Genomic DNA, 1,153,433 nt, shown 5'->3' on the forward strand with positions numbered 1-1,153,433 from the left:
ATATATGAATATTCATGACCACACAAGCTAACCCAGATGTTGCAGGAAAATGGAGATGTTTTCTTCTGTCGGTTTATGTCAGGGCTGAAGGGGACTTCCAGACAGTGCTATCACCCTACCCCATTCACAGAATTTTGCAGGAAGACCCAGTCTCATTGTCTTCCACTTGTAACTTTATCTAGCTTTTTCTTTCTGTACAAGAAGGAAGAAACAACAGAATAGCAGTACTACATCTTCTGACTGGTGGTGCTCTTAGCCTTCCATCTTGAAATTAATCTTTATTCTTTCCTGACAAGGTGTGAAGGTGCATGAGAAAGGTTGCCAAGTATCAAGGAATATGGTAGTGTCACAAGGATGGCTCTGTTGCCATGAACTGAACAAAGACTAAGAAATATATATTGATTTTTTTGTGTGTGGGGGGGATCACTTTGCTCTTCTAAGGCAATGCATTTTGTGATAGAGGACTGTCCTGTGTCTGGTCAATGCTCAATAGTGTATCTAAGATGTACTCTCATCAATTAGCTGCCGTTGATATCCAATATGTTAATCTTGCCAATTACCTGCAGTCAGTTGTGGCAAGATATGCAAACCTTATGCAAATATTAATAGCAAACAACACCACTAAGTATCTTCATCTTTTAAAACATTTTATTTTATATTGCATTATTTGGCCTCTCTGTAGGTAAGAACCAAATGGCCCAAAAAAAAAACCTTGTGCAGCTCTGCCTATGCAACTGGTATGCCATTGTCAGATTGGTATTGATTAAGTCCTTTTTATTTTGAGGTGCACACAGCTTGCATTCAATGAGACGACATCATCTGCACCTAGAAATTAAAAAAAGAAAGTCTTTAATCAGCACAACCTTGCCACTGAGAACTATGTCATTTCTGCTACACAGGCAAAACTCACCCATCAGGTTTTTGGGCCAATAAGTTAAATACATAGTGAATCAACATATATAAATATTTCTCTTTTTTTCCTGCCACCATGGGAGTGTACATGCTGCAAAATATGCCTCAGAGTAGGGCATATTCATTTTCACTCTGTATTTATGCCTGCTTAGGTAAAATTAAGAGACCACCTTAGCAAATGGCTCCCCAGTTTCCTTCCTGTGTAAAAAAAAAGACTGTTAGGAGTAACACTTGCTGGAACATTATGTTTTATCATACTGAAATGAAAGTCCTGAGAATAACATTGCTTGCAAAGTGACACAACTCAGTCTGACAACTCAGTATTTATGAAGCAAATGGAAAGCTTGTTAGGAAATGTTAGAAGCAGCAGTGCAAACTTTCTGTTCTGCCCGGTGCACACTGGACAGCTAACAAATCAGTTAACAAGTGAAGTGGATATGCTGGTTAACATCCTGTCTGATAAGACTGGCCTCAGTAATTATTGCAAGACATCAGCCATTTGTAGTGCTTCAGAGAGCACATGCCAGGTGAATTGCTCCAGCCGATGTTAATTTCCTTTCCACTTCATAGATAAATATACCACTTGACACATTGTCCTTGGTGATGGATAATAGCAAATCCACACACACCCACACACCCACACCAAATCCCTTTGAGATTTGTGTCTTTCCAAACTGAGATTTCAAGCAGCTTATTGTGCATATTTTACACGAGGCCAGCCAGGAAAATCTAGACATCTTTATGGTTCACTGGTGAATATTTAGTTATTTTTCCTTCCTGACAACTAGCACTTCTCAAGGCAGAACAGAGTGGCAAACTACACATTATGTTGAAGATTGTGCTATTAAGATCCCCTTTTCAAAAAAGAAAAAAGAAGGGAGCAAACTTGAGAACCTGTGGTTTTAACTGGGCATGTGGCTGGAAAGAGCTGTTTCTTTGCCTATCCTTTTCCACCCAGAACCCTACCCCCCAGCTGCTTATCCACATCATTTAGTGTTCTAGATCATTGGAAGTGGAGGATTCCAATGTTGTGGGCCAGTGAGTCAGCTCCAAGTTTTAATTTGAATTTTAAAAGAGCTACCAAAGTGCTGAACCTATTGGTGGGAGAGCGCTCAACATCTTGGGCATCTCTTCGAAAGCTCAGACCAACACCCAGAGTGGATTCTCTGAAATAAATGTCATCAACCTCCATTGTTCTAGATGTGTTTCTACCTGGTAAATATTAATGTGGAGCAGTGCTACGAAGGAGAAGCAGCACCTGGAGAGCAATTTTGATCGGAAAAATGTTTGCCAGGAAAAAATAGTTGAGTATCTCTATCACACACACGTGCATCCGTGCGGGCATATGCGCACCACCAGCACCGGGACCTCCAGTGCAACTACAGTGGTGCCTCGCTAGACAGTTACCCCGCACGACAGTTTTTTCGCTAGACATTAACTTTTTGCGATCGCTATAGTGATTCGCAAAACAGTGATTCCTATGGGGGAATTTCGCTGGACAATGTTTGGTCCCTGCTTCGCAAACCGATTTTCGCTAGACAACGATTTTGACAGCTCCCTCCGCACTCACAAAACAGGTGTTTTCGGGACCTAAGCTTCGCAAGGCAGTGATTTAAACAGCCGATCGGTGGTTCGCAAAGCGGCTTTCCTATGGCCGATCTTCGCTAGACAATGACTATTCTTCCCCATTGGAACACATTAAACAGGTTTCAATGCATTCCAATGGGGAAATGCTTTTTGCTAGACAATGATTTCGCTAAACAGCGATTTCAGTGGAATGGATTATCGTCGTCTAGCAAGGCACCACTGTATTTTGTCACCAAATGTTGCAGTCTCTTTGTGTTTGCCTTTCATTTTGAAGTCAGAAATGGCTGTTACTGTCATTTCAAATAGATAAATGCATATGGAGTGGTGACAGCTGTGGGCAGCAAGTAAGTGGGTGGAAGGAAATGCTGAATGCTCTTTGGGGGAGTTTCAGCTATGACTTAGGGGACATCTTCTAAATCTACATAATGTCAGAGAGGGATAATGGGTCATTCAGCTGTGCATCAGACCAGTCGTTGGTACTCCCCTAAGTGTACTCTTGTGGTATCAAAAGCCACCTCATGCCACAAAGGGCCTGTGCAATAAACCTTCACATTTAAATGTCATACAGTCATCTTTATTCAGATGGATATTAACTTCAGATACAGGCATCAAATACAGGATCTGCGGAGTCAGCGAGAAAAGGAAAAGGACTTAGAATTTTATTCACTATAGACACTCTTTTGAGATCCAGATGGAAATCTCTGAGAACAGAGGAATTATATCTTGCATAACCAAAAAATGCAGGGAGAGGGGAGAGAAGAAGACTAGTCTATAAATTTTTCAGCTGAATCAGACACTAGACAATCATGATCAGCCTCCTATCTTCCTTGGTCATCTATAAAGTGGGCAGAAGATTAACCAATCGTATCTGGGTTCAGGTAGAATAAAGCAGATACTTCAGGCAGCTGTTTTGGGGTATCATGCAAACTGATAGCTATTATTTATTTCATGTTATTGTGTTTTTACTGCCAGGGAACTGGGGAGCTGCTAGTAGGATCCTCTGCCTCAGATGTCAAAACAACTTTGATAACTGGCAGTCCTATAAAGCTTGACTTTGGAAGAGGGTATTTGCTGCTATTCTTTGGGCAGCAAAATCTCTTGGGCTGGTCCTGCTTACTTTCATCACAGAAGGAACATGTGGAAAAGGGACACTGAGTCCCCCATTTTATTTTTTATAGGTTGGGTACCCAGGCCCTGTTCTGTCTTCCTTGTTCTTGACTGTGGGGAAGTAAGCTAGGGTAAGCCCATTTCTTCTCCACTGGTAAGACTCGATACACATGTGAAGGTGGAGGGAAGCACATACACTACCACCAGATCTACTCTGGTCTTTAAGAGAAAAAGCATGTTCTGCAGAGAAACCTTACCCACCACAAAATACTCACCACTATGATAGCAGAATCATAAAATAATTGAGTTGGAAGGGGCGTACAAGGTTACCAAGTCCCTACTAAGCACAGGAATACAAATCAAAGTAGATCGGATAGATGGCTGTCCAATTTTCTCTTGAATGCCTTCAGCCTTGGAGCACTCACCACTAATGGAGGTAATTGGTTCCATACTCTTAACAGTTAAGGCTTTTTCCTGATATTCAGCCGAAATCTGGCTTCCTGTAACTTGCACTCTGAGATGATCAAGAACAGACCCTGCCCCTCCTCTGTAAGACAGCCTTTGAAGTATTTAAAAAATGCTATCATATCTCCCCTCACTCTTTTTGCCCAGTTTTCAGTCTTTCCTGATAGGGCTTGGTTTCCAGTCCGCTGATCATCCTTGCTGCCCTCCTCTGAACTTGTTCTAGTTTGTTAGCATCCTTCGTAAAGTGTGGTGCCCAGAACAGGGCACAGTACTCAAAATAAGACTCACCAATGCCAAATAGAGGGGGACTAACATCTCACGGGATTTGGAGACCGTACTTCTGTTAATGCATTGTAAAATAGCATTGGCCTTTTTTGTGGCCACATCACACTGTTGGTTTATCTTCAGCTTGTGATCTACAACAGTTCCAAGTTCCTTCTTGCTGAGCCAAGTATCCCACATCTTGTACCTGTGCATTTGGTCCCCCCCCCCCGCTTCATATTTAGAACTTCGCACTTATCTCTGTTAAATTCCATTCTGTTTTGTTTTCAGCACAGTACCCAGGCTGATCAAGATCTTTTGTAATTTTGTTCCTGTCTTCTGAGGCATTAGCATTTTCACCCAATTTTGTGTCATCTGCAAATTTTGATTATCTCCATCATCTTGTTTTTCTTTTTGTCTTTTAATTAAGATAGGTGTCATCTAGTCATCCTTCCTCTGCATTTATGGATTGTAGAAGACGGCACATGAATGCGCCTAACATGTACTGAAAGAAAATTTACCTTGGGAAATAGCGGGAACATCTGAACAGATTTGAACAAAACCTGCGTGCTTTCTTAGATTCAACAACGGGGACAGGGCGTTGTTTTTCTGGTTGTGAATTGCAGAAAGCTGAAATAAAGAAAAAGGGGGTAATAAACAATTTGATGCAGGAAACATTAACAAATTAAATCGCTAGGAATATGGCTAAGAAGTATTCTTACAGGGATACAAACTAGATGAGAGAACAAAGTATGAATGACAGCTCATTAATGCCATACACTTTGTCTCATGCAGTCTCTCTTTCCAGTGTGTGTGTGTGTGTGTGTGTGTGTGTGTGTGTGTGTGTGTGTGTGTGTGTGTGTGTGTGAGAGAGAGAGAGAGAGAGAGAGAGAGAGAGAGAGAGAGAGAGAGAGAGAGAGAGAGAGAGAGAGAGCTGTTACAGGAACGAAACAATAACATTATGTGTGAGTGCTCTCATGAGAATAAATGTTACTGGGAATGTCATGGCAAAATGCATTGTTCAGTGAGTGAGTATACATGAGTTTTATCCTGATCTGAAAGAAGGTACAAACTGGAATAAACAGATCTCTTGATACTCTCCCAAGAAATATTGATCTTATACCTGAGTTTGAGGATAGTTCCTTCATTCCCTTTGTATGCATGTATGAATATTTTATTTGTTTTTATCTGGGCTGAATTTGTTGCAGAATTTTGAATTTTTAGTAAAATTCCCTTTCCTCTCTTTAGTCTGTTAGTCAGTTTGTTGTTAATTCACTGTTGGTCTGTTCACAACTGTAAGTAGTGAAACGTTTTTATTCTTTGTACTACTAATGTTTCAGACTGAGTTATTGAAACCTGTAAATGCTGGTTAATGAGAAAGGGGTGGACTATCTAAGGAACTTGAAGCTATTCTCTTCTGTGAGTCTCTATGCTTCTACTGTGTATCAAGAGGAGAATTTTACCAAAAATTCAAAACTCTGGAATAGATAGTAATATCCAAATGATATCAGTAACAAAACCAGAGAGAGCCATCTGAGTATCAATGTATAACATTTTACTTACTTTTTCTCAAGACATCTACTTCTGATTTTTGGGTACAACTCGATTCCATGTGCTCCAAGATGGAATCTAGAGATAAGCCATACTAATTGTGAATAGAAAGGAAACAGTTACATTACTGTTTCACCTACAGTTCTTATGTTTGCCACCAGCTACTGCAATATTCCTCTATCTGACAGTTGCACCTAAGTTGTATTTATTGTATTCATTTTTTTTAAAAAAAATGTGTTGCACAGCGCATTCATGCCTTCAGGGTGACTTCCCAAAGCTGCAAATAAAACTAGGAGGAACAGCAAAATTATATTTAAAAAGAAAAGAAAAGCAATGAGAGAAAAGAATGGCTTTTAAAAACAAAAAAATTAAAACCAGCTAAACACAGCAGGATTATAAAACCAATCTTCATTAATTATCAATATATAAAAATCAAATCAGCTACCCCCAAACCTTAATGAAATGTAAGCTCGTTCACAGTCTTTGTAGAGTCCATAACAAAACCAATATCAGACATACATGGCTGTGGGGAACAAATTCCTTGTTATCATATTGCTATACGAAGATGTTATGTGACTATGAGAACATTATGATATATGTTACTCATCACATGATTGCCAAGTAAGGATAAATAGTCTTAAGGGTTGTAGTAAAAACTGGTGTGGTGAAAACAGATGGAAGCAATTCTATTGATATACCTATAAACATGGTGGCTGCAGTTCTTGAAGATTTTCGTGGACTTTGACAATATTCTTGTGCCTGATATAAGAAGGTTCTCACTTTTCCTGGATGCTCCTTAACCTAGAAAGTGAATATTTTTGATAAACACTAGAATGACTGCTGGCTGGATAACTCTGAGTTAGGCGTGAAACTACAAGCTGGGAGTTCAATTACCTACTGTGTTTCGGGGGGGGGGGGGGGAGAGAGCCAGACTGTGTAACTTTGGGCAAGCTATGCAGCTGAAGGGTGGCTCCCAAAGAAGGGAACAGCAAACCATTATTGAGTACTCTATACAGTACCTAGAGAACTCTGGAAAGGTTCTCTGTAAGTCAGACTTTAATTGATGGTACACATTTGGTTATTTATGATTAGCAGGACTACCTAAACTACACATTTTTTTTGTTTTAATTCCTGTTGGAAAGAAATCCTTTCAAAACAAAAAGGAAACCTGCAATTTCACAGAGCCAGATCAGCCAGTAATTATTACTCCTAACAATACTTCTCTGTCCAGCTCTGCCTCTGACATCCCTGACATTTCATGTCTGTACACTGCATTTTGATCACATGCATGCTAAATCCTGGTTTGCATGGGGCAAAAGAGTCAGGTCAGCTTTCTCAAAAATAACCCAGCATTTTACTGTGGGATTTCTGGACTCTATTTCTTTGGATTTACTTGTGTGGAGTGTTTTCTAATATGACAACCTTACATTATCGACCAAGACAGTGGGAGATACGGTACTGTTGTTCTGTAGACAAGGAAGGCCGATTTCTATGAATTCTCCCCTATATGGCAAATTGGATTTGGGTGGGAAGTATTGTCTGATCCAGTTCACGGAGAGTAACTTTTCTGTGGATAACTGGAAAAGTAGGGAGGAGGGGGAATGAAAATTTGTACATTTCTTCTCTTGAAGACATTATAAAAATAATAATGCCACTAATTTGGACAGATTTTTTTTTAAGTAAGAAAACGGTCAGTCCAGTTGTGAATGGATCCTTTAAACTTCACGAGTACTTTAGTGGAACCAAATTGGTGGCAAGCTTTGCAGTGGCTGGTTAGTTCAATATATGTGCAAAAAAGTATATCTGAATAATTATGGAAGTTAGAATTGACACGTGAGACCCAGGCACTGACAAAATGTCAAATAACTGTGAATATGGCTAAAAAAAACCCAAAACACCCATTCCCCACACCAACCAACGATAGTATTTCATGGTGAGAGGAGAAATGGGATGCCAAGACTTCCTCCAAACCCTAAATGGCTTAGCTTTTGCTCACTGGAGAATCACAGATTGGAGGGGCACACACATGCTTCACCGTATCTTCCTCTACCCCCATGTCCATTTGCCACGTCCCATTTAGATCCAACAGACTCAAAATCAGCAGAGAATATGGAAAACTGTACAATCTACATGGATGGCCTTACAAGATGCTTGCAAGTTGTGTCCCAAGAGTCTTCATTCTCATTTGCTGTCCACTCCAAGAAAATGATGCATACTGTTAAGCTGTCTCTGCAGTTCTGTGAAACAAGTAGAGACAAGAAGCTTGCCCTGGATGAGGATGATCAGTCCAAACAGGGAGGAGGAGGATGTTTTTAAATAAAGCTAAATTAATTTTAGAATGAGGAGATACAGACCATATGTATTTGCCCATATAATCTAGGAAAGTAGGCGTTGTGCTTCCTGCAATTAGCCTTTTACAGGACCTTCTGAGTACAATAGGATGCTCATATACACAGAGGATTGGTTAAGAGCCCCCCTGCAAATGATGAAAAACTTGGACCAGAATGGTCACTGTTTTAATAGTGAATGCTATACATACTGTAACATGGTTGCTGGCTCCCTCTAGTGACTTGTTTTGGTTATGAAATCATAGAAATATACCGTATTTTTCCATATGTAAAAATTTCCCACGTATAAGACACTTTTCTAACCCAAAATTTCTTTCTTTGCAAGAAAGTGGAGGGCAGCTTTTTGCAATGAAAATGCAATTTTCTTTGCAAAAGGTGGAGGGGAAAGCAGGGATCAAAGTGCTTTGATATAAAATAACCCTCAATTTTTCCTTTAATTATTTTAGGAAAAAGTGTCATTTTATACACGGAAAAGTATGGTATTTTCTTAGCAAACACTATACATAACATGGTCTCTGGCTCCATCTAGTCCCCAGTTCTGCTAACTTCTTTGTTAGAAATATATATTTCTGGAAATTTTTCTTTTAATATTTTTAGTATTTTCACACTGTGAATAAGTGAATTAGTAGATACGGATCCCCCGGATATTAGTTGGTTATTAGTCCTACTTTAGTTGGTTAATTATTTTGGAGTGGCCATTTCTAGCTCTTATGATTGACTTTTCCCCCATTTAGTGGAAACACTTGTGGAATAAGGTGTCACTAAAATGGAGAGAACATGCTGTAGCAATTTTAAAGTGTTTCCCTAATATCCCAAATCTAAATATCTCATCCCCCCCTGAAATATTCGGCTACTATAGAACTGACCACAGTAGGGTGGAAGCAAAATCCCTTCTAAGGCATGCATGCACCTGTGTGCATGGGGATGCCTCTACTTCTTTCCGCACAGCTTTCCTCCTCCTCCATTCAGTCCCTTTGGTTCTGGTTGCCGTGGAAACCCACGTGCGCGGGGGGGGAGAGGCACGAAAGAGAGAGGCAGAGCCTTGCCCAGCAGGACTGAAAATTATAGGGTACATTGGGTGGTATTACGAGGTTGTACACTATCTTTTTCCTTTACTGCCATCAACAAAGCTTTTCCACTGCCATCTATTTAGGCATTTGACCTCCACAACGATGCAAAAGCCGTACCCATGGCCTCCGTATTTCCGGTTTAATCAGATCTCCCTGTATGCCTCCTGAAATAGATTCAAGTGCCTTTAGGAGTCAAGAAACACTATGGAAAGACCAGTACACCCAATGTCTTAAGATTCACACAATCCCCCTTTCCACCCCAAACATAGCCAAATTCCATGTGGTAGGATTTCCTTTCAACATTACTGTATATCTTCTTTCCTCCTTTTATGCTAGGAAAGTATGCCTGCCCAAATCTAGATGATTAAGAAAGATTTCCAAGCATAACCAGAGAGTTGTTCCTCATCCTTTTTTCTCTATTATCCTACAGTTTCGTGCCATTTTGGAGGGTTCAGGAGGGGAAAAAACCCCAGTTTTTGCAAAATTCCGTGCTAGCCAATGGGCTTGGTGTCAACCAGATTAAAATCCCTTGAGCCCCACCTTCACCCCAGTGCCTTCTTTCTTGGAATGGGTGTTTGTGGTCCATGGGCCTCCAGATATTGTTCATCTCTGCCCTAGAGGCAGCCCTGACTCTCTATACAGTCCCTTGAAGTTGGATTGCTTTGGGACACAGAACCAGCTCAACACATATCGCTGCCTGGATGGTGCAATAAATGGTGCTGCTCCTCCCAAATCCAGACTCCTAATACCTAACACCATCAAAGTTTTGTTGGCATCTAAGGTAGAACATCCCATAGCTACCTCTCCATTTTCCTGGAAGTAAAAAATACAATAGGAATAATTTAAGCAAGTGAACATTTGCTGCCCTTTAATGGTGTAAAGGTTGTTCTGCTTGAAGCAGCCACCTTGCTCTGCTTCATGGTAGGGCTATCTCCACTGAGAGACAAAGTCATGTTTCAGCATCAGCACATGGACCAGTGGTTGCATCTTTGTACCAGCTCTGGGGCTTCAGTGGCCAGTCTTTGATCCCTACGAAGTTTATCTAACAGGGGAGTTTGTAAGGCTCAGCAAGTAGGTCCATAATTTACCTCAGCCACATGTAGGTCTGGATCCTGCAGATTCACCATCAGTGTAACAATACTAGAGAGAACTTGGTCCCGCATCAGGGTTTTATCTTTCGCATCCAGGTTCAAAAGAATATCTCGAAACAGTCTATTTGCAGCACAGCATACTTTGTTCCTCTCCTAGGAATGAGAGATAAAAGGAAAGGGTTTACTTGTTGATCTTCCCATGAAACTTGCACATAGTACTACCCTATTGGAACATATATCTGATAGTTAGACAACATTCTATGCTCTACTGTGTTCCCCTTTTTAAAAAAACTCTCTAAAAGGCATTATCATTTAAACATATGTTCAAGATGACAGACCACCAGTTGAAAATGTGAGACTTACCTCTGAACTAAAATGCACTGGATTGCATTGCATATATTTTGCTATCCTACAGTTTGGCTTTTGCTGTTGAAAGTGAATGCTGTGACATGTAATCATGGCTGAGTAAACTAGGGGTTTTATATACTGTATGTGTCATTACTGAAGGAGAAAATCAATCTACCTTAGCTTGAATGCAAGTTTGTGTTTTTATTCCTGATGCAATACAGTAATGTAATATTATTTATTCTCCATTCCTCTGAAAATTATGAAGTGCCTTGCTGAAGTTTGAAAAGGGCATACAGAGGGCAAGTCTTTCTAGAAAACGGTATTGATTTCATGCCACTTTAATTGCTTGCCTGCCCAAGAATCTTGGGAACTGCGTTTGGCAAGGATGCTCAGAATTCTTCATTAGAAGCTTCTTTTCTAGAAGGAGTGAAAAACAACTTGACATGCAATTTTCCAAGTGCTCTATATTCAGCTCTTAAAGGATACAAGAAAGGCTGACAACGCCTCTGGTCAGGTGGAAGTGGTTCTTGTTTGGCTCACTCATTCAGGTCAATGGCTACTTAACAATCTGTCAACTATAGCAAAATTCATGTGAAAACAAACCTATCCTCTATGCTTGACATAGCAAAAAGCAGAAAAAAACTCTTATTAAAGGAATTTGTTTGTGTGGTGTAGAATGAATGTTTTGAATTACAAAGAGCAAATAGTATTGCAAAGAGCAATAAGTATCATCATGATATGGAAACTTGCTTTAAATCAAGACTTGCAGAATCCCACTAACACAATAAAAAATGTGTCACTTTCAATACAAAGTGGGATGTATTGTGCCAGAGACTTCCACGTATTCCCCCAGCACTAGATGACAAGATTGTTTTTGAAAGGTCTCCCCAAATTTGTGACAATCTGTCCTTCTATCCTGAAAAGCCCACCCCACATCGGTGAGTCATTCTTGTAAGCCTTACCTCAGCCAAGAATGGCTGAAGATGCTTGGCGATCTTCACGTATACTTTGGCATTGTTGCTGCAGGATGAAATAATCTTGTTTACTGCCACAATTGCTGCCAAAGTCACTTTCTCATCGGGGTCATAAAAACTCGGAAGGATGTCCAGTATTAGGGCTGTCAATTCTTTCTTCTGAAAGAACACAGATAAATTTACTTATTGATTTTTTTCAGTCAGTAAGAATAGTAAATCAAGTATTAGAAGCAATAATACACAGTAGAACTCACACTGTGGCTGAAATCTCTGGAAGGCTGTGCTGCAATCGTACCTTGACTCCCCACTGCACAACTGCCTTGCCCCACATAGTGGAAAAACACAAAGGCCTTCACATCACTCCTTCCGGGAATACTGATGCTTCCAGAATATTTGCCAGATCCAGCTCTCACATTTGCCAATGTATGAGCGCACAACATTTGTACTCTACTCAACTTTATGTCTAATTGTTCTGATTATAACTAAGATTATGTTATGATGATCCATAGGATCCCTTCTAACTGTGCTATTCTATGTTTATTTAATTTTATTATAATTCACTATGACTCATACATATATTCACCTCCTTATCGCCTCCCAGCAAGTTAACACTTCCATCAATATACTTTTCTTTCTCTTAGGCCCACATTCTGTCCCCACTTTCTCCTTTTCTCTATACATTAGAAGGTTTAAGAGGGGGCTGCAGCTGACACACCTGTCTCAGTTATATGAGGCACTCCCAGCAACAGCTAGGACCTAAAAATCCAGGTTTAAACCTGGTTTGGACAGCACTCCCCAAAAATGCAAGCCTAAACTGTTGGGAGTGTAACTGGTGAATGTCTAAATTGGAATGTTTCTGCTATTTGGAAGAATCTTTGTTTTACTTTATTTTATTTTCAGTTTGGGGGGCTTCGTCTACCCTGTTACTTATATCAAGCAACGTCTGCAACCTCCCTGAGATCGGTACAAAGGGAGAGTTGGTGTTCAGCATAATCTACATATTGACCCAGATACCAAAGCAAAAGGTAATGACTCCCAACATTTAAGATGCAGATGTTTAAAAAAGAGAGAGAGATAACTCTGAGGAGCTTCCGCCAGCCAAAGGACATGGATTTAAATAAAATATCTCTAGCACCAAATTCTTGAAATGGTTTCCCAGGAACAAACAGTGCTATCAATGCCTGACCCAGAAGGATATCACAATCAATTGTCACATGGCTTCCAAGGGTCTGCTGGATTGCAAATGTAATCCATTTGAGTTTCCCATCCTCATTAAAATCTCAGAATAGTTACTTCTAGTCGTGATTACTCCATAATGAGGAAGTCGCTTTGCACATGTGCAAAAAACAACAGGTTGCTATTGGTAACTGTGGTTCTTTGGGTAGTCAACTGTAAATTCACAAGATATTGTGTTTCATTTCTATAGGGTGAACCTTTTTATGTCAGAACACCATTTATGCCTTGTTTTACTTAGCATTTGCTTTAACAATTACAAATAAAAGTTCAATGAAGCCATGTTTGCAGCTAGGGAAGTTAATATTGCTTACGTTTTGCAGATGCTGTGCTAGGTTGCCCATTCCATAGAGACTGAGCCAGCGGTAGGTTGAGCATGAATCATTCTGCCAGTTCTTTAAAAGACCCAGAGTGTAATTTTTTTGTAGCACTGCACAACTAGATTTAGAAGAAAGAAGCTGTACAACAGAAATTAGTAAATATATGGTAAGAAATACTGTACAGTAAGACCATGGTCACATCAGCAAAAGTTCCCAGTTATGCCCCAATTACATCAGGGCATAAATTTCCAGTCACACAACGCATGACCATTAGCAAATCATTTTACCAGCCAGTGGTGTAACTGTGGAACATTTCTCCTTCACCGGGAGGCTTCTAGTTTGTTTTGTTTTGTTCAGGTGGTGTTTTCATATATTCTTTAGTGGAATGGCATGTGTGTACAGTCCTATCAATAATTTTTCAAAGCAGAATCACTGTAAAGTGGCTGCCATTATTGCCTCATGGCTGACCTTTATCTCTGTCTGTCTGTCTGTCTGTCTGTTCCTACGACTGAAGTATCAATGTGTTGGCAGACTTCTGTCAATGGGTTTAAAGCACAAGCACTCCACCTACTGTCTGGCAAGGGGCACAATGCTGATGTGTGTGTGGGAGGGGTGCTGGGTCCATTGAGTGCAATGCATTGCTTCCAGAGGTGCTGTGCAACAGAAGGAATGCTACCCATCAGGAAACACTACCAAATATATCAATGTATTGTTTACATTTTTAAAAAAGTAAAGTTGAGCGGCTTCAGTGCCCCTCAAAACAAGAGAGAAAATAAATTGGTACTGTGGTGTAGTCAGCCATGATGATTCAAATGGAAGGAAATGAACCAGTAATGTTAAAACAGATGGGGGGGGGACACATCCAGGTATATATACCATGTGACTACAAAACACAACAAGGGATAAAAAGTCTCATTACCAGAGGGCGGCATTTCGCTGATGTGACTGTGGCCTACACTTTCTATGTATTGCAAGCTGTTGAAATGAGATGAGAAATTAAACTCTGTCTTTATTTTCGGCTTTTATTGTTGATGGTTCCCTCCTCTTTTTCCAAACTCCTTTTCCAGGCTTCAGTGCTACTAATGTATATTCTTAAATTACATAACAGGGTTTGTTAGAATATTTCTTTGCGCTTTCTCTCTTAATTGCACAGGGCAAGCACTATTGTTAGAGTGAGGTACCTGCCTCAGGCAGAAAATGCTAAGGGTTGCATGTGGTACTGTAAGTTGTACAGCTGCCCTCCACTGTGGTGACCATTGCCTATCACCAGTGAGAATCAACTGCCATTCAGGTTGGCTTGTCTATGCAGAATGTGGTGAGTGAAGAAAATATACTAACTTGTCCTTCACTTCAAGCAGCAATATATTTTGGATCAGCCTGCTTATTCCTAATGATGCCTGAAGGCAATAATTGGACAAAGCATATTGATGCACTTTCCCATCATCTGGGTATAATTTCTCATTGCGTCCTTCTAGAAGTGCACCTTCACTCAAGTGAGATAGGACACATATCCTATGATGTTACCCAGAAATTAGAAAATAAACGTACTGCAGTGAAAAAGGCCATTGCTGTCAGCTTCTGTTTTTCATCCCCATGATGAAGAAAAGGTATCACCTTGGTAAATACAGCATAATCAAGTCCACGGTGATGTTTGACAAGACTGCTATAATGACATAGTTAAAAATAAGGGGACAATATTTTAGTTTTCTTGTAGGAAACCCAAATTGAACATTATAAACAGCCAGATGTTCACAACTTCCACTACTTACTTGGCCAGAAGGAGAACCCCTTCAAGATAATTCTCTGGTGAAGAGAGAAGGTCCCAGTTTCCTGTTAGACTTGTAAAACATGTATGTGGAGTCCTCTCCCTTCGAATTAAGGCTTTCAATGCCTCCAACGCACACCTGGATTCAGGGGAGGAAAGGAATTTGATCAGTAGCGATAGCCTTCCTGATTCACAAGGTTTGCTCTTTTTTTAAAACATTATAAAACCTTTTATAAATGGTTTTGGGTTCAATGGTCTATATACTGTAGTAAGGCATTTTTTTCTGGGAGCTGATTACCTTGTTTTTTGGAGATCATGAGAAATGACCTTTTAGGAGTACTTGATAGTGACCACGGATTGTCTTTGTAGCCCCAGAAGATCATCATAATGGGTACTGGAGCTTTGCATAATCTAGTACCATGCCACACTACGGTGGGGAATGTATTGCCCTCCAGTTGTTATTGGACACTAACTCCCATGAGGCTCATTGAATGTGACCAATGATGAAGGGTGGTGGGAGGCCACATGTTCCTCTTCTTTGATATAGAGGCCATTTTCCTAATAAATTTTTATCCACTGCAGTGCATTTATTAACTTCCTTCCCTGATGGAAATCAAATGTAAATTATGGTTATGTGAAACCAATGTCAACATTAATTGATATGATTCATTATAGAATCACTCCATTTTGCAAAGTAATTCTTTTTTTTTTTCTTTTTGAGGCTTTTAATGTGGACTAAGGGAGATGTTTTCATTTATGTTCTTCAGGAGAAATCGACACCCCTTGACAAAGGGGAACAAGTATCTTGTGGAATACGTTGTGTACGTCAGCTGTGAAAAATGGTTTCCAGAAGGAATGGCTTTCCCTGAAGGGTGGGTAGTACAGCATTGAAATCTGATTTGACCTATGACAGTAACTGAAAAGAAAACCTCTGTGCATAGAGCAATATTAATACTAGCTGCTAAATACAGTGTACCAACAAGGATGCACACATAGTCGCTTAGCAGCAATAGAATGTTTTGGAGATATTGTCTGAATGTAGCGGTCAACTGTGATCTTGCCATCTTTGTTTGAAAGTCTGGCCAGAAATTAAGTGTGAAAGAGTTTAGTGTCCATGGAGAGGGGTTGTTGTCCTGTTGAAATAACCATTTTAAGCTTGCAAACCAAAGAATACACACATAAGATTGCATCAGGCAAAAATATGCCCATATAATGCGTGAAGATCAATTGAATACAAATTATTTCCATTGTTCAGTTCTAAGAATGATTACCTCTGGATCAAAGGCATTAAATCAAATTATCTGGAAACCAACACTTATATTTATCTGCTTGGCATCCCATTATGTTTTACCTTATATAACTTGATGTTTCGAATACCTCCTCTTCTTCATGTTCAATATCTGCATAGCTCACCAAGTAATGTAGCTGAATCACCAGGAAGATGATCACAGATACAAAAAAGCTATCCATAGGCACTTTGCATTTTCTATCTCTAAATATTATGCACAGGGCCTTTGTTGCCTGAAAGACAATAATAAGGATAATGATCATGACTATTCACATCAAATATTAATTCTGGACAATTCAGTTGCTCTCTCAAACGTATGTATCGGTAGTTATCTCGGTTCTCCAGTTAGTTGTGGCTTAACCTTGAAACCAAAGATAGGTGGAGAAGATTGCTGTATGGCTGCCATGTCATGAAGCATGGCTGACCATCCTAGAACTGTTCATGTTCTTCTTCTTTCCTTCATGTTTATTTCTTTTTCTTTAAGGCGACCTTCCACATCCTGGTGCCTTCCAGGTGCATTGGTCCAATTTCTTTCTTTCTTTAAAATATTATTACCCCGCCTTTCACCTGAAAAAGGGCCCACGGTGGCTTACATCATAAAAAAAGACAACATCTGAATGCTGCTAAGATGCATACGCAATGGGAGTTAAAGCTGGATACCTCTAAAAGATCAAGATACATTGCCCTATTTTTTAAAAATTAATTTAATTTATATGCCACCTTTCTCCCCATGGAGAAATCCAACACAACTCTCAATAAGTTAAAACAAATTAAGAAAACACACTTTAAATCCACAATGGAATATAATTTTTTTTTTTAAAAAAGGAACAGAAAGCAATATTTAAAGCTGCCATTCATAAACACTTCAAAATATGTACGCCTCAGACAAGTAGGAAAATAAAGTGTACACAGCATCTCATAATGACACTTGTCTAAAAGGGAACTTGTTGCCTGTTGGCAGAGGGACAAAAAAGTGGGGGCCAATTTGACTTCTAAGGGGAATGCTTTCCACAGCCTGGTAACAGACACTGAAAAGGCCTTCTTTGGTGTCTTCACCAAACAGTTCCCATTGGATCTTAAAAGCCAAGGAGGTTGATATGAGCTGACACACTCTTTCAGATAACTTGAACCTAGGCCATGAATGGCTTTATATGTGACATTTATAAAGCGCTTTGAATGGGACCCAAAAATAGAACATCACCCTGTCAAACTGTTGTAATAGGGGAGAGATATATCTTCCTAACTAATACTGCTTATCAGGGTGGTTGTCGCATTTTGAACCATCTGAAGTTTCCAAAATGCTCTTCAAATACAGCCCGATATAAGGCACACTGCAGTAATCCAGATGGGATGTAACTATGATAAGTGTCTCTGCAACCAGATCAGAGACCTCAACGCATGGGCTCAGCCAGTGCACTATGTTTAACTATGCAAATGCACTCCTGAACACCACTGAATCCTGTACATCCAAGCTCAGGGCTGAATTCAGAAGTGCACCCAAGCTGCTGACCTGAGTGAAATCCCATCGGGTCTAGGCTGAATCCCTAATTCCTGGTCTGATTTTTTTTAACTGCCCAGGAGCACATCTGTGTCATCTGGGTTAAATTTCAGTTTCTTTGCACTACTCTGGGATGTTAGCAACATTAAACACTGGTTGAGACCCAAAGCACCTTCCTTGGAATAAGATGGAAAAGAGAAACAGAAGTGCACCAGCACTCTGGTGGCACCAAATTGCCAAATTCCAGACAGCCTCTCCCAGGGGTTTCATGTAAATGTTAAAGAGTATGAAGGACAGAGGCGAGTCTAGGGTGTCAGACAGGATAAGCCCAACATCACCTTCTGAGTTTTGCTCCCTGGGAAGGACTGAAACCACTACAAAACGCAATCTCCACGTCCTAGAAAGAAGGCCCAGAAGGATACCATGGTTGACGATATCGAAAGTTGCCGAGATGTTCAGCAGAACCAATAGGGATACCCACCCCCTGTCCAGTTCCAAGAGGAAGTTATTCACCATGGCAGTCAAAGTGTCTCTGTCCCATAACAAGGCCTATGGCAGATTGAAATGTTTCTAGATCATCTACCTCATTCAGGAACCCCTCTCTAAGGCCTGACGTTGTCTGTGTTTACTTGCATCACAGAACAGAAAGATGCCTAAGCACCAGCATATGGGAACGAAATGATCCTAAGCATGGGTCAAGCCACAATATGGTATATTTAAATGAACATACCTGTGACATATTTAAGTGCACAGGTGGCTTGAGGCATGTTCTTGTCTGAGTAAAAGGACAGGATGATGGCTCCTCCCTGCATTTAACTTACAGGTACAAGCCAGTCTGGCAAATGAATCTGACTGAAATACTGGGCACTGCCCTCTACACCAGTGGTCCTCAACCTTGGGCCTCCAGATGTTCTTGGACTTCAACTCCCAGAAATCCTGGCCAGCAGAGGTGGTAGTGAAGGCTTCTGGGAATTGTAGTCCAAGAACATCTGGAGGCCCAAGGTTGGGGACCACTGCTCTACACCACTTGAAGCAGCAGGGGTTGTGATGCAGGGCAACACCTTGCTGTTGCTCAGTCTTTACCGAAATACTGTACAGTGGGGTCTCGACTTACGAACTTAATCCGTATTGGAAGGCAGTTCTCAGGTCGAAAAGTTCATAAGTTGAATCTTCATTTCCCATAGGAATGCACTGAAAACCATTTAATCCGTATCTGCTCTTTTCGTCCATAGAAACTAATGGGAAGCTGCTATTCCGCCTTCTGCCACTAGACGGGGATATTTTTTCTTTTTTCCTTTTAACCTAAGATGACTTAGTTTTTAAAAAAGGGAAAAAGAGTTCGTAACTCGAATCTAAGTTCGTAAGTCGAGTCCATATATTCCTATGAGAGCGGTTCGTAAGTCGAAACGTTCGTATGTCGAGCTGTTCGTAAGTCGAGACCCCACTGTATTAGCATGCATCACATAAGCAGAGCAACACACATGCACACATGCTGTCTGTTAGGGAAGGTGGCAAGAAGAAGGCAGACAGACAAGTGGCTCATGTCAGCAACCAGCAAGCATTACCAGTGCCAGGGCAGTGGTGCAGGAGAGTGAGAATGGTACTAGGAAGGGAGAGGGGAGCTACAGTGGATAGGAATGCAGCGGCCTCCCAACATCTGTTACTGAAACAGACACCTCGTTCTGCATAAGGGTAGGGCCAACCTCCAAATGCACTTAACTGTCTACTGAAGAACGGATTCAGAGGGTGGAATTTAAATTCATTTGTTTACTGTAGCATGAGATGTTTCAGTTCCTGCAAATCATTTGGTTTCGTGATTCCTTGGTTTCATTTTTAAAATAAGCATGGGCTTCATTCTGAGGATTGTTTGCTCAGGCATAGGAGTTCTCAAGGAATGAGCCTCTGGAGAAAAAAAATGTTTTGTTGTCTTCTAATTCCAGGGCCACCATCTTGTCTAGCTCCGGCCTGAGTTTTAAAATGTAACTGGAGTCTTGCACAGAACTTGAAAATAATTCATCACAAACATCTTTTTATCTGTAATTCGTTCCTCTTCCTAACAACTAAGGCATAACATTACATTATGGGCACACTGATAATCGTAGCTCTTTTTGTGTTATAACTGTGACTTTCAATTACTCTTACAGTTACAGGGGTAAGGCCCACTAAGGCGCAGTGGTTAAAACGCTGTATTGCAGCTAAAACTGTGCTCACGACCTGGGGTTCAAATCCCAGGTAGCCGGCTCAAGGTTGACTCAGCCTTCCATCCTTCCGAGGTCGGTAAAATGAGTACCCAGCTTGCTGGGGGGGCAATGTGTAGCCTGTATAATTAAAAAATTGTAAACCGCCCGGAGAGTGCTTGTAGCGCTATGGGGCGGTATATAAGTCCAATAAATAAATAAATAAATAAATAAATAATAGAAGAAGATTTCATGTTACTTCATGATGTTGTCATGTGCCCAATTGTGAACAGCAAGGTGGGCGAAAAGGAAGTGTGTTTTGTACCGCCGTCAGCAGCTTATACTCTGTATATTTTTGAGAAGTAATGCAACTATTTTAGCTACTTCTGTGAAACATCACAACAATAAAAGTAACTAACTCCAAGGAGAGGGTTTTAGAACTGTAACTGTGATTATTATTAATCAAAGGAATTTTCTACTGTGTGAACAGACACATTTCTAGTTCCCAGACAATCTACACTTTAAAGCACAGCACATCTTGCCATAATTTGAAGTAACACATTTCTGTTGCTCACAGCTAGAGGTAGAAGCGAGGAATCATCCTTGTCCAACTCAGAGAACTCATGGTTGAAGCAAGGTCTTCTTTTCAAGACTTCAAGGAGCTTTGCAAGAACTTGTAGTCTGACAGGCTGCTTTGCCCGACCCAGAGTTTTCCAAATTTGAGTGACATGCCTAAAATTAACATGAAATCACACAAAGCAAATACATAATAAAGAGGATGCAACCGTTGTGTATTTCTTTCCCTTGCCATTCTCATAATACTGTGTTTTCCAGTAAATAAGACATGGTCTTTATATATATATCGGTAAGCGAGGGCAGGGCGCGAAAATGCGGCGCGGACCTTCCGGCGGCCATTTTGGAACTGCCGATCAGCTGTTCTCCCCTGCTTCGTTATGCGATATTCGCTAAGCGAATCGCTTAGCGAATATTGCAAAGCGAAAAAACGCCATAGGGGCCATCGCTGAGCGAATGCTCCAGCGATGGCCCAGAGTGCCTCGTTAAGTGATTTCATCGCTCAGCGGGGCGCTCATTAAGCGAGGCACCACTGTATTTGCTGTCAGATTTCCACAGTCAGATTTTGCGCCGAGAGGGCTAGGATTGTATCTGGAATTCTCATCAGTCTCACTCATATTGTACAAGACAATTAAGGAGCTGACCACCACCGTTTGGGAATCTCTAGGAGACACTTTGCAATGCAGAGCCTTTTCCTCTGAGATTGCCATTCCAGTGCAGCCTGCATATTAACAGGGCTTTATATCATGCAATTCTATGCACTTATTCTGCAGTGCAGTTGCTTTTAGGGGAGGGGCCTCACGCAATGGATTTCAGGAAAATGCTCTTCAGGAGAACAAAAAATGCTCCACATAAAGAGCCAAACCTTGCTGTGCAGATCTTATGGTTTTAAGTTAGGAAGCAAAATAAAGGGCTTTAGTTAGTACACCAGGCCCAAAAGGTCTAGGGATATATCAACACTATAAATCATAGTAGTTTGGCAGTCTTTTAATAGCTATGGTTCCCTCTTAAAGAACCCTGCACTTTTTAGTTTATCTCATTCTCCCAAACCACAGCACTAGGACTCTCCAGCAGGAATTCTACTTCCCTTACCAAACTATAAATCCCATAAATCTGCAAGATGGCACTACAGTGGTTGAAACAACATCAGACTGCTGTTGTCTGTGTAGAGCTGGGCAAATATCTCTGCTGGAAACCCCAAGAAGGTAGCAAATAATATCCGGCTACACAGACCAATCAGTCCTCTGACAATGTATAAGTCAAGTGTCCCCAGTTCCACTTGGCTGATGCAGATGGTGGTATGACCACTTGAGGGCTCTGCAGACTGCATGGCTGGCTTCTCATGGCAGTAAAGGGGCTTTGTAGACATGTACCTGGAAACTGGTATATTGTGTCATATCCGCATTTTATGTCTAAAATGTAGACTGTGAGTGTCCATAAGAATAAAAGAAGAAGTGACAATTTCCTCACTTCAGGTGCTACATTAGGATAACTGCTTCCTCCCCCAAAAAAACACCACACAACTAAAAATCTATGCATATTTTAAATAAATGTCAAGAGCTTAGTTTTTCTACAACACGTTGAGAAAGGCTACAAACTGCAGGATATTTGAAACAGTGGAATCAATGACACTGTTGTCTAATTGCTCCACCCATTTCTCCCCCAGAGGTGCAAGGAATAACACTCTGTGGAGAAGAAACCTTCTTTCTTGGCTTCTCTTTGGGAAATGGGGACAATAAGAGCACCATTTCCAGGACTTGGGAATATTTTGGAATCATCCATCCAGTGTGGCTCTGCTCGCTGAGGGATGCTGGGGCAAGCAATTTGTCCTCCCCCCAAACTATAACTTTCCCAAGCTTTGATCATTCCTCACTGGTCACAAAGCAGTGAGAGCCTCAGAAGGCTTGTGACGACTTCCTCCGTATGTTTTTCCGCCAGGAGGCACACAGCTCCTACTGCTGCTTCTCTTGCGCTAGGTTCCTGGATTGCATGTAGGTGAAAATAAATGATTTCAATGATTTCTGGCACCTGAAGAGGGGGAAAAAAAACACAAAGAGATGTTGTCGTACATAAACCTCTCCTGATTTTTGATGCTTGTTCTCATTTATATTTTCAATTGCGAAAATAGTAATGCTGATTACTCAATTTGTTGCTATTGCTCCTCCTCCTCTTCTCATTATTACTGATTAGACACATCTATATCCACCGTTCCTTCAACTAAGTCAAGGTGGCATGGCTTTCTCGTTTTCTCACCCTTTTATCCTCACTGTGAAGTAGAGAGAATGACAGGCCCAATGTTACCAGAGACTGTCATGGCTCTGTTAAGACTTCAGTGTGGAACTCTCAAGCCCATTCTGTTCTGAAAACTGCAGTACTCATTTTCTAAAGAAGCTGGAAAGCAATGAATGGGATGCTTGAGGCATCATTTCAGCAGATAAAATGACCCCGTATTCATTGAAAGTACTGAGTATGTCATCAAATGCTGAAACGATGACAGGCCGAGTACCTCTAATAATGAATACAATGGATCTCAGATGTTTTGGACTTCATCTCCTGAAAGGCCCTGCCAACATGGCCAATGGCCATGCGTTCTGGAAGTTTGGAGGGCCAAAGGCTGAGAATTACTTAACTAGCAAATGATTTTGCATTATTTCTGCACCATAAAATCTAATTGAATTAAGAAACAACATGATGATATAGTCCTTGGCAAGGGTGGTATTAAAATGGCCTCTCCCCCCATCTGATTTATGCACACTTTTACTGTCTGTAGTGCTGTCCACATGATTTACTTGGTTCTTTAATAATCTTTCATTTATTATGACTACTCCCTAATATGTAGTCATCCATCATCATAGGCATCCTTCAGTCTTGAGAGACTATGGTGACATGCTCTGAATCGAGGAGTATCCTCTCCAGAGCATGAAGCCTGGGTAAGGTAATATGGAGGATAGGCTGTTACCCAAGCAGCAGACCCCCCTCTCCACATTGCTGAAATGGTCCAATGGAAAGGCAAGAGCCAATACAACTGGTTCCAGCAATGTCACACGAACTGCCTCCGGGACTCCAGCTCCGGATTTTGCCTCAAGGTTAACTCCTGAAGCCTTTTCCATGAGTGGATATAGCCACAAGGCAGTGGAGGTTTGAAATCAGAGTTTTCCTTCTCCTAGATGGGCTGCCTTCCATGGCTGACGAGCCCCACCTACCCAGCCTGCTCTTTAATAGGGTGGAAGTATCATCTGACCCTTAAAACTTTCCTGCCTCCCAGGCTTATGCAAATCTAATTGGCTTTCCTATTTACCATATTAAGGCCAGAGATAGAATTTGAGAATTTTGCGCATTAGGCGTATCAATTTTGTCACATAGGTATATTTCTGTGAGTGTACATTTCCACGGCTCCCTCAAAACACAATAAAAAACGCTTCCATCTGTGCCTTCTTGACAAGTGATACCAGAATTTTCAGATGATTCTTGTCGCAGGCTCCATGAGAATTATATCATCAAGATCATGTCTCTTGGAAAACCTCAGCATCTAGCCCAGCTTTCCCAGTCTGGTGTCTTGGGATGTATTGGACTACAGATCCCATCATTTCCAAACAACATGGCAAGTGGCTATGCTATATAAGGAAGGAAGATGGTAGGCGTCAGGATGTGGAAAAGTGACCTCATCCCTGGCTTCTGACAAACTACAGGTCCAAACGCAGCTGCATATGAATCCTCTGGAGTGTTTAATACAATACAAGCAAGTAAAATGCCCAACTGACAAGCAATCGGTGACTTTAATATTGCGCCTATCTCCAGAATTCTTTGCTAAGGGTCCACAAATCTATCTACAACCTCAGTTGCTGAAACCTGAGGGCAGAGGACTCTGCACCTTCACCACTTTTCTTTACCTTTCCCCTCAGTTTGTTTCTCTCTTTCTTTAGGATTGTATTCAACATTTCTGCAGCTGCCTGAATACTGATTCTGTCTGCGTCCCTTAGAGTAGCCACTGCTAAAAGGATCTGCCCAGTAATGATGACTGTTGCATCAGCTTTTTGAGATTCCTGAAAGAAATAAAGAAGAAGCATCCACAAATATATGAGGTCCCACCCACTCACTGCTATGTATTACAGAGTCATAAAAGGGGGATGTACACTAAGGACCCTTCAAACCAGCCCCTGCCCTGGGAAGATATTCCTTATTTGTAAGAAGACTGTGCACTGAAGATGAAGACGTCATAATTTTGAATATAGACCTAGATATAGTCAAATATCCCATTTATTCCATTGCAAAGCAGTAGCAACAAAGATTGTCAGAGGTATAGAAGCAGAAAGAAAGCCTAGAGCATCATGGTTGTGAATGTGTGCTCAAGCTCATTGGAAATGATGCCTTCAATCAGGAGTGAGGAAGCTGTGATGCTCCGGATATTGTTGGACTCCAGTTTCCATCAGCCACACTTGCCAAGGCCAGTGGTGAGTGATGATGGGAAATGGTAGTCAAGCAACAGCTGGAAGGCTACAGTTTCCTTACCCCTGCCTTAGAGGCTGCAGTTTTATACTCATTTACTTAAGAGTAAGCCCTATAGAACTCAATGGGACAGATTTCTGAGGAAACGCGCACGGAAATGTGGTATGTGTGTTATATTATAAAGTAATGCTTTCTCAAAAATAATCTGTTGCCCTTTATTTATAACTTTTAAACATGTTGCTTGGTTGACATTAGTCATTGCACAATATTAAGGGGAGGAGTGTGTTATTTGTAACATGTTGTGTCCAAGCTCCGATTGTGACGACCAGAAAACAACCGGGAAACAGAAGTCTCCCCTAGTTATACAGAATGGTTGTACCTCATTCAAGTCTTCTTTAACTGCCTGCAAGGTGATACCCGTGTCATATTTCAGGTGTTGGTTTGCATCCCCTTTTGTTTGTTTCTCCTTTGCAACGTGGTCCCCACGCTCTGATTTTGCCTGGACAGTGGTTTTTCTTTTCAACATATATTTCTTTACCGGGCAGAAACAAGTGAGTTGTAAACAAATGTACCTTCTTCTCTTGGGTCACATCATCTAATTCCTCCTCAAAGGAAGTTTGTGTCATTTTATCTAAGCAGGTAAAGTCTGGTTCGTTGGCAAATGCCATGTTCAGTCCCACCTGTGGGCCGTGGGCCTTTTAATCTTTTCTCTTACAACCATAACTGTCCTACAAGAAAGCACAATAACAAAATTCCTGAATTATTCTTTTTCCCATTGAACATGTCACTGCAGCCTTAGATCAAGACTGAATATTGGCTTGCCTGACAAATTAAGTCCCTTAAACTCTGCCCTGTTCTCAGTGGCTCGGTGAAAGAGCATGGACTTTGGAAGCAGAAGGTCTCAGGTTTACTGTCCAATGATTTTTGCAGTTATGGATTGGAAACATTATTGGCCAGATCCTAGAGAGCTTATGCAAGTCAATACATTAGGTAGATGGGCCAATGATTGGACCAAGTGTAAAACCACGATCACGTGTTGTGTATGTTCCAATTATGTGATGTTTCTCTATATCCATTGGCCCTAATGCCCATTTTGGCCAGTGCAACAGGGGGCACAGGAACCAATGTTGGGCAAAGCCTAGGTGAAAATGGAGATGCATATACAGACACAAAGATATCCTCTCTCACACACAGTGTTAGACAAGCACTGAGTGCATGCACACAAAGAGAAGGTCTCTTGCCTTTAGTGAGGAGGCAGGAACAGTGGGATAGCTGGGAGCAGCCTAGGTCCAAGATGGAGCCTTTATGGATGCACTGCCTATATGTGGCCCTTACAGTAGCCCTTAAGAATGTGGAGTGGAATAGACTGTTCCCTCCTTCATGGGTGACTCTCATGGAATAGTACTGAGAAATGGTGACATGGCTTCAGCATTTCCCAAGTACTTGGAGCACTGCCTAGCCTGGCATAGATATGTCCATGTATTTAGCATGGTCATGTGCAGAAGGGAAAAAAACTGCTGAAACTCAGCACAAGTGAAGATATCAGCCAGTATCATTATTGTCCTACCTGTGCAGAAACATCCATATGAGCAAGGAGCAGTGATGAACCCAGAGGCCTTTCTCATGCAAGTGATTCTGTTTATGCATGGACGTTTGCCAAAGCTACTGGCTAATCTGGCTGGGATATGAGTGTATCAGAACTGTAGAAAAAATACACATGTCTAAGGCATGCTGATTACCCATGTGAATCACTTGAGAAATAACATATCTAAACTATGCATTTTACCCATTTGATTATATTACTTGGTCTGTTGTGTTGTATGTGTGGATACTGTGTGCTCTTAGGCAGGGTTCTGGGTTTTAGAATTGTTATGAGGGTGTGTGTGTTTTGGTCTGGTCTCTGAGTGTTCTTTGTGAATTTTGTTCTATGTGTATACGGTGTATATGCATTCAATGACAATAAATTATTATTATTACTATTATATTCTTCCTCACCTCAGTGTTGCCACTACAGAAGATGGGATGTTTTACAAATGGCAGCCCCATAGTCACTGCCATGTCAACACACTGGGCTGTTGATGAACTACATAATCGATGATTCCATTATTTAATAGCTGAAATCCTGTTGTTCATTGCATCAAGTCACTACTAGATTAGGGGCCTACTTGTGACTAATTATGCTAAGCAACAGGATTTCAACATACATTGGTGTTTCCTGGATTATAATTTGATAATTATCAAGGTGTTTTCCAAGTCTCATGTATCAATAAATTGAAGTTCATTCCCAGCCACACCAACTTGTGTGTTGGGCAAAACCAAAATAAATGCAAGTGTACTGGGGCTCCTTTAAAACTAACAGATTTAGTTTGGTGTGATCGGTCATGGGTTACTATTCACGTCTTCAAACTCATCTTCATCTGTTCATCTCTGTTTCTGAGAATGTAGATGGTTTGGGGGGACTGTTGGAAGGGGGGGGTTATGCATATTGAAACAAGATACTGTAACATGATTACTTCTTTGAGACCTACTGTATTTTTAGGAATAATTTCCTACTAGGATGTAAAAGAAGGTCAATTTCCAACTGCCTTGCATTTATGGCCAGTTATAAAATGAACATATATATATAGACTATTATATATACTCTCTCTCTCTCTCTCTCTCTCTCTCTCTCTCTCTCTATCTATCTATCTACACACACACACACACACAGAGAGAGAGAGAGAGAGAGAGAGAGAGAGAGAGAGAGAGAGACTAGAATTAGATGTCCAGTGGTGCTGTGGGCTAAACCACAGAAGCCTCTGTGCTGCAGGGTAAGAAGACCAGCAGTCGTAAGATCGAATCCACGTGACAGAGTGAGCTTTGTCCCAGCTCCTCGCCAACCTAGCAGTTTGAAAGCATGCAAATGCGAATAGATAAATAGGTACCACCTTGGTGGGAAGGTAAAATGGTGTTCCCTAGTCACGCTGGCCACGTGGCAACAGAAACTGTCTTCGGACAAGCGCTGGCTCTACGGCTTCAAAGAGGGGTGAGCACCGCCCCCTAGAGTTGGACACGACTGGACTAAAAATGTCAAGGGGAACCTTTACCTTTAAGAGTTCAGGTGACATGTCTGCCACTAGAAAGAGTCCGATGAGCTAATAGCAATTTATAGAAGTAGTTGACATGACGTTTTCTACAGTACTTACAAGTCTGCATGGTTGGAACCTGTGTTATATATTTCCCTTTCTGGTATAGCTGTTTCTGCCTCACTGAAATGTGGTAATGAAAGGATCACCATTTATGAGAGGACAGGTCACAATAGATTTTAACACAGCTTTTGTGGCTACCATGGCAACAATATTACCAAGGCTGTCCAGTGTTCCGCTGGTTGTCATGAGTATCACTTGGGCTACCAACTGAGGCAGCATTATTATCCGCAGCAGGAATTCCCTGAATCCAAGGCCAGATGTCTTGTATATTCCTTCCTATTACAGAAAAGATTAACTAGAACAGCTTCATGAATGGAGGATCTCTCATAAATAAAAGTTCAAAGAAACCTTCAGCTTGGGGGTGGGGAGGGGACAGAGAAAAGGGCTGAAGTTTACAGCTGAATTGTCAAGATTTTAGATGAAGAGTTTTGTTAGAATGAACAAATCTACAGATTAAGTTAAATTTAGAGGTAAATCCATTGACATCTGTGTGATTTAACTGAGTCATAATTCTAATGGAGCTGCACTAGGTATGACTAAATCTGAATCTTACCTGATGTAGGCAAGCAATAGTGCCATCACATCATCATCAGTTATATTTCTTTTCCACCTTTCCTCCCATCAGCTCAAGGCTGCATACTTGCTCCCTCACCCCATTTTTAAACTCACAATAGCTCCATGAAGACTCAGAAAACTACCACCAGGTGGTGGCCACAGCCCTATGGAATGAATTACCTGCAGATATACTCCAGGCCCCCTACCTTTTGTCCTTCTGAAAACAGGTTAAAACCATACTGCTCAAAGAGGCCCTTGGAAACATCTTACACCTGTAACATCGTTGTGGCCCCTATACTAAGTTGATATTGATTTCAATTTCCCATCCAGGTTTCAGTCTTTTTTTTGGGGGGGGGGATACCTTGGGTTTTTAATGTTTCTTAGTTCTCTATTTATATCTTTGTGGGTGGTATTGTGTTGTGGCATTTTAACTGTTGTTAGCCATCCAGAGTAGTGCCCCGGCACTAGATGGGCAGGATATAAATATAATGAATAAATACCATACCATACCATGGCATGGCCTGGCCTGGCCTGGCCTGGTCTGGCATACCATAAATGTCTTCAAGAGCTGCCTGCAGCATTTCAAACAGGAGCCTTGCGGTGCTGTTCAGGCCAATCAGGTAAGGAGAACTGAGGTAAGAAACAAAACAGGGAGCTTCTTTTCCCTTCCCCTGAAGACCTTTTTTGAGCTGAAAGGATCAGGGAGCAGGTAATAAGGGAACTCCCTGCCTTAGACTGAACTAAACCTAACTTTGAGCCATAAAATATTTTCCTTCAAGGGCTATCCTTAAAAGCTGCAATGCTTGCACAAGCAACTTGTAAAGAGGGCTTCTGGTAATCAGTTTCAGCATATATAACAAGATTCAGCTTTCATGGATTTGCAATGGATTACAATCCCTAAAAAACCCACATCGTTCAGATTCCATAATGCTTTTTTGGTTGCTTTTACTTTTAATCAAGTCTAGGGTAGTTTCTCCTTTAGTGCCAAATGACACACATTTGGGATTGCCTGATATGATCAATAAACCCAGAAATACCCCAATCTTTAGGGGTACTTTTGTTTTGGAGGTGTGGAAAATGGCAGAGAAAGAACATGACTTGCAGGGACAGGCAAGGAATTACAGGACGGGAGAGTCTTTATACATATGGGTGAAATGGAGATAACCTTATTGAGGAAGTCCATAAGAAATCCGTAAGTTTTGGCAGCCCTTTCTTCAGAATCCTTAACCTTACCTTCCTCAGATTTCAGATGATCTCAGTCAGGAAGGCTCTGAAGCCAAAAGAGCTTCATTTGTGAGGTTTTTCATTTAGGTTAACCTGAAATTCCCATCCCTAGGATGTATATGCACCCTCCATTCTTCCGGTTAAATCCTATCTTCATTTTTTCTATCCACTCCCTTCTGCCAACAGTCATATCAGCATTCCAAGGATCAAAGGTTACAAATCTTTGTTAGATTATGGTGTTTTTTGAAAAAAGGCCAAAATGTACAATTTATCGAAATTGAACTAGCAACTTGAGATATGCATGCTTGATCATTATAGGGCTCATAACTGAACTTGCAGAAACCAACTAGGTTATAAATGGAATGAAACAAAAGAATAAACAACACACACATGATGGGAGAGTGGTTTATAATGTTTATAATAATGTTTTGCATAAAGTCCTTGTCATTAACATCCATCTGGACTGGGCTGATTAATTCTCCATGCACAGGGGAAGACTTCAAGAAGCAGGGGATCCAAAGATGAAAGGAGGTTTGACAGCCGGAGAGACAAGAAACAGTGCAGTGCCTAATTTGATGCTGCCAATCCCTAGATCATGATGATTTTTTCTCTTATTGATCTCATTACAAGCACTATGCACAAGTCAGCTAATTTCTTTTTTTTTTTCAAGTAGCAGGGGAGAGAGTGCATGCTGTTGGGGAGTTTGAAAAGGCCTCCACAGCTGGAAAGGCTAAAATGGAGTTTTTGAAATCTACAATCCTCTGCCACTCCAGAACTGCTAGTTTTTGCACCGACAGCTGTCCTTTTCTGAGCTTATATTTGAGACTGGAAAACAAGCACACACATGCACCATTACTCACTAAAATATTACATACACTGTGTACACACACACGCGCGCACACACACACACACACACACACACACACACACACACACAGAGAGAGAGAGAGAGAGAGAGAGAGAGACCCTAGTTACATCATGTGTATTAATTCGGTCAAGGCTTTCTTGGTTGTGCTACAGAAGCATTGGTTGCTTGGCTTATGATAGTCCTGGCCTGAGAAGAAGATTTATACATCTAGTATAAATCCAGTCTAACTTTTGCTTAGCATGTAATTTAAAAGAGGTGCTCCCTCAAGTGTTGAAAGACACAGTTTGTCACAGCACATATTTTTCCTTAACTCCTTATCTTGCATTTAGCATTCTTTGTTTTCTGATTGATCATGGAAAGTAAACAGGCACCCGATTTACAATTCTTGCTGAGGAATTCCTGTACTATGAAGGGAAATTGGGTATTTGAAGGAAAAATGCACCCTCCAATGCCTAGGATCCTCATTGCCCCAATGGACAGGAGAAAAGGCAGTTTTGCGTCATCCTGCCAGTTCCCTCCCCCGCCATGATGTTATTCACCATCCTATGTTTGCTGCTCTCTGACACAGCTGAAGCCCTGATCGGTTGCATCAGGACAGGGAGATAATAAATGTGAGACCCTGAAAGGAATAAGAGTGAGAAACTGTAGCTAGAGATAGAAATGAAATATGTTGGGTTTGCATTTCCCTATGAAAATATCCATTTCACACCTCCCAACACTGGCAACGGGGCAAAGCACACATTCGGAAATACATTTCCAAGATACCCAGTGTGTTTTAGTGATGAAAAATGTATACCAAATCATATATACATCTGAAAAAGAGATGAAAAAGTAAACTGTAAAATATATATTTGAAAAAAAAAAACCACACATACTGTATGCTTTAGTCCATGGTGAAAAGGCATAAGAATGTGTACATTAGGAAAAATATGTACAGGAGTATGCCATGTCACCAGGGACGTGGTGGTGCTGCAGGTTAAACCACAGAAGCCTCTGTGCTGCAAGGTCAGAAGACCATCAGTCATAAGATCAAATCCACGTGATGGAGCGAGTCCCCATCACTTGTCCCAGCTCCTGCCAACCTAGCAGTTCAAAAACATGTAAAAATGCGAGTAGATAAATAGGCACAGTGGGAAGGTAAAGGTGTTCCGTGTCTAGTCGTGCTGGCCACGTGACCATGGAAACTGTCTTCGGTCAAACGCTGGCTCTACAGCTTGGAAACGCACCCTAGAGTCAGACGCGACTGGACTAAATGTCAAGGGGAACCTTTACCTATGCCATGTTAGTCTGTGCAAGCATTATAGGTAAAAACAAAATAAAAATAAAAAACAAAAATATAGTGGCAACTGAAAAGCTAACTGTTACAGTTTAGTGTGATCTTCCATGGATAAAATCCACTCCTTCAGACATAAGAGAGAGAGATTCATTTCTCTACAGTAGCTGTAGTTGTTATATATTCGAAGTTCTGCCACACAGAGTGACCCAAATATAGATGTATATTCTTCAGATTTAAATCTGGGAACCTTGACCTTTAGATGTCAGCTGATAAATACTTCTTTGTTTAGGATTTGGACAGTGAGCCTGTGGACTCATGCTACTTTTAACTTTTCTTGGCATTACTTATGCTACCGCTAGCAAATGCCAGTCATTACGGTGGGAAGGAACAGAGCTGAAACTCATGGTCTCAAAATGTTTTCTTCAGTGAATATTTTATAGTAGGAAATGATTTACTAAATACCCTAGATTTTACATAGAGCATCAATAGTTTATATGCAAAGATGATATAACATGAAACTAATGGCTAGCATGTGATGGATCAAAAACTGCCCTTCTGTGAAATTTGCCTCCCTTCCCTGTTTGAAGATTTTGGTTGAGAAGAGGGGGATGTATGCGTGTGTGTGTTTATGGGTGTGTGTGTGTGGTACTGGAAGTGAGAGGCAGAGAGAGGGGGTATGAAAGAGAAGAAGTGAAGAGGAGAAGAAGGGGAGGAGGAGGGGGGAGGTGGATGTGGACGAGAAAAGGGTGTGTGCTCGCACATTATTGGCAATATACAATCTCCACACTGTTAGTTCCATCCACTGTTGATAGCAGGCCCATGTATGGCAATGTTGATCAGAAAAGATATCCCACCGTGGTACAGATTTAAATATAACATACTCCATTCTCGAAGAATCATAGAGTCCCTATCTTCTTGCCAACAGCATGTCATGTCCTCCATGTTCTTTTTCAAAAGATAGCAGATGAAGAGAACTTTCTCCCTCAGAGATGCATGTGCTTCAAGGCCTAAGTTTTGTTAGAGCCTACCAGAGCTGAGAAACGGAAAGGATCCAACTGACACCTGAGCTTTGTGTATCCTTTCCCCCTTTTTTAAAAAAATGTATAGTATTATGAATGCATACAGTGCTCTAGCTAGCCACAATCTTGAATTTCTGCCAAACCCTATCAGCAAAGCACAATAAACAAACTCGCATACTGCTGGCAGCGAAATAAGTAAACTTGCACACTGCTGTCAGCACAGATCAAAATCTTTGAAGCAGTGCTTTCGTGTCAGCTGTCAGAAATGCAGAAACTGACATTCTAGCTTGATTTCTTAAACACCCACAAGGCAGCAACAAATTATGTGGTGTCAGTTGTGTGGTAAGACTTGGATATGATTTTTCCTCCCCTTACAAATTACAATTAAAAGATAAAACAAAATACATTGTTTCATGATTTAGGGTGTCATCTCTATTTAGACCTGATACTGAGGCACTAGAAAGAAGAGCCACTATTTGCCTTCAGAAGAACTAATTGTTCCTGGTTGGTGTTAAAATAACCACATAGACATAAACTGCCCCTCACTGGAATTCATTTCAATGTGATTTTATACAGACTTCCATTGTGAATGTGACAGCACATTGTAAATGCAGTCACTACATATGAAACACAGTAAAAGATAAAATAGTGAACTGTGCTGGAATAACAACAACAACACCATATACAAAAAGTGATCATTGATAAAAGTCATATACACTTACCACACTGTAGTCCATTCCTCACTCACAAGAACAGGTGACTATTTATTCTAAATGTATCTCAGTGTTCTTATATTCTGTCCCACATTTTTAAGGTAAAGCCATATCAATGAGAAGACCATGTTCACACACAGTGTAAACTGTACATGTGATAAACATGATTTGCATACCAGTAGATGAGGGAGCTATGACAGGCTGCAGGTCATAATTGTGACCTGCAGGCTATCATAAGCAAACTTGGTTTTGCCACTACAAAATGTACAAAGTGGCCTTATGTCACAATGATAACCAACTATTAGTTCTGTGTATAATACTGCACAAGAGAAGACCATGGACAATAAGAAGAGTATTGAGAGCTTTCTTGAAGACCTGTAGTTATGGAGCTTAACAGATTTGGTACTGCATTCAGAAGACTTGGGGCTACTGGAGAAAATGTTCCCTACCTTTCCCCAGATTTAGGCAGGCATGTAGGAAGGCCCTCCTTTGGTGATGATAAATGAGAGGAGCTAATATCTTCAAGCAACTTGGTCCCAATTTATACAAGACAAAGGTGAGCAACTATGGCTCTCCAGATTGACCAACAGGAGCCCATCAACCATTGTCAACATAGCCAATGGTGAGGAACTATAGAAGATGCTGTTCAAAAACATCTGGAGAACCATATCTGCCTTCCCCTGATTTAAGTCTATAAAACTTAAAACCAAAATTTTAAATCCAGCTCAGAAGTATATTGGCAATACTGGCCTAAAATAGATGTCATATGAACCAGTTGCCTGACTCCTATCAATAACTAGGCAGCCATATTCTGTACCAGCTTCCAACCACCTTTAAAGGCAGTGCTATACAGAGAACATTACAGTAGTCCAGTCTGAATTGTGCCCTTCAATGACAGCTTTGATTCATTTCATGGCCATATTATTAAGGAAGTCAAATCAAAGGAAAAGGAATCTTTCATCAAAGCAGTTTAGTCTGCCTCAATCTTTTTTGGCCGTGGCCCATTATCTGTGATAGGCAGGTTGTGATGCAAGAAAATAAGGCTGTTGGAATCCACCATCATTTGTCCCTGTGGTCATTTGAAAGTCATGGCTGTTGGCAATATTTCTTAAATCCATTATATCTCTCAAAGCAGAGGTACAAAGAATGGACAAAATGCTGGACAAGAAGCAACAGCCCTTGATTCATTTCAAGACAAAAAGATATTGTAGTGTTCATCCTTATTATGTTAAGTAGTTATGAATATTCATGTTGCAGGCTAATGTTGCTGAGAGCCGAGAGATATGTATTTGTTTGTGTTTTTATTGTCTGATTTTATATTGGAAGCCGCCTAGAGTGGTCCGGTGGTCCAGATAGGCGGGGTATAAATAAATAAATAAATAAATAAATAAATAAATAAATAAATAAATAAATAAATAAATAAATAAATAAATAAAAAAGAGTCAGAATCAGAGAGTGAGTCAGTCAGAGAGTCAGAGTCAGAGTGAGAGAAGGAGACAGAGTGTGGTATTTGGGAGATCTGAGGTGTTATTAGAGTGAAAAGTGAATAAGATCTGTAATGACAAATAGAAGGTTGGGATTGATGATAATAGAAGTTACCTATGATTAATATTCAGAGATCTGTAATCAATAAAAATGTTTTATTTAAAAGACAGTGAAGTTTGGATCTGCATCTTCATCCTTCCATAATTAATGTTGATTTAGTGATCGACTGGTGGCAGCGGGTCAAAAGGAGGAGGAGTTTGCCTTCGTGTGCTCTGTGTTTGGAGGGTCAGGCAAGAGGCACGGGGGCAAATGTCACAGATATATTTTTTCATATAGCGCATAGTTCAAAACTGGGATTCACTGCTGCAAGATGAAGTGATGGCTGTCAACATAGATGGCTTTTAAGGAGTTTTATATAAATTCATGGAGGTTGTCACCATCAATGGTTACTAGTCAGGATGGACAGAGATCGTGTCCAGCATTAGAGGCAGCATAATAATAATTACGTACCATCCTTCTGAGTAATGGCAACCCTGGCCAGGGTTTCCTAGGTATAAGGTACTACAAAGTAGTTTACTATTCCATTCTTCTGGTGGCACTCCCAGTTTGTCCAAGGCTAACCAAGCTGGTTCTTCCCCAGGGGGCAAAGTGGAGAATAAGGGTGCTAGGCTTCTGACTCCACAGACAAAGACACAACTGACAGAGCAATCCACCAAGGATTAAAAGTAAACCTCTATATATCAGTTGCTGGAGGACACAAGATAGAGGGGGCAGTTGTTCTCGTGTTCTGCTTGTCGGCTCATCATGGGCAATTGTGTGAACAGAATGTTGCCGGCAATTGTGTGAACAGATAGCTCTTTGGCTGGATTCAACATGGTTCTTATATCTTTTTATTCTGTTAATCACAACTTGATTCTAAGCATGGTAAATTACTATACATGCTGTGTTCCTGCAAAGCCATCTAGCTATAGAAGTGTGGCTTTGATGGAGGGCCAGAAAAATGACAGAACTAAAAATAAGTGTGCAGATTTGTATTTTGTTTTTGTAGGGATGTAGCAAAATCCTATCCATCAAGTCCTTAAAAACTGGCAGCAGCTATCAAATGTCCTATACAATGTCCTTAGGTGAATTGTGTTGTGTCTACAATATTGTTACTTCAGCTGTTTGCCATCACTTCTGAAGTAATCAGTTGTCATACAAGTCAAGATGCAAGAGCAATATCTGAACATTGAGCACTGGTGTTTCCTCTTGAGAAATTGGTTTTCCCATCAGAAGATGCATATCGACTACATGCAAAAACTAAGGTAGTTTTTGAGAATGTTTCTTTGGGGAGGTAGACAGAGAGTTTAAAAGAATCCCCCCTCCCAGACACCAATCTTTTATATCTTCTTATATTTCAGATCATTTTGGCTTCCTTAGTCACTCCATGGGGGTTGTTCCACATGACAAATGATCTCACAATAATTCATACCCACAGCAAACACCCCCCCCCACACACACCCAGCATACTCTGGATCTAAGACTTCAGACTGAGATTTGTTTATCACCCCCCTGGAAAGGCAGAGCTATCTCTGTATCCCCTAACTCAACAATGTATGACAGCATTTCTATTTTCCTCTTTTCACTTCTAAAACATTCAAAGGAAGAGAGGGGAAAGGACAAGAAGAACAAGATCAAGAACTCCCCATCCTCTAAGCCTCCAAGAGCTGTGATTCTCTGTGAAAGTAAGTCTCAGGGCCCACTGCTTTAGTATGTGTCTGTAGTACTATCCATATACAGTGGTGCCCCGCTTGACGACGATAATGCTTTCCAGCAAAATCGCTGTACAGCGAAATCATTGTCAAGCAGAAAAAACCCATTGGAATGCATTGAAAACCGGTCAATGCATTCCAATGGGGAAATACCTGATCGTCCTGCGAAGATCCTCCATAGGATGGCCATTTTCTGATGTCTGTAAAGCGAAAATAGGTCAGCAAAACAGCGGGGAGCCATTTTGTGAACCGCCAATCAGCTGTTTTTAGATCATCGTTAAGCAAAAAATCGGTTCCAGAAGCAGGGAACTGATGGTCGTGAAGTGAAAAAACCCCATTGAATCATCGTTTTGTGATTGCTATATCATTGATTGGTGCCTTGTCGTGGCGAAGGGGCTTGAGTAACTCAGAGAAGCTATGGGCTATGCCGTGCAGGGCCACCCAAGATGGACAGGTCATAGTGGAGAGTTCTGACTAAACGCAATCCACCTGGAGTAGGAACTGGCAATGCCACTCCAGTATCTTTGCCAAGAATGCCCCATGATCAGAAATAAAAGGCTAAAAGATATGACGCTAGAAGATGGGCCCCTCAGGTCGAAAGGCGTCCAACATGCTACTGAGGAAGAGCGGAGGATAAGTACAAGTAGCTCCAGAGCTAATGAAGTGGTTGGGCCAAAGCCGAAAGGACGCTCAGCTGTAGACGTACCTGGAAGTGAAAGGAAAGTCCAATGCTGCAAAGAAAAATACTGCATAGGAAACTGGAATGTAAGATCTATGAACCTTGGTAAGCTGGAGGTGGTCAAGCAGGAGATGGCAAGAATAAACATCGACATCCTGGGCATCAGTGAACTAAAATGGACAGGAATGGGTGAATTCAACTCAGATGATTATCATATCTACTATTATGGGCAAGAATCCCGTAGAAGGAATGGAGTAGCCCTCATAGTCAACAAAAGAGTGAGAAAAGCTCTAATGGGATATAATCTCAAAAATGATAGAATGATGTCAATATGAATCCAAGGCAGACCTTTCAACATCACAATAATCCAAGTTTATGCACCAACCACCATTGCTAAGGAGACTGAAATTGACCAATTTTATGAAGATTTACAACACCTTCTAGAACTGACACCAAAGAAAGATGTTCTTCTCATTCTAGAGGACTGGAATGCTAAAGCACTGGTTCTTAACCTTGGGTTACTCAGGAGTTTTGGACTGCAACTCCCAGAAGCCTTCACCACCAACTGTGCTGGCTGGGGTTTCTGGGAGCTGCAGTTCAAAAGCATCCGAGTAACAAAGGTTAAGAAACACTGCACTAAAGTAGGGAGTCAAGAAATAAAAGGAACAACAGGGAAGTTTGCCCTTGGAGTTCAGAACAAAGCAGGGCAAAGACTAATAGAGTTTTGTCAAGAGAACAAGCTGGTCATCACAAACACTCTTTTCCAATAACACAAGAGGTGACTCTATACATGGAAATCACCAGATGGGCAATATCGAAATTAGATTGATTATATTCTCTGCAGCCAAAGATGGAGAAGCTCTATACAGTCAGCAAAAACAAGACCTGGAGCTGACTGTGGCTCTGATCATCAGCTTCTCATAGCAAAATTCAAGCTTAAACTGAAGAGAGTAGGAAAAACCACTGGGCTACTCAGGTATAATCTAAACCAAATCTCTTATGAATACCCAGTGGAAGGAAAGAACAGATTTAAGGAACTAGATTTGGTGGAGAGAGTGTCTGAAGAACTTTGGATAGAGGCTCATAACATTGTAGAGGAGGCAGCAACCAAAACCATCCCAAAGTAAACGAAATGCAAGAAAGCAAAGTGGCTGTCCAACGAGGCCTTAGAAATAGCAGAGAGGAGAAGGGAAACAAAATGCAAGGGAGATAGGGAAAGTTACTGAAAATTGAATGCACACTTCCAAAGAATAGCAAAGAGAGACAAGAGGGCCTTCTTAAATGAACAATGCAAAGAAATAGAGGAAAATAACAGAAAAGGAAAAACCAGAGATCTGTTCAGGAAAATTGGAGATGTAAAAGGAACATTTTGTGCAAAGATGGACATGATAAAGGACAAAAATGGGAGGGACCTAACAGAAGCAAAAGACATCAAGAAGAGGTGGCAAGAATACACAGAGGAATTATACCAGAAAGATCTGGATATCCCGGACAACCCAGATAATGTGGTTGCTGATCTTGTGCCAGACATCCTGGAGAGTGACGTCAAGTGGGCCTTAGAAAGCCTGGCTAACAACAAGGCCAGTGGAGGCGATGGCATTCCAGCTGAACTATTTAAAATATTAAAAGATGGCGCTGTTAAGGTGCTACAAGTTTGGAAAACTCAACAGTGGCCAGACCACTGGAAAAGTTCAGTCTACATCTCAATCTCAAAGAAGGGCAGTGCCAAAGAATGCTCCAACTACCATACAATTGCACTCATTTCACATGCTAGCAAGGTTATGCTCAAAATCATACAAGGTAGGCTTCAGCAGTATGTGGACCGAGAACTCCCAGAAGTGCAAGCTGGATTTCGAAGGGGCAGAGGAACTCGAGACCAAATTGCTAACATGCGCTGGATTATGGAGAAAGCCAGAGAGTTCCAGAAAAACATCTACTTCTGCTTCATTGATTATGCAAAAGCCTTTGACTGTGTGGACCATAACAAACTATGGCAAGTCCTTAAAGAAATGGGAGTGCCTGACCACCTTATCTATCTCCTGAGAAACCTATATGTGGGACAGGAAACAACAGTTAGAACTGGATATGGAACAACTGATTGGTTCAAAATTGGGAAAGGAGTACAACAAGGCTGTATATTGTCCCCCTGCTTATTTAACTTCTATGCAGAATACATCATGCGAAAGGCAGGAATCCCAAACTGGAATTAAGATTGCTGGAAGAAATATCAACAACTTCAGATATGCAGATGACATCACTCTGATGGCAAAAAGTGAGGAGGACTTAAAGAACCTCTTAATGCGGTCTAAAACTCAACATCAAAAAAGCAAGATCATGGCCACTGGTCCCATCACCTCCTGGGAAATAGAAGGGGAAGATATGGAGGCAGTGACAGATTTTACTTTCTTGGGCTCTATAATCACTGCAGATGGAGACAGTAGCCCCGAAATTAAAAGATGCCTACTTCTTGGGAGGAAGGCAATGACAAACCTTGACAGCATCTTAAAAAGCAGAGACATTACCTTGCCAATAAAAGTCCGAATAGTCAAAGCTATGGTTTTTCCTGTAGAGATGGATGGAAGTGAGAGCTGGACCATAAAGAAAGCTGACCACCAAAGAATTGATGCCTTTGAATTGTGGTGCTGGAGGAGGCTCTTGAGAGTCCCCTGGACTGCAAGGAGAACAAACCTATCAATTCTAAAGGAAATCAAACCAGAGTGCTCACTGGAAGGACTGATCCTGAAGCTGAGGCTCCAGTACTTTGGCCATCTCATGAGAAGAGAAGACTCCTTGGAAAAGACCTTGATGTTGGGAAAGTGTGACGGCAAGAGGAGAAGGGGACGACAGAGGATGAGATGGTTGGACAGTGTCATTGAAGCAACCAAGATGAATTTGACACAACTACGGGAGGCAGTGGAAGATAGGAAGGCCTGGCGTGCTCTGGTCCATGGGGTCACGAAGAGTTGGACACGACTAAACAACTAGATGGTGACGATAGCGATAAAAAACTCATCGTTATGCAATTTCCTCGTCAAGCAGGGTAATCGTTGAGCGGGGCATCACGGTATTATAGCTTCTGGAGTCAACAAAAACCCTCAAGTAGGGCACTTAGGCCTGCTGCTTTTTCTTTTGTTTTGCTCATGAGAGCAACAGTGAGTCTGAAGAGGAGAAGGGCCCTGCTTTCATGTAGGTTCTACACATCAGCTGGAAACAATTCTCTTCAGAGTCATCACTCCCATGGAGAAAGTGATAATAGAAAGGATAGGGCGAGATGCTCTCTTCTGAGGCTATAGAACCTTAAATAAGTTGTGTCTGTTGTCAGCATTTCCTCCCAAAACCATATGTGAATTTTGGGGGGGGGGAATGGATTTTCAAAAAAATAATTACATGTTGGCAACACGTACAACAGAAGGGGCAGTTGAGAAAGGAGAAAGGAAAATAATGTGGGCATTTATTTATTTATTTTCGGTCTTGTTTTGTTTTGTTTTGATTGGGTTTTGAAAAAAAAAACACGGAGCCAGTGTGAAAGTGGAAGAAACAGTGGCTAAGAACAGGTTTTTAAAAAATCTCCAAAGCAGTAGGAAGGAGTGCTTTTCTTGCTGATCTCTTGGTACCCACTAGGATGATAGTTTTCACACTAAAAAACCAAATGCGAATATTTGGTAGACTGCTGCCAGTCCTATGCATTAAAAAACCAACAACCCTCTCTACCTCCCTTCCCTTCCTTTTTCCTTATCTTAACCACTCTGAAGTGTATAGACAGGCAAACAAAAATATTACAGTATGTGGCATATTACAAAGCTGAGCATGCCTGCTTCCCTCCATCTCCCCTACAATTTAGATGGGGAGCGAAGCCAACTTCAGAACCGCATAGGAATACCAAGTAGGATATGACAAGCCATTGCCCTATAGAGATTTTCTTTCTCCTTTTTTCAAGCACAAAACCGATTAAAAAACAAACAAACAAAAAACCACCTACCTAAGCCTCTTCTGGCAGTTTCCATAATTGCATGCCTGATATTTACTGCAGTAAATTAAATTCTTTTGCAATTTAAACCCAACATGGATCAGTTTGTGCAGAATAAGAAGCACAGGAAAAAGGAAACAAATGCATCTTATAACAGCATTAAACCAAGCCTCTTCAGTCAGGCAGCCCAGGTAAGTATTCTTGAACACAGAGAGGCTTAAGCAGTATTTCTTTTTATGGTTCCCTATTAACTGGGCATATTCTGTATCAATAGACCTCAATTACACTTAGGAAGTTTGAAAAGTGAAGCTCAACAAAACCATACAGGCATATTAGAGCAGTGTGGAACATCGACATCCATCTGGTATTTTTCAGCAATTTCTAGTCAATTACTACATTTCATCATCTGTAATCCTCTTTTATCTTTGGTTCCTGCAGCTATAGTAATTCTCATCCTGCTACCTCGATGGCTTTACTGTGAATTTTTATTACCTAGGAGTAAGTGGCTTCACTTCTCTTTTTAGCTAGCATATTTTCTTTAAAAAAACACCCCTCTATCAGCTTTGGAAAAAAACTTAATTGGAAAGGGAAATGAAACAGATTAGAAAATGTTATGGCAAATATGTAAATCACACTGACAGCAGTAAAGAAAGCAATTTAATATTGGAAACAATAAAACTAAGCATTCAGTAAATCGGAGTTAGCTGGGGAGGCCCCTTTAAAAAAAACAACACTAAGGTGTCCTTTTGTAAGGAAGTTGGAAACCCATTAAAATTAAGAGGGTGGTGATGGAACCCATTTTATATATATTTTTCCCCCAGGGATTAAAATGCATTTTAGAACACAGTCCAGGATCCAAAGGGTTTTGCAGGCGATTCCATGTGCCCAACAGAGGGTTGGGTCTTTGTTTCTCAAAGTACTTCTGGCCCAATGAGATGACCCAGAATAGTTTATGATATAACAAAGCAATGGCAAATATTTTTTAAAGTGGGTGGGAGAGAAGGAAATTTTGCTGAGTGAACTCAAATACTTGGGCATGCCTAAAGTAGTTCAATTTGCCTCTCTCTGGCCCGAATACTGTTACATGACTTTATTTGCTTAATTTACTGCAGCAAATATTAGGTGTGCAATTATGGAAAATTCCAAAAGAGATTTAGGTAGCTTTTTTAAATGTTAGATTTTCTTTTTCTTTGAAAAAGGGAGAAGGAAAATGTTATGCTGCACAGTACTGATGATGTCATCAGCTGTGGCCATTTTTGGGGAATTAGAAGTTTCTGATCTCCCTCCTGCAGGTTTTGTAGTGCCCTAGGGATCCCTTTCATCACAGGAGAGCCTTTGCAAACCTCAGAAAGGGTGTGTGTGTGTACTATTTAATCTCTGAAAATCACCAGATTGCTATCAGTGGCAGCAGTTTTCAGTCACCTAGTGGCTCCCCCCACCAAAAAAAACCAACAGGGCAAAAGGGATTCATAAGGAGAATCAGAATCTGGAGGGGGGGATAGAATCAGAACATTTTAATTCCCCCTAACAGCTGAGGCCAATTATGTCATCAGCACTGCATGATGCAAAATTGTACAGCAGGATTCCAGCCTCTATCTCTATGTCTCTTTTTCCAACAGTGCAGTTCTGTGTACGTTTAGTAGTAAGTCCCACTGTGTTTAGTAAGTAAGGGAGTGACTGGATGGATATTTGTCCCACTGTTCCTCGCTTTTGCCTTCAATATTTACTCCATCAGCTACACAATAACTGTGAGTAGATTTGTTCTTTTTGTATGAATATGAGGTATATTTTGTGTGGCTATCAAGGCTTGCGATGTTTTTATTGTTTTGTTGTATTTCCAGTCATATGGTTTTGTCTCACTTTTGGCTTGTGTGACTGCCTGTATTGGTCCTTTGGGGCAGTTGCTGGATGTATTCAGATACCACTGATGATGCACAGAGTGGGGTGTGATGTGGGAATGAACTCTCCTCCTTTTGCCTGTCTTCTGCTCATAGTGGTAAGGACTAGAACTACAATTGGAAATCATACCTTCAATTTTTTTTCCTCCTAGCTTAGCGCTAAACTGATATAGCAGTAATTCATGTCTTGTCAGTTGAGCATTATTTCACTTGCTAATCATTAACATTATCTCATAAAAAAAGAGAGAAGTGATTTGAATGCTGACAAAAGTGATGGGTAAGAGGTTGGTGATAAAGACAGAGAAGAGGATGGAGAGGGGTGCAGTGTGACATGTGGACACTTGAAATACAACTCCCCAGGATAAATGGCAACAGAACAGATTTAGAAAAGTTTGCATCAATCTGGGAAAAAGCCTCAGTGTGGTCATGCCCTAAGTAGTTAAGTATTCTTAGTACTGCAATCTTAAGAAAATATACCAATATATAAGACATTTATATGTAAATATATGTAAAAGACGTTTACATGTAAAATTTATCTAAGTAACTAAAACAAAAAAAATGGGAAGAGGTTTGAATGATAGCAAGACACACATATAGTATAGCTGTAACAAATTCAAAGGTGCTTGTAGAAAAGGGAAAGCAAATCTGCATTCACAGGATGTTGTAGGAAAGAATCAACAAAAATCCTGTAAAATCCTGCAAAATCTATTTTAGATAAGAAAGGGAAATACCAAAGAATTGTCATTATGCACATGGATGAATATCAGTATCAGCTGAGCAGGTATCTGCATTTCCCATTATCTTGTTATGCCGACCTAAAAGCAGATCCGTGCTTTTCTTCTAAAGTGCAATTAGAGTTCTAGATGATGGAATTCGGATTATATTTAAAGCTCCTTTTTCATTCAGTATCCAGAACTTAGGGCAGATGTATCTCAGGCTCAGAAGATAAGAGTAGAATCTTCCTTATTAATCATATACTGTCCTCATTTCTTTGGGCACAATCCATAGAAAGGCAAGCATGCTTATGGAAACGACTTGCACTGAATTTTCATCCACACATGCAGTGCATGGATAACTCAGAGGTGCACTCCAACACATTGCATTCCAGGTCCAAAAATTAGTTAATCATTTGTCTTCTCAAGGGTGTACATGGAGTTCTACTACAAGGAAGAGGATTGGTCTGGGTGTAACTCAGATTATATTGAAGAAGACGCATGTTGCAGGGTAGGAAAAGACTGGATTTTGCTTTACTTGCTCTGTCCTAAACTGATCTTCCTTCAACCTAGAGATAGTCTTAAGATTGCTGATGGCACTTCCTTTCTTCTCCCATTTCCTTCTTTACCATCTCTGTGACAGGATGGAGGAGACATCTTGCGTGTGTGTGTTTTTTTTTTAATCAAGAGAAAACAGCTGCTCAAATCCCCATCTTAATTAATTAGAATTATGATTCCCATCATCTTAGCTAGGGTTAAGATTCCTATCTTTTCCCATCTCGATTTATATTGAGATGGGAAAAGATAGTAATAATAGTATCTAGTAATTAGATACTGTTATATAATAATCTAATAATTCTTATTTTCTTAGACTAAGAAGTATGGATGTGACTGCTTTCTAAAGGTGGAAGTGTACCCTACTAACCACTGTTTTCAGGGGTTAAATCCACAAGTGAACTGAACTGCTACTTAGTGCTTAAGAGTTTATGTCAATAAAGGAATATGTGAGTATGCTCCTGTCTGGCTGTTAAGATCATGGGGGGGGGGAATCTCTCAGTCATACCACCTTCTCAGACATGTTTGCTGGGGACACATGAGAGGCTCTTCTCTGTTGCTGCTCCCAGACTTTGGAACTCCCTTTCATTAGAGTTCAGGCTGGCCCCATCTTTGCTGTCTTTCCTTTTCTTTTCAGGCAGGATATTCTGTAGATCACTGGTTCTTAACCTTGGGTTACTCAGGAGTTTTGGACTGCAACTCCCAGAAGCCTTCACCACTAGCTGTCCTGACTGGGGTTTCTGGGAGTTGCAGTTCAAAAGCATCCGAGTAACAAAGGTTAAGAACCATTGCTTTAGATGACTGGTTGACCAGGGAGGTTTTTAAAAGGGTTTATTTTATTCTATAGTTTTACTTGAATTTTTAATATTGCTCTTATTTTTGAGTTTTAATATATTTGTTGAATGCTTTTTAAATATTGTAATAATTTATAATTTTAGCTTTTAACTTTGTTTCTTTTAAAACTATAAGCCACCTTAGATCATTTAGGAGAAAGGTGGCATATAAATATTTAAAATAAATAAAAGATATAAATAAATAGATCAAATTAGAGTTATTTCTCCCCTTGATGTGAATGGTTTAAGACAGCTCTGCACAAGCACCAGAGGCTGAAATAGAGAGCAAACCTAAACTCACAAAATAAATGCAACACAATTGTTACATTTCCCACATGATCGTAAAGTTATGGTCAACCTATACCCATATACAACATCAACTGAATCTTCTTGGCAAGCAAAGTGTTAGAATATTGCATTGGCATATAAATGTCAGTATACGCCAGCCTTGCCACTGGGCACGGTGGCGTGGAATGATAGGCATTGTATCCCGAGACATCTGGAGGCCATCAGATTGACAAGGCTGAGCTGTGCCATGCTGGCAGGAGGTTCTGGGAGTTGCAGTCTCCGAAAGTAACAATTCTGTGCTCAGAGCAGGATTATTAATCATTCCAGCTAGAGCAATCATCTCGAGGGGAAGAAAACAGCAGATAATTTTGCTATATCCCTGGACTCATTTCAGGATAATAAAACAAGACAGAGCAGCAGTATAGTGAATTCTTCAGGGAAGATGATTTAAAAGTAGCTTGTCATTATGATGGGCAGTGCTTTGCACTGAGGGAGAGACTGCGTGGCACAGAGACCCCTGGGCACATGCAATGCATCTCTGTGCATGCTGTGTACATTTTGACAAATAGAACACAGTTTATGTAATGCAAATATGCTCTTTCTGTTTGTTTAGTCACACAGATATATAAAATTGTTCTTTACAGACTGAGCTTGTTCCTATGGAGTAGAATGCCTAAGATCATTTTCTGGTATAAGTAATGTATACTGATGGAGTTTTCCTCACTGGAAGGAAATTTAAGTACAAAAGTGTGACATATCCACTGTTTTTCCAGATAATGTATTGGGTGAAAAAGCATACGTGTGTAAATATACTTCTACACATACCTACTGTACATACACATATACTTCGGCATTCTACACTTAAGAGGACAACTCTCCTATGTGTATATGGTGGAACGTGGCAGTCCTTTGGGGATGAGGGAATAAAGATGCAGAAGAGCTGAGCTCCCTCCTAAATTGGAGTTTCACGTTCTGCACATTTTGAAAATGATACTTTGAATATAATTTTATTTTGGAAAAAGGTGGACATTTGAATTAGGACTATGATGGTGTATGACTGAATGTCTAACTCTTTCCTCCTGTCTCACAGCTCCCATCCAAATTCCCCTCAACTGAGGTCAATAATTTGGTGAGACAAAATGGTGCAATCATTCAAGCATTTTTTTAAAAAGCCCTTTCAAAGCATTGCTGATGCACCGTGGTCAGCAACAATTGAAAAGAAATGGAAAACTTCCTTTTCTTTCCCTTCCGCAGGTGAGCTGGAAGGAAGCTTTCAATTTCTCAAGATCATTAAATAGCAAAGCATTAAAAAGCAAAGGAGCAGCTTAAGTCAGCTGCTTGGGTTCCACCCCAGTGATCACACATGCTGGAACCAAACCAAAATGAAGTGATCCTACCTGCATAAAAAAAAGCAGTAGCACCTGAAAAGGTTGATGCATGTTGGCATCAGTCAGCAGAGCTCATCTCTGATGCCATGTATGCCATGTAGTCACTGAGAAAAGGAGCAAACTAGCCTGTCACCAACCTGGACCAAACTGCAGGACAAATATCTGTCCGGTCGCACTGTTAGCCTATTTTTTTAGAAAAGGTCCTTCTTCAGTGATCTGTTTGTCACAACTCATTTTTTTCAACCATCTACTATGTTGCATTCACTGTACTTTGTTTTGTAATTTGTTATTGGAAGATAACTATCGGCTTCATTCGCAAATTTGAAGTGGCTGTAGTCCTGTTACTTACACCTTCCTGTGTAATTCCAGTAGCAAAATTATCAGCAGTGAACTGTTGCCACTTAAGAAATCAGCACTTTTGGGGGGGGGTGTCACACAGTAATCACATGACCTGGCACATTACAAGAAAAATGAGCACCAATATCTTAACTGTGATAATTTGCTACTGAATGCTACACTATAGGAATTATGCTGGCATTAAGTATGTGACAAGATTCTGGCCCATATTTATCAGGAGATCAGCTTGTGGGAAAGAAAATGAGTTAATCAGAGAAAATATGCATTCCCTGCAATTTCTAGCTTGCTCCTAAACATACAATTTGCTGGGGAACTCAAGATGATGAGCGCACCTGCAGTCTTGTACACTATCACTGGGTTTCCACTGGACAACTGGCTGGCCATTGTTTGAACAGAGAGGAGAACCAGGTAAGGCCTGTGCTCTGATATTGGATGGCTCTTCTTATGTTCTTTTGCTTCATCCTCCTTGCTTGCGCCTCATCTTCTGTTCCGTGGCTTACAACAGACCCAGGAGAGTAATCTAGAATGAAGTTCCAGATAAGGAAGATATTCTCAGGCTGTAGCTCTGATCCCAACTAGCCCTTCTCCACTTCCTTTTATGAAAAAAAAATTATAGTGGGATATGTGAATATAGAGCTTTAGCATAATGTGTCCTTTGGAATACAAAAGAAGGTGATGGCTTAATGATTGAATCAATTTCAGTCAGCCTTTCAATGCTTTCAACAATTTCTACAATCAGCTATCTATTATAAGAGTAATTAGTTAACAGCATTTGTACGCTAACATATACCAAGTCCAGGCAACATCCAGCAGTCCTCTAGACTTCAAGGAGCCACATCCATCTCATATCCAGCCACCCTCTAAGATCGTCCAAACTTCTAGTGATTGGGGGCTATCCCTCAGGCCTCAGAGATGACTACCCACCTGATACTTGCTATTCCCGGACTCTCAGTTATTCCGCACAACTCCCTCAAATCAGGCAGAAACCTCTAGAGGGGCTAATTGGCTGTTTTGCCCACCCCACTCCGTTTAGGCTTAGTCACTTCCAGTTTTGCAAAAAAAATAAAAAATAAAAAAACCATTAAAAAAAACCCTAAGTCTAAAATATGTCTGGGGAGTGGAAATATTCCAGAACATCCTATTTTGCCTTTGGAGGTTTAGAGGGATGCAACTGGTGATTTTTTTAAAAAGCCAATTTATTTTGGGTGTGTGCATTATGTTCTAAGGCAATACGTTTCTGCAGACAGGAGCAACGGGGAGTTAGCAACTTGACCAGCAAAAACATTGAATTGTGAGAGCCAAGTTTCAGAGAGCATTCAAGAGCAGAGATGAAAATCAGTACCATAAATCAAGTACCTGCCAATTCTACAGGGCCAAGAGAGAGCAAACAGGAGCTGGTCTATAATGGTCCAACGGTCCAGATCAATATGCACCAGTTCAAATTGCATCAACATGCAAAAGAAACTAGAGCAGAACATGATTACAGTATTTGCTTCCAGCAGTCTAGGTTTGACTGGTATAGTGGTTCACTCTGGCTTGAGATTCCACCCTTCAGTTGACTCTAATCAAGGTATGCAGATTTGTGGTTTTGGACAAAAACAATCAGAATTCCCCAGACATAGCTGCTTGGGAGGTTCTGGGAACTGGAATCCAAAAACACAAAAACCATACATTGCTAGACTCTAATTACTTACTTTGGGTCTGCGGCCTTGAGAATGTCTATGATACTTTCCTTGTTTTCTCTACGGCGTTCCCTAGTCATGCTGGCCAAATGGCAACGGAAACTGTCTTCGGACAAGTGCTGGCTTTACAGCTTGAAAACGGGATGAGTCGGACACGACTGGACTAAAAATGTCAAGGCGGAACCTTTCTCTGTTTTAACACCTGGGGTTGCCAGCATTCTCTGGGGTCAGGAGGTTCATCATTAATTAGGCTGTTGTTGTCTTCTGAAAGTACACTGCTCTCATGACAGGGCCAATCACTGCCTCAATCTCTTGTGTTTCTAGGTTATAGCAGTCAGCTAGGAGGCATTCTCATCTTCATCCTCTGAAAAGGACTCAGCTGAGTAGGACATAACAAGAGATGGTAAAATAGCCTCGGAGATTGCATGCAGCATATAAGTCATATTTTGTCCACCCTATTATTGCATTAAGTTATCCAAGAACATACCATAAATAAATAAATATCAATGTAAAACAATATAAGCACAAAACAAATAAAATAAAAAGGGACATAAAATTTGGTAAAATTAAACTCAATAACTGATGGATAGCTTAGGTATCTGGCTGCGGAACCAAGGTTGGGAGTTCGATTCCCCACTGTGCTTCCTTGACCTGGACTCGAAGATCCTTTCCAGTTGTGCAGTTCTAATATTAACAGATGATTAAAGCACTCCAAACTTCAACAAAAATAATTTTAAACAGAAAGTAAACAACAGAAGAGGAGGAGAAAATGGATATAGGTTTGGTTTGTTGAATGGCGTTAACGCCCTGTTAGCTGGCCCGTGGAGTAGAATAAGAACAGAGGAGGAGGAGGAGGCAGAAGCTGATGGCCTTCAGTACCAAAAGACAGCCTTGATTCTTTACTTTCACTGTTCAGCCCCAAGCAATCTTCTGCTGGAGGCAAAGGAAAAATGGTAGAACCCCCTCTCCCGATTTCAAACACTAACTGTTGCTTCAGCATTGGTAATGGACAGGAACCACCCCACAGGTCTCATGGCGGCAGGCTAGCTTGGGTGGTATAGTCTGCATAGTACACACAGCTCTGTCTTCCAACAGCATGGCTGTTGCCATGGCTTACCTGATGGTAAGGTCATGTTGTAGCAAGCCTGCAAAATCATAAAATGAGAGAACGTTCCATTATTTCGAATTACTCCTACATTAGAGAACACAGGGGCATCTGGTGGGGGGGAGGGGATATTTTAAATAGATTAATTAACCTGCAGCATCCTTATGTTCAGTACAGTGAAACAGTATAACAATTAACACTTTAAATATTAATTGGCAGTAGGGAAGGCTCCATTCTTTGTTGATTAGAAAAAAAGCATTTTCTATATGGGTAATATATGTGAAAACTAGGTGTAGCTGATTCTCTCCAGCTTTCCCAATCTCCCAGTTATATTCTTATGTTGTTTTTAATTCAGTATAAAACATTTCAACAAATGTTTCCAAATCGTCATAATAATAACAAACAATAAATAATAACAAAGGCCAGAATAGCTGCAATTTATTTATGATGTTTTCATAATTGCAAGTGTTGCCTTTGAACATCAGCTTCAAAGGACGCTGAGAAGTTGTTCTTCGTATGTGCTGTCAAGTGCCTTTGACTTACGGTGAATGAGTGATCTCCAGAATGTCCCGTCCCCAACTACCCTGCTGAACTCTTGTAAACTCAAGTCTGTGACTTCCTTTAGGGAGACAGTTCCACCTCATATTTGGTTTTCCACTTATGTATTAAGGACATATAAACGACCATGCTGAATCAGGCCAAGAATCCATCTCATCTTGATTTGGTGTTGGACCTTGGCACTGCCTTCTGTGGATGAAAAAGCTATACTCACCTAAGATACCTCCATCTGATTTTGGGGATCACATACGCACTCCCCAGTTCACCCTTTTGGTAGCATTTCCAGGGTGTCAGCAGGGCTGCCAGGCCATAGGAGGAGGCCATGGGAAACTGTGCTCCTATCAACCCAGTCATACTTAAGCCCAGTCTGTCCATGTGTCCATGTGTCCAAAGCATTGTGTCCAACAGTGGCTAAAGAAGCATTTTTGGGTCTCCATCATTCACCATTTGGAGATATTTTCCTCTGAACTTTTCATAGTCTCTGTTAGCTGTTGGTAAGCCTGTTTTATGTCTTTTGGCAGCAGGATTGTGTAGATTCAGACTAATACCTTGTTTTCCCCCTCAAAAATCCCTAAATCCACTAGGATTTTTTTTTTTTACTGGAACTGCTGGGGGGTTGGAATCAGAATTCTTTTTGTAACCAGATCTGAGTTAGGAGAATTGACTTGAGGATTTCATCCCTCTCCCCTGATTCATTTCAGCTCAGTCATCCATCATATCTAAAGCTTTAAAGGAACATCTATGGCATAAAATTAGTTTTCAGACATACTGTAGTTCTTCTCCATTAAGCACTGGGTTTTCTGGGCATTCCTAGTGTTTAGGAGTTCAGATGTTCCCACTGTGTAATGTTCCCAGCCCTAATCTTCACCCTAGCTCAATGTCCTTTTTGCAATCTTTTTTTTTATTTATGATGTACTACATGTATTAAAATAAAGGCTTGTCACTGCAGAAAACAGCCTAAAACATACCCCCTGCATCCCAACTGATCTCCAGATTACTAGCAAAATTGCTGCCTTTGTATACTTATGGACTGATGTGATGACTGAAAATAACTTCCATTAGCACTACAGAAACTCCAGCTGATACCAAATGAATTTCATTTGATACCAGCAGAGAAAAATATTGGCTACTGAGATATTTTCCCTTCATGGTCATTTACAGTTAGCTGGGACCCATGTTCTATTCAGGAAGTCTCCAGATGTTTTCTTTCCCTTACGATCCTAACTGAAAGCTTTCGGATCGATCACTCACAGGTCCACTGGTGGTAAACTATTTAAAAGAGAACACCTCTCCCTTGTGCAAGAGACTTCTAGGAGCTGGTCTGCGAGAGGTACTGTGAATTGTTTTGACTTATCATTAAACGTATGCCTTTTCTGAATAATCCCCATTTCAGATATCTTGCAGTTGTCCTTTTCTATTGCAGTCTCATGTTTCTAGAATAAAGACTCTCCGATGCTCTGCATCTACCACAGTTTTGAACATGTCACTTAGGTGTGAGAGTAGCTTGTTAACACCGGTATTTCAAAAGTAGTTCATTGTCTTATTCTCTGTGAGCACATGTTTTTAGTTGTGTTTTAGCAACTGTTAGTAGAAATATTCCCTGGAAAAGACGCTGATGTTGGGAAAGTGTGAGGGCAAGAGGAGAAGGGGATGACAGAGGACGAGATGGATGGACAGTGTCATCAAAGCTACCAGCATGAATTTGACCCAACTCCGGGAGGCAGTGGAAGACAGGAGGGCCTGGCATGCTCTGGTCCATGGGGTCACGAAGAGTCGGACATGACTTAATGGCTAAACAACAACAACAAAAGTAGAAATATGGATGCAAAAAAGAAAAAGAAAAAAGGCCTCAAAGCTTTCAAAATGTCCCCACATCCAAAGTAATAATTTAGAAACAATGAGCAAACATTATTTGAAACACTAAAACACTACTGAATCTATTAGCCACTGATTTCCTTTTTTTTTTTTTAAAGTGACATTTCATAATATTGCTTTTAAAAAGTAGAGTGTTACAGGTAACTTCTAGTATGTTACTTCCAGCCCAATATATAATAAGTCCTGGCAGGTAGAAAAATACAGTTCTTTTGTCCCACTTCTTTGCCATAAGGAATTCTCTACACAGTTACATGTATAGAGATGGCAAGACAGCACCACTTGAATGAACTATCACCAAGTACAGTGGTGGCTATCCATAGGACTGGGGTGGAAAAAAAAAGGCTTCAATCTGTTCCTTGCATGGTGCGTCCAAACTACACTGGGCTCACAAATTTCAGGAGAATTAAAACTAGAAGAGGATTGAACCTAAGATCCCTTGCAGCATATTTGATCTGGACCTTTGAGGGCCCCCTTATCATCGTTTAGGAGCACTCCTATGCTACACAAAATATGGGAGCCTTACTATTAAGAGTCTGAAGTGATGGGTCCCAATAGAAAAGCAATCTTTTCCTGATACATACTGGCATAGCTGGCCCTGGAATATACAGGGTCCTGAGCAAGGAGTATGTTAGGCACCTCGGTAGTCAGCCTTGCCTGGCCACCCAGAAAGGCTTATAGGGCCTGGAGCAGGTGGGACGCTACAGATTCTGCTACTGCCTTCTATGACGATATTGCCACAAAGTAAATTCACAGATTTTTATCTTGATTTTAAAAAAATTAAACTTAAAAAATGTATATATTTTTTAAAAAATAAGCATATCTAAAAGACTATTTTTGTAGTTAGTATCCCAAACTTTATACTAACCCTCTTAATACCCTTTAGAGCCTTGGTGAGGGGAAGGTGATGTCTCCATAGTTCACTGCAGGAGTGCCTTGTACACAAAACTGTCAAAGTATTGAGAATTTTATAGGCCTGAACAGGTCCAGACGGTAACATTAATGAACTGCCATGATGATCCCCAGTGTAAGTGCTGAGTCACAGTGACTAAGAAGAAAGATGATGCAACATCTGTGGATGATGCAACACCCATGTAAAGGAGGCCATGGTTCAACTGTATATAAGGGAACATTGTGAACATGAATGTATCTCCTTCTCCTTCCTTTATGCTACTATCCTCTATGTACTTTGCCTCTATTTTTGCTGCCATGCCGAAGGTCTGCTACTTTGTATATTTGTATATATTTTTGTTAATACACGTGTCTTTTTGTAGAAGAAGAGTGTGTGTATGTTTTTTCTTCAATCAGAGAACTCTGCACATTAAACAGCAAGAAGCTGACACATAGAGCCACTGAATTCATTTTGGCACTCCTTTTGGCACAGTTCCGCACCCTGTCTCTTCAATTTGGTGTCTTAGCAAGACAGCTCAGTTCAACTGGCCTGTCAGCTATAGCAGTTTAGAATTTGACCCCAAATTCACGTAGGAGGGTCATGTTGTTAGATATTGTATGCTTACAAATAGTAAACATACATATGTATATGTATTATGCATAAACATGTATATGGTAGGATTGTAGTATCCATAAGGGATTGCAGATGCCGGAAATAGCAGATAAGAGAAGCACTTACTTCCAGTTTCTTTGGTGTCTATGCATTGTTGAGAGAGGGAGCCATGACCCAGTCTTGCCAAAGGACTGGGTTTCCTGCCCTCACGTTCACAAGGGACACTTCCCTAAAATTAGCAACTGCCACAGGTCGGAAATGCAAAGAGAACAAAACAAAAAGCAAGGGAAGCATGCAAGACCCATTGGAAATGGGGAAAAAAATCCAAAAAGCAGCCAACCCCCCAAGACCCATCAGAAATGGGGGAAAAAATCTCGATTGTTTTCTTTGCTTTTCCAACCTGCTCCCTTTATTCTCTTTGCATTTCCAACCTGCTTCATTTGTTTTCTTTGCATTTCCAATGGCTCTTGCATGCTTGATTGCTTCCCCCCCCCCTTTCGGCTGGCAGGGATTAATCACATTTCCAATGGGTCTTGCAGTGATTTTTTTGTTGTTATTTTTTTCTTTGACCAGAATGGATTAATTGCATTTCAATGCATTCCAATGGGAAATGGTGCTTCGACTTATGATCTTTTCAAGTTACGACCATCTTCCGGAACCAATTAAGTTCATAAGTTGAGGCACCACTATATTTCTGGGTTTTATTTATTCACTTTATTTTTTTTTTCAGGCAGTGGATAAGTGAAACCATGGGTCTTTTCATTCCATGGATACAGCAGTCCTACTGTATTATATGTTACAAACCTCCATCCATCGTTCTTCAGGCACTCTGTCCACCAAATCAAGTTCCTTAAATCTGTTCTTCACCCCCACAGTGTATTCATAAGTGATTTGGTTTAGATTACACTTGACTATAGTCTTGACTAAAGCCCAGTGGTTTTTCCTACTTTCTTCAGTTTAAGCTTGAATTTTGCTATAAGAAACTGATGATCAGAATCACAGTCAGCTCCAGGTCTTGTTTTTGCTGACTGTATAGAGCTTCTCCATCTTTGGCTGCAGAGATTATAATGAATCTGATTACAGTGTTGCCCATCTGGTGATGTCCATGTGTAGAGTTGCCTCTTGTGTTGTTGGAAAAGAGTGTTTGTGATGACCAGCTTGTTCTCTTGACAAAACTCTATTAGCCTTTGCCCTGCTTTGTTTTGGACTCCAAGGCCAAACTTACCTGTTTTTCCTTTTATCTCTTCACCTCCTACTTTTACCATTCTAATCCCCTATAATGAGAAGAGCATCTTTCTTTGGTGTCAGTTCTAGAAGGTGTAAGTCTTCATAGAATTGGTCAATTACAGCCTCTTCAGCATCAGTAGTTGGTGCATAAACTTGGATTACTGTGATGTTGAAAGGTCTGACTTGGATTCAGTATCCCAGTACAGCTTTTCCCGCTCTTTTGTTGACTATGAGGGCTACTCCATTTCTTTTACGGGATTCTTGCCCACCATTGTAGATATGATAATCGTCTGAATTGAATTCGCCCATTCCCGTCCATTTTAATTCACTGACGCCCAGGAGGTCAATGTTTATTCTTGCCATCTCCTGCTTGACCACCTCCAGCTTTTTGACCACACCCAACTTACCAAGGTTCATAGATCTTACATTCCAGGTTCCTATGCAGCATTTTTCTTTGCAGTATCGGATTTTCCTTTCACTCGATTTGGTGGACAGAGTGCCGGAAGAACTATGGATGGAAGCTCATAACATTGTACAGGAGGCAGCAACAAAAACCATCCCAAAGTAAAGGAAATGCAAGAAAGCAAAGTGGCTGTCCAATGAGGCCTTAGAAATAGCAGAGAGGAGAAGGGAAACAAAATGCAAGGGAGATAGGGAATGTTACAGAAAACTGAATGCACACTTCCAAAGAATAGCAAGGAGAGACAAGAGGGCCTTCTTAAATGAACAATGCAAAGAAATAGAGGAAAATAACAGAAAAGGAAAAACCAGAGATCTGTTCAAGAAAATTGGAGATATTAGAGGAACATTTTGTGCAAAGATGGACATGATAAAGGACAAAAATGGGAGGGACCTAACAGAAGCAGAAGACATCAAGAAGAGGTGGCAAGAATACACAGAGGAATTATATCAGAAAAATTTGGATATCCCAGACAACCCAGACAATGTAGTTGCTGACGTTGAGCCAGACATCCTGGAGAGTGAAGTCAAGTGGGCCTTAGAAAGCCTGGCTAACAACAAGGCCAGTGGAGGTGATGGCATTCCAGTTGAACTATTTAAAGTCTTAAAAGATGATGCTGTTAAGGTGCTACATTTAATATGCTAGCAAGTTTGGAAAAATCAACAGTGTCCAGAGGACTGGAATAGATCAGTCTACATCCCAATCCCAAAGAAGGGCAGTGCCAAAGAATGCTCCAACTACCATACAATTGCTCTCATTTCACACGCTAGCAAGTTTATGCTCAAAATCCTCCAAGGTGGGCTTCAGCAGTATGTGGACCGAGAACTCCCAGAAGTACAAGATGGATTCTGAAGGGGCAGAGGAACTCGAGACCAAATTGGTAACATGCTCTGGATTATGGAGAAAGCCAGAGAGTTCCAGAAAAACATCTACTTCTGCTTCATTGACTATGCAAAAGCTTTTGACTGTGTGGACCACAACAAACTATGGCAAGTCCTTAAAGAAATGGGAGTGCCTGACCACCTTATCTATCTCCTGAGAAACCTATATGTGGGACAGGAAGCAACACTTAGAACTGGATATGGAACAACTGATTGGTTCAAAATTGGGAAAGGATTACGACAAGGCTGTATATTTTCTCCCTCCTTATTTAACTTATATGCAGAATACATCATGTGAAAGGCTGGACTGAATGAATCTCAAGCCGGAATTAAGATTGCCACAGGAAATATGAACAACCTTAGATATGCAGATGACACCACTGATGGCAGAAAGTGAGGAGGAATTAAAGAACCTTGTAATGAGGGTGAAAGAGGAGAGCGCAAAAAACGGTCTGAAACTCAACATCAAAAAACCCAAGATCATGGCCACTGGTCCCGTCACTTCCTGGGAAATAGAAGGGGAAGATATGGAGGCAGTGACAGATTTTCCTTTCTTGGGCTCTATGATCACTGCAGATGGAGACAGCAGCGACGAAATTAAAAGACGCCTGCTTCTTGGGAGGAAAGCGATGACAAACCTCGACAGCATCTTAAAAAGCAGAGACATTACTTTACCAACAAAAGTCCGATTAGTCAAAGCTATGGTTTTTCCTGTAGTGATGTACGGAAGTGAGAGCTGGACCATAAAGAAGGCTGACCGCCGAAGAATTGATGCTTTTGAATTGTGGTGCTGGAGGAGACTCTTGAGAGTCCCCTGGACTGCAAGGAGAACAAACCTATCAGTTCTAAAGGAAATCAACCCCGAGTGCTCATTGGAAGGACAGATCCTGAAGCTGAAGCTCCAATACTTTGGCCATCTCGTGAGAAGAGAAGACTCCCTGGAAAAGACCCTGATGTTGGGAAAGTGTGAGGGCAAGAGGAGAAGGGGATGACAGAGGATGAGATGGTTGGACGGTGTCATCCAAGCTACCAACATGAATTTGACCCAACTCCGGGAGACAGTGGAAGACAGGAGGGCCTGGCATGCTCTGGTTCATGGGGTCACGAAGAGTTGGACGTGACTTAATGACTAAACAACAACAACAACAACTATATTATATGTTTAATATAGAACCACATATCATGTTCTCTCAGAGAACTTAAATACATAAAATCTAGAAGTCTTTCATTAAGGTCTTCATGTTATGTAGTTTGAATTGCATCTCATAGCTATATTATCTATCATTGTAAAATAACATATACCACATTCCTTTTTTTCTGTTTTTCTGGGAAAAACAAAAACTGGATTTGGAAAAAACAAAAACATTCTGTTTTTCCCCTCAGATTTTCCCTTCCCCCCCCCCCCCCGGGCCTCCCCATCTCTAGTCATGATTTTCTCCTGGAGATGGTTATTGATAGAGCAGAACCTAGCACTATGTTTTTAGGCTAAGATACTTTTCTGGAACACTCTTCTGTTGTTCCCAAAGAGCTAGCCATATTAGTCTCTTTAACATATCTAACAAAAACAAGACAGAAATAAAAAGTATTGTGACACCTTAAAGATCAAGAGATTTATTTCTTTGTGAGCTTTTGTGGATTACAGTCCACTTCCTCAAACAGATGTACAATATTTATCCACAGGTTTATACACTCTATACTGTGTAAGTAGTTATAAGAGTGGGGAGCAGGCTACCAGAACAAAGCAAAACAAATCCCAGGCACAGATAATGAACTTTCATTGTAATAATAATAATAATAATAATAATAATAATAATAATAATAATAATAATAATAATAATAATAATAATAATAATAATAATAATAATAATAATAATAATAATAATAATAATAATAATAATAGCATTCTTAACAAAAACAAGGAGCTTCCAAAGTGTTGGTTACATAAACATCCTGGTCATAAGTACAGTGATGAACTGCCCATCAGATAAGTATATGACTTGTCTTTGAAGTGCAAAGAATTTTGTGCCAGGAAGTTGCTTTTTGCCCCTGAATCAATGTCTTATTTTGACATCAGAGTTTTTTCCAAAGCAAATAACAAATCATTGTCATCATCATCATCATCATCATCATCATCATCTTAGAACAGCAGACCTGGAAGAGAGCCTACGGATATACCTTTGTATATCCATATCACAAGATTGTGAAAAAAATGAACTTCTTTAAATATCCAGTAAGCTAAAAAGCCTGAGTTTTCATATAAGTGACTGGATGCATGCTAAAATGAATGCAGATAGCACACTTTATCTGCCTCTATTATTTTTTTCTATAATAGCCACTTTGAGAAAAAACTAAAAAACTCATAATTAATTTTAGGAGGAAGAGAAATGTACATTTACCATTGTACATAAACGGTGAGGAAGTGGAGAGAGTTGGTAGTTTTAAATTTCTGGGTACTTACATCTCAGAGGACCTCTCATGGACTATAAATGCCAACATGCTAATGAAGAAGGCACAGAAGAGGTTGTATTTCCTGAGAATGCTCGGCAAGTTAAATTTATCACAGCATTTACTTCTGTCCTACTACCGTAGCACCATTGAGAGTGTCCTAACCTATGGCATTCTGGCATGGTTTGGGAGTAGCTCTGTAGCGGACAATAAAGCTCTACAGAGAACCATTAAAATTGCCCAGAATATCATCGGGCTCCAGCTACCAACCCTGGATGACATCTTCACATCCCGCTGTCTAAGGAAATCACATAGCATCCTGAGAGACTCTTCCCATCCTGCTTATAACTTTTTTGAACTGTTACCATCTGGCAGAAGATATAGAACAATTAAGACTCGGACCACACGTTTTCTCAATAGTTTTTATCCCAGAGCTATAATTGCAATTAATAATGAGCTTAAAGACCACCAGTAGTGAATAATTAGTTGGACTGTGTTACTTGGCCTGCGGTGTAGATGTTTGTATTTTTAGTGGGGGACTTTTAGTGGGTGGGGAGTGTTTGGGGAATTTTATGTGTGTGCATGTGTCTGGTCTCTGGGTGTCTGTGAATTTCGTTGTATGTGTATATACTTACAATGACAATAAATTATTATTATTATTATTATTATTATTATTATTATTATTATTATTATTATTATTATTATTATTATTATTATTATTATTATTATTATTGAGATAAATAACAGAGACTTCCAGATAGCCTCCTTGATTTTTCAAGAGAATTAACATTTCCTTGCCACTTCAGTATATCAATATGGTGTCCTCATGCTGCCAAAGCAATCTCACTTTCGCAACACACAAGTTGTTTCCTTTCCCAGTGTTAGGTAGGCATGAACAGTATTTATAAAACCACCAACTTAAATTTTTTTTATCTTAATTAGATTTGGAGAGGCAACCTTAGCAACCTTTCTGTAGGGCAGCTTATCATGACACAGCCCAGTAGCCCTTACTTTGAATGAAGCAGAACCGCATAGTGGTCAATTTACTTATTAGGGTGTTTTCAAACCTTTTCCTATGTCTGTGTTTGCCATTCCTGTCTTTCAACCAGGCATTGGACTTCCATCTTATAGTACTTATACTAGTAGTTGGTCTTGCCCTTGGATGTCAAACATTCATTCACCTCACATCTCATCCATCTGGGAAATCGTCATGCGCAAGCTCTTTTTTGTGTTGCCCCACAAAGAGGAAATGCATCCATTAAAAAGAGGACAGAAGAGAATCAAGATTTGCACAAAATTTGCATAACCTAGTTATTGTGTGTGAAGTTTATTTATTTCTTGGTGATTTTCAAATTAATAACTATGTCAATTTAATTTATTTATTTTATTTAAAATATTTAAACCTCACCTTTCTCCTTAAAAAGAACCCAAAGTAGCTTACCTCATTGAAAGACAATATTTAAATTTAAAAAATGTGTATTCAACAATGGCTTACATAATTAAAAGACAAGAAGGAACAGAACATATCACATGACAGGAGGGAAAGCCATACACTTGTGGCCAGAAGAGAGAAGACAAGCAGCTTCATAATTGTCGTTATTCCCCCACAGATGGATTTTCAAGGCTGCTACATCTGCAAATTCAACATGGAAATCGAACCCAGTGTTTCCTTCTGGAGATCTCCATACAGAAGTAAACTAACTGACAATTAAAAAGTTGTGAAAGGCATTAGAAGATAAGTGAGTGTCCTTCACAGAACAAGTCAACTCCTCTTTTAATTGCGGAGATCCTTGTCTTCTGTTTTAACCTTTATTTGTATGTACATTGTTTCCACATTCCATCAAGAGTGAACACAGAAATTGCACTGCCACAGATACACTCATGAAGCAGAACTGGCACGTCTGGGTTGCTGACAGCTGACATGGTTATGTGGACTGATATGTACATGGGAAAATGTCTTTAAATCTAGTGTGGCATGTGTTCTAGATAGCTGATACATAATTCTACACATAGTGTGTATAAACTGGGTTTGAGGCATGGGCGTTGGAACATATGAATGCCACCAGCCAAAGCCTAGAAATACATATTTTTTCCTGTTGAAAAAATTGACATCTACATCAATAAAGACAACGTGTGGTACAGCGGCCAAATTAGCAAATATAGGTGTCTGAGGAAGTACCTTGTAATTGGTACAGTACAACAGTTTTTTAAAAATATTACACATTGAAATATACTAACATGTCTACATCTTTGCAAACCCCTACAAATCAGCAAATTATGAGCGGAGACAAAGACTTCAAATGGCACTGAAGCCGTAGAAGGCAGATTTTCTAGACTGCTCATTCACAGGATTAAAAACAACAACAACAACACACACAATCCACCAGTTTATTGAGCAAGACTCATGCCATGGCAGAACATACTCAGCATCTGCTATTTCCCCTACAAACGGGCTCATCCACAAAACAGTCAGGCTGTTTGTTTTTGGCGTTTCTGAATTTCGGCACAAGTAATCTCAACTTGGAGTTCAGTTTATAGCCAGATCTTAAAAAAAACCAAAATACCCCCCCCCAAAAAATTCAGACCATGACAAACAGTTCAATAAACAAATATGCCAGAACCCCAGAAGAACCTGGATCAATGCTGTACCAATTGTTCTTAGGAACCAGGCCAGCTTGCAGCAGCCTGTATATAACAGAAACATGCACTATTGTTAATTGATCTACATTACTAGTATGGAGTAGAGGTGACAGAAGTCTTAATTATGTGGCAGAGGCTCAGAACTCCTGAAGTGTTTAAGAGAATTACTGGGAAAAAGGATTTTCTACCTTCCCTTCCCATCCCTCCTCTTCCTTGTACTAAACTTAACCTGGGGGTGGTGGAAGGTGGGTAAGACAAAAGTGCTTCCAGACAAACTTGTATTTCTCGCCATGCTCACAGTGTAGACAAAAAGAAGACTTCTAAGCATCCCCAGAAGCCCTACATGCTTCTATAAACCCCGAGAAGTGCAATAGTTTTAATTCTTTTGATAGACTGCACAAGGACTGCAGGATTATGAACATTCACTGTGAGATCCCCATTCTATTAGCAGAAGCAGAGTGGGAATTGAAATTCGAGCTGTCTGCTGTTTTTCATGCTGCTCCTTTCTGTTCTCCTCACATTCAAAACATAATTTTGAGAAACAGGAAGAGGAGGGTAAACAACTGAAGGGAAGATTGAAGACAGATGGTGCTAAGACCAACTACACAATGAATCATATTGGATCCTCTGAGAGGAGGCTGGCTTGAGCTAGTTCATGATTCTCCCTCCTTTTCCAAGATGAAAGGAAATTATATATATATATACACACACACACACACACAAATTTCTGTCTTTGCTATGATCCCTAGTTATGATCAACAGTTAAAAAAGAGAATGAGAGAGAGATATTCTTGATATGTATTGTAGTGAATCCAGAATGTTTTGAGAGAATATATCAAGTACAAACATCTACAACATTCTTTTATCTGTGGTCCTCCAGGATAGTCAAACCACTGCAGTTCTGTTAAAAATAATTCACTATGTCTATCCTCTCTTCCATTCCACTCTCAATTCTGCATTGCCTTTGACTTCATTCTGTCACATTTCCTCTTGGATCAAGCATCCTTTTGCATGCTCCATCTAATGCAAACTGTTTTGTAATTTTGTAAACTGTTTCAACTCCAGATTCCCGCTCCCTTAGTTGTACAGTATTTCTCTGCTTCCAGATAGAGGAAAACAATCCTGAAACAGTCATAGGGATGTTAACGAGGGGCGGCCTTGCTATAAGGCAGAATGAAAGGGCACCCTGAGCTTGCCCAAGACCACACAGGCTGGGTCTACTTGAAGGAGCCATGGTGGGGAACTGAAACTCCAACGTCTGGTTCTGCAGCCAGATACCTAAATTAAACCTACAAAAAAAGCCATTAAAATCAATGGAATGTACAAGTAGAAGGTTACATACAGAAAGTTACATGATATATTCACGAAGGCTTTCACAGCTGGGATCTGATGGTTGTTGTGGGTTTTTCCGAGGTCTTTGGCCGTGTTCTGAAGGCTGTTCTTCCTAACGTTTCGCCAGTCTCTGTGGCCAGCATCTTCAGAGGACAGGAATAGCACTCTGTGCTCTGGTGCAGTTTGTTTGGGAGTTGAGTATTTATAGCTGTGGGATCAGCTTTTGTCCTTTTCAGGAAATGGGTGATTATGGTCATCAGTGTGTTCACTAAGGTACCGATAAAGGACACTCTGACACTCATCTAGCAGATCTTTCCAAAAGACATAAAGGCCCTTTTCCAACACTGCCTAATGACCAGCTATTTTCAGTGGGATAATGAATTCTATGAACAGACAGATGGAGTGGCCATGGGGAGCCCCAGTTATAGCAAACTTCTACATGGAGCATTTAAAAAAAACTGGCCCTGGCTTTGGCAGCCTTCGCACCCACAGTCTGGTTCCAATATGTGGATGACACCTTCGCAATTTGGAACCACGATGAAGAAAAAATGGAAGAATTTCTAAACCATCTCAACAGCATCCACCCAAATATACAATTCACCATGGAAAAAGAAATAGAGGGCCAGCTCCCATTCTTAGATGTCATGGTCGGACACAAAACTGATCTCCTATTGGGACACAAGGTCTACAGAAAACCCACCCACACAGACCAGTACCTTCACAAAAACTCCAACCACCACCCACAGCAAAAAAGAGGCATAATCAAACACTGGTAGACCATGCAAATCCGAACTGTGAAGCTCAGTTTCTCAGCACCATGTCACTGGAGGAGCCGGTTTCCAGTCTCTTCACTGCACCCTTCTGGGTCTTCTTCTTCTTCTCACTTCTTGGCTGCAGTCTCCACTTGGATTAATACTTGAAACATGATACTGAAGACCTTTAACAATTTCTGTATCTTCACTGTCAACTTTACAGCTTTTTTCTTCTCCAAATGAGCTCTTAGTGGAAGAGTTATTAGAAACAGACAAAAAGAAAGAAAGACAGAAAGACAGAAAGAAAAGGTGAAATATGCTACATGGAAGACCGCTCACCTGTACTCATTTGTTACTCATGGAAACATCAGGAGGGATCTTCTCTTCCCATCATTTCCTAACCAGTCAACATTTTAAATTTCCAGCCTATCTTGATGCTAGTGTTGTCCTAGGGCATTCTGAGGGCAGGGGAAGAGCAATTTCATTGGGATGATACAGTTTTGTATTGACCACCACTTTCCCCTCAGACTGTCTGTGAACACAATAGAAAGTGAAAATGAGAACAGCAAAACCCATGTGAATTTAACAAATGAATGAGAGAACTAATGTGGTTTTAACAAACAAACAGCAAAACAAATCAGATGCTTATTAACAAAAACAAGTGGGATTATGAAATGACATTTTATTTACATGCAGTTCCCTGCTTCCACTCACACTGAATTGGAAATAGTTGTAATTGCTTATCAGTGAGGCCAGGGCAGTGCGCTTATGCTCAAAGGCACTAGTCCTCTTATTATACCTTATGTTTCAGGAATAAACCCTGGCTCAAATTACACAGCTACATTCTAGCTTGTACCACATCAGGGCAGCTGCAGATGTATGTAGAGTACAAGGCAGGGGATTATTCATATTCTAATAGGCCATCATGTTAAAAATACCAAGGACTGGATCCAGAGGAAGTCTGATGTAAAGAAAAACACACTGAAATCAAGATGAGTTCCAATGGGTCTACCATAAATCTGACTATATTATTATGAATATCTCCACCTCATACATGACCCAACGTAACAAATAACACATCAGGAAAGAAGATTTCATCTTCTATCACAGCTATCTACCTTATTGTGCACAATATGCACTAAAGCTATCTACTCTGAGTAATTCTCACATGCTGAAAAATGAAAGGAATAATCCGACCAAAGCTGTTCACTTTTAAGTCCCTTTCATCTCAGTGGATCAAAACTAAAAATGTACACAACTCTCTGAAATCAACAGGGTTTAAAATCACTAGCATTTTGCTCAAATCAGTTGGGTTTGCAAGTGCATAACTTTTGCCAAAGTTCTTATCCAAGTTATATTTAATAAGATATAAATAGGTGGTCACAAGCTGGCTTACACAGATTTCTCATGAGGTTCACTGATCAGTCCACACAGATGATAACGTATCAGAGGGTATTTCAAGGAGAGAGACCAAATGTCACGTCACGCATTAAGAGAAATACACATTAAGTTCTAGCATAGCACTTTCTCTTCAGGCAAACCACTATTTCAATGTACAATCAGACTTGCAAGCAAAGACCCTGTTTACTTACGGATGAACAATGACACATACAGATGTAAAGCAAGCAGATTTGCACTAAGTAGAATGAGGCAGGCTTATGCTGGGACAACTAGATGCCTTCTATCACTTCAAGGAGCTCTGCTTCCAACAATGTGCTAAGGTGGGGCCTGAGTGACGCTAAGAGTATTGCTAAGAGTTAGGCGGTGATCCAACCATGACAAGGGGACTGACACAAGGTCAGTCACCATCAAGCAGCCAGTTATTAAGGGAAAACTTGCCTGAAGAGAAAGGTCCTCTCCTGCTTGCAGAAGGACAGCAAAGATACAGTGGTACCTTAATCTGTATTGGAACTGCGTTCTTAAGTTGAAACATTGTTAAGTCGAAGCACCATTTCCCATAGGAATGCACTGAAAACCGATCAATGCATTCTGAGGGAAGAAAAAAGGCAAAAAGGCTTTCCCCCCGACATTGGACACTTCCGAACACGCCGATCGCTCCGTTCACAAAAATTGGCATTGACTTGCAAATGGAGCCTCGACTCCGGAGGCAAAATATCAGGGGAAAAGGGTGGAAATTCGAATTTCCCACCCTTTTCCCCTGCCTTTTTTTGTTTGTAGGTCGAGGCTCCATTTGCAAGTCGGTGCCAATTTTTGCGAACGGAGCTGTTCGTAAGTCAAAATGTTCGTAAGTAGGGACGTTTGTAAGTCGAGGTCCCACTGTAGGTCCAGACTGGCTTTCTGTGGGAGGGAATTCCAAGGTCCAGGAGCAGCAACAGAGAAAGACATCTCTTGTGTTCACACCAACTACACCTGCGAAGGTGGTGGGACTGAGAAGAAGGCCTCTCCTGATGATTGTAGCACACAAGCAGGCTTGTAAAGCAAGATGCAGCCCTTGAGATAGCTTGGACCCACGCCATTTAGGGCTTTATAGATTAGAAACAGCACTCAGTATCGCAAATGAGTCAAGAGAATAAATACTGTCAAATACATTTCTTGGCAACAAATTAGACTTCAGTAGCAAATCTGCTCCTATGGAATTGTTTTGGAGAAAAGCACATTTTAAAAAAATAATACTGTGTTTTATTTTTTAAAAAGATCAAACAAACAAGTTTTGTTAGCTTGAAACCCCCAATCTTTTCTGAAGATTGCTTATTTTAGATTGTGACCTGTTTGCTGTTTTTGCTTTCACGGGCATTAGATGTCTACAAAGGTGAAGAGCTTTTGTTGGGTTACTGATGATGTTTACTGAGATAGATTCTTACATTGCCAGGGAGATATTCCTTTAAAGAACATCTTAGCAATAGCAAAGCATTTCCAGCATCGATGGCGTCCCTGCCTGAACATTTTTTCTGAAGGCATTTTCATGAACCCATTTGCAGGAAATGAGTCAATACTAGCCATGGGTATTGGGCAGGAAAGTGGAATAAGCTGCTATTTGCTGTACTCTGACCCCAGAAATGATATCAGATTGACTATCACACGGCAGATCATCCATAGTGCAAAACATGAGTGATTTTCTTCTGGCACACGTGCTGTTGGTTTCCGACTGATAGCTGTGGAATGATTACTGTTTCATTACAGGAAAGTGTGTGTCTCCCTAACCTCAATGAAATTGGGAGCAGATGGTAGAGAAAAATAATTGAAAGAGGAAGGTAAAATGAAACAGGGATCGTATTATAAGCACCAATGCAGAACACTGGTTTTTCATTCCCTGGAGGGAACCATTCATTACCTTTCTCAAATTGTGCTGGTGCCAGGATTTGGGAGGCATCCTCAGCCAGCCCATTCTAGTTCATTCCAGTACATGTTTGCTCTGAAGAACATCCCACTATGTTCAACAGGGATGATTCCCAAGTGTACGTGTGTACAAGGACATGAAAACTTATCACTCCTGTTCCTCACATTGCAACTGGATTTCTTGTTGTGTCCCAGTTCCGTATCAAGTTATTGTTGTAGAGTTTTGAATTTGCAGGAGACATTTGTAGGAGAAAAAAAGTTTATTTACTTGCAGAATTACAGAGTTGTATGTAGTACTTTCTTTAACTGCACACATACTAGCAACCAACTGAACAGATCAATGAAAAGAAGAATTGTCACCAACCAATGAAAGTGAGGGATGGAACACTCAGTAGAGAGGCAGGGCTCTCATTGAATTCAAAAGCTGGAAGGAATGATTGGTTAGTGCTAGACAGATAAACCATTACCAAGCATGTAAATTGCACTACGCACAGTGGTTCTTACTTCCAGGTAACCGTGTGCTATAAGAGCTGTAGTCTTAAAGGGAGGATGCAAATCCAGGATTTTTTCCTAAGTAGTGTCTGTTCACACTGGGTATTTTCTGTGCTATCTAAAAACTATAAACCTATTGCAGAAGGAGTTCTCCACAAAATGCCCAGTTATGCCAAGCTCTGAGAAGACTTTATTTCCAGAAGGATTTAGAGGGACATGAATAGGGTGGCACACTACCAAAAGTGAAGCAGAAATACATGGTAGACTGTCAAAAACAAACTTATGTATATTTAGTAGCATATATATTTATAGATACACATTGGGAACTACTAATGGTGTCATATGTTACTAAAATGTCATATAGAACTAATCATATATTCATAGATTACATGTATGAAGAACTCTTTGTAAGCTGCCCTGATTGTTATTTTTAGTGGCAGGGTATAAAGCTAATAAACACAATACAGTATAATAAAACACCTGTCACTATAATGGGCAAGGCTGATCAGGTCAGGTGTGTGCCTTCTCCATCCATTGTTTGGATACTAAATCTTGATGGACTTCAAAGCTGTATTGTACTTTATTTGCTTCCTTACCTTATTCATTTTTATTTGTTTGTTTACTGCATTTCTATGCCACCTTTCTCCCAGCACTAGGACTCAAAGTGGCTACCTTTCTAATCGTCTTGGTGTGGACAGCCCTTTGAGCTGAGACTATTTAGCAGAACTGGTGGTGTGACATATTTCTCTTAAGTGGACATGGTCCTCAGATTCTGGACTTTTCTTGATCCCTCAGACTAAGGTGGCGAATTCTAGTCTTTGGGCTCCAAAGCTGTGGAATTCTCTCCCCTTGCATCTTCATATGGAACCAGAGGTGGACAAAATTGGAGCGATAGGTGTTGGGTTGAGGGAGATGTAAGGAACCAGTGTATTTTATTTGAACTTCTCAACGGATTTGTTACCAGTTGGTTAATTCTACTTGATCATTGCCTATTCTGAGGAGTTTCATGCTGATGTATAGGTACACACACAAACACAAACACAAGATTAAGGTTGTTGTTAAATATTGTGTTGGATGTTTTTACATTATTGGTTTTATTGGAATGCACTCTAGTGTAAAGTACAATATACATTGTTTTGTAGTAGTAGTAGTAGTAGTAGTAGTAGTAGTAGTAGTAGTAGTATTTATCACCCATCAAGAAAGAGCCATAATTTTAATCAAGTGTGGATGATACACTGTGAATGAGACTAGGTCCTCTGCAATAAGCAGACGCCTATGCTGAAACCCTGTGTGGTGTAGTGTATTGACTTAGAATGATGGACTAAGGCTCAGGAGGAGGCCTGTGTTTGAACCCCAACTCAGTCACAGAAACTCGCTGGGGATGTGGAAGTGGTAAAACCACTCCTTAAATATCTCACTTACCCTGAAAGCCCTATTAGGATCACCATAAATCAGTTCTGATTGACAGCAAAGAACACAACAATACTGAAAGTAGGCATGATGTGCCTCTTTGAATCATTGTTGTGCTCTTTTAGAAGAATATGAAAAATATAATTCTTTATCTTCCTATGTGACTCCTCCTTCTCCCGCCAAACCTCATGTAGCTGCTGACTCCGCCTTTCCAGTCCTCTCATAGGCTCATGCAAATCAGCTCATGAATATGAATGCCATGAGGGACGTGGGCGATCGTCACAAAGGGTATTTGGGACTGCTGCTCAAGGCTAATTGAAATTAGAAGGATTTGAAGCCCAGTAAATGTTTATACACTCTTGCTCTAACCCAGACTGAAATCCTATAAATGTCTACTGAGAAGTAGAAAAGAGCTTGAAGAGTTATTTTTTTAAAAAAGTAGCAAATAACAGTTTTAGTTCTAAGCCACCTCCAGTAATCTGTTGGCGTTCTACTTACAACTTTATCAAAAGTACCTTCCCATTTTTCAAACGTACCTAGAACTAGTTACTGAAATTATATCTGAAATGTAACAAGTGCTGCAAAAATACCCTCTACTTTCCTGTCTCACCCTCAGCTCATCTACAGCAACAGAGCATGAAGTAGCAGCAGAAGCCAACATACGAACTGTGTAATATTAAATAAATAATTGTGTGCTGTCAAGTTGATTACTACTCATGGTCACCCTTTCCAGGGTTGTCTAGACCAGTGGTTCTTAACCTTGGGTTACTCAGGTGTTTTTGGACTGCAACTCCCAGAAGCCTTCACCACCAGCTGTGCTGGCTGGGATTTCTGGGAGTTGCAGTTCAAAAACACCTGAGTAACTCAAGGTTAAGAACCACTGGTCTAGACAGAGAAGACAGAGAAATGTTTTACCATTCCCTTCTTCTGGGGGCACCCTGGGACTCTGCATCTTGTCCAAGGCTCTTCTCCCTGGAAGCACAGTGGGGAACTGAACTGCCATACCTAAACCACTGAGGTATCCAGCCAGCTTTATTGCTCCTCTTCCATGGAGTGAGACCACAACATTGTATTGCTAAACATAAGTAGAGGAATCAGGTTGTGAAGAAAGATGAAGCAAAATCAGAAGGGCATTATTTATATGAAACAACTTCCTTCTTTGAATAGAAAAAAATAGTGTTCTTAAAGATGCAATATAAATTTTCCAGGGAGTTTTAATAACTCATCTGAGACCATCAAACAGTAATGATGTCATCAAGTGGCAGGAAATGTGCTTTATATTTTAAGATGCAGTTATAGGCTGTTTGCAATTTCTTAAGAGACTAATGTGTAGAAAGCCACCCCTCGAGCTACAACAAGAATTAACAAATGTTGGTATGAGTGATTTATAATTTGGCAGTTGAGCTTAATTTGAGAAAAGTTGCTTCTTTTTGGCTATATTAGCTATTATCTCATCAGCAGGCAAGCAGGCATCTATGGAGTTGTATAAGTAATAAGTGAATTGCATCATAAAAAGCAAAGTAGAGATAATAATAATAGTAGTAGTAGTAGTAGTAGTAGTTTATTTTATTTGTTTTATTTGGTAGTAGTAGTAGTAGTAGTAGTAGTAGTAGTAGTAGTAGTAGTAGTAGTAGTAGTAGTAGTAGTTTATTTTATTTGTTTTATTTACAGGCCTCTTTTCTCCCAATGAGGGGACCCAAGGCAACTCACAATGTTGTTGTTGTTGTTGTTGTTGTTGTTGTTATCAGTAGTAGTAGTAGTAGTAGTAGTAGTAGTAGTAGTAGTAGTAGATAACCTAAAAGATGCTACACTGATAAGAGCATTTGACACATTTCAAATGTTTTTTTAAAGCAGAGGTAATGATGTTGTTCCATAAGAGCAACAGCCCTGCTCTCTCCCACACACAAATCCAAAGCTGGATGAAGGTTTTATTAGGATCAATCAAATGTTCACAAAAGAGTTTTCAAGTTCTGCAAAATCCTCGACTGGCAGCGCAAACATTCACACACCAATTTGCTGATTAACATATAAAGGCTAAAATCCTGTTTACACCATGTAATAAAGATGGCACCCTCAAGCCATAGTTGTTTCAGAGCAGTGGAAAGCTTTCTTAAGCACTCCCAGATTTCAGGGATCGCTAGGGATCCCCTTCATTCTGGGACAGCCTTTGGCAGTCTCGGAATGGGAGGGAGAATGATTTAAAACAGGGGTTTCAAATTCAATTTACCTGGGGGCCGCTGGAGGCAGAGTCTAGGTGAGGCTGGGCTGCATCAGATTTTCCACCAAGCGGAGGAAGAGCCTGAAAAAGCCACCCAGGAGTTTCCTTAGCTTGGCTGAGGCTCCGAGGAGGAGGAGGAGGAAGCACCATTAAGTGCTGAAGCGGCTGTTGGCCGGGCTGGTGCTGGGAGTGCCAAGAGAGAAAGAGAGCCAGAGAGCCACTTCCCTGGAAGAGGCGGTGGTGGCGGCAGCTGCTGTTGGAGGCGCTGTTGGAGGCGCTCTTCGAGGACAGGCTGGGAGCGAGCTCCACTCTCAGGCATCGCTCACTGTCGGCTTGGGCGCTTGGGGAAAAGGGCCGGCAGCACGCCTCGCTTGCTAGCTCTCCCCCAAGACAGCGCCTCTTGCACCCTCCATCCGGAACTGCAGCCTGCCAGCAGGCAGACAGGTGAGCTGGCTGGCAGGCTACAATTCCAGTTGGAGGGTGCAAGAGACACTGTCTTGGGAGAGAGCCAGCGAGCGAGACAAGGCTTTTTGTGATTCTTGAAAGCAGAGGACACATGGACACTTCGGGGGGGCAGGCAAGGTGGGGGCCACAAACTGTCATCCTGCGGGCCGCAAATGGCCCCCGGGCCGCATGTTTGAGACCCCTGGTTTAGAAGCTTTAATGCTATGTTTCATGTGCTTGCGTCTTTGAAAGTCTTTGGCTGATTTTTTGAAAGTCTTCAGTCTCTGGGTTGATTCTTTGTAAGGATTACCTTGTATACTTACCTTGTAAGATACCTTGAACACTAAATAAAAAAATAAACATTTGTATTGGAAAAAGTCAAATTTATCTTCAGTATGTTTTTAAAATAATTATGGGCACTTCACACACTTAACATAAAGAAGTGGGTGTTGTGAAATAGTCATTCTGGGCAAAACAAGGAACTAGCTTCCAACCTAGACATGTATATCAAGATGGAAAGAGTTCAGACTGGACATATATTGAGAATTCAGGCTTTCAGCCTGAAAACTGGGCTGTGTTTCGACAAGCTAAGCAAAGGCAGGACTCTGTCAAGCACAGTACCATCCTGGTATGACAGAGACTGGACACCGGCTTTAGGAAGCTGCTAAAGAGGATTTTCTTTGGCCACCTGCTTTCTGGGATTTATAATTCGGTCGTCCCAAAATTTATATTCACCAAAATTGGACAGGGTGGGGAGAAGAGACAGCTGAAGATTCTTTGTGAGTTTGGAAAGTTTGTGAAAGTTTATAGTTTGTGGTTCATGAATAGTGATGAACCATGAACCATCACGAACCACCTTTTTCCTGGTTCATGCCCATCTCTAATATTAAATATTTTTCAGCAAGTCCCTTGCCCTTATAGATACAAGGCCAAATCTATGGTTGAGACCAGCTCCTTTGCAAGAAATGAATGCAAGCTTTTAAAAAATGCTAATGTTGCAGATGAGACAAGCACTATGCTTTTCACCCTCGTGCTGGGGCGAAAGAGCTTACCGGGTGGTAATTTGACAAGATAATAATTTTCAGTGGTGTTTTGGGATGTGTTGAGACACTTTTTTTTATTATGAGGAAATGAAACATTTTGTTATTCTCCAGCAGGATTGTGCTATTATTTTTCTGTCTGATTGTGTTGTAAACCCCTTGGACCATATTTGTTACTGAAAGTATCACAACAGATCTTTCTTTACATCTTTTATGGGACCAACACTCTGATTTGTTGAAGATTCAGATTGATGGTTTCCTGATGACAGAGATTGATGGGTTCCGACAGTTGCCATGGGTACGGCCCAGGCCAAACAGAAAGGGAATTCTCTGATGTCAGAACGAGGTCACTACCTGGAGAGCTTCTGTTTTTCTTCCAACAAAGTGGCAGTTAATAGTCAGGCTGAGCCTTCATGTGGTCAGGAGGCCTCTTTGTGATGACTGGTAAAGAAGAAAGAGGGTCTGTATTAATCTTTGAGGGTCCCTTAGGGTAGCACATGACAATGACATTATCCTTTCCTGGATGGGAAAAGATTTTAGAAGGATTTGTAGAAAAAGTGTTGGTAAGGGTTGTCTGTCTTGTAAGGGAAATGGCCGACATTTCAAAACAGGGATGTTCTTCAAAGATAGCACTTTCCCCAGAACTTGCAAAGTTTCCGTTTTGGGCCAGAGCTCTACAATTCATGAGTCAGGATGAATGTGGGATATCAGGAGACCGTAAGAGCCTCTTGAACAAGTAGGAGCCAGTCATTGAGATGACCTTCCACCCTTCTCTAGAGGACTAATGCCTTCCTTCTTTTCCTCTCAGTTCCCAGGTCTGGGGCAAGCAAAGACAAAACCATTATTTTGTGTTAAATTTAGGATCCAGGGAGAGGTGGGTGGGTGGTTTTTTCTGCCTCAGATGTCAAAATAACTTGGCCAGCCCTGCATTCTACACACTTTAATTTAATACAAGTTGTAAAGAGGATGGTTTGAAAGATTCCTTCAATACATAAACACTAACAGATATTATTACTGAGATATTTGATGAAGGAACAAGGCTATATATGGCACATGATGCCATGGCCAAGAAAGAAGAGGGAACAGAACCAAAAGGTAAAGAAATGTGATGTCTTCTTAACTGGCAGGAAAAAGCAACTAGCGACATCAATGGGAGAAACCATATAGTATTCAAGCACCCTGTCCTGAAACCATTCCTACAAATATTCAAGCACAGTTTTATTTGGGATGATTCTTCTTCATTTCAGAGTACAGAGGTTTTGGGGGTATGGATTTTATTTGCACCCCCTCTTCTTTTAAGAGTTAAATATTCTAGTTTAACCTTTCTTTCTTTTTCCATATTGGTCATTTTTGGAAAGAGTTGTGTTGGAGAGGATATTCTCTGCATGACACAAACAACAATCATATCATTTATTTGTATTCAAAAGTCTTTTTAATTCAACAGAGCTTCCCACAAACATCTGATGATTAACAATGTGCTCCTGCAGACCAACATTTCATAAGGACAACCAGCAACACCAAAGGATGTATGTTAATAACAGGATACCTTGTGTGTATTTCTGACCTATATACCACCCCAGAGTGGTGCTAGAGGACAGTTTGCTCTGGACCGTTTGCGCCATGTTGGAAGTCACTCATCCATAAGGTTGTCCTAAGTCAAAGGCAATGTGATGGCTCATAAAAACATTCCAAGCGGAGCTTGGTAACTGTTTCTGTTTTGGACTACGGCTCCCAGAATCCCCTGTCACCATAGGCATAGGTCAGTATAGACTGTTCTTCAGGTCCATTACAAGACTGTCACTTTGCTTTGCTGAAGGTTCGTATTGATGGTTCTGTAATCACAATGATTGATGGGTTCCTACAGTTGGCATGGATACAACCCAGGCCAAACAGAAACAGAATTCTCTGAAGTCAGAATAAGGAACGATCTGGAGAGAATCTGTTTCTCTGCAAACCAAGTGACCGTTAACAGTCAGGCTGAGCCTTAACATGGTCAGCATGGATCTTCATGACAGAGAAAGGAAAAGGTTGGAGGGGGGAGTTGAATTAATTTTTCAGGGCCAATGTGGTGTATCAGATAAAGTGTTGGACTACGGCTCAGGAGACCTGGGTTCAAATCCCTCCTTGGCCTCCAAAACTTTTTGGAGAATAGCCATGGTAAACCACTTCTGGAAAATCTTAGGTACTTCACAAATCCTATCAGGGTCACCAGAAGCTGGAAATGCCCTGCCATAAAAGGACAATAAAATTGCTCTTTTAAGAGTGGGGAGCCATTAGAAAGATTCATAGAGAAGGTTTTCCTAGTACAGTGGTGCCCCGTATAGCGAGGTTAATCCGTTCCGGATTAACCTTCGCTATACGAAAACATCGCTGTGCGGGTAAGGAAAGCCTATTGGAACGCATTAAACTTAGTTTAATGCGTTCCAATAAGCTTCGGAACTTACCCCTCCAGCGATGTTTTCGCGTCCGGCGGCCATTTTGGAGCCGCCGATCAGCTGATCGGCGGCTCCAAAATGCCCGCCGGATGACCCGAAATGGCCCCTATCAGTGTTTTCGCGCCCTCCCCTTGCTTACGGAGGTCGCGAAAACGCTGCGGGGGGGGGCATTTCGGGCCATCCGCGGCCATTTTAAAGCCACCGATCAGCTGTTCGGCGGCTCCAAAATGGCCGCCGGACGCCCCAATCGTCGCAAAGCGAGTGCGGCGATTGGGGCTGATCCGTATAGCGATCCCCAAAAAGGGATCGCTATACGGATTCTTCGTTAAACGGTGCGCTCGTTAAGCGAGGCACCAGTGTACTTTCCTGCCTATTTTGTGTGCTTCAGAGAGCACATTTCCCTCAGAGCTTTTTTGGACCACAACTCCCAGAAACCTTGGGTCAGGATGGCCAGCGGCCATCCCCATCTGGGAATTCTGAGAAATGGAAGTAATTTTCCCAAGCTCTAGCTCAGCCTATGAGATTGAGTAACTAGATGACTGTGCCTAAGAAAGAAAGAAAGAAATCAACATATTTAATTTTTATCTGATTGCAAATAGATGGTCATGAGGAATGCCAGACAACAAGAGAGCGCAAGTTCTTGAAAAAGGAGTCAGTCATTCAGGTGACCTTTAGTTTCTGCTTTCTTTCCATCTTTTGCTGTAGAAGTAACATTTTTCTTAGTGTGTTCCTGATTCACAAGTCCAGGGCAGTCATGCTATGATGCAGAGAAAGGAAGCCAACTCAGGTGTCAAGCAGGGACAATAAATTGTTTTATGTGGTGACGCCTTGGATCCCAAAGAAGGAGGGATGTGTAGGATGTTCTGCCTCAAGTGTCCAAATAATGTGGCCTGTCCTGCATACTATGCGCCTTGATTTAACACAGGTGGGAAAGGGGTGATTTGAAAGACTTCTTCAATGCATAAACACTGAGAACTATTATTATCCACATACAGTATGAGGAACAAGATAATAGACAGTATATGTTTCCACAGCCAAGAAAGAAGGACAATCAACAACATCAAAGGTTGTGTGGCAATTTGAACAAGCCAGGGACAATGTGAAGAAAACCGTCCAGAGAACCTCCGTAAGGAACCTACTTTCTACAGTTAATGTGCAGCCATGTTAGTTTCTGAAAGGTGAGGAGGGTGTGGATTGTAGATTTAGTGAAACCATTCCTGTAATATCTTCAAGAACTGCTTTATTTGGGAGAGGACCCTCTTCATTCCAGGGTATAGAAGTAGTTGGGGTGTTAATTTCATTCTCACATCCTTTTCTAAATGGCTGAATATTTTGTTAGGAGACTTAGCTCTTTTTAAAAATTGGTCATTTTTGCAAGGGGTTGGAGAGGACATTCTGTCTCTCACACATACCTTTCATGAGAAGAATCCACAAGATCCATGGCCGTGCGGCAATTTGAACAATCCATGGATGGTGTGAAGAAGCCCACACTAAGAACCAAAGTGAGGAGCCTGCTGTAAAAAAATGAATATGCAGCCATGCTAGTTTCTGAAAAGTGATGAGGGTGTAAGAAGCAGGCATAATGTCCAGAGTCAGAACTAGGACTTGAGAGACCTGGGTTCAGATCCCTGAGTGACCGCAGAAACGTCCTGGAGGTGTGGCACTGGTGAAGCCCCTCCTTCAAGATCTCACATACTTTGAAAAATCTATTTGGGTCGCTATAAGTTAGATAAGACACAATAACACATAAAATGCACACACTTTTTAAAAAGATAAATATATTCCACAAGTATCATTTAGTATTCTATAATAGAAAGAGCCATCTATTTTCACATTGCATTTCCTAATGTTCCATGACCCTGATTTCTGCAGAACTAATCACCATAGGGCATTCCAAACTTTACCTACATATGTACTAAGAAAGTATAGACATGGTTGTTGTGGGTTTTTCGGGCTCTTTGGCCGTGTTCCTTCAGAACATGGCCAAAGAGCCCGAAAAACCCACGACAACCATCAGATCCCGGCCGTGAAAGCCTTCGTGAAAGTATAGATATCTTTCACAAATTTGCTTTTCTCCCCCCTCAAAAAAATAGGTCTCTGAAGAATGTCGTGAGCCCTCCTGAACACAAACCACAGTGGACTTGCCAGAAAGATGGAAATGAACATCAGGAACTATTTTGCACAAACTGTTATTGGCCTCGGTGTGGCCATCTCTGCTGTCACTCTGGCCCAGGATCCTGTTCCCTGTCAGCAGATCCCTCCCTCCCCAGGAGTCTGACTTGCTGTGGCTCCCAGGACCTCAGTCCTTATCAATACCTGGAACTGGAGCCCTTCCTCTAATTGGGAAACCACGAGGGACATGCCCCGGGATGCAAGGCTCCAGATTGGCAGATCTCTCTGAGCCCTCCCCCAGCCCCCATATCCCACCCCTGTGAGCCCCATCCCGTCCCCCCACCTGTGGACCCCCAGACACCCTCACCCGACGGCTGTAGCTGCTGGGCTCCCGTGAGAGTGCCGGAGGCAATGGCAGAGCAGAAAGGAGGGTTTTCTCCCTCTCCCCCTCCCCCACAGTTTTTTTGGCTCCCTTTCTCTCTGCCTCTCTTCCTTCTCCTACTCCGCTTCCCTCTGGCTCTTCCAATGCTCTTTCGGTAGCCTTGGCAAGGTCGAAGGGGCAGAGGAGGAAAAGGAAGAGAAAAGAGAGGAAGGAGAGATGGGGAGGGAGTGGAGGAGGAGTGGGAGAGAGGAAGGGAGGGAGGGGAGCCATTGTCCCTCCTTTCTTTTCTGCCATCTAGTGATGTGTGCCTTCCCCCCCCCCAATATATCCCCATTTGGGCTGAATCAAAGCCCATGGCTTGGCCTTTTCCAAGCAAATTGGACTCCGATTGGATTGAGTTGCTCCCAGTGGGGGCACCAAATTCTGAGATGCTTCCCCCAGCCCACCCTTGAGTCTCCAAATGTTTGTCCCAAATACGGAGGACCAGCGGGCTGCTGGATGGAAGGGAAGGGGGCTCAGAGGGTGTCAGGGAGAAGCGAACGGAGGAACAGAGGGCGGAGGGGGGAGCCTTGGAGACTCAAGAGAGGGGACCGGGGAGTTGAGTTCTTCCATGGTTCAGATGGGTATCCCAGCCACGGAAGAATTCTGGGGGGGTCGTAAAGCTTTCCTCAGATTTGAGGCAAAGATTACGATGTACCATCATTGTGATCTGAGCAAAGCCATGAGAAAGCTTGGCACCTCGGCACTGTCAGCTGCACAGCACAGCCCAAGTCGGGTAAGTGGGTGTGAGTGGGAGGGAGGAGCATCCCACTGCCCTCCTAACTGTCCTCTGGCTTGGAGGGCAAGACGGGCGCCAAGTACGAGCGCATCACAAGGCTGCTCCCAAACCAGGGAAGCAGGAGGTTCGGCAGGTCTTTACTTTCCCTGGCACTTGAAACGCTGCTATGGCCAAGGAGGAAGGGCACGGAAGAGGGGTGGGTGGGAGGCTGACAGGGAGGCCGAGGAGAAGCCAGGGTCTGACTGCAGGTGCAAAATCCTATCTGTAACTAGGAGGTGGTTTTGCAGGCTCCCTAGTGTAGGAAAGGAGGAGGGTGATGAGGCGGGAGTGGCAGAAGATAGAGTAGGATCTAATCCTCCCTTCCTCCTTGCCATCACTGTTGCTGCAGCCAGAAGCTCCAGAGGGGGGTCGAACGAGGGGACGGGAGTAAGGTTTTCCCTCCAGAGCTTCTCCAAAATAAATTGCATTCTGTGGTGGAGAATCATGGGGGGAAAGGACCAAAACAGAATAGGAGCATTGATGATGACGACAGTCCCTTTATATTCTGATTAGATCTTGGATGGGAAAAAGATGGGCATGTTTTCCTTCTGTGCTGGGGTGAGGCTGGAGGGAAGGTCTTCCTGGCATGGAGGGGGCAGGAAAGGGATGACTCCAGTCTCTTCCTGTGCTGGGCTGACCCTGCAGGGTTATAAGGCCTCCTTGACCACAGGATCTCATCACTGGGCAGGCGCAATCCCTCTTTCCTTGTACAGTCATGGACTTTCCCTCTTCCTCCAGAAGTTCCTTGTGCTTGATTCTTCAAATGAGGAACTTAGCTCACATTTCTTCACCCCAAAAATTCTCTTCCAATCTTTATGAGGATTTTTCCATGCCTCGTGAGGGTTCTGCTCAGAACTGATCATCCTGTCTTCTATTCCCAAAGGGAAAGATTCCGTGAAAGGCTGCTTTTGCCTGATGGATCAGATTTCAGGGTAGCTGGACAGAAAGGGCAAAATGCAGATTAGTTTGTACTGAATTGGAGTGTCCAGTCCAGAAAACCTGTTTCCAAGCTTTCTCACCTTCATGGATTGGACCACCATGGTCGTGGCGGTCGTTGTGTCCTCCTCCTCTTGACTTCTCTCCTTTGCTGAGTGTCTCCACCTGCTTTGTGGTGAAGGACCTGGTTTGAGGGCCTCGGTAGACAAGGAAGGTGCCCTGCAGTCCATGAGACCAGGGAGGTGTTCCAGGGGTCAAGCATTTAACGATCCATTCTCATGATCAGATGTGGTCCAGTGATAAAATGTTGCATCTGTTCCCCTACCTGCACAATGTCCAGTGCTTTGTGTGACCAACTGGTGCAATGCACCCATGTTGCTGAATATCTTCTTCACACACAAAAAATAATGAGGGAGGCTTGGCAACAAACCTGACATTTTTCGTTCCTGTTCCAAGCCTATGAATGTCATTTCTTTGACTCGTTAGATTTTACCTGGATCTGGTCCTTGTGATCAGAGTAATTCTGATCTCCTGAAATACCTTCTTCTGAAGCTCATTTCTGGCAGATGATTTATAGGCTGTGTGAAGGATTCCGTATCTTCCATTGTATACATTTTCTTTTCTCGACTTTGTCAACAGCCAAAGATTTGCCAAAGAACAGTAGCAGAGAGAGGTTTGGGATCTACTTTCTCTTTAATCTCATGGGGATCCATGTCCTGCTCAGATCCTGCAGGAGAACAGTACTTTCTGTGAACTTGGTGTTTAATGCCACACAACTCAAGCACTGAGACAACCTAATGACATAACAGGATGTTCAAAACTGTGGAGCCCACATTTCATTCCTCAGATTTCTTCCTTTGCCTTCTGTACGCGGTGGTTTTGACTCTTCCCACTCTTGCCTTTCCTTTTCCTGGTAGTTTGTTTCAGGCTCATCTCGAACTAGAAGGCTCTATCTTGAACGTTGCCCCAATACAACGCAGAACAAGGGTGGTATCTGTCTCCTACTCTAGCTTGAATTCCATCGGGTGTCCATCCTTGTTGATTCCTGCCATCATGTCCACAGTCTTGAGTGTCTCATTGGGCAAATTCCTGTGGGCGCCATTTGGCTGGTGTAAACGAGAATCAGCTTCAGAGGCTCCCTAGGGATCCCTTTTGCCCTGAGGAAGCCTTTATTTCCAGAACCCCAATTGGGTTTACGCTGGAAGACCTACAGCAACAGGAATTGGTCAATTATCTGCTAAGTATCCCGGACAAATCAGATGGATTAGTTATAATTTATCATTTTGCTGTGGTTCCAAAGCTCCTCCCACTCCACCCCCATTGGTGCACAAAGCATCCTCTTTCCTTGCAGGGAAACCATCCTTTGCTGTTTTCCTCTGTGACTCTTTCTGTTGCCTCACTGTCTTTTTTTCTTCCTTGCTTTGAGGGTTTGGTCTTCTTGGCTGCCCCCGTAGCTCCCCTTCGCTTCCGTTGTCAGTCACTGCTTTTTTGTTCAGACCCTCTGCATGGTTCAGACCGATGCAGACACCCAAATATTCTGCCTCTAGACACCACAAGTGGAAAGGTGCTGTATTTCTATTGCTCCACAACAAACCAGGGGAAGCCTTTTCTTAACTCTGCTACACTCTGGGAACTTGGGAGGCTTCTCTATATTCTTACTTTTATATGCTTATTGATTTATATTATTGTTATGCCCTTTGAGCAGAAAACTTCTCTCTCTCTCTCTGTCTCACACACACACACACACACACACACACACACACACACACACACAGAGAGAGAGAGAGAGAGAGAGAGAGAGAGAGAGAGCTAAGTGACTGGCATTCTGTCTTGCTTGCTTTGTGTGTTTCTCTTCTGGACGGTCCCTGAGCTTCCCGTGTTAGGGACTCCTCTCATTTACTTAAGAGTTGCTCAGATCCTTTGAGATCTTTGTCCCCTACAACAATTCTGCCTCTGGTCATCTCAAAAAGGAGGGTGCTGTATATCCAGGACTCCACTTGGGAGTAGAGTAGAACTGCCCACCAATCTGTTTTTTTCATGGGTATGTGACTTACACTTTGCAGGATCGGTCTCATAGTGGATAGCTGTCAAATCTTTCAATCCTTCCTTGCCCTTCTTTTAATCCTTCTCATTCCTATGATCGTAGGATATAGTGGGTCTGATCCTTTCATTGCTACTTCTGAGTTTAGTTGCTCCTCTTCCATTCTGTTTTTCAGCTCTGTTGCCTCTTAGATCTGTGCTTCACTTTGGGTTCTTACTGGGGGATTGTCTGTGGGAAAGGATGAAGGGATTAGGCATCAAGGAACGCTCCTGGCATTCTGTGTCCACAAACCTTCTCCCTTCTTGGTTCTCCAATACGTTTCTTGCTTCTTTTCTCCTTTGTGGCTCGCTGTTGGTGGATGGAGGCGTGGAATCCATAGTATGGCTTCCACGGACCGCTCAGTGTCCACCTTAAGGAAGAAATTCCAGAATGAACCAAGACAAGCCTTGTCTTCACTCAGCGACATTCTATTGACAGCAGGATGCCTTCTCGGCTCTTATTTAAATCTCTTTCTATTACTGTTTTCTTCTTTAAACAAGAACATTCCTTCACAGGACAGCACAAAAAGATAAGGAGTCTTCTTGCTTTCTCTGCCGTGGTCCGAGTCTCACCTCAGCACTAGAATTGGCGAGAGTCCCCCTTCAGTGGGGAGATTCCCTCTCCTTTCCCATCCTGGGGTGCGACACAGTCTGAACAGGGCAATGAGGAAGCTCAGCAACACCTGATCCCCTACCTTTCCCAGGCTCCCCCATCTTGGAGCTCAAGGAGGCTCTGGGGACGCTGGGAAATGTAGCTGCCATAGCAGCCTTGCATGTGCCTGAGGATGAGGGGCAGGGACGTAGAGGGGGAGGCCTCCCTGCCCCTCCCTGCCGCAGCCCGGAGCCGGAGGCAGTTCAGCGGGTGTGAGAGGGAGGGAGGGGCCACATGGGAGGAGGGGGCCATCCGGAATGCGGGCGCCTGTCAAAGCGGCGTCCCCTTGACATTCCGGATTGGGGGATTCCAGGGCTCAGAGGCATAAATTCTCCCAGGGGCATCAGTTATCCATGCCTTGAGGAAGACTTGGGTGGCCAGGATGAGAGACTGGGGTGGGAGACTGAGCTCCCGCTGCCTGTGGGAGCAATGGAGGAAGAGGTGGAATCTGCTGGGAACATACAAGATCCTCACTATGCTATGTTGGTGTTAGGCTGGTGTTTTCCTTTCCTGGGCTCCATGATCACTGCAGATGGGGACAGCAGCCACGAAATTAAAAGACGCCTGCATCTTGGGAGGAAAGTGATGACAAATCTCGACAGCATCTTAAAAAGCGGAGACATCACCTTGCTGACAAAGGTCTGCATAGTCAAAGCTGTGTTTTTTCCAGTAGCGATGTATGGAAGTGAGAGCTGGACCATAAAGAAGGCTGACTGCTGAAGAATTGATGCTTTTGAATTGTGGTGCTGGAGGAGGCTCTTGAGAGTCCCGTGGACTGCAAGGAGATCACACCTGTCCATTCTAAAGGAAATCAACCCTGAGTGCTCACTGGAAGGACAGATCCTGAAGCTGAGGCTCCAATACTTTGGCCATCTCATGAGAAGACTCCTTGGAAAAGACCATGATGTTGGTAAAATGTGAAGGCAAGAGGAGAAGGGGACAAGAGAGGATGAGATGGTTGGACAGTGTCATTAAAGCGACCAACATGAATTTGACCCTGTGGGAGGCAGTGGAAGACAGGAGGGCCTGGTGTGCTCTGGTCCATTGGACACGACTAAACGATTAAAGAACAACAAAGGCCACAGATGTGAAAAGACATCAGATTGCAGTCTGAAAAACACTAACCAGGATATTGAGAAATGTACTTTAGAAGTAAAAAAAACATGTAAAGTTTAAGATTAAGAACTGGAGGACCAGCTTGAAGAGGAGTAAGGGGATCATCTGGGAAAAACCAAAGCCAGCCTAGCCCAGGAGATTCCTTGCCCCCAGATGGAGAGAGGGGCTGTGCTAGTTGTCTCATTTCTACCTGACAATGCCTGCAACTCCCCTGGCCTCCCTCTGCTGTGTTATGGAAGGCCTTTGCTGCTACTCTTTGTCAAAGAAGCCATCTAGGTTATGGCATTAATAACTGTTTTGATATTGTTCCCTTGTTTACATATTTGTAATGTCATGAAGGCTTGTGATATGATTCCTTTGATATTTTGCGACAGGTAGAGTACACAATATAGTTGTCACAAGTTTTCTTCAGCGGAATTATTTTGTTGCATATTTCCATCTGACTCTTTTGTGGACTACCTTGACCATATTGGTTATTAAAAGGTTAAAATCAGAAAGCCAACAGCTATGATTTTCTGACTTTACATTATGCTGACTATACATTGAATCACCAAATTCTTGGAGCTGGGTGGGTCTCTAGGAAGCTTTTTATTGACCTGAAATAGCCATGGTATGGCTGCGTCTGGTTATACAATTCTCATTACACAGTGCAGTTCAGTCAACAGGATTTCAGCCATAGGGTGATAAAATCACAAGTACAGTTTGCTAATGAGTACAGTTTGCTATTAAGGTTAAGAGAGCCGTTATGGTGTAGTGGGTAGCTTGGTGGACTGGGACTCAGAAGACCTTGGTTCAAATCCTCACCTGCCATGGTATCTCATTGGGAGATGGCAATAATAACTCCTTACATATCTTGAAACCTCTACTGGGGCCGCCATAAACTGCATGTGACTTTACAGCACAGAATACACAAACATTGTTACGGTAATTACATTTGCATTTATCTCCTGATTGCACTTAACAATGTAACATCTGATGACATTTCCCGGCTGTTGTCAGAGAGCTTAGGCCAAATAAAATATAGTATTTCTTTCACATATATACAGGCTAAGCATAAGATCCATCGTATTCATATTCTAATAGACTTCTTCTCATCAGGCATGTAGTTGAGCTTATGGTGCTACAGGACTTCATATACCATCTTTCAGCACAATGGGCAAAGTAATTTTCAGTCCATGTATAAAACTGAAGGACATGCCATATTTAATTACAAGGCAAACATAAGAAGTCCAGTTTTCTAGTTTGCAGCTTTCTCACTGGTTTTGTCATAAGCAGGTTGCAGAACCAGTCATTCTACCATTTGAGAGCTACAAATGAAATGCCAATGGACAAAACATAGCAGAGATACTACTCTTCTTCCTCTGTCTTAAGGAATTTATAAGGAAGCAAACAAGAGTATGAGAATTGTTCTTTTACAACAGGAATGCTGGAACATTAAGAAAGCCACTTTTGAAGACTGAGTGGCAGTATAAGAGGAGGCTTCCAATGAATGGGTGTGTGGGATTACAGGACTACACGGGCAGGGCAGCCAGCCTTAGCTCCTAACATGCCTAGTGCTCACGCCTGTCTCACATTCAACGTCCATGAGAAGTCTCTCTGTGTGTCAATTGGATGTATGCAAGGCTCTACAAAGAGGATCCTTGCTGAAGAAGGACCTTGTCTGGCAAGGAGGCACTCTACAGACATACTCTGACACGCAGCTAGAGTGCCTTCCAACAGACACCCTCTGTTCAGATGGAGGGGGTACATCAACACCAGATGGTGGCTTGGTGGGTGTAACATAACAGCTCTGCTCTCACCTGTCCATCACAGCTGGGCAGGGGAACATCATCCAATGAGAGGACGGAGGGTGGTGCAGAAGGGGGAGGAGCTGGATTATATAAGGAGGGGTGTGATCTGTGAGGGGGAGAGTTTTGGAGTTTGGGAGATGAGAGAAATTGGTTGAGAGAGTGAGATAGATTTGTGAGAGATAGTCAGTGAGGGAAAAGTCTGTGTGAGGTACATTAACTGAGAAACTTGATTTACAACTTGATTTACTACCTGTGATTCACTCCTTTTTATTTTGTCAAATCAATAAACAACATTTTGTTTTAGAAGAAACACTTGTCCTTTGTGATTACTGAATAAAGTTGGTGGCAGCAGTTTGAAGAAGAGTAGTGAGCACTCTGGGAGGCCTGAGTTGACAGAGGCTTCAGAGTGGCCCGCTACAGTGGGTTTAACCTACGCACTTTTGCATCCCTCGCAGCATTCTTTGAGAAAGAAGAGAAGGAAGGTGTGGGTGTGTTATGGACAAATGTTGCTGTTGTCACACTCTGTGAAATCATTTTGGAGTAAAAGACCTCGGGCATTGGGAATGAATTGAAGCATTTTAAACTGTGAAGTGGTATAAGGATCACACAAACAGATGCTTCAGTCTGGATGAGCTCTGGGTCTCTGCAAAAGAGAATGAAGAATACACAAGGGCAGGTTGTGTCAAGGGACAGAGATGTGTGTGGTTTCAAAGCGATGTAAGCCAACAGCCTCTACAGAAGCAGGCACATGTTTTGCAAGAGAGCTCATATGTGACAGTGAATTTGACTGTCGTTTGGAGTGTTAAACTGTATCTACTTCTATGCATAACATGCCCTGCCTATTTATTAATAAACAAAACAATTACAGAACTTCCTAAGGTTCACCTGGCATGCTTCTGACGGAAGCTGAACCCAGATAAGCCCTGAGCTCTCAGAAGCCCTCGTGGATGAAAGATGCTGTGACAGATGCAAAAATCTCCTCCTGGATAGTCTTTAAAGATTGAAGACTGGGAACACTTATACCAGAATGCTTCTGCATAGACAGCTTTTACACAATGACAATCTGTAGTGTTCTATCTTTTCACTCCAGGAGCACCTGCAGAAATCAAGAAAGGGGGCTGCAGTTTTATAATTTATTATATTATAATATAATAAAATGCTATGATTTCCTTGCATAGCATTTCTCATTACAATATAAGGATGCCTACGTACATTGAAATGATAAATACATTTGGGATGCGGGGTGGTGGTGGATCCTGTGATGAGATGGGTTTTTAAGTTAAAATCTTTTAAAGGCATATGGGTTTTGTAATTATGAAGTGAGCCAGAGAGGTTCCATTTTGTTTCTTTGTATATAGTATCTGTGCTATGCTGACAAGTTGTTTTCTAGGTGAGCAGAGAGAATGTTATTCTGAAGGCCTGAGAAAGGACTGTGTGATTAGATAGATTTGTTGTGACTCTTTGAGAAACCACCGTAAACCCAAATAACATCTGCTGTGTATGAGAAAGAATTCATGTGATGTAACAGGACTGTTTGCCTAGTAATGAACTCTGATTGGATGACATTGCGGGAAGGTGCATTAGGCCCTTGCCAGTTACTCTTGAAAAAGGAACTTTTTACCTATGGACTTTGTCTTTCCAAGACCGACCTTTCAGTGATTCGTGACCTACATTTCAGCCATTTGGGACTTACCCTGATGTCTTGAGAGAGAGTTTGGTGGCCTACCTACGTGGACTGGTTTCTATGATTTGCTGGATTACTTTTGGACTTATGGGATTTTCCTAAGGACTGTACATGGACTATTTTCTATGGACTGTTACCTATGGAATATTCTTTATGGACTCCTTTTCTTGGAATACTCCATATGGACTATGCTCTTGTAATTTTGTAAGGACTATGGTATATTTACTGGATTCTTCTTTTCTAAGGACTATGGGACATATAATGGATTTTTACTTTTGTTTAGGGATTTTTATTCTATAGTATCACTGAGGACTATAGCCTTGTTATAACCTACTTGGATTATTTTGTTTACTAATGATTTCCTGGACTGGAACTGTGTTTTATTCTTTTTAATGGCTTTTTGGGTTTTTGAATACTTTTATATTTTTCATGTTTTCTTTGCCTCACTACATCTGTGTAACTAAACAGCACAATGCTAGATTATTTGTTTTGGTTTAATTTGGCTTAGTAACATGCTTTTTCTTTAATAAAATAAAGATTATAAAACTCATTTGGTTTCCTGAACAGTACACTTGTCATAGGGTCATCTGTGAGTGCTGCCTCGGCCTAGCTTACTTAGAGTCCTGTCAGTGGTGCAAGTTAAGTCTAAGGACTACAAAGCCCACTTGACCTTTTCACAATAATATCTGAGAGTACCAGGGTGTTCTTATGTGGGCAGACCTGCGAGAAGGAGTGTTGTAGCATGGCTGGCTGGATTGGACTCTTTCAGCTCATTTTAGCATGTGCAAACTCCTGATTGCTCTCTGTCCAAGCTTACACGTGTGTTTTCGAACCCGTGTTCGTCACATGGTGGCAGCTGCGGGATGGACCACGTGCTGGGTTTTGTAGTACCTCAGGATGACCAATTTTTGTTCTATCTAACAGCTTGAGTGACTCTGATCCACAAGCTAAGTTTTGATTGCAGTGGGACACTGAGGCTTCAAGGAGCTAGGTGCTTCCCTGGGTGTAAACAGTAATTTCCTAGGAAACACTGTTTGCCAGCAGTTAGATCTAAAGGCTGTGGTGAGAGGTGTTAAATCTTCAGGCTGTGGTAATGTGTGTTAGAATCTGGGGTGCTCTTTTAAGAAAGAGATTCCCAGTGGGACAAGCAAACTGTTAGGAAACAATTGGATTTAATCAATAGGCATGTGCAGGTTGTTACAACGTTGTAGTGAAGAAATTCCAAGATGCATGTCCTTTATTTTTGGAGTGCTTGCACCCAAGTTGAGCAGGTCATTTCACAATCTTAGGATTGCATAAATGACTCTGGCCACTTTGTTCTGGCTACATTGTTTTGGACCTTGCATCCAGGTTTTTTCTTTTTTGTTTTGGCCTAAGCGTACTCCTATAATCTTAGGATTTGCCGGAGCACCTGGCCGTGTTCCAGACTAGCTCTGGGTCTCCCCACTACGATCTTAGGATCTGGCAGGAGTACCTAGTTGCATCTGGCTTGGCCTAGAGTCATGCCCTATGATCTCAGCATCTGTCGGGATGACCTGGCCCTAGGGGTATCTATCTGCACCCAGTTCAGACATTGATCATCTCTGTAACTTTAGGGTTCACAGAGTGATCACAGTTTTTCTTTTCTCTTCCTTTTGGATTTTTTCAGTATTTTGGTTTTGGCAGCTGTCTGGCCTCTCACAGACCTTAGGGTCACCGAAGGGACAGCAGTTGGTCAGAAGTGCAGAAGAGATTTTTAATTTTATTTTGGTTTGGCAGCTGTTTGTTCTCTCGCCTATCTTAGGATAGCAGAAGGGACAGCAGTTGGTCAGAAGTGCAGAGGGGATTTTTAATTTTTCATTTCTATTATTAGAAGTTTTGTTTGCTGACCTAGCCAAGGCTAGAGTGCCAGCAGAAATGGAGGAGCAAAACCAGTCTAAAACCGTGGATATACTCTTAGAAGTGGCTTCGGGATTTTTCGAGCAAGCCAAGCAGAAAATTAGGGAAAGAGATTTCCTGATACGTGAGCTTTATCAGGAAAACATCCTTTTAAAACGTTTTCTTAGCACAGAACCTGGCTTGATGCAAAGGTTTTTCCAAGTTCAGCAGGGTTCCTTTGGGAATTACTGCAACGAGACGCTCCAAACAATTGGGAGCAACCCTGAGATGCAAGATGTTTGTGTGGTAAGAGTTAACGAGGCCCAGTGGAATGCTAAGGAGCCTTCCAGAGAAGACAGCGATTCATCGTCCGTCCAAACAGAGGATTCACAGGCCCTGGAACCACGCGCAGAGGAAGGAATGCAGGAAAAAGTTTCCCGAGAAGCTGTGTCCTTGAGGAAATCAGCATCGAACGACGCGAGGGAAAACTGCAGTGCTTCAGAGAACTGCAGTGCATTGGAAATCAGCTCAGAACCATCTACAGCTCCTTTTCAGAGCACAGGACAGGTGAGAAGTTCTGAAATAATTTGGGAGGAGACTATGGGTTTGCTAGAAGAAGGAGAGCAAGGGATTTTCCAAAGTAATAAAGCAATTGCTGGGACTGAGAGCTTAGAAGCAACAGCAGTTCATGAGGGAGTGGAATACCGGGATGGTGGAATAGAGACTCAGCTTAATTCTTTGCCAGGACTTGTGTCAGCAGATCTTGATGCATGTCAGATCTCAAACAACCCCCCTTCTCTTAGCCCAGAGGGAACAGCGAAAGCAGACCCTGTTAGGTTGGCAGAGACCCCATGTAATTCATGGCAGTTCGGAAGTAAAGAAAAATACCAAGGGGGTGGCCTACTCAAGGTACCGGAAAAGACAGCTGAGGAAGCTGGAGGAGTGAAGGTTTTCTCAGAGTCTTTGCCCAGTGCCATAGGAGGTGATAGTGGAGCAGTTTTGCAGCATGGTCTTTCACATTGTTGCGATAATACAAATGACTCTGTAAAGTTGATTAAAGATAGAAAGCTGCATTTGAACCTGTCAGATTGTGAGACTGTTTATAACACAACCAACGAAGGGGGAAGCGCTAACTATTTAGGATTACAAAGTACTGATGTTTCTTCAGAGACGGAAATCATATCTGAAAAATTTGGCCCAGTACCACAGTTAATCTTCTCAGAAAGATCTTTAGAAAGAAAAGCAGAGGTTTGGGACAATACTTATTTTCAACATCCTATTTTCCAAGGAAGTGGTGAGAATGCTGATACTGTTTCTGAGGCTATGCAGAGTACTCCCAAGAGAACTTTGTTGCAACAGCGGCCTCTTGTGACCAAACCTGATAGCACAGCTAATTCAGCAATACAGGGATCCAGGGGTGAAGGCATTGATCAATTTGGCCCAGGACAGATATTGGAGCCTGTGTTAGCTAAACCCCAAAACATCTTCTCGAATTCACCGGGAGAAACTGATGTGGTGAAACTTTTTATTACAGTCAATGAAGGATTTACTGCTGTTTCTGTTCCTATAGATCTAGAAGGGTCTAAGGGCAATTTAGTGTCTGGAACTGTTGAAAGGCTTTACCAGATTTTAATTAAAGAGGAACATCGCCCTGATACATCATTTACTTGCCCTCAGGGATTTTACCAACTCAGAAAACTAGCACCTGGAATGGAAAATACCTATGTTACTTTTCAGAAATTGGTTGATGAATTCTTTGGTGATTTATATTATGTGATTGGCTATGTAGGCAACCTTGTAATTTACAGCCCTGATCCAATTCAAGCAGACCAAAATGCTTTGTCATTCTTAGAGAAGCAGAGACATCGAAGCCCAAGATTAATGCAGTGGTATTTCAGATTGCAAAAATATGATTTTGATGTTAAACATCTACTCAGAAAGGACGCTTTAATTCCCCACTGCTTATCTCGAATGTTTTGTGCAGATGCAAGGGGAGAAAATGGCTAGAATTGTTAAAGCTCTGATGTTTAATTTTCTTGGTATTCTGTATGACAATGTTCCTGAGCATACATAGAGTGTTTTCACTATTATTACTACATATCAGTATATTGGATTGTCAAGTTATTATGATGTTAACCCTGGTTTCACTATTTTACTGTTTGATGACTAGAGTATTATCTGAGCATATGCAGAGTGATGTATTTGATTAAGTATACTAACATGTTTATTCTTCTGTTTTTCAGACTAGTAGAAGTGTCTAAGGCAAATTTCTCTCATGTATGGTAATTACTGTAATTATAATAGTTCTCATGTATCAATTGTTTTGCTATTTAGGAATCATATTTGAAATGTATAACTTTATGCTCATGTTAATATCTTTCTCTATTTTGTTAATGCTTCATTATGACATCTCATCTTATTCAGTTATCAAAATTAAAACTTAAATTGTTTAGGAATTTTGTTAATCTTCAGGGGGCTTGTGATGAGATGGGTTTTTAAGTTAAAATCTTTTAAAGGCATATGGGTTTTGTAATTATGAAGTGAGCCAGAGAGGTTCCATTTTGTTTCTTTGTATATAGTATCTGTGCTATGCTGACAAGTTGTTTTCTAGGCGAGCAGAGAGAATGTTATTCTGAAGGCCTGAGAAAGGACTGTGTGATTAGATAGATTTGTTGTGACTCTTTGAGAAACCACCGTAAACCCAAATAACATCTGCTGTGTATGAGAAAGAATTCATGTGATGTAACAGGACTGTTTGCCTAGTAATGAACTCTGATTGGATGACATTGCGGGAAGGTGCATTAGGCCCTTGCCAGTTACTCTTGAAAAAGGAACTTTTTACCTATGGACTTTGTCTTTCCAAGACCGACCTTTCAGTGATTCGTGACCTACATTTCAGCCATTTGGGACTTACCCTGATGTCTTGAGAGAGAGTTTGGTGGCCTACCTACGTGGACTGGTTTCTATGATTTGCTGGATTACTTTTGGACTTATGGGATTTTCCTAAGGACTGTACATGGACTATTTTCTATGGACTGTTACCTATGGAATATTCTTTATGGACTCCTTTTCTTGGAATACTCCATATGGACTATGCTCTTGTAATTTTGTAAGGACTATGGTATATTTACTGGATTCTTCTTTTCTAAGGACTATGGGACATATAATGGATTTTTACTTTTGTTTAGGGATTTTTATTCTATAGTATCACTGAGGACTATAGCCTTGTTATAACCTACTTGGATTATTTTGTTTACTAATGATTTCCTGGACTGGAACTGTGTTTTATTCTTTTTAATGGCTTTTTGGGTTTTTGAATACTTTTATATTTTTCATGTTTTCTTTGCCTCACTACATCTGTGTAACTAAACAGCACAATGTTAGATTATTTGTTTTGGTTTAATTTGGCTTAGTAACATGCTTTTTCTTTAATAAAATAAAGATTATAAAACTCATTTGGTTTCCTGAACAGTACACTTGTCATAGGGTCATCTGTGAGTGCTGCCTCGGCCTAGCTTACTTAGAGTCCTGTCAGTGGTGCAAGTTAAGTCTAAGGACTACAAAGCCCACTTGACCTTTTCACAATAATATCTGAGAGTACCAGGGTGTTCTTATGTGGGCAGACCTGCGAGAAGGAGTGTTGTAGCATGGCTGGCTGGATTGGACTCTTTCAGCTCATTTTAGCATGTGCAAACTCCTGATTGCTCTCTGTCCAAGCTTACACGTGTGTTTTCGAACCCGTGTTCGTCACAGATCCCTTCTTACCTCCCAAGCTCTTAGGCATAAGCACAAAACTGCTACTCTTAATAGCCTTCTGTAGATTGCTTTTCTTTATATGTGCCTCCATGATAATAGCCTCTTCCATTGCTGTCATGCAACTGAAAATGTTTAAACTATTGATTACATGCCTAAAGAAAACTTGTCCGGTAGCGCAATAGGATGTTTGCTTTGTGGTAGCAAAGATCTGAAGCTGATTCTATTGGCTGTTATATAGTTCACTGGTTCAAAAAAGCCTGATCTAAGAACATGTTTCTTGAATACTGGTCTGAGAAAAGATTTGCTGGTGGTAATGAAAAGAATAAAGGCAAGCATCACACAGATAGGAAAGGATGCTCTATCTGGAGATATAGATTTCTGCTGACATCTGTTCAAGTGTCTCTAGGTATTTGAGTGTGATGCTACATAGCTTATTGTAATACAGTGTTTGGTCCTGAGATGGATCTGGGTAAAGATCCAAGAGAAACCGAGCATAAGAAACAAATGACAACATAAGATTAGAAGAGAACCTAAAGGCTTCTCTATGGATCATTTGTGTTTAGTTCTGGCTCAGGAATCCCTAACAGAAGCTGAATAGGGATGTGGAGGAGTTGGGATGGCATTCCTTTTTTTTTTCTTTCCCCCCCTGAATATCAGTTACATATTTTTGGTTAGAAGGCTGCCAATTTGCTGAGTGCAAAGTAACAAAGAAATAAGCCACTGGAGACCTGGTGCATTTAAAAATGTGCAAAACAGGCAGGGCACAGTGCCATAGTTCCTCCTCACTGGGTTCATTTGGAGAGTTTGATTCCCAAGGAACTGTCATCTTGACACATAACACGGCACACTTGCCCTGGTGTTTATCTAGCGAAGGAAGCAAAAGGCCTTTAAATCAGTGCCATAGTCTGTCAAAAATGAAAGTATTCAGCAAACACAATAATGGGATAGGATATGCCATGGCTCCACTGCAAAACAATGTTGTAGGGACTGTGCTTAGAGTGCTATCCCATAAGTGTCTTTACCTCTGGGTTATAGGCTGCTTCTGTGGTGAGAGGGAAATGCCCACCTAGCCAACATGGAGAAAACCATAAGGCTAGAGGGTCTGCAATGCAGGCTTTTGGGGGGCAACGGTATCTGAAAGTACACTGTGCAGGAGGAAGCACTGAAAATACAGGTGCTGACATGATTGGTTGCTATTCACTGTAGGCTCACTGATGAGTGGATCACTAGACTATCACTGATGAATGTCAGCAGCTACTTCGTTGAGAGGTGGTGACTCTAAAGGCCCTGGGAGTTGGAAGTTACAGTGTGAGTTTGGGGTTAGACAGGTGTAATATTGGAGAATCCAATCAGATTGCTGTCTAGATAAAGAGGCAAGAATATACCCATCATGGGAAGGGATTTGTTGTTGTTTAGTCGTTAAGTCGTTTTCAACTCTTTGTGACCCCATGGACCAGAGCACACCAGGCCCTCCTGTCTTCCACTGCCTCCCAGAGTTGGGTCAAATTCATGTTGGTTGCTTCGATGACACTGTCCAACCATCTCATCCTCTGTCGTCCCCTTCTCCTCTTGCCCTCACACTTTCCCAATATCAGGGGCTTTTCCAGGGAGTCTTCTCTTCTCATGAGATGGCCAAAGTATTGGAGCCTCAGCTTCAGGATATGTCCATCCAGTGAACCTTCAAAATGGATAGGTTTCTTCTCTTTGCAGTCCAGGGAACTCTCAAGAGTCTCCTCCAGCACCACAATTCAAAAGCATCAATTCTTTGGTGGCCATCCTTCTTTATGGTCCAGCTCTCACGTCCATATATCGTTACTGGAAAAACCATAGCTTTGACTATGTGGACCTTTGTCGGCAAGGTGATGTCTCTCCTTTTTAAGATGCTATCTAGGTTTGTCATTGCTTTCCTCCCAAGATGCAGGTGTCTTTTAATTTCGGAGCTGCTGTCACCATCTGCAGTGATCATGGAGCCCAAGAAAGGAAAATCAGTCACTGCCTCCATATATTCCCCTTCTATTTGCCAGGAGGTGATGGGACCAGTAGTCATGATCTTCATTTCTTTTTCTTTTTCTTTTTCTTTTTTGATGTTGCACTCTCCTCTTTCAACCGCATTAAGAGGTTCTTTAAGTCCTCCTCACTTTTTGCCATCAGAGTGGTATCATCTGCATATCTGAGATTGTTGATATTTCTTTCGGCAATCTTACGGCTTGAAATTCATCGTTCCACTGAAATGCCATTCTCTGGCCACTGCTGAGTTTTACAAACTTGCTGGCATATTGAGTGTAGCACCTTAACAACGTCATCTTTTAAGATTTTAAATAGTTCAACTGGAATGCCATCACTTCCACTGGCCTTGTTGTTAGCCATGCTTTCTAAGGCCCACTTGATTTCACTTTCCAAGATGTCTGGCTCAGGGTCAGCAACCACACTATCTGGGTTGTCCTGGACATCCAGATCTTTCTGGTATAATTCCTCTATGTATTCTTGCCACCTCTTCTTGATGCCTTCTGCTTCTGTTAGGATCTTACTTTTTTTGTCCTTTATCATGTCCCTCTTTGCATAAAATTTTCCTTTAATGTCTCCAATTTTCTTGAACAGATCTTTGGTTTTTCCCTTTCTACTATTTTCCTCTATTTCTTTGCATTGTTCATTTAAGAAGGCCCTCTTGTCTCTCCTTGCTATTCTTTGGAAGTGTGCATTCAATTTTCTGTAACTTTCCCTATCTCTCTTGCATTTTGTTTCCCTTTTCCTCTCTGCTATTTGTAAGGCCTCGTTGGACAGCCACTTTGCTTTCTTGCATTTCCTTTTCTTTGGGATGGTTTTTGTTGCTGCCTCCTGTACAATGTTATGCGCCTCCATCCGTAGTTGTTCAGGCAATCTGTCCTCCAAATCGAGTTCCTTAAATCTGTTCTTCACTTCCAATGTGTATTCATAAGGGATTTGGTTTAGATTATACCTGAGTAGCCCAGTGGTTTTTCCTACTCTCTTCAGTTTAAGCTTGAGTTTTGCTATGAGAAGCTGATGATCAGAGCCACAATCAGCTCCAGGTCTTGTTTTTGCTGACTGTATAGAGCTTCTCCATCTTTGGCTGCAGAGAGCATAATCAATCTGATTTCGGTATTGCCCGTCAGGTGATGTCCATGGGTAGAGTCGTCTCTTGTGTTGTTGGAAAAGAGTGGAGTGTTTGTGATGACCAGCTTGTTCTCTTGACAAAACTCTATTAGTCTTTGCCCTGCTTCGTTTTGAACTCCGAGGTCATACTTACCTGTTGTTCCTTTTAGAGATTTGAGGGGAATGCAATAACCTGGTGGTCACAAGTAGAGATGGGGACGAAACAAACAAACAAAAAAAAAACGGTGATTCAAATTTGTGATTCATGATTCATCAACTTTAACAAATCAATGAATACAAATTTACAAATATTCATTGATGAATCAATTTGTCAATTTGTTTTCACTTTTAAATGCTATAAAAATGGCCCCCAGCAGCTAGAGAGAGCAAATTTGCAGGGAAGCTTCCTAAGATGGTTTTATATAAGTCCAGCAAGTTTGGTTGGTTAACACTGGGTAACGGACCCCTGAGTTATATAGTCTCAAGGAGGTGGTATGTAGAGAATTCTAAATCCCACTGAAGCTTCCTATGTCTTTCTCCAACATGTCTACCAAGTTTGCTGAAGATTGGATATCAGACATCTGAGTTATTCATGCACAAATTGGGTCCCCCCAGGATAGTTTACTATGTGGCACAGAAACAGATGGCATTGAGGGAGTTTGATTTGTCCCTGGCAGGCACACAGAGGCATGAGGCATCACATTTGGCAGTGACGTAGAGTTTGTCCCCAGGAAGCAATGATGTATTTATCATTGTAGAGTTTGGCCCCATTGGGCACTGAGGCACATGACAGCAAAGTAGACTTTGGCCCCATCAAGCACTGAGGCAGTTGGTAGCAAAATAGACTTTGGGCCCATCAGGCACTGAGGCAGTTGGCATCAAAGTATACTTTGGCCCCATCGGGCACAGAGGCAGCAAAGTAGACTGTGGCCCCATCAGACACTGAGGTATTTGGCCCACACAGTCACATACCAAATTCCACCCCCACCCACTGTGCCTGAAGAGACACATGTTAACACAAGCCACCAAAAGTAACTAAGTTTTTTAAACTTAAAGCCCTGCTAACTAAGTCTCAGAGTGAGATGCACACACAACCACAGGAATTAAATTTTGGGAAAGGGATTCCTCAGTCATACACAAAATCCCCACCCACCCACTGCGAACACAACCCTCCAAAAAAGAAGCAGCCTAAGCTAACTGAAATCCTCTTAAAAAATCCCTCCCCAAATTCCCAGTAAAGTTCTACTAATGAAATAAATGAAATAAAATGAACAAGAAAAAAAAGTGTCTGCTTTGCTGCCACAGAAGTGAAAAAAGCACGGCCACAGCTAGCAAGCAAGTAGCACACAAGCACCAGCCCACAGCAACCGTTCTCACTCTGGAGAGAATCACAAAAGAAGTGGGAAATGGCTGTAGGGGAAAAGCTTATAAAGCCTCTATAAAAGTTACAGCCCTCACAGCCCTTTCAGCAGCGCTATTGGTTGCCTAACATGCCAATCCAGGATCTCCTGATGAACCAGAGCTTCTGATTGGCACCAGCAACCTCAGAGATGGCATAGAGAGGCCCCCAAAAGGATAACAAATATAGAAGAATATTGATGAATCAACTAATAAAACCGGGAAAATATTAATCCAGTCACATTCGTTGGGACTTAAAATTTGTCAAATACAGATCGATGAATATATGAGAAATCAGCTATATCTGTCAAAAATAGCAATTCATTTTTATATTACTCCCCATCTCTAGTCAGAAGACACATGCAGAACTGGACAGCACACTAATTGGAGTAGTTTGATAGAACAAATTGTTCCAGCATGTTCATCATCCAGACCTGTATTGGTTATCCTACAACAATCTTTGTCTCTGATATTCAGACTGAAGAGTCTGGGGGCTTGTATCAAGACAAGTATCAAATATTTAGTAAATGTGATTTAAGATACTGTGGCCAGCTGCTCTAGACACACACAGAATAGCTTATTTTACATTTTCTTTGTCTATCTATGAGCTACAGCTCTTTTGTGCCACATCATTACATAGAGTTGTCAGGCAAGTAGCTTCTAATTCCCAGACATAGCAGGCAAAATTAGACATGCCACAGTGTTGGTCACCCATATAACATTTGCAAAATAATAGGTTTGTGTGTTTAAAAGGAGTGGGTGGTCTGATGCTGTTCTATACCATCAAGTAGCTTCTAACTTACATCAGCCTCTAAAAGGTCTTATCATTGACAACTTTCTCCAGCTCTTGCAAGGTCATGGCGTCCTTCATTGAGTCCATTCTCTTCTCTTTTCTAATATCTTCTCTTTTCTAGTCAGTCTTGTTTTCCTTTTATATATACAACATAGGATAGAGCTCAGGCTTGATCTAACCTAGCACACACTTATTTCTTCTTTCTGGCAACCCTGGTGCCCGTAAAGTTCTCCTCCAATACTACATCTTTTGCATCAGTACATAGTAATCAGGAATAATCCAGAAAAAAATTATATTGGCCTTAGACTGCTGGTACATATTCTTGTATTTATAGAGCTTTTCTAGTTCCTTCTCAGCTGCCCTTCTGAATTCAGTCTTTTTCTCAGATTGATTACTGAACCATCTAACAATTTTGATTTCTTCATTGTCAGCACTGAAGTCATTTAATATTTCTGTTGTCATTAGTGTTACCTTCTTAATGTTTAGATGCAATCATGCTTTTGCACTTTTTTCTTTAACCTTCTTCAGTAGTTGTTTGAGTCACTGCCATTTTCTGTCAGAAATATATCATAATTGTATCTTAAATTATGGATATGTCTTTCACCAATGTTCACCCCTTTCTCATCTGAATCTAATTCAGTTTTTCACATTCTGCATACAGACTGAACAGATGGAGAGACAAAATACACCCTTGTTTGATACCCTTGCCTAGGGGAAACCGTTCTGCATCTCTATATATTCTCCTAGCAGTATCCTCTTGTCCCAAGCACAGGATAATTAAATTCCCTATCATTCTTTTGGAATCATCCACAGATTTTTCGTGATCCAAAGAGTGAAATGCTTTCTTGTAATCTATAAAACAAAGAGTTATTTTCATCTGAAATTCTTCTGCACTCTCTGATAGCATCCAACATTGATTTTAGTGCTTGTTTGTTTGCTGAACACAGCTTTTTGACCTTTTTGCTATATATATGATGAAAGTCTTTACTGTAAAACCTTGAGCAATGGGAAGCCATTGAAATCCACAAACACCAACAGAACTTGAACAAAAAAGAAGAAAGTTTGAAACTCAACAAAACTTGGCTCCCAGCACTGAAAAATACAGCGTGCAAAAGGTCAACAAACTCTACCCAGCCACAAGAACCGGTGATCACTACACACAAAAGACCAGCTAACGACACCTATCACAGTGACAGATAATCTCTTCTTCTTATCACAACAATACACCCACAACAAAAAAAAAAAACAGTGATCACCATAATCACCCTCTCTCTTGAAAAGGACAAAAGCTGATCTCACAGCCATAAATACTCAACTGCCAAACAAACTGCACTAGAGCACAGAGTGCTACTCCTGTCTTCTGAAGATGCTGGCCACAGAGACTGGTGAAACATTAGGAAGAACAACCTTCAGAACACGGCCAAAGAGCTTGAAAACCCACAACAACCATTAGATCCTGGCCGTGAACGCCTTCGTAAATACTTTCAGCATCACTTTGCTCACATGGGAAATCAATCCAATATCACATAATTATTGCAATCCTTGGTATCATATTTTTTGGGGGACTGGAATGTTTATTGACTGTTTCTATTGTGGAGGCCATTGGTTTATTTTCCATATTTTTGGCATTTTTTGTCAAGAATTTAATAGATTCTGTCTCTGTAGCTTGAAATAGTTCCATTGGTTATCCAATCTGTTCCTGATTATTTATTTCTTCTGTGGACTTTGAGAGCAGCTTTCAGTTTACTTTCTAAATCTGTAGGTTTAGATCAAAAGATTATTCTTCAAAGGAACCTAACACCCTTGAAGCTCTTCTGCATAGTTTGCATCTTGTTTATTTATATTGTTCTAATTATGTACTCACTTTCACAATGAACCAGAAGAAAGTCAGAGAAAGGGGGTGAAGGAAGTAAGAGAAAATGGTGAGATCCCACACAAACCAGCACATATGGGAGGAGAAATCTGTAATTTGGGCTTTATTCACTAGAAAGAAACTTTCGCTGTCAGTGGCACTCAAGTTTATGAAGCCTTGCATCTCAATAATGGGTATAAATAGTGGATTTTAAAAAAATAATTATATTCTTTGTGATTATGATAATATTGGGCAGCTTTATGTTGCAAACTTCCATCTTAAAATACATTCTTAAAAATATTCCAAAGCCCATTTTTGTGAGTCTTACTGCAAAGTAGCTAGTTCTAGCCAATTTATGTGTGTCTTACTTTGTTGGAATGAAGTCAGATAGCCACATTTAGGATGTGTTGTTTATTGTCCACATATAGGTCCTCATGATTTGTCATGCAAATGCTTAAATTTGTTTGTAGGCAGAATTATAGTTAGTCTGGTAGTCAGGGGTGCCACTTTGCTTGGATCACAGACTGCCCTGGTTGTTATCCAAGTCAACCTTCAGTGGCATGAAGAAAAGAATCCACATTATCAACATAAGGTGCCATTTCAGCACATTGTCTGCTACCATCTCACTCCAATAGATTGTTCATGTTATCTAGATGGCGGACTTTTCCTGCCCAGACTTCATGAGTTGCTTAGATCTCACAGGATTCTGGCTGATTTCGAAATTTCTGCATTTTCTGATATTCTTGGAATTGTAATCCAGAAGACCAATGTTTTCAAGCTCCAGTCCAGATAACAATGAGAAACAGCACAGCACAGCATGCGAAATCCATGTTCAGATCTTTGCTTTGTTATGGACCTCACTGGATAGTAGCACATGGAGTTGTTCTGAAGTCGTGGGGAGGAGGTGATAAACAAATAAATGCACATAAACAAAAATCAATGAACCCTATTGTGGCGTCCACCCTTGTGCCCCTTGCTTGACCTTCAAGCCTAAGAGCACGCGAAGGCAAACACTCTCTCCTTTGTTCTGCTGCCACCAGGTGATCTCTAAATCACCATTACTTCAGAAAGATTCAGGTCCCCACTTCAAGTTCCTTTAAATAAAACTTTGGTTTATTGATTACAGAGATTGATTCATAAATATCTTCAGTAGCTAATCACACCTCAGAATTTCCCAAACTACATACTCTATTACTCTGTCCAGCTTTTCTCTCCTGCCTGATTCTCTTACATTTCTGTTACTGACTACACACTGACCACAATATTGACTCAGGCTCTGCCTCTTATAGCATCTCTCTCGGCTCCGCCTCTCAGCAACATTAATATGCATGAACCCTTATTACATAACACACATGAACCATTACGTAACATAACATGAACTATAGATCTAGTAAATAGAGTACACTACGCCTATTTTAAATTTACCTAGTTGCAGCCACTACTAGCTGGCTTCCAGTAAAATCTGAAATATGTTCTGTGCGCATTGCCCAAGCTCAAAGGTCACTAGTTGCACATTTAGTTGATACATTTCCTGTCCATCTCCTTTCAGATAGTACATAAAAGGTCCTGTCTTCCTATAATCATTGGAATGAAGGGTTGTCTTTATTACCACATAAAAAAACCCCAAGATAATTATATCCTGCACTGCCAAAATAATTGGATTGACGTCATTACAAAATAAACAGAGGCCTAATAGCAGTGTGACATTCAAGTTAACGTATGGTTAATGGCTGGGTTATTTTGCCTCCTTGCTCTCTTCTGTTGGTAATCTTTACCATCAGTAATTGGTTCAAGTGCCAAGATGAAGGTGGCATTTCCAAAATGCCATCCCATTTATAGTTTAGAGCAGAAATGTAACCTGAGAAAATATAAGTTCATTTCCCTTTGGCCAGGAAAAAAGGCACTAACAGAAAATACATCTGTGACATTTTAATAGTATTTTTTTAAAAACAAAACTTATCTGCAATGTGACTGTAAACACATACTTGTTTATCTTTTTTGGTATGCAAAGCTTTGAGCTGAAATGCCAGAATATTTGCATGAAGAACAAACAGGGTTGCTTAGGGCCAACTGATACATTGGAATGTTAGCTCATTGCCACACTTCAGAAATTTCCTGGGAGGTAGCCATGTTAGCCTCTTGCAGCAGAAGCCAAGTACTTTGTGGTACCTTTAAGCCTAACATTTTTTATTTGGCATGAGAGTTTGTGGGCACAGCCCACTTCCTCAGATGCATAGATTACAATAGTCAAGCCACAGGTGTATAAACACACCAATTCTGGTTATGGGAATGGGACAGAATGAAACAAGATACAGAAAAATGACAATCATATTATGGAACATAAACTTTCAAAAAGAAGGATATTGTGACAAATGTAGTTATATAAGTCAATTACCCTCTGAGGTCTTAACAATGGTTTCTGCTTGCTAGAGATTATGTTTTAGATGAAGACCGATGTTTGTCTCATGTTGGGAGAAATAGTTGATGCTATATACAGCTGAGTAGCAATACAAAGAAACTTGCATAGATATATATGTAATGAGGTAAGAAGCTCCTATCTTTGTTAAGGCCAAGAGAGATAGCATTCAACTTGTTGAGGTTTTCTCATTTAGTTGTTTCTTTTGAAATCTCTGAAGTTCCTTTGTTTAACAAAGCCTTATCTGGAGGTCAAAGATATAATGTCTAGGGAGATTAAAGTGTTCTTCCAGTGTTTTCTGAATGTTATTGTTTCTGAGGTTTGTTTGCATCCATTTATACTTTTCTGTAGAGACTGTTCTGTTTCTCCTAAGGAAAGATGAATTAAATACAGATTATCATACAGAAAATGGATTAGATACAGATGGAGGAGAAGTGAACATTGGCAGAAGAAACATCAATAATTTAAGATACACAGATACTATACCTCCAGCAGAAAACACGATTGACTTGAAACATCTCCTGATAAAGACAAAAGAAGAAAGCTCAAAAGGAGGATTGCATTCTTTATTTTCTTAAACATTAAGAAAAACATTAAACATTGAGGGGAAAAATCATGAGTACAGAAGAGCTACATATATTTAACGAAAACGAAGAAATTAATTATATATATATGTAGGTTCAGTCATCAATCCAAATGGAGATTGCAGCCAAGAAATCAGAATAAGATTGAGAGCAGCTATAAAGAAGCTAGAAAAGATAATTAAGTATAAAGATGTGTCATTGGAGACCAAGGCCAAGATCATCAACATGACTTTATTTCCAGTTATTATGTATGGGTATGTAAGTTGGACAGTGCAGAATGCTGACAAGGAAAAAAATAATGCATTTGTAATATATTGCTGAAGGATTCCATTATAGATACCTTGGGCCACCTGAAACAATTGGGTTCTAGGCTGCCTGAAATCTCTCTGTAAGCAAACACGAAGAAACTGAAGCTGTTGTACTTCAGACATGCCTTTCCAGAAAAGACAATCATGAGAGGAAAAGTTGAAGGCAGCAAGAAAAAAGGAAGACCAAATACGAGATGGATTGACACAATAAAGGAAGCAATAGCTTTAGGTTTTCAAGCACTGCGCTGGCCTGCTGATGAGTAGACATTTTGGAAAGGAGGTGACATGATGGCACATAGCAGCAGCAGCAGCAGCAACAGAATGTTGTGGGCAAAGCTGGCAAAACAGGGCATATATCATGGTGGAACATGAGCAGGTATACAAACCTCTGATGACATGGATTGAATTATTAGGTCCTTTAGTACTGTTTCCTGTGTAGATGTGGTGCACGGCTGGATCATCCTGAGCAGGGTCACTAAAGTATGGTATGTCATTTGCGGCAATCCTTGTCAGACCACTGATACACAGGTAGCTAACCAGGGCACAGGGGGTACATTTTAGAAGTGACATCTGGAGCAGCCAAGCTGTAAAACATGCCTTTCTTGTCCTGACAGGACACTGGTGGGAGGTGGAGGCCTCAGGCACAGAGCAACACACAAGAGCAGGATACAGGTGGGCCTCGTTGAATGTGGCTGCGATAAAGGGCAGCCACACCAGTCACAACATTCAAGAGTCTCTGAGGGGCATGCTGCAGCAGTGGAGTCTAGCTACGGAAAGGCAAGGTCTGTTTGTCACAGACATTGGGCAAACCTGTTGGTAGAAAGGAGAAGATGGAAGAAGTGCAATATATGGCCCACACTCTCATCTTAGGAGTTCAAGGCACTTTGCAGGTTATGGAAGACACATACGTACATACCTATCACCTAATATAATTGACTGGGCCAGAAAGGTGGCGGGACATTTTCACTAGTATGTCTCGGGCAATGAGCTGTTGCAGCAGAGGCAAGAAAAATTGGGATTGTCACTGTACCACCTAATTTAGAATGTGGAAACTTGATGGAACTCCATTTTTACCAGTTTGAAAGCATGCTAGAGCAGCAAAGGGCACTCCATGTTTTGGCCGTTTGAGACTTCCATTGGTGTAGCTGCTCCTTGGCACAGAGAAGAATGGGACATTACGGGTCAAGTAAAATTGTTAACAGCTGTACCAGCAGTTGTATTCTAGAGTCCAAGTCCCTCACCCCTGAAACATCAGGGCAAGCTTCCTAGGACCCTGTCTTGGAAAGCATGGCAGAGGCCTGTCTTCCAGAGACACCACATCAGAGGAATGATATGGCAAAGGCAGAGGCAGAAGTGTACACGCAGGAGCCCTGCAAACTAAAAGGGACCCTCCTTGTCTTACTGGGCTGAGAAGGAGAGGTCTGGCCAGGGTGGTAGAGGGACTGCTATCTTCTCCACCAACTAGTGTGACTAGTGACAGACTGTTCTCTCAGGCAGGAGACATTGTCCATACGATTCATTGATGGAATCTCGATCAGTAGAGACACTTATTTTCCTTAAAGTCAATCTACCATTGCTGGGGTCCCCCAAGGTCTGCTTTAAGTAAGAAAGAACGGCACACTCTGCTTGCCGTGCCAGTCATGCTTTCGTCTGCTACCCTCTCCTTCTCCCTTGTTTCATTCTTCTAGCTGCTACTCCAAGATTGTGCTTAGTCACTCAACCATGCTGTGCTCCATGCTCAGTTGGTACAATTCATACCCGCCACAGACTGTATTCTGCTCCAGTCTTCCTGCCAGTGCTGCCCTGGGTATTTGGCCACTCCCCAGTGCAACCTGCCCCCTGCTTCCCCAATACTCCTGGCATTTCGTGCTGGCATTCCCACTATCAGGGTTCAATAAGTATGCCCATTTCAGTCCTTTTGTAATACCTAGGCACTACTGACTGGTGATGTGCATGCTTTTGGTTTGTCATAATCTCTGGGGAAATGTCAGATGATCCAGGAAAATCCTTTACAAATTTTTGTCTGCTTATTTTTTTTAGAAGGGGAAAATGATTAATACTAGATAATATTGACTGTAACAGGGATTTGGAAAATCTGAATTTTTAAAATTCCTAATCTAAAAGGCTTTAATTCCCAATTCCAAATCAGAATTCTGAATTTGACTTTTGATGCCTAGAGTGGTCTTAGCCAACTAGATAGGCGGGATATAAATCAAATAAATAAATAAATAAATAAATAAATAAATAAATAAATAAATAAATAAATAGTGCACATCCCTCCTTGTTTCAACTTGATTACTACAAGCTCTCTCCCAGCCTCCGATTTTGAGGATTCCATTTGTAGTAAGTTGTTATTACTGCTAGGTGATTTTTGATGAGTCTCTTGGAAGAAGCTAATATTGGGATTCTTAATTTTAAATGTTATTACAACCCAGGTTCTTTTAACAGCAGTACCTAAGCCTCTTATGTTGAACGATATTATCCTTGGCTTAATGGAGAACATCACTGTCCCTCTACAGATAATATGAAAATACACACTAACTTAGTACTTCTATATATTCCTAAGAACAGCATTCTGTGCTTATGTACTCTATATGACAGGCTCTAAGACTTAAACACTGCAACATTTACACATAAAATAATCCCTTTTCAGGATTAACAAAAAGCTTAATAGTGTTTTTTTTCCAAGACAGTTATCACTTTCTGGAGGGAAGAGCAGAGATGTCATTTTCAGATTAGCACTCCTCTCTTTTCTTTTTTGCAGGATCAAAAATATTCAGTGTTTTTTAAATGCTTAAAAATATTCAGTGTTTTTTAAATGCTTAAGATTGAAAGTAACTTCGTGTTCCTTCATTTTAATACCATTAAGCTTTTGTAAATTAACACCTTTTTGTAAATTAATGCATTTCAGGGATGCAAAAATCTGGCAATTTTGCTTTCTCCAGTATTAAAAATGGTTACACACAGGATCTTCCCGTCCTGAATCTGCAATAATTTGCAGCTTTTGCTAAAATGTTCTGAAAGGAACAGAAACAAAATTATTACCCATCTGTATTTACCAAATTGAATAGGCTTGGCTCATCTCTTTCCAACATGGACAGGACTGACTCCCACATAGTCATTCAAGGAATGACAACCCTAACTCAGCACTAAAGTGGTTGAATACCCAAGGATTCAAAACTAAATTTTTGAGCACAAAGCACTCAAAGTACTGGGTTGGAAGGGACAAATCTCTCGGTTTTGGCTTTCCTCCACATTTGTGCCCTTTAACTCTTGAATTCTTTCCATCTCATTTAATACATTTCACCCATTGAGAGACACAAGATTTTTATGGAGCTTCATTTGCATTTCAGTTATTTAATGTTTTGGACAAGGATTTGCCACTTTGTTTATCAAGAAGCCAGGAAAGTTCTTACTAATATGTGATTTTCGCTTCTAACAAAGCGGAATTTTGGATTTCCATTTTTAAGGCTGCTCCCTGAAGCTCCCTTTATTATGCACTGTGCCCTCATTTACAGAAATTTACTGGTGGCTGAAAGGGTGTTAGTTTTACCTCCCAAATTCCCTGTGTTTTTTGACCTTTTCTGTCTTTTTCCCCACAAAGAGGCAATTAAGGAAGAAAAGACAAAAGAGCTATACTACGTCATTTAAATGGCAGCAGCAAAGTCCTCAGTCTAGAAGCTTTGTACTGTGGGTTATCTGCAATTTGGAGTGAAACCACTTATTTCACACAAATGCGAATATGTGGCAAAACCAGAGCGATATGTCCCTCCCCACTCCCGGGCAAGAACAGTGCTAGCTGGCCACTACCAAAGTAACTAGGAAGCCTTCCAGAACTGGTTGACTGGTGACCCGGGAGTCGGTTTCAGTGGGAGGGGGGCACACCTCTGTCGGTAAGAATAAATGAAGTTGATTCCATGTTGTGAGCAGCAGTAATATCAACAAACAGCTATGATGAGTGATGCCTCTCAATGAAAAAAAAAATTGTATTCTCGAAGGCTTTCACGGCCAGGATCTGATGGTTGTTGTGGGTTTTTCAGGCTCTTTGGGCTGTGTTCTGAAGGTTGTTCTTCCTAACGTTTTGCCAGTCTCTGGCTCCTGGCCTCTGAAGATGCCGGCCACAGAGACTGACAAAACGTTAGGAAGAACAACCTTCAGAACACGGCCAAAGAGCCCGAAAAACCCACAACAACCAAAAAATTCTCTTCTGTTCACACACGTCTTTATTTAGGGATGACAACATCACTTGCCATCCTTAGACAGTTGTTGAGACAAGGGTTACTAAGGACGCTCGCCTTTATCATCTTTTTTAAAGGCTGGCATCCCTTAGTCATACCAAACAAGTAGATCTGACAGCCATCTAAATTATCCATTGTAACAAAACTTTCACTCTCCTTTCAGGAAAAAAAAAAGCTTTATCAGAATGTAGAAGTTTCTATTTAAAAGTTACTAATCATAGTTCTAGTTCCAATGACTCCAAGATAGTTATCATAATAATCAATAGAACAAGCAAGCAAGCAACACTTTCCTGTTCTGTAACAGAAGTCATTGCTGACATGTCATGCGGAGCCAAGAAGACCACTTCTAAAAAGATCACATATAAGAAAACCACAAGCTGAAGCTATTCATGACTGTCACTCATGGGATGATGCTTTGAGTCATTAGATACTCTGAGCATCATTCTTCCGCTATTCATATATGGAAGCTACTAGACTAAAGAGATAGATATTGTGTGTGTGTGTGTGTGTGTGTGTGTGTGTGTGTGTGTGTGTGTGTGTGTGTGTGAGAGAGAGAGAGAGAGAGAGAGAGAGAGAGAGAGAGAGAGAGAGATTAAATACCCCAGCTTTTAAATTCAAGAGTCTCTGTACTTCATAGCTAGAAACTGTGTCATGACATTAGCTGACAATTCAGAATGACATTTTTGGAGCACACAGAAGCCTTGAAAAATTCAGTCTTTTCTGAATGAGGTCTACTACTGGCCTGGCAATGTTTACCTTTCAGTTCAGCAATAGGTTTCTGGTAAATTTTTCTCTCTTTTGCTGCACAGTAAGAGTATAGAGATCCACAGAGGGAAATAGCTTCAAGTTCTCTAGAGTCCACCCCTTTCTCATTAACTGACACTTAAAGTCTCAATAGCTCTAGCTGAGACATTTATAAGAGAAAGAATAAAAAACATTACTTACTGTTGCTTGAAATTACAGGCTTGTGTTTACTGCTTTCTTTACTGCACGTGTACTAGCAATCCAAACAGAATGACAGCAACAAACAAGCACCATCGACTGAAGAAAGAGAGGGAAAGAACACAGAGCAGAGCGTCAGGGCTCTCTTTGAATTTCAAAAGCTACTGTATAAGGAATGATTGGTTAATGCTGGATAGATAGACAGTAACCCCAGGCCAGAAAAGTCCTTCCAAGTCACTCAAACTACTGACAGCATGTGAAGTTGTAAATAAAATTCCAACAAAAAAAGCTGGCCCTATCTTCCAGACAGGGCCAACTCTTTCAGTTCTACAGTACATCCCTTTTCTTTCACTTTCTCCTGTGAAAGACTATGGTCGTCACCAGGATCTACGCTCACACTTCATTTTTAAAATGAAGGAAATCTTAGAAAAACTGCTACAGAGTCTCTTCTAGAGCATGTTTGTGAGTTAGTGGTCAAAGCTTCCCAGTTAGAGCTTTGGATTTGCTTTCAATTAATATGCATGAGCACTAAATGAAGATAAACCCAAAGTTCTGGCTGAGAAGCTCTGAACACACAGAACAGTATTTTAGCTCATCTTCCAACGATCAAACATGCTTCCCTGGCAAAGTAAATCTTGTGCTTGCATAATGGAGACACTCTTTTTAAACATCCATTCTTTCAAACGTAAATGCGCTTCAAAAACCAGTTATTTTTACCCGTGCAATCACGATCGAAGTCATGCCTTGCAGGAAGAATTAAAAAAGCATGGTAAGACCCTCTAAATATTTTTGCTTCAAAGGAGACAAGGCAAACATAGTACGGATGGTGGGAAAAATACCAATGCCTGTGATGAATCAAGCACTGTACATTACATAGAACAAAAGCTCTTAATAACAGAATTCTATTATTCACCCCTTTCCCCATACCTCTTCTAACTTCTTTCCATTCTTCAATCAGCAGTGTCTTATCTTTCAATCCTCAATCTTTTAGAACTGTACAACAAATATAGCCTTCTAGATATAGATCATGTACTTTTCACATGCATATTTATCAAGAGGGAGGCACAGAACTGCAAAATAATTCCTGTGTAATTTTCATACCAGAACTTTGTTAGAAGAGTTACAGACCATTGGGCTGCATCCATAAGCATACAGCAAAAATAAAAATAGATAATGTATGTTAATTTATGTTAATACATTTTTTTCAGCACATTAATTTATGTTGACACTTTTTTCAGAATACTAAAATGCTGATATCTGACTACCCACAGTAAAACAATAGGATTTGGCAACTGGAGCTGATGAGCGATTCAGATTTGCTGCTTAATAATCTCAAGCACAAAAAGAGTACTGAAACATTAGAAAGGGGATTTTAAATGTGAGTATTTACATGACATGCACACTACCATGTCAAAAATGACATATTTTGAGAATAGGTAAGGCAATAAAGGCAAGTGGTGAATCTGAATCTGATCCACTAAAAATTTATCCTGAATCCCTTTTAAATCTCATAGTGTCTACACAAGAGAATAGTTTGAAACACCAATGATGTCGGCCTTAGCTTAGGTTTCTTTAGGTTTCCTTGGATGCAGAATCATTTTGATGTTCACCATGATCAGAGAAAGGAGGGATACTACTGTGGCCTGAAGCCTGCTAGGTGTGTGGAAGAAGGAAATAAAGGAGGAGCAGAAAGAGGGAGCAATGGGTGGCAGAAGGAGAAGGCAAAAAAGGAGAGAGATAAGTGCATAGATATGTCTATCATGGGCTCACATTACTAGTATGTGGCCTTAATAACAACAAGAAAAATGCCTTGCCTACGCTGCAGTGGTTCCAACCTTTGGTTTCCAGATGTTTGTTTGTTTGTTTGTTTGTTTATTTATTTGATTTATATCCCACCCCCCTAGATAGCGTCTACTCTTGAACTAAAACTCCCAGAAGCTTTCACCACTCGTTGTGCTGGCTAGGATTTCTGGGAGCCATAATTCAAGAAGATCTGGGACTCAAGGTTGGGAACCACTGGCCTAGAGGCCAAGCTCCAAGTGATAGTACATCTAGGAGAAGCAAAGGAAGAGGAAGTTTCTCTCGCAGAACATCAGCTGACTCTGGCACTTGAACAATACCAGAGCACAATGCAGACCTCAGGTAATAAACCACATTAAATTGGCAGCACAGTGTATTGGGAGGAGTCAAGGATTCTACAGTTACATACAGAGCCACAGCAGGCATAATAAGCCATGGCATGTATTTAGACTGAGGATGTTCTCTGTTTCTTTCACAGAGGCCTCTTCTCTTTCAGTGATAATTGTGGAACTACACAGAATTTCTCCCATCCTCTAAGAATCCCAGATTGGGAATCAAACCACATTTTTAAGTGTGTATACATAGTCAGGAGTTATGCCTCCTCCTCTCTCTAAAGTATTTGAAGGAGCAAAAGCATGAGGTGATTTCCTGTCCCACATTGTAACTAACGGATCAGGCCAATCCCACACCTGCAATATATATTGCTAAATGGTGATCTACTAAAACAACTGCACATTTTGTGTGTTGCCCATCCATGTGGATTAGGGCCAAAAAGGATTTAAGCCCATCCATTAAAAGGATTTAAGCCCATCCACCCACCCAATGCTGGAGTCCCAATTGTGGATGAAACCTTTGTGTCTACTCTGGAATATAAAAGCAAAACAGCAGCTGAAAGCTGTATCTTTCATCCTTTCCTCTTTTTTTAATCATTTATGGCCTGCTTTTTCCCCACGGTGAGGAACCCAAGATGGCTCACAATGTTTACTGCATAGTTAAGTTTTTGCTGAATGACTTCTTTTTTCATATGGCTGGCAAGACTGAGGCAAAGAGAAAGAGCGTGTGAACGTTTTATGAGTTCCTATTGGATGAGAATCATGGGTCAAGGTGAGAGTTGGGCTAGGATCTTGCCAATGTTCTTTTCCATCTTTGACGTTTTGATCCTACATCCTGTTGAACCTCTGTGGGGTTAAAAGTTTTTCTTAGGAAAGCAGAACTGGAAGTGATGTGCTGTCCCTTGGTTAATAAGAGCAATTTAGGCCTTCTGTTTTCCTCAGCTGTATGGGGTGGGGGAGAGCCCTGTTTACTTTTATTTGATTTTAGAAATTAAAAAGCAAAAGACATTTTTCAGAGTCATGATTTCCAAAGAAGCTGTTCTTTTGGCTGCAGTTGATATGCCTGACATGCCAATTGCAGCCAACTGGGGATATGAACTAGTTGAGTGACAGCCATTAACCAAACCAGTACGGATTGCCTTGCAAGAGAGCTAGACACTTTTACTGCCTTATGCTGTTTAGTCACTGTAAAATACAACAAAACTGACCATAACAAAAGTAGTCCAAAAGGAGGAATAAATTGCTACCTGATTGTATTCTAAGCCCCTACTCAAGCTCCTTCTTTAAGACAGCATTTCTAGCAGCAACCATAGCAACCAGATACATTTTCAGACTGGGAGCCCTCTCTGCCCGTGGCTGCTTATGCAGATTTAGCCCTCAAATAATCACCTCACATCCCTGTTCTTCCTTCGCTCTGAATTAAATGTTCCCAAAGATGTGACTTTGCCTTCCTTTTGTCCCAGTCCGTCTCACCCCGATGAGATGGTGTGGCAGAGGTTAAATGTACACAACACTCCAAGTTTGCTGTAAGCAAACCTTGTTTATAAATCTGACTTTTCCCCTTCTTTTCTACTTGTCTCATACCAAGCCACGGCAGTCAGAGGCTGCATTTCTGTGGCCTCTGAGATCTTTCATCTCCCACCTCAAAACATCCTATGAATGACTTATTCCACTAGAGACACAGCTAGTTCCGCAGCCTTCTCCACAGACGCCCCAGTAGCAAAAAAAGTGTAAGGCAGTGGCCTGGTCTAGTCTACAACATTCATTCACCAGTACAAGCTTGACATTTCTGTTTCTGTTAGTGTTGCCTTTGGCAGGAGATTCTGACAGCAAGTGAAGCTCAAATTCTTTTATTAGCAGTCAGTTTCCCACCGATTTTTCTGGTTGCTTTGACCTTGGGTAGGTCCCATGCTGACACAAGACTCCATCCTACAGACCAAGAATGTTGTGTGGGTTACTTACCATGGAAGCCCACTGTGGTTAGTGAAAAAGAAGACAACCCAACTCCACCTTGTTGTGTCTTTGATACCACTAGCACTTGTCTGTCTGGGTCTTTGCCACAGTGTCTTCTTAGCATTATGTGTTACACTTCCCCCTTTCCTTTCTTTCACTATTCTGTCTAGCAAATACTGGTAGGTCTTGGTCCAGAAATGCTGCTCACATCTTGGAGTGCTTGGAATCAAATTATCTGGGGCCAGCAATCTCATCCTTCACAGTCAGCTTTAACATTGTTATTTTCCACCTTGACTCTGAACCCAGCAATTCATGATTGCTTTGTTTGCAAGTCTACCTTGTTCTGAAACACATACACAGAGTAGGAGTTAATTCCCTTCTGATAACATGCTTCTTGGTTGTGAGTACGAGGAAAAGATGGATGACAAATGCTGGAACTGAGTCCTGACATGTGGGAAAGTATTACTGTTATTGCTTTTACAAAACAATTTCACATGGCTGTATTGTGCTGTTATACAGATGATTCCTTCCTGGTATATTGCTTTTCATTCCCCCCCCCCCCCGAAACAAGATACAGTTATTATACTGTATATCTTATTGTAAACACCTGCAGGATTATACTTGTTTCCATCCACATCCTTTTACACAAAAAACAATATCTTTAGGAGAATTTATTAAATCTTGATTTGCAGAAAAAACAAGGAAATTAGCTGTAGCGGATGTCCTATATCTGACTTACAAAAAAGGTTATAATTACCCTCTTGTATCTCCAGAAAGGGCATTAGTGACCCAAATGTTTCAGAGGTTTCTTTCTAACCTAAAAAAGAAAACACCACAAAATGTAAATACAAAGGGCATATCACAAACCAACTCAACTTGGAACAATCTGGAAAACTGCAGGTGTACAATACAATAGATTTACTGTATGAAGAGCTTGGAATGTTTCAAAAAGAATTTGCTGCTTATTAATTTAAAAAAGTAATGTCTTGTTACTTAGTACTTGCTAATTAAAGAGTAATATTTTGGTAACATTTATAATATGTTGGTTTTTTAGGTACCCATAATTGATTTTTTAAAAAATATTTTAAAATACATTTAAAATAGACTTTAAAAATAGAAAAAATGGTCCCAAAGGATCCCTGTGACCAAGCTGCTCCCGCCAGCAGGAATGGAAAAGTTGACTGCGGAGAATCCCCCTCATGCCCTAAAAACATGTTTGGGGAGCCAGGGAAACAGTCCAGAGTAGCAGGGTTTTTTTTTTTTTTATCGTGGGGAAGGGCTCCATGGGAGAAAGCAAGGGGAATGATTCCAGTGTTGAGGGAAAGCTGCAGAAGTGTGGAAGGAAGCCAAAATGCTAGTGCCGGTTTAGTGTCGGATACAGGCAAAGAGAAGACTTTCTCTTTTATTTTCAGTGAAATTCACTGCCTCACAATATTGTCATCTCTCTACCATTGCAACTACTTAACCATTAAACATTTTTAAGAACAGAAGAGTATATTTTGTCCTGAGTATTTTGACCTGTAAATTCTTCATTCTTTTCTTCCTCTTCCCTTCTGTCCTTCCCCTCTTCTGATGGCCTTCTTTTGTAGATGGAACATTTGTTCCTCTCTATGTACATAATTATGCACTGATGATTGAGGGATGTTTAAATATCAGACTGATGTTGTCGATATGTTGGTACTTTATTCACTGCCCAGACAATGCAAAACTCAACATGAGAAAGACTGACAACCTCCCCCCCCCGACTTCCTGAGTTTTTAAAATGTATTTATTTCTTCATTATTTCAATTTATATACTGCCCCACAGTGCAAGCATGTTTTGGGCAGTTCACAACAAACTCACATTAATTGAATTGAATTGAGTTTATTGTCATTATACTTCCGTACAATGAAATTAAATGCTATCTCCAATACACTTAATAATAAAACACACAAGAACATAGCATCCACAACACGAAAACATAGCACATTACACATAGAACACATCCCTCTCATTCACATCCACATCCTTCATATTCAATTTCCCATCGCACAACACATTAATATTGCACTATACAGTGGAATCCAATAGAGCTGGAGCTCTGGGATAGAAACTGTTTTTCAACCTCTTTGTCTTTGATTTAATTATCCTATACCGCCTACCAGATGGTAACAATTGAAAGAGGGAATGGTCCGGGTGTGATGGATCTTTGAGAATATTTTGGGGTTTCCTAAGACATCAGGAATTATAGAGATCTTCCAAAGAGGTAAGAGAGCAGCCAATGATCCTCCGGGCCATTTTAATAATCCTCTAGAGAGTCTTCCTATCTGCCATTGTACAGTTAGCAAACCATATACCAGAGCAATAGGTTAAAATACTCTCTATGATACAGCGGTAGAAGGTCACCAGCAATTTTTCATTCAGTTGTTATCTCCTGAGAAATCTCAGGTAATATAGCCTCTGCTGGGCCCTCTTAACCACTGCTGTAACATGAGCACCCCAGGACAAGTCCTCATTGATGATAACTTCCAGAAACTTAGAACTGGTTACCTGTTCCACTTGCTCTCCACTTATAACCAAGGTCTGAATATCTGATTTATTTCTTCTATAGTCTACTGTAAGCTCCTTGGTCTTCTTGATGTTAAGGGTCAAGTTGTTATCTTCATACCAGGAAAGCAATCAATTCACCTCATCCCAATAGACTAACTCATCCCCTTCAGAAATAAGTCCTACCACTGTTGTATCATCTGCAAATTTGGTAATAATATCATTTTGATGCATGGGTGTGCAATGATATGTATACAATGAGTAAAGTAAAGGGCTCAACACACATCCTTGTGGTGTTCATTCCGGTGTTAAGAATGAGAACTGAGGAGGTGCAATTTCCCAATCTAACCCTCTGGGAACAGCCAGATAGAAAATCCATAATCCAAGAACAAATTGAATGTGAAAACCCAAGCTCCGTGAGCTTGGACACATTTAGATCACATTCAAAGAATAATATGTAAGGAAAATAAATTATGGGATAAAAATGATGTGATATGATGGAAGTAGCACATAGGCCTCACTAGGTTGCAGCTTTAGTTTATGGTGACAGTAGGCCTCTTATAAGTCAAAGAGGAGAAGCCGGGAAGAGGTACAGTATGATGGGGAATGTGCTGAAAAAGAGGAAATATATGATTGATCATGTGCTAAAACTAACTGCAAGATGATAGACAGATGCAAAAGTTGACTACAACTAGAAAGTCCCACCTTGCATACCAGAGGTGAGAGAAACTGTAAAGAGCATGAAAAGGTTTTGTATCAAGGCTATAAAATGCTCAACATTGTGTAAACAAATTGCACTACGCCACAGGAGACTCTGTAGTGTCCTTTTGATTTTAAATTGCAGTTAAATATTTTATCTTCAAATAAAGCTATCTGCATTGAGGCAGAATTCAGTTTTGACTAGTTTCTTGAAAACTAAGAGGAAAGGCAGCTGGCTAAACCTCTCTTGGAAGTTTGTTCCAGAGGTATGGGACCATAACCAGAAAAGCCTAGTTCCTTTTGGCCTCTTTAGATGTTACCTTTTTTTAATATCACAAATTGTGAAGAGTGGGTGGGATGTGTGGCTATTTTGTAGGAGAGACATTCTAACAGGTGTCGAGGCCCTAAACTGTTAAGGGCTTTATAGATGATGACCAGCACCTTGAACTGGACACAGAAACTAACAGGAAGCCAATGCAGACATGCCAAGACATTTTAAAAAGTCATCTCCTGTAGATGGTTTGGGGGTGAGATTGCTTTTACTTTGGATTGAGCCAAAAATAAGCCAGTGAGATTCATGAGTCAGTAGCTTTCAATGTTAGCACTAATAAAATCCCTCCTCTCTCACACACACCCCATCCAGGAATGCAGTATGGAGGCTCCTTCGTTAAAGGGCTGAAAACATTTCCTCACCATTTTTGAAAGGATTATTTTGAAAGAGAGCTGATTTCCAAATTAGATTTGCAGTTGGATGAGCCTCTGTTGAAAAGGGCTCAGAGCAGAAGCTTTCGATGATAGTGCTAATCTACTTTTTAAAGCAAAACAAAACAAAAAATCCTGCACAAAGGATAATTTTTACAGCATCTCTTTGAGCTTTTTGAACTGTTTTTTGAACCATTGGTTTAAAATATACTGATTTTTTTAAAACAGAAATGTGGTTTTGGAAATAGGTGTGGACAGAAATTTGGTAAACAGTCACTTCAGCCCAGAAAGGTCCCTTTTAGCCACACCTTCTCCAGGCAGCATGCAAAGCTGCAGAAGCTCCAACTCTAAATAGGGTTGGTTTGAGACTTACTATGTCATTTGGGACAATCCTTGCATCCACTTACAAAGATCAAGCACACTGCAATTCAAGCGGCCCTGTTTAGTGTGATAGATGATTCTTCTTCCCCTTGGAAGGAAAAGCTTCCAAGATTGTTCAATGGTTTAGGCAAAGTACAGGAGATGGAGCCACTTAATGATTTTGAGGGACAGAAATCTTCCTTGCCACTCACCTTGGGAGGAGCAGGGAAGGGAAGTTTTGCATTTCTTTTTAGTTGTTACAAGTCAACACAGTGCATTTAGCAAGGCTTTTAAAAAGCCCTTTCAAAGCGCTGATGAGTTAGCAACAGTTAAAAAGAAATGCAAAACTTCCTCTCCTTTGCCCTCCGAAGGCAACAAGAAGAAACCTTCCCAGTTCAAAGATCTTTAAGTGACTTCAGCAAAGGGATGGACAGCCAACTGCTTTGGATCAATCCAACAATCACAAACTCTGGAACTGAACCAAAAGAGGCTAATCCTACCTGCATCTAAAAAGGGGTAGCCACTGAGAGGGTATGGGTTGGAATGCTCTGGAGACAGGCTGGTTCACACTGGTGTTTACATCATACAGTCTCTAGGAAAAAGAGCCAACCAGCCCATCTCCAGGACAGATGAAATTGTGGGACAAATTCCCATATAGTCACATGCTAATAGAGAAATAATTGATTGAGATTTTTCTAGCCAGACTATTTACATTGATTTATGTACATAGTAGTAGGTGGATAAATGGTCCACTTCAGTGTATGTTTTTTGATCATATGATAAATTCCAAATTCGTCACCATCAATTTAATTAGGCAGATAAGATTTAATTTGCGATTTCCTTCTCCCTACCCTCATAACTTTGTCTTCAATAAGGAAAATGCAACAAACTTAGTTTAAAGATTATCTCAAGTACGATTCGTGTTTCCTGTGATGGTATAGGAAAAAAATTAGGAGACTTGTCAAGTGTCAAAGTTTCTGGCTGAATATACTGTGTTTTGAACCATCCAATTAACTGTGCACTTACTTTTTAAATTCATGCTAAAGGCAAGGAAATGCCAGTGTGCAGAGGTTAAGATAATCTGAAAGAAATTCTGCTAGGATGCAAATCTTTAATGGATATGCTGGAGGTCAAGTGTCAAAACAACTTCATATTTAGTCTAAGTTTTATGAACAATGGAGATGAATCAATGACCAGGTCTAGCATATAGTCCTGAAGAAGAAGAAACAGGTTCATTCATGTTGCTGTGATGACAAGCAAACAAGAATGAGGAGACAAAATAGAGATGAAAAGAAACATATTTTTAGCTACCTCTCTGAAGTAAGGAACACACAATACATCTATCATATGGCTCCCTGCTTAGCAGCATTCAGTATAAATAAAACCCATCTCAACCAAAGAACAATAAACAACACAAAATGTGTTAGGCATAAGGAAAAAAGGAAGCAACATTTATTCTGATGAATGCAATAATATCCGTACACCAACAATAGGCATTAGGCATCACTGAAAAGCTGGCCCATTAAATCTGGTCTCATCTTCATCCTACCTCATGTTCCCTTACTTGTTATTTTTCATTGAGCGTCTTCCATAACTGGACATTCCCCTTGGCGGCTTTCCCTCAGTTGGGCACTTTGCTTTCTTTTCTTTTCTCTCTGAGCAAACATTGGTTTTATTCTGTTTCTTGTGGAGTTTTTACTTGCCAGTAAGTAAAGATAGTGTGGTTGCTGACCTTGAGCCAGATATCCTGGAGAGTGAAGTCAAGTGGGCCTTAGAAAGCATGGATAACAACAAAGCCAGTTGAGGTGATGGCATTCCAGTTGAACTATTCAAAATCTTAAAAGATGACACTGTTAAGGTGCTACACTCAATATGCCAGCAAGTTTGGAAAACTCAGCTGTGGCCAGAGGATTGGGAAAGATCAGTCTACATCCCAATCCCAAAGAAGAGTGGTGCCAAAGAATGCTCCAACTGCTGTGCAATTGCACTCATTTCACACGCTAGCAAGGTTATGCTCAAAATCCTACAAGGCAGGCTGCAGCAGTATGTGGACCGAGAACTCCCAGAAGTACAAGCTGGATTTCAAAGGGGTAGAGGAACTAGAGACCAAATTGCTAACATGTGTGCTCAAGGGTACAAGTTCAAGATGGTGGACTGATAGCTGGTCTGTTTTCTTTTCTTCTTTTTTTTCTTTTTCCTTGCTTCCCTGTTATTTCATTATCCTTACCTTGACTTGATCTCCCTCATTTGATGACCATTCTGGTGGTGGCTGGAATATTTTGCAGGCTGTTTGGAGGCTATTTGGGGACTGTTGGAGATGGCCTGGAGGACATGAAGAGAGGCTGCTTGCAGGACTGGTGCTGCAGGATCAGAGCTGTGAAGCGGAGCCAGTGCTGTGAGGCTTCGGTTGGAGCCATTTTTTGAGGCTCGGAAGACCCTGATTTCACAAGGTTTGGTGATCCAGGCGCTGGGAGGTAGGGAGACGTACCCCGATGTGGTGTGCCTCAGAGGAACTCGCTTGAGGGCTCAGAGAACCTCACCGGAAAACTCGGAGAAACTCTCCCGCAAAGCCTGGTGAACCTGACATTGAAAGTCTGAGAAGCGCCGAGAGGGTTGGTGGAGTTTTGGAGCTGGGAGGCTTGTTGCAGGACTCTACTAGGAGCTGGCAGTTGGGAGACCTGTTGTGGGGTCCCGCTTGGAGCTGGGAGGTTTGCCAGCTGCTATTTTGATAATTCCATCAGTGACAATAGCCATCAGTGACAATAGCCATAAAAATCATTCCTCCTACCTCTTCACCTGGTACGTTCAGCGAGGATTTTTCATCTGACCTTCCGCTGTGGAAAATGGCAACAGCAATGCCTTTTTTTTATTACCGATTCTCCTGCTACTTTTACTTCACCTTTTACTACAGGTCCATGCCTCGCTTGAAATCTCTGCTCTCATAAACTTACACTTAATTCTAATAACATCTTTGAAAAATATAAGATCTACAGCCAGAGTGCAACAGGACAGGACCACTTGTGTGTGGGGGGGAATCTTGGATTTATTTTCCTTATATTTCTCATTTTTATTTTATTTTTACTTTATTTTATTTATTTTACTCTATTTTATTTTACTCTGTTTTTGTTTTACTCATTTTTTCAAAACAAATGTAGATTCTCAGACTTTTTATTTAAAGTTTTATTTAAATTGTTTAATTTGATTACTGCTTAATTTAAAAGTGTATCATTATCTTATGTTTGGTTCAATTTTGTTAAATTTGTTATCACTGCATTGTTTAATTGTATTAACTTGGTGTGTCCTTTAGGTTTTCCTTTTCTCTCTCTCTTTCTCTCTCTTTGACATGGAGTGGAAGGCTTGCCCCCCCCCAGCGGGGGTTCTCTGAACATCCAAGTGATTATGAGTAGAGTTAGATATGGCAATGGCACAGTCCGTACTCATTTTAGAATAACGGTGAGCAGATATCTGAAGGCTGCTCACTGTTCTGGTACTGTGACCAACCATCAGTCTTGAGGTAGTCAGATCAGCTGGCCTTCCACTCTAAATCTGGTGCTGTTGAACGCCAGGTCTGTGTCCAATAAATCCCAGATTATTCAAGATCTTCTGGAGGAGGATGCAGACCTGGCTTGCATAACCGAAACTTGGATGGGCGGGGAAGGGGGTGCTCCCTTGACCCTTGTCTGTACTCCCAGTTATGTTGTCCAGCACCAAGGTAGATGGGAGGGGTGGGGAGGAGTAGCCATTGTGCATAGAAGTACTCTGGAGGTTACTAGGCACTCTACGATGGTGAAGCCAGGTCTGGAGGACCTCCATGTGTCAATTGGGGCCAGGGATAGTATTGAGATCTTGCTGGATTACCCCGCTCCCCATGACCCAGCTATTTCCTTACCGGAACTGGCGGACTTTGTCTTCACGGCACTGTTGGAATCCCCGAGGCTTTTGGTCTTGGGTGATTTCAACATCTATGTGGAGGCAGAAATTTCTGGTCTGGCTCTTGAGTTCTTGGAAACCATGGCTTTCTTGGACATGTCCCAACATGTAATGGCCCCACCCACATGGGTGGCCACACACTAGATCTGGTGTTTTCCCTAAGCATACCGAGTGTGGTCTGATGGTTCCCTTGTCATGGTCAGATCACCACCTAATAAAATGTAATCTCTCAGTAGCTCTCCCTCCCCACAGGGAGCATGGACCTATTTTAACGGTCTGCCCTCGAAGGCTCCTGGATCCTTTAGGATTCCAGGATTCCATGAGAGGGATCCTGGTTGATCTGACTGGCACTCCTGTCAAGGCTCTGGTTGATGGCTGGCTTGCTGTTGTGACCAGGGCTGTAGACACGATTGATCCTAAACACCCTCTCCATCGCAGATCTCAGCCTGCGTCCTGGTTTAACCAGGAGCTGCGAGCTATGAAGCAAAACAAGAGAAGGCTAGAGTGCAAGTGGAGACGGAACCCGATGGTTTATAAGCGAAAAGCTGTTAGGGTCGCGACTAACCATTACCTTGCTAAGGTGAGGGTTGCTAGTCAAACTCACTTTGCTAACCGGATAAGCGAGGCTTCAAATCAGCAGGAGGAACTTTTCCTTATAGTTCACAATCTATCTGGAATTGGTCTAAGTGATGGGCCTCCTTCTAGTATTTCACCAGACCAACTTGCAGCATTTTTTAAATCTAAAGTGGAGGCCATCCTCTGGGAGCTCTCTCCTTTTTTGAATACAGCGGATTGAGCAGAAATGTCCAGCGTGCTGCCTTGCCCGGTGAGACTTGATTACTTTCAGCCTGTGATGCCAAATATGGTGGACAAAGCGCTTGATTGCTGTTGGGCTACCACTTCCTTCCTTGACCCTTGCCCAGCCTGGCTAATCAAAGTAGCCAGGCCTATAACAATTGAATGGGCCACAGCAATAATTAATGGGTCTCTCCAGGAGACACCCATTAGGCCCATTAGGAAGAAACCATATTTGGCAGCGGACGATATTGGCAATTACAGGCCCATCGTCAATGTTTCTTTCCTTAGTAAAGTGGTGGAAAGAGTGGTGGCTGACCAGCTTCAGGCTCTCTTGGATGAAACAATTGCCCTGGATCCATTCCAGTCAGGCTTCAGGCCGTGCCATGGTACAGAAACAGCATTGGTCGCCCTGTTGGATGACCTGTTGTCATGTTCCCAGGGTGTTTCAACAGGCAAAAGTCCAGTAAGCCAGTCCAATATCAGAAGTCCAGAAAATGCAAAGCAGATACCAAAATGTCAAAGCCAAAACACAAACCGTAGTCAGAAGTCAGAGACCAAAGCTAAGGGTCCAGAGAACAAGGTCCAAGATAAGCAGGAGCATGGATGCGAGCCAGAGTATTGACTTGTTGCTTCCACAAGCTTCCAAGCCTTCTAGGTGCAGATTATATAGCAAAACCAGTCATCAAACTCCTAGAAGCTTTCCAACCTGTTAATACTCAGGACCGGTTGACCTGATGTTCTTGTGGGAAGCATTCACGAGAGCCTCTGACCTTTGTTCATGAGTCTTTGCTGAAGCTTATCCCTCACTCTGACTACTGGGGGAGGAGAATCTGGTGGTGATTCATCTGTCTGTGCTTCTAACTGCCCAGCATTTTCCTCAGCTGTAATTAATCCCTCAGATTCCAGATCTTTGGCTGAACTCATGACACCTGTTGAGGGGGGCTGACATGGGCAAAATGTCTTTGTTGGTCCTCCTTGATATCTCAGCCACCTTTGATACCGTCAGCAACAGTATCCTCCTGGGGAGGCTCTCTGAGCTGGGAATCGGTGGTCTGGCACTTGACTGGCTCCAATCTTTCTTGGAGGGCTGTCCTCAGAGAGTACAGCTTGGGGAGAGTGTTTTGGCTCTGTGGAGTCTCAATTGTGGGTTCTGCAGGGTTCAATTATTTTACCAGTGCTGTTTAATATCTATATGAGGCCACTGGGTGGGGTCATCAGGGGGTGTGGGGCTTTGTGCCATCAATATGCTGATAACATTCAGCTCTACACCTCCTTTTCTCCAACCACAGTGGATGCCATTCTGTCCCTGCAGCACTGTTTGGAAGCTGTACTGCAATGGATGTAGGAGAATGGGCTGAGGCTGAACCCAGACAAGACGGTGGTTCTGAGCATGGGGTGGCCCCTCCATTGGTGGTTTCGAAACTCCCTCTCTTTTCGGGGGGTGACTCTCACCACGAAGTTTGAGGTTCACAGCTTGGGGGTTCATCTTGATCCAGCGCTCACCATGGAAACCCAGGTGGCATCACTGGTCTGCTCCGCCTATTTCCATTTGTGGTGGATTGCCCAGCTGTGTCCCTATCTTGATGTTTGGGCACTCACCACTTTGGTCCATGCACATGTAATCTCGAGATTAGACCATTGCAATGCGCTCTACATGGGGCTTCTTCTGAGATTGATGCGGAAGCTTCAAATGGTGCAGAATGCAGCGGCTAGACTTCTTAGTGGGACAAGTAAACATCAGCATATTTTTCCCACTCTGGATGCCTTGCATTGGCTGCCATTTGTTTCCACGTTGGTTTCAAAGTGTCAATGATTACATAAAAAGCCCTAAACGGTTTAGGACCTCGATATCTAGCAGAACGCCTCCTCCCACCTAGATCTATTCAGATCACTTGCTCCAGCCAGGAGGGGCTGCTGAGGGGCCTAATGCCGAGGGAGGCCTGGAAAGAACAAGAAACTGGGCCTTCTCAGCAGTGGCCCCTTGCTTTTGGAATAGTCTGTCCCCCCCAAGATCTGCCTGGCCCCCTTGCTGGGTGTTTTTAAGAGCCAACTCAAGACCTGGCTATTTAGGCAGGCCTTCCCTCCTGTCACCGTTTGATTTCTATTTTCCCATCTTGAATGATATTGTATTAGTTGTTAAATTGTTGTTTGATATGTATTCGTGAAGGCTTTCACGGCTGGGATCTAATGATTGTTGTGGGTTTTTCGGTCTCTTTGGACATGTTCTGAAAGTTGTTCCTCTTAACATTTCACCAGTCTCTGTGGCTGGCATCTTCAGAGGACAGGAGTAACACTCTGTGCTCTGTTGTTTGATATATTAGATTGTTTTAAGTCTTTTTTATTGTTAGCCGCCCAGAGTAGATGTTGTCTAAATGGGCGGGATATAAACAAACAAACAAACAAACAACAAATAAATAATATGCTGGATCATGGAGAAAGCCAGAGAGTTCCAGAAAAACATCTACTTCTGCTTCATTGACTACGCAAAAACCTTTGACTGTGTGGACCACAGCAAACTATGGCAAGACCTTAAAGAAATGGGAGTGCCTGACCACCTTATCTACCTCCTGAGAAATCTATATATTGGACAGGAAGCAACAGTTAGAACTGGATATGGAACAACTGATTGGTTCGAAAAGGAGTACAACAAGGCTGTATATTGTCCCCCTGCTTATTTAACTTATATGCAGAATACACCATGCGAAAGGCTGGACTGGAGGAATCCCAAGCTGGAATTAAGATTGCTGGAAGAAATATCAACAACCTCAGGTATGCAGATGATGCCACTCTGATGGTAGAAATTGAAAAGGAGTTAAAGAACCTCTTAATGAGGTTGAAAGAGGAGACCGCAAAAAATGGTCTGAAGCTCAACATCAAAAAAACAAAGATCATAGCCACTGGTCCCATCACTTCCTGGCAAATAGAAGGGAAGCTATGGAGTGACAGATTTTACTTTCTTGGGCTCCGTGATCACTGCAGATGGTGACAGCAGTCACAAAATTAAGATAGGCATGCTTCTTGTGAGGAAAGCGATGACAATCCTAGACACCAACATAAAAAGGAGAGAAATCACCTTGCCAACAAAGGTCCGCATAGTCAAAGCTATGGTTTTTCCAGTAGTGATGTATGGAAGTGAGAGCTGGACCATAAAGAAGGCTGACTGCTGAAGAATTGATGCTTATGAATTGTGGTGCTGGAGGAGACTCTTGAGAGTCCCCTGGACTGCAAAGAGAACAAACCTATCCATTTTGAAGGAAATCAACCCTGAGTGCTCACTGGAAGGACAGATCCTGAAGATGAGGCTTCAATACTTTGGCCATCTCATGAGAAGAGAAGACTCCCTGGAAAAGACCCCGATGTTGGGAAAGTGTGAAGGCAAGAGGAGAAGGGGATGACAGAGGATGAGATGGTTGGACGGTGTAATCAAAGCTACCAACATGAATTTGACCAAATTCCGGGAGGCAGTGGAAGACAGGAGGGCCTGGTGTGCTCTGGTCCATGGGGTCACGAAGAGTCGGACACAACTTCATGACTAAACAGCAACAAAAGTAAAGATTATACTGTAAAGATTCTGACCTGTTCACAACCGGAGCAGATTCTGAGAGCAGAGTTCTGATTCTATCTTTTTCCATGGTATGTTTTTAAAATTTTTCATTGGTAGCTTAAGAAAAGAACATTTTCCCAGCCTAACATAGACCCTTATCTAATTATGCAGATGAAGTGTGTTGTGAAGCAGATTTCTCACAAGTTGACTCTTCTAAAAAAACATTGACTCTTCGAAAATTTCTTTCATATAATATGAATACTAACAAGGTAGAAACAGTGTGTTGTCCAATTATACTAATCAAAATGCGTTGTGGGCAGCAGCCAATTTTATTTGCTTCTTTGTTGCTAGAAATTGGAACCCTTCTTTACTCCAAAAAGGAAACTAAAGTTCTAACAATAAGAAAATTGCAGAAGCAGTAAGATAAATATTTTACAAATTAACTGAAGAGACATACCTGAAAACAGTGCTTGGCTACAACGCTAAGACTTGTGAAGCAATAAAAGCATATCCTTGGGTAAAAGAGAGATCAGCCTGAAAGGTGAAAGCTTGCTGGAATATAATAATTTCTGGCATTTGGCAGAAAGGCACAGAAAGGTGTATGATTCTCCCAAGGGTATGGGAATGCAATAGCAAAGCCTGGGTTCAACCACAAGAAGCCCCTGTCTCAATATTCTCTCCAAACTGCCAGATAGGGCAGTGGTCCCCAAATTTGAAGTCCCACAGTTCTTGCTCTGTAACTTCCAGATGCCCTGATCCCTGTTTGTCTTGGCTAAGGCTTCTGGAAGCCATCTGGGGCTCCAGTTTGAGAACCACTGGGTTAAGTGCTTACACCTCTCATGAGAACTGTTGTCACTTAATATGTCAGAACTTTGGTAAGCCACTTTTTTTTGTTCTTCAACCTTGATATCCCCCTGCCAACATGCTGGCTAGAGCAGTGGTCTCCAACCTTGGGCCTCCAGATTTTCTTGGACTTCAACTCCCAGAAATCCTGGGAGTGGTGAAGGCTTCTGGGAATTGTAGTACAAGAACATCTGGAGGCCCAAGGTTGGAGACCACTGGGCTAGAGCACTGGTTCTTAACCTTGGGTTACTCAGGAGTTTTGGACTGCAACTCCCAGAAGCCTCCACCACCAACTGTGCTGGCTGGGGTTTCTGGGAGTTGCAGTTCAAAAACATCCGAGTAACAAAGGTTAAGAACCACTGGGCTAGAGGACTCTGGGATTTCTGGATAAAAAAATAGCTTCCTCACAATCTGGTTATATTTGGAAAACTAAAATGTTCTAATCCAAATATATTGAAACTCTTCTGACCAGACTTTAGAGGCTATCCTCTTGGCAGAAAATTTCTGTGTAAAACAGAAGAGTCAACGAACCTTGTGCAGAGACTACAGTGTGAAGCTTTGATCTTCAAACAAACTACTAAATAATCTTTTTTTCCGCCTAGAGTGACCTTTAGGCCAGATAGGCGGGGTATAAATAAATAAATAAATAAATAAATAAATAAATAAATAAATAAATAAATAAATAAATAAATAAATAAATAAATAAATAATTTTTTTCTTTTTAAATCGTAGTTCACGTTGCAATATCACTCTGGCTGAAGAAACCAAAAAGAAGGTAGTGCCAGCCCTCTAGTGTTCAAAAGGCAGAAGTTACCCACAGCAGTGTTATTTACACAAATCTGGAAGTGCACAACACAAATATAGTTTGAGCCTGTTGTACGCCTATCTGTAAGTCAATTTCCCATAACCTGATGCGTGTGACCCTGATCAGCATCTTACCAAACATCAGTAAGAAATTCCCACCCCAAGTCCCTCCCATTGCACAAGAAAACCTTAATGAAGGGAAAAACCTGCTATCTGTGACAGCAACACTTGTGGCAAGGGTTATGATGATTTTGCTCAGTGAATACTTCGTAGGATACTGACCTGTAACTCCTCTCAAATTCAGCCAACATGGTGGGGGGTTGTACTCCAACCTCTGGGTCACAAATGAATATGTAAACTCCTTCCAGAGGTCCTGGTGATGTGACACAACATGAATGCCCTGGCTGTGACCTTTGCTCTGTGTAGCTGCCCACATTCAGGTCATTGCTTGCCATAAGACAAGTACTCCATGGAGGAAAGAACAGATACATGCCTGAACTCACCTGTGCAGTAGCAGCTTGATTCTCAGCAAGACTACTCACAAGTTGTGCATCACTGGAGCTTCCCAGTGTTTCAGTTCCAAATACAGAATGGGTCAATATCTACCGCCTACTTAAATTAAATTACAGCCAGCATCCTTTTGCTGTGCGAAAAGCAAGAATGAACAGCACAAAACGCAATCATTCCCAGCCAGGTTCCATTATGTTAATATGGAAGTATATCAAGAAAGGAATTAAACAATGGCATATTCTTACTTCTAAATCCTGGAAATAGAGCCATCTGGCTGAATGGAAACGGCAGGTCAGCATGATTTTCTGACCTCAGAGCTTGAGTGATGTTTGGGGAGGAATTAAAAGGTGGAGCATGTTGGGGCTGCCAACTTGTGAACTAGGCAGGTGGGGGGGGGCCTCCCGTGTTTGGAATAGATGTGCAGCAGATGGCTGGGGCAGCTTTGCCCACCAAGGTGCTCCTGCAATCTCCTGCTTCTTTCCTCCCATCCACTGTAGCTTCAAATACTCCAACTCGGCACTGTAGCAGATGGGGGCAGATGGTTGCAGCAGAGAATACAGAGGAGAGGCCATAACAGCTGACTTTCTCCCTCACACTGAAATCGCAGTCCATCCTTCCCCTTCGGCTGTAGGATTAGCAGATGGCCGGCCTAGCTGCAGAAGTGCTGACCAGCAAGAGCAACCTGAGAGGAATTTCCTGGATTCACAAATCCTTCGATTATGAGCTTCACTAGGTTACCATAAGTACTGCTGCTGTGAGGCTGTGGCTGATGGTTGATGCCTGGTAGAACAATGGATGGGGCTGGCAAACCTGTTTACACAGATTCTTCGTGTAAAGACAAGAGTGATTCGTACAAAACCAAAAGAGCAGTCAGGTGGGAATCCAAACACAGTCAAAGTGAGGGGAGGTCTAGCAGCAACAATAATTTTGATTATGACAATTGTGCGATAGTCAACTTACTGAAATACTGTGGATGAATATCTGCCTTTCTGCTGGTTGATGCAAGTTTTTTCTTTTTTCTTTATTTAAAAAACAGATACTACCAAAATCTTAATTCAAGCATCCTTTTTGGATTCTGAAGCTAATTGGGGTTCGACAAGCCAAATTTACCTTACCTTAGATCTTTTTACACAGTTTTTTAGACACTCATGTTGGAGAAGCAGCAGCCTTGCTTGGGTACACTTCATAGTAATCAGACATACCAGCATTAAGCAACTTAAGGTCATCTTCATGCTTCAAAAGCTTCACTTCTTGATTTTTGGTTGTGGGACTGCTACTAGGGCCCTGTAGCATTGCTAAGGTGGGGGATAAAAACAGGCAACTCTAACAGGCCAGTGTTATCTATGAGCAGCTGCCTAAGCACAGCCACTGAGAGAAATGGACAGTATGTCACATGCCATACCTTCAAGCAGCATTTTTGAAAAGAATAAAACCATTGAATGCACAAATTAACCTCTTTGGCTATGTTACTTGGAAATGTAGCCCTTAGTTTGCTGGTAAATGGGGGAAATGGTCCTTGGCCTTGTGGAGATCACCAGCCTCTGCACTAGAGAAACAACCTGACCAGGTATGTGACACTTTTTCATACCTTCAAAGGGCAGTGAACAACTGTTTTGGATACCTCTAAATTCTAAAGTGAGTTGAGTGGCTACCTGGGACATAGAATTTTTTGTAAGGTCACACAAAATGCCACCCCAAGTTTATTTGTGAAACACCAGGATCAGGAAGTTTTAAATTAGTGACTTTGCCTATAAGTTTTGATGACATCTGTGTGAGGAATACTCCAGTTCTTCCCACAAGACCATCTACGTTGGACTTGTGCCTCCCATCAAACTGTTTTGGAGAACCCAGTGGCAAAGTGGCCCGAGGGCACAGAAGGCAAGACCAGGTCCCCAGGTGGGAATCAGGAGGCAGAGACAATGAGACACACCTTGAAGGAAGAGTGGAGATAGTTTGGCAGTACCTGGGCTTCAAGGAGGAGGAAAAGAACTACAGTGGTGCCCCGCATAGCGACTTTAATCCGTTCTGGATTAATCGTCGCTATCTGGAATCGTCGCTAAACAGAACTAAAAACCCCATAGGTTTCGTTTAATGCGTTCCTATGGGGCCCAAACTCACCGTTCAGTGAAGATCCTCCATAGCGCTGCCATTTTCGCCACCTCGGTAAGCGAGGGCAGCGCGCAAAAATGCTTGCGGCGGCCATTTTGGGCACCCGGCAGCCATTTTGGAACCATCGATCAGCTGTTCTAAAAACATCGCAATGCGATATTTGCCCATTCAGAACATCGCAATGCGATCGCATTAGCGATCCCAAAAAATGGATTGCTATGTGGATTCGTCGTTAAACGATGCGCTCATTATGCAAGGCACCACTGTATTTGCCCTCAACAGATGTGAAAAGGGAGGACTCAAAGAAGTCCCCTCTCATCTTCTGTGCCCTTAGTGAGGACTGGCTGCTGCAGGACCCACAGACAGCTGAATGGTTCTGCTTCCCTGCAGGTAAAGCATGTAGGGGTGTGTGTTCTGGTTACAGCCCAATTTGGACTTCCACAACTTCAGCACAGACACCCAGGTGAGCCTCAAGCCACTGAGCCCACCCTGACCCAGAGGCAATGCTAGCGGAGGAAGCCCCACAAGCATCAATGGCAGAGACTCCAGAGGCAAGAGAAACCTGTGGGACTCAGGGGCTTGCAGTGGCCTGCCATTACCAGCCCTTCTTAAAGGGCATCAGTTTACCAAGGTTAGTGTGGAAATCTAGACCACAGCCACAGACTGTGCAGGCCTAGTGACAAGAGCCTGGGCTCGGCTGGGAACTAAGTTCTCCTGTGGACTGTCGGGATGGGGACAACCAGGTGCCCAGCTTAACTTTGCACTCTGTTCTCCTACCCTAATTAAGACTAGCCTGAGTAGCAATAAGTGTCTGGAGTTCATGAAGCCTACAGTATGGCTGAGGAAGTGCCCCCAGTCATTCCCAGCCTCAGCAGGAGTGGCGACAGTCACAATCTGAGTAACAGTTTTTCTCGTTTTTTTGTCTGCTGCTACCTGTTCAATATAAAATGTATATCTGTTTTAATGGTAATTGTTTGAGCTGCTAAGAAGCCAGTACTTGGTAGAAAGTTAGTACTGAGTTTTAAATTAATAAGTATATCGCTGAATCATTGCATCAAGCATATGAATCACATGCAGCAAGTGGGCAGCAACTGAAATTTTGAGGAAAGACACAGCTGAAGGCAACTCACTTTTATTGACACATTATGGCAAAATAAGGTTTGCCAGAAGTTTAAAAAGAACATTTGTCATAATAACAACTAGGAAAGTTTCTGTAACGCAGAACATTATTGAAAGTTCAAGAAAACATACTTTATAAACCCAGGTAACACTCTTGTTGTCTCTTTTTTTTTGTACAAAATCTGAAGTTCAAAGGAATAGACATAAAAGACAACACAAAAGTCCCTGACCATAATAGAAATGATGTTTTCTATAGATCCTAATTTGAAGAGCAGAAAGCACATAGGAAACATACTGCAGGAACTCAGACTTCTCTTCCATCTGTATGTTTAACCTAATCAGGAAAAGGTACACATAGATAAATGTTTCATAACATTTTGAAGGCAACAACATTTAAAATAACATGTGGCCAAAATGTTGATTATGAACCAAATGTCTTATGAGTCTGTGGAAACACATCTTTTTGGTTCAAACAAAAGTTGTGTTAAAAGCAAATGCACAAATAACCCCATTAAAACAACCTTTGTTGCTGGGGCTTTTCTGTCCATAAGGCTACTGGAGCACATGGGCATTTTCCAGTTGTTGTTAGTTTCAATCAGTATATCATTAATGAATTCTGATGTTTTTGTTGAGTCTCAGAAAATCCAGGCCACGTCATAGTTGCACAACATAATTTCCATAGGAAATAGCGGTAGTGGCAAAGGTCTCATCCCAAAGGTGCTGAGGTCGGGAAGCAGATACAAAACCCTAAAATCACAGTTGTTTGTGTGAAGGTGTCAGAATTCTGTTCCTTCTCCTCTACTACATTTAACTGTAGAAGTAATAAGATGGCTGTTATTCATCACAGTTTGGTTTTACCCTATATGACATCTGGCTATAGTGGAAAGAGAAGTCCAAGGATTACACTTACAATGCAAATCTATGCATGTTTACTCAGTGGCACATTTCACTATGTTTGGTGGGGGTTCTTTCTAAGTAATTATGCATAGGATTACAGCCTCAGTCCTGCCAGAACTTTAATCCTTTTGACATAACAAAATATAAAGCAAGAACATGATATTGGGACAGTAACTCTATCTTAACAACTGCTCCCTTGTGCTATGTTGCCGTTCGTTTTTCAACAGCAGCATAATTAGTAATGGAGAATATAAAACCCTATAAAGATATGCAAGTGAGTTTCCCCCTTCTTGGTGGGGTCTATATACTGTACGGATCTGGTGTAACATCCTGTTACATCACCCTGGAAACCTTATTCTTAGAAAGATTACATCTGTCTCAGTGGCAACTAAAAGAGAATTATATTTTGTACTATAAATTAGATTTAGTTTGCACATATCAGAGGTAGTAAATCCTGTTTGTAAATAAATTTGGCAAACACAAAACTATAGGCAGTCGGATGGCCATTTTGGAGTATGTTGTGTGCGTTGATACATGAGATTAGTCTCTGCCAGCAGCGGTATCCTTGTTATTAGGAGTGCATATTTCCAGTTTAGATGTTGTAATATGCTAGCAGTTAGAGACAAGTCCCCCCTCTAGCTTTCCTTTATGGCCTTTCATCTCTTTAAATCTGCTCTGGAGCAAATGTGTCTCAGGCATCTCTCTATGGGACTCAGACATATACCAAAGTTTGTCTGGTGACTTGGTGTTCTAGAGATGCTCCTTCACTGCCACTCTTTGCACAAATGTACTTGAACTCAAGAGTTGCCACATTTGTCAGGGAAAACTGAATGTCAAAATAGACAGATATCTTGTTTCCCAAACATGTCAACAACCTTACCACCCTCAATAACAATTTGAGTTAAACATTTCCCAAACATTGAAAGAAAAGAAATGGAAAAAAAACACACCATCTTGACAAGGACAGGGAACCGGATAATTGCATAAATTTAAGTACCACCCTCACATGAGGAATACACAGATAGCTAACAGTAATGATGTTTCACATAGTAGAATATCTAAATAATAAAGTTCTTTAATCTCTGTAAGAATAGCTGTCGGTTTTCAGCAAAGAGATCAGGCAGAGAATCAAATTTCTGTGCAGATTATCTTTCTGAGGGTCCTTCAGATGCCTAAAAGGTGCTGTATCCCATGTCATACACAGGCATGTGCACATGATGAACCTTGTCAGGTTAAGCAACATAAAGTATATCCCTTAAATTACACAGCCTGCTCACCAGGTAGCTCTGAAGACTCATTTATTAAAAAGTTACAGGGGAGAGGGAATGAACCAAACTCAGGATTCAATGTCCCCTGTTCTAGGTCTCACAAGTTATTTATATCCGCAGAGATGACAGTATTAGAAACATATTCAGTAAGTATATGGTCAGGAAATTTGTGCACGGCACTTTAAGGGCTTTACATTAATAATCAAAATTAATTATTAAAAACCCAATGAACTATTTTCTGATTAAACACACCACTCTATATTTTGCAAATTGAAAAGGTAAATATTTGTGAGTCAGGATCTGTATGTTGTAAAAATACTGCAATTTAAAGTGAATTTTGTGCTCACCTACGTACCATTCGTTAGTACTAATACTCAATACTGTTAAAGAATTGGAAAAAGAACAAGAGGAATCATACTGTTCTTGCATTTGATATACTGATTGTTTCCATGCAAAATATATGACTGGGGCAGAGACAGAACCAATACTTCTGAACAAATACTCGGATGCAAAATCAACAAAATGAACCTTCTTAAATATGCTTTCATAGAGGTCCCTCATTGCAATTCATATATCTTTCTTTTTAAAATGTATATACAGATTATTCAGGAGGCGAAGGTGGTTAACAAAATTACTATAGAAAATTAAACCAACTAACATTCATAAACAATTAAATGTATAAAACAATACAAAATATAAATCCTGTGTAAATTATATGTGCTTATCTAAACCCAAATGTTTGAGAGCACTAAGACATAATTCCATACAAATATTTTCTTTGGAATAGATTCATTTCAATGTAATATTTCTCCCAAAGCATGCTCAACAAAATTATTGCATCCTCATTGCTTGCACATATTTCTAGAATTGTTGACCATTTCGAAAGTAACCATCAAAGGCTGGATTCTCATACCAGATGGGTAGCTTTGGATTTTACCAATTGTTGACATCCAACATCAACTTGCTTTCAAAGTTCCTGTCCCACCCAACTTTAAAAAGCAGCTTGGGATGCAATGTAGTGATACTGCAGAAAGACAGAATCTCCTGCTGTGAACTTGGAGCGAGTCTCATGATTCTTGGGACGGAAGCTAAATGCAATTTGTCATTTATGAATATCACAATAATTTGTAGTTCTTGTTATTGTTCTTAACCATAAACCTACAGACCATATTCAAAACAATTAGTAGTTGGTATAGCTTGCCAAGTTGAAAGACAACGGGTTCAAAAGCTTGCCTTGATAACAATTGTCCATATCTCAGACCTGCAATTTTAAACCACACACACACAAAAGTATACCAAAGGTGCATTGCATAAGGGTGACTTCAACGGACACTTCCCCATCTCAGTCAGATATCAAGCAGATCCTCTCCACTTTCATCACTCTCAACAGTGAGTTGCCTTGTCCACCATTTCTTGACTTCTGATCCACAGGAAGCTGCATCTGACATGGGATTCATCTTGCACACAACAGACTTCATGGTTGTACGGCCACCAAACCGTAGATTGACTGAAGACACTGAATGGCTTATTGGCTTTGGAGCTAGGAAGGCAAACAGAAGGCTACTTACTACTGCAGACTTTTTTCATGCAGGCCAAACAATCCTATGAGTTGGAGGGGAGACATCATGGTGGAGAAACTCTTGCTAAGTTCTACTAGCTCTATTCAGTTGGTGTGGAAGTAGCAAGGTGGCAGTTTTCATTGCTATCTGTTCTGTTTTCTTACTTCCCTTTTCTTTTCCCATTTAGGGCAAGCATCATGTATGTTTTAAGGAGCAGGTGAATTAATAGTTGAACCTTGTTTTATGGCAGGCAGGCTGGTGTTCTTTAAGGAAGATAGACCTTACCCCCTCCCCCAACCTACATTTCAACATTAATCCTAAAGACTCCTCAGGGAAACTGTTTCTTATAGAGCAACACTTTTCAAACTGTGTTCCTACCAATCTGATGATATTTCCCAGAGGCTCCTCAGTGAGAACATATATAATAGAGAACTAGTTTCTTAGGAAGACTGTTTGTTTACCATGAGTGGTCCAGGTTCCTTTCAATACACAGGAAATCTGCTAATGATGCATATAGATTTCAAAACACACAAAGTGTTGTGGAAAGTGTTCCCTGATGGCAGAAACTTTGAAACTTACTGCTATAGGTAGAGATGGAGCAGAATAAGAGAGGGTTATCTATCCATCTCTGTTCTCTATGAGGGAACATGCTCTCATACCCTTTTGGGTGTTTTTCTGACTTGCGTCATTACATAAAAACTCTGAGTTACATTTTCCAAGTTCATTTGACATTTGCATCCTTTATGATACTCTTTGTGGGCTGGATAGCTCAGTAACTTAGCTATCTGGCTGTGGAGCCAGAGATGGGGAGTTCTATTCCCTAGTATGTCTCCTGTGAGTACAGCCAGCCTGTGTGGCTTTGGACAAGCTGCACAGTCCTAGGGTGCCCCCAGAAGAAGAATGAACCACTTCCGAATGTTTTCTACCTGGAAAACCCTGAAAAGGGTCTACAGAAGATGGTATTAACTTGACAGCACATGTTTATTATTATGACAATCTTCTTCACCTACCTGATGGCAAACGCCACTGCCCAAACTTGCGCTGAGGTTTACCAGCTTCAGTAGAATCTTGTCTATACCCTCCTCTGTCAGAAAGTGTTGGACTGAGAAGTTGCTGCTGACTACTTGTCTGAATACAAGGAACAAGAAAACGAGAAGATATCAAATACACTTTTAATGACATATGGCATAAACTTAATGAAAACAGTATCTTTTCATTGTTGACCCATTTTTTGGTTGTGGTTTAAAGCAAAAAAAAAAAAAAAAGCAAAGTGTGCTGCTTATATACCACACTATAGCACTTAAAGCAATTTCTGGGGGGTTTACGATTTAATTATGCAGGCTATACATTCCCACCCCCACCCACCCCCATAAGCTGGACACTCAATTTACCAACCTCAGAAGGATGGAAAGGCTGAGTCAGCCTCAGGCTGACTAGGATTGATCCTGGGTTGTGATCTTGGCTGCAGTACTGCAATTTAACCACTGTGCCACAAGTGGTTAAAGGCTCTATTCTTTAGATTCACTAGAACATTTATATTAATCACTGGTACAAAGATTTTAGGATAATCTGTGACAGCACATGATAGGGCGAGCCCCCGTCATCTTCACATTGGTCAGATCAGGCTGATGAAAGAAAGTTTGGTTGGACTTGATGTTAGTTACACCAATTGCCAGCAGTCCATAGTGTCAATGGATGGGGAGATGGGGGTGAGGCTCATCCTGCAGTAATGCGATGAGGTACCCATTGCTGCCTGAAGCATGGGCTGCCAGGGAAATAGCTTTGCCATCAATAGTACCGTCTACAGAATGGGTTCATCTTCCAGGGCACTGGAACTCCACTCTGACTTGCAATCAGCTTCTACTGATATTTTAAAATTGACATAATGTTGTATAATTTATGGTGATGGTTTTAGCTATTTGTATACTTAATTGATTTTAACAGATTTCAGGGCTGCATTTGGCTTTATTTGGTTTTAACCATTATATGGCTACATTTATTTTTACTAATTTTTATTGTTTTCTGCAGCTATCCTGAACACTATATTAGTACTGGAAAGGAAGGGTAGAAATGTCTCAAATCATTGTCACCACCATCATCCTAATCTGTAGAAAAATGGAAAATGAATAGAAAAGAAGCACCAAAACATAGGAAAGAGAAAAAAAATCTCAAACATGTGGGCATGTACTACATCAGATTGAGGACCAATGTAGCCACTGGTAATGGTGCAGCTAAAAATATTGTAAAATATTGTAAATAGTCACTGGCACCAAAAAAAATCCAAGATTGCTGTGTGAACACCTAAACTGAATAGTCCATAAAAGAGACTGTGAATCAAGTCAGAGCAAAACCAAATTGCTCTGATTTAGCTTGCCAGTGTAGTTGCACCCTTAGACAAATTCTTTGCAATGCTGTGATTGTGGCACTTAAAGAAGATTTGAGTGACTTTGTTGCTTAAAGAAGAATGTGTTCCTGCCTTCTGGAGTAGGACATACACTGCTACCAAAAATATCTAGGTCAAGCTCTAGAATATTCTGAAGATGCTCTGCACAAGGTCAGATTTTCTCCCTTGTGAGACTGTGCACAGACCATGAAGAAGATTTTATCTATACAAGGTACTGGTTTAGACCAATATGTTGAGAATAAGGATTTGAACAAAACTATACCTCAGGCTGTGTATTATCTTGGCTATTAGCGTTCATATCCTCACTTGGTTGTGTTGTCTCAATGCTTGGTGGATTTAGGAAACGGCTAAGCTCTTGCTGTTGACTTTCTCGGAGACTGTGGATAATGCTGCAGGACTGCTGTTGTTTCTGTAAAAATACAATATGAAACACGATGTATTTTTAATGTAAAAGTCATTTTGAAAAACTGAGGGCTGCTCCTGTTTGCTTTTTTCCACATTCCCTTGATTTTTAAAAAATAGTTACAAGACACTCTTCTTGCGCAATCACATTCACACAGCTTGAGGTACCATTTAATTTTGTTCCAGTCTGCCTTATCAGACTATTTAAAGAGGTATTTAAAAGGAAATGGTCAGTTAGAAGAAAATAGCTCTTATAAAGCTCATCTAGAGGCAATCGAAGTCAATTGGTTTTAGAGATTTTCTTAATTCGACACTAGACAAGATTAACCAGATTACAGCAGAAACTGCCTTAAAAAAAATCAAGTGTGACTTTCATGTTGTGCTATGTTTATGTATCAGTGAAATTGCATCCAAAAGGGATCTATAATGGTTGTAACACAATTAAAACGACCTGCTATATGAACTGGAAGTACCAGATTTACTAATGTGCCTACTATCTATAGATAGTATTGGTATAAAAAACAAAGCCAAAGAGTTTTTGACAAGGGCAAGCTCTTGTTGACTTTTCAAAGAGGCTGTAGACAGTGCTCCATGACTGTTATTGCTGTAACAGGAACAAGTAATGTTGTATGTTACATTTACTACAAGAAGCTCAAAGCAGCTCCATGAATTCCAATTTTTATCCTCAGAACAGGGCGAAGAAGTCATTTAGCTGAAGAGCTAGTGACTAGCCCAAGATCACCAAATAAGCTTTATGGGCACATGGAGATTTGAAACCATGTCTCCACAGTACTACTCTGACACTCTAATCCGCACACTCATTTTCAGCTTCAGCAAATAAAAATTGGGAAAACGATGCTCCCTGTCTCTTCTTTTCCCCTCCCTAAACTAGGGAGGGGAAATAGAACAAAGAAAAGAACAAAGCATTATTTCTAATGGATCACCACAGAACCTCATACAGGAAGTGCTCATTTTACCAATGTTTGTATGAGATGTATCAGTGCAAAAACATACCAACCTATAAGTTGATTTTCAATTGTTGAAATGCAAAGTAGTGAGATGTAGAAATAGGTGTAGTTAACAATAATTGTCACACATTCAGAGGTACCAATCAACTTCAGAAGATGGCCTCTAAATAGTAAGCAGAGTACTGCCTTGCTGGTTCATCCATTTTTAAAATGTGTTTCTGATGCAAAGCTGCATTCTTCATTTGAAAACACTACAGTGATGCTGCTAATGTTTTGAATTCATTCCTGTTCTGTTCATGAAATTTATGGCTAGCTTCTGTTTCTGAATCACTGGTGCTGCAGAATTTTTTTTCCTACCCAAATATAGTTACATAATTAGAAACAAAACAAATTCTCATAAGTGAACACAACCCTTTGGTTTAAGCAAGAAATTTTATTTTACAGTGGGGTTCACCTTGCTTTGAAATGCCTTGAAGATTTTCAAGCGGGCAGTTTATATTTTATATCCCCTACCCCCAAATGCCAAATGGGCTGCCACTGTTAATCTCTTTCCTCATTTTCTCTTTGTTGTCTTTCCCACTTTCAAAATGTAAACTGTAAACATCTTGGGAGTGAGGACCTGTCTTTTATATTGACGCTACTACATAAAGCATGTATAACCACAGTGCTAAATAAAACATATAAACAGGAATAACAACAACAACAACAACAACAACAACAACAACAACAACAACAACAACAACAACAACAACAACAACAACAACAACAACAACAACAACTCTTATGTTTTAAAGTACTGAATATTTGGAGAAGTGTGAATGATCCAAAGCTCTCTCAAAATTAACAACACTTGTTTAAGGATGAAAATTATGTGGAGTATGCCCAACACAAGGACAACTTACTGCTCTAATGCGCTTCAAGCACTTTTTCAGCCACATGCGTATGGTCTGCTTGGCTACTTCTTCTTCTATGGTGTACTCCAGTTGTTCCCTGGCAAGCAGTTCCTCAAGTTGAAGACTCTTTCTAATGTCAACAGATCTATATGAGAGCATGCTAGGGGAAAAAAAATAATGACACTAATAAGCAAAAGGAAAAACAGAAGGTTATTTCAGTGTTGTTTATAGGAACAAAAAGTGGCTGTAACATACATTTCCTTTGGAAGATATGTTTATTTTACTCTTAAAGGTTTATCTGATAGCTCTGTGATCCAGTGAGAATTTATAAAATGAAGGAAACTGAGAAACTATGCAGCCACCCCATTAGAGAGACAGGAAGCAAATGTCAAATGCGAAGTGGAACAAACCACATTCTGCATTGAGGGTTACAGGATCCTGGCTGGATAAGACCCTAGCCTAGTGTCCTGTTTCCTATAGTCATCTGCCAACTATCTAGGGAAAGCCCACAAGAACAACACTAGCATTTTCCAGATGTCGTTCACCAGCAATTGCTTAGTTATCAGTGGTAATCAGCTGGAGAATGCCAGCTGGCTTTTGGGCTGCGTAGAAGAAGTACATCCAGCTACTTCATTTGCTCTGCTACTTTCATTATGGTTTACAGCTCTTATGATGAGAGCATCAACAAGCATGATCTTGCCCAGAGCCAGCAACCTTCACTGGGTGGGATACCTTTTAAAAATAAAGTATTTCTTCCCATGAAGTGGTTGGTCCTATAATGCCTTCAATTAGTCCTTTTTAATAGCCAATCTAATCAATTTCATGCATCCAAAATGCCACCTGATAACTGTGGTTATTACGTGATGACTACAGTAGTGGGAATTGGCTAGGTGTATTTAGAAAAGTAGTTTTTAGTAACACGTATTTCCCTAATTGAGTATTTTCTGCAGTCCCTATAAAATGTCTATATTGCCAATCTGTTTATATGCAATACTTCCAAAGCAATTGTAATTTATTTAGAGTCTAGGCCTACACATGTCTATTCAAGAAGTAAGCACTGCTAATTTATGTAAGGCTTGCTCCCAAGAAAGTGGGCCTTAGTTACAGCCTTACTTGTTGCTTCCGTGTGCCATCCCATATACCTCAGTACATCATGGAAGGTTACATCTCCACCATTGTGCAGCCTCTCCATTTCGTAGCACATGTGTTTGAACAGGAGCTTGTCCTTATCGAGGTCCACTTCCAACCTCCCACGCAGCAACCTCAGCAAAAACTTGACACGGAAGGTAGGAATCACTCCCTAGGAAAAAAAAGGAATAACCATGCTGTTAATGTCATGAGGAGTTTCAGGCTATTAAACAACAGTACATGGATGTCAGTGGTTGCAGGTTCAAAGTTCAGCTGGGGCTGGCCCTACCATTAACTAAACTACGACAGGTACCTCAGACAGCACAATAGTAGGGATGGTAACCCCGCTCCCATGTTTTGGCTCCCCCACGTACTGTGAACAATCCCGTGTTCTCCCCCCCATGCAATGAACTACCACCAATGTGTGGCTCCAAAATGCCACCAAAAGAAGCACAGACCTTAATACCTTATTCTGTGCCTCTCTGTTCTGGTCCTGTGGCAAGTCAACAAGATTGTCTTCAACAAGATCTGGATGCAAGGAGCACTACAGGTACTTTTTTGGGGGAAACGTCTCCCACTGTTTCTCATCAGCAAAGATCCCAGCAAGGTCTTACGGATAAAAACAGCCAGCATAATTGAAGCCAAAGGATGTGGTGTGGATAGAAGGATTAAAACTAGGCCTTCTTCTGGTAGCAAGAGGAAGTGGCTGGTAGCTGTCCCCATGAGGGTAGTGTGTGATGCAGCAGCAACAACAGCTCCTGTGGAGGACCTTGTGACAGCTTTTTTGAGAGCAGCAGTATTCTGATTATAGGGATAATGATGTACTCCCTGAGTAGCCTGAGTACTCCCCCCGCCCCAGTCCAGCAGACATAATTCCTGTGGAGCACTGGTTTTTGGGCACATGCCAACTCCCGAGCCTATAAAACAGGCTGAAGGCCAATGGTTTAGCAGTGGTTGTCATAAGTCTCCCTTCATTATAGAAACTAAAAGAAGCTAAGTTAGGAAGGCATGGGAGCAGGAGTAGCTTATCTCCTACACAGAAGAGGCAAGACCTGTTTTATTGAGAGGTATATAGTATACAGTTGGATCAATATGCCTGGGAAAGATGATTAGTTCACAAAAAACCAAACAAACCCCAAAAATTATAAACATAATTAGCTCAAGCTCAAGGCCAGGCTGAGAGAATGACCAGTATTAATCTTTAAAGCAAAAAAACAAAACAAAACTCTTCCATGACTAAAGTAAGCAGTGATATGAAGGGAAAATTCACAGTTTTTGCTAACTTAATATACTCCCTCTGAGCTTAGCTTCAGTCTTCACAGTAACTAGGGACTGGAACCCATTTTGCAGGCAACACAATATTGTTCAGACTAGTCCTGCTGTAATACGAAATATTTCATGGTGGCTTGGTTTTGAATTGGTCATTAACACCTATTAGCTTTACAAAAGATTTTCTATTGGTTGGGATAAGAACTGGCTTATTGGTAGCCACCAGTATTTTTTTTTAAACTCATTTTGGGGGCATTGCTATGGACACTCTTATGATGAATGTTTGAGCTTCAAAATTTACTACTCCATCAATGTCAATGTTATTCCTAAAAGACAGAATTTTGCAATATGGAAGCATTTGTCCAACTCTTTTCTTACTATAGGCCAATGCAAATGCTGTAACAATTTCAAAGCTCACATGTGTCGGAGCATACAGACTGAAAGTTACTGAACTTAGAAGACTCCTTTTCCTGCTCCTCTTAACATGAAATGAAGGTTGACATTCAGTTCTGTTAAGAAATACAATGCCCTTTATTTGCTTTTTCTTTCAGACAGTTCATTCACAAGGCAAGTACTGAAGAGAACTACATGAAATCTCTTACCTCCCTTTTATCATCAACCATGTTCCATATAATTTGAAAATGTCTAAGATCATTATAACTCAAGAGTTGGTCTTCCTCCGTGGAATAAAATAGTGAGAAATTTTCCACTATTATAGCTGAAGGAACAAAAACAGTAAACACATTTTGAGAGTGTTGAATTTATATGCTCAGTGGTAATAACTAAAGAATAATTAAGGAGTGAACATTCACTAGGATTCATAAAGCTGGCAAAATGAACAAATATGAATATGCCTATTTCATATTACTGTATTTCATAATAATGCAAACTATATTTAGTAACGTGGGATGTGGTGGCACTGCGGGTTAAACCGTAAACCCTCTGGGCTCCAAGGTTGAAAGATCAGCAGTTCAAATCCACGCAACGGAGTGAGCTCCCGTCGCTTGTCCCAGCTCATGCCAACCTAGCAGTTTGAAAGTATGTAAAAAAATGCGAGTAGGTAAATAAGTAACACCACGGTGGGAAGGTAATGGCGTTCCGTATCTAGTTGCGCTGGCCACATGACCACGGAAACTGTCTTCGGACAAACGCTGGCTCTGTGGCTTGGAAATGGGGATGAGCACCGCCCCCTAGAGTCGGACATGACTGGACAAATTGTCAAGGGGAACCTTTACCTTATATTTAATAATTCATACTATTATACCTAATATGTTGATATGTAATCCTATGTATATATTTATATAAGGTAATTTAATCTATTAGTAATAATTACAATTCAATATATTTCAAACTAAAATCTGGCAATATTCTACTGACTTCAGTGGGACATGAATGAGATTCCAGGAACACAACTAGAAAAGCATAAAGGGCTTCCTAAGCACACAAGTACACTCTTTTTTTACCCACCAAGTGGGGAATATTTGTCTTCTTAATGGTATCTAACTGCAAGTTAGCTTTCTCAGTGAAATATATTTATTTCTTTACTGCTGAACAAAGAGCAATATTTTAATTTTCCTTTTAAAAATAAAAGCTGAAATCCTGCACATACAAAATGGGAGGAGAGTTATCCTGCAGTGTATTTTATTTAGAGAGTTCGAAAGTTGAGTGAACTGACATTCCTTACATTTAGTACTCTTTAATGAGTGCTTTCTCCCCTGTGGACTCCCTCTTGGGGCTAGCTGGCAACCACAAGTTGTTGAGCTTTCTCTGGGGGCATCTTTCCTGTGGATTCTGCTTCTCAGAGCATTTGCTTAGAATTCATTCCTTCATGCTTAAAATGCCTTAAAACGCCTACTGGACCTTTGTGGGTTCTTTTATTGCTTTCTTCTGGATTCCAAAACTTTATTTTATTTATCTCCTCTCTTCTCACATAACTCATTGTCCATTTTCTACATTCTCTAACTCCTCCCTTCTTCTTGACACTTCATGGCTGCTAACCAATTAGGCTTAAGGGGCTGTAACCCCTTCTTCCTCTCTTAATTCTCATGAAAGTCCAGGTGTTTTATCTTTTCTCCAATTAGCTCGGAATGAATCTTCCATGGGCCCCTTGATTCAACCTTCAGCTCTATTTCGAATCATGCTTCAGAAAAACACTCTTATAGCACTTAGAAAAACATATTCCAATGTCTCTCAAATCATCTTCACACAGAACCTGTCTGACTCCATCTTATATTTCTCTGACTACATGTCCTATAATCATTTGTTTGTTTGTTTGTTTATTATTAGATTTTTATCCCACCCTTCTAGACAGGAGTCTACTCAGGGCAGCTCACAATATATTGTGCACAAAACGGATTTTAAAAAACAACAACATCTACAGTAATAATATAATCAAGATGGGAAGATAAACAACAAAAAACCAAGAAAAGTAAAAATCAAGTATTGGCAGGAAGGAAGGCCTGCCTAAAGAGCCAAGTTTTTAATTGGTTTTTGAAAACACCCAGCGAGGGTGCCAGACAGATCTCTGGCGGCAAGCTGTTCCAAAGTCAAGGGACCACTGCCGAGAAGGCCCAGTTTCTTGTTCTTTCTTTCCAGGCCTCTGGAGGAAGCGGAGAACAATGGAAAGTGATGATGAGGAAGATTTGGTAAAGGATTGAAATTTCTTCCATTTGTACAGGTAGGGTTTCCTTGTGGATGGTTTTTTGGAATGATGAAGGACGTTCATTAACGAGGGAGAATCCTCCATGCTGCCAGGTGCAGAACAGGTAAGTCCGGGTGTAGGGAATTATTCTGTGTGAGAAGGTGTGGCAGACGGGGGAGACGGTGGATGTCTGATGAGAGACTGCAGAGAACTGGGAACCAAGTCTGTCTTGGCCACCAAAGCGCTATAACGATGGCATTGGTTTTGTCTTGTTGTAGATGGATGACAACTTTGTGGAGGAGAGGGAATGGTGGAAGAAGGTAGGTAAGAGTCTTGGGCCAACGGCGGACAAACACGTCTCCCTGGGAATGTTTTCCTATTCCTGCTCGGGAGCAATACAGTTGACATTTCCGATTTGCTCGGGAGGCAAAGAGATAAGAGAGTCGGTGTCCCCCATTTCCAGCATAGTTGCAGAATACTGATTGATCTAGTTCCCACTCATGAGCTTGAGCGTCTGTACGGCTGAGCGAATCTGCTAGGTTGTTGTCCTGACCAGTGATGTGTAAGGCTGTGGGACAGATGTGATATTGCAGACACTACTCCTAGAGGTCGACCACTAGGCAGAGGAGACCTGGGGAGTGGGTGCCACCTTGTTTTAGGATGTAGTACGTCACCGTGGTGTTATCAGTGGCGATCTGTACCGTTTTTCCTTCAAGAAGGTTTCTGAAAGCCTCGCAGGCCTTTATGAAGGCTAGTAGCTCCAACTTGTTTATGTGGAGCAGTTTTTCTCTGTGAGATCATTTGGTATGGACTGAGGGATTTGCAATGAGCCCCCCAGCTGGTGCGACTGGCGTCGGTAGTGACTTGTATTCGCGGGCAAGGTTGTTGGAATGGTCGCACGATAGAAAGATTGGTATGAGAATGCCACCATTGAGGTTGAGGGGCCAATTCTGGAGTGACTCTTAGGAGAGTGTGGGGAGAGTCTGTTAGTGGATCAAATAGGGCCAGAAACTAGGATTGGAGAGATCTCATTTTGAGACACACATGTTGTACAACTGACATCATAGAGGCCATGGTGCCTAGAACTCGTTGCACCATTAAGGCAGGCATCAAGGCATGTGGAGTGAAGCTGTGAAGTAAAGTGAAGAGATTTTGTCATTTTTCTGCAGGGAGGAATGTGTGAGCTCGTGTGGAGTCTATGAGCATGCCTATTTAATGTAGTCATTGTAGGTTTTAATTTTGATTTTTGTTCGTTGATAGACCAAGATCGCAAAGAAGGGCGAGGGTGAAACGGGTGTCTCATCGAGCTTTGCGATGGGAGTGTGGTACAAGGAGCCAGTCATCGATATATGGAAAGACGAGAATGTTTTGAAGTCTGAGGTAGGCAGCTACTGGCACCATGCACTTGGCGAACACTCTTGGAGCTGTCACAAGGCTAAATGGGAGTCTTTTGAATTGGTATGCTTGTGATCCAAGTTGGAAACGAAGGAATTTTCTGTGTGCGGGATGTACCGCAATATGAAAGTAAGCATCTCTTAGGTCTATGATGGTGAACCAGTCGTTTTTTCGAAGTAAGGGAAGAACTGATTCTAGAGTAACCATGCAGAATTTTGTGGTGCCAATGTAGTTGTTTAATAATCTTAAATCTAGAATAGGGCAAAGCCCCCTGTCTTTCTTGGGGACTGTGAAATAGTGAGAGAAAAACCTGGTGTTGTTTTGATAGGTTGTATGGCATCTTTCAGAAGTAAATTTGTTATTTCTTCTTGCAGGGGTTGTGACGGAGGAGTAACAACATGTGTTGTCAGAGGAAGTTCGAAGAAGTGGATGCGGTAGCCATTTTTGATGATGGAGAGTACCCAAGAATCTGTGGTGATGGATTCCCATGCAGGTAAGTGTTTCCAGAGGGCAGGGTTGGTGGTGGCGATCTCAGTCAGAGAGGGGAAAGGAAAAATTTCTGATCATAAAGAATTTGATCTAATAGTTTAAAAGAAAAAAGACTGATAACAGAGAAGGAACCAAGAATAAACTCTCTTTCTCTTTTACTCACAGAAGCAGAATTATGAGACTCTCAACCCAGTGGTTGAAAGAAACTGAAAGGGGATGCTTGGTGCCAAGGTACTTATACGGATGGGGAGGGACATATTCTAATGTGTTTATTGCTACCACAGAAGCTTTAGAATCTTCCGTTGAGGCTCCGCGCAGTCGTGAATAACCCAGGGTGTGATTCACAGAGGCCATGAAGAAGAACCAGAGGTTAAGAGTTTGAATCCTCACTGTGCTTCCTGGGAGAAATGCCAGGCTGAGTGACCTTGGGGAAGGGAACAGTAAACCATCTCTGAATATTCTATACCTACTATACCTAGAAAACCCTGGAAATGATTGCCATAAGTCAGAGTCAACTTGATGACACACAATTATTATTATTAAATATATATATATATGGCAAAAATATGTAACACTTATTTCTACTACCACACTTTATGACTGAGACTTACCCACAAGCAAATTTAGCATTATGTAGGCAATGATGACATAAAATGAACAGAAATACATAAGAGCGCCAGCGTAGTTCCCACAATCTGTTTTCCAGTATGTGCTGTTATCTGGTGTACAAAAAGGAGGCTGAACCTTTAAAGGAAAGCAATTAATTAATTTTATAAAACCATATGATGGCGAGTTTTTTCAACTAAACCGACATATGTACATGCATCCACTTAAGACATATATCACAATGGGGACGCCACAATGGCATTAATGGGACAGCAAGAGCAGCAAGAGTTAAGAATACTGCGATGCCAAGAAAAGAATTAAGGGCTAAAAGTGATTGCGTAGAAAGAGTGGGTTACTGATGTGAGGTGCGGATTTCCTTTCCTCTCTGCCCACTATTTACCTTCCATCCCACTCTAGCTAATTATACTTCTGAGTAAGAAGCATAACTCTGCTGAGGAAAAAAACCACATGGGGGGGGGGGAGGGGGAATCCATCATGGAAGAGTTTGCTAGTGGAATTTGCTTCTATTTCCCATTTCCACCATGAGATGCACATTTTCCCTCTGTGTGTGAGAGAGTCTCTCTCTCTATATGGAGATTATGTGACCTGGCAAAAGATGGATAGACAGATGAGCCCTGCTGCCTAGACTAGTACAGTATCCTGTTTCCAACAAAGGCTACAGTTGCATGCACACACAGCACCTCCGCTATATACTATACTCTGCTTGTGTATTTGTGCATGTATTTGCAAAAGTTACTCTTCTGGAGTACATGTGGACTACAGGATTCTGGGAGTTGTAGAGAAAAAAGTTATTTAATGAATAACTTTTAAACTACTTCACTGATCAGGATGTTTCTTTGTTTTGTCCTCAGCTAGGTAATATCACTGTCCAATTATTCTTAGAAATGAGAACTCTAATAACTGAGAAGTAAATTACAGCTCAGTGATAGAGAACTATGACAGCATTTTCATTTCTCTTCCAAACAAAAAAATTTAAACATTGCTGCTCCCCCCCCCCACAAAGACACCACCATGGCCTATGGGGAGAAGGACAAACTGCACTTAAAGAGCAGAATGCCTTGATACCTAATGCGTACAGAATAGTGTGTTTATAATTCAATTCTAAGATAAAGTGGTCCAAGAGAAAAACAACACACCCTCTGTGCACACACACTGGGACTGCATCAGAAAAATAAGAACAGAGAAAGGATGATGTACAGTTGTGTTCAAAATTATTCAGCCCCCACTGAAATTGAATGTTTTGGCCATTTTGACATTGATTTTGATCATTCAGTCATCTTGCTTACATTTACATGAAAGAGGCACTTGTAGGTCAGAGAAATATAACCTTAAGTTTATAATGAAATAACCACAAATGTCTTTTCTGTGCTCACATCATTATTAGTTTTTATTCGACCCCCAAGTGACATTCAATCTTAGTACTTAGTACAACATCCTTTTACAGTTATAACAGCTTTTAAACGTGAAGCATAGCTTGACACAAGTGTCTTGCAGCGATCTACGGGTATCTTCGCCCATTCTTCATGGGCAAAAGCCTCCAGTTCAGTCAAATTCTTAGGCTTGCGCACTGCAACTGCTTTCTTTAAGTCCCACCAGAGGTTCTCAATTGGATTTAAGTCTGGTGACTGTGATGGCCACTCCAAAATGTTCCAGCCTTTCCTCTGCAACCATGCTCTAGTGGACTTGGAGGTATGCTTGGGATCATTGTCCTGTTGAAAGGTCCAACGTCTCCCAGCCTCAGGTGTGTGACGGACTGCATCACATTTTCATCCAATATCTCCTGGTACTGAAGAGAATTCATGGTACCTTGTACACGCTGAAGCTTCCCTGTACCTGCAGAAGCAAAACAGCCCCAAAGCATTATTGACCCTCCGCCATGCTTCGCAGTAGGCAAGGTGTTCTTTTCGTCATATGCCTTGTTCTTCCTCCTCCAAACATAGCGTTGATCCATGGGCCCAAACAGTTCTAATTTTGTTTCATCAGTCCACAGAACACTATCCCACAACTTTTGTGGTTTGCCCACATGACTTTTGGCATACTGCAGTCGACTCTTCTTATTCTTGGGAGACAGCAAGGGGGTGCGCCTGGGGGTTCTGGCATGGAGACCTTCATTACGCAGTGTGCGCCTTATTGTCTGAGCTGAAACTTCTATACCCACATCTGACAAATCTTTTTTCAGTTCCTCAGCAGTCACACGGGGACTTTTCACCACTCTACGCTTTAGGTAGCGCACAGCAGTCGAAGTCAGCATCTTCTTTCTTCCACGACCAGGTAGCATTTCAACAGTGCCCTTTGCCTTGAATTTGCGAATGATGCTTCCTATGGTGTCTCTTGGTATGTTTAACTTCTTTGCAATCTTCTTATAGCCATTGCCCTTCCTGTGAAGACAAATCACCTCTTCTCTTGTCTTCCTGGACCATTCTCTTGACTTCACCATGTTTGTAACCACACCAGTAAATGTCTAGAAGGAGCTGAGTATCACAGTCATTTTAAAGCTGCCTAATTGGTGCTTATTATGCTTGATTGGTGCTCGGTGACATCCACAGGTGTTTTCAATACCTGATCGAAAACACCTGAATGAACCTCTCTTCTTCAGAGTGGTAGTCTTTAAGGGGTTGAATAATTGTGGCAATGAAGAAACCACAAAAGAAACATTTACTACTGTATTACATAAACAATTGATGTTATTTTAGTTGCATTTGGTTCTTTAAAACGTCCTTGTAGGATTTGATTCTGAATACAATTCCAAATGTACACTATAGTCCCTAAACCCCTTTACAGCATTGGGGGCTGAATAATTTTGAACACAACTGTAGTACCTTTGTATCTGATTTTCGCCTAAGGATATATTCCAAAATATCTCCTGTATGGAGAATAAGTGCAGGGAAATAGCCCCAGAAGGGACCACAGCTGCGATACAAGGATATCTGCAAGTGGGACCTGAAGGTCTTAGGAATGGACCTCAACAGATGGCTAACCCTGACATTTGAGCATTCAGCCTGGAGGCAGGTGGTGCATCACAGCCTCTCCCAATTTAAAGAGATCCTTGTACAACAGGCCAAGGCAAAGAGGCAGTCACAAAAGCAGCAAAATCAGGGAGCTGGACAGGGGACAGATTGTATTTGTCTTCAGTGTAGAAGGGATTGTCACTCTCAAACTGGCCTTCTCAGCCACACTACACACTGTTCCAAGTCCTCCATACAGAGCACGTTACCATAGCCTCTCGAGACTGAAGGACACCTAATCTTAATCAATATTCCAGAAGACATAATGTTGTCTCCATCTCATGCTCTCTCTCTCTCTCTCTCTCTCTCTCTCTCTCTCTGTGAAGCAATTATTATGAATCACAGCTTATTTAAACTGGCAAAGGCACATTTGCTGACATATTTCTCTGAGCTTAACTTCTTAAGCCTTCATTCCTGTAACACAAAGGTGGGCAACTTGTGGCTTTCCAGATGTGGAACTCCCATGATCTCTCACCACTAGCTATGCCATGCTTCGGATTGATTGGAGGTTTAGGCCAGCAAAACCTGGAGGGACATAAGTTGCCCATCCCTGCTATAATAGAAAGAACAAGGAAGATTTGCATGAAGGATGGCAGTAATTCCCCCCCCCCCATGGTTGTTTTGTTAAAAGCACAGGATGGTTAAAGCATATGTAAGATGTCAGATGTTGAGTAACCTCAGTGTTTATCTCTGTTTTATAATTGTGTTCCATTTACCATGCAGTCATGCATGATCTTGTTCCAGTCTTCTCCAGTGACTATTCTGAAGAGTACAGTAATGGCTTTACCAGCTGAGGAAAAATTGGCATGCCTGTTTTAAAATAAATACACACATTTAAAAAAATGAGTTCGGTGTTCCACGAGGACAAATTAGGACAAAAAAGTCAAAGCAATGAAAACTCTTCCTTCTCCCCATGAGCCCCAACTACTCTGACCAGTTCTAGCTCCTGACCAACTCTAACTAATAGTATGCTGACTATTGTGAGAGAGGAAAGATTATGCCTTTTGTGAAGTGATCTATCTGTTTCTCTCTCTGGCCTGCAAGTCATTTCTATCAAACAGTGTGAGGTACATATACTGCTACATATATTGCGATCATATTTTGATAGTAGTAAAATGTGTATTTTGTCTGCCCTCAACTATAATGCACTAATATAGATTCTGATGCTTCCCACAGGATGATGGTTCCAACATCATGAATTTCTTGCCACTCCAATTTCCTGAGGATCTCAATAATGCAAGGGATAATCTATCTTTAAAACAATAATACCGCAGATTCATTAATTTCTGGTGGAATTTTATTTTTTTAAAAAGTTGTACCTATTAATGTTCTCCCCATATTTCACAGTGCCAAACAGAACCACTCCAGCAAAAGCATAGCAAAGCAACAGCAGGAACATTCCTACTATGATGAAAAAGCTCTTATACATGCTGACAACCACTGTCAGCAGCAGCATCTTCAGAGTCACCTGGAAAGATAAAAGAAAGGGAATGGAGAATAGAGTTTGATATAACAGACGTGGGCAAAATAGCCATGTAACTGAGAAGGGATGTGAAGCCAGCAGATTGTCCAGTAAGTCCCAGTAATATGTGACATTCAGTACCTAGCCTCTACTGGTTCTTGTTTTTTTCCAGGATTGAAAAGATGCAAAATTCATTTCCTTGCCCTGAATCATCATCTGTGCAGTCGCACCTATGGGTTTTGTGCCTATGTCGAGTATCTCTAGAGTCAGGCTACTATTTTGGTGAGCTTCCTACCTTCACTCCCTGTGCATACTGTCCTGCTTAGTTCCTTAGGTATTGTGTGCAAGTGACAGCAGGAGTACTAGCACATACAGCTGGGAAGGAGAGCGACTTACATGACTGCATCACTTAAAGTGCCACAGTTATAAGTAAGTAACCTGCTCTCTTTCTTTATAAGTTCTGTGTAGTCATATACATGGGAGAGTAGCAAGCTAAGTTATCAGAGCACAGTCTATGAAACCAAGTCCATCAGCACAGTTCTCAGGAAGTGTCCCCCTTGGCCTAAACACAGAAACTGTAGTGCTGAATCACTGCAGAAAACTGTAATCAGAGAGCGATGTGACAAAATTTCATCACAAGCATTCCCTTGAGGAAGTCATGGTGTGAGTGTGTACCAACTCTTCTAGCTAATTGACATTTGGCCTGTTTGTCATATACATGTATGACAGATGATTTCAAGACAGCAAACCATATCTGCCTTAAACTCTGAAAGCAGACTCTGGGTGAGGCTATATAGTGGGGAAAATGTGAATGGATCCACTGTGAGGTACCATCTAAGAAGTCAGCTGCAGGCCATTAATATACTACCCTTTCTCCAGCTCATGAAGAAGACAGACTGCTAGACAACCCAACATTTTAAAAATCTTTTTACATGTTGGTTCTGAGTATTAACAATTAATTCTGCTGAAGTCTAATTTTAATTTAAAGACGTATCTTTATTTTGGATTGATTTTCTATTTTGTTGCTGTTACAAAAACCTTCTTTAGGTTAATTCCAGAGTAACTTTAAAACAATGTTCTAGATTTTCACTTTGGCAAAATAATTATTCAGACTAGCTTTCTATTCAGGTTGAAGTTTATCTCCCTGTTTTTCAGGACTTTGAATTTACTGTAACAGAAAATTAAATGCAACAGAACAAACATGCATACCATGTTCACCTGATGGGTAACCACTATAAAAAGTGGAGGAAACCAGAAGATCCACTCACATGCTTTCCGCAGATTGAGAAGAACCTGAAAACGATTACACACGCTCCCATCATATATGTGTAGGCATTCTAAAATCAAAACACAAGAGTTGTTTTTGCTCAGTCTTGCTTTTGAACTAGTAACTCATTAACTGCACTTCAGCAGTACCTTTAGATGTAAAAAGAATTACTATTTCATTTTATAGTTTCATTCTTACAAGTTTACAGTTGTTTAAGAACATAAGGATGGCAAATGATCAGGTGATAAAATCTGGAGGCAGGTGCTTAATTAATTAATTAATTAATTAAATTTATAACCTGCCCATCTAGACACAAGTCTACTCTGGGCAGCTAACAATAAAAATAGAATAAAAACAGTATAATAAAATAACAAGCAACAATAGTAATATGGTTCAAGATGGAGAAAAAATAAAAATAATCAAGTGATGACAGGAGGGAAAGCCAGAGCCAGGTCTTAAGCTGGCTCTTAAAAACACCCAGCGAGGGAGCCAGACAGATCTCTGAGGGCAGACTTTTCCAAAGATGAGGGGCCACTGTTGAGAAGGCCTGGTTCCTTCTTCTTTCTCTCTGAGCCTCCCTCGGCGTTAGGCCCCTCAGCTGCTCTTCCTGGCTAGAACGAGTGATTCGAGTAGATCTAGGTGGGAGGAGGTGTTATGCTAGATATCGAGGTCCTAAATGGTTTAGGGCTTTATATGTCATCATTAATACTTTGAAATCAATGCAAAAATGAACGGGTGGCCAATGCAAGGCAGCCAGAGTGGGAGGGGGGATATGCTGATATTTTCTCGTCTCACTGAGAAGTCTGGTCGCTGCATTCTGCACCATTTGAAGCTTCCACATCAATCTCAAAGGTAGCCCCACGTAGAGTGCATTGCAGTAGTCTAATCTCGAGATTACAAGTGCATGCACCAAAGTGGTGAGCGCCCCAACATCAAGATAGGGACGCAGCTGGGCAATCCGCCACAGATGGAAATAGGCAGAGTGGACCACTGACGCCACCTGGGTTTCCATGGTGAGCGCCGGATCCAGATGGACCCCCCAAGCTGTGAACCTCACTCTTCATGGTGAGAGTCACTCCCCCAAAATAGAGGGAGTTTCCTAAACCACCAATGGAGGGGCCACCCATGCTCAGAACCTCAGTCTTGTCCGGGTTCAACCTCAGTCCATTCTCCTGCATCCATTGCACTACAGCCTCCAGGGACGGAACGGCATCCACTGTGGTTGGAGAAAAGGAGATGTAAAGCTGGGTGTCATCAGCATACTGATGGCACAACGCCCCACACCCCCGATGACCCCCCCCAGCGGCCTCATGTAGATATTAACAGCATTGGAGAGATAATCGAGTCCTGCGGAACCCCACAATTGAGGCTCCAAAGGGCCGAAACACTCTCCCCAAGCTGTACTCTCTGAGGATGGTCCTCCAAGAAGGATCAGAGCCGGGCAAGTGCCAGACCACCGATTCCCAGCTCGGAGAGCCTCCCCAGCAGGATACCATGGTTGATGGTTGTGGCGGAATGCCCATGTCCCATCTGTCCATCATTTGAAGCTCTAGAGCTGGAGCCTATGAGAGGACAGGAGGGCGGAGTCAAAAGGACATTTAGAGAGACAGATGGAGACTGAGAGAGGAGGTTTTGAAGATTTATGAGACAGATTGGAAAGTTCGTGCAGTTGGTTGATGTGTTAAAGAATAGTTAAAGGATAGACGTTTAATACAATAGATAAACAGTCATCAGATCTTATTCCAGTGATTGATGTGAAGTAATACAAATAAAGAAATGTGTTTAATATCCAAGTTTAATGAGTGCAACGTAATAAAACATATATGAACCTACTTGTGTGATTCACCAACCAAATAATAAATAATCAGTTATATTTGACAACACGTGTCTATGCAACATTATTGGTACAGTGTGGATAAAGATCCACTGGTGGCAGTGGGTGAAAGGAGAAATAAGCAAGTCGTGTCCAAAGGTCGACCTGGGCTTGAGGGAAAAACTAGGGAAACTGGGGGGGTGAGCAACAAAAACACTCTCCCCAAGCTGTACTCTCTGAGGACAGTCCTCCAAGAAGGATCGGAGCCAGGCAAGTGCCAGACCACCGATTCCCAGCTCGGAGAGCCTCCCCAGCAGGATACCATGGTCAACGGTATCAAGGCGGCTGAGTTATTGAGGAGGGCCAGGAGAGATGCTTTGTCCGTCGGCCTCTCTCAACAGGTCATCAAACAGGGTGACCAATGCCATTTTCGTGCCATGGTGCAGCCTGAACCCCGACTGGAACAGATCCAGGGCATTGGTTTCATCCAAAAGAGCCTGGAGCTGGTCAGCCATAACCCTCTATACCACTTTGCTAAGGAAAGAAACATTGACGATGGGCCTACGTATAATTGCCAATGTTGTCCACTGCCAAACTTGGTTTCTTCCTTATGGGCCTAATGAGTGTCTCCTTGAGGGCAAGGGGAACCTTGCCATCCCAGAGAGACCCATTAATGATTGCTGTGGCCCATTCAGTTGTTGTAGGTCTGGCTGCTTTGATTAGCCAGGCCAGGCAAGGGTCAAAATTGCAAAATTTCCAATTTTGCCTTGCAAATAAGACAAAATTTGTATTTTGTTTGAACTACAAAATCAAAAGCTTGGGGGATTCTGGGGGACTGTGCTTCAGAAAAGTAATTGTTCCAAGAGACTTGCTGCAATAGTCTATTTAGTGGAACATTACTTTTGAATTTGCAGGTCTCATCAAGATGAAATGGCTAATAGCCATTAACAGTCTTCTGTTTTCTTGTGCAGTTATTTTGTCCAGCCCATGGTGCAGAAAAATGATAGCGGCAGTTTTTATCACATCAATGCAACACTACTTTGTTTGCAGTTCTGTTGCCATGATGCAAATCACCCAGAATAATTGGTGAACCATTTTATACAAATGAGATGCCTCCATGTTGTGGCTTCCTATTTCACTTGTTCTGATAACACAGAGCCTGAAATCCTGTTACACAACTTATACTGTGCAACTAGGATAATGCAATTGGTTATGTTCTCTGGACATTTTGGGGCAGTTAACAACTTTCTAGTCTCTCTTGGTTCTGGGCATTCCTAGGGATCCCTTTTGTCCTGGGAAGCCTTTGGGAACCTTTAAGGCCCCCAATTTGTCACTGCTCATCCTGGTTCCACCATTGGTGGGCTTTAAATCATTCCATACCCTGTTCTGCATCTCCTGAAGTTTTTTCCAAGATGAAAGGGATCCCTTGGGATCTATGGAACCTGGAATGGGGAAATTAGGAAGCCTGAAACAGCTATGGCTCATGATGTCATCCAAGTTGTGCAATGCAGCTCTGCCAACAGGATTTCAAAGAAAGAAAGAAAGAAAGCTTAAAAATGAACTTACAGTGATGGCAAAATGGAGTATCACCCATATGACGCCCAAGGATGTCACCAAAAGATCATAACGATTTCTTCTGCTTTGCCAGAATCCTGCAGGTGACATGGCAATAATTTTCATGGTGACCTGGAGAAAGTGAATATATATGTTGTAACTTCACTGTGAATTATGTTCCTTACTACATTAATATCATACTCCTTCTCCCCATCCAAGTTCCAGTAGCATTCAGACTGGGAATGATTGGGAAATCAACCATCAATGTGGATCTTATCAGATTCATAAATAAATTCTGAATGATTTCCAAAAGCAAAGTTGACATAAGGGAGAATGTTAACATATTTACCACTTCAGTATTCATCATTGAGGAATACAGTGGTGCCTCACATGACAACGTTAATTCGTTCCGCAAAAATCGCTGTCGAACGAAAACGTTGTCATGAGATTTTAAAAAGCCCATAGAAAAGCATTAAAACCCAATTAAGGCGTTCCTCTGGGCTTAAAACTCACCGTCCAGCGAAGATTCTCCATAGCGCTGCCATTTTTGCTTGCCCGTGCAGTGAGGAATCCGTGCCAGAAAACAGTGGGCAGGCATGTTTTTCACCCGGCGGCCATTTTGAAACTGTTGGTCGAAAACTGTCGCTTTGCGATGTTTGGTTCCCAAAGCAGGGAACCGATCATCGCAAAGCGAAATTCCCCCATAGGGAACATCGTTTTGCGATTGCTTTTGTGATTGCAAAATCTTCAACATAATGCGATTTTGTCGTCAAACGGAGCGCTCGTAAAGCGAGGCACCACTGTACTTAAATGGCAGATATTGTATCATTCCCCCTCTCTCAGGTCACCTTTGGATTGGGGCAGCAAACAATATTTATTTTTAATCTGATAAGAGTCATACTAGTTTATTTAATAATAATTAAAATTATTAATGCAGTAGAGGAATCCCTTTAATTTAGTGTTTTTTTTCACCAACAAGACTTCACAGTAGCATGAAGAACAGAGTCTACCAAAGAAACAGGGAGAACTTCTCACTATGCTGCTCATTGTGCTGTTTTGATTACTTCAGTCCTGGAAACAGTCATTCTCCACTTTCATAAACTTGGTGTGGCACAGGGCACAGGGTGACACAGCAGTCCTAACAAGTTGCCTCCATACTTAAAGCACCTGAAATTCCCTTGCCCATGTCCCCTTGGCCCCAGCCCAAATAATCTTCTCTAAAGCTGCTAATTGTAACCCCACAACAATCTCTCTCACATGCTTTATAGCAGTTTTTCACATATGTCATTTAGATAAATATGCAACATGGAGACAAAGGTTCTAGGGTTTTAAGGATTGTGCCTTGTTGGATATTGGTCATCAGAGATAAGAGTTGCAAACCAGTAAATTCCCAGTTCAAATTTTGGCTTTGCTAGGAACTCAACAAGGACACTGTAGTTCTGGAAGAGGATACTGCAAGTATCACTGAGAAGAATCCCAGAATTGTACTGGAGGTTGGAAATTCTGTTGATGTTTGAGAGCAGAATGCACCCTGGAACTATGTCTATTAGTTGGAATTTGCTATAGAAAGTCATGCAAATCTTATGTGAACATCAAGATGATCTGACTGGTGTATATAAACTGTTTTAAGCATTCTGTCAAGAAATGTTCAGAGAGACAGCTATGTCATTCTGTTTCAGCAAAAGGAAAAACAAGTATTGCAGTACCTTAAGACCAGCAAATTTATTTCAGTGTGAGCTTTTTGGGGATTATAACCGTTTTCTTCAGTCATGTCTTGGGTCTTAATGATACCACAATACTTCTCATTTTATTTTATTTTCTTCTGATTAATATCACAATAATCCCCGATTCCAGGCAGAAAAAGCCTACGCTGTCTTGGATAAGTATTTATCACTTTCTTTTTGATCGTCTTTATAACAAAGCAGAATTTTCTCACACTGACATTTACAAATCTGTAAAAGATGTGAAACACACAAATTATCTGGTCTTAGAAAAGTTATTAAATCTATACTCTTACCTCAAGAACAAAAATGAAGGTGAAGACAACAGACATTGCAGCTAAAGGACCAGTCACTGGGTCTTGATCATCCCACTTACGTAAAAGAAGAAACAAGTTTTATAAAACCTTCAGTTTTATAAAGAAAGTTGTGTTTCTTTTTGTTTTGTTTAAAGTTTTATATTGATTCTTGCTAATTCTATAGAAACAATGGTCTCTACCAAAAGCTGCATCACATTTTATTCTGTCTATATAATCTGTTAATCACCAAAGCAGTCACAATACCTTAACAGATAACAACACAGACTGGGCCAGAACAAGAACAGCGATGGTTCTCTTGAAAAATGGGTGCTGTGTTATATCATACATCCTGGCTCGGAATCCATCGTTATCTGGGGGGGGAAAAGCAGTTAAATGCAAATGATTTAATTAAACGTATAATTTCTTTCTCCTTTTATTTTCCAAAACCGTTTCTAGATTTCAGCCACACCTTAGAAAATATGTTATGACAATGTTAAATCTTAAATGCTTGGAGTTGATATCAAAATTGTTGGGGAATGAGTTACACTGTTGCCTACCTTTGCATTAACATTTACAATCTCCTAGTGGCCACGTTGAAATAATCTGGCCAGAATACTGTTGGATAATGCAATTGTGTAAGGACTATCGGCACAAAGGATTCGAGTTGTTTTTTCAGTCTCTCCAAGACTTCTCCTATGATTTCTTGGATGACAGGTTGCACAACAGGTAACCCCCCCAAGGAGCAGCAAATGTGTCTGTGAAAGCCCTTATGTGTGCAGAACATCTCAGTACGATTCAGATCCTTGAATGTGAATCCTAGCTTCTTGCAAAATTATTAATGTTATCATTCAATGTGAACTGATGTGAAATGGCTTTATTACCTGGGCGAGGTGGGAGATGAAGGGGTTGGGCTATCTTTAATCGGCTCTTTAGATCTTCCCATCGCCTTTGATCAACAGTCAGCAAAGCTGTTCCCTAAATGAGCAACAGCAACAAGAAGTGATTGACTGAACTGAACACACAGAGAGCACTTCACATAAAAGAGACTGGTGTGGGAAAACATATACTATCTATCATCTCTCTAGCCAACAAAACTTGGTTTGGCCTAGATGTTCTTACACTATTTCCCAAAAGAAGGAAACGGTTGTGAGGTCAAACTTGATCTTAAATTGAGTAGTTCATTGCCCCTGTCAATATCTGTGTATTGACAGCAAGTGTGTCAGAAGAGAAAGCCAATATATGTTGTCCTCTATGTGTACAGGCTTCCACAGGAAATGGAAATGTGCTTGCACATTATCAGATGACAAAATTCCAGATCTTGAAAGCTACAGCCATCCTAACTCAAAATGTTAAGAAGCAAAGCAGATACTTACAGTATCACTCACAGCCTGTGGTCTGGGCAGGCTGTTTCAGGCAAGGGGGCAAATGGTCAGCAAGATTGACTGACGTCTCTTCAGGCCCTGCTGCTACCAGTTGGTAGCAGCAGGTGCCTTTGATCACACCTCAAAGTGGTCAATCAAAGATTGTAGCGAGGAACAGATTCATTTGGAAAAAAAGTGATCACACTGAATACCCTATATTGAAATGTGCACTACATTCCAGGCATTTTCTTAAAGATGGGGGAAAAAAATTCCTGGCCATCTCCACAACCACAATCTTATGTTGCATTTGTATATTATCTGATATTAGAGTACAACACTTAAACCAGGCAACATAATGTAAAAACAATTGTATGAGAAACAGAAATCTTTTGCTGTTACCTTATTTTCATTGAAATTAGCAATGACAACTCCAACAAAAAGGGTCAGTCCAATCATGCAGCCCAGGAATACAAAAACATGGATGTAGATGCCATGGATCTGTATAAATAAAGTTTTTTTTTTAAAAAAAATCAGGACCAATTTGATATGAAAGGTGGAACTAAAAGCCTACCAATAATAGAGGGTTATACTTACTGGTCCCACACGGTGAATGATAACGTCTCTGACTTCCACCCATCCCTTTAATGAAAGGACTTCAAATAATGCCAGCATTGCATTTCCAACATTGTCGAAGTTAAAATTTCGAGGATTGGCCCTGCGATATAGCAGAGGGACAAAATAAATATTGTGGAGGACCTTACTTGTCTTAAAAAATATTGACCGATCTTTGCATAACTTCAGTGAGTAGTTAATCTTCAAATGTTCTCTTTCTCTTACTCAGCAATACAGGAAAACATAGAAAAGGATATCATTCTTCTCTCTGATTCTTTCTCTTATTTATCTAATTATAAGACAGAAGACAAGGATAAGACTGCTGAACATCTGAAAAAGAAGACTTCTATCCTACACACACTTGCCTGGGAGTAAGGCTCAATGGGACTTACCTTTGAATATATATGTTTAGGATTGGGTTATAAAGGCCCCAGAAGATTAAATGATATGGATTGCCAGTCTTGCATTTTATATATCATAATGTGATGCTTAATACATCAATATGTGGTTCATGTTACAATCTTCACTGCACAGAGGCCTGAGGACAAAGCTGGAGAACATCAGCTTTCCAAAATAAGGTACAGTTAATACATTTATTAACTGCTTACTGAAGGAGACCAGCTTTTAGCTCTCTTATAAAGTGTAATCAAAATTAATGAGTGGATTTTCCAAATGTTTCATTGTAATGGACATTGAACCTGCCTCTCTATATTATATATTATATTCAGACTATTTCAGATTCATTCCCTTTCAGTTAAAAGGATCCCAGGAAGCAAAGGTTTGTAAATCTGCCTGAGACTTTGAGGAACTTTGAGGAACTCAGAGTCTTGGATTAAACAGAGTCATGGTTTACTCATTATAAGGTTGCTTCATATATCAATGTATTGTACCCTAGATCTTGTGTTCTAACACTCCTTTGCTCTACAGTGATGTATCTGATGGCAAATAATGTGGAAACATCTGACACTCTAGCACTTCTTAGGGTAGGCATCTGATGTGTACAATTTAAGGCCCTTCCTCAAATGAGCTCAAGGCAGTTCATGTGGCTCTCCTCCTCACTTTATCTATGCAACTATTCTGTCTGGTAGGTCAAGCTAAGAGAGAGTGACTGTCCCAAGAACACCAAGTGAAAGTCTTCAGCTAGTGTGGACTTGAACATGGATCACCTAACACTCTAAATCACTTTGCACCCACTTACTTTGAACTTTCTAGAAGAATAACAAGCTATAGATTCAATCAATCAATTAATCCTATAAAATCAAATGAGCAGGTTCCATAACTTTCCTTGGAACATTTCTCTTAAAAAGGTGTGTGTGTGTGTGTGTGTGTGTGTGTGTGTGTGTGTGTGTGTGTGTGTGTGCGTGCGTGCGTGCGTGCGTGCGTGCGTGTGTGTGTGTGTGTGTGTGTGTGTGTGTGTGTGTTTAATAGTACTGTTCCACAACATACAAGAAAACATACCCTAAGTGACAAGGCAGAAGAAATATGTCTGGTTTCTCTATCAGTTTTTAAAGCCTTGAAAATTGCTTTCTCCGCTTCAGATCACTTCATCATCCCTTAGCTACAGGTATTCAGTTATTCTAGGCATGGATCTTAAAACACTGTTGCTCCTAATTAACAGGCCAGCACCACTGCTCCTGGTGCAATATTATTAACAGTGTGTCCAGATGTGTTGCTGGCAACTTGATTTAGGACTAATATAAACACCTCAGAAGGATACCTGGCAAAAGAATTACAGAGCTAGTCCAGAAGTACCTGGAGAAGTTCTGTCAGACAAATTATATCAAGGCTGAGTTAGGCATGTTCATGTACAGGAGTGGAATACAAGGATTAAAAACAAAAATGAAAAAAAACACCAAGGTATCCAATTCAGGATTTGTGTATCTGTGAACAAAAGCACTCATGTGTCTTTTCCCATCAGAGAGAAGAAAAATAGCTAAGGAGAAAACTGCTTAGCCCTCCTCCTCCTCAAAGAGGTAGAAGAATCATACATACCACACATGTGTAAACACTCAACTAACACATGAGGTCATTTACTTAGCAGCAGTTCTCCCTCCCCATCCAGACAAGGTACCTTATGCCAAGCAAAATGTCAGAACTGGACTCAAAATGGGTCATGCATTGTGCTACATACTCTAGAGGTGTGTGGAGACTATTCTTCTCACAATCTGTTATGACTGGCCATGATGGCTGGGGCTTCTGGAGTTGATGTCCAAAATATCAAAAAGACCAGAAGTTCATCATCTTTGGTGTAAAGAAACTCTCATAGCTGACTTCTCTGTGCTCAAACTAGTCTCAGTCAGTCAACATGCTGCTTGCAAATGCCAGTTAAGGTTAATCAGCTGACTGGATTCTGGTTCAGTCATAAAAATTGTATACCCACTACAATCAATAAGACTCATCATGATTAAATTGCTTCATGAATTTCAGCAGATCTACTCTAAGCATGACTCAGTTCGGATCTAACCCAATCTGCCTGTCATCTGCAAATAAATCTGTCTGCCTCCCTGTCTTTGAATGACTGGGGAGCACACCAGTATGACTTCAGCAGTAACTACTTTTTTAAAAAAGAAACATATTTAGGACTCATGTTCATCTCGAAATCTTAGTATAGCTTAATGATCGATTGTTGGGCTTTGAGTACATCCAGATTCAAATTGTGTCTCAGATACATATCACAGTGAGTAATCCTCACCACTGTGCATAAGCTTAATGTAGCCTCACAGGCTAATTGTGAAGCTACAAATAGGAAGATAGGGGAAGAAGCCATGTAAGCTACCAAACCTCCTCAGAGGATGAAGGAGACAAAAGTGAAAATATGTAATTTAAAGTGATTTGCAGTAACATTCACACACGTATCAGTGATTGCACAGATTGTTCACGTGCATTTCCCCATCTCCTTTCCTATACACAGCAGGCAGCAGAAGCAGGAGAGAGCACAGGTGCACAGCAGAGCATGTGTGCTGAATGATGGACACCTTCAGCCCCCAGTATCTTCAGGTAGGGCTGAGGAAAACATCTGCCTGGCATGTCGGACAGGACCTTTCAATCAGTATTACAACAGTGCACTGGGTGGACCACAGAGCTCACTTAATGTAAGGTAGCTTCTGATGCTCCTATTGTAATAGGCCCCTGGGAGATTACCATACCTAACTGATGTACTGGTCCGGTGAGCCACAAACTGTACAATATACAGTGGGGTCTTGACTTAAGAACGGCTCGAGTTAAGAACATTTTGACTTAAGAACCGCTCTCATAGGAAAATATTGACTTGACTTACATACTTAGATTTGAGTTAAGAACTGAAAAAAAACCACGTGGGAGGCAGGGAAAGAGCAAAATTTGAACTTTCAGTTAACTGTTGGCCAGTGAAAAGGGTGCCTGTCTGCTTTCTCACTCCTCCCAGAGTTTAGAGAGTGGATTGGGAGTCTTCAGACTGCCTGGTACTGCCTGGACTGTATTTTCCCTGCCTTCCCTGAACCTTTCTTGACCTAAGAAAAAAAAGAAACAAAATATCCCCCTCTAGTGGTCGAAGGCAGAATAGCAGCTTCCCATTAGTTTCTATGGACGTAAAAGAGCAGATACGGATCAAATGGTTTTCAATGCATTCCTATGGGAAATGCAGATTTGACCTGAGAACCTTTTGACTTGAGAACCGCCTTCCAATACGGATTAAGTTCTCAAGTCAAGACCCCACTGTATTCTGTGTTATAATTGCTCCTGTTGCCCATTTCTATTTAGCAAGAAACATACAAAAGCCAGCTGTCATTGTTTTCCATTGTGCAAATTAACCATCTAATAGCCTAGTGTTATAAAGTTCACCACACATCCTACATTGCTCACTGAAGAAAGGTACAGGCCAGGAATATACAACTCACCAGACTCGAGGTACCCAAAATCCAGGCTTTTTCTCACCAGGTCTTAGTTTTAAATTTAGATTTTTGGAAACACTGACGTTTATTCGGAATATACCATGGCAGTCTTCCTACCAGAAAGATATAATAATTACAGTAAAATAGTATTTTGCATATGAAAAAAGTACCATGCAGAAACACCATAAAACAACAAACATTATAAAATGAATGTAAGCATCATGCATAATTTAAGCAGTCAATGCCTTAATTAACTATCATCTCTTGCACAGAAGATGATGTATGTGTGGAAAAGGGTAGTATTTACAGTAAGTACACCTTGTAATAAGTGCACATATTACAGCCAGTAGTGCTTCATTGACTGCATATGCTCCTCATGGGTAACAATTCCTTCTTGAAGATGTGCAGGTAATCCCACTTTTCTTCAGCACCACCCATCTGTTCAATAATCACATACATGGACATTGCATAGACTCTTGCTATGGATAAAAGTCTCTAATCTAAGACCTTAATACTGGTAGATGCAGTTCTGGTTCACTATTGTAATACAAGTCTGTCTTGTATCACGTATAATGTCTTACAAAGCTCTCTTTAGATGCCCATTAGTAAACTATTTGTAGGACCCAGATAGCTCTATCTTGGTCCACATGTTCTGTACCTCAAAGATCCATAGCTCAATCCCTGGCAACTCCAAGGATGCTGGAAAGACCATGGGGAAATTCCTCCCAGACAATAATAGACTAGACTCTGTCTGCAGTGAGGAGTCTAGCCTAGTACTTTAAGATCAGCTTCATAAGCAGAGCTTGTGTGCCCAACTGTCAGAGAAACAACCAACCAGATTGACAAAGACAGAGCCCTTTCCATTGAAGTCCTACAATTGTGAAACTCTATTCCTGTAAAAATACATAATCTTTATCATTCATCCACCCTCTGACAACATGCTTGTTTCCACCGTCCTTTTATTGCATGAGAATCTTCTTTGTGTGTTCTACAGATGGTTGTATATCTATCTATCTATCTATCTATCTATCTATCTATCTATCTATCTATCTATCTATCTATCTATCTATCTATCTATCTATCTATCTATCTATCTATCTATCTATCTATCTATCTATCTATCTATCTATCTATCTATCTATCTATCTATCTATCTATCTAATCTATCCATCCATCCATCCATCCATCCATCCATCCGATGTTGCTACTCTCAAATGCTATTTTTGGTTATTATTCTCGAAGGCTATTTTTGGTTATTATTATTGCCTACTCTTGTTTTATTGTTTTTCTTATTATTTTGTTATGTTTTTGTTCTTTTGAACTAGCCCTGATTTTATATTGTGAATATATTTGCCGCAAGGTGCATTAGGATAGTTTGTCCCTAAAAGTTGGTCTATTAATATTTCAGATAAATAAAAATGCACAAAACATTTGTCTTGTAGTAAAATGTAGTAAAAAGGAGCTGCATCAAGATTTTCCTTCAAACTCCCTTTGTCTTCCCCTGATTAGTATCAGTCCCCAAATGTCTCAAGCTCTTCACTCCAGTTCCAGAAATTGGTCCTGATCAGAAGAAAGCAAAATGTGCTCTTACCCTTGCAGTGATATGTGGATCATTGCACTTAGCCAGTTTCCCAGCAAAAAGCTGAACTCCAAAGCTTGCAAAGACAAGCATTAATGTCAGTAAAAGAATGGAAACCTGCAAAAGTAAATCAAAACTAGTAAAACAATCTTTAAAGCTGCCCTGCATTTAAGGATTCAATGCTTTGTCGATGCCTCCTCTTAAGAGACTTCTGAGGGTTGGCACTAGCTAAACACAGGCCTGGATCTCTTCTTACCCATAATTTAGAGCAGCCTTTGTAACTTCTTGTACATGTAACTTAGTGTCCTTTTATAATTCTCATCCTCCTCCTGAAAAATGGCCACTAGAGAGAGAGAAGGAAGAGGAAGATTCTTCTGGAAATTGGGCATGACAAGCAGCTGTCATCCTTTAACAGATGCATGTGGACATGACATAGCATTTCTTCTATAAATATGAGCAACACAAGCAGCTTTCCATTACATTACTGATGGCAAGATCTGCTTACAGTGCTGGTATGTTCTGAGGATGATAGCAACTTAGTGGTTGCTAGTCTCTACATGCAGAGACACTTCATTGTTCTTAAATGTGCTCCTCATCCCGTCCAGCAGATGATCTCTATCTAATGTAGAGAGACTATCTTCTCTACGTGGTGTGTAGGATCAATGTAACAGCCTAGCCAATCCAACTTGCTGCACCACCAGTAACCAAATAGGTATTTCTCCAAATACTACCAGAAGAACTTAACACTTCCTTTATCTTCATCCTATCCTGTAATAATAGAATGGAACTGGTTACTTTACAATTTAATGACTTCTCTTCACACCTGTTCCTTATCCAGAACTTGGAGAGAGGGGAAATATGGGTGCTCATAATGACAGCACAAAAGCATTGCATGCTGCAAACATGACAGAAATGTACTGTATGTACTGCCTAGCATAGGGTGGGGTTGGGAGAGTGCATCTGTTGGGCTTCATGTGTCGTCTAAAGCTACTCTGGGATCTATGGACTACCTGCAACTGCTGTCCTGGGGGTGAAAAAGTCATCATCTGCTTCTTAGGGTCCTCAGGAGAGGCAATTTTGCATTTCATTTTGCTACCCAAATGCAAAACTAGAAGCAGATTTCTGGCAATTTCCAGTTCTGATTTTTTTTTGGGGGGGGGAGGGGGAGGGAAGCCATTTGTATTAACACAAGGCCCTAAAGTCTCAAAACTCAAAAACAGAATTGATGTTTGGCTACTAGCAGTTTTGATTTATCCTTATTTGGCAATAGTTTTTTTAAGTAGTATGACTTACAGCTGACTCTGGTGGCCAAAATACGCAAACAGCCAGGACTCATGATCTTGACTACTTCTGATCTAGCAGAATAAAAACACTTGCAATATTGCTCACAATGGCTGGAATCAATCAGTAAATCCAGTAGAGTAGGCCTACTGAATCAACTGAACAAATCTCTATTGATTCAATGGGTCTACTCTAGTTAAGACTTGCTACTAGATTTCAGCCAATGTGCTTAGAAAATATTCCCACAATAGTGATCCTGCTACCTCAAAGATGTATATAGCACACTTGTTACCAATACATAATCAAGTCATTTGATTAGCACCATGTGCAATTTTTTCAAACTACCAATTCTACAGATCCAGTAATAATGTTTAACTGGGACATAGATATAAAGTGTAAGGAAAAATTGAATTTTAATTTGCAACCTATAGGATCCATGGAAATACTGTATATTAAAGTTATTTTCTGGAAGTTGAGTCATGGCAACTGGACTTTTTTCTTATTAGGTTGCAACGTTTCACTACCCATCCAAGTAGCTTCTTCAGACTGAGAAGGGTTGGTAGGAGATCCCTGATATATCCTCCAGGTTGGTTTCACTTCGCTCTGGTCTACATTGGCTTGTTAGACGGACAAAGGACTGCAAGTAAGTGAAAATCCCACTTCTGCAGTCTTTTTCCACCCATTGTCATGGTCTGTCAACGGTCGTTAACAGTGGTACTCCTGGTGTGTGTGGTCCTGATCTTTTTGGGGACAGATGAAAGGGCAGCATGATAAAGTGGAGGATATATCAGGGATCTTCTGCCAATTTTCCTCAGACTGAAGAAGCTCCTTGGATGAGTAGAGAAACATTTCAACATAATAAGAAAGAAGTTCAGTTGCCAGAATACTTGCTTGCAGTTTCCCTGGTGTCCGTGCATGGTGCAGAGAAGGAATTTTGGCCCAGTCTTGCCAAAGGACTGGGTTTCCTGTCCTCCTGTTCACAAGGAAGCCTTCCTTCTGATCTAGCAGAATAGATAGGAAGCCTTCCTTGTGAACAGAATGGGTTTCTCCATTTTTCCAGAAGCTGCTTCCGTTAAAAAGCCAAGCACAAGTGTGTTTCTATTAAGTCTCCTTCATACACTAGTTCATGATCAGTAGCATAATCCACTCTTGGTCTTGTTTTGGCAGACAGAATACAGCTTCTTCATCCCCTGCTGCCATTTATCGTATTTTTCTGTGTATAAGATGATACTTTTTTCTAAAAACTTTAAAAATTGAGGATTGTTTTATACATGGAAGTAAGGAGGGGGGGGATGGAAGGACAGATCCTGAAGATGAGGCTCCAGTACTTTGGCCATCTCATGAGAAGAGAAGACTCCTTGGAAAAGACCCTGATGTTAGGAAAGTGTGAAGGCAAGAGGAGAAGGGGACGACAGAGGATGAGATGGTTGGATAGTGTCATCGAAGCAACCAACATGAACTTGACCAAACTTTGGGAGGCAGTGGAAGATAGGAGGGCCTGGCGTGCTCTGGTTCATGGGGTCACGAAGAGTCGGACATGACCAAACGACTAAACAACAACAAGGAGGGAGGAAGGGATCTATGCAGTTTGATCCCTGCTTTTCCCTTCCATTTTCTTGCGAATAAAGTGGAGGGGGAAAGCACTTTCTTGTAAAGAAAGTAAAGGGGGAAAGCAGGGACTTTCTTCACAAGAAACAGCCACTAAACTGGAGAATGGCCCAGCACAGGAGGGGCAATGGCTCAGGACCCCAATCAACAGTGTCTCTTCATTTGAAGGAGAAAGGACACTTATTTGATGACCAAGATGTATTCAATTTGAACCAAGAAGATAGGTGGTTTGAGAGAGGGGTGAGGGAAGCCATACATGTGCATATAGAAAACTCCTCACTCAGCAGGGGTGGAGGCCTTAGACACAATCTGTCTCTTATTTATCATGGTGCCCTTTCATCTGTCCCCAAAGAGATCAGGACCACTCACACAGAAAGACCACTGTTAACGACCGTTAACAACCCATGGCAATGGGTGGAGAAGGATTGCAGAAGTGGGATAATCCCTCACCCCCAGCCCTTTGTTCTTCTAAGGAGCCTATTCAGACTAAGGAGATATGAAACCAGTGTGGAGGATATATCAAGGGTCTCTTACCAACTCTCCTGAGACTGAAGAAGCTACCTGGATGAGTAGCGAAACATTTCAACCTAACAAAAAAGAAGTCCAGTTGCCATGACTCAACTTCCAAATAACCTCACCTGGATGACTGAGAATCTTCACAGATTAGTTATTTGACCAATTAATTATTTGACCAAAGTTATTTGACCAGTCCTTGTTGAATAGTCTGTTCTAACAGTTCTACTTTTGTCACAATTTTGGAACAGAAACAGAATAAACTATACTTACTAGAAAGATTTCTTTGAAGCCACTGAATAGCTCTCGGACAACCTTTCTCATCTGAGGCACAAGTTTAAAGATTCGAAGGGGCCGGAGACACCGAAGCACCATTAAGAGCTGAGCTCCTGATTTAGCAGGAACATTGTGTGGCATCCAGCAGAGAAATATCAAGCTTACCTTCGAAAGAGGGGGAAAAAAACAACTCAGAATAGAGTGTGAAGTTTTATTCTGTTTTATTAACCCTTGGTTAGCTATTTTGGAAACCTCACTTAAAAGTACATCAAACAAAAGTGAAATAAAAATAAAAAGGCAAAATTATAGCACCTTAAGGACTAACTGCTACAGTGGACCCTCTACTTGAGGAATTAATCTGTATTGGAACGATGGCTGTAAGTCGAAAAGTCTGTAGGTCGAATCTCCATTGACCTACAATGCATTGAAAATTGATTAATCCCACAACTAGCAGTTTTTATTCTATTTTTGTTCCATTTTGGTTTTTTTCTGGTCTGTAGGTCGATTCTCCGGCTGCAAGTCGAATCTAAATTTTGCAGCCAGAGAAGTCTGTAACTCGAAAAGTCTGTAAGTCGAGCCGTCTGTAAGTCGAGGGTCCACTGTATTTATTAATGTAAGCTTTCACAGACCATTACATGTTATAAAATATAACATGTTATGAAATGTAACAGTTAGCCTTTATTGTGCCACAATGATTTTGTCTTCTTTATTTTTTCTTCAGTTTTGCCTGATTTTCTTGCACAAAGTAACGTAACTTCTAAATTCTCTTGAAAAGTAACTGAAAAATCTTTTAAACAAAATAAAACAAGATCTTTCACATGGAATTCCAGGACATAGTGGCATTCTAAACGTGGCTAGTCCTGCAGACCTGCTGTACTGGTGGCCACTATCTTGCTGCTTGTGCCACCACCATAGCATCGTGTCATTCTGCTTGTGCCACCATGTCATCTCCCTAGGGACACCCAGGAACAATGCAAAAAGTCTAAGAACAGAACCAGAAGCAATGCTCACCACAGCAGTGGCAATTGTCAGTCTCAAAAACATGCATCAGCCAGATGATCTCAACTTACATCAACCTCAATGTCCTACTAATAGTAGGGGAATCTGTGCAGATATTTTAGCAAACACTGTAAACTGCCTTGATTGTAAGGTAGTTCTGCTGGGTTTTATGAGTTTGTTTTAGTTAACACTTTTGTTTTAATTACAGAGCAGAGGTGGACAAAGCACAGTTCTAAGGCTGTGACATTTAGTCCTGGGACAGCTTTTTCTTTTTCTGGAAAAAAAAGGATGAACTCCAGCTCCCAGGAGCCTGCATAAGTAGTGATTCTCTTTAGCAATCGGCCCCAAGGGCCCTCTGCACTTCTTGACACCTCAAAACATCCATTTTGCAAAATGGGGATTTCTAGCCACTCCAGTTTGATTTTTCTTTTCTTTTCCATTTTTGTAATTCTAGGACCAAGATAAAAATGCTGTGATGGTACATGAGCACAGAGATCCACCACAGGAACTGTGTGATGTCTATGAATGCTAGAGACCACTGAGATGCAAATAAACTAATAAGGAACATACAGAGTGCAACTATTTCATACTCCTTTACAGTATATTAATTTGACAAATGTTTCTGTGTATATAGGTAGCTAGATGCCTGTATGCCAAGTATATACTTTTGAAAGTGCTTTGACTGATGAGAGATGAAAAAAAGCTATTTTTACAAAATTATTTGTAACACTTAGTGTAGATCATTAACTCAAGCTAAGTTCAAAATATATTTTAGTAATTTAAATGAGTGCAATAGAATTTCAAACATGCTGGAGAATAATACATTAAAAATAACAACTTACTAGATATATAAATATATCCATGACACCACCAAAGTCTCGTATGACCGCCGTTGGCGTAAAAAACAAGCCATCAGCCATAATCTTCAAATTAAGTTCAATACTCATGAATATTACAAAAACATATTCAGCAATCTGAAAAGCAAAAGGAAAACCAATGACTATTTAGCAATAAACCTATATAACCAAAGTAAAAATAAAACTATTTAGTATACCACATGAGTTTCATAGAGCTACCTGAAGTGTAGGTGCGTGCATCACTCTTCGAAAAGGGGATTCAAACATCATTGAAATGCAGGAGCATATAGTAACAATGATCATTACCCAGTCCAGATAAGTGACCAATCCCAGCAAATCACTGCAGAACAATGATATAAACTCAAATAGAGGAAGAGCCCAATGATAACAACAAACATTTATTGAATGCACTGCAAGATTAGAAAGACCACAGTAGAAAATCACCCACAACTTAAACATTCAGAAACTCCTAACAATGGTATTATAGCAACGTATTAGAAAATAAACATTTCCTAAGCAAAACATTCACATAAAATGTAATTAATCAAGTAATCTTTTTAAAAGTGATGCTTACTAAAGTTGATGATATTTGGTATTTTTCACTGCTCCAGTAACAGGATCTGTTTTTGATCTGCAACAGAGAGACATCTTCAGAATTCTGCAGCTCATACTGTTTTGTCACATTGTTATGATGCTGTTTGGTTTGTGTGCACCATCCAATCGGAACCAACACAGCAACCCTTTTAGGGCTTTGAAGGTAAGTAAGATATTTAAGGTGTGATTTTACCAGTTCGATTCCCTCAGTGAGTTTCCACGGCTGAGCAGGATTTGAACCCTTGTTTCCATAATCCTAGTCCATCATTTTATCCACTACACTACACAGTGATGCCTTGCAAGACAAATGCCTCATGCAAGACAAAAGGGTTTTACGATTTTTTTGGTGACTCGCAAGATGAATTTTTCTACGGCCGTGCTTTGCAAGACGATTTTTCCCTTTTTTTTGGTTTGTTTTAAATCACACAATCATTAGTACTGCGCTTCACAAGACGAAATTTTTGCAATACAACACGATTTGTGGAACAAATTAATTTCATCTTGCGAGGCATCACTGTATCATTATTATGATACATATACATTAGCAATTAATTCCTGGGTCTATGTGAGTTGAAGTTTAGAAATTAATCAACAGTAGTAACTACCAGCTTTAATCCTTTTAACCAGCTCACATCTATTCATTGCCAGCTGGAGAGCTGAGAGGGTATCTGGCTGCAGAGCTATCCTTTGAGAGTTCAATTACCTACCATGCCTTTTGGGAGAACAATCAACACTGAACAAGCTGCATAGCTCCAGAGCAACCCCATGAGAATGGTAAACCATTTCTGAGTACAGTGGTGCCTCGCTTAACGATTACCTCATTAAACGATGAAACCGCTGTACGATGACTGTTTTGCGATCGCTTTTGCGATTGCAAGATGATGTTTTAACGGGCAAAATTCACTTCCCGACGATTGGTTCCCCGCTTCGGGAACCGATTTTTCGCTAGATGATGTTTTTAAAACAGCTGGTCGGCGGCTCTAAAATGGCTGCCCACTGTGTAAAATGGCTCCCCGCTGTGTTTTTGGACAGATTCCTCGCTTTACAGGCACTGAAAATGGCCGCCCCTATGGAGGATCTTCACTGGATGGTGAGTTATTCAGCCCATCGGAATGCATTGAATGGGTTTTCAATGTGATTCAATGGGATTTTTTATTTTGCTTAATGAGGATTTCGTTCTACAGCGATTTCACTGGAACGGATTATCCTCGTTAAGCGAGGCACCACTGTACCTAGAAACCCCTGAAAATCACTTTGAACTTACCATGTCCATGGTGTCACCATATGGTGAGTTATGCCCACTTCATTAGTAGCTATTATTGAAATTAAATCTCAGTGGGATAATTTGTGATATGATAGTGACAGACACAGTTATGAAGCTGGTGAGGATCAGGCAAAGTTGATATCAAATCTCAACGTACAAGGTGATGAAGGAACATGATGAAACAAAGCAACAAACACTATGAGGAAGTACTCATATACTTACGCATTAAAGCGAGCTCGTACAACCACTCGACAGAAATTTCTGAATCTGTGTTCACGCCCTACTATGAAAAGTGGCTTGTCAAAATAAGGATGATTTTCCCGCAATTCTTCTTCCTGGACTTTCCTTTTAAAATGAGATAAGTACTTCTAAGATTAAAGACATAAATGACCCTCAAGACTTTTTGTGTTTCAAGCTGCTTTAATGCTGTTTCTAAGAATATGTTTTTATCACTCCTTTTTTATTTCTGTCACATTGTTTAATGTCAGTATATGCTGCTGCCATACAAGTAGGTTGTACTTTGATGATTACAATTTGTTATAATGTTTTTTTTCTTCTAATACATTTTGATATGTCTTAGGAGGGTTAACTCCAAAAGGCAAACTGCACATACAACACACACACATGCATGCATGACCAAAATCCTGTTGATATACAGATACACCATGGAAGCTAGATGGTGTAATTATCCAGGAAAGTGGATAATCTGATGGTGGAGTGGAGATCTGGTGGTGATTTTGGATAATTAAAGGTTCCTCTTTCCCATTCTGAGGCTCCCAAAGCATTCCCCAGGACAAAGGGAGCTTTGGGGAGCCTCAGAACCTACAAGGGCAGGGGGACAGGACACTTTCAATTAATTTAAATTACAGTTGTGCCTTGCTTTACAATTGCCCCGCATTACAACAAAACTGCATTATGACGATCTTTTTGCAATCACAATTGCGATCGCAAAACAATGGTCAAAATGGGCTTTTTTCGCTTTGCGATGATCGGTGCCCTGCTTTGGGAACTGATTCTTCGCAAAATGATGCTTTTTTTAAACAGCTGATCGGTGGTTTCAAAATGGCCACTGGGTAAACAAAATGGCTCCTCGCTGTTTTCTGGGACGGATTCCTCACAAGACAGGCAGCGAAAATGGCTGCCCTATGGAGGATCTTTGCTGGACGGTGAGTTTTGACCCCATTGGAACGCATTGAAGGGGTTTCAATGCGTTTCAGTGGGTTTTTTTTTTTTTGGCATTACAATGTTTTCGCTTAACGGCGATTTTCCTGGAACAGATTATCGCCGTTAAGCAAGGCACCACTGTAAATATTCCCTTAGCAAGAGGATGTTACCCAGCTTCTGCAACATAACAGGAGTTTGCCCAAATTCCTCACAGACACATTCATCCTTTTCTTGAATAGAACAGAAACATTTATTCTACAAAGATGCTAATTCTGCACCATCTAAAAAGAAAGTATGCTTTTTAGTTTAGAAATATTTCAAAAATTACATAAATATTGAATTTAAAGAAATTATACAAGGTAGTAATTGACTGGTGAGGTCTAGTGAAACTCACCAGATTAGCTGATTAAAATGTGTTTTGTCAAGGTTCAATTCTAGCAAATAAATTAAATGCAAGAAGCCATAGAAAATTTTAATTTTAATTACCTTTTCATTTCTGCTTGCTCTTTTTTCTCTTGTATCATTTTAATCTCACTGTCTTCTCTCTGTGCATTTCTGTACCGCACTGTGTTAGAATGCTGAAAGAACAAACATCTGAAAGTCAATTCTCTGTTTTTTATTGCATGCTTAAAGTACGACAACTGCTGAAATCCTATTGTGTTATACAAAATGTGTGCAACCTAGCATGCAACAGACAATGTCTATGGACATTTCTTAAATTACAGCAATTTGCTTCTAAAAGTTATGCCTTTTTGCATAACCGTGCAATAAGATTTGGGCCAATGTGTGTAATTACATACATTACATTATGTATTAAAATCCATAATTCCTCAATGCATATCTCTAGAGTCCCACTAGTATATAAGTTTCAGATATTTTGTGTTGAAGTTCTTAGAAGTATGTCTCTGATAAGATAGATATACTCTTTTTACTACAGATTGATACTTAGCTGCTGTTTCACACATAACTTGCAGGTTTCAATCCTATCCATAATTACTGAAAATAGGTCCCACTAAACTGAACAGAGGCTCCTTCTGAGTAGAAACATATAGGCTTCCATTGGAAAAGAACAAAAAATCTTGTGGTCCCTTAAAGACTAACAATTTTCATTTGACACAAGCTTTTATTGACTGGAGAGCGCTTTCATCCATGCATATAATGGAATGAGCTGCTGGCCACAGAAGCACTGAAGTTCTTAGTCCTCAGAGGGTGATAGAACTCATTTTACTGTATCATATTAACATGGTTACGCCCCACAACACACTTGAAAGGAAAACAGGTTTTACTTTCTTGCAGCTGTATAAACAACACTTGCTACCTTACTGACTTTTCAGTAACCCTGATCACAACTGTATTTCTCCACATATTTTCTTTACTCAGAATATAATACCAATGCTCCTTAGGACCGTGACTGGAGACTCCAATTCAAAATATCCATTCACAGACTGAAGTACTGAAACATGATGGTGATATTTGTAAAGTTATACAATTGCTTTTGCAGCTGTTATATCATTCATTCTTCTGCCTTGGATATGTTTGAATTCTGTTCCATTGTTAATGTTCTTTCCAGAGTAATCAAATCGTCATATCTATAGAAACTTACATCTTGAGTCAAGGTTTCCAACGATTTTCCTCTGCTGATTCGTTGACTGTTGGATCCATGTCTTAGTGACCTGAAACAATTACACTCATTTGGATGATTGATGGTTACATAATGGTTATTTCGCTATGCTGACATGATTGCTTCACAATCACTTTTTCTTAGGTAACAGCAAAAGTCGGTATAGTCTTCAGCCCAATCTAAATGCTATCTCTCCTTTCCATCTAACTCAGAGGATGCTGATCCTGTGCTAAAGCAATGCCGATTGTCAATAATGGGCTGTATATGAGGGCAAACAAACTGAAATGTAATTCAGAGAAGACACAGGTGTCACTGACCATTTGAAAGGCATATTCTGGAACAGAAATTCAACCTGTATTCTGTCTTCAGGTGTACTCTTGGTGTACTCATCCCTGAGACTGGACACTCAGGAGTGGCTTTGCACAGTTAAAACAGATGCACCAGCTGTGCCCATCCCTGGATATGTCTGATTTGGCTAGGGTGAAACATACCTTTGTTACATCCCACTTGTATTACTGCTAACACACCCTATGTGGGGTTGCCTTTAGTGTTCAGAAACTTCAGCTAGTTCAAAATGTTGCAGGCAGACTGCTGATTCAGACCAGTTACAAGGAGCATATATCCTTCATTACAACATCTTCACTGGCTGCCAATCAATGTCAGAGTACTGGTTATGACTTTGTACAGCTTGAGTCCAGGCTATCTGAAGAACTGTTATCTCCCCATATAAGCCTTCTTGGCTCTTAAGATCTTCAAGGGATGTTCTTTTCAAAGTCCCAATGCCTTCACAAGGAGCATCTGGTGGGAATGTATGAGAGAGCCTTCTCTGTGGCTGCTCCCTGGTTGTGGAATGCCCTCCCCCTTTGGCCATCCTTTTTTACAATTAGTTGTTGAATTAGGCTTTCAATAACTGAGCAATGAAATTATGTTATGTTCATTTTAATGTATTTTAAGGTGTTTTAAAATATTTTAATTAACTGTTTGTAATAATATATGTTCAGGTTTTTAAATTGTAGTAATTTATTGTGTTTTTAGGGTTTTAAAATAATTTTTGAACTCCCTTTGGTCCCTGCATTTGGAAAAAGGTGGCATCAAAATTGAATGAATTAATAAGTAAGTAAGTAAGTAAGCAAGCAAGCAAGCAAGCAAACAAACAAATAAATAAATAAATAAAGGAGTAAGCTACTTTTCTTGATTTTTTTAAACTGATAGCTTGAATACTATGGAAACATACCCTGTTTCCCCTAAAATAAGACCTAATCTGAAAATAAGCCCTAGTATGATTTTTCAGGGTGCTCTTAATATAAGCCCTAACCCAAAAATAAGTCCCAGTTAATGAAACCCCGCCCTCCACAATTGTGCAGCAACCAGAATAAGATGACATGACTGTAGCTAAATAAATGTAGATGGTTGCACATGAAAAAATATATATAAAATATCCCCTGAAAATAAGCCCTAATGCGTTTTTGGACCAAAAATTAATATAAGACCCTGTTTTATTTTCAGGGAAACACAGTATTAAATCTAAAATTTTAAGTAGTGATGATATATGGTGCAGTCCCGAAAACACTGAAGTTCTTAGTCTTTAAAGTGTGACAGGACTCATTTTGCTGCATCAGATTAACATGGTTACCATTCACATACACTTGGAAGGAAAAGAGGTTTTACTGTACTTCTCTTTGGAGTATCACAGTGAATTTCAGTGTTAAACGTTTCAGCCATAAAAACGTACAGACTAGGCTTTTGTGCAAGCTAATTCTATTTTACAAATGTGTGATACACAGCATTTAATATGCACAACAATATTTTTATTGAAGCCGTATTTACCTGCGTTCTTGGCGTATATGATGTTGGACACTCAGAATTGATCTTTCTTTTGCTGGCTGCCCCTCAAAGGAACCACTCAGCATTCGTTGACGAGTGCAGGCTCTATCAAAATAAATTGTAAAATTACGGCAAGTGGTAAGAAAATCTAAGGCTAACCGAGGAATTCAAAACTATTTTGAAAAAAGAAAGAAAGAAAGAAAACAACCCTCGCCACAATAGATGCACCTGTGTCAGCAGCACAGGAATTGGTTAGGCCCTTTTCCATGCATCTGTTTGGCTGTGAATCACTCGGAGCAACCGGCCAATGTATAGTCAGTCACATAACTCTCTCCTGCTGAAGCCTGTAAGTTGCAGCTGTAGGTCCCTCTTGCTCCAACCAGGTACTGGCAGTAAAGAGACCTTAGCTTAACCATAGAGTACCTAAATAGAAATGGTGAAACCCAGGTTCCTACTCAGACACGAAGCATACTGCGGAACCTTACATCAGTCATTATTTCTTAGCATAACCTATCCCATAGAGTCACCATGAAGAAAAAATGGGAGCAGGAGAACAATGTACACTACTTTGCACATACACATCCATCTTTAGAGGGAAGATGGATGCAAATATAAGAAGCAAATACATATTTTTTTTTCAAACTGTCTTGGATAGCCACCAACCTAGGTTAATTTTTGAGACCCATCTTCTATTGCAGTTTTTGGTTGTTTTATTATATTATTGGATATTTTGTTTTATTACGTTATGGTTTATATAATTTGATTCACCTAAGCCACCAGGTGGCAATTCTCGATTGCCTTCCTGTTTTTGTTTTTGTTTGTGGTATTATCTATAAATTCTTTTATTATTTTAGTTAGTTTTGCTTAATTATGTAAAGTGCCCCAAGTAGTATCTCATTAAGTCGGGTGGTCTAGAAGCTCGATAAATAAATAAATGTCTATGTGCCTCAGGCCTGTAATTTGTTTTAATTCAGTTTCCACACAGAGAACAAAATACTTAAAAAGCAGTTATAGTTAACTATAGTTAACTTCTTGAATTTTCTAAATAATTATTTTCTGTCACATATACTTTTGCTTTGAGGTATTTATTCCTATGCAACACTGTATGCAAAACATTATTTAATGTATATGTATTGTCAGCAAAAGCTGGCTGAATAGATCAGTGAGATGCAGCACCCTGGGGTCAGGACTTCAGTTCGCTTCTACGTGAGTAAGCCTGTGTGGTCTTGAGCAATCTATATGACATCAGAGTGCTCCTAGAGAAAGGGAATCGTGAAGCATTCCTAGGTGGTTTATTCCTTTAGAAAGCCATGAAAAGGACCACTATAAGTTGGCGGCAACATTATTATTCAATATTAGTAATGTAGTTATTATTATTATTAAGGTAAACAAAACTGTAATAATTTAAAGTTGCAATCTTATTTGCTCAAGAAGACTGAACGAGCCCTGTGGAGTGGAGATTGATTTAAAAATCCATTTTTATAAGTCCTTTTTTTTTAAGTGTTAGAAGTGTGCAGAGGAATTTTCATGCTGAAAAGGTCTGTCAAAATATAGTTCTATTCCAGGGAGGATGGACAGCAAAATTGACCATGATGGCCACATGCAGGCCATATGATCTCCATCTAAAATTAACAGGACTTATATCTGAGTAGAGACATAATACAATGGAATGCCCAAATACCATCCCTGGACAGTTTGAAACAATTAACCTACTTGGCCATAACACACTACATTAAATTTTTTCAAAGGTCTGTTGTGTTAGAATGTTTTAAGAGCATCTGTCTAAAATGTCAGCAAATGGTCAAAACTGAATTTATAATTCCATGAAGGTGATAATGCATTTTCCCCAACACTATTTCAAACAGAATGAAGGTGCTGGTACAAGGCGCTTGTACCTTTTAGCGGCTTGTGCCACCTGAAAACAGAACTTGTGTATGAGGCGTGCAGTAAATAGTAAATACAGTAAAAACATCAGAGAAAAATTATTTAGTGAAAGGCATATTTTTTGTTTTATATCTAAACCAATAAATGAAAAAAGCTTCCTTTTCAGGAAGTCAGAAGTCATTACAAAGCAATAATGAAGTTGGCTTTGTTGTGTACATTATATTTTTTTCCAATGGGCTTTGAAATTTACAAGAAAAGCACTAGAAGTCTGAGTCATGACTCTGCCTCTCCTGGTTTTTATTCTTGGATATGTACCACTATTACTTCTAAAAGGCAGTAATGAAAATGGAAGGGATTGCTGTCACTGTCTGTTGCTGCTGTAGTTAAAATATGTTTACATACAGGCCATATTAATCCAAAAGGGAAAATGAATGCTTTTTAATGACATAGCAGAACATGATAATGAGGCGTTTCGAACACGGGGTTCACTTTGGGGTCAAACCAAACCCAGACCTTTCCTGGCATGTGAACCATATGTAAACTAATCTTGTTCTCAATGCCTTTCTCTGTCTAAGGTAAAGATAAAGGTTCCCCTTGACATTTAGTCCAGTCGTGTCCGACTCTAGGGGAAGGTTCTCATCCCTGTTTCCAAGCTGCAGAGCCAGCGTTTGTCTGAAATCAGTTTCCATGGTCACGTGGCCAGCATGACTAGACACAGAACACTGTTACCTTCCCACCGAGGTGGTACCTATTTATCTATTTGCATTTTTACATGCTTTTGAACTGGTGGGTTGGCAGGAACTGGGACAAGCAACAGTATCTCACTCTGTCACATGGATTTGATCTTATAACTACTTGTCTTCTGAGCTTGCAGCACAAGAGGCTTCTGCGGTTTAACCCGCAGCGCCACCACGTCCCTCTCTGTCTACTCTTTCCCAAAATGTAAAGGTAAGAAATGTTAAGAAGTTCTTCCCGTGGACTTCCTAATTCCTGCCTGGATGCTCCTACAAGTATATGCAGCGGCTTCTCTTGCACATTGCCTCATAAGAGGCAAACTAAGGAGGGCTGAATGAAAAATATAGACAGTTAATACTTTTCAGTTTTAGGTGGAAGCGAGCAGGGGCAGTTGGAGCCTGCATCATCTTGCTCAGAGGCCAAGAGAATGCTGGATCTATTTCAGTTCAATTTTATATTTCTTAATGGGAAATTTTAATAAATTACTCTTATTGAAGACATCATTATATGGCACTGTTTTCCATATTCCAAAGTGTCCAAGTATTTGAAGAAGCATGGAAAATGTAGTTTCCCATCCCTCCAGTATGTTACAGCTGCCCATCTTCACAGCTGGAATTGGTCCTCAACCAGAGCCCCATGATTCTTTCACACCTTCCGTGATTAACCTTAGCTGTAAATTTTTTGAAGAGAGTTGCAGGGGTGAAGATGCTGGAGTGATCTCACTTAAGGTGCAGTGGAGTTATTTTCAATATAGACTAATTTTGGATATCCCATGAGCATCATGAACTTCATTCCGCATAAATCAACCTATTCCAAATTAGACAAAGGGTGTCACTAGAAGATTTTTAATTACATCAAGATTTCAAGAAACTTGATGTAATTAAGTATCAGGCTTTTTTATTATAAATAAAGGGAAAGAAATTGAAACTGATACAGGGAGAGGACAGAGAGAAGGAAAGATAGAAATAAACTGGACACAATTATTCCTTTTCAGCAGAGACATACCTGTAAATCAAATGAAAGAAATCATTAATCAGAATTATTACCTAAGAATTTTATTGATTGCAGTCTCCTTTTCCAAAAGATTTCTTGCCCTAATGCTGAAAACAGATTTGCGAAGCTGTAAAATGAAAGAAAAGGCAGTTTACCTGGAGTATCTCTTCTCACCGACTGTTGACCTAGTAACTAGCTACTGACTACTTTGTGATCTTAAAAGTATCTATATTAATTGTGAATAGGTAGTTCTATGGCATTATAACGTTCACCTGCTCTGGTGCACTGGAAATATACCTTTACATACTGGGAATTTGCACTTCTTATAACACTGAAGCAATCTTCAGTCAGTAATTAGGACTCCTAATTATCGAGTGTGAAGTTAGAAATCTCCTATTTTTGTTGTGTTGATACACTCAACCAAATTTCATGACAACAGATTACAAATGTCCTTAAAACAACAACAGGAACAAACTTTATTCTGAAGAATACCTGCTATAGCTGCCAAAATGGAATAAGGAAAGGGGGATGGTTTTAGTAAAAACCAAAGGGGGGAGGGGAATCTGCTTTTGGATGGCAAGTCACTACATTTGGCAGCAACAACCTCAACTGTTGTAGACAGCAAAAAGTTTAATGGATGTTTTCCATCTGGAAACATCATTGGCTGCAACAGAATAGCTGCTATAGAAGAATGGGAAATAGTCCGGAGATAAGTTGAAATTGTAGTCCTTAAAACAACAACATATTTATTGGAATTATCCCAACAATCTCAGTGGGTCATGCAATATAAAACTAACTTCAGAAGAAAAAAACTATATGAAAACTGGAAATGACTTTGGAGAAAATGGCATATATACTATGTATTCAAAATCTGTATCATCATGATGTATCACATATATTATTTCAGAAGATGATTAGAAACATAAAAATTAACACCAAACTGCAGTTTTTGCCTGCCTGATGTTGCAGCTGGTCACTAGTAGACACTATTAATAAGGTCCTACTTTTAGGCTACAAAAGGCCTATGGGCCTGTGGCCTGGCCTACCTATATATGGCCTATGAACTGGATAACCAGCCTGTGGAATGTACTGTCTATAGAACGCATTGAGGAAATCTTTGGTTTGTTTCATAAGCAACACAACAATTTCCTTTTGGCAAAAGGGGCTCAGGAATTCTCCAAAGCATTAAATCATCAGAGAAGTTCTGCTGCAATATTACAATTTATGAGAATAGGGGGGGGGCATTACATTCCCTCAGCGATTAAATTGTTCCATGCAAAAGCAGTAGCCTAACTACTGTATGGCTCCCAATTGGGCCCCTTCCCAAATATTGCAACCTTAGAACATGTGCAATCAAAATTCTTGAGGGCAATGTTAGGAGTCCCCAGAGATGTTGCCAACGTAAAACTAAGATTGGAAACTGGTCAAATTAAAATCAAAGCCAGGATATGGGTTGCAATCCTCATGTACTGGCTCATACTGTCTTATCTTCCTATTGGTCTTGCACCATTGATCCTGCAAGACATCTTAAAGTCAAAACGGGTTCAGTTAATTGAACAAAAAATAGCCTCTTTGGGTCTCTCTAGGTTGACTCCGTTAACCATGGGAATGGAACAGGCAAAGAAAATAATCAAGCAGCCTATTGAGGACACTGAGAAACAAAATGATTTAAGCAGTGTCCCAGAATTCTACCTTAGGGAGGACAATTTATACAAGGTCACAGCAGCACCTTATTTTGCCCAGTTGGAGCAGACCAGGCATAGAAGGGCGTTTACTCTGGCCTGGCTTAATGCACTACCTTCAGCAGTGCAGGAAGGACGGTATAAAAACATCCCCTGGGCAGACTGCCTTTGTCCATGTGGAATGGAGCAGATAGAAACAATTGAACATGTCCTGTTGCGATGCACAATTTACAAGCATGTACGTGAAGAACTTGTCTCCCCTCTGAGTGTCTGATTTTCCGGTTGTACAGAGTAACAATGTATGCATGTGTGGCTGTCTGACTCCAACCCCATTCTTACACATAGGGTTGCCAAATTTCTTACTGCTGCAATGGGCTTTAGGAAAAGGACCCTAAAAATGGATGAGCCTCTGTAGTTAGAGCATGGTCTGCTAGAAATTCTGGAATTGCTTTAGGGGGGATGTTTTGATGCTGTTGTTGTTCACCTCAGAACCGAGTATTTGCATTTGATCCCAATATTTTTGTATACCTCTATATAATTATATATTTCGATGTTTTATTTGTGGCTGGTCTTTGACCGTAATAAAGTTTTATCATATCATATTTTCCAAGCTGGACTTCTGCACAATGGAATGAGCTAAAAAGATACAATACATGATTGCTTGAATCAAGACTCTGGCTGAGCTGGAAGATACTGGAACAATATGGACAGGCTATAAAGTTGGATACTTTCAGTGGATCTATGCCCAGAGTGTATCCAACAGTAATGTCATTTGCTGCAGGGCAAAAGGATGATTTATTTTCTGGGAATAAACAAAAGTGATGCAATACACTTTTTCTCCCAGCTTGCCATCTACTAATGCAGAATTGAATTTTAAGAGTGAAGGTGAAGAAGCCAAAGAAAATGCAAGAAAATTAGGGCCATCAGTGGAACAAAAGGCAATTGCTGCTTAGGCGAACAAGGGACTCACACTTATTCACACGCATATGCTCATGCTTTTCAGTTCACTTTTTCCCATGTAATTTTTAATTCAGCAGTTTGTGAGTGATCTTGAGGCCTTAGTTTGCTTTAATTTTGAGAAAAGTTTCAGTTTTTATAAATGGTTAGACTACTCTCTCTCACTCACTCTCTCTCTCACACACACTCTCACACACATGTGACTTCTTTTTTCCTTCTGCTTTTCCCCATCTGAATTGTCATGGATCAATTCTCCTGCACATTCCTCTGAGTCTTCACTAACCTGTTCTTTGGAGTACGTAGCTCTATATCTTTTTTTTTCTCAGTCTGTAGTCCAAAGACTGTTGAACAACTGGAACACAGTGACTTGAGCCAGAGGGCTGGAGGAAGGTTAGGGGCAAATATAATGTTTTACGGAAAACGTACTGTGGATCTTTTTCTATAATTTCACCTGATACTTTAATTCAGATTGTTCTGTATTATACATTTCATTTCATCACTGCATTGTACTATGTTAGATATTCACTGATTTTCCTTTGATTTCTTTTTTTACTGTGCGTTCATTTCAAGGATCTTATTCTGGGATTGAAACAAATCTTCAAATTAAATGCATCTGTGAAGAGCCTCAGATCATCTCTGGTTACACATTTTGCCCACTGCGGCAAAAAAGGCCCTCCTTTTCTAATACTATCCACATATACAGTTGGCTGCTTGTGCTATATATGAGTAGTCATCCTTATTATTTTATTGGGCTAATTTAGATGGGATGTATAGAAAATAATCCACCGATTAGTGCACTATCACTCAGCCTTGATGCAGGCTTTCTCAATTAGCATAGCAGTTCACAACAGTGAATAGAACTGATCTCACTCATGCTTAAAATGTCATAGTAATATGCAGTTTTATATGATTTGGTGCCACAAAATCACTCACATTGAAGTGAAGTCTTGCAATTTAAAGAAAGGTGTAAATGAGTAAAAGATTAATGTAGTGTCTCCAGAACCACAGAATTATCCTATTGCTGCCCAGTTATGCATAGCTTCAGCATAAGTGTCACATTCATTCTTCTTAAAAGGAACTTTTCTATTTTGTGCCTATACTTTCTCCTTGCAGGACAAATGTGTTTAGGCACATATATGTGCATGAAAACAGGAAGGGGGTGAGCAAGAAAATAACACAAGGGTAAAGAGTTAAGCACTCCACCAGCATCACACACAGCTTCCTACAACTGCCTTTCAGTGAAAATAACACCACAAACCCCTGATCTCTTAATGTAATGAGGATTTTGGCTCTCAGAATGTTATCATTACTCAGTTTCCCCCAACATTTCCCATGACATACTTAGGTAAGACTGGTGCCATAATTTGTGTTTAATGGAATAACTAACAAAAGATGCATCTAGGTTGGATTAAAAGCTCTAAAATGAAAAGGTAACCAAGCAAGAAGTTTGGATTAAGCTAGCATTCATTGTTCATGTGAAAAACTTCAGTAACACAGAACACAGAATTCATAACTTTAAAATTCAAATCCCAGATTTCAACATTTGTTTCCTGTGATCTTGGGGATGAGGTGGAAAATGGAGTTATTCATTTGCTAAAATCCAGTAGAAAGGCACAACTAGAGTAGTCCCATTGACTCAATGGAACTTACACAGATGTTGACTTACTAAATCCACACTGATTCAATGGGCCTACTCAAATTATAACTTACTACTGGATTTCAGCTACTATCATCCACATTTTATTAGATACTTGAATTAATTTAAATGAGTATCTATTTTTGCTCTAATTGGAAGTGAACTCAGAACAAAACCCTTGCTCCTTAGGGCAAAAGAGATAACCTGAAGAACTTTGCATATCAAAGAAGCAAGTATCAACAATAAAGAGGAAGAAAAAAAGAAGGGAAGAGTGGAGGAGAAATACCAGCTCACATGCAGTATCAGTGACCAGCCTCTGTGCATTTATGTGTAAGCATACTTTGAGCATATATTGAATATTGCTTTTCATCAAATCATACATATTTCTACGTTGCTGTATGGACCACTGCAATAGCTCTAGACTACTGGTTCCCAACCTTGGATCCCCAGATGTTCTGAACTAAAGCTCCCAGAAGCTTTCACCACTAGCTGTGATACCCAGGTTTTCTGGGAGTTGTAGTCTAAGAACTGTGGACCCAATGCTGGGAACCACTGCTCTAGGCATTTTCAATAGATTTTCGGCCATGACCACAAATAGAGTGGTGCCTCGCTTGACGATTACCTCGTTAGATGAGGAAATCGCTTGACGATTAGTTTTTTGCAATCGCTATTGCAAAACGATGTTCCTATGGGCTTTTTTCGCTTAACGTTGATCGGTTCTCTGCTTCGGGAACCAATTTTTCATTTGACGATGATCAAAAACAGCTGATCGTCGGGTTTCAAAATGGCCACCTGCTGTGCAAAATGGCTCCCCGCTGTGCTTTAGGACAGATTCCTCACATTACAGGCACCGGAAAATGGCCGCCCTATGGAGGATCTTCGCTGGACACTGAGGTATTTCGCCCATTGGAACACATTGAACTGGTTTTCAATGTATTTCAATGAGCTTTTTCATTTCGCTTGACGAGGATTTCGTTTAACAGTGATTTGAACGGAACGAATTAATCCTCGTCAAGCAAGACACCACTGTACAATATAAAAGAAATATAGGCCAAATCAGGATTGTATACGTTCCATAATGAACTTTATAAGCTGGTGTATGATGAAGAACAGTTATAGTCCCAAACTAGCCACTTACTCTTATATTTACAAATTTTAAAGGGAACTTTATACTTTCCTATTTTTAAAAAGTAATTAAAACAGTTGCTTAAAAAACAAACCCTTTATTATTACAAGCTTCCGGCTTATGGCATATCCACCCTTCCTTTCACCTCAAAACCCATAACAAAACCTGAAGCACAGTATGAATCAGGATTTGAACAAATTTTCAATGAAGCTATACCTCTATGGTTATTAGGAGTAAGTAAAATGTTGGTTATATTACAAAAGGAATGAAATAATCAATTGTTAATCAAAAAGCTGTTTAGTTATCTGAGACTATAGAAAAATAAAAATTAGAACCGAGGAACTAAATTATTTGCAACTAGTTATTCTAACTTCTGGCAAAAACTGTACCCCATCTTTAATGCTCTGCCAGTCCTACTCTTATTTCAGAGCTTAGAGTAGACACTGATTATGAGGGTGTATAGGCACCCAGACCCTGTTCTAGACCAAGACATCCCACACTGTATCTCCCCCACAAAGCCGATAGTGTCAGAGAGAGTTAGGAACATAACATGTTCAGTTACAGAAATCTCATATAATCCTCTATAAGAGAAATCTTGCTATCATAGAATTACAGAATTGTCATAGGTTTGGAAGGAACCTTGGAGGTCTTCTAGTTCAACCCCCTACCCAAGGCAGGAGACCTTATACCATCCCAGACAGATGGCTGTCCAATCTTTTCTTGAAAACCTCCAGCAATGGGGCACCGACAACATCGGGAGTCAAGCTGTTCCACTGCTTAATGGTTCTCACTATCAGGAAATTTCTCCTTATTTCCAGGTTGCAGCTCCCTCTGACGGGTTTCCACCCATTGGTTCTTATCTTACCTTCAGGCATAATGGATTTTTGGTATTGTGGTGACCAGAACTGGACACAGCACTCCAAGTGCAGCCTCACCAGTGCGGTTATAGAGAAATACCATCACTTCCCGTGATCTTGATGCTATCCCCCTGTGGATGCAGCCTAGGACTGTGTTGGCTTCGTTGGCAACTGCAGCACACTGCTGACTCATCCTTAGGTGGTGGTCCACCGGGACACCTAAATCCCTCTCACAGGTACTTGTCGAGCCAGGTACCACCTATCCTGTACCTGTGCATCTGTTTCCTCCTACCTAAGTGCAGGACCTTACTTTTCCCACCACTGAACTGCATCTTATTGGATGGGGCCCCATGTTCAAGTCTGTCTAGATCCTTCTAGACAGAGAACCATTCCTAAATCATTCTTACTTCTTAGTCAAGTTTCCAAAGATAGAGACAAGGCTTTAATTAGGACCTTACATCTTTTAATAAAACAATAGTGTAAGAGAATTTTTCAACTAAAACAGCGGAATTTGCTTCAGAGCTCAAAAAAGTTTCTTTTTTTTAAAATCCCCCTATCAAAACTAAGACATAGTCCTTTAAACTACTAGGGTTTTTTTTTGAAGACAGCAATTGATTTTTATGAGTGTATGAATTAGGTTTAGATTTAATCCTAGTGATAAAAGTGGAGGTGACTAGACAGCCATTTAGTCCTGTTCACCAGCTGGCCTTCTCATGGCTTATCAGAGTAGGGGTAGGAAATGTTAAAGGGCCCCGGGCACATCACATTTACAAATTTGCTTCTGTTACATGATGAGGTCTAATTTTCATCATTCTGTATCCTATCAAATATTTTAGGTTCCCAGCTTCACACTGCATGAAATATAGATAGCATGCACAGAGAAAACTGTGGCTATCAGCAGAAACTCAGTTTTGTTGATGTTGGTTGTTTCAGTGTTGCATATTTAATTACTATCCCCCATGGCTCATGCTTCCTTCTATTCTACTGTGCATACAGACAAGTATTTTTGAAAATTATTATTTCAAATATCTGTTAGTGAGAAGGGATTTGGAGGAAATTTGTACATTTAAATAGAAGGTTGCTATGGTAATTGTAGAAAAGCAGAATCAGTGCAACAAAACAGAACTAATGTTCCACCCAAATGGATAAAATGCAGGCAGGCAATATGAAATGATTTTCCACTAAGACACTCCATGTGCATGCAAGCCAATACTGCATTATTTTGGAGCAGCCTCCCAGAGCTGCTATTCTAGAATTAAACTACAATAGCTAAAAAGGACTTGAAAGTTTGTCTATGAAAGAACTAGAAAAGATCCCTAATGATCAAGACCAAGATAATCCATACTATGGTATTCTCAGTTAATAATAATAATTATGTGTCATCAAGTCAATTCTGACTTACGATGATGCCCAGTTACTATGTAGCACTATCAAAGTTGGGCAGTTAAAAAAAAGTTGACCATTAAAAAAATTATCAATTCATTCAGAAAGGAGTGTTGGAGATAGCTATACTGATACCAGTGACCTCTAGAAGGCAAGTTAATATATTGCAGAGCAAATCAAGGCTCAGATCTTACATGAAGCTAAAGTGACTCAACGAAGGCTGTTGTATTTTGGAGATATCATGAAAAGACAATGCGAAGTGGTAAAGCCCATAACTGAACTGGGAAAACTGGACAAGGCTGTTAATGATGGGATGTTTTTGAAGTCATTAATTCATAAGGTTCCTACAAGGTAGAAGTGACGTGATGGCAGCAACAATTTACAAGATCCAACAGCCAGAATCTAAGAAAACATTTATGCCTGAGTAAGTGGATTAGCAAAACTTGGGAATGGTGATCAGCTACAGCTAATTAGTCCAGAATTGAATTCCCAAGTAGTGTGCCAGTTGTATGACTTGGCACATGATTCAAAATTCGTTGTTAATCAGCAGCTATTCATTGTTCCGAGTCACATCAATCCATTCATGCATGCATAAATGTTCACCTGGATTTGGGCCTGTAAGTTTTGTATTTAATGTACAAAACATGCCTCTTAGTTGACAAATTCATTGATGGAAACATTTTCCACTTCTGTAGAATATATGCTAACAACAAGAATCCCCCAAACAACATGACCCCCATAGTCCCCCCCAAAAAAGTAATTTTTCTGAGCTCTGGACACAACATAAGGTGCCAATTTTACATTATACTATATATAACCATGATGAGCTGTTCAGAATGATCCTGGAGCTTTTAGATAAATCAATGCATCCAATTTTATCTGCACCCCCTTTTTATCTATAGCAGAGCCAGGCAGCCCCCAACTTTTCTTCAACTACAATAGGCCTTTCCTACTCCTGGAGAGAAAAAGAGCAATTGACCTCATGCCTGCTGTCTGCTACCTGAACACAATAAAAGCCTCATGGGCTTGCTTGCAAGATGACATGTACACATGAAACCCTCATATATTGATATAATTTGCTTACCTTCTGGTCAATATATTTATTGTCTTCAATAGCAAGTCTTTTTGAATGATCACATGATGAAGAAGAAGCTGAGGGAAGCCTTCTCAGTAAACAAGCTGTATCTTGTTGCTGTCGATCAATAAACTGCTTCATAAAACTTTCCCTTGAAATTCGAAAAAAGAAATAGAAACACGAAGACAAAGGGAATTGAATGAAAACTGCTATCATGATGTCTTCTCTGTTCTTTCTTGATCAGTAACTAAAGCAATTCTATTAGTCCTTTTTCATAGTTTCTCACCAGGGAAAACTAAAAAACACATGAGAGTGAGGAGGTTTTTTATTTAATCACCACAGTAACTTTAAATTCAGAAACAACTAAATGCAACTTTGAAGAAAGAGCTGACAATCTGTGGCTTCACAAGGTTAAGCTGAGACCTTTGGTGAGAGTGATCTACTTGTCTCTTACATTCCACTAAAAGGGTGGGTGGGGAGCATAGCATATCAGATGAGAGAAAAAAGGGCATGGACTAGTAGAAACAGACCGCATTAAAAGGAGATATGAAACACATTGTGGTTTCTTGCCCCACTCACTGCCATTAAAGCAACACTAACATATCACCCATGTCAATGTGGCCCTTGATACAAAAAATGGGTTGCCACTGGCTAGAGTAAAACAAGTACTGCACTTTCCCTTCCATCACTATTTTGCACTTCGTATTTTTTCAAACTTTTGACTGTGATGAATTCTTGGTCAAAATAAAGTAAAATAAAATATTTCAGCAGGTTTTTCACAGGGATTTTGAGAAAAAGGCTCACATTTTATTTTTAGGTTATTTGACCACCCTATGTCATGCTTGCCTAAACCAGATTTAGGTGCTTAATGTCTTTATTCATTACAAGCACTTTTACTTTGCTATAGTATATCTCATGTTTCACAGAACAGCCTCAAGTTCAATATAAAAAGAATACATTTTAGTACATTATTCTTTTTTGTTCTATGAATATGCACTTCTTATAATGCTGGTTTGGACTGGGCCATTGGGCTGGGACTGCCTCTACTGCATTAACTTGGAATAAATCCTGTCAAACTCAGAGGCGATAGATCACTGATTATGTGCCATTTGCCCTGCCCAGGGCTCTTGTCTCAACCTGAGGGTTACCATTTTATGAAGAAGAATCATTACTGCACTTGGTGGAAGAGAGGTAGGAGATTAGGGGACATGGCAAAAGTGAAGAGGAATAAAGTGAAGTGAATATGCAAATGTGAATGAATATATGACAGAAGCATCAAATGAGGGGGCTCTACTGACTATGCAAAAGCCTTTGACTGTGTGGGTCACAACAAACTATGGCAAGTCCTTAAAGAAATGGGAGTGCCTGACCACCTTATCTGTCTCCTGAAAAATCTATATGTGGGACAGGAAGCAACAGTTAGAACTGGATATGGAACAACTGATTGGTTCAAAATTGGGAAAGGAGTATGACAAGGCTGTATATTGTCCCCCTGTTTATTCAACTTATAGCAGAATACATCATGCGAAAGGCTGGACTGGATGAATCCCAAGCCGGACTTAAGATCACTGGAAGAAATATCAACAACCTCAGATATGCAGATGATACCACTCTGATGGCAGAAAGTGAGGAAGAATTAAATAACCTCTTAATGAGGGTGAGAGAGGAGAGCGCCAAAAATGGTCTGAAACTCAACATCAAAAAAACTAAGATCATGGCCACTGGTCCCATCACCTCCTGGCAAATAGAAGGGGAAGATATGGAGGCAGTGACAGAGTTTACCTGCTTGGGCTCCATGATCACTGCAGATGGAGACAGCAGCCACGAAATTAAGAGATGCCTGCTTCTTGGGAGGAAAATGATAACAAACCTAGACAGCATCTTAAAAAGCAGAGACATCATCACCTTGCCAACAAAGGTCCGCATACTTCAAGCTATGGTTGTTCCTGTAATGATGTATGGAAGTGAGAGCTGGATGATAAGGGAAGCTGACCGCCTAAGTATTGATGCTTTTGAATTGTGGTGCTGGAGGAGGCTCTTGAGAGTCCCCTGGACTGCAAAGAGAACAAACCTATCAATTGTGAAGGAAATCAACCCTGAGTGCTCACTGGAAGGACCGATCCTGAAGCTGAGGCTCCAATACTTTGGCCATCTCGTGAGAAGACAAGACTCCCTGGAAAAGACCCTGATATTGGGAAAGTGTGAAGGCAAGAGGAGAAGGGGACAGCAGAGGATGAGATGGTTGGACAGTGTCATCAAAGCTACCAATATGAATTTGACCAAACTCCGGGAGGCTTTGGAAGACAGGAGGGCCTGGCATGCTCTGGTCCATGGGGTCACAAAGAGTTGGACACGACTTAATGACTAAACAACAACTATTGCATCTAACTGCCCATTAAAGCAACACCCATGCAGTCTATTGATTTGTACTGACTGTGTGCTAGCAATCATTTAAACCTCTCATAAAATGTAATTTATATTTCAAGTTTCAAAGAAGTAGCCATATTAGTGTAATTCAGCAGAGATAATAATAAAAAAGTAAAGATAAAAAAAACCAAAGTGTTGTGACACTTAGATTTATTTTCAGCATGAGCTTTCCTGGATAACAATAAATTTGTAACCAACAATCAACTTATGTAATCTATGAAAGCTCACTCTGAAGCAAACCTTTTAGTTATAGAAGTGTCACTTTTGTTATCACTGTACTTCTAGATCGATTCGAGTTAGAGCAAATTAAAGAGCATTTTGTCCTTTACTCGGTTCTCTCTTGCCCATATGCAGACAGTTGTGAGATTTGACTTGCACCACTGATGGCCATGGTGCTTTGTTAATTTAGTTGATAATGATGAGAAGAAAGCTGGAAGATTAAAATCGGATTAATTCCACAAATGATGTCACACCTGCACACTTACTTACCTGGGAGTAGTTTGGCTAAACTCAACAAGACTTATTTCTGATATGTACTGTATAGGGCTCTGCTTTGAAATTCTGATTCAGAATTATAATGAAAAAAAATAACTATTTACTCACTGAAGATGTTGTGTCTGCTTATGGGTGAGAGGAGGGAAGGATTCAATACAAAATAAAAAATACACTGGAAAACAGCATCTGAGGAATTGTCAGAAAAAATACTCTTCACATTAGTCTAATATGGAAGGATAGTACAATATGACAAAAACACTACCTTATTTTGGGGACTGTAAAATCCGAAGGGAGCTTGGAGATTTTTACCATTTGAGGTCTGTTAGGGAATTTTTCAAAAATCCGTAAACGTAATGGGAGCTTTTCCTTAGTATCTGCATTTGCTTCGCTTTGTTTCAGCTAAAACAAGGAAAGGAAAGAGAAAAGGGGAATAATTCAGGAAAGACCAAGCTTTGCACTTAAGTGAAAAAACAGCAAATGCAGATGGCTGAAGAAACAGAAGATGGCAGCAAAGACCTATAAAGAGTACTGTACTTTCATTGTTCCGGCACACTTAATGTCTTAGAACTACTGCCACACTGGAGCTGAGAGAGTCCATTTCTTGAAAGATTTAAAATGCAAATAATGTTGTAGTAAATATTTATATTTCCTTTGTGGGTTTTTTTTTAACAGTTCTCTAACACTCTACAAGAAAAATAAATAATATTTCTTCCTCTTACTAGACTCCTCTCTTGCAAATAAATGGAACGATAGTGTAAAACATATGCTTAGCCAATGAGAAAGATTTTGTATGACACTATCATATAAATGTTTAAAACCCAATAAATCCAAACTAAATTAGGTTTTGAAGTCAGTTTTTAAAGCGAATCCCCATCTGTTCAGAAATTACTACATTCTTACCAGATACTCCCTTGCTACTAAACCCGAAGGTGATATATCTGGCACAGTAGTTTGTCTCCAGCTGTGCAAATATGAGAGAACTGGGAGTTCCAGCTAATCCTGGATATACTCCACTATGGAAAAAATAGGGTTGAAAGATGGTAACAGCAAAAAATCGTAGAAAAAGAGGGCAGGATAAAAAACACAGGTACTGTCACAGGTAATCAGTAGCATAAACATACCTTTCCAAAGTCCATATTTTAACAAGAATACTATTTTTGCATTCTCTCCAGGTTTTTGAATATATCATAAATAAAGATATTTTTGATAGCAACAGTAGACAATTTGTGGCTCTCCAGATGAGCTGGACCACAACATCTATAATCCATGACCATCAGTTGCGCTGATTAGAATGGATGGTCATTGTAGTCCAGCAACATCTGGAGTGGAGGGCCACAGGCTGCTTCATCTTGCTCCACAAATGGTGGCAAGATGTTTACAAATTAGCACTGAGGGCTGGTGTTTACTAGCTGCTTTCATACCCCACTGGATGGGAATGAAAAAGATGCCAGCTGAAGAAGCCAAAATCAAGGAAGAAATTGTGAGTCTCAACTGCTGGCCTCAGGGGATGCTGACTCCTTATGGTGAGCTGAAGCCTGATGATTCAAATCATGCACTTTCTGCTGCTTTGCTCACTTGTTTCCCAGTAGGTATATTTGGAAATCAGTAAGCCTATAGCATTCTTAAATCAGAAGAAAACTGACCCAGCAAAAAGCTGTCCCCTGAAACTTTTCGTAGGTTTAAGAAGTCGGGGAGCCACCAAACAATATAATTGGATCCCAGCACAATCACTAGGGTATCTGATGGGCAACAAGTAATCATAGATAAGGCCTTGAAGGTGTCTGAAGGGCAGGATCTTCTGTCTGCCAGGCTAAATGGACAAGGACCTCAGAAAAGCCATCCCTTTTGCAAACAATACAACTGAAAAACACTTTGAGTTTGAGTATAAACAAAGGGTACAGATTAAGGATAGCACACAAGGCTGGGGGGGGGATCCTTTTAAGGGCCTTGAAAGGACCACAATTATGTTCAACCTTACCTTCACTAACAAATTCTGAGGATGTAAGCAGCATATTAATTACAACAGCTTGATCATAGATCAGGTCACATTGCAAACATGCAAGAAGGTAAAAACTAGGACAATATTTTAATGTTGGGGGTGGGGAGGAGAGATTAGTGACAAAGCCTTCTCTGCCTCAAATTGCAAACTAACATTTTGGAGAATGGGTGGAGACATCAGAAATATGTCAAAGAAAGGGAAATAATTTGAAAAGAGTTGTGCGATCCTAATAGCAAACCAGCAGAAAAAATGGAGAGGGGAAGAAGGCTTAAGATAAAAGTCTTTAAGGCAAATGAGACTGATTATTGTTTTGATTAACATTAATGAGCCAGTATCCTGTTCAATGTTTACATGTTGAAGCTCCAGCTGAGGAAGCGGCTGTGGCAATTAGAAAAGGTCAGATGCCTGGTCACATGACCCATTAGCTCACCATGGCAGTTGGAGCTCTAAATATGCAAGAGGATGTTTGGTCATCATATAATAGTACCCCAATAGTTCTGGTGCTCCTCCCAACACAAAGGCTACAAAATGCAAGAGGGGTCTATGAAATGATTTATACTGATTGCAATTGGAGCTAAAGCATCAATGTGACTAGAGTCCAAATTAGGCATTACAGACATCCTCTCACTAGCTAAAATTGCACTAATTTTCAAGGGACGTGGCTGAGGCCATCTTTTGGGTCTGAGAGACCAATTAAAAAAGGGGAGAACATGCTTATGGCCTTACGAAAAACTGCAAAGCAAAGCAAGCTAATTTGCAAATTAAGGGAGAGGAGAAAATCTGCTGTGACAATCAGGCATTATCAGCCCTTACGAAATAGTCTTGTCTAATGGGGGGGGCATTATCTGTTGTATACGTGGGCATTCATTACCCAAGGAGGCTGAGGTTTGTTTTATTTGAAATCTAAAAGCTGAGGAAAGGAACAAAAATCACTTTTTGATAAAATGATGGAAGTTGCAACCAAACAATATCTAGAAGGTTGCACTTTGCTCACACCAGGCTCTAAAGTCTACATAATTAATAGCCCATATAATCATAATGATAGCGAAGACGCCACAGAGAAAACTAAGTCTGCTATAATTTGAAATAACACCATCCCACTTCCTCCCTTCCCACCCCCAGATATTACCTCCCAGGCATTTAACTTTACATCTAGACAATCTGTTCAGGCATTCTACTGTAAACGCACAGAGGCTGGCTGAGATATGGGAAGCTTTCCATGTGTCTCCATTCCAATTCTAAAAGGGTCTACTGTCTGCTACACTTTGTAGAGATTTTTGGGCTCTTCGGATGCTAATAACAGAACTTCATTTCCTATAAGCCCTGTATAGTAGGTGTACAGAAGAGAAGTATTGTGTTCAGCTTCAGGAAAAACATGAAGCTACTGCCATAAATTTTTCTCAATTTTTCCCTAGATGTTTATCTTTGCATAAAAAGAGGTATCCAATTTTCCACCTTATTTTTAGGGTCTTTTAAGAATTTAATTTTCTATATTTTTGAGGTTTCTGTAACATTGTACAATGGTAATTTGTTTTTTTTAACTTTCTCTTACGCATCTCATCATCATCTCTGCAGTGTCCCTGAAGTGAAAGAAGATCTGTGGTAGAAGTCCCCTCGTCCGCAGACTTTAATTGAAGTAAGTGAAGATGGTGGAAGGGTGCTGCCTACTGCACAGATCAACACATCACATTTAAGCATGGCTGGAATGGGCCAGGGTGGGTCATGACAGGGGTGTCATTTCAGAAATTTAGACAACAAATTTGGAATTATAATGGAAAACTTACTTTCATTACTCACACAACTATATGTCTGAGATGGGACTGTGTATCGTATCAGAGAGACAAACCATTATGGAAGTTTGTGCTGGGCGTCAAGAACTAAGCTTGGGCCCTGGAAACAGGGCAATCACATGCTTCATGAGAATGTGCTCTAATAAGGTGAGTGAGCTTCATGAGGACATTGACCTCCTCTAGTAGCAAGCACTGCTGTTGACATGAGATTACATTCTAAGCCAACATTTTAAAAATGTATGCAGCACATATTCACATTAGCAGAGAAAGAAATGCTTATTCTGAAGCCGTATAGCCAGAGCGCAGTAAAGCCAAGGTTACATAAAGGCATTTAGTTGAAAAACACACAATGATTAATAACATGCTTTAAAAATAATCTAAGCTCCAAGCCATTGTACAATACAACTCAACTCCACCGTGCTGAGATAATGCTACACACTGGACTGCACAAGGCATTTAATGTCACTTAGCGCCTCTGAACACATTTTGGGGTAATATTTGCTCTGCATGACACACATCTTGTTCAACCTCCATATCGTTCGATTTATGGAAAATGCTTACATTATTTTCAACTTTTCCACCACATCCAGAAACACAAATGAACCTCTAACAGGTATATAATATGTAAAACTTTTCCCCATACCCTTTCTTGTTTCACACACCATATACAATTTTTATATGGGAAGATTTCTTGTTTTCCAGAGTTTCAGTATCCTTGTATACATGTGTTCAATTGCAGGTTTTCAGTTAGGGAGACAAAACAAACCAGTTATCTCAGAACGAAAAACAATCAACTACCCTGAGAATGCTAGTGAATAGATGGCATAAAAATACCCTAAATAAATAAATTAGATCCCAATTGCTGCATGTCGGACTAAAATTACATACTGTGGCTTGGATCCTAAGATAAACTTGCCAATCCCCTCCTACCCTTCTGTACTTACCTGCATCTTCTGAAAAGCTTCTCTGCAGGGTTGGGGCCCTTTCTGAACAATGTAAGATGGTCTGTGTGAGAGGATGGAAGGGGAACTTTTATTCCATAACCACCTTCCTTGAATTAACCTATTCACTGTACAATAGGGCCCCCTGTATCCATGGAGGATTGGTTCCAAGCTCCCCACTGCGAATGCCGAAAAACACAGATTATAGTGAACACTATTTTAACAGTGAACACTACATGTAGCATGGTCTCCATCCCCTTCTAGTGACCAGTTCTGGCCACTTCATCTTTAGATATAGGATTTTTCTAGGATTTTTCAAAATATATTTTCAGACTGTGGATAAGTGAATCAGCGGATACTGATCCCGTGGATAAGGAGGTGCTAGCGTATCCCCTTGCTCTCCTCCAATGGTTAACAACTTTCCTTCAGGACTAGCTACTTGGTTTCAATGCACTACCTCAGATAAACAAGATCTGGACCAGTGTAAAGATTCTGTCACCAAAATCTTTACAGTGATTCAACTCTCAGTATCAAGGAATCTTGTGGTGCAGCTGTTGGCCATTAGGTTCAACTCATATATTTCTTATGATGGTATCAAATGTGTGCTTTGTAAAAAAAAAACAGTGATGTTACACGCTTATCAGATGTTATATAGACACGATATGATATAGGATGGTTAAAATCCAGTTACGTGCTTACTGTGGTGAAAGAGAAATGGTTTAACTGGCAGAACCAAACTGCTGCTAATTAATGAGATCTGGCATAGATTCCTGGTCATAAGCCAAGCCACCCACTGGCATGCAATGAGGAATCCAAGAGAGGGGGAAGAGACCACAGAAGCCTCTGTGCTGTAGGGTCAGAAGACCAAGCAGTCGTAAGATCGAATTCACACGACGGAGTGAGCGCCTGTCGCTTGTCCCAGCTCCCGCCAACCTAGCAGTTTGAAAGCATGCAAATGCGAGTAGATAAATAGGGACCACCTCGGTGGGAAGGTAACAGTGTCCCGTGTTTAAGTCGCACTGACCATGTGATCACAGAAGATTGTCTTCAGACAAACACTGGCTCTAAGGCTTGGAAACGGGGATGAGCACCGCCCCCTAGAGTCGGACACAACTGGATAAAAATTGTCAAGGGGAACCTTTACCTTTACTATGCAACAGGATTTGGGCTGATGCGTTACATATAATGTGCTGTGTACAAAGTATAGAAAGTAAGCAATATTCTATTACAGATCTATACACTACAAAACTGATCTTTTTCATAGACTCTTCAATGCATTCACTCTGACTCTCATGGGTATGCTTACCCTTCAACACATAACACAAACTTTATTTTTCCAAACGTGCTCTCCAGTCCCCACTCCCTATTTACCTCTTCCACACTCACTCATACCACACCATCCCAAATCATACCTTCCACTCTTATTCTCTCTGCCAGTCTCCACCCAGGTGCAGATGTATACTCTCTGTCTATCATTCCAAAAGTTGCATGCCACTGGAACTACTTCTCATATAAATGTGCATCAACAATGACAACAGTTCCATATTTTGTTATATCAGACAACTCCCTTCCTCCTTATTTATTTATTTATTTATTTATTTATTTATTTATTTATTTATTTATTTATTTATTTATTTATTTATTTATTTATTTAATATCCTGCTTATCTGGTCGTGTGAGGACCAGTCCTGTATTATATGAGAGGGGACACATGACTGCAAGAGGGAGGAAGAGACAAGAAACCTTGTTCCTTCTTGAACTTTCTTAAGCTAATTCATGTTATTGTTTAACCCTACATGTCCAGTGCTTTGGGGGTTGAAATTATTCCTCTGACTTAATAAAAATACAGCCATGGTAAACTATCACACCAATATGAGATAAAGAACTGCTAATTGTTTGGTATTTTAAATCCATCCATCCATGGCAGTTTAAATTGATGTAAAAAGTCAATGAGTAATACAGGAATGGTGAGACTGATCAGGAACCTCTATATTAAAAATAAAAATTCTTAGTTTTTACATTACTTCATGTTTTTACATTACATTTGAGTGATGTCTGCCTTTTACACCCACTGAGTCACTTTGTAACTAATTCGAAAAGTTTTTTTTTTATAATTGTTAAAATATATTATGTGCCCAAAGTGGGCAATCGTAAATTTATACTAGTAACTGCTTAACAAGATCTAATTATAATTAAGTCATGGGCCTCTCTTTTCGGTATAACTTGATTTATGACTCATCATAAGCCACTGGCAATGGTGCGGCTGAAAAATATTGTAAATAAAATAAATCATTTTGGATTCTGGATGCTCAAAGACATATTTATAGTTTTGTTAGCTGCCCAAATATATGGGAAAAACCCACACAATTTTGGACACCATAAATTAACAGAAATTCATTCTGTATAGTTACCAAGAAACTGACAACTTCACACTATTGTTAAGGCACAAACTCCACCAAGATGGAAAAATGGAAACTGCAGCTAATGTCCTAACACTGGGGTGGGCAACAGTGGCCCTCCAGATGTATGGCTACAGCTTCCAGCATTCCTTACTAGTGGCTATGCTGATTAGGACCCCTGGACATGTAGTTCAACATCTGGATGGCCAATGTTTCCATTCCTGAAATCTGTGTGCTTGTATAAGTCTGTGTCTGTGTATCTGTGTCATAACGTATATGTGTGAGAGATTTTTCCCCATCATAGGTGTAGATTTTGTAAATCTGGAATGCAAACTCATTCCCCCCCATCCCACTCCCCATCTCTTTTGAAGGCAGGTTGTGTGTATCAGAGATTCTCGCTACAATTTGAGCAGAGTCTCCTGCACACCTTGAGCAGCCACGCATGAAATCCTAGGAACATTTTTCCACTAGAGATCAAGAGATTGTTTCAGAAAGCATTTTAAACTACTAAATTGCTACACGTAGCTTTCCTTCTGTTTAGCCAGTCTAAGAACCATGATGGTATTGTGTATTCTGAAATCTTTGTACTGCCTTTCCTGCATGAGAGAGGATTTTATGAGATTCCTGTTCTGCATGTAGCTCTGTTTGAAAGTGTCACTATGGCTTCCTTTTGTTAACTAAAATAAGCTTGACGTTTATCTGTTTTCTCAGTTGCTGTAAAAAAATATATGCAAGGATCAGACATATAATGGAAGGGCCTTCCTTACATATCCCTTTGGGGCTCTTTTCTATTTGAAATTGCTTGAGGTATCGTTTCTGAATAACCATACATAACAGTGAGTATGCACTGTTCCATTGAAGGATAATATTTGAGCAACAGACATGGTACAGAAACGTAGGCCTCTCCCAATCCCATTCATCTCAGAATACAGCACAAATGGCAAAGAACAATACAATGACTATGCAGACAGTGTTTTGCGTCTTCTTTTCCATAAACATCTATAAATTCTTGAAAGTTAAATAAATCCATTTTTTCCTCAGCAGACATTGGTCATGAACCAACAGAGTGCTTGGAGAGCCTCTGGAGCCAGTTTTTGAGAAGTGCAGAGGGTTGCCAATGGGAAAGGGAGGTTTAGGATGTTTCAACAGTTCTGGCAGGGAAAAATTAAACTTAGTGCAATGAAATGCCATTTCAATCTCTGGCATATACACTAGAGCTGCAAATCCCTCCTGTGTGAAACCCTGAAGAGTGGCTACCAGTCAATGCGAGCAATACTGACCTAGTTGGATGAATGGCCCAACTCTGTGTGAACAACAGCAGCATCTCACCATGGAAGAGATGACCTATAAGTCTTCCTTTCCCACCTTACTCTCAAACTGCACGAAAAGGAGCCATTTGTGCCTTCTTTGTGGGCACTTGTTTTTAACACCAGAAACCATTCACACATAATGACATTGTGAAAGGAAATTCGGATGTACTGTGGCAACCACGATGCATGTAATGTTCAGTTATACCTCTCTTCAATGAAATGCTGGATAGCTCAGTCAGTGGCTTAGGCATCTAGCTGCAAAGCCAGAGATTGGGCGTTTGATTCCCCACTGTGCCTCCTTAAGGTTCCTTCCAGCTTTGCAGTTCTAAGATGATGATGACAATGAAAACTGGCAGCATTAGTTGTCAGTTCCCAGCTGACTTTTAAATAAATTAACCAGTTGTTTTTACTAAAATGGTAATTAACCAAAACGGTCTCTCAGTAAAGTGAGAGGGTGGGGCTTACAGATAAAACAAAGAGCATGACTCTGTTCATGCTTTATGTGTAGCCTTTCCAGAAGCAAAGCCTAACATGTGCAGAAAGAAGTGAGACTAGGAATAATCAGCACAAAAAAAGTGCTTTCTATTCCCTCTCACAGAGCATGTGAGATGTGTGTGAATGTATGTGAGATGGAAGAGAAAGAAGAAATTATTTTATAAGGGCTGTACAAGTACAAAGATACAGCAAAGGCCAAATTAGAGACAGACTAACAGATATTCTAGTATTTGGTGGACATGTCTTTGATGCTCACTTACTGGATTCTCAGCCATTTGTTTTCAGGGCAGATACGTAATGCGATTTGAACCATCTCCACCACACATTAGAACCCCTGTCTAGCTCTAGGCAGATAACTCAGCACATGAATAGGGAAAAGACCCATACCATGTAGTCCCACTCTTTGGCCATATAGCTCTACCAATAAGTTTCTACACATGCAGAATGGATGTTCATAGGGAGACGTCAGCCGTACATGACTTGTGTGGAGGCTGCCACACATACATGTGTATACACAAATGTTTTTCCTGTAGATATCAGCGCCGTACATATGGCTGTGTAAGGAGAAAGCTACAAGGCATAGACCGTGAAAAAGGTGGGGGTAGATGGTCCCAGTTTCTGCTAGAATGTTGAGTTACCTACTTGGATATAAAGTCTTTTGTCTTCGTTTCTTGTCATATATTCCCAACACATATGAAGAGCATCTGGCTAGATCTACAGGATACCAGTGAAAAGCCCTGGTCCTACCCTCTGTACAACATGCCATCTCTGTTTAAAAATCCAAGCTGGTAGAGGTCAAATATATTCTTACAGAAATAATTTCTGTTCTGTTCATGTGCCTAATTGGGAGGCTGCCCCACACAACCCACGTGGATGATAAACATGCATGAGACTGGACTGTAATTTACTTTGGATCTCTCCTTCTTCACCACCAAAGCACATTTCCTGCCAAGGCCTATTTTACATTCACCCATGTTCTAGGAAAACCTTTTCAGTCCTTCCTGCTGCTGCCAACTGCTCCCCTGAAATGAACAGAGCCCTTGACGTGCAGCAACAATGCAGATTTTTTTGCTGTAATAGCACATATGAAGACTACAGCAAGAAACACACTAAGTTGATACGGGATCAACAAACATCAGATTGGAAATGAGATATTATACCCCAGGCAAATGTAGCCTTTTGGGTCTTGAAATTTTTAAATCATATGACTAAGGGGCCCAGAGCAATCCTAGGAGGTCATCACACATATTACTTACCTTGCTATAATGTTTTGTGCTTGTTACACTGTAAGTGTGACAAAATAAAAGGAGTGGCATAAGAAAAGAATGGTAGCCATCTTTGCTCAGGGAACATTTGAAAAAGCCTCACTACCATCCTGCTTCAGACTTTTCTTTGGCTGTTTAAAACACTGAGGGATGTGGTGGCGCTGCGGGCTAAACCACAGAAGCCTGTGCTGCAGGGTCAGAAGACCAAGCAGTCGTAAGATCAAATCCACACAATGGAGTGAGCTCCCATTGCTTGTCCCAGCTCCCGCCAACCTAGCGGTTCGAAAGCATGCAAATGCGCGTAGATTAATAGGGACCACCTCGGTGGGAAGGTAACAGTGTTCCGTGTCTAAGTCGCACTGGCCATGTGACCACGGAAGATTGTCTTCGGACAAAACGCTGGCTCTATGGCTTGGAAACGGGGATGAGCACCGCCCCCTAGAGTCGAACACGACTAGACAAAAATTGTCAAGGGGAACCTTTACCTTTACCTTAAAACACTGACAGTATATGAAGATGCATAATGGTTTGCTAAGCCACTTGGGTTCTTTGGCTGGTGACAACGCAGGAGGGCCCATAGGAAGATCTGTGAAGCCTGGCTCTCTTAAAACTAATTTTAAGCATATATAACATGATACAGAATGCCCTATGCAAACAAAATTATCTGCCTCAAGAAGTCTGCAGCTGTAGACTCTAGACCAGCGTTTGCATTGATGTCTTTACACCTGCGAACAATGGGCTTTGTTTTCAGGGAGGTCTGATAAATTAATGGGCTACAGAGAAAGGTGACTTTAATGTAGGATACTGCACTTTGGCTTTTCTGATGTGCTTTTAAATATTTTAAATTGTTTTAAGAAGTATTTTATGGCATTCTATGTTTTTTTATGCTTAAATGTACTGGCTGAAATCCTGTTGCTTAGTGTAGTAAGTGGCACTATAATAGGCTCATTTGAATCAATGGAGCTTATGGAGGAGCTGACTCATCAAATCCCCACTGATTCAATGGGACCTATTCTAGTGCAATATACAATGCTAAGCAATAAGATTTAAGTCATTGTGTTGTTATCAATATTTCTTTTTAGCCATTTGGTACTGGAGTAAGCTGGATGTGGTCAAACAGGAGATGGCAAGAATAAACATTGACATCCTGGGAATCAGTGAACTAAAATGGACAGGAATGGGAGAATTCAATTCAGATGATTATCGTATCTTCGCGAAGGCTTTCACGGCCGGGATCTAATGGTTGTTGTGGGTTTTTCACGTTCTTTGGCCGTGTTCTGAAGGTTATTCTTCCTAAAGTTTCGCCAGTCTCTGTGGCCAGCATCTTCAGAGGACAGCACTGTCCTCCGAAGATGCCGGTCACAGAGACTAGCGAAACGTTAGGAAGAACAACTTTCAGAACATGGCCGAAGAGCCCAAAAACCCCACAATAACCAACAATTATCATATCTACTATTGTGGGCAAGAATCCCATAGAAGAAATGGAGTAGCCCTCATAGTCAATGAAAGAGTGGGAAAAACTGTATTGGGATATAATCTCAAAAATGATAGAATGATTTCAGACCTTTCAACATCACAGTAATCCAAGTTTATGCACCAACCACCAATGCAGAAGAGACTGAAACTGACCAATTCTATGAAGATTTACAACACCTTCTAGAACTGATACCAAAGAAAGATGTTCTTCTCATTATAGGGGACTAGAATGCTAAAGTAGGGAGTCAAGACATAAAATGAACAACAGGTAAGTTTGGCCTTGGAGTTCAAAGTGACGCAGGGCAAGGGCTAATAGAGTTTTGTCAAGAGAACAAGCTGGTCACTGCAAACACTCTTTTCCAAAAACACAAGAGGCAAATAGAAGGGCAAGATATGGAGGCAGTGACCAATTTTACTTTCTTGGGCTCCATGATCACTTCAGATGGTGACAGCAGCCACAAAATTAAAAGATGCTTGCTTCTTGGGAAAGTGATGACAAACTTAGACAGCATCTTAAAAATCAGAGACATCACCTTGGCAACATATGTCCACATAGTCAAAGCTATGGTTTTTCCAGTAGTGATGTATGGAAGTGAGAGCTGGACCATAAAGAAAAAGCTGACCACCAAAGAATTGATGCTTTTGAATTGTGGTGCTGGAAGAGATTCTTGAGAGTCCCCTGGACTGCAAGGAGAACAAACCTATCCATTCTGAAGGAAATCAACCCTGAGTGCTCACCGGAAGGACAGATCCTGAAGCTGAGGCTCCAATACTTTGGCCATCTCATGAGAAGGGAAGACTCCCTGGAAAAGACCCTGATATTGGGAAAGAATGAAGACAAGAGGAGAAGAGGATGACAGAGGACGAGATGTCTGGACAGTGTCATTGAAGCGACCAACATGAATTTGACCCAACTCTGGGAGGCAGTGGAAGACAGGAGGGTTTGGCATGCTCTGGTCTATGGGGTCACGAAGAGTTGGACACAACTTAACAACTAAACAACAACAACTGGAGTAAAGAAACAAACACATTTCCCTTCTGTTTACCTTTTTTAAAAGTACCTATTTTAGGGTTAGAAACAGCAAAACATCAATATTGACTTTTCTGGCTGGTGAAGTATCTCTGTTGTTCATTCCTTTCTTATAAAACAACATCAGAATCAGTAGGGAGTGATGGGGTGGGAAAAGTGAAGAGCAGTTTTGTGACATTTTGATTGGTGGTGTTGTGCCCTCAAATACACTCTGCATGCTACAGCCTGGAGGATAACTCATTCCGCCAGTATTCACAAGTTATTTTTATAGCACCATAGAATGTAGCACATTTCAGGAATTTTAAACTGCCTTCTAGGCACTGGTAGAACTATCACAGACATCTTGTTTGCATTAGAGAACCAAAACAAACAATAAAATTGTTTCCTTATGAACTACTGATAGGTATGTATTCCATATTGTCATTAGAAACAGCTTTTAGCTCAACAATTTCCTTTCAGAGATTATTAAAAGAATTGTCATTGCTTTAAGATGTCCAGCATACATTGAAAATAAACGTGAAATGTTAAAATTTGCTGCTTGCTTATGTTTCTTTTTCTTGGAGCAAAGAAAAGGAGAGGAGCAAGAACAAAAATGCCATCCAGATCTGGACAATATATAATGAGCAGCATGATTCAACAGAGTTTTTCATTTAATACAGAAGTGTACATGAGAGGAGGGGAAAACACAGAGCCAATGAATTTATAACCTTAGGTTTCTAATCCCTTCTTTCATCTGTACCAAATGATGAGAAGCACTATCACCACACCGAACAAGGCATTTACATCATCCACCATCTGGTTCTGCCTACATCTAGACCATTCAGAACTTGGAAATGTGTTAAATCTAATGCATTAGGCGTAATTCATTATGACTGGCAACATTTATATCAAATTTTGGATTTTGTCACACCTCTATTCTCTGTGTAAATAAAAATTGCAATTAGCAAACTCTGGAGTTATAAAGATAAACACAGACAACACTATAATAAAGCCAAGTTTGGATGACACGTGGAAACAGAAGCTTTTTAAAACATCTGCTGAAATAAGAACAATGCTTAAAAGAGTGAACAAATGGTATTACATCTGGAAGTTGAGTCATGGCAACTGGACTTCTCTCTTATTAGGTTGAAAGTAGTATCTTCAGTCTGAGGAGAGTTGGTAGGAGACCTCTGATTGGTTTCGCTTTTCCCCTGATCTGAATAGGCTTATTAGATGGACAATGGACAGGTGTGTGTGTGTGTGTGAGTGAAAATCCCACTTCTGTAGTCCTTCTCCACTCATTGTAATGGTCATTAACAACTGTTAACAGTGGTCTTTCTGGTGGTTTGAGAGAGGTGTCAGGGTGGCCATACATGTACATATAGAAAACTGCTCACTCAGCAGGGGTGGAGGCCTTAGACACAATCTGTCTCCTATTTATCATGCTGCCCTTTCATCCATCCCCAGAAAGATCAGGACCACACACACCAGAAAGACCACTGCTGATGACTGTTAACAGCCCATGACAATGGGTGGAGAAGGACTGCAGAAGAGGGATTTTCACTCACCCCACCCTGTCCATCTAACAAGCCTATTCAGACCAGGGGGAAGTGAAACCAAAATGGAGGATATATCAGGGGTCTCCTACCAACTCTCTTCAGACTGAAGAAGCTACTTGGATGAGTAGCGAAATGTTTTGACCTAATAAGAAAGAAGTCCAGTTGCCATGACTCAATTTCCAGATAACTTCACCTGGATGACTGAGAATCTTCATAGGTAAATGGTATTATACTTCAGTGAAACTGTTTTGCATGCATTTTTCTCCCTCTCCTTTCCACTAGGAAAGCTGTCATAAGGAAGATACAGAGATAGATATATGGTGGGAATACCCAAACATCCACAAATTTTGGATTAAAATACTTGGCATTATATCAGATATATTTTTACAAATTGGTGCTTCTAATCATATAAGACAATGCTTTGCAGGAAGTTGGAACTGACAGTCCTTGAGGGACCTTCAAGCTGAGGATGGCCCATGACCAGGAGGGCACCCACAACAATTATTTCCAAAGCAGAAAATACACAGCTAAAGCATCCATGACAAGTGGTCATCTATCCTCTGTTTAAAAGTCTCTGGGTCACTGCATTCCACTGTTGAACAGCTTGTACTGCCAAGTCCTTCCTTAAGATTAGGTGAAATGTCTTTTCTCATAACATGAATACATTTTTTCAGGTCTGACTTCCAGAGCCACAGAAAACAAGCTTGCATGTGTCAGCCGTTAAGATATTTGAAGACAGCTATCACACCACTTCTTAGTCTTGTCTTTTCAGGATAAACATACCCATCTTTCATCTGTTCCTCATAAGCCCTGATTTGCAGACCTTTTAACATTCTGGTTGCCCTTTTTTGGATATATTTAGCTTGTTGATCTCTTCCTTAAACTGTGGTACCCACAGTATTCTGGCCAAAGTACAGTAGAATATGTTCCTTGATCTGGTTGCTATTCTTCTGTTGATGTAGTCTCATATAGCCTTCACTGTTCTTGCCATCACATCACCTTGTTGATTCATCTTTAGCTCGTAGTCTACTAAAACCCCTAGAACCTTTTCAAATGTACTGCAGCTAAGTCAGCTGTTATATCTGGGCATCTGATTTTTTCCTGCCTACATTTTCCCTGTTGAAATTCATCTTGCTTTTTTTTTTTGGCTCAGCTCTCCAAACTGTTAGGGTTATATTGAATCTTGATGTTGTCATATGAAGTATTTAGGTACTCCTCCCATTTTGATGTCATCAGCAAATTTAATGAGTGCTTACTCCATGCCCTTATTCAAGTTGATTATAAAGTTAAGGGACAATATTGGGCCCAGGACAGAACATTGTGGCATCCTCTTCTTTCCAGGATGACAGAGAACCATTGATGAACAGTCTTCAGGTATGGCCAATTTATCAGATACATGGCCACCTAACGGGAGCATTGTCCAGCTCACACATTACCAGCGTGGCCTCATGAACATAACAAAGAACCTTGTCAAAACTCATGCTGAAACCAAAACACACTACATCCAAATACTGTAATTCCCCTCATCTATCAAGTTTGTGACTCTGTCAAAAAGAGAAAGAGAGAGAAGATTAAACTGGCATGACCTGTTTTTGAGACAGATTTGCTGGGACACAGAAATTGTAGTCTTTTTGCTGTATGCTCACAGACTGTTTAATTAACTGTTCTAGAACATTTACTGGTACTTATGTCAAGCTCACTAATCGGTAGTTGCCTGGTTCTTATTCCCCCCCCTTTTTTTGATGATGGGGATGGCATCTACTTGCCTCCTGTTTTCAAGGACCTCACCTGCTCTCCAAGGATTCTCAAAAGTTACAAAAGAGGCTGAAGACAAGGGTGGGTAAACACATTAGTCATGGGAACAGATGGAAAATCCTCTCTGTTGGATTTTCAAATGTCGAATCAGCTCCCAAGGACAGTGATGATCTTGTGACAGAACACTTGGACTGTTGATTACAAAGTGTGCCACCATAGTTGCACTCAGCATGAAAACTAATGAACCTGAAGTATTAGTTCTAAATATTATATTATTAATATTGCTCACAAAGTGGATTGTGAAAAGGAGCCTGCAAGTGATTCTGAGGTGAAAAGCTTCCTGTATGTTACTGACAATAACTAAACACCTCCTCTAACAGTTAGATCACATTCAATCTAATTTCTGTGCACTGTGCAGAATAGTATATTTTCTTGCAGCTTCGAGAACGAATAAAGCCAGGAGCAGCTGGAAGAACAGAAATGTGAGATGGCTCCCTGGTAAACCAGTAAAATGGCAAACTGTATTACTTCAGGCAGTATGAGGGGAAATGCTATCTTCTAGGCTATATGGGGTGGAAAAAACTTCCTCAAAAGCAAAAATGATCACATTGGGGAGACTGTTTCTAGGCCAGTCGACTTCACGTGGTATATGTTTTCTGTTAGCAGGAATTATTTGATCTTTTTATCAGAGGGGTGCACCTGTGACAAACCTACTGAAAATATTGAGCAGGTCTGCTTATCAGTCACATGGCAATATAATTATCTATCTCATATCATGCGGTTGCTTCATGCATGAAAGGTTGCCCTTATGACTGAAGATAAGAGTGTATCTTTAGAAGGAAAAAAATAGACGGCAGGTGATAATATCTGGAGAGTTTCTGTGAAAAATGGGCAACCATGAAAAATATTCCTGCTTCACCCTACAACACTTATGGTATTCCTGCTTTGACACTAACTACACTGCACAGGCATAAATATAACTTAAGAAGAATATTCTGCATTGTCTGTTTTCTAGGGATAATTAATTTTGTTTTGCTAGAGAATTACAAGAATTGCTTTTGTGTAAAACAAACCTTGGTAAATAAAATTTAAAAACAAGCAACAACTCAGAAACAATGAAGAACCTGGCACATAGGGTTTCACAGGGAAACAAGAATAAAAATAGGATGCTGTGATTTCATGGGGTGTCTTCATTTATGCTGGAGACAATCACATTAAAAAAAAAAACCCAACAGCAGCAGGAGTGTCTAGCAGTATTTAATAAAAATAGCATGTTCTTTCACTAGCTTTTTTTTTTGTAAGAAAGCTGTATGCTGTAAAAGAACATTATTACCTTGAAGACATTATGGCTTTTTGCAGTGCCATCAGAAACAGTAACCAATCAACTTAAAATCATGGCAACATTTCAGAAAGCAACAAAAGAACACACTACAATCTCTCACATTGATCTCTGCACGAATTGTATTTTAACACCTGGAGAGCTTTCTGAGAAAAGGACAAAGTATTAAGGTTTGAAACAGGGAAGGGGAAGAACATTATTATTATAATAAATGATATAGCATTTAATAACATGACATTCTCTAAAGCCTGTCTGATATTTCTCAAGTGTCTTATGAAAAAATCCTTGTATTGACATTTATATAGTGATTTTTGTTTCTAATACAAATGTAGCTATCTTCTGTTGAGGCTAATCAGTCTTTTTAAATATGCATTTGATTTTGATTTCAGCATTAACAGTTCTATTTCTCAAGGTACTGTATGCCTGACAGTAAGATATAGACTCAGCATATTTTTTCAGAGCACATCCTGTCATATATTGCTCCTCACACTCTTAGATCAAGGAATAAACCCTGGGTTATCCACCATCTGTCAATGGGTTCCAGCCTCTTCATCCAGACATGATAGTAGTTTGCTCACGTTGTGGATAGAGATGGGGGGGTATTCATATTCGTATACAAATACAAATATCCCCATACAGGTGGTGATAACGAGGGTCCAGCCCCATGGGGCCGGATGGTCCACTCACTGATCTGCTGCTGCTGCAGATGCCGCGATTCTTCCAATGGTTCTGCAGATCGCAATCTGCGAGCTACTCTTTGACCTTGCAGCAAGGGTTATCCTCCTGCCAGAAGTGGCTAGCTGATCGTGATCTACAGAACCAGTGGAAGCATCGCGGCATCTGCAGCAGTGGCAGATCAGTGAGTGGACCATCCGGCCCCATGGGGCTGGACCCTCGTTACCGCCACCTGTGTGGGCATATTTGTATACGAATACGAATACCCGCATCTCTAATTGTGGAACCATCACTACCCACCACCAAAGAGGTACAGAAGTATACGTAGTTGGTGTATTCATTTCAACAGAGAATGAAGGTCATAAGGTATTTTTTCAAAAACCTTCTAATTACAACTGAGCTCTAGTCTGCAGCCCCAATGAACTGTTGCACTCCCAGGATGATACGTAGAGAATTTAATACAACTTTGCACACTTGTTGGGAGGATGATCAAATGTGTAATAGTTGCATCTGGCATACCCACTTAGGTCTGACTCTGTTCACCTTATCAACCCTTAACCTTATCCAAGGCTGACTGTAAGTCAAATATTTCTCAACAGTAATTTGTATCAGTAATTTGATGGAGAAAGCTTTCTGGGGTATCAGAGGACAGGAAACACTCTCTAACACTCTGTCCATGCCATATGCACTAGTGCTACCTGAAAAACAGTTGCGGGAAAATTTCCTTCCTGCACCTTCATTCATCTCTGTCAGAAAACAAGCTGGTTTCTCTCCCCCAACATTAATAATCACCACACTTCACATTTTCATCGAGAAAAAAAGAAATCTCCTGCCTGTGATAGACTTTTCCAAGTTTTTTTTCTTTCCAATGAAGAAAAATAAGTTTTAACAGCAACATGACAGGCAGAACTCATACAAGTACAGCTTTCCTATCACTGCTTCTCCTTGTCAGGAAAGTACTACTTGTTAATTCCTGGCTTTCGGGTGACTGAAAGAGCCCACAAGCCCTCTAGATAAAATATAAGAAAACTTTGAACAAAAATGCTATCTCATCATCTCAACAGCAGCAAATGGCATTCTTTTGCATTACTGTAACTGAATGTGGTATTAGTTTTCAATCTCCTGAGGATACAGGGTCCTTAGGAAATGGGATAGGTAGATAAGGGGATTCTCAGTCCCATTTGTACTTTCTCTGCCATATAAGATGCAAGACAAAGACTCTTCAGAACTTGGAAACAATTCATTAAAAGTTAGTTTGCTACAATCTAATTCATTAAAGTTTTCAACAATGGCTTCAAAATTTGCTAGCAATTTGTGGGCTTTTGTGTGTGTGTGTGTGTGTGTGTGTGTGAGAGAGAGAGAGAGAGAGAGATAGAGACAGAGAGAGTAAGCGAGAGAGAGAGAGAGAGAGAGAGAGAGTTATAGTTAGTATGTCATACTACTTTAATCTATCACTGGCCATTTGTACGTAGTACTTTAAGACTATTGTGGTTTTAAAAATAAATAATAATTTAAAATTTAAAATAATTAACAAATTAATTCTTTTGTACTTTTATGAAACAGAGGGTTTCTCAAACATGCTGACATTTCCATGTGAATGGTCTTTATAGTGTCATCGATACTGAGTCCCACAATCTTATATACAGAGATCTCACACCGCAAGTTTTAGTGCAATGGCACCTCTTCACATGAATGCTGCTTAGGATTCCTGCCAACTAGCCAGCCATGTACTTCTTTAATGCGTGCCACATCTTCTCCCCACCTCCTCTGACACATAATACTCCATAACTATTAAGAATCTTGAGTTTTCACCGGCTAAATCCCCCCCACCCCCAATCCCCATTTAGGTTTTATTTTTAAAGATAATTTATGCTTCTGCAGATCTTATGGTATCCCCACAAGCATACTTATATTTCCCTTTTGTTTTTCAGTGGCTCCAGTTTTGGCTACATAACCAAAATGTCAGCGTTCATAATCTGAGTTCACTATTAGAAAGCATGATGGTGACGATAATATCCAAGTTACACATATCATGAGACAGCCGGCACAAAAGCAAAAGGAGGCTCCAGCCCAATTCCACACAGATATAACATTAAATGACAATCAGTTTTCAATGTGATTGAATGATAATTATAAAAGGAAAGCACTAAAATCAATTAATAGATCACCAAAGATGACAGGAGTATGAAGAGTCAGGTTTTAAAACATCTTGGTTTTTTAATGCACTGTCATGATGCAAGTGGGTGGGGGGGATTTTATTAGCTAAATTGGCTGAACTGTTTTTTACTTGAAAAACATGAACCCAGAGAAAAATGACAATTATTTTAGCTGGTGATGGACAGAGAGACAGAGAGCAATTTTCATTCATTTCAAACTATGCATTTCCTGGAAATATTCAAGCGTGCTGAGAAAATGTACAGTCACAAGTAATAAAGCACATCAACTGCAAAAATGTTTTCAGTAATGAACATCTGTACTTAGGTCATGAATATGCATTAGGAAGAAAAAGACTGACAGATGTGGGAAGCTGTGTGGGAGAACTGATTTTTCCCAAGGGAATATTTCTTTGAAAGAGGAAACTGAGCAGAAAGTGAGCTACTGAAATGATTAAGAGTCAGATGGCCTGGGCTATGTCTTAGGAGATGTGGGAATCCTGTCCCATTTCTATTAAGAGTTTTCCACATGACTTGGGAAGGACTCAAATAAAGAAGTGCACAAACTTACAGATTAACAAATTCATTGTGGCAAAAGCTTTTGCAGATACTTTGTCAGATGGATGAAGTATTAGCCTCAGTTATAAATATGGTAGTAACGATGGGTTGCAAATGGTGAGCTAAGAAGGAAATGATATGCTGAAAAATTCAAAAAGCATTTATCATTTTCTGAACAATTCACAGAATAGCTAGCTCGATAACTTGGTGGGTTTGAGATCATAGCTTCAGAACCAAAGTTCAGAAGTACAATTCCTCAGTGTGCTTCCCAAGAGAACAGCCAGTTTGTGAACCCTTGAGCAAGTTGTACATCCAGAATTCTACCTGAAGAACTGGTAAACCACTTCTGAGTACTTTGTGCCAAGAAAATGCTAGTTGAAAACTGGAATCGACTTAATGACCCTTAAGAAATCCACAAAGTATTGTGAATTGGCGTAGTAAACCAATTCATGTAGGGATTTTTTTTTAAAAAAATTGCTGATTTCTCATTATCTGACTCTCTTCTACCATCCAGACACTAATTGACAGTGACATGGTGCTTAATGTCTAAAATCAGATGAGAATGCCTGATATTTCATAGTGAAAAGGCAGTAGGCTTTTACACTCATTCTCAGTTTCAATGCAAGCATGGACTGGGAGCAAGAAAAACTGAATAAAGACAAAGCACCCTTGGAACAATTAATTGGGAGGGCAGATAAGGCTGTGTACCTGGTAAATGTGGAGCCCTGGAGGTACAGTAGTGATTCTTTATCATTTAGAGGCATCCGCCCTTGGGACACACATCAATCCTATCCTAGAAAAAGTAATTTGTGGACCAAAGTCACATACAATTGAAACTGAGGAAAGCTTGACATTGCTGTACAACCTAATTCTGCAGATTAAGGTTGTGTTTTGTGTCAATCTGTACTGTGATATCTATCTATGGACCCAATATCACTGTAGATATTATTCTGCAGTCTTACTGACCAGAGCAAGCCACTACCCAGGCAAATGAAAAAAAATGTTTGGTTCCTAACATTTAAAAAAGTCTGATCTAGAGCCCTGATCCTGCCTTTCATTTTCAGGCAACAATATTGTACAACATTACATTATTATGAGGGTTTTGAGAGTAAATAAAGCATAGTTTATATTAATAGCCATTAGGCTAGGTTTCAGGGTCTGAGCTTTTTGATCACGTTCTGCCATTTATGTCAATGACACCGCAATGATCTTGCCACTAAGAACACTTTTCATTAAAGAACAGTAATGTGTGGTAAAAATGCAGTTACTTGTCCTAGCACATTCTTTGGAAGAAACAGGATGGTAGAAGCAAAATGGTGCCCTCTTTCCTACCAATCTTCTCACTTATCTTAATATCTGACCAAAAAAAAAAAAAAAACCCAAACAAAAAGAAATGAAAAACTAACGAGACAAAAATGAATGGCACTATAAAGATTAACTGCGATATTTTAATGTTGAGCTTTCAAGGTTCATTCTGTTTTATCTTTTGCCTACTGGAATTTTTTACTCGACAAGGCAAATAATGGAAGGACACTTCCCTTCACCACACAAACTGTGATGGTGTCCATGAGACATTCTCAAACTTTCAGACATAACCACCATCCCAACAGATAGGAAACCCTAGCAGCTACTTTCAGAATAAAAACTGGGTAGGCAATGTCACACGTTCATGATTTAACAACTCTTCAAGTATACAGAACAACCACATGTGTTGCGACACATAATCCAGTGTATTTCTGTTCCATTCCTATTGCTTTTCCCAGCCCTTCTGGGTCTTTCTGGTTAAATTAGGATCAATAATAATATTAACTACAGATATGCTTTTGTAAGATGACTTTATCAACATAATGCTTTCTATTTTAATGATGCAAATTATGTGCCTCTCTTAAAAAGAAAACAAAGTCCTAGAAGTGGCTTAAAAACAATAAGATATTGGTAATGTAAATCCCTTAAAGAGACATGAAATTAGGAATATATTCCAGAGGGCACTATTCTGTCAATATGCTTATTCTACCATGTTGTTTTTAACTGTCGAGTTAACTGACTTCTATGATTCTTAGTTTTATTTGATTTTAATGGTTTTATGGTTAAATTTGTTTGACATTTATTATTGTTTTACAAGATTGCACGCTTGCAAGATTTGAGCATTGTAACAGAAAGTCAGTTAGTTATTGACAATCTCAATACAGTTAACACTGAGGTGAACACAACTGTGTTAACCTTGATATACTAAGGTCTGCATTTTGCTAAATGCTGAGCACCTGCTTGATTAATTCTTCAGATTTTTCAGTAACTGCCAAACACTCACCACATTTCTCAAATGCCAAGTGCTTTCAAGTACAGCCATCTTTTCCTCTCTTTTTTTTTGTACTTTAATGAATAGGTTGTAGAAAATAATACAGCTTGTATAACTTAATACAGCCTTAAGGGAACAACCATCACACTGTAGTGCAGGCCATTTTCATGAAAATTATGAACAAGAGGAAGAAATTGATTGGAAGGCATTCCTCCCAGGTAGTCATTAACAATCAAAAAAAGTCCCTTTCCCACAACCTATGGTTAACAGCAAATGGCAAATGAAAAGAAACGTTGGCAAAAATGAATCCTGTGCAAGGTGAGACAGGTTAAATTGGTATGCACAAAGGCTTTCTGAAGAATCAGCCCACAGCAAATTAGCCAGCTACCTCCTGGTGTTTCATTTAGGTTTTTCAATTACAGGCTGAGAAGAGCATTCTCCCCTACAATGTTACAAAGCCATTTCCAATTTTAAAAACAGCTTGATTAAGAAGAACGACAATTATACACACCATTTCTCCTTCTTCTTATGATCAGCTTATAATGCAAAAGTTAAAATGTCACTGGATTAATATATATGTACAGAGATACTCATACACATTTCTGCTTTACTTTCATGATAAGGAAACAAATATTTTAGAAGAATAATTCACAATTGCAATCATTCCAAAACCAGGAGTTCCATTTCATTTAGCTCATGGGAAAACAATTTTCTTACGGTGTCACTTGTGCTGGAATCGTGTGAATGAGAAATGATTAATGAGAGGAGTGCTAGGAAATGTGCCCACAACCTCAGAGAGGGGGCTTTGTGGCCCACAAGGAATCACTGTGCTCAAAAGCCTCATTCTGTTCTGTCTTCCACACACAGGACTTGCCTGCCTGCTCACCCACTGACAGACAAGGAAAAAACTGAATTTGCTTCAGGCCATATTGGATTTGGCTTTTCGTTTTGTTTAAATATCTAAAGTCACTCTAAAATCTTTTTCTGTGATCCTGAGTGCGTTAAAAGCCATGGTATACACCAGGGACCACTCACTGGACATGAGGGCTTCCTTCTTCACTTCAATGGAGGAAGTAGGGTTTTTCCCCCCATACATCTCTTCACAAATAGATAGCTTAATGAAATGTAGTGGAATCTCCTGCTCTAACAAGAGACTGCTGGGCTGTGTTTTTTTTTTCTGTGTTGGTGGTACAGACGAAATACGTTCATTGCTATTACTTTTCTTTTGGTTTTGGTTAAGATGAAGGTAAGTGTGATGGTTTTAGGTCTACTGCTCAAGAAACATTTCATATAATCAAAGGAAAATCTAAAAGAAACCATGTTTGCTGATCATCAAAGCTTGATTTAAGTATTTCATGCCCTATTCAAGTCTATATACACCTTACTTAATTTGCTTTTCTAAAGATTGTTTAACATCTGCATATCTCTTGTAAAATTAGGACACAATACTGCGTCCTTGCAATTAAAATACAACATGAAAAGGCTTACTTGCTTAAGTTTCTTTAGATCTTCATCCAGTTCCAAGTTATCCAAAATAACAGCAACAAACAAGCTCAGCAGAATCTACACAAGGATTAAAAGACAACATATGTCAGTATTAAACACAGAAGATCTTGCTTTGCATTATAGCTAAACTGACTTTACTGGTAACATCAGATAAAAACAGTGCATTTCTCTTGGATTGTAACATATCACATGTAAGAACTGTTCTATGAACATTATATTTTGCAGGGTTTAGACATGCCTAAAAATTATGACTGGTAGAAATTATGAAAAACAGAAAGGAGTGCAGGTATAGCTTTCTTCATGGGCATGTTTCCTGTAAGGGAAAGGACGTCATGGGTCTTAGCAAAGTCCTATTTCTGTTCCTTCTCTGGTAACCGTAAAAGGACTCTGCACAAGTGTCTTGATGGGCTATTACTGAAATGGGAATTTTGGTCATACCATCTATATCTTCATTTTCTCCATCCCTCCTATTAATAGGCTTCACAAGTGCTAGACGCCAGGGTAGCCCATCATTAGGCAGAGTGAGATTGTCAAATGAAAAATTAAAAGGGAAAATTATTTCAGATGTAAAATCATTGTATCCAGTTGAAAGTGTGTTTGTGGGTGTGTAACAGATTATATCAGATTTACAGATATCTTCTGACAAAGAGGCATTTCTTTAACTATAAACATTTAGAAAATAGAAGAATTGGTCCTAGCCCCATTTCAGACTGTGGCTACAGGTACGATCACAATAAAAAGATCCACTTGATTTTATCAAGAAATTCTGCAGGAGATATGATATATACGTCAATTTAATCTTCAGTCATTTCTGATCTCTACAGCTGTGAATGACAGCCATACAATAAAGATTTCTAGCAAATGTCAAAAAAACAAATCTGGAGCATTATCACATTAATGTCTATCATGTTCTTTGATTCTGGTTTGGATGCTTTGTTTTGTGGTTCCGATATATACCTGGCCACACTGTAGACTAAAACAACCAGAAAAATCGGCAGTAGCTGAACATGCCCTAAAACAAGCTGGACATGAAATTCTATTTCAAAATACTGAAATACTGGACAATACCAGCAATCATTATGTTAAGCTGCACAGGGAAGCCATTGAAATCCACACGCACCAGCAGAACTTCAACAAAAACAGGAAAGTTTGAAACTCAACAAAACGTGGCTCCCAGCTCTGAAAAATACAGTGTGCAAAAGGTCAACAAACTCTACCCAGCCACAAGGACCAGGGATCACTACACACAAAAGACCAGCTAATGACACCCATCAATCACAGTGACAGATAATCTCTCCTCCTTATCACAACAATAAACCCACAACAAGACACACTAATCACCCATCTCCTGAAAAGGACAAAAGCTGATCTCACAGCCATAAATACTAAACTCCCAAACAAACTGTACTAGAGCACAGAGTGCTGTCCTCTGAAGATGCCAGCCACAGAGACTGGTGAAACGTTAGGAAGAACAACCTTCAGAACATGGCCAAAGAGCCTGAAAAACCCACAACAACCATTAGATCCCGGCCGTGAAAGCCTTCACGAATAAATTAATATAGTTGCTCTGTTCTGGAGAAAATGCAAATATAAAGAAGTGAGCTTCTACCAGCTTCAAAGGACCTCCCTGTATCTGGTCCAAATACTGCATGCAGTAGCACTATTTGCTTAACATATATTCAGGATGTTCACAATAAAATACAAATATATTCATGAGAACCAATATGTCTCTATAAAATATCAAATAAAAAGGAAATAATAAATTGTCCAAATTATAAAAAATGAAAATGACATCAATTTAAGTTGCTAATTCAACCATCAGGGGAAATGTTTACAAAAAAGAAAAACAAGTTTTATAACCAAGAAAGTACATGGCCATGATCTGGCTATTTTCTTTTGGACTCTGCTCTGGGTCCTTTTCCTGAGCAAAAGATGGAACACAAAGAGCTTCTACCTACGTTAGAATGGATGAGAACACAAGATCCTGTCCCTTTTACTAGTGTATGCTCACACTGCAGACCACTTATTTATCAGGGAGGGACTGAACCCAAGCCCCTCTGCCTTCACCTTCTCCCAAATCATTACTTTGTCAAATAACCTGCTGAACGAGGAGATTCTTCTTGCACCACTGTGTACACAAACCACCTTTGTTTCAAAGCCATAATACTGCAGGAAGACAACTTCAAGCAAAGCTGAGTGTTTTACTGGTGAACTTTTCTGTTTAATTTCCCTCTCCTTTTCTCAGATCTTGGGAATAAATGGAGGCATAAAGTCACTTGCAAGGGAAGAGGTCACTACAAAGAGGTGTGTTTGACTTTTCTGACCCATGGCTACTCTCCTTTGCAAATATTCTATTTTTGTCCAGTCACTTTTGGCTTGGAGTCCAGCAGGGCTAAAAGCAAATTATTTAGAACTCCTTAGAGAAAACTGGGAGTAAAGAAAGAATTAAACACCAATTTCTTTGTACTGATTATCCTCTGTATGTCTGCCAGTCCCTGCTCTTGTCCCACCCCTGTCCCTAGTACTAGAAAAGAATTAAAAACCCATAAGCTTATTATTTTATTTCACTGGAACATACATAATCGTAATCAGGAAATAAAACAGCAGTTACAGTTTGTGGAGATTTTCAGAGGTCTAGCCATGTTAGTGGCCAAAATTATGTTGCTTAGCATAATAAATTGCACTAAAGTAGGCCCACACTGAATCAATAAGGATTTGATAAGTCAAGTCTTCGGCATGTTCCATTGATTCAAATGGGTCTCCTCTAACTGTGATTTAATAATAAAGGTGTCACATTGTTCTACAATTTTAATGACCACACAGTGTCCTTTGGGTTTTACTTTAGCACAGTAAATCATGGTTAGAGAAAGCCCATTTGAATCAATGGAACTTATAGAGAAGTTAATTTGCCAAATCTCCTTGATTCAAATGTCCTACTCTAGTACAATTTTCTAGGCTAAGCAACATGATTTGGGTCAGTATGTTGCAGAGAAAACAACTGAAGAGTCCCATGGCACCCTGAAGACTTAACAAGGCTTATTTGACCCGAGCCTTTGTGCAATGTAATTGCTATTTGCCCTCATGTTGCTTCTGACTCATGGTGGCTCTATGAATTAGGTAAAGGTAAAGGTTCCCCTTGACATTTCGTCCAGTCATGTCCGACTCTAGGGCATGGTGCTCATCCCCATTTCCAAGCCATAGAGCCAGCGTTTGTCCAAAGACAGTTTCCGTGGTCACGTGACCAGCGCGACTAGACACGGAATGCCGTTACCATCCCACCATGGTGGTACCTATTTATCTACTCTCATTTTTACATGCTTTCAAACTGCTAGGTTGGCAGGAGCTGGGACAAGCGATGGGAGCTCACTCTGCTTCGTGGATTTGATCTTATGACTGCTGGTCTTCTGACCTTGCAGCACAGAGGCTTCAGCAGTTGAACATGCAGGGCCAGCACGTCCCTATGAATTAGTGACCTCCAAAAGTTCCTGTCATGAACAGCCCTGCTAAAGAGCTCGCAAACTGAGAGTTATGGTTTCTCTATTAAATCAATCCCTCTCATGTCCAGTCTTCCTCTCGTCTTACTGCCTTCAGCTTTTCTCATTATTATTGTCATTGTCAGTAAGTCTTGTCTTCTTATGATGTGTCCAAAATACAATAGCCCCAGGTATTAATATACAAGTCATGCTTGATAAAATGACAATGTGTAATTTCTTCCTTTTAAGATCAAGTTTAGGAAACTCTGTTATGCTGTTGGGTATCTCCAACTCGGACTGGCAGCCACTCTAGGGTTCCAGCCAAAAATCTTTCTGAATTAAGTTGGATATTATGGGGATATATGTTGCTGTTGTTGTTGTTTTGCCAGTAGCATCCCACAACATTGTTCATTGGACAGACTAGCCAACCTCTACACAAAAGAATAAATAGACACAGAATGGACATCAGAAATAGCAACATTCAAAAACTACAGAGATTAATATTGGACACATTTGTCTCTGACTTAAGAGTTGTCATCCTGGAGGGGAAGAACTTCAGAGACAGATTCCAAAGAGAAAATCTGAAGAAAAATACGTAGAGAGGTTCACTTCTGCTTTCTTTTGGCTAAAATAAAGATAAAGGCTTACTATCTCATTATACAGAGTAAACATCCTATTCATGCAGACTTCACAAAGTACTAGAGATGCTCCCGAATCTTGGTTTGGAGATTTGTGCTGATTCGGCACTGTGTCCACACAGGTGTTGTGTGGGTGCCATGTTCTTCCCCCTTCTGCCTCCTTTGCATGCTCGCCCATTCCCTGGGTGATGCTTGCTTGCCTCCCTGCCTTCTCCATGCAACTGCCCATTCACCGTGCGCAGCTGTGCTTCCCTCCATTGCTTCCTCCACCAGCTGCCCACACAGACAAGGAGGCAGGACAGAGATTCCAGGGAATGGGCAAGTGCGCAGAGGAGGCAAGAGAGGGAAGTACATGGGCTCCACACAACACCTGTGCAGGTGCAGTACCAAACCGGCACAAAACTCCAATCTGAAGTTCATGCCCATTTCTATAAAGAACTATGAAACAGAGCAGGTAACAACTTCTCTAATTTCATCCTGTTATTCCTTGACCTGGTTTAGGTCAGTGGTTCTTAACCTTGGGTTACTCAGGTGTTTTTGGACTACAACTCCCAGAAGCCTTCACCACCAGCTGTGTTGGCTGGGGTTTCTGGGAGTTGAAGTTCAAAAACACGTGAGTAACCCAAGGTTAAGAACCAGTGGTTTGGTGACCAGTCTGGATTCATGAAGCCCCCCCCCCCCCGCTTACAAAATCAGTGGTGGCAGAGACCATATAATGCTGGAGGGAAAAATATTGATCAGGAAACTATGGGGAAAATATGACAAGATGTATTTCTAGCACTGAAATTGATTAACTTTTATAAGTTATTGTTTCTTCTTCATGAATTTCAAAAAGACTTAACCTCATCCTGTATTTATCACTCAACAGAATCAAAGAAAGAAAGTATTTATCACTCAACAGAATCCAAAGAAAGAAAGAATCTGGCTGTTTGGACTGCCCCACTGAGAATGCATCCCTGTCTGGTGTATAGGACAGGGACTGAAAATCAGTACTTTCATCATTATGCCTACCTTCATTCCACATATGAGCAACATGATAAGTATTTCAAGAGGTAAATAAAAACAAACGTATTAGGCATATGGCTTACCAGGGTAGCAAAAAGATGATAAAGTATGAAGTAAATAGCAACAACTGGTGCCCACATATGCCCCACGGCATTAAGAGTCTGATCCATCACATCCACCCATCCTTCCTGTGTTAGGATCTGGAACATTGACATAAAAGCCTAAAAGAAAACATAATCAAGAATTGGAATATTAAAATAATAATGACCTAAGTGAAAATGCTGGTAATTGTTAGCCCACACATAACTGGCTTATGCTTGAGGAGTCAAACTTCTCTGGGCTTGTCTATACAGCCAGCTGGAGCAGGCTAAATAGGGTCACTAAGGGGTCCACTATGCCATTTGGTGCAGTCCTCACACTGAAATAGGATACAGACCTAAGGAAGTCTATGTAGTCTTTTTAAAAGTGTATGCGTATTAGGCATGTGTATTATATGTGATCTGCAAGAGAAGTATATGAGATATGTGTATCTCATACTTTTCTTTTAAAGGTCCAGATGAAAGCCACCCACAGCCTATTACACATAGGTAATACACAAATATATTCTTTCTCTTGCCAGTTGACATGGTGGCAGATTTGACTGTCAACAGTTCTCGACCAGCCCGTTAAGACAACGGAAATAAAATATTAACATTTTTTATAAGTGATGAAGCACATTTTCATTGCTCTGATGGAGAATATTTTTTCACATCCTCTGCCTCCCTGTTGAGGAGCAAAAGAAGTGCTTAATTAGCCAATATCCTGAAGTGGCTCTATTAAGCCACTTCACAATATTGCAAAATCAAAAAAAAGGAAGACTTGGTTCATTTCCAACCATTACATGAGGTGGAAATGGACCAAAACAGAGCAATCCTACCTACATTAAAAAAAAAAAAAGCCCTTGACAGGGCACCAGAAAGTGGGCTGGTGGGCTCCAGCAAAGACACTGTCTGATTGTCATCTTTGGGAGTAACCCAACCTATCCCTGCAGCTAAATGAACTAAATGCCTGTGTAGTCCATCTTCTAGATTAGACTGTTTGTAAGATGTCACAGCTTGGCTTGCTATGATGCCGACTTTCTTGCATTCCTACATGTGCACTGCTTCCATTTTGTATATGCATATTTCCTGCATTTTGTATATGCGCTTTTATATCATTATGATCTATTTCCATCCAGGATTTTCCTCACAACCAGCAGCAAACCTGTGGGGAAAAAGAAGAAGGAAATGCTCTACAAAACCTAAGGGATGACACTGCATTTCAGAAGTAGTCATGAGTTCTTTTGAATGCCATTTTTCAGTGCTTTTTGTCTTTCTAGTACCATCTAAAAAGCTAAAAAGTCATCATGGTGTCAACTATTCCCTTACAGTTTTTCTTAGTTACAGCCCTTTCCAATGTTCTTGGAAGCATCAGGCAACAGGTGCTACTTTCAGATAAGCTTTATTATTGGCTTCAGTTCAGCTCTTATTGCAGGTTAAGAAGATGTGATCAGTTGTGTAATAATACAGAGCCTGGAGGTAAAGTGCTACCTGTAAAGCATTATTTTGCACAGTATTGAAATGCTCCTTTTGAAAGTAACATTACAAGAGGATAACAATGTTACTTTCAGAGTGCAATGAGTACTTTTTGTTTGTTAATTCAACATTATTCTTACAGAGAGGCTAAAATGCATTGGGGGGCATTTTGAGGGGATTTTTTTAAAAACTTAGGCCATATTCTTAACGTTTTAGACCGATTTACTTATTCACAAAAATTACAATGAGTACTGTCATGACTATGCCAGTGGAATCATCTTCAGATGAGGACCTGGAACCTCTAAGGCCAGACAGAACAAAGGAACAGGCAGCTGATGATGTAGGGCCCTCGAAATGAGTAGGTACAATAAGTAATGCTAACAATTCATTTCAAAAAGTAACTTTCAAAGTTCTGTAAGAATGTGAAGAATAGGGGTGTGAAGTTGAATACATGTTTGAATGTGTATTTCATTGTAACCAGCACATGCATGTTATGACCTGAATCTATTTCCAATGCATACCTGCAGTTTCCAATTTTGAGTGATGATCAACATACGTGAACTTAGACAGCTAGATAAGGCAACATTATACACATATGAACAGATGAAGTTTATTTGATTTCAACAAATCAACCTTTTTTGGTATCTGAATTGCTTTGACATTATAATTAAGGACCATTTTAACGGAAGCAACTGTTTTTTAAGATCCTTCTGAATAGCAAATAAATAGCACTGAATCACTGATACCTCATTTATTTTAGAAAGAACAAATGTTATACAGTATTAAAACAAAAGCTAGATAGCCTTTTAATTCTGAAGAAAAAGGAAGGTTCCATTTAAAAATGCTTCATTGTAACGGTATTGCAAGAGAATTTTAAACCTTTCATATATTGTTAAAGTTCTCTGTATTGGAAAACACTAGTTTAAAGAAAATAATAAGGCAGTGTACAACGATTTTAAGTTCAGCAAGTAGCAATCTTTCTTTCAGAACAAGATATTTTTAGTTGAAAGGTATACTTTCCACCATTTATGCTAAAATGAATCTGAAATGCAGCTATCTTGCTGACAGAACCAACAGCTGTGAAAATGAGACCTAGAGATTTATGCAAATGAAAGGCTTTTGAATTAATTTGTTATTGCAGTGGATGGGGGTGGGGGAAGCTCTGCACGTTTCTCTAAATATGTTTTTCTCCTGAACATTAGTTAGTGCTTCTGATGCTGGTATTTAAATAGAAATTATTCATCTGCAAATATATAATGTAAATCACCAAATGTTAAAATACATCTAAGTGATATAATATTTTTGGTCCATCAAACAGATCATATCCCATATACTCACAGGAAAAGCAAGGAAATTTTTAGTTTTTATTGAATTAAAAGTTAATTCAGATGGACCTATCCAGAGAAGAATAAACTATAAGAAATAAAGGTGTAGCTGCCAAAAACAGTTCCATCTTGAGGTTTTCCCCTCTATAACATATAAATTGTGTAGTAGTGTGATGTTTCTAGTTCTCTTCAGATGTTTCCCTCACGCATCAGACAAATCTGTCAGGTGGGTTGGACCACAGTGATTTGTTGGGATCCTCTCTCAACACTATGTGTATCATGACTTACAGACTGAGGAAACAATGGTGCCAACAAAGGAAGCACCAAGCCTGAGTATTGCTATAGAACCAAAGCCTCCCCAAACCCAAAGTGCCAGAGGTTCCCAAGACTTTTGAGCCTGGAACAACACTGGCCACGCCGCATCTATTTCTGTTGCACCAGTATGGATACCCTTCCTTTGCATTTGCAAAACCAATGCAAGTTACTGCACAATGTCTTAAAGAGAGGAAATAAAGAAGTTAAGACCTGGAGAATTATGCAGAAGGTTGCCGTTTGGGGAAGGCATATGCAAGTTTCTTACAATGTGCTTGTAACTGCCCTCAAGAAGCATACCTTTTTCATGCAGTAATAAATCAGAACACAGTTTTCTTGTCTGTGGCAGTCAGGCCCTATGAAATCAATACTGCTGTTCACCCAAGGGTCCACAGTACAAAACAGTTACAGCACAAGCAGCTTTCCATATTTTTTTTATCTCAGGCATAACTTCAAAAATTACGAAGCCATGAAAAAAAGAAGAAAACATTTTGCAAAAGCCTAGCTTAGAGTCCCATACTGGCTTGAAAACAAATCAAACCCAAAAAAAGACAAAACAGAGAAAGAATGCTATGTTTGGTCACCACAGCAACCATACGCTTCTAGTTATTTACTACTTGTCAAGTAACCATGTGAAACCATGCAATTTAGAGGCATTAGAGAATGAAGGTTGTCTGCTTTTTCTTCTTTTCAAAAAAGCTATAATGTTCCTACAATACTTGTACTGTAGCTTTCGATTCAGCAACATTAATGGACGTGACAATCAATTGTTCTCATTGGGCTAAATATACTTGCTTTTCAGTATCTCAGGAAATGGCACAAATGCACCATGTCCACATCCTATTGCCGTTTTGTGTTTGTTCTCACTTGGTAGCTGACTCACATTGTCTAACAGAGGGTGAAATTATGCATGTTCAAAATGAGATTATGTAGACCAAAATAACTTTAGCCAAAAACTCTGATTTGAAGCCTAATGCCTCAAATGTTGCAGAGTGCCACTCTACCACCACAACAGAAAATGGACAGAAGGTTCCATGAAATGAAGTGCTTCAAAGAACCAACCCCAGAAAAGGAACTGGAGGTCTCCAAGTCTTACGTTCCACACTGTCTAATGATGATAACTGACCTAGTGTCTGTCCCCTTGTCATGGTCGGATCACTGCCTGATTAAATGCAACCTTACAGTGGCTCTTCCTCCCCATGGGGAGCAACAACCTGTTTTAATGGTTCGCCCTTGAAGATTACTGGATCCTATAGGATTCCAGGATACCATGAGAGGGATTCTGGCCGATTTCACTGGCACTCCTGCTGAGGCTCTGGTTGATAGCTGGCTTGCTGCTGCCACCAGGGCTGTTGACACGATCACACCTAAAAACCCTCACCGGTGCAGAGATCGCCCTTCGCCCTGGTTCAGTCAGGAGCTGCAATCAATGAAGCAAAAATAGGAGAAGGCTAGAGCACATATGGAGATGGAACCTGATGGAAAATAGCCAGATAGCTGTCAGGATTGCAAATAACCTTTACCAATCTGAGTTGAAGGCTGCTTCCAATCAGCAGGCGGAACTCTTCTGTATAGTTGGCGATCGATCTGGAGTTGGTCATAGTGACCAGCCTCCCACTAGCATTTCACCTGACCAATTTGCAGCCTTTTAAAAATCACAAGTGGAGGCCATCCATCGGGATCTTACCTCCTATTTGAAAACAGTGGATTGAGCAGAGACGTCCAGCACTCCGTCTTGCCCAATGAGATTTAGCCACTTACAGCCTGTGTTGTCAGACATGGTGGACAGAGTGCTTGATCACTGTGGCACCACCACCTCCTTCCCTGACTCTTGCCCGGCCTGGCTAATCAAAGCAGCCAGGCCTATAACATCTGAATGGGCTACGGCAATAATTAATGAGTCTCTCCAGGAGGACAAGGTTCCCCTTGCCCTCAAGGAGACATTCATTAGAACCATCAGGAAGAAACTGAGCTTGGCGGTGGATGATATTGGTAATTATAGGCCCGTTGCCAATGTTTCTTTCCTTAGCAAGGTAGTTGAGAGGGTGGTGGTCGATCAGTTGCAGACTCTTCTGGATGAAACCAATGCCCTGGATCCATTCCAGTTGGGCTTTAGGCCGCACCACGGCATGGAAATGCCATTGGGCGCCCTGTTTGATGACCTATTGAGGTAGGCCAATGGGGCAAAATGTCTCTTGAGGTCCTTCTCAATATCTCAGCCGCCTTTGATACTGTCGACCACAGTATCCTCCTGGGGAGGGTCTCTGAGTTGGGAATTGGTGGCCTGGCTCTTGTCTGGCTCCGTTCCTTCTTGGAGGACCGTCCTCAGAGACTGCAGGTTGGAGAGAGTTTCTTGGCTCTGTGGAACCTCAATTGTGGGGTTCCGCACTGCTTGATCATCTCTCCAATGCTCTTTAACATCTATATGACGCTGCTGGGAGAGGTAATCAGGGGATATGGGGCTTCGTGCCATCAGTACGCTGATGATACTCAGCTCTACATCTCCTTTTGTCCAACAACAGTAGATGCAGTTTCGTCCCTTGAGCGCTGCCTGGAGGCCGTTCAGCAATGGATGCAGGAGAATGGACTGAGACTGAACCCGGGTAAGACAGAGGTCCTTCGGGTGGGTGCCCCAGGCAGATTTGGGAAACTCCCTCTCTTTTTTGGGGGGGGGGTAACTCTTATCATTAAGAGTGAGGTTCACGGTTTGGACCTGGCGTTCACCATGGAAACCCAGGTGGCAATAGTGGTCCGTTCCGCACACTTCCATCTTCGGTGGATTGCTCAGCTGCATCCCTATCTTGATGTTGGAGCGCTCACCACTTTAATCCATGTGCTTGTAGTCTTGAGATTAGACTACTGTAATGTACTCTATGTGGGGCTGCCTTTGAGACTGTTGCGGAAACTCCAGATGGTGCAGAATACAGTGGCCAGGCTTCTTACAGTGGTGAAAAGGTACCAACATATTTCCCCCACGCTGGCCGCCTTGCATTGGCTGCCCATTCACTTCCAAATTGATTTCAAAGTCTTAACAATGACATATAAAGCCCTAAACAGTTTAGAACCTCGATATCTGGCACAGTGCCTCCTCCCAACCAGTTCTGCCAGACTCACTCGTTCCAGCCAGGCCGGTCGGCTGGGGGGCCTAACACTGAGGGAGGTCTGGAAAGAAAGAACAAGGAACCGGGCCTTCTTGGCAGTGGCCCCTCACCTCTGGAACAACCTACCCATGGAGATCCGCCTGGCTCCCCCTCTGCGTGTATTCAGAAGAAAAGTCAAGACCTGGTTATTTGGGCCGGCTTTCCCTCCTGCCGTATCTTAACTTCACGTTTTGCCATCTTGAATTTATAGTATATATTTATTGTGGGGTTTTTTATCTGTTTTTAAATTTGTAATGCTGCCCAGAGTAGACCTTTGGTCTAGATGGACAGGGTAGAAGTCCAATAAAATAAATAAATAATAAATAAGATCAGGAAAGCTCTATGCTGCTGGCTCATATGCAAATTATGATTGGGCCTTTACATTTATTTTTATTCAGAAGCATTGACATTTCATTGTTTTGACCATTCAAAGAATGGTGACACAAGAGAGTAAAAATAAATCATACAAAAAGAACCAACACCGTAAAAATATCATAATCATAACAGAATCCATAGCACTAGAGACAGAGAAAAAAATTTAAAGGCCACAATTCCATGTGCTTTGGTAACAAGCAGTAAAGGTAAAGGTTCCCCTTGACAATTTTTGTCTAGTCGTGTTCGACTCTAGAGGGCGGTGCTCATCCCCGTTTCCAAGCCATAGAGCCAGCGTTTTGTCCGAAGACAATCTTCCGTGGTCACATGGCCAGTGCGACTTAGACACGGAATGCTGTTACCTTCCCACCGAGGTGGTCCCTATTTATCTACTCGCATTTGCATGCTTTCGAACCACTAGGTTGGCGGGAGCTGGGACAAGTGACAGGCGCTCACTCCATCACGTGGATTCGATCTTACGACTGCTGGTCTTCTGACCCTGTAGCACAGGCTTCTGCGGTTTAGCCCACAGCGCCACCACGTAGAATGAGGTAATACCCCTGAGGTGATAGGCCATTTCTGAAGTCACTCATTCATAGGATTGACATGGGTCAGAGGTGATGTCATGGTACAAAATAAAAAGAGTGATAGGCTAGATTTGCCAAGTTCAGTATACAGTACTGGGCCAAATTTTTATGTACATAACTGACAAAAAGATTAAGAGATGGCGATTCAAACAATTTGACTCACAGGACTTGTACATTCTAGCAACTCTTTTACAACATATTTGACCAGAATCCTATTCATTTATTTGACTACATACAGTGGACCCTCTACTTACAGACGGCTCGACTTACAGACTTTTCGAGTTACAGACTTCTCTGGCTGCAAAATTTAGATTCGACTTGCAGCCGGAGAATCGACTTACAGACCAGAAAAAAACCAAAATGGAACAAAAATAGAATAAAAACTGCCAGTTATGGGATTAATTGGTTTTCAGTGCATTGTAGGTCAATGGAGAGTCGACCTACAGACTTTTCGACTTGCAGCCACCGTTCCAATACGGATTAATTCCGTAAGTAGAGGGTCCACTGTAATGGCAATTGGCAGCCTCCCCTTCATAAATGACTGTGCGATGGGGGAGGGGGCTGCCAAAGAACAAAACCTGTAATGTGATTTCCCTTACACTTGAGAAAATATTGACACAATTTCGATCCTTGTTTTTATTAATCATTTAAATCTATTTACACCACTTTGAAATTTTCATCTGTACATAACATAGACCAATTAAGAATTAATTAACTCCTTGATCAAGGCTAAGTATCTCAACAATGGTACACCTCTATTCACAGATCCCATACAGTATACAGTGGTGCCCCGCATAGCGACATTAATCTGTTCCGGATTAATCGTCGCTATGCAGAAACATCGCTAAACGGAACGGAAAAAGCCATAGGAACACATTAAACTTCGTTTAATGTGTTCCTATGGCTCCCAAACTCACAGTTCAGCGAAGGTCCTCCATAGCGCCGCCATTTTCGTGCCTTTGGTAAGCGAGGGCAGGGTGCGAAAACACTTGGGGCGGCCATTTTGGAACCGCCGATCAGCTGTTTTAAAAAACATTGCAATGCGAAGATCGGTAAGCAAAACGCTTACCGATCATCGCAATGCAATGTTTTGCCTATTCAGAACATCGCAATGCGATCGCATTAGCAATCTAAAAAAATAGATCGCTATGCGGATTCATCGTTAAACAGTGCGCTTGTTAAGCGAGGCACCACTGTATTTAGAAACCACTGAACTTCAAGTCCATTCCTCTGGGGGGGGAAACAAAACTGAAATTGTGTTTTGGGAAACAATGCATTCCATAGTGGATCCTGGAGGGTCCAAATGGTCCCCAGAATCCCTAGGGCTCTCCCATCACAATGCTATAGTAATCACAATGATTTTTTTGTATGTTCTTCAGTAACACAGAACGTTGTTCCTGGTGGATCTAATTGGATTAGATTGTTAATAACTTTGGGCAGGACCTCTCTTTTCTAACTATGTTGCTTTGTTAGGAGGTACTGTATACACTTCAGTAGTGGTGTAATAATTATAAATGGGGAATATAGCAGTTCAGGAGTATGTGGTTAATGATTTATGTTTCTTAGCCTAGAACCAATATACTGAACTATATATATTTCAAACCTTTAAGTTCGTTGTTAAAATTCTTCTTCTTAGGTCTGAAAGACATACCTCGATGTACATTTTGTTTCAGTCAGGCTATCTGGAATATTAAAATAATTTATTTTTCTACTTTCTTGCCACCCCATTTTTTGTCTACATTGGGATTTAATTAGCAAAAACTGCTTAACTTTTTTACAATAACTGTGGCACTTTCTTACTCTTTCCAATTATATTGCTTTGACCATCATTCTATTAGAAGCTGTGACAATGGGAAACCTAACTTTGCTCACTCAAACCAGGAATTTATCTTGGATTCCAATCCACATAAACTCAGTCCAGCAAATTACTAAGAAAATGGCAATGTGTTCATTCAAAGATGCATGTTCTACTAATTACATTAACACTAACTGCCCACTGATTCCATTTCTCATTCTGCTCTGCAGAACTATTTTTTCAGCACAGATGTAAGCCATATATCAGTCAGAACTATTTTTAAAATATAATAATGTACTTTAATCTGATATTACATCAAATTGTCAATGCTGTATCCTTCAGACTGCCATCTTATGTACTGTAATGTATTATAACAGCTATAAAATTAATTGTAAATATGCAATGCCAATTTTCTCTTCTCAGAGAGGCACTACAGGGTTAGCAGAAATAATAATTACTGGGTGCATAAGAGATTGATTGAATTCATGTATCAGGATAAATCATGTGTGGTTTCTTGAAATAGTGATATGTCAGCTTGCCTCTGGTAACAGGCTGCGTTTTGTTAACCAAACACAAATCAAGATCTGAACCCATAGTTTGGTGTTGGCATATATGGACTCTGGCTTGTTTAAATCACAACTTATTGTGATGTTTGAATGCACAGCTAGACCTGGATTGTTTCAGCTGCCCTCTCTGAAGTAACAGCTAATGAAAGTGGTCAGACGGAAATGGGGGGGAACACAGTTAATTTGGTTGTTGCTGAGCAATTTATGAGTTAAGCAACAAACCATGAAAACATGGGTTACACACAAAAGTGTCTACCGTATTCTTGTTGCCTGTAAATCAGTAGATGTAAATAGAGAAAACTAGATACACAGACAATGAGGCTTAAAGGCTACAGATAATATATTCACTGTGACATTAATTATATATTTGTTATACTGAATATGACACCAGCACATTGCAATTAATGTTGATTATTTAGTATTCACAATAAAGTGTATGCTTGCAAGGAATTTTATGATTTGTGAGATTAGAATCCCACATTATCGAAGATACAAATTCTCCGAACCCTTGCCTCTGGTTAACACAATTTTGAAGGGTAACTGAAGTCTAAGATTGTCCTAGTAAATAATACTGTCTTAAGGGGACAGATTGGACTCCTACTCCTCCCTCCCGGTGCAATTGCAAAGAGATACAAAGCTTTTGCCTCTATTTCAGAACAACCACAGTTTATTGTTATGCTGATATCCTAAAATGTGGCAAACCTTAACTGCTGTTTCTTGAAACAAGTCAGTTTGCAATCATGGTTTGAATTTAACTTTCTTCTCCAAACTGCAATTAAGATTAGCAGTATTGCATTGACTTTGGATAACACATCACATCACAATTAATCTAGAAAAAGGGGAAATTGCTGAACTTCTCCTTGCAGTATAGTGGGGGCACAGAAGCACAACATCTCAAAATGTATTTAGTATCATTCTTGTAACATTAAATGATAATACTGTTATTATTGTCAAGCACTCTGAAGTGCAAGACCTGCTTTAAAAGTGATTTCTTCAAAGTTAAGTCCTATTTCACTTTTTATTTTAAATTGTTCATAAATATGTGGAAAGGTATGATCAAGTTTATTTAGACTTCCCAAAAGTGTTTTACAAAGTTTGTCATCAAAGGGTCTAATTATACCTGCCAAAAGAACCCCAGTAATACCAATTCTTTCCATATCTCCGCTGTACCAATACATTTATTTTCACGGCTACATAGTATATGTCCCGGAGAAAGCATTCACATTATTTTTAACAGTGTCAACTCATTTCTTTCTACTTGAACTGTTATAGCAAGCTAACTGCTCTTTAGTTTTGTATTCATTCATTTTCTTTAGTGTTTCTTGGGACAATGAGGCACACCCCCTTGTTGTTGTTTTTTTAAAATTACCAAAGCTGGTATACTGATACAGAAATACAATGGTATGTGGCTTCTTTCCTCCTCCCTGCTTTCTTTCCCTCCTCCCTGCATCTCTCTATCTCTCTCAGTTATTGGCAAGGCTTCTCTTCTCCTCCCCCTTCTCCTTCCCTCCTCCCTGCATATCTTTTCCCTTTTGCATCAGGAGGAGGAAGTGGATTTTGAGACTTGCAAAGAAAAGACAAGAGCAAGGTTAAATAAATGTAACACTCATTTCTTTATAATTCAAAGCAGGAAATCTGAAGCCTTTCTGAGCAATGTATTGATCTTTTGTGTGTGTGTGTGTGTGTGTGTGTGTGTGTGTGTGTGTGTGTGTGTGTGTGTGTGTGTGTGTGTGTGTGTGTGTGTGTGTGTGTGTTGGCAGCAGCACCAGCACCACACCAGTGGATTCCAACATCAATTTGTTGATATACCTTCTAAAAATAACCACAAAAAGGGGTACAAGCGCAGTAGCCATGAAGTGGCTACAGTACCCTGAAACTCAATCCCTTTCCAAAGGAAATAAATTGACAGCAATGTTCACATAGGCTGAAACAATAAGGAATGAAGCAATTCATCAATGATACAAAATAAAACAATCCTCCCAGTGAGGGAGAAATAAACTGCTGGCTGGGAAAATGAGTCTTGGCCGTGCGTCATGTGCTCATAAATTTATGAAATGAACTAAAAAACGGCTATACAGTATCGGTACAACTGGGATCCTTTTGCCAGGTGTGATCAGGCTCAAAGACTCCTGAACAATATCTACAGTCTATTCCTTTTCTCTGCTTCTTGCTCATTAATTAAACTCCACATTTGGTTGTTACCTGTAAACTCTTTAAAGTTTGAATTCTTTAAATTCTTGCAACAGAAGGATGTGAGCAGTAGGGCCCCTCAGAGACCTACACTGGTACCAATGCTTTTTTAACTTGTTTGTGAACAGTTTCAAATTCAAGTTATGAGTTAGTAGTGATGTGAGCAAGTTTGCCAACCAATTTTTTTAAGGCTCGTTAAAATAAATAAAAATTATGAAAAATTTCAAAATAATCTCTCCAAACTACAGAATAGGCCAGAAAATGGCCAATGAGATTCAGATAACCAAGTGGAAAGTGAGATATATCAAGACTTCACATAAGCAGGGCTTAAGATGACAGTAATTGCCCAAGAAATTATCTCAGGGTTGTGGGGGGGGGGGGGAATAGTGTGACAAAAATGTTGACCTGATGAGCAGCTGGTCATTGTGGGCCATAATTTAAAAAGCAATTAAGAACTGAACTAGCAATATCATACTTTCCTTTAAAATATATATGGTGCACTCATACTCAAAATACAGTATACAGTTTTGTTCACTGCATTTAAAATGGATATTGTAGAACTAGCTAAGGTGCAGAAAAAGGCAACCAAAATCAAACAACCTTCGCTCTATAATATAGAGCAATTCCTTTAAGAAGAAATATTAATATCTGGGCTGTTCAACATGATAAAAACAAAAGGTTGAGTCATATTACAGATGGCAAGGGTGTATTAAATTATACATGGTCTGGAGAAGGTGGATAAAGAGAAGCTTTTCTTTTTCCCACACAGTATTAGACCTTGAGGTCATATCCAAAGTTGAAAGATGAGAGAATTAAAGGAAGCACTTCTTTACATAGTGCATGGAAAAGCAGTGGAATTTGATACCTCAAGTAGTGAAGGCTACTTACTTGGATATAATTTAAAATAGATTATATGAACTAATGGAAAGTTGGATTATTAGTGGCTCCTGGTTACGGCAGAGATGCTCACAGAGAGAGAATCCTGGAGATGGTTTGTCTGCATACATTAGTTGCAGGGAATCATAAAACTGGGAGTGGGGGGGAATGGACCTGTTGCTCTTATGTTTTCTTATCAGATTTCCATAGATAAGTAATCACTGTGTGAACAGAATGCTGGACCAGATAGCCTTTGGCCTAATTCAGAAAGTCTTTTCTTATGTTCTGATGCTGATCTTTGGGTTTTAAAAAATAAAGCCTTCTTTTTAAACTCTAATCAATTTTGTTCCTTGAAGATAATTTTGGAAAGACTTATTATGTCCACTGCTGCTGCTGCTGCTGTTGTTATTATTATTATTATTTCTTATGAGATCAATGACAAAAGAGAAACAATTTGCGGCCCTGAACACTAACTACCATTATTCATTCTTATGCATTTACCCACAAATGAATTAAAACTGGAAGATCATCCAAGACTGGTACTTGCCACGCGTACCTCTGAAGGTAAGGCAGGCCTAAGCACCTAATGAAATCATCAGGCAATGTCTTATACTGCATGAATTTTTCAGAAGAGAGATGTGATAAAAATGGTAACAAATTATGAGCACACAAAGAAACAGACTCATGTATTTTGTCGTTCTACCTTTGAGGGTTATTTTGGTGTCCAAAAGGAAGCACATAATTTGAAACTCAATGAAATACTGAAAGTTATTTTTTAAAGCTCTTTACCGAGTACATTTTACAAATCAACTGAAAGTAGAGATGGGGGGGGAACCCCCCAACCAACACATAAGAGAGGCTATATCTTTCTAGCAGTTAATGTTAACAAAGCTAGAATAAAAAAGAGCTTCTCTAGGAATAATGAGAAAAGTGTATCTGAATGGTTGGGAAGCACAAGGTTTTCTCTCTCTTCATTTTAACTTACCCTTGGAAATGTGGTAAATCTGTCTAGTTCTTCCACGAAGCAGAACATCTGCAGACTGATTGCTGACATCACAATTAATAAGCTGGCAGTAAACACAACTAAACTCCCAAGCTTTTTTCCAGGTCCAAAAATCTTATACACAAAGTCTTCCAGGGCAGGAGAAATCTTTATAAGTCGAACTACCCTAAGGACCTACAAAGAGAAAGGAAATTTATTATTGATCTTGCTGTAGGATGCCATATGAGACTAACACATAATGTTTTATTTCAAGTAACCTCCTGGTGTTAAACAGTACATGCTGAATAGGAAACTAATAAACACTCTGGTTCATTGACCTTCTTGATGTTTCCCATCAGTGTTTTCAGTACATTATGATTATACTATATGTGTAAGAGAAAGCATCAGAGGAGCTCAAAAAGAGAATGATATTGAAAATTGGGACAATGTGGTCAAATAAAGATAAAAAGGCTACAACTCTGATGTTGAAAAAGAAAAGCTCCTAAGAACTATATCAACACTTAAGAACTGTATCAACTTAATTTACAATTCCAAGTAGCTTCATATTTACAGCTTATTTTCCTAACTCTCCCACCTCTGCAAAAACATTGATATGACTAAATTAATCTGTCAATATACCTGAACACACACTGGGTGTTCTTTCTGTTATATAAATATAACTATATATAACAATATATACAGTATAACTATATATAACAATACATACAACAATATATATAGTTATATATTGTTATATATATTGTTATATATAACAATTGTTATATATATGGTTTTATATATATTGTCAGCATATCAACTTTGAATATACTTGTTTACATTCAGGTTTTAGTTGCTAACAATGTGACGCTGGCATGACTTCACCAAAATCTGCCTCCCTCTAATGATGTCTTAGGTTAAACATTTTGACAACATTTCAGATATTCAGTGTGCAAGCTCTGGATTAGGGATAAGCAACAATGACCCTCCAGATGATATCAGTCTGCAATTTCCAGCATCCCTCATAATCAGCGTTGCTGGCCAGGGCCAATGTGAATTGTGGCCCAGCACCTACAGGGCCACAACTGCTCATCCCTGTTTTAGAGTGTCATTGCTTGTTTAATTATGGCACACACCACAGTGACACTAAATAATTGTAAGTTGCATCTCTCAGTTCTTGGACTTTATAAATATGGACTGCAGGTGGGTTCCTACCCATAGTATTAATTCATTCATCCCCTACAACAGCCTCTAGGAAAATGCCCAATTCCTATTTGTCTCAGGAAGCAAGAAAAGCTTTACGAGGGCAGTAGTGAAGAATATTAAATGATACCATGGCACAGCAGTGCTAGGTAAAGGTAAAGGTTCCCCTTGACAATTTTTGTCCAGTCGTGTTCCACTCTAGGGGGCAGTGCTCATCCCCGTTTCCAAGCCATAGAGCCAGTGTTTTGTCTGAAGACAATCTTCTGTGGTCACATGGCCAGTGCGACTTAGACACGGAATGCTGTTACCTTCCCACCGAGGTGGTCCCTATTGATCTACTCGCATTTGCACGCTTTCGAACCGCTAGGTTGGCGGGAGCTGGGACAAGCGACGGGCACTCACTCCGTCGTGTGGATTCGATCTTACAACTGCTTGGTCTTCTGACCCTGCAGCACAGGCTTCTGCGGTTTAGCCCGCAGCGCCACCATGTCCCTACAGCAGTGCTAACCCTTCTCTATTTACAATGGTCCAATCCTAACTGAATGTCCCCACACACTTGGCAACAATCTAGTTGTGTTATGAATAACATAACTTTCAATATGCATATGGATACATATAGTTCGATTATCAGGCACTTTTTGTGTGTGCCGTGGCTCTAGGTCAAGGAACGAAAATCACAGTAGATCTGTACTATATAGCATAATATATCTTGCACATCTAAAAAAAAGACACACACAAAAAAACCCCAAGTATCTCACAAACCTCGTGACCACTGAGAGATTATTTCAGGTAGCATTGTTTCATAAGTATACAGAATTTAGATTCTAGGATAAACACCAAAGTAATTTTAAACAATTTTGCAATAGGATACATGGAATTTAGAGTGAAACAGCTTTTAAAATAACAACTCTTCCTTAAATGTTCTTAAAGAAAGTTTATTCCTGTTTCAGTTCGGCTGGGTTTCCATTTAAACTGTGGGCACCCCTCCTAAATTACAGTAATTGGCATTTAAATAGCACATTAATCTTTCCAGGACCTATTTTGCTAGTCTATTTATTTTCATTAAGAGAGAAAAGGGCAGGGCAATCTTTAAAACACAGTGTTTCACCAATCCCTGCATTTATTCATATTAACATTGCTTAAGTAGTTTGAGGTTCACAAAAAGTCCACTGAATTGCATGGAGTTCAAAGAAGCTTGAGCATTTTCAGATCTTTGAGGACTGCCCTACTCGGGCAATTCCTTTCTTATTCTTGTTGCACTGCCACTAGGAGTTCAGTATTTAAACTTTTTGGAAAATATATATTGTTCAAAGCACTGACGTGTATATAAATGGCTCCTTTATTATAGGAGATGATTCAGTGATGTTTGCAACAACAATTATTTTTGTATTGTTCTTTATCATATTTTTATCCTGCCTGTCCTCTAAGAATCTCAGGACAGCACACAGGGACCCTATTTTATTCTCCTAACAACTGTGTTAAGTAGGATGGGTGAGGGAGGGAGGAATAGAGGGAGGTAGAGAGAGAGAGACTGGAAATCATCTAGTGAGCTTCAGGACTGTTCAACAATCCATTCATTGCATTACATAACCTCTTATACTTCAAACTGTACGTCCACCAATACATGAAAGAGGAAGGCCTCAATTCAATGTAGGTAATTAAAATGTATGAGTTGAAAAGAATGATGGTTTATCCAATAGTGGCTAATGCAGGAAAGAATCTTCTTGGAAATAAATGTGTGATTGTGTAGGTGACATGTAGATTATGTTTCCATAATCTTATGGATCTTATAGCAAATCTACAAAAGTAAAACTTTTTTTTCATTCCTGACCACAAGGAACAGCTATGCAGATTATACCTGGCAAAAAAGACATGGTCCACAAACTCTTCAAATGGCTAGATCCAAAAGCAACATACTCTAGTGCCATTTATTTATTTAAAACATTTATAGGTAAAGGTTAAAGGTTCCCCTTGACATTTAGCCCAGTCATGTCTGACTCTAGGGCGCGGTGCTCATCTCCGTTTCCAGGCCATAGAGCCAGCGTTTGTCCAAAGACAGTTTCCGTGGTCACGTGGCCAGTGCGACTAGCCACGGAATGCCATTACCTTCCCACCAAGGTGGTACCTATTTATCTACTCGCATTTTTACATGCTTTCGAACTGCTAGGTTGGCAGGAGCTGGGACAAGCGACGGGAGCTCACTCCATCGTGTGGATTCAATCTTACGACTGCTGGTGTTCTGACCTTATAGCACAGAGGCTTTTGCGGTTTAACCCGCAGCCCCACCACGTCCGAAAACATTAATAGCCTGCGCTATATCACAGGGTCTCAGGTCAAATTACAAAGATGTATAAAACACTTTAAAACAGTTTTTAAAAACAAACAATTTAAAACACAACACTAAAACCTGTGCAGGCCATGATTCCCCCCCCAAAAAAAACCCCTCTAATAAATATTTCTTGATACCAATGTAATCACCAATTGTGCTCCAAGAGGAGGGCATTCTACAGTTCGGGTGCTCTTCCTTGTGTCCACATACTGAACTGCTCTCAATGATGGGAAACAGAGGAGGGCAACCTCAGCAGATCTTAATGATCAGGAAGGTTTATATAGGTAGAAGCACTCCAAATATCCATGTTATGACCCCTGTTCCTTCAGTGTTGGGATGGATTAGTTACAGCAATCCGGGTTTTCAGCCTAATAGCATATTCATTCATTTATCATCCTTCCCATAACTGTGATTTTCCTGAACCTACCAACAGTAGGGTGGGACAGGAGAAGGAGGCTCAGCAGGGTCCGTGTGGCAGTAGTGAAATGCTAAATCTCAAACTAAGGAGAAAACCCATGCTCAGCTGTGAACAATTCAATGGGAGGAATGAGAATATACTTAACACTTCTATTGAATCAATGAGGTATAAAAGTATTGTTCAGTGCAATCCAGGGCATGTTGACTCCGAAGTCAATTTCACTTTATTATCAATGCTTATTCCAAGGTAGCTTTACATAGGATTGTGGTTATGTTCGACTACATTGTGCTGCTTTCAAACACTTTCTTAAAAAGAGCAATGTCAATTTAGAATGTTGGCTTTCTTTCTTTACAGAAAAGCATACAAATTGTGTTAGAGAAATATATATGTTTCCCAGTGCTTCAAGGCAGCCACAGTGGTTAGGAAGAGTGATTGATATATTGAAGAGGGGAAAAGGAAGGCTAATAAATATTGCAGACTCTAATACACAGTGGGGAAGCCCACAAAAATGAAAAACAGGTCTGGCGGATAAATTAGGGTGTGTTTAACATGGGAATTCCTTTCCTATCTACCTCTTTGCTGCTTGGCTGGAGATACTGTAGACCTGTCATTATAAATATTAGAATGTTGGAAGATTTACCTAACCACCAGAAGTACTGAGGTGAACATAATGTTTTGACCCATGCTGATTTAGAGCTATGTTACATTACTCCCTAGGAATTTGATTGCTTGTGGAGATGGTGGATTTCCAACTTGCAGGCTGACACAAATAGTAATGTATTTTTTCAGCCTCCCCTGTCATTTGCTAGTAGGGGACTTGGACTGCAGAAGATGACCTAAATCTTTCAGTATGGCAAGATGCTTTTGCTTGTGAAAGGTGCATACACTAAATGTAATGAAGATGGGGACTATAAAAACAAATTTCATATGTAAGCATTTTAAATATGTGTATATTGTGTGCTACACCCTATGCTATGCTATGCTATGCTGATGTATTTAATCAGTTCTCCTGAGGTAGTTGATGAATGTGTGCTGTTGAACTCAGTAAAACCAGGCTTATGGGGGTTTTCTTTAGCCTTAGGTATGAAACAATGGGAAACATGCTGAACAACTGGCAACATGTCTGAATCCCCTGAGGTGAAATCTGGTACCACAATTTGATTCCAAAACAAGCAAGGACTCCATTTTGGAACAAATGTTTAAAAAGAGAGCTAGGTCTCTATATCAGCCAAGAAGATTTGGGGGATTTTTCTCTGTATGCCCTTGTGTAATGCACAGTCTGCTGAAGAGCTCCACAGGACTCAAAAATCTAGCATGCTTGTGCAATTTTAGTAGTCTAAAAAAAGGTATATAGTTCACATCATTTTTGATTTTGCACTGATGTTTTCTTAGTCATCAGTATATCTTGACACCTAAATATCCAGAAAAGCAACATTAATCAGAAATTCTCTGATGAATTTATTATCTATATTACAAAACCACAAAATAAATGCCATTTTAAGGGCCCTAAAAAGGACAAGACAGACATGTTAATGTATGGGTTAACTTATTTATTTATTTGATTTGATTTGTATCCTGCCCAACTGATCTAATAGACAACTCTGAGCGGATAAAAAGTTAATTAAAAAACACTACCAATCCTAATTCAAATGTATGATGGGAAAGGCATCATAACAGTCTTCCTTTTAAATCAAATATATAATGGTATAATATTTCTTATTACAGTATACAACATACAAGTCAACTTAACTTCAGAATAACATAAAAGCAGTGAAGATCCATGAGCACTGTGAAGATCACATTTAAGAATATAAGATGATATTATTTCTAGTGACACTCAGCCATCTTCTGTCATCCATTATTTTTATGTGTAAGAGAAACCCGTAGTTACTGCTTTACTTTGAAAGGCAAGCCACCAAACATTGGATGTGAACTGAAAGGATGAGCCACTTCTATGACTTCTTTTCATGAAAACCGGCACAAGGAGAAGGCCGGTCACACGTGTCTCTGCAGTACATAGGACAGCAGGGCCCTTTAGGAGTTCTGTCTTGATGGATTTCCAGCTGCATCAATTTACTACAGAGCACAGCAGATTTCAATCTGCAATTAACAGGTAGTCTGCTGCTTTGCATTTTAATAAATAAGAGAATGAGAGTAGTGCCTTAAAATATCTTTCAGCACCGAGAATTCTAAATTATTGAGAAGTGCATACTTTATAATTCAGTTCTTCAAAAATCCTCCAGTTTATGAATGTGGGATACTGTGCTTCTGTACACGAAATTCAAAAATCCAGGAAATCTCCCAATATTGCTGCACAATACAGTTGTGCCTCGCTTAACAATTACCCCGTATAACGACGAATCCGCTTAACGTTGAAGGTTTTGCAATCGCAAAAGTGACTGCAAAACGATGTTTTAATAGGGGTTTTTCGCTTAGTGAAGATCAGTTCCCTGCTTCGGGAACCAATTGTTCGCTTTACGACGATCAAAACAGCTGATCATGGGGTTTTCAAAATAGCTGCTGGCTGCTCAAAATGGCTCCCTGCTGTTTTTAGGAGCCATTTTTTGCTATACAGGCACCCAAAAATGGCCGTCCCTATGGAGGATCTTTGCTGGACGGTGAGTTTTCAACCCATTGGAACGCATTGAGGGGTTTTCAATGCGTTTCTATGGGCTTTTTTATTTCACTTTACGATGTTTTCGCTCTACAGTGATTTCGCTCAAACGAATTAATGTCATTAACCGAGGAACCACTGTATTGTGCCCATGTTGTCAGTAGAAAAAAGGATGACAATTTTTACATAGCAAAGTGTAGAATGAATATTGACAACACCAATGGCAGCAGTCAAGAAGGTATACAGGATACCTTCTTGAGTTCACTACAATTCACAAAGTGACACCACAAAAAAGAAAATCCCAGAAGCTAACTCTTTTTTTCATCAGTTCACCACTTCTTACTCAAACACAAATCAAGTGTCAGGGCTGTTTTTCAACAAGTATGAATGGTAGTGAGCAGAACAGGGTATCTTGTAGACCATCTCGACTGCTGCCATTGGTGTTGTAAACATTCAGTACTTGGGATCAGTGAACTAAAGTGGACGAGAACAGGGTATTTTCAGTAAGTGTTCTAATCTGGAAATGACAAACTCATAAGAAGTGAAATGGCTCTAATACTGAGGCAAGATACAACACATGCAGTTAGGGGCTACAATGTAAAGTCTGCCTGAATAATACTAATAAGACTCTGTGGAAAACCTATGAACATAATCTATGCTCCGATTACCAATGTTAAAGAAGGTCAAATTGAAAGTTTTTATGTGAACATCCATGGGACGTGGTGGCGCTGCGGGCTAAACCGCAGAAGCCTGTGCTGCAGGGTCAGAAGACCAAGCAGTCGTAAGATCGAATCCACACGACGGAGTGAGCTCCCGTCGCTTGTCCCAGCTCCCGCCAACCTAGCGGTTTGAAAGCATGCAAATGCAAGTAGATAAATAGGGACCACCTCGGTGGGAAGGTAACAGCATTCCGTGTCTAAGTCGCACTGGCCATGTGACCACGGAAGATTGTCTTTGGACAAAACGCTGGCTCTATGGCTTGGAAACGGGGATGAGCACCACCCCCTAGAGTCGAACACGACTGGACAAAAATTGTCAAGGGGAACCTTTACCTTTACCTATGTGAACATCCAAGAGGAAATTGATGACATACAAAAAGAAGACATGCTTATAATCATAAGTGACTGGACCTCCAAAGAGGTAATAAAGCAGAATCAAATGTTATTGGAAAATTTGGTCTAGGGCAGTGGTCCCCCAAACTTTTTAGCCCCACGGAGCAGATGGGGAAGGTGGGGCACCCTCTGCATTCATGTGCATGGGCACATGGACAAAGGAGCAGGGTGCTCATGCAGGTGCGCTTGCGCTCGTGTGCATGTGTGAAGGGCTGGGCAGCGCTTGTTTGGGTACGCGTGCACTCATGTGCATGTGCAAAGGGGTGGAGGAGCGCTCATGTGGGCGGGGGCACAAACTGCCTATACGGAGGGGAGTGCATGTGGGGGTGAGGGGAGGTCTGTCTTTGCAGGCTGCGAACCGGGGGTTGGGGGCCTCTGGTCTAGGGGACCAAAATGAAGCAGAATAACTCACAGAGTTCTGCAAAGCCAACAATCTACTTATTGCAAATTCATGCTTCAAACAGATGACTATACACACAGACATCACCAGTTGGTCAATACAGGAATCAAATAGACACTGTAAATGGAAGCAGGAGATGAAGAAGCTGTATTCTGTCTGCCAAAACAAGACCAAGAACGGATTATGCTACTGACCATTCACTGCAGTATAAAGGCTTTTTGAGGGAAGCAGCTCCTGGAAAAATGGAGAAGTCCCCTTTTTGTGGGGAGGGGGCAGGGAAGGCTTCCTTTTGAACAGGAGGACAGGAAACCTAGTCCTTTGGCAAGACTGGGTCAGGGTTCCTTCTCAGCACCATGCATAAACACCAGAGAAACTGCAAGTATTCTGGAAGTTGAGTCATGGCAACTGAACTTCTTTATTATTAGGTTGAATTGTTTCTCTACTCATTCAAGTAGCTTCTGCAATCTGAGGAAAGTTGGCAGAAGATCCCTGATATATCCTCCACATTGGTTTCACTTCCCACTGGTCTGAATAGGCTTGTAAGAAGGACAAAGGACTGGGGCCGAGGGATAGTCTCACTTCTGCAGTCCTTCTACACCCATTGTCATGGGTTGTTCATGGTCATTAACTGTGGTCTTTCTAGTGCGAGTGGTCCTGATCATTTTGGGGACAGATGAAACAGAAGTGAAACCAACGTGGAGGATATATCAGCGGTCTCCAAAGAATCTTCAAAATATATTGCAAGTAAGTGTTGCAAGATACTTCAGGTGAGAAGGGGGAAAGGGAGGGGAGAAGGATTAGAGGATTCTGTGCTGCCCCTGCGTTGGTTTCCCAGTGCTCCACAGAGTCATGGAGCACAGTTTGGGAACTACTGACCAACAGGAAAGCACATTATCTGGCCAATAATAAAGAAAGAGAAAGTGGGAACAGTGTAAGGTAAAGGTAAAGGTTCCCCTTGACAATTTGTCCAGTCGTGTCTGACTCTAGGGGGCGGTGCTCATTTCCGTTTCCAGGCCATAGAGCCAGCGCTTGTCCGAAGACAATCTTCCGTGGTCACACGGCCAGCACGACTGGACACGGAACACCATTACCTTCCCACCAAGGTGGTACCTATTTATCTACTCGCATTTTTCATGCTTTCAAACCACTAGGTTGGCGGGAGCTGGGACAAGCGACGGGGGCTCACTCTGTCACGTGGATTCGATCTTACGACTGCAGGTCTTCTGACCTTGCTTCACAGAGGCTTCAGCAGTTTAACCCACAGCGCCACCACGTCCCTGGGTACACTGGAACAATGTACTGAAGACCTATACAGAAGAGATAATGGATTCTTCTTCCTTTGAAGAAGAATCCTATGATAAAGAATTAGAAAATGAATTGAAAGCTGCTCTGAAAGCACTATCATCCTCATCATCTGCCAAGGCCTAAAGGTGACTTTATGGCATGTAACAACAAAAAAATTTCATAATTTCTGTGTGACTCCAAAACATATTCTCCTCCCGTATCCTGAAGTGGAAATTTGCAAATTTCTCACCTGGAAGTATGTAAATTGTGAGTGGTAGAGGTCTGGATAAATATGAAGAGTAGTTCCAACAACAAGCAGCAATTCAAATTTGTGAAGAGATGAACTGATGTATCCTGTAAACCCCAGGCACCAGATTTTTAGGAGAGCTTCCAGATCAAACAGGACAGTAAATGCCACCTGAAGGGAAATATAAGAAAAATAGGTCCTGGAGTAAGATCTAAAACTGCTTCACACAATTACTTCGCTTCTGTATTTATTATGTACAGTATATGACATGAACTCGTCTGAATGCTGCTATGAAAACTGGTCTAATTCAAGCCCTAGGACTACAAAATGGAAGGAGAGAATGTTATGTCCTTTGTTTATGAGTAGGTGTCCTTTGGTCTGCCAGCAAGGACCCATTTCCTAGCCAGAGAATGAGGACCTGTATGTAATTTTCTCACTTAATTCCTGGCAGAAAGAAGACTCATCTCCAACCACCAGCTGTCCTGGGACTTCAGAGGAGAAAAGGGACACTTTACAAGGGCTTTATATGGACACTGTGCATTTTGGGTAGGAAAAGGTGACTATACTACTTGAATTATGGGCCACCTATGTGCCCCTATCACCAGCCTGAGGAACGCGGGTTGCTTAGACAAGTGCAACAATTCTGTACAGAAGTACAGTCTGGACCCATAGATCCTTGTTTACAGCACAATACTGTGCTCTGTCCAGAGTCTGAAAACAACACAATAATTTTAACCCACTAACATATTATGTGTTAACATTTTGGTCAAATAGGACAAAGTATTACTGAGAAATATAGGCCACAATCCTGGGGATGTTCATGTGAGATTTAAGTACACTGCCACAGCTAAATTGTGATTAATAGATGAGATAACAGGGAATGTCTTTGTCACATACCAGGTCACAGAGGAGTGGTTGCATAATCTCATCAATTAGCCTTAATTAGCCACAGGAAGCAAAGCAAATCTTACACAAACACAAATAGTATTCTGACCACCCTGTTTTAAAAGCAACTTTAACATTTTTTTAAAAAGGAATTATTGTTTTATATTGTCATGCCTTCTCAGGAGGACATATATGTATCCATCCTCCTTCACCTGAAAGGGGAAGTACCTGTAACAAAAGACTGCATCTATAAACAGTGTCTTCCATATTGTGACTGCTGGTTATTTGGGACAAGAACCCGCAGAAGACACAGACAACACAATCAATGGCTGACATTCTTGGAGGTATAGTAAAACAAAGATTGAAATCCAGTAGTAACTACAGTAGGTTTATCAAATCAGTGGGGATTTGGTGAAGCAACTCCTATGTAAGTTCCATTGGTTCAATGAGCCTAGTCCAGTTGTGATTTTCAGCTAATATCTGACCAAATGCAAGGACAACTACTCTGTAGAACTAATAAATCTATGACTGCTTTTATAGATGTTTGTTTAGCACAACAGTAGAGAAGCTACTGTATGCAATGGCCAAGATTTTGTTACTCAGCACAGTAAATTCAACTAGAGCAGGCCCACTAAATAAATGGAGACTTTAATGAATCAATCCCTCTGTATGTTCCATTGATACAAAGAGGCTTGTCTTACCTGTGACATATTATGATAAAGTAAATTGCAGTTAGTGTAGTCACATTTGAAACAATAAAACTTATAGCGGAGATGGCTCACTAAATTTCAATTGATTCAATGGGCTTACTCTAGGGCAATTTACTATACTGAGCAACAGCATGTTGGCCTATGAATGACTACTGAGAAAAAAACTATTTCTTTCCTGCTGTACAGCTATTTTGAGTCCTGACAAACAAAGTCCTATCACACATAGTATCTCAATAGGACAGTAGCAGGACTTACAACTATTGGAGTCTGCCACAGACAATGTAGTTTGAAAAATGCTCTTAGAAATCAGGTTTTGAAGCAAAACCATCCTTTTAAGGCTGGTTCACTTTTGAAGGTAAAAGATTAAGCTTGGATAATTTGCTTGACTTGTCCTGTAAAGACAATTGTCATTTTAGAACAGCACTAAATATGGTTTCTGCAGCAAAATTATTGCCTGCAACAAAATAAATGAATGTTTATTGTATTTAAACCCTCTATGAAGTCAAAATAAAGATTATTGAATTTGCAATGCATGAAATACACAGAGAAACAATACTAGGTTAAGGAGTAATGCTGACAGGAGATACCAAGAGAGCTTTCCTTAGGAGAGGGCCATAGAAATCATACTATATTAATCTTCCACCATTCAAAGACTCTTTTTGTCAAAAGGCTGCTTTGGTTTCAAACCCAAATTTCTAAAAACATTTGCAAATATTGATTATGCTTTCAACAAATGTTTTCCCCCATTGTATAGCAAGAAATATTAATGTGACGGAAAGTTGGTCTGAACCTGAGTCTCTTTTGCACTACAGATAGCTTGCTACTGGTTACTCATGTATGTATATGAGAAACACTGAAGTACAACTCATATGCCAATTGTGTGTCTGCTCAATACACGGAATGCTCACACTTTACACAGGGCAACCAGCTGGAGTGACATCCTTGTTTTCTCTTCCACACATATATATAACCCACAGAAATCTTGCCTATATAGCTTAATGACGGAATATTTCAGGGAAAGCAGAAAAGAAATAAATACATCATTATTCATTCACAAACTTCCAAGTGTACTATATTAGATCACATATTCTTGGGCAAACTGAAACCCTGCAGCTTTTTTATAAGCTAGGAAAATAATCAGTATAGCCGAGGTGAACAAAATCTGGCCCTCCAAAATTTTGGGAAAGCAATTCTCATAAACTCTAGCTCACATAGCTACACAGGGAGAGATGATGGAGTTGCTGTGTACACAGTCTGGAAACTCAGACTTTTCCCATGCTTGCACTACATTTTATTACAGTGTGTACACAGAGGTTTCAATATTACTTTTTAGAAGTAATTGTTCATGTTACTTGTTGCAATATGAGAAAAAGATGATTTGTAGCATTACTTGTTGCTCTTTACTCCAATGTAACATGTCATGTTACTACTCAATAGTAGGTGTCACGTTCCCAGGGGTTACAACAGCAGAGTCCGATAAGCCAGTCCTATGTCAGCAATTCAGGGAATGCAGAGCCAATATCCAAATATCAAAGCAAACTCACACAAGGTAGTCCAGGGTCAGAGTCCAAAGCCAAAATGCACAACGTAGTCCAGGGTCAGAGTCCAAAGTCAAGGGTCCGGAGAACAAGGTTCAAGGTTGTCAGGAGCATGGACGCAAGCCAGAGGTTTGACTTGTTGCTTCCACAGATTTTCAGCCGTCTGAGAGCTGTTTATATAGTAAAACAGCCCCTTGAACTGCTGGAAGCCTTTTCATCCTGTCAGAACTCAGGGCTAGTTGATCGGATGTTTCTGCGGGCAGCCTTCAAGCGATCCTCTGACCTTTTTGTCATAAGTCTTCCCCAAAGCCTGGCCTTCAGCCTGTCTACTGGAGGGAGGAGAATCTGGAGGCGATTCAGGTGTTTGTATTTCTAATTGCTCAGCATTTTCCTCAGCTACAGTTAATCCTTCAGGTTCCAGATCTTCAGCTGCACTCATGACAGTAGGTTACATTGCTTTTAAATAGTGATGACATCACTTCTACCCTACGTTTACAAGTAATATTGCTACTTATCATTCCTTGTATATATGTACATACTGTAAAAGCCATTTCCTAGCATTCAATCCCACTTATGCACAACCAAGAAAGACATTATAGAACAGAGCTGTGCAAACAGGGATTACGCTTGATTCTTGATGTTTGGAGTATACAGATAACAAGGCATAGCTTTAAGCTTCCCAATAGCTCCTAATTAATCCACTTGTTTTCTTCTCTGTGTTTACTGATTTCTACTCCCTCCTTTTAAAAAGTTAGTTACACAGTTTGAAGCACTACAGAGTGGAGGCAGAACCTTTTTTCCACTCAGCACCAGAATCTCCGTGCATACATTCTTTCCAGTCATCATAATCATTATCATCATCTTGTACCTTGTCCTTCCTAAAAACCATTCAGGGCAGCAACAAACTTTTGGCAGACAATGACATAAATTAATGTGAACTGTTTTATTCTCTGAAAAGGAGATTATGTCATATGTGTAACAGATATCTAGATTATGCATCTAAGCTGTGAGACTTCCAAAATGTCTATTTTGCATTACTACTGGTTGCAGTGATACTAATGTTATATAAGTGGTACTGACAGAGGTCACAGTTCAGGGCCAACAAACATTATTTTGAATATTTTCCTGCACAAGTGTGATTGCCAAAACGGACATTGACTCTGTGATGAAATCTTTAAGGATTTTTCCTTTTCAGTTTTGTAAAAGAATGGATAGATCTCCAGTCCACACACCATCACTACCTGTGCTGCATCGCTGTTATGAAAAATGTTGGGGGACAGGCCTGTTTATTGGACCCTTCTCCTTCAGCTCATTATTGCTGACATTTTGGTTGATTAAATAGTCTTTTAGAAAAGTGTATGAAGCTTGCCAGCTGTCAGCAGAAAAATCTGAACAGATCAATAAAGAATTCTTACAGTGAATGTATGAATAATAATAACGATAACAACAACAAATGATAGATTTTTATAACTGTTTGGCTTTGCCTGGCTCCTTTATCATTTTTCCAACTGAAAACATCTTTGGCAATTTTAGGGCACTCACCTCTGCAAGGTAAAACTCATCATACTGGCTCTTAAAAGTCTCTCCCTTGTAATAATTGCTAGCAGCAACAATGACATCAACAGCCACCATGCTCAAGATAAACATGTGGAAAATTGAGGACCTCATCATTCTCTGCAGAAGAAAAAAAGAGACACATATAAAGAGTCTTCATTGGAAATAGTGATTTTTAATTATGTTAAAAAATAATACCACAATCATTCTGATAGCTCTTTCAGCCAGAATCACAGTGTGACAAACCCAGACCTACTGGGATCTGCCACACTTTAACTAAGCTGCCACCAACCATTCCCTTTAAGAAGTCACACAGACCAGGGATGGATTTTCAACAAATAAAAGAATAAGGTTTATTTAAAACACACACAGGGAAAATAAAATGATCAGGTGAATAAGATATAGTAACGTGGCTTAGTCTCATTCATACATGCATACAGTTTGGTTCACACAGAACCCTTAACTTGAAGCACAGACCCTGAACCTATCAGTTCTGGCTAACCATTCAGACACCTGAACCTATCAGGTTGGTACTCTGACACACAGTAGTACCCTGTCTGACACACAAACTCCCACACCAGCTTCTTCTTCCCAGCTGCTGCTTCGTCACATCCCAGCGTCTCCACACACGCATCACATATATATACAGTACAGCCCCTCCTCCTGATGTCCCGCCTTCCACTCCCCATAGGATGGAACTTTCCCTCCAAACCCATGACAGACAGGTAACATCAGTGCTGTATGTAACACCTCCCCTCTTTATAAGTTGTTTTGTAGGGGGAAAGCTAAGGTGCTTTTTCCCAAAAAACAACCTGGATAAAATACACAAAACAGTTATACATACAATACCATACTTACTTATACTTACATTCTAAGTTAACCATATCAATTAGGCATTTAAACATTTACCATATACATTACATCCATTTACCTTTATTCATACAAACTAAGTTCAAAAAACAGGTACATTTAACTTTTTGTCACCAACATATATACATAGTCCATGTTTCTTTCGCCGTCTTCATTCTTCAGGTCTTCTTGACAAGGCGTCAGCAACACAGTTCACTGACCCTCTGACCACCTTCACTTCAAAGTCATAGTCCTGTAGATTTAAAGCCCACCTCATAAGTTTGCTATTGTGGGTTTTCATTGTCTTTAACCATTGCAATGGTGAATGGTCAGTGCACAGAATAAAATGTCTTCCCCAGATGTAAGGCTTGGCCTTCTGGATCGCGTAGACTATTGCCAAACACTCCTTCTCCACGGTTGCCAAATGTCTCTCACCTTTTTGAAGTTTCCTACTCAGGTAGGACACTGGATGCTGGTCACCATTCTCATCCTCCTGGCACAGAACTGCTCCTACCCCGCTGTTAGACGCATCGGTGTAGATGATGAACTCCCGGTCGAAGTCTGGAGCACGCAGCACTGGATAGTTGATTAGCGCCTGCTTCAATCTCTGGAACGCCTCCTCACAGTCGCTGGTCCACGGGATGCGGTCATCAGCCTTCTTCCTCGTCAGATCGGTCAGCGGAGCCGCAATCTCGCTAAACCTCGGGATGAACTTTCTGTAGTAGCCCACCAACCCAAGAAATGATTTGACTTTTTTCTTGGTGTTGGGTCTGGGCCAATCACGAACTGCTTCTATTTTGGCCTCTAGGGGTTTTATCACTCCTCCCCCTACCATGTGACCCAAATATTTTGTTTCTGGGATACCCAGCTGACACTTGCCCTCTTTGCAGGGCCTAGGCCAAAGCACCTCCTCCCCTGGGTTAAAGTGCCTCTCCCTGCCTTCCTGGTCATCCCAAGCTTTCTTTCTGACCTTTTGAGCTTGCAGGGTCCCTGCTGCTAGCTCTAGGTTTCTCTTTAGGTCCTTCCTCAAGGAGTCTCTATCTGTCACAACGTCTTGTGGGTCATCCTGGGTGATCTGCTCCCAATTTTGTTTGATCAAATCAAGGGGCCCTTTCACCCTTCTCCCAAATAAAAGTTCAAATGGACTGAACCCGGTACTGGCTTGTGGCACTGATCGATAAGCAAACAAAAGGGATTGCAGCTTCTGGTCCCAATTGTTTGGATTCTCTGCCAAGTAAGCCCTAATCATGCGCATTAGAGTCCCATTGAACTTCTCAGTTAACCCATTACTTTCAGGATGATAGGCAGTGGTTTCCTTGTGCTTAATTCCACAGATTTGCCATAAGCGTTTCATGAGCTTTGATGTGAACGATGCGCCCAAATCTGTGATTATTTCTGAGGCAAATCCCATCCTGGACATATACCCCACCAAGGCATCTGCCACTATGTTAGTTTCAATGTTAGTCAAGGGTATGGCTTCAGGGTACCTCGTGGCATGGTCCACAATGGTGAGAATGAACCTGTTCCCCCTCTTTGTGGCCTTGGGCAAAGGTCCCACAATATCCACCCCTATGCATTTGAACGGAGTGTCAATCACAGGCAAAGGGCACAACTTTGCTTTGGTCCTGTCGCGGCTATTCCCCTGCCTTTGACACACATCACATTGTTTACAGAACTCCCTGATCTGCTTCCCTATGTCAGGCCAGTAAAAATTCTGTGTGATTCTCTGCTGTGTTTTGTTCACCCCTAAGTGTGCAGCAAACATGTCAGAGTGCCCCCTTTGTAAGATCATGGGGCGATACTTTTCAGGTACCACTAGCTGACTTCTGATCCCATCTCCCCCTTTTGAGATATTCCTCAGGGTCTCTCTATACAAAATCCCCTTCTTCTCCAGAAATCTCACTGGGGTTTCAGGTGTTAGCTGGGCGTCAGTCACCTGTTCAAAACACTTTTGGAGAGTGGCGTCTGCCTTTTGCTCCTGTCCAAATCTGCTGTCTGTGGTTAAGGTTTCCACCACAGCTTCTGAACTTCCCCCACCTGCTTCCGTCTCTGGCTCATCATTACCCCCCTGAACTGTCCCCGTGGTGGCTTGTGAACGTGTAATCACTAGCACCCGTTTCACATGTTCAGCCAGGTCATTTCCCACGAGCACGGCTGCTGGCAGAGTCGATGAAATTGCTAGCCGCCAAACTCCCCTCCAGCCTTGAAAGTTGACAGGTACCTCCGCTATTGGCAGTGAGATCACCTGCCCCTCAATCCCTGCCACCTTCATGCTCTCATTTGGGATTAGATATTCCCTAGGAATAATATCTGGATGGCACAGGGTCACCTGAGAACAAGTGTCCCGCAGCCCCCGATACTGACGGTCAAGTATTCCTACGTCCACCCCTGCTGTCTCAAACAACTGAGAATCCGTTCTCACCAGTAGGCAGCGCCTGACTTCTACAAGAGGACCATTTTCCTCAGCCTGATCAGCAGATGTAGCTGTTCCAGATTGAGTCGCCATGGCAACAGGCTCCCTCAGTGGCAATGAGCCTTGCTCTTTCTGGACACAGAACACAGCTTTTGGCTTGGTTCCACTCGAATCCTGAGGCACAATTCCTTTTAGCTGCTTTAATTTCTCACACTCTGAGATTAGATGGCCCTTTCCCTGACAGAAATAACATTTTCTGGTGTATTTTGAGTCTTTCTCATCTTGTTTTGGTTTTCCCTCCAAAATCTGAGGTCTTAGTTTCATGTCTGAGGGCTTCCCTTCACCATGGGCCCCTCCCCCTTGCTGGCTTTTCCCTGGTCCCTGAGAGTACTTGCTGTAGGTTTCTTTGGATTTTCCTACAGATTTCTCCTCACCTAAGGGCTTTCTTATCTGGTAAATAAAATCTGCGATCTCGGCTGCTTCTGCCACAGATTTCGGTTTCCTTTCCCTCACCTGGAATTTCAGTTCCCCATGCAGGACTGAATAGAACTGTCCCAGCGCTATCAAGTCTTTGAGCTGCTGAAAGGTCTCTGTCCCCTCCTGAGATAGTCATTTCTCTAGCAGCCTCACCAATTGAGCCCCCACTTGGGTAAAAGTCTGCTCTGGTTTCTTTGTGAGGGACCTGAATCTTTGCCTCAGCTGTTCCGCATTTATCCCATGTCTTGCAAACACCAGTTTTTTAAACTCTGCAAAATCTCTCATCAGTTCCTGTGGCATCTCTGAATAAACCTCAGCCAGGCTACCACTGATTAAAGATCGCATGATGGTCATCTTCTCAGTTTCCCTCACTGAGAAGTCCACAAACACTCTTTCCACTAAGGAAAAGAACACCTCAGGACAATCTCCCTTGTGGTACACAGGGAATTTCTTCAGGTCAGCTTTAGACAATTGGCCTCCCTCAGAATCCCTATTGTTATTATTGTTCTGATTCATCAGTTCCAATTTTCTTAATTCAAACGCCATTTTCTCTCTCTCCAATCTTTCTTCTCTTTCCATTTTCTCTCTCTCTATTCTTTCTTCTCTTTCCATTTTCTCTATTTCAAACTGCCTTCTTTCTCTCTCTAATCTTTCTTCTCTTTCCCTTTCCTCCATTTCAAATTGCCTCATCCTCAGTTCATGCTGTTGGGCTATGAGCAATTTTCTAAGTTCTGGGTTCTGTTCTCCCGTGCTGTCACCCTGCACTGAGCCAAATTCATCCTCAGAACCTTGGTCAACCTGGGGGTCTTTCACTTCACCCATTTCTGCCATTTGGCTTCGAGTCAAGGGCATAATCCCCCCTCCGAACAGGCTGCTTTAAAAAGTCAAGCCTCAAAATAAAACGACCACTTTTTTTTTTCTTTTGCCTCAGAACCAGCTTTCTCTATAGATTGCTGCTGTCCTTCAGCACTACTTGCAACAGTTGCGAGCTAGAGTCTACCCCCCTCTGCTGGGCCTCTCAGCAGGCAGGCTAAATCACTGTTACTATACAGTTTTGCCTCAGCTTTTCCCCGCCAAAACAGGCTGCCTCAGAGCACCCTAATCTAGTCTCCCCAGTTGGCACGTTCTTCCACTAGCGCACCTCCCCGTGAGGTACACCTAGAAGATTACCTACGTGCCTCAGATTGTCCCTGACTAGACCCCCCTTGCTCTGGGCACACGTGCCAAGGCTTTGCTGGACCACTGGACAACTGGACCAGTCGTATCCCACACGCTGGACACCAATCAATGTGACAAACCCAGACCTACTGGGATCTGCCACACTTTAACTAAGCTGCCACCAACCATTCCCTTTAAGAAGTCACACAGACCAGGGATGGATTTTCAACAAATAAAAGAATAAGGTTTATTTAAAACACACACAGGGAAAATAAAATGATCAGGTGAATAAGATATAGTAACGTGGCTTAGTCTCATTCATACATGCATACAGTTTGGTTCACACAGAACCCTTAACTTGAAGCACAGACCCTGAACCTATCAGTTCTGGCTAACCATTCAGACACCTGAACCTATCAGGTTGGTACTCTGACACACAGTAGTACCCTGTCTGACACACAAACTCCCACACCAGCTTCTTCTTCCCAGCTGCTGCTTCGTCACATCCCAGCGTCTCCACACACGCATCACATATATATACAGTACAGCCCCTCCTCCTGATGTCCCGCCTTCCACTCCCCATAGGATGGAACTTTCCCTCCAAACCCATGACAGACAGGTAACATCAGTGCTGTATGTAACACACAGCACCTAGGAACTATGTTCTGTTTTGCTTTATAATGAAGGAGGAGTGACATTACAGCTCAGTAAACACTTTGGACACACTCAGATTTGGCTGCCTGCATCTCCAGTTAAAAGAACTACATAGCAGACAGATGGTTAGTAATGCCAAGTTTTGCCTGCGTGTTTGAGGGATACAGGGGGGAAAGTGCTTTGAAAATTAAACTACTTTTAGAACAATGACTTGATCTATGCTGTTTTCAAAACAATCCGCCATTTTTCAAAAAATTAGCCAGCTCTGGTAGAGCAAGGTCAACAAATTATAAACCATCTTGGCAGCTGAATGAATATTTTTGTTAGAATTTGCAAACATAGAGATAAGATTATCATAAATAACAGGTGAATGAATGGAAAAGAAAATTTGTATAACCTTATAGTGCCATCTTTTGCAAAATATAAATTCATGAAACATAAATATTAAGATTCTACATATTTCTGGGCCAACAGTGATGACAGGTAGAAAAGTCAAAGCTGGAAAAAGATAGCCGTAACAAAAATGTCAGTAAACATTTAATTCCTAGACCAGTAATTATGATGTATGCAGAGTATATGAGAGATTACATTACAGTAGTGTATCAAGCAGTTTCCTAATATTGGAAGACCTGGGCGAGCAGATAAGAAATTGTTTATGGTAAAAAAGAAAAGAAAACAATTGTTAAGAATCACATGTGTTTCTAGGACACAAAAGAAACATGACATTCAATATATCATAACCCTATGCCACTATGGACAACAGTCATTAAAGAACAGCAGTTCACATGGACTTTAATTGGTATGACTGGATGTGCAATGTAGAAAATGTATTATTTTTCTCTGTGTGTTCTTAACATGCCTAGAAGCTAAGAAAGTTATTTTCTTTAATGTATTTTTACTCTTAAGAACTTTGATGTTTTGAGGAAATGCTTTCCACTTTGTATCTTCTTATTTTAACAATTTTGATATTTTTCCATGCTTTTCTAATAAGGCTTTTAAAGCTGTAATGCTTTTACTTTTCACTGATGCACTCTACAGATGTATTATCTGCCTTTATAGACTATTAAGCTCTGGCATTTTTAGAATGTAATTGAAACATTCTCATTGTTCTTTTTTATCCTTAAAAGATATTTTGCTCTTGCATTTTATATTCAAACATGAGTTAAGATCTGCCTATAACTCAAATTTTAACACTTGCATTCTTTTATAAATTGCAAGGATGTATTTTTTTTAGTATCTGTGCCCACAGTTTTCTTCACAGCTCCAATATTTTGGTATTTTACTATAACTCTTGAAATAATTTTGGTCATATGGAACACAGAAGCAATGTAGATAAATAAAGCTAGTAAAATTAGACAAGCTGAAGTTGCCTGAAATTATTGCAACATTGAAAAGACTTATACATACTTTGATGTTCAGATGAATTTTGATATGATTGTGTGTGACTGATTTCATTTTGGTATTGACCCTTTACTGGGATAAATGTCAACTGTGATGAACCCAGGCTTCTTATTTTTCCCACTGCCCTGGGAGATCTATGAAACTTTGCAGGACTCCTGGGAGGGTTCAGACATTAGCTGGGCCAAACTTAAAGTAGGAGTACTTAAGATCACATCACATTGATATAACCAACCAAATTTGAGAATTTGAAAAGCCACTGCAAAATATAGTTGCCATACTGGGTTAGATGGTCAAATAGTCAGACCAGGTATAGGCAGCTTTTCATGTCTATGATAAAAAACATAAAACCAGGCAACATCTTTAGCACGTTTTTAGAAGGGATTATCCTTCGAGTGATGAAAAATGTCCATTTGTCATAAACATCTGTTTGTCCTCATATCTGTATAGGGGATTTATATGCGCTTTACTCAGTGACAGATCACTGGAAGATACATGTAGGCTTCCTTATCTATTAGGAAATCCTGTTTGGAGAGGGAAATCAGATTATTTATAGGACAGGGTTGGCAAAATATAGTCACAGACCTTTTTGACTCTTATCTCAGCTGCTCCTTTCTGCAGTGACATTTTCTATATGCACAAAACTTTGGCACATTTATTTTTATTTCTGTCTGAGGCTTGTGCACTGTAATATAAATATTTTTAGGTTTTCATTCATACAGAATCTATACCCATGAGATGAGAGAAACTAACAAAGAAAATAAACTAATTAATAAGATAGAATAAAGATTCAATCCTGATGTCTCCCTAGTAACTTCTTTTTCTAGTCCTTGAAAGAGCTTCTTAAACAATAAAGTTACTCCCTAATGTTAACTACCAGAAATCTGTACAATGAAACACTTCTGTACTATACCAAAGTTAAACCAAATATTAGCCGTACTAAGGAAAATACAAGAAACTTCTTAACTCTCATAGAGTGTACACAGAAGTAAGACTACAATCAAAGAGAAACTTATTTTAAATTAATTGCCAGTGCATTCAGTGATTGAACTTATTCCCATCTAAAGATTAAAATTGTAAGTGTCTTGATATTATGGTTAAGTAATTTAGTGATGTGAAACATAGGATGACTTTGTTCCTTCCCTTGAAACACTGGTCATAGCTTTAAATATGCAATGTCTCTAAAAGCAAACATTAACTTGTAATAAGCTGCTTGTGATTATCTGAATACTTTGAAGAAATAAAATCACAAAAAAGATGTTGTACCAACATTTTTTTTAAAAAAAATAAGCTGAACTGTAGCTAGAACAATTCATGATCATTGTATTGTCATTTGTTTACTACGGATGCAGAAGTACAAACTTTTATAATGGTTTTATCTGTTAAGCACAGCTCAGAAGGGGATGAAAACATTGGAGCTATACAACGTCCCTGAGTTCTTCCTCTGTGAAGAAAATGAGAACTGGCTCAAGGAATAATAAGGCTTGAATCAGCTAAAACTGAAGAGGAAAAGAGATTCTTTCTGGCCCAGTAGTAACAACACTGGAAGCAAAAGGGAATTCTGAATACAATGGACCATTCATCTTCTTACTAAAATTAATGAGAACCACCGAGGACTGGTGTTTTCAACACAGGGAGTAGTGTTAGTTCATCTAACACAGGGGTGGGCCAGTCCCAAGTCTGGGAACCCTTTTTGTTCCCCCCTGAATCCTGAAGGATGCTATATCATTTCTGATTGCCTAACCCCATGAAAATGACACACTCCCTCATTTTTTTGAACTGACAATACAAATATCATTCCTTGAAAAATCCTCCTGAGACACTCTAAGAGTAATAGAAAACCGAATACTGAATTTCACCTTTGAATATTAAAAGACCCTCTGTACTTTATGGAAGTTTCATTACATGTCCCTTGCCAATACAATTGCATTGAAGAGATTTCCCCTTGCCCAAGTTTTATTGAGAGCAGAGCTTGCTGAAAGCATCTTGCTACCTGAGGCAAATGACAAGATGATCCCCAGTGAAGCCCAACTAAAATAACAACGGCATTTTTCTTCTACACAGGCAACAGGACGTCTTCTGCTGTACCTGAAGGCAGCAAGGTAGCTAAAGAGATTCATGGTAGGTCTGCTAGCTGCTCTCTCCTCCAACAGTTTGCTCCTGCTTCATTCATAGCACCTGCCATCTTAGGCAACCACCTCAGCCTAAAAAGTTGGGGCAATGCTCCTGACTGAAAAAGATAGTAGTAGAAAGTGCATCCTGATATGCAAACCAAGAGCACACAAATTAAATAGCATATTGCAAAATATAAACAAATTACAATTAATAATAGAACTGAAGGACAGAAAGGAGTATGAAACGGATCCACTGGCTGTTTACACTCTTACTGCCCTGTTGTGATCACTGCTGAGTAGTTAGTATATATCAAAGCACAGTTCACACAGAACAGGACTGATCACTGGTTGTTTCCATCCTGGACTGATGGAGGTGGCAGAATGACAGGTAGCACTTCTTCTTCTGGAAAGTCAATATTCTAAGGGGATGTTCAGATTGTTGTCTTTTCTTCATCTCTTGTTGTATCTGCAACATCAACTACTCTTGAATGTTTCTTACCAATATGTCCAAAAATTAATGTCACTCCCCACTGCAAGACTTTAACCAAGAGGTGGGCAGTAACCAGGGCAAAACCTCCACATGCAAAATTTAGAGAATGCAGTCATAGTGATTGTCCTAATTTCTGCTAACCCTCCTTGGAAGCAATGAAGTAAAGGTAGGCAGCCATGCAGCCACAGCAGAAAGCAAAGCACCATGTGATGTTCCTCTCCAGCCATGCTGAATTCCAGAAAAAAGAGAGACAGAAAACAAACCTCCAGCAACAGACACCACTACAAGGGCGGGGGGGAGAGAATGCAGCGCTGTAATTCCTGCTGTAGATGGGGGAGCTCGGGTGGCATCCCTGCCTGGTTTTAGGTTTTAAAAATGCTTCCAAGGATGAACAACAGACAGGGCAATTAAATTACCACATGCTAAAGGGTTGTTTTTATTTTGTTTTTTGCCCTAGGTGCAAAAGAGACAGGTTACTTACCTGTAACCATGGTTCTTCAAGTGGACCTCTGTGAATTTACACAAAAGGGTTAAATCTGCGCCTGCGCTGGACCTCTCGGAATTTTCTAGAGCTAAAGAGAAAAGTAACAAACTCTAAGTTGCCCCTAATAGCGCATGGTACATCCACCTCAGCCTCCAGTTCCATTTATCCACCACAATAGCCTGAGCTTATGCTATATATGTTCAGTGATGGATAGTGGGGAGGTAGGGCGGGATTGTGTGAATTCACAGAGGTCCACTTGAAGAACCATAGTTACAGGTAAGTAACCTGTCTTTCTTCAGCATGGCCTCTGTGAATACACACAAAAGGGTGACTAGTAAGCCCACTTACCGGAAGGTGGGACATCACTGAAGTATAGATGTGTTGCGAGCACGCTGAAGCCTCTATTAGGTCTTCAGGAGGTGCTCACTCTTCTTCTTTAGTTGCTGCCACCAATATCAATTCAGTACCAATTATTTACTGAGACATGTGTTGCTTTGAAACTTAAACTTGTTTATTTGATCAGTAATATATAATAGGTAAATCACAAGTTGCTAATCAATTTTTCTCACTCACTGAACTCACTGACACACAGAACCCTACTCTCACTGACTTTCTGGCTCACTCTCTCATACTCCATACACCCCCCTTTATATCCAAGCCCCTCCCCCTTTAGCACCACCTCCGTTCACTCATTGGCTCTTTTTTCCACTGCTCAGCGGTGACGGACAAATGAGGGCAGGGCTGAATGGTACATACCTCCCCCCTTAATAAGTTGTTTCATGGGGGGAAAGCTATGAACAACGAAGAGCTTTACAATATTACATCATCCCAACATTACACTCACACTTACCACAACATTTACACAACATTACACTCAAACTTACCACATTTGAACATAAACAATAATTCAACATCTTACCTGCATGTTATACATTAACTTTGCAATTCATTTACTAGTTCCATTACATACCTCAACACTTCAATTGTCTATACAGGTGCATACTTAATAACATACCATAACATTTAAAATACTTACATATAATTTCTTTTGAATACATAGCATATAACATTTAACAATGTGTACATGAATATTTTATTGCTTTCACCATTATACTAGAGTCCTTTTATTTCTTATTTAGTCTTCGGGTCTTCTTGAGAGGGCATTTGCAGCTCCATTTTGAGTCCCTTTAATTACGCGTACCTCGAAATCAAAGTCCTGAAGAATCAAGGACCATATCATCAGTTTGCTGTTGTTGGCTTTTATGGTCCTTAACCATAATAATGGGGAATGGTCAGTACACAGGACAAAATGTCTCCCCCATATATATGGCTTGAGTTTCTGAAGAGCATACACTATTGCAAGACATTCTTTTTCAATGGTAGAGAGATTATTTCTCGCCCTCCTGCAGCTTTTTTGCTCAGGTACGCCACAGGATGAAGTTCTCAGCTGTCGTCCTTCATCAGCACTGTTCCTAACCCAGTGTTGGATGCATTGGTGAAGATGGTGAACTCGCGATGGAAATCTGGAGCTCTTAAGACTGGGTTGGTCATCAACGCCTCCTTCAGCTTCGCGAACGCCTCCTCGCAGCTGCTGGTCCACTGGATACTATCTGCACTCTTCTTGCGTGTTAGGTCAGATAAAGGGGTGGCTATTTCACTAAATCTGGGTATAAACCATCTCTAATAGCCAACTAACCCTAGAAAAGATCTGATCTTTTTCTTGGTGGTGGGTCTAGGCCAGTTGCTAATAGGTTCAATTTTGGTTTCTAGGGGTTTGATTCTACCTCCCCCTACTATATGGTCTAAATATTTCAGTTTGGGGCTACCCAGCTGGCATTTGCTAGCTTTCACTGTTAGCCCAGCTGCTTTCACTCTCTGCAGCACTGTCTCCAGGTGATACAGGTGATCTTTCCAGGTATGACTAAAGATCCCTATATCATCAATGTAAGCCACTGTGAAGTCGCTAAGCCCTTGCAGCATTTTGTCCATGAGTCTCTGAAAAGTTCCTGGTGAGTTTCTCAATCCAAAACTCAGGACACGGAACTCATATAAACCAAAAGGGCTACAGAAGGCTGTCTTCTCCTGATCTTTGGGGTCTATTCTCACTTGCCAAAACCCTTTCGTTAGATCTAGGCAGGATATGTATTGACATCCCCCTATGGTCTCTATTAGGTCATCTAATCTGGGCATTGGATATGCATCTGGCTTGGTTACATGGTTCAGCTTCCTATAGTCCACACAAAATTGAATGCTGCCATCCAGCTTATCAACCAACACTATAGGAGCAGCCCATGGACTGGATGAAGGAACAATGATGTTTTCCTTCAGCATTTCATCCAGCTCCTTGCGCACCTTATCGACATATGGCCCAGTAACTCTATAAGGAGTGACCGCTTGTGGGGGTGCATCCCCTGTATCAATCTTGTGCACCACTCCCTTGGCTAGCCCTGGTTTGCTGCAGAAGACCTGTTGGTATTTCATTACCAAGGCCCTCACTTCATTTTGTTACTCAGGGGAAAGTAAAGGACTAACTCTGACATCTTCAGGGTTATATTTTGCTTTCCCCCTCCCTTCCCAATATGGTAAGTCATGTTTTTCATTGTCTGCTTCTTTCATGGCAAACAGAACCATGTTCTCCTCCCTATAGTAGGGCTTGATCATATTTACATGGACCACTCTCCTGATTGGTGCTCTTGGTGGTCGAAGATCCCTTCGACATCAAGGTGGAAGTTTTCTTTGAGGCTGTGGATTTTTTGGCGAGCTTTTCTTTGGTAACAGTCGAAGGTAATGGAGGGGAACCTGCCCAAACTTCAGAACGTGGCGTGGCTGAAGGCGAAGCAATCTCCATTTCGAATGGTTGAGATGCTGATAGGATTTTGTCCCACAAGTGATATTTTAGCCTCTGTTGGTGAGCCTTAATTGCTGCTTTTGTAAATTTCTTACAGTGTTTGCAGCTGCCTGACTGGTGAGACTCTCCAAGACAAAAAAGACAATGATCGTGTCCGTCGTGGAAGGGTAGCTTGCGGGAACAGACAATACAATGGCTGAAGGGACCGGATTGGGACATAAGCAAGTAGGTAAAGGAACAGTCTTACTGATTAATGGCGCGTGGCCCGCTAACGAGCAGGAAATCATCCGGAAGCAATAAATTCAGTCCAAGAACAACCGAATAGTCAGGAGGCAGTCTGTGATTGGGGCAACAGATAGAGACGAAGTCAAAACAGTCCGTGGTCAAAAAAATACCAAATAATTCACCGAATAGGAAGAGAAAAATCTAAGCTCTAAGGAGAGGTTCCTAGCCAGACAGCGGTAAAATGGAACTAGAGGCTGAGGCGGGTGGAGCATGCGCTATTAGGGGCAACTCAAACTTTGTTACTTTTCTCTTTAGCTCTAGAAAATTCTGAGAGATCCAGCGCAGGTGCTGATTTAACCCTTTTGTGTGTATTCATAGAGGCCACGCTGAAGAATTACAAGTTATACCATTTTAAGAATCTTGCAGCCTAAAGCAGAACAGCAAATGGTGCTGCGCATCCCAAGTTAAGACCCATACTCCCCAAAGCCACCCAAACTGGTTTGGCATCTGAGGCAAGAGTGGGAAATCCCTCTTTACATTAAATACTTTAGGAATCACAAACACTGTAAGAACGACTGACACAAATCACAGAAAATCTTCAATTTTGTTTCTAAGCTACTGTAAGGCGCACTCCATACTGTGCAACTGATTTTCTATAGCCTTGTTTCATTTCAAATTACTGTATGACTTTGCAAACATGAATCAGTGTACTATTTTAGCAAGGTTTGTACCATTTCAATGATAATTTTACAGTCATATCTTTAACAGCCAGATCTGAGAAACCTACCTTTTATATTAAAATGCTTAAAATTTCCATTTAGAATGAACCCAGGCATGTTAGCACTCTTTGCATTCCATGATCTGTAGTTACACTTATCATCCTGAATTCTCAGAGCGGTTCAAACTACATCCTTTCCTTGATCTCCTACACTTTGCTCCATGTCCTCTCAAAAGGGAAATACAAATGGTGCTGTGAGCAATGAGACTGGATTTCCTAAGAGGAAATGTATGAACTAATGTGGTTGAGACAAGGGAGGAAAAAAATCTGCTTTCAATAAAAAGAAGAGCATTGCAGACTCAGCAGCAAGAGGTGTGTGTGTGTATGTGTGTGTCTGTCTGTCTGTCTGTCTGTCTGTCTCTCTCTGTGTGTGTGAATCCTAAGAGCAAATGCAGCAACAGCGGCTCAAGCTTGCAATAATCACTCAGCCTATTTTCATATGCACATGAGGATGATTATATTGCATGAATCAAGGCCAGGGGTTCCTTCCTACAGTTTGTCACCATGAACTATATTAGGGTGGCCATTGCTGCATAACTAACAAACAAACAAACAACACCTAATTAAAACTAATTAAGTGAAAATATAGTCATAATTACATACAATTCATTGAAGTAGAGATCTAATGCAACCCACGAGCTACTTGATGGTATGTAACAACAGCAAACAATACAACTCACTGAAATATGAAAGACTGTGAGCTGGCCAGGTGATTTCTTCATCTACTATCCATCTAAGTGTGGTTGATGGGGATCTCCTCAAGCCCCCTGCTAATGGTCCTTCAGCTTTTCTTCACCCCAAACAGATTCCATTTCTGCCCCCTTGTTGCTGGATAGCTTTAACAGCCCTTCTTTCAACTGCATGGAGGCTTAGTACCTCCAGTCTGTTCCATGACTCAGGGTGCATAATTTGACCCAGTGAACCTCACAGCAGAACAGAACTTTGAGCCAGGTCTCCCAAGTCCTATTCCAATACTCTAGCTACTGTACAGAACTGCCTCTCCCCTGCCATGTTTATGTGGGTGATATACGTGGTAGCCTTGATTTGGTTTTCCAGGTCACACACAACCCGTTTACCACCTCCAATTGTTGTCCTTCTTTTAAAAAGTACATAATTCTTCCTCCCCATTTTGTTCCCCTGAAGATAAATTATATTTTTCCTTAGCACAAAGGCAATAAATTGAAATAATCTAAGACAGTCAGTTTACAGAATATAAGTATGTAATTTTTTTCTATAAAATCTCCACCCCCACACACTACATTTATCTTCATAATAGCACCAGTCTTGCGAAGTAGGACAGGCTAGTAGAAACATTGGCCCAAGGTAGCCCAATGAGGTTTGTCTACAACTATCGGAAATATGCCGCTGGCTTTTCCAGGCTCTGAAAATGTTCATGAAAGCAGAGAATAGTTATTTAAGATTCTACATTCAAGATAAGACACTGCTGGCCTTTCTCTTCCTCCCCCCCCCCCATGAAAAGCAGAATAAGTCAAAGCTTCTGAGGAAACCCAACAACAATAACTTCCAAGTTCCAAATGGATAACCAGAATTGGTAAGTGTTGCTAAAAGCTTCTGTTCATTAATTTTTCCTTTTCTTCCTGCTGCAGTTTTTAAAAATTTTTATTTTCCCACCATTTCCAGTCACCCATGCAACTAACCTCTTCTCCTTTTTCCCCATTTCTCCTTCTTTCTTCCTGTGTGATTCTGGACTTTGCAACTGCTGCATATAGTTGGGGTGTTTGTGTGCACAATTCCTTGCCTTCTTCACCACCTGCCCTCTTCCAGGCTCTAACTCTTGAAATAATTCTGCCCTGCAGCCACAAGGGGGAGATGATGTTCCCAGACCCACCAGCAGGACTAACACTGAGCCAGTAATTATGGCATTTATCATGTAACTGATTTAGGACTTACGGGTTGTCTCTGAGAGGAGAGAGAATCCAAGTAGCAGGCTGAGAAAGAAGGACAAGGCAAGGACTACACTGACTTAAACAAAAGCCTTCATGTACCTGAGGCAGAAAAGAAAAGGCTGAAAGGGCTAGGGGAGGAATGGAGGAATTCTGGAAGCAGGTGTGGAGCCCAAGCATGACAGAAACCACAGCAAAGAACACAGCGGGTAAAAGAAATGTATTATTATTATTATTATTATTATTATTATTATTATTATTATTATTATTATTATTATTAGTAGTAGTAGTAGTAGTAGTAGTAGTAGTAGTAGTAGTAGTAGTAGTAGTAGTAGTAGTAGTAGTACACAGTATAACAATACGCTGTAGAGCAGTCCAGCTGAAATCTGAACAAACAGCTGTGCTCAATCACACACAAAATCTGAACTGCAGCTGCCTGAGATTTTCTGAGATTTCAGGGTCAAAACCAGAACCCAAGGGGTGAGTCCTTGTGATATCACTGAGGCAAATGACAGAACGGGAAGGAAACAGAGCACACATGCAAGGACCTAGTGCTCAACCAGTTAAGACAGATGCCAACTGGGAATGGGTAGGAACGGATTTCTGGGACTTAAAGACACTCCACACCCCACAATAGCAAACGTTCTCCTCCTCCAGAGACCCTTCTCGCCCCCTGGAGACCCAGAGAAGTACAGCAATTCTGAGAACTCAACCATGGTTCTAAGACTCGGCAGCTCTATGCACAATGCACACATGGTGGTACTTCAGCAAATGACAGTCATTTAACTACTAGAATTTCGGCACGTATCTAATATAAAATCCAATAAAACCCTCTTTAGATTTTTTTTTATTAACAATGAACTCAATTTTGATCTTTTCCTAAAAATAAAATAAAAAATGCCTTCAAGCATGTCATCTGCACAGGAAAAAAATTCTTTGTAAAATATGAATTTATATAGATTTTCCATCTGGCTAATTCACTCTGAAAGAACAATGCTCTCCTCCACCCTTTTAAGATAAATGTCTTAGGTGAAATATCAACATTGATTGCATCTCCTCTGAAGTAGTTATGGTTCACGAACTGATGCTGTATGATAATGATAATGATCAGCTGCAGAAGATAAATGCAGCAACAGGTACTATTTCCTGTAAGTATTTATAGGAAAGCACTCAAAATTGTTCCAGAAACCACACAATAATATTGCATTTTAAGCCAAATGCGCTTCTCCTTGGCAACTTATAAATTAGCAAGGGTAAAGACGTCACATCATTGTCTCTACGACAAAGACGTTCCCAGCCTTCCAGCAAACATAATTTGGTTCTGAGAAACACAAGAGACTGGCAGGTGTAGGATAACTAAAAATACTACACAAATAGTTCACAGCAGTAACACATTAAAATGATTATCTTCCATTCAGACCTTGAGATTGCTAGTCTGTTACCAACTTCAGAACAATTTTCTAAATTTTCCTATTTTCTTCCTAAATTGCAAAGTTAATCTACATTCGTGTTGATTGAGTAGACTCCTGTCTAGAAGGGCGGGATAAAAATCCAATAATAAATAAATAATAAATAATTATTGTTTACCTCATTTGCTTCAAAATATCAATTCAAAACACCAGAATAAAAATGTGTCAGAAAGATTTCCTACATAAATAATACAAATAAATCAGATTAAATACTTTTTGTGTGTGTGCATGCACAACAGATATATTCAGTATCTATTAAGACTAATTGTATTCAACTTGCAGTGACCATTTCTTTTTAACCTGCTTTATCAAGGATGCTTCCAACAACTTTTGCATCAAACATTTGAGTATGTGACTGCTAGAAAAAGGATTTTGCATGTAGTTTATTTTTTCTTTTAGTTTTGTTTACTAGGTGTTTTAATGTTTACTAGTTGTAGTTAATAAATTTTAAAATAAATTAAAAGTAAGTAAAAAGTAGGGCGGGGGAAGGAAATGGATTCTACAAGAAGCATAACTTAAGGTTTCATTTCTTTGCTACAACTGACTTCTTGCAGCAGAATATGATGAGTTCTCTTCCATTATCTAGAAAACCTCTTTCTTTTCCCTTTCCCTCAGTTATGGGCAAACTAGCTCATGGACAAATCAGATGCCACACAAAAGTGCAATAATGGAACATGCCATTTTCCTGTCACAGTAAAAGCTTTCCACATTATACATTTGCCATGTGAGGTCTCAGAAGGAAGACAAGCCGCTACACCAGTCCTGGTGTTAATGTCACAACTTGCTGGTTCTACGAACCTCATGCTCAATTATATGAACAGTGAGTCAAGGAACAGGACATGGTCTGTTTATTTGAATGTTGTCAGGTAAATAGAAAAGGCCTGAATATTCTATTGGAAGGCTGGAAGTAGCTATGCTGATAGTTTTTTCTTCATTACTATCAATACGTTAAAATTTCCTCAATACATTAAAAATGTACAGAAACCTATCTTTTTACCTCTTTTTTTACTTCAGACTGCAAGTAAGACAGAGCAAATAAGGATAAAGCATGCATTTTGAGTTATTTTGATTGGATTTTGATTTAGTATCTGTTATCATTCTTCTACTCTTGGAACTCTGTGTGAGTTTTGCCTGTGTCAGTCTGGAATTCCACATCATAATTACTTTCTCTAGACACAGTATAGATCTATCTCTTGTGCACATACATGGGCAAAAATATGAACTATGCAACCTTAGAAATCAGTATTGGTCAATGCCATGGGAAACCGTGTTTAAAATAGTTCAGAGATGGCATTTGTGCCCTATAAAACTTCATACAATCAATAAGAAGATACCAGACATGTTTGGGAGAAATTGTGGTTACAAAGGATCGTTAAACATATGTGGATCTCCTGTCCAAAGGTCAGATTATTCTGGTATGGTGTAACAGAGTGGTTGGGCAAATTAATGCAGCAAGAGATAGTTCCTAATGAAACTTTAGCATTGTTCTCATTATTTACTGAAGAAAATGAGAATGTAGTTGATAAAGAGGTAGTGGCAATTCTTATAGGGACTGCGAGAATTGCAATTGCCTGAATATGAAAAAATGTACAAGGACTTTCCGTTCACAAATATTTGGATAGAAAATGGGCAACACCACAAATGGAAAAAATTTACTACTACTCTTAAACTGCTTAGAGAAGAAATAAAAGATAATTCTATTAAAATGTGGCATCCCTTGTTATTTTTTATTTTGGACCGAAATAAAGAGGATGACATTTTTAAAAGTCGTCTGTCATATTGGTCTGTTGTTTTTTAAGCTTTATAGAATGAATATAGGAATGGACTGTATTATTTGTACTGATAAATACATTGCTGAGTATCTAATTGTACTGTACTAATAATGAGGTTATAAAAAATAAAATAAGAACTTGCATTAAAAATGAGATTATACTTCTCTGGTCCTTGTACTGGGATGCACCTTTTTTATCAGTAAAAATAAACTGGTTCAGTCCATTTTCACCTCATCAATTTAATTACTGGGCCTCTACACAGCTAAAACACAGTAAATTATAGCATTTTTAACTACCTTGGGCCCCTTTAAGAAGAAAGTCGAGTAATCCAGGCTGATGTCCTATTTCATGATCAGAAGCATCTTTGTCTTGTCTGGATTAAGCCTGAATTTGTTCATTCTCATCCAGTGCATTACTGACATCAGACACTTGTTTAGTACTGAAACTGTTTCCTCGGAGCTTCAGCCTCAGTAAAACAATATATTCAGGTCCCGTTTCAGAGAAACAATCCAGAAGGATATCATGGTTAATAGTACTGAAAATTGTGAAGAAGTCCAGCAGAATCAACATGGACAAGCATACCCTGTCCAGGCCCCAGCAGAGTTTGTCCGTGGCCATGGTCATTTCTGCTTTAAGGGCAGCAAAGTGTCTCTCCACCTCTACTGCACCTAGGCAGCCATCCAGCGGAGCTCTTTCAAATGGTGAAAGGGCTACTGAATTGGAATCCCCCAAATTCTCAAAATCCGGGTTTTTTTAACGTGTATTTTTATGAGTTTTAAATATTTGGACAATATTTTAAAATTACTATTATGTGCTTAATTATATTTGCCGAATTTTTAAAATTATATGTTTATTGTTTTTAACTCTTTAATTTACTGTAGTTTTAGCCTAACTTGTTTTAATCGTTATGAACAGCATTGGGTCCCTTCACCAGAAGAAAGCAGCCTAGGAATGAAACAAACAAACAAACAAACAAACGAATGAATGAATGAATGAATGATTAGCCTGAGATCTCTGAAGGCCCTCTGTAACATATTCTTTCATTCATTCATTCATGCATTCAGTCAGTCAGTCAGTCAGTCCATCCTTCCTTCTGTCCGTCCTTCTATCCTTCCATCCTATACTGCCCCATTAGTGCCGTGGCACTATTCTGCTGGATGGTTAACATCTGCTAGGCCCTTGGGAATACAGTCACTCACACACACTTCAGCCTTGATGCTTTTATTCTGGGGAGATACCAAAGCACTACCTGCACAGGTTTCATGGCCTCAGTTGCAACTGCTGCGAAAGGTGCTTGAAAAGGTATATTTAATCATTTTGCCCATCTTGCCTAGCTAGATATAGCTGAGGATGATTAATTGGATGGACCCAAGAGGCTATTAAAGCTCATTAAGAGGGGATTCATCCAAATAGTGAAAGATGGCAGCACAATAATGTAGTTTTGACTATCTTTAGGGCCAGGTCACTGATAAGTCACTGTGGAATCAATTATCTAAAACTACTTAAATCTCATTTTGGAGCCAGGTCTTAGCACAGAAATAGAGAAAGTCATCTTAATGGGTGACATTTGTGAGAAGCAGTAGTGTAGCAGAACCAATAGCTCACAGGGTTGAAGACCTGGGACTTCCTGACTGTCAGTATCAGAAGATACTCCACTCTTTGTTCCTTAGCATCATCCACTCTTCCTATGCTCCCTCTGTACTTAGCTCCAATACTCACAAAAGCTGAGGAGGAAATGGATCTTCTAGAAACAGTAGACGTAAAGAAGTGGAAGAATTTTGCAAGCTCTCCTCATTATAATGCCAAATGCTTGATTCTGATATGGTATTGACCAGGCAATTAACTAATCATAGCCATTGGATGCCATCAAGTCAATTCTGACTTATGGTGACTCTTTCCAGTGTTTTCTGTATTCAGAGTGTATTCAGAACTGGTATACAAATCCCTTCTGCGGGAGGCATCCTGGGACTGGTGCAGTTGCCTAAGGCCACACCGGCTGGTTCCTCTGGGATGCAGTGGGGAACTCAGCTCTGACCCAATGGCCCTGCAACCAGATACCCAAGTCAATGAGTTATCCACCCAGCTTAGGTAATTAACTACCACTTACAAAAGACAAAGGCCTACTCCTGATTTGTAAACGCCTGCATTTTTTAACTCTCCTCCTATGCAGCTGGGTATGAAGTGGGGAGATGGCCATTTCTATGAAGTGAAACATAAAACTATCCCTTCCCTTCAACACCTCCTTCTGCATTTCTAAAGTGACAGACAGGTGCTCCGTTCATAGTGAATTATAAACTATATCCCAGTTCAAATACCTTCTTATATGTAGAGTTTACATACAAGGAAAATGACTGAAAAAGACTAGATGTATGGCAACTGATGTCTGCAGTCTATTATGGCAGGAGTTAAATGAAACAGTCATTTATTATGCCAGCATGTTCCCGCGCACAGACCGTCTGCCCCCATCCCAGCAATCTCCCTGTATGCAGCTGTACTGAATTGCTTCCTTATCGCCATTCCATTAATCAGTATATTCTGCTTTAGTCAGTGAATTATTCCTCCATCTGTTCTTTTGACTCCATCCTCTAGATCCACACTCACTCAGGCTGTATCACTTCAGTCTGAAGGTAGTATTACGTTCTGCTGCACAGACTGCATGCAGCAAAGGGTGATTAAATACATTTTATCAGTCCTGTTGAAAGACCATCTCTGTGAAGTCTTCTCCCTCAGCTGCCACCACCACCATCAGCTATCCCAGTAGGCCGCAGCAGAAAGAGATAAAATGCTGACGCACTAGCATGTGCACACCTGCTCAGGTATGATTGCTGTGATTCACTAAAATGAGTTATCAAGTATGCAAACAGTCTAGCTCTTACACTACTTTCTGAACAGTTTTGATTTTATTTATTGCATTTATATACTGCCCATCTGGTGGCAAGCCAGTACTCTGGATGGTTTACAACGGTTAAAAGCACACCCCACCACCAAACCAAAAAACACAAATAACAATAAGAAAGCCACCTAGCGGTGACAGCTAAGCCAAATAAAAGATGCACATAGTGGGTAAAGAAAATCTCTCACAGGAGGATGTTCCTGAAAGCTTCTTTAAGTAGCTCCAGTTTAACATGGTTACTGAAGATCAGGAGGGAGGTAGTTTGACATACCTCTAAAAGCAAGAAGTTCCAAAGTGTTGCTTAGAGATGGGGATGAACCTTGGGTCGGAGGTTTCTGCCAGTACATCCATGTGGCAACACAGGTGCCACACATTCCCTTTCCCACCTTCCCCCAGCCAATGACACCACTCACCAGTCAGCCCCTGCTCCTCTCCTCCTCCTTTCTGGCAGTTTGAGTCTTTCCTCAAGCCTAGGCCTGTGCCAGGAATGGCTATAATTTGAATCCTGGCCAGTGTTTGAGAAAAAAAAGAGGGAGCCAGTGGCTGGGAGCAGACTGTCAGGACTGGGGCCATCCCGGAGCCATGCAACCTTAGTGCATGCAGGATCGACCCCATCCCTCTGGGGAAAAGTGTTCTAGAGATTGGAGGACTGGGTCCTTTCCCTGCAGCTGTTGCCCAGCTCCTCAGGAGGGCCACCTGTGGAATCTGAGGACTGGGCTGTGTAGCAAGGAAGGTCTCTGGCCATGTTGTGGTGTTGTTCCCGCCTCACCTGTCTGCCTTGCCTGGCAGCCTCCTTGTTCCTGCCCTGTCTGCTTACCCTGTTGTTCCTACCCTGCCTGAGGGACCCTGCTGCCGTGATACTGTTCCTCCTGATTTTGACTCCTGGACTGTCTGACCATGATTTGTGTTATCCTTTTACTTGGCTGCTGTTTGGACTCAAAACCTTAGCCGGTTGCCCTCTGCTTGGGCTGTGGGGTTGTTTCTAACTTGTTCCTGTAGTCTTGCTCTGGACTAGGTCCTGGAGCCTTTTCTACTGGGGCTTCTTTCCCCTTTGCCCTCTTTCATTGCCCATCAGTCTGAGTGGGGTGCCAAGAGAATGCCATAAGCACCAGTGAGGAGGTAAAAAGGAGCCCAGTGAGGTTTTTCTGGTGTGTGGGGGATTACAACTCTCTTATTATTACTAATTTTTTTACTTTTGATTTTTTGAACACTTAAGAATTTTGTGCCCAGTGCAACTGCCCCATTCCCCCCACACACTGCCACTGGGCACTGGAGGAATAGCACTGGAGTTTTCTGCTCTCACAAGAAGAAGACAATGGTCATTGGTAGCTCTTCAGTATTCAAATGCCCCTTTGCTGCTCTAACCAGGAACTTCTCACTGCTTCCTAATATACACAACTATTTATTGCATGTAACTGAATTTCCAAACTACCCAGTCAGCTACAAGATCTGTTATATAATGTGCTGTTCTCTCTCAAATTTTATGTAACTATGTAAAAGTATCCTAATTGTTTGAAAATTAATTGTACATTGCTGTAGAAAGAACATGATCTGGCAAGAGAGTTCCCAAAATTAGCTACTTGTAGCTCCTCTATTTGTCAGTTGAAAATAACACAAATTCCTCAACTTTTCTTACTTGTTTAATTGCTATACCCTTTTGTAAAGCTTAGGATAAAAATCTGCATATAAAAGTAGATGGTGCTCTGACATAATCAAATGCTCCACTAGGAAGAAAATGATTGGATGATTAATTTGTATTAATGAAGATTCTGTGAGGTTTTATTCACAGTCTAATCTCTAACAGAACAGCTGCTACACAAATAAATAGACTGAAGATGACAAATACTCAGGCCTCCATACAACTGCTAGAATTTGGGATAAACAGAAGGCGTAGATCTCTCCATAACTCTCCTCCAGTGTAATTTTTATTCCATCTGTGGATGTCTAACAAGATTAGAGAGGGGAAAGGATAGTCCAAATGGAGCCAAATGAACAATAAACAAAAAGCACACTAATCACTACCACAACACAGAAGTCCTACGTATGTAGATTGGACTGATTGCTGTTTCCGTAAGTCTCATTCCAGGAAGAAAACATAGAGATGGAAGATTTCCTTATTTAATAAAGACTATCCAGGCAAAGAACAGGGATTTCACACAAAAATAAAAACGATAAGCTCTCTTTTAAAATGAACTAATGTTATCTGAATCCAACCAAAAAGAAGAAAAGCTGCAACATTGACTAGATGTTGCTGCAGAGCTACAGAAAAAAAATGAAGAAGTCATGGTTTGCAACTGCCAATTCTCTGTTGCCTTTGCTTCAAAATGTTTCCAGTAGGGGAGTATTGGGGGTCTGTACGTACCCTATAGGCTGCAGTTTGCCCACACTGGCGTACAAGTGTTCATGAATAAGATATCTCTTATCTCTTCAGTGAATAAGACAAGTAAATCCTGGTTTATTGCGAGTGTAACAGGCAGCCTTGACCTCACCTCTCTGTCACAGCTGGGCAGTGAATCATCAGCCTATGGTGTGACGGAGGGTGGAACTGAAGGGGAGTTGCTGGTATAAAAAGGGGGGTGAAGAGTGTGTGAGGGGAGTTTTGAGTCAGAGAACCAGAGTGAGATCTGGAGAGATCAGGAGTGTGAGAGAGTTAAAGAGCTTGTTTAGAGGCCTGTGTCAGTGAGGGAAAGTCTATGTATAATTAAATTGAGAAAGTGATTTATATCGTGATTATATTCCAGTGATTTTCATATTTTTATTTTGTAATCAATAAATCAGTTTTTTTTTTTGAAGAAACCCTTGTCCTTTTTTCATTTTTAAAGGAAAGGTTGGTGGCAGCAGGTGTGTGTAGTGACGTGGTGGGCATTCTGAGGAGCCTGAGTGGGCAGTAACTTTGGAGTGGCCCGCCACGTTACAGCGAGGATCTGTGGTGACACTTCCAAATGAACCCAGTCCAATCACTTCATAAAACCTTCCTGAACTCTTATTACAGCTGCACAACTAGCAAACTGAGTTATTTGATTATGAGCACTAAGATGCTACATTTAGCCCCTAAAAATACTACTGCTTCTAATTTCCTATGTTTAGAATCAACTTATCCTCTAATTTTCAGCCCCGCTGGGTGGGGCTCCACCTCTCTGATGACTTTGCCTGAGTGCATGCACAACTCTGCCCCCCACACACACATAGTTCCATTGTGACCAGAACCTAACATATCAATGTGTGGAGGAGGAAGAGAGCTGCCCACAGAGAGGCAGAGGCTCGCACACACCCAATGTAGAGGGAACCTTGTTTAGGACCAAACATGACAGATGTATCATGTTGCTACGTGTCCTTTCTGCTCAGTTCCAGCTTCATGCAACACATGGTGTGTGATATCATTTCTCTACCTGTGCAATGATCTAGGGTGAGAATGTAGCATAGTGTAATGGTATCACATCAAGCACATTTGCAATCACACTTCTTCCATTCACTTCTACAGCTTTATTTTATCCTGTACCATCTACATTGTCAAAGAAAAGCATCTAAATCTGCTCACTGCTTTCTCCATGAGAATAGTGATGACTCGGAAGTGGAGAGATTCTTGCTTGCATGTAAGCTGTCCATATAAGCAAGAACTCCGGTTCTATATGTGCACACAGGCAGGAATGTTTCCTGTTCACACTAGTTGCTGCCTGCAGGAAGAAAGAAACAGAAGGGGCAGACTAGGTGTTCCCCTTCAACTATGCTGGATAAAATAATGACGCTGGATAAAATAATGTTGGAATAGTGCTAATGGTAATACTTTGAGGACGATGAAGAGCAGGAAGAAGAGAAGTAGGAGCAGTAACACTGGAGCTTTGTCACTCAAGAAGTGTATATACTTCATTTTGAATATCTATGTAATTGAGAAATCCAGGATCCAGTATATAAACTGTGCATTTTGAGCATCTCGGCTTTCTTTTAAAAGGAAAATATCAGTAGATATATAAAATTCTCATGTATAAGGAAAGTTTTAGTTGGGATCAAACTGAAAGTTGGGGGGGGGGCAACACTCAGAAAAGTACTCTGCAATACTAATAAAACCTTTGCCACATTGGGAGGGAAGTTTTACTCTAGCCTGTTTCCAAGTTAGTTGGGAGGAATCCTTCTAGCAGTTTCATGGTTTGTGTGAGCTTTTTAAAAATCTGGCTCCCAGATGTACCTAGACTCTGTTGGGACACATTTGCTTCGGCCGGTGTTCAAGGAAGAAGAGACAACTGTGACTGAACTCTTATATACATTATTAGCCAGACTTTCCTTAGTTACACAGAGGAATTAAACGACCTGCATATCCCATCAGCTAACTAAACCAAGTATTGATGCTTTAATCGTTCTGCTATTTGGTATTTGCAAATAAACCCAAATCCACTGAAAATTTGAATCAATTATTCATCATTTGGTATCTGAGTAGATATTAGTTATTCCTCCCTTCTGCATTTATGCCCTTTTATTCTTTATTCTAGATTCATCGTCTTTGTTGTTGTTGTTGTTTTATGTCAGAAGCACTACAGTACAGTTAGTATGTAGCAATATATCAGATAGTTTTTCCCCATAATGGGCAACAGCAGGAACATTTGGGGTATCAAACATCAGATCTTCTATGATACATGCTAAGAGGCATAAGAGGCAAATTCACAAGCAAATTCACATAAGATTTGTGTGAATTTGCCTGTTCTTTGTCATACTCGCAAAGGACTGTGTCAGTGTAAAACCTGTATTGTCTTAGGTTCACTTTGGTTCTGCGAGTTCCACTCCCTAGACTTTCAGATGACTTCCAAGTAGCCTAGTTGTCTGCATGGCCAGTGGCGACACTACTCTGGATGCAGATGCTTCCAGCCTTTCATCATTAGCTGCTATCTCTGAACATATATCACTGTCTGAAGTACATGCTAGGTAATTGATTTATCAATAGGGATTGGCTCCAAGCATCCAGCAATGATTCCACAGCTTTCACCGAGTGCCACACCTACCTGTTTTGCATGGGATGAACTACAATGCACCAGGCTGATGTGATCACCTGCAGAATAGCATAGGACTGAGGCTGTAGATCTTAGTGTTTGTGATTATTTGTCCCAACTGGGTCCTGATAGCTTTTGAAGGATATTCTTCCTTGTTAGACCTTTTGCTTTGTATTTGGCAATGTTTTTGATAGGTCAGTGTACAATCCAGCATTCGGCAGCATTGGTCTTGAAACCTGATGGAAAACATGCCATTTTGCAAAAAGACTGCTATTACATTAGTTGATTTATAATATTTAATTAGATTGTAGAGTTTCTGCAATAATACTTGATGATGAACAGTGTCATAGGTGGCCAAGAGATCAACAGAGGCTACTGTGGTAACCATGGTTTTGAAGCTGTCCTCAATGTGTTAGGTGTAGGATTTGTGCTACACTATTTTCCCCATTAGAGTAAAGCTTAAAATGAACACTAAAAGAATCATAGCACCAAAATCTAATTTAAGCAACACACCTGGTGAAGTTTATTTGCATTACTAAACTCAACTGTGAACCAGATGAACTTTGGAGATATTATTGAGGAAGAATGGAAAAGAAAAAAAAAGTAGAAAAAGATGGATGACTAACAGGGAAGCACACTACCTGACTAGAAGAAAATAAAAAGTGGAAACAGTATACTGAAGACCTGTACAGAACAGTTAAAAGAATGACTGACTCCTTTGTCCTATGACAAAGAGCTTGCAGTTCTAGAAAGTGAGTCCCTCTGAAAGGAAGAAAGAAATCACCAAGGTATATGGAATACCCATAGAACTATTTCAAGCCACTGAGACTGAATCTCAAAACCTTAACAAGAATATGCCAACAAATCTGGAAACAAAAAATGGCCCACAGACTGGAAATGTTCAATAAACATTCTGGTCCCAAGAAAGGAGATGCTAAGGAATGCAGCAACTATAGGACCAGTGCTCTAATTTCCCATGCAAGCAAAATAATGCTCAAGGTGTTGCAATAAAGACTTTTACTTTGTATGGAGTGAAAAATGCCTGATGTTCAAGTTGGATTCCAAAAAGAAAGAGGGACTCAATATCATAAGGTCCCTTCAATCTCTGTAATTCTAAGATGTTATTATTGTTGTTGTTGTTGTTGTTGTTGTTGATGATGATGATGATGATGATTATCATCATCATTATCATTATCATCATTATCATCATCACAGAATAAAATTTCACTGCAGCATTTTTTTGTCCTGATACATAATTTATATTTATAGGCAAAGGTGTCAGACAAGGGTGCACTATCCCCTTACCTGTTCAATCTGTACGTGGAACATATCATATGGAACGTCAAGCTAACTTCAGAAGAAGGAGGAGTAAAATTGGTAAAGAAGAACTAATAATTTACGATATGCAGATAACATCTTACTAGCAGAATGCAGCAATGACTTAAAATTACTCTTAGTGAAAGCGATAGTGCTTAAACCAGGACTGCAGTTGAACATTAAGAAGATAAAAATCATGACTACAGAAGAACTACACAACTTTAAAGTTGACAATGTAGAAATTGAAATAGTAGAAGGTTTTGTATACCTTGGATGAATCATCAATCCAAATGGAGACTGCAACTAAGAAATCCAAAGACTGAGACATGGAAGGGTAGTAATGAAGATAGAAAAGATAATCAAGTGTAAGGATGTGTCCCTGGAAAACAAGAACAAGTTCATCCACCCTCTTGCATTTCTGATCACCATGTATGGCTGGTAAAAGTGAGACAGCAAAGAAAGTTAACAGAAAAAAAGGAATTGTTTGAAATGTGGTGCTCAAGGAGAGCTTTTCAGATAACCTGGACTGCCAGAAAGACAAACAAGTAGGCCCTAGAGGAAATCAAGCCTGAACTATCTCTGAAGGCAAAATGTTGAAACCGTGACTGTCCTAATTTGGGCACATCAGGAGAAAGCAAGATTCTCTCAAAAAGACAATAATGCTGAGAAAGGTTGAAGGCAGCAGGAAAAAAGGCAGGCCAAATACGAGATGAACTGACTCCCTAAAGGAACTATAGGCTTAAGTTCACAAGAGCTGAGTGGGAGAGTTGAAGATAGGACATTTTGGAGATAATTATTTTATAGGGTCACCATAAGTTGGTGGTGACTTAACGGTAATAACAACAACAAAAGCCAGCTGGAAGTACTAATGTGAGGCTGTGTGAACACCATTGGATGACTGACTTTTATGACTTTAACAATTGCCTGAAAATGGACACTGATAACAAAAGGATTCTTGTCAGGGCCTAAGCTAATCACAGTCTCTATATTAATTTCTATTATGGGGGCCTGTCAGCTCTGACAGACACACAATTGTTTAGTTTCTTCTATTTGGTCTAATTCAAAGTAAATTTCAGTTCTTCTTCGCTGCTGTAAGCAGTCCAGAGTTGACATGGAAGAAAGCAAGGGGTGCTCCATTCATGTCACTGACTGCAGATACAAACTATTTAGCAACGCACTGCTCACCTCAGAAATCCTGTATAAACACTGGAGTACAGGAATTTCAGGACTGGGGCAAAACCACTAGAAATAATAGGTCTATTGTGTTTTGTTTTAAGTTAATAATGAGTTCCAGTCTTACTTTACAAACCATTGACCTTCCCAGCTAGAAATGCCAGATAAACTGAATAATTTATTGTTTGATAGAAAGCAATTTCATGTTTTTACTGTACTTGTATCATACTGATTACTGTCAGTTACAGGCTGGGGTGGAGGTGGGGAATTGGAAAATAAATATATAAAAACAAGGAAATACTACACCATCAGTACATATGGCTGATACAGTTGTTAACACTCCTCTTCTTCAATCATGACAGCATGCTAACAAGGTTATTCTCAAATACCATCCTATTTGTCTCCTCACGAGTCTTGGTTGCTAAATATTGGCTAAAAGTGTAGCTTGGTTAGGATGAAAAATAACTAATGGTGGCGCCAATGTAGGTTCACAAGAGGCAAGTGTCTCAAGTGGGATGTGACAGACAGTACACAAACCGCTTTCGGAATGGAGTGTTCAGAGGTGGGATATCAATATATTAGAACTGCTGGATAGCTCAGGAATTTAAGTATCTGGTCGCAGAGCCAGATGCTGGGAGTTTGATTTTCCACTGTTGTCTCTTTGACAAGGGGCTCGATCTGATGATACAGAGGGTCCCTTCCAACTCTGCAGTTCTAAGATGATGACAACAAAGGTGTTTATAACAACCGGATACATGACTCTGAAGCTTTGCTCCTCATTTGTGGTTTGATTTGCCCTAAGTTACATTTTAAAGTTTAATCTCAACATTTAACATTCAAAACATATGAATGATCAGATAGAAAAGTCATGCATAGTCATGCCTAGAATTTAATTGTACTTATTTTGTTAAAGTAGCTAATTAATAAACGCACAGCTTAATCCACAGGCTATTTATGCCAACCTTCTTTGATTTTAGTCATTTAGCTCCATTGAAGCAAATAAGACTGAAATCAGCTACTTTATCAAAATAACTGTAATTAAAATCACTGGGCTATAGGGATCATCCTGCATTTTCCCTCTCCTTTCTGGTAAATATTTCTATTGAAGTTAACTTCAAAGGATTTTTATTTTGAAAAATTATCAGCATTAAGCATACTTTTCAGGCCACAGAGTAAAGCTCTATGGCAAAAGGATGTGAAAATTCTTAATTGCAAATTCCCAGTAGAATCAATACAATCTCTTGGGAAGATTTTAAGATGTATGGCACGATGCAGTGATATGAGATGTGCTGAATAAATATAGTTTGGAGATCTTTGAATTTGGATTGATTTGCAACTTTATTAAAGATAAAAGGTTGTGAAGAAGCACAGCTGAGCAACACACGGGGACTGTGACTCCAAGCACACCTTGGCAATTGCCTATACTAGGTATGGCTGCTCGGAGTTCAGTACGACATCTGGATGGCTACATGTTGCCAATCCGCTGCAGAAGATAACACGTTTATTGTTAAAGAGCAACAACCTCTTCTAGTTTTTGCTGCAGCAGACCTAACGTGTCTACCCAGTAGCAGCTGGTGACTCCCATTTTGGGAGTGCTGTGAATCCACTCTGTGTTTTAGTTTTGCTTTCCAATGTGCTGAATCTTATCGTTCAAATAAGTTCAGCACTTTGGTTAACCCCTGTAAAGTGCAAACTAAAATCGGGTATTCACAGAATCCTCAAAATGGGAGTCACCAACCTGCTTTCCCCCCTACTCTTCTGATTATAATACAGATCTATGCAACTTTAACCTGAGTGTCTTTTTATGCCATTGATATAGGGTGTGGCTAGAGAGGCAAACTGTATCACATTGGATCAAGCTAAATAGGGCTGGTTCCAAATGCACTCTGGAATTTAACTCAATCTTTCCATTCACACATTCTCTGGGATAACAGTACTATTAGCAGCCTTCTAAAATGTACTAATTTTTGACCCCGATTTCCTTTTTTTCCTCCCACTGTACTCTTCCATTGCTGCCCCCACCCACTGGCTGGTCTGTGTGCAACAACAGAGAGCATAAAAGCCTATTAACTGTTTTCAGCCTCTCTTGCCACAACCCACCACACACAAACACTTCTTTCTTCCCTGATACAGTTGCCATCCTTGCTACCAGATGGCACTTTTTCCCTTCAGCAAACAATCTTTTGAAGTAGCTCTCAGCAGCCACTCACTTCAATCTCTCTCTCTCTCTCTCTCTCTCTCTCTCTCTCTCTCTCTCTCTCTCTCTGTCACACACAGGACTCACTCCTCTCCTCTCAGCAGCCTTAACTGAATGTCCTGTGACCAGACAGAGATCTTCATCTTTTATCAAAAAGCAAGAAAGGAAGAAAGGCTGGAACTTGCTCTCTCCCAGCACTGAATTAGCTCGGTATGTGTATTAGTGTTACAATTGGGTGTTACAAGTTAGATATACAGATATCTAACTTGTAACACACAATGTCGTTTCTAAAGTGATGCAGTGAATATTTGCTGCTCTAAAACACACAAATTCTTTTCACGCCCTTGGTCCTTTCACAGAGCCAAGGAAGTGTTTCATTTATCAATAGAAAAGAGGTGAGGGGGATGGCATGTCGAAATAGGGCCTTCTCGGCTGTTGCCCCCCAACTTTGGAATGCCCTTCCTATAGAAATCTGCCTGGCTCCAACACTCTTGGCTTTTCGGCACCAGGCAAAGACCTTTCTGTTTAGCCAGCATTTTAATTAAACAGTATTCCCTAGCTGGCCACATGAGCAGCAGGACTTATTAATTTTAATGTTTTAAGAATTATTTTAATATATGATATTTTATATTGTCTTTTTAAATGTTTTTAAGTTTTAATGTTGTACGCCACCCAGAAGCCACTGGTAATGGTGCGGCTAAAAATATTGTAAATAAAATAAATAAATAAATAAATATTGTGAAGTGGCTCTGTTCATGATATTCCCAAATTTAAAGAGGAAGGCTTACTTTGGTTCATTTCCAACAATTACACGTGCTAGAATTGGACCAAAAGAAAGTGATCCTACTTTAACCAAAAAAACAACAACACAAAAACAAAAAACCTAGAATCCCATGACAGAAGCTTCTATCTTTAGAAGAAAACCAGCCCATCCCTGCAGCTGACCAAACAGCAGGCTAAATGTCCATGTAGTCAACTTTAAATTGGCTCAGGAACAGGTTTATTCATCTCAGTGATTCTCAACCTTAGGTTCCCAGATGTTCATGGATTAAAACTCCCAGAAACATTCACTACTAGCTGTGTTGGTCAAGATTTCTGGGAATTGTAGTCCAAGAACATATGGGAACCCAAGGTTGGAAACCACTCATCTATCTTATCATGTGACCAGAAGCACTACCAAATGTTTTGATGGTGCCTCCTTCTCCAAATACATCCCCCTCCAGCAATTTCTTCCTTCGGGTCAAACTAGACATTGCAAATGATGCATGGCCACACTATCTCATCCATTTTCTAACCAGTGATGTCTAGTAAAATTGCACAATATTGTATTATTATGTACAAACTTTTTTCTGCTGCTGTTTTGCTTTATTGATGGCTTCTGGAAATCAGAGGTTTGAGGGAATGCTCAGTGCAGTATTATGTCATATACAGTACCTTCCATTGCCATCTATAACTAATAAGGAGGGAGACATAGCTGCAGTTCTGTGGTAGGCACATATTCTCTGCAAGATTTAATTCAACCCTGTGACTCAGGAACAGAACAAGATAAGAAACAGCAAGACAAACTAGATGTGACACTGGAAAACTGTAACCTTAATGGACCACCAGTAGGGTAGCTCTTAACCTTTATCAAAACATAGGATATTCTATTTGTATAATGGTTTAATTCAAGCACTTTAAAGACTACTGGGAATGGATGGAGATTTCTAGAGGCAGCCAGTAATTTATTTATTTCTGTAGAATACAAGCTGTGTTTATACTAGATGCTTTTTTGATGTGTTGCACGTATTGTTACAATCACATTCCTTTAATACACATTGACAAAGAGATTTCCAATCTACCAGCTGTTAAAGATTCTTCTTCTAAAATAACAAAGCACCCAGTGTTGTGTACACGGTGATGATGTTGATTGAACTGCACCAAAATCAGTGGGGTCCCCTTGCACTATGCACTAAATTTGCTATGTACCATTAGGTCGGAACCAATTTATATATAGTGCCCCTAACAAGGTTTTCAAGGTAAGTGAGATATTTAAGGAATATTTTTATTAGTTCCACGCCACCAGTGAGTTTCTATGTCTAAGCAGGGATTTGAACCCAGGCCTTCTGAGTCATAGTCCATCACTACGTCACACTGGGTATCCATGCACTAATATAGGACTAATAATAGGTTGACTGTAAAAAATGGAATACTAAACTAACGCTAGAGAAAATCAAGTGAGCTTTTATACAAACAAATCAATAACCAGCACATGATCTGCAAGAATAATTCTTTTATTATTTATCCATTTAAAATAGTTTTACTCCTCCTTTCTCTTAAAAAAAGCACCCAGGGCAGGTTACATCATTAAATATTTTAAGAATTAAAAAAAAAGTTTTCTGAATATTTAAAAAAATTAAACAAACATCAAATTTTTAAAAAATAGATAAAAACATTACTAAAAGTAACAATTAAAAAGTTGTACTGTTACGCAAACAGCGGAACATTGGGAAACAAACTGCCATAAGTTAAGGAACCTCTGTAGATACAGTCCGGCACATACTGAGTCATGTGACTTGCCGTGCAACAGGAAACGCCTGCCTATGACAATTCACATCTAAAAGTTATCCTGTTCACATAAATATGCAACAGAAGCTCAGTCAGTGAGTTAGAGCAGTGGTCCCCAACCTTGGGCCTCCAGATGTTCTTGGACTACAACTCCCAGAAGCCTTCATCACCACCTCTGCTGCCCAGGATTTCTGGGAGTTGAAGTCCAAGAACATCTGGAGGCCCAAGGTTGGAGATCACTGTGTTAGAGTTTCTGTATTGAACCAGCTGCTTTCAGCATGGGATGTTTTCAGTTGCCATGCACCTCAACCAATTCTCAATACAATATGGTGGGCTGCAAGCATTACCTCCAGGTGAGAGAGGCTATGGCAGTGTCTTCACCCATAACATACTGACCTTAGGACATGCTGCTTTGGTTAAAGAAAACAAGAACAAAAAGTTGTACTGCTGGAACTAGAATTTGTTACTATGTACTATTCCTAACCTTGAAAATAATCACTCGTATCTAAGGATTCATAACTTAAGATGTACACAGATTTTTCCTCTATGTACCTCACTCAGTGGGAGATCAGCCATGTATTCATTACAACAGTGCAAACATGTTCTGTGCAATGTTGAGGCAGTCTTGACTAGAGCCTGGGAATTTATTTGGACTAGAGTTTCTACAATCCCCAGTCAACATGGCTATAGCCACACTAGCTGGAATTTCTGAGAATTGTATTCTAAGGTTCTGGTTCTGACACTCGCACAAGATTTCCAGGTTTCATAGCTTACACATTTATGTGCCAATGATGTGATATTGTCTAGTGTGGTTGGCTGCCTAGACACTGTTGAATCAGACCTTAGTTATACAATGGTGCCTTGCAAGATGATTTTAATTCGTTCCTTGGAAATCACTATCTTGCAAAAACATCATCTTGTGAAACCCAGTTCCCTATTGGAATGCATTGAAATCTATTTAATACGTTCCAATTGGGAGAAAAATCACTGTCTTGCAAAAATTATCGACATCATCTTTCAAAACACAGTTCCCCATACCATCCTCCTGACAATGGTAACTCCAGTTGCCCTGATCCTTTACTGCAGAGAAAAAGAAAGGAATACAAAACATCATCAGGACTTGGTGCCTTTGCAATAGGTCCTAATGAGGAGAAAAAGACATGAAAAGAAATTTAGAAAAAAACAAGGTTAATCACAAGTGCAATCTCCCATTAACACAAACTATGCAGATAAGTTCCCCATATTTGGGAAAATCACAGGGATCAGCAGCATACCCAAAGTACGATGGATGAGGCTCTCCCTGATAAAACCACTTTTATGAAAGGGTATTTCCTCTGCAAAGTATGAGTTAGAATAGCCCTTGCCTCTCCTACCCCATTCTGTCCCCTAATCCCCCAAGTCATGGTGACCCCCTGGCTGCTCCTCACACTCAGTACAGGGGTGCACAGCCCCAGTCCTGCCAGAGGCCAAGAGAGCTCCTCAGTGTTTTGGGATGCCCTGCGGGACCCCCATCAGGGGCTAAGCGTTCCTCCCACAATCCTCTAGTGCACAATCCTTATGCTAATTGTGGGCGGAACACCTAGCTACTTTATGCTAATACCTGTGCACTAGAGGATTGTGGGAGGAACACTCATTCAAGCCATTTATAAAGATATTAAGTAACACCAGGATCAGAAGAAAATCCTAAAGTACCCCTCTTGCAACTTCTATTCAGAATAATGAGGAACCATTGGCCTGTCAGCCAACTACAAACCCTAGTAAGTAGTAGCATTTGTGATGGAAAGAACCAAATATTAAAAAATTAAAAATAAAACAAAATAAAAAAAACAAAAGTAGAAGAAAGCAAAATTGAGCAAGTCATTCATCCTAATTGAAATCATCTATGATTTATTATTTTTGTGCAAACAGATGAAGACCTTTCTCTTCTGCCAAGCTTCCCTTCATGACTGGCTGCCTGTGTGGGGATTTTTTAATGGACGGTTGTCCCTTACTACTTTGAATGTGCTTTTGGTGTTGCTTTTGTTTACTGTTTTTCAGTGTGGTATTTGTTTGATATTTTTCAGTATTCGTTTTAGTGATGCATGCACCCTTGAGTCCTTCTTAAAAAGAAAGGTGTGGTAAAATACTTTAAATAAATAATAAGTAAATATATTGCCTGCATTTGATTTTGTGCAGATTGATACAATATTCTGCAATCTTGAACACAGCAGTTTCTTGAACTTCACTGAACTTCCAACAACTTTTTAAAAAGTATACAGCCCCTGAAAAAAAGCATTTTATATTACTGTACAGAGATTGCAAAGGAGCTATTGAGGTATATTAGAAATTGCTGGAACACAATAAAAATGCAGTAAGTTGGTCCCAAGTTACTTCTCTGAAGAAGTTCCATTAAAAAGCATCAATAAAGAAGTTGGCAGAGTTTGTCTTATAAAGCCCTTAACCCCTGAGCACCACTTAATGCATCTGTAATGGCACAGGCGTTACACTGGTTCAGAAAAAGATGGGATCAGAGTGAGTCCAATGATTTTCAAAAATGATTTTTACAAAACAGGAACTTATTGCAGTCTTCCCTTTATTTTTGTCATTATGTGATTCCAGAAAGAAACAGAGTTTCTATTTAGTCTTTACTTTCATGCCTTAACGAAGAACTCACTTGTCATTTAGGTTTTGGTCTTCTTTATGAAGACAACAGTGCTGAACAGATGGCTGAATTATTTGGATCAGTATAGCTCTATTGTGCTAAAAGGGGAGCTTTGAAGTGCAGTATGTAATCTGGGTGATCCTTCCATCTACATGCCAGGATCAACAACAACACACCTCAAGCAACTCTGTTTAGCACTGGCTAAATTGATCTTCTTTCCCTTTAAAGAGAAAGGAGGGAAAACTCTACTCCTATCTCTTCCTCCATGCTTTGCCTAAGCTGCTTCGCGATCTTCAGAACCAGGAAGATTCCTTTCTGCTTGCCTGTATTTCTTTTTAATTGTTGCGAATGCATCAGCAATGCTTTGAAAATGCATTTTTAAAAAAGCTCTTTCAAAGCATTATTGGTTGGTTTCCTCCCTTATGAGGAAAGGCTCAGCATTTGGGGTTCTTTAGTCTAGAGAAAAGGTGCCTGAGGGGGAACATGGTTGAGAGGTATAAAATTAGGCAGGGGAAGTATAAAGTGGATAGAGGGAAGTTCTTTTTCCTCTCACACAGTATTAAAACCAGGGGACATCCACTCAAATGGAGTGTTGGGGGAGTGAGAACAGACAAAAGGAAGTATTTCTTTACCCAGAGTGTTGTTTGTGGAACTCCTTGCCACAGGATGTGATGATGGCATTTGGCCTAGATGCCTTTAAAAGGGGATTGGACAGATTTCTGGAGGAAAGCTCTATCACAGGTTACAAGCTATGATGGGGATGTATAATTTCCAGGCTTAAAAGGAAGGTACCTCAAAATCCAGGGAAGGGGTATCAGGAGACAGGTATTTAGTTGTGTGCTCCCAGAGGCAATTGGTGGGGCCCCTGTGAGATACAGGAAGTTGGACTAGACGGGCCCTTGGCCTGTTCTAACAGGGCTCTTCTTATGTTCTTAATAAAAGAGAAATTGACATCTTTGTCTTCCTTCCCTTCTATATACAGGGGGAAAGAAAGCTTTCTGTTTCTCAAGATATTTAAAGCTTGGATGAGCAGATAAGAGAATTTTTGCTTGTTTTATTTCCTTTTAAAGGGGAAAACCAACACAAAACAAAATCCCTCTCCTGTCTCCTCCTCCATGCATTAAGAATATTGAGAAACAGAAAAATTCCTTTCTACTTGCCTGGGGAGGGGAAGGCACATAAACCTTTCTAATTATTGTTCATCGTTGCTAACCAATGTTTTTCCTCTCCTTCCCCCCCCCCCAAGAGGAACGTTTAGGAGAAAAGGTGAGTAATTTGGTTTGGACATGCTGAGTTTGAGGTGACGACCATTCAAGTGGTCATTTTAGAGAGGCAAGTAGAGATGCTGAAGTCAGTGGAGGAGAAATCCACAGTTAAGACAAAGCTGGATGTCATCAGCAAAGAAGTTAGGGTAGCGAATGCATGGCCTTCCAGATATTTGCTGGATATGAAAATCCCACAACATTTTGTCAATAGCTACATTGGCTAGGAGGTGATAGCAGCTACAGTCCAACAATATTCAGAAGGCCACATGTTCACCACCTGTGCAAAAGAGATAATGTAAACCATGGGATCTGATGAGATCTTTTGGTGTAGCCCTGCAAAGCTCAAGGGACCATTGAATTCTCCAAGTTTGTTCCTTCAGAAACTATCCTTAAGTAGTAATCAAAGGCAAATAAATAAATAAATAAATAAATAAATAAATGAATGAATGAATGAATGAATGAATGAATGAATAAATGAATAAATGAATGAATGAATGAATAAATAAATAAATAAATAAATAAATAAATAAATAAATAAATAAATAAATAAATAAATAAATAAATAAATAAATACACAATGTTGATGCTAGAAAAAATATCTCAGGATTTTATTTTTGCTTCCGGATTTGACAAAAGGTCTGTCTCCAGGTATCTCCTGTGAGCAGAGCTAGCATGTGTGGCTTTGGTCAAGGTGCACAGTCTCAGGGAATCTCCAGAACAAGGGAAAGGTAAACCACTTCTGAGTATTTTCTACCTAGAAAACCTGGGAAAAAGTCACCATAAGTAAGAATTGATTTGATGGCACATAATTATTATATTATTAGTCTGTCTTCAGAGTTTGAGGTGCTCATCTTAAATTGCAAACTTTGGCTCTGTCTCAATTCAATCACTTTCATACACACAAGTCTTAAACATTTCAAGTCATTTTGGAATGAATTAAGCACTCAAGTGTCACAATATTTTGTAAATCTACACACAAAGAACCTCAATAGGTAAATCTAACTTCTCTTTTCATTCTCCATGCCACAAACTCAGCTCAGGGTTATTCAATTAGTTCACAATTCATGAGATATTTCTAGGAAATAAATGGCCAGACAAGCATTTGAAAGAAATGCATACTATGGTATTAGTCCAAGGTAAATAAAGTAAGGGTGCTGGCTGTTACAAGAGAAAGAAAATTGCCTGGACAGATGCTTTTCTGTGTGGTTTTCATCATACAATTCATACACATCCCCTCTCAAAGCTGGTGCCCTGAAGATGTTATGACCTGATTAGGGTGATAGTTCCGACCCATTTCGAAAGCACCAGGATTGCGAAGGTTAATATGCATATTAGAAAATGTTCACTTGGCTATAGAAACAAACAAACAAAAAATAGTAATAAAATCCTCCTCTCATACCGAATACTCATCAAGAAGAGCAGGAACAATAAAAATGAAACCATGTCTTTCCTGTGAGATTAAAAGAATATGTTGTTTCCAACAGCGTTTGAGAAAGACAGCCTTTGAAACCTGGCGTTTAGATTAACTGTTTCCATGAAACAGAGAACTCACAGTGTGACAGCAGGAGCAATTTATGGTAGGCAGGAAGTTACCGGGAGCTAAAATATGCTATGCCAGCAAAAAAGAGCAAGAACAAATAACTTTTCGAAGAGAGTTCCCTAGTAGGTGGTTGTGTCAAATGATTTGTTACGCTGGAAGAAAGCAAATAATTAATAAAGATTATTTTGTTTATATAAACACTCTAGACACCACAGGCAGGAAGAACAGGCCCTTACAGGAAAATAAGCAGTTCAGCAACTACTAGTAACTGCCTTAATAGATATCAATTAGGCACAAACATATTTCACGATGGTTTCTAACAAAAAGAATCTTACTGGCGAGTTCTAATGAAATACAAAATGAATGATAAGATTCCTTTGATCACAAATAATAACTTTTCTTAATTCTTTTAAAAATACTTAATACAAATAATTATTTTAAAAGTTAACGATGCTAGCTAAAAGTTGTTACTGTTGTTGTTGTTCTTGTTGTTGTTGTTGTTGTAGATATGTACAGGAGGACCAACATATTATAAACCTTACCTCTTATATCCACCCATCATTATGATGGACCTTTAGCTAGTGTTTGTAGTTAAAGTGTAAGAACTGATGCAAGGTAACATGAAGTGTACTTCCCCTGGCACCAAGATTCCTATCCAATGTGGACAGAGTCAGCCATTCTCAGTATGTATGCCACCTTCTGGCCCCCAGCAAATTTTTATTTCTCACCCAAAGCAGCTCTCTCAGCCATTCCCTTATGTGGATGAAAGACAAGATATGAGGACTAAACCTGCTTTCCTGCCTTTGATGGCCACAAGATCACACAGATACACAAACATCCTTCCCTCTACTCTTACTCCCCCCACCACTTTCTCCAGATGAAACTATTGCAACCCCTTCCTTTCCTGCACTCCAAATGGTGGGATAAATCTTCTCTCCTCCTCTCTCCTTCCCTTCCTATACTTCCCCACCTCCACCCTGTCCAGCAGATTAGCAGTGGGAACTAGATATTGGCTATTTGTATCCCTGTGGATACAAATATGAATTGTTCCCTCCTTATAGAACCAGCTGCTACACTCACTGGTTGCCACACAGTGGTATCTGGTGGGGTCCTTTGTCATCATCGTTGCGCCAATCTGGGAAGGAGTCTGGCTGGTGCGTCCCTGCCTCCCTGTGCAGCTGACCACACTGGCAAGGAAGGAGGACAAGGAGTCTCCCTACTCAGCTGATGAGCGGTTGGCTGCAGAGAGAAGCAGGGAAGTGCCGTCTGGACTCCTTCCTGGATTGGGGCAACAACAATGAAGGATCCCAGTGCTGCATGGTGACCAGTGAGTGGACCAGTCGGTTCTTGGGGGGAGGGAATGGGCTTCTGTGGCACCTCTGGTGCTGCTATTCATATCTGCATCCCCAGGGATATGAATATGAATAGTCTACCTCTAATGGGAACTGCTGTGGAACCCATATAACAGTGTATTCCTCAGCTGTGTCCAGCACCACTCACTTGGAGAGTATGCATACAGAGACTGCAGCGATGCCACTGCATGTCTCTCTCCTTGCTGCTAAGACCATGAGCAATGGAAACAGCTGACAAAGAAGCAGATGGCATACAGCTCTTTTACAGGACCGATCAATTGGTGTGAGGGGGGAGTAAATCAGATGAGAAGTACAAAGTAGTGCACTAGATCACGTCTATCAAATGTTTTCCATCAGCTAACTTTCCAGAGTCCTCAATTAAATTGGAGGTTGAGCTGCTGGATAGGTCAGTAGATTAGGTCTCTAGCTGCAGAACCAGAGGTTGGAAATTTGATCCCTCAGCGTGCCTCCTTAACAGGGGCTGGACTTGATGATCCACGGGGTCCCTTCCAGCTCTGCAGTTCTAAGATGATGATAATACACCCTCTTTTAAAAGCATCAACAAATAAGCCAGATTTGGAGATTTAGAATGAGAAGAGGCACAGACGTAGACAGATACAGAGTCTTCTTCAGTCCTTCCTAATCTCCTACTAAGGAGGTCCTGGATTTTTGTTGTTGTTGTTATTTCTTTACATTCAGAGCTGTTGTCTCCTCCACCATTTCAAGCCACACATCATCTGCAGCACAAAAGCTGAGCTAAACATTATCAAGACTGTTTCCATGAAGACACGTATAAGGTAATTTGATTACTGTACTTCTGTTTGGTTTGTGCTTTGAAGTGCCGTGATTTCATTAATGAGCATTTTTCTCTGCCGTGAAAACAAAGAGCCTACTTTGTGAGCCAATGACTGCAGTCCATTCTGCAAACCAAGTTCCCTTCATGTACATAATGTTCACTTTTTATGTCAAGTAAATAACCCTTGCAAAGGAATACATAAAAGAAATGTTGTCAGCATCCGTTAGACATGGAACCTGTGCATGCTAGTTTGCTACTACATGTCTGTAGAAAAATATGATGCAGAAATTACATGCATCAAACTTGTATTCTACAGTCCACTAGATATCATTTAAGCATAGAATCACTGGTAAAAATGAAACCAGCTGCCAGAGAAGCCATTTCTCTTACCCCTTTGCTCTCAGAGCATTCTATTACACATGCTCAGAAATGGCATGAGGTATCTTAAAGCAGCTACTTGGACTCAAGCAGAATGGTAGGCTTCCTGGCTGATTTAATACAGCCTATCCTTGGCTCCTTTTCAGCAAGACCTCCCACTGATTATTGTCAAATAGATAGATGGGGAGCCACCATTTTAATTCCCCACAATGCCCCCACAATGAAGATCTATTCCAATGAAGATCTCCCAATTTAAACTCAGTGGTGTTGGGAAGGTGGCCAAGAAGGCTGGCTTGCATAAAGCTCCTCAAGGTCTGATGTATTTATTCTGGCCCTCCACTAACCCCCCCCTTCCCATAGGAGCATCCATGACAACTGTTTCTATGCTGCTAACAGAGGTATACAAACAGGGACCTTGAAGCAACTATGGTCACTGCTCCCCTCACCATTCATGCAAACAACTTAGCCTTCTTTTTCCTTAGCAACCTTGAGCAGGATCATGGATACGAGGGTAATGATAAAACCTCCCCTACTTCATCAATCTTGAGCTTCCTCCAACGCCAATGTGTTTATATGTATTCACATTTATGGACTAAAGTATATTCACATCTGTTTTGCTGCCTCCCCATCTCCAGACTTGACAAGATATCTCAAGGAGGAATTTTTAGCCCCTGCAAAATCTCTCACATTTCAATGAGAGAAGCAAAGTGTGTGTGAGCATGCATTCACACAGACAGTAAGCACAGAACAATGGCTTATTATTAAAAGAGACATAAACACCCTCTCCCATGCTTCTGCCTTTATGTGTCCATGTAACATAGCAAGAATCACTGTCACTTGCAGTAAATTGTATTGTCCGCATTAAAGTGTTGTTTGTATCAAAATATTATTTTGTGTGATTTTGCTTGATTGGGCAGAGAAGTTCTAGTGCCATTTCTCCTCACTTGCCAAAAATAAAACAACATTCTCACAGGGTAAGAATAATTCTGCAATTATCAGGACAAGACAAGCAAGAATTTCCACACCTTTTCTCCCAAATTGTCTTCTTCATTCTTTTGTGTATTGAGATATACTGGAGAGTTTCCAACACCAGCAACCCCTTCAAATACTGTTTAGTTGCATCTGCTACACAGTTAGATCAGAATAATTCAATCTTATCAGTGAGAATAGGCCGTTCTAACATTCTAAAACTGTTTTGTTTGTATCTAGGAGAATGCCAAAGAATTTCTTAGTGATGTTAAGAAATGCATCTTTTCCTCTGAAATTCAATCACAATTTTATGTATCACTTTCTGCAGATATGTATTTAATAGACCATTAAGAATTATTTAATAGAACTTAACAAAATGTACAACAGATTTAGAGAATAAATCTTAAATCTACAGCACTTTTGGTATTCATATTGTGATCACTGGGTTTTCGCACTTGCTCTGAACATTTGATAAAAGAGAGTCCCTCTTGGTTCACTGCAACTGGTTGCTTTATTTAAAAAGCAATGCTTACCTGCAGACATGCAGGCGCTCTGCCCTGAGGCTTATTCACATCAACATCTACAAGCTGCCATCCTCCTGCAGCATCTTCATGAAACATCTGGAGGTGAGAAAAAACCACCTGTCAGAAGCAGTTTATGTGCTCAAATAGACAGACCAAACCAGTGATGTGTTTTTTCTCCCCCTTGAGCATCATTCTCTCTATAGAGCATTCTGACAAGTAATTTATTAGAAGATATCTCCTGCTATTACAGAGAACATGACTCAGACTCTGTCATTTTTCTGCTGTAAATATTTTATGGTGTTTGAATTTTGTTAGTAAGAGCTCTTCTGAAACGTAGCACACGTTGCTAGAGTTAGCCACAGCATCTGACAGAAATGGGAGTACGATTTCAGGTTTTGAAGATCTAATGTTAAATAAATATTAGAGTATGGCTATACTAGGGTAAAATCCTGTGTTTGATTATTAGGGCTTAGCATGTTTTACATTTATTTTTTAAAAGGTGACTACACGACGCACATGGAGGTGCAGATTTTTTCCCTGGGGAACCATGTTTTTTTGTTGTATTTTAAAGGGCAGCAAGAGAATTGTTTATTTTAACTCACTTGTGAAATCAATTCAATTGGAATCATTTTGGCATATATAAAAACCCTTTGTTGGTCTAAACTGTATTTGTGAAGACTCCCTCTCCCACTACTCACTGGTGTGCCCTCTTCTCTTGCCAGTTCTGGCTGCCTCATTTCCCCCCCCCACCGCCACTTCCCCAGGCAGTGTCACTCAGAAGTTCTTTTTAAATTTGCTTTTATTTTTTCATTTTTAGTGCTACATCATTTTACCAATATGCCACTATGAAACTAAAAATAAATAAAGCTAGCTCATGTGGCTTGTCTAGCATTGCTGCGAATTGCTGCTTCAAGTAGGCGAAGGTGCGGAGAATGAGCCCGGGGAAGCAAGTGAGTGTATCTCTGGAGCCAAGGGTCTGGCCTAAGGCTGCTGATTTTAGGAAGAGAAACTGATACCAGGACAATTGAGATAGCTAATTCTAAAGGCTATTGAAAGGCTTTTCATCACATATCCTCCATGAAAAGAAAATAATAAAATGGCAGAAATGTCTAACTAACACCGTAAAGGAATGAATAGGATTTACATAATGAGTAAACACTACAGAATGGTCTTGACTAAAGTACTGTGATAATATAGTACCACTACAAGTGCTATATGGAAGCTCAGTTTTAATTCCACCAGGAATTACTTACATAAAGGCAACAGCTCTGAAGTATTAACAGACTATACCCTAAAAACAATCAGAAATAAATCTGCAAGGTATGCCTTTTGAGTCTGGTAATCTTTGCTTCTGATATTTTCACTTAGCAGCATCACATTACCTTCTTCGCCCCCCCTCTCTTTTGCATGAAAGAGTCTTAGTAGCTGTTTTCATATACCTACTAGAGTTCAAAGCCCCTCCTTCTTCAAGCAGCAGTCTCTCAATACAACTGAATTTTAAAGAGAGAATGCATTTGATATAATTAGGACTGACAAACTCTGTATGCACTGGTTGCTGAACGATAACGTTAAGAATGAAATAGCTATGGACTATGCAGGCTTTGAAATCATCTAATTCTGAATCAGATACTGTACTCCATTGCTTCCTGTTAATACATTCATAACAACTGCTTCACACATTGGTAAATGTGCAATAGGACAACAAGTTCATATCTACAAATGTATCAGTGCAATTTAAAATGTATAGCGATGTCTACCTGGGTAGTAGCTGTTGAAGTAGTACTGCTTCTGGACCCCCACATCTGTTGGAACTGCACACGTATTTCAGCAAATGTTTCAATGATCACAGCAATAAATACATTCTGCAAAGTAATTATATATCTATATGTAAAAAACCAAGTGGCTTGCAGTAAAACACAACATGCAAAACAAAAGAAGGTGGGAAAAAGCTCAATCTGACACAATTTATTTTTAAGAAGATTTGACAGACTCTCCTCTACTGTACCTTAACAAGCCAAGCAAGAAAGAAAATTAAGGTGATGAAATAGAAGTACGAGCGCCATCGAGGGAAGCTGTCAATTGCTCTATACATCAGGAAGACCCAGCCTTCTTGGGAAGCAGCTTCATAAACAGTAAATATGCTGGTACCTACAAGCCAAAAATTGAACATACAGTACATTGAATGAAGATTAAAAGAAGCATTTTCAAATTGAGTAGTCATCAGCTTTCTTTATTTTCCTTTCTTCCAAAGAAGCAGCAAATACATTTCACATTCATTATTCTTATGACTGACTTTTAGTCACTGCAGTATTACAATGCATAACACTTGATCCTCAAAAAAGAGATATGTCTGTAAATGTGAATGTGTTTTCAAAGGGGTTCAATATAAGTACTTGTGATTGGGTTTTCTTTCTTTAATTCAGTGATATCTCAATAGGTTTTTTTTAAGCATGTGTTTAAAAGCACTTAAGCATAATCTGCAACTAATATAACAGTAATCACTATACTTTCTGCTGCAGATGCCCACCTGCCTGATTCTATCCCAGAATGGAAACAACTACTGTACTCTTCTCCATTTTAATGAAAGAAGCCGCTAGTCTTTTCAGAATGAATGAGAAATAAAGGGAAAAAAACTCCTTTGGATCTAAACAGAATTTAAAACATGAACTCAATGAGATCATTAAAGATCATTAAAATGATTACAATCACTAAAATGCAGGCAGAGTATGAAAACAATTTTTTTTAGATAGTTACTCCTATAACCCCCCTAGCCAACATGGCCAAATTTGCACCACACGGTTGTTGAAAAAAGTAACTTTTTCAAAGCCATGCTACTTAGGGGATTTAGGGAAAAGTAATCCAAAAATAATGCTTTTCAACCTATGAATGCAAGACTGGGCATGAAAAGTCAAAAAGGCAAATACAGTCTCAGGGTTTGATCAGATGGTACTTTAGCCCATGGCTTGGATTTCTTTGGAAACAGGCTGATATTAATCCATTGTCTAGTGATCCCATAATGTTCTGCTAATTGCAAACCAGCTCAACACTTATCCATGTCTAGCTGTACTTTTCTGGGTCTCTGGCAGGGGTTAGCTTTTTTCTTTAAAAAAGTGCAGGTAAGATCACTCCATTTTGGTCTGGTTCTGGCACGAGTGATTGCTGGTATTGAATCAAAGGATATACCCCATAGTGCAGTATGCCACTAATTATAAAACACACTCTATAAAACACTTCAGTGACAAACCAATTCAGTGGCATACTACTTTAAAAATGTTTTTAAAAATTGGAGCTTCCCCACCAACTCCCCTATGGAGGGGGAAGGAGGAAGGGACACAGAGGGGAACTATTTTGTGCTTCTCCCCAGTTCCCTTTAAAGGGAAAAATGGGTTAAACAGAGTTGCTTGAGGTACCATGTGGCTTCATGCCTCCAAACCACCCAGTTTCACCCAGCTGAAATTTATATAGTGAGATCTTCAACTGGACTGCAGCAGAACAAAGGGTTTTACACCTACACAAATAGACGCACAGAAAACATGTCAAAGTCGTAGTAGCTCACCTTCCCAGGTTGGAAGGGAAAAATCCTCCATCCAAGAGCAAATTCTGAGATTATAATTCCAGGGATCTGTATACACTGAACAACATGGGCCTGATCCCTGGTCCAGCCAGGCAAAGTCGGGCAGTCCAGCACTCCCCCCCAAACTGGTGACTATATAATACAAATTATAAGCTATAATAATAATTATAAGCTTCAGTGGAAAGTTACAGATATGATGCAGGATAGGAGAGATCTCCTTCACTTGCCTTGATGGTTGTCATTTCATCTATGCTTATTTTCACATTTGTGAGGGTTATAAGCATGATGAAAAAGTGGTATCTAGAGGCCTGGTTCACATGTAACACTAAGCTATGATGCACAAGCCTACATGCACATATAAAGTCTTCAACGCAGTCAAAGGAAGAAGCATTTATTTCCATGTTCAATTATCCACAGCTTACTAAATCTATGGTCTGGTCTATTCAGATGAGTGACTGTTCTAAGAAACAACAATAGCTAATCACATTTTGTCCCTGTTTGTTTGCAAAGACAGATCACATCTAGTGGAAATCTGAGTTCAAGCTTCTGATCTCATCCAGACCAAGCTAAGAAACTCTAAGAAACTAATCAAACTACAAATCCCAGAATTCTGTACACTGGAGCCATGGCAGTTACAGATATACTGAAGTGCTGTACTTGTGCCAAGTAGACAGTCATACTTTAGTGAACACCGCCAATGATTCTGTTGTCTGTGGATACATCAAGTTTCATCTTTCTCAAGTACATTTAACCACTAAATAGCTTTTTTTCTGTTGTTATTTCTTAGAATCTTTTCCCCACCAATTTCAGTAACAAACAATACTTTGAGGGAAAAAATGGAATTTTCCAGCATGTCAAGCAAGGACACACCTACTAAAAACTACAATCTCTACAACTCAAAAGGCAATTGGCTGTTGAAATCATTTTTCACTCTATTTAATTTATACAGCAGGACTGCCATATCTGCAGGGAAGCAGTTCCAACCCCCTCTCCATGCCAAAAAACATGGAAGTGTTGAACTTTAAGCATAACATTGTTGCTGGCTCCCTCTAGTGGAAACTAGAAAATACAACCTGGAAATACGTATAAATAGGTACAGTGGTGCCTTGCATAGCGATCGCTCCGTTTTACGGCGAAATTGCTTAGCGACGCATTTTTTGCGATCACAAAAGCGATCGCTTTGCAATGGTCCCTATGGGATATTTTCGCTTTGCGATCATCGCAGGGAAGCGATCATCGCAAAACCCCCATTTTTGGCCAACTGATCGGCGGTTTCAAAATGGCCACCAGGTAAACAAAATGGCTGCTCGCTGTTTTCAGGCACGGATTCCTCGCTTAAGAGGCACCGAAAATGGCAGCGTTATGGAGGGTCTTCGCTCAACTGTGAGTTTTAAGCCCATAAGAACGCATTAATCGCATTTTAATGCGTTTCTATGGGCTATTTTAATTTTCACTTAGCAATGATATCGCTTAGCAGCGATTTTTTTTTTGGAACGAATTAACATCGCTAAGCGAGGCACCACTGTATTTTCAGGCAGTGAGTAAGTGAATCAGCAGATAGTGATCCCGTGGATAGGGGGGTTCTTACTTCTTTCAGTCGCCTTCACGGATTGCTGCCTTGTCGTGGCGAAGGGGCTTGAGAAATTCAGAGAAGCTATGGGCTATGCCGTGCAGGGACACCCAATATGGACAGGTCATAATGGAGAGTTCTGACTAAACGCAATCCACCTGGAGTAGGAACTGGCAAGCCACTCCAATATCTTTGCCAAGAATGCCCTATGATCAGAAACAAAAGGCTAAAAGATATGACACTAGAAGATGGGCCCCTCAGGTCGAAAGGCGTCCAACATGCTACTGAAGAAGAGCAGAGAACAAGTACAAGTAGCTCCAGAGCTAATGAAATGGTTGGACCAAAGCTGAAAGGACGCTCAGCTGTGGATGTGCCTGGAAGTGAATGGAAAGTCCGATGCTGCAAAGAAAAATACTGCATAGGAACCTGGAATGTAAGCTCTATGAACCTTGGGAAGCTGGATGTGGTCAAACAGGAGATGGCAAGAATAAACATTGACATCCTGGGCATCAGTGAACTAAAATGGACAGAAATGGGCAAATTCAATTCAGATGATTATCATATCAACTATTATGGAAGAGAACCCTGTAGAAGGAATGGAGTAGCCCTCATAGTCAACAAAAGAGTGGGAAAAGCTGTAATGGGATACAATCTCAAAAATGATAGAATGATGTCAATACGAATCCAAGGCAGACCTTTCAACATCACAGTAATCCAAGTTTATGCACCAACCACCAATGCTGAGGAGACTGAAATTGACCAATTTTATGAAGATTTACAACACCTTCTAGAACTGGCACCAAAGAAAGATGTTCTCATTCTAGGGCATTGGAATGCTAAAGTCGGGAGTCAAGAGATAAAAGGAACAACAGGAAAGTTTGGTCTGGGAGTTCAAAACGAAGCAGGGCAACGTCTAATAGAGTTTTGTCAAGAGAACAAGCTGGTCATCACAAACACTCTTTTCCAACAGCACAAGAGGAGACTCTATACATGGAAATCACCAGATGGGCAATACCGAAATCAGGTAGATTATATTCTCTGCATCCAAAGATGGAGAAGCTCTATACAGTCAGCAAAAACAAGACCTGAAGCTGATTGTGGCTTCTCATAGCAAAATTCAAGCTTAAACTGAAGAGAGTAAGGAAAAACCACTGGGCTAATCAGGTATAATCTAAAACAGTGGAAGTGAAAACAGATTTAAGGAACTCAATTTGGTGGACAGAGTGCCTGAAAAACTTTGGATAGAGGCTCGTAACATTGTACAGGAGGCAGCAACAAAAACCATCCCAAAGAAAAGGAAATGCAAGAAAGCAAAGTGGCTGTCCAACGAGGCCTTACGAATAGCAGAGAGGAGAAGGGAAACAAAATGCAAGGGAGATAGGGAAAGTTACAGAAAATTGAATGCAGACTTCCAAAGAATAGCAAGGAGAGACAAGAGGACCTTCTTAAATGAACAATGCAAAGAAATAGAGGAAAATGATAGAAAAGGAAAAACCAGAGATCTGTTCAAGAAAATTGGAGATGTAAAAGGAACATTTTATGCAAAGATGGACATGATAAAGGACAAAAATGGGAGGGACCTAACAGAAGCAAAAGACATCAAGAAGAGGTGGCAACAATACATAGAGAAATTATACCAGAAAGATCTGGATATCCCGGACAACCCAGATACAGTGAGGTCTTGACTTGAGAACTTAATCCGTATTGGAAGGTGGTTCTCAAGTCAAAAAGTCTGTAAGTCAAGTCTCCACTGACCTACAGTGCATTGAAAACCGATTAATCCTGTAACAGGCCGTTTTTGTTCCATTTTGTTTTTTTTCTGGTCTGTAAATCAAATCTCAGTCTGCAAGTCAAACCTAAATTTTGCGGCCAGAGAAGTCTGTAACTCAAAAAGTCTGTAAGTCAAGCCGTCTGTAAGTCAAGGGTCCACTGTAATGTGGTTGCTGACCTTGAGCCAGACATCTTGGAGAGTGAAGTCAAGTGGGCCTTAGAAAGCTTGTCTAACAACAAGGCCAGGGGAGGTGATGGCATTCCAGTTGAACTATTTAAAATCTTAAAAGATGGCGCTGTTAAGGTGCTACATTCAATATGCCAGCAAGTTTGGAAAATTCAACAGTGGCCAGAGGATTGGAAAAGTTCAGTCTACATCCCAATCCCAAAGAAGGGCAGTGCCAAAGAATGCTCCAACCATACAATTGCACTCATTTCACACGCTAGCAAGGTTATGCTCAAAATCCTCCAAGGTAGGCTTCAGCAGTATGTGGACCGAGAACTCCCAGAAGTGCAAGCTGGATTTCGAAGGGGCAGAGGCACTCGAGGCCAAATTGCTAACTTGCGCTGGATTATAAAGAAAGCCAGAGTTCCAGAAAAACATCTACTTCTGCTTCATTGACTACACAAAAGCCTTTGACTGTGTGGACCACAGCAAACTATGGCAAGTCCTTAAAGAAATGGGAGTGCCTGACCACCTTATCTATCTCCTGAGAAACCTATACGTGGGACAGGAAGCAACAGTTAGAATTGGATATGGAACAAATGATTGGTTCAAAATTGGGAAAGGAGTACAACAAGGCTGTATATTGTCTCCATGCTTATTTAACTTATACACAGAATACATCATGCGAAAGGCTGGACTGGAGGAATCCTAAACCGGAATTAAGATTGCCGGAAGAAATATCAACAACCTCAGAAATGCAGATGATACCACTCTGATGGCAGAAAGTGAGGAGGAATTAAGGAACCTTGTAATGAGGGTGAAAGAGGAGAGTGCAAAAAATGGTCTGAAGCTCAACATCAAAAAACTAAGATCATGGCCACTGGTCCCATCACCTCCTGGCAAATAGAAGGGGAAGATATGGAGGCAGTGACAGATTTTACTTTCTTGGGCTCCATGATCACTGCAGATGGAGACAGCAGCCACGAAATTAAAAGACGCCTGCTTCTTGGGAGGAAAGCGATGACAAACCTTGACAGCATCTTTAAAAGCAGAGACATCACCTTGCCAACAAAAGTCCGCATAGTCAAAGCTATGGTTTTTCCTGTCATGATGTACGGAAGTGAGAGCTGGATGATAAAGAAAGTTGATTGCCGAAGAATTTATGCTTTGGAACTGTGGTCCTGGAGGAGGCTCTTGAGAGTGCCCTGGACTGCAAGGAGAACAAACCTATCAATTCTAAAGGAAATCAACCTGGAGTGTTCACTGGAAGGACAGATCCTGAAGCTGAGGCTCCAATACTTTGGCCATCTCATGAGAAGAGAAGACTCTTTGGAAAAGACCCTGATGCTGGGAAAGTGTGAAGGCAAGAGGAGAAGGGGATGACAGAGGATGAAATGGTTGGACAGTGTCATCGTAGCAACCAACATGAATTTGACACAACTCTGGGAGGCAGTGGAGGATAGGAGGGCCTGGCGTGCTCTGGTCCATGGGGCCATGAAGAGTCGGATACAACTGAACAACTAATCGACAACTTCTTTCAATTACATTTTTTTCCCTACAAAGAAATAGATAATAAAAGTTATTTATTTTTCTCTCCTATTGTAACAGGTTCTTCAAATTCTGTCAGAAATAAATAAATGGAAGGATCCCTTCAACATCTGGAATATGAAATGAAGATGTCACAACAGGATATGCAATTTAGGATTGTTGGGATACTGGGTCATGAAATGGATATCAGAACACTGAACAAAAAAAACCTCTGCAAATTTAAAAAGAACATTCTGACATTCCTGAATGTTTTCTTTCTTTCATGTTGACATTTGAAAAGCAGCAGCTGTCATTCTGGAACACCATACTTTTTTAAACTACTACTTGGGACTTGCTTCTTTTCATTCTGTCTCTTTCTGTCTACTTAAGGAAGCTGCCTTACTTACTTAGAATGAATGGAAGAAAATATCTAACAAACTGTTTGTTCCGAAGGTGAGACATGCCTGTAATGATACCTTATCTATTTCAATCCCTTCATCAGTTCTGTCTTTACATCCTAAAGAAGGGATGAAGATCTCCACCACCCCCATCACACAACCATTCATATTGTATGAGCCTAATTAAATACAGTAGGTTTTTATTTCTGGATATGTAGGCAGACTTTGAAGCTTCAAGGTTTTAATTACTCTTAATTATGGTGTCAAAGAAATCACTAGGGATGTTTTACGAAGCCCTGCAATTCCCCTCCTCCTCCTCCCTGATGAAGTTCAACAGCTGTTACAGAAAAACAAATGCAAAATTGGGAAGACGGCACATATGTGCATATATACATATCCACCTACCTCTGTCTTTCTATGAGCACCTATATGCATATCTGTCTAAGACAGAGATATATCAGCATAAAAGAAAAGGGAATTTTCTATGTTTACATGCAGGGGTGGGCAACTCTATCGAGGATTCAAGAGCTATGGGCACACCAGGCCCTCCCAATGAAACCAGTAGGATAGAACACTTTGGAAGTCAAAGCAGCCTATGTTTAAATTAGAGCAAATTAAAGCAAAACAAGAAAATATCAGAAATTATCTACAACAATACTCTATAACAAGGGTCCCCAACTGCTGATCCGTGGCCTGGGCTGGACTGCACCGCGGAGACAGATCTCCCACCCCCCATGCACTCCCACCCCCGCATAGCCCCTTTGGACATGCGCGCAAGCACCTCCCACCCCTGTGTGAATGCCCCCTGAGTGCCCCCACCCTTCGTACATGCGTGTGAGAGTGGAGGGGTGCCCCACCTTCCCCAACTGGTCCATGGAGTTAAAAAGGGGACCACTGCAATACTCCTGTATGTGTTCACACTTGTTGAATCAAGCATGAAGGGGAGAATCCTCTTGGGAAACATAGAGTATAATGGCTCTATGGGCAGAGCTCTTTGTCCAAAATTTGGCCTGGAACTATATAAGCTCATTATCACTCATTGAAACCAATGGGGCTTCTTATGCAAAAGGAGTAGTGGAATACCTTGCACAAGCAACAGAAAAGGGGTAATCCTATGTACAATGGGCTACTGCCCACATGGTAGGTATAAACATGTTTAATCGCCTGTTAAGAAAGATGCATACTTCCTGCAATCACAATGTTTCTTCCTTCCAGGCACACAATTCTGGATGTGTTCCTGTCACACACACCCTGTTCCCCTGTTTGTTCTTCCACACAACCCAGGTTCACTTTCAGGGATGACATTTACTTTTCAACCCTTTTCGCTGCCACCAGAAGATTTATTCCTCACTCTATTAAAGATGACTCTTAAATCAGTATTATTCAATAAAACAATGTTTATTTACGTGCTTACAAGTAAATCAAATAAAGTAAATCATGAATGGTCTTATTTTATTCATTCAATAATTGTGCTTTGATAACATTTGTATTTGCTTATGTATAATCATGTTAATTAAGGTATTTATTCATTTCTTATCTTGTTCTCTATCTCTCTATTACTCTTCTCTAACACAAGGCTGGTCCTAACTGCCTAAACTGCTTCTCTCAAACTGATATCCTTAACTGAAGTCTCTAACTCTAACTCATATCCCTAATTCTAACTTCTAACTGATCTTTAACTGTCTTCCATTCTTATATTTCTTTAATTCTGCCTCTTCTGTTCAACCATTGGTTGTTAAATCAGGGTTCCATTGTGATGGACAGGAGTGGTTACTGACCTGTCCGTCACAGTTCCCATTTACAAAAGAAAAAGAAAAACCTTTTAAAAACTCTAAAAATCATCCTAACACACATGCGCGCACACACACACACAAAAAGAACCTTAGCTAAAAACATGTATTAAATTGTTTTGAACTGCTTGTCCAACATAACAATCCTATGCACATTTACTCATAGGTAAGCCCAGTGAGTTTAATCAGAAGAATACATTCTTTAGGAACTTTTCCAGTCTCTGCCCAGAAGGAAGCCAAAACAAGAGAAACAAGGTTTAAGAAATACAGATTTGGGAGTAGGAACATACCACTGTTGGAAGAATTCCACATCGGTTTCTCACGTTCTCCTCCTGCTCATCATATATCTTCTCTCCTGCTATCTTTTCAACAGTGGAATGTGACCTCTATCCAGGTCTGGAAAGCCTCTAAGTCACTATTGATTCTTTTGTGTTCCTTTTACATCTCGGGTGGTGAAAGCATCACCTGGCAGGAAACTGTTAAGAGTGCAATTTCCATGAATCCAGTGGGCTGTGGCTGTCTAGGGCTGATGGAAGTTTCAGCTGCGTAGCTCCTTAAGAGCCCTTCTGCTAGTTTTAGACAAATTTTATAGCAATGGCTTGACAAGAATCAAATAGCTTTTCTCCTATTAGAAGCTGGATCCAAGTCCTGCAGTTATTTGAAAGGCAAGGAAATATTTCATGTTTGGGTTTTATTCCCCTTCAAATAGATAAGAGCACCAGCTGAGAGAATATCTGTATGTTATTCACTTACAGCCAGATTGCCTAGAAAATATCACCAAATGCTCAAAAACACAACTGTACAGCAGTGAATAGATCCAATTACTATTAAAACTCACACTGTGTATTTTGATATGCAGCTTGGTTGACCGTCTGTGCTGACTCCCTGTTTTGCAGGCAAAAGGCTTGGATAAGGCTACTTACAGCCCTGGTGTAGCACACCCAGGGCTCAGAAGGTGATAGCAACAATATGTTTGGATTTGCAGGTTAAGACAAAATTGACTCCTACTAGCCTCTCTGTTCTCTTTGAGCTCAGCTGCAATCCTCACAGAAGCTGGGGGGGCAGGATGTTTTTTTTTTAATATGATCTACATGTTAGAGTGCTAGACTAGGACCCAGGAGCCCTGCGTTCCAACCTACGCTCAGTTTGAAACAGTGGCATCACTCACAACCTCTCAGTCTCACCTGATCACCAGCTTACTGTGAGGATTCATTAGGAAGGAGAACAATCAAGAACACTGCTTAAATAAATAAATAAATAAATAAATAAATAAATAAATAAATAAATAAATAAATAAATAAATAAATAAATAATCTTGCTAGTAACAATGTTATCATCACTGCAGGTTACTCATTATTGTACTGCAAAGTATTTTGTGACGGTTTGATTCTGACTGGGCAAGGAAGGCCTTTTCATAAAAGACCTGCTCTTCCTTATAAGAGATTAAAATTAACTAGAATTATTTTCTTGATATGGATAGAACCAGCCACCCATATTTTCGGACTCCCCCCTCCCCCAAAAAAGAAATAAAAGACAATTGACATGAAAAGTGTCTAGAGTTCAAAATTTACTGTCATGACATAAAGTTCTATTTACTAGGATTTGGACTTTTCACTAATAATGGTTTCCCTTATTGGAGGCATCTGCACCATGATCCTGAAAAAGGGTTTTGTTTTGTTTTGTTTTTTGGCTTGGCCATTTTACCTGGTCAGACTTTCCCCCCTTTAAAACGTGAGCGTTTCTTCAGGAAAAGGCAACGGACCTTTGGAAAATTAGAGCACTTGGATATATGAACTAACTTACGATGTGTAGATTTCCAATATGTTATATTTAATTAATTAATAAATAAAATATATAAATCAGTCTTTATATCTCCCTCTGTAAATTACTTAATAATAATACTAATCTTAGAACAGCAGAGCTGGAATTTCTGCCAACATAAAACAGCTTTGTTTTCAAAGTGCACAGCTATATGGGAAACAAGAAAGCAAAAAATAAAATAAAATAAAATGCCACTTTCACTCCAACACATATGATAGTGGATTTTTCAATTTCATGACCACCACTAGGTGGTGATCATGTTCTTTGTGCATCATAGATACAAATATGATGCCAGTTTCTAGAAAAGAAACATGGGACTAGTGATGACTTCTGATTGTTCTGTTATTTTGAAGTGATAGGAACATCTTTCTTGCTTTTACAAAATATACAGCAAAGCTGATAAAGTAACAGTTTCCTTTTCAAGCAGTTGCTGAAATACTGTCAATCGTGCAGATTTTGTCCAACTCACATTAGATGGGGAAATGGTGCTCCTGAATAAAATCTCAAGCAAACCAGGAAACATTTTTTACAGCAGAGATAACAATTTCTACCTTTTGAGTAGCAGGACCTTTAAAAATCCCCAACATGGTTAAAAAGAAAGAATTGCCAGAGCATATCATTACAAGATTCTATTTTAATTGTATTTTCATCTTTTTATCTTTTATTGTATTTTAATTGTTGTAAGCCGCCCAGAGACCTCTGGGTAGAGTGGGAGACATATAAGATAAATAAATAAATAAATAAATAAATAAATAAATAAATAAATAAATAAATAAATAAATAAATAAATAAATAAATAAATAAATAAATAAATAAATAAATAAATAAGATTCTGGCTGATATTTCTTGTCTTGTGACTGCCAGTGTAAAGGAAAGCAAAAACTCTATCAGGCCCACCTAGCTTCACAATGAAAAAGGAATCAAACTTGCTGTCTCAGAAAACAATGATGACAGATGTCTGCAATGACCATTTTTGCTACCAGTTACTGGGACTTTTGCTGGTTCTAACTCCATCTTCAATAGAGCCTTCTAGAAGACAGTTCTAAAAATGGGGGCACCCCAATTCAAAAATTATAACTTTTACAGTGGACTTTCGATCAGCACCAAATTTGGTACAACTGTAGCAGACAGTCTGCTTTTGTCACATTTGGGGATATTTGGACAAAAGGTTTTCAAGTCATGATTTTTTAAAAGTAAAACTGCCCTCCTGTTCAGAAATAGGTAAAGGTAAAGATCCCCCTTGACATTTAGTCCAGTTGTGTCCAACTCTAGGAAGCGGTGCTCATCCCCGTTTCCAAGCCGTAGAGACAGCGTTTGTCCGAAGACAGTTTCCATGGTCACGTGGCCAGACACGGAACACCGGTATCTTCCCACTGTGGTGGTACCTATTTATCTACTCACATCTGCATGGTTTTGAACTGCTAGGTTGGCAGGAGCTGGGACAAGCAATGGGAGCTCACTCCATCACGTGGATTTGATCTTACGACTGCTGGTCTTCCAACCTTGCAGTACAGAGGCTTCTGCGGTTTAACCCGCAGTGCCACCATGTCCCTTTTTTCAGAAATACTCAACCCTTAATGTCCCCAGACCATCTGTGGGGACATTAATCACCCATATAAAGTGAAAAGACCAATCTTGCTTATCTTAAAAGATAACGGTTGGACCCACTGCCCCTTTTTTAACTTGGAAAGAATCCAGGCTGCACCAGCTGAAATATTTATCCTCAAAAGAGGGCTTTCAAATGGGAACAACAGTGACTTTGTTATAAATGGAGCATTTGTGGTACAGCCTTGCTTGGCAGATGATACAATGCATCATATGGATGAGAAAGAATTACAGGTCAACAAAAGTTCACAGTTATAGGAAGAGTCAAAATGGGTTTGCTTTAAAGACAATAATATATGGCACATTTTCCCATGTATCTTGAGGAAATTAGCACCCAAATTATAGCCCCTGAAGTATTTATTACAGATATATTACAGATATATCTGTAATAAATGCTTCAAGGGCTATAATTTGCTTAGGAACTAACACAGTTGGGTGAAGTTTCTTTCTAGGATAGCAACTCCCTGAGTACTGCAGTCAGCATGGCCAATGAGAGACTCTAGGATCTGTCATCTCCATAAAGCAGCATTTTCAATCTCTAAGACCAGAAGCCTCGAATTCACACATCACAGCCCCATCTAAATCTCCCCCAGCAGCTGGTTTTCATCAACCCAACCCAACCCAGTCCAACCCCATGCTACATCAGTGTTCATTTTGTGTGGAAGCTGCTTGCCTGGAATCAGGATCAAGTACCATCTTCAATGGGGGGGGGTATTTATATAGGGAATTATATGTCTGATAGGTAGAGAAGGATGAAATCTCCTTGCTATAGCGAAATGACTAAGGCGAGGTAGAGATAAAAGGAAATAAAGTTAGACTTATGAATTTAGTCTACAAAACAAGAAGCTATATATCAGACAAGTCAAAGAAGGAACACCTTATTTATTTATTTATTTATTTATTTATTTATTTATTTATTTATTTATTTATTTATTTATTTATTTATTTATTTAACTTACATGCTGCCCACTCTACCCAAAGGTATCTGGGCAGCTTACAACAATTAAAATTTGATTAAAATACAATAAAAGATAAAATAATTATGAGTTCCTTTCTCTGCCTCTACTTTCTCTACCTTTACTGGAGAAACATATCTGTTTGTATCTATATGTTATCAGATTTATTGAGGACTAAAGTCAGCCACAACACAGATAAGACTTTGTTTCCTTATTTGAGCAGACATGTTCATTTCTTATTATTTTTTACTTCTTTCCAGCTTGCTAGGTACCTTTTGACAGTTATAATCTGGATCATGCCTAGCTAATATCTACAAACAAGATGTGTTTTCTTTTTAATAAACAGAATTAGTTACAAACATTTCTGGTGTTACAATTCCTATAAAACACAGCAATATGGCCACAAGATCTTATGTAGTGCACATTATTTCTGATTTTTAAAAAATAACCACAAAATATTTTAGCCATTTGTTTTGTGTCGGTGACTATTCCACTAAGAAAGAAAGAAATTATTATTATTTTAGGCAACAAAAAGCCTCAAAGGTAAAAGAGAGAAAAGTAAAGAGGATCAGAAAGATCATAACAGTTGATCTGGGAGGTTTTTGTGTGGGTAAATAGGCAATAATCTTTTCCTAGTACTAATATCCCCTCATGTATCCACTGGCAGCTTAGAAAAGAAGCAGATTCAGTGAACTGAAGAATTTTTCACACCTTTTATACTGCACCATCTGGAACTTTCAAACAGAATAGCAGGAATGCAAAATATAAGAGCATTTTTCTCTAAATACTGTGCACAGCACATATGCTGCGTAAAAAGGAAAAAAGGCTTCAGTCTACAAATTGCTTTTTTTTTTTTTACGCCACCTGCTACTTTGAGGTTGAAGAAACAAAACTGGGAAAAGAGGACTACACAAAAACACTTATAAAAGAGGGAAGAATCCTCAGCTCCTGCCACACAGAAGAAGAGAGGTGACAAAGGCAAGGCTAGGAAACACAGAAGAATAAGCAAACCAAAGGGAAGCATAACGGAATAGCCCCTTTGTTATTTATATATTTAATATATTTATATAAAGCTCTTAATTTCCTCAACGATTCAAAGGGCATCCAGCAATTATATATTATTAAAACACAAAGAAGCAGAACATTAAAGAACAAAAGCAATTTCCTAACTTATGAACCAAACATCAGGAACAGAAGCAACAGCAACTTAGGCTGTATTTGGTCTGAAACTGTGAGATTCATGTGCACAGTCTAAAACTAAATTATCTGCACTAGATACTAGCAGAAAATAATTATGAAGCAAAGTATAAGCGATATATGCAGGGGCTCTCATAAATCTAAAGGAACAATTCATATAATCAATAGATGCCATGAGATACCATCAATGAACTATATGTGAAGATCTAACCAATTCGTAAAGATCATGTTTTAGCAGTTGGCTATCTCTTACAGATTATGTACCCGTATTTGCCGGCCTATAAGATGACTGGGCGTATAAGACGACCCCCCAACACTTCCACTCAAAATATAGTTTGTTATATACTTGCCGTATAAGACTACCCCCTCTTCCACACACCTTCCGCACACCAAATAAAAGGTGCTATTCATTGTCACCATTGTATGGCTGCAGTACGACCGCAGTGCCTCCGCCCCACCCCTGCATCTCCTTGTGACCGGCACTAATGCGCAAGTGCACATGTGTGAGCTCTGCGTAGACAAGGGTGGGTCGGAGTGCTGCTGCTTCCCGCCGAGCAGAATGGGCCGGTCACGTTGAAAAGGCTGGGACCCCTGTCTTGCTGCTGATGCTCGCCGCAGCCGCACTGGATACCGTGCAATACTGGACGGTATGTAGAATGAGGTGGGCAGGCATTGGGAGACTACTATGGGCACCGGGCGAGCATCGGAAGGCCACTATGGGCAGCTCTGTCTATCCCAACTGAAGTGCACCCAGCGTATAAGACAACACCCCCCACTTGGAGGCATGTTTTTCAGGGCAAAAAAGTAGTCTTATACGCCAGCAAATACACTATGTCTGTCTGTCTGTCTGTCTGTCTGTCTGTCTGTCTGTCTGTCTGTCTGTTTGTTTGTTTACCACATCAGCTAGTTGCATTGCCACTACTCTGGACAGTTTCTAACAGTAAAATAAACATAAAGAACATAACCACACCAGACCCAACCTACAGATATAAAAATACAGTGTAACAATATAATATAAAGGAGAACAACACACCTAAAAAGTTAGGTTACCTACCTGTAACCAGGTAGATAACCTGGTTACCTTGGGGGGGAACTAAATTGTTACTCTTTTTTAAGCTCTAGAATCTTCTGAACGTTCTGCACAGGCGCAGAACAAACCCATTTGTGTGCATTCACAGAGGCCACTATGAAGAAACTAAAGATAACAGCAATGAACAAAATATGAAGTTCAAAACATAGTGGCCAAAAATAAGACTAAGTGACAAACAGTTATAAGGGGAGTGTATCAGTGGTGGGATTCAAATAAATTAACAACAGGTTCTATATTCTACTGACCATTTTAACAAGATATCATTGAAGCTTCATCAATAATAAAACTGCAGTATAAAATTGACTGAATTTTAGAAAGATTGTGACCCATCTGGGAGGATAAAACAGTTCATAAATAATCATAAACTGTTGCCACACAATCATCCTTTTTTTGCCACAATAACAACTAAATAAGGACCCACCCACCTCTTCCAAAGACAAACCATTAGTGTTAAACAGAATTAACCCCCAAGTATGCCTTACTTTCGGAATTTGGAGATACTTTGAGCTTAATCTGCTGGTTAGTCTCACGGAGGAGAGACCTATTGAATAATTGAGGCTTATGTAGGCAACACATATGCAAGTCCTGTTGATTCAATAGGTCTTCCTTAGGTGGGACTAAACATTGGATTCAGCTCTTTGTCTTGCTTGGCAGTCCTGCAGGGACAAATACAAACAGCCAATGGGAGAGGACGCTCTTTGATTTTGCTAAGCTTTCAGGAGAGAACCAAGGCGATTGCACAGCAGAAAACTCCTCTGGAAGCTCAAAGCCGCCTCCTTGCGCAGTTTAGCCTTCGGTGGTTTAGCCCGGGGAGGGGAGACCTCTGTGGTCCCAGTTCTCGGTCTGGTCCAAAAGCACCCTGAGACAGGGTAAAGGTGGCCACTATCTCATCACCAGACAGTTGGAGAGAAAGCAACCTCATCAACTCCATTCTGGGAAGGCGATAATAAAAGGGTTGCATTCCTTGCTGATTTATACCCGTTTTCATTGCCAGTTTTTGCCATGGTGTCATCGGGGGTCCAGAGTCCACACAGCAAAATCAGGGCTGGCTGGACCCTACCTTGAAGTGAAGCAAGTACTATACAGTTCTAGCCGAAAGATGGGGAGGTGCAGGCAGAAAAACTATGGAGTACCCAGTTGGCTGAGGGGGCAATATGTAGCCTGCATAAACTGCCCAGCGCGTGCCTTGAGCGGTGTATTTGTGTATGTGTGTGTGTGTGTGTGTGTGTGTGTGTGCGTGTGTGTGTATGTGTGTGTGTTGTGCTGTCAAGTCGGAATAGACTTTTAGTTACCCTAATAAGGTTTTCAAGGTGTGAGGTATTGGAGGAATGGTTTTTCTACCTGTCCCTGTCCCTCCGGTGAATGTCCACGGCCTATTCAGGATTCGAACCCAGTTCTCCAGAGTTCTATTTCTCACACTAGGAATCCCTGAAAGGCCACGGGATGATATATAAGCGGCACACTTTGATTCCAGGACCAAGTGGGTTTTTTTACCTGTCCCAGTCCCTCCAGTGAATGTCCACGGCCTATTCAGGATTCGAACACAGTTCTCCAGAGTTCTAGTCCATCACTCTGTCCACTACCTCACACTAGGAATCCCTGAAAGGCCATGGGATGATATATAAACAGCACACTTTGATTCCAGGACCAAAAGGTGAGTCCCTTCTGGTCCCTTCGGGCCATCTTCACTCAGTGGGGTTCCTGATCAAGCAGCCAATTAAGGGGATGTCGTCCAGCCAACCTAAAGGCCTGGCTGGATCACTTTTTGCTCTTACCCCCACCAAGTTGTGCCTGGGTTAAGCATGTATTTGGATATTACCCATGTCAATCAAGGGAACATCACAATGTGGTGGGAAAAACCATGAGTGATCAGAAGAGGAAGACAAGCGAGATTTCCTCCCTCAGCAAATGGGGCACTCCTGTCGTCTTTCTGCCTGCCTGCACCTCCCCATCTTTTTGACGGAATTGTGTCTTACTTGCTTCCCTTCCATTCAGAGGAATAGTGACTGTAAGCAGGCAGGCGGAGAGAAGAGGAAAAGCAGGCGCGAAACAGTGAGGGAAAGAAAAGATAGGAAGAATGAAGGGGCAAAGACTCGACAGGGAGAACACAAGCTACAGGAGGGAAGGAAGGAAGATGACAGCGTAAGAAAGGAAAAGAGGCGGCAAGGGAAAAGCGCAGGGCAGGGCAGGCGGTGGCGGCAGCCGTGGAGCATCGCGAGGGACGGGAGCGGCCACCCCCCTCAGAGCCGTCGCGGGCCAGAGCAGATTTGTATCAATTTGGCTGCCTTCCCAGCGTCTTTCTTTCAAATCATATTTGGGGATGGCCCTCCCTCGCCTCCCCGGCTTGCGCCCGGTTCCTCTCCCCAGGCGCGCCCCCGCCCACCAGCAGGCATGCCCAGTGGTGGGATTCAGCAGGCCAGCAAACGGTTCTGCAGAACCGATAGTACTTTAGGTACCGCTTCTGTAGAACCGGTGCGAACTGGCTGAATCCCACCACTGGAGTGTATCCTGAAATACCTCCCTGAAAAACAATGTTTTTATGTGCTTTCTAAGCATTGGGGGAATGGGGCTGGCACTCTGCTACAGGTAGAGCACTCCACAAAGAAGTGGCCATTATGCACATCTTTTCACCAATACAGTGGGGTCTTGACTTGAGAACTTAATCCGTATTGGAAGGCGGTTCTCAAGTCAAAAAGTTCTCAAGTCAAATCTGCATTTCCCATAGGAATGCATTGAAAACCATTTAATCCGTATCTGCTCTTTTCCATCCATAGAAACTAATGGGAAACTGCTATTCCGCCTTCGACCGCTAGAGGGGGATATTTTGTTTCTTTTTTTTTTAGGTCAAGAAAGGTTCAGGGAAGGCAGGGAAAATACAGTCCAGGCAGTACAGTGGACCCTCGACTTACAGAATTAATCCGTATTGGAACGGTGGCTGCAGGTCAAAAAGTCTGTGGGTCAAGTCTCCATTGAGCTACAGTGCATTGAAAACCGATTAATCCCGTAACAGGCCATTTTTGTTCCATTTTGTTTTTTTTTTCTGGTCTGTAAGTCAAATCTCAGTCTGCAAGTCAAATCTAAATTTTGTGGCCAGAGAAGTCTGTAACTCAAAAAGTCTGTAAGTCAAGCCGTCTGTGAGTTAAGGGTCCACTGTACTATGAATTCTATTTGTTTCCAGTTTCAAAAAAGGACAACTCATTATTGTACTGGGACAAGCAAGTTATCACAGATGAAACAATTAATTTTAATAAGTCAAATGTTATAATACTGGATAAGACTCAAAGAAAAACATACCTTACAGAAGTTGGAGTTCCATCAACAGGCAACATTAGAAACATATATAGTACAAAAATCACAATTAAAGAAAGAAGTTAAAAGAATATGGAAGCAAGATCAGGCAATCCTCTCAAGATTTTAGCAACTAGAGCTTTTCCTAAATCTTTGCTTACCAATTTAAATAAATTCTCAACAGTTGCTACTTTACTTCCTGAAATTTAAAAATCAGTGATTTTGGGAACATATCATTTCACCCATAAATGATTAGGACCTGAAATCTTGAATTTTAGGCCTATCTTTGGTGAGAAAGATAGAAGAAGAAGAAGAAGAAGAAGAAGAAGAAGAAGAAGAAGAAGAAGAAGAAGAAGAAGAAGAAGAAGAAGAAGAAGAAGAAGAAGAAGAAGAAGTTTTCAAGTTGGGTTTGACACAGTAACCTTCCTTAGGATTTTCTAGATATACTGTAAAGTACTCAGAAGGGGTTTATCAGCCCTCCTTCTGGTGATGCTCTGAGACCATGCAGTTTGGTCCAGGCTTCACAGGCACAGAGAAATCCAGAAATCAAAATACAGCAAATCAAAATGACCCAGAAAGATAAAAGAACACACACCAGCCAAGCTTCTTGAGCAAATTCCAAGAACAAGAACAGAGTCCCTCCAGTTATCTGTCACCCCATCTCTGACAACAGAGAGATTCTCAAAGGAGAATCTCCAAAGAAGGTCAAAAGGTTCAGATAGGTTTATGTAGAACTACTGAATGTACTTGACCTGTAAACTTCCCTAGACCCAGGGACCCCAAACTCTGCTGGTCACCTGTCTTTAAACAGCTTTTTAATATCCTCACTCCACACTATAATTTTCACCCCTGGCATTTAGTATCAGTGAATTAATACCATCATTCATTAATCGTCACCATCATATGCCATCAAGTCAATTCCAACTTATGATGACCCTTTTCCAGAGTTTCTCAGGTAGAGAATACTCTGAAGTAGTTTACCATTCCCTTCTTCTGGGGGTTATCCTGGGACTGTGCAGCTTGTCCATGGCCACACAGGCTGGCTCTACTCAGAGAAGGCACAGTGGGGAATTGAACTCCCAACCTTTGGCTGTGCAGCCAGATACCCGAACCACTGAGCTATCTATCCATAATTAGTCGTCCTTTAAAAATATATATCTGCTTCCTCTTTAATCTTTTCATGCACATTAAGGGAATCATAGATCTTCCGTATGTTTTCCATTTCAGGACATTGTTTGGAATACCATTTCCCCCCAGTTTTCCTAATTCTGTTTTGAATGTTCTTGTAAAGTCCTTTGCATTTGATAGAGGCTTCATTTTCCTATTTGATTTCTCTTCCATTAGATCACTTTCCACTAATCATGCACTTCTTTTTAATACATATATTGCTGTTCTGAAACTGCTGTTGGTCACATATAGTTACATTTCCATTTGAGCAATCAGTGTAGAATCTTACTGATGCCTTAATGAATCCACTCCTTTGCAACTAAGTACTGTATACAGATGGTTCTCTTAGCTGTTTAATTTCTAGGCTTCTTCTGTTTTTACTTCTTTGTATTTTCCTTAATTTGAGGTGAATTGTAATGAATCATTTGATCATGATTCAAATTTACGTCCTTTCTGATGTATGCTTTCATTGACTTGTCACAACTTTGGTACCTCTGATTAATTAGCACACAGTGACCAAAAAACTGAGGGAAATTAATTCATCCCTAGGAGTGGCTGAACTAGGCTGCCACCAAAACATCTCTATTTCTAGAAGATTCCAAGATGCACTGCCCCATCTGTGCGATGCACAGAGACCACAAAGGTGAACCTTGCCAATTAAAATTATTTTTATTCAGGAGAATGGAAATATTATCATTCAAGAGAAATTTAAAGTAGCAGAGGGATTTTAAAAAGTAAGTAAATGGATATCTAATTTCATTTGAAAACGTTTTTTTCTTCTTGAATTTTTAATAAACAGAATGTCTGTCTGTGTCTTTATTTCTAATATGGTAAGCTAAAATTCTTGAATGTTATAAAACTCATAATACCTTTGATTAACTGATTGTAAACCTTTATGCTTTTTGTTCAAATCTAGTAATTTAAGTTCTTTTCCATTTAAGCTCAGTTTGTATAGTAGTTCATAATGAGTATTCCTTCTTTGTATTCGCGAAGGCTTTCACGGCCGGGATCTAATGGTTGTTGTGGGTTTTTCGGGCTTCTTGGCCGTGTTCTGAAAGTGGTTTTTCCTAACGTTTCGCCAATCTCTGTGGCCGGCATCTTCAGAGGACAGTCCTCTGAAGATGCCGGCCACAGAGACTGGCGAAACGTTAGGAAAAACCACTTTCAGAACACGGCCAAGAAGCCCGAAAAACCCACAACAACTATTCCTTCTTTGTTTATCTTCCAAATCACTCTTTTTTTATCAACAGTTTATTTTTAGTAGATCCATATATTTCTTAATGAAGCTAATTTTTAAACATATTCAGACCTAAAGTAGCCCAAAGACTGTCTCTATATCCAGAATGTAATTTTCTATTAATATCTTTGAGACCAAGTTCTTAATTTTCTCTTTTGGGTTCTGCCACCGTAATTTAAAAATCTAATATATTCATCATTTGTAAAGCAAAGTGAATTAAGACCTTGAATATAAAAATGTAATTCTTTTGCCCTATTGCATCACTGATAATATGCATCCTCGTGATTTCTGGTCCTGCTCCAACAGAACTGATTATATGTCTAGAACAATACAATACCGGCCCTTTTCACACAATTGAAAAGAAGTAGAAAACTATAGAAACTTTCTTTTTTGCTTAACAACTCCTCATAATGACTACAGGTGATAACTATGATCTCATGACTCTGATTACCATAGGGGTATAACAGTGGTTGCTGTATTTTTAAATGTTCCTGAACATAATGTTTTTCTTTGCTTCTTATCCAGAATTATAACATTTGACTTATTAAAATTAATTGTTTCATCTGTGATAATTTGCTTGTCCCAGTACAGTAATGAGGTTTCCTTTTTTTGAAACTGGAAACAAATGGTATTCATATTATGGGTGAAAAGATGTGAATAATGACCACTTCTTTGTGGAGTGTTCTACCTGTAGCAGAGTGCCAGCCCCATTCCCCCCCCCCCCCGCTTAGAAAGCACATAATAACATTGTTTTTCAGGGAGATATTTCAGGATACACTCTCCTTATAACTGTTTGTCACTTAGTCTTATTTTTGGCCACTATATTTTGAACTTTATATTTTGTTCATTACTGTTATCTTTTGTTTTTAGGTGTGTTGGTCTCCTTTTATATTATGTTGTTATATTTTTATATCTGTGGGTTGGGTGTGGTGTGGTTATGTTCTTTATGTTTATTTTACTGTTAGAAACTGCCCAGAGTGGTGGCAATGCAACTAGGTAGTGTGATACACCCCCCCACACACACACACACACACACGCACGCACGCACACATTCTGTCTCCATAATAATTTATGCCATTGCTTCCATTAATTGCCATGATTCCTTCTTGAAGAACAGTTCCTATTTTAATACAGCAGTATGTTTAAGATCTTATATTTGAAAATTTCCAGTATACCAATTAACAATCTGACTGCATTTTGGATCTGCTGGTTTTTGAATATTTTTCCAAAGGCAGCCCCATGTACAACATATTAAAGAAATACAACCAGATGCAACTAAGGCAAAGGTGACCATGGCGAGATCAGATATCTCCAGGAACAGGCACAGCTGACACATCAGTTTTAATGGAACAAAGGCACTCCTTGCCACCACACTTTTGATATTCTGAATTTTCTTTTAATATTATGCTGCAACCAACACAGGAACACCAGTGGAAATGGGTAAAATGTCTGTGTAGATTTGCTGAATCTTCATGATATTCACATAGGACCTCTTAAGTTGACTGCATTCTCTTATGAGGATGGAGATGCACTAGCACAATAAAATCTATTATGGCAATTGTCGAATATAAGTAAGGAAAGGACCGCCTTCTTCCGTATGAGCCTGCCCGTCCTCTGAAGGTGCCATCCCTGAAAGAGGTGAGGGGGATGGCATGTCGAAATAGGGCCTTTTCGGCTGTTGCCCCCCCCCCAACTTTGGAACACCCTCCCTATAGAGATCTGCCTGGCTCCAACACTTTTGGCTTTTCAGCACCAGGCAAAGACCTTTCTGTTTAGCCAGCATTTTAATTAAACAGTATTCCCTAGCTGGCCATATGAGCAGCAGGACTTATTAATATTAATGCTTTAAGAATTATTTTAATATAGGATATTTTATATTGTCTTTTAAAATGTTTTTAAGTTTTAATGTTGTACGGCGCCCAGAAGCCACTGGCAATGGAGCAGCTAAAAAATATTGTAAATAAATAAATAAATAAATAAATGCAAAGAGCTCATTAAGGGTCTCCAATTCCTTTCTAGAAACTGTTCTGATTCATGTTGTAGAGTGTTTGGTTGTTTTGATCTGGGTTTTTTTATGACAGCTGCTTTGTATTTCATGTATATTTCTTGAAACATATTAATCAGTGGTCAACATGTCTTATAGGGACGTGGTGGCGCTGCGGGCTAAACCGCAGAAACCTGTGCTGCAGGGTCAGAAGACCAAGCAGTCATAAGATCGAATCCACGCGACGGAGTGAGTGCCCGTTGCTTGTCCCAGCTCCCGCCAACCTAGCAGTTTGAAAGCATGTAAATGCAAGTAGATAAATAGGGACCACCTTGGTGGGAAGGTAACAGTGTTCCGTGTCTAAGTCGCACTTTCCATGTGACCACGGAAGATTGTCTTCGGACAAAACGCTGGCTCTATGGCTTGGAAACGGGGATGAGCACCGCCCCCTAGAGTCGAACACAACTGGACAAAAATTGTCAAGGGGAACCTTTACCTTTACCTTTACCAACATGTCTTTATGCTTTTTTTAATTTAATATATTACACTGAAAGGTTAGAAAGAATGGACTTTGGGCCAGAAACTGTGCCTGACTCTAAAAGATGAGAATCTGACAAATTCTGATTGATAAACGACAAGTGAAATGAATTCCTCACCCATTTATACCTACAATTGGCAATTTAGAAATCAGAAAGTCAGCATGAATTCATTTCTATAGAAGCAAAAGTCAACAGCTTGATATTCCAAGAACCAAAGAGAAATGTGGGGAGGGGGATGTTTAGTCTGTTGATTTTACACATTTTGACTCTAACATTAAAAGAATACTAAAATATGGGGAAATGTATTGAAGTATATAAATTAGTGTAGAGATAGATATCACTGTCAAACAAACCTTGAGCAGACACCTCTGGGAAAAAAATATATAATTCACTGTTGTGATTCATTATCTGTCAATCAAACTTATTCAGCGATTATGATTGTACTCTTTTTAAAATGTCTTCTGAGGTAATGTTATCCATGTCGAATAAAAAGGCAATGCACTTTATGCTAGATATTTTGATAATTTTCAAAAACCGAAAATAAATCAATATATTCAGTAAATAAGAGGGATAGATGGATGGATGGATGGACAAACAGATAGCCAAGACAGAGAGAGATACAGATACAAAAGAATCAGCCTTCATTCCAAGGAGAATGACTAGGAGGACAAAATAGATATTCTATTGTATACATCCAAGAAGTGGAGTGCATTCATAAAAACTGACAGTGAATAAAACTTAATAGGTTTTGGAGTTAAAGTGTCACGATATAAAGCAGTAGCAGCATTTTACTTGAGGCATATAAAAAATACAACCCCTATGTGCAAAGGAAGAAACATGCAAGCAGCCATCTCATCTGCTGTCAAGCTGATGGCAATCAGAAATACTATATTAATATATGAATTTGAAAGTGTGATCCATGCTATTTTTAAACAGCAAACACTTGATGCAAACTGTGCATCTTTTTAGTAACTCATAAATTTTGCTAAGGGAAATTTTCCTTCTCCTGCTATTGTAGAGCAACACCCTGGGGAAACATTTTCCATGGATGTAAATTATAAATGTAGGAATCTGAAATCTCTTATCCATTGTCAAAGCAAAAAGATTCATTTCCTGTTAAATTCATTTAAAAATGCTGTAGTTTTAAAAAACCAACACCAGTTTCTCCTACCTCTTACAGGAAAGTTTCTCGTGCTTAGTTACAAATTAGCAAAAAAAATTATTTAAGAGGAAAACCAATGCATTTACCAGTTGGCTGTTTCTTTAAAGAAAGAAGTCAAGTCAAATCCTTGGCAAGTGGTTACTTTAAAGCTGCCAGACAAAATTGGAGGATCATTTAAATTTCCAACATTCCTTACTTAAATCTCATCTTTAAGGTCATTTACATTCTGTAGGAGTATTTTTGATCTTCGTGGAAAATATTTCAGCACACCCGAGAAAGGAATTTTTCCCATATCTGCCCCTGTAATATTTGAACTCTGGATGTTCTTGGACAGAGTTTCTGCATTTTAAAAGTTGACATTCAATACTGCTTTGGACTGCATTTGACCTCTGTGTTATTATTTTTATTCTTTGATACCTTTGCTCATCTAGGTGTACAAGGATATATCAAAAAAATTATTTCAACCTTACTATTATTTATTCTTCAAAACACAAATACTAAGATATCGCCATAATATAGAACAATACATTTTGTGGAATTATTATCCTGCTACTGTTCAACATAATCACTGCACTTATTACTCCAATAGTAACAGCAGGGTGCAAAGATTTCTGATATATTTTCAAATGTTATATATCTTTTAAACCGGGGGTGGGAAAGAGGTGGCTCTATAGAGATTGTTGGACCACAATACGCATCAGCTACAGTCAGCGTAGCCAATGGCAAAGTGCGATGGAAGTCACAGTCCACCCATGTCTGGAGGGCTACATATTTTTCATCCCTGGTCGAGGTACAGCCTTTTCCCCCTCAAGAGTTCACCAAACTGGTCTAAGCTTAAATCTCCTCAAACTAAACCTGCTATCAAAGTATTAAAAACACAAGAGAATTAAGGAAAGCATACTTGAGAGACATCTCTAGGGATCAGTGGAACTGTCCTAACATTTGTGAAGAGGACTGCAGTTCTGATTTTTTTTTATAAACAGTTGCTGAATCTCAAGAAAGTAGTAAAAATTAGTCTGAATCCCCAAAGGATTGTCAATATCAATATGATATAGAACTGCATCTACATCCAAATCAAGAGAAAGTCTGAGGAAGTGGACTTTGATCCATGACAGTTCACACTGAATGCTCACACAGTAGTTTATACTGACTCACAAAAGGCATCCAAGAGCCAGTGAAAATAGATAAAGGAGAGATGTCAAAACCTAACTAGTTGCTTAAAAGAGAGAAAAAAAGCCAACAAACTATAATTTCCTTTCCTTTCTTATGACAAACATGCATTTAATTTCTTATATGCACTTTCTTATTAATTCTTCTCTTACAAAGGAATTGTATGAGTTTACCACCCTGTGTGTATAACTATGTCTATTTGAATTGACTTTATGCTTGCTGTTTCCTTATTTTACTTAATGTTTATTTATTATATTTATATTGTGTTCCAAGTTTTGGCTCGGAGTTCAGAACTTAGCTGCATCTGTTGTAATCACTGAAACAAATCTGACATTCCTGGCCATTCCAGATGTGTTTCCTTAACAGCAAGGATATTGCCCTGCATACTTTTCTTAATCAGACAGAAGAACAACTTTTTAAAGGCTGTCTTTTATGTATTAGCTTTAATTTCTTTGCTTATGCCACCTTTCTCTACAGATTTTTTTCTGCATAATCTTGTATAATTAAAACAGATTATAGCCTTATTCAAGATTATACACTGTTCATGCACCTAACATTTTTTTTCATGTTCTCACACATGTGGGGAGTTAATAATGGTATGCTTGGTAACTCAGTTGTTTAGGCATCTGGCTGCAGAGCCAGAGGTTGGGAGTTTGATTCTCCACTGTGTCTCCTTGACCCAATGATCCATAGGGTCCCCTCCAGGTCTGCAGTTTTAAGATTATTATTATAATTATATAGTAGCCGGCACTGTTTCAAACAAAAGTGATGACAGAGGTCAGGTAACAGCCAGCCCACCTCCGTTTGTGTGTGGACAACTAGTCCTGACATGTCTGTTAACTCTTGGTGAGGAGATAAATTGTTCAATAAATTGAAAATTGCTTGGAATTTATTATGGTGCTTTGAACAATCAGTTTTATTTGCATGCATTAACTCAACCAACACTCATTTAAGGTAAACACTTTTAAGTGAAACTGGGTAGAGAAGATCTCAAATATGGCTCTCATACATTCACATATTATCTTAACATAAGAAATTGGCTTATGTCACATCAGTTTATTTGCCCACATGGCTCAGTATAATATATTTTGATTGTCATCAACTTTCCAAAGTCTTAAGCAAAAACCTTTCTCATCATTTCTTGACTGATGTTATCAACTAGTGACGCCCAGGATTGAATTTACATCCTTCTGCAGGCGTTTCTGTCACTGACCTACAGTCTTGCCCTTCTCTCAAAATCAAACTCACTTTTGTTGCCAGCAATTTAGACATTAATGGCTGTCCGTTGTGTTATTTTGCGGTGACAGCACATTTACACAGTTATACAAGCTGTATACTCACTGCTTTACATTGTAGTCAAATATCATTTCTTCAGTGATGTCACATGAAAAGATATACTAAAATATTGATGAAATGTGAGGGGGTGTACTGACTTCTGTGATATACTGCATATAGCAATGTGTTGGAGCACAATTTCTATCAAGTGTGCTTGACTAATCTCTTCCTTAGCAAAATTTGTATATTGTCAGAAGCTTATGGCGAGGACATACAGACCAATATATCCCTATGGAAGACACCACAAGCAGTGCAGAAACCATCAGTTTAGACAGCAAGTCAGCAACAGCATCCCTGGAGCTGCTGAGTCATTTTTAAAGCCAGCTTATTCCACTAAAATTAGCATTTCCCAGCCCTTCATGATCTCCATCAGAATGCCTTCCTGTTTCCTAATAGTTCTCATAACACAGTAGCTCCCAACCTTGGGTCTCCATATGTTCTTGAACTAAAACTCTCAGAAGTCTTCCCCGCTAGCTGTGCTAGTCAAGATTTCTGGGAGTTGTAGCTGGGAACCACTGTCATAACAAATCCTCCAAGGAATGTTGAGGGGATTACTTTCAGAAGAATCTTGTTGTCATGTTCTGGGAACTTGTATTGCAACAGAGGTGGGGAAAAGAGATGGGGGTATTTGTATTCATATACAAATATCCCCCCACAGGTGGAGATAAGGAGGGTCTGGCCTCATGGGGCCGGACGGTCTACTCACGATTGCGCAGCTGCCATGATTGCCATAGAGCTTTCCAATGGATCTGGAGATCACGATCTGTGAGCAACTCTTCAACCTAGTGGAGAGGCTTGTGATCCCGCCTCCTGCCAGGAGTGGCAAGCCGAACATGATCTCTGGAGCCATTGGAAGGCTCTGTGGCAGTTGCAGCAGCGGTGGAATTGTGAGTGAACCATCCGGCCCCATGGGGTCATCTCCACCTGTGGGGGGATATTCGTATTCGTATATGAATACAAATATCCTCATCTCTACTGGGGAACACCGGTTCTCCAGAAATTTCTGGGTTGTAATTCCTACAGTTCTTCTACATCAACTATGCTAGCTAGTATTGATGAGAGTCAGTGATAAAAAAAATGTCCAGAGAACCATAGCTACATAACCATGGTTTATAGAACAAAACATTCATTTCTATTAGAGATGGGCTATTCCTATTTGTATCTCTGGGGATACAAATATGAATAGATGCATCACAGGTGCCACGGAGGTCCACTCCTTCCCCCAAGAACTGGCTGGTTCACTCACCGTTTAGCGTGCTGTGCTCAGCTCCATCATTCTTGCGCCAATTGCAGAAGGAGCCAGGCTTCCCTACCTTCCTGCACAACCAAATACTCTGGTGTGGAAGCAGGACAGGGAGTCTTCACTCAGCCAATGAGTAGTTGGCTGCATGGGGAGGCGGGGAAGAGCTGACCAGATTGGTGTAACGATGGAGCCAGGCACCGCATGCCAAATGGTGAGTGGACCACCCAGTTCTGGAGGAGTGCCACTATTTATATCCATATCCCCAGGGATACGAATACAAATCGCCCATCTCTAATTTCTATCTTCCTCGGAATGCACACAGTGAAAACTCTATTGACAGACTGAAATTTAGAAGGAGCTAATGCCTCTCTTATGTACAAGACAGTGTATATCATGCAGGGGAAATGCCTGCCGATACGAGAGATAGAAGAATCAGTATTACTCTGGCTCAAAAATTACTTTTCTACAATCCCATGCAATCAAGCTTGTAACCAAGAAACCAGGAATTTAAATGGATTTTGAGGTAGAGCTGGACTTTCTGAAAATGAAAATGCTCACAGGCACCAAGTGAACTATCAATCACTCAAATTTGTCTAAGCTGCTGAAACAGCTTGGGAGGTGTAATTTACTGATGGTGATCCAGACATATTGCATTCCAAATTTTCTACATAATAAATGATAATAGATTCACAATTTGATCATTTTACAGATGGAAATCAGCTGGTGATTGAACAGCTGATTCACTTTGGAATGCAGAATGCGCAGGCAAAAAGCAGAACCAGGACTTCCAGGAATTTGTAATTGAAAATCATGCCCTCACAGAGTGATCCTTATAGGCATGTTTATTCAGAAGCAAACCACTCTGTGTTCATTGAGGTTTACTCCCAGGCGCTTGAATTATGGGGGAGGGGGAGAGAGGAGGGCTAAGGGACTTAATCAGAATCTGTGAACCCTATCTCCTCATTCACTCCAATTTTAAACAAATCATGGATGTCCCATAGCCTTGTAAAACAGGTTGCTAGGTAGGCTAGTACAAAAGGTAAATAAACCAGATTCCTCTCTCCATAATTTATGCACTAGGTAAGCAGACGTCCTGTAGGATTGCAACCAAAGTAACCAAAGTTATTGGGGAAACTCCTCACTTAATCCTTGAAGGAGCACACCATCTTGGGATGGAGTGAGGAACAAGGACACAAGGAAATGTCAGGACAAACATGTTAGGCAAGTTAGATGAGCTTCCTTCATGACTTTAGGATTTGACTATACAGTACTACAATTTGCCCTGCAGTCTGTTCTGGAGCTGTCACTGTTAAATTCTGGTCCTTGCTTATGAACTACATTCTCCACTGATTGCCTTTGCCATTTCTGTGATTTTATATTCACTGTGAACTGCTCTGCTTCCTGTCTCAACCAATTTTTCCCTGCTCCAGAAGATCTCACAGCCAACCCCAAGCGGATGTCAGCATCCATGGCAGGTTGAAAGAGGAGGTGGAGTTGGTCTTACCTGAGTATAAAATGGCAAAAGCAATTCCAGCAGCAGAACAATTGTACTGGATTTCACTCATTATAAATTAATAGCTTATAGAACTAAGATATTGCAAAGTAAGCCCTTTCAGATCACCACTCCTGATTGCACCCAAGTTCCAGTTGTTAAGTATGGCTAACTCCCACTGGTAAGTGAAAATAAGATTTTTTGCTCATGTACTCTTTATTATCCTTAAGCAAAGCTTCTTAAAATGATATCATTCAAATCTAGACAATATATAGTTCATAGTTCCCTAAAATTTTATTAGAGGAACTTAATAGATCTCAGAAATTCTGAAATGTTTTCTTTTAAGTTACCAATGTTTTCTAATGATCACATAACCTGTTTTGTATAATTTCTGATCTGAATAAATATAGAAAAGAGAAGAAAGGAATTTTGGGAAAATAAAATAAAACCCTGACCTTTGGAGATATCAAAGGATTTCCCCAGCCCGCTGATTGTACAGTCAACATATTGTGTGGGACATTTCTGAATGCTGTGCTCTTTCCTATTTTCCTGATTATGAAGCAATTGTGTTTGTTTGATTTGGTTTGACCAGAGCAGCACTTTCCAGATGTTTGTCCACTTCATCTTCATTAAGGCTGATGGCTTTAATGAGCTTCTATTTTTTCTTATTTGTGTGCTTGCCTGTATGTTTTTCTCCTCTTGGCTGCTACACTTACCGTTTCCCCCCCCCACTCCTTTTTAAGTTACCCCATTCACTTGGACAACTTTGTGCAACATCAAGAAGCACAAACAAGCATTATCAACATAAATCTGTAAAGGCTTACCTCCTAGTCCAAAAGAAATTACACAACACCCATTTCAGCACAAAACATAAGCAAAAATGAAGTAAAGTAAAATAAAATGAGAAGACAAAAACATTATGGCACCTTAAAGACTAAGTGTTGGAAAGGTTTGTCACAGGGTCCCCCCCTTGGCTATGGAAATTCACTGGGAGATGACAATGGTAAACGATTCCTTGAACACTTCACGTATCTTGAACTCCCTATTAGGGTCGCCATAAATTGGATACCATTTGACAGCACATAAAAATACCACCTCTGATTAGGTCCCTATAATATAAAAAAAAACCAAACCACATTTCTATCTGGCCATCTTACCAACACCTGGGCTGAAAATTCTTGTTTTCTTTGACTACTGTATTTCATCAAAGTAATGTACTCCGAATATTTTAAACAGACTAAGCTGTGGTGCTATGTGTAATCACAACTATGACATCAGTGAGTAATAAAACAGACAGCTGTAAATATATTACCACTAAGGTTTTTTGACAAAGAATCATTTATTTTATGAACAATGACAAAGTATGGCAATTTCATACTGTTTTGAAAAACAGTATCAAATCACAAAAGTTGTTAAGCTATGCAATCAACATTTTTATATATGCTTATCTAGCGGGGCTGAGCTACACAATGCATTACAGTACTTCTAACAAATGTCTCGTGTCAGCATTTTTTGGGGGGGATTAAAAGTACTCAATCAAGCATACAGAAAAATCTAATATACATAGCAGGCTTATTAACAGAGTTTGTATAGCATCTATTTTACTGGTGTACGTTGAAACAGATGTTTTAAATAAAAAATATGTAAAATTTCTTGTTTTTTAAAATGGTCTCCAGATCTGATCTGAAACCAGTTTGATGTCTTTTCAAAACTTCATTAAATGACAGCATTTATTCCCTGCATATTCTAGTCTTTTCAAATCATTTTTATGGGGGGGGGGAATTAATACATAATTCTAGGTAGGACTGTCAAACTGCAACCTAGAGCTCTTCACTGTTACACCCAAAAATGAAAATGGGAAACAAAATACCCCCCCACCTCTTTCGTCTGCTACAGTGAGTGGGCATCCAGTTGTGATACCCAGGAAACAGAGTAGAACTATTAGATGTCTTAGAAGGGACACGGAAAGACAGGCAGTAGAAGATAAGGTTACTTCATCCACTCCACAAATCAATTTAAAACTAAAGAGCAAATATCTAGGTTGTAGCCTGGCAACACTAACTCTGCGATCAATGCGGTTTTTGTGACCAGTTCCTGGTAATAAAGGTATGATCACAAAAAAACTGAAATGGGCATTAACCCAAGGATTGGAGATGGGGTTAGAAAGTTGCTTATTAACAGTTTGTGGTTTTTTAAATATAAACAGTACTTTACCAGCTGCAGAGTTTCCTTTAGACTGTCACTACAAGGCAGCTGTACTAATCTATTCACATTAGTTTCACCTGACTGCCTTGTTTAATGTAGGCATCAGTTGCTTTGGGATCAACATGGCAATTAATTAAAATTCTGTGGGCCTCTTCTGCAATTTTCCAAACTTAGTAACCCCTTTCCTGGTAAAATTAACTTACTAAGAAATTCATTTTTGAAATTAAAAATGCATTAATATTTGTGTTGCCCATGTAAGGGGATGGAGGCTAAATCCAATGGTTAATCCCTACTATAGAACGCCCACTGAGTCAATGGGGCATATCTAAGAGTCCCATTCATTCAATGGGTCTTTTCTACTTGGTTCTAAACCATTCAATTTGGTTCTAAGTGCTCCAATAGTTTCCAAACATGGGTAGCCATTGAATGTACTATGTCAGTGCTAAGAAGTTCTATAAAGTGGCATCACTGCATCTGATTATATTCTTCGTAAGTGTACATTTACTTCAGGTGAATCTTGAAAAACAGACCAAACTGAGTTTATTTTGAAATGCATGATCTTCAAGTTGAAACCTGTGTCCAAACTGGTATCTGCTTCCATTTGGGAGCAATTCAAAGAGACACAGGAAGACAGCATGGCTGCAGAATTTTATACATTTCATTCTGTATGCAGAAAATGCCAGGATAGTGAAAAAGCCACCCAGAGTAGTCAATTGACTAGATGGGTGGGGTATAAATGTGATCAATCAATCAATCAATCAATCAATCAATCAATCAATCAATCAATCAATCAATCAAAACAGAGCTGTAGTTTTGTAACTGGGAGCTACAATGTCCAACAAGGGAATAATTTCACTAGCATTCCTGTTTTTATACTCGGGAACATTGTGCTTTTTGGGACACATGTAGAAATAACTGATCAAAGATTATGCCTGTATTCTTCATGCATTTTGTGACTCTCTGTTTATGGCTGCAGTTGTGTTCAAGGTTTCTAGGAATAGCCTAAGAGTCAAAAAGAACTGGAACATGCCACTGCCTATTCAACAGATAGCTGCTGCTCAGGGTGGCCACAGAAAATGAAGGACAGGCCACCTAGGTATTTAAAAATAAGGAAGAGGGAATGCCAACAGGTGTAACTTTTCATGCAGATTCCCAGTGTGGTGTAATGGAGAGGGTGATAGACTAGACTTATGGAGAACAAGGATGGAATCTACACCTGGCCATGGAAAACCAATTAGGGGTGGTGGGTGAAACTGGTAAAACAACTCCTTAACTATTTAACTTACTGTATTTTTCCATGTATGTGACCCCCCCAAAGCATAAAATGACCCCTTAATTTTGACCCTTGCTGGAGGTGGAGGAGCAGTTAATGGGCAACTGCTCCCTCCACCTCTGTCTCTCCTGCTGCTGCTGCCTCCTCCATCCACCCAATCACTTCCTCCAGTGCGACTGCTTTGCCTCCACCTCCTGCTGTCTCTGCCACCGGTACCTTGAAAGCCCTACTAGGATCACTATACTGTAGTTGGTTCCCAGTTGACTGCACACAAACACAGCTTTTCATACACTCTACCGCTGCTGAACTTTCTTCTGCTCCACAATTATTAAAGGTTCAGGGCCCCTGTCATCCTTTTTATGTGGCCACTCTATTGTTGCTGCCGACACTATCCTTTCAAGAAGATTCATGTGAGATCTCCTAAAAATATAGAGTACATTTTTGAATACTGCATAAGTCTCAACCGTTAGTTAATCAGAGTCAATTAGTTATTCCCAGAAGAAACTATCTGTGGTACATTATCCCAAATGTACATTTGTAGATAACACTCATATGCATATTTTTGACTACCACAACAGAAGTGTGTCCCATTTTATTCTCATAGGGACCCTGCAAAATTGTTGCCCAGTCACTCAACAAGCTTCTTAGCTGTAAAGGCAGTGAACTCACAAGTCTGAGGTCCACCAATCTTCCAATTATTCTCCAAAGTGGATTTGTATCAAATATATATTTTCATATACAAGTTTCAAGAAACTGCATGATAGTTTTTCTAAAGTGCACAATGTAGATTCTTGAGAAGACATGCAACAATGTGCCTCAAATGGACTCATGCCACTGCATACACACAACCCTTCTGTTTCTTACAGGTCTTACGCAAGACAAGTATCTGTTCTCAAAGCATGAATCTGCCCAACAACTACAGTACAAATCCACACAAGTCAGAAGGAATTAAATCCAAGTAATGTATTTGAGACCAAACTGAAAGTTAAATTAATGCCAGCTTGTTACTGGAATGACAGGACACTTTTCATTTTGTTCTCATCACATCACATAATTTAATTTGTGCTTCAGTTTTTAAAGTCAAGCGAATCTAAGACAACACTTTTATTCATGCTTCTAACCTCAGATAATATACTTTGGATAATTCACATTAGCAGGGAAATGATTATCAGCTTCTATATGCGGTCAATACAGAATAGATTTTTGAAGGCAAAGATTGCTGAGCAGGAACTGAATCCAAGTGTTCAAAGACCACAAGTGATGCTGTCCACTATACTTTACTGGTCTGTACTGCACACTCGTTTTTAAACAACTAATTATTATTCTTCCTTCCCAGTGTGAAAGACTGCTATAAAAGTCACATTTGGGGAAGAAATGATTGCAGTACAAAGCATGAGCATATTAATATGCATAGAGGGAAGGAATGAAAGGATGAACAGCAGTGGAAACGCACTGGACATCAAAACTTCCGTGTTTCTTAATTCATATATGAAAAAGAAATTTTCAGTGACCTGGGAATCAGTGATAGGAAAGATTTTTGTAATTCACTGCTGAAATGAAAGGTTGCCATTTAACCCACCGAGCCAATAGTTTCAGTTTTCAAATGATTTATACAGGTATGTTTTTCTAATGTTTAAAAATCTTCTCAGGTTGCGAACAAGTGATAAAATATATCAGCATGTTGTTAGCTGTGGAAACCTGCCGTATAGATATGAAGAGGTTGAAATCCTATAGCAGAAAACAATACCAGCAGAACAAACTTGAATTTGTGAGATCCAACCCTGTTTACTGTGGCACATTCAGGTATATTTGCAGTTTATAAATCTGAGTAATTTTTGAGCTTTTAAATGTCTTTTAATTGTTGTAAGCCACCTTGGGTCCTTTTAAGGAGAAAGCCGGGGTAAAAAATACTTTAAATAAATAAAATAAGTACTATGATTAAAACTCAACAGCTCACTCTTTTTCTGGTGCTTTGTTCTGCCTTGTAGGGCAAGTTCTCAAAACTAAAGCCAGTGCACACTAAACATGTTAAAATGCACAATCAGATAAACATAAACCAACATATACTGAGATCAACAGCAAGATCAGTAATAACCTTATTACAAAAAATTAGAAACTGTTTAAGGCAACAAAAAATATAATCTAAAATACAGAGCCACAACTGAAAATGCTGCCTGTTACTGCCAAGACTCATCACCTTTCATGGTGGGTCAAAGACCAGGTCTGTTGAGGAGCATCTTAGGACCAGGTTCAAGTGAGTGTAGATGATATTTCAAATAATCTGTCTTTAAACATTATGGGGCTGTCCAAAGTATTGAAGGCCCCATAATCAGTGAATGAGGAACCAATGCAACTGCAGTGAAATTGGAAAATGCGTGATCACACCACCTAGCCACAAAAAGTCTTGATTGATTGTTAGCAAACCTGATGGATGCCTCCTAGAGCCAGGAAACGTAAATGACCACACATATGCCACAGTAAAAATAAAAATGGTCACAACTTTTATCAGTTACTGCTGTCAACAGCCCCTGGCTCTAGCTTAAAGGACAGATCCCTAGAGCAGACACCCTGCCTGATGAATGATTATAAGCAATGGTGACAGATCTGAGGTTAACCACATGGGTGTAGGCCACTGAGTGGCCCTGTCTGTCCCAACCATGAGTGGAAAACGTGTAACCATTCCTGAGCAGAGTGTGTATCTTCCCACCCATGTCCCTTGAAGGGGCACCTGTTGAAGACAGTCACCCATCTGGAGGGTTCTTCTTATACCTCCTGGTCCTCATGTTTCAATCTGCACCTGACAAAGCTATGACAAATTATAATACTAAAGTATTTCGAAAACAATTCAGCCAAATTGAAAGCAATAACCAAATTTAAAATCAATAATTCCAATTAAACTAAATTTAACAATTAACCAACATCTTAATCTGAACTCCCATTAGACAGAATTGAACTACAGTGGTGCCTCGCTTAACAAGAAAATCGCTTGACAATTAGGTTTTTGTGATCACAAAATGATGGTTTAAATGGGAAAAATCCGCTTTACATGATTGTTTCCCTGCCTCAGGAACTGATTTTAGCTTTACGACGATCTAAAAACAGCTGATCGTTGGGTTTCAAAATGGCCACCGGGTGTGAAAAATGCCCCCCCGCTGTTTTCTAGGACAGATTCCTCGCTTTACAGGCAGCGAAAATGGCCACCCTTATGGAGGATCTTCGCTGGACTGTGAGCTTTCAGCCCATTTGAAAGCATTGAAGGGTTTTCAATGCGTTTCAATGGGCTTTTTTATTTCGCTTAACGAGGATTTTGTTCTACAGGGATTTTGCTGGAACGGATTATCCTCGTTAAGCGAGGCACCACTGTAATTAACTTGACAAACCTAGGTGGCAGAAGCAGCAAAAACCTTTAAGTTTCCCCCTTTAAGTTAAATGGACCAGAAACTCCATTTATCCAGTCTGCCTGGGAACTGCTGCCCTGCCCACTAGCCACCAGACTGGCTGGTTGGAATTTACTGCAGAAAAGCCATACTTAGTGAAAAGCTCTGAGGGAATAATTAGGCCTCCCCAAGACAATATCTGCCACTACCACTGACAAACACAGCCCATGAGTCTGGGATTGAGTGTATTATGTATCAACGGAATCTGGATTATCTTTAATGGCAGAAATGGAAAAGGAATGGGTTGGTTTTATATTTTCCTATAGAACGATCTATTATGTACCACTCAAGACTGGCAACTTGCCTCAGAAATCCATATACTTTTGCATGCATCTTGCCTCAAAAGTCTATACCAATGATGAACCGATGGTACGCATGCCACAGCTGGAACGTGGAGACCTCTCCCTGGGCACACGAGCGGAGCGCTACCCCCCCAATGCCAACGCCGCCACCCACCCCCCACAGCCAAAACCTCAAACTGCACGATTGTAAGCCACCTATCCCTGCTACCTTCCTTGGTTGCAGCACTTGTAAATCAGTTCTTTTAGGGATCGGAGATAAGGCTGCTTTATTGTTTACTGCTATAGAACAACCCTGGGCAGTCAGTCCAGCTTGTGAATTACTACTTCCACCGGAGGCGACTGCAAGCAGGAGGGAAAGCTCCAATTAAGGCAGGAAGGAAGCAAGAGAGGGACGAATGGATTCATCAGCTTGTTTAAATTTAATGAGAGGAAACAGGGTCATAATGAACTGATGCGAATGATTGCTGAAAATTTAGGGAGGGAGGTTGTGTGTGTGAGAAACTGACTCTTTCATAAAACCATGAAAAAGGAACCTTCCAAAGTGTTTGTGTGTGTGTATGTGTGTGTGTGAGAAAGAGAGACACAGAGAGACTTGACTCATAAAACCAGAATTAAAAAGGCATCAAAGGCTAATCACAATTGGTGGATTACATTGCATTCAAAAGTATCCAGTAAAGAATTTTGGTAAGATTGTATTATGGTACACACTTGATTTTTTTCTGGCCAGCCTTACAAATTGTTTTCTGTTTACAGAGTGGGAGATGGAAGTAATTTTAAGGCATTTCCCACATAGTTCTATTTTTAATCCAAAATATGGCCCTGCGATGTCTTTTTCTGGTAAGTAGGGAAATTAAAAAAAGAAGCCTAAACATGTTTGTCTTAAAAAAGTCTTTAATGAAAAGATTTTTCTGCCCTCTGCACCATTTGAAATATTTAAATATCTAATATTTTATTATGTGATTATTTAATTGTCGTTATATTTTATGATGTTTTATGTGTTGAATTTATTTTATACTTGTAATTATGCTTTTTGTTTGACTGTGTTGTGAACCACCCAAAATAGCCTGGCTAGATGGGTAGCATATTAAAGAAAGAAAGTAAGTAACTTTAAACTTGGCAGCAGTACGTCAAGGTTTGAAAAGTTATAGTACTATAGAAATATATCAGAAATGTATCATTAGAGCTTCACCATATGTCATGGGATGGATCTCTGCAATCCTGTGATGTAACACTTCTAAAATGCAATGCTATCCATGTTTATACAAGTGTAAGTCCCTTGTAGTTAATGGTGCTTATTCCCAGGGTGTTTATAGGAAGATAGGTTTAATTAATGATTATTCATTAATCTTTCTGGATTTTTAAAGGAAGAAGTAACAGTATGAGTATTTAATCCATTCATTGATTAAGTATAACATTCAGAATGCCTCTACCTATCTTTAATTGAATTCAGTTATGCCATTTATCAGGTGCCTTAGGTGATCTTCATTAAGATACTGGTTAGATCCCGATCATCTGAGGCTTCAGCAAAGTGCCCAGACTCCTGTTTTTTTTTCCCCCTAGGGTTCCTAAACTGGGAACATTGAGAAACTCTGCCATGATAGATGTGACCAGTCACAGGATACTCTGCAAAACAAACTGGTGAAGTGAAAACAAAAGTAGCTTTTCTAAGAAAAGCATACAACAGAAATGGGGGTTGAGCTTTAAAAAACACTACTCTTCAGGGAGACCTCTGGTCCTCTTTATTGTGAAAATTTGTTGGTGTCATTGACTTTTATCGTTTTGATTTGTCATTGCTGTTTCTGTTACATTTTAGTGTCCATAGGTTGTCTGTCCTGGTTTGTAATTGTCTGCAAGGAGCCCAGAATAGTGCCTTGGGACTAATGGGGTGGTATATAAATTAAATATAAATAAATATAAATAAAACCATGAAAAAAGGAACCTTCCAAAGTTCATCTCCACTGCATTTAGCTCTGCAATTTTTCCTAAGAACAGCAAGTACAGTATTTCAAGATTCTGTTTAGACTCTAAATTGAACTAGGCAGAACTGGAATATTTAGCAGTAAACACCTAGTAAAAGACAACCAATACACCTGGGAATAGATTTCTGAAGTGTGTAGGAATCACATTTCTCTGTTTCTCATCCCCAAAGAAGGGGAAAGTATCATAGTTTATTCGCCAAATTTGAATCCCAGTATCTCTACTCCTGGTCTTGCTTTGACTGCAACCCCAAACAAAAGGTCTTACAAACAAAATACTGTGGCTTTCTTTATTGAGTCAATCCATCTCATGTGCAGTCTTCCTCTTTTCCTACTGCATTGCACTTTTTCCTGCATTGCTGCCTTTTCCAGTGAGCTTGTCTTCTCATGATGCCACTGTAGTACAATACCCTTTGCTTGGTTATTTTAGCTTCTAGTAAGAGTCCACACTTAATTTGTTTTACTTATCTTTCTGACAAGTCATGATACCTGTAAATCTCTTTTACAACATTACATTTCAAATAAGTGAAATGTGTGTATACACTTTATGTTGTGTATAAAAAGTAAGTATACATTTTACAAATTTGCACTCCTATATATAGCTGTTTTTCTGAGGGTAGCATACTTTGGAGGAAACAAGTTCAGGATTTCAATGTACAGTGGTCCCTCGCTTGACGAGGATAATTCATTCCATTCAAATCGCTGTTAAGCAAAACCCTCGCCAAGCAAAACAAAAAAGCCCATTGAAATGCATTGAAAACCGGTTCAAAGCGTTCCAATGGGCGAAATACCTCAGCGTCCAGCGAAGATCCTGCATAGGGCGGCCACTTTCGGTGCCTGTGAAGCGAGGAATCCATCCTAAAACACAGCGGGGAGCCATTTTGCACAGCGGGCAGCCATTTTGAAGACCCGACAATCAGCTGTAAAGATCGTCGTTAAGCGAAAAATCGTTTCCCGAAGCAGGGAATCAATCATCGTTAAGCAATTTTTGCCTATTAAAACATTGTTTTGCAATTGCAAAAGCGATCACAAAAACTTCATCGTCAAGCGATTTCCTCATCTAATGAGGTAATCGTCAAGCGAGGGACCACTGTACTTAATAAGCTTTATAAATAGGGTGCATTTAATTCAGTGTAGCATTTTGCACTTGGCTTTTTTCTAAAAGAACTGTCAGTTGGAGAAATCAATAAAGAACGAGACAAAATGTGTAAATGACGTGAGTTTTTTCTACACTAAAACCTCAGTATTCAGGTTTAATTGCAGTGTTGGCACTTCAAAATAAATAATTTGGTTTTGTGTTGCCATTTGGGCACTTGGGCTCAAAAAGGTTCACCATCACTGGTCTATACAATCCCAAGGTTTATGATGAGTGTTGGTGAAGAAAAATGCACTTCCATAATCTCTACATACAGGTCATGCTGGGTGACAGTGACAGACTAAAACATCAGGAAACTACCAGATGGCTTATTTGTATAACAGAATGACACCTATTCTCTAATGTAACCAGAATTTGGAAGAGTTACTACTGTACATGGGCCCTGTTGGCTGACTGATTCTAAGAATTCTAATCAGAAGGGCAATTTCCAAGATTTGCCAGCAACAGAGGGGACTGTTTTCTTTCTTTCCTAGGAGACTCTCTCTACTAGTCCATGCTTCAAATGGATATTAGAAAAATAAGTTTCCCAATAAGCAGAAGTGCATCAAAAAGAGCTACTGTAAACAGCTGTCACATAACAAGCAAAGAAAAAGAGAGAGTTGTGTCTTGTTCTTTTACTTTTAAGTGCAATTTGATCTAAAAAAAGCAGCAGGTGAATTTTTTTCATGGTATGGTGATAAGAGTTATAACCTGCCAGTATCTGAGATTCTAGAGAGAGAAATCCAAATCAGAAACCTAGCAGATCTACACCTATTTAAACTTGTTTTAACTATTTACTAAGAGACATCAGGAGACTTGCCTTAAAAAAAAGGCAGAACTCTGAATTACTGAATGTAGTCCATGGAGTCATGGTTACTTTCATTTGTAAATGTATTAGCTAAACTTAAACAGACAATCACACATATAATTTCAGTGAAAAATGTAATTACGCGGTCATTATGCCCACCTGACCTATAACATTTATTTCCCTCTCTGTGTTGTCAGTTGGGTACTTTTTGATCTATTGGTCTTTGCAGGCAACTGTTGAATACCCTGAAGCCTATGCAAATAAAATCATATACTGTACTTAATTACACCATTCAGTTGTTTAGTTTTCATTTGTAGAAGGCAAGAGTATGGTTCTGAGAAGCTATATTTTAACTACATGGGTCCCTCATTATGCGCATAAACATCTACTTATGCAGTCTTAATGACTATTTCAAAAACACTAACATACGTGCGGATGAAAATAACACAATGAGTTTGGTGCTTGTATATACCAATGTGAGCAAGAAGGTGCTATTGCACTCCCATCTCCTTCTGGGATTTCCACATGAATCTGGCTGACCACTGTGATAACTATTGTGTCTCCATCCTTCAAAGCTCTTGGGATCTGAGGCAGAGAAGCTCTTAGAATTCTCTGCTAGAAAGCTAGATTTCAGGGGAATGCATTGGAACTCTTTCATGGAGAACTGCAGGCATCTCATGATGTATTAAATTTCAGATTTCACAGGATAGATGCATTATGGTCAAAGTGGTATTGAACTAATAGATCTGGATAGAGTGGCTACATCTTCTTTTGGTTTGATCAGTCATGATCTTCTATATTTAAAGGGTCAGACAGCACATAACATTTAAAAATCTGTATCCATCTTATTCTCAAAATGGGGAAGCAGTATGGGAGGGTGGGGACATGATTTTAGGTCATTAAAAAGGCTAGAAGAGAAAATAGTTAGGAAGTCTTGCTCATCCCAGACCTCTGTTAGCAATTGCAATCTCTATAGCTGTCCTTCATCAAAGAAGAAAATACCAGGGAGAAGTTACAGTTACGGCCATAAAACATTTGACCCTTTAGTATATTGGGAAACAAACAGCACAGATGGACTGCATATATGGTAACCCTAATGGGATAGTTAAACTTAAGGCCTTAGGAATAGACCTCAACAGATGGGAAACTCTGTCATCTGATCGTTCAGCCTGGAGGCAGGCGATACATCACGGCCTCTCCCAATTTGAAGACCTTTGTCCAGCAGGCCGAGGCAAAGAGGAAGTCACAAAGGAAGCAAAACCAGGGAGCTGGACAGGGGACAGATTGGATTTGTCTTCAGTGTGGAAGAGATTGTAACTCTCGAATTGGCCTCCTCAGCCACACTAGACGCTGTTCCAAGTCCTCCATACAGAGCACGCTACCATAGTCTTTCGAGACTGAAGGATGCCTACTACTAATGGGATAGTGGGATGAAAAAAAGAGGACAGGGTTCCTGTACCTTTAATAGTCGTGTAGAGGAGGAAATATCAGCACATGCAGCTTGCCTTAAGCTACATCTGCTGACACTTCTGCTTCTAAGCACATATTAAAGGTGCAGAAACCCTTCAGTCAATCTACAGTCTTCAGCAATAAAATAAAATCTGTAAAAGATAACAACATTCATATTAATATCCCTTTGCTGCATATATATGAACTGTCTGTTAAGAGCACCTCCTACATATTTGATAATGCATATCAAATAAAATATATTTTAATCAGATGGACAAACCTATCTCGTTAAAGCCACTGTAGCCCAGTTCTTGCCTGCTCAGGCCCAATTCTTCAAGGTCTAAACATGCAAATCCTGGTGGACATTGGTAACCTTCTTCTGACTCCTTTGAACAATGTGTGTCTGGGATCGCTAAATTATTCCAGGTTATGTTTCTGTTGGGGGAAAAAAGACAGTTCAATCTGTTAGTCAAGGTGAGCAACATGTAAGCAGAACAACTAGGTAACCACCCTGCAAATAAAAGTTATATTACATCAGCTCTCTGCTGATGTTTAAAAGGTGAAATGAGAAAGCATGCTGAGGAGAGAGAATAACAGGAACAGTAGCCATGGATTAAGAATTGTTTCTAAGAACTTCTTAGCAAGAAATCTGACATTGTTGTAAAGAATATGAAATAACTGTTGGTGTAATGACAGTTCATACTTGGAGGTAAGGCCATGCATACCTTAGTGCAAAGTAAAAAAGGAAAATCTGTGTGGTGGCTTGTCAAGTGTTTACTTCTGAATCCCCTATTGAAAATACTGGCCTAACTCAAACACCTCTTCAATGGGTGAATAAAAGCTTAGAGAAAATTGCAAAATGGAGAAAATAAACAAAGCTGCTAAAATTAGTAATTTGAAAATGTGAGTATTTGCATTTTTTAAAAAAACTGAAATGTAGGACTACAGATCAGAATCTATTTACCAAAATGTACTCTAGCTCTCTTTGTTCCTGAATGTCAAATCAATTATTGTTGTTAATCATAACCACCATCACAACATATCCTGCCTTGTCTGCAATGAACTCAAGGCAGCATACAGATATCTCTTCCTCTCTACTTTAATCTGCACAACTCTGTGAACCAGCTCAGGATCAGGCAAGGTCATCCAGTGAGCTTCAGTGCCGAGTGGAGATTTGAACCCAGGTCTCCTGGGTCCTACTCCAGCACCCTAACTATTATCCCATCCAGGCTCTCATTCTGTTCACTCCATTTTTTGGTTCTCAAATTCAAGGACAATGATAATGTTGTCACAGATAGGCCACTCTTATACTCAAAATTCCTCTAGAATTCTGTCTGACCTTAATTGTTTTTTTGTTGTGTAGTTAGACTGCAATAAACCTTGTCAATGTGCAGACTGCTGCAGTTAGTTCACAAACCTCTCTCTCTTAAATACCATCTGTATACTTCAGGCCTTCATTTTTTTGAATATTCAAATTGTTGGCCCACATAGAAATATAACAAGCATAAAAACTCGCTGACAGGTCACAAATGAGGAATAATGGGTAGCAGGACAGTTCCCAAGTGAAGAACAGTCTGATCCTCTTCTCTGAGGAATTAATTTTAGGAACCAGGCTTTCCATTTTCATTAAGAACCTGGGGACACAGTACGAACTCTTCTTTATCAGATTCACACATCGCTGTACTCTGAAAGGAACAATGGCTCAAGAGACTAGAGAAAAGGCTTTGGAATGATTGGAAGAGTTATCCGCCAGCAAATTGAGATTTAATGTAGGCCAATACACTGAAGGAGAATGGAAGAAAGTATAGCTATTAAAACAAATTAACTGTACAAGCAGTGCTAATACTAAAACAAAATGGAGGCAAGTAATTTAGTTGAAAAGGGTACTGCATGTCCTCAAACCATTTACTTTCAAGAAATTGTTTTTATCTCTTTTGTTATCATTGTATGTCCTCTCCATCCAGAAAACAAGCATTTGAGTGTCACAGTAACCCTATGAGGAACATTAAACTGAGAAACAAAGAGATGATGCCAACTAACCCAAAGCAGCACAAGACAGTCACAGAATTATGGTTGGAAGCATCCTCAGAGATCATCTAGTCCAATTCTCCTAATACAGGATCTGCAGTGTGGGATATAACTACCATTTCCCTGAGAAATGGACATCCAGCCTCCACTTAAATACCTCCATGTTCTTGAGGTAGAGAACTCCAATTCTGTCTTTTAGTTCTAGGCAGCATGCCTTCTGGAGCAACCATGAAGAAGCCTTTCCAAGCTTTTGAAATACCTGGACATAGTTACCTTGTCCCTCTCTACCCTAACCTTTTCTAAACTAAATGTACACAATTCAGCTGAAAATCAGTGCAATGTAAATGTTAGATTACTGGTCTATCATCTAGGAGGTCCAGGTTCAAATTCCCACTGAGACATGAAACTCACTGGATGACTTCAGGCCAGTCCATTTTAGTTTGACCTATCTCACAGAGTTGATAAAAAAAACTAAAGTTGTATAGAAGAGAGTCATGTACATCAGCAGAAAAGAGAGATACATGTCGAATAAATGAGTGAGTGAGTGAATGAATGAACAAATGAATGAGTAAATGGTTCTTCACCAACTTAGTTTCCAGACCCCACAACTTCCCAGTTATCCTCCTCTGGATTTTGGGCCTGTTTCAGTGTCTGAATGTCCATATACTGTGGTGCCCCAGACTGGACAGAGTGCTCTAACTGCAATATAACCAGAGTACTGTATTTTTCCGTGTATAAGACACCCCATGTATAAGACACCCCCCCCTTTTCTAACCCAAAATTTCTTTCTTCGCAAGAAAGTGGAGTGGGAAGGCAAGGATCAAAGCACTTTGATTCCTGCTTTTCCCCTCCACTTTCTTGCAAGGAAAGTGCTTTCCCCCTCCATTTCTTTGCGAATAGTGGAGGGGCAAAGCAGGGATCAAAGCACTTTGATCCCTCCCCCTCCTTACTTCCTTGTATAAGACAACCCTCAAATTTTAATCTAAATATTTAAGACAAAAGTATCATCATATACATGGAAAAATACAGTAACTATTTGTACCCAAGAAAACAGCACTTTCATCTTTTATACTTACACAGATAGGGGAATTTTGGTCCATGCAAGTAGTTATTCGGTGGGCGGGGGAATATTGATTAGAAGAGCAAATGAAAACGATCATTTTAAAAACAGGAATCTGTTCTGTTTTGCATGTAAATGAATTAGGATGAGCATGTCTTGCAATGAACTGTAGATTAGCTTACCATTTTCAAACTAACAAGAAGTGGCTTGATGAATTACTGTGCTTTTTGGTGCTGGTATCTTACTGTGCTCTATCTTGGTATCATACTCTGTCTTGGCCTTTGGTTCCCTATCATGCTCTGTCTCTGGTATGTGTATTTTTCTCTGGTATGTGTATTCTGATTAAAGTTGTAAAACCAAAGAAGGAGGGCGAGGGAAGAAGAGTGAACTGTAAAACTAGCACGGAATGGGTGTGCAATAAGGTATGGCAAGAACCACAAGAAGAAAATAACATATGGCGGGAAGAAGCATGACAATAACCAGCATTTGTTTTCCCCCAGTGTCTCTTAGTGCTTTTGTGAGAACAAAGGAAAGAAACTGTTACGTATTGTTCTAAGCTCCTTGGAAAAGGTATATGATAAAAACATATAAAAATTTTTTAAAATGGAATCACTTTACTATCCAGTATGTAACTGAGCTTCATAAAACACAGTGAAGCTAATAATCTAAATAAACAGGATTGTGCTATCATTCGGGATCCAAATCTAGACTTCAAGGTGACCTTCCAGGTGACACTGGCTGCACTGCTTGAATACATAAAAATCCATAGAGCAATTAAATAATCCAGTGCTGTCCTCTGAAGATGCCAGCCACAGAGACCGGCGAAACATTAGGAAAAACAACCTTCAGAACACGGCCAAAGAGCTCGAAAAACCCACAACAATCAATTCATTTCCTTGTTTTGTATTATTTGTACCAGAAGAAGAATAAAACATGAACAAAATAGTAAATAAGTAAAAGTATATCATGTTGAGGAATTCCACCAAATAACAGGGAACAGCCCAATGTAAGATAGGTTGAAAGGAAAGTTGTCTCAGAAGAAATGTAGTTAGATAAGTGATTATAATGACAGGATAATAAGTGTGAAGAGTGCCTAGCTAGAAAGGGATTCAACAGTCTCTCAAGGGAAAGAGGAAGAATGTGATAAAAATAAATAAATTGAGACCAGTATTACAGAAAATATAGCACACAATTTAAAAAAAGAAAGAAGGGTCTCATCAGCATTTTGTTTATACTGATTTTTCTGAGACACCTTTAGATTTTTAAATGGCCTATTTTTGTTTATTCCATCTCATTGTAGAGGTACAGGTGGAACCACCAACTGGTTATTACTCTTGGGAAATCAACACACTTGTGCTCTTAGGTTGTGAGAATTACAGTTTTCTGTCTCATGACATTATTGGAAAGGACTGATCTCCTCTTAGGCTGCGGTCACACCAGCAAAATCTTTACTCCTTGTGAATTTCAAAATTTATGTCATCAGCCTCTACACTTTACATATTCCAGATCCTTCCACAAGGTGGTGCCCCTTCCCCTGAGCCCTTTCATATTTTCCTCTTGGGGACCTCATGGTAGGGCTGCAAAGAAAACAAAGCCCGACTATGAGTTTCTCTTCTGCAAAAGGCATAAACGCAGCAGAGAAACTCATACCCATCAAGGAAATGTTGCTGAAACACCAATGTAACCAAATTTATTTATTTTTAAAGAAAAAAGGGGGCCCAGAGATATAAAACAACCCAGAAGGAAATATTCCAGAACCAAAGTATATCCAGTCATATCACATCAAATTCAGGGAAATGCTGTGGTAATTAAAAAACATGTCAGAACACATACCCCAGGATATATGACACATGACTGCAACATGGAACTGCTAAGGGATAAAAGACGTGGGAAAACAGGGGGACATTTTCCTGGTGTGACCACAGCCTCAGTCATTTTTAGGTCACAGTGGAAAGAGCAGGCATCAAAAAGGATACCTAAGGGGAAAAGCTATATATTTGGGAATGCTGAAGGAGAAACATTCTGCCTTTTGAGCGGGCCTCCATGACTTGTTACATACTAAAATGAATTAAGCCCACCAGAAATGTAATAAAACTTTTGCCCACCTGCCCAGATGTGGGGGGGAGGGCAACCACAGGAATTTTGAAGCAGCTGGAGACCATGAAACATGACCAGAGGGTTTTGTTTATTTATTATTTATTTAAAACATTTTTCAATCACCCTCCTCCTTAAAAAGGATACAAGGTAGCTTACAACTAAAAAAATAGTATTTAAGATTAGTAACAATGAGTACACAATACTAAAATGATCAATGAATACAATACCAGAATAAATTCAGTAAGGTCAACAATCCATTTAAAAAACCCCACTCGGCAGCCATTCTCTCAAGGGAAGCTTGCTTGAAGTTGCATTTGTTGAGGTGGGCAGTGTTGTATGGCCTCTTCTATATAATCAAGCTATCACTGCAGTCTGGACATCATATTTTACATAGAATAAAGTAATGGATGCTTGGGGACTGACTAACAGGATTTATAAGATTCATTTATAAGAAAGAAACTCTACAGCTATTGGAATAAGTCTCAAAATCTCTCCAGGGCCACTATGAAGTGGTTATTCTCACAAGACATAGGAATGCCTATTCTATTAAACAATGTTTAATAGAATATCATGTTCTAAAAGAGGCCAAGTGGGACCCAAACAGTATGTGAACAGAGAATATTAGTTCCCACCTCTCAGCAAGTTGTAGTTTTAAAAGTGCTACTTTGCTGTTATTAATGACAGCACAAAAATTAGGAACCAAGACGTCTTTAAATCAAAGTATAGCTGCTTTGGCAGTTAGGCAATCCCAAATCTTTGACAATTTGAGCTAATAAATCTCTAAAAGATGCCTCCCACACACACACATACCAACAACGACAATACTCCATTAAAAATACTTCACCAGTGAAATATGTACAAACTACCCCAACAACCTGCAAAAATCCTACCCCCAAGTATAGAGATGAAAATTCCTTTGACTCCACAAACCATACTTGGCTTGAAGAACTCTTTCTGTATGTTCCTCCCATTTAGATATGCATCAACAATGGAGACTCTCTGGGCCCTGGACACATCTATCTACCAAGGCTCTCTTTCTAGGTTTGTGGATGGCTGGTTGGGTTGGGGAGGAGAATGTGTTAATGAGTGCACTGATGTTTATGAATACACAGGTATATAAGAGAAAGGGTGTAGCTGGTGGCCTCTCCTCCTCTGTATCAGCCCACCGATACTCTGCAACTTCCAGAAGTTTAGCCAAGAGAGAATTTGACTGAAAAGTTCCCTTTCATTGAAAAAAAAAAGTTGGCCTCCCCTTTTCCAGATGGAAGATCCACTGGAAGAAACAGAAATTTTGATTTAGACTCACCCTGGCTTTGTATCATTGGTTACACAGTGGTACGTGAAAGGTCCAAACATTTGAACCCCCAGAATTCCGTACAGAAGCAGAAAGAAGAGGAGGAATATTGACACACTCCAGATTTGTTCACCTGAACGCCTAGCAAAGAAAGGGAAGGAAAGGAACACGCATTAGATGCAAACGCAACATGAAAACATATATAGGAAAAGTATACTATTCCTGATTCACTTCCCTAAAAAACCAGGATTTATTAGAAACATTCAATAAGCAGGGCTTACAACCCTATTTCATAACGTATGTATGTAAAAATCAACAGGCAACAGAGCTGACTCAAGATATTTTATTGCTAGAGGCAAAAAAAAATAAATAAAGATGGTGCACCCTCCCATTTCACTTGCAAGCCAACAGGACTCGCAGTTGCGTCCCTCAGCACTGGCAATTAGATGAAGGCACCACAGAGCAGGTTGACACCTCTCTCTCACACACATCTTACTGCTATCTGCCAGCTTTTGCTACGCAAGGGAACCACTTCAATTTGCCTATTGTTGGGACCACTACTGATGGACAGTAAGAACCTGACTTGGAAAAGTTACTTTTAAGGCTATTATTTCCAGAATCCCCCAAGTCTATACAAGCACTGAGCTGAGACATTCTTTCAATTTTTTGAAATCCTTGAAGATATTTTCTTTTTCTTCTCAGAATGGAAAAAGGGAACAGAGAGGCTGGAGCTACATATGAATTTTAAGAAGTATACCACCACAAATATATCATAATTTAGATTATACATGAAGTAATGAACAATATTTAGGATCAAACAACACAAAGCATCCTTTCCCCCAATACATTCTTACACAATTATACACAGATTTAGCAGAAACACTATTTATAAAGAAATGTAATGTAAAGAAAGAAAGAAAGAAAACTTACTTTAAAATGTTAGTTATCCTGGTTCTTGGCAATTCAAAGCGGAAATAGATTCGGAATGCTCGAATCATAATAAGTGGCCGTGGTATCCTCAGCATGCCCCATGGTGACATTTGGTCAACAATCTCAGCAATTTCAAACACCTAAGAACAAAAGAAATGACTTTTCCCCCTCTGATTTTACCTAATCATAACTGCTATTGTTTGTGCAGTTTTCAATACCAACCTTCTTTCAGTAGTCATTTTCAATGAAATCAAGATTTCCATGTTTCTCTCTGCTAAAATCGATTGCTATCAAACCTATCAAGAGCAATGCTAGCAACTAAGGTCATAATGCAAATAATATGATTTTGGAACATAAAATATCAGTTATCTCGGCAGAGAAACCAACAGAATGAAAAATGGGAATTAAAGTAATCTTTAGATACTCAGTGTGGTTTAGTAGTAGAGTGACAGATTAGGACTCATAAGGCCTGAGTTCAAATCCCTGCTCTGTGACGGAAACTCACAGGGTACGTGGAACTGGTAAAACCACTTCTCACATGTCTCACTTACCTTGAAAGCCATTATTAGGGTTGCTATCAGACAGTTCCAAGTTGACAGCAGATAACAACAAAGTAAACTTAATAGGAAAAAGAAGGAATCACACAGAGATGTAAAATGTCCAAATCTGAAGGGTGGCATTGTCCAGGTAGAATGAACTTAGGATAGCTAAAGGGTTAAGATCTAAGGAGGGTAAACAGGAAGATTTGCTATTCGTCATGAATAGTATGTTGTACTGCTTACAACCCAGTGTGGTGGGAAGGGAAGGAACAGGAATCCATTGAATTTTGTATCCTCAGATTGCCTCAAAATTGGCTGCTGAATTAATATATGCAAATGTACATTATATTCTATTTTGTGCATCAAACCAAATGTAAGCATTTCATTATTTCTGTGGCTTGTTTTGGAAGGATTCATGTTATACTGAATAATCAAAAGCCAAGATTATAAAATTATTCATATTTGTTCCTCTAGTCAAGAGCACAGTGTGGTTTGTGCACGAAAAATTAAGTCAGCTACTGTCTAAGCAAGAGTGCAAAATGTAACTGAGGTGCAGATCTTAGAATTTTAGGTAACAGGTTTTTTTTTTTGTTACACACAGTACTCAGCTGTACAGTCATTGAATTGCTATGGAATAATGGAAGAAGGCAAATGGATAGCATTGCTTTACCCCAGAAAGGAGAACTGGCAATCCTTATAACACAGTATAATTACCTGTAAAACCAATGACACCCAAAGACAAAAAACCATGAATCCATCAAATACACACCAACGGTCCTTTACATAAGAAGTATCCCCCTATGGAAAGAAATGTAAACAAAATTATTTATATTGTTATTTCTGTTATCTTGTAGTGTATCATTATTAAACAAAGGGAGCAGGAATCATTCCCAAAATATAGTACTTATAATGAGGAAGCAATATTCTAGCCCTTGAAGTTTTAACCATATTCTCCCAAAAAAACTGCTTGTACTCCATTTACACCATGAATCACAGAAAGCTCAGTAGTATTTACTACCCAGGTCCAGGAGCCACTCCTTCCATGAATGCTCATGCTCATGCCCAACAGGTGCTCGTGACAACCTATAACCATTAACTGTCAATATCAATATTGGGACAAGTTTAGTGCATCAGCAACAGAAGGTGTCATCTGGATTAAAAAAAAATAGTAATAATAAGGCATCCATTTTGCTTTTTCAAACTTATGTTTCTTTCATGGTCCAACTTACAAGATGATATTTTGACACACTTTGTGCTATAAATGTATCACAATTTCTGAGGGAAATCGAGACCATACAGCATATGTTCTTCACCTGCCCATTGTATGAAGCAGTATGAAAAGAGACTAACCCCCTTAATAGATAGATTCCCAGGACATTCAGAGGGAAATAGGCTTGAGTTCCTTCTCTCGGATGTTGATATGCAGATCAAGTTGCAAAATTTTGTGTAGCAATACTTTGATTGTGGTGCCTCGCAATACGATGTTAATTCGTTCCGCGAAAATTGCTGTTTTGCAAAAACATCATCTTGCGAAATGTAGTTCCCCATTGGAATGCAATGAAATCCATTTAATGCGTTCCAATGGGGAAAATAGTTGTTGTCTTGTGAAAATCGCCCATAGGAAAACCGTTTTGCGAAGCCCGAACCAACTGTCAAAATCACTGTCTTGCGAAAAGCCGTCCTGAAAATACCCGTTTTGTGAGTCGCGGACCTAGCTGTCAAAATAGTCGTCTTGCGAAAAACGGTCCCAAAAAAAAAACTATCTTGCAAAGCACGGACTGAAACATCGTATAGCAAAACTCGCCCATAGGGAAAACCATTTTGCGAAGTGCTATAGCGATTGCAAAAACTCATCATCTTGCGAATAAACCGTTTTGCGAGGTAATCGTCTAGCGAGGCACCACTGTACCAATTAGACTGTAGTTCCCAGTTGTGTATATGCCAATGTGTTCTAATGGAATATTGAAAGTTAGAAATTTTAAGGTTTTATAAGGTTTTAAACTTATGTGACTGGTCCAAGGACTGTAAATAAACTTATAACTGCTTATAGTATCATAATTTATGCATTACCGGTGAAAATCCTATTAGTTACACTGCCTGGCTAACTAGAAAGTCACAAATCTCAGTAGTAAATTGCCAAGTTAAGAATTCAGTGTAGGCTCCTGGTGGTGTACACTCAGTTGCACAACCTGACATGCAACAGCAAAGGCCTACATTGGCTTCTTAACCTCTGGCAGTGTGCTGTAAGAGTCACGTTGATAGAATGACAGCAAAGTAAAAATGTGATTTCCTGCATCATTGCTGGTCCCTTTATCTTGTCCATAGGAATGGCTTGTGCACCCTGGAGCGGGTAGGGCAAGGTAACTGAGGATGCACAATGAATGATCAAGCTAAACTTGACCTTGCTGCTTGGTTTGATCAGCACCTTTCCTGATCATGTTCCGATCCTTCTCACAAGTGCCCCTATCTGACTTCTTACAATAAGTCTATTAAATGGACCTGTTAGAATAATTACTATTCTTTAAAAGGGAAATTCACTTCTTCAAAATCCACATTTTTTACAACAATGAGACAGAACAACCCAAAGAGATTCTGACAAAACACTAATTGTTTGGACCAGCATGGACATGGGTTTTTAACTATAAAAGCCAGTTCTTAACATTTTCACACAGTGCAGTATGACGAAGAGTGGGAATACAGAGACATGGGTTGATTTTAACATGGGACGTGTGTGTAGGAGAGAGAGAATATGTTTCTTTTTTCAGGATCCAATACTGTATGTGGCAGGAGTCACCAACTGTATCATTTATTTATGTCCAATATGTGAATATTTACAATTTCGTTCCTATCAAGAGAAGCACAGCACAGCAGCTGCAGGACAATAATGCAGTAGGTCCCATCCTGTTCACTATCTTTGATAATCATTCTTTACTCACACTGAATCCATGTAAGAAATTCAATGGCTAAAATCCTGTTGCTTAGCATAGTAAGTTGCACTACAGTAGGCGCACAGGATCAGTGATGATTTGGTGAGTCAGCTCCTCCATACATTTCACTAATTTAAATCTCTGGAATTTGCAGAGGGACTCACCAAAATCCCACTGGTTCAGTGGGCTTACTCTAGTGCATTTTGCTATGCTTAGCAACAGAATTTCAACCAGTATGTGTGTGCACACAATATCTCTAGATATTCTTCGAGTACATCATTTTTTTAAGTAGTAGCCATGCTACTTTATTTCAGCATCTATCACAAAACAAATACAAAACAAAAACAGAAGAACTGTGGCACCTTAAAGACTGAGAGATTTATTTCTGTGTAAGCTTTTGTGAATTAAAATCCACCTCTTCAGTTATAGAGAGGAAATATTTAGCCACATGTTTATATGCATGATGGACAAACTTACAGTTTATGCGTACAATACAAACATCACATATATAAATCTGTAGCTGAATATTGTACACCATGTGTCACAGGAAGTCAAGTGTAATGTACAATAGCTCACACAAAACTAAAAATCTATTAAAGGTGTCACAGTACTTCAATTTTTGTTTTTCTGATACTTCCATGTATAATTCACTTAAAATGACAGATATTTTGCAGTATGTACAAAGAAATGAATCTATTGAAAAGTTATCTCTTATTTTTATTTTCCTGTCACCCATTATTGGGAGCGAAATCAGCACATGCAAAGACAGAACATGATGCCCTGTCACATAAGATATAGCAATTGATTCATTTTATGAACGCTGCTAAAATTCAGAACCGTTTAAGACAAAAGAAGGCAGAGAGGAAAGTGACAGTATATGAAACTGGCAATATTCCACTAATATGAGGACCCTTCAAGAAAAACAGTAAAGAACTTGAAAAAAAAGATATTAAACATTGCTAAGTAAATTATGTACCATGGCCTGGTACACATACAAAGTCCTAACTGTAATTAAGAGATCAGGAGCATACTATAGATGTGTGAGCTCCATTCTGCTTCAACAGTACAAATTTCTTATTCAAGTCTGTTGTTTCACATTTTTGGACAGCAAGCTCCTGAAGTCTCCATGAGTTCCCCAGACAACACTCTGGGAATTTTATCTACAGATACAAATCAGCAGCAGACTGCTATATTTCACTCCCTTAGAAAAGAGCTTAACTCCAAGTAGTTCTCTCAGGTGCACCTACGTTTGCAGATGCTGTTCAGCAGAGCAACCTAGGGCAAACGAAACATCCGAAGCAGGAGCGTGGACCATTTCTGCTTCGGGAGTCCTGCATGACTGTTGTTGTTTTTTAAAAAGAGTTATTGCAATTGTTTTTTTAATATTTTTAATTTTATTTCTGTTTTCTTTTTTTGCAAGCTGTTACCTGCCCAGAGTAGTGCTGTGACACTAACGGGAGCGGGATAATAAATAAATAAATAAATAAATAAATAAATAAATAAATAAATAAATAAATAAATAAATAAATAAATAAATAAATAAATAAATAAATAAGCTTCTCCAGTCTTTGTTTCTTACTGAAAATTAAAAAAGAAAGTCACCACTGTGCTTCCTGGAAATTGTAGCTCTTTAGGAGATTCTCTCTATAGAGTCTAATAGGCAGTGAAACCGCCGATCAGCTGGCCGAAAATGGGGGCTTTATGGTGATCGCTTCCCCGTGATCATCGCAAAGCGATTTTTCCCCATAGGGGCCATCGCTAAGCGATCACTCTGGCAATGGCCAAAACCCCATCGCCAAGCAATTTAATCGCTCAACGGAGTGATCGCTAAGCGAGGCACCACTGTATACATGTTTTGGGCTTCAATATAAAAATATTCATATTCAATATCTAATTTTCACCTTCGTTTAATTTGTGTAATATACTCTATTCCAATTTTATACAAACTGAGATACCATCAAATTCACCATGTGACACCTGTTAGTGCATTTTCCTTCATACACAAACACAGGAAAAGTTCTCATGCCTACAAAGAGTTGTATTCAAATTGGTTCTTAGGTTCGCCCTGCGATTGTATAAGCGGCAACCCAAAAGTATGAAATGTTCATTAGACATAACCTGATGTTACAGTATGTGAAAAATGTTAATGATGCATTTAAATATATATTTAAATTAACAATGACCTTCTGGCTCATGAGTTTCTACATCAACCTGTCAGTTATGAATTAACCGCTGTAACAAATAGTTGCTGACATCCTCTTGCACAGCTTTATGTGTAGAATGGAGATAATGTAATCATCAGCAGAAAATTGCCATTGATTAAACGCAGTTTGGGGATGTACAAAACCTATACACAATGCAGTGAAGTCATGTTTTCCCTGAAATCCCCAAAGAAAGCCTTTAATAGCAATTTGCTGCTGCTGCTATCATCATCACTGTTGCACGTGCAGAACAGGATCTTGGCCTGTGTTTAAATTTCTACTAAGCTGTGTTCAGGAGAAAGACAATCCACATAAAGTCACAGAGTAAAGTATATTGTTCTCTTATTACCCAAATATGTGGCAAGCTTTGTAATCCTTGACAACATTTAAATCTGGGGGAAAACCCTTAACTCAATCTTAGTGTAAGCTGACAAATAATAAGCACCTTCAGAGGATTCTTCATAATGCTCAGTGATTAGCATCTTACAGTATTTCTTATCATGTGCCTGACCACTGGGGAAGTAAAATCTCAGCAGGTGAGTTAAGTCATCCAATAGTACTTTAACTAAGACTGATTTCTCCTTCTCTTTTAATTGCCTGAAATCTTTAGATTTCTGATTTAAAACAACAAACTATATGCATATTAAGAAGCCTGCATCTATGCAAAGGAACAACAGTATGTGTATTTGTGTATCTGGGTCCATGGTGTCCCACCTGATTTGCAAATATTTTATGCAGGCACAGCCTTCATGGAAGCCCTGACCTTCACAGAATTGGAGCCCATATGAATAATAATGGAACAGTCTTAGCAACTAAGGCAGTGTGAGGGGACTGTGGGGAAGAAATTTCTACTTAACATTCACTGAAGGATTTTTCAAATCCCTATTCTGCTTGGACATTCTCGTATAATGGAACTGGAACACAGAAAGCCTGTAAGCAAAAGTTGAGTGAAACAACAATGGCCATGCTGTGAAAGCAAGAACCAAACTCTATGTCAACTGCTTGTATTCAGCTGATTAGGCAAGCAAAGCATGCAGTCTGATACCTGATGCACACCCTTGTCAATTCTGCAATCTACATAGAAGACAGTTTCATAGAATCATAGTATAGCGGAGTTAGAAGGGGCCTATATATCCATCAATTCCAACCCCCTGCTCAATGCAGGAATCCAAATTTAGTTTGTATGTCTTTGTTGCATGAAGTTTCCAAACCTGTTGGCTAAATCTAGAAAAGTTCTGCATGATGTCTTCAGTGCCTTTTATTTAATGAGATCTTGAAGAGACCTTGGAAGAGATACTTTTTGGGACTACAGTTCCTGGACTTCACAGCACCATCACCAATATGGCCAGCATGGCTAGCCTTCCACCATGGACAACTCCTACTCATATAGCTGTGAGTACACGTGGTTAGAATGTTGGGATTCCTAGCACCAAAAAAAGCTATTTACTGGAATTCCTCTATAAACACTACAGTTTCACTGGGACATTTGAATCTGTATGGTCTGCAGCAGAGTTTGAAATGGCCAATTTTAATTTTATTTTTTATTTTGACTACCACTCTCAGAATCCCAGAGTGGTGATGCTTGCTGGGGATTCTTGAAGTTGGAGTGCAAAAAAGTAATCTCCAAGTTCTGTTTTTTAAATATACTGTCCTTTTACTCATTTTCCGTGCTCTTCCTGCTCTCCATTCAATCCGTCTCCATCTTGCAATTCATGCACAGTTTGTTGAGAATGCAAAATCTGGGCCTCTTTTCATGATGCATTTGACTGTCTGGTACACCCACTGGCATGATCAAAGCTACCAATACCCCCCTTCTCCCTCCAACCAATCCCAAAGTCATGGAATAAAATGAATTATGTCAAGCTAAGCAAATGGTATTTTAAACATGGATTCTGGATCTAGCAATTTTTCTCAGTCAAAGGTAGATGGAGGATATTGTCTATGCAACATAGACATAACCTATTCTATGGTTACTTTTCATATAAACTGTGAAAGTCACTCTGGCAGGAGTTTGTGACCTGGTAGCAACCAGAGAGCCTGGACTTCCAACTCTCTGTTACCATTTAATAGCTGAAGCTGTTAGGGGTTGTAGTCCACAACATCTGAGAGACAGCCAGGTTGCCTACTGCTGATGAAACAGCTATCTATACAACATTTCATACTCATTTCTATAGCAAGATGCATATACAGTTTCATTCCTAATCAAGATTTCCGATCTGTTGGATGGTTATTTTCACAACTGGTATGCTTTGAAAATTCAAGGCATATAATGTTTGCAGAAGAGCTAGTGCCAGGTTTAGATGTCCACCAGAAAGAAGTCCTAATCATATGTATGCAATAGCAAGAAGAGTTATGCAAGGTAGATATTTATGGCACAGAAATAATGTAATAACATACATTTTAGCCATATAAACCTTTGTAGGTATATAACCCCACTTTGGCTTTGTCATATTCTGGTTTCAGCTCTGATTAGGGAAACATGCCCAAGCAAGGTGAACTTGTTCCATCTTACCTTGAACATCTGAAATGGCTGTGGTGTTGTTAACCTCCAACCTTTTCCCAACTCCATCTACAGAAAAAAGGAGATTACCTCCATTCATGAGCCTTGCACATTAGCAGTGTTATTTGTCAATGTACCAATGTAAGAGGGAGATTCTCATACTTTGATATATGCAGTCTACATATGCTGTAGCACTCTTAGAAACACAATGTCATGTACTCATTCTATAAAGTGAAACTGGATGGCACCCAGGGGATAAACTCTTTTTAATTTAGTTACCGTGCATTTAGGAAGTCAAGTCCCACCATACCTGAAATTGAGTCCTCTCTATCACAATAAAATACCCTCACACAATCAAATAAAAGCCTGGGTGAATCTGAACCCACAATGTTTAATCTCCAGCCTGTGCTGCCAGCCAAAGTCTTCAGACAACTTTGGGTACAGCTGATAGAGCTCACTAAATCCAATTTTGTCTCAATGACATAGGATTATGGTACCAGCAACAATGGCAGAGAAGTGGCTAACATTTTGATTTTCCAACAATAGCCCAAATGCAAAAGGGTTCCAAATGATAGCATGTTTCCTTTTTCAGATGTTCATTTCCATCAGTGGCTAGTGGGGCCAATGCTATCGTCCTATTCTCCCTTTCCATATTATTACAATTTTGTACAGGGGAAATACTCTTAGAGAGAGAAATAGGAAGAGGATTTCTGTCTCTAAGAGAATCAGATGATGTAAGAGTAAACTGTAACCACCTGCACTCTTGGAGTTAGGATATTCATAAAGCATCAAAAAATGAGTGGAAATACTATGCACTTAGAAGTGCTTTAAGGAGATATGACAAATCTGCTTCCCAGAGACTAAGATCAATTTTCCAGGGGCATTTTCTGCTTCTGGGAGGCTCACAGCAATTGGAGGGATAGGTATGGAATATTAATTATCCAAACTGGAAGGGGCAGTCTATAGGTTACAGCAAAGGACTATGTGAAAAAATACATAATTATAATTGTATGCTGCCAGAGCAATATACCAGAGGTCAGGGAACTTTTACCCCCCCAAAAAATATTTATATACGCTGACATTACCCCCTTGATTCGAAAGGAAAGAAATCATACATTATTTGAATTAAAATAATATTGCATCTACACAGGCTGTGTACTGAACTAGCAGGATGCACCAAATTTGATAAAAATGTGCACTATTTTTGCTGGAACACATTGCACTCCAGCCATGGTGTGGTATAGGGAGTAGTAAGGTGTCCAACATGCCTAGCAAGTTGCATTAAATTTTTGCTAGCTCGCAGAGGATTTAATCATCATCAGTGGCTGCCAGAATGGTGCTAGCAATGACATGCTTGCTAGAGACAGCCAACACAGAAGGGGGGGGGCTTTCCCTACCACTTTAATCATTCTATGTGTGGTGTGCAAAAAGGAACAAACCAGGCTAAAGGTCATGTCACACACCCTGGTGCCACAGCCCAATATCAAAGGACCAGTGTGCTTTTTTTATCATCATCAATGGAAAACTCAGCAGTGGCCAGAGGATTGGAAAAGATCAGCCTACATCCCAATCTCAAAGAAGGGAAGTGCCAAAGAATGCTCCGACTACCATACAATTGCACTCATTTTACACGCTAGCAAGGTTATGCTCAAAATCCTACAAGGCAGGCTTCAGCAGTACAGTATGTGGACCAAGAACTCCCACAAGTACAAGTTGGATTCCGAAGGGGCAGAGGAACTAGAGACCAAATTGCTAACATGCGCTGGATTATGGAGAAAGCCAGAGAGTTCCAGAAAAACATCTCCTTCTGCTTCATTGACTACGCAAAAGCATGGCAGAAAGTGAGGAGGACTTAAAGAACCTCTTATGAGGGTGAAAGAGGAGAGTGCAAAAATGGTCTGAAGCTCAACATCAAAAAAAACTGAGGGACAGAAACAGGAAGATTTAATTGCTAGACACTGCCTCCAGTCTGTGATGTCAACACTTCCATAGGTGTACATTGCATAACAGGATCTCAGCTACATATTATATGTTTAAAAGATAGTCTGGTTTAGCTAATGACATACAGTGGTGCCCCGTATAGCGAGGTTAATCCATTCCGGATTAACCCTCGCTATACGGAATCATCGCTAAACGGGTAGGGGAAAGGTATTGGAACGCATTAAACTTCGTTTAATGCGTTCCAATACCTTCGTTACTTACCCGTTCAGAGAGGATTCCAGGTGCCGGCAGCCATTTTCGCGCCTTCGCTAAGCGAGGGCAGGGCGCGAAAACGGCTTCCGGCGGCCATTTCCGGGCTTCCGGCGGCCATTTTGGAACCGCCGATCAGCTGTTCGGCGGCTCCAAAATGGCCGCCGCAATACCCGATCTTCGCAATGCGGGTTTTCCCCATTGCGAAGATCGGGTATGTTTCCGTATAGCGATCCCGAAAAAGGGATCGCTATACGGAAACATCGCTATACGGTGCACTCGTTAAGCGAGGCACCACTGTATATGCTTCAAAATGTTTTCATCTTAAATCCTAGGTAATCCTTAACATCTAGATATTGGCAGGTTGTCCAATTCTAGATCCATTGCCCTAGGCGCATCAGAACACTCCAGTTGTAATCAGCAGAATGTCGTCTCCAATGTAGGGCTTTCTCCTTCCCTTTCACCACTGGGTCATGGACATATTTGTTTGTAAAATTTTCCGAGTTCATTTTAAACTACAATTTTTAAAACCCTAATCTCAATCCTCTTCTTTTTTTTTTCATCAAATGTCTCAAACCACAGTTATTCACTCTAATATAAATATAATTTATACAGTGGAATAATAATATTGCAATATGAAAGCAGGAAGTTGAGGGGGGGTTAACCTACAGGCATTGGTTCATAGTTCTAGAAATAGGGCTACTTTCTAAAGGGCTCACATATTTCCACATTTGGGGCTAACTGTGGCTAAATGCTTTTGGGGCTAACTGTGGCTAAAGAGTGATGGAGAAAATGTACGGTCACTTGAAGAATATCCTCCAAACTGTGGGTTGAAGGATCAGCCGTCCTTAGGCTCAGGTGATACGTCCCTTCCATTGCATATCAAGAGAGATGATAAGAAAGCTCAGCCTTCCATTTCTACTTATTTACATAGTCTAAGCCATAGCTCTAGTACTAAGAGCATCTCCTCTCTCTGCTTTGACTCCATAATGTTGCAAATGACCATGTCATTCAATATTCTACATCTCCATGACAGTGAAGGGGAAAAAAGATGATGTTTCCTTAGTATCACTAAACAAAGTTCTTTAAAATGTATATAAATAATTTTTCACCAGATTTATTCTCTTTTTTTAATTGAAATAGACACTAAATTTAAAAGCAAAATTATACTAAATGCTAGATGTCTGAAAATTGAATTCACTGTGTTAAGCAGTTCCTAGTATATTACACCAGTGCAGCTGGAAAAAAATAACAACACAAACAATAAAAATGTTAGGGGAAATGACAATTTGTGTAGTATAATTATTACTGACAGGTGTTACATAACCATAGATAGTGGTTGTGAGTTTACTACAGTTCTGAGTACAATATTTCTGGAAGTGCCAATCATTACAAAGCAAACTATACACACTTTGCCTTCAAATATATCATCTTGGCTACATTCTTATGTGTATACAAAACATCTCAATAATCAATTAATTTCACAACAGGCCCTATATCTCTAAGACAGCAGTAGCACTATCAGTGGCTCAAGAAGCCAGTTTTCTGGTCCTGTGGCCACTTGATTTCAAAAAAGCCAAATCAAAAATCCTAAAGTAGCCAGAATTCCACCTATGTGTCTCAGAAACTACTTATTGCAGCAAGTCTATCCTGTAACCTATTTAAAAAGTGAATTATTTTTCCTAGGGTATGGTAAACCACTTCTGAGCACTCTATACTTAGAAAACTCTGGAAATGGCTGCCATAAATCAGACTTGATTTGATGGCATTTAATTACATTACACCAGTTTTAAGATAATCAGGGGAGGCATCTCTCTCAGTCCCACCAATCTCACAGGGCCTTTTCTACCACTACTCCCAGACTCTGGAACTCCCTCCCACAGGAGGCCAGGTTGGCTCCATCTTTGCTGTCCTTCTGCAAGAAGGCAAAGATCTTTCTCTTCAGACAGGCTTTTCCTTAGTGACTGGATGTCTAAAAGAGTTTTTAAAATTGGATGGTTTGTATTTTTGTTGCTTTTAAACCTGTTTTAGTAATGCTTTTACCTAACATTTACTGTTTTCAGCTATTAATATTGTGTTTTAAATTATGTGAGCCACCTTTAGTCCTTTTTTAAGGAGAAAGGTGGGGTAAAATATTTAAAATAAATAATTAAACCAGTGTGGTGTAGTGGACAGAATAATGGCCTAGGACTCAGGGAACCCTGAGTTTGATTCCCCAGCTCTGCCATGGAAACTAACTGGGGAGTGGAACTGGTAAAACCAATCCTTAAATACCTTGAGAACCCTGTTTAAAAATCACTGCAAGTCTGTTCTGATTTGACAGCTTGAAACAAATATGATTTTACTCTTTCTGGAGACCCCAAGGACTGATAACTTTACCCTCTCCTTTTCTTTTTTTCTTTTTCTTTTTTTCTTTTTGGCTGAAAAAAAAAACACTTTAATGAGAGATATGGAAGCCTGGTAGGGTTGGAGGGCTTCATACGACTTTCCCATCCTTGCTCTAAAGAGATAATAGAAAGACTTTAACCCATTGCTCAAAGTATGGCTGAAGGGGCTTAGGATAGAGTGACCAAACTATTCTACTAGCAGGGCAGCCATTCCATTCAAGAGGGCCCCAACACCAACACACAGAAAGGTCCACTGGTATAGGGCAACAGTGGGCTGTGCTACTGACAGTGATAGGATGTGAGCATGGATATTCTGGGACAACTTTGGATCTACTGAAAGTCTGGAGCCTGCTTGCTTTTCAAGTTTGGGTCTTCCCCCTATGCTACCCTGGAGCTCCTACAGACATTTTCCCTCCCAATGGATACAATGGTAGGGGGGACTTTAAAAGGAATCTGCCACAAGAATTAAAAAATAATGCACCTCACGCCTTTGGTTCTTGCTGGAATGAGCTCGTGTATATTTGAAAGTTCACCATTTCTGCCCTCACCCTGCTTAGATTTGTCATATATCACTACAAATGCAAAATTCCCGCAGGATTGCTCCCAGGTGATTATGGTTTTATCTAGAGCAAACTTAGTCTTAACTGATCAATCAGAGGAAACTGGAATCATCCAATTAAGTGATTCAAGCTGGATGAATGTGTACATGAGTCACTGCTAGAATTCCCACTAGGGATGCCTCTCTCAATGTAAGGTTCATCTTTTCCCAGAATCAGCATTTCCAGATCTCCAGAATCATGGCTGTCTATACTGACAGCAGAAATCATTTTGAGTTGGAGGCCATTTGTAAGAGATCTTAAAAGTTTGTAAAATACAAATGTAAAAATTGGCAATACATTTGCAATTAGTCTTATTGCTCACCTTGAAGATATTTGTTCTGTACTTTCATCATTTCTACATCACACAGTTCTCCAGGCTTTTCTTTTAAAAGGGACACAGTAATTCATTAATTAGATGCCACCTCAGCTAGCAAGGAGTGGAAATAACCTTTGAAACTCTGTTATATTAAATTGTAAAATTGTAAAACTACTGGCCTGCCTAGGCAGAAGATGCCAGATAGCTCTGGAAGTGGCCCCTGTTTTACTACTGAACTTATAAACTGAATATAGAGCTGTGATGACAAGGTACTATTGATGACAATTGACGATAAGGTATTATTGATATACTGACTATAATTGAACAACTAAAAGGTGGAAAAGGCAGTGTAGCAGGTCAACAGAACTCTGGGGGACTGATTGGATAATTTGGGAAAAACTACTCATGATGAGCCTACCAAATCTTTCTAAAACTGAAAAAAAATCCAGCCTTGGCACCTTCATCTGGGGCTCCCAATCTAGTACAGCAAAGATCTATTGATACAATGCTATTTCAAGAAAAAATTCAGAAAGATCTACAAGCAACACTCCAGAAGATTCAAGATACAGCTGTATTGCACAAAGAGGAGACAAAGAAAAATCAAGAAGAATCAAGAAGAAATCACGAAGAAGCCAAACTTAATCAACAGAAACTGGAAGAGAAGTTGGATAAAATCAACAAACAGATCTGCATGAATACGCAACTCCAAGATATCCAGCAAAACACCACAAAGAACCAACAAAGAATTGGAAAATTGGAAAACAACATGGATCAAACAGAAAAGAGATTGGATGAATTGGAAAAAGAAAACACAAACTGGTTCAAGCTAACAAAAATCTAACAGATTCAATCGCAGTAATGGAGATGGAAAGAGCCTCAAACATTCTTTGATTCCAAAACATACCAGAAGACAAACAGGAGAACTTACCAGAATTTATGGCAACCATTTTGGCAGAGGCACTGGGAATTGGAAAAGAAGAGTTGGAAAATGAGATAGACCAAATATATCGATTAAATTCAAGTTATGCGAAAAAGAATAGAATACCACGTGAAAAACACATAAAGTTTGTAGATCAACAAGAGATGAAGTACTGCAAAGGACTAGTGAAGATCCAATACAATACAAACAAAAGGAAATCATGGTACTGAAACAGATACCTTGGAGAATAAGAGAGGGGAAGAAATTTTTGGCTACCAAACTGAATAGGAAAGGAGTGAGTTTTAGATGGCTGGTACCTGAAGGGATCCAGATCAACTGGAACTCAAGAAGATTTAGGCTTGATTCCATACATAAAGTAAGAGAAATTGCTTGAAAAACATATAACCTTCTTCGAAGGAGAAGCACAGGGGCAAGATATAAATGAAGGAGAAAGTAGAAAACAAGAGAGAGAAAACACCAAAAGAGGAGAGTGAACTAAATGAAGAAGAGAGTCGGAAAAAGGATATTGGACAAGATCTGAACAAAATACAAAGAGAAAAAAGGAATACCAGGGCAACAAAACCTAAATATAAGTAAACAAGATGGAGAACGAAATTGGGATCTTCTCAGTGAACATCAATGGCCTGAATGCGCCAAGAAAAAAAATCATGTCTTTTCGAAACTACAAAAAACTAAAATAGATATAATCAATATATAATTCAAGAAACACACATTAAAAAGCAGCATTACAAATATTTGATTTACCCCAAGATTGGGAAACTCTACTACTCAGCTGTACAACAAAAGAAAAGAGGGGTAGCTTTATATGGGAAAGAAACGCTAAACTCTAAACATATCTATTCTGATGAAGAAGGGAGAATCTTAATAGTAGAAATAACAATAAACTAAAAAAAGATTTTGATGATAGCAATATATGTACCTAATAGTAATCAAGAAAAATTCTAGAAGCATGTTGTACAGATTAAGAGCCTAATATGTATTGTAGTTGTATTAACAAATGATTATAAGCTGAACCCAGGTGACACAATGTTAAGTAAGCATGGATGGATTTCATAAATAATAATAATAATAATGTAAATAAATTCATTCATTAGAGACAAATATATCTATACCTTCAGAAAAGCCAGTGTGGTGTACTGGACAGCACATCAGACTAGACCTCAGGAAGCCTGTGTAAAAACCCCTGCCTGGTCATGGAGGCACATGAAGTGGTGGCGGTAGTGACAAAAGTAAAATCATTTCTTCCATATCTCATATACCTTGAAAACCCTATTAAGGTCACCATACATCAGAAGCAACTTGATTGCACATAATACACATACATAATAGTACAGTATCCTGAGTACAGGTTGCATTATGAATGATCATGCTGTGATACCCCTTTCAGCTTTTGGCAGAAATTATCTTCTCTTTCTAGTTTCTTTATGTTAAGGGTGAAGAAAAGGTGATCACGCGCCATATGTGGTCCCCCACAAACCCTTTATGCAGCATCCTCTGCTTCAAAAATTAAATATAAATAAATAAAATTCAAAAATTGCAGTTGTAATTTGCTGCTGAAATTTGTTTTAAAAAGCCCATCAATCAGCTGTTCACTCCTTGCTGCATGTATTTTTCACCAGTATTTAATGAAGGAGCAAACTTTTAATCCTCTTCCCCATTTTTCTTCATTAAGCTTCAACTGTTTATTTAAAGAGGAAACTTTTAATTACAATCCTTTCTCATACATTTTAAATTATTAAGTAATAAATTAATTCTATAGACAATTAAATGTGATCTTTAATTAATTTTCATTAAATCTCAATGGGTTTAGGAGGGAAATTATAACATATATAGCCCTTAATGGGCTAAAATTAATCTTTTTCAATAACACTTCATCTGAATGGGTTTGTGAAATCTTATTTTTTTTAATTCTTAGAAAATTTATTATAATAGAGTATGATCACCAGAATCTGTCAGCCTGTTTACATGCACATAAGCATGGAAGCTATAGTGACGAACTGAAGCTAATTAACAGTGCCAGTCACTTGCCACATCACATACTTTTTGTCCAATCACCCATGTAATTAACATCTCATTAATTAGCTTCAGTTAGCTATCATGACTTCTGCATGTTTATCTGCAAATGAAAAAACCAATACGATACTGGTCAATATAATTCAAAATTACAATAAATTCCACCACCTTAGGCAAGCTCTCCCTGATATGAGCCAGGCGATCAGTTGGCCAACTTGACAACATGTCCTGGGCCCTATTTACCCCTGCTCTGAGAGATAAACTACAGCACATGTACATAGGTGTAAAAAAGCCCAGCAGGACTGAATCGTGAAAAAATAGAGATATAGGGCAAAAGCAGTGGATAAATACTCTCACTGTCAGGTCTTGGAGGTCTTATTTATCTTTTTTTGCTTGTTTTAAAATGTTGGTATATCATAGTTTTAAATTTCAATTGGTTTGTTTTAATTCATTGCACATTTTAAATATTTTTGTACAATGCCTTTTGTTCCCACTGAGGGAGAAATGTGGGATAAAAATGAAACAAACAATTTTCCTACTTGAAGTCACTTCTCCTGTCGGGTTAAGCGTACCCTTCCACATGCCACTTTCTCAATCAGTCATCTCAATGTTTTTCATATTTCACAAACAACTGGGCAATTATGACCTACATTTATGTATAACACAACATACATTTAGACTTAGGTCTTCCTAATACAAGTGTAAAAGGTAAAGGTAAAGGCTCCCCTTGACAATTTGTCCAGTTGTGTCCGACTCTAGGCAGTGGTGCTCATCTCTGTTTCCAACCCATAGAGCTAACGTTTGTCCGCAGACAATTCTCTGTGGTCACATGGCCAGCGTGACTAGACACGGAACGCTGTTTACCTTCCCACCAAAGTGGTACCTATTTATCTACTCAAATGTTTGCATTTTGCATGGTTTTGAACCGCTAGGTTGGTGGAAGCTGGGACAAGTGACGGGGGCTCACTCCGTCATATGGATTCAACTTTACGACTTCAGGTCTTCTGACCTTTCAGCACAGATTCGAAAGGGTCTCCATGAAATACTTAGGATTATCCTGTGAGTGCCCTGCTAACATAAGAAATGGCTTACAACACCACTGCTTCCAGTGAAATAATTCAATATAATGTTTCTGTGGACTCACGAGGAAGTAACTGGGAACAAAAGCAATGCCCTTTCATTTTAAAATTCATGTAATTCAGACACAAATATATTTCACAGTGGGAAACAGGGAGAAGCTGGAAAGTTACTGGTTTAGATCTCATTCCTTTGCAAAATAAGGCTTTGGCCAGGATGATGGGCTGGCTTATAAACAATAAACTGAGTTCAGGCTACAGTGGTGCCTCGACTTACAAACGTCCCAACATATGACCATTTTGAGTTACGACCAGCTCCGGCTGCAAAATTTTGCTTCTACTTGCTACTGGAGCTTTGAGTTACAACCAGGAAAACACAGGGGGAAAAGGCTGGGAATTCAAATTGCTAACTGTTGGTGGCGAAGAGGCTGCTTCTTAATAGCCCTCGTGCAAAAAGGGACCTTTTTTTGTTTTTTGTTTACAGACTCCTGACACCCTGGTTCATATACTGTTTCAATGCCCTGCTCATTCTCACCTCTGAATTTTTTTTCTTGAACCTTGGATCTCTTATTTTTTCCAATTCTTCTGAGTCAATTCTTTCTATTTTCATGAGTGATGAATGTAATTCCCTGACCGCTGCCATTGCAGTTTTCTCATCTGCAATTCTGAAATTGTCTCCTGCTTCTCACTCCTAATTTGTGAAATTTGTGTAATTTTACTTCTCCTGTTTTGCTTGTGTTGTTGTAGTTTGTAAATGCCATTAAAGGTTTCAGAACAGAACAGAACAGAACAGAACAGAGAGTGTGTGATCAGAGGAGGCTTCAGACGGCCTGGTAAGCTGCTGCTTTCTACTTTTTAAAAACTGTTCTGGGTGGGTTTTGCAGTGTGGTTTTGGGCTGGGTGGTGGGATTATGTTTCTATGCTGTGATGGGTCTTGCAGGGTTTGTATGTTTAGGGTTTTTCCCCCCATTTCCAGTGGTTCGGTTGTTGTTTCTCCCCATTTCTGATGGGTCTTGCAGGTTTTGTTTGCTTTTTCGGTCCCCCCCCCATTTCCAATGGGTCTTGCACGGTTTGTTTGCTTTTTGCTTTCCTTTTTCTCCCCTTTCCAATGGGTCTTGCACTGTTTGTTAGCTTTTTCACATTTCCAAAGGGTCTTGCACAGTTTGTTTGCTTTTTGCTTTGCTTTTTCCCCCTTTCCGATGGGTCTTGCACAGTTTGTTTGCTTTCTGCTTTGCTTTTTTTGCATTTCCAAAGGGTCTTGCACAGTTTGTTTGCTTTTTTTCCCCCTTTGGCCGGAACAGATTAATTGCATTTCTGATGGGTCTTGCACAGGCCAATTCAACATGCTGTTTTCTGTTGTTTTTTAAAAACATGTAATATCCTTAAATGACTTGAAGCCAAATTTCATTTAAGAGTATGTTCTCTTCCATCTATCCGTCTCCTAGGCCAGCCCAAAACATTTTCTTGCCTGAGCAGCAAAAGAAAAAATAATGCATAACACCCCCATTCCACTTACAGAAGCCAACTGAACTAACAGTGGTATCTTACTTCAGCACTGTTGATGAGCCAGCATCTTCCACCACAGACAAGCTTAAAGCATGCTGGACAGATTGTCTTAAAAACATAGCTCTCTCTTCCAAGAAGATCCTTCAGCCATCGTCAAAGGCCCTTCCCCACTACCTCCACCAAATGAAATGAGACAAGGGAGTACAAGAGAGGACATTCACAATGGTGATGCCCGATCTATGGAATGGCATCTCCAGAAATGTTCCCCTGGTTATTATGCTGCCGTTTTATTGGCACAGGTGAAGAAGATTCTCCTAGACACTTCAAAAACTGAATATAGTACTTTTCAATGACTCTGAAGTCCTGCTTTAATCTAGAAACAACTTGTTCCCATTTTGGTCCTTTCTTTCCACAGCAAAGGGGCTTGGCTTCCACCATCTACCTTGTACTGTTCTCTGACCTAGAGTCCTTCCAATAGAATGTTGTTGTTGCCAGAAACAACAAAGCATAAGAAAGTGGATGTTTCTTCCCAGGACTCGGCTATTTTAACCTCTTGCTGTGGATTCAGTTTCTAAAGCTTTCAACCTGGAGTTACTGCTACTAGTGTATATGGAGAGGTGTTGTCTTCACTGTTGTTTTTTGAAGACGTGTGCCCAGGGAGAGGAGTTTTCCCACTGCCACTCTGCTTCTCTTGCTATTCTACTCCTTAGAGGCAGCTGGGAGGGGAGTTGCTATGGGGGGAAAGTGTCCCTTCTTGGTTCAGAACATGCAACTATGGGCTATCTGAAAGAACTTGCTGTCATTTTGATTATTCTTCTCTCTTCTGCTGTGAGTGCAATAACAGCAGATTATCTTCTTGTTATATATCTTAATAGTAACTCCACAAATTTTGTAAACTAGATGTAATCTTAACAATATTGGTTTCTAGTACTGTACTCTTAATTTATTTATTGGTATGTGTTGTCTTATTTATATTTTTGAGATGTTTTACATGCATTGTAATGTTGTTAATTAATTATATGTATACCACCTAATGTTGCAATGATATGATATAACAGCACTATTACAATGTATTATTATAATAATGCTTTTTTGCACTCACTGTCTTTTGCAAACTACTTGGGGCATTGTGATTTCTGGGAAACCCCTTTCACAAATAAACTGATCAATTAGCTGTGACTACAATTGGAAGCACAAAATAACTGTTGACATGCTGGTCAGTTACTCATCACAATGGAAAATTCTAGACCAAGCTCAGCCTTCTCCTCTGTACTCCAGTGCACATTTACATTGCTTCACTCTTTCTATTTCTCCTACCCTGGTTGTATTCTTCCTTAAGTCTATTTCCTGAATCTGTAACTGGTGTGAAATTCTTTTTTAGATGGGTTCCTTGTTGGTTTGCTGTAGTCTCTCTTAGTCAGCTTTATATCATGATCCCAGAACCTCACTCAGATGATCACAATTTGGTAAGCTCCTTGATAAAATAATCCATTAGAAAATTAGTAAAAATAGAAAACAAATCAAATTCCGAAGAAGCATTTTATTAAATGCGAGAGGAAAGTGAAGAACACATAAGAGGTTATAATCATCACCCTGAGGTATGTCATGACAGCACAATACAAACCACATCATTCAACACAACACAATACAACACAAAGTAACACATACACATACTGCTAGCCTTGGCTACTGATATTCTTTACTTTCAGAGAAAAAACAGAACATTTTAAAGAGCTATTAGCCCAGACTGGAAAACAAAGTTGTTCATGTCTCAACAAAACTAGGCAGCAAATCAATAACAAAAGCTAACACATATTTTAATTTTCAGAAGTTCATTAAAGAAAGAAAGAGCTTTATAACAGACATACAGAATAACTCAATTGCCTTTGATTTTTCTGTGAAGTACACCCAGAACTTGCAAATGGCCCCACTGTGTAAAATTGAGCCATTTACACCTACATGTACAACATCTCATGCCAATATAATCCCAGTAATCAGCAAGAATGTTCTAATGTTTCAGACACTGGGGAGATGTAGGATTAGCAAAACAAGAGAGACAAAAGGTTGGTGGCAGGAGGAGGGGGAGGAGAGGGGAAAGGGGAATGATTATGAAGGGGAGAAGGGGGAAGCAGGAAATTAAGATCTGTGGGCTAAGCCTGTTATTTGACTATGATTATCAGTCATATTTGCTATGAAAGACATCACAGTAAGTGGTTGCCAATCAGTTCAATGGTGAAAGCCATAAGAGGTTCTGAAATTACTATTCAAGCATTTGACAGGAATAACACAAAATCCCCCTGCAGCTGAATACAAAGACCCAGAAATTCAAAGCTGGAACATTAAGGGAGCAACCTCCACAGGAAAGTAACTAGAAGATTCTACTTAGGGGTTTGAACCCTTGAGCTAGAAAGCTATAAGATTTGCTTAGGAAAAAAGGAAGCAGTTGATGTAAAGATCTATCATTCTGCATTAGACAGACAGCAGGACAAGAGTATTCAATCACTTTAAGTCTGTAGAGAAAAATGAGTCATATCTGAAACACCCCTGCTCATGCCAAGTGCACGTGCGAGGTAAATATGCCAATGCAAGAAGTTCAAATTCTCTTTACGTTTATTTTTTGCTACAAGAAAAAAAATGTTTCCTGTCCAAATCACATATCATTGTGTAAACCTGTCACAGAGATGTATCTTGAGATCTGGGAAATTACTAGCAGGAATTAAGTGACTGAAGAGCTGAGTTATATGTTACCACATCAGTCAATAAAACTCCATGCCCCAAGCCTCCTCCATAAACTGCAGGTTAAACTACACTTGCCTTCTATTATACAAGTTCATAGTTTATTAATGTCATGTATTAATGTCATTTTCTTGCTTTTTCCTTTCTCTTTTTCTTGTTTGACATGGAGAGGAGGACCTGCCCCCCCCCAGCGAGGGATTTAACACTAGGGTGATTACGGGTAGAGGGAGATATGGTGCTGGCACAGTGCCTACTCGTGTTAGAAGAACAATGAACTGATGTCTGAAGGCTGTTCACTGTTCTGGGACTGTGACCAACTGCCAGCCTCGAGGTAGGCAGATCAGCCAGCCCTCCACTCTAAAGCTGGTGCTGTTCAATGCCAGGTCTGTGTCCAATAAGTCCCAGCTTATTCAAGATCTTATTCTGGAGGACGACGCAGACCTGGCATGCATAACTGAAACTTGGATGGTTGGGGAAGGAGGTGTTCCTCTAACCCTCGCCTGCCCTCCGGGTTACGCAGTCCAGCACCAGGGTAGACTGGAGGGGCGGGGGGGGAGTAGCCATTGTTTACAGAAATACCTTGGAGGTTACAAGGCATTCCTCGGTGGTGAGGCCGGGTCTGGAGGCTGTACATGTGTGGATTGGTGCCAGGGATGGTATTGGGATCTTGCTGGGTTACTGCGCTCCCCACGATCCAGCCACTTCCCTACCGGAGCTGGCGGACTTTGTCTCCGCAGCACTGTTGGAGTCCCCAAGGCTTCTGGTCTTGGATGATTTCAATATCAATGCAGAGGTGGAGGTATCCGGCCCAGCTCTTGAATTCTTGGAAACCATGGCTTCCTTGAATGTGTTCCAACATGCTAACGGTCCCACACACATGGGTGGCCATATGCTAGACCTGTTTTTTTCCACTGAGTGTAACGAGTGTTGTCCGGTGGTGACTGACCTAGAGTCAGTCCCCTTTTCATAGTCGGATCACCACCTAATAAAATGTAACCTCACAGTGGCACTTCCCCCACACACAGGGAGCATGGGACTATTGTAATGGTCCGCCCTTGAAGGTTACTGGATCCATTGGATTCCAGGACATCATGAGAGGGATTCCAGCTGCTCTGTCTGGCGCTCCTGTCGAAGCTCTGGTGGATGGCTGATTTGCCGCTGCCACTAGGGCCATAGACACAATCGCTCCTAAACGCCCTCTCTGTTGCAGAGCTCGGCCAGGGTCCTGGTATAACCAGGACCTATGAGCAATGAAGCGAATCAGGAGATGACTAGAGTGCAGTTGGAGGAAGGAACCGACGGGTTATAACAAGATAGCTGTCAGGATCGCAACTAACCGTTACCTAGCTAAGGTAAGGGCTGCTAGACGATCTCACTTCACTGACCAGATAAGCGAAGCTTCTAATCAGCAGGCGGAACTTTTCCGTATAATTTGCGATCTATCCAGAATTGGTCTGGGTGATAGGCCTCCCACTATATCTCACTTGCAGCAGCATTTTTAAATCAAAAGTGGAGACCATCTGCTATGACCTTTCTCCTTTTTTAAACACAAAGGATCGAGCAGAGATATCCAGCGCTCTGCCTTGCCCGGTAATTCTCGACTTCTTTCAGACTGTGACGTCAGATTTGGTCGACAAAGCGCTAGATCGCTGTCGGGCCACCACCTCCTCCCTTGACCCTTGCCCAGCCTAGCTAATCAAAGCAGCCAGGCCAGTAACAACACAATAGGCCACTGCAATAATTAATGGGTCTCTCCAGGAGGGCAAGGTTCCCCTTGCCCTCAAGGAGACACTCATTAGGCCCATTAGGAAGAAACCAAATTTGGCGGTGGACGACATTGGAAATTATAGGCCCGTCGCCAGACCAGCTTCAGACGCTTCTGGAATAAACCAATGCCCTGGACCTGTTTCAGTCGGGCTTCAGGCCACGCTATGGTACGGAAACGGCACTGGTCGCACTGTTGGATGACCTGTTGAGGGAGGCCGATAGGGGCAATATGTCCTTGTTGGTCCTCCTCGACATCTCAGCTGCCTTCGATACCATCGACCACGGTATCCTCCTGGGGAGGCTCTCTGAGTTGGGAATCGGTGGCCTGGCACTTGCCTGGCTCCGATCCTTCTTGGAGGACCGTCCCCAGAGAGTACAGCTTGGCAAGAATGTTTCGGCCCCATGCAGCCTCAATTGCGGGGTTCCACAGGGGTCGATCATCTCTCCAATGCTGTTTAATATCTACATGAGGCCGCTGGGTGGGATCATCAGGGGGTGTGGGGCATCGTGTCATCAGTATGCTAATGGCACACAGCTCTACATCTCCTTTTCACCTACTTCAGAGGATGCCGTTCTGTCCCTCCAGTGCTGCCTGAAGACTGTACTGGAATGGATGCAGGCAAATAGGCTGAGGCTGAACTCGGACAAGACAGAGTTCCTGAGGGTGGGTGGTCCCTCCATCAGCAGTTTGGGTGACTCCCTTTCTTTTGGGGGGAGACCCTCACTGCAAAGACCGAGGTTCGCAGCTTGGGGATACATCTGGACCCGGCGATTACCATGGAAACCCAGGTGGCATCCGTGGGCCGTTCCGCCTATTTTCATCTATGGCGGATTGCCCAGCTGCGACCATATCTTGACGGGGGGGCACTCACCACTCTTGTCCATGTGCTCGTAATCTCGAGATTAGACCATTGTAATGCACTCTACGTGGGGCTGCCTTTGGGATTGATGCGGAAACTTCAAATGGTGCAAAATGTGGCAGCCAGGCTTCTTAGTGGGGCGAGAAAATATCAGCATATCTACCCCACCCTGGCTGTTTTGCACTGGTTGCCCATTCGTTTCCGCATTGATTTCAAAGTATTAATGATGACGTATAAAGCCCTAAATGGTTTGGGACCTCGATACCTGGCACATCGCCTTCTCCCACCTAGGTCTACCCGAATCACTCAACAAAGCCATCAGGGACGGCTGAGGGGCCTTATGTTGATAGAGGCCCTGAAGGAAAGAACAAGAAACTGGGCCTTCTCGGTGGTGGCCCCTTGGCTATGGAATACCCTCCCAACGGAAATCCATCTGGCTCCCTCGTTGGGCATTTTTAAAAGCCATTTAAAAACCTGGCTCTTTAGGCAGGCCTTCACTCTAGTCAATTAACTGATTTTCTGTTTCTTAACTATTTTGACAATGTATATAGACATTAGTTTGCTAGTTAGTAGGTTCTATTATGTATGTTATTTTATTGTGTTTTATTACTCATGTAAGCCACCCCGAGTAGACTTTGTCTAGAGGGGCGGGGTATAAGTTCAATAAAAGTAAAGCATAAAGTAAAGTAAAAGTATGTAACCTCTGTATACAGAATGTTTTAAAATGGCTCCTTTTCCTCTAACATGTATATAAACTATGGTTAAAGACTGCATTAACACACAGTTAAAGGAAGACTAAAAGAATGTGAAACATGGTTTGCAATGGTTATCAAACCCCAAGGGCTCAAGAGATCTTCAGTCCTTCATTATATCAAAGAATAGATTTCAGGTGTGGCTTTTTATCTCTGTTCTTTGACCTAGACGTACCAACTCGCTACAGGAGAGGTTGGAGGAATACCTATCCTTCATTCCTACAAATCAACAAACAGTCCTGAAATCTTTGGTCTTCTCCAAGATTTTCATTGCTTTCTCATAAGGCACTGTCTGCTTTGCACGGGCTCCTCTCTATCCATGCTAGTCATCTAGCATGGATAAAGAATCAAACAGCACTGCTATCTCTTCCAGACTCACAATGAATTGTTTACATTGACCATGGTTTAGTGTTATATTTGCATGAAGTAAACCACAGCTAAATGTACTTTCCCTTTTCTCTAGCAATTGAACAAGACTGCAAGACTATATCACTATGTCTTCCCATAAACATATTTGGGGAACACATACTGGCTTAGCACCCTAAACCAGTGGTCCCCAACCTTGGGCCTCCAGATGTTCTTGGACTTCAATTCCCAGAAATCCTGGCCAGCAGAAGTGGTGGTGAAGGCTTCTGGGAGTTGTAGTTCAATAACATCTGGAGGCCCAAGGTTGAGGACCACTGCCCTAAACCATGATGCAACCAGTGGAAAGAAAGGATATGTTGCTTGAAACTAGTTGTCCAGGAGGCTCAGCCAGGGTTGCAAGCCCATTTACATGAAGACTAAATTGAAGACAGTCAAAAGCAGGTAACTCATGAGGACATTTAAGCAAGTGTATCTTCTCTAACAAAAGCCTTTGACTGTGTGGACCACAGCAAACTATGGCAAGTCCTTAAAGAAATGGGAGTGCCTGACCACCTTATCCATCTCCTGAGAAACCTATATGTGGGACAGGAAGCAACAGTTAGAACTGGATATGGAACAACTGATTGGTTCAAAATTGGGAAAGGAGTACGACAAGGCTGTATATTGTCTCCCTCCTTATTTAACTTATATGCAGAATACATTACGCGAAAGGATGGACTGGAGGAATCCCAAGCCAGAATGAAGATTGCCAGAGAAATATCAACAACCTCCGATATGCAAATGATACCACTCTAATGCCAGAAAGTGAGGAGAAATTAAAGAACCTGTTAATGAGGGTGAAAGAGGAGAGCGCAAAAAATGGTCTGAAGCTCAACATCAACAAAACTAAGATCATGGCCACTGGTTCCATCACCTCCTGGCAAATAGAAGGGGAAGATATGGAGCAGTGACAGATTTTACTTTCTTGACCATCTGATCATTGCAGATGGTGACAGCAGTCACAAAATTAAAAGACGCCTGCTTCTTGGGAGGAAAGCGATGACAAACCTAGACAGCATCTTAAAAAGCAAAGACATCACCTTGCCAACAAAAGTCCAAATAGTCAAAGCTATGGTTTTTCCAGTAGTGATGTATGGAAGTGAAAACTGGACCATAAAGGCTGACCACCTAAGAATTGATGCTTTTGAATTCTGGTGCTGGAGGACACTCTTTGGAGTCCCCTGAACTGCAAGGAGAACAAACCTATCCATTTTGAAGGAAATCAACCCTGAGTCCTCACTGGAAGGACAGATCCTGAAGTGGAGGCTACTTTGGCCATCTCATGAGAAGATAAGACTCCCTGGAAAATACCCTGATGTTGGGAAAGTGTGAGGGCAAGAGGAGAAGGGGACGACAGAGGATGAGATGGTTGGACAGTGTTATTGAAGCTACCAACATGAATTTGACCAAACTTCGGGAGGCAGTGGAAGACAGGAGGGCCTGGCGTGCTGTAGTCCATGGGGTTACAAGGAGTCGGACACAACTTAACAACTAAACAACAACAACAACAAATCTTCTCTAACATATATAGGTATCCAGATCTCTTGGTTCTCTGGAACAAATCAGAAGCAATGTAAAGAAGAACAAGTAATACCCTGAATAGTTTGCTACTGCCTCAGGTCTTGTTACAAAGGAGGAGGAGGAGGAGGAGGGATTTCTATCAGGTCTAGAAAAACAATGCCTGGACACTGGCTCAGTCACAGTTTCACTTAATGTTTGAATGGTTTGGACATGATTATTTTTGCATGGCTTCACTATACCTTAACTAAGATTTAGCTAACCATGGTTAGCATTGGTCATAGTTAAATATTATAACTGTCTTCAAAAAATTTTGTTCCTCAGTAATATATCTAGGGCATGTATCAAACCATGGTGTTCTACTGACAGAACATTGGGACTCAATGGAACTGTGAAAAGGCACCTCCAGTTACGGCCACCACACAACCTCAAAAGTGGATCTGGAGGGCAGAGAGCCAGTTTTTGGGTAGCACTGGAGGCTGAAAGGGAGGAAAGTTTCACTGTGACTACCAGCAGGACACTGGATTTTGCTGCCAGTTTTTACTCATGATATTTTAAAAGCACTCCAAAACAGATCAACAGAACACAAATTTTAATGTTCAGAAGGAAAATCTGTTTCTTTCTGTTGTGGATCAATTTCAACTTAACACAGGAAACAACCCTATACTGAAACAAGCCAATGGCCCGTTTAGCCCAGTCTTGCTGTAGGAACTCTCCAGGGTTGCAGAAAAGGGTATTTCCCTGATCTACATGGAGATGCTGAGACTGAACTGGATGCCTTGAATACAAGGCACATTCTCTGCCCTTGGATGAGAGCCCTCAACCAAACTTAGATGTCACAATTTTTGAAAAAAATAGAAATTGCATTCACTGTTGCGCATTGGGAGTACATGACAGGGTTTCAGTTTGTTTTAAACACATCTGTAGTTTAGCCAGTTTCATTTCATTGCCTCAGATGGAAACACTATGAAAAGGAGAGTGGTTATCAAAGAGGGAAGTGAAATCTAAAATGGCTCTAACTACATTATATTGGTCTTGCCTGTATCAGCCCTGGTTCCTGAGTTGTAATGAATGTTCCATCTGAAACTTCAAATCTTTGCTTTCTCTCAGGCTTAAGACAATTTGCTGGTTGAGGTGAAGCAGAAAGTGCGTCCACACCCGTTCAAGTAAGGGGCCAACAATACTGAAAGCCAGTCCAGTTATTTGGGAATTTGGGGGGAGGATGAAAAGAGACTCTATCATCCCCGGCAATAAAGATAGAATAGTAAAGTAAATCCCGAACAGATTTATGATACCCACAATCTGCTGCCTGAAGCAAGAGCTACACTCTGCCTAATTTTAGGATTGTTCCTGCTCTCTAGCTAGGAAAACTGCTGTCTGCTGAATTACGTCAGACACAGCTAGTTTTTGGGGAGTCCAATCTTTGGCACCAAAGAAAGGAGTTCATTCGTCTCATATATTTTCCACTGGAATGCTTCAAAGATAAATTACAGCTCATATTTTGTTTTGCTGCCATGATTATTTTTAAAGGACTATATATTTAACATTGCCTGTACTAGAAATCAAGGCTGACTAATCTGCATTCCTGTTGAACTATTTTTGTGAATGCCTTCCCTGACTTATTAACATTTCTCCTCACAAATCAGGAGGAAGTAGAGGAAGAAACTGAGCACTGCAGGTGAACCGAGTTACTGGCAGCTTTAAACAAGTAAGCCAGTAGGCGGGGGAAGTATGTTCTTATTCTACAAGAATTCATATTTAGCAGATGGTTAAGCGGAATGCTCTCCCCTTGGGCAATCACAAATGAAGAGAGAATATTTCCAGTTGCAAAAGAGTCTAGGACACATTTTTTCCCCAATGCATAATTACTTACCATAGAAGCCAATGCTATTTTAAGTTCTCTTAATTTTTTGGTAAGTCTGCAATTATTCCTCTTAGTATTCACTTATGATATTCATATCACATATTTCCGTGGCTATCAATGTCAAAGGATTAACAGGTATAAATGCATTTTTAAAAAAGAGGGGAAAAAGGTCAGTAGAGATGTCTCTGAACAAGATTCAGTAACTGATATATCCGGTTTTAGTTTAACCTCCTGGGAAATACCGTCTCTCTTTTCATTAAGATACTAACATGAAAATGTTTGGTTTTTAACTACAACTCCCAGAATCCCATCTGGGATTCACACTTCAAAAAGTAAATGTTTCCCATCTCTGCTAATAGAATGGTGGGAAAGAGTTGTAGATGAAGCAGCAGCTGTGGAACTGGGATTTGTGAAGAGGCTACTTTTGGAACAGGAACAAATAAACAAAGAACAGGGAGGAGGGGGGGTCATAATGAATTCAGAAAATAGACTCAGCTGGGAGGGCTGTCAAGTATTTGAGCCAAACAGAGCTCCCAATAATTGCTCTGGGAAAAGGAGTTAGCTGAGTAGGTTAAACTTAATCCATCCAATTTACCACAAATCAGCACTCACCAAATGATACCTGGGCACCCATGGAGGGCTTTGTGTGTGCGTGTTTCCAGCAAATATGCATGCTACTCTTCTACAAGTAAAGGTTTCTACTGTAGAGACCTATCTTTTTCTTCCCCAGATGTTCCCATTTTTGTCCTCAGTTGACTTCACACAGATTAACTGAGTTTGGAAATATAATGCAGATGTTAAAATTACAAAGGATGAATCCTTGCCCATGTGTGAAGGGATTTCTATAGAGTATAAGAGAATTCTGCCCATCACCTTGACACTACACAAAGCTGCTGTGGGAAAGGAAAGGACAGTGTACCACTCTTATAGTCAAATACTGATTTACCCTACAAACCAAGATGGATGAGTTCTGCATTAATATCTTTCTACTTCCAGGTTACAGTCTAGGAACCCCTTGATTCTGATGACTTGTTTATATGAAAATATATATACTGTACAGTGGACCCTCGACTTACAGAATTAATCCTTATTGGTACTATGGCCGCAGGTCGAAAATTCTGTAGTTCGAGGGTCCATTTCCCATAGGAATGCATTGAAAACCCATTAATCCATAACTGGCCGAAGAAAAAAATCTGGGGCTTTCAAAGCTGCACCTGCTGCCCTCTGCATTCTGTCCCCACTGTCCTCTGCCTGCCATCACCCCCGGAACAGGAGGCAGAGGGCACTGGGGACAGGAGGCAAGAGGCCAGTGGGTCCAGCTTTCTAAGGCTCGAAGGCTGGCAGCGGGCACAGGGCGGCTTTTGGCTTCCAAAGCTGCAAGCGGGGGTGGGGAGGCGGGGAAAGCCGAAAGCCACTCTGCGCCGGCTGTCAGCTTTGGGATTTCAGGGCTTAGAAAGCTGGACCCACTGGCCACTGGGGACAGGAGGCAAGAGGCCAGTCGAAGTGAAAAGTCCGTAGGTCGAAAAGTTCATAAGTGGAGCCGAACGTAAGTCGAGACTCCACTGTATATATAAATATACAAAGTATGTTAAAATGACACAAAAGAGCTATAATTCACCAAAACAACCATTTTCATGTAAAAATGTAAGGCTGTGACTAAAGAGTGCATGCAAACCAAACACCACGCATTTAGAGAGAGAAAAAGCTTATACTGTATATTTTAAATATTACAGTGGGGTCTTGACTTAAGAACGGCTCGAGTTAAGAACATTTTGACTTAAGAACCGCTCTCATAGGAAAAGATTGACTTGACTTACATACTTAGATTTGAGTTAAGAACTGAAAAAAACCACGTGGGAGGCAGGGAAAGTGCAAAAGTTGAACTTTCAGTTAACTGTTGGCCAGTGAAAAGGGTGCCTGTCTGCTTCCTCACTCCTCCCAGCGTTTAGAGAGTGGATTGGGAGACAGTCTTCGGACTGCCTGGTACTGTACTGCCTGGACTGTATTTTCCGTGCCTTCCCTGAACCTTTCTTGACCTAAGAAAAAAAGAAACAAAATATCCCCCTCTAGTGGTCGAAGGCAGAATAGCAGCTTCCCATTAGTTTCTATGGACGGAAAAGAGCAGATACGGATCAAATGGTTTTCAATGCATCCCTATGGGAAATGCAGATTTGACCTGAGAACTTTTTGACTTGAGAACCGCCTTCCAATACGGATTAAGTTCTCAAGTTAAGACCCCACTGTATACCTTATCCCTTGACAATAATTCAAGAGATATTCTTTCTCTCCCCCCCTTTTTTTTTGGTCTATTCCACCTCCACCCCCTGGATATTATATGAAGGGGACAGCCACTGTGACACCGGAGCACAGCTTAAGATAAGCATGTACTTGTGGCTCCAGGATAAAAAAGAGTACTTAGGGACTGAAAGAATATTTGCTAATTTCTGGGGAATTAGCTTATCTCCAAATATGGGACATATAGAATGGAATTTTCAAGCTGCACAAGATTCCTTGCTTCTAGCATGAGAGTGAGACAAAAATGCCTTTTGTATCATCTAGGTTTTATTTATGTGAAATGTTTCTCTGCAAAACTGGTCCCACACCCTTAATAAGGAAGGTAGGTGCGCACACAAAGTAATTACACATGGAAGAATTAGAAGATTGTTTTAAAAGATGCACAGAACCTACACAGTGCTACAGATTTGTAGAAGTCCACAGCTATTATGGTTTTATACATGTTCTGCAAGAAAACATGCACAAAACACATAATTTGCATAAAAGAATTAAGGTCCTGGCACCAGAAAATATCTCATTCTTTTGCAGGGCAAGTTCAGGGAGGGGGGAATCTTACAATTGTTCATCCTTGCTTGTAAGCTTGAGATGAGGAACAATTTACATCCCTAGGTGAAGTAACCAATAACAATACACATGTTCATCTGCTGAGAAAGCAGACCTTACTATAGGTTTATTCATGTACATGGCAAGCTCGATAGGAGTAAGAATAGGATTCACAGGACACTCCAGAGATTGTTGGACTGCAACTCCCAATATCCCTCAACATTGGCTACGCCGCCTACGGTTGACTGGGGTTGCAGTCTATCAACACATGGAGGGCCCCCTTACCTTACCCAAGCATCAGACAATTGCAAAAACGAATAACTCAATAGACATCATTTTGTTTATTCACTAATATACAATGTAGCCCTCTACAGCATAGGGCTGACTAGTTTAAAGATGTAGGAAGAATAATCTATGTAAACCAGAGGACTTCCGTTTAAATCAGTGGTTCTTAACCTTTGTTACTCAGGTGTTTTTGAACTGCAACTCCTGGAAACCTCAGCCAGCAGAGCTGATGGTGAAGGCTTCTGGGAGTTGCAGTCCAAAAACATCTGAGTAACAAAGGTTAAGAACCAGTGGTTTAAATTATGGCTGTGTTTTCACTCAGCAATGATCCTATGCCTCCCAATGTTGTGGGTGCCCCATCACTGGAGGTTTTCAAGAAAAGATTGGACAGCCATCTGTCCGGGATGGTATGAGGTCCAGGATGGTATGAGGTCTCCTGCCTTGGGCAGGAGATTGGACCAGAAGACCTCTAAGGTCTCTTCCAACCCTGCGACGATTCTATGATATATGTTTGCTTCTTCCCTGCCTCAAGGCCAGGCACCATATTAACACTGGGAGCACAACACAATACTATGTAACATCTGCCCTGATTACTAAGAAACAGGAAGGAACAGTGGTGTGCAATTTTAGAGCACTTCTGTGTTTTCAAGCTCTAGACAAATGGAGCAATTTTTTTAGGTGATTTGAAAATATGCAAATCTAGGGTTGACCTTTTGTTTCTGCTGCTTCTTCTCTTTCTCGCATTACATGTGTCTATGGAAGCTAAAACTGAAGCACAGCATTCACATCTCAGGTACTGAACAAAACACACATATCTGTATCTTTAATACCCAACCATTGCAATGATGCTACACACACTCCAAACCTTTCACACTACTGCATGATATACATTAAAGAATGAAACTGGTACAATGTATTGTTTCAAAATCTATTTGTTGAATGGGATTCTGAGATTTCCACATAAGAGGATCAGAACTACCTGCAAATTACCGTATTTTTTATCTAAAATCTTTAGACTAAAAATTGAGGGTCGTCTTATACGCGTAAGTAAGCTGAGGAGAGAAAAACAAATGGAGGAGAATGCAGGGATCAAAGTGATCCTGCAGCGCTTTGATCCCTTTCCCCCTACACTTGCTAAGCCTCACTTAGATTTCTTAATTTTGGATTAGAAAAGTGGGGGGGGGGGAGCATCATATACACGGAAAAATATGGTGGTTGTGTTTCTCCTATACCAGCTATTCCTGCTTCTCCCAAGTCTACTGCTAAGTGGTGCAGGGAAAATGTGAAGAGGGGTGGAAGGCAAAAGGAGTCCTTGTAACCAAAACCCTTCTCTCTCTCTTACATGAGCACACACATGAACATACATACAAATGTATCAGAAAAGGAGTACTATCAAGCTTCTTGTATAAAAGTATATATATATTTAATGCCTCTTCTTTACTCTGCTGGTTACATTTTTCAAAAAAGAAGAGACATGCTTTGTGGCTGTCAGAATGGGGGTAAAATGGAGGAGAAGAGGAAGAAACAAAACAATGGCAGGTGGAATTATGTATGTGATGAAACCAGTGGATTCAGTCTACAATTCGTCACAAAATCCTTGGCTAAGCATGCAGTCAGAAACAGGCTACAACTGGACTCTTAAGCATGCCCGAAGTGTAAGACTGAAATTGCTGAGTTGTCAGGAAAGAAACACTGTACATCCTCAGCGGTACTCCCCCATCGCCTTTTGATTACTGAGGGAAAAAAGTCACTATGACTAGATCTTGGCACAAATGCTTCAAGAAGGGATGGGAAGTGGTGGAGCAAAAAAGTATACACCTGGGGGTGGGGAAGTGAAAGTAGTGTAGGAAGGGGGGGGGAATATTTCATGCCAGAAGGAAATAGCAGGGAGTTGGGGGAAGATATAAAATATATGCCTTCTCTGGTTTTACCTTGCCATCAATGGAGGCAGAGCCAAGCTTAATAGCTTTCTACATTTTCAATGACAGGCTTTTATCTTTGTAGGAGACATGCCATTATTCTGTCTGCCCTGCTTCTTAATTCTCTGGGGAAGGCTGTAACAGTACATAAATGTGGAAATGACTCCCTGACATGCTCAAAGCCACTCTTATCATCATTACTTAAGAGTTACTTCAAACTAAGAACTCTGAATGCACTAACTGCTCTTGGACTACACACTTGCTGCTGCGCCTCACTGCTCTTCAGATCCAAACTGGCACTAATGTCATCTAAATGGTACAAATACACTACGGAATACAGAGGTATCTGTTTCGTGCATCTAATTTGTCACAAAGCATGTGGCTTGCCTCACTGACTTTCTTATCTCAAGCCATTTGCACACAGTCTTAAGGTTCCTGCTTTTTTTAATGTGGGAGAATGGGCTGTGTTAGCCTAACATTGTCAGGCTGCCTACCACCCATCTACTCAAACCCAAGAGTGTCCCTATGCAGTAATAACTATTGCAAAACAAATCTTCAGTATCAGTTTAAAATACCCTGTTTGAAGATGTCACAAGCTCCCCACACATACCCCCACAAAAAAGTAATGGGCCCTGGTGGGAGACACACAGGAAATGGGAAACAATGGCACAGGAGCATGGGAGACGTAGGTGTTTGGACCTCATCCTTACACACCCCAGAATCCCCCAGCCGAGATGGCCAGGAGTTTTAGCAAGGCGTTCTGGTGTACAGGAAAGACATGGATCTTTTTAGCACACACATCTGGAACACATGCAAAGGATCAGGGCCCTTGATGGAAAACAAAGAAATGCTTGTGCATCCCAACCTGACTATTCAATTCCTGAAGTGACGGAAATAGTTCTCTAATACTGTGTACCTGATGAGACAAACGCATCTGTTACTACTCTTCACAAACTATTCTGTAAAGAGCATACTGCTGTGGTGAACCCTGGGTTCATGAGAAATGAGATCAGAGGATATGCAAAAGTCATTAAAATATTTTCTGCCACTGTACTGTATAGGTAAGACTGAAGCAATGAAACATCATGGATTGTGCTGGTAGACAGTGTGAAGCCAGCACAAGTGCTGAAGCATTTTGTAATATGCTCCTGTTCTCACTCCTTTAGAACCTGGATCACAACATTTTCTACCAGCTGAACTTTATTTTAAAAAAAGATGAATTTTTTGGCAACTAAAGTTGACTAAAAGGATTTCACACCATTGCAGTAACTTACAGGCATGGGTCAAGGGAATAAAAGGCTACATTGGCAAGAGAAGTAGATACACATTAACAAAAGATGTCCCTATGCTGATCAGGTCACAGGCCTGCCAACTTGTATTATATCAATACAATTTGAATTCCACCGTGTTTGGCTACCTTGCACCTGCTCAACAGCCAAAGGCAGACATGGAATAAACACTGTGACTTTGGAGCTGGGTTCTGCTAACAGACATTCCATTATTATAAAGACTCTACGGAAACTTGTCTGTCACATTCATATGCACACCAAATGCCAAAATATACATTAGGTTAAATGCACTGTTTTGGGTATAACTCCTAGACGTTCCCAGTTATCATAGGAGCTAAAGCCCAGAAATGGAATTTTTCTCACTCTCGTTTTAAGCTAATACTTTGCAGATACACATAAAAATTATTAAAATAGCAGCCAGAGAAGAAGCGAACCTTCCTGTGTATCAGCATCTTGACAAAAATCCTCTTTTCTAGAACTTGCTATTTGGGGGGGGGGAGACTTTGGAAAGAAACTTTTTTTGGGATGGTACCATGAAGGAAATGAATTTACTTTCTTTATTCTATGTATTTATGTCTATTCTGCCTTTATCCTCAAGGGGGAAACCAAGGCACCTCACAAACAGTTAAAATTATACAAAGATCATAATTGAAAACGCTCTAACAACTGTACTAAAAACAATTAAACATTTATCAATACTAAAACCACAATTAAAAACATTTTAGAAACATTCAACAATCTCTAAGGTCAATTTAAAAAGCATTCTTCAAACCCCTAGCTTAATGCTTGAAAACCTGCCTGAAGAGGAAAGTGTTTGCCTGACAGAAGGCCAAGAGGGAGGAAGCCAGCATTCCAAAAACTGGGTGCAGCCACCGAGAAGGCCCTCGCTGATGTCCTCGACAAAACAGCATGGGAAGGTGCTGAAACTGAGAAAATCTTCCCCAGATCTTAAAAACATGGAAGGCCCATATTGGGGGGGGGGGGATACAGTCCTTCAGATAATTATGTTGTCCTCATTTTATGCTATACATCTTATCCTCATTTGGTGCCATACACCTTATCCATGACTGCTCTTACAAGTTCAAAAAAAGATGCACACACTGCTAAACAGAGCATTAAATAAAATGAGTAGTTTTGCACTGTGTCAAGAGCTCTTTTGTGACTTACATCATGTGATAACAACCCAATTCCTATTAAGTCAGATTTGTGCTTGGGCTGGTACTGATTTAGATGTAATGTTCGCTTTTGCTTTGCAAAAAAGGAAGTGTTCCTTCTTCAGATTTCTAGAATAAATTTGGCAATTCCTTGTTGAATCCACAATTAAGTCTCTGAACCTTTAAACAAATAGTGCAACTGATGTTTGAGGTGGTGCTGTTCGAAGTCTCTCAAACTAACACAGGTAGTGAAAGAATAGTCTGAAATTGCTGCAAGCTTCTGCAAGAGCCAGGGTGGAATGAATGGGGGATAATTGTAGAATAAAAATACAGAAATAAGTGCATTCCCATTTTTCTGTTGTTGTTTTTTAAAATGCTTTCTTGAAAAAAAAGTCAGGATGATTCAGACTTCAGTTTGTTGCATAGGAAAGTACCACATTCACTGCTAATTAATTGCATAAGAAGAGCCACGTTGTATCAGAGTAGAGTTCCATCTAGTCCAACATTCTGTTCACACAGCAGCCAACTAGCAGCACACAGGGAGCCTGCCAGCAGGATATAAGTGCAACCACACCCTCCATCTCCTCCTGTTCCCAAGCAACTGAAGTACAGAAGCATACTGCTTTTGATACTGCCTTTTGATACATAGCCATCCTGACTAGTAGTCACTGATGGACCTAATCACCATGAATTAATTTCAGTTCCCTTTTGAAGCCAAGCAGATTGGCAGCCATCACATCAAGTGGCATTGAACCCCACATTTTAGATATGGACTGTGTGAAAATTATTTCTTTTTACCTATCTTTATTCTTCGGCCATTTAACTTCAATTGATGAGTTCAGGTTTTAGTATCATGGTGTGGGGAGAAAAAACACTCTGTCCTGATACTTCATCCATACCATGCATAATTTTATATATTTCTAATAGGTCTCCCTTTATTCACCTTACTTTTAAGCTAAACGGCTCCAGATGTTGTACTCTTCCTTCACAGGAGAGTTGTTCCAGTTCTTGATTCCTTATGGTTGCCCTTTTCTCTACCTTTCTCAGCTCTAAACTAAAATGTTCTACAGGAAGCAAAATATAGGACAATCACAGTTAAAAGCAAGATAATTTCAAGGATTTTTTTTCAGCATTGCCACTGACTAGTTTTCAAAAGGAAATTAAAGAATACTTGAGTTTGTTTCCAATTCTAAACTACTTGTGACAAATAATAAAATATTACATCAAATACTAAGCATGGGGACTTAGCTGCATTTATGAAACAGTATGATTTTGCACATTGTTTAATGTAACTGTCAATGGGTTCTAAGAAATGTCTGATAAGAAAGACAGTAAACACTGAGATAGAAAACAACTAGAAGCAATGTACTCACTTGTTGACGTGGATATGATTGCAAAAACAAATCACTATTTCTATCCCTAAAAATGTGGTGCAGGCATCCATAATCAAATATGTTATATATTTAGATAAAACCCTGAATATTTCATCCTTTATTACCAGAAATTAATACCAAATCTTTCAAGAAGAAATGAGAAGCAATTATCTCTGATAAATGGAAACAAATAATTGTTATAGGATAAGTGGTTTTATTAAGAATGGCTCAGCTATTTCATTTCAGAAAATATAATTCAACCTCTCATCTTCTTTTCTTTGTTTCTTGCAACATAACCCTTAATACACTCCATAGCTAAAATCCAGCTTTAGTCCAAATAGTCCCACACAGCATCTAGATTCACACAACTGCATCCAAGGTGAGCACCAAAACTTGGCAACTCATCCAGACACATATTTGTATCTACATCAGACATAGCTTCTCCTTCTGGTCTATTGTTCTTGCTTGAGACCAGTGTTTTCCAGCCTGGGTGTCTTGACCCCCAATGTGATTGCAAAGTGTTTTCTGGAGTGTCATGGGTCACCTTCTATACGTTGTAGCCCTTGTTAAACAATTTCTTCCTTGACCTTTCAGAGATGGATATTAAAGTTAATGTGTATGTGTATGTATGAGAAACAGGCCCTTTTGGGGGGGAGAAAGAAGTCTCTACTGTCTGGGAAAGGATGACTTTACCCCATTAAAAATGCCTCTTTTTTTTTTCTTCCTTTTTCTTTCACAAATGTGACAGGGGAGGTTGCAGGTTACTTGGATATTATAAAAGGGAGTCACAACGAGAAAAACGTTGGGAACCACTGGTTTAGACATACCTACATCACCCACAGGACCTGACTTAGAAGAACATTTCAGGAATCTTGACACGGTCATATCCCACCAACAGCAAACGGTGATCTTTCTGTTGGGTTTGTTGTTGTTTTGGGTTTTTTTTAAAAAAAAATCTCTCAAAAACTAAAAATTTGCAATCTCTCACAGCACGATCCAAACACAAGCCAGGATCAATTCAGAAGGATGCTGTGAAGGGTTCAGGGCATGACCCTGTTTGGACCACACAATGATGTTGCTTAACATGAACCTCGAGCCAGCTACAGTACCTAGGATTGAACCTGGGTTGTGAGCAGAGTTTTGGCTGCAGTTTAGCCACTGTGCCATGAGGCTCCTCTGTTGTTCTAGTATAACATGGAATCTCTAAAGTACTATAGAATTCCTTCTTGATCTATATTGAATATTGTTGTCATAATATAAAAGTTGTCAAAAGATAAATATATAATGGCCAGAATTCTATTGGTTATGCTCATTGGCATATTCCTGTTGGTTAAATTTATGTCCATGGAATTATGTTGGTATAATTTTTCAGGTAGATTCAACCACTATCACAAGTTAGCACATAATTGGCACATTATCCAATCATTTATATTAAAATGCAGATGTGCAGAATCTTTCATCCCCCCTCTCTCCATCACACACTTAAGCACAAAGAAAACACACACACACACACAATAACAGATGGAATTTTGATAATGAAGCAATACAGTAGAACAAGTCCTGGTCCTGAACTTTGCTTTTAAAACCAACATGGTTTATGTCAGATAAACATGTTCTAGAGTGGAATGCAACATGATCTCAACTAAGTTGCATTCTGATCAGTGGAACTTGCTAATTTACTTGGAACTGGGATAGAGAACAGGGTATGGCTAAACTGTAACTCTTATCAGCCCTGGCCAGCATAGATAATGGAGACTGATAACAGGAAGTATGGTCCAACATTTTCTAGAGTCTGTTCCATATATCTGGTTTAGAATCAGGGTACGAAATACTTGTACATGTTTTCACGAAAAACAATGATTTTTGGAAAACTCACCTTGACTATGCCACGGATATGCATCTTTGCTATCATCTCTGCTGTGTAGAGGAACATCAGTAGTGTATCAAGAGCAAATGTCACATACTGAAGAGGAGGATAATGCTCAAAGGTCTTTGGAGTGTTCATGCAAACAGAAATGACACTGATGATGGCACAGATGCGTAGTAAAGAGTGTACCCACTGAAAAATAAATAACAGTAACAAGATATTGATCACTTTCAACAGTATTATTATTATTATCATTATCATTATTAAGAGATATTTGACATTTAACTATTTTTTTAATGGGACCCTACAACCTACAGATTGGAACAAACTTCTGCATTCAAAAAGAAAGCGAGAGTAAGAAAAAAATGAGGTAATATTTATTTTTTCATATATAATTAAAACCATTTGAAGAGACACTTGTATAGCAAGCTAAGTCAAAGAGGCAGTCCCAAAACCAGCAAAATAAGGGAGCTGGACAGGGGACAATTTGTATTTTTCTTCAGTGTGGAAGGGATTGTCGCTCTTGAATTGGCCTTCTCAGCCACACACAGACACGTATGTATGTATGTATGTATGTATGTATGTATGTATGTATGTATGTATGTATGTATGTATGTATGTATGTATGTATGTATGTATGTATGTATGTATGTATGTATGTATGTATGTATGTATGTATGTATGTATGTATGTATGTGCTTTATATATATGTATATGTATATATGTGTATGTGTGTGTGTATAATTATTATTTCCTAACCTTAGCAAGTGACACATGTTTTACCATATTCTTTTTACTAGCAACTGTTTCTAATCTATAACTGTTCTTTGAAAAAAAGAAGGCGGCTTTAAGATTTTAACTCCTAATCAGTTTGCAAATAAAGTCTTTTTCTTTACTTTTCCATAGATTAACTCATTCAAATTAATATGGAACTACTGAATGGTAAGGGATGTGGTAGCGCTCAGGGTTAAACCGCAGAAGCCTCTGTGCTGCAGGGTCAGAAGACCTGCAGTCGTAAGATCGAATCCATGTGACAGAGTGAGCCCCCATCACTTGTCCCAGCTCTTGTCAACCTAGCAGTTCGAAAGCGTGCAAAATGCAAAATGTGAGTAGACAAATAGGTACCACCTCGGTGGGAAGGTAACGGCATTCCATGTCTAGTCGCGCTGGCCACATGACCATGGAAACTGTCTTTGGACAAACGCTGGATCTATGGCCTGGAAATGGGGATGAGCACTGCGCCCTAGAGTCGGACACAACTGGACAAAATGTCAAGGGGAACTTTTACCTTTACTTGGTCTGGAATCCTATAATCCCAAGAGGACACACCTATGTCACAATATTTATTTATGGACTCAAGGTGACTTACAGCATTAAAATAAAAATATTTAAAAGCTAAAAACAGTAAATTTACAAATATCTAAAAAGAATTAAACAAGTATTATATTAAAAATTGTAAATAAAATCAATACTAAAAACACATGTATCAGAAATCAGACATTGTCACACATCTATGAGATAAACTGTGCACGGCATGAGCCAAACAAAGCTAAGCATTTGTCCCACTGAATCCAAGGGCCGAGATTTTACCACTTCATGCCTGTTTCTTGCAATGAAGTTAGAGCTTAGGAGTCACTTCCCAGAACTCCTCAATCAACACAGAAATTGAGGGATTTGAGGGGAGAATGTACTTTTGAAAAGCACGTTTTCTCAAGCTAAAGTTAATGGGACCAAAAAAATGCTTAACTTGGCTTGATCGCGCTCAGATTGGCTGGCAGAAGTGGTATTTAAGACTTACTGGTTTATTAATCCACACAATATCCGCGTTGTCCGATAAAGATTCATCAGGACCAAAATCTGTTACTGGCTGGGCCTCTACCCTAGAACTCTGTTTCCTTTTAAGCATACTGGAATTAAGGTTGGTTATCTAAATCTGTGAAATCTCCTGGGGAAAAAAGAAAGAAAAGGATCTTATTAAACAAAACTTAAAGCTGCCTGACCATGTTAAAAATTATATAAACATTTGCCGCGATTACATTATACTATGAAGACGGAGCTCAGTGACGTAATGAAAGTAGACTCGATGGTATTAAGAATTAAATAACTAGCCACATGCCAGCAAAATGTTTTTTCCCAGCTAATTTTCCCTCACTTGTCTCCGTCCCTGCCAAGCTGCTTCTTTCTACAGTCTTTTTCCACTGGATCTCTCCCTCTTACGGCCCCTTCACTTCTCCCAGGTTTCCCCTGAACTGCTCCTTCCCATTATCCTATGCCTTCTCCACTTTTCTTAGTAAATTCCTAGTAAAAATTCACTTCAGTTCATTCTGACTCTGGACCCTCAGTCTAGCCTTCAAAAAGGAGGTTCACTGGTTCAATATGTCAGATTTACAAATGTTAAATAAGCCTATTGTGTAGGCTTATGTGGTGAAACATGCTGGCACTGATGCTCTGGCTCCTCAAATCCTACTGTCTAAAGAGACATGCTACACATCTTTGTAATCACAGCGCCCATTTCCCTTGGATTCTAGTAGAACTCCTATCCAAACCCTGCTCATCAATGAGGAAAGGTCATGGACAGAGGGTGGACCATGCAGTAAGATGCACAGGATGGAATCAGCACACATGGCCTTGCTAACACATCTATAGCTCAGAAAAACATCTAAAGACAGCAAAAGATGGAGGGCTCTTAATGTTATCAAAGAAAATGCAGCCACTACAAAGGTAGCTCTCAGGTTGGTCTGCATGCTCTGGGGTGACTTCCAAGAGAAAAAAAGAGAGATTTTGATTTTTTAATTGAATAAAATTTCTTGTTCAGCTCTGACAGGATGTGGTCCGTAATTGTGATTTGTTTGAAACAAACCAGCTTCAATCTTGACTGAGGTTTGTTTGAGCTAGATCAGCTTCCTAGCCCAGTGATAAAGATGCTGGTTTGTATCACGCAGCCCCTGATTAAAGGTGACCTCAGTTTGTCAGGCTGAAATGATGTAGCAGGCCATGTTTCTCAAAAATCGTAGCAAACAGGTTCTCTGATTCAGGAGGAGGAGTGAAGAAAAAGGGGAAGTGGAATACACTCCCCTAAGAACTGCAGGCAGTTCTGTCTCTCTCATCTGCCTCATAAAACTATTCAGTATTTATTGTGATGATACGCACCATCTTCCTTATGAGACTAATCAGATTCTAAATTTATGTATGAATCTATTTTCCCTTTGCTTGGTTTTTATTCATTTCTAATATCTGTAAGCTGCTTTGAGTGCTATTCTGTAGTGGAAAGGTGGGGTAGAAACGTAGTAAATATAAATACACAAATACTTTACACCTTCTCCTTAATGGTTTTTTTCTGGTAAGAAAAAAAGAGGGAAAAATCAGTGAGACAATACAGAAGAGTTATATTTCAGGGTTAACATCCTCTGTTCTTACTGTAAAATCCTATGAATGGAACGAAGTGATTGTAGAATAAAAGCTTTCTCTTTAAGCCCACAGAATCTCCAAATTTCTCCTTCTATGCAATTGTGAAAGGCACAGAAGCCCTATCTTCCTTTGCATTTGATCTCCCTATCAACAGATCAAAATCGCCTCCTACTGATTAATCATGGTTTCACTTAGGTTTTCAGCTCAAGCAACTGACAATAATAACAATTATAACTGCATGCTGTAAAATCAATTCTGACTTTCGGCAACCCTTTCCAGGGTTTTCAACGTACAGAATACACAGCAGTGATTCACCACTCCCTTCTTCTAGGAGCATCCTGGAACCATGCAACTTGCCCAAGGCCACATGGGCTGGTTCATCTCCCTGGAGGCACAGTGGGGGTATCAAACTCCCAACCTCTGGCTTAATGGGTAGATACTTAAACTACTTAAAATACAGCCAGCCCCAGCAACTGATAGAGAATACAAAATCTGATCACTGGGATGTGGGTCAGGATATCAAACATCAAATACTGCATAAAGATACAACTACATGAAACTAACTCAAAACCAAATTTTCATCAGTTGATATCTGTGCTGAAGATGAATAGTCATACTTAGTAAGTTTCTATATTTTCTTGAGGAAAGAAGTGGCATAGTTGAACCCATTTCCCGCTCTCTTCTTTATGTACTTAAAATGATGATATTATGTTTGTCTTCAGTTCGTGATTACAATCTTTCATATTTCATAAATCTAGCAGAAGTTCAACAAAGTGCAACAAATATAATAGTTCTTAATCACTGATACAAAGGTGCTAATTTCAGAATATTCTCCTTTAGAGTTCTCTCCAAACCTGGACTTTTATTTTGCAAATGCTTAAGAAATAAGAACAGAAATGTCAAATGAGCTTGGGAATCTGTTCACCATTCATCTCCCTATGTGCCCCACCCTGCAGTTTCCACCCCAGGGCTCCTGAAGGGCCATGTTGCCCTGAAAAAAGAAGTGGTAATTTCAACAGGTGTTTTCCCCCCAAAAAACCTATCTATATTACTCCCTGCATTCATTATTTGGTTTTGTTACACATATTTTACTCCTGTGCATAGGTCTCCTCCTCCCTAGTCTATCCTCCTGATGACCTATGAGGTAGGTCAGGTTGCAAATGAATGGCTCAGAATCACCCAACAAGTTCTCACCACTCAGCATATTCTCAAACCTGAATCTGTGAGGTTCCAGTCCAACATACTAGTTACTACTTCACACTGGCTCTTAACTGTTGTATTGCAAAGTTTCCTTAATGCTGTGAAGTTGACTGTAAAGTTAAACATGTATTGTGTTTAACAATAATAAAGCCATCCTGAAAACCAGGACGGATAGACAGATAGACCAAGTACCATAACTAATTCCTGGATGGTTTACATCAGTGGTTCTTAACGTGGGCGATAATGCTCCCCAGGGGGCGATTTCATTTTTCAGGGGGGCGGTAGAACGAAAAGGGGCAGCATGGGGGCGCTGGAGCAGAAGGGGGACGGTAGGAGGCACTGGAGCAAGCGAAACATGTGAAGATGGCTGCAGCCTTTTTACAGTGTGCATGAATATATATTTTCCTCCAATTTTAATTTAGTTTCAGATTTTGGTCTTGAAATTTTTAGTTTCTGCATTTGTTTTTATGCCCTTTTTATATTTCTTTTTGCGTCTTAAAATTCACTTGCAACTAAATCATTAAATGTTACTTTTTTGGGGGCATTTCATTTTCTTGGAATTTAATTTTGTTTTCAGGGGTCATTAGATTTAAGTGTCTTAAATAAATGAATGAATGAATGAATGAATGAATGAATGAATGAATGAATGAATGAATGAATGAATGAATAAAATAAAAAAGATATCATCACCACAGGGAGGGGGGCGATGATAACTTCCTCAATGGCTCAAGGGGGCGTTTCTTTCAAAAAGGTTAAGAACCACTGGTTTACATGAATCTAATGTAGTGTAATATGAACCTATTCCATTCAAAACTTTTCAGTTTCTTTCACAGATTTCTTTTGCTACATTTTATATCCTGCACACAATCAAGGTATATTTAATCACCTACCAAAAAAAAAAAATTGGAGATAAAATAATGATGAGCCAAAGGTACATGGTGCAAGCAAGAAGTTTTGCAGAATCTGTCCAACCATTTCAATATAAAGATGCCAGCTACTGCCTAGCTAGTGGGTGCTAACAGAACAACCACTCTGATGCATTCAGCCAAATAGAAACGCCAGAAAAATCAAACTGGCAGAAACAGGTGGAATTATTAACCAAGCTATATACATACAAGAGAATGCACACAACAAACAGCCTATACAACAAACAGATACTTCCAGATAACAATAATTAAACAGACAAAAATCCAACAGATCTCCTAACTGCAGAAGTACTACTCATGGTATAAAGCGGTGGTTCTCAAACTGGGGTCCCCAGATGTTCTTGGATTACAATTCCCAGAAACCGTCACTATTTGCTGTGCTGGCCAGGATTTCTAGGAGTTACAGTCCAAGAACATCTGGGAAGCCAAGTCTGAGAACCACTAGTATAGAGCACAAGAGGGACCAGGAAATTAGTCTCCAAAACAGTTAAAATAGTTAATAAAAATACATTTTCAGTGTACAGCAACAAAGCTAATTACCATACTATGTCTCTAGCCTGTGACATGTATAATGAGTGCAATTCCTCCACTGAACAGAAAAAAACTGGAAGAAATTACATACTGAATAATTGCTGAAACTGAAAACGTGGCATCTAAATGTCCCATCTAATACCTTAACTCTTCACTTTACAGTTGTTTCTGCTGTTTCTTAAATCAGCAGTAAAGGCCCACTGCCAAGTAAGAGGGCAGGGCCTTGGATCAACAGAGTGAGGGAATACAAGCCTGGTTTACGTGATGCTGGCAGAGCCATGCTGTTCTGTGTAAATTCTGCTACCAGTATGTGCCAACACAAACAGCCATGCATTTATTCCATATTTCTAGCCAGGCATGTTCCTCGAGGACATGTGCAAGTGCAGCCAGATGCATCTCCATCTTCTCTCTGAGCTCCTACCAGTGATGACCAGAAACAAACCAAAACTTTGTGTTCTGTCTGCTTGGCAGTAAAGACCATTATGAATTATAACATTACCACTGCAATGTACTGTACACAGAAAATGTTGTGACAGATTTGAACAGCAAATTGTTTTACTAATTTCTTATGTTATGTCCCATATTTCCTCCAGTGAGCTCAAAATGCATTATAGGGTCCTCATCCCCATTTTTATCTCCATAATAGCCATTTGAGTTAGATCACGCTGAACGTGTGCAATTGACTCAAGTCTATTCATTGAGATACATATGACTGGAAAGTGGAACTTGGATCTCTCAGGTCCCACTCCAATACTATCCAGTATACCACACAGGCTATATTTTACAGAGGTTTCCCTGAAGATAGAGCTAAGCATGTATAAACAAGCCTGCCAGCACTGTCAGAAAAGCCACCAGAACACTAAATTTCTAGCCTGCTCAAACACTATTTAGCAATAGGAAATTAGTAATGGGACAAAACCCTCCCTGCTTACAAAAACAGAGAGATTAAGCAAGTGAACATTGAGCATGCAAATGTCTGAAGTCTCAAATTATTTCTGTGAATGCCATGAATGTATATGTTCATACAGATTAATGGGTTTTATATGTCACTGTAAGCCTTCTTCCCCCTGAATTTTTTTAAAGTATACAGACATACAATTGTTTTTCTTTTTCATAGAGATACAGTAACTGAATGTTAAAAAGAACTGTAAATGCTAACATTGTGTGTGTGTGTGTGTGTGTGTGTGTGTCTGTCTGTCTGTCTGTCTGTCTTGAATTGTCAAGATTCTTATATTAAAAAGGATAATTAATTACGAACATTCACTGTAACGTATTATATTTGAAGAACAAAGTTACTTTTAAGTCAAATAAATATAATGACAAGATTGTTAATTTCTCTGCCCTGTCATCATTTTCACTATAAGTGAAAATAAATTCTTCCTAAACTCTGCAATGAAATGTGAATGGAAAACAGATATGGATGTTATGAAGTTGTCCCTTTGGACCTCAGAATTTACAGGCAGCTTCTTTATTTCAACCATCTATATTCCTGACTTCGGAAAACATAAAGCTGCTTATGTAGTAGGACACAATCACTGTTTGTTTTAATGTACAAAATAAATTTATTTCCTCATTTGAGCTATTTCATTTGCTAACAACTGGTAACAAACATTCATTTGGGCACACCACCACTGCTTAATATGTAGGAATGTACTCTCATGTTTTAATGGATTATTCTAAAAATCTTTCATTCAGCGTACTTTTAGAATGGAAAAAAGCCCCTCTCCTGAAGACAGAAAAATGCCTATCAGGAACATAAGGAAAGCTTTTAGAGGCAGTTAAAAAGAGAGATATAAACCTTTCTGAGACAACCATTAAATGCATTCAATCCATGGGGATTAAAATCAGAGCATCCTAACCAAAAATATTCCATAAAGAGGAAGGGCATGACCTGAAAGAAGGCCAGGGCAAAGCTGGACAGAAAGAAAATACAAGAACAACTTGAAGTCACCAGGCCTCCTTTGTCATTTAGTTTCATGCATCCAAGTTGCAGTGCAATTCCTTTTCTTCATGGATTTCCTTAATTTATCCACACTATTCTCTTCTGTTTTCAGGAAATGTTCCTGCGCTACCTAATTCTTCACTAGTTATGAAAGACATACTTTACAATAGGTCTCATCATCATCACAGTCATCACCAATATTTGCTGATACTGTTAACCTCATTCTTCAAATGTTGATCCCTTATGTGGCCAAAGCAGCAGAATCCATATATGAGAGGAAGATGCAAACAGGGTGGGATAATTTTAAATTTTGCCCTGAACAGAAAAGAACATCAAGGAAGGGAAAGACTAATGAATGGGAGAGAGGGCTCAAAATACTTCACACATTTAGTGCCCACAAGTACTGTGTGTCTGTATGGGAAAAGAAAGGAAAAGTGAGGAAAGAGAGGCCTAATGTAAATACTGTAAAAAGGCATTGCTGGTTGGTGCTCTAAACAGACGTGGTCCATATTGCAACATTTTGCTCTAACAGCAAACTGATAGGATTAGAACTAAAACAAAGACATGGAGAAACAGAGGTAGATATGAGTGTTCTTGGGCAAACCTCAAGATATGCAAAACCATGAAACTTTTTTTAAATCTCAAATGGTACTGTTTAGGGAGTCCAAAAAGGGTTCAAATCTCTTTGAGGATTCTCAAAAGCTGGAAGAAAAATAATAATGAAAAACGAGTGGTGGGAGAACTAAATTAGGCTGCTTCAGCACTTTATAGTTTCCAGCATGAGTGCAAAGTGATGATCACATGGACTTCGCCTTTTGCTCTGCTACAACCCTTGCCTTAGCACCATATACTCCCAATCTAGAAGACCTAGCATCCCACTTTTGAAACACTCTATTCTACAACTCCATCTTTTAGATTCACAGGAGCCAACAAAGGCAGAAGTGTCCTGCTATAGCATTTCTGTTTTGTTAGGCACTTTATGAAATATATGTTCTAAGTATTTATCGCAATCCTTCTGGGATCCAGAACAGATTTTGTTTCATTTGCCACTTTTCTTCCAGAACTGGGGCTCGGAACAGCTCACAGTTTTTTAAAAAATCACTGCAATACAAATAAAACAAATGAAAAGCTATAATGTTAAAACACAGTTTTAAAAAATCACAATATTACATCACTATTTACTTTTAAAACAATGTGATGTGCTTTACTATGCCTCTTGTTTCATGTAAATCCGAACCTGCACTCTCCCACATCCCCAAAATGTTCCCTGTAATTTTCTGTATGTCATTATACCTCATGTGAAGATTTGAACAGGACTATATAGGCAGCTATGCCCAAATTTCAAGATGAAGACACCGACCAAAGCAAAAAAAGAGAGTGCTATTTATATGCCACCCCATAGCACTTAAAGCACTCCAGGCAGTTTACAAGTTAATTATGCAGGCTAGGCTTTAGGTCCAATATAGAAGAAATCTGCTCCTTTGAAATCTGCTGCTGGCATGATCATCCAAGACCGAGCACAGCAGATGGAACACTGGGTGCCGCACTACTCTGAGCTATATTCCAGACAGAATGCAGTAACCGAAGAGGCATTAAATAACCCTGAGTGCCTGCCTATCTTGGAAGAGTCGGACAGTGAACCAACTTTAGCAGAAATAAAAGTGGCCTTGGATTCCTTTGCCTCCGGCAAGGCACCTGGGAAGGATAACATCCCTGTTGAAATACTGAAGGACTATAAAGAGACCATCACCATTGAGCTGTATGAAATCTTTTGTCTTTGTTGGAGGGAAGTACCTTGCTAGAGTACCACAGCACATGAAGGATGCAAACATCGTCACATTGTACAAGAACAAAGGCGACGGGGCGACTGCAATAACTACTGTGGCATCTCTCCTCTCAGCGTTGTAGGGAAGCTGCTTGCCCATGTTGTGCTGAAGAGGCTCCAGGTGCTTGCAGACAGAGTCTATTCAGAATCACAGTGTGGATTTCAAGCTAATAGATCCACCACTGACATGGATTTTCCCTCAGACAGTTGCAGGAGAAATGTAGGAAACAACGACAGCCATTCTTTGTAGCCCTCATAGATCTTACAAAGGCCTTTTATTTGGTTAGCAGGGATGGCCTTTTAAAAACAGTTCCCAAGATTGGATGTCTACCTCGACTCCTTAACATCATCAGGTCCTTTCATGAGGAAATGAAGAGCACTGTAGTTTTTGATGACTCAACATCAGATCCCTTTAACATCCAAAGCGGAGTGAAACAGGGCTGTGTCCTCGTGCTGACCCTGTTTGGGAGACCACAGCTGTGATACAAGGATATCTGCAAGCAGGATCTGAAGGCCTTAGGGATGGACCTCAATAGATGGGAAACTTTGACATCTGAGCGTTCAGCCTGGAGGCAGGCAGTGCAGCATGGCCTCTCCCAATTTGAAAAGACCCTTGTACAGCAGGCCAAGGCAAAGAGGCAGTCCCGAAACCAGCACAATCAGACAGTTGGACAGGGGACAGACTGTCTTCAGTGTGGAAGGGACTGTCACTCTCGAATTGGCCTTCTCAGGCACGCTAGACATTGGTCCCTCTCTATTCAGAGCACATTACCATAGTCTCTCGAGACTGAAGTATGCCTACTATGCAGGTTACACATTGCCCCCCCCCCAATGTGTAAGCTGGGTACTCATTTTACTGACCTCAGAAGGATAGAAGGCTGAGTCAACCTTGAGCCGGCTACCTGGGATTGAACCCTGGGTTGCGAGCAGTTTTGGCGCAGTACAGCAGTTTAACCACTGCACCATGAGGCACATTGTGAATAAACTAGAAACTCTGGTTTATTAAACAAGTGTGGATAATTTGCACACTGGTGCGCAACCCAAACTCTTAAAGTAAAATAAGGATTTACTGTTAATTTATGAACTCGAGCTTGTCTGGGTACAATAAATCACAATCTAACACTTAGGTGCTAATTCTCTAATGCTACCTATACCTCACTTCCACAACCACTCCAAAACAAACGAGGAGAAGAAGGGTAAACAAGGAATAAAGGGACAACAACTAAAACTGCTCAGAAGATACACACTAGGAAAACTGTAAATCAGGAACCAGAAATTTTTGAATGCTAGTATTTTATGGCTGAGTAGTTCTGAAGGTAGCAATAGGATGATGAGCAAATAAAAGATAACTATGCCAAAAGGGCACGATCAGCTTTTGCTTCTTGTGCAAATCTCATTTTAACCCAGTGGGACACCGGTAGAGAAGTGAAAGGCCATATGGCAATCCAACTCAATCCATTTACAGCACATTTGAAATATACACAGAAATACATGGATTGATTTCTGATTGAGCTTTATAGCTTCAATATGGCACATAATCTGACAACAAATTTCTGAGCAGGTGATTTACATTTTTTTTTCAATTGGATTCTGCTTTTAAATTGTGGGACACAATCTAGACAGATTTCAATAAGTTTTGAAATCAATCCCTGAAATGAACCCTTTTGAAGATGCACGTCACCAAAGATTTTCCTCTAACCTGGCTCCTTTTTTTGGTTTCATTTCTGCTACCCAATCCCACAATTGAACTGTTAACCTTTGAGATATTTCTCCAAATCCGTTTTGTCACTTGGCCCCTTCTAGCTCAGTTATTCCACACCTGATGTTTCTCCAAGTATTTTTCAAGGTAGCCTTATTAGTCTGCTTCAGTGTGTGTGTGACAAAAATAAAAGAGAGAACTGTGATACCTTAAAGATTAACAGTTTTATTTCACTGTGTGCTTTTGCATATTAAAATCCACTTGCGTCTAAGAAAACAGACTGTAATCCACAAAGCTCACACTGAAATAAATCTGCTAGGTTTTTAAGGTGCTTCATTCTACTGTGTCAGAATGAACATCAGGTAATTAAAACATTTATAATTATGGTGCAGTCAATCGACAATTGGGATAAGACTTTCAGGTTTGTAGGATTGCCACTCCCAGAAGTTGCCTAGAATCCCCCCCTGACAGAATTCTGGTAGTGGGAGAGCAAAACCCAGAAGGCAACAGAGGTGTATTTCTACCTGCATTATGTGTTTTGCTTCACATGTTTCTCTTTTAAAGAAGAAGGAAATGAGCTGTGCTTCAAAGAATCCTAATATTTCCTGGGAGTCACTCCAATGCTTCATGGAAGGTGTGGTCTTGCTAACCATTAGACTCTATAAACAAAGCCTCTCACAGAATTACATTTCCCATGATGCACAGGATGGTTCCTAGGAAGCACTCAGATATTAGGGGCACAAGGATGTTTGTTTCCTTCTTCTTCAAAGTAGAAACACATGAAAGAACATCTCTTTTGCATTCTCGTTTGTGCACTCTCACTCGCAGAATTGTGCCTAGAGAATGTTAGGCAAATTATGGGAGTGAGAGTACTGGAAATCTGAAAATCCCATCCCTAATTGAGAACTGTTGTTATTATATGATAACCTGCATATATGAAATGGGCCATTTCTCTCTATAATACCAGATATAAAATTATGTTACAATGTTTTTCAATAAAAATTCTGCATAGTCAGTCATGAGCAGGCTTCCCATATTACCTGGTTGGCTAGATTTTATTCAGCTTCTAAATATGCCCCACTTAGCCCATTGCTTAATCGGGGTTCTAGGCTTTCACATAAAAAATAAACCTCTAGATCAGGGGTCTCAAACATGTGGCCCGAGGGCCATTTGCAGCCCGCCGGATGATAGTTTGTGGCGGGACGGGGGCCTTGGCTGCCCACTGACGCGCCCACACGTCCTCTGCTGTCAAGAGTAAAAAAAAGCGTTCCCTCGCTCGCTGGCTCTCTCCCAAGACAGCGCCTCTTGCACCCTCCATCCAGAACTGCAGCCTGCCAGCCAGCCCGCCTGTCTGCCAGCTGGCAGGCTGCAGTTCCAGATGGAGGGTGCAAGAGGCGCTGTCTTGGGGGAGAGCCGGCGAGCAAGGCACGCTGCCGGCCCTTTTCCCCGAGTGCCCGAGCCATCACCAAGCGATGCCTGAAAGCAAAGCTCGCTCCCGCCCCCAAAGAGCACCTCCAAGCCGCCAACAGCAGCTGCTGCCGCCGCCGCCTCTTCCAGGGGAGTAGCTCTCTGGCTCTCTTTCTCTCTCGGCACCCCCAGCACCAGCCCGGCCAGCGGCCGCCTCAGCACCCAGCGGTGTTCCTCCTCCTTCTCCTCGTCCTGCTTCAGTCGCTTCGGCTGTGGAGGCTGCCTGGGCTTACCACGCAAAGTTTGCTCCCCTGTCGTGGTGAGGGTAGCTGCTGCTGCTGAGTGCGCCTTTTTTGAGGGGGAGCCTTCAGAGAAAGGTTGCCGGACATCCGTGTGTGTGTTTGTGTGCATTACACAAGTACTGGTGGGGGCTTTTCTCCTTTGGCAAGGCGATTCTGTGAGTCTTTTAAAAAAAAATTTATGAATTGCCCACCCGCCCACCCCCAGCTAGGTGGTCACGGATGCTCCCTCCCTTCTCCGCTTCTTCGTCCTGCTGCTGGTGGTGGTAGTGAAGAAGAAGCCAGAGGGGGTCGTGGCTGGCAATGAGGGCTCACGTGCACCTCCTCCTCCTCCTCGGAGCCCCAGCCGGGCTAAGGAAACTCCTGGGCGGCTTCCTCGGGCTCTTGCTCCGCTTGGCGGGAAATCTAATGCAGCCCAGCCTCACCCAGACTCTGCCTCCAGCGGCCCCCAGGTAAACTGCACAATTAGAAATAAGCCTTTCAGTGTGGCTAGCCAATTAATGAGGTGATTCACAGTTTAACAAGACTTCATACAGAAGTTATAAACTAAAGATTCTGGGTAAATGTTGGTATTGGTCCTGGTCTGGAAAGCCATGGATTGCTAGAGGACATTAGAAGGAAGATGGCAACTAGCCTCCTTTGTGCAGTGTAAAGGTAGAAATCATGGACAATGGAGATCACTAGGGCGAACCCGACACACTCATGCCAGCATGGCTGGAGGGACAGTTGGATTTTCATTTGAACCTCCAATGTTCAACTTGGCCCCTCATAAACTGGCATCTATTTGCTTAAAACCAAAATGGACTGGTCTTTCTCCTGGCATTGGAATTGCTTTGTCTCCCAGCAATTTATCTTTCAATTTATTTTCTAATTTAATTTTTTTTATTTGGTATAGTGCAGTCAATTTTGGTGTGTATGTTTTTTGTTTTGTTTTTCCCCCTAGTTAATAACCATAATTCAGTTCTCTATTCTTGGGTGGGGATATTTGCTATTTGGGTTTCCGTTTTAGTTATGATTTATGCTTGGGGATGGTTGTTGATGTGATGGAAGTGTGGGGAGGGTATTTTGTTCTGCTTTGTTTATATCCCATTATTCATTTTTCCTAGAGTCTGCATATTAGAATTTCTCAGATAGGGGTTTTAGCCTTAATTTTTGTATTTTTCCCCTTACTGTTGTTATTATTACTGTTAGCTAGAAACCGTTTTCGAGTGTTGTTTGGTTCATATTTATTTATTTATTTATTTATTTATTTATTTATTTATTTATTTATTTATTTATTTATTTATTTATTTGTTCTTGCTGCAACCTGGCAGTTGATTTGATTTATATATATTTGTTTTGTTTTTGTTTTTCCTTCCCTGTAAATTTGGGTCAGTGTGGGAGAAAGTCTTGTCTCAATGGACAATTGTGTCATCTAGGTGGTGTCAGGCCGAGGAAAGCAGACTGTGAGAGGTAGGGCATATCATTACAGAAGACCACATGCCAGGCAATCGGTGACTGTCATGTACTCTGACCTTGCCATTTCCTGACAAGTGGATGGGTACCAGCTCAACTATGCCTCCAATCTGACCCTCCTTGCTTATTAATGTCAGGTCTGTTAATAGTAAATTCAATCTGATCCAGGACCTCATTGAGGAAGAGAATGCAGGCCTGCCATGTATCACAGAGACCTGGGTGGGCAATCTGGGATGGGTGGCCCTCTTTCAGATGTGTCCCCCAGGTTATACCATGCAGCATCAGGGCAGATTGGAGCGGAGGACGGAGGGGTTGCAATACTCTACAGAGACTCTATACATGCCAGTTGGGCTGTCTCGCTTTTCAGCCCAGGCCTAGAGTGTTTGCACCTGAATGCGCCACATAGGGATAGATTTGGAATGGTGCTGATTACCGTTCTCCTGTGACCAAACAGTATCCCTGCCAGGGCTGGCCGAGTTCATTTCAGCTGTGATGTTGAGATTATCCAGGCTATTAAGATTTGGGGACTTCAACATCCATTCCAAACTAGAACTATCCAGGCCTGGAGTTCATGGCTGCCATGACAGCCATGAACGTATCCCAGTATATCATCTGCCCTACACATACAGCTGGCCATACTCTGGACCTGGGGAGGCACCGTGAATTCCAGCCCTCTGACCTGGGCAGAGGACTTCCTACTAAGATTCAATCTGTCTATCACGACCCCCCTCTGCGGGGAGGACAGACCAATAAAAATGGTCCACCCTCGCAAACTTCTTGACCTGGAATGGTTCAAAAAGGCTTTCGGAGAGCTTCCAGCCGACCTGATAGACAACCCTGTCAAAGTCCAGGTCAAGAGATGGTATCTGGAGATGACCCGGGTGGCTTACATGCTCCCCACTCAAACAGCCCCGCCACTCCAGAGCTCACACTGCTCCTTGGTATACTGAGGGGCTGCAGGCTATGAGGTTATGAAGGCGATGGCTAGAGAGCAGGTGAAGAAGAGATCAGGCACAAAATAGGGCTGCAGTTAAGACCATGGCCAACAAATATGCTAATGCCCTTAAACGGGCAGGAAAGGCTTTTAACATCTGGAGGATTGGTGAGGCTGCGAACTGACAAGTGGAACTGTTCCAGCTGGTCTGTGAACTTAGCAGTTCTGGCCATTTGATACCTCATTTTGAGTTCACCAGCTATCAGTTTGCAGCCTTTTTTAGAACAAAAATCGAGGCCATTCATGCTGACTTTGACTCCAGGGGTCACCATTGCTACCCCATCTCCTATTGCCCAGTGGGTTCAGTTTGACCCTGTAGTAAAGGAGGAAGCCCCCAGGGCGATGGCTAGCTGTAGGCCCACCACTTCTTTGCTGGATCTTTGCCCAGTGTGGCTGATCAGAGCCACGAAGGAGGCTATGATTGATTGGGTCATGAACATTATTAATTCATCACCGCTTAAAAGAAATCATTGTCTAACCCATCAGCAAACGCCCCTAGTTAGCGTTGGACAATCTTAATAATTTTCATTCGATCACTAACACATCATTCCCGGGCAAGGTGATCGAGAGGGTGGTGGCCAATCAGCTGCAGTCATATCTGGAGGAGTAGGATTGCCTTGACCCATTCCAGTCTGGATTCAGGCCGCAACAGGGTACTGAGATGACACTGGTCACGCTGCAGGATGACCTTTTAAGGGAAGCTAACAGGGGCAGATGCACCCCATTGGTACTCCTAGATCTCTCAGCAGCTTTTGATACCATTGACCACAGTATCCTCCTAGACCGGCTCTCTGAAGTTGGGATTGGGGGTTTAGCATTGAGCTGGCTCCGATCCTTCCTTGAGGACTGTGTCCAGAGAGTTCAGCTACAGGAGGAGGTATTGTTACCTTGGCACCTTGAACCCTTCAGTGTAGGGTTCCTCAGGGATCAGCACTATCCCCAATGCTGGTAAACCATTGCAGGAGGTCATCAGGAGTTTGGGAATACTGTAAGGTGTAATCTGTTTGCTCTCGGTTATCACCTCTGCAATAGATGCCATCCAGACACTGGAGTGTTGCCTGGTTGTAGTGAATGGACCAGGGCTAAGAGCCCCAAACTGAACCTGGACAAAACAGAGATTTTGCTCCTGGTGGGGACATCCAATAGGTTAGAGGGGATGGTCCCTAGGTTGTATAGTACTCCCCTCCAGTTTAGAGACCAAGTGCGTAATTTATTTTTATTTATTTATTTATTTATATCCCGCCTATCTGGTCGGGTCAGGACCACTCATTTGGGCATTATTCTGGACCCAGCTCTCTATTTGGAGTCCAAGACTGCAGCCGTCTCCAGATAAGTCTTCAATCGGCTTAGGCTAACTGCCCTATTTAGCCCCTACCTAGATGAGGACTCCCTTAGGGTTTTGGTGCAGGCCCTGGTTACCTCCCTGGTTGACTACTGCAATGCCCTCTAAGTGGGGCTTCCCTTGAACCTGATCCGGAGACCTCAGTGGGTCCAGAACGCAGCAGCCAGACTGGTGGTTGGTGCAAGTAAATATGATCACATTACTCCAGTTCTGGATCCCCTCCACTGGTTGCCCATGGTGTCCCAGATCAGGTTCAAGGTTTTGACACTCACATACAAAGCCCTTCATGGATTGGGCCCATGTTATTTGCCAGAGCGTCTCTCCTTAATGTAATCTGCCTGACCCACAAGGTCATCCAGTCAAGGCTCCTCCAGGTGGCTACCCTGAGGGAGGTTCAGGAATCCTCCAGAAGAGGTCGTGCCTTCTTTGTGGTGGCTCCAACTTTATGGAACCAGCTTCTGGATGAGCTCCATATAGCCCCCTCCCTATGGACTTTTAAGAAGCAATTAAAGACACTGCTTTTCAGGGAGGCTTTCCACACCAACCCCAGCTGACCACCTTCCTCCTCCCCCTTTTCTTTTCTCTTCCCTCTTCCTCTTCCCTCCCCTCTTTTCCTCCCTCTGCTCTGAGATTAGTCAGTGCCATCTGGTGTTTTTTCTTTTCTTCTCTTTTTTAAGGGTTTTTGTTATCAGTTTTAAATGTTTCCATTTTCATTTGTGTTTTCTATTTTATGAAATTGTAACCCACCCAGGGAGGGAAGGAGGGAGGAAGGAAGGAAGGAAGGAAGGAAGGAAGGAAGGAAGGAAGGAAGGAAGGAAGGAAGGAAGGAAGGAAGGAAGGAAGGAAGGAAGGAAGGAAGGAAGGAAGGAAGGAAGACAGACAGACAGACAGACAGACAGACAGACAGACAGACAGACAGACAGACAGACAGACAGACAGACAGACAGACAGACAGACAGACAGACAGACAGACAGACTTGGCAACAAATGCTGGATAGGGAATTATGGGAGCCAGTTTTTTTTAAAAAAGGAACTTTGCAATGGTCTGGTATTATGCATCTTACTGCATTTCCTGTTTTGGCAGGGGATTGGCTTGATAACTCTTGGGGTTCCATTTCTGCACCTCTATGAATCAAGGATTCAGTGGCCTTCCAGAAATATCTACTTCCATTTTATCTTGCAAAGGCTTAAGGGAGCTCAACTAGGTGCTGCCCTGAAGAAAATATGTGGTAGAAATAAATGAGGAAGAGAAATTCCTCTATAGAACTGAGGGCTGGTCTGGGCAACATAACTTTCCATTTGCAGCCTCTGTTCTCCACTGCTTTCCCCACCTTCTTCTTTTCTACCACCAAAAAAAAAAAAAAAACCCTGTTAAAGAGGAAAAGATGGGATGGGTAACAATGTCTTTTGACTGATAGTAATAGGGACTCAAACACATTAAGTCAATTAAAACATACCCTACAAAATCAGGACATAATCCTATGTAGATCTTCCTCTTCAGGTGGTTTTTATACAGCAAGTTATCTCAGGAATTATGGTTTCTAAATGATTTTGAATTGGTTTTTAAACTTGATTTGTAATTAAATATAAGTCTTTAAAAATATGATATTTATATAGTGATTTTGAATCTGTTGTATTATCTGTTGTAAGCAGCACTGGGGAGAAAGGCAGCATATAGATAATTAAAATAATAATAGTTCACCTCAAATTAAAGAAAATACAAAAACAAAATTTAAAAAAGAGCATAGAAATTAAACAACCAGGTAGAAGTACTATGTTAAGGAAGAGATTCATGAAGACATCAATTAGATAGAACACTAAGGTAGCACAGATGTAAATATGACTTGCTCAAAACTGGTAGAGATGTTAGTAGATGTGACTAACAATAACCTCAAAAGCAGGAAATAATTTTCAAAAAGAAAATTAGACAAAAGAAATATCAGAATAAATGAAGTGAGATGACAATGAAAAAATAAAAATGATAATACTGTACAGAGAATTACATGCACAAAAATCCAAAATAAAATTAGAGAACCCCCCACAAAAATTTAGTCTTAACAGTTTGCAGAAACAGAAAATCTAGAGAAGAACCAAGATTGCTCTAATATGCATTTCAAAAAACCAAGGTAATGTTCAACAAATGGCCACTATAATAGATAACAATAATTCCCTGACAGTTGATGTCAAGGATAACATTGTAATGTTGGGTGACTGTATTGAACAACTGTTTCCAAACAAGATTTATCGCACCAACTGTCAATATGGGACCAGAAATACAGAAATCTGCAAACGCAACATGGCTATCAAAAACTGGAATAGCTCCTGGACTCAATGGTCTTTTCGCAGGAGTATGATACCTAACAGAGGATGGTGGACTTAGATGTTTAATTATTTTTTTCCAATCGAATATACAAAATAGAAATTATTCCTAAAATTTGACTTATATAGACCTTTATTACATTATCTATTACATAATCTAAGCTTATGATGACTACAAAATTTTAAGCTTAATTTTTACAAGAGTAAAAAAGGGAGAGAAGACACACAATTTGCACTTAGAAAAAGATTTAGAACCAGGATAGCCCTTTTCTCAATACTTAGACAAAGGAATAAATAAGATGACATGAATATGAATATGGATGCTTTACTGACCATGAGAAAGATACTGACGAAGTCCAACATGGCAAGATGATGAACTTGTTGGTAAATAAATATGTATAACTGGTAACTTTTATTGGCCTTAAAATGCTGCTGTGAAAGATGAGGACCAGATGACAGGAATATGAAGACGGGTATGTCAAAGATGTATATTCTAAGCATCTTTAGAATAGCACCTACTGATTCAAATGATGGCCCATTGTCAATGGAGAAATTTTCAGTATCATCTGATATGCAGTGTACAGTATTGACAACTGAAAGAGTAAATGTTACTTAATAAAAGACAACAAAGTCAATGAGGAACATGGTCTGAAAATGAATGTCAAGAAAACTGTAACAATCAATAAAAAGCAACCCAAGAAATAAAGTTGAAGATCCAGCTTGAAAGTGTAAAGCCTGTTGACAAGTGTAAGTATTTTGAAATTTGTCAGAATGAGCAGTTAGGACATAGCTATGAAGTACTAACAGAGATGGCCTGGAGCAGCTTCTTGATAAAGAACAAAGTGAAGATGAAGAACAAAGTGAATTTGATTTAAATCACAATGTAAATCAGTATTGAAACAAGACTTAATTGTGAGGTAAAATAAATGGGGAAATAAATGCAAGAAGGAAAAGACTATATTTGCTGAAGAACCTTGGAAACTGTTTTGGATTCTGCACAATGTAATTGTTTAGAACTGCCATATCTGAAGTCAGTATGGCCAAGATGGCATCCAACATTTGGCAGAAGAGGAAGCTGAAGAGGGGAGTTGGAGGAAACGACCCTGAGACGTCTCTGTTCAAGAGCTCCTGAATCACCTGGCCCTGAAGAATGCCAACAATGAGTCTGTAAACTTGATCTGTCCTTGTAGCACAGACAAGTGTCCTTCAATGCAGTCCTCCTCACCTGATTTCCATGGGACCTTTTGGTCACCTCACTAGTGGTGCCAAGAAGTAGCTTCCCCCCCCCCCCCGGTCTTTTTCTCCTTCTTTGAATTATATGTTTTTAATTTCACTGTACAGGCAAGACACAATTACAATTTGAAGCACAACACGCGGCCCTTGTTATTTCAACAGTAATGGTATACAACATTAAAAGCTTGTTGCTGTTTCAGCAATCATTTTGTCTCAGATTTTATTATAGGCGAGAGATTTAAGAAATGTCTGTCTTAAAGGACACCTGGCCTAGGACCTGAAGAAGAGGCAAGGAGGTCTAATGCATCAGGAAGGCCTGTCTCCCTCCCCCCCCCCAAAAAAAACCCAAACCCAAAACCAGTAGAACAGGCCTATAACATTTTAGGGAGCCCTAACACAAAATAGGCATCTCTGCATCCAGGCTTATGGGTCAGGGGCCTCTTCCTTAAGGTCTCGGGTACAGAAGCACCTTCTCCAGTCCTCTTGCCTCCTGCCAGTGTTGTCAAGAGTGGCTGCCTGGTTTTAGTGCCATCTCGGTATGAAGATTTTCTCTCCCCCTCCCCAATCCTTGGAAGATGGAGTGACACCCAATCCGTCATTTAGGCCCCAGGCTAAAAGTGCCCGCCTGGCCCATCACCCTGGACCAAATCCAGCCTGCAGGCCTCCTTCCGAGGCAGGAGCAGCTGCGCCCTCCTCTCCTCTCCCCGCGGAGCCTCCCGCTTCTGCCCACCCCTCCGTCCTCAAACGGCAAGGAGAGCCAGGATCAAAGCCCCCGCCGCGGCTCCCGTTGAGTAGCAGCCGCCCGGCATTATCCTTCTTATTGCGATGAGCATCGATAAAGGGAACGGGGGAGGGAAGACGAGGAGCAAAATCACTATAGAAACACAAACGACCACAGCCCCCGCGAGTGCGCAGCTAAGCAACCTACCGCCTGCCTCTCCCTTCATGGCGTGATTGGATCGGGATGCTCTGGCCGCCCTGAGCTTATCTGGGTGTTTGAGCGGAGGGAGGGGGGTGTATGCATTTTTAAAAAAATAAAAAATAAATAAAAAGTTGTCCTCCCCGCGACGTCGGTGAGCAGAGAGGGCGTGACCCAGAGGACAGGGAATGGAAGAAGGAACGGCACCCCGGCAGCGAGGAGAGAAGGGCGAGCGGCGCTGGCAGGTTGCTCGCTTGCTGGCTGGCTTGCTCGCTCGCGCTGCAGCCTTGCAGTCGCCCAGCAACAGCTGCTCCCCGCGAGCATCCACCGGCGCCGGGAGAAGAGCGAGCGCGAGGCGAGCGCGCGAGATGATACGCGCGGAGGGCGCCTCCCGTCACAGGCGGGAAAGAGGGCCGCTTCTGAGGTGAGGCTGGCATGGGTCGCGAGCCTCCTCTCTCTCCCTTTCCACCCGCGAGCCCAGCCCTGCTTCCAGCACCACCTGGAAAGAGGGTGGGAAGTAGAAAAGGTGGGAAGGAGGGGCAGCCACCTCTTCTGGTGTGCTTGAGGTCTTCCTGTAGAAAATGTAGCAGGAGGATAGCAGCCAAGATTTCAGATTGCACTAACGAGAGAGAGAGAGAGAGATCACAAACAGGAAGGGAGGGCACCTGTCCTCCTTGTGTACTTTACCCTCTCTTTCTGGACCAGATCCATCCCATGACGGCTCTTGATAGGCTTCTGAAGCATTGAACTCCCAGGGTGCAATCCATTGCATGGAGGATTTTGCTAGGTTCGACCAATATTTAGCATCAAGGTCCAAAGGACACAAATCTGTATAAAAATTGCATATGCTAATATGTAAATATTGTATGTATCCAGGAATAGATTGAGGATACTGAAAAATAAATTTGATGCTGGGCATCAGGTCATAACAACTCCTAGCTAGGAACCTGAAGGAGGAGCAGATCTCACTGAGGATAAACATGACCCTCCCCAAGTGAAGGGTCTATGAATAACTTTTATTGAAGAGGTCTTCAGACCATTTCAAATACTGTACACAACATACAAAAACCCAAAGACTCCCAGCCCATGAGCGAAAGGACACATTTCAAAATCACTAAATCACACATAGTAGACGAAGGGTATATGTTTACCCATGAGCTCTACTATTTGGCCTCCAATAACAAGATTAAGATCAGCTGGTCAAGACTGTCAAAGGTGTTAGATGTGCAATGAAAAGAATTTCCTTTGTTTCTGGATAAAATCTAAAATTGCTTCTACTCCTTTATATTTGGAAACTGGATTTGGGGAATATATCTCTTTTAAATGTAACACTGTATATGGTTTTGCTTTCAATCTGTGTAACAGATAATGAGTGTTTGATACGGATGTTCAGTTGATGATATTTTAAGTCCTTTCCTGTTTGTAAATATATTCGCTTATGCTTTAAAAGTATTTGTGTGAATGCAACTCCATAATATAAAGGTTTGCCAGGTTGTTAAATAAGACTTTCTCCAGAACTTTATCTTACGTAAAGGTAAAGGTTCCCCTTGACAATTTTTTTGTCCAGTTGTGTTTGACTCTAGGGGGCAGTGCTCATTCCCGTTTCCAAGCCATAGAGTCAGTGTTTTGTCTGAAGACAATCTTCTGTGGTCACATGGCCAGTGCGACTTAGACACGGAATGCTGTTACCTTCCCACTGAGGTGGTCCCTATTTATCTACTCGCATTTGCATCCTTTCGAACCGCTAGGTTGGCGGGAACTGGGACAAGTGACGGGCGCTCACTCCGTTGCGTGGATTCGATCTTACGACTGCTTGGTCTTCTGACCCTGCAGCACAGGCTTCTGCGGTTTAGCCCACAGCGCCACCACATCCCGAACTTTATCTTATGTGGTACCAAATGTACGTAAGTAGTGGAGAGAACTCCAAAATTGGGGGGGGGGGGTGTTTCCTCATGGACTCAGCTGTTTTTCGTCTCCCTGTTCCTAGTAAATTGTTGTATCTGTTTTCAAACAAACAAGAACTACTGTGGTAGAGTGGACAGAGTGTCAGACTAGGACTCAGGAAGTCTGGGTTCAAATCCCTGCCTGGCCATGGAAACTCACAGGGGCACATAACAAATTTCCAAAGTCTATACTGAAGGTTGACCAAAGAATCACAAAATACTGTGAGAGGCCAAAAAAAATGTGGTAGTTTTTGAGATGATCTAATCAGGCATGATGTTCAAAGTATAGCGGAAAGGATGTGTGAAAAGGAAGACAGCTTATCTTAATAATAATAACTTTTGAACTGCAGAGTTGGAGGGGACCTATGGATCATAGGGCCAGCCCATCACAAGGAGACACAGTGGGGAATTGAGCTCTGGAGCCAGAGAGGTTGGGAGTTCAATTCCTAAATCACTGAGCTATCCAACATCCCTTGTTGCTTGTCTGCTTCAAGATGTTGGTTAGGCATCCTTCAGTCTTGAGAGACTGTGGTATCGTGCTCTGTATGGAGGACTTGGAACAGCGTCTAGTGTGGCTGAGAAGGCAAATTCAAGAGTGACAATCCATTCCACACTGAAGACAAATCCAATCTGTACCCTGTCTAGCTCCCTGATTTTGCTGCTTTTGTGACTGCCTCTTTGCCTCGGCCCACTGGACAAGGATCTCTTCAAATTGGGAGAGGCCGTGATGCACCGCCTGCCTCCAGGCTGAACGCTCAGATGTCAAGGTTTCCCATCTGTTGAGGTCCATTCCTAAGGCCTTCAGATCCCGCTTGCAGATATCCTTGTATCGCAGCTGTGGTCCCCCTCTGTGGCAATTTCCCTGCACTAATTCTCCATACAGGAGATCTTCTGGAATCCGGCCATCAGCCATTCTTACAACATGCCCAAGCCAACATAGACATCACTGTTTCAATAATGTATACATGCTAAAAATTCCAGCTCATTCTAGGACTACTCTGTTTGGAACTTTGTCCTGCCAGGTGATACCAAAAATGCGTCGGAGACAACGTATATGGAATGTGTTCAGCTTCCTCTCCTGCTGTACACAGAATCCAGGACTCACTGCAGTACAGGAGTGTACTCAAGACACAGGCTCTATAGACCTGGATCGTGGTGTATGCCGTCAGCTTCTTATTGAGCCATACTCTCTTTGTGAGTCTAGAGAACATGGTAGCTGCTTTGCCAATGTGTTTATCCAGCTCGACATCTAGGGAGATAGTGTCATAGATCATTGAGCCAAGGTACACAAATTCATGAACAACCTCCAATTCTTGCATGGAGATGGTAATGGAGGGAGGTGAGTCCACGCCCTGGCCCATGACTTGTGTTTTCTTCAGGCTGATTGTTAGTCCAAAGTCTTGGCAGGCCTTGCTAAAACAATTCATGAGTTGTTGGAGGTCTTCAGCAGAGTGGGCAACAATGGCGAAGAGGAAGTCCCGCGTGCATTTCAGTTGGACTTTGGTCTTTGCTCTCAATCTAGAGAGATTAAAGACTTTCCATCTGATCCAGTCCGAAAACAGACACTTCTGTTGCAGTTCCAAAGGCATGCTTCAGCATGATAGCAAAAAAGATCCGAAACAGGGTTGGCACGAGGACATAGTCCTGTTTCACTCTGCTTCGGATGTCAAAGGAATTTGATGTTGAGCCATTAAAAACTACAGTGCCCTTCATTCCTTCATGAAAGGACCTGATGATGTTAAGGAGTCGAGGTGGACGTCCAATCTTGGGAAGTATTTTAAAAAGGCCAAGTTAACCAAGTCAAAGGCCTTTGTAAGATCTATGAAGGCCACAAAGAGTGGCTGTTGTTGTTTCCTGCATTTCTCCTACAACTATCTGAGGGAAAATACCATGTCATTGGTGGATCTATTAGCTCGAAATCCACACTGTGATTCTGAATAGAATCTGTCTGCAAGCACCTGGAGCCTCTTTAGCACAACATGGGCAAGCAGCTTCCCTACAATGTTGAGAAGAGAGATGCCACGGTAGTTATTGCAGTCGCCCCTGTCTCCTTTGTTCTTGTACAATGTGACAATGTTTGCATCCTTCATGTCCTGTGGTACTACGCCTTCACTCCAGCTAATCGAAAGACTTCATACAGTTCGGTGGTGATGGTCTTTTTACAACACTTCAACAGGGATGTTATCCTTTCCAGGTGCCTTACCAGAGGCAAGGGAATCCAAGGCCGATTTTATTTCTGCTAAGGTTGGTTCGCTGTCCAACTCTTCCAAGACAGGCAGGCATTCAATGTTATTTAATGCTTCTTCAGTTACTACATTCTCTCTGAAATATAGCTCAGAGTAGTGCTGCACCCAGTGGTCCATCTGCTGTGCTTGGTCCTGGATTAACACACCTGTAGCAGACTTCAGGGGAGCAGATTTCTTCTGTATTGGACCTAAAGCCTGCTTGATACCATCATACATTCCCTTGATGTTACCTGTGTCCGCTGCTAACTGTATCTGAGAGCAGATCTGAAACTAATAATCATTCAAACATCTCCTGGTAGCCCGTTAGACTTGGCTACGCACAGCTCGAACAGCTTACAAGTTGTACTCACTAGGACAGGCTTTGTATGCTGCTAGAGTTTGTGGCGATCCCCTCTGAAGCCCCTATTCCCCAGGCTTTCACGAGGTTCTCGCTCTTCTTCCTTCTTCGCTGCCACCAGCTATTACTGCTTTAATACCACTTAATCAAGGAGAAATGTGTGCTTTCAAAACTTAAGTCATTTATTTGATCAGGGAAGTTAACATCTGATTAATATTCCATTGGTAAATCACAGGTTGCTAATCACTTGTATTTGTATCAGTTCTACTTTGACTTTAAATCTCTAATAACTCTCTGTACCATTCAACGTTCTTACAGAACTCAAACTCACTCTAAGTTCACTTTTAAGTTTCACACTGTCTCTCACTCACAGAATCTCCCTCTCAGTCTCCATACACCAGCCTTTATATCCAGCCCCCCCCTTGGCTCCACCTTCCGTCCTCTCATTGGCTCCTACTCCACTGTTCAGCTGTGACAGACAGGTGAGGGCAGGGCTGTTCGCTACGCAGCTCTCCTCTTATCCTCAATGGCTGGCATGAACTCCTCCGAATGGGTTTCAAACCAGTTGGCCATCTTTTTGGTCTTCTTGCCAAATGTGGACAAGGCAGCGTTATAAACAGCATTTTAGAAATGTTCCCATTGTTCAGGTGCATTTGCATCAGCTGGGCCTGGAAGGGGTTCCTCAAGTGCTCGGGCAAATTCTTCCACTTTTCTTTGATCGCGAGTCTTGCTGGTGTCAATATGTGGTCTTCCTTCCTTTTTCATGTGATACAGTCTCTTTGTTCACAATTTTATTCTACTACTTCAAGATGTAACAGAGGAGGAATATTATCATCGTCATCACGTGCCCTCAAGTCAGTTCGGACTTATGGCAACTCTTTTCAGGGTTTTCCAAGTAGAGAGTACTTAGAATTGCTTTACTGTTCCCAACTTCTAGGGGCACCCTAAGACTGTGCACCTTGCCCATGACCACACAGACTGGCTTTTCTCCCTGGAGGCACAATGGGTATGTGACATCCCAGCCTCTGGCTCCACAATCAGTGAGCTATCCAGCCAGCTTGTTGTTGTTATTGTCGTCTTCTTCATTATGGAGGAGGCATACTGCAGAGAAAAAATGGGTTTCATCCAGGACAAACCATAAACTGACAACAAAGCTGGAAAGTCTCCCCTTCTGCCTTCACCTGGACTTTTGTTTTGTTTTTGTTTTTAAATGTCTCTGCACATTTTTTATGGCTTTTGTGTTGACGGCATCATCTCAGTATGGAGTTTGCCATTTTTGGGGGAGGGGAGGTAAAAAGTAGGTTGAGAAAATGCTGAAAAAAATGAGAGTTCCATCTCTCAGGTGAAATCTGCAGCGCCAGTGTCATCTGTTTAGATCCACTTCTTTCTCTGCAGTATCCCTCCTCCATTACATCCAGAAACAACATGAAGACAACTGGAACTTAGGATCAACGGAACATCTGATCCCTATTCAGTCCTTACCTTCCCAGCTGTTCTCAGAAAACTTAGAGAGGAGTGACTCTCCAAGTGAAGAGCAATGGAAAATTGTGTATAGTCTCTATTGTTGTTGTTGTTTAGTTGTTAAGTCTTGTCCGATTCTTCGTGACCCCATGGATCAGAGCACACCAGGCCCTCCTGTCTTCCACTGCCTCCTGGAGTTTGGTCAAATTCATGTTGGTAACTTCGGTGACACTGTACAATATGAAAAAAGAATTAGAGAAATATAAAATTAAAATTAGTAGATAAAAACAGGAGTAGAAACACACTGAAAATAATTGATAAAAACACAGCAGTCCCATTTAAGTGAAATGTTCTTAGAGAGCCAGCCATTAAGAAAGTGCCTGTCTAAAGATAAAGGTTTTTTCCAGCTTGCAGAAGGGCAGCAAAGATGGGGCCAGCTTGGTCTCCCACAGGAAGGAGTTCCAGAGTTTGGGAGCAGCAACAGAGAGGGCCTTATTGAATATCTCCACCAAATGCACCTATGAGGATAGTGGGAAGCATTTTTTTCTCTTTAAGTTTTCTGCTGGGAAATATTTGAGACACTTTTTTTAAAGGTCATTTTATACAAGCCATTTTGTCAGGATGGTTTTCATTGATAATCAAGTTGAGCTTTAGCCAATTGAATTTTTCTAAAACCATAGAACAGCCATATCCCATGCAGGCCAAAAGCATAGTGGGTATCTCAGAGGTCCTTGGTGACTCCTTTTGACAACCTCCCTGGCTTAACTGCTGAAGCTGTACAAAATCTTACATGAACACTGAAAGTTTTCCTACATTTTTGCTATAAGAATATCTGTTGGCAAGCCTTGATGCAAAGAATCCATGTCTGCAAAGCAAAGCAGATATTTGTGAGACTGATATGTGACATCATATAACAATGCCTTATTTATTCCACCAGTGTCCCTGCAGTCATGAACAGGATGACCAAACAGAAGTTATATAGACTTTCTGAAACCTTCTAGAACTGCATAGGACATTATCCAATCAACAGTACTCATAGAAATAGAACCATTGTTGTGCAGATCTAAATGTTTTTAATACAGGTCACTTAAATTGGCACAAAACAGATGCAGATTCTTGTCTAAACTGAATTAAGCCTATTATATTTTAGCTGTTAGATATTATGCTCCAAGCTAGTTTACTCATTAGGCTGAAATTTGAAGGTCTTAGAAGGACCATGACATTAAGTAACCCATTAATGCCTTCAAAAATATTAACAGGAAAAAATATGCATACTGACAAGTACACTTACATATAAAAAACATATCTGACAGTACATTTCATACTTCTCTTCTATCCACTATGTTTCATTCCTAGGAATATGTTGCTACTAGGCAGAATTATGCTGTGGGCAATGCCATCTCCTTATGAGAACTGACAGCTGGAAAGTGAAACTCTACAGCAAAATCTTAATTCTATACCAGTCAGTGAAAGTTCATGTAAAGTCTGCTATGACATTGGCTTGTAGGGTGTGGTTGGAGTAACAGTGTGTACGGAGATGTAGTGTACGAGTAGACGTTGTCTAGAGGGGCGGGGTAAAAAATTGAATAAATAAATAAATAAATAAACTGTTTCATTAGATGATGCAGTTAATAGTTGCAAGGAATACTCTGTGCTGGTCAGTTTGAATTATTGTTATTGTTATTATTTTAAAGTTCATATCCTGCTTTTGCTCTTGGTGAGGATCCTGAAGCAAAATACAGATAAAAGGAGGTGGTATTAAAGTGCATCTATTTGCATCCAATCTTATTCAGAGATCAAAGTATGCAAACATCTGTCATTGACATAATGGGACTGACACACTGTTAGTTTTGCCTGGATCAGAACTAGGAAGAGTCACTGTTGTGGACTCTAACTCCCAGAATCTCCCAACCATCTTGACTATTCACCATGCTGGCTTGTGGGGGCTCTAGGAATTATCATCCATAATAGTAACTTTCCCAAGTTCTGCCCTGGCTCACGTCTTAGATCCACAAAATCTTCTTATGATCAACAAATTATCAAAAGTACCAAAATTTCAAGTGTGTTAAAAATGGAAGTCTTGAAAGCTTGCCATCCGTTATTATGTTCTGTGTAGAAAAAGGCAGCAAACAAAAAATAAAATAGGTTCTAAAAAGTTCTCTGCTACTTTTTAAAAGTCTAGATTCAGTCTGTACAGATGTTAGTCTTTTGAGGGACTTGTTTTCAATGCATGTCTTGTAGATGTATCATGAAGTTTTGAACCCAGTGACTTTTCCCCACCACTACTAATTTTGTACTTATCTACAATCTGAATGCCATCTAAATCTTTCACAAGTAAGTGGCAATGAACGTACTAATCATGAGCTTCTTACAAAAAGTCATTGCATGAACGAAAATCACCTATTCATTGTGTGTTGTTGTCGTTGTTTTGGTAAGTAGTGGCCCATATTTCTGAAACCTAAACAAGTACTGTGATCAGGTGCCTAGTCAGAGGAGTCTTTTCAACTGGAAATAATTCCTCCTCTTTGTTCAGCTTTCACTTCATGTGTTTGAAGGATACTAGCAAACATGGACATGAGCAGTTGAGCTAGATGCATGAGCTAGTAGCTTCTAGGATCTTGTTCAAGATTTTGCACACAGTTTCCTTTACTTAATATAGCTAAAAGTGAAGATGTTCTGTTTACTGTTTGACAGAATTCTGAAAAGACCAATCACAGGCACTGGAATTAAAAACAACACCACAGAAATCATGGAAATCAGTCTGTGTCAGTGAGTGATTGTGGACTGCACATCAAGTTATTTTAAATTGTATGAAGATGTCACATCTCGCTGAGTCATATATGTAAATCTAGTAAGATATGTAATGTTTTCTTGCATATTATATGTTATCTATACTGAATAACTACAATTCAAAGATCTGTACATTTTGAAAAGCTATTTAAAGCTTCATGTCTAAGTGATCTTAAGTGTTGCACTGAAGAGTTTTTTAGTTTCATATTGAGGGTGTCTGGGTAATGTTTGGATGCTGGAAGATCCAAAGTGAAGCAAACGGCCCTAATTCAGCTATCCCAAGAACCTGAAGTTCACATACAGTATTCTCTAATTTGCTCCTGAACCTCTTGAGCCTTATCTGATTGGAGAACTGTACATTTCACATTCACTCCTACAGTACTAAACACATATACTGTATATTGTGTCTCAGATGATATATATACAGAAAATACAGCAAATATTTTCTCTGAATGCCTAAAAATATAAAATATGGATAGAATAAGTGTTTACAAATCTCATCATATCTGGAAAGTATCCACTGTGTGGCAAGTCTAGGTTTGCTGCCACTTAATGTGTAAAAATCTACACATGCCAAGGAACAATGTTTTGACCCTGAAGTCAGCCTGAACTGTTTATAGTATGCTGCCTTTTCAAACCAAGACTGAAGGGGAGGAGAAAACTGACTTTGTTTCTTTTTTTTCCCTAGCTACTCTGAAGAATTTGAGGCATTCACCTGAACTCTTAACATTGCACTTGGATACAGTTGAAAAGCGTTAACGTTTTCTGCCAAATAGACCTTTCTCCCTCATCACTGTGCCACGATTATCTCAAAACCTCGGTTAATCAAAGTTTACTCGAGTGTACTTTCTGCAAATGCTTATAGTGCCTGTCTTTCAAGAATGAGACTCGCTTGCTCAGGACACTTTATTATGTCAAAATAAACCATCTGGCTGTACAACTGTTTCTAATTACTTCCCTGCCTAGACTGTAAACTTTGGGGTTTGGCACCAGTTTTTCCTTCCAGGATGCTGCCCAAATCCAGCTTCCAGGCAGCTAATCAAAGGCACTTGGTGGAGCACAGGGGGAAGGAGCCGGTTTTGGCCAGCTGGAAACTCTGCGAGCCTCCTGGGTCTGTCTGTATTTCGGACTTTCCTGCTGAACTCCTCATTTGCTGCTGCCTTGGGATCTGACCATGTACACACAGGGAGTCCTCAGCATGGTGCTGCTTCTGTCGACATCCCCACTGTTCATTCTACTGCCTGAGATTCCACAAAGTTTCTCGCTGTCCCTACGGTAAGCTTTGTCGGTTTATTTAGCAGTTCACCTTCTGGGTCTGGGCAGCAGGTTGTGGAAAGAAAGCGGCATTAAGAGGTGTGTGTGTGTGATTTTCCTTCTCCCTCTCTCCCTCTCTCTCTCTCCTTCCACACACTGCTTCCCTCTGTAAAGTGAAAATCCATATGCAGAAGCAAAGTTTCAAATGCATTCTGAATGTTAGCCACCGACATGTGTGATACATCAGCTATTCCAGATTACAAGGTTAAGGAGAAAAATGCCTCTAATATAGAAGTCAGCCCTGATGAGTGCAAGCTGGATCTTCATCAGATTTGTTGATTTTGTTCTCCTAGGTTCCTAATGTAATTCAGTTAACCCTGTCAATTTTTCATATGCCAGTTTTAGGCAGCTCCATATACACTCATGATCCTGGTGAAGGCAGCCTTGAAGAAATTACAATATGTTAATCTAGACCAATTTTGGCCTTTCTATCAGAAAATCGATAACAAAAAAGAAATTGATACATTCTGGTTAAGGTGCAGCATCATGATCTCACATTTGGAACCCCACAAACATTCAGCCCTGTACTTAAAAAAATTCAAGAGTTGAAGCCTGTTCTGGATGTTCTCATGCACTTATAGCTAAGTTATTATCTGGATCATATCATCCGTATATCCCCGTGCTACCAGGAAACATTACAAGCATTGTATTTGTGTCAAATGTGGGAAAGGAGAATTCATGAGGTAAATAATACATCCCCTTTAATCTTGAGTATATGCCAAGATATCATCTTCTGGAACCTCTTTGGGAGGCTCTTGTCATTTCCAGAACTTTTAAGCATTGTAGACAATTGCAATGAGATTGGGAGACAGCTGGGTCACTACTTCATTCTGAGATTTAAGGTTTACTAATAATTAATTCACATAATAACTCAGTGGCTTGGTTCAAGCTGGAGGTCCTTCTTTACCTCTGGAATCTTTGAAGCATCTCCACTATGAAAGGCACTCTTATGAAGATGGGAAAGAGTATGAGTCAAGTGTAGTACATGTACTGTATAGATAAGGAATAGTTTATCCATTGCTAACTCCTTTCATGCAGTGGGCAAAATAGACACACTCACAGGGAACCAGAACCTCTTTTTTTCCATGTTGTTATTCTTTCTTCCCAGCAGTCAGGGTCACAGAGATGTCAGCAAATGAACTTGCTCCATTCGCAGCTTGAATCACACTAGCTTTTATCCATACATAAGCACAAGATCTCACAGGTGGAAGGATGTGTGAACCAGGTGGAAACCAGCTTAATGTCTCGAACAGGACTATAGCTGAATGTTTGGTTTGTTTTTTTTTGTGTGTGTGTGTTTTTGTTTTTAAAAATCAGCCTAGGTTACAGTCTGGCACTAATCCATAGAGTAGGAAGAAATCATGCCTTCTCCTCACTTCTGACTGGCGTTCCGCAATATACTTGGACATCTCATGGATATCTGCTGGGCTTATTTTGTCTGTGTCTCTCAGTCCTGTGCTAATCACAGAGGGTGATCCAGTTAGTCCAAGTGTTCAGGTGGACATTCATGCTGAGGGAGCATGGCGGCTGAAGAAAGTAGCAGGGAAGAGAATAGGCAGTGCAATGGCTAGGAAGAATTGCATTGAAATCCTAACTATCATGAAGCTGGACAGATAACCGGTTCTGGGCTAACTACCTGAAACAATTGTTGTCAGGGTAAAAGAAGGAATCTCTTTAAAATATCTCCTTCACAAGCACCTCAGCTCTAGTACAATAAATAACAGCCATGATTCTTTTGTAGATTTACGCCGTGCAGCGGTATAAACTGTGGACAGTAAATTGTTGCTCGCAAATGAGTTGCCGCTCATGTTCCTTGTCCTCTGCCAGTTGTGCAGCTACAAATCCAAGTCGCAAATTACTGATTGGTCTCTATTCTCCACTGTAATGTCCACAATTGTATTGTAAATCCACAATAGGATTCTAACCATTATATAGCAAAGTGTTCCTCCTTCTTACTGCTGAAACAAGTTGTTTCTCAGGACTCATGTTCCTCAAGTCACTTTGGATTTTAATTCAAGAAACAGGAATTAAAACCTTGTTGTGGATTTTGAAGTCATAATCTGCGGTTAACGTCTGATCCAATAGATTTTTACTCACAAGTGCTTTGCCTCATTTTTATTTAGCATCCTGGATGTGTGCATTTTCTGAAAACCTTATATGCCTGAGTTTAGTGCTGAGATAATCTTAAATTATTTTGTCAGACAGACCCAATAAGAGAGGCAAGGTCTGTGAATATGTTTGTAACTACTTGTCCTTTTCATCTCCAGCAGCAATGGTTTGGGAAACAACTCATCTTGCAGACTGTCCCATTCCGAGTCAGAGCGCAGATGTCGAATCTCGGGTGGAAAACTGTGCAGTGGCAGAGGCCAGTGCAACTGTGGCATCTGCATTTGCCAAGTGACGGAGCCAGGCAAATACTATGGCCCACTGTGTGAATGTCATGAGTGGGTCTGTGAAGCATACGATGGAGAGATGTGTGCAGGTAAGTGTGACATGCTGGTCCACAAGAATCCCTCAGTATGCTTCAAGAATGGTTTTTGCTTCTCTATACTCATCTGAGCTAGCCGTGGACACTGCTGGGTGATGGGCACATCACAGTCTCCTGCCCGAGTTACAGGCCCATGGGGCTCTGGGAAATTCTGCATGGGTGGGTGAAGGCAGCAGAACTGAGCTGGCAGAAGCCATTGGAGAAGAAGGAGCTTGGCTAAAGCATCAGCAGGGTTAAAATTAAAGTGGCACAATCAGTTTTTGGAGTTTGGTTGATCCACTGAAGGAATTGGTGTTAAGGTGCTAGAAAAAAATTATTTGGAGTGTAATGACAAAAGCCGGAAAAGATTTCTCCTGTTTGGAGTTCTCACACCATTGAAGACTATGTAAAACTCTCTGGGTTTGTCTCCAAGTGATGAATCAATGTGCGATAGTAGTTAAAACTGCCGGACTCAGCCTGGCAAAACTCAGCTTCACATCTCCACTCAGCTATGAAGCTCACTTAGTAGGTCAGCCTCCATCCTTGCAGCCTAACTTACCTCACAGGATTGCTTGGAGAATAAAGCTGGGGGAAGGAAAAAAACATGCCTTCTACCTGGAGCTTCTTGGAAGAAGAAGAATGTCATTGTGATAAGCTTACTACACATATATGTAAAGGGGTGTGCACTGCGGATGTTATCAGTAAGTTACTCCTGTGGTTTTTATAAGTCCATACATGGACTCAGTGTTACTTTTGGCTCTAAGAATCTTGGAAGGTAGTGAAGTTGCAGTCTAGGGCTAAACTAGACAATATGCTAATCTGGGAGAGGGGGGGAAGAATGAGAAGTACTTAGAAGAAGCGCTCCCTCAAGTGGTGAGAGATTTCTAGTTATAGAAATGCTTTTTCTTGCCTCCATTTAGTAATATTTGTTTCCAGATTGGCCATTGAAAGATAAGCATGGGCTAACTTCAAGTATCTTATTGCTGAGGCATGCACTTCTGTGGAAATCCCATCACTGGGAGGAAAGCATGTTAATTATAGCAAGTATGTATTTCTCTTAACATCTAGCATGGCCCTAAATTTTGGTATGTTGCAACAGGATGAGATGTTGATCTGTTCTTAGTTCATTTCTGCTTCCCAAACAGAGAGTGAGACTATTTAGGTACCATGTGCAAATCTAAACCATGGTTCAAATAGATTCAGATAATCAGTCTTAACTAAGAGAAGCAGAATGTCTTGAGCCAATAATGGCCCTGAGTGCCATGGAATTGTATGTTACACTTGCTCTGTGCTCATTCTGATCTCTGTGATTCCTCCAGTCTGTTCTGCATATAACACAGGAGAATGGTATGCATTGTTTTGGATGTGCTGAGACGTATGGCATATGAACATAGAACTTTTGTTACACTGGCATATTTTTTCATCCCCGCGCAAATCTTCTTAATGTTTTTTTTTTTTTTTGTGATTTATACAGTAACTTTCACTCCTGATATTAGGTCATGCTGCATGGTGTCACTTAGGATAACAATTCAAAGCACACTTCATAGGGATTAAGTGTGGCGTGGCTGGACTTTTGAGCAAACACGCATTAAGATTATGTTGCGCGAGACACATCTGCCTCCATTTCCGTGAACACAGGATTCTGATTTAAAGTATTAAATTAATATGTCCCTGGAATTCGTGTGGTTTGATACTGTGGTGTCCGCTGAGGTCATGAATATTCATCTGATATTTGCATAGACCAATGGGAGTGCTGGAGGGGCAGAGTCACGAGATATAAGAGGCTCAGCAGGAGGAGGGGGAGTTTAGATAGGGAGTTTGAGATTAGTTGAGGAGTTTGAGAGAGAGTTTTGGAGTTTGGGCAGGGGAGGGGTGGTTGAGAGTAGATAAAGGACAATGTTTGTTTAAGAGTTAACAACATTGCTCGTTCTGTCAACACCTGTAACAATAAACAATTTCTATTCGGTTCTTTTAAAATGGCATATGGCCTGGACCTTGATTATTAATAATAGGTAATGTTGATGTAATCAGCTGGTAGCAACTGAAGGGCATGTAGTGTGAGCTCTTACTTTGGTGAAACAAGCAGGGGCCACGTGGGGATCCTGACAGATACCAATAGAAACTCTTGTATGGATATATATTCCCATGGTGCCTTTCACCACCATGGGAATAAGTATAGAGGACACATATTTGCCCTTCCTGTATCTGAAAAGGGGGTTGTGTTCCATGAAAGCTCACACTGAAATAAATCCATGAAGTGCTATGACATAATTTCTTATTTTTCCTTTCTCTTTTGATTCTGCAGTATTGTATTAATGCAATCATTTCAGTATTTTCAACTTTCTGTTTTAATTGTTCAGATTCTGTTGTTAGGATAAAAAAAAGTTTCGATATCTCAATAATGTGACAGCAGAGAAAAACACTATTTTTCATTTTTCAAAATACAAGATGGTGGTGTGCTTTTTCACATCACATCTTTTTCTCTAAACACTTGTACCAGTTCCATGAAATGTGTCAGTTTTTCAGGCCAAACCCCACAATTAGGTCAATGTGAATGTTGCAGAGTGCCATTAGTAACAAATGCATTCCAGCAATGTGCTTGGCAGATACATTTGAAAGAAAAAAAAATCAACTTATTTTAGCAAAAATCTAGTTAAGAATAATGAGTCCAGCAATAACATGGGACAAGGAAGGGCCTGTAACATAACACAAGAAAAATGTACCGTACTTTTGACATTGCTGCTTCATGGGAATGCACTTTCATAGGACATCGCAACGTACTGTGCATGAAAATATAATCGCTGTACCTATATTTTGCATCCAGCTATGTTAAATTTCCACAAGTGAGAACATGTGAAAGGCAAAAAGTGTTGTAAAAGTACCTGCCATGCTGGCTGAGGGATTGTGGGAACTGTTGCCAAAAGAAGCAACTTGTCTAATCATAACTGTATTTTAACAGTCCTTGGACTCTGCCACCTATTCTATCTGGACAATCCTAGCTTGGTTCAGAGGATCTCATGCTCATAACTGCATGAGACAACATTGGAAGGTTTGAGCGAATCCAGCCGAACACAGACTAGAGCTCATTTAAAGGCTTACTTTGTGGCAATGGCTGCAGCAAAAATGCTTCTTCTCTGCTGCCATGGCATCTACACATAGCTGCCCAACAAAGCTGTTTGGGGTGATCAGGGGCCTATTATATTTTTGCCCACAAGAACAAGATGGTGACTACTTGACAGCCTGCTGGGAAGAACATGCCTGCCATTTTGCAGACAAAATATCTTAGATTTATTCCGACTTGGATGCCGTGGTTTATGCAAAAGCATAAATTAGAAATAGTCATGTGACACCCATAAGAGTAATTACCGTACTTATTATTTTTCAGAAGCTTTCATTTGTCAAAGGACATTTGAGCATGTGGTGGCTTCTCAACTCCAAGGGTTCCTGGATGAAACAGATTATCTGATCCATTTCAGTCTGGCTTTAAGCCTGGATATGGGATGGAGAGATCTTTAGTCACTTTTAATCTTTAAGGGGCCACCACGTTTTCGTCAATTTTTTACTTTCCTATTTTGCTTTTATCTATATTGGTCACCTTGGTGGATGACCTGTGCCTGGAACTGGACAGATGGATTGTGTCCCTTATGATTCTGCTTGACCTCTCAGCAGTTTTTGATACCATTGAACATGGTGACCTTCTGGGCCACCTCTCTGAGATGGGACTTGGAGGCACTGTTTCTTGGAGTGATTATCTCAAAAGGTAATGGCTGGGGGGGGGACTTCTATTCAGTGCCCTGGCTGTTGTCCCTCAGGTTTCTATTCCCCCACCCCCACTTGCTATTTACATGTACATCAAACTGCTGGGAGAGAATGTCCAGAGTTTTGGAGTTTGGTGTCACCAGTATGTGGATGGCACCCAACTCTACCTCTCTTTTTCATCTAACTCTAAGAAAACTGTTTCTGTTCTAAACCAGAGTCTGGCCTTGGTAATGGGATGGATGTGGGCAAACAGACTGAGACTTAATCCAGGCAGAGGTGTTCCTGATCAATCAAAAAGCAGATCAGGGAACAGGGATTGAACCTGTGCTGGATGGGGTTACACTTCCCCTGGCAACTCAGGCTTACAGCTTGGGTGTATTCCTGAACCCATATCTGAGCCTGGATGCCAACGTCTCACGAGTGGCCAGGAGTCCACTTTCACAGTTAAAGTTCCATTACTGGAAGCATCTGGTTTAACTATGGGGACACATACCTTAGTCACCTCCTGCTTGGGTTCCTGTAATGTGCTCCAGATGGGGCTGCCTTTGAAGATGGTTTTGGAAGCTTCAGCTAGTGCAAAATGCTGCAGTCAGACTGCTGATTGGGGCCAGTTACAGGGAGCCTGTAACTCCTCTGGTACAACAGCTTCACCGCCTGCCTATTTGTTTCCAAGCCCAATTCAAAGCACTGGTTATGATCTATACAGTCCTACATATGGCTTGGTTACAGGCTATTTGAAGGACTGCACCTCCCCATATGAGCCTTCTCAGCTCTTAGGATCTTCAGGGGATGGCCTTCCCTGTGTCCTGCCATCTTTTCAGGCATTTTGGGTGGGGCCATGAAAAGACCTTTTTCTGTGACTCCTCTTAGTTTGTGGGGTGCCTCCTCCCATCTTTCCAGCAGCTTGTTCTTTCTAGACAGACTTGTAACATCTAATTTGACAGTGAAGAGTTTTAATTTTGGGTGATGCATATTATTATTACATATGTTTATATCTGTTTTAACAGTTAAGTGATTATCTGTTTAATTTAGGAAAATGTAGTAATTTCCTGTGCTTTTAGCTGATTTGTTTTATAATAATTTGTGAGCCATCTTGTGCCCTGCAATTGGGAGGAAGGTGGCATAGAAATAAAATAAATAAAAATAAATTTATGGGCTAAGGAGCAAGGTCACTGAGGGACATCGCTTTGTCTGTGCTTTCAGTAGGAAGGACTTGAGGCAGAAGGGGAAATGTTACCAATATCAATACTATTTCTAAGGCAACAGAGCTGGTATACTCTCTTTTGCTTGTTGTGCTGTTTTCTGTACAAACTGAAAAGGGCCAGTATCAATATTTTATCTCAATCCTAATGGCCCTAAAGTTGTATTGACTTTTCCACTCTAATACTCAATGAGGTCAGTGGCCTTTTAGTGTAAGGTGTGTTGGGTGGGAATTAAGACCAAATAACTTAACCTTTCTGTGATATGAGGGCATAAACTACATGCCTCCATTCCTTCCAAACTACAGCACTTCACACCTGTAATGTAATCTGTATTGTTTCAAGAATATTTCTCTCTGTAAAACCAACTTGTAGTCCATATATTCTATATGGTGTAATGCTTCAAAAATATTTATCTATTTGCATTTCTCAGTTAATTTGATGGGTTTTATTAAAACAGATTTGGATCATGGGAGAAATTAAGCATTGTTTTCCAAGATATTAGGATGTCTAAATGATCGAAATACAGTGGAAATGCTCTTCTAACAAAACTGCTGTGTTGATGCAGCACTGAAGATGAGTAAACTTTGAATAATGATGATGATGATGATGATGATGATGATGATGATTTCTTTCAAGAAGATGATTATTATTTCTTTCAAGAAGATGACATGAGTAAAATATTAGGTATCTGTGAGATTCCATTGAGATTATGTTGAAGGCCATTGATTGGAATCCTGTAGATGTTTGTGTAGGATTCATATAGCTTGCCATAGCTAATTGTAGCTAATTGACAAGGTGCTGGAGCACATCTGAGTTGAGCATCTGCATGTGTGACCAAGCATGTGATCGAGATGGGCCATGACACCTCATCTATCAAACATGGCACGTTATGCAAAACTGACATAAACACTAGTAGGATTCTGGCCATTATATATCCAATGAGACATTTACTATAATGTAGAGATTTGGATGTAAATAGAACTAATGAGCTTAGACCATGGTTATTGCACAGCAGTAATTGTAAAACTTACAGAATACTGTAATAGTTTATATTTTAAAAATAGATATTGGTTGGACACACACACACACACACACCACTTTGTGTGCTTGTTGTTTATATTATGAAGTATTATTAACATTAGTGTTCTCTCTGCAACTATATTGTTAAAACTGCAGAAGCATCATTGTTAGTTCAAATGTGAAATCTAATTTCTTTCTAAATGTTTGCATTCATTGTAAGATAATTTGAGATTTGGAAAAGTAACATAAAACATTTTAAATAAATAGGTACATGTGCCAAAAATGCAATACTCTTATTTATCAGGATAGCTTAAGAATAGCTTTCAAAGTAATGTATGTGTGGGGGAGTGAGATACTTAATACAGAAGTATCCTATTGTTTTTGTAATCACACATCTTTGTAATGCTTAAAGTTAAATATCAGAATATCTTCATGTAATTTTCCAATTTATTATGTATGTAGAACATGTAATTATTGCAGGAAATACACTTTGGACATGATGGAAGAAAATTAAAAGAAAAAGCTTTAGTCACTTAATGCACTCTGTAGATCTCTACTGATGTTTGCTAGTTTGATCTAGCATTGAAAAATGCTTTGAAATGATAGCAGATCAATAGTCACTTAGGAGACAAAGAGCAGGATGTTCCTGGGAGGTACAGGGGAGGAACAAATTAAGTTTCAAGCCTATAACTGCTGCAGAACATTTGTGCAAGTCTTGTATCCTCTCTTTTAACAATGTGCAATCTTTTGCTGTATAACTATTAAGTCTTCAAAACGACAGCAACAATATAAAAACCAAGTGAAAATGTGTCATCTTCCCTCAGTGCCTCTGAAGCTAGCATGCATTCCATGCTTTAAATGTCTATATCTGCCCAGAGACCTTTGGGTAGTGTGGGCAGCATATAAATTAAATTAAATTAAATTAAATTGAATTAAATTAAACAGACAGACAGACAGACAGACAGACAGACAGACAGACAGACAGACAGACAGACAGATAGATAGATAGATAGATAGATAGATAGATAGATAGATAGATAGATAGATAGATAGATAGATAGATAGATAGATAGATAGATAGATAGATAGATAGATAGATAGATATCATATGAGGTTATCTTGTGTAAAAACAAGTTCCTTGCTAACCAGGTATGAACAATGTGAGGTCCATAACATCATGCAAAAAATGTCAGATATGCTTTATGGTCCAACAGAGGTTTCAGAAACTGCTTTGTTCCACTGACCACCCAGGGATATGAAAATGGGATTGTTGTCATGCACCTGGTAGACTATACAGTAATAGTCGGTGTACTTTGTTCAGTGTGACAGTTGACAGATTGTTCAGGTTCACTGTTAGACATAAGCAACAATCTTTAACTCACAAAAGTATCTAGCATTACTGTAGTGATATAGACAAGTAGTTGCCACAAGTTTTGATTATGTTATATATATCAGCCTTTCCTTCTATCATGTTTTCCAATCTGCAATATATAGATTTTGTGCATGATATTAATGTTAACTGAAAAGAAACTGCAGTCTTATTTTTCTTTGTTATTAAAATATATGGGGACATTCTCATTTTGCTTCTGTTATGCTGTTTAGTTTAATGAAGACCTTTTGGTTAATCTTTCCTTTGAGATTAACGCTGATCCCAAGGAGGTTAAGCCAACATATATCAAAAGGCTTGCTTGTAGTACAAACACTGAAGATGCATTGATAATAAAGCAGATTTCAGTAATTTGCCTGAGGAAAGCAAGGCAGCAGTGTTCCTCTTTGTATTAAACGCTAAATTTTAATGCATATTAGAAGTACATTAGATAGGCCACCTGAGACCTGGAATGATTTTAGAGCATGAGGAGAAAGGGCAGTCTTATTGGAAGGTGGCCTTTCTTTATTTGTATCAGAGTGTTGCACAATTTAAACATTTATGAAGTATAGATAAAATTACAAATGAATCGAAATGTTAAGATAATTAGTTGTGTCAATGAAGAAGAAAACAGCTTTCAATGTCAGGAAATCTCTATGGTTATTATTATTTCATAAAGATAAGCAATGCCAAGCACTTGCATGTATATGGCTGTGCTCAATCAGCGTAGGTGACAGGGGCATGCTTGTGAGCCTCCCTCTCTAATGCACTTGGGGGTTGTTCCTCGGAACTGTGCGCTTTTAGTTGGACAGGTTTAGAAGTTTTCGTATGATCAGGAATGACAATAAGTGATACACGAAGAAGAGCCCGAATACATGACACTGGAAGTGAAGCCCTGCCCCATACCCAGTTTTAGTCCTCCAGTACTCATGAATGCCTGCATAGAGCTTGAGCCTGATCATGATCCAGCTCCGTCTTTTACATAATGGTTGTAACTTACAATCCATTTATCCCATAGCAGTCATGGGCCTGTGCAGCTTGTCAAAAACATAGCGATCCTGAAATACTGCGCTCAAACTGTTCCAGAGTATCCAGTTACCTGGCACTTGATTCTTTAAAAAGCTAGTTTTCATTATAGGAAAACGGGATGCTTGAAAACGGGCAAGTTCTCTTTGAATAAAGGGCAGTTCACCACTGCTCATGGCTGGCTGACAGAGGCAAGCATCTCGCCTTGCATAATGGAAGGATCTCAATTTCACCGCACTGCTACAGTGTTTAAAGATGTGCAACCGTGTGGCGGAAGCCAGCCAGAGGTCATTAACCTTAAGTCCACGTTAGGCACATGCATTATCTGAAGACAGACTTTCAAAATGGACTGAATCAGGGGGTTTGTATAATTCTGGGGTGACCACAAGTCAAGGAACCACTGTTCACACTGGGGAGGGTGGAGGGGCAACACCACGACAGATGTGTCATATCCCAGTTAGCATTCATAAGGCCAGTGACTTGAATTGAGGAAAGATGAAGTCAGAAGTAATGCATTAGACTGAACTGTAGGTACTAAAGGAGAAGGTGAGTAACAGTTGAGGCCCCTCTTCATAAAGCCAGGCTCTGCCCTGTATACTCTAACTACTGTGACTCTGAGACTACTGAGACAGTAAAAATAACTACTCTACAAACTGTTAAGCTCAGCTTATCTGAAACAACAACAACAACAACAACAACAACAACAACTAACCAGCTCAGTTTGATGCCCAGTTCAGATCAACAGTACCATAGCTTAGCATCCTGAACCACCATTTGTGAGGCTGGCATTGGGGCTTGGCTGACATTGGCTATATAGTGCCCTTACATATCAATATTTTCTCCCTTTTGCTGTAGTAGGCTACAGATTAACTGAGGACATCTCTTCCCTGAAGATTGGCAAGTGGGGGAATGAACGCTGACTGATGCCTTCAATCTTTGACAATGAAAAAGGGTCATATAGTGGGATGTGGTTTTCCATTCTGTTGTCACTTCATGTTTGTCCATGGAGAGTATTTTGATTGAGTACTTCTGCCCGTACTTTGTGCTCCATCACACTGACATCTCTGATCAGCTGTGACAGGTGGGGCTAGGGACCTTCTCCTCGCTAACCCTCCATTTTGATGACTCCTGGATATTAGCAGTTGCAGCATCTGGTACATAATTAAGGAGAACTTTCAGTAGTGGCTTTGGTTTATGTCACAGCGTTATAATGGAAGCTGGCAGTTTGATGGCAAAGTCAAAGTCTTCCCCAGGCTGTGCATCTCATTAGGCTGGTGTGGTTGAGGCATTTCACTCTGGATAGTCAGCAGCACATTGGGTTGGAGATGTCTGGTCAACAAAGTCACAGACTCATTTGACTCTTGCTCTTCCATTCTATGAGATCACATATATTCATTTGTAAGAGTATCTTCATGGCCAGCCCCAGACAATGCCCCAATTCCATTTGTTGCCTGAGGCAAAGAAAAATACCCTCTCCATCCCATATCCAGAAACTGTTGAGACTGGTTACTGATTCACTCCTCAACTCTGACAAAAGGACCACACCCGAGAGAGGCAGCCCAGTTTAAAGCACATTTAGCTGTTCAACATGCCAGCACATCGACCACTTGAGGAAGCTGCCTCCTTCTACCTTAATAACAGGATACATAATGGCATTCAGACTAAGTACATTTTGAATGATTAATTTTCATGGTGCTAGTGATTATATCATAAAATGGGTGGAAGAATGACAGCTAGCCTGATTGCCAGTTTTGGGGGGTTTATTTGACATTTATGTAGAAGAGTCAAGTTTGAACTTACTAATGTGAGACAGGCAGTTGCAGAAGAGACACCACCTCTGGGTGCGTTTGCACATTCTTAAAAGTTGCTGGGCCAGTGGTTATCAGAACCAAATTGGACTGGGCATGTTTTAGGCCAGGTCACAATTATACTGTGTGTTTGTAGCCATTTGCCATCTAGTGTTGTCCATAGAAGCTGCCCCATTAGGGCAAATGGGTCACAGCATCAATAGGTTCAGGCTGCTTCCCCATCCACCTGCTCCTGTCTGTTTTCTTGACACTCTTACTTACTGCCAGACTATGGGGGTGGAGGGGCTGGGATTAACCATAACCTCTTCATTCTAGTCTTTGTGGAATGCCTGGGCTGGGTGGATTGATGGGCTAGTGTCGTAAGAATGTAATATTTAAAGATATTTATACAAACCAAATCCCCTGTAGCTATAGCAAGAATGGGCAGCGCTGTAATTCTTAACAAGACTTATGGATTATGATAAGCGCTTTAATGGATTATAGCCCACTCCATCAGATACATTGTGGGCTGTTGCCCATTCCAGATGAGTAAGTATGTTATCCAGAATTTCAGGTATGTGTGAGACCCACTGTTGGGGCTAGAATTGTAAACAGTGAGATTGAAATGAAATTAAATGCAGAAAATATTGACTGCAATAATTATATTATTGGTATTGGCCACTCACAAACCTGCTAAACTAATACATTTTTTTAAAATTGAAGCAGCATTTTACTGGACTATGGGTAATGCTTTAGCAGGCCTTATCTGAAGCTCTGTCATTTTCTAAGGACAAGTGCTGAGACGTAAGGGTGCCGCAAGGCTTCTGCTCTGCTCTCTTCATTTTTACAAATTCTCAACTTATTTCCCTTTTTATAATGTGGGCTGCTACCACTGCAGATCAGAAGGTAATGCCCAGTTATTTCATCCTTCCCTCTTAATTTTTTTTAACTATAAGAAAAAAAAAAACACAAAGCAATGAGAAAACATCAATTGGTTATAAATTGGAGATGATCAATTGCTGTGTTTCTTATTTTTGTTTGAAATGTATATGATTATGCTTCAATTGTATTCATTCTATTTAATTGTGAGCTACTTTGACTTCCATTCTTGGGGGAAATGGGAAGATATAAATCGAATACATGTTAAATGATGACTTCTGGACACTCTTTAGGGAAAGAGATGGGGTGGTTATCCAAAAAGCCCCAACAGAGGCTTTAGAGACTGCAGAGAAGCATGGAAAGTTTTCCTTCTGTGAAATCTTTATTGAGATTTACGCATTAACCAAACGTAGGACCAAAGCCATCAGCTGCAAAAACTAATATCAATCAATCAATCAATATTTTTTAAAGCAAAGGTAAAAAAAGAGAAAAAAGCCAGAAGAATAAGAAAAACGTGGAGAATGTTCACATAATCAAAATTTGCTCCTCCAATATCTGTACTCTTTACATAGTATAACAGCCTCAAAGACAAGCTTGTATTGCTTAACTAAGAATACAGTTACAGTATATGCTAGAAAAAAACTAGTATTTGAATCAGGTTAAGCAGGTTTGAGATTGATTTTTAAATATCTGTTTACACAACATACAGCTCAGTGTGTGGGGAAATCCTGCCCAAGGCTATTATCTGTTATCTGTTTCAGTGATGTGCAAACACTCCTGGCAGGAGCAATGGCTCCCAGCGGACGGGGTGACTCCTCATTCTGCCTCTCCGGCCAATCCTAGTGGCAATTAGGTAACTAGTATCCTATCTGAATTCTCACAACATTCTGTGTAATCCTGCTAAGTTAATAAAAAGAGTTCTCAGGACGTTGCCTTGAGGCTGCGCTGGCTTGGACATCTGCTTGTCGACTTCTTTGCACTTTCTCTAAAGGCTAATTGCCTTCCTTTTGTTCCATGATTACCTACATCAGTGCACTTTTTTATTTTTTTGCTGGGAAGGGTATTCTTGTTTGTTTGGACATGAAGCAAAATAAACAGCCACTGGGGCTTATTTCTTTTAACTCACATGTGAACTCAAATACTTTGGAATAAATTTTGTACATAAATTTTGCACATCTGTGTTAGAGTAAATTGCGTCTGTGCAATTTGTCAAGTAATTGATGCCAGGATCATGGATTTTGAGCTACCTTGCAGTAAATCTGATTTTATTTTTTTCCTATCTGTAATACTGACATAGTAATTACATAGTGATATGCAAAAAGAAAATATAAAAAAAAATAACACCACAGCAGTGAGTGGCTAGTGCAAAGGCAGGTGGGCAAAGGACAAAGCCTCAGTTCCAATGGTTTTCAAAGTCCACGTATCTCCATTTTAAAAACAGATTAAAATTTTTCCGAAGAGGACACACACACACATTGACCCAATTACCATGTGACCTTAAACTAATTTCAAAAACCCCAATCCAACCTCTTATTCAGTTCCATTTGACAAATCAGCATCACAGTCTCATTGTTAATGGATGTCACGGGGGGCAGTTGGAGGGGGGCAGTTGTTCAGTTTTTGGTTGCTATTTCATTGCCTAAAAATATTCGTTCAAAGAAATAATTATTCAAACATAGGAATGAGTTCAACAAAAAAGAATTTAGTCCACAAATAAGGAGATTGACAACTTTCAAACAGTGTGGATACAACAGTAATAAATTTAAATTAGTACTGAACTCAGTTTAATGAGAAAGAGAAAGACAGAGAGCACTAGTTATTTTTAAAATATCACTTTAAAAGCTAAGGTGAGGAGAGACTTTTTCTTGCTATCTTTTCATTTCCAAGCAAGACAAAGTTCTCTCCTTTTCTAAAAGCCCATTTTAATTTGAAGATTTAATGATGAAAGCCTAATTTAAAGAATGATTGAGACTCTAATTTTGTTTGATTTCCTTGGAGTTTGCAACATGGAAATGAGACCTACTGTTGAAAATGTATAGAACTATAACAGATCATAGCGTTAAAAAAACAGATACGTGTCTAATTACTAAATGAATGACTTAAGACTTTGTCCTTTTGAGGTCTAACAGGAGGGAGGAAAGAAAAGCAAGAATAATTAAAGTGGCCTTTAAGACCCATTATTTATTTTCCTAGTGTTAATTTCAAAGACTTTGCAGTCTTTAAATAATGATGAATACAGATGGTGGTGATTAAATATTATTCCATTAAGCATATATTAAATTCCATAAACTGAAGGCCTTGCAGAATCTTGTTGCCGGTCTTTAAGGAACTAGATACAGTATACTGCTTAGGTTGGTGAAAATCTTGTTTTTTTGAGCTGCCTGCCTATTCATTATCAGGTGCAATTTAAGATATTGGTCATACTTCTTACATCTAAAGCACTGCATGACCTTGATGCAGTGTATCTGCAAGAGGCATTTCTCCCATGTGATTTCCCACTTCCTTTGTTATCTTCTGAAAATGTTTTGTTCCTGTGCTTTATTTGCAAGAAAGAGATAAAATGCAGAGACAAACCATATCAAATAAAGGGCTGATATAGATTTGAATCTCAGATTGTTCACACACGTTTTGTCCACGCATTCATTCAAAATATTCACAGCCTTAGCAGGTGTTACTCAAAACTGGAGAACCATTAACGAAAGCATCCATTGAGCTAAGTTTATTGGTATTATGACAAAGACTATTCTTTTTTTTCCCTTATGAAAGGGATGATTATGTAAAGAATATTCAGATTTGAGATGTGGCTGAACCCAGCTTATCTGCAGCCTCTCTATGGTATCACTCAAGAAACTTTTTTCTGGTCATTCTTCCTAGACTTTTATGACTGTATATCTGGTAATTTTATTTCACTTTGTGGGAAATATTCATATTTTTAATGTACTGTCATTGGGTGATGAATATGCTTGACTCTTGGCTCTGATTCAATTATAAACATATTCTGTTCATAAAATATTTTCTCCCATTTTTATGTGTATGTTGGCTTTGCTACAGCTGTGGTTACAGCACAGCACAATTGGGGAAATGAATAACAAGAACATCAGAGGATAAAAAGAGCCCTGATGGATCAGACCAAACCCTATCTAGGCCAACAGTCTGTTCTCACAACCAGTTGTTATGAGAAGCCTGTGAACAGTCACATGAGTGCAATGGTTCATTTTCCACAGCAACTGATATGCAGAAGCCAGAGTTTACAGACAGTAATTACTTTAGTTAATTCTTTTCTCCAGCAAGAAGGATGTAACTACTTTAGGATTCTGACTCAATGAGAGGTGAATTCAACCCCTTTGCAACACAAGTATAATTTCTTAGTCAGCTGTTTAGTGGGAACATGGCCAAGGAGTGTTGCAGGGCTCAAACGCTGACTTGTGCTAGGCCTTGTACTGCTGCATCAGTGTCCTCCATGAGTATTGCAGGGCTCAAACGCTGACTTGTGCTAGGCCTTGTACTGCTGCATCAGTGTCCTCCATGAGTATTCATATGACAACAAGGCCGATTACAAGAGAAGGTGCAATAGGCCACAGATTTAGGAGCTTGATGCATTTAAGGTGTTAGAGAAGTAGCTGAATAGATGCTGATTTAGTTTCTACTTCTGATTTAGGTCTTGCAGGTCTTATAATTCTAATTGTAACTTATGTATTTTAAAAAGTTTCCAAGTTTTGACAGAGGTATACTGTCTGCAGTAGTGGAAGCTGTACATACACATCGTTAACTAGTAGTCTCTCTTATCTGCATCCTTCATTAATTTTGTGGATTCTCTTTTAAAGTCATCCAAATTGGTGGCTGTTGTGTCCACCCAGTGTCCTTTGTTTATTCTCCCTAAACACAAGTCCACCCTCTGGATGTGTTCCCTCTCTTCACGCTGCCACCAAGTATTATTCACTCGATACCAAATAGATATATCTTAGACACGTGCTGCCAATACAACAGATTTATTGATATTATAGTTGTTATGCAAATCACAAATGTAAATCACAGATGTTTAGGATCATTTATTAAATAGCATTTGATTCCATGTTGGTTTGTATGTGTTTTCATTCACTTTAACAATACTCTTTAACTATCTATTTATTCTCTATACTTTTTAATCCTTTCCTATTCTCTCAAGCAATCCAACTTTCCAATCTCTGTCTTAACTTTCTCAATTCATTCTCCTAACCCTCTCTCCTCAATTCCCTATCTCACAACCTCTTTTCTCCAACTCTTCCTCTAACTCTCTCACTGACTCTCTAACTGTCTAAATAATTGTCTAACTGTTCCTTTGGTTCCGCCCCTCCTGTCCTCTTGTAGGCTCCTGCCCTTGAGCTCCCCATGATGGACAGGCGTGATGTGGGGCATTCTGCCACAGTGGCCATCATTCCATTTTATGATAGTGAACTAAACTAGTGGTTTGGTTATGTATCATATGAAGAATTACTTTCCTTTGTCCACCTGAGTCTCCCATCACTCAGCTTTACCAAATAGCCCCAGGTTCTCCTATTATTCCAGAGGGGGAACAACAAAGAATACTTGCCAAATGATGCATCTTATAAAACTGTCTGATCATCCTAAGGTCAGATGGATACTGTATTCATAGTTTTTAAGCACACAAAAAGACATTACAAGGAGCTACTCATGTACTTTCTTTATCCTTCTTTATGTAGCAAGTCAATTCTAACTTAATGGCAACTGTAATCCAGTTTCTAAGTTGTGTGAGATATTTACCACGGCCACACATACATGAACAAGCAGGGATTTGAACCCAGGTCTGCAGTCCTAGTCAGTCACTCTATGTGCTGCACTACACTGGATCTATCCTTATTTAGCCACTTGTTTTTGTGCCCGTGAGGAATGTGGCGGGACTTGCCATTTTGCTATACATAGCAAGAAATATTTGCCACGTTTGGTTGTTTTAATAAGCAGTTGATAAACAAGTTCTAAAAATGTATTTGGGGGCCTGTTTTGGAAGAAAATAATCATTGTTGCTATGGAGTACTATGAAACATGTTTAACCTTTTGAATAATGAAAGCTGTTCCATGGGGCGTCTGGAACAGTAATATGATGTCTGGATCATTGACATTGCAATTCTAGGGGATGCCAGAGTTGAAAATAATGAATTCGAAAAATTAACAAAATACACAGAGACCTGGCAATCGAAACATCTCCCTTGTGGATGAAACATACTTCATTGGTTCTTTTAGTCATCGGGGCTTTGGGAACAATATCAAGAAATTTCACACAGTATTATAAGCAGTTGCAGATCTCAGAAATCACAGCAGCAGAGCTACAAAAAAAACCCGGCAATGTTAGGAACAGCATACATACTGTGCTGATATTTAAGAGATACTTAGGTTTTTTTTAATTAAAACTTGTATCTTATATAATACCAGTCAATGTTTTTATAATTTTAATTGAATGTGCCTGCCTGGTATTTTTGAATAATAATAAACTTAGAACTTCAGAGCTAGAAGGGACCCTATGAATCATTGAGTTCAGCCTCTGTCAAGAAGGCACAGTGGGGAATCAAACTCCCAGCCTCTGGCTCTGCAGTCGGATATGTAAACCACTGAGCTATCCAGAAGACTATATTTATTTGTTTGTTTGTTTGTTTGTTTTATCTTATATGCCGCCCACACTACCCAAAGGTGTCTGGGTGGCTTACAACAATTCAAATACAATAAAAAAGATAAAACAATTAAAATACAATTAAAATATATGCTCTAAAAATTGCCATCAGGACCCACCGTTGATATTATTTCAATTAAATTCAATTAAAATATATGAAATGAAGCTAGCAGGAACAGAATTTTGAATTTGAAATGGGGGAGATCTGGGATCAGTTTAAAGGTATGTTCTGCTTTTCAAAGGATTGTCCTGAGTTTCAAGGGTTGTCAGGAAACATGGCTCTCTTTGACAGCATCTTCTGTCTGAAGGATGGTCAGTTAAGTTTAAAGATGAAGAACCAGCTTAGGGTCTTTAAGTGACCCACTGCATCAGACGGAGGGTACGTCACACAGGGAAATAGATCACAATTTGGATCACTTGTGAAAGGGTCCAGTGTGATAAAGTATATTTCCCAGCAGACACTCTGATCAGACACAAAGGCCACATGGTCAGTCATCCTTGGCCATGGCATTCCAGACTACAGTGAGATGTAGAAATTGGATATAAATGACAAGATGAGATACTTATATATATTGATTTTGTGATGGCTCTTTTAGCTGTTTTTAGGAGGCTACGCTGAATATGATTTTATAAAAATTGGAATAATTTTTGAAATTGTTATATTTTATACTTGAGTTGTATTATATGATTTTGTTTGTGTTGTTTTTGTGTTATGAGTTGCCCAGAGTGGCCACAGGCCAGATGAATGGCATATAAGTTGAACAGATAAATAAATAAATTGCAGCACATTTCCTCCCTCAACCCAGCTAAAGTGGCTCTAACTCCTTCCTTGTAGCACACAAGAACAGAGGACCAGTTGCTATTCACCCTTTCCTATCTTGCTGGCCACACAGGTTTTCCATTTTTCTTGCCAAGGTAGGTGGGTGCCTTTCCTGGCACTGCCCTTTCTTTCATGGCACGGCTGGGTAGGGTTAGGGAAGCTGAGTGGCATTACTTGCAAGAGTTCTCAGGACCCCAAGGAGAGGTGGCTTCTGCAGGGATGGAAAGAGAAGTGGCCTCAGCAGTAGTTTTCCCTTTAGAGCAGTGGTTCTTAACCTTTGTTACTCGGATGCTTTTGAACTGCAACTCCCAGAAACCTCAGTCAGGACAACTGGTGGTAACGGCTTCTGGGAGTTGCAGTCCAAAACTCCTGAGTAACCCAAGGTTAAGAACCAGCGCTTTAGAGGATCTGGTAACACTTGACAGTTAGACAAGGAGTGCTCAGATGATGGTATGGGGTGAAGGGGAAGAGGGGTACCACCAGCAGTTTTCCTTGCTCAGGATACAGTGATAGATGTGAAGTGGCTTGAGGAGAGAAGGGAAGGTGACTACTACTGTAAGTAAGACTACCCAACTCTCCTTGTGCCTGGGATCCATATAAGTGTGAGGGGAAGGAAAATTGGCATGGCCTAGCTAGATTTGCTTAGGCCGGGGTCAGGACGGAGCTATGGGAAAAGAAATGACCTTGACAACAGCTTTCCTCACAGAGTCCCATGAGAGGCAGTATTGATGGGAGCTGGACAGAGAATGGCTCTCAGGGCAGAAACTGGGTAATGGTGTCTACCTTCTAGCCGAGTTGTGATGGAGAATGGCTTTAGCAGCCCTTTCCTTTCAGAGCATTCAGTGATGCACCCCAGCCAGGCACAGGAGAGGAAGACAAGATGCCTCTTTCTAAGCTCATACCACTAGTCACCTTATCCCCATTTATCCATACAAATCTAGAAGCCAGCTGCACGGGGAGCAAGTGAGTTGCACAGCCTTCCCAATACAAACGTTACATGTGAGGTAGGTGGGAGCAATACAACTTCCAGCAAAAGGGAATTGGCTTTGGCAGCCACTTTCCTTGCAGAGAATAATGGATATTGCAGTGGGTGGGAGCTGGGCAAAGCATGCGCAGATTGTGGGAACGCTGGCTAGATCCAAGCAAAGGGAGAACAGGGACTGGTTTTGGCAGCAGCATTCCCTGCAGAGGATCTAGCGATGAGTGCCAGCTGGGCACTAAGCAGAAACTGAAAAGATGGAAGCTGGGCAAGTGTGCTCAGTTCCCAGTGAGGTGCATGATGGGAATTGATTGTGATAGCAGCTTTTATTAATGAAGACCCAATAGTGAATGTCAGCTGGGTGCTCACAAGGGAAGAGGGTCCATGAAAGGGTGGAGAATGGGTGGGAAAAATGTGACCTTGGTAGAAATTTTTGTTGCATGTGACCCTTGGAAGAGAAAGAAGTAGAGAAGCATTGCCTTGCTCTTTGGGGTAATGGGTGCTGATTGGCTAAGAAGCTGGAACTCTACTTTTACTGGGATGGGATCTCTCGTGCAAAGGAGAATCACGCGTCAAGCACTGCTGCTGCTTGGGCACAAACAAAGCTCACAGATTCTTCATTTCTTGGTCTGAGCACAGGCATTGCTTTGGGAGGTGCTGGACCTGGCGCCTGAGACAATGCTGCAACAGAGCACACTATGACCAGGGTTTAAACTGTTATCACATTGTCTAAATTAGTAGTGCTGTGTGGTCCCCAAGGCACAGCAGATGCCAGCCGTTTTGCTTTTGTTTTGTGTTTCCTGTAGAAATGGGCATGAACTGATGGTTTGGCAGTTTGTGCCAGTTTGTCTTTTGGATGAACGGGTGTTTGGTGCTTACCCACCCTCACCTCCTCCAGCAGGTACCCACTCAGAGGCAGCACCCGAGCTTACATGCCCCGTCTTTTCCAGGCACTGCCTCTGAGTGGGTCCCTAACAGGAAACTAGTGAGAAAGTGACATTCCCGTTAGTGTCTCCTTGCTTCCCCTCTCCTTTTTTTGAATTAGGAAGCTGGGAGAGGCAGCTTCTGGTCGTCCTTCCAGCCATGAAGCTGTAGCAGCTCAAACAATCCCACTTCCTGAACTGATGCAAATGCACTTGACTGGGGAAAGAGTGGAAGCCTTGGTGGCAGAAGAAAAAAAGAATAGATGAGAGGGGAATTTGGGCTAATTCACATTGACTTGTACATTATGTAGTCAATGGAAAATAATACAAATCTGAACATCCGAACCCCAAACCATTTCCCAGATTATTTGTCAATGCAGTCACCCCTGAGTGGCTGCAGGGGGACATGTAGTGCACAGTCGTCTCAGTCTGAACAGTTTCAGTGGTTGGAGTGTCCTGCCCTTATGTCACCACTTCCACCACATGGAAAGTGCGTGTCTGAAGAAGAGAGGCTTTCAATGTGAGAAAGAACCATGGTTTTCCAGCACTGATGCTGGACAGAGAAACCTTGCCATGAACAGGCATTTCACCTCTTCAGATATATCACTTCATGGAAAGCTGGTGTGTTCAAGGATGCTGGGCAAGTAACACGTGAAAGACTTCAGTGAAGACCTGGAAAATGCCAGCACCTCATGCACCCATCCTGTGGCCATTAATAGAAACCAGCTGACTTTGTATGAGTGGGGGGTGTATAGGATTGCACTTTGCTTTTATAGTTTTAAGCAAGAGCTATTATTATTATTATTATTATTATTATTATTATTATTATTATTATTATTATTATTATTATTATTATTATTATTATTATTATTATTATTATTATTATTACAAAAAAAGAACTTTCTTCACATATAATATGGCAAGTGCTCTTTATTCTCAGTGTAAAGAACACAAAGACGAAAGCTGACAGCTACTTCACGGTCAGCACTTTTCTGTGAACTGAGAAAACATGCAGCGTTGGCAAGTATGGCTCCAGTGCTTGGATCAGGGACAGGGAGCCAGATGTTGTTTGTACAAGGAGGTCAGTAGTATCAAAGGTTAAAGAAATATGGTGCCCTCTGTGAAACATAACATTCATTGTCTGCACTTTTTTTTTTAAATGAAAGCTAGAAACAGCCGATATTTGAAGGTAAAATTTCAGTTGCTAAAGCAACAAGGCTTCATGCTATTACCTTAGGTTTGCTCTTTCAGTGTCCCTTTGCTCTTCAGAACATGTAGATCTTTCTGAGCTCTGTCTGCCCAGTCATCAGCAGATGAACACCTTGAGATACAGAGCTTCCCTGTCATATTTAGAGCTGACATTTTCAGATGTTGCCACTCCTTATTCCATTGGACAAGCTCGGATTAAGAGTGTAGCAGTGGATTTTGAGCTCAGGTGATCAAAAGAGAAGGAAAAGAGCAAAATAACTATCCTTCTAATATAGTATTGCTGTTATCTGGTGTGAGCCCTTAGGGTACAGCATCATCTAAACACATAACTGCACATATATATGAGATTTTTATCGTTATGCCTACTGCCACCACACTTTATACATCAGCACACAGTGAAAAAGCATTTTTGAAGAAATGATCCTGTAGAGAAGTATTGAAATTGGCAGGATGGTTTTGGGGAATTATCCATGGAGCATCTAAAAATAACACACCAAAAGATTAATAGGAAAAACAGGATGAATTCATCAAACATAAAACTCTGGCTTTGGGGGGGGGGGAGCATTGAGATATGATATAGGACCAGTTTCATCAGCTCTGTACAGGATTGTCATGAACAGAGAAGAAATAAGATAAAAAGCAAAATTTCAGAATCCATGGAAAAATAAAATCATCTTTTTGGCAACAGTCACTCTGAAAGTTGTCACTAACCTCTGCTGTCCTAATGCAATGGAATATCTATTGCTATTTAGTTATTCCTGCTTTACAAATTTCTGTATATGATATAGAACCATGTTCATGTCCATCCACTGGTAGCTGGTGGTTCAAGCAGAGACAAGACACTCTGTCATTTCAGAATTACCTTTCCTACTATTTGGATCACAGTCTCTTGCTATGTATATATAGCCTTTCCAACAGACATAATTTAAGTCTCATTTGTAACATCTGTGTTATTATCACCACACCACACCAAATCTTATGTATTTTCAGTTTGGGCCTGTTTAGTACTAGGTTAGAAGATTACCAGTACTAACCAGACCCAAACTGAAATACCAAATCTTTCCAGGTAAGGCTAGGAAAGAATTATGCCTGAAGCATAATTGGAAAGATTGGCAAAATGCTGGGAAGTGTGGATGAATAAATGCTAAATATTGCATAGTTTCTTGTTCCCTCTAGTAGCCAGTTATTGTAATTCACCTAAGAAATAAATATTTCTCTTTTTAAAAAAAAATTAATATTTTCAGGCAGCAGATCAGTGGAATTGTGGGTACCGATTCCACAGTCCTACTGTACTAGGAAGGCTAACATATTTATTTCAGAGTGAGCTTTCATGGATCCAAATCTAAGCTCACACTGAAATAAATCTCATCTTCCTCATTGAAAGCTCACAATCAACTTGATTTTTCCAGTGTTCTAGTAAAGGAATTGCCTGTTTCTGCATTTACATTGGGTTGTGTGTTTTTTAAGAGCACACAGCCTATTTTTTAATGAAATAAATCTGTTAGTCTTTAAAGTTCCACAATATTTTCTTCTCTCCCCCCCCCCCCTTTAATTTTATTAACCTACTGAGATAGTAGGCTAAATTGGCCACTTCTTTGGACCTCAGAAAGATGTTACCATTCAGGTTTGACAACACTGGGCTTAGGTGGAGCAGTGGTTTGCCTCATTAGTAAGCTCCTTCATACGTTGAAATACACGGTAATAAATAATCCAAAGATCTCAGTAGCAGTTTTGATTTGTACTTAGAAAAATCAGTGAAAAGGAAATCTTGCTTCATGTTTGCACATGAAATATATACTTAAAGTTTGTTCTTGACTATATATGGGTTTTAATTCTTCCTGGAATTAAACTTCCTGTAACTTGGAAGTCTCCAGCAGCTCTGGAGATTTCATGATGCAATAGGTAGAGAGAACCCCTGACCCATGTATGCCATCACCACGCAACACAGTGGTGAAGACTCCTGTAAATATGCAATGCAGAGATGTCTGGAATGGGAATGAAACTGCAATGACTTCTGGGGAAAATGTAGTTAGCATAGATGTAGGTTAGCATAGATCACTGCCAGATTCCTCCGTAGGTTTACAAACTGCTCAGCCCACATGTAAAATATTGACTTACACTGTGCAGAAGTTAGCAGCATTGGAAGTTCTTTTTAAAGGACTTTGTTTTGTTTTTGTTTGTTTGTTTTGTTTTCTGAAGTACACTTTCTAGAATAATCTAGCCAGCATAGTCCTATCCAATTCTGGGAGCTGCAATCCAAAAATTTACCATTTTCAAGCTCTGCCATTGTGAAAGAGCTGTGGCATTTCATTCATTCTTGTACCCATTATTACTAGTAAAACTCTTCATTCTGCTGCATCTGATCTCTCTTGACATTCTCTCTGTTCTTCTATTCTTTCTCTGTTTAAAAGAACATAAAAGGACTAGGTATGACTTATAGATCCCAACTTCGATTTGCAGACTTTTTTTTAAAAAAAAAAACTTACACTGGCTGTTCAAGTAGATGTCAACATTAAGTTAACAGATCATCAGCAATGAGATGGCTAAACAAATATTATCTTTTCATTTCTTTAGTGGACTCCTTCAACAGAAACCAGTAAAGCTGTTTTCATAAAATAAAAGACATAAAGCTCATAGGTGACGCTGGAGACCTTATTTTGTGGTTCAGATTCGTTTTGTTAATGCATTGGTCATAAGATAAATTAATGGATTTCATAAAATAACAGAGCTTATATTTGTTTAATATTACATTATATATAAGATCAAGGAGTAAATCAAGCACAATACAGAAGAATGATGAAAATATTTTTGATATTCTTCTGTATTGGGCAGGATCCCAATAACAGACGTTGGATCTAGAGGAATAGAAGACGGATTCCTGGTATAAGCAGAGTAGCACCTTTGGATCCTGTCCTGTGTTTGTGACCTAACACATTATTTTCTTGGCCTGAACATTCAGGGTGTCTGCTTTGGTAGCTGATAGTTCAGATTTCCCACCTTTTCACATATGCATCCATCTAGTGCATTCGTCTTCCTTGTATTCACAATCTACAGTTTCATCTTGACTAAATCTGGTGAGAGACATCAGTATCCAGTGTGATGTTTTTCGAAACTGTTCCTGCCACAGATTTTATCAAAGTTTAGGTTGAAATGTACAGAAAATGGTGTTGCCAAAATCTGAATTGCAAGCATTTAGTCAAATTCTCATGCCCAAGACTTTAGATTGACACAGCTGGCTTTGGATGGTCTATATGGCCATCTTGATTTTGTTTTAGCCCAACTGCCTTCTGCTACTGCCTCCCATCCTACAAGGAGCAAGGAACACATGTTGAGGTCCTAAATCTGGTAGTGAACAGGGCAGGATTCCCCTGGAGACAAGATAGGAGAGAGAGTTCTGCTGCTCCTTTCATCCTTCCCCTGCCTGTTTATAAAATGAAAGGCGCAAGTGGTTTTCCCAAAAGATAATAAAAGCCATACCACAGTTTATGTTTAATGTATAGCAGGCCATCTATGCAATGCATGTCCATCCAGGCAAAGCTTAAAATCATACAAATCTCAGAAGGAAGGATGGTGAGGTTACTGCAGCAGTGGACCAGTATGGAAGCACACCAAACTTCTGCAATGTTCAGGAGGCATTTCTCCCATCAAAATCTTGAGCCATTTATGGGTTACTACATATTAAAGAACACTTCTCTGTAAGAGGTCTGTGGAGACAGTCTTCCCTTTGCAAAAAAATGTCCAGTTTAAAGATATAGAACAGAAAAAGGAAGGAACAGTTTTCAAGCTATTCATCAGTACTTAGCATCAGAGGAGCAAAGGAGGAGAAGCACACTGGTTATCTGGTAACAGTCATCTGCACTATGGTGAGAGTTCTAGTTAAATTCTATTAAGATGTTGTACATCAACTTATAAATTAGCATATACAAATTTTATGAAAGTCTGTATTCTTTTCTCTCTTTTAAGTGCAGTGTTCAACTGGTCACTGGGGTGGCAAAAAGAAGCCCTCCATCATGAGCTTTGTTTAGCATTTGATGCCCTGTTGCAAGGCTTCTTTTGACAGTGACCATACGACATATGCACCAGAATGAACCAGCAACCCCCCCAGAGCATTCCTGTACAAGTAGCTCCAGAGCTAATGAAGTGGTTGGGCCAAAGCTGAAAGGATGCTCAGCTGCGGGCATGTCTGGAAGTGAAAGGAAAATCCGATGCTGCAAAGAAAATTACTGCAGAGGAACCTGGAATGTAAGATTGATGGACCTTGGGAAGCTGGATGTGGTCAAACAGGAGATGGCAGGAATGCCCTTGAGGGCAGGTTCCTCCTGCCCTCAAGGAGACACTCATTAGGCCCATAAGGAAGAAATCTAATTTGGCGGTGGACGAAATTGGCAATTATAGGCCCATCGCCAATGTTTCTTTCATGAGCAAAGTGGTCAAGAGGGTGGTGGCTGACCAGCTTCAGGCTCATTTGGATAAAACAGATGCCCTGGATCCGTTTCAGTCGGGCTTCAGGCCGTGCCACGGTACAGAGATGGCATTGGTTGCCCTGTATGATGACCTGTTGAGGGAGGCTGACGGGTAAAACATCTCTGTTGGTCCTTCTCAACATCTCAGCGGGTTTCAATACCATTGACCATGGTATCCTCCTGGGGAGGCTCTCCGGGTTGGGAATTGGTGGCCATGCGCTTGCATGGCTCCGATCCTTCCTTGGGGAGCATCGTCAGAGTACAGCTTGGGGAGGGGTTATCGGCCCCGTGGACTCTCAGTTGTGGGGTTCCACAGGGCTCGATCATCACCCCAATGCTGTTTAACAACTATATGAGGCCGCTTGGTGGGGTCATCAGGGGGTGTGGAGCATCGTGTCATCAATATGCTGATGACACTCAACTCTACATCTCCTTTTCACCAACTCCAGGAGATGCCGTTTTGTCCCTCTAGCGCTGCCTGGGGACTGTACTGGAATGGATGCAGGAAAATGGGCTGAGGCTGAACCCAGACAAGATGGAGGTTCTGAGGGTGGGTGCCCCCACTGTCGGCAGCTTGGGTGACTCTCATTTCGGGGGGGTGACCCTTGCCACAAAGAGTGGGGTTCGCAGCTTGGGGATCCATCTGGACCCGGCGCTCACCATGGAAATGCAGGTGGCATCGGTGGTCCATACCGCCCTTTTCCACCTTTGGCAGATAGCCCGTCTGCAACCCTATCTTGATATGGGGGTGCTCATCACCTTGGTATATGCACTTATAATCTCAAGATTAGACCCCTCTAATGCGCTCTACGTGGGGCTGCCTTTGAGGTTGATGGGGAAACTTCAAGTGGTTGAGAATGCAGCGGCCAGACTCCTTAGTGGAGCGAGAAAATGCCATCATATTTCTCCTATTCTGGCCGTGTTGCACTGGCTGCCCATTCAGTTCCGCATTGACTTCAAAGTCTTAATGCTTACCTATAAAGCCCTAAATGGTTTAGCGCCCCGATATTTGGCAGAATGCCTACTCCCACCACGGTCTACCCGTATCACCCGAGTGAGTCAGGAGGTGAGGCTGAGGAGCTTGACGCCGAGGGAGGCCCCGAAGGAAAAAACAAGAAACCGGGCCTTTTCGTTGGTAGCTCCTCACCTCTGGAACAAACTTCCTCTGGAGATTTGTGCGGCCTCTTTGCTGGGTATCTTTAAAAACCAATTAAAAACATGAATGTTCATGCAGGCCTTCCCTCCAGTTAATATTTGATTTTTTCTTCTTTATTTATTTTTTATTTTCTTTTTTCCATCTTGAAGAATTTGTTAGAGGATGATGTAATAATTTTTTGTGTATTATATTTATATGTCATTTTATATATGTATTTGGAAGCCGCCTAGAGTGGTCGTAAGACCAGATAGGGGGGATATTAAACAAACAAACAAACAAACAAGCAAGCAAACATTGACATCCTGGGCATCGGTCAACTAAAATGGATGAGAATGGGTGAATTCAATTCAGACGATTATCATATCTACTACTGTGGGCAAGAATCCCATAGAAGAAATGGAGTAGCCCTCATAGTCCACAAAAGAGTGGGAAAAGCTGTACTGGGATACAATCTCAAAAATGATAGAATGATTTCAATACGAATCCAAGGCAGACCTTTCAACATCACAGTAATCCAAGCGTATGCACCAGCCACCAATGCTTAAGAGGATGAAATTGAGCAATTCTATGAAGACTTACAACAACTTCTAGAACTGACACCAAAGAAAGATGTTCTTCTCATTATAGGAGATTGGAATGAATCAAGAGATAAAAGGAACAACAGTTTGGCCTTGGTGTTCAAAACGAAGCAGGGCAAAGGCTAATAAAGTTTTGTCAAGAGAACATGCTGCTCATCACAAACACTCTTTTCCAACAACACAAGAAGCATCTCTACACATGGATATCACCAGATGGGCAATACCGAAATCAGATTGATTATGTTCTCTGCAGCCAGAGATGGAGAAGCTCTATCCAAGACCTGGAGCTGATTGTGGCTCTGATCATCAGCTTCTTATAGCAAAACTCAAGCTTAAACTGAAGAAAGTAGAAAAAACCACTGGGCTAGTCAGGTGTATAATCTAAACCAAATCCCTTATGAATACACAGTGGAATTGGAGAACAGATTTACGGAACTAGATCTGGTGGACAGATTGCCTGGAAAACTATGGATGGAGGCCCATAACATTGTACAGGAGGCAGCAACAAAAACTATCCCAAAGAAAAGGAAATGCAAAGTGGCTATCCAACGAAGTCTTACAAATAGCAGAGAAGAGAAGGGAAACAAAATGCAAGGGAGATAGGGAAAGTTACAGAAAATGGAATGCAGACTTCCAAAGAATAGCAACGAGAGACAAGAGGGCCTTCTTAAATGAAAAGTGCAAAGAAATAGAGGAAAATAATAGAAAAACCAGAGATCTGTTTAAGAAAATTGGAGATCTTAAAGGAACATTTTGTGCAAAGATGAGTAGTACATGATAAAGGACAAAAATGGTAGGGACCTCACAGAAGCAGAAGACATCAAGAAGAGGTGGCAAGAATACACAGAGGAATTATACCAGAAAGATGGGGATGTCCCGCACACCACAAATAGTGTGGTTGAAGAATTGCCGAAGAATTGATGCTTTTGAATTTTGGTGCTGGAGGACACTCTTTGGAGTCCCCTGGACTGCAAGGAGAACAAACCTATCCATTTTGAAGGAAATCAACCCTGAATGCTCACTGGAAGGACTGATCCTGAAGCGGAGGCTCCAATACTTTGGCCATTCATCAGAAGAGAAGATTCCCTGGAAAAGACCCTGATTTTGGGAAAGTGTGAAGGCAAGAGGAGAAGGGGACGCCAGAGGACAAGATGGTTGGACAGTGTCACTGAAGCTACCAACATGAATTTGACCCAACTCCGGGAGACAGTGGAAGACAGGAGGGCCTGGCGTGCTCTTGTCCATGGGGTCACAAAGAGTTGGCACGACTTAACGACTAAATAGAAACAAAAGGGTCACACCACTTTGGTTCATTTCTAGCACATGCAATTGCTGGGATTCAATTAAACTGGAGCTTGCTGCTTTCAATTTTCCATCTGGCTTCAGTTTCTCCATCTTGTTTAGCCGAGGTATTTAATGATATTGGGAAATTAAAAACGTCCTTTGCTTCTTTGTGGAGAGGTAGATGGAGGAAGCAAAGTTTTGTCTCTCTTTGTGTGTGTTTTAAAGCCTGTTGGAGCAGTACCGAAGCACTGTGCCTTTTATTAAAACTTCCCAGAAGAAAATGGAGACAGGAGGGGATAAGGAGGAGGATTTTGCTTTGTTTTCTTTTCATAAAGGAGGTGGGCCAAATAGGGTTGCTTGAGGGACTTATGCCATATGGATGCAAGGATCACAACAGCCAAAAAGCATACTGGACCTCTATGTGACCTTAAACAACCTTATTGAGCCCACTCCGGCATGCTTCCATTGAGCCATCCTGCAAACCATTCCGTTGCTTAAATCCAACTGAAGGTAATATAGAGCCGGCCCTGTAATTGCGTAAAGTAAGACGTCTGCCTGATGCAGTTGATTGGGGGTTTCACAAAAGGGCAACAGGTTGCTGAATATTTAATTTTTTAAAAAAATCGTATTTCTACTGCCAATGAAGGGAGAAGCGCTAGTGAGAGTTTTCTACCTCAGATGGCAAAATCACTTGATTAGCCTTGTGTACTTGTATCTTCTCTAGGAAGAGTGACATCGCTTGCCGTGTTACCTCAGACAGCAGAATGTCTGGGCTGGGCCTATCAAAATGAGTTTTAAAAAGTAGGGCTCACACTTTAATATTAGGAGGACAGCAACCTGGGTTTAGTAATGTTGATTTTTAAGATTCTTGGGAAATACTGTTTCTTATCAAATTAAGTTATTGTGACAACATGTTTCCTGTGGGTTTTACACTAGAAATCAGCTATAAACTGGAGGAATTATACTGTAGAAGAAAAGGTTCGTTCAATATTCCTTAGGTTTCGGAGATGAAATAGTCTCTAGTAAGCTCTTTTTATGAAACAGTTAGTGCGTTGTCATGCAAAGCACTGTAGAAACTACTGTTTCTTTCTTGAGTTTTGTTCTAATTACATTGACAAAGAAAATGAACAACCACTTTTTAAAAAATTGCCAAGGAACATTTGCTGGATTAGGCTGGGCTCAGCAGCAAACAGAGGCACAATATAGTGTGAGGAGCCTGCAGGAGGATTTAGATAAATTAAATAGATGGGTTAATAGATGCCAAGTACCGTACAAGCCAGAGTAATGTGAAATTGTGTTTAGGTATGATAAGGAACAGTTTTCGAAAAACATTAATTTTAATTGTTCTTTAGAATAATGGTCAAAGAAGAAATGAAATTATGAAAACAAAATTATGAGTGGTATACTCAGTAACCACTATATGTGTGCATGCAGTTCTCCTTGCTTATGTTGGAGGAGGCAGGAAAAATGGTATCACATCTTTTTAAGGAGAAAAGGTGTCCATGTATTTGACCTTCCTAGAGCTGTATGGCACATGATAATTTATAGAGACATGGAGAAATGCTCATCCATGAATGCATATAATACTGTGTAAAATTTCTTCATATTGTTCCCAAAGCCCCGATAACTACGGGAACCAATGAACTGTGTTTCATCCACAAGGGAGATGTTTTGATTTCCAGATCTCTGTATTTTGTTAGTTTTTCCAATCCTTTATTTTCAGCTCTGGCATTCCCTGGATTTGCAGTGTCAATGATCCAGACATTTCTTCATTCTGTTACTACAATGTCTGGTGTGTTCAGGATGTCTATCAGTTTGGATCCGAAAACCCCACAAGATCTTGACTTCCTCATTTTCTGACACCTTCTCTACTGGATGTTCCCATGGATTTTTGGAGGCTGGCCAATTATATTTTTGTATAATGACCAGAGCACTAATATTGACTATCTTGTCTAATTTCTAATCTGTTTGTGCAATCTTTGAACATTCACAGATGAGGTGTGACAATTTCATCTTTTTCTTGATATTTGCTGTTAATGCTAATTCCTTGAATCTTAGCTTTCGTCACATTGGTTTGGAGTGCTTGTTCTTGTGCAGCAAAAATCAAGGCTTCAGTTTCTTTCTTAATTTTAGGCATACCATGTTGAATTATGATTATGATTCCCATCAATATTTCTCAGGTATTGTCCATGTAATGGTTTATTTATCCAGCTGTTTAATTTATTTTCAAATTGTTGTTTTTTATACTGAGCCTTTGTTTTAAAAATATTCTCCACCTTATGTAATTTTTCTCTACTTGTATATAATCATTTAGGCTTCTTTTCCCCTCCTCTACTACCTGCTCTGTTTGCAGTAATCCATAGCCTCCAATTTTTTTTGTAGTAAATATAATGTGACCATAACTTTTTTGATGTAGTATGTGATGCATGTTCATTAGTTTCCATGTTTTGTGATCCAATTCTTCTAATTAATTTTGAGTCCAATCTATTATTCCAGCTCAGTATCTAATTACTGGAATTGCCTGTATGTTTAAGGCTTTGATTGTATTTCCACTGTTCAATTTTGATTTTAAGATTTTCTGCAGTCTTTCCAGATCCAAAAACTAGATGGAATAGAGTTTTAAAATAGCATTATTGTAGGATATTATAAAATCACTATCAAGTGATGAAAATTATAAATATCTTGGAATACTATTCTTGCCACCGCTTCTTGATGTTCCGGAGCCAGAGTCCCGGAGGCAGTTCGTGTCATTCTGTCAACTCCTGCGACGTCACTGAAACCAGTTGTATTGGCTCTTGCCTTTTCATTGGACTATTTCTGTGACATGGAGAGGGGGGATTTGCTGGTTGGGTAACAGCCTATCCTCCACATTATTTTACCCAGGCTTCGTGCCCTGGAGAGGACACTCCAGCAGGTACAGCATCAAAACACTAGACGCTGTTCCAAGTCCTCCATATAGTCTCTCGAAACTGAAGGATGCCTATGATCTTCTTGATGTCTTCTGCTTCTGTGATGTCCTTACCATAACTCAGGTGTTATTGGACTGCAACTCCCAGAAACCCTATCGAGCACAGTTAGTGGTGAAGGCTTCTTGGAGTTGCAGTTCAAGAACACTTGGTTTACCTGTGTTTGGGAACCACTGCTCTAGGAGGTTGCTTATAGGCAGGTCAATATAATTTTATCAAAGGGATCCAGACAAAATGTATCTCATTCCAGTTTACATATCACTATCATGTGGAAGTTTAGTGTCCTTTCATTTCTGAATAAAAAACAGCAAATGGTATTATTTTGAGATGTTCAAAATCCTTTCCCCTTGGTAGATTCCATTACCTCTGTGTTTCACTTGTTGAAGTTCGGCATGGATGCAGATGAAAAGGTTGTTGGCATCTTCTTTTGTTCCCAACCCCTTCTCCTTTCTTCAGCAGACAACATCAGGATTCCCAGTGGCCACTTATGGAAGATCACAAGTACCATATATACCCACAACACCCAACTGACCAATCAGGCAAGATGGAAAGTGCACCCACACAGACTAAGACACTGAGAGCTCCAACGCTGGAGGCATTCAAGATAAAATTGGACAACCATCTGTCAGATCTGCTTTGACTTGGATTCCTGCATTAAGCAAGTGGTTGGACTCAATCACCTTCTAGGCCCCTCCCAAATCAATTATTCAATGTTTAGCATCCTTGGAATGGTTGTTGTGGGGTTTTTCAGGCTCTTTGGCTGTGTTCTGAGGTTTGTTCTTCCTGACATTTTGCCAGTCTGTGGCCGGCATCTTCAGAGGAGATGCTGTCCTCTGAAGATGCCAGCCACAGAGACTTGTGAAATGTCAGGAAGAACAACCTTCAGAACACAGCTAAAGAGCCCAAAAAAACCACAACAACCATTAGATCCCGGCCATGAAAGCCTTCGCGAAAACATTCTTGGAATGTTTATCCCAGTGACACCATGATCATATAACTCCTGGCATCTGTTATTCATGATCATACATTTAATAGTTTTTTAAAAAGGCTGGATGACAATGCTATTCATCTGCACTTTTGTACTTGCTATACATTACTGAAGTGGCATGCTCCTGCAAAACTACCAGTAATTATTAAACTGTTAAGGAACTATAAAATGAAATATAATGGAACCAAACTAACTGCCCCCTCTATTATGATGCAGAGAAAATGATTTTGTATAACATGGCATGGAAAGAAATGTGGGGAAGTAGCAAAGTGGATGGAGGGACATCACAGTAATATGCAGGAATAGCACTATTGCTAACAAGTTAATAAATAAAAGATTAAAATGTTGCTGTATTCAATTGTGTACATTCTTCTGATGTTGTAGGCTGCTTTGAGCATGGTTTATAATGGAAAATAGTATACAAATTGTGAATAAGCCAGCAGAAAAGAGATCGATCATTCATATAAGTTCTCTTAAAATCATAACATTGTCCACGCAGAACTAATTGGGAGGGTAGGCTCATGTAGTTGTAAGAAGACATACTGTAACTAATGTTAACTGCTGTGGAATGTTATCTGGTACCTTGTAAGTGTCTTCTGAGAAGTGTAAAGTGCTTGGATTCTCATGATACAAATATTGCTTGCCCCTGGTAAAATCATGGGGGTGCTTCTGCATCAGAAGCAAATTAATTGGTTTCATCTGATTGATGGAAAGACTAGAGCCAACTCATGATGAAAAGATGGATATAAAGTCAGATGGTGCCATGAGTTAGTAAAGCAACTCTTGGCTTGTAGCTTTGAGTTTCTCTCATGCTTTCTTGCTTCAAAATGTAATCCAGGCTGTTATTCTGCTGAACTCTGCTTGTGCCCTGAAACCATGCTACTTTGTAAGTACAAACTAGGTTATATAGTTTCCCTTGTTTTAGTGGGAAAGACTTCTAACGGCCTGAATTTCTGAAACTTCTTTTGTGTAACCTGACAATGTAACTGCTTCACGTTAGAATTGTTTTGTTAGCATCATTAAGCCTTTGGCTGAACTTCTCTCTTTTACTTAAATTTCTTCAATAAGAATAATAAAATGTTATAGCTGTATCTTCATTCAGACAGCTGGATGGATTGTAGGTATCTACTCAGTGTGTTATACACTTGGATGTCTTTTGACTATTTTGTGGGTTTTCAGGTTTTCTACCTTGCAGGGCTGGTTCGCAACCAGGAGCAACAACCTGCTTGTTTTATTCTCCTTAGAGCACCAAGAAGCAAGTAGCTCAAAGGATGGTGGGAGAAGGGGCTTGCAGGAAACTTTTCTAATCAGTAGTTCACTGGTCCACCTGACAAACACCCATATTAGGTAGCATAAGGAAAGTGTCAATAAGTGGTAAGTAGATCCTCTCTCTGTGTGTTGACCTGGTAAGCCTGTCCTAGTGAGTAGAACTTGCAAGCTCTCTGAGCTGCTCATAGCCAAGTCCAACAGGCTGCCAGGAGATGTTCCAACGATTATTGGCTTCAGCTCTGCTCTCAGATACAGTTAGCAGCAGACACAGGTAACATCAAGGGAATGTATGATGGTATCAAGCAGGCTTGAGGTCCAATACAGAAGAAATCTGCTCCCCTGAAGTCTGCTACAGGCGTGTTCATCCAGGACTGAGCACAGCAGATGGACCGCTGGGTGCAGCACTACTCTGAGCTATATTCCAGAGAGAATGTAGTAACCAAAGAAGCATTAAATAACATTGAGTGCCTGCCAGTCTTGGAAGAGTTGGACAGCAAACAAACCTTAGCAGAAATAAAAGCGGCCTTGGATTCCCTCGCCTATGGCAAGGCACCTGGAAAGGATAACATCCCTGTTAAAGTGCTGAAGTGCTGTAAAGATACCATCACCACCAAACTGTATCATCTTTGCTGGAGGGAAGGTGGAGTACCACAGGATATGAAGGATGCAAACATCATCACACTGTACAAGAACAAAGGAGATAGGGGTGACTGCAATAACTGCCATGGCATCTCTCTTCTCAGTGTTGTAGGGAAGCTGCTTGCCCGTGTTATGCTGAAGAGGCTCCAGGTGCTCACAGACAGAGTCTATTCAGAATCGCAGTGTGGATTTCGAGCTAATAGATCCACCACTGACATGGTATTTTCCCTCAGACAGTTGCAGGAGAAATGCAGGAAACAACAACAGCCACTCTCTGTGGCCTTCATAGATCTCACAAAGGCCTTTGACTTGGTAGCAGGGATGGTCTTTTTAAAATACTCAGCATCATCAGGTCCTTTCATGAGAGAATGAAGGGCACTGTAGTTTTTGATGGCTCAGCATCAGATCCCTTTGACATCCGAAGCAGAGTGTCCCCCCGCTGACCCTGTTTGGGATCTTTTGTGCTGTCATGCTGAAACACGTCTTTGGAACTGCAACAGAAGGTGTCTATCTCCGGACTAGATCAGATGGAAAGCTCTTTAATCTCCCTAGATTGAGAGCAAGGACCAAAGTCCAACTGAAATGTATGCGGGACTTCCTCTTCACCAATGATGCAGCCATTGTTGCCCACTCTGCTGAAGACCTCCAGCAACTCATGAATTTGTATTCGTGAAGGCTTTCACGGCCGGGATCTACTGGTTGTTGTGGGTTTTACGGGCCTTTGGCCGTGTTCTGAAGGTTCTTCCTAACGTTTCGCCAGTCTCTGTGGCCGGCATCTTCAGAGAACAGGGAAGCCATTGAAATCCACAAGCATCTACAATGGCTGTATCATGCAGCAAGAAGCAGCAGGGTGTTTAGAGGTGATGAATGCCACAACTGGGTGGCGCAAGGGGCAGAAATGAAATTGCATCCTAAATGAATAATGGCAGGGGACTGGAAGCATTTGTTGACATACTTAAGAAAAGATGTGAGGAGAAGCTTATTGCACTGCACCAGTCACTTCCTCAGAATGGTTTCCTGGATACTCTAAATGCACCCAAGAAATTATAGGAAGAGTTTTAGGAAACTCAGACATAGATTAGGTGTGAAAAATGACTTCCATGCTTTCTCTAAAAATCTCATTGGTTGTGTGAGTATGAAACAGTGAGGTTGTTGGTGCATATGGAAAACTTCAGTGCTGAATGCTTGGTTTAGCTGAAGCTGACAGCGATGCTGGGAGTGTATCTGTGTGTATGTGTTTGTATAAAAAAGGAATACAAGGATGCAGGGAGAGCAAGATAGAACTTTGAGCCACTCTCTGTTTCTCTGCAACTTTGTGATTTGTGGTCATTGTCCACCACCCAGATCAAAAATCCTCCAGGTCCTAGGAGTAGTTTGGCTGATGGACGGATTTCCAAGTGGCTCTTTGAATTCATCTGAAGTACCTGTGAATAATCATATATATTAAAAGCCAAGTAAAAGTGGATGCTGACAGTACCTGGTTCAAAATAGATGCTGGATAGTGATTCATCCAGGCTGAAAAAAAATAACAACATGGACAGAGAACAGCTGGGTGGGAGAGTGGGGAGAAAAATTATTTGGCGGAGACATGAAGGCATAGAGAAAGAGACCATCTTACCTTTTTAAAAAAGTTAATTACATACATTTTCTATCAATCAACTCAACAAATTACTGGTTTTAAAAGGTAAAGGAAAGAATGGCCCATGTTGGGCATGCAATTACAAATGACATTTTTGAGCCTATTGTGATGTCAGCCATTTTCTTGGGGGGTGTGGAGGAAGCAAAGCATCTGTAGGGAAAGGGTTTGTGTTCCTTATCAATAGTCTTTAATTAGAACAGTTTCTCTGATGTCAACAGGTTTTCTCCACAGCAAGAGACTTCATGCAGTTGTTTGAAACATTTAAATGAAAATTAGATTATGATCCTAAGCTGTAGATTATGATCCATGAGCTGTAGAGCTGAGATCATTTACTTCTAAGTAAATGTTCTTGCATTTGGTAGTTTGCCAGATCCTCACTTTGCTTGCACATAAGACGTACAATCTGATTCTTAAGATACACATATCTACAATGGGGCACTGGTAGTGTGATGACATTATGCATTATTAAAGCAACATTTAAGAGAGAGGCATGAGCCCAATAAAGATGGACAATATAACCCATATCTTGGGGTAACTGATAAGTATCTTTTGTGCTTTCCCCTTTAAGTGGGACTAGCTGCTGAGCCAATAACAGGGAACACTAATTTGAGTTGAACATGGCACAAAAAGCCTTCAGTACATGTAATAATCTTAGAACTGCAGAGCTGGAAGGGACCCTATGGATCACTGTGTCCAACCCCTGTCAAGGAGGCATAGTGGGGAAATGAATTCCCAACCTCTTTTTCCACAGGCAGATGCCTAAACTTTGGAGCTATTAAGATAGCGACAAAAAAACTTGTGTTCTTCCAGATAGTGTTGGACTATAATTTTCATCATCCTTGACCACTTACTATGCCTGTTGAGGCTGAAAGTTGCAAGAGGCCAACAACATCTGGAGTATTATAGGCAAAAACATCTTCAGTGTGATAGCTTCCCCACCTCAACCTATGAGAGTTCATCTAACAAATTATGTTAGAGCTGAAGGGATGAGGGGGCACAGGAAGAGAAAAGAAAAATCAAGGAGACAATAATGAATTAGAAGTTTGATCTAGTTGTAGGAGATGGCAACTGTGACGGTAGCAATGATGTCATCTGCCTGTCATTGCTGTGGCTGGAGTTCATCTGCCTATAGCATGACGGGAGGTGGGACTTCAGAGGGTGGAGCCATGGTATTTAAGGGGGGAGTGAATGAGGTGTGAGTCAGATAGGGCTTAGATAGGGTCCAAGATAGGGACTTGGTTAGGGTCTGGTTAAGGACTTAGGGAATTAGGGCTTGTATATGTTATAAAGTACTGTGTTAGTGAAGGTCTGAAAGAGAGTGTGTATGTGATACTTTATATTGATTGCCTTATTATTTCGTTGATACAGTGATTTAACATTTCTTCTGTTATGATAAATAAACACAAGTTTTTATTTTAAAAAAATCATTTATTTGCCTGAAGAGTCTCAGATGAAGGAATGGTTGGTGGCAGCGTGAACAAAGTGTGTGTATGTAAGAGTGACGTGACACCTCCTTTGTGATGTGAGAGGAGGACGTCACAGCAACTCTAAGGAACAATATATTACAGATGTTGTTTTCTTGTTCCCAAGGTCAGCTGAACAATATAAGAGAACATAATAAGGCCTAAATGAGGCCCTGGGAAAGCGCTCTTCTGAGCACAGTTCAAAATAGATAAATGCCTAATTCCCTGAAGTCAATGTGCATTAACTAGAAGATGGCATTAAGAAAGACAAAACTCCCTGCCAGCATTGCTGTGTTATGTGAGGGGACCAGGAGGGCAATCCCTAGCTGACAATATATTTGACTGCAGCCTCTGCCAGAGAGCCAGATGCTTCGGTCATACAAAGGCACCTAGAACTTGGCATGCAAATTCTGCAGTTGCTATTTACAGTAGAAAATTAGGTGGCTGAGTTCTAATTTAGGAAAGGCATTTCAGGTCTGCATTACCGCCAGGTAGAATGAAGGATTTAATAAAATGCCTTTATCTTCATATATAGATTATGCAGTTGAGAGAGAGAGAGAGAGAATATAAACAATATTATGGACCTTTTGACATTTTATAAAATGGTACTATCAAGAGACTCTGAGTCCTTGTGAACAGTATCCAATGAACAGTATATCTACCTTGATTTTAGAAGCAACCATGAGACAATCAACACTTTCTAGTTTTCAGGAAGTGATCAGGATTTTGCAAGCTTCCAGGAGCTTCTTTGGACAATTGTCTTCCATAGGCAGCTTAGTGGAGAAACTGATTTATTATATTTTGGTGTGGTTTAAATTACTTTTTACTTTTAGGTTGATTTTATTTGTCTTAGCTGTTCTTAGATTATTTAATATATACATTGTGCTTTATATCACAATGTAATAGATGGATAACTCAGTGAGTTGCATATTGTAATTTGGAATCTTCACTGTGTTTCCCAGGAGAAGAGCAAGGTCCTCCTTCAGACCCAGTGTGGAAGTGTCCTAGATGTGCACATGTATAGTGCTCCTTTACATATGTGCAATAAGTGTGGCTGCCAGGAGAAGGACATGGTCAGCACAAATACATCTCAAAGCTTGGGGTGGGAGACTGGCTACACCTTCAGTAGTTTCCAGCCAGAATTGGCATTAGGTAGAGAACCAGAGATCTGTTCAAGAAAATTGGAGATATTAAAGGAACATTTTGTGCAAATATGGACATGATGAAGGATTATGGTTCCAGAAAAATATCTACTTCTGCTTCATTGACTACGCAAAAGCCTTTGACTGTGTGGACCACAACAAACTATGGCAAGTCCTTAAAGAAATAGGAGTGCCTGACCACCTTATCAATCTCCTGAGAAATCTATATCTGGGACAGGAAGCAACAGTTAGAACTGGATATGGAACAACTGATTGGTTCAAAATTGGGAAAGGTGTACAACAAGGCTGTATATTGTCTCCCGGCTTATTTAACTTATACGCAGAATACATCGTGCGAAAGGCAGGACTGGATGAATCCCAAACTGGAATTAAGATTACCGGAAGAAATATGAACAACCTCAGATATGCAGATGATGCCACTCTGATGGCAGAAAGAGAGGAGGAACTAAAGAACCTCTTAATGAGGATGAAAGAGGAGAGCGCAAAAAATGGTCTGAAGCTCAACATAAAAAAAATAAGATCATGACCACTGGTCCCATCACCTCCTGGCAAATCGAAGGGAAAGATATAGTGGCAGTGACTGATTTTACTTTCTTGGGCTCTATGATGACTGCAGATGGAGACAGCAGCCACGAAATTAAAAGATGGCTGCTTCTTGGGAGGAAAGCGATGACAAACGTATACAGCATCTTAAAAAGCAGAGGCATCACCTTGGCGATAGTCTGCATAGTCAAAGCTATGGTTTTTCCAGTCGCAATGTATGGAAGTGAGAGCTGGACTATAAAGAGGGCTGACCACCGAAGAATTGATGCTTTTGAATTGTGATGCTGGAAGACACTTTTTGGAGTCCCCTGAACTGCAAGGAGAACAAACCTATCCATTTTGAAGGAAATCAACCCTGAGTACTCACTGGAAGGACAGATCCTAAAGTGGAGGCTCCAATACTCCCTGGAAAAGACCCTGATATTGGGAAAGTGTGAAGGCAAGAGGAGAAGGGGACACCAGAGGACGAGATGGTTGGCTAATGTCATCGAAGCGACCAACATAAATTTGACCCAACTCCAGGAGGCAGTGGAAGACAGGAGGGCCTGGCGTGCTCTGGTTCATGGGGTCACGAAGAGTCAGACACGACTTAATGACTAAACAACAACACCTGAGTTATTCAAGGTTGTAAACCGCTGTTAGAGCATAACACAGTCTGGATTCCCTGCCTGTGTTTTATCCTGGATCCAATACTCTGGAAAAGTACATCCTCTTTTACAGAATAAGTAGCATTGGAGCCTATTCTTACAATCTATCATGAGGTGACTTCATGTTTTGCTAGATTTAAGACTCTTACCAATGCTCATTTTGTAGACAACAGCTTCCTGATTTCTACTCTTGGTTGGTGCAGTGATCTGGCTAGATGCTGACTTCAAAGATTGCTGATAATTTTCTTCTTTTCGGAAGATTTCCAAATTAAGCTCTGCAATATTATTGAAATGTCAAGATAAAGACCATGTGAGAGTAGAGGTTGACATTTTTCACATATAGAGAAAGATCAAAGCAATCTGCCTACCAGTTGTTGAATTCAAACCTATTACTTCCTAATGTACGTGAGCATTCAAGAACATTTTAACCATGTGAAAATATGTCCTTCTTTGCATGTCATTCAATAGGAAAGCTTCATCCCCAATTTCTAGCCAAACAAACAAGTACAGTTTTTATTCATCCCCCTGCACTTTTGCCTCTAAATCTCATCTAAACGATGCTCCTTTAAGCTAATTTGTTCTCTCTCCTTGATGCATCTTCCTCATTTTGTGCCTCAGTATGAATGAATATTCTTGACAAATTCATACAATCAACCTTAAAATGAAGTATAATGAAAAGAACAGAAAGGCTCAGAAACACAGTTTTTTCCCCCCATTGCTAAAATTAAATGATAATATGCGGCTAGCTGTAAAAGGATTATGGTGTTCAGTATGGCTCCCCATTAAATTCTTGACACTTAAAAATGCAGTGCAAATTATTTTAAACTTAGTACAAAAATGTCTTTGTAAACCTTTATGTTAGCCTTTTAACAATTTTGCTGTCTAATGTGCACAATTTTAGAAAATGTTTTTTAAAAACAGCCTTTGCTTTGCAAGAGCATCAGTTATGCAAAAAAAAAAAAGCATAATTATTCATATTCTAACACAGAACTTTGCCTTTTCTGCTCCTTAACTAGTCATGGATCCAGAATGTTCAGGAGACTTCAAATAAACATCATTTGGTACAATGTATTCTCGAAGGCTTTCATGGCTGGGATGTGATGGTTGTTGTGGGTTTTTCGGGCTTTTTTGGCCATGCTCTGAAGGTTGTTGTGACGCTCCCTAAGTTCCCCGGTTTATTTCTCTACACAACCCAGGTTCACTTTAGGGAATGATACTTGTTTTCAACCCTTTCCGCTGCCACCAGAGGATTTCTCCTCACTCTATCAAATATGATTCTTAAATCAGTGTTATTCAATCAAACAAAGTTTATTAAAGTGTTCATAAGTAAATCATATAAAGTAAATCATGGATGGACTTATTTCATTTAATCAATCAACTGTGCTTTAGTAACATTTATATTTGCTTATGCAGAATCATGTTAATACAAGTATTTATTCATTTCTTTTCTTATTCATTTCTTTCTCTGTCTCTCTATCACTCTTCACTAACACAAGACTGGTCCTGACTGAAACTCTAACTGATCCCTGACTGAAGTCCTCTCTAACTCCTAACTCATTTCTCTAACTCTCAACTCAGACTCTAACTGATCTTTAACTGTCATCCATTCTCTTATATATCCCTAGTTCCGCCTTTTCTGTCCAGCTATTGGCTCTTGAATCAGGGTTCCATTGTGATGGACAGGAGTGGTCCCTGACCTATCCGTCATAATTGTTCTTCCTGACGTTTCACCAGTCTCTGTGGCCGGCATCTTCAGAGGACTGGAGTAGGAAATCTGTCCATGCTCTGTTGCTGCTTGTTGGATAGTTGAGTATTTATAGCTGTGGGAACAGCTTTTGTCCTTTTCAGGAGAAAGGGTGATCAGCATGTTTTTGTTGTGAATGTATTGTTGTGATAAGAGAGATTATCTGTCACTGTGGTTGATGGGTGTCTTTAGCTGGTCATTTTTGTGCAATGATCCCTGGTCCTTGTGGCTGGATAGAGTTTGCTGACCTTCTGCAGGCTGTATTTTTCAGTGCTGGGAGCCAGGTCTTGTTAAGTTTCAGACTTTGTTTGATTCTGGTGTGAATGCTGCATTTTGTGGTTCCAATATATGCCTGTCCACAACTACATTTGTTGCACCCACATGTTGTCCACCCACAAATAAAGTATTTCTGCCATACATCAAAGGGGTCACAGACTGCATGGGGAAACTTTTGAGAAAACACAACCTACAAAGAGTATTCAGACCCACCACAAAAATGCAACAAATGTTACGGTCAGCAAAGGAGGTCAACGAACTCTACCCAGCCACAAGGACTAGGGATCATTGCACACAAAAGACCAGCTAAAGACACCCATCAACCACAGTGACAGATTAACTCTCTCCCTTATCCACAACAAAAACACACTTATCACCCTATCTTCTGAAAAGGACAAAAGCTGTTCCCACAGCTGTTGGTTGGTTGGTTGGTTGGTTGGTTGGTCGGTCGGTCGGTCGGTCTTATCCCACGCATCTAGCGGGATGCCACTAGTCTGGGTGGCTTACACTTATTTAAAAAACAAAAATAAAAACACCCAATCCCACATATAACAAGCATCTCATTAAAAAAAGAAAATACCTTCCCCCCAAAAAACTCCAGCAGTCAGATGACAAAAATATAATATTACAACATAATAGACAATCATGGATCAGACCAAGGTTCTGTACTGGTACTAAAGAGCAACAGGAAATGCTCCAGAGACATTGATAGCGTGGAATTTCTTATTTTTTCATCTTTCATAAAGAAATAAAACTTTTGGGAAATTGCATGACAAAATAAGCCAAAGCTCTAACTTCAGATTTCCCCTAGAGACAGATAATTCCTCATACCTGTATGACTTATAGAAAAAGGGTTGTATTTACAGACAAAATGGATCTACACTGATCCATTGAAAAGTAATACTTATCTATGGGAAATGATGAATGTTGAAGAATGACAACTGTTTAGCCATAATTTCTTAGAATACATTTTTTCTGATAGGTGTACAGTGGTGCCCCGAAAACATCGCTGTACGGGGCAGGAAAAGCCTATTGGAACGCATTAAACTTAGTTTAATGCGTTCCAATAGGCGCCAAAACTTACCCCTCCAGCGATGTTTTCGCGGTCCGGTGGCCATTTTGGAGCCGCCGATCAGCTGATCGGCGGCTCCAAAATGGCCGCCGGATGACCCAAAATGGCCCCCGTCAGTGTTTTCGCGCCCTCCCCTTGCTTACCGAGGTCGCGAAAACGCTGCGGGGGGGCATTTCGGGTCATCCGCAGCCATTTTAATGGCCGCGGATGACCCGAAATGGCCCCCCACAGCGTTTTCGCGACCTCGGTAAGCAAGGGGAGGGCACGAAAACACTGACGGGGCCATTTCGGGTCATCCAGCGGCCATTTTGGAGCTGCCGATCAGCTGATCGGCGGCTCCAAAATGGCCGCCGGACGCCCCGATCGTCGCAAAGCGAGTGCGGCGATTGGGGCAGCTCCGTATAGCGATCCCCAAAAAGGGATCGCTATACGGATTCTTCGTTGTACGGTGCGCTCGTTAAGCGAGGCACCACTGTACTGAGATTCCTTTTTCTTCTGCTCCCCTAAAGCAGAAATATTTCAAAAAAAAATTCCCAGACATTTTAAGGTGTCTGCATCCTCATTGCTGCCACCAACATAGTGCCCTAAAATAATGCTAGACTGAGGGACATGTGGAGGAAGCAAAATAGTGACCAAAACAGAGGTTGTGGTTGCCACTTGCAATGGCAAGGCAAAACCTAAAATTCTTAGGAGAAAATGATAAAAACTTTGCTACAACTTTAAGTGACCTGTGAGAAAATATAGGAGAATTTTTCCTTCCCCTGGAGAAATACGTTGAAATTGTACCCCCAACTTCTCTACTCTCAAATACAGTAGATAATTTTAAGATTGTTTTCAAAATGCTGAGTCCTTACCATCTATTATAGAAAAAGGAAGAATTAAAGAATTGCATACTTTAGTTTTCATCATAATAGGATCTGTAGATTTCAAAGGAACTTTGGAAACTAGCATAAATTTGCACAACTAAATTCTGGATCAGTTCCCATGTGACATATTCACTATTATTATTAAAGTGGTAATTAAAATGTTAAATGCTCGTTTCTGCCCTAATAACAGTGTAATAAACTGTGCAATATTTCTCAGAGATGAGAACAGATTCATTATTAAAGTGGTAATTAAAATTTTAAATGCTATTTTCTGCCCTAATAACAGTGTAATAAACTGTGTTATATTTCTCAGAGATGAGAACAGATTGTATTATGATATTTATTATTAATGTGATCTAAAGATCACTTTAGGGGATCTAAAGGACCAACTTAAAAATTGCTATGAATATGATAATAATGGAGATTCCAAGTAAGGTTACATTTTTAACAATATTGCCAATGTAACTATAACAATCCCCCCAAAACACAATGATTTGCTCTCAAAACACAACAAACAATTAAATTAATGCTCTAAAAAAGACTGCATCTTTTTAAATGTTGCATTGTAGTGCCCTAAGCCATATTTTTGCTGTGAATTTCTGTATTTTTCAGAGATAAAGAAAGGAATGAGTAGGAATACCTGTTGTTGGGGTGTACTATTTCAGATGGCAGGTGAAGGACTGAATATTTGAACTAGTGCCTTAGGGTGTAATTTAAAGGACAATATTGGCTACAGTGCTCTTACTGATGAATTATTGTCAAGATTTGGGAAGTGGAAACGGCTCCGAAACAAGTCGGTCTTCCAGGTGGACAGCAAAGAGACTCACAGAGACAGTAGGTTCCTTCACCAGCAGTGTATTTACAGACTATGTACAATAGAACTACGCACATTAATCAACAGACTCAGTAATACACTCTCAGCATATGAACAGACAGAACTTTGTGCAGCAACTCTACACATCACCATAGTGTGCAGCACCTATTTGAACAACCAATCACTGGGCACATGACCTGATGTCTTCTCCAAGAAATTACCTCATGTCCAATACACATTTCATGTGTTACCCCATGGATTACATCAGCTTCATGTGCTGAAGCTGTGGCTGCACACCTGTTTTGAGATGGATATCTGTTAGCAAACTTTGGTTCATGTCGTCGTTTAGTCGTGTCCAACTCTTCGTGACCCCATGGACCAGAGCACTCCAGGCCCTCCTATCTTCCACTGCCTCCCAGAGTTGTGTCAAATTCATATTGGTTGCTTCGATGACACTGTCCAACCATCTCATCCTCTGTCGTCCCCTTCTCTTGCTTTCACACTTTCCCAACATCAAGGTCTTTTCCAAGGAATCTTCTCTTCTCATGAGATGGCCAAAGTACTGGAGCCTCAGTACTTGGTTCATGTACTACAGAGTAAATTCCATATATTGTGGGCCATAACATCCTGACAATTATGTGTATTATTTTAACTTATATACCACCCCATAATGCTAAAGCACTCTCTGGATGTTTTACGCATAATTATACAGGCTACATATCCCCCACACACACACTGCAAGCTGGGCACTCAGTTTATCAACCTCAGAAGGATGGAAGGCTGAGTCAACTCTGAGTTGGCTACCTGAATCCATTGCCATCAAACTCAGGTCATGAACAAAATCTTGGCTGCATGATCATTAATGGATGTCCATCATAAATTTCATCCCAAAAGCTGCACCCTGAAATAATGCAGTCCAACAACAGAAGCATCACATTGCACAGAGCTGGTTCTCCTGATGTTTTCAACTACAGCTGCACACTAAGTACAGCTGCGCCTGAATACAGAGACATACATGTTTAATTTGTCAGTGTTTACTTTCAAAAAAAATTTTTAAAGTTACCCGAGTGCCATTCTCCCACTCAGATAAATCTCTGTTCCAGTTCCAGAATTTTTCTTCAAACAATGTTCATAAGCTTCCAACTTTTTTTGAGGTAAAATTAGGAAACAATAACAGTGAGGCACTGGCCCAGTTAATATTTAAGAACTGTGTGCAGTATAGTACAGTTTATTAAACTGAGATCCATGCCACCCAGAGTAGACCTTTGGTCTAGATGGGCGGGGTAGAAATATAACTTTTTAAAAAGGGGGGGGGAAACAATGCTAGTAGCTGCCTGCTCTTGTTTTGCTTCTACCGTTGTCCTAATATGCCCAGCTTTGTTTGTGAAACCAGTTTCATGTGATTTATCAACTAAGAAGTTATCGTTTAGAGCAGGGATGACCAGCTATAGCTTCCTATACTTTTTTTAACTTACATTTCCCATGATCTCTAGCCAGTACAGTGACCTTTTATGGATTATAAAAGTCATAGTTCAGAAATATCTGAAGAGACACACTTGCCCACACCTGGTTCAGGGGGGTCCCTCCAAACCAGGATATGGAAGAAGCATCATTCCCTGGTTTCATATCCTAATTCCATAAAGAGCACTTCAATCACATATTTACAGAACAGTGGTGCTAATAGCCACATATCAGGCTATTAATATTTGTTTGACTCATTTTGCAATATACTGTAGTCAGCTTTTGTTCTTTTTGAACATTAAGTCTAATATTCAGTGGTTTCAATAACCAAACTTCAGACATTAGGAGTATCGGTTGCACTATACCCAAATTTCCAAAAGTGTTAATGAAGAACCTGTAGATACTCCTGCACAGCCAATGACTCCATATTGAAACCACAGAATCTAACTTGGCTTGATATTTAATCACAGTCCTCATAATCTCAGAACTGCAAAACTGAAAGGGACTGAATGGATCATTAAGTCCAGCCCCCATCAAGGAGGCACAGTCGGGAATCAAACTCCCAACCTCTCATCTCAACCACTGAGTTATAGTGAATGTAAGGTTTTTTAGATGATTACTTTCTAGAAGGAATATTAACTTTGTCATTCACAAATGTTTATACTGACTCTAAGCTACACAATAAAAAAGAAATCCTCAGCCTGCCAGCATCTAGTATCCATCTACTGAGATTTCTACTTAATATGTCAGAGGGTAGTTCTGAATGCAACACAGTAGTAAATACTGTAGGTCTGTGAAGACATCTTCAATGTTGCCATCCTTCATTATTTTGTATTGTTGGGACAGCATAATACCACCTCCTTCAGAAGCATTGTTCCTTCAAGCAATGGCAAGATGCTTGGTATTTCAAAAAGTGCTGCTCCCATTAGACTTTGTAGGTGAATACTTTGGAATAAATGCCTTTATTATTTTTAAGCTGTTACAGTTTGCTTGTTTTTTTGTGGGACACCACTTCTCATTCACATTTATTCTTAGTGATGTCATTGACAAACTTATTTCTGGAATCAAAAGCAAGTTTCTGAGTAGCATCTAATGTTTGTCTTAAAGTATGCATCCTCGGAATGCTAGCTGCTATTTTTAAACAGGCTGTTCCTTAGGGGATGGCTCTGGGATTTTGCTCCTTAGACATTCCTACACAAAATGCCTTCACTGATGCTTCTTGGAATAATGTGCAGCTCACAACTTAGCCATACAAAAGATGTTGCCCTTCCTTGGGCACCGAGACATTTTCTAGCCCTCCAAATGACTGTGGACTTTAACATGGATTTGGGGAGAAAATTCACATGTGTATCACTCACATGGTTGGTCCAAGACATTTTTGCTACCTGATGCAGAGTGGCAAATGGCCCTAGGTATCTGAAATGTATAGTGTCACTAGCTAATAAACATCCTTTAAACAAACATCAGTCAGAATATTAAAAAGGCCAAATGTAAACTTTAGAAAGCAGCAGAGTGGAAAGAAGTCAGTGACTAAAATCTTGTTACTTTGTTATGCATGTGAAAGGTAAATGGAGTAAGCCTGACATTCAGTTGCTTCTGCCTAGCAATTAACCTAGCAATCCCTGCTGGGATTCTCAAGCATGTGTCAAGTCAGTGGGTGCCCATGTGTCAGAGAATTCCAGCAGCAACCCATTAATTGCCAGGTAGAAACAAGTGAAAATTACAACATATGCCTTCCTATATTTGTCTTCTCATAACAGGATACAATGTTGGAAATTCTTGGAAGCCACATTAAAATCTCCAGAATTGCTTTCAATAACTTACTTGAGAGATGCTGATTCCTTTTTGAGAGACAACCTTAGTTAACGTTCCTTTACATCTGTGTATAGTCAAGCCCTTATCTGTTTACTGGAAAATGCACACTTTTTAGTGAATAGAGGATTCTTGGAGGTGGAACTGTCTGAACAAGGAGAATGTGAGAAAGAACTATTGTGAAAAATACGTAGGTGTTAAGGTTATATTAACAAGCAAGAGTGCACTATTGGAGGGAACAAATTATCTTGGTTCCTTTTGAGGAGAAAGTTGGAGTAGAAATATTTCAAATAAATAAATATGGTTAAATTGAAGCTTTCTGAGTGGTGATTCAAATCATGATTTAAATCAGATTAACCTGTCAAATTAAGTGCCAGGTTTCACTTTTGGATCTTTATTGAGACACTGCAAGTGCTTGCTTCCCTTGTTTTGTCATGTTGAAGCTTCCCTACATAAAAAAGTTTAAGACTGCCAGGTCTCCATCCACCCAGATCAAAGGATCAAACCCTGAGTCCATGCGATTGTGTGGACTTTTGTGGGACAGAGCAGGGCTTGTGTTGCTGTGGCCAGGGCTTGTGGCAATAATCGTCATGAATTGCAACATGGGTGCACCACTTTTTGCCTTGCTCCAAATAATATTGTTTCATTGACTAGGATGATATAAACTGTTAGAATAATTAATTGACTGTCGTAGTTTTTATGAGAAGTATGCACGTTTGGGTTTGGGGAACAGCATGGCCAAAAAGACACCAGTAGCTTTTCTGGTTGTATTTGTTTAATTTGATTTTTTCCAGTTCCTTGGCTTAATATATTTGTACATGTCTTAGTGGATTTTATGAGGATTGTACACTGCCTTGAGCACGATTTAACAGAGAAAAGGTGGGGTATAAAAGTAATGAAGGATAATAAAATTGTACAATAGGCCAAACATCAGTGTACCAAAATGCCAGGGGAAAGAGGAGGGGACGGGGAACATACCTGATGAATGTGTGCCCTTGGGCCCATCGTGCCCCTGGAGCAACAGAGAAATATCTTCGTATTGCGCAAGTGAATCTTGATGCCAGATGGGTGTCCAGATGTTAGTTATCTTGCAACAATCAAACTATCTTCTTCAGTACTCTTTGCCCTTAAATTTTTCTGCCCTGTCGCAAACCTGAAGAAACCTATCGACTCCCTGAGATCTCAAGCAGCTACCCTGAGACCTGGCAACCCTAGTCCTCCAGAAATTCCTCACCATTCCCTTGCCATCAAGGGGAAAGGGAACCTTCCTCAACTGACACAATCTGTAATTTGACATAACGGATTTTCACCCTATCCACACACAAATATTATTATTATTATTTTTCAAATATTCAGCATCCATAAAGATAATTTATTATGAGTTACTGGCAACAAAACAAAACTGCCCGGAACAATGAAAAGCAGTCCTTCGGCCAATTTCTGTGAAGAGGTCAGTGAGGGGAGTACAGATGGCAATAGGAGGCCGTGAGGGGCAGCAAAGAAAGAAGGCAGATGAAAGAGACAGCAGGAAGAATGGAAACTTGGAAACTGGTAAGAGATAATTAGACAAATGACTCCTGGCCCATCTCCCTTTCTCATCTAATCCTTCTCTAATTATTTGCTTGATCCAATGTGTTTAGCTAAACACAAAATGTCCAAATGAGGAGAATAGAGTGGCTAAATACAACCCCAAGGTCTGGAGCAATGTTAGAACAAAGACCTGTATCTGTGGCTCAGGGGTCAATGAACTGCAGTTACTTGAGTTTGACTTTTTTAAAAAAATGAAGCATTGAGAAAATACTGGAACAGTCATCCGGTTGCTTAGGAACTACATTGCTACAGTTTTTTTAAAGACATTCAAAATGTGAAATAAATTTTAGTTTAAAATGGCACCTCCTTTTGTGATCGTAAAAGCCTTAACTGTGAAGAATATTGCATGAACTAGATTGATTTGAATGGTAAAACTTTTTAATGTTAAAACCTATAGGGCAGGATTTATTAATGTAAAGAAAATGCTGGAATAGCTTTGCTCACAATAGCCAAAGCCACAAAAATGATCTGAACATTCAACACCTTGTTTTTTTAAGTGCTTAGTATGTGTTCTTTTCCATCAGACACCCATGGAGATGATTAAAAGAAAGTAATTATATTAATTGGAGTTCAAAGTGGGAGCTTTTAAAGAGCTTTATTGTTTGTCATCTATTTATTGCATTGAAGATAAATTATTAAACAGAACTATGAAGGAAAATTAGAAACCCTACTTCTCCAGCCCTCTCCTCTCTCTCTCTCTCTCTCTGTGTGTGTATGTGTGTGTGTATGAATACCTTAACACGACTTTAGTGCTCTAACTTTCAGCCATTTGAAAGTAGTCTAACATTTGTGGTATCTGACATGGAGCTAGCACAAAAATTAAGTTTAAAAAAAAAATATGCACATTGGCCAAAATCCTCTTGCATAGTAACTTACACCAGTGTAAGGTGAATTAAATCACCTGCTGCAGCAGCTTGCCACTAATTAGAGTTCCAGGGTTCAGTTCCTCATTACATAAACCTAATCTCATCGTGTTTAGACAGGTGACTTTGCAGCAAGGACTTTAATTAATTAGCAGCAATTTAATTCATGTGGGAATCCAAAAGATAGTACCCCTTTTGGGATATTTCACGAATTAAACTGCCCCTAATAGAAGAGTTGTGTGTGAAGCCAGCTGACTCAATTATATTACATTTAAAAAACAAGGATTCGAAGTGAGGAGCTATTTAATTAGTGGAAGTCTGCCCTGCGGATGATGTAGTTTCTCTCATGCCAGTGTAATTTCCACAAGAGAATCTTGAGCATTATTGTTCACCAGTGGATGCAGACACATTTCCATATATGGAAAACCTGCCTTAAAATGTGTATGAAAATATTGTTCTGGGCTGATATTATGTACTCTGATTGACAATGGCTTTAATAATTTCCTGTGCCCTATATAGTGGGAAATTGATGTTATTCTGTGTTACATACAGAACAGCGACGTCCATTCCCATGCTCACCTAACCCGTGATCTTACTTCTGTCATGGAGGGAGAGGCTAGGAATAGTATATGAGTTGCAGGGTTCCATGTTCATATACATATGCACAGGGATGCCCTATTTCTGGAATCTTTCCATCTCATTAAGGACTGGGGGGGAAATGTATCATTTTCTTTTGTTTCATTTCATGGCCGGCAATGAAAATGCTGACATTTTAATGCAGTATGTAGAAATTCTGAGTAAAACATTTTGTGCCAAAGTCTCTCAGATTTCTAAAATAGACTCTTGAACAGATGATATGATTGTAGAGCAGGGGTCTCAAACTCAATTTACCTGGGGGCCGCTGGAGCCAGAGTCTGGGTGAGGCTGGGCCGCATCAGATTTTCCGCCAGGCGGAGCAAGAGCCCGAGGAAGCCGCCCAGGAGTTTCCTTAGCTCGGCTGGGGTTCTGAGGAGGAGGAGGAGGAAGTGCCATTGGGTGCTGAAGCGGCCGCTGGCCGGGCTGGTGCTGGGGGTGCCGAGAGATAAAGAACACCAGAGAGCCGCTTCCCTGGAAGAGGAGGTGGTGGCGGAAGCTGCTGTTGGTGGTGCTGTTGGAGGCACTCTTCGAGGACGGGCTGGGAGCGAGCTCCGCTCTCAGGCATCACTCAGTGGCGGCTCGGGGAAAAGGGCTGGCAGTGTGCCTCGCTCGCCAGCTCTTCCCCAAGACAGCACCTCTTGCACCCTCCATCCAGAACTGCAGCCTGCCAGCAGGCAGACAGATTTGCTGGCTGGTAGGCTGCAGTTCTGGATGGAGGGTGCAAGAGGCGCTGTCTCGGGATAGAGCCAGCGAGTGAGGCAAGGCTTTTTTTGATTCTTGGCAGCAGAGGACGCGTGGGCACTTCGGGGGGGACAGGCAAGGCGGGGGCCACATACTATCATCCGGCCGGCTGCAAATGGCCCCTGGGCTGCATGTTTGAGACCCCTGTTGTAGAGGGATAGCTCTGTACTTGCAGGACTAAAGCCTGCCTGGTGATTTTGAAATTATCCATATGTATGTGGCTTCTCAGGGTGCCAGAGATGCATAATCTTGTCTAAATTATTTTTAGAGTTGACCTATATATCTTCTACATTTGCCCTAGAAAGCTGGTCTTTCCATCTTTATGATAATTTGGCAGTGAATTGAAGGAAAGTACGGCTCGTGGAAAGAGTAGGAGGCATATGCATAATCCTGAATTGTGGCTCATTGTAACTAGGATGCCATGATTGTGATGTCTTGAGTCCTCTGTCTGCACAAAAATGTCTGACCACTTGTAAACTGTTCTATTACGCACCCACACCAAATATAGATTTTATATATATATATCTTTGCAATGCGTGGGGATTTTTGTTGTTGAGAAAGAGCATTGAATACCTATCAGACTGAATCCTAAAATGAGAGAGCAGGAGAAGGTTCAGGGAAGTCTCAATTCCTTTTCTCTCTTTTTGGAGCCTTTTGTGTACCTCCTCAAAATCGTCTCTGCAGGGAAAAAGAACAGCATGTGATGAGGCTCAAGGAGCTGATGCTAAAGAGAAGAATCCGTCTGATTTGGGCAGATTTCAGCAATTTGCTGATTTAGTTCTATATATGTTTTTGCAGTGGGGGGGGGGCTTCTGAATCTTTCAGAACTGCTCTTACGTTAAAAAAACCATATCGACCAGTGGATTGGAAATACTTTGATTTGTTCATTTCTGCTTCCCTCTCTTTTATTTGTGATGAGGAAGTGTAACGTTTGTGTAAATGAAATGTGGTTTGGTTTCTGAAATCCATTTAACCTTGGCTTGACTGAAGTACAAATGGTTGTCACAAGGCACAGCTGGACATCGGGAGAATGCAATTTGTCCAAAGCAAGGAAACAGAAGTTTTAAAGCATCTCCCTTCAGCCAGGAAGGAAAGGGATAAGGGGAGGGAGGGACAGTATACTCACATCTAGTCGTCCTCATAATGATGAAGTATAACTAGAAGTTGGGAAAGTAGCCATGCTAGTTGGTGAATCTGTGAGTTGTATCCAAACAAGTAATTTTTCAAGCTCTGGGCTTAGTGTTGCATCTGAACTAGATTGGGCACAATCTAGCCTTAACTGATTCCTTTTTAAGGCCCACTGTTTGTCGAGGTAGAGTTAAGATTATGCTTAGTTATTTCCCAATGCTGCCTAGCTTTCCCCCTCCCCTCCCCCATTACTCAGGATGCAATCAGATGGTACTTCATCTCATGATTAAGAGTGTTTTTGGCATGGTCAGGTTTTATCTATTTTTTGGTAGCTACACAATGTACTGGTAGTTGTGAACCAGCCTGACCCTTTCCCAAGACTATCCATACCTTCTGGGATGACTGGCAGGGATTGCTGATGTTTTGTTTTGTTTTAGCATACATAGGATCACTCCGTTTTAGTTTGGTTTCCAGCATGTGTGGTTGCCGGTATGGAACCAAAGTGGCATTAGTAGCCACTCCCAACACTTCAGTGCTATTTCACTTGAATGGCAGGCCAATGATCTGAAATGTGTCTGGGGGAAGGATTCAGCTGTTCTGTGTTCTCTGCAAAGGGAATGACAGGAGGAAACATGGAAGGCAATTCCCCCTCATCATCATCATCATCATCATCATCATCATCATCATCATCATCATCATCATCATCATCATCATCATCATCATCATCATCATGTTGTTGTTGTTGTTGTTGTTGTTGTTTGTTGTTGTTTTAACAGTCCGGTGCTATGTCACTTGATTGGCAAGCCAATGACATGGTATGCCATTTACCATTAACTAGGAAAAATACAACTTTACCCCAATCTCTACAGAAAGGAAGACAGGAAAGGATGCAGGAGCATGAAGTCTGAGAGGGAGGAGTGGGCTAAGTACAGCAGGACCTTCATATCCATGGCAGATCGTTTCCATTATCTATTGTGGATGCCTGAAACTGGAGATATAAGGAACTGTATATGCAACATACAAGGGGGCAGGCCATTTTATTCAGAGGGCAAACTGGGCATTTATCCAGGGCCCGCTGTCTGTAGAGGGATGGAGTGGCCAGAGCAGGAGCAGCAGCCAGCCAGGAGGTGACGGGGCTGCGAGGATGAAGCCAACCCAGGGCGGTGGTGCAGTGCTCCTGGTCAGTGAGCCATCGGGGCTGGATGGTAGGCAGACAGTGCCCAGCTCCTTCGCACGCCATGTCCTGCCCCGACAGCTCACCATGCGCCTGCTGCCAGCACCACTGTGCCTGGGGAGGAGCCAAGTGACCTTCAGCAAGTAAGCCACCCTACGCCATCTCCTCTCAACTCCCCTGGAGGCCAGACTGTGGCTACTGTGGGCACCAATGGGGCAGCTGATCTTCTTCCTGTGCTGGGCAGCATCGCTGCTTAAGTGAGAGGTGTGCCTGCGGGAAGTTCTGCTTGGGCACTGCTGCCTGAGAATCTGCTCCAGGACATCTTCCAGGCCCCCAAGGGTGCCGCGCCCTTGGAGGTGCATACAGCCATCTTCACCCCAGCTGCCTGGGGGTGCCCCAAGCACCTTAGCTAGACCTGACTCTCCCAACAGAGCTCAGGGGAGGAAGAAGGCCAGCCGGGATGCGCAGGACACTCTGCTTAGGCTTAGAGGCACTCCTCCCACCAGCACCCTCAATTGGGGAGGGGGTTTGCTGTTCCTTCAAAGCACCCACAGCCTTCTGTCTCCTTCCATGCCTGTGCCCGGCATCCTGCAACCCCACATAACAGGCAGCCTCCCTCACTCCCTTCCATGTGGAGCTGCTCTGGATTGCAGCCTCAGCATGTTCTGCACGCAATGTGCATAACGTTTCCACTTTTCTGGGCATGTGCAGAGTGCCTTGAAGCTCAGCTTTAGGCTTCCTGTGTCTTACCCTTCCTCATAAGCTACCCTTTCTTTTCATTCAAATGTTTTGTTTGTTTGTTTACCTAAGCATTCTTCAATTATTTACTGCTACCGAGATTACCTTAGCGAGTCAGTCTCATTTATGTTACATTACATTGTTCATGTTGTGTGACCTTTTTAGGTGGGAGGTAAGGGAGAGGGAGGAAGGAGGAAGCCCCCACACCATTACTATATATTTTTTGCCCAGGGCCCGCCAGAGCCTTGAATCAACCCTGCCAGGGAGCGGAACATAAATCCCAAAGTGGTGCCCTTTTATGTTGCATGTAGGGCTGTGGCAAACTGCTGATAAATGAAAGCACAGATACCAATCATATGGATATGGCATCTTATTGTACAGTCACTTTGAGATGTGGTGTGGTTTTCTGTCTCAAAACCATCTGGTCCTTTAGTGTTGATGCAAGGAGCATTCTAAATGTCAGACTGCACTTTCAAGCAAACCCTATATAGCCTGATCCAGCCCAGGATAACTTCACTGTCTAGCTGTACCCTCGAAGCTGCCTAAAAGTGGTTAACTTTAGCAGAATTTTACTTGAAGTTACCCAGCTTCCTCTAATTAATTCCCATTCAATAAATGCATATTATTTCAGTGTTGAAATGTGCATCAAGAAGAAGAACATGAAGGAACTGATTAACTCAATTATACCACCCACACCTACCTATCATGCTTTAGACTGCGAATCTGAAACACACTGTTTTTCTGCAGAAGAAAAGAAAACAATCTGTTCTTTTCATCTAATATGCTCTCCTTATTTGACTTCTTTGTGTGTGTGTCTGTTTCTCCCCCCCCCCACACACACACAAACCTACAACCCCTCCCTCACACACCAGAACTAACCCTGGAGAAATAAAAAATAGGCTTAATTTCAGTTTGTAATGAAATCTAACCTCTGATATTTCATAAGCGTCTAATCCGTGTGCTGATTGCTCTTTGTTTTATTGCCTGACAGTCTGCACTTTCTCTCAGTGTAGGACCTGCCCCCACCTGCTACCAATTTTTGCCATTTTTTTTAATAGAGCTGTTTTCCCTCCTGCTTTTTCTTTTAATCTGGCAGTATTTGTTTTTGTGTGACCGAGTATTGGCACCTGCTCTACCAGGAAATAATTTCCCGCCACCCACATCCTGTCTGTCTTCCTATATGGCTTGTTCTAAATTCATGTATGTTTCAACAGCACCCCAAAACCATGATTCCATTTTTAAAAGGGAATACTGTATGCAGCTTGAAAGCTTCAAATGTCTTTGCACTGCCAGGAAAGAATGCACCCTGTCATACATGCAACTCTACTTGTCATTCATATGTTCCGCATAAAAATTAGGTGAAATACACTTGTAGAAGCCAAACCTTTAGTGGGTGGGTGCATTTTTGTTCTTTCAGCTTTGCAATGTGGCACAAGCATCTTGTGTAAAGATGATATTTGTAGAAGCTCTATGAGGTTCAAAGTGAAGTGTGACCACCATTAGCCTGGCTAATCACCTTTAACCTGCCATTCCCTTTCCCTGGGCTTGACTTAAGCCCAAATCATAAGAGCCAAGTAGTTTTTAACTCGAAACATAAAATTATTTATTTATTTATTTATTTATTTATTTATTTATTCATTTATTCATTTATTCATTTATTCATTTATTATTATTATTATTATTATTATTATTATTATTATTATTATTATTATTATTATTGTTGTTGTTGTTGTTGTTGTTGTTGTTGTTGTTATTGTTATTGTTATTGTTATTGTTATTGTTATTGTTATTGTTATTGTTATTATTACGTTATTTGTTTATTATTTGTTTGTTAAACCCAAATTCCTATCCTTAGATACAGTGTAACTCCTACTCCTCCTCTCTCCTTCTTATAGCACCCCCTGGCAACTCTTGATTGGCTCTCCTTTCTGACATCTTCCAGCAAATCTCTTTCTTCCTATTGTCGCTAGGTAGAATATTTTAGGGTTCTCTCACAGCTGCTTAAAGCACTCTCTTAGTGGTTTATAATTTAATTATGCAGGCTACACACCACCCACCCACCCACCCATCCAGCAAGCTGGTAACTAAATTTACCAAACTTGAAAGGGTGGAAGGCTGAGTCAGCCTTGAGCCAGCTGCCTGAGCTCATTGGGATCAAACTCAGGTCATGAGCAGAGGCTTGACTGCAGTACTGCTGTTTAACCACTGCTCCACGAGGCTCCTTCAACAGAGGTTCACCTGTATTAGGTTTTGAACAGTTTTGGGGAACAGGGACTATAGCTCCCCAAATCCACCAACCAGCACAGCCAGTTCCCCTATAAATATCTAAGGATCAGAGGTGGATAAAGAGGTAACACCACCTTCTGTTTTCTGAAACTGGCACACAGGATAAGAACTGGAAGTTTCCCTGCTTCACATTTACTTACCTTACTTACCACATTTACTTACCTTATATAAGTATAAACCCCAAACTGAATGCATCTTGCTAGCTATACAGAGTTGCTAGCTCTGAGCTCAAGAAACATATTTGTTTTTTCTGCGCTGCCTGCCTGTCTTAAATTAGAAATGCAGGTTGTCTTTCTTCAAACCCCAGTATATGGCTGCTGAACTCTGTTTGGCTTGGTGGCAAGGCATATTCTACAGGGCTGTGCTGCTCTGATCAGAGTTAACAGAAATCTATCGGACGAGACCCAATTGCCTGGGCCCACTTGACTCATGCCTCATAAAATCAGTGCCAACTGTGTTGTTATCTCTTTGTCTTCCTCCTGCTGCACTCACCATGCCTTGTTAAGCAGAACTGCAGCATCAACCCATTCACTGTGGGCGGGCAAAGCATCCTTGAAGTTTTTCAGACTGCGAAGACTTTCATTACACTTTTTTTTCCTTTGCTTCCTGCTGTTGCGGTCATCAGATGGCTGATGAATTGCCCATTCATTAGTTGGGTGCTGTTTGTTTTACAGGACTAGAAGTTAAAATAGGTCTTTATTTCCTGGGCAGGGCTCTTGAACTTTTGAGAGCTGGGAGGGGGGGGGCAGCTTGTCCCATCACCACATGTTGCTCCCTACCAAGATTTTAACCTCTTCTCTGTTACTAATGGTACAAGAGCCCTGCCCTCTTTTGTATACAGTCACTCCAGAAGAGGAAATCTGCGACAGGTGGACCTGAGAATTGTGTTTCCACACCAAAGAGAAGACAGCAGCTCCTCTTTGAATCTCCTGACAAGTATGGTCTGCAGAGAGCATTTAAAGGGGATGGCAGAGAGACTGTAGATGACTTCCATATAAATTCTTCCTCCTTTAGTCTGTACTAGCTTTTTCCTTAAAAAAAAAAAAACTTGTTATGAGAAATGTTATGCTTTGTTTGGAAAACAGAGATGTCTAGGGTCATCTTCATATCCTCTGGCGGAAAAAAAATCATCTTCAGGAGATTGCCAATAACAATCTCTTGTTCCTTCCCTTATGAATCTGGCTTCAGGAAACTAACATATTCTAGTCTAGCGAAAACAAAAGAGGACAATAACAAGGAAATGGATAGGTGCAAAGACTATTAGCAATAAGTGCTGTGTGAAGTACAAGTCTTTATATAATAATTGATTAGTATTTATACTTGTGTGATCTAATTTCTGAAAATAATTCTAAAAAACTCTTGTTGGGAAAAATGCAGAGTTTGTGATGCACACGAGACAGGATATTAGTATTATAGGGGTCAAACTAGGAAGTAAAGATCTAATACTAATGGAAATAATTTGAATTATACAAAGGTTTGTGGAATCAGGGCCAAGTCCTTGTTGATCTTTTGCCTTGTGTGTGTCAAAGGTGAGGAGCTTTAGACCTTAGGGCTGAACTGGTCATGCTACAGTCCTAGTCTGGCTTTCTGAGCTTCACTAGAGGGCCATGACCCTTTCATGGGTAGTTTTATGGATCTATAATATTTCCTCCTTTTCTAGCAGATTGAAACATTTCTCCTAAGGCTTTGTTACTGGAGGAAGGAGCTTGCAGTAAAATATCCAGGTATTTTTTGTTCCCATCCAGCACTAGAATGTGGCCCTGAAGAATTTATTGGATGCTGAATGTGGCCCTGAGGTTGAAAAATGTTCCCTACTCTCAGTTGTGGTCATTCTAGGTCCTGATAGGCTGGGAGGTGGCGACACATTAGAATGAGAAGAATTAGAAAACAACTGAAGAAATTAGGATGGTGTAGTGAAAAAGATACCAGATGTTGTTTACATCTAATAGCTGTTTGAATACAGACTGGCGTTTTCAGACATTGCCTCAAGCACATGGATGTTAGTGAAATGGGACAGCAAGGTTGCCAATGCTGAAAACATAATGCAGATCTGGGCAGACTTTCAAAAAAGAATTAGGCCGAGAGGCACAACCTTTTTGGCCTTGAGAGCTGTATCTAGTATTGGCTGAAGGGATCGAGGTCTCATGTTCATGTATGTGCGTGCAGATCCATGCAATCTCTTCCTCCACATACATATTCCTCTCAGTGCTGTATGCAGTGATGGGGAAGTTTGAGCCTCCCTTTCCTGTCTAAGGGTCATGGGGACAGGAGGATGGAAAGTACTTCCAACTTCCAGTGCTCATAACTGAGATTCGTGTTCCTTCGTATTGCCATTAACTAACAACTTGCCCCTGGCTTTCCTGGTCGCATGCCAGTCACAGGACATGGCATGTGACCAAGGCTGTGAGCAGCAGCTTGTTAATTAGTGGCAATTTGCTGCCTTAATTTAGGCATTTGCACATATGCCAGTATAAACCCCCAAAACTAGCCAACGGAGTTTAGAACTGTACACAGTGTTCTAGGTGAGGTCAGATCAAACCACACTGGAGCAGCCACAGTAACTTCCCCTAAGTTGGGCATTGTGTTTCTGCTGCTGCAGTGTACAACTGCACCATCCTTCTTATGTCAGAATTCAAAATTTTGAGATGTAATTCTTCTTTTGAGGAATATAGTAGTTACATATATGGCCACCTCCCATCTATCAGGCTAGCATGCTCACTACTTTTTTGAAAGTATCTGTGACTTCCTTGCTCACTGAATGTGACACTTGAGGTGCGTGGTGACACATTAACATTTTTATCCTGTTCCTGAAAAGCTAACATGAATTTTGTTGGGCAGGTTAATTTCTCAGATTCAGGTTTCTCAAGGTTCTTTAATCAGCTCTGAGTAAGACACTATGCTCCAATTATTTTAGCCTGCAATCTGAATTCATTATCCCTCAATCACTCCAGAAACCTCAGTTTTCTCCAATCATGGACAATATATATATATAAAGGAAGAAGCATGGCTAGTAAACCTGAATATGGGAGCCTGGGTCTTTATCTTGAGGAAGTGGCAAGACTGTCTCTAAACAGGGGCTGGAAGCAGTTCAGGACAGGTGACAAGATCAATCAAGAAAGGCTTAATGTAGCATGATGATGTAATCCTGAGGTTGTAGTTTTGTTAAAGACAAAAGCAGTCACTTGCTCTGTATGGTTAGCAAATAAGGAGGCCAAATATACCTATACCTGGAATGTGTTTGTGCAGATCTAACTTTCCACAGGAATTAAATTGCAATGGGTTACATCAGAACTGACCTTGGAACATAAAAGATATTATTTGCTATTAATCATTCCCATTTTGAAGTGACAACGTCTTGTCCTGCTCATGATTCTCTGCTTTAAAACACTCATTTTCTGGCAGAAGGGTAAATAACACAAATCATTTCGCATTTCAGCTCTTTTTCTATGTAAGCAAATCCAGACAGGCTTTACTGAAAATGAAAGGTCCCCGGTGTTACCAGCAATAAATTGCTGTTAAAGTCTTTAATCCAGAAGCAGAAACGTTTCAAACGTTCTAAAACTTATTACCTATTTTGACAATGCTGTCTTCTCCTGCCAGAACTTTCTTATCTGATCCTATCATGTTTCATTTATGGCACCAACAACACAGAATGTATAATATTTTTACCTATGATCCCGAAGAGCCAAACTGGGTATTTCAGCAAATTAACACATGGACATAGAATTCAGAGACATTGAATTCTTTTCCCAGATGTTGAATCTTAGCTTGTAAAATTTGTGCCCAGCTCTACAGTTTGAGCTCTGAGTGAAATGAGGAGCTTGTTTGGGGATGGAATAGGCAGATGTCACTGGTTTTTTTGTGTTTTAAGGGAGGAATAAAGGATAGATAATACCATTTAATTTTCCAGAGCTTGGAAAAGTTACTTTTTCAACAAGATGTTCCATACTCTTCCAACCAACACTGGCAGGATGTTTCTGTGAGTCATTGTCCAAAATGGTTTTTTTTGCAGTCTCTACCTGCAGCAGTACTCAGGCTGCCTGGAATTTAAGCCCATGGTCAGCATATAATGTTGTAGCTGCCAAGCAGGAAGCACTATATTTATTTCCTGTAGGGCTCTGGGGTGATACTCGCCAAAATTTATGTAGAAAATTTAAATGGAACCTTGCAGTCCTACCAGCACTGATTTATCATGTGACTGCAACCAACGTTGGTGCATGAACCTGCAGGCTTTCTCACATGTAAGTGAGAAAAAAAGAGAGTAGTTCTTGTATCCGTCTATCTGTTTGCAATGGGCTCTCTGTCAGAATTATTAATGTTCCAAGCAGTGACCCTTTGTTACATTATAACAAATTCCCTCCTGTCAATACTTAATTTCCTTTCTCTTTCTATCTGTTTGTTTTATTATATGTGGTGTCGTTTACTTGTAATAATTTTTATGCTTTATTGTATATTTTTTATGGAAGCCACTGAGAGTGGTCAATCTGACCAGATGAGTGGGATATAAATCAAATAAATTTATTATTATTATTATTATTATTATTATTATTATTATTATTATTATTATTATTATTATTATTATTATTATTATTATTATTATTATTATTATTATTATTATTATTATTATTATTATTATTATTATTATTATTATTGCCCTTAGAATTATTATTGTGTTGAAACTCAACTTTTACTGATAAAATGTTGGTTAATCCCAACTTATTTCACACGTGTTTTAGGAACAGCTCCACCTCCATTTGCTGAACGGGGACTTTCAGAAATGTAGGTTATACCTCTAAATTAGAAACAGATGTGTGTCTAATCAACAAACAGGAGGAAACAGTTTAGTTTCTCTTTCATAGCACTCCTTTAAGCCTTTACAGCTTGTAATCCTGTTTCTTAACACTTTGAACAGATTGTTCAGCCAAGAAATAAGAAGATGGGTGGAAAGGGCATTGGTTTTTCAAATGTGATTCGAGTATCCTCCAGGAATTCCTGGAGAATTGGCAGCATATCTTTATCGTACTGGTGGACTGCCAGTTCCTATGAACAAAGTCTATTGTATACTGTGTATTTCCATAGTGTACATTTTATTCAGTGTGAATTACACATGATTCTTTATAGAAATTTCAAGCCACTATGATTACCATGTGCATAGCGTTTAATATCCATAGCACATCTCAGAGTGATATTAGCCAAAATCTTGTTGCTAAGCTGCTTTGTAAATTCCATTGATTTAAATGGGTCTACTCTGACTTACTATGCTAGAGTGAGCCCATTTGAATCAATGGAATTTATGGAATAGTTGATTCACCAAATCCCTGCTGATTCAATAGGCCTACTCTAGTGCAATTTACTATGCTAAGCAACAAGATTTTGGCCATTGCAATAAATGGGAATTTGCACTTACCACCCTCTGAGATAGGTGAGCTTAGCTTTGTCTGCATTCTAGACGTATCACTGTCACCACCTATGTAACTATTAATTATTGTGCATTGTTGAATAATGTTTAATATATATTTTAAACAATGCTTTTCTTTGTTAGCCATTGACTCTTTTATTTTTGAGTTTTAATTACAGCTTTAATGCCCTGAATAAATTCAATGAAGATGTAACAAACCATATAAGAAATATATGTACCAAAATATGGGATACAAAAAAAGCCCACAAAAAAAGAACAAAGGGAGGAATAAAGGAAAGAAAACACCATTTAATATTAGGGATCAGAATATAATATCTAAAACTAATAATAATAATGAAAATTTGATCAAAATACTGCAAGCCATTTCATATCTCAAAGTGCTTATATTTATCTAGTATATAGAGAATTTGTCCCTTGTTTGCATGGAATACTATTCAAAGTCATTGAAGCAAATTATGAATTATTTTAGTCTGTGATGATAATTTCCTTTCACCAATGTTTGAAATCAGGATTATCCTCCAGAGGGCAACCTTTTTTCTTTTTTAAATCTACAGCTTCTGTTTTTTCTTTCTTTTGAAAAAAATAGTGTTACCATATGACAAGATTTCCTTTTTGATGATGGTGGTCCTGGTGTGGATCATGATGATTTTTAAAAGGTAGAAGACTCTCCATAAATCAAACTTACAAATGAATGCAATCAAAGGCATTTACTTTTCCAGAAAAGGAAGAAACCTTTATAGTATTTCTCTCCCTACTTTCAGCATCTTTCTCACCAGCACGGCCACATGAATGGTGGGGCATGTTTGGGCCAGTCACTCTTTCCTAGCCTAAACATCTTCACAGTTTTGTCACGTGATGAAATCAGCATAAGAAGAGTCATAAGAGTTCATTGAAGGAAACATGGGTAAAATAATAAATGAGTCTTTTGTTTTTTTGCAGCATGCAGAAAGAATATAAGGCGGTTAAATAAGACCAAGAGATTATGAAGTCCAGTGCCTCTAGCAGGGAGGTGGTACATACGAATATATAAAGTTGCTTTATCCATGTAGTCTATTCAAGATGGTCTATTCACGGTTCCCTAATGTCCCCAGAAGTGGCCTTCCCATCCCTGCTGTCTGCAGTTTATTAAAATAACAACACATAAACTGGAAACAGATAATGGTTGGATCTGATACCCTCTGTATACAAGCTTTGATCTCTGCTCACATAAAACCACCTCCACTATCAATGGTCATTCACAAACACTACCATTCTTCTATCTATGTCAGCACTTGTTAACATTTCTTGGGTCACAGACCCCCTCAAGAAATTAATGAAAGCTACCGGCCCCCCTTCAGAAATGAGTTTAGGCCAACTGTGTATACAGAACATAACAGAAACACATTTTCATTAAATGTCTAGGTTTGCTGGATCTATTACTGGTCATGCACCAACTCTGATGTCCCTGTATTGTACTGAGCAGCTATACATATTGGCAATGCTATAATAGTAACTAGTTTTGAATAAAACATTATTGCAGTGGGCACCTAAATGAATAAAAAAATTACATCAAAATTTGTTTGACCCATTGTAAACGAAGAGAGATGTTTGTAATCATAGCAAGGTAGTACATTTTCTTTAATTCCTTTCAATAGGAAACTGTTCTAAATGTCATTATGATATGACAGTGACTGTTGCGTATTCTCTAACTGTGCACAGTCTACACTTGTCTGCAGTGAAAAAATACCTTAATAATGTAATTAGACATAATAAATACTTTTTTTCCACAAAGAACATTCAAAATAAGGGAAAGTTGATAGAAGGAATTGATTTTTATTTTCATTTTATTCATTTTGGTGTCTGGTTCATGGATCACTGAAGCCCATTCATGGACCAGAGATTAAGAACCTCTGATCTATGCCATATAGCCTACGGACCTCATGTGCCCCACATCAATTTTCCCAGGCTCTGCCAAACAAACTGCTGATGTTGCCACCGTGCTGCCATATTTTGTTAGCACATACGTGGTGCAAGAACAATGCTCCCCACAGTTCTCCTTTAAAAGAGGAAAAGATACAAATCCCACACTTTGTTTGAAAGACAATTCACATTCCTATAAGTCTCTGAGGAGTATGAAAGCAAGGTATCCCTGCCACCTGGTTTCAAAGTAAATATGGGGGGAGGGGGAGGCTCTGTTGCAAAAAAAAAATCACTGGTGGTGCAGCAAAACTGGCAGCAGTGGGAGCTGCCCCACGTGGTTTCAGGGGCCAGTGGACACCTCTATAGCCTGAAGATTTTCCCCTCCCAGTTTCTGCAATCTGAACTAGAGATGGGCATGAACCCTTGTTTCTGCAGTATGTGCCAGTTTGTTTACTGCTCAAACAGGTGTTTGGTGGTTCTCTGCCCCACATCAGACACCAACTCAGAGTCGGCACCCAGAGGAGGCGGGGCAGGGAAGCTAGGGTCACTACACTTGAATGGTGGCCTCTGAGTGGGCTCCAGCCAGCAGAGGTTGGGCAGGGAACTGTTTAGCCAGTAAAAGAACTGGGAACAATCACCAAACCAGTGGTTTATGCCAGTATCTAAACTGAACCACAATGAATTCTAAGTAGACTATGAATAGATGCCAGAAATATACCTGTAGGTCATGGGTAGGCAAAGGGTGGACCCCTCCAAAGCTGTTTTTGCAGCCCCCAGATTCCCCCGGCCCCTCACCAAAAGCATTTTCCCACCCCCACCCCCAGAAATCATATTGCTGTTCCTAGAAGACTCCAGAAAGTATAGTTCACCTTTTTAAACTGGAAGCAGAATTCCAAGCACTCCCAGCTTCATCCTTTTTTGGGTTTTGATCATCTGTGTAGCTTCTGGATGATCCTGGGTTTAGAATATTTGCTCTTGGACCTGACAGAATTGCCCACAGCAACTGTAGATTAGTAACTAGATTTGGTTTATTCAGCAAGATCCCAGCAAACCAACCACAAGTGGGGAATGTATTGCCCTTCACATATTGTTGGACTGCAACTCTCATCAGCTATAGCTAGCAGGGAATTGCTGCTGTTTATTTTGTGGGAGGAAAATATTGTCACAAATGAATTTCTGTCCTTTTCCATCTTTCTGATTGAATATCAGCTGACAAGGGAAAGTTACATTGAGGAAACCATTTGGAAGCTAATGGGTAAAATCCCTCTCCCCGAATCTTTAAAGTAGTCATGAGGAACTACTGATTCTATAAATTAACACATGTGCACAAAGGTATGTATATATGTATACATATCTGTATATGTGTATATATGGAGCTTTTAGGTCTTACATCTAAGAGCATGGGAATTGATTGGGTTTAAATTAATGATTCACAGTGGACGTACCTAGGGATATTTAGGACTTACTTGTGTGAACTGAACGCATATTGTGAGAAACTAAATCAAAAGTCACTACACTTGAATGGTGACTATGTCAATAAGGGCCATAACTGAACCCCTGTGTAAAGGTAAATTGGAGGGGTTACGTGCCATTTTTGCAACCAGAAATCTTGAAGAAGGTTCTATGCAGACCTTAAAAGTATTGTGTTAGAATTGAATATTAACACATTCATTATCTGAATACAGTATATTTTGAGCTTTTATCCAAAAAAGCTTTAAAGAATCTAGTATTTTAAAAGAAACACTTGAAAAAGGAATTTACAGTTGACATATCCTGTTCAATAGGCCCATATCAGCCTTTTCTCTCTATCCCCAGGGAAAGACATATTCTCTTTTAAACTTATAGGAAATAGCCCAAACCTAGCTGTATAACACACACCAACAATAACGACCCAAACTCTCAACTAAGTAGATATACTTTCTCCAACACCTGACAGTTGCAGCTCAGGACCATTAGGCACTTTTATATTGCAAACCACTAACTTCCAAAACAACCCCTTGTACCTTTATCCATTTAACACAACACAATATAAGACTATTACTGTACACTTTCTGAAATATTGCCCATGGGCCCTTTTTATCCTATCCATGACAGCTACTGAAATAATCATTATTAATTCTTGTTGTACCCAAATCAGCTCAACGTGATTGCCCAACAAGCCAAAAAAAAGTTGGCTTCAGTCTCCCATGGATAGTAATTGAAAAATAGTGTTGTTTGAAAGAAAGCCACAGCTTCTGTGCAAGATGAAGCCAGGGTGATTTGCATGGGCCCTCCACTAAGTACAAAAGCTCACGCTTCTGATGGAGGACTATTTGAACTGCTCTTTCTAGTCATGTCTACAATCTTCTCTGAGTGGATGAAATAGAAATTGGTGTGAAAGGAGGCAGGGAAGCCTCTCTTGATACAAGCAGAGGCTCTTTTTCTTTTTGTAGCTGCAAAGATAAATGGATTAGGGTCCCACATGCTTACTTCAACCTTGCCAGACCCCATTATTCAGGGATGATTCCATAAGCAGGTCCTGGACAGTGGCTGCTTTATTGGTATGATATTCAGTGCAGTGACTTGTGTAATAAACTCTAGAACATACTTCATAACATCAAAATGAAATAAAACAAAATTCCATGTTTATAAAGTAATTAATCTTTAGGAGTGCCAAGGTCATTTTTGTTCTTTTGTCTTAATTTTTCTTGTCAGAATTATAGAACACCAGCCTCTTGGAAAGTTGTCTAAAGTGAGTGGGAAATTCTCTCTTACCTACGAGCAAGCCTCATTTAACTTAATGGGATGTACTTCTGAATAGATGTGTTACAAATATATTGTGCTGTGCTTTCATTTTAAAAGAAGAAGACGAAATAGGCAGGATAGAGCCTGAGTTTAGTGAGCTGTTTTTTGTTTTGTTCCAAAATTCTGAGATCAGGAGAGCTGTAATTGTGATTCCTGTTGTGTTAAATGAAGCTTACACTGAATCCCTGAGCCCCATTTTAGCAGATAATTTTAATCTTCTTTATTTTTTCATGTTTTAATCTTTTAATTGTATTTTAAACCATATATTGTTTAATTTATCTTTTAATATTTAATTTATTGTGTTTTTAAATTGTGTGAATTTTAATGTTGTAAGCCGCTTTGGGTCCCTTGTTGGGAGAAATGTGGCACCATCATCATCATCATCAAGATTTCTACATTGATTTCTGAGGAATCTGTGTTCTTAAGTGACCTAGGAAACCTGTACTGGTCTATATGATTTCCATTTTGAGTAGAGTATTTAAGCCACGTAAGTGAGCATAATTGTTTTGCTTAATTGTTAAATTGATTAAACGTCTAGTGTTTATATTGGGGAGGGGGTTAGAATAGGTGAATCTGATCAGAACTGCTGGGCTGGGGAGGAAATTAATGCTTTCCCTCTGCCATTTGGTATCATTTCTGCAAAACAAAATGACCTCTAGCTAATAACCACCCATTTGCTGCTCTATGGCAAGGAGGGAAAAAATATTCCCTGAAGGTTGTAGTAGGGATTTTAAATTGAGAAAGGGGGTGGGGGAGGACTTAATACTGCCTTCTGTCAGAGCTGCTTTTAAAGTCTGAACAGTGCTGGATATCTGCTCTCATATCTCTGTGCAGATCTGTGCAGAACCAAATTCTGTTCTTGCAGCTTAACACCTCTGTGTGCCGTATGTATAATAAGAGATCTTCTACTGTCTTTTATAGTTGTGTACTGGGATTGAAGTGAGGTAGGGATGGGGATGAATGTTGCTGTGCATATGTGGAAGACAGGCAGGCACCTTCCCATATTTGGAGTGAAAGTCTGCAGCAATGATTGTAAGTGTTATCTGCTGACTATATTTCCAATTTTGGATCAGCCACTTGATTTATGGAACCACTGCAAGCAAATTCACCAAAAACACAGCCACAAACACTCCTGTAGAACTGTACTGTGAAGACACTCAAGTTTTCCTATCTTCTAGGTGGGATGGCAACATCAGGAACAGGACTTATCTGCATCTTCACATCATTATCACACTTCTCAAGCCATACCCAGATGCAGGCTGTGATACATGTTTAGGGCTACAGTGTTGATGTCTAAGGATGCATTTTTTGATATTACCATATTTTTTATTTAGCAGAGATCTTAAGCCTCAATATAAAATGGTATCAGTGACTGCATATCAAGCTTTGGATCAATCTGCCTCCATTTTATGTCTTTGCTTCACAACTGCACTACCATTTTGTGCTTGATGAGCCTTAGCCATTTTCATTTCTTTGTAGAGATGAGTACAAACTGAGAAAATGTTGGTTTGTGATGGTTTACGGTTTGTCACTACTGTATTCACAAATAATGAACTTTCATGAACTTTCCAACAAAACGAACAATTTCATGGTTTGTGTGATTTGGGACTTCCAGGAATGGCACTTTCCTGAGGAAACCAGCTCTGGGGTGCTGTAATCTGGACATCCCATATCTAATTTTCACCAACCTTGGCAGGGGTGGGGAGGACAGTCAAGTGAAGATGTACTGTGAGTTTGGCATCTCTAACATGTGCAGGGACTATTATACTTCTCTTGGAAGTTCTGAATCACATGAACTACAAAGCATAGAAGTACCCAACACTGATAATAGTTCGATGTTTAGTTTCATTCTGGGCAGGCGCCTTTCCCTGAAGTGCCCCCAAAACAAACCACAAAGCATTCCAGTTCATGAGGTGTGTTTTTGTTTTTGTTTTTGCTTCATGGCCCATATCTAGTCCTAAGAGTAGAACATATAGGATTCCACATTTAGAATATGTGAGACCAATAATAGCTGTTGAATCTACAGTATTTACAAGCCAAGAGGTTTTCTTTTTAAACCTCCCTGCCCCAGTACTTCAGTTTTGATTCAAAGGCATGAAGGAAGAAAGAAAGAAAAAAACACCTGAAACAAATGTGCATCTCTTAAGCAAAACATATTGCTTAGTACAGATGAACGAGAACGTCTCAGAATTCCGGGGTGTACTCTTTAATTATTTAATGGTCCCTAAATCCTAGCATGAGTTGTATCTGTGTGTGCATGTGCAAATGCTGAAAAGCACTCCCTTTGTCCTGGCAGTGTCTGGAACAGAAGATTATTTTGAAATTCACCAACCTGGGGGACTGTGCTTTATCCCTCTCTCAAGCCGGACACTGATTACACAACTCTCCCATTTTCTTATTTCCCCCCTGACTTCTAAATCCTCTGCCACTCAAGCGAGGATCAATCATAAATGATTTCTTCAGCTATTCCATGAAGCGCTTTTCAGATTCTGATAAGCACTTTTTGAGTCATTCTGTGGTTCATAGAAATAAAATACTAATGAGCCCAATTTAATTACCATAGCAGCTGCAGATTTCTTTATTTTTATTCCTCTGATGTGCATAAAGGAATCCTGTATTTTAAGTCCTTTCACCTGCCTGCTCAAGACAGAGTAGATTTAAATATATGTATAATTTACAAAATGTGGCTATTGTGCCATTTATTTGTTCCTGCCAAGTAACCCTCTTTATTATTGTTGTCCACAGCTGCAGGGAGCTGAACTGTAGATGTGAGAAATCACAGTGTTTTATCTACATGTTGAGAGCAGCCTTTTCCAGCCTCATTCCTTCTAGAAGTGCTGGATTAGAACCCCATCCTCCCCATAGGGCATGGCTAGTCATGCTGGCTGTGAGTGACAGAATATGAAGTCAAACACATCTAGAGGACTCTGGGTTGGAAAATCTACTTTAAATGCATTTATGTATTTGGCATGTGTTAAAAAACATAAAAGCAGGCATGGAAAGAGTGTGGATCTCAGGGGGGAAAAAATCCTCCGCTTCCCTCAATCTACTCTTAGCCTGCAGGGCAAATAGTACCTCTGACATTAATAGAACTTTCCCTCCAGAGAAATGAGATTGGAAGGCATGCTGGAAATGTTAAGATACCCAAAGTGATGTAATGGACAGAGTGATGGGTGAGGACTCAGGAGATTTCAGTTCCACTTCACACTCAGCCATGCAAAATCACTTGGGGGAGGGCACCCCAAGTGGTAAAACTACTCCTTAAATATCACACTTACTTTGAAAGCCTTACTGAGGTCACATTCAGTGGTATCTGGCTGCAGAACCAGAGGCTGGGAGTTCAGTTCCCCACTGGGCCTCCCAGAAGAGCCAGCCTGTGTGGTCTTGGGCAAGCTGCACAATTCTAGGCTGCCCCTAGAAGAAGGGAATGGTAAACCATTCCTGAGTGATCTGTACCTTAAAAGAAAACTCTGGAAAGGGTAGCCATAATCAAATAGGTTGCCACAAATCAAATGGCACACTATTTGTATTATTATTATTATTATTATTATTATTATTATTATTATTATTATTATTATTATTATTATTATTATTATTATTATTATTATTATTATTATTATTATTATTATTATTATTATTATTATTATTATTATTATTAAGTTGCTTCCATTTTGACAGCAAATAACATGCACATACAATGATAGAGTGATGAATGATTATAACATGTTAGGAGATGAAGAACTGTCCTTCTGATGTGTTATGCTCCTCATTGTGTTCTCCCCTCCTCGCAATTACTATTTAGACATTTCTTTTAAAACAGGCTTATTAAACAAATTGTGTGCATTTAATGTATCATCTAGTTTTAGCACTGGGTTAATTGCGCAATTTATGGTTACCCATTAAATCAAATGACCAATCCAAGCTGACAGCTATGCCAGCAGCAGGTTTTATAGGCTATTTTATACACATATTTACTTTTTGTGTAATAATGTATTTCAATTAATGCTTATCTCCATTGGCGACAGGGGGGGGGATTAAGGTTTCCTGACCACCAGCAAAAGGAGATTAGGATAGCTAGGCTGCTAAATTGGTGTTTATGGAAAAAAGGGAGAAAAATGCCTTTTACATTTTCTTCTGGGGCACCTTTTCTTTATCAAGAGAGATCAAGCTACTCATTCACCAAGGAGACTGGAATAGAAAAAGGCTAAATTGCAGTATGTTTATTGCATTAACAAGAAAAGAGGGAATTCATTTAATTTATTAATAGTGGAATTAATGCTTATCTTCTGGTACCAGTAAAGACCACACCGCTGACCAACCACTTCCTAAAGTGTAAAGGAGGAGGGTATAGATTGGGTTTTTAATGAAAAGGAATCCTTTAGCCAGCCCTGCTCCCGCATCGCCACCCCACCTTTCTGCAGCATGTTATCTTTTCATTTTGACCTAGACAGAAGTAGTAAATGGATACAGTGGTGCCTCGACTTAAGAAATTAATCCGTATTGAAACGGTGGCCGTAAGTCAAAATTTTCATAAGTTGAAGCACCATTTCCCCATTGAAATTCATGGGAATGTGATTAATCTGTTCCAGCATTTCAAAAAAACTAATAATAATAACAAAATAAATAAATAAATAAATAAAATAAAATACTGTAAAAACAGAACAATTCTTAAAAAGCAAAAAGTAGCACCTTACCCCACTGCCTCTGCCACCACCGCTGCCAGGAGGTGAGCCACTGAACCACACCGGCCAGCCTCTGTCTCCCCTCCCTGCTGCCCTCTGCCTCCTGTCCCTGCTACCTCCGCTGCTGCGAGAGGCAAGCCGCCGGACCATAATGGCCGGGCTCTGACTCCCGTCCCCACTGCCCTCTGCCTCCTGTCCCCGCTGCCTCTGCTGCGGGGCAACAGGGCAGGAGGCAGAGGGCAGCAGGGACGGGCAGGCAGCGGGGATGGGAGGCAGAGCCCGCTTGGCATGGTCTGGTGGCTTGCCTCCCGCAGTGGCGGAGGCAGGGGGAATGGGAGGCAGAGGGCAATGGGGACAGGAGGCAGAGCCCGGCTGACATGGTCCGGTGGCTCACCTCCCGCAGTGGCAGAGGCAGCGGTTTGAATTTACTGCCTTTGCCCCCTGCCTTTTTTTTGTTCGTACCTCGAAGCTCCACTCGCAAGTCAAAGCAACATTTTGCGAGCGGAGCTGTTTGTAAGTCGAAATGTTCATAGGTAGGGGCGTTCATAAGTCAAGGCACCACTTGCTGTTGTTATTATTGTGAAAAGTGGATTGGAAAACATGCATGAGACCTGACATTCTTCACCTACTAATCTAGGCCATGGTACGTGTGACTGTGGGAAGTGCAGATGTGACGAAGGCTGGTATGGTGATGCTTGCCAGTATCCAAAGACCTGCAACCTTACGCGGAAGAAAAGTAATGAAATGTGCAGAAATTCTCAAGATATCATCTGTTCCAATTCAGGTGAGACTTCTATTCTGATAGGCTGATCAAATGCCCTGGATCCATTCCAGTCGGGCTTCAGGCCACGCCATGGCATGGAAACAGCATTGGTCACCCTGTTTGATGACCTGTTGAGGGAGGCCGACAGGGGCAAAATGTCTCTGCTGGTCCTTCTCGATATCTCAGCCGCCTTTGATACCGTCAACCACGGTATCCTCCTGGGGAGTTGGGAATCAGTGGCCTGACTTTGGCCTGGCTCGGTTCCTTCTTGGAGGACTGTCCCCAGAGAGTGCAGATTGGAGAGAGTTTCTTGGCCCCATGGAGCCTCAATTGTGGGATCCCACAGGGCTCGATTATCTCTCCAGTGCTGTTTAACATCTATATGAGGCCATTGGAAGGGGTCATCAGGAGATGTGGAGCTATGTATCATCAGTATGCTGATGGTACTCAGCGCAACATCTCCTTTTTTCCAACAACAGTGGATGCTATCTCATTCCTTGAGCGCTGCCTGGGGGCTGTTCAGCAATGGATTCAGGAGAACGTACTGAGGCTGAATCCGGGCAAAATGGAGGTCCTTCAGGTGGGTGCCCCAGACATCAGTGGTCTGGGAAACTCCCTCTCTTTTGGAGGGTGACTCTTATCACCAAGAGTGAGGTTCGCAGCTTGGGTGTACATCTGGACCCGGCACTCACCATGGAGACCCAGGTGTTGTCAGTGGTCTGTTCCGCACATTTCTACCTTTGGTGGATTGCCCACCACTTTGGTCCATGCGCTCGTAGTCTCAGGATTAGACTACTGTAAAGCGCTCTATGTGGGGCTGCCTTTGAGATTGACGTGGAAACTTCACATGGTACAAAATGCTGCAGCCAGACTTCTAACTGGGGTGAAGAGGAACCAACATATTGCCCCCATGCTGGCCGCATTGCATTGGTTGCCCATTTGTTTCCACATTGATTTCAAAGTTCTTACAATTGCTTATGAAGCCCTAAACGGTTTAGGACCTCGATATCTGGCAGAATGCCTTCTCCCACCCAGCTCTGCCAGAGACACTCATTCTAGCCAGGCCGGGTGACCAAGGGACCTAACGCCAAGGGAGGTCTGGAAGGAGAGAACGAGGAACTGGGCCTTCTTGGCAGTGGCACCTCACCTCTGGAACAACTTGCCCGTTGAGATCCGCCTGGCTTCCTCTCTCGGTGTCTTTAAAAGCAAACTTAAAACATGGCTATTTAGGCAGGCTTTCCCTCCTGCTATATCTTAATATTTACATTTTTTTACATCTTGGATTCTTGCATGGTGCTATTTTTTAAAAATGTTGTAATGCCTCCCAGAGTAGACCATTGGTCTAGATGGGTGGGGTATAAATCAAATAAATAAATAAATGAATAAATAAATAAATAAATAAATAAACCACACTTATCAGTCTTTCAAGATATCTGTTAGGTGACATCAGTTTGAGGGCAAAGAAGCATTTTAAGAAAGCATTCAAGGCAACAGCCAAGAACCAAAATTCTGAGAATATTTTGAAAAATGGATACGAAATGAAAGTACTTGTATATGATGTCCACTGGCCTGCCCAATGCATACAGAAAAGTACAAGAAATTTCTGTATGCAAGAATCAGGCCTTGAAATTCTTTCCCACACTTTATTGCCTAATTTCATGCTAGTATCATTTCCCACCACTGAATTTTACAGGAACTTGTCATTGTGGCCGATGTAAATGTGATGACGTAGAAGGCAATGGGCTGGTCCATGGTAAATATTGTGAGTGCGATGACAGAGAGTGCATTGATGAAGAAACAGGAGAGATGTGTACAGGTAAACATTTATTCATGAAGTTTATTTATAAAGTGAATCACAGAAAGAAACTAGAGAAGCATTTGAGATTTTTACATAAATGTGCCCTAATTTAGCATTACTCACAATTGACCTCCAAGGAACCAAGCCAGTGATTTCAGCCAGGCTCGGCCATGTATGCTTTAAGCAGACTGGAAGCAGGGTTATGAATTCTGCAGCACAGAGCCACAATTTTCTTTCTGAAGAAGCAGTGGACACCTGATTTTTAGTTTATTTATTTATTTATTTATTTATTTATTTATTTATTTATTTATTTATTTATTTATTTATTTATTTATTTATTTATTTATTTATTTGCCAACTATCTCCCACATAAGAAAATTTGATACTTGCAGATACTTGCAGCTGTGGCTGTGAAAAGGGATATATTTTAGGGAACGTATTGTAACCTAGTGTGATACCTTGAATTGGCCAGAAATAAAATTAACAATACAGAGAATAAAGGAACTGTGGCATTGTTGTCCTACAGGTACGAAAGCAATTTGAGGATTACTGTAGGGAAAATCAATGTCCTAGTATGTACTATTCCATATCGTAACATTAAGAAAACGCTTACTTGCTTTCCTGTCACCATTATTTTGAAGACGTTTAGTATTCACTATTGATGATAAGTTTATGTGGGAGATTACAATAAAAAGGGATTGTTAAGAATGAATGAATCTTGCAAGATATGGGGAGATTTTAAAACATTTGTTCTAGTGAATGGAAGAACCCGACGGATTATAATAGGATAGCTGTCAGGGTCGCAACTAACCTTTACCTGTCTAAGGTAAAGGCTGCTTGTCGAACTTACTTCGCTAACCGGATAAGCGAAGCGTCCAACCAGCAGGCGGAGTTATTCCGTATAGTGCGCGACCTATCCGGAACTGCTCTGGATGATAGGCCTCCCCCTAGTTTTTCACCTGACCAGTTTGCAGCCATTTCAAAAATCTAAAGTGGAGGCCATTCGACGGGATCTCTCTCCTTTTTTGGACACAGTGAGTCGAGCAGAGATGTCCAGCGCTCCGTCTTGCCTGGTAACCCTTGACTCCTTTCAGCCTGTCATGCCTGATTCTGTGGCCAGAGTGCTTGACCGCTGTCGAGCCACCACCTCCTCATTGGACCCTTGCCCGGCCTGGCTAATCAAAGCAGCCAGGCCGATAACAACAAAATGGGCCACTGCAATAATAAATGGGTCTTTCCTTGAGGGCAGGTTTCCCTCTGCCCTCAAGGAGACACTCATTAGGCCCATGAGAAAGAAGCCTAATTTGGCGGCGGACGAAATTGGCAATTATAGGCCCGTCGCCAATATTTCTTTCATGAGCAAAGTGGTCGAGAGGGTGGTGGCTGACCAGCTTCAGGCACATCTGGATGAAACAGATGCCCTGGATCCTTTTCAGTCGGGCTTCAGGCCATGCCACGGTACAGAGACAGCATTGGTCGCCCTGTACAATGACTTGTTGAGGGCGGCCAACAGCGGTAAAATTTCTTTGTTGGTCCTCCTCGACATCTCAGCGGCCTTCGATACCGTCGACCACAGTATCCTCCTGGGGAGGCTCTCTGAGTTGGGTATCGGTGGCTTGGCTCTGGCCTGGTTCCGTTTCTTCTTGGAAGACCGCCCCCAGAGAGTGCAGCTTGGGGAGAGTATTTTGGCCCCGTGGAATCTCAATTGTGGGGTTCCACAGGGGTCGATCATCTCCCCAATGCTAACATCTATATGAGACCACTGGTTGGAGTCATCAGAGGGTGTGGAGCATTGTGTCATCAATATGCTGATGACACCCAGCTCTATATTTCCTTTTCACCAACTGCAGGTGATGCCGTCCTGTCCCTCCAGCGCTGCCTGGGGGCCGTAAAGCAATGGATTCAGAATGGGCTGAGGCTGAACCCGGACAAGACGGAAGTTCTGAGGGTGGGTGGCCCTGTGGATGGCGGCTTGGGAAACTCTCTCATGTTTGGGGGGGTGGCCCTAGCCACGAAGAGTGGGGTCGGCAGCTTGGGGGTACACCTGGACTCAATGCTCACCATGGAAACGCAGGTGGCGTCGGTAGTCCACACCGCCTTTTTCCACCTTTGGCGGATTGCCCGGCTGCGACCTTACCTAGACACGGGGGCGCTCACTACCTTAGTACATGTGCTCGTAATTTCTAGATCAGACTACTGTAACACGCTCTACGTGGGGCTTCCTTCGAAGCTGATGCGGAAACTTCAAGTGGTGCAGAATGCGGCGGCCAGACTCCTTACTGGAGTGAGAAAATGCCAACATATCTCTCCTACTCTGGCCATGCTGCACTGGCTGCCCATCCGTTTCCGCATTGACTTCAAAGTGTTAATGCTTACATATAGAGCCCTAAACAGTTTAGTACCTCAATACTTAGCGGAACGCTTACTCCCAAATAGTTCTACCCGTGTCACCCGCGCGAGCCAGGAGGTGAGGATGAGGAGCCTGACGCCGAGGGAGGCCCAGAAGGAAAGAACTAGAAACCAGGCCTTCTCGGCGGTGGCTCCTCGCCTCTGGAATAACCTACCTCTGGAGATTCGTGCTGCACCCTCGCTGGGTACTTTTAAGAACCAACTAAAAACGTGGATGTATAGGCAGGCCTTCCCTTCCAGTTAATTCCTGTCCTCTTTCCTTTTTTATTCTTTTTCTCTTTATTTGATTTATTTTGTATTTTTCCCATCTTGCAGAATCATTTAATTAATTAATTGTTATAAATTTTTCTTGAACTTATTATCCTTTATGTTGTAAGCCGCCTAGAGTGGTCGAAATGACTAGATAGGTGGGGTATAAATAAAATAAAATAAAATAAAATTAATTAATTAATTAATTAATATTGGGGCTTTCTTTGTAGCAAACACAACGCTTATAGGCATGTATTTATGTGCTCTGCAATCCTCTGCATGTCTGTTCTGTAGTAAATCCCTTTAAGTTAAATTAGAATTATTCCATGTAAATTTTTAGAGGATTGCAGCCTAAACACACCCTTTTTGTCTTTCCCTCCTTTTTTCTGTCTGTTCCTTCGGTGTATCTGCCATTCATCTGGCATTCTACCAGGATAATAAGATTAAGGCCAAATTACATGGTCAATTACATTTGAATACAGAATTCTTCTCAATTACTCAAATAATTATACTAAATAATTAAGGATGCATGTGGAATCCAATTTCAGTCTGAGTTTCAACTGAATTTGTCTTGGTCCATATTTCCTGGACTGTCCATGGGAGGAATGCATTTTGCCCTTTGGAATCTTTACCCTGAAGGACAGCTGCGGACATGACCACAGAAACAAACATGTGCATTTGAAAAAGTGCACAGAAAAAAATGTGTGCATTTCAAATTTGAACAAGACAATGCTAAAATGTGTTAAGAATCTGTTCAAGCTATTTTTGCAATTTAAAAAAGATGCACAAAATGTGCAGATTAAAAAAAAAACAACATCTAGAACAATAAGCTATTCTTTTCCCATGAAAATAATTCTTTAAATATTCTATATGATTTTGGGAAAGGCTCAGCAGTAAAGCTAACAGATGGGTTAGATTTTCTACATTTCTTTAAGATCTGTGAATACTTTGGTACTTGAGTATAGTAAGTAAAGTAAGTCAGTCTGTCCTTATTACCCAGCAAAACTGACAAAGAACATTGAATTTCTCACTTGTTCACACACTATTGTCTATATTACATTCTACTGGCTGAAAATCTATTTTAAGTATACTAATGTCTTTATATTCACTCAGTTATTTTGGATTTTACAGTTGTCTGCCAAAGTGCTATAAAAGACATATATGTCAAGTTTAATAGTTTTTCCCCAGGACAAATCAATAGTGCCACGTGGATGAACGTCAGCATTTATTGCAAATTTAGAAAGAATAAGAGGTGATTTTTAAAAAAAGCTTTGTTGTGCATGTGTACATTCATTACAAATAAAGCAGGCCATCAAAAGACAAAATGAAATGTTCTGATTTTGTCCTTTTAAAGTACTTTTCAAGTTTGTCTTTTGAGTGGTTCTTGAAGGGCTGTCATGGAAACAAATTTAATCTTGTTACAGAAATATCTGGAGTACCTTGTTACTCTTATGTGTCCCTGCTAAAAATGTTTTTAAAATGAACTAAACTATATGAATTTTATATAAGAAAACTCATTCCTTGCTGTCCATATTTTGTTTTGGGTTAAGGCCATGGCAAGTGTTACTGTGGAAACTGTTACTGTGAAGCTGGTTGGCATGGCGATAAATGTGAACTCCAGTGTGACATCACGCCATGGGAGATCAAGAAAAGGTGCACCTCCCCAGATGGCAAAATCTGCAGCAACAGAGGTGTGTTGGCCCCATATATTTATATACCCTAGCTCATATATACATACCCTGGCTCATATATATATATGACCCAGGGTATATTTTTCCACATGGAATGGTGGAAACATGTTTTATTTATAAACAAAGAATAGTATTCTTGAAGGCTTTCACGGCCGGGATCTGATGATTGTTGTGGGTTTTCGGGTTCTTTGGCCATGTTCTGAAGGTTATTCTTCCTGACATTTCGCCAGTCTCTGTGGTCGGCATCTTCAGAAGACTGGAGTAAGACAGAAAAGAGGCATAATCAAAACACTGGTAGATCGGGCAAATCGGAACTGTAAAGCTCAATTTCTCAGCACTGAACTCAACCATCTGAATTGGGCCCTACAGGTGAAAAACAGCCACCCACAAATAAAGTATTTCTGCCATACATCAAAGTGGTCACAGACCACATGGGGAAACTTTTGAAAAAAAAAACACAACCTACAAACAGTATTCAGACCCACCACAAAAATACAACAAATGTTATGGTCAGCAAAGGACAAAAGGGACCCCCTCACCACTGCAGGAGCATACCGGATACCTTGCAGTTGTGGCCAGGTATATATTGGCACCACAAAACGCAGCATTCACACCAGAATCAAAGAACACGTGAGACACTGCAGACTAAAACAACCGGAAAATTCAACAGTAGCTGAGCATGCCCTAAAACAAGCTGGACATGAAATTCTATTTTAAAATACTGAAGTACTGGACAACACCAGCAATCTGTATGTTAGACTGCATAGGGAAGCCATTGAAATCCATAAATATAAACAAAACTTCAACAGGAAAGAAGAATGCCTGAAACTAAACCCGACCTGGTGGCCCATTCTGAAAAATACAGCCTGCAAAAGGTCAACGAACTCTACCCAGCCACAAGGGCCAGGGATCATTGCACAAAAAAGACCAGCTAACGACACCCTTCAGTCACAGTGACAGATAATCTCGCCCCCTTATCCCAACAAAAAACATGCTGATCACCCTGTCTCCTGAAAAAAGACAAAAGCTGTTCCCACAGCTATAAATACTCAACTATCCAACAAACAGCAACAGAGCATGGACAGAGTTTCCTACTCCAGTCCTCTGAAGATGCCTGCCACAGAGACTGGAGAAATGTCAGGAAGAACAACCTTCAGAACATGGCCAAAGAACCTGAAAAACCCACAACAACCAAGAGAAGAATAGTATTTGTTGAAATCATGAGCCTATTTCATGTAATTATTGTTTCCAAGATGATTTCACCTATGAAAACAATAAAATACATAAAATAGAACCAAAAAGCATCTAACATATGAATATTATACATTTATTGACTGAAATCCTATTGTGCAATTATGCAAATAGCATAACTTCTAGAAGCAAATTGCTGTAACTTAAGAAATCTCTATAGAATTTATCTGTTGCATACTGAATCATCTGACTCTGTGTGCAAGAGTCAATGCCAGTGTGGATTTCATAACTGGCAGCAATTCATATTTAAAAGTTGCATCATAACAAACGTTATCTATAGTTTTTCTGTGCTATGCATGAAGGGGTAGTTCCCAGCCTGATGAAGTGGAATTTTCTCCACAAAAGTTTAAAATTTGTTAGTTTTTTTAGTGGTTCAATAAAGGTATGATCCTATTCTTCAGTTTATATCGTTTACATAACTCTGCAACAAGAGTTATGTAAATGACAACAAGATTCAGCCAAGGTGTATCTCTCTGCAACAAGATTTCTGCAAATCTTGCAATAAGATTTCAGCCAAGGTGTATCTCTATGTACATATATACACAGGGTCACATATGCATTACATTTATGTCATGTATCCCCTATAATCACATATTATATTACATATTACATTTCCATTATAATAACTTCAGCTCACCCACAGTTAATATTACATAGTCCAGATAATTGAAAAATTACATTTTTGTACTATCATCCCTCAATGAGTGTGGTCCTAGCTATGCTGACCTGAAGATTTTGAGACTTGTAGTCTAAAAAGTAACTTTTCTAAGCTTAGCATCTTAGCCAGCTCCCCTTTGTTAGACTGCTAGCTCAGATAGCCTCCTGTCTGGGAGGGGGGAAAGTTTCTTTGAATTCCCTGTGTATGCACGTAGTTCTCTGCCGGAAATATTGGCTTAAGTCATCGCAAGTCCCAGCTAAAGTAGACTTGCCTAATCACTTGCTGAATGGTGAGGCATCATTTATGCAAGTCTCATTGGTCAAAACTCTGTACAAGTCACAACTAGGTTGGCACTGCAATTGTTTATGATAATGTCCTAGGAATTCCCTATACACTTTATGTTATTTGAATGACAAGAGACCATTCCCCTTATTTTGAAGATTGTTTCAAATTGCGGGAAAGAAATGACTTAACTTGCTTTTATATTTTTGATAGGGAAAAAAATCCTTAGCAGAAAATAGAAAAAATGAACTGCAGTGACTTTAGAATGGCTTTATGCTGAGCAAAACCATCAGAATGGTTTTCCTCTTAACAGCTGTGTATTCTTCAATACCTAGCAATCCATAGAAGTCAAAATAAATTCATAGCAAATTAAGGATGGAAAAGAAAAATGAGTTATCTTTACAAGATAGTTTTTTAAAAAAATACAACAATACACTCCACTACTTTATATAGGGAGAAATGTCAAAATAATAACATTCAGCTCTCTGTTTCTTAATAAAAACTTGGAATATTGTTTTTCAAAAGTAATGTTTTCAAAAAGTAACCCGATAACCATAATCCAAATGTCAATTTATGCTTGCATAAACGAAATGACTTAAATTGTGATAGCAAATTGTCACTAATTAATTAACTGCTAGTTGATTTCTGGGGATACATCCCATCATATGCTTGTATTTCACTAATTAGTAGCAATTTGTTGCCATGACTTACATCATTCACTTCTGTCTGTATATTAAGTGCTGTCAAGTCTCATCCAGTTTATAGACTGTGGTAGGATTCTCAAGGTATGTGAGATATTTCAGTAGTAGCTTTACCATTTCTATGTCCAGTGAATTTTCATAGCTCAGTGTGGATTTGAACCCAGCTGATCTGAGTTCTATCCACTGTACCCCATTTCCTCCCATGCCACTCACTTACTCAATAAATTAGCATTTGGATTCTGGCCATTACTTGCTGATTTGTTGCTCAGTTGTTATTGTCATTTCTCCAAAACATAATAGAAAAATAAAGTGGCCTCAGAACCCCCCCCCCCAGATTACCTCCACATTGTTACAGAAGTTTTTTTTTAAATCAAATATAATTACTGTACATTGCTTTGCGAAAATTATACCATTAGATCTTTATTTTCCCAAAAAGTAGCATGTATCTTACTTGTGACATACAATTTCTAGCTCTGATCTTAATGGTGTCTTTTCAAAGCTATTGATTTGTTGTTAATACAGTATCAACATCAACTCTTCCTTCCTATACAGGAACCTGTGTGTGCGGTGAATGTACATGTCATGATGTTGACCCAACAGGAGATTGGGGAGATATTCATGGAGACACCTGTGAGTGTGATGAAAGAAACTGCAAAGCACTCTATGACAGATACTCAGATGATTTCTGTTCAGGTAAATGAAATATTTAATGGAAAAGATTTAATATGACTGAATAACCCAAGAATGGCTGGATCTTTTCTGTTCTCCAGGCAATGATTTTTTTTTGGTGGCTGGACGTACATTTTGCCACATGAATTGGTTTCTTTATGAGCAACCAGATTTTCTTATAATTTTGCACCATCTAGCAATTGTGGCTCCTAAATTATAAAGCACATACTTTTAGACACAGCTGGGCCATTGCATACAAGACCCCCAAACAGCAGAGTCTATTATTTCTCTTTCGGCTTGGGTCATTAACCCCGTCTCAGCTTTCCCTTATGACTTGAGACTGTGAGCAGAGTTTTGACACAGCTTAATTTAAATTGGTAGGGCCAGCTGGGGCCATGAAAAAAATTGTTTTGGGTATAGTACTGGCCTGATTAGCCATTCCTTCTTCATATTAGCAGCACACACACCATGATATCACATTCATATTAGCTCTATTATTGGTGCCTGGCAGGACACTGATATATTGTGCATTAGAGTATTCAACATTCCGTAAGGCAGATCAAAAAATAGGAGTGCCTCAAGCAAAAATTTGTACCTATGAAACCAGACCTCAGATCAGCACCAAATTCAGCACAGATATAGCAGAAAGTCTGCCCTTGCTCTGTGCTAAATTTGGGAATGCTTAGACACAGGGTTTTTATGCTGCAATTTTAAAAACAACAACATTGTTTTACTCCTTTGCAGGAACATAATTTCTAAGAATAGCATTCTGGCCAATCAGAATGTGTCTCCAGTCAGCCCACAGAGCAGGTGTCTGTCACTTTCAACCCTGCCATGTGGACTGTCTCAGGGTTCCATGTTACCCCATATTATTTTACATACACATGAAAAACCTGAAAGAGGCTGTCCAGAATTTTGTGGTCTAGTATCACCAGTGTGCTGATGACACTCAACTCCATCTGCTTTTTAAGATCTTCCAGGAGGCCCTTCTCTCAGTCCACACTATGTGGCCACTCATCCAGCGCCTTCCCTTCCCCCCCCATTTTACTGTAGAATCAACAAGTGATGAAATATGCCATCTAAATGTCATTTTGCCTTCAGGCCTCATTTAATCCAGACTTAGCCTTTTTTAGACATTGGAAGAGACTAGCCTGTCACTTTGTATTTCTGACTCATGATAGTGCATGTGTTGCGTTTAAATGGCAAATGGTTCTTCCAAGGTTTCTGGGAGAGGTGAAAATTTGAGATGTCCAAACATCCAGGGGGGGGGGGGGGAGAGTTCTTACAGTCCCTCAGAGGTTGCCTGTTATAAAACACATTCAAAGAATCACAATTTTGCCTCTCTTGAGAATATTCATATGCAGATACTAGTCATCTTTCTTTGGCTTATCCATCTATATGATCATATTACTTGAAACATCTTTAGAAGTGTCACAAATGTATGAGATTCTATTTAGTGATCTGACAACTGTGGTAGTGGGTATGTACTATTTGTTAAAAGTGACCATTTGCTGTCTTGCAAGTAAGTTGATATTTACAATAAGGGACTCTTTCTGACATGCCTAGAAGGTGGATAACATTGCCTTGTAAGTGGAAGAACAACATTTTGCCAACCTTCTGCACTAACCTTGTCAGAAGGAGTGATGATTGTTCAGTCTTCTGAATTGAGAACTCATTGGTTCCAGGGCAAAGAAAAAGTTTAACTTCTTGATTTGATGTTCATTACTGTTGTTTGTAACACTGAATGAAATAGAAACTGATGAAGCAGAAAAGATTATTATTACAAGTAGAATTTCAATTATCTAAGAGAGTAAGGTAGACTCGAGGGTGGAATTGGGAGGAGGTAATGGAAGTCTGGGTGACCACATAGTGGGATCTGAGAGAATGAAAGAAGGGCCTCCTGGAAGATCTTAAAAAGCAGATGCAGCTAGGCGTCATCTGCACACTGGTTGTACCAGACCACAACATTCTAGAGTAGACAGCCTCTTTCAGGTTTTTCATGTATATGTGAATTTGCATGAGGAATCATGGAACTTTTAGACACTCCACAGGCTAATGGTCAAGGTGTTGGACAGGGATCCCCCCCCCAATACCACTATCATTCACAAAGTGACACCACGCAAGGGAAAATCCCAGAAACTGACTCCTTTTTCCATCAGTTCACTACTTCTTGCTCAAACACAAAGCAATTGTCAGGGCTGTTTTCCAATGAGCAGAAAAGGGTATCCTATATAGACCAATGGGTCCCAACCATTTTGACACCAGGGACCAGTTTAGTTGAAGACCATTCCCCCAAGGACTGGGAGGTGATGGTGGCAGGCATCCATGCATGTGGGGGGGGCATGTGTCCATGTGTCTGTGTGTGCACGGGGTGGCTGGACGTTGGTCTGCATGCAGGGGGCAGGCGTGTGAGCTGGCATCGGGGGGCAGGGAGGCATGTGGGAGGCATGCGTGTGTCTGTGCGTGCATGCGGGGTGCGTGCGTGTGTGCATGCATGTGTGTGGGGGGGGTGCATGTGGACAGGAGTGTGTGCGCACACATATATGCGCATATGCTTGCATTCCTTCGGCCCTTCAAAATCTGTCTCGGCAGCCTGGGCCTTCCAAGGCCATGGACTGGTAATGGTTCACAGCCCGGGGGTTGAGGACTCCTGCTATAGACCATCTTGACTGATGCCATTGGTGTTGTCAACATTCAGGCTACCCTTTGCTATGTAAAGCTTGCATCCTTTTTCCTACTAGCAATGCAGGCATGATATTGTGCAGCAGTATTGGGCCCTTTTCTGGCTTTTTGAATCATCAATATAGGAGCACAATATCCCACATTAATAAACCAGAGGGTTTTTAAAGAATTGAATTCAGGTATTAATCTTGAGGACTTGGAGACATAAGCCCTGCCTCCCCCTCTGTGTATTCACCATGAGAATAAACTCTGCAAGCATGTTCAGCAGAATGTGCTTCTTGTACTTTTATGACTGGGGGCCTTGCTTTATCAGAGCTTTCAATAATGAAACGTTGGAAGCATGGTTAGCTAAATGTGCTTACAGGTGCCTCTGCAGGCCTCTGTGGTGAACACACAATGATCTGCCTTACTTCAAAGTGGGGCAGGGGGGATGGCACCACCATACATTTAGTCCTTTGCCTTTCAGGCTTAAAAAGGCTATCATGACAGATGAACACAGCACGTGGGGAATTGGGTGAGGTGACCATTATGTCCCAGAAAGAACAGTTCCTGTCAGGTGCAAGTACCTGTGATATATATATTTTTAAGTCTGCAAGAAAAAAAGTCTACATTATATCTAAATTAACCAATGGGGAATGATAATAAGCCATTTTGTAGTAAATTGCAACCTATAAGAAAATGAAATACATGTGGTTATTTTAAAGATTCCTTTCTCCATAAGCAAGAAGCCATGCTGCTATTACTTTACCTCATTGAGAGACAGCTTTCTAAGAGATTCCCATTTCTCAAAAAATTGTATAACCACTCATCTAGTCAAATGATTATCTTCTTCAAACCAGTTTTATCTATTAGCAGCACATAACAGAATGGCTGTCTCTCAACAAATTTCTCATCAGGAAAGAGTGTTCCTCCATGTAATGATTACTTTTATTTTTCCAATGTGAGTACCACAGGTGTTAAGGAAATGAATGAAACATGTCTTTTCACAGACAAGCTGTGTGATGATGCAATTTCCTCCATGGTGATTAGACGTGTGTTCCTTCCCCTCTGAAGCAAAGTAGTGTGAACATTAAACAAACGTTGTGTACATGGAGAAAAAGACAGTCTGGACTATTTATTTTATTTGGTACATATGCATTTTGCTTTTCTTCCATTATGCAAGTCAAGGCAAAATAAAGGTGGTTTCTGAGTGTGGCTCTATCCAAGCAATGTCTAGACTCAGACCTGCTTGTCATTAGCAAAGTGACTACATCACTGTCTCTTAGAAGAGAGAATAGCTTGTTCCACTTCAACTGCAGGTGAGAGAGGGGTGTTCGCAGACAGTCCTCCTGTATCTTTGTTGGAAAACTCTGTGAGTAAAACAAAAAGCACTACAGAAAAAGAGAAGCCAATGCATTTCTTTTCTTGGTATAATAGTTTTCTAATGCACTGAGGTATTTATACAGGAAATATTTTAAAATGGTACCCCCCTCCATTTGCAGTTTGACTTAGTGCAGCCCAAGTTGTTACCATCTTGTGTTGCTGCATGTGGAGATTCAACTTACCAGGAAGGATTTTAAAAACCCTGAATAATGGAGAGAATCACAGGCGTCTGTCTGTCTGTCTGTCTGTCTGTCTGTGTGTTCATTTGTTCATTCATTTGTTCAATCAATTTGTATCCTGTTCCACTTAGTGTCACAGCACTACTCTGCATGGGTTAGAACTCATAACAAAACAAAAATGAAAATACAAATATTGAAACCGATAATACCCCGCTAAAAAACCCAAATGGCACCGATTAATCCCGGAGCGAAGAAAAGATGGGAGGGAAGAGGAGGATGGGAGAGAAAAAGACAGGTGGAAGGTGGTCAGCTGGGGCCGGTGTGGAAAAGCAGTGTCTTTAATGGGTTCCTAAATGTCAACAGGCAGGGGAGCTCCTCTAGAAGCTGGTTCCATAAAGTTGGAGCCATCACAAAGAAGGCCCTACCTTTTGTAGAGGATTTATGGGCCTCTCTCTGGGTGGCCACCCAGAGCAGCCTCAACTGGGATGATGTTGTGGGTCTGGCAGATGACATTAAGGAAAGACACTCCAACAAGTAACATGAGCCTAAACCATGGACAGCTTTGTATTTAAATGTCAGAACCTTGAACCTGATCTGGGATTCCATGGGCAATCAGTGGAGGCGGGCCTGAATTGGAATGATGTGGTCAAATGAGGTGGCACCCACCACCAGTCTGACTGCTGCATCCTGGACCTGCTGAACTCTCCGGATCAGGTCAAGGGGAACCCCACATAGAGCGAATTGCAGTAGTCAATCAGCGAGATGACCAGGGCCTGCACCAAAGCCCTGAGGGAGTCCTTGTCTAGGTAGGGGCGAAGATGAGTGATTAGCCAAAGCTGCTTGAAGACTGATCTGGACACGAATGCAATCTGGGACTCCCAAGAAAGATCTGGGTCCAGAATAATGCCCCAATTATGCACTTGGTCCCTAAACTGGAGAGGAGTACTATCCAGCCTAGTGACCATCCCTCTTAACCTATTGGATCTCGTGCCCCCCCAGGAGGAAAATCTCTGTTTTATCCAGGTTAAATTTGAGCCTGTTAGCCCTGGTCCATTCCAGTACTGCAACCAGGCAACACTCCAGCGTCCAGATGGCATTCACTGCAGAGGTGGTAATGGAGATACAGAGTTGCATGTCATCAGCATACTGATGACACCTTTCTCCAAAACTCCTGATATCTTCCCACAATGGCTTAACATGTATATTAAACAGCATTGGGGATAGTGCCGATCCCTGAGGAACCCTACACTGAAGGTTCCAAGATGCCAATGCCTCCTCCTGTAGTTGAACTCTCTGGACACAGTCCTCACGGAAGGATCGGAGCCAGCTCAATGCTAAGCCCCCAATCCCAACCTCAGAGAGCCTGTCTAGGAGGATACTGTAGTCAATGGTATCAAAAGCCGCTGAGATTTTTTCCCCCGTCCTTAAACCCAACTGCTAAAACATTTAAAAAAACACACACACACACATACACACACACAAAAGCTGCTGAGAGATCTAGGAGTACAAACAGGGTGCCCCTGCCCCTGTCAGCTTCCCTTAAAAGGTCATCCTGCAGTGCAACCAATGTTGTCTCAGTACCCTTTCACGGCCTGAATCCAGACTGGAAGGGCAATCCTGCTCCTCAAGGTATGACTGCAGCTGATTGGCCACCGCTCTCTTGATCACCTTGCCCAGGAATGGTATGTTACTAATCGAATGGAGAATGTTAAGGTTGTCTGATGCTAACTGGGGGCATTTGATAATGTGTTGTACAATGGTTTCTTTTAAGCGGGAGGGAAGCATTTCCTCCCTCAGTGATGAATTAATAGTGTTCATGACCCAATCAGTCATAGCCCCCTTTGTGGCTCTAATGAGCCACACTGGGCAGGAATTCAGGGAGGAGGCAATGGGCCTACAGCTAGCCATCACCCTGGAGGCTTCCTCTTTTTTCTACAGGGTCAAACTGAACCAACTGAGCAACAGGATTTGGGACATAAATGGTAACCCCCAGATCAGCTAAACTACTGGTGGAGTCAAGGTCAGCACGAATGGCCAATTAGAGATAGGAGCTTGGGTATGGGGACCTTCAGAGAATAGGGTGGCCACATGAAAAGGAGGACAATGATCCTATAACTGTTGTGTGGAAGAGGGAAATTCAGCACATGTCACTTGCATGGCAAAGTAGATCTGCTGAAATCCCCTCTTCCATGCAACTATTAAAGGGCTGTCTTGCCTTCCTTTTCCTGTTGCTACCTGTGGCGATTTCTTCCGAAGTCCCTATCCCTCCCCCCAGGCCTTCACGAGGTTCTCGCTCTTCTTTCTTCATTGCTGCCACCAGATATTAAAGCTTTAATATCAATAGAGTATGGAGACAAGTGTGCTGTTCAAAACGTAAGTCTTTTATTTGATAAGGGAAGTAAATAAACGATGAATATTCATGGCATAAATCACAGGCTGCCAATCACTTGTATTTGAATCAAATCTGATGTAACCCTCTGTTTCAATCTAGGCTCTTACAGATCTCTAACTCACTTTCCAGACACTTTCATGTTACACACAGTCTCTCACTCACAGAATCTCTCTCAGACTCCATCCACCAGTTTTTATATCCAGCTCCCTCCCCCCTTGGCTCCGCCTTCCGTCCACTCATAGGCTCCTTCTCCAATGTTCTGTTGTGACAGACAGGTGAGGGTAGGGCTGTTCACTACACCAGTGGTCCCCAACCTTGGGCCTCCAGATGTTCTTGGACTAAAACTCCCAGAAGCCTTCACTACCACCTCTGCTGGCCAGGATTTCTGGGAGCTGAAGTCCAAGAACACCTGGAGGCCCAAGGTTGGGGACCACTGCACTACACCACCCAACAGAAGGAAGAATGGCATTAAACTATTCCCCTCCCTACCTCAACTCAGAAGCAAAGAATCGTAGGAGGCCCTCAAGAAAAGTCCCCAAGAAAAAGCTTGCCATGGAAAAGGTGTCCAGATGCAGCATTTGTGCTACTTGGTTTCATCTCCCTTTTTTGTCTGCTGGTGATGGAAAGTCACAGGATTTACTGTGTCCTAACAGTTAACAGTTTAACGCTAAGGTGCTTCAGTGTTTATCAGTACCTTTGCCCTCCTCTGCACTGCAGTTTACAATGAAAAAGTTTGCTTTACTGGGGCAGTCTCTTCATCACAATAGGGGGAAAGTGCAAGGGAGCATGTGACATTTTGATACAATCACTTTTCCACAGAAGCTGACAGAAGAACAGCACTGGTGAGGAAGCAGATGCAGAGAGAATGTGTGTTTGTGTGTTTTCTGTAATGATGAACCTGGAGCTCAAGAAATAAAATTGCAGAGAGTGTTTGCTGATATAAACGGAAGTTTCTTTTTTTTTCCTCTTCAGAGAAACTGCAGCCTACATAAATTCATAACCAATCTTTCTGTAATTTCTTGCTGATATAAAATAGTTGTCTCTCTTGACAGACTCTGACTTCCAGCCTATCAACACTCCTTAGCATTTCTGTGACAACCAAGTCTCCCTAGCGTATTGCCATGGCAAGGACCTGCTAATTAAGCATGAAAGTCCCATTCCTGTGCTAATTAACCATTGACCGAAACCTTGTTGCATAGCTAGTAAATTGCACTAGATTAGGTCCATTGGTGGGGATTTGATAAGTCAACTCCTCCACAAGTCCCATTGATTCAAATGGGCCTCTTCTAGTTACAACTTACTTTAGCATAAGTAAGTCACAATCAGATTATTGTTTTATTTTCATTATCTAGTAGTACAGTGGACTCTTGACTTACAGACTTTTTGAGTTACAGACTTCTCTGGCCGCAAAATTTAGGTTTGACTTGCAGCCTGAGAATTGACTTACAGAACAGAAAAAAAACAAAATGGAAGAAAAACGGCCTGTTACGGGATTAATCGGTTTTCAATGCACTGTAGGTCAATGGAGACTTGACCTACAGACTTTTTGACTTGAGAACCGCCTTCCAATACGGATTAAGTTCTCAAGTCAAGACCCCACTGTATGAGCTTGGGATTTAACAGAGCAGTTGCTTACAAGTAAATCTAAATAAATTGAGTGGAGTTTACTCCTATGTCAGTGGATATAATTGCAGGCTTATGCCTGCTTCTTCCTGCTAAACCTAGGATTGGTCTTTACCATGTAAAACAACAGAACGGGGATTCAATATGCCTGAATGGAGCTCCATACAGAAAGAAAAACTAAATAACAATGGGGAAAGTTCCAGCTTAGCCTTCTCATGACCAGGGATGGTTGTATGAGCAGCTGTTCAGTTATGTGCACCTTCATCTGAAGTGATATACACCAGATGCAGGGTCTGCATGCTGATCAAATCTCAGCCTACATCAAACAGTACTAGTGTTAATATTGCCAGGGAGAAATTAGTACATATGACACTAAGTACTTGCCTGTGTGCCATGGGGTACGGTACTGTATACCACTCAAACACTGAATCCCTTTATATACCCCTTTGCTCAGAGCTTGGCAAGTTATTTTTAAGACCAATGAAAATAATGATCACCATCCTTCCACTGTATAGTTATGGATAACCCCATCTATTATATTACCATCTATTATATAATCAATCCATTATATTGATTTGAAGGGACTGCCTGAATTCTGAGGAGAACAAACTGCCTTATCTCAAAATGGCGAGGGTTGGCATTCTGTCTCCTTGGACTGTGAGCTGTACATGTTCTTTTGTCTCAAAAATAACTTTCCATGGTTTGTTTTTACGCACTCAAGTCAAATACTGTGTTTCTTAAGGAATTAGAATAAGACCTAGGCATTTGTTGCTGCTGTTGCATGCCACCAAATCATGGTGACCCTATGAATGAGTGATCTCCAAAATGTACTAACATCTATAGCCCTGCTCAGTGCTTGCAAACTCAAGGCAATGTCTTATTTTCCTCAAGTTAATCCATCTCATATTTGATCATCCTCTGTTCCTGCTACTTTCTAGCATAATTTCTCCTTGTAGCAAGTCTTGTTTCCATGTGGTGTTCCCAAAGTATGACAGCCTCAGTTCTGGCATTTTTGATTTTAGAGAGAGTTGAGGTTTGATTTGATCTAGGACACATTTGCTTGTCTTTCTCACAGTCTGTAGTATCCACAAAGCTCCCCTCCAGCACCATATTTTGAACGAATCAGTCTTGCTCCTGTCAGCTTTCCTTATTGTCCAGTTTTCACATTTGTATATACTGTAGCAATTGGAAGTAACATATTTCAGTGTTCATGTTCTTGGCCTTTGTCTCTGATGGCATATTGTTACACTTTTTTTTCTAGTTCACTCACTGCTATCTATTTGTTTCATAATGTTTGCCTTTTTCTTTTAAAATTGGTCCCATGGCACTCCTGAAAAGGGCGATTTCTTTTCACACTACTATGCCATTTCTATGAAGGAAAATATTACAAATACATGATTATGCCCAGAGGTTGGAAATGCGCTACACATGGATTACCTTGAGTACAGTATCTGTTATTAAAACAAACAAACAAAAAATACAAATTCACATTTCCAATTACAGTGGTGCCTCGCTTAACGAGCGCACCGTATAACGAAAAAATTGCATAGCGATCTCTTTTTTGAGATTGCTAATGCGATCGCTTACCGATGGCCTCTATGGCCAAAACTCGCATTGCGAAGATGGGTAATTAAATTTGGACAGTTTAGCCAAATTTAAAACATTAAGCAGACACACTATGTAACATGCCAAACTTTTTGAACAAAGGCATAAAACTACTAAAAAACAATTCCAAAGATTTTAGACTAACTGCTTTTACTTTTGTTTATTACAACACCTTAGGAAAAGATCTATTAAACCATAAAATGTGTGAAAAATACTCTGTATCCCTCCTATAGCATAATCCAAGGCTTCCTATTTGCAAGTCATGGCAACCAATTCTCATTTTGCCTAACATCAGTTCAACTCAGCTATCCAATACCGGCAAAATTATTAGTTTCAGTCTTCCTTGGATCATGTTTGCAAAATAAAGGTTTTTGTGTGTTCTTTTTGGAACAGAACCAAAACCTAACAGCCTGTGAGCAAAATGAAGCTGGTTTATTTCTTTGGTTCTCTCCCCTAAAAAGCTCACTAGAGTGGAGATGAAGGATAAACCTAGTGCTGAGGGTCTGCTTGAGCCACAGGTCTCTATGATTGCCTGTTTGAATACAACAGTGGTTTCTGACCTTTTTCAAGTTGTGACACCCTTTTATAATAGCCAAGTAACCAGTGACCCAACTGCTGTATCTGCATACATTGGCTGTTGTCATTGTTACAGTAGCGGTGACATCATCTGCCCATCATTGCTGTGGCTGCGTGTCATCTGCCAATAGCGTGATGGGAGGTGGGACATAAGAGGGTGGAGCTAAGGTATTTAAGGGGGAGTGAATGAGGTGTGAGTCAGATAGGGTTTGAGATAGGGACTTGATAGGGTCTGGATAGGGACTTAGGGAGTTAGGGCTCGTACATGTTGTGTAGTCCTGTGCTATATATTAGAGTGAAGGTCTGAGAGAGAGAGTGTGTGTGGGGTACTTTATTATTACTGATTGCCTTTTATTTTAATTATTATAGTGATTTACCATTCCTTTCGTTATTATCAATAAACATAAGTTTTTATTTTAAAAATCATACTTTTGTCTGAAGAGACTAATGAGGGAATGGTTGGTGGCAGCGTGAAATAAAGTGAGTATGAGTGTGACGTGGCAGCTCCTTTGTGTCGTGTGAGGAGGCTGTTACAGTCATCATCACCCTGACATGGCAGCACCATTCATGCTGTTGCTGTTTGCCCTCCTGCTGCTCTTGGCATTGACTCTGCACCACCACATGAAAATTGGGGAGAAAGCAGGCTGGGGGAGGTTTCAGGTAGCGAGAAGAGAAGGCAAATGACTTCAAAGATGAGCCAGGGAGTGGAACAACATTGTGGTACCCAGGGAGGGGGCAAAAAATTCACACAGAGAGAATCCCCCTCAGAAACCAACACGAAACTTTTCTTACACCTCCTGCAGAAGAGTGTTTGGTTTTGTGTCCTCTTCTTTGGGGTTTGTTGTGTGTGGGGGAGGTGTATCTCTTCTTTTTCCCTTTCCTCCCCTTCTTTAGGCTCTCTGGAAATGATATATCATAGTTAAAATCTGTTTCTTGAGGAAGTGGCAATAATTATATCTTTACTCTGGTGTTTCTTCTTTTTCCCTCTCAAAAATAGTTCCAGTCATCCCTTTTTAGAAATTAGAGGTTTATTTCTCCCCAAAAGGGCCTGTTTCTCATACATCCTCATACACACTAACTTTGATATCTTGCAGCAAAACGTCTAGGAAGAAATTATTTGGCAACGGTTACAGCACACATACAAAGCCACCGCAGTCCCTCAGAAAACACTTTATGACCCTCTTGGGGGTCATGACCCCCAGGCTGGGAAACACTGAGATATAACAAACACAATATAAAACAATTAATGAACATGAAGTAGGGGGTGTAAAAAACCTTGAAAGACAAAGCTGGGAAGGCAATCTGGTCTACTGTTTGTTTATTTATTCAATTTTTATACCACCCATCTAGCAAATGTCTGCTCTGGGCACTGTACAGAAAGTAAAAGAAAAATCATAAAAACACTCTAAAATACAGAGATTTTTTTTAAAACACAGGTGACAAGAAAGTGTCAGACAGCAAAGAATAACCCTTCCTCCTCTTCCACACCTTCAATCAATACTATTCAACTGGCAGACACAACCTGCAGAATGGCTACATTTTGAAGTAATATGTGCCTTCAAGTTACCTCTGACATACTGTGAATAAGCAATCTGCAAAATGTTCTGTTTTTCTGGACAGTACTGAAGAGCCTGTAGATCTTCTGTAATCTGTAACCAATAAATAGCAGCTGTGTTGCTTTGAAGGGCAGAGTTTACAGTGCTTCTGACCTTAATGGAAGCTTTCATTTAGCTTATGTGGGTGCTCAGCTTTGACTTCCAGTTAAATCTTTACATGGTGAAAGTGAAAATGCTCTTACATAGCTATGTAAATGATGTAATGTTTGGAGGCAAATTGCCTCAGGTGAAGAAATCATCACAGGCATTATCAACTGTAGGTTGAGTTGTACAGCTCAGTATGCAATAGATAATGTCTTCACTGCTTTCTTAACTTAAGGCTGTTTGGTGCCAGCAGTTTATATTGTAACTAGCCAAGAGGATTTGGGCCATTGTATGCTAACTTCATGTAAATCTTCAGACATTTTATCATGCATTTCAATATACACTGATCAGCAACAACCACAAAACCAATTTGCCTAATATTGTGTAGGTCCCCCTCATGCTGCCAAGACAGCTCTAATGAGATGTGGACTCCACAAGACCCCTGAACATGTCCTGTGGTGGTATCTGACACCAAGACATTAGCAGCAGAGCCTTTAAGTTCTGCAAGTTGCAAGATGGAGCCTCCACGGATCCTACGGAGTTCCAGCACATCCCATCCATGGTTTTCCAGCACATCCCATAGATGCTCAGCCGATTGAGATCTGGGGAATTTGGAAACCGAGGAAACACCTTGAACCATTTGTCATGTTCCTCAAACCGTTCCCAAACATTTTTTGCAGTATGAATAATCCTGCTGAAAGAGGCCACTGCCCTCAGGGAACAGCATTATCATGAAGTGGAGCCCGTGGTGTGCAACAATCTCTGGGTAGGTGGTAGGTATCAAAGTAAAATCCATGTGAATGCCAGGACACAAGGCTTCCCAAAAGAAGATTGCCCAGAGCTTAACACTGCCTCTGCTGGCCTACCTTCTTCTCATAGTGCATCCTGCTGATATCTCTTTCCCGGGAATGCATATGCGCCCAGCCATCCACCTGATCTAAAGGAAAATGTGATTCATCAGACCAGGCAACCTCCTCCCATTTCTCCATGGTCCAGTTCTGATGCTCATGTCCACATTGTAGGCACTTTCGGCAGCAGACAGGGTTCATCATGCGCACTTTGACCAATCTGCAGCTATGCAGTCCCTTATGAAGCAAACTGCAATGCACTGTGTGCTCCGGCACCTTTCTATCGTGGCTGGCATTAAGCTTTTCCGAAATTCCAGCTACAATGGCTCTTCTGCATGATCGGTCTAGATGGGCTAGCCTTTGCTCCCCACATGCATCAATGAGTCTTGGGCACCCAAGACCCTGATGCCAATTCACTGGGTCCTCTTCCTTGCAGCACTTTTTGTACATACTAACTATTGTCTAGTGGGAACACTTCACAAGACTTGCTGTTTTGGAGAAGCTCTGACCCAGTCATCTGGCTACGACTATTTGGGCCTTGTCAAAGTCACTCAGTTCTTTTTGCTTGTCCATATTTCCTGCTTCCAACACGTGAAGTTCTAGAACTGACTGCTCATTTGTTGCTTATTATATCCCACCCCTTCACAGGTGCCATTGTAACAATATAGTCAATGCGATTGATTTCACCTGTCAGTGTTTTTAATGTTGTGGCTGATCAGTGTATGCTTGCTGGATCATATGGAAACGTAGACTTACTAGCAATCAATATCCACTTACCTGAAAGCAAGTGTTAACTCATAATTACATTCCACTCAGGATTTGGGAATAAAAGAACACACACAACTCACCAAACCTTTGTTTCCCCTTGCCTATGTCTATCCTAAAAAAGAAAAAGAAAAAACCTCAAAAGTACAGCACAGTATATCTGTTAAATGTCTACTCAGAAGTAAATTAGCCCCACTAAACTAATGAGGTTTACTTCCAAGTAAGGAGTTTCCTGCTTATTTCAACCAGCTTCCCACCCCTACCATTTCTGTCTCCCCCCCCCCACACACACACACATTACAACACAAAACCATGAATCAAGCACATTGCTCGTCTACTGAGATCCATGCAATTCAAGCCAGGTACCTCTTGGCAAAGAGACTGCTGGGTTTTGTGGTTTGCTCCAAAAAACAAACACACACACATTTTACAAACATGATAATGGGATTCTGAAGCCTCTATATCCGTGCATGGTTTTTCTCCCTGTTGTTGAACAACTGTGTTGAACTGATGTGGATGTAATGAGAATTGGTTGCCATAACATCAGTAGTTGCCTTGGCTGATGATAGCAGTGCTCTCAGCTTTCATTTTTAAATAGGTTTGTATTTTTAGCAAGACATTTATTGTGCTATGGTACCAATTTTTAAAAGCAAACTCTGATTGTTTGCAGAATAATTCTTTCTTATAGCCTCAGAGAATGCTATAGATTTTAAAGGAGTTGAGGAATAGTTTAAATTGTTGTTAAGTGCTCTCAGGTCAAAACTGGTTTATAATAACTGTGATAGGGTTCTCAAGGTAAGTGGGGTAGAGTGGTTTACCAGTTCTGTCTCCCCTTTCCCTGGGTGAGCTTCCATGACAGAGCCAGGGAATCAAACCCAGGTCTCCTGAGTCTTAAGTCCCTTATTCTATGCACTGCACCACACTGGTTAGTCTCATAGTCTGAGGTCCTTTGCATAATAGAGGTTGATCTGTTAAGCACACATTTAATCTTAGAAGAAAGGCATACGATTCTTTTTCTTTAATAAAAGAAAGGACTGGTTGTTGTAGGTGTTTTGGACTGTTTGGCCTTGTTCTGAAGGTTTTTCTTCCTAATGCTTTGCCGGTCTCTGTGGCTGGCATCTTCAGAGGACAGGAGTTAGAACTCTGTGTTCTGGTGTAGTGTAGTATTTGTAGCGGTGAGATCAGCTTTTTGTCCTTTTCAGGAGACTGGGTGATTATGGTGATCAGGCTGTTTTTTGTTATGGGTGTATTGTTGTGATAAGGGGGGAGATGATCTGTCACTGTGATTGATGGGTGTCATTAGTTAGTCTTTTGTGTGCAGTGATTACAGGTCCTTCTGGCTGGGTAAAGTTTGTTGACCTTTTGCAGGCTGTATTTTTCAGTGCTGGGAGCCATGCTTTGTTGAGTTTTAGACTTTCTTCTTTTTTGGGTGTTTGTGTATTTCAATGGCTTCCCTGTGTAGTCTAACATAATGATTGCTGGATTGCTTCTGTGTTTTGAAATAGAATTTCATGTCTAGTGTCATGTTCCCAGGGGGTTTCAGCAGGCAAAAGTCCAATAAACCCATCCAATATCAGAAGTCCAGGAGATGCAAAGCAGATACCAAAAGGCCAAAGCCAAAACACAAACCAAAGTCAGAGTCCAAAGCCAAGGGTCCAGAGAACAAGGTCCAAGATGAGCAGGACCACGAATGCAAGCCTGAGTGGTGACTTGTTGCTTCCACAAACTTCCAAGCCTCTGGGTGCAGATTTTATAGCAGCAGCAGTCATCTAAACACTTCATCCTGCTAAAACTCAGGGCTGGTCAACCTGATGTTCCTATGGGAAGCATTCATGCGATCCTCTGACTTTCGTGTCATGAGTCTTTGCTGAAGTTTAGCCCTCACCCTGGCTACTGGGGGAGGAGAATCTGGTGGTGATTCAGCTGTCTGTGCTTCTAAGTGCCCTGCATTTTCCTCAGCTGTAATTAACCCCTCAGATTCCAGATCTTCTCCGGCTGAACTCATGACATCCAGCTTATTTCAGGGCGTGTTCAGCTGATGATTATTTTTTGGTTGTTTTAGTCTGCAGTGTCTCTCATGTTCTTTTATTCTGGTATGGATGCTGCATTTTGTGGTCCCAATATATACCTTACCACAACTGCAAGGTATCCGGTATACTCCTGTAGCAGTTAGGGGATCCCTTCTGTCCTTTGCTGACCCTAACATTTGTTGTATTTTTGTGGTGGGCTTGAATACTGTTTGTAGGTTGTGTTTTTTCAAAATTTTCCCCATGTGGTCCATGACCCCTTTGATGTATGGCAGAAATACTTTATTTGTGAGCGGCTGTTTTTCTTCTTGAGAAAGGATTGTTGTTGTTTTTTTCATCTGCAGAAACCATATAAGACTAACATTTTAACTTATTTTTTAATAACAGTAATTTATCTATATGTTGGGAACCCTGACCAATTTGCTTGTCAGCAGGGAAGCAAGGTGATTGGCTGGGTGGTGCATGTAGACAGCCTATCCTGAAGCTTGAAGGACGAGGGAGTGGAGGGTGATGAGAAGGAGAGTGTAACTGAGGAAAAGGTTTGTTGTTGGGTTGCTGTAACTGAAGAAGAACTGAAACTTAGATCTGTTCTGAAGCTGATGTTCCTATGTAATAAAAATATTTCATTTTTTTAGCCATAGGTTCTGGTTAATGGCTGGTTAATGGCTGGTGTCAAACATGTTACTGGGAAGTTATTTTTTAAAAGTGAAAAGCTTAGGTTGGTGCTGGCCACAACCAAGTTAAGCATTTTCAAATATCAATGCAAATAATGGAAATGGAAATTTGCCAATTTCCAATGTCAAGATAGCACCCTCTTCTCTATTCAGAAGCTGGAATTTTCCTCCTACATGCCTGACAGGATGCTGTTTTCCACTGCGCGTGAAGGGGATAGTGTAGCTTAGGGGGCATCTGATATGCAAGTCTTTGTCCACTGCCTCTTCCTCATCTCAGACTGTAGCATTTTGAGATGGCCAATTCACCCTTTCTATTAGAAGGACCAGTTCAGTGTCCACATGAGAAGCAAACATAAAGACAAATGTAAGTACTATCAGGAGAAGCCATGTACATTCCAGTAATATCACTGCTCATGATAACATTTGAACAGGGCCTGGGAGAGACTGTAGGGGTTTAATGTGATATGGATAAAGATGGAGCTGAAATATATTTGTTCATTTTGTCATTGAAGGTCATGGACAGTGTAACTGTGGAAGATGTGACTGTAAGCCAGGTTGGACAGGGAAGAAGTGCGAGCATCCACTTTCTTGTCCCATGTCAGCTGAAGAGAGTATTAGGAAATGCCAAGGAAGCTCATCTTTACCTTGCTCTGGAAGAGGTAAGTGGCTTGCTTTCATTTCTCAAGATGACCACAATCCAAGTGAACTGTTTTGCTGCTTGGAGATATTTAGCGTCGCCAAGCGTGTAAACTAGCTTACATTCAAGTGTTTTCTGATATTAACTTCAAAAAGCAGCTTTGTACTTTGTTAGTCGCTTGCTTAACGCTAATCAGGAAACATAAATTTACACAACACTCCTGACCAACCTGTTTTTCCTGCTTGGTCAACTAATTAAACTCTCCTGGACAGCTACTTATAGTATGATGGGTCACACTGGGTCTTTGACTTTTGCAGTAGTGAAAGTATTAAAGCAGCAAACTGATGCCCCAAAGATTTCCCATTAGGAAATGCCCACAACATTTTTCACAAGTCAGGCCAGCTCTTATGTTGCTGCTTATGTGTAAAAGCAGAGCTTAGAAAGTTGCTTGAGAATTACTATAATGATATAACAAAGCCAGCCATAACTAAGCAGAAGTAGGGTAACATTCTGTGCCCGAGAACAGTGGTTCCCAACTGTGGGTAACCCAGGTGTTCTTAGACTGCAGCTCCCAGAAGCCTTTACCACCAGCTGTGCTTGCCAGGGTTTCTGGGTGTTGCAGTCCAAGAATACCTGGGTTACTCAAGGTTGGGAACCACTATCCTAGAACATCCTCCTCCCTCTGCTTAGTTATGGGTAGTTTCAGCATGTCATGAGAGTCGTTTTCTTTAAAAGTAACTTTTCAGTCTTTGAGTAAAACTACTATTTCAGTGGTTTTGAGATTAGAGTATGTTTATAGGATATTTATAAATAGATAATTTTTCCACTTGCATTTGGCAGTGCACTGTCTCTAAATCACATGTTTGTTTTTTGTTTTTTGTTTGTTTGTTTCATTAGATTTATAGCCCGCCCATCTAGACAGATAGTCTACTCTGGGCAGCAAATTGTTGTTGATCATGGTCTCGTTCAAAGAGTGTTGTTCTTGTTGTTGTTGTCCCTGGTTGTTTTTGGTTCATTCTGGATCGTCCTTGTACATATATTTTGGCACAGATTTGAATTGTTCATCCCAGTGTTGGTATCCACAGGTCTTTCTTGCTGTGTGTATTGGAGTGCACTGGCTCCTCCTAGTACTGCCTGTCCGCATGCATCCAGAATGGCTCCCAGAGTTCTCAGTCCCAACATTGCTATATTCTTTTGCCTATCTTTCCCATCCTTTCTTCACCCAATTCACTCCCTCTTTACTTCCCTCCTTCTTTTATCCATCCACTGTTCTCTAACTTCACATATTATATTTGCTGCCCTGTTTTCTATTTATTTTTACAGTATTTTTCACTTTTGTGCTATGTTGCAAAAGTTATAACCCTAAAGAAAATTAAAAAGTAGAGTACAAGAGCAGCTACTGTCTTCTCTGCTCTCTGTCTCTCTCTCTCCCAACTTCACTCTCTCCTCCTTTCCCTCCTTGCTTTTACCAGCTGTCCATTCTCAGACCTGCATATTTTCGCTTAATTTGTTTTCATTTTTATTTTTCACTTTTATACCATCATAGGTACAAGACGGCAAAGTGTTGCAATATGGTGCAAAACTGATAACATTTAAAAACTTAAAAAACAAAATGCATGAGCAGCTCCTCTCCCAAGAAAACAAAACAAGAGTGGCAATAAAATATGCAAGGATAGAGACTCACCAGTAGAAGGAGAAATGCCATCAAATGACACCCACACCCATAAAATACATGGTTGGCATGCACCAGTGTGTTACTGGGGTTCACATAATCAGATCATGCACTGCAGCAAACCAAAGCAAAGCAGAACAAAAATCCACCAAAGTGGTGTTTTGAAAACCCTTATTTTGTTTTTTCATTGTTGTACTTTTTTTACAATATATGATTGACAGCTCTATTTTGCAAAACTCTAAAGTATGCAAATTATATCCCAGTTTTTGCTTTTTAGACTTCCTTTGACTTAGAATGCAACTACATTGAAATATACTCCTCCAATTACTCTGGGTGTAGCATTGCTGAGGAGACTGAAATTGAACAATTCTATGAAGATTTACAACACCTTCTAGAACTGACACCAAAGAAAGATGTTCTTCTCATTCTAGGGGACTGGAATGCTAAAGTAGGGAGCCAAGAGATAAAAGGAACAACAGGGAAGTTTGGCCTTGGAGCTCAGAACGAAGCAGGACAAAGGCTAATAGAGTTTTGTCAAGAGAATAAGCTGGTCATCACAAACACTCTTTTCCAACAACACAAGAGGCGACTCTATACATGGAAATCACCAGATGGGCAATATCGAAATCAGATTGACTATATTCTCTGCAGCCAAAGATGGAGAAGCTCTATACAGTCAGCAAAAACAAGACCTGGAGCTGACTGCGGTTCTGATCATCAGCTTCTCATAGCAAAATTCAAGCTTAGACTGAAGAGATTAGGAAAAACCACTGGGCCACTCAGGTATAATCTAAACCAAATCCCTTATGAATACAGAGTGGAAGTAAAGAACAGATTTAAGGAACTAGATTTGGTGGACAGAGTGCCTGAAGAACTTTGGATAGAGGCTCGTAACATTGTCCAGGAGGCAGCAACGAAAACCATCCCAAAGAAAAGGAAATGCAAGAAAGCAAAGTGGCTGTCCAACGAGGCCTTAGAAATAGCAGAAAGGAGAAGGGAAGCAAAATGCAAGGGAGATAGGGAAAGTTACAGAAACTTGAATTCAGACTTCCAAAGAATAGCAAGGAGAGACAAGAGGGCCTTCTTAAATGAACAATGCAAAGAAATAGAGGAAGATAACAGAAAAGGAAAGACCAGAGATCTGTTCAAGAAAATTGGACATATTAGAGGAACATTTTGCACAAAGATGAACATGATAAAAGACAAAAATGGGAGGGACCTAACAGAAGCAGAAGACGTCAAGAAGAGGTGGCAAGAATACACGGAGGAATTATATCAGAAAGATGTGGATATCCCGGACAACCCAGACAATGTAGTTGCTGACCTTGAGCCAGACATCCTGGAGAGCGAAGTCAAGTGGGCCTTAGAAAGCCTGGCTAACAACAAGGCCAGTGGAGGTGATGGCATTCCAGTTGAACTATTTAAAATCTTGAAAGATGATGCTGTTAAGGTGCTACATTCAATATGCCAGCAAGTTTGGAAAACTCAACAGTGGCCAGAGGATTGGAAAAGATCAGTCTACATCCCAATCCCAAAGAAAGGCAGTGCCAAAGAATGCTCCAACTACCGTACAATTGCACTCATTTCGCACGCTAGCAAGGTTATGCTCAAAATCCTACAAGGTAGGCTTCAGCAGTATGTGGACCGAGAACTCCCAGAAGTACAAGCTGGATTCCGAAGAGGCAGAGGAACTCGAGACCAAATTGCTAACTTGCGCTGGATTATGGAGAAAGCCAGAGAGTTCCAGAAAAATATCTACTTCTGCTTCATTGACTATGCGAAAGCCTTTGACTGTGTGGACCACAGCAAACTATGGCAAGTTCTTAAAGAAATGGGAGTGCCTGACCACTTTATCTGTCTCCTGAGAAACCTATATGTGGGACAGGAAGCAACAGTTAGAACTGGTCATGGAACAACTGAGTGGTTCAAAATTGGGAAAGGAGTACGGCAAGGCTGTATATTGTCCCCCAGCTTATTTAACTTATATGCAGAATACATCATGCGGAAGGCTGGACTGGAAGAAACCCAAGCCGGAATTAAGATTGCCGGAAGAAATATCAACAACCTCCGATATGCAGATGACACCACTCTGATGGCAGAAAGTGAGGAGGAATTAAAGAACCTTGTAATGAGAGTGAAAGAGGAGAGTGCAAAAAACGGTCTGAAACTCAACATCAAAAAAACTAAGATCATGGCCACTGGTCCCATCACCTCCTGGGAAATAGAAGGGGAAGATATGGAGGCAGTGTCAAATTTTATCTTCCTGGGCTCCATGATCACTGCAGATGGAGATAGCAGCCCTGAAATTAAAAGGCGCCTTCTTCTTGGGAGGAAAGCGATGACAAATCTGGACAGCATCTTGAAAAGCAGAGACATCACCTTGCCAACAAAAGTCCGAATAGTCAAAGCTATGGTTTTTCCTGTCGTGATGTATGGAAGTGAGAGCTGGACCATAAAGAAAGCAGACCGCCGAAGAATTGATGCCTTTGAATTGTGGTGCTGGAGGAGGCTCTTGAGAATCCCCTGGACTGCAAGGAGAACAAACCTATCAGTTCTAAAGGAAATCAACCCTGAGGGCTCACTGGAAGGACAGATCCTGAAGCTGAGGCTCCAGTACTTTGGCCATCTAATGAGAAGAAAAGACTCCCTGGAAAAGACCCTGATGTTGGCAAAGTGTGATGGCAAGAGGAGAAGGGGACGACCGAGGATGAGATGGCTGGACAGTGTCTGCGAAGCAACCAACATGAACCTGACACAACTCCGGGAGGCAGTAGAAGACAGGAGGGCCTGGCGTGCTCTGGTCCATGGGGTCACGAAGAGTCGGACACGACTAAACGACTAAACACACACACAGCATGAAGAAAATCTATTCACGATTTCCTGACTACACAATGTTATTTTAAGCATGGAGAAGACTTGCACCTTTCTTCAAGGAATTGTTGCTTTCTGAACACCTGTCAGGAGGTTGTTTATTTTAAATGTCTCTATGTCACAATGTTTTTTGAAACATTTTTGGTTGTGTGAACAGCCGTATCATGGTATTCTGTGTGCTGAGGTATTCCCTGTCATCTTGGTTATGTGTGTGAGGTGGTACAGGATGCTTTCCCTTCTGGAAATCAGCAATTATGCTTGCTGTCCAAAATATTTTCCTTAAAAAATTAAATAAACCATTTGAACTTAGCACTGTATCACATATATGTTAAAAGTCTTTTTGTCTGCAACACTGATGCAGTGCTATGCGGCTTAGAATTTTAAAAAAAATCTCCAAGCAAGATGGTTAGGGACAAGGACAGAATGCAAGTGGAACCAAAGCAAACCCATGGGTGGATCAAAGTGCCAACCTTGGATCTATTTAAGGCCATTTAAAGAGGGCCGTTGTCCCCTGCACTGAATCAACACAGTTCAATTGACGCTGCCCCATGAGGCTGGGGACAGAGAGCACATGACGTGAATTGCTACCATAATACCCTGACACAACTCTCAAATTATATTTGGGCAGTGTAGTCACGCCCTCACACAGTTTTACAGATGAAAAGACTACAACTAAATCTGGCAAACTAACATAAATCTTGTTTAAAGAGAAACAGATGAGCACCATTTGTGGATGATGGGCTAAAGTTTGGTCATCCTTTCCAAGATAACAGACAGAATGGAGTTGTTGGTATTGATTCTATGGAACTCCTGCAAGCTATAGCCTTGAAGGGAAGTAATTAATTTCTACAGAATGGAGAGCCTGCAGAAGATAATGAAAACAAGGGATATTTAACAAACAAGGAATATTGATCTTCATATTGTTTCTGGTTTCTCTATTCTGTGTTCACTCACTGTGTTTTTTCTCTATTTTTCAAGACTTGCTATGAAAATTGAGAAAGAACATTGGTGTTCTTGGGGTTAAGAATTTTTCTCTGAAAATCAGAAGTCTCCTGCTATGCTGGAAAATCTACAGCCCATTCACCATGGTTTTAATTTCATGTCACATTTTCATAGTACACCAGTATAGGGTGGTTTTCATAGCAAAGATGCTTTAAAATGTGAATGTTTGGCAAACATCTACATTCATATGATATTTTTATAGCTATTTTCTCATATAATCACATGACATTTTTCAGTAATACATTTTGTCTTGTGGTTTATTTAGGATTCATAGTCTGCAAAACACTTTTGCTCCATTGTTAATCAGAAGGAAAGAATGCTTTGTGAGTTGTAGCTCTTTTGATCCACCTGAGTGATAGCTAGGTTCCTTTATTTGATCCTATAAGTGTGATCTGTCACATTCTCTAATCTCTAACTATATACAGTTGTTGAAGCAGTGGTAAATGTGATGCTGAGGGAACTCTTCATGAGAGTTCATGCCTTCAGCCTCAAGGCAGTCCAAAAACACAATGCATTTCAACTAAGGAGGAGCAAATATTTTGTAAAGCTTTGTTGTTGTTTAGTCGTTAAGTCATGTCCAACTCTTCATGACCCCATGAATCAGAGCACACTAGGCTAATGCTTTGCAATACAATGAGAATAACTTAAAACAATACACTGATCCTGTGAGAATTAATTTCAGATTGGTCTGCTTTTTCCCATGGTGCTCACATCAGGGGCTTCTATTTATTTGGTTCACTCTACTTTAGTTCGTTCACAGAATGTTCTGTCATTGGAAATGGTCTAATATTGAGCCTTGCAGCTGTCAAAGCGGCCAAGGCTCCTTCCGGTTTGAATTTCTGGTATCATCAAGTTGCTTAATAAGTAAGTCACTTCAGGATATTGACATATTAAACAAGAAAGCAATGAAAGACTCTTCCCTCCCCTTTTCCCCCTCCTCTTTTTTCATGGGGAGTTTCTCTGTTGTATGCAAAAGAGAGGCAGAAAAAGCATGTGTATCTGGAAGGCAAAGTATGAACAAAGAGGTATGCATGTGACAGATCTGTAGCAGAGTGCTAAGAGTCTCTTTTATTTTTACATGGATACAGAGATCTTGTTGGGGAGGTCTCTTGTTCAGATGCACGCAAACACCCTTTCCTGTTTAATCTGCTTTGCACCCTCTAAGCAATCTTCTTCCTCTTCCTCTTCCTTCTCCTTCTGTCTCTGTCTTTCTCTCTGTGTGCACATGTTTATGGATAATGTAAGGTGTAAAAAGGGGGCATCCCTTCCTTTTGGCAAGATCGGGGGGGCAGTGGGAGGTTGCACACCAACCTTTCTCTGTGTGTCCTGCTTGTTTCTCTCTGCCTCCCCTTCCTTCCATCCCCCTCTCCAAACTTGTTGTAGCCAAAGGAGATTCCAATGGCCAGAGGGGTATTAGTCCATTTTTGGCCAGCATTTGCCTGCTTTTTCTCCCTTTGCACCTCTACACATAACTCTTTCTCTACCTCTGCTGCCTGCCTTTCCCAGCTGTACATGAACCTGTCCACCTTTCCTTTCTCCCAGACTGTGGCGCTGCACAAACCTCCCACTTCAGCATACCCGAAATAGGATTGCTTGAGGTCAATATGTCATTTGGCATATTGCTCCTTCCCCTGACTTAATCTGACCTTATTTAGACCTCACCAACCCATCCACGTACACCAAGAGGAGAAGAAAATAGCAACATGAGAAAACACACAGCCCTCTTTCCTAAAAACTAAGAAAAATAAACAAATAAAGGCAAAAAATCGTCACCCTTCACAACCAAAATTCCTAGAATATGAGATGATTCTTACTCCACCACCACATGATGCCTTCTCTTGTCTTATTTTACAGGGGGTCCAGTAGGCCAGGACTAAGCAGCAGCAAAAATAATTTAAGAATGGAAAGGATTGAAGAAGAGGGAAAACAATTTATTTGATTCCAAAATAAATCAGGATGGGGGGCGGGGGAATCCAAAAATTAATTCCAAGGAGGCACAGGCAGGCTGCCTAGTGGCAGTAGCAAAAATAATTGAAAGGAATGGAAGTCCCACATAAATAAGGCAAGGGTGGGGGGGAGGTGAGGAACAAAAAGGTTGGAAATAGAGGCACCGAACCAGGCAGACAGCCAATGTGGCAGGCACACGATCCAAGAGGAAGGCCACCTGTAGCTTATATACTTGCAAGGAATGACCGCCTTCTTCTCTGGTTTCCAACCAAACTAGGTCCTTCTACAGCTTCAAAATTCCTACTCCCCCCACCCCCAACGTAATGGATGGAGTTACTTTAGAAATCTGGATTTGGTTTTTTTTAAAGGGAAATGGCTGTTATGGAATTCCTCCTATGTACTTTGCACATAACTCATGTTCTTACTGAAATTTTGCTTAGTGGTTGCTTTTACTTTTCCCATTGTTCAAATCAAAACATATTGGTCCGAATCCTGTGGCTGATTTATATTTGGTAACGAAAATCACATACATATTAGTAGCAAATTCCTACTTTTAACAAGTTGCTGATTGTATTCCTCGGCACACACTCAATTAGGCATGTGCCCACAAATACAACCAGCACCTTGTTGTTGTTGTTTAGTCATTAAGTCGTGTCCAACTCTTCATGACCCCATGGACCAGAGCACACTGGGCCCTCCTGTCTTCCACTGCCTCCCGGAGTTTGATCAAATTCATGTTGGTAGCTTTGATGACACTGTCCAACCATCTCATCCTCTGCCATCCCCTTCTCCTCTTGCCTTCACACTTTCCCAACATCAGGGGCTTTACCTGGGAGTCTTCTCTTCTCATGAGATGACGAAAGTATTGGAGCCTCAGCTTCAGGATCTTTCCTTCCAGTGAGGACTCAGGGTTGATTTCCTTCAAAATGGATAGGTTTGTTCTCTTTGCAGTCCAGAGGACTCTCAAGAGTCTTGTTAATGACTGGCAAACTATCATACAATCCTATTGACAACCTACATTTGCTTAATGGAAACTGAAATTGTTTCAATTCTGTCAATAGAATTCTGGTCATTAATTTGATGTAAGTGGGGGATGAGTTTCAAAGAATTAAGAAAAACATGGTCTTTACATTTTGCTTCATGTAAAGAAGCTTCAAGAACAGTTTCTAAAAATTGCAACTGGAATGGAGAGGTGAATGAGCACAGTTCTTTGAAGGATTTTGTATCAGAATTTATCAGTGTTTCCCAGTTCTGACAGTTGTGCAAGGAAATGCTAAAACCACCCTTGAACTATTGCCTCTGAACTTTCATGTATTTAATTTGTGACAGGCTTCTTGGCTAATATTGTCTACATTCACCAAAGTCAAATGAAGTTCATAGACTATTTGCCAAATTTAGCTTTGCCACTTTTAACATTTGCTCACATATTCTTTCCCTCCAGCTACTTGTCTCCTGCAGGAACTATAAATTAACAGCTGGTTTTCATTAGGTTATTATTCATTTTCTGCAGAACAAATCATTTGGGTCTTAGTCAAAATCCTTGCTGTTATGTTTATCATTCATTCCTTCTGTCTATGCCTGCAATGAGATTTCCATTGATTGAACCCTGTTCTCTGTAGAATTGGCTAGACTCTAAAATATATTTCTTAGCAACATAGTTAGGAGTGTGCTACAGCTGGAAGATTTTACCTGGATGCCAATTTGGAAAAAACAGATTGATTTGGCCAACTTTGATTGAAGTCTCAATCTGAATCTTGATTCATATAATCAGATCTTTGTTTTTCTCGTGCACTGTCACTGAGAACCAACAGATGGCTGTTTCCCATCCTGTTTGTTTGAATGAAATTTGCAACTGTAGTATGCTCTCTCTCTCTCTTTCTCTCTGTGTGTGTGTGTGTGCAACTTTAAATTTTGATTTTGATTTTTTAAAAAGGAGAATTGCCAGTAACTTTTTAATTTTATAGTTGAAGTAAATGAAATTTGCAGGGATATATGCCCCTTCTGAGCAGATAAACATGCCATCATTCAGAAGAAAAGTGAAGGAAATTTTGTCTAAGAACAATGTGACAACCCCAGACCTACTGGAGTATGCCACACTCTAATTATGCTGCCACCAACCATTCCCTATAAGAAGTCACACAGACCAGGAATGGATTTTTAACAAACAAAAGAACAAGGTTTATTTAAATAACAAACAGGGTAAATAAAAAGATCAAGTAAATAAGATACTGTAACGTGGCTTAGTCTCAATCATACATACAACAGTTTGGTTCACACAGAACACTTTAAAGTAAAGCACAGACCCTGAACCTATCAGTTCTGGCTACCTATAAAGAAACCTGAACCTATCAGGTATGTACCAACTGACACACAGTTGTACTCAGTCTGACACACAGACTCCAACTCCCACAACTAAACTTCTCCACACAAGCTCCAAATATATATACAGTACAGCCCCTCCTCCCTGATGTCCCGCCTTCCACTCCCCATAGGATGGAACTTTCCCTCCAAACCCATGACAGACAGGTACCATCAGTGCTGTATGTAACACCTCCCCTCTTTATAAGTTGTTTTGCAGGGGAAAAGCTAAAGTGCTTTTCTCCAAAAAAACAACTAGGATCCAAACACAAAACAGTTATACATTATAACACACAATCCCATACTTACACTCTAGGTTAAACATATTACTTAGGCATTTAACATTAACATTTACAATACATTAAGTTACCTTTATTAATACAAACCAAGCATGCTTAATAAACAAGTACATTTAACTTTTGGTCACCAAAATATACATAGTCCATATTTCTTCGCCGTCTTCACTCTTCGGGTCTTCTTGACAAGGCGTCAGCAACACAGTTCATTGACCCTCTGACCACCTTCACTTCAAAGTCATAATCTTGCAGGTTTAAAGCCCACCTCATGAGTTTACTATTATGGGTTTTCATTGTCTTTAACCACTGCAGTGGTGAGTGGTCAGTGCACAGAATAAAATGTCTTCCCCAGATGTAAGGCTTGGCCTTCTGGATCGCGTATACGATGGCCAGGCACTCCTTTTCCACGGTTGCCAAATGTCTCTCACCTTTCTGGAGTTTCCTACTCAGGTAGGACACTGGATGCTGGTCACCATTTTCATCCTCCTGGCAAAGAACTGCTCCTACCCCGCTGTTAGACGCATCGATGTAGATGATGAACTTCCGGTCGAAGTCTGGAGCACGCAGCACTGGATAATTGATGAGCGCCTCCTTCAACCTCTGGAACGCCTCCTCACAGTCGCTGGTCCACGGGATGCGGTCATCAGTCTTCTTCCGCGTCAGATCGGTCAGCGGAGTCGCTATCTCGCTAAACCTCGGGATGAACTTTCTGTAGTAGCCCACCAACCCAAGAAATGATTTGACTTTTTTCTTGGTGTTGGGCCTGGGCCAATCACGAACGGCTTCTATCTTGGCCTCTAGGGGTTTGATCATTCCTCCCCCTACTATGTGACCCAAGTATTTTATTTCTGGGCTACCCAGCTGACACTTGCTTGCCTTTACCGTTAGCCCTGCTGCACTTAACCTCTGCAGCACTATCTCCAGGTGTTTCAGGTGATCTTCCCAGGTATTACTGAAGATCCCTATATCGTCAATGTAGGCCACAGTAAAGTCACTGAGCCCTGCTAAGGTCTGGTCCATCAGCCTTTGGAATGTGGCTGGTGCATTTCTGAGACCAAAACTCAGGACTCTAAACTCATAGAGACCGAAAGGGCTGCAAAATGCGGTCTTTTCTTGATCCCTGGGATCAATCCTTAATTGCCAGTATCCCTTTACTAGGTCCAACGATGAAATGAACCGACAACCCCCTATGGTTTCAATCAGGTTGTCTAGCCTGGGCATTGGGTAGGCATCAGGAGTGGTTACGCGGTTTAATTTCCGGTAATCTACACAAAACCTAATGCTCCCATCAGGCTTGTCCACCAGGACTATCGGAGAGGACCAAGGACTAGAAGAGGGGACGATTATGTTCTCCCTAAGCATCTCGTCCAGCTCCTTCCGCACCTTGTCCCTATAGGGTCCCGTTACTCGGTATGGGGATACTGCTTGTGGGGTTGCATCCCCTGTATGGATCCGATGCATCACTCCCTTCACTATCCCCGGCTTATTTGAAAACACCTTTTGATATTTGGTGAGCAGCACTTTTAGTTCTTGCTGCTGGTCTTGGGTGAGTGCAGGACTGATCTTTACCTCATCTGGGTTGTATTTTACGTCCCCTCTACCCTCCCAGAAGGGTAATTCAGCTTCCTCACTCTCAGCTGCTTTTATTGCAAATAAAACCCTCTGTTCCCCTCTGTAGTAGGGTTTCAGGGCATTCACATGTACCACCCTCCTTGCTTGGTGTTCCTCCTGCTCTATAAGGTAGTTCAGGTCCAACATCTTGGAAATGACCCTATATGGTCCTGCCCATTTGAGCTGCAGTTTGTTCTCTTTGCAGGGCCTAAGCCAAAGCACTTCCTCCCCTGGGTCAAAGTGCCTCTCCCTGGCTTTCTGGTCATACCAGGTTTTCTGTCTAACCTTCTGAGCTTGCAGGTTCTCTGCTGCTAGCTCTAGGTTTCTCTTTAGGTCATTCATTAAAGAGTCTATATATGTCACAACGTCTTGTGGGTCATCCTGGGTGATCTGCTCCCAATTTTGCTTGATTAAATCAAGTGGCCCTTTCACCCTTCTCCCAAACAAAAGTTCAAACGGACTGAACCCGGTACTGGCTTGTGGCACTGATCGATAAGCAAACAAAAGGGATTGCAGCTTCTGGTCCCAATTGTTTGGATTCTCTGCCAAGTAAGCCCTAATCATGCGCATCAGAGTCCCATTGAACTTCTCCGTTAACCCATTACTTTCGGGGTGATAGGCAGTGGTTTCCTTGTGCTTAATTCCACAGATTTGCCATAACCGTTTCATGAGCTTCGATGTAAACGATGCGCCCAAATCTGTGATTATTTCTGAGGCAAATCCCATCCTGGACATATACCCCACCAAGGCATCTGCCACTGTGTTAGTTTCGATGTTAGTCAAGGGAATGGCTTCGGGGTACCTCGTGGCATGGTCCACAATGGTGAGAATGAACCGGTTCCCCCTCTTTGTGGCCTTGGGCAAAGGTCCCACAATATCCACTCCTATACATTTGAACGGGGTGTCAATCACAGGCAAAGGGCACAACTTCGCTTTGGTCCTGTCACGGTTATTCCCCTGCCTCTGACACACATCACATTGTTTACAGAACTCCTTGATCTGCTTCCCTATTTCAGGCCAGTAAAAATTCTGTGTGATTCTCTGCTGTGTTTTGTTCACCCCTAAGTGTGCAGCAAACATGTCAGAGTGCCCCCTTTGTAAGATCATGGGGCGATACTTTTCAGGTACCACTAGTTGACTTCTGATCCCATCTCCCCCTTTTGAGATATTCATTAGGGTCTCTCTATATAAAATTCCCTTTTCCTCACGAAATCTCGCTGGGGTTTCAGGTGTTAGCTGGGTGTCTGTCACCTGTTCAAAACACTTTCGGAGAGTGGCGTCTGCCTTTTGCTCTTGGCCAAATTTGCTGTCTGTGGTTAAGGTTCCCACCACAGCTTCGGAACTACCCTCATCTGCTTCCGCCTCGGGCCCTTCAGTACCCCCCTGAACTGTCCCCGTGGTAGCTTGTGAACGTGTAATCACTAGCACCCGTTTCACGTGTTCAGCCAGGTCATTTCCCACGAGCACGGCTGCTGGCAGAGTCGATGAAATCGCTAGCCGCCAAACTCCCCTCCAGCCTTGAAAGCTCACAGGTACCTCAGCTACTGGCAGTGAGATCACCTGCCCCTCAATCCCTGCCACCTTCAAGCTCTCATTTGGGATTATATACTCCCTAGGAATAATGTCTGGATGGCACAGGGTCACCTGGGAACAAGTATCCCTTAGCCCCCTATACTGATGGTCAAGTATTCCTACGTCCACCCCTGCGGTCTCAAACAACTGCGAATCTGTCCTCACTAGTAAGCAGCGCTTGACCTCCACAAGAGGACCATTTTCCCCAGTCTGATCAGCAGATGTAACTGTTCCAGATTGAGTAGCCATGGCAACAGGCTCCCTCAGTGGCAAGGAGCTTTGCTCTTTCTGGACACAGAACACAGCTTTTGGCTTGGTTCCACTCAAATCATGAGGCAAATTTCCCTTTATCTGCTTCCATTTCTCACACTCTGAGATTAGATGGCCCTTTCCTTGACAGAAATAACATTTTCTGCTGTACTTGGAGTCTTTCTCATCTGGTTTTGGTTTTCCCTCCAAAATCTGAGGTCTTTGTGGTTTCATGTCTGAGGGCTTCCCTTCAACATGGGCCCCTCCCCCTTGCTGGTTTTTCCCTGGTCCCTGAGAGTACTTGCTGTAGGTTTCTTTGGGTTTACCTACAGATTTCCCCTCAGCACCTAAGGGCTTTCTTATTTGGTAAATAAAATCTGCGATCTCTGCCGCCTCTGTCACAGATTTCGGTTTCCTCTCCCTCACCTGGAACTTCAGTTCCCCATGCAGGACTGAATAAAACTGTTCCAGCGCTATCAGGTCTTTGAGCTGCTGGAAGGTCTCTGTCCCCTCCTGAGACAGCCATTTCTCTAGCAGCCTCACCAGTTGGGCCCCCACTTGGGTAAAAGTCTGCTCTGGTTTTTTTGTGAGTGACCTGAATCTTTGCCTCAGCTGTTCCGCATTTATCCCATGTCTGGCAAACACCAGTTTTTTAAACTCAGCGAAATCTTTCAACAGCTCCACTGGCATCTCTGCATAGACTTCTGCCAGGCTGCCACTGATTAAAGATCGCATAATGGTCATCTTCTCAGTTTCCCTTACTGAGAAGTCCACAAACGCTCTTTCCACGAGGGAAAAGAACACCTCAGGGCAATCTCCCTTGTGGTACACAGGGAATTTCTTCAGGTCAGTTTTAGACAGGCTGCCTTCCCCATTCCCTGGGTTCCCCTCATTATTATTGTTATTACTATTTCTACTCATTATCTCCAGCTTCTTCAGCTCAAACGCCATTTTCTCTCTCTCCAATTCAAATTGTCTTTGCCTCTCCCTTTCCTCCATTCTTTCTCTCTCTAATCTTTCCTCCATTTCCCTCACCCTCAGTTCATGCTGTTGGGCTAGGAGCATTTTTCTGAGTTCTGGGTTCTGTTCTCCCGTGCTCTCATCCTGCACTGAGCCAAATTCCTCCTCAGAACCTTGGTCTACCTGTGGGTCTCTTACTTCCCCCATTTCTGCCATTTGGCTTCGAGTCAAGGGCATAATCCCCCCCAGAACAGGCTGCCTTCAAAAGTCAAGCCTCAAAATAAAGCGACGACTTTTTTTTTCTTTTGCCTCAGAAACAGCCTTCTATAGATTGCTGCTGTTCCTTCAGCACTAACTTGCAACTGTTGCCAGGCAGAATCCACCCCCTCTGCTAGGCCTCTCAGCAGCTATGCTAGATCACTGTTACTTCACACAGCTTTGCCTCAGCCTTTCCCGCCAAAACAGGTTGCCTCAGAGCTCCCTAATCTAGTCCCCAATCTGAGGTGGCACGTTCTTCCACTAGCGTACCTCCCCGTGAGGTAAGCCTAGAAGATTACCTATGCGCTCTCAGATTTTCCCTGACTAGACCCCCCTTGCTCTGGGCACACTTGCCAAGGCTTTGCTGGACCACTGGACAACTGGACCAGTCGTATCCCACACGCTGGACACCAATCAATGTGACAACCCCAGACCTACTGGAGTATGCCACACTCTAATTATGCTGCCACCAACCATTCCCTATAAGAAGTCACACAGACCAGGAATGGATTTTTAACAAACAAAAGAACAAGGTTTATTTAAATAACAAACAGGGTAAATAAAAAGATCAAGTAAATAAGATACTGTAACGTGGCTTAGTCTCAATCATACGTACAACAGTTTGGTTCACACAGAACACTTTAAAGTAAAGCACAGACCCTGAACCTATCAGTTCTGGCTACCTATAAAGAAACCTGAACCTATCAGGTATGTACCAACTGACACACAGTTGTACTCAGTCTGACACACAGACTCCAACTCCCACAACTAAACTTCTCCACACAAGCTCCAAATATATATACAGTACAGCCCCTCCTCCCTGATGTCCCGCCTTCCACTCCCCATAGGATGGAACTTTCCCTCCAAACCCATGACAGACAGGTACCATCAGTGCTGTATGTAACAAACAGTTTCAGAGTTTCCAAAAAATGGGCCTGTGTATCTTCCTGCTTTTTAATATACCCTGTTTCCCAAAAAAATAAGACCTAACCTGAAAATAAGCCCTAGTATGATTTTTCAGGATATTCGTAATATAAGCCCTACCCCAAAAATAAACCCCAGTTAAGTGAAACACCACCCTCCACCATTGTACAGCATTGTGCAGCAACCTGAAGATGACATGACTGTAAAATAAAACATTCCCTGAAAATAAGCCCTAATGTGTTTTTTGGAGCAAAAATTAATATAAGACCATGTCTTATTTTCGGGAAAACACAGTACTGTATATGCATAATTGTCATGAACACTAAATATGTCCGTTTTGCAGTAACCTGGAAAATTTCAGAAGGATAGATGCAGAATTTTGTGTAGAATGAGATGTTTCACTGTGTTTTTTAAATGGGTATTTTTATGACACCTACAAATTTGCAGAAGGATGGCTAGAGAGGCATGGAAATTATGATGAATGAAAAAGAGATGAAGGCTTTTTTTTTCCTGCTCAGTTGACACCAAAGTAAAAAAAAAATGAAATAGGAAAAAGGTGGGCGATTTATATGAAACATTCAGTGGTAGAGACAGGATGACTTCAACATTTCCCAAACACTTGCTGAGTGCTGCATTTTCCCCAGGTGTGACAAGCTCCAGAAGAACAGTTCTAACATTCCTGCTTTGGGATGACAGAACAGGAAAATGGTACTGGAAAACAGAATTGGTCCCTCAATTTTACATCCTTCTTTCGATGCATGGGGATTTCAGAACCTTGATAAAACCATTCACTGTGATTAGAATCTAGCGTTGCCAATCACCAAACTACAGATCTTCTTCCTCTCTCCCATCCTGGCATTTTCCTAATATGGGATGCTAAGGGAGAAGAGTACCACACTTTGGACCCACACTGACTCTGCCCTTCCAAATCCAGATTTCTAATGAATGTTCAGATTCACTCCCATTTCAGTTCAGACTCTTTGCAAACCTCTCAAAAATCAACCTCATTTGGTACTGGATTTGGAATTCATCTGAATCCAGAGCGCATCTTAATAAGAACATTACACACATACAGGTAGTATTAAAGCCACCGCCTTCCCCTGTATATAAAAACAATTCTAGTGTGTTGCCTCACATACATCACTGGGAGATAAAAGAGGTTTATAGTGTACAGGAATCATGTCATAGGAAAAGTTTTGGTCTTAGCACAGTATGAATATCTTAACAAACTGCAGTACGTTTATTTATATAAGATTTGCAGAGCCACCACTACAATATTGTCCTATGCTAAAAAGCATGTGGGAAGAATATGTAGGAAGAAATGTGCTAATAAAGGAACCCAGATCAGAGTAGAATGGCTTCTTCATTGTGACGTTCCCCTTCCCATAGTTTCTACATGTACTATGATTCGTATGTTCATGTGTTCTATGAATGGTATGGCACATATCCATACAGGAACAGCAATCTTACCAGCTCCATAGTAAAAAATATTGGGTGTGTGATGCAGGGAAGAATGCATCATAAACTACATTAAATTGAAGCCTGTTTTGATTTCATTGGGTGAAATCCTCTTACCTGTTTACAATGGCATGGCACAAATGCTGTAATTATTGGATACAAATTGCCTTAAAATTAAAATATCTAATGTAGACATTAGTTACAGTCTGAATTCTATGATACAGCGTGCAACTGATAATGTTTACTGTGATTTCTTAATCTGCAGCAATTTTTACATCATTTGCATAACTGTGTTATTATTCAAAAATATTTAAAAAAAATACCAGGCACAGTCAATCAAAATTATATAAATATTGACTGCCATTATATAACAGATACAAGTTTTAACCAAAAACCTAAATATCTATTAAATATCAGTGCAGCATGCATGCTAATCCTAATATTGCCATTTTTTGAAACTCTGATGGTGTTATTTCTGAGATATGCATCTGCTCATTATGCTGTGTGAAATTTCTTGATATTGTTCCCAATGCCGCAATGGCTACAGGTACCACAAGTGAGATGTTTCAATTGACACATCTCTTTTCTTAGTTTTTTTTTCAATTCTCTATCTTCAACTCTGGCATCTCCTAGAATTGCAATGTCAATGATCCAGACATTTCTTCATTCTGTTCCTACTATGTCTGGCGTGTTATGTTTAAAGTGTCTATCACCTTGTTTAAATCTGGAAATCCCACAAGATTTTGACTTCCTCATTTTCAGACACCTTCTTTACCTGATATTCCCATGTTTTTTGTTTGCTTGTTTGTTTGGAGACTAGCAAGTTGTTGTTGTTGTTTTGCATAATGACCAGTGAACTAATTTTGCCACTCTATCATGTCTAATTTTGCAATCTGCTTGTGCAGTCTTTCGACATCCATGGTGACACAGTTTAATCTTTTCCTTGTCAGGGTCAACATTTGCTGTTAACACTAAAGAAAAAATATATTATTATACAAAAATACCATGCATAAGTCAGTCAAAATTATAAAAACGTTGACTGGTATTATATAACAGATACAAGTTCTAACAAAAAACCTAAGTGTAGTTGCTGTTGCATCCCACACCAGAATGTATTCTAGTAAAATCAATAGCAAACAGGCGAACACATCATTTGACAACATTAATTTTGTGTGTTTGTGTGTTCGTGCCCCCCCACATGCACATGCTCCAAAGGCGTTAAACCAACTACCAACAAACCAATGAAAAAGTTCAAGTAAAAATACACCAGTCACTCACCTCTCTCTACACTTGATACTCATTAAAGAGATAGGTCAGAGTAATTGGTGTTTTTACATTTTCAAATTAAAAACATGGGCAGCCCTTCCATCAACTGGTATAAAGTGAGCACCATAGGCACATGTTGGGGGCCATGAAAGCATTTTACAAAAATTTGGTTTGGTTTTTGATTTTATATGAAATGCCTCCACAGCATCTCTGGAACAGCGGTACCCCCATCTCTGTCTGAGGTATTGCTTTATTTATCAAACAACAGTTCAGCAGTCAATTGGTGTGCTTCAACCGAAGGAAAAATAAGCTTGGACAAATCTTAAGAACACATTGTATTCATTTCCATTTCCATATAAAGCAGAACCTCCCAGGTATTTGGCACTATTTTTATACCTTGAAAGCATGAAACAAGTTGTTTACAATTACACACATAGAGTTGGAACCAAACTTATTGAAATCAGTTGGATTTCAGTTAATCATCACTAACTTATTCTATTGATTCCAATGGATTTACTCAATAACAACATAATTTACTGTAAGCACTACTAAACATGGATCCAGCCCATTTAAATAAATGAGCCAAGTTAGTTCCACTTGATTTATGTCTCATTGATTTCAGGATCTAGTCTAAGCATGACTAAGGCCAGAGACAGGCGTTACAGACAGCTAGTGAAGAGGAGAACCTGAACTAATGAACTTAACTAGTGCCACAGCAGGAATTTCTCTCATCTGAGGCAATATGCAGACTTGCTTGCTTTGTTCAGTGCCCAAACTTAAGTAGTTAAGGTCTGGATTCCTTTGAAGTTTGGATTCACGGATGCCAAAAGACTACCACAGACACCTCTCTACAACATTCACATGCCTTCAGTACTACTTAAGGTTTTCTATAACATCTGTTTCTGGCCTTAATCTAGACCTAACCCATATTTTCTCCATCAGCATCTAGAATGGGCTAGCATTCTTCTTATAGCTACTGTGCAGCCCAGTTAATATTCTATTTAACATGCTCTGTATCTACTTTATTATTTAACTATATGGTCTAGAGGGGCGGGGTAGAAATTTAATAAATAAATAAATAAATAAATAAATAAATAAATAAATAAATAAATAAATAAATAAATAAATACGGATATTTATCATCTGTCTAAGGGTGTGAGTACATTGCAATTTGCTCTGCAGTTTGTGTCTGATTCAACTGGCATTGCTTTTCTCCATTTTCTGGCATGCGTGATTGCCTGTTTCAGTCCAAAAGGGCAGTTACAGGACTGTCCTACAGTGAGGTCAATACTGACATCTTCAGTGGGGTGCTATATCACAGTAGGATGATTCCCCTAAATGGTGTACCCCTTGTTTCCACTCTTCCAAACATCTTTTTCTATTTTAAAAAAAATTATATTTCTTAAATATAACACTGTGTTAGATAAGCTCTATGTCACTTCTGGGGGGGGGGAGAAGACGACAAAGGGAGGTGACGGGTAAGAGAGAGGTATTAATAGGGTGGGACTGTGTTCCTGGTGGAAACTGAACTGATTGGTAAATGTAGTGTGGACTCTTGCAACAAGATACAGTAATTAATCATATTAGTCTGGACTACGGTGACTTCAGCAGCTGAAACTACAAGGGACCCAGTGTGAGAATCTTCAAGACAAACTGGCTGTTCCCTTGTGTGTAGTCACACTCCAAACAACATGCAACAATAACAGATGTGTGATAGATCAGAAGCTTTGCATGCAGAGAGAGGTTCAGTCCTCTAGATCTGACTCACTACAAAGCAGGTCCTTAATTTCCTGTGTAATGCTGCACGGATCTTTATGCTCTAACCTGCTTATTTGTGGATGCATCCAGAGTATTGCTTTAATGTTTAATGGTAGCCTTCAGCTCCTTATGTGAGACAGACTAATGGGCCTGGTCCCCAGCACATAGTTTGAGAATCAGTGACCTATAGGCATTGTTATTAAAAGAGCTGCAGGGAAAAATCATCACAGGGAAGAAATTGTGCATTTCTGAAAACTGGAGAAATGGGAGTGTTTGGAAGAAATATATGATGCATGCATATAATGATATGGAAAACATTATAATTTTACACAGTCCCAGAAGAATGGCATACAGAGTAATTTCATGTAATGGCACAAGATTTTGTACAGAGTTAATGTTCCTTTGAAGTCATCCAGTGGGTTATTGGAGGAATTGCAAAATTCTTATGTAAAGAATAACTGGATACTGCAAATCCTGTGCTTGGCAAGAGACTTCACTGTTTGGAAAGATGTATCTGTAGTGAAATCGTGATAATTATCAGAATAGTCATTACCTAATCAGACAGTACAATGACATTGCTGTAAGTTAAGACTCCTTTTCAACCCCATGTGTAGGTTTTTCTTTCCTATTTGATTAGAATATTGAGTGGAACAGAGCTCATCAGCTGCTTTGTTGGATAGCGGATACCTCTAGAATATTGAAGACAATGCTGCCTTAATCGTTCTGTGCATATGAAAATATTACAATTTTCTTAAAATCTGGAAGTTTCAGATCTAATATACATCTGTGGGGGTGCAGCTGTGACCTGGCTGCCCCTGGGCTATTGTTGGTAATATCTGAAGGACATCAATCAGCCAGATTGATGTCCTACAGCAGCTTCCAGTCCAGTGTCACCTACCGGGAGAGTTTGCAAATATTATAGTACTAACACATTCATATTTTGGACCAATACCAGAAAAAAGGTTTTCAAAACAAACAAAAAAAGTTTATAAAATAACAGCTTCAATGTTAAAATCGCTTAGATTTGAGATGCCCTTTCCAGAGAACATGTCAAACATTTCTCCTCTCTGTTTCCTTCCCAAAGGGAAAACTGCTGTTTCTTTTTCAAGTCTAGATTTATAACAGGTAGTGCAACTTTGGCCTCATAAATGTATCTGGATTAGAAAACCCAGAAGCCTTAGCCCTAGTATGCATCTACATTATTCTGATCTCTTTTCTCGGCGGTAGCCAGACCACTATGTGTTACCTGTTAATGTACACTAGTCTCCTTCCCTTCTGACTTTCAGGAAGCGTGTGAAAGCTGAACTTTTTGAAGAGGCCTTTAATACCATCCTCCCCCTTTGATACTCTTGCTGATCCACGTTGCCTTAGGAGTTCTTTGTGTCAGTTTTTATTATATGTGTGTTTGTGGATGGGGTGTTATTTTTTTTAATTGCTGTTAACCATCCAGAGTAGTGTTCTGTTACTAGATTTGCAGGATAGAAGTGGAGTGAGTGAGTGAGTGAGTGAGTGAGTGAGTAAGTGAGTAAGTAAGTAAGTAAGTAAGTAAGTAAGTAAGTAAGTAAGTAAGTAAGTAAGTAAGTAAGTAAGTGTGGTGTTCATCCTTGTTGCCACTGTTTATTTTGGCCCTCACAAAGGCTCACACCCTATTCTCTTCTAGCTGCCACCAGGTATTACCCTCCTAATACCGATTATGTACGTTATACATGTGTGCTGCAAAAGCTAAGGTTTATTGAACTCAGGAATCAGAGGTTTGAGTAACAAATATTTGTTTATTGTCAAGTAAATCACAAAGGTAAATCACATATGAACTGTACATGAAAAAAATAAAACATCCCCTGAAAATAAGCCTTACTGTTTTGTTTTGTTTTGTTTTGGGTTATTTTCAGGGAAACACGCTACTTACAAAATGTAGAAAATTCATGGCCTCAAAAAAGAGGCAAACACTTTCTCTTACATTCAAAAGGTTGGTTGGTTGGTTGGTTGGTTGGTTGGTTGGTTGGTTGGTTGGTTGGTTGGTTGGTTGGTTGATTGATTGATTGATTGATTGATTGATTGATTGATTGATTGATTGATTGATTATGGTGACAGGCTATATTACCTATGATGCTGTTCATAATTTCTTTTAATGCGTGTATTTGAACTGGTTTGCTTTTGTTTCACATACAACGCATTCTCGGGGGGACATGATTTAGAACATGTCCCTACTTTGAGGTACAACACTTGTGTTCTCCCAAACATCCTCCTCCTCTGTCCCTCCCCAAGTAGTTACTCTTTGCCTTTGAAGGTGCTGGTTGTAGTCAACACAGCGGAGAACACAGAGAGGAAATGAAGTCAGGAGGGAAATTATTTTCTGCAATCCTCTGGTGTGAGGCTCAGATTGAGAGCAGCATCACTCTTTAAAGTGGAACCTCAAGGCTGTTAAGACATGTTTGTTAGAGGATGTGACTAGCATCTCTAAAAATAATGCTGGATATACTTCCATGCAAATCTACACATTTTGTTTTTGTTTTGGGTGTGGAGATGATAGGAATTCTTTCCATTTACAGATTTAAATTATCCTGTTTGAGAATTGAAGAAACTCTGTTCTGAGTTAGTAAGAGAATCAGGGATGCATTGCATTTGAAGGCTGGCAATACACCAGTGTAACTGGCTCCTGCAAAACAATTCTCCTGTATATCCTTACCTCCTACGAGGAACGCTCTTGGTCAAGGTTCCTGCCAGCCAGCCATATCCTCTGCCGGTTACTATAAACTGCCAAGTTATTCAAACACGACATTCCATTCTCCAGTTCCTTGTTTTCTGTATAATTTTTTCAAGTTAACACTTCTGCGTCATTTCAGGACTGCTGAATATGCTCCATCCTCCTTGGTTTCATTTCTCCTGACCCTGGTTATTGCACCCTTAGAGTTTTGAAAGCTTTCTTTGTACTCCTGCAAAGGGTTGGACTTTTTTCTTGTTGGGCTCCATCGCTGTAGGCACTTGCCACGTGATTTGGGCCTTATGGGAGGGATGAACAAAGCAAGATTTCTGAGCACGCTTTTATGCTTTAAATTTGTTATAAGGCTTAGCACTGGCTTGATTTTATTATTGTACACTGCAGATGCCAAGAGATTTGCTTCTATCTTTTTCTATTACCTCTGCTGTGTGATTCATTACCAATCCCAACATGAAATGCCATTGATTATCATGTGCTTGATATTAGCTGTGAATAATAATGTGGGTCATTGTGTACTCCTAGCTGTGACAGCTCATGTCCCCTCACTGGTTACCTTGAGTGAGAGACAGTTGACTAATTTCGAATAGAGATCTTATCAGTAATGCAGCAGCCAAAAATAAAGCTTCTCTCTTCTTTGCTGGTGGTGATTAAACCGAATATTTGTTGAACTGGCTATTGATGAACTCATGACATTTCGTGCGATATTGTGCATTTCAGCTGGAAAAGAGGAAAAGACCTATAAATGAATAAAGATCTATTTTTTACATTGATTAATTTCACTTCTTCTACATCCCCCCCCCCCAAAAATTATTCTTTGAAGAATTATAATTGGAGACTACAAGGATGTAAAAGGAAGATTGAATCAAATACTTAAAAGCAAAAGATTACTGGCAGAGAAATGCAATTAATATAATTTGATTTGAATTTGATTTATTTGCTTTCGAGGTTTAAAATGTAGAGCTTAATAATTATCCAGTTGTTTCTTAATCTAGATTTCCTGGAGATGGTATGTCTCCATAGATTAAGGAAAGACATAATATCTTTGAAAATTTACATCAGCACATAACTACTAAACAGAGAAAGTGCCATTAGAAGAGACAGAGTGACTGATTACTGTGTTGGGGCTCAGTCCAATATTTAGAGCCATTGCCCCCTGGCCCCAGTCAAGTTTAACAGACTGATTGAGGGGAAAGGGAATTCCTTAAGTGCTGAAAGGGACTGTTTGAGAGAGCAGAGGCTTTTCAGACCTCACATAGATTGCAATCTAGCCTTCTTTGCTTTGTGATTGGTCATCAGGAGGCTTTATTTTCTTATTTGACTTCTCAGAGACAAAAGTCTGGCAGAGTAATGTTTCTGGAACAGTACCTTTGTTTCAGCTTCTAATGATGCTATTTGTTGTGCACAGTTCCGTCTTTGAATCATATAGACATGCATCAGTACTCATATCAGCACATTTCAGGTTTTTTAAAAAACTTCTAAATAATTAGAATGATTACTAACTTGACAGAAGTAAGGAAGAAATTGTGATTTTTATTCATGATACAGAATATATTTTGGAGAATGCTGGACTGCTACATCTCAAATAATTATTTGAATAGTCAAGAATTGCAGATCACACCTGTATTTGAAGAAAACATCTAAAACGTCTTATACGCTCTTGGCTTTAAATAATAAACAAAAAGAGCAGGTATCAAATTGGTCCAGATCTGTAGTCAGTAGGTTTGCCAAGGCAGCAGCATCCTGAAACTTGAAACCCGGAGGCACGCTCTTTCGATGTCACAGGATTAGGTGCTTCAGCAACAACTACAAAATGGTATTTTTCTGTGTGTCCTTACCAATACACATTAGCCCTATTTTGGTGTCATTTACAGTGGGCCCTTGACTTACAGACGGCTTGACTTACAGACTTTTTGTGTTACAGACTTCTCTGCCCGCAAAATTTAGGTTTGACTTGCAGCCTGAGAATTGACTTACAGACCAGAAAAAAACCAAAATGGAACAAAAACGGCCTGTTACAGGATTAATCTGTTTTCAATGCACTGTAGGTCAATGGAGACTTGACCTACAGACTTTTTGACTTGAGAACCGCCTTCCAATACGGATTAAGTTCTCAAGTCAAGACCCCACTGTACTTAGTTCCCACTAACAGAAAAAGGTGATTATCTAGCCTCTCCCTTCTCAGTTCCTTTCCTCACATCAAGAGCAATATGTCTAGAACTGAGAGAATCCTAATGTATAAGCTCTCTGTGTGAGTAGAACTCCAATTTCCAGAGTTCTTTCTCTCACAGGGAGCAGGGACCCTCCTCCTGCACTTATATCACTCTTCATATGGGGAAAGTGGCAGAAGACAGAGGTAACAGTAGGTATTTCTTGCCCACATTTTGGAGAGAACTGAATAAGGAGCACTAAATGGAGCTAATACGGAGACACAATCATGAAATTTTGAGGTCAGTAACATGGGTCTGCTAAAGATTTATTTCCCAGAGTCCTTTGGGAGATATTTACAGGGGTGAGGCTACAAAGCACAATGAGAAGCAAGCATATTACTAGAAAGACAAGGAATAGTGTTTTGTATTCAAGGATGGGACAAGAGTAGATTTGGTAGATGACTGGGTGTTCTGCGGCATGCAAGACTGAACTCCATGTCCAGACCAGCATTGTCAGATCAGCAGCATCCCATTCCCTAAGGTTTTGAGGCCAAAGCATAAGCTACAGAACGTCAATACCAAAACTGATCTTGGAGTCAAAGTCTGAAACCAGGCCAAATGAAAAGCAAACCTCTCTGTCTGTGATACCTGGCATGGCTCTCAATGTCCTCTGAGCTTCATTTTAGAACAAGGTTTAAAAAGATAGCTTGTGGTTGGGGTGAACAGTCTACCTCTGCTGAATCCATGGGCTGCCTATATTACCCAGCCTCAGAGGACAGGCGGCTCATGTCGGCAACAAATGTGTAGTTCATGTTCCCTTAGGCTCCCAAAATGTCCACTGGGGCTTTGGGACACTGTAAAAGACCGCTTTAAGAATGAAACCTTGGATCATAATTCATAATTCTGAGAGAAAGAAACAATATGGGAATAGTTTCAGATTTCACATATTAATCCATTACAGTATGCTAAAAGAGGGTGAGGGGGGACAAGTGGTCCTAAAGCATCCTGAAATTGAAATATTACTTTGATTTTTATTTAAGACAATTATGATTGATACAGTTGAGTCATTTGGAATGTATTCTGCATTCCTGTTTTTCTCATCAACAGAAAGCATCTTTCAAGAACCTCATTTACTATTTGTGCAATATAAACAAAAGTATTCTGTAAAGCATGACAATTTTTCATGTTAACCATTTATATGTTTTTTTAAAATGAATTATGTATTTCTTTGTCAAAAATCAATATTGATCTTTCAGGGCAGTAAATCTTATTCTTCATCACAGAAAGCAATCCAATATCTATAACTGACATATTTATTAGCCAGGTATTGAATGTGGCATACATTAAAGTCACAAAGGAAATGAAGAGTTGATTCAAGATACCTCAAACAGTAAGGGAGGCCATTGTGGTGTCATGATTAATTTCTGACCATCCTGTGTCTAAGTTGAATTTATTTATTTAAACCAGTTTTATCTTGATCTTTAGCTAAAAAGGGGGGGGGAGAGAGACTCGCAAAATGACTTTAAAAGAGAGTCCCTGCCGTCACAGAATCAAAAATGAAATAACAAAGAAGGAAAAAGGGTGGGGGAGGAAGAAAAGGAAATTTTGTTCTCAAAGTTACTTTAGACATAACCAACTAGACAAAAACTAGCTAGGCAAAAACAACAACACTTCAGCAAATAGCATGACACATTTGAAACAGAGAATGGTATAACAAAGGCCAGCTGAAGTAGCTGGCTGAACACTTCAGTGAGTTATAGCATTCAGCTGTGAAACCTGGAGTAAGGAATTCAGTTTCCTGCTGTGCCTTGTAGGAGAAGAGCCACCCTGCACGGTCTTGAACAAGCTGCACAGTCCCAATCTATCACTCGCCAAAAGGGTGGGAGAAAATGCGTAGAGCATGTTATTATTATTGTTCAAAAATACCAGACACAGTCAATCAAAATGGTAAACACTTTGACTGGCATTATATATAGCAGATACACACTGAAGTGTGTTTCATCCACAAGTGAGATATTTCGATTGTCAGGTCTCTGTATTTTCTTAGTTTTTTGAATTCTTTATTTTCAACTCTGGCATTCCCTGGAATTACAGTGTCTGTGATACAAACATGTCTTCATTCTATTACTACTATGTCTGGTGTGTTATGTTCAAGGTGTCTATCTGTATAGATCTAGAAATCCCACAAGATCTTGACTTCCTCATTATCTGAGACCTTCTCTACCTGATGTTTTTGGAGGCTGGCAAGTTATATTTTTTGCATAATGACCAGTGCACTATTTTTGCTACTCTGCTATGTCTAATTTCATAATCTGTTTGTGCACTCTTTGGACATTCGCAGATGAGGTGTGTTTCTATCATCATCACCATTAGTATCATTAGAAGATTGTAAAACAAATATTTCTCATCTGCCTAGCAAGGAATAAGATCAGAAGATCTCACATGGGAGGGAAGACCACAGTCTTGGTGTCATCCCCAAGAAAGTTCCGTTTACTCTTCCTTGTACTTTTCTTCTTAATCTTATGAGAGGACAGGACAGAGAACAGGGTCTCCACAGGTGGAGCTGGTTCACATGACATCAGTTTATTTTTAAAGAAACTGTTCCTTGCTTATTTGGGACTATAGAGCCAGGGTGAATAACTTGGCCAGGTCCTGGAGCTCTCTTCACACTCTCTGTCCTGGAGCTCTGCAGGGCCACGACTGCGCTTCAGTGCTCTGACCCTCCTTCTCTGGAAATTAGTTTGGCAGGAAAACAGCCAGCTGTTCTCCCAGAAGCCATTGGGGTGGCACAATTGACCATGGGAGGGGGGAGTCTTGGCCCTAAATGGCCAATTGTGCCACCCCAAAGGCTGAAACAGCATTTACGTATTTATTTATTTGAGACACAGGAAGTAGTGGGATTAGACTTTTAAAATAGTGTGAGGGGATAAAATATTGTCTTCGCAAAGGCTTTCACGGCCGGGATCTAATGGTTGTTGTGGTTTTTTTGGGCTCTTTGGCCGTGTTCTGAAGATTGTTCTTCCTGACGTTTCGCCAGTCTCTGTGGCCCGCATCTTCAGAGGACTGGAGTAGGAACTCTGTCCATGCTTTGTTGATGTTTGTTGGATAGCATTTATAGCTGATGGAACGGCTTTTTTCTTTTTTCTTTTTTCAGGAGATAGGGTGATCAGCATGTTTTTGTTGTGATGAGGGAGGAGGGGAGAGGGAGAGATTATCTGTCACTGTGATTGATGGGTGTCGTTAGCTGGTCTTTTTTGTGCAATGATCTCTGGCCCTTTTGGCTGGGTAAGAGTTTGTTGACCTTTTGCAGGTTGTATTTTTCAGAATGGGCCACCAGGTCAGGTTTAGTTTCAGGCATTCTTCTTTCCTGTTGAAGTTGTGTTTATATTTATGGATTTCAATGGCTTCCCTGTGCAGTCTAACATACAGATTGCTGGTGTTGTCCAGTACTTCAGTATTTTGAAACAGAATTTCCTGTCCAGCTTGTTTTAGGGCATGTTCAGCTACTGTTGAATTTTCCAGTTGTTTTAATCTGCAGTGTCTCTCATGTTCTTTGATTCTAGTGTGAATGCTGCATTATGTGGTCCCGATATATACCTGTCCAAAACTGCAAGGTATCCGGTATACTCCTGCAGTGGTGAGGCCCAAAAAACCCACAACAACCATTGGACAAAATATTGTTTCAACGGCAAGTCAACGCTTCAGGGAGGGTGATTGGCCATATTCACAGTGCATTAGGGTTCCCCCCCCCTCATCACAGCAGAGTTAGGGGGCCTGGTTGTATCCCTCAGGCTGCATTTTGTTAACCCTTAGGGTCAGTGGTTTAAACCAGGCACAGATTTAGATGTTCAGTCAATGCAAGAGTAGCCATTTGTACATTCCCAGAATGAAGGACAAGCCAGGATATAGGTGGGCAAGAAATGTGCATAAGCTAATTTTTATAGATAGCTGTACATGTGGATATTATTATCAGAATGTTTTTTTTAAATTACTGCACATGTCACCATATTGTAGAAGTCTGAGATTAGTCAACTTGGCTACCTGCTTCATCTACTATATAAGTCCACACTGTTAAGAGACAACTGCAATGTCTCTGCTCTTTCTTCTTTTGGTTCTTTATCTTTAGGCCAATTGGTGGCTTAATATTTAAACAGAGGGCTTTCTTCTGTGAATTAGGACAAATGGGAACCCTAATCATTGTGGATGGAATAAGATGAAATTTGGTATATGCACCTAGTGACCAAGAGCAATCTGGCAGTAGTGTTTTGGACCATGTGATCTTTCTGGATCACTCCTGAAGGCAGACTCCATTCTGAGTGAGTTTTGAGTCCTTTTAGCCCTAGTGGGGTTCTCTGTACTGGCCAGACCCATGAGGAGGAGGGTTTATATGCCCTCACTGAGGGCAACAGTGATAGCCCCAGTCCCTCCTCTCTTGTGTTCCCTCTGAAAGCTGGCGCTGACACGCTTGCTGCCTCTGTCTCCTCCAGCATTAGAGCTGGCTGGCAGTTGGTTCTTGCAGCCTGGGTTCACAAGAATGACATATCTCTGGACAATGTTCTTCCCTCTGCCCCCACTAATGGGGAAGTGACCGGGGGGGGGGGGGTTGAGGTGCTTCACTGCCTCATCTCTTTGCTCTCAAAGTTTCCCTAGTGCCCCAGTCCAGGGGTCTTCTTGGAAATTTACTCCAATCTCCTGGGGTTTCAGGTTCCTCAAGGGTGTCTTCCTCCACCTGGAAGCCCCCATTTCAATCCTCCAAGGCATTTCCTTCCCCCCCCCAGGCTCCCTCTTCCTCCACCATGATCACATTTAGCAACAGGTCCAATGTTTGGACCCCCTCTTCCACTCCCCCTTTCTCTTCTCCCAAATACTTCTCACCTTTTGTCTCCAGTACCTCCTTTATATCCATGAACTGCCATGGGCCTTCCTCCCCCTTCTCCTCTAGGGATTGTTCTTCCTGGTCTCGGTTCTCTACTTGCACCTCCCTCTCCTAGGCCTCCATCTAGGTTCCCTGCTGTAGCACCCCAGGGTGCTTGGACATGGGTTCCTCTGGTCAGCAGAGAGTCTCCTGTGTCCCACATCCACTGGGGAGCTTGCCGATTGGAATTCTTCCAAACTGGGGAGAAGGTGAGACAGCCCACCCCACGGGGATGCTTGTGCTGCTGTCATCTTATTCACATAGGCGAAGTTGTGAGGTACCGTAGATTGTTCGTTGGCTGATACACGAAGGCTAGGCTGTTGTCTTTGAAGAGCTGAATTGCAGTCTTTTGCTTTCAGAAAAAAATCCCTTTGCAATTCCTTTTTGTTATAATATCCACTTTGAGATCAGCGACAGAGTGTCCTTTAAGCTTGACGTTTTCAGGGTTTTGTGCATTGCCATATCTGATGTCAGCTTTGTGTCTGTTTAGTCTCTTGCCTAAAGATTTGTCTTCCCTCTGTAGAATGCAGAGGACCACTGCTGGCAGAAGATAGTGTGTAATATCACATTAGAAGATAAGCAAGTAAATGAGTCCCTGATATTGTGGGTCTTATTGCTGGAACCTGCAATGGAGCTACCAGGACAGACATAGGGACACCGTTGACATCTCCTTCTGTTGCAAAGTTGTGTTCCTGTCTTCGTATCTATGTTACATGGATACAGAGTAGCTGTCTAATTTGGTGGGTGGGCTGTCTGTACACAAGCAAGATTTGCCACTTGAAGCTTGGAAGGAGGAGGTATTATTGACAAGTATGGGTTGTATTTAACTGATTATATATATATTTATACAGGTGGGAACTGTATATAAAGCCAATTATAGTCTGTTAATTTCTCTTTTAAGCCTTACTTGTAGTGTTCCTGGGTACCATTTGTATGGATGATGAAAATATAACACTATGTTCTGTTTCTACACTCCAGCCAGAAATATAATAAATCTGGTTTGCTTCTGTTTTCAGAGCTTGGAATCAATAGATGGACAGATGGGATTGGGGGCATAATCTTGTTGCCCCTATCCATACATTGTTAGTTCTGGAAAATGTTGCACAAACATGGTTCATAAATTCAAAGGAAGCAGCAGAATTATACATGTGTTGTGTTCAAGCATAGCAGTTTATTTGGCTGTGATTATAATCTGTTGCTGGATAATTTTGCCAGTGAAAACTTCAGTCATTCCCCACTCCAACATACCTTTGGTAATAAATGAATGCTTGAAGAAATTAATTGCTCTCATTTGCAGTCTTCAAAAACATCAGGTACAGGGGCTATGAGTTGAAAAATTTATAACAGCAGCATGTTGTAGATTCTCTTCATTCTTTTATGCATTGAAAAGAAACTAGGATTTAAATATGAATGAAATCAGGAATTTCTGGCTGTCATATAGTATGTTGAAATGCACATTTTTAAAGGACCTATATGTAATCCAACACCTATTCAAAATAGATCAAAATACATAAATGTTTTGCAACAGATGGTGATAAACCTATTCCACTTGCATCCTCCATTTTGAATGTTCAACAAGACCATTTGTTTTGTATCAGAAATACAATATATATACTTTGTTAGTTCCCCAAATGTATTAAAATGAGTAGGCTGCAATATGAAATGTACAGAAATGTAAAAACATGTATGGGAATATTCTATTTACAATGAATTTGGAACTAAACAAGAAATATCTAAGGACCTCTTGAATGGATCAGGGGTTTTTTTGCAACACTGAAGTGTTTCTGTCATATAAAGTGAAATCACCCCAAGCCACATAAAATGCATTTGTTCTTCACTGACTTACTTCTAACCTGAGTTGATGATAGTTTTACTGCAAGTGCCACATTCCAAATCATATTGTACCAGTTTTTAACCTATAGGTATGAATTCACTGGGAAAAACTATTATGATTTTAAACATGAAGAGGAAGAATTGTTTTAGGAGGTTGACATCTCAAACAGAACCACCTGACACAACTATGAGAGAGGAACCTTTGACCATTGCAGAAGATCTTGCTTATCTTGTTGTAGAAGGGAATACAATTTAATATTTTTGGTTTAGCTAGATTTTGGGATATTGTAGCACTTAAGTGAATTTGAATAGGCTTTCGGTCCAGTGATGAGGCCAGGGCCAAATGAAAATACTATCCATCTTCAACGTTTGTTTGTTCTAAGGCTTTTCAGTGTTTCAGCTGATCAGCTGCTTCTCTTTTTCCCTTTGATGAATGAGTTATCTTTATGTAGTTTTGGAAAATGATTGTTCTCTAAAACAAGAACTTTTCTGCATGCCTAATGATGACAAATAAGCCACTACACCCCAGGGTTAATTCCCACTCCTCAGAATTCAATCAGTATGCCTAATACAGTCATTTCCTAATATTTAGGCTGTTGGTGTGCACTCCTTCTGTTTGGCATAATCGCTGGGAAGGTGCCAGAAGACACAGGAAAATCCTTTTAAAATGTTTTGCCTGTTTGTGTTTTTTTAAAGTGGAAAATAATGATTATATAGTATTCATATTGACTGTAATGGAGTTCTGGATATCCAGAAATTCTGAATTTTAAAATTCTGAATTCCAAATCTGAAGAGCTGTAATTCTGAATTTTTAATTCCAAATCTGAATTTTGATACTAGTGTACATCTCCAGTCAATATAGAAATCAAATAGATTGCATAATTGGAAGCAGAAGACGGAGAAGCTATATTCTCTCTGCCAAAATAAGACCAGGAGCAGATTGTGGTACTGATCATGAACTGTTAATATCCAACAATTCAGTAAAGCTAGAAAAAAATACTAAAAGAAGTGCTGTGATGTAATTTAAACATCATTCCTGATGAATTTGAAGTCGGCATAAGGAAAAGATTTGCATTTGCATTAATAAACCCAACTAACCATGAACCAGAAGAACTGTGGATTGGAACCAGAGGTATTATTAGGGAAGAATGCAAAGATACAATTCTTGGAGTAGAAAGAAAGAAAGAAAGAAAGAAAGACAGACAGACAGACAGACAGACAGACAGACAGACCGACAGACCGACAGACCGACCGACCGACCGACCGACCGACCGACCATGATGGATGATAGAAGAAACACTTAAAATTGTACAGACAAGAAGCAAAAGGAAAAGGTGACAGCAATAGGATCAAAACCTTAAATGTACGTTTTCAGTGACTGTCACATAGAGGCAAAGAGAATTGTTAGAATAACAAGTGCAAAGAAATAGCAAAGAACAACAAAGGGGGAAAATAATCAAAGGAAATTTAAGCCTAGATTAGGAATGCTGAATCACCAGTAGGGAAGCACAATATCTGACTAGGAGAAAATAAAAAGAAAGTGGGAGTAGTGCACTGAAAACCTATACAGAAGAGGTAAAAGGATGACAGACTCCTTTGAAGAGGATCCTATGAAGAACTTGCAATTCTAGAAAATAAAGTGAAAGCTTTACTTTACGTTATGCTACTCTTGATTTACAAGGGATCTCGGGAATGCATACAATATTTTTAAGAAACAAATATAAAGTCCAGAATCCTGCAGGGGAGAACTATGGATGCAATGGTCCTGAGCAAATATATTCCCCACCCCACACCATTCGGTGGGCTGCTCTTGACACAGATGGTACAACTCATTTTATGACCAGCGCACAACTGATCACATAATGTGCAGCCTGGCCAAAGGGAATGGATAGGAATTGCTTGCATGATTACCATTGCCTATGTGTTCCCCCCCCCCAAGAGGATCCTGGCCATTATAATTAAAACAATGACTTTACAAAATGAGAAGTATGAAAACTATTCAGCTAAACGAATACATTAGAAATCTACTCCTTCACAGATTCTTTGGGTTCTCCTTGTAGTGTGTGTATGGGGTGGAGAGTGGCTGTGTTTTTAAAAATTACTTTGTAAGTTTGTTTCAGATAAGTTCCTTTGAGCTCTCTCAGCACAGTGAGATGGACTTTGGGGTAAATATTATGCCACTGTTTCCCAATGGCTCATAGACTCCCCTTCAAATATCTCTTGAAACGCTTCCAGTTGCAGTTCAACTATGGAGTGGATTCTTTTTATTATTTCAAGCAGTTTTCCTTAGTTTCTATATTACCTGACTTTTGTTATAAGTTTGCGCTGTTTATTTAGAATTTTGATCATCTCATCCTTGGAGATGTCAGTATATAACAACAAAGAACACAGGCACACAAATGAATCGCCTGCCAATTCAGGTTCTTTTGTTCTTGTGGTTGATTGAAGGGTTCAGTAAATTACTGTTGTTCGTAATGACTGAAAAACACTATTTTTTAGCAAATCAGTTGTTTAAAATACATCACGGGGGGGTTCCTATCATTCTGTCTTGGGTAAAAACTTGAGAAATGCTTGACAACTTATAATCTTGCCATTTCCATGGCTGATGAGGAGGAAAGAAAATGCATGCAACTGACTAGACATCAATTATTGAATCAAACAGACAAACATACACCCTTCTAAGGAAAGGTGTGCCCACCAAAGAAGAAAAGAAAAAGGAGTCTCAAATTAGGCAGCCAGTTACAATGGAATACTGCCAGCTTTGCTATGTTTCTCTACTTTTATATGCAGGTTTTACTCTGTGCTGTGCCTCAGAAAGAGTAAGTCCTTGCTTCATTCTTTCCAAGAGTCATACAGTGACACAGCTGGTGGTTTCTGACACAAAGGCCAACCTTCTGTTGCTCAGTTAGACACACATAAGAGGAAGTGTGGAAGTCAGAGAGAGAGAAGAGTTTATTTATCAACTATAAGTCATTAAAATACGTTAAAATAAAATAATAAGCAGCAGGTGAGATAGTTAATTAAAAAAGAAAATACAATAAGGCGTAAGCAGGAATCAAAAAGACAAATGTACAGAGAGCAAGCGAGCTCGAATGTTAATTGCAGCCAAGGCAAAGTTTGCCACGTTTAAGGTGGTATTGGCGTTAATGTCAGCCAGGAGCCAACAGACCTGGGCGAGATTAGGTCTGTCTTGGATGGAAGTCAGAGAACTTGCCAAAAACCTTGATCTAGGGGAGTGGTAATATGGACATCTCAAAAGGTAGTGAGTGATGTCTTCGACTTCACCAAGGTGGCAAGGACAAATTCTTAGGTGATAGGGCAGATTCTCGTGTCTGCCCTCTAACACTCTTGAAGGCATACATTGAAAACGTAGAGCGGTAAAGGCCTTGCGAAGGGCAAATGTAGTTATCCAGGTCAAATAGTTTTCCATGACAAAAGTTGACTTATAGAGTGGGAGTGAAGAGGAATAGGGCGAGCTAGAGATGATGCAAAGGTCACTTCTGATATGAAAAAGGCGAATTGTATCCTTGAGACTAGCTTTCACACATTTGGGCGGAAGAGCGGTTAAAGAATCTAAGTCGATGCCATATGAGTCAGTTATTTGTTTCACAGCACTCACCCAGGATTTAAGAGAGGGGTTGGCCAGTTGTTCTCTGAAGCAGATCTTAGGTAAACTGGTATCATTCATTTGGGACAGTTTATGCCAGTACCGGACTAGTGCTGAATGGCAGGTGGCAGCTACAGAGATAAGGCCTACTTCTGCCCTAAGTAAGGAGGCTGGAGTACTCCGCGGGACACACAAGATGGAGCGAATGAAGGTGTTCTGTGCGGCGTCTAGGGTCGAAATGTTTGTGTATCCCCAGATTTCGGCCCCAAAGGTCATTTGGGGAATCAGTTTCTTGGCAAAAATTTCAATAGCAGGGGGAGCCAAGTTGCCTCCTTTAGACCTTGTAAAGTGTAGGAGGGCTTGGATGGCATGGGCGGCTTTGAGCCTTGCTGAGTCCAGGTGTTTTGACCAGGAAAGATGAGGGCCAAAAATAATACCCAAATAACGAAAAGCTGACACTTGCTCGATTGGGAAGTCCCCAAGCCTCCAGGTATGTTTTCTGCGGTGGTTCCCAAAGGTCATCACTTTGGTTTTTGCGTGATTTATTATTAGTTTTTCATGGCTGCAGTAGGTACTTAATTTGGCCAGTAGTCTACGTAGCCCAACCGGGGTGAGTGAAAAAAGGGCAATGTCATCGGCATATAATAATATTGAAAGTTTTATGTCCCCAATTGTCGGCGGAAAGAAATCAAGGCCTTGGAGCTCAGGTACAATGTTGTTTATGTAAAAGTTGAAAAGAAACGGAGCCAGCAAGCAACCTTGGCGGACCCCCTTTTCGGTAGTAATTTCCTCTGAAAGCATACCATGTGGGCCGAGTCTGACTCTGAGATTGGTGTTTGTGTGAAGCTTTATAAGAAGAAGGAGGAGTCTTTTGTCAATGTTGGTTTCTGCAAGTTTCCGCCATAGACGGGATCTATTTATTGTATCAAAGGCCGAGGATAGGTCGACAAAGGCAGCATACAATTTTTTCCTCCCCACCTGGGTGTATTTACGGACCAAATGGTGGATAACAAAGGAATGATCCAGCGTTGATTTCCCTTTTTGAAAGCCAGCCTGTTCTTTAGCGATAATAGAGTTCTCTGATGCCCATTTCTCCAGCTTAAGGAGCAGGAACTTCGTGTATAGTTTGGAGACCACACGAAGAAGACTTATGGGACGGTAGTTTTTTTGGTCCAATTTGGATCCTTTTTTGTGAATGGGGGAGACGATACTGTCTAACCACACCGGGGGAAATTCACCTGAGTGGTTAATAAAGGAGAACACTTTGGATAAAACATCAGACCACCAGTCTGGGTTACATTTGAAAAGTTCACCTGGCAGCATGTCAGGTCCAGGGGCTTTGTTGTTAGCAATGGCGGTAATAAGTTCGTTTAATTCTTCCTTAGAAACTGGGTCCCATTCAGGTAGCAGGTGAAGTGAGGGAACATTCAGCTCGAGTAAGTGAGTGAGCGAGTTGGTATAATCCTTTTCCCGGTAAATGGCGGAAAAGTGTTGGTGCCATTGGGAAGAAGAAATCTGATGGTCCAAGGGCTCAAATGAAGACTTCATACCTCTGTTGACCAGGGCCCAGAATTTGGCAGGTTCCTTGTGTAAGGCGGCCGAGGATAAGGCCTGCCATGACTTTTTAGTATGTTCGTCTTTCTTCCTTCTGAGCAGTCCCTCCTCAATCGAGTGAAGGCATAATAGTTGGCAGTAGAACCCCACTTGCGGAGTCTTCTGAGGGCTGTTAAAAGTACGCGCTTCTGGATTAGACAGTCTTTGTCAAACCAGTCGCCTGCTGTAGAGGAGTCATATTTAGGGGGTTTAGAAGAGACAAGGAGAGGCTTAATTGCTGCTGTGATTTCATTAAAGGTATCCAAGGGGTTTAAAGTATCGGAAACAGAATCTCTTAAGGCGAGCATATTAGGAGAGTCAAGTAGAAGTAGAACCTGGTTTTGAATTTTCTCATTCCATGGAAGCCTTCTTAGGCAGTAGGGTGGGGTGGGAGCACATTGTTTATTAGGTATTGGGTTGTGGCCTGGTGGTAAGCAAAGAGTCAAAGAAATTGGCATGTGGTCGCTTTCGGGTCTGCATAGGACTTTAAAAGATCGAAAATAGGTCGAGAGGGGGAAAGAAAGAAACATGAAATCTATCACACTGTTGCCCCTTGGACCGTAAAATGTAAATGAGGAGGCATCCAAGTCAGTGGTTGATCCATTACAAATAAATAAATGAAATTTAAAAATCAGACTGAAAAGGGCTCTACCCGCAGAATTCACAACCAAATCAGGAGAAACTCTATTAGGGAGAAATAAAAGATCTTCAGAGGATAGGCCCAGAGAGTTTCCGATATTGGTGTTGTTTGGTCCCAATCTGGCATTCATATCGCCGGCAATCAATATTCTAGTGTCCGGATATTTCTCATACAAAATTGACAGGGCTTGATTTAATTCCAGGAACATTGGCGAACCTGGACGAAGAGGATCCGAAGGAGGACAGTATATATTAAGCAGGAGAAATTTAAAAGAAGATGTGTGTGTTACACATGAAACCATAAGATTTGAACTGTTGGAGATATCTAAGACCTCGTATTTGTGGAATTTATTGTTTGAGATCAAAGTAGCCAGGCCCCCCCTGGCACGTCCGTTTGCTGAGACTTTAGTAGCTGGGTTAGTGAAAGAGGTGTAGCCAGGGAGAGAAGGGAGTGTGGGTTTGGTTGACCATGTCTCTTGGAAGAGGATGACATCAAAACTAGAGCAAAATTTGATGAAGTCAGAATCCAAAGGTTTTGAGGTCCATCCTGCTATATTCCAGGAGACGATAGAGATCACCTCTCGAGAGGTTTGAGAGGAAGAGAGAGTAAGTTTAGAAACAGGTGGTTCAATGTCAGTAGTCAAAGATTTGTTAAGAGTTTGTAGAGCCGAGTTGAGGGTTAAATTGGTCTTGATGTGAGAAGAGTCCAAAGTGGAGAGGAAAATTTGCTCATGCGGGAAGCTAGTGAAGTCTGACAGATTAGGCTTGGTGCAGGAAACGGGGATGGTTAATATATCTTCTGGGCTAAGGGGAAAAGTTGGGTTGTTAAGGAATGTATTTAATACTTCCATAGGGGGTCATAAAGGGACCGATACTGTTGGAGGTAGGGTGGAAATAGATTCTGTTGGGGATGGGGGGGAAAGGACTATTTCTGGGTTTAAGTTATATACCGGATCACGGCGTGGATGGGTCGCCTGAGTGTCCGGGTTGGCATTTACTGTCGAGGGCCCTGCCTCTAGTTCGTTCTTGGCCAGAGTAGTCGGGAATAACAAGTTGGTAAGACTATCAAAATGTGGGTCATGGCAAAAAATAGACCCTGGTCTTAAAGCTTTTGGATTGGGTGCAGGAGAATCAGGCCAGAGGCCAGAGTCAGAGATCCGGTGGTACGTATCTGTCTGTTGGAGCAGCCTAGGAGACAGCGGTCTCACTGAATTTTCCTCAGAATTGTATAGCAGGTTTGCTTCCAGTAACTTGCTGTTAAAGGCAGGCAGGAATGTTTCGGCAGTAGCTGTGGCACTGGCCTTAGGGCAAGGGGTCTTATGTGATGCTGATGGAGAGTTCAGTGTTTTCACAAGTGGGAAGCACTTTGGAGGGGGTGAAGAACCTTCTAGACCTGGGTAAGAACAGTCCGTATCAAGGTTAATAAGTAGATCGTTAGAAGGTCTCTGGTTAGGTTCTAAGTGTTCTCCCACTTTATCCAGAGCACTAGTTTCACTGCAGAACAGGGTGGGCTTCGCTTTGTTTGATTGATTGTTAGGTTGATGACCCAAGGAAAAGGGGGAGCAAGTGAGTGGCTGTGGGCCCTTGTTATTGGCTCTGGAAGATTTTGTTTTGAATATCCTTATAGGGGCTGCTTGCTTGAACACTCTTTGAATGGAAATATCGTAAAGTCCTAGATGAGCTCTGAGTTTTAATAACCTGTTGGGTATTTGGTCAGAGCTAAATGACAGAAAAATTCTTTTACGTTGGGCCCAAGTTGGAAGAAAAAAATTTTTTTTAGGGCCTTGGGGCTTAAGGCAAGGCCCAGCAGCTGTTCTAGTGAGTTATTAACTCTTCGCTTGCTGGACCATAATGAGGCATCCCGGCAAGGGAAGTGAAGCACAATATTTGAAGGAGATAATGACAGCTGGAATTTCTCAGGTTTGTCTGCTGAGAGTAAGTTATTACCCACTTTGTTGTCCACAGCATGAGGGGGGGTGGCGAACTTCTCAGTAGCAGCTTGCTTTTTACACCAATTAGCAAGTTGGGAGATATTTTGAGATACTGCTTGTACCTGACTTCCGATCTCACCCAGCCTTTCAAGGATCAGGAGCAGGGTACGAGCAGATATCATACAGGTGTCTCTCATCTGCTGAGTAAGAGTCTTCTGTGGAGAACTTGCTTCCAACCAGGGCTGCTCCCGCTCTGAGTCAAATTCCAAAATAGAGTCGGTAGGTCCCCCTTCCCCTCCCAGTTCCTCCCAGGTTTCAGAGTCCGGGGGGAAGCGGCCAGGTTCAGCTACAGCATGGGATGGTGGAGAAGGGGGGAGCTTGGCACTTACATCCTTGGCATCTTTAGCGTTCGGCGAGGCCGTAGAAAGGTAGGGGGTTATCTGTGGGTGAGAAGGCTGTTGTTTTTTACCTCCTTTCTTTTTCTTCTTCACAACACTGGCCTCCCCCTTGTTGGGGCTGGATCGCTGCCTTTTCTTCGCCTTAGCTGAATGCATGTTTGCATTGAAGGAAGGCAGGGAGGTTGGAGTCAGGCCAGCCAGATAAGGAAGCACAGTGTCAGACGAACTTTCCTTTGCTTTGTTGTAAATGTAAATGTCCGGTGAAGTGTCTTTTTAGCAAAGCTTGCAGAGAAACATCGCCGCAGCTCAGCTCAACCCAAGAAGCAGTAAAAAAAAAACATAATTTGAAGCCAGTAGATGGAAAATAGAGATTTAAAAGCCGGAGCTGATAGCGTGGGCGTCTGCTATGGTCGCCATCTTCCCGAAAGTGTGGAAGTCACCACAGTTGAAAGGTGAGATCCTGGTAGCATATTGGCTACATGGTTGATTGTGCATGGTGCCTTGTCATTAAATTACATTTAGCTGTGGTGAGTTCCTTGTTATCTCTTACACATATGTAAAATAACGAGAAGGATTCTGGCCATAAACTGTAGTACATCCCCAAATATAGCTACTGCTTTTTTTCCATGAGTTTGGAAGTTTGTTTAGAGTACGATTGGGGATGCTACTGGACTCAAATTACAATCGACCATGTAGTTAACATGACTAATGGGTGGGATAATGAGAGTTGTTCTCTAACAACAGTTGGGAGTGCTGTAGGTTCTCCACTGTGAAGAATTATACTCCACTTTTCTCATGGAGAAGCAGTGGTTTAAACTAAGTTAATGATCTTTAAAAGGCATTTCTGATAATATGAATATTTAAATGCACATACAATAGCCTTTTGCTAATGCCCTGTGTGTCTTTTTAGAATATTTCCCCTTTCTACGCTGCTGTCAGAATTGTTTGCCTTAGCTGGGCTCCCTGCTGTGATGTAGAGTCCCAATTTTGCCAATTTTATCAGAAATGTCTGGTGTTTTTTTTTATAGAGAATCACAATAGCCATGAGAAACCCCATCCCTATCAATGGCTCCTCCTGGGCAATTTATGTAGATGGCTCAAAATACATCTGTCCCCTGCCAAAATGTTCTCTAAATGGGTAGTGGTAGCTGGAGACAGCAGTCTGCAGCACATAATTCTTTCAAAATTGAGTTCTAATGACTGTTTGTGAGGTTGGGTTGAATCAGGTGATTGCAGAAAGCACTGACAAGGAAGCTGAAAATCTATATTCTTGCTTTTTCCTGCCTCTGGTACATATTTACATTAAGATTTCAGTGCCTTTTGTTGTTGTTCAATACACTTCTGACTTTGTTCCTTACTTCCTTACTTTGAATGATTCATGTTTAAAGTAGCTACTAATTTGGGTTAGCGTGGGCAAAAACAAATTATGGAGCAAACCTTACTTATTCCTAAAGCATCCATTCGCATTTCTACTTCAGACTGTAACTGGCAGTTTTGGCACCCAGGGCAGACAGTTCAAAATGCACCCCCAAATCATCTTTGTAATTTGTGATGCGAAAATAACACAGGAAATAGTTACAGCACTGAAAACTCAAGACGTGGGAAGACCTGCCTTCCAGTGCAGAAGACCTGGTCTACCCATGATGTGATAAGACCAGCTTCCTTTCTGGTTGCTGCTTCCTTATCCAAGTCTCTACTGAGCCCGGGTAGCTCTTTCTGCCATGGCGAAGCCTACGAAAACAACCACTTTTCTTCTGCTCCTCCCTAGTAGTCTAATCTATTGGCTGGGCAGCCAACAACCTCTGTCCTAGAGGCATGGTCTGCCATCATCTTTTCCCCCTGTTGTTAATTGGCCAGGCCAGTTCCAGAAATGTAGCTGAGAATACCTTTGATTTTGGCAGCTGGAGGAGGGACACTTGCTATAAATTTGGCACCCTGGGGCAAAGCCTTGGTTGTTCTGTCTTAATTATTGCCCTTATCTATTTTAGCCTTGCCAAAATCAAGTGCCCTCCAAACAGTGGTATAACATGGGGGGCAGAGGGGTTGTTGCCCCAGGAGGCAACTTTGTTAGGGGCACAACCACCACTCTTTGGGGGTCCCATGCTCTGAATTGCCACTGGCCTAGCCCGGGTGGCTTGCTCCATCCATCCATCCATCCATCCATCCATCCATCCATCCATCCATCCATCCATCCATCCATCCATCCATCCATCCATCCATCCATCCATCCATCCATCCATCCATCCATCCATCCATCCTCTTTCTCTCTCCCTCTCACCCACTCGCTGCTATCCCCCCCCCCATGCCTCCCTGCCTACCAAGGCTGTCTGGAGAGGAGGGTGAGACAGCCAGCTGAAGTCCAGCACAAGCACAGTGCTGGGCAATGAACGGGAGTAGACTGTCCTGTTGAGGAGAGCATGCCAGTAGCCTCCCTCTAACTCAGGCTGGTGGAGGGAGTGTGGCTGTCACTGCTGCTGTTGCAGGGCAGGCTGGGCAGGCTGGGGGCAGGCTGGGGGCTGAGCCCAGGGTGAGGTAAGCAAGAAGGAGTTGGAGGAAGATGGGTGAAGGAGAGATGGTGATGGAGGAGGAATAGGGTGTCACAGGGGCACCCCTATTGGGAACCGGGGGAGGGGGAGGGGCGTAGGTCCATGGGTTAGGAGGCACATTTGCCCCGGGTTCTGGCAAGCCACATTGTGCCACTGCCTCCAAATGTTTTAGGATACTGCTCTCATGATTCCAGGCAGTCTAGCCACAGGTGGTGGGAGTTATAGCCAAAAACATATGGAAAGCACCATTTTTAGAGAACCCTGGTTTATATTGTATGCTGAAAGTGTTGACCTATCCAAAATAAGGAGAAGAGGTAACTTTCAAGAAGGTTACATAGCTCCAGATGTCAGGAAATTACCAAGTTTAAGAAAATAAAAATAATGGGGGTGGGTGGGGAGAACCAGTACGTAACAGGCAAAGCTGACAGCTCTCTTGTAAACAGTATCTTGGCATGAAATATTGTGTCAAAAACCTGTTGAAATATATTTCACCCTTGTGCATTTGAATGGGGACATTTTAGAACCACCACCCCTGAGTCATGATTTGTTATAGAATTCACATAGAACTAGACCCACAAGGTAGACATTCTATAATATTGTCACCTGAAGCATTGTAAACAGTGGCCAAAATCCTGCTACTTGGCATCGTAAGTTGCACTAGAGTAAGCCCATTGAATCAATGGGAGTTTAGTGAGTCAACTCCTCTGTAATTTCCATTGATTCAAGTGACCTATTCTAAGTGTGATTTATTATGCTAAAGAAGGCAAGAAGCAGATGTTGGCAGACTCTGCTAGTAGGTTGGGTGCACAATGTGTTCAGAAAACACAAGATATTTACATGAGAACCAATTCCCTAACACTAACCAAAATGTTAACATATTTGCCACATGTTTGTATTTTGAAAACTGATCAAGGATAAGTATGAAGGTAATGACCTTCCTCCTGCCCCAAGATCCCTAATTCAAATCTCAACTCAGCAATTAAATTAATTAGGGTCTTTAAACAATCTGCTAACACTCAGCTTTTCACCTGTAGTTTGAAAATATGTACACTAAGCTATACTTTCTTTGGAATACCTGTACTGAGACAGTGTATGAGGAGTATTTTGAACACTCTAGAGTGAACAGAAGAGATATGCAAAACTACCTTATTTTAATGCAAGTGTAGGGCAATGCAGTTATTGAACCACATAAAAAATCAAACAGCATGTTTTCATGGAGAAAATGCCACTTCAGCAGGCCGGCCACCTGAATAGCACAGAAAAATTGTAAGGGTCCCCGAAATTCATGGAACTTCACTTTATTTTAAGTCATGTTGACTGAAATCCTGTTTCACAGCTCTGCGCGCACAGTGCGAAGCTTTGACAATGGTACCAAAAATTATGCAGAGTAGAAGTCCTGTTCACAAGGCACTTCCCAATGCACACTTCACAACAGGCTAAAAGGGAGTTGTGTGGTCATTTGTGCAATCTGATCACCTAGGTATTGTCTACTTGGTCTTAAATGCAATGTAAATCAATGGTAAACTGGTAAGTCAACACTTAGGAAAGCTTCATTGATTCAGTGGGTCTAGACTCACTTTTGCTTCATGGCCTGGGATAGCTCTTTAAGTCTCAAGCGGAGACCTTTCTCTTCACCTGCTACCGGATCCTGTTAACTAGATATGGTGATGGTTGTATCTGGACCTTCTAGCTGCAAAGTCTATGCAAGCATGTTCATCCTGCTCCCTATCAATGAAAACGCCTTCTCCTCCTCTTCCATCATATATCTGCAAAGACAGCAGCACTAACATTTAAATCAATATATAATACAGTGTGTTTGCATTTTTATTTGATTTATTTGCATTCCTCATTGGCATTGCTGAATAATATTTTCATGCTGCAAAAGCCAGTTACTGATTGAATCTGTTCTTCCCCCTGCTCTGACACCCATGGTTTAGTCTAAGATGTGCTTTCTAAGAAGTGAATGGTCCTGTGCGAATTGAATTATCTGGATACGTCCAGGTGTATCATTTGTTTAGTAGCAGAAAGTGCAGGAGGGGAAATGCACTGGCTTTTTTTTAGCTATGAACAAGACATTTCAAATAACCATTATAATTGGTGACTGATATGTTGTTGCACTCTTGGGAGTCAAGGCAGATGGAAGGGCCATTTGTTTCAGTAGCCTTTTCAGTAATGAAAGTTTCAAGGGGGGGTAGGGGGGAGTTCTGCCAGTGTGAACTGTCTGGGCTGAAATTACTCACCTCTGTGGGGAGGATGCTCAATATCTGTTTTCACCCGTCTGCCAGCCATCCTGCTGCTTATGTGGCTGGTGACCCTTTCTCTTCTTCCTACCTGCTGAAGCTTAAACTGGTACTGCAGAGGCTGAAGATAATTGATTTCTGCAACCCTAGCAATGAGATGCATGCATGGCATTTGCTTAAATGGCAGTGCCTTTTTTACCCTGAGCAAAGAGCTGTGTTTCTACCCTTTCTGTTTGAAAGATGGCTTGGACTTCCTTGCTGTATGCCATTGATGTTCCAAACCAATCTTGTTCACAGTGATCATTCTAAGCTTCAGCTACATCAAATGACTTTCTCCTTTTTTCTCTTTTTTTCTTTTTGAGCGACTGTTGCAGCATAAGGGAGCCTCCTAAACCCCCACTCTCACTTGCCTTAAAGCTACAGACTGTTGGGCAGGAGCCTTACCTTAATAATCATCACAAAATTTATTGCCACTCTCTAATCTCCATCTGTGTGAGTAGGCACATCGTCTTCCACACATAAGAAATGTTTTATTTTATTGTGCTCATAGAAACAAACTCTGAAATAAAACCCATGGAATTACCCATTAGTAGATATGCATAGAGGGGGATTAGCTATTGATAAGTTTTCAATTACAGTGGTGCCTCGCAAGACGATTGCCTCGCAGGACGATTAAGCATTTTTCGCGGAACAAATTAACATTGTCTTGCGAGGCACCACTGTACAAGCAAAATAAAGGTTTCTGCTGATTAGAAATGAGTCAAATAAAGCCTTTCCTACATTCTTGGTGTAAGCTGTGCATGGCAGGGATATCTAGCCATATGGAGAGAACTGGAGCATCTTTGCTAATGTGTGTGTGGACATATGTCTATGCACTTATGATTTTTAATCATTAAGCAACATTTCAGACAAGTTGTCTCAGAGGAATGTTGGGGTTCCCTTAAATTGTATATTTATTAGAGCTACTAACAAAACAAACATATCCAAGTGTCATGGCACAATGCTTTGACTCCCAGTTTCTTCTGCCACTCTAGTATGAATTAAAGTATGTTGTAGTCAAGGTGGCAGTTACAGAACACAGGTAATGAAATGTTCCTAACTACAGCATTCGTAGTAGTTGAGTGGCAGGGGGAATTGAGACTATGTAGTGTAAAACTGACAAGTCTACCTATTAAGAGGGTCTCTTATGTTTATAATGTTCCTGAACCAAGTGGTATTTCATTTCCAGAGCAGATTGGCTCTGGTATTCTGATGGAAGTGATTCATAACTGGTGGTTCCTTTACCCTCCCCCATAAAAACTGAAGATTTGTGGTTCTGAAAATGTGCTTGTACATGAGCTTTTTTGGCTGAATATGACACACTGGGAGTCTGCATTCAATTATATAAATTACATTTCATGACTTGCAAGTTATCTGATATAATTAGTCCTGTCAGTCCAAATGCTATCAAAGGTAACTATCTAACTTATATTCATAAGGATATGGTGCAGGATTCTGGTTCAGTTATTTATACATACACACAGGTAGGTGCAGATAACTCATTATCGTGTATGCTTTACAAGGACCCTAATAGGGCTTTTGAGACATGTAAGATATTTCAGGAGTGGTTTTATCCTTGCCACCACTCAGTGAGTTTCCATGGCTAAATAGGGATTCAAACCCAGGTCTTCTGGGTCCTAGTCTGTCCCTCTATCAGCTACACCACACTGGCAGCAACACATCAGCGAATGACATATTCCTGTTTCTGGCACATGACATAGGGCCTAGGTGCTGGCAAAAATGTAAGTTCTGTGGCCTCAATTGGTAGCAGTGCACATAATTTGATTTAAGATGAGCCACTGAGTGTGCTTCATTTGTTTTGCAAATATGTAAGATCCTATATTTAATTTATTGATTTGATTTATTGATTAATTCAGAAGAGCTACTGTTGACCAATTCTGTAATCAAAACTGATAATGCAAAATAGATCCCTATTTCCCCTGTAAATATACACTGAACTAGTAAGAGGGATATATCACCATTATACCAAGCTAAAAATGAATCCATATAATCTTGAATTTGTGTTCACACTGCATTTTTTTACTTTGGAAATCAGTGGCTAGCTCAGATATTGCATCTTAAAAATATAAAAATGCAAAAGATAAACTGAAAGAATACCTAATATTATTTAATGAGTAGGATCAAACAATAGAAAGGATAACCTTCACAATGTTAAGAGACTGGTGCAGATCAGAATTTGGAAGCGTTGTATTTGGGAACTACAACACCCTGGAAGATTCTGGGAATTGTAGTCTAGAAAAGCAACCTTTCCAATCTCCAATTCAGACATAATGATCTTGCCTCAATGGACCAGGCCTTAGACATCCAGGATTAGTGAGCAAGTGTTATCAGGGTTGCCCTATAACATATGCCATAGGTCTTTTTTACCTCCTTTTAAAAAATAATATTCATTCCAGCTTCATTTTGTTCTCCTAGCACCAGGCTGGCAGTCTACTCTCAGGGCATTTTGTTTGTAGGAGGAGGGTGTCCATCTTCTGGATCCCCTGTCACCACCCACTGTTACAAACTCTAAGTGGGAAATAGGTAGAAAAAGGGCAACACCAGACTGGCATCACCATGCACTCTAACCATGTGCTCAAACTACTTTCCTATTTTTGAGGGACCTGAATGACTAGTGGGAACATTTACCCTCCATTATACCGAAAGACAAGCTTCTGATTGTTCAGTACAGCTGCTCTGGAAACTGGAAGGTTTTCCAAAGTGCCACATACAAAGCATAGAGACCACATCTGTTAAGGGGAGTGCCCTGGTGACGTTCCTAAGTAAAGGGACATAAATGACATCACAATTTGGTGGGGGAGGATATTTGTTTTTTTAGAAGTAAGCTCTAAAAGCAGATGTTAACTGTAAAGACTACCTCAGAAAAGGAAAGGAGGGAGAGAGGGGGAAAGAAGTGATGATGAAGCTAGGCAGTGACACCTTACCCTTTAGGCAAAGAGAAGGGGTGTTGCAGTAGTTGGAAGTAGGAAAATGAAATGTCTTTCCCTTGAACTCTGTCTGATTATCCATGGTGGGAGGGGAAGTGGAAAACAGGATCCTTATCATCAAGGTAAGAAGAAGAAGAAGAAGAAGAAGAAGAAGAAGAAGAAGAAGAAGAAGAAGAAGAAGAAGAAGAAGAAGAAGAAGAAGAAGAAGAAGAAGAAGAAGCTAGAATGGGTGTGGGGTGGATTGAGCTACAAAGGGTCTGTTGAGATGGGGGGGGGAGCAATGTGTTATTTGGCACGCTCCTTCCATCCAAACAGCAATGGCCCTTGCATCCCAATTAGCTGTCAATGAAGCATTTCCCCTGCAGAGGGTCAGGAAAAGTGAAACTTTTTGGTCACTCCTCTTTCCCTCTGTCAGTGCCCTTCTGTTTTCTCCCACCACCACTTCTCTTCCTTCATTCTCCCTCCCCCACACATTCTCTCTGAAACTCTCCTTTGTAATCTGCAACTGCTGGGGGCTGCTATCTCTCAGATAAACTGAGCATGCCAAAAAGAATGCATGATCTACCGCTGGGTCAGAATGGTGTGCAACAGCTCTTAAAAGGGAAGGATTGATCATTCTAAGTAGAAACACTTGAAGATAAGCTCTTTTTTTAAAAAAAAATCCATACCATGCCCTCAGTGATCCATATATCATATCAATACACCAGGATGGACAAGCCCTTACAGTCAAGCTATGCTTTTCTATTACTAGAATTCCAAACGCATCTCAGGAACAGCATCCACCTGTAGGACTGCTTCTGAATATCATATCTGGGCATCTTGAGAAATCTTATTTACAAAATTAACTGACTTTAGAAAACTAAAGTAGCTAACTTGCTCTACTTGATGGCATTGTTTTCTCCTTTGTTCTCTCCCTCCCACCATCCCTCAGCCTCTTTCACTGTTAAACTAGACAATACATTTAGCTTGTTTTTAGAAGAGGCATAATCTCAAGGGTGGAAGGCATCTACAGCATGATTTGCTTTACCTATATATCTTGCATTTAACTTGCTTTGTTTTGTGTTTGGCCATTGAAAAGCAAATACAACCTTAATTTGCCAGTCTGATGGCTGAGGCATGTTTCTCTGAAATCCTGTCCTAGGAGAAAAAAATGGTTAATTGCAAGGAATTTTCATTTCCTTTGACTTCTAGTTTGATGCTTAGAAATGAGAAGGAGCTGATTGTCTGGAATTTGTGATTTCTAAATGAAGAAAAGAAAGACAAATTTTCTTTTCTTGTTTAATGAAAGAAAGTATGAGTGGAATGTTGGATTTTATGGGTGTTACAGCAGTACCACAATACATTTAAAGCCTTAGGACTCTCCACAGCCAGTTAATTTGCGATGCTGTTTAGGATCCGCAGTGAGACAGACTGAGCCATACATTCATAGCTGTACATGTCCCTCAGCACCAACATGCATTTTAATTGCTTGTATTGAGGCCTAATTCTTAACCTGGGTTGAGAAGTACTTGATGTACATTAAATATATGGAAGGGCCTAACTGATTTTTATGTTTTTCTCTGAACATTTGCCGTTCATCCTTTACCACCAATGGGAGATACACTTTACTGTCTTAGCTATTTTATAGAGAATGTTCAGGGAACCTACTATATTTAGGGAGAATCTTTCCCACGCTATTATATTCATTGTATAACTAAAATATAAACAAACTATTGGGGAAAGTAAAAGAAAGTACTGTACTGCTCTAGTTTCTGTTTACAGGTGTGCTTTGCAGAAAAGACAGTTTTGATAGGGTCCCCATCATCGTCCATATGTATTGTCACAGTTCTCTGTGCAAAAGCGTGTACATATTTGGCACCTGTTAGTTCAGTCCCCCATATGCCCAGTGAAGAGATTTTGGCCAAACGTATTTTGCAGCAAAATCCACCACCTCTGACATAGTCACAGTCACAATCATAGCAGACAGTGATTGTCTGGACAAACCAGCAGCTCCAATCAATCTAAGGAAGCTTCATATATTTACATGTTACTTGAAATCCTTGTCAAAGTGGTATTCCTTCCCTGAAAACTCATCTTTGTTAACCACTAGGAGGCAGCATGAAACCTTTCTAATCTCCCAGACATTTCAAGATTTAGGCTGCAGTTTCACAGGGAAACTTTCTGAGAGTACACCTCATTAAACTCAGTGGGCCATTTCTGAATGTACACGATCCAACTGTACATTAATTAAGTGAAGAGATTTTGAGTATCTTGTTCTAGAATGTGCTATATATACAAGACTGCTTTTACATGGTGTGAGCTGATTAAAGTACTTTTGAACTCTCTTTTTGTTGGTATAGTTGTGTGTAAGAGCAAAAGTGGTTATAAATACACTTGTATCAAGTTTCAGAAAAGGAACGTTGATCATATTACAAGCTAAATATATACACACATTCCAGACATTCTGTGATTGTTGTACCATCTTTGAAATACAGTGCTTTTTCCGAAGTGCTCTGTAGTTTTCCCACACAGTGTTCTTTCTCTAGAATTGTTTGTGTTGGTGAATGGCTTTTATGTATTTTCATTTCTCTTCCTTCTATAGGAGTGTGGTTTTGACAACTATTAACTAATTGGTCCTCATTTTTCATGGTACACTATCATTAGTGTGGTTGTCCTTGGCATTATTATACTATGCCCTTCGTATGAGAGCTTAGAGCAGCTAGTCAGGCACATTGAAAAACACAACTAAAATCACAAGTTGCAGACACCTAAAATCATAAATCTAAAATCGTAAATACTAAAAGTAGAAATACTTAGAACCACAAATCTGAAATGTACAGTTATAACTACAAACATATGCTAAAAATAAGAAACACAGCATACCACAAACACTATGTCCAGTAACCTACTGAGTTTCTGTTGAGCAGAATTTCCAAAAGTTGTAGTAATGTGTGATTTACCTGTTTGTTTGTTTGTTTGTTTGTTTGTTTGTTTGTTTGTTTGTTTGTTTGTTTACTTATTTTCATTTTCAGGCCACCTTTCTCCCAGTGAGGTGGCTCACAAATTCTGCATATACATAGTTTACACTGTTTGTGTAAGCACTTCTCTTGGGAAAATGAAGGGTAGGTTTTCTTCATGGTGAGCCATTATGGATTGATAATACTGGTGCAAATTATGTGGCCCACTATCACTACCTTGGTGGAAGTTTATCCTCAAAATATACTGGCCAAGGCAATTGTCATGCTTCATTCACTTTCTTTCCCCCTGAGGCATCCATAGCATACCATACCACACCACACATATCATACCATCATCCTGTATTTTCCCTGTGGTTCTTCTGTCTTGGACCACAGAAAAGAAGAAAAAGGGAATGGTGTTATCTCCACCGTTCCATAAGCCTTAGTAGTTTCTCTTCCATCTTTTCAGGGGTGGCATGACCTAAAAAGAAAATGACTTTATTACCGCTGAGCATACCTCTGTTGTAACTCTTATGTAGGGCATTATTTTATAACACGTTCATTTTGTTAATCACCCATTTAATTTGCACTAAAATATTTTTTCTTTTTAAAATCCAAATATCCCCACAATAGCTGAGCATCATTTTGCTTGCATGCTTGCTACCACTCACAAAAAGACACCAAGCAGGGGAAAAATCTCAGAACCTGACTGCATTTTTTTCATCAGTTAACCACTTCTCACCCAAACACAAAGCACTTGTCAGGACTCTTTTTTCCTAGAGATATCTAGAGAACTTGTTGCAAAACAGTCATGAGCTAGCAACAGCTAAGCAGGGAGACTCACTATCCCACCTCCTCACCAGAGTGCTTGGCCGCTCGGGGAGGTGAGGAAGCACAAGCCAGGCTGCTTTCTGGATTGGCGCAATAAAAATGATGCCCATTGTATGTGCCGCACAGTGAGCAGTAAGAGGACCTGCTAGTTCGGGGGGGGGGAGGTCTGGTTTTCCCAGGTGACTGTGGTGCCAATTTTCATATTCGTATCCCCAGGGATACAAGCACGAATATCCCATGTCTAGTCAAAATCATTCATACTATGTAAAAGACAGACAGTAAAGAAAAACAGGAGGGAAAAATCATCTCATTTGAAATGTGGTGTTGAGGAGAGCCTGAGACATATCACAGGCCACAAATTTGTGCTTGGTCCAATCAAGCCTGAATTCTCTCCAGAGCACAGAAAAGACAATGTTGCTGGGAAAAGTGGTGGCGATGACAGTAGGAAGAGAAGAAGGCCTAATGTGAGACAGATTGACTCAATAAAGAAGACAACTATTTTAGATTTGCATGATCTGTGTAGAGCTGTTAATGGTAAGGACATTTTGAAAGTCGTTATATCATATAGTCCCCATACATCAGAAGTGACTTGGTGGCAATAACATCTTTGGAGATTTCATCATCATCATCATCATCATCATCATCATCATCATCATCATCATCATCATCATCATCATCATCATCATCGTTGTTGTTGTTGTTGTTGTTGTTGTTGTTGTTGTTGTTACTACTACTACTATTACTACTACTAGCACCACCACCACCACCAAACATTTGTATAGTGACAAGATGGTTGGAATGGTTGAGATAACCAACTACCTAGTGGAGATTATGATAATATGTTGATACAAAAAAACACCTCTCTGCTAAAATAAAGAAAAACCATCCATAGTCATAAAGCAGAAAACAGTATTTTCATAGCTTAAACAAGTAAACAAGGTTCTTAACATTTATTTTTTTTAAAAAAAAATCTTCTAAAATATTTTTACAACCAGACACCGGGTCTCTTGCAAGCATTCCCACTGTTTGATCTTAAAAGAGTTACAAAGTTTTCCTGGAAGTCAATTAACTGAGTTTTGATAGACAGAACTCTTCAGATTTTCCCAAACCTGGAGCTGATTTCCCCTGTGAGAACTTACGTGTGAGATTGTGTGGTCTCAGAAATCCTGAGAGAATGTTTACTGAAAGTGCTAGGACAAAACACAACTGCTCTCTGTTGTTTTAATGTATGACGGAATACATTGAATACGCCTTCCCACATTAGATGCTAATTCCCTGAAGATACATGGAAAAATGTCCCCCATGCCACTGCATTACTTTCTTTAAAGCAAATACATTTTTACTCCTTTTGATAATAGCTGTGACCTCTGGTTGCCTTGCAGTTCTCCCAGATGAAGCTACAATGTATTGAAGCACTTGCTGGCAAGCCTACACATGCTCAATGTTGTAAGAAATCACTGTTTCTCCCTTTTGAAAGGTCTTTTTAGAGGACCAATATTTCAGCCTCTATAACCTAAATTCTTTTCAAATAAAGAAAAGCAGCTGGGGCCAAGAGTTGTCCTCTAAGATGAGCCAGTTTGGTCTTTTCAATTCATGTCGGCTATTTTAAATCTGGAGTAATGTAAGTTTGCCTATTTCTATACAGGATAAATGGTTTTACATTTTAAAAAGGCGCAATTCAAAAACTCTTTGCCCGAACTCCTCCAAATCTAGCACAGAGCAAGAGCAGACTATCTAGTACAAATGTGCCAAATTTGGTGGTAATTCAAAGCCCATTTTGAAAGTTATAATGTTTTATGTGGGCTGTCCCCATTTTTAGAAGTGCATTGTAGGACTGGCGAAACGTTAGGAAGAACAACCTTCAGAACACGGCCAAAGAGCCTGAAAAGCCCACAACAAGCATTGTAGGATGTTGATTTCCTCTGCTGCATAATACCATTGCTGCAGTCTCATGAAGCAATAATATGGGCAGCATCCAAGGTAAGCCATAGTGGAGTATGTTGTTACATCAAAAGATACCTCCTGAGATCCGTGCGTCCCCCTCGCTGGGCACCTTTAAAAAACAACTAAAAACATTTATGTATAAGCAGGCCTTCCCAACAGTTAATTCCAACAGTTAATTCCTGACGATTTTTCTTCTATACTCCTATGATCTTTATCTTCGTGTATTTGTAATGTTTTTAATATTTACTACTGCTGTAAGCCGCCTAGAGTGGTCGAACCTGGCCAGATAGGCGGGATAGAAATGAAATAAATAAATAAATAAATAAATAAAAGGAGTGTGAAAACACTTGAAAGAGGGAACGTGACTTGCTAATTGGGGCAGACTACATTAACTGAAGCATACTGTGTTTCCCTGAAAATAAGACAGGGTCTTATATTAATCTTTGCTCCAAAAACACATTAGGGCTTATTTTCAGCGGATGCTCTTATTTTTTTTCCATGTGCAATAATCTACATATATTCAGATACAGTTGTATCATCTTCTTCTGGCTTATATTATGAGCATCCTGAAAAAGCATACTAGGGCTTATTTTCAGGTTAGGTCTTATTTTTGGGGAAGCAGGGTAGGAAGATGTTCAAATTATCATCAAGATATTTGAAGATGCACATGTGAACTTGGCTTTATTGTATATGTTATAATAACAAGAGGGTAGCCATTCCATTTCTTAGTCAAAATAATATTTTTCCTGAAAAAAAAAAGATATTTACAGCACTGTGCTATACATACATTAAGTAAGAATTCTCCATTAGGAATATAAACCATTGAGACTTATGCCCAGATAATTGGGTCTATGTTTATACCCATAATGGACCGGGTTGGGACTGACTGAAAAGCTCACCTACTTTGTCAAATCTAGGGCAAGTCGAACTCAAGGTGGACATTGCCTGTTATGACTGCACATTTTTTTTCCTTCTTAAAGTTCACAGGCGACTCTCCTCGTTGCCGGCAGCGTTGCTGTCAGCATGAATCAACTGCTGTTCCTGGTGATGCAGCAGCTCTTCATGCTACTGCCAAAAACAGGTTGCTGTTGTTTTGAAAGCAAATCCAGGGCCAAAGCATTTGACAAAACTCTTAGGACAGGCCAAGCTTTTAAATGTAAGAAGCCCACAGAAGACAGCAATGTGAATGCTTGATGGTAGCTTAAAGGGGTTTTCTACAGCAAAGATTTCCTCCTTCAGTTGTTTTTTTTTAACTTTAACATTTCCAGTGCAGGAGGAAAGAACACAAACAGGTTTAGCAAGTCTTTCTCTCTCAATAAAGCAAATTTGCATTAGATTTTTGCCACTGTAAGTTATTTGAGTGCATAAACTTGCACATATGTGTGTACAATGCACTCTGCACATTTAAGGGTTTTTTAAAAAAAAATTAGATGGTTTATTTATTGATTGATTGATTTGATTTGATTTTTATCCCACCTTTCTCCCCCTAGTAGGAGTGTCAAGGCAACATGGACAAAAAATTTAAATCAACAATTAGTTGAAGCAAATTAATTAAGATTTGAAACTATAATATATACATATTTAAAACATTATATAAAAACTAAAAAATGTAAGAGACCTACAACATGACTACACAGTGAGGGACGAGTGAATTCATTCATATTAACTCAATATGGAGCCGCACAGGGGAATTCAGGTCTGTTAGATTTAAGTGGCCACATGGATAGGAAAAAAGCCTTGCTTGCTGCCAGCTTGCAGTTCTCATCATGGCCCTGGAGGTGGCACCATTACAAAGAATTGCATTAACAAGTTATGGTAACAGCCAGATAAATGGAGAGGCACACAATACCTTTATTAGGCCACTAGAAAAATCAAGTACAGTACAGTGATGCCTCACTTGACGAGATAATCCATTCTGTTCAAATCGCTGTTAAGCGAAATCCTCGTCAAGCAAAATGAAAAAGCTCATTGAAACACATTGAGAACCACTCGATGTGTTCCAGTGGGTGAAAGACCTCAGCGTCCAGTGAAGATCCTCCATAGGGCTGCCATTTTCTGGTGCCTGTAATGCGAGGAATCCGTCCTAAGCACAATGGGGAGCCATTTTAAACAGCGGGCGGCCATTTTGAAATCCAACAATCAGCTGTTTTCTGATCGTCGTAAAGCGAAAAATCGGTTCCCGAAGCAGGGAATCGATTATCGTGAAGTGATTTTTCCCATTTAAAACATCATTTTGCGATCGCAAAAGCAATTGCAAAAACTTCATTGTCTAACGAGGTAATCATCAAGTGGGGCACTACTGTACAGTGGTGCCTCAACTTATGAACTTCCCGACATTTGACCATTTTGAGTTACAACCAGATCTGGCTGCAATTAGAGAGTGTGCGTCATCGTCGGAGGCTTCGGACTGCCTGGTAAGGTGCTGCTTTCTGCTTTTTAAAAACTTTTCTGGGTGGGTTTTGCAGCGTGGTTTTGGGCTGGGTGGTGGGATTATGTTTCTATGCTGTGATGGGTCTTGGGGGGTTTGTTTGTTGGTTGGATTTTTTCCCCATTTCCGATGGGTCTTGCAGGATTTGTTTGCTTTTTTTGCATTTCCAAAGGGTCTTGCACAGTTTGTTTGCTTTCTGTTTTGCTTTTTTTTTGCATTTCTGAAGGGTCTTGCATGGTTTGTTTGCTTTCTGTTTTGCTTTTTTTGCATTTCTGAAGGGTCCTGCACGGTTTGTTTGCTATTCTCCCCCTCCTTCAGCCAGAATAGATTAATTGTGTTTCTGATGGGTCTTGCAGTGTTGTGGGTTGGTTGGTTGGTTGGTTGGTTGTTGTTGTTGTTGTTGTTGTTGTTGTTGTTGTTGTTGTTGTTGTTGTTGTTGTTGTTGTTGTTGTTGTTGTTGTTGTTGTTGCTTTTGGTAAAAAAATTTCTTCGGCCGGAGTGGACTAATTGCATTTCAGTGCATTCTTATGGGAAATGTTGCTTTGATTTACGACCATTTTGAGTTACAACCAGAGTTCCAGAACCAATTAAATTAGTAAATTATGAGGATGGTAACAAAAACCCTCTAACTTTTGTCCTGTTCCCTGAAATCATTTGGCTTGTGGGCCATATTATCCGGACCTGGGGAGGGAGGGAAAAGTGTTTACTGGCAACATTATAGTTAAATGTTGTTCAAACAGCTAGTGCTGCCAAAAGCAGCACACACAGTGTGGTCTCTAAAGTTGCAATGTAATATCTCAGTGATATGGTAGGGTGGGGTGAGGATCACAGAACACAACCAAAGCTTATGTTGAAAGCTAGAACACTGTATCAGCGCAGGACTGTTGGTTAGAATTAGGTTCAACTGAAAACATATTTGTCATTAGGGGAGAAAAACCTTAGCAACACTACTTATAATTAAGCTTTGGGCCCTTAGCAGGACTTAATCAAACACAGAAGTCTGATATCAATATATGACCAACAAAACAAATATTGTATCAACATTATTTGATCAAGCCTTTTGGCATCAAAGTATAAAGTTTTTTTTGAGAGGGTTCAGAGAACTAAATGGAAAAGAAAAGTGTTTATATCCTGCAAGGTAAAATATTAAAAGTTCAGGCAACACCTCCAGAAATTCTCTCTTGGTTCTTGTGTTCCAGGATTGTATACAGTAGTTTTCCTTCTGGGAAGATTTTCAATTTTGAAGAGGTTTGTTAATCTAAATTAAAATATTGGGCATTAGGTTGCTTATCTTTATTTGTTGTTATGAGTACTTGCTTGAGTTTCCTGAGATGGGTGAATGTCTGCCCCCGACCATGAGGTCCTTCATATATAGATTGAACTGTCTGGTGCTATTGCTACATAGAATTTGAACTGTTATTTTAAAAAAGCAGCATGTTACTCATTAGTTTTTTTTTTCTCCTTCAAAAGTAACACAGTACTTGCTATTTATGAGTAATAAGTAATGTAATAAATATACAGCACTGATGGTACCTGTCTGTCATGGGTTTGGAGGGAAAGTTCCATCCTATGGGGAGTGGAAGGCGGGACATCAGGGGGGAGGAGCTGTACTGTATATATTTGGGGGAAGTCCTTCGTAAGGGAGCTGACGTGGAGAAGTGGAGTTGGAGTCTGTGGGTCAGACTGGGTACAACTGTTCGTCAGTACATACCTGATAGGTTCAGGTTTCTATCTAGGTAGCCAGAACGGATAAGTTCAGGGTCTGTGCATTACCTTAAAGTGTTCCGTGGGAACCAATCTGTTGTATGTGTATGATTGGGACTATCCCAAGTTCCAGTATCCTATTTACCTGATCCTTTTATTTACCCTGTTTGTTTTTTCAATAAACCTTGTTCTCTTGTTTATTAAAATCCATTCCTGGTCTGGGTGACTTGGTAGAGCGAATGGTTGGTGGCAGCATAACTACAGGGTGGGATACTCCAGTAGGTCTGGGGTTGCTACATTTATTGGTGTCCAGCGGGTGGGATCCGACTGGTCCAGTTGCCCAGTGGTCCAGCAAAGCCTTGGCTAGTGTGCCCAGAGCAAGGGGGGTCTAGTCAGGGAAAATCTGAGGGCGCGTAGGTAATCTTCTAGGCTTACCTCACGGGGAGGTAGGCTAGTGGAAGAACGTGCAAACTCAGATTGGGGGACTAGATTAGGGAGCTCTGAGGCAACCCGTTTTGGCGGGAAAGGGCTGAGGCAAAGCTGCGTGAAGTAACAGTGATCTAGCCTGTCTGCGGAGAGGCCTAGCAGAGGGGGTGAATTCTGTCTGGCAACAGTTGCAAGTGGGTGCTGGAGGGACAGCAGCAGTCTATAGAAGGCTGTTTCTGAGGCAAAAGGAAAAAAGTCGTCGTTTTATTTTGAGGCGTGACTTTTGAAGGCAGCCTGGTCTGGGGGGATTATGCCCTTGACTCGAAGCCAAATGGCAGAAATGGGGGAAGTGAGAGAACCACAGGGAGACCAAGGTTCTGAGGAGGAATTTGGCTCAGTGCAGGATGAGAGCACGGGAGAACTGACCTCAGAACTCAGAAAAATGCTCCTAGCCCAACAGCATGAACTGAGGGTGAGGGAAATGGAGGAAAGGGAAAGGGAGAAACAAAGACAATTTGAAATGGAAAGGGAAGAGAAACAGAGACAGTTGGAGTTAGAAAGAATGGCGTTTGAGCTGAAGAAGCTGGAAATAATGAGTAGAAATAGGAATAACAATAATAATGAGGGGAACCCAGGGAATGGGGAAGGCAGCCTGTCTAAAACTGACTTGAAGAAATTCCCTGTGTACCACAAGGGAGATTGCCCTGAGGTGTTCTTTTCCCTCGTGGAAAGAGCGTTTGTGGACTTCTCAGTAAGGGAAACTGAGAAGATGACCATTATGCGATCTTTAATCAGTGGCAGCCTGGCAGAAGTCTATGCAGAGATGCCAGTGGAACTGCTGAAAGACTTCGCTGAGTTTAAAAAACTGGTGTTTGCCCGGCATGGGATAAATGCTGAACAGCTGAGGCAAAAATTCAGGTCACTCACAAAAAAACCAGAGCAGACTTTTACCCAAGTGGGGGCCCAACTGGTGAGGTTGCTAGAGAAATGGCTGTCTCAGGAGGGGACAGAGACCTTCCAGCAGCTCAAAGACCTGATAGCGCTGGAGCAATTTTATTCAGTCCTGCATGGGGAACTAAAGTTCCATGTGAGAGAGAGGAAACTGAAAACTGTGACAGAAGCGGCGGAGATCGCAGATTTTATTTCCCAAATAAGGAAGCCCTTAGGTGCTGAGGGGAAAACTGTGGGTAAGCCCAAAGAAACCTACAGCAGGTACTCTCAGGGACCAGGGAGAAACCAGCAAGGGGGAGGGGCCCATGTTGAAGGGAAGCCCTCTGACATGAAACCACCAAGACCTCAGATTTTGGAAGGAAAACCAAAAACAGATGAGAAAGACTCCAAGTACAGCAGAAAATGTTATTTCTGTCAAGGAAAGGGCTATCTAATCTCAGAGTGTGAGAAATTAAAGCAGCTAAAGGGAAATTTGCCTCATGATTTGAGTGGAACCAAGCCAAAAGCTGTGTTCTGTGTCCAGACAGAGCAAAGCTCCTTGCCACTGAGGGAGCCTGTTGCTGATCAGGCTGGGGAAAATGGTCCTCTTGTGGAGGTCAAGCGCTGCTTACTAGTTAGGACAGATTCGCAATTGTTTGAGGCCGCTGGGGTGGACGTAGGAATACTTGACCATCAGTATAGGGGGCTAAGGGATACTTGTTCCCAGGTGACCCTGTGCCATCCAGACATTATTCCTAGGAAGCATATAATCCCAAATGAGAGCCTGAAGGTGGCAGGGATTGAGGGGCAGGTGATCTCACTGCCAGTAGCTGAGGTACCTGTGAGCTTTCAAGGCTGGAGGGGAGTTTGGCGTCTAGCGATTTCATCGACTCTGCCAGCAGCCATGCTCGTGGGAAATGACCTGGCTGAACATGTGAAACGGGTGCTAGTGATTACACGCTCACAAGCTACCACGGGGACAGTTCAGGCGGGTACTGAAGAGCCCGAGGTTGAAGCAGATGAGGGTAGTCCCGAAGCGGTGGCAGAAACCTTAACCACAGACAGCAAATTTGGCCAAGAGCAAAAGGCAGATGCCACTCTCCGAAAGTGTTTTGAAAAGGTGACAGACACCCAGCTAACACCTAAAACCCCAGCGAGATTTCACGAGAAAAAGGGAATTTTATATAGAGAGACCCTGATGAATGTCTCAAAAGGGGGAGATGGGATCAGAAGTCAGCTTGTGGTACCTGAAAAGTATCGCCCCATGATCTTACAAAGGGGGCACTCTGACGTGTTTGCTGCGCACTTGGGGGTGAACAAAACACAGCAGAGAATCACACAAAATTTTTACTGGCCTGAAATAGGGAAGCAGATCAAGGAGTTCTGTAAACAATGTGATGTGTGTCAGAGGCAGGGGAATAACCGTGACAGGACCAAAGCGAAGTTGTGCCCTTTGCCTGTGATTGACACACCGTTCAAATGTATAGGAGTGGATATTGTGGGACCTTTGCCCAAGGCCACAAAGAGGGGGAACCGGTTCATTCTCACCATTGTGGACCATGCCATGAGGTACCCCGAAGCCATTCCCTTGACTAACATCGAAACTAACACAGTGGCAGATGCCTTGGTGGGGTATATGTCCAGGATGGGATTTGCCTCAGAAATAATCACAGATTTGGGCACATCGTTTACATCAAAGCTCATGAAACGGTTATGGCAAATCTGTGGAATTAAACACAAGGAAACCACTGCCTATCACCCCGAAAGTAATGGGTTAACGGAGAAGTTCAATGGGACTCTGATGCGCATGATTAGGGCTTACTTGGCAGAGAATCCAAACAATTGGGACCAGAAGCTGCAATCCCTTTTGTTTGCTTACCGATCAGTGCCCCAAGCCAGTACCGGGTTCAGTCCGTTTGAACTTTTGTTTGGGAGAAAAGTAAAAGGTCCACTTGATTTAATCAAACAGAATTGGGAGCAGATCACCCAGGGTGACCCACAAGATGTTGTGACGTATATAGACACTTTAATGAATGACCTGAAGAGAAACCTAGAGCTAGCAGCAGAAAACCTGCAAGCTCAGAAGGTCAGACAGAAAACCTGGTATGACCAGAAAGCCAGGGAGAGGCACTTTAACCCAGGGGAGGAAGTGCTTTGGCTTAGGCCCTGCAAAGAGAACAAACTGCAGCTCAAATGGGCAGGACCATACAGGGTCATTTCCAAGATGTCGGACCTGAACTACCTTATAGAGCAGGAGGAACACCAAGCACAGAGGGTGGTACATGTGAATGCCCTGAAACCCTACTACAGAGGGGAACAGAGGGTTTTATTTGCCATAAAAGCAGCTGAGAGTGAGGAAGCTGAATTGCCCTTCTGGGAGGGTAGAGGGGAAGTGAAATACAACCCAGATGAGGTGAAGATCAGTCCTGCACTCACCCAAGACCAGCAGCAAGAACTAAAAGTGCTGCTCACTAAATATCATAAGGTTTTTTCAAATAAGCCGGGGATAGTGAAGGGAGTGATGCATCGGATCCACACAGGGGATGCACCCCCGCAAGCAGTATCCCCGTACCGAGTGACGGGACCCTATAGGGACAAGGTGCGGAAGGAGCTGGACGAGATGCTTAGGGAGAACCTAATCGTCTCCTCTTCTAGTCCTTGGTCCTCTCCGATAGTCCTGGTGGACAAGCCTGATGGGAGCATTAGATTTTGTGTAGATTACCGGAAATTAAACCACGTAACCACTCCTGATGCCTACCCAATGCCCAGGCTAGACAACCTGATTGAAACCATAGGGGGTTGTCGGTTCATTTCATCGTTGGACCTAGTAAAGGGTTACTGGCAATTAAGGATTGATCCCAGGGATCAGGAAAAGACCGCATTTTGCAGCCCTTTCGGTCTATATGAGTTTAGAGTCCTTAGTTTTGGTCTCAGAAATGCACCAGCCACATTCCAAAGGCTGATGGACCAGACCTTAGCAGGGCTCAGTGACTTTACTGTGGCCTACATTGACGATATAGGGATCTTCAGCAATACCTGGGAAGATCACCTGAAACACCTGGAGATAGTGCTGCAGAGGTTAAGTGCAGCAGGGCTAACAGTAAAGGCAAGCAAGTGTCAGCTGGGTAGCCCAGAAATAAAATACTTGGGTCACATAGTAGGGGGAAGAGTGATCAAACCCCTAGAGGCCAAGATAGAAGCCGTTCGTGATTGGCCCAGACCCAACACCAAGAAAAAAGTCAAATCATTTCTTGGGTTGGTGGGCTACTACAGAAAGTTCATCCCGAGGTTTAGCGAGATGGCGACTCCGCTGACCGATCTGACGCGGAAGAAGACTGATGACCGCATCCCGTGGACCAGCGACTGTGAGGAGGCGTTCCAGAGGTTGAAGGAGGCGCTCATCCATTATCCAGTGCTGCGTGCTCCCGACTTCGACCGGGAGTTCATCATCTACACCGATGCGTCTAACAGCGGGGTAGGAGCAGTTCTTTGCCAGGAGGATGAAAATGGTGACCAGCATCCAGTGTCCTACCTGAGTAGGAAACTCCAGAAAGGTGAGAGACATTTGGCAACCGTGGAAAAGGAGTGCCTGGCCATAGTATACGCGATTCAGAAGGCCAAACCTTACATCTGGGGAAGACATTTTGTTCTGTGCACTGACCACTCACCACTGCAGTGGTTAAAGACAATGAAAACACATAATAGTAAACTTATGAGGTGGGCTTTAAACCTGCAAGATTTTGACTTTGAAGTGAAGGTGGTCAGAGGGACAATGAACTGTGTTGCTGACGCCTTGTCAAGAAGACCCGACGAGTGAAGACGGCGAAGAAACCATGGACTGTGTATATTGGTGACCAAAAGTTAAATGTATCTGTTTATTGAACAGGCTTGGTTTGTATTAATAAAGGTAACTTAATGTATTGCAAATATTAATGTTTAAATGCATAAGTGATATGTTTGACCTAGAGTGAGTAAGTATGGGGTATGGGATTGTATTATAATGTATAACTGTTTATGTGTTTTGATCCTGGTTGTTTTTTGGAGAAAAGCACTTTAGCTTTTCCCCCGCAAAACAACTTATAAAGGGGGGAGGTGTCACATACAGCACTGATGGTACCTGTCTGTCATGGGTTTGGAGGGAAAGTTCCATCCTATGGGGAGTGGAAGGCGGGACATCAGGGGGGAGGAGCTGTACTGTATATATTTGGGGGAAGTCCTTCGTAAGGGAGCTGACGTGGAGAAGTGGAGTTGGAGTCTGTGGGTCAGACTGGGTACAACTGTTCGTCAGATAGTACATACCTGATAGGTTCAGGTTTCTATCTAGGTAGCCAGAACGGATAAGTTCAGGGTCTGTGCGTTACCTTAAAGTGTTCCGTGGGAACCAATCTGTTGTATGTGTATGATTGGGACTATCCCAAGTTCCAGTATCCTATTTACCTGATCCTTTTATTTACCCTGTTTGTTTTTTCAATAAACCTTGTTCTCTTGTTTATTAAAATCCATTCCTGGTCTGGGTGACTTGGTAGAGCGAATGGTTGGTGGCAGCATAACTACAGGGTGGGATACTCCAGTAGGTCTGGGGTTGCTACAATGAGTAATAAGTAATGTAATAAAATTCCAGTAATTTTATTTAGATAGTTATCAGTCACTAAAAATGGCCCACATCATGCCCAGAGTAATGTTTGTGAAATACTGTAACAAGTGAAATTTACTTGTTCCGCAGAAATCAAATCCTAACATCTTTTTCATTAAACACATAACCTCTGTGTTCTCTGACTTGCTAAATTCACTGATGAAAAGTAGTTTACCAGTACTATCCTGATAAAATGTTATTTTCCCCCACCCTGTCTTCTCATTTACTGGTACGTGATTGCAACTCTACGGGCTGTGAAAGATGGAATGAATTTTTAACAGAAACCTTTCATCCTGAGTAGAAGGTGGTACATTTAATTCTGGGCAAGAATTACGTGGATGGTAGCATTTATCAACAAGTCAGACACACAGGGTGACATCATCTGTTGCCGTGGATTCTGTGCTCACCATTCTGTAATTGCCTAAATAATAGTAACGGTTGCCATGCAAGCAAGTCATTCTATATTGTTGCTTGATGATTGTACGGTTTACAGTTTTGGCCATTACTTCAAAGAACAGAGTGCCTTTTCGGTCTGATGCTTTTGGTGGGGATGCTTGTGTTGCAACCCATGAAAGGAAGGAGGTGGGAGAGAAATCTCTTGGAAATTTACTGCTAATGAACAACAAGTTAAAATAGGAAATGAACAAGGTTAACATTTTGGTGATTAAACTTCCACAAAGCATTTGACATTTTCTAGTAAATTAATCTGCAAATTACACATCTCTCAGTAGAATTAATGCTATGACTCATTACATGGAAGCTCGTGTTAAAAAAAAAAACCAAGGAAGCAGTCAATCTTGTCTATGGAAAGGCAGTCAAGTGAATTAAATTACAGATGACTCAGGAACAACAAAAGACTCTTCCAACAGTGCCCTTGTCTGCCATGTGTACAACTACCTGTTGTTTTAAAATCTAACCATCGTTCCAATAACACGTTCTGTGGGTTTATTTATTTTTTCCTAAACCAGTTTATTTAGCAAAGGTTTACGAGAGGCACCTGAATTTGCTTGGGGGAGGATAGCAGGACATTTGTTCACAACTAGAATCAGGATATAGCAAAAGCATTTTAAAATATCCTTCAGAATGTGTTCTGCAGTATTTATGTGTTTGTGTGTTTCAGTATACTCTATATAGATCAGTGGTTCCCAACCTTGTTCAGGGATTGCTACTCCCAGAAGCCCCAGCCAGCACATCTTGTAGTGAAGACATCTTGTAGTGAAGGCTTCTGGGAACTGCAGTCCAAGAATACTGGGGGTACAAAAGGTTGGGAATCACTGATATAGATAAAAGGAGGAGTCAATGGGAAGTGGACAAAAACTGCTCAAGTACAGGCCTAACTAAAAAGTGGAAAAAACAGAGATTAGATTTTTGGACAATAGCTTCATATGTTTTGATACCAATGAGTCAGTCAGTCTCCGGTGTCTCTCCTGAGACTATGTTTTACGATGCCATGGCTACAAAATCTACTATAAAGGACTTTATTTCTGAACAAACATTTGCAGGCTTGTAGTAAATGGCCCTGTTGTGCAGAAAGTGAAGCAACCATTGTTTATGGTGTATGCTCCCAAAAATGTTCTTTAACTCCCTTCCTGTTGCTCCAGGTCCACAGAAAGAAGGACTTTAATGGATGCACTGCATCTTTTTACAGCCTGCTCTTCATATTCTATCTTCAGTCTCCAGTCTGTCCACTCTCCTATATGTCATGAGTGCAACAAAAGTAAAGATGGCATTTGCAAGTTTATTGGATGCTTGCTGCACTTATCTTATACACATTCTCTTTCCTTTCCCCGGATACACCTACACTGAAGATTGATGCTCATTCAGTACATTTAACGTCCATGAATCATATTCTGTTCAGCCCCATTGGTGTAATCAGCTTTAAAAGTATTACTACTGTGTACCGCTTTTGCATCTTCATTATTATATCTTTTCAGGGATTTTTCCTCTCCTTACCAGTTTCCTCTCCTTAACCCTCCCTATCCTTGGCACTTAAAGACTATGTGACAGAAGACAGGTTCTATCAGTGATGACGTGGATCCGTAAGGAGTACTGTGGCTCATTAAAATCTAAGGATTAGATAGCATTAATAGAAAGATGAAAGTGACATTGAGGTAACTCCCACTGATACAATGGCCAAATTCCTGTTGCTTAGCATAGTAAATTGCAGTAGTGTAGGCCCATTGAACCAATAGCAATTTGATGAGTCAGCTCTTCCATAGGTTCCATTGATTCAGATGGGCCTAATCTAATTATAAATTTATTGTAGTATAGTAAATTGATGGAACTTACGGAAGAATTGACTCATCAAAATTGCCATTGGTTCAATGGGCCTACGCTAATGCAATTTAATTACGCTGAAAGAAAATTTAAGCAAACACACTATGGATGGCATCTACCTGGTAACAATAAATCTTAAAAACAATATAGGGGCAAGTAGACCATAGACTAAACATAATGCAGCAATATAGTGCAGTGATGGTTATTGTGGATTTTTCTTTGGCCGTGTTCTGAAGATTGTTCTTCCTAAAGTTTCTCCAGTCTCTGTGGCTGGCATCTTCAGAGGACCGCACTCTGTGCTCTGGTCTGGACAGTGCTGTCCTCTGAAGATGCCAGCCACAGAGAGTGGTGAAACGTTAGGAAGAACAACCTTCAAAACACAGCCAAAGAGCCCGAAAAACCCACAACAACCATTAGATCCCGTCTGTAAAAGCCTTCGCGAATACGTGGTGCAATGACTTTAAAAATGTGAGATTCAAAGTGGCCTGATCACAAGAAGTAATGGTCCCTCTGCTTTGTACATGTGCTGTATTGGAGTGCTGTATCTATTTTGTTTGCCCCAATTCAAGATGCATGTCTGCAGACTGGAGTAGTGTATGTCCAAAACAGTACCAAAGACCATGTGGGCCTTGCAGATCTAAGTTCTAAGAGAAAAGGCTGAAAGAGTTACATATATTTTGTTGTTGCTATTGTTGTTGTTACATGCTGTCACATGCTGTCAAATCACCCTTGACTTATGATGACCCTGTGAATGACCAATCTCCAGATTGCCCTATCTTCAACAGCACTGCTTAGCTCTTACAAAATGAAATATAGTTTCTTGGATAATTTAACTAGAAGAGGCTTAAAATATTTTCACAACAACCCTTGACTGAAATCTTATTGCTTAATGTAGCAGGTTCCTGGATAGTAGAGAATCAGTGGGATATGCCGAGTCAACTCCCCCATAAGTTCCATTGATTCAAATGGACCTACTCTACTTGAAACCTACGTAAGCATAGTGATTCACAACTAAAATAGGTCCATTTGAATGAGTGAAACTTATGGTGAAGTTGATTCACTAAGTCTCTACTGATTTAATGGGCCTACTCTAGTGAAGCTTACTACATCATGCATGGATATAAGATGAAGCCATTGCCTAGCTTGGGACAGTCAGATCATATATCTCTGTTTTTGATTCCATCATACAGACCTCTTGTTAAAAGAATCAGACCATCAATTAGAGAAATACAAGTGTGGCCAGTGGATGCATCTGAGCAACTTCAAGATTGCTTTAGGAGCACTGATTGGGCACTGTTTGAGGAGGACAATGTTGATACTTATGCCTCGACACTACTGTTTTATATCAAAAGCTGCATCGATGTTGTTACTACCACCAGACAAGTACGAGTGTTTTCTGATAACAAGCCTTGGCTGAATAGAGAAGTGCACCTTTTATTAAAAGCCAAAAATGCTGCTTTTCATTCTGGTGATGAACTACAGTATAGAGAGGCCAGAGCTAAACTGAAAAGGGGCATTAGGGATGCCAAAGCTATGTACAGCCAGAGAATTGAGCAACATCTTGAGAGTTCTGACACTCGTCGGGTATGGCATGGCCTACGACAAATCACGGGGCAGAGTAACAAAAACAGTCTGTGTAGCAGCAGTGATTTTTTGGCTAAGCAGTTAAATCAATTTTTCAGCGGTTTTGAGGTGGAAACAGGAACAACCATTATTCCAGCACCTACCGTCTATAATACATCACTAGAATCTACCATCGACAGACAACCACTAGTACTGCAGATTTCAGATGTGAGACGCGCTTTCCAGAATATTAACATTCGAAAGGCAGCTGGACCAGATGGAATCATGGGATGAGTTGTTAGGGGCTGTGCTGCAGAATTAGCTGGAGTTTTTACGGATATTTTCAATCTATCCTTGTTGCAGTGTTCTGTCCCCACTTGCCTGAAGATATCTATTATAGTGCTAGTCCCCAAGCAGTCAGCTGTGGTATCTCTCAATGATTATAGACCAGTAGCTTTAACATCTGTTATTATGAAATGTTTTGAGAGATTGGTGCTGGATTACATTAAGGCTAGTCTTCCACCTTCTTTGGACCCATGGCAATTGCATACAGGAGAAATAGATCTACTGATGATGCTGTGTCCATTGTACTCCATACTGTATTGAGCCACTTAGAACAACAGGGAACCTATGTGAGGTTGTTGTTTGTGGATTATAGCTCTGCTTTTAATACCATTCTACCAAATAGGTTGTTTTTTAAAATGATCAACCTGGGATTACCTCAGGAGATCTGCATGTGGATAAAGGATTTTCTGACAGATAGGCCACAGTCAGTAAGGATGGGATCTCACCATTCTTCTACCCTGGTACTAAGTCCCTTCCTCTATTCCCTGTACACACATGATTGCACCCCACTGTATAACACCAATGCAATTATTAAATTTGCGGATGATACGACACTGGTGGGGCTCATAAATAAGAACAATGAGTCTGCTTATAGAAAGGAAGTACAAAGGTTGATACTTTGGTGTAAAGAAAATTATCTCACACTTAACATAAAAAAAACTAAAGAACTCATAATTGATTTTAGGAGGAAGAGAAATGTACATTTACCACTGTACATAAACGGTGAGGAAGTGGAGAGAGTTGGTAGTTTTAAATTTCTGGGTACAGTCAACCCTCGACTTACAAACGGCTCGAGTTACAAACATTTCGACTTACAAACCACTCGGATAGAAAAATATTGACTCGACTTGCACACTTAGATTCAAGTTACAAACAAAAAAAAAAAACCAACATGTTTGAGGTGGGGAAAGCATGAAGTTTGAACTTTCAGTTAACCGTTGGCCAGTGAAGAGGGTGCTTATCTGCTTCCTCGCTCTTCCCAGTGTTTTGAGAGTGGATTTGGAGACAGTCTTCAGACTGCCTGGTACTGCCTGGTACTGCTGGTATTGCCTGGTACAGTGCGGTACGGACTGTATTTTTATTTTTTGGTGCTTTTTTAATTTTTGATTTTTGGATTTTTGGATTTTTAAAAGGTGTTCCCTCCCTCCTTTGCTGCCCCCCCTTTCCCCAAAAGGTGCTTGTATTGGCTTGTCTTGATTTAAAAGGTGCTTTTCAAGGTGATTTGTTGTCTGAAAGGTGCTTGGTTTTTTCCAGAAGGTACTTGTCTTGGCTGAAAATGTGCTTTTCAGGGTGTTCTGTTGAAAAGGTGTCTGTTCCCTCCTTCTCTCCCTCATTTCTTTCCTTTTTTTTAACCTAAGTCATCTAAGGTTAAAAGGAAAGAAAGAAATTCTGCCCCTAGTGGTAGGAACGGATTAACCGGCTTTGCCTTAGTTCCTATGGGAAATGCCCCTCAACCTAAGAACCAAAAACAGCCGGAACAGATTAATTGGTTTTCAGTGCATTCCTATGGGAAATGCTGATTCGACTTACAAACTTTTCGACTTACAAACTGCCTTCCAATACGGATTAAGTTTGTAAGTCGAGACCCCACTGTACTTACATCTCAGAGGACCTCTCATGGATTATAAATGCCAACATGCTAATGAAGAAGGCACAGAAGAGGCTGTATTTCCGGAGAATGCTCGGCAAGTTAAATTTATCTGAGCATTTACTTCTGTCATACTATCGTAGCACCATTGAGAGTGTCCTAACCTATGGCATTCTGGCATGGTTTGGGAGTAGCTCTGTAGCGGACAAAAAATCTCTACAGAGAATATTAAAATTGCCCAGAATATCATCGGGCTCCAGCTACCAACCCTGGATGACATCTTCACATCCCGCTGTCTGAGGAAGTCACACAGCATCCGGAAGGACTCTTCCCATCCTGCTTATAACTTTTTTGAACTGTTACCGTCTGGCAAAAGATATAGAACAATTAAGACTCGGACCACACGTTTTCTGAATAGTTTTTATCCCAGAACTATAATTGCAATTAAGAATGAGCTTAAAGACCACCAGTAGTGAATAATTAGTTGGACTGTGTTACTTGGCCTGCGGTGTAGATGTTTGTATTTTTAGTGGAGGACTTTTAGTGGGTGGGGAGTGTTTGGGGAATTTTATGTGTGTGCATGTGTCTGGTCTCTGGGTGTCTGTGAATTTCGTTGTATGGGTATACTGTGTATATACTTAAAATGATAAATAATAATAATAATAATAATAATAATAATAATAATAATAATAATAATAATAATAATAATGATGATGATGATGATGATGATGATGATGATGATGATTATCATTATTATTATTATTATTATTATTATTATTATTATTATTATTATTATTATTATTATTATTATTATTATTATTATTATTACATTGGGTCTCCTTATGAGGAGAAAGACAGCCTATTAGTAAAACAAACAAACATACTAAGCAATGGGATTTCAGCTTTATATTACCTAGTGTGACAAGTTTCTTGTTGTAGAATTCCACAATAAAAATAAAAATCCTCTTGTGAGAGGCATATCGCTGCAATTATTGCAGCCTACAAGGAGGCAGTGTAGGACAGGAGGCAGTGTAAGACAAGAGGGCCTGGCGTGCTTTGGTTCATGGGGTCACAAAGAGTCCGACACCACTTAACGACTAAACAACAACAATAGCAAGGACGCAAGGCTGGTGGTTAACTACCGACCAGTGGCAAACCTCCCTTATTTGGGCAAAGTGTTGGAGCGGGTTGTGGCCGGGCAACTCCAGGCGGTGCTGGATGAAACTGATTTTCTGGATCCATTTCAATCGGGTTTCAGGCCGAGTTTTGGTACAGAGACTGCCTTGGTCACCCTGTATGATGACCTTTGCCGGGAAAGAGACGGGGAGTGTGACCCTGTTGATACTTCTGGACCTTTCAGCAGCTTTCAATACCATTGACCATGGTGTTCTTCTGGATAGGCTGGCTGGGTTGGGAGTTGGGGTCACAGTTTTATGGTGGATCCGCTCCTTCCTGGCTGACCGTGTCCAGAGGGTGGTGCTGGGGGGCTCTGCCCCATGGCATTTATGTCATGGAGTTCCTAAGGTTTCTATACTGTTCCCCATACATGGAACCACTGGGAGAGGTCATCAGGAGGTTTGGGCTGAGGAGTCAGCAATATGCTGACAACACTCAGCTCTACCAATCCAGGTGAGTTGGTTTCTGTGCTGAACTTGTGTCAGGACCTGATAATGGACTGGATGAGGGTTAATAAACTGAAACTCAATCCAGACAAGACGGAAGTGCTATTAGTGGGTGCTTCGCCGGACAAGTTTGAAGGCCAATTCCCTGCCCTGAATGGGGTTTCACTCCCCCTAAGGGACAGGGTCCACAGCCTGGGGATGCTCCTGGACCACAGTCTAACTCTGGAAGCCCAGGTGGACTTGGTGGCTGCACAGCTGGTGAGTGGTGGGGCCACTAGGGGACATATCAAGCCGGTTCGGTTTAAATTATATTGGCTATCAGTTGCTGCCCGGGCTCAATTCAAAGTGCTTGTTTTGACATATAAAGCCCTAAATGGCTTGGGCCCTGGATACCTGAAGGACCACCTCCTTCCATATGAACCTACCCGGCAGTTAAGATCTAGCCACGGGGCCCTTTTGAAAGAGACGTTCCTCAAGGAGGTAAGAGGGAAGGCTTGTTGACAAAGGGCCTTTTTGGTAGCTGCCCCCAGACTATGGAATGCCCTCCCAAGGGAGATTTGTCTGGCATTGACGCTGATGTCATTTCGGTGCCAGGTCAAAACCTTCCTGTTCTAGAAGGCTTTTAATTGAAATAATATTAACTGTGAGTCCTGATGGCAACTTTTAGAGTATATATTTTAATTGTATTTTAATTGTTTTATCTTTTTACTGTATTTTAATTGTTGTAAGTAGCTCAGAGACCTTTGGGTAGTGTGGGCAGCATATGAGTTAAATAAATAAATAAAATAAATAAATATGAGATACGATATGTGCACGCGTGGAGTGATGTGACAGGGGAGCGAATTTTTCTACTCTTTCACCAGAGAGGTCAGTTTATTTTAAAGGAGATGTGGAATTGATTCACTGGAATTGATTCCACATATGTGAACATATACAATGGTGCCTCGCAAGACGAGCGCTTCGTTTAAAGAAGAAATTGCATAATGAAGTTTTTGCAATCGCAAAAGCGATCACAAAATGATGTTTCCTATGGGTTTTTTTCACTTTGTGATGATCGGTTACCTGCTTCTCTAAACGATTATCGCAAAACGAAGATTTTCACACAGCTGATTGGCGGTTTCAAAATGGCCGCTGGGTTAAAAAAATGGCCACTCGGTGTTTTCTGGGATGGATTCCTCACTGCACGGGCAGCAAAAATGGCTATGCTATGAAGGATCTTCGCTGGACGGTGAGTTTCAAGCCCATAGGAACGCATTAATCGGGTTCTAATTTGTTTCTATGGGCTTTTAAAAATCGTTTTACGATGTTTTCATTCTACAGCGATTTTGCTGAAAAGAATTAACATCATAATGCGAGGCACCACTGTATACCACATTATTTTTTAAAAAATCCTGCTGTCAGATGCAGTGCTATATCAGATACAGTAACGGGAATAGTTTTTTAAAAAGCACTGTGGTCACTTGCTTGAAAAGCCAGTGCCACACCAAGCAGCTGATTTCCCAGCAACTTGTGAGCCAAACTCAACCTTCCTTCTCTTCCCTTTCAACCCTTACCACCTGCTATCACCACCATGAAACACCATGCCTGCTCCATCTGTGTACTCTCAGCAGCTCAAAGAGACGTTCATGGCCTCCTGGACCCAAGTGCAAACCCCCCTGGCATATCTTCCAGTTAACCAAGATGTGCAAGGGTCGAGCAGAGTGGTGGTGGAATGGACAGATCCAAGCACCCTGTCCACATCCTCAGGTCTCAACAATTGAAATTCATCCATTAATACTTGACCTAAGCATGGCACACTGGACAGATCCTTTGATTCTGCAGTAATGGTGGAGTCCAAACCACTGCAAATCTGAGCGATTTCCCCCTCAAAATGAATGGCAAATTCATGCAAGCTGATGAGCAGTCCAGGACCTCCACTGGATTTCCCGGTTGAAGAAGATCCCAGACCACCCAAAACAGCTCTGCTGGATGACATTCTGAGGAAGCAATACAGCTGGAGTAATATTGCTGTTTTGCCAGCCATATTGCCACGAAATAAGCCTGATAATGGGCTCTTAAGTCGTGTTCAATCGGACTCTCTGTGAGATTTCCTCCACCTGTACTCCAGCTGTCTTCCCTCTCACTTCATTGCCCACAGTTCAGAAGTATATCAAGGAGCTGTCTGGACTCTGCATGCGGGGAGAGGGCACTTAGGCACAATTGTGTTATCTCCCTATTCCATTGGGTGACCTGAGCTTTGACAGGAGCACTGACCATATCAGACAGATAATCCCCCAGAGCAGTGGTCCCCAACCTTGGGCCTCCAGATGTTCTTGGACTTCAACTCCCAGAAATCTTGGCCAGCAGAGGTGGTGGTGAAGGCTTCTGGGAGTTGTAGTTCAAGAACATCTGGAGGCCCAAGGCTGAGGACTGTTACATACAGCACTGATGTTACCTGTCTGTCATGGGTTTGGAGGGAAAGTTCCATCCTATGGGGAGTGGAAGGCGGGACATCAGGAGGAGGGGCTGTACTGTATATATATGTGGAGCGTGTGTGGAGACGCTGGGATGTGACGAAGCAGCAGCTGGGAAGAAGAAGCTGGTGTGGGAGTCTGTGTGTCAGACAGGGTACTACTGTGTGTCAGAGTACCAACCTGATAGGTTCAGGTGTCTGTTGGTTAGCCAGAACTGATAGGTTCAGGGTCTGTGCTTCAAGTTAAGGGTTCTGTGTGAACCAAACTGTGTGTATGTATGAGTGAAACTAAGCCACGTTACTATATCTTATTCACCTGATCATTTTATTTTCCCTGTGTGTTGTTTTAAATAAACCTTATTCTTTTATTGGTTAAAAATCCATCCCTGGTCTGTGTGACTTCTTACAGGGAATGGTTGGTGGCAGCTTAGTGAAACTGTGGCATATCCCAGTAGGTCTGGGTTTGTCACATTGATTGGTGTCCAGCGTGTGGGATACGACTGGTCCAGTTGTCCAGCGGTCCAGCAAAGCCTTGGCAAGTGTGCCCAGAGCAAGGGGGGTCTAGTCAGGGACAATCTGAGAGCACGTAGGTAATCTTCTTGGTGTACCTCACGGGGGGGTGCACTGGTAGAAGAGCGTGTAACCTCGGATTGGGGGCTAGATTAGGGAGCTCTGAGGCAGCCTGTTTTGGCGGGAAAAAGCTGAGGCAAAACTGTGAAATAGCAGTGAGCTAGCTTGTCTGCTGAGAGGCCCAGCAGAGGGGGGTAGACTCTAGCTTGCAACTGTTGCAAGTAGTGCTGAAGGACAGCAGCAATCTATAGGGAAAGCTGGTTCTGAGGCAAAAGAGAAAAAAAAGTGGTCGTTTTATTTTGAGGCTTGACTTTTTAAAGCAGCCTGCTCTGGGGGGAATTATGCCCTTGACTCGAAGCCAAATGGCAGAAATGGGTGAAGTGAAAGACCCCCAGGTAGACCAAGGTTCTGAGGATGAATTTGGCTCAGTGCAAGGCGACAGCACGGGAGAACAGAACCCAGAACTCAGAAAATTGCTCATAGTCCAACAGCATGAACTGAGGATGAGGCAATTTGAAATGGAGGAAAGGGAGAGAGAAGAAAGATTAGAGAGAGAGAAAATTGCTCTGGAAAAAGAACGGATGGCGTTTGAGTTAAGAAGATTGGAACTGATGAATCAGAACAATAATAACAATAGGGATTCTGAGGGAGGCCAATTGTCTAAAGCTGACCTGAAGAAATTCCCTGTGTACCACAAGGGAGATTGTCCTGAGGTGTTCTTTTCCTTAGTGGAAAGAGCGTTTGTGGACTTCTCAGTGAGGGAAACTGAGAAGATGACCATCATGCGATCTTTAATCAGTGGTAGCCTGGCCGAAGTCTATTCAGAGATGCCAGAGGGACTGATGAAAGATTTTGCAGAGTTTAAAAAACTGGTGTTTGCAAGACATGGGATAAATGCGGAGCAGCTGAGGCAAAGATTCAGGTCCCTCACAAAGAAACAGAGCAGACTTTTACCCAAGTGGGGGCCCAATTGGTGAGGCTGCTTGAGAAATGGCTATCTCAGGAGGGGACAGAGACCTACCAGCAGCTCAAAGACTTGATAGCGCTGGAACAGTTCTATTCAGTCCTGCAGGGGGAACTGAAATTCCAGGTGAGGGAAAGGAAACCAAAATCTGTGGCAGAAGCAGCCGAGATCGCAGATTTTATTTCCCAAATAAGAAAGCCCTTGGGTGAGGGGAAAGCGATGGGAAAACCTAAAGAAACCTACAGCAAGTACTCTCAGGGACCAGGGAAAAGCCAGCAAGGGGGAGGGGCCCATGGTGAAGGGAAGCCCTCAGACATGAAACCAAGACCTCAGATTTTGGAGGGAAAACCAAAACAAGATGAGAAAGACTCAAAATATAGCAGAAAATGTTATTTCTGTCAAGGAAAGGGTCATCTAATCTCAGAGTGTGAGAAATTAAAGCAGCTAAAAGGAATTGTGCCTCAGGATTCGAGTGGGACCAAGCCAAAAGCTGTGTTCTGTGTCCAGAAAGAGCAAGGCTCATTGTCACTGAGGGAGCCTGTTGCCATGGCTACTCAATCTGGAACAGCTACATCTGCTGATCAGGCTGAGGAAAATGGTCCTCTTGTAGAGGTCAGGCGCTGCCTGCTGGTGAGAACAGATTCTCAGTTGTTTGAGACAGCAGGGGTGGACGTAGGAATACTTGACCGTCAGTATCGGGGGCTGCGGGACACTTGTTCTCAGGTGACCCTGTGCCATCCAGATATTATTCCTAGGGAATATGTGATCCCAAATGAGAGCATGAAGGTGGCAGGGATTGAGGGGCAGGTAATCTCACTGCCAGTCGCGGAGGTACCTGTCAACTTTCAAGGCTGGAGGGGAGTTTGGCGGCTAGTGATTTCATCGACTCTGCCAGCAGCCGTGCTCGTGGGAAATGACCTGGCTGAACATGTGAAACGGGTGCTAGTGATTACACGTTCACAAGCCACCACGGGGACAGTTCAGGGGGGTAATGATGAGCCAGAGACGGAAGCAGGTGGGGGGAGTTCAGAAGCTGTGGTGGAAACCTTAACCACAGACAGCAGATTTGGACAGGAGCAAAAGGCAGACGCCACTCTCCAAAAGTGTTTTGAACAGGTGACTGACGCCCAGCTAACACCTGAAACCCCAGTGAGATTTCTGGAGAAAAAGGGGATTTTATATAGAGAGACCCTGAGGAATATCTCAAAAGGGGGAGATGGGATCAGAAGTCAGCTAGTGGTACCTGAAAAGTATCGCCCCATGATCTTACAAAGGGGGCACTCTGACATGTTTGCTGCGCACTTAGGGGTGAACAAAACACAGCAGAGAATCACACAGAATTTTTACTGGCCTGACATAGGGAAGCAGATCAGGGAGTTCTGTAAACACTGTGATGTGTGTCAAAGGCAGGGGAATAGCCGCGACAGGACCAAAGCAAAGTTGTGCCCTTTGCCTGTGATTGACACTCCGTTCAAATGCATAGGGGTGGATATTGTGGGACCTTTGCCCAAGGCCACAAAGAGGGGGAACAGGTTCATTCTCACCATTGTGGACCATGCCACGAGGTACCCTGAAGCCATTCCCTTGACTAACATTGAAACTAACACAGTGGCAGATGCCTTGGTGGGGTATATGTCCAGGATGGGATTTGCCTCAGAAATAATCACAGATTTGGGCGCATCGTTCACATCAAAGCTCATGAAACGCTTATGGCAAATCTGTGGAATTAAACACAAGGAAACCACTGCCTATCATCCTGAAAGTAATGGGTTAACTGAGAAGTTCAATGGGACTCTAATGCGCATGATTAGGGCTTACTTGGCAGAGAATCCAAACAATTGGGACCAGAAGCTGCAATCCCTTTTGTTTGCTTATCGATCAGTGCCACAAGCCAGTACCGGGTTCAGTCCATTTGAACTTTTATTTGGGAGAAGGGTGAAAGGGCCCCTTGATTTGATCAAACAAAATTGGGAGCAGATCACCCAGGATGACCCACAAGACGTTGTGACATACATAGACACCTTAAGGAAGGACTTAAAGAGAAACCTAGAGCTAGCAGCAGAGACCCTGCAAGCTCAAAAGGTCAGAAAGAAAATGTGGTATGACCACAAAGCTAGAGAGAGGCACTTTGACCCAGGGGAGGGAGTGCTTTGGCCCAGGCCCTGCAAAGAGAGCAAACTGCAGCTGGGTAGCCCAGAAATAAAATACTTGGGTCACATAGTAGGGGGAAGAGTGATAAAACCCCTAGAGGCCAAAATAGAAGCTGTTCGTGATTGGACTAGACCCAACACCAAGAAAAAAGTCAAATCATTTCTTGGGTTGGTGGGCTACTACAGAAAGTTCATCCCGAGGTTTAGCGAGATTGCGGCTCCGCTGACCGATCTGACGAGGAAGAAGGCTGATGACCGCATCCCGTGGACCAGCGACTGTGAGGAGGCGTTCCAGAGGTTGAAGCAGGCGCTCATCAACTATCCAGTGCTGCGTGCTCCAGACTTCGACAGGGAGTTCATCATCTACACCGATGCGTCTAACAGCGGGGTAGGAGCAGTTCTTTGCCAGGAGGATGAGAATGGTGACCAGCATCCAGTGTCCTACCTGAGTAGGAAACTTCAAAAAGGTGAGAGACATTTGGCAACCGTGGAGAAGGAGTGTTTGGCCATAGTCTACGCGATCCAGAAGGCCAAGCCTTACATCTGGGGAAGACATTTTGTTCTGTGCACTGACCATTCACCACTGCAATGGTTAAAGACAATGAAAACCCACAATAGCAAACTTATGAGGTGGGCTTTAAACCTACAGGACTATGACTTTGAAGTGAAGGTGGTCAGAGGGTCAGTGAACTGTGTTGCTGACGCCTTGTCAAGAAGACCTGAAGAATGAAGACGGCGAAAGAAACATGGACTATGTATATATATTGATGACAAAGGTTAAATGTACCTGTTTTTTTGAATTTGGTTTGTATGAATAAAGGTAAATTGATGTAAAGTATATGGTAAATGTTTAACTTAGAATGTAAGTATAAGTAAGTATGGTATTGTATGTATAACTGTTTTGTGTATTTTATCCAGGTTGTTTTTTGGGAAAAAGCACCTTAGCTTTCCCCCTACAAAACAACTTATAAAGAGGGGAGGTGTTACATACAGCACTGATGTTACCTGTCTGTCATGGGTTTGGAGGGAAAGTTCCATCCTATGGGGAGTGGAAGGCGGGACATCAGGAGGAGGGGCTGTACTGTATATATATGTGGAGCGTGTGTGGAGACGCTGGGATGTGACGAAGCAGCAGCTGGGAAGAAGAAGCTGGTGTGGGAGTCTGTGTGTCAGACAGGGTACTACTGTGTGTCAGAGTACCAACCTGATAGGTTCAGGTGTCTGTTGGTTAGCCAGAACTGATAGGTTCAGGGTCTGTGCTTCAAGTTAAGGGTTCTGTGTGAACCAAACTGTGTGTATGTATGAGTGAAACTAAGCCACGTTACTATATCTTATTCACCTGATCATTTTATTTTCCCTGTGTGTTGTTTTAAATAAACCTTATTCTTTTATTGGTTAAAAATCCATCCCTGGTCTGTGTGACTTCTTACAGGGAATGGTTGGTGGCAGCTTAGTGAAACTGTGGCATATCCCAGTAGGTCTGGGTTTGTCACATTGATCACTGCCCCAGAGCATTCAGGAAACCATCCGGATCCATTAGTCTCTGAGGGTGGATCATCTTAATAGATTCCCCCACCCTTGCAGAGGGGAGAAGAAGCTAATATACTAAACTTGACCAGGAAGTGGTCTGACCATGACAATGGGGTCACAAACAGACCATCCACATCCAGACCACCATCTTCCTGTCCCGTTGAGAAAACCAGGTCCAAGCATGGATGTTGAGTTCCCCCAGCATCAACAGCCTGGGAGTCCTCAACACCAGGTCTGAGACTACCTCCGTCAGCTCAGGCAGGGAGACTGTTGGTGCACAGCAGGGTGGGCGGTACACCAACAGAATCCCCAATCTGTCTTGTAAGCCCAACACAGAATACAAGCCCTCAAGACCTCCTCTCAAAGGGATAGGAAGCCTGGTCAAGGAGATAGAACTCCTATAGACTACAGCCACTCCCCCTCCCCGACCCTCCAAGCAACATTGGTGCTGGACCGAGTATCTAGGCGGACACAGCTGGGAGATGGGAACACCACCCTCCTCTCCCACCCAGGTCTCAGTAATGCACGCCAGGTCAGCATGCTCATCCAGAATTACATCATGGATGAGTGCAGTCTTATTTTGTACTGACCTGGCATTCATCAACAGCACCATGTGGCTCGAGGGTTTGCTGACATGGTCACCTGATACCATCTGGTTGGGGTTAGGACTAGAAGAGGGGATAGATGTAAGGTATCTAACCTCTCTTCTCCTACGTGGGCATGTTCTACCCCCACCGCCATTCCTTCCCCTGCCCAGCACCACCTCAATGGCTGCCCCCTCCAACGCCATCTCCCCTTCCTGTTCCCTCAGGTCCACTGTCGGTCTCTACATAGGTAACCTAATGGCAACTGATAATCACAATAAAAAACTGTTCTAAAACCCCTTCTAAAGCCCCTTCTCCCCCCCCCCAGCCAGGTGGCTGATGTTGAGGAGGGGTGGGGCAGCCAGAGGCAACGAGGGCCCAGTCCTGCAAGGCCGAGGGAGTCCAAGCCAAACTCCCCCCAGGAAGGCTGGTGACCGGCAGCAGCACACTCACAGTTTCTCACTCAGTGCCTGAGGGATGGCAGATGATGAAGACTCCTCCGAGGGCAGGAATGCTGATTTAAATGCTCAAATTTAAATGAATGTGAAACATGCTAAGCTTGATTTAAATTATAGGGTTTTTAAAATAGTAGGATCAGGCTGTCAGTTCTCGCCTCAGTGTGTAGAACAATATGTACACAGAAGGTATTCACAGTCTTCATCCCCATGTGCATGTGCAAAGATATAAACCTCAAAATTGGCAAAATATTCTAGTATCACGTTATGAAGTAGAAGTTAGAAGAGAACAGAGTATGCAGACAGATAGCAGCTTATTTTTTTTCATCATTTCCTTCAAGTTCTGTCAGGCAAAATAAAAGGGTTTTAATGCACAATACAATTGGGAGAGGGCAAACTGTGCTTTTTCTATATATATTGACATTACTATGAAAAAATGAAAAGTGCAACCATCACTCCAAAGTAATTCCTCCATTATGTGCCTGTATTTTCTCCCAGAGGTAAATTGCTCTAGTCATTCTTGTGGGAAAAATAAAGCACTGAGATAGGAAATGCGCTGGTAGAATTTAAGGCCAAGGACTGATCTTTACCTTTCGTTCTAGCGTACAAGGGATGGCAGAGTGGTAGATGGGGTAGTGGAGTACCTCTGGGCACAAGGCTACCTCAGTGACCTTCACAAAGACAATATTTGTCTCTTGCCTCATTCTAACAGTCAAATGTAAAAGGTCCACAGTGCAGGATAAAAGAAATACAGAGAGACATACCACCATATTGGTTCAAAACAGGCCCTCGTTCTGTACAGTACTTTGTAAGTCTGGTGTAGAAAGCTAATTCTTTTCCTTTCTTTTGAAATGCCAAGAGAGGCTACTGGGAAAGACAATTAGGTGAGACACATAGCCCCTAGCAAGTTCAGCTGCAGCTTGAGCAATATACTTTACTGATTAAGCTGTTTCATCTCTACCTCTCCCTAGGAGGGAAACAGTTTAATCAGTAAATTTATTTATTGTTTCCCTTGTAGGGGGAGATAAAGATGAAACGGCTTTGCCAATGAAATTGTCTGTCCAAGGCCAAGAGGGTGCTGGCCAGTCGAGGCACCCTGGTCAGGGAGTTCTATAACTTGGGAGCAGCCACTAAGCACTACTACAGTGTTTTGTGGCTCAAGATGAAATGGCACTTCCTCCATCATGGTTTCAAATGCCTGCCAGCCAAGCAGCTGAAACTTGTACTTCAGGGATGACCAGATTTTGAGGGGCATGGAGGCCTTTTTTCCTTCCTGGAGTTGCCTCTCTGATCCTACTACTGCCAGAGCCTCCCCAGTTTTGTTCCAAAATCACAACTCACACTCCTCAGAGATGCTGGGGACACAATCTGAACCATAGTTTCACCCCTAGGCCTGTTTTGGGCTGTAAAAAGCTTTGTTTGTGTCCTGCCAGTCATGTACCGTGATCCTCCAGAGTCCTTGGAGATGGGCATAGTTAGTTAATTTTTAGGAAAACTTCCCCAGAATTTTTTTTTTTTTTTTTTTTTGAGGAGGCAGGAGCCACCTGTGGTCTGCAGGCATCACTTTGCCGACCCCTGTTTCACTTCAGCACTGCTGCCCCTCCTTCATTTGCAGGCAGCATGGGACTTTATGGAGAGCAGGAGGCAGGCTTACCTCATTCTGCCAAATGGAAGGGGTGATCCTGTGGGTCCTGCTTCTGACCCCAAAACTTGCAAGAGCCCAGGTGACATCCTGGTGACTGGGAAACTCTTTAATTAAGGTAGTTCCAAGGCTCTCATTTACAAGGGCCTGCTCTCCAGTTCAGTGACTGCCCCACTCTGTGCATGCTTAGCTGTGACTGATGGACCTTTTCGTTATTGGCAGCGTGCATCACAAATGGATTTGTATAACTCTAGGAGCAACCATTCATCACACACTATGAATGCAGTTTCCTGGTCCCACAGAATCATTGAAGCCTGGCTCAATTCAAGCATTTTGTAGCAGTGGCAAGCCACATTTAATTCCCTGGGGTTTTTCAGTGATGAGCAATGACCATACTTCAATGCAGAAGGAATATTTTTTTCCCAAGCCCGAGAGAGAAATCACATTTTCCATGCAGCTGCAAACTTCTTTCTGTGAGCAGCTGGTGCTGGCCACCTGATCCATCTTGGCTTACTGACATGAGAGGGGAAAGCAGCACTATTCATTTCAAGCATGCCCAGGCAAAAGCTGTTTAGAAGCATAAATGCTCAGTGCCACCGAGGTGCTGAAGACTGAGCTCTATAGAAGTGGAAGGTGCTTGCGAAGAAGCATCTGCCAAAGGAGGGAAATCCTAACTTTTTACTACCTGTCAAGAGATTTCTTAGGGAGACTTGTAGCAATGTAAGTAATTAGACGTTTTCGGTGCTCTAGGAAATGTGTGATTCTTTTTTGTTTGTTTCAAGTGGCGCGAGGGAAACCCATCTCCTTCAGTTCCACCCCCTCCCTAAAATCCTAGCAACATTCTTTTAGCTTCACACAACCTTTTAGTTATTTGTTTATTTTATTTAAAACAATTTAGGGCTACTTCTTCAATAAAGAAATGTTGAAAGCCGTTTACAAAATTCACCATAAAATGTCTCAGCACAGGGTTGCCACTGATAAAGTGACCTGCAACTGACCTGTCTGGAAAAGTGGGCAGAGAAGGTCCATACAAGCTTACATTAAAATATAACAGTTCATCTTTGAGGTACTACAGCGGTTTTGTCTTTTTGTCTTTCTCTTTTAGTTTTTGTCCAATCTGGTAAAGTGTGGAAAAGGCAGGGTTGTAGAACAGCAACCACCCATCACTGATTTACCACCTTGGAGAGCTGACATAAAATCCACCCTCCCTAATCCACACATGCACTTGTTTGTGGGTGGCAAAAAGAGATGCTCCCCCCACCCCAGGTGGATGATATTTTCCTAAACTTTCAGGAGAGGCTGCTTATTGTGGGAGAAGAGGAACAGTGATGGATTCTCTTGTAAAATCATTGATAAGAAATGGCGATGGATTGTCTTATGTTTGGGGGGAAATAATTACTGTCACTGACATAATGAAACTCCTCCTGACAGATGTGTGTTTCCTCCTGTCACCCCCATGTCAATGAAATTCTACTCTTTCATGCTACAGCATTATATTTAATGAATTGGGAAGGGAGGAGAATAGCAGCCCCTATTGGGTAAATAAGTATCGAAACAGACCATGTAACTAACAATTTTTTTAAAAAAGGTGATTCCTTAAGTGCTGAAAGGCATATGTTGGACACTGCATGTGATTTTCATCACCTCTGTATCTTCCATTTAATATCCTTTTTTTGTTTTGGTCATTGGAAAGTAAATGTGGAAGGGCATGTATCTCTAAGGAAAACCCACTATGGGATAAAAAAATTTAATTAACTGTAGTGAATAAGCATTCCTCTTAATATCTGTTTTGTCCTTTAGCCTTGTACATCATGATATACAGTGCAACCCTATAAGTGTCTGCTGGGAAGGAAATCCAACTGATTGCAATGGATTTGTTCCCAAGCTAGTCAGGACAAGTGTGGTTCCAGAGACATTTAGGTCTATGGGAAGGGAGCATAACGGTGATCTCCATGTAGTAGGAAAAAAAATGAGAAATTCCTGAAAATGCTTCATTGTCAATGGTAACCCCGCCCCTCGTTCATAAACGTTTTGTTCCCCCCAGTTCATCCTCAGGTATGGTGCCCCTTTTGATCATCCCCAAATCAAACTGAAAGTTAAAAACAAAATATGCTGCTGGTAGTGGTGAATTTGTTGTTGTTGTTGGTTTGTTTGTGACCTTGATGATAATCATGTTGGCGACAGGTGAATCTCTCTGGAAGTTTCCGTGGTGTGAAAGAATATGGCCCTTCCGTTATTCCTGTCTTAAATACTTGAAGGCTTTAAATGTCAAAATCAAGCAAAAATTGTTTTGCAGTTTAATGTGAAACAATCTCCTTTGGTGTTTCAAGTGAATACATTAATTTAAATACACTTATCCTTTGGGTTTTGAGCTTCTCCAGATTTTAGCAACCAGGATTCTGGTTTAAAAAAATATAGATATTTTGTACATTGGGGAAACATTCATAAAAATGTGTACAATAGGAGAAAATGTTTCTGTAAACAATGGCTGAAATCTTGTTGTTTAGCACAGTGAGTTGCAACAAGAGTAGGCCCACTGAATTTGTGTGGACTTGGTGAGTCAACTCTTCTGTATGTTTTTGATTCAATGGGCCTACTCTAGTTGTGAATTATTATGCTAAGCAACAGAATTTCAGCCAGTATGTTATATTAGAGGAAAATATGCTTCAAAGTTTTTATACACACTTAAAAAAGGCAAACTAGTGTGGAAACGTGATGAAAGGAACTTGTCCTTGAAAAAAGTGTTATAGAAAGTGAAACATAGATTCTTTGTATCCTCAAGATTCCTTTGGGATCGATTTTACATAGCTATGTGAGATTCAGTTTGGAAAAAAAACATCCAGTATATGGTGGTCTGATGTGCCTGTCAAATATTCTGTGCAAGTTGGAAACTGAATGCAGTACAGCAGGCCTTTTCTGTTCCCACGCTAGGGATACAACAGGAATGTCAGGAGGGCCCCCATGTATGGATGTTGGTCCAAATCTTGGCCTTCTGTAAGCTATCATTTTGATATACTTGTACTTCTTTCTGTGCTTATCAAAACTTGGAGACAGAGTGTGAAACATGGGGCTTTCTAAATATTTTGGGAGCCTAGTTTCCATCAGTCTCAGACAGCCTGCTGAGTGATGAAGGATAATGGGAAGGCCTTTGAGAGTATATTTTCCAGCTCAAGAGTAAAATTTTTGCTTGCCAATCTGACAGAGACTTCTAGATGGTGAGATGCTATTTTCATACAGCTAGTGTGAATTCTTTAGCATTCTACTGCTGCCCAGCCTTTTTATTTTGTGTTATACTTTTCTGAATCCAGTTTTGTTCTTGTTGTTGTTTCAGAATTCCTCCCCCTGCATGCTTGGCACAGACTGAACTCCTACTCTCACCCAGTGGGAGTATGCCAGAATAAATGCTCATAAATGATTTGGGACTTTGGTCTCCATGGAAGCAACTTTTACTCCCGCTGTGTCCACTGGCATGAGGCTAAGACTGTAAGCTGTGTCACTTCGTCCATGGGGTGCAGACTAGAAAAGGAGCAAAAACGAGGGGGAAAGAAGCGACATCCAGCCCAAAAACTATGTGACAAGGCAGGGCTAGCCAGCTGCAAAGGTTTGCAAGACAGACCTTTCAACATCACAGTAATCCAAGTTTATGCACCAATCCAATCTCCCCCATTCCACAAATAGATATACACACCTTAATACCATGAACAGTTTATTGCAGAAATAGAAGTAATGAGGATGAAGGCCACTGTTTGAGTGAGCAACTGCCAGAGGGTACTGTATGTGTGTGTGTTAAATCATCTGCCAAATCTGGTCACAGCAGCACCACCCCCACCCCCAATTGGATGCCAAATAGTGATCCCCCTGGAACTCTGCAGCTGTGCAAGGGCACCCAAGAAGAAAACACCCTGCATCCTGGCACTTGGCACTCTGGGCTATAAATTGGGTCCCCAGTGAAAACCGAGGGTCACCTTGGCTTACCAATTCCCCATAGATTTGTCATTGCAAGTCAAGGATGAGCAGAGCCCAGTTAAAAGGCACTACGTAAGTGCCTTGTGAATTTAGCTCACCCTCTAGGATGCAGGTGGTTATGATAAATGTGCAAATACTAGCTGCTGTGTAAACTGCTGAGGTAAAGATTTGAGTTCTCATTACAGCAACTTCATCGACAGATGATAATACTTTATAAGGATTAAAATATTGGAAAATGGTGGACAGTGTATAGATAATATCACTGGACACATATTGGCAGTGTATATTTTAGTCATTCTTTCAAAACATCTAAAGTAGGATTCATTGGTTGATTATGCACACCTCAGTATGGTGAGTTGAGTTGAAAGTGCTGGGAAAGCTAACAGTAACTTATATCAGGAGGCTAGATTCCATGCACGGGCCCACAATGCAGAATCGTCAAAGCTGAGACACCAGATTAAGATGCATCCATTCTCTTCAAGAATACTGGTTTAAAAAGAAACTGCAAAAGCAAGGTGACGAACACAAAGACAAAATATTTGGAGGTCACAAACTTATAGGGTTGTTATAGGTTGGAAGAGACTTCAGGGCACACAACAGCAACAGCAACAAAACACAAGAAGTCATAGCATAAAATGCAGTTAGACTGTTATAGTCATAAGACTTCATTTATTTTAAAGTGTATTAAATTGTATACAGTGGTGCCTCGCAAGATGAATGCCCCATTTAACGACGAAATCGCATCACGACGAAATTTTTGCGATCGCAAAAGCAATCACTTTACGATGGTTTCAATGGGGGAATTTTGCTTTGCGATGATCAGTTCCCTGCTTCGGGAACCGATTCTCGCAAAACGACGATTTTCGGCCAGCTGATCGGCGGTTTCAAAATGGCCACCGGGTTAAAAAAAATGGCTCCCTGGTCTTTTCTGGGATGGATTCCTCGCTGCATGGGCAGTGAAAATGGCAGCGCTATGGAGGATCTTTGCTGGATGGTGAGTTTAAAGCCCATAGGAATGCATTAATTGGGTTTTAATGCGTTTCTATGGACTTTTTAATTTTGCATTACGACATTTTCGTTCTACAGCGATTTCACTGGAACGAATTAATGTCGTAACGCGAAGCACCACTGTATAGGGGATTGGAATGCTAAAGTAGAGAGACAAGAGATAAAAGGAACAACAGGTAAGTTTGGCCTTGGAGTTCAAAACAAAGCAGGGCAAAGGCTAATAGAGGTTTGTCAAGAGAACAAGCTGGTCATCACAAACACTCTTTTCCAACAACACAAGAGGTGACTCTACACATGGGCGTCACCAGATGGGCAACAGCGAAATCAGATTGATTATGTTCTCTGCAGCCAAAGATGTAGAAACTCTATACAGTCAGCAAAAACAAGACTTGGAACTGATTGTAGCTCTGATCATCACTTTCTTATAGCAAAACTCAAGCTTAAGCTGAAGAAAGTATGAAAAACCACTGGGCTACTCAGGTATAATCTAAATCAAATCCCTTATGAATACAGTGGAAGTGAAGAACAGATTTAAGGAACTAGATTTGGTGGACAGAGTGCCTGAAGTACTGTGGATGGAGGCTCATAACATTGTACAGGAGGCAGCAACAAAAACCATCCCAAAGAAAAGGAAATGCAAGAAAACAAAGTGGCTGTCCAATGAAGCCTTACAAATAGGAGAGAAGAGAAGGGAAACAAAATGCAAGGGAGACAGGGAAAGTTACAAAAAATGGAATGCAGACTTCCAAAGAGTAGCAAGGAGAGACAAGAGGGCCTTTTTAAATGAATAGTGCAAAGAAATAGAGGAAAACAATAGAAAGGGAAAAACCAGAGATCTGTTCAAGAAAATTGGAGATATTAAAGGAACATTTTGTGCAAAGATGGACATGATAAAGAACAAATGGTAGGGACCTAACAGAAGCAGAAGACATCAAGAAGAGGTGGCAAGAATACACAGAGGAATTATACCTGCAAGATTTCGATGTCCCGGATAACCCAGATAGTGTGGTTGCTGACCTTGAGCCAGACATCCTGGAGAGTGAAGTCCAGTGGGCCTTAGAAAGCTTGGCTAACAAGGCCAGTGGAGGTGATGGCATTCCAGTTAAACTATTTAAAATCTTAAAAGATGACACTGTTAAGGTGTTACACTCAATATGCTAGCAAATTTGGAAAACACAGCAGTGGACAGAGGATTGGAAAAGATCAGTCTACATCCGAATCACAAAGAAGGGCAGGGCCAAAGAATGCTCCAACTACTGTATAATTGCACTCATCTCACACGCTAGCAAGGTTATGCTCAGAATCCTACAAGGCAGGCATCAGCAGTATGTGAACTGAGAACTCACAGAAATACAAGTTGAATTTCGAAGGGGCAGCGGAACTAGAGACCAAATTGCTAACATGCACTGGATTATGGAGAAAGCCAGAGAGTTCCAGAAAAACATCTACTTCTGCTTTATTGACTATGCAAAAGCCTTTGACTGTGTGGACCACAGCAAACTATGGCAAGTCCTTAAAGAAATGGGAGTGCCTGATCACCTTATCTATCTCCTGAGAAATCTATATGTGGGACACAAAGCAACAGTTAGAACTGGATATGGAACAACTGATTGGTTCAAAATTGGGAAAGGAGTACAACAAGGCTGTATATTGTCGCCCTACATGTTTAACTTATATGCAGAATACATCATGCGAAAGGCTGGACTGGAGGAATCCCAAACTGGAATTAAGACTGCCGGAAGAAATATCAACAACCTCAGATATGCAGATGATACCATTCTGATGGCAGAAAGTGAGGACGAATTAAAATCTTAATGAAGGTGAAAGAGGAGAGTGCAAAAAACAGTCTGAAACTCAACATCAAAAAAACTAGGATCATGGCCACAGGTCCCATCACCTCATGGCAAATAGAAAGGGAAGATATGGAGGCAGTGACCGATTTTACTTCCTTGGGCTCCATGATCACTGCAGATGGTGACAGCAGCCACGAAATTAAAAGACGATTGCTTCTTGGGAGGAAAGTGATGACAAACATTGACAGCATCTTTAAAAGCAGAGACATCACCTTGCCAACAAAAGTCTGCATAGTCAAAGCTATGGTTTTCCCTGTAGTGATGTATGGAAGTGAGAGCTGGACCATAAAGAAAGCTGACCGCCGAAGAATTGATGCTTTTGAATTGTGGTGCTGGAAGAGGCTCTTGAGAGTCCCCTGGACTGCAAGGAGAACAAACTTATCCATTCTAAAGGAAATCAACGCTCAGTGCTCACTGGAAGGACAGATCCTGAAGCTGAGGCTCCAATACTTTGGCCATATCGTGAGAAGAGAAGACACCTTGGGAAAGACTCTGATGTTAGGAAAGTGTGAAGGCAAGAGGAGAAGGAGATGACAGAGGACGAGATGGCTGGACAGTGTCATCAAAGCTACCAACATGAATTTGATCAAACTCTGGGAGGCAGTGGGCCTGGCATGCTCTGGTCCATGAGGTCACGAAGAGTTGGACATGACTTAATGGCTAAACAAGAACAACAGTAGTTGATATGCTCTAGCAAATGTTTACAGTTCCTCTGAGTCCCTCCAGCATAGAGAACTCCACAGGTAAAACCTTGCTTCCACTAACCATTCCTTTATGGTAAACTCCAAGCTTTAGGGTCTGACAGGAATTGCAAGCCAGCAACATATGAAGAGTCACAATTTCCAACATTTGGAATACAAAAGCTTCCTGCTTTTGAAGAAACCCCTACACTTGAAAAGTATTTGTCCTCTCAGTTAGCTTGTGTCCTCCACTGTATGACTCAATGCAGTATTTCAGGCTCCAGACAGATTTAGACTGAATAGAATTAGTGCATTTTTAAAAGCATGAATGCATTTTAAAAATAAAATAAATCCAAAATGCTCACCCCCCAGGGTGTTCTCAGTATGCATATCAACCAAGAGTGAAGGGTTCATGGTTTCTGAAAAAGCTCGTGTGAGTCTAATAAAGAATAGTAAGGAAACAATTTTAAAAAGCTGTTTCATCTAATAATGAATGAGAACTAGTATTTTAATGAACAAAAGGTATCTCGTCCTTCTGTCTTTTTGCTGATACAGAAATTTGTTTAAGTATAATCAATTGGTTGGCTGAATAGTTGATAAAAGGACAGGTGGTTCAGGTAAATCAGTGGTTCCTAACCTTTGTTACTCGGATGTTTTTGAACTGCAACTCCCAGAAACCCCAGCCAGCACAGTTGATGGTGAAGGCTTCTGGGAGTTGCAGTCCAAAACTCCTGAGTAGCCCAAGGTTAAGAACCAGTGAGCTAAATCAGTCATCTCCAACCTGGTATCTTCCAGTTACATAGGACCACCTAGTTAGCTTGGGGCTAATAAAAATGGTAGCCCTCCATCTCTGGATGCCACCATGTTGGGGAGGACTTCCTTAAAAAGCACTGAAACCTTAACTGTGAATACAACATTCTCCAGTATGACGGTTACCTTTTTGCCGTGGTTCCCAGTTTGTAAAACTGGAGAAATATCAGGAATATGTTCAAAACTGCTGAGTGCTTTGTTGCTCTGGAAACAGGTTTGGCTCAACAGATGAATGTTGAAATTTGACCCCAAGTACTTCATGTAAAACCACATTTCCCTGTTGCAGCTGGGAAGATATGAATTCCAAATGAAAAGGGTTGTGAAAATTTGTGTGTGATAGAAATGAAAAGGAAATAATGGCATTTCTGTTGGAACACTTCTTATTCACTTTTTTCTTTGCTGTTTTGCAGGCAGTAAAAGGGGGAAGAAATTCCTATAAATTATATACTATGAAGCACACTGCCTTTAAATCAAAACTGTTTACAAAGAAGCTTCTGTTCTCCTCTATAGGGATCTGAAAATTGGTTCAGATATATGTAATTAATGGTCTTGGCAATGTATGTCAAGGTTATATTCACTGTTACTTGTAGCATGAGATGTTTTTCAATGGTTTTTCTTTTTAAAAAAAGAGAATAGCGAATGTTAGCATAATAGTCTCATGGGGTGCATACAAGAAATGGGCCAAAACACCACAGTTCGCAGCTCTGTGTTACTTTGTTTTGAAGCGAATTGAACATCTGCGTGCAGAAGTAATAACAACTTCACTTATCTAAGTACGGAACAAAAAATTTTCACAGCAGTAGCACTCTGCTTGGAATGATTAGCATCGTGAGCATTTCAGAATGCTTGGGCTCATTTAACGTAATGTTTAGAGCTTTGAATTTAGAGCCCGCATTCTTCAGAAATACAAATGTATGGTCCTGGTATCCTACCTGCACTATATTTAATGGCAGAGCAATAACTACCAGCAGTGAGTAGCACCTGGTCCAAGTTAGAAAGATGCGAGAAAGAAATATTTTGAAGTTTGGTTGGAGAGGATCCAGGGTGGGAGAAATGTCATATCAAAGCCCCAAAGGACAATGGTAGATTCCGTCATCACCCCCTTTTTTGATATACCAGCTCCAGGGTTGGCAGAGTGTTTACATTTTGAGAGAGTACCAGGGAGACAAGAGGGCTCGGGAACTTACCAATCCAAGGCGTCTTTCGAATCAGCCCCTTTACATCCCATTATTTCCTTCCTCTCTGCCGTTGTCCATTGGAAAATGACGAAGGGCTGATGGTGTCAAAAAAACCCACTGATAAAAAGGGAAGGCTTGTGAGTAGGGATTCTCATCTAGCTCCAGAGTGCCCACATAGAAGGAGGCATGCAACAGCCAGCATGTCCAAGAGGAGAAGCATCGCCAACTGTTCCAGGGGAAGAGAGTGTGGGTCTGCTGTTTGGTCATCTGCTGCTGCCTGCTTTTTCCCTGGTGCACTTCTGCCTGTGGTACCTCCACCTCAGTGTGTTGCAGGACCAGGCCCCTCGTGCTGCTGCCATAAATCAGCTGCTGTGCAACCAAGAATTTCCCTTTGGGGATTGAGATAAATGAGATGGGCTGCTGGTGGGCATGCTCAACCTGCTGCTAAAGGCTTAAAAGAGGCGAGGAGAAAAGGTTGAACTTCACTGTTGCAGTAATAGGTCATGAAGAAGAGTGGAAACATAAGGGTGTGTGAGAACCACTATTTAAATAATAATCACCAGGGTGGCTTCCTGTGGAGATTCCAAGGTGGTTGTAAGAGGGAAAGGAGAGCAGGCCATTAACTGGCTTCCTTTTGCGTTGGAATCTTTCAAAAGAAGCCAAGGTTACAATGAAGGTGGACCCTCCAGGTTAAAAGTCCTTAATTCCAAGTCTTGCAGGAGAATCTTCAATCATTCAGGATGCAGTTCTGGATGAAGGTGTGGAGTTGGCTTGTATCACAAAGATCTGGTTGAAAAAAGAAAGGGGATGTGTTGTTTCATGCAGCCTTGCCCACAAGACTACTTTTATGATACAGCCCAGGGTTAGGAGGTGGTGTGGTTGCAGTTTATAAAAATACAGTCCACTAGCCTGAAGCTCTAGCCACCCGTGTCAGTTTTGAATGAATGCTGCTGTTCCTGAGTAGCTAGGACGTGCTGAGACACTGCCCAAGAGTCTCCCTCCTTGAGCTATCTGGGGCAATCTATGGTGTGGCGTTGGACTACCCCAAGCTTATTGTTGTAGGGCACTTGAACATTCATGCTGAGGTCGCTTGGTCAGGAGTGGCTCAGGATTTGACATCCTCCATGACAACCATGGACCTGTCCTAATTGGTATCTGGCACCGCATATGTGGGAGAGCATACATTGGATCTGATTATTTTGCCTAGTGGAAGTGGTGATCTGAAGGTGGAAGGGTTAACTGTGACTTCATTATCATGGGTAGACCACCATCTGGATAATTTTGTGCTGGCAACTGGCATGAATCTCTACAAGGTTAGTGGACCGCTATGAAGATGGCCTGCTGCAGCAACTGATGGATAGCAATAGTTTCCTGAATGCACTTGGGGAGCTTCCTACCTTGCCTATTAGTGATAATGTTGAAGCCTTGACTGATCCGTGGAATATAGGAATAGTTAGGATGATGGACTCCTAACTATCACTCTTAAGCACTCCCTCCCCACTTACAGAACTGGTTGAGCTTCCTGGTTCAACAAAGAGCCAAGAGCAATCAAACAAAAAGTGTGGACGCCAAAGCATCACTGGAGGACAACTCGAGATGAGTCAGGTTTTGATCTTTGCTGTAATGCATTTGAAAAGATACCTTGCAGAGGCAAAGGTTGCTAAGAAAGTCTGTATCTCCGCTACTATTAGATCTAGATAATAGTCATGTGTTCCCAATTGTGCAAAATCCCCTTAACCAGAGTTGGCTGCTCTCTGTGAACAATTTGCTATGAACAAAGGAGCCTTGTGGCACATTGGCCACATTGGCCTGCAGCCTAACTGTGGTGACAACATCAGGTTCAATCCCAGGTAGCTGGCTTAAGGTTCACTCAGCCTTCTACCCTTCCAAGGTTGGTAAAATGAGTACCAAGCTTGCTGGCGGCGGGGAGGGGGGGAAGTGTAGCCTGCATAATTAACTTGTAAACTGGCCAGAGAGTGCTTTAGGTGCTATGGGGCGGTATATAATCAGCATGCTTTTTGTAGATAAGGTTCATCAAATTCACTTTGATTTGGGCTCTGGCATTGGGATTCTTTTCACTTTGTAGATCCCAAGAACGTGGACAAAATGCTTGGAATGCTCCCTCAATGCTTTCCCCCTTCTGGATAATTAAATCCTTCCATGATGGAACTGATGCTGTGGCTTCCTTAAGGAACAGTCTGTCCCTTTCTGCCTAAAGGAAGTTGTCATAAAACCATTCATAAAGAATTCTGCCCTTGACCTGGAAGTTTTAATTAATTATAGGCCTGTCTCAGATTTACCACTTTTTGGCTAGGGTGGTTGAGAAGGTGGTGACCCTGCAATGTCAGGCACTGTTGGGTGATTATGATTATCTGTACCCATTTCAGCCTGGTTGTTAGCTGGGTTATGGGGCAGCTTTGGCTGCCTTGGTACATAACCTACACTGGAGACTGAATAAGGGGAACATAACCTTATTCTCCAGGACTTTTCAACGGCATTTGGTATCATTGACCACGGTATACTGTTGGATCTCCTAGCTAGGTTAGGTATTGGGTTCTATATTAACCGTATTATAATGTTTCTGATTCTTCCTGTCAGGACATACACAAAAGGTGGCGCTGGGGAGATACTGTTCAACATGAGGATCCCCATGATTCATCTTATCTCTGATCTTATTTATATGAAGTTGCTGGGAGAGGTCACTTGGAGCTTTGCAAGGATTACATCCAGCTCTATTGCTCCTTGTCCCCCAACCCTGAGGAAGCAGTCAGCCCAGGACCCTTGAATATTGCCTGAGCTCAGTAATAAGCTGGAGGTGGGTGAACAAGCTGAAACTAAAACTTGACAAGGTGGAGGTGCTGCTGGTCAGTAGAAACTCTGATCTGGAAATTGGGACTCAACTTAGGAAGTGTTGCTGTCCCCCTGACAGGTCAGGTGAATAGTTTGGGAGTGATATTTGACTCTGCACTGTTGCTGGACTTCCAGGTGGCAGAGGGAATGAGGAGTGCCTTTTATTACAAAGGACAGAATCAGTCTTTGACTTCATTGCAGCACTGAATTAGCATCATGATGGCCACCCTAACCCTACCATGCCAGCTACAACTTTTTCTGAGCTGGCTTGACTTAGCAGCAGTCACCCATGTCTTTACTATTGTAATTAACTTTATGTGGGGCTGCTCTCAAAGAGAATTTGGAATTTGGTGCAATGTAAAGCAAAGCAAAGCGTGCTGCTTATATACCGCCCTGTAGCACTTCAAGCACTCTCTGGGCGGTTTACAAGTTAATTATGCAGGCTACACATTGCCCTCCCCCCAGCGAGCTGGGTACTCATTTTACCGACCTCGGAAGGATAGAAGGCTGAGTCAACCTTGAACCGGCTACCTGGGATTGAACCCCAGGTCGTGAGCACAGTTTTGGCTGCAGTACAGCAGTTTAACCACTGCGCCACAAGGCTGTGTTGCAGCTAGACTGTTAACTGTTGCAGGATATCATGGCCATATGGCCCCAATATGGAACCACCTGCCGTGGTCATCAAGTGATTTATTGAGCTCAAATCAAGGTGTTGTGTTTAACCTTTAAAGCCCTAAACCCCTTGGAGCTCATCTGTCTAAAGGTCCACCCGTGTCATTATGACCCTGTAAAGATGGAAAGACCCTCTTTAAAATACCAGCAGTTTTTGAAGCCCACCTAACAAGCATGCAGGAGATGATATTCTCCTGTGTGGTTGCTTGACTATGGAATGCACCACCTTCCAACTTGTGATCTATTTTCCCTCCAACTGATTTTAAGAAATGAGTATAAGCACATACTTTTGGACTGGCATAGGGTATCAAATAATAATAGTGGTATCCTATGGACCTTGGCACACAGTTACAAGTACTGTACCATAGGACTGTTCTCTAACAATGCAGTTATATGGATAGTTAGATGTAAACCACATTGTGTTCACTGGGGTCGAGGTGGGGATAGCCATATCTATTGCTGTAAATTCAACAAGTTGTGGGACTTCAAAGACTAACAACCTCTTTTCGGCATAAGCTTTTGTGGACAGCAGCGTCTGATGAAGTAGGTTGTAGTCCACAAAAGGTCTCTAAGATTCTTGATTGTGTTCAGTTGGGCTTTCTCCCAGGCAAATGTATTCAGGAGTTTAATCTTCCAGTAAGCACATCCAACAGCAACAATTGTCATGCCACAAAACAGCAGCAGCAGCAGCAGCAGTGAAAGAGGAAATAAAAAGAAAAGGCAGGATCTGGATTTCCTTGGGAGATATTCCTGCTGGCATATTCCTTACAAACACATACCTCGGTGACACGGGTTGGGTCCAGGAAGCAGCTGACTCCTAAAACTGGCAATGTGGGGGCTTCTCACCAGCTGTCCTGCAGTCCATAGGCAGAACCAAGAGGACAAAGTGTTTTCCTCTGTGTTTCTGTGTGTTCGAATATGTGTGTGTGTGTGTTGGCAAGGAGGTAGTTGAGGACTTTTCTTTTTTTCTTTTAATATGAAATGTAATGGAAAGGTCAGACACATTATGAAAAAAATATATTATTCCATTGCTTGATTGCAATCGACAACTTAATTACTGCAAAAGATTCATTCTCATAGTCCTTCCTTGTAAAATGACTTCAAAGCCTTGACCTTCTCATCTGGGCTTACAAAAAGGAAGTGACTGGGCACTGAATCTCTGTTTGTGGACTCAGTGTTCCACCACCCCCATTCTTGTGTGTGTGTGTGTGTGTGTGTGTGTGTGTGTGTGTGTGTGTGTGTGTGTGTGTGTGTGTGTGTGTGTGTGTGTGTGTGTGTGTGTGTGTGTGTGTGTGTGTGTGTGTGTAGTCGTCACGTGTTTAAGTTCAGTTACTGAAAGAAGAAGAAGAAGGAAGAGGATGGAAAAACAGAGAAAAGACAAACATGTAGAGCAACGGGGAGTACATAGGATATAATTATGTGCTAGACATAAAGTGTACGTCTATATCTGAGTAAAACACAAAGATCCTTTAGCTACTGACCAATGGATGGTATCTATCCTTCCAAAGTTGAAATATAGCTCTTTTTGCAATAATAAGAACATATAGGATCCCATAAGAGTGACCACTGATGAAGTTCCCTGTCACAAGAATATGATTCAAGGTGTAGACATAAGTGTCTACAAATACAAAAGTTTTTCTAATGGAAAACTAACATAGTATATTACCCCCAACTTTAAAAAAAAGCTGCTCATTCCCCTTCATGCATCACAAGGAAATATTATCTGCATTTCATTGCCAACCCATAGACACCATTCCCATTTTCTTCCTAAAATGGTATAAGAGAAGATTGGTGTTCATCTGGATAAGGCAACTTAGGCAGCCACCATTAAGGGCCCGGGGACAAAATTTCTTCAATGGTCAACATTGTGTTTTTTTAGGGATGGGATTTTCATGTTACCACAAATGAAAAAAGAGAGAGGCTCTTACTTTTGTTTTTATCTTCATTTGTTGATTTGCAAAAGAGAGACTCTGAAACACAACCATTTGTTTAAACAACATAGAAGTGCACAAACATTTTGTGGCTTTTTCGTCTTTCTCTCTTTTGTTTAACTTCTTTCTTCTGCTGCGCATAGAACTGCCAGTTAATTATTCATCAAATAATTGAGTCATGAATCTCATGATGAGGTATTATCAAACGGGCCAGGTATGAAAAACACCCCTGCAATTTGCACACAATTTTAAGTGGAAAACCTGTAATGGATAGGTGTAGGTTAAATGGAGGAAAGTGAAACCAATGTGGAGGATATATCAGGGATCTCCTACCAGCTGTCCACTGAGTGAAGAAGTTACTTGGATGAGTAGTGAAGTGTTTCAGCCTAATAAGAAAGAAGTCCAGTTGCCATGACTCAGCTTCCAGATAACCTCACCTGGATGACTGAGAAACTTCACAGATACAAAGGTTAAACAGGATTAGCCAAGTGGGAAGACAAGACCAGGCAGGACACAGGACTAACAAGGGGCCAGAACACAAATCAATCTGGCCAAAAGCAGCTATATTAGTTGTTCATGCTCAACCCCTGGTTCTTGGGGTTCGTTTGAAAAAAGGACTTGCTTGCTTGCTTACTTTCCTTGGTTTTTGAGAAAAGGGGCTGTGTGTATGCTTTACTTAACAAGGAAATTCTCATTGATTGATGTGAAACCAGACCACCAAACGTATCAGTCTTTTTGTTTGTGAAATAATATATCTGTTGAATTGTTATATGAATGTTTCATGAAGTTACTGTTCCGCATTCAAGACAAATTGTTTTTGCTTGAGGGAAATAGTGGCAATTGAATTGTGAAGAGTCTCTCTGGCATGATTATTGCCAGGGGCAGTAGAGGAGGGTGCCATGTGCACCATCTCATAAGCACACACAGTCTCAAGAAAAACAGATTTGGTTTTGAACAAAAATTCCAGGAAAGCTTGTAAATGTTGAGTTTATACCAAATTGAGCCACTGAGAGATCTTCTCTGTCACTTATCTGTACTACATCTGCTTGCCAAAAGTCTAAATTATCGTCGCTCTGAATGATTTAATTGTTTCCTCTGGCTGCCTTGCACCTTTAAAGGAAATTGAGGATGTGTCTTTTTCTACAGTGTAACAGGGTTGCTATGGCAAAGCTGTTATTCCAGTAAGGAGAAGAGTGCATGGGTGAAGTGTTGATCCCTTTTCAGCTTTACACAAGTCTCTGATTACTCAAATGATCACATTTGCCTTGAAAGTGTGGCTCTCACAATGCAAAACAAGATATTCCAGCCAGCACCAACAGGCCAGCTCTTATTTCTGCAGCACACACATTTGATAAAATTGTACAGCTGATGAAATTATCTCACTCTGGGTCCTGAAAATTTGCTCTCCTGTTCTGTTGTTGTTGCTCTTGGATTTCTTTGGCCCAGTGGGCAAGTCTGTTTTGTGCTGTGACTTGAAATTTAGTCCTGCGCTGTGTTGGACTAAGCTGTTCTTTTTGTCTGTGAAGCAAATCAGCTGCTGGCTGATGAGGGAAGGGGAAGATTTTTTTTTCTTAATGGTGAAGAATACTGTACTACAGAGAATTTTAGCGTATACTTTATTCAGTGAATATACTACACTGATCTTACAAGTCCAGCTCTCTGCTTGTGTTCCCAAGATATGATTCTGGGATTTGTCAAAAGTAACATGTAAAGCCACCCCTAAATAATACCAATTACATAATGCCATCTGTCTTTGTGTGACAGAAACTAGGAATGACTTGTTTGTCTGTACATCTGTGCAGAGCGTGAGAGAGGTCTGTTATTTATTAGCATTTTGTTGTGCCTCTCAAAATATTTGAAATCATCAAGAGAATTTAAATGTGGCGCCATGTCAGGACATTCTACACTAGGACTCTTAGATTTTGAAAGTAGTATGATTTATAAAATGGAGAAACTATACTTAGTTTTAGGGTTGCCAAGGCTGACATCTCAGAGAACTGCTGCTCTTCACACCTCCAGCTGGAGAGACTAATATCAGGGCAACTAGCACTGCTTGAGGTACAGTAGTTCTCAAGTCTGAACATCCATTTCTATACATTCCCAGCTGGCGCCAAGGCTTGCTGGTCCAGCTTGAAAGTGTTTTGGGGCATTTGCGCCAAATGGCCCAACCGCTCCCTGTGCATGTACCCATCGGATTGGCTCTCTGCCAGTCCTCTTCCCTTGCTCCTGGCTTTTTGTCTTGCTGATGTTTGGTCCTTTGTGACTTGCTGCACTGCAGAAGTGCAAGGCCTGGGGAAGGAAACTCATCCTCCCAAACCTTGCCTGCCTTGCTTCTGAGACATCACAAGTGCCCACTCCAAGTTTCAGGTGTTGTCTTCGAAGTCTGGACCATGGGCTGTGGCTGATCTTGCAGGCCTACTTAGTGTTGACTGGGTTGCTTGTATGTGGGATGTTCCTTCTTTGATCTTGGAAAAAATATTTTGGGAAGTGCTTGCCCTGCATGGCTTGACCAACAACTTTGATATCTAAGACAAAGAACAACTTGCTGTCTGCTTTTATTCCACCCACAAAAGCTGACTGGACCAGTAAATGAATCCATCTTCACCACTGAAAGTGGGACAACATCATCCATCACAGCTTAATAGGCTAAGCTAGGAGGTACAGAAAAGACTCTTCTAAGAGCTTGCTGCCTCTTCCCACATCTGCTGCCTGATGCCACCACCTCACTGTGCCTGGTGGTCATGTTAACCTGGTGTAAGGCTGTTTGTTGTATTTCTGACACAGGAGGGAGCCTTCATACAACTCCCTTTCTGGAATTTACTCAATTTAGAATTTGTGACAATGTTTACGTTCCTTCATAAGTTTGAGCCTTTGATTGTTAATAACCATTTAGTTGCATGGGACTTAACGGGTAATTGTTGTTACAGGCAAATGTGAATGTGGCCAGTGCACCTGTTTCCCTCCAGGAGAATCCAAAATATATGGCAAAATCTGCGAGTGTGATGATCGACAGTGTGAAGACATAGATGGCAACGTTTGTAGCGGTAAGATATCCTTAAAATTAAACCAGAAGTGGACAGGTATTGGTCCCTGAACCCACCTGGAACTTTACTTTACTCAACGTGCCGGATTATGGAATTTGCTGTTCCATCATTGCCTCATGCTTGGAGGCTAGTGGAGAGGGGGAGGTCTCATTTTCACAAGGTCTGCAGGGAGTGTGCATCCTTTTTAAAAGCCAAGTTGCCATTCCAGGAGGCTTCTGGGAACATGTTTTGAGCTGCTTGTGTTTAAAATATGAATGGAGGGAGGATGCACTTGCTGCTCCACCAGTTTTAGCTGTCTGATGGCAAATACAGCAGCAAAGGGAGCAACACAGGCTGCAAGGAGCCACGGGTCATGTGTTATCCACACTGGAATTAAAAAAAAAATATGTCCAGCATAATTCCTGGTTTCAGTTTATCAAGAAAGGTTGCTTACAAATGACCTATACATCTGACCTCCAGCAGCTCCCAGTTATGTAGGCTGCCTGAATGGCACAGTGAGTTGGGTGGCTGGTTGCAGAGCTAAAGTTTGGGAATTTGATTCCCAACTTGAGCTGACTGGGAGAGAAGCCAGTCTGTGTAACCTTGAGCAAGCTGCATAGTCCCAGGGTGCCCCCAGATGAAGAGAATGATATATCATTTCTGAGTACACCTAGAAAAACATATAAAAAAGTTGCTATAAGTCAAACTGACCAGCAAATGTAATTGAAATGAACAGTTAGTAACAAATTAGCTTTTTTTTTAAAAGGCTGTAAATGATGATGGATAAGATACACAGGAATGACCCAAAGATCTGTAATCTGAATTAATGGGCCGTCTTGAACTCTTTAGTTAATAGCTAGGAGACGTTTCAGGGGAACAGAAAGCCCCCATGTGCTACAGGCTTTCAACTCTTCATGGTTCTGTAAGCTGTAGAATTCTGGAAACTATGAAAACTTCCACCTTGTTTCCCAAAATGTGCAACCAGACCTACAGCTGGAGGGCATAGGGGAAAGACGTGCAGACTCACAAAGCAAAGCAAAAGCAAAGGGTGCTGCTTATATACCGCCCCATAGTGCTTCAAGCACTCTCTGGGCGGTTTACAAGTTAATTATGCAGGCTACACATTGCCCCCCCCCCCAGCAAGCTGGGTATTCATTTTACCGACCTCAGAAGGATAGAAGGCTGAGTCAACCTTGAGCCGCTACCTGGGATTGAACCCCAGGTCGTGAGCACAGTTTTGGCTGCAGTACAGCGGTTTAACCACTGCACCACGAGGCGTAGACTCACAGTGGCCCACTTTTGATCTCTTCCTCATAGCTGCCCCAGAGAATAAAGAGGGCAAGGAGTGTGCAAGGCTCATTTATGTCTGAGTCATCCCAACTTTTCAGTTGCATATTGTCAGATTTTTGCAGGTGGAAATGAAGAGCAGATTGTATAGATGTCGTACGACAGATACATGTTAGCAAACCACATCTAGTTTGACACCATCCCGACTTTTTTTAACAAACTATTCTTCACTTGGAGTATGACTTACACGTTGGCTCAGAAAGCCCATCTGTAAGGAAATGACAAGGAAGCCCCTGGTGCTGCAAAGGGAATGCACCTGGAGATGTATGATGTTGGGAAGCTCGCCGCTTATTTTGACACCATAGGAATGCTGGTTTATTCAGGCTGCTCTGTATTGAATAGGCATGAGAATCAGGACCTAACATCAGCCTCCTTTCTCCTGCATAAGGTTAAGCCCCCTTAGAAGACTGGAAGAGGTTGGGGCAAAGCTTCTAGATGAGATGCCTACTAAAATGAGGGAGAAAAAGAGAGTGGTCACGGTAGTGATCTGAATAAGAATTGTCACCTGCCTTCTCTTACTAGTAGAGATTGATTAATAGCTTGCTTTCCCAACTCTGGAGCCACGTAAAGAGAATAATGTGATAGATGAGGGAGTAAGAAGTCGTGATCTTGCATGATTATAGTGACTTCAAAATACAGCTCTCCACTGTCGGAAGGAAAAAAAGGAATGAGCTTTCTCAGCAAAACCTGGCCTCTACCTTTTTAGCCTTCTGCTCTAGGAAGTAGAAAGAGTTGAAGCCCTAAATAAATTGTTCCATTCTGATCACAGACTAAGTGCATTCATGTAAAAGAATGCCATTGATTGCGATGGGACTTATTTCCAAGTAAATGTGTTTCAGATTGCAGACTTCAAGCCCTCCTTCTCTTTGGCATATTGATCGAGGTTAGAATATTCTGCCTGCTTCAAAACTGAATCGTTTTTAAAAGAAAGGAATGCAACACCCTGCTCCAACGGAATTAAAAGGTTCTGGGAGAATAAAGTTTGCCATGAGGGGGGAGTAATACAGACTGAGAGAATATTAAACTCCATTATTTATACCGCACCTTCAGTATTCTCAGTGCATCTTACAGGCTTTTGTCATCCTCACAACCCCCCCTATGAATGAGGACATTATTATTGCCATTCTTGAACTGGATGAGAGAAAAAGAGAAAGACAGTGAGGGACAGAAATGTACTGCTTAGCCAGTAAATTTATGACAGAGTTAGAATTTGAATTCTGTTCTCCACAACTAAGGGTGGTATCACAATTAGTGCTTAATTTGGGTGTGACTTGCTCCCTATAACAATGAACATGGTAGAGGAAAGAGGAGGAAGGGCAAGAGTAATAACCCAAAGCATAGATCTTTGTGGAAGAACATCTCTTGGTAGGGTTAGAAAAGTCTCAGCCTGAAACTTTAGAGAATTGCTGCCGGCCAGTGCTGACAGTTCTGATGTAGACGGAAATCCATGACCGTGATGCAATCCAAAGCAGCATTTGGTGTTTCTCGGATACTCAGTAAATGGTACCCTTCTGCTACTGTGGGCTGTGAGTGCTCTAGTGATTTCATCTCTTTGATGCTGAATCCTTTCCAAGACGAATGGTTGGCATCATCTTGAGTGATGAAACGAGGTTGTCCCTTTTTAAATAGCCTAGAAGAAAATTATAAGCCATTACCCTTGTCAGTTATTATGGTGTTCCATCCTGATTATACTTAAAAATAGCCAAAGATCTGTAATAACCAAATGTGTCAAAGTCTGGGGCTATAAGCATCATACTCCTTGATCGGGTGGGAGCTGAGAGGCTCACATTGGCTGAAATAGTATTCATTTAAGTTCCCTAATATAAAGCTGATGACATATCAATCAAGGCAACTTTGGGGAAGTTAAATTTTTCTCCTTCCTTCCCTGTCCCTCACAGGCCCTGAGTAATCTCTTCAATTGTCAGGAGCCCATGGAGGCTGTAGGATGGGAGAAGGAAATTTTTAATTACTGAAAATCACTGTCACCAAAATGATGAATTCAAAGGTCTTATCAGCTCAGTGCTTATCGGGAGAAAGGCAGCCTATAAATAAAATAAACAAATAAATAAATTTCACTTGCTAAACATAAAAAAGTTGGGATTTGAATGCTGGCGAAAGGGATGGATAAGAAGGGGTGATAATAGCAGAGAAGGGTGAGGGGGAAAGTGGGTGGGTGACATGTGGACACTTGAGACACACCTTCCTGGGATGAATAACACTTTAAAGTGAATCATGGTGGCATAGAGACGTTTGTGTCAACCTGGAAGAAATTTTGTGTGGTCACACCCTCACATGAATTTTTTTAAAGGGTTACCTCATTTAACTGCTCAGTATGGTACCAATTAACTCCTTTTTGACTCCTGGCTCAGGCTGCACTTGTACATTTAGAAAGGAAAGTCTTTGGTGGCTAAGGTTGCATACTGTGCATGCATCTATTCTCGTTCTTCCCTGTTCATTAGCAGTATATACAGTACTTGTCAATATACAGTACTTGTATTTTTAAAATGTTGTATATAAACCACGGAATTTTGTAATTCTTATAATGATCACTAGGATCAGTTTTTATTAAAGGTTGTACTATCATAAGTCAAACATATAATGGGATAGGCTTAAATGTACCACAAGTATGTTTAGTTTTAGAAGCAATATCCTGCTTCTGTATGTAAATCCATATCTGTGAAGGTGAGTGCTGAAGGAGAACCCATTTGCCCATCATAACATACACAGCATATCATTATTATTGAGTGCTTAACTTTATATATCAATTACAGTCCAAAATGAAGCATAGTCAGTAAATGGCCTAGAAAATGCAACCTCTCTTGACACACAGTGGTTTGGGGGACTATTATGCACACAAGTAAGAACAACTCAAAGACATTCAGGGGGGTAGAAATGGAAATGAGGAAACTTTTCTCTTTCCACCCCAGTCCTTGGGTATTACAAGGAAGGACCAAAGAACTGATTCAGACCTCCCTCTGCAAGCCTTCATCCTTCATGCACACCAGTGTTTGCAGTGCAGTGTACAGAGCCAGTTTTGGACCCACAGCCAATGTCTCCATGTGCCTGCACCTGGAATAACAGGAAAAACACTTAAGTCAACAGGTACTGACTGGCCACTGTTAAATAGGTGCACCATCTTAAATCCCAGGATTGTAGCAAGAGGGACAATAGCACCAGCCGAACATTATTTGGCCTCTGAAAAGTGAAAATGAAGCTTTCACTCTCGTTTTATCAGCAGGTCAGGAAGGTTCACAAAACTGGTAAAAATGTATAGGGGCATTGTTTGTAATAAAAATGACAACCAAAATGTTGGGACGACCTCAGACTAACCTCCCTCACAGCTTTGTTGTGAATGGGAAATGGGCATGTCATCTTGATTCCTCGTGAAAAAAAACAGGAAAAGAATAACATTGTCAAAATAGTTCTGATTGCCTGCCTTGTTGCCTCTTATTCCAGGGCATGGGATTTGCTCCTGCGGCCGATGCATTTGTCAGAATGGGTGGTTCGGGAAGTTGTGTCAGCACCCAAGGAAGTGCAATATGACTGAAAATGAGAGCAGAAGTTTTTGTGAGTCAGCGGATGGCATATTGTGCTCAGGAAAGGGTAAGTGAGGGGACGTGAGTAAAGCTGCATACGAGCATGTTCCAAGAGATTAAAAAGCACAAACCATGGGTTATAAATTGTACTCCTTTCTTTCTCAGCCGTCTTGCTGTTAAACAGCTATTCATGGATGGCTTTACAATACATAGAACTTATGGTTGTGAGGTTCTCCGTAGTGTATTCAGAAGCCTTGCTTCCAGGCAGTGTTTTTCAACAGCATGCAATCTGATTTGGAGGTGGATTTGTGGGTGTATAAATCTATATGGGGCCTTTGTATATTAGGAGCTACATTTTGGCATTATCAAGTGCTCTAAAGTAGCATGTTTTAGACTTGGCAAGACCTCTACAGCTCAGATATTAAGTCTAATCTAGCATAAAGAAGATAGTTTTGAAGGACATAAAATAACTGGAACAGCATTTGTCCACCCTTCAGCATCATATGATACTGTCCACCTTCATTTGCTGCTCAAAAAACTCAACCTCTTTGCTAAAGATCATGGATTAACAGAAATGATTGTCATTCTTCTTCAAAACCAAAGATTCTCTGTTGAATTTCGAATGAGGCACAGTCACTGGAGAAATCAAGGGCAGGGCCCCATCTCTAGCACATGGGGACCTTTTTCTCATTCATGGTTAATGTTAGTCTAGAATCACCAGTGACTTCCCCAGGAAGAACTGTCCTCTTTCTAACTTAGCTTTATTTTTCCTCCCTCCATTTCCTCCCTCCCTCCATTTTCTCCCTTCATTTTCTACATACATTTAAATAAGCTTGATGAAGTCCTCGGTCTCTCGCACCTTTCTTTCTTCCCTCCTTCCCTTGCTTGCTCCTTGCTCCTTTCCCTCCTGCTGCTTGTTTGCAGTCATTTCTGGAGGAAGCAGTCGTTCAGAAGCCCCGGATTGATTGATTGATTGCCTGGGGCTAATCCACAGCTCCAACCAATCAAGGAGCTTATCTCCGATCTCTGAACTAACGGAGGATTTACAGGTGCCTGCTGCAACCAGGAAGTAACAGGGAGAGGTGGTTTACAATGTGAGATTTGGCTGCAGAGGGTGGGGGTGGGAGGGAGGGAGGGATGTAGCACTCTGCTCATTACCCTCAGGATTTTCACTTTTACCCCATTTGGGGTAATTTACCCCTGTTCCCCGACCTATGGACTTGATGATGCTTAGATTCCAAGGCTTTGCATAATGAATGGATTCATTGACAGATGAACTAAAATAACTGTAACTGAGATCAAATGAAATAGAGGTAATGAAGGATATTTATTTATCATATTTTTATTTCAGGTATATACATTTTTTTCAGGTTTATGCATAATTAATATTAGCAGCACAATCTTTGCTCCTCAACTAATGTTCTTTGTAATTTTGTTGCAACACAATTACTTCTCATTTACCAATTAGTTCTGTACTCAGTCACCCTATTATGAAACAAGAGAGGGTAACACAAGTGCAATTACTGGTACTTATGTTAAGTGCAATTACTGGTACTTATGTTAATAATGTTTTCAGTGTCCCAAAGGGTGAGAGTTCACCAGGTTAAGGGTGAATCAATATCTTTGTTATATGTTTTGTCTCAGTTAGAAGAAGCCAAACTGAAACATGCATTAGGGAGGGACTTTCAAGTTAACCCAAAAGGAAAAAAATTGCAAAAAAAATCTTACTTCTTCAGAACACGGCCGAAGAGCCCAAAAAACCCACAGCAACCAATCTGACTTCTGTTTTTGGATTCTTACATTGCTTTCCAATATGAAACTTATGAAATCTCAATGATTCAGTATTCTGAAAGAGGATAAATTTTCCGTGTGCTCTTGTTTCATGCTTTCATTTGCCCTTTCCATCACCTCTTATCTGTCAAATCACCTAGGAAGTGTTTCATGACGTAGCATTGGGAGGGCTGCTGTCAACAACCAACTAGAATGTCCAGAGGATAAAAGTGAATTTTGAATTGTAGAAGGACCTGAATAGGTTGGAACTAAAGATGGCCACAACCCACTGGTTTGGCACAGTTTGTTTCCTGGCCAAACAGCTGTTCCATGGTTCAGTGCCCCACGTCCTCCAGTGGGCACCCATTCAGTGGTAAAGAATAATCTTTTTTTGCTTCAGTCCTTCCTTGTGGTTGGGATACATCTGGTGCTGAGCTCTATGGTGCTCTCCATTTTGATAGTGCTCTCCATCTGTGCCTGTGGATTTTTGGGGGATTTCCCTCAACCTTCATTTTTTAGGATTATGGTTGCGGCTACTGCCAACCATACTGATTGGGTGACAATGTGATTTCCTGGGATTATTTTTGGATTCCCCCTCCACCCAGTTTCTTTGGGACTTCTCAACTCTTTTTTACTTTACTTTCCTTGATTATTTTTGCTGCCAGCCAGTGATGGACTCAGAGAAGGGAACAGAAGAAATCAATGATAAGAGGAGATAAATCTTTCCATATTCAAGTTGCTTTGATGGGGGGCACTGTATTTTTTGCCTTTATTTCCTTGCTTTTCTTTTTCTTGGGGTTCGATAGAGGGGGCTGGTTTTTTTAAAAAAAATTCTTTTTTTGTTACTTTCCTCCCTGGGAGGTATTTTCCCTGTTAAATGGATTTTTAAAAACTGTGTTAAGGCCTGATCACACCAGCCAAATGCTCCCCAGTTCTAAAAATATATTCCATACCTCTATTGTACTGAATCATGATCATGTGGTATATACACCGGGATGAACATTCCCATTTCTTTTAACATTACCAATTAATTTCTTCCTATTGAAATATTATGGCCAGCTACACTCGATGAATCAATGTATTTCCTCTTTAGTTTCCTGGTGGAGTGCATTTCGTTTCTTTATTTTTGTAGAGATCTGTCACAGAGGTTCTTTTAGGACTAAAGCCCTAACCCTTGCACCTTATGGTTTGGCTTGATTTCTTGAGCCCCTTGCTCCATTGGTTGCCTCCTGTTGTGTTTACCTGTAGTCTGGATTATGTGGATTATGTGGATTGGCTTTGTGGGGAGCTGGGGCTATGGCAGTCTTACCTTGCAGGGCAAGGTGCTTACAGCATGCATCCTCTCATGTTGCTCTGGGGCAGGCATGCTTCTTTGAGGATGTGCCTTGGTCCTGGCCACTCTCCCTTCTCTGTGTTCCCCAGTGGGATTAATGTTCACACATGCAATACTGGTAAGGAATGTCCCGATATGTCATTAGGAAAAAATTACACAACACTCTCAGCAAGAAAAAAATAAACCACAACCGCTGGCTGTGGAAATGATTCAGTAATGGCCATGCATCATGTGAATGGAAATTTGGGCAACAATCTAACTAGGGTATAACTAGGGAACATTTGGCTGATGTGATCAGGCCCTTATTTGGTTAATTTACTGTGGATTGCCTGCCTTGGTCCCACTTTTCTGAATTAGTTTTAAGAAATGAAGCACGAACGCCCAAAGAAACCAGAAACAAAAGAAAGTTTTCCCATGCACCTCCTAACAACAATGCACCATCTATCAGGGCTTTAACAAAAATTGTATTTTTAGGCTTTGCCTCACAGAATCCTGAACTCAGCATGACTGCTGGTCATAATGCCTGGATATTTGGTGAACTACATTTTAAACTGGAGGACGGCTGAGGCAAAATTGAATTCTTTTGCGTCCCATTGATTTCAACGGGAGAAATTAACATGTTTCCATTGGAATACATGGTACTGGAAAGAGCTTTTCTTTGGCTGGAGTGAGCCTTGATATTTTTTTTGTATCCCCATGCCAACCAGACATCTTTGTGCTCCACTCTTCTTGTCAAGATGACACATGCTTAAAGGAGCAGACTGTTTTCAGAAACCAAGCCAAACAGAACTGAACAAAACCTATAGACAAAAGGAATGTCAGTAGACTCTTTTCATCAGCACAGTGTCTCTTCAGGGTTAACTGATAATAAGACATCACATGACTTGCTCTTATTTCCTCAAACCACTTTTATCCCTGATTACATTCTTGTGCCTTCAGAGACCATGGGAATTATCTCGTTCCTTGACCTCTTACCTGAGCCATCCACTCCCATCACTTCCCATAATCCTACTGGCAAGAATAGCTTTGATTTTAGAGGTCTGGAACAAAGAGAGAGCCTCTCTTTTCAAAGTAACTCCTGATTAAATCAAAATGGTAGGATGTCACCCTAGGGCCTTACAGAGAGCACTTCAAGTTAAAGCACACCTTCATAACACCTTTCAGGTTCAATAGGCTTTTATCTTGATTGTCTCCTTGTAGCCAATTGTGTATTAATAGGCACTGATTGTGTGTGCCCAAGATATTCAATGCCTGACTGAAAAGTTCCACTCTTCTGTAAGTGTCAATAACAATTTTTGTGCTTTCAGGTTCTTGCCACTGTGGAAAGTGCATCTGTTCACCACAGGAATGGTACATTACAGGGGAATTCTGTGAATGCGATGATAGAGACTGTGACAAACATGATGGCCTCATTTGCACAGGTAGAGTAAAGTACACACACTAGTCCTCACTTACCAAATATGGTTGTCTAAGTCTGGCACTCCCTGCCTCAAGCAAGGTAGAACTACTTACCCAACAGCCTCCTGCCAATAAACATAAAGCAGACTGCATTGTGCTGCAAGCAAAGATATGAGGCATCTAAAATGGGTGGCTTATAGAGAAATAGACCTGGCTCACGCTTCCCATACCATTATACCAACCCAAACACATATATCCTCATCCATTATCAGTACTTTGATGGAAAGCCACAAATGAATACCAGGGTCTCCCAGGTAGGGTTAGGAAAGAGAATCTTTCCTGAAATCCAAGAGTAGGGCTAGCGGTTAACCATACTGGGTAGATGGACCAATCCCATATTTCATAAAAGGTGGTTACCAGTGTTCCTAGGTTTCTTGTTTTTCTAGCCAGCAAAGCCACTGGTTGTGGTTAAACACATCTGGAAAACACCAGGTTGGAGAAGACTGTTTAAGGCACCCTATGATGGAGGCTGACCTGTCTGGATGCTGTTCGGGGTGGACAGAAGGAAAGGTCCTTCTTTGTTTTCAATTAAGGCCTTGATTCACCCAGAATGTGAGCAAAGCTCATCCTTGCAGACTTAAAAATGAGCTTAGGGTATCAGAAAATATCAGTTTCACTATTTTTTTTTAAGGTTAAGTATCACCTCTGTTTTACTTTGCTGACAAGAAGGAGCAACTCTACATTATCTCTGACTGTCCACTGTGATATCTAAGGAAGCTATGCAAACTCCCATTTGACTATTCATGAAAAGGAACTAGACATTTTGAATGTTCCATGAAAACAGTTCAAAAAAACGATTTTCCTCAGAAGGGTGGGGTGGTTCTTTGGAAAGGAGAAGGAAGATCCACTTCCATAAGAAATGTCCCTTGAAGAGAATCTTCTCTGGTATAAATGACACATTGACTGTCATTTTTTGCCACGGCTTGTTCGAAGAATCGTAGAATCATGAAGTTGGAAGGGGCCGATAAGGCCATTGAATCCAACTCTCTGCTCAATGCAGGAATACAAATCAAAGGATACCTGCCAGGTAGTTGTCTAGATTTCTCTTGAATGTCTCCAGTGTTGGAGCACTCACCACCTCTTGAGGTAACTGATTTCATTTGCTGTACTGCTCTAATAGTTAGGGTTTTTCCTGACATTCAAGCCAAAATCCGGCTTCCTGTAACTTAAGCCCATTATTTCATGCCCTGCACCCTGGGAGGATCAAGCGCCTCTGTATGACAGCCTTTCAAATATTTGAAAAGTGTTATCATATCTCCCTCCCCTCAGCCTTCTTTTCTCAAGGCTAAACATGCCCAATTCTTTCAGCCTTTCCTCATAGGGCTTGCTTTCCAGTCCCCTTGTTGCCCAGCCTCCAAACTTGTTCCAATTTGTCAGTATCCTTCTTGAAGGTCTTTATGACCCTGTTCAAAAGGCCAATTCCCCTGGCTGTTTAGTGGGCTCCTTTTTTTGGTAATTTCTTATTAAAATTGTAAGGTGGGTTGTGATCAAAAAGAGAAAATACACTCCCAAAGAAAATACTATGAAGAATAAAAGCAGCTTTACAATGTATTTGCGGAAGCTTTCACGGCCGGGATCTAATGGTTGTTGTGGGTTTTTCGGGCTCTTTGGCCGTGTTCTGAAGGTTGTTCTTCCTGATGTTTCGCCAGTCTCTGTGGCCGGCATCTTCAGAGGACATCTTCTGAAGATGCTGGCCACAGAGATTGGCGAAATGTTAGGAAGAACAACCTTCAGAACATGCCCAAAGAGCCCGAAAAACCGACAACAACCAGTTTTATAATGGTTTGTGACTTTCAGAGTGCAACACATGTTTCATACAGAACATTTCAATTATGGATAATTATAACTCATTGTTGTTTTATTCCAGGAAATGGTATATGTAGCTGTGGAAATTGTGAGTGCTGGGAAGGTTGGACTGGAAATGCTTGCGAAATCTGGCTTGGGATAGAATACCCCTAACACCGCCACGGAACACTGAAGATCAAAGGATTTCTGGTGTGGTGTTCTGGTTGGATTTGCAGGCTGTTTTTTTAAAACTGGGCTGCTAGAATATTTACATGCAAGGCAAACATTAAAAGAGACGCATAAATGCACACACCCACCACTGGAAATAATTCAGAACACCAGAACATTTATTCAACAAATAAAATAAAAGCAAAACACTTATCTGTTGCTCTGCTATCCATGTAAACATTGGGAGCAGGATGAGAACATACACTGTTACAAATAATATGGCATAACCTGAAAGAGTGTCACAATTAATATTTGCTGGAAATTGCACAAACACTTGTATAAGGTGCCTGGATTATTGAATTTAAGCTTCATTGTACAGTGATAACCATATTAGTATGAAAAATATCTTCCTGGTTGAAGAGTAAATGAAAAGTCTGAAGGGAAAGATGAATGGCCCCTTTGATCCTCATAATCCTACTCGCTCATTTGCATTTTCTGCTCAACACTTAGCTAGCTCTGCAGACATCTCTTCTGCCTTGTTAACCCATCACTTTCACTTTCTAGTTAACTCTCTGTAAGAAAAGGTATGTATGGAAGACTCTCCCACCATGCACAAAAGTCTCTCCTGTTTTTTCCTCATATTTTAGAATTGTGACTGAGCTGGGAAACCTATTTACCTTCTTTTGTGTCTTAGTTTTTTAAAAAAATACATCTAAAAATGGTGTCCATCACAGTGGTCTTCAATACAGTGTTTCAATGCTGTTCTCCTCAGTGCTGTTTTCTTTCTCCTTGGCCAGCCTTTTTGATTTGGTCCTACAGGATGCGATGCGATTTAGCCAGTCAAGCTTTTGATTGATAATCTGATATGATAATAATGAGGAACCTTTGTAGACAAAACTTACCTGGACTAAATGGCAATATAGTTGTTTGAACTCAAGTTCTGTTGACGTGAAGATGGAGGAGGAGGAAGATGCTGGCAAGGAACAGCAACACCGATGGTACCAAAGAACAGCAAGGACAACAAGTGGCATCTAATAGTTGTGAAATGATGGAAATATTTGGTAAGATTAATATCTTTCAGAAATGTATTTAGTGCCATCAAGTGCATTACGTGCAAGTAGGTTTTCAAAATAGAGGATACTGATTGCAGCCCTAGAAGGAAATATGCCTGGATGAATGATTTGTAAGGGCTCCTAGTCTGGGCTATCGGAATTTCTTTTCAGGCAAACAGTAATGAAGTAGCAATAGTAATTCTACAGTTCATTAATATGTACATTGGTCTGGCCAATTCTCTCTTCTCCAGTCTATCGGAGATCCAAGAAGAAAATAATGGCGTTGCCCAGAGAAAACTGATTGATCTCATGTAAGCAAGTTGTTGCATAAAAGGATTTCTACATGGAAATCCATACTGCCAAGAACAATTTCAAAGCTATCTCTGCAAGGTCACCCGGCCCAGTTTCCCCCAAGGCATATACTGTACAGCTTTAAACCTAGTCAATTTTTTTGCCATATACTACAACCAATGGAAAATTTCAAGATATTGTGCAAAGCTGACATATAATTGAGTTATCTATGTCTGCTCTTCAGAGAGGAAAACTGCTTGGAAGAACAACTAATTGTGGAGGGGGAAAGCTGAGCTGGAAACTATCTTAACGCCATGTTATCTGAGCATATACGTGGCTAGCAATACACTTATGAATCACTGCCAATTACCTTATATAACTGATTATTTTCCAGCTCAAATAACAAGATAATCAGTGCCATTATAATCCATGCTTCTAGTTGTTTTCAACTAGCTTTCCTTCGCTGTAATTGGAAATAACTATGACAAAGTATTTCCAGGATGTTCAAAATTCTGCTAAAGTTTCTGAAGAGATTATGGGTCTTACTTGACCATATCCTATAATAAGGAGTTTCATATCTGTTACACTGATATGGTATTTTTAACAAAATAAGCTGCGTCTATTGTGGATCCACTTCAATATGTAAAAATGTACATGAGTAGTCATTATGAATACAAGAATACAGCATGTTTCTCATGTGAAATTTTATTACTTTGCAACTGTCATCTCATACAGATCTGGCCTGCCCTATGCTTCATCACCCTGTTGCTTTCACAATCTCAGCAGGCAATGAAAATCAGTTTATTCAGCTCCTGTGGTCTTGCCAAAAGTGTCTGGTATGCTCCATTTGGCTTGACAGGTCTTAATGTCTGCATCTGTGGCATAGCCTTGTTTTACAATGACTAAATATAAACAGTTTTTCATTTTAGCTTGCATGTACTGATAATCTTACCTTAAGACCTTTGTCTTAAGGTAAGATTGACTCTCCTTTGTCTTTCATGAAAAGGCATATGGATTATATTAAGGATGCCTATTACATATATCTGACCGAAATCATGTTTTAGCACAGATAATGACATTGTTCTAGACAGTATTCACTGAATTGTGCCATTTTGCAAATGGGGTGGGGAGGCATGAAAGTGAAGGGTCACCAGGCAGAAGATCTGTTCATCCAGGGGACCCTCTTCAAGGCCTTCTGGTGGCAGCCTCTGTTATGTTTACCTCATGGTTACTCACTGAACCAAGTGAGGATAAATACTCTAGTAATGAACAACTGAGTCTAATAGCCATTCTAATTTCCCACAAAGTCCAGATAAGTGGGGCTAGTCTTGCTTCAAATGCTTTGGCAACCTATTTTATCTTCGCTCAGGTGCCAAGAGTGATGATATATCAGGGGCGCTGTGGAAGATTCAAATGATAGGTACATCCAGTTAGCCAGCATTACACCAGGGAGGGATGAAGTCTTAAAGAGGGATTCACAACAGATCTCTGGAGACCCAGTTGAGGATCTGGGTCCCTACAAGCTGACTAAGGATGCCAGGTGTTTACAACAGCTCTGGAGTCATCTGTACATAGCAAGTGACAGTAGACCCATTTGAATCAATGGAACCTAGGGCAGAGTTGACTCACTAAATCCACACTGATTCTAATACATTTTACAGCCTTATGCAACAAGATTTGGGCCATTGGTCAGACCCTTTGCCTGCTTTATTGCCATCCATGACCATCAGCAGCACTTAGGCAGGATGTTCTTCTAACCCTACCTGGATATTATGCTATTACTTGTTGGTCTCCCATCTTCTGAAAGCAGATGTAACTAGTGTGGGATGGTAGAAGACTTGTATGCAGCCAATGATGATGCCGGAAATTGAGATAATGGGTTTAGAACAGTAAGTGCAAATAGTTCAGTCTTAGGAACAATATAAGCAATGCTTATATTATTTTCAAAGGTGAAGCACTTGTTCAGTGTGGTGTTCACACGAATTATATATATTAGAATGCACATCTCTTTGGCAGTTTCCTGTTTTATTTGCACAGGATTACTTTGCAACATGGAGATTTGGCAGCCCTTCTTTGGAGAAAAAAATTAATTCATTTTTTTTTAAATGCTTATATTTTGTGTGAAAGGAGGGTGAAAGCTAATTACTTAAATGTTAGAGAAAGCACTGTATTCAAATGTAACATTTAATATATGATATATATGTAGATATATATTTTGCAAAACTCAGAGGCCCATATTCTGCTTTTGGATGCAGGTATGAAGAGACCTGTTGCAAAAGATACATTCTTAATTTCTCTAGAAGCCAGCTTTTTTCTTCGCCTTAGAAAAATCATCTGCTATCTAAACAGGAAAATGCTGCTGTGAAGAAATCGCTGTTGTGCAAAACTGCCATTGGTAGTCCTCATTCCTTGGATATTTAAAGCCCTCCCATTCTAGCAGATCTCTTGTCCCTTCAAACCATAATACAGACGTCTTTTCAGAGCGTATATTTACAAGGACACAGTGGAACAGTGATCTCTACATACTGGTGCACAATTATTAACAGGAGTTATATGCATGCATAACCATTCCTCAAAGATGCTCTCTGTCCTCTTTCTCCCAAGTTTTGCACTTCCAAAAAATTATTGATTACAGTATTATTAAAGGGTTTGCAGTGAGACGGTCATTCAAAATTCTGATTGCTGGTGTTTTGTATATTACACATAAATGACTTTAAACTCACAGACACACATATACACATTTCCAATATGCGGATGTATCAAAGACCACCAGTGAAACAGTCATCTAAGCATTTGTTGGCTTTATTTATACACATGGTATAAGATGGGGTTTTTGTATCCTGACGCATATGTTATCAGTGGAGTAAGAGTGCTGCTTCCCCATGTCTGGGTCTAAGCCACAAATGATAGGATTGCGTGGGAAAATCAATAAGTGTGATAATTTGCTGCATCAACACTATATTTTTTCTATGGACAGGTGAATTAAAAGAGATAAAAGTGATCATTCCTGATTAATAACCAAGAGGTATATTGCACAAAATTTAATATTGGACAGTGATTTCTGATTCTTGTCTTTAAGATGAACAGAAAAGTTATCTGTTGTACTTAGAAAAATGATCTTCCTGACTGAGGGAATTTGGTAACTCTGGTTCAAAAAAGTAGTTTTTCTGAGCTCTGAAAAGGAAATTCTGCCTGCAGCAATGCTGGGTCACGATGTGTCTGCACAGAGATCCATGAGGGCATCACAGAAGTCTTTCTTGCTTTCTTTGTATTAGTGCATTGCACAAATTAAAATTATGGGTGTATCTGAACATCTATCTACACTGCAGCCTTTGTATTTATATCAAGTGTGCATGAGAGCAAGTGCACCCACACTGGAGGCTATAAAATGCCGAGTTAGGAAATGTTTTTTATTGTCTTGAGTGCAGGTTAAATTGTCACCTCTCAGATATTGTTAAGTGCTGTCAAGTCAGATTCAACTTATAGTGACCCTAACAAGGCTTTTAAGGTAAGTGAGATATTTACGAAGTGCCTTTACAGTTCTACACCCCAGTGAGTGTCCATGGCTGAAGGGAGATCTGAACTCAAGCCTCCTGAGTTCTACTTTGTCATACTATCCACTACACCACACTGAGTATCATAGGAAATATACCTAGCTGGATGGCATAATCTATTCCTCACCTCAACATGGAAGGTACTAACTCCAAGGTCTAAAAGAAGGATGTGAGTCATGCAGCCTCTTGCTCTCAGCGAGAAACCAAGGGAAAAAAAAAACCCTTTCAAAACAGTCTAGTCTTAAAATAGTCTTGCTGTCCATGACTGTGATACATTTGTGAAAACAAAGCTCATTTAATACAAATTTTCTCTCTCTGCTCAGCTTTCACTTGCACATGACTCACATAAATGGCTGTATACCATGGGGTGGAAGACGTGATGATCATTAAATTTTTCTTCTTTAACTGCTTTGTCACCCTGAAGGCAGTTGATTTCATCAGGTACCTAATGTAAACTCATAACCTCAGAGACAAATGGATACATACAGAGCTCAATGTGCTATTTCAGGCCCTGTCTTAGTAATAATGAGGACCACCTGCCACTGAATGGTTTATGATTTATGGTGGCCCTTTCCAGGGTTTCAAAGGTACAGTCATGGCCCAAAATATTGACACCCTTGCAATTGTGTCAGAAAAATGCAACCCTTCTCTCAGAAAGTTGTTGGCAGTTGCAAATATTTTGGTACTCACATGTTGATTTCTTTGGTTTGTGTTGGAACACAAAAAACAGAGAAGAAAAGTCAAATCTGATACAATCTCTACACAGAAACCCAAAAATGCATTGGCCAAAATTATTGGCACCCTGTCTAAATTGTAAGAAATAATTGCTTTTCAAGCACGTGATGCTCCTTTAATTTGTATTTAGACATACCTGTTGCACGTAAGAGGAGTGGGCAATATAGTAGTCACACATGCAACCAGTTAAGATGGAGAAAAGTTGACTCAACCTTTGTGTTGTCTGTGGATTTGAGAGAATAAATTGTGGAAAAACATAGACAATCTCAAGGATACAAGTCCATCTCCAGAGATCTTAATGTTCCTGTGTCCACTGTGCACAATATCATCAAGAGGTTTACAGCCCACGGCACTGTAGCTCAGTGGTTCTTAACCTTTGATACTTGGATGCTTTTGAACTGCAACTCCCAGAAACCCCAGTCAGGACAGCTGGTGGTGAAGGCTTCTGGGAGTTGCAGTCCAAAACTCCTGAGTAACCCAAGGTTAAGAACCAGTGCTGTAGCTCACTGGTTCTTAACCTTGGGTTACTCAGGAGTTTTGAACTGCAACTCCCAGAAGCCTTCAACACCAACTATGCTGGCTGGGGTTTCTGGGAGTTGCAGTTCAAAAACATCCGAGTAACAAAGGTTAAGAACCACTGCTGTAGCTAACCTCGCTGGACGTGGATGGAAGAGCAAAATTACTGAACAATTACAACAAAGGGTTTTTCGAATGGTGGAGGTAGAACTCAGAATAACTTCCAAACAAATTCAAGCTGATCTGCAAACAGAGGGTACAACAATGTCAACTCGTGCTATCTGTTGCCATGTGAATGAAATGGGACACTATGTTTGGAGACCCAGGAGGACACCACTGCTGACACAAAGGCATAAAAAAAGCAAAACTTGAGTATGTCAAAACCTATGTGACAAAATCACAATCCTTCTGGGAGAACATGCTGTGGACAGGTGAGACAAAAGTAGAGCTTTTTGGTCAAGGACATCATGGCACTGTTTACAGAAAAAGAAATGAGGCATTCGAAGGAAAGAACACAGTCCCTACAGTCAAACATGGTGGAGGTTCAAAGATGTTTTGGGGTTGCTTTGCTGCTTCTGGCACTGGATGCCTTGACTGTGTCAAGGCACGGTATCATGAAATCTGATGATTACCAAAGAATGTTGGGGCGCAACATAGTGGCCAGTGTCAGAAAGCTGCATCTCCACCAGAGGTCATGGGTCTTCCAGCAGGACAATGACCCAAAACACACTTCTAAAAGCACTCAGAAATGGTTACAAACAAAGTGCTGGAGAGTTCTGAAATGGCCAACAATGAGTCAAGATCTGAATCCCATATGGTCCCCAACCTTTTCCCAACCATGGACTGGTTGAAGAGGAATAGCATGCTCATGGGGGCATGGCATGCCCGCAGGAGGGAATGGCATGATCACTTGCATGCATGCAGCACGCTTGTGGGGGGTGCTTGCGGGGGCAGGAAATCTGTGTCTGTGGCCTGGTCCTGCCTAGGCCACGGACCACTGCCAGAACTAGGGGTTGGGGACCCCTGCCATAGAGCAGCTGTGGAGAGATCTCAAAACAGCAGTTGGGAGACAGCATCCTTTACATCTGAAGGCCCTGGAGCAGTCTGCAAAAGAACAGTGGTCCAAAATTCATCTAGAGAGGTGTAAGAAACTCATTCATGGTTACAGGAAGCGATTGATTTCCCTATTTTTGAATTGAAATCCCTATATTTTTTTTCCAAAGGGGGTGCTGCCAAATAGTAAGTTAAGGGTGCCAATAATTTTGGCCAGTGCATTTTTGGGTTTCTGTGTGCAATTGTATCAGATTTGCCAATATTTTTGGCCATGACTGTATATACTCCTCAGAATTTTTTTTTCAATTCTTTTCTTCTAGTGGCATTCTGGGACTATGAAACTTGCTCAAGGCTACATAAGCTGGATTTTCTCCAAGGTGGTATATTGGGGAATTGAGATAGTCTAATTCACTAGTGTGGTGCAGAGCATAGTGTGATGCACTAGGACTTAGAAGACCTGTGTTCAAATCCCTATTCAGCTATAGAAACTCACTGAAAGTGTGCAATTGGTAAAACCACTCCTTAAATACTTAAATATCTCACTTACCTTGAATCCCTATTACGGTTGCTATAAATCAGTTCTGACTTGACAGCACATAACAACTCAATTCACCAAACTAACTAGTTCCCTAATTTACTGTGACATTTCACATGGCTTGTTCAGTGTAATTCATGCATTTTGCACATGGGTACCTGCAGTAATAAATAAATCAAACTTAAAGGTACTAAGTGGTATTTTAGTTTGAGGAAATTGTTAAAATGTCCTTTATGCCAGGGGTCCCCAGCCCCCAGTCCGCAACCTGGCACCAGTCCGTGGCCTAGGCAGGACTGGGCTGTGGACACAGACCTCCTCCCCCCCCATGAGTGCCCCCATGAGCGCACCACACCCTGTGGACGTGTGTGTGTGTGTGCCACGCCCCCCACAAGTGCACCATGCCCCACGCAAGTGTGCCCCACCCCCTCACCCCACATATGTGAGCATGCCACCCATCCATGTGCACACCACGCCCACCTGCAAGCATGCCACGTCCCCATGTGAGTGTGCCACACCCCAACATGCATGGACCCCCACCCTCCCAACCGGTCCGCAGTTGGGAAAAGGTTGGGGACCGCTGCTTTGTGCTATACTTTATCATAGTTAGTCTTCCATAGATTATGAAAGGTCTGCTTCCACTGGCAAAAAATTGACAAGGAAGAAGTTGATGCTGGGCACTACTGATTTTGTAGTGTAGCATGTTCCTTACATGCAACTACATTTAATCATTTAAGGGGTTCTCATTTATTAAAGTAACCACTACTAGCAATAGTAATGCTGGTGAGGCTTGATACATTTTGGGCAGGAATTGTCTATAATAATTCATAAAATGTAGTCCTGAGGCTCTTACGTAGTTAGGCATGTCTCCAAACCCATTGATTTCAATGGCCTGAGTTCCATTTTTCTGTAGAATTAAGTTGCACGTGAGTAATGACTACCAATTACACCCTGAGTGGATGAGCACTTCTACATAGTGACAAAGGCCTTTCAACCATTTAGGTGCCTATGAAAGGCAAGCAGATTTCCTCCCCACACAGAGCTGTTGTAACCAGCAGCAGTTATTGTCACCCCATTCCTCTTATTTCACCCTGTGTTCCCAATACCTCCAAAGACCAGTGTGGAGTAAAACACTCAGACCAGGAAGTAACATGACATATAGCAGTGCAATAGGTGAAACAGATTATGATGATGATGATGATGATGACAACACAGATAATAATGATGATAATGAAGAAGTCAACTTTCAGAACCTGTAGAAACAATATTTGAGTTGGTTGTTGTGGGTTTTTCGGGCTCTTTGGCCGTGTTCTGAAGGTTGTTCTTCCTAACGTTTCGCCAGTCTCTGTGGCCGGCATCTTCAGAGGACAGGAGCAGGAACTCTGGTGAGTGCTGTCCTCTGAAGATGCCGGCCACAGAGACTGGCGAAATGTTAGGAAGAACAACCTTCAGAACATGCCCAAAGAGCCCAAAAAAACTACAACAACCATTAGATCCCGGCCGTGAAAGCCTTCGCGAATACAATATTTGAGTTATTAGCAGATTGCTGTATCTGCAGTACACTACTCTCTCCATTGTATTTCTGGAACAAGAAGTGTAGCTTTGACTTGAAATACCTGAAGTAAGACGACGGAAATCTGTATTCCAAGGCTTTCCACTTTAGCTGTTGAAATGTTCACCTCAGGTCTTCACATGGTTCTGATTACGGGGAAGCACTGGCATCCAAGGGCACTTTAATCTAAGAATGAATGGGGTTGGAGAGTCCGTTCACTTGCACATAGGAAGGAAAAGAGAGAGAGAATGTTCTCCTTCCTGCATTCTGCATAGGGGCCCAGCTCCATTCAATCAATTAAAGGGGGGAAATTACCTATACCTGCAAGTGGGATGTCAGGCAACCATCTAGTTTTGCCTGTCATGACGTAGAGGAAGGAATGAGAATGGGAAATGATCTCTTGCAGATTATACAGCATGCTAGGCCAGAATGCCTCACCTGCTAGCATTACTTGGGTGCAGGGACATAGTGAATTTTTTTGTTGGCAGGGAAGGCAATGAATGTCCTCCTGTGTTTCTGAGAATCTCCTGTATCCCAGTTGATTTCAATGTGAAATTTTGTTCTGTAGTGTAAGGAATAAGCTTAGTCCTTGGCCAAATTTTTAATATGGCCTGATGCTTTTCTCTTTATTCTAGAAAGGTTTTCCTTTACCTCTGTGTGGCACTGTACACTTTTACAAGGGGGTGAATTTCATAATGTTGAATAAGGAGGATCCCCTTAACCTGACCAAGAAAGGATACGAATTATTCATTCTGGACAGACATGGGCCACCTCACTGACATCTGGGAATGAAATGTAACAAAGGAGGCTGCAGTCAACAAACAAGGCCTTGAAATTCTGGCAGGTCTGCAAATCTTGAGAAGCTGGCCATAAATGGATCTTCTGAAAAATTGTCTGACAGACCCAGATGATTCTCAGCCAACACTGTGATGGTGTTTATTCACCCCTACATGAAGACTCTCACCTGACTGCCGAAGAACTGAAAAACAAGGCAAGAGACCGAAGACTGGGAAATCTTCCAAATGGGGGCATTTTTATCGCTCCCCCTTTTTTTTGTTGAAAAGCACAGCATTTATCTGAATGTAGCAGATTGCATTCGGCTCCCTCCCGTTGGAGCCATTAGGTGTTGCTCCCCTAATGGGGGTAGGAGGGACTCAAGTGTCCATCAGGGGCTCTTCCACTTCCTTCGCCCTCCCCCACCTTTTTAAGTGTCCTATTATAAATGCCGTTACGCTTCTCGAAGGCAGCCTGACAAGCAGGTACCTCAGCTGCAGGTTAGAAGGGAAATTTTTGCTCAGCTGCAAACAAAAGGAGGAGCAAGCACAAAGGTGGAAGGGAGGGAGCAAGCTGAGGAAGAAGAGGTGTCTTCGTTTGGCCACACAGAGTAGACTTCGGTCCAGATGGGTGGGGTATAATTTGAATAAATAAATAAATCATTTGCTCCCCCTTCACTGCTGATTCACCAAGAGATTCAGAAAGTCTTGAGGCAGGAACATAGAGTCAGGGATTGTGTCCCTGTTTGTCCCCATTCTTACCAAGACAAGCCTAATGTTCTCTGCACAGGAGAGAAGCTGGCAAATTCCATGATCAGTCAGATGAGTTTCAGCGAACAAATGCTCATGAGTGGTGTCCACGTGTATTAACCTTTCTCTGTGTGCCATTTTGCTGATCTAAATTATCGAACAGAAGCTTTTAGCCCTACTGAGAAGTGTTGGGGAAGGGAATAGTGTGTGTGTGTGTGTGAGAGAGAGATATATATATATATATACAAGTACCAACATCCACCCATCCCTGTTGAACTAAAAGGTTCAGGGCCCAAATTATACTCAGAAAAGGGCAGGAGGAGAGAAGATTAAAGATCCACTCTCCAGCACGGCATCATTCCTTCAGCAACCAAATTAGCAGCTCTCCCCATGACTGTTTATAAAAATCAAAAAAAGGAAAAAAAAGCTTTGCTTTTAGTCATATGCGTTTACAGAATGCTTTAATTTCCTCTCAATACTTGAGATGCTAAATAAAATACCTCATTTTAAAAAAAAGCATCACAAGGTATTTTCCTTGAAAATAAATTCTTTTGCTTTTTTAATTTTTTTTGTCATTTTAAGGCAATAAATTAGAAGATGAAATAAACCACATTATTTCTGCAATGGCATTATGTGACAGTTTTGTCCTGTATGTGGAAAAAGGACAGCCACTGTCTCCTCTGAAAAAGAAATCTTGATAAGAAGTTGTCATTCATTTTTATGCTTGAATATTTTTTCAGGAAGACAATATTGTTCTATAAAAGTTAGCTCAATTATGGAAGAAAGTTAGTAATATATGTTAGTTTGAAAGTAACTGCAAGGACAGGAAATGCAGAAATGCTAAGTAAGTTGCAAACATTTACCTGTTACACCTGATTGGACCTCTATAAAGGTGGGATGGGAAAGATATCTCGGATGTTGCAGGACTGAAACTCCCATCATCCCTTGCCTTTAGGTAAGCTGGCTAGGGCTGATGCGAGTTGCAGTTCAGTATCTAGTGGGCTACTGGTACCTTATGCCTGCTGACACATGTAAATGTATGTCAGACCTCAGCTGTGAAATAACATGCAGTCAATGGTAATCACAACATGCAGCACCCCCTCTCCTCCGACAGGCTATGTTTTGTGTGTATTGCTGTGCACCTGATTTTGTAAGGAGTGCATGAAGTGCCACCTGCCAGAGAGGAAAAGGGTTGCGTGATATCCATGCATTTCCCAACAATTATTCTGGCCATGGTGTTGCTGGACTGATGAGAATTATTGTATGCAGTCCATCACACAGAACCATTGATGATTTCTAGGCAGAACATGAATGCACGATAATATTTTGTAAATGGAAGTGAAAAAAAGATACTTGGCAGAAGGATTCTTTTTCATAATTTCAGAGGAGATTTTGAGTGGTAGAAATGTAATTTTTTTTCCTTTTAACAGCTAAAAACACAAAAGGCTAGGTCTGGAATCCTGTTTGTAATTGTGGAGTACAACAAGTTCTCAGGTGCACAGCTCTATGCCATTTCCCGCTTTCTAGTTACAGATCACCTAGGTGGTTGCACAAAGAATTCATGAAGTTCCCTTATGCAAATGCCTCAAAACAGACAAGCTGTGCATGGAATGGGCTGTTTATGACTGTGAGCAGGAGCACCCTTACCAAGGTGTAACTCCATTGAACTTAGCATAAATGTGCTAGTGCAACCCTACATCACTGTGGTCCATCACAGAGATCCACTGATGAGTTTTGGGTAGGTGAACAAGAAGCCAGAAATGCTGTCATCATTCCTGTCGGCCGAAAGAACTCCCTGCGTTGACATGAAGGGGAACACCGACATGCACCAGAAATCCGTGAATGTGCAGCGAGATATCTCTATATCAGGTTGAGTATACATCTGATTCTCCAGTGAGTTTAGAACTGCATGAGATGGTTGTTATCGGCCTTTACCTTATTTGTTCACTGCTGTTCATCTTGTGTTCCCTTGAACCCCAATCTGTAGCTCTCTTGTAGATTAAACAAAAGCTGATAATACGACAAAAGGATCAAACATGCAAACTAAAGGAGCATGTCAGAGCACAAACACATTGTGTAAATGGAAATATAACACACACGACCTGTAAATACAAATTGATTCCATCAGGTTTACTGTACAGTTCTTTAGTAACAGACAGTTGAAAAGAGAGTTTCACTTGACAGCAAAATAAACTTTAGAGGGAACAAAATGATGACATCTTGTCCTGGAAAACAGCGAGAGGTAATATATCAAGGAGCTAAAATTTTCTTTGGCATGGTCAGGGGGGAGAAAGAATGGCCAAACTATTGTTCTACTGCAGCCAACGCCATGTCAACTTTGCACAGTCTTCTCTTTTAAAAAAAAAATTATAAATGTTGAGTTTTCCCCCCAATATGCCTTCGTATAAATATTTTATTCAATATGTTGCATCTGTGTATACAACAAAATGGTAATAAACACAAACTGTACAATGCAGACAAACTCGTTGCTTATATGTATGTCAGTTTAGTAGTACATACCAACAGGTCTGATACATATAGCCTACTACATGCAGTTCATCATTACCATCCTCTTCCCATGCAACAGATGAGACAAGAGACAAACTTAAAAGCATAACCAAAGGACAGGGAACAGAGAATCCTCTCTATGCTGAAGCGGATCTTCAAAATAAGGTCCTTCTAGACAAGAGAAACCAACACCCATGGCAGCAACCTATGTAAAGGACAAACAGAATGTGTGCATGTGTATATGTGTTCTACTTACAGCACAGATCCATCATTTACAAAAAAATGAAATCAGTCTTAATAGTATATTAACTAATTACCGAGATGGAAATATGAGTATAGACATCAGAAATGTAAGTGCATGTGTGGCAAAGGTGATCAGTTACAGTTTCCCGAACCTGATCTTGTGCCCCCTCCCCCGCCTGCAAAGTTTTGCCATACATGGAAAAATGAAGAAATGCCACTGCAGGATGGGGGTGCCGAACTTTATGCTACAAGTGAATGCAATCTGGATTAAGATGTGGGCCTTTGCTGGCCTTATAAAATTAGTTGCATGAGCTGATATTTTGATGTCTTCTGCCTTTTGAAGTCAGCTGCAAATCCCAAATCTGCCCCTCTTCCCCTTCATAAAACAGTATGAAATTTGGGGAAATAAAAGATACGTTTCACATCTCTTTATTTTGCTTTTCTGTTTCAGAGAATTCCAGTTTTTCTTTTGATTCAGGTTCCACAGTACAGAAACGTAATTGCCTATTTTAAAATTAAAGTAAGCAGGCTCCAGGATCTGGTGGTCTAGATATTGACACAAAACATTCACAGTTTAGAGAATAAAATAAGGAGCATTGACAGAGCTGGGCAGAGAGAGACCTCAGTTTTATTACTGCATATGGTGCCTGTGTGAATAGGTGATACCTTAACATCCAATAAATCCCAAGGGATGGGAAGTTCCTTCCCTCTGCCTCCATCCATGGAAAAATAAAAAGGGCCTTCACAAAATGATCCTCTGAGAAATGTCTTCTCTGGAAGCCGCTAGGCAAAGTGATTTAATTTCCTGAACATGCTGTTTTCATTACTTTAATATGCTTCTCTGGTTATTCTCTCTCCTCCCCCACCCTCATCCCCCAATTTGGGGCATTATTAAATGTTTGAGAACTTCTGTTATGCATCACTTATCTGGCGAAAAGAAACTAACTTTAAATAGTCTTTTGTTTTAAATGGAAATATAAAAAGAAAAATAAATTAAATGGTAAAATTCCTACTTTGTATTTTTTCTAATCAAACAGTAATACATAACCTAGTTGGACGTATGTGAATTATTTACTTATTAAAACAGAAGCTAATATGATGACCTTGTAAGCATGAAGAACTAATTAATCAATCAATCAATCTATAACCAACTAAGCAGGCTGGAAATCTGAAAAGACCATCATGGATGCTAATGTAAACCAAATTTTGACAGCTGCTCTTAAAAATGAAATGAGAAATAAACAAAATATGAACATCTAGCAATCTTGTACATAGTTTTCCAGAACCAAGGTACATTTTGGTCCATATCACCTTCAGCTTTTATTACATTTTCTAATTATCACGTTTTTGATCTTTTCATCTATTGAAGGCTCTTACAGCTTTTGCGTCTCCCCCCCCCCCCCCTTGAAGCCTTTCTCCTTTTGGTTCTAGACTGGCTTCTACCCTACTATCCAGGAAATCTCAACAATGTTTATTTTATTGAACAATCCAATGAGGAAATTCTTGGCCTTGTAATCCTGTTACAATTTTCATAATTTTTATTTAGTACTATGGAAACAATACTGAGATCAAGGCAAGGCACCATAAACCTAGCAATTTGGAGGGTTTAATATCCTAAGAAGCTGAATGTGGTAGTGGGGTACTGATGAAATACTACATAAGAGTATTGAACTCTGCATGCTGAGCTTTTAAAAAAGAAACATAAAGGAACTTTTTAAATATGTCTTCTTTAAAAACTTCCCTCTTGTTTTTAAACGTTGAAAATATTAAAGTATATTTTGTAACTACCCTTTGCATTGGTGCTGCAAAAAAGAACACAACTTCCTTGCCCATGCTTTGCTGAGTACGAGAGTGGCCAAAAATAAGGATGGGATTACGTTCCATTCATTAAAAACAGGAAAAAGAGTCTATAGTTTTGAAATGGACTTAGGTAGCGCAATTCTCATTCATTTTATTTGTTTGTTTGTTTAAACTTTCAAATAATGAGGACTTATAGATGAAAAATGAGCCTTAATTCAGGCCTACAAGGCCTACAGAGTTCTTTGGACCCACTTTCCCAAAAATGTGTGGGTCTTGCTCGCTGGGCAAGGCAAATGTTACCATTACCAGTAAGCCTGTGATATGTATAAAACACACACACACAAAGAAACTTATCAGGGGTTTTTCAAACACAGGCCTCAAGGGACGGTTGACCGGCTGTGTTTGATGCTTTTTCCCTTCTCAATAATGCCAACCTCAGTGTACTCACACTGAATCCTCATTTGTAACTTTTCAGATGATAGTCCTATTCTGTGACCTGTATAATCCCTACTCGGGCTTCTGAAGGCTCCCCTGATTGCTTTTTCAGAACTAAGCCACCAGCAACATTTAAATCTGAGAGAAACACAATCCCTGCAAAGGAGTCACACAGACAGCGGAGCGAGCAGCCTCGTAAAAAAGGGGGAAGAAGAGAAAATCCATAATAGCAGAGGTTTATAGCATCTACCTAGAAATTACTTATTATTTTGTGTGCTACAAAATCGAACTCAAAACACATGGGTTTCCTGGACTCAAAAGGAGGGGGGAATTATGGGTAACTGTCAGCAGGCAGGATATCAAGTGTACTTGTGAAGTATGTCATTCACATGAGGTGTCACAGTCACAGAAAAGATATTAAAAAGGCATTCCATATCTGGTAGGGCATTCCATGGTCTGAGTTCAGCTGGTTATCCGGGTGTCTTCTTTGCAGTGGGAGGAGTTACAGGTTGAGATCTATCCGCTTGCAATAAACTTGCCTGGAAAGAGCAAAGGGCAAGCGTTCGCTTGCCTCCAGCTGATCCACAGACACCAGACCGAGCCAGTCTTGCAAGGATAAAGTGCTCAGCTGTACTTAAGAGAGCTCCACAAGTCACAATACCCGCGAGGATCTGGCTATGTCGTCTTACTCTTGTTAACTGGTTTGCCTCCATTCATTATTGCCGACGCACTTGTGCTTTTACTTGGAGTCACCCCAGCCTTTGGCACTGTTTCTCCAACGTCATGCAATGAGGGTTCCCGATACATGGCAACTGCATGGGAAAAGAAAAGAATACATGAGTAAAAATAGCAGCAAAGCTCATTCAAGCAGATTCTTGAAGGTTCAATATTTGGGCCTCCAGAATTCCTGCGTATTCAGTAACTCAGAGCTGCTGCTGCTGCGGTCCAAGGGAGTTTTAAAAACAACAACAATCATACCTGTGTTAACATTCCAGAAATTTCTTCCTTCCTACATAATTTCTGATACGTATAGTAGATTCTGAATGACTGCAAATCCAAAACCGACTTACTCAGAAATCTAATCACAACCAATGTTTTAGGTCTATTTTTTAAACACTGATTAACAATTGTATTGTCAAGTTATTTGGTTCATCACAACAAACATAAAGATATATCTTCTGTCATCAATAAAAGTCTCTCTGTAAATGGAATCAGCTTATCACAGAAAAAAAATAATGTTTTTTGAGGTCCACTTGCAGTCTGGAGCATTGGAGAAACTGGTTATGTTTGGGACAGGATGAAGTTAAAACCTGCAGCATCCGAAGAAGTAAGGGAAAGGTGGAGTGTGATAAGAAAATTTCAAACACAGATGAACAGTGTATAAAAGCTGAACAGCTGCACCCAAGGCTTCTGTGTCAGATACAGGACAGCAGGAGTAAATTGGTTTATTTGCTATATGAATGTACGTAAAACCTGGAGTCTTATTAGTATGACTCCAAAATCTCTGGATGAGGCCTTTCCAAACCTTGCTCCCAGAGGCCCTTTAATAGAAATGTCTGGGATCAATGACATGTTGAGTCCTCCTGTACTTCAATGCTAATTTGGGTCCCTCATTTGCCAGACTAGATGGCTCTGCCATTGCCAGTGGAATTCCTTGCCTGACCTCTCTCTGTATTGCTGTTCAAGGCCACTTTCTTCCACATTAACTAGTTCTATGAAAACATCCTCTTATGGGATTGGAGATGCTAATTAATACAGTGGTAATACATATCATAGCCTTGGCACTGATTCTGGGATTAAGACCTATTTTATTCAGGTTTTAAAATAGTCAGGGTGCTCCAGGGAGCAGTCATAACCTTACTGGTTCCCATATATGTCCTGCCAAATGACAACCTGACTAAATGTTCAAGTTAAATGACAAGCACCAGGATCATCACCAACTTGATGAGTAGTGATTACAGACTATGATGATTACAGGCTTGTGAATCCTGCTGTCTGTCATATTTTCATTATATGGTTCTCAGCTTAGAAACTTATTCCAAATCTTGGAACTAAAAGTTTAACTTCAATGTCAGCTTAGATATTTTTTCCCTTTAAATGTGCTTTTCTATTGCCAGAATTGTGTTTGTTTCTCTGTTGCTAGGACTGACTGTTGTGCTCCTATACATTTAAATAAATTAAAATAAAACCTAAATTAAATGAAATTCAGTAAAATGAGTACTTTAATATTGTTATTAAGTTTTGGGCTTCTTAAAAGATGTTGATTCCATTGTTCATGCAATAACTATCTGGAAAAATCAATTAAAACGTTTTTTTAAAAAAGCAGTATGATTTTTAAAAATAAAATAAAACGCACAATAGGAAGAAAGAACATAGCTGTGTGAATCCGTGTGATGCAGTGGACACAACGTTTCTTTTGAACTGCTTAAAGCTGGAATCCAAACCTTGGCTGAGCTATGATGCCCATCATGTGGCCTTTGAGAAGATCTTATACCCCTGCTGATCTAGAACACGGAGGGTGTGCAACTGTCATAGAAACACTCTTTTGTAACTTGGCAAGAGTACATGATATGTTTATGAGCTGATTTTCCAAATGAAAAGAGGTATGCCAAGAAGGCAGAAGTTGTCGAGTCAGAGATCAAGGTCAAGGCACTCTCAATTTCCAGGCTGAGAGAGTATCATGGGATAAAAAGCTTGGGCAAGGCTTTTGACTAACAAGCAGAGTGCCTTTCTAGATTGAGACCTTACTGGAAGCACAGGCTTCTTCTTGAAACTCCTCTTGGAAAAATATCTACACCTCAGAGGAGCCCACAGAGCTCAGCTTTATAAGCGTCCATCCTGAGCAGGGAAGGGTACTAGAAGCAATGTCTACCACAGTCTTATCAGCCCTTTCCTTTACACTCTGCCTTAATTGAGCCTCACTCCAATTCGCCCTTGCATGGCATGCTTTTTTGTTGTTGATAATTTCATGTTTGAAACCTAAACTGCTCTGGATTCTGCTTCTACTGTATATCATCCTTGCCTGCCTCACCTGTCCTCTGGAAGGATACTGCTGGCTGGAACTAGGATTGGCTGCGACCCTGTCCAGCGAGTGCCCTTTTCTAGCTGGTCACCTTTGCTTAAACCCTGTCAGCTGAGACAAGAACCCTGGAGTCTACTTGGCTTTGAATAGAGTGGAGCCCCTGGACACACTTAGCTCTTTGGATTCTAGCGAAAGAAGTCGCAGGCTTTCCCATCACCTCCTCTCTGATCCCAGGACTGAATCTGGAGCATTCTGCATGCAACACATGCACTTTACTACAGATCTACTGTGCTTTCACATGTGATCAACCTCAGAGCTACTGTCCTATAGGAGGAAAGCTTATAAATCATATCGTACATACATCATACTGGGCATGAACCTTCGTCACCTGGGACACCCTCAGAGGGGCCTGCAGAGAGCTCACAAGGCATGTGTTTCTCTGCTTTTCACTCAGTGCCTAAGGCAATCTGAGAAATGTGAATCTGTGCAAGCTACTCACATTCCTCTGTACACGACCCCCAGCTACTGGATTTCAAGCGACTTGGCAGGACAGAGCACTGAATAGGTATATGGGGACAACATGCTCTGATCTATCTCCCCTTGAGTTGCCCACTGTGCTTGCAAAATGACTGCCTTGTGCATGGAGAAGAAAACCAGGGCACAGCAGAGCTGTGTGTCTCTACAGGTGAGGCCTGTGCCCACATAAGCAATGAGGCTCTCAAAAGAATGCTTCGTTTTTCCAATTTTATTTTTCAATCTTAAAAGGAAACTGCTGCTGAAGGACTTGGAATTCATTGTGTAGTTACTATGTGTGAGAGAAATATTAAAGGTCATCCTCACAGTGGCTTACACAGAAGCATTAACAGTAAAACTTTCTGAATTCTAAAGGAAATCAACCCTGAGTGCTCACTGGAGGGACAGATCCTGAAGCTGAGGCTCCAATACTTTGGCCATCTCATGAGAAGAGAAGACTCCCTGGAAAGACCCTAATGTTGGGAAAGTGTGAAGGCACGAGGAGAAGGGGACGACAGAGGATGAGATGGCTGGACAGTGTCGTCGAAGCTACCAACATCAATCTGACCCAACTCTGGGACGCAGTGGAAGACATGAGGGTCTGGCTTCACCAAACTAAAGGTTACCTTCCAATGGCTTCGGTAGAAAATGAGCTGCTGGTTTTGTTTTCTTCACTCTGTTCCCTTTCATGACTTGCCCTTCTTTATTGAGCCCCAAGAACCAGGCCCGACCCGACTCCTGTTGTCTGTAGAGCATTGATGAGTAGATTACATAATAATTTTCAAAAACAGACTCCTTAAATTTGCATTCTGGTGTAAAAAGTTCCTGCAAGGAAAACAGAAAATGTCAGACAATGTATCTCAACAAGGGGTCTTCTGCCCTTCTGTTTTTTTTTAACTTAACCTCCAGTTCCCAAAAGACCTCATTGGCACCCAAGAGTTACAGCCTCTAAAGAGTTCAGTTCTGTTTCCAGTGTGACATTGGGATGCACCGGCCAATTCTGTTCACGGACCTGCTACATCAGTTAAATGTGATGAAAGGCAGTACAAGAGCACAAAGTGAAGAAGATAAGGTGGAATCAATATATACTGTTAAGGAACTATCCAGAGTACTGGGCATAATTAGGTACATGGAGGAAGAGGAGATTATTTGAACTACATCAACTACAAAAATCTAGCAAAGAACAATTTTTCTTGCTTAATAAACATTCCCTGTCATTGCTCAAAGGATTGATGGTGCATGCACGCAAGTGCACACAAAGCCAATGTGTGTATGTAAGATTGTGTGTGCATAGGCAATGTTTTGCACCTTTTCTTCATACCAGTTTTCATATCTTAACTCTCAAAGACTATTTTAATAAATCAATTGCATGGAAAATGTTTGTTACATTCCATACAATTAATTTATGAAAATAGTCACCAGAGATGAAAGATGAAAGAGGTACAGAGATGGGATAAATTAGGTTTTTTTGGACTATAGTTCCCAACTTTACACAGCCAACATGCCACTGTTGAGAGGCTATTGGCTATGTTACCTGTGGAACTGTAGGAATTATAGTCCACAATCCAAAACTGCCACTACTCTGAAAAAGCTATATAACAAAGGTGCATAATGCTGGTTATATGCGCATGCACAAACAAATATAGACAAGTCTGTGCACTTGTGCATATGTGCACATGTGCATACACATTTATCCATCCATCCAGTTAGCAACTTACACAACTCCTTTGAAAAGGTAGAATAAACTTAGGCAAACAATTCCTGTTGCTTAAAAGACCTTCTCTCAGCCATGATTCATTGCCATTCAGTAATATCTGGGTGCTAAGCAACCAGCTAACAAGAAATGTATCTGATGCAAAGCAAATACCTTTGTCAACCTGTCAGCACTAGCATCGGAAACTAAAATTCTCCAGAATATTACTGTTCAGTGGTCATTATATGGAAATAAAGTATTTTAAAATCGTATTTGCTTTCCCTGAATGACTGAATGATCAGTTGTATTTTGAAAGAAATGGAAGAGCTCTGTATACTCTAAATCCTACAGTTCTTTAAAACTGTACATGAACAAAACAACTTATCATTTCAGATTTTAATACGGCAATGCTGTGGCTCTTGACAAGGCATTCCTTGGGCCATAGGATGTTCTGGATCTCCCCAGAGAGGAGGAAATCTAATCTCATCAATCATCTCTCAGACTCTCTTGACACTCTGCAGCCTTTGTCTCTTCAGTACTGATTGAGGAAGATGGGAATGGACATCCTTCTAGAGCAGTGGTACCCGACCTTGGGTCCCCAGGTGTTCTTGGACTACAACTCCCAGAAAGCCTGGCCAGTACAAGTAGTGGTGAAGGCTTCTTGGAGTTTTAGTCCAAAGACATCTGGACATCCAAGGCTGGGAACCACTGTCACAAGAAGATTAGGATGGACCAACAGGATCTGTAGTCTTCCCATTTTACTTTCACATTCCTAGCAATAAGGGAGAGGTGCACTAGCTGAGGAGCAACCAATGAAAGGAAAATCATTCAAAATTGTTCAAAAGTTTTTGGAAAATCTTCCCTTCCTTTTTGCCAAATCCTACCACTACCAGTACTACCACCACACATACATTGGTAACATTACTCTGCCCATTACTGAAGAATAATACTGTACGTGAGAAACGGCAACATATGTTTGCTATGCCTTACTAGTCATTTCTACCAGGCTACTGAGATGACCATTACAGTATATAAATAAATAGCCAGAAAATACGTGCAATCTGCACTAATTTGAATACAATGCAGTCATAATTAAACATTCTGTTTAATCTTTATTCCAGGGGGTGCGGTTTGTGCATTTTCTAAAATTTTGCTAAGTGAGGTCAAAGGGGTCCTAGCTTCAGCTAGACCAGTGGTTCTTAACCTTTGTTACTCGGATGCTTTTGAACTGCAACTCCCAGAAACCCCAGTCAGGACAGCTGGTGGTGAAGGCTTCTGGGAGTTGCAGTCCAAAACTCCTGAGTAACCCAAGGTTAAGAACCAGTGAGCTAGACTGTCACACTCACATATGTACACACAGAAACAGGCAGAGAGAGATAGACAGGTTTTGGATCCAAACTAGTTAGTTGTGCTTTAATTAGTCACAACTAACTTCTCCCATTGGCCTTGCTGAAAATAAATCATGACTGGTTTTGGGGGAACTTCGCTGGACTATAGCGGCAGAGAAACATATATGGACTGACCTGTGGAATTCCATCACAAAATTTCTAATTATCCTTTAATCCCGGTGTTCTGGGGGCAGGCAAACTCTTGTTTTTATTACTTCCGCAGCTACAGCAGATTGTACTGTCAGTCCTTTATTTTCTACTCCTATGATCCAGCTCCTCTGTATGTACAGAGGCTCTGCAAAGAGAGGATGGCCTTCTGACCTTTGTCCTTGGCAGGGATAGGCTGCTAGATATGCCCAAGGTCAGAATGCACCAACTCTGCCCTTGGACAACTAAGAGAACACAAAAGAAGGGCAGGAGAAGATGGGGGCAGTGGGCCCTAGTGGCATCTACCTGCCCTTTTTGTCACCAGGCATGCGGGATAGTCTCCAAGCATAAGTAATTATGTCCTATAAAGATTGTCTATGGTACTTCACAGAATCCATAACCAATAGAGATTTGTTCTTGAACATACACGATATTTGGCTCATGATCAGCTGTGTTTGTACATAATAATGTTTAATGGCTTGTAAATAATATTTTAAAATTACCGAGGTGATGGATGTTAGGACCACGTTTTGCTCTGCACAAATACTTATACATTCTGCATTCCAGCCTTCGTCCTTGCTTAACCCGGCTCAGCTTTCCTCGGGGTATCAATCATGTAGCCTCCTCCTGCTTTTACTGTTCTTGGGAATCCCCCAGCGAAGCAGAATAGGGAATCCATGACATTTTAGCTGACTTGTGTACTTTGACTAAAGCGATACATTTTCAAAGCCCAGTTAGTTGGCAGGTGAAAATCCAGAGAATCCTGCACTTTTGCAAAACTCAGCTGAAAAAAATGATGGACTGACAAAATATTGAATGCTCTGAGGTATACTGCACGCTACATTTCACTTCCTCCTGGAACTGCTGCTGGTACTCCGACTAATTTCTCCTAGCTGCAGCCTAAATTAGTTGAAAGTCGCCCAATTTTAACAGATTCAAAGGAACTCATATCCCCGTAGGTGGGTTAGCAATTCTATAATTTTCCCTATGGGTTTCTCTTTATGTCCTTTTCTTTCTGGTTCATTTTATGCCTCCCCACCCCCGACTGTTTTTTTCTTTTTTTGGAGGGGGTGCCTGTCTTTTGAGGGACATGTGAATGCTTTAAAAAGATAGGTCTATGCACACAGGGTCTGAAGATGCCTGCCTTGAGCCCATGAGACATTATGAGACATAAATCAGAATAAATGAACAATTCCGCACGTACATTTTTTAAAAAATGTGACACTACTCCTGAGTAGCCCAGAATATTTCCATGTAAAATGATGCAAAGGTTGTGCAGCCCTTAGTTCATATGGAATATGGCCATCCCTATTAATAGGTGTTGAACTCAAGTAACTGCTTCTCTGGGCAGTAGGTTTTGGGATATCATAACAAGGCAGCAACTTGCTCCTTACTATTTTTTTTTTAAATCAAGGATGGGGAGAAATGCTAATAGGATTTTCTGTCACGTAACACTGTAACTTATCTAACTTATGGTTAATCATCATCTTAGAACTGCAGAGCTGCAAGGGACTCTATAGATCATCGAGTCAAGCACTTGTCAAGGAGGCACAGCGGGGAATCGAACTTCCAACCGCAGCCAGATGCCTAAACCACTAAGCTGTCCAGCAGCTCCTCTCTGACCCTTGATTTGTGTGGGTGGAGGTCACCATCTGCTGTGCTGCCATTTTTAGACAAGCATTTTGTTAAAGGAAAAATAAACAGATTGGTATTAATATCACTTCCAATGCAGAGGAAATACATTTGCCCACAGTTTGTTCCACATGCTATTGGTAGGAAAATGTGCCTGTTTGTCTAGTCATTAACACCTGCAGCACCCTCAAAACTCAAAAAGTGTGCTATGCCTGTGTGAGTGCTGGCTGCAGCATTATGTAGGTTAACTGATTATTAATTAAAGAACATTACAGTACTAGCTAACTACGGACTCGGTCATCCTGGCAATAGGAACCACTGTTGAATCAGGTTTTCTTATATGAAATTGTCTACAACAATCTCGACTACATGATGCATGCAGAAGCACAGGTTTTTGTGCCCAAGAATTGTGTTGTTTTTAAAACCGGAATCATCTAGTGATTCACTGCTTCCTCTTCTTTCTAGTCCTTCAGCCTGCAAGTTAGTCCTACTGTCAAACAACCATTCAGCTAGTGAATGGTTACTTGACTGGAGATGTACACTGTCCTGCCCCCATTGATAAATAACAGTGGGTTCCCCACTGCAAGAGGACAAACCTGCATTGGAAGAAGCTCATCTGTAGCTTCAAAAGTAAAGTCAGAACAAAATATAAGATGTATGTTCTAGCATTGAAGAAAAAGAGAAAGTTGGTTTACATTTTAACATTGTCATCCTAGAGCTCTCTGGACTGAGGGACTGCTTAATAAATACAAGGAGAATACATCCTATTCAAGATTTGTGTGAGAGTAGAGCCCATGCAAGTATGAACAGAACTTCACCTTGAGATACACTCAGGGTTGCTTCTTGGTAAGCTAACATAGAATCCTGGGTTATAAAGAAGAATACTGGTAAGCAAAAATATTTCTAGTGAAGCATGACCAGGATAATGAGGGTACTAAAAACCAAGTCCTAAGAGGAATAGTTGGAACAGTTTCTATAGCCAGGAAAACAGAAAATTAAAGGGAGATATTACACCTGTCCTCAAATTCTGGTTTTCACACAGAACGTGTGTTCTCCCTGCTTCTAGAGGATAAGTCTGGATGCACTGTATTTTTCCATGTATAAGATGCCCCCATGTATAAGATGCCCCCCCCACTTTTCTAATCCAAAATTAAGAAATCTAAGTGGGGCTTAGCAAGTGTAGGGGAAAAGGGATAAAAGCCCTGCAGAATCGCTTTGATCCCTGCTTTCCCCTACACTTGTTTTTGTTCTATCCTCAGCTTACTTCTGTGTATAAGACGACCCTCAATTTTTAGTCTAAAGATTTTAAACAAAAAGTATAGTCTTATACACGGAAAAATACAGTAAATGGAAAAGAAGCTGATTTTGGCTAAACATTACGAGACGTTTCAACAGTGGAAGAGAAAGTCTAGGGTAGTGGGTTGTCTTCTACTGAAGACCTTTAAGTAGAGTGATTCACCTGCTATCAATCAGGAATGCTACTGTTAAAAGAATTCAGCCTGGAGCTGGGATTGGTTGGGATTGGATGATCTTCAAGGTCAAAATCTTTTGATTCTGTTTCCTTACTGCTAGTATTTTTCGCCTCTCTCTTCTCAATTCATTTGCAAAGGCCCTTATGATAAATTGAGCAGCATGAACTCTAAAGCAGGGATTTCATCTTCTCATCCTGTCAACAATAACAGAGAAGTGTGAATGATAAGGAAATCCTATCTACCCACACATTGTCTGTCTCTTGCCTAGCACTTAGCAGACTCACAGCATTTCAGAAAAACACCCACAGTCTGCTTACTTCACACACTCATAGAAAGGTCTCCAAGTTCTCAGTTTAGACCTCTGCTGAATACAAGGTGATTCACTTCTCTCTTTCATGATCAGCATACATTAAGTTGAAGCAATATACTACGGATTTCTTGTCACTCTGATCTTCTTATGCAGTATTAGATCTTTGTGGGTTGGGGGCTGCTATCTTTTAAGTTTGATTATCCACACCCACACACCACAAACTATTATTAAAGCTATTTCCAGACATTGCAGTGTGTTTCTGTAAATCATTTCAATTTAACCCAATCCATTTATCACAATAATAATCTGGTCCAAATGTACTGTGGTCCTAATGACATTAAAAGTCCCAAACTGCTTGAGGAACATTTCTCCAGATACAGTGCATGTCTGCTGGAGTACTGAAATCAGCTGGGAAGGCTCCCTTCTGTGTCTCACCAAGAGAAGCAATGCATCATTTGGACAGGCAGGAGAAGGCCTTTTCTCCTGGGGTGACCCCAATCATGGAATGGTCTCTCCTTTGAGGCCAAGCAGACACCAACATTGGCCTCATTTCAGTGCCAAGTTAAAACATGCCTCTTCATCAAAGAATTGGGATCCAGGGGTTATTGTGAAGTTCTGCTATAGTGTATATGATCACAAATGGTTCTAAATGTTTTCTATTATCGTAAATTGCTTTAAATTGTCTAATAATATTTATTTTATTCTATTTGAACTGGCATGCTATCTGTACTCAATCCCAAGATCTTTCAATATAGTGTGAGATGTAAAGATCTAAAAAAAATATATGAGTTTTTGCTGAATCCATGGCACCTGAGAGGGTTTAACAATGGGCAAAATCTTGCTGGGTAACTCTGTGCGGGCATAATCCAGACTAGGCATGAGGAAATTTTAATTTAAACTCATTGAAAGTTTCCTACCCACCCACCTAACCTGAACTTTCAGGTTCTGAGACTCCCTTTTGCCCTTTAGAAACCCTATGGAGTCTCTAAACCAGGAGCAGATAGAAAACTTTCCATGAGTTTAACTCAAATGTTTCCAGCATCTTATACGGTTTGCGACAGCGCAGTTACACCAACAGGATTTTCCCCAACGAGTGCTTGCTCAAAAAACCCCAGATGCTCAAGTCCGTCTATATCTGTCATTGCATGCTCCACATTCATCATCAATTGTTGTCCTATGGAATATCTGGAATTTTCATTTCAAATGAGCAAAACATTAAAAAAGTGTGAAGCCATTTCCCAGGCATTATAACTCCCTTATCTCAGACCTATCCTTCTGAAACTTTCAAGTTTCTTAGGACACTCACATGATGTTTTCAATTCCCATCACACACATTAATTCTCTAACTCTTTCTCTGGGACATTCCATGTAACTTGTGTCTCTTCTATGTTGCATGCAATTATCACCACATTTATCCAAAAGGATATGCGTGTTCATCTCTTTCTTTGTTGTTGTTTTTTTAAAGCCTAAAATTGTAAATGCTACGGATACACAGGTATACGCTTGTTCTTATTGGGAGGGGCAACTATCCCTGCAAGTTTCCCACCAAAATAATTTAAAAACAAATTTCTGTCACAGATTGTAGTTGTTGGTTATTTTTTCTCTCTCTCTGTTTTGAATAAAAAATAAAAGTTCAAATTTTAAAAAGCCAGTGTTTCAAATACAAACGTTTAAACTAGTAGGACTGGATACAGTATAGTACCTCAGAAGGAGTCTAAACATTTTATTCAATTCCAACAAAAAAAATATATAATTGTTCATTGATTTCTGACTGTAGTCAATTGGGAGTACAAAGGTTTGCATTTCTGAATTAAAATGTGGATTTGGATCTGAGTCATCTTGGCCTCCAGATTGTTCTGAGCCTATTAGCTTCATGAAAAATAATTTGATAAACAGGGATTGTAATTTAATATGCACTACCATCAATTAACAATACACTAATTCCTATTTATGTAATTATTTAACAAAACATAGCAAGTTGCACATTGTAATTATTTTATTAACAGTTAAGCTATCTATATCCATGGATATGTACAACTGGTCTCTGCTGCACAGAACTCACTTTTTATATACCGGGGGGGGGGGGGGGACAGAATTACCATATGTAGGAAATTATTCCTATTCCCCAGCTTCTTATAAATAAGGTTCAGGTGTTCCATAAAGGTATTGGGGAAATTAACAGAACCTCCATAGGTTCTTAAGAACAAGGCAAATCTCTTGATACAAACACGGTTTAAATATATTAAAAGCCCTGATCTTAATAAGCTGGCTACAGATTAGTTAAATCAGAATGCTTGGATCTGATCCGATTTGTAGGCTGGTTCACATTTTGGTTAAACTGAAATATTTTGATATAAGCTGATTTAGTTTCATTCAAATCAACAGGATGAAATCAGATTAAATCCTAGCAATTTAGCTTAACTAGACAAGGATAAAGTTGTTACTGGCATTACTGTCAAATGGAACAAAATGAGTGTAATTCCAACCATTGGTTTATGAAGTGGTCTGCCCTTGACCTTAATATCCTATAGATTGGCTTAGGCAGGAATCAAAACAATGGTGTCTGGGGAGAGGACTCTTCTGCAAACAACAAACTCGAGAACTACTCTGGGCATTGCAACATGTTGGAAGAGCAAGCATATAACTGATTTGTGGCCCAAGTATAACATCTCCATTGGGGGTTCACTCAGCCAGTTTGGTGGACTGAGACAGAACAGCAAAAGCCACTCCTGGCCCAACCAGACAGTCAAGTTATTTTTGACATGCACCAGAAAAACCCACATGCACTTCTCATTTTTCACAAATTAAATAACTCACAATTGAATGCCCCTTCATGACACCGAGACTGTGCCACCTGAAATGACCACCGTATTACACCTAATATGAGGCCCAATCCTGAGTCCAGTTCTCCTGCAAGGAGAGGTAACTGCTCTAGATGCTGCTTGGAGTTTCTATTTTGTCTGCTACACAAGTGTCACAATCTGAAGAATGACTGCCTTATACTGCCTTTCCTCACTCCCTCACACTCACTAATTTCTGAAAACACTATCACTTTAAAGCAGATGGATTTAGGATCAGATACCTGAGGGCTCAGCTTGCAACATTTAGTATGAAGTAAGTATGGTTGGCTGAATAGCTCAGTGGTAGATGTCTGGCTGTAGAGCCAGAGTTTGGGAGTCTGATTCCCCACTGTGCCTCATGCAAGGAGAACCAGCCTGTGTGGCCTTGGGCAAGCTGCAGGATGCCCCCATAAGAAGAGAATGGTAAATTCATGTATTCTTTACCTGGAAACACCTGGAAAGGGTTGCCACGTCAAAATTGACTTGACAGCACACAATTATTAAGAAAAATAAACACAGGAAAGTCCGTGGCTCAAATGATACAGCATACGCTTTCATATGAAGAAGGTCACAAGTCCAGTCTGAGCATCCCCAGTTAAAGGACCTCAGAGGCTACTTGTGGCATTTATGGCATGAACATAATTAGCATGCAGTTTACATTTCTAATCTATTGGAAGTAACAGAGCTTTCTTTCCTGGAAGTACTAGCTTCAGGCAAGATGATTCCTTCCCACCCAGCCCCATCAAGACCATGGTGCTCTGCAGGCCCAGTTCTACTGTACCCCCAAACCCTGAGCTGGCATTAGACTTTCAAAACATGTACATTAATTGTGTCCTGGCACTTTAGGGCCCTCAAGTAACAAACCTAAGAAAGGTACTTTGAAATCTGCTGAATAGACAATACTGGGCTAGAAAGTTTGATAGTTTGACCCTGTAAAGTGTTTTCTGGGTTCACACAATAATTCCACATGAACCCCAAAAGAATGCAAAAGGACTTAACAATGCAAACAACAATAAAACAACACCATTGTTCTGAGCAAAGATACTCTTTGGCAAGGAACGAATTCAATGTATTTACCAAAAAGGAAGCCACAATGCAAGGTGTTTGCTAATAGACCAAAACTCACATGGAGGCAAGTAGCATTCAACTGACTACATTTTTCTCTTGGTGAAGAACGACTGCAATTGAAACACACTAGGATAATTTTACATTACTGTTCTTGGAATACATATTTGTGTACATTTCGGGGTTGTTGTTTTTTCTGTTCATGCATTCTGTTGTTTTTTTCTGTTCATGCATTCATGCTATCTTTCTTTTATTTGTGTGCGTCCATTTTAGGGATGGAACAAATAGTACTCTGGTAGACAAATGGTGAGTTAAATAATCCAATCCAATCTTTCACTGAGGTACAAGGATTCCAGTGTCCACTCCTAAACACAACAGTCACTCAGTACCTCATTCATATAAGCTGGCATGGCCCAAGAACGCAATGCAAGAAAAAATTTCAAAACTCCACATGATTAATCAATTCTATCTGAGAACAAAGAACACTTTCCCCCTCACTCAGAGTTTCTGTAATTTACCATGAATTGCATTTACTGCCCTTCCCCTTTGAGAAGTAAAGGATACACACGCACACCACACAGAAGGGCTGTCTGATTGTTAAAAAGAATGCACGCAGCCTATCTAGTATCCTAAACAAAATAACAATTGCACCACTTTGGTACAATTCATGCAATTTGCACATTTACACAAATTACAGGGTTTCGTACAAGAATTGGCAATCTTTCTCACAAAAAAAAAAAAAAAAAAAACAGGCAGTTGGGTGCAAACCACACTACCTGCCAATGCAAAAACTCTAGTGAGAACATCAGGAAAAACTCTGTGATCAGAACTAGCAAAGAGAAGAAAGCTGCAATCCTTCATATTTACACATGAGAAAGAGACAAGTATGAATTTAAATCCGAAGGCCATGCCTTCTTTAGACCCTGAATATGCAGTCTGTTGTCTCTTTACTCCGGGCCAGCCTTTTACTAAAGTATTCTGGGTGGTGGTGTCTCTCTCTTTACTCGTCCAGATGGCAGCTCCTTTGCTCTGCTCAATCTGGAACGAATCAGGCTTTTCTTCATACTGCTTGCTCTCCCATGTCTAGTCTAGGTCTGAGGAATTTGTTTCTGAACAGATGTTATTAAGATAGAAAAGTGGAAGCTTTATTGATGGCAGACTGGCAGCCAAGACAATCTGATCACCTGGGAGTTTCAGCTCACTTGAAGAGTTTTTCAGTCCACAACATCTGAAAGGATCTTTACTCAAAAGATAGTGGAGCAAGGAGTACGGCATAGAGACATGCCCCCAACCACGATAATAATGCTTCCTGGGGAGTCAGGGGATAAAGGAATAGACGGGCAAGTCTAGCATTGCCTTCCCTGGAATTGATTTGGCAAACTCAAAGGAAGTACAGACACTAGAACATTCTGAATACAAAGGTTTCAGGAAGGCCACAAAGGCACTGATAAATGTTTTGACTTATCGCTTAAACAGTATTAAGCAAAGATTTTTTTAAAAAACGTCTGTTCTTATTGACTTCTGAACTATTGTCTTACTTAATCCTCTTTCATTTTCATTTTAACATCAATCATTGCTTTGAGAAATGTGTAATGCATGGCATTAACCTTATTGTACTACAGGAAACACACCATTTTTGATTGATTTTTAGAATCTGTAAGAAAAACAATAATTAAAAGTACCTCCCATGACCCTTTAACAAGCAACTTCATAGACGCAATAAGTAGACACTACTTGTTACTCTATTATCCCATTGTTATCTCAGAAAGTAGCAAATTATTGGTAATGTCATGAGTGGTAATGTACTATTTCCAAGTTTTGATTGAAAGGAGATAGTGACCAAATCATAAAAAGGTGTTTTACAATAGGCTATAATAGTACTGTATGGTTCTTCTGTTTATTACAATCCATCCAGGTGTTCCTAGATCTGATTCTTACTTTAAGACAGGGTATGGGAGAGATTTGCAGTGTGTTCCCCACCTCCCATGCCCCTCAGGAAGTACAAGAAGTACCATATATCCAGTACTGTAGTTCCTTGGCATACTAGTATTACCTAAGCTTCCAGGAAGGAGCTGCAGAATGGCTTCACCATTCATAACCTCTGCAGTGAAGAATGGCAAAACAGCCATTTGTGGTGCCACTGAAACTAGAACCAGAATCTTGGAATTCTAATGCTACTTCTCGTACAGAGATAGATTTAGATATGCATGGATTCCTAACGTTTCCAACAGAAGCAGCTGTTTTCAAAGCACTAGCACAGTACAGTGGTGTCTCACAAGACAAATGCCTCGCAGGACCAAAAACTTGCAAGACAAATGGCTTTGCCAATGGGGTTGATGACTCGCAAGACAAATGTTCCTATGGCTGTGCTTCGCAAGACGAATATTTTCCGTTTTTTGTTCCTGCCTCATGTTTGCTGATTTTAAATGTTTTTCTATGATGTTTAAAAAGTTAAAGTTTTTTGATTGAAATTTTTGAAATCATCTGCACAATATTTATGGCTTTAAAGAGCACTTAATAAACCCTTTGTAAACCAAATTTGTCTTTGTTCTGACTTTTTTTGCCCATAGGAACACATTAATTAGATTTCAATGCATTCCTATGGAAAAGCGCGTTTCGCAAGATGAATTTTTCGCAAGACAACATTAATCGTGGAACGAATTAAATTCGTCTTGCGAGGCACCACTGTATTCCTTCTCAATAGGTTGGAAGTGGAGAACAAAAGAAATAGGACTGTACCTCTAGCCTTTTCCTTTGTAATTACAGTGAAATATGAGCAGCCAGTCAAGTTCACAGTTGTACAGAACTCTAGTAGTAAACCTACATCAGCCACACACCAGCTGCTGGTGTGGCAGAAAGGTGGCTTCACAGCAGACTTATCCTTATCATGTGTTCTGCTTATGAAATGAGGGTCTCCTGGTACCAGCACCATTTCTGGACCAGTAGAGTTTTCCTTAATTGGCACTGCACAATTAAACGTGCATTAAAAGAGAATCCTGGGAGGGTGTTTCCCCCCCTTCCTTCACTCAAAATTATGTATAGAACATCCCCTGATACCAATTATATAAAAAAGAAAGTCTAGAATTTAATTAGCATTTGATGATGCCACTCAGAATGCATTCAAATTATAAGCTCATCACATGAATAATCTTTTATCATCTGATTAGACAGAGCAATTCATGTGTCTAATGATACCTGCTAATCAACCGGGGGCAGGGGGAGGAGGGAGAGGATTTCAAAACCAAATCTGTACGCAAGCAATCTGGTACAGAGGAACATCAGACTTTTCTGCTTTGGGTTAATAGGCAACCATGGTGATTTCAGCGAAGAGTCTTTATTTGGTATGATAATGATGTTGCACCTTCAAGATGTACTTTACTGACCCATCATTTTCGGCTTACTTTTGCTGTTTGTAAAGGATTTTCTCATAGCCAATGTAGTTATAAATGTGCAAGTGTTTTAACACTCTATTTCTCCAAGATATTCGATACATACCAACCTCCCAGACCCAGAACCCTCAATATGTGTCGGATGATTATGATTATGATGATTATGATGATGAATAATCACAACAACAACAACAACAACAACAACAACAACAACAACAACAACAACAACAACAACAACAACAACAACAACAACAACCCAGAGTGGCCCTGGCTGCCAGATGGGCAGTATATAAATCAGTCAAACAAATAAATAATAAATAGTTCACCATTAACAGAGACATGTTGCTGGAAATGATGGAAGTTGTAGCCTCAAGGGGATGTTAGGTTGAGGGTAGCTGATGGAAATTGACTCTTTGACATAAGAAACAAGTGGGGCTGGAGACCTTGCCTTGGCAGAGGTGGTGATGCAAAGCGACGGAGGCTGCATGTGTTGCTGACTTCATTGCCATTACAGTATCTCTTTCCAGATCATCAACCCTTTTGGGATGAGCATATGTAGGAGGCTCAGAGAAATGACCAGTTTGCCAAACAGGACTGCCAAGCCCTTCACTAAGACCAAATGCATGTTGACTCAGTAAAGAAACGAAAGTTAGAATACTGTTCATGCTCTCAAATCTCAATGGAATTGGGAATGTCTTTTTCTTTCCATTTCTCTCCCACTATGGAATTTCCTTAGTGATTCAAGGCTCAGAAATTTTGTTTGCAATATAAGCCCACATTTCCCTTCCAATGACAGATCATAAAACAAAACATGCTAAATACAAGATACATATTTGGGAAACACATGTATTGTGACAATTAGATGCCTTTCACTACTTGAGAGAACATTTCTTCTAAAAACATGCTAAGCATATCCTTTAGTTTGGTGCTTTGCATCCCAAATATAGATTATTGTAACTCATGTTTATGTTTAATCCAAAGATATTTTGGGCAGATTTCATGTTTTTGACAAGAAATAATTCCTTATTGGAAAGTAAACACCATGCAGGGATTTCAATCCAAAGCATCCATTCAGATGAGGTGAATTTAGCCACTGACCAAACAAAAACTGTGGAAGACACACAGACCTAGTAAATTTGTATTGTGATCTCTATTGGACCATCAGAATTTCTCCCTCAACCCTTCTAAGAGTCAAAGCTAGCCAAAATGCAGGTGAAAGGAATCATATGGGCTTTGAACCATAATAGTTCCAGTACATGAAATATCCTTTAGTGTTTTCTAAAGTCCCTTTAGAACAGCTCTGTGTACAACTGGTCCAGCAATAATAGATGAAACCTTCTACTGAAGGTAGAAGTAAATAACTTACTAAAAATTGCAGCGTTGTTAGCTGGAGGATTTTGGAAGATGTACAACAAATTTTCTAAATTCTGTTCTTAAAATGGAACAAAATGCTAGATGGTTTCACTTAGCCAATTATTTTCTCATTGAGATCCTGCTATTTATTTGAGCTAGTGAGATTTGGCATGAGTCTGAGCGCAATTGTCCTTTGGCTTTGGTTGTCCAGAATGTCAGCTAGTCAGTGTGCCAACCTCTGTTTCTAAAGGATGTGTATTTTCAGAAATGGCACTACGTTGATCGCATAGCATATAGAAAACTAATATTCTTCATGTGCTTTTAAACTCCTTTTAATTCCATTGTGTGTTATCAACATAGGCCAGAACCCGTTGGATTAAACAGCAATCACAGCAACGTGATCACTTAAATGTTCTCCCATCCAGCATACCCACCTTTGTGCTACCAGTTACATATAGGTTGTGAAATCAGGTGCAGAACTGCATTTAAATGCATGTTTCCCCCCCTAAAACTGCCTTTTTGTTTTGTTTCGTTTTGTTTATCTGGTTGTGAGCCACTTTCAGTTCCAGTTTTGGGGAAATAATACAAATGGATAAGTAAAATGAGCACAGCTGTTAAGTTTTAATTAAGTTAGAAAGGCTGAGATCTTCTTGAAAAAGTGTGTTTTTCCCCAGTAAACCACCCTCTCCCTTTCTGTGATGATGGGAACCCCCTTCTTTCTCAGCTTTTGCTTGAACACCCACATTGCACCTAAAATGGAAAGACTGCCATTTTAGATGCAAAACAATAATACATGTTTTTAAAAGTAAAATTCCAATGTTGGAATATCAATGTTTCAATGAATTTCAGCTTAGTTGAAGCACTGTTATTTAATACACATCATGAAAAGAGAGCGATCATTTGTGTCATGGAATGCAGGACCATACAAGTAAAGGATCGCTATATGAAATAAATAATTTTGTAATTTTCACACAGTCCCTCACTGGGATCCATGCCACATGTAGGATCCTAAGGGAAAACAGCAACCTTCACATGTGGATGAGAGATGGCTTAAAGGTGGAAAAGAAATCAAATGTATATTTCTGAGGCATCACAAATATTTCACAGTAATCAATATTTGTACAGTACACTGTTCATATTGCAAGTTTCCTAAGCCCCATGTGCCCCTCTGCCACTCCATTTTTGTAACATTTGGGAAGCAGTAAAACCATGGCATTCTGTTTTCCAACCATTTTCATATTTTAAAAGAAAGCTAAATCTAATTTCTAAGAAAGAATTAGAAAGTAAAGGAGCCACATGCATTTATCTTTTTTTAGATGCATAAATTACTGAGCAAAGGTTTGTGAGTTTTGAGTCTACTCCTATGTATGTCATGTTAAAAATAAGTCCCATCAGAGTTGTAGTCAGATACAGTACTACAGGCATAAAGAAAGACACAGTAAAAGTTGATTTCATGGAAGCAGAGGCTTACTCAGTTAAGCTTAAGCATGATTAACTTCGTAATATTGTGCCAAATAACTTAAAATAAAAGTAAATATATGTTTTTGTAGGTTTTTTTAACTCATGGGGAAAAGTGCACACACTTAACCAGTGATTTAAAATTACATGTTTTTAACATGATATGTAAAGTTTTATGATTTGTGTTTGCTTTGACATAAATGCATGGGACTAAATCACGCCATCCATGAGTCTTTTTTCGCCAAAGATGAAGACTTTGCAATTCATGAAATTAATAAAATGCTTTATGTGTCTCAAGGGAGTGGGCTCAGATTTATTGAACAATTTTAAGCAGGAGTACTGAGCTTACACAAGAAAGATCACAAGCATGGATCTAATCTCTTTCAGTTCTTAGACCTTGATGCAAAATTAGTGTTGCACAACACTTGGATATTTCTGAATGGCATCCATTTAATTCAGGTACATTTAATTGCAAATGTCAGATTTCCTCAAAGCCCATCTGCTATCTGCTGCCGGGAGGGTTCTTCTCCCTTCAGTGTCATTTTTTTTCTCAGATGCCCTGAGGAACAGTTTCTTTCCAGAGTGACCTACATAATGGGAAGCTTGCTGTTACAGCTGCAGGGAGCTGTTTCTGTGGTGGTGTCAACTGTCAACCTCATAAGGAAGCACCAGTTCCTATTAGCATCTTCTAAGTTCCCTAGAGGTGTTTTTTGTTTGTTTGTTTGTTTTTGGAGCCTTCCAGCCTTGCATGAGCTAAGTCCAAAGTTTCTGTATCCCGAATTACACTTTCTCTTCTTTAGCACATACTAGACGTAACACATACATAGTATTTCCCCTTCTGTGAAGCCAATGTGGCATCACAGTTGGAGTGTTCAACCTTGGTTAAAATCCAGATTTGGCAATAAAATGCCCTGGATGACTCTGGGTTGCTCACAGGCTCTCTATCTGGCCTACCTTGAAGGAATATTTTAAGGATAAACTGGAAAAAAGGGGAGTGCTATGTGTTGCTTTGAGCTGATTGGAAAAATGATGGGTTATAAATGTTAACAATCAATCAAACCAACAAACAAAATATTACATTCTATTGATATAACCAGTAGGCTGAGAAAGAACGAATGTCAAGTGAGTACTTACAGCAAACTATCTAAAATGTAAAAACTCACATCTTACACGGGTTGCCTCATTAAATAACAGTGGCCAGAGTCCTATCCTGTGGTTGTGCAAACAATTGCCAAAATTCGCCATGTGTATCTATCATTGTGCACCAACTCGGGCGAGTGTCATACAAGAAGGGAAATCAATTGCAAACAACTTGTTAACTAGTGGCAATCTGCTGTTGCAATTTACTCCTCTGCACCTAGGCCAGCAGAACTACTGAACAGGATTCTGACCACTGTGTATGGCAAGCCAGCACCAGCATTCAATATTTTTCTGAAATAGCACTTCAGAGATAAAAAGAAGGGGATAAACCAATGATCCTGTGGCCTGGAAAACAGTTACTCTCAAAGTTGCCACTAGTTGGGCTGAACAGTAACTAAGCACTTCCCAAGCTGAATAATATCCAGAACCATGATGCGCCTTGCTACTTCTATAGAACATATTCACAAAACAATATATTCACTTCAATTCGTTCTACCATCTTATACTATTCAGAAAGGCAGGATTCTCCCTGCCTATTTTCCCTCTCACTAATAATTCTTTGGGCCAATTGCTCAGCAGGACATCCTAGCACCCTATTTTCAATAATTTTTTTATAAGGAAAGGAAAATGCCTCTCAGTGTGTGCAAAATGCCTTTCCTTGCCAGTAAACAACGGTGGTCTCTTCTCCATTCACTTTGAATTCAGGAGCATGATGCCTTGAGCAGTTCAAGAGCACTGCACAGAACACCAAAGGAAGTCACTGTCTTGCTGATCTTAGTAAGCCACTCTCAGCAGTGGGTTTTTTTTTGGGGGGGGAGGGTTGCCTGATGAGTGGGGCAAAAATGCTTTAAATAAAATAAATACATTTGAACAGCTTTTCTCTCAACTCATACACAGATATGCCTATTTCTGGTCTCCTCTCTCCAACATCTCCCCTCCTTTATTCTGGTGGGAAAGTTAAAAGGTAAAATTGGTGGTGTGGTTGTCATGGTGATTGGGACAGAGGGGCCTTCTGTCACAAACGGGTTGAGATTTGAACTGGGGACTTCTTAACTCTTAAACACTTCACTGCCTCTGCTCCTGGAGGAACGGTGAGTTTAAGCAAGCAGTGATCTTACTTGAAAGCTTAGAAACTTTTTTTAAAAAAATGACAGCCAAAAAATAGTAATACAAAAGGATTGTTTCTCATGTTATCCTCTGATTCTTCCACTCCATTAAACTGTACTCCATGAATAAGGCAACAAGCATTAGATTTTTCTTCATACTTCCTCAGATTTGCCACTTGGGAGGAAACCACTGCAATTCCCAGTTCTCTGACAGTGCCAGTTATGCTTGAATTTTGCAATTTGACATGCATTTTGTCTGGCAAAACAAAAATAGAGTATTAGGTGTACATTCCAGTAAGTAATGTTGGAAGAACTTTGGAAATATAATGTAAAGAAATAGGTCTAGAATCAGAGAAATACTCGGAAATACTTATTTCAGGAAAAACTTAGAATAAAATACGTATGTCTAAAAATACACATGCCATTAATTGGGGAGAGCCTGCCAACATGCTAGTAGGCAGGATTTCTTCTTCTCTCTTTGGAGGTTGATATCACTATGGTTCATCTGACTTTGACAATGATGGTGTGTTACATCCAAACAAGTTTGCAACGTATTTCAGCAATAAAATATTCAACTTACTCCTGTCAGTTATTTTGCCTTGAATTTGTAACCATCTGTACCTTTTGCTTCTCCTATTCTCATATGACTATTCTGGCTGTCCACATTTTATGCATTTTATGATTTGGAACCTACCATTTCAAAATAGCCCACAGGGTCATGAAGAGTTGGACACAACTTAATGACTAAACAACAAATTTCACAAGCGGAAATCTACTGCTGGATTCTGTTCACTTTGTGCAGGTACTGAACTGATAATAATAGGCTAGCTAGAAAGCCTTAGTGCAAATAAGTATCTGGTATTTATAGATCATTAATTTAAAGATGAGCCAACAGTTTAAACCAACAATAGAAAACGTCAAGTGAGCTTTTAGATTGTATTTTCAGAGTCTACAATGCTGGGTATAATACTCCCACTTTACTCAGGAATGACTAAGAACATTTGTACAGTACCAACGATTCTTTGGGGTGTCATGGCCAAATTCTACAGCATCATACAGGATGTACAGTGCAGCAAATTGCCATAGCAATTCACATTTGCTTGCTGTGATGTGATTGCAGCACACACACACACACCCAGTTTCCTGGTACATAACAGTTACAAGCCACATTTCATATACAGTAGTTGTGCAACAATTCTGTTTCAGAATAATTGCAAGTTAAGTGTGAGGAAGCATAAAGCAGTAGGCAAACGAGGCAAATGGTGATACTACTTAGTAAATGATCATCATTTGCCTCTGAAAATTTTCCTGAAATCCTGTTTTCCATTCTTAGCTGTTTTTCTTATGTATTATTTTGGAGACTAAGGGTCTGGATACTCATTGTGAAGGAGTCAGTTATATTATATGCAAAAATCTGTACAGTGCATGTGTTTTAATCTCACAGGATTTCTTGGAAGTTCTACGATCATATTCTCTGGAAGAAACACCAAACAACACAGAATTATTACGGCTTCTCCTCAGAAATGGCGACCTCCCTACACAAGACTTACTGGAAAGTTTTTAAGCTGCACAGAACTTGGCAGTTTTGTGCAGCGAAGAATGGGTGTGAAACAAGGTGGAAAAGGGAGAGGACAAGACCAGAGTCTCATTTTCAGAAGAAAGCAGGGACTCTTCCTGATGCAGAAAGTCATGGCAAGAAGTCTCAGCATGGTGAGATTTGGAAAAATCACTGAGAGTGAGAGATTTTGAAATTATTAATTACCCCACTGTGTAAACCTATGTGTTTTGTTTATTTGCAGTTCCTCAATGGTTTCTACACCTGGCATTTAGCAAATACGAGTCCAAAGAAGTGCAGTGACACTTGGCATTCAGCAAAATATACTTGGCATTTTGGCAAATATATTTTCAAGGAAAAGCAGTGACAGCACCCCCAGACCATATTGTAAATATTCTTTTAAAGAAATGATACCAAGAAATTGATCTACTCATCTATGGTGTTTGGTTTCCAATTAAGTAACAACAACATGTTTGACATTTGAATCAAACTGACACTCGTATAAAAGGCTCAAGGCTGGTTTGCTCTGTCTCTCTGGTTTGACTAAAGCTAATTGAAATGATTCCCTCAAAGGAAAACTTTTTGATAGATAAGTGAGTAAACAGCTTGAATTTCAATCCCCATCCACTCACTCCAAGTATCTGGCATGGGAGATAGTGATTCTGAACCAGAACTGCCATGGAAGATCAAATCTCAAGGTTAAAAGCAAGAGAGAAATGGATCTTTGATGTTTTTCCCATGACAAAAGAAAAGAAACCCAAACACTGCCTACATAGTTTTAATTTTAATGTTAATGGTCATTTTGCACAAGAGCACCTCATTAAATTTGAGAACACCATCTAATCTGTATAGCAAAAGAGTGAGGAACCGTTTAAAAACTAACAGTCTTGTAACAACATAACTCTGTGTGTTGCTTTGCAGATGCAAAACTTTGGAATTCGTTTTTTTAAATATTATTTTGCCACAGCTTTGTTGGCCAGCTTTGTTGTCACGACTGCACAATTTCCTGTCATATTTTTTACCTAGAGTTGGATAAGGCATTTACCTGCTCTTTTTTGGGGATACCAAGAAGGCCTGCATGGCTGTTCCCTCCAATATGGGAGATCAAATTAAGTGAGGGTGGGGCTGCATGTGGACCTCAAATCTGTTCCTGTGGCCCACAGTCCTGCCCCAGATCCTCTTCTTTTCAGGAGGACAAGAAGATGATGAATTCCAGTTTCTTGTAGACTCCAGGAGTCATAGTTCACTGTTTAAGTAGATCACAGGACACTCCTGCACCACTTAATTCAAATGCCTTAGCCTTTAAGGGATCTTGGGTACAAAAGGTTCAGGCACAATAGCAGCTCAAAAACTTTGAGCTCAGCTTTACTTCCTAGAAGCACAGGAATCACTTCATGACTTAATGCTGCTGCTTAGCTTATTATGCAGACTTTTTGAATCAATGGAATGTCAGGAGTTGAGTTACCATAACCCTACTGATTCAATGGGCCAACTTTCATTGTGATTTACTATTATACATATAAAAAAGAATTTCAGCCATTAGTTCACACCCAGGTGGGCTTCTGCTTTCTGTCATTCTATGGTTCCCTCCCATCTCCCAGCCAACATGCTTCAGGAAGTGGTTCATCACCTGGCATGTGTCATCTCTATTCCTATGCTATACCAAGTGAGTTGTTACCAACCATGTTATGGCTATACCTCCCTCAAGTAAGGTGTTAACTTTCTCTTCATATTTTGACCCAATTTTACTGCTAAGAGTACAGACCATGGCTTCTGGTTTGTGTCTGGACAACAAAACCATGGCACTTAAGCAGAGATGGGTTCACGGATCACAATGAGCCAAGATGTCAACAAACTATATTGATGCTTGTTACAATGCATGAGGAAGTGAAAAAAAATCAAGCAAATCCCTAACTTGATTGGTAAACCTGAGCAGTAAGTAATTATCTAATTTTTAAAAGGCGGTTTTGAAGGCACATGTTGCAAACAAATGTGATATAAAACTGTCCCGACCCTCCACATCCAACCTTAGTGACAAACTTGCTGGTGAGCAGAGCAGCTCTGCAGTTCTCAAGCTGCATTTGCTGTGAAGTGCTTTTCAATGAAATAGCCAGGGCTTGAAAAATGCACTCATCCACTTGTCTGTGGCAAGTGAAAAATGCTGCTCGAGGAGTCACAGCTCCCTCCCTGCCTGCCTCCTTCCACTCCGCCTGTCTCTCTCTCTCTAATCCTGCAGTCCTCCCCTTCACCCTCCCATTACAAAAGGAAAACAGCCCTCTTCTCGCGAGAAGACAGTTAGAGCAATACATAGAGATATAGCTCTGCAGGAGAATGTAGAGTAGTCCCATACTGGAGAATATGGAGATTCCCTACTCCCAGTTTCAACTGAATGAGGACACATCCTCGGGTGGAGGGAACCGTGCCTCCTTAATAGGCCGGGCGCTTCTGTTTTCAGTTTTATTTTTGCTGGAGATATTCAAAAGAAAGGCATTCAAAATACACGCTTCATGACCCCACAGGCACACAGGTAGTAAAGCAACTCAAGTCTGAGGGTATAAATCAGTGATCCCCAATCCCAATAAATTGCAAGGCTATAGTCCGGTCATGCTGACTGGTGAAATTTTTGACTGACTAGTGAGAGAGTCTAAAATTTTTCAAGCCCTGGAAATAGCGAAGTGAGTAAGTTCATTAAACAAGTGCCTCCACCTATGGTCACAACACTAGAGCAACTGAGCCTCTGCCTATTTTCTATATTTATTTATTTTATTTACAGTATTTACATGATTTTTTAGCTGCGACATTACCAATGGTCTCTGAGCAACAATATCAAAACTTTAAAAACATTAAAACCATTAAAAATAGGGACTGTTATAATAATACCCTATACAGTGGGGTCTCGACTTACGAACGGCTTGACATACGAACGTTTCGACTTACGAACCACTCTCATAGGACTATATGGACTTGACTTACGAACTTAGATTCGAGTTATGAACTCTCCCCCCCCCTTTTTTTAAAGCTAAGTCATCTTAGGTTAAAAGAAAAAAAGGAAAAAATATCCCCCTCTAGTGGCAGAAGGCGGAATACCAGCTTCCCATTAGTTTCTATGGACGAAAAGAGCAGATACGGATTAAATGGTTTTCAATGCATTCCTATGGGAAATGCAGATTCAACTTAAGAACTTTTCGACCTGAGAACTGCCTTCCAATACGGATTAAGTTCGTAAGTCAAGACCCCACTGTATTAAAAACAGTCATTAAAACATTAATATTAATAAATCTTGCTGCTCATATGGCCAACTAAAAGATACTATTTAATTAAAATGCTGGCTAAACAGAAAAGTCTTTACCTGGTGCTGAAAGGCCAAAAGTATTGGAGCCAGGCGGATCTCTATAGGGAGGGTGTTTCAAAGCTGGGGGGCAACAGCCGAGAATACCCTATTTTGGCATGCCATCCCCCTCACCTCTTTCAGGGACGTCAACTTCAGAAGGGCCTCCTGACCTGATCTTACAGTATGGGCAGGCACGTTTGGAAGAAGGTGGTCCTTTAGGTCAGTGGTTCTTAAGCTTTTTGAAAGAAACGCCCCCTTGAGCCATTGAGGAAGTTATCATCGCCCCCCTCCCCGCGGTGATATCTTATTTATTTATTTATTTATTTATTTATTTATTTATTTATTTATTTATTTATTTATTTATTTATTTATTTATTTATTTATTTATTTATTTATGACACTTAAATCCAATGACCCCTGAAAACAAAATTCAATTCTAAGAAAATGAAATGCCCCCAAAAAGTATCATTTAATTATTTAGTTGCAAGCGAATTTTAAGACACAAAAAGAAATATAAAAAGGGCAGAAAAACAAACCACAATGCAGGAACTAAACATTTCAAGACGAAAACTCTGAAACTAAACTAAGATTGGAGGAAAATATATATTCATGCACACTGTAAAAAGGCTGCAGCCATCTTAACAGGTTTGGCTTGCTCCAGCGCCCCCCTTCTGCTCCAGCGCCCCCACGCCGCCCCTTTTCGTTCCACCGCCCCCCTGAAAAATGAAATCGCCCCCTGGGGGGCATTATCGCCCACGTTAAGAACCACTGCTTTAGGTAACCAAGTCCTAAGCCATTTTGGAATGTAGAAATCCTATCCTGTTTCCCTGAAAATAAGACCTAGCCTGAAAATAAGCCCTAATAGGATTTTTGAGGATTCTCGTAATATAAGCCCTACCCTCCAAAATATGCCCAAGTGAAAAGAAACCCTGCCCTCCACCCTTGTGCAGCAACCAGAAGAAGATGACTTGACTGTGTTTGAATAAATGTAGATGGTTGTACATGAAAAAAAATCCCCTGAAAATAAGCCTTAATACATTTTTGGAGCAAAAATTAATATAAGACCCTGTCTTATTTTCGGGGAAACACGGTATGCAATATGAATAACCCTACAGATATTGTTAAGCATGTGAAGAATTACGGGAATTGCAGTTTATTTATTTACTGCCCCATCAGTGCAATGCACTATTCTGGGTGATTTACAACAACAGATACAACATACAGCACTAAATAGTAAATAAACAAGAATTAAAACATGAATAAAATTGAGTATCTGGAGAGTGCCACATTTGTCACCCTTTAAACAGAAGATTATTTTTAGGATATATGGCCATCCTAAGAGAAAGAGTCATCCAACTGGGCCTCCATGACTGACTCATTCAATCACAAGGCTAGAGTAGGCCCACTGAATCAATTGCGATGTAGTGAGTCATCTCTCTATAAGTTCTGTTGATTGAAATGGACCTATTCTAATGGTGACTTACTATGCTAAAGTATAGAGGAGTTCCCTCACTAAATCCCACTGATTCAATGGGCCTACTGTGATGCAATTTATTATGCTAAGATGACCCTATTAATACATCTTTATATTTCAGGATCTTAAAACATGATGACTTATCACATTACAGATTCCCATTAATCTCCGTGTGTCATCCCCTTTTTGTGACATCTAATCTGATCTGGATATCTGGAAAGCTTGAATACGTTTGTGTGGAGTTTTGATGACATGGTAAAGTATTAGATTTATATGGATTTGGGATTTTTATTTTATTTTTGCTTGTGCCAGTAGAGCTACCTTTGCTTTTAGTGGATCTTTTGTTCAAGGTACTGCATGGTGCTGGGAGGCTTTAACTTCATGCTGAGTCTGACATGTAACTCCCATGAGGTGCCTGTTTTTAGCTTTGTCCTGTATGTGACACATATCAAGGAGCTGACATAACAAGGGACTTTGTCTTTTGGATTCTAGACAATCACAGCCGGTGTACTAATGTTCATACCAGCACATTCAAAGAAGGCTGTATAACCACCTAAGTTTTTTTAACCAACTAAGCACAATTTTTCTTTCCAAGTTTGTCACCAAGAAGCAGATGCAGAGATTTGCTTCCTAATGGACCCAAACCAAACAAAAACAGAGTGAACAAGTCCTGTCCATTCTCTTTCAATGTGATCTACATTTTAGGGTGTATGTATTCATACCATTTATGTAAACGGGATCACCTTAGCATAATAAATTGTATTATAGTAGGCCCATTGAAGATCAGATCCTGAAATGTAAAGAGAGAGGAGTATTTTGCTCCTCTGGTAATGTGATCTTTTTAGCTTTCACCTGGAATAATTTTGAGGAGCAAAGTAAAAAGGTTTCATCCTTCCCCTTTTAAAATATGTCAGCTGTAAACTCAAATCTGCCTCCATACTTGATGAGGAGCAGTAAAGTTGCTCCTTTCTCTGTTGAGGAAACTCTCAGGAGTCAGAATAAATGTTTGAGAGAAACAGAAAGGAGAAGCAACGAAAAAATTAGAAAAAGCTGTGTGGTCCTTACATAAGACAAATATAAGTGCAGGTGCTACCTTTATTAGACCACGCTTTTGATGTGAACCCATCTTCCTCAGGTTGTGCACCAAGATTTTGTGGATAATGCAGAAAACCCCCCAAGAATCCCAAAAAATCATGGCAGATGGTTGTGACAGACCTGCTTAAAGTGAGATTGTGTTTGAATACACCTTCAGGGGAGGGAAGTGCAGCATAAGCTTACAATAATCAACAAAACAACCTAGTTGTTCAGGAAGTGAGGGTCTGTGAGATAGGAAGATTGTCTTTAGAATAGAAATAACATGTGAGTCTTTAGAATAAAAATAGCATGCGAGTTGATAGAAAAGGCTATCACCAAGCAGATCTTTCAATATTATTCATGATGGGGCGGAATTGTGTTAGGGGCAAGTACATTGGGCACTGATCTTGCAATTTCCACCAAATTGGGCACAGACAAATTCAAGTTAAAACCCAGTGATTATACATCATATAGCTCCATGTAGGGAAGCAAATCACAGAATTGTCTCTTTGAGTGGCAAACCATCTTTTTGTTGTTGAGGTTGTCCAGCTAGCATGGGTGATTTAAATTTCCTCCAACACTTTTCTCTCTCCAGGGGATGTGGTGGCGCTGCGGGTTAAACCACAGAAGCCTCTGTGCTGCAGGGTCAGAAGACCAGCAGTCGTAAGATCGAATCCACGCGACGGAGTGAGCTCCCGTCGCTTGTCCCAGCTCCCGCCAACCTAGCAATTCGAAAGCATGTAAATGCGAGTAGATAAATAGGTACCACCTTGGTGGGAAGGTAACAGCGTTCTGTGTCTAGTCTTGTGGGCCACGTGACCACAGAAACTGTCTTTGGACAAACACTGGCTCTATGGCTTGGAAACGGGGATGAGCACCATGCCATAGAATCAGAAACAACTGGACTAAATTGTCAAGGGGAACCTTTACCTTACTAACACTTTCTGCTTTCTGCTGTTTGTGACTGTGATGGTATCAGATCTGCCCCTCTGATAGCTACTCAGCCACTCTACCCTTGTTTGTCTTGAAATGGGGAGTCTCAATGAAGCAGTAAAAGTTGAGAGTCTATCAAGCTTAAGAGAAGCCCCTTTCCCACTCCTAAGCACTCCAGTTCTCTCTTGCGTGGCAGTGCCTCCAGGGAATTTAACTCAAAAAGGTATGCTACCACCACCTCACTTATCAAGGTCCAGCAGCAGAGTGAGACAAGTCATTGCATTCAGTACCCAGGCTTTTTCTAAGCCCAAAATTTAACCCACAGCTAGAAAGAAATTGTATGTATTTTCTTTTATTAAAAGAAAGAAAAGAACAAAACAAAGCAATTACAAAAGGTAAAAAAGTGAAATTTTCACTTAGTTACTCAAAATGGACAGTATCATGGAGCAAGAACACAATGTAGATTTGGGACAATTCCAAAAAAAGTTCATACTGCAAAATAAGAAACCCTTACCTACCATATTTCATACTTACATCTAAGCAGAGTAGTCTGCCAAGCACCTAGACTACTCAAGAGTAAGACACATCACAGAGACACAGAGTTTCCTCCCTTGAGAGGATGTTAAGACTCAAAGAAACTAGCACTGCTGATTTTTCTTTATAGAGGTTAATAATGGGCCATTTTTGGTAGTGTGTAGCCACTGACACTTAATTACCTTTGATCCTTTGTAATCTCTTTTCATCTCTTATCAGGACAATGAGTAGTTTCCTCAATAGAGCTCCTTCCCACAACCAACTTAACATACCCTTATGCAGGAAGGGACTCACTCTGCGATGACACACATCAAAGAATACTTTGAAAAACATGAAAGGATTGCTTCGGTTCACTTACAAATATTCTTTTTGTGAAAAATAACATAGGAATGCCAGCTTCGTTTTAAAAACAGCCTTTCAAATCAGTGCGGAAACAGACTATTGCTAGAGCACTTAAGAAAACTAAATTTTACAAAAGAGAGATGGACATTGCTAATTAGCACCTTGTTGGCACCTTGTAAAAACAGCTTCACCTGCTGAAGCTCCACGCAAACACAGCTGTCTGCCTTTACACTTGTTGACTTCTGCAAAAAAATTTATACCAATTTCACTCGTAGAAATCCAGTTAAAAAAAACTGTGCACCTCAATGGATCAAATCCTGTTTTCCCCACTGTGTAGTCACAGTTTTACTTATACCCACTAGAATAATTCCATCAGTGTGACTTCCAGTGGTGAACTGCGGCCAGTTAAGAAGTCAGCTTGTTTTTCTCATCACAGAAGATCCACATGACTTGATATGCAACCAGAAAAAAACAGCACTGACTACTTAACTGGAGGCAATTTGGTGCTGAAAGTTATGCCAATGGAGTTACATTGATGTATTAACAAAACAGGATTCTGGCCAATATCTCTAAATGTTTATTTTATTTATTTTTTTATTTTATTAGATTTATACCCCGCCCATCTAGACCAAAGGTCTACTCTGTTCTTAAATATAGCACAATAATCTCTTAAGGCTAGAAGGACTGAAACCCTTGAGAAAAAAAATCAAATCAGTAAATGGTTAAAGAGGAGAAAATACAGTTGTACTAAAGGAAAAATAAAACAAACATTTTAAGGGTATTCAAGTCTCAACATAACTTAAACTCACACTGTACCAATAATATCTGCATAAATAAATTATACTAGAAGAATGGGTGATGGGGGTAGGTTTCACCTCAATGCTTCAAACCCACTAAGGATTGAAAAGCAGAATTTTGGAAGCAATGCTGCACATTTTAGAATTACAGAATAACAACTGGGAGAGACTTTGAAGGTCATTTCCAGCTTTGTCTTCTGTTTATCATACCATTTTAATGTCTACCTTTGCTTGCCTGAAAAATCTGAAAATTAAGAGCTGCAGAATTCTTTGCAGTCTATCAGAAGGGCAGCAGGCAGAACAGTGAACAATACCAGACTTTTCTCCTAAACTCCTTGTTGTTGTTGTTGTTTAGTCCTTAAGTCATGTCTGACTCTTTGTGATCCCATGGATCAGAGCATGCCAGGCCCTCCTGTCTTCCACTGCCTCCCAGAGTTTGGTCAGACTCCTGTTAGCCTGAACTCCTGTTAGCCTGCAAATCAGCGGTACTGAGATAATTCACACAGTGGATTCCAGACTTGGTGAGATAACCGCCAAAGACAGCAAGCCGCATCATATGTCTGGATTGTAGAAGACTGAATATATGTGTAATACGCCTTTTCTAGTCATTGTGCAAAATATAATACGGTCCCTAGGTTTGTTTTTGTTTTTTTAGCTCAGGTCAATCAAGATCTTCGACAGCTAAGTATATTGTTTCCTTCCACAGTACATGACAATGTCTCTCCTGGAAGTGACACAAGTGAATGAATGATGCTCTTTTTTTATTGCTGGCTCTCAATATTAAATCAGACCACAGAGGGGATGGCTAAAGCTGCATTACATTGTTTACCTTGAATGTATTTTTTGTGAATTATTGGTTTGAAAGCTATTCTGTGATGGAGTTTTCCTTCCATAGCTATGGAATGGAATTCAGTGAGATAAATGACAGAAAATAATGTTTCAACTAGGATACAAGTAATTAGGCTTGTGGGGTTGAAAAGAGTAAGGATATAAATTGAGAGAAGGCATATTAAAAATTAAATCACTTGTGTTTTTCTCCTTTGAAATAATTGCTTCAGACAAAATGGGAAGCCAAGATCATTTTTTAAAAAACAGAACAAATTGGGTAATTGGAAAAGAAACATGGGATCTATACTGAAATTTCCAGTGAAATAAACCTGCAGTGTGTAAAGTAGGTAGCCAGTGGATGTCACTGTTGCTCTACACCAATTCAGGAACCACTGCTGTGCTGTGAGGAAACTACTCTAGCACATAGGAGGAACCAACAGCTTAAACATCCTCTAGTTTAACAGAAGTTCAGATAATAACATAAAGAGAGCCCAGCTAGATCAAACCATTTCATCTAAGGGACTGGTCCAAATGGCACAGGCCTTTCTGGAACTTAAAAAAAAGTGGGGGGCTGTGTATATCTTTTAGCAGCCACCAACATGCACAATACACAGTCTTTAAGAGTTTCTGGAAATTACACTTGGCTATTCTGCATAATGGCCACTGACAAAACTTCTGGGATTCAGTCTAACTCACTTCAAAGTCATATAATCTATGGGCCATATCACTCATATATTCACAGTGCATTAGGTATGAATGGAAAGTATCAAGCATAATTGCACTATATCTGTAGCACACACAAAAGCACTATCAGCAAAGGAAGGACACAACTCCCATTATTTCCATGTGAATGACTTGTAATGATAATTCTGATTTATAGCAACTCTCTTCAGGGTTTTCTACGTAGAGAGGACTCAGAAGTGGTTTACCGTTCCCGTCTTATGGGGGCATCTTAAAACTGTGCAGCTTGCCCAGGGTTGGCTCTTCTGGGGTGCGCAGTGGGGGGGGGGGAATGAACTCTCAACCTCTGGCTCTGTAGCCAGACATCTAGCTCACTGAACTATCCAACCAGTTGCTAATCTCTTGACTCAGCCGTAAAAAGAAGGGCAAGGGCCTGATATATTGAATGATTTTCATTATATTGTCCAAAACTGTCTACCACCAAGTGTATTTATTTTCTGAAGCATCATTCTGACACATCTTATGGTTCACAGAAGAATCATGTCAATTTTAAAATAACTAAAACACAACTATCTGGGTGACAGAACTGACCAAAAGATCATCTGATCTAATCTTTCTGCTTAAGGCTGAGTCATCACTCACTGTACAAAAGGGCCTAGGAATGGGCAGATCCATCTGCCTGCTCCCATAATTTATTGCCAGTTTTCACCATGTAAAATCAATCAGAGTTGGACAGAACGTGGTGGACACAGATATTCAAATGAAAGAAAGGGAAATGTCACTCCGACTGCTTGGAGGAATAAACAATGATCCATCACAATCAGGAACATCAATCTGTTATGTGATGTAGAGTAACTTCAAAGGAACTGCTAACAGAAATGAAAGACTCAACATTTTAGAATACAAAGAACATCCCGATCGAAATACTAGAGCCAGTCTGCATGGAGCAGCACCTAAAACTCAACAGCAGACGTCTTCCTTTTGGAAATTACTACCCAATGGAAGAAATGATAGTCACCAGTGGCTGATGATAAACCAACATCTTCACACACATGATGCATATTCGATAGAGCAATAGCAATACAGTCCGTGCCAGAGGTCTAAAACGGGGGAAATTATTGTTATATAAGACTGCTCCACACCATATGAGACTGAAATGCAAAGAGTAGCATTTCCAAGTTTACTCCAGACTGGACATAAAGCCAGTGTTAAGTTATTGGTCTTTAATAGTCCTTCACACTTTTCCTTTTGCATGAGTAATTGTAATGAAAAATCTGAGTTGCCTCCCTCACAGGAATACAGGTATTGTACTAAAAGGGTACCTAGTTTTCTATGATAAACAGTAATAAAGCAAAGCCTGAGGAGCTGGTCCCATTGTCTTTAGACTTTAACAGGAAACCTCACAGAATGGAAAAAATACAAACATTATCAAGGATGATGGCTTAAATTCAATCCATGTATTTAACAGGGCAGATGTTATTCACAAATAAAGTCAAAAGGAAATGAAGACTCCATTTCCACAATTCCTTTCTCTTTCTTCACAAGAAAATTCTCCACATCTTTAAGGAAGATTACTCAAGCAATTTATGCCACTTAGGGACATAAATCTGTCATTGGCTTTAAACATTTGTCAAGTATTTTCAGTTATCCTGTATAACATGAAAGCATGGACTCTGAAACAGGATAAGTGAAGAAAATAGAAGCACGTGGAATGTGGATTTACTACAGGGTGCTAAGAATTTCATGGATCAACAGGATGACCAAAAAGGAGGACTAACAAGAGTAAACAAAGGCCAAGAAATCATAAAATGCCTAAAATGTAGAGACCTAGAGTAATTCAGTGATATTATTAGAAATGAAATATATACAGTATCACAGCTGATCAATTCAAGGTCCAGGAAATGCAGGAAGGAAAAGAACCACTTGGAATGAAGAAGCCTGTCACCGCATCCAAAATCAAAATAGCTATGAAGAAATCCAGCCTTTGGAAGGAGAAGGAAGAAACTGCATCTGTGGAAAACTGGATTTCACTCTTCCTTTTGATGTCTCTGTTTCAAAATGCTCACTGAGATTTCAGCTTTAATCTGTCTTTATGTCTCTAAAAATGTAGTTTACATGGAGCTTGAAAGAGTAAAGGACAGATTATTCACATCAACGTCTCTACATGACATTGATTTAATGCTTCCAAGGACTACTGTCTCCTCCTGCAGGGTTCACATGAAGCTCACTCAATGGAGAAGGAATACATTACAGTAACAATAGCAAGGGGGAGTGGGGATGGGAAACAAATACAAAAGTGTGGTATTAGGTCCTGCTCCTTTCCAGGTTAAGCTGTCATATACACTGCTGGTGCATTTAGGTAAATAGTGACATTTTGTTGTGCATAAAGGTGATATTCTCATCAGATCGCTATCATATTTTGCCATAAATTTCTACTGATGGCAAAAAAGATCCCTATAGATTCGTGAGAATGCCAGAGAAATACCGTACTCATTACCACAATGCCATCTGATTTGTAGGGGAAAATGAGGAATCATGCAGAAATATGTAAGATGTGATTTCCTTCAGAGACACAGGTTAAATACATTATTTTTATTCGGAAATATCAGACACAATCAATTAAAAAAACATTGACTTGTATTATATAAAAGATACAGTAGGACCTCCTTTTCCACTGGATCAGTTTCCACTGATTCACTTATACACAGTGTGAAAATATTAAAAATATTAAAAGAAAAATCCATAAAAAAATATTTTCACATGTATTACCAGAACTGGCCATTACAGGGAGCCAGAGACTGTACTTAATAATGAAGATTACATACCTAGTGGCCAATTCTGGCAGAGTGTGTGAAAATAGTGTGTGTGTGTACTGAGATAGATATATAAATAAAAACTATTTTATATATAATAAAATATATACACTTTTTTCAATAGGTTTCAGTATCCATGGGGGGGGGGGTTGAACCAGTCCCCAGTAGATATGGGGGTCCTACTATACAAGTTTTAACCAAAACCATGTGTATCTGTTGAATATCAACATAGCATATATGCTATTCCTAATATTGCTGTTTTTGTAGCTCTTATGGTGTTATTTCTGAGATCTGCAACTGCTTTTAATGTTGTGTGAAATTTTGTGATATTGTTCCCAGATGACAGTGGGGTCTACTGAGGTATGTTTCATTCACAAGTGAGATATTTCAATTGCTCGGTCTCTGTACTATTTCCCCCCCAATTCTTTATCTTCAGTTGTGGCATCTCCTGGAATTGCAATGTCAATGATCCAGGCAATTCTTCATTTTATTACTACTGTGTCTGGTGTATTATGTTCAAGGTGCCCATCAATCTGGATCCAGAAATCCCATAAGATCTTGATGTTGTCATTTTCTGACACCTTCTCTACCTGATGTTCCCATGGGCTTTTGGAGGTCAGTAAGTTATATTTTTTACATAATGGCCAGTGCACTAATTTTGCCACTCTATCATGTCTGATTTTATAATCTGTGCAATCTTTGGACATTTGCAGATGAGGTGTGACACAGTTTTGTTTTTTTTCTTGGCAGAGTCAACATTTGCTGTTTGCACTAATTCCTTGAATCTTAGCTTGCATCACATTGATTTGGAGTGCTTGTTCTTGTGCAGTGAAAATCAAGCCTTTGGTTTTGTTCTTAATGGACCCGTTTTAGCCCTGCCCATTTTGAATTTCTGTCATGTCTTCCATCAATATTTCTCAGAAGTTGTCCATGTAGTGGTTTATTTTTCCAGCTGTTTAATTTCTTTCAAATTGTTTCTTACGTTGAGCCTTTGTTTCTCTTGTTTTCAAAGTATTCTCCATTTCCACTACATTAATTTTTCTCTGCTTGTACTGATATAATCATTTAGGCTTCTTTTTTTCTCCTCTACTACCTGCTGTATTTGCAGTAATCCACCACTTCTGATTTTCATGGTAAATATAATCTCCCCACATGACTTTTTGGATGTAGTGCATGATGCATGTTCATTAGTTTCTGTGTTTTTCAATCCAATTCTCCTAATTCGTTTTGAATCCAGTCTCTTATTCCAGCTGGTTATCTAATTACTGGAATCGCCCATGTATTTAAGATTGTGAATGTATTTCCACCATTCAATTTTGATTTTAAGATTTTCTGCAGTCTTTTGATGTGTTCCCTTTCTGTCAGATCTTCAACTTTTGTGTGCAGGATGTTAGTAATCCAAGTAGAGATGGGGGTATTTGTATATGGATATCCCTGCACAGGTGGAAATAATGAGGGTCTGGCCCCATGAGGCCGGATTGTCCACTCAGGATTTCGCTGCTGCCACCAGCTCTGCAGAGCCTTCCTATCGTGACATTCTCCACGATGGATTAGCCACTCTGCGACCTAGCAGAGAGGCTTGTCATCCCGCCTCCTGCCAGGACTGGGTAATCGATTGCAGACAATGGCGCAATAGGAAGGCTCTGTGGAGCTGGCGGCAGCAGTGAAATTGTGAGTGAATCCTTGTTATTTCCACCTGTGCGGGGATATTCATATATGAATATCTCTAATTCCAAGATATTTATAATTTTCATCACTTGATAGTGATTTTATCACATTTTATAATATTGCCATTTTTAAACTCTATTCCATCTAATTTTTGGATTGTGCTATGTTGTATAGACAGAGGTGCATATTTTTCAATTCTAAATTTCATTTGAATATCTTCACATTGTGTTTAGCAGTGATTCCATCTCAGTGGAAGCTTTTGCATATAGTTTTAGGTCATCCATGTATAACCGATGACTGATTTTGACGCTTGTTCTAAAATATGGTAGCCCACTCCAATTTTATTAAAAATTATTGACATGGGGATTAGTGAGATGTTAAACAGCAGTGGTGACAAAGAATCCGCTTAAACTTTTCCACTTTTTCCTCAACTTTTTTTTTCACCAGAGGCCATTAAAACAGTTTTCCATTTTCCCATGTTTTTCTTGAGGAAATTCTGAATATTTCTTTACTAATCATAATTTTTTAAAGGCAGGTGTTAACCCAGCTGTGTGGCAATGAGTCAAATATCTTATTATAGTCTATCCAAACCATGTTAAGATTTGTGTTTTGTCTTTTTACATTCTTTAGAATCATTTTATCAATAAGCAGCTGCTCTTTTGTGCCTCTTGACTTGAAGTTCCCTTCCTGTTCAGTGGGTATAGTTTTCAATTAAATAATTATACATTGATCTTGCAAGTACTCCTGTGAGGAGACTGAACATTGTTGGAAGGCATGTAATTCATCAATAATTAATGGATTGATTGACGTTTCAATGATCTTTTATTATCAGAAATGTGTGGCCTATTGCCATCAGTTGTAGAACTTTGAACTAAGTAATTAAATTGCACTGCTGTGTTGATGGAGACTTGTTAAACGAGTTAACCAAAATCCTTGCAGCTCATCCTGTCCAGTTTTTCACAGCCTTTACTTGCCTCTTAATCATTTCAGTTGTTATTACAATAACATCCATATGTTTTCCTTGCATTTCTTTATAAATGTCTTTAATCCATGGGGTGTTTTCGTTATGTCCGGTTGGGCCTTCCCAAATTTCTATCCAAAATTTTAGATTATCATTTTTACATGGGCCTAATTTCTTTTGGTCTGCATTGTTACCTACTAATTTACAGAGTAGCCATTGGTTATTTCAAAGTTGTGTGTTTTCCCGATATTGTTTGTTTCAAGCATGCATCATATCATTTTTTTTTGTGCTGTGGCTGTTACCCATTGTTTTATTTGTCCTGTAATTTCAACAATTATTTTTCTTTCTAGGTCATATCTTTTTCATAGTTTGGCTTTTACGTTTTCATTTTTATGTTTTAAATCTTTCAAGTGTTTTAAGTTGCTATTGTCTCCAAGTAATGTTTTTCCCCAGCCGAATTTTCCATTTGGAGTGCCGGGAATTTTCTGGGTTTCTTGCAGCTTGTTACTACTACTACTACTACTACTACTACTACTACTACTACTACTACTACTACTACTACTACTACTACTACTACTACTACTACTACTAAATGTGCTAATTACATTTTCTTTGTCAGATTTGATTTTTGATTACAATACATACAGTATATTAATCAGTTCATGTCAATTAGCAATTGTTAAAGACTACATTTAAGGTAATGATCAATGTTTGTCTTCCTAACCAATGTGTATATATTAAGTCCGTCAATGCCATGTACATCAAAAACAAGCAGACTGAGGTTTAGGTTTCACTGCTATGGACTGCATCATAATACACAATGAGATGCGCAAGAGTGCTTGGAAAGGTTACTTTCTGAGGGACTTTACCAGTCAGAATCGCCTAGCCTGAATAACCATGGAGAATTCTAAGAGCTGTAGTACAAAACAGTATTTTTCCCCATCTTTGACTCCTATTAAATATACTGTACAGTGGTGCCCTGCTTAAGGATTACCCCGCTCCACGACAAATCCACTTCACGACAATGTCTTTGCAATCCCAAAACGATGTTTAAATAGGAAAAAACCGCTTGATGATGATCAGTTCCCTGCTTTGGGAACCGATTTTTCGCTTTATGGCGATCTAAAAACAGCTGATTGTTGGGTTTCAAAATAGCTCCCCGCAGTGCAAAATGGCTCCCCACTGTTTTCAGGACTGATTTTTCGCTTAACAGGCACCGGAAAATGGCTGCCCTATGGAGGATCTTCGCTGGACGATGAGGTATTTCGCCCATTGGAACGCATTAACCGGTTTTTAATGCGTTTCAATGGGTTTTTCCCCCTGCTTGACGACAATTTTGTTCTACAGAGATTTTGCTGGAACGGATTATCGTCGTCAAGCAGGGCACCACTGTATCCATCTGCTATACTCATTTACTTAGGTGTGAGACCCATATGGACATGTATTTAGGTAAGCAGTTCAAAGAGTAATAACATACTCCCTAGACATGTAAAATTAGTCCTTCCAAAAGAATACTATCATTTCCTTGTCATTACCTGAAATGTCTTCCCAGAAGTCTTAATATTCACAGCACACATCAGCTCAGTAAGGTTCTGTGTGCTCTTTCCTTTTGCATTTTCCAGCCTCTCCTTTCCTGACACTAGCACCCACCTAAGATCGCACGTGTTTGTGAAAAATAAAATGGGAGCTGATTTCTTTTCTCCAGGAATCTCAGTAGGATTCATAACATCAGAGTTTAGAAAAGTTTCTTTTTGGACCATAGCTTCCAGAATTCCCTAGCTAACATAAGAGTCATGGATAAAACAATAATTCCCTCCTCCACAAAAAAACACTTCTGTATAATATTGAAGGGATGTGGTGGTGTTGCCGGTTAAACCGCAGAAGCCTCTGTGTTGCAAGTCAGAAGACCAGCAGTCGTAAGATCGAATCCATGCGACGGAGGGAGCTCCTGTCGCTTGTCCCAGCTCCTGTCAACCTAGCAATTCGAAAGCATGTAAAAATGTGAGTAGATAAATAGGTACCACCTTGGTGGGAAGGTAATGGCGTTCCATATCTAGTCGTGCTGGCCACGTGACCACGGAAACTGTCTACAAACAAATGCGGGCTCTGCAGCTTGGAAACGGGGATGAGCACTGCGCCCTAGAATCAGACACAACTGGACTAAATGTCAAGGGGAACCTTTAATCTTACCAAGTTTTTTGTGGCAAAAATTGCAGTCTATAATATTTTAAATAATAAAATTTATTAAGATACAGTGGTGCCTCACATTACAATGTTAATTAGTTCCAGCGAAATGGCTGTAGAACGAAAACATCGTAAAGAGATTTTTTAAAGCCCATAGAAACACATTAAAACCCGATTAATCCATTCCTATGGGCTTGAAACTCACCGTCCAGTGAAGATCCTCCATAGCGTGGCCATTTTTGCTGCCTGTGCAGTGAGGAATCTGTCCCAGAAAACAGCGGGCGGCCTTTTTTTTTAACCCGGTGGCCATTTTGAAACGCCGATCAGCTGTGCGAAAATCATCGTTTTGCGATAATCGGTTAGCAAAGCAGGGAACCGATCATCGCAAAGCGAAAAACCCCATAGTAAACTTCGTTTTGCGATCACTTTTGCGATCGCAAAAACTTCGTCGTTATGCGATTTCGTCGTAAAACGAAGCACTCATTTTGCGAGGCACCACTGTAGTTTCAATGCAGCTTTGTCAGCTTTGCTGCTTTTGCACACAGCTCTGTGAAACAAGCCTCATTTGTCTGCATTTGTCTGCAAACAAGCTAGAACAAAACCTTCCTCAAATTGCAACATTTAAGCAGTAATTGAAAGAGAGTGATTTTAAAACACTGTCAGTCAAACTATCTGTGAAGATTCTTAGTCTTCCAGGTGTGGTTATCTGGAGGTCTGGTCACGGAGTCACAGCAACTGGACTTCTTTGTCATGGGTCTTTGAAGGTTGTTAACAGTGATCTTTCTTGTGTGTGTCCCCAATCCTTGAAAGGGCAGCATAATAAATAGGAGACAGATTGTATCTAAGTCAATCAAACTGTTGAGGGCTTCACTCATTAGCTAAACAGGGAGAGAGGTTCCATTGTTACAGAACAATTGGGTAACACAATGACTAGATATTTACCTTCTTTCTTTGGTTCTACAAAAGGCAGTGATTTACTTTCAAAACAATGAACTGTTAATGCAGGTCAGGGAATTGTCTCAGCAGGCACCAGGTGGCATGGACAGAATCCAGGGAAAACCCTTCCAACTAGATAATAGGGCAATCCTACTAAAAGCTACACTCTTCACAGCTGAAAAGAAACATGAACCATTTGGCCCACAAGCAAACCCAATACATTAATACAATGACTTATCAAGTGGTTAGCTATGCATGTATTATTAAACTCTTAACACTACATTTGCAGGAGTATTATTATAAGACATGTGCCCATATGTCTTGTAAGCATTTTGAAACAAGCTTGAAGTATAAAGGTAATTTTTTTTAAAAAAGCTGTAACATAAAACTGTTGGACATTAATTTAGTTTATTTGTTAAATTTCTATACCGCCTGATTAGTGAAGAACAGGACCCTGGTGGTGTACATGAAAAAAATGACAAAAACTCATCCTTTCCACCTTCATTCCATAAAAATAAGAGTACAATAACCATATGGCAACAACTAGAAAAAAGAAAAGGAATTAAAACAAAAGTGTTACAGGTCATAAAAATCCTACCTATGGAATTATGCTCTTAAAATTCATTTCAGAGAGTTCTACCTTTGCTAATTTTCTAAATACTCAAAGGGGGTGGTCTCACCTCTCTTGCCGTGGCCCCCCTTAGTAGCAAGGCCTGGGAGGAATGGGTAAAATGGGTAATCATATTTTGGAGATGTTTGGACAAGTATCGGGTATCCATGGCAATGTAGGTCAAAACCGGCACCTTGAATTGGGCATAGAAACTAACAGGGAGCCAATGCAGGCGAGCCAGGATTGGGTTGGGGGGATGTGGTCAAATTTACTTACCGCTGAAATCAGCCTGGCTGCCACTTTTTGGATCTGCTGGAGTTTCTGTACTGTCTTCAAGGGCAATCCCATGTAGAGAGCATTGCAGTACTCTGTTCTGGAGATTACCAATGCATGTACTAATGTTGTTAGGGATTTCCTGCCCAGATAGGGATGCAATTGTACAACAGAATATGGACCATGGGAGTATAAAAGAAAGGCAGAATTTGGAACACAAACAATTGTTGTGATTTAGCTCTCAAGTACTTGTTAGTGTTATGACTTTCCATAACATAAGTTTCATGTTTTCAAAACACCTTTCTGACTGATCGTGTACAGTATTACAAAACTGCAATTTGTTTCTGCTCATTTTACTTAAAAACAACAGAACACAGGCCAATACCACTGTTTGCAATCCAGTAAAAACAAGAGACAAAACAGGAGAAACAAAATATTCTCCCTCCTCAAAGTTTGCTTCAAACTGTTTTTTCCTTTGCACTAGAAAAACTGTGTTCATGTTGGGATTATTGGAGATTTTCCAGACTTTTCATTGGCAGAAGAATTTTGGACATGACATTTTTCTGACATTTTAGTGACCTGCAAATTGCACCCCAACATCTTTCTGTTACCTGTATCCATAGTCCTGCTGCATTTATTGAAACTTGAATTTGTCACATGACTGCTTAGGCCCAAATACTTACACTTTTCTTAATGGTATCACAATGGTCAAGTTTATCCCGGAAAGAAAAGTGAAAAAACAAAAAATTACAGTAGAATGCAACAATCCAATTTAATAGAAATTGGGTTGTTAAGGTCTGATCTACTTATGGTTACTGCTTCTTCAAGAAAACCTTAGCTCAACTACATTATTTGTCTTTCAGGAATTATACATAATAGGTTATTCACCTTCCAAGAAATATTAATTAAATTTAGGGTTGCCATATCACCTCTCTGGCCAGGTTTTGACCAGACTTTAGATGTGCCATCTGGTGCCCTTTTAGCCCATCAGCTGCCTCAGACTCCAAGCTTTCATTTTTTTTCCACAAAAGAATAAGTATCTAGTCCTTATAGAATTGATAATATAGAGTAAAACAAGTTCTGTGAAAAACACAACTGTCTCTGTGATTAGCCAATGAGTGAAGCTATCTATAGTTTAATGGGAACTCACAGGCTGATTTCCTATTGGTGTAACTTTATGCTTCATAACTAGGATGACATCATAGGCCCACAATGCTAATATTTAATTTAATTTAAATATTTAATTTAAAGCCTCCTATTCCCCCTTTCTGTCAGTTTCCAAGGCTCCTTATGGATTCCTTTTTGCTTTGGTACAGAGGTAGGATGCCTTTAACAGCCAAAATCACCACTGCAAATCTGTAAAGTGCAAAGTTACGTCAATAGGATTTCAGCCATGGTTAGAAACTAAAGACCAATGGGAAAACATTATAATACAAATACACCTAACTGAGGTTGGTTTGCAAATAGTTAAAATTTGTTTATATAGATGCCTGGAAATAGTGCAAGAAAGCAATGAAGCCATAGGATTGAATGCTGGCTGGGGTGTTATGGGAACTGTAGTCCAAACAAGATTTTTTCCAAGCTCTGATATTATCTTACTGCATTTCTTGATTTCAGAGGGGGTTGGACTTGATAACACCAACAGCTTTTCAACCCTTTAATTCTATGAATCTGTTGGTCTTCCAGGAAAATCAGTCAGTTATGCCTTTCATCAGATCACTAAAAAATCATACAAACTGCAAGCTTTTGTTGAAGGAATCCATTTCCCTTTGTGGGTAGTGTAGAAAAATTGTAGTCCAAAAATTAATGGTACGTGTCTGTGAGAGGTGATCCTCTTGAGGCTGCTGTCTCAAACATTCTTGGAGCATGGCTGGAATTTTTTACATCCCTGCTCTTAAGAACAAAAGGCTGCCAATGAAACAACAATAAGTTTCTTTTTGGCTGTGACTCCCATTTTATCAACTTTCATCAATCAAGTTCCATTTTATCTTCCACAGGCTTCTCAGACATTTACTGGGAGTTTAGGCTGAGTTCAACCTGTGCTTATTAGAAAGCAGAAATTGGCACAGTTTTCTTGGATGACAAGTTTCAAAATCACCTAGCCAACATCACCGGTGACTAATCTGTCTGAGGCAGGCTGGATGGTGGAATCCAAAAATTAAAGTGTCAGAGCTATGCTGTGAATGTCGTTTTCTGCTATCATGGTCCACAGCAATGAAACAAAAGAGCAGCTAGTGGAAGTTCAGTTAGGAAGAAGTAGGGACCACAATGGATTGGCACTTCCTGTGTGGAGCAACAGAAAGTCTAAAACTTTTTTTAAAAGTTAAGCTAGGATATTTTTTGAACTAAAATATACAATATGTACCCCTGAAGGAAATCACATCTTCCCCGCCCGATTTCTACAGATTGTCCCCATTATCCCTGCAGATTAGATGACAGTAGTCATTCATGGGATTCCTGTAAAATTCTGGAGGAGTAGCCATCAATAAAAATGAATGGGGGGGGGGAAGCAGCCATCTTACGAGGATATCACCAGAAGTGCCTTGGCCATTACCTTTTATTCATATGCACCACGGCTGCTTTACATGATGCCCCTCTCAATATTTGCCCCCCTGAACAACCCCGTAACTCTGAAAGGTAATAATTGTCCCAAGGACGCCAAGCGAGCTTTGTTGACTACGCAGCATTTTGAACTTAGGTCTCCTGCATCCAATATTTTTACTATTACATTATACTGCCTATCTCAGACGAGTAGCGAGTACATACTTGACGCCACAGCTGAAATATACTGATAGAAAAAGAAAGCAACAATTCCTGTGCTTAACTTAGATAATATGCAACTTTGCATGTCATGCACAAAAAAAGTCTATCCCATTTGCCTAATATGCAAAACACGTTTCTCAGCTTTGGAGAAGTGAAAGACAGCAATCCTAACTTATGGCAACTCTACCTTAATGGAACAGAATGGAACAGTCATTCCCATAAATGGGTTGGATCTAGGGATGTCCTTCTGTTTACACAAACATCTTGAATATTCATGGCTGTGGAAGAGGAGACTATTTGGTCAATTCTTCCTTTCCCCTGAATTTCCTTGTGCCATCAAAACAAAAACAAAATAAAACAAAAAAAAACTGTGCTGGAAGGTTACATGATTCTCTGAAATGATCTGGAAGCAGAGGTGTAGGAGCTCAGCAAAAATCACGTATTTCTCCATTTTTAGGAGTGTAAGCCCCACTGAAGTGAGCCATGAATAAGTTATTGTTATGTGCTGTCAAGTCACATCTGACTCATAGCGACCCTATGTATGAGCACTCTCCAAAATGTCCTGTCCTCAGCGGCCCTGCTCAGCTCTTGCAGACTCAAGCACATAGTCTCTTTTAGGGAGTCAGTCCATCTCATATTTGGTCTTCCTCTTTTCCTGCTGCCTTCCACTTTTCTCAGCATTATAATCTCTTCAAGGGAATTCTGTCTTCTCATGATGTGCCGGAAGTAGGACAGACTCACTTTCAACTTTTTTATCTCCAGAGTTAGCTCAGGCTTGATTTGATCTAGGACCCATTTGTTTATATTTCTGGCAATCCAGGGTTTCTGCAAAGCTCTCCTCTGGCACCACATTTCAAATGAATCAATTTTTTTCCTGCCAGCTTTCTTAACTATCCAGCTTTCAGTCCCATATACGGTGACTGGAAATACAAGAGTGTGGATGGTCTTGGTCTTGCTTTTCAATGAGACATTCGTACATTTGATGATCTTTTCTAGTTCCTTCATGGCTCTCCTTCCTAGTCCCAGTCTTCTTCTGGTTCCTTGGCTGCAGTCTGCATTGCACCTCAAGTGCTCTTAATTTCAGATGGTTTCTTCTAAATGTGGTAAAGGCAAAGGTTCCCCTTGACATTTAGTCCAGTCATGTCCGACTCTAGGGGGCGGTGCTCATCCCCTTTTCCAAGCCATAGAGCCAGCGTTTGTCTGAAGACAGTTTCCGTGGCCATGTGGCCAGCGCGACTAGACACAGAACACAGTTACCTTCCCACCGTGGTTGAACCTTTCTATCTACTCACATTCACATGCTTTCCAACTGCTAGGTTGGCAGGAGCTGGGACAAGCGGCAGGAGCTCACTCCATCACGTGGATTCGATCTTACGACTGCTGGTCTTCTAACCCTGCAGCACAGAGGCTTCTGCGGTTTAACCTGCAGTGCCACCACATTCTATTCTAAGTGTAAGACTAGGTTAAATATCAAAATTATGCCAAATAAATTACGAGCTCTTGGGAATGCTAATGTAGCATCACAGATTCTTTTGTAGTTGTTTTATCCATCAGATCTTCAGAAAACGGAAGAAGGAAACTGATACACTGGTGTGTGTTTACTTTTTTTAAGGGATACAGTTGTACCTGAATTATGGCTGCTTTTGGTCTGAAGAGTGATTCTTTGGATTACATTCCGAAAACAACCACACTTGTTTTATGTTGATAAAATGATGATGGAATAATGTTTTTCAGGGTCTTTCAGACCTTTTGGCATACCTGGTCTCTTCCCCTTCCCTCACTATAACTACGATGCAGTACATGAAAGGATCTAAAATGAGAATTGCACTGATACAAACCTACCAAGGGACATGTCTCTTTGAGTCATTCATTTACCCCATGGGATAAGATGTCAGAAAAACAGCACAAGCAATATATCAGAGAAATAGTACTTCTGACGCTTGGCATTGCACATCTTACCAATGCAATGTTGCATTAAGGACTGCAACCACACAATGGGAACAAAATAGTTACACAACAAGTAGGTTTTAAAGTTAAATCAATCGATCAGCAACGCAAATAATGCCAGCAGATTTTAATTAGCTGCTATAAAAGTGAAAGCTGATTCTTTATCCTGAGAAAAGAAGTTAATAAGGAAATGAGTAAGAGGCATATGTACATCCTACAGCTATAGATAGTATAAAAACCAAACACAATTTCTATCTCCCATTATTGTTACACTCAGTCTTCCATGCTGAATGTTGAGTGACACAGAGCACACTGACAAAGGTGGCAAACTGGCTGCTCTTCTCTGCATTTGCAAAGGACTGTATCAGTGTGAAAACCCCATTTTCTTAGGTTCACTTTGGTTCTAACAGTTTGTAGCCTATTAAATGACTTCCAAGTAACCCAATTCTCTATGTCCAGTTTTTTCAGTCCTCCATCATCTGCAATGTCCCTGAAAGTGAACAAAAATCTGTGATTTTCCAGAAGGGTTGCTGTTACTTTAATTAACTTATAACCCTTGGTCAGTTTAGAGAAATATAAGTTATTAAAAACTGTCCATCTGGTTACTACAGAATAGAATGCTGCCCCCTTAATTCATCCTTTTAAATCTAGTACCCAGTGTATATATGGTGACATACATAATTTCTGCTCTTTTCACTTTTTTAAAGGTCTCTTTGAAAATGAAGCAAAGTAATAGACATGTCAGATATGCACCTACTGAATTCAAAAAGGGCAGTCCTAGTTAAATGGATATAGGATTGTATACTTGTATTCCACTAAGCCCATGTTTCCAGATGATCTGGCAGAGATTTTACGTATACAAACTTCAGTTAGGGGAACTGCAAATTCTGTGCACAGCCTATTTACTCTCTTTGCTCCATAGAATCAGGCTATAGGTGATGCTGTTTCACCTCTGAATGAGAAACAAGGTTCAGTGTCCAGGAATAACGTTTTGCGGCAATTTGCTCTTTTAATCAATGTGTATGTATGTGCATGTGCGCACAGACATACACACCTACTTTTTTGAGCATACTTTATCTACTAGAGATTATAATGACCCTTCTTACTTCTAATGTCTGCAGACTCTACATAAGAATACATGTACAGTGGACCCTCGACTTACAGACGGCTCCACTTACAGACTTTTCGAGTTACAGACTTCTCTGGCTGCAAAATTTAGGTTCGACTTGCAGCCGGAGAATCGACCTACAGACCAGAAAAAAACCAAAGTGGAACAAAAACGGGACAAAAACGGCCAGTTACGGCATCAGTTTTCAATGCATTGTAGGTCAATGGAGACTCGACCTACAGACTTTTCGACCTGCAGCCACCATTCCAATACGGATTAATTCCACAAGTAGAGGGTCCACTATATGTGCACAATGCTTTGACTGTCAACTTTTCTTCTTAGCACCAACAGAGAGTCAATAATGCATTAAAAATAAGTTGACTGATAAAGTTCCTCTATGCTAAGTAGTGCAGAAGGATAGGCAGCTACATCATCCAATTCTAGAGCTAGCCAGGGGGGAGGGGGCAAGGGTTGTCCAGCCAATGCAAGAAATCCATAGAGTCATACAACGTGTATAACCCTGAGAGTCATCTAGTCTAAACTCTGTCAAATCAAGCAATGTCCTCTGCTTTATCAGTACCATACTGCTCACCTTCAAACAGTGAGAACAAGGCAGCCCACATTACCATTGCCAACAGCCTGTTCTTCTTTCTAAGTGACAAGGGAGGTAGAGAGCATGCAATGGTACTGTTGTGTAAGAAATTCTCTGCATGTTCTCCTTGGAATTCAAAATACTTATGATTATGGATTCTCCACCCTTGATTCCCTGACTGATCTTTGTAACCTGCCACTTAATACACTGCACTTGTAATGGGTTGGTGTATTTTAGGCACAACAAACACACCATTCCCTCTTAACCTGTGACAATCCACAGTGCTTGAAGGGCAGGTGAACAGCATGGATGCTGGTGGGAGCAGTGGAGGCTGGTGACTCTGATTCCAGGAGAACTTTACAGGAGACCTCAAACAGTTCAGCACTTTGGATAGCTCCTTTCCTGTTTGGACTACAGCAGTGGTGTCGAACTGTGGCCCTCCCAGATGTTCTTGGACTTCAACTCCCAGAAGCCTTCACCACCACCTCTGCTGGCCAGGATTTCTGGGAGTTGAAGGCCAAGAACATCTGGAGGGCCACAGTTCGACACCACTGGACTACAGTCTGCAGCAGATGGACCACCTCTACAAAAACAGTCATCAACCTTCACTAGGAGGGAATGGCAAGGAAAGAAAAGAGTTACAGATCAGTGGCAGGAATTAATACAACAGGTTGAGAGATGAGACACCAAGCCCTCAGGCAGCCTTCCTTAAACTGAAAGTTTCTAGGCATGATGGACCCCACCATCTACAGCTAATAACTGTATTATGGGATTTGTAATTCATCTGGGAAAAGATGCCAGATTGGAGAAGCCATGATAAAATGACAGAGAGCAGTTTTGAAGAAGGTATTTGAAGAAAAAAGAAAATGTCGTTAGGGATCAGTACATAAAACCCACATGTCAATCCCGTGATTTTTTTTAAAATGAATTTTTAATAAAATCTTAATTAACAACAGTTAAAGTAAGCAATCTTATCCACTGACATTAACAAAAAGGAATTAGCCTCCTCATTTCCAATAGCCAACATTAACGAATAAATGTTCAGATGTAACATTTCAACCTCTGGTTCAAACCTAGCATTCTTATATTATTAATCATTGTGATTATCATTTTTCTCTTTGAGACTTGTTGAGAGGCTCACAATCTGAGGACATGATGCTAAATAACAGACAGATAGACAAAGAGAGAGAGAGAGAGATGCAGTAAAATAAAATACACAGATTGTGGAGGCAAAACAAATACATTTTATACACGAAACAGTATGGGTGCTCGAGCAACTTGGTATCTATTTTGTTTATTATTATTTATTATTGTTTTCATGCCACTTTTCAAGTAAAGAAACAGTGCTTCTGTTCAATTTAAATGAAAAGAAACATGACAGGACCATCTTCCCCACTACCCTCTGTCACCCTCCATAAGCTGGCAGAGAACCTACTATATTCATGAAGGCACTCCATGTGATTTACCATACTGATTTTCCATGATTCTGAACCATTTCTGAAGCATGCATGAGTAGGGCAGCCTCTCCGATATAGACAGTCAACCCTCAATTCATGGAGAGTGAATGAGAATGGCCATTGGATGTGTGTGGAATTAATGCGTTAATCAAGTTAAGGAATACATGAACTGGTCTACAGTTTCAACTGTATTAACTGATCTCGGTATGTGAGCTTTCCCAAAGCTAGAAAAAGTTAATTTTCTGGACTACAGCTCCCCAAATCCTCTAGCCAATCAGCGCAGTGGTGATATGAACTATAGGAGCCTGGGAACTTCAATCCAGAAAAAATAATTTTTTCCAAGACCTGGGCTTTTCCCCCTTTAAATATACACATACGTGTATGCACACACAGAGACAGCAAATTTCATGCTGTGCATTTGCAAATGCCACAGAGGAGCTGATGCATCTGCTCCCGCCTATCCCAGGGCTAGGAAAGCTTGAGCCCTTTATATGATTTCAGGCTTTCACTCCCCTGAACCCCAATCCAGCCTGGGTAATGATGTGGAAATTGTAATCCAAAACAACTAGAATTCCCAGGGTTTTCCAGCCATACCCTACCTGTTTACATAGCTCCACCTATCCCATCTCTTGCACATGTTGGACTAAGCCAAGTCATTCTTGGGTGTTTTACAGACTACTTGAGCGCGATCACAGTAACATAAATCTTAAAGTAGGCTTACATTGACTAATTTTCCTGGTAACCACAGGTAAGCAGGAATTCCAAGCAATCCACCAAGTAGGATAGCAGAGGAAGAAATGATAGCTCTGTTTAACCTTTGCCACAGTGCTTCTAAGCTATGGAAGAAGGAAAATGGGCAGCTTTTTCTTAAACTAGATTATACAGTACATTGTGACAACTAGCCTTCATCACCTTTGCGTGTTGCAAATTAGCTTGCTCTGTTTTTTTTTGTTTTTTGTTTTGTTTTTTTTTGATGAATTGTCAGGAGATGAACAGAGGCTTCACCTACAAACCTGACTGCTCAGGCATGGAGCTTTCAGGGGACAGGAGGGACAACAGTGCAACACCACGAAATACACCTTTCCCTTAATATATGATTTGACCCTGAATCTCTTTTCTACTTGGCTGAAGGAATTTTTTAAAAAACATACCAGCAAAGGGTCTACTAGTGTACATCTGTGCACTAGCTACACAAGAGGGGACTTCTCCTCTTTTGTGGACACGTTGGAACTGCATGCTCCCAGTGTCTTAAGCTGGCTAGTAAATTGTTTTCCAGATTCATAAGTCTCAAAGACTATTTTTGAAGCACTGCATCCTGTTCCTGCTTCCATTCACCTCACATTCTGTTGATTTTGTATATAAGCTGCAGACTGGCTGAGGACACTGTATTTTCTATTCACTATGACTTATTGTACTTGCATGCTCAATACAGTACAGTATAGGTAATTTGCTGGGGAAACAATACATGGCAGCACATTGTTATTAACATATTGGCAAAAAGAACAGAAGATCTGGACAGGTGAAGTTCTAATTTAATGTATTCAGTCTTGAATACATTAAAGTAAATTGTGGCAGAACATAAGAAGCCTTTTGTGTAAGTCAGAATATGAAAGATACTTTGGAGCTAGAAATACAGGCTCGGATGATGTATCGTTCCTTTCAGTACTAATGTAATGGGGTCATATAATCTGCACATTTGTACAGCTATAAATTTTAATGTTAAGGAGGAGAACCTCTACTAGTTAAGAGAGGTTTAATGAACATGGATGATCAGCCATGGATAGGAAAGATATATGAAGGCATTCCACACATTAGCAACATTAATCTATGCCAACCAATTGGCAATACAGGATAGTAAGAGAGTTTTGCATGGAGAGAGGCAGAGGAAGGATGGACGATGCGGTTTGATCCTGTTAATAAAAATCAGACAAGAGTTCCATCCAGTGAAATAGAACTTATTTCCAAAGACGTAAGCCTGCAGTCCTATGTACATTTACTTGGGAATAAGTAACCTAACTGAAACCAGTAGAATTTAATTCTGTGAGTAAACATGCAAGAATTCGGACGGCTACCGTGTTTCTCTGATAATAAGACCTATCCCGAAAGTAAGCCCTCCCCTTACTTTATACGATTCCTCTAAAATAAGCCCTCCCCCGAAAATAAGCCCTATTGAGATTATTTTCGCCATCTCGGCCACAGTGAGACCGCGGCTGGAACAGCTGAAATGGCCGAGCACAGCGTCCCCACACCCTCCCCTTGCTTACCAAGGGTGGCAAAACACTGCACGCGGCCACCTCGGCCACAGCGAGACCGCGGCTGGAACAGCCGAAATGGCCGAGCACAGCGCCCCCACGCCCTCCCCTCGCTCACCAAGGGCGGGAAAATGCTGTGCGCAGCCATTTCGGCCTCAGCAAGACCACAGATCAGCTGTTCGGCGGGTCTAAAATGGCTGCCGGAACAGCCGAAATGGCGGAGCACAGCGTCCCCGTGCCCTCCCCTTGCTTACCAAGGGTGGCAAAACACTGCGCGCGGCCACCTCGGCCGCAGCGAGACCGCGGCTGGAACAGCCGAAATGGCTGAGCACAGCGCCCCTGCGCCCTCCCCTCACTCACCGAGGGCGGGAAAATGCTGGGCGCAGCCATTTTGAAAGTCAGAAACGGCGCTACTGTGGCCAAAGCAGACGAGACGACTACACCGGGGCTTGAGGACTGCGGGAGAGGGACGGAGGAAATTGCCTCTTCTCCGTGATGGTTTTGTGCAGGTGAACTGCTTTCCCTCTCAACTGCCCCTCCTGCTTTGATATTCCTACCGTAGTTCATTATCTGAAGGGGGGTGTTAGGAAAGCAGGAAATTGCTGCAGCTTCCCTTTGAGGAAGAGGAAACGCCAGTCCCCTTGCACTCGTCAAGGGTGGCTGAGGCTCGCCTGCTGCTGAGGCAGGACAACATAAAAACCCGGTATGTAAGCAGGAGTGAAGGAGCATGATGGAGGGTAAAAGGGGCACTCAGGGAGCATGATGGGGTTAAAACATTATTGAGGGGAATGATGGAGTGAAAAGAAGGACTGATGATCATAATTTTATTACTGGTATTCTGTCTGTTTTGACCCCCAGACATGAGTACAAAAAGGAAGAGCTATACTGTTGAGTACAAGAAAGCAATTGTGGAGGAGTCACATGGCAAGAATCTTGCAGTTTTCTGTAAAGAAAAACTTTTGGATCTTCGAATGGTCAGAAAATGGAGAGCAGATTATAATAACCTCAATCAACAGGTGGATGAGGGAAAAGGGAAAAAGCGCAGGTATGGATCAGGTCGGCAGCCCTTATATCCTGACTTGGAGAACCTCATTGGTGAATGGATTGCTGACAGGAGAGCAAAGGCCGTGGTTGTGCGCAGGGCTGATATTCAAGCATTTGCCCTTTCAATGGCACCAGAGTTTGAAATGGTCTCAGAAGGATTCAAAGCATCACACCGCTGGTTGGACGGTTTCCTTCAACGGTATGAACTGTCGCTAAGAAGATCAACAACAATGTTTAAGCTGGAAGATGCTGAAGTTATTAAACGTGCACTTGCATACAAGTCCTTTATTGATATGACCGATCTTTCCAAGTACCAAACCTGCAATATGTTTGCTATGGATGAAACTGCAGTGTTTATGGGACAAGGATCTCAAACAACAATTCATCACAGGGGTGCAACATCAATCTACATTCCCACCACTGGCTATGAAAGTGCACGGGTCACCTGTGTTTTGGCAATTCGTTTGGATGGAAAGAAAGCCACACCTCTAATCATCAGTAAGGGCAAGAAAGATAAGATTGAACGTGTGTCAGGCATTTATGTTCTTGAAACCGAAAAAGCCTGGTGTACACAAGCCGTTATAAGAAAGTGGGTTGATTTAATGCTGCCACTTGTTATGCGAGGTAACCAAAGAGGTCTGATAGTCTGGGATTCAGCCAGCACTCACCGCGCTAAAGAAATGAAGAACTTCCTTGCAGAGAGAAGAATAGATCAAGTAATGATTCCTGCAGGAATGACTGCCTATCTCCAGACCCTTGATATTGCAATAAACAAGCCATTCAAGGACCATTTGCGCATGGAAGTCAATGACTACATTGAAAATAGAATGGAAAGAAATCAGCGTGGAAACTTTGTGAAGCCCCGTCTGCAAGAAGTCGTGACTTGGGTGAAGAAGTCATGGGATAAAATTACTGACAGCTGTGTCGCCAAGGCACTACGAGCAGGTTACCTGGACAAGACACGTTCATTTAAAGAGAGCTATATTGCTGGACATGACAGATTGGGTCCACTTCTTCTGAAGGAAATGGAGGCGCAAGACATCCAGGACAGAATTCAGGATATGGACAGTTATGACGATGTTGTTGAAGAAGATGACATGATCATTATTGAATAAAGGCACATTTTTTTTTGTTCACATTTACCATACCTGTTTATTAAAATTGCTGTTAATGTTCATTAAAATAAGCCCTCCCCTGAAAATAAGCCCTCTGGTGTTTTTCTGTACCCAAAAAATAATAAGACAGTGTCTTATTATCGGAGAAACATGGTAGTTTCTAAAGTTGCAACTGCATATACATTTGCTTCAGGATACATCCCATTCAATTTAGTGTCACGACTTTCTAAGTAAATGTTTACACAATGGAGCTGTTAACATTTTGTTGCTTTTAATATTATAGTCAATAGTATTTGTTTACAGCCATTCATTATCTGTGGCTGTAACTTTTACAGTATTTTAAAAATAATTAGTTTAGCTAAAAGGATCACAAAATCAGGATAATACAAAGATTATGAAGACTAATAGCTGCATTTTTGTGACTGGTTTATTGATTCCCTGCCTTGCATCCATTTCAAACACACCAGCTCTCATAAGAAAGGAAAAAAAAAGATTTTCCCTCCCTAAGTTGTCATATCTGTAAATATGAACTGAGATTAAATAGAGATAAATTTGGCAAATTCATATATCTGTCATGATGCTTTGTAACCTTGATTTAGTAATTAAAAATGACTTGTGAGATAGGTCCCTGTTACTCATTATATGAGAGATGTTGGCTTTCCCAGAGTTACAAAAGAGTCTTTGAAGTACGAACACAATCATAACTTAGAAGCAATGAGTCAGAAATAATGAGTTAATTGCAGACAATCACTTTTCCCAATAACAAATATATAATCATAATACAGTGGTGCCTCGCTTAGCGATCGCTCCGTTGAGCGATGAAATCACTTTGTGATGGACTTTTGGCCATCGCTGGAGCGATCGCTTAGCGATGTCCTCTATGGCTAAAATTCGCTTTGCGATGATCGCGGGGAAGCGATCATGGCAAAGCGAACTTTTTAAAACAGCTGATTGGCGGTTCCAAAATGGCTGCCACAAAAATGGCCGCCGCTGTTTTGCCTCGCTGTAGAGGCACTCAAAATGGCCACTGCTATGGAGGAATTTCACTTTAAGGTAAGTTTTTAGCCCATAGGAACGTATTAAACTAAAAAGAGAACTGTTGGATAGCTCAGGGAGTTAGGTATGGCTGCAGAGCCAGAGGGCTGGGGGTTCAATTCCCCACTGTGCCTCTAGGAAGAAGAGCCAGCCTGTGTGGCCTTGGAGACCGTGAGATGAAAGGAATAAAAGACTAATTCTGAGTACTCTCTACGTGCAAAAGGGTCACCATATGTCAGAACTGACTTGATGGCCCATGATTAATTTTAGTTACTTTCAAGAAAATGGAGGATTGTGTTTAAAATAACAGACATAAGAGTAACTAGTTACTTTTACTAGTTACTAGCAACTAGTTACTTTTTATAAATAATGACTTTCTCAGCTGTAAACACAGCTCTCCGTTGTGGTTCTCCTCAAAAACCGCAAAACGCTTCCTTTCATCATTAATGCTATAAAAACTATAGGAAGATAAAAATGATACCAGTATTATTTTTGCTCCAGCCTTGATATCATCATACCTCACAATCTGTACTTCTTTCTACACATGAAGTAGGGCCTGAAAGGTGACATGGGGGAACGCTTCTCCCCAAAGTTGCTAAGCTGTTGGCTGATTCTTCAGTGTAGAGAAAACTCTCCTGGATGATGTCATAGTTGCTTCTGAGAGGGGGCGTTATCGCCATTCTTCCTCTTTCTCATAGGTGATACAGAGCTTGCTTAACTGCCTTTTCTTAGGCCAGTCCTAAAGGCAGGATGTAACCATTGCCCTATCTGAACCCTGTAACCTATCTGTATATTGTCACTATCTGTGTGCTTGTAAGGTTAATAAAAGCACAGTCCTCCTGGGGGCAGGGCAGAATTCATTAGGAACCCATTCAGTGTTATTCTGCCTCTTCTACTAGTCGCCCACCAGGACATCCTTGTGTGTGTGGCTTACTTCTTTAACTTCTATTTCTAAGGAATGTCACTTTTTAGCTCATGGCAGCAGCAAAGCAATGGGGGTAAAGGATGGAGAATTAAATAATTCCACCTATTCGCACTACATATATAGAAGGGGCGGCTAAAAATTCTCAGGCTAAGCAAAAGAGAGTTGGAGCTGGATTTCAGCAGAGAACTGTCCAACTACCCCTCACCATCAGTCATAATGGGTAACAGTGATCAAAATAGCCTTGCTGTGAGCCTTCAAGGTTGATTTATATGAACAACTACACAGGATGATGGCAAGCTATATTTGGTAACAGTTGATTTTCAGCATCAGGGATTTTTGTTTTTAAAGGAGGAGATCAAGGCTAATGTGTAATATAAGTGCATGTGTATGAATTTATGTGTCTGCGCTGTCCTGCCTATATCATGACCTGAGCATTTTACAGAAAGCTGATCCACTGTTATATAGAACAGCCAGGACCAGGGTGTGGCCGGCACACACTTTTTCATAGCTCTCCCCCCCAATCCACATCTGTTCACAACCAGTCACAATGGGTTTTTACTTCCCCCACACTTCATTGCACATATTAACTGCTGAGCAATTTCATCAACCATTTTGAAAGATTTATTACATAACCACTAAAGCGGGGATGGAAAGGAGAAAGAAAATTCCTAAGTACAGTCAATATTTGCTTAGTTTGCTTGATAATGAATGTTATCATGAAGATTCCAAATAGAGAATCAAAGGAATTTTTTCCTGACACAGTGCTCTTTCAGCATATTGACTTCCTCACATATAGCGAAATAACACTGATTTTTAGATTAGGGGCTATAATGACTCTTCTATAATTACTTCTGTGGATTGATGGTTTAAGTCAATTTCTTCCATATTTTATTTTTTGTCTAATTTGTCTGCAGCATCGAGATAAAACACTGCATGTTACAAGCAATGGGGTAATATATTTGGAGGCACGGTAAGATTTATGTTCAGCTTGCTACTGTCTTTCTTCTTTGTTTATTGGGCAGTAGTGGGTAAAGCTGACCAGCCTTTCACCTCAATTCTTATAGTCCACCTGTAAACATTTAGCAGAAAATCTTTACTGTGTCAGAATGAATGATATGGATTACTGACTATAAACTAAATCAAATTCTGTTTAGTTATGGGTCAGAAACTTTGTAGTGCTTGAAAAAACAGGCTTTGGATGAGGGTCATAAAAATAGCCTTTGTTCCAATTTTTTAAATGATAGGTCTCTTGGGTTAAAGGAACATCAAATACTGTATCTACTGTGATGGTACCAAGATACTATATGTATTGGCATGGGAGTGGAGTGTGTATAAAAGTGTGTATTAATTTCTTTAAGATGCTGCAAGATTCTTCGTTAATATGGATAAAATTAATATTTTAGACCCCTCTGCATATTTCAAGTGTTAATTATTTAGGACTGGTACAGCTGGAGCTGAAAGAGGTATATATATTTTATGAATGTTTTCATCCCACATAGATATATTGTTTTCATCCCCTTTTATCAAAATATGTGTAACTGTCTACAGGAAGGTTAGTGTCAGGTGGGAAAAGGCACATACCCTTGCTGCTGAGGACCCCAGGTCAAGGCTCCTTTGCTCCAATCCAGTTGCATGCAGTTGATAACTTGGAACAATGCATGGGTATGCATTCGAATGCCTATCTTTTAAAGTGATGCAATGCAAATGGAAACATCTGTATCTGACAGCAGGCAGATGATAAGCTCTCTACTCCTACTACTCTAGTATGTGCAACTAAAGCTAACTCAGGGAAAAAGACTTACATACTCTGAAGCAATGAAATGGTCATCATAGTGTATTAAGATGGAGTCCCTTGGTATGATTGTTTGGACAATAGAAACATGCTATCTCCGTACCACCACAGAACAAGTGAAATGGGAGGCCTTCTCCCAGTGATGTTATCACTCAATGACACTGGGTTTGATATGTGGGACTTTGCAACAATCATGGTCACAATGTGATTCCTGACTGATTGTTGGATTACAATCATGCTGCAAAACAGTTCTTTTAACTGAACATATAGTCTTGGATCCAAAGTAGCCATTCTCCTAAGAGAAAGCCTCCAATGTATTTAGAGATGGAAAGGCAAGACCAAGGAGACATGCTGTAAGGAGGCTCTGACTCAGATTATTTGTCCACATGCCTTTAACTCATAACCAGCAGCCCAATTCAGACAAAATGGGAAACTGGTAATCTCACTACAAGAACACATGAAAGTGAACTTAGGTTTATGTGATCCTCTCCTTCCTTCCCTCTCCTTCTAAGGCAAAGTAAAGATGTGTTAAGCACTCCACACAGTTTGGCACAACAGCACTTTCCTGTTGGAAGTCAAGATGTTAGCAGTTCAATAGCAGCTGGTCACTCAACCACCCGTTAAGTAGTCAACTTACTCCACTCAACCGTCCTCTCTATTCCTTCTTTCTTATGTATTCTGTCTTTTTAGTCTGTAAACCTGTGGGCACAGACTACTTTATAAAATCTGCGTCAGAATTGCTCTGAGAGTCTTCCTCGCTGAAAAATTGGTCAAAAATAGTACAAGCAGGCAAACAGTTTGCCCAAGGAGCTCCACACAAGCCTATCCTTACTGAGAGTTGATGGCAGCTCATTCAGGCCTAAAGTAATTACAGGGGAGGGATGCCTTTGGTGGACTGGTTATTATTTAATTCTGCACTTCAAGATTTCACAATTTTTTCTGTTCAAAGAGTGTACAATTCTACAACTGATCCACCCTCTGATGTTATCTATTTATCTGTTTATCAAAGCTCAGATGAAATGCTCCTGTTCCAATTAATGTGCAAGAGGGAGCATGAATGGCACTGACAGGAAACAAATGAGTTTTTAAAACAGAGTCACACACATTAAGAAAACAAGCCCAAGGACAGTACAAAGTGACAGAAGAACTGGATGTGACATCCAATAATAGTTTACAAAAACATCAATGGCCTTGCTTTTCCCTCTTCCTTCCCGTACAGCTGCTGTCTTGTGTTAGATCCCAGTCCGAATGGCATAACAAGACTGGTTGTGTGCCGTTTTCCTGGACATAGTTTTTGCATGGTATGTGAAATAGATATTGATGCTAACAGTAAATACCTCAGGCCGTAAGCTACCAACAGTCTAGCAGAAAGCAGCAAAGCTCTGATTCATGGAATTAGCAATCCTGAATTTATTTCTATAAGCCTGCTTGAAGGAAACGCACAGCTCTTCGAATACTCGTAGTCTTAGAGCAGGGCTCCCCTCCTGCTGCTGCCACTACATCTGATGAACAAATGGTTATGGCTGTGGACATGTTCCTACTGAGTTTGAAATGTTTTCACATATTGTTTGTCAGATACGAGAACAGACTGGGATGGCTGAGTCTGTAATGTGAACTGCCTGCAGACAGATTGAGCCTCTATACAATTTGTCACTCTTGCAACAGCTCTATTTACAATACTGATTTCTGCCAGAACCTATTCTTGTGTTATATTGTTTTATAGTACAGCTATGCCATGCTGCAAGCACAGCAAGTCATCGTCCAAACACGTCTCCAATAGGTACAGCCAATGCATATTTCCCATGTTGCTTAATGCAGTCCCTGTTGGTACAGAGTAACATGTTTAGAATTTGTCACAGCATATTTATATAGAAAATAGAGCTGAGCTAAAAGGAGAGTATTTGGGGGGCAACACCAAAACACACCCTCACTCTGACATGTAGTTCCACTGAGAGATGGCCAGGCTTCTTAAATGCTCTTTTTATTGGACCCCCGTTGTATTACGTCAATATTCTAGTCACCTCTTCAGTATTATTCAGTCAGAATTGCCTACATGATTATTTCCAAAAAGGAAATCTTACCTAAAAAATAAAATAAAACATCAACACCAAAGGAGCCCAAAAGCCAGGAGTTTGGAAAAACAAGGATTGCAAACATATAGTGATGAGTTTGGTGAATATTTGCATAATTTGTGGATGTCAGGAAGTATTTTGTGCCTACCCCAAAGTACTACTTAGGTACCCAAAACTAAAAGGGTAAGCATATAGTGTTATATAAAATATAGAATTCTACAATAAACACATAAAATACAAACAATACTATAAAAATTGCCAAATGGAAATTCGTGCCTATATGTAAACTACTGTGGCAATTATGCCTTTGCAAATCTTGGAATTATGCAGAAAAAAACTGCAAAAGAAAGGAAAAACCAAACAACTCATTTTAAGAGTCTGATTTCATTTTAATGGGTTGATTTAATCTATTTAATGGCCAGAATCCTATTAGCTGTATCATTGGCATAACTCCATTTGGTGTAAATCTCAGCCATAAATTGCTATAAATTAGGGATTTGGCATAGGTGTTTGCTATCTTAAAGCAATAGCAAGTACCTCTTCTGACTTCTTAATCTGTGGTAATCCAGAGCTGAAATTTACACCAAAAAAGTCAACTGGATTCTGGCCATTATATCTGCTTTTCTTTAGTTATTCCAAATATGCTGCTGTGATTTTTTGCATACGATTATATTGCTGAGTTGGATTCAGAGTCAATTGTACTTAGGAGAAGACTCACTGATATTAATTCAACATCAGTTAAAATATGAACTAGGCATTACTAATGTAGAACCCATTGGATCTCGTTGACTTAGTATAGATCAAGTTCATTGTTCTAATGGTATCTGTATGACAAGTTTCAATCATATTTTTGTATACTGCCTATATATCTTCAAGGCTGACAGACTAATCAGAAGTATTTTAATGAAATAAAGCATTGTAAATGGACAAAGACATATCTCACATAATGTAGTTTCAACAATTTCTAATAAATACTGGAAACAGAATTTACCTGAAAAAGTCTTTTTACAAACCCATATTGTATATACTTGTTGCAATTAGATTCTTCCTGCCAAACTAGTAAAAATTCCCCCTTCTTTTTTTCCATCATAACTACAGTTCTGTGCAAATCTTACTGATCTGACTTTTGAGCTCACTGCAACCTCAGCTGCACTCCCAAATGTTTGCAAGAAACCTGGACCCTCAGCACAGCAGGTTGCCAAACAAAAACAACAACTCTTGGACCTTTTGGTGACTACTTTGTTCTGTCTGCTGAAAGATCTTTGCAAAATGTGCCGAGGGTTGCTTTCAACACGTCAGAGGTACAGTGTTACTGGCCTCCTTTAAAAGAATCAATCAAGGCCTCAGATTTGATGAATGACTTCAGTGGTGAACTACTAATGGGAGAGACAAGCTTGCTTCTCTGTGTGACTTTGCCAACACTTCCTCACAATGCTTTGTGTCATATCCAAATATTAGAACTTGAGTGATGATTTGTGCTATCCAAAGGAAGGAGTCCCATTTCCCTGTTCCCTCTAAAATGGTGGCTGTGTTACAATTCCAGAACATCATATGCCGATATATAAGTGGGGAAGAGGATTATGTAATCTTAAGAAAGTATCATCTGGATGTTCGTTGTGGTTGCAATCATTTATATACTGTTTTGTTGCAATTCACAGAAAGAAAAAAAATTACCTTTTATTCACACATGATCTTGCCTTTGAACATCTGCCATCGTTTCCTATCATTAAGTTAACTGTAATATAGTGTGTTTTATAATTTCCTTCTTACCCCGAAGCTCTGAAATGTATCTTGAGCAGTACTAGTTCTGTTGCTTCTGAAGTGTCACCTAGGCTTCAAAGCTTTCCCAATGGCAGTCATGTTTACTTTCCCCCTAATTGGAAATGACTTCCAAGACAAGTGCTGAGGGCACAGTCTAGAAAACGACAACAATTCTGGGGAAAGGACAGAGGAGAGAAGGAGAACCATGCAAAGCACACAGAAGTGTTCCCCCCCCCCCATTTGACTATTAACAACGAGAAATGTCATTTAAGCTTAGCCATCTACTTCCTAATTACCATGATCAAAAATTTTGAAAACAGCAACAACAGACTTTGAATAAAAGGTTGCTTTTTAATGAACATTTCAGAATTGAGCAATAATTTGGTATTACAATGTACTCTACAAGACAAAATCTGGTGTAAAGGTTACTTGTGTCAACATAGTATTGTTTGTGAGTTATGGTGTTCTGCTAGAGGAGATCAACAGACCAAATGTAGTTAGTCACCTTTGGCTAATGCATGTCCATCACATGAAATCTTACCTAAGCTTGATGAGGCCTAGTAGATTTGCTGATGTCAAGAAAGCAGAAAAAGATTCGCCTAGGGGTTATCTTTAAGGGAGATTTAAAAAGATAACTTTATGAAGATATGACACCCCTCGTTGAAATCCAATGTAGGGTCAAAAAATAAAGTAAACCAAGTGGATAATGGGTTGGAATGCCGGTTGTTCTAAGTGGAATTAGCTAGACATAAAAATGCAACAATGAGCCAAGGGAGAGACGATATGAAAAGATAAAGAGGTGATGCAAGTGTGTGTATAGGAAGGTATACTGTAAGAGTTTATGAATAAGAAACTTACTATTAAAAAATTGGGGGGAGGGAGAGAAAGCAAAAAATGATGCCTTAAGTATAATGTTTGTATGGATAATATAGCCCTTATCCTTCTTCTGGGAAGACTACAAGGAAACAGAAGTTTCCTTACGCAATTCTTATAGTTCTGGAAAAGCTGTGTAATGTGTTGGTAGATGATGGTTTGGTTCAATCAGATCACCCACAGTAGATATAGAGCTAGGTCTTATCTGCTGAAGCCAGTCCTTCCCCCGTTAGGAAGGGGAAGTTGTCAGGACCCTGAACACAGTTCTACAGAAATGGAGGGGCTACAGCAAATCATCAAGAAAGAGTGAAGGTAGGTAGATTGGTCTTCTAATAATCCCCCAAAGTTCCATTCCTGGTAGTTACTAGTTAAAGGGTTCTTATTCTTTTATGTCATATCAGTTTTCTTTATGGCAGGATTTTCTTTGGAGAAAGAAGTGAAATGAGAAGCCTTAGACATGGTCCTAAGAAATACATGAGAGGGGGGCTAGTGGTTCTTTGAGGGGGAACTGACAATCCATTTTGGTTCAGACTCCCCTTTGGACTAGTGCTCTGTTTTGGGGAGTCTCATGATAGCCATGCACCCATGGCCCTGAATGTTAATGCAGTGAGTGCATCATGGCATTGTTTGGGGTACCAATCCTGCACTTTGCAAGTATCCCCTTCCCTCTTCTTATTAACTGGTGGCTGTTTTAGCAAACAAAGGAATATCAACACAAGAAAAGAAGAATCAAGGGGAATTATGGCTGCTAAGCAGGTACTCTTGGGCAGAATTCTTTTCTGCCAAATGAATCAGGCAGTTAGGAAGGAACAATTGCCTCCTTGCTTTGTCTTCAAATCCAAATCTGTCATGATGAACAACAGTTCAGGCAGAAAGCTCACTAGCTCACCTGCTTGTCAGTCTTCTCAGCCCCCAACCTGTCTACTTGCTTGCTGCCAGCTTCTACTTGTGTATTTCTGTTGCTCTACCTGGCCCTGCCCAACTGAACATTTGCCAATGAATCTTATGTTGATCCTCAGTGCCAATCAGCCTGTCAGAGGGTGTCAAAAACAGTGACTGGCTCATGCTCACAGAATGTCTCTTTTTCCCAAACCAGAATTAGGAAGCTTTGCAAAAGCATTAGAAACACAAAAATGAATTACAAGCAGAAAAATACACCATGTAAAATTCTAAGAGCACTTACTTTTAGAGCAATTACTCTAAAGTGAAAGCCGGAAGCAGAAAGGTTAATGAGAAGAATCATGTAAACAAGGATCAATGTCAGAGCTAGCCAATATTTTTTTTCTGCCCTGGGTGTATAGTGCTTATTATACTCAAAGCAGCACAATGATAGCATGGCAGTATTGTGATCCCATGCACATTTACTCAAATTTAAGCCCATAGTTATCTAGGGGCTTAACACATAGTTTTTTCTGTAATGCTGAACACATTACCTGGAGATAAATCTCACTGAACACAGAAGTACTTCCAAGGAAATGTACGATAAGCAAACCTCTGTTCCAAGTGACCAGAAAATTGATGTAGGGACTACTGTATTTTCTTGTTTGAAGACTCATTTTTTGTTATTTTAAGTACCAAATTATTATGCTAGATGTTAATCTGGACTAGCATTCTGCCTTGTCTGGATGGGGTTACATTTCCCCTAAAGGATCAAGTGTACAACTTGGGTGTGCTACTGGATCCACCTCTCTCTATGAAAAAACAAATTTCTGCTATGCTCAGGTGTGCCTTTTTCCAACTTTGGCACAAGTACAGTTGTGTCCCTATCTGAACAGGAAATTCCTGACTACATTAGTTCATATGCTGATAATCTCAAAGATTGATTACTGCAATGCTTTCTATGAGAGGCTGCCTTTGAAGGTGGTAACAGAAGTTCAAGCAGGTCCAAAATGCAGTGGCCAGGTTAATTTCTGGGCCATTGAAATATTTTCCCAATGCAGACCTGCCTGCATTGGCTTCCTGTGAACTTCCATGCCAGATTCAAGATGGTAGTATTGATTTATGAAGCCCTTAAAGGTTTGAGACCTTGTGGGGGGGGGATGTGAATTGCTAAGAATAGTGGATTTCTACCAGGTGGGCATTATAGAAATATAATAAATAAATAAGATGGCCCAGAGCAGTTCGCTTAAGATGAAGAATGTAATATGCAATAAAAAGATTAAATTGGCTTTGAGAATGGGCATTGTACATTGCTGTATTCTCAGCATGGAAATGTGAACTTTTAATGTAGACTAATATGAGTAAGAAAGATAGAAGCATTTGAAATGTGGATTAATCACAGATGCCAAGAATTTCTTGGAACAACATAGTGACCAAGCAGAATTAATGACGACCAAGAAATAATAAAAAATTAAAATAAATGCAGAAAATTAGGATATTTTGGCCATGTGATGAATAATTAAAAGTACAGTTTGCTACAGCTAATAACTCAAGGTAAAATAAAATGTGAAAATAAGTGTGTGAGGGTGAGGGCCTTATAGGCTAAAGCACCTGGCAGAATAGTTTGCACACAGCACAACACCACTGCTTTGAGTTACCACATCCAGAGTCACAACATGGAATCTCTGGTGGAAGAGGAACAAGAAAAGGCAGACAGTATGTAATTTATGCAATTTGCACAGTAAAGTTACTGATGCATCTAGGTACAGTGAAAAAAAACTATAACTGTTGCCTTGTTGTATGGGAAGCATTGGATGGGTTGTTTATACCTTTTTGGAACAATGAGCCAGTCCCTCTGTGTTCACTCAGTATGTATGCTTTGCAAATAGAAAAGACACTCATTTTGTACAGACAGCCCACAGAGGCATTTTGCACAAGCTGCAGAAACCTTAGCAGAAAGAAAATGCTCCTTTCCCCATTCTTACACCAGAGGTTTAAAAAATTGGTAATTCCTTGTTAAATTGCCTTGTGTTGAAAAAAATCAAACTAGCAAGAAAAAGGAATTTCGTGAATATTATTCATATTCATATATGCCTATCAGCGGGCATACCTGATACAACGCTTTACGTTCTGTCAGTTTAAAATATGACCTTTGTTGGAATATGTATCTATCTATAAACCTATCATTACCATCTCAAACTGCTTTAAGTATGTAAGTCTTTCACACTGTTCTATACATTATAGGAGAAAGCTCTGCCACCTTATTGTGTCTGGAAAAGTCTCTCTCTCTCTCTCTCTCTCTCTCTCTCTCTCTCTCTGTATGTGTGTGTGTGTTTGTGTGTGTGTATGTGTGTGTGTGTGTGTGTGTGTGTGTGTGTGTGTGAGAGAGAGAGAGAGAGAGAGAGAGATCCCTTGCTTTTCCTACCACTCAATGTTTAATAATTCAAAATCATTTAGTAACAGCATAATTTCAAGTTACTTTTTTGACTATCATTCCAAGAATCTTCCAGCCAGCACAGATAATGTGCTCTGACTGAGTTGTAACAGTTTTAGTGGAAAGAAGAATTTTTTTCCTCAGCTTTGGTTGAAGGGCGAGACCAAGACTCCAAATAACCCCATAAATATGAAAATAAGTATTTGTGTGTGTGTGTGTGTGTGTGTGTGTGTGTGTGTGTGTGTGTGTGTCTGATGGTGCAATCCTATGTATCTTTTCTGAACAAAGTTCAAAGGAAGTCAGAAAAGCTTGCTTGTAGGGACATTGTTGTAGAACTGCAACATAAATCACTATACAGCCTTGCAAATAAAAACCAGTATAATTTTGGTAGAAGTGGAAAGGACCAACACTCAGTTGTTGTTTTTAATGACAGAGAGCATGCCTTGTTTGCAAAGGCATATTAAAAGAGTTCTGGTACATTTCGCCAAAGTGCCTCAGTGAAGCTACAGTGGTGCCTCGCTTAGCAATCACTCCGTTGAGCGATGAAATTGCTTAGCGATGGGGGTTTGGCCATCACCAGAGCGATCGCTTAGCGATGGCCCCTATGGGGAAAAATCGCTTTGTGATGATCGCGGGGAAGCGATCATCGCAAAGCCCCCATTTTCGGCCAGCTGATCAGTGGTTCAAAAATGGCCGCAAGAAAAACAAAACGGCCGCCCACTGTTTTGCCTCACTTTAGAGGCACTGAAAATGGCCGCCCCTATGGAGGATCTTTGCATAAAGTCAGTTTCTGAGCCCATAGGAATGCATTAAACACGTTTTAATGCGTTTCTATGGGCTTTTTAATTCCGTTTAGCGATGAAATCACTAAGCAACGTTTTTCCTGGAACGGATTAACGTCGCTAAGTGAGGCACCACTGTATATCAAAAACAAAACCATTTTAAAACTCTCTCTATATCCCGATCACTTAATCTATTTTAAAAAAACTAGTAATGATTGTATGGCATTGTGCAAACCAGGCAAACTGTCTCATCATCTAAAATATCTGTGACAAAAATGATAATAACTTTCCTAGGAACCCTATAGAAGTGAATGCCTCCTAGAGACAAAAGTACAGAGAAAATATCAGGATAGTTCTATGAAAATCAAAGGCAGTACGTAGAGCTACGACACTTAATAAATAAATTAACACCAGGAAATTAACTGAGCTTCATTCCAGCAGTAATAGCATGCTGTTTCTGCCACTGAGAAAGGCTCGAGGGTGTTCAGATACAAAATAGTCTAAAATCAAGGAAAGAGCAGAATTTTGGTGCATAAGGGACAACAAGAGAGTCCCCTTGTTGTATGTGATGAATCAAGAATGCCCGTCACATCTTACCCTGTTTTCTTTGAAGGTCATCTGAACCTTCCGGTTATACAAGACATACTGAAACGCTGCTTTATTCACACAGCCAAAGAGAAGACACCTTGAGCATTTTTTAGCACTACAAGAAATGTTCATTATGTTCCTTAGCTATAGAAATTATAATCTGGGCAAGTGTGAAATACTAACATCCCTCCTCCCACTGCTGAACAGGAAATTTAAGTGGGTCAAGGGCAGAGAGGATTTGGAAAGGCTACTAATAATGTTTCAGCAGTATGTTGTTTTTAAAAGACCAGAACTCCAAACATTCCTGCTCATGAATACCTAATATTAAAATCTACAAAATTATCATTCATTTCTAGTATTTCCACTGCATGCATAACACATTGCATTACCATTTTCTACATCAGCAAGATAACAATCACAACCACTCCTTTATCTCCACCAAATCAAATCAAACCAAGCCAAAGGAAACCATCCTTACTTAAGAAATATACAAACATCTCATATACAACATATTCTAACAACTTCTCTTTTGTAGAACCCTCTCTTTTGAGATTAGTCCTCTTTATGCATCCTTTTCCTTCTCGTTTGCAAACATAGGTGGGTCCAGCTGGATGCATTTTCCTGATTTTTTTTCCCAGATGAACACAAGGCCATGCAGCTGTGCCAGCTCTACCATTAGGCAGAATGTGTCAGATGCCTCTCTTATTTTAAGGGCTTTTAAAAAAAAGAGTTATGGAGGTATGTATCCCATTTCATAGCAAGAGTGCAGCACTTGGAGGCTTCTGTGAGTAGATGATGACATTTTCTGGATCCATTTCAATTGGGTTTCAGGCTGGGTTTTGGTACAGAGACTGCCTTGGTCGCCCTGTATGATGACCTTTGCTGGGAGAGAGACAGGGGGAGTGTGACCCTGTTGATACTCCTGGACCTCTCAGCGGCTTTCGATACCATTGACCATGGTGTCCTTCTGGATAAGCTGGCTGGGTTGGGACCTGGGGGCACCATTTTATGGTGGTTCCGCTCCTTCCTGGCTGACCGTGCCCAGAGGGTGGTGCTGGAGGGCAGTTGCTCTGCCTCATGGCATTTATATCATGATACTTGATACTGTCCCCCATGCTGTTTAACATCTACATGCAACCTCTGGGAGAGGTCATCAGGAGGTTTGGGCTGAGAAGTCAGCAATATGCTGATGACACTCACCTCCACCTCTTGTTTTCTACCAATCCAGGTGAGGCAATTTCTGTGCTGAACTCATGTCTAGACCTAATAATGGACTGGATGAGGGTTAATAAATTGAAAATCCAGACAAGACGGAAGTGCTGTCAGTGGGTGCTTTGTCAGACAGGTTGGAGGGCCATTTCCCTGCTCTGAATGGGGTTACACTCCTCCTATGGGACAGGGTCCGCAGCCTGGGGGTGCTCCTGGACCCCAGTCTAACTCTGGAAGCCCAGGTGGACTCGGTGGCCAGGAGCGCCTTCCTTCAGCTGTGGAAATTATACCAGCTATGGCCCTACCTGGACGAGCAGAGTCTCATGACAGTTACAATGGCAACATCTCGTATAGATTACTGCAATGCACTCTACGTGGGGCTGCCTTTGAAGACGGTCTGGTGACTGCAACTGGTTCAGAATCGAGCTGCGTGGCTGGTGAGTGGTGGGGCTGCTAGGGAACACATCAAGCCGTTTCTGATAAAATTACATTGGTTATCAGTTGCTGCCCAGGCCCAATTCAAAGTGCTTGTTTTGACATATAAAGCCCTAAACGGCTTGGGCCCTGGATATCTGAAGACCGCCTCCTTCCATATGAACCTACCTGGCAGTTAAGATCTAGCCAGGGGGCCCTTTTGAAAGAGCCGTCCCTCAAGGAGGTAAGAGGGATGGTTTGTAGACAAAGGGCCTTTTTGGCAGCTGCCCCCAGACTATGGAATGCCTCCCGACTGAGATTCATCTGGCGCCGACGCTGATGACATTTCAGTGCCAGGTCAAAATCTTCCTGTTCCAGAAGGCTTTTAATTGAAATAATATCAACTGTGAGTCCTGATGGCAATTTTTAGAGTATCTATTTTAATTGTATTTTAATTGTTTTATCTTTTTATTGTATTTTAATTGTATTGTAATTGTTGTACAACAACAACAACTGAAACAACTGATTGGTTCAAAATTGGGAAAGGAGTACGACAAGGTTGTATACTGTCCCCCGGCTTATTTACCTTATATGCAGAATACATCATGCAAAAGGCTGGACTGGAGGAATCCCAGGCCGGAATTAAGATTGCGGGAAGAAATATCAACAACCTCCGATATGCAGATGATACCACTCTGATGGCAGAAAGTGAGGAGGAATTAAAGAACCTCGTAATGAGGGTAAAAGAGGAGAGTGCAAAAAATGGCCTGAAACTCAACATCAAAAAAACTAAGATCATGGCCACTGGTCCCATCACCTCCTGGGAAATTGAAGGGGAAGATATGGAGGCAGAGACAGATTTTACTTTCTTGGGGTCCATGATCACTGCAGATGGAGATAGCAGCCACGAAATTAAAAGACACCTGCTTCTTGGGAGGAAAGAGATGACAAACTTTGACAGCATCTTAAAAAGCAGAGGCACCACCTTGCCAACAAAAGTCCAAATAGTCAAAGCTATGGTTTTTCCTGTCGTGATGTATGGAAGTGAGAGCTGGACCATAAAGAAAGCAGACTGCCGAAGAATTGATGCCTTTGAATTGTGGTGCTGGAGGAGGCTCTTGAGAGTCGCCTGGACTGCAAGGAGAACAAACCTATCCATTCTAAAGGAAATCAACCCCGAGTGCTCACTGGAAGGACAGATCCTGAAGCTGAGGCTCCAGTACTTTGGCCATCTCATGAGAAGAGAAGACTCCCTGGAAAAGACCCTGATGTTGGGAAAGTGTGATGGCAAGAGAAGAAGGGGACGACAGAGGATGAGATGGCTGGACAGTGTCTGTGAAGCAACCAACATGAAATTGACACAACTGCGGGAGGCAGTGGAAGATAGGAGGGGCTGGTGTGCTCTGGTCCATGGGGTCACGAAGAGTCGGACATGACTAAATGATTAAACAATGACGACAAATTGTTGTACGCCGCCCAGAGACCTTTGGATAGAGTGAGCGGCATATAAGTTAAATAAATAAATAATAAATAATAAATACATTTTCAAACCATTTTCATGCTCCTTTTTTGGTGGTCTGGAAAGCCTCAGGGGCCACAAAATTATCTTGGGAACTGAACGCAGCCCGCAATCACATTTTGCCTGTCCCTGGTGTAGAGTGAGAACCAACTGTAGCACTTTGCACATTCCTCTCTGAGGGAGAAAACAGTGGGTATTCCACATGGCATGCTTTTCTCAGGTAAGGAAGAAGATCCCGTCTCAGCTCCATTCAGTTGCATGTCTGGTTAGCTTTTGTGGGTGGAATGGGAATAAGGTACCTTCTTGTATTTTGCCTCAAGTAGCAAAATGCCTCCTGGCAGTTCTGTCAAGGACCATCTATTCAAATTAGTCCTGTGGCAAAGGGCTATGGGTTGGTGGATGGCATTGTCGTTAAACTGGAGCATAGAGATGTGTCTGTACTGATTCCAGGACATGCTGGGATCATATAATTAACTTATAAAGGGAAGTTTCCAAAGGATAAGCCTGAGGAGGCCACTGCCATGGAAAAGGCAGTCAAAGGGGCACCCTAGCTTACAAACATGAATGTTTTCTTCTTCAGCAGGGCAGCGGGCAATGCCAAAGCCCCATCACTGAGCAGGCTGCAGTGAACATGCATTCTCACATTACTTGTTGTTGTTCCTGGGATTTCCCTGTGTTACAAATTCCCAGAATTTACCTCAGACATAACTGAAGCACTCAAGTGTGAGGACATTGCTTCTCCTGTTAATCTTTCTCTGCCTGGGTTTGCAGGAACTAGGGCAGAGGTAGTGGACTCTGTTGTTGGGAATATGGCTCAAAGGACCCACCACAACATATCTCCCGTTGTTTCTCACCTTGTGGAACAGCTGTAGAGGAGAATGAGGACAGGCTAAAGAACAGCCGGACACAACCGAGATACAAGTCTGGTGCACAGCCAGAATGAGGCTGGCTCTGCATAGCAACAGATGGAGCAAGTCAGCCAGCCAGCCAGCCTTCAAGTATTAGCCCTCAATGACATTACAGCTTCCCAAAGTATAGGATTTAGGGGCTGTTGTGTGACCCTCCCAAAGAGTCTGGAACATCATTTTTGTAGAGGAAGTCAAAAGGAACTTAATACATTGAGGAGAAGGGGCTGCTGTTATATTTAAAAGTTGCTTTCATTGCAGATGTAGCTCATTGCACTATGCACTGTTGACTTGTTCCACTGTTAATACCAATGTGATAGAAAATTGCAGTGGTGCCTCGACTTACGAACATCCCTACTTACGAACATTTTGACTTACAAACAGCTCAGGTCACAACATTTTGCTTCGACTTGCGAATGAAGCTTCCACTTACAAACAGAAACAGGCGGGGGAAAAGGTGGGCAATTCAGATTTCTAACTGTAGGGGGCAACGTGACTGCTTATTTGTACAGTAGCTCTTTCACTTTGGGCAGTGAGAGAGTGTGTCGTCATCGGAGGCTTAGGGCTGCTTCCTGCTTCAGTGTGTGTGTGTGTGTGTCTGTGTGTGTCTGCAGGGAGGTAAGCTGCTGTTTTCTCCTTTTAAAAACTGTTCTGGGTGGGTTTTGGCTGGGGCGGGTATGTTTCTGTGCTGTGTTGTTGGTGGCTTTGCTGTTTATTTTTTGGGTTTTCTACTTCTTAAACCTCAGCAACAGAGGTAGCTTTACTTTTTGTTTATGGATTTTTTCTTCTTCTTAAACCTCACCAACGGAGGTGGCTTTAAGGATTTGTTTTTGGAGGGTTTTTTCCTTCTTAAACCTCAGCAACGGAGCACCTTCCGAACAGGCTTGCTGTGTTCTTTTTTGTGTGTGTGTGATTTTTTTTCTTCCGCCGGAACGGATTAATCAGTTTTCAATGCATTCCTATGGGAAATGGTGCTTTGACTTACGAACATTTCGACTTATGAACACCATTCCAATACCAATTAAGTTTGTAAACCAAGGCACCACTGTACATGGAAATAATTGCTGTCTCTAGTGGCTGATACTGATAGTGCATCTTGAAAATAAACGTATCAATGACTAAACAAAAAAACTTATTTTGCTTTTTAGGATTAAAAAAAGAATGAAATAAAACTTGACCAATTTCTCTAAGAACACCTCAAAATGTGATAACATATTTTTAAAAATAACATTTGAAAGTAACCAGAATACTAAAAAAAAACACAACTTTATAACCACCCAGTTTACCTTCTTTTTTGAAAAGTAACTGAATTCTATTCTTATTCCTCAATAAGTGGACAACTACAAATAATACACAACATACTAGTTACTTCCAACTTCCACTGTTGTGAATGGAATTCCTGAAGTCCCTCTCCCAGATAAATTTCTCTTTCTAGCATTCCTGAGGGCCAAGTGAACCAGTACTTGATTCATAAGGGGTATAAGCAGCTTTCATTTTCCACTGCATTGTGAAGAATAGAGTGCATTAAATAAAGTTTAAATGCTCCTCATTCATTCCTTGATTTCAAATTGAAGAGTCACTGATTTTGAAACCCTTTGTCCCTGGTTTCAAGGTCCAAGGGTTGAAGAGGTATAGTCCTCAGTGTTTAAGCATCATCTTTATTCAATGCCTCACCTTTCAAAACGAAAATACCTTATTATTTCAATATAAAAAGACGTAGCCCATTAATATAAACCTTTCAGATACAGCCTACAATGTGACATTATTATAGTGTGCCTCAGGCAAAGGAAGACAAAATAGAACTGTTAATCCCAATTCATCAAGAGAGGGAGAGAAGTGGGGATGGTGAACATTTTTAATAATAGGGACCCTTTCAACCATGAAAACTAATCCTTTCTGATTATTTAAAAGTCTTTTCACTGCCCAGAATTGAGATACTTAATTCTGAAGAAAAGAATATTGTTTAACTCTTTGTTTAGTATTCTCAAATTGTTCTTGTTAAATAACACAGAGAATTGGAAAACAAGCATGAAAACTTTGTAGTTTAAAAAGGGGAAATATTTTTTCCTAATTAGTAACTGGGGTGGGTGGGGGTGGGAGAAGGAGTCAAGATGAGATAGAACAAAACAGGCCAGATAGGCCATAACTAGAAATGGCTGGGAGTATTGCTTTAGTTTGATTTTTGTAATAATAAAACTGCATTTGCAAATATTCATAATTTGGGATGGAAAGAACTGAAACTGACAGATTTCTTCATTCAGGCCCAGGCCTTTAAATATTTAACCCTTGAAAATAGTGATTTCGAATCTCTGTGTCTTTCACTTGGGCTAGTAATGAATCAGGACTGCCAAAATCTTTTAACATTCATACAGGCACAAAATATTCTTCTCCCTGCTGGGAACATTTATACTTTTCCATTTGGCTGGTGTCAGTGGCAGATAATTTTATTTCAATACAGCCAGTATTCTGTTCAATGTTCATACATGTGGATCTGCAGCTGTAGGAGCTGTCATGTTGATCTGACAAAGTACTGCAAAGTCCCATGCCTGATTTGGTGACCCAGGTGCACCACTACAACAGATTTTGCAGCTGGAGTTTCATGTGTGTAAATAATGAAATTGATACTGGCTGGTTTGTGTGTGTGTGTGTGTGTGTGTGTGTGTGTGTGTGTGTGTGTGTGTGTGTGTGTGTGTGTGTGTGTGTGTGTGTGTGTGTGTGTGTGTGTGTGTGTGTGTGTGAGAGAGAGAGAGAGAGAGAGAGAGAGAGAGAGAGAGAGAGAGAGAGAGAGAGAGAGAGAGAGAGATCTTCAGATTGAGAAGAACCTAAGTTTTGACATTTGGAGGCAGGTGAAAGTGGATCTGACAAAATCTTCTACTAATGACTGATGCCTTACTTCTCACTTACTGTTGACTTATTATTAGAGATGGGGGTATTCATATACGAATATGAATATCTCTACGCAACTGGAGTTAACGAGGGTCTGGTCGCTGGGGCCGGACCATCCACTCAATGTGTCCAGCTGCAACGGCGGCCCTTCTCTTCCTTCCAATCACTCTGGAGCACCACACAGTTAGCCACTCAGCAGCCTTGCAAGGAGACTCGTTCCCCCTCCCTTTGTCAGGAATGGCTAGCTGACCGGGAAGAGAACTATCCTCAAGGAGTGATAGGAAGGATGAGCTGGGCCAGCAGTGGCGGCGGACGTATAAGTGGATGGTCTGGCCCCAGGGGCCAAACTCTTATTAACTCCAGCTGCACAGGGATAGTCATACCCCATCTCTACTGATAACATAATAAAGATATAAAACATATTTAACAATATCTGTATCTTAGCTATCTGCATTAAAGTTCGGTAGTTCTTCTGCAGACATGACTCTTGCCTTTTTATTACTTTGTTACAGTCCTGAATTTGTATTTTCTTTTTTCACCTTCATCAGAAGTTATTTCAAGTCTTTACTGCTTTCTGCCTGTAATGTGGAATCATCTGCTTATCTCCAATTATTGACATATCTTCCACCGATTTTCATGCTTCCTTCATCTTAAACTACTCCAGCTTTCCATAAGATTTATTCTGCATACAGATTGAAGAGATATAGAGATAAAATTCATCTTTGGCAAGGACCTTTGCTTATGGGAAACCATGCATTCTTGGCCAGAGTATAGGTTATGCATCAGGACAATTAAATGTTGAAGCACTCCAGGTTCTTTAAAGTAATCCATAATTTTCATGAACTGCATAGTCAAAGTCTTTGTTGTGATTAATAAAGCACACCCTGACTTTCTTCTGAATGTTTGTGGTACACACTCCAATAGCAAATGTGTATTTGCAATATGATTTCTAGTGCCTCTTCCTTTTCAGATTCCAGCTTGATCGCTGGGCATTTCATGCTCTATATATGGTAGAAGTCTTTCTTCCAAAGCCTTTACCATTGATGACATATTCTTGTTATCATTTTATTGGCATAATCCTGTTCGGATTTTTTTTTGCATATTTCTGTTATGATTTTAATAGATACAGGGGATTCTGAATACTTCTTCAGTATATTCTTTCCATCTTTTTATGTTATCCTGGTTATATAGTATATTCCCATTAATATTTTAGCATCCCTAACCAAAGTTAAAATTTCCCATCGATTTCTTGCATTTTATGGAATAGATCTTGTTTTTCCTCTTTCGTTGCTCTTTCTACTTCTTTGCAGCAACTGTTGTATTATTATAGGCCAAATTCTCCAACGAAGTTTGATTTTAGTTTGTTTCCTACTTTTGCATTTCAATCGGTTGTGCTTATCAGCATACAGTATCCTATTTTTGTGTATGATCAATTTCCTCCTGATTTTGTAATTTCAAAAGTAAAACATGTTGTAATTTTCTGACTGAAAACATCCCATTTCTGTCCCTTTTTGTTTGCTCTACAATGTTTAAATGTTTCATTTCTTGCTTTACACTTAACACTTACCTTGACTCATATTTCTTATGTTCCATGTTTCAGTGTTGTGTGGTGCAGCATCTGATTTTCCTTTTGTCTCTGTGCACATCAGCCACTAGATATCATTTTGGTTTTAATTTAGTTGACTCATTAGCAAAATCTCTATTCTTACCTGTCATTTGCTTTTATCAAGTAGATGACTGAATGCCTCCTGACAAGGCAGTCTGAACTTCCTGCAATAGCTCTTGTTTTATTTTTAGTTGTCTCACCATAAAAGAAGAAATATTTAGCAGTAGCTTAGTATTGCCTTTTTCTCTGCAGCACTAAAAGAAATTAGCTTGAGTGTTGCTGCCATTTTCTGTGAAGGATTCTCTGCCAACATCCCCTTCCACTACTGCTGCTGACATTAAGAATTTCTCCACCCTCATCCCCTCTTGCACTATTCATTCTCTTCTGTTGATAATCCTGAATAAAGTGGATGCATCTTAGCATGGCGTTCCACTTTTGACCATTCCACCTTGGGTTACACTGGTAGGAGTCTAGATTCATAATGGAGTCTAGCCTCCAGATGGTACTGCTCTTAGCTTCTCTGAAACACTCAACCCCCTTCACCAGACTAAGGTGTGCATCCAAAGGAAGCCTCTTTCCCTGCCTCTGGATTATATACTAAAACACCTCTAATTACATTTAGAGACATCAAAGAAAATCCTGTCATAAGTATTCCCTGCCAAAATGAAGCTAAAAATTAAACAGGGATTCATATTGTCTTTTTCTGCATGCCCACCAAACTAGGCAGAGTTTGGGAAGGAGGAATATCTCATAGCAAGGTATCAAAACTGGGAGTCTATTTAGATGAAACAACAATCAAACCAAATGGAAGAGAATAAATTACATAATGAAGTATGTGGGTGAGCTTATGTAACTGGTCCAATAAGGGCTAAAAGTTTAATACAGGTTACAAGAAAGACTTGAAGAAGAAGAGTCAAGAATCAAAAATTTGCCAGACCAGATCAAGCCACTGATCCATCAAGGTACATTCACAGCCCTCGCTCAGGCCTCCAGTGAAAGAAAAGAAAATCTATAATGTAGTTTCTGAACTATGAGATGCAGCTTCGGTGGACAAACGTTTCCCAAACCCGTTGGCAATTGACTTACTTCTGAAGCATGAGATTCGATTACCATTATTTTAGCATGTATAACAAATAAAGTTACTTGTAATTCTTTAAGAACAATTGTCTGTCTTTTTAGAAACCAACTGTATTGTTTTACAATGTGAGCAAAATGAAATAATGAGAAAAACAAAAAGGTGAGTCCTGTGACACCCTCAGAACTGGTTGATTTCATGGAAATTTCTTGTGCATTATAGAGCAGTTCTTAAAACACATGGACTGTAATCTAGGAAAGGTCACACTGAAATAAATTCATTAGTTTTGAGGCTGTCCTATGTTGGGCATATCATGAGAAGAAAGGATTCTCTGGAAAAGTTAATAATACTAGGAAAGGTGGAAGACAGCAGGAAAAGAAGAAGACCAAATATGAGATGGGCTGACTCATATATGAGCAGGGCTGTTGAAGACAAGACATTCTGGAGATCATTCATTCATAGGATCACCATATGGCAAAAACAAGATATGCCACAGCTCATAACAGATGAAACAACAGATTTAAAAACACTACATAAAGATCATATTTAAAAACAATTAAACACATATTGAGAATTTAAAAATCAAGTTTAAAAACAATTCAAAAATATTTAAAAATCTTTAAGTTAAAAACTAGAATTCCTGAGACAACTTACTGCTTAAAAGCCCGTCTTCGCTCGACAACGGAAGGGCAAGAGGGAGGGGGCCAACCTGACTTCTCAGATCAATGCATTCCAGTACCTGGGAGCAGCCACTGAAAAAGTCCTCTCTTGTGTCCTCACCAAATGAGCTTGGGAAGGCGACAGAAATGAGAGGCCTCGCCAGAAGAGGTTAAAAACTAAGAAGGCTCAAATGGGGTGACATATGCAAGGAAACCAGCAATGAAGGGATTAATCATTCCCCCAAGTCTGTAAAAATGCTGAAATGAGTTGGATGGGAGAAAGAATGCACCTTTCAATTATTAGTTTATTATTAGTAGTTTTATTTGTATGCCGCATTTCTCCCAACAAGGGACCCAAAGTGGCTCATAACATTAAAATTCACACAATTAAAACACACAATAAGTTAAGTATTAAAATATAAATTAAACAATATATGATTTAAAATTAAATTAAAACATTAAAGCATGGAAAGAATAAAATTATTTGCTGAAATGGTGTTCAATTGAAATTGTTAAAAGTGTGCCTGAAGTGCTGAGTTTTTTTCAGAAGGATAACAGAGAAGGGGCCATCCTAATCTCCCTAGGGAGAGTGTCCCATAATCTAGGAGCAGCCGCAGAGACGGCTCTCTCCCGTGTCCCCATCAGCTGTGCTTGTGCTGGCAGTGGGACCGAGAGGAGGGCCTCTTCTGCTGACCTTAATCACCGAGAACGCACCAGCAGCAACATCGGCCTACTGAGGGTGGCGAGGAGCCGGCACCAGCGGCTGCTCGCTGGGGCAGCTGTGTCAGTCCTTGGCACTCCTTCCTGCCCTCCACCATTTGAATTTCCCACCCTGGAGGGCAGGGAGGAGTGCCGACCCCGGCCTTGTTGGAGCCCGCTGGTAGGGGAGCAGCCGGAGCACCCGGTCATGCTCAGCCTCCTGGCTCTGGGCCACCCGTTGCCGCCATGGGCCACGAAGAAAGACCTCCCGCCCCTCCGCACACACACCCCTCCCCACAGCTGTTTTGCACACATGGGCGCATGCATGAAGGGGTGAGGGATGCTGGCAGACATGCATAGCAGCTGTGGGGAGTGGAGTGCATGCGGGGGGGGGGGAGGTCTGCCTTCGCGGCCCGGTACGGCTCATCCCAGGGACTGTCACCAGGCTGCGGACCAGGGGTTGATGACTTCTGCTTTACATTATTATTGTTCTTCTAGAATCTTTGAGCTTAGTTTTAAATCTGTACGTTTCTTAAAGTCCTTCAATAAAATTAATAAAATTTTACAGCTGTGTTTTCAACCTGGAGCATCAAAGGAGCAAGTTAAGCTCAAGGGTGTTGGGAGAAGGGGCTCACAGGAAGTGTTCCCAATCACTAGCACAATGAACCAACCTGACAAGCACCCACACCATATTAAGCTAGGGTAGCGTGGCTCAGTGGTCAGTGGATCTTCTCTGTGGTGACCTGAGATCCTTCACAATACGATCCTTCAAACAGCCTGGAGTAAAGCTGTACAGGACTTTATTGACAATAATGAGTAGTTTGAATTGGGACCAGAAACAGGCCAATAGCCTGTGGCACTGTGGTACTAAAGGAGTTACATGCTCCTGATAACCAGTGCCAGCCAGTAGTCAGGCTGCAGCATTTTGAACCAGCTGAAGTTTCCAAACACTTTTCAAAGACAGCCCCATGTAGAGCACACTGTAGGTATCCAAACAGGATGTAACTAAGGCATGTGTCACTGTGGCCAGATTGGACCTCTCAAGCAAAGGGTGTCATTTGTGGGCCAGATTTGACTCTGCAAATCTTAAGAAATTCAGTGCTGTGGGACAGAACTTATCATCACTTAAACATTGTTGAAATACAGTACATCCTTTCTGGGCTGCAGTTTTTTCTGAGTGCCAGAAATTACAGTGGAGTGAAAACGTCGTCAAACGAAACGAAAAAAACCCATTGAAGTGCATTGAAAACCTTTTAATGTGTCCCAATGGGCTGAATACCTGCTTGTCCCGCAAAGATCCTCCATAGGGTAGCCATTTTCTGATGCCTGTTAAGCGAAAATTAAGTCCTAAAAATAGCGGGGGGCCATTTTCTTCATCCGGTGGCCATTTTGAAACCCGACGATCTGTGTTTTTTTCCCCATTGAAACATTGTTTTGTGATCACAAAAGTGATCACAAAAACCTAATCGTCAGGCGGATTCGTCGTACAGCAGGGTAATCGTCTAGTGGGGCACAACTGTACACATGAAGATCCATGATCTCCGGGGTCTCATGGGTGTTTGTTTTGTTCATGTGGAGAATGCAGCTGTAAGGATCCTTGTGCAGATTGCAGATTTAAAACACCTCCCAATAAAGCTGCTATTTGCTCTCCAATGGAAAATATACAGGTATCATACAAGTTAAAGAAAACCCAGAACTTTCAGCTCTCTCACACATACACATTCATACACATGGACACACGCTTTACTACAGCTGCATTTGGACTTAAAACAACAACTGTCGTGATCTGATCAAAGTTTTTCTGATACCCAGCCTAGTTTGGCTTTTAAAGCAGCTCTTTAAAGTCTTGCTGCCCAAAATCTTTTAAAATTGGAGTTGCCAGTCAATCCATGGAATCTCAAAATCATCCCTGCCTCTCTGGATAATGCCAACAATACGTGGCTGGATGAACTAATGATCTAACGCAGCATCCTTGGGTCTTGGGAGCTTCTGTATGCAAAACACATTCCCTAGTGCTGATTTCTTATTAGTGATCAACAAACAGAAATCATGTAAGAATTTGCATTACCAGTACTGTCATCCTATTAAAAGTTGAAATCAGAAGTAATTACTTTGAGATGACAAATAGCTTTATTGACATAAGGAGTTTATGTATAATAAAGGTGTAATAGAATAATGTTTTGGACTTCAGTTAAACTGGAGATAGTGCTGCTGTATTAAAGCTATTATATTACCTTCTCTTTGCTTTGGCCATACATATGCAGTCCATGATAATGAGAAAATGTAGGCCACCATTCCAAGATTCCTAGGAGCAAATCCAGAGCTTGTGTGCCAGTGGGACTTCTTGACATAAGACAGGGTCAGTCCCTCTTTCCTGCTTGCTCACAGTATTAACAGGCTGCATTTAAATCCTTTTAGGTTTCAAAAAGGTTTTGTTTTGCAGCAGTGGTTAATATGTTACATAGCTACTGTCAGAGAAAAACAAGTCCAAGCTTCTGCTTAGGTTTAGAGAGCGAGCTGCAAAGCTTTTTGGATTGCCGCCCTGACTTTTAAAAAAATTGTTTTAAGTGAAGGATGAGCACTTTAAAACCCAAATAAAAGGTCCACACTGGGCCAAGTCATCTTTGACTTCGATTTAAATATAATAGAATGTCACCTGTAAAATATTGATCACCTTTAGTCTCATTCACTTTCTGCATTGTCTCCAGTACTATACATTTCCCTAAGGCAGAGAACTACTTTTCTCGAGAGGAGTCTAAAGGAAAACTCTAAAATATCAGAGACAATGCCAGTCAGCTGATAATATGAAAATGTCAAAGAGTCAAAAGTCTTCCTGTCTTAAAATTCTCCCATTTAAGAGTATAAGGCAACAACTAACATTTAACCAGTATTGACAGGTCAATACTGATGAGGATGGAACTGAATTTTGTTTTTAATGTTTTTTGTTAAAAAGAGAGAGTTTTAGGACACACACCTCCACAGGCACATCATTTCATTACTCCCTTGCTTCAGTAGCTGCTTTAGTAAAATGTAGCTTAAAATGGAGGGTTATTTCTTTTGCCAGCTATGTGACTCGACCTATCTGTGGTTACACAGATGATGTGACTACATCACAGTACCACACAGCCGGTCAGCTTTAGCTAGATGACATTGCAAAGTCAAATAATAGGCCTTTGATCCTTACTCTCATTTGGGGTGTGGTGGGTTTACATTTCCATCCTCTAAATATTTTTGCAGTTTTGAAGAATGTAAACATCTGCTGGGCAACAACCAACCCTTTTACTCGTACTCCTCTGGCTCAGCTCCAACACAGATCACCTTCTCTTGCCATCTCAAAGCTTATGCTCTGAGAAAGCATTTCAAACTCAGCTTCTATCCATGTCTGAGAAAAAGAGGTCAAAACAAAAGATCAATAAATATTCATCACCCTATTGCTCAAAGTGCACAGCCCACTGCTTAATCTCGGCTGTTATTATGGAGATACAATTTCATTCTTCCACCCTTGGAGTCCACAAACTACCAGGTGCTAGAAGGAACCAAGAAAGTTTGTTGACAGTGGTCAAGCCCAACTAACAAGCTATCTGTGGAAGAGACAGACAACAGCAAGGAATGCTACATCTCCCTGAACACAACCTGATTTGTGGTGGGCTCTCTACATTTATTTTTTATTTTTTTAATTTGAATTATACCCCGCCCATCTGGCCTAAAAGGCCACTCTAGGCGGCTTTTTCACATCTGTGAAAACATGTTAGTTTGCTCCTTTTTCTGGCAATCACACAATGTAATTGCTGGAGTAAACCAAATCGTCCCCACAGCATTCCTACCCACACCATTCTAAATCCCTATCAGGGGCTTCTACTTTTTTGGTGTGGGTAGGATTACTCTGGTTGGGTCCGTTTCTGGTGTGTGTTCTCACTGAGAATGAACCAAAAGCAAATCTTGTGACTTTCAAGCCTCCGTCTCTTTAGAATTTCAGATACTGTGAGGTGGTTCAAAGAGCGAGCCACTCCAGGATATCAACAAATTGAATATATATATATATAAAAATTTTAAAAAATTGCCTTGTCTGAAGGCCTGGTTGAGACACTGCACGCAGCCCAATCTGCAGATGTGCAGAACAGTGACTCCTGCAGAAACACAAAGAGTGGTGGTTCCAAGGGAAGTCATTCTTATTAAGCAGATATTCATGTCACCACAGATTTCCCTATCAAGTCAGGTTAAGTAGAGCATGTAGCAATGGTGGTTTCTGCCACCTATTTTCTTCCCATCAACTGCCCCTTTCTTACTCAGCTGTGTAATACATCTGGAGCCCTACATGCTTCAGTCAGTATAAAAGGACATGATGAAATGGCCTGGAAACGAGACTGGATGGAAAACGTGGAGAGCATGGAAAAGCTACTTTCAGACTTCAATTCCTAGACACCACCAGCCAACATGGCCAGTGGCTATGCTAAGGGATTCTGGGAGTTATCATCAAAACAAAGAAGGATCCCCCCCCCAAAAAAAGGTCTGCCTCTGCTTTAAAATGTGGATTAATTTGTGGGAGAGGGATACTGTGATTTAGTATAAGAAGCTCTCTTCATTGTGTTCTGCGCCATCAAGTTGTGTCTGACTCGTATGTTCTCCTGTTCTGTCAAGTTGTGTTTAAGTTAGTGAAATTTTCAAGGTATATGAGATATTTAAGGAGTCAACTATTGTTGCCACCCCCCAGTGAGCTTCCATGGCCAAGTAAGAATTTGAACCTATGTTTCCCGAGTCCACATCCATTACTCTATTCACTTTAACATACTGGCTGTCAAGAAGCTCTCTTACAGCAAGCCAAACCACTGACTTGTTTAGCTCAGTATTGCTTCCTCTGGGCAGCATCGACTCTACATGAGCTCAGTCAGAGAAGGCTCTTTCTTAACATCTCCTACCTGATATTTTCAGCTACTGAGAGTAGGCACCGAATTTGGAATCTTCCACATGCAAAACAGAATACAGTAAGGTTACTAAACCTAGGACAGTCATGGTTATGCCGGCTGAGGGTTTGGGGGAGTTGCAGTTAAAAAAAGAGAGCAATGTTTCCAAGCTGCTACAGTACATACATTTTCAAAAACCTTTCTTTGTAATACTTGTTAAAGGGAAAGAAGCATAGCACCAGAAACTGAGCCTTTGGGGGTTTTTTATGTTTGCTTTTGTTTCTTTGGCATGGGTGGAGAGAAATCTCCAGGCCCCTGACAAACTACTGAAATATAACAAGCAAGCACTACAGTTGCTACTTGCTTGCCTGAAGTCAAACTTTGCGACTTCTAGGTCAGCTGTGTATGTAACGCAGGCAGTGTGCATCAGAATGGATGAGAACCTGCAAAGTGTTGAAATAGTTTTGGCAGACAGGATTTCCCAAAGGATTTCAAGCCTTTCCATCTTGGGCCCTGGTTGAAAATGATGTGAAAACTGCTTCCCTCCAAGTATGTCAACTTTCCGAGTTCTGGTCTCATGTCTGTCACTTCTCTGCAACAACCCAAGGGTCCTGGGCAGTGTGTTGAATCCAAATTAAGTCTGCATCCTGAAGACTACATACCAGAACTTGCTGTTTATACAACTGAATGAAGTCAGAATTAATTCCTAGTATGTTACACACACTATAGATGGAGAGTCCTTTCCTTCCTAGCAGCCTATTCATGTTGCATTTCTGTCACATATGGGTTTGACACTGAATGGACGTTGTCGTCGTCAATCAACTGGCTCCTCTGAAATCAAGTTTGTAGGACTGCATTATTTACATCAAACACAGCTCTTTAATGCAGATGTGCCAATATTTTGGGGGGAGAAAATACTATAATAACGTTGTTGTTACTACCAACCCAGGGCAAACCTTAACTGACAGGTGGGTCCATGAGTGGTGGAAAGTGGAATGGCTTATCATCTGCTGCCATCAAGTAGGAACACTGTAATGCTACTGATGAAGGCCAGTGCCATCAGGAAAAGCTGGATGTGAGCAAACTCGTCCTGCAGGGCCTTGTGCAGAACCAAGATCCAAGCCAGAACTTGTCTTCAGAGCCAGCAGTTCCAGTGAAAGCCAATTCTGCACAAGGACAAAGGAATACAAAAGAAAACAACACTGCACAAGTAGTGGATGAAAAGAGATAATGGGGAGATTGTGTGTCTGCTCTATAATGTTAAGGACTCTTAAGAGGGACCATGACGGAGGCAAAAACTTAATATAACTTACACAGATGTGCACTAACCACACACTTTGTCAGATCAGAACATTGTAGACCCTATGGAAAAGCATACCACTGGAAAGAGAGTGCATAAAAAGGGAGGTTGAGAATTTTTTATTTGACCAAGAGCAGAAGTCTGTTAAACATTAAATCCTCATCATCATCATCCTCATCATCACAGGCAGCACCCCAGTTACCCCCGGTTTTAGAAAACAAAACCCAAATGCTTTCTGGGACAAGCAAGCTATCATAGATAAAGCAGTTGATTTAAAAGTGAATATCCATCCATCCATCCGTCCGTCCGTATGTCTCTCTCTCACTACATACATGGAGGTAGTCCACTGCACAAGGTGGCTATCATGATCTCTGTCACCTTACCCCCACCCAAAAAAAACACAACAAACCTTTCACATGGATCAAAACATCCACAGGAGAGGCTCGGGAAGTAGCGCAAGAGGAACTGCCAAAAGTGGAGAGAAGGCAATATGCACAGATGGGGATACTTTCATGCAAACTGCCTTTGAGCACCTGACCTGCATGAAACTGCTTTTTTTGGAATGCCAAAATGTTCTATGTTTCAACAGCACTTTTCTCATGTGGCATGGAGGAATGGTGTTTTAGGTAGTATACGTGGTGCTGGAAAAACGTTTAAAAAGAAAAGCAAGTCTAAAAATAATACTGGACCTGTTTCATTCTTTTCCATCCTGCTTTTCTTTTGTACTCATTCCACCATTCCTGTTTAGTACAACAGTAATGAATGTTTTAGATTCATAAGGATCCTTGAAGGCAAGTGGACTCACGGACTGAACTGGCAGGGGGGTTGCCTCACCTCTGCCTTTGTCATATGCCACTCTCACGTCTAGTCCAATCACTTATTCAGTGTAGGAACCAGTTAAAACAACTCTAGCAAAGGGGATCCCACCATCAACTGAGTCTCTCCCCACCCCCACACACCAGTGAACAGTTTGCACTATTAGGAACGTTCTCCTGCTATATATGCAAAATCTGCTTTTTTCTAACTTCCACCCATTTATTCTAGTACTGCACTCTGGAGCAGAACTAGGTTGCTACATCTTCTCCATGACAACCCTCCAGATTGCCGACGACAGTGTTAATCTCGCTTTAATTATCTCTTCTCCATGCTAACCAAATAAAATTTTTGTAACTGTTCTTCATGGGACTTGGTTTCCAGATCTCTCATTACTCAGGCCACCGGGACACACTATAGTTTATAAATGCTGTTCTTTCACAGAGACCATGAAGAAGAACCTTTTCTCACCTCCAACAGCTTGCATATTAATTTGTTTCCTTTTCTGACTGGTCACTGAGAATTGAACATAGGTTTTGTTTTCAAGTCCTACTGTTTTCAGCTTCTTACGACACTCTAGCTACATGGTCTGGTTTGATCTTCTAAGGTGATATATAAAGTTAAAACAATCAAAATAATCAATATAACAATCTGAATAATAAAACACAGTGATCATCTTAAAACTTGGCTTCAAACTCTGTAAGATGTTTCTTGTTATCATAAGAAGGAGCTCTACATGGAAGTCTTACATTCCCTGAGCCATAATGAAAAATGACTTTTGCTCTGAAAGCAGTATTTCATCACTTATTCCATGCTTCCTCGAACCACTACCATCACTACTGAGAAATAAATGAGAACTGTACAAAAAGAATAAATAGTGGATTTTGTCCAGTTCATTTCCTGTTCTGAATTGTGGGCAGATAAAAATTAATATAGCATTAGCAGAAAAATCAAGGACTTCTAAAACTTTTTATTACAAAAGTCTAGAACCCACATGATCAAAAAGATCAGAGGTCAAGAATGAGGATTCTTTAATGTATGCATCTTTTCTCTTTTTCCAAACAGTAGCTGAGTTGTTTATGAGAGTCTCTGAAGCTTATACTAGATCAGGGGTTTTAAACTCAATTTACCTGGGGGCCGCTAGAGACAGAGTCTGGGTGAGGCTGGGCCGCATCAGATTTTCCGCCAAGCAGAGCAAGAGCCCGAGGAAGCCGCCCAGGAGTTTCCTTAGCCGACAGACAGGTGGGCTGGCTGGCAGGCTGCAGTTCTGGATGGAGGGTGCAAGAGGTGCTGTCTTGGGAGAGAGCAGGCGAGCGAGGCAAGGTTTTTTTTTTACTCTTGACAGCAGAGGATGTGTGGGCGCTTTGGGGGGGCAGGCAAACTATCATCTGGGGGGCTGCAAATGGCCCCCGGGCTGCATGTTTGAGACCCCTGTACTAGATTATCCAATCATATTAGCAGCAATCCATATTGACTGCTATCCCTTCTCTGACTTATGACTCACCAAAGGCTTCTTCTGCCATTCCTACCACCACCAGCAGCACTAAGGCACATCCCAGCTGCTCCTAGTTATGTTGACCCATCCCCCTCTTTTTTGTTTGCATAATGAATTCTAAATATTAAACCCCACTACTCTTTTTCACAACATACATTTAACTTTAAGGTACTGAAGCATTATGAGTCATTGAGTTATTCTCGCTAAGAAACAGGAGGCCATTAGATATGTAGCCAGAATCCTGAAGTGTTACAAATGTGTAACAGCAATCATACAAGACCCAGAAGTCAGTTTACTATGTGTCTGTCACATCCTCTTTAGCCCTCTTGTGCAATGGGATGCGTGACCAACTGTGCAGTTAGGGGTGATTGGCAATCCACAAATAGCAAAAACTGCATGGTTAACATACATACTGTCCAAAATTCTGTTGCTTAGTGTAGTAAGTCACACTAGAGTAGGTTCCCCCTTGACATTTTTAGTCCAGTCGTGTCCAACTCTAGGGGGCGGTGCTCATCCCGTTTTTAAGCCATAGAGCCAGCACTTGTCCAAAGACAGTTTCTGTTGCCATGTGGCCAGCGTGACTAGGGTACGCCGTTTTACCTTCCCACCAAGATGGTACCTATTTATCTACTCGCATTTGCATGCTTTCGAACTGCTAGGTTGGCGAGGAGCTGGCACAAAGCAACGGGAGATCACTCCGTCACGTGGATTCAAACTTACGACTGCTGGTCTTCTGACCCTGCAGCACAGGCTTCTGCGGTTTAGCCCATAGCGCCACCACGTACCTTCACACCAGAGTAGGCCCACTGAATAAATGGTGATATAGTGAGTCAACTCCTCCATAAGTTGCATTGATTTAAATGTGCCTACTGTAACTGCAACATACATTAAAGTAAGCCACAACTAGAGTAGACCCATTTAAATCAATTGAGTTCAAAGAGGAGATGATTTACAAAATCTGCATTGATTCAGCAGGCCTACTCTACTGTGCAAAGGAACACGATTTGAGCCACTATTTCATAGTAGGATTTTGACCATTAACAAAAATTTAACACAGTTACTCCCTCTGGGCATATGAATACTGGCATACCATATACATTCAAGTGTAGCCTTACTATACCAGAGATTATATGATTTCTGAAGACTGATCACACCAGAATCTCCTAAAGAGCATGCAAGAGAATATAGTATTAGAATCACCTTGTAGCGATTTCTCATTCTCTGAATTTCCACAGTGCTTTCCAATCTATTTTTAGAAACAGAATTTATATTTGGGAATTGCCTTCTTACCTCAACAAATATTGGAAATGTTGCAACATTATGGAGGAAGAATACACAAACACACACACAGCTAGCAGTACTGGCCTGTAGAACATGGGCTACAGTGCTGGAGTACATTGTTTTATGTGTACATGCCTACAAAACCATATTCATGCACATGGCATATGACAGACTCAAAAAGGCACCAGTCAGAGCAATCAACTTTCCAATAAGTGTACATTTTTATATTATAGGTTTCTTATGACACACTTCCAGTGTTCTACTAAAAGACATGGATTGTCCATACGCCGTCCTTCAATGTATGACAGTGAAGGTCTGTACAATACTCATTTTTTAAAATTTTGATGACATTTCAGTTATTAGAACATTTCCTCCTAATTAACTTTCAGAGCACTGCCTTCTATGCAAAATAAACAGAATATTTTTCTTCAGGGTAGCAAGAGCTTGAAACTACATCTAGCATTCCTTCCAATGAAATAAATCATTACACTGATAATTAGAGCAGCTCTCCAGACAAGAGGTATAGAAAACACCATGAAATAAATATCAAGCACCTTCTCCAATAGATAACATTCTTTAAAACATACTCCATGGTTCAGCTGGGGGCATGCACACCTGAAAGCAGGCTTTTGTGCATGTGTCATGGGCTACATAAAGCATAACAGGTACATAAATGTACTATGTGCCCAGCACATGAATCCACATTCCTTCAGCACCAAACAACTTTAACGAAACTAATGAGACTATCGCATTGCTGTTTCCATACAGCTGGATTTGGGCCAGAGGGCAATGTCCTTACAAAACACTGCAATTTTTGTGCCATGGAATCCTTAGGCAGACATTTAAATCTCTTTCATCCAAGCCAGAGGACAGAAAATGATCTCTGTCTTGGCTATACTGAACTTGTAAACAATAGCAGCCAATGTACTTTTTGCTACTTTGTGATTTCTGTTATCCTTCAAGGGACTGATACTGTAACTTACATCTTTACTGCTCTCAACCTTTTCAAAAGAATAACATCACATTCTGTCTCAATAAGAATAAAAGATATAATATGAAATGACATTTGACCAGCATACAAATATAATAAAACACGAGCAATAGTTCCAGTTTATATTTTTAGATTATCTTCATGTGGCCCTCAGATCCATATCAGTTCACTTCTGAACCATATATTCACTTTCATAGTATACAGCTCCTTGTTAATGACATGTTGCTCTGTGCAAAATATTGGAGCCATCTAGCTAAGGTGAGGTGTATTCTAGTGGTGGAGGCAAACATCTTGTTAACTCTGTCTCACTGAAACTAATAGGACCCCTCTTTGCTAGCTTTTGTCTATTGTTTATTAACATGAAGGTTGTCTCGCCTTTAATCATGACAATAACATCCTTGGCGAAAACCCATAAGCTCCTATTATTATATCATTATATTTTATATCATTAAAAGACTGTAGGGTAATGTACACACTGTATTACACAAGATTTGTTTAACCAAAATATGTAATTTTCTTAATATACTCTGTTCCGTTTTGAAATTCTATACCAGAGCTATCTGAAGAACATTCCTAGGAATAATTAAAATAATTTTTAATTATTCAAACTCTATATTTTTTTGTAAAAAAAAATCTGGAATATTACATGCCAATAAAATCTGCATATCAGAAACTTTTGGATCTCAGGCTACATACATACTTGTAATCACAGTACTATGTATAGTTATATTAAGGAAAAATCCTCGAGTCATTTTTGAAATATATTTGCTAAATGAAAATAAGTAGTATTGTCAGTAATTTCACAGGAAGATATTAATGGGTCCCTTCACTTGCTTCATTGCTGTCATAGCATCAACCACAGACAGCATAGTCCCTTCTCAAAATAGACAGGTAATAAACGAACCCCAGTGCTACAAGACACACTTCCATGCTACCTGTTCTCTTAGTATCAACATAGGTTCTTCCTATATGACCCAAAACTACAATTTATCTTTTTATTTAAAATATTTTTACCCTGCCTTTCTCCTTAAGAAAGACCCAAGGTGGCTTACGTCACTAAAAGATGATATTTAAAGCTAGAAACACTAAGTTTCAGCGCTGTTAGTGGGTGCTTCTCTGGACAGGTGGGAGGGCCATTTCCCTGCCCAGAATGCGGTTACACTCCCCCTAAGGGACAGGGTCCACAGCCGGGGGGTGTTCCTGGACCCCAGTCTAATGCTGGAAGCCCAGGTGGACTCGGTGGCCAGGGGCGCCTTCCTTCAACTGCGGAAATTGTACCAGCTACGGCCCTACCTGGACGGGCGGAGCCTCATAACAGTCACACACGCACTGGTAACATCCCGCATAGATTACTGCAATGCGCTCTACATGGGGCTGCCTTTGAAGACGGTCTGGCGGCTGCAACTGGTCCAGAATCGAGCTGCGTGGCTGGTGAGTGGTGGGGCTGCTAGGGAACACATCAAGCTGATTCTGATTAAATTACATTGGCTACCAGTTGCTGCCCGGGCCCAATTAAAGGGCTTGTTTTGATGTATAAAGCCATAAATGGCTTGGGCCCTGGATACCTGAAGGACCGCCTCCTTCCATATGAGCCTACCCGGCAGTTAAGATCTAGCCACGGGGCCCTTTTGAAAGAGACATTCCTCAAGGAGGTAAGAGGGATGGCTTGTAGACAAAGGACCTTTTTGGCAGCTGCCCCCAGACTATGGAATGCCATCCCAATTGAGATTCGTCTGGCACCAATGGTGATGACATTTCCAAGAAGGCTTTTCCAGAAGGCTTTTAATTGAAATAATATCAACGGTGGGTCCTGATGGATAATAGATTTTTAGATTTTTAGAGTATCTATTTTAATTGTATTTTAATTGTTTTATCTTTTTATTGTATTTTTATTGTATTTTAATTGTTGTAAGCTGCCCAGAGACCTTTGGGTAGAGTGGGCGGCATATAAGTTAAATAAATAAATAAAATAAAAATAAGTACACTAAATACAACAAAAGATCAATCAAACACCACAATAAAAAATAAATGCTTAGTCTTGTAGTGTTGGGAAGCAGCTTATTCCAGCGGCTTCCACATGGCAAAGGGGCCAGGTATACACGGTCTTCAATGGTTTCAAGAGAGTAGTCACAAAAATTTCCCATCAAGGCCCATTTCTCTGTTATAAACCCATAAATCAATCCAAAAGCAGCATCTTCTGATTCACCATCATTTATAAGATTTTCTATTAATTGTATTTGTCTTGTTGTGGAAGTTCAATTTAAACCACAGGTCATGGCATATTACTTACTGATGTATAAAGGAACCCTTCTCCATTTAGGGCGATGTACAAGCCTGTTTTTACACCTTGGATAGCAACAACTCGAAGTCCCACTGGTATAAGGTTGAACAATGCTGTAAAAATAAAGAAGATCTGTCACACATAAGTAAAAAACACCATAGAATCATAGAACATTTCAAAATAACATATATTTTGCTGATATAAGAACAAAGGCAATAAAATTCCATACATTTTACTGGCTTAGGTAAATAGATAAAAAAATAAATAACAGGTAGATGTTTAAATATCCAAAGTTATGAGCATAGTAGAGGAAACCAAAACACTCTATTACTTAATGCTACTTCTAAAACCTATTTGAACCTTATAGAGTCGTGCCCCGCTGGATGATTACCCCACTCTACGATAAATCCACTTTACGTTGACGTTCTTGCTATCCCTTTTGCAATCGCAAAACGATGGTTTAAATGGGTTTCTTTCCCTGTGCGATGATCAGTTCCCTGTTTCAGGAACCAATTTTCGCTTTACGACAATCAGCAAACAGCTGATCGACAGGTTTCAAAATGGCTGCCGGCTAAAGAAAATGGCTCCCCACTGTTTTCTAGGATGGATTCCTCGCTTTACAGGCACCGAAACTGGCTGCTGTATGGAGGATCTTTGCTGGACGAGCAGGTATTTAGCCCATTGGAACACACTGAAGGGTTTTCAATGCGTTTCAATTGGTTTTTTATTTCATTTGACGTTTTCACTCTACAGCGATTTCGCTGAAACGAATTAACGTTGTCAAGTGAGGCACCACTGTATCAGTAAACTTCCAAAGCAGTCCTTCCTAACCTTGGTTCTACAATTATTGTTGAATTACAACTCTCATTATCCACAGATGTTATGTCCATGATCAGGAATGGTGGGGTTGTAGTCTAACAGCATCTAAAGATTCATAGATAGAAAACATTTTAGAGGAATTTAGACCCACTGTGTGAAGGCTTTGAACTGTACCCTCCAACAACTTTTCATATGTCAGTTCAGTACTTCTCACTCTGTCCCCCCACCCCCGGTTTCAGTCATGATGTTAAGCAACTTCCCTAACCTGAGTCCACCAGGCTGCTGGTAGTACTTCAGCAGCTTGCTGCATGTAGATTACAAGCAACAGGCATTGAAGTGATCGCCGCACAGTAGAATCCAGAAGTGGGGAAAGTAATATTTATGGGCAACAACTCCCAGTGGTTGTGCTGTCTAGGGAATTATGGGGGCCACATTCCCACCCCCAGCTGCAGAAAAGGAGAGGCCAATTTCTAAACTCTGGCAAAGTCCAAATCTGTCTTGGACATGTTTTCCATGTTAGATAGTTAATGCTCAGAGGCTGCCCCTAGTGTGAGGAAGGGGAAATAAATAGGAAACAATTAGATTTTTTGTAAATAGGGTATCAGCCATATATCTGTTTCTTCTATTTATCCACCCTCCCTATTTTAGGTTGAAACTTGCACAGCATCTAGAAGAGGGTAACCAGACTGTGCCCGTGATCTCATTAGACTCCATCTCAAACTGTGATCCATGCAGAATTTATGGTTGAATTTTGGAAGCCTTAGTAACTATTTTAGGACATTTTGTTTGATCCTAATAAAGGCACGGCTCTGCTGTAGATTTTGGAATTGCTCATTATTGTTTGTCATGAGAGAGGGATGCGTCAAAGAGAAAAAGAGAACAAACCGATGGCAGTAATAGTTACAGGATATACACAGAGAAAATGGGGTTCCCTCATTAATCTTCTGCAGGATTAGCAGACACCAAGGAAGAGTGCTGTGTGTCACTTTGAGGCAACTAGTTTAACTGTGGTTCGCTACATTAGTTCTAACAGGAGTTCAATTTTTGAACCTGACATATAATGTAGAAGACAGCTTAATCCTTACAAGTAAATAAGATATTAATCATTAGTCTTCTATATGTGGCATAGCCAGGCTTTTAATAGACACATTTCAGTTAAACAACATTCAAATAAGCTCAGGGCAGAATCATGCAAGGGAGTACTGTCTCTAAATAGTATAGTTAAATATTAAGCTGATAAGATTCTGTCTTTGACTTCTGTGACTTCATGAATCATTATGCATGGATTGCTTACGTATGCACACTGGGCACCAACAGCCCACAGCCCATCAAACCATTGCAGGATAAATCCCCCCCCCCCATTATTCACCACTCATGGTGGGATAACTGTGTGGCAAGAAACCCATCTCCCTGCTTTCCCGTATCAACAGATGCAATGCCTTGCCCTCCATTGCTCCATCCAGAGTGCCAGGCAGTCTGGATGGAACTTTTGGAACCTTTGCTGTGGGAACGAAGAAGACGGAATGCCCTCTTCTAGACAGGCCTGCCCTAAGCACATTTTATTGACCTGTTTGTCATCCGAATGGGTATTCGTATTCCAGATCGTAGAATAGACCAGGGGGGTATGTGGAAGAAGCTGTTTTCTCAGACACAGGGAGAAGGCTGGGATTAGTCACCATTAAGTGAAGCGTTTTACAAAATTATCTTCACAACAGAGGAACAAGGAACATAGAGAAGGGAGCAGTGTAGCCTCTGCTTTTAAAAAAATGTTATTGCCATCTTGAATTAGAAAGGAGATATGACTAAGGAGATGTCTCATCCTGAGTGACAAATGGTGTGCACTAAACAGCTTTGCTGTGCTTCTTTGGGACAGAATGATGCCAAAACAGATTCAGTACAAATTTTTACATGCATTCACCCCAGCAGCTGCAGAAGAGAGTAGGACTGGATGGCTCACCCAATTCTGAGAAAGATATACTGTATATGTAAACGCAGTACTTTTAGAGTTTTAAAAAAAGCTTTCAGAAATGTTAAAAGACTCCAAATTGGTCCCAAGAAGCTCATATGTCTGCATGTTTACTTGCATTAAGGCCACCAAGTGCCTCTTACATTTTGTGATTTTGAATACTTTTGTTTCCAACATATTTGCATCATCCCAACACTGCTTCTCTACTTCATCTTCCTTGCCTTCTATGTTCCTGGCCTCTCTGCCATTTAATCTGAGCAGAGATAACGATCTATTTGATTTCTATGATGTCATCATGCTATATTTGGTGTCAATGGCATCCACAAATAACGTTGGGCAACTTGTCAGTTGATTGGTTTAAATACTGTGAACAAATGAGGCTGAACAAATGAGAACTGTGAAAAGGAAGGCACCAAAAACCAAGTGAGCCACATGTTGAAATAATAAAATAAAAACCTTTGCCAAGATGAACAATTTTTCAGTAATTTGCTTGGCTGAGTTAATTGTGAGGTAAGTATCGAAAGTATAGGCTAATCAGAACAGCTAAGCCCCAGTGCCAAGCTATTACAATATGTGCTAAAGAAGAGGAAATTAAAGTAAAGCCTGGAGGGAAACGATTCTTAATGATGAAAACCAGAAATAAAAAAGTCATGCCCACGTACAGTGGTGCCTTGCAAGACAAATGCCTCACCGGACGAAAAACTCACAAAATGAAAGCATTTTGCGATTGTTGTGGTGACTCGCAAGATGACTTTTTCTATGGCTGTGCTTCGCAAGACAATTCCCCCCCCGCAAGAGTGATGCCTCGCAAGATGAAAATAATTCATTCGGCTTGCGAGGTTTCCCATAGGAATGCATTGCAATGCATTCCTATGGGAAACCGTGCTTTCACAAGACGAAAATTTCTCAATACGATGCTACTCGCGAAACGAATTACTTTCGTCTTGCTAGGCACCACTGTACTGTGAATGGAAATAAATGTTGCAGTGATTTATACAGTGTTTCAGAGGGTCCACCACATTTCACAAATATTATCTCAGGAATCCATACAATATTCCTGTATGTTAGGGTGGTACTACTACCCCCCACATTACAAATGGGCAGACTGTAGCTATATGAGAAAGGGTTAAATAAGACTATAAGTAACTATATAGGCTCATGACTTTGAATTTATTCCCAGTTCAGTTTCTGTGTAAAGATAGTTGCTCATATCTATGAAGTACTAGAAAGATATAAATGAATACTAGCTGAACAGATTGTGATCAAAAGCCTGTTTGATTTTCCTTTCTGCAATTTCATTCCAATTTGTTTACTTTTTAGAATGTTGGACCAGTAAGGCTGTGACCATGGAGATCCTATGATCTCTAGTTTACCTTCATACAAACCAAAAATTGCCCCATTGTTTTAAATGGGATTTTACTTTTGCAAGTATGTAGTGGATACCACCTTGCACGACCATTGAAAAAGCCCCACTGTGCATGAAACAGAGCACTGTGCAAGTGATACGGAGCAACAGATCTTTGGCCTTTGATTTAAGTTTAATAATGTAACTTTCATGTTTAGTTTTGTTATTTAATAAAAATGAAAAGGATCTCTCCCTTAAGTCTCTGAAAGTGGTTCCAATCACAGCTCTTTCCTGAGCACAATTCTAGCACTAGGCTAAGTGGATCAGAAAATAGAGGGAGTTGACGGGCGTGTGGCAGTTTAAAAACTAGACATGTTTTAGCCATGACATTAAGTTAGAACCACAGGCAAGTTAGAGAATGGAAACTGAATGAATTTCTGATAGGTATGCAGGTCATTATCAACTTAGACACAGCAGTGCCCACTAGGAAGACAATCTGTTCAAGGTAGCACAGGAAGTGGCAATTGGTCATTTAGTGCAAGCAGCCACTGCCCTGTCGGGTTCAGGCCATCCCCATTAAGAAGGGATTTGCTGAACAAAATCTATAGATACCCTCCCATATTAGTTGAATCTGAGGATGGGAGGAACAAGGGTGAGAGACCTCAACATTTCTCAGGTCTCACTAAGGCTGTCAAAGGGCCTGGGTATGTAACTGGGTGTATGGAAAGAGGTTGATTCTATTCTCATTCAGTTGGTTCAGGCTTTGCATAGAATTTGACAGGTTCTTTTCAAACCCATTTGCATTATACAACAATATTAGCATGATAACACTATCTGCTAGGGCTCCATCCTCAGGGATCATAGCTTTGTAGTTTGTGAGATATTCTGAATTTCCTAAAGAGCTCCAGGGCATTCCTCTGAACCACAGTTCCTAGGGTTCTTTGCAAGGAAATAGCTGAGAATTACATTTATTAAGATTGGTCCCATAAGCAGACATTGGTACTCAAAGCCAAACAGCTGTCTTTAGCCTGCATCTGTGAAGTGGACGGCTGGATTGGACAGTTCTTCTGAGGCTGGGGGAGCTGATTGAAACTCTAGTGCAGACTAAAATGCTCTAAAAATGCAGCAGATTTCAGTGAACTGCCATGAGAATTGTGTTTATACACTGGAAAATCCACAATCAAATCCTGGTCTGGGCTGAATTCAGCAGCAACAGCTGTATCATCCAAGAAATAACATTTCCCCCCCCCCCCCACTCTGGAAGTTCTTTTTTTATTATTGCAATAAATATTAAAGGCCTTTTAGATGTCGCAGTATTTTATGAGAGCTCATCTAGTATGAGTAGGTTCTACTCAAAACATGTAAGGGAAATGAGTTTCTGGTCAAAATTAGCAACTTGAGCAGTGATTTTTTTTCTTTCCAAATTTAGTAAACATTTCCCCACACACACAAGAAACAGCAGAACATATGTCTCTAGTGAACAGCTTGAAACCAGACGCGTTTTCTTATTTATAAGTATGAAGAAGGAGAGATTACAAAAGAAGAAGTCTTGAATCCTGCTTTGAAAAAAAGCACTTTTGCTAAAGGATATTTTGGAGAAGGGAGGGGAACAAAAGCCATAAAAAGATACCAGAACATAACATCTCAGAATGGGTAACTCAACACGCTACCTGTGGGAGAGGTGGGAGTACGAAGAGTTTCCTAAAGCAAGCACTTACTAGAATTGCTGCTGTCATCCTTGGTTCCATCGAGACTTCCATCGGGGTGCATTTGCAAGTAGTAGCCTTGCCTGCAATATAACCTGGTCACTATACCCTTGAGCTGGGGATCTGAAAGACAAACATATTTTGTCACTAGCCTCACAGCCTTTGATCAGTTACCTCTTAGGTCTCTCTCATTCTGAGACACATTCATTGTAGCAAGAAAGCTACTCTTCAGGTCTCCCTTCAAATGAGTACAAATGAATTTCTAAAGGCCAGTCACACTTACAGTATAGTAACCATGTTCTTCCCACAAAATTAGAAACAGATATATATTTTTAAAAGCACCAGTGTTTTTATCAGGAGGAATTACTGAAAGTCAAATCTTGACGCCACCACCCTCTTCAATTTTGTTGTTGTTTAGTCGTTTAGTCATGTCCGATTCTTCGTGACCCCATGGACCAGAGCACACCAGGCCCTCCTGTCTTCCACTGCCACCTGGAGTTGGGTCAAATTCATGTTGGTCGCTTCGATGACACTGTCCAGCCATCTCATCCTCTGTCGTCCCCTTCTCCTCCTGCCTTCAATTTTACACACATGTAACTGTAAATGTAGAAGTGGCTTTGGCAGAGAGGTCTAAGTTGCCTCCCTGCTTGCATGGCTGTTCACACAGGCAATTGTACAAGCAGGCAGACAAATGGACTGCTCTACATCATTGTAGTTACTTCTACATTTGCCATTACACCTGCAGTAAACAAACACAGCAGTGACTTTAATGTCTGTCCACTGCAAATGAGCCTGCTCCATATATTCTTTAACAGATAAACATCCAGCATCTTTTTTCTCTTATCAGCTAAACTAGTATCACAGTGAGTTGGTAAGGGCTGCAGATATGTAGTGTTAAATAAATAAATAAATAAAAGATCAGTTACTTCTATGCATGTTCATTATCATCCCAAATACTTATTCTCTTACATTTAGTTCAACCCTGCACTGATAAACATTTCAGTAGTTTGTGGTATGGTCTGGGTGGCTCCTGTAAAATAAAAATAAGATTCTGATCTATTCTTGATTGGAGATATTGTAATGATGAGATTGTGGTAGAATAGATAATTAGTTGGTTAGACTTGGGGCCCATGAGACATAATGAGGACTAACACTAGAGAATACACTATGATCAACCACTTAGCAATGAAAAAAATTAAGACTCTTAACAAACAGAAGCACTGAGAAAAATGGAGAAATCCCAGTAATAGCAAAATAGAAACGTTACTTCTTCATGCCAAATGAAAGCTTCTTACTCTTACAAACCATTTCCATATCTGAATAAAAAGAAAAACCTTCCTTTCTTTCCATTATAACAGATCACAGAAGCTTGTTAGGAAATGTGCATAGCATCCACCTTCTTCAAGTTCTTCCTCCTACAAAACTATTTACTTTGCATCGCAGATGGAAAAACAGAACATCAGTTAGTCTTTATAGGTGTTTAAATGTTATTTCAAGTCACAACTAAAGGGACCAGACATGGCTTGTGACAGAAAAAAGGAATTCATCCTAAAATGTTGGGGTAAAACACCATCCCTGCTGCAATCCACAAGCCATCCCCAAAGAAATACAATTTCAATACCTTCAAAGATTTTACACTCAGCAGCAAATGTTCACCTTAATGTATTATGACCATTAATGTACCCTGAGGTATACAGGTCAATTAATTACTCAAACAAATGGAAAAGACTACTTATCACATTCACTTTATTAATAAAGATAGATCTTACTTCCCATTTCTCAGACATGCTTTCAAATAACACAGACACAGATACACTGCTTTTATCTAAATATATGACATTAAATATTTTGGTTTGAATTGAGAGTGGAGGACATTTGGGCACTAGCACTGGTCTGCAAATTTCTCACTCCTACCTGATGAAAACTGCCTGTAGCAGACTTACTTCACGTATCAATCTTTAGATGTTATACCTGATCTTCTGCAAAAGAGGTTTCAAAGCATTTATGTGCTAATGGAAGCACTCTGTCACATTTCAGTTCTCTTTCCTCATGCAAAGGTGTTGTGTTAAGGTGGGAAAACACCCTTCCACTTCCAAATAGCACCTAGCTGAATGGCATCTCCAGATCAAACCCCTTAAACCTTGCATTTAAAAAAATTAAAGCTGACACTTAAGCAGGTGTAAGTAGGCATCACTGAATACAGTGGAACTTACTGTACTTCCAAGTACATAAGATGAATCTCCAAATCTATCGTTTAATCTTAAATCAGACTGTGCAAATCTTGTTTTCAGAACCATATAATTCTTTCACATCACACTATATAGTTCATTAACTTTACCAGCTTAAAATATGACCTACTGATTTGAACACCTCTCAGGTATCTGTATAATAATTCTGGTATATTTGCAGTGAGTAGTAAACAATGCTATTCTGCTCCTTATTTGTGTTGGAAATAGAAGCTGTTTGTGTGGTTCACAGCTGGTAACAACTGTAGATGTGTGCAGCATTCACAAGGGTGCAGTAACTATAATGCAAAACTTGGATTCCATAGATTTCGGTTTAAATCCCTGATCAGTTTTGTATTTACTACATAACATTTATTCACTCACAAATCCACAACATTATTGTGAGGAAAATTATTAGTATTACCACTGGAGTGGGCTCTGAATGAAACAAGCAAATCTAAAATGTTGTCGTCTACAGGGAATAAGATTTTTGGAAAACTAAACCATTATGGTCCCATTATTATCCCCATTCTGGACAACTCCTGAGTGCCCGGGTGCTGTATTGGATCCTAAAATCCATTGGGGACCATACTGACACTGCTACAGTTCAGCACCTGGTGCTATCTAAGATGTCTGCCACTGCTGCAGTTGCCCCTGAAATTTGGCAAAAACGGTGGTGGTAGGTGTGTGGTGATGCCAGAATACCTTTCTACACCATAGAGCTTTGCAATCCCGCTCCTATTGGAGGAATTATCCTCAGTCAGGAAACCAGAACCAGAAGAAACAATTGGTGGGACCTTTCCTCCTGCTGATGCAAACACCAGAGTCTGAGGAGGAAATGGGGATATTCCTCAGTCCAAGGGACCTGCACTACACAAAGGCACAAGCCATGCTGAAAGCAACACAGGGCAGCTGCAAGAAAGGTCTTCTTGGGATTAAGCGCCTCCTCGCGAATAAGGGGCATCCCTGGGTTTCTTCCTAGGGAGACCTAATGCTGGAAGACCTGCAGCTGAGTCCTTGGATGAGGCAACAGAGCAGCTTAGCTACAGGAGGCTCTGCTGCAGGCTGATGAAACTAATGGGATCATTGGCGAGTATGTAGAACACCAGCACGCCCTGCTTTGCTTCCCGAGCCTTTCCTGGCTTTCCTTCTCCATGACTAACTCGATATGGACCTCTGTTACCTCTTGTGCTCTTGGCATGTCAGGCTCCTGCTTGGTTGGCTGTCTGGCAACCTGATCCACAGTCATCATTGATGCCATTTCTGGCTGCTGTTTTGCTTGGATTGACTGCAAGGTATAGCCTGGATTTCCAGTTGAGGTCTGGCTACTCATTCTCTCTATTATTTGCACTCCATTATTGTATCCTCTAGACTTACCCACCCAGTTTGGCTTTTTGGATTCCTCTTTTCATCACCCTCACGGGAATATACTCCTGCCTGGTGTGTTCCTTGCCTGGTTGAGGCCCTTGTAGCCTAAATGCAAAACATCTGCAGAATGGCAGAATAAGAGTATTCCCTTTCCATCCCTCTCCCTTCTGATTTTTTTCCTTACAAACTCATTTTGATTATTTTAGATGTGTTGGAAACTGGAAACGTAGGGGGCAAAAATAACAGGGAGGGTACTGCATGCAGTCCATGGACACTTAGCTATACATTACTTCCAGGAGCATACACTACAACTCCATCCTCTCTTTTCCTCACTCCCATCAGTTTGGTCAGCAACTGTAAACTATGCATGTTACAAGAAGTTTTGGGACTCACTGGCTAATTTCACAAGGAAGGAAGCAGAAGGCATTATTTGCAAACATGTGATCCAGGGTTTTTGCTTATATTTATAATTTTAACAACATATCATACTTTGCATTTTTAAACTGTTCCAGAGAGCCTTGATGAACAGCAATACAGAAATACGTTAACAAATAAAGTATTTGCTCTTCTAGTACAGTACTATGCACATTTTTTGTCTGTGAGAAATTATCAAAATACACCTGGTCCAGCTGGCACTCCCAACAAGTCCTCCACAGCACACTGCACACAGCTTCCTAAGGGCAATGGTATTACTGAGTGGCTAGCATTAGAGCAAATCTCCCTATCTGCTGTTTTTTTCTGATTATATTAAACTCCTCCTCATGCTTACAGCTTTTACCACATCTTGTGAGATGCAGCTGAAGGTCAGGAAGAAAATATTTCTTTCCGAGGAACCACAGGACTTGTCATAAGCAAGCTAAGAGTGAAATTCATGCATCTCTGCAAAGAAAGGTCTGATAAAAGGCAGCCTTCTCTGTGTAACTGAAATCTCTTCTCCCCTTTTCAGAAATACATACTGTATTGAAATATAAACTAACAACCCTCTTCCCCTTTCTATCTTTTCCTGTTCGAAATAAAAAAATTTTAAAAAATCAACATACACACCTCGGGGAATAGTTTTGATTTACTGCACCATAGACATTATCTTTTGCAAACTGAGTCACATACTTTGGCAATAAGGTCTACTCTACAGAGATGTCTTAACTTCTGGCAATTTGCCTCTAAAAGTTATACAGTATCATTTTTGTAACTGTGTAGCAGGATTTCAGCCTCCGTCTTTTTAAAATGTTTACCATTTTTCTACTCTGTTATCTGCAGACAACTTAAGAATGATCTTTTAAGAACATAAGGCCAGCAAGAAGCTTTAATTAGTATGATTGCTCTTTCACAAATACCGGTATATTACATGCAAGATTATGACACAGCTTGTCCCTAATTTTTAAAGCGTTTTGCATGTCGTAAACTGTGTATTTCCAAATCATGCGTTTAGAGTGTTAATGAATCTGCTGAAATTATTTTGTTGTTATTATGCATGCAGGTTGAAAATTTTATCCTACTAACCCCAAAGGAACATTTTCCTGCTTGCCAGTCACTGGAAACAGAATATCTGTCTATAGCTTTCTACGAATGGCATAATCAACAAGAAATGGGGGGAAAAACACCACCACAAAACCCCTCATCAGCTAAGCCTGTGATTCTAATACAGATACACATGGATGAAGCTTCCATGAAAATCAACTCACATAATCCATTTTAATTTAGTTGCATCCAAACAAATACCTGAATGACAGATCCATTTTTCCATGTGTTTAAAATCTGCACAGAATTTATCCAATCTGTGTTAGTACGAATTCAAATCAGGAGTATCTATAAATCATTAAATATACATTTTCTGCAACAGGGGACTGAAGACAAAAAGGGCAGCAGGGTAATAAAAAAATCTCCCTATGCAAGACAACTAGTACCTAAGAAAAAAGTAATTCATACAGTTCACTATTTTATATAAGGCACTGATTGTCATTTTTTAAAAAAATACATGTCATTCCCTTCTCTGCCAGTCTCAAATAAGCTTCAAGGTTTTATAGCAGAGTTTCAGGCAAGGGCTGAAGTGACAATGGATGTCTGCTGGCTTGAGAATGCTGCCACAGTTTTGCACCTGGTAGTTCTACCTATATCAAGGACTAATGCAATTCATTTGGCTACAGCCTTTCAGAAGTCTCTTTGGAATTTAAATTTGCAAAGTCCCCCTGGGAAAATGCAATCGGAAAATAAAATATTCCAGATCATCAGTGAGCAACTCAGTAGGGAAAGGACAGCAGCCTAATTTGCAATGCTAAGTACAAAATTCTAAACCACAGCCAATTCTGTATTGTTACATGCAGGAAGCTTCTTCTATAATACAGAATGGCAGGGTTCCTTAACTTGTTATTAACTTCATTTACTCCTTGCCAGAATGCATAAAAGTACATGAAATGAAGTGGTATATTCTTTCTGGTTAGATATGCAAAAGCATCACTCCAAAATGCTGCTGGCATACTGTCAGAATGTAGTACACTATATATGGTCCCATTCCTTGTTAATGTGTGAAATGCACAAAATATGGGTAGGAGCTATTCACATTACTTGTGGACAATTTTACATTTGCTTGTACGGGCAGGCAGAAACAGCACCTGCAAACACACGATGGAGGGAGAACATTCAATGCTATGGCCAAAAGGGGGCGTGTGTGGATAATTCTACTTATTTCCAAAAGATTAACCAGGAATTTGCAATGTATGTCACACACAAATGAATTACAGAGCGACTAGAGTCAACATTGGTTTTTAATGTAAGGTCTGTGCCAAATTCCAAGGCTTTCCCAGTCTGTTCTACAGCACTTTTTGGCAATGTACACCTATCTCTATTCATCTCCTGCTGTTACCTCTATGTGTAAAGCATTAAATTAGAAGTAAATGACAAAGCACTGCCAAGTATAGACAAAGGGATGTGAGCTGTAGCTTTCCCTGCTCAGAAACAGGAACAAGCAGTTTAGGCTCAGCTGATGTACACACCAAGCAGAAGATATTTTCTTGGCTGACCACTGTATGACCAAAGGGAAAGGTTTTTACTTAAATATTATCTTTTCCCAGGTAGTCCATTTCCACAGAGTAATGGAATGCTGGGTTTATTTTGACAAATTAATCCCACGAGTTGCATCCATATTAAGTAAGATTCACCTGACTCACTTCCAGCTATAACCTGCCATGTAGTGCAGTGGATAATATATAAATCAACTAGCCAGCGGGTGACATTCAGAGCCTCACTACAAGAAGAACACATATAAGTAACAGCTATATAATTCTGAAGTGATAGCTGTATTAGTCTGTGCAAACATATCAGGCAAGAAAGAACACAAAATTTTTAAAAGACAAAAAAACAACAACATTGTGGCACCTTAAAGACTAACTGCTATGTTTTAATATGAGCATTCATGGACCAAGTTCGTTTCCTCAGAAAGAGACTACATGGCAAATAGTTTTTCTCAGTGCTAGTGTCTTTTGTGGATCAAGTTTACTTCCTCAAACATTAGAGAAAGAGTATTTTCTGCTGCTTCTTATTTCTTATTTTGTTTCCTGTCTGAGATAAATGATTACCTTTCAGGTTTGAAACAGATTCTAAGATTACTGAACACTTGCTAACATTTGTAATCACAAAGAATTTCAAATGTGTTACAAGTTCACACATACACTTACATTAAATTTTGTAACTTTGAGAGCCTTGGGATCTGCTCTTCAAATACGGGTGCTTTAATATCACCCAGTATCCAGGGGTGTCCTCTATTATGGGGAACTTATCTAGAGATCCATGCTTGAAAAGATGAACTCTATTTTTCCTGGTATCTGAAGCCACAAAGCTACTGACCTGTACAGGTGCTGTTGCTTAAAAAGGGGGATGGCCGTGATTCCCTCTTCTTCTGTGATTTATGTGCTGTTTCTGGGAGAAGAGGCTTCCCCACCCCCTGCAGCTGGCTTAGAAACTAAGGACACTCACAGAATTTGGAAAGCTCCTTTTAAGAAAAATGAAGGTAATAACATGCAGAACCTATTTGTAAACTGAGCTGACTAGGGTGATTCTTTGGATCCCAAGATAGGAAGCATGAATAAAATACTGTATATGATTACAATTGGTGCCTGCCCCCAACGAGTTAATTCACTGATTAAAACATCCTTGATCGAAAATGTTTACTTTGTGCACCCTGATTCAGTACATCATGTGCAAGATTAGCTTTGATTTTGATCCATTTCTTAGCAAAGGTTAGTATGGAATAAATTATTCTCATTTCTTTCTAACCATCCAGAATATTTCCAGGCAGGAGGCCCCATTTATACTTTGTTATACTCTGTGAGCTGGTTTACCTCTGCCTAAATCTTATTGCAAATTATTAGAAATATATTAATAATTTTGAAAGTGCTACATAAAATTCCTTTTAAAACGATTTAAAACCACATTTACAAGACCAAAAAAAGAGTCAATTCCCCTATTAAAAATGTCATCCCTATACTCTGTGTTCTCCTATCCTCAAAACCCTTTTCCCATCCCTTACACTTCCTTTTACCTTTTGTATTCCCTACCCTATTCCTAGCAGTTTAAAAAAATAAAAAATAAAAAAATAAAAAAAGTCATCCTTAGCATTAATTACTAAACGCCTGTCTAAAAGGAAACACCTCACGTACCAATAGAAGGACAGCAAGGGAGGGAGCCAGACTGATCTCTAGTGGGAAGGAGTTTCACAGCCTGCAAGCAACTGCCCAGACTGTGTGCCTTTATGTTCATACCAAGCATGGCTGTGAGGGCAGTGGGAATGAGAGACGGCTTCCCCTGAACCTAGAGAGGTTCAGAAAGGGCTCATACATCTAGGACCCAAGGACTTAAATAAGTCAAAACTGTATTTCTAAAATGTGTCTGGAAACGGATTGGTAACCAGTGACACTGTTGTAACAAGGAAATCCTACACTCCCTATCAGCTCCTGCCAGAAATCTAGCTGGGACTTCCTGGACTTGCTGAAGTTTCTAAACATTTTCCAAAGACAGCTCCACAGACAGCACAGCAAATTACAGTAATCCAAAAGGGATATAACAAAGATATGTGTTACTGTGTCCCAATCAGACATCTCAACGAATAGGTGCAAGTAGCACAGTCATTTAACTATACAAAAACACTCTTGGCTACTGCCGCTCAGACTGAAGAATGAATCCAGTCCATGGTACAAACTCGAGTTTTTAACACACCTGCCTGATCTGACCAGCAGCATCTTCATCTTGTCCAGATTACGCTTCAGTTTCTTCACTTTGTGCAGTTGGGAGGGGCAGATCATACACTGAACACCTCATACATTGATATTATTTCCACAGAAAATAAAAAGACTGATATAATGAATTTACACTCATTTATACTCCTCCAGACATTCCAGGTACAGCTCTTCCATGATTCAATTGTGAGTAATTAAGAAGGATGATTCACTTTCTCAATGGCAACTAATTCCAGATTGGGGAATTTGAGCAAGGCTTTTTAAGTGTCCTACCAATGGATCAAATTTGGGCAAGGCCCTAAGTGTACCGGGATTTAATGTGGAACGTATCTCAAGTTGACTAGAAGAGATGCTGTAGAGTGTGAGAAATGGAGCTCCAAGAACTCAAAGCCTCTCTGGATAAGCCACAAGCTAAATGCTTCAGGCCTTACTGTGATTTTAACTGTGGAAAACTGAGGCCTACTTCCCATTTCTCTTTTTTCTCAAGAATGAATAGCAGCTCCACGTCTGCATATAATCACAGTAGAAATTATTATGTTTTTGTCATCCAGCATGGCTTAGTTAGGGACTCCATCTAGAATTCTGTAAACCAGTGGGAATTACACACTCTAGTACACCACACTGGGCATTAAGGAGCTCATTGCTTTTTATCTGAACTAAGCAGGCAAGAAATCTTTTTTCCTTTGCTGAGCAAAAAAAATGATTTTACACCTGCAGAACAATGTTGAAGGGAAGGTTTACTACTTTCCCTCAGTTGACTGATCTGTTAATCCTTTAAAATTTTATTATCTCCAACATATTTGGAGAGCACCTTGAGTGTTTAGAGGCTGGAGCACTTCAATGTCCACGCTGAGGCTGACCTAACAGGTCTTGTTTGGGATTTTATGGCTACCATGGAACTGTCTGAACATATAATGGGCCCAACACATGTGGCAGGTCATTCTCTGCATCTGGTTTTTGCCACCAGAAGAATGAAGGAAAATCTGTTTGTTTGGGTGGGGGACTTTTTCCACACCCCATTGTTATGGCCAGATCATTTCCTTGTGAAGTTTGGTTTGAAAGCACCAGAATGTCCCCTGCAGGGGTAGGGAACCCATTAAAATACAGTGGTGCCTCAACTTACGAACATCCTGACATGCAGCCATTTCGAGTTACGACCAGCTCCGGCTGCAAAATTTTGCTTCTACTTGCAACGGGAGCTTCGAGTTACAACGAAAAAAAAGGCAGGGAAAAAAGGCAGAGAATTCAAATTGCTAAGTGTTGGTGGCAAAGAGGCTGCTTCTTTGTAGCTCTTTCGCCCCAGCAGTTAGAGAGTGTGCGACTGGAGGAGGCTTCAGACTGCTTGGTAATGTGCTGCTTTCTAATGTTTTTGAGAAGGCTTTCACGGCTGGGATCTAATGGTTGTTGTGGGTTTTCGGGCTCTTTGGTCGTGTTCTGAAGGTTGTTATTCTTAACGTTTTGCCAGTCTCTGTGGCCGGCATCTTCAGAGGACAGGAGTAGCACTCTGTGCTCTGGTGCAGTTTGTTTGGGAATTGAGTATTTACGGCTGTGAGATCAGCTTTTGTCCTTTTCAGGAGATGTGTGATTATGGTGATCAGTGTGTTTTTGTTGTGGGTGTATTGTAGTGATAAAGAGGAGAGATTATCTGTCACTGTGATTGACAGGTGTTGTTAGCTGGTCTTTTGTGTGTAGTGATCCCTGGTCCTTGTGGCTGGGTAGAGTTTGTTGACCTTTTGCGCACTGTATTTTTCAATGTAGGGAGCCAAACTTTGTTGAGTTTCAAACTTTCTTCTTTTTTGTTGAAGTTCTGCTGATGTTTGTGGATTTGAATGGCTTCCCTGTGCAGTCTAACGCAATGATTGCTGGTGTTGTCCAGTATGTCAGTATTTTGAAATAGAATTTCATGTCCAGCTTGTTTTAGGACCCATTGTAAGTGCCTTCAGCTCCCCAACATTTTTCTATGCTGTGATGAGTATTTCAGGGTTTGTTTGCTTTTTGAGGGTTTTCCCCCCATTTCCGATGGGTCTTGCAGGGTTTGTTTGCTTTCTGCTTTGCTTTTTTTTTCATTTCTGAAGGGTCTTGCATGTTTTGTTTGCTTTTCTTTTTGCCTTCAGCCAGAATGGATTAATCGTGTGTCCGATGGGTCTTGCAGTGTTTTTTGTGTGTATGTGTGATTTTTTTCCATTAATTGCTATGGGAAAAGGTCCTTTGATTTATCACCATTTCGAATTATGTCCAGAGTTCTCGAACCAATTAAGTTCGTAAGTCGAGGCACCACTGTAGTCTGCCTGCGGAGACTTACAGAGTTCAAAGGATTCCTAAATGATCTGGGGAAATTTCCAGCTGACAGGACTAGTAATTCAGTTGATGTCTTGGTCTCACCGTGGAATAATGAGATGGAAAAGGCAGTCAATACAATTATTCCCAAGTTCCCATTCTGGTGTGGCAGAGCCTGTAATTCCCTGTGGTTTACAAAAGATCTATGGGTGATGAAACAAGCTGGCCAATGGCTCAAGTGCAGGTGGTGCAAGTCTCAAAGTGAGTATGAGAAACCTGCCCTGTTTGATTTTAAATTGTTTCAATTTTCTTACGTTTTAAAATTGTTTTATACAGCTTTGCAATCCGCCCTGAGATCCTATTATATAAGATGGGCCATAAACAAAACAAAACAAACAAACAAACACCCGCTGTTATTTTAAGAGTCAAGCTTATTTTGAGGAAAATGTCATTTTCTCTCAGGAGATTTCAAAAAGCGCAGTATGAGATAGATTACTGAACATCTAAGGCTCAGTTTAAAATGACTGCCAGAAAAGATAGGAGAAGAGAAATGTTGCAGGGTATTAGATTGCTGTACCCTAACTATATGATGTACAAATTATTTCTGAATACAAAATTATTTCAAAAGCAGTTACAGAATGCTCTAAAAATTAGCCGTCAAAAGGGAACTCCTCCTATTTCTGGAAAGTTGGTCAGTGATGAGTTGGAATCTTTGCTTTTTAACAGTAATATAGGATTTGGAGATCCTGTGCAGAAGATCCCACTTGAATGTAAAGACATGAATTAAATCTCTGCCAGCTCCTTACAAATCCTATAATTATTTGATTTTATAACTGTGCACCCTTCTGTTTGTGTCCTTTTGGAAATCTGTCTGTGTCCTTTTCTTGGGAAGAGGCATGCACAATAAAATAAGAACAGATTGACCTTTTCAAAAGAAAAAAACTGCATGAAAGGAGAATATCAAGTCTATACTGACTTAATGTATTATTCAATTCTTTAAAAAGAACCTCTGGTTTTTGGCTATGGCATATTGTGCTTCTGTATCCATGATCCAAATGCTAAGAAATGGCACAAAACATTCTACAATATTGTAGGAAAAAGAATGCCAAGGTTTTTATAGCAAAGGGCGGCTTGAATGCTGACAACACCAATAGCAGCAGTCAAGATGGTCTATAGGATACCCTCTTCTGCTCACAACAATTCGCAAAGTGACATCAAGCAAGGGAAGAATCCCAGAAACGGACTCCTTTTTTTCATCTGTTTGCTACTCAACAAAACACAAGTCAACTGTCAAGCCTGTTTTTCAATATGTGTGTGCGTGTGTGCATGCGCACTACTGTAAAGAAGGAATGTGTGTGTAAAAGAATGGTGGACATAGCATGTATGTAACATATGCATGCAAGTGAAGAGGACAAAGAGTTTCTAGCTGTTATATGAGTGGACTTTAAATTATGTTCCACGGAGCCTTCTATAGAAGTTAAACAGGAGTTTCTGAATAAGAAGATCAGTGGGAGGGAAATCTTGCTCACACTATTAATCCTCAACACTGCATGTCCACCAATGAGCACTGGATGTGTGCTAGAGCAAACTCTCTATTCAGAAGTCAGAGATGGGCAATGTGCTAGGCACATGCAGCCATTAGGTCATTTTTATGCAGCAAGCAGGGAATCCCCCTTTAATTCAACAAGAAAATGCTTATTTAGAGGAATTATGTGGTTTGCTGATGACTTTAGGATAGCAGTCCCCAACCTTTTTGGGGCAATGGACTGGCTGGGGGGATTGAGGTCCATGCGCAGGGGGTGGGGACATGTCACACTCACGCGATGGGTGTGTCGTGCTCATGCACGTGTGAGTGTGACATTCCCCCCGTGAGTGTGATATGCCCACTGCGGGCGTGACATCCCCCGTGCGAGCGCAACACATCCCCTGCATGAGCATGACATGCCCACCGCATGTGCGTGCAGGGGGGCGGAGATCCGTATCCACGGCCCAGTTCCGGCAAGCCACAGACTGGGACCGGGCCATGGACTGGGGGTTGATGACCCCTGCTTTAGGATATATAGCAGCAACAAAGGGTTGCTGCCCAGGGAGCATTCCTAAAGAGGGGGTGCACTGGCCCTTGACCCACTTGACTGTGGCATATTTTCACTAGAGACTGAAGTCTAGAGAATCTGGCAAGTGGTAATGCCTAGCAGAATGCCCAGGAAACTCACCACCAGGTAGCCCATCATTTGCATCACACATGAAATTCATGTCACATTTGAAATAATGTTTTGAAAATAATAAAAGCAAGGCCATGCTCATATTTTTGAAGTGTGGGCAAAGCCCCACTATATGTAAACCAGATGTGGGTACAGGAAATAATTAATTTGAGCTAATTGAAATCTCCCTGTCCCCTCCCCCACCCCTCATTTCAGATTCTGAAAGACCCCAAAGCTCCCTTGAAGAAGCCTTTGGATGAGGGAGGGGGTTGTTATTATTTTTTCATCTACGTAATAGTATGGAGGGGGCAGCGAAAAAAGGAAAAAAGGATTCTGATTTACAGTATTTGTTAGCAAGAACCAATGGTGGAAATGAGAAACGTGATTCAAGCTTTAAATCATTATGTGTTGTTAGAAGTGCATGAATACAGTTGATCTGGCTGCCTAAGTAGCTAGTGCATAATTATAGTTGCCACTGCATCTCAACTATATTGACTTGAGACAAGACATTCACAAGTATCTGGCTGGGTGTGTGTGACATACTTTCTAGATATATGCCACTCAACACACTATAGAGATCTACTAAGCTTTGTCAGGTAGAATTGCCCGTGTCATTTTCCAGTACATGATGAATGGTATAGAAGGGGCAGAAGGCCACCTGACTGCTACTGCTAAGCACTTCTTAACCACTCCCTGGGACATCCAGTTCAAACAATGAACCAAGAAACCTGATTCTTGGTTTGCATTCAAGAGCTGTGTAAGTGTCACTACCACACTGTGGTGAGCAATGGTGGATGAGATTTGGCTAACCACTCTCTTCTCCCTCCCTCCCCCCCTCTCTTTCTTTTTCTGAAAAGTACGCTTTTCAGTAAAAGTATATGTTGACAAAGGCAATTATTTTTCATTTCTACTGCATGGTTTTCTGGATTGAAAGGTAATTAGTGCTATTTTATGCTGGGATTCAGGTATATAAACTACTGTAAAACTCTGCCCATCGGGGCCTATTTATGAAAATGTAATACTGTGGATATGATTACTTCTCCTTTCTGTATTATTTATTCACTTATTTAAAGGATTCACATGCTTTCCTTGAAGGTATCTACACTAACATGTGAAAGTTCCATTGTCAGGTTCATAGCATTTCAGATGTGACGCTTCAGTTGCCATTGAGCCTTGATCTCCCCCACCCCCACGTCTACACTATTTGTGTTAACGTCACTGTTCTTGAAAAAGAGAAAGTGGAGGAAATGCATTTGCAACATTAATGTTCATTGTAAATTCATATTATGAACCCAGCTGAAACAAAAGCTTCCTTCCAAAGCAGCCCTATGATCACTTTTCTGGGCATAAGCCTCATTGTATAAAGCAGGACTTCAAAATAAAAATGTGAAGAATTGCACTATTAAGCCCATACTTTAAAAAACTGTAATCTATTTTGGCTACTAGGTTCTAGTAGACTGGATTTCAAAAAGTGAACAAGCTCTCAACTAAATATTTTCACCTCACAATTTATTTGTCTAATGTTTCTGCATACTGTTGCCACAGTATTAAGTTAAATCTATAGCATGAACATGATATAATCATGGGATTGGATTCATGCTGTCAGTTACACTGAAGTTCTCATTGAAATCAACAGACATTATGTCATAACTAACTTCTTTATGTTAATGTAACCTTCATGCAACTAAGAATATAATCCTAATTAGCTAAAATGGCTGACAACAAGCTGAGCTGACATTAGGCAACCTGAAGCTGTGCGAGATCCAAATCTGTCTAGGCATGCTGGAAATTAATTGTGGCTACCACCACCTTGCCGACAAAGGCCTGCATAATCAAAGCTATAGTTTTTTCAGTAGTGATATATGGAAGTGAGAGCTGGACCATAAAGAAGGCTGACCACCAAAGAATTGATGCTTTTGAATTGTGGTGCTAGAGGAGGCTCTTGAGAGTCCACCGGACTGCAAGGAGAACAAACTTATCCATTTTGAAGGAAATCAACCCTGAGTGCTCACTGGAAGGACATGAGAAGAGAAATCTCCCGGGAAAAGACCCTGATGTTGGGAAAGAGTGAAGGCAAGAGAAGGGGACATCAAGAGGACGAGATGGTTGGACAGTGTCATCGAAGCTACCAACATGAATTTGACCAAACTCCAGGAGGCAGTGGAAGACAGGAGGGCCTGGCATGCTCTGGTCCATGGGGTCTCGGAAGAGTCAGACGTGACTTAATAAATAAACAACAACAACCTTGATACAGATTTCTGCTGTGTCCATAGATTCAAGGAAGTTTGGATCTGACACCACTGGATAGTTCAGTGGTTTATGTCTCCAGCTGTGGTGCCAGAGGTTGGGAGTTCAATTCTACACTATGCCTCCCCAGCAGGGGCTAGACTTGATGATCCATAAGGTCCCTTCCAGCTCTGCAGTTCTAAGATGATGAAGATAATGACAATGATAATCATCATCTAGCTCCTCCCTCATTCTGCCCCTTATCTACCACTTTTTTTGGCTTTTCCATTGGTAGAGCTTAGCCAGCAGAGCAGTTCTGCTGGCAGATCTCTGAGGTCAGCCAGCACAAGGCAGATTTGTTAGGAGAAGGAGATCTGTGCTGGCAGAGGTGGTTTCTCTCTATTCCAAAAGCTTTACAGATGTATCTGTGAGTTAAAATTGCATTGTTAGTCCAGATCCAACCCATAATTTTATTGTATTTTAATTGTTGTAAGCTGCCTAGAGACCTTTGGGTAGTGTGGGCGGCATGTAAGTTAAATAAATAAATAAATAAATAATGGTTAGTAGTTATGCATCAATTTGAACTGTGCAACCGGTTTTATAACTCTGATTTTAATTCTTCTGTTCACTACTTATGAATCACATCACTCGCATGCCATCCACACCGTTTGGATAATTAGACTCAGGAAAGCTATCTAGTGACCTCTATGTATTTATATTTTAGTTAGGTCTATATTCTACTTTTCTTCTAATAAATTCAAAGTAGAACATATGCTCATCTCATTCCTGCTTTGTTCACACAACTCTATGAAGTAGATGAGCCTAGGTGACAATGATTCCCAGGGTCACCCAGTAAGTTTCCTGGTTCACTGGGGATGTCTCCCAGCCCAGCCCAACACTTTAACCACTAAACAGTAGGGCTGTGTTGTTGTTTTAAACACTGAGCACTATTAGTCATTCCTTACAAGCCTAAAGCAACACTCCAGTGCAGAGGCTCTTTAATTTACAGAATGCTGACTGGATGATACCTGGATGTTCCAAAAGGTTGTCTTGGCTCCTTGAGCTTGCTCTTTAGAGTTACCGGTATATGAGTAAAATAATTGTAGAGCTTTGGTTAACTGCAGTTCCTAAGTACAAATGTGAAATCCAGATGAAATGTATTTCACTACAATTGGTACAGTAGCACACTGCCACATGCACTTGGAATCACAATGCTGAATAAATACAGTCCAAAATCACAATCTCTCTCCTATGCCATTTTCCAGCATTCAAACCACCTTTTAAAAAAAGCTTTCCATGCAATTCAGGAGTAACTGTACAGTATTTAATCTAGAGATGTCAGCAACATTCTTGTTATTATAGATCTGTGAATAAATGGCATGCATGATATAAAGGCTGTCATATAATGCAAATAGGAAACCTGAGGAAAAAAACAAGGATACTTCACTCCTTGTACGCATCCAATCTGCTCCAAATTCATGCAGCTTCAGACAGCCTACCTTTTCCTTTCCAAAAGCTGTACAGAGTTTTATAGTCATTAAGGACTTATTCTTCTCTTTTGTCTACTATGAGGAACAAATTCATGCAAAAAAAAACAAAAAAACACACAAATCAGTAACCAGACAATCAAAGATTTCACTATATTTATATAGATTACCTGCTTCATTACAATGGTAGAAGGAAGAAAGGAAATCCTTCCTGATATTTTACTTTAGTACAGACCTTGGGCAAGCAATAACTCTCATAGCCAGCTCTATCTCACGGGGTAGTTGGCAATAAAGTGGGGAGGAAGTGACGTATGTATGCAGAACTCATTGGAGGAAAGACAAGATAAAAATGTAACAAATAGATAATTTACGATGCCTAACTCCTTGTCTGCAATCTTCAGAGTTCCCTGTGCATTGGTGGGCAAGCTACACAGTAACAGAATACCCTCAGAGAAGGGAATAGTAAACCAAATCTAAGTACTTTGTACCAAGGAAACCCTGGCAAAAAACTGCCATAATTTGAATCGATTTTCCGGTACATAATCAATCAGTTACAGCAGACTAGAGATGGAAGGAGGTCAGAATGTGAAGGACTTGCATTTGTTCTGGGTATTGAATTAATCCAAAAACAAAACAAAACCATGGAGTGCATGAGTCTATTTGTACATGGTGGATTGGATTTAGATTTAGTCATATATTGACTAAACTTACTACCCATAACCAAACACCATTTCTGTTATTAATATAAGGTAAAATCTTTAGCCATTAAAAAGAACCCTTCTCTTTCACAGAAATAATCCAATAATAGGAAGATGAATTAACATTACAGTTCAACTCAGTGGGAATTACTGCCCAATTTGGCTGGTTGCATGGAAAACACAATACAGGTAGACAAAGTTGAACAGATGAGTGCTTGTTGTCAAGTTGCCTCTGACTTATGGTGAGCCTATGAATGTATGACCAGTCAGCCTGACATCAATCCCAGAGAAAATTCTGGAACAGATTATAAAGTGGTCACTATGCAAGCACCTAGCCAAAATATAAAGCAACTGAAAGAAGCTGTTTAAGACTGGAAATCATGGAGAGAGCTGGCTCATGGAATTGCCAAGGGCTCAATACAACTGAATGGATAATTCTATTCAATGCAAGCAACTAGAAAACAATGCAGTAATAAGTAGAAGCCAATACGGATTTGTCAAAAACAAATCCTGCCAGTCTAACTTTATTTTTTGATCAGGTAACCTCCCTGAGAGACAGAAGGAATGCTGTCGACACAGTATATCTTGACTTCAGCAAAGCTTTTGACAAAGTGCCCCATGATATACTGATTAGCAAGCTAACTAGGTGTGGGCTGGATGGAACATCTGTCAGGTTGAATATACAGTTGGCTATATAATAATACTCAGAGGGTGATGATTAATAACTGCTTCTCAACCTGGGAGGAGGTAACAAGTGGAGTACCCCAAGGTTCAGTCCTGGGGCCAGTGTTCTTTAATATTTTTACTAATGATCTGGATATGGGAATGCTAATCAAATTTTCAAATGACACAAAATTGGGTGGAATAGCTAATATCTTGGAAGATACAAACAATTGTGCATTTGATTCCCCCCCAGGTGTAGGATTCTGAACCTATATCCATCAAATTTCATTCCGTTTTTTTTTTTTAGCTTAGTACTCATGCTATCAAGATATTTTTAAATTTTGTTTTTGTCTTCCAAGGTATTTTTCCTGTCTTCCAAGCTATCAACGATTCCACCTGATTTTTTTTAAAGTTCAAGCTTGATTTGCTCCAGGATGCACTTGTTCATCTTTCTGGCAGTCCAGGGTATTCACAAAGCTGTCCTCTGGCATCATATTTCAAATGAATATTTTTTTTCTGTCAGCTTTCTTTACTGTCCAGCTTTCACATCCATACATGGTAGTCAGAAATACAAGTGTATGGGTGACCTTGGTCTTGGTCTCCAGTGACACATCCTTTCACTCGATTACCTTTTCTAACTCTTTTATTGCTGCCAATCTGAGTGTAAAAAGACTGAAAAATTGGAGGAACTTTAGTTCAATAACCCAAAACTGTTCCTTGTGTGGACTTTAAATTCATCAGGGATGTTAGAATAGAATAGAATAAAACTTTATTATGGTCTAAGACCAGCCACAAATAAATCACTGAAATATATAAATATACAGAGGTATACAAAAATATTGGGATCAAATGCAAATACTTGGTTCTGAGGTGAACAACAACAGCATCAAAACATTCCCCCCTAAAGCAATTCCAGAATTTCTAGCTCTAACTACAGAGGCTCATCCACTTTTAGGGTCCGTTTTCTAAAGCCCATTGCAGCAGTAAGAAATTTGGCAAACCTATGTGTAAGAATGGGATTGGAGTCAGACAGCAGCACGTGCATACACTGTTGCTCTGTACAACCGGGAAATCGGCCAATCAGAGGGGAGAAAAGTTCTTCACATAAATCCTTGTAAAATGTGCACCGCAACAAGCACCAGGGATGTTGTTCCTTCCCTGACTAGAGGGGGGGAATTATTTCCAGATATGAGCGCCTGAGCATCATAGGAGCTTTTCTCAACATTTGGGACTGTGCGGATTAGTTTGCTTTGTATGGTGACTGGTCTTCAAGATGTAAGCATAGGATTCCTCTGAAGTCTGATTTCACAAACGCAGGAAAGCTGCCTCAATAATTTCTGTGTAACATTAACATGTTTTCAGCTCTAATGATAGCTTTTCTTTAATGTCTGCTTCTATTCTCCCTTTCTCAGCTTCCCCAAACATGTGGTATTATTTAACTTCACAGTCAAAAGTGAGAGCATATGTCATCAAGTGGTAATAGAAAATGTAACATGCATGATCCCAGTTTGAATTTTCTGTCAACTTTAAAATAATAGTATATTTAACAACTGCTTCTGTGTACTTAAATACCAATAAATGTTCATAAAGATTTTAAACGATTTACCAGAAAAAAGATTGTAATGGAAGATTCAGAAGTAACAGTGAAATATCTGCCAGATGAAATCAATATTTTAAATTTACTTATTTTACTCAGTTTGTACCTCAGCTTTCCCCATGAATGGGACTCAAAAAGGTAAAAAATAAAATAAAATAAAGATGATAAGTCCAAGGGGTGCTGTTGTGCAGCCTTGTATCAAGTGCTACCCTTGTTCTCAAAGATCTGACATACTGTCATATACCGTTTCCCTGAAAATAAGACCTAACCTGAAAATAAGCCCTAGTATGATTTTTCAGGATGCTCTTAATATAAGCCCTACCCCCAAAATAAGGCCCAATTAAGTGAAACCCCACCCCCCACCATTGTGCAGCAACCAGAGGAAGATAACATGACTGTCTTTGAATAAATGTAGATCGTTGTACATGAAAAAAACAAAAACATTCCCTGAAAATAATCCCTAATGCGTTTTTGGAGCAAAAATTAATATAAGACCCTGTCTTGTTTTCGGGAAAACACGGTAGTTAAATCTCACAGCTCCTCATTCCCACTGGAAATAAGTTAGTCACAATTAGCAAGTCCCACCAGTTTTAGCTAAAGAAGTCATTTCTTGCATTTGTAATTTTCACGGCACTGAGACAAAAAAAAATGGTACGTATATCAAGTCTGTAATCCTATTGCCATTTTCATTGGAGTAAGTGCTATTGAATTCGGTGGGACTTACTTCTGAGTAGATATTATAGGATTGTGCTGTAAGTGAATTTAGTTCAAAGAAGGGGAAAAAACGACATTTCCCATGAATTTAATATTTTCATCTGCATTAAGTCGCAAGAACATTAATTTTAATTGAAGTTGACAATATATGTTGTTTTCCATCTAGCAGACAGAACCCTTAATCAGTACTATTTTAGAACGACAGAGCTAGAAGGAACTCTAAGGATCATCAAGTCCGGCCCCTGTCAGGGAGGCACAGATACCCAAATTACTGAGTTATCCAGCAGTTCTGGGGCAAAATTCATTTAAAAATAAAAATTCATTTAAGTCCTTTCCCTTCTTGAGTAGTACTGAAAGCCTGAGAAGTGAAGGAGAAAAGGACATGAATGTCTGAAAGTGGAAAAAGACAGAATATGTAAACACAAAAACAGCCAGCTCATAAACTTTTTACCAACCACTATGGGAGCAAAATGAGGTCTATGGGCTTTTGCCTAGCTCCTGCGTCTTTCTCAGCTTCTGATTGCCTGCTCCTCTCTTGTTCTTCTTCAGTTCATACTCATCCTAACAGCTCCTTCTTTCCCTCATATTTCTGCCTTTCTTCCTTGCCCAACTGCACAATTAATTGATGACAAATCAAGTGGGACATATGCAACTTCTTCAGTGAGTTTCAGAGAACAGTAGGATTTAGGCAAGAGGGATCAACTTTAAGGTCAAAGTACTCTTAATCATTTACAAACTAGATTGGAAGTTCTAACAATTAGTCTTTTTGAACTTATCCTATTAGTATCAGTGAATATCCATATAACTTTTCCAATTAGAACCTCATCAAAAGCAGTACAGTAGGTAATTTTTGAGCATTTAGGGGTGTTGCTTGTCCATGTAAATGTGCCATAGATGTCTATAGTTTCTTGTGTGGGATTTGAGTAGAGTGCTGTAGATCATATTAGCATTATCAATAGTATAGGTAAATCTTCAAATGAAATGATGTCGAAACAACCAAAAAGATTCACTGTTTCTCAATGTGAGAACAAAATGTGCTAAGTTCCAGGCATATGTGTGCTACCTTCATCATTGTATTCATATATGGGGAATAGTGTTTTTCTAACTACTTTTAACTATTTTATTTTATAAAAGACATGTCTGTGTATTAAACTTAGATCTTGGAATAAACAGGTGAGAGTCCAATTTTTTTTAACAGCTTGTACATAAGGGTAATCATACAACAGTTTTATTCCTTTGGTGAGCTCACCACTATGTGATCAGTATAAAACAGGATATGCAAAGAGGAGCCTACCAGAGGGAAGGGAATACTTACGCTAGTGTACTTGTGCCTTGCATTCCCTCAGTAAAATTCTGACCATTATTTTAACTAATCGATAATCTATTAGTTCCTAAACAGGGCGGATTTGATTTAAATCAAACTACAGTAGATTAAATCATTGTTTAAATTTTTAAAAATCATATTTTTTGAATATTTACATTAAAAAATCAATTAAAAATTAAATCTATTTGATTTTCATTGTGATTTAAATCCATTTGATTTTTAAAAATCGTTTATTTTTATCCACCCTGGTTTTTAACCCAGAGGACCAAATACCATTCACTTAGCTTGACATAAATAGACTGTAATTAGTTTTACACTTACCCATCATGTTAATCACTTTACTACTTTTCAGCTGCAGCCACACTAGAGAAATGCCCCCCTTCTTTTTCCTACGTCTTCTACTTACTGTGTCGTCACACACTGTGACCATGTGGCATATATCCTGTTTTAGTGGTTTATATGTTTTTTGTTTATTTTATTTTTCCTTTTCTTGTGCATTTCTCTATCCCTCTTCCCTTTAAAAAATTGTGTGGGTACATCACTGTTTCGGCAAAATACCCTTGCTGACCACATCCTGATCTGGGTCATTTCTTCCTATTTCTGTGCTTTGTTACTCTCTATGGAGGTGAACCCAAGGTGCACTGGAGTGGCGGTTGATGCTCTGTATTTGACAGAAATATACCAACGCAACAACATACCCTTTTGAAAATTAATTTTTAAAAATTAAGGAATTTGAGCGACAGCAGTCGAGGGAGGTGGGACTACACGCTAGATGCATAGGAAATGAATCGGTTTTGGAGTACACACTGTCAATTGTACTGCATGATGAAATGCGAAAAAAATTTAGTAGTTGCCTCCTAGCTGGTTGGAAGGGGATATGGAGAGGGGGAACAAAATAATCGGCAATAGCCTTGTGTCATCTGAACCCCCCCAAAAAGGGTCAACATTCATGAGGAGTGAACATTTTGCTGGTGTGACTGCAGCCTTAGTAAATGTGTTTTGCCAGGGATGTAACTAGCTGGGGAAGCACAGAAAGCGTATGAGCCACAGCTGATCATGGCAGCAAAAGCTGGAAGGAACAATTTTGTTTTAAACACCCTGATTCAGTATAAAATTGCCACTGCCACATGGGAACAGCCAGAAACAGAGCAAGGGGAGCACAGAGTGTGGTGTACATGTGCATGTGTTGTTTGTATGCATAAATGTGGGAGAGAGATGAGGGATACTAGAGAATTCATTACCAAAATGAGGGATGTGAAGAGAAGACATCAGAGGATAGATAACAGATTCAGTCAGAAAAAACTAGAATAGAGGATTTGCAGGAATTACCACACTTATCATTCAGCTTTAACTAACCGAACTATGTTAATGCAAATCATATAAGAGTGCTCTCCTCCCTCCCCACTTTGCATGATACCAGATTTCTACTTTTATCTGTGCTTCTTGACTCTTAAGTGTGTGGGGAGGCACATGGTGCAGTTACAGAACATGGCAGAAAAATATTCTGTATATATTACTAGATACTTGCTAAAAATATGTCTACCCATTATTTACTGCCTGATCACTGTCACCATACTCACTGTGGCACTTCAGTACAGTATTGCACTGGACCAGTGTCTTCTAAACCAACCATTCTCAACAGGAGCCATAAAGCCCCCTGGAATATTTGAAGGGAGCCAATTCTTTGGAAACAATTCTTCACACACCACCTTACAAGATTTATTATGCGTTTTATAGAGTCCTGATTTGGCCTATATTTTTTTCGTATGCTCTTTATGGATGTGGCCAAGAAAAGGTTGAGAATGGCTGCTCTAAACACATAAATCTTTATTAACATTTTTTTCAGTACAGTCAAACAGTTCATACTGATTGAAGGAGGAGTTAACAATATAAGTGTTTCTGGAATGAAGGAAGAACAACAGTGAAATGCAGATATGCAACGAACTTTAATTGAACTGATTCTTGGGGTTATCAAGCTGCTGCCTGGCACTTTCCACAGGTGTTGAATCAGATTATTCCCAGCCAGAAAGTGAATTTCAGGATTTGTAGTCCAAGACATTTGGAAAATGCCAGGTCGAGGAAGCCATAAAATAAATAACAACACATATACACACAGTTTGAAGGAGTAAACAATGAAAGCCATGAGGGACAGTGTCAACCACAGTACAATAAACTGTTTATCTAAAAAAAAAAAATTAAATGTCAATCTAAACTAAATTTGGGCCTTCTAACTAAAATCTTAATGTCCAGAATCCTATTGGTTTGCACAACACCAACCTTGCATGGTAAAACTGATACATGTGATTGTTCCAACCATCTGTTGCGTGCTTGGTCATATATTCTGCTGCACATTTGGCCACACACTCTGGCTTGTGACAGATAGCCAGGAATTTGCACAAACCATTTGTGTGATTTCCCTTATGCACAAGGTATTTTGCAATAGGTTTTTGGCCTATTTGTACTAACAATCCAAACCTTGATTTTGATTAACTGAATTCTGCACAGGATTTATGGCTGGGGGCTCTCCGATCTCACAGGTCACTTGCCCCAAGTCATTTCTGAACTAAGTCTATACTTGGACAAAACACACCTGGAATGATCAGTATATAGGTACACAGTCAAATTACAGTCTAGCAAAGCAAGAGCCATACAAAACTACCATTACATGTGCATACTTTATTATAGGCATCTGGATGACAGACACTTGATGTAACAGTGTTTACCAAACTAGAAAATATAGCTGATGATGGACCTTGCCATCTGTCTCTGCTCATAGTGTCACAATACTGATCAGGATCAGTGCTTGTTTAAATATGGGAGAGAGACATCATGGTGTAGCAGTTAGGTTGTCAGTCTAGAACCCTGGATATCTAGATTCTAGTCCCCACTGAACTGGAAAGCTCATTGATCCACTCATTATTTTTGGCCTGACCCACCTTACATGATTATTGTAAAGATAAAATAGGGAAAAGAAAGTCATAATATTATCTTTCGAGCTCAAAGAAGGAAAAGCAGAATATAAATGTAACTATTAAATAAATACAACATGCACAACCATGAATATATAGTACTAAAGATGAGAATATTAGTTCCTTGCATTCATGGGTATTTAAGCCCTCTTTATGCCAAAGCGACCCTAATTATGCAGAATGATAGTTGAAATAACAGCTCTGAGAGGCTAAAGCATATCTGAAAATTAAATAGCGTTCCCCCCCCTTTAAAGGTCTAATTTTAGAAGTGCTGTTTCATTAGAGTGGTGATACTGCTATTATTCAAAAGTATTGCAAATACAATCCCTGATCTGCTTTGAAAATCAAATTCCTTTTGTTATTTATTCTCTTGTGACCCTAGATGCCCACATGGATGAATTCACAGTCAACATGACCCAAATAAGAGTTCAGACCTGGAGTTGCAGTTTTCAAGAATATTTTTAAGTCACAAAACTAATCCCTGTTTAAAACTGAATTTGGATTAAATAGATTGATACTGTTAATATAACATCATTTCTAAATACAGCATATACATATACATGTATAATATGTACTGTAACACATTTTCACCGAGGTTATACACATTATTTCTGTGTTGTTGTTTTTTACTTTATAGAATGACAGAACCATTTCTACAATGATTTATGTGACATGTACATGCCAGTATATTGTAGAATACTGTTCTAGGGTTCATAATTTGTGACTGGTCTGCTTAGGATCTACAGAATGGAACCTTACAAAACATGCCCATTGGTCTGCGGAACTCACAGTATGGGTAAAATCTTAGGAATATTTATCCACCAGAGAGTCTGCAGAGTTACTTTTAAAAAGCAATTTGTTAAGTAACTTGAAGCAATTTGTTGCTTTTACTGTTGACCTTTTCAAACAATGACTCATTATGGTTGTTGTAGATTTTTCGGGCTGTTTGGCCGTGTTCTGAAGGTTTTTCTTCCCAATGTTTCGCCAGTCTCTGTGGCTGGCCAGCTACAGAGACTGGCGAAACGTTCGGAAGAAAAACCTTCAGAACACGGCCAAACAGCCCGAAAAATCTACAACAACCATCGGATCCTGGCTGTGAAAGCCTTCGAGAGTATATTAATAACTCAATATGCTACTTGTTACATTTTAGATTTTTTTAAAAAAAGCAATATTTTAAAGATTTTGTTGCTATTACATGCCAGCAACCTGAATGGACTGCCACGCCTTTGCGACATTTAAAAAAAAGGCTTTAAAAATATGTTTAAAATATGCAAAAGTTTCTGCAGAAATAAATCTCACTGGTAACAGCAGGTTGCTGTGAAAATAAAATTACAATACATAAAGCAACTGTTGAAGAACTCATGCTTTATTAAGGTACATTTTTACAGCAAGCCCCCTTTCCTTTACTAAAATTATGGTAGAACGCAAAATAGAAAATTACATATAAGAAAGTATATCAACATTATCAAAGATAAAGTGACACAAAAGGGTAACTGTGTCATTTACATGGTTAATTACAGGCTTGGAAATAACCAATTGTCAAATGGTTTTTAGTAAGAACTGCCTCCATGAAGCTGGGCAGGAAAATGTTGTGAAAGTTATTTACTGCCTTGACTGTTGACCACAGTTGACTCAAATAGGTATGTGTGGGGCAGTTTTTAAAAGTGCATATAGAGAATGGATGTGCTATTGCCTTAAATGCATGCTGCTGAATAGATGGCTGGGGTATAGGAATATACTCTTATTGTATGAAACAGCTGCAGAGGATTCCTGGCTTCCCTCCATGCAACAAGTTAGCAGCTCCGAATGGTGGCATCTCTTCCTCACACAGAGCAGCAGGTGTGAAAACTAAGGTTTCCTGTGAGGATTTCTGGATCAGTGTAAAAAATTGTGGGAAGCTTCTGCCCAAGGCCGTTAGCTGTTACCTGTTACAGTGAGGGCACACACTCCTGGCAGAGAAGCAGCAGCTCCCAGCGGACGGGGTGACCTCTCATTCTACCTTTCTGCTTAGAGTTAGGACATAGGTTCAAAGACTTTTTCCAGCAAATCCTAGTGGCGATTAGGTAACTAGTATCCTATCTGAATTCTCACAACATTCTGTGTAATCCTGCTAAGTTAATAAAAAGAGTTCTCAGGGCATTGCCTTGAGGCTCCGCTGGCTCGGACATCTGTGGTTGACTTCTTTGTTAATTGCCTTCCTATTGTTCTGTGATCACCCACATCATTAGCCTTCCTTTGTTCTGTGATCACCTACAAAAAATTACATTACAAACAACCACAGTGTTCTTCCTTTTAAAAGTAGTTTTAACAAGACTGTCCAAGAGCCACTGTTCTCTTTAACAAAAATAACTAATGAAGCTTTCTTAGTTCAATGTGCTAACTTGTTCAATATACTACAATAATTAATACGGCGGCCTTAAAAAGACAACGATTGTTAACTTACATTGTACACATTTATCTTGGAGTAAACCATATTAACATCAGTGGGGGTACTGAAGATACAGTATATGAATCAAGACTGCATTGTTCAGCTTATATGTACCATCACTAGATGCTAAACTGTAGTGTAACTTTGAAAACATAAAAGGTAGAAAGTATGCAAAATCAACAAAAAATGGGAAAACAGTTATAAACTTACTTTCAAACAATTCTACCCCTTAGGCTTAAGCATGCTTACTTGGAAGTAAGTCCAAATGGGCATCAGTGAATCTAACACAAAGTACGTGGTGCCTATGGTTGAAGCCCAAACATCAATAAACAAAAAATATGGCTGAGGCAGATCTTCCAAAGTGATTAAGTGTTATGTATCAATAATGTATCAGAGATGTGCCTAAATGTAATAAAAGATCCATTCACAACAAAACACAATGGAATCATGTTGTCCCTTGAATAGACCTCAATCAAAAAATCTTTCCAATTGATATCAGTCAGTTGCACTGAACAGATTATTTCCCAACATTTTAACCTAATGCTCTCAGAGCTGGTTTCACTAATTTTTCTAGATGTAATATGGAAAAGCTCAGTCAGTAGGGTCTAGATGTGATCACAGAAGGAACTACAGAAATCAACAGGACTTAGGTTTATTCACAAGTAAAAGATGTAGGCTTTGTTATCACAGCTGTTAGAGGCATTCTTCACTTCCCTTACCACAAAAGATTTAAGAACATCATAATTATTCTAACAAAAGAAAAAAAAAGACCTAGAAATGTATTCTGTATGCAGGTGTTTCAAATATTCTGTATCTGAGGCATGAGATGCAAAAAAGTAAATGTCCTAAATTAATATAAAATCAATATATTTTAATAGTATAATGATATCGATTGGATGTGTGCATCTTCATATTTTTAACATACTAAAACTATAAAGGTGTGTGTCTTAACACAAGATTAATCTAAATATTTGCTTTCACTTGTTGGAATTTTACCCTCTGTTAAGAGGGAGTCTCCACAACATTTAGTTAAAACCATATAGCAAATCTTATGCTTCAAAATTGCTAATTAGTGAGTTATTGGTTTTAATATAAATTTTAATTATTAAATACAATTCACTTCTCATCACATAATAACTCCAACAAACATGTATGGATAGCATATTTATTTAATCTCTTGTTTATAAGCTTTCTGCCAAACCGCTGCTAATGCAGTATTACCATTATTGCTGATTGGGTGTTCTTGGCATGTACTGAAATCAATATAGCTACCAATGGAAATATTACACGGTTCTTTGTCTTTTAGAGGCAGTTACTTAGGTACTACAGTTGATAGTATGAAATAATTTTAAAAGCTCTTTTAAAATGTCAAATAAGAAGTTGCCTTTTTAAAAACATAATACTGATTATAAGAATGACATGAAATTGTTAAGGCATAGAGTGGTTCCCAATGTGTGCAAGAAGAAGTAGATAAAATTGCAAAGGGAACTATTCATGTTGCTTCATTGAGAATGATTTGGGGAGGCCCAGCACTGAACAGTTATGAACATCATTGTACACTCTGTAGTCACCACAAAAAACAAAGAAACAAAGATTAATAGGTTGTTGAAATCAAGTGTTATTACATTAGTATTATATGGTCAACCAGTTGCTCCCATTCATTTAGCTATGCCATTTCTCATTGCCTCTTTTAAAATTAATTCAGCGTAATTTAAAGCTATGTTTTTACATTTGATGGGTAACTTACAGCTATTTTAATTTACATTTCAGTGAAACTCCCCATTAAGTCTAATTTACATCTCAGAAAGCAATGCACAGCTTTCTTAGCTGGATAAATATTTCCCTTTACTCTCTGGCACATTTTGTGAATTGAAAGGCTTTCCTTTACACAGAAAGTGCAAGCACTACCTAACCAAACTTAAGCTTAAGGAAAATACAACATGCAAGGGGGAGAAAAGCTTTTTTTTACTAAAATGAGATTCTAGTTTCAAGAATGAGGATAATTTTATCACATTACATATGCAAAAACAAAGTAGTAACAAAGTAAAAAATGAAGCAGTTTTCCTGTTGCACTGATTGTATGCTGGGTTAGTGCTTTGATCAAATCCGTTTGGAACTGGAGTATGCATGAACCAGCAACTCCATCCAGCCCCATTACACTACTCAGGGAAAAAGGGAGAAGGAGAAGAAGGAGAGAGAAAAAATGTACATGTACAGAAGCATAGCACATGCCATATGTTAGCATGTCGTATATTAGCTTGGTAAAGGCTTGAGGGGGGCCACACAAAAAGTTGAAGGCAGACTGATGAGATAAAATGAAGGAGAAGCATGGAACATACCCTGCTGGACTGTCCACAGAAACAAGAAGTAATGAAGCACATTTAATACTAAGTCTGGAGAAGTGGTATTAAGGTAAGTGTTAAAGAGAATGTCAAAGCATGGTAGAATATCCCAAAGTGAAAGGAAAAACAATTAATATCAACATGACTGGACTAAATAAGCCAGCTCCCATAATGCAAAAGGAGTGTGCTGTGGGAATTGGGGTTCCCCACATTTATACTCTGAGGATTCTCCATTTCAATATCTGTGCATTCTTAAAGATACAGTACTTCAAAATGCCTCTTGCACCTTGTTATCCATTTTTTACATTTTGAAACAATGAGTTGATTTATCCAAGACAGATAGGACTGCAAGCTACAGTTATTTCCTCTCTCTGAACATACGATTATACTATTTATTGGCAGGAAATCATTTTCATTTATCATTTCACAGAGTTGTCTTGATTTCATAATAATTTCCTGGGCTTGCCTTCTTGTAAACACACCTTTCATGAAAATTAAATTATTGAAGTTGGAAAGAATTGTTTTCTTTAGTTGATGCTCACTAAACACATTGTCACTTAACAAAAAAAATATTTGATGACACTATGCTTTCAATTGAGCAATGATCGAAAATGTGACTAGCCTCTATGAGCTGCCTCGAATTGAGATTTCTTTGCATTCATTAAAAAGTATTACCTACAATATTTTAACAAAAGGGAAACAGTGCAAGATCAGGCAGATGATAAAGGTTCTGCTGTTTTGCTGTTATATCCTGCAGTTCTTCCCAGTGCTGCTCTCACCGTTTAGTACATGAAACCCTCTACTAGAGGAAATTGGGTATTAAAAGCACCTAAATGTCTATAGAGCTGGCAGGTTTTTTTGCCCTCAGTTCCAAAAGATAGGATCATGGGATACAAGCCAGAACCTAGTTAGGAGATTTTGAAGAGAAATGCATTGAGTTATATGCATGCACATCCCTTCACAACCCACCTAATTCAGCTGGAGAATGACTGGAGAAACAGTGATTTAGACACTTTGTTCCAAATGAAAATAAAGCAGCATATGTGGTCCTATATCAGAGGAACACACTCGTGCAATATGAACTAATAACTACCTTTTCCCAGTCCCATATAGTGAGTCACTAAATTAGAAAAGAATTACCACTTTAGCCATAGTCATGAACGGCAAGGACTGGTCAGAAATCCGTCCTCTGTCACTCTTGACTGTGTGTGCAGGGGATAAGATCAATTGAAGGAATAACAGGAAGTGCTTTGCCCCATCGTCTCAAATATAACCCTTCAGTTATGACTCAAGTTGTTTAAATGGCTATAATTTAAAGTTGCTCAGTGGGTTGGGGGGGCTCTCCCTCATGTGCAAAATCAACATAAATCCACGCAGGCATGTGGTGAGACTGTGCAAACTGAGCCTGCTTATTCTAGACTATTTAGATCGTTTAGTTACCCTCTAAGCCCCTTGAAATTTCGTGATTTGCACATAAGGCTAAAACACACACTTTCTTCACCTGTTCTGATCCATGGGGGAGAAATCAGGTCCTAATTCACCTTGGTGCCTATGAGAACCAAAGGGAGGCATTTTTTAAAAAACCTGACTTGACTCTCCTTCCTGTAAAAAGGAGATAACAGAGAGCTAACAGTCAGAGACCGTACTGGGTTGGTGGCGGAGAAGTTAGGTCGCTGCAAGCGCTCTGTCTAGAGAGCGCCCACAAGTACAGTAGCCGGCTTGTTTTCCCCAAGTACAGGCGCTTCGGCAGCGCTGTGGTCCGCCAGGTTTGGCGGCCACAGGTCGGTGTGTTCCTCACAAAGACACACGCAGACGCACAGTGACAACACACACACACATACAGAGAGCACAAGCGCGCGCGCGCACACACCTTGACGCCGCAACCTCCTCTTCTTGAGGCCAAAGATGCGGACCTTGGAGAAGATATCCACCAGGTTGCCGTTGCAAAGCCCGCGGTTCTTGCTGGGGCTGTTGCGCCTCCTGCTGGCCGAGGGCCGATCCCAGTGCTGCAAGTCGCGCGCTTGGCGCTTCTGCCGGATCAAGCCGCTGGCGATGGCCGCAGCCATGGCCGCTCCTCCGCCTGGCGCTCCCCGTGCCCGAGCGCAGAGGAGACGGGCGGGCGCGGGGCTGAGGTCAGCCTCGGCGGGAACCCATCGCTCACTAGCCAAGGGCACGCAAGAGTTTTTTTTGTTTGTTTTTTAAAAAATAAAGAAATAACCTCGGCCGGTCACCACATGGAGCCCGGGACCAGCAACAAGCAGCAGCCGCGATGGCCGAGGCGACTTCTCCCGCTTTTCCTAACCGCTCGGCTCATGCCCCCTTCTCTATGGCGGCGGCCGCAGCCATCGCCTCGGTCCCCACCGCGTCCTCCTCTTCAGGGCTGCCGCCGAGCGCGTTGGAAAGCTGCATCTGGAAAGCGCACGCTTCGGTTCCTGAGAGGGAGCCTTAATCACCGCGCTTCAGTCCCACCCTAGCCGACACCCCGCCACACAAGCGCGCGCGCGCATACACACACACACACAGAGAGAGAGAGAGAGAGAGAGAGAGAGAGGCGCGCAAGCACTGCCTCTCCCTCCCGAAGACAAATGAGGGAGGGGATTTGTCCTTGGGGTGGAGTGGGGTGGGATAGGAGGGAGTGCGAGCGGGAAAGGCGGGAAAGCAAGGCACAGACAAATCACAAAGCCCCGCTCACACACAAAGCAAAATAATAATAATAATAATAATAATAATAATAATAATAATAATAATAATAATAATAATAATAATAATAATAATAATAATAATAATAATAATAATAATAATAATAATAATAATGGAGAAGCGGAGGGAACTGCAATCGCCGACAGAGCCAGCCACGAGCTGTTGCTGCTGCTGCCGCCGCCCCTCGGCTTCCAGCAGGGCTTTTGTGATTGCCGCCCAGGGCGCGCGCGCCTGCGGGGAGAGAAAGGATTGCGTGACGGAGGGACCGAAGAGAAATGTAGGTGAGGGTGGGAAGAGAGACAGCCGAGAGTGAGTGAGCGAGCGAGCCAGCGTGTGGCTGTTTACTTCTGTGACGGGAGGCGGAGGAAGAGGTTGTGCTCTTTGAGGGAGAGGAATTATGTGCGGGAAAGTGAGAGACGGCGCGCGCCCGACAGACCGACTGACCGACCGCGCGCGCGACCGCGCGGACGTGCCCGTCGGAGAGGCAGAAGTTGTCATCGGCTGTCTTCTTCTCTCTCCCCCCCCCCTCCCCGCCTCAGCAAATCTCACTCATCTCCAGGTGAAAGTAGAGACAAGCCACCCGGCTGGCTCTTCCTGACCAACCACCCCCGTTGCAACAGAGCTAGGGGCGGCTTTTTTTTTTCGCCTCATGTTTCCCCGTGTGCTGTGTCTGTGCCCTCAAGTCGTTTCTCGTTTATGGCGCTCTGAATAGGCTTTTTCAAGGTACAGTATAGCTTCGGTTTTAAGGTGTGATTTCACCAGAGCCTTCCCCTTCGTCAGTTCCCAAGCCCGAGCAAGGACTGGAATCCAGGTCTCCTGAGTCCTAATCCAACCGTCCCTCCGCTACACCGCGCAGGATCTCACTGTGGCTCCCTTCTTTCGCCTCCCCCCCCCCCCAGTTCCTCTAACGATCCTCACAACACCTTCCCAGAAAGCTGGGCCTGGACGTGGGGCTCATCTCTAACGCCCAGAGCAGCCCCAGTTTAACTTGCACGGAGTGCTGCGCGAAGAGACTGCGCGAAAGCCTCTCATGGAAGAGAGCGACCCTCTTAAGCAATGGGCGACAAAGACCGCGCCAGAGACGTGTGTGGTCGTGCCCGGACCGGAGCCTCTTCTCCACGTGCCAGGAGGCACTGGTTTGCCCAGGCACTCCAAGGGCTGCTCTCTGCGGGACCGTTCGTCGTGTTTGCTGACAGCCGGCCAACAGGGTGACTCTTCGGGAAGAACAGCGAGCGGCGCTACACGCCAAGCAGCGAGCAAGTTACGAGGCGGGCGGCGTGTGTACACGCGTGTTCTTTCCGGAAACACCCGCTGGCCCCACGCCAGGGCCAGGAGCCGAGTCTGGGTCAGGTAAATGGCGAACGTGGCAAATCTTCTCTCCGCCTCATGCGGGCGCTCGCCCTGAGCAGCAGCGCCCCGTCCTTTGTTGTGCCCGAGTCTCCTGAGAGGGTGAACGTGAATTCCAAAGAAGACAAGAGAGGCGTGGAGGGAAATCGGAACTGCTTTTATTTCTGTGGTCACAAACACAGCCTGGGCGCCTGATCGCGCCACGCTTCTCTGTTTGTTCTGAACACCGGAAACGGGGAAGGGAGCCAGCACGTGCATCCCAGACAACCCTGTCATATTCTAGAAGCGGGGGGGGGGGGGAACTGTTGGGTAGAAAGCAGAGAACATGAGTTGGAACTGCTGAAACAAAATAAAACAAGTTTGAGAAGCAGAGCCTTCAAACACAATAAAAGCCACAGCCTGTCTAACATAAACGAAGTATACCAGCTTGAAAGAACAAAACCAAAAACCTGAGTCCGATACTTTTTCAAAGCCCAACAACAACGTGGAGGTGCACACATCTCTACATTCAGTTGTAGGGATAGGAAGCACTAGGTTTATTTTTATTGTGAGCGCTAACAACACCCCTTCAGCAAGGCAGAAGTTGGGATCTCATTAGTGGATGGGCTTTGGATAGGGGGGGTGCCTGCATGTTGCACCCCCCATTCTTATAATTTATATATTTGCCAAGTGACCAGACATGCAGTTATTACTAAAGCACACACTAGTTTAGACATCCTTCGGTCTCAAGAGACTATGGTATGTGCTCTGTATGGAGGACTTGGAAGAGTGTCTAGTGTGGCTGAGAAAGCCAATTTAAGAGTGGCAATCCCTTCCACACTGAAGACAAATACAAGCTGTCCCTTGTCCAGCTCCCTGATTTTGCTGGTTTTGGGTCTGCCTCTTTGCCTCAGCCTGCTGGACAAGGATCGCTTCAAATTGGGAGAGACCGTGATGCACCATCTGCCTCCAGGCTGAACACTCAGAGGTCAAGATTTCCCATCTGTTGAGGTCCATTCCTAAGGCCTTCAGACCACACTTGCAGATATCCTTGTATCGCAGCTGTGGCCTCCCTCTGGGGCAATTTCCCTGCACTAATTCTCCATACAGGAGACCTTTTGGTATCCAACCATCAGCTATTCTCACAACATGCCCAAGCCAACGTAGATGTCACTGTTTCAGTAATGTATATATGCTAAAAATTCCAGCTTGTTCTAGGACTACTCTATTGGGAACGTTGTCCTGCCAGGTGATCCAAAAACTGTGTTGGAGACAACGCATATGGAACATGTTCAGCTTCTTCTCCTGCCATGCACAAAGGGTCCAGGACTCACTGCAGTACAGGAGCGTGCTCAGACACAGGCTCTATAGACCTGGATTGTGGTATATGCCATCAGCTTTTTATTGAGCCATACTCTCTTTGTGAGTCTAGAGAACATGGTAGCTGCTTTGCCAATGCATGTATGCAGCTCGACATCTACGGAGAGAGTGTCAGAGATAGTTGAACCAAGGTACACAAAGTCATGAATAACCTCCAATTCTTGCATGGAGATGGTAATAGAGGGAGGTGAGTCCACACCCTGGCCCATGACTTGTGTTTTCTTCAGGCTGATTGTTAGTCCAAAGTCTTGGCAGGCCTTGCTAAAACAATTCATGAGTTGTTGGAGGTCTTCAGCAGAGTGGGCAACAATGGCTGCATCATCGGCGAAAAGGAAGTCCTGCGTGCATTTCAGTTGGACTTTGCTCTCAATCTAGAGAGATTAAAGAGCTTTCCATCTGATCTAGTCTGGAAATAGACACCTTCTGCTGCAGTTCCAAAGGCATGCTTCAGCATGACAGCAAAAAAGATCCCAAACAGGGTTGGCACGAGGACACAGCCCTGTTTCACTCTGCTTTGGATGTCAAAGGGATCTGATGTTGAGCCATCAAAAACTACAGTGCCCTTCATTCCCTCATGAAAGGGCCTAATGATGTTAAGGAGTTGAGGTGGTCATCCAATCTTGGGAAGTATTTTAAAAAGGCCATCCCTGCTAACCAGATCAATGAAGGCCACAAAGAGTGGCTGTTGTTGTTCCCTACATTTCTCCTGCAACTGTTTGGGGGAGAATACCATGTTAGTGGTGGATCCATTAGCTCGAAATCCACAGTGTGATGCTGACAGACTCTGTCTGCAAGCAGCTGGAGTCTCTTCAGTACAACACGGGCAAGCAGCTTCCCTATAATGCTGAAAAGAGAGATGCCACAGTAGTTACTGCAGTCACCCCTGTCTCCTTTGTTCTTATACAATGTGACAATGTTTGCATCCTTCATGTCCTCTGGTACTCCACCTTCCCTCTAGCAAAGATGAAATACTTCATACAGTTTGATGGTGATGGTCTCTTTACACCAGTGGTCCCCAACCTTGGGCCTCCAGATGTTCTTGGACTTCAACTCCCAGAAATCCTGGCCAGCAGAGGTGGTGTTGAAGGCTTCTGGGAGTTGCAGTCCAAGAACATCTGGAGGCCCAAGGTTGGGGACCACTGCTTTACACAGCAGGGATGTTATCCTTCCCAGGTGCCTTGCCGGAGGCTACAGATTGTGATTTGCTACAGGACAAGACCAGGCATTGATTTATTATTATGCATGTGCAAAGAGCTTCCATTCTTTGGCATCTTATCCTTCAGCCATAGATATGGGAAGCAGTGCCATCATTTCAATTTCATGCTGGGACTAATGGCAAGATTTTCCAGTCTACCACAGATAGATACTTACTATCAGTGTGGCATCAGCATGGATGGCACGTGGCCTATGAGGATCTCAAGAGTGCCTTTATCAACAGACCTGTAGATACAACTGGTTAAATTAGTTGCTCATGTAGTTTGTTGCAGGGAACAAAACAGGTTAGCATTTAGGAAGGAGACTGTGCCAGTAAGGGAGATGGCGGTTGTCCAGAAGGCGGGGGAAGATAGTTGTCACCTTCGATAGAGACTGAGTCAACACAAATGGTCTGTTGGTCCTGAATAGGGACTGAAGAGGGCACTTTATCCTTTAGATGTTTAGAGGATTGGAAAGTAGACGACGACTTCTTAGTCTTCAGTTTCGACTGCTGGTCTGGTACTGAAGGAGACTTTGGTACCAGTGTCAACTTAGGGGTTGAACCACCCGCCCTAGGTTTGGAAGGCAGTTTCATTTTAGATTTAGACTTAACCGAGGAGACCACTGAAGCATCTGGAGACAGTAGTTGAGCTGGAGGCAGCTGTGCGGGCTCCAAAGCCGAAGTAGGGCAAAGAGATCTTTACCACAAATAAGACCGCAGACGCTACTGTCTCAGTTTAAGAGCTTGTTTAGTAAATTTCTTGCAAATGGAGCAAGAGGCTGGTTGATGGGATTCGCCAAGGCAAAAGAGACAAGCATCATGGCCAACAGTAAGGAGGATTTTACTAGGGCACAAAGGGCACCATAAACTAGCAGAAATTTTAAAAAGGGACAAAAAGTAGGAATAGGGAGGGAGGGGGACCCAAGGGATGTACAACAGGAAAAATCTCACAGAAGTCCCTTTTGAACATGCTAGCGAACTCAGCTCATCAGAGAGAAGAAACCTCAGCAGCGGCAAAAAGGAACTGAGACACTTGCCAGAATGGGCGGGCCACGTGTACTGCAGGGGCGGCCCTAGTGAACAGTGTTTAAGCTCTAGAAGATTCCATAAACCTCTGCGCGAGCACAGACTAAACCCATTAGTGTGCATTCACAGAGACAACGAATAAGAACCATCTTAAATAAAAGGAAATGCAAGAAAGCAAAGTGGCTGTCCAATGAGGCTTTACAAATAACAGAGAAGAGAAGGGAAACCAAATGCAAGGGAGATGGGAAAGTTACAGAAAATGGAATGCAGACTTCCAAAGAATAGCAAGGAGAGACAAGAGGGGCTTCTTAAATGAGCAGTGCAAAGAAATAGAGGAAGATAATAGAAAGGGAAAAACCAGAGATCTGTTCAAGAAAATTGGAGATCTTAAAGGAACCTTTTGTGTAAAGATGGATATGATAGCAAAGAAATAGAGGAAGATAATAGAAAGGGAAAAACCAGAGATCTGTTCAAGAAAATTGGAGATCTTAAAGGAACCTTTTGTGTAAAGATGGATATGATAAAGGACAAAAAATGGTAAGGACCTCACAGAAGCAGAAGACATCAAGAGGAGGTGGCAAGAATACACAGAGGAATTAAACCAGAAAGATTTGGATGTCCCAGACAACCCAGATAGTGTGGTTGCTGACCTTGAGCCAGACATCCTGAAGAGTGAAGTGGGCCTTAGAAAGCATGGGTAACAACAAGGCATTCCAGTTGAACTATTCAAAATCTCAAAAGATGATGCATTTATCTCCTGAGAAATCTACATGTGGGACAGGAAGCAACAGTTAAAACTGGATATGGAACAACTGACTGGTTCAAAATTGGGAAAGGACTACGACAAGGCTGTATATTGTTCCCCCAGCTTATTTAACTTATATGCAGAATACATCATGCAGAAGGCTGGACTGGAGGAATCCAAAGCTGGAATCAAGATTGCTGGAAGAAATATCAACAACCTTAGATACGCAGATGATAGATATCACTCTTATGGTAGAAAGTGAGGAGGACTTAAAGAACCTCTTAATGAGGGTGAAAGAGGAGAGTGCAGAATTAAAAGATGCCTGCTTCTTGGGAGGAAAGCGATGACAAATCTAGACAGCATCTTAAAAAGCAGAGAAATCACCTTGCCGACAAAGGTCAGCATAGTCAAAGCCATGGTTTTTGCAGTAGCGATATATGGAAGTCAGAGCTGCACCATAAAAAAGGCTGACTGCTGAAGAATTCATGCTTTTGAATTGTGGTGCTGGAGGAGACTCTTGAGAGTCCCCTGGACTGCAAGGAGAACAAATCTATCAATTCTAAAAGAAATCAACCCTGAGTGTTCACTGGAAGGACAGATCCTGAAGCTGAGGCTCCAATACTTTGGCCATCTCATGAGAAGAGAAGACTCCCTGGAAGAGACCCTGTTGTTGGGAAAGCGTGAAGGCAAGAGGAGAAGGAGACGACAGAGGATGAGATGGTTGGACGGTGTCATTGAAGTGACCAACATGAATTTGACCCAACTCCGGGAGGCAGTGGAAGACAGGAGGGCCTGGGGTGCTCTGGTCCATGGGGTCACAAAGAGTCGGACACATCTTAACGACTAAACAACAACAGTATTTATGTGAACTAATGACTGTTAATGTTCAACAAAAAGAATAGCAATGAAGTATTAATAATGCAGATTGCATTTGCAAGTTTATCTAAAGCAAATCCCACTATAAACCTCATGTGTGAAAATCCTCATTAATAAGACATTAAGGAACCAGTAGTGTCATATGTCCAAATTGCAAGGAGTCACCCAAACATTTGACAGAAGACTGGATGAAGAGCAGGGCTAGAGACCAGTATAAATACATCTTCTTTTAGAGGGATTTTATTTATTTTTGGTGGAAAGGCTGTGCTTATGTTGATTTTGCTCTGCCTGTGAACAACTGCTTATTGAGCTCTTTTGAAAACAGCAAGCCATGTTCTTTAATTCACAAAGTATACCATTTACAGTGAATAGAAGATGTTTCGGTTTTAATTCTCTTCTCTGGAATAATTTCTTTTAGAAAGTTAAAACAACATGGGAAAGCACATTTTTATTTATCTGTAAAATACCTTTCTTTTGTTCTGCTCAGCCTTGAAGTGATTCCAAATAATTTGATACAAGCATTTATACTGGGTGCTCAGTCCCAAATTTCCCTCTATAGTTTAAATAATTTATCAGAGATTCACATTAAATATCAGCAGCACCAAGCAGTTACTTGTTTGATCTGTATTTCACTTCAGAATATACTTTTCAATTCTAAGACATAATGTAGCACTACAGGATATAATGTAATACAAAAAGGGAGCATAAATAACCATGTTCTACTTCTCATTCTACTATTTGCTTTGGATCAGCACCTTGGACAGTGCAAAACGAAGGGCTAGGACAGGAGAATTAGTCTCTGCTTTGCAAAATACTGTAAAACCAAGAACAAGACTCTTAAATGTACCTGGCACATTCTAGTCAAAGTAAAGCACATAAAAGTCTACCTGAACACTTCATGCTTTCTGCTTGTCCTTCCATTGTGCACTTGCTGAGTTTGCTCAAAAAGGTGTCCAGTACTATCTCTTTGCACAAGCTTGGAAGCCATATAACTGCTCACACAATAGAAGACTGATTGAGATGAATTCTGCTCACTGATTTTAATGAGAGAGGAATGTTTACCTTTGGTTGGATGATGACCAGCTTGCCTTTAAAATATACAAGGGCACACTCTCTGCTCTGTTTATAAATTACCTGTATTTATAAAACACCATAATTCTTTACACACAGGCACTTTATTTCCTAGGGATTGGTGGGGCAGAGGGAGAGATAGATTGAACTTTTGGGTAACAATGAAATGTTCACAAACCATTATCTATCATTTTTGTGTCCTTCATAGAATTTAAAGAAATCATAGAAAAATGAGAGCAAACCTCAAGGATTTCTAATTGTGCCTTTAAATGGAGTCACTGTTTGACTGACATATATTTTTGATTTTCACAAAACACTGTAAAAATATTTTAAAAGCAGGCTACAATATATTCTATATATTTCTAATTATATGCACCTTTCGTATTCATTATGCATTACATCCATTTGAAATTGTATTATAAGCCTTACCCAAATAAGTTTGAACTTTCAGTCAATAATCAAAGGTGTATTGAAAGGAAGCATCATGTGGTCAAACAGAATCTGAAGTAAATACTGGGATTGTGGAGTAAGTGTGTGTGTGTTTGAAAATGCAGAATTTTCCCCCACAGCATTAGGTGTTCCAAGGGAAACTCAAGAGAGCCATCTGCTGTCTTAAACCTGTGATAAAGTAGATGCAGTTCAAGCCACAGCAAAGACTTTGATAGCAGATGGATTTCCAGAACACAAGACAAACTGATCGCCTATGCAACCACCACCTATAAATAGCTACGATTATAGTTTTTGAGCAAACAGAAGAAATTGTATTGAACATGATTTATTCTTTTTTAAAGAGAGGTAATCTGTAACAAAAAAACACTAAGTGAGATGAAATCCATTTACATTAACAAAGCCACACTGTACCAACAGTCTCCCAAATAATAACTCTTATATCAACATCATTTGGAAAGACGGGTTCCAATCATCAAGAAGATCACCCTTGTGGCATTACAGAACACCTAGTCATCAGTATCTGCCAACTATATTTATCCAGCTTTCTTCAGCTTTGGAGATATTTATCTTCATAAATGGCACTGTGTAGTTTTACAGAATGACCACACCATTATAGATGACTTACAAAATACTTTCTCAGTGCTTGACCTCAAAAGCTTCCTATATCTTAAGTAAGAGTGATGGCATCATCTTTATCTAGAGAAGAGGCCATTATAAAGTCCTACTGGGACCTCAAAAGTCACTCCTTTAGCACATAACGTCTAAATAAAAAATGTAACTACAGTATATAAAAAAGGAAGCTTAATAGCTCAGTCAAAGAAAGCATCAGTCTGGAGTTTAATTCTCCACTGTGCCTTGTGGGAGAAGAGCCAGCTTGCATGGTCTTGGAAAGGTACATGGTTCCAGAGAATACACCAAAAAGAAGCCAGAAGTCATGTAGCACCTATTAGACTATCTTATACAGAGCACTCCAAGAAGAAGTGAATGGTAAACCACTTCTGAGTAGAGATGGACACAAACTGCTAGTTCAGCATTTTGTGGCAGTTCATTTAGTGGCTAAACAGGTGTTCAGAGCTTCAAAGCCCTGCCTCTTCTGGCAGGTGCCCACTTAAGAGGCAGCGCCCAGAAAAGGCAGGGCAGAGAAGCCAGGCCTTTGCCTCCGAGTGGGTACCAACCAGAAAAGGTGGAGCTTTGAAGCATCAAAACTTGTTCAACCACTAAATGAACTGGCAGAAACTGCTGAACTGGCAGATCATGCCAACCTCTACTTAGGAGTAGTTTAAACCTAGAAGATCTTGGAAAGGGTCTCCATAAGTTGGAATTGACTAGATGACGTATAATCATTATTATTTACTACATTAAGAGATCATTCATCATGAAGTAAAATGTATTTGGGAGACTAGCTGTTAACTGCTGTTAACTGACACATGTTATGATGAGCAAGTAAACACTAGACTATGGATTCTGTGAAATACTATATTGATCTACTGCTAAAGATTTTACTGTTATTCCAAATCAGTATTCTCAGGAGAAACATGCCTCTTACTATGCTTACCGCTCATGTTTTCTGTATCTCTGTTTACTGGGTCTATTATCGGCAGTGCTTGGGCACTCTCATTGGTCTGCTTTCCCTTCCTACCAGGATTGCAAAGCTGTTTATGTCTTTTGATCAGGGACGTGTGTCTCTATTTTTGTCTTCTGAAAGATTCCAAGGTGGTGATTTTCTTCTAAGGTACGATTCAGGGTTTTGGTTTAGTGTGCTGGGGGGAGGACGACTTTGCACTGTTTGTGTGTTTTAAAATTAAATATCCAGTCTTTTAAAAATGTCCATGGCAAGCCCAGCAAGGTCAGAATTGGCCTGAACCCACAGAATTGCTCCCTATCTCTGGATTCCTGTGAGCGATTACCCCCTTTCCCATTCTTCCCTTTCCACACAATATTTTTGCTCTTCCACCTGCCTTACCTTTAGCTGCCTGATTCTCTCCTTCCTGCCTATTTTTTTTTTCCTCCCTTCTTTCAGCAGCTCTGGCTTATTTCTTACTCACACAGCAAACTTCTGTTTAGGCTGTATCATTTGCTAGTGACAGCACATATGACTGAACCCTTCTCCGTACACAGAACAGTTACCTACACATGTAAAACCTAGCATATTCCATAGACATTAACAACCTCGGGTGGGGGGGGCAGCTTTTTTCTCACATTTTCACAAGGTATCTCCTGAAGTCGATCAAGATTACCCTCTTCCCAACAGGTACTCTAAAGATCACGGTTGCAATTATGCTGAACATTGTCTCATGCATCTGATTAATAGTTTTGATCTGGTCCTTGTAAATGGAGATATGAAGAGAGAGGGGCTTGGGAAATCCGTGTTTTTATCAAATTATGGAGCATCTACTATAGATTATGTTATGCTTTCTCACAATCTGGTGGGATTGGTATCTGATTTTAAGGTGGACTGCTTGTCCATTTACCTTTGGCTTCGAATGTGAGATTTAGAGATTTAAAAATGCATGCAGATGCAATCAGCATCACTGGCTTTGGCTGAAATGAGCATCTTATATCAAGTGTGCAGCAAACTTGGTGACTCTTCAAAACAACTACTTCACTTCACATCACCAGACTCTATTGTATACTAGAAGTAAATGGAAATTTGATATGTTCATTGAAGAATTTGCCAATATATATAAAAAGAAATCACATCCCTGTTTATAATTCTAAAGCCTGGTTTGACAAGGAATGTATCATAGCAAAAAATACTTTAGTGGCAAAATACAGATCACATAGGGAAGAGAATATGGCATGAATTCCTGGTGGATTGTTTGTGATGAAAAATAAATGCAAAGCTTTAACTAAGGGGAAACAAATTCAACGACAGAAAGACCTACGGCAGCATTTAATAATGGCATCAAAACTAAATGATCTAGCCCCCTTTTGGAGGATAGTCAATCTTGACTCCTGTATTCCTGCAAAACTATGGAAATCATATTTTTAGAGCACTTATGTAGTGGGTCAGGAAAGCCCCCAGGTTTTGCAGAATAGTTTAGGTTGTACATGAGAGTGGCCATCCATATCCATCTCAGAAACCACCAAGCTGATCAAACAGTTAAAATCAGGCAACACTCTAGGTGCTAACAATAATCACCTCTGGTTATTGTGGGTTTTTCAGGCTCTTTGGCCGTGTTCTGAAAGTTGTTCTTCCTGCACTCCCAAGCAAACTACAACAGAGCATAGAGTGCTGTCCTCTGAAGATGCCGGCCACAGAGACTGGCGAAACATTAGGAAGAATAACCTTCAGAACACGGCCAAAGAGCCCGAAAAACACAAAACAGCCATTAGATCCCGGCCGTGAAAGCCTTCGCAAATACAATAATCATCTCTGATCTGTAAAGGCTGATTTAGATTGGTGGGCCCCAATCCTGGCATTATTGTTCACATGGATTGACCAGACAGCTTGTATCATGGAGGACTTGGGTATAGCCTTCATTATTCGAATTTAAAAGAAAGGAAGTAGGTCTGATTCAATTAATTACCATCCAATCAGTTTGTTGAGTATTATCAGTAAATAATATGCTTGGAAAACGATTGGACTGGATCCTTGTCATTTTTATTAACAATTAACAATAATAATCTTACATTATTGAATAGTATTAAAAGGCAAAATCACATTCTTATATTATCTTACTGCCTTTATCAGTACCCTGTTTCCCCTAAAATAAGACCTAACTTGAAAATAAGCCCTAGTACGATTTTTCAGGATGCTCGTAATATAAGCCCTACCCCCAAAATAAGCCCCAGTTAAGTGAAACCCCACCTTCCACCATTGTGCAGCAACCAGAATAAGATGGCATGACTGTATTTGAATAAATGTAGATTATTGTACATTAAAAAAAATCCCCTGAAAATAAGCCTAATGCGTTTTTGGAGCAAAAATTAATATAAGACCCTGTCTTATTTTCGGGGAAACAGGGTACATGCTTTCAATCTGAGTCTTTCTCCAGTGCTAGTCTGCCAGTTTAACCATTGAACCATATTGTTCTCGGCATTAGTTTAGAAATCCAGCTATTCCACAAACCAAAACATGAACAATAAATAATTAAAACACCCCACCACCGCCACACACACAAAAGAGCTAACCTCAAATACTTGCTAAACCTAGATTGTCATTAATGGCAAGTTGAACCCCCAGGATTTTCTAAAATGAGCTATTATTGTTTTTCTGGGCATCCATGCTAAATGTGACTTTACTGCAGCCCATGGCACCATGGGTGTGGTTCTCTTGGACATCAGAGGATTATCCAGTTTATTAGATATAATGAACCTGAGCCCCAACAGATAAGCTACCCAAGTAGCTGCTTCAAATCAGATCAGACCATTGTTTCATATGGCTCACTTCCGTCCACTTTAATTGTTTCTTTGGGTTTCAGGCAAAAATATTTCCCAGCCCTACCTGGAGATGGAAAAAATTGTGCCTGAAGCATTCTCTAAAGCAAGTGTTCTTTCACCAAGCCGCAGTCTTTTCAATTCGCTGATGACACTCAGCTCTACATCTTCTTTTTTCATCAGCAGTGGATGCCATTACATCCCTTGAGTGCTGCCTGGGGACTGTTCTGCAATGGATGTAGGAAAATGGACTGATAGGCCTGAAAGGAAAAAAACTAGAAACTGGGCCTTCTCGGGGGTGGCCCCTCGCCTTTGGAACATCCTCCCCTCTGAGATCCACCTGACTTCCTCGCTGGGAGTTTTTAAGAGTAAACTGAAGACCTGGCTCTTCAATCAGGCCTTCCCTCTTGCCACTACTTAATTTTTTCCTCTGGTTTTTGGCTTGTTTTAGTCTTTTTATTGATGATTTAAATTCTATTGCCTTTTTCGACTGTAAACCATCCAGAGTAGATTTTTCTAGATGGGTGGTATAAAAGCCAAATAAATAAATAAATAAATAAATAAATAAATAAATAAATAAATAAATAAATAAATAAATAAATAAATAAATAAATAAATAAATAAATAAATAAATAAATAAATAGTGACATATACTCACTGGAAAGAAATTAAGTGTAAATTTAGTAAATAAGAAAGTAAGCAAGCAAGCAAGGAAACAAGCAAGCAAGTGAGCGAGCGAGCAAATAAATAAATAAATAAATAAATAAATAAATAAATAGATAGATAGATAGATAGATAGATAGATAAATAGATAAATAGATAAATAAGCAGAATTAGCACATCACATAAAAAAGAAAGAATAACAATCATATTTAACTGAATTCCTGTTTAAAAATTAATTATATGTTGATAAACCTCTGCATTCATTCCTGGTAGCATTTGGTTAATATATATGAAATTGAAAATTTATTTATTTATTTATTTGATGTATACCCCGCCCATCTAGACCAGTGATCTACTCTGGGCAGCATTACAAAATTTAAAAAACAATAGCACTAATAAGCATGCAAGAATCCAAGTTGGAAAAATGTAAATATTAAGATACAGCAGGAGGGAAAGCCATCTAAAGACACCCAGAGAGGGAGTCAGGCGGATCTCAACGGGCAAGTTGTTTCAGAGAGAAAACAGAGATATCTGTTGAATACTTGTAAACATCCTTATGCTCAGCAAATTTGAATTTCTCACCAAGAAGATAAGACACGATGATGAATTTCTCACTCTTGCATAATTCCTAACAAGCCAATTTTGCTGCAAGAATAGGCAGTTTTATGCAAAATGGTCCATTCTGTGCAACAATTTGATATTTTGCCCAAAAACAGTTACAGTGGGACCCCCTTATCAATGGGATCAGTATCCACTGATTCACTTATCCAGTCTGAAAAGAGTAAAAAAAAATGTTAAAATATTTTTCACATGTATTACCAGAACCAGCCACTAGAAAGAGCCAGAGACAGTGCTATGAATACTTGTTACTGAAGAATACAGTGGTGCCTCGCTTAACGGGTGCCCCGTTTAACAACGAATCCACATAGTGATGAAGATTTTGCGATCGCATTGCGCTGTTCCCTATGGGGAAAAATCACTTTGCGATTTTTCCCCATACGCCCCATTTTCGCCCAGCTGATCGGCGGGACTTCGGGATGATCGCGGGGAAGCGCTTCCCCCCATCATCCCAAAGCCCCGCCAATCAGCTGGGTGAAAATGCAGGCTTCGGGATGATGGGGGGAAAGCGCTTCCCCCCATCATCCCGAAGCCCCACCGATCAGCTGGGCAAAAATGCGAGCTTCGGGATGATGGGGGAAAAGCGCTTCCCCCCCATCATCCCGAAGCCCCGCCGATCAGCTGTGCAAAAATGTAGGCTTCGGGATGATGAGGGGAAAGTGCTTCCCCCCCCCCCATCATCCTGAAGCCCCGCTGATCAGCTGGGTGAAAATGCGGCCTTCGGGATGATGGGGGGAAGCAGGTAACTTCCACAGTCTCTGTCTGACCTACCATGAAGACTCATATCGGTAGCTTCTGCCCTAATACATCTCAGGGATGAACTGGTCGTTCTGGAACCACTGTTGGGAAGTGGAGCTTTTCCATTGGAAAAGACTTGGAAGAGTACATCAACTCTTTCAGCTGTATGTTAATTATCTCCAGGATGATAATTCTCAGTCTATTCTGACTTCCATCAGGTATGGATTAAAGTCAAATTGAAAGTAACTGTGGGGCACGTTGCATGGGTTGATAAATAAGAATTCTACTTGGAAAGAGTCTGAATAAGGTCGCCAACCAACCAGAAAAGTACTCAGCCTAAAGACACACACACACACACACACACACACAGAGAGAGAGAGAGAGAGAGAGAGAGAGAGAGAGAGAGAGAGAGAGAGAGAGAGAGAGAGAGAGAGAGAGAATAAAAATTCCAAGGACTTCTTGCCAAAATATTTGGTTAAAAAAACCACAAAGGTTATTAAAACTGTCGAATAAAGCCATACTGGATGAAATCATGTTTGTGCAAATGCACCTGCAGAAGGCTGATGATGATCAGAGGGCAATTCTTGGAAATTAAATTCTACTTTTGTGCCTTAGCTCCCATGACTCCCGTGTAATCCCTTCCATTGTGTGGAAACTGTGGATTCGACAGGGAAGTCTTTAATTAAAGAAAATATTGCCACTTAGATATAGGTAGGAATTATTTCAATACAATTCTATGTACATCTTTTCAGTGTAATCCCAAAGTGCACATACTTTATTGTGATTACAAACTTTATTATTTTTTTACTCTAACACAAAACATGTTTGACATTTGCAATATATGGAAAGTTTAAATGACACAGCAGAAAAGCTCATTACAAACCTGAATAGTAAATTATACTTGCCCTGTGCTTTTGACAGGTGAGATTACAGAATCTATGTGGGAATTTTAAGACTTGGATATAAAACAAACCAATCATCTTGGCCAACACATAATTATGTTGTGTTTTAAAAGAATTTCTATGGATTTTAAACCAGACAAAGCAAATCTGGAATTACTGCAGTGTCACATGCTACTAATTCAGTTCCCCACATATATTACCATTAGCAGCAGTTGTACTTGTAATGTGTTAGTAGAATTAATCCCTTCTACAAGCACAGTATAATCCAACAGATTAAGAAACCTAATTAAGTGAGTGTGTCTAATAGTAAACAGTCGCAAAACAGACTTGTTTTATAATACATACTGCAATTGCTTGACTTGCCAGCAGTGGACACTGTTACACTAGTTATCAGTTTAAAAACAAGAAGGAAAGTCTGCAAATGTGCACATAATTTCCAACATTTGTTGCTTGCAGTGGTGCAGAAATCTGTGCTTAGAAGAATCACTTGTTATCTATAAAATGAACCCAAGATGCAGCTGTCCATGTCCAAGTGGTCTCTTTTTCACAAAGATAGGTTTTGAGTACTTAAAAAAATAAACTGCAAAGAGGATTCACAAAGTGCTCTTATAACCTTTCAAGTTACATAGGAAGTCTTCCGGTTCAGCATTAAACACACACATGCACATATACACGCTGTCTCTGGTGTACAGCATAGAACTGGTCCAAGTCTGCATCAAAAGGTAAATATGTGAGTGTTGTTCTGCTTCTCTGAATATTCATTTATTTAAAATATTTCTACCCCACCTTTCTTCTAAAAAAGGACCCAAGGCGGCTTACATCAAACACAGGAGAAAGGTGGGGCTAAAAATATTTTAAACAATCAATCAAACAAACAAACAAATATTAGAAGGTAAAAACAATAAATTATTCAAATATAAAGGAGAATTAATACAGTGGTGTCTCGCTTAGCGATCGCTTAGCGATGGCCCCTATGGGGGGAAATCGCTTTGCAATGATCATGGGGAAGTGATCATGGCAAACCGACCCTTTTTGCACAGCTGATTGGTAGTTCCAAAATGGCCACCGGAAAAACAAAATGGCCACCCGCTGTTTTGCCTCACGTTAGAAGCACCGAAAATGGCCGCCCCTATGGAGGATCTTCGCATAAGGTCAGTTTTTAAGCCCATAGGAACGCATTAAACATGTTTTAATGCAATTCTATGGGCTTTTTAAATCGCTTAGCAATTAAATCGCTTAGCAACATTTTTCCTGGAATGGATTAACATCGCTAAGCGAGGCACCACTGTACCTATATTAAAATGTTAAGTAAGATCATTACTAAAAACAGAACTCGAATCAAATTCAGTGGTGCCTCACAAGACAAATGCCTTGCAGGACAAAAAACTCGCAAGACAAATGGTTTTGGCAATGGGGGTTGATGACTCGCAAGACAAGTGTTCCTATGGCTGTGCTTCGCAAGACAAATGTTTTCCGTTTTTTGTTCCTGCCTCATGTTTGCTGATTTTTAAATGTTTTTCTATGATGTTTAAAAAGTTAAAGCTTTTTGACTGAAATTTTTAAAATCATCTGAACAATATGTATGGCTTTAAAGAGCACTTAATAAACCCTTTGTAAACCAAATTTGACTTTGTTCTCACTTTTTTTGCCCATAGGAACGCATTAATTAGATTTCAATGCATTCCTATGCGAAAACGCATTTCACAAGACAACATTAACCATGGAACAAATTAAATTCGTCTTGCAAGGCACCACTGTATATATATAAACCATCTCATTTATTGCTTCCTAGATAATCACTAAGGAAAAACCTTCCTGAAGAGAAAGATTTTTGGAACAGCTTGGACCCAAGCTGTTTAAGGCTTTCTGGGTTAAGACTAGCACTTTGAATTGTGCCTGGAAATAGACTGGCAGCCAGTGAAGCTGCTGTAAAGGGTGGGGGGGTTATGTGATCCCTGTCACCAGCCCCAGTTAGCAATTTGACTGCAGTGTTTTGGACCTGCTGAAGTTTCCGTACACTTTCCAGAGACACAGAACAGAAAAGCCTTATGCTAACAGACAATCAGAACAAGAAGAATAAGCTTCATTCTACTTGTCACTTCTATCTGGCAGTTAACCTGTTCAGTCACCCATTCGCTAGTACTAGACAGCATTTGATTGGTTACAAGATTCTATTATGTAAATAACATATCTCAATCATTCTTATATATACATATGTACATGATATGTTGCCCAGTTATCTATTCTAGCCGCATAAACCCATCTAGTACAGACTAAATCCCTATTCTTTCATTTGCCTTTCAACTGACCAGGAGCATCTCTGTCTTGTCGAGAGTAAGTTGCACTTGCTGACTTTTCGCTATAGATTAGGTATAAAAGACAAATCCACTGCAGTGTGCAGTTCCACAACAGATTGCACAAGTGACAGGCAGGACTGTTTGAACAAATGGGTACAGAACTGATTGCTGAAGCAATATCATCCTTGGAGATCAAAATAACAACTGCAATAATGGATGCATCACTGGAAAAAACAATGAAGTCTACCCATGTACAGTTTTCCTTTGCTGATGGAGAGAAAATGCTGGATTTAGGCTTAACTGCATTCTTTGCTTGATAAAGCAGGAAGCTTTGTGACAACTAATTAGGTTAGAGTTTTGCCCATTGCAAAGGTCTCACCTTACATGGCACCTTGAAAAATGGAAGGTATGGAGAACTAGAAATAAAAAAAGGAAAGAATAGGAAAACTCCTTTGTAAGTCAGAGAACAGAGGTAAAGAGAAAAGAACTTTTGTACTATCTAATTTTAGATAACATTTTTAGTTGCTGTGTCAATAGAAGCCTAAATCTATAGTGCTACCTTCCTTTTAGAGAACTGCAAATTAATTCTTTAGGCGAAGTCTCTGGAGGCAGCTGAAGACCTGAATGAAGTGTTTCTAATGATTTTTTTTCTTTCTCTGGTTACAGAATTTGCCATTCAACTAGATTCTGTTCGCCGCAGTCATTTGTTCATATGGAAATACTTATCTGTTATTATCAGTCTCAGCCCTAACATAAGAGGTAGAATATTGACTTGAGAGACTCAGGAGGCTATGTGATGCAAATCATTGCAATATTTGTTGCAGGGAAATGCCTGGTACAAGGCGAAAACCTATGACCGTTTGTTGTAGTCACCCAAAAGTGATCTCGCAAACTTTGCCCTGTAGTTTTACATCAAAATGCTTCTCCAGACATGACAAAACTGGAACTCTTGCTTGAAATATACCATATTTTTTGCTCCATAAGACGCACTTCCCCCCCAAAAAAAGTGTGGGGGAAGTCTGTGCATTTTATGGAGTGAAGGTGGCGATTTCGCCCCCACTGGCCCCGTGGGGGGAGCCTCCCAAGGGTCCGAGTGAGCTTTTCAGGACCCTTGCGGGGCTCCCCCCACCCCCCACGGGGCCAGAGGGGGCAAAATTGCCAGCTTCCAGGACCTTTTCTGAGCCTTTTAAGCCTCACAAAAGGTCCTGGAAGCTGGCAATTTCGCCCATGCTGGCCCCGTGGGGGTGGGGGGAGCGTCGCAAGGGGCCGAGTAAGCCTTCCAGGACCCTTGCGACAATGGCCCCCCCCCACGGGGCCAGCGTGAGCGAAATCACCACCTTCTGGGGCTCTTTTGAGGCTTGGGAAGCTTCAGAAGAGTCCCAGAAGGTGGCGATTTCACCTCCTCTGACCTCCGGGGGGCAGGGCGAGTCTCTAAAGGGTCCTGGAACACACCCTAGGACCCTTTGGAGGCTCACCCTGACCCCCCGCCAGGCCAGAGGGGGCGAAATCGCCACCTTCTGGGACTCTTCTGAAGCTTCCCAAGCCTCAAGAGAGTCCCTGAAGGTGGCGATTTCACCCCCTCTGACCCCCCGGGGGAGGGGGAGTCTCTAAGGGGTCCTTGAACACACCCCAGGACCCTTTGGAGGCTCACCCTGCCCCCGCACCAGGCCAGAGGGGCGAAATCACCACCTTCTGGGACTCTTTTGAGGCTTGGGAAGCTTCAGAAAAGTCCCTGAAAGTGGCAATTTCGCTACCTCTGCCCCCACGGGGGGGTGGGGTGGTGGTGGAGGGAGCCTCCCAAGGGTCAAAGCCTGCCTTCCAGGACCCTTGGGAGGCTCCCCCCACCCCCCACAGGGTCAGCAGGGGTGAAATCACCAGCTTCCAGGACCCTTTTGAGGCTTGGGAAGCTTCAGAAGAGTCCCTGAAGGTGGCGATTTTGCTCCCTCTGGCCCCTGGGGGGCGTGGGGGGAGCCTCCCAAGGGTCCAAGTCTGCCTTCCAGGACCATTGGGAGGCTCCCCCCACCCCCACGTGCTCGGAGGGGGCAAAATCGCCACCTTCTGGGACTCTTTTGAGGCTTGGGAAGCTTCAGAAGAGTCCCTGAAGGGGGCGAAATCGCCCCCCATGGGGGGGCAGGGTGAGCCTCCAAAGGGTCCTGGAACACAACCTAGGACCCTTTGGAGGCTCCCCCCACCCCCACGGGGCCAGAGGGGGCTAGGGTGTGTTCCATAAGACAGACCTCTCCATAAGGCTCACCAAATTTTTAGGAGAAGAAAACAGATTAATTTTTTTCCTGTTTCCTTCTAAAAATTTGGTGCGTCTTATGGAGAGGTGTGTCTTATGGAGCGAAAAATACGGTAATCTTCCTCCATTGTCTAATTATAATGTTTCTACTAAGAAAATAAAGTACAAAATCAAAGAAAGTTATCACCACCACCACCACCCCGCTTTTATAACAGCGATCTAGAAAGAAAGCTATCTGGCACTTATTTCCCCTATGTCTCTGTCTGCTTGAAAAGCATTATTTGGAGCTAGAAAGGGTTAAGAAGAACAAGCAGAGAGATATGGAAGAGCAGAACACTGATACAAAACTTTTGTCTCTGCACTGTTGCCCACAGGTCTTCAAAGAAATAATTCCAGGATTTTAAAAACTTAACTTTAAAAGAATCACAGTTGGGTGAAATATCTCTTCTGATAAAGGATTGCACATTTCTTTTCTAGAATGATTTATCCCGGTATCCTGTCAATCTTCACTCCCTGCCTATGTTTTACATTTGATAGAAATGTGGTGACAATTAGCGCAATCTCTATATAAATGACAAATTGAATGCTGTAGGATTCTGCACCTACTAATCTGTCGCCAGCTCTGGATCTACATAGATTTGCAGAAAATTAAAGGGGCACAAATCATGCACAGTGCTAGTTTACATCTATTACTCTCAAACAAGTACCACTTGGACCCCATTACAGGATTCCTCATTGGCTGAGTACCTAGAATTTCCCAAAAGTGCCCCCCTCGGGATCAACCAAGACCCTCAAGATGAGGATTCCCTCATTCAGAAAAAAAAAAGTGATCCAGTGACAGATTTTGAAGCTGACCTGCCTCTCCAAGTCCCTGAGAATACTGATGTTTAAGAGTCACTCCCCTGGCAGAATTCTGGCCCTTCCAGCCTACATACTTGCAAACACATTCATTCCACTTACCTGGATAAGGCTGAGGCCTTCTTCCTACTCTTCATTTCCTCCTGCAATACTTCCAGTGGGGGGTGGGGGGGTTCTTTAGGAGATGACCTCTATATAGGATAAAGTGCCATAAAGTAGTACTGTGGCAGCTTCCCTCAGAAAGCATTGCAGTAGATTATTTGTTTGTTTGTTTGTTTGTTTGTTTGTTTGTTTGTTTGTTTGTTTGTTTGATTGATTGATTGATTGATTGATTGATTGATTGATTGATTGATTGATTGATTGATTGATTGATTGATACCCCACCCATCTAGACCAATGGTCTACTAATGAAGGTTTAGAAGAAGGCTTTCAAGGACGCCTCACCCTTATCCAGTTGGGTGGTAAGAATGTGTTTGTGGGTTGGAACTCCCACAATTCTGCCTGGGGATTCTGGGATTTGGAGTATTCCCCCCTCCTGCAAAAGGCACATCCCAGTGCAGAATGTTCAAGATTGAGGCAGGATCCTCCACAACAAGAAGGAACTTTAGCTCTGCATGCCTACTGCTAGCAGCCTCTGATCTCATAACAACTGTTCCTTGGGTGGGAAGCTGGCAGCATCGGTGTAATGTGCATTGATTGTCTTGAACCAAATTTTTGTTAAAATACTATAAAATCTCCTATAAATGTGCTTAATATATTATCCTTAATATCTTCACATTGATCTTTAAGCAAATACAAGAATATGTATGCTATATAATGTTATTGTTTTACTTACATAAAACAATTTAAGTAGTTCTCCAAATATGAGTGATTAACCTATTAAACTAAAATCTGTTCTGATATAGCTGTTTTACTAATCTGACAGGTTATTATTCTAAATAAGAAATATTTATCTGGTTGCAAATGTTAAAGATTATAACTACCAGCAAGAATGAGTTTTTACATTTAAAAACCATGATTTAAATTGAATCTTACTAACAGGTGATTTAAATGTTGATGTAAATCGACTTGATTTAAGTCAAATCCACCCAGCTCGTTCTGTATAAACATAAATATTTGGAGACTAATTGGCCACTTTATACATGCCTAAAAGCTAGCCTCTTAGACACAAAACGTGAAGCTTCACAGAAATATGCTGGAAGCCTGATGCCAAAGTTAGGGAGATACAGTACTCCTCCTTTATCCTGTCTGGGCCATCATCACTGCTTCCTTTTCTACCATGTGTAGGAAGGACTGTGTGTCTACCTCTCCAATGAAAAATGACCATAATTATACAATATATGGAAATATAGGACAGAAATTCCCCTTCACAGATTGCTGCCTTGTCGTGGCGAAGGGGCTTGAGTAACTCAGAGAAGCTATGGGCTATGCCGTGCAGGGACACCCAAGATGGATAGGTCACAGTGGAGAGTTCTGACTAAATGTGATCCACCTGGAGCAGGCATTGGCAAGCCACTCCAGTATCTTTGTCAAGACTACCCCATGAACAGAAACAAAAGGCTAAAAGATATGACGCTGGAAGATGGGACCCTCAGGTTGGAAGGCATCCAACATACTACTGAGGAAGAGCGGGGGACAAGTAGCTCCAGAGCTAATGAAGTGATTGGGCCAAAGCCGAAAGGACCCTCAGCTGTGGACATGCCTGGAAGTGAAAGGAAAGTCCGATGCTGCAAAGAAAAATACTGCATAGGAACCTGGAATGTAAGATCTATGAACCTTGGGAAGCTGGATGTGGTCAAACAGGAGATGGCAAGAATAAACATTGACATCCTGGGTGTCAGTGAACTAAAATGGACAGGAATGGGCAAATTCAATTCAGATGACTATCATATCTACTATTGTGTGCAAGAATTCCGTAGAAGGAATGGAGTAGCCCTCATAGTCAACAAAAGAGTGGGAAAAGCTGTAATGGGATATAATCTCAAAAATGATAGAATGATTTCAATACGAATCCAAGGCAGACCTTTCAACATCACAGTAATCCAAGTTTATGCACCAACCACCAATGCTGAGGAGACTGAAATTGAACAATTTTATGAAGATTTACAACACCTTCTAGAACTGACACCAAAGAAAGATGTTCTTCTCATTCTAGGGGATTGGAATGCTAAAGTAGGAAGTCAAGAGATAAAAGGAACAACAGGAAAGTTTGGCCTTGGAGTTCAAAACGAAGCAGGGCAAAGGAGAGTTTTGTCAAGAGAACAAGCTGGTCATCACACTCTATTCCAACAACACAAGAGGTGACTCTATACATGGAAATCACCAGATGGGCAATACCAAAATCAGATTGATTATATTCTCTGCAGCCAAAGATGGAGAAGGTCAATACAGTCAGGAAAAACAAGACCTGGAGCTGATTGTGGCTCTGATCATCAGCTTCTCATAGCAAAATTCAAGGTTAGACTGAAGAGAATAGGAAAAACCACTGGGCTAGTCAGGCATAATCTGAACCAAATCCTTTATGAATACACAGTGGAAGTGAAGAACAGATTTAAGGAACTAGATTTGGTGGACAAGGTGCCTGAAGAACTTTGGATAGAGGCTTGTAACATTGTACAGGAGGCAGCAACAAAAACCATCCCAAAGAAAAGGAAATGCAAGAAAGCAAAGTGGCTGTCCAACGAGGCCTTAGAAATAGCAGAGAGGAGAAGGGAAAGTTAGAGAAAATTGAATGCAGACTTCCAAAGAATAGCAAGGAGAGACAAGAGGGCCTTCTTAAATGAACAATGTAAAGAAATAGAGGAAAATAATAGAAAAGGAAAAACCAGAGATTTGTTCATGAAAACTGGAGATATTAGAGGAACATTTTGTGCAAAGATGGACATGATAAAGGACAAAAATGGGAGGGACCTAACAGAAGCAGAAGACATCAAGAAGAGGTGGCAAGAATACACAGAGGAATTATACCAGAAAGATTTGGATATCCTGGACAACCCAGATTAATGTGGTTGCTGACCTTGAGCCAGACATCCTGGAGAGTGAAGTCAAGTGGCCCTTAGAAAGCTTGGATAACAACAAGGCCAGTGGAGGTGATGACATTCCAGTTGAACTATTTAAAATCTTAAAAGATGATGCTGTTAAGGTGTAACACTCAATATGCCAGCAAGTTTGGAAAACTCAACAGTGGCCAGAGGACTGGAAAAGATCAGTCTACATCCCAATACCAAAGAAGGGCAGTGCCAAAGAATGCTCCAACTACCGTACAATTGCACTCATTTCACACGCTAGCAAGGTTATGCTCAAAATCCTCCAAGGTAGGTTTCAGCAGTATGTGGACCAAGAACTCCCAGAAGTACAAGCTGGATTCCGAAGGGGCAGAGGAACTAGAAACCAAATTGCTAACATGCACTGGATTATAGAGAAAGCTAGAGAGTTCCAGAAAAACATCTACTTCTGCTTCATTGACTATGCAAAAGCCTTTGACTGTGTGGACCACAGCAAACTATGGCAAGTCCTTAAAGAAATGGGAGTGCCTGACCACCTTATCTATCTCCTGAGAAACCTCTACGTGGGACAGGAAGCAACAGTTAGAACTAGATATGGAACAACGGATTGGTTCAAAATTGGGAAAGGAGTACGACAAGGCTGTATATTGTCCCCCGGCTTATTTAACTTATATGCAGAATACATCATACATCTGCTTCTGGACTGGAGGAATCCCAAGCCAGAATTAAGATTGCCAGAAGAAAATCAACAACCTCTGATATGCAGATGATACAACTCTGATAGCAGAAAGTGAGGAGGAATTAAGGAACCTTGCAATGAGGGTGAAAGAGGAGAGTGCAAAAAACAGTCTGAAGCTCAACATAAAAAAAAAAAAAACCCTAAGATCATCGCCACTGGTCCCATCACTTCCTGGCAAATAGAAGGGGAAGATATGGAGGCAGAGACAGGTTTTATTTTCTTGGGCTCCATGATCACTGCAGATGGAGATAGCAGCCATGAAATTAAAAGACACCTGCTTCTTGGGAGGAAAGCCATGACAAACCTTGACAGCATCTTTAAAAGCAGAGACATCACCTTGCCAACAAAAGTCTGCATAGTCAAAGCTATGGTTTTCCCTGTAATGATGTATGGAAGTGAGAGCTGGACCATAAAGAAAGCTGACCGCCGAAGAATTGATGCTTTTGAATTGTGGTGCTGGAGGAGGTTCTTGAGAGTCCCTTGGACAGCAAGGAGAACAAACCTATCCATTCTAAAGGAAATCAACCCTGAGTGTTCACTGGAAGGATAGATCCTGAAGCTGAGGCTCCAATACTTTGGCCATCTCATGAGAAGAGAAGACTCCTTGGAAAAGATCTTGATGAGGAGATCTTGATGAACGGCAAGAGGAGAAGGGGATGACAGAGGATGAGATGGTTGGACAGTGTCATTGAAGCAACCAACATGAATTTGACACAGCTCCGGGAGGCAGTGGAAGACAGGAGGGGCTGGCGTGCTCTGGTCCATGGGGTCACGAAGAGTCGGACACAACTAAATGACTAAACATACATACATAGGACAGAAATTATGCTGCTTGAGGTGGAAGCCCACCAACTTGTGAAAAATCTCACTGAAAGCCCTGCAAAAACCAGCGCTAGCCATGAGAAACCCTTTAAACTCAGTTCTACTAAACATGCATGGAATTAGACATCCTCCATTTTATCTGAAAAACTGAAAGCCTGTTTAATTTTTCCCACATGCATGGCGGTAGATAAAATGAGTGCTAATTAAAAGATTATGCAGAGCTATTGTGATTTACTGATCTTAAAATGCTATGAATATTCAAAGAATAAATGATGAGAAATGCTGCTAAGGTTTTAGTGGACATAATTGGATTTCATTTGTTGAAACTGCAGTCATTTCTCTTGTGAGAGCAACAGCAAGCACCTTGAAATGTCTCTTCTAATATATTTCATCTCTCTTCCTGTCACCTATGGCTCACAATGCTAACATGTAAAAAATGAAGGAACTCAAGACTCCAAGAGCCAGCTGTTTTGTAAACAGCATACATGAGTGGACAGTGCATTCTAGACAGATAAAACTCTTCATAAAATCCATATTTTAAACATGGCAGTATTAATGTAACACTGACAAGATGATTTACTCTGTGCTTCAGCATTCCATTATCTGCTGCATTAGATAATTGAGGTCTACAGGTTAATTCAAGTAGACAATACTTATCAAGCTTCCATCTATCTTCAAGCCCCATTTCAGCCAAGCACATAGATTGTAGTATCACAAATCTGGAAAGGGGATGTTGCACTAGATCAAGGAAGGAGGATCATACAAGAACAAGGAATTATATTGTTCTATACTTTAAGTCTGATTTATAGCTCATGTAGGAATACAATCCAGATTTTCCATCTATTACAATCATATGATACACCTGTTATTAAGCAGTGCATTCCCTAAAATTAGTGTTTGGCTTTGCAAATAAACAAACCATGACAGTTCTTTTTATTTATTCTCTTGTCCTGCACAGATAAATATGACACCCAGGCCTTTATGTTTCTAAAATGAGGGTCACTCACTTCGCCCCAAGAATGCTAGGTACAAACTGTTATGTCCCAGACTTCTCACTGACTAATCTAACCTCCATCTCAAAAACAATTCTAAATTGTGGAGTTTGTAGCCCCAACGTCGGGCCCAATTCTCGAACTCAGCTTTTCTTCATCCACCCTCTTCCTTTTATATCACCTCCCCACAAGAGAACTCAAAAGCTTGCATAACCTTTTGGGGCTTTTTGGATTTCTCTCATAAAGATACTACCTAATTGTAGATGTGGAATTCTACCACTCTGGTGTGATTTGGGACTTGGGACTGTGTCAAGCTATTGATCCATACAGCCCACATGTTTGCCCTGAATGGAAAGAAGGAAGTGAGGAGGAGGCTTGCCTACAAAGTGAAGGTCCGCCACATTCTCAAAGTTGATGGCATTGCACAGAGCTCCCCGAGTCCCAAGTTGCAGCTCTTTATTTTCCACACTTTCAGTTTGATTTGGAAGTCTGTATATACATGTACATATCTGCAGGAACCTGAGGATGAATCAGTTCAGGTGGTGACCAAGTCAGCTTGGGGTAGACTCTCTCAACCTGTACAGCAAATATTTGGATACAAATCAGACCGGATAGTACGGTATTCAAATTCCCCATTAGGTAGTATACAGGAGCATACTAAAACAGTTTTTGCTCTGCCAGCTAAGACTTTGCAGAGAGCCACATGCTGGTCTATGTCCAGCATGTGAGAATGTTACTCACAGCCTGGTCTATCCACAGCTCCTGTCCACTTAGTAGCAATTTACTTCTGCTAATGGTATGGTGGCAGCCTTAGGGTTGGCCATTGGCAAGATGCCACTACTTGCAGCTTGAGTCTGATAAGCTTCTATGAGTTGTCTCGAGAGGGTCTTTTTCCCAACAACAAAGTACACAGTTTGCATGAAAAACACCTTAGTGTCTAATTTAAGAGAAGCTTTGTTAAAAGGTCTCAGTTTACAAAGTTGGGAAATACAGAGCTTTGAAAAGTTACTGCCGGTCAGAGGGAGAGTACTGGATGGGACAGAGCAAAGGACCTAACCTCATATAAACTGCTAGGATAAAGTGAACATATGAATTTGACAGCATACATAAATAAGCTTAATGAAAGCACTTCTAATTCTTAACATCCCATACCATTCTGGATGAATAACTTTTTATGATATTCCTCAGATGCAACTGACACAGTATCAATTCATTTTTAATGAAACATTCAGGAATAGTTCAGGCAACAAAGCAGCAGCTGTATTTTCTTATGCGTGGGCTCTGAACATTCATGTAATTTGATTAGACAGTTCCTTATCAATTTGTTGAATGAACAGCTGACTGGACATCCTAATCCTATCAGCAAAGGAGTGAGCTTTTGACTGGAACTGTGCCTCTGTTTTTACATGAGTGGAAGAGAAAAGAGGCAGGAGACAGAATGTGGAAAAATGGTGAGCAAAAGAAATGGACTGTCAACCAGATCTAGAGTTAATCTAATTATCTTCTCTGCTGCAAACCTAACTTGATTTTCATTCATTTTCTCCCAGAATTAATAAAGGAAAGGCTATTCTACTTGAAAGGCAAACAGCTCACATTGTTTTTGTTTGCAGACTCCCTGTGAGGGTGACATGCATTGAGATTTGACATTAAAATGTGCTGTGCCTAGAGTACACCCTGAGCTAACAATGAGATCTGACAAAACAACACAACAACATGTCATTTGGAGCATGTTTAACTATTCCCCAACTGCCAGCATGATACCCACGGGGATCCATTGCGTTGGGCTGCTATGATCCAAACAAGAGAAAGAAAACAAAACAACTTATTTCTGACACTACTGGAAAAAAAGATAGCTAGCTTATCCAGCATGCAAAAATGCCAGGAGTTTGTTCCCAGTGGCAAAATCCTTACACAGTCACCACTGTTCATATGTTGGCTACACAAGGCTTTGCCAAAAACTATGGGGTTTATATTAATTAGCATCAAAAAGTGCTCTCCCTTCACCAGTTTATCAGGGATTGTTACGACACGGGCAAAAGCATTTGCGTGTTCCAAAATCACTGCTCTCATTCTATATCAAGTTCAGTTGCTCTCAACAACATAATCACAGAGACCAATCTGACTGTATATATGCATAGTATCAAATTCATAAAATAATCTCATGTCAACATTAGTGTAATCTACAATGACATAAAATTGGTGTAGTCATGGATGTGCATAGGACTTATTTTGAGTAACTTGTCATCTAAAATAAGGCAGGTGGTAACTGGGGAGTGAACATAAGAAACTCTACTACAGCTACCTCTTTGTTCCAAGCAGCAGAGGAGGAGGAGGAGGAGGAGGAGAGAAAGAAAGAACTTCCTTCCCTGATGCCTTTGACATCACTGCAATGGCCAGATAAATGAGTGAAGGGGTGGGAAGCTTCTTCTCCAGGTCCAAATACTACCCAACACTGAAATAATTGTTGCAGGTTTTCGGGCTGTTTGGCCGTGTTTGGAAGGTTTTTCTTTCTAATGTTTTGCCTGTCTCTGTGGCCAGCACCTTCAGAGGACAAGAGTTAGAACTCTGTGTTTTGGTGTAGTGTGTAGGATAGTTCAGTATTTGTAGCTGTGGGATCAGCTTTTTGTCCTTTTCAGGAGATTGGGTGATTATGGTGATCAGGATGTCTCTTGTTATGGCTGTATTGCTGTAATAAGGGTGGTGGTGGTCTGGCACTGTAATTGATGGGTGTCATTAGCTAATCTTCTGTGTGCAATGATCACCAGTTCTTGTGGCTGGGTAGAGTCCATTGACCTTTTGCAGGCTGTATTTTTTTTAGTACTGGGAACCAGGCTTAGTTGAGTTTTAGACTTTCTTCTTTTTTGTTGAAGCTCTGCTCGTTTTTGTGGATTTCAATGTCTTTCCTGTGTAGTCTAACATAATGATTGCTGGTGCTGTCCAGTACTTCTGTGTTTTGAAATACAATTTCATGTCCAGCTTGTTTCAGGGCATGTTCAGCTACTGCTGATTTTTTCGGTTGTTTTGGTCTGCAGCATCTCTCATGTTCTTTAATTCTGATGTGGATGCTGCGTTTTGTGGTCCCAATATATACTTGGCCACAACTGTAAGGTATCCAGTATACTCCTGCAGCCCGAAAAACCTACAACAACCATTGGATCCCGGCTGTAAAAGCCTTTGAAAATACATTGAAATAATTATTAGGAGATTGGCCTAGTTCAGGATACCTGCATACTTAAAAAGCATATCAGATGTGTTCAGAAATGGCTTATTGTGCTTTGGTGACATTACTAATATCTACAGATCTCATTGATGTTAGGACTACATAGCTAAATCACATAGTAGAATCAAATCTTCTCCTCCTTCTGTGCTGAATATCACTTTGATATTTCTCCTCCAAGGACAATTGCTCCATCTCATATCTGATCTTCCTTTTTCCTGCTGTTTCCACCTTTTCCAATAAGCCGCCCAGAGACCTTTGGGTAGAGTGGGCGGCATACAAGTTAAACAAACAAACAAACAAACAAACAAACAAACAAACAAACAAACAAACAAACAAAATACTATTGTCTTTTCAACAGAATCCTGCTTTGTCACGATGTGCCCAAGGTAGGACAACTTCAGTGTCATCAATTTTGCCTCCAGAAATAGTTCAGGCTTGATTTGATCTAGAACCCACTTGTTTGTTTTTCTGGTAGTCCAGGGTATCTAAAGATCTCCTCCAACATCACATTTCACACAAATAATTTTTTTCCTTTCTGCTTTGTTTACTGTTCAGCTTTCACATAGGTGCATACTAATTGGGAATACAATAATGTGAATGATTTTGGTTTTGGTCTTGTGACATATCTTTATACTTGATTATCTTTTTTTAATTTCTTTATTGCTGCTTTTCCCAATCTCAGTCTTCTTCTGATTTCTTGTCTGCAGTCTCCAATTTGGATTGTTGATTGAACCATTTTTTGTATACCCATTTCTTCTTCTTCTTTTTAGAACAACTTATTGTTTCTCATGATCCACACAGTCAAAGGCTTTGCTGCAATGTATAAAGCATAGAGTGATCTTCTTCTGAAATCCTTTGGTGCACTCCCGTGAACAGCAGATATTTTCAATATGAGCTCATGTGCCTCTTCCTTTTCAGAATCCAGCTTGAACATGAGGCATTTCTTGCTCCATATAAATTAAAACATTTTGTTGCAACACTTTGAGCATCATTTTGCTTGCATAGGAAATTAAAGCAATGATCCTATAATTTCTGCACTCCTTGGTCTCTTCTTTCTTGGGGATTGGAATGCATATTTAACATTGCCAGTCTGTGGGCCATTTCATGTGTTTTCTGTATTTGTTGTCATATTGTTGTTAGGATTTCAACAAATTAGTTGGATGCAATTAATCTACAATGACTAAAATACACTCTGCATATTCTCTATATTACAACAGGTTGCTGCACATACATCAAAAGCTCGTGTATCACCTCCTAGTAAAATATAAGAGAGTAGGATCAGTTTTCCAGTTTACAAATAATAGAATCTGCTATATGAATCTTCCTCACCTTGCTAAAATAATTCATATTGTCGTTAATTACAGCATAAAAGCATTTAAGTTCAGATGATACATATTTGTTTTCCAGTGTTATATTTAAATCGTATATGACTTCATTGAATAATCACAGTACAAGTTAGGTTTGTTTTTAAAAAAAGCTTTTCCAAACATGGATAAATATTCTTCAAATGTTCTGTACCTTGATTCTTCATCTCATTGTTATTTCTGGTAGGCAGGTGCATGGTGATTTCCTATCTTGATTTGATTTATGAATACTTAGTCCCCCCCATGAATATTCAGTGTTTTAATATTCAAATCAAGTCTTAGAAATCAAACTATCTATAATTGGCTCACATACAATTTTTACTGCTTCCTTCAGAGATTTTTGCAAACCATGTTGGAAAAAAACCAAACTTCAAATCATAATGAAATATGATTCACTATGTATATATTCATGAAATATGCACATGTTGAAATGCTGGCATCAGAAATGCTTGTATTTATTTGAATTCTGTCGATATTTTCAGCACACAATTCCAATAAAAATATAAAGCTTAAGAATGGAACCTTCTGTTCCTAAAAGAAAAATCATATTCTTCTTGCCCTCCCCTCAGTGCATGGGTGATAAGCAGTTAAGCGTTGTCGATAAAAGAAACAACGTTCATCTTGAATAGTCCATAACTATTTAAAACCTTTGCCATTTTTAAAATGGCAACTGACAGAATCAATACTTCAAAGGCAGCCATAAAAACTGAATCTCCATGACGATCTCTGTTAGAAGGTTTGCAGAGGAAACGCATGTGTTATAGCATGGTTTGCTTTGTCTCCAGTACTGAGGAATGGCATTCCTCATTCTGTGCAAATTATGTGTCTACAACTACATGGACAAGCAAATGTTTGCAAACCGCTTTGCAAAGTAAACACTTGCAAACTGAAAATAAGAAAGACTATCCCTTTCCCACCTCCAACACCACACAACAGGTCCAAAATACAACCTAGCAAGAATCTGACTGATTTTTCCGTGACTTCTGGGTGCCACAGAACATTCAGTATTAAGTGGAAGAGTCAAAACGAAGGCCGGCTCAAGGAAGAGTGAACTGACCTGCTGGGGAGAACATTCCTTAGGGGGTGAGCAAATGTACCATATCTGTGCAGATCCTACTTGGCTATATCTGTTTAGCTGTCTTCCAGTGTTCTGAAGAATGCACGAGAAGTAAATCATTAGCCTATATAGAAGCTAGTGTTTGGAATCATGAAAAGATTGCCTTCACTGAAGAGAAAGTTTACCAGAATTAATTGGGTACCTGGGAGAGAGGAAACAGAAGGTTTGCTACCACTGGCTGTGTTGCCTATGAGAGAGGTGAAGAGGAGCTTTGTGGGAAAAGGGGACAGTATCAATCTTTAGGTAAGAAGCAACAGAGCATGCAATACAAAGAGGGAGCAGGCCATGGAACCTCAGTAGCCCATCTCCATCTCTTGTTCTCTGGTGACCCATGAGAAACCATGGTTGCACTTGTCTTCATTTCCAACATATATGTGGGGAAAGGGATAGAACTGCACATTCTGGCTCTGCAATGTCCCCATACAATCCCCTTATGTTTATTCCCATCCCTGGCCATCCCTGTTCCCTTTGGAATGGCTGAGGAATATATGTGTGTGTGTGTGTGTGTGTGTGTGTGTGTCTGTCTGTCTGTCTGTCTGTCTGTCATCCACATCATAGACTGAACTGGTAGCAGTATTACTGTTGGGACTCAGGCACATGTCTACACAAGCAAGAGCATCCCTTGAGAACTCTGCACAATTGGAGATGGCCCGGTTCTTCACCAATTATACATTTACACATTTATGCATTATTGTGTTGTTTGTCTTGTTGTCAGCTGCCTAGAGTGGCCTGGTTGCCAGATGGTGTGAGGTATAAATCCAATCAATCAATCAATCAATCAATCAATCAATCAATCAATCAATCAATCAATCAATCAATCAATCAGTCAGTCAGTCAGTCAGTCAGTCAGTCAGTCAGTACCTTTATCTATATTTATAGTCTGAGTTTTCCCAAGTCTTCAAAGCTGGATCTTCAGACACTGTTAAAAAACATGCTAACTCTCCCTCCCCCCAAAAAACCTCTTAGAGATACTGTATAAAGAAAACCTAATTTGTTGAATGGAGGGGAGCGGGATCCTCAAATGTCAAGTCTCTCACTTTCATTTTAAAATTGTTGCTTCCCACCCCATCCTCTCAGATTAAACTTTGCGCAGAGTAAGAAGAGAACTGCTGGAAGGTTCCGTGGCTTAGGCATCAGGCTGTGGAGCACCACCGTGGAAGGAGCCCTGTGGATCATTGAGTCCAGCCCCCACTGTGCCTCCCTAACAAGGGCTGGACTCCACAGGGTTCCTTCCACCTCTGCAAGTCTAAGATTTTAAGATTATAGCATGCTGGCTGCTTTCAGGGCAGTAAGGCAGCTGAGTGCAGTTGCTCCCTTCCATGTTTGGCCAGAGAAGGGAAGAGCTATTGCCAGCCACAGAGGAGACAATTGTATTAGATTACAAATACATTTAGCATTTTTGCATGTTATCAGACATGCACATACATACCTAGGCATCTCTGTCTGGCACAGCCTTTTTAAGGCAATGGAATTTTGTTAAGGCAATGGAAAGATCAGGAAAAGCTTACACCTATTTCCACAAACTATGTTCTTTGAAAATTTCTGCCCTTCTGAGTGCTCAGGCACTCATGTGCAAAAAAGTCACACAGTTTCTCTGATGCAGAACTGTATGGTCATCATACTTTGCATACATGTTATCCTTTACTAGATTTCCTTTATGGCATATTCTGCATTCAGTGGCAAAGAGAGCAGTATAATGCAGATTTCACTGCTGCTTTCCTTACGCCTCCAGCTACTGCTTTTCTATTGGAGTCAAATGATATTTCCGAATCTGCTGCCTGACTAGAAAAACATCTGCAACAGTGTATTTGTGATCTGCATGGGGAGTACAGAAGGAAGGGCATACGCAACACTCCACACCCTTACGAAAAAGACGTTTTGACTGGTAGGCGTGGGGGGGGGAGATGTTGCTTCTCATTACTGAAGGACAAGTCTTGTAGCCTGAGAATAACCATCACATTGCAATCTATTTCTTAAATGTCAGAATCCAGGCTAGTTCACATCCCTGGGCTACACAAATGCACAGCAGAACAGAATATATGGGGAGGGGGAGAGGAGGGGGGCAAAGATAGCACTGTGTTTTTTGTAACCAGGGCAGAGAAAGGAAGACATGAATGCAGGGATTTGAATGTTACAAGGTGACAGAGTTCATTTCTAATAAATGCAGCATATATGTATATTTATAGTTTATTTGAACGTCATACACATTGAGATGTTTAGCTTTTCATTATCATAGAAACACGGTTTGTACTGTATCCTTGAATACACATTTCAGTGTGTGCAAGCTTCAAACCCCACCATCTGGCCCTGGAACTTCTGTTGCTTTGGCAGAAATATTGCTGAGAAGTAAATATAGTGGCAATAGCCTCAGTTGGGGTGGGTGGGTGCGGGAAACATCTGCAGCTACATTTACTAAAGTAGATTAGGTTCTCTGAGAAAGAGAAGCCCTCCAAACTTTGAGCACCGTTTCAGCAGGGAGTTACTCCTCGCCTCAAAGTATCTCACTGCCAATACTTTCATTAGGTGTTAGGTTTTAATCACCAAGTTATTTGTGAAGACTCATGGATGTGACATTTTAAAATGGCATTTTCCTGTCCCTTTCTGCAGCTTCTAGGGTTGCTGTGTTTGTTTTTATCAGAAACAAAATTGGTTTTAAAGACCTAAGTATCTTATTGTAATGTGGCTGAGCCACTCTGAGGTCACCTCCTACTCAGGCCTCTCAGAATGCCCACCACGTCACTAAACACTCTTGCTGCCACCAACCTTTCCTTTAAATAAAAAAAAAAGGACAAGGGTTTCTTTCAAAGATAAAGCTTGGTTTATTGGTTACAAAATAAAATAGGTAAATCACAGGAAGATAATCACAATGTAAATCAATCTCTTATTCACTTAAACACATAGACTTTCCCTCACTGACACCCAGGCACGCAGGCCTCTAACAAACTCTCTCACACTAGATCTCTCCAGATCTCACTCTCTCCCTCAATCAATCTTCTCACACACACCTTCACCCCCCTTTTTATACCAGCTCCTCCCCTTCGGTTCCACCCTCCGTCACACCATTGGCTGATGATTCACTGCCCAGCTGTGACGGACAGGTGAGGTCATGGCTACCCGTTACACTTATGTTCATGAATTCCTACCAGCTGGGTGGGTTTCTTAGGAAATAGGAAAAGGGTTATACAATGTAATATTTTTAAAGTGCACTGAAATAAGATACCACAACTACTTTGATCCTCCATTTCCACCCCATTACAACAGACAATAAAGATGAATTGCAGGACCAGATTAGAGCAATGCAGTGAACATACCCTGAAGCAAAGTTGTAGGAGTCAAATGGGGGGGGGGATGAGAAATTATTGTTATATTTATATAGCAAGTCAAAAGTTGCTATGTAGACAAAAGATAAAACTGTTTTCCTAATGACCATCACACTGATGTGCTAACTTGTTTTTTTTACCCTCACTTACATAATTATTTACATTTCAAAAGTATTTTTGTCCACTTTGCCATGATTATGCAAATGTCAGAAGAACCCAGTGCTACGTTTTGCTAATCATACCCAAAGCAGATACAAGAGTATGAGAAATGGGGGGGGGGGGCATTTCAAAACCATCAGAATATGACCCGTCATGGTGATACCTCTCCCCCACGATTCCCTAAACTGCAATCCCATATGACTGTAACATGCCTCTTTCTGAGCAAATGAAGCATGCTGTTAACAGTACTGAAACACGCAATGTGGAGAGGTGGAACTAGAGATAAATGAATTAACTCCATAAAAATATTCATAAATTATGAATCTAAATGTCCAAAAACTTTTCAAGTTTTGGGAGCTGAGGCAATCTGGAAGACCCCAAGGGTCAGTCATACTGGGACTGATGGGAAGCCCTCCGTCCTTTCATTATGTAGCCATATAACTTTTTTTCTAGGGTTTGTACGGGAAGCATATCAACTCCATAGGTATATTCACAAATTACAGAGATGCCAGATTAAAATTACAAACTAACCAGCTTTCTGTTTTGACAGCATCACAACATAGGACACAAGTAATAAAAACAACACTAACTTCTTCAACATTACACTTAAATCATGACTTACAGACTTAAATTAATGATTTCACTCTAATGAGGAGTTTATTTGCCTACCGATTTTTTTCCTGCAAAATATTAAAAGAGTGAAAATGTAAGAAGGTCAAGATACTATGAGAGAATCATGCATTACAAAACTGAAGTACAGACCATAGTACAGTGGACCCTCTACTTACAGAATTAATCCGTATTGGAACAGTGGCTGCAAGTCGAAAAGTCTGTAGGTCGAATCTCCATTGACCTACAATGCATTGAAAACCAATTAATCCCATAACTGGCAGTTTTTATTCTATTTTTGTTCCATTTTGGTTTTTTTCTGGTCTATAAGTCGATTCTCCGGCTGCAAGTCGAATCTAAATTTTGCAGCCAGAGAAGTCTGTAACTTGAAAAGTCTGTAAGTCAAGCCGTCTGTAAGTCGAGGGTCCACTGTAAGTACCTTATACAACTGTCCCACAATACCTTTAAAACGAACAACGTATTTTGGTATTAGCTTTCGTAGGCCAAGTCCGTTTGTCTGAAACAAGATTCAGACATGCATAACTAATATGGTTTAAATTTTTTACTCACAATGTTTGCTCTTCGAAAAACAATAGGAAATTGATTAGATGATGATGGACTAGCAAAAGTTTTGAAAATAATAATTTAAAAAAGCATTCTATGCCTAGAAAGTTAATGGTGGCAAAAATGACATATAATAATCTATACATTGTACAGTTTAAACTGATCATGGAAATGTGCATACTTGAAATCATGATGCTGAGTGTCTATCTGTCCTTTCCTTTGTAGCATAAAAGCAGCCACAGAGAGAAATTATAAACGATTTCAGTTTTGGCAGGTCCCAATGTGTTTTCATCTGTCACTTTTACAGTAGGTGGTAAATATCTCTTTTGAAAGCTGACTTGTTGGCAAGATTTGTCACATTCAGAAAACCTGTTTCTAAAAAAGCTTTCAGTTAACCTATAGGGCATCACAAATGGCAGTTCTCACCATGTAAGACACACGAGGAACATATGTGTCTTACGCAAAAAGAAAAGACAGGAAAAATCACATGTACCTGTGATATCCCACTACATTTATCCAGCAAGAAGGTAATCTTTATTGGTTTAAGCAGCCAGATCTGGAGTAGGCTGATAAATACTTTGTTGGCTACTGATGATCTTTAGCTACATAGAATGCTGTTTGCATTACCCTTCACTGTATTTACGAAAACAGTCAATTGATGATTGTGTACTAATGTTAGAAAATTATAGTCTTGCTTCAGAAATAGTACCAATCTAGAAATAATGTGGATTTCTTGTTTTTAAAATGTCATGGAAAGCTGTTCAAGTAACCATTATCATTGAAGACTTCAGACTGAACGTAATTTCTCTGCAACTTAAACAACAAACAGTTTAGCATCTCCCTCTGCCTCCCTGAATTTTTGAAAAGTGAACATATGCATATTTTCAAGACTGTACTACTTTTAATGTGTCAGTACATGGTATAATATGTATTGGAGGAATGGAAACAGAATAAATGGAGATTACAAGTAATTAACTTACTAATTCTGGCTGGAAGAACTAATAGTAGTAAAAAAAATTAGATCTTAATTAGCTGACTTTAATCAGATGTATTACTTCTGCTGCAGAAAATTATCCTATTAAAATAAATTGTAAACCCCCACTAACGCGCCTTGTGATGCATTGGGAAAGCTCAAGGAATATCTCAAAGGAAGTTTGCAAAAATACTCTGTGGAAAGATGACTGCAAGTAATGAAGTGGATTTTTTTTCCAGTAATGAAAAACCTGTTAGGGCATTTAGAGCCTGACAAATTATTCTCAGACTAACTCCCATTACCATTTTTAAAATAAGTTCTCCTTCAGGTCCTGCTGACTTCTAATTATATCAGCCTACAGGAAGACAGTCATTATGCACCACACCTAGGCCGCATGCTGAATTCTGAGCAGATGAGCTCCCGGGAAAGTTGGCAAGCATTGTAAAAACCGGTATGAAGAAATGTCATGCGCACAACTGCCTTACCATGGCTGATAAAATTATCAGAGGTTGAAAAAAATTACTCTTTTGGACTGTAAGTCCCAGAATTCCCATTGGCCAAGCTGGCTGGAGGATCCTGGCATCTGCAGCACAGGAAGACAATTTTTCAAAGTACCACTTAGCTGTTTAATATAATATTTCTTGCACCCATCAAAGACCACAGCAAGATAAAACAGTTACAATCAGTCAGACTTGACGCAAAACACTGTAACAGTAAAAACAGTTAAAATTAGGGTGAGAGACATAATTAATGCACACGCATGCTAGGTACCTTTAAGTCAGTACTTTAGACACCTTTGAAACAATAGTTGTAAGATAGATAAATCAGTCACTGGTGGTATCTGACTGTGATTGTATTAAGATACAGTGGTGCCTCGCATAGCGAGGTTAATCCGTTCCGGATTAACCTTCACTATAGCGAAACATCGCTGAACGGGACAAAAAAAGCCATTGGAACGCATTAAACATCGTTTAATGCGTTCCAAATCGGCCCAAAACTCACCGTTCAGCGATGCTTCCGGGGTCCGGCAGCCATTTTCGCGCCCTCGGTAAGCGAGGGGAGGGCGCGAAAACGCTGCGTGCGGCCATTTCGGGCGTCCGGCAACAGCTGATCGCCTGAGGGCAAGAGGAGGAGGACGAAGAGGGAAAGGGGGGCGGACGCACGAGCGCGCGCCACTTCCTTTCCTCCATCTGCCTGCCTGCCTGCCTGCGTTCCTCCCCAGCGGTGGCAGAAGAGGGAGGAGGAGGAAGAGGGAAAGTGTGGGGGGAGGAGGACGAAGAGGGAAAGGGGGCGGACGCACGAGCGCGCGCCACTTCCCTCCCTCCGCCTGCCTGTCTCGCCGCCTGCTTTTCTCCCCGGCCAGCACGGCCCCGCATCACTCTCTCGGCGGCGGCAGCGGCTCCTTCCGACCGGCCCCCCACATGGAAGATCGGTAAGCGAGTTTTGCCCATTGGGGCCGATGCTATGCCTCCGCATTAGCGATCCCGGAAAAGGGATCGCTATGCGGATTCATCGTTATACGGTGCGCTCGTAATGCGAGGCACCACTGTACACTAAAATTAGTGGAGTTCATCAGATTATGTTCATGCTGTTATATTTTCAGAGCTAAATACTGATTTTGGTCCTTAAATTTCTCCCTTCAGGAAGTACCACTTAGCAGGGACAGGGACTCAACTGGCAGGACTCCCTGTCAAGTCAGACTTAAGTCACACCAGTGACTTGACTTGGGTCTTATTTTCAATGATTTGGACTCAAATTACAACTCGGAACCCACCCACCCACTCCCTTTTTTTCTGGGTGGGTGGGGGGAGCTTGTCTTTAATAGGGACTCAGACCCTATTAAAGTTTGGGTTTGGAACTCGGGACTTTATACCAAAGAGACTTGGACTTGGACCCAAAGGATTCCCAACATCCCTGCTGCTTAGGAGCTATGGGTGGACACATGCCAGATCTTGTCTGAAAGCTGTGGATGGAACCCTCTCTCCTTAACTGTGGAGATGAAAATAGGAAGGAAGAGCCCCAGAAGGAATGAATCCTCATGTTCTTACAATGTCTGCTTTTTTTTGGGGGGGGGGGGTAAAAGACTGGCCTAAGTGGCCCTATAGAATAGCTTTCATTGTCCACTTGCTAAACATAGTCTCCCTTTGTGCCTCTTCAAGGTAAGGCAGTAAGTCAGACCATCACACAGTAACTTTATTACACAATTTTTTGGCAGAGGAGCTTTGAGATATATCTCAGTTGTTTTTTTAAAAAAATACAGTAAACAAATAAACAAGCAACCAGCACAGAGGAATCCATGCATAAAAAGAACACTGACATTACTGGTCACCCCCATGCACATCTGCAACATTCAAAAACATTAGTTATAAAATCACTGCCTTTTTATTCTTAAATGCTAGGTGAGTAATCATGGTAAGAAATATTGTTTTGTTGTTACTATCCATTGATTTCATACATTTATAAATCAGATTCTCAGTGAAGCATTAAATGGTGGCATCAGGCCTACTAGATTTCACAGGCATTTTAATTAGTGACAGCAATACGTTTTCAGCCTCCAAAGAGCTCAGGGGTCCATATTCCAGGTCTCCCTTTCCCATTATCTACACAACCACTTCCTGTGGGATTAAGGCTGAGTAAGTGACTAGTTCACAATCAAGTAGTAAACTGATTTTTCAATCCAGCAATTTTTTGGATTAACAGGGTGACCAACAAAGAAGTACTAAGGTACTAAAACACATGAAACCCACAAAGCCTGAACGCTTTAGTCACATAATGAGAAAAGATCAGATTGTTAATTACTCAAGGTGAAATACATGCAGAAAGAAATGGAAATCTACAGTGTGAACTAGTGTATCTGCTATAAAACCCTTTATTGTTCAGACTGAATCGCAGATTAACTCATCTTCATTTCCTCTAACAATAACATTCAGTATGTTTTATTTCTGTTTTATTTCTGTTCTGCTTTAAAGCAAGTACATAATTCTCTGTGCTTTCTTATACTCAGTATTTTCAAGACACTATCAACCACAAAACTGCTTGGAAAAAATCTACGGAAGAACTCACAAATGCTTGTCACTGAACCATTTCTGTACTCACTGAATGAAATTCAAAACAGATGCATTTCTAAAAATGCATCCACGAGACATTAATAGATCTCATTGTTTTATCAAGAATCAGGCAATATAGTATGAAACGCTTTGCATCCATAAAAGTAAAAAACAAAAAACCCACCGGTCTCAATATCATGCTTATAAATTAAAAATAAATGTACATGTTGGATTGCTATCTTGTTTTGTTTTAGCATAGCGTTAATTTTAGTATATTTAATCCATATAGACAAAATGACAATGCCAAGGACAAAAAGACGTGAGCAGAAATTCTTTCTCTCTGAATTACTTTTTTTCTATGTGGCAGTTAAGATTAACAGCCAGACTGACAGCCAGACAAACGGATGGACAGATGAATAGATATATCAGAAAGCATTCAAACATTCATGCACATAGCTCCTTGCAGTGTAAAATGATACAGTTCAACAGAGGGCACATCCCATTAACCAAAGATACATGCCAGCAACTAAGAGCACAGCCAAAAGTTAGGATACTAGAGTTTCTCACAGTAGCCAGCCCAATGCCCTTAGGCATCCTATGAGAAGAGTACGAGGGCAGTAGCCCTCTTCTACTATTGCTCCCCTAGAACGGCTTTTATAGGTTCCCTATGTACTCTCCAGGTTCATATCCCTTGTCCCTAACATTACTTGGCAGAACAGGAACCACTAGGTTCTCTAGGCTAAGTCCAGTTATTAGTTTTCAGTAAGGTTGACCTACTGAATAGATGGGACATGTAAAGTCGGCATTTTTGTAAATTCCACTGCATCTACCCTAGCTCATGCAATGATATTTTTAAAACAATGACTTATACAATATATGATCTATTAATTTCAGTACATTCTGGTAACAATTTTTTTTGGAAAAGCAAGAGCAGTCTTTACTATAAAATAACAAACTGAGTGCTATGTCTCTATATGTGAAGTGAAATCTGAAATGATTTAATATATGTATGTACCTTAATATATCTGTATATATGTAATTAAGTAATATTTCTTTAAAGGATGATAAATTACATATTTTTTAAAGAAAAGGACTAGATGGTTGAACTCATTGGTAACAGGATTTTTAGAAGGAAGATACGCACATATCCCTTACAGCCAATGTTTTTGCCCCTGCCAATCTAGTATGATTGCAGCTGTGGACTATGCCCTGTTGTACTGCACATTTTATAAAGATTCACATGATCTACTTATTTTCCCAATTTTAAGACATTTTCTAGAGAGACCTGGTAAATTTTATACCTCTTTTCTCCTCTATGACTCAAGTGAAATTACAACTAAGGTAGCAAAATTTTGTGCAGTAGCTTCTACAATAAGAAAACAGATTATTTAAATCACACTTAACTGTAATCTTAATTTCAGTCTGCTTTCTATTAATTGTAAATCCTATATGCTTTGTTACTGTATTTTAGTCTTGCATATTTGACATGGCTGATCTATAATAATAATAATAATAATAATAATAATAATAATAATAATAATAATAATAATAATAATAATAATAATAATAATAATAATAATAATAATAATAAAGTTAAAGGTAACAGGAAACCGTGCTTCCACAAAAATAAGACAGAGTCTTATATTAATTTTTGCTCCAAAAAACGCATTAGGCCTTAATATCAGAATAATCTACATTTATTCAGATACAGTCATGTCATCTTCTTCTGGTTTCTGCACAATGGTGGAGGGCGGGATTTCACTTAACTGGGGCTTATTTTGGGGGTAGGGCTTATATTATGAGCACCCTGAAAAATAATACTAGGGCTTATTTTCAGATTAGGTCTTATTTTCAGGGAAACGGTATACAGTGGTGCCTCGCATAGCGAGGTTAATCCGTTCCGGATTAACCTTCGCTATGCGAAAACATCGCTAAACGGAAATAAAAAAGCCATAGCTATGGCTTTAAAACTCACCGTTAAGCGATGTTCCTCCATAACGCCGCCATTTTCGCACCTCGGTAAGCGAGGGCAGGGCGCGAAAATGCGGCGCGGACCTACCGGCGGCCATTTTGGAACCGCCAATCAGCTGTTCTCCCCCGCTTCATTGTGCGAAAATCGCTAAGCGAATTGCTTGGCGATCATCGCACAGCGAAAAAACGCTATAGGGGCCATCGCTGAGCGAACGCTCCAGCGATGGCCCGGACCCCCTCGCTATGCAAATTCATCGCATAGCGAAGCGATCACTAAGCGAGGCACCACTGTATTACTCTGAGTTGCTGGCTCAGAGTAATCTGAACCTAGTTGTAATAAAAGGCAAGTAACAGAATGTTTTTGATTAGGATTCATCTCGTTCCATGTATATCTCCCAAATGTATTGTTTTGGGTAACGAAACAGCAGATGGAATCAATGACGGAAAACAGAAGTCCAAAGAAATAAATTGCTAAGAATTCTCTAAAATTTACTGTGAAAATGCTGAAGTAAATCACAGAGGTAATACTGCCACAGAACATATTCCTGAGAGGAATATGTAGATTGATTGTTTAAAAAACAAAAACACCAATGACTTCTATATAATCTATGAATTACAGTACATGCTGGTGTCACTGTTTTTTGGGGAAAGTGAGAGTTATAGATGGTGCATGGTTGGCTAAAAGTGAACTGCAAAACTTAATGATAATACAAATATTACCCATCATAACAAACCAGGAGTAAACAAGCAATCATTACTATAAAACTGTTATAAAAAATAAGTGGTCTGGTGATTTTTTTAAAATTTCAGGAATTGTCCACAGTTTTCTTCTCTCCATTTTGTGTCGGAATTTAAGGTCAAGTTTGGGTGTTGGTTATTCCAAATACTTTGTTTAATGAAAATTAAAAAAAAACACAAATAAATAAAACAGTGAGTATATTTAAAACACTGTCATGAGGGGGAAAAAATAAGGATGTAAGGAGAGAAAAGTCAATAAAATCAATAATTACATACCACTATTTGTGTTTGTTGTAGTCCTTCTCCTTCTTCCATCCTACAAAACAAGATTCCATACAGCAAGCGTTATAGCTCTACTTACTAGGAAGTGAGCAGCAAAAAGTCTAGTTTATAGGAGGAAAATTTAGCTACTCTTCGTCCTTTTTTTCCAATCTTGGTCATTGAAAAACAGAGCACATTATTTCTGGAAGCAGCAATAATCAGTTTATAATTATATGTATAAATAATTATAATTATTTCTTTAAAAGTCATAATTATAAAGAAAAGGAGATAGCTCCCAATAAGATGGGAGGAAGAGAAAGAACTACAGCAAGCAATTATGACTTTTAATATTCTACTTGGGTATCTTATCTTCACTTATTCTCACAAATCATATGGCACATCAATGGAGAGCCAAATGCAGAAAAGAAGACTGATTGTTCTAGAGGACTTCCAGTATAAAATGAAGGCGGCAGTAATATCTGGTAAACAATAATGCAAACTATACATGTATTTTAAAGAGTCTGCGGAAATGCTACTTGCCATGTCATGTCAAGAATTTGAAGAGCTGTAGTCCAAACCACCACCACCCCTGCCAACTTTTGTCAAACTTTGCTTTTATACTAAATTAGGACTGGCTCTAGATTTGAAAGAATTCTGAGCAAATAGCCCTCTGTTGTTCCCCATGTCTGTGTTGGAAGGTTTCCAGCCACTAGCTGGTTTACCAGGTTAATTTCAAACAATTTCAAGGATGTTAAGGTGAGGAGCAGGGCCAGTGTCATACAAGTATGCTGAGTGCCAACACATGGTTGGTAAAACAAATTCAAAAAGTTTGCACAGGTTGTCAAAGATTAAGATTGTGTAATATGAGAAAGGAAAACAGTTGGAGAAGATTAGGAATGATGCTATGATGCTTGAATAGCCATGGATGCATGTCCAAAAAAGACTACAAAAGAAGACTACATAAAATTTGTGAATTAGCTTTGTAGATGCAAAGTTTAGAAATAATGTAGAAACTGTAATTTAAATGTGTAACACATCTTATTATAGGACTCTTCCATTTATATTTCTTTAAGTTCCTCATTATACACTGGTTTCAAAGAAAATTCCCATGCCATCCAAACGATGTTTCTCTTATTTCTGTTTCTGCAGGATTTTTCTAATGAATTTTCCTTTTTATTCTCACCAAACCCTTGCTTTATTTTTCTGTGCCCTTTTCCACTGTGGGGCTTCTCAAGCATTACCATTTCCACTGATGTTGTTTACCCTTTGTAATAAATCCCCTCTATGACAAAATAGAAGCCTGCTATGACTCTGTTACGGTAATGCAGCAAAGGACATGAATAACCCAACAGGGGGCAGACTCCAGAATAACAGCCACAGAGTGGACAGCATGCCAGCCACATATTTATTTTACAAGATTTTTAGCTGTGCCATTACCAGTGGTCTCTGAGCAGCGTACAACAATATTAAAACTTTAAAAACATTAAAAATAGGCAATATTATAATAATACCTTATATTAAAAACAGTCATTAAAACATTAATATTAATAATCATGCTGCTCATATGGCCAGCTAAAGGATAATATATAATTAAAATGCTGGCTAAACAGAATGGTCTTTGCCTGGCGCCAAAAAGCCAAAGGTGCTGGAGCCAGGTGGATCTCTATAGGGAGGGTGTTCCAAAGCTGGGGGGCAACAGCTGAGAAGGCCCTATTTCGGCATGCCATCCCCCTCACCCCTTTCAGGGATGGCACCTTCAGAAGGGCCTCCTGGCCTGATTGCCAGACTGTCTTCAAAGGCTGCCCCACGTATAGCACATTGCAGTAGACAAGTCTGGTTGTGACCAGTGCATGTGTAACTGTTGCCAGGCTCCGCTCATCCAGGTAAGGGCGAAGTTGATACATTCTCCGCAGCTGTAAGAAGGCACCCCTGGACACTGAGTCCACCCGGGCTTCCAGGGTCAGACCCAGGTCAAGAAGCACCCCCAAGCTACGGACCCTGTTCTTTAGGGGGAGTGTAACCTCATCTAAAGGAGGGAAATGGCCCTTTAACCTATCTGGCAGAGCACCTACCAGCAGCACGTCTGACTTGTCTGGATTGAGCCTCAGTTTATTGACCCTCATCCAGTCCATTATCAAGTCCAGGCATGAGTTCAGAATGGTGACTGCCACACCTGGATTGGTAGAGAATGAAAGGTAGAGCTGGATTTCACCAGCATATTGCTGACTCCTCAGGCCAAACCTCCTAACGACCTCCCCCAGCAGTTTAATATAGATATTAAATAGCATGGGGGACAATATCAAGCCGTGAGGAACCCCATGAGGCAACCGCCATGGATCAGAGCTATTGTCCCCCAGCACCACCTTCTGGACTCGATCAGCCAGGTAGGAGCGGAACCGTCATAAAACGGTGCCTCCCATTCCCATCCCAGCCAGTCTGTCCAGAAGGACACCATGGTCGATAGTGTCGAAAGCCGCTGAGAGGTCCAGGAGAATCAACAAGGATGTATTTCCCCTGTCATCAAACAGGGCAACCAAGGCAGTTTCCATCCCATAACCCGGTCTGAAACCTGATTGAAATGGGTCTAGATAATCCATTTCATCCAGGACAGCCTGGAGCTGCTCAGCCACCACATGTTCCAAAACCTTGCCCAGAAAAGGGAGGTTTGCTATTGGACGATAGTTGTTCACTAGACCTGGGTCCAGATTAGGCTTTTTTAGGAGTGGACGAATCACTGCCTCCTTTAACGGGGCAGGGACCACTCCCTCTCTTAACAAGGAGTTGATGACCTCCAGGATCCAGGTGTGAATCCCCCAGCAGATTCCTTTATTAGTCGTGATGGGCAGGGGTTGAGTTGCGTAGTGATGGCACAACCAATCCTGTCCACATCCTCGGGTCGTAACAACTGAAACTCATCCAATAAATTGTGACATAAGTCCAGAGCATTGGACACAATCATAGGTTCTGCATCGACAGTGGAGTACAACTCTTTGCAAATCTGAGCAATTTTCCCCTCAAAGTGTGTAACAAATTCATTACAGTGAGCCACTGAGCAGTCTGGGACCTCCATCGAACCATTAGGATGAAGAAGGTCCCGGACGACCTGAAATAGCTCTGCTGGATGACATGACGAGGAAGCAGTACGACTGGAGAAATGCTGGCATTTTGCCAACCATATCATCACAGAGTAGGCCCGATAATGGGTTCTAAGCTGTGTTTGGTCATAGTCGCAGCGATATTTCTTCCATCTGCACTCAAGTCGTCTCCCCAACTGCTAACATATATTATCTAGCACTGAAAGCAATGCCTTTCCCTCAATTCGTGGTCTCCCACCATGTGGGCTTATGTGTGTGGCGGAAACGTCATCTAACATTCTGTAGGAAATAGCTTGATGGTTTAAGTTGGTAAAGGATTGATTATACTACTGAGGAGACTTTGTGTGGAGATCACAAACATTCACTCTGAGGAGACATGACTGCAAGTTTTCATTTCTTCTACAATGAAGCTGACTTATGGTCCTGTTGCTCAGCTGTTGTATGTCCTGCAAGGAAAGCTGGTGAGGACCGAGGTCCTGATGAATCCTGTGACTTTTCTGGATCAAGCAACAGCACAGAAGGTGGAACTAGGCAGCCTACATGCTCTGTCTGGAAGACACCATAGTAGGGGAAGACTGACTAGGTGATGTGTGTGCCCATTGCTCAGGTATCAATGGACAAATTCAGAACCCTGTTCCTCACATCTCATCATTCTTTAATCTTTCCACTGAAATGGGAGAGATGGCCTTTCAAACCAAGGGCACTTTCGAAGGACTGTCCTCTGTAAAAAGAGGCACATGGTCACAACACATGGAGAGTTGCTAGATGGAGAAACTTTGGAATTTTCCTAATAGCAGCTGCCTTCACATAATAAGTAACAGCAAGCCTCCCACATGCTCACTCTTGGAAACAACAGAAGCTATGTGTTAGATTCTTTTCAAGTGCTCAAAGACATAGAAGCCGTTCCAATGTGAGCCTGGAAAATCTCATTCAGAAGAGTCCACAAGAACATGTTAATTGATAGGAGACATAAATTACACATGGTGATGAAGTGCCACCTTGTCTTTCACTTCAGACACCAAAATATCTTGAGAAAACTATACATGTCAGGAACACTGATGTTATTTTGATTGTTTATTTTGCCTGATGTATGCCACCCAGAGTAGTCGAATGACTAGATGGGTGGGATATAAATATAACAAATATAACAAATAAAATAAAACAAACAAACAAACACCAGCACATGACACAAGATGGTTCCATTGAAGAATTGAAAATAATCTAAGGCAGACACTTATTTGAAGAACTAAAGAAGAAAAGGAGCATAAATCAGGAAGGGCTTGAAGCTGAGTCTTCATAGCAGGGGTTGGAGGTTGCACTATAAAATAATTAAACCAAACTTCCAAAAACTATATAAATATTCATCAGCTGGGGTTGGTAGAGAGTGAATATTAGCTATGTAACTACATAATCTCTAAAAACCTAGTCATATTTTTTGCTCTATAAAGTGGTGCTGGAAGAGGAAAACTTTGTTAACATTAATAGATAGCCCAAACCCTGCCCAGCAGGAGAGGAAGAACTCAATAGACAAGGTGGGAAAGAAACATGTCAAAGACCCTTTGTGTACATTCCACACATGAGGGATGTAAAAAAGTTTTCTTATATCATTCTTGCATTCTTTCATTCTTGTGTACATTCCACACATTAGGGATGTAAAAGTTTTCTCCCCGCTAGGTGAGATTACAAGAATTGTGTGTGAATTCTTGTTTTATTTTTGTTTTGTTTTGTTTACTAATGCTGCTGCTGCAAATAGCAAAAAGGACAGGTCTTTTTGCTCTCATGCAGGGGTAAAAAATCTGAGTGATTGACTAATTTGTCAACAAAATGTCTTGATATTTTGAGATGAGCTTTTCTGATCAAGGGGGGGGGGACTAAAGTATTCTTCATTTCCCTGGCACATAGCTCATCTCTGCTGTAATCTGCCTGCTCTCTACCAACATTATAAAGAACAGCATCAGTAGTTAGGATTTTAGTGGACAAAAACTGGGTATTATAAAATACTCCCAACTTCAGACCAGTCAGATTCTTGCATTAAAGTAAGAAATGGTTTGGTGATAAGTAGGAAACTGCCTTCATTTTTGGGCTTTCCTTGGGAAGGGATCATGGCTACGGGGACTGTCCTGTTGTGTGCCTGTACTTCAGAATTTATCAACATACTTCTGAATAAAAGCTATAGCCAGGAAGTTAACACTGTAGCCATGGAGACCTCATGTCTAAGACCAGGAGTACAGGTGAAACTTTTCTGATGAACTGGCTTATGTGGATTTAAGTGTTAAGGATAGAAAGCAGAAAGGACTGTGATATATTCAAAACTAGAAGAGGAACTAATTTAATAATGTCATTGTCCTGAATTGCATTTATTTATTTATTTAAAATATTTCTATCCCACCTTTCTCGTTAAAAGGACACTAGGTGTCTCCCTCAGACAAAATATTTACAAAAGTAAACTTCCCCCACTTCAGATCAAGGATTGCTAGGGCTATCTATATACCAGATAAAATTATTCTTATTTTAAGAATGATGTTTTATTTTTCCCCTGAATTAGGCTGGTAGGTGGGTAAGCAGGAAGACAAATTCAGAAAATACTGGCTGAAAGGACTGGAAGCCTCTCCCTCCCTCCCTCTCTCTAGAAGACAAGTACAACAGTATCTTCTCTTCGTTGTAATTAGTGTAACAAGGTGTACTATATAATATGGTACTTTGTGAATACAGAATAAGAACACGGCATAGTTTTAAAAATGTTATAGAAAGATATTTATAGCACTATCCTATTAATATTTATTTACATGTAAGTCTCACTATCGTCACTAGGGCTGAATCTTATTTTTTTGAACATATGGTTAGGATTGCAATGTTAACACAGCACTTTACTAACATATAAAATTAGGAAACATGGAATCAAAGCATTTAAAAAACAGGACAAGTAGTTAAAGTGCTTCCCATTAATTTCCAGGGGGCATATTGAGCAACTGCTCTTGGAAGAAATTGTTTGATCTGCATATTATCATGAGAAAGGTAACATAATTCAACTCCACACTATTTTACACTACAGGTGGTAATAGGAATCTTTTTTTTTTGAAACCCTACAGTAAATTTACATATGGTAAAAGAGGGCTCAGGAGAGAAAGACTCACTATCACCCAAGGAGAGATAATCTGTTTACTCTCACTCACAAGGATCCCTTACCTTCTTTCTCTCCTAGGAATGAGAAATCTGCTCTGGGCACTTCTGAGCCTTTAAGCTCTTATCTCTTTCTTTCTTTCTTTCTTTCTTTCTTTCTTTCTATTTATTTATTTATTTTTCTGGGTGGTAAACACAAGGAAACATAACAACAAGCAATAAAAACACTGCTAAGAGAAATTCCAAATTCCCGATGGGTGCAATGATCCAATAAGCCCATGGGCCGCAAAAAAATAATAATCACACGAGATGGACCAAGAGAAGGGTGAACTATTACTCTGGGGCAAACTAAAGAAAGTTTTGGGAGAACAACCAGATCTTAAGTTAGCCTTCTGAAACCCAGGAGGGACAGGGCTCACTGCACCTCTAGCGGAAAGGAATTCCGGAGTGAGGCGAACACCACACAGAAAAAGCCCGATTACGGGTGGATGACCTCCAGGCCTCCCCCCGGGTGGCTACTTGGAGCGTTTCCACATAAGAGATGTGGGTGGGGTGGATAGATGTTTTGAGGGAGACAGGTAACAAGGTCCTAAACCGTTAAGGGCTTTAAAAGCTAACATAAGCACTTTGAATTTGGCCCAGAAGCATACAAGTAGCCAGTGGAGATGGGCTATGACAGGAGTTATATGGTCATATTGAGATGCTCCAGAGACCAACTGGGCGGCAGCACTCTGCACCAGCTGCAGCTTCCAAACCACTTTCAGGGGCAGTCCCATGTAGAGAGCATTGCAATAATCTACAGTACTTTTACCTTGCTCTCCTTTGTAGCTCACACTACTGCTCCATCTAAAGTTTTTCTGCTGTCCATCATTCTATATAAAAGGATACCCTTGTCTACTTGTGTCACTGAAACTCTAATCCAGATTTTTGTTCTAGCGCATGTTGATTATCACAATGCTTTGTCGCTTATTCTTCCTGTCTTACACTAAAACTTATTATTCCTGCTCTCAACTCTTCTATTCATTTAGTTGTTCTTTCTTCCTGCTATAACCCTGGTACAGTTCGACAGATTCCCCTCCACTGACCTCCTCCTACTATTTTGTATGTCATTGAAACAGCTTCTTTTAAGCTTTAAGTCTCTCTGTGTTCTCATCCCTTCTTATCTATCAACATTGCTGCCTCTCTGTTGTTCTCTCCAGTTCATCCTTTCATCAGACAATAATCTCCTTATTACAGTTCCATTCCATTATGCTCTTTCTAAATTCCATGTCTTTTCTCTTTCTGTTCCTCCTCTTTCCCTTTAGATATCTGGATGGCCTTCTCTGTGTCTGACTTTAAGAAAATGTTTTTAGAAACTTTTCTCTCTTGTACTTCTTCCTTGATAGCTTATTCTATTTTTAAAGTTCTTTCTTGCCCCTACATGAATTGTTATACTTAATCTTTCATTTACTGGCTCAGTATAAAATATAAAATTTTCATCTTTCCCTCCAACTACCCTCTTCTTTTCTCTTAAATCATTTTACAGTACAGTGGTGCCGCGCTTAACGCTTACCTAGCTTGACGACGAATCCGCTTCACGATGAAGTTTTTGCGATCGCTTTTGTGATCACAAAACGATGTTTGAATGGGGTTTTTTCACTTTGCAATGATCGATTCCCTGCTTCGGAAACCGATTCTTTGCATTACGATGATCAAAAACAGCTGATCGTTGGGTTTCAAAATTGCTCCCCGACGTGTTTAGGAAGGCTTTTTCGCAAGACAGGGAGCAGAAAATGGCCGCCCTATGGAGGATCTTCGCTGGACGATGACTTATTCAGCCCATTGGAACGCATTGAACAGGTTTTCAATGAATTTCAATGGGATTTTTTATTTAGCTTGATGAGGATATCGCTTAACAGCGATTTTGCTGGAATGGATTATCCTCGTCAAGCGAGGCACCACTGTATAGGCTAAAGGAAAGGGATTGTGTTCTACTTTTCTACAATGCCTAGTATATAATGATTACTTTTATGAATAATAGATTATTCTTAGGATTATATCCTATATCCTTATATAATGATTAGGATGACTGCAAGAAAAGGAAATGAAAGAAAAATCATTCTGTATTTGAAAATGATTTCAGCCTTCTGAGCATTCTGTTTTCCAAACCATCTCCTCTCCAAATGGACTACAGCTGGACACTGCCTAACAAATCTAGGCTCATTTGGAGATGCAGAATAATTCCATACCATTTACATCAGAAAACAGAAAGCCAAAGATCTGAAACAGGGATGATTAGCACGAATACTAATTCACAGGATCAGTCATTACAATGTAGCTGACAAAAAATATGATACAAGCACACTGGACATTACTAGACAGATGACAATTAATGCAACTACAGTGGGGTCTTGACTTGAGAACTTAATCCGTATTGGAAGGCGGTTCTCAGGTCAAAAAGTCTATAGGTCAAGTCTCCATTGACCTACAGTGCATTGAAAACTGATTAATCCTGTAACAGGCCGTTTTTGTTCCATTTTGGTTTTTTTCTGGTCTGTAAGTCAATTTTCAGGCTGCAAGTCAAACCTAAATTTTGCGGCCAGAGAAGTCTGTAACTCAAAAAGTCTGTAAGTCAAGCCGTCTGTAAGTCAAGGGTCCACTGTATACATAACAAAGTTGTTAAAATTTAATTGTTCTGGTTGGTTTCCTGTTACACAGGAGAAATTCACATCCCCATTCATATGCAAATCCACAATACCTGCCAACAAATACTAGTGGCTAAAAACAGCATTATGTAAAAATTGCTGGGAAAGTACACTAATCATTTCTGTCCAGATTCAGCAATTCAAACAATTAAGATTATTTTGTGAAGAAAAGTAGACATGTTTCAAGTGGTTATATTTGTTTTAAAATGCAGAAAAGAAATATTCATTTTGTCTTCACACCTGCTTTTGTCTTTTATTAACAGTGAAATTTCTCAAAACTGCAAACAGCTTGCCTGGTAAAGAGAGACATGTTGAAAATGATAAAACTCTTAGTAAGTGCTACGTGCTGATGGTGCCATCTGCATGCCACCAGGGAGGGGGAGGAGGGGGAGGAGGAGATCAGCAAGATTCTTGTATTATCTTTGATTTAAATTCATTTTGCCTGTCAATTGAGTCGCATTAAATACAGAGTACAAAAGACAGTTCCAAGAATAAGGTATCGAAGACCATTACAGCTGCAACATGAAACATCAGCAATGATTCTATATTTCCTTCGATTTGAAACAATGGAAAGGGCATACTGTTCCCCCCCCCCCCCAAAATAAGACAGGGTCTTATATTAATTTTTGCTCCAAAAATTGCATTAGGGCTTATTTTCAGGGGATTTTTTTTTCATGTACAACAATCTACATTTATTCAAATACAATCATGTCATCTTCTTCTGGTTGCTGCACAATGGTGGAGGGCGGGGTTTCACTTAACTTGGGGCTTATTTTGGGGTAGGGCTTATATTACGAGCATCCTGAAAAAACATACTAGGGCTTATTTTCAGGTTAGGTTTTATTTTCGGGGAACCAGGATAACGGCGATGGCACAGCAATTAGCCTGTATCAGTATTCTATGTGAGGTATGTGAGAGGCTTATCCTGCAATGAGTTTGGGATGCTATGCACACTGATATTCACTATGTATTTGCTGCTATTATGCGTTTTTCTTTGCTAAATGCAAAGATAAAACTAAATTCTTGAAAGGCCAGAATATTATGGTGAACTTGAAAAACTGTGAAATCTGGTAGTAATTCTGAAAATCAAATGAATGACAAATTTATAAGTCTTAAGTGGAAGGTTCACTTAAAATATGCCATCTGTATTTTGCCAGCTCTTGGCTGAGATTTTATGTTGAATATTCAGATCTCCTTTTCTAAGTGCCACCTCACCAGCTCGACTCACAGTCTTACCACGGTAATTTTCTACAGTAATGTAGAAAAGTAAAGGAGCATTCTGAGACCAGGTTGAAATTCATTCTGTCATGATAAAATTATCTTGGAATAAAAAGCAGTACTCAAACAAGTCAAAGACAAAACATAACAAAAACATAGTTTCGTGCAAGTTCAACAATTCCTGTTTACTAGATCTGTAACACCAGGCTCTTCTCGGGCACCTGTCAGATGGCCTGCGTTCTCTTTGTCTCATGCAGTAAGCAACTTGGGATCTGGTGTCCTCATATGGATGGCAGTTAACAAGCATAATTTCATTATTTTATTCTTTTATAAGTTCTAAACAACAATGATACATAGCAAAAGCATACATAAAGCAAGTATAAACCCTATGAAATACTGTTTTAGCCCAAAGAGATGAGACTATGAAAGAACGAGGAGTGAGTAAGAGATTTGAATCAGAAAGAGCAAAAGAGAACTGAAGAAACCAGAACCGCTGTTGCTGCTTAAACTGTGAAGGCCCTTGCCAACTTGGTCTAAGTATCATCCCTATATGTTTGTGTTGGAGGGGTGAATCCACATAGTGAATTCATGAATTGCATAGAGGCAAACTGGCATTTAATTTTAGGGTTTTGAAGATTCCACACGAAGAGCTGATTCTTCTATGTTTGGGACACCAAACATGTCTTGATTTTTCACCTGAGTATGAATTCACAGGGAAACTTGAACTCTGCAATTCTACAAGCAACTTGTTTATTGCTACTGTTGTCTGGGCCTTGGGTGAATAAACTGTAGCATTTTGTTATTGTTACAATTACTTACGTTGTCTGTTACATCAGAGGTCCCCAACCCCCTGTCCACAGGCCGGTGCAGGTCCATGGCCTGAGCCAGACCGGGCTGCAGAGACAGGCCTCCCGCCACCCCCACACGCACTCACCTCGCACAGCTGATTTGTGCATGCGCGCACACTCCAGCTTGCCCGTGTAAGCACCATGCCACCATTCACGCATGAGAACAATCCATGCGCCTGCACAGGTGCTGCACTGCCATTAGCGCATGCACGCAATCTCTTGTGAGTGTGAGAGAGTGCTCGTTCACGCATGCACACAAGTGCGGGGTGCCCCGCCTTCCCCAGCCGGTCTGCGGGGTGAAAAGGGTTGGGGACCCCTGTTTTACATAACTGTGAATAAGAAAAAACTCTGTTTGTGAAATAGTGTTTGCAAGGTTCATTAATAGATATCTCAGAAAGCAAATAGCCCCACAGAACTAAAAAGTGTTACATAAAGTTCATATCTGAAGTAGCAAGTGTGCGAAGCATGCATGAAGGATTAAAGTGTTGGCAGGCTCATGTGAGAACATCACTTGGAACACAGGCAATCAGAGGGAAGGCTGTCCCTTGGCCAATATCCATATAAATGCTATGTAGAAACACCCTTATCTTGGGCTGCATGTGCATCTGGGTCAGAACGCTCTAATAAATGTAGCAGTATATATTTTATAGCTGTTATGTAAAGGGCTTAATAAAAGCTTATTCTTTCTTATGCCAACTTCAACCTTAGCATCAAATCACACCTTTGGTTAGGATTTCTTTGGCACATAGTTCAATTAGTTCTTGTAACTGGCTACCAGCAGCAAACAAAGTGCTAATTCGGCATCGACTTCAAAAGAGTTATTAAATACTGTACTGAATTCTTTGTATGTGCTCTTATATGCGAGTCTGACTTTTTAAAAAACTGAAAGTTACTAAACATGTTCTGTTTTGTTTTCCTATGAACAGCTTACATGGGTTTCACAAACATAAGGCAAAAATGTCCTAAGCCTTTCTCAACAACGAAAAATAGGTAATATCTGTGATACATGGTTTGCTCCATCTGAATTCAGAATGGTTTCAGTTGTATAGTTGGTTATGGCTAAGTGAGTAACAGGGGAAACATTGAAAGGGGTGGGCAAGGGTGGGAATTGAGCTGGCCCCTGCTCTTCTTCCCACCCTTGCCTTTCTCCTAGTGGCTAAAATCCTGGTGTGAACAAGAATCATCATCTTTTGCTGACTTCCCTTCCTAATGTTGCACCTGTTGGCAGCCACGTCTTCACAAGACATATTGTATGAAACAAAACCACTAAGTATAAGACAAAGGCCGCTAAGAATTGCTGAGGTTGCTATAGTAAAGAGCAAGCTTATTCATCCTGCAATGATGAATATTCATCTGCACATTTATTGCAGATGAATCCTTGCCTTTCGAGGGGGGGGGAGAAGAACCCGGTAATATCAACACATTTTGATAAATGTGTGCTCAGTGTTATAACAATGTAAATTGGAATGCTACCATGTGAGCTTATTAAACATCTGCCACAGAACATTAGAAAGAATACAGTATTTTGCACCCCAGGGGAAGAGTCTGAAAGTGTTACTAAATCAAGGAGAGATTATTGCAGTGGGTTTGTTTCCTCCTTAGTCACCGGTTACCAAGCAGCCCTTCAGTATAAGTCAAAATAAATAAAAAGAAAAAGCAAGGCAGGCAGGCAGGATTCAAGTCACAGCAAAGGGACACTGCCCCTGCCAAGCAAATAACACTGTGAATTAACACAAGTGCTATTATATGCAAATTAGATTCATTTCAGTATGGCTAACTCATCCATGCTATTTGTATTATTGTGGCATCTATGCTTTGAGCACATAAGAAAGCATTATGACTGTACTACAACAGGCTTTACCTGGATCCTAAACTGCACAATTAGTTCTCACATTCTATGACTCATTAACAGAATAGCACAGTTGCAGCAATGGGTCATGTGCACATTTGCATTATCTAATTATACATACTGTACTATTTTCAGCTGACTGTGCAAACAACTGTTTGAAAACATTATGATCAAGACAACACAAGGTGATCTGTCAGCTATATCTCTAGTGTTTGATCTGTGGTTTGATCAACGCATCCATCACTATCCAACAATCAGTATTCATGGCGCTAATTAAACAAGTAACAAAAAAGGAGCCATCCTCTGTTTGAGCTATTTTGTGGGCAGTTGTACCTGTTTGTGGTTGTCGTTGTTATCTGCCATCAAGCTGCCTTTGACTTACAGCTACCCTATGAATAAGCAATTTCCCACCAGCATTGCTATTTTAATTTAGACCTTAAGTACAATTTCCCTGGACTTAGAACAAAGTTGAGGCATCGAATCCTCCAACTCCCAATGATTCCTTTAAAAAAAAACCCTGAAAATTTAGAGGATTGGGGGGGGGGCTTTGGAGATTATTATCATTCTTTGTTGAATCTCTCTACACTGACTGAATTATACTTATAGCCCAAAACAGAGAAAGATGTGTTTGTCTATTAATTATGCATGAATACTGTAAACAATGCTCTCTGTCCCTGAAATCAAGTATCAATTTCTTTTCTCTGCACTCTGGAGATCAGAGACCCAGCTCAGTCACTGTTTGGCTGCTAAAAAGACAGCATGGGATGACCCAGGAGATAAGAAACAGGAATTAGGTGTGAAGGGCCATCAGATCCAGCAGCAAGTCAAAATGCAAAAATCACAAAACCACAAAACCTGCTAGAGATCAGACAGATCGGATTTCCAAAACAACACTCCACTGACACAGGAAGGCCATTTCAACGTCTTCCTGACCAAGAGGAATGAACCAATGGCAACTCTAGCATGAAGCTAGACAGCTGATCAGAGCAAAGTTGTAGTGACACAACTCACCACATGGAGCGTTGTTCAGCAGTTCCTGGCATTTATTCCAAGGCACTGTGAAGGTTTTCAGTAGCACTCAGTCAACCCCTCCTACTATCCTTGGGATTGAAAAATTAATGATTCCGTGTCCCTTGATTGTTGTCTGTTTCAACAAATTTCAGCAAGAATTAAGGAACTTTAAGACTTCAGGGAATGTGTTACCTGGGAGGTACACTTCCTCTTTCTATAGAAGGGCAAGTTGGAATCTTGCCTTTCCCTGTGACTGCTACTCATACATATTCTTCCCTTTTGACTTCAAGAAGAAATACTGTGAGGATTTTTTTTCACTAGCCTATGCAACAGCTTCAACCTTTCATTCAGCTGTACTCTGGCAGTAAGACATTTTGTAAGTTCCTCATACAAGGATACTGAATACTGAATCAGGTTAATTTACATAGTTGTGAATGAGCGGCAGGCATAGTTGGCAGAAATCAAAGAATATTTTAGTCTAATGAGAACTTACATTATCGGTACATCTAGACAGAGATACACATATATAATTTTTATACATATATGTATAAACCCTATGATTTGGGACCTTTGCACTTATCTGAACATTTTTCTGCCAAGTTTGACTGACCCTCTAACCTGGTTCTCACAGATCTCATGCCTGCAGATATATTAACTACCAGAGAATCCCAGAAAATGGTAACTAGAAACTGGACTTTCTCTGCAGTGCCACAGTCTCTATGGCAGGCTCTCCCACAGAAAAAATGACAGGCCTTCTCCCTTCACATATTCTGAAAGCTCTTGAAAACAGAACTATTTAGAGAAGCCTTTATGGAGAATCTCCCCAAATAGCTGGGACATTGGAGGAAGAGGGAGAGAAATACTGTAGCATTGTAGTGTGTTCTGGAAATTGTTTTGCTTCCTGTTTTAGGTTATGATTTACATTTGGAATAGTTTATTGTTTATATTGTTATATAATATATGTTTAATCTGTTGTACATTGCCTAGAGTAGCAGTTTGCTAGATGGAGTATATTGATTGATTGAATATAAATTTAATTTTTTCAATCTGGCAGTATCCAGATATTTACATTGCAGTGTATTAATGGCATAAGATATTATATTCACTACACAATATATTATTATACAGTTCTAGATTATAAACTACCTCTATTCTATCAGGTAATTCCAGTCCCAGCAAACATAAAACCTTCCCCTACTCCACACGCTTTTCTTGACTCTAATTCTCTCCTCTTCAGGCATCTCACAACACTCCACTCTCAATCGCCTCTCCCTCTCCTTTTGTCAGCCTATACACATTCACATGCAAATCCGCAATGAAAACCCCCCTTATGTCCCTGGAACTCATGAGAACAAGCCCTACAGATTCCTAGTGAAGTGGCTTTACTCCCCCTTTTGCTCTACTTCTACCCCTAGTGTCTACCCCGGCCTAGCAGCAAATGGTTCAGAATGCTCTCTTGCACACACACCCTGGGCAACAATGCTTTTGATCCCCCTGGGCAAATCTCAGAAGAGCTCATAAACTGTATCCGTACCATGAAATGAATCTGAAAGCACATCCTCTTCCATCTTGGCTTACACTTTTGTTTTAGATTCAGGACCATGACTTAGGACTTCAAACCTTACCGCTGGAAAAACTAAGGCAATTGCTCCAGGCAGCTAACTGGGGTTTCATGAAGAGGCAGCAAACTGTCAGGCGTTTCATTTCTTATGACTGTATATCCACCACTAATAAGGGGAAATACCCTTTGTGGGATTTTCCACTAAGTTATCAAACAATGTGACCAGCGACCAACATTGACAGTTTGGGAAATGGCTTTGTTGCTCTGTCTCAGGTAGCAAAATGTTTTGGGATGTGCCTGCTCTATTCTTTTAATGGCAATGGACTTGATTATTGGGCCAGGATCCTCACTTAAGCCACAACAAAGTGTATCTAGCCCCCAAACCATCCAAGAAAACCAAGAAGAGGATGCTAGTAAAATGGAACTTCTAATGTTGAAAACCAATGGATCCCCACTCCTATAAATCTAGCCCATTCGCTCTCCCGTCCTCCACATTATTTAATACTAACGAGATTCCCATTACTCTTTCCCATGTGCACAATAGATGCTCTTCTGAAAATGTGGAAGGAATTAGTTCTAAAAATATGTTTTGATGAAAATAAAGGAATTTTGGGAAGAGAAAGAGAGATGGTGTATGTGTCCGTGTCCCTATTATTTTGAATAATATGATTTCCAGCTTGCATAACTACAAGCTGGAAATAGCTTGAGAGCAGCAGAACACTCTTTCTGCAGAACAGTTATGCGTCATTGCTATGAACAGGATTCTGGCCACTGTCTTAATACTATGCATTCTTCTCTATGCATCATGATTGTCTGAGACTGCAACTTGATGCCCACTTTTCTGGAAGTCAGCCTTAATGGATTGAGTAAAAATGCACAGGATAGCACTTGTTTCATCAAATTTTTACATTTGAAGACATGGGGTACAGAATCAGGAAGTAGGTAAAGAAAAAACAACATAAATAATGGAACAAATATACATTTGAAATAAACACCAATCACAAAGCAGAGAACATCCTGCCAACACCCACAATTAAAGTATGCAAAAGGCTTTTGGAAGTCAGTATTTTTTCACTTCATATCAGAAGGTGGTAGGTATATGTTTAGCATTCCACAGCCAGGATGCCACGACACAAAATAACAGCTATCTAGGTAACCTCCAGAACAATTCAACAAATTACCTCGATAAACAGGTGTTCAAAGAAGAGAAGACAATCCTTCAGACACCGGTAGCTCTTTTACTAGACCTATTGGATTTCTGCCTGATGTGATTAAAGGCACAGCAAACAATGGTACACACATGACATATAAGGTTTCCTCTTCAATATAATTGCAATTAGTACAGCCACCCCATCTTCTAATTCAGAGATTTTGCCCTCTGCCCATCATTTCTAAGCTCTACGCATGTAACTTTTTTAAAAAGGGTGTTATAGTTCTTATGATGCCTCTCCCATTGGAGATGTTCCTTCCCTTCTAAGAGATACCATAATGATACACAGATGCTCTTCTGAAAACATAGAAGAAACTACTTCTGTTGATATGTTTTCATAAAACTAAAGGGATTTTAGCGAAAGAGAGAGAACCTACGAAAGCCAGCTATCATGTAACAATACAGTGTGCAAATGCTTCAAAGAAAACCAGGAAGAGGATGCTAGTAAAATGGAACTTTGGATGTTGAAACCCAGTCTCTCTATGTATCCATACTTGGGGCAAACTGAATGTGCAGCACCCTCTTATCCAGCACACCAGAAGGATTTTGCACTGCAAAATCTGAACTATTGCTCCCAATCATTTTCTCTGCATCTCACTCATACACCACATAGTTTTCATTCCTTGATACTCGCGGCTGCCATCCTTCATTGCACTATTATATTAAGTGGCAGGTAAATGGGAATAGGGCTTTGCAAGTATGTCAGGAGATAACAGAAATACATAATGAATGAAGGCATCACTCTGTGCAAATTAGTGTTTGTTTTCCATAATCAAAGAGTGTGTCATTTTAAAAGATGACAGTGCACACAAATATATGAGAGCAGAGCGGCTAAGAGATGAAACTATAATTGAGGAGTTTCCTATTCAAGCTATGAACAGGCAATCAACACACATTTTTGACCTCTGTCCTCTTATGGCTATTAATATAGAGTTCTTGTGACTACAGCGTAAAAGCTATAAACACTCTAAATCAGGGTGGGCAAAGTATGCCTCTCCACTTGCTATTGGACTTCATAGCATAGGCATCCTTCAGTCTCGAGAGACTATGGTAACATGCTCTGAATCGAGGAGTGTCCTCTCCAGAGCATGAAGCCCGGGTAAGGTAATATGGAGGATAGGCTGTTACCCAAGCAGCAGATCCCCCCTCTCCACATTGCTGAAATGGTCCAATGGAAAGGCAAGAGCCAATACAACTGGTTCCAGCAATGTCGCGGGAGTTGGCAGAACGACACATGCTGCCTTTGGGACTCCAGCTCCGGATTTTGCCTCGAGGTTAACTCCTGAAGCCTTTTCCATCAGTGGATATAGCCACAAGGCAGTGGAGGTTTGAAATCGGAGTTTTCCTTCTCCTAGATGAGCTGCTTTCCATGGCTGACAAGCCCCACCTACCCGGCCCGACTTCAGCTCTCATGCAAACCAGCAAAAGTGAGGAAGGCTGGAAGTGGCAGCTCAATAGAATAGGAAGGGCTGTGCTTTGCCCATCCTTGCTATAAAGGCACCTAAAAATACCTGTGATTACAAAATGCTTGTTGTTACTAATCTAACAGTCTGGGTCACGATACCATTAGAAAGAAGAGATCGTCGCTACTGGATATGGAGATAAGAGCAGAGCTCCGTAAACAAAGCTATCAAAAGATCTGTCATGATTTGTTAATGTATCGTTAGTGGGAGGTAGGGAGGAAGGTACAAATTTATTGAAATACCTGAAAGAAGCACAGCACAGATACCTCTTCCAAAAAGGGTCCTTCAAATGATTTGCCAACATTGTCTGTGAAAAGCATGTAAATAGAGTATGCTCACCATTGCCAATTTTATGGCATATAAACAACACTGATCTGACAAGCTGATCCCACTTGCTTGAAAGATTATATTGCTTTGGGCTGGCTCAGTCTCCCATAACTTGCTGCCCCCCAGATATGTTAAACTGTAAGTCCCACTGTCAGCAACTATGTGACCAATGCAACTGATGATGGTGGTGATGAGGTCTATAGTGTAATTCATCTGGTGGATGCTGTGGTGAAGAACTTGTGCTGTATGCTTGCCTATCTAGTAAAGCAGAGCAGCTTAACTATCACATCCTACAGCAATCAGGAGAAGCAGCAGCTCAGGAGTGGTTTCACTCAGGAGAGGCATTTCTCACCATCATTAGGCTCTTAAGACGTCCTTGCCCCAAACCGGAGCGGACAATCCTGTTGAGAAATTTCTCAGGGCAGGTCAAAGCCCATATCGACTCCTTTGATCAAATAAGGCTAGAGCAAAATTATATGAATTTCCTTAACCTCATACATGTAACACCATGTTCTCTGTGTGTTCTATTCTTCAGTTTTTGTGTGCTTTTTACGGGGCCTTGTCTGATAATGAAACCAGCCATGCTTGACTGAATGTTTAAAGTAGAGAGACTGGGCCATAAACATTTCTTCACCCGTTGCATCTTCAATCTCTCAGTGTGGAGGGGGAGGCTTTAAGGGTCATTGCATTCATATTCCCAATGGGCTAACTTATCTGAGATGCGCAATGGGCAATTAGAAGACGATGAAATGTTACTTCTGCAGAGATTCACTCCTTCTAGGCTAATATGTACACAAAACTGGCAAATGAACCCGGCTGTCTGCCAGTCACCAAACGGAAGCAATCTAATTTGCAATACATAAATGTATAGTAAATGATGGCAAATTCTTGCACACAGTATCTATCTCACTGAAAACAGCAGGTTTGTTTGTCTATGGTCATATTCTGTGCTGCAGTCTCTTTCAATTGAACAGTTAATATTAAAGTTTATTTCATACAGAATTAAACATCACATCATGCTGGCAGAACATTAGCTAAAAAAGGGCAGGTAGTAAAGCACATAAAATAACAAAAAGAAGCAAATAGGCAAACAAACCATCCAATACTTCTTATCGCCACATTCAGATTCAGCATTGCCAGGAGCCATACAAAGTTATTCCATTGCTAAAAATAAGATTCAAAGCTTTCAAATGCTGAATGTCCAAGTCAGAAATTTAGAACTATTAAGACCCTTGGGGGGGGGGGGGAAGCAATGACATTTTTAACTAGTTTTATATTCATCTTGGATCTTTTGCAGTTAAAAGAGCAGCCCAGCCTTCCCGAGCATGGTACATTGAAGTGTGTAAATGAAATCAGCGAGTTAATAATAATGATGGGGATATGAGAAGAGTTGAAAAAGAGCTGAAAGGAATAAACGAAAGTTATCTGGTAACAACACATTTGAGCTCTTTTGCTCCTCAAAGCATTTACCAGAATCCCTGGTGTGGGGGGAAGTGTATGTTACTATGGTAACCCATTTAATGAAGTTTCCATGTTCAGTGATGTTCAGTCACTTAATACGAATGCACAACACAGAGGCACACAACTCTGAAATCAACTTAGGGAACCTCTGACAAGATAATAAGGACTTTGTATACGTATGCCATGGTGACTGTTGAAAGTATCCACAAATACAAGTATCAACAAATACAAGCTGATAAGTCCCAGGAAATAGGGATATGAAATGCAAATCAGTACACATGTTCCCGCTGCAATGTGATTACCACTAAACATGGTGCCAATGCAGTACAGATATCATAAGACAAGCTGACATATGAAAACAATTCATATACTTACCACCCAGGCAAAATTACAGAGCCTTGTGACACTAGAACAGCTTCTAATGGGATGCACATCACTGCAGTTGGATATAAACTGGATATGTTCCCATAAACCTAAGCAAGAATTTCAAGAGTCGCAAACTTTCAAGCGCATACAGACATTAGTCTTTTAATGAGGAGATGCTATTACAAATTAGGATGCTTGCTTAGCTGACGCAATTAAGAACCTGGGAACATTTCTGCATACTAGCATATTCCCACGTTTCTGATATGTTTGTATGAAGGAGAAATGTAAGGTGTAATTTGCTGGTTCCCAGTTGGATTAAAACACTCCCTTGGGATTTGAAGGAAATAACAAAGAATTACAAGAAAGCTAGGGCAATACATCAGGGTTGCAGGTGTCTACAATCCATTCATTGTCATGACTGTCGAAGGAAAAAACGCAATAACTCCCCCTTTTTTTAGACCCTGAAGATCAGTACCTACTCTTCCCTATTCTTGTGGACAGAATTATTCTTTGCTAGCATCTTCTACATTTGTCCTTTGAACTACATTGAAAATGATGCTCAATGTGGAAGGCAGTGACAGCTGGAAGACCAACACGAGCATCTGAGCATCACAGCAGGAGTTTCTCTTATCTCCAGGGTTATGTGATTGAGCTTGCTTTGTTTGGTGACTGGTCTTCAGGATTTAAAATCTGATTTCATAAACACAAAAAGACTGCCTCAATCATCTGTCTAAAATGTTAGTGTTTTTCTCACTTCTAAATACGGGCTATCTCTAACATCTATTTATGCACTCAAAGGCCATGCTAGCAGGAAGGCTCTGGAAACTGTAGTTCCAAAACAGTAATTTTGCAAAGCTCAGGTATAAAACCCCAGAACGACTCACAGTTTAATGAAAAAAACTCTAAAGCAATAAGCCACTGTGCACTATCAAGTTACACAGAGTTTTGTTCAGCCAAGCAAGATATTCTCCAGGAAGGCAGATGCCTGAGGCTGGTCAATTACTCATTTACAGAAACAGTGATACTGGTTTTGGTGCAACTTCTGTTTAGAATCACCTTTGTTTCCTCCAGAGAGCAATAAATCCTGTATGTAGCCAAATGTATCATGCCTTAACATTTGGTAACCTTTCATCAGAGATACAGCAGGTGGCTAGGATAAAAGCAGCAGAAATAAAACTGGGTTTATTGGATTTTTAAATTGTGGCCAAGATTCCCAAATAAAGCTTAGCATGTTTTATTCAATCGGTTATCATCCCTCCACTTCATATCATATTTGGTAGAAGAAGAAGAAAAAGAAAAAGGTAAGTAAGTAAGTAAGTAAGTAAGTAAGTAAGTAAGTAAGTAAGTAAGTAAGTAAGTAAGTAAGTAAGTAAGTAAGTAAGTAAGTAAGTAAGTAAGTAAGTAAGTAAGATGTAGCAATTGAAACATCTTGCTTGTGGATGAAACATACTTCAGTGGTCCTCATCATCACTGGTTTTGAGAACAATACCATGGAATGTCACACATTACTGTATTATAAGCTGTTGCAGATTTCAGAAATAACACCATTAGAGATACAAAAACCAGAAAGATTAGGAACAGCATCAAGGAGTGTCAAGGAGGCACAGTGGGGAGGTGAACTCCTAGCAGCCAGATACTTAGACCACTGAGCTGGTTTGAGGGAGACAAATACGCAGCTTGCCACCACAGGTGGCCAGTCCAATTGGACCATCCTCCGAACCGGGTGTCCATTTAGCGCTTGCGGTGCCACGCATATGGCTGTCATCCTTCACACAATGCCAATCATGGAGGTAGCCCAGCTGGGGTTTCCCCGCCGCTCTGTGTTGCTGATCAATCCAGTGAGGGGGGCAGGATGACAAACCTCCCCACTCAGTAAGCTCAGGAGGAGGCAAGCTGTGGTGGCAAGCTTTGTATTTGTCTCCCTCAAACCAGCTCAGTGGTTTAATTATCTGGCTGCTGGGAGTTCAGTTCCCCACTGTGCCTCCTTGACAAGGGCGAGACTTGATGATCCATAGGATTCCTTTCAACTCTGCAGTTCTAAGATGAGATGATGTCTTAAACCTGAGGCAAAACCTTTTGTCGAATTTACGTTTTTGTTTCTTAATATACTCTTTTGACTGATCTATGCTTTTAAGCCGGATGGGGTAACTAGGTTGCAGTCCTGATGTTAACCCCACCAATCCTAATCCGTGCAGCCAAATGACAGATCACAGGAGTTACAATCCATGAATAGGCACAATCTTCACTAGCCCAGACAGCTGTGGGCTGGATGAGCTGATGCTCAGCCAGCTGAGACTGTGCCAAATCTTCTTAACATAGGGATACAGGAAATTCTTGAGGACTACCCCGACTCTAGCCTAATTCTTTGCTGGCATGGCGGTTTTGAGTCTTGGACTGATATGGGTTTAGATCTAATGCAACTCAGATCCTGCTCCAACTCTCACCATCCTCCCGCCAACTCAACTACCAAAAAAGCTAGTTAAACTGGCCCAAGAGGTTAGTGTCCATTCCAAACCTACGAAAGCCAGTGTCTCTTTGAGTTTGGATTGCACGAAAAATCTTGTGGGCCACAGTTGTCCGCTTCTATATGTAAGTAGTGGTATCACTTAATAGATTACTTACGGTATGTTGATATGTATTATATGAATGCAATACAGGTACAGTATATACTGTTTCAACTCCTGTTTCAACCGATGTCGCATTTAAGTAGGTCACTTCTAAAAACAGCAACATTCACGCATACAGTTGCAGAAGAACTAATGCATCCCTCTCATTTCCATTGAAATATTTATACAATTACATTGCTTGTCACAATTTGTCTGATTAAGCTATTAAGGAACAAAAGTGTGTAAACATTTATCAGGCTAATATTTCAACCATTTAGGTAGGTTTTAAATGCACTACATGACTGAATCTTATACCATTCACTCCCCAACAGAATGTAGAGCCTTCAGTATGAACTTGGCCTACATACAAAAATGCCCAAGGAGTCTCTACTTGCTTTATCTACTAGGAAAGGCAAGTGATGAATTAGACCAGGGTATGCAAACTTCAGGCATATCTAATCCATCGGAATGCTGATATCTATCTCCTAAATTTAGGAGCAAAAGACATAGAATTAATGAATATGGTGCATGTGAGCAGTTTCTAAGCCTAGGGATTTCTTCTGAGTATAAGAATGGAACTGATTTTAATAATCTTAGAACTGCAGAGCTGGAAGGGACCCTATGGATCATCAGGTCCAGATCCTGTCAAGGAGGCACAGTGGGAAATCGAACTCCCAACCTCTGGCTCTGCAACCAGATATCTCAACCACTGAGCAATCTAGCAGTTTGCAATCTCTTTTACACAAACGTCCATTCCTGGTTGTCCCGAACCTTCTTCATTCCAGCAACTAACATGTGTCACAATGTTAGGGTACAAAAACAATTAAGAAATTTTTACCCAGGCACACAACATCAGCAATCTGAACCTTATATATTACAGGGAAATTATGAGATACCCCTGATGGAACTTCTTTTGGGGAACAGATATTAGGCGTTTTTGTTGTTGTTGTTGTTGTTTAGAGGTGTGCAAATTATGGCCCTGCAGCAGTCAATGTCTTGTAGCTCCTACCAACCCTATACAGGATAGCCAAGTGAAGAACGATGGAGCTGCAGACTAGGGAGATCTGTACTTTGCCCACCTCTGTGTTAGGTATATGACAGTGCACTCAGATATTTCTTGTCCAAAAATCTGGGCTGATGCAGGACATTTTAACAGGAGGCAAAAAATCCAAATGGCAGAAAATCCAACATTATTTTTAAAAATATTATATAAGTAATTGCTGCCCTTTCGTTGTATTAAAATTATCTTGCTTGTCATGGTTTCATTCTCAAGCTCCATTAGCCATCTTGCAGCGTAACTTTTAAGTAAATGCCATGGTTTAGAACTGCTACTAAAACTCAATTTCCAAAACAGAGCACTCACAACAATACCTTGTGTAAAGTACTGTTTACTTTACATGCAAAACAAACAAAAGGGAAACAATAGAGTTGGGGGGAAGGCCCCTATAAGTTTAGCAGTCCATACATCAAAGTGGTCACAGACCGCATGGGGAAACTTTTGAAAAAACACAACCTACAAACAATATTCAAGCCCACCACAAAAATACAACAAATGTTATGATCAGCAAAGGACAAAAGGGACTCCCTCACCACTGCAGGGGTATGCTGGATACCTTGCAGTTATGGCCAGGTATATACTGGGGCCACAAAACGAAGCATCCACACCAAAATCAAAGAACATGAGAGACACTGCAGACTAAAACAACCAGAAAAATCGGCAGTAGCTGAACATGCCTTAAAACAAGCTGGACATGAAATTTTATTTCAAAATACTGAAATACTGGACAACACCAGCAATCATTATGTTAGACTGCACATGGAAGCCATTGAAATCCACACACCAGCAAGGCTTCAACAAAAAAGAAGAAAGTTTAAAACTCCACAAAGCTTGGCTCCCAGCACTGAAAAATACAGCTTGCAAAAGGTCAGTGAACTCTACCAAGCCACAAGGACTGGGGAGCACTACACACAAAAGACCAGCTAACGACACCCATCAATCACAGTGACAGATAATCTCTCCTCCTTATCACAACAATACACCCACAACAAATACACACTGATCACCATAATCACCCATCTCCTGAAAAGGACAAAAGCTGATCCCACAGCTATAGATACTCAACTCCCAAACAAACTGCACCAGAGCACAGAGTGCTACTCCTGTCCTCTGACGATGCCAGCCACACAGACTGGCGAAACATTAGGAAGAACATGGCCAAAGAGCCCGAAAAACCCACAACAACCATTAAAAGTCTTTGTTAATGCTGCATGCTCCTTTTTTGCACACTGTGCTGTGCCAGAGAGAAAGAAGTCAGAAGTTATGGCTATCCAGAATATATTCTATTAATAGCTTTGCAATAAAAATAATCATCTTTTGGCAGGCCACCAATTCGCCACACGATATTGCTTGACACACATACTTTGTTATCATTATCTACTGCTCACACATGATTAATGGCTCTGCCCAAACAATATTTTGTTTGATGAAAGCATTTGCTATAACTGGCCAAAAAAAAAAAAAAAAGCATGGTGGTATCGATAAATAATTGAATATTGTTATCTAGCTTCTGGAGCATGATTTTAACCACAAGAAACAACAAAACTTTGACCAGCCCAGGTGGCTTACTTGTTCTGCATGAACATACATATGTACTTGTCAAGCACGGTTGAAGTAATTTGCCTGCTTAAGATGGAATAAAATCCTGCTCCGTCCATTTTCTGAGCCAGACAGACTGGCAGTTAAAACTACAATGGCTGGGGTACAGTATAATGAGAGTAGCAAGCTAAGTAAAGGGCTGCCATGCAGGTCCTTTAGCATATATAGCTCTGGCCTATAACACATGATCTCTTCTCATTGCCCCCAGAAGTTGTTGCTATGGCAGCTTCCTCACTTTGCCTATTGGTAGAGCCAGCCCTTGTGCTTTTCAATGTCAGTTCTGAAATCATATGCTCAATTTTAAGTAACCATGCATAAGATTGGGGTGTACTCTTACTCCATCCATAAGGTTTAGGAAACAAGGTGAAGTTGATTTAAATCAAATTCATTTAAATAATGATTTAAATCAATTTGATTTTTTTTAAATCATTGATTTTTATCCACCGTGTTAGTTCCTGTGACATACGCCTGAAAGCAAAATACAAAGAGTACTTCCATTCTTAAGAGTTTCTTTCTTCTGTTAGCAGATGTAACTAAAAACCACCAGCAAACTTTCATGCTTATCCACCTAACATTTATAGCTAATTGTACTGGCAATATTTGAAAGATAAGACTGGCCACTGCTCATCCTCTCTTCCTTTTTCAACATCTGCAAAAGCTGGAAGACAAAGAAGGATCAGCCTCTTAAACTGGGTGAGAGTACTGAGTTGTAATTGTTATGACTTGCTCTCAGTTTCTTCAGTAAACAGAAGAGAGGAAATTGGAATTACAGTAACTGCCAATCCATTTCCTCAGCCAGGTCTTTCTGCCAAAATTGCCTTCTGATAAAAAAAATTGCTAGAGATTTCAGAAACATTTGAGGTACAAATCAAGGCTTGGTTTCTGCAATCAGTAGATATGACAGGCTGACATTCAAACATTCGTCTTCTGAGTCAGATGAAAATTATCCAATACTCTGCCTTGGTAAAAGGCGGGTTGTTATGTCCATTGACAGTTGTTGGTGACAATACTGTTCCCACTGCTAATGCTGAAAGGGGAACTCAGGCATATTGTACAAAGTGCAAACCTCCCTCACTCCACCCGATAGTTTCTCCCTGTTTCCTGAAGGGATGGAAACTCATCATCTTGCATCTGTGTCTCCACAGGGATGAAATAAGGTCTCTTGCTTTCCTTTTACATGCTGTGACTGCTTGTCCAACTTGTTTTGGGCACTATTTATAATACCACAGGCTAAGCACCCAGAGTTTGTTCTCACTGTGCCATCCGTTGTTTCATCCTCACCCATCAGGACTCCTTGGAAAACTGGGTGCAGAAACAATGTGCAACTCTATCAGTAACAGAACCTTGGCTTTTCAGAGCTACAAATCATAAGGGTTCTCACCACCACCAAGCTGTGTGGAAACACACTGCCTATAAAGGTCACCAACATCAGCTGGTACTTGAAGAGAGGCTCATCTGCCAGTGTGTGCCCTGAAGCTGCAGGGACAAGGAGCAGATTCTTTTTATAGCAGAATCTCTTCAAGCAGAGCCCTGCTCTAGCAAAGGTGCAGTTTTCTCTTTCCCAAAATTAAAAAACAAAACAAAACAAGCCCTTTCTCTTTTTATTTCAAGTACTGTACAGTGGTGCCTTGCTAGACGATTGCTTTGTGGGACGAAAAACCCACAAGACGATTGGTTTTTGCAATCACTATGGTGCCTTGCAAGACGTTTTTCTCTATGACCGTGCTTCGCAAGACTTTTTTTTTTGAGACCGATGCTTGGGAAGACTTTTTTTTTGAGACCGATGCTTCGCAAGACTTTTTTAGACCAATGCATAGGGAACCTCACAAGACGATTTTTTCACAAGACAACGATTTTTGCGGAACGAATTAAAATTGTCTTGCGAGGCACCACTGTATCTCAGAGACATTCATGATTCATAACATAGAAACCAATGTAAATATTTAATAAATATACAGCCCCAACTTGCCTTGCATTTAGCATTTGGATATTTTGAATATGAAATATTTCCCCAGGTTCACCTCTATTAGAACAAAAATAAGCCATCAAGTATTTTTTCCAGATGTTTGACGGCACAGTTACACTCATCAGTTATATCCGTTTCTCCCCCAGTATGTCTGAAAGCAAACTTAAGTCACACAAGTTTTATTTCTCTGTGCATGCTCACTTTGGAACTTTGGAGAAATTATACTCTGTTTTTAAATTTGTTGGGGGGGTGAAAACACACTTCCGGAAATGACAAGGAACTGAGCCACAGAAGGCACCAGGATCAGCAGCTATAGAAAGGTGGGCAATCTGGTGTCACTGACCAAAGTCTGGAGGGTGAATTCCATCTGGGAGAGATTTCCAAGGGGCTCTACACCTTGGTTCCCAGAGACGGAAGGCTTTGGGGAACCCACAAACCCACAAGAGAGAAAACTTAACTACCACAGAGGTTTTAGCAATCCATCTCATAAGTGATATAGTGTTAATTTAAAAACAAAAAGAACATTTAGAAAATGATTTTGTACTGCAAATCCCTGCAATCTGAGATCAGTGATCTATTAAAGGCTGTATTTATTGCAGCAGAGGTGCAATGATTTGCCAAAGCAATGAAAAATAAATCAGTTCTAAAACAGTATTAAAATAAAAAGCCTCTGCAAGGCTGTTTTAAAAAAACGCAGTTGGCAGCCAAATAAATGCGAGGTTGGCTGTGTCATGATTTTCAAAACTGATTTTAAACATGCAAATCCCAATTCAAAGCCAGATTTTACTGCTCATGTGACTGCGACCTTAGGCATTACAAGTCTTATCATCTTCAGACACAACAGTAAATGGCAAGAAACTGGGGGGGGGGGGGGTTGCACTTCCTAGTTCTGCATAACAGATGATCAATAGATACCAAGCTATTCTAGGAAATTATCTCCACCTAATATATGGAAAGAAATCCATTTATATATGAGCTAACCGTTTGCATGTCTGGAGACAAAGATGGTTTTGAAAAAGATACATTGGGATAATAACAGCTGAGTCAGATAGGTTTTTTAAATTACTGTATGCTGGTCACAGCATTGAGAATAAGGGGGAAATATATGTACCAGATATTTAGTTGGGGCTTTTGAAGGTTTAGGAAGCAATGGGTACAGAATCACGAGGCTCAATAAGCATTCAAAGATACAGTGGGGTCTCGACTTACAAACGACCTGACTTGCGAACAATTCGAATTACAAACCTGCCCTATAGGGAAAGTAAGGACTGGACATGCGAACTTCCCTCCAGTTATGAACAGGGAAAAAAGTCCCCCCTCCCTCCCCTTAGAGGCTTCTGGAGGGGGGAAAAGGGTCAGAAACTTAAAAATAAATACTGTACTGTTAAATAAAGTCACTTACCAGGCCTTGGTAGCCCCCAAACCACAGGAAAAAGAGCAGGAAAGAGCTAAAAGCCGACACCCAGAAAGAGCCTGGCAGCCATTTTGTGGTTTTCCCAGCTCCTCTCCCCGCCTAACAGCTGATCGGCTGGCTCTGAGCAGGCTTCCGTAGGCTTGCTCAGCACCTAAAAAGCCTGCCTGAGTGCCTTTGTGCTGAAAAAATCAGCACAACATGCTTTAAAACATTATTTAAAATTGGCTTCGTTTTTTTAAAAAAAGAGTTCTAAAGTGCTGCCTTTAGTGTTCCCTGCCTTCCCTGAACCTAAGGGGAAAAAAGAAAGAAAATATCCCCCTCTAGTGGCAGAAGGCAGAATAGCAGCTTCCCATTAGTTTCTATGGACAGCAAAGAGCAGATACGGATTAAATGGTTTTCAATGCATTCCTATGGGAAATGCAGATTCGACTTAAGAACTTTTCGACCTGAGAACCACCTTCCAATACGGATTAAGTTCTTAAGTCGAGACCCCACTGTACTTTATAATGCGGGGGTCAGTCAATAGAAAAGTAAAGTGTATGTCCAAATACCTGACAAGAGGGATATATTAATTAATTATAAGCATTAAGTTTTAGTATTTTTGTAAACATCTGATTTTCAGGAATGTGCATGAGTAAAATCAAACCTCATGTATCACAAGACTCAGCATAAGACAAAGAAGAAGCAGTTATAATACTAAATAACTAATGTAAAAATCTGAATTTTAAAATATAACCTGCAGAAAAAATAAATAAAACCATTCATATTTCAGAGAAGGGGGTTGAATCCTTAATTTCATACAACAAGCTTTGCTTAAGGCTGGAAAGCAATAGCTTGCATGAACAAAATAACTTTCTGAATCAGTTTTACCTGAACTGATCATATAACCTCCAGTGCTACCTGGGAATATTCCTGAACATGTAATTATTGTTAATCTTCCTGTCAGCAAGTTCTGGATTGCAATGTACATATGCTGGTAGTCATCAGACATCCATGATCTCTAAGTCAATAAGATGGACCTTTAAAACACATTAGCCTAAATCCAATGTATCACTGGGAACTTGGGAAGCAAATACTTCTGTAAGCTTCATGAACTGAGCCGATTTATTCTACCATAGATCAGTAGTGCCCAACATTGGGTAATCCAGGTGTTTTTGGACTGCAGTTCCTAGAAGCCTTCACTATTAGCTGTGCTGACTGGGGTTTCTGGGAACTGCAGTCCAAGAACACCTGGATTATCAAAGACTGGGAACCACTGCCCTAGATTCACAACAGATTTTGGCCATGCATTGCAAGCCATTAGCCATGTCAACATACTGTAAGGCACAAAATGCTGGACATTCTCCAGCCAACCACTTTCAAAAAATCTAATGTTTACAGTATAACCTTTGTTATACTGAATAGATTCAAAATGAAATTTTGCTAAAACCCAAACAAATAAAATCACCTTACATGTTCCATTGACACTGCAATTTCAAAACTCTTTCTAAAGGTAGAGACCCATGCTCTCCATTCCTCGGTGTGCCTGGGAAATCTACCTTCTCCACACATACCGGGAGAGAGGGCAACTGAATAAACATGGAGGAGATTTCATCAACAGGATTATTGCTGCAGTAATAGAAGCAAGATTTATATCATTATGCTTAATATATTTCAGATTGCATGGCACTTACCTATCCTTGCCCTTAGGAACTTAGAATCTAACATTCAACACAGAAGAAACAACAGTGAAGACAGAATGAAACTGGGGAAAATATATCATTTTCCCCATGTTTATAAGCACAGGATGCAGTCCTATATACAAACAATTCAGAATGAATCACATTGAATTCAGTAGCATGTGTTACCAACACCACTACTTCTTAAGAAATAAAACAGCAATTTGTAATACTGGTCTTTTTTGTTATAAGCAGTGCTCATGAAGGATGGAAATTGTTATTTAAGGGCAATGGAATTTCTTGGTGTGCTCGCTTTCTAAAATTTGTGAAAACACTGGCTGAGAACTCATCTCCCTCCCTTCTGAGAATTCTGCCCCCAAAGTTCTCTCCCTGCTGTCACCATATTAAAATCAAATTTGTGGTGTGCCATATTTGAAAGAGATGTTTATCACAGCATTAAACACTGCAAGGTATATAACTGAATGTATCTAATTCCAAGTAAAAGCTATTTGAGCCTCATATGGTTGGTAACATGCTCTCTACATGAATAACGGCAAAAAGGATCTTGTGTGGTTCTGCTATTGTAATGCTAACAGCATAATTTACTCAACTGAAGAAATCACTATAGACAATATCTGTCACACAATGAGTAGCACAACTTATACAGCAGATATCTCCAGTGACTTATCTAAAGGTTTTGCTGTTAGTGTTACACCTGATATAACTATGCAAGACAATTTGAGCCAAACTGTTTTTAAAGTGGTAGAAAGGAAAATAATATATGATGGCAGGTTGATTACACCTCTCTCTCCAGACAAGTCCTTCTTCCTCCTGATTCCCTGAATCACATCATTTATCTTGGCCTATAGACAGGGCTTGAAAAATCCACTCGTCCACTCATCTGTGACAAGTGAAAAAATGCTGCTTGACGAGCCACAGCTCCCTCCATCCCTCCCTCCTTGCCTCCTTACCCTCAGTCCATCTCTCTCTCTCTCTCTGATCCTGCAGTCCTCCCCTCCCCCTTCCCATTGCAAAAGGAAAAACAGCCCTCTTCTCACGAGAAGAGAGTTCGAGCGGCATACATAGCTCTCCAGGAGAATGTAGAGTAGTCCGATGCTGAAGAATATGGAGATTCCCTGCTCCCAATCTCAACCAAACAACCTGGCTCCTTAAGAGACCGGGCACTTTTCCTTTCAGTTTTATTTTTGCTGGAGACATTCAAAAGAAAGGCATTCAAAATACAAGCTTCATGACCCCACAGGCACACAGGTAATAAAGCAACCCAAGTCTGAGGATATATTTATTTTGGGTTTGTACACACTGTTATGTAGAAAGTGCCTAGTTTAAATTTTAATTTAAGTTTAAACATAAATTGCAAGGCTATAGCCCGGTCATGCTGACTGGTGAAATTTTTGACTAACTGGTGAGACATTTCAAGCCCTGCCTATAAAGCAAATTCTATGATTCCCTGTAACTAGACTGTCTGAGTATGTGCTTATAAATCCCATAGAATTCCCCATCTCTTGGCATGTAGCAATGCGATGTTCTTCTTACAATGGCAAACCTTTCTCCAAAACAAAACAATGAGAATTCCTTCATTAACAAAGAAGAGAAAGAGAGGATCAGATGATATGCCAAGACAATACAAAACATTTATGTAAATATGTTGTGTTTTTAAAAGAAGGGTGGAAGAGAATTGTTGTCACATAAATGCTTTGACAGACCAAAAGGACGAGGAGTCACCTGAGAGAGAACAGGAATCCTGAGGGTGGTTGAGATAATATATTTCACCTTACGAAAGTCTGCCTCTGTTATAAAAATTGCATCAGGAGTGATCTAGGAATGAATATTTGCACATCAGACAGAACCTATTTAACATGAGTAGATATTCTTCTAACCCATATTTTCACTTAAACATAGGAAACCAGGGAACATCCCTTGATTTTCTGAGGGATGCCATATTATTTGGAGGAAAAATGATCTTGGAACCCAAATTTGGATTTCATCTTTGCAGCCACCTGGTTACAGTGAAAGAAACAAATACAAGAAAATGATCTCCAATTTCTGTTTAAAAACAAATCATATTCCAATACCATGTATTTTGCCATTGGTGATACCAGCATCACACCACTTCAAATTGCATACTTTTGCACATCATACCTCAGGCATAGAATTCATTTATGTCAGTACTGTAAGTTAAATTATGTTTATACAATCTGATCTATATTGAAAAGACCTCTGTTTCTATTTACAATACTGAAGGGGGTAATTTAATAACATCCTGAAGAATTTACCATGAACTTAAATCATATCTTCTGTACAAGAAAATCTCCATATCTCAGCATCAGATAAGAGGTATGGCACAATTTATCCTGCAAAATATTGGGAATGGGCATGAGTCCATCTTTGTTCCTGGTCTCTACAAATATAATACCACGGCTTGGTGAAGGAACAAGTAAAATGGCAATATGACAGTACCGTCTGCCATTTATATTTGGGTGTGGCAGCACCTGAGACTTGAAATCAAATGCTGTTATCAAACTCATTGCCCATCTTGTTATGATGACATGGGTTCCATTTTCTCAGGACCAAGTAGGAAATCTGGAGCATGACCAAGCATAAACAATTCTTCAATTTCTAACCCTGATCTGTGACACTGATATTAACACAATATGCTATGTCAAGATATCCCATAGCTAATGCAATGAGACATGGTGGTGGAATTTAAATGGAAAAGAAAATGTATTCCGAAAACATCACTCTGCTGAGCTAAATTTGTTCTAATGATTCTGGACACCTACATTAAAGAACTAGTTGGGAGGAAAAACTAAATTCGACTCGTCTCTTGGTAAACATTTTCATTACAGCACAAAGGTTTACATAATTGTTCAGTTGTACTATTATATGATAATCAAATCAGTCAAAATTAATGTTCTGGAAGATTATATTCTAAATCTCTTACAAGAGATTAAAGCAGCACCAATTTCATTATAAACTGAAGAAATAGGGTCATATAAAATGTTATCTATCATCCCTGCTAATGTACGGTGCTGCTCAAAGCAGACCCCCCCCCCCCCCCAATATATCACACAAGTCACACATAAAAGTATCAGCCAGGGCAGAGATCAAGAACAAACTAATTAATTCCACAAGTCCAAGGGGTGGTTTAAAGTTCATTTCTTGAACAAATGGTCCCTACAGTCCTTGAAACGACCTGCATGAAACTGAGCAACATGGTAACACATTCCTCAAAGAAGTTTTCTACACAGAGAGACAAACAATAATGTAATATAAGCACACATCTGGGCCTTGATATCATCACATTTCCAGATTCTTGTTGCATGCTATTAGCTGTCAGAGGTAGAGATGGGCAAACACAACATTTGATGGTATCCCAACACAACAGTGATGGCAAAGAATTCTGACAGAGCCAAGATTCCTGACAAAATCATTCATGTCTTCTGATCCTCTCTGTGTGACAGAGCGCGTCTTGCCTTAGAAAGCTGGGCATTTGTGAGGCCTGTGGTAGGTTTCAAAGAAATAAAACATGCACAATATTGGCATACATGTTAAAAAAGCAAACGGCCAACATGCAAAGACTACTTCAGGTGTGAAAATGTGTATTAAGATGTGTTTACAAGAAAAAGTATGCAAAATAAATGTATGCATCACAGAAAATGTTGAAAAATTCCTATGTAGGAAATTAAAACAATGGCGGAAATCCTGTTGCTTATCACAGGAAGCTGCACAGGAATAGGCCCTCTGAATCAGTGGGGATTTGGTGAGTCAGCTGCTCTGTAAGTTCCATTGATTCAAATGGGCATACTATAGTTGTGACTTACCATATTTTTCCATTTATAACACACACCCATTTATAAGACACACACACCCCAATTTTTTAACCCTAAAATTAAGAAAACCTAGCTTTGAGGATTCAGTCTCTGGGCTCAGAACATCAGACATTCTGAGTCTCTGTTGAATCTGAACCTACAGGCTCCACCTTCAAGGAGCTGTGTTCCAATTGGTTTGTTCAGGATTCATTGTTCAGGATCCATTCCATAAGGCTCATGAGGAGGAAGCTAAGTCTCCTGACTGGAGGAAACTCAGTCTGAAGGAGGCCTGTTTACAGAGGCACAATATGTGCCGTTTTGTTCTCTTCTCAGCTTACTTCTGTGTAAAAGACACCCCTCAATTTTAGGGTAATGATTTTAGGAAAAAGTAGTGTCTTATAGGTGGAGAAATACGGTACTTTAGTGTAAGTTAAAACTAGGTAGGCCCATTTGAATCAATTGAACCTACGGAGGAGTCAACTCATCAAATCCCCACTGATTCAGTGGCCTACTCTAGTTTGACTGACGATGCTAAGCAAAAAGATTTCAGCCAATATCTTGCAACTTGAGTTGAACAAACAACAACATAGAAATAGGACTTCAAGAACCACAAAGATATGGAGAATTTTTATATCCCTACATACTGAGACTAGGAAAGGGAGCAGTGAAGGAATGAAAAAAGATCATCACGTATAAGGATATGTCACTAGAGATCAAGAACAAGATCAGCCACACTCTTGTATTTCCAGTCACCATGTTTGGGTATGAAGCTGAACAGTCAAGAAAGCTGAAAGGAAAAAAAACATTGATTCATCTGAAATGTGGTGCTGGAGGAGAGTTTCGCAGATACCCTGGACTGGCATGCCACGAGAAGGAAGGATTCTCTGGAAAAGACAATAATGCTGGAAAAGGTGGAAGGCAAGAGGAAAAGAGGAAGACCAAATGTTAGATGGACTGACTCCTTCAAGGAACTCACAGCCTTGAGTCTACAAGAGCTGAGCAGGGCGGCTGAGGACAGGGCATTTTGGGTCACCGTATGTTGAAGGCATCTAGGTGGCACGTAACAACAAACAGCACAAGTTAATATTCCCTACACATTCTGTGCAGGAGAGCAGAACTTGAGAGATGCCATTTTGAGCACTATAAGATAGCTTTCTGGATGCCTCTAGCTGTTTACCTTGGATGCCAACTTTTGTATGAAAAAATAATGCACAAATCTGCCTCCCTGACTGAACTAGTACATCACAGCGATATTTATCTTCACGGGACTTTAAGGGGAAAGAATAAAAAAGCCACTTTTCCCACGCCTTCTGACTAATCACAGCAAGGTGGGTACCACTATAACATACCCTTTGGAGCCAGGATCATTAACTATATGCCAACCCTATCCTCTTTTCCACCACTTCCAAAGACATTCTGGCAACTGTGCCACTGGTCGCTCTCCTTCCAACACCTGCCCTTCTCAGAGTTGGGAAATGTCTGTTTTCCAGACCTCAACTCCTATGATTCACAGTCTGTGTATCCACTCACCATATGGCTGGTGGGATTCCAGGAGCTGCAGCCCGAGGACCACCCAATGTTTCCCATTCCTGCTTGTTCCATTTCTTCCTTCTGCTTGAAAAGAGAAGGGGACACACTTTGTCCCTGACACAGGTCCCGTGTTGCCATACCTACCTCTGACAGCCAACAATAGTTAAGATTCTGGGAAGCAGAGGGCGTTGCACTCAGAAGGGGGTGGCTTGGGCTTGTGGGTCTCATGGGTCAGCCCACAGGAACCCAAGCCTGAGTGCTGCTATCTTGAGGTAATAAAGACGGTATATGTTTTTCTAGTACAAATTCCCAAACACAAAATGTTCCTTCAGGTACAGATCCTGGCATCATGGCTGTGTGATATAAATTGCTTCTGTAAAATCCTGAATTCTGAAATATAATCAAGTTAATGCTAAATAGATTTCAAAGCACTTGTTTTATAAACGACTGTATGTGTATATAAAATATCAACAGGCGTTTTGTGACTTAGCAACACTCAGCAACCTCGGACAATCCTATCCTGTGGCTCAGAGGAATTGTTTTCTGAAGGGTTTGTTTTGTTTGTATCTGGTGTAGCAGGCACATCAGTGGCCTCTTATTTCTGCTCTCTACAAAGGGCTGCTCTGAAGCTAGCAGTGCTTTCAAGTTTCATCAAAAAAGAACATTTTATTTTATTAGCGGCGCTCTTCTCCTGTGCCATCGCACAACAATGCCTGCATGTCAGTAGAGCCAGTGAATGTGAAAGAGGGAGGATCCAAAAGACCTGCAAACAAGGGTGGGGGGGGTGGTTCAAAAGAACGTGTGTGGATTACCACTGTGCTACTCCAGAGGGCAGTATAGTAGCTCTAATATTCTGTAAAGCCAATCTCTTCAAAGGGAGATACATTATGCTTTTTTTGTTGTTAACTTCTTTGTGTGAATCAATTCATGCTCTTTTTCCTCCCCATTAAAAGCATTCCGAGGCACTGTGTGACTCACCATGACAGCCCATTTGCAGAACGCAGTTAAATATACAGTATGTTAAAGATGTGAACAGAAGCACATTAAGCATACTATGAACTGAACTCTAGAAATATATCCAAACTATATTCGGTCCAGCTAGGAAACCATAGCACACCATAACGCTATTCTCTAACAAGACTGCCAATTGTTTGATAAATTCATATCGTTATTACTTTTTGAATTAAGGGATGTGCCACCTAAGGCTAGAACAAGCTATCAAAGAAAGCCAGTAACCAGCAATACCTCTGTCTGTATCAAATAACAATGCAATGTTCCTGCTAAGGGAAAGCAGGTATGGTTCTTTCAAGCTTTTATGATGAGAAACTTCCTGAAACCACAAACAGGCTGCTCTGAGTATTAAGTAACTGCAGTATTTTTAAAGAAACTATTAATCAAGTAAATTTCAGAGTTAGCTTTACTGAAACGCAGTAGACATCTTGGTCCACCTGAAGACATTTTACTGCCCAAGACAAAATAAATAAATAAATAAAATAACATCCCTTCATTCCAGAGCTACAGGTACCAGATTCATTTAGATGAGACAAGGTAGAAAGAAAAATGGTTGGCGGCCTCAGAAAAAAGAGCGAAGAGGCATTTACCACTGAGGTATTTGCCTCACTCCGCCTAATTTCTAGCTCCAGGCCTGTTACCATTAAAGTTGACAAGCGCACCAGTCATAAAGAACTATTGTTTGTTGCCTGTATATTTTTATATATCTACTTATCTGTTATTGTTTCTACTAAAGTTATGGAACAACACAACTTAGAAAATGGTTATACAAAATCCAAAGAAATAAAACAAAACGACATTTCTTTGGATTTTGCCTGATATGCTTGCACAGACTAACACAGCTACCTCTTCCAAAACTAAAAAAAAAACCTGTTGTGTTGACTTATATACCGGCCCACAGTTCTAAAATACTCTCTGGACAGTTTGCAACATAATTATACAAATAATACTCTGCTCCTCCAGCAAACTGGGGTACTTATTTTACCAACCTCAGAAGGATGGAAGGCCGAGTCAATCTTCAGACACCTACCTGAATCTGTCAGGACTGAACTAAGGATGTGAGCAGAGGCTTGACTGCAGTATTGCAGTTTAATCACTGCAACACAGGACTCATTGCCATCTATCTTGTGACACTTTTTTTCAGAGCAGATGTTCCTCTCCAGAATTATGTTGCTACAACTATAATTAGAATGCAATGGAATTTAAAGTCTTCTTGAATGCATTGATTTCAGTGGGATACAAGCATAATTTGGGCATATCTAAATCAAGTATTTTTGTTGACTTCAGTGGGGGTGAATCCCAATAAATGTGTTTAAGATTAGGGCCTAATTTTAATTGGATCAGAGTGTGTACCTATAAACTGTAGTAGCCTTTAAAATTAACATAAAGGTTATGTAATATGAAATGGTGATAGCACAATTACAGCAACATATACCGTTTAATTGCTGAAGCTGGTACATTATTGTCTTTGGTGTATTCATGCATCTATACTATCACAGTTCCTTAATTGCAGAATTGACAGTATTCTAGTAACCATATATTTGACCAGTAACTACTCAAATAAATCCAGCACGATTTCTGCTTTAACAAGCACTAATGAAATATTAAGGAAGCTGGGACTTTCTGGATTGCAACTTCCAGGAGCTTGGCAAATGATGCTGTATGATAAGAACTGTAGTTCAGCAACATCTGAAATGCCACAGGTCTTCTGTTTTAATCCTAGGAAAGATATTTCATGGAAGATCTATAGGAAAATCTTCAGACTGGAAAATGATAGGTAACAGACAATATGAAGGCTCTGATATATCTGTTAAAAACAGAAACACATATGTTTTGTTTTTAAAAAGTCTAGCAAATTCTGGCAGCTTAATATTACAAGATGCATTTAAGACTTGTCTGAAGGAACATTTTACTGAGAAACAGTCTTATAAAACCCCAGACACATAGCCTAAGAGCAAACTGTTGTGAAATGCAAGATTACTTCCAAATCCAGTAGAGTGTTACAATTCTGAACTACTTTTAAAAGAGTTGTTAGGCAGGTTGCATTCAACTTTAATTAAGGATGTTCAACGGAGTAAAAGCAAAACCTTGTCCATAGAAGAAAAAGGGGAAAAAAAGATCCTTCTTAAAATATGCATTATGTGCATGTATCCAGAGGGTAAAGGTAAGATATGACATTTGCACTGGTGGTGCCCATTTGCTTTCCGTTTAAGGATTAAAGTCGGTGCAGTGTTGCTATTACATCAGAGAGGGAGAGAAACCCAGCTATTTCTGTCAGTGTAGCCCTGTGGAAACAAAACCACACATATTGGATCAATGTGTGAGCAGAGTCACATTGACCAGTCCTGCCCCCATCTCTCTCACATGTCATTTCACAAGTCCGCTGATGGCTGCACAAAGACTGCAAACATCTGTGTATATGTTTCTGTGTACTGTATATGTTTCTTTGCTGCAGACGAATATGTTGTTGGCCTAGAGCTGAGCAGTCCTGGGTTGCCCAAGCAGGATACTACCAAGGACACTACACACAATTCTTTTCTGAAGAAAAGTCCAGAACTGTATTGGTTACAGTAGTAGACCCTGGCCCAGCATTGGGAGAACCAAATGTCCCCAATCCCCATGACTGACTCCTTTAGCAGCCACTGAGGGTTCCACCAGGCAGTCCCCTGGAGATATATGCACACACCACTCCGTGGTCTCCTGCCACCTGAGGGCGTAGGCAGGCCAACAGGCCTCCGACTTAGGCCAGACCATGCCTCAGCTCCCCTTATGGGGATGCCTTTAACAGCTCAGGTAAGCAGGCTCATGCCTGCCGCCCTCATAGTGCCTGGACCCAACCCCAATCCCTGGCCCAATTTTATGCTAGGCAGGCAAACTGGACTGAAGCCTGCTGCCTTTTGGTCTGCCTGCCTGCAGTCTTAATTTCAAGATCCCTGCCAGCCAATGAGAAGGCGGCAAGAAGTGTCCTTGGCAGCCGGCCTCCCAGCATTCTGACCACTCTAACATGCCACCTCCAGCCCTCTCTGGCAGCTCATCCCCAGCCCGGGACTGACACTCCAGCCACCACTGAGCACCCAGGTAATTCTGAGTCCCTGTTTTTTAAGCATAGGCATTGTTGAGGCAGGGCACGTATGTGGGCTACACTGGATGGGAGCTGAAAAACAACAAGAATCCACTCACGTGTTGACTCAAGCATTCATAGAATCATAGAACAGAGAAGTTGCAAGGGGCTTATAAGGCCATCAAGTCCAACCCCCCTGATTGATGCAGGAATACAAATTCTGTTTGAGCAGGGCAGGGCTTGTGTGGGATAACACATTGTCCTGTCACTCAGTATCCATTCAAAGGTTAGCACTTCCAGACCCAAAGAAGTATATGTTTTTTACAATACAATCTCAAATGTGGTCATTCTTCCAAATTGGTCCTCTTGCTTTTAGTTCAAATGCAAGGCATCATTTCTTTAACCTCAGTATTACTTAGAACCCCCTTAATGACATGGGGAAGGGGCGTAAATTATAGCTATGCAGAAACTGCCTTTTGAAATTCAGCACTGTGTTGGTGGGCAGAAAAACTGGTGGCACAGACCCACCAAATATCTCCAGGGGAAGGAGACTTGCCCAGCATCTATTCACAAGGGGGCTCATTATTAGCAATGGTTGTAGCAAAGTTTTGTCCTTGTTCTACCAATTTTTGTTCATGTACAAGAGTGGCAACAATAACCATCGTGTTGGTAGCCTAGCCATCACTTAGCTTCCTCCATGTTTCCCTCTATCTGCCATTGTTTTAGGACACTGTGATGTTGGTGCGTAAATATTTTGTAAATAATTATTTCCAATTTGTTTTAATTAATAATGCTTCAAACACTGTTTAGGTGTAGTTGTATTTTAATATTTACAGTATATTATGTTTTTTAAAATATGCATTTTTAGCTGTTGTATGCCACTGAAAGTCCCTTCCCTTGAAGACAGGTAAAAGTAAACATAAATGTAAAGGTAAAAATAAAAGTAAATAAATAAAATACTGAAAGCAGTCTTCGCTATTAGGAGAGTAAAAGAAGAAAAATCTGAGTACATTTATCAGAAAAATATCTTCTAAGCAATTTAGGCTCAACGGTTGTCTTTCTCCAGCATTCATCATCTTCACCAGACCTTCCAAATGCTACCCTGTTTCCCTGAAAATAAGACCTAACCTGAAAATAAGCCCTAGTACGATTTTCAGGATGCTCATAATATAAGCCCTCCCCCCAAAATAAGTGCCAGTTAAGTGAAACCCCGCCCTCCACCATTGTGCAGCAACCAGAAGAAGATGATATGACTGTATTTGAATAAACGTAGACTGTAAAACATCCCCTGAAAAGAAAACCTAATGTGATTTGGGGGGCAAAAATTAATATAAGACCCTGTCTCATTTTTGGGGAAACAGAGTACATTTGGATGGGTCACTGTAGATTAATTTTGTCTCTATTAGGACACCTTTCTGGTAAGCTCTATAGCAGTGGTCCCCAACCTTGGGCCTCCAGATGTTCTTGGACTACAACTCCCACAAGCCTTTGCCACCACCTCTGCTGGCCAGGATTTCTGGGAGTTGAAGTCCAAGAACATCTGGAGGCCCAAGGTTGAGGACCACTGCTCTATAGCACGTGTGGGGGAAATCAGTTTTATATTGTGCTCCAGGAAATAGTTGAAGCTACTCTTGCAGCATCATTTGCAACCCAGTTTCTCAGATGTTTTATTTTACCATAAAAGAGGCTTAAATGTTTCTGCCTCATTCTCCGGGCCCTTTAGTATTTATTTTAAAGTTGGTCAGGGAGTAAGCTAGCTACTCGTATTTTCACTCTGTGTTATACACCTCTAACACTGCAGCTTCCTTAAGTGTCTGCACTTCTTGATCTGTTACATCTCCAAAAGTTGAGTGAAAAGAGTTGCCCGGAAGTTTATTTGCCACAGAGATAACTGTACAATGAAAGAGAAGACATGCAGATACACTTTTCAGCAACTTCATCCTGAAGCTCACCTCTGAGACTTTCTGAGACATTTCTAGTTTTAAATTATTTCTGAAAAGAATCCCTTTTCTATCAAGTTGCAAGAGAATGGCTGAAATTTCTCATGGGAGGAATTTTGGCATAGCATGAGTATAAACGGTACCCATGGAGAAGGCGAGGGAATTGGATTTCAAAAGACAGGAGTGTACATTTGTGAGAGGCAAATTTGACTCTCCCTTTAGTGCTTTCTAATTGCTCCCATCTTTAAAGCTGAACACTTCTGGCATATACCCAAACAGTCGCAGAAGCAGGATATTCTTGAATACACAGAGCTGTTATCTTCAAAAATAAAAGCTCATTTCCAAACTCAAATGAACCAAAGAGACTTGAATGCCCAGTCGGTAGCCTCTCAGTGCTGCTAGTGTTCTGTTCTGTCGCCGAATCATAGCCAACAATGTGAAATGTTAGTTTTTTTGCATTTCAACTTCTAGAACACCCAGGTGGCCAGAATATCCTGGGAACAGCAGTCCAAAGAAAGTCACTCTCGCCATGGCTGGTCATCATAACCCCACCTCCCAGTTAAGACTGATGAATTAAATGCAGATCACTACTTGACAAAGGCAGGAGACTGAAAGGTGCCTGAAAGCAGGGAAACAGGAGGAGAATTCAGAGGGTTTCAGGTCTTATTTACACCTCAGTTCTTTCTAGAACCCTAGAAGATGCTGTGTTAATTAACAAAATTCTCAGAATCCTCATCAAACTTGGGGGATTCTTGAGGTGTGAGAGAGTCAGGACTGGTTTGCTGGCATCACACCACTGAGAATGCTATCTTCACTGCCTGTCTGAATAGATCGGCTTGCTATGTTTGAAGCCCCACTCCGCCCTCCTCTCAGCAAAGTGCAGCTCTCTCCCAGGTGCTTTCTCTCTGTTTTTCCCCAGACATAATTGCTCCCAGCTGTACCTCCTTTCATGCCTTTCTTGCTGGTTCCTGCAGTAATGAGCGCACCTGTGGCCCTGCCTCACCTAAGACAAGACAAATAATGGCATATCTAGTGATGAGTGTAAACAAAGGTCAAGCTGCTCTGGATATCTTGTGCAAAAGTCAGATTTTCCCTTGGAACTTCCCATACTTTGGCCAGATAGATGGGTGGGTGATTAGATAGATAGATAGATAGATAGATAGATAGATAGATAGATAGATAGATAGATAGATAGATAGATAGATAGATAGATAGATAGATAGATAGATAGATAGACAGACAGACAGACAGACAGACAGACAGACAGACTAATAGATAGATAGAATAGATAGAATAGATGATAGATAGACAGACAGACAGACAGACAGATAGATAGATAGAACAGATAGAATAGAACAGACAGACAGACAGACAGACAGATAGAACAGATAGAATAGAACAGACAGACAGACAGACAGACAGACAGATAGATAGATAGATAGATAGATAGATAGATAGATAGATAGATAGATAGATAGATAGATAGATAGATAGATAGATAGATAGATAGATAGATAGATAGATAGATAGATAGAGATGCATGCAAACCAGTCCTTTCCATTGATGTGGAGAGCCAAGTTGAATGTGGATTTAGCAGAGAAAGGAAAACAGATCAAAGAAAGTAAGACAGAATGCTCTGTTGAACTTCCAAACAATTATGTCTAAATAGCACTAATTAAAGCTGTTTGCAGGCTTCTGTTTATTTCACCTGGGTTCAAACCTGAGCAAGGATGGAAAGGATCCTTGAGGGAACAAACCTACACCAAACAAGTCTCACTTCTAAGTGAACTGCAGCCCTCTTCATCGGGTGTAAGGGAGACCTCTTCCATCTAGGGATGATCAGATGAAAAAGAAGAGAAGAGTTCCTGTACTCTCTACCTTTGTGTAGAAGAGGGAATTTTAGCAGGTACAGTTTGCATTAAAAGCAATACCTGCTGAAAGTTCTGCTTTTTAACAATTGTCCATATAAAAATCCTGTCCTGTTTTTCATCTGCTGACCTTATTTGCATCCTTGTTCCATTTCACAGGAACCCCTGGCCCGTTTGTATCTATATGCTTCCTGAAGCTGAACTCCATGCAAATAAAGAAGTGGATTCCATGAAAGCTTATGCCCAATAAATCATGTTAATCTTTAAGGCATCATCACAAGGCTCTTGTTGTCAGAGTGACATGGCACTGTCCCTCCCATGAAATTTCCACATAGGATTCTATGTTCAGTCTTTATTAAAACATTTCCCCAATTGCTCGGGAAGTGTTACCCTGAGGCAACAGCAAACAAAATTCAAATTTCATATAGATCAATTGGGCCTGCTTTCCATGAGATTCAATAAAGAGATATATATTTGTGATAATAATTTCATATAAGCCCTTACAGTATTTCATCATAGATGGAATTTTATCTCAGCAAACAATCTAGAAAGAGCCATGTTAGTGCTACTCCCATAGCCACCACCCCTCATCAACATTTCTGTAAATAACGGAATTTATGCACTGCTTTTTAATTCTCAGGTAAGGAACACAAACAAGAGAGATTTTAAAAAAACACAGAAGAGTGCATACCAGCAGTATGTAGTCCAAATGGCGGAGTAGCAGGGCACTACATCTCACCATTGTGGGATTAGGTACCCTCCATCCACTTAAGACTACAGAACACTACTGCTGGAAATATGTTATTTTCAAGAAATATTGTTTTGGGAAAACTCTTCTCTTAGGAACTCTGCTATGTATGATGAAGAACAGATGAATCCCAGCTTTTCTGATATTTCAAATATAGAGCAGTGTCCCTACAGCAAGAGTCTTCTTGAAATGTGCTAGGCCTAATTAATATGCTAACATATTTTTGACATATCTCAGAAGCTATAGTAATATAATAAAATTATAATATAATATAATATAGAATGTAGTAACCAAAGAAGCATTAAATAACATCGAGTGCCTGCCTATCTTAGAAGAGTTGGACAGTGAACCAACCTTAGCAGAAATAAATGCGGCCTTGGATTCCCTCAACTCCAGCAAGGCACCTGGAAAGGATAACATCCCTGTTAAGAGGCTCCAGGTGCTTGCAGACAGAGTCTATCCAGAATCACAGTGTGGATTCCGAGCTAATAGATCCACCACTGACATGGTATTCTCCCTCAGACAGTTGCAGGAGAAATGCAGGGAACAACAACAGCCACTCTTTGTGGCCTTCATAGATCTCACAAAGGCCTTTGATTTGGTTAGCAGGGATGGCCTTTTTAAAATACTTCCCAAGATTGGATGTCCTCCTTGACTCCTTAACATCATCAGGTCCTTCCATGAGGAAATGAAAGGCACTGTAGTTTTTGATGGCTCAACGTCAGATCCCTTTGATATCCGAAGCGGAGTGAAACAGGGCTATGTCCTCGCACCATCCCTTTTTGGGATCTTTTTTGCTGTCATGCTGAAGCTCGCCTTTGGAACTGCAACAGACGTTGTCTATCTCCAGATTAGATCAGACGGAAAGCTCTTTAATCTCTCAAGATTGAGAGCGAGGATCAAAGTCCAACTGAAATGCATACGGGACTTCCTCTTCACAGATGATGCAGCCATTGTTGCCCACTCTCCTGAAGATGTCCAACAACTCATGAATCGTTTTAACAAGGCCTGCCAAGACTTTGGACTAACGATCAGCCTGAAGAAAACACAAGTCATGGGCCAGGGTGTGGAGTCACCTCCCTCTATTACCATCTCCACACAAGAATTGGAGGTTGTTCATGACTTTGTGCACCTTGGTTCAACAATCTCTGACACACTCTCTCTAGATGTTGAGCTGGATAAACGCATTGGGAAAGCAGCTACCATGTTCTCTAGACTCACAAAGAGAGTATGGCTCAATAAGAAGCTGACAACATATACCAAGATCCAGGTCTATAGAGCCTGTGTCCTGAGCACACTTCTGTACTGCAGTGAGTCCTGGACACATTTTTGGGATCACCTGGCAGGACAAATAGAGTAGTCCTAGAATGAGCTTGAATTTTTAGCATATATACATTAATGAAACAGCAACGTCTATGTTGGTTTGGGCACGTCGTGAGAATGACTGATGGTCGGATTCCAAAGGATCTCCCGTATGGAGAATTAGTGCAGGGAAATTGCCCCAGAGGGAGACCACAGCTGCAATACAAGGACATCTGCAAGCGGGATCTGAAGGCCTTAGGAATGGGCCTCAACTGATGGGAAACCCTGACTTCTGAGCGTTCAGCCTGGAGGCAGGTGGTGCATCACGGCCTCTCCCATTTTGAAGAGACACTTGTCCAGCAGGCTGAGGCAAAGAGGAAGTCACAAAACCAGCAATATCAGGCAACTGGACAGGGGACAGATTGGATTTGTCTTCAGTGTGGAAGGGATTCTCACTCTCAAATTGGCCTCCTCAGCCACACTAGATGCTGTTTCAAGTCCTCCATACAGAGCACGTTACCATAGTCTTTTGAGACTGAAGGATGCCTAATGGAATGGAATAGTTTCTTCTGTTTCCTTTATAATTTCATACCCTCCATGGGACTAATAAACACAGACCAAAATCTTGCTAGCATGTAGGGATTTACTGGTTCACAATTGGTGTACAAAATCGATCGATCGATAGCACCAAAACCAAAACACACAAATAATAAAAACCACTAATAACAAAACAAAACAAAACCCTGAAGCAATGGCAAACAAAATTTAAATTCAAACTTGTGGCTCAGTGAGAGGGTCCTGGGGGAGGATATCCTTGAAAGCCTCTTTGAAAAGCTCAGCTTTCACACATTTCCCAAAAGTCAAGAGGGAGGGAGCCTGGCATATGCCAGATGCCTACAGTGACTTCTTAACTTGCAGCAACTTGCCACTGAGATTTATGCTGAATGCACGACACCAATGTAAAAACACAATAGGGGTGTGAGCATATACTTTGGATTTTCTTCTACTCCAGCATGTGATATAATGAAATGTATGTCTCATACATCCTTCTAAAACAGTGGTAAAACTGTTCTAGATGGAACACTGGTTTTCCATAGTATATCTGACTAAGTATCGATGATACTTTTGGCATTCACACATTAACCTTGTTTCACTGAGAACAATGGTCACGGTATTGTCTCCAGTATTTCAGTATCGATTTGTTAGAAACGGTGCCTTTCTGGTTATAAGAGCCTTTCTTATGTAAGAAGACCACTTTAACATAAGAAGCCTTGTGGCTCAGTGGTTAAACAGCTGTACTGCAGCCAAAAATGTGCTCATGACCTGGGGTTCAATCCCAAGTAGCTGGCTCAAGCTTGACTCAGCCTTCTATCCTTCCAAGGTCGGTAAAATGAGTACCCAGCTCGCTGGGGGGGGGGCAATGTGTAGCCTGCATAATTAACTTGTAAACCACCCAGAGAGTACTTGAAGTGCAATGGATGGTATATACTGTAAGCCAGCACGCTTTACTTTTTGCTTTTTATGCAGTGGTCATTCTTCTGTTTGAAGGGCTATCAAAGTCCTGTTGGAAGGCCTCCTCTGTTTGAGAAGATGTCTCACCCAAGAACCATAAAAAGGAAAGCAGAGGTGCTCAAGCTGCCCTGTTGATAATAGACTGAGCAGGCATACAGATTACCAGGCCAGTATGTTCTCCATTATTATTTCTATATCATTGTAATTTTTCTTCGTATATATGCTTATAAATTAGCATTTGCAAATTTATGCAAATTAACATCTCTTTTGCCCTTTTTAAAACTTATGCCACGATTGGGGTAAATGCTGTTTTTGTGGCCATCCCAGTTCTCATTCACCTAGCTCCCTAATGAGGAACTATGGTGAGTGGAGCTGCATTTTGGCCCCTTGCTCAGTTTGATGCTAAGTGGCCCAGAGAGGACTGTTAAAGTTCATTTTGCTCTGTTCGTGTGTGACTAGAATTCCTCTTAAACATTCCATCTGCAGAGAGTCTTCGATTGTCCTCTTGAGATAATCCTTAACTTATTATTTCTCAGCCAGCACTCATCTTTCTTCTCTTTTCTAACCTAGCAACAAAATAAATCTTATTTCATTACATGTAATACTTTTATAAGAGGTATTTCTTTTGAAATCCAGAGCCTGATTAAAAAGAGAAAAGGAAAACATTCAAAAGAAGCTTCTGGTCTACTTGAACAAATGATTAAACCTGTCAACAAATCAAAACTTCCGACAAATTCTTTCTTGGTGATTAGGAGACTTAATTTTTTAGTTGGGAGATGGTTTAACTGTAAGCTTCAGATAAAACTTGGTAAATTTAAATATGTAAGCCAAAATTTTAAATCAAGGTTTTCAAGAATAGGGAAACATTAATTGCCACGCTTATAAGGAAGGTAACCATGGACTACAGTTTGGATTACAATTAATCATGCAGTCATAATCATGATTTTAAAACAAGTGAACCTTATGCTACTTATGTAAAGTTTGTTCATGTAATCAGAGATGGGAAAAGTTACTTGGACATGGCCACTTGTGGTTGTAGTTCAAAAATTTGAATTTCCCCCCATCTCTGGCTGTGTAATAATCCATTTTAGCTTCAGGTTTTGTGGGGGGGGGGGGAAGCAGAAGTGTTGTGAGAAACATATCTAATGTTTTGTTTATAATGACCAGGGATGTGCCATGCAGATTTTTTTTTGGACTTCAACTCCCAGTATTCTCTATTCTGGGAGTTCCACTTGACAGACCCAAACCTACAAACACCTGAAGGTGGCTCGCCTGAAGAAGGGCTTAGGTGAAAGTCTCTATGTCCTACGTTTCTCTTAAAAATGAAAACTGCCCTGGTGTTTGCTGGGATATTTAAGCAAACAAGTAATACATTCTCAATAATATACCTGAATTATGCTTAAAAAGGATTTTTGGTCAAGGTCCTCTAAATGTTCAGAATAGGGCTGCAGAGGTTTATGCGGTTTAACCTGCAGCAACACCATGTCCCTAAAACATGTTTAATTATATATAAATTCAGAGTGTTCAGTCAGGCTTCCTTTCATCTTTGTATTCAAATTGTATGCAGCTTTTTCTGGAAGCAAATAGATACAGGATGGGGGTTCAGGACCAGGAAAATAATTCTATCACTTTATATTTTAAAAAAGAGACTGCAGATTATAATTGTGTATTGCCATAGGTTAGCTCTCCTTGAAAACACTGGAAAACACTTTAAAGTTAAATATTTTGGGAGTGTCCCATTGGTTAGTAGACTGCAAACCTATAGGCAGGAACCTGTTCAGTTTAACTGATCTACAGTACCTACCACTGTATTTACTTACAGAACTATAGTATCCAATAATTCTTAATGCCTTCTGCGAAAGAAGTGCAGGAGTCAGAATAGCAGGCTTCTGGGTCATTGATAATAAAATGTATCTCGAGGCATCACTTTTGAGTGTTCTCATTAGTACTGAGGCTTTCAATTTAATACGTACGAGCATTTCATTCTGTTTTTTAGTGAAGATGGCACACATTATAATTTATTCTTCATCAATAGGAATACTGATCACCCTACAGCTCTAAAAATAGCCCCAAACCACGCGGTAAAACCCGCCCAGAACAGTTTTTTAAAAGTAAAAAGCAGCACTTTGCCTTACCAGGCAGTCCGAAGCCTCCTCTGATGACACACTCTCTAACCGCCGGGGTGAAAGAGCTACAAAGAAGCAGCCTCTTCGCCACCAACAGTTAGCAATTTGAATTCCCTGCCTTTTTCTGGTTGTAACTTGAAACTCTGGTCACAAGTAGAAGCAAAATTTTGCAGCCAGAGCTGGTTGTACAGTGGTGCCTCACTTAGCGATGTTAATCGGTGCAGCAAAAATTGCTGCTAACCGAAAACATCATTAAGCGACTTTTAAAAGCCCATAGGAAAGCATTGAAACCCCTTCAATGCGTTCCTATGGGCAAAAACCTCACCTTTAAGCAAAAATCCTCCATACTGCGGCCATTTTCGCTGCCCGGTATGGGAGGAATCTGTCCCAAAACACAGCACGTGGCCATGTTTTTTTTCCGGTGGCCATTTTGGAACCGCCGATCAGCTGTAGGAAAAAGATCGCTATGCGATAATCAGTAAGCGAAACAGCTTACCGATCATCGCAAAGCGATTTTTTCCTATTTAAAACATCGCAATGCGATCGCTTTTTCGATTGCAAATTCTTCATCGCTAAGCGGTTTTGTCGTTAAACGGGGCACTCGTTAAGCGAGACACCACTGTAACTCAAAATGTTCGTATGTCAGGATGTTCGTAAGTTGAGGCACCACTGTACTCCTAAGAGCTTCCGCGGAAACTGCAATGTTTCCATATTTAATTCAGACGTAACACAGTTAAACCCATAAAATATTCTAACAACATGGAAGAAGTGCAAAAATGATGTGTATGCTTTTTTGGAAGGCTCTGTTATGTTAATCAACAAAGTGTTAAGTTTCTCAGTTGCTGAAGCCCAATTATAACTAGTCCTATTTATTTATTTATTTATTTATTTATTTATTTATTTATTTATTTATTTATTTATTTATTTATTTATTTATTTATTTACTTACTTACTTACTTACTTATTTATTTATTAAATTTATACCCTGCCCCTCTAGACCATGTCTACTCAAAGTTAAGCAAAGTTTGTTATAGTAAATGATTATTTCTTAATGCCGTATTAGTGCCGGTATATTATTGACCATAACGATGAAGTGTTCAAGTCACTTCATCGTTATGGTCACTACAATAAAGTTTTTGAGCTATGTGAAATATTTAAAGACTAGTTTAAGTTTTTCCACCTCTCAGCATAGTGTCACAGCTAAGCAGGAATATGAAGCCAGTCTTCTGAGTCCTATTCCAACACAGTACCCAGTATAATACAGTAGCTCTTGGTAAGTTACTGTAAAACACAATGAATATTTAAAATGGCAATTGGTTTGAACATTAGCAGGTAATTCCAGGGATGCTGGCATTCAGACCAATCCAGGGATGGTCCAAGTCCCAAGTCTGAGTCTGAGTTTTTGGGTCCAAGTTCTGAGTCCCAAGCTTTGAGTCCAAGTCTTAAGTCCCTATTAAAAATGTTTTTCCCCCCAGGAAAAAAAGAGATGGGATCTGTGGGGAAGATCTAAGGCTTCTAAACCACAAAGAACAACTTACTGTTGAAGCCCCAATGAGAAAGCAAAACTGCAGGGAAACACAGAGGAGTTATATATATTCCTACTCCCTGCCCCCCTCCCCTAGTCCAGCCCACCTTTGTGCTCAGAGTCATGACTAATGGGGGGGGGGGAAATCTGAGCCTGCCTCGCCATCACTACCTCCATCTCTGCCATTTTCCTGTCTCTCCTGCAGGTTTCCATTAAAGAAATAGGGACTCAAAAACATGGCTTGGAAAAAATGGGTCTCAGTCAGTGGGAAAAAAAAACAAGTCAAATCTGAGGCACACTCAATAGTGAGTTGTGACTTGTGAGTCCCCATACCTGGGCAATTCAATCATATATTTCTCTCTCTGGTATTGTACAGTCCCAACAGAACTAGGCTGGACTGACAATTTTCCTATCTGTAAGTTTTAGTCTTCAACATGCAGCTTTTAGGAATGCCTTTTAATGCAGCAGTGTGAGAAAGCCCATGCATCCCTGTTGTTCTCATGTCACTGGGTAACATATGAGGAAGCGCAGAAAATAGGTATGATCCAGATTTAATATCATACAATCTATACCTGATGAATTCTCCCTTTATGTACAATTAATCATTAAAGCAGGGGCAATATACACACCCTCCTGGACTTTTTTTACAGCACCCTGAGGGCTTCCAGCTCCCCACAGTATGAATTGTTTTTTTAAAAAAAATTTAAAAAAATTGCTCAAAAACCCTCTTGTACCCTCCATAGGGCAAGGAGGAAATTTTCTATGTTTTGACAAGCCCTCTTATCTACAGATTTTTTTTTAAAAAAACAACAAATTAAATTAAAAACATTCAAACTCATTTTTTTCAGTTAATGGAAACCTATTTTAGCAACTTTAACAGCACATAACGAATGCATTTATTGATTGATTTTAAATTAAATATAAATGTGCAAGGTAGCCTCTTTGGCCATTTATGACCCTTTAAGCAGACAGAAAACCTGAGAAATACTCTTCACCCTCACAGTGCTTGTACTTCCCTGCATTAAAGATACAGAACGTCATGTGTTTTTCATATGGTTCCTTTATGTAGCACCATATTGTAAATTTTGATTCAAACTGCTGAGTCTGTGCAAAGTTTTTTTTGATCTTAGTTAGCAGACTAAACAGCAAGGGTGTTTCTGTGAACTTTTAAATTTATCTTATTGCTCTCTGGAGCAATAAACCAGGAAGAAGATTAACCTTAGACAAAGGTTACTAAATTCATAACATTTAATGTAGAAAAATTCACCCTAAAGTAGACAGAAGACAATGACGTCTGAATGTCCAAGCATAAAGCCCAGAGAAGCAGGATTTAGCCCACTCTCAAAAATTATTAGCAGCTTGAGGGTTAGAAAGGACTGAGGAGACAGGAAGTGATGAATCATTCACTTTTTAGGAAGGGCAACAGGACAGTGAGAGATTACCAGTGAAAGGAATAGTTACACCCTACTCTTATTTCCAGAATGCTCCCTATTGGGCATCCATGAGGAGAGGTGCAAAAGAGATCCTGTTCTGGAAGATTCTCCCACCAGCAATGGCCTTTGCTCTACTGCCAAGCAGGACTGTGGAGCAACTGGTGACTTTGATTCTGCATTGCTACTCAGCCAAACAGGGCTGAAGGCTCCCAGCCAGCTCCACAGTTTGTTACCTCAGAGAAAAATGTTCCCAGCTGCAGCTGAACTGAAACACCTCCTAGAGATGACCAATACAGTTAACATGGCATTCAGAGAAGAACTCCCTTAAAGGAAAAAGAAAATACTGTCTGTTTATTCTCACATGAGCTTGCCTCGATCTGCATTTGTCAAATTAGCTCATTTTTGTTTTTTAACTCGTCAGTTAGGACCACTTCTGTTGCTTGTCCAATGTCTCATCAGAAAGATTCACTGAAGGAGGAAAAAATGGCTTTGGCACCCTTCACACCCACAGTCTGGTTCCAATATGTGGATGACACCTTCGCAATTTGGAAGCATGGTGAAGAAAAGTTGGAAGAATTTCAAACCATCTCAACAGCATCTACCCAAATATACAATTCACCATGGAAAAAGAAATAGAGGTCCAACTCCTGTTCTTAGACGTCATGGTCCTACGCAAAACTGACCTCCGATTGGGACACCAGGTCTATAGAAAACCCACCCACACAGACCGGTACCTACACAAAAACTCCAACCCCCATCCACAGCAAAAAAGAGGCATAATCAAAACACTGGTAGACCGTGCAAATCGGAACTGTGAAGCTCAGTTTCTCAGCACTGAACTCAACCATCTGAATTGGGGCCCTACAGGCAAATGGCTACTCCAAAAATGAAATCACAAGAGCCATCAAATCAAGAAAACAACACCAAACTGAAGAAGAAAAACAGCTACCCACAAATAAAGTATTTCTGCCATACATCAAAGGAGTCACAGAGGGCATGGGGAAACTTTTGAAAAAACACAACCTACAAACAGTATTCAAGCCCACCACCACAAAAATACAACAAATGTTACGGTCTGCAAAGGACAGAAGGGACCCCCTCACCACTGCAGGAGTATACCGGATACCTTGCAGTTGTGGCCAGGTATATATTGGAACCACAAAACAAAGCATCCACACCAGAATCAAAGAACATGAGAGACACTGCAGACTAAAACAACCAGAAGAATCGGCAGTAATTGAACATGCCCTAAAACAAGTTGGACATGAAATTCTATTTCAAAATACTGAAATACTGGACAACACCAGCAATCATTACGTTAGACTGCACAGGAAAGCCATTGAAATCCACAAGCATCAGCAGAACTTCAACAAAAAAGAAGAAAGTTTGAAACTCAACAAAGCTTGGCTCCCTGCACTGAAAAATACAGCGTGCAAAAGGTCAACGAACTCTACCCAGCCGCAAGGACCAGGGATCACTACACACAACAGACCAGCTAACAACACCCATCAATCACAGTGACAGATAATCTCTCCTCCTTATCACAACAATACACCCACAACAAATACACACTGATCACCACAGTCACCTATCTCCTGAAAAGGACAAAAGCTGATCTCACAGCCATAAATACTCAACTCCCAAACAAACTGCACCAGAGCATAGAGTGCTGTCCTCTGAAGATGCCAGCCACAGAGACTGGCAAAACGTTAGGAAGAACAACCTTCAGAACACGGCCAAAGAGCCCAAAAAACCCACAACAACCATGAGGAAAAAAATGTATTGACCTTAACTTTTTATATGCTCTAGAGACTGAAAAGCCAGGATTATACAGTGGTGCCTCGCTTAACGATTTTAATTAGTTCAAAAAAAATCGCTATGTGAAAACATCGTTAAGCGAAACACCATTTCCCATAGAGATGCATTGAAAACCGGATAATCCATTCCAATTGGAATGGATTACCATCCTTAAGCGAAAATCCCCATAGGAAAAAACGTTAAGCGAAACCCATTGAAATGCATTGAAGCCTATTTCAATGGGGGAAAAAAATTCACAAAAAATTCAAAAAGACTCAGAACAAAGCCAAATTAAGTTAATGAAGGTTTTATTAGGTGCACTAACGACTCCAACCATTTAAAACATTTTTAAACATTTTAGAATATTTTAAAAATAGCAAAAACGAGGCTGTAAAAAAAACGTTAAGCGAAACAAGGGGACCTAAAACTGACATCGTTAAGCGAAGCATGGTCCCGAAATCGTTAAGCAAAAATCACCCATAGGGAAAATCGTTAAGTGAAGCACAAGATTGCTCTGAAAAAGCCATCGTTAAGTGAATTTTTCGTTGTACGAAGCAATCGTTAAGCGAGGCACCACTGTATTCTAAAACTGTTATCAGTTCATCCTCCACTGCCATCTTCATCATCATGTGTAGCCCACCTTTCAGGACATCAATCCTACTAAAATGGCTTAGGGGTTCTTAAAAAAATCACAATTAAAAAGTATAACAAAACAATATTAACTCTGTGCTGGCCAAAGCCTGTTTGCTGCTGTTCCTGTCACTTGTTAGTCTCTGGTGGGGGCCCCTGAAATATAGGACTCAGGTCCCTAATCCTGGCTTCATCTAAATGAATAGGGAGTAACAGTTCAGCAGAAGCAGGGGGCTACAGTGATTTTTGCCTGCCTGCCTCTTTTTTTCCTGGGATTATTTCCACTGGGTGGTTAGCAGTGAAGGATGCTCTCACTGGCTGCCCTTCACCATAGAACACAGAAATGGGAAATAAGATCAGTCAGAGACAATTTTTTCCAGGGGCTAAGGAATTCCCTCAGGAAAAAAAGCAACAGCCTCAGAGCCCAGAATCCATCCCGCATTTAATGAACCACAGGCTGGCAGCAGGTCTGTAAACATTCCTTAGAAAAGATCTTGAGGACCCTCCTGCTTGATGTTTAATAGGCATCACACTGATGCTATTCAATTAGAGTAACTGTATTTGTGATGTTAATGGAAAAGGCTTAAAATATCTCTTAATTCTAAGCTACACAAAAGATACTTTGCATGTCATCACTTTCTCAAAAGACAACTAGGTTTTTTAATGGAATATAATGACTAACCATGATTGTTTTTAACATTTGAAAGAAAGTTGAAGACATTACAGTATGTGGCATCATTCTTCATAGTGAACCAACTGCTCCACTACCATTTTCCATCAAACTGATATGTCATTTCTGGAAGCCTTACTGAATTGCACAAAGTTTGCAGAGGAAGTTGTAGTGAATCGAGAGAGATTAGGAATAAGAATGGGGGAAACTGAGTTCAAATTCTCACCCGGCCAATGTATAGCCTGCATAATTAAAAACTGTAAACCACCCAGAAAGTGCTTTAAGTGCTATGGGACAGTATATAAGCAGCACACTTTGCATTTTGTTGTGATTATTATTTTATTGTGGTGCCATCACTGCCTGTGATACGCACCTCTATCCCATTTAGAGCTTTCAGAAGTTACTTTTGGTATGACAACGTTTGCTGGCTGGACAGCTCAATGGTTTGGGGCACTGGGCTGTAGAGACAGATGTCAGGAATTTGCCTTGCCACTGTGACTCCCTGGAATAGAATCTGTGTGGTCTTGGGCAAGCTACATGTTTCAAGAGTGGCCCGAGAAGAAAGGACTGTTTAAACCACTCCTGTGTGCTCTCGACCTAGAAATTCTGGCAAGGGTTGCCGTAAGTGGGAGTTAACTTGATGACACAAAACTATTAATCCTGGAAACACATGCCATTCTTCTTCCAACAAGGGGTGAAAATTCCCGAATCACCAGTGTTCCACATCACACCTAACATTGTTTACTGCTGGTTCCTGAACTGCTGCTACCTCTATGGCAGTGCTTTGCAACCTCAGGTCACCAGATGTTCTTGGACCACAACTCCCAGAAATCCTGGCCAGCACAGCTACAATGGACCCTCTACTTATGGAATTAATCCGTATTGGAATGGTGGCTGCAGGTCGAAAATTCTGTAGCTCGAGTCTCCATTGACCTACAATGCTTTGAAAACTGATTAATCCATAACCGGCCATTTTTGTTCGATTTTGGTTTTTTTCTGGTCTGTAAGTTGATTCTCTGGCTGCAAGTCGAATCTAAATTTTGCAACCAGAGAACTCTGTAACTTGAAAAGTCTGTAAGTCGAGCAGTCTGTAAGTCGAGGGTCCACTGTAGTGGCAAACACTTCTGGAAGTTTTAGTCCAAGAACATCTAGGGACCCAAGGTTGGGAACCACTGCTCTATGGCATTACCCCATCCCACTTCCTGAAATTTCTGTTTTTTCCTATAATGTAGTATTCTATTATTGCTACATTGCCAAAAATACTTTTGAGATGCTTCTTGTCCTCAGAGGAAGAACACAGCAGACAAGCAAGTCCAGTGTGGAGTCAGATAACTTAATCACAATGTTTAACTGGAAAAGTCCAAGCAGTGCTCAGCCTTTAAAGATAGCTAAGAGCAACAGCCTTGCTCTCTAACACCCATTAAATGTGTCACATTCTGAGTCAGATGTTAATCTGTATCCCCGAACAATAACATGAGCTAATATTAGATCTGCTTCAGTTTGGGGAGTTGGAGGACTGTATCTCATGTAGCTTTGATAACATATTCTTAAGGTAACATTAGTTGGTGGGAAATGAGATACAGAGAAAGTTAGCAGCACAACTTTTTTACAGACATGTTGACTGATGTGCAGTTTCTGGGTAGTAACACTCAGAATGCATATCATTCAAAGCAGCAGGCATTTGCTATGAGGGAGAAATTATCCTCTAGTGACTAAACTATACAATGACAGTATGGTCAACTAGCCTCCCAAAGTAATAATCTTTCCCTATAGATACAGTGCTAAACATTTCTGAATATATTTTAATTTAATTTCTTTATTATCTTCATAACCTACCGTTGCTACCAGGAATTCAAAACAGTATACCTGGTCCCTTCCCTTAGGATAGGTTTGGCTGATTAATAATTGATAATCACTGAAAAAATGTACTCAAAGTTGCTGAAACATAGTTATTAACAAATGAAACAATAAAACTACTGAAATCATAACAATCAAAACTGATACACATTAAAAATAATTTGAAAGACCAATTTAAAAAGATACTATGTCATTGTCAGATGAGAACTTTATATCTTTCTTGAACAAGAAACCTTCACACTCCCTGAAGCATACAAAATTTATTGGTCTATACTTGGAATAGGACTGTGATTTTCTATATGACAGAAGGTTTCATCATATAGATTTTGGATATGACTCTGCAATGGAGGATAGGAGAAGGGAGGGTGAGGGAGGAATGGTACAAAATATTATATAATTTTTTGTACTCTTATATTGTCATTATTAATACTGTTAATTTTAAAAAACAGTAATTTAAAAAAAAACCCTCACAGGAAATTAACTCCACTCATATATCACCACATCAACTGCCATCTAGCGGCTAAGCTATACAGTGAAGAAGTGAGAAGACTTAAATATTCCAAGGTTATATCAAGAGTTTCCTGGCTGAGTATGAAGACGTATATGGGTCTCCTCTGTCCTAGATTGATACATCAATCACCATATCTGCTGAAACTCTGTATGTAGCAGCAAGCACCACATGCTGCTTAAAAACAACACTCTAGCACCTCACTACTTTATTAATTAGGGGTAGGGCAACTTTGACAAGGACAAATATTTGCTTTTTACTGAAACTTGCTCATTTGGTTCAGCAGCATTTCATGCATCCAATTTTGAGGAAAATCCTGTACCATAATCTTTCCTCTAGTTCTGAAGTTGTTTAACCACAGCCCTTATCATGCTATTTTTCTTTTTCTGACAAAAGGAACCAGCCTACAAAGGAAGCAATGTGATATCTAACAATGCCTCCAGAGAAATATGATGGCACTGTGGACCTGGGTGAGCAACATGTGTGAACAATTAAAAATAAAATAAAGTGCATGCTGGCAGTTATTCAGAGTTAAGAAAGGTAAGACTCTAATAAAGAGGCTCACCAATGCTGTAGAGGCAGACTAGACAGTTGCCTTAGTTTGAAATTTCCAAGTGTATCAGCCAACAGCCATACTGATCAGTGCCCCAAAATTATTTGTCAGCTGTGGACCAAGACTGCAGATGGTGCTTCTTATCTTTGTTTGCTTGTTTTTAAATTTCCAGCTCTAATCTATATCTGCCCACACCCTGAAATCAATTTAGCCTGTATCATGTCTGAAACCCAACTCCCCAAGGAGACTAACAGCACTCCAATTCACCTGGAAGTTACCACAGTGGGAAAAGCTAGATTAGGCAATCCCTTGTCCAGTATTAATTCAACCATATTCCCCACCCCCATGGCTGCTCTGTAGTAAATGTGCAAACCTTTCAACCTGGAGAGGGTCAATAAAAATTGCAGCTACTATAAAGTATCTTTTTAGAAAAGAAATTAAAGGAGAAAAGCTATTTCTGCTTTGCACACCAAAGTTATCAGAGGGAGGTTATGACATGCTTTTCAGTTCGTGACTTGTACATGAATCAACAAGTAAAAGAAGTAATTATTCTGTGAATTTTTTAAAAATGATATTAATTCAGGAGCACAGCAGGGTTTCATGAGTGAGATGACAAATGAACAGCAAATGCCAGATATAATTTGCAATTACTATATGATGAAGAAAAGGTGAGAAGAAATTCATTACTCCCATCACCATAGCCATGCCTTCTTTAACAAACTACATAATTATTGAGGCACCTTCAAAACATATTGTGTCTGAGAGTTGTGAGATCTATGGAAACTCAAGCCAGAAAATGAGCTTGCATCCGGACAACACACTATTTTGTTGTACTGCTAACACAGCTAGTGGCATTAGGCAGCATGTACAACTACACGGCATCTAGATTATGTTGTCTAAACCAATGAACATAGTTCATCCAGAGGTATTTGAGAGATAATAGTGACCCACTGGTTTTTGTTTTTGTTCTTGATATGATTCATGTGTGACTATGTCCACAATTTAATATGGGGTGTCAAATATACCCAATATACAAGGGTATATCAAAAGATATACGAAGAGTCGGATGCAACTTAACGACTAAACAACAACAATATCAAAATATCTTTGTGTCTCTTTTTCATTCGAATGAGATACATTTGCCTGAATAACTGTGCTGACTGTGTGGAACCAACAGTTTTACGGCATGTATTTTTGTATATGATGACAATATCTATTGCTTGTATTTTGAAGAATAAATGAAAACAAATAATAAAAAGTAGGCACAGAGACTCTGATGCACCTGTCTTTTCTGCATAGATATTTGAACATTATAGAAACTTCACACACTGACAGAAAGCTATCCATCAAGTAATCTACTCTCTGTGGGATTGCATGTGAATACTGTCTGGTGTTCAGCTTGCACCTGTTCAATTTCTGGCCATGGCAGATCAATAGGAGTGTGTTATACTACTATTCCAAATTTAACTTTGCAGTATCCCCACCAGCCTACAGGAAAATAACTACAGTGTACCAAGGTGTTCATTTTAATCTATCAAATATAAGTACTTTATTTATTGCCTTGTCCTCAATATTGTTCATGATTTTATATACATGAGAATGCCATCTGTAGATATTAAGGATATTCCCAGTGGTATTTTTACTGGTTTAGCTTTCACAATGGCCTTCCTCTAAAAATGGACACAAGTTTTCTTCTGCACATTTCCAAGTCATGTTGTAAGCCTCCCTGTTTTCACTGGGGAATTACGGGACTGTCTATCCTATTCTCAATGAATCTGTATACAGTACATTTACTGGTATGTTCTTTTGATTTGTTTGTTCAATCACTTGTTTCTGCTTTCCCAGGAAGGAGTGGGAGGGAAGCAGAAATCAGTCAGCTAACAAATGAAGCTGTTAGTAATTAAAAATCCCTTTTTTTTTTTCTCCTCCTGTAGAAAATAAGAATGTGGAAGATTTAGGCTCAGAAAAGACCAAAGGAAGGAGAAGAAGAAAAGAAGGGGGGAGGAATAAAATAAAAAGAGAAAACAAGAAAAAGGAAAAAAAGAAAATGAAGCAATACAAGGATGGTTTTATCCTGTGTCAGCAATGGAAATATATATATATAAAGCCCCATGATGAGTACCGCAGAGTCTGTAATTTAACCTTTCGGATTCTATACACAAGTTAGTTTGAGTTTTATTCTTGCAGTTTATGAAGTAATAATAGCCTTTTAAGTAAAATTACAGGTTTGAATTTTTTCCACTATGTACAACCCTTCCTCTGTTGTTTAGGAAATTTAAGGCAACATATACAAGCTGCATTTTTAATCCACGTCCTCCTATTTTCAGAGCAGCAGAAATCTTAATTCGTCATGTATTCAGTATGTCGAGAATCATGAGGCAACGGAACCAGACCGCACGAGTCCTCTTTCATGCCACATAATGCAAGATCACATTCTTGTTCTCTGTACAAGTCAATGCAGATCTGTTTCAGTGCATGTGTCTATGCTCATGGTCACTAATGGTTGCATATTTTTACTATATCTTCAACACTCATATGAACAACCATGAGAGTTGGCAGCATTTGTGTCCCCACGGATGAGTACACTTTTCTCATGTAGGCATGGCCAACACCAGAAGTTGGTGGAGTTGGGCAAACGCTGATACTTGAAGGCTTGTGACGGATTTACAAAATCAGTGCCAGTTGTGTAATTCACTTTAAGTGACAGTGTAACTCATTTGCGGCACAATATACCACTTAAAACTAACTTATCTTCTTGGGCTGTCCTTCACCATACCAGGCAAAGATGAACCCAGATTTTAAACATGCTTTTTACATTGACCATACATACCCTTTATCATCACCATCATTATAACCATCATTGCAATGGTCATCATCATTGGAATTCTTTATGCCACTTTTTTTACCTACATACAAGGTAACTTGCCTAAATCAAAACAACAGGAAAAACCCAACAACATCCATAAGTAAAATTCTAGGTATCCTATTTCAAATGGAAGTGGTAACCAAAGAGAAGCTTCTGCAGTGGAACAAACAGGGGTGTATGTGCAATTCCTAAAAGGTTCCACTCTGAAACTGATCTTATCAAACATAGTGAAGTATGTTAAAAGGGGAACGGCAACCGGAGAGGTCAATAGGGGGTTGGTATCATACAGTCTGAACAGTCTACTACTATCAGAACACACTGCAGACACATTCTGGACCATTTGATTCTCCCAAACCAACTGTATCTGCTATTGTCAGTGTGGTGAAGGGGAGGACATGACCGGGCTTTTCTTGTGCCCTACAGACACAAATGCCGAAGCATTGGCAATCACTTTCTTTCCATCTCTTCACCAAGTGACCGAGGACAATCTCTTTCCTTTCCATATGTATTCTGCTATCTATTCTTCGTGGTCCTAGCCACAGGCCGCATTTATGTTAACAAAGAACTGGAGTAGTCGAGGAATGGTGAAACAAGTGATCCGTATTCTCTCTCTTTCTTTCTCTCCCCTAGGAAATGTTTTATATACCCTCTGCCCAAGATCACAATGTTGTCTTTGTACAATTGAGAGCTCTTGAATTTAGGCTTCAAAGAGCCACGTGGCAGCAGGGAAATGAAAGAATTTGTGGAAAGACAGAGAGCTGAAAAATGCTTTCTTTTCCTCCAAGATCTATCTGCATACAAACGTAGGAAATTCCAAAACTCTGAATGAATATTTACAATCAACGGTGAGCTGTCCTACTGCAGCTGGGCTGAAACAGGAGGCGGGGAATAAAAAGGAAAAGAAGAGGGGGATTTGTTTTCATAGCAGCACCACAAGGAAAAGCAGAGTTGAGGAAGCCAAATGCTGCATCCCTTGATAGTCTATTTAGTTGCCACAAGCACGAGTTCAATAAGCTGTGGAAGGAAAGGGGGAGAAAAGAGAGAGAGAAAGAAGACTTGGCAGGACAATTAGGCAATGTGTTGGGTACACCATCATGTGCAACCTTTTCCAGAACGGACAGAACAGTTACCCTTTGATTAATTCAGGGCAATCGGCAAGCATTCAGAGGGTGCCAGTGTAAGTGGTGCAGCCTTCTTATTTAATTTCTCTTCTCTTGACCTACATAAAAGACCAAAGACATATTAAATATTAAGAGCTGGATGCACACAGTGGTCAGGCACAAGCAATTCCCCCTGAAGAAGAGCATGCATATTGGCAATGGGAGATTCAGCTAATTCCCCCCCACTTCCACAAAAATGACAACAAAATTTTTTTTCCGGCATCTGAGGCAGAATCTTAAAGCAAACATGGATGCATAATCCTCACTGTGATGTGAGCTGGTAAGGAAGATTGTGATGACAGTTCTATAAACTAGTGTGGTGGGTGGGAAGCAGAGTGGACTATGAATGAAAAGAACTCATCATGAAAAGGAGATACCAGTAAGAAGTGGGAAGTGAGTATTTCTTCTGCCCTTAACTATTTAATAGAGTCTAATATGTATGTTCCACATCAGACTGACGCCGTTAGTAGACGAACCAACCATGGTTCCAGTGTCCTGTGTGCTGGAAGCATGTCTAACACTCAGCTTCTCTGTAGAGATAAGGTCTTTGTATATACAGCAGTATGGACCAGATGCCCACATAACCCATAACTCTACATGATTACCATTGTAAGTCAAGCAGAAACCTTCACACATGTATCCCTCCATGTGCGAGATGCCAGACAAAAAGACTACCAGCCAAGGTTGAGACAAAATCAGTGAGTGCGGCCCACATTCTGTTATTTTATTGGTATATGTAATGCCTGAACAGGGTTAATTTACCTCTGATAACCTGGCAAACTGTTATTTAAATGTTCCTCTCAGATCAATGTTGGCAAATCATAGTTTGGTCCTGATTAGTAATCCTGTTTTGCTGGAAGTATTTATATATGACTAGTTCAGATCTCATGGAAATTGGAGCTTAACAAACCAGGAAATTTCCTAAGAGGTTTGGCATGCGAGAGGAAAACAGACATTAGAGTTTAATGCTTGGTCCCACTCCAGCATTACAACTAGAATGCTATGTCTGGTCATCTGGGCAATGTGTGAGATTTGCACTTCATTTTGCACTTTTATGAAGTAATGCTATGCACTAAGTACCACAGAATTCAAGTCCTTGGTTCCTCTTATTCCCAGCCAAAATGGCTAAAGAACATGTATACAACCCACTTGCTATCTAGGAATTACAGTAAGTGGGTTTCATTCATGCTCTCAGCCAGTTTTAGACATTGAATGTTTTTATACATCTCCATTGCAAAACCTTATGTACAGTGGTGCCTTGCTTAATGAGGATAATCCGTTCCAGCGAAATCGCTGTACAGCGAAATCCTCGTTAAGCGAAATAAAAAAAATCCCATTGAAACACATTGAAAACCCGTTCAATGCATTCCAATGGGCTGAAAAACTCACCGTCCAGCAAAGATCCTCCACAGGGGCAGCCATTTTCGGTGCCTGTATAGCGAGGAATCCATCCAAAAACTCAGCTGGGAGCAATTTTACACAGGGGTGGCCATTTTGAAGCCGCTGATCAGCTGTTTCAAAATCGTCATAATGCGAAGAATCGGTCCCCGAAGCAGGGAACCGATTGTTGCAAAGCGGATTTTGTCTATTAAAACATCGTTTTGCAATCGCAAAAGCGATCACAAAGCAGTCATTGTATAGTGGTTTCATCGTTTAACGAGGCAATCGTTAAGCGAGGCACCACTGTATATCTTACTATTACAAATTTGTTTTGAAACATTGGTTGTACTTGTGTCAAACTCCAACTACTTTTCTTTATTTGCCAAATTTAAAAATAATTAATTGCAACTTTCTGATATATGTTTATTTCAGGTATGTTTAATTTGCAATAGATAATAAAAGAAAAGGTAAATGAGATTATTTGGAACACAGCAGACATCCTGCTTGGGTAAAAGCAAAAAGAACCACTTCAGTCTAGGAAACTAATCCAAATATGACCTCTTTTGATATTCAGAGCTAAAACAAATTGTAGAAACAGATACTTGGCTAAAATATTAGGAAAGTATTAGCAACAACAATACAATGAACCAAAGAACATAGCCTATTTTCATTTGGGCAATATCAACTAGCATGGAAATAATGGAAAATTCAGAGAGCCATGGATAAGCACGGTTAAGCTTCACATCCAGTCCCCACCACCCTTTTAAAAGATGTCAGAAATGTTTGGTTCATAATTTTCAAACAGTCAAGCAACCATGCAGACTTTTGTAAACATAAACCTTACAGACATTCTTCCTTCTTGGGAGAGGTGATTAGCAAAAGTCTCTTTGGACAGTGGGTTTTACATTCTTGCAATTTCACAATCAAAACTGTTCATCCTATTGTATTAGTCTGCATTTATTTATCATATTCTTTTCTCACTTTTTCTATACCTCAATGTAGTGTTTGAAAACTAAATCCATAATTAATGGTGTACAAGTCAAATATAGATTTTGGAAATGCAAAACTGGATCTAACTTATGTATAAAAACAACTTGCGTTAAGATAGCTGAAAACTTATTTGGGTTTTCGGGTAGGAGTAGAAGTCTTGTCTTTTGGTACTCAAAGGTGGTTTAAAAGCTCAAGCACTATAATGATTTGCTTTGTACTTGCTTCTTCTGTACACATACAAACACTCAATAAAAGTTACCCAGCACGTTTTTGCAAAGATATCTTAGGACTTTGATGCTCTTCCTTTATTTAAGATTTTGTAAAGACTGACTGTATCTTCCCCATTGGTTGACAAAATGTAAATGTAATGGAACATCACTATTTCCAAGTCTGGTCCTTGCTATTCTTAAGAATTTACATTTAAACTGAACTCACCGAACAGGGGAAAAAAGAAAAGGAAAAGAAAGAAAAGGGGGGAAAAAAGAAAAAAAGGATTTTTTCCTAAGGAGAAACAATATTTGACATAAACAGCAATTCTAGGAGATACTGTACAGTGTATAGCTATATAACTAAAATGTTACTGCTTCAAGTTCTATGTAGGCTTCATAAGCCTACATAGAACTTGAAGCAATAACATTGTAGTTACAATAACATTTAATGGAGAAGTTGTATGTAGGCTTCATAAGCCTACATAGAACTTTACAGCCTTCATAGGCACAGAACACAACCTTATGGATCAAATACACATTTTATAGTTCCACTCTCTGCGAAGGTAACACAAGGCTCATTTGTGAGGCCCACAATCCCCAAGCAATCCTGCTTACACTATTTCAGACATAAAAATGTCTTTACTGTCCAGTATTCACAAGGATGCATCATATCCATTACCCATTTAGAAGCCAGTATTTTCCTATGCCATCTACAACGGTCTACAGCTGTGAGTAAACCTTTTATTAGATAAGAAAACAAGGGTTATTAGTTGCCAAGCTTTAACTGTGGCATTTGGAAATACTGGTTAAAAAAAATGAAAAGTTGCCAGTGCAGCATTTGTGGCCCCATAGGCAAAACATCAGTGCATTTGAAGAGGAGAAAAACAGCTATCAGTGTTCCTCAACGAGTTTTCTGCCTGCCTCTGAAAGGCTTCCCACTCCCCCTTTTCCTTTTTCTGACTTGTTCCATGAATTGGACAGTGAAATCGAGGTTCTTTCCCCAGCACCTCTACACTCCTTTGGAAAACAAATTATGTTTGGAATGTCTTTTCTAGCTGCCAATTATCCCTTCTTTCCTTTGCTTCCTTTCTGTACCTTAGAAAAGTACAAGTCAGATAGATAGATAGGCATCCTTCAGTCTCGAGAGACTATGGTAACATGCTCTGAATCGAGGAGTGTCCTCTCAAGAGCATGAAGCCTGGGTAAAGTAATATGGAGGATAGGCTGTTACCCAAGCAGCAGATCCCCCCTCTCCATGTTGCTGAAATGGTCCAATGGAAAGGCAAGAGCCAATACAACTGGTTCCAGCAACGTCGCAGGAGTTGGCAGAACGACACGAACTGCCTTCGGGACTCCAGCTCCAGATTTTGCCTCTAGGAGGTGGTCCCATCACCTCCTGGCAAATAAAAGGGGAAGATATGGAGGCAGTGACGGATTTTACTTTCTTGGGCTCCATGATCACTGCAGATGGTGACAGCAACCACGAAATTAAAAAGACACCTGCTTCTTGGGAGGAAAGCAATGACAAACCTAGACAGCATTTTAAAAGCCACCCTTTTTCCCCCGCCTTAATTCAAGCCTTCTGTTTTGCTTGCCTGTTCCTTGTTTCATAGTTTTGAGCCAGTCTCCAGCAAGATCTATTCCTCCCAATTCTAAGACAAGGCTAGTACCATGAAGCAACATGTGGCACAAATTCACATTACAGAGGGCTATCTCTTGGCTTAGTTTCTCTTGCAGTTACAGTACTACATACTCGTGTGTGGTATAGGAAGATACCATTTTAAGTACTGTATAATGGATACTGTGGAGCAGTGGTTCCCCACCTTGAGCAACACAGGTGTTAAGGAACAGCAGTTCCCAGAAACCCTGGTCACCACAGCTGGTCCTGAAGGCTTCTGGGAGTTGCAGTCCAAGAACACCTGGGTTACCCAAGGCTGGGAACCACTGCTGCACAGTACTCACTAATATGTGGTAAATTCTATTATTAAAAAAAATACTGGCCCATTGATCCCTCAAACACAAAAGAACCAGAAGTGTAGATTTTACCCAGGTCTCTTTAATTTGTATCATCTGGTTCTTCACTTAGACATAGAGCAGAACAGCAAATTTCACTTCCAGTTCCATCCCTTTGTGGGTGATTACACTTCCTGATCCTGTTAAATGTTGGCCATACCACTACAATTGAATTTTCCTGGGATGCTTTACCAGGCATGGCTGCATGTTCTGGCAAAAAAAGCTGATCTCTGCCTTCTCTGCCAGAGGGGAAAAGTCTGAGGAACAAATGACGTCTGAGAGACATTACCAGAGGCACAGCTAATTCCTCTCAGGCACTAACAGAAGGTCATGCTCCCAATTCACCTTACTGTTTTCTCCTATACCTCCCATATTTTCCCCCAAAATGTACAAACTTTATAACACTGTAAACATTGACTGGTCTTCCTACAGCTTGTCCTTTTGGGAAAATAACAAATCCATAAGAGCAGGCTGACAGTTTCTCTAAAATTACAGCAAAAATTGTTCTATAAAAGAGACCAGAGCAACCATTTTTAGACTTGGGTATACTGCAGTGCAAAATGCCACAGTGTTGTAGAGCTTGAAAGAACATGTAGTTCCTCATAACTCTTCCTGGAGAAAGGTAATGGAATATCCTTCCCAGAGAGGTTTACCTAGCACTACCTCTCTGATCTTTTTTTTTCTCCCTGATGCAACATCGCCTTCTTTTAAAGTCCCAAGTCTATGCAATGACTTCTGTAGTCCAGGTCTTTCAGTTTTAAGTGTTTTGTTCATAATGTTGTTGATACTGCTTTGAGGTTTTGTTACTTGCTACATTTTGCATTGCTTTTAATTTTGTGGTTTTACATTCTCATTTGTATCTGGACTACTGTTTTTATTTCTATTAATTGTAGGCGGTACTGTAAACACCTTATGTCATACAAATAACACGAACAAGCTAATACTTGGATACAGATTCTTCAAGGGAGCACCACCTTCTATAGTTGGTACTTTGTGTTCAGCACAGCAAGTTATTTTATAATGAACCAGGTTCATTAGTTTATCATATGCATCAGAGGCAAAGAACCTGTAACCATTCAGATCTTATTGGATTCCAACCCCCCATCAATCCCATTTAGCATCAACCCCATTTACACACAGTGATCTAATCTTAATTTGATTTTGCCAAGGCTATGAGGTTTGGTTTCATTTGATTTAGTTTGCTAATGTTGCTGATGACACCAAAACCAGAATTTTAGTTTTTGGGAAAAAGAGGAAGAAATATAAATGGCAGATGAACAGGAAGTTGCTGAATAAAGCCAACTTATATAAATAATCTGGAGCAACATTTAAAAGTTCAGGAACATGGTCAGATAACTTAAGAGTCTATAGCTCTGTCTGTTGAGGTGTCTGCCAATCCTACTTATTATTTATCTACTTATTATTTATGATCGCACCTTTAATATAACTCTATAAAAGTATGTTGCTTCCAGAGACACTCTATGGAACCCCCACATAGGCTCTTTCAAATACCACAATATCAGAATCTATCCAACATAAATTTTTAACCCGAGCATTAGTGGTAGCAAGATTTACCTCTATGGCCTTAGTCCAGGGGTGGGCAATTAATTAACTGTGTTTGGGGGTGGGTAATAATATGCCCCCAATTTGTAGGTAGTAACAGGCCCCCATTGGATGAGGCCCTGCAGTGAACGAACTACAAGGCTGACATAGTTAACTCCCTAAACTTTTGGGCCATCACATCGCCTGCACAAGGATCGCTGCGGATCAAGAGTAACAGTCAAAACTCGCAAGATCCCAGCATCGGATCTTGCGAGTTTTGCTTACTGCCATGCCTGGTGACCGGAGCTGGAGCAGGCCAGACAGAAGTGGCTCTCAGGCTGTATGTGGCCTGCAGGCCACACTTTGCCCAGTTCTGCCTTAGTCCATTCTGAGACATCATGCTACTCCGTGGGTTCTCCCACCAAGAAAGCAGATTTTGTGTTGTACTGACTCAAGATAGTTTATCATATGGCCTCGCCACTGGTTTCATTGGCCTATGAGGAAATGGAAAGGACTTTTGGGCAGCTATCTACAATTATGTCTAAGCTGGGTTATTCCCCACCCTACCTCCATAGGAGAGGATATGAGGTTGTCCAAGAACATATTATTCAAAGATTATATGAAACTGACATCTGGACTACCATGGCATCTGTACTGTAGCTATCTGCCCCTTCAGTAGGCTATGCAAAGGCTTTTCCTTGCCTTTAGGAAAGGTGGCCCCATATACATCCCTCATTAGCTCACATGAACTGAGACAACTGCCAACTAAATGAAGACTAAACTCATTGCAATTGAAAGAGATCCAGGGATGCTATATGACCAACATGGTACAAGTAGATATTGCCCAGCAGGATACTCTAAAATGGAAGACATAGTACATTTTCTGTAATTCCACTGTCATTCCTAGTCTACCCAGGCTTCCGCAATGATGGTAGGGTTTGAACCTTGGACTTTCAGCATGCCAAATGTGTATAGGAGCGCTGAATTATGTCCCCTTTCCCACCACCTGATTTATTTCATCCTATCATCATCTGTGGTCACAGATTTTTGTAGTAGTCCCATATCCAAAAAACCTGTTTGACCAGAGAAAACTATGAGCCAAACAATGCAGAAACAGTATTTATTATACTACTTTCAACCCTTTCAAAAAGTGATTGTTTCCAGCCGAATTTGGAGCTGCCATATGTATAATTCAAGGGCTACCATGGTGATGTGGTCGCAGCTTCCTGGCTACTTCCCACACATCTCTAGTAACATATGTAATGGGGTTAGTACATGGAAGGACAGATATTCTCCACACCAGCTGTCATAGCAGATTAGCAAGGATTTCTAGACTCCTAGTGGTTTAACAACAGTATCAACAAAATGACTTTCTGCTCCATTTTAAATTGGTCTGATGAGGTCACAAGTAGCTTGTGAAATTTGGGGTGAGAAACAGAAGGAAGTTCAGATGTTAATGTGTGCATCAAAAGACTGTACTGTCAGCTCTACTCAGCTTCAGCACTCAAAACAAATTCTTCAGCATTCTATAATTCGAACAATATGCCTCCAATTGGTAGGTCTCCAGGTTCTCATTAAAGGCAAAGGGACCCCAAAAGCCAGAGGTCTGCCCACCCATGCCCTACAACCTGGAAGAATGCACAAGATTTTACAAAAGCATTTTTTTTAATTTCAGCTCATTTTTCTATATCTTTTTAATGTAATAAAGCAATCTACTGAACTTTCTGAAGATTTTAGTTGACTTATCTGAAAATTAAAACAAATGTTAAGCTATTAAGATACACATAATACTAGAAGTGCGGCATTTATATTTGCTGTTGCAACATAGTACATAATTCTCTGCGTTACGAATAACTTGAACTGTGTTATTTGCAAAGGAAACAAATTTAAAATCTCACTATCGGCGATTTGAACATCACCATAAAAGATGCAGTCCAGTCGTCTCATATGCATGCATAAATCTCACTAACTAAAGTTTCCCATTCTAATTTTTTGTTTTGTTTTGTTTTTGTACTGTTGGGCAAACATTTTATCTTTGAGCATGTCCTGGATAAATACCTATTTATTCTTCAGATTCCCACATATTGACAACCAGACAGAAAAAACTAATGTCAACTTCATCAATACAATTTGCGGCAAAAGGCCAGCTACATTTTAAAAAATCCTAACAGAAGCAGATGTTACATCTAAATGAACGCTATCAGCATGATTCAGTCATTAATCCCCAGAGAAACCTATCCACTTATAGTGGGCCCATACAATTTGTGAATCCTAAACTAAACATAACCCTCAAGACAAGACAAGAATCCAGTGAGGATTCAATAAACGTTTTCCTTGTTTCTGCCTTCTGCAAGGACGTTTTAGGTCACAGTGACTGACTGATTAGCAGTAGATGGCTTGGTGGACCACAGCTCCAAACTGGAGTGTATCTCCTGCACACTTCTGTTTCTGTCCACTTATCATTTGATTTTAGTGCTATATTTCTTGGAATATATTCAGAAGCAATTCTGGGAATCTCCAGGAACTGCCTGCCTGCCTGCCTGCCTGCCTTCTGCAATGTGATGTTCTGAATGAAACTACTTCTGCCAGCTGGTATCAGCACCCAGTAGGTTATCTGCAGGGAAGAACCTCAGCGGTGTCACTGAGACTGATGAATATCCCCGCACAACCTCCACTATCATTATATCCTTACCTAATACTGCTGGTGCTACCCACTGGGAGTTACTTCCCTAGACATCCTCATTCAAATAGGTGACAACCAATGTTCCCTTTAGTTTTCTGCCAGCGCTGGGCAGGGTTTTGACCATGACCGGAACAAAAATGGGCAGGAACATTGGCTGTGGGTGTATGGCACTGATGCAGCACTGCGTGGCCGTGCACCCGCACAGTTCAGAGGGAACATTGGCGACAACAGTACTCTGAACAGAGATTCCAGCAATGGGTCCGTGCTAAACAAAGCTGAGAAGTGAACACTTTAAAGAACTACTGGCTTTCAGCCAAAAGTGCTACTGAACACTCAGGGATGAATGTCCAGAGGAAATACATTCAACAAAAAGTCCAAAGGAGGGAGAATGGCAACAGCTAGAGACCAGATACAAGCTCAGAATTTTACAAGAACAAAAACGAACTGCTTTATTTATTACTTGTTTGTAGACAGGCTATTGTTAGTGTGGCTGGCATAAGTAATTTGCTGCATTTCATGTTATAATCTTTGCCATATTATAATGTTTATAAAATTATTAAAAAATAAAAGACAAAATCAAAGGATACTTCCCTTATAATGCCGGATTGAGAACTCACAAAACCTGAAAAATTCCTGTCAAAATGCTTCTAAAAAGTCTTAAAATACTTGTTTAAAGTAACTTTTGGAAGTAATTAGGTGTTACTCGTTACACTCAAGTGTTAGTTGTTCACCTAAAAGGTCACTTTATGATTACTCACTGTATTATTAGTTAATGTCAGAAAATAATTAAACACAAGTCTGTTCTAATGCAGAAGCAATTTATTGAAATGAAACAAAGTGAATTGCAACCTATTCGCAAAACATACATGACTCATACATAACTCTTGTAGGCAAAAGATGCTTATCTGTATTGTGCAATGATTTTTATACACTTGGCTACAAATATTGTCTATATCCATGGTACCTCCCATCAGCCAGATGGTGCTCAGCAGGTTTCCGCCTGTGCTTAACCTGTGGTTAACCTGGTGTTACAGATAACGTTGCTTCACTCATTTCTTGTTAGTTACTGCTCTCTTGCTTGTGATTTTACAGAGGTCACTTTCTTACAGAACCAAAGTCTACAAACAAGATAAATGTATGTGCCATCTAAATACATTTTACACAGTTACAAGCTAGAAGTAACATATACTTCAGAACTATAGTTGGCTCTATGTTTTTATGGTAGCACATTAAGCCATACAGTTATAGAACTGAAGGCTCAGAATGAACCCCAAGGATCATTGAGTCCAACCCCTGTCAAACAAAGAGATGCACCATGACAGGCAGCCAACGAACCTATGTTTAAAAGCCCAGCATGAGGCAATGAAGGAAAGTCCACCACACACACCAAAAAGCTCCCACTGACAATAGGTTCTTCCTAGTATTTAGGTGACATTTTATTTCTCATAATTTGAATCTGCTACCTCAGAAGCTTCCTTCTTCAATTACAAAACACAAGCTTCCTCCATTTTCAATGTGATCGTCCTTCAAATATTTGAAGAGGGCTATCATACTGTTTTTAAAAAACAGTTAAAAACTTGGCTATTTAAGCAGGCCTTCCCTCCAGTCAGCTAAGTCTTTTATTTTTTTCTTTCTCTCATCTTATTCCATTTTGCTATTTTTTAAATCTAATTGTATTAACTAATATATTAATTGGATTTTATGATTATTTATATTTTATATTGTCTTATTTTATGTTGTAAGCCGCCCCAAGTAGACATGGTCTAGAGGAGTGGGGTATAAATAAATAAATACATAAATAAATAAATAAATAAATAAATAAATAAATAAATAAATATTGTCTCTCAGGGGACAACTAAATTGGCCATTTACTCTGGAGTTTGCATTGGATTTAGCACAGATGAAACAGATTTTTTAAAAATTTGACCACATGACTCAAAGTTCACCATGGCGAAGCCCAGTGGGGAATCATCTGCTTTTCAGTGAGGAATCGCTCTCTTGTTCAGTCTCCAGGGGGGTTCTGTTTTACTCTGATTCACCTTGCATTGCTTTTCTCTGCTTTCTGCCCTGTGATTGCCTGATCCAATGCAAAGGGGCAGTTGTGGGAGTGTCACTTCCTCTTAGTTGAGCACCTGTTGTCTCCAAACACTGTCTTTTCTAATGCTTTCCAAAGTTACTGCTGATTCAGATAAGTGCTATGAGACTTCAGGAAAATAAATAAATGAAAAAGAAGGAAAGGGAAGGGGCAGTTCCAGTGGAAACTGCCAATTTCAAGGATGGCTGTTTTCACAGCTTTCAGCCCTACTAACTCCTGCAACATAATAATTGTTCATGCTCATCTGGATGGCTACAGTGATTTTACCCACAGAAACCAACAGAGATCCGATTTGAAAAGCTGTCGACACTGCTGAGAGTCTCTTACAATCTTTCCTGAATTATGCCTGGTTGTGTGAATGAATTAATATATGTGTGAAGTCAAAACAAATATGAAGGATTAGAACTGCCAGATGCGAAAGAAAAAGTTGAAAATGAATATCCTACATCTGAAAAGTGCATTAGCAGAACTGTGCAAAAACTAAAGCTATAAAAAAGGATGCAATATTAATTAAAATCTAAGTTAACTAAAATGAAATAAAACAGACATGATTTATAAGCACAAAATTCTGAGAACATATTTGTTAACTGTGAAGGGTCTTGCCCCATTCTTCCTTGAAAAATAAATTCCTCGCTCCCTTGACTATCACATATTACAGTTTACACTCCCAAGCTAATTTTGAACAAATTGCATTTATTTTCCTGCGAATGTTTACTGGATCAGTGATAAATCTATAGTATATAAAGCCTTCACCCAGACATAAAACGGAACCCTTGAGGACAGGGTTAAAAAATAACTGATATCACCACAACATTTTGTCTGAAGCAGGTGTATGTTTCTCCTTTCTGTGAAGCAGTTACAACAGCCCTCTGCAAATAATTATTGTGGGGATCATATTGCATGGACAGACAACACACACCCCAAACTCCCGAGGAAGCAGCAGCTACCCATCTCCTGCTGCCTCTGGAAGCCAGCTCTGTGTACAGCCAGCTATTTCAATATCACCTAGTTCTTGGAGTCAAAGCAAGATGGGAATGAGGTAATTTCTATGGCTTGAAGACCTTGGAACCAAACACATAATTGCTGAAATTGCCAGTTCCATACAGAACAGGCTTCTGGAAACAAGGGGCAAACGTATGGTCAGAGTGCTGCCACCACCATTTCAGGCTACTCCGGTGGCTGGTGAAAGGCCTATCGCTAGTTCCCTTTTCCGCCCCCTCAGAGAAACAGCTAGCTCTGGAGAGTCTTTCACAGTACCAGCGCTCCAGAGCGATATAGGACCTCACTGGGTAACAGTGAAAAACAGTGTGCCATCCTCCATAGTTCTCTGAAGCAGCTGCCTCAGGAAGCCTAAGGCCAGCCTTACCAGTCATCTCCAATCAATCTTCAACCTTGTTAATCAGCTCATTTCCACAGAAGCCACACATGTACAAATTGTGTTGTTATTTATTTATCACCTCAACTTTGTCCCAAAGAAGGACACCAGGTAGCTTACACAGGGTTTCAAAAGTATTTAAAATACAATTACAATGTAAAAAACAAAACAATTAAATATGTTGAATAGAGATGAGGACAAACCGCCGAAAGGGTGGTTCATTGTGGTTCGTGGTTCACCAAGGCTGATGGCCCACGAATTGCCCCTGGCTCTCTCTGACTCTGTGCATGCCAATCAGGTGTTCGGAGTGCACAAAGTCAGAGAGTACACTAGCCTTCTGGAACAGTGGTTTCCATTCCAGCAGCCAAGTACGGTGGCAAAGGGGGGGGAGTGGGAAGGGGGTTGGGCAGATAGCCATAGGCTGTCTTTTTTAAAAAAACTGATGAACCAACAAACTTATCTGTGGTTCATCAGAAAATCCAGTGGCAATTCATGGGTCGTGGGTCATCAACTTTGATGACCTATGAACCACAATGAACCACCATTTTGAATCAATGTATTGAGCCAATATATATAATTATTATTCTTTTCTCTGCTTCACAGGCAGAGACGGCAGGTTTCCATTCTGGCAGCCTCGCTTCCGTTCTGGTGGAGGAGGTGACATGGCAGTTGCGGCGGCAGCAGGACAAGGTAGGGAGGCGATGAGGGCAGTGGGAAAGGAGAAGGGGCAGGCTGTGAGGGCAGAGAGAGTAGGCCCACTGAACAGCTGTTTGGCAGGCCCACAAACAGAGAGAACAAACTAGACTGCCGGAATGGCTGCCCTAGCAGCCTAGCTCACCCTAAGGCCCCAATGAAGGGACAAATAAAAAGGGTAAATATTGGTCATTTTGTATTCATCAGGGCTTTTGGAATCGACTCAAAGTGACGAATATTACATGAATTAGCGATTTCTGGCAAATATCATGATTCATTTTTAAATTTGTGTCCATGTCAAATATTGAGCATTAAAAATACTGAATAAAAGCACTTTAAAACTATTTTAAAAACTTTTTAAAAGGATACAACTGCCCCATTAAAACCCCTCTCTTAGCAGCAAGTTGCTTATTTAAAACTCCCTAAAATGAAAAGAAGGATGAGGGAGTTGTTATCCTTTGGAAATACGTTCTACAGCCAAGAAGCAATCAGTGAAAAGGCCAGTGGGACTGAGATATCTTGTGTGGCCCCTATCTATATACATATCAGTTGTTATTTAATTATAACAACTTGCAAAACTGGTCTGTGGTCTAAAAATAAGCCACATACTGTAATTCTAGTTACAGCATCACTGTTTAGTCAACAGACAATGTCATGCATACGGAAAAAGACATTGTTCTTTAGCTAGCAGTGGTCAACCATTTCATTGCATCATTCTTTTCCCTAAGCCTATCAACTCTAGAGTATATAGTAACGTACAAGCACCCACACAGAGTACTGAATCTCTTGGCTGGACTTGTGCAAAGAGGTTGAGCAACGGAATGTGAAAGCTCACACACTCTTGTGCAGGTGGAGCTCCACATGGGTGAACAGTTGCTGTGAGTCATTTTGCTCCATTAACGTCAGAGAGTAAACCTACATCCATCTGTCAAATAATAGGGGCCTTCTTCATCTGACAACATACATTTTTAAACTCTTTTCTTTGTTCCTTAGCAAAAATAAAATATTTTTTTAATGTTGTGTACATAACTCAGTCTCCCAAGTCAGTGTAGAGGATTTTTAATTGCCTCACCTGTTTAAAATACTAATATCTCTAAGCTTCACTGAACAATTAATTTTAGCATTGTAAATACAAGGCACACAGGAGACAGTGACTGTCTTGATTTTTATACAAGCTTCAACTTTAGCTTTACAAAATAGAAGGGGGGGGGGGAACTGCCAGTTAACTCTGCTTTGAACTTGGCAGTCCCAATTGGTTTTCATCTGTTCTTCAATAACACTGTTTTCAAATTTATTTTAAACTTATTATTAAAGGAATGTTTTAATCTATTCTATTGTACTTTGCTTTGGGAGGCTCCGCAGGCAGAAAAGCAATGAATAAATACTTCAAGCAAGCAAGCAAACAAGCAGCCTCAGAACCATTTGCAAATTGAATTTGTGGGGAACCACTGATTCTCCTGATATCACCGGATTCAAACTTCCACAGGCCCCAGTCCATATTTATATGGGTGGAACAGACATATGTGCATTATCCTCACCTCCCTTCCTCTCTCTCTTGGAGTCCTTCCAACAGGATAGTGAACACTAAGTGGTGGTCTGAGAGGACCAAAACAAAATGTCTAGCTGAAGCAGTTATTCTAGCTGTCTTTTTGCCTTTCTTGTTCGTGTTCTCTTTCTGAGCTTGGGCCAGCTCTAATATTAGGCAGAGTGAGGAGGTCACCTTAAGTAGCATGTTTTGGGCATCAGAAAAGGCATAATTGTGACAGCCAGAGATTGAAATAGGCACTTGTGGGATGTTCTGTCTCTTGAGCCAAAACAATTGGCTGTTCTGGGGTACTGTGTACTTTGATGTGGGTGAGCGGGGAAAGGGCAACTGTTCCCTGTTCTGCTTCAAGCAGCAACTCTTATTAGGCTGGTCCTGTTCTGTGCCATTCTTTTACAAGTGTTTCACAAATAAGCTATACCCATGTATCTCACAACAGCTCTCAGACTCCTCCAAATATCAGCCTGTACTGCTATCAAAAAAGGAAAGGAGGAAAGAAAGAGAAGAGAGGAGCAGGAGAAATATTTGTCCAAGCTCTGGCAAATATGCATCTAGAGGCAATTCAGAGTTTATCCATTAAATTGGTTGGATGTTTTCTTGATCCTGATGAAGTCATGCATTTCTGCCAGGGTCATTACTTTACTGAACAGTATTAAAGTTGGATGTAGCTAATAGATACTTATACAGTACACTGAACTAGTCGAACTGCAATTACATTTATGTATCTCTTCTAAGGCAAAAAAGAAAGGGAAAGGGAAAAAAAGCACAAAGCCAGGTTTTGTTTTTTTCTGCAGCCTAATTTCAAAACGTACTCCAAGCCCTTGGCTGAAAACACTAAAATTTCAACGACAAAAAAACTACAGTGTACAAAAACACTACAACTAAAACTTCTAAGCAGCCATATTGTTTAGGACAGTGGCTCCCAAGCTTGGCTAACCCAGGTATTCTCGGACTGCAACTCCCAGAAACTCTGACTTTTGGGAACTGCGGTCCAAAAAGCCCTGGGTTATCCAAGGTTGAGAATCACTGGTTTAAGATACCCAGTAATGTTTCAAACATATACAATACCAGTCAAAACTAGAGACTGCAGGAACAGAAACAAGGCATGCCCTGTTGGAATACAGTGGACCCTCTAATTAAGGAATTAATCCGTATTGGAATGGTGGCTGCAAGTGGAAAAGTCTGTAAGTCCAGTCTCCATTGACCTACAATGCACTGAAAACCGATTAATCCCATAACCAGTGGTTTTTATTCTATTTTTATTCCATTTTGGTTTTTTTCTGGTCTGTAAGTCGATTCTCTGGCTGCAAGTCGAATCTAAATTTTGCGGCCAGAGAAGTCTGTAACTCGAAAAGTCTGTAAGTCGAGCCGTCTGTAAGTCGAGGGTCCCCTGTATTCAACAGTCCACATTGAAGAGCACAGAGAATTTCTTCCCTTTGTGCAGTCACCTGTTGCACAAAAAATAAACAACAATCTACATCATTATCATTTGCTGTTCTATAGAATATTTATACAGTACTTTCAAAATGCCACAAACTTCTCATGGGTATCGTATTATGTTATTTGCAATAAATGGTCTCTTACTAGCAACTTTTTCCCTTCAAATTAATTTTACAGTGAAAGTTATAGAGTTTTACTTAAGCTCTCCAATTTTACAATTTATTTTATTTGTTTTTGCTTCTAAGGTTGTTTAGTCAATAAAATTCTTTGTAGCCTACCAATAGGGTCGCTGATAGGTAGCAGCAACCCGTGAATAAGTATGATTAACTTTTAGTACACCAGTATATGATTTCATTTATTACTAAATAAATATCACTGAATTTAAAGGGACACATTCTGAAGCAATGTGTATGTTTAGGACTGACTTCTGTTTCTACTGAATAAAATATTGTTGGGTGTGGCTTCTGCACGGTTAACTAGATACAAGGCAGTGTCAAGTGCTTTGTGGCATTTGCTGTACTAGACGTTCTTTCTTATGCTGTGACAGAGTGCCCTCCAATTCATAATTTAAAATGTCCTATTATAGTTGCTGACTTGCTTTTGTTGACAGTGTAGTTGCTTATGACTAGGTCAACAAACAGCTTCATAACCAAAGCAAATGTATTATGGTAGGTGTCCAGTTTTATTATCACCTACTGTACCATCTTATCTTCGCCCAATCTTTTGTTCAAATGCCTTGCCTCATCCACTGCCGGGAACATTTACTGAGTCATAGCTTTTATGCCTGCTCCAGCTCTCCCCTCTCTGTTTCAGCCCTGGAATTATTATCAGTGGTGAATCACACTTCTCTGTCAACCCCCATATAGAGATTCCAAACAAAGGGAAACACACACCCACAGCCTGGCTCTTCACTTCATTCAACCACCCGTCCAAATGCCAAACCAGTACTTTGTTGATTGCTTCACCAGAAAAAGATGTTGCAGGGTATTGGCATCTCGTTGCTTTCCTGCCCAGTTTAACATCTTTCCTTATATACTTGGGCACAGTCTACTCCATCAAGGGCATTGTGCCCAGATGCAGAGGGTTCCCATATGCTCGATTGAGTTCTGTTACATCAGTCTCTTTCCTGGATGGTGCCCACAGTTTCTCATATAGAAGCTAGCCCAGCACTGATAATTTTCTAGGACCTGTCGCTGTCTCTACTATGGTTTCTTTACAAAAAATGTGGGGAAGAAACAGCAAAAACACAGAGAAGGTAACAGTGCAGAAAAAAAATCATCAACAACAACCAAAAAACTAAAAAACAGCTCTCAATGGATGAAGAAGGCTTTGATGGATCATGAATTTAGCCACAGTGAGTTCTCCAGCTGTTGTGAAGTTTTGTTTCTCCACTCAGCTCTATCACTGAACTGATAAACATCCCACAGCAATGAACTGAACACTGACTGAGACATCAACCTCCCCCAATACGAGTATAACTTTGGTGCTTCAAATAACCTGCCATCATCATTGTCATCGCCATCGTTGTTGTTGCTATTGTTAGTACTGCATAAATGTTAATATACTTATCATTCATTCAGCAGTGTGTTGATTTGAAAAAATTGATTCTTATTGAAGATATCAAATGGCTGTGGAAATTTAAGGAAGAGGGTTTTTTTGGTTGGCGGCTTTTTGGACACCTACCAAATAGTGATGTACATGGCTGACATCTGCCTGAAACTTAGAGAACTCTGTTTTTTGAGAGCACATTTGAGGAGTAATACAAATAGTAAAGTAAAATACAACAAGAAGCATTTCTACTGTGATCTAGAATTTCCATGACACTCTGTTACTGATCTAGAAACGCTACAGTAGTCTTCCACCAGTTAAAAATACATATTTGTCTGCAACCCTGTAAAGATCTGAATATGCAAATTCCTATCTGAAGAATAAATAGTAGTGCATGAGTAAGGGTGCAATTAGAGAGAGAAACAGCTAATGGTTTGTACAGCTTCTGGCACAGTCTGGTATGAGCTACTCCCAGTGATCACACAATACACAGAAGACTGTGAACCAGTTTGATCCTACTCCATGCCCAAACTGGACTTTTTTTGGTCCAGCAGCAGCACTACCTTGTTTTGGAGCTAGGTTAGACATGCTCTTATATGCACAGAAGGGACACGTTCCAGTGAAGCGAACCTTTCCAGCACAAGCAGATGCGGTCCTAATGTCTACTTCTGAGAACTGTTAATCCTTCAGAACCAGAAGTCTTTATTTTTCAGTAAGTCATTATTACAGGAGTCATCGTTTCTCAGTGTTGCCCAACCACAGTTTCTGCTAGTTAGGGGAGGGATTCCTCCATCACATCGTTCACTTGACCAGCTGAAAAACTACTGGACAAGCGGGAAATTCTTCTTCCTTTTGTCCCAAAAGTCTTTTGGTGATGATCAGCTCTGCCTTTCATTGCCTTTTTATCCTCCCTATTAATGTGAGTGTGGAATCTCTCAGTTCACTTGAACCTGTGAAATAAAGGCTGAGAGGACAGATGCGTTCACCATCCATAAAAAGATATTTGCAGGAACCTGCTTTCCCGCCATTCTTGATGAACTCCTTCCCTTTGAGTGAATAATATTCAAATGAGTGTAAACTCTCACCACCTGCTCCTTCAAAGCCCTCTCCCTTTTTTTTAGCACCCTAACAGGGCACATTTCTCATCCCTATTTAAGTTACACATTCACACCATTCACTTGCAAAGGGAGCCCTCTAAGGAGGTGCCTGAGCCTTACTTTTTGGTAGCATGTTGGAAACTGAAAGCACCATTAACACAAAGATTCAAGGGTATGCCCATTTATTTATTTGAAATATTTATTTGAAATATTAATTAATTGAAATATTCTTACCCTGCCTTTCTCCTTAAAAAGGACCAAAGACAGCTTATATCATTAAAAAAAGACAATAATAAAAGCTAAAAACAGTACATTATACAAATGTTTAAAAGAATTAAATAAACATTATATTTAAAACATTAGCTAAAAACCATATTAAAACACATTTAAAAACAACACAATAAAAGAAAAACAACCTACACTGCTGGCTGATAACCCGGTAATTTGTGCATCTGGCACCAGAGCCAGAGGTTGAGAACTGAATTCCCCACAGCGTTTCCCAGGAGAAGAGCTAGTCTATATAGACTTATGTAGATCTACACTGCCAATTTACAGTAATTTAAAACATGATATTGGCCTCCTTTTAATCCTCTTCTCTTGCCTTTTCATTCCTTTGTTTAGTTTGCTGACAGAGCTGGCAATTTTCTATAATTTTCTTTTCAGAACTACTGTGTCCAATCCTCAAGTTTAGCTACACTCCAAGTATGGGATGGATTACTCTGAAAGGTTATGAGGCAGGTAATTGCTAGGGTATGAGAGACTCAAGGACTCTACCTGCCACTCAGCTAGTGTTCAACTTGGTAGGGAACCTAAGCTGAGAAGAGAGGGAAATGGACAAGGCTTCCAAAAGTAGAAAGGAGTGTTTTAGGCACTTTTCACCTTGGAGAGAGCAGCTGCCTAGTAACCCTTCTGCATAAGAACTGCCTGAGGAAATTCCCTCCTTAGGAATCCTATCCACTTTTAGATCTGGTGAATGACAAACAATGCAAGAAAGGCAGAGGCTCCAGTGATAACCAGACTAAATCCAACTGCTAGTCCTAATGTGCAGATTAATGGAATCAGTTGTTGATTTAACCGAAATTCCCACTGATTCAATGGGAAAATTCCCATTACATAACATTGCACCCAGGCCAGGTGCTGGAAACATTTAATTTGTTATTAATTGAACCTCATATTTCCCCCCTTCACTGTTTTAGGTAAATGTTTTATTTACACTACTTTAAAAATTCCTATCCTCCCACTTCTGAGGCTCCCTCAGGCTCCCTTTTCCTCTCATTTAAAAATCCAAAAAATGCTGTCAGATCAGGAGTGGTGGTCGAGCAGCAACCTTTGACTTTAAAGGCTCTCCCTGCCCACCCCAAGTTTTCCAAAAGCTTGACCAGGGAAAAGGGAGCTTGGGAGAGCCTCAGAACCTAAAATTGGGGGACAGCAAATGTTGTATTAATGTAAATAAAACAGTTCCGTTGCGTAAACTGAGCTGCAGTGAGTGCAACAAGATTTTGTCCAATGAGTTTACATTACTTCAGCACGAACTATCAACTAGATTTAAGCTCTAGGTCAAGAATGAGTGTGGGCTTTCTTTCTTTCTTTCTTTCTTTCTTTCTTTCTTTCTTTCTTTCTTTCTTTCTTTCTTTCTGTATCAATATAAAAATTATAGATTTATAATAAAAAGAAACAACAACTAAAAGAGGAAGAAGGATATGAGTATATGTGGTGAACTACAATCAAACTACCTCCTGTCCATAAACAGAACAGAAATACATATGTGGGAAGCAGCAGGGCCATATACTTCAAGGTATGAAGAAGTGGTAGACATTTTTAGAGCATTACTGAAGGGAGGAAGCACCACTGACTTTAAATGAAAATTGGAAAAAGCATCCAGAAGTAAGAACACATCTATAGTCGTGATCATGAGTGGGCACCCCAGGAAAATTCAGAAGAAAGATCTACAGTAAATACAGGTGAGACAAAGCTGGCAGAGAAGAAAAGCTAGAATTGGCATTTGCTGACATACAGCATTCCTTTCATTGCTATCCATGGGGATAGATGAAATTTCTTTTCCTGCAACCTCCAATTGAGTCCAGTGCTTCTTTTTGGACAACAGAGTTGCTTCATCTCAGAGTTGGGGAACTATTTTTACTACAGTATAACTCAGAATCTCAACCCCAGCATGAACACCGGCCCTGTTGAGCTGCAGAATTCTGGAAGCAGCAAGCCAAAAAAGCAACACTCCCATTCTCTGCTCTGTCTTCTTTAGAAATGTGATGCACTACTACAAACAAGGCTGAAACTTTAAAAAGCAATACCTAACTACTATAGTTAAGTGCTGCCTGTCCCATTTTTATTTTACTTTCTTGCAAACACACTCTACCAGTTTCAAAGCCTTGGGCAAATTTGTGCTCTAAAGTACAACCTGCCCACCAAACAACCCCTTTCGTCTGAGATTACACTGGAATTACATGCTATAGAACAGTGACATTTACCTGCACTCTTTGCTATCTAATCTATCATGCCTATAACACATTTTCCACTCCAGCAGCCCTGAAACACCTTCCATCTCCCAAGCCAGGCCTTTTCCAGAGCTTTTATGAAGAAGTGTTTCGAGAACGTGACTGTTCTGAACCATCTTTCTCTCCCTACGCTCTCCATTCTATTTATAACTTTGAATTGGAATGCATAAGTACCTATTATTAGATTACAATAGCACAGTGATGAATCTATGAAGCTCCACATCAAGACAAGTGGTTGATCAGTATTAATGTCACAATTATTTTGTTATCATAGGTTGAAGCTTCTCAAGCATCATTAAATATCTCTCTGTTTGCTAATGGAAGAGACTTCTTGAAATTCTTTAAAAATGTGTTTCTCTTAATGGTTCAATGTAGGTGTTATTATACCTGTTATACTAGGTTTCTCCCTCCATGTTTGAAATGAAATGGGTCCTGGTTTGAGCATATAATTTGTGTAAACACATATCATAGTATGAAGCCCATAGTGCAAAATCATTACAGGGATCACCTCCGTAGGCCCTGGAAATCTTTGACTGCCTGGCTACTTTGGATAACAGCTTCCGCAGCCCCTTTGTTGCTGTTATGTGTCTTTGAATAGGAACTGACATACAGCAACCCTAGCAGGGCTTTCAAAGTAAGCAAGATATTTAAGGGGTGGTTTTACTGGGAACAGTATTGATGGCTACACCAACATCTCCCAGAGTCTCCAACCAGTTTTCCCAGTGTCAATGCTGACTGTGGGTTTGGGAATTGTAAACCAGAAAGTAACTTTTCCAAGCAGTTTTTTAAACAGCACGGTGCTGGGGGAGAATTGGTACTTGCTATAACTTGCCTCGCCTTTCAAATTCTTGTAAGGAAAGGTAGAGTAGACCATTAAAAACCTGTGAGGAGCCCAACAAGACCGAGAAATATTGCTGCCTGTGCTAAAAGATAAGACACCTATCAATAAATTCAGGCATATGTTGTCAATTAATAATATTTAAGCCTATGAATCAACTGGCTTTAAATAAATGTGCATATTTATTATGAAACTGCAATATAGTCTCTGAAATACTAAAGGACAGATAAAGTGTTTTAAACTGTAAATAAAAGGTACCACTTGGTTCCAAATGAGCTGAAAAGGCCATTTATGATCCTTTATTTCCCTACATCTCCTATTACAACAATAACCCAGACCTTAAATAGCTGAAAAAAGCAAACAAGCAAGCCCTTTATTTACAGCCTTGTCTATTATTATTTGAACTCACTGATTAAAATCAGCAGCGGGTGATCAATGGATGAAAGACTTTGTTGATTAATCTGCAGGCTTCCATTTATTAAACCTTTCAGCTCCAGTTTTAACACAAAGAAAATCACTGGACAAAAATATCCTTAAGATTTTCAGATGAAATCCATATAGGAGAATTACATTTCTATTTGGTCGCAAATGAAGGAGGAAGGTTTCTAATTATACTTCTGCCTTCAACAACGCTGGGGAGTTACAGGTGCCAGAGCCATGTGTAGTTCAAAATCCATGTATAACTCTTATGCCCCCCCCAAATGTAACTACCAAGCATAAACAACTCACACACACACACCTCCTCTGACCTGCATCAGCCTCCCTGCATGTCATATGGAGCCACCATGGCAGGGGATGGGGCCAGCTAGGCCGCAGTCATACCATGTTTCCCCGAAAATAAGACAGGGTCTTATATTAATTTTTGCTCAAAAAAAAGCATTGGGGCTTATTTTCAGGGGATGTTTTATTTTTTTCATGTACAACAATCTACATTTATTCAAATGCAGGCGTGTCCTCTTCTTGTGGTTGCTGCACAATGGTGGAGGGCGGGGTTTCACTTAACTGGGGCTTATTTTGGGGTAGGGCTTATATTACGAGCATCCTGAAAAATCATGCTAGGGCTTATTTTCAGGTTAGGTGTTATTTTCGGGAAAACAGGGTAAGTCCAAAGCACCTTGAATTCAGCTGCTCATTTTCACAGACTGCAAAGACCCCATGCATGCTAGGAGAAAAAAAGACAGTATTTTTCACATTATTGCAAGCTGTCAGCTTTCTGTGCAGATTGTTGCAGTGCCACTTCTCCTTAAATTATTAAAGGCTTTGAAAGAAATATTGACAAAGCTGGTGATTTTGTAGGGGAAAGCACTAAAGCAGTCCCGCTAAGCAAGCAATTTAGCACTCTAGATTTGCCCAGCCTGCCTTGCAATTTAAATATCACTATACACTTAATGAAGGGAACTACCTGGGGAAATAGAACATTGCCCTTCACAAATAGCATAAATATTAAGAAGTGATAGAAGTTAATAACACCAGGAAGGCTCACGTTAAATTTAGATCAACATATTGGGGGAGGTTTAATTTTATTTCTTTTGCATTTCTTTTATGTGTTCTATAAAGGTACAGTTTTCCCCTTGACAAATGTCCAGTCATGCCTGACTCTAGGGGGGCGGTGCTCATCCCCATCTCCAAGCCGTAGACCCAGTGTTTTGTCCATAAACAGTTTCTGTGGTCACATGGCCAGAGCGATTAGACACAGAACGCCATTACCTTCCCACCGAGGTGGTACTTATTTATCTACTAGCAATTTTTACATGCTTTTGAATTACCAGAGGGTAATTTAGGTGTTTGAGGACACTGATTAAGCCCTTACCAGATCCGGGTAAGGTCAGCTTTCTTTTTATGCAGGCTGAACTGCAGTGGGACTCTGGCGAAAAAATGCCAAGCAGTAAAGTATTCACTGTGGTATTGTTTTCTCTCAATGAAAGAGACTTTCTAAGAACAATCCTATGTTCACCAGAACATCTAGGTTGGCCATTTCCACGTTCTAGAACTTGACATGTTTCTTTCAACGAAAATGAGTGTAATGAGATGCTAAAGCCACGCACCTAAATTACTTGTCGTAGGATAACACACTGGGACCTAGAGCAACATCCTATTACAGTGGTGCCTCAACTTACAAACGTCCCGGCATACGGCCATTTCGAGTTACGACCAGCTCCGGCCGCAAAATTTTGCTGCAACTTGCGGCCAGAGCTTCGAGTTACAACCAAAAAAGGCAGGGGAAAAAGGGGGGGATTCTAATTGCTAACCTTTGGTAGGTGAAGAGGCTGCTTCTTTGTAGCTCTTTCACCCCTACGGTTGGAGTGAGTGCGATCGGAGGAGGCTGTGGACTGCTTGGTAAGGTAAGGTGCTGCTTTCTGCTTTTTAAAAACTGTTCTGTGTGGGTTTTGCAGTGTGGTTTTGGGCTGGGTGATGGGATTATGTTTCTATGCTGTGATGGGTCTTGGGGGGATGTTTGTGTTTTTCCCCCATTTCTGATGGGTCTTGGGGGCTTTGTTTGCTTTTTGGGGTTTTCCCCCTATTTCCAATGGGTCTGGGGGAGTTTGCTTTTGGGGGGATTCCCCATTTCTAATGGGTCATGGGGGTTTGTTTGCTTTTTGGGTTCCCCCCATTTCCGATGGGTCTTGGTGGGTTTGTTTGCTTTTTGGGGGGTTCCTCCATTTCCGCTGGGTCTTGAGGAGTTTGTTTACTTTTTTGCTTTGGTGTTTTTGCATTTCCGATGGGCCTTGCACCATTTGCTTGCTTTTGCTTTGTTTGTTTTTTGTTTTTGTTTGTTTGTTTGTTTGTTTGTTTGTTTGTTTGTTTTTGCATTTCCGATGGGTCTTGCATGGTTTGCTTGTTTTTGGCTTAGCTTTTTTGCATTTCTGAAGGGTCTCGGGTGGTTTGTTTGCTTTTCTTTCCCCCCACCCCTCGGCCAGAACGGATTAATCACGTTTCTGATGGGTCTTGCAGCAGTGTATTGTGGGGGGGTTTTGGTGATTTTTTTATTTCGGCTGGAACAAATTAATTGCATTTCAATGCATTCCTATGGGAAATGGTGCTTCAATTTATGACCATTTCGAGTTATGACCATCTTCCGGAACGGATTAAGTTCATAAGTCGAGGCACCACTGTGCTGCATAATTATGGATAAATTCAATACAGAATTAAATTCATTATTCTCAAAAGGAACTTTCCACGTTCTACCAATACTACCACTTCAAATAATCAATATATATTGTAAGCCTGTTCTTGAACCCACATTCCTTTTTTTAAAAAGTGGATGCCCAGCAAGAACAGACCTGGGGGTGCACTGAACCTAGCAATAGAGCAAAATGCTTTCATAAACTGGTAAAACTTTTTTTATCCTAGAGTATCATATCCCAGTATCTAGAAAGTAATGTAAAATACTTCTTATCAAGCCATGTTTTCCCCCCTTTCTCATACTGATGTGTCAATTTGAGTCCACTGTCATAGCCTCCTTGGTGAGAGCATATGGAAAGAATGGAAATATCCTGTTTAAATGGCCACTTTCTTCTAAAGTTGCTCTGTATGATAATGCATTCAAAGATTTGATGGATTGGCTCAAAAACAAACACCGGCTGCTTTATATGAACCGATCCTTCTGATCGACAATTTCAAGCTGCCTCTTACAGACAAGCTTTTCATCCTCCTGTCTGCTGCCATAAAAGCAAACAGGCTATCTAATGGTGACATACTCTCTCCTTTCCAATGATCCGGGCTGTTTTGAACTGGAGTAATTTTTAAAACCTGCAAAGTGAACATCAATACTATTCATCTATCCTTGCTGGAAAAAAAAAACTGCATGCAAGTTGCCATGGCTTACTAAAATTGCTCATGGTTTTTAATCAAGCACCATTTCCCTCTTCCAATAGCCACATGCTGGAAAAATTGCATATCCCAGTCTGGCCTTAAAGGCATCCCCATGTACAGAAAATTACAACAGTCTAATCCAGATGTAATCAGTGCTGTGACTGTGCACAGAGAGCCAATGCAGTGGATGGCTTGTCAGACTAGGACTCCAGAGACGTGGATTCAAATCCCTACCTGGCCACAGAAACCGGGAGGTGGCAATGACAAACCATTCTGAACATCTCACATAATTCAAAACACTGTCAGAAGACACTTGGCAACATCTAGCAACAACAACAAAGATCAGTGGTTTAGAAATCTGGCTGTGGAGCCAGAGTTTGGAAATTCAGTTCCCCACTGAGCCTCCTTGAGAGGGGCTGGACTCAATGACCCACACAGTCCCTGCCAGCTCTTCAGTTCTAATATTAAGATTATTAATGTATAACTGTGCAGTTTTTTTCCATATTTCCATGGAGGCACATGAGTGTTATTCACAGATAATTGTGATTAGGACTGCAGCTGCCTTATCATTGCATTCCCAATTTCATCTGATTCCAGAAGAAAAGCAGGGCCAGCCCATGTCAGTATCTGGAGAAAGGCCACCAGCTGAGATCAGGTAATATCTCCATCTAAAGCCAGGAATGAATTCAATGAGAGATTTCAAAACCCTACAAGATTTCTTGTTTCTAGCCAAGAGTGGAGACAAAAAGCTATTTTTGCCCTTTGTTCAGTCATTTAGTTGTGTCCGACTCTTTGTGACCCCGTGGACCAGAGCACGCCAGGCCCCCCTATCCTCCACCGCCTCCCGGAGTTGTGTCAAATTCATGTTGGTTGCTTCGATGACACTGTCCAACCATCTCATCCTCGGTCGTCCCCTTCTCCTCTTGCCTTCACACTTTCCCAACATCAAAGTCTATTCCAATGAATCTTCTCTTCTCATGAGATGGCCAAAGTACTGGAGCCTCAGCTTCAGGATCTGTCCTTCCAATGAGCACTCGGGGTTGATTTCCTTTAGAATGGATAGGCTTGTTCTCTTTGCAGTCCAGGGAACTCTCAAGAGTCTCCTCCAGCACCACAATTCAAAGGCATCAATTCTTTGGCGGTCAGCTTTCTTTATGGCCTAGCTCTCACTTCCATACAACACTACAGGAAAAACCATAGCTTTGACTATTCGGACTTTTGTTGGCAAGGTGATGTCTCTGCTGTTTTTAAGATTTTTGCCCTAGACTGTATGTAAAATGTCTCCAGCATCCTTACCACTTGAGAAGCAAAACAGACATATGTAGAAACAGCAAGCACAGAAAGAGTGGCTGATAATTAAGAAAAATGGAAGAAACCCATCTGGTACTTCCAATTCATAAAGAAAGCAGCAGTCATTCTAATATGGGATGAGTCTCACGACAGGGGCATAGAAACACCGACATGGCATATGCAACTTTGCACCCTGGTACCATGCGACCACTTTCCCAGCAGCAGCTGCCCAAGGAAGCTACCATACTCTGCCTAAATGCAAGGCTAGCCCTGGAGATGACCAGCTTCATTTCGGCCCTTCATTTCATTTATTACCCAAAATATTCAAATTTGCCTTTTCCTTTCTTTTTTTTAGCTGGACTGGAATAGATTGTCAGGGTTTTTTTCCAGTCTGACCTGCGCCTGTGCACATTCCAGACAGGGAACCACCATGAGTATATAGGCAAAAAGACAGTATAGAAATGACAGAGCAATCCTATTGCATCTGCTCTCCACCCCTGCACACAAGAGGCCTACCTTAGTCTCACTACCTGTTTTCTTTTTCTTATTTTCAAACTGTAGGTACTTAAAGTGGATTAAATCTGGACCTTAAACAAGAAAGCATATGCCCTAACAATGAGGGCACAGGATCCTCTCCGGGTATCTTTATGGTCACTCAGGGTTGAGGGAGGTTACTTATTTGGAAGTTATTTACAGTTCCTAGAATCCCCCAGCCACTATAATTCTGGGAACTGAGTCCAACAAATTCATCTCTTGATCTATGTTCTGACCAACAGGTGCATTTGGGTCTTAGACAGAAGTTGCTTTTTTGAGCACAGATCCACTTCCCCATGGAAATCCCTCTCCTCCATTTTTACTGTTCTATGCAGAATATGAATCAATGGGGATCTCAATTATCTTATGATCAGTTCCAAAACATTCTCATATCCAATAAAGAATTACACAAACGGTGTCAAAAGAACAGCAACATATCCTGCTGCCTGTCATTTAAATGCAAATTGTATGCAAATTTTGAATCATAATATTTTTATCTCTAAATTACGATATGGAAATGAGCATTAGTGCTCTGGCTCATGCTTCTGAACTGAACAGCTGTCCAGCCTTGTGAAAAGAAAAGGCCCAAGTACATCTTAATGATTTCATTTAGAAAGTTACACAGTCATTACAATGGCCATTTTCCAGATCCTGAAAAGGTTAAATCAGATGTCCTAAGCATAATGTTTGTGACAGTGGGAAACAAGACAGAAAGAGCAAAGTTGAAGTCTTGCTAAAAATATTGGCACCCAACTTTCCCATGTCTGTTTGCACGTGACAGCATTTTGCAGAAAAGCAAAATGGCTCCCTGCAGTGTAGCTTTTTTCCAAGGCGCTCATCAACTCTCTAATGGAAATTTATTCTTCTTTGGAGGTAGGGGGGAGCAGCTTAATGGCTCTCCTGATGCCTTCCTACAACATTAGTTTTGGGACAGAGTCAAGATTTCCTTTGCATACTAATGACATTTGTTTGTTGACATTAGTACTGTAGTGTTGTTGTTTTTTTAATCACATTGCTTTTTCTTGCGTGTATGTGTATTGCATAGGACAGTGTGGGTAAAGCAAGTTAGGGAAAAAAATAATCTGCAGAATGTGTGTCTGAAATGTGCTTTGTGAAAAGAGATAAGTCCACATGAGAACTGATTTGTCAATGTGAAGGAATTAAATGAAACCAGATCACAGCCACACAATTGGTTAGAGCATTCGGTGGGTGGCTTACACCCACCTGAGATTTTTTTTCTTTTCCTCCAGCTGAAAGAACTCCAGTATTGATACAGTTTAACTGAATAATTTTCAGAAGCAAACAACTTTTCTTGCTTGTTTTCAGAGCTGTATGGGAAGTTGATCATCAATGTAGTAGAAGACCAACACATTTTTTTAAAAAAGAAGAATCCCTACTTGGCATTTACACCAGTTTTTCCTTTATAAATCAGTCCCCTTCAGCCCTAAATTACAGTCTCACCTGAGGTCATTTAAGTCTCCCTGCTTTCTTTGGTGGCAGATTAAAAAAAAGAAAAACATTTGAAAGCAAAGGTGGCTAGAAGTGTAGCCTTCTAGATGTTGCTATATTGCAACTCCCAACATTTTTCGTGGTTATCTATTTTACAGGAAATGTTTCTACAATTGTAAAAACAGGCAGTAAAATGTGAAATCAAATGAGTAAAATACCTAAACGAATAGATATTTCTCTTTCTCTGCTGTGTCCTCACTCAATGAAAAAAAAAAAACCTGGTAACATAAAATTAAATAATTACTGCTCTCTTTCATATGCACTTATTAGAGTTATGCCTAAAACTATTCATAAGAATAGGAACCATCCAGCTGAAGTAGACTGCCCTTAATTTCAAGTGGAAAATATTAAGCATATGCTTATAAATCTCTTCCACTGAAGTCAATGGGACTTCACAGTTTTTAACGCTATCTGGATCATGCTCAATAATTTTGAAGCAGTTGTTGGACTGCTACAACACGTTCTACATAAGGCTGCCTGTGAAAATGGTCTAGAAATTTCAGATAGCACCGAATGGGGCTGAAAAAGCACTAACTGACATTACTAACATGTTACATCAGTCCTTCACCACCTTCACTGGCTCCCGATCTGTTGCTAAGCCCAGCTGAAAACACTGGTTTTGATCTTTAAAGCACTTCATGGCTTAGGATCACCTTTTCCAATATGCACTTATCCATAAGTTTATAAAACTGTCTTTGCATTTGGTTTTAGTAATTATCACCCAGTCACTATTACCTCCTTTTGGAGAAAGTCTTGGAAATAATGGCAGTATCTCAATTCCACGCACTTTTGGAGAACAGATCATCTACTTTAATCTGACTTCACATCTGGGTTTGATAAGAAAATGAACTTGTTTGCTTTGACAAGTGGCCTCTGTCAGGAAACAAACAAGCAAGGTGTTGATCTAGGGCAATAAACAGCTTTTCCTATACCTCCTGCCTCCAAGGCTATATTTCTAAGGTAAGAGGTCTCAACAATATTCTCAGGCATGGTATGTCACACGATCAGCTCTGCAGGCTTGCTGTCAGAGCTATGGTGATACAGTGGCTCTGTAGTTTCAGACAGCAGGACTGGGGAATTTCTCCTTAGCTGCACAGCCTTTCACTGTAGAGTCCTGCAAGAGTCCATCTAATCCATAGGTCGGGGAACAGGGGTAAATTACTCCAAATGGGGTAAAAGTGAAAATCCTGGGGGTAATGAGCAGAGTGCTAGGCAATCTGGAATAAGGCGTCAGTTCTATGCTGATAGAGATGGGAAAGTTACTGTTGAATGCTCCCTGAATCCCTCTCCCGTTCCGGTTGTGGGAGTTAGGGAATTGCAATCGTTCCCACCTCTACAAGTAACAGCTAGCTGTAGTTCTGCTTGTTTTCTGAATAGTGTATGGATTTTGTATGAAGATCAATAAACTGAAGCTGAACAAAGGTTAGTAAACTGAAATTGTGTGCCAGCAAATCAAAGATGCTATGAGTAAGTAGTTCTCATTCCTAGGTATGCAGCCTGTTCTAAATAAGGCTTAAATCCTTTTGAAAGGACAAGTGTGTAGCTTGGTGTTTGATCAAGCTTTGTCACTCAGATCTTAGGTGGCCTCGTTGGCTACAAATGCCTTTCACTATCTCTGGCTGATTCATCAGCTATCACCACTCCTAGATAGAGATAAAGCAGTCATGGTGGGTCAAGCACCTACTAATTGGATTGCCATCATGCATTGTACGTGCAGTGCCTTTGAAGACAGCTTGGAAGCTTCAGCTAATGCAGAATGTAGTTGCCAGGGCAATCAAGTGGAATCATATTACATCAGTGATGTAATATTGAAAGAGCAGCACTGGGCCCAATTCAAGAATCCTGTGTTTGCTCATAAAGCCCAACACAGTTTGGTACACAAATACCTACAATACTCGTAATCATGTATCCCTGTATCACCTTGCCAGTGACTTAAAGTTACCAAGCAGTGGTAGTCCTTTTGGGCTGTTGCATCAAAAGCAACAAATACTCTTGTGGCACCTTAAAGGCAAAACAGTTTTATTTGGTACCAACATCCAGGGACTGCAGCCGATTTCATCAGATGCATTTGCACTCTTTGTTGTTATCATTAGGGGACGTTCTTCTTCGAGTACCTTGGGTACATTTAGTGTGAACAAAGAAAAAAACGATGCTTAAATTATGGAATATCCTTCCCTGTGGAGGTTCAGCTGATGACAGACGTACAATCATTTTAGGACCACCATAATCATGGCCATTCAGTAACAGCTAAAACTCTTTTTATTTGTTTACATTTGTCTGTTTTATTAGGTCCCTTTTCAGACTAATTATTGTTATTTTGGTGTTTTTATTGTATTTTGTTTGAGTCTAACTAATATTTCCATCCTGGCATTTGCCAAGAAGAATGCTTTAAAACATGTTTAAAAAGACAACTATAAATAATTTGTACCAAAGTTACCCAAAGACATTTTGCTGTCTGAGGCAAAAATAGGTTGCTACCTTCTTTATGTTCCATGCAGAAAAATTTACTGCCCTGGCAGATGAACTCCACTTCTTCACAGAGGATGAGCTAGCATCCTCCCACAACTAAGGCAACTGCCTTACTCTGCTGAAAGGTAGGACAGGCCCTCTGCTGCATCCTTAACTAATGCCAGTGTTATCAAATGCACTGAACTAGGCATGGAAATTTTAAAAATGGTGCCATTCCTATCATTCTTTTACCAGGGAACTGTACAATATATACTCTCATTGTTATATGAACCCCATAGCTATACAAACAGAATTATTTTCTATTTCCAATTTTCCTATTTCTATTTCCTAATTTCCAAATAAGAGGCTTAGTGTTGGCGAGTTTGTACTGAAACTCGTGTGAATGCCAGTAAAACGCACAGCAAGAAGTGCCAGTCTGGTCAGGTAGAATTAGCTAGAAGTTCCCTTTTGTACCCGCCCCTCACCAAACACTAGCACTTAAAAATAATATTCAGGATGCCTTTTTGTATAAAAGAAAGAATTCTATATTCTACTCACGTAGATAAGCATTCAGAAGGTTTCAGGTAGATACAGAAAGAAGAAAAATAGCAAAAATGATGTCCTTCTCCTTGGCCCACGTGGCTGGAGAGGTATCCAGGCTCAGAGAGCCAGGGTGGAGGTTTTACATCTTGAAAAGCGTGTGCAGGAATGGTGGCCAATAATGGAGATCAATCACCTCATGGCCAGGAGGGCCGGAAACAAAGGTGGAGCCACAACAAACTCCCACTAATTGGTCAGCATGCAAACAAACAAGCAAACAAGTTAGTTTGTGTTGCAGGCCCTTCCCCTTTGAAATTTATATCTAGATTGTTTGACCATCCAACACTTAGTACATACTAATTTATTCACCTTTCTTTGACATTGTAAAGGCTTACACTTTGATAAAGATTTACATTTGATAGCCCAGGATATTTCACAGCACTCAAGCTTCTGCAAAGACTGTGACTATACTTTCATAGACAACAACAACAGTCTCTTTTAAGTGACACCTGGTTTTCTTCAGGCAAATAGACAGATGGTCAGCAACTGATATGACCTGACCGTTTGTCTTCTCCTTTGAGACAATCATTGTCACTCTCAGGAACTGTCACTTAGAAGATAGTTTGTAGGGGATTTTTAACAACATGACTGTGTGCTCTCCAGGATATGAAAGGTATTGGCTCTTTGCCTTCAGATGTGTTAGAAGTCTTGAGCATTCCATTTGATTCTAGGCATGTCTACTTAGAATAAATTCCCTAGTGTTCAGCAGGATTTACTCCTAGATAAGCATGCATACATCCCAAATCAGCAACACAGCGTGCCATCAAACAACCAGTTAGGATCACATTTGATTGCACACAGAAAGTGACCATGGAATAATCCCTCCATCCTATCCCTAACAAAGAGTAGCCCTGCCGCTGGACCAAAAAACATCCTGCTTGAGCGTGGATCAGGGTCAGGCTGGTTCATGATCACATGGTCACCAGGAAATAAATCACTGCAACAAGCAGTCCAAAATGTGAGCTATTTCTCCATCTGATCCCACCCTGATTTTTAAACAAGGAATAAAAGGCCAGCCAGAACGACTCAGCCCATCAAAAGGTGAGGCTCTGGCAAAAGGTCTTTTAAAGCTCCTTCTCAGCATAGGCAGCAGTGCAGGTTTTAGTAGAGAGACTATTCCCCAATATTACACATTATTTAAAAACAGATTAGCTTCTCTAGCTCTGATTATAAGATGTTTAACCTCCTGGAACGCTTGTCATTTTATCTTGGATTATTAGACAGAAATATTTATCTCATCTTCATAGCAAGCTGTATCAAGATGTACTAATGTGTCTGTCAATAATATTACAATACTTTCTTTTTCTTTTTAAAAGTGCACACAAAAAGGTATGCAGCCGCTGTAGGCATATGGGATCTCTCAGCATATTATAATGAATATTATAATACGGGAGAGAGGTTGGTACTGCTGCAATGCTGCCCCTCCTCAGGGCGAACCAAAGAGACAGACAATGGCATAGTACTTCCTCCTCACTCACATGCCTAACCTAACTAGGCTGTCACTGGAATCTTACTGTATAGTAACACTGGCGTTAAACTGGCATCCTCCACTGCTCCTAAGCTGAGTTTAGGGAGGCCAGGATGGGACAGGTGTACACAGGTATACTCCTTCAAAGGAAAAATCAGTCAGGTATTACTGCTGCTGTCCCAGGTCTCTGTTGCCTCATTCTCCCAAACACCAACACCAGCCTTCCAACGTACATGCTTTCATTTCTGCCTTTTAAAACTTCTGACGAAAGATGATGAAACAGATACCACAAAACCTCTGGGTTTTTTGATCCACCCAGTAACTCCACAGACATCATACTGGCAGCTGTCTTTTGTGGGCATGAACTGAATGCATTGACAGTGGACCCTCGACCTACAGATGGCTCCACTTACAGACTTCTCTGGCCGCAAAATTTAGGTTCGACTTGCAGCCGGAGAATTGACCTACAGACCGGGAAAAAAAAAACAAAATGGAACAAAAGCGGCCGGTTACAGGATTAATCGGTTTTCAATGGAGCCTCGACCTACAGGCTTTTCGCCCTGTAGCCACCGTTCCAATACGGATTAATTCCGTAAGTCGAGAGTCCACTGTATCTGACACAAGGTTAATTTTCCCAAGAAAGCAGCCTTAGCAGAAGATTCTCATTTTTATCAAGCCCTCAAACAGGCTTGCAAAACTCATACAGCAATAATGGGCTTCATAAACTGCCTTGAGGCATTTCACCTGACCTCGACTGAACTAGACTCTATATATCTTCCAAGCTACATATACAATCTTTCAATTATGTGCTATCATTTCATCAGGAAGCTCTATCAATAACAACATGAGCATCACAGTTAAGCTACCTCAAAGGCTTGGCTTTGCCACAACCTCCCTACTCATATAGCAGGAGCGCACACTCTCTGCTCATACTCCTGCAGTCAAGTCTGGAGGATTATGTATATAAAATTACGTCTCCCAATCAAATACACAAAAACAGGGCAATTTTCACAGCTACTGCATTTAAGTGTTTGAAAGCAGCATGAAACAAATATGTGTTCCCAAAACTCTTCAAGCTTCTGTCCCTGGGCATTCACGTTTGCCTAAAAATGCAGAGTGAGAAACAGACTTACTGTAGCTCTTCAACAGACATTTACATGATCTCACAAACATTAGTGATTTCCTGCAAGTCAGTGTGTATAAGTAACAGTTGGCTACCGTTCTATAATATCCACTGGTGACTGCCCCACTCTGTCTAATGGTAGAGTCCACCCTGTTGTGACAGGGACATCTTTATTTATTTGAAAGCAGGGGCTATTGGTCAGTGCTGGCTCTCTACCACACTTCTTCCCCTCTTTCCTCTTCCTGGGACTGGCAGTGCCGCCAGCCCTTAAACCAATGTCTGCACTTATTCCCACCTTTGGCTAGCCCTAATGAAGGTCATTCACTACAAGAATCCATGAAAGCAGCAGAATTAGCAGAATTAAGAAGGCCCTCTGTCTAAGGAAAGGCACCTACTGTAGGAGTGGAGGCACTAGACTGCATAGGGCCAAAAATAATGAAAATCAGAAACAATCAGTTCTTAGATTATTCTTCATGTGAGAATGCATTTTCTGACAGACACCTATCTGACTGAGAGAAGCAGGCATCCCTGCCACATAAATCCAATTTCCTTTTTAATCATTCTGGCAGCAGGCATCAAAAGTATCAGGTTTCAATTGACTGAGGCAGGCCAAGTGTATCAAAACATTACCTACTAAGTATTTTAGCAATGTGATAGTATTTAAGTGGCCATATGCCAAACACTTTACCCACAACTGCTTATGTTATTAATGCTAACTGTCTGTGGGGAGTATCAGTTATCCATTTCTCAGTATGTCTCGATTGTCGTTTCTCACTGTCTTGGTCCCAGTAATGAAACCAAAACACACACAAAAGATTCCCCTTGCTTCACTTTTTTTCAGCCTTGCTTGTAGCAGTAAGCATATGACATGCAGAAGCAGAAAAGGAAGAATATCAACACTACCAACAACAGATTATATCACTGAAACTTCCCAGGTACTAGAATTCTGTGTACTTTATTCTTTGACACCCTCTGTGAGTGAATGTGTTTGTTTGCCCATGCCTGCCAGAAATTGATCCAATTACAAATGCAAACATCATTTGGTAAATTAAAATGTAACTGAACATAATTATAAATGCAGTTCTCTGTTCTTTATATCACCAAGCACTCTCTAGCTCAGTCCTAATGAAAATATTTGTAAAATACTGTTCTAATTGTTTTCGAAAAACTTGCAGGTTGTTTCATTACACTCCCATATTGTGTCAAAGGTAGCATTAAAAACTGGCCTGTCATATCCACACACACTGCAGACAGCACTAATGAATTGTAGATTTCTCTCAGCTTATCTTTACAGAAAAATATATTAATGCCTCAAACTAATGAGATTGCTGTGGATTCCGGAAGGTGTTTAATTTTTTTAAAAATAATAGTAATCAAGTATTCACTACTTTACATGCCTCAATAATTATGGACCCAGTAATCCTGTCCTATCTTCCCATGCTTATTATTTTTGTTAAAAAATCCCATTTACCTTACATAGCTTCCTGGGTTTTGTTTTTCCCACAGTGAGAAAGTAAAATTATCAAACACAGCCTGAGCTAACTAGAGCCATTCCATTACCAACAACTTTTCAAGCTTGGACAGGGAAGTAACTTAGTATTTTTCCTGAATCATAAATTCTTCTCATTCTCATTCTCTCTGCTTACTCCACTTCAAGAGCACTATATTCTTTTCATTTTGCTTTTAAAAAGTTCTGTAGGTGCCAATTTGTACATTCCTGCATTACCACACACACACACACTATATAAAGCAGGATAACCTTGCCCTACTAGAGAGCTGACTAGCTTTCTCTTGAATACCTCCAGCGCTGGGGACCTCACCACCTGCCATAGTAACTAGTTCAATTGTTGCACTGTTCTAACCCTTAGGACTTTTTAAATATATACAGTATCCAGTTGAAATCAGGATTCTTATAAATTGAAACTATTGTTAAAAATCAAATACTCTGCGATGACTAGGAACAGATCCTATAATGTAGTTGCATGATGCAGATTTGCAACATTGAGCTCTTATTTGTAAAGTTACTTTGAAGAAGTGGCCTTTTTAGGATATCATATGGGTAGGACTGTATCTTAGTTGCAGGTTTTGTGCAGTGAATGCAGAAATTCAATCCCCAGCAACTCTAGAAACACTCTCTTCCTAAAAGACAGGAAGTGTCACTTACCAGCTAATCCTGACAGTTCTATGCTGGTTGGACCCATGATTTGACTCATTTTCTTGGGTTCCTACGTTTTCTCAGAAGAAAGTCCCACTAGATGCAAGAGCAGCTTCATGTATTCTTCAGTGGAATACATGGGTCATCTTCCAATATGTAATATGAATGCAATATTTAATTAGGCAGGAGGGTTTTGCTTTTTGTTTTGTGTTCTCCTAAGAACCAGTATTTGACCTATGCATCAATTCTATTTTACCCTTCACAACATCTTGGCAGACCAACACCCTTTATTTTTGAATGTAGTCTGTGGAAGAAACGGAATTGTTAAGACAAATGACCTAAAACCAACTTCAATCAAACATAAATTTTACTTTCAGCTAGGATTTTAAAAGCGTAAATTGTACACAAATGATAGGTTATTATCTTGGGGGAAATGTGTTCCGGGATTAAGAGTGGCACAAAACTGTTGATGAACGATGGGTTATTTGATGTCTGATGACACCTTGCTGAATTTCTCAAAACTGATTCCATACTATGTTAAATGTTTTAACAGTAGCCCATTTGTCAGATCTCAGAAGTTATTATAGCACCAGGTCTCATTTAAGTTTGTTATGGCCACTTCAAATTGCATGTTGATGAGCTGTAAATTTTTCAAAGTACAGGTACTAAAGATGTCTGCAGGCATCCTATCCCCCTTCCACATCTTTATTTTTGCATGGTTGTATGCAGAGTTGTTGAACATTCCTTTTTAGGAGAACAGATCCTCAAAATCCCCAGTCAGTATGGCAGTGGACATGCTGGTTTGGGTACTGGGAGTTGTAGTCTCACATACACACAGACACACACAGAGAGAGAGAGAGAGAGAGAGAAAGGAGGGAGAGAGAGAGAGAGAGAGAGAGAGAGAGAAACCACCTTTTCAAAATGTTTAAGATCATCATCCTAAAGAGGGCTAAGCAGAAGTTAAGACCTGTAAAAAAATTAAATTTCAGAAAAACATACTTGCATATGGAGAGCTGATGGCAAATGACAGGATTTTTAAGTTGCAACCTTTTAACCTAGAAATGTAAGATCTTAGCAAGAATTGGTAAGATTGCATACACCCACTCACACTAAGGACCAGTAGCTGTGTCCTAGATGTCTGTTGTCTCTCCTTTATCTTCACATCTTCTGTTAAACCAACAAGCAAAGTACAGAACTCTTCTCCTCCTGCTTAGCTGAAATCTCTTCGGCTCCTGGTACAAAGGAGCATTGTGGAAATGGATCCTACGTTGCTTAAATTTATCCCAAGCTGAAGAATTTATCCCAGTACATTAACAGAGTAGCAAGTAATATCATGTAGCTTTATTTATTTATTTATTTATTTATTTATTTATTTATTTATTTATTTATTTATTTATTCATTCATTCATTCATTCATTCATTCATTCATTCATTCATTTGTTCATTCATTCATTCATTCATTCATTCATTCAAATTAATGATAAACATTTTCATTCCATACTTCAATTATTTTCCTAGTGGATATGACCCAATTCTTACTTTACTGAGTACAATATCAGTACACTAATAGAATAGCAGAGTGGAGCATGCGGCTGGCTGGCTGGCTTTCTTTCTTTTTTCACATGAGATGTATTTAATTCCTTCATTCAATTATCTTCCAAACGGTAGGACCTATTTCTCAATCTCCTGCACAAAATGTGAACTATTTAATGACAAAATGAATGGCCTAAGCAAAAAAATGATCAAATTCCCGTCAAAACAAACATTCATTCTTATTAGAGTTATGTCCCCGGATGAACAAGAGTTTAGAGGTGCTCAATTCATTTCAATTAATTTCATGTTTTTTAATAGTCACGTTCTCTTTGCAAACCACTACTGCCACCACTGGTAGTTTAAAGAGAGAAATGTAGGTAACATTCACTACTGGTTCATACATTCAATATGAAAAATCAGTCTTGGGCACTGCAATTTTGCCAGCTTGTTTCTTATAAGACAGCTAGTGGCTTAAACAAGCCCTTGCGCAAACAACCTCACATAGTGATTGATGTGTTTCATTTCTAATGTGACATACAGTAGATGACAGCAAATGATCCAAAACATATGAGTATTTGAGGTGTTGGGATTGGCATTCGTAACAAAACAGCACTAAATGAGATGGACTGATTTCTTGGTGCTCATGCAAGGTTTGTGTAACTTGTCATGTCTAACTGCAACTGACTGACTGGCGTTGGGGTGAATCTCAGTTATGTAACTGGGCATGAGACAAGGCACACATCTGAGATAATCTCCAGAATCTCATCAATTAGCTGCAATCAGCCACAGCAAATTATGTGAATCTTATGCCAACACCAATAGGATTTTGGCAAGTAAGTTGAAAAAATGCATACACAGGATTCTTCATATGTACAGGCCCATGAGCAGCCTCTTACAACTTAATTACAGTGGTGCCTCGCATAACGAGCGCACCGTTTAACGATGAATCTGCATAGCGATCCGTTTTTTGGGATCGCTAATGCGATCGCATTGCAATGTTTTAAGTGCCAAAACATCACATTGCGATGATTGGTAAGCGTTTCGCTTACCGATCTTCGCATTGCAATGTTGTTTTAAACAGCTGATCGGCGGTTCCAAAATGGCCGCCGGGTGCCTAAAATGGCTGCCCGCAGCGTTTTCGCACCCTGCCCTCGCTTACCGGGGGCGCAAAAATGGCGGCCGGATGGGCAATCTTCGCTCAACTATGAGTTTTCCCCCGATAGGAATGCATTAAATGGAGTTTAATGCGTTCCTATGGGGTTTTCCATTTCGTCTTACGATCTTTCTGGATAGCGACGATTAATCCGGAATGGATTAATCTTGCTATGCGGGGCACCACTGTACTCTAATCGTCTATAAAATGTTTTATGACAAATGGACAGTTTTAGTGACAAAACAGAAAAATCTGCACAGAAAGAGCTGAAGAATCAGTCAAGAGTTCCTATTCTATTTCCTTTGGTTAGAAAAAGGACAAGGCATTTCTTATCTCAGAATGTAATTATTTAGTTCATCTATGCAAATTTGTCCAAATTGCTACCACTTGTTCTATGACAACTAGTTGGGTAACTTTCTGTACTACTAATTTTGGCATTCCTCTTCTACAAGGCCTTAAAATTTCATCCTGCACCTATTGGCTAAAATCCTCTTGCACAGGTTTGGCAAATGGCACAACTTTTGGAATCAAATTACTGCAAATTAAGAAATTTCCATGGACACTACCTGTTATATACTGAGTCATGTGATTCAGCATGCAACAGATTAGGTCTGTGGAGATTTCTTAACTTACAATAATTCACTTCCAAAAGTTACACTATTTTTATAAGTGCACAACAGGATTTCAGCCACTGTATAGGTTGATAGGCCAAATTCATTCTTATTGTTGACTTAGACAAAAACTTCACCATATAAGTGCCAAAGTACTTTTCACAAATGCCCTTCAACTACTCTTTACTACCGCAATTTAGAGCTATGTGTATTACCTCCCAATTATTGTAAAATATCTATGTTAGCTACTGCTCCTTCAGACCAAAACTGTGTTGATGAGACTTTCTGGATTTCTACATTTCACATACTTCTCCCATCCCCTTGATGTACACAAATGTCCACCCCAGGCATCTGAAGATGTGAGACAGGAGCCATGAAACATTATGCCAAGCAAAACTGATTGGATTTAAGGAGTCACAAGCCTCTGTTTGTTTTTACTGCAACAGATTTAACATGGATACTCCCTTAGAAACATGCCTGAATACATAAGGATTTCTAACATAGATTTCTCATTGTTAAGCAGTCAAAGTTCTTAAGTTCTTTCTACACTGAAAATGAAGAGATCTGCTAATTTTGATAGTTCTTACTGAAAACCAACAGAAATTTATTTTTACCTATCTTGAGATACTGGGAATACTCACACAGAATTGTGCTATGAGAAAGCATCAGGGTCTCCTCAATCGTAGTTCCACAATTCCAGAAATCCTGTCTGTTGGAGCCTCCTCCTGCCCCCACTGCCAGCCTTCTTTGTTTTTCTGGTTTTGGGTGGTGAATGCATTTTATATAGTAATATCTGTTTATGAAAGACTTCCCATTGGTTTTGCATGTTATTATGCTAATGTGCTTTTAGGTTTCCTTCTGTTTTAAATAATAATTCTTAATTTGTTTTTAAATTGCTTTATTGTTCTCACAGTTTGAAATGTTTGGAAAAAAAGCTATTTTTAAATGTAGAGTATAATTGCCTATATGGATTATAGAAAGATAATACTGACCTACTTTATAAAATTGTAATAAATACCATAAGTACTATACAGTGGTGCCTCGCATTACGATGTTAATTCGTTCCAGCGAAATCACTGTAGAACAAAAACATCGTAAAGCAATTTTTAAAAGCCCATAGGAATGCATTAAAACCCGATTAATGCGTTCCTATGGGCTTGAAACTCACCGTCCAGCGAAGATCCTCCATAGCACGGCCATTTTTGCTGTCCATGCAGTGAGGAATCCATCCCAGAAAACAGCGGGCGGCCATATTTTTTTACCCGGCAACCATTTTGAAACTGCTGATCAGCTGTGCGAAAATCTTCATTTTGCGATAATCGGTTAGTGAAGCAGGTAACTGATTATCGCAAAGCAAAAAAACCCCCATAGGAAACATCATTTTGCAAATGCTTTTGCGATCGCAAAAACTTCTTTGTTATGCGATTTCTTCATTAAACGAAGCACTCGTCTTGCGAGGCACCACTGTATTTAAGTTAGAGGTATAATTATATTTAACAACAGTAAACTGTTGTAACATTTCCACATAAATTCCTGAACTAATCTTTATGCAGTTTCCTTTCTATGATAAGAATAAATCTCACTCTCATTGTTAAAAGAGCAGTTAATTGTGGTATAATAAAACTATATAATGTCTATAAATATATGTTTTTCTGGTTTAAATCCTGCTTTGCACCATCCTAATCCTGACTTGGAGTACAATAAACACATTTACCAATTAACTGCAACCTAAGCCTGTCTGTGCAGCTCTGGGCAAGCTACATCATCCCAAAACACACCCCCCCCCACTTAAATCACTTCTGAGCATTATATAACAATCAATTTTTTTTAAAAAAAATTAATTTATAAAATTATTTAATCATTTAATCATTTTTATTTAAATTGTAAAAAATTTAAATTTTTAAAATTTAAATTATGATTTAAATCAAATCCACCCTGCTAGAAAACCATGAGAAGTGTCAGCACACCATTATTTTAAATAGTGAACACTGGGCAACTATGGGGCTTGCTCCCATGAATGGGTGAAGAAGACTGCATTCTAATTCATCTGTGCAACCAAAGCAAACATAACATATCCAGTACAAAACTGAAATCCATTTAAGCCCAGACTACAGATAGGGACATGGTGGTGATGTGGGTTAAACTGCAGAAGCCTCTGTGCTGCAAGGTCAGAAGACCAGCAGTCGTAAGATTGACTCCCATCGCTTGTCCCAGCTCCTGCCAACCTAGCAGTTCGAAAGCATGCAAAAATATATGTAGATAAATAGGTACCACCTCGTTGGGAAGGTCACAGCATTCCGTGTCTAATCGTGCTGGCCACGTGACCACGGAAACTGTCTTCGGACAAACGCTGTCTCTACAGCTTGGAAATGGGGATGAGCACCGCTCCCTAGAGTCAGACACGACTGGACTAAATGTCAAGGGGAACCTTTATCTTACAGCAGCTGAGCTAAAAATAGTAATACACAAGGCAGCAGGACAGTAAATCACAAAAGGCCACACTGTGCCTGATGACAATAGAGGGCTCATTCCAAACAACACACAAGAAACATGACTTTGCAAAATGAAAAAAAAGGGGGGATCTAAATTTGGCATACTTGATTTTGCACCAAATAGATCTTCTAGAACAGTTTGATTACTGTAGATTACAACTGCAGAGCTGGAAGGGACCCTACAGATCATAGTCCAGCCCCCATCAAGGAGGTACAGTGGGGAATCGAACTGCCAATCTCTGGCTCTGTGGCCAGATGCTTAAACTATTGAACTATGCAGCTGATGTTACATGATGTGAAATTTCATTTCAGAAGCTGGTATTTAACTGTTTGCCATTCGTAAAGGGGCAGTATGTATATAGTTGCAGAAGTGCACATGTAGCAGTTATAAAAGGCCTGCTGTAGATATATACAAGATTGGCAGCCTTAGCGTGGGACGTGCTGTTCTATGGCAAAAGGAGGACATTTTTGACCTAGCAGTGTTTTGGACTTCAACTCCCAGAGGAAAGGATTACACATGATAGAGGATAATGGGAGCTGTGGTCCAAGAGTACCCAACCCCTGCTGTATTGGTTTATTCTGCCTGCCCATGCTTCCAGCTGGTTCCTCAAGTGTTGATTTTCTTCTCCTCATGCTATTTCTATTTTCAGTTAGCTAATTCATCTGCAGACAAATTCTCTGCATATATATGCCTTTCATGTCCAGCTAAGCAGAGCACAGCTAATAGATAGATCAGAGACAGAAGCCTGCGCTTGAGCTGTGATAATTTGTTTAAATAGCATCCTGCTATGAATTTTGTGAGGCAATGAATAAAGACTCTCTCGCATGCGCTGTTTTTCACTAAAAACACGAAATCACGCAGTGAGATTCAATGACAGTATGTTCACCATAGTATACATTATAGTCATTGGACACAAAATTAAAAGATCACATACCTCATGTATACGGTTCACATCTCTTTGAATGGGAGGATAACCAACAAGTGATGGCTTTCAGAAAGTTAAACTCATGTTTAACAAAGACTTGATAAATGTAGGAAGGATGGATTTACCAATGTCTAGCTACCTTGGCAGCTAAATCAAACCTTTAATTTTCCACATGTGTAAGAAACAACTTCCCAATATACAGAAGTTTAAATCCTGTTAAATTATAACTATAATATAATTTAATTATATTTGCAGTACTGGAGAAAGGAATTAATTCCACATAACTTTCAACTATTTGGCGATTACATGAAATTAATTTCTTGTCCCAATACTATAATGCAATTAAGCTACTTTATAGTTATAACTTAACAAACGTTTACACTGTTAACTTAACCCTACTCTTTTTGCAGTGCTACAGTTACATTTTAGTTACTTTTATATTTACAGGGTAGTGACCTCACTAAATGGGGGAGAAAGTATCTCACATAGTTCAAATTCTGCGGTACCTTGAGCGGTGCCTCATGCTCTGCTGAATGTGCTTATGAAACAAAAAAATTTTACATTGATGCCTTGCAACATTCTGGCAGGTTTGTTGTTGTTGCGTAATAAAGAAGAGGTGGACAATAGTGTAGGGTCAAGTGGCTACTTCTGCCTCATTACCACCATCCCAAAGCCAACAGACAGAGCCCAACCCTTTCGATTAGATGAGAAGTGACCAGATTTTCCAAAAGTCCTCTCTGGCGGCAGAAAAAGAGAGGGGGGAGAATCACAGGCTTTGGAAGCTTCTGAAAACAAGACTCTCCACTACTTTAGCGCAGAGCAGTTCAAAAGCATGCAAAAATTGATATAGAGATCTGGGAGTAACACAAAAGGTCTTGGCAGGCTATATGTCACCACATAATTCCCACCTCTGTTTTAAGGTAACTGAGAAGTGACCCCTGTTATAGGTTTAAAATACTTTAAAAACTCAAGAAAACACAGGATGTTGTACAAGGTCGCATTGGTAAAACAACTTCAGTACTGTCAAGCACTTCAAGTGGGGTCTATCTAGAATTTTAGCAGCTGCATAACCAGGTCCAGCTTAGGTGTAGATGGACAGTGTGTCCTCATTAAGTACGGTAATCTCTGTTCCAAATTCTGTTACAGTAAATGTAGAAAATATGGAATGGCTTTTTAAAATGACATTAGTGTCAACCTTTGATGAACCAAAATCCACTAGACCAGTGGTCCCCAAACTTTTTGGGACCGCAGACCAGTTGGGGGTTGCAGGCTACGTGGGGTGGAGGCACATTCACGGGTGGGTGTGTCGTGCTCGCAGAGGGGTGTGTCACACTCGTGGGTGGGCGTGTCACATTTGCAGAGGGGTGTTTCACACTGGCGCACCCACCTGCGAGCGCGACACGCCCACCCACGAGCACAACATTCTCCTCTGCAAACATGACACGCCCATCGTATGTACGTGCGGGGTGGTGGTGGAAATCTCTCTCCGCAGCCAAGTTCTAGGAAGCCCACGGACCAGCACTGGGCAGTAGACCAGGGGTCAGGGAACCTCTGCACTAGACCGTACTTCCATTAGGTCACCGGTTCTCCTCTCTGACATGGCAAATTTAGAGATGGCCTCACCATTCCAACCATCTGAAGCAGCCCAGCTCAGGAGATTAGACAGGTGGAAGGGAGACGGCTGAAGGGTGCGTCAAGCCTTTTGAAAGTGTTGACTTGAAGAGGGGAGGCACCATTTGGGCTGGAAAAGTTTACAGCACTGCCCACACCAGGTCTCACCTCTGCCCATTTAGGGTTTACTTTTCAATCACAACTGGGCATATCTAATCAATTAAACCAATAGACTCAGAATGCAGCTTAAAGCGTCTACAGAACTCTGCTCAGCATATACAAATGCTCACTGTCGTTCTTCATGAAGGGTGAAAAGAGATAGAAGGAAATCTGTAATATGTTTTGGAATAATTTAGGGCCTAACTTTGGCTCAACATGTCATTTATACAGAGGTTCTCTGAAAGATTCCCTTCCGTTCCTCTGCTCTCCACATTTAAAGGCCAAGGGAACTCTCTGTTCTGTTGCAGAGTCATTGTTTAAACAGAAACAGGACTCTCTCTCTCTCTCTCTCTCTCTCTCTCTGTGTGTGTGTGTGTGTACAGAAGCAGGAAAACTATGCGGCATTAGCTGGTTACTACTATTTGTTTTCGCAGTATGTTTCCCTAGGGTTGAGCTGCACACTGCACCATGTAAAAACAGAACCTATAGCTTTTCTTTAAGCAGACAAAAAGGTATTTGAAAGGAACAGAAGAACCACAGTTCAAAGGATAACCTTTACGCATTATTAGCTGCAATGCAGTAATTGGTTTTATCTCTGCCATACACATATGAAATGAATAGAATTGTTTGACAAACAAGAAAACACAACAAATAAACATTTTCTAAAATATCCTTTAAAAATCCATGCTTCTTTTGTTTCAGCAGCTGGAGTGGCCCAGAGAGCATCGGTGTTATGTTTGAGAAAGACAAAACAATAGCTAAAACACTTATGTTTCTGCTTTGAAGTGTCCGCTTGCATGCTTTGAGGTATCAGAAATTTTTTTTTGCATCTTATTAGCAGCTTTATACTCACAGCCCTTGATTCAATATGCCATGTGATAGGAAACCAAAAGGAACAAGAAAAAGGAAGAAAGCTGTCAGAACTGTTATGTTTTTAGATGAATAAAAGAACAGAGGAAACAAATCCTTAAGCATAATACAAACAACATGAACATTTGACCCAGTTTTGTAATTTTAGTACATCACTCCCAAAGAAACCTGCAGGAGTATTAAATCCTTGGTCAATGGCTAATTTTTAATTGGAAAGTGTGTTTCATTATCTCAGCTGAACAGCGGCTGAGATGCCAAGGGGATCGGCCTCGTACTCTGCTCAATTACTCCTACAGTATCTCAACGTGAGGGACAAATGGTTCCTTCCTTTTCTTCCTCAGTGGGAATGGCATCGGAGGCCTTTGAAGAGCCCTGCCTTATGATGCAAATGATTTCTTGGAAGTGGCTAAAGTGAAGAATAAGATCTGAGGATTCTGAGGAGTCTAGGATTCTGTTGATAACTAGATGGGAAAGCCCCTGAAGAGCAAACTGATTCTCTTGAGCCTGTCCTCAGAACACAGTTGTTCCCATATCCAAATGCAAGGAAGTCTATGTACCTACATTTACTCACATGCTTCTTTTCGAAAGCTTTATTTGTCTCAAGCTGCCTGGATAGCTCAGTGCTTTTGGTATCTGGCTGCAGAGACAGAGGTTAGGAGTTCAATTCCCCACTGTTCCTCCTATGGGTAGAGCCAGCCTGTGAGGCCTTGGGCAAGCTGCACAGTCCCAGGATAACCCCCAGAAGAAGTAAAACCATTTCTGAGTCTGCTCTGCCTGGAAAATCAGGATTGACTTGATGGCACATGATGATGATGACAATGACAATGACGATGATGATGATGATGATGATGATGATATTTTTCTCATTCATCCCTTCAAACTAGTTCAAGACACTTTGCTGCAGAGTTGCAAATGGTACCTCACTTTCCTCTTCCCGAGTTACATGCATTCAAGCCCTTTTATTCTCCAAGGTAGAAAACTTTACAAGCTTCTCTGTTCCACCTTTGTACTAAATATATAATAAACATCTCCTGATTTGGTACCCTTTTGTAATATTCAAAACCAGCTCCCCCCACTATGCCTGATATGAGGGCCAGCCATTCATCCCTGTCCTCCTCCTATCTTTCACTACTGTCAAGTATCAAACTATAAGTTCCTTGAGAGAGGAGCATAAATGTTAAAGCATCAAGTAGTATAAAAGAACTGCTAGATAGCTCAGTGGTTTCAGTATCTGGCTGTGGAGCCAAAGGTTGGGGGTTTGATTCCCCAATGTACCTCCTTGACAAGGGCTGGATCCGCAGGGTCCCTTGTAGCTCTGCAATTCTAAGGTTATTATTACTATTATATATTGCCAACAAATAATTAAAAGAAAAGTTGACCTCTTGAATCGCCAGTGACAAGTTTCAGGTAAATCCTGCTCATGTGCATTTACAATGAAGTGAAATCTTATCTCTTAAGATGTCATATTCATAACCACTGTAGTAACATTTCTCACTTACACTTTATATTTATAATGGTTTACTTAAATACAACAGCCATAACATACAGTAAAAAATATATGCTACAGCACAATATTGGTAGCTCAACAATTAACAGTTTATTTAAAACATATCTGGAATTTAGACAAGCAGAAATTCATTAATAATGAATACATATTACACTCGTTTTCAGCAATCCATTTAGCAGTTCATATCTGAAAGGCCTAGCCAAAAAATGTGGACCAAATCAAACCAACAACAACAACAGAGGATGCCAACAACCTGAAAATCTCTGAGCAATTCCTTCGATTCAAGCCAATCCAAACACAGTATAGGTGTCTATACAAGGGCAACCAAGGGCTCTAACTAGAAATCCTACATTGGTCCCTGATGAGACTTGCTTCTCACATGAACACTGGGTACTCAGAAGTAGCACAGAAAATTATCTTATTTCCACACATCTGGTACTGGAACTAAGAGAAAGATAAGAGGGCAGCATCAATCTTTCATCTTTCTTTAGTTCTTTTTTGTTTGTTTGTTTTTCTAACATGAAGGCAGGCATAAAACAGGAAAGCAGCTGGCACAACTGGTCAGTGAGGAAAAGAGAAGCAGCTTTGCCACCCTCATGGCGATATTATTTCTTAGTAAGAATGTACCCGCACACCATCTAGCCATTTGACTGCTTGAGTCATGACCATCATCACATCTGATTCTTTTTTTTTTTTTTTTTTTGATGTTCTAGGTTTTTGATGTTCTGGGTTTTATATCATCTTTGCCTGATGAAAAGTTCTCCACTACACCACACTGGATACGATGCAAACTATACATACAGATGTATTGTTGTTACTGTATGTCCCCATCAAGTCAGAACCTACAGTGACCCTTATAGAGTTTTCAAAGTAAGTGAGATATTTGTAGTGTGGTTTTACCGTCCCACACCCCCAGTGAGTTTCCTGGGCTGAGCACGGATTCAAACCCAGGGCTCCTAGTCTGACACTTTATCCATACTACACCACAATCGGCATCTCATACATACAGAATAAACTAGGACATGCAAATTCTTTGCAATTTTGCCCCCTTGCTCCTATGGTGCACATCGCCTCTTTTTTTGTCACAATGGTGGCACCCTAACTCTAGTTCCCTCCCACAAACAGAAGGCATAATAATTAGGAGGCACTGCAAATTGAAGGCACAACCCTGATGAAGAGAACACCTTCTGCCTGGAAGTGGATGGTGTGACTCCAGCAGTCACATTCTGCCTTGTTTTCTGGAGCTTCTCATATCACTCTGCTTTGAACGCCCTTCCCTGCCACATGTATTCCTAAGATTCCTGCTGCATTCTCTAGCACTCTTATTCCTATGGGAGTTCATTAGCGTTCAGGCTAGTCAGCAGTTTGCTTCTTTGTGCAGTACAGCAACAGAGTGAAACTGTCACGAATGTACCTATATCCTGTAAGCTCTTATTCTGGAGATAATTACTACATAAAGCTGTACAACAAGGCTGTCAGATGCAGAAGCACATTGGAATTACGATCCAAATGAAATTTATTTCACTGGCACATTCAAAGTATAAAAAATGAAAATACAAGTCCTTACAATCGATGGAGATTTTGCCATAGACTTCAAGGAGAAAAATGGGGATTTGAGAGTTTTAAAATTGGGAGGGGGGGATGAGTGGAGGATTCACCTCTGCTCTCACAAAGCTTTCTTACTGAGCTGTTCAGTGTTGAGTTCTCTCCCAAACACATGTAAGTGTTAAGTTATTGCAGGTTCTCTTTGGTCTCAAGAGACCAATGGCCTGTGAAAGAAAACAAAAGCAAGGATGCTTCTTACTCCTGTCATTAGTCACCCACAGGGTGGATTTTTTCAAATCAATTTGAGTCTGTTTGTTTTTCAATTATTTTTATCCACCATGCTCACCCACTTGAACAGGCAGCTGAACAATGGATAACAACATAAGGAGGAGGAAGAGATAGAAGAGGAAGAGGAGAAGGAAGCTTAGTGCTTTCTTATGAGCTCTTCACTAGGATGGAGAACTTTGACACATCTCCAACAATGCTACTTCTGGTTGCTGGCCTTACTTGCTTAGAGAGAATTAAAATTTGTGCTGTGATAGAAAATTGGTATTGAATTACAATCTTCGTACACACTCCAGAAAAAGACAAGAATGCTTTTTAGAAGCCTGTCTGAAGTTTGTTAATTTTTAAGGGGGCGCTGGGGGTACCATGGCAAGGCAAGACAGCCAAAAAGTTTCTATCTTTTCTATTGGTAGCAGAGAGCAAGTTCTACTCAATCTCCCACAAAATATTACAATGGGAATTCTAGTTACATTAGGACGTAGTGTAATTTCTAGGAGGACAGTTAAGAAAAAGTATTCCTGTTGGCCAGTGTCACTAGTAATCTGTGCCCTTGCATGTAATGCCATGTCATGATGTGAGCTCAAACCGATCTGTGGAAACAGGGATGCTTTCAGTTTGCTGCCTGCAATGGAATCACCTAAAAGTCACCACTATGGGAAAATATGGGGAGAGGGAATATTCAGTTCAACACAAACTATAAGCCAAGGAATCGGGAAGGAAAGCAGCACAAGTTTTAGATAATACGGCAAGATCAACAGCTGAATAGTTTGGGAAATGATTTGCAATAACCATTCATGTGTAGCAAAATTTCACAAATGACATATTTTAAAAACAGTATAACAGAAAAAAAGGCAAATTTGAAATTTTGGTGTAATTATATTTGAAATTAATGATGCATGCCTTATATTGCTTATATAGCTTATACTGTAGCTCAATACTAAAGAATTTTCTGATGCAATGTTTTCAAATAGTTGTTAGGAGGAGACCAGAATGCCAACTTATTTAAGCAGATTTAAATGCGTGCTGAACTTACACTTTTGGAGCTAAAAATCAATGACTAAAAGAGGAAAAAGAGGTAAGTGCCATCAATATTTAGCTGCCACAGAAAGTACAGGAAAGTCTTCATCATTTAGGAGATGCAAGCACCACATTTGGAGCTTTAAGGTTTAGCATTTATACAGCATTTTGCAAGCTTACAAACATTTAAGTGAAGCCATTTCAACAACATCTCCGTAGCAATACCCTTAACTTTATCAAATATTATTTTCTGGTACCCGAACCTTCAAAATATTTTTATTTCTAGACCTGATTATTTTAAATGTGACATTGGTGTGGGTTGCTAGAATTCCACACTACAGTATCTGCAGAACCATAGATTCCTCACTATCAACAAAGTGTTAATTTTGTGGGTGAGTGACTGACTACTCAAGGGCCAAACAGTGTTACAGAGAACCCATCAGTAGTACTACAATCATGTTACTGTTCAAGAGGTAGGAAATCCTTCACACCTGAGGAATCACTTGCAAAGAAAGCCTTGTTTAGCTTCCAAACACCTGTAAGAAAACAAAGCAGTTTAATCTGCAAATTATGTGACATGAGAAAAGCTCCCACTGTGACAGTCACAAATCTTTCAGTACTTGAAGAATTCCTTCCTCTAATGACAGATTATTTGTAATTTAGCTCAACCCTCAGTCGAGGCAATCTTTTGGTGTCAAGGACAGAAGAAAGAGCTTCTTCAGTGGTGGTACCCTCTTTAGTAAAACCAAAAGTTCATTTTAAATTGTATTTTCATACATGTTTTGTGAGCTACCCACAAACCAAAGGCAGGCAAGAACTTTATTAGGGCTAACTAATCTTCCACAAAGATTTCCTGAATTGTCCAGAACACTGCATCAAGATAGGGCATCTTTCAAAGAGTAGGGAATAGGGAAGCATGCAAAGTCAAACTAGCAATGAGATCTACCGTTAAACCACTGTTCTTGAGCAGCCTCAATAACACAACAGCAAGTGAATGGAGGATGCAGTGCAATTCTGTAATTGCCCCAGCATGCTCTGGGGCTAAAGCGACCTGACATTTCCAAATGTCCAGATGCTTACAATGGGAAAGGAATAATCCTAGACTAGCGATTCTCAACCTTTTTTTGGCCATGGCCAGAAACACAATAGTAAAGAAGTACTGTATAGGCTAAATCAGGATTATATAAATCCCATAATGAGCCTTGTAAGGTGATGTGTGAAGAATTGTTTCCAGTCTGTGGCCCCCTCTTCAAATGTGTCAGGACCTTCCAGGGGGCCACATGGCCCCCACTGAGAATGGCTGATCAAGGCCACCTTCAGGGCCAGTTTAGATGTGTCAGGAGTACAGTTGAGGGCTAGGAGAGTGAGGGATTCTGTGGCTTTCCCTCCCCATCCCAACGTGGGAGCTCTGTTATCAAAGAGGCAAGAGTGCTGAACTTTTCATGGAGGCAAGCACGGGAGATCTGAAATTGGCTCTCCTAATTCAAGAAAAGAGCTTTGATTTTGGGGATACTCTCTGATCACAAGACCAAACAGAGTGGGACGATAGGGCAGCACGATTGGGTGACCAGTCCTGAAACACCTCAGGATTGTGGGGTAAGGATGCTAATTTTTTTACTGGGATTATTTGCACTGCTTTTTCCATTGTCTAATGTAGCAGCATCACATTTAAAGGAAACAGTCTGCTGAAATAGTCATAGGAAAAACTATTTGTTGTCTTACATGGAGACAATTCATCACACATCACAGCTTAATCCTCAGATTTATACCAGCTGTCACCATATGGAAGATATTCGCAAGAATTCACAAAAGTTTTGAAGTTAAAAAACACACACATACACACAGACCTTGGATATGTTATTTTTAAAACCACAACTCAGGGAGTTGTAGATCAAAACAGTAGTGTATGCCAGCTCTGAATATAAAAGCTTTTCATCTTTATGGTGTCAGAAAAATAAATTTATGTACTGGACATGTGAAAAACAGAACGACTCCTTAAAAAAGACAAAAATGCAAAACCAAATTATATCAATGAAAGAATAAGACAGTATAGCATATTAAGTGTTGGTGATAACAAGAAAGTGTGGTGTGTGAAATTAAACAGTGTACTTTTGGAAGATGCAGAGTAAAAATAGATGACTGCTAACTTGATATTTCCCTGTTACTTCTTGGTTTTTGATCATTTGTATTTTTTAATCCTTCCCTCCCTTTAGTTTGTTAGTTATACAATATTTTTTACTAAGCTTTAACTGAACACTTTATGTAATTTCTTTTGTGTTTCTTCCTATCAGCCTGTAGACACATGGATACTTGCCCAATTAAACAGTTCTGCTAAAGGAAGAAAATAAGCAGCAATCCTCACTAGATGAAAATTGCATAAAGAAGTAATTAGTCCAATGACATAGTAAATAGGAAGTAAAGAACACATCCTATAAACAGAATTTATTCTCTAGATTGGGATGTCATCTCAGACTGGTCTGGATATGATGAAGATACAGACAGGAAAGATAATTACCTCATATTTCCTGCTTCTCCAAACCACTCGCAAAGAGAGGAACAAGTCCTCACAGTGGGAATGAGGGAAGTGGAGGGGAGATGTGCATGCTCTATGACTATGAAATTAAACTGAGATGCGACAGAAAATCCTTATTCAGACATTTGAATATCTTTGTATAATACTCACGTAAAGAGGGGAGGGCTATAACCACACTCACCTCTGTTTTCATTTTCATCCTCCTACTGTACATGGAGAAGATGATAAATATGAAGAGAGACATAGGGTAGCAGGGGCAAAAATTAAGTTTCTCATCCCTGCATTACAGTTCCAGGGCAAGAGGGGAACCCAGATGGATGATCTACAGCAGGGGTCCCCAACCCCCGGTCCACGGCCCAGTGTCAGTCCGTGGCCTGGGCTGGACTGGGCTGCGGAGACAGATCTCCCACCCACCCCGCACACACTCCCCTTCACAGCCCCTTTGCACATGTGTGCAAGTGCACACCCCTGTGAGCGCCCCTGCGCATCCACGCAACCGTGTGCATGCCCGCATGAGTCCACTCTGCTCCTTCGTGTATGCGCACGAGTGCAGGGGGTGCCCCACCTTCCCCACACACTGACCCTATCTTCCCTTTTGCGGTGCCAAAAAGGTTGGGGACCACTCTACAGCACTCTATTGCACTGTATCAACTGGCTATTTCCAGATTATTTTTTCAGCCATACAGATAGTATGTGGCTTGTCCTGTTGTCTTCCCCTTTCATTCTCTCCATTTCTCAGTTTTCTCATATCAGCAAAGAAACAACAAACCAAACTTGTATGTTCTTTCAGTCAGCCTTCCTTTGATTATGAAGAAACAACAACAACAACAACAACAACAACAACTACTACTACTACTACTACTACTACTACAATAATAATAATAATAATAATAATAATAATAATAATAATAATAATAATAATAATAATAATAATAATAATAATAATAATAATAATAAAACAAATTAAAAAGCTTAAAAACTAAACCACTACATGGACAACACTTGAGAAATATCGATGGAAAGCATGATCCTAAGTCAACATGGGCATGGCTAAAACTGCAGACCCTTAAGAAAGAAACAGAAGGCTTGATTTTTGCTACACAAGAACAAGCACTCCAAGCCAATATGACAAAAGTTAATATCCAAGGAATTGGTGCTAACAGCAAATGTCAACTCTGCCAAGAAAAAGATGAAAATGTGTTACACCTCATCTGTGAATGTCCAAAGATTGCACATATTACAAAGTTAGACATGATAGAGTGGCAAAGTTAGTGCACTGGTCATTATGCAAAAAAATATAACTTGGCAACCTCCAAAACTCAGTGGGAACATCAGGTAGAGAAGGTGTCAGAAAATGAAGAAGTCAAGATCTTGTGGGATTCCAGATCCAAACTGACAGACACTTTGAACATAACACACTAGATATAATAGGAATAGAACAGAGAAATGTCTTGACACTGCAATTCCAGGGGATGCCAGAGTTGAAAATACAGTGGTGCCTTGGCTTACAAACTTAATCCGTTCCGGAATGATGGTCGTAACTCGAAACAGAAGTAAGTCAAACACCATTTCCCATACGAATGCATTGGAATGCAATTAATCCATTCTGGTAGGGGGGAATTACCCCCCCAAAAGAAAACCACTGAAAGCCCCATCAGAACACATCTGAGCTGGGGGGAAAAATCACCAAAAACCAAAAAAAAATGCAAGCCCCATCGGAATGCGTCAGGGCCAGAAAGAAAATCACACACAAAAAAAAGCCACAAACACACACACACAATGCAAGTCCCAGTTTCTCGGGCTCTTTGGTCATGTTCTGAAGGTTGTTCTTCCTAACGTTTTGCCAGTCTCTGTGGCCGGCATCTTCAGATGACAGCACTCTGTGCTCTGGTGTAGTTGGCTTGGGAGTGGAGCATTTATGGCTGTGAGATAGGCTTTTGTCCTTTTCAGGAGATGGGTGATAAATGTGTCTTGTTGTGGGTGTACTGTTGTGATAAGGAGGAGAGATTATCTGTCACTGCGATTGATGGGTATCATTAGCTGGTCTTTTGTGTGTAGTGATCCCGGGTCTTTGTGGCTGGGTCGAGTTCATTGACCTTTTTGCACAGGCTCGATAGACCTAGATCTTGGTATATGCCGTCAGCTTCTTATTAAGCCATACTCTCTTTGTGAGTCTAGAGAACATGGCGGCTGCTTTGCCAATACATTTATCCAGCTCGACATCTAGGGACAGAGTGTCGGAGATTGTTGAGCCAAGGTACACAAAGTCATGAACAACCTCCAATTCTTGCGTGGAGATGGTAATAGAGGGAGGTGAGTCCATGCCCTGGCCCATGACTGGTGTTTTCTTCAAGCTGATTGGCAGGCCAATCAAGCAAGAACTTATAACCGGTAACTGCTACTTCCTATGTTGTTTCAACGCTGAATGCGAAGCTGGAGTGTAAATAATATGGAAGATAGGCTGTTACCAGAGCACCAAACCCCCCCTCTCCACATCACTGAAATAGTCCAATGGAAAGGCAAGAGCCAATACAACTGGTTTCAGCGACATTGCAGGAGTTGCCAGAATGACACAAACTGCCTCCGGGACTTCGGCTCTAGATTTTGCCTCGAGGTTAACTCCTGAAGCCTTTTCCATCAGTGGATATAGCCACTGATGGAAAAGCCACTTAAAATTTAAAATTATAACCACTTAAAATGTGTATGTTGTATAACACCAGTAATTTTGATTAACGGTGCCAAGTGTTGTTGAAGAAGAAGAAGAAGAAGAAGAAGAAGAAGAAGAAGAAGAAGAAGAAGAAGAAGAAGAAGAAGAAGAAGAAGAAGAAGAAGAAGAAGAAGAAGAAGAAGAAGAATCTTAGAACTGTGGAGCTGAAAGGGACCCTGTCAAGGAGGTAGAGTGGGGAATGAAACTTTGAACCCCTGCCATTGCATGGGTCGATATGTCATCCCAAGGGCTCTGATGTATGGTGTGATAACACAGTCTCCTTATTTCTAGCACCTCTTTTCTCAATTCTTTCTGAACCCTTACAGCTGGATTTCTAACTGAAGCAACATCTCCAATTAACACCGTCCTCCTATTCTTTCCCCTGCAGGCCACACAGTTCTGCAGAATACACCACTAATTAACATTACACAATAACAGTAAATGTGTTTATGCTTCCTCAACAGCATACTCATCTGCAAGAGAAAGGGTGGTCTTACTTTGTGGAATTCAGATTGAACATTGTTAAACATCCACTTCTGCCAAAGGAGAGCTGTAGATTTTTAATTCCCCAAGTGCAGACACATATTTAATGGCCTAGCCCTCCCCCCCACCCTCCCCCCAGTTTCTGGGTGCATACATCTGCCTGGCTGGCTATGCTATGCTGTTATGCTCTCATAGTTACACAATATGATAGAAAGGGTTGGTGGGTGGGGGTTGAAACACTGAAATAACTAACAGCCACTAGGTTTCTGGATTTCTTAACAGTAGCCCACGTACACATATTGATCAAATTAAGAACACAAAAATCATCACAGTACTGTATTAGATTTCTATCCCATAACGCTACCATAAAATGGAATGAACAGACATTACAATACATATACAGTAAACATTTTTCAGATATGTGCTTTAAACTGTATCTTCCAGGCCTTGGTCCAGGTATGTAACATTTATTAAAGGTAGAGAGATGGACAGACAGTCAGACGTATACATGGATACATGCATACGAACATACAACCACAAAATTTGATGGTAGGGGATGATCTGTGGATAAATTCACTTACATGTTCTCTTGTGCATGTTTTTGTACCAAATTCATAAATCCGGATTTATTTCTATGATCAACATTTAGTCAGTGTTGAACACTGCATTTCAATGCATATGCATTTGCCACAAGTCTGCTACTAATACTCTAGTTATTAAAAGGAGGAATTGCTTCGAGCAAAAGAATAGTTAGCATTTTCTGTGGTACTCTCCATTTTCAAGAAACCTGAAATGAAAATTGCCTGTAATTAAAGTCTGGTGTATAATAACCAATAGGATTGTCTCTGCAGTCATTAATTCCATTATTAAAATTATACCATTTTATATTACTGTATTACAGGGTGTTGGAAAAAATCTCCAGAATAACAACGCTGACAAATTTTATGATAATTTCAAGTACAAGTACATTTAGCTTCCCTTATTTAATGAAGTGGGGAAAGTGCATGAAAAGGGGGGGGGGAGAATATTCTACGGAATATATTGTTCAGCACAGCATAAAAGGGCATACAACACAAGAGAACTGGGGGGGGGGAAGCGATTTCCTTGAAATTTCATTCATCAACAAGTTATTCAGTTTAGTGACGTAAAAATGCACTAAGGACAGTTAAATATAGTAGCATGTATTTACAATGATTGAATTAGAATCCTTGAAAGACTTTGTTCATCTTTTCTGTATGGGAAGCAGAGATGAATGTGGTCAGTAACAGGAAACATAGAATTCCTTTCACCAAGTTCTTGTGGTATTTAATTTTAACATTTTATGGCATGTCATCTTCAGGTTGTAAGCTCTGCCTCACATGTTGTCCACAGCAAAATTTGCTACCTAAATCAACATCAATCAGACTTAAGGCTGACATTAAATTCTAAAAGTGGAATGTGTATGAGTTAGCCCAGCCTCCACCAGTCTCTACATGTGTTGTGCTGCAAATCTGATTACAGTGGTGCCCCACATGATGACGATAATCCATCCCATTGAAATAGCTGTTTAGCGAAATCATCGTCATGCAAAACCCCTTTTCCCATTGGAATGCATTGAAACGCGGTTTCATGTGTTCCAGTGGGGAAAATACCTTGTTGTCCAGCGAAGATCGCCCATAGGGAAGCCATTTTGCGAGTGCCGATCAGCTGTAAAAATTGCTGCCCTGTGAAGCATGGGTCTGGAAAACACAGGGCAGCCATTTTGCAAAGCCGACAATCAGCGGAAAAAATGATCATCTTGCAAACAAACGGTTCGCGAAGCACGGATCTAATCAATGTCCAGTGAAAATCCCCCATTGGAATGACTGTTTTGCGAATCACTATAGCAATTGCAAAACGTCATTGTTATGCAGATTCGTCGTTTAGGGGGTCATCATCTTGCGAGGTACCACTGTATACCCAGATAGCACAACCATGCTGGGTATTGTTAGAGCCATAATCTAAAACTTCTGAATAGTTTCAAACAGGGTCCCCAACCTGCAGCCCACATCTCACATACAGCCCATAAGCTCTTTCTGTGCGACCCTCCAACCTTCTACTTTACTGCTATCACACTCAACACACTTTCCCTCAGATCCACATTGGTCTTCCTGACTCAAGTGTCACCTTCTACTGCTGTTTTTCCTGTCCTTTTCTTACAAAAAACAACAGCAACATTAGTTCTTGTGGTCTCTCCAAGGTTTCTCCTGTCAGCCACCTCTTGGTCTTATCCTCCATACTAGCATTTTGGCCATTCTGGTTGCCTTGCTAGCCAGCAGAGCTCAGGTACCTGTACCACTCAGCTTTTTTCACTCCCTCTCTCCATGTATTACCATACTGGAAGGCTGTATATGTGTGTAAGGAAGATAAAGCAGCTGTATGGACGGGTACAGGCTTTTGCAAGAACGGCAGGAAAAGGAGAGTAAAAGGCCTGGTATTTCTGCAAAAAAGGCTACCCAACTGATTTGCATACTAAAGAAATTTGCTGCAGGCATGTTCACAGTCTTTGGCAACACATGCATCTGTGAGAAAACTTTTTCCAATGAAAACTGTGAAACCCAAGTGTAGGTCAAGACTTAAAGATGGTCATTTATATAGCATTTTAAGAGTGTCCATCAAAAACCTTGACTTGGACATTAATGCCTTTGCTATCAGAAAACAGCTACAAAAATCGCACTCACTAAGTAAACATGTGAAGCCAGGTAAAAGGGTTCTACAGTAACATATTGTTCCAAAATGGACTGCATTCAAGTTAACATTTCTCCATTGACTTCTGCATGTTTACTTTTGATCTAAACTGAGAGGTCAATAATTTTGTTACATTCTGATTTAAGATGTGCCCCTCTTTAGGGATTGGGCACTCTAACGCAGCCCCCATGTCCCAGAAGGTTGGGGACCTCTGGTATAAAACATTTTGGGAAGGCTGAGCAAGTAACAAGCATAATCTCTCTTGATGAACTGTTAGCTCTTCAACCCACCCTTCTCCTCTACAAGCACTTCTCAATCTTCAATCACTCCAGATCCCAAAGAGGTGCTCTGTGCTGACCCTACCAACCATCTTCATGTACAAGGCTTGAAAAATGCACTCGTTGACTCATCTGTGATGAGTGAAAAATGCTGCTCGATGAGCCTGTCTCTGTCTCTCTCTAATCGTGCAGTCCGTCTCTCCCCCAGCCCATTGCAAAAGGAAAACTGCCCTTTTCTCATGAGAAGAGAGTTCGAGCAGCACATAGAGATCTAGCTCTGCAGAAGAATGTAAAGTAGTCCCATGCTGGAGAATATGGAGAATCCCTGCTCCCAATTTCAACCGAACGAGGACACATCCTGTGGCGGGAGGGAACCATGGTTCCTTAAGAGGCCGGGTGCTTTTGCTTTCAGTTTTATTTTTGCTGGAGACATTCAAAAGAAAGGCATTCAAAATACAAGCTTCATGACCCCACAGGCATGCAGGTAATAAAGCAACCCAAGTCAGTGAATCTCGTGTAGGTAATACAATTTATTTTGGGTTTGTACGCATTGTTACGTAGAAATAAAAGTGAACAAGTGCCTAGTTTAAATTTGTTAACATAAACTGCAAGGCTATAGTCTGGTCATGCTGACTGGTGAAAGTTTTGACTGACTAGTGAGACATTCTAAAATTTTTCAAACCCTGTTCATGTAGATCCTAAATAACATTTTGCACAAATCAGATCCCATATAAAAGAAGGTATAGAACGGCTTGTAACTGCCTATTAGGACACGGATATAGATGTTCAGAATATTTATTATTTTAACTTTTTAGTTATTAAATAAAATAAATTTTAATATATATATATTTACATTTTATAACATGGCTTGTCAAAACATTTTGCCACATATTTTGAAGAACCCTCATCTTTATTAATTATACAAGCCAAATTTATTCAAAACAAAGCCTTGCTTCAACAATTACAGTAGTACTGGGCCTTCCACCACACTTAAGAATAATAGGTTAGTTCAGCAGGCTATATACCAGGCTGTGTAGAGTACATAACTCTTGTCTTCTAAAAGAAAGGAATAGGTGGGAGTCAATTCTGTGTTCTCAGCACCTGTCACCTGCTGCAGCTGCCTCAGTATAGTAGGACCCCTGTATCCACAGAGGACTGGTTCCAACCCCCCCCCCCATGCTGAAAACCATGGATAATAGCAAACTCTAAACATAACATGGTTCCTTGGCTCCCTCAAGGGGCATGTTCTGGAAACTACACTGTGGAAATATGTGTTTCTGTTTCTTTCTTTCTTTTTTCTTTTAATACTTTTAATATCCTTAGTGGCAATAGACTTCATATAGCATGTCTAAATCTCTATTTTTCCTCTTTTTGCCCTTGAGACTAAAGCAGAAAGCAAGGATGGACAGTTGTTCTATTCTTGCCCAGAATTTATGGCTTTTGAAATTACTAGTGTGTCCTATGTGAACACATGCAATAGAGGAATATAGTAGTGAAATCTCATTATATAAACCACGCTCACTGCTTAAGGAAGTTTGTTCTTTGCACAATTCTCCTGCATCATACCATGGACACTCTTTGAAAATGCTCATATTACTTTAAATGTGTGTTCAGAATATGTATTATTAAACACAACAAAATTTGTGTTTTATTCTTCACAATTGTGAACACACATCCAAGGGACTGTAGCTTGTCATTTCACAACAAGCAAGGTCTTCCACATGACTCCAGCACCATCAACACAGCCATCCGGAAAGTACTTTTAGAAAGACTTGTGTATGTGTCATTCCATCATACAGCACGCCCTCGGAACAAACTCAACAAAGCAGCCACATTAAGAGAGTAATGACAATTATATCTCCCTTGCCTTCACTGAAGAGCTAGCTGACATATTCATAGTGGCAGACAATTGGGGGAAATCTGGTGTTATAAATAAAGGATTGCTATAAAGTTATCATTCACTTTCTGCCCTCCAGTGCTGGCTTCTCCAGAAGAAATGCACTTATCAATGACACGTCTTAATATCACATTGCTCAGGGAAAAGATGGCATAAGTCAATATAGAGATTAAGAATGGAAAGTGATATTGTTTATACCAGGGAGGAAGCAGAAATGGTTTGTTCTTTAAATACAGTTAAAAATTGGTGAATGACTAAAAAGCTGCCAGAAGATAGACTTCTGTTCACACTTTTCAGTAAAGATATTTGGAAGCAAGTTAAGATTCAAAAGCGGACATCTGAAAAGTTACTGTGATGGCAATGGTGTTTACCCACTAGGAAAGCTTGGGCAAGAATCATCTGATCAGATGCTATATACCTAGAAAACTGGGCATCTTGCTTTGGCGGAAGAGAGTTACAAAAATTACTGCCTCCAAAGATGACTGAGGACACAAAATCTGTCAGATTTTCCCAATAAACACTGGCTTGCAGAATTTTGGATTTCCCCCTCTTTTACAGTGTAAGAACCCAACTACTTTCTGTTCTCCTTTTGGGTAAACTTGACCATTGACTTTAAGTTGACCTGAGTCTGTTTACCTCCACTAAAAATAAATGATAAATAATTTCAAATTAGCCCAGTACTGAACTAAAGTGGGGGAAAGGGGTGGAGTGGAGAGCGATAAGAACAGAACTACAGCTTTGGGGTTGTAGCAATAGACCAACCATTCATAGACACTATCTCTTTCAATTAAGGTAAGAGTAAACAGAATAGCAAAGCAATTTTCTTTACTACTGAAACCTTACATTTTAAGGCAATTTCCAAAATGAATTATTTTTTAATCCATGCTTGCAACCTTGGGTGCAAATTCTCTATGACATAATAGGATTTTTTTCTGTTGCAGACTTTTTTCTGTTGCCTGGTATTCCGTCGCTAATTCCATAGAAATGAATTGCAAGAAATATGCATGAGCCTTAAGTACTGAAGTATTTATGGCTATAATCACACACCTACCTGAAATTAAGCTGTATTTGCATCAAGAGGGATTTACTATTAATTTACTATTTATGATTATTATATGTGTTTATCTGAAGGCAAGTACTGTTGACTTAAGTACAGTAGTAGGGTAGATTACTGACTTATATATAGTTCAAAGTGTCCAGATTGCACTCATTAATATTGGTATTAACATAACAAGCCAAAAAATTCCAAGCCATTCTTACCAGTCACATGGCTTAGCTGCAATCAAAGTCAGCAAAACTCATCATTGAAGAATTAAAGTTAAATCAGGGTAACTTAGAACAGATGAAGACGGTATTTATCAGATCATAACTACCTGATCAGAGACATGGAAGAAGCCTGATGACTCTGATGTTAAGTGTGGACTGTTCATAATAATATGAGTAATAATGTGTTATCAAGAAGATTCTGACTTACAACTAAAGCATTTTCCAGTTCTTGTGAGCACCTTGGGACTGTGCAGCTTGCCCAATGCTACACAGGCTGGCTCTTCTCATAGGAGGGACAGCAGAGAATCAAACTCCTGATGTCTCTATAGTTCACTAGGGTATCCAGCCAGCTAAGTATGAACTATCTTCACTAAAATGTATTGTGCAGAGTTAAGATGAAAATAATATCAATGGTGAATGAACCCAATGGCTGGTTTATATGTGCAAGTCTTTACTTGATGGTACAGTCAGTAGCTGATGAACAGGGATGTAGCTCTGTGCCAATAAGCAGGCTTAGAATCAATATGTTCATTCTTAATAAGCATGTGAATAACGGCCTTCTACAACGCTAACTTTTAACACTTTCCTAACAATTCTCCCAACAGCGCAAGGCTATCTGCAAGCATATTTCTGTGAGTTAGAACTGTGGCCCAGTGAACAGTAGGCTTTTCAATAATAAATACGTTTTAGAAACCTTGGAGTTAATGCAATTTTCAACAGCTCAGTAAAATTCTGGATGTTTTCCATCTCTCTAAGTGGTGCTAAGATCCAAACCTTGCTTGAAGGAAGCACTAATATTATACAAGCCTGCTGCACTGCACCAAACTCGTGGAACACGTTGCACTACTTAAAATACTGCTATGCTCCTTTTACAAGCAGCCTAACTTTTTTTTAAGCCTTGCAAATTATTTCAAGCTTTAAACTGCTGATTTGTGGACAAATACAACTGTTCAGTTATTTTTAAAATGGTGCAATCTATTACTGTAGTAGTGAATCACTGACATGTGAAGTGTGCTTCCATGATTCAAAAATATGACTGAAGAATTATTTTTAATTTCCAGATATATATGGAATATATTTCTATTTCTACACAAATTAAAGAACAGGGAAATGTCTTATCAGAAAGCAAAGGCACTCCCAGCATTTCTCTACCACCTCAAATATTTCAAATTTTCCACTGTGAATAAAGAATTGAAGAGAGATGACTAAGATAAGCTTTCCTCTGCAAGGTGCCCCTGGAGGAAATGGATGGCAATTCCAATCATCCCCAGATGATGAGGGCTGTAGTCCAATGAATATCAAGATTATCAGCCTTGGAAAGGTTGACCTAAATCTATAGGACAGAAGACTCAGCCAGATAAGCAGTGTAAGTTCCATGAAGTGGATCAATAGGAAGAAGGACCATTACATCCAAACATACACACATTACAAAGTGTTGTAATTGGCCTCTCTTGACTGGAACATGGATAACAGAATTAAAGGAGACATCTTAAATAAGGTGAATTTACATTACTTGAACCAGCTGGGCCTCAAACTTTCGTTGATCCTTGTGGTAAAACTGCATATAGTTACAGAAATATGTAGGGGGCTCTTCTGAATGAAACTGCCAAGGATAATCTGTTTGACTGTTATGTTTGAAAAGCCTCTTCCTTGGGAACTTAACCATGGCAAGCCAGCAGACACATACCTCATCGCTAGCCTCTGAGCCAGTGCCCAAGTGGACATGATCCACAAAGGCTGTAGCTCAGAGGTAAACCACTAGTGGTCAGCAGCAGTTGCAATCAAAAAAAGGAACATTTCCAAAATCTGATTCAAATTGATAGGAATCTACAACATAATCATTCAGCATATTACTCTGTTTTCCCCCTGTACTGTCAGCGCTAAATTACATCAGCTTGTCATAGTTTCAGGCTGGGGCACTTCCTAAGTTACCACTTCTGGAGATGGGAGCAGGGTTCACCTCTCCAAGTGATATTAGGTGACATCCAGAGCTTTTGTATGTTAAACATGTAGTCTACCTCTGAGCTACAGCCCTTCTGGCTTATTTGTAAAGAGCTCCCAGATATTTTAAAAAGATAAGTTCCTGTAACTTTACAGTGCACTGTTTTTCACACTGACATGACAAACTGTACCTGTCCAAATCCTCTTATGTGCATTATAAGGAGGTAATAGACCAGGAACCCTCACTGAGTTTATTGTACCTTCCTTCTTTGCAAACAATGGTGATGATCATGCCCCTTCTTCTCACATCATCATCATCACGTGCCATGGAGGCAAATGAGATTAGGGCAACCCTTTTCAGGGTCTTCCAGATAGCAAGTGCAGTGGTACCTCACAAGACGATTACCCCACAAAACGTTTTTTTCGCTAGACATTGACATTTTGCAATCACTATAGTGATTCACAAAACAGTTTTTCCTAGGGGGATTTTGCTGGATGATGATCTGGTCCGTGCTTCACGAATCATTTTTTCACAAGATGACGATTTTTACAGCTGATCGGCGGCTTCACAAAATGGCTTCCCTATGGGCAATCTTTGCAAAACGGGTGTTTTTGGGACTGATGCTTCGCAAGACAGCAATTTAAACAGCTGATCGGCACTTCGCAAAATGGCTTCCCTATGGGCAATTTTTGCTGGACGACGACTATTTTTCCCCCATTGGAACGCATTAAACGGGTTTCAATGCATTCCAATGGGGAAACGCTTTTCGCTAGACAATGTTTTCACAAGACAGCCATTTCAATGGAATGGATTAACATCGTCTAGTGAGGCACCACTGTACTCAGAACTGCTTTGCCATTCCCTTCTTCTAGGGGCATCCTGGGAGTGTGCAGCTTTGCCCAAGACTAGAAGAAATATCCCCAAAAGAGCAACAACAATGACTAAAACCAAACCATGCCATGCCAAGCCACACAAAACAAAAACAAAACAAATCTCCTCTTTTATTATACATGTGGCGGGAACTGTCAAAGACCTTAACATGGGCAGCATGGCTTGCACAAGCCTGCCCCAGTAGCCACATTTTTCTTCTGTAAGCTAGAAAGCCCTGGTTTTTCAGGCTGCAATGAAAGAGCAGATGCCTGACCAGATCGTCTCCCCTTAGGAGCACCGGAGATGGTGCCAGGGTCAGATAATTATATGCAGGAAATAAGATGAAGGGTATGACCTAATTTTAGCACATAGATGTTTTTGTGCCAAAAGGACCTCTGGTGATATTCCTAGCTGAGTTCCATATGTCCTTTTTCTGTCCTGACTTCGGCACACACAGAAACACTGTTCCATGTTCATATACCAGAAGAGTAGCTGAGTTAGTCTGTTGAGGTCAAAAACTTTAAAAAGAGCCTGTGGCACTTAAAACCCACAAAATTTTAGCACTCCTTAGTAGCTCTAATGGAGGATTAGGGAACCTGCCGTCCTCCTCCAGATGCCACTGGACACTGATTCTCTTCACCCCAGGCTAGCACAACCGCAATTCAGGAATGGTTCAGGCTCTAATCTAACAACATACAGAGGGTCACAGTCACCCAGTGCCTCTTCTAGTCAGCCCTATAATCCACCCTTGCTATGTGACTGTGCTCACACCTGACACCATGCCTCTCAAACAGTCCTGAGGTGAAACACATTACCATCTCAATACATACTAAGGGCCTCTCCAGACTGGCCTATGGATTGGTATATGGATTGCTATTAGTACGGTTTGATTCAAACCAAAGGATGGCATCCACATATGTTCCTATTTAGATCGACCCATCCTACCCCTTTAAGAGCTCTCACACACATTTCTGGCACAGCACTAGGGCATGTTTGTGGGGGGGGGGGGTTTGGTACCATTCAGAGTTATCCTAATTATCTTGTTGTGTAGCCTGGGTGGATGGTTAATTCACACCCAAATAGAGCTGTGGGCAGTATTATCAGAAGCGACAACCTTGTGATGTAACAGGTGGGTTGTGACATTAAAAGGGAGGATGGAGAAACCCCCCCCTCTATTTTTGTCATTTTTTTAAAAAAATATTTCCCTAATTGAAACAGCACAATTCTAATGCCATACTAGGTGAATGTAATGCTTTTTCAATATGTCACTTACTTTAGTTAACAAACAAAAAAAGTGGCAATTTTAGAAGAGGTAACCACATTAGTCTGTGCAAGCATATCACACAAAATCCAAAGAAACAAAGAATTAAAAAAAGAGACAAAAACATGTTGTACCATAAAGACTAACTACTGTATTTTCATGCACATGCCCACGAGAGCTTACATTAAAATACAGTAGTTAGCCTTTAAGGTGACACACGTTTTTGTCTTTTAAATTTTTGTTTTTGTTTCTTTTATTTCCTTGGGTTTTGTCTGATAAGCTAAGGACAGCCACTGTGGCCAGCTGAATGACAGTTGCAAGAAAAGGTGGGGAAGGAGGCTATGTCGACTTCACAGTCTCCACCCCCACAAGGCAGTGCAGCCCCAGCAGAGCCTTGGCTGAGGAGAAAGGCAGGAAAAAAGGGGGGGCAGCTTGCTTCCCTTCCTTCTCCTCAACCTTCACCCCAACATATTCTCATGTGCCAGAAGTGCCACCATGAGCTTGCCCCCCACTACCTCCTTACTCATAAGCCAGGTAACCCCCCCACAAGTAAACCGGTACCCTTCCACGCAAGTAAACAGGTCATCAAAATTGGCCCTTCTCACAGGAGGATAAACATCTCTCAGTGTTAAGGGGAGCGCAAGTGAAGTGAGAGATACAGGAGATTGTAATAAAGATAAGAACCTTTTAAGTGCAAACCAGACAATTCCCCCGTCTGGATAAGGCCCTAATTTTGCATAAAGGGCTTGTCTAGCTCGGCCTCTGAGCAGCAGTACATTTTTAAGCTTCTCCTTCTCAGCTTGCCACTTGAAATGTCACATCTCAAAAAGAAAGAGAGAGAAGGGGGGGAATTTCTACCAATTGTACCAACAGTTATTTGTGCCTTATCATGTATACTTTAAGCGCCCTTGCCCAAAGAGTCCCCATGAATGCCCCTCAAGATATGGCAAAAAAAGAGATGGGAATGGGAGAAGTAACTGAAGCATCAATTCTTGAAAGTCGGATTATACTTTTTATAATGACCAATTAGAATGGAAGCTGATCATGGAGCGGGCAGGTCCGGCAGAGTCAGCTTTTTTCCAGAGAGGATGGAATGGCCCTAATTCACAGTATTCGTACACTGATTTTTGTCTCTGTCCTGCAGACATACAAAGGAGCACAGGAAGAAAGTGGGCAAAGGAAGAAAGGAAGGAAGGAAAACCAGAGTGAAAAAAGGAAGAAAGGAGCAAAAAGCAGAGGCGAAAAGACAGACCTAAAGGTAAGCAGCACATTACTTTTCCTGTTGCTCAGTTATAAGTTCAAAGGGCTGCATGTAGGGGGCATGAAACAGTCTAATTTTACTAGTATTTTCATTGGTCTCTAGAAAGTTACAAGTCCAGTAAAACTGGCTTCTTTTGGATAAAATACAGCTTTGATATAGCATGAAATTGATAGCAATTCTTAGGGATTTTCCTTCCATGGCAATGATCTTGTGCTGCTAAGAGCCCTATTAGCTGCTGGCAAATGGCAAGAAAATTATGGATTGCAACCCAGACTACTGTCAAATAAAAAGAAGGTAATGATGGCAAATAAATACTTAAAGGAAAAAAATGAAAGGGAGAATGTTGAAGTTACAAAGAACAAAAGGTGGCCCAGGAGATTGGAACAATAATCTTGAAGAATATCTTAAAGCATAGAAAAAACAATAATGTGAATTTTTCAGATGGCAGCTATATTCACTATTGGGGATGTTCAGCCCCCATCTTTGCTACTAGAATATATTTGCTAGCATCATCAAAACTCTTGTTTGCTTCTCGCATGTTTTGTCATACATTTCACCTGAGCCAAACATTTTGTTGAATTCTTAACACTACAGTATATTGATATTCTGAAGGAGGCCTATTCATAACTTCTACTATTTCTTTGGTTGCTTGGGGAATGCAGTGTGATGTAGTGCATAGAGCAGGGGTGGGCAATTAATTTCTACAGGGGGCCACATGAAAAATCTGAACTGTGTTCGGGGGCCAAAACAACTTTACTTAAAAATAAAAGATAAGCAACTGATCAACTTTAGACAAAAAGCTATAAATGGTTTTGATGTTCATCTTGTTCAGTGAGAGAAATCCAGTCTGTCTTGGGCTTGAACAAGTGCTTGAACACTGGACTGGAGCGACAACCGGCGGGCCGGACAGGAGCGGCACGTGGGCCATATGTGGCCCTCGGGCTGCACGTTGCCCAGGTCTGGCATAGAGTGACAGACTAGGACTGTGGAGGCCAGAGTTCAAATCCCCATCTAGCTGTGGAAACTCGAAATGGGGATATTCATATTTGTAAATGAATATCCCCCCATATATCCCCCCACAGGTGGAGATAATGAAGGTCCAGTGTCCACTCATGATTACGCTGCTGCTGCAAGCTGCACGGAGCCTTCCTATCGCTCCGTTGCTTGCGATAGATTAGCCAGTCCTGCCAGAAGGCAGGATGACAAGCCTCTCGGCCAGGTTGCAGAGTGGCTAATCCATCACGAGCAATGGAGTGATAGGAAGTCTCCATGCAGCTTGTGGCAGTGGTGTAATTGTGAGTGGACAGTCTGCCCCCAGGGGTCCAGACCCTTGTTATCTCCACCTGTGGGAGGATATTCATATTCATATACAAATACCCCCATCTTCATTGGAAAATGGGAACTAGCAAAACCACTCATTACATATCTCACTTCCCTTGAAAGCCCTGTCATGGTTGCTATAAGTCAATTACTACTTGATGGCACATAACTTTTTCTTTGCTTATTTACATAGAACACCATGAGCGTACATGCCACTTTTCAAAATATAAAAATGTAAAATGACCCTGTAAAATTTGTTCAAGGGAAGCAATGAAGAAGAGAGAAGTTGGGTCATGGGTAACTGGAGAAGAATGAAACTGCATCAATTCAGTTCCTTCCTTCCTTCTTTCTTTTTTGTTCATATCAGAGCACTGACGAATTTAAAATTATGGGTGTATGTGAAATATAGATAAAATTAAGAACAAATTAAGATTTTATGATAATTAGACTATTTTTGATCAGTAACAGGCTAATTCAGTAGTGTTATCTCAGCCATTTGCTATAACTTATTTTGTACATGTGGTAGGGTATCAACTGCATATACATAAATGCCGCATTGATTGAATTTCCCCACATCCACAAACAATTTATTCTCCATTCAAGTAACCCCATTTTACTTGATTATCCATTGATCTTCCTACTTTGCTTCAAAATCTATTCAGTGACTTCCAGAGGCGCCAGCTAGAGCGGGGCTTCCCAACCTTTTTTTGAGTCACAACCCCCTTTTATAATAGCCAAGGTAACCTGCAATTTCCCGCCATGTTTGGATAAAAAGGCATTTTTAATGAGGTAAAGAAAAAGCACTAAAAATAGGAAGGGAAGGCACGCATTTCCACGGTACTCATCAGTGACTGCCGACTCTGTGTCAAGACTGGCACATATGTTTTGTCAACTAATACAATCAGTGGTTGCAACAATGACTTTGGTTGTATCATAGGTCCCACCGCCCTCTATGAAAATTCCCAGAAATAATCCTTTGAGTATTATAATGTAGCCATATTGAAATAAATAAGTATTGAAAACCTTCATGGTAAAATTTCCTATTTCAAGTAAAAATAACCCTGGTGACCCACCAGAAAACACTTTGTAACCCTCTTGGGTTACTGTTAACCTACAGATTGGGAATCTATTTGTTAGCATCTCATCCTGGTGGGAGACACTCTTCAGCAATCATCCATTCGGCAAGGCATATTGTTTTTGCTCTCCATTTAGCCTTGCCTCTTCTGGTTTAATATTTAACGCTTAGGAGGTATGCAGGAAACTTTCCCTTGATTTAAGTCATCATCTAGGGCAGTGGTTCTTAACCTTGGGCTACTCAGGTGTTTTTGAACTGCAACTCCCAGAAACCCCAGCCAGCACAACTGGTGGTGAAGGCTTCTGGGAGTTGCAGTCCAAAAACACCTGGGTAACCCAAGGTTAAGAACCACTGATCTAAGGGGGTTGGTGTCCATGAAGTGGATAGATTTGGTGATGTATTACCCTAATTCATTTATTATTTAAATTACATGTATATGAGTTTAGTTCATTTGGAAAGCATTTCCCAGTCACTCCAAATGTGTTGGACTAACTCCCATAACTGTTCACAGCCGGTTCTCTGGGGAGTGAGAGTTATATCCCAATACATCTGGAGGGCCACAAGTTCAGGAAGGTTGCAGTAGAGAATTTGTTGCATCTGTGGACAGTATTATTAAATGAGTGACACTGGATTTTGCTGTTACCAGCATGAAATAAGGAGTGTCTGGCTCCTGGTTTTGTTTTGTTTTAATTGTAAAACAACCATAAAGTTTTTGTCTAGCTTCTTTGCTAATATGTCTTCCACAGCAGTATCCTAAAAAAAGGTAAGTGATACCTTTCTTAAACTACTAAAATTTCACAAACTAGTGCCAGCTTTAGAGTTCCTCAGAACTCTTTATCAGTCTAGGCATTACAGATTTGGAGAACATAGCAGTATGGGAACTATGAGAACCATATTCCCAAGTGACCACAGTACTAATACAAGAAATACTCTTGCAAGCACTTTATGTACTTCATACTACAGTGTATTTTGTCAAGCTGTCTGTTTGTGATGTTGTTGAACTATAGCCCCATGGATCTTGACAACTGGTCATCTGGCTGCTCTTGACAGAAGCTGAAGTCTAAGAACATCAGGGAGGGAGCTCACTGAAATCATCTGAACTGTGGGAGACCCTCAGTGTATATAAATTTTTGCTTTTAATTTTAATTAGGTATTTCTCACAGTGCCACCACTGCTGCTCTGACTAATCCATTTAGACAATAAGTGATCAAAACAAGGGGTGGCTAAGTCCCCAGCCCATGGGGACTGAAATCCAGGACTAAGTCACAACTGAAGAAGGCCCATTGAATCAATGGACCTTATGGAGGAACTGACTCACCAAATCTGCATTGATTCAATGGGCCTAATCTGGTTATGACTTAGTACTAGACTTCAGCCATTCATTTAGTATGTATCTCACTCACAGAAGCACTAAGCTTCTGTTTAAGAAGTTGTTTGGATGTACAAATGTATTAGCTTCCATAGAATAGAGTCATAGAATAATAAAGTTGGAAGGGGCATATAAGGCCACGGGGTCCAACCCCATGCTCAATGCAGGAATACAAATCGAAGGATATCTGCTAGCTGGTTATCTAAATTTCTCTCAAATGTCTCCAGTGCTGGAGCACTCACCACTAGAGATGGGAGTATTCGTATTCGTATATGAATATCCCTGCACAGCTGGAGTTAACGAGGATCTGGCCCCTGGGGCTGGACCGTCCATTCACACGTCCGCCACTGCCGCTGGCCCGGCTCATCCTTCCAATCACTCCCCAGCACCATTCTCTTTCCGGCTGTCTAGCCACTCCTGGCAGAGGGAGGAGGGACAAGTCTCCCTCCAAGGCTGCCGAGTGGCTAGCCGAGTGGCGCTCCAGAGCGATCGGAAGGAAGAGAGGGGCCGCCGCCACCACCACCACCGGATGTGTGAATGGATGGTCTGGCCCCAAGGGGGCGGACCCTCGTTAACTCCAGCTGTGCAGGGATATTCATATATGAATGCCTCCATCTCTACTCACCACCTCTCAGGGTAATTGATTCTGTTGCTGTATTAACACACAGAAAGCCAAGAAGGGAATGTTACATGAAAAGCACAGGAGAACAACACTTACCACCTTCATAAGAAAGACTGAATGCTAGTCTTCTTCCTGAATTGGCACATTTAGGGGCATACATTTCAACTAACACCTCACATTAAAAATAAACCTATGACTGTACTGTGCCAATTCAGAAAACCAAGCTTTGAATCAGCACTAAATATCCCAAAAGAAAGTGATTTTTTTTAAAAAAAAATTAGACTTTAGACATTTGGAAATTATAGCTAGAGTGGCACAGTGCATCAATTACTGAACGGTGACTCAACAGTTGTGTGAATCCTCTTGATTCAGTGACTCTGCTAGTTGGGACTGAATCCAGGACTGTGAAATCTTTTCCAATGTGGTAAAATCTTTTATTTAGATTAACCAAAAGTATTTCTTCTGCTGTTTTCTTAAAAAAGAATAGAAATACTGTACATAGGGTTACCAACTACTGTTAATGGCAAACCATCATTGTCAATTCAATAGGATCACATAAAACTTTTTATCAGTAAGTGTTGCCTTTTCCTACCTTTCTAATTAGAAAAAAGATGGCTGAGGTCAGTGAAATTAATTAGCCTGCTTAGAAGGTAACAAGTTTTAATTGGACAGTTGCAGATAATTATAGTTTTATGTGCTACCCAACTATGTCTTACTTGAGAAGGTAATTTTCCAGTCAACATATTAAAAAAAAATAGATACGTGCATTCAGTATTCAGAAGTAACCTTAAGCCCTAAAGCCTGGCTACAGTACAAGAGCAAGGAGGAGTGTAAGAAGAGTGTTGTGGTGTATCTGCAGCCCTTAACCTGTACATTTGGCAAATCTCTTGCTTCATCTGCTTACAGAATTTATTAGCTGCTGTTCAAAATTCTGCATTTTCCTAAACTTGCATTTACAAATAGCAAAGTCAATTAAAACATACAGCAATATTTAAAAAAAAACAACACAGCAGAGTGTGTGGAAACAATAAAATAAGATCAGTAAATCCAGTTGCCTTCTATTTCAGCTTGTCAAAATCTACACAGGGCCACTGAAAACAAATAGAAATGTTGCCCGTCCTTCTCAGTTCTAGGCCTACCTAAAAAGCAGCAAGAAGGAAAATTATTATATCTGCTACAGGGGGTGTAATTGTGTTGAGACCACCCATCACTGAAAAGGCATTGTTCCTTGCGCACACCACACAAATTTGCCTTCATAGTTCAAATCTTACCTCAGCCACAAATTTACCAGGTGGCCAAAGGCAACTCACATTTCTCAGCTTTAAACCCTTGCCTGCAGTTCAACAGTACTGGTAGCTGTGGCCCAATGAAGGTGGTGCCTCATCCTGCCACCTTGGGGTGAAGCACCAGACCTGCTTGGACCATGGGCTGCTGGTACATATCACAACTGTTAAAATATTATAAATAAGATAATGTGTGAAGGATTTTAAACCCTGGAAATGTGCTGTATAAATGCTTGCTGTTTTTAAATTGGTACCATAAAGTACTCTTTAAGGTCATGGCTTTAACTTCCAGGGTGCTGAGCAAGTAAAGAACAATAATTGCATTTGCTTTATCTTTAGGCTCGCAAAAGCCATTAGAAACAGAAGAGAGGGCACTATCATCCCATCCTAAAGGACAAATGTTTATGGCAGTAATAAATAACATATAATATGTGTTTTAGTTCAGGAGGCACTTATTGCTACCGTACACTTAAAAGGTAGGAAATAATACAAGAATTCTGCTGCTAACTATGTGCTGTTACCCTTTACTTCAAAAACTTGTAAGAATCCAGAGTTACTTTGCGCTCAAAATTTCATTGTTGTACAGATAAAAACAGCTTAGCATGCTATACTGTATCAAGGGGGGGGGGGAATGGAAAAATGAGATTTTGGCTTTTAAGAAACAAAGTAACACTTTGTTTACCAGATCTTAGGTTCACATTTAAATCCTCCTTGTTACATAGACCATTGTTAGTCTCTGAGGTTTAGCAATTTATGAGATGTTATCAATGTTCTTATTCAATCTGTAAGCATTTTATAGTTGCATTGTTAGAAGCTGCCCCATGGGCCTATCAGGTAGAACTGTGGGTTATAAGTAAATATCAATTAATGTATTAATCAATGAAGATTTTCGGCCCATGGTAACTCTCTCACCTAGCCAATGGACAAGGCAATCCTGGCTGGAAGTGAACTATATGGACATATTGATGATTTTGTAGAAGTTACTTTAAAAAATTAGCCATGGAAACAGATAGTTAGTAAAACAATTAATGAATTGGCAACACAGCAACATTTGCATTCAATAGTATTTGAGAATTTATTACAGTAGATCTAGCAATAGCCACACCACTGCAAGGCTGTTGATTCTGAAATTTAGAACTGCAGCTTCACGGCTTTACCTGGAGAAGGGGTGAGTTGGGATAATTACATCCACCCATCAGCAGCTCTACAGCATTGCTGCCTTTTAATTGGCAGCTACAATTCTGCTTAGGTTTCATACGCATAATTCATGCAAGAGAAGAAATATTTAAGACAGGTCCTTAAATATTTACATGCCATTCCCACATAGCAAGTAGGTCAAGAGAGAAAGAAACAGATAGGAAAGAGAAAATACAGCAGGCTTTCTTTCTTATATTTGCTTGACTTGTACTGTTTCTCTTTTTCTCTGTCTCTGGAGGTGAAACAAAAGAATAAAAATAATCCTTTACCGTTGAGCCAGCTTAGTTTCCATTTAAACACAAGCAAACAGAAAGTCCTGTGCCAAAAGCCCCATGAAGATTGAACTTTTGCTGCTAAGATCATTTATTTAGCACTGCTGAAACCAAGCAGGAACTTGTCCCTTGAGCAAAGAAATGGAACTTGGATCATCGCACTGTCTTCAAAGACAAAGCAAAACAAAGAGAAAGCACAAGTAGGGAAAGGCGAGTGACTATTTTTACTTTGAGTCTTTCCAATATTATTCTGTGTTACTCATATGCTTGTGTTATCTACCTGAATTATAGCTGTATGAGAAGCAGTTGTGTTTGTTCCATGCTAGAGTGGGTAGCATCCGGTTCTTTAAAAAGAGCCAAAGTCTGATAAAACAAAACAGAACAAAAACCTCTTCTGCCTAGGAGACCTAAAAAGGTTCTACTATGGCAAGCCAACTGATGACTCCTCACTACTTCTGATTGAAAACAGCTTCCAAAGCAGACAGCCATGTGACGATGCAGCCTGTCATGCTGTGTTACATGTTGTACGATTTATTAATATACAGGAGCAACTAGGCACCAAATGCATGTGAAAGAATTTTTGATTAATTGGGGGGGAGGTTGGAAAAACATATAATTAGGACTGGGCTTGTAATGTCTCACAAGAGCATCACTGCATGCTTATACATTAGATCCTAATTGAAAGGTAGGTAAAGGTTCCCCTTGACATTTAGTCCAGTCGTGTCCGACTCTAGGGCACGGTGCTCATCCCCATTTCCAAGCCATAGAGCCAGCATTTGTCCGAAGACAGTTTCCGTGGTCACGTGGCCTGTGTGACTTAGACACGGAAGGCCGTTACCTTCTCACCAAGGTGGTACCTATTTATCTACTCGCATTTACATGCTTTCAAACTGCTAGGTTGGCAAGAGCTGGGACAAGCAATGGGAGCTCACTCCGTCACGTGGATTTGATTTTACGACTGCTGGTCTTCTGACCCTGCAGCACAGAGGCTTCTGCGGTTTAACCTGCAGCACCACCACAAAAAGTATTGAAAGGTACTAATTAGCAAATATCTGTGAAATAGTGGTTGTTGTGGGTTTGAAAAATCTGCAGTAGCTGAACATGCTCTAAAACAAACTGGACATGAAATTCTATTTCAAAATACCGAAATACTGGAAAACACCAGCAATCATTATGTCAGACTGCACAAGGAAGCCATTGAAATCCACAAGCACCAGGAAAGTTTGAAACTCAACAAAACTTGGCTCCCAGCTCTCAAAAATACAGTGTGCAAAAGGTCAACGAACTCTACCCAGCCACAAGGTCCGGGGATCACTACACACAAAAGGCCAGCTAATGACACCCATCAACCACAGTGACAGATAATCTCTCCTTCTTATCACAACAATACACCCACAACAAGACACACTAATCACCCATCTACAGAAAAAGACAAAAGCCCATCTCACAGTCATAAATACTCCACTCCCAAGCCAACTACACCAGAGCACAGAGTGCTGCCCTCTGAAGATGCCAGCCACAGAGACTGGCGAAACGTTAGGAACAACAACCTTCAGAACATGGCCAAAGGGCCCAAAAAACCCACAAAAACCATTAGATCCCGGCCGTGAAAGCCTTCGCAAATACATCTGTGAAATACTAGGCAGGAAGTGTCCTCTTATGACACTGATAGGCCTCTGATTCTGCCCCATACCTCTTACATAGTGAGCTTTTTGTATTTTGGGCACCCCTTCCTCACAGATGCTTTGGCAACCTTATACCTCAACAGGAAGACCTACTTGACTCATCATCTTCAGCAGAAGGCCACTGGATCTGTTTCCTGCCTGATATTACTATTCTCTTCAAATCTGCTTTGTATTTAGACTGAGATGGGAAAGTTGTTTTGTAGGAATGTAACACTCAGAAGATTCTAGGGGCTGTAGTCCAAAAATGTAACATTTCACCATCTCTGTATTCATATTCAGGAGATAGTTTTTTTTATTCACTTCCTAGTAGTTACTCACCACAGCATGCTTTTGTCCCTGCAACTAGCCTTCTCAACAGAATATTGCTGTGTCTATAATCCTTCTTTGATGAAGATGGAAAGAGTGTGGCAAACTCCTTATTTTGCAACATCTATTCACAATGTTCAGTTTATTCTACTAATTGTGATTTTGTATCTGAGCCAACTGCAGGCTACGAGGGGAAGAAACTGACTTCTTTGGAATACCTTTAAAAAATTCTATCTAATAATGGAACATTTCCCAGCACTCCTGATATTGGCTACTGTGATGGTAATATAGGAAAAAAGAACTGGCTGGGTTACCAGTATTCATTTTACAATAAAAATCTTACTGGCATTGACGGAAGGGAACCATCATTTTAAAATTTGCTGCTGATACGACATAGGCACACAGTACATTTTCAGGTGGCAGGGAAATACTTGACACAAAAAAGTTACCACATGTCAGCTGGCATCTTTTTAAGATAGTGTACATTAGTCACTGATCCCAAACAACTACCTGAAAACCAGAGGCGTTTTTTTCAAAGAAAGGTTTCACTAACGATCCATTACAACAACTTGCGATTTCATAATAGCTTCAGAACTCCCTAATGCCTCTTTCATTCGTAAGGGCACCCTGATTTGCTTGGAGGTCTTTTAACTAACATATTATGTGCTAATCAAAATGGCAACATTGTTCAGCAGACGTTGAAATTAAGGCTTGCATTGATATCAGACTAAGCAGCAATATTTCAAAGGAATAATGTAACTTTAAAATTAAAAAAAGAGAAACAACATACAGAATTTAGCCTTGTAGTGATTGAATGACTGCAAAAACAACCTTGTTAGTCTAATATTACTTTTACAGGAAATAGAATAATTTCAGAATGTAGATTTGGCAGCTCTGAATATATTGTCTAACAACTGAAACCAGTGTGGCATGGCAGATATCGGGCTTTGATGTGGAAACTGATGTTTAAATCTCTGTTCAGCTGTGAAACACATTCAACAGTCTTGGGGAAGTTGGCTTTCTGGCAACATTGAACAGGACAATGGAAAGTATTCTAGGTGGACACTTAATTAGATGCCATCTTCTTAGGTTTCTCCATATATTTCTCTCTCTCAAGATGCTCTCCAGGATTACTTTCCTACAAAATTTACATTCCTACATAACCCTAATGAGTGGACAGCTCTGATCTTTTTATCCTCTCAAGCCACTTTGTGTTTTTTGTTCTTCCTCAATTTTTGATTTTTTTTTAACGTCACTGTTCTTTAGATCCTTCCATTCTGCTTTTCGTTGCTATTAGATTTATTCTATGGTTGTTTTGTTTACTAGATACAAGGTTATATTCTGTTGTATTTTACATTCTTGTATTTTACATTCTTGTATTTTAAGAATGTAACCTCTGTTTTGATAACTGCCCAATGTGTTTTGACTACTGAGTGGTTTAGAAACGTACAAGTAATATTTTTTATTTATTTATTTATTTATTTATTTATTTATTTATTTATTTATTTATTTATTTATTTATTTATTTATTTACAGTATTTGATTTGATTTATATCCCGTCCATCTGGTATATTTATACCACTCAGTAGAAGGCACTTAGGAAGTGGAAAAATACATGTTCTACTGGTCCTTATTAGAACCTAATATAATCATGACCTAATCATCGAGTACTTAGAAACCCTATGATAATGTGCTTAAAGATTATATTTTGCTTTGTTTAAAGAGTCCCTAGTATAAATATTTTTACAATCCACCAAGGCAGATGTCAGAGGTCTTGAAGAACTGAGCAGGGCTTTCATTCAATATTGCATAAACAGATCAAGCAATACTTTTATAATATTATGTCCTCTAATGTAGTCAAAGTTTGCCTTGTTGTTCTACTTTTGGGTTATTTATAAACAACAACACTTAAGGTATAGAAAACTATCAGATGTTACTTTATTTTGAAAAAAACCATGTCCTTGATTCATTGTCTGTAATCAGTTTATGACCATAGTACAGGCCCTTAAGAGTAACAAAACCTGCACCTTCCCATACTTGAAGTTACTCACATTTGTTAGGGCAATAAAAAAGAAGATGCAAAAGAAATGGGATGATTAGCAATACAGAGGGTGCATCCATTTATTCCTACCTTGAGAATTTTCTCAGTAAATTGATTGGCTATTTTCTAGATGGCATATTTAGATGCAGCACAAAGAATGCACTTCCCAGATGTATATCATTTAGTTCAATTTCTACCCATGTTTTTTTTTACTACTCTTGAGTTTAAAAGAGCAAGCATCTCCTTAACTGAAAGGCTAAAGATTTGGGATTCCCAGTCCCCCTTCTTTAAGTAAACTAAATAACACTTCATGAAACAATCTAGCTTTTTCCCTCTGAGAGTGAAATTACAAAATTTTTTGCAATGTTGTAAGGCTTTTTTGAAGAAGCTTTGTATCTGTTCTTTGAAATAAGAAAAAAAAGTTTTGGAATAATTAACTTTTTAAAAATTCTTCCAACCATGATGACCTTTTTTACTATGCCAAAAGATCTTGCTTTATTTTCGTATATAATGGCTTATAATCTTTTTTTTTTAATGCTTTGTTACATTTTTTGGAAACAGTAATACCTAGATATTTAATATGTTTAGACTGTAAATGAATCCAAAATCCATTGCTACCTTTGTAGTATCTTTTTATTGAGATTGAATCATAACATTTCAGATTTTGTACTGTTGATTTTTACACCTGCCATTTGTCCATCAATTTAAGTTCAGACCACAGATCTAGAATTATCTCTTTTAGGGTTTGAAAGAATCAGAGCCATGCCTTCTGCAGATAAACGCTACGTTCTCTTGGTCCTATTTTATTACTGGATTTATATATCAGCTGCTAAAAGTTATATCATAATTGTGAACAAAAGAAGTGGCAATGAACACCTCTATCTCATTTTTCTCCCCAGTTTTATTTTCTTTGTTTCATATCTATTCTAATGAAAGCAAATAAATCTCTATGTAATCAGCTAATTAGTTGGAGAAGCACAGCACCCATATTTATTTAAATGAATAATTGTTCCAAGAAGGACCATTCTAACTTGTCAAAAGCTTTACCTGCATCTAAAGATAGCTTCTTAGTTTTACAATAGTGGACAATATTTAGAATGTCTAACTGCATCAGCTATTTATCTGCTGGGCATTAAGCCCACATGATCCAATAAAGCATAGCAAGGCACAATATGTGTAAGACTTGCAACTAGAACTGCTTGCAAATAATTTTGTATTTTGATTGATTAGTGTTATAGGATGGTATGATTCCACCTCCTGAGTAATCTTTCTTGGTTTAGGAATTAACACAATACATGAAGTCTTCCAAGACTCTGGAATACCTTCTCTTTTCATAATGCTATTTAACAAATCAGTCATCATTAAGGCTAACATATCTTTAATTTTCTTTACAAAAATTATCATTAAATACATCATTACCAGGAGATTTATTGTTTTGAAGCTCAGTTACAGCTTTTCTAACCTCATCTGCTTTTATCTGCCCATTGAACAAGTCCCTGTGTTCCTGGCTGAGTTGCTTAATTGGAACCTGAATTAATTAACATTCTATTTCTTCTTGAGACAGCTTGATTGATTGATAAATCCTAAATCCTGCCCCAATTGATTTTTTATCCCAAGGTACTTTATTCTTTTTGGTTGTAATTGAAGTAATTATCTTCTGGGTTAACTTTTTTTTTCCTTGAGTCTAGAGGCTAATAATTTAGAGGGTTTATTTCCAAACTCATGTTTTTGCTGTACTTAAAGTAAATTAGATAAAATTTTGTATGTTTCTAATGCACCCAGTTCAGCTCTCTTCTGAAGTAAGATTCTATACATTTTAGCCTCACCTGCTTTTTTGTGTACTTTTTCTGACTTAGTAATATCCTTTAATAAGGCATCTCATTTTAGTTTGCATTGCTTGTTAGCAGCAGATGTTGTAAAGAAAGCTGACCGCCGAAGAATTGATGCCTTTGAATTGTGATGCTGGAGGAGGCTCTTGAGAGTCCCCCGGACTGCAAGGAGAACAAACCTATCAATTCTAAAGGAAATCAAACCTGAGTGCTCACTGGAAGAACAGATCCTGAAGCTGAGGCTCCAGTACTGTGGCCATCTCATGAGAAGAGAAGACTCCTTGGAAAACACTTTGATGTTGGGAAAGTGTGAAGGCAAGAGGAGAAGGGGACGACAGAGGATGAGATGGTTGGACAGTGTCATCGAAGCAACCAACATGAATTTGACCAAACTCTGGGAGGCAGTGGAAGACAGGAGGGCCTGGCGTGCTCTGGTCCATGGGGTCACAAAGAGTAGGACACGACTAAACAACAACGACATTGTACAGATACATACCACTCTTATTATTGCTTTAAATGTATACCACAAAAGTTATTGATGTAATCCTGTTGATTTTGATTTTTAAAAGTTTAATTCCCAATTTTATGTTCCTTACACATTGTTGTGATTGTAGCAGTTGTTCATTCAACCTCCACACAGGAGTTACTTGATGAAAAATCAGTGTTATTTGCACCGATGCACGGTCTGAATTTAAGCTTTTCCCAATCTCTGCCCCTACAATATTTTTAGCACTGATAGGTGAAACAATATACAGTATAATCCAATTTTGGATATGATTATGTTTTGGAGAATAAAATGTATAATCTTTAACTCCAAGGTGTAAAGATGTCAACCATCATCCAGCATGTTTTTCCAATAATTGTTTCTGGAGGCATTTTAATTTTACCAATTGACTCTTTTTTTGCTTTTCGGGTATCTAAGTGCTTTTCACTATTTAAATTAATATATCCTCCAATTGTAACTTCTCTTGAACTGAACTGATTCAAGGTGTGTAATACTTCACCTAAAAAGCCATACTGGTCTTTATTTGGACCATAAACAGATGTTACTGTGATCCGTTCCCCTCAAAATAGACCTTTAATAAAAACAAATCTGCCTCTTGGATCAGTCAGAATAGTTGCCATCTGGAGAGGCAAAGGTACTGCCAAAAGTACTGCCACTCCTCAAGATTTTGAAGAACCTCTAACTACATAATGTTGGTTCAAACCAAGAATAACAGTGTGAAATCTTTAATTTACTTTAATGAGTTTCCTGAAGAAATGTGGTATGTTGCTTCCCATCCCCTCCTTAACATATTAGTTATTCCATTTCTCTTAATAAGTGATCCTAAGCCCCTAAACATTTAAAGAATAACACTTCTGATAGATAATGTACTCTTTTAAAATCATTTGGCTATCCCATGGTTTGACCATCATATCCTATTCACTATTTTCTATTATACATCCCCCCATTCACCAGTTGCTAAAGTCCTTTAATACTTTAAGTAGACATTGTCTGGCAACTAAGAGACCTTGTAAAAACACAAACCTTTGGGTATAACATACCTAATTTGCAGAGCAGCTCCTCTGGCACTGTGAAGCTATTATCAAGCTGTATATCTCCATCTGATATTGTTTTTGACTGTTCTATTAAATCCTCATGGACTGAAGTATGTTCTTTCTGACTATTTGATTCTGTTAAGTCTACTGCTAGACCTAAAGAAGCTGTGTCTTCTTCACTTACCTTCATCTTTCCATGTATATTGTGAAGTATTTCTTCAGGCACTTGTAGATTCAGTACGTTACCAATAATTTTATATTGATTTTTTACCGACAATATGTCAAAACCTTTCTCTGAAGCTACTTCCTCTTCCTCTTCTACTAAATCAATAAGTTGTCCCTCTAAGAGGTTTGATTCATGCTAGAAGCAGATATCAATTAAGTCTATGAGGTTAGTATTAAACGTATCGATAACTACTATCATTTTTCAATAGATAAATTATCCAAGGGAGTACCTGCAATTACCTATACCATTTTTTAAGTACGAAGATCCTGGGAAGTGTCTACAGTTATACACCCCTTGTTTGATTGTTTGTCTGTTTGTTTGTTAATTTCATATACTGACCCATTAGTGCAATGCACTATCCTGGGCAGTTAACAAGCTAAAATCAATCTCCAGGCATAAAAGGAAGGTACCTCAATCACTATTCCCAAATAGGGATAAAAACAAATGGAATGTTTAGGAGTGTAAACGAACTGGCTCATTACAATCTATGGTTTGCTAGACTGAGGATTCTGCCTCTTTTGTTTGCCTCTTTTTCATCTACACTAATCAGGCAGTCCAGTGGGCATTTATCAACTTTCACAGCACCTCCACGCTTTAACAACTGATTGTTTTGAGAGGTCATTAAGAGGAACTGGTTGCAATTATTTAAAATAATATCTCCTATTGCAATTCTGTTAAGTAGCACACTAGTTCTAAAGATTAACATTTTCTACCTGCTCCTCAGCAGATGTTATTATTGCTCTGGCATTGTTATAATAATAAAATGTATATTTCACTTTTTCTACAACATTTCCTGCAACTAAGCCCACCTTTGCCTGCTTTAATGTCTGTAATAAATGCAATATCCCTTGAAGCTGATTTAACACTTCCCTAGGTTTGGGACGGTTATACAAAGCAATCTGACATTTCATCGAAAGAGCAAAGGATTGTTTAACCCTCCTACTGCCATCATTTTGCTGACTACAACAAATATTTAATATACCTGCTGAAAAGACTTTCTGTGACAATAAATCCTGAATATCTTCTTGTGCATTCAGATCTTCACAAACAGGAGGAAGTGAGGGAAGTTTATACAGTGGGGTCTTGACTTGAGAACTTAATCCGTATTGGAAGGCGGTTCTCAAGTCAAAAAGTCTGTAAGTCAAGTCTCCATTGACCTACAGTGCATTGAAAACCGATTAATCCCGTAACAGGCTGCTTTTGTTCCATTTTGGTTTTTTTCTGGTCTGTGAGTCAAATCTCAGTCTGCAAGTCAAACCTAAATTTTGCGGCCAGAGAAGTCTGTAACTCAAAAAGTCTGTAAGTCAAGCCATCTGTAAGTCAAGGGTCCACTGTATTGTCTTTTGTTATCCTTGTTGGGCTCTTCTTTTAAAATGTATTGTTTCTTATTTTTAAGCTTGGTCTTGTTCTATATCTTCTTTCTAGCTATCATCTTTCATCCTTTCTTATCCAGATGTACAAAGAGTTCATGAAAGTTGAATCTCCTTTCTTTCACCTTCATACTGATATTTTCCTTTTTAATCCTGTTTATTTTTTTAGGTTTCAAACATTTCCTCCCGCATTTATAAGAACATAACAACATAAGAGCCCTGCTGGATCAGGCTAAGGGCCCATCAGTTTCCTGTATTTCACAGTGGCCCCACCAAATGCCTCTGAGAGCACATGAGACTAGATACGTACCTGTCTCCTGATACCACTCCCCTGCATCTGGCATTTTGAGGTACCTTCCTTTTAAGCCTGGTGATTATACATCCCCATTATGGCTTGTAACCTGTGATGGACTTTTCCTCCAGAAATCAGTCCAATCCCCTTTTGAAAGCATCTAGTCCAGCTGCCATCACCACATCCTGTGACAAGGAGTTCCACAGACTAACTGGGTAAAGAAATAATATTTTTTGTCTCTTCTCACTCTCCCAACACTCAATTTGAGTGGATGTCCCCTGGTTCTGGTACTGCATGAAAGGGGAAAGAGCTTCCCTCTATCTACTTTATCCATCCCCTGCATAATTTTACCCGTCTCAATCATGTCCCCCCCCCTCAGGCTGCCTTTTCTCTAGACTAAAGAGCCCCAAACACTGTAGCATTTCCTCATAACGGAGGTGCCCCAGCACAGTCATCATTTTAGTCGTTCTCTTCAGCAACTTTTCCAGTTCCACTACTGTATATCTTTTTTACAGTGTGATGACCAGAACTGTATGCAATACTCCAGGTGTGGGCTTACCAGCATTTTGTACAATGCTATTATAATATTGCCTGTTTTATTTTCAATCCCCCTTTTAAAGGATTCTTAGCATGGAATTGGCCTTCTTCACTGCCGCCCCACACCGAGTTGACACTTTCATTGAGCTGTCCACCATCACACCAAGATCTCTTTCCAGATCCATCACACACAGCTCAGAACCGATCAGCTGAAAAATAAAGTTTTCTGCCCCAATGTGCATTATTCCACATTTTCTTAGATTGAAACACATTTACTATTTTGCCGCCCATTCTTCCAGCTCCTTCTGGAGCTCTTAACAATCCCCTCTGGGCTTCACCACACAAAAAAGTTCTGTGTCATCTGTAAACTTGGCCACCTCACTGCTTATCCCTGTCTCCAGGTTATTTATGAACAGGTTAAAAAGCACCGGTCCCAGAACAGATCCCTGGGGCACACCGCTTTTCACCTCTCTCCATTGTGAACATTGCCCATTGACACCTATTCTCTGCTTCCTGGTTCTCAACCAATTCTCAATCCATAAGCGGACCTGCCCTCTTATCCCTTGACTGTGGAGTTTTCTCAACAATCTTTGGTGAGGGACTGCGTCAAATGCCTTCTGAAAATCCAGATAGACAATATCCACTGGTTTGCCCACATCCAGATGCCTGTTGACCTTTTCAAAGAATTCTAAAAGGTTTGTTACCATTACAGAAGCCATGCTGATTTTCCCTCAGCAAGGCTTGTTCTTCTATGTGTTTTAAGATTTTATTTTGGACGAGGCATTCCACCATCTTCCCTGGAACAGACATTAGGCTAACTGCCCTCTAGTTTCCCAGGTCCCCCTTCCTTCCCTTTTTAAAAATTGGCGTGACATCTGCTATCCTCCAGTCCTCTGGCATGTGGCCATTTTAAGTTGCATATTTTAAGCTTGGTCTATTAACATTTAATACATGTTGACATTCGTAGGTTTAATAATGGTATGGGGGAAAGATATTAAGAGAAATATTACAGATGATGAATGAGGAACAATATGGAGAAGCCTGTCACAGCAAATGTTAGGGAGAGTACTATTAAACTCCTGCATCAATGGCATTTAACACCTACAAAATTAGCTTACATTTAAAAAAAACTAATATGCAACGTTGTAAGATATGTGAGGAAAGAGGCACATAGTGTATATACATGCACAGTGGTTTTGTCATTTAGTAGCAAATTTGGGGAAGAAGGTTGACAAGGAATACTGTATGTCAAATAATAAAATGTAATTTAGTTTTGACAACAGAATTAGTTCCTTTAAATTAGTGCCTTTAAATATGTTTATAAATGCAAATAATTTGATTTTTTTTTCTTATTAAGAGCTGCTAGAATGGAAATGGCCAAACAATGGGAGGTTAGTGTAACATTATCAGTTAATGTTTAGTATGAAAAGGTATGGAGGTTAGCCTTTGCTGAAAAGTTAACAAATGAAGTAAGGGTAGGAAGGAACCCAACAAATACCGACAATTTTATAAATACAGTACATAGATTGCTTTTATTCAGTTTGTAGACAGAATTGCCAACCCAAGGGTGAAACAATCCAAAACATACTTGGATATTTTGCAAGGTTATAATTTGTGAAATGAACCTTGACATTAGAATTTAAGTAAGAACACTGATGAGGTGAAGTTTTGGAGTTTGGAGTTTTGCTTGCTGTCAAGTTTACTGACAGTGCTTTCTTTAGCTGCCTTTACACATCCTTCCCTACCATAGTGATTCTCCAGATATTTAGCAGCACAACTCCCACCAACTAGCAGTTAACTAGTAGTTACCATACCTGTGGTATGGAATCATGGAAGCTGAAGTGCAAAATATCTGGAGGGCATGAGCTTGAGGATCTCCATCATGACTCCTTGAGAAAGTTGTCTTGGTTGGATTTTATTTTCAAAGATATCAAAAATGGGATTCCATGTGCTAAGAATGACCTGGCTGCTGTTACCAAATTTCTCTTTGCTGTTTGAAAGAAATCAAATTATATAGAGACAAGATTAGATTAGTGACGAACTACTTTTCTTCAAGGACAAAATCTGGTTTTGCTCCTAGCTTTAAAGAAAACAGTCACTAAAAGCAAAATTATCTTGTTACAACTAAAACAGACACCTCTCTCACACCATAATGATCCACACGGTCATTGATTTAAAACTTGTATATAACACTTCATTCAGTAGACTCCAGGATGTGAAACAGCAAATGTATTTGCAAGGCCCATAGTACAATTGTTGAACTGCAGTATTACTTCCAAGTCTCTGTTCACAACCTGAGTTCAATCTCGATGGGCTCCAGCAGCCAACTCAAAGTTGACTCAGCCTTACATCCTTCTTGAGGTTGACAAAATGAGCATCTAACTCGTGTGTGTGTGTGCATGTATAGCCTGCATAATTACACTGTAACCCACCCAGAGAGTGCTTTAAGCACTATGAGGTAGTATTTATTTATTTATTTATTTATTTATTCATTCATTCATTTATTCATTCATTCTACTTATACCCCGCCTAGCTGGTCGAAACGACCACTCTGTATGTGAGTTGAACAAACAAACAAACAAACAAACAAACAAACAAACAAACTAACTAACTAACTAACTAACTAACTTACTTACTTACTTACTTACTTACTTACTTAACTAACTTAACTAACTTACTTAACTAACTTAACTAACTTAACTAACTAACTAACTCACGAACTAACTGCTAAACTAAACTAAACTAAACTAAACTAAACTAAACTAAACTAAACTAAACTAGCTAACTAACTAACTAACTAACTAACTAACTAACTAACTAACTAACTAACTAACTAACTAAAGCCTGGTGGGACCAGGACCACCAGCAGTGGTTTTCCAGCTTTAAATAATTCCATACCCTGTTCCGCTGGCCCCAAGCTGATTTGGACTTTTAACATTTAAAACCAGTACCTTGAATTCAGCCTGGAAGGCAACTGGAAAGTTTCAGTGTTAGAGAGCAACATGATCTCCATAATCATGCAGCCGTTAGCAGGTTGGCACCTGCATTTTGCATCAATTGAGTCTTGTGGACACACTTCAAGGGTAGCCCCACACAGAGCACATAGTAGTAGATGCAACACAATACAGCTGAGGCATAGATGGTAAGTTTGGCAATTCAGGAAAGGTTGTAAGTGGTACACTTATAATGGGGTTCTGCAAAATCACTTGTCACTGCTGCCACTTGGGAGTCTGGTAACAGCACAGAGCCCATGAGCACTTCCACACTGCAAAGCCTGATTTTTCAGAAAGTGCAGCCTATACCAGAACAGGTTGAATAGAAACTCTCACAAGCCAGAGTTTCTACTTACCTGCACCCCCATCTTGTCTTTCATTCCAGCCTGCTTTGCCTTACCCAGCCCAGATAGGAGCTTAGGGATATTTTACATATAATCTGTCACATAAGTGTATCTCCTCAACCTACAACCTGGAATCAAACCTTCTGTATTTAGGGAAAGTTCAGCAGTGCACAGCAAAGGCAGAACTCAAAGTAGAGCACCCCTCCAAAAAAGTGTGCTGTTTATATATCACCCCAGAACACTTAAAGCACTCTCTGGGCAGTTTACAATTCAATTACAGTGGTGCCTCGCTTTACGAGTGCCTCGCTGAGCGATGAAATCGCTTAACGAGGCACTCTGGGCCATCGCTGGAGCATTCGCTCAGCGATGGCCCCTATGGGGTTTTTTCGCTTTGCGAAGATCGCTAAGCGATTCGCTTAGCGATCTTCGCATAACGAAGCCGGGGAGAACAGCTGATCGGCGGTTCCAAAATGGCCGCCGGAAGGTCCGCGCCGCATTTTCGCGCCCTGCCCTCGCTTAACAAGGGCGCGAAAATGGCGGCGCTATGAAGAAACATCGCTGAACGGTGAGTTTTCAAGCCACAGGAACGCATTGAACGAAGTTCAATGCGTTTCTATGGCTTTTTTTATTCCGTTTAGCGATGTTTCGCTATAGCGAAGGTTAATCCGGAACGGATTAACCTCGCTATGTGAGGCACCACTGTATACAATTTAATTGCACGCACGCACACATGCACGCACGAGCTAGGTACTCAATTTACAAAACTCAGAAGGATGGAAAGCTGAGTTTTTGTTTAAGTTTAGCTCCAGTAGCTAAACACAGTAGCTATGGCAAAATGAATGTTCCCAGAAATAATATATTGTTGTGATCCACCCAAGCATTTGGATTTGGTCTCAGCTCTCATTAACTTGACAAAAGACCTGTCCCTGTTGGGGATGAATACTGAGATAGAGATGGTGCGTTGGTATGGGGCCTTCATCGTTGGACTCTCCTCAGGGAGAGAACATAGCTATGGGGGCTGTCTTGAAAAACACCTCCATTTCAAAATTTATCTCCGCAACACTGAAGTTAGTTCTGAACTCTGAGTATTTATTTATTTATTTATTTTATTTCTATCCCGCCTATCTGGTCGTACTAGACCACTCTAGGCGGCTTACAACAAACAACAACAACATAATTTTAAAACATTACAATTTTAAAAAGATAGAAATTAAAAAGATATAGAGAGAAAATCGTCAGGAGTTTTCTGTTGGAAAGGCCCGCTTATACAACAGTGTTTTTAGTTGTTTCTTGAACATGCCCAGCGAGGGAGCCGCGCGAATCTTAGGAGGTAAGTTGTTCCAGAGGCGAGGAGCCACCGCCGAGAAGGCCCTATTTCTGGTCTTTTCCTTCCGGGCCTCTCTCGGCGTTAGGCTCCTCAGCCTCACCTCCTGGCTTGCACGAGTGACACGGGTAGATCTTGGTGGGAGAAGGCGTTCCATCAAGTATCGAGGTCCTAAACCGTTTAGGGCTTTGTAAGTAAGCATCAAGACTTTGAAGTCGATGCGGAATCGGATGGGCAGCCAATGCAATGCGGCCAGAGTGGGGGAGATATGTTGGTATCTTCTCACTCCACTGAGTAATCTGGCCGCAGCATTCTGCACCACCTGTAGTTTCCGCAGCAGCCTCAAAGGTAGCCCCACGTAGAGCGCATTACAGTGGTCTAATCTTGAGAGTACAGTATTTAAGTATATTTCGGTGCAAACCAAGTTTATTTGGGCCTGAACTTCTACATCTTAAGCTGATTTATAGTTAGTTATCAGGCATATTACTAAGTTGGCTAGCTGCAGCAATATTAGCTCCTTCCTCTTTTACTTTAGCTGTGGAAAGCAGGAAAGAGATTTATCAGTTATCAAATACAATGTCTTCCCTCTATGAATAAATTATCCTGTAGTTCTAACTTACAAAATGTTCCTTTCTCTATTCACACCAAATGCATCAAGTCATTAAGATGACAGTAGGCTGCAAAACGATCTGAACTGTCAGGTAGTGGCAAGGAAAAAAAAGATAAAGATTTAAAGATCCTTCCAGAACTGCTAACATTGCAGTTGATTATTCAGCAGGACTCCATGGCCTCTGTGCAATGAATCCAGGGTTGTTCTTCATAAGAAATTTGATAACATTTATATGTTTTAGGCTGAACCAGGGCAATCAAATCCTATGCTCCAGGCTATATTTTTAAAAAAACCAAACTAATTAAAAACATGAAGCAATTGAATGAATATGCTGTGATATTTCAAGTAAAAACATACTAACTGGATTTGCCATTAAAAATAAAAGCTGGATCTGGTTTCTGAATGTGCCAGGTTATATACAGGCTTGGTGAAGGAAAACACATGCTGTTCATCATCATGCTACTTCTCACTACAGTATAAGCTAATTTCTTTCCCTTATGATTCCTACCATAACTTATCTCATCCTATTTTCTTCCATCCCACTTTTTTGGTCTCATGAGTTGCTCCACCTTACAGCAATGCCTGCCTTTCCCCCTCTAAGCATGTTAAGGGAATCTGGTAGTGAATTCACATCTGCAGTTACAAGAGACTTCCTACCCTAACTGTGTTATGTGCCATTTGACACACTCAGTTACTTTATGGCAATGCTGGTGGGGAGAAGGGAGACAATTCCAACAAATATATATATATCATCCTCCCTTTCCATGTTGTCATACCATCATAGTGTTAGAGGGCACTGACAGTAAGTCAAACATACCATGACTCAGCATATGGCACTGAGGTTTCCAACTGTGCACTCAGGATTTGTTGTGATTTTCATGCCATTTTACCAATATGCCACCATGATGGGACAGGCAGTCAATATGAAGGAGAAAGAGTAAGAGTAGATTTGTACTGGAAGTCTAAAAATATATTCAGATTAAACAATAAATAACAGTATTTTGCTGCAATGTGATGAAGGCAAGGCTCTGATGGTAGAAGGGGAGACACAAATGGTCAGACTAGAAATATGAATGAGGATCTGGTTGGAAGGGAAGTATACCCTCACACAGATGGCAACAAACCCTAGCACATCACCAGACCAAAACAGAACACAACAAGCAAAACACCAAGATCCAGCATAAGATAGGAAACTAGATGCCACAAAACATACTGAAGTAGTCCATCATGCCACCTCTTGGTCAAAAAGCAATTTGAAAAAACACAGTTCACATCAGTTTACTATGAAACACAAATGTACACTGTTTTTTAAAATGCAAAATACTTCAAAAGACTAAAGCATAATAAAATCCCAACCTGCTTTTCTCCACCACTGAAACAACAGACATGACACTCATTCAATCAATCAATCATGTCTCTTCAAGCCAATTCTGACTTAATGGTGACCCTTTTCAGGGTTTTCCAGGTAGAGAATGCTCAGAAGTGGTTTACCATTCTCCTCTTCTGGGGGCAACTTGGGACTGTGCAGCTTGCTCTACTCACAGGTAGCACAGTGGGGAATGGAATTCCTGATGTCCAGCTCCATAGCCCAATACCTATACAGTGGACCCTTGACTTACAGACGGCTTGACTTACAGACTTTTTGAGTTACAGACTTCTCTGGCCGCAAAATTTAGGTTTGACTTGCAGACTGAGATTTGACTTACAGACCAGAAAAAAACCAAAATGGAACAAAAACGGCCTGTTACGGGATTAATCGGTTTTCAATGCACTGTAGGTCAATGGAGACTTGACCTACAGACTTTTTGACTTGAGAACCGCCTTCCAATACGGATTAAGTTCTCAAGTCAAGACCCCACTGTACCACTGAGCTTATCCAGCCAGCTTGATGCCCATCGGGGCTGTTTTATATACATGCAAATCATACTGGGCTAGTCCCTTTATTAGATACACCAAAAAGGTACAAAAAGCGTGCATGCTTTTAAGATCACTAATCTTTTGGCAGGACAAAAAGTGTTCAGTGATATTCAACAGTCACAATTATTGTGCCCTTTTGGTTGTTCTAATCACAATATGGATTTTGGAATGACTTCTGTGCAAACTAAAGAGCCCCGGAGTTGGTTTACATGAACATGCATGTGCATGACCAATCTTTTATAAGTATACTCAAATGCATATTTCTAGTAAAGTGCACTACAGAAGTGCATGTTTTATAAAACTGGTGGTGACTGGGGTTCCCTGCTGCATAACTACACTAATCAGTCCCTTAAGTACACAGACCACAGATATACTGGTAATATATGATTTTATTCTTATATATCTTCCAAATACTTCTGACTCATGATGACCTTATGAATTAATGACCTCCAGAAGATGATGTAAGTAACAGTCCTATTCAGCTCATGGAACCTAAAGGTTGTGGCTTCATTTATTGAGTCAATCTACGTCATGCTTGATCTTTCTCTTTTCCTGCTGATAGCAGAGTGCAAGATAATCCCCCCCTTTTTTTTTAAAGACAGCTACCTGCCACAATCCCTCCCCTTTTCTGGTCCTCCCTTAAGTCTGTTTACTAGTCTGAAAGCTGCTTCACACAATAGGGTTGTGTGTATATGAGTATGTTTTAGGTCTTTTCGAATATGCGTTTGATGGGTTTACAACCACTGCAGTCATACTACACATTTTTAAGCAAATGGGCCATACCAAAGATTCATCTTTTGCTGTGCCACACACATTCAGTGAAAAACATAGGTTTGCTATTAGGTAAAATGTGGATTTCTTCTGATAAGTATGCTGAATGCACAGTCTAGATGATGGCCTCTCTTTCCAAATTTCTAGCAGCTCCTCAGATTTTTTTACTGTAGCTGCACAACGAGAGAGCTGCCAAATCCTGATGAAAGGCTGTAAATAAGAGTCTTAAAATATCAAGCAGGATTTTTAAGGAGACGCTTGCCTGATGATACAAGGTTTCTAAAGTGCAGCAGAGCCGGCCTCTGTCACCTCACAAAGGGCTTTTTATACATTAAAAGATACAGCAAATATTCTTGGAAACTGCAAGTTTTTCTTCCACTGCAAATAATGTCAAGCCATTTTGTCTTACGCTGAGTCAGAACTTACTCGCCTGGTGTACATGGAGCTTTAGAGAGGCTGCAACAATTAAAGTCCTATCAAATATAGACCCCCCTGGGCCTGCTATTTAGTGTGCTTTCCTACCCGTATACAGTATGTTGTGTTGAAACTGGGATGAAAGATACTGCCACAGAAATAATCAAACTGAATTCGACCAAAGTTCCTCGTAATTCCAGTATCCCCACGATTCAGTCCCTCCTGCCCCTCTATTGTATCCCCTGCGTTACAATCACAGAAACCTCTTGTCCAAATTACAAAATACGCCCTTTAGCAAGAACATGCTTTTCATTATAATGCAGTAGTAGACTGCAGTATAATGTGGAGGCTGGGGTGGGAATGGATTCTGGAAGTACCTGTCCTTTCGTTCCAACCCTCTCTCCAAACCAACCATGTTTTTTATTGTCTCTGGGCATCAACAGAATATTTTTCCTTTTTTAATAAAATAAAAAACAATGAAATGTGAAGGGAATGCTCACATAAGCACATTGATGTTTGATGTTTTCCAACATCCCATGGTTTCTTTCTATGGTGAAGAACAGAGATGGGGGATCACAGACTCATACAGCTGAAACAAAGCTGAGAAGTACAACATGTATAGCTGGGAGAAATATGGTGCATTTACAGCCAGACATTCTGAAACTTGAGGGAGCTCTGTTTTCCAGATAACAAGATTAGCGTCACGTCTAGTTTTGAACAAAGCAGGTGCCAGTCTGAAACATGTACTGTAATGCCAATGAGACTCTGTTCAGGGCCTAGGTTCAGTTCACTTTGGAAGGAAGCCCTGAAAGCCTCAGAAAGTGTCAGAACTGGTTGGGAGAGCGCCACTGTAGCTCCCAATGTATCTGAATCAGATGCACATCACTATTGTAAGAATGAAATTGTTCTTCCTACTTCTGGCTTTCCTTAACCACCAGCCAGACGAAGTGCTAAGGAAAAGTGAGTGATGCAGGATTAGATACAAGGACTCAGGAAAACAGACTTGGGGAAAAGATGAAGTAATCAGGAGGCATCCGAGGAGAAGGTGAGGCTAGTGACAATCAACTTTGAAAGGGAACAAACCCAAACTACCTCTCTGGTGGTGATTGACAATATGAAGGTTGATTCTACCAGGCTGAAGCTCATGAACCTTTCCTACAGCTAGCATAACGTAGAGAGGAGGGATGTTCCAAATGTATCATTAAAGCTTTCTTGTTGGGCTGTCAGATTTGCATGGGGCACTATACAGTTGAAACAATTCGGGAAGTTAGAACCAATTCAGCCTCGATTCCTTGAAGAGGATCTCCTGAGAAAGGTGTATGTGTTAATGAGGGCTAATTCAATGGCCTACTTAGTAATTATAGAACATTTTCCTATAAAATGGTACCACACAGATTTCCTGTGATATAGTATCCCTTAGACCAGTGATTTTTAACCTTGGGTTACTCAGGTGTTTTTGGACTGCAACTCCCAGAAGCCTTCACCACCAGCTGTGCTGGCTGGGGTTTCTGGGAGTTGCAGTTCAAAAACACCTGAGTAACCCAAGGTTAAGAACCACTGCCTTAGACTGCAAAACATGAGTGCAGATAGCTCCCTTTCCTCTTATACCTTTGCTTTTCATTGGGAAGCTCAAGTGATAGAGGGTTGGAACAATATGTCATAAATAACTTACACGATATGGAGTGTGAATTCTAATTTAGATCCTTACAGTCCTCTCTATATATACAAACTATAGTCTAGGTAATGTTCAGTAGCAAAAAGCTTTCAATCAATGTGAACAACTCTGCGGAACACTTGCCCGTGTCAGCATAAACAGTGGTCCAGGATGATGGAAGTTGCCGCCCACCAACACCAGCAGTACCACATATTCCCCACACCTGAACATGTCTACTGTTCCTGGGTGGATTTGCATGGATAGTCATGCAAAAAATTTTCATATGCACTGTAATTAAAAACTGTTCCAGCTTTTAAAATCTTTCTGTATATCTTCATGTTTTTCTACCTACAGGTGAATAAGCAACAGTACAGTATTTGAGAATAATTTCACCTTGATATTTGTCTAAATCCATGATCCTAGAGGAATGAACGACCACCAACTGTAAACACAGACTAGACAAGGATAAGGCTATGAATGACCACTAGTCACAAAAACTACCTTCAGGAACAGAAGAGACATGCCTTTGAATATGCATCTTAGGAAAACTCAAGAAGGAGAAGGCTACTGGTCTGCTTATGAGCTTCTGATTAGCCAAGGTGAGAAACGGGAAGCTAGACTAAATAGGTCTGACCCAGCATTTTCTTATATTTTTATTTTTCCCCTTCTATGGTTAAGCAACAAAATAATATTTACAGAAGAAGTGATGGTCATTTGACTCAGCCTTCCATCCTTCCGAGGTCGGTAAAATGAGTACCCAGCTTGCTGGGGGGGCAATGTGTAGCCTGTATAATTAAAAATTGTAAACCGTCCGGAGAGTGCTTGTAGCGCTATGGGGCGGTATATAAGTCCAATAAATAAATAAATAAATAAATATTTTTCCCAAGTCCCCCCACCACTGTGGGGTATTTCTGTGCTGAAAGCATTTTAGCTTAATATATCATTGACACAACTTGTCTATGATAATTTTCCAACCTAAAAATGAATTTGTAGATCATTCAGGTTTGTATGTTTGTCAGTAGAATGACCTGGAAGGCTGGAAGGCTACAGTTGTCCATTTGTTGTTTAGTGTGTTAAAATGAAGTATCTAGCAGCAACAAATGAACCAGAACACTGATCCAGTGTCAGTAGAATGACCAAACAATGTGTTCAGACAAAAGGTGTCTGAATCTATACAAATCACAATAAAAAGCTATAGTTGCCTAGAAAGAAATAAGTCTACAGCTGAAACAAGGGATGACCAGCTGCTTCATAAGCATGTGGATAACCAAACAGATTTGGTCGGATTTGGAAGAGCAACCCTTATATTCTTAAATATTGATTCACAAAAGCCTACCAATTAACCCATCCGCAAACAGCTCTGGTATGTTAGAACACTGGTTTCACTGCAGATTCTTAACTACACAAAGCATATGTCTATCTAATATACCTCCGTCTATCTGAAGTTCTCTGTCCTAGTAGAATACCCAATCTTTTAGTAAGAAATTGCACAAGGAATGTTCATTCCACCCACCCAGAAATGGAAGTTTACATGCCCAGGCACTTCCCTGTAATCCACAGTTTGCCAGAAAGCTTCCTGTTGACTTTGCCATTTCTCCGATGGATAAATTTCTGGCAGCAGCAAACAAACAGAGGATAAGATAAGAATGCTGGATACTCTAAGGCACTTATTTAAATAAATGACAATTGTCCCATAACCTCTTACAATAATTACTGAGAAGAAAGAATACAAGAGAGATCTAATAGTAAGGATAAGAGCTGGGTAAAGGAATTGTAGCTAAAGGCTAGGAGAAAGATATTGTGCTATCATGATTTTGCTTACTATTTTAGTGTGGTATTTGTTTTTAATATTTCAATGCTCTTTTTTAACATTTGTATACTTACTGTTTATAGTTTTTAAATATTGTGTTTTAATGATGTAAGCCAGCTTTTTCAGGAGAATAAATAAATAAAATAAAATGGGCCACTGGACCTCCATCTGTACACAAACCTGCAGCCATTCCTGCAAAAGTTATTTGAGGATCTAAGGGGGCTGATTTATGAAGGCTGCAATCCTGAACACACTTATTTGAGAGATTCAGAGTAGGGATGTTCCGGTCAATAGTGAAAGCTGTGATCCTAGGCAGAGTTACGTAGCAGAATTGGACCCAATGAATTCAGAGTGAATGTGCGTAAGAAACATACAGAAGAAAGCTCTCTCTTTCTCTCTCCTTCTCTGTCTTTTAATTTGTTTCTTAGGGTTATAATTGTTCAATTTATTTATTTATTTATTTATTTATTTCCTTCCTTATTCCTACGCTCTTGATCTTGAAATTTCCTTAGGAGCTCAAATGCAGGCTAAAAATATGAAAACAAATAATTTTATTTTCATGAATATCAAATCTTCTCAATATCCAGTTGTTCTCTGTGTTGAGGCTACTATTTCATTTTAGACCATCTACAATATCCCAAAATGGCAGGAAGATAATGGCTCACTAGAATGGTCTGTTCCACACCAAAGAACACCCTTTGCTGTTGACACTCCAAACTATTTCATGCTGCCAGTTCAGTTAGCACAATGTCCCTTCCTTTTCCTGCTATGAATTACTTTTCTACTTACACAGCATTTATTGGAGAATATTTTTAGAACTTTCTTCAAAAGTGCTTTTACTAGCTGGTACTTAAGTTAGACAAGAAAATGGTGGAGGAGCGGTAAATACTTGACTCTTGAGAAATAAAGGTGAGCTTCTATGGGCACCATTCAAATGTTATTGTTTGTTTACCTTAGGTGCAGATTTGCTTTTCTTTGAAAAGAGATTGCATCACATTTTAATATTCTCAATTTAAAACTGGCAGAAGCTGACTGTTCTGCACTAAAGTTCCACAATAGGTTTCTTTCTTTTTTTTAAGCAGAGGAAGGGAAAACCCAGCTTGTTATTAATTGTGATTTGGAAGAGGAATCAGTTTACACGCATGGTATTGTATGCCACAGCCGAAACTGTTTAAAGAAATCTTAAACCACTAGAAGTTCTAGTGTTCTGCATATGGAGCAGTGAAGAGAATATATGTATAGGGCATTGGTTGTCCTATTTACAGCCTAAAAGGTAGCAAAACTACACAAAGACTAAGCCTCCTAGGAAACACTGGGACCGTTTCCCATCAGGAGAGGATGCAGGCCCAAAACAGCTTAGGTGATAGGACCCATTCCAGATGAGTGAAATGTAGGTATCTGCAGATATTGTGTTAGTGGGCAGGAACTCCCACAATTCTGCCTGGGGAATTACTGGAGAATTCTGGCAGCTGGAATTTTGAAAAAAATTAATAATACTGAATGGCACGTCGCTAATCTGGCTTTTAAAAACCTAACAATCCAGGTTCTGGCCAAGTTCACATCCAGTGCAAGGCCTGGACACCGAACACATTTCCTCCTACTATCTTTTCAATAGTTTTATAAAACCTAAGCCATACTCTGCTTTCTTGCAGAAGAGCCACCCTGTGTAGCCTTGGGCGAGCTGTACAGCCCCAGGGCACCCACAAAAGAAGGTAATGGTAAACCATGTTTGAGTATTTTATACAGTATCTAGAAAATTCTGTCTCATGGTGACCATTTCCAGGATTTTCTAGATACAAAATACTCAGCCATGGTTTACCATTGCCTTCTTTTGATAGTATATAAATACTGTTATAAAAAGGCTTTCCTATTTATTCAGGAACATCCTGCATGAATTTTACCTGGAGAAGGAGAAAGTGTTTCCCCAACACCTCATATGGACAAAGCAAGCAATCCTTCAGCAATTCTACTGATTGCCCAAATTAGTGTTTCAAGGTATCTCTGCAGCCTTATCAGCCAGCACATTCCTTATTGTGGCCTACCACTTCCTTAAACAACTCTGTGTTTCTGCAATCACTAAGAGGAAACCGAGAGATTTATTAAACCCCTAGCGGTCTAGCATCTATAGATGGTGGAGTGTGTCTTGTTTGTTGGATTACAGGTTGCTCTGGCCTGTTTAAAAATGTCATCAATCTTATTCTGCTCATAAAGAAAACAAACACATTATTCTTAGCTCTCTATATTTCTGTACAGCCTCTTCTAAACAGAATGAAGTATCTTTCCATTCTTAATTTTCCACAGTCTATTAAGTACATGCAGAACACCTAATGATATCCTCTGTGTTTTCTCACATTAACATTGTGTCATTTATTAATCAGCTGCAAATATACACACAGCTAACTTGGATATACTGTTACAAAATTAAGCTATGGAAACTGTCGTTTCAGAAGAGATAGCCCTTGCTAGCATATGTAAACTGATTATTCTGAAAGGAGGAGCCTGGAAAAAGTATAGCCAGGCAGCAATCCTGGTCACCAAACTATACCTTTGGATTACGTAGTACTTTAACACTTCAGAATGAGTTTATGCAGATATTGCAGGTCTCCATTATTTGCTTGCTGCTCTTTCCTACCTACTCTACCTTCTACCTTTGGCCAAGGGATGCAGCATATCCAGTTGGCTCTAGACTAGACAAGCAACACTTAGTCTCCTCTGAAATTACTAGACTAGTCATGACTGGGTTTTTGCACTGATTTCTATGGGGCCAATTGTTAAACACAAAGAACAGTACTTGTATCCAGCCTACATCCAAAACATCTGGAGGGTTCTTGGATTACCAAACTAGTTAAAGACCAAGAAGACCTTTAAAATCTGGACTTGGGATTTGGCAAGGAATTTAACCTCTAGAGCAGTGGTGTCGAACTGTGGCCCTCCAGATGTTCTTGGCCTTCAACTCCCAGAAATCCTGGCCAGCAGAGGTGGTGGTGAAGGCTTCTGGGAGTTGAAGTCCAAGAACATCTGGAGGGCCACAGTTCGACACCACTGCTCTAGAGGTAAACTAGGGCTTTGTAGAAGATGTCTGTCATAAGAATTTCAACCACTATCATTCAACCTGATAGGAAAAAAAACTGCATTTGAAAAGAATTTCAAAGAAGAGAAATGTCAAAGAAATGGTAAAAAACAAGGTTGAATATTCACCTCATTTCCAAAGCAGCAAAGAAACATGTGCATCTTCTCTGTTATTCTATGTTGTACAATAATGCCTGCAGTGCATTATTGTGCATCTCTGCAGTGTTAAGCATGTATATCATGGCTTAGTGATTTCTCCAGCCCAGTTCATCCTACATTTGGGAAACACAGAAGGAGCCCCATCCCCGCAAATGTGAGGACTGTGAACACATTTGGGCATCTCATGGGTAAGAACAGGACTTGGTAAGAACAGCAGATCCTTTCACTCCAGAAGCACCAATGGATTCCTTCTGAGACAAACAAAGAAGCCTACATTTCCTACTACTGATTGATAGTTAAATGTGCATGAGTTCCATTCACCTCACAATCTAGCCAGGCAGCTTGACCTTTCCATCATAGCCTTGCAGGTGTTTTAGGAACAGAGTAGGGAAAAGGTCAATATGGATCAACAGGCAAATTTTAAACAATGGTTCAAATCCTAGTGCTTAGGATAACAAGCTGCACTAAGGTAGGCCCACTGAATGTATGGAGATTTGTAACAGGAGTAACTTTTCTTCTACTGGTAACTTTTCTTCTACTATCTAAGAGCAACATATCCTGCTTGTTTCTTCTCCAGGATATGTGACTAAAGTTGCTGTTTCTATTCCCTACCATCTGCTCTCCTTTATGCATCTCTGTATATGTATTATAACCATCAGAAAGAGGTAGCATGCAGTAAATAGACAGGGAGAACTTAGAATGGAACAGCACTCATGACCACGTTAGGCCTTTGACTACTGATACCTCAATCCCACATTTTTTAATTTAGATAGCTACCACAGTGAGTTCATGTGCCTGTTTCTTTCCCTCCAGAGCAGGCTTGCCTTGTATCTCGAAGCATGACATTTTGAAAGGCTTTTCAGCCATCAGGGGGTGTGGAAAAGGACTTTAAAATATTTATTTTAGATGAATAAAATATTACATCTGGCAACTGTGACAAGAATGATTTCCATCCCGGTTAATTTCCTGGTAGAGTGCCATCAGTGTTGCCTAGCATCAGGAGCCATTGCCCTTTGGGCTCTAGTAAATGAGGCCATTACCGAGTCAATCAGAAAGAGCAGGTTTTGCAACAATCTCTTGAGTTAGACCAAAGAGGCAGCAAGAATGTGAAAGGCAAGGAAGCAAAGCATCCTATCTAGTAAAAGCAAACTCATCTTCCAAATATTGATCTTTGTGAAACCAGAATCACACTTTCTACACAGGTGAAGGAGGCATCAGCAGACTTGGGGAAACCAAAAATTGGCCGAAATACCCCTACCAAAGCCCTGGGGGGGGGGGGATAAAACCTATAAGAGAAGGAAAACAACAAAGAAAAAGTTTAATAAAGGTTGGACGTGTTCATTTCCTATGCACTGCTGGCTATTTGGGGAGAAGAGAAAATAGGACTGGGTATTCTAGTTTGTTGCAAGTCCATTTTATTTTACAGAAGCAATACACACAGTCTTTACCAGGAAAAATAATAGGCAAAACCTGGCTAATAATTTTGATGTGCAGGGAACAAAGTGTCATCAGTTAGTCACATAAAATAAATACTGTACTAATTATAAAAAGATTCTACAATATGCCCAAATAAACAACCATCATTGATACCAAACCTACAAAACAAAGCAATAGTATTGCTGTATTCAAAAATATAGAGTTTCTTCTCATTTTCCTGAAGTCCAAAATCCCAAGTCAATTATACAGTGATAAATAAGTTAGATTTAGTAACCATCAACGTTCTTCAAGGTCCAAAGACTTTAGCTCTTCCCTAATTAACTTTGTCAATCTCTACAAAAGGAAACAGAAGTTTGTAATTCTTTTAAAAAGAAAATATTTTGGCAAAGATCACGTGGAGGGAGGGCAGACGTCCATCCATCCATGCATGGGATTTTGTCTTTGTTCAGTTCTCTCACACTAAATAATTTGCACTCCAAACTAATAAATTCCAGCTTATATGGGAAAAGAGGGGACATTATATATGAAGTCTGGAGGCCAGAGTCATGGGCACCTGTTCATGAATCTAGACTTGGGGTGTGTGGACATCTCAGGAAATCAGGGATTTAAGAAGCCAGTGCTTCACCCAATTTAAAGATTTTATACATCTCCGTCACCTTACCCCAATGGGCAGTGTGCACCTGCCAAGTATGGTAACCAATAGTGTGGCCTTACTTTTGTTGCCTGCCCTGGGATTTGTAATAAAAGCAGGGGAACTGTATTATATGAAGTGCTGCTGGCCTGCTAAGTATATTCCAGCCTCACGGCGGGTACCCTTGCTTTGAAGTACAGCAAGACAAAAGACTGAGATGAAGACTGCAACATCAAAAGACATGTCAGTGATTCAGACTAGAAGTTGTTACATCATCTGCATGGCTTTTATCCCACCTACTTCTCCACACACTCATTTCCACACGTTGGCAACCCCTTGCCAATGCTGGCACCACCCCAAAGATGCAGCTAGACAGCCTGCAGTGAGGTATCATTGCAGAAATGTCACAAGTTGGCCTTTCACTGAGTACTGAGTGTGTAGGCACTTGGCATCGTTTCCACAGATAAGAGACCTGTAAGATAAAGCCAAAGCCTGTTTGTTAACCTGCCACTACGGGGAAAATACTAGTTGTCTCAGTGATGGGCCCTGATGTTTCCCTGAAGGCAATGTTTGTGCAAATTGTTAATTGTTCATAATTTTCTCAGCAGCAAGCACTGACTCATCACTAGCAACAATCCTGACCTGTACCTTCTGGTCTGGAAGATGAACCACTGCCATCATCTTTAAGCAGCCCATTCTCTCTCACATGGAAAAGACAAAGAATGAAAAACTGGCACAAACATCTGAAAAATGAGGTTGCAATTTGCATGAATACTAAATATTGACAAGAGAGGCTATTTATAGGTGTACAGGTGTGAGCAGAAATCAGAACAGCCAGTGGCAAACTTTAGATTTTTTTTTAAATGACACTCATTTTTTTAAAAAAATACAATCATCAGCAGCAGGGTAGAAATTGAAAGACTTTTTCTCCCACCCTCATCCTAGCTTGAGTTCAATTTAGAGGTCAAAACAAATGCAATTTATTTCGAAAACACACCAATAATTTTGTGTTCTGTTCAAGGTTCACATCAGTTCAAGTAATACCAGCACATCAGAAACCAGCTAACACACAGTATCTGATGAGTTAAAAGGGAATAAATGAGACCTAAGACAACTATACTAAATGTTAAAGTCTGAAAAACTGGAATAAAGGGGTTATAAAAATCCCACTGGGGTCCATTATTCTTTTGTAAGACTAAATAAAATGCTTCTATTCACAACTGAAAATAAGATATACTGTACATAGTTTAAATGCAAATCTCATATATTAGACATTCTGTATATTTAATGGACATAGCATCAAACCTGGAACGTTTACCTAATATTTTCCCAATAAGGGAAGCATTAGGTGAATCCAATGAATTGGGAATAATAATAATACAAGCCTTAAACTATACATTATATTCTCCATCTTCTTCATATTTTACCTTCTCTAGTAAGATAACATTAATACAATGTATTTTTTACCCTGGATCTCCCGTGTGGTATAGTGGATAAGGCGACAGACTGAGGAGGCCTGGGTTCAAATCCTGACTCACCACAGAAAGTCACCAGGGGGAGGGGACTGGTAATACTACTCCTTAAATACCTCACTAACCTTGAAAACTCTATTAAGGTTGCTATCAGTCAGTTTCAGCATGACAGCACATAAGAACAGTATGACAATTTTTATCCTAGTGTTCCTGTTTCATATTACTAAGCTGCACTGGTCATAAATTTCTGGTATTCAAAAATACAGGAGGCAGTACTACTATTGCACAGTGAGCAGCAGATTTTAATGAAGCAACTGAGATGAAGGAAGTAAGAGGCATCTTACAATTCAATCTCATCATCTCAACTGTCCCAAATGCATCTTTTTATCCTTGTGTCAAGCACCATTCCTCAGCCTTACCCACCCACTTGTGAAGATAAAATGAAAAGAGGAGAAAGAATTATGTATGTACAGCCTTGAGCTCCATAAAGGAAAAGTGAAATACGGAAGTAACTGAAAAGACAGTTCTAGCTGCCTGCCATGTTCACATCCAGATTCAAGCACATCACTATGCTCCTTGTGAGGCTGCTGTCAGTCAGCCCAGAATAAAGGCTCTCTGTGTACTGGGTCCAGTGTTTCCAGCGTATTTAACAAGTAGAATATCACCTTCCTTGATTCCTAGTTTTTCAAGCTCAACTGCAAGTGCTGCTGCTGATCTTCAACTGCATACAGTTTGGGACTTTGATATCTCAAATATTGCCTTCAACTGTATGATCCTAACAGCATATGGGCCTCCTGAAGATAGTGCCCACTTTGCTTCAGAGTAGCCATTTGGTAACTTCCCTATTTGGCTTCAGACATGTGTCTAGGTAAAGGTAAAGGTTCCCCCTGACAATTTTTTTTTTTGTCCAGTCATCCCAGCGTTTGTCCGAAGACAATCTTCCGTGGTCACATGGCCAATGCGACTGAAACACGGAACGCTGTTACCTTCCCACCAAAGTGGTCCCTATTTATTTACTTGTATTTGCATGCTTTCGAACTGCTAGGTTGGCGGGAGCTGGGACAAGCGACGGGACCTCACTCCGACGCGTGGATTCGATCTTACGACTGCTTGGTCTTCTGACCCTGCAGCACAGGCTTCTGCGGTTTAGCCTGCAGCGCCACCATGTCCCATATGTGTCTAAACAAATATTATTACTCTTTCCTCGTACTTTCAGTGTAAGTTGAAACACATTACCGCTTGAATCCTAAGACATATAAATTGGGGAGGGGTAGGAACCAAAGGAAAGTCTCCATCTGCTCTTTCCCTCACAGCCACCTGCATCACCACTCCAGAAAGCCTCTCAAGAGGGTCACAAGAGCCCTCTCGAACATCTTGGGACTGAGTGTGGGAAGCCACAGGGGGAGAGGGGAGTTGCCCTAAATCACACGAAGATCCGAGCCTTAAGGTAGTTCAGGTAGATTTTTCCATCTTTTCTTTCCAGCAAGCTTTGTATCCCATTCTACATTGCTTTGGAAGTCCCCATGAGCATTCCAAAATACTTGGGGAGATGCACAGATGGCTGCATGGAAGAGGAGTGTTGTTCTATATTCTTCCTCAAGTTGATTTAAACTAGGATCCAGACCTACATATTTGGATCCTTAACACAGTCTTACTTGGCGTTGATGCTCTTATTTCTGAATTGTGCTGTCTAGTGTTTTATTTGTAATTATAATGATAATAAGGTGAATGGACAGACAGGCAGACAGACAGAAGCGTGTGAGCGTTCCTCTAAATATCACTCGTATATTGAAACATCTATCCCTTGAAAGGAAAACAAAACAAAACAGATTTCCAAGTCTGGAATATAGTTTGAATTCTTCACCCGAGCCTTGTTAAGGCAAATTTCACTGTTGTTATTTTATATTCTCTGAAAATGCATGTGGTCCACAATGATCCAGACTATGCCAGCTGATTGATGAAGAACAGATGAATCTATGGTCTGACTAGAAATAGCTGAGTATATTGGCTAAGCCTTGGAAGTTTTTCTGCTTTAGGACCTAGAAATCACAATCAAATTACACTGTGATTTTAAAGGCAAGCTGTTTGTAAAACAAAGTTGGGATATTTTCCAATACTGTAAATATAAGTCAATGTAGAAGCATCACTTTTCTGCTGTTTGTTAAAATTATTTCATAAAGACTGTGTACATTAGGATTGTTCAAAATCTGACATTAGTAAGTAATAACATGTACACTTCAATAGCAACTTCTCTCCTCTGTAAACAAAGCACAGAAAAAGCAATTTAATTATTTCTGGAACTGTGACATTTACAAATTACTCTCATAAAGTGTGAGATAAGGGTCACTAAAAGGGTCATGAGGGCATGTTTTATTTCAAAATGAAAGCCATAATTCACTATCTTGATTTGGTATGTGGATGCCAATGTAGGGCGCTTCATTCTGTAAATGGCGCCAGGCTTCCTCTATCATCGCTATCAACTGTCATGTTTCCTCTTGTACATTAAGTCACAGAAACAGATCTTATCAATGTTTGCAGAAGCAGATTTCGCAGAAGCAGGATGCAGAAGCAAGGCTTGGAAATCTCTGTGGCATTGTTCTTCCCTCTATGGCAACAAACATGGCTTCCATTAACAACTTTTTTCACAGCAGTTACAAAAGGATAATATGCTTAGCTGAGATTTCATGCTATAATATATTGTATATTTTTAAAAACCATTTTGTAAGCTGTCTCGGAGGGATATATGCAAAACAAATGCTTGAGTAAACATAAACTGAAGATTGGTCATGATGCTGCAGAACAAAGACCCACATTTGAATCCAGTTGGCAAGGAAGAGCCAGTGCTCTCCGTACAGCCTGCACCAAGGCTCTACTCATATACCTGGAAGAATATGAAGAAATCAGGCTGAGGATATGTACCAGTAGATCCCAGCTTCTCCCTGGGATCTAGTGGTGTAAAAGCTTCCACAACCCTGTTCCCAACCTGAGCTGTGGAACTATGCAGTGCTGTTCAACACTGAGCCTTCCAGCCACTGACAGTGCTGGGCAGTTCCCTCGACTGGCCAGAAGCCTGGAATGGGACATACAACCACAGGCCATGCCAGGGCAAGTTCAGAGGAAAATCAGGTCATAGACAAAATTAAGCAAAAAAATATGTGGTTCAGGATCACAGCCAGTCCTGGGATTTGCTCCACAACTGGATATCTGTCATAATTTTGTTTTCACTGTTTCACTGCTAGTACAAGAACACAGAAAACTGGACCATAATACTGTAGATACAAAGGGACTGAGTTAGATTAATTAGTATATTTGGAAACAATTGTATCTCCAAATTATAATTACATTCACTTCTATTGGGGGGAAAAATAAAAAACAGCTGTACACAGCTGCAGGTGTATTTTTAACAGAAATTTCACATACTGCTTTTTTAGTTTTGGGAGCCATGGATAACAAAGGCTGTCTATATTCAATGCATCACTTGACATACCAAATACTGGGATGTGACTTCTAATACTGCAGAAAATACATTAAGCCATTAGAAGCTTTCCTCCCAATTTACAAACACATTATTCAAAGAGTAATTTCCTCAATTCCTCGACAAAGCTGTTCCTGCTGCTAACTGGCACCGGGGCAGAGCACTTTAGGGCTCCTGAGCTGCCTGAAACCAAGAGTATATTGGTACAAGTTCTCAGGATCATTGCCACTGGTGGTGATTCTGGGTTTGCTACAGAGAGATACAGGAAGCTATGGACCATCCTGATCCTCTGATGAGTTTACATGTGTGGCATACATTTGTTTCATTTACAATTTACAAGGTCTAGCATGCATCCCAAACATGCAAGAAGTTGCCTTTAGACTAACACAGCTGCCCTTCTAGAAATTTCAGACTTAGTTGTAGCAAATTTGTCTGGGCTTGTACTTCAGTTCAGCTACTTTCAAAGCAAAGCCCACCTCTCCTGAGTTTGTAAACAAATCAATTCAAAGAGGCCTGGTTCTGCCCAGACTTCAAGCTCTGTTGAAATCTGATGCACATCCCTGCACCCATGGCATTGTGAAACCCTGCTGTCCACCACCTCTGGAGAAAGCGCCATCATCTCATGCCTGAGGAACTCCATTCTAGTGTTTTTCCATCCTTAGTGTTTTGTAGAATGCTTGATTACTATCCGATGACCACTACTATATATGCTTACTTGAGAGTAAGATTTGTTTAATGCAAGGGGGCTTAGTTTGGGAGTAAACCTGCACAGAGGGCACTTGGGCATCAATCTTGGGCATGCCTAACTCTAAATATGGCTCACTGGATGCTGTAGGAATTAATGCTAAGTCAAACGGGCACCAGAATGTACTGCAAGTTAATATTCTGATTCTTACCAGCCATCTTATTCACCCAGATATAATTTGTGATACAATTGCTGCCAACCAAGACTGCTGCTTTTCATATTCAATATTCTCAAGTCATGATTTTCAGCTCACTTGATGAGACCTGTGAATCATGATTTTCTCTTGCTTGGCTGAATCAATGTAACTCATCAAGCTTCTGATGCAAATAGACTAGCTGGAATAACTCCTAAGACTCCAAACATAAAAATAATGCCAGCAATATGTGTGTATGAGTGTGCATGAATGGGTGTCTTATTTTTCAATTGCAACCAAACTCTCTGAACATAACCCCTCTTCACACTGTAGTGTAATCAAGCTCACCCCACCCACACACTCTATACATGGAGCTAAAATGTTTGCCAAGCTTTTTCTGGGAATCTGAAGGTAAGCAGAAGGTGGCCCACCCAGAACCTTTTCTTCCTGTTTCTGCAACAGAATCTCGAAATACTTCATCCAGACCATAACACAGAAAGCAGTCTATTATCACCTCAAACTGCTTGTCCAATTAGTCTGCCATTGTAACAGCTGTGCATGAGTTCAGAAAGCAATCTTTCACACTGCCTGCTGCTGGATCCTTTCAGCTGATGATTCTGCAAGCTAACCTTGGAACTTTCTGCTTCCAAAGGAAGTGGAAAACCACTAAGCTGTGATCCCTCTTCCAAGGTTCACAGCTTGGAAAGTACAATCTCCTCCCCTCTCTCAAAGGGGCTTGTTTCAGGACATGCTTGTATATTTTAGAGAAAATTGATTTTAGCCCATTCAATTCCAGGGAAGCACAATCTATCATGCTCAAGCAAAAGCAAGCCTTAATGGCCAGAGTCTTATTGGGATTTACTCTGGTGCTGGCTGCATGCTGTTCTGTGCCCAGCCACATGACTGGCATGTGACCAGGTACATAACAGGAACCCCATTAATTAGCAGCAGTTTACGTGATTTTACTTACTTCAGTGTAAAATCCAACAGGATTTTGACCACTGGGTTCTTTGGAGTTAACTGCCATTTAGACACATAGATGAGTGAAGCCTAAACCGCATAATGGAAACATGCAATCTGATCAAGTCAGAGGCTTTACCAGGACAAGATAGCATAAAAGATACATAAATGCTATGACATCAAGAATCCTGAAATAACAAGACTGTCCCGTTACACAGCAAATTGTCTAACAAGATCTTTGATCAAATATTCTTTACAGTCCACTGGGTTGCACACTCTAAGATATCAGTCTTATCATCAGCCACAACACTAAAAATAGCTCTTGAGCTTTATGAATAACACAGAAATTAATGTGTAGGTATAACTAATTGTATCAAGAGTTCTCAAAGCATATCCCAGCACATATGAAAGGTGAACACAAATAAAATATTGGCACATACACACAAACCATACAAACCCAAGGACAGACAACTCAGAAGACAATGTAAGTTCCCTTGCACAGCTGTTTGATAGAGAAGTCACAAAAAAACTAAGTTGTAGACCAGGTCTGGAAGAATTTGAACTACAACTTCCAAAATCCATTACAATTGGGCAGGTTAGGTTATAAACTCAATGGGATGTTTTGGAGTTCTAAGACAAAACATCTAGAGAGGCAAATATTTCCTGCCTCTGCAGTAGAGTGTACCTTCATATCTGGAGAAGTGAAACGTTGACTGTTTTGAGCCAACCCTCAGATGGCTGGGTTATTCTGGGAACTGTGGTTGGGGAAAAATCGATTTACAATTTCTCTTCTTCCAATGACTCAAAAAGTCCCATGAAAACTACAGGAACTGCCCCAAAGTAGAAATGGAAACCACAAACAGGTGCCCACATGGCTCTCCAAAACTGGATTGGAAGAAGCTCAGAATGAGCCCATCTATCTGGCAGATCATGGTTCACTAAAACCCATACCACAGTAAAAAAAAACCCTGAAGTATATATTTGTCTGGAAATCAGTTTCACAACCTCATATAGAGTGGACCCTCTTCTTACAATTAATCTTCCAATTAATCCATATTGGAACGGTGGCTGCAGATGGAAAAGTCTGTAGGTCGAGTCTCCATTTACCTACAATGCATTGAAAACCAATTAATCCGTAATCAGCCGTTTTTATTCCGTTTTTGTTCCATTTTGTTTTTTTCCCAGTCTGTAGGTCGATTCTCCGGCTGCAAGTCGAACCTAAATTTTGCAGCCAGAGAAGTCTGTAACTCAAAAAGTCTGTAAGTCGAGCCGTCTGTAAGTTGAAGGTCCAATGTATACCAGGGTCACTTGGTCTGTTTATCTGACTCGCTTGTTTGCTTTTGCAATGCTCAGCTATTTCAAATTGTACCCTCAAAACATTTGTTTATTCAGTCAGTCAGTCAGCCAGTCAGATGCCACCCATGTAGTGGCAATACACAGCTGCGCCTTTCATTCTGAAATTTTCCTTCTTTTAAAAGAAAGAAAAAGAAAATTAAACTCTAATAACTTGCTACACTAGGACTAAGTGTGTAGGTCTGTGAGAGAATATCTGTGGTTTTTTTGTTTGAGTTTTGTGTGGTTAGGTCAAAACTTTACTTTAGGATATCAGAAACCTTTGCTCGCTCATGCTCTGTCTCCCCCCCCCCCCGTAGCGACATTGCTGCCAAAGTTCCTAACAGTCTTCTCTTCTCCTCTTTTCTTGCACTCTCTGGGCTAGAGAGGGGCAAATAATTCTACCAAAAATAATTCTGATGGCGCTGTGTAACACCCCCCCCCAAACTCCTAATATAACAACATGCCATTAAGTCAGTTCTGACAACTCTGCAGCTTCCCCACCCCTAAGTCTAGTCTTGGCAGGGAAAACAGCAACCTGTTGGAGACATCAAAAAGAGGAACACAGCCTGACTGACCCATCAGATGCTACCTCTGGAAGTTCAGAAGACTAGGATCATATGCAACCTGTGCCCCATCGTTACCTCCAGCAGTCACTAACCAGGGGCACGGGGAAGGACAGACAACTCGGGAGGGGGGGAGCAGGAGGAGGAAGTCATCAGGGAGATGACAGAGCACAGAGTGCTGTCCTCTGAAGATGCCGGCCACAGAGACTGGCGAAACGTCAGGAAGAACAACCTTCAGAACACGGCCAAAGAGCCCAAAAAACCCAGAACAACCATCATCAAGGAGAAATAAGGCAAAAGTTCTGGAAGCCTAAAGGAAATGGATATAAGGGAGGAGGTGAGCCTGTCAGGATGGGAGGAAGAAGAGGAATGGAGTGAGGCCCTGGAGGTAGTTCCTGAACCCCTGGTACATGATGAGCACAGCCTACCATTATACGAGCCCATGCCTGAGAGCTATGCTTGAAACCTAAAGGATGGAGGACAGCCAAGAAAGAAGGTCCTCTTGGGCTGGCTCCTGAACACCCAATGCCCACTCAGTGCCATCACTATGTAGACAACAGCTGCAAAGGCTCTGCCAGCTAGAACAGGCCCTGGGGGCACAGGAGAAACCAAAGCTAGGTTCAGGGTACCCCACAGGGAGCCAACACAGGGACTGATGCACTCAAGAGGCAGAAAATCCAGACTGAAGTGAGCAGAACCACCCCAGGGCATTGAGAAGGCATGACAATAAAGAATGCTGCTAATGGAGGTTAATTACTCACCCCTATGAGCGCCTTCAACCCTCTCCTGCCCATGTGGGGCTGGGGGGAGGGATACACATTTCCATATTCTTTCCTGAAAAATTCAATATAGGGTCTAGAAATACCACAATTAGGATACTGCATTTTTGTTGAGAGAACTATGATTTGTAACCCTTTAAAAAAAAAAAACCAATGGTTTGAATAGCTAGTTAGTTACACCTCTCTGCATAGGGAAGAACGGCCCTTTGCTCAAAATAGGCATAAAATTGTGCATAGTATATATTCATGAGACCATATGATTACATAACTGATAAGAGGCTTTTGTTGGTTGTTAATTTGTAGAAGTGTGAAGGGAGATGTGTTGCTAAAATTAGTTTGAATGTAAAAGCTTTCACACCCAAAGAATTAATGCACCAAGAAACAAACACCATCTTTTTGTTTCCACCACATGGTCAACATTTGCTAGCAAAGTTAATCAAGCTAAGGAAGGGGGTAATATAAGATCAGTAGCTTTGCACTTTGCTGTGTTCTAAGAAATAGGAGCTGAGCAAATGCGATTTTAATAGAACTCTGTTATTATGCCCAGTAAACCATTCACACTTTTTGTTAGTTTGCAAAACAACAGAAACCTCTCATGGTAGGCAGGTAGAAATCATTGTACAGATTTCACCTGAAGTTGATGGAAAAGCTCCCCAGGCAGAAACGGGGAAAAAACTGAAGTAGCAAATCTCCAATGACTTAAAAAACAACAAGTGGGTACTCATTAAGGTGCGAGTCATATCTCCTAGATGGGCATACCATCTCTCCTTTTTTTCAAAAAAAAAAGGGGGGGCTCTTTGGAGGTTTTGCAGTGTATTTTTTTCTTTTTCTCACTTTACATCCATGTAGCACATGAGACCTTGTTGTTCTCCAGTCCAGGTATAACGAAAACACATTGGGGAAAGGCTTTCACTGATTACTTCTGCCCATTAGGTGACTTTATGATGAACTGTAATCAACAAACTGAGTATCTAGATAGCTTTATGGCATTGTTTAATGGGATCTGCAGGAACAGGCAGTGCTTTTGATGGTAAACAGTTTTCTTTAATCAACTGGGTCTGCTCTTGTGCTACTCTAATGGACAACACATAACCAGAAAAGTGGGTATGGTGACAGGAGCAGGGAACCATGTATATCCTTTTACAAGCACAATCCTCTTTGTTATTTTTGTTGGGGGTTTTTGCCCCACCCCACAAGTCCAAGGAAGAGCGTCTCTCCTTAATGTCACCTGCTCGACCCACAAGATCATCCTAGTAGAGGCTCCTCTGGGTGGCCACCCCAAAGGAAGCCTCTAAATTCTTCTACAAGAGGTAGGGCCTTCATTGCAGTGGCTCCAACTTTATGGAACTGGCTTCTGGAGGAGCTCTGCCTAGCCCCCTCCCTGTGGACTTTTAGGAAACAATTAAAGATGTTGCTTTACAGGGAGGCTTTCCACATTGACCCCAGCTGACCATCTCCCCCCCCTTTTTTTTTTCTTTCCCCTCCCCTTCTTCCCTTCCCTCTTTTCCTCTATCCACTCTGAGATTAGTCGGGTACCATGTCTTTTTTAAGGGTTATTGCTACTGGTCTTAATATTTCTATTTCTATTTTTGCTTTCTATTTTGCAAGTTGTAACCCACCCAGAGTAGTGCTGTGACACTAACGGGAGCGGGATACAAATTGAATAAATAAATAATTATAAATAAGAGTTTATTAAGGTCATTTCAATCAATCACAGAACCAGCTATGATCCTCTGCACACAAGCCTTACCTGCTCACCCACACTGAGCAACCTGAAGCCAATTAAAGCCAACATAATGCTTTTTCTACCCAGTATATAATTTCTATAATTAATAAAAGCCTGTCCGCAGAAGTGTCAAATAAAATGCATCAGCTCTTGAAGTATTAATAGCTGCTTTATTCGCAGCCACTGGTTTCTGCTAATAGCAGGTTTGCAAGAGTGTTTTAAAGCACTCCCCCCTCTTTATAGGTCAAAGCGATGTGGCCATTTAAACTCATAAAATATGCAATGCCATGATTCACAAAAGAGCTTTTCTGCTGGCTAATATTACAACTACTACACTGAAGAAGGAGAGACAGAACTTATATATAATATGTTTACATTATTTGAGAAATTCTATTTTCATTATTACTATAAAGACACTGATTATGACCACTTAGATTAACTGGTATAAATCAGAAGCTAGCACCTTTTCTCAAGACACTTTCTGGACCCTTCTTAACGTAGTATTTGCATAGCATTTTCAATGTTCAAAGGACTTCATATACTTTATCCCAGTAATCCTTACAACAAGCTTATAAAGTAGATCAGTAGTATTAGCAAGAAGCTATGTGAAGAGGTTAGATTTTAGCAGTTAGATTGTCAGGCTAAGACTGGAGGGATGCAAGTTTAAGTCTTTAGCCAGCCATGAAGCTTGCTGGAAAACCTTGAGCCTGTTTATCAGGCAAAAATCCAAAGAAACAAAACAAAAACAAAAAGGACACAAAAACATGTGGCATTTCGCAGACTAACTACTGTATTTTAATGTAAGCTTCCGTGGACACATCCACTTCTTCATACAACATACAAAAACTGACATTAAAATACAATAGTCTTTAAGATGCCAGATACTTTTGTTTTTTGTTTGTTTGTTTCTTTGGAGTGTGCCTGATATGCTTGCACAGACTAACACAACCACCTCTTCTAAAACTTGACCCAGTTGTTACTGTACTTACCATCCTAGGTTATTGTTAGGATATAATGGAAGAAACCACATCATGAAAAATATCATATATGTGTAGTAAATATTACATTGTAACTGTGCTCTTACTTAGGTAACAGTGTGAACTGTATATAGCATTGCAGACTTAATGAGTTTATGACAAACGATATTTCTGACCTGTGTGCTACTCTTATCTCTCAAAGGAGGCCTTACTGTCTATAAGCCTAGAGGTACTCTCCTTTACAGCAAAGAGTCACATCATCACCATTACAAATTTGCATTTGAAGATGTTTGGCCTGAGAGAGACTCAGTAGGAACGTGAAGGAGATGGGGGAGAAAATACGAGAGAGAGGGAAGAATGGATGTTTGGCTGAGAGAACTGGCATATGGTTGAGCAGAAGATGACTATCACAGTGTTCTTTGAGAATTACTACGTAGAATTTCTGTCTGTGAGGAAGGAGACAGGGACATCCCAGTCCCTGCCAGTGGCCATTGCACCTCCAAGCACCCATGAAGCGTTTTCCCACATCCAGCTTACATGTGAACATAGAAGGTGCAATGTCAGAGCTGAAAGATGAAGAATGAGAAACCAAAAAAGACAGAGAAAGAGTGGGTGGAGAGAAGATAAAAGGGGGAAAGCAGGGGATGTCCCTTCTGAAATAATACCAAGAAAGGTTGTGAACATGAAGGCTGGGTTATCTGTAGATGAGGACAGTTCAGAGTTTGTGGTTGAAGTTCCAGTTGTATCCCTACATCCCAGTCTAATAAGACCATTCCTTCCAAAGCACTCTCTGCCTCCAATCATGGATCAAAACATGGAAGAGGGTAGAATGGGAAGACCTGGGGAAATCATGAGGAATTATGCTGTCTTGTGGAAAGAAAAGGCAGACACAGAAAAAGAACTCTCTTTTCACAGCTACTCTGCCTTGTGGCATTCTCAGCCAAATGGCTAAGTCAGCTATGATGCCAGGGAATTCTTCAAATCATCAACTCAATTCAGAGGGCTAGTGTTAATCCCCTTGACTTTAGGAAACCTCTACTCATAAGCACACCAGGTTGCAAATTTTAAAAGCTCTTGTTCTTCAAATAACACAGAGACAGGACATTAGCTATCCTTCGATCCAGCGGGCCGGTTTTAAAATTAATGCACACCAGATAATTGGGATATGTTTAATGAAAAGCCTCCAAGGCATTATTATTTATTTTATTTAATACATTTTTAGTGCTGCATTTTAATATAAATGATGACATTATGCAAACAGTTCCAAAGAACTGCAAGAGAAGCTTTATTCTGTGCTAAAGCCTTATGTGCTACTGCAATTGGGTTGAAAGCAGATGGCTGCTAGGATACGGGGACAGAAAACAATGGCCAACTAAAATCCTACCTTCACTCTTCTGTTGGGTAACAACATTCTTCTAGTGATTATTTTGTGACTTTTTTTAAAGAAGAGAGTTTTCCAGGAAAGTCTTGTTCCACTCTTGGTTACAAAACTGAAATCATGTTTGATGAAAAATTTAGTGTTCCCACTTCTGTAGCTCTCTGCATCTCGATGACCTCTTTATTTAACGAACAGAAACATTCTGTACATAGCAAACACAAAGAAGATGTCCCTATGATTCTCTGGAACATTATGTCAAATGCATAACTATTGGAACATAGCAGAAAATAGTCATTATGCAGGTTCAAGGCTGCTGACAGTCAACAATGACTCAGGATTATTCTAAGACGTCATTGCATAGGAATGGCATTTTATCTTAGATGTTCTGACCAACTGATTTCAGGACTTAGTCTTCACAATTGAACCTAGAAGGTTTTTAGTTCCAGATCATGATTGTAGGCTCTTCCTCTTTAGCATCAGGCAGTCAAACGACATTGGAAATTTTCCAGTTCACCTATGTCAGCTATCTTGGACTCTCTGATACTACCCAGTGGTCAACAAGGTAGAAGTGCCCATATTCCTTTGGATTCATTACACAGAAGAAAGGGAAAGTTGACTACCACTGGACTTAATTAGCAAATTTTACTGGCCAGAATCCTACAGGAATTTTATTCTGGGTTAAATGAAACTGTGTAAACTGTGGCAGGAAACTAAGGCCAAATTAAAGACAGGCCACATGCATGCCTGGCTGCATGCCAGTCATATTATTAGGCACATGACTAGCCACATGACTGGCAGCTTGTTAATTAGCTGCAATTCAATTTCACTCAGTCCAGAATAAAGTCCCAATAGGATTCTGACCACTATGTGCTATGATGTATATGGGTGAGCTTTGGCACATCTCACTGGCTCTCCACTAGTACCTGCCAAGGCCACCTGGTGGGCATGGGATGCATCCCTTCTTCTGGGCATCACCCAGGAGTGATCTCTCTATCGGAATCTTGAAACTAAAAGAGATCCAGAGAGGAAGGAAGAAAAGAAAGGTCAGAAAAAGCCTGCCAAGGGAATTTCCCACCATATGGATGATATAAGGGAGAAGAGAAGAAACTGTGGGTAGTCAGTGGGAAGGAGGAGGAAGAGAGTGAGGTGAAAGACTGGGCAGATGCCCCCTAGTAGATTGGAGAAGAGCAGGATCCTGTTTAGGGACTGCAGGAACACTTGTCCCTGTGATCTGTCCCTGAGTATGCCAGATTTTTTACGTGTGTAATAAAATGAGCTTAGCACTTACAGTTGTGTTCAAAATTATTCAACCCCCAATGCTGTAAAGGGGTTTAGGGACTATAGTGTACATTTGGAATTGTATTCAGAATGAAATCCTACAAGGACGTTTTAAAGAACCAAATGCAACTAAAATAACATCATTTGTTTATGTAATACAGTAGTAAATGTTTCTTTTGTGGTTTCTTCATTGCCACAATTATTCAACCCCTTAAAGACTACCACTCTGAAGAAGAGAGGTTCATTCAGGTGTTTTCGATCAGGTATTGAAAACACCTGTGGATGTCACCGAGCACCAATCAAGCATAATAAGCACCAATTAGGCAGCTTTAAAAGGACTGTGATACTCAGCTCCTTCTAGACATTTACTGGTGTGGTTACAAACATGGTGAAGTCAAGAGAATGGTCCAGGAAGACAAGAGAAGAGGTGATTTGTCTTCACAGGAAGGGCAATGGCTATAAGAAGATTGCAAAGGAGTTAAACATACCAAGAGACACCATAGGAAGCATCATTCGCAAATTCAAGGCAAAGGGCACTGTTGAAATGCTACCTGGTCGTGGAAGAAAGAAGATGCTGACTTCGACTGCTGTGCGCTACCTAAAGCGTAGAGTGGTGAAAAGTCCCCATGTGACTGCTGAGGAACTGAAAAACGATTTGTCAGATGTGGGTATAGAAGTTTCAGCTCAGACAATAAGGCGCACACTGCGTAATGAAGGTCTCCATGCCAGAACCCCCAGGCGCACCCCCTTGCTGTCTCCCAAGAATAAGAAGAGTCGACTGCAGTATGCCAAAAGTCATGTGGGCAAACCACAAAAGTTGTGGGATAGTGTTCTGTGGACTGATGAAACAAAATTAGAACTGTTTGGGCCCATGGATCAACGCTATGTTTGGAGGAGGAAGAACAAGGCATATGATGAAAAGAACACCTTGCCTACTGTGAAGCATGGCGGAGGGTCAATAATGCTTTGGGGCTGTTTTGCTTCTGCAGGTACAGGGAAGCTTCAGCGTGTACAAGGTACCATGAATTCTCTTCAGTACCAGGAGATATTGGATGAAAATGTGATGCAGTCCGTCACACACCTGAGGCTTGGGAGACGTTGGACCTTTCAACAGGACAATGATCCCAAGCATACCTCCAAGTCCACTAGAGCATGGTTGCAGAGGAAAGGCTGGAACATTTTGGAGTGGCCATCGCAGTCACCAGACTTAAATCCGATTGAGAACCTCTGGTGGGACTTAAAGAAAGCAGTTGCAGTGCGCAAGCCTAAGAATTTGACTGAACTGGAGGCTTTTGCCCATGAAGAATGGGTGAAGATACCCGTAGATCACTGCAAGACACTTGTGTCAAGCTATGCTTCACGTTTAAAAGCTGTTATAACTGTAAAAGGATGTTGTACTAAGTACTAAGATTGAATGTCACTTGGGGGTTGAATAAAAACTAATAATGATGTGAGCACAGAAAAGACATTTGTGGTTATTTCATTATAAACTTAAGGTTATATTTCTCTGACCTACAAGTGCCTCTTTCATGTAAATGTAAGCAAGATGACTGAATGATCAAAATCAATGTCAAAATGGCCAAAACATTCAATTTCAGTGGGGGTTGAATAATTCTGAACACAACTGGTAGTTACTGCACTGATATACTACTTTAGCGCTCAATCACACTGGCACAGAAACAAAAATAATCAGCCCAGAATCCCATGTCCCCCAACGCATAGTTCTTTCTCCACACCAGAGACCCATCTACTTTTTAAAGGTTAAGTCCGTCCACTTTTTTCCAAAAAAAGTGCTCACACAGAGAGAGAGAGAGAGAGAGAGAAAGAGAGAGAGAGAGAGATTGGGGCAGCAACAGGACTTTGGCAAGGCACCTTCCCCTTCTCGTCCTGCCTCACGCATACGGACGCACACACAGAGAGAGACACAGAGAGCATCAGTACTCATCTCTATCTGCAAAGCCTCTCGCCCAAGACATTTCTTTTTAAACAACTTCTCCTAGGCAGACATCCTGGTTGTTGTTTTTGTTTGTTTGACAGTTTAACAAGCTTTTAAGTTCGTAGCCAAGACAAGATGAGGAAACAGTCATAGAGGATGTAAGGCCTTTTTAAAACAAATCCTTCAAATCACCTACAGACATTTCAAATGGAACCACAAACAGAAGCCAAGTGTCATTTCTTCAGTGTTGTCACACGAAAAGATTTACTAAAATATTTATGAAATGTGAGGGGGTGTACTCACTTCTGTGATTCTATCTATCTATCTATCTATCTATCTATCTATCTATCTATCTATCTATCTATCTATCTATCTATCTATCTATCTATCTATCTATCTATCTATCTATCTATCTATCTATCTATCTATCTATCTATCTATCTATCTATCATATTTGTCTAAGATTATCTAACATCCTAGATATTCATTTCCATTGTGATGTAAATAGCCAGTTCCCTTTAATTTTTAAAGCATGTGTAAATATAGCAATACAAATATTAGATACACAGGTGTGAAAAGACTCCTACTGCAACAGAAGCAATAGAGCAGCAAACCCTTCCCCACACAGGACAACAGGATTAGCCTATGAAGAGTAGGCTAAGCAATACAAGCCCAGCACCTCACTGGTGATCTCTCAACATCTGTCACCAGGGACAGCTGCTTTAGTTTGCCTAAAGGTGGGGTCAGCCCAGATGGGACCTGAAGAGACTGTTGAATACTTAAGATGTCATCCACAAATGTGGACAATTCACTGTTCAATTCTAATTCCAGCTGTCATATACACAAATTAAACAGCACTCTTTTTGATACTTAGAACTTCCTTGGGGACCGCTCTCCTTACTTCCCTCCATTCAGAGGGTTGTCTGTTTATTCCTAACCTCTGCTCTGTATTGTTCAGCTGTTTGCTAATCCATCCTCTTATCTCAGGATGGCTAAATGTATTCAAGAGCTCTTAGGCAAAGGTTTTGTGGAAATCCAAATAAATATTGTTTACTCACTCATATTGACTAACAGCTGTTGACATTTCTACATTTTATAAATTCCAAAAGAAACCACTTTAATGGTTGGCCAACTCACATTGGCCTTACGATTAATTTTTATATGGGCACTTAATTGTTCTTGAATAGTTTGGAATATGGCTTTCCCTTATTTGACAATCATGCCTTCGTGCTTTCAACCTGCTCTTCTCTAGACCCTTCACTTTTGGAAGCCCAACCAAATGTAATGGGGATATATGTATAAAAAATTGAAAAGGCAGATGTGTAGAAAGCCACACTTCGTGATGGCTGAAAAGGCCAGTGAATGCTGGGAGAGAAACCAAATATATGTAGGAATATTCTGAGCAATGAATCTGAAAGTCTGGGTGGGAAAATAAAAAATTCAGGAGAAAATGGTTTCACCCCATTTTTCCGAAGATGGTTGGAAAACCTAGAAAAATGCTCCAATTTCAGAATGAGTGAAATGCTTTTTAAAATAAAGTTTCACTCACTCAAAATGCCAGTAACTGTTTAGTATGATTTGAACAGAACTGGAGAAAAATGATTCCTGCACATTCTGTAAAAATGTAGAACATTAAAACACAGCATGTATAACAACATTTAGTGGGCCTTGCCATTCTCGTAAGACAAGCATACACTGTGGTTTCATTGCTTGTGGACTGCAGGATGCAGCAGTTTACAACTCTCACTAATATCCATAAGGTTGCTTGCACACAAATTAGGTTTCTATGTTTTTAATTTTTATAAATATGCCAAATAGTAGAATTTCATATGCTAACAAACAAAACATTTTATGTTGCCAAAGCTGTAAAATAAGTTTAGGTTTTATATGAAAATGAGTATCACATGTACTTTCTTTCTTTCTTTCCCATTCCTTAGACTGAGGATGGGGTAGAAAATAATAGTGATCCCCCCCATGATTTCATATTTACATAGATTTTACATCTCTAATGATGACTATGGGTTACAAGCTTTGCATGGTTCTAACCACTGAACTTTACATTCTTTTAAGCTCTGGAAATAGTTAGGAACAAGCTTCTTTAAAAAAAACTAAAGAACAAAATTCTGAAATTAATTTCAGTAATGAGGAAAACAAAACAAAAAAATGGCTCTGAACAAATAGTAAACTTCTTAACAAATGTCTAAGAAATGTTTTCAAATCTTCCAGTGTTGAGATACAATGAAGAACAAATTTAATAGAATTTGTTTCCAGTGGATGCAGAGATGCTGCATTAAGTTCTCAAACTCATAATTTTAGCACAGCCTTCGGCGTAGATATCTTATTTGGTTGAATATGGTTGTCATACTTGCACAGTAATCATGTCAAAACTACTAACCTTCTCCCTAATAGGATTCTACATGATATTTTAAAAGCATTACACTGGTAGTGACTTTGTTAGGTTCTCTCTGCACTTAAGTTTTCAGACACATATGTAAGCAACAGAAACTGCTTTAAAGATAACAAAAAGACCTACGTGTAATAGTATATAAGCCAATATCATATTTTATTCCAAGGGTGCTAAATTCATGATTTCAAAATAACTAAGCTGTCCTGAGTGAGAGAAGGTTTCACGTAATACAGCTTCCATCAACATTAAATAGCATACACGACAACGAAGGATTATTTGAGTAACAACCCAAAAGACTTCTGGAGCACCACAATTATTCACTCCTAGTCTAAATGACTGTGACACCAATGTCTTATATCTTACCCATTCAACTGAAGTCCAATTTCCTGCATGGCAATTTGAGCTATCTTGTGGTCTACCAAAAACCTCTTGAAACCCCCTGGTATTTTTTTGTGACAAAATGAGAGCATAAAAACATACATGGGAAGCTCTACCACATAAAGACAGGCAAAAAAAAAAACAGCCTGAGGCATGACTTGAGCATCTATGCCGTATAAGATTGACATCAACACCCAATATTCTTGGGCAAAAGACCCCAAGTAGGGCCACAGCAGGGCAGCACTTTGCTGAAGGTGGGAGCGGGGCCAAACCTGAAAAGGATATTTGAATGTGGCACCAACCAAGTAAAATTATCTGTTCTCAAAAGGAGGCGCCATATTTCACTCTGTTGTCTTTCAGAAGCATCATATATGTTAACATAATTTCTTAATATCACAGAAGAAAAACAAAACATAAAACATCCCTGATGCAGATGGAGATACCAATAAAAGAACACCATTCCTTACAGCTACAGTATTTAAATAGGTAAACAGTTACACATACAGATAATGAATAACTTTTATTCATTACTGATTTTTTAAACATCACTAAGTAGCAAGATTTCTAAATCTGTTTCAGTCTACAATGCAATCAATCTCAAATCTTGCTAAATATGTGTGCCTAATACTGGCCAAAATTCTGCTATGCAGCTCTGCTGGGGTAGTGTTTTCTAATTTCATTTCGTGTTTCATAGAACTTCATCTCTTTGTGAGCACGTCACATGCAACCTGAAATCAAAGTGGAAACTTTTTAATCAGCAGCAATCCACTGCTGTTGGTGACCTCATTCCTGCTACTCTGGAAGACCTACACAACAGGATATTGGCCATAATTATTAACTCAAATAAGGCTGTACTCTGCACTATTCCCTATAAATCTCTAACTCATAATTTTAGTACAGCTTTCAGCATAACAGGAACAAGACTGACATGCCTGGGTTGCCCCATTATTTTGAATGGAAGAACGCTTAAACTGCAAGATTAGGTTGCCGAGATGCAAGGATGCAAATATGTTCCCTATCCCTGCAAATCACAACCATTTACCTTAGAGCAAGAGGATATTTTGTGGCTTTGTATTTATTTTCTGCTTTTGTGTTGTTAAAGAACTAGCAGTCTCTTCTGGATTCCAAAATATATTCAATTCAAAATAAATCCAATTCAGATTAGGAATTTTGCAAAGCCTGAGCAAATATCTTCTTGAGCATCTTGATTTGGCTGAGGCTTTGGGTTCCTACTTCAACTCTTGGTTCTGATTTCACAAGAAATGAAAATAAGCAAATGATTGTGAACATGTTCCACCATAGGCAGAATGAGACACACTGATTGCAATACTAACATTAGTTTCCCCACTGAAGTCATGAAGTAGAAGAATATATTCTTCAAGTCATCAGCACTAGTGAATTTATATATATATATATACGATTTTGATCAAAAGGAAGAAGAAATTGATCACAGCATCATAAACAAACACAACCATTAGCTATACTACCAGGCATGGTGCAATTTCACTCCAGGTAAGAGAAACAAATTTGCTAAATTTCACTAGCAAAAGAGCAGGATTGGAAAAACTCTCCTGTGGTATTTATGCTCCTTGACCATGATGGCAGAAACCATCTGAACTTCCAGGATTACCCAGTCTGTGATTGGCTTATCTTCTTTGTAAAAAAACAGGAGACATTATAATTGTAGGATATACTGTAAGTCAACAAAGAGCAAACTACAAAGGTAAATGCAAATGTAAGAAAGATTTCTGAACTCAATTGCATTTTTAACATTATTCCAACAGTAATACTAAAATAGGCAGAACCGTCCAAAACTGTCCCTGAAGTTCCTTTTACTATCTAAATCCAAAGCCTGCTAACCTCATTACAGCTCAGCTAGCCTGAAATCATTTTCCATTGGCTCACTGAAACCACCAAGGACAGATACCCAAGAAATTATTGCACTGAAAACTCTTTTTCTGCAGGGGTGTTAAAAAGACCCAAGGAATCATTTGAAAATGTGTTGCATATGGCACTTCTTACCATGCTGAATTACACACACATAACATGGAACTACATCTACTGGAGACACAGTTGCTTTTAGAGCTCAATTTCTCATCAGACCTCCTGCACAATTTCCCATATCCTTTTATCTCTAACTGAAAGACGGAAAGAGTTACCTGATCCAAGACCCTGATGTTCCACTAAAATTTAGGAACCACCATTCTTTGAAGAAACAAGCACATTAACAGGATTTTCAGAACCGCCCAAAATTCACAGTTCTAGGTTGTGAGAATCAAGGAGCCATGATAGTTATGCTATTACATCATGTACAGAAGTTGATAACCTGCAGAGGCCTAAATCAGGTGGGTAACTTGACAGCTTCCAGAGAACTGCATGTTTTTATTTGTCTGATTTATACACACCTTTTCAGCCAGAAATGGGTTCCAATGTGACTGAGAGAAACATTTTAAAATGTAACAGGTACATCTAAAAGGATACAAAAAACTTCTTTAAGCAAACTACAAACAATTAAATAAATTACAACATTAAAACATTAAAGTAGAACAGACTGCCTCTGGAGGCAGGGAGTTTTCCTTCACTGGACGTTTTTAAGCAGAGGTTGTAAGGCCATCTGTCAGTCATTGTTTTAGTGGTGGATTTCCTGCTTCTGCAGGGAGTTGGAAGCAGTGACTCTTGGGTTCTCTTCCAGCTCTACAATTCGATAATTTTGTTTTCTAAATCAAAAACCAAAAACAAAATAGGCACAAAGGATGGAAGACAGAAAAAGTATGGAAATTAAAGAATATTAGACTGGTATTTGATTTTCCCCATCCTGTTACTGACAGGATAACTGGAAGTTAATAACTCACTAGATTGTCACAAGCTGGAAATGACCTGATGACAGAAAATGCCAGGCACCTTTATGTAGCAAGTAAAGTCTGGTCTGATCATAGTCTGGATAGGAAAACACCTGTCTTGACTTTCATTATGGGGGGAAAAACATAAAAACAACAAATAAACAAACATTCATAATGAAACGAAACAAAAATCCATCTCCCTGAAATCTTTTAGAAACCAAATCTTTCTTACAACAAAGCATCTTACCTGTACAGTCTTTGTCTAATAATAACAAAGACAATTCCATCAAGGTTGAAGTGTTTAACCTTGGAACTACTTTTAATGTCAAGAGGGACCTATTTAATTTTAACTTCACAAACTGATTAAGCAAAATAATTTCCAAGAGATTACTTCTCAGGCTCAAATGCTAAAAGAGTGCAGTGTAAAAATCCATCGTGACTTTCCTCCAAATTAATTTATTTGGAATGTGGGAATAATTCAAATAAATACAGGTTTTTTAAAGTTTTTTATTTTAGATTATATTTGTTTACATTTCTTTGTCTCTTGAGTCCCCGGATTTCATTCCATTTTAAGAAAGGAAAGACAGTATATGTAGCAATCTGTTTTTGACTTGTTGTAGAAGTGGGGTAGAAGACTGACTTTAATTTCTGACTCACAATGCTACATGTTTAACAGCTATTGCAAATGGTGTTCTCTTAAGATTTAGATAAACATATAAAAAACAGAAACAGTAATATCAAACATTTGGTATGATTTTTGGTGAGCACTTTTAGGCCCTATTAATTTCATCTGCAGAGTTCCACTGTTTAAATAACTTCCCCTGAAATCAAGAGTCTGGATTAACAGTGATTCAATTGTTCAAAAAAAAAAAAAAACCTCCAGTTTATAAATGTGGGATATTGTGCTTATGTATTCATGATTCAAAATGCCAGAAAATGGCCCAACATCAATGTACATATAGTGCCGGCAGGAAAAAGGATGGCAAGTAGAGATGAGGGTATTCATATTCGTACAAAAATACGAATATCCCCCCCACAGGTGGAAATAACAAGGGTCCAACCCTATGGAGCCAGACCGTCCACTCACCATTCGGCCACTGCCACGGGCACAGAGGCATCTTCCTATCATGCTGTGCTCCGCAATGGATTAGCCACTGTGCAACCTGGCAGAGAGGCTTGTCATCCCGCTCCAGCCAGGAGTGGCTAATCCATTGCGGAGCACAGCGCAATAGGAAGATGCTGCTATGCCCGCTGCAGTGGCCGAACAGTGAATGGACGGTCCGGCTCCATGGGGCTGGACCCTCGTTATTCCCACCTGTGGGGAGATAATCATATTTGTCTACATATACAAATACCCCCATCTCTAATGGCAAGCTTTACTTAGCAAAGGACAACCTGACTATTGACAACACCAATGGCAGCAATTAAGATGGTCTACAGCAATGGTTCCCAACCTTGGGTAACCCAGGTGTTCTCAGACTGCAACTCCCAGAAACCTTCACCATTAGCTGTGCCAGCTGTGGTTTCTGGGCATTGCAATCCAAGAACTTCTGGGTTACCCAAGGCTGGGAATAACTGGTCCACAGGATACTATCTTGTGCTCACCACCATTCACAAAATGACACTAACTAAGGGAAAATTCCAGAAGTGTTTACATTTTTTTGTCTCTTCGGTCCCCAGATTTCATTCCTTTTTTTCATCAGTTAACTACTTCTCTCCCAAACACAAAGCAATTGTCATGGCTGTTTTTTGAGAAAGTTGAATGGTAGTGAGCATAAGAGATAAACACATGATCTGTACTACGGTTGCTGGACAGAGGACAGAAGCAAGAACAGCTGTGATGTGGGTACACTCACTCTGTGCCAAAATATTTTGTATGCATGATTTCCAAAAGATATCCCTTTGCCTTTTGAAATAAAAGGAGAGAGCTAGGAGTTAGCAAAAATTGTCACTAGAAACCAAGGTCAAAATTATTCATACTACGTATATGAAAGAAAATGAAGAAAGACAAGGACAAAAGTAAATTCATCTGAAATATGGTGTTGGGGGATAGCCGTACTGATAGTACCGAAAGCCAGAAAATCAGAAAAGTGAGTGCTCAATCAAGCCTGAATTCTTACTAGAGCAAAAATGAGCAAATTGACTGCATTCTACCATGCACATATACTGAAAATACAGAACTGATTAGAAAAGACAATATTGCTAGGAAAAGTAGGAAGACAGTAGGAAAAGAGGAAGACCTCTTTATGAGACAGATTGCCTCAATAAAGGAAAGCACACTTGTTAGCTTGTAAGACCTGAGCAGAACTTACTGGAATAGATAATATTGTTAGGAGCGGGGGTAGTAGGAAGAGAGAACAAGCTAACATGAGATGCTGTTGGTTTGCAAGTTCTGACAAGACATTTGAGAGGTTACTACCTCATATAGTCACTAAACATTAGAAGTGACATGATGGCACCTAACAGCTTTGGAGGGTTTTTTTCTTAATTACCAGACAATTGCATAGTGACAAGACAGATGGAACGGCTGAAATTACGAAAAGATTTAGACACCAAAGTTCTGCTAGTATTCAATAAGGCCATCTCCAACTACAAAACAAAGAAGCAAATATAGTAATTTCAGTTTAAATGAGTGAGTTTCTGAATATTTGTTCTCTGTTATTTTAAATACAGTATACTGTATATTTTAAAATATTTTTGCAATCAGACACAGAATCTGTCTCTCCGAACCAATGTCTGTCTGACTAGAAAGGAGGTAAAAAGTTTTCCTCCTGAGTGTGAGCTAGTTGGGTTCTGACTGAAAGGGTCAAAAATTCAAATTAGCTCAGACTACAGCTGATTTCCCATTTAAAGGCCTGGCCTGGAGCCTGGTCTCAGAAATCTAGAGATAATGTTTACTAAAAGTACTCAGGGCTGGGACACATACAACTGCTCTGTCCTTTTCTAATGCAAGAAATATTTTGTATGTGCCTTGCAAAACTATATGCCATCTGTCACTCAATTACTTTCTTTAAAGCAAATCTATCTTTTTTGTGTGTCTTCAAACTAAATCTTCTTTTGAGTTTCTGTGACCTTTCATTGACCTCCAGACCTCTCATCCCAGCCAACAAAGCTGCAACAATGTATCTATTTTAGAACAGTCTTGCTGGTAAGCCTGTTCCAAACATGCTCAGCTTATAACAAAGTAACAGTTTTAGCCTTTTGAAAGGCCTTTTTTTTGAAGACCCATATTTCAGCCACTGCAGCCTGGATTCCTTCGAAATGAACAAACAAACAAACAGGTGGGGAACAATCATTCTCTTTCAAGATAAGCAAGACTGATCTTTTCAATTTATATGATCTGTTTTAAATCTAAGGACATTTAAGGTCACTTGCTTCCCCCTGGGAGGAACAGTTTTACTTTTTAAAATATGTGACTCAAAAGCTCTTTGCCCATAGTTCCCCAAAACTGGCACAGTGCAAGAGCAGACTATCTGCTACATCTGTGCCAAATCTGGTGCTGATCCAAAGTCCAACTTCAAGGTTATAACTTTTTGTTTGGGCCACCCTTATTTTTAAAATTGCCTTGTAAAATGCTGGTTTGCTCTACTGCACAATTATCTCACTGCACTCTTGTGCTGTGATAATAAGCCAGCCGAAGTTAAAGTTAACAGATATCTGGCACCTTAAATAATGAATACAATATAATTGTATTTTAAAGAGTGCATCAATTCAAAGAAGCAGCTGAAGCTTTATCATATAAAATTTCATTCTATCACAGCACTTCCACAAGAAGAATGAACAGATGTATAAATGCTTTTCACATATGAGTTTTGGGGTTCTCAAAGAATGAAGCCTTTGGAATGCCGTAAAAAATGTAATAATTTGTCCCACATTAGATTCAATACAAAATCCCTCCATATAACACAGCATATAAAACAGTGGTAAGTAAGTAAGTAAGTAAGTAAGTAAGTAAGTAAGTAAGGAAGGAAGGAAGGAAGGAAGGAAGGAAGGAAGGAAGGAAGGAAGGAAGGAAGGAAGGAAGGAAGGAAGGAGGAGTAATAGTAGTAATACAGATAGATATCTTGAACATAACACACCAGACATAGTAGTAATAGAATGAAGAAATGTCCAGATCATTGACACTGCAATTCCAGGGGATGCCAGAGTTGAAAATAAAGAATTGGGGGGGGGGGGGGAATAACAAAGTACAGAGACCCGGCAATCGAAACATCTTGCCTCTGGAAGAAACACACACCAGTGGTCTTCGTAGTCACTGGGGCTTTGGGAACAATATCAAGAAATTTCACACAGTACTATAAGCAGTTGCAGATCTCAGAAATAACACCATCAGAGGTACAAAACCCAGCAATATTAGGAACAGCATACATACTGTGCCACTATTTAACAGATACTTAGATTTCTGGTTAAAACTTGTATCTGTTATATAATACCAGTCAATGATTTCATCAATATGACTGTGTCTGGTATTTTTCAATAATAATACAAGTATCTTAAAATTTCCCAGTGGTGGGGAGCACTAAATGTTAGTAATAAGGAAAGCTGAGGATGAAGAGATTACGTTATATTAATGATTATTTTTCCCTTTTCTTAACTCTTTGTGTGTGTGCCTGTGGATCATGATTTTTGTATCCTGGGTTTATCTTTGAATTAAAAATAAATTAAAATAAAAAATAGTTTTCGGCTTCCATCATCATCTGAAGTAATTGATTAATTGAAGACCCACCACTGGGATGCTCATGTTACAAGAGGTGTATTTGGACACTGACAAGTAACTTTTTGCAAAATTCCCACTTCATCTTGACACTTTGGTTTCTTTCCATTTTTAAACTACGGACAACATTCCATCCAATGCTCACCAATCCAGACATGCTTCTTCCTCTTTCTTTCTTTTAACCTTTGCTTTCGGAGTTTCTCCTTACAATCTGTGCACAACCTCAGAGCTATGTTGAAAATCTTTATTTTAGTTTAGTTTTTACCCTCTGAATTTCACTCAGAAGTAAGTCTCTTATAACTATTTTTGCCCCACCTGTCTCCTTAAAAAGGATCCAAAATGGCTTACATCATCAAAAGGCTGTATTTAAAGCTAACAGTACATATACAAACATTTACAAACAAATACCAGAATAAAAAAAAGAAAACGAGAGCAACACCAAAAACATATTCAAAGCAATAAGGCACAACCATCTACAGTGGTGCCCCGCATAGCGACGTTAATCCGGATTAACTTCGTTTAATGCGTTCCTATGGGGCCCAAACTCACAGTTCAGCGAAGATCCTCCATAGCCGCCATTTTTGCGCCCTCGGTAAGCGAGGAAACCATGCGAAAATGGTTGCGGCGGCCATTTTGGGCACCCAGCGGCCATTTTGGAACCGCCGATCAGCTGTTTAAAAAACATTGCAATGCAAAGATCGGTAAGCAAAACGCTTACCGATCATCGCAATGCGATGTTTTGCCCATTAAAACATCGCAATGCGATCGCATTAGCGATAAAAAAAAATAGATCGCTATGCGGATTCGTCGTTAAATGGTGCGCTCGTTATGCAAGGCACCACTGTATCTGAAAACCCCACTCAGACATCCGGTCATTCAGAGAAAACTTGCTGAGGTTAAGTAGCCAGATTGTTACTTTGATACGTACCAAAAAAAGTCTGCTTAAAAATTATTCTGGTGACCTCTTTCCTAGATCAGAAAAAGTGGCCTTAAATCAGGATGGGCAAAATGCACCTCTAGGACATTGATGGACTTTTTTTATGGGTAGCAGTGGTGGTGAGTTTAAAAAGTATTTTTTCCACTTCTAAAGGACTACAGTAGTAATGATTTTTATAGTACAGGGGTCTCAAACTTGCGGCCTGGAGGAAGTAGTTTGTGGCCCCCGCCTTAATATGAAAGTTTAAGGAGCAGGAGCAGCAGCAGCACCTACTTGGCAAGTGTGGGACTTCCTCCCCACCTTGTAGGGGCTGGGTCCTGCCTGCCCCCCCAAAGTGCCCACACGTCCAGAAGGGGAGCCCTCTCCCTGCCCAGCAGTCTTCTTCCTCAGGAGTTTGGTGCCACCAAGGCTTCTGCTTTTATGTCTCCCCCCCCCGGTGTTCTTTGCGGGTCACCTGGTGAGGCTGCTCCTGCTGTCACCTTGTCCTCTCTGCACTTCTCCTTCCCCCGCCTGGCGCTCCTCCGTTCCCTGCCCAGATGTGCCGCAGGAGGGGGTGCTGCTGAGAGAACAGCCTTCTTGTGCGTGTTCCCCTCCACCCCTGGTCTCGCTGAGCCACACTGGGCAAGACAATGGCATCTTGCCAGAGTGGGAGTCAAGAAGCCCCAGGAAGCCCCATTAGCCCTTGGGTAGGGGGGAGAGATTACTCTGCTGATGGGGCCAGCCTTGCAGAAAGGGTGCATGCAGCTGCTAGGGGTGTGTGAATCTGTGGGCATTTAAAGTCCAAAGGTTTACTGCCACCCCCTCCACGGAACCTGGGTGCCTTGTCTTCCTGCAGCATCCCTCCATTGTCCCCAACCTGTGTCTAAAAAGGGCACACTTCTTATGTGGAGAATGGTAACACGCAGGCAAGAGCAGACCACAGGTGGAAATCTTGCTCTCTCCGGGTTGTCGTCCTTGCTTGTTCACTGCACTCATTTTACTTCTGGCTCAAAACATGCAGGTGGGAACCCGTACAAAAGCAAGTTCCCTATAAGGAGGAGGACTTGTGCTCTTCCCTCCCTCCCAGCCCTTTCCTGTTTCTGCTCACAGCCAGGTGAGCAACGGACAAGCCGGGCTGTTGCCAAAGACAGCCGCCTTTTCCCTTCCACCTTGCCTCTGTCCTCGGCTTTTGAATGCTCGCCCAGATATAGTGTTTCTGAACAGGGAGGCTCTGTCCGCTGACTGTGGCGAATGGCTTTTGGCACACTTTCCCTCGGCAAGCTGGCCTGATCTGCTGGAGAGGCTGGTCACCCTGGTGCCCCTTCCAAAGCAAAAGGGTGCAAAGGCAGCGGCTCTTGATTCGGCAGCTGCGGGTCATCCTGAGTGGGCGACAGAGCTGCTTCCTTGGGTCGACCCTGTTTGTCCTGCTGAAGGGCAGGGCTCTCACCGGAGGGTGCTGGGGACGGGAGGAGGAGGGAGGATAAACAACGGCCAGTCAGCAGACAGAGCCTCCCTGTTCAGACACAAAAAGCTTTAAAAAAGCTTTTCTTGTGGAAAATCTGATGCGGCCCAGCCTCACCCAGACTCTGCTTCCAGTGGCCCCCAGGTAAATTGAGTTTGAGACCCCTGTTATATTATGTGAGTTTGGTACCAGATACCCCAAAGCTCCAAAAAGTAGCAGGAATTTCCCCTCTCCTCCAGTTTTAAGTGTGTCCTGTGCTGGCTGGGTGCTAGGAGCAAACAGATGCCCATTCTTGCCCTCCTCTTTACCCCACAAACCCTCCTGGTCGCTCACGCTGAACACTCTGGGCATTCTCCTCAGCGCCCTGATGTGCTGATGCTGGAGAGCTTGGTTGAAGCAAAAGCCTGGCCCAACCAAGATCCACCAGCAGGAGAGCCCTGAAGCGGCCTCTGTCAGCGACCCAGCCCAGAGTAGGAGTGACCAGTGGCTCTGGGCTGGCTCAGAACCCTGTTGCTGTGGCAACCATGTAAACCAACAGGCTCTGGAATCCAACAGAGCAACTGCCAATTTTTGAATGAAAACTAGTCTAAGCTTTCACAAGGCTCAGTGGTGGTTACATAATCTGGACTTCCAATTGCTGTCCTGGCCTAGAAGCAGCAGCCTGACGCCTGGCATGCCTTCTTTTGAGAACACCTGCAAAGTTGCTGAAGGATCATGTTCACTTCTTGCAAACACAAAACACCGGTTCCTCTTTGCTTCCCTTTTCAGCATCACGGGCTACTTTGCTCTTCTTTTTCACTTCCGCTGCTAGTCGATCAGGAAAGTTCATTCCCAGCATCTCCCAGAATGAAGGTTCCTGAGACAGCAGGAGTTGGTGCTGATATCTGGGCTGGGCTGATGGGGGCTGCTCTTATTTTTTCCCACCATGAACGCCAAGGACCAAAGATGGTATCCAGGAACCCCTAGGTCTTTTGGAAACAATATCAAGAAATTCCACACAATATAAGCAGCTGCAGATCTCAGAAATAAACACCATCAGAGTTACAAAAAAATGGCAATATTAGAAACAGCATACATACTCTACTGATATTTAATTTGTATCTGTTATATAATACCAGTCAATGTTTATATAATTTTGATTGACTGTGTCTGGTATTTTTGAACAACAATAAGACTAAGAATAAGAATGTGCCATCAAATAAATTCCGACTTACTATGACCTTTTCAGAGTTTTCTAGGTAGAGAAAATACTCAGAAGTGGTTTACTTTCCCTTTCTTCTGGGGAATTCCTGGGACTGGGCAGCTTTGCCCAAGGCCACACAGACTAGTTCTTCTGAGATGCACAGTGGGGAGCTCAACTCCCAAACTCTGATTCCACAGCCAGATACCTAATTCACTGAGTTAGCTGGCTGAGTAACTTATTAAAATAAGTTATAATATTAAAATATAAATACATACACAGTGATATTAGCAGAATATTGACAGAAAACAATTTAAAACATCTTGGCAACACATCAGAAAAGTATAAAAATACAGCATCCCTCATTTAAGGCTTTTTTTTTTACCTCAGCAAGCCACTCAATTGCCAATAGCCTTCCTGAAGAGAAAGATTTTACTTGCTGATTTGGAAAGACAACAGGGAAGGGGCTAACACAGCCTCTCAGGGAGCCTCAGAATAGCAATCAAAAAGATCCTCTCTTGTGCCCTCATCAGCCGTGAATTGTAATGGCTACAAGATCAAAAGAAGTCCTCTCCTAAAAATAATAAAAGTCAGGGATGCTCATATGGGGAGATGCAGTCCTTGTTTGGGGCTTTATAAGTCATAATCAGCAACCTTAATTCAGCCACTTACCTAATTAAGATATATAAATATAATGTTCATTTGTTTATATATAAAGCAGCACGCTTTGCTTTATATGAGAAGATTGTTTCTAAGACAATATATATGACAATATTTTACACAAGCTCAATTTCTTCATTAAAACAAGCCACAACAGAACCAATACTTTACATATATCTTATACATTTTTCATTCATTCATTCATTCATTCATTCATTCATTCATTCATTCATTCATTCATCAATCTTTCATAATATCCTGGAAAACCCTGATACTAGTAATCAAATTATTCCTTCCACACTTTGGAATTAGAAATCACAAGATTCCATGTACACATATCTAACTTCCATGTACAGAACAGGGCAATTTACTCCCACAATCATATTGTTGCAGAATCTACATGGAACTAGACCTGTAATATAGGCATTCTATAAGACTTGTCACCTGAATTTACAGACAAGATATGGCTAGGAGAAGAACTGTCTCAACAAATCTGATGGTACTCTTCTGTTCTACCAAAAGTAATGTACTAGAAGGTTGCAGGTCTATACAGAAATCTCATAATTTCAGCAAGCAAAAAGCCCTCCTACACAGCTATCCTATTCCCTATCAATCATTGAAACGTGAAAATAAGCATTTTAAAAAGAATTTAAAGCTGTCCAAAACAGAGTACTGTAAAGTGGAAAGAAGTCCATGAAGACAGCCTAGGAAATCCATGAATGTATGTACGGCTATACATATATGAGGGGAAAAGAGATAGAGAAGGGCGGGAGAATGAGAGCAAGCAAGAAATAACAGGCTACACATCAAATATTCCATCTGTATTTGCATCCATCTGTACCCACCTAAGCATGGCACCCCATTAAATTCCATTCTGTGGCAACACTGCATATTATGCAGCACGATGATTGCATCCTATAGGTGATAAATTATGTCCACATTTGAATGAGGAAGTTATCACAGTTTACTACTGTTCACAGACTAATGTGCTGCCAGTATACCCCTACTCCACATTCAAGCTGCAATCCTCTACAAAGACACTTTGGAATAAACACGTAAAACTGAAAGTGACTTATTTTCAGTAGGGATAGATAAGATTGCACTGCCACTCTTTTAAGGCAGGAGGGTGGGTCTTGTATTACTCTAGATGTCAATGAATTCACTGTTCTGATCATCTTTCCCCATTTGCCATGCTAGAAGAGACCGACGGGAATCTGAGTCCAAAGGCATATAGAAGGCCACACGCTCCCTGGCTCTGCTTTAAGAGATACCCTATAATTGTAAGCCCAAGAGCTAACTCATGTGTTTGATACACTAGACAGCAATCAGGCATGAGCTTGCGTCATAGGATTGCTGTATGCCACATCCTTCTTCTTGTCTTTGAAAGGCAATCTAAATTGGCTCATACACACATGATTTGTATGGGTGGATGAGCCATCACAGATACAATAACAACACAGATTAAACTTTCATATCTTCTCACATCACTTTGCACACAATGCTTTTCAACAGAATCACTTCCCACATTCAGCCAGGAGTCATCAACGGCACAGTAGCGAAGTGCATAGAAATCGGCTGTGAATCAGGCTGTTGTCAGGCACAAACAGGGCCACAACGCTGCTGCCGTCAAATGTTATCAACTTGGGTTTGCAAGAGTCCTTTCTGTTTTCCCAACTCCTCTCTGAAAGTAACCTCCAGAAAAGAAGCATGGCTTAGCAGTACTGCACGTGCTTTGCAAGCTGAAAAGTCCCAGAGCATTCCTGGCATCTCCAGAGAGAACCTGTAAACACTGTTTTCTGAAACCCTGGAGAAGCTGCCATTTAGCATGGACAAGACACAGCTAGATAGCAGGGTGGATAAAAAAATCAATGATTTTTTAAAAAAAATTAAATTGATTTAAATCACAGTTCAATCACAATGTATATTAAAAATCATTTTTAATTTAAATTGTCAAAAATTACTTTTTTAAATTTAAATCATACCTTAAATCAATTTAATTTAAATCAAATCCATCCTGCTAGACAGTGAATGTTCTGACTTGATATAAGCAGATTCTTATGGCGAGAATCCAGGGGTATACCACTCAGTTCCATAGCTTCTGTCAGTGGATTAGCAACTTTCTCTCCCCACCCTCAACCCTGATTTATATTGTTGAAAGCTGAGGCAGTACGTTTTTCTAATCCCCACTAGAGCAAGTGCATTGCGAGAAGAAACTGCAGGAGGGGAGAGTGACCAGCACTCCCAGTTCCACTAGTGGAATCCATTGTGGCCTAGGTTGTTCTTTTTGTTTTGAATGACTTTTTTCTAGTTCTTTTTTTGGGGGGGCAGCCCAGTTCTATGCATGACCTCCCAGAAGTAAGAAGAAAATGAATGTAGTTTACTCTCCAATAAATGTATGCTGCACACCTACCTGTGAATAAGCCACACTGAATAGAGTATGACAAACCTCCGAGTAAACACTGAATTTAATGGTGCTAACTACTAACAAGCTTGCAGTGAAGCACTGGATGCCTTATTTTTCCTTTGTTTTGCATCAGCTTTAAATGACCTTGACAAAATTTGAAATCCACTGTCTAATAGTCAACTGACATATTTGTAAAGATACCTAAAACTTAAGTCAAACAAAGAAGAGCAAGATATTTATTCATCAGATTACAACTTAGAACTTGCAAGAAACCAGAGAGCTTTTATCCCAGGCTTTTCAGCGCTCTACCTTCATCGTTTTTAGAGAGAAGATATTCAAGTATTCCTATAACCAACACTTTTTGTCCCTGCCAATCTGGCATGGTGGAAACCATGGAACATGACCTTTTATACAGAGTATTCGATAAGGATTCATGCAATGTACTCATTTCCTCAATTTTAAAACATTATCCAGGTAGATTTGACAAATCCTACATCTCTTTTCTCCTCTCTGATTCTTCAAATGAAACTACAGCCAAGGTTGCAAACTTCTGTGCAGTAGTTTGTAGAATAAGAAAACCAATGACAACATCACCGCAACATCTAGATTAGAAACTCACACTTAATTGTAATCTGAATTTCCGTCTGCTTGCTGAATAGGCCTGTAGTTGCAGCTTGTTTTGATTGTGAATATTAGATACTTTGTTACTGCATTTCAGTCTTGGATATCTAACATGGGTGACATAGACCCAAGCCCACACCAGAGGCTACAGAGAGACCACAGCAAGAGCCAGAAATAGAGGAACTGACAGAAGAGGTGCATGCAGAAAGTGACTATGGGGGAGGTTCAGGAAGAAAAGGTGGGAAAAGACAGGAAAAAGAGGGTGGAGTTTGAGGCAGGAATGGGGGAGGTAAAAAGGAGGGAAGAGCAGTTGCCCCCGGTTGGGAATGGGTGTGAATGGAGGATCCCTGGACGGGATTATGGGAGAGGCTAAGAGTGCCTAAGGAGGAGGCAGATTATAGAAGGAGAACGTAGATTCCACCCAGACCCTCTTATTGGGGAGAAGCCGAGGCGAGAGAGTGGAGAAGGAGATTGGGAGAGGAGATAGAAAGAGTTGAGAGAGAAAGGAGAGAAAGATTGGAATGGAGAGTAAGGGAGATGAAGAGAAGTAGTTACACAGAGGATCCTGGGAGAGCCAAGACCACGAGAGACAGATCCTGTGGGATGATGACCATCCTGATGACCAGGATGATGAGACCATGCCCCTGTTGGAAGGCCCGACGGGGCAGACCGTAAGAGACTGGGTCCCCACGGATCTCCCAGGACCATGGAACAATAACAATATGTAAACCCATTCCTGTTTGAAGATTGGAAACCTCTTCCGGACCTGTTGGCACAAGGAGAAAAGACTCACAATCATGTTCCAGATACTTGTTTATTGTTAAATGCACCAATAAATCTTTCACCTGTTTTGAAGCAACAAAAATCTACTGATTTTTTTTAACTGAACCGGGAGCCAAAAGTAGAACCCTCACAATGAGTCACTTTAGTGATAAGAGTACTCAAAAAAGTAGTATTTATGATGTAAATGGAAGATTCAGTCCTTTATCTTGCTAAGATTCCTGTCAGTCTTAACTGTGGTCTAAAACCTTGCTGCTATGCATCTGGGCCACAGCCTTCTGTCAATGACGCTGGCCCCATATTCCTTACATGAATGAATAACAGTCATCCCCAATCTTGCTCCTAACATCTCCATTTTCAATCCATTAATCCAAGCATGGGCAATTTATGACCCTCCAGTAGCTACTGGAATGCATCTCCCATCATACCTGTTCAGCACACCCAATAGGAAGGGAAGATGAAATAGTAATGCAGTCCAAGCCTGCATTAGCCTATTAAAGATTTTGCACTTCTGATAAAGCTGGCATTTGGCAGCACAGCAGTTTAGGTTCCAACTATTATGAAACAATAGCTCATAGTCATCCTAAACAAAATGGAAGTCCAGTTGAAACAAACAACAATTCCTAGAGATGAATTATAATTACAAGAGAAAACAGATCAAGGCCTACTCTTCTCTCAGCCAATGTCAAATAGGAGAGCACTTGTTTTTCAACTTTACCCTTTATACTTGGAGTAAGACAAGCAGTTTATCAACACGCAAAATACCATGTTTCCCTGAAAATAAGACAGGGTCTTATATTAATTTTTGCTCCAAAAAACGCATTAGGGCTTATTTTCAGATGACGTTTTTTGTTTTTAACAGTCATGTCATCTTCTGGTTGCTGCACAGTGCTGCTAAATGGTGGAGGGTGGGGTTTCACTTAACTGGGGCTTATTTTGGGGGCAGGGCTTATATTATGAGCATCCTGAAAAATCATACTGGGGCTTATTTTCAGGTTAGGTCTTATTTTCAGGGAAACAGGATAGTAGTACCATATTCTGTGATCAAGGTAATTCTCTTCATGCCAGCATCCTATTTTATAAATAATCTTTCTCTCTCTTACATACAGAGAGAGAGAGAGAGACAGAGAGAGACAGAGAGAGAGAGAGAGAGCTGTGACTCTCTTACTGGTCGGAATAGCCAATGATGGTTGCCAGTACTGTATCAAAGTCTTGAACTAGATCTGAGCTAAGAATCAGATAGTAGAATATTGCCCCACTGTCAGCTGGCCAAACTCATAACTTTTCCATTATTTATCCAATGCCTGTATTACTGCTTAAACTAGCATAAAATGCTATGTTAACAGTAATTTCCAACCAGTTGGCTAGAACCCAGAGAGCAGAAGACATAAGCAAGACCCGTTACATGGTAATACAGGTATGCATCTTATTTGCTTCTATATCTGATGTTTCTTTAAAAACAGTTGTGTGTAACCTAATCTGCACCATGTCATGCTCTCCAAATGCACATCTGGGTCCAAAAGAAAATCATCCACCACCCCCAGATTATATTTTCCCCAGGAGAAGGAGCTGGTATTGGCCCCTACAACAGCTTCCTTTCTGAGGCAAACAGCAATGTTTGACAGGTATTTTTTTTAAAAAAAAATGACAACCATGACATTGCAAAGACCACCTTTTATCTATGCCATGGTGCCAGGTAAGGAGCCCTCACTGCTGTTATTTTGAAGTCAAGCAACACAGATACAAAACAGCATTTCCTATATTGCGTATTTCTAGGACAATAGATGCACATCTTAATCAATATGGAGAATAATTAACTATTTACACTAACGAAGGCCAAGTATGACAAGAAATGTGTAGCAACAATGTTTAGGTTTGTGTACTGACTCAAATAAGTGATCAGTTCTGAATTATACACTTAACTGTGACTTGGCCTCTGGCAGAAGGCAAGTCACTAACACTTTTCAAGTGTTATTTGAGAGCTAAATGAACAATCATTTGGACACAAACATAGAGCCCTTTAGCCATACATTTGAATACAGAACAGCTCCTCAAAACAGAAATTTTCAAACTTAGCAGTTATATATTATAATTTACTGAAACTCAGGGAGATAATCACTGACTCTTAAAAGGAACATAAACAAAGTAACTAAATAACATCTCCAGCACAGCCATGTAGGCCCAAGATTGTCCTCATCTATGGGGGGCCAATGTAAGGAGGCCCTAATTGCTCCTATTGCCTTCCATCCAAAACTAAAAGCATTCCTCCTCATGGCCTAATACAATTATCTCTGCCGGTTTTGCTCTTAAAGGGGTAATATGCAGCGTTAGATCTTGGACTCTGACACAATCCCCCCCCCCCGCCGCCCAAACAAACTTGATGGTTCATATGTGGACCTCTCTATGCAGTGAATAAAACAAAAAAAGAGACTGTCCTGACACCAACAGGTATCAAGCACAGCAGAGAAGAATATGTAATATGAAGACTGGACTGAGGTGATTCCACTGTCACTTAAGCTTCAGCATCCTGTTCAGCCCTCAAAATGTCTTCCAATCCATTCCAGCTCTACTGACCCATATGCCAATGTTTGCCCAACAAAACCATACTGCAGGCTCAGTGATGTTGACAGGTCAGAAGCTGAATGTTCCCAAATCTGGGGCAACAATACTAGGCCTATTTTTAATTCACAGAGAACTTTTATGCAGTTCAGATGCCTGTATATAATCAAGGCAGCCTAGCACAACAGCAAGATCAAACTGACCCAGTCTTTGGGGGCTGGAAACATTTTTTTTTGAAGTGCCAAGGCAGCAGTGGTCAAGATAAGACAGGTGTTCGAGCAGTCACATATGATACTGCAAGTCCTGTTTGAGAATGAGGAAAATTCTCCACACAACATCCAACTTCACATTATACAAACCAGAGATCACTTCCACTGAAATGAGCAGGGCTATATGCTTGTGCAAAGATGCCTCTTTGAGCGAGCTCAGAAATGTCCAGCTGCTTCTGCAACACAGCCCTGAGAGAGCAGAAAAGACATACAGGATACTGGCCAAGATATCTGGCTACCTGAGACACAACAAAGAGCAATCTCACTATCCAAGGGTAGGTACATTTTATTTAATATTAGCCATGAGACAGAAAACCCTTCATGCACCTCTCCTCCTCCCTGATAATAAGAAGAGCATACCAGAAAAACACAATAAATATCAAGATACCCCTAATCTATTGTCTGAGAAGGTCACCTTACTCTCCTTAGTTTTAGGGCAAGTTCTGGGATATAAAATTCAAAACTTGAAATCTGCACAACAATGCATAATTTTGGAGCTGTGTCCCAGCATCCTCTGTGATACCAAAAAAACCACATTAAGGTTGAATGTTTTGGAGTATGTGGTATAGTTCACTGATAAGGTGAGATGTTTAAGGCCTGCCCTCATTTAAGCTAAGTTTAAGCTTTTACTTTGTAAAAAAACACAGGATGACTGAACAGGGAGGCCCTGTATAATGTGGAAATTTAAGGTGCTACGGTAAAACAACTTTAAATGATAATACAGAAACTTTGAAATGCCATTCTTTTGTTAAAATATTAAAGCAGAAATCAACAACCCTTTCCTGTCAATATAAATAAAATATTAAAAATCACAAAAGTAAAAAAATGCATTTAAACATTCGCATTTGAAAGGAACAAACTGAACACACTGTTATTATTATGGTGCAAAATGTATCATTCTCATTGGATTGGCTCTCACATCAGCTTCTAAAATTAAATTTGTGTCTCTTGTCATTCGTTCTGGAAAGTTACAAAGAGATTCTGCAAGCAATTAAATAGTCCTGAGAAGTAAGCAACGCAGAAGAAGGAAAACAGAAAATAGGGAAGACACTGTTACTTGAAAAAAGAAAAAAACCATTGGTAAAATTTTCACAATTTGTTTCAAAAGTTCAGACACATCCATGTTTCAGAAACACCAAGCACAGATATTCAATACTGTTTTTGGAACACATTTTAAAGTCTTCCTTAAAAGCTGCCCATCACCCAGAAAATATTAATATTCCAACTGCTGCTCTGGACAGTCTGCTTTTCTAGGTAGTAAAATGTAGGACTATACATTTTGCCTGACCTGCCAAAAAGCAGAGGCACCTAAAAATATTTAGCCATCACCATCAAATAAGTAAGATAACAAATGTCCACTTGATAATATCTGAGTCAAGTATGCTGAAGAGAAGACAAAGAGAGGCAAAATATGGTTTCAATTCATGCTTATTCCTCTGAAGAAAATGGAAAGCAAAGCAAAGCAAAGTTTTATCTCAGCTCATCAATTAACCAGTTCAATCAAAGTGACCAGGTTTTAAACATATTAGCACTTCAGAACCATAAATTACTTTTCATATTTAAGATGTTTCAGATGCATATACTTTTGTAGAGGCATCGCTCCTGTGTCAGAGCATGTGCTGTGATCTTAACACACCTGCTGCTTCATGGATGGGTTTAGGATTTATGGAACTTTGCTTTTGCAAAAACACAGAACTTCTTCAGTCCTCAGCATTATAAACAGTAAACCACAACACAACAAAAATAGTCTAAGGGGAATATAATGCCCAGTGCTTCTTTCTAAGCATGATTTAGCCATCACCATAGATTTTAACCAGACTATGGAAACATCTTGAAAAAAACTTCAGCATAGTCCTGTGTCACACAATCTTCTCAAGAATTATAACATCATATACAAATGCTGCCACAGATAAACTTCAGAACATGGACCAGTGATTTGACTTGCTATAGTGCATCAACCACTGTCAAAAGAAATTAGTCATGTAGCTTTTGTATGCAATGCCAAGTCTTCTCCACCTTAAAATTAGAACTTATTTTATTTTCCTCTGAGTCACAACAAACAAGACATTATAGATCATATTCACACAATTCCTCCTGGGGCTGTTTAACAGTTTAGAAGAGCCTACCTATATTTCACATTAATTGATCAATTAATTCCATAGCAGACATCTATCTCAGGACCACAGACTATTTGTGGCATAGATTAAAAGCCCAAGCTTCCACCGAAAGAAAAATGGTGAGGAAAACCACAACCTGAAAAAGTGTATGTTAGGGAAGGAAAAGCTGTGCTTTGCAAGAGAGATCAGCAACTTTTGGAAAGCAAATGATTTGGAAGTATTCCTCAAGATCCACCAATTTGGACTGCTGCACTGCAAAAGGGAGGCAGTGGAAGACAGGAGGGCCTGGCATGCTCTGGTCCATGGGGTCACGAAGAGTCCGACACGACTTAATGACTAAACAACAACACTGCTAAAGCTGTAGTGCTGAAAGATATGCAGAATACATAGGATTCTTGGTCACACTTAATTCAGCACCCCTACTGACCCATCAACATATTTTATCATATCTGCCTTGTAATGAAATGTTTACATTTTGCACTGAATTATGCGTCATCTCTTCAAGCTCAGATCTACTTTCTCCCCAGAGCAGGAAGACACAGTAATAGTGTTAAGAGATTGCTTTCAAACAACAACGAATACTGGGCTGCAGAACTAAGAATACAAGACTCCTAAGTCACACAAATGGCTTAAGAGCACATCACTTAATACTGTACTATGGAATCAGATAGGCCCCCAACATTTGATTTCTTCTTATACATTTCGGCAGCACCTCATGAAAGGGAATCTGCTGCACCCTTTGAGGCTTATCTAGATGTCTGAACATGGTCTGTCATCACTGGAACATCTAGAACCTAGCTCCCTACAGGCACCTTCCTCAGGAGGAGTTCTAACATAACCTAAACAATTGTTTGTCAGACAAGACTAGGAGATTGTGCCTGGAGGCGACCTAAGGAGTCCAAAACAGTCATGCATTCACCCACTTGATTTAGTTCAAACTGTTAATTTTTCTAGCTTTCAAAGGGAAAACGATGGAGAAAACTTCCTTTCCGTGCCGGGTTTTTTTCCAATTTGTTTTTTTTTTTTTTTTTTTGTCCCTCAACTGTGGAGGATTTTTTCCCCCCAAAATAATCAGTAGGCAAAAGAAGTTTTATTCAGTCTTGTTTAATGACCGTCTGGAATCTCCCGACATCAAGAGCACTTGACAAGCGCGCCAAGCGGATGAAGAAAGGAGCCCAGCTTTTTAAAGAGTTCTTGCTTCCCACCCGTGGGAGAGCTAAGGACGAGTTGAGGGACCCGGAGGGAGGGGGGCAGAAGGTGGGCGAAGAAGCTGCGGCGCCTTTGCAAAGTTGCCCACCGCAAGCGCGCGCCTCCGCACCGCAGTGCACTGAAGTGGGGAGCGAAGGAAAGGGCGCCTTCCGGAAGGATCGGCGCCAAACCAACCTCTCGGGGACGCACGAGCCCTCACGAGCCCTCGCGCGCCCTCGCTCCCACCCTCCCTGCCTCCCGCCCGCACCCGTCCTGCGTGGAAGCTTTCTGAGGCGCCGGCAGCGCCCACCTGCCTGCTTCTCTCCTCTAGAGGAGCCGGAGGGGCCGGGACATTACGGCCTTTTTGCTATTCTGGGAAGGTGCTTCGGCTTGCTGCCGCCGGTGGTGGGAGGGAGGGAGTTTGTGTATTGCAGCAGCCGTAGCAATAAAACCGGGGAAGCCTAGGAAGAGGAGGAGACGTTGTGGGTGGGTGGGGGGACCAAGAGAGGACAGGCTCTCTTGGGATGCAGAGTTTGTCCTTTCGCTTTGCTCTGAAGCAAGGAGGGGCGGCCTGGCGGGGCAGGGCTGCCCCAAGCAGTGGCAAACGCCGGCTGGGCCAACCTCACTGCAGCTTGTTGATGTTGGGGTGTCAGCGGATGCCAGTGATCTACTACACTGCAGTGCCAGCGTCAGGAAGCCTCTCGCTTAGAAGCAGCCACTGCAGGGTAGACAACACCACGAACATACACTCACACGCGCGCGCACACGCACACGCACACTCAACGCGGTCTCTTCCCACCGGCCTCTTCCTCTTTCTGCCCGGCAGCCCCGCGCACCTCACCGGCGTCTTGCCCTCCAAACTATGCAAGTGTCTGCCAGACACCCGCCGCCTCCGCCACCCCCGAAAAACGAGACAGGTGTCTTTCCCAACTATCAAACTCGACCCCATCTTCGGCCTCGAAGGGGCTCTGGCAGGGGAAGGCGGTCTGGCTCACTGGCAGTAATTCTTTCAAAGACTTTTTCTTTCTGCCTCCCAACTCAGGCCTTCACACTTCCTCAGCCTCCCCTGCCCGGCGGGCATGAGAGGGTGGAGGGGCAAGAGAGCTTGAGGAGGAAGTGAACCCTAAGGGTTGGAGCTGCCCCAAAGCACCTGCAATTTGCATTTCCTTATGTAATGCACTGCAAGTTTTCCCCCGTTGGAGCTTGCTTGGATGGAAGCGCATGATCACCACACGGAAACGGGGAAGAGACAGACACACACTCTCACCCAAGAGCGGGTGATCATTCCGGCAACAAGGCAAAGGACGCACCCCCGTATAGATGCACACATACACACAGGCTCTCCTGCTGTTGGACAGGTAGACTTAGTTCTCGCCCAGGCACGAGCTCCGTGGAAGTGTCACCCTCGTCCCTGAGGGATGGGGAAGAGCAGTTGCCCAGTCTCCCCTGAATAAGAATATACGCCTGGCTTTGCTAGGGCTTTTCTTCTCTTTTCTTTTTGGACACTTTGGAAACAAGAACCCAGGTTCGCAAGTTGAACCGAAAAGTCTCTTGCAGGACGGCGGCAAGCCCTTCGGTGCACCGGCCAGCCGCAGGCTCACCACACACCAGCGACAACAAGGCCCTGAGACCTCTTCTGGAAACTAACTGCACCCACAGAACTAGGAGGGGGGGGGGGGAAGGGAGACAAAGCAATGGTGCGGAGAGACCGGTTAGCCACCGGGCTACAATCTCATCTTGCGATGAAAAATGTCAACAGTTCTCCAAGTTTCGCCTCGCTCTCGTTGGAGACAACACACGTCGAAAGCAGAGCTGCCTAATCTCACCCAAACGGACCTTACGCATACGACGCTGCATGCATGCATCTGTATACCGACCTGGATAACATTCCCCCCCCTTTCTCCCCTCAACAGGACTGCAGACCTACCTCCAATGTGCAACAGACAGAACAACACAAAGGAAAACACAACGGGGTGCGAGCTATTGCTTACCAGTTGAGTTCTTGTTTTTCTTAAGACTCTTGCCACAAAGACACTGCAGCATATGCGATCCTTTGCTGAAAATGTTCCAAAGAAACCACATTGATTTGGGCGAAAAGCAATCCAGCGCTTATACACCCTGAGAAAGATGAGATCCTTGTGGTTGTTGCATAATAATAAATTGAGATCGGTTCTCCTCAAGAGGGGCACCAGTTTTATCATAGACCAAAAAGAAAAAAGCAGAAGAAGAAAGAAAACCCAGGGTTTGCCCCCTTTTCCCTCACGTGGTTTATTTCTTTCCGACTTCTTTTCAATGGATGCGTTTTTCAGCCAGGGTGAACGGTGAATTCCCCCCCTCCTCCAGAAGGACGGTGGATGATTACCCCAAACTGTGGAAGAATTAAAAATACATAGATCCTTTTCCTTCTTGTCCTTTTCTCCTCCACTTCAGACTAAAACCAACCAAGACATGAGGCGATGAAATTCCAGCCAAGGCCAAAAACTAGCCCGAGACAACAGTAGAGCACGAAAGATCCCCAAAGAGGAAACCATAGCCTGTTACTTGATTGCTGGGAGGATGGGTGGATCTGCAGAACAAAGCCAAGACGGGATGCATCCTACTACCACACTGCCATAGTGCAGCCCCGGGAAGAGAGAACACACCGCCCGTACCGCCGCCACCAACACCATCCAGCACCAGTCTGATCGATGAAGGCAGATGCTCCACTCCAAAAGTGCTGATTTTTTTTTACCATCAAATCATGTCAGTTATGCATGTAATTGTGTGGCACCTGCAGTTCCCAGTCAGCCTGCACAACGGATGCAAATCTTAGCCCTTAGCATGCAGGCAAACAGACACGCCACCGAGGCAGATCTTTTCTCTTTTCCTCTCTCTCCCTCTCCCGGCTTCGTCCGACAGGGGCGTGCATTAGGGGGAAGGGAAAAAAACACCTTCCCCGCCACCTCACATACACACGGGCATACATACAGACACACACGCAGAGGGGGGAGAGAGAGGCATACACGCACACATACACATGCACACACACTGGATTTTGCTCCTGAGCCTTGGATGGGAGTTACAGGCATTCAGCGGGAGTAGGAGGAGTTGAGATTTGCATGGAGAGGACTGGCTTTCCATGACGTAGCCACGTGCTCCCAGGCCTGTCACCAGTGAGAGGCTTCAGCCAGCCCGGGGAAGGCAGTGTCACTGCAGTCTCTGCCTACCCCACCTCCCCTTCCCCCTTCCTCTTCCCCCCCCCGCCCCACCGCTCCATTTCTCTCACCTAGCGTGCTGCAGCTTAAAATATTGGACGGAGCCTGCCACTTGTGCACTCCAAGGGAGAAGCGCGTCCCTGCATGCTAACTGCAAAGGGAAGCAGAGGGGGAACCGACAGCATGACTTCAGGGCTATGTGTCTGAGAGACCTCCGTGAAGAAGACCTTCTTTTATTAAAGCCCAGAGGAAAAGGGAGCGCTCATTTCATTCAGGGACTAAAGAGCATAAACCAAGAACAGGAACTATTCCTCTTCCTCACACGCCTTCCCAAAGGAGCCAGAGAGGATAATATGTCTTATCCTATCCAAATGTCCTCCTTACACAAAGGGAGGCAGAAGGATCCCAGAAGGAAAATGCATGGAAAGGAGGAGGCTGTGGACAATGGTCACTATACAGCCTAAAACAGCTGTCACTAAGAGGCCACATGCCCTGCTACATTTTTGGAACGTGACACATTTAGTGCCAGACCACTGAATCAAAGTGTGGGGTCTGGTAGTAGGAATCAGGTCTGATGTGAAGGCTTTGCCCAGTCATGAACTTGCAGGATGAAACAAATCCTGGCCTTAGTTCTTTATCAATAAAATGATTTTTTTTCCGCCTCTTTCGATCAGTGTCGTGTCAATCATCAATGCTAACATTACAAAGCACATTTTAATAAAGGCTATAAACTGTTGGTAGGCAACTTGTGGCCCTCCTGGTGTTGCTGTACTGGTTGAGGCTGAGGGGAATTGCATTCCAACAGCACCTGGAAAACATCTACTGTACTCCATTCCAACAGCATTTACCCCACAATGTCACTGTTGGTTTCCAGTAGTTTAAAATATACAGGTTCCTGGAAACAGATGTTAAAACATATCAAAAGGTGGTATTTAGATTACAATCGAAGTATTACTTTGCAGTTCAGAAAGCAGTTTTTCTCTTCTCTGCATTCAGAGTCTTGTTCCAGACTCAGTTCCTTGTATTCCCAGACATATATATGGTAGATCACCTTCACATGCTGAAACCTAGCAACTACATGAGCAAAGCACTAGCTCACTCTCTAAAGAACATCACATTGTTCGCAGGTAGGTCATGTGGTTTGCATGCAGTCCCTAGCATCTAGAGAAGTTTAGGCAGAGATGATTGGGAAGCCAAATTCCAATTAAACTGGACTAGATTATGCACTGAATGATTCCAACTGATTTTATGGATCTGCAATTTGAAATGTCCATACGTGTCTCACAAATAATGCCATCTGGGCATTAAATGATTGAAGCAAATATGAGATAAGAACAGATAAGATATGAATGAGATTAGCATAAACCCATAAATGTCAGAGCTTCCAAACACTGCCAGGAAAAAAAACCAACTTCATTGTTGCATGTTCACTTAGCATGATTGTTGGTTGTTACATGCCATCAAGTCACCTCCAACCTATGGTGATTCTATGAATGAGCAATCTCCAAAATGTTCTGTCCTCAACAGCCCTGCTCAGACTCAGTTCTGGGGCTTCTTTTAGGGAATCAATCCATCTTATATTTGGGCTTCCTCTTTTCCTGTTAACTTCAAGCCCAAATGTATATATTGTGTAGTTGTGTTCAAAATGTTCAACTGCAATTGTGCTTTTGCATTTTCTTTCTTTCACTTTCTGGTGTTTCTTCCACAGGTATTCACTCCTGCTTTGTCTGAATTTAGCCTTACTTTCTATATATGTCCTGTGTACAGATAGGGAGATAAAGGATGAAATGTCCCTTGTCTGACTCCTTTGCTGATGGGAAACCATTCTGTCTCTCCATATTCTAATGGCAGCTTCTGGTCCACAATTCAGGTTATGCATCAGGACCCAATCAAGTGCTGAAGTATACCCATTTCTTTCAGATCAACCTAGAGTTTCTCATGATCTACAATGTGAAAGGCTTTTCTGTAGTCTATAAAAGAATTATCTTCTGAGATTTTTTGGTGATCTCCAGCAGCCAGTGGATATTTGTGATACAATCTTGAGTGTCTCTTTTTGGAATCCACCTTAAACATCAGGCATTTCTTGCTCCACATAAAGTAAAAACACGGTTACTTAGAAATAATGACCCATTGAGCTCAGTGGGCCTTCTCAATAATCTGCTGAACATCTTTGAAATGTGGCAACAGAAAATGTTTTGTTTTGTTTTAAAACAAGCAGTTCCAAATAATAACTAACTAAGGTTTTATTGCTTTCATTCTGGAAACACACACAGTTTGGAGATAATGCACGGTAGCTATCACCTGCTTAGCTGGCTGGATAGCTCAATGGTTTAGTATCTCCGTCTGCAGAGCCAGAAGCTGGAAGTTAAATTTCCCACTGTGCATCCAAGAGGTGCCAACCTGTGTGGCCTGAGCAAGCTGCACAGCCTCAGGGCGCTGCCAGAAGAAGGGACTGGTAAACCACTTCCAAGTATTCTCTACCTGGAAAACCCTGAAAAGTAATATACTGTATGTGGTTATATCTGGTCACTTTCTGACAGAACAGCATGGGAGCAACAGTGATCCGATACAAATTACAATTTCACTATATATTTCTAGTTGATACATGTTAAAATTCTTTTTATGCTGATGCTACAGCTTGGGGAGTATGCATATTGGTCGTTTCCAGTAAATCTGAGATAAGAAGGGAACATAGTTCCATGTGTGAGCATAAGATTCCAGGTTTAGCCCTTGGTGTCTCTGGCATGGGTGGGAAAACCTCCAGTCTGAAACCTTGGAGAGTCTCTGACAGTCACTGTAGAATAGGTAGACATTAATGGGCTAGATGTGTCAGGGATATTAGAGGGGGAAAAATACTGATTGTGATTCCAGAAATCTTTGCAACGGTGGCTTATTGCCTCACTTTACTCTCTGACTTCAACTTTCAGACAGCTCTAAAAGGTAAACGTGACTGCAAGATATTTTTATTTTTATTATTAACATTTTAAAATGTTTTTGCTTGTTGCCTCTGAAATTGTTCATATACCTGTTATGTTCTCACGTGACAGCTTGCTATTTTGTAAATATTGTTTAATTTTGAGGAACATTTTTATCAAGGGTCTCTCTTGAATTTTTAGAAACTGATATTTATCATCAATGCAGGTTCCTGTCAGACTACGCAGGGGAACTTTCCTTATAGGTCAGACTTTGGTATTGATACAAGTAATTCATAGTTTGCTTGCCAGCTGGGATGTGGGATTTATCTGTAAGAAATGAAAATATGACAGATGGACCAACGGTCTCACTTTTAAAAAGTGGCTTTTTCTACATTCTTAGGAGGCAACAAAAGCCTTGGCTGATTGGATGAAAACTCAGTTTTGAAAGATTAACATATTCCATTTCAGATAATACAAACTTGCTGTCCCCAATTAAGAAAAAATTTAGACTCTAATAGATGAGTTAAACTAATTGATTAATAGCAGCTTCATTAGTAACAACTAACTGATATAGTGGATTTCCATAGAAATTAGGGATCTCTAACTTTCTTTGGATTGGAACTTCTGTCAGAAACACTTCTGAGATTTAAGAATAGGAATCTTTGTTCTTAGATCTAATTCAGCAGGTATTTCACCTCCATCTTTTAAATCTTTGGCAGTGTGATCTAGGCAGTCCAAAGAAATTTGATAGCTGCAGCAAAGTGCTTTAATTTCAAATACATGGAATTGCTCTGAAGTAGAGTTTGGAAAGTTTGAGGATCCAGAGAATTACCTTCACACTGGTTAGTTATGAATGGCTTCAGCATATCTTTACATTCATTCTCTTTGAAAGAAACTTCCCTAACTCTGATCTGTGCCAGAAACAGACAGCAAAACATTGTTCAGAAAGTTGACTGTTTTGGATCCAGGAGAATTTCTACAAATCAGCTGGGACAGTGGATGAAGGAGGAGAGAAACATTGTAGGATTGTTGTATGTTTTTGAAATTGTTTTGCTGACTATTTTGGGTTGCTGTTTATGTATGGGATAGCCTATTAACCACATAATTTATTTGTTGGTGCTGCTGTTGTTGTTGTGTACACCACCCAGAGTAGTTATTTGCTAGATGGGCAATATATAAATTGAGTAATCAAATAAATAACCAATTGTTCCTTCCCTGCCTCTGAATTCAAAGAAAGCGCTGCCTCTTTGCTGAGAGCTTTTCTCCTCTCTAAAGTTCATTGAACTCTTTTGTTGAAAGTAGTCATGTTTGTCAGTTTGCTCTTTGATCTGTTTACAACTGTAAGTAAATAAAATACTTTTTTATTCTTTCTCCAATTTGGTCACAAGGGTGGTTCACCAGCATATGTTCCAAAGTTCCCTTTAAAAGGCCACTTTTTAAAAAAGATATCTCCTTAACTTTAGGAACTCTTTTAAGAAATATTCCTCTCTGCTTGAGGTTCTCTTCAGGAGTTGTTTGTTGCTTGCTTACTTAAGTGTTAATTGAATGCTCCCAATCAAGAGCCTCTCCATGGACCCTGGCTCCAAAGGAGAAGCACCATAGTACTAAATTCATTCCTGCAACAAAGCATTGCTAAAAATAAACCATGCTTTCAGGAGAGAATAAAGGTAATGAGAGTCACAGAAAAAGCCACTATACTAAATGAAACAAATGGTCTGTCCAGACTGACCATTTTGGGTGTGGGGTGAATTGGACTACAAAGGCTCTGTTGAGGTCAAGGGAGAGGAGTGATGTGCCATTTAGCAGACTCCTGTTTTCCAAACAGCAAGCGACCCCAATCAGCTGTCAATTAAGCACTTCCCCCAATTCTCCATGGAGAGTCAGAGGAAGTGAATTTATTATTTTTTACATTGCTCCTCTTTCCATCTTTCAGCATTGTTTCATTTTCTCCTTTTCTCCCTCACTGCTTCTCTTCTCTTGTTCTCCCCTCACTTTCTCTTTCCTCCCTCAGAATCTGCAGCCACAATGGCAGAGGCTGATGGAGGCTGCTATATCTTGGCTAAACAACAAGCATAAAGAAGAAGAAGAAGAAGAAGAAGAAGAAGAAGAAGAAGAAGAAGAAGAAGAAGAAGAAGAAGAAGAAGAAGAAGAAGAAGAAGAAGAAGAAGAAGAAGAAGAAGAAGACTCTACTGCCAGAAAGGTGTGCAGCAGCTCTTAAAGGGGATGGATAAATCATTCTAAGTAGAAACACTTTCAGACAAGGTCTTTTTCCTGATCTAAGTCATGCTATCAGCAAGCCATATACCATATCTATATGGGAGCGTGGGCAGAGAGTGTTGTAAGGAGCTGCAGGGAACACCAGTAACATCAGTGCAGAACAAGTACATTTTTTAAAAAGCAAATGTTCTACCTGGAAGAGCCCATTAGATCATAGGTAACATACATAATTTAATTTGTTTTCAAAAAATGTATTACAGATTACCTTTTCAAAATAGTATCAGAAATATACAGTCATGTGAAAAAGAAAGTAAGCCCTCTTTGAATTCTATGGTTTTACATATCAGGACGTAATCAAAATCTTCTGGTCCTTAGTAGGTCTGAAAATTAGGTAAATACAGCCTCAGATGAACAACAACACATAACATATTATACTGTGCTATTATTTATTTAACAAAAAATGAAGCCAAAATGCAGAAGCCATGTGTGAAAAAAGGACAACCTTATTGCTTCCACAGGAATTAAGAGATTAAGTAATATCCAGCTGCTGCTAATTAAATGCCCTTGAGTGATTGATCATCAGCAAGTGTGACCACCTCTATGAAAATTGAAGTCTTAGCAGTTTGCTGGTCTAGAACATTAAGGTGTGTGTTAACTCAATGCCAAGGAGGAAACACACCAGCAATTATTGTAGAAAAGCAATTCCTGATTCCCATCAATTAAGAAAGTCATTTCCAAAAAATGTAAAGTTCATCATTCTACAGTGAGGAAGATTATTCACAAATGTAAAACATTCAAAACAGTTGCCAACCTTCCCAGGAGTGGACTGTGAGGGTTCAAATTTCACCTCCTCTGGTTTCAACAGAGACACTGGGGACACTCGCTTTGGAAAATAATAACTATGTTTAATTGGAACATGTAACAGCAAGTCTGTATGCTCAAACTCATCTTCTGCATTGTCTCTCGTTGCCAACAGATCCCACGAGGGCATCCAAATGTCTTTATTAAAGGGGTTACAGTTTGAGACATTCCAAGGTCCCTTTGCAAATGGGTTACTGCTTTCCATCTCAGCAGCCCCTGCCTCAGGGTTTAATAATGGGATGGTCTCTTCATCTCTTCCCTCCAACTCATAAGGGTCTTCCTCTCCTCAAAGAGGGGCCCACGGTCCATCATGTATCCCCTTCTCTGGGCTTCTTCCAGACGCTATAACCGCCTTCTCTTCCCTGAGCCGGTTGCACCACTTTCTGGCTTCCGACTCACCCCAGTAGGAAGGACGCGGTGGCAGCCCTGTTCTCCGTCTGTAATCAGCTTCTTCCCTAGGGACCCGCACCTTCTCCCATTTTCCTGTCCCTGGGTCCTCTACCCATATCATTTCCCAACGTCTTGGTATTATGTCCACCTCCCCTTTTATATCTCCCATTCCCGCCTCTATGACGGACCTCCCTCTTTCTTCTCTTCCCGCCAACTTACTCCCCATCTGAGTGGCTACTGTCATCTTTGACAGTTCCCGCTCTAATTCCTGGGTATCAGCTCCCCACTGTATAATCTCGACTGGTGGTTTAGGCAGGTCTGTCTGTGCCTCTTGTTCCTTTTTGAGGGAGGACGACACTCCAGTGAGAGCTTCTACCCTCTCGCCTCGCATCTCACATGGACATCAAAGCAAATTCACCCTAAGGTCAGACCAATGCTCAGAGAAACTGCAAAAAACCCAAGACTTAAATTTAATGCCCAAACTCAATGAAGTGAAGCAATGATTTGTAAAGAAGAGTGGGCCAAAATTCCTCCACAATGATGTGAGAGACTGATAAAGTCATACAGAAAACAATTACTTCAAATTATTGCTGCTAAAGGTGGTTCTACAAGCTATTGAATCATAAGGTGTACTTAGTTTTTCACTCATGGCTTCTCAGTTTTGGCTTTATTTTTGTTAAATAAATCATGACATGGTGTAATATGTCATGTTCTAACCTAATTAGACAGGGGTGGCTGATGGACTGAGCAGGGGAGACACTTCCTCCTCACATTTTGAGGCAGGAGAGCCCTCACCCAGTGTGGTCATCTATACAGCTATAACTTTCTGTATCATCATCACATGACTAAAATAAACTATAAATAGGATTTAGCCCCATACTTCACAATCCAATATGACTTTTGAAAAATTTGAAAATCAACATACACAGGACATGTTCTGTGTTATTAAAATCCTTACATGTCTCATTGTAGAATTCAAAAAATATGTTAACCAAGAGGAGGAAAAAAGTCTGAGAGTTATGGCTTGTAGGAACTCTTACAACATACAGTGAAAAATGCTTTGATGACTTCTAATGTTTCTACCTGAGTGATTTAACTAAGCACATGTCAATCTGTCTTATTCAGCAGGATTAATCAACACATTCACTGATGTTTCAGAGGCTAAAAAAGCATTATATGGAAACAAATCTGACACAACTATTGACCTGTTGAGTCAATGTCATAGTCTTTTCTTAAATTCCCAGATCAGTAAGGAAACTTCAGAATTTCAGAAGAATTACTTTTTCAGATTACAATTCCCACAACAGAGCATGTTACCATAGTCTCTCGAGACTGAAGGATGCCTATCTATCTAACTCCCCAATCAGCATGGTCACTATCTATGCTGCCGAGGGGACCCTGGGGACCCTGGGAGATGTAGTCCAAAAGAGTAACTTTTCCAAGCTCTTAGGAATCTGACCTTGAAGCTTGTAAAAGGGTTGACAAGAACCACAAAGCCTCTCCATCCTAACAGGGCAAACAGGCATCCTTGCTAACATAACTCCCTGCATTTTCAACCTTTGGCCAGTAGTTGGCAGCAACATCTCTCAGCCAATACAAACTTGATAATAATCATGTGCTGTCAAGTCAATTCTGACTTAATGGTGACCCTTTTCAGGGTTTTCCAGGTAGAGAATGCTCAGAAGTGGTTTACCATTCCTTTCTTCTGGGGATGCCCTGGGACTGTGCAGCTTGCCCATGATTGTATGGGCTGGTTATATACAGTAGTACCTCGGTTTACGTACACCTTGGTTTACATAATTTCTGCTTATTTTCATGGCGGGAAATGATTTATTGTAAAGGTGAGCAAACTGTTGTTTCTTCAAATGATGAATCACACCTATCAGCCCTAATTATTGGCTGCAGGCTAACAATATCTGAGGGCTCCAGTCTTCTAGTTCTGGTTTAATATGTTTGTGAATGCTAGCTAATTTTGATCACTTTCCTTAGAAAACGTTTCCTTCCTTCCTTCCTTCCTTCCTTCCTTCCTTCCTTCCTTCCTTCCTTCCTTCCTTCCTTCCTTCCTTCCTTCCTTCCTTCCTTCCTTCCTTTCTTTCTCTCTCTCTCTCTCTCTCTCTCTCTCTCTCTCTCTCTCTCTCTCTCTCTCTGTCTCTCTTTCTTTCTTTCTTTCTTTCTTTCTTTGGATTACATCTCCTAAAATCCATCAACCAACATGATCACTAGCTGGGCAGCTGAGATATTCTGACATTCAAAAAACCACCTTTTCTATGTCTTGCTTTTTCTTTGTAGTCTCCAGAATGTTCTCAACTCCATATTATAGGAGTGTCATCCTTCAGCCTTTTGATATTGTTGGATAGGAACTCATACCAACCCTAACCCACATAGCCAGGGTCGATGAATGGTAAGACGCATTAGTCCAAAGACAGCTGGAAGGATGTGTTGTGGATTAGTATTGATCTGTGCTCTTGTGACACTTCAAATATATGGTTTTCCCATTAGGAGTAAACTGATATATATGTCCCTTTTTGCAACAAAAACAAAACAAACAACAATAACAACAAAAGAATCTCTTGCGGCACCCAAATGAGTAACAAATCTATTATGGGGATTGGTATAGTGAAAATTAACATATGAGTAGTTTTGTGGTAAATTTATCAGTTTTTAAGGTATCACAATAATCTTTTGTTTATATTTCAAAGAATAATTATGGTTACCCCATAATTTATCCCACCCAGCCCTTTTGTTCTCACAGTGACTAGCCCTTTATATATAAAGATCACTCTATACATAGCTTAAGTAGAAAAAGAAAAACATCTCTGCTTACAAATTATAGAACTTAAATTACAATCAGAAGACTAAAATAGGATAAGAAAGAAATTGCAGTCTCAGCCATGCTAGGAGACTGAAATCCACCATGTTGGCTACATAATTAGAGGTCAAGAGCAGAGACTTACATGTTTGCTCTGCTCTAAAGTCAGAGAAGACGAGAAAGAAGCAAACAAAACAACAGAAGTAAACAAACAGGAAGAGAGAGTGGGAGCTTAACTCAAGCCTGGAAAAAAGGACATTGCTGATAGGTTGGTGGCAAGACATAATTATGCTAAGCTGTAAAGTCCGTTTCACACTGAAACTCAGTACCAGGTTGCATGCATGTAGGAAAGAGAAGAGTCATGTATTCTGCCTTTGGCTCACTGGAGAAAAGTGGGAAAGAAATTGATTAATTTAGTATTGTCTTTTACATGTTGGCTATGACACTGAAAGTTATTTAAAACAAGGGCCCAGTTGAGGCCTTGCTTTCTTTCCAAGGAATATAGCATCGTAATTTTTCCACTGCCACTCACCTGATATTTAAAGCATTTAAAACCTAACAATTAACTTCCATTCTCTTGTGAAAGCCTTCTCCAGTGGCAAAGGATGAAAACCTCTGATTAGGTGGCTGAATCTGACCTCACAACTTGTCCCAAACTCAGAGAACTTCTAGACAACCAAGATCACAGTCTATCAAACAAGTTTCATAGTATTAAAGGCAGCTGTCAGAGATGTCAAGATCACAAAAAAAAAAAGAGGGAAGGCCTACCTGATAAATCAATATGTGACCTCCTTCAGCAGATGTGGTGTGAGCTACAGGAGGACTTAACCCCACCCGACACAAAATTAAAAACATTGGTATTGAAAATGACAAACTTAAGGACATTGCCAATGTTGCTCTAGAGATGACTATTAGCAGCAACAAAATCATCAAATTCTTATAGTCACCTTTCAGAACTCACTGGAAAGTCTAGAAAACACAGGTGTTTAAATTTATATATATTCGGGTCCCAGAGATAGGGGAGAGAAGAAACCAGATGGCACAGTTAATTTCCTAGTTAACAGAAATTTGTCGCAACCAAAATCTTTCTGAACAAGACACTGAACAATTGCATAAAGTCTACTGATCCAAGTCACTGAGGCCTGATATTAGTAGTAGTAGTAGTTGTTGTTTAATTGTTAAGTTCATGACCCCATGGACCAGAGCACGCCAGGCTCTCTTTATGGTCCAGCTCTCACTTCCATAACTTCTACTAATATTAGTAGAGATGTGCTAATCAGTTTCTCGAGATATTCAACAATGCTGCTTGGTTTGCATTCATTAAAAAAAAACTCAGTGCTGTCAAATGTGAGGACCACACAATATTTGTATATCGTGATTCTGCTCCAGAGACTCTCTTAAGAAAAATGCTGTGTCTAGTCACTCTTAAGTTGAGAGAGGTGGCATTCTAGATCAATGAAGCTTCCCTTTGAGGCTGTTATATGCCACAGAGAGAAAATAATGCCTGCTGTCAACCTGGAATAAGCAGCTAAACCCTTTGAAGCTTTAGCTCTTCCTTTTCCCAGAAAAGCTGAAATTGCAGTACCCACTCAATGACAGCAAGTCAAAATTTACCTCAAGACAAACTCTAGCTGGAAGGGCATGTCTGAAAGGAAGGGTGGCCAACCATCTCCTGTTTTTAGAAATCAGCTCCTTGTCCACTGGCTTTAGAAAAGCTGCTTCATTGCTCTTTTTCTCCATTTTAACTGTTTGTGTATGGGTTAAAGGGTTATGGTGGGCTTTTCAATATTATGATGACTCACTACCATTTTTGTAGCTCAAGCAGGGAAGACAGTGAGACTGTTTGCCTCCCCCCCCCCTCTTTCCTTCATCCTACTTCTCTAGGCCTTCATCCCAAGGCAGAGTCTCTAATTTATGAGGTTCTCGGTTTTCTCTGTTTCTTCATTCTTTTATGCTGTGCAAGACTGTGCTAAATAATTTTGGGGGTTCAGGAGATAAAGGGTATTGTTACTTCTTCCTCCTTTTGCTCCCCCTCTTCCTCAACAAACCCCTGCAGGATTTCTTTGCTCTTGCATTGTCTCATTTTATTCCCCATATGTAACCTCAAAATGACCACTTAAAATAAATAGGCCTGGGATAATACATATAAAGTTCCAAGGTCACTGCAGGTCCTGGAACGTGACATTCTTTCAGAAAACCCACAAGTGCAGGAATGTCAGCCAGGTGCTATCCACTCCTCCACCACACCCACCCACCAAATTGCTATCACCTCCAGGCCAGGGTGTGTGTGTGGGGTGGCTGTCCTGTTTGTGAAATCTTGCCCCTCTCAGCTAGACAAGAGAGCCAAATATCCCCAAGGCTGCTTTATCTTTGCCAGGAGTCCACTGACAAGGAACAGTTTATGTTTGGGCCCTGTTATGCTCCAAACAGTGTCAATGCTACTCCCATGTCCCCTAAGTTATGGAAACTTGACTGAGTTCACTCAGAATGATATTATACCTGGGGAGACAGTAATCCAGTCCTTGATTGTAACAAGAATTGATCGTCCAGTAACCACAGGCTGTACTGTGCCTCACTGGAAACTAAGACAGCATAACTGAGAGGGTGCCTTGTGGAACAGAAATCCAGATACTGAGGAGTTTATTTTTTACTTGGCCAGCCATGACTCCTACACTCACACTGACCATTTACTGATCTCCCGAAATCTGTTCAGTCAGATCAATCATGCTATACAGTAATTGATAACATGCTCATACTGATACTGGGCTTATCCTTTGCCTCCACAATGCTAAAACCTATACTGTACATGGAAGCTTAACCCAATCCTTTCAATGACGTGAGTCCCAATCTGTCATTTTATGGTGAGAGACCAGACAATTGTGCCATTTATCCAGTTTTTTTTTGTTTTTTGTTTTTGCTGTTGCTATTGAACCCCTTGCTGACTTGATTCCCTCCAGCTCTGATACAGTGGGGAGGGGGGCACTATGATTAACAGGACACATAAAATTAACCAATAAGTGAATTATATCCTTCTGTTCCTTCAAAATTCTAAGGTGGGCACATTGGTTCTGAGGAAGCCTTTATATCTCTTCTACATGGATCTCAGCACTATATCTATTTTAATTGCATTTTAATCATTTTATCTTTTATTGTATTTTAATTGTTGTAAGCCGCCCAGAGACCTTTGGGTAGAGTGGGCGGCATATAACTTTAATTAATTGATTACTTAATTAATTTCTCTAAGGTGAAATTTTTTTGTTAACAGTCTGCTGAAGATCGAATATAAATTGTATAAGATCTCACAACTCTTACACTTTTCCCAGCCTCTGGTACTTACGTATCAACATAACAAAAGATCTCAACCAAATAAGATTCAGGAATGATATACCTAAACTGAAGTGGATCAGAAAGAAACGTAAAAGTTGGTCCAATTTAAATCTGTCCCACCTGGAAAAATTGGCAGAGGTCAATACTTGCTCCTTGCCAAAGTCTTGGCTTCAAGCAGCACAAGTCAAATATTTCACCCTGGATTGAATGTACACTCAGGGAACCACATGCTTACATGGTCTATTGTTGTTTGTTATTGTTCCTTTCTGTTTCTTCTTTCCATTCTTGTAACTTTGGTTTTTCACTGTGAAAACAGGAAGAATAATTTTTTTATTATTATTATTATTTTTTAATTACCCTATTGGGAGTACCATGCAGTTTCACTTCCATTTTCTTAATGTTTTTCTTTTTGTACCCTTTTTGTCTCCGCTATCCAGAGGGAAAGTCCACCCCCGACATGCTTCTAGGGGTTGACCACCTGGATGAATCATGAGTACTTCTAGGTCAGATTATGCTTTAGTAGGTCTGCTATATTTCATGGCATTTCCAAATAGGCCATTAATACCACTTTGTACTGGACTGTTGTGTCCTCTTAGGTTCTGCATATTTTGATGTGTGGGGTTTTTCAAAATCCTCAGTCACAAAGATTCAAAAAGGAAGGATGAAGTGGGAACTGCCTGGTGTCTTGCCATAGTGTTATCGCCCTCCTTTAGGGTGATACCCCTAGAAGTTTTACACAAACAATAGTGTCCTCAGGGTTTAAGCAACAGGAAGAGGGGAGAAGGAGAATTCTTGGACACCAGTGCTGTTCATCTCTTCTCTTTTGTTTGATCTTTCCTGGGTAGTTTGCCACTCAGCAATTTACCAGGCATAGCACTCCTTTCTCCAATGATTATTGAAATAATTTCTAGTGGCTGGTTTTTAAAAATGTAATAACTTCTGGTCTGCTCATTTTATTCTATAAAGCCCTAAACTGCTTGGGCCCATGCTGTCTAAAATACTGTGTCTCTCTTTATGAACCTGCCCAGGTGTTAAGATCATCAGAAAAGGCCTTTCTCTCAATCCCACCATCCTCACAAGTGCACTTGGTGGGTACATGGGAGAGGGTCTTCTCTGTTGCTGCTCCAAGACCTTGGAACTCCCTCCAGTGGGAAGCCAAGCTGGCCTGACCTCTCTCCTCATGCAGGCTTTGCTTTAAATTACTAGTTAACCAAAAGGAATTTTTAAAAAGATCATTGTATTCTCTTGTTTTACATGTGCTTTTAATATTGCTCTCATGTATAAGTTTTATCATATTTGTTTAATTCTTGTTTTAATATTGTCATTATTTTTAGGTTTTAACTTTGTTTGTTTTAATATTGTAAGTCACATTGGATCCTTTAGAGAAAAGATAGTAAGCAAGTATGCAAGCAAGCAAGCAAGCAAGCAAGCAAGCAAGCAAGCAAGCAAGCAAGCAAGCAAGCAAGTAAGTAAGTAAGTAAGTAAGTAAGTAAGTAAGTAACCTGAATGATTCCAACTGCCCAGGAACTTACATACAATCTGAAAAACATTGTAATGTTATACTCTGCATTCAGGATGACTTGGGAAAAGAAATAAACCTTGATTTACAAGACGGATACTTTGCTACAGTTTCTTTCACGATGTACCATTGGCCATACATTATACTGAAATTAGCCTTACATGGTCTAGATGAGGGGTTCCCAACCTTGGGTCCCCAGATGTTCTTGGCCTAAAACTCCCCAAAGCCTTCACCACTAGTTGGGCTGGCCAGGATTTCTGGCAGTTGTAATCCAAGTACATCTGGGTACCCAAGGTTGGGAACCACTGGTCTAGATCGTGGGGAAACAACTCAGAACTTCAGAGCCTAATCAGGTAAATTTCATGGAACAAATGCCCCATCTGGAGGAGCCCTCAGTTGCCCATAAAATGTTTATGGGATGTCTTTCCCTTAAAAATATTCATTTGAGAAAGAGCATACAGTTAGCTTAAGATCAGATATCGAGAATGAAGCATCCCCTGCTAGTGGAACTGATTAGACATAGATCTGTTGCTAAAAATAACATAATGATATTGAATGTATCCCACACATTCCAAAGCCACATTCTGTCATCCTGGAAGAATGGAGAAAAATGTCTCTTACTCTGTGTGCAATAGAATTTTTTTTCCCTTAGAGTCTGGATAACATCGCAATAAGTACCTCCTAAATTTGTGAATTTCGTTGTATGGTATACTGTGTATATACTTACAATGACAATAAATTATATTATTATTATTAAAACCCTAAAATCAGTAACTATGCATTCATCATATTATAAATAGACTGTAGGGTACAAGAATGCCATATTAATTGCAGGCACATTATTAATATGTTGATATCTTTCTACATGAAAGATACTGCTTAAGCTACAGGTGACTTGCCTTCAAAACAATTAAGTTTGTGAACCCCCCCTTAAAACAATACAAGCGGTGTGGGGTTCATGGATACAGATCTAAAATCAATAGAATAAAAAAGAAAGCACAAGAAGGAAAAAAATTAAAAATTAATTAGAAATTACTGTTTTGATTAAGCTCTGTTTTCCCCCCACTACCACTTTATGACCACACAGATGAGCAATGAGAAAAAATGTTGCCATGCCAGCTTTTGCTCCAGCCACGGAAGGAGCACCATCTGTCATCAAATCAGAAAGTTTGGCAAAGTCCAAAGACATTATTCATGCTCTGCTAGGTTCTGAAAGAAAACTATAGCTCTGGGAAGGGCCCTAGCTCAAGGGCAAAGGAATGGGCTTTGAATTTTTTTTGTGGGTTTTTTGGTACATATAAGGCCATTCGGCCAGTGTCCATTTTTAGAGCTTCTCCAGATGAATCAGTCAAAAGTGTATTAGCCACATCAAATTTTGAGCTCTCACAGAGAACTCTTGCAAGCGGTCATTTGGTGGCAATGATACAATATTCATTCCAAATATACTAGATAGGGTTAAAGTGCTGTTTCTGGAGTACATAGCAATTTCCCTGTGACAACACAATTACCTGACAGTCACGAGGAGAATTTTTTAACTCCTTCCTGGCCAAACAGACAATGGTTCTGGGAAAGGGATTCTGTGTCTGGTTGTAAAAACATTTTAAAAGATATTTTAAAAAGAATAGAGAACAAATATTCAGAAGCTCACTCGTTTAAGCTGTGAAATTACTTTGTGGCTGGGGATGGTCTTATTTGATGTTAGCAGCGCTGTAGTGCCTATATTCCATCATAGTTTCAACCATTCTACTCATCTTGTCACTATATAATTTTATGATAATTCACAGTTGTTAAAAAACAGCCCTGACAATAGCTTTCTATTTGGTTAGACGTGTTTAACTGATGAAAAAAGGAGTCTTCTTCCAAAATTTTCCCTTGCTTGGTATCACTTTGTGAATGGTAGTGAGCACAAGAGGGTGTCTTGTCGACTGCTGCCATTGGTGTTGTCAACATTGAGGCTGCCCTTTGGTACAGCTTTGGTATCCTTTTTCCTGCTGGCAACATGGAAAAAATATTGTGCAACAATATTGAGTCATTTTCTGAAGTTTTGAATTGTAGATATAGAAGCACAATATCCCACATTCATAAATTGAGGGGTGTTTAAAAAAAAGAATTGAATATGTAGCATGTATATCATGAAAGAGAAAAAAAAATACCACAAAGTGGTGGGCTTCTACTGTAGGAGGAAACAAGATATGCTTGTGTTTATTACTAGCTCGCAAAGAGTTGTTTCTATGCTGTTTGTTTTAAATGCTGCCAAACCATTGCTTTTCTATAATCAGCCAGAAGCAGAATTAAAATGATGACCTCACACTTCATATAATATAGTACTATATTATCCAACAAATGCCAGTCACCATGGCAAAGAATCCTCTTTAATGTGCACTAATAAGACAGTCTAGCTCACTGAACATCCTTTAAAAATAAAATACAGTGGTGCCCTGCATAGCGACGATAATCCATGCAGCAAAAATTGTCGCTATACGGCTTCGTCGCTATGCAAAAATAAAAAGCCCATAGGAATGCATTAAAACCCGTTTAATGTATTCCTATGGGCAAAAAACTTACCTTTATGCGAAAATCCTCCATACGGCCGCCATTTTCGCTGCCCGGTAAGCGAGGACTCCGGGCGAAAACACAGCGGGCGGCCATTTTTTTTTACCCAGCGTCCATTTTGGAACCGCCAATCAGCTGTTGGGAAATCATCGTTATGCGAAAATTGGTAAGTGAAACAGCTTACCGATCATCGCAAAGCGATTTTTTCCCATTAGAAACATCACAATGCGATCGTAAAAACGATTGCAAAAAATTAATCGCTATGCGGATTCATTGTTAAACGGGGCGCCCGTTAAGCGAGGCACCACTGTAGTAGGTTCCTGTTTGCTTTTTAATTCCTGGATAAGGTAATAAAGGGGAGAAAAGGTGAGTTAAATGTCTCTGTGCAAATGCAAAACTTCTTCACCACCACTACTGCTCCAGTAGCTGCATCTCAGGCTTTTGAGCAGAACCATTCAGTTTTTTGGCACCGGAACTATGATTGATGTTCCACTTGTTCCCTCATTCTTAACTGTCTCAAAAATCTGGATATTTGTTCAGTGGAACCAATTATATCAGTTGTCTAGTTCATTTTCACATTTCCTCATGAAGGGGCATTAACTCATGTCATTCCCTACCTGCAGTCTGAGGTGTAACAAGAGCCTAGATGTAGGCTTACTAATTAATCATATTTATTTTTGCAAGAAGGAAGACTAAACTTTAAGGCTGTGGTCTTTTGTATGGTATTTGGGTAAAGCAAAGATATTGGGAATGGGGCTGGTGCTGAGACTGGCTGTGTTTCACAGGGTATCTTCTTGCCAATTAATCTGAAGTAGGTCTACAAACCAATTAAATAATGTTTAATTGATCAACAGTTTGCATGATCAAACTGATTTATATTTATACCCAAACTGATTTATATTTATATTATTAAAATTCATCCGTTCTTGCTCTTATTTCTTCCTTGACAGCTTGTCTGACTTTGATTCTCCTCCTGCACAGTAGTTAATTACTGTATAGGTTTTTTCCTTGAACTCTTTTGCTGAGTCCCACTCAGCTACTGCAGTTTTCTCCTTTTTCCTTCTTCTCCCCTCTCCTCTTATCTCCTGTTGTTATGGTTGCTGCTGGACTGTAAACTGGTGGGCAATACCAGTTAACAGGTAATCATTGTTATTATTTCTGCACAGTAGGCATTTAGGCACTTTTATAAATTGCAGAAATATTACTAAGTACACAGTATTTAAGTGTTTTGTTTTGCTTAACTGAAGTGAAATAGTTGGATAATAAGGATTTGAACCAAGATTTTTCCCTAGTCAATCTGTTGCCACGAGAAGATGGACAAACTTGACAACTCACTGCTTGGTCTATTCTGATTTACATGAAGAAAACACAGACCACTCACAAGCCTATTGGCATCAGTTTGTATGACACTTTACAGATAAAGCTGTACACATGGATACAATTCTGGGTCCAGTGAAGGTAGCTTCTGCTTGTCAGTTTATAATAAATATTTCCCATGTGAACGACTTTAGGATGTGGGTGGACTCCTTAGATATATGAGATCATGTACTTGATCCTTCCTCCAACTGACTTACTAAAATCAGCAGGCAGGCTGAGTGGGTGAAATTCTATCATGTGTAAAAGAGGTAATAGTGAGGAGTTGCATAAAAGAATGGCATCATTTTGGATAAATAACAGTGAGTTCCAAGCATGACAAATGTAGGTAACATGTTTGAGAACATTGTGTATGCTTCTCACTTCCATGTGCTTCTGGATGAGATGGATTATCTGGATCCATTTCAATCTTGTTTCAGGTCTGGTTGTGGGACAGGGTTTTCACTATCTTAGTGAACAATATGCACCTGAAACTAAAAAGGAGGGGTGTATCCCTGTTGATTCTGCTGGTCCCCCCAAAAAACTTTAATATAAATGAAACAGAAACCATAGTAATGACTTATTTGAGTTTACAGGGGCACTGGCCCGTCTTGGGATTCAGAAAGTGGTGCTGGAACATTCCTGATTAACACCCTTGCTATATAACACCAGAAGAAACCAATAGGAGAGGTCATCCTCATACCAATGGCATTTAATCATGTCTCTCAAATTTATCACAATGGTCATTCGCCTATGATGTCCCTTGGTGTTCCATCTTGTTCCTCGTGCTGCATAACGTATACAAGAAATCATAGGGATCAAGAAATCAAGTTTAGAGGTTTACTACCACCAGCATAGCTTAGACTGGACTCAACCTGTTGAGTTCATGTCTCAGTTCATTGTTCATACAGACAGAGCTTTCGTAGTGCTTCTTTTCAGGCTGAATTCATCTTGTTTGTTTTGGTAGCTCCATCCAAATGCTCCTCCCTGATCGTCTGCATCTCCACACACTACTACTGCTACCTCTCATTCACACTACGTTTCATTACGATCCCCCCCCCATATATAGTTTGTTTCCCGTGTGTCCTTTGACATGTTTTGGGCCAACCCTCCTTTTAGTATCCACCTAGCTTCCCCACCCCCTGTCCTGCTGAACACAAAGGTGAAGAATAATTGATGAGAAAAAGGAGGAGGGGAAGTAGAAAATAGCAATGGGAACACAGATATATGCCCCAAAGAAGAAGAAGAAGCCTTTCCCCACAAATGCTTACAACTATATGAATTTTCCATACATTTAGACCTTCTGGGACGGACTGATCATTTGTCCACATCTGTTTCTATTTTGTTTTCTTTGTAAGCAAATTACATCTGTGGAACGCCTAGGTTAGCTGATCTGATATTGATGTTAGGTAGCCTACGGTCTGATATTTTATCATTTGGTTAGTGAAATGGAACATTCTCAAGTGACGGTTAATAAATCATTCTGTCAGTTAAAAAGTGGAGCAAAAGAAGAGAATGTATGCACAGAACTGGCAATGTTAGGCAACAAACAGGAATAGAGCCGCCACCCCCCCCCCCCAGTTCCCTTTTAGAAGCCATTTTCAGGCACAAAATGCTCAGCTACACAATCCATTCCAGCACTTATAACAAGACTTGAGTGAGATGATGGCAAACACAAGAAAGTGCAAAGTGGGTTTTACTTCTTAACAGGTCCATGAGTAGTATTATAATGGAGAAGCATCAAAGCACTCCTCATGTATTAAATGATCTCTCTGCCTATATTCAAGGTTTCAAAAATCCTTTCACACAGAAACTGTGAGGATCACATATACTGTATGCCCCAGGATTTACATAGCTTGCTGTCACCAAGCTGAAAGCTGAGCCATCATATGTGGCATCTCTTCAAATAGCTGATTTCAACAAGTATTTGACAGCATGGTGGCTACAGATCTCTTTGCATATGAAGGAAACATGGCTTACCTCAATTCACCTTGAATTTTTGAGATGTGAGTTAACAAGGGCAAAATTGCATGCAGACATGAAGAGCATACTGTACTATCAACCATTACCCCAAGAAATACTTTTAAAAATATAGCTTCCATTTTAGAGACATTAATTCTCTCATGTTAGAATTTTCAGAATTACCATATTTTCCATGTATAAGACACCACCATGTAAAAGACGGGCCCCCACTTTTCTAACCCAAAATTTCTTTCCTTGCAAGAAGGTGGAGGAGGTGGCAGGGATCAAAGCACTTTGATTCCTGCTTCCCCCCTCCACTTTCTTGTGAGGAAAGTGGTTTTCCTCTCCATTTTCTTTGCAAAAAACTGCATTTGCCCTACCCTTTCATTGCAAAAAGTGTAGAGGGAAAGCAGGAATCACTTTCCTCATATAGTCTCTTTGCAAAACATGGAGGGGGAAAGCATGGCTCAAAGTGCTTTGATCCCTCCCCCCTTACTTCTATGCATAAAACAGCAATTAATTTGTCCTCTACTTATTTCAGGAAAAAGTGTCATTTTACACACAGAAAAATACGGTAATACTTTTGCACAATGGAAACTATATAGTAATTAATTCCTATATGAAAGGAATTTTTCTATACAATTGAGTTGGATGGAGCAAATAAGCCACATTTTTACCAAAAAGACCATGCAGGATAATATTCACAAAACAACAAATAGCATTAAACAGCTGATTTCTTTCCATCATAAAAGCTCTGCCGCTAGAAGTCAAAGGTTTTTCAATCCTCTACCTGCCAAACCATAGTGCGGGAGCGGGAAACTCTTTAATCTCCAAACCCCATCAAGGCCTGCTGAACATCTAGAAATGCTTTTTTAATTAAAAAAAGGAGGAGGGACAGTAGAAAAAGAAATGTCTACTTTTGGTTTTGATTTTTGGGTTGGGATATCAAAGTCGTCGTCGTCGTCATCATCTTAAAACTGCAGAACTGGAAGGGATCCTATGGATCACTGAGTCCAGCCCTGTCAGGGACACTCAATAGGGAATCAAACTCCCAACCTCAGGTACCGCAGCGAGATACCTAAACCAGTAAACTATCCAGTGTGACTTTGGGACACTGTATGAGGCACACAGTCTGCACTTTGATCATACCTGCTGTACTGTACAGTGACTAGAAGTGTCCAACTTCATATAAATTGAGTTGGTATGAATAACAACGAATAACAAAGATTGCAAGAAGTAATAAACTAATATATATTTTTATATATTTTTGTCAGAGGAGATTTCTCAGAGCTACCAGCAAACTCAGCAAGTTAACACGAACTCCTGGGCTTTCCCCGTACACCACCCATCTAAGTAAGCATTTGAACAATTCCCTCCTTAAATTGTAAAGGATCTTGTGGCACTTTGGAGACAGAATAAATTTGGCATATGAATTTATGGATTGCAGCCCACTTCCTCAAACGTATCTAATGTATCTGATGAAGTAGATTGTTGTAGTCCACAAAAGCTTATGCCGTGCGGAACGTTTTCATTCTTAAGGTGCCATACAGATCTTTTATTGGTTTTGCTGCAACAGAGTAACACAGTTGTCCATACAACACCCAGGGTTTTTTTTGTTGTTGTTCAACTATGAAGATGAGACAGTTTAAAAAAAAAACAAAAACATTGATCGCTTGTAAACAATAGAGAAACCAACCCAATGGTCTTTTCACCGCAATGTGAAGATTCTATATTTGTAATGGTCAAACATGGCATCACAAATACCAGATCTTGAGATTTTGCAGCAACACTGCATGCCACAGCCTAAATACAGTTGCTCTCTGCTTCAATGGAAATTTAGAGTTCCACTGAAGCTTAATATGGAAGTAAATTTTATAGCACTTTACTATATTTTAAAGGCAGTACATGAATTATTGAAGCCTTTCATATAAAATGGGGCATGTTGTAATTGATTTGCCCATTTCTTTAACACCAGTTTAAAGAATACGGATGAAGAGCTGTTTTGGGAAAGAAGGAACAGTGGAGGTGAATACATTTTCGCCATTTTTTTTTGTGTGTCCACTTATATGGATATACAAGTCCACCTTCATTTAGTAGAGCATGGAGAAAATGCAACACAAATGTGAAGGCTTATTGGTATTTGTTTTTATAAGTAACTGTATTTATTTGCTGAAGTCTGAGATGTCCCATGCAGCATTCTAACTTTAAAATTAATTACTTCCCGGCAGGGTGATGTGGTAGAAGGAAATCTCAATTATTGTAAATCACAACAACAATAATGAATGCTTCCATCATGAGTTGATAAACAATCAACAGAATCAAGTAAGGAATACTATTGTATTAAGGATGAGGAAAGTTATCATTCTGGGCTGCAGGTGTGATAGACAGGTCACATATTTTAATATTTCACTAGCATGTAAGGGGAAAGATAAAGCTGAATAATTCTATTTCACATGTTATTCTATGTGCAAGGTTTTTTGAGAGGCACTCTGTATAGCACTTAATGAGCGAAGAGCCTACCAGTCACATAATCCTTTGTAGCTCCCATGGATCTTAGCCATCTCAGCCATTTCCTGCTTCTTTGGGCTTCTTCAGCCCCATGGTCATCATTGCAAGATTTGCCAGGCAACCTCCTGAGGACATGAGATTTTTGGCTACCTCTACCAGAATTCTGTGGCTGGAGAAATTGCTAATGAATTCTATAAACTGTAGTGGGGGGGGGAACCAAAAGTCCCATGTGCTCACATAATTGCATTACTTAAAATCCAGTTCTTCTTAGCTCTGGCTCCATTAGAGGAAAAGCCAGAACTCATGGTTTAGTGCCCTTTTCCTTTATAGATGACCCAAAACTAGCTGCAATGACTTAGATCAACCCTTTCTGCTCTTGAATAAACCCTCCTCTTAAGAAGTCTAGTTATTCTGAGATACCCTCTTACTATTCAGAATCCACATTTTGACCATCTAATGACTCAAGCCAGTATTGCAGGCTACAGACAGATTTGAATTCATTAAGAATTTATATCTTTTAAACTTAAAATAATCCTGGAAAACAGGATTATATATATATGCCTCCGTCCGGATGTCTAGATTTTATAGTCCTTAAACTATGATGGAAACATATTGTGAGAAGGACAAGATCACAGATAGCATTCTCAGCGTCCCATTGTGCTCCAACCTGGGACCTGAGGCCAACCCACCCACCCAGATTGTTGCTCAGAGTCCTTCGCCTATCCTGGTGGTTGCAGAGAGTTTACAGGGTGCCATGGCCTCAGTGCCTTGCCCTTCCTGAGAAGCCAGAAAGCGAACTGAACTCAGTCCTGGGGGTTGTGGGATGATCCCTGGGGGAATAGTGCTAAGTAGTCTGGCAGATAAGGGATATAAAAGTGGCTTTGCTGCCAGGGCAGGCAGAAGTTTAGCTGGAGGCTAAGAGAGAAGGAGACAGCTGGCAGGCTGAGGAAGAGCAAACGCCCAAAGAAAGAGATCCGTTCACCTTAGAAGTGATAGATACCACTGTGCCAGAGGGAAGGATAGATGCTGTGTACCAGAGAGAGAGAGAGAAACCTCACCCAGACAATGAAGGAAGCCAAAAAAGAGGGAGATAGTCATTCCTGCCCACTGCCTGGGAGGGGGAAACCCAGTCACAAGAAGCCAGTAGAATAAAAGGACTAGGAGGGAGGAAAAACCCTCAGGAGATTAAGACTGGGGAGACACCCAGGAAGAGGGGTTAAGTAAACTATTGGACAGAGAAGTCCCCTGAGGAAGAAGTCTGGGATGAATGGGGATACATATATAAAGAGGATCCCTGGCAAGGGGTTTGGGTCCAATTCTGGTTGCCCAAAAAGAGGCCTCTAAATATGAATGTTGAGAAATATTCCCTGCAGCCGTCCTAGTGGGAAGAGAGGGAGAGGAAAGAAGAGAGGGAGCTAAGAAAGAACAGTGACTTGACCCCCCCCCTCCCCAAGTAGACACTGGCAGAGAAGAGACCTCATGGCTGTCAAGAACCAAAGAGACCAGCGGCACCAGAGGGAATGCCCCAGTACACCTATCCTCAGTGTAGACATACTGTCCCTTGCCCAATGAAGCACTTCTAAGAGAGAAAAACTGGATGTTGGACTTGATAAACTGGAGGGTAGTTGAAGGGAATTGAGTTACTGCGAGAGACTTAGACTTTGGCCCTCTTGGTGAACAGAACCAGAAAGGGGAGGACTGATGGAGAGAACTGCTGGATAAGCTCAGTGGTGAAGAAGAAGAAGAAGAAGAAGAAGAAGAAGAAGAAGAAGAAGAAGAAGAAGAAGAAGAAGAAGAAGAAGAAGAAGAAGAAGAAGAAGAAGAAGAAGAAGAAGAAGAAGAAGAAGAAGAAGAAGAAGAAGTGGGATTAGTGTGGGAAACTATGACTACTGATTCTAAATCCCACTGGGTTTTTCCCATTCTCTACTGATTGTATGGGGCAAGGGATGGAAAGCAGAAAGCCTGCTGAAACTACTGGGGTTGGCGGGGCTCACACACATGCATACACTTTTATCATTATAGATGTAATATGGTGGGAAAAATTACATCATTCCCTGGTAAGTACAGAAGAGGCTGATGTGGTGATATAAGAATGAGTCAGATGCACAGTGCGATTTCAAGTGCCTAATAAAAAGATCTTACAAAAGAGCCATTTTATTAACCTCTTGGGAAAAATTATGAATATATGAATCAAAAATGCATATATCTTTGTTATATATGTGAACACTGGCATCTTTTGGGGCAGAACACCTGTGCTTTTAAACAGCTTCTCACTGGGCAGGTTTGAATGCTCATATTTCAGCTTAATAAATCAAGACATGAACATGCCTTGTGCCTACGCATGTAACTTTCTTTCTTCCTTTTACTGTGTACCTGAATGAAATAAATCTCCAATTAACTATCATTTCTTGATTCTCCTGAACCAGGAAACTAGGTACTGAAGTGCCTGCAACATTAATCGTGTAACTCTGTCCTTACATTTTGCACCCTTTTGACCAAATCCTGTGTGAAATCCATCTGGATCTAGACCCTAATGTACGAATTAGGGCCTTTAAGCCAATGCTCTTGCAGTGGGACTAATCTTGATCACATCTGCATTTTAAAAAAACTAGTCAATACAATTTGCAAAGGCAGCCCCCCCTTCCTCCCTCCTCTTTCAAATTATGAGCTGAATTTTGGTGGGACTAACAAATTTTGCTTTGCTAGTAAAATTGCTACCTCTAAAGCTGGCCATCTCTGTGATGTGTAGAATTCATTCAATTTATGTTTCAGAAACCTGGATCAAGATCTTATTTGTCAATCTCGGGTTTTGCAGAGTGAAATAAATTTGTGTTTTTGTGTTCTGTGGGTATAATTTTCCCTGAGACACTCTGTGATAATCACCATGCAAGTGCAGGCTGTATCACAAGTTATTATTATTAACTATTTTCTGTTAGGAATTCAGAAAGCAGGAACAGCAGAATTTAGCTCGTAGCTGCTCTTACACCAAAAACATTTTGCTTTTTTGTACTTAAGAACTGATTTGTCATATATAGAGAAATCAAACAGCACTCACCAAGCCTCAGAAAAATGCACACAGTTAATGCTATGCATTTCTTTCTCACTCTTTCTCTCTGTCCACAATATGATTCCTAAGTGGCATTTTATTTTTAAAGGACAGGTTGAAAAGTATTTACGCTTCCCTTCTGATGTATTTTACTTCAACACAGCTTTACTGATAAACTGGGTGCTTTAGCAGAGGAGAGATAAAATCTGGTTTATTTCACAATGGAAGTTGAGGGGTTTTTTTTTCCACATCAGGATTTTACTAGTCAATTGTCCTCCTTGCCTCCCTCGATCAGGGAAGGTGGGTGGGGGGAGAGGAGAAAGAGACCCAAATGATGTAGTCTCCCTCTTCTAACTGTTCAGGACCAGAAAGGGATGCTGCTGAGTTGGCAACCCTATTAGACAGATCCCTCCCTTGCTCCAGCAGCTTTATATCTGAGTCAAAACAACTGAGTTCAGGGGAAAAATGATTGTTGTTAAGTTGCATCTGGCTTATAGTGACCCTATGAATGAGTGACTTCCAAAGTGCACAAAAATGCTTCGTTTTGTGGTTCCAATATATGCCCGGCATCCCCACCAGAATCAAAGAACATGAGAGACACTGCAGACTAAAACAACCAGAAAAATCTACAGTAGCTGAACATGCCCTAAAACAAACTGGACATGAAATTCTATTTCAAAATACTGAAATACTGGACAACACCAGCAATCATTACGTCGGACTGCACAGGGAAGCCATTGAAATCCATAAGCACCAGCAGAACTTCAACAAAAAAGAGGAAAGTGTCAAGCTCAACAAAACTTGGCCCCCAGCTCTCAAAAATACTATGTGCAAAAAGGTCAAAGAACTCTACCCAGCCACAAGGACAGTTGATCACTACACACAAAAGGTCAGCTAATGACACCCATCAACCACAGTGACAGATAATGTCTTCTCCTTAGCACAACAATACACCTACAAGAAGACACACTAATCACCCATCTACAGAAAAAGACAAAAGCCCATCTCACAGCCATAAATACTCCACTCCTAAGCCAACTACACCAGAGCACAGAGTGCTGTCATCTGAAGATGCCGGCCACAGAGACTGGCAAAACGTTAGGAAGAACAGCCTTCAGAACATGGCCAAAGAGCCCGAAAAACCCACAACAACCATCAACTAACACTATTTATTAAATCTACTTGTAAAACATCTTTCTTTATAAACAAACAAATCCACAAAATATAACTGGATGATTGTCCTAGCCTCCAAGAAAGCAAGACAAGCCCCAAATGCTCCCACTTGTTTCCGACTCAAATTAAAACCTTTACCTTATTTTTTAAAAGATTATCAGGGCCTCCTGAACTAGCCATTTAAGAATGCAGCACAAAGCAAAACAACAACAACAACAACAATATCCATATGTTTTCCTTGATATATTCAACAATTGTTTCCCTTTCTGGGTCATTAGTACACTGGTCATTAAGCAAAAAATATAACTTGACAGCCTTCCCAATGGGAACATTAGGTAGATAGGGTGTCAGAAAATGAGGAAGTCAAGATCTTGTGTGATTTCCGGATCCAAACAGATAGACACCAACATAGCACACCAGACACTGTAATAATAGAACAATTAAGTGTCGAGATCATTGACATTGCAATTCCAGGGCATGGTATCACACCATCAGACCTACCAAAAAACGGCAATATTAGGAACAGCATATATACTTTGTCAATATTTAACAGATACTGTACTTAGGTTTTTGGTTAAAACTTGTATCTGTTATATAATACCAGTCAACAACAACAACAACATTCTATTACTTCTGGATAGCTCAGTGGGTTACGTATCTGGCTGCAAAACCAGAGGTTGGCAGTTCTATTCCTCACTATGCATCCCAGAAACACCAGCCTGTGTAACCCATAGCCAGCTGCACAGTCCCAGAGCACCCACAGAAAAAGGGAATGGGAAGCCACTTCTGAGTTCTCTCTACCTAGAAAACCCTGAAAAGGGTCTCCTGAAGTTATACTTGATTCCATGGCACATGACTACTCTTATTTATGACTTCTTGGTCCTGGTATACCGACATTTTTACTGCCTTGTCAAATGACAGCAAAATATAATGGCCTGGAAAGGCAAGCAGGGATGACATATGGGGGTGGGTGGATGGTAACTGTTCTTACTACCAACTTAGTTCATAGTACCAAAACAGCCAATTAAAAAAGTTATTGTGTTTTTTAATATATTAATACTGCATTTATTGTGTTCATAATTTTCCAACACAGCCTTAAGACTAATAGTAGCCTTTAAATTCGCATAGGAATACCTTATTGCTTCATAGCCAATCAGGCTGTATGCATGAGCAGAGATTCAACCTGTCTTACAAAAATAATATTTGGCATCTAATGGAAGTACATATAAACAATCAGAAAAGCACAAAATAATAAACTAATGATAATATCATAAAATAAGCATTCTTAAAGAAATAACAAGTTGTGAAGTTAACTTGAAGTGCTTGTGAATTCACTAATCCATTTAGCCCATTAATAAACAAAACAAAATAAGATAAGGCATTCATTGCTCTAGCTGCTCTTCTATCATATTTATAGACAAGGATATATGTGCTTCCTACAATTCTGGGTTTTATTCTATTTTCATTTGTTTCTAACCTTACCCCACTCCTTCCCATAACATGGAGACTGTGGCCCTTTCATTATTTTTTGATGGTCATACAATTGCAAAAATTCGAGACTGCTAAGATTTGTTCTGTTGCCTCTATCAGGCCATCCTAATTTCCATGGTAGAAATCTTCTGTACTTTATCTTGTCTGCAGAGATAGATTCCTTAAAGGCAGACATTTTTCAAAGAAAAATCTCTAATCTCATGTCACTCTGATATGGATGTTGACATCAAGATGAATGTTTGCAGGCAGCTGTGCTCAGATCCATGCCATGTGCAGGCCCAGATTCAAATTTATCTTGCTAAAAAAAAAAAAAAAATCAACCTGGTTGTTCAAGCAAACCAGCCTTGTAGATAAGATACTTGATGAGAAGACCAGAAAAATTCAGACCAAGGAGTATGATTGCATACTTGAGCCTGGGGATATTAAAATGAGCCCTAAGAAAAGTTACATTCTGCAGTGTGTGTAAATTATGCACATCAAACAGATTTGCATAATTTCTACTGTGTTTGTCTAAATAATTAATTCTGGCTGTGTGGTGGTGGTGAATGACAAAGAAATAGAACACATTGAAGCCCCATGTTTTCTTTTCTATCTGTCCTGTCATTCCATGGCTTTAGGTGACTGAGGACACAGTCAACGCAGCCTTTATGTTATGTTGCCATAAAGGCTAGATGCTGTCTCATTCCCCCACCCCTTTCTAAATGGAAAGATGGCTCACATTCTGAGAAAGACATTTTTGAGCCCCTTCCTGCTTCCTCTAGGATATCTGCATGCCTGAACATGTACAGAGTCTTGATGTGACAGGACTGGCCATAGTGGAGGCCTAGTGATGTTGTGGAGGGGAATTGAACTTCCAACCTCTGGCAAGAGTTTGGAGGTGACACTGTTTTGAGGTTAGCTGATTGCAGAAATGGACACAAGGGGAACTAGGGTAAATGAGCCCAGAAGTCAGGTAAAACCCAGCTAACCAGGTTATATCGCAACCCTGAAGTTGTGGGTTAGAAGGGGCAACAATTCTTTGCACCTGCAACAGTTTTCACTATTCCTATTAAGAATCTTGTCCTGTGGGACTTTACCTACAACATGCATGATGATTGGGGAATTTCCCCTCCTGTTTATAGGGCTTATGGAAGGCTCATTGCCAGCTCACACAAGCATTTTTCCCAAGTCTTACACCAATCCTGTCAGGGCTTGTGCAACACTTGTGGGCGGCAGTGCAGACATTCCGCTCTGCCTTGCTCTGCATCGCACGCTGGGCCTAAGTGCATGTACACATCGTCTGCTTCTTAACAGTCACTGTTGGCACCAAGGAAAGCTCATGGGGCAAAGGCAGGGGTGTGGGAAGTGGGACCAGAAGTCATTGGAAGTAGAGCCAATTATATCTGATTTTCCACCTAAGGTTTTCTCATGAGTACCTGAAATAATGTATTAAACTTGAGTGGCTGCATGCTCTTGGGCTTGGTTCTGTATTGTGTTGGGATAAAAGATGTATGGTCTCATCTTCCCCTTACAACTACCCTTCCTCTATTTACAAATGCCACTGTGAGAACTAGCAAGTGGGTCTCTGAACTTTACGAAGAGAAGCTTGTACTGCTGCCCTATCTTTGGACAAGCTGGTGAAGATAAAGCAAGGACACTTAGGCAATATGTTACAAGTTGTTAAAGTATGCCAAAGAGTGGCCATGGCAGACTTGACCCAAGTGGGATGAGTCCTTAAGAACTTAGTGGTAACCTAAATTGGGAAGGTGATCAGGGCATAACATCACACAACTCCAGAGCTTTGCACATGAAATGAACACCATGAAACAGATGCAATTAAATCTTTGTTGTATGGTCACAGATACAATAAAAAATTTCCAGAATTAAAATGACATGGATATAGCTGAAAAACAGTATTTACTGTATTATAAGACAAAGGCAAAAGTGGCCTTATGTGTTCTTTGTGCAAAATAAAAAAACATGGCCTAGTTCTGTATTTGACTTACTTGTATCAGCTAAAACAGTGGTCCCCAACCTTGGGCCTCCAGATGTTCTTGGACTACAACTCCCAGAACCCTTCACCACCACCTCTGCTGGCCAGGATTTCTGGGAGTTGAAGCCCAAGGTTGGGGACCACTGAGCTAAAAGACATTTTAGATACAAATCTGGGGTCCTACTTTGGAAAGCTCTCATTACAGGGTTAATAGGATGCAGCTGCCAGACAGTGCTTTATCAATTTCCTCTGGATCCTTAGTATCTCTATGCCAAAGCAAACTGGAATCTAGATCAGGGCATGGCAAGTTAGGTACACAACACTGAAAGAACAACAGCAGACTTAAGCTAAGTGGGTTGGATCTTTAAGAAGCTGAAGATAAATTGAACTGGGAATGTGACAAGGGCATAAAATCACATATTATCAGAGATCTGCAAGTGAGTTACATATCATGACACAAATTCAAGATGAATCAGCTAGACAGTACTTCACCAATTTCATCTTGGGGTCCCAACACTAAATTGAAAGGTTAATATGATGAGGGCATAAAATTGCCTAAAATTGCAGATGAAATTCACAACATGGAACAGATTGCAGAAACAACAGCAACAGTTCCCTTGATCCTTTACCAGTACCAAGTTGAACTTGGAACAGGATGAGAGCATAAAAACCACACAAAACCAAAGGCTTACAAGTGAAATGCACAGCACGGGACAAACTGGAGAGATAACAGCAATGTTTACTTGACCTGAAGAGGCTGGACCCATGAGTTCAAATTGAACTGCAAACACAATGAGGACATACAATTATATGAATCAGAGGTTTTGAAATGAGTTCACCTACATGGAACAACTACAAGATGCCATGAGAATATCACACTTGACTGGTTGGTTCTAGAAAGAAAAGACAAGAAATCGGGCCTTCTCAGCGGTGGCTCCTTGCCTCTGGACTAACCTCCCTCCTGACATTCGCGCGGCTCCCTCACTGGGCATTTTCAAAAAACAACTAAAAACATTGATGTTTCGGCAGGCCTTCCCCTTTGTCAGTTCCTGACCTCCCTTTTCTTTCTTCTCCCAGTGTTTGTCCCATCTTGCTGAAAGTCCTCCTTATGTAATTGTTTTTAATCATATTGTTGCTTATGCTGCTGTAAGCCGCCTAGAGTAGTCTTAATTGATTAGATAGGCGGGATATTAAATAAATAAATAAATAAATAAATAAATAAATAAATAAATAAATAAATAAATAAATAAATAAATAAATAAATAAATAAATAAATAAATAAATAAATAAATAGATCTTGACTACTCCAGGGCTAATATGAGGAGTAGTAGATCAGTCATGAAACAGCACAGAAGCCAGAGGTTTGCAAATAATCACATTCACATTGTACAGCTTCTCAAAAAGGGAGATCAATACTGCACTTGATCAGAGTGGTTAAATATCCTGGTCTTACTGAGGTGTCAGGAAGGTCAAAGTCATGAGGAGGATCACTGGCCAAAATCCTGTTCCATGGTAAACCTTGAGATGGCGTACTTGAGATGACACCCATGATAGTTACCAACAGCACCAAGGTGGCAGAGCTATTCATGAAGCAATTTCACAGGTGCATTGTGAAAGAGCTTGACTTTCTTGCTTGGTCGTAATGCCTGGCAATGTTATGCTTGCATAACTTTACATTATGTGGCAACATCCAGAGTTATACCTTCCCCTCCTCCACCCCCCAGGGATTCTTCTGTAGAGAAAGGGGCAGAAGAGGGCTTTATCAGTCTTGAACAAAATCAGTGTCGTGGAAAAATTTTAAAGCCTCCCTTCTAACCCAAGTGATTGTGGTCTTAGGCTTGATCACAGAATAAAAGAATGGCTTGACTATAACCACTGCCAGGGGGACATGTTTTTGCCATTACAGTCACCCACAACTCCTGATCACCATACTCTTCACTGAAGATAAAAAATTGTCATTTTTCCAAAACGTAAGACTTGAAATGCTCTCTCTCTCTCTCTCTCTCTCTCTCTCCATCTTTCACAAGCCTATGCAGTCATTTATGTATTTTTCTTCAGCCAAGGTGAAAGTTTCTCCTTTTGACAGACAGAGGGGAAAATGCAGAAGTTTAAGATTAGTAACAAAAACAGCCATTGAATTTTTTTTTGTATATATAAAAGGATTTTTTTAAGGGGAACTTAAAGAGCCCTTTGACTTTGACCTATGGGGCCCCAGAAAGCCCCACTCTTGGCTGTTCAGTAATATTAGCCCGTTCAGATTATGGATAGAAATGGGTATGCATCGGAAAGATGGTGATCCATTTTGATTCATGATTCATCACGGTTGACAAAAGTTTCCCATCTGTTGAAGTCTATTCCTATGTGTTTCTCTTTAGAACCGTATAAAAGAGCCACTCCAAGCACCAAGAGACATCAAGTTCACAGAGAAGCTTTCCACTGACTCACCTCTGCAAGCCATGCAAGTTTGGGTTTCGGACATCTGTGTTACACAGAAGTAGGGCCTCCCCAGGAAAGTTCCCCCCAGCGCCTAGAGACACCAAAATCACAGTGAAGCTTCTACTGACTCTCCTCTACCAGCCCTAAAAGTTTGGTGAAGATTGGGTTTCAGATATCCATGTTATACACCACAAAGTGGGTCCCTCCCATGAAAGTGATCTTTAGCAGCTGGCTTGGGGAAAACCAGTCTTCACCAAACTTGGAGGACTTGTAGAGGAGAATCAATATAAGCTTTTCTATGATTTTGGTTTCTCTTGGCACCTGGAGAGAACTTTCTGGGGGGGGGGGGAACTTGGTGGATGTATGACATCTGAAATCCAATCTTCACCAAACTTGTCGAGATTGTAGAAAAGAATCAGAGGATGCTTCTCTGCAATGTTAGTGCCTCTACATGCCTGAGAGGCATTTTAAAGCCAAACAAATCAATGAATAAAAAAAATCACTAAAAATTCATTTATTTGTATTTGTTGGGGGCATTGACTTGTACAAATATGGTTCGACGAATTAGCAATTTCTGAGTGGGTTTGGTGATTCAATTTAATTCATGCCCATCTCTAATTATGGGTTTAAAAGTGGCAAATTGGGTTGCTCTAAATACTGCACAGACTGCAGAAAATGATTCTGAGTGTGTGCATGCATGGAGGCAGTTCTAAGCATGCATGACCAGCAGGCTGAGAAGCTTTACCAAATGCCAGAGGCTAGCAGGATGGCTAAAGCTTGGATGGCAGAGAATTCTTGTGTGCAGAAAAGATTTATTTATTTGATTTATACCCCGCCCATCTGGCCTAAAGGCCGCTCTAGGTGTATTTAATAAGAATGCTATAGCTAAAAATCTGGAGTAGATTTTTTTTCCTGTGAAGATTTGGGGGGGGGCAGTGCTCCTTCCTTGAGAATAAGCTCAGTCCACTCCTCTCAGGTCTGGCTGCACCAGTGTGGAAATGAGTGGCAATGTGTCCAGGACTTAATGCCACTTCACATACAATGATCACATTTTCTCCTCCCTCATTGCCACTTGCCATGACAGGGAAAGCACAACAATTCCCTGATACTCCTTCCAGCACTTTGAGATGCTTTCAAAAAGCTCTAACACAATATCTAAAAAAACTATAATGGTTATATTAGGGTTTTCCCATTAATATTGTGATATGTTTCAGCTGTCAATCATATTTTAGCAATACACGGCACATGTCAGCATCAGTTAGAGACAAAGGATGAATGACAATAGTTCGTTACATCTATGAATCTGTTGGCATGCACCTGTGAACACATTTGGGGGATGCCATCTCTTTAAAACATTCTGCACTATCATATGTTCATTATCTGTGCAGAACAGTGTCTTAACCCTCCCAAAGCAGGATAATGCCATGTGGCATTGATTGCTTTTTTTTTTTTCTTTGAATGGGACATCCTTTCTCCCACACCTTTTACAGAAAATCCAGACCACCTTATTAAATTGCTGTGCAGCAGAGAGGAACAACTTGTAGCCTTCCTGTGGTGGTTGGACTGCAACTCCTTTTTCTTCTAGCTATTGTGGCCAGTGGGGATGAATGGATGATGGTAGTTGTAAACCAGCAATGTCTGGAGACCATAGGATGCCCACACTGGCTGTTGCTGTTTTAATCCTACACATATTATGCTGATATAAGAGCTGAAATGAAAGGGAAGGTCTGAGGACACTATTGGGGACTAAACACATAACACTTCAGGAGCAACATTAAGCCCTTTGAAACTCAGAATGATTACTTGTGTACACTTCCCTCTTTGTAAAGGAATCACATCCACACTGTTTCATAAAACGATAAGAAAGTTCATGTTTAGGAGAGAAATACACTTGGGATAGGAAGGATGATAGAAGTCCTAGGTTTAGCTAAGGGTGTGCCTCCACTATCATTTATCCCCTACTGTTGGGATGGTTACATTTGTTGTATTTTGCAGTTGACTACATTCATGTACAGCTAAAGAACTCTGGCTGTCCCTTTAATCTCTACAGAGAAAAGGCAAGACAACAGAAAGATACGTGAGGGAAGGAAGTGACATCAGCAACCCTAAGAATTGCAATCTGGAACTGAAAGTAATTTCCAGAAAACTTGAATTTAGAGGAAGTATTGAGGATGAAACAAGTTGTTAGGATAAAAGATTGGTTACAAAAGATGGGAAATAAAGAACAAATTGAAGAGATGTTAGGTATGGAGAGAATATCTTGGTTTAAACTGAGGCGTGTCCCAGGGACAAGGAACCTGTGGATTGAATAAGGAATTATAGTCAGAACAGAATGGATTGTGGAGGTCTGGTAGGTCTGAAGACTGCAGTTCCAGCTCTGTCCTCCATAGTAGTGGTGGCACTGCAGCATCACAGGAAGTGGCCTGGTAATGTCCTCAACCTGGTCGGTACTTCACCTGTATAGGAAGTAAGATGTCTGAGCACCACCGGTCAAGTCTCCTGATGTTTGATATAGCCCATCATAATGCATGAGTCCAGGTGACCATGTCCACCTTGACCTATGATCAAGTCTGTGAACCAAAAAGATTTAAGGAGCTAAAGCAACTCCCCTGCGAAGGAAGGTCACTATGTCTGGAGTGTTTCATAACCATTCAGTCAATGCATGTAAAAGGTGGGGAGGGCATAACAGAGGTATACAATTATGCAAGGCATGGAGAAACTGGGTGGGAGAAGTTTCTTTTCATCTCTCATTATATTAGAACCCAGGGCTAGCCACTGAAGCTGAGCGTCAGGAGCTTCAGAACAAAGACCACTCAGTATTTTAAGATCTGAAAGAGGCTATGTTCTGCCTCTCTGCATCTCTCCTTGTGCCAGTGATCAGCAAAGAGGGGGATGAAGTACATGGAAAATAAAAGCACCCGAGACTGCAGCATGTGCTGCTAGTATATTAACAAATCTTTGCACTTACTTTTCTTTTCCCATATACAAAATTTGTTGAGGCTTAAACCCATAGCTGCATAGACATAAATTCTGCCTTCTGGAGATTTGATTAAAGCACTGACGCATAAGGATGCAATCCTCAAATGCTTTCCCCAGGATGTTCCCACTTCGAATAAATGGACTCATTCCCAAATGAATGGCTTGTGCCTCATGACGTCAGGATGGAAGCCCAGGCAACTTACCTTGCCAGTTTTGTCCTGGTGCTTTTTCTCTTTCTTTCTCTCTCCCCCCACCCCATCTCTCTCTCTCTCTCTCTCTCTCTCTCTCTCTCTCTCTCTCTGTGTGTGTGTGTGTGTGTGTGTGTGTGTGTGTGTGTGTGTGTGTGTGTGTGTTGTAAGTCCAGTAATAAAAGTTTAGTAAGAGTCAGATTTGTGTATCTGTTTAAAGGATAGACATTTATAGTCTAATGTGGCATTTTCCCATCATTTCAATTATTCTGAAGGAAAAGAAGGGTATGGCTTTTACACTGAATTACATTCTTCCTAGGGACCAACTACACCATATTAGCAAAGGTTTAACCAAGTGCCTGAAATTGTTATGAATTTTTCAGTCCAGAAAAAGTCAAACTAGTTTCATTACATCTAGATTGGGGTTGCATAACCTTAGTGAAACAATGAATATTTCATCTCAGATGAAGCATTCCTATGTACACTCAGTGATGTGCTGAACTCGGTGCCAAAGATAGAGGTTTGTTGGCTTCTCAAGGAACTGGCTGCTTCTTGACATCAGTGGTTGAAATTCAGGCCATAAACATCCACATGGTTTTAAGTAAAAAGTACGGTAGCTCCTGAAGCAAAAGGTGGATTCTTTTCTGCTTTTGAGTCAAATGCAATGGGCATCTCCCCATAAAACCTTTTATGTTTCTGGAAAGCTGCCAGGACCCTTTGGTCTATCCAAGGATATTTGTAAAGCCCTTCCAAGAGGAAAGTTGCTGCACCTGTGCCAGTTACTCAGTAGTAATTAAAGTAATAAAGAAATGGGAGTTCCACAAAGAATCGTGGATAGCAGAGATACAATTCTTGCTGTTCAGCTTAGAAGAAAATGTTCTAAAAGTTGGCAAAAGTACATTCCTGTTTACTTGCAGATTCCTTCCTTCCTTCCTTCCTTCCTTCCTTCCTTCCTTCCTTCCTTCCTTCCTTCCCGTGAGAGCGCTGCACAATTTAAAATTATGGATGTGTATGAAATATAGGTAAAATTAAAAAGAAATTTAAAGTTTATAATTAGACTATTTTTTGTTAGCATTTTTAGCAGAGTTTGGTATGAAGAGAATCTGAGTATCCCTTAATAATAACAAACTTCCTCTTATTATGTGTAGCCTGCATAATTAACTTGTAAACCGCCCAGAGAGTGCTTGAAGCACTATGGGGCAGTATATAAGCTTTGCTTTGCTTTATTAAACAGCAGATAAAAATGGTTCTGGCAGGAATCTACAGGGCAGACAGAACTACAATCTCTCTTAGTATACCACCTCTTATTTGTTAGTTTACCTCAACTGGCACTTGTTTATTTCAATACATTCACTCAGAGACTGGTAACTTAGAATAATAAAATGTTTCCATTTGCTTACGGTCTTATATAAAAATGAACATTATATAGTATAAAAAATTTAACTTGTTACATCACTGAGCTTAACTGGTTGCTTCATTACTAACTGACTGACTACATTGCTGACAGAAGACTTCACTCTGTTCTTTCACTTCTGACTCCATAACTGTAACATGTTGATAGGACACTAATTGAACTCTGACTGAAAAAAAAGGAAAGAAAAATAATCTGAGGTAGAGAGGGAGCTATTGGCTGTTATGGAGTTGATTGACATTCCCTGGAGCCCCCTCCCAGCAAAAACCTCTAAAACATATCATACTGTATGAGGGTGCAGTATATCCAACATTTTTTAACCAGGAGTAGACTACTTCATTAGTGTTATCTCAGCCATTTGCTAGATCTTCTTTTATACATGTGGTGGGGCATAAATGGCACGCACATAAGTGTTACATTGTTTGAATTCCTCCACAGTCATAGAAAACTTGTCCTGTATCCAAATGGTCCCATTTTACTTGATTATTCTTTAATATTCCTAATTTGTTTCAAAGTCTATTAAATGACTTCCAAATGACTGGCTAGAGTCTTGTCCAGAAGCTTTGCACTGTAAACTTTGAGGCTTACTCACTCCTAATGAAAGTATTATCCACCAATGGATTTTGTATTCGAGGGAATGATTTAAAAGTGGGAAAAATTTGAATGGATCCACTGTGAAGTTGTGCCTGGGAAGTTGGGTTCCCCCAGGATAATTTGCTTCAGCCAATGATACAGAAGTCAGCAGAGAGAGGGGAGGAAATCAGCTTTGTGGTTTGCTAACCCTTTGAATCCTGTCCTCTCCATATCTGGCACCTGGGTGTGCTTTCACTTTCCTTCCTTTCTTTTAAAGGTTTGCTGTCCTAGTGCTAGACCCGCTGGCCAACCAAATAAGAGAAAGAAAGAAGAAAGAGAAAGGTTTTTGCCTGCTTGCAGAAGGACATCAACCATGGGGCCAGTCTAGTCTCCTGTGGGAGGGAGTTCCAAAGTCTGGGAGCAGCAACAAAGAAGGCCCTCTCCTGTGTCCCCATGAGACACATCTGCGAAGGTGGTGGGACTAAGAGAAAGGCGTCTCTTGATGGTCTTAACACCTGAGCAGGCTCATAATGGGAGATAAAGATACCTTGGACCCAGGTCATTTAGGGCTTTGTAGGTTAAAACCAGCACTTTGAATTGTGTGAGGAAACTGATTGGCAGCCAGTGGAGCTGCTATAACACGGGGGTATGTGATCCCTGTAATCAGCTCCAGTCAGCAATCTGGTTGCTGCATTTTGGACTTACAGTAGTACCTCTGTTTATGAAATTAATCTGTCATCTGGGACATTACATAATGTGGAAATTACGTAAACCGGAACGTGGATTGCCGTAGCAATGGGGGCAGCGCTGGAAACCTCCAGGCGCGATGCATCCTTTTCATACAGCGAAAAAAAAACCTGTAAAAACTTAAACTGAGGCATTATTTCTTACAGATTTTGGCTCATAAACTGAAAATTACATAAACTGAGATGTACATAAACTAAGTTATGCCTGTACTGAAGTTTCCTGACATTTTCCATTTGCAGCTTCATATAGAGTATTACAGTAATTCAGCTGGGAAATAACTAGGGCATGTATCATGGTGGCCAGATTAGATCTCTCAAGAAATGGATGTAGCTGGCACACTAGTTTTAATTGGACAAATGCACTCCTGGCCACCACTGAGACCTGGGTATCCAAGTTTGGGGATGAATCCAGGAGCACCCCCAAACTGCACATCTGTTTTTCAATGGGAGTGCCATCCCATCTAGTACCAGCTGTGTTCCTACTCCTTGATCCGCCTTTTGATTGACGAGGAGCACCTTGGTCTTGTCTGGGTTAAGTTTCACTTTATTCACCCTTATCCACTCCATTACTGATATCAAACACTGATCTACAGCTGAAGTAGCCTTCTCGGATTTAGGTGGCAAGGAGAGGTAGAGTTGGGTGTCATCCACATATACTAGTGACACCAGACCCCAAAACTCAGGATGACCATGTAGATGTTGAATAACATAGGAGACAAAACAGAACCCTGGGGGGTGTATTCAGAAGAAAATTCAAGACCTGGCTATTCCCTCCTGCCATATCTTAAATTCACATTTTGCCATCTTGGATTTATAATACTGTATATATTTATTGGTGTTTTTTTTTTTACTGTTTTTAAATTTGTAATGTCATCAAGAGTAGACCTTTAGTCTAGATGGGCGGGGCAGAAGTCCAATAAGATAAAAATAAATAAAAATAAAATAAGTTATAGCCTAAATGCAACACACAGTACATTGGCATTGTGATGGTGTCAGAAAATGCTCCAAAATTCACTCAGTGCAATTTAAAAAACCTTGTTACCTCCTTCCCACCACATGAATAGACACTCGCATTTTCCTATATGCTGCAACTCAGCACATTCCCTACAGCAGCGATTCCCAACTGGGGAGGGTTTCTGGGAGTTGCAGCCAAAGACCACCTGGGTTACCCAAGGCTAGGAACCACTGATCTACCAGGTCATGTCCGAAGGTATTGTTGCTTCCTTTGGCACAGCCCAGCATAAATAGTGCTCAGGATTACCATGTCAGGGGAAGCAAGCACAGGATTCTAGTGCGAGATTTTTGGACAAGTGGGCAACAGGATCCTATGTTACTTTGCCATTGTTTTAAAAGAGTTAAAATAGAAAGAACAGCCCCATTATCTCAGACCCACAAGTTGCTATTTTGACATCCAGGGCAACTGGTGCCATCTCCCACCCTTGAAGTCCCCATGAAAAAGGAGGGGGCGATATTGATTATCCGCCACCCCCCAAGAAAGAAAAATAAAATGTATGCTTTCAATAACAACAAAAATGAATAGGGTTGGGAGGTGCTGTTTTCCTAAAATCAACAGCAGACTTAACTCTAAGTATCAGTGCCCTCAGAATGTTGTTGCCCTGGGGCAAAACTGCAGTGGCTTCACTCTAATTAGTTATTCCTGTGTCTTTTCGGGCCACCTCATAAAGTAATTGAGAACCTTTCCCACTCTGTTGCATTACTAAGAAGTAACAACAGACTACTTTCTCAGCACTTCCCTCCTAATGGAGAATGGGAATTGGGAAGGTCAAGTGGTAATGCTCATGTAAGGTGGAGGGGGTCATGGTCCCGAGTACTAAGGAAGTTCAGAGGCTTTCCATATAAGCAACATCTACTGACGCTCCCTCTTCAGCACAACATATAACCATTTAGGGTCCTTAAATTAGGCCAGCTATTAAAAGGGCAGGCATAAAGCAGGGAGTTTGCTTTTTGAGCCCAGCCCATCTAATGACTTTGGGCACTGCTGCATCAAGGTGAGGCATCGTTCTGGAGATCCAGGATGGATCATGCTCCACGTGGTGTGTCCTTCATTTGACAGGAGATACTTAAAAGGTTCCCAAATGCATCCGAATAATTGATGAGGAATGCATTGCGTTCCACACTCATAACAGAAGAGAAGTCCTCCCTGGAGGAAGGCAGGGGAAGCAATCAGTTTGGTATTATTAATTAAATCTAGAGGCATCAGGGACCCATTTTAGAAAGATGCAGAATTGCAGGAGAGCATTTCTGTGCCAGAGCCCTCTTGTGGAGGATTAAAGGCATAGTGGCCCCATGAAAAACAGGTCAGGACTCCTGAACACTTCATTGTTGTAAGGAAGAAGACATTTCACCGTCTCTAGATTGTCATGCAAAGTAATTATGCTGAAGTTTTCTCTTCGACACAACTAGGAAAAGTGCAGAAGCTCTAGAATCAATTTAACATGGCTAACGTAATTACTAGGGGAGGGTAAACTTCACCAGAACAAGACCTCAAATCATGCCCAGGCCATTTCAGAACTCTCCCACTCTTTGTTTGTAACCATTTCTGAGTGTTTTTTGAAGTGTGTTTTGGGTCATTGTCCTGCTGGAAGACCCATGACCTCTGGTGGAGGCGCAGCTTTCTGACTCTGGCCACTACGTTGTGCCCCCAAATTCTTTGGTAATCGTGAGATTTCATGACACCGTTCACGCAGTCAAGGCATCCAGTGCCAGAAGCAGCAAAGTAACCCCAAAACATCTTTGAACCTCCACCATGTTTGCCTGTAGGTACTGTGTTCTTTTCTTTGAATGCCTCTTTTTCCGTAAACAGTGCCATGATGTCCTTTACCCAAAAGCTCTGCTTTTGTCTCATCTGTCCACAGTACCTTCTCCCAGAAGGATTGTGTCACATAAGTTTGGGAATACTCCAGTCTTGCTTTTTTATGCCTTTGTGTCAGCAGTGGTGTCCTCCTGGGTCTCCTACCATAGCGTCCCTTTTCATTCAGATGGTGACGGATAGTGCAGGCTGACACTGTTGTACCCTGTGTCTGCAGATCAGCATGAATTTGTTTGAAAGTTAATCTGGGTTCTGTATCCACCATTCAAAAAACCCTTTGTTGTAATTTTTCAGTAATTTTGCTCTTCTGTCAACATCCAGGGAGGTTAGCTACAGTGCCGTGGGCTGTAAACCTTTTGATGATATTGTGTACAGTGGACACAGGAACATTAAGATCTCTGGAGATGGACTTGTATCCTTGAGATTGTCTATGTTTTTCTGCAATTTTTTATCTCAAATCCAACAACTCTTTACACTTCATTTTTTTCTCCATGCTCAGTGTCACACACAACACAAAGATTGAGTCAACTTTTCTTCATCTTAACTGGTTGCAAGTGTGATTATTATATTGACCACACCTCTTACTTGTGACAGGTGAATACAAATTAAAGGAGCATCACATGCTTGAAATTATTTCTTACTATTTAGACAGGGTGCCAATAATCTTGGCCAGTGCATTTTTGGGTTTCTGTGTGATATTGTATCAGATTTGACTTCTCTTCGCTGTGTTTTTTGTTGTTCCAATGCAAACAAAAGAAATGAACATGAGTACCAAAACATTTGCAACTGCAACAATTTTCTGATAGAAGGGTTGCGTTTTTCTAACACAATTCCAAGTGTGCCAATATTTTTGGCCATGACTGTAGATATCACACTGTGTTTTTACACATTACTGTTCAGGAGAATCCGAGCTGTTTATCACTATGTCTTGCTCACTTATATCTCTGGACATTATGGGTGGGTGTTTGTTATCCAGCTCATGCAATACTGGTTTTTGGAATCATTTTTAGGACAACCAGTAATATGTGGTATTGCAGTAAAAGCATTGTAGGATAATGATTATCCTTTTCTTACTAGGATTCTTTGTGTGGAAACTCAAAATCCTTTGTGGAGATACAAGCCATGCTCATGAGGAACTGACTCACTATGTTCAGTAGATTACACCTATGTCTTCTTTCAAGTCATGGATTTCTAAGAACTTCTATGTAATGGGAAGCTATTCAACTTGAGTGTGTTGTCCCTCACTTGTTGAATTAAGATAAAACTGCCTCGTTCTTTGATCCTTCCATCTTTAGCTATATTTATAGGTTCCTTAAAGTCGTTCTCTTCAAGATCATCATCATGTGCCATCTGCTGATATTTGAGCAATGTATATTTATGTGTATGTGATTATTTATGATGTGCTAGCTAAGAGCAGAATGTGATATTTGCATAGAATGTCTTTAACCAATCAGATATCTATTGTCAGCTAGGCTGGTATAAAAGGCACTATCAGCCAGGAGTCTGTATTACACAATGGAGATGAGACCCAGATAGGGACTGATAGGGCCGACAGGGTCTCTTACAATGTGTACCTCAGACACTCAGACTGAAATATAAAGATATAACTGTATAATATGTACTAGAGCTAAATAATATTATAAATAAAACAATATCATGAAGTGATAACTATTTACCAGTGAATGTCTGTCATACAAAATCACCAAGCACTGTGCTTATGTAATATAGTGGGGGGGGGGGTGTATAAAAGTTATTTATTATTTATAAACCAAGTTACTAGTATTTATTCAAATAACCATTGCTGGCACAAACACGCAAAACAGGAGAATAACATTTTATTTTATACTTTACAAATAGTGGTGGTTTATATGCAAATGCTTCCAGCTGCAATATGCTAATTGTGCTACTTTACAAGTTATAATCGATGTATTATAACCAAAACCCAACACTGTCAAGTCTGGATTGATTCTAACAGTCAGACCAGCCAGGATATCAGAGGGAGGAGGTAATCCAGCAGTGCAAAGCAGATCATGAAAAAAGTGGGATCAAAAAACAAAAACTAAAGTCACTAGCAAAAGCTGGTGGATTTGTGAAGCTGGAAGCAAATTTGTGACCAGTGGATCTCCACATCTGGAAGATGGCTCATGTCAGCTGATGTATTTGCTGAAAGCCACTGGATTTTGGTAAATGGAAGCTGTTAAAGTTTGCATTTGGAAGCCAATAATGTCACATGATGGAAGCTGGTGCAGCTGAAGAATCTTGGCGGATAGTTCTGGAGTGGAACAATCCTGTGTATGTAAATAGGGTGGCTGATGGGATGGATAGTAGCCAGCAGATATTTCTTTGCATTTGTCAGCTGGCTTGTGCATAACACAACTATTTGTTAGTTGACTGAATGTGTAGTATGCTTGTTGTTGTTTAGTCGTTAAGTTGTGTCTGACTCTTCGTGACCCCATGGACAAGAGCATGCCAAGCCCTCCCATCTTCCACTGCCTCCCGGAGTCAAATTCATGTTGGTAGCTTCGATGACACTGTCCAACCATCTTGTCCTTTGTCATTCACTTCTCCTCCTGCCTTCACACTTTTCCAACATCAGGGTTTTTTCCAGGGAGTCTTCTTTTCTCATGAGATGGCCAAAGTATTGGAGCCTCAGCTTCAGGATCTGTCCTTCCAGTAAGCACTCAGGGTTGATTTCCTTCAAAATGGATAGGTTTGTTCTCTTTGCAGTCCAGGGGACTCTCAAGAGTCTCCTCCAGCACCACAATTCAAAAGCATCAATTCTTCAGCAGTCAGCCTTCTTTATGGTCCAGCTCTCACTTCTATACATCACTACAGGAAAAACCATGGCTTTGACTATGCGGACATTTGTCTGCAAGGTGATGTCTCTTCTTTATAAGATGTTGTCTAGGTTTGTCATCACTTTCCTCCCAAGAAGCAGGAGTCTTTTACTTTTGTGGCTGCTGTCACCATCTGCAGTGATCATGGAGCCCAAGAAAGTAAAATTTGTCACTGCCTTCATATCTTCTCTAGTTGATCTCTAGTTCCTCTGCCCCTTTGAAATCCAGCTTGTACTTCCGGGAGTTCTCGGTCCACATACTGCTGAAGCCTACTTTGTAGGATTTTGCACATAACCTTGCTAGTGTGTGAAATGAGCGCAATTGTATGGTAGCTGGAGCATTCTTTGGCACTGCCCTTCTTTGGGACTGGGATGTAGACTGATCTTTTCCAATCCTCTGGCCACTGCTGAGTTTTCCAAACTTGATGGCATACTGAGTATAGCACCTTAACAGGTTTTAAATAGTTCAATGCCATCCCCTCCACTGGCCTTGTTGTTAGCCATGCTTTCTAAGGCCTACTTGACTTCACTCTCCAGGATGCCTGGCTCAGGGTCAGCAACTACACTATTTGGGTTGTCCGGGACATCCAGATCTTTCTGGTATAATTCCTCTGTGTATTCTTGCCACCTCTTCTTGATGTCTTCTGTTTCTGTTAGGTCCCTCCCATTTTTGTCCTTTATCATGTCCATCTTTCCACAAATATTCCTTTAATATCTCTAATTTTCTTGAACAGATCTCTGGTTTTTCCTTTTCTATTGTTTTTCTCTATTTCTTTGCACTGTTCGTTTAAGAAGGCTCTCTTGTCTCTCCTTGCTATTCTTCAGATGTCTGCATTCAATTTTCTGTAACTTTCCCTGTTTCCCTTGCATTTTGTTTCCCTTCTCTTCTCTGCTATTTCTAAGGCCTCGTTGGAAGCCACTTTGCTTTCTTGCATTTCCTTTTCTTTGAGATGGTTTTTGTTGCTGCCTCCTGTACAATGTTGCAAGCCTCCATCCATAGTTCTTCAGGCACTCTGTCCACCAAATCGAGTTCCTTAAATCTGTTCTTCCACTGTATATTCATAAGGGATTTGATTTAGATTATACCTACTTTCTTCAGTTTAAGTTTGAGTTTTGCTATAAGAAGCTGATGATCAGAGCCACAATTAGCTCCAGGTCTTGTTTTTGCTGACTGTATCGAGCTTCTCCATCTTTGGCTGCAGAGGACATAATTAATCTGATTTCGGTATTGCCCATCTGGTGATGCCCATGTGTAGAGCTGCCTCTTGTGTTGTTGGAAAAGAGTGTTTGTGATGACCAGCTTGTTCTTTTGACAAAATTGTATTAGCCTTTGCCCTACTTCATTTTGAACTCCAAGGCCAAACTTCCCTGTTGTTCCTTTTATCTCTTGACTCCCTACTTTATCATTCCAATCCCCTATAATGAGAAGAACATCTTTCTTTGGTGTCAGTTCTAGGTGTTGTAAGTCTTCATGGATTTGGTCAATTTCAGCCTCTTCAGCATTGGTGGTTGTGCATAAACTTAGATTACTGTGATGTTGAAAGGTCTGCCTTGGATTCATATTGAAATCATTCTATCATTTTCGAGACTGTATCCCAGTACAGCTTTTCCCACTCTTTTGTTGACTATGAGGGCTACTCCATTTCTTCTATGGGATACTTGCCCACAATAGTAGATATAATTGTCTGAATTGAATTTGCCCATTCCCGTCAATTTTAGTTCACTGACACTCAGGATGTCAATGTTTATTCTTGCCATTTTTTGTTTGACCACGTCCAGCTTACCAAGGTTCATAGATCTTACATTCCAGGTTCCTATGCAGTATTTTTCTTTGCAGCATCGGACTTCCCTTTCACTTCCTGGCACATCCACAGCTGAGCGTCCTTTGTTTCTGGTCATGGGGTTTTCTTGGCAAAGATACTGGAGTAGGTTGCCAGTTCCTACTCCAGGTGGATCGCGTTTAGTCAGAAGTCTTCATTATGACCTCTCCGTCTTGGGTGTCCCTGCCCATAGCTTCTCTGAGTTACTCAAGCCCCTTCACCACAACAAGGCAGCAATCCGTGAAGGGGTAGTATGCGTAGGTGCTAGCAAAAATAGTTTTCAAGATGTTGCATGGCTCGAATAAAAGTTCAAGATGTTGCATGGCTGGAATAAACACAATATGAATATAAGCTGAATCAGGATTGTATAAGTTGCGTAACAAAGCTTATCTCTACATTGGAGAAACCAAACAGCCACTAAACAAGAGAATGGTCCAGCACAGGAGAGGCAATGGTTCAGGACCACAATCAGCAGTGTTCCTTCATTTGAAGGACAAAGGACACTCATTTGATGACCAAGATGTACTAATTTTGGACCAAGAAGATAAGTGGTTTGAAAGGGGTTAGGAAGGCCATACATGTACATATAGAAAATCCCTCACTCAACAGGGGTGGAGGTCTTAGATACAACCTGTCTCCTATTTATCATGCTACCCTTTCATCCTTCCCAAAAAAGATTAGGACTACAAACACCAGAAAGACCACTGTTAACAATCATTAACAACTCATGACAATGGGTGGAGGACTGCAGAAGTGAGATTATCCCTCGCCCTATGGACCTTTGTCCATCTAACAGGCCTATTCAGACCAGGGGGAAGTGAAACCAATGTGGAGGATGTATCAGGGATCTCCTACCAACTCTCCTCAGACTGAAGAAGCTACTTGGATGAGTAATGACACATTTCAACCTAATAAGAAAGAAGTCCAGTTGCCATGACTCAACTTCCAGATAAACCTCACCTAGATAACTGAGAATCTTCACAGATACAAATGATAGCTGTTTTTCAACAAGTTCTCCAGGTATTAATTTGTGAGGCACAACAATCCCAAAGAAATTTCTGTGTAAGTGCAGACACCTGGATTATCATTAATGCTAGGATGAAACTTGTTTGTAACAACAACAGTGACTCATTCACCTAGGTCACTGGTTCTTAACCTTTGTTACTCAGATGTTTTTGGACTGTAACTCCCAGAAGCCTTCACCATCAGCTCTGCTGGCTGAGGTTTCTGGGAGTTGCAGTTCAAAAACACCTGAGTAACAAAGGTTAAGAACCACTGACCTAGGTGATCAATCATTTTATGTGTGAACTGGCCCTTTACCTGACTGTGTGTTTGGAGAGGGGTAGCTTTGAGTTCAGATTCCAGTGTCTGTGGATTCAGATAATTGAGGTCTTTTGTACTTCTTCCAATTTCCATGAAAAACACTTTCAGCTGACCATTGCTACGAGTCAAACATGACTTTGGTAACTGCTGCTACTGGTCTTATTTTCAAATCTTATATGCTGTCAATGTGCCAAACAGAACTTGATGATTATAATCCCTGTATTATGGAGGAGGCTTAGAGATCAACTGACATTCCTAGTGACATGTATGTCCTATGGAGCTTTGGATTGTTTCCAGTGAACATTCTTGTCTTTCAGTTTACATTGTTATTCTTAACTAGGACTGATGGCCTGTAAATAATTGCACAAGTTGTTTGTGGTTGGATGTTCATAGTCTCTACATAGCATCCGGAGAAAGAGAAACTGTGTTATTGAATTTGTCCATTTCTTCTTTGTGAATGTACAATTATGCATTCAAAATGATTCAAGGGAATTAATGCAATCATGCATTTAACTTGTTTTAAAACTGAGTTGAAAAGGAAGGCCATTTAAAAAAACCAATAGCAAGTTGATGTAAAATGCATAGTTTTGTGCTTCAGTATCTATCTTGAGAGTCCCCTGGACTGCAAGGAGAACAAACCTATCAATTCTAAAGGAAATCAAGCCTGAGTGCTCACTGGAAGGACAGATCCTGAAGCTGAGGCTCCAATACTTTGGCCATCTCATGAGAAGAGAAGACTCCTTGGAAAAGACCTTGATGTTAGGAAAGTGTGACGGCAAGAGGAGAAGGGGATGACAAGAGGATGAGATGGTTGGACAGTGTCATTGAAGCTCCCAACATGAATTTGACCCAACTCCGGGAGGCAGTGGAAGTCAGGAGGGCCTGGTGTGCTCTGGTCCATGGGGTCAAGAAGAGTCGTATACGACTAAACAATAACAACAATCTATCATGAAAAAGAGCAGCAGAAACTCACTGAGTTCTTTCATATTTAACTTCAGTTACTCCAAGAATATTAGGGCAGCAAAACATATACTTCTTTTCAGTCTTCACCCCTGTCAGCCACCCGAGGTAGGTTAAGCTCACTGAGAGTAACTGGCTACAGATCATCTGCTGCTTTTTAAACAGGTATTTCAAGAGTGTGACCTGCCTTTTCGGCCATTCAAGTTCAACCCGCCGCATTATTTGGCAGGGGCCAAAATAAATGCCTTTAAGTCTTTCTTGTTTCCCTAAGTAACATAGGGAAGACAGGTCGCCTGCATTATCCCTCCACCAACTACAATGACCATCAGGCTTCTCCCGCTTCCTTAAATCAAGCCCGTAGAGCCCTCGAGACGTTTCCTCGACCAAACTCAGCTTAAAACAGAACTCAACTCCGGTCCCAAAACGAACATCTACCTCTAGATTAAGAGACGGCAACTCGAGGCGCCTCACAGGCTGGACTGCAACTCCCATCATCCCTCACCCTCCGGGGGCTCATGGGAGATGCAGTCCAGGGGAGTTCGAAAATCGCCCACCCCCTCTCTATAACAGCATCCTCCTGTCGCTTAGGGCCAGTCTCTCCAGCATAGAGCCAAAGGAACTTGCCCCGATCCGGTAACTGTCGTGTGCCCACCGACCTCAGGGACGCTCGCCCTAGTGCCTCCCCCGACCCCCCCCATCGGAGACCGCCCTTCTCTTTGCCGGACATGTATCGCCCTCCTCCATAGAAGGCCCATCAACACATCGATCTCGCGTGATCGAACGGATCGCGAGCCAATAAGCAGCTTCGTCCCCTTCTCCCTTGGTACGCGCCGGAATCCATCGGGGGCCAGCCTCCCCTCGAACTCTCCACCTCCCCTTGTCCGCCCCCGTCCTTTTGGAATCCATATAAACTTCTGCCGCCACTCTTCGCGGCGCGGATTGGCACCTCCTTGGTCCCCATTGGTTCGAGCGCTGAGCGCATGCGCCTGCTGGGGAAAGAAGCCCCGACGGCCGTTCTTCTTTCCAACAGTTCCCGGCTGGGCGTTACGTCACCGTGGTCTGCGCGCGCCGCCTCCCCCCAGTTTTTCCTTTCCGTGTCGCGTGCGTGGTTGGTTCCTCTTCCCCCCCCCCTCACCTATCTCTCTCTCTCTCTCTCTCTCTCTCCCAACATGGCGGCGGGGGCTGGGGAAGAGCAGTTCCCGTTCCAAGGGCTCCTGCCTAAGAAGGAGACCGGCGCTGCTTCCTTCCTCGCCCGGTACCCGGAGTATGACGGACGGGGAGTCTTAATGGCCATTTTGGACACGGGTGTGGACCCCGGAGCGCCGGGCATGCAGGTCAGAGAGGCCGTGGGATACCTGTTGGTCTGGGGAATGCTCTTCCTCCTCCTCTACCTTCACTCCTCCCCCCCCCCCCACACATACCATCGATTTGGATGTATTAGGAAGTTTAATAGCCAGTTATTGTTACTGTTGGTAAAGCAGTTAAGGGACGAGTCAGTTAATGGTGGTGAAGATTCCTGTAGCAATTTTCTGAGCGGACACAGAGGCTGGCAAGCGGGGGGGGGGGGTCTGCTTGTGTAAGGGGTTTAAGGCCTTTGTAGTTCGTGGGGATTTTAACTTGGGGATTAAAAAAAAAGATGCTAGGCAAATGTAGCTGTATTAAACTTGAAAACAAAAAAATGTAAGATGTTGGATGCACGTCTAGTTCAGTATCTTATTTCTTACAGGGACCACCAAAGTGCCGCAAACGCAACATAAACAAGAGAATAGGCATAATCAACAGGGTTCTGCTGTTGTCAGAATATGGAACTAGCTTGTAACTGTTGTAACCTATGGCCATTGGTGTTCTTAACTTTCTTATCTTAAATGTAAGCAGATGTATTACAAAATGAGCAGGCATCGTTGAGTGTCATGGCAAACCAGGATTTAATTGAAACTCTGGCTTATGGTTGATGAGCCACTATATTGGCCTTCTTTGTCAGTTGGTCCCACTTGGATTGGAGCAGCTAAACAAACCATGGGCCAAAAGTTTGTGCTCTGTTTTAGCACGACATCTGTAGCCTGCAGGAGTAGTCTGTCTGGATTGTCTCAAACAAAGCAGAATAACAATCTGTGATTGTGGTAAATTTGCATCTCTGGCTTTTGTGGAAGAGAAAATCTAGAAAGCTGCCTTCTGCTAGGCTGAATGCTGCTTGAAACCATTGGCTGAGGATCCATTGTTAGTTTAGCCATTTGCTGCAAGTGGAAGCTGTCGGGCAGCTGGAGTCAGCGTACTGGTTTGGACACAACATGATTGGTGTGATGTTCAGACCTGGCCAGTGTCTGCTGGACACTCTTGTCCACAAAAGTTCTTGGTATAGTACAGGCCAAATAGTTCTTTCAGAGACAGAAGTTAAAGAACAATAAATTGTTTGTGTACAAGAAGTTGTGTGAATGACATTTGGGAGAGAGCTAGTAATTAGACAAAGGTGTTAACATGCCATCAATTCCCTTCTGACTTATAGCAACCCTATGAATCAGTGACCTCCCAAGAAGTCCTATTGTCAATGGCCCTGCTTAGCTCAAATAAACTCAAGGCCGTGTGGACAAGGCATGCAGTATATAGTTAGGTGCAGTGTAGAACAGAATTATGTGTTGTAGTTCAATCCCATTCATCTTATCTACTGTGTTGAAAACAATAGCAAGTGAAAAAAGAATAAATGTCAAACATATTAACTCTCTTAGTATTTTAATGCTAGGTTTATTTATTTATTTGTTTGACTTGTATCTTGTGCATCTAGTGGTGAGCCACTACTCTAAGCAACTTACAAAGGAACATATAATGCAACATTAAAAAGCCAAACCAGTTCTGCACACAAGAGGTTGAGTAACTTCCTGTAACTATAGTTGTGTTTATTGTGTTTGGATTAATTATTTTCAACAGTGTGATTTCTAATCAGAATTAAATCTTAAGAGAACGCCTTGAATAATAATGGGTAAGAGAAGGAAGGAGGTAGTATTTATTTTGCCTGATGAGTGGGCACATCACTTGCTAAGTGGTAAATATCCCTTGCCCTTGTTAAATCAGATTAAAGTCAGTGACCACAAAATAGCATTCATAGACATATTGTAACACTGTTGCCTTCTCTGGAGCCTAAGATAGACTAACTACTACATGCAATTGTTGCTGTTGCTTCTTGTAGTAGGAGTGTGAGTGGAATCATAGATGTGGATCTTCTTGCTTGGACAGGAAATGACAGGTTCTTTTGCTGATCTTGCACCAAAATTTTATCTTTTTGTTTTAAAATAAAGAACATTAATGGGCAAAGAGAGAGGGGAGTCTCTTGACCATTATTTGTTGAAAGTCAAATAATGTTTGACTTTCAACAAATACTTAGCACTGTAGCAAACTTAGCACTGTAGCAAACATTCTATAAAGCTTTGAGTTCAAAAAGGGTTGCTTCATGGTTTCTTCTTCCAGTCTAACAGCAACATTTTGTCTCTTTTAGGGATGAAGGTTCCTTAAACTTTTGGGACTAAATCCAGTTGCTAGACCCAACCAGAGTAGATTTATTAAATCAATGAGACTTACATTGATGATTCAGTGGATCTACTTTACTTGGGAGTAGAAATTGAATTTAGGCCTTGCAGTGCTTTGCAAATATGTGAAATATTTTTTGAAAGGTGTGTAGAAATTTAACCTGTCATAAAATCAGCCAAAGTAAAACTTTTCTTATTTAAACTGACTGGGTTGATCTCATAAACTGAGAGAGATGAATACATCGAATAGGTTCTGGTAAATTCTTGTAGAAGTTGTGCATCTGAATGTATGCAGATGATGGATATCTGACAAGTGTCTTGAAAGGTTAGAGAGGTTCTGTTTAAATTAGGCATATTGTGATTATATTAACATTTACCTTTGGGGAAACCTTTGTACCATTAGACTTAATTAGTTATACAGAGTGTGGTTGCTGATTTGGTGTATGTTTACAGTTACTGTCATTTTTAGAAAATGTACTCTGTGCAGATTGGCATTCTTTAACTTTGAAAACCTCAGTGCAAATTTTAACAAATCAGGTTCCCAGCAATTTGAAGGGAGAGTAAAAATCCATTGTTGTCAACCTTGAAAGTAAAATGTGTAGGGTTTCAAATGTTTTGTTTTATCGCTGTAGGTTTCAACGTTTTACCATTCTACCCAGAATGGGTATGGTCAATGCTTAGGTAGTTTATATTTTCTATGTGTAACTGATGAATAGCGATAAAACTAAGACTGCTGGTTAGTATTTTGCTCATACTGCTTCCAAGTTACCAAAGTAAATTTTGAGATCCTGCATCCTATCAATCAGTTTTGCTCCTTTTTTGTTTTTACATATTTTTAAATAGTGTGTGTTGGATTGTTGAGTTTCCTGCTGTGTGAAGTCTGATGTGAAATCTAAATTAATTTCTTTTTCTTCAGAATTGCTTTTTGTGGCAATTTTTAAAAATTACTTATTATTTCCTGTCAAGAACATGTCTCTGTTCGCCATAGCCTCCCACCTGTCCTTTAAGATTATTAAGGTTGCAGTGATATCCTGTTTGCTAAACAACTTTATACTAATTTCTTCCTATTCCAGCCCACAATCCAGTGGAATGCAGGTTCACATATTTTTTGCCATACTTTCTTTAAGAAATGTCTCTGTGGGTGAAGGATTTTAATAGCCCTAATTGGTACTTCAGCCATAATTGGTTCAAGAATATTATCCTTGGATATGGTTTGCATTCCAGTTTTCTCGCATTGTTTATTTTCAAACTGCTGCTCTATAAACCTGCTTGCTTGCTAAGGCCTTTGTCATCAGTGAGGGTCTTCTTAAATGTTGTATCCAACGCAGTCAGGACCAGGGACAGGGCCTTCTCCTTAGCTGTATCTAGTTTCTGAAAGTCCTTCATGAGAGAGGCTCTTCTTCCTTTTCTCCCACCCATGACATTCAGCCATTTAATGAAAAGCCTTTTGGAAAACTCACATTACTCCACTTGGTTTCATCTGACCTCTAATTCTAGTACTGCTACCATGTTTCCCCGAAAACCAGACAGGGTCTTATATTAATTTTTGCTCCAAATACACATTAGGGCTTATTTTCAGGGGATGTTTTATTTTCTTCATGTACAACAATCTACATTTATTCAAATGCAGTCATGTCATCTTCTTCTGGTTGCTGCAATATGGTGGATGGAAGGGTTACACTTAACTGGGGCTTATTTTTGGGGTAGGGCTTATATTACAAGCATCTTGAAAAATCATACTAGAGCTTATTATCAGGACTCAGACCTGGGCAAAATGTGACCCTCTAGATGTTGCTGAACTGCAACTCCCAGCAATCCTATCCCACACAGCCAATAGTGAGGAGTGTTGGGATTTGCAGTTCAGCAACTTCTGGAGGGCCACACTTTGCCCAGGTCTGGGTTAGGTCTTATTTTCAGGGAAACAGGGTATATTTTTTCCTGCTGTTTTGTGGATTTAGTTTTCTTGCCATCTTGAGATTAGTTTGTACTTTCATTTTGTTATTTTTTTTTGTTCTTGTTATATAAGTTGCTTTAGATTTAGGGAAGACACCTATATGTAACAGTCTGCTTGCACTCTAAAATCAGCATTGGATGCTCTCTGTGTGTGTACCTGTTTGTAAGAGCAATGAGGTGAGCAGACACAAGGGACAGAGTTTTCTCCATACTATCCTCCATGTGTGGAACTTGTTACCTGACCCTATCCACTTACTGGTCTTTTAATAAAACAAATGATAAGCAGACACCTTTTACCAAATCAAACTGAGGAAGATGTACTGCAGATAGGTGGTAATGCACATTAATAGTTTGTATTTTTTTAAAGTGCTGTGTTGTATACACAACATTTGTGGCTTCAGTAGTTGCATCTTTATTTCATTCTTTTTCTTCAGATTACAACTGATGGAAAACCCAAGATAATTGACATAATAGATACAACAGGCAGTGGTGATGTAAACACCTCAACTGTTATAGAACCAAAAGATGGAGAAATCATTGGTCTTTCAGGAAGAACTCTGAAGGTAATGGTTATTATGTCATAAATAGGATGGTTTCTTTTCATGCTAAATATACAGTTATTTAAATCAGTGGTTCTTAACGTGGGCGATAATGCCCCCCAGGGGGCGATTTCATTTTTCAGGGGGGCGGTAGAACGAAAAGGGGCGGCGTGGGGGCGCTGGAGCAGAAGGGGGGTGGTAGGGGGGCGCTGGAGCAAGCCAAACCTGTGAAGATGGCTGCAGCCTTTTTACAGTGTGCATGAATATATATTTTCCTCCAATTTTAATTTAGTTTCAGACTTTTTGTCTTGAAATTTTTAGTTCCTGCATTTGTTTTTATGCCCTTTTTATATTTCTTTTTGCGTCTTAAAATTCACTTGCAACTAAATCATTAAATGTTACTTTTTGGGGGGCATTTCATTTTCTTGGAATTTAATTTTGTTTTCAGGGGTCATTGGATTTAAGTGTCTTAAATAAACAAACAAACAAACAAACAAACAAATAAGATATCATCACCGCGGGGAGGGGGGCGATGATAACTTCCTCAATGGCTCAAGGGGGCGTTTCTTTCAAAAAGGTTAAGAACCACTGATTTAAATAATTTTGAACCTATGCTCTATAGTAATATTTAAAATCTTCTATCATTCCAAATTTTCCTGCCCACTTATATCTATATAAACTTGTAAATGGTCCAAGGGAGTTTACCTTCAGTTAGGTATATAGATCTCCAGCCTCACTTATATATCTGTCCAGTTTTCTTCATCTGCTTTTATAGAGGAGAATAGTATGATAGCTATTTTCCACAGAAGGAGGTGGGAAACAGTGTAGCATGCAAGTACAAGCTGAGAATCTAAATTCTGTTCTTAAAAATAGTTAAGGACAGCTTGGGTATTGTTTTCACTTATGAAAATCTGCTATAGATCTGCTTACTGCTCCTGTTCTGTGCATAGGTACCAGAGAATGAGCCACGTTGAATTTAGGGAACTTATGTGCCTCATCAGTTGAAGTGAACAGAAAAGCAAACGTATGGAAATCTCTAAACCTTTCCTTTTTTTCTCACCAGGTCCCAACAGATTGGATAAATCCTTCTGGAAAGTATCACATTGGCTTAAAAAATGGTTATGACATCTATCCTAAAGCGCTTAAAGAAAGAATCCAGGTATTACCTTTTTGCATCTTGTAATTTTTGTTGTTGTTTGTAATCCCAGTGACAAACTATAGACTGGCATAGATTCTTGCATTTTCTCCTTTCCTTGTGTACTGTGATAGTTACCTCTTTTTGTTCAGCATTACATTTAACTGGCAAATTATGTTTTGTGTTCATCTTATATCAAGTTTTTTTAAAAAAATCTTATTTGCTGGTCTTTGCCAAATCATAGTTTGCTGGTTCAGATGTAAAGACAAGCCATGGCTTTTGTGAAAGATGAAGAAAGAGAATCAGGGAGACTTGGAGTAAAGTATACAGCACGTTCATTAACACATGGCTTGTTAAATAGAAACAAAACCTCTACACCTGTACTTCACATTATTTTAAAAGGTTATTAACCTTTGCTTCTGTTTCCTTAGAACTTTGTTTTGTTCCTTGTGCCAGAGCAGTTAAAGCTAGAAAGTGGGCCAGGGCTTCCTTTTCTCACCTTTGCAGCTTGGCTTGATGCTTTTTAAATGTTGCACCCCTGAAGGCTGTTTTATCACTTGGCTGTTTCAGCCCCAAAAATGGTGGAGTGGTATTACACCCATTTTGACATGAGATAGGATACGGTTTGATTTGCTATGGGATAATGTTTGTGTGTACTAGAGCAGGGGTCCCCAACCTTGGGCCTCCAGATGTTCTTGGACTACACCTCCCAGAAGCCTTCACCGCCACCTCTGCTGGCCAGGATTTCTGGGGGTTGAAGTCCAAGAACATCTGGAGGCCCAAGGTTGGGGACCACTGTACTAGAGAGTATCAGTATGTCGGTATCTAATCAAGTTCACATATAACTTCAGAAAGAACGCAAGGAGAAGCTTTGGGATCCTGCTCACAGATTGGCACTAGCAGAAGCTTGTAGGAAACAAGAGGAATTTGAAGCCGCTCACAGCACTCCATCACAGGTTTGGGCTAATTTAAAAAACTTTTTTCTGTTAAAAAAAATCTACATTTTAATGACAGTTTATTTCAGAAGCAAAGAAAATTAAATCTTATTTGTTAAATGTTACTTTGGCAGAATGTAATTGGCTTTAAACATGTATTGCCTTCTTAAGCTGTAGGCTGCTTTCACATAACAAATGCCTGCTTAGAGTTTAGAAGTAAATACATAGATCATTCTAAGTGACAGCTAAGTACTAAATAGCTGCTAAATTATGTTTGCGTGGATTAAAAGTAAAGTCTAAATCACTCAGAGAGAAGGTAAGAATGAGAACTAAATAGCTTTAGCAACTTCAATTTTATTTTTTCTTGACCTGCTCTTTGATCCAGCTTTGTTCTGCCAGGTCAGAGTTATCAGTAAAAGCATATTTTACCAGTTGCATTTGTCATACCAGTTGCTACTGGAAAATGATGAATATCAGTTTAACATATGAGATTACTATAGTGTAATCTGTATGGAACTGCCTATTGAAAGAGTATAAAAACTTGTTCTTGGGTAGTGTTAATCATAGAGATTATATCTTATTTTTGTTTGTTCACCTATAATTGGTACTAATAAGATTTCAGTTCCTGAGGGGCTAGTGCTGACTTTTAAAGTCTTGGTGGTGTAGTTTAATTTTACTGTGTGAGTTGTCTTATGTGATCATTTTTTATTTCATTTACATATTTACTTTCGAAACAGTATATTAGTACACTGTTGTATTCTTGTGTTTCATTTGCTTAATATTGACTGAATAATTTGTTCAACTCCTCAGTGTAAGGTGCCTTAAATGCCTATTGAATATTTATTTAATGATTTATAATATTTGTACTCCACCTTTCTATTTAAAAAAAGAAGGCAACTTACATCATTAAAATACAATATTTAAAGCTAAAACTAAGTATACAAATACTATAAAGGATCAAACAAATGCCACACTACAAATGGTAAAGAAAAGCAATACCAAAAACACATTCAAAGCAGTAATGCACAACAATCCATTCAGAACTCTCGCTCAGGTAGCTAGTTACTAAGGATAAGCTTGCCTAAAGAATAAAGTCTTTTCTGCTTGAAAGAGAACAGCAAAATGAGGCCAGTCTGGCCTCCTGTGGGAGGGAGTTCCAAAGAGCAGTGACAAAAGGCCGTTTCTCATGTCCCCACCAAACACACCTGTCGTGGGGCCTAGAGAAAGGCTAGAAAGATGCGTTAGGAATATGGCTTGCTTCAAATATCAGGCTTTGGTTTGAATACAGATTCAAGAACTTTTTCATCTTTCAGGAAAGCAAACTAATGAAGGAAGAGTTTCAAAGTCAAGTGGAATTACTAAATTCTTTTGAGAAAAAATACAGTGATCCTGGCCCAGTATATGATTGCTTGGTTTGGCATGATGGTGAAACCTGGAGGTAACCTTTGTCTCTCTTAAGCTATGTATTATCTTTAATGAGTTATCTTGTAGTACTTGTTTAACTCTGTCCTAACCTAGAGGAGGAGGTGGGAGGTAGACACACAGGTAAATGGTGCTTGTGAAATTGCACTGATACCTCCCACTACAGCGTTATGGAATTTTTTGTTCTCCTCCTGTTTATGGAAACAGATGGCAAGTGCTGCCAACAAGGAGGAGAAGACAATGAACTGTATGTGTATTTCTGTTTGAGTGAGTTGCTTATTTCAGAATCAGCATCTCCCATCTTCTCCTTTGTGGAGCTTGTATAGATAGACTGGTAGTGATTTAAGTTCACATATTAATTATAACCAACAAAACCCTTAGTCGAAGGGTCCTAACTAGTATGGTGTGTACAGTGGTGCCTCGCAAGACGGTTTAAAAAAAAAAGTCTTGCAAAGCATCGGTCTCAAAAAAAAGTCTTACGAAGCATCAGTCTCAAAACAAAATGTCTTGCGAAGCACAGTCATAGAAAAAAAGTCTTGCGAAGCACCATAGTGATTGCAAAAACCAATTGTCTTGTGGGTTTTTGGTCCCACGAGGCAATCGTCTAGCGAGGCACTACTGTATCCAGTTTCTCTGAGTATCTGCAATTCCGAAGTCACCTTAAGTGATAAGAAATAGTACTGACTTTCTTTCTGAGTTTTCTAGTTTTATGGAGTGCAAGGAGTCAAATCATAACAGTTTTGACAGTATACCAGTCTGTCAGAGCACTGTCTTGTAAACAGGACAGATCAATACAGGGAAGTGATTCTTACCTTACTGTATGACTTTTGAATAGGAGGTAATAGGAATTTTGTGCCAGGACTGCTACATTATTCAAAAAATGAAGAACCAGCTTATAGCCCTGTGTGATGATGATTATAACCCAAATATTTTGGGTAACACTTCAAAAAAGTATTTGTATTCTTTCTGGAAAAGAAGTGGGTACTATAATGTGTACATGCTTTCCCCCCTCAATTCATAGAGCTTGCATAGATTCAAGTGAAACAGGTGATTTTTCTAACTGCACTGTTCTGCGGAACTACAAAGAAGGTCAAGAATATGGATCTTTTGGCACATCAGAGATGTTGAATTATTCTGTCAATATTTATGATGATGGGAACCTTCTCTCAATTGTGACCAGTGGAGGTAATATTAATCTTATTAATGTAGTTCCTGAGAACAGTTTTTCTGTCTTCCTTTTGCTGAAGAATAGAATTTTGAGAATCAGAAAGTACAACAAAGAAACCTGTTGTTTTTCACTCTCGACCAAACAGATCTATTCTAGAAATAGGAAGGGATGTTGTTGGACATCTTCAGAGTTTCTGAGCATATTTAAAAGCCATGTGCCATATATGGGGGGGGGGATTGGGTGTATAGGAATGTTTATAATATGTTCAAAGATGTCCTAACATGCAGAGTTCTATGCCTTTGATTCACTGTGAGCAGTTGTCCAACACCATTCAGAAAAGACAACTCAAGGGAGAAAAGCATGAGCTATATAGACAATACAATCTCAGAATATCTGTAAATAATGCCTTTTAGCATTCAGTGATATTCAGGTGGTATTAAAACAGTATCATCATTAGCACGCCTGGTTTGTAACTGACAATTTTCTTGTGGAGACTTGTATAGACAGGTATAAAATGTGACTAAAGAATTTCACATTGATAAGAGAACTTCTATATTACATAAGTATTTACGCTCTATATGGGGACCCAAGACAACAGATGAAGTGATTAAAAACAGATATAGAACTTGTGCTATTGAAACTTAGTAAATGTACTAGCAGCTACCAATACTTAATTAAAACAATTGAAAAATACATCACATCAGAAAAAAAGTAAAAATTGCAGCATTCTCCATTTTTAAAAGCTCTTTCCTCAGTAGTCACCTCAGTTGCCCAAAGCATGCATGAAGGGAAAAATTTGCCAACTACTTTCAACCAGAATGGTATGTTCTGCTCTTGTCATTTGGATTGTATGTATCCTTGCAGGAGCACATGGAACACATGTTGCTTGCATAGCTGCTGGATATTTCCCAGATGAACCTGATCGGAATGGTGTGGCCCCAGGTGCACAAATTCTTGCAATAAAGATTGGTGATACAAGATTGAGCACCATGGAAACAGGCACTGGCCTTATAAGAGCTGTAAGTATTGATGGAATTACTGCATGAAAAGTTCTTCAGAGGGTAATCACACTGTTTTGTTGCTGGAAAAACCAACAAAAAGACTTGTGGTATTTTGAAGGCCTTCTTACTGTATAATAACATACATTTTCATGGAGTATAGACCACTTTATTCAATATGTCAGAACTTATGGACTGAAGCTCACAAGCCCTAACCTATAGTATAGGGTAAAATGTTAATGCCTAGTCCCTATGAATAAAACCATTCATTCATTCTTCTACTACCTGCTTCAGCAGTTATACCAGAAAACTGACTTTTGAGTAGAGATGGGGTTAATGCCATTAACGCCATCACAGGTGGCATTAATGAGGGTCCAGCCCCAGGGGGCTGGACAGTCCACTCATCAATCTGCCGCAGTTGCGGACCTCGTGATCCACTCACCACTCCTGGCAGGAGGGAGGAGGACAAGCCTTGTTGCAAGGTCAAAGAGTCGTGAGCAGATCACGTGCCGCAGAGCAACTGGTAGAATCACACTGTGTTTGCAGCGGATCGGTGAGTGGACTGTCTGGCCCCATGGGGCTGGACCCTTGTTAACACCACCCCATCTCTAGTTATGACCAGTCCAAAAAAGTAGCACGCTAAATACAAAGTGGGTAAGGAAAAATAATAATGGCACAGTCTTTTGTCATTTTGGAAGTCCTTTCTGAAAAACCCCCGCAAATGTACCATCTAGTTTGACACTTCATCCTTGAAGCACTGCAAGATTATTTGTTGTTTTTGCTTAGAAGAGCTATCCATAGAAAGACATAGCCACATGTATAATTCCAGGAGGAGTACACAGAATGATTTCAGACTGCTTGTTCATCGAACTGCCATTTTTTGTGAAAACAATATTAGTTTAATAAACTTTTCAGATGTGAGCTAGTATGCTCCTTTCAGAAATTTACAGCTAGGTCATTAAGTATGTGAATGTACACAAAGGTGGACTCAAATTAGATCCAAGCAGTAGCTGCAATGGCAAAGGGAGATAGGCTACATCCAACTTGATTTAAAAAAAGCTTTTTCAATGCAGAATGCTGAAATCTCCCCAGCCAAATTACAGGGAGGAGGGGTACACTTTTGGTTAATATTGTTAGCATTTTACTTTGCTATTAAAATGATGAGTTTTCCAGATTGGTTAATGTGAATCCATAAGCAAGCATGGCCATGATATTGCTACTATGCAGGTTGTCTGTCCGCACTGAAGTATATGAGATGTTGTAAGAGCTGTCAGGAAAAACTTAAGAACTGAACTTTTTCCTTACTGGCCAGTACACTTTCAGGCTTCCCCTTCCAGGTCATCCTTGAGAGACTGTTTATTGCTTCTCTTTCCCATTGCCCGCACTGTTCAGTTTCAGCTTCTTATCCAGCAAGTGCTATATAAGAAGTGCTAAGATATTCTACATTTGCAAGATGTAGAGAAGCAGCCTGAGTGGTGCTTCAGTCACTGTGGTATCTGCTATATTTGCTAAACCCTCCAGGTTGTCTTTTCATTGCAGTATACAGTATGGGAAGGGAAGTAATCATGGGGTGGAAGGTTTAGCAATGCAGCAGCTACAGGGCACTGGGAATGAAAAAGGACAGAGGCCAAGCAAAAGGCTGCACTGCTCTAGGCTTGAAGAGGAATGTTCACCACATTCTGATCCCTCTTCTAAAAGATTGCTGTGTGCTTGAGGAAGCTTTTGTGGTTTTGAATCCATGCTGTTCTAGAAATTCTGTCTTCAAAGTACCATGACACTTTTGTTCCATTAATAGTAAATGAAACAGTCATACCTGTTTCTAAAAAAAAACAATCTCATACCCACTGTAGATTTGCTAGTACTGTCTAGTAGCTCAGTTTAACTAATCATTTTTGTCATATGCATTGCTTACTGTTTGACTCTTCAACAGATGATAGAAACAATAAAATACAAGTGTGACCTTGTCAACTATAGTTATGGAGAAGCAACTCACTGGCCAAATGCTGGGTGAGTAGACTACTTTTTTGTGTCCTTTTCCCCCGAGGAATGGCCAACCTGTTCAGTTGCAAATAGCGGTTTCAGTGCCTAGTTCTTTGGATGTTGCATTCTGATTCAAGCACAGGACTATTGTGCTTAGATTAGGATGATTAGAGTCCATGTGAGTCTTGGTGAAAAAGTTGTATACAGTACTGTACTATAATATCAAGGAACCTGGGAGACCTGGGGGAGTATTTCACAACTTTTGCTCATAAGAACCTCAAAGATGTACTAGATTAGGTCTCTCTTGTCCAGTGTTCTTGTTTCCACAGTGGCCAGCCAGATGTCTGCTGGAGGTCCTCAAGTAGGATGTAAACTTAATAGCATCTTCCTTCTACTTACTAGTAACAAATACTTAGAGGCCTGCTGCCTCTGATCCTGAAGATAATATATGTCCTATCCAGACTAGTATATTTGATAGCCTTTATTCTTATGCATAAATTTAACTTAATATCCTTTTACAACTATTCAAGTTGGTGGCTATCACTATGGTCCAAATGTTGCTGGATTGTAATTGAAATTAACTCTGACTAATAGCCATTCTGACTTAAGATAGTGTGGACTATAGTGCAGCAATATGTGGGGATAATTATGAGCTAAGAAATTAAGGAAAGATCTATAGTAAATGAGCAGGCATTGACAATACAGTAGTTTCCCCTATGCATTAGACACATTAGCTAACCACAGAAACAGAAGAAAACTGCAAGAGTATTCATTTGATAGGATATCTTGAAGACTGTGGTTGACAGTGCTGTTGAAGCACACTGTTGTCCATTGTCTGGAAATTCTCTCGGAAGGAATGACACCTTTGTGTTTCATTTTAAGCAGTGCCCCTTTTTCTTGCCAACTGATTTGTAGTCTTTATTTTGCTTCATTTCCCAAACTAGTCTGTGATGTCCAGGCTTCGTACTTCACTTACTTGAACAACGTACTGAGTAGAGGTTTTGGCTATATTCCTTAAGACTTCTTAATTCATTGGGCCAGGTTGTTCATCAGCTATGACTTTTTTGAAACTCTATGGGAACCCCTGCTGATTCTGCAGCCTAGAGTGATATGCTGCTTTGTAAATGGAATTTATTGTCAAAAAGTTGGACAATATGTGGTAAATAACAAAGCTGGCCAGTTGCCTCATGGTGTGTTGTTCAAGAAGTCTCATGCATGTGGAGATCTCTAATGAAATCTTTTAGGAATATTTTTGCAGGTTGTAGGTGTAATAGAAATAGAAGGAATTCTTCAATCAGTTTTTGTTCTCTTGCATCTCTTCTAGGAGAATATGTGAAGTAATTAATGAAGCAGTATGGAAACATAATGTAATCTATGTTTCAAGTGCTGGGAACAATGGTCCTTGTTTGTCTACTGTTGGATGTCCAGGTGGAACTACATGTAGTGTGATTGGCAAGTATTTTGATTTATGTAATAAGCTTCATAAGAATCAAGTTACAATTTTTATTGAGGCTAGAAGTAAACTTGAATAATGAAATATAAACAGAGTAGAGATCTGACTAGTCTAGCACCTTGTTCCCATAGTAATCAGTAAATGGGAACCCCATAAACTGAACATGAGTGCAGTAGGATCCTTCTGCTCATGTTCCACAGGAACTGATATTCACTGGTTTACTAGCTCTGATGTTGGAGTAATGTAGCCATCCCGACTAGAACTATTTTCCTATCCTCATCCTCCATGAACTTCTCTAATCCTGAAATGGGCAATCCTTGCTACATCTTGTGATGGCAGATTATTGAAACTATGTGGTATGTGAAAAAGCACATCTTATTGTAGCGATCAGATTTGAGTGTGTCAAGGAAGTGGAGAGCAGTATCTTTAATAGGCTAGACTCTGTCTAGGCATGCATTTGGGGGAGACGGTAGCATTTAATCATACTCAAAATAAGCTGGTAGTTGTGGCTGAACAGTAGTTGATGTGATGTGTTTTCTTTGTTCAGTCTCAATGCAGATTTCATCTGCAAAAGTAGTGCATGATACTGGTTATATGATACTCGTTATATGATACATGATACTGATTTCAACAAGGTCCTTCTTGACGGCAAAGGTGTTAACAAAATATTATATGTAACTGTTGTATAAGTAAAACTTCTGAACACATGTTCAAGAAGTTCAGCATTTGCTAGCAAATCTTATTTCTTTGTTACTGAGGCAGTCTAAAGGAAATGGATCAAATTGAAGAGAAGTCTTAGAACTGTTTATGTTGAATAGGGAGGGAGAAATAAGGAGGATTAGTATTGGGATGTTTCAGTTACTTTGACTTCCAGTGTTCTGGCATAAGGAAATTGGAACAGTTTATCTAATGTTTTGCATCCTCACATCATAACCATAGCTAATTAAGATTGGTAAGGAGAACTTTGAGGACTATTGTAGTTGTATATGATGGCTCAGACATGTGCCAAATAATTTTATAGGTGTTGGTGCTTATGTATCACCTGACATGATGGTTGCTGAGTACTCACTGAGAGAGAAGCTACCTGCAAATCAGTACACTTGGTCATCTCGGGGGCCTAGGTAAGTGATGATTCACCTTGCACTATTTGTGTTATCGTCGTCATTTAGTCGTGTCCGACTCTTCGTGATCACATGGACCAGAGCACGCCAGGCCCTCCTATCTTCCACTGCCTCCCGGAGTTGTGTCAAATTCATGTTGGTTGCTTCGATGACAATGTCCAACCATCTCATCCTCTGTTGTCCCCTTCTCCTCTTGCCGTCACACTTTCCCAACATCAAGATCTTTTCCAAGGAGTCTTCTCTTCTCATGAGATGGCCAAAGTTCTGTAGCCTCAGCTTCAGGATCAGGATCTGTCCTTCCAATTCAGCGCATGTTAGCAATTTGGTCTCTAGTTCCTCTGCCCCTTCGGAATCCAGCTTGTACTTCTGGGAGTTCTCGGTCCACATACTGCTGAAGCATTTGTGTTATGCTCTAGGCCTAAATGGCTTCATGTAGTGCCAGGTTATGAGTTAGAAGCTATACATCCATATACATATCCTCAGACATGGAAAACCTTGTCTTCCTGCTAACTGAAGCTGGGGAATGAGATACATGGAGTGAGGGAAAGACTGCAGAATGAACAAAAGAGAGGGAACTGGATAGTGTAGGGGGTAACAGGTAAATTTAAATAGTTAAAATAAATAAACAATAAATACATTGTATTCGCGAAGGCTTTCATGGCCAGGATCTAATGGTTGTTGTGGGTTTTTTGGGCTTCTTGGCCACCTTCAGAACACGGCCAAGAAGCCCGAAAAACCCACAACAACCAATAAATACATTCTTACTGCATTTATCTGTTTGTCTCCATTTCAGTACTGATGGAGCCCTGGGAGTGAGTATCAGTGCCCCTGGAGGTGCTATTGCATCTGTCCCAAACTGGACCTTACGAGGGACGCAGCTTATGAACGGTACCTCAATGTCTTCACCTAATGCATGTGGTGGCATTGCGTTGGTACTGTCAGGTAATATGGAACACCACCCTTTCTTTAAATAAATTGTATGTATTTTTGAAACAGTATTCCATAATTCATTGAATCTACTAATAAGAAACATGTCTCTGAATTCTTCTTTTATATATAAATACTGCAGGTCTCAAGGCTAATAATGTGCATTACACTGTTCATTCCGTCAGGAGAGCTCTAGAAAATACTGCAACAAAAGTGGAAAACATACATGTATTTGCCCAGGGGCATGGTATTATTCAGGTAATAGAAGCTGACACTTGAAATAATTTGAATTATTGTCATGAGTGCTTCTGCACCAGTCTGCTAGGTCAGTTGAAAAATAAATTATTTTTATTGATGGCTGTTATGCTTAATGGCCCATTCTAGTATTTGTGCTCTATGTGCTTTTATTACTGCATCTGCCAAATTATACTTGGATTGTTTCCTGTTTTGCTTCCTTTTTCATTAGCCTGAAATAAAGTGACTTGCCAGCCAAGTACTGGAGTCCCAAAAAATGTCCTAAAACAATTAGCTGATTTGAAGTGTACTGAAGTCAGGAAAATGTGCCTAATACACATGTTGCTTGGATGCACTTGTTGTAGTGATTTTTCTATTAGCTTCTTTTTACTTTGTTGCATGTAAGTTGTTTCCTGTGGTCTTGTTTTATTTGTAGTACTTCTCAATGGTCTTTTTATACTCTTAACACCAAGTGAAGTGTTGTCCTGCAAATGCTTAAATGAAAATCCAGTTGAACATAGTAGGCGTATATCCATAAGATTGCAAAGGTGCCAGGATTTCTAAAAGATTCTTGTTGTTAAAATGTGTAATTCTATTGCATTTCTCACATTATGCCTCACAGAAAACATGAAAACCCTTTTTTCAGTGTCATGTTTTTTTGAAACTATTCAATAGCAGATTTTTAAAAAAGGATGCAGTTTGATAGCCGTCACAGTATTACAGAATTGAAGTACAGCAATTTAACATTTTTCTGAAAACAGCAGCACAAAAGGGTCAAATGGTAACATCAGTCCAGACATAAAATAACATCTGCTGTGCTAGTCAAGGTCAACAAAGCCATTCTATAAAAGAATATTTGCATCCTTCTTTTCAAAGGTTGCAGTGCCGTGGCCAAATGGTATTAGTAGTATGCATCCTATAGGGGCTCTAGTGAATGGCATGGCTTGGTATCTACCTGCCAGATTTGTAATGGGAAGGGTTCTTCCAAAGAATTTGATCTATGGAAAATGTTTACCTTGTCTTTGAATAGTTCATTGGGTTTGTTTTTCTTCTTTCTCAAATTAGGCTGTGAAAGAGAATGCACTTTAAATACTTCCAGAAACACAGTACTACAAAACCCCACATTTAATGCTCTCCTGCCACCTTAGTCTTTATGTGCAAGATGGGGTCAAGTAGGATGTTTTGAAATATTTCTGAACAATGTTTTGTACTTAAAACATTGGAGCAAACAGTGTTTTGGGTCTACTGCAAAAATAATGATTTTTATGCGGACATGGGCTTCATAATCTGCTGAGAGGAATCAAGGAAAATCTTAACCTGCTTTCCAAAGCTTTAAACAAATTCCTTTTGACTGTGTTTTTTCTCAATAGGTTGATAAAGCCTATGACTACCTCATTCAGAATACATCATTTGCTAACAGTATCGGTTTCACTGTTAGTGTTGGCAACAACCGTGGTATCTACCTCAGAGATCCAGTTCAGGTAGCTGCACCTTCTGACCATGGTGTTGGCATAGAACCGTTCTTCCCTGAGAATACAGGTAAGAACACTTGTCTGATTTTTTTCCAGAGGTATGTAATAGGAAGGTATGAGCAAAGTTTTAAAAATTTGCCATACCAAAAAACTATAATACAAGATATTTTTTGAAAAATCTTTTCAAACCTGTTTAATAGTCAAGGATTCAAACTGAGTTTTGCACATTTTTGTTTCAGAAAATACTGACAGAATATCCCTCCAGTTGCATCTGGCTTTAACTTCAAGTGCATCCTGGGTTCAGTGCCCTACTCATCTGGAGCTCATGAATCAGTGTAGGCATATTAACATTCGTGTGGACCCACGTGGCCTACGAGAAGGAGTTCACTATACAGAGGTATTGTCTCCCATAGGTTTTGTTTGTTTGTTTGTCTGGTTTGTTTTTCTGATGTCACAGTTTTACTAATGAAAGCTTCATTTCCATTCTCTATGAGTCAGGTGTGTCAGGTTCTGTCGTTGATGGATAACTGTACTCCTCTAACCATCTCCTCTTAAAGACCTAGAGAGAGATCTGTTCCAGTGGTGCCTGCTATCTGACTTTGACTGGAACTGCTTCAAGGAGTTAGTTATATAGGGTGGGTTGGGAATTGCTGGTTTTTTGAGCTTTCAGCAGATGGGATTGAGGGAAAGGATTTGAGAAAGACCAATCAGTCTGAACTGTCAAGCCCCTGGACCATCCGTCAAACATCCCAGCTTATATGTTCAGAAAGAAATACTTATTTTTTTTTTTAAAAAAACGTTGAGTAATTTGAGTACTGAACTTAATGTTAGGCCTCATAGAAGTACAAAAATAATAACTTTAAACAATAAATATTGCTTACCTATATATTTTTTAACACCAAAGCTTATTTTTAAGCATAATGACTCAATTTTGTTGCATTTAACATTTTCAGGTGTGTGGTTATGAAATATCAATGCCTAATGCAGGTCCTTTGTTTAGAGTTCCAGTAACTGTGGTTAAAACGGCAAAGTAAGTGAGTTTCACATTATGAAAATGTTTTAAGCAATGTTTTGAAAGAGATCTGGCTTGTGTTTCTCTATGTAAGTTCCCAGTGCTTATAATAAACAGAAACTGGGTGTCTTACCTTCCTGTGCTTACCTTCGAGTGATATCGAGTGTAGTCTGCAGATTAAAGAACTGGGCTTGTATACAGTACAGGAAAACTGGATTTATGGCTATGGTGTGAAGTAGTCTCATATCTCAGCCTCACGCTAAGTTCCATAAAATGAGAAAAAACTCCTCTCAAGTGCTTTGTGAGTTAGTAGTAACAGTACAGAAGGAAGACTGTTGGTGAATCATAACCAAAGATCTCTGTTAGCTCAGAATGTTGTTTATCAACAGTGGCTGAGGTGATGAGTAACCTCCCCATTATACGTCCCCAACATCTGATATTCAGTAATAGTTGAAAGGAAAGCCTCTTTATGGTGTTTATATAATACTTTTGACATTTATATTTTATGAGGTGAGACATGAAGAAATAAAGACCACTGCTTGTTTTGTTTTGTTTTTGTATAAAAAAAAAAACAAGTGTCAAAAGCCAGCATTGTTAGCTATTTTCCATCAAGCTACAGCTTGGTTCATGAGTACACATGTAATTTTAACAAGTATCTTAAGCTCATTATGTCATGCAGAATCAGAGCCTGCTTTCAAAAGGGTTTTTTCCCCTTATGCATTTATAATAACACGGGTTGCTGGCCCAGGACCTCTTTAGCAATACATCTATTCCAGCTTGGAAGCAAGGTGGTTTTAAAACCCAGTCTATTTCTGTAAGAGTTTTCTGCACCTTCTAAAATACATTTTTTTCTATTCACAGGACAGATGAAGCTTCATGCTATGATCTCAAATTTACTGGTGTTCATTTTAAACCTGGTGAAATCCAAAGGCATTTTATTGAAGTTCCTTCTGGAGCAACATGGGCTGGTAAGATGAATAAATGTAAATTCTGTTGAAATCTTTGAGAAGCTTACTAGTAGAACAAATTGACATTTGTTAGTGGGAAATGCTTGTACAGTTTAGAGCCTTCTATGTTTTTTTCTTTGTCATTGTATTTAAATCTGAGTGAACAACTGTGATTTTCCAGGCATTGGACTGCACCTACCATCAGCCCTGGGCAGCGTATGGGTGCTGGAAGTTGAGTCCAATAACATATGTGGAGCCACAATTGCCCACCTTTGATCCAGATTATAGGTGTCATTCTTTGACTCAGTGCCTGCTTCAGACCTCTGTAGATACCATTGTATATATTAGCAAGTATTTATTATTTTATTTTATTTTATTTTATTTGTACCCCACCTATCTGGTCAATACGACCACTCTAGGCAGCTTCCAGACAGGTAAAAATACAAAATCATATACATATAGCAAAATAAAAAAGTTGCCTTGCTGGTATTTTAGTTCTTCTGGCTTACAGTAGCTACTTTCAGAGTAAATCTAAGGCCAGTATAGAAATAATCCTAAATTGTCCCTTTTCCTTTTGCCTAGAAGTAACAGTATGCTCATCATCATCAGATGTGACTGCCAAGTTTGTCCTCCATGCTGTTCAGCTAGTAAAGCAAAAGGCATACCGAAGCCATGAGTTCTACAAGTTTTCTTCAATACCAGAAAAAGGATCAATTACGGAAGCATTTCCTGTTTTAGTAAGTTGCCTTGAATTTTAAAAAGGAAGATAAATGCTGCTATATGCCATTCTCCAAAAATGAGACAATGTTGAAAAAGCAAGTATGATCTCTGGAGTAATGACCTGGTCAGAGGTATCAACGTAGATCCTTATTTTGATAGAAGAAATGTTAGAGGGTATTGGAGTAGATAATTTTCTCTCTCCGCACCCACAACTAGATACTCTCCTTCTCTCTAGTTCTTTGGAGCAGATATGTGAGTGGGTAGGAACTGCATGGGGAAGGGAGATCTATCACAGAGATCTTCTGATGTCCTTCTTCCACGGCTGCAAGGAGGTAATGAGATCCAGGCTATTGTTCACTGCTTAAATAAAATGGTCTGCCACAAAGTTTGATTACAAATATCCATTGAAATAAAGACTTAGATGATATCAGGTTCTCAAAAATATTGTACATTACTTCTGATGCTCACATTCATTTAACAGTACTAATAGGTCCAAAGGGTTTGTTCAATACTTTAGGTTAATGTAATGTTTCTCTGCTAGTGTATTGGGTTTCCTAGGGTAGAACTGGAGTTGGTCAGTGTTTGTGCAGATTATGAAATTGGATTATTCAGTGAGGGGAATTTCCATGCCAGGAACCATATACTGTAGACTGGATTAGGGTAGTCTGTGCTCCTCCAGACTGCACATTGCTCACCATCCTCAAGACTAAAATGAGGGGTAAAAGGGACTGCAATGAATGACTTCATTGAAACTTGTAGAAACCTCCTTGGGCTTAATCTGAAGCCATTTGTGTCGCCTAGTGTTTTCTTTAATGAATGAAGTAGACCCAGGGGATATAAAATTCTATTTCTTTGACATGCATAGAAAGCAAAGATAGCCATGTTCATCTGGACTTAGTTTTTAAGGACCAGCCCAAATGTCTCAGTGTTTGTTGTCACCAAGCTGGCATGTTTTCCAGAATTTTTCATCAGGCTGGGAGGAGATAGGACAAAATTTTTACAAGTTTGGAATGAGGACCAGATGCTGTGGTTTTGTTTTGGATCCAAACGTAATGGGAGCTTGCAGGCTGAATGAATTAGTCTCTGCCAGGTGCTGGTGGTATTGGATTACAGTATACCTAGATATTTCTGTAGGGTAATGTAAAACGCTTAGATATGCCTGATGTTCAACCTGTGAAGATAGCTTTTCCCCTAATTTATAAAAGTTTTTTTCTAACCACTGTGATTTGCAATGTTTAGATGAAGGCTTTGAATTTACAAACTATACTATAAGGTGAAAATTAATGTACTGTAGAATGAGTTCCATAGGTGGCTTGTTTAGCCTTGTATATCTCAAATGTTTATTTTGTTTACATTGTTGATTCCGTTGAGATTGTATAATGTATCAAGATGGTAATTAGTCTTCCAACAAGCTGAATACATGAATCAAACTTCTGCATACCCGTTTCAGTATACTGTTATTTCATTGGTCCCCTGTTACAAGAGACATATACGATTACCTTTCTAGCATTTTATGCAGTCGGTCTTTAAGAGGTCTCATAATTTATCAGAAAGATCGTATGCACACAAGTTTTATCAAATACATGGACCTGTGCCAGTCATTTGGAAATGTTATGCAATACTGCTAGTTACCCTGTTTCCCTGAAAATAAGACCTAACCTGATAATAAGCCCTCGTATGATTTTTCAGGATGCTCGCCATATAAGCCCTATCCCAAAAATAAGCCCCAGTTAATTGAAACCTTGCCGTCCACCATTGTGCGTAACCAGAAGATGACATGACTGTATTTGAATAAATGTAGATTGTTGTACAAGAAAAAAATAAAACATCCCCTGAAAATAAGCCCTAATGTGTTTTTGGAGCAAAAATTAATATAAGATCCTGTCTTATTTTTTGGGAAACACAGTATATATATGTCTTTTTAATAATTAATTTGAATCACAACAGTAGCCAAAATTGGAGAGATTTAATGAAGAATAAGAATCAACATATGTATCCATATTTCTTTTTTCACAAAGGGTGGAAAGACAATTGAATTCTGTATTGCCCGTTGGTGGGCAAGCCTCAATGATGTCAGCATTGATTACACAATTTCCTTCCATGGCATAGTTTGCACTGCTTCTCAGTTAAATATTGTAAGTATCATTCCCCATTATCTTTAGTTTGCTTTGGTACATATTGTGGTTAATTAAAAGAACCAAGAACATCGGAGAGCGATAGGGTGATCATAAGCAGTTCTGTAGTCCACGTATATATTTCATTTACTATGAACCATTGAGAAAACAATGAGGAGTCATGAAAGTGACCATTATTTTAAGAACCAGACACCTCTGTTATGCCTGAGAGACGAATTTCAAATAAGTTCTTGCAGAAGAGTTCATTGCATTGATGTATGGGGCTGAAGGCAATAGGTAAGACCAAACATAGTAGGATATTTTGATTTGGTGTTCTTCCTGCCAGTAATAAAGTCTTAGGGGAGAGTTTTTTAATAAAAAATTCAATTTGAGAGGGGAAAAAAGTGCAGAAGCTGGGACCAAATGGCAGCATTATGATGTAGGGCCCATCACCGTCTGATGGAACCAAAGAGAACCAGATTTAGTCGCAGGGCTTTAGGGACCCTACTTCTGCATTGCCTTTAGGAGAGTAGCATGATGGCTTATTAAACCTTAGCCTTACTGATTTGTTAAGAAGTCATGTAGTATATTTGCCATAGGTGGAAGGGAGTGCTATAGCGCCCCCTTTCTTTCTTTCTTTCTTTCTTTCTTTCTTTCTTTCTTTCTTTCTTTCTTTCTTTCTTTCTTTCTTTCTTTCTTTCTTTCTTTCTTTCTTTCTTTCTTTCTTTCTTTCTTTCTTTCTTTCTTTCTTTCTTTCTTTCTTTCTTTCTTTCTGGTTTTCCCTCATGTAGAGAACAAGTCTGAAGAAGAAAATTTCTGACACTTTCCGATTTTGTTACTTTTAATAATTCAAAATAGAAAACCCCTGAATTCAGCCTTTTAACTTCAGAATAAATATAGTAACCATAAATGTGCAATGTATTTTACTTGATTGTTTGTCCACACAAGTTCTTGTGATGCTAAGAAGCAGCATTATGCAGTTGTTATGGCTTCTAACCAGCTAATGTCTTGACTAAAATTCCTTTTTATGTAAACTAGGGGTCCTGATGTTCTGGACAACTCCTATAGTCACCTTTTGGCTATGCTGAGTGGGCTGATAGGATTTGTAGAGTCGTATCTTGTCTGTTCTGGTGTAAACATTTATACTGTGTCAGCAGAAAAGCACAGTCTTTAGCAGAAACTAAGTCTTCACAGATCTTTTTTTTTTCCTAGCATGCTTCTGAAGGCATTGTGCGCTTTGATGTTCTATCAACGCTGAGATATGAAGATATTGCTCCTTGCATAAATCTCAAAAATTGGGTTCAAACACTGAGGTACATTAGCCAATTTAGATTTTTAAAACTGGGTATTTCTGTGCTTTAGTATAAAATTGACAGGAACAATGAAAATAATATTCTTTAGGACTATCTGTTTGCCCTATATTGACTACATTGCAGGCTGGATTTTTTTTAAAAAGTTAAGAGAGATATGTAAGAATGGTGCTGACCCTTTTTTATGCTTGTCTTAGCTTTGTAAACATCTTGTGAAAAAGAATGATTTATATCGGAGCAGAGTAGTTAAATCAGTTATAAGGCTAAAGTAATGAGATTTGGAAAAACAAAATGAAAATCTGTAATTAAACACAAAGTAGAATCACAACATTTAAACTAAATGATATACAGTAGAATCTATAACTAAACAGAAATTATAGATTTGAGTTTTGCTCATGGGTTGTTAGTGGTACCATAATTATGTGTATAAATTCTTCTTTAGAGCTTTCTGCAAAACTGCAAGAGTGTGTATCATAGAGATATTTCAGTTAGACATTTCTTGCATTGCATTTTCTCTTTCCACCTATTTGAAAAATACTTTGTATATGCCATTGTTTTATAGAACTAGACTAAAATGTTTACTTTTGACAGTGACTCTCCATTGAGGTAGAGGTTAGCCGTTTGTTTACTGTTGCAAAAAATATTCAAAAGTTTGGCTGAAATCTAGTAGAAAGTTAGAATTGGAGTAGGCTCATTGAATAAGTGGGGATTTGTTGAGTTAACTCCTCCATAAGTACCATTGATTTACATGGTCCTAATCTAACTGATTTATTTTAGCACAGTAAATTGCAGTTGGAGTAGGCCCATTTAAATCAGTGGAACTTATGGAGGAGTTCACAAAATCCCCACTGATTCAGTGGGCCTACTCTCGTCCAATTTACTACACTAAACAAAATAATTTTGGCCTTAGTCTAATTAGTGTAGTAACTATTATTACTTTTTTATTTACTATTTTGACATGAGGCTGTCTTTTAGAGACAACTCTGATGTCCAGAAATTAGATGGGCAAGATACTTCATTAATACTATTTTGATTGGCTTTTTGTTGTTTGTTTCTTTCTGAGATCAGTTTAATTGGCTGGTGTTAGCTTTTAAAGCCATACATTTTAGATGCAGGTTGTTTAGAGACTCTTAATCAGCATGTCTGACCATTAAGAATCATATTCAGAGGTCCTACCCATTATCCAGTCAATTTGTGGGATAAAGTCAATATATGAAATGGTACCTTTAAGAAATATTAAAGAATGTTTCTGTTTAGAGTTCTGCCATGCTGGCTACCTTATTATTTTCAAACATCTTTTGACAACTTCTCTGGTTTCTAAAGATTTTCAGAGTGTAACTTGAATTTGTAAAGTTTTCTATCAGCTACTTTGAAATCTTGTATTTTCTATGTTTCCTTTACTTTATATTACTTGAAGTTTGGTGAACGTTTTTCTCTTATTTTTGTGTGCCACTGTGAAGACATTGAAGAGAGATATGTGTGAAAGGCTAAGCTCCCTTGGCTTATGATTTCTTCCTGGGAATGGTCTATCTGAGCCGCTCAAGCTGGATCTTGTCTGGGATAGGTCCCCAAGTTCTCTTGTTATTGCCTTCCAGTGGCACTCAAAATTTAAAGCCACAAATGGAGTCAACAATCTCAAGGGATTGAACCCCAGAGTTAAAACCAGCCCTGTTGAGTAGAACCGCTGCCACTCTAAATAATTCCATATTGGGACAAGGTGGTAGGGTAAATGTAAGTGCCAACTCTTCAGTCCACACTTTGAATAAACAGACATGTTATGGAGAAGATTTTATGTTTAGGGATAGAAAAATGCAGGATTAAAAAGAGGAATGTTTTTTGAAAAGAAAAAAAAAACAAATTAAGGAAACACCTTGGAATAACTACGGCAGAGAAAAAAAATATAAAGTCTTAACTAGCCTAAGCTTGTTGTATTGCAAATATAGTCAGGGCTTCTGAGCTCATGTAGACTCATGCAGAAACAGGCAGAAGGAGTGGACTGAACATCTACAGGCCCAAGGCCCAGGCAAGTTCTTCACTTGCCTATTTACATACTTTAACTCCTGGAGAAAGGTAGCTCTTTAGTATTAGGCACTAGTCAGAGTAACCTTATTTTGGTGGGGTTTTTTTGGGCAGAGGCCTTTCACAAGCTGGCACCCCAGCACCCCAACCACAGTTGAGTCTCAAACCCAGAATGGAAGGGTTTAGATTCCTAAGTCTGTTCACAGCCACTTTTATGTTTCTTCGCATAAAGGTGGTGTATAAATAATATATCTAAATTGTATCTTGACATTGCATTCTGAATTATCTCCTAATGCTCATCATTGTATTGCTGAATTATAGACCGCTGAGTACTAAAATAAAGCCACTAGGATCACGAGATGTTTTGCCAAATAATCGACAATTGTATGAGCTGATTTTGACATACAGCTTCCATCAGGTAAGTGAAATCTGAAACTGAGGTGCTCAAAGAGATAATGTTCCATAATGGCTGCCATTAACTTTCATCAACTAATAGTAAAATTATGAATTTAATATGCTGACAGAGGAGATTGTAGTGAAAAAATAAAGTGTCATTGTGATAAAATATAGATCTATCTTAAGGTGTCTGTACGAAGATTATTTTTCTTACTCAGTAATCTTCTTAATGCTCTGTTTTCTTCAGCCAAAGAGTGGGGAAGTTACACCAAGTTGTCCTCTGCTCTGTGAACTGTTGTATGAATCTGAATACGACAGCCAATTGTGGATTATCTTTGACCAGAATAAAAAACAGATGGGGTCAGGAGATGCCTATCCTCACCAGGTATGCAAAGATGTCGATGACAATACTTCCTTCATCTCTTCTGCTGCCTGTCTAGGCTCAGTCTGCAGTCTTTGCCACATATTAGCAAATGTCTCTGCATTTTATTTATTTATTTATTCAGCATTACTTACTTTTAAGTCAGCCTCAGCAGAATTCAACTGCTTAGCTGAGACCTTCATTCACTAGCTGATTTTTTTTTGCACACCTCTGTGTTGAGATATTATGGACAGTAGTTTATTAAATATTCTGAGCAGTGGTTTAGGTAAATAAAACGGTGTCCATGGACAAGCTGTGTAGCTCCAAATGGTTTAATCTAAATGAATCAGGAGGGGGAACCAGGATTTGTCTTTCAGTACAGCTTTGTACTCATGGTAGATGTGCTTTGTGAAATAATTTGCTAAATAAGGAATATTTCTCCTTTCCCTCTACACTTGCTAAGCCCCACTTAGGTTTCTTAATTTTGGATTAGAAAAGTGGGGGTGTCTTATTCATGGGGGCATCTTATACATGGAAAAATACAGTATCTTGCTTTGCTTGAACTGGCACAGACACATCTGAACATTGAGTTCATGAATTATCCCAGTGCATCATTAATTTTTGGTTGCCAATCAATTTCCAAGAATACAGTGGTGCCTCACATCACAACGTTAATTCGTTCCAGCGAAATCGCTGTAGAATGAAAACGTTGTGATGTGATTTTTAAAAGCCCATAGAAACGCATTAAATCCAGATTAATGCATTCCTAGGGGCTTGAAACTCACCATCCAGCGAAGATCCTCCATAGCGCGGCCGTTTTCACTGCCTGTGCAGCGAAAACACAGCAGGTGCCCATTTTGTTTACCCGGCGGCCATTTTGAAACTGCCAATCAGCTGTTTAAAAAATCATCACTTTGCAAAAAGTTCATTGTGATGTGATTTCGTCGTCAAATGGAGCGCCCGTCTTGTGGGGCACCACTGTAATTCAAGATGCTGTCTCTGACTCCAAAGGGGGGGGGTTAGTTTAGTAGAGGGTATAGTTTAGGGTTTTTTATTCCTTTTTTTCCTGTTTTTGTTTTCTGTATGTTAAATTTAAATAAAAAATAAAAAAGATGCTGTTTTTAATATATAAAGTCTGAAGCGGCTTGAGTCCAAGCTGTCTCAGGGATCACCTCTGCCTTTACGAGCCTGCGTAGGTGTTAAAATCATTGTGGAAACCTTTCTCTGAATCTTACCATCCTCTCAGAACTGCTTTTAAAAGCTCTATTTTGTGAAGTGTGTATATTTCATGGCCTAAAGAAGTTCTGTTTTCTCTAGTATTCAGTGAAACTGGAGAAAGGAGATTATACAGTTCGGCTACAGATCCGTCATGAGCAGAGCAGTGAACTTGATCGTCTCAAAGATCTTCCATTTATCATCTCTCATAGACTGTCTAGTGCACTGAGTTTAGATATTTATGAAAGCCATAGCCAAGCTCTTCTAGGGAAAAAGAAGGCGAACAGCATGTCCTTGCCACCGAAACACAGCCAGCCCTTTTTTGTTACATCTTTACCAGATGACAAGTAAGTCATGCCCTTTTTCTAGCATGTGCATTTCCAGCATTTTAAACTGTTCTGAATGTTCAATACTAGGTATGAAAGTAGGTTCCCTTCTTTTCTCTGCTTGGTGCCAACCTGTTCTCCGATTCTGTCTTTTTAGGAGACAACTCTTTCAAATAGAATTGGCGAAGTGTTGCCATCCACTTCCTTTCTAGATCCAGTCATTCTTCTGGAGCAGCTTAGATCACAGATCTACTCTGTTTCTGCATAATTGGTCACCTTGGTGGATGACCTGCACCGTGAACTGGGCAGGATAATGTGTCCCTGTTAGTTCTGTTGGATCTGTCAGGGAAGGGTATTAGAAGTACTGTTTCATAGTGGTTCCAGTTCTTTGTGGAGGGCCAAACTCAGAAAGTGGTGCTGATGGAACCCTGTTAGACATCCTGGCCATTGACTTGAGACATTTCCCAGGGTTCAGTTCTGGTCTCCATGCTGTTTGACATGTACATGAAACTGCTGGGAGAGGTTGTGTGGAATTTTGGATTTTGATGTCATCAGTATGCGGATGAGAAACAGATCAGTCCTCCTTTCTGTTTGATTCCAAGAAAGGTGTTCTTCGCCTAGACCAGTGGTTCTTAACCTGGGCGATAATACCCCCCAGGGGGCGATTTCATTTTTCAGGGGGGTGGTAGAACGAAAAGGGGCGGTGTGGGGGTGCTTGAGCAGAAGGGGGCGGTAGGGGGGCGCTGGAGCAACCCAAAACTGTGAAGATGGCTGCAGCCTTTTTACAATGTGCATGAATATATATTTTCCTCCAATCTTAATTTAGTTTCAGAGTTTTCGTCTTGAAATTTTTAGTTCCTGCATTTAATGTTTCTTTTTGCGTCTTAAAATTTGCTCGCAACTAAATCATTAAATGTTACTTTTTGAGGGCATTTCATTTTCTTGGAATTGAATTTTGTTATCAGGGGTCATTGAATTTGTGTCTTAAATAAATAAATAAATAAATAAATAAATAAATAAATAAATAAATAAATAAATAAATAAATAAATAAATAAATAAATAAATATGAAATCATCACCGCAGGGAGGAGGGCGATGATAACTTCCTCAATGGCTCAAGGGGGCGTTTCTTTCAAAAAGGTTAAGAACCACTGGCCTAGACCAGTCCATTTTCAATAATGCTGGATGAGGGCAAACAGACAAAACAGAGGGTGCTCCTGGTCAGCCAGAAGGTAGCTCAAGACATAGGGATTCAGCCTGCACTAATTACACTGTCCTTGAAAAATCAGGTCTGCAACTTGAATATAGTCATGGATTAAACTCTGTGCTTTGATACACAGTTTAAACTGGCGCGCTATCTGCCCTCCTTTCTTGATAAGTCTGATCTGGCTATCGTGATACATCCCTTGGTTACTTCTCCTCTGGACCACTGTAGTGTAGGACTTGTGTTGGTGTTCAAGGTTCAGGTTTATAAATTTTGCTGCAGTACAGCCAAACATACTTGCATGCCCAGTTGGGTAACAGCCTGTCACATTTTCCGGTCTCCCTGCTCTTTATATGATGTATCAGGATTTTGTAACATTTTTATGTGTGGAGGAAGCTGTATAGCACTTAATCTTCATTGTGGTCTATATTATTTCCTTTGCTAGAGTGCCTAAAGGAGCAGGTCCAGGTTGTTACCTTGGAGGATCACTGACCCTTTCAAAGACAGAGCTTGGAAAGAAAGCGGTGAGTAAAAAAAATTACATCTCTCAAAAGCTTCTGTATGTGGGAGGGGAAAGAACCCAGGAGTCACTCTGATTGCCTAACCCTTTTGATGAAAATATTTGAATTAATTTGACCTTCAGTTTTGTTACCTGTACTTTTTACTATTGTTGCAATAACGAGTGTAGTTTCTACTTTATCAAATGCTCTCAACACATGTCTTTTTACAGGCTTTGAAATATTTTGTCTACTTTATCCCAAACCATATTCCTGCATTTCACTTCCTGCAAAACATTATATGCTATTTAGCACCCACTGAAGAACACAAAGTAATGTCTCTTTCTGTCAGCCCTTAGAGATTGTCAGCTTCCAATATATTTATTTTATTTATTAGTTTTATTTATATGCCGCATTTCATTATATCTACTTTGCCTTACATATAATGTGAAGCTGTTAAAATGATGTCCCTTCTTGCTATGTAGAGAACTAGGAGGATTACATTGGACCTTAAATTAATTTTTAATGTGAAGGATTCAAGCCAGTTAACATTGAATTAAAGATGGCTGTACTATAGTAGAACTTGCTGGGTTATACCCAAACCTGTGATTGCAAAACACTAAGTAATTTTTAGACTAACTTGTTTAGTATTTAATTCATTTTAAAAGAGTTCCTTCATTCATATTTTAAAAGTAATTGTGATTAGTAAACATTGTTATAAATCCTTTCATGCCAAAATGTTATATAGTCATCCAAATGATTCTTCTACAATAAGATTGTAGGTACCATAGTTGAATAAGAAGTTTTCATAAGAAGTAAACTTTATTTAATAGAATGGAACTTTTTTTTACTTTCATATATTATTGAATATCTCTTCTAATCATCTTTCATCCCATTAGCCATGCTGGCAGTAGCTGTTGGGACTTGCATTCTGACAGCATGTGATGAACCATATGTTCCCCAGTTCTGGCTAAATATATGTAAGGGAGTTCAGAAACTTTCAGCAGGTGTTTTAGTTTATTTTAGACATTTCACTGGCTCTTCAGAAGATCTGGGAGGTCTTTCCAGTGGGAACTTATAAAAGTTTGTCAAGCCAAGTGTTTTAAAAACCACTTGGCAATTTCATATTGGAGTTGAAATTTTGCTGTGCAAAAGACCCGGTCCTCTATGTATTTGTGGAAAGGGAATAAGGGAACTAGTTGAATCTGCTGTCCACTGAGTCATGCAGTGTCAAAAAAGTGACATATGATATCAAGTCTGGAAAAAGAGACTTTGAAGAAGTTCCACTGGAATTAGGAAGGATGCAACCCCTGTCCCCAGGATACCTCCTATTTGCTCCCCAAAAGGTGCTCCAGAAGACTGGGAACTCATTTGCCAAACAGCAAACTAGAGAGGCAAGTCAGGTCGAAAATTGCTTTTATACCTACATACGCATATTTGAAGGAATTAAACTTGATGAACATTATTTTGTTTAACATAGCTGAGCAGGTTATCTTATGTCTCGTTTTATGTGTATTGGTTTGATGTGAAAGAATCTGAGTAGTTACATTAATGCAACAATGAAAGGAGAATAAATTTTAGCTTAGTGGTGAGTAGATCTGTGTACATTGTCAAGAGGCTGGATACATTAAGAGAGTTCATGTTGGCTTTATTTGATTAGAGATTTTGCATGGTCATGCAGTAGTGTGTTTGTGCACAGCACACTGAAGAGTACACAGTGTTCTTTTATTCCTGTGGTCTGTTAAGTTATAAACTTAGTTTAACTAGTTTTGTAAAGGATTTAATATTTGCCTGCTTGGTTTACAAAACAGCATCCTACGTACACAGGGATATTTTAATTGTATTTTTGAAAGCTTAAAATATTATTCTTTGTAACTATGATTTAATGGAAACAAGATGTTGCATTTCAGATCTCTTAGTAGGGAGAAAACTGTAATAGAAGGAGGTGTCTCCATTCTATATAGTTCACGGATGTTTTCTTACAGTATGTTATTCTAACTCCCAGGGGCAGTCTGCAGCAAAGCGACAAGGAAAGTTTAAAAAGGTACTGAATGTCAGTTTTTGAAAGATGTACTTAAGACTTTGTGCATATGACTTAAAGTATAATACCTAGCTATATCTTTGTGTCTTCAGTTGCCTTTCTACAGCTAAATAAATCATAAACATCAGTGACACTTCTTCACTAGAATAGTAACATATCATAGCAGTGGTTCTTCATCGTGGTCTTCTGTGAATGCACACAAAAGGGTTAACCCAGCACCAGCGTTGGTCCTCTCGGAACATTCTCGAGCTTTAAGAGAAAAGTAACAAGTGTAAGGCTGCCTATACTGCGCATGCTCCGCCCACCCAAGCCTCAGTTCCATTTTTCCGCCTAGCTGTTTGGAACCTCTCGCTTCGAGCTCTGTTCTATTTCCCAAAATTCGAATCCTGTTTTTTTCGACTCGGACTGGACATCTACCTTGATAGAATTCTATATCCCTTGATGCGGACTGGTTTTTTAGACTTCGCTATTGTTTTTTTTTTCCCCTCAACTTGGCTGCCTCGGTTTTTCCTACTTTTCCCCCCGCTCCGTAACGGCTCCCCATAGACTTTACAGCTTATGCCGTCTGGCCCATTCAGCCATTGCGTGGTCTGGTCCAGGAAGATTCCCCATCAAGACCCACATGATCGTTGCCTTTTTTGTTTAGGTGAAGCCCACCTCACAAAGTCTTGCAGACATTGTAAAACTTTCACGAAGGCAGTGCTGAAGGCAAGGCAGCAGTGTCTTAAGTACCATCTGTGGGAATCTACCCTGTCAGCCACTAAGCCATCGGATTCAGAAATGGTCTCACCGTCTGCAACACCCAGGTCTGAGGCGAATGCTTCCCCTCAGCCTGGTCCATCGAAGCCTTCAGCCAAACAAACTAAAAAATCGGGTCCCTCTAAGAAGTCTGCTGCTAAGACGAAGACGGATTCTGCCCCTTCAAAACCTGCAAAATAAAGTAAGGGGAAACCTCCTGTCAAGTCCAAGGAACCTGTTATGCAGCTTCCCCCACTCTCAGAGTCCCTTCCATCTCCCATCTTAGAGGATTTGTCGAGGGACCGAGAATCCTTGTCAGAGGCAGCCCCTTCGCTCCCTCCTCGACAAGTTGAGCCGTCTGTGCCACTAGGCGTCTCTTCACCGATGCCGAGTCAGCTCGTTGGCACGACCACGGGTTTGACTTCTGCCCCACAGAGCCCATCTTCTCATGGGCGGGGATCTCTGGCTCCATCGATCTCAACACCTCCTTCGAGGTCGAGATCGCCGCGGAAAAAGCGGTCTTCAAAGAGGAAGCACCGTTCTTCGACCTGATGCCGAAGCAAGCATCGACGTCAGCAGCGCTCCTTATCCTCTTCGACCGACTCAGAGACGCCCGACGTTGACGTTGTCCCAGTTCCTCCAGCTCCTCTTCAACTTCGACCAACCGACGTCGGAAACACAAGCGGATCAAATATGTTTATTTGTCATCCTCCTCGGACTCACCTCGACATCAACATCGATGCTGAGAAACAGAAAGAGATCCAGCCACAGCCAGTCGTGCCTATCTATCTCATCAGCGGTTCCTCTTCCTACTACTATGCCTCAAACACAACCTTCGACGTTGAACGTTAGGCTCGCCGTCGACAAACCACCACGCAAAACTAAGAGGGATGTCTTTTCCTCTGACCCTGACAAGGTGTCCTCAGTCCTGTCCTCCAATTCTGACCAGGACTTGCCTGCACAGCCCTGCCAAGGTGGTCTTCCAGAAGGGGAAGTGGTTGGATCAGACCTAGGTGATGCCCACACTTCTTCACCGTCTGAAGACTTTTCATCCTACTCTTAGATGTTATCGAGATTGGCAAGGCCTCTCAAACTAGAACTTGATCACCCTACACCTCCTACGGAAGACCTCATCTTTGGTGATATCGAGGTCTCCACCGGCAAGTCTTACCTTTGTCCCAATTATTATGGACATCATCAAAGAGTATTGGGAACAACCATTCAACACACCTTCACTACCTCGCCGGACAGAACATTTCTATCGTGTCCATGGTTCTGATACTAAATTTCTACTCAAACACCCGATCCCTAATTCTCTAATTGTAGAAAGAAGTTGCACCAAGCCCACTTGTAAATCTCATGTCACTCTAACCAATAAAGAGGGAAAAAAGCTTGAAATTATTGACAGAAAAATTTACTCTTTAATTTCCTTTCTGCTGAAAGTGATTAATTATCAAACTGCCCTAGGAGCATATCAGAAACGGCTCTGGCTAAAGATTTTGCCTGGACTCAAGCTCATTCCAGAGGAAGTGAGACAAAGTTTCCTAAATTTTTATGAAGAGGCTTAGACTGTGTCTAAGCACCAGAAGTTGTCAACTAGACACGCCGCAGAAGCCGCTGCCAGAGTCTTCATGTCTGCTGTCACCCTTCGCAGGCATGCTTGGCTCAGAGCTGCCAACATACTGGATGATGTGAAAAACAAGGTAGAGATCCTCTCCTTTGACTCCACTGGTCTTTTCAACGAAAAGACGGATAGCCACCTGGAAGAACTCCACAAGGCTAAAAAGACAACTAAATCATATTCTATCCAACCACAACCTCGTTACCATAAGTATCAATGGCGTAAGTCTTACGCCCAATATCAACAATCATCACAACAATTCAATCCATATAGAAACTTATCTCAACAGAGATCCTCTCAGGCTTCTTCTTCCGTGCCCAGCTATCGATCCCAGCAGTCTCAGCGTAGGCAGTCCTATAAGCCACCTGCCAAAAAAATCCACACAGTATCTTTGACTCTCCCATAAGCTGTTCACCAAACGCAAATGCTACAAGACTTCTACCATTTCTCTCAAACTGGATCACCATCACAAACGACTCCTGGGTTCTAAATATCATCGAACACGGCTACCGTCTAGAATTTATAGAGTTACCTCCCTTAGGGTATGTAAGTCATATGTCTTTCGACGTCGCTCTCGAAGAGGAAATTCTGTCACTTCTACAAAAGGATGCCATCCAACCCGTCCCCATAACAGATCTAAGAAATGGATTCTACTCCAGGTACTTCGCCGTGTCAAAAAAGGATGGAGGAATAAGGCCAATTTTAGATCTAAGAATTCTAAACACTTACCTTCGTCCCCGGCATTTTCGCATGGTGACGCTGGAGTCTACTCTGCCCCTGTTAAAGAAAAACAATTGGTTCGTAGTCATAGATCTCAAAGACGCTTATTTTCATGTGACCATCCATCCACAGCATCACAAGTATCTGTGCTTCTTTTTTCAAGGAACCATTTACCAATTCCTGGCCCTCCCATTCGGACTCTCGACAGCTCCCAGGACTTTCACAAAGGTGATGGCACCGGTAGCAGCTTAGCTGCGCCTCAAGGGCATTCACATTTATCCTTACATAAATGATTGGTTACTGGTCTCTCAGTCCAAAAGACAGGCTCTCAAAAACACAACCTTCATCCTTCGATTACTTCCAAAGCTAGGACTTACCATCAACATGAAAAGGTCTCACCTCAGATCGTCCAAGGTGGTTCACTACATAGGTGCTGGCCTGGACGCAACCAGGGCACGAATCTTCCTGCCCAAAGAAAGAATTTAGAAAATTCAAAAGGCTGTAAGAAAATTTCAACCAAGAGCACGCATAACAGCGAAGCATGCACAGCATCTCTTGGGCCTCATGGCCTCGACCACCCCGGCCTTGTCTCTTGCGCGACTCAAACAACGATCTCTCCAGTCATGGTTTCTTGCACTTTTCAATCCCATGACAGACAGCCAACGCTTCGTGTGACTCCAGAGCTTGCCAGTCAGCTCCAATGGTGGACTTACCCTCCACACCTGAAGATCGGCAGACGCCAGCCCAATGGGCTGTGGAGCACATTGTGGCCAACACAAGGAGCATGCTCTCTGGTCCTCCCAGGAAATCAACATACACATCAACCATCTAGAGATGATAGCTGTCATAGAGGCACTTTGCGCTTTTCTTCCCATGGTGCAGGGTCGTGGTGTTCAGGTGATAACGGACACCACGACTATGTACTATATCAACAAACAAGGAGGGACTCGCTCACAATCTCTACTTTACCTTGCCATTCATCTCTGGGAGTGGTGCTACCAACATCATGTATGCACGGTAGCCATGCATATATCGACAACAGAAAATGCACTGGCAGACCATCTCAGCCGTCTCCCACATCAAACACACGAGTGGGAGCTCAACTCCCAAGTGTTCCACGAACTTTGTTACCTTTGGGGAACTCCCACTGTGGACATCTTCGTGTCTCATATCAATGCCAAGTGCATCACGTATGCATCCAGAGTGGGGCTGGGCAAGGACTCTCTGGGGGATGCATTCATGATACAGTGGAATCAAGGCCTTCTATATATCTTTCCTCCTCTTCCTCTAATACAGAGGGCTCTCGTGAAGCTTCGTTACTCACCGGCAGAAGCCATCTTCATAGCACCATACTGGCCTCGACAAGTATGGTTTCCAATGCTGATGAAAATGTTCTCCGAATTCAAGAGACTGCCAACATTACCCGATCTCTTGACATAGGATGCAGGCGCAGTGTTCCATCCAGATGTGGAAACCCTGCATCTGATTGCGTAGAGGAGCTCCCCAAGGTTAAGGAGGTGTTAGACCGAGCTAAGAAGCCGTCCACCACTTTGTTGTACAGTCATAAGTGGAAAGGTTTTCTTACATTTACTGAGGCTAAGGGTCTTGGACCATCCCCTGTGTCTCTTTCCAAGTTGTTGCAATACTTACGTTATCTGAGTCAATCGTTGTCTCTTCCTACCCTGTTTACTGAACCTGCAACTGACACTGAGCGCATGCTGCATACTCTTGATGTCAGAAGGGCTTTGGCCTTTTATATGTCTAGAACAAAAGACTTTAGGACCTCTAACAGGCTTTTCCTGTGTTATTTTGGTCAAAAAAGGGTTTACCTGCAGCACGTTCCACGCTCTCCAGATGGATTGTTTTCACAATTTCACTTGCCTATGAACTCCAACACAAGTCTCTGCCTGAAGGACTTCACACTTACTGTACCAGAGCTGCTGCGTCCTCCACTGCCCTGCTGCGTGGCATTGATGTACCAGACATCTGCAGAGCTGCCACATGGTCAAATGTGTCAACGTTTATCACCCATTATAGACTGGACCTCAGGGCCAAAAGAGAGACAAGTTTCGGGAGAGCAGTGCTGACGTCTGTCCTCCAGTGACAGCCCACCGTCCGGTGAGTAAGCTTGCTAATCACCCTTTTGTGTGCATTCACAGAAGATCACGATGAAGAAAGACGGGTTACTTACCTGTAACCATGGTTCTTCAAGTGGTCATACTGTGAATTCACACAATCCCGCCCGGCCTCCCCACTATCTGTCACTGTTGGTATCTGGTTCATGCTCGGGTACCTGTGGCGGATAAATGGAACTGAGGCTTGGTTGGGCAGAGCATGCGCAGTATAGGCAGCCTTACACTTGTTACTTTTCTCTTAAAGCTCGAGAATGTTTCGAGAGGACCAACGCTGGCGCTGGGTTAACCCTTTTGTGTGAATTCACAGAATGACCACTTGAAGAACCATGGTTACAGGTAAGTAACCCGCCTTTTGGATATATGCATAATCCTGTGAAGCATTTGAAGATTGTTATATCTTTACTCACCCCTCTTAATTTTGAAGAAAAAACTTTGTTCTACTACAGAAAGCATTGAGCCCTGCTAAAATATATACTACACACATCATTTGAAAACCTATTTTTGAAGGGCAGAGCTATGAAAAATATCTCTGTTGATGGGAGAAGCCTGTTTGCCTGACACTCATTCCCAGCCCAGTGGCTGCACTCCATTTGAATCAGAGTGTGCTGCCCAAACAGTATTGGCACCAAAGAGGCATTGGTATAGACAGGGTTTCTTCTGTTTTTTAAATACATTTGTAAGTGTGGACGTCCCTTCTGTTCCAAGGATTAAGAAGTCAGGGATGGATGCCCTGGTTTAATGTTGTACTAGGCTAGGCTAGTTACCCAGCTTGTCCAGTGGACTTACTGCAGAGAATTGTGAACGTGTAGCTCTCCAGATGTTGACAGACTGTTGTTCTCATCAGGTCAAGCTCACTAGTGCTCACAGGAATTCAACTTCAGTGATATTTGGAGAGCCAGGTGTTCCACAGCCATTAGACTGGCAGCAGCTGTTCTAAGGTCTTGGGTAGAGTTCTTTCCTATCAGATGTTTTTTAGTTGCAATTCTACTAATAAATCGGGGAGGTTCAACGTGAAAAATATACTCCAGTATTGAACTGTGGTCTCTTTCCATAGGACTGATATAATTGCTTAAGGCAACTGGAACCGTTACTATTGTGACCAAGAAGAGGGTAATCATCAACTTTCCCTCTAATTTTCTGGAGTGCTAGGCATGGGCACTGCCCCATATGTGTAGGATTCTGGCTGTGACCAGAAGCAATGGGTAGCAATGCTGGCTCAGCTGCGCACACCCATGTGGCTTAGAGGAAGCATTGGTAATTGTATATAAATTGTAAAGAGTACGGTGACTGAATTTGTATGTGAAGTGTTTTGAACATTCAAATACCAATAAGCTTTGTAGAGATAGTTTTCAAAAGAATAGAAGTGGGGAAAGGTAATTTTATTAGCCAGTTATGTGGCACAGCTAAACAGATTTCTACATAGAAATATATTTTCACAAGTTATTGTAAATGCCTGCTCAGAATAAAATAACTGGCCCATACGTAACATTGGGCATTGTATTAAACAGGAAGTTCAGAGCAAGATAATTTCTACTAGAGATGGGATATTCTTATTCATTTCCCAGGGGAGACTAATATGAGTATCGCCACCACAGGTGGCAAGGCCCTTTGGACCCTCCCCCCAGAACCAGCCCTGTCCACTCACTGGGCTTGTGTGGTGTGTGCATCCATGATCGGTAACATTCTGCCAATCGCAGAAGTAGCCTGGCTGGAGCTTTGCTACGATGCTGACCACTCAGCAGTTGAGTGGGGAAGAGACTCGTTATTCCACCTCCTCGCCAGAGTAGTTAGCAGTGCAAGGAGATGGGGAAGCATAGGCTGGGCTGCTTTCGTGAGTGGCAAAATATTACAGATGATAGATGATTGTGCCACTCAAAGCCCGGTGAGTGTACATGACAGGTTTTGTAGGAGGGAGGGAATGAACATATTCCTATCCCCAGGGATACGATTATGAAGCTCCGGTGTCTGATTTATACTATATTATCTCTTAATATGGAGGAGTGAAAAAGAAACATTTGCAAATTGTTAAAAGCTGGGTATAATATTCCACCAAAAAGTGATGAGAAACTATATGTGCCTGAGGATGGTTTGTTGGTTTTTGTCACTCCTGTCATTACATCAACTGCAGATGTAAGGCGTGCAGGTCATATGATCTAGTACTTCTCTGGGGAGATAACACAGTCCTCTTTTCCATTCTCTAGCCTACACTTTAAGGATTAGGCATCTTTCATAAATTGCAGCAACACTGTAGTCCTCAGGCACTCAAAAATCAAGTAATGCTAACAAATTATCATGGCCCAATGTGTAGTCCCTTCCTTCAGTATTATACCTGCAATGTAGCCTCTTCATGCATGTACAGAAGAGACAACTTGAGAAGAGAGGGCCAATTCACTTTGGTTTCTACATAAGTCAGGGCCAAATACTGTTGGGCTTCTGACTTGCAGGCAAGGTTCCCTCTAAGGTGTACAGCTGCACAAGTGCACAGTGCTGTCCCCCCCAGTGCTCCTCCATGCACCCACAGCGAGAGTTTCCAGCCCCTTTGGTTCTGGTTCTGATGGAACCCCACAGGGTGGGCCAAGTTGTAAAGTAGAGGGAGTGTTGCTTACAAGGAAGGTAATGAACATGCAGCACATGTGTAGACCTTTATCTGCATGCTTATGCTATTTGCACACATGCTGGGGGGGCATTCATTCACATGATGACAGGGTAGTGAAGCACCATTCCTTGCTTGAGAGTTACCGTTATTAGATTCCTGAATGCCCACATAGGGTTCTGTTGTACAGACTTCAAACTAGAATGTAATGCAAAACAATCACAGAAGAGTTACCTTGTGCTGTAATATTCAGCAGCTTCTGGTATCTGCCTCTATTCTTAGCAAAAGAAATGTACTTTATAGCTGAATGGATTATGTGTTACTCCTGTAGATGTTACTGAGGAATATTAGAATTATTATTTCTAGAAAATACCTTCAGTTTTCTCTGAGAGCAATGTTGGAGGTTTATTACACTTTTGTAATGAGTGATCTGCAACAACATTTGTGAGAGCTATTTACTAGTAGATGGAAAGCATAGATTGTGATCACTGATGACTTGCCTCTTAGAACTAGTACGATGAAATAGCCAATGGAAGCCAAGGTCAACAGTAAGCAGAACCAACTGATTCTAGTTTTGTCCCCTTCTTCCTCCCTTGAAATAACACTGCAGTAGAACTCATCAACACTTTAGCAGCTAATTGGATGGAAGAATGGTCTGTTACTCTGGCTCAGTAAGCCTCTTTACTTCTAACTTTTAATTAACGTATTTTTTGTGTATAAGACGCTTCCCACTTTTCTAACCCAAAATTAAGAAATCTAAGTGGGGCTTAGCAAAAGGAGAGGGAAATGGATTAAAGCAATCCCATGACTGCACGGTTGTTTTGATCCCTTTTGCAACCATTGGATTGCTTTGATCCTTTCCCCCTCCTTTTCCTAAGCCCCATGGGGCACGATCCCAGCCATGCTTAGTAAGAAAAGGGGAAAGCAGGGATCAAAGCCATCCTGCACTGCTTTGATCCCTGCTTTCCCCTCCACTTGCTAAGCCTTAGCAAAAGGAAAGCAGGGATCAAAGCCCTGCAGGATCACTTTGATCCCTGTTTTCCCCTCCACTTGTTTTTGTTCTCTTCTCAGCTTACTTTCCTATATAAGACGACCCTCAATTTTTATTCTAAAGATTTTAGACGGAAGTATAGTCAAGATTTTGTATGCAGTGAGGTCTCGACCTATGGAATTAATCCGTATTGGAATGGGGTCTGTAGGTCGAAAAGTCCTCAAGTAAAAAATGCATTCCCCATAGGAATGCATTGAAAACATATTAATCTGTAACCCGCCCAAGAAACACCCCCCCCCACAAAATTAAAATATTTTTTTAAAAATGAACCTTACCTTTTTGAAGTCTTCAAGGGGTCCCCTGCCGCTGCTGGAGGACTCCGAGGGCTTCAGCGCGGCTGCCGGAGGCCTCTTGGAGCTCTCCTGCCGCAGCCATCGCCGCTGCCGGAGGACTCTGTGGGCTTCAGCGCCCCTGCCAGAGGACTCTCGGAGGTCCCCCCCTGCCGCTGATAGTGCTTTGGAGGCACTATCGGTGGCCGGGGGGCACCTACGAGAGGCCTCACATGGCGGCAGGGAAGGCCTCTGGAGGTTCCCACACCATGCGGCACGATCCCAGCCATGCTCAGACTCCTGGGAGTCTGAGCATGGCTGGGATCGCCTGGCGCAGCTCCCAGCAGTGGCGGCAGTGCTGGGGGACCTCTGGATGCCTTCCAGGCAGAGAAGCCCTGGAAGGCATCCGGAGGTCCTCCCCGCCGCTGCTGCTGCTGCTGGGAGACTTTGGAGCTCTCAAAGGGCTTCCTCCAATATCGCGGGGAAAGCCCTTTGAGACCTCCAAAGGCAAACAGGCAGGGAGAAAGGGCTGGAAATTCAAATTTCTCTCCCTTTCTCTCTGCCTTTTTACCTTCGGAGCTTTCCGCCCGACATTGGAGGATGCCCTTTGAGAGCTCTGAAGGTTAAAAGGCAGGGAGAAAGGGCGTGAAAGTCAATTTTCCTGCCCTTTCTCCCTGCCTGTTTGCCTTCAGAGCTCCCAAAGGGCTTCCTCCAATGTCAGGGGGGAAAGCCCTTTGAGACCTCAGAAGGCTCCCAGCAGCAGTAGCGGTGATGGTGGGTGACCTCTGGATGCTTTCCAGGGTGGCGGAGAAGCCATGGAAGTCATCCGGAGGTTCCCCCCGCCGCTGCTGGGAGCCGTGCCACGCCGGGCGATCTCAGTCATGCTCAGGTTCCTGGGAATCCGAGCATGGCTGGCATTGCCCCATGCGGCTTGGCTCCCAGCAATGGCGGCAGGTGCGGTGGGGGACCTCCGGATGCCTTCCAGGGCTTCTCCGCTGCCATAGGAGACATCTCAGAGTTCCCACACACACACCGCCGATAGTGCTTCAGAGGCACTATCGGTAGTGGTGGGGTCCTCCGAGATGCCTCCCATGGCAACGGAGAAGCCCTGGAAGGCATCTGGAGGCAGATCCGCGGCCTACAGACTGGAAGGGGAAGGCGGGTAAAGCGCCTCCCTCTTTTGGTCCCTATGTCAATTCTCGGGCCGCAAGTCGAAGTAAAACTTTGCGGCCAGAGAAGTACGGATCTCAAAAAGTTTGTAAGTGGAGCCAACCGTAAGTTGAGACGCCACTGTACATGGAAAAATATGGTATGTGCTTGTCATTCTGTTTTCAAAGTGAACCTTTCATATAATTAATTAGCTCCAAATTCATCACTATGCACAAAGTGAGGAAACAGTTTCCATATTGACGGATGGAAGGACAATGGCTGAAATCCTGTTTCTTAGTAAAGAAAATTGCAACCAGAATAGGCCCATTGAATCAGTGGAACATAGAGTTGACTCACCAGATCCTCACTAATTCAATGAGCCTATACTAGTTGTGATTTAATATGCTAATCAACAGGATTGATTGTATAATATAAGATCTTCCTTTCACCACTTTATAGCAGATCTTCACACAGGAGGAAAAAGAAGGCATTTCCGATGCCAAATGAATGAACAGGAGGAGGTTCTTTTGGCAGCGCATAACTCTGGATGCTTAGGCATGACGATATCTTCTGAGCACAGGACACTTGGCATTTTGACTGGGTTAATTATTTAAATAAATAGTTGCATGACCAGACATGAACTTACAGTTTGTTAGAGCTATGTGTAGAATGGTAATGTTTATGTCACACTGTGTGTACCCAAATAAGTCAGTTTTCCTTCTGTATCAAGTAGTGGTAGTGTGATCTTCGCAGAGTGTTTCAGCTGGAGTCTGAGGGCTTAACCCAGACATGAAGGTGGCAGACCTGCATTCCCAAATTCACTTCCCACTAAATGCCAACAGGACAGGGAAATGTTGAGGCATAGCATGAGTAGGATAGACAGCTGAACCATTCCCCTCCCTATTCTTCTCTGTGGCTCTGTTTCTCCATTGAAGCATTTCAGTCAGAAAATATGTCTACTAGAAGGAAAATGGCTAGAGGTGAGTTTTGAGCCACTCCCTTATGTTGATAAATCTCCCTTTGCTTTCAGGTAATTCTACACAACCTAGATGCACTCTGGTTCTGCCTTAAAAATTATCAACACTTGGGTCATAGTTGAAGTAAAATGATTACCTGTGTGTCACCTACATTTGGTTTAACATTCAGTGGTTCTGAAATGAGTTCCTTGGACTGGGAGCTGGAGAGTAAAATAATGTTAGGAACTGCTTGAGGCTGAATATGAGGAATTGCTGTAATTGTATATGTTGTTGTTGTTTAGTCGTTAAGTTGTGTCCGACTTTTCGTGACGCCATGCATTTGTATACACAACATGCCTTTGTGTTTCTTGTCAAATACTGTTGTTTTAACTGATAGACAGGGCTTGAAAAATGCACTCGTCCACTCATCTGTGATGAGTGAAAAAACGCTGCTTGATGAGCCACAGCTCCCTCCTTCCCTGCCTTCTTACCCTCCGCCGGTCTCTCTCAATGATCCTGCCGTCCTCCCCTCCATCTTCCCATTGCAAAAGGAAAGCAGCCCTCTTCTCGCGAGCAGAGAGTTCGAGCGGCACATAGATATATAGCTATGCAGAAGAATGTAGAGTAGTCCCATGCTGGAGAATATGGAGATTCCCTGCTCCCAATTTCAACCCAATGAGGACACATCCTGGGTGGGAGGGAACCTTGGCTCCTTAAGAGACCGGGCGCTTTTGCTTTCAGTTTTATTTTTGCTGGAGACATTCAAAAGAAAGACATTCAAAATACAAGCTTCATGACTCCATAGGCACACAGGTAATAAAGCAACCCAACTCTGAGGGTATATTTATTTTGGGTTTGTATGCATTGTTATGTAGAAATCAAAGTGAACAAGTGCCTAGTTTAAATTTGTCAACATAAATTGCAAGGCTATAGTCTGGTCATGCTGACTGGTGAAATTTTTGACTGACTGGTGAGACATTCTAAAAATGTTCAAGCCCTGCTGATAGATGGTCTCTTTAAGTGATGCTTCTGTTTCAGGTCTTATGGGGCTCATGCCTGTATATTTAAGATGGGGGGGGTGTCAGTATCTCTTCCTAGGGTCTGTTTTGCATGTGGTATTGATTTGCAGTACCGTATGGCCGTATGTTGGTGAGGGAAGGCTTAGTAATTAACTTTGGTCTCAGGTAGTTCACACATCAGACTAGCAATCAGTATATGGTCACATTTTGAGGTCTGTGTGTGTTTTTTTGTGTATAGGATTGTATATGGGCTAAATAGGTAATAAATGCAATTGGTGATCCATTCAGTGGTCTTGGAAAGAAATCCACTAGAAATCAGAAGTTTTGGGGAAACACAAAGATGCATTATCTTGTATATTGTTGCTAGGTGTATATAGGAATGAAATGCTCTCTAAATTTTGATTTTTTAAAAAAACAGATGGGATTGGCTCCAATTTACTATAACTTTAAAAAAAGGAAATGTCATGTCAGTGTTGAATTGGAATAGGGAGGGCCAGGTTCAAGTCTGTAGTAAGCTATGAAACCAACTGACCAGATGATCTTGACCCTGTCTCTTTCAATCTGACTTACATCTCAGGTTTCTTGTGAATGTAAAGTGAGGAGTGAACCTATTATGGCAGTTTGAGCTCAAAGGCGGAAGAACACAATAGAAATGTTAGCAAACAAGTAATTAAATAAATATTTATAAATTACAGCTACACAAACAGTTTCTGGGTTTGGACTACTTATACTTTGCTCATATGTTTGTCCTTCAAATAACAGTGGAGGTGTTATTTGTCTTTTTTAGACAAAGAAAAAAAATCTAACCTGAACTGTGGCTTCAATGTTTAAAGTTTTATGGGTCCCATTGGGGTCCAGTTGGTGATAGTTCTACTGTAATGAAATGTTCAATTAAAAAAAATGGGTTGACAGTTCCGTGATTGCTGTCTTAAAGAATCCATCCTTTTATTAGGGCAGTAGGTGATGCAGTCCAACTTTTATCAATTAGTAAAAAATAATAGCGTCTCTTATGGCAACATATGGTGGTTAATGCATGTAAACTATAAAAACATCTTTTACATTGCTGGTTTTTATCAGGCTCTTTATCTGAACAAATTTCATTGTTAATACAGTTTTGCTGAATTTGTTTCACATTGGGTTAATTGTGTATGTTGCCTTTTCCTGTGAAGAAAAAAGTTATGTAGAAAGATGTTTCAGACCCAGATGTCAAATAAGGCAAAATGGGTCTCAAACTGGTGTACAGGAATTGAAATATAAACTCTATAAGTAAGCTTGTTGAGAGCCTCGTGGTGCAGTGGTTAAACCCCTGTACTGCAGCCAAAAATGTGCTCACAACCTGGGGTTTAATCCTAGGTAGTCGGCTCAAGGTTGACTCGGCCTTCTATCCTCCCGAGGTTGGTAAAATGAGGGCCCAGCATGCTGGGGGGGGGGCAATGTGTAGCCTGCATAATTAACTTGTAAACTGCCCAGAGAGTGCTTGAAGCGCTGTGGGGCGGTATATAAGCAGCACGCTTTTAAAAAAAATTCCTATATCTGACTATCTGAACTATTATTCTATAATAAACTCACATTTTCTTCTGAGACTTCAAAAGATACTGCAAGCCTTTACTTCAGCGGTGGGGATAATGTGGTCTCTAGTTGATCTTGGATGACAATTCCCATGAATGCTGACAAGCCTAGTCAGAGGTAATGGGAGAGGCTATTGAATTAGATTTGGAGAAATGCACATTTCCTTAGTGTTGTATTAAACATTCCTTCCTTTTGGTACAGTCGCATATTTTGGGTTGGTGCCTTTGACCAAGCTACTATCCTTTTTTTTTCTCCACCAGGATGTAATTTCAGTTCACTATCATCTAATTCCATCACCAACAAAAAATAAGAATGGCAGCAAGGAAAAAGAGAAGGATCCAGAGAAAGAAAAAGATGCAAAAGAAGAATTTATTGAGGCTTTAAGAGACCTGAAAATACAATGGATGACTAAGTATGCTTCTGTATTTCTTCTAATGCTCAATTGTCTCTTTCAGAGAATTGATACATGATATGTGAGTGCCATTAGTATCCCTTTACTCATTAACTGATACTCTTTTTCATTAGGCTTGATACTAATGACATCTACAATGAACTGAAAGAAGCATTTCCTAATCATCTCCCCTTGTATGTTGCGAGACTTCATCAGTTGGATTCTGAAAAGGTATGACATATTTTTTAAAAAAGATTTTAGTCTACTCATTTTTCCATTGAGTATAGTGCTTGAAGAGTCCAGAACTATAAACTAGAAAGCACTGTGTTTTGTATAGAATGTAAGATAACATAGTAAAATGTAATTACTTGTAGAGATAAATATTTGGTGGGGTTGATGATTTGTGGACACATTCTTATTTTCCTCCTTAAAATCTATTTTACCTCTCTTGGATTTCATCCTTTGTCTGCTGTGTAATGACTTTATTGCCACTTTAACATGGTGAAATTCAGACATACTGGCTGAAATTAGTAAATCATAACTAGAGTAGATCTATTGAATCAATAGAAGTTAAGGAGGAGGTGTCAATTTTTTTTTGCCTTTTCATGACACCTAAAACAAGCTGCCAGAGCCATCTGACCCTTGTTTAGTAGCAGGGTTGGCTCTGATGTTTTATTTCCTCACCATGATTTGTGCTTTGGGACATCTTTGTGCTGCACAAACAGTAGGTTAGCAAAGCTATCAAATGAATGTCTCTATCAGTTAGTTACTTTAACATCCCTTCATGTGTGTCTATTAAGATGCTGTTGTGCTGTGTTTATTTCAAGCAGGAACGAATGAAAAGACTGAACGAAGTTGTTGAGGCTGCCAATACAGTTATCTCGCATATCGATCAAACAGCCCTTGCCATTTATCTTGGCATGAAGACTGATCCTAGGCCTGACGCTGCTACTATTAAAAAGTACCTAACCAGTAAATACTTTTTTCTTGCATCTTACTTCTGCATCTCATCCTAAAGTTGTTCTCTGTAATTAAAAAACCCAAGTAACTTTTATATTAATGACAGGGCAACACACTAAGCTGTATGTTGACTTGTGAGTGGTATTAAGTACATTCATTGTAGTAAGCTTAAAAACATTCAGCTCTGGATTTGGCCTGTGACAATTAATACATCGATTCAGAACTTCTATTGTGTTTATATATGTAAGGCTGGAATCTTTAGTAAAAGTTTATGAAAGTCTGAAAATAGTAGCATATGATTTTTAAATTTATAGCAGCCATGTTCTCTTTTATAAAAACTTTACATTTGCACTACTTTTGGATTAATACATAGTGGTCTTCTTCAGATATAAGAGCACATAGAAGCTTTGCACATTCCCACACATTTGCAGCCAGTTGAAATAATATTTCTAAATGAGAATTAATTCTTCAAATGATCACTGTTTCTTATCCACAAATCATGTAAATTTGATTTTTATGAAAGAGTGACAAGTTTGTCTCCTTTTCTGTGGCACCAAAACCATTCTTCACGTCAGCAATCATGTAAACATAGTTTGCAGGTCAAGTTCTGCAAAAAGCTTGAATTATTTGGCAGAAGATAGTAAAACAGTTTGCAGGTCTTAAGTTCTGCAAGAAGCTGGAAATACTTGGCAGAAAATACTAAAACATCAGACTAATTACTGTATTTTTCCGTGTATAAAATGACACTTTTTCCTTAAATAATTAGACAAAAAATTGAGGGTCATTTTATACATGGAAGGCAGCCACTTTCCCTGCCTTTTGTGAAGCTACGGGACTTAGCAAAAAAGGAAGGGAAGGCTGCTTTCAGGTAAAGCAGCCATGAAGGGGCTGCACAATCGCAGCCCTTTGATCCTGAAGCAGCCATGAAAGGGCTTCAGGATCAGAGGGCTGCGATCATGCAGCCTTTACCCAAAGGGAGACCTCCCTTCCTTTTTGCTAAGCCCCATAGCTTTGCAAAAGGCAAGGAAAAGTGGCAGTCAAAGAGAGCCCTTTGATCCCTGCTTTTCCCTTCCTTTTGCTAAGATCCGTGGCTAAGCAAAAGGAAGGGAAAAGCAGGGATCAAATTTTCTAATTTGGGGTTAGAAAAGGGAGGTCATCTTATACAGTGGGTCGTCTTATAAATGGAAATATACGGTACTGGGTGGTGAGATTAAAGACACAAGTCTTCCAGTGGGAATAAGATTTTACAATGCAGAAATAAAGGATCAGCTGTTGTATGTAGGGTGGGTGCAGAGCTACATGTTACAGACCACAGTTATTAATCTTTTTCCATTTCAAAATGTGAGCTGGAAAACCTGTTCTTACTCCATACCTCTATCTTTTATGGGCTGATAGAATTCAGTATCTTGCATATATAGGGGTTGCAACAGGAACAGCTGAGCTCTAGTCTTTGTCCTCACTGCTGGTTCTTGCTGGCTTGTGCTCTCTTGGAGTCATCTGCATGGGGATAAGTCCCCAGAAAAGCTAGGTGACTGTTGCCAGCATTGCAACTAATCCTGTGGTAGTGGTACTTGGAAGCCGTACATTTCTTCTCAATTGTTATGTGGCCCCAGATAGATTTGTGTTCTAGGATCTTGTGGTCGGCAAAACCAGTAGAGGGCTTTCTCATTCTCTATGCCCTCAGAATGAGCCCCAATGATTAAGAACCTCTGGAATAGGTTTTTGGGCAGCGCAGCAAAAACCTATTCCAGGTTGTGGGAAGGGGAAAAAAGTTGCATTGTACTGGCAGAAGTTCTGATGAGGAAACTGCTTCCATCAGCAGAACCAGAAGAAAACCCTTTCCTGGCATCCCCTAAAGTCTATTCCAGAGTACTGGGAAGCATGAAAATCTATTTAGGAAGTATAGGTGTTTGGGGAAAGCTGTAAGTGGATGTAAGGGAGAAAGCTCATTGTGCTATAAAACTTTTGCAAACGCATTTGTTTTAACTTTATTATCTTCATCTTAGTGTTCATTTTGTGAAATGCAGAAGAGTCTTTATAAAAATGGCTGTGCTTTTCTGTAAATGGAGTGATCGTATTGCTTGTTTCCCACTCAGTGAAATGGACAAGCAGAAATCGACATTAGTCGATGCTCTCTGTCGGAAAGGAAGTGCCTTGGCAGACCAGCTCCTGCAGTTGCAGGCCCAAGAAGGGGCTGTATCTGGTGAGACGGAAAGTAAGGACGAAGGTCAGGATAGTGCCTTTGAAGCACTGACTGAAACATTCTGGGAGACAACAAAATGGACGGATGTGACTGATACCAAGGTATTTGGGTATGGGGAAGCAAAAGCAATGCCTGAAAACTGGATGGAGGAATTTGTTGTTCATTCAGTGAAAATGTTAACCTGATTTTAGCATAGGTAAATACATTTGGCAGTAGAGTAGGCACTGAAAATATTTATGAAATCTTCCATAATACGTTAAGATGTCTTGCCATTATTTTTGATGAAATATTGTGATATTCCCTGTACCTGTTACTTATGAATTACTAAAGCCCTCTTTAAATTCTGAATGTCTACCATTGTGTCCACTTCCTGTAGTCAGTTTATTAATTTGTTGGCAGTACCTGAACCTGTTTACTTACTAATCTTACTTTCCCAGCCCACTCTTTGGAACATTGCTTATAGGCATTGAGAATGAGTTTGGGGGAGCAGGCGTTGAGAATGAGTTTGGGGGAGCATGGGTGTAGTTATGCCAATTCAGCAATAGATTAGGGGAATAGGCATGTGACAAAAGTGAATTGATGTATAATGAAACAATCCATTATATTTCCTATGTTGAAATGCATTTTATATTGCTTTGCAATCTCCAAAGTTCCGTTTTTTTAAATTCATATTTCTGATATAGATTTATGTGAAAACATACAGTTCAATACACAGTATCAGCAATCGAGTTTTAAAATCCAAAATATTTGCATGAACACTAGACTTACCATACCATGGACTGACCAGTTTAGTATTCCATTCCAAGCAAAATGGCGTGCTGAATGCTCCATGTGGCTTCCAGGGAGAGCATGCTCTTTTTTTAGAGAGGCTTTTGGGAACATCAACAGGCAGTTGAGATGGAGCTGTTTAGTGGGTTTTAAAAATCTGTTTTTTACTTCTTGTATGGTGCTTTAAAATATTTTATATCACAATTTTAAAATTTTAATTTGTGTGTTTTTAATTATTTGTGTAAATATTTGTGCAGAAGGGTTTTAAAAGTTCTATAAAAATTAAGGATCACATTGCATGGAAGGAGCTGGTAGTTGCTACCATTTCTTTTAATATTATTGATATTAGTAAGCCTTAAAGTAACTTCTCTGCACTCCTAACAATGTCAGTGTCAAAATATTTTGCACTTTTAGTTCTTGCACTGCTCCTGTCAAGTTCAAGAAAGAGTTTGGCTAGGAGAATTTTGCAGAACTGAGATGGATGTTCAGCTTACAAATACCACAATTTTTATGCCCCTTGTAGGTTTTACCGTTTGCCTATAAGCATGCACTAGTAAATAAAATGTATGGTAGAGGCCTCAAATTTGCAACAAAACTTGCAGAGGAGAAACCTACCAAAGAAAACTTGAAGAATTCTATACAGGTAAGTAGTTGCCATTTCACTTTCAGTTAACAGTCCTGATGTAAGTTTCACTGGCATCTTAGGAATTATAAAGCCATATTGCCTTAATACGTTAGACCTGCAGAATCTATAGTGACATACATGGATGTATTATTTTTTTTCCTTCAGCTATAACCTTAAACATCACTTTTTAGGGAGACTTTGATTAATGGCACAAGTGGTAAAAGTTTTAAAATGTTTAATTTTTTCCCATTCACTTTTTTTAGCTAATGAAGTTCCTTGGCTGGACTCACTGTGCATCTTTCACCGAAAACTGGCTTCCTGTTATGTATCCACCTGATTATTGTGTTTTTTGAAATACCTGCCACTGTATATTTGATCTGTTGTTATATTGACTGGATATAAAAATGTGGTTTTACTGGAATGCATGTTTTCAATCCATTATTGAATGCTTAAATTTTATGTATTAATAATCAGTGGAGGAGGGGTTGCAATACATGTGTGCTAGCTTGGCTCCTGACATCAGGGAGTCTTATACTTCGGCATTTAATTTTCTTGGGTAGCCCAGCATTACCCGGAAATGAGAACATAACGAGCAAACGTTGGCATACAGCGCATTGCTGGCAATGGGTGCTTTGGGATGGCCATCAACCAGGATAAGAAAATGGTGGGAAGCTTCTTGCATGTGCATGTGGTTCTTAACTGTTTGTAATTTTAACCACAAGCCTGTACAAGCTGTTTTTTTTACAACAAGCAGGGTTTTAATGTGTTTAAACATAAGTTCTCAACTGTATGAAGGCCTTAAAAATGAAGCTACATCACGAGTAGCTACAACCTTATTTATTAGATTTAACAGTGATGGAACTTAATTACCAGTATCACTTGCAACAGTTTACATTTTGAATTTTTTTTAAAATAGAACCTTCACTCTCACTGCAAGCGTATTCTGAATTGCTGGTGCAAAGGTGCTTTGAATATCTTCTTCTTGGAGATATTTTCACCAATATCCATGTGATACAAGAGTATCAGGATAAACTGATACATGTATAAAGTGTCAGACACTTAACACTTAATCAGGTATTGTAAAAGTTATACATACATGTTAATAATGTTTGGAAAATGTAAAACTGCAGAATAAATGTGCAAATTTCAATATCAAAACATTTGAGCACTTGCGGTTTAATTTTGTTAACATAATAAACAATTAATGAAGCTGAGATCTGTGCTAATTTTTCAAGAGTGCATAAAGCAGGCATTAGGAATTGTTAATTTTTGGAGAAGAGGCACTAATAACATATGACTTCATGGAGGCCAAGTGAAAAGTTAAATATTTTAGTGCTGCAGCAAATAGTATTGGTAGAATATATGATTCATAGGCCAATTATTGAGTAGTTAACTTAACAATCATTTATTACTGGGTTAAAACATGAAGGCTTTAGAAAAAAAATCTTTCGCAAGTATCTGTTATACAGGTAGTGACAGATCTGGAACATTACGGTTTCATATGTGCACACAAATACTGTTTTTTTAACTTACGAAGTGTAGTTATATGCTGATTATTTTATTCAAAAAAAACACAAACACACAAGATTCCCCCCCCCTGTATTAATTTCCCACAATCTGGAAGACTTGTATATAAAAGGACTTGGAACACATTTATGCCTCTCAGTTAAATCAGATACTTTGTGGCTTTCTCAGCATCTTCTGAGTTATGTTAGAAGCCATTCACATTCAAGGGCTTGACTTCTGAACTCACTTGGGAGTTGGTGTTGAATGAAAACAGCCCTCACGTTCCTTTACTAACAATAAGGTGTGGCTGCACCAGTATAAATGGAGCTGAGCTGAAAGTGTCTAGCCCAATCTATAATTCACAATCTAAGGAATTTTATGAGAGTTACCAAGGTGGAGAAGATGTAGTTTCTTATAGAAGGATGCCATTAGATGGTACATGCCTTATTAATCAAATAAGGCAAAAAGGTTACAAGAGCAAGGCTTACAGCATTTGGTGCTAGAATCTACCCCTTGATCAACCGTCATACTGCCTTTGGGAAAATGGGGAATAATTACAAGTGTGAATGTTATTTCACTCCTTCCACATGGTCAGTAGGGTGAATATCGAAGATGTCCTCTTCTTAAATGTGCCAGACCTTATTGAAATATAGAACATTAATGTCTAAAAATTATTTGCTCATCAACACTTACACTACCATTGAATCAGGCTGCTGGCACTCCCCAAGTTTTTAATTTTCTCTTATTGTACCTTTGAACATCTTGACATTTGACTCTGGAAATTCTGCTAATTGTGTGATATTGAGCATCTTGCTGAGACCGTCCAAAAATTCATAATCGGTGCTGAATCTAAATTTGTTTGCCCATAGCAAGATGGTTCCAGGCTGACAAAAGTAGCTTATTGTCCTTAGCAAAGGCTCCAGAGCAGTGTGGTTATACACGACATCTGTTGCCACAATGAAATCATAACGATGAGTTGCTTTAGGAAAATCTTCACTGAGATTCTCTCCCCAAACCAGCTTTCTCACTTCAGGCTTGTGAACATTCAGGTTGCGTGTGTTTCTTGAGATATTGAACTCCATATTCTCAAGTATCTCGGGGAGGTCAGTGGCAGTAACAAAAGCGCCTGAAAGAGAACAAACCCCTGTTTACTTGTAACAGTTTTCTTCCTTGATCAGAAATTTAAAAATGCTTTGCACCTTCAGATTACCCTTAAAAATGCTTGGGTTGAAATGTTGGCCCCCTGGCTTAGGTTGAGTAAAACATTTTCATTTTTTATGGGGAAAACTGAACTTAAAGTCAGCTGTAGGATTTGAAATAGTGTTGTAGAAGTCAGTGCTTTTTAGACTACTGCACCAGATCTGTATACCTCTATTCTGAAGCATGTGGAGCTATCAGCTTGAGTCAATTATAAATCAGCATTTCTTAGCCGTTTTATCAGCTACTCTAAATTTGAAATTTCATCTTCTCAAATTTAAGGTAAGCAAAATGTTAATGGTTAATGGGCTATTTGCTTTTGGGGCAGATTTCTTCACAGAGCTGGGAGTATACAGCACTGATAAAAGTTACCACATTTTGAAATTCTGTATGACTATATATGGGGCAGAACATTTGTACAGTACTGAAATTTAAGCACACAGTGTTTACATACATCCAGTCTGTGAGAGCGAAAGAGGTGGGGCACAGAAGGCACATATCCTAAAAGAGAAATTTAAGAGTTAACCAACCTAATATACTTGCCACAATGGACACCAAACCAGTTCCCGCTCCAAGTTCAAGTACTTTCTTGTCTTTGATGTTGATTTCTTGTTGATTTGATTCCAGGTACTGACACAGAGCAAGAGCCTAAAAATAATAATAATAAAGTTCCTAATTTTCAATTATACGTGGCAGTAGCAGTGTGTTTTCAATGTGTGTGTCATTGATTTTAACAGGTAAAATTGCTAGATATAACCCCTTTGGCTTTGTATTTTGGCTGAATGGAAGTTCAGCCCAAGAAAAAATCATTAATGGAAAGGGCAGGCTTGCTTAAGATGGATTGATCACTTTGGCTCATAAGTAGTAGCAGTGCACTAGGGACTGAAAAAGCCTTGATTGAAGCTGTCCTAGACTACAGAAAGGTTAGAATTACCATGTTTCATCTTATCCAGCTGTTGAAAAGGAGAGGCCAGGAAACTTGTTTTGACCATGTCACTTTAGCATATGTCTAAACAGATCAGACTGACTGGCTTAATTTGGATGTGATGATAGCTAGGTTTCCATGGAACTTTTGTGCACACTGTCTAATTCCTTCTGTTTGGCTGCCCCTTCATATATGCTTCTCCTTGACTTGTCCAAGCCAGAGCAAGGAAACAAACCTGCCTGTTCATGGTTTCTTTATTATTAAGTGCAAACTGGGAACCATGGTTTTTCTTTCCAGATAAGCTAATATATGCTATGTTTTCTTTTTGGTTTATAACTTTATAGATTGTCTGAAGAGATGGGAAAGTAAAACTCTCTGTTTGTACCTAAGGATAAGCAAGCCACATTTGTGTTTAGTTACTCCTATTTACAAAAGCCAAGTAGGAGTTATAAATTGCCATGTAATCAGGGATATTACACTTTTGTTATACGTACAATTATTAAGTACCCTCTGGTTTAAGTGTAATTGCCTAACAATATGATTTTTAAAAGATTTTTAAACTTGTTTTCAATCAGGCGCAACAACTCAAGTTTAAATTGGAAAAATAACATTTACCAAAATGATGGTAAACTGGTTAAAAATATAGAAATTAGTATTATGGTTGTTGCACTAATTAACTTGTATTTCACTGACATTCTTTTAAAAACATTTTCATCGGAAATATGTTTTATTCCTAACTAAACACCTTCTAAAATTACTGCAGTTATAAAATGGTGCCTTATAATGATTTCTGTTGGCTGTAATAAGATTTTCTGCAACTCACAAAGGTGAATAGGGGAATGATCCCCACCTTGTGGCAGGGAATCCTCTCAACTCACAAAGATTCACCAGGTACTCTGCAGAGGACACAAGAAAGCAATGCAGGAATTGTATGAAGATAAGAGGGCTGCTCTCCTTCCTGCACTTTGCTGCTCCCTGTGCCATAATTTGGCCTGTGGGATCCTTCAGAATTATGGAAGTTCATTTTTCTCAAAAATCCCATTTCTAATTTCAGTTGCTCACATTAGAGCCATGTATCTTAGATGGAACAGTAGGGCAAAAGGACATCCATAGCTGTGGAGATGGCATGACTTGCCTATCTTTCTCAGGAAGTCAGACAGTGGCTGAAATTAACAGTGTCACACCTAGAGTAGGCCCATTCAAATCAATAGAATTTACAGAGGAGCTGATTGATCAGATTCCCACTGATTCAATGGCCCTACTCTAGTTGTAGCTTACTACTGGATTTTCAGCCATTATGTGCTAAGAAAAAATCACAGAATAATGGATGTTATCTGACAGATGGTTTTATATTTTTCTCTCGAATGTTCTGCATTTGAGTTTAGGATAAACTTTGGGTGAAAACATGCCGTTCTGGAGTAACTGACTCACTGGACAGACAGCTTGAATAAGTCCTTGCATAGCATCTGACACCCAGGATGCACACTTAAAAAAAAGAGTACTCCCCCCCCCCACACCCAAAAGATCCCTCTCAAATCCATTATTATTCTGAAAGGTCAGATGGCAGAAGGATGTGTGGAACATTAGTAAACGGAAATAACTCATTTTTGGCTCTAATAGTGGCATGGTCCACATTATTTTCTGGTATATAGAAAATACAGATGGAATTCTCCATGAGGACAAAACGATATATAAAGGGCAGCTGGCTTTTACAGCCAGCAATTGCTAGTTTCTTTATTAGTTTCTGTGCTATCAGAAGCGAACAGCTTGCACAAGGCTAGAAATGTCAAAATAGAGGTTGACATTTCAGCATTTTAAAAGACCAAAGGATCTTACAGTGCAAAGGTGAGGCCCTCCAGAGGCTGCCGGACTGCAGCTGTTATAAACTATGGCACAGCTGTGGCTAAAAAAAATTTCTAGCTGATATTCCTGCTCACTAAGACCTGATAAAGGCTGCCACTGCATGTAAACAAAATGTCCTCTTTTGAGGGGAAGAGGACAAGGTTAGGAGAACAGATGTAGAATGAATACATAGACTATCTCAGTTAATTAAAAAGGCAGTTAACATATAAGATCTGTGGGAAGTGAATTGGGTACTCATTATAATATTAATTAGAATTTTGTAGTTGTAAATATATTGTTGACTCAGTGGTACCAGCAGGGAAAAGGGAAAAGAAGGCAGTGATGATTGTGAAATCCTGCTACAGTGCAGGCTTGGCGCGTGTTATTTGCTCTGTGTAAAACTTACACCAGGCCATACTATGGCTCCGAGGCTTTCAATGGACTCTTGAATGATGATCTGATGGCTAGCATAGCAATAATGTTCCTTGTCAAAATAGTAAGAGGCTTTCGGAACCCATTTTGGCAAGATTTTGAACACGCATGGCCCTGTAAGAGAAAAGATGGTTAACAAACATTTGTTAATGGAAGAGTACTTCTAATAGCATAGACTGAGAATTAGGAACAATTAGCTTTTCTGCCTTCAAAAAAAGCAAGCTCTTGGTAAAATCCCTTGTATAATTTGCTTTGGTGCATTGATCCACAATTTCTTCCTGTGGGTTTATGAGACTATGAAAGGCTTTGAGTGGAAGGTTTATTAAGGTTTATTCAAAAAGATGCCCGTTCATTTGAATGGTAAGTGAGTATACTATAAGACTGCAGCCCAGTTCTCTTACATCAATTAATATAACTTGGAAGTTAACTTATTTTAATTTACTTGAGTAAAACTTACATCCACAAATATTAATCAAAGATTTTCAGTGGAATCTGGCCACACATATATCTTAGTCAGCATGCACTAGCTAGGGCTGTGGATAATACAATACATTTGCAAACTTTCATAAAAATATCAAGTACAAATATAATTCTAAAAGTGAAAGGACACAGTTATTTTACAGTGGGATAAATGCAATTACAATCCTGTTTTTTTTAGTAATTGTTAGGAGGTGATGAGGTTAGGGAAACTTATAAATTTATATCATTTTCATGCCATCTCACATAAAGACTCAGGCTCACAATAATTCAAATACAAGAAAAATTAAGAGCTCAATAATTCAATTAAAAAAAAGCATAACAGTATAAAAATTAGTTATTTCTAAAAACATAGAAATTGCCTTAAAATACACTTTAAGTACAATAACCAAGGAGAATCTAGCTTTGATGCCCAACGCAGCTATTAAAAATCTGTTTAGAAAGAAAAATATTTACCTGTCACCAGGAGGACAGGAGAGAGGGACCCAATTAGTTTAAGGATCAATTTCTGTGTATGTTGTGGGTGTGTGATTGTTCTAACCTGAGTCCGATGCTAAAGAGTATTTATTGCTCTCCTCAAGTTTGCAGTTCTCTTCTAGTATTTCTTCCTCTTCCATTATTCTTTGGTCTGACTCGGGGAGCAACTGGTACTGTGCAGAAATCATAACAGAAATACTGCGAAAAGAAGAACCAAATAATGAAGCATTCAGTGTATTTTAAGGATACCTTATGATTATTTATGGAATACACCAGTGTGGTATAATGGATATATGTATAGTGACAAACTAGGAGACCTGGTTTTGAGTCCTGGCTCAGCCATGGCAACTCATGAGGATGGTGAAACTAATGAACGGACTCCTTAAATATGTCGCCTTGAAATCTCTATAAGGTTGCTATTAAGTCAGCTTATATGTTGTATCCTTCACCTGGCACCTCTCTTTATTTAGACTTGTAAGAAATATAGATGCTAAGTACCAACAAGACACAGAACTACCCTTAGAACATAAATATTGCAAGCCAGACCAGAAAACAGTACTAAAATCTTTCAACCATGGAAAATCTTTAGACACATTTTTATTTAAGCCATCAGTATTTTCTTCTTCCGCTGTAGAACCATTTTATTTATAGCTATTTATAGAGACTGAAGAGGCTACTTGGATGAGTAGCGAAACATTTCAACCTAATAAGAAAGAAATCCAGTTGCCATGACTCATCTTCCAGATAACCTCACCCGGATGAATGAGAATCTTTACAGATTTTTTTTTTATAGATTCATTTTATCTTAAAGATGATGTGGGAGTTTTATGGAAGAGTACTTAGTTGCTTTGACAGATCCTAAGTCCAAGGATATGCTCTTCTAACACAGAAAGGTGTTTACAGAAATGATGTTGGCTGGTGGTTCCCTTGGTTTTTTTTTTAAAAAAGCTTTATCTCCTGTATTCTTCAAGTCCTCTCTTGTCTGTCATATCACCCGTGTACTTGTAGATTTGTTTCTCAAGTTTTACACGTTAGGCATTTTCTGCTGGTTGATGTGTACAGAAATATAAAGCACCTTCCTGTACGTATGTTCCGAAGAGTCTTCTGAACCACTTTATAGACATGTGATTATACCATAGGAAACACAGCTGCTTCCTATTTCTGTTTCTGAATTTGATTAATGGGAGCACAATTAATTGAAGGGCAGAGATTATAAATGTTGGAAATACATGAAACAGCAGCAGAGCTCTTATTACATCTCTAGAGGGTAAAAAGTAGACACATGGACACATTGGATCTGAGCTGTAACGAGGGAAGGGGGAATTAATTCTCCCCATCCTACCTTCTTGATTCATATACCAAAGGACAACTAAGAGGCCTATGTTCTGTGCACTTTCTAAAGATATACTAGTATGGTGGCCAAATTACATGTAATATTAAAGTATTTCCATTTAATATGGAAGGGTTTTTTTTATAAAAAATCATATTGCATCTGTGGAGGTGAGTGAGTAACAATTGGGATCACAGAATTTGTTATTATAAGCCATCAAGTTTACAGCAACCCTTACTGGGTTTTCTACTTGTGCAAGATGTTCAAGGAATAGTATAGTATTGCCAACTCCCCTAGGGAGTTTTCATGGTGAAACAAGGATTTGTACCCAGGTCTCCTAAAGACAAAAATCATGACCATAGAAGAACTACACAACTTTAACACTGGCAAAGAGAAATTGAAAATATACATTTTGTATACCTTGGTTCAACCATCAAACTTTAGCTAAGAAATGAGAAAAAGACTGAAGGGCAGCAATGAAGGAACTAGAAAATACAAGTGTTAAGGATGTATAATTGGAAACCGAAATATGCGAATTTGCATTTCCACTCACCATGTATGGGTGTAAAAGCTGTTCAGTCCAGAAAACTGATGGGGAAAACATTACCTCATTTGAAATGGGGTGCTGGAGGAGAGCTTTGTGGATATCCTGGACTGCCAGAAAGACAAACAAGTGGGTCCTACATCAAATCAAGCCTGAACTAGAGATGGAGGTATTCATATATGAATACCCCCCACACAGGTGGACATCATGGGGCCAGACCGTCCACTTACCTTCTGCTGTTGCTGTGAGCTCCGTGCTCCCTGCCTATCACTCTGAAGCTCACGGTCTGCGAGCCACTCTTCAACCTGGCAGCGAGGCTCGTCTTCCGACCTCCTGCCAGGTGGACATAACCCTCGTTATATCCACCTGTGCGGGGGTATTCATATACAATTACCCCCATCTCTAGCCTGAACTACCTATGGAGATGAAAATTATGAAACAGGCTGGCCTACTTGGGGCACATCATGAAAAAGCAGGATTCCCTGGAAAAGGCAACAATGCAGGGAAAGGTGGAAGGCAGCAGGAAAAGAAGAATATGAATTATGAGATGGATTGGCTCCATAAAGAAAGCTCTTGAGTTTACAACAGCAGGGTTGTTGAGGCACACCAGTTTCGAGATCACACACTCAATTGGGTTAAGTCAGAAACAACTTGATTGCACATAACAGCAACAATTCCTGAATCCTAGTGATCCACTTGAGCCTCTGCACCACACTGACTCTCACAGAAGATGTAGGGAGATTTAAGGTGTTCCCCTCTTCTCTTTCTGAAGCAGCTGGCATTTGCATTTAGAGGAATGCAAACAATCCTAATACTTATAAGGCATGTGCACTCCTTCCCCACCCAACATCGCTACCTTCAGAGAAGGACTTTTTGGGGGAGGGGCAGATCACAGCAGGGAAATAAATGGTTACACTTCCCCATTCACAGCTGCTGTGATCCCAGGAAAGACATTTCATGCAATGGATGCAGTTTGCATTCTGTAAAACTGATCATTACATGTGAAGCCCCAATCTGCCTTCTTGCCTAGTTTGGCCCTGAAAACTGGGAACTGCTGCCATGGAGGCCAACAAGGCAGCGCTGCGGACGGGATGTAAACAAATGCCTGGCAAAGCATGGAGATAACATGCGCGACTGCTTGATTCATCCAGGGCTGGAAAAGGAATGTGGCAGCTACTGATCGTGTCAGAGAAGAGTTCACACTCCTGTAAATTATCTTGTTGGTGGCACTGTCAGAGCTTGGACATTATTTGTGAAGAATTAAACCTCCTACCCACAATGAACTTTAATTTCCAACAACCATTTAAAATGTTATGATTATAACTTTAACCATCCAAGCAACTCTGAACTTGTCACGTTTTTTCTGTTCCTCAGTTTGTATGGGTAATTTGAGAAGGATGGCCATTGTTAATTTTACCTGATTTTTAAAGTCTGAAGATAATACACCACTAGCACTTGACCACTTGATAGTTAGCTTGGGAGGGGAATCATGCTGTCCCAGTGTCCCCCATTCAATCTCTAGCTTGCCTGTTGGGAGGTAGCAGATACATCTTTGCACAAGTGTATAAAATGTCAACTTAATTGCTCCATGGACTTTTATGTAACCAGTTTTGCTGAAGACGATTCAGGCTCAAATATCAAATTAAACTTAATGTGCTAGTTTAACACTAGCACATTAACCTTTCCGTGGGCTAGACCTTTCCATGGGCTAGATGCTGTGGGCATCGTTTTATTAGGCAGTGTTGCCTTTCGGCTGTGTATCTCCCCACCCTGCCACATTTACTTCATCTGCTTTCAGTTACAGCTGAGATTTTCCAGAGTATAGATTAAATCTGTGTCCCTGACACAGTTCTGGAGGTTCCCCCATTTCCCCCTGTGGTTTTAGCGGCAGCAATGAAAGAACATCAGGTGAGAAGTTCTAATGAGAGCCAAATGGAAGGCACTAGATAAATCAGGTAGCTGCCTGGACTGCCAAGTTGTAGGGGTCACTTGTGGGTTCTCTGTGAACTATCCGTCCCCAAACCAAAGCAAACTTAGTACAAACGGTTCAGCTTCACATGTAAAAGTAAGTCAGCAGTACTGAATTGCATGGCATGCGGTACATTAGTATTTTCTTTTCTTTTTTAATGTGTTGGAGTATTTGCAACATCAGCCCTCGTTTTTAACAAATGGCATGACTGGTCAGGAGGCCCACTCCATTTGCTTGATATTTACCTGTTTTAAAAAAATTATTAACACAGATAATTTTCTGTAATATTTCTGCACCACAAACATGACCATTTGAGGGAGAGCTCATTTATATTTTTGCTCAGCAAACGGTGTTCTTGAATGGATCATTTGGGCAGGCTGGTTCACATGTTGAGCTGGTTTATCCAGGTCCTTTTATTTTAAATATGATAATATTAGTAGAAAAATCCAAATGCCCAATTCACTAATTAATTAAATAAGTACATATATTCTGCTTTTCCTCCTGTGAGCTCCGAGAGGCTTTCCTTCCTCTCTGTATTGTCACCACAGCATTGCAAAACAGGCCAGGCCCAAGGCCACCCAAGGAGTTTTATGAGGGGTCTTGAATCCAGATCTCCCAAGCACCATCTAGCGCTTGAACTACTTCTAAACTGCATGAGTTTGGGGAGATGGAAACTAGAGTGCTTCCAACTCAGTTTCCCTTGCCCAAGTTTTGATATCACCTTCAGTCTCTTTTGTATAATGACCACTAGATGTCCTTAAAAGCTTATGCCAGAAACAAAACAGCTGGTCACAAGGTGCCAAAGAACCTGGTTCCTGCTACAAAGACTGTCCAGCAGTATTATTTAATATAAAATAATGGTAGAAATATACTGTTTCTATAGCCAAAGCTCTCAAAGCTGCTTCCATAATGTCTTATATTTCTTAGGAATATAATCTTTAGGCAAACTGAAACATCGTTTTGGTTTTTCTTTCCTTTCCTTTTTAAAGAATTTTTTTCTTTCACCCTGGATTTTACAAAATGCCATTTCTGGTTCCATAGAGTTGGTGGCAACCCACTCAAGTGTAACCCCCTTGGGGAACCTGCAGAAAAAACGAAGGCCAAAAAAGGCAACAAAATCAACCATACCCACCAAATGAGTAACTGAAGAATATTGCCATTTACACCAAGCACGAACCGGTGTGCCATGCTAATGCCAGGTTAAAATACTAAAGAACGCGTAAGACACTGCACAAATCCCCGACAGAAATGAATAGAAGCTCCTTAAGAAAACCTTCACGGGGGATTGACGCAGGCAAATTGCCCAGGGCATTGGGCCCACAGCTTGTCAGTGCAGTGTCTCCTTTTACCTCTTATCTCTCTTTGCATTCCTCATGCACACTATCTGTTTATGCGGGCATGTGTATGTGCGTACCACGTACACACATGCCACTTGCTTGCTTTGCTTTGCCTTAGGCAAGATTTGTATTTTCATCTGGTCGGCTGCTGAGAATCCTGTTTTCCAGAAATGTGTCTAAAGACAGCTCAGGATTCTTGTGTAGACCCCGAAGTCTCCCTTTGAACTGACGCTGACCCACCGTGACTGATATGCTCCTGGTCTGTTACTCATCTTGCTTGACCTAACAGCCACCTGTTACGCCCCCTTATCCACAATACATATTAAAAATAAACACAAAGTTTAAAATCCCCATAATCTCTCTCAAGTCTTGGCACATGTCTCTTTACCGACGTTCCTGTGAAAAGGCTACCATTTCCCTTTACCTGCAACGTGCCTTAATCCAGCCTCTCAAGGATCCACATTCTAAGCTGAGGGATTTCCAAGCAGTCAGTCTGGTGCCTTTTTATAGCGAAGGTGTGCTAGCAAATCTTGACTGTGGGATGGGAAGTAGGGAAGGGAGGCGGGCTCCAGGCCATTTAGGGATTTTATTTTTAAAAAAACCTTTAAGCAGTGAGGGTCATAGTTATGATTGCCACCCTTTGCATCTGAACTACTGGGAACAACCCCGGGTGTTTTAATACTCCTGTTTTCAGCTGAAAAAGTGATCACTATGATTATCTAAACCTAGTAAACGTATGGTTCAGTACTTGTTTTATATATATATCACAGGTATACTAAAACTTCTGGCACAATCACCAGCCATGTCAGGGAAAACATCACCTTTATAGTAAATGGAGCATATATATTGTTTGACATTCTTTCTGCTGTTTATAGACTCATGAGATCAGAAACCAAGACAAATCACCAGTGACAAAGCCATGAGCTCAAGTGTGTTTATTACCATTCATTCCTTAATAACCTTTTTTATTTTTACTTATTAAAAGTGTTTATTTTATGCCCATCAGGGACCACAAATGCAAAAAATTATTCTAAAACATACTAATATCACTTTTAAAACTTCTGCTGAGGGGTGGTGATATGGGTAACCGTCTGAAATCATGTTGTAGGGGTTACTTGCTTCTTTTTATTATATGAGACTGCTAATTCTTTCATAGTAGATTGTTTGACTTGAAATAAGGTCTAGACAGAGAATCAATATTTTTGGCATGGTGGATTTAATGAAAAAAGAACCTGCCAATCAGAGGCCCCACACTGGGAGACAACATATTGTGAGGAGGATCCGATTTGCTGGATCGGAGCCTAGCATTCCCCCCCATTTTTCCACATTCACTCATGAAACTCACTTGATGAATTCTCACCATTTATGTTGTCAGTCTGATCAGCCTCCCAAGGTTGTTGTAAGGATAAGGTGTGGAGGGGCATAATGAAGGAAAGACAAGATATAAATATAAATAATAAATAACACTATATACTACCTGTGAACGTTGAGATTCGTTTTAGCCATAATAGCTAAAATGTCAAAATGCAATTGATGGACCTATGCTCAGCGCCTCTATTTGGGCTATCTCCACATCTTCCAAAGTGAGTCCCATACACTAGCTGTACATTAGACAAAAAAAAAAAAAAGACAAAAAAAGCACCTTAAAGACTAATTGCTATATTTTAATGTGAGCTTTTGTGGATTGAGTCCACTTCCTCAGACATAAGCGTCTACATGGCAATCATTTATACATAGCTCAAAGGTAAAGAGACAGTGGTTGGTTAGTAGACACCAGCTGCAAATTGTGTGTAGCAGTGTGGCATTTTGCACCTCGTGATGACTTAAGACCCCTGTTTGATATTCAGTTCTTTTCCTTTGAAGCTTTGTTCCATAAACAGCAACAATGATTAGTGGATAAAGGAACCCTAGGCTATAAATAACAAAAGCAGAAACAACATATTGTGCCATTACACATACGGTAATGAGTTAAGAATCCATTACTTTGAAGCTTGTTTTGTAAAAGTGGCAGTGGTTAGTCAAGAAAGAACTTGAGCTATGGAAAATAACAGCAGATAATGACATAATTATTGTAGTATTTTACATTTGGTAATGGCTTAAGAATCCTTGACTAATATTTAATCCATTGATATGGGAATCAAGAATATGCATATATTTTTATCCTAGCTCTCTATCTCTGGGTCCTTGCTCTGTAGTGTTTCTTCTCCAGGAAAACAACTTTCAAATCCTGTGAAGAATGTCTGGGTAGACTGAAATTATTTGAAACAGGTGTCTGTATATTTCCATTCATTGTGCCCAGCTTATATTAATTATATTCTTTTGGGCAGTGATTGTCCAGTTTTTCCTATGTAGAGTGCACAAAGGACACTGTTGGCAAAAGGTGGCATAGACCTCATTAACAGATGAACAAGTAAAGGAGTCCTTGATGTTGTGTGTGACATTGTTGGGTCTTGTAATCATGTTGCTGAAGTCAATGTGAGAGTACAGCTGGCATCTGGGTTTGTAGCAAAGTATAGTTCTCCTCACTGTATCAGTATTGTATAGGTTGTTGCATGTCGATAGTTGCTTAAATTGTCTGTAAGCAAGTATAGGCCCATCACCAAGGTATTGGCAGAGTGAAGTATTCTTGTCAAGGATGAGTTGGAGATCGTTTATGGCATGTGTGAGTGGTATCAGTTGTGGGCTTAAAGTGAAAACTAGCAGTGTTCTGTCATTTTCTCTTCTGGGTCTGTCTTGCTTTAGGGAATTCATCTTGCCCAGTTATTTTGTTCCTAAACCATATTGGATGAGTACTGTAGTCTAAAATATGTGTTTTGTAGGTCCCTGAGTTTAGAGGCTCTATCTTGTGGTCCTGAGCAGATTAAATTGTACCTGAGAAATTGGCTGTAAACTATAGTTTTTGTCATATGCTCAGAATGGAAGCTGGAGGCATCCAAGTAGGTTCAATAAGTAGCTTGAACCTACCAACCATCAGTAGGTTTTCAATATAGTGTGGTGCTAAGATGTCCATGTTGTAGTTTCACAGTGGTGTTTAGAAAATGCACCTGTTGTGTAAATTGGTCCAGACTGAGGTTCATATTTGGATGAAAGTTACTGAAATCCCAGTGAAATTTCTCCAGTTTTCTTTCTGTTGGTCCAGATTTTTTTAAAAATGTATCCCAAATAGAAGAATGTTTTTTGGGTATAAGAGTTCTAGGTCAGTCATGAATATATACACATATTGTGGGGTCACGCAAGTGCCCATTGGAGTTCTGTTGATCAGGAGATAGGCTTTATTTTCAAAGGTGAAATAGTTCTGTGTGAGCATGAAATCACTGAGGGTGGAGACAAGGTGGGTTTCCTCTTTATTTTCAGTGGTTCTTCTGGCAGCCTGTAGTCACACTAGCTACGTATATATTCTTTTGTCTGCCCTGAAGCTACTGCTGGTCAATTTCAATGAACTAACTGGAGCTTCACTGTTACTTGTGAGGGACACCATGTGGACGCCATTCAAATGTCACCTTAAATGGCAGTGAAGATCTCAGGTAAAAGAACATTTGCGTGGATGTTATTGGGAAGCAAGGGGTCATATAATGCAGGCACCAACTGTGTCAGGAAAATATTTTTCACAGGCTCACTTACTAGTTTGGTGTGCTGAAGAGGGGCTGCTCTGTCCAATTCAGACATAACTTCAAGAACCCCTGTGGGAGCAACACTATATTTATTTTCATCAGGACTTTTTGCTAAGTTAGCCAAGGGGGGAATTCCAGCAATCTTCCTGTCTGGCTACTTCCAGCTGATTTGCAACCAAATAGTTGTTCCCATTTAAAAGATTTGTTTTAAAATGTATTGTTTCCTGGTTTACCTGTTTGATTCTGGTTATAATCAGCTAAAAGATATTTAGTTTCTGTTGAGAAGTTCTGCTTTTTAAAAAATACTTTACTTATTTATCTCAAGTACTGTGAGCAAAGAATGTGCCCCATAGATATCATAAATAATGTGCCCATCACAGCCAGCCGTTCTTCTACCATGGAAGTCAAGGCAGCGTGCTTGGGACTCCCCAGCGGTCTCCCATCCAGGCACTTACCAGATCTGAACGTGACAGATTCAGTACATTTGTTTTGCTGTATCATCTGCTTTCAGGTCATCCCTGAGATCATGTGCAGTAAGAACAGGATATAAGCAGGGAGTGTGCTGTGTTTTAGAGTACATTGAGTTACATTCTTGAACAGCTTGACCACAGAGTGTTTCACTAATCGTATATATTTGGGCCCTGATCTTCAGCTGAGTGCTACTCCCGAGAGCTTCCGCTGGAGCCAGGTATATTCAGAAATGGTCTTTGCTACTATGAACTTGTCTGGCCAAGTTAGAAACAGTGGCTTGTCTGTCCATTGGACATTTCTGATCTTCCACCACTGTGTCTCCCTATATGCTATACCAATACTGTATTTCCATTCCTGCATACAAGAATGTCTTAAGCTTTTGAGTAAAACATCCCACACCTTCTCATATCAGCTGCTTGGGAAACCTTTCTCAAATCCTTAGTTATCACTCAGTGTATCCTATGTGTGAATTCATATATCCACATATGGATATTTCCCTGTCATTGCACCTTATTTTTAAAATTAATTTCATTGATTTTCTGTTGTTTGTTTACTATTTGCATATATAAGATACCTTTAAAACTGTTTCTCTAAGTGTCACGACAATTTAAAAAGCAAAACAATCAAGAAATACAAAGACCTAAAAACACAGTTCGTGCTACCAACATGAATTTGACCAAACTCCGGGAGGCAGTGGAAGACAGGAGGGCCTGGCATGCTCTGGTCCATGGGGTCACGAAGAGTCGGACATGACTAAACAACTAAACGACAACACAACAACAAAAACACAGTGGCCAGAATCCTATTGGTGGTTGCATAACTTGCTGCAGCTAATTGGGGCTAGTTAGCTATAGTACCAGAGTACATCTCAGTTTGCAACTGAACACATGACCAGGTACATGATAAAACATCCCCTAGCACATCATCGATTAGCCTTAATTAGCCATGGCAAATTACTTGTATCTTATTCAAACATTAGTAGGATTCCAGGCAACTGAATCTAAACTGGAAACAGCAAAAAGTACTTATCTGTTGTTGGCGTTGTAAAAACTGAACTTTAAATAATATACATAAATCAAAAGGCTTGAAGAAATTGAGGGAACAGCACTCCCTCTTCCCCCTTGGAAAGAAAAATCAAACCAACCAGCATGTTGTTAAAGGGTGATTGAGAGTTAAACTAACCAAGATGGGGGAACTCTGTTAATTGGGGTTTCAAAGCCTCAGTGGCAGCTGTACAGCCCGGGTTCAGGTTGAGCCCTGGTGTTGGCTCTGTGCCATTTTCACAAGGAAAATGGGTCCTTTTCCTCAAATGTTATTTGTTGGTCATTGTGACGTTCCACCCAGTGTTCCCTGTTTGTTTCCCCAAAACACAGGTTCACTCTCTGGATACGCTTACTCTCTCTTCCGCTACCACCAGTGGACCTCTCATCCACACTGCACCATATATGTATCAGACACGTGCTGCCAATATGACTTGTTTATTTATCTTTTGGTTGTTAAATCCCAGATGTTCTTTTATTATTGTACAGGATCACTCATTAAAACTTCTTATATTGGATTACACGTTTGCTTATGCCGGTGTTGAATTTACTTATTCACATTAACCAACTCATTAATATTCTCTGACTATCTATTCAGCTTTACTATCCCTTTTATCTCCTTCTCATTCTCTCTAACTCTCCAACTTTCCAATTCTCTCTCCTCAACTCTCTCCAATTCTCCTCTCTAACTGCCTCCCTCTCTCTAACTGTCCCCTTGAGTCCGCCCCTCCTGTCTTCTCATAGGCTCCTGCGCGCGAGCTTCAGCTATGATAGACAGGAGTGACGTGGGCGTTCCGCCACAGGCATATATAAGAACCTGTATCGTAACATGCATGTTCAACCCATGATGAGGCAGAGGGATTTTAAAGATTTGGTATGGAAAATAAAATAAAGAGGAAGAGAAGTTAACTTCCATCCCCAGCGCCGTAATCCTCATCAGGGGCACACGCATACCGCTAATGGTGCTGTGAATCTCTCTCAGCTGAATCCTATGTGTGCTTTTATATTTTAACACCTTTCCTTGAATTTGACCCTGAGCATCTGCATGAGATGACAAAATCTCACTGAACCCCCAGATTGTTTTTTTTTAAACTTCCTGAGGTTGAATTTTATTTCACTGGTGAGGATGTGTATCATCCCTTTCTATTCCCCCACCTCTCTTTTTCTATCTCCATTCCAACTGGCCCATTACCCCATCTACTCATCTCCTTTTTAAAATATGAAGGAGATAACTTTCCAATGCATCTGAAAGCTGCAGTCGTACTGTGACTTTCTTCCGCTGTTCTGAGGAATGTGTGATTTTACCCAAGATGCTGGCTCACTTTTAAAACATAAGCTATTGTTAGTATTTTCCATTGAAATTTTTTTAACCCTTTTAATTAATTTTATCAAGTGTCATGGGCCCTCTTTAAGGAGAAAGGGAGGGGGTAGCAAATATTTTAAATACATTTTAATATTATCTTGACTTTTATTCCTATTTTAATGTTTGTAAGTCTGTGGCATTTTAATTTTCTGTTGCTTTTTAACAGTTCTGTAAATTGCCTTGAGCTCCAAACCTGGAAGAAAGGTGGCATAGCCACACAATAAATAAAAATACAATTTAAAAATTAGGTAACATTTGGTGTAGCAACTTGGCTGTGGAATGCTCTTCCCTTGGAGGCTTGACACATGTTGATGGTATCTTGGCAGTAAGTAAAAACTTCACTGTTCATCAGAGCTTTCAGGGTGGAAGATATTGGCCTGCGTCGGTTGTGGAGTTCTTGTATGATTTTAAATTGCTTAACTTGTATCACCTGTTTTAAACTGTTCAAAATTTCAAAATAATGTTATTTTTAAAATAATTGAATTATTTCACCTTGTTCTCATTTTACCTTACCCTGAGATCTCACGATATAAGATGCTTGGACTTTATAAAGGCCACTGATTCCCTAGGGTTGCCATAATTTGGAAGCAACTTCACCAAGCATAAAAATATCCTAAATAAATCAATCATAATCATAATATAGAGCCTCTCTCAGAGTCTAGAGTAGATGATAAACTGCATCTTATGTAGCTTGTGCATAAATCTAGTACTGAGGCTTCCACCTTGTAGAGAACAATTTTGTTTTAACCTTCATGAAACAAACCTCCATGATCAAGTCTGGAAGAATGCATGAAACTCTGAGTGAGCATAATTTAACATTGTACAAGATATTGGATTAAAGACTGATTTACCAAGACCAGCATATATCCAGATGATCTCAGCAACACAGAAAAAAAGTAGCACAAAAGGTATATCACTGAAGAGGAGAATCCAGAGAAGAAGCAAGTAGCTATATAACCCTACCCGAGCCTGCCCCCCATCATACAGTACATGAGAGTTACTTGAATGCTAGAATGCAGTAATTCCATCCACTGAGTCTTCCTAAGGAAACCAATAAACAAGGTACACTGTCGATGTTGTTTTAAATTAGAGAGTGTTAAAAACTAAGCATTCACTCTGTTTAATTGCACTGCCACTCGTAAAAGCATTTACTTGCTTTCTGTGAAGCATATTTTATCAGAGGTGGTGATAGGACCCAGGAATGATGCGCCAGGGGGTTTAGCTCATAGCTTGGCAAACCTCACACTGTCATGTTATTTGTACATGAAGTAACACAGCATGAACATAATATGCTAAGAATGAACTAGGCAAGAATTACGTGCTCTGGAAAATACTAGCCTTCTTTATGGGGATTTAATGTCCACCCAGTATCTCTTGTAAAGCAGATTAAAACACCCAAACAATTTAAATCTTATCATGTAGGCCTTCAGACAATGTCTTTAAAGAGGCTTACTCTCCGGCATGCGTGTACAACAGCCTTTCTCAAACTGGTGGAATCCAGATGTCTGGAGAACTTCATGTGATCCACCCTGCATAAATCTTCTTGGGCATTTTAGTTCAAAACATCTGGAGGGCACCAGGTTGGATGTAAGCTGGTGAATATGACTGCATTGGGGCTGTCCCAAGATATTTTACTGTCTGAAGACTCTGTAGGTAGACTAGCTTACAAAATAAAGACTGCAGTGAAGGAAAGTGGCAAGGCATCAGTGTAAAATCTCCTAAAATCCGGCTGTAAGTCTTAAGATTGCTCCCCCCCTCCCCAAACAAAGGAGGTCTAGTTGATGCTCAGCCAGGGAAGAGTTTCAGAGGGTCTAGGTAAGAATTTAGCAGGATCACCTTGCCAGGCAGTCCAATTTAAGCATAAATGTAGATACTCAGGGGCAGGAAATGTCAGTAACCTGTTAGATGTCATGGCATTGGTAGTAAGTGTTAACTGAGCATTTAAAAATAGAACTCAATTGATTTGCACTGTGCTCCCCTCATAACACTTTGGAAATTGCATTCAATATTATAAACAATTGATTATATGATGAGAGGACCTACTTGAGGATTTTGCCTCAGATTTAGCTTCAGCTCTGAGACTGAATTTTAGTTTCTCTTTGACTTCATTTGAGAACAAATAGCCCATATGTATATACAGAATGCAGCAACAGCAACAAAAAGCAGACAGTGCTCATATATCTAGAAATGTAATTGTCTAGGTTTAAAAAATGTGGACTCCAGAAAATTCTGAGCTTCTTGAAGTTTTTCCTTGCAACTAGTCAAGTCACACAACAGTGTGTGGGAGAAACTCATTTGTGCAAATCAGATAAATAAATAGGGTGTAGGGTGAGAATGTAGGAAAGAAATTGAGTAGGTCCCCCCCTTCCAAACCTGGAGAGGCTCAGACAGAAGCAGGCTGAAATGCTAGGCTGTCTCAGGGTTACTGAAAGGTTTGTGCTATCAGCAGCCCAAAACTGCCATTTCTGCATGTTGTAGAAATGAAGGCATTTTCAAAAATTGGAAGCATATATTGCTCAGCTGCTTTCCTGTTCACAGTCCTATACATGTCTATTCACAATTAAGTCTCATTTTGTCTAATGAGTGTCCTTTTCAGTTCTACAACAAGCACGTAGAGACCACAGATATGCTAATCCTGTCCTCTCCATTGCCGTGTTCGACATGCAGAAGCAACAGCCTTTTGTATCTGTGTATGCTTGCTGATTTCTTTCCTGTTTTGTGCATAATGGGAAAAGGTTTACATGGATACAATACTGCCCTCTTCCCAGTAGTCACTTTCACATGTTGTAATGGTGGAGGGGGGCGTTGGGACTAGCACATTGTGCTCCATATGAATGGTCCCCATATGCACACCAGGGCTGTATTTACTGCTTAGTTGTGTAGGAGCAGAGGGGACGTGGTGGCGCTGCGGGCTAAACCGTAGAAGCCTGTGCTGCAGGGTCAGAAGACCAAGCAGTCGTAAGATCAAATCCACGCGACGGAGTGAGCTCCCATCGCTTGTCCCAGCTCCCGCCAACCTAGCGGTTCGAAAGCATGCAAATGCAAGTAGATAAATAGGGACCACCTCGGTGGGAAGGTAACAGCGTTCCGTGTCTAAGTCGCACTGGCCATGTGACCACGGAAGATTGTCTTTGGACAAAACGCTGGCTCTATGGCTTGGAAATGGGGATGAGCGCCGCCCCCTAGAGTCGAACACGACTGGACAAAAAAATTGTCAAGGGGAACCTTTACCTTTTACCTTGTGTAAGAGCAAGATTGCAGCCAATGTGTTCTTCAGATTGCAACTCCTCCACAGAAAATATTTCAAAGGGAGAAAAACCCTCAAGAAAATCACATTTTCACCATTTGTTAGAAAGGAAGAAAGCTGTTTTATTAGCCACATTAACTCACACACATGTGAATTCTTTTGTGGGATTATTCTTAGCCCTCCTATTTTTAATGAACACATTGGACTGGGATTTAAGAGATTGAGATTCACATCCTTACTGAACTATGATAGTCATTGAGTGCCCAGTCATTCATTCTTATAGCCTGACCTACTTTACAAGGTGGTTGCAACAAGGGGAGGCTAGAAAGGAGGAGAGCCATGTATTCTTTTTGTTGTTGTGGGAGTGGGGGAAGAATTATACAAGCAAAATCAAGCATTGGATTTTTTTCCTACTTCTTTCTGGTAAAACTGTAGCAATCCAATTTCTATTTAAATGGCAATTTCACATCAAAACTATTAAGAATGTGTCTCCTCTTACTTAACCTTAACTCATTTGGATTTTTGAGCTCACTACCTGTTACCTAAAGTTATTTTCTGCAAACTTTTCTGTGGGTGCAAAAACACCACGATTTGGCTTGAGATTTGTGTTGAAGTTTGGCACAGTTAGATTTCATTTCTTCTTCCTTCTTCCTTTTTCCAGCTTCTGTCATGTATGATCAGTACAAAGAGGCAGTGGCAGGCATTACATGTGCTAGGGTAATGTTCATGATAGTGGAAGTTGGTATAACTCAGCCTGGCTAGTGTACGGACTCTCTAATTAATTGATCTGATCAAAAGCATTATAAGATTTTAAGGGAAGTTGGACTAAGGATTATTTAGTGGTTTCCACAAAGAATTAGGACCTTTAGAGAGCAGCCTTTAAATGAATGGGAAGTAGGAGTGTTGGGGTTCTTGGGAATAGAAGGACTTTAAAGTTGAGGTCTTGCTTGTTTGTACTTGTTAATTGCACAAATATGTACCTTTTAAAGTGTAATCAATGACATTATATTAATTGAATTATAGAAACATGGATTTCAACATTTCCCATTAAAATACATTTCCTCTCTGCATAACAGCTACATAATGTTCCTAAGAACAAGAAACACAAACTTCTCCTATGTTTGTCACATTAAAATTTTTATTTTCAACATGTGCTTTGTTCTATTTCCTCCTTGTTTATCTAAAAAATACGAGCTGGTACCCTGGGGTGCAGCTGCTTGCAACTCTAATTCTGAATGTGTCTGCAATTATTTCTGTTTGTTACATACAATGAAAGTAGCCCCATTCTTCCAGGATTTTGACAGTTTGGGTGGATCAGTCCTGTGGAAGAGCCACCGTATCCAAGATGGCAGATGAGAAGCAGAAGCAGCTCTCCCACCAACCCCATTTTTCTTCTCATTTTCTGCGCTTTCTCCCTTTGATGTATTCCCTCCTGTTTGGAAAAAACTGGAGGGGACCTATACATGCCAGGTCAGGCTGGATGTCACCAAGTATGTCACAACCACCTATAGGGTCTGGAGGGATTTAGGATCCTACTAATCTAAAGCCTCCCCCATCTCCCTTGACACTCCTCATGGCAGGCTGTTTTCACCTCTGTTAGCCTCAGAGCCCCAGTTCTCTTCAGACATCATACGACTGCTGCTTAAATTGCTTCAAACTGTTCCTACTTTTTAATCCCATTTTTAACTCTGCCATCACTGATCCTGCAATTTTCACTGTTGTGGGCCTATTTTCAGTTCTGTTTTTACTGCTGTTTTCTCTAGAAAGCAAAACTCTCATCAGTTTAATGAATCTCAACAAGTTAATGACTAAGCAATGAGTGACTAGTTTTCAGGTTGTCTTCTAGAAAGCTCTTTTCCTCAGAGTTCTTCAGAAACAACAGAAGGGTTTCTCAATAAGATCAGTAATAGAGGACAATATAGCTTCCATACTGCTATTGATCTTGATATGCAATGGGACTATAATCTCAGTTCCAATGGGTTGACATAGAGTTCCGTGATCAATGCTCCATGTCCATTGACTGTTAGATCTAGAACCAAGTGGTGGAAAGAATTCTACAAGGAAGAAAGTTTTAGAAAGGACAATGATTTGGGGATTCTGTGGCATAAGATTGTTGCACCTTCAAAATAAGTTACATGTTACTTTACATTATAATGCTATGAACTGCAGAGATGGTTGATAAGAGACCAGCTTGTGAAAAAGTGGGTCACTATTATTTGAAGAGGAATTCAGGCAGGCTATAACTAATCTGAACAAATTAACTGTACCCATTCCTTAAAAGCGTGGAGCAAAGATTTTGGCCAAGAATATCTTCCCGTTGGAAATAATTTCTTTTGATAGAAGTTACATTGCATTCCTTAATTCCTAAAAAAATCACGTGTATTAATTTTTAGACCCGTAGTCAGCCAGATGGTACAATGTCAAATTTACATCAGGGATAGCTCAATAAGCAAGTCATCCTACCAGAGCTTAAGTCAAACTCCTGTGACCGAAGCCTAAAAGTTTCCTGAAAAAGTGCCAGTGTTGTGAATTGCAGGCTGGGAAGAGACTTCTCTTGTCTATCAAACACAATTCCTTATTTAGGCATCTGTTTCGGAATCCAACCTGGCTACAGAATTCGTTCTTTGAAGATATTTTTCCTTGTGGCAAAGAGGAAGCCAATGAGCTTTGTGAAATAAATTACTCACTGAAACTTCCATAGAGGAAACAGCAGTGAGATATGAAAAATCTATAGAATCTAACGCTTGTATTTTCAGGACTGGCATTCCCAAACTCAAAAGATTGGCCATTAGATGTATGGTATAGATGAGGTCTGTGTTCAAAAACAGGAGGATGCTTTTCTTGCCTCAGCAGAAATTTTGCCATAGCAACCTCTAAAACTATTATGGAGGTTCAGAAATAAAGCAGTGCTACTGTTTAGAGACCACTTTGTGAACCTTGCACCATCCAGATGTGATAGATTACAGTTACCCTCACCCATGTCTATGCTGGCGGATGACAGAAGTTGTAGTGGAGGACATCATGGTTAAAAAGTAAAGAATTACATGCTCCTGGGCAGTAGACCCTTATTGTGTAATGCTGATGTTGGGGGAATGTCTGTACCTGTCCGTTCATCCTCACTGGGAAAGAAGGAAACCTAGAGAAAGCTGGATTCCTTCTGTATTGCCAGTGTTGGATTGATG

The 1,153,433-nt window shown here is 40.5% G+C and overlaps 6 protein-coding genes and 3 long non-coding RNA genes across 24 annotated transcripts; 5 read left to right on the plus strand and 4 right to left on the minus strand.

The window, feature by feature from the left end:
* Nucleotides 1-646: 646 nt before the first annotated feature.
* Nucleotides 647-28,121, minus strand: LOC110083262 (maestro heat-like repeat-containing protein family member 6). Its single transcript, XM_078390271.1, is given in 17 exon segments — nucleotides 647-825; nucleotides 4,854-4,962; nucleotides 5,896-5,961; nucleotides 6,582-6,684; nucleotides 8,028-8,120; nucleotides 10,390-10,545; nucleotides 11,703-11,873; nucleotides 13,262-13,405; nucleotides 14,816-14,930; nucleotides 15,037-15,171; nucleotides 16,384-16,553; nucleotides 20,571-20,727; nucleotides 22,442-22,596; nucleotides 24,459-24,611; nucleotides 25,394-25,544; nucleotides 25,546-25,709; nucleotides 28,101-28,121. Coding segments are annotated over 17 exon segments (2,073 nt in total). The 3' UTR covers nucleotides 647-815.
* Nucleotides 28,122-49,663: 21,542 nt separating this feature from the next.
* LOC144588478 (uncharacterized) lies at nucleotides 49,664-52,504 on the plus strand. The gene is made up of 2 exons (XR_013544061.1): nucleotides 49,664-49,856; nucleotides 52,370-52,504. It is a non-coding gene; the product is annotated as an uncharacterized LOC144588478 (long non-coding RNA).
* A 77,911-nt stretch (nucleotides 52,505-130,415) lies between these two features.
* NALCN (sodium leak channel, non-selective) lies at nucleotides 130,416-407,049 on the minus strand. Of its 3 annotated transcripts, XM_072994639.2 has the most exons (45): nucleotides 406,787-407,049; nucleotides 387,077-387,223; nucleotides 385,288-385,470; nucleotides 353,637-353,693; nucleotides 346,711-346,794; nucleotides 345,458-345,597; nucleotides 344,540-344,668; nucleotides 338,329-338,483; nucleotides 295,388-295,530; nucleotides 295,140-295,244; nucleotides 293,392-293,478; nucleotides 249,767-249,898; nucleotides 245,095-245,262; nucleotides 235,491-235,682; nucleotides 221,873-222,010; nucleotides 216,656-216,730; nucleotides 192,411-192,547; nucleotides 189,236-189,377; nucleotides 180,564-180,637; nucleotides 176,902-177,003; nucleotides 175,057-175,126; nucleotides 173,940-174,031; nucleotides 172,512-172,634; nucleotides 171,006-171,062; nucleotides 170,651-170,771; nucleotides 170,417-170,548; nucleotides 168,573-168,740; nucleotides 164,910-165,014; nucleotides 163,325-163,431; nucleotides 159,432-159,552; nucleotides 159,237-159,335; nucleotides 158,358-158,451; nucleotides 157,741-157,847; nucleotides 157,477-157,551; nucleotides 155,472-155,591; nucleotides 152,094-152,162; nucleotides 150,683-150,831; nucleotides 150,080-150,173; nucleotides 146,343-146,475; nucleotides 141,809-141,924; nucleotides 139,952-140,109; nucleotides 138,819-138,969; nucleotides 136,809-136,955; nucleotides 135,153-135,270; nucleotides 130,416-134,123 (listed from the first exon to the last, which is right to left on the minus strand). In XM_072994639.2, the coding sequence occupies exons 2-45, from the start codon at nucleotides 387,182-387,184 to the stop codon at nucleotides 133,930-133,932; spliced, it is 5,271 nt and encodes a 1,756-aa protein (XP_072850740.2). In that variant the 5' UTR covers nucleotides 387,185-387,223; nucleotides 406,787-407,049; the 3' UTR covers nucleotides 130,416-133,929. The 3 variants fall into 3 exon arrangements, with proteins under 3 accessions (XP_072850740.2, XP_072850742.2, XP_072850743.2); XM_072994641.2 differs by lacking the exon at nucleotides 353,637-353,693; XM_072994642.2 differs by lacking the exons at nucleotides 346,711-346,794; nucleotides 353,637-353,693.
* Nucleotides 407,050-407,113: 64 nt separating this feature from the next.
* On the plus strand, nucleotides 407,114-631,024 carry ITGBL1 (integrin subunit beta like 1). 2 transcript variants are annotated; one of them, XM_078391412.1, is made up of 12 exons: nucleotides 407,114-407,201; nucleotides 416,243-416,829; nucleotides 419,139-419,350; nucleotides 491,388-491,534; nucleotides 493,207-493,329; nucleotides 497,520-497,660; nucleotides 501,105-501,245; nucleotides 518,167-518,313; nucleotides 617,498-617,614; nucleotides 622,397-622,543; nucleotides 626,887-627,000; nucleotides 628,905-631,024. In XM_078391412.1, exons 2-12 carry the CDS (start codon nucleotides 416,729-416,731, stop codon nucleotides 628,994-628,996), a joined length of 1,482 nt encoding a protein of 493 aa, XP_078247538.1. In that variant the 5' UTR covers nucleotides 407,114-407,201; nucleotides 416,243-416,728; the 3' UTR covers nucleotides 628,997-631,024. The 2 variants fall into 2 exon arrangements, with proteins under 2 accessions (XP_078247538.1, XP_072850747.2); XM_072994646.2 differs by lacking the exon at nucleotides 407,114-407,201 and having other exon boundaries at nucleotides 416,597-416,829; nucleotides 419,136-419,350.
* Nucleotides 631,025-641,907: 10,883 nt separating this feature from the next.
* On the minus strand, nucleotides 641,908-1,028,422 carry FGF14 (fibroblast growth factor 14). Of its 4 annotated transcripts, none has more exons than XM_078391413.1 (6): nucleotides 1,027,299-1,028,422; nucleotides 819,726-819,765; nucleotides 743,608-743,718; nucleotides 737,769-737,872; nucleotides 648,946-649,144; nucleotides 641,908-645,596 (listed from the first exon to the last, which is right to left on the minus strand). In XM_078391413.1, the coding sequence occupies exons 1-6, from the start codon at nucleotides 1,027,506-1,027,508 to the stop codon at nucleotides 645,460-645,462; spliced, it is 801 nt and encodes a 266-aa protein (XP_078247539.1). In that variant the 5' UTR covers nucleotides 1,027,509-1,028,422; the 3' UTR covers nucleotides 641,908-645,459. The 4 variants fall into 4 exon arrangements, with proteins under 4 accessions (XP_078247539.1, XP_020651225.1, XP_020651224.1 ...); XM_020795566.3 differs by lacking the exon at nucleotides 1,027,299-1,028,422 and adding an exon at nucleotides 851,195-851,297; XM_020795565.3 differs by lacking the exon at nucleotides 819,726-819,765.
* LOC140705448 (uncharacterized) lies at nucleotides 851,369-911,260 on the plus strand. Of its 2 annotated transcripts, none has more exons than XR_012084834.2 (4): nucleotides 851,369-851,492; nucleotides 867,041-867,195; nucleotides 877,968-878,111; nucleotides 880,059-911,260. It is a non-coding gene; the product is annotated as an uncharacterized LOC140705448 (long non-coding RNA). The 2 variants fall into 2 exon arrangements; XR_013544062.1 differs by having other exon boundaries at nucleotides 867,062-867,195.
* Nucleotides 935,948-950,271, plus strand: LOC144588479 (uncharacterized). Its single transcript, XR_013544063.1, has 2 exons — nucleotides 935,948-941,946; nucleotides 949,843-950,271. It is a non-coding gene; the product is annotated as an uncharacterized LOC144588479 (long non-coding RNA).
* Nucleotides 1,028,423-1,077,687: 49,265 nt separating the features above from the next.
* Nucleotides 1,077,688-1,129,697, plus strand: TPP2 (tripeptidyl peptidase 2). 7 transcript variants are annotated; one of them, XR_013544064.1, is made up of 30 exons: nucleotides 1,077,688-1,078,033; nucleotides 1,082,605-1,082,733; nucleotides 1,083,773-1,083,868; nucleotides 1,084,696-1,084,800; nucleotides 1,086,093-1,086,217; nucleotides 1,087,223-1,087,386; nucleotides 1,088,234-1,088,388; nucleotides 1,090,298-1,090,374; nucleotides 1,091,672-1,091,799; nucleotides 1,092,822-1,092,921; nucleotides 1,093,715-1,093,863; nucleotides 1,093,991-1,094,106; nucleotides 1,095,453-1,095,621; nucleotides 1,095,794-1,095,951; nucleotides 1,096,508-1,096,584; nucleotides 1,097,428-1,097,534; nucleotides 1,098,096-1,098,250; nucleotides 1,100,252-1,100,368; nucleotides 1,101,560-1,101,660; nucleotides 1,103,998-1,104,094; nucleotides 1,104,320-1,104,457; nucleotides 1,105,751-1,105,995; nucleotides 1,107,624-1,107,702; nucleotides 1,109,681-1,109,719; nucleotides 1,123,797-1,123,948; nucleotides 1,124,062-1,124,158; nucleotides 1,124,755-1,124,899; nucleotides 1,126,984-1,127,191; nucleotides 1,128,382-1,128,501; nucleotides 1,128,747-1,129,697. XR_013544064.1 is itself a non-coding variant. In XM_020795558.3 (30 exons), exons 1-30 carry the CDS (start codon nucleotides 1,077,869-1,077,871, stop codon nucleotides 1,128,834-1,128,836), a joined length of 3,792 nt encoding a protein of 1,263 aa, XP_020651217.3. In that variant the 5' UTR covers nucleotides 1,077,711-1,077,868; the 3' UTR covers nucleotides 1,128,837-1,129,697. The 7 variants fall into 7 exon arrangements, 4 of the variants coding, with proteins under 4 accessions (XP_020651217.3, XP_020651213.3, XP_020651214.3 ...); XM_020795558.3 differs by having other exon boundaries at nucleotides 1,077,711-1,078,033; nucleotides 1,124,755-1,124,888; XM_020795554.3 differs by having other exon boundaries at nucleotides 1,077,767-1,078,033; nucleotides 1,124,758-1,124,888.
* On the minus strand, nucleotides 1,129,306-1,142,115 carry METTL21C (methyltransferase 21C, AARS1 lysine). Of its 3 annotated transcripts, none has more exons than XM_072994637.2 (5): nucleotides 1,141,997-1,142,115; nucleotides 1,135,404-1,135,537; nucleotides 1,134,360-1,134,499; nucleotides 1,131,717-1,131,834; nucleotides 1,129,306-1,131,115 (listed from the first exon to the last, which is right to left on the minus strand). In XM_072994637.2, the coding sequence occupies exons 1-5, from the start codon at nucleotides 1,142,023-1,142,025 to the stop codon at nucleotides 1,130,721-1,130,723; spliced, it is 816 nt and encodes a 271-aa protein (XP_072850738.2). In that variant the 5' UTR covers nucleotides 1,142,026-1,142,115; the 3' UTR covers nucleotides 1,129,306-1,130,720. The 3 variants fall into 3 exon arrangements, with proteins under 3 accessions (XP_072850738.2, XP_072850739.1, XP_020651218.2); XM_072994638.2 differs by lacking the exon at nucleotides 1,141,997-1,142,115 and adding an exon at nucleotides 1,140,955-1,141,082; XM_020795559.3 differs by lacking the exon at nucleotides 1,141,997-1,142,115 and adding an exon at nucleotides 1,140,944-1,141,069.
* Between the last annotated feature and the right edge of the window lie 11,318 nt (nucleotides 1,142,116-1,153,433).

The sequence above is a fragment of the Pogona vitticeps genome, chromosome 3, assembly GCF_051106095.1.
Source record: "Pogona vitticeps strain Pit_001003342236 chromosome 3, PviZW2.1, whole genome shotgun sequence".
NCBI classification, from domain to species: Eukaryota; Metazoa; Chordata; class Lepidosauria; order Squamata; family Agamidae; genus Pogona; species Pogona vitticeps.

Excerpts from the sequence above, each read along its gene's own strand:
- FGF14 (XM_078391413.1), bottom strand. The coding sequence starts at position 1,027,508 with ATGATAAAACTGGTGCCCCTCTTGAGGAGAACCGATCTCAATTTATTA. Across the intron at positions 743,719-819,725 it reads TACAACAAACACAAATAGTG|ATCCCCAGCTCAAGGGTATA; the intron begins GTATGTAATTAT and ends TTTGTCTTTCAG. Across the intron at positions 649,145-737,768 it reads AAGGGTTCCTTTATACATCA|GAACTTTTTACACCAGAATG; the intron begins GTAAGTAATATG and ends TTTTCCTTGCAG.
- METTL21C (XM_072994637.2), bottom strand. The coding sequence starts at position 1,142,025 with ATGGCTAAAACGAATCTCAACGTTCACAG. Across the intron at positions 1,135,538-1,141,996 it reads ACGAATCTCAACGTTCACAG|TATTTCTGTTATGATTTCTG; the intron begins GTAGTATATAGT and ends TTCTTTTCGCAG. Across the intron at positions 1,131,835-1,134,359 it reads GAGCCATAGTATGGCCTGGT|GCTCTTGCTCTGTGTCAGTA; the intron begins GTAAGTTTTACA and ends TATTATTTTTAG.
- NALCN (XM_072994639.2), bottom strand. The coding sequence starts at position 387,184 with ATGCTTAAAAGGAAACAGAGTTCTAGGGTAGAGGCCCAGCCAGTAACA. Across the intron at positions 171,063-172,511 it reads GTACGAGCTCGCTTTAATGC|ATCAAAAACAGATCCTGTTA; the intron begins GTAAGTATATGA and ends TCTCTGTTGCAG. Across the intron at positions 155,592-157,476 it reads CCTTCATTTTTGTTCTTGAG|GTCACCATGAAAATTATTGC; the intron begins GTAAGAGTATAG and ends CACTTTCTCCAG.
- TPP2 (XM_020795558.3), top strand. The coding sequence starts at position 1,077,869 with ATGGCGGCGGGGGCTGGGGAAGAGCAGTTCCCGTTCCAAGGGCTCCTG. Across the intron at positions 1,092,922-1,093,714 it reads TGGTCATCTCGGGGGCCTAG|TACTGATGGAGCCCTGGGAG; the intron begins GTAAGTGATGAT and ends TCTCCATTTCAG. Across the intron at positions 1,100,369-1,101,559 it reads CTGCTTCTCAGTTAAATATT|CATGCTTCTGAAGGCATTGT; the intron begins GTAAGTATCATT and ends TTTTTTTCCTAG.
- ITGBL1 (XM_072994646.2), top strand. The coding sequence starts at position 416,729 with ATGTACACACAGGGAGTCCTCAGCATGGTGCTGCTTCTGTCGACATCC. Across the intron at positions 617,615-622,396 it reads AGATGGCAACGTTTGTAGCG|GGCATGGGATTTGCTCCTGC; the intron begins GTAAGATATCCT and ends CTCTTATTCCAG. Across the intron at positions 622,544-626,886 it reads CATATTGTGCTCAGGAAAGG|GTTCTTGCCACTGTGGAAAG; the intron begins GTAAGTGAGGGG and ends TTGTGCTTTCAG.